Source organism: Callithrix jacchus, chromosome 7 (assembly GCF_049354715.1).
Source record: "Callithrix jacchus isolate 240 chromosome 7, calJac240_pri, whole genome shotgun sequence".
Classification (NCBI taxonomy): domain Eukaryota; kingdom Metazoa; phylum Chordata; class Mammalia; order Primates; family Cebidae; genus Callithrix; species Callithrix jacchus.
The window spans coordinates 120,629,314-121,498,276 of NC_133508.1; the positions used below are offsets into that span (position 1 = coordinate 120,629,314).

General features: G+C 37.4%; 4 protein-coding genes, 5 long non-coding RNA genes and 1 pseudogene across 16 annotated transcripts; 5 read left to right on the plus strand and 5 right to left on the minus strand.

Moving 5' to 3' along the window:
* The first annotated feature begins 361,591 nt into the window (after positions 1–361,591).
* LOC128928203 (uncharacterized) lies at positions 361,592–410,986 on the plus strand. Its single transcript, XR_008473007.2, has 3 exons — positions 361,592–361,692; positions 386,447–386,651; positions 410,658–410,986. It is a non-coding gene; the product is annotated as an uncharacterized LOC128928203 (long non-coding RNA).
* On the minus strand, positions 387,270–407,810 carry LOC128928200 (uncharacterized). The gene is made up of 4 exons (XR_008473004.2): positions 403,402–407,810; positions 398,873–398,935; positions 395,634–395,685; positions 387,270–394,632 (listed from the first exon to the last, which is right to left on the minus strand). It is a non-coding gene; the product is annotated as an uncharacterized LOC128928200 (long non-coding RNA).
* An 8,259-nt stretch (positions 410,987–419,245) lies between the features above and the next one.
* On the minus strand, positions 419,246–434,816 carry LOC144577167 (uncharacterized). The gene is made up of 2 exons (XR_013520548.1): positions 419,721–434,816; positions 419,246–419,460 (listed from the first exon to the last, which is right to left on the minus strand). It is a non-coding gene; the product is annotated as an uncharacterized LOC144577167 (long non-coding RNA).
* An 18,914-nt stretch (positions 434,817–453,730) lies between these two features.
* On the plus strand, positions 453,731–527,304 carry LOC128928201 (uncharacterized). 2 transcript variants are annotated; one of them, XR_008473005.2, is made up of 4 exons: positions 453,731–454,218; positions 465,876–465,942; positions 523,346–523,534; positions 527,061–527,304. It is a non-coding gene; the product is annotated as an uncharacterized LOC128928201 (long non-coding RNA). The 2 variants fall into 2 exon arrangements; XR_013520550.1 differs by lacking the exons at positions 523,346–523,534; positions 527,061–527,304 and having other exon boundaries at positions 465,876–468,901.
* TTLL7 (tubulin tyrosine ligase like 7) lies at positions 457,973–550,389 on the minus strand. Its single transcript, XM_002751007.6, has 20 exons — positions 550,253–550,389; positions 549,891–550,022; positions 548,033–548,154; positions 547,128–547,195; positions 545,673–545,831; positions 541,073–541,289; positions 537,044–537,208; positions 532,482–532,640; positions 527,299–527,393; positions 516,801–516,948; positions 516,642–516,715; positions 515,258–515,393; positions 513,221–513,307; positions 508,619–508,817; positions 504,951–505,156; positions 503,785–503,919; positions 501,503–501,583; positions 481,986–482,146; positions 474,141–474,314; positions 457,973–462,976 (listed from the first exon to the last, which is right to left on the minus strand). The coding sequence occupies exons 1-20, from the start codon at positions 550,275–550,277 to the stop codon at positions 462,856–462,858; spliced, it is 2,664 nt and encodes an 887-aa protein (XP_002751053.1). The 5' UTR covers positions 550,278–550,389; the 3' UTR covers positions 457,973–462,855.
* On the plus strand, positions 469,108–474,315 carry LOC144577168 (uncharacterized). The gene is made up of 2 exons (XR_013520549.1): positions 469,108–470,998; positions 471,935–474,315. It is a non-coding gene; the product is annotated as an uncharacterized LOC144577168 (long non-coding RNA).
* Positions 550,315–638,808, minus strand: LOC144577203 (uncharacterized). The gene is made up of 3 exons (XM_078333121.1): positions 638,583–638,808; positions 597,671–598,181; positions 550,315–550,453 (listed from the first exon to the last, which is right to left on the minus strand). The coding sequence occupies exons 1-3, from the start codon at positions 638,806–638,808 to the stop codon at positions 550,435–550,437; spliced, it is 756 nt and encodes a 251-aa protein (XP_078189247.1). The 3' UTR covers positions 550,315–550,434.
* Positions 638,809–654,353: 15,545 nt separating this feature from the next.
* On the minus strand, positions 654,354–668,050 carry LOC128928285 (uncharacterized). The gene is made up of 3 exons (XM_054236743.2): positions 667,564–668,050; positions 665,954–666,072; positions 654,354–656,166 (listed from the first exon to the last, which is right to left on the minus strand). The coding sequence occupies exons 1-2, from the start codon at positions 667,979–667,981 to the stop codon at positions 665,981–665,983; spliced, it is 510 nt and encodes a 169-aa protein (XP_054092718.2). The 5' UTR covers positions 667,982–668,050; the 3' UTR covers positions 654,354–656,166; positions 665,954–665,980.
* Positions 668,051–668,159: 109 nt separating this feature from the next.
* PRKACB (protein kinase cAMP-activated catalytic subunit beta) lies at positions 668,160–830,657 on the plus strand. Of its 7 annotated transcripts, none has more exons than XM_035252004.3 (12): positions 668,160–668,469; positions 767,312–767,335; positions 769,053–769,076; positions 773,401–773,462; positions 775,568–775,696; positions 777,731–777,829; positions 778,790–778,872; positions 794,798–794,924; positions 796,180–796,275; positions 801,243–801,365; positions 813,698–813,862; positions 827,363–830,657. In XM_035252004.3, exons 1-12 carry the CDS (start codon positions 668,424–668,426, stop codon positions 827,486–827,488), a joined length of 1,104 nt encoding a protein of 367 aa, XP_035107895.1. In that variant the 5' UTR covers positions 668,160–668,423; the 3' UTR covers positions 827,489–830,657. The 7 variants fall into 7 exon arrangements, with proteins under 7 accessions (XP_035107895.1, XP_008999823.1, XP_002751055.1 ...); XM_009001573.5 differs by lacking the exon at positions 668,160–668,469 and adding an exon at positions 758,191–758,308; XM_009001574.5 differs by lacking the exon at positions 668,160–668,469 and adding an exon at positions 758,580–758,895.
* LOC103794526 (thioredoxin, mitochondrial pseudogene) lies at positions 676,346–677,073 on the plus strand (annotated as a pseudogene).
* Positions 830,658–868,963: the final 38,306 nt, after the last annotated feature.

Here is an 868,963-nt window from a genome sequence, read left to right on the forward strand (position 1 = left end):
TCCCAAAACATAGGTTTTTGAATGAAGCAAAAGAAAAAGAAAATGATACTTAGAAGGGACCCACAGTTTATCATGTGAATGCAGAAGCAGATGTTTAAAATGGACTCTATCTTTTCAAGAATATGAAATCTACTGACTCCTTTGAAGGGGTTCCCCACCTTTCATTACCCGCCTCAGCAGTGGGGTTGCTGGATGTCATTACTCAAGGAAACAGTGAGTTTTGATTGCTTCCTGATCGCCTATTATCTCTCTTGTTTCTCTTGTTTTATTGAACCAGGGTCTCTCTGCACCCTGGTAGAAGCTGGCAGTTCATCAGGATACCATTTAGGGAATCACTGTGGTGCTTAGTTCACAGTCCACAAGGCAGCTACTGGGAGAATCTGGATCAATGTCTTTTATGCTTCTGAAATTTGGGGAGCAAAGGAAGACTGCTTCAGTTATAAACATGTAATGTCCATAGTTCTCATCATCCTTCTGAACAAACAGAAGGTCCTCCTTTCTGAACCCCAGTGGAGCAATCCAATTACAAAGTCATTAGACCCCATTGTAAGGTGGTTCATAGGAGTTCCTGTTTTCATAAAAAGGCTTTTCTGTGTTCATCCAACATATATTCTGGCCTCTTGCACTCAGTTTACAAGGCTTCTAATTAAACTCCAGAGAGGATGATACAGTTCACTGAACTGAGTCACTATGCTACAACTGGGAAAGAAGAGGCATTCCTATTTTATCAGAAAAATAAACACTTTAGTTTCATCTCCTCTGCCACACATGTTATCTCTTTGTCCTGTCACAACATTTTTTATAGGTTTTTATTTCAAAGGATTACCTAGAGATTACTGTCAACACAAGCCAGAGAGACGTCTCCATACAGAATATAGGGGTAATTTTTTTTCATCTAAAACATCTCACTACAGACAATATAATATCATATAATATCACTGAAATCATCTCCCCTATTAAGAGTATAATAGACAGTTTTCAATAGTACTTTGGTCCAAAATTTGAGGAAAATAAATTGTTTATCTGGGACAAAAATACAATTTACCAGTTTGATTTTTAAGTCAAAAATGTAATCTTTAAGTGATTTCAGAAGCTCACAAATTTCTACTGTCCTTTGTAACATCTGTAGCCAAAATACAACATGTTGGGTCATAATTCATAGCTTGGCAAGAAAATGTTGCTTAAAAATATAAAGGTCCTTTTCTTTTTTATGCCAGGGGAAAACATTTTAGTTATTATTCAACTCAAGTAAATGCTCATGACCATGGAATTATATATTTCTGAAGGGTTCATTCCTGAGCTTTCTGGGTTGAATTAGGCTTTTCTCAGAACTATACTTCATGTCACCCACATGTCTGAAGAACTGGTGCCTTCTGCTCAGCTGTGCATTTTTTTGCAGACATGCCGGATATCTACACAATAAGCACTCTGAAACTTCAAAGAAACACAGGGCATTCTGTGCTTTATCTTCCCACCATTCCATGTAAACACCATTAATAACCAGACCACTCTTATGCCAAAAGGCCCTGATGGCTTGACTTTGGTCTGTTAATTGTTCACACTCACTCCTTGCCTTTATTGTGCTTGGTGGGACCATCTTTTTGCAGCCAAAATCCAGCCACTTACACCGCATATACTTCCAACAGTAGAATATATACTGACCAAAGCCTGGTAGAAACCTGCCTGTCACCCTGTCTCTTAATACTTAATGTTACCATGCCCTCAGAGTATTCTTATTCAGAATCTAAACAAGCATGTATTCAGAGGCTACAGTGTATCAGGAATTCATGTTGTTAGCAGGTATAGTTCAATGATAAAACTCCATGCCTCCCAGGGTCTTAAATTCTGGTAGAAGATAAGTAAATAAATAAGATAATTTTAGATAGTAATAGGCTATGTAGGTAATAAACCTCAGGAGACTGTGATAGAGAATGACTTGGGGATTGGTACAGATGGGGAACTCGAACACCTTTCCAGGCAGATGGCATTTGAGCTGAAACCTAGAGGAAAAAAAGAATCTAGACAGCCTCAACACCAGATGAAAAAGTTTTTGAAACAGAGAAAACAAGAACAAAGCCCCCAATGGGTGAGAAGAATTGAAGAAGCCTAGTCAAATGAAGTATAATAATACTCACAAACTGGAGAATATTGCTAAGTGCAAACAATTCTAAGCTTGTGCAAGTTCCTTGTGATTATTCTGTATTGCTTTGAATCATATTGATGAAATTTTTTTTGTAATAATTCCCCTCCAAATGTGACTTCTTGGGTGCAAACATAATTTTCACAACTTATTTAAAAGCTTATTTAACTTCACCTATAACATGCTTCACAGAAATAATAATATCCAACTTATAGGACTTTCAAGAAGGCTACTATGTACGGCAGACCTCACTTTTTTCCTGCTCAGAACTCCTGTCTCCCTTTCTTTTTAAAAGAATACAGACTTTGTTTGTGACCATAACGCATTCTTCTTAAAACTACATGCATGCATGCATTTCTTTTTTTTTTTTTTGAGACAGAGTTTTTGCTCTTGTTACCCAGGCTGGGGTGCAATGGCGCAATCTTGGCTCACTGCAACCTCCGCCTTCTGGGTTCAAGCAATTCTCCCGCCTCAGCCTCCTGAGTAGCTGGGATTACAGGCATGAACCACCAGGCCCAGCTAATTTTTTGTATTTTTAGTAGAGACGGGGTTTCACCATGTTGACCAGGATGGTCTCAACCTCTTGACCTCGTGATCCACCCGCCTCGGCCTCCCAAAGTGCTGGGATTACAGGCTTGAGCCACCGCTGAAAGAAAGATTTTAAAAATATCTTCAGAAGGGGACAGAACTAACTCACACATTGTATTTTCCTCTACTGTTCCCTTTACTGTTCCTTGCCTGGAAAATGAATGTGATGCTAAAAGAAAGGCATCTGTCTGACCCAAGGTAGCTATGAGAATAAAGTCGCATATTTAGAACAGTTGAGTGACAGCTTACAGGAGCTGCGTTCTACATAGCTGCATAGTTGCATGTAGCCAAATGCAGAATTATATGTAAAGTGCCACAAAACAAATGAAAGGTAAATAGTAGCAAAAGACCTTCATCATCATTTATAGTACTAGTATGTTTTAATGAAGCATTGAAATGATTTACAGAAGAGGATGCTAAGTTGAGATATTTTAAAGTCAAGCTATACAAGAATTTGAAGAGATATTTAACATAAAAATCTCTTTTTCCACCAGCCATCATTCTCAGTACACTCACACAGTAACAAAACCAAACACCATGGTCTTACTCATAAGTGGGAGTTTAACAATGAGAACACATGGACACAGGGAAAGGAACATCACACACAGGCCTATTGAGGGGTTGGGGGCAAGGGGAAGGAAAGCACTGGGACAAACACCTAATGCATGCGGGACTTAAAACCCAGATGACGGGTTGATAGGTGCAGCAAACCACCATGGCACATGTGTACCTATGTAACAAACCTGCACAATCTGCATGTGTATCCCAGAACTTAAAGAAAAATTTTAAAATAATAAAAATAAAATAAATTTTTAAAAGCTCTTTTTTAAAAATAACACATCTAGTAGCTATTTACTTCCATAATTGTATTTTCTTGCCATGCCAAAGTATCTGGCATTGTAAGAATGCACAATTAAATATCATTTATTTGCTGACCTACTGTATTGCCAGCCAAGAACAGGAAGACAGATTCTGCTTTTGTTTTTCTTTCTACCAATGATGGTGGCACTAGGCATTTCTCCTGTATTCCAAATGAATAATAGAAAACACCTTTGCAACCATATAAGCATTGGAAATTATCCTAGCAATTTGGCAAGAGCAAGCAGGTTGATCTGGCCTGAAATGATAAGAAATTAGGGGTTCCTTGTGGCCTAAACTTGGAACAGGACAATTCTGAGATCAAGGTTACTGCTGTCAATGAGACAGACGTCCTCTACACAAACAAGTGTCTGCTGCTCAAAGGCCGACATCAGTATACACGATCTCCCATAGACAACTTCTCACAGGAATCTTTAGTAAGCAACTGAACAGCACTATCAATAATAAACAGTTGATATTGATCAATGACCTACTATTCACCAAACTTATAGTATTAAAATAATAATTAGTAGTTGGTATCCATTAAGTACCTATAAGCCTAGGACCACACAATACAGTATATATTATCTTTAATCTTCATATTATTTAAATATTAATAATCCCCAAAGTATTTAAAATTAATTAAATTTGCATACTTAGGAAAAAGTCAAATGCATTTTAAAATTTCTTCATTACAATAAGCTAGATAACTAGGTGGTCAAAATGCTCTCATTTATTACCTACACTGACTTACTGATGAATTTGTGCAGTTGCTTTGTCACTGGGTATCCACGTCTGCAGAATATTGCAAAGTTCTTCCAGGAACTGCCAGGCTTCCTCAGGATAAGATATATCAGATTCATTCAATATGACCAGACACATTAGAATACATTTCACCCAGAGATATACCTGCTGTTTGTAATGCTGCTCTGGGTTTGTGCCTACACAGATGGGAATTCTGATCAATTCTACCTTACACAATTCCCATAAAAATATATATGGTGGAATTATGGTTACACTTATACACTTCCAGTATATTCTTAATAGGTGAGACCTGCCATTTTGACTGGGCATCTACAAAAACTTATCTCCATCCCTGCCCTTTACAATTTTTCATGTTAATGTTTAGAAGAGCTTTTCACAGAGCAGATTCTAGCTCCAGATATTTCACCCTTTCTCTGCCAGTACCCAAGTGTTTTATATTTCTTTAAATTTTTAAACTAAACTTTTTATTTTAAGAAGATCATAGATCTACATGCAATTGTAAGAAATAATACAGAGAGACCCATTTCTTCCATATGGCAACGTCTCACAAAAATATACTGTCACATCACAACTAGGATATTGATGTTGATACAGTCAAGATTCAAGATACCGCCATCATGACAAAGACCCCTTATCATGTCCTTCTACATCCAGACCCACTTCCATTCTGCTCCCACCTCCTCTTTAACCCCGGCAACCACCAATATGTCCTCTATTTCTATGTTTTTGTTTTTTCAAAGATTTTATATAAATGAAATCATATAATGTGCAACTTTTGGTGATTGCCTTTTTTCAGTCACCTTAGTTCTCTGGAGCTTCATCTAGGCTGTTGTATATATGAGTAATTTGTTCCTTATTACTGAGTAGTATTCCATGGTATGAATATACCACCCAACTATTTTTATTGCCAAACTTTGTAGTTCACATTCATATCACAACAGGACCTCAACCCCAGCACCTTCCTGACATGATGCCAAGAAAATCAACATAGTGGGCAAAAGGTATGTTTTTTACAGGTATTTCAATTCAGTTTAGCAATGACTGGATTATATTTGGAAGTTTCTAAACATTCCAAACTTTGTCTTCACTCAACTTTCTCTTAGCAAAATGCAAAAAGTTAATTAATTGATTTTTTAAAGAAAGTAAAGCTTTCTTTTCTTTCTTTTATTAGGCTGTTCTTGCATGGGCTCTTAAGCAACATGGAAACAAGGTTGATGGAAAATAAACATTAGTTCCTAAAAAAAAGAAAGAAAACAAAAAGAAAAAAAAATTCTGTTGCCACTCCAATCCTGCTTGATATGAAGGGAAGTATGGCAGAGGGGAATGAGTGTGGAAAGAGACAGTGGTCTCACATAATTATGGTTAAAATATTTTCCATTTATAAATTTTATAGCAGTCTATGCTCAGATGGACAGATGCTAGGGCCTCTTTTAGGAATCTTGAAAGAGGTCAGAGGAAACATGGGACCTAGAGCTTAGAGTTCTTTACAGTAAATCAGCTTCAACTTTCAAATTGCCTATGTGTTAACAATATCTCTCTTGTTGACTGAAAAAGCTGTCATACTTATATCAGGGACAACAATGCTTCTAGTTAAGGCTTCACAATTGCACTCAACAGGTAAAATGAAAGATGCTCACATTTGAGGCTGATGCCCAGAATACAAATTATTAACAGGTACATGACCTATTAATGACTTGAGTCTATAGAGAGCACCCAGAAAAAGAAAGCGCTCACATAAAAAGACATTTTAATTCTTAAACCATTTAGTGGCAGGGGTGAGGGAAGGGGAGTGTGGGAGGGCCCAGGTGGAAAGTAGAAATTTTCCTCTATAACTCTCTAACAGTAACAAACTGCCAATGACAATAGCAGCTATGCTTGCTCCGTACTCGTACTGTCCACTTCATTTAACTCATAAAGCAATTCTTTGAGGTAGGTACTTTACTATGTCCATGTTTAAAAGTCAGACTTCTAAAGATATAATTTATTCATCCTTTTTACTGTAAGCCTCGAAATCAGGTAGTGTGATTTTACTAGGTTTGTACTTGTTTCTCAACATTATTGGCCAATCTTGGCTTTTTGCTTTTCCATATAAAATGTTCTATCACCTTACGAGTTTTACTAAAGAGCCTCTGGAGATATTGACTATGGTTGCATTGAATCTTAGATAAATTTGGGAATAACTGACATCCTAAAAATACTGAATCTTCTTAACCATGAATAGAGTATATGTCTCCATTTATTTGGGTCTTTAATTTGTTTCAGCAACATTTTGACATTTTTACCATAAAAATCTTACAGATGTATTGTTAGATGCTTACCTGAACCTCTCATGCCTTTGGTAATATATAAATGATATTTTTATAAATTCCAGTTTTCAATTGCTTACTGCTAACAGTTGATTTTTATATTGATTTATTTACTGTGACCTTGCTAAGCTTATTTTATTAGTCCTAGTAGATATTTTTGTGAAGTCCTTGAGATTTTCTTTATAGCAAATTAGCCTGTTTGTACACATTTATTTATTTATTTTTGATCCATATGTCATTTGTTTCTTTCTCTTGATATAATGTGCTTGGTATAACCTCCAGGCAACGTTGGAAAGAATTAGTGAGAATAAACACTATTACTTTGTGCCTGACCTTGGGGGAAGGCATTTTGTCTTTCACTATTAAATCCAATATTAGCTGTGGGCTTTTTGTAGATATCCTGCATCAGATTGAGGGAGTTTCCTTCTATTCCTAGTTTGCTGAAAGTTTTATAGTTGAAAACTATTTCCAATAGTTGCATAATTCATTGTTAACTAGAATATGGTCTATGTTGGTAAGTGTTTCATGTGTACATGAGAATTAAAACAGATTAGACAAAGGAAACGAATAGGTACAGTGCTTTTTAAATGTTAATTAGATTCATATTATCAAATAGGTTAGTGTTATTAGATACTATTAACCAGGTCTTCTATACTCTTAATAAAATTTTGTCTACTGATTCCATCAATTAATTAGATAGCAAAGTTAAAATATACATTTTAACTTTGTGAATATACCCATTTCTCTTTTGTTTTATCAGACTTTTGCTTTACATATTGTGAAGCACTGTTAGTAAGTGCATACAAATTTACAAATTATTATTTTTTTTCTTGGGGAATTCACTTCTTTATGTTATATATCTCTTTACTTCTTTCTTCTTTCAACCTGTCTGTGTTGTTACATTTTAAGGTTTTGTTTTATAGACAGCATATAGTTTATTTCTACTTTTTGTTTCAATCTTAATATCTATTCTTTTTAATTGGAGTAAACTCTTTACTATATTGCTATTTGTTTTATTTTTCCTTTGTCTAATCTGTTCATTTTTGTTTTTCTCTCTTTTCTTCTGCTATATTATTTTTTTATGACTCTATCTTATTTACACTTAGGCTTGTTAGTCATCTGTTGGAAATAGATGTTCAGTGCCACAAAGAAAAATTAGCACTGAGACAATGGATCTCTCAGCAAAGCAATTTTTACTTTCTGCACTGCAGGAAGGGTACCCTCACTTGCCTTCTTGCCACCAGAGTACAATGAGCAAAAGAAAAGCAGACATATTTATCCCTTATACATTTGGGGTTGTTCTTACTGCTGTGTCTGATCTCCATTGGTTGGAGCCAGACCTCACAATTTAAACTAAAACTCAATTGGCTAATAACTTAAAACTTTCCTAAACAGGTAAAAGCAATGGAGAACAAAAAGGAAGTCCAAATAAGGAAGTGGCATAGGTGACATGCCTGCGAGCATGCCAAGCAGAGATATCTTAAAGTACAAGGACATAGAATGTACTACATGACTATAAGCATGGCATGTTTAACAGCTACATAGGATACAGCTTAACAAAGAGTTATTAGCACACCTACGATTTATTCTTTAACAAGAAAGGAAACTTTGAAGAATAACTTTTTTACTTCCCACAATTTCTTTCTTTTTCAATTTTTTAGTGATTACTATAGTGTATAAATTATATATTTAAAATTTATCCAGTTTATCTTCAAATAATATTTAACCACTTTAGATACCATTACAAATCCTAAAACAGTACACTGTTATTTCATCCAGTCCATCCCTTATGAAATTCCTGCAATGCAATTCATATCTGTATGTTATAAACCCCAAATTAAATTGTTAATATTTTAGGTTTTTAATATTTTTATTAAAACAATTTAAAATTAAACCAAATGTTTTTTGTATTTATTTTTATTTTTATCACTTCTAGAATTCTTTATGTCTCAGGCAGATCAAAAGTTTCATCTACTATTATACTCTGGCCTGAAGAACTTACTTTGACAAAGCTTATAATATAGATTTATAGGCAATAAGTCTCTCAGATTTGTTTTTGTCTTTATTTTTATAAAGGTATATTTACTAGATAGAAAATTCTGAATTGGCAGGCTTTTCCTCTCCACATACTTTAAAGTTGTAACTTCTGATAAAACATTTGCTATTGTTCATAGTTTTGTCCTCCTATGTATAATGTTTTGTTTTCTCTTTTGACTGCCATAAAATTCTCTTTATTTTGGTTTGCAGTAGTTTAAGTACAGTGTGACTAATGTTTCTGTTTTTTCTCTCTATGTATCAATTGATCAATTGATTGATTATACTTATACTGCTTGGGATCATCTAGGTTTCTTGAATTGGAGATTTGTTGACTTTCATTATTTTGATAAATTCCTACCTATTCTGTTCAAGATTTATTCTGCCAAGTTTCTCTCTCTCTTGTCTAGGACTCCGATTACACACATATTAGACCATTTGACATTGTTTCATAGCAACCAAATGCATCATTATTTTTTCTCTTTATGTTTCCATTAATTTATCTTCTACTTAACTGAGTCTATTCTCTGCCCTGTCCACTTTCCTCATACACCTACTGAAGGAATTCTTTTTCATGACATTGTATTTTTTTATTTTGACCCTTTGCACATGACACATATTTATATAGTTTTCATCTCTGCTGAAATTGCTCATTTGTTTATGCATGTAGAAAATCTATCTACTAAATCCTTTAAAATATTAAACATAGTTCATGTAAAGTTCCTATCTGATAATGATGTCTGGATCATCTATAAATCTGGTTTTGCTGGCTACTTTATATCTTGACAGTCAGTTGCTTCTCTCTCAGTATCTCTTTCTCTCTCTCTCCCTCCATCCTTTTTCCCCCACCCCCGAACTATGAGTATGTGTGTATCATGTAATTTTTGGTTTATTGTTGAACATTGTGTTTAAAATAATATAGACTGAGGTAAATAGTCTTTATCCTAGAAAATAGGCATGCCTTTTATTTTCTCGTGCCATTCATATGTGTGTCATGCTGGAACGGTTTAGTCAGTCTAATCAGTTTTTGAGCTTGGTTTGTGTTTTCTTATTGCCATGGTAACCTTCATCCCAGCAATAACTTCACATTTCACTAGCATTTCACTGCTGATACCTTGTGCTTAATTGGATTTTGTCATAGAAGGACTTTTCCCTGTGTTCTTTCTCTAGTCTCAATTTTTAACAGTCCTTATATGCTTATGCCGTTGAAGAAGTATCTCTTTATTCTATTGTTCTCTCTTAATTATTATTTTGCACATGGTTCATGGTGTGATGGGTAAAGTGGGTGGTTTTCCAGTCTCCTGACCCAGCCTCATACTTAGGTAATTCCTGTGTGTCTAGATCTTTAGAATGGAGCTCTCTCAGTGTTCCTGCCCAACCTCATGGTAGCCAAATTGTTCCCTTATTTCTGTAGGATAGTAGAGGGACTTGGGTGGGAGAGACTACTGTTGATTTCCCCCTGTGCATTATGTCATCTCAAAATCCTGAGTCCTAGCAGTCTTATTTCCTCTCTCCTGGAGAATATTGATTTTGTTTTAAGTCCTCTTTTGGTTCCAATGTACTCATGCCTATTTCTATTGACAGGAGTTTTCTTAGCACTTCTGCATAGTTTATTTAAAGTTTCTATCTGATAATGATGTCTGAATCATCTATAAATCTGGTTTTCCTGGCTACTTTATACCTTGACAGTGGGTTGCTTCTCTCTCTGAGCAGTAAAAAGCACTGCTATTGCTTATTACTCAATACAAACTTTCTGGTTGAGATAGACAGATTTTTGGTTCTATTCCTTCCTCCTTTCCTTTTCCTGGGACTGGAAGTAGGTGGGTTTTTAACCCCTCTTCCAGAAGCAAACTACTTTGCTTTTACTTTCTCCCATAGGCACTAGTTCTTTGCCTGGGTGCTAGGAGGAGAAGGAGTTACCCATCTGTTTCCTGGGAACATATGACTTTTACTTCATTTGAGAGAAATATGAAGATGCACTGTTGAGGATGTTCACTTAGTTTTCCTCCCTGTCCCTGGATACTTTTAGTTTTACAAGTGGGCCTGTAAATTTAAAAACTACTTAGAAAGTATGGACTTCACACATATCTGAACTCCTGGAGATTCTACTTTGTCATATTAACTTATACTTGGCCTTTTAAAATGTATTAAAATTTTGGCTATTTTCTTCTTACTGGCTGTAATTGACAGTCACCTCTCTTTTATAATCTTCCCAAGGTGAAATGGTTTATTTGTCTAATCTCTCTTTGGAGGGAGTTTCTCAGCCTTTGAAAATAAGATTCTGTGATTAGAAGACTCATCTCTTTAAAAAGAGTAATGTTTTCATAGATTTTGTTATTTTTGTTAGTAGAGTAAAATGACATTCTCTGGCAGCTTTCTACATTTTAAGCAAAAAGGGAGCCAACCAGTATCATTTTATATGAGAAATCTGAGACTTGGAGAGGCCAAGTAACTTGTCCTATATCATAATCTAATAAATGTTATAGCCAAAATTTAAGCTCTGGTTTCTCTGAAATAAAAACCTATTGTCTTAAACATCATACTGCAATAGATCTTGTGTAATCTTTTCATCAAAATAACATATTTGAGGTGTCTAATCAATTCTAGGCAGACCCAACTGTTTTCCTTTTTATTCCAAAGAAGCACTGGAAGCAATGTTAAAATTATTCAATGAGTCAATACATTTTCTATACTAAGTGCATCTAGAGTACAAGATTTTTTTTTTCCTTCTAGTGAGTATGCTTAGAAAATTTCAGCCCTTCTCAGAGACCTCAGCTGTTTTGGAAAGTAAATGCTCAGCACTTTTGCCATTATTAAATAGGGTTGGATAATTCTAAAAATTTCGACTAGCTGCTGCCTTGTAAAACTGCACAGGCAAGCCCAATGAGAACATCATGTGATCACAGGAGTTTGGGCTTAGAAAGAGAGGACAGCTTCAGGGAAGAAGAATTCTGCATCAAATTGGGAAAGGCAATGGAGGGGCAACATTGATGGGATGGCACAACAGAAAGTAGCTTAGTAGGAACTGATATTGTTACCAAAGTATCAAAATCAAAGACAGAAGCTAAAGAACAGAGAACCAGGTCAAGGAAGGAGGACAGAATTGGGCTTTTGAAAGACGTGGAAAAGTGATTTGGAAGACATCTATAAATGTAAAACATATCCTTGTAGTCACCTGCAGAAGCCATCCTGGTAGTTAGGAACCTGTGAGAGTCTGATATGCAGCCACATGGCCCTCACACCTTGGCCAGACATGTATTTATACAGTAAATTCTACCTCATAAACCACTTTCTCATATTATCTTATTTGCAATTCATGGCAATCCTATGTAGCAGGGACAGAAAGTACTGTTAGTTCCATTTTGCAGATGAAAACCCTGAAACAGAACGTTCATAATTCATCATACTTTCCAACCATACCTGCACTCATAGATCATGACACAAACAACAAATGCTATTTTTTCATCAGTCTGATTCATGCATATTTATGCCTGTATATTTACTTCCAAGGTGTCTACAGAGTTGCACACATTCTTTGAATGTTGCTAAGTTATATATAAATGTGGTTACTTTTTAAAACCGCAAGAAATCCATTAATGATTCATTCCATTTAACAAATTACAATATGATAAAGGGAAAGAAATTTAAAAGGGAAGAATTCTCTCCAAAGTTCAAGCAACAAATTTTCATGTGATGTTGGGAAAAGCAAAATGTTTTACAGCTTTTAGAGGCATAAATCAAAACCTTCCCACCAACACTTACACCATTTTGAGGTTTTATTAAAGTAAAAAATTATCTGCAAATTCATTACTTGGATGATGAATAGGACGAGAAAGAAAGGAAAGGCCTGCATGTGATAAGTGGAAGGCATTGATGAATATTTGGAACATTCTTTTCTTAAGCCCCTCTATAAAGTATTTTCCTACATCGTCTTTAAACTGCACAGATGGGTTTATGAATCTGGCTTCCTCACTATATTAGGATATTCTTAAAGGCAGGGACTGGACGGATTCACTTTTTGTATTCTAAGTGCCCAGCAGAGTTCCTAGATGCAGTGAATGTTCAATAATATTTAGTGAATAAAAGAATGGTGCCATCACCAAAACAAACATACAGATACATGTACGTATACTCACATAATAGTAGCACCCATACAATTCCATGTATGTATACAATTTCATATATACCTAATCCATATGTATGTATATGCACACATATTTTCATATATATAATGGGCTATATATCATTATATATAATATGGAATCATATAAGTGTTGTTACTATGTGAGTATGTGTGTGTGTACTCATGCAAATATGTTTTGTACATGTATATGTATATATATACATATACATAGTCATTTTATCTTTGAATTTTTCACATTATGTTTTAATCTCAACTAAGCTTTAGTGAAAGTGAGTTATAGCAGTGGGAATAACTCATTTTAGTCTTGACTTATGAGAATCTCAATTAAAAATGTAAGTCTGATGCATAACATGTCAAATATATATATGTTTATATAATACAAATTATTTTGGAAGTCCCTGATACTTTCCATTACCTGATCACAATTACAGGTAATTCAAAGTTATTATAAACTAATCACAAAGCTGTACATTCCTGACGCCACAAGACCTCCAACCCACTAGTCAGCTAAAACCACTTTCTGATATAATCTGCACTATGACCCTGGTGGCTGTCAGCTCTTTCCCACTTTCCTGCTTCCCTGGAGTTTGACAGGGCCCCAGTGATGGCCCCTATACCATCTTGTGTATTCCAAATCTTTACTGTGGTCTTGTTTTGATTCACAGGGAAGTGCTGAACAAAGTCTGTCTGGAATAAACTGGATGCATTCAGGAAAACTTTTTTCCTGTTCATTCATTTACTTCCTCATTCTCAAATATTGAGCATCTGCAATGTTACAGATACTGCATTAAACTTTGGGATCACAAAAGCAAATGAAGCACAATCCCTGTCTAACTGCTGCTGAGGTTTCCACCGGGACATTTCCTTTTTTTTTTTTTTTTTGAGACGGAGGCTTGTTCTGCTACCCAGGCTGGAGTGCAATGGCGCCATCTCAGCTCACTGCAACCTCCACCTCCTGGGTTCAAGCAATTATCTTGCCTCAGACTCCTGAGTAGCTGGGACCACAGGCCTGCACCACCACGCCCAGCTAATTTTCGTATTTTTAGTAGATATGGGGTTTCACCATGTTGGCCAGGATGGTCTCAATTTCTTGACCTTGTGATCTGCCAGCCTTGACCTCCCAAAGTGCTGGGATTACAAGAGTGAGCCACTGCACCCAGCCGTGACATTTTCTCAAACCCCAACTTATATAGAGTATTTTCAGAGTGGGATTGTACATGTTCCAAAAATATGTATGATGACATGTAACCCAAGTGATTTTGTTTAATAATTTTGACCACCAAAAATCCACTTTGGAAAATGAACCAGGTACGAATATACAACATCTAATGAAAGAGAAAAAAATAAATGCATATAATTTTTTAAAGAAATATTTCATACTTTGAGGAATACTGAGAAATCTGAGTTCAAAGGTGATGTGAGCATGCTTCAATCATGACTATATACAACAGAATCTGTACTCAGCTTAGTATTGGCTACAGAAGTTTTCTTCCCCCTCATTTAAGCTAAGACCAGAACTCCAAGGCTGAGGCTTGACACAGGTATACCATAAATGAAGTGTTAATGAGATGGAAATTCTCCAAGTTGCTTTTGAGTCTCACTGCATATCAATGGAGACCTGCCTAAAATATATAAGAGCTGAGAATCCTTTTGAAATGATTCCAACTCTTGAGTCTGAAAACTGAGCTGGGAGTTCCTCTGTAACAGTCTTGCGGGTTATTTTGGCACTTTGGTTTATAATCCTAGCTGGACCCCATCTGAAGTTCTAAAGCCCATAAAATAAGAATGAATAGACAATGTAAATAAGCCAAATTTGAGAAACTTCAGACCCTACTTGGCTGAATGTTTCTGTTAATCTACCTTGTCTATGCTGGTAGAACTGCCCTTTTCCCATAACTCCTTTGTAAATAAGAAACTTTTCATCAGGCAGGGGATCTTACTCTTCAAAGGCTATGATGCATTGTACTATATTGAAATTAAATTATTTGGAAATGTTTTGCCAAATTCTGATAAAACTATGATATAAAGCATATTATCCTTAATCAAAGGTTACTTTTATTTGCAGATTTTAAGGGCAACAAAAATTTTTATTTGACTGGTTCTACAAGTCCTAGTTTAGCATACCTGTACATTTTTATTGTATCCTGGGATCAGGCATAAATCAACTGATTTCCCACAGACAAATAAAAGTGGTGGAGTAATATAGTTCCTGGAATTTAACACTTGACGGTCAGGAGGTCACATATGCTAACTTGCTTATTTATGCGCCTCTTAAAGTTTAAGTCTGTGGGCAGGAGACATAAAGCAATGTGACTTACTATATCAATGAGGAATGTATTGTTCTTTTTCTTTGGGTTGAAAAAAATAACAGGGTTGGAACAGCAGCTCACACAAGAATGTTGTCAGAAACATCAGCCATTTCTTCAAATGTGCTTGCTTTATGATTCTCTTTATTATTACAATTATCAGTTTTAAACAGTGAGATTTGTTAAACATTTTTTAAGTGGGGAAGAGAGAATTAGTGCGTACCATTGACATATTAGCTGGCATCTCCCAGCCTAACTTTGCATTTTGGCCAATGTAGTGGGAATGGAAGTGATGCAGGAGCCCAGGTGCCTCCTCCTGCCCAAACTGATCTTACAGCCTACATGTTCCAGATGGTAAACTGGAGAGGTAGCCATTTGACCCACATTGAACTATGACATGAGTTAAGTGATAGCTATTTTCACAGCTTTACATACAAAGGATTATGATGAGAACAAAGTTACGTATAAACAAAGTTCATTTATGCAACACAATTGTATTGAGTTCCTAGCATGTAACTAGTACTAAACACTTTCTTACACATCATCCCTTTTCACATGTTCACCCATTTAAAATTTGACAGCATTCTTCAGGTTAGTATATTAAGGCATAGAAGAGTTTTGGCTTGCTGAAGACACATAGCTAGAAAAGGAATGAGTCAAGATTTGAATTCATACCTCCTAACTCAACATCTAGACTTTTCTTCTCTGGAGAGTGGATTTGAAGCCTAATTTGATCATATTTCATTAAACCTCTAGTCATTTTTAGCCCAAGACTCCAGTTTCTTCCTTTAGAAATATATCTCTCTTCAGATGTACCTGGAATTTATAGGTGAAGCACTGGCAAATTAATAAAGGAAATCACATCAGTGCTCTAAGAAGGGCAGGCCAAGAGTGGTGGTAGGAATCACAAAAGCAAGAAAACCCCTGCAGCTTTATTACAGTCCTCAGGCAGTTACTTAGCTCAGCATTTAAAGCCTTAAACCCTTGTCCCTTACCTGGTGGCCTCACTGACTCCACAACAAAGGAGGAGGCTGGGCGTGGTGGGTCACACCTGCAATCCCAGCACTTTGGGAGGCGGGCAGATCACCTGAAGTCAGGAGTTCAAGACCAGCCTGGCCCACATGATGAAACTCCATCCCTATTAAAAATATAAAACTTAGCCAGGCATTGTGGCACATGCCTATAATTCCAGCTATTCAGGAGGCTGAGGCAGGTCATTTGAATCTGGGAGGCAGAGGTTGCCGTGAGCTGAGATCCTGTCACAGCACTCCAGCCTGGGCAATAGAGTGAGACTCTGTCTCAAAAAAAAAAAAAAAAATGGCAAGGCCAGGCAGAGTGTAATCCCAATACTTTGGAAGGCTGAGGCAGGGAGATGGCCTGAGGTCAAGAGTTTGAGACCAGCCTGGGAAACATGGTGAAACTTCATCTCTACTAATAATACAAAAATTAGCCAAGCATGGTGGCAGCCGCCTGTAATCCCAGCTACTCAGGAGGCTTAGGTAAAATAATCACTTGAACTTGGGAGGCAGAGGATGCAGTGAGCCGAGTTCACACCATTGCACTCCAGCCTGGGGCAACAAGAAAAAAACTACATTTAAAAAAATAAGTAAATAAAAAGGAAGAAGGTAGAAGGGGGGGTTTTCTTCCCTCCATATCAAGGAGGCTAGCTTCATTGCCAGGACTTTCCTGGAGGCAAACCGACAAATGTATTTGTATTTTTCTATGCAAAGAGCAATGTTGAACTTTCCTAGACCTGGCATAATGCAGTCACATGTCTTGTTTTTGCATTCAGAATATTGTCTTTTTATAGTCCTTCAGAATATGTTAAGGGGGTTTCACTATATATCACAAACCATGGTTTAAATTTCAAAGCATTATATAAAAATGACCTTACACTGCATTTGTAGATGTCACTCTCAAGCCATCCCAATGTAGTTTCCATGGGAACTAATATACATCTAAGGAGGAAGAGAGAGAAAGAGAGACTGTAAGATCAAATTTTTAGTTCCTGTCTCCTCTTTCTTTGGGAAAACCAAAATGAGCCCCATGTTAAATGCTGATGAAATTAGACACTGAAGCTTATCTTCTATGTGAATGCAGCTTTTTTTTTCGTCCTAAGAAAGAGTACTGCCTACACGGTCAGGCAAAATTTTTCCAAAGAGTCCATCCATATAATTTATAAGTTTTATTTACATCATTAGAAGGCACATGCGCTTATTTAGGAGGAGTGGCAACATCATCCATTATTACTGTTGTTTTTAAGTTGCTTTCAGAATTATCATGATGACACAGATTAAAACTTGTTGAGAATCCACTCTATGACAACCATGAGTGAAAGTGGTTCATGAATGAAAGTTTGTAGTCACATAAGAAAACATTTCAATATTGTGTTCTGTTGGTATAGTGCCTTTCATAGCCTTATGCCAGACAGTATAACATGAGTACTTGTCATTAGCTTCCCATCCAGAAAGAACAGTTGCCAAACAGCATTGTTAAAAAGAGCATATTACAGCTATTATTCTTAAATCCAATACCACATATCAAGGCCAACATTATCTACCTCTGTCTCATAGGACTCACCTGGTTTATAAAATACATTCAATACTTTAATCAGGGAATGGTTGGAGAGAGGCAATGAGATATATATTCTCAATTATAATTGATAATGATGATATAAAATGTGTTTGTATCATCATTATCACTTAGAAGTGATAGAAGCCTGTAGACAATTAACTGGAAAAATAGTTGATCACGTGGCTTAAAATAACAATTAATTTAAAAACTCAAAAGAAAAGTTTTAAAAAAGATAAACAAGAGTATTATATGTCTTAATATATAATTAGAAATATTTATTAGACATAATAAACATTGTAACTACTATTATACTATATTTATAATAGAGTATATAGTATTTTATTTGTAATATATGTATATTAATTATATTTATGTTATATATGGATGTATAAATATATAATATATATAATAAATATAAATGTCATAACTATTATATTTATACTTATAATAGTAGTTAGAAAGAAAATATGACAAATAAATATTAACCATTTAATTTCTATTAGTCACTACCCCATGGATTGTTCTTTTATCTAATACATTTTATTCTAATAACTCTGTTAATTAGGAATTCATGTTCCCATCCAGCAGATTAAGACACTGAAGCACAGGAAGGTCATATAAAAGACTGAAAAAAGTCTCGTAACTTCTAAGTGAATCAGGCAGTTTCCAAAACCTGCCTTCTTAGCTATTATGCTATAAATATCTGAACAAATTATTTATATTCACAAATAACTATCAAATTTCTAGAACTTATGAAGATCATGATGAAGAAAAAACTATTTGCAACATTAATTACCAAATCATTTATTCCTTTCTGGAATCATTTATTCAATATCATTTATTTGCCGATAGTAGGTACCAGGCATTGCGAAATTCAGAATGAATAAGAAAATGGAATAAACAAAGGGTTATGAAAAAACCTCAGATGGGTTATTCATTTTAAAAAGAATGGCACTTAGGTGAAAAGAAGCAAAAAAAATACACAAGGCCTTGAACATTCTAACACAGTGAGCAAGTCACACCCAGCCAGGTCCATGAGAGTGGATGACAGGACATGCTGGAAAGGAACATGGGAAGTACCTGAAATGAAAAGGACCTGAAATGCAATTGTAAAGATTTCATCTAAAAGAAATGGCGACTTGACAAATGTTTTTTGAATTCAAGTGTAAATAATCTAATAAGTATTTTAGAAAGCTGACTGGACAGTATAAAGAGGGTGGATTAGAGAAAGAAAATAATGGGTGTCAGGGAGATCTATGAGGGTTTTTGTGATGGTTTGAATGGTGTCCTCCCTGGAGATACGTTGAAGCCCTAACTTTTGGTACTTATGAATGTGACTTCATTTGGAAATAGGATCTTTGCAGATGTAATCTAGTTAAGATGCGTTCATTAAGATGGGCCCTAATTAAATATGACTGTTTTCCTTATTTAAAAAAAGGGAAAAACAGAGAAACAGGGAGAAGAATACCACATAACGATCAAGGTAGAAATTGGGGTTACATAGCTACAGGCCAGGGAATGAAAGGATTGCCACCAACACCACTGCTAAGAGAGAGGCATGGAACAGATTCTCCACAGAGCCTTTAGAGGAGGAAGTATGGCCCTGTCAACACCTTTACTGAGTTCTAGCTTCCAGAACCATGAAAGAATAAATTTCAACTTACAGTACATTTTACATGACAGCCCAAGGAAACTAAGACAAGTATTAGTGGGATACTTCTTCAACAAATAGCACTTGAATTAAGGCAGTGGCAGTAAAAATGGAGAGGAGGAGGTATGTGGTAGACCAGGGATATATTTTCTAAAGGACAAAGGAAGCAATGAGTCATAGAAACAGAATGATGGAGCCACAAGGAATGCCCTCAATGGCAACAGGATACATGCTTGAATGTTAATGAACCCCATTTCCACAAGCCTCCAAATCTCCTTCTGCTTCCCAATCAGGGATGAGAGGATTGCTTAAGAAGAGAGGCCCTTTGAGAGCACAGGTCTCTCCACCTGCCAGTCTAGTCCTAAGAGTTCTGAAGGCCAATCTTGGAGGTGGTTCAGCAGGGAAAATGCAGGGCCCAGGATTTCAGTTGTCAAGCCAGAGAGCAGGGGACCCAGGAATGAAGATTGGCATTCATTTGATTTTTCCATCTTCCAACATAATCCTCACATTTCAGTAGCATGTCAAAGAATGTATTAGAAGTGAGAAACCAGAAACAATAAGTCTAACCTAGTCATTCTATAATTGGGAGGTAATAGAAAAGAGAGAAATGGGAAAGTTGCTCAAATGCAAGGCCAGTGAATCAGAGAGAAAAGACTCAAAGCAGCAGAACAAAGCTTCAATAAAGAGATATTGTGACTTGGAGAGATGGCCTTTTTTCCTGTGTTCTATTACTGGTCAGAGGATGGGGAGCACACCTGAGCCTGAGACAACAGCTCTGCTAAGTGCCCTTGAGAGGGCACGGTGGGGTCAGCACCAAAGCCAGACCACCAAAGAGAAAAAGAAAGAAACAGAGGATTGCAGAGGAGAAATGAGAATGGCAGAAAAAAATAATTTTTTTAACCAAAAGGAATCAGAGAAGAGCAGAAGTGCCTCCAGGATAAAGCGTAGCAGGCAGTTAGGGAAAAAGGGCTGTTAGCTACTTTGAAGTTCTGACTACATTAGAAGGCCTCGCAAGACAGTCGTTGCTTGCACTGGCAGGTAGAGAACTTTTCCTGCCTATTGTTCTTCTGAATTATAAATCACTGACCTCTTTATGATTTCTAAAGGGAAAATGACTTCAAGCTTCTTAGAGTTCCCATAAGGCATTCTCTATACTCAATATAATATGGGAAGCCCTGGGTTTGTCTTTGTGCATTTCATCTGCAGTGACCTGAAGTCTTCATAACCCTCTTCCTTTTTCTACTTATCAAGGGGTGGTTGGCAATAAGGATGGGTAGAAGAGAAAGAAACCCAGAATTTAGGAAGAGAGCATTTAAACCATTGGACATATGTTCTGTGACACTGAAGACTGACAACATTCTAAAGGTAAATGTAACCATGCATCGTTTTGGGATTCTCAGATATTTTGTACAATCTATTTTATTCCTCTAAACATGGAGACTATAAAGCTGTGTGGAAATTAATTCATTCAACAAACAGCATGACAACCACATCATAACAGCTAACCTGTTGAATGATTATCACACATCAACTACTATACTGAGTGCTTTGCATAGTTTATGTCATTTAAATATCACAAATAATACTATGAAATAGGTGTTCTTGTTATGTCCATTGACAGATGAAGAAACTGAGGCCCAAGTCCCATACCTAAAATGTGGCAGAGCCAAGTTAGAACTCAGGTAATATTACTCAGAAGGCCATGCACCAAACCTCTTTATAACATATCCCTGGATTATATCTGCATTAGGCATAGAAGATTCAAGGGTTACAGGGTTTCACAGAAAGGAAGGGTTGATGAGGGTTAGTTAGGACTAGCTTTAGGCAAAAGTGATACATGATCATAGCCTTGAAGAACAGGCAGATTTGAGTCAGCAGAGAGTGAAATCAAGGGCTCCCAGGTAAGGAATGGGAAAGCACAGGAGTGTAGTCCAAAGTCAACATAAGACAAAGGCATTGCAGCTAATGAGACAATTTTGACCAGAATGGTGGCCCTATGAGCAGTAAAAGAAGTCTGAGAAATCTGAGTTAGTTACTGGGGAGAAGTGCCTGACAGGTTGGAAAATAGAAAATCATGGTGGTTTTCTCAGTCTAACCAAAGTGTTGAAGGTAACAGCAGTGGTACACAGGATAAATTAGACCTAACAGAAAGCCTGGCACCCAAGGATTTCACCTAGGGTTTGTAGAAAGATGGAACCATATGAAATGTGTTCTAAAGGAGGAGCGATAGGATTTATTCTCTGTGACATATTGAAATAAAGTATATGAACTGATTATACCAACAACAGCTAACTTTATTGAGCAAATATTATGTCCTATAGCAATTTACATGTAATCATGGATTAATTCTCATAATAGCACCATGATTCAGAATTAAACTAAGGCCTGTTCTAATCCTAGGATTTCTTTAGTTACCTATTGAAGATAAGGAAAACACTAATTCTTTAAATAATGTTGCATTATGGGGGAATTACAATACCATTGACAAGAGTGAAATAGTTTGGAAGTTTAGGAGCAGAAAGTGATAATTCTTACTGAAGGCAAGTAAATCATTCAGGGGCAGTGTAACTCATTAGGTAATAATAACTATTGTTATTATTATTTATTTTGCTTCGACTATGAATCAAGATCTCCTGCAGATACCAAAATCTGTGGTTGCTCAAGTCCATGATGTAAATAAGCCTGCCTTGACTACCCTTCTCTTTATAATTATAATCATTATTATTACGGCTAATTACTGTATGCTTATTATGTACCAGTGTTCTAAACATTTCACATGCTGTAGCTCAGTTAAGATAGTAATAATTATAGTGTTCACTATTACAATAGTAAGAGTTTATATTTACAGTGCTGATAGTGTTCCAGACACTAATATGTTTTTAAATAGATCAACTCATTTAATTACAAAAACCACATGAAGTAGATATTAATATTTTACCTTTATAGTTGAGGACACTCTGGTCCAGAAAATTTAAGTAACTTAACCAAGATCACAAAACTAATGATTGGCAGAGTCAAGAGTGAGCCCAGATTCTCTGGCTGCAGATTCTATTCTCTTAACAACTAATCTACAAGATCATGAGCTCTGGGGTCAGGCAGGTCGGGATTGCAATCCCAACCTTGTTAACTTACTACTAGTGAGACCTTGAGTATGCTCCTTTTGTGTGTCTAAGTCTCAGTTTTCCCATAAGCAAACTTAAAGATAACAATAGTACTTTTCATGCAATAATTCCTATGAAGATTATACTCTGCTGTCCTTCTCTGTGCTTATCACAGTGCTTCAAAACAGAAAGTCTTCAATGTGTGTTTTACTAATGAATAAATGAATAAAGCACTTATCATCCATGATGTGCAATTAACATTTTATTGTATGCTACTTTGTGTTATTTAACTTTTCTGTGCATGTACTTTTCTTGTCAATCCAGCGAGACTATATGCATCCTAGGAGTAAGCCACATGCTTTTTACCTTAATATGTACCCTAGCTCTCTGAACTATGTGCACGTAGAAAGCTTCTCAATAACAATGACTCCTATGAATGAAGCATTCACTATGGCGCAGACATTGTGTTAAGTATTTAGTCTTCGTAGCAACCCTAGATAGTAAGTACTAATGTTAATTCCAATTTACAGAATAGGAAAGTATGCCTTAGTGAGCTAGTGATTTTCCAATAGTCACACAATTAGTCCACACAGAGTCAGGGATTAGATTGAGCTCTACTTATCTATAGAAGTCCTGGGCTTAGCCACCATGCAATACTAGATTGCTAAAGCCCTAATTGTGGGTAATTAAGATGTCAGGGCCCATTATCACCTGCCTTTGGAAGAATATTTCCTGCATCTGAAGTTCTTATCTATTTGGCCCACTTGGCTCAACCACCTAGTTCACAGCTTTTCTGTGGATTTCTCCTTTTAGCACTTCCTCAACAGGCAAAACTCACATAACCAAGTCAGGGATGCCACAAACAGTGGCTGATGCTGTGGCTGGCCCGTGGAGCACAGAGGCTGGAACACTCATGAGCCCCCTCTGTCATCTCAGTATATTATGGCTTCAGCACTCTCTTTGCTTAACAACCTCTGGCTGATCCACTGTGAAAATTGTGTGCAATAGTCTTCAACATTTCTAATTTCATACCTGTGGTGAAGTAACCTTGTGGCTGGTCGAAGACAGCACCTTTAAAGCTCACAGTGGAAAAAGCATTGGCTCTTAACCTTCTGCAGAACTGTTTTTAATACTTCCTGCAAGCTGTTACTGGAGTCTTTATTTAGGCTGTATTTCTTCATTTCCGCATCTATGTTTAGCAGTTATATAAAGGAGCGAAATGGGTTTAATGGCCTCAAGTGGCAAAGCAGTGACATGTGGGCCTCCTTGGAGCAACAAAAGGTCAAAAGACTATGGAGGAGACTTCCTGTTTCCCGGTGACTAGGAGTCAAATTTATCTGTCTCAGTCAAGGGGAAATGATGTTCCTTTGAAAGTCTCATCTTGTAGGTAGAGTATAACAGAGTAGGGAGGTGGAGAAGGTTCCTTAAAGGGCCATGCAGATAATAGCATCTGTTGGTTTGTCTTATTGTGGGTTATACAGAGCTACATTCCCTTTCTGGAGAAGGAGGGTTTTAATTAAAACTAAATGGATATCCACTGGGTCTGGGCATGTACATAACCTAGAAACTGTGGGCTTCTCAATGACTCTGCATTCAGCATCTTAAGAAGTCCTACGGGTGCCAATTGATTCATCTTGGAATCACTCCCCTCTGTTCCCATAGGACTTGCCTTTCCACCCTCCTTCCTTAGCACATTCACCAGGCTAAGTATGAGCCCTAAGTAAGGAGCCCTGGTCTGATTCCAGCTTATTTCTCTTATTGACTCTGTAATTTCAATAAGATATTTGACTTTACAAGCTCTGTGTCTTCATCTGAAGAGGGAGGTGATAATGAAAATACCAACCTTATGAATTTATTGTGCAGAGTAGAAGGACTAAGTATATAAAATGCTTTGGATAGTCATTATATAACCTCAAAATTTAGGTTCACATACCTGATGCACATTTAAGCCAAACACTGACACATCAGCACTTAGGAGCAGAGAAAGGTTTATTCAATTTGGCCAAAGTGAGAGGGCAGGAAAGACAGTTTCTCAAGTCCAACCTTCCTTTAAACCTAATCAGGGGCTTTTATGAGTCAGGTAGGTATGCAGGAGAGGAGATGGGATACATCCAATATCAAAGCTGTTTATGTCTCTTGGCCTGATCAAACTCCTGGATGCTATCAAGGAGGTTTGTGTGACTTAACATTCATTCTTCTTTGTCTTAAAAAAAAAAAAAAGTTTATTAATCTTGTAGGCCAGAGGTGTAAGAATATGAAGTTAATTAAATATTAGTGACTACCTTCTACCAAAATGACTGCATGCAAGCAAGCATGCAGGGAGGCAGAAGAAGACAAGGAAAAAAGAAAATTAAGTAAAACAAACATCTTATGATTCTTACAATAGAGACTTAGTTACATAATAACACTGTGCACACTAAAATCCCGATAAATGGGTGCTGTTCGTACAGGCAGCTGGTGTATTTTTCCCTAGACCAATCAATCTTGCATTTTTGTTTCAAGGCAGCCTACACAAATTCTCTGAAGAAATTCTCAGCTTATTCATAGTAGAATCAAATAATCAGGTAAGAGGAAAATTTATTCATAAATTCTTAATCAAAGCTTCCTCTGTGCCCACCCTGAAGCAGTATAAGCACTAAAAGCATCTTATTTTTGCCATCTATTAAATGGGACTGAAAATTCAATACTTCTACAGTTGTAGTATACAATTAAATCATCTTCTAAATCCAATTCTCTCTCCTTCTATTCTCCTTTCATAAATCCACCTCTCTACATACAACAACAAAACTTCCTTTTGATTCTGGCCCAAACCTCCTGTGTATACCTCGTTTGTAAAGAAACTCATCTAAAGTCAACCAGCAAATGATGAGCCCTCCTACTCTGATAGCCTGTCACCAGCCCTAAGCTGCCAAGCTTCCTTTGAGTCTCTGTCATTGGTGAGGTATAGAGATTTGTGACCATTTTGCATGCTCTATGTTGCTGAACCGGGTGGGGTGTGGGTGACAGGGGGATGAGGGATGTGAGTCCTTTCCATCATTACCGTTATTTTTGGGTATTGTCTTTAATTTGTAACATTTTCCATCTTAGACTCTGCCCTAGTCTCTGAGCAGATCCTAGGCCATTGAGGAGAGTTCAGGCATGCCAGCATGTTTTGGTGCTTTTCTAATGCCAAAATAATACTTTGCCCCTTTGAATTCACAGGCATTCTAATTACCATCCAGTTTTGGTACTGATCCCTCCTAAGGAGACAATAGTTGTCCCTTGGTATCCATGAGTGCTTGGTTCCAGGGCCTCCATTGGATACCAAAACCCATGGTTGCTCCAATCCCTGACATAAAATGGTATAGTAATTGCATATAACCTACACACATTCTCCCCTTTCCTGTAAATCATCTCTAGATTACTTTTAATACCTAATACAATGTAAATTCTATGTAAATATTTGTTACACTGTATTGTTTAGGGAATAATAAGAAACAAAAAATCTATACATGTTCTTATAGATGCAAAATTTTTGAATATTTTCAATCCATGGTTGTTTGAACACACCATGTGGAACCAAGGGTTACAGAGGGCTGACTGTATTTAGAAAAATGAAAGAACATTCTTTGACCACAGCAGGAGGCTACTGGCATTTGGGGATAGGGACAAAAATGTTAAATACCTTGCAATGAGAACATTAATAAACAGTGAAAATCGTCATGCCAATGCTTCCTTTGTTGAGAAAATTGCAATTAATTATGATTTTCCTCTTTCCTGTTGGAGAAATTAACCAATCCTGAGTATCTTGGAATCAGCATTCTTCAAAGTCAAATTTGAGTCTTGACTACTAAACATCTATAACTGTTAAGCACTTACTTTCTCATTCAATACCTCATTTGATCTCCTAAAAGAATTACAAGCTTCTTATTATTGCCCTTACTAATGGAAGGAATAAAGTCAGAGAAAACAAAGAGGACATACCCATATTCTAATACTGAGACCAGCACAGTTCTACCACCTTAGGCTGCTTCTGTGACATTGGTTTTATAGCACGATCTGGATTGGTAAAAATGTTCAAGTTTGGGTTTTATAACAATAGAAAGAGAACTATATAAAAAATTACAGTAAGAATAAATGTAACTAAAACATATTGTAAAAATAAAAACTGGAATACCTTGATAATATATATATAAAAGAGCCTTTGAAAAATGTTTAGGTAAAATTTTGTCTATGTACCTATGTTGACATCCAAAAAAACAACTTTCAATTCAAAACTCATTCCTTCTATATATTTTTCTCATATCTATTTTAATTAAAAGGCTTAACTTGAAGATTACACTTTCATGTCCTCCTTATCTATTTGACCCTCTGGAATACTGCTGAGTAATGTGGCATTCACAAGAATACTATTGTGTCCACTTACATGATTTAAAATATATTCTCAATAGCCAAAGCGTCCTCCTGACTCTTTGAAATTCAGTCATCCTATGTTTCAGATGGCCTTTCACTCAGGTTTTTAAACCACTTTATAGACATCTCTTTATTCGCCTTTATTTTATAAATTGGGAAATAGATCAAATAGAAGTTAAGTGGCATATAGAGGTCACTGATTATGGCTGATTACTGGAAGACCCAGGGAAAGGTATCACCCTGGAATCACCTAGAGTTATCCCTCAGATAATTTAACATTTCTTCAGAAGATTGAGGTAGCCTCTGAATGTAGGAGGTAGACTAAAAGATTTTTTTTTCATGAGGCTGCCTCAAGCAGATTCACAACTAATTCTGATTCAACTGGCATCTCCCGTCTCGCTGCCGCAGAATATCTATATTGAAATCAGGTTTACTGTTCATCTTTTCTTTCTGTTACATCTGCTAGGGATCAATAGAGATAAAAACATTTGGAGCTTTGTGTTCAATCTAAGTTCTTGTATGCAGTTGCTTGATATAATGATTTTGTAAGGAAGCAAGTAACCAAAGCATATTTACAGTGTTTTTGATAAAGGACTGCTCTTTACTGGTGTCCTTCTCTCCACTACTAATTGACAAAACATCTTGAGGAAAATACCCATATATTCAAATCATTCTGAAAAGCTCTACTGGCACTAAAAAAAGACCAGTGTTTTGACAAAGATTCATATAACCACTTGGCTTTTGCCATTCCAGCTTTATGACAAGAACTTTCTAGATCAAGAGTCTGCAAATGATGGTCTAGAACCAAATCCAACTGCTGGACATTTTTTCAAGTAAGGTTTTATTAGAATACAGCCTTGCTTGCTCATTTACATATTGTCTAGGCTGCTTTCATGCTACAATGGCACAGTTAAATAGCTGGGATATGGCCTGCAAAGTCTAAAACATTTACAACTTAACTATTTCCATAAAAATGTGTCTACAACTGTCCTACATTAAAGGATATATCAGCCCTGGCAGATGTAAATAGTTACCTTGAGTATCTCATAGCAGGTATGAAGTGTAATTTTCAAGGTCCCAAGCAAAACTTTCTAACAGCCATTTCTTGAGACCACACACTATAGAGTCAGATCTATCAAGTTTTGAATTCTCTGAACAGAGCTTTCACAATGTCAAACCAGTAAAGTAGATGATGACAATTTTGCTAAAAGACCACTCCACTTGCATCAGGGGAAACAAGCTAGTGGGAATATATTTCAGGACCTCAATTTTCCATACATTGCTCTAACTACTAGAGTACCATAGATACTTATCTCTGATTTAGAGTCTGCCAAGTCAAGATTTCTGAATTTCTTGGCATAAGTTTGGTGGTACACTATTACTTTGATTATGGCTTCTTATATCTGGCATAAATATATTCCCTTTGTGCATATTCTTTTTAGATACGGTAGAAAAAAAGCATGACTCTTCCTTTTTCTCTCCTTTTACTTTTGAAGCAGCTGTGAAGTTATAATTATGTTTACTTCCCACTGGTAACTGGCAAACCCTTTATTTTTGTGTATTTGGAACTCACCAAGAATAAATAAAGTCCATTCCCTCCTTGAGGAGCTATCCTGCCATTTCATCTAGGATTTTAAAATTTGCCTATTCCTGCATCTATTGTTATAAATAGTCTTATGTCTTTCACAAAGCAGACTTTACAAAATAAGGTAAGGGGCAAAAAATGGGAAAATGTCAAAAGTATATAAAAAATATCATCTTTAAGAAAGATGAATAAATCTGCTAGCTCTTAAAAACTTATAATTATCACACTGATAAATTGATATTATAGATTACCCAGTTCTGACACATAATTTTCTAACACAAAGAGGTTTTCTATCATGTTACATTGTGCTGTGCATTTAGAGACTTTTTATTTTATACTTACAAATTAAAGAACTTAGGGCAGAAGTCTTGAAATATACAAGGATTTAGATAATGAATTACATTCTAAATTTAGAAACTATATCAGACAATACAGATGATTCATCGTAGAATTTGTAATTCCGGAAAGGTAAGCTTCGAGGACTTTGTTTATAAATAAGCCAACTTTTCTTGGCTCAAATCTGGGTAAGTGCCAGAAACATTAATGCACGTTTCTTCAGCTGCACACAGACCTTCAAAAAGTTCTGAAATGGGGTACGTTATTTATGTTTTATGGGAAGATGTGTTTAATGTTTGTAAATCAATTTGGATAATAACACTGATTTAAATGGAATGATAGATGTATTTGTCTTTTAATGTCCATTATAATAACAATTGCCAAGAGCCTATGAAAAATTCAACATTTACTTGTTGATTAGTCTGTTTGTGATTCACATATGCAATTAATTCTTAAATGAACTTTTTCGGAGGCACTAGCCTCTCCTTAAAAGGCAACCCTGTTTGTTTGAAAATGAGAACAGACTATGGATTTGAGATTCTGGCTTCACACTTTGTCAAGGGAAGCAACCTTGAATTTGGAATTTAATGGCTTCCTAGCTATCTGGCCTATGAAGAAACACTTCTGAGGGAGACAGATGTTTGTCTGAAACTCTATTGTTTAAAGAGCTGGACTCTTTCTGTAACAGCAGGTATGAAGATCAGAAAGAAAGATTGGGAGCCCAAATGAAGGCATTAGTACTTTGTAAACATACATGCCTCAGTCTGGGTGGATTGATGATAATTCTACAAAGAAAAATGTAGCAAAGGAAACTTGGGAATGAACCTAGAAGTCACAGTGTCTTAAACTAAAATGAAAGTAAAGGGAGACTTTCAAAGCCCACTGCTTGTAAGATGGGCTTCTTTTTTGGATATTATTCCTTAAAGGATACCACACACCGAGGTGAACTCATGGAATTTGCATTCCATAATTGATAACTTTTTGACATTCATTTGAAGTTTCCTTCCAGGAAAAATGGTTCAAGTAGCACTCTGAAATTATTTCATAATTAAGCAGCATTTTGCATGTGCCATATGCAACCACCAAGTCTAAGGTCATATGTTTTGTAGCCTTTCCAACCTTTCTAAAATCCAAGTTTTCAGGATATTTAATATTTTCCTTAGACAAAAAGACAGTGAAAGACAGGCAGTGTCTGTCTTTTTTTGAACATAGCAAATAGTCTCTGACCCAGATGACAAGTCAACTGGCTCTTACAGTAGCTGCTGCAAGCAGCAACCATCAGCCACGCCACATGGGCTTTGCCCAAAGGTGATACAGCCAAGAGGCAGACAAAGAAAATGTGTACAAACCAAGGTAAATAAATTAATTTAATTAACAAATTAAATAAATGAATAAAAATAAAGAACAAAAGCAAATGTCAACATGCATCAATTCTCCATCCAAATTACATACCTTATGTAATTTTTGTAATAATTTTGTAAGATTTACCTTCTTACTTTATCGGCAATTTTTTTGGTTTGCATGAAATAGTACCTGTGAGTGGTTTAATTGCAACTGCTGCCACTGCTTAAGATTTATGAATTGGAATATTACATGATAATCCACAGGATCACCTTGCTTTCCTATCACTGAAGTTTCCCTCAATTCTTCCTTTCATTTATTCATTTATTCAAAAAGCCTCCATTGAAAGTCTGCTATACTTCATATTTTGAGTCCCCCTCCCTTAAGAATTGCAATTTATACATGCATGAGAAAATATCACTGTTTTCACTTGTTAAGAATTATATCATTTCTATTTTTAAAAAGATACCTTTGTTTCAGATAGATGGGCTACCCTGTACATTTTTAACTTTGACAGGTACATTCCTCCAATGTTTTGTGGGAGAACTGGATTTATCCTTTGGTTAACTTCAAAAGGTCAGGTATGTACCTCAATCCTCATTTGTTTCTATTACAAACATCTTAGGAATCCATCAAGTTTTATAAACTTTCAAATACTCTGATATTTGATGACCAAATCTATGTCCATTCTGTTCATAACCTTTATGACATAACAAACATCAACCATTTTAATCTCTAAATTCCACAAATGAAGGGATCATTATTACCCACCAAAAAGCGGTTTACAAAGATTTTAACAATGTATAAAAAATCTTGCTTGAAACAAATGAACTTTTATAATCTCTCTCTCTTTTTAAATTTTTGCCATTATTTGTTAAAGAAAGTGACCCTATTTGATTGTGTTTTCATGTAATGAATTGTCTGTGAACTTTACTGTTTAGTCCTTGGAAGAATGTTACTAATACTCCAATTGCATTTTCTTCTGAAAGAAGGTTACAGAGTGTGACTTCATGAGTAGAAGTATGTTATGGCTGAAGAGCCTATATTTCATTCATACTGCAATACAGCCAAGTTACATTGATATATATATATATATATATATATATATATATTCCTTGGACGTTGAAACAGAGTGTTAACAATATTTTTCTTTTGTCTAAGATACAATAAGTTAAGCTATCCTTTACAAAATAAACAAATTGAGAATCAGAAAAGAAAAATCAGAGCGAAGCAAGCAGTCAAAGTCTAGCACAAGGCAAAATGTTGCTATTTTTAAAAGGGCAACTTCTTCCTAAGATAACTGGTTTATTCTTTGCTTAAAATAGTCATTGAGGGATATTGAATTGGGATCAGAGAAAAGGGAAGCCAGAATCATTCATTAGGTACATACTTTGTGTCAGTTATAAACAGTACCTTTCAGAATTAAGCACGAGAATCTCCAGAAGGAGATCGGACTTGAGGAAACAAGCTCAGAAAAGCTAAGAATGGGGCCTATAGGCCAGGCACAGTGGCTCACACCTGTAATCCCAGCACTCTGGGAGGCTCGGTTGGGCAGACAGATCACGAGGTCAGCAGTTTGAGACTAGCCTGACCAACATGGTGAAACACTGTCTCTACTAAAAATACAAAAAGTAGCCGGGCATGGTAGCGTGCGCCTATAACCCAGCCACTCAGGAGGCTGAGGCAGGAGAATTGCTTGAACCTAGAAGGCGGAGATGGCAGTGAGCCAAGATCTCACCATTGCACTCCAGCCTGGGCAAAAGAGTGAGATTCTGTCTCAAAAAGTAAAAATGAATCTTGCCTATAGCCATCTGTGCAGTAAGAATACACCATGAGTATTACAGCTAACATATCTTTTTAAATGGCAGGTATTTTGTATTTTAATTCTTAGAACAAATTAGAGAACTGAGATTTAGAGCAGCCCTCTCCTCTGCCTAAAATCACTCCAGATCTGGTCATTTAATCTCTTTGGCATTCCACTAGTTCACACAAAACCAAACTAACAAGCTTTTCTTCTCGTGCTTTCTTTAGCAAAAACATAGTCATCAGACATTACTGTGCTTGTTGCCAGCTTTTTTTTTTTTTTTTTGGTGTTCCTTTCTCCCCTGAACTTCCAACTGATTTAATTTTCCACTTGTAGGTGGGTGTAGCTTAGAGAAGATCAAGAAATATTGCACTTCCTCCACCTAATATGTGGAACAAATTAAAATCTGTTCAATAGTTGTTTGTGTACCTACAATAGGTAGGAGAGCTAAGAGCTAGGGATTCAAAGATGACAAACACAGTTTAGGCTCCTAAGCAAATACATAAGCTCAGCAATGGGATAGACAGGATCAAGTAAGTCTGAATGTGCTGTGCTATAATCTGAACACAGATCACATCCTCCTAATGCACAGAAAAAGAAATAACCCCAACAATGAAAGGAGAATGGATGGGAGGGGCTGAGGCAAACTTCCTGAAGCCTGTAACATTTGAACTGATCTGGAAGGATGATTATCAAGGATTTTAATTGACAAAAAACAATGGTGGAAGAGACTGCATGAGACAGTGCAGGAACATTCTTACATTCTAATTATAGTCTTATATTCTCATAGGACATTATCTTTACCAATGTAAAATGATTAAACAAGGTAATAAACAAGGCACACAATGATCAAAAGAAAGGGGCTGTGGGGATGAACATTCTGCCTTTAATCACTAATGGTTGGCCTAAACTTTGGGGATTACCACTGTTCTGTAATACCCCTAATGATGCGATGGGGATAAGAAAAGCTTCTCCGTCATCTGAGCATTCTTTATTGTTATCTTCACAAAGACTTAGGTGTATGGAAGACTGGGCCCAGTGACTGACATATAACAAAGCACTTGATACATGATTCTATTTTTATTATTATTAGTTCTACCAATAATAATCATATATAATTAATAGAAATAATTCCTTTCCCCAAAATCAAGACAACAGAATTTTAATATAAAATAAGGTTTTAAACTAAAGATATTTTTTCTTCACTAGTAGAATTTTTGATTCACCTTATGGCAAAAGGATTTAGGAAAATTAAGGAAATGTTCTAGCATATTTCAAATCACATGATGTAGTTGCCTACATATTCTTACATTCTTTGCTCATTGATCCATATTTTCACAGAAAAGGTTTGCAAGCTCAGGGCATTATGCTAATGTCTAAGACATTCCGTCTCCATTATGGGACTTTAAAATAATTCCTAGTGACAACAATATCGTTCTTTGGGTTATTAAGCAAAGGAAGGAATAATAAGAACAGGAAGAACACTATCTTATTAACTAAATAAATGATCACTATCCTTTAAGAGCTATTAAACCAAATTCTATCAGGTATTTTTTAAAGATGTTTTTATTCTTTCCAACCTTTGCTAAATAAGAAGGAAGAAAAGCTCGAGTCTTTAGCAGAAGTTCTGTTCTGCAGCTCACCGAATGGGTTAACCCCAGCTGGAAAAATCTGGGGAAAGCATGCTAATCCTTGCCACGTTGGTGGCCCTATCTAACTGTTGCAGAAGCTGCAGCATCTAGGAGTGGCTTTCACTCCCAACTGGCTTCCCCCTTCCTCTACAACTCTCATCCTAATGTTATTCAAAGAGAATTCCATCATTTGCCCTGATATAAGCATCAGGCACACAAAATCAACACACAGACATTCCTGTCTATCCCTAGAAATTTTGAAAGCTCCAATATCTCTTTAGCACTAGTAAATCATTACCTGCTATGTCAATCCATATTTTAGTTTGCATATGCAGACTCTACTTTTATCTGGTGATATTTAATTAATATGATAGAAACAATTCCTGTCTTCTAACTATACCAAGGAAAATTTCTTCTTTACTACACCATTTTAGAAAATTTATTGACAACATACTGAAAATACAACTACATCTTTAAGTTATCAACTCATAACTGAGATAAAAAGGCATTGCTTCTCTGAGTTTATTTTGTTAGAGCTGTGTTTGTCATTTTTTAAAAAAGGAAGCCTCTTCCCAGAAAATGTGAAAAAAAATAATGTATCTCAAGACCTTGGTGTTCTTGACTGTTCAAAAATTCTTTAAATAAAATATAATATGGAAGCTGTGTTCTGCATGTCAAGACCACTTCACTGCAGAGCCTTCACAGCCAGAAAACAGGCTCAAAAAAATTAGACTTGAACAAAGTCATATTATTTACATTTTGCTTTAATAAGGAGGTGATTATCATACGACAAACCATGAGTACCCAGATAGCAGGTATAGATTCTTTTTTGAAAATTTAATGTAGACTATATTCACTATCTTCTTAAGATACTTATGCACCTAAATTATATTTCTCTCTACATATTTTTGTATAAAACAGAGTATATACAAGAAAATGAATGCAATGAATAGTAGTTTAATACTACTTTTACCTGAATTATTAGATTATTCATAAATAGCTTATTAGAGGCAGTAAAAGTTGACAGAGGCAGTAAAAGATTGCAATATGGGGATGTGATGTAAATCTCTGCTATTTGGGAAGAAATTTTCCTGTAAATCACACATGAAAGATGCAGCCACTCATGTTGGACAACTGCCTGGTGTTCCCAAGAAGCACAGGGACAACCAAAGGGCACCTCAGTAAGTTTATACTGGACGGAAGACAATGAGCTCATAAACAAAAAACAGATTTTTGTTCAGGAGAGAAAGATGAAAGCTTCTGAACAGTGCAAGTCATCACCAAGGAAACTGTGGTGGAGTAAACAATTTTAAGATATAAACAAAAAACATTTCAATAAATCAGCCTAACCTGGAAATGTGTTTGGTGTCACACTGAATTTTCCTAGATGTGGGCAAACTACCTGTTGTAAGGCCCCACTAGGGATGAAGTGATCTATTCCCCAATTCTTCCATAGATGCACAAAAATACTAACTAATCCACTCATTATACATTTTTAGAAATGCAGACATTAGTGGGTTATGAAGCTTAACCGCTAGACACATTCATTAGATGTGAGCAGTTAACATGTAGTCATTTCTGTTGCCCTCTAAATTATCTTCATCACTCTTTTGAGACATAGTAGCTTATCTTAGGCCAACTATATTAACCATCACTGTACTGTAACCCAGTATCCTTCTCTCAACACCTCCTCTCTTCTCAATTAAGGATGTTATAAATTGAAGATACTCTATTTTTCTCTCTGACTTTCATCACTTACAACTTTGTTGATTTCACCTGAGGCAAACTGAAAAATACATTTAATCATATTTCACCTTTCTTTCTCACTTCCAACTCTTCTCCAATTGCCTAATAAAATTTCTATTCCTTTTCCTGTTTTCTTCCTACATATTTCAGAAATGGCCCTGATTTGAGCAGAAAATATTAAGAACAATGCTAATAAAAACACAGTTATGTTTTTAAATGCAATTAAATACAATTTTAAAAAGTTTTAAACATTTCTAGAAATATCCTGAATTACATTTCAAAAGTTTTATAAATATCTCAGCTATTTCTTTTTCTTCTCTAAGTGAATATTTTATCATCATACATATTCAAAATAGAGAAAATACTGTGTTATTCAATTATTAGGTTACCATACTATTGCTGTTTTAATTCATTCAGCCATAACAAGGCTTACAAAGAACAGAAGTTTGTTTTACACAGTTCTGGAGGCTAGGAAGGTCAACATCAAGGCACTGGCAGATTTGGCATCTGGTGAGGGTCTACTTTCTGGATCATACTTGGTGCCTTCTCATTGTGTCCTCACGTGGTCAAAGGGGTGAAGGGTCTTTCTAAGAGCAGGTTTTATAAGGGCACTGATCTCATTCATGAGGGCTCTGTCCCCCTGACCTAATAATTACCGCCCAAAGTAACCACCTTTTAATATCATCCCCTTGAGGGTTAGGATTTTAACATATGAATTTGGTGAAGACACAAACATTTAGACCATAGCAGTTGCCTTTTCGCTCATGACATATAAACTCTTAAACTATATTATATGTTAATTAGACTTTAGAAATTAGTTTCAAAAATCTAACTACAATGTTCAGACACGTAATTCCCTAGGAAAATTTTAGAAAATAACTAATTTCTAAGTTGGAGACATACTGTATAACTGTATTAAATCACAAATCTCAAATACAGTTTTTCTATTTGACTTCAGTATCAAGATTCTTCATATTTTTGCTAGTCTACTCTCTATGTTCAAGTTATCTCTAATGACTATATAAAAATAGAACATAGATGAAAGCAAAAATAGAAATTGCACCACAAACATAAAACAGGTAGCAAACAGATAATGTCTCTGAGAAATGTCTTATAATTCTAAAATAAATTTGGAACTATATTTTTACAGAAATACTGCTTAAGAAATTAAATTGTAAAAAATAAGGGAATTATTTGAATAAATCATTAATAAGATTAATGGAAAATAATTTACTCCCATTTTATCTCTAGATGCCATGTCCAGCCAAATAAATGAGACTGAACTTCAAGGTTGTTGTTTTTCTTTCATTCTGGTCAAAAGAAATGAAATTAAATATGAAAAGCATATGACCAAATAAAGTCCGAATGAATTAAGTATAGCTCCTAATGTAACTCACAGTTGATAAAATTGACTATTCTCTCTGTACACATTTTTCATCAACACTTTTCACCATATAGCTAGACCTCAACTAAAAGTCATTATGTGTCACAAAAACGAATCGCTTTGGAACCCATCTTAATAATGAGACAACTGACTTCTGGTACCCAATTCAGTACATCTACAAAAGGAGTGGGGAACAGATTTCAACTGTGATGCAAAATTGTATTCATTGACATTGATAGCTGTGTGCTGTGTTAAGGATTCTGAAGTCTCTGTGTGGTAAATCACAAAGAATGCTGTCAGCACACTCAGTAAATACTTGACACAGGACATCTCTTGTGTTCAAATGCATAATAGCAAATCAATGCCATTCCTATTATACCATCTCCTTCTTTGCTCATGGCAAGTACTGTAATCCCTGCCAGAACATGGGAGGAGACGATGTAACATGTGCCATTCATGTATTCAGAGGTATACAGCGTCTTTCCTTATGTGTCACCAAGTTTATGCTGCCTGCACCCCTCTGTGTACTGTTTTGTGGCAACTGTTCCAATGACATGAGGGAACATGTTACCCACTGTGATACAGCAAGACATACTTTGAGCCTGGAATCACAATGAAAATCTTTTTTCCATAGAAACAAGACTAGACATGATGTTCAAATCCTTGTTGTTCAAGGGTCAATTGTATGTCTAATTTTACCATAGGCGTTTTGATGATTTCAGGTTTAATATTGAAATGTTGGATAAAATTCACCCATGGAAAATGGTTGAAAGTACCATGGATTTTTATATAAAAGGAGTCCTAGCTGTACTATTTACAAAGCATGCTAACATATCACTTTTCTTCTCTGAATCTTCACGTTTTCTAAATATCAAAACGTTTCACACTTCAGAGAGCTGTATGGGACAAATCAAATAAGATATTAAATATGTGTTCTGGAGAGTAAAAATGCTAGGAATCACAGGTGTCCCAACTTACACGTTACCTTCCCTTTCTCACCCCTGCTCACTTTGCTTTCTTTTCTGCAACTATGTTTAAAGCTGTCCAAAGAGACTCTCCAAATGCTTGGCTTTCTTTCTGGAAGTTTCAAATGAGGTTTTTGGGTGATAATCTTTTTCTCTGAGGATATGGTCAGGGCAGGAAAGAAGGTGATTTAAGTGCACTCACTACCTGGGCGACAGTCATATGGAGAAATAGAGAAGACCAGTAAAAAATGTCATCCTACTTTGAACGCTGGATGCAGGTGCAGGGGATTTTGATGAAGAAACTGTTGAAGAACAACAGAAATTAGAACCACTTGGAGAATTAACATTTTAATAAGGAGGCATTACTTTCAAGTGAGGGGAGGGATTTATCCTAATTGGTGCCTTGTTAAAAAGAATAAGACATAGTAAATAGTCCTACAAACAACTGCAATCCCTTAAGTCTGTAATTTGTTTTGGCGCCCATAATTTCAGTTTACAGGCCATGAGAGGAACAGTCACAAATACCAGAAAAGGTACATACAGAGACAATTCCAACCAAAGTGATCACAGCCTACACATAGACAGGATGCAAATACCACAAGTCACCAAAACCACACTCAGGAGAAAATGCTTGTTATTGATAGACAGTGGATTTGTTTTGATATCTACACCAGGGGTCATCAAATAGGCCCACAAGGTGGTCCTGGGTTTGTAAATAGAATTTCACTGGAACACAGCCATGTCTCCTCATTTGCTTTTGTCCAGCTGCTGCTTTCACACTACTAGGACAGGACTGAGAAGTTGTGATAGAAATTGCGTGGTGGGAAAAGCCTAAAATATTCATGTTTTGGTCCTTTGATGAACGTTAGCTGAACCAATCTAGACTGTTATATTTAGAGTGGAAATAATTAAGGATTCTGAGTTGGAAGGATAATTCAGTAACTCCATTCAGTTGTGATGTGTATTGTCATTATTTCACTCAATCAGCAAATAACTGTGTCAAAATATGCAAGGAAACATGGGAGATGCAAAAGTTTATTAAAGCAGGTATCCTGCTCTAGGGGAGAGAGCTCAGGACTATGCAGACCTGAGCTTGAAACCCAACTTGAATGGATTAAGTGGCTTAGAAGGAGTGATTTGGACTCTCCTTAAACCTCACTTTCATGATCATTTCACAATCATAATTTCATAATCACAATAATTTTCTCTAGGCATATCTATCCAAAATCTCTCTGTCATTTCCCCAGTCAACAAGGAGATTGTGGTAGCCACTAAGATAGGATGGTGTGATTTAAGATCAACTGGATTTATAATTTTTGAAGAACTTATTTAAATGATTAATGTTTTGTCTGGTGGAACCTGATGTAAGTATTCAAAATATCTTTGTATTATTATTGCTTGTTTATATTATTTATATGGTTATATTATTTCCCAATCAATTTCATGTTCCACATTTTCATCTTCAAAGTTTGAGGCATTTACGATCTCAAGATACATTTTAGTCATTCACACATTAAAAATAAGTGACTTTTTCAGAGTTTTGCTATTGAAGCTGTGATACAAAACGGATTGACTTTTCTTCTGGGGCAGAGGAGAGAGTTACCAAGTTAATTGAATTAATCATTTACCTCACCGCTATATAGACCAGACACAGATAAGACAAACTGACTTTTGTAAAATCCTGCAAACCCATCATTACAAACATTAACTGGGTCAATTTTGCCTGAAGGCAGGATTACTCTTTCCTATACCAATTTTGTATTTCCCAGATTAACCCATTTTTTTTTTGCAAGTGTCGCATTAGCAGCATATTCAAATGTCTAAATGCTCTAAGCAGCTTTGAAAAACACATTCAAAAGTAGAAACAAGGTTTTAGGGAAGCAAAGATAGGAAAGATGAATGAGGGTTTAGTGAATGTAGCATAAGACACTTGCTATTGAGACAAAAGGGTTAATTGAACAGTAACATCATCAGCTTCGGTTGGACCAAGGAGTGGAGATAACAGAAGTGCTCCATCCCTGCACAAGTGAGGAATCCGTTTTCAGTTTAGACACCAAGCAGGAAGATAACTACTGCTGCCTCTTGAAGCACTTTGCTCTTTTTCTCTGAAGCTTGAAAAGTCACTTTACTTAGGAGTGGGTGAATCTGGGGTGCCGTTTCTGTGTCTCTTCAGGCAATTTGATTGGCATATAAAGATATTGCTATAGGTCTCTGGGTACTTCAGTTTCTATTGCCTAAAATATGCTTCCAAAATTAGAAAATATGAGCTTAACTCTCATAACAGCTGAAGAATAGTTTACAACCTTAGAAGACATAGCTCTGTAATTCTGAAATAACTCAAAAACTATTTCAAAATTTCTTCTTCTCCAGTATTCCTTCTTCTAACACAGAACATTTTCCCAAGGGAAGACTTGTAAAAGCTTCTCAGCAGAGAAAATTCTTAGGAAATAAATGGAAAATTATAGCCATATCAATGAAACCTAAAAATCAGGCAAAATACATAAAAGGGAAAGAGATGCTATTCCTCCCGATTTATACACTCATATCTTAACTGATAAAACTTCTCTCATAGAAGTCTGCCCTGACCCCCGACATGATGTAACCTCTACAGTCATTTTTTTCACATTCACTGCTTATAGTCACCTGCTTTATTGTCTTCATAGCACTCTCTCACTATATGAAATAGTTGTTCTGCTTTACACAGCTACTATTTCTCATCCCCCATTTGAATGTAAACACTGTGAAATTAGAGTCTCTTCTCCATTTAGTTCAGTGTCTAGTACATACTAGACATTGAATAACATGTGATGAATGAATGAATGAATGGGATGTTCCATGGCAGAGCTCATCTCCCACCTCTGGTTGACATTCGGTCCCTGCAAGGATGTGCAGCTATCAAGAAGTAAACAAACGCTCCAATCTTACATTGTTGAGGCATTCTTCTTTGGACTACTGCAACAAATTTCACTGTAATGTATATAGAGAGCAATTTGAAAACTCTAATCAATTAGACAAATATAGATCTTTTAATGAATAGTTTTATTTAATAACCAGAATAGCCCTTCGGTGTTGTCTAATTCACAGCCCTTTATATAGCAATGGAGAAATTAAAGTTAAATGACTTTTTCCAAGATCACAAGCTACTCTTAGCCTGAGCCAGTATGAAATGCCCTGTCTCTCAACTCCCAGCCTCGTGCTCATTTTACTGGAGCCACCAGACACCTGCACTGCTGGGCAAAGAAATGAGCAATTATTGAGTACTTAACCTGTTTCTAGGCACTTTGTTACCTGCTGTGGTAGACAATGTGTGTTGCTGACCCAGGCACCATTTTTTCTTCCTTTCTTCCTTACAGAATCCCAAAATTTTAAAGTAAGTATTCCATCATTAACTCCAGAGTGAGATTCTGTCTAGTCTAAATCAATTCATGCTTAGCAGGTCCCGTTACAACAGTCATTGGTCCAGGGGTGGCCATGTAATATAATTTCATCCAATCGAATTGAAGGGACAGATATGAGCCACGCCTGAAGGACATGATTTTCTTCCCCCCTTCCCCTTTCCTCTGCCAATTATAAACAGGGAGCACTACAGCCCGATGGCTACTGGTAGCCTTCTTGTGGCCATTAAGGGATTCATCTTTAGGATGAATCACTGCTGAAGACAGTAATGTCTTTATTTATATTAAGAGTCAATAAACTCTTTCTGCAAAGAATCATTTAGTAAATACTTTAGCATTGCCAATCTGATGGTCCCTGGTTCCTGTGGCAACTATTCAACTCATACATTATAGTGCAAAAGTCACCAGAATGTCATGGCTGTGGTTCAGTAACATTTTGTTTTCAAAAAAGAAAAAAATAGTCATTGGGCTGTTTAAATCATTGAACCCTTTTGACATCATTGAGCCACATATTTCATCATTCCTTGAGCTTATCCTGCACATGAACTCCCAATTATTTGAGATGACCAATTTCCTTGTAATTTAAACTGGTTTTAGTAAGAGAATTTTTAAATGCTATTACTAAAACCAAATCAATATAATTACTTCAGCATTTATATGCATTATTACTTATTATATTTGTGAAACTCCTGTAAAGCTGATATTAGTAGACTCATTCTTAAGATAAGAAAATAGAACCATTCACAGAGTATTTGAAAATACTGATTTAAAAACCAGTATTTGAATCTAAATATGTCTAATATTAGATATTAATGACTAATTATACTAATATAATGACTCAACTGACAATTACCTATTCCTCAGCACTTAAAAGTGGAAGAATAGTTGCTGCTTCAGTAAGGTTCCAAACCCACCACCAGCATATCAAACAGAAAATGATTTCATGCAGGGAAGTGTGCACTTACAACGTCTTCTGAAGGGCTGGAAAAATGGATGTCAGTGGACTGCCCTCGAGTTTTTAGTTTCTTGTTCATACCATTATATGTGAAATCCAAAGGTCAGACAGTGGCTACTGCTCTCAGTTCCTACCACTGAGGCCACCACAGCCACCTCACACCAATGGCACCCCAGAATGTCGTGTTAAACCTCTATGAACTTCACAACTGTCAAACCTAACCTGTAGCTATAGCTGCAAGAAAACGGCCTCTGCCTCACTTCTGATTTCTAAATCTCATACAAGTGCATGTAAATGACTCTAGTGCAAAGGAGTTTGGGAACTATACTTTTTAACCCCTCCAAATAGGAGGATCAAATGGAGAGATTAATAAGGTGTCTCTTCAGAAGATTGACTCAGTCTTCTCCCTAGAATGGCTGGCATGTGTATCTCCCATACCTGATGAAGAATGAGGGCTTCAAGACAGCTAGAAATTTTTGGAAAAGCTTCAAGGGACTATTTCTTCATCCTCAGCCCCATCAGCTGAGCCAGAATAACGACTTCCTAGTAATTTTTCACTGTACATTTGAGGGAAAGTAATGCATTCATTATTGGAATAAAAGTGGTTCATGCGTATGAATCTTGCCCTTGGCAAAATAAATTATCAAAGTTCATGCCAATGGGAAAGATGGCAGGTCCATGATGCTAAGAGCCAAGTTCCATCAAGTGACAGTGAAGCAGCTTTCTTTTATTGAAAAGAATTTATGTTTTATGGCTCAGTGTTGGTGAGGTATTGATCTTCCAAATGAGACCCAGTGGCCACCGTCAATAAATTCAATAGATGTGTAGTTGGCCTAAGAACATAACCTCAGTTATTTAAAGCATGTGGCACTTGATGCAGATCACCTTCCAGCGGTCCTATGTGGAAGAATGGAGCTTCCACCTACTACAAAGAGCACTCTGGAACTCCATGCCTAATCTCCTTACTTAACATAGTACATGTTTGGGGGTAAATAACTCCATCTGTCTCAATCTTAATTTTTACAGTCCTGAAATTTGAACATAATAGTATGGGAGGATTCATGAGAAAATGTGTGGGGAATGATTTGCACTTCTTGAAGAGCACATACTCAGGAATACTGCTATTTGTGATGAGGTAGTGTCAGATGCATATATTTGGGTTCTTTGAATTATTACCATACAGGAAAACAGCAAATCTAGGTCAACAGAGATTTTTTTCTCAGGCTGCCTTTACCATGAATAAAACACAAAGGAACTTTTCTAACTTTCTCAGAAAAATGTCAACTTCTATAATTATTTCAATAAATAATCTTCCTCCAGGAGGACATAACTTTAAGGTGGTATTTTAAAAACAAGTTTGTAGGTCTCACTTTCTTTTATTTCCAAGGCATCCCCTGGTAACACGGGCTGTTTATATGGAGTACTAAACAAGCTTCAGGACTGTGCACAGAATTCACTTCAACTACATCTTTTAAAATCTGATATTACCAAACTTTCCATGAACTAAAAAATAAATACCCGTAAATCTAAGTCCAATAAGATTTCTACTTTCTCTGGAAATTAGAGAGCTGAACTGTGTTTTGTATGAGATCCTCCAACAGTTTAAAAAAAAAAAAAAAAGCCTTACCTCCAAATCACATTGAAAGCATTATGTCTTCTGCAAGCCAGCTGATAGCCAAAAACATTTATTTAGATTTTTATAAAGTGGGTAGGTGGTATTTCAAAATAGTTATTGGTTTACTGTACATGACCTGCTGATCTAGCTGTTGAAACCATTATTTTAAAATGTATTTCCCCCCAAAATGCTACTTCTGTATATTTGTTTTTATCAATTATAAACTACCTGACTCTTAAGATATGTATGTCTCACCCACTGAATTATGACTAACATGAATTTTGGAAATTGTCCTATTTTGATATGTCAGGAGAGAATTATTTACTATCAGGTTTCATTACCTAAAGTGGACTAGTGAGTATTTTCTCACATTGCAAAAGCAGCTTAAAAGTGTCACCTTCCTTTCCAGGATGGGTCAAATAAAACATCCTGTAACTTTACTCCATCCTGTAAGAGATTCAGGTACAGAAAGAAGAAGATCCTGAGCTGTGGACACATTTTCTATTTATAAATGCTTGTGTTTCTAGTAGAAAATATAACATTCACATGAGCTGACCATCTATCCATGCTAACATTCACCAGCATCATTTAAAAAACCCATGTGGTAAAGTAGAAAAGCAGAAGGGAACAGAAACTCACAGGCCACTTGCAGTAAATGCATGTGCCATCCTGCCTACTCCTCTCTGAAAGTGGGACTATGCACCATCCTCCTTGATAACAAATACTACCCACTAAGCAACTCTGTGGTAGGTTCTGTAGGTTCTACGGGAAGGGATACAAAGCTTTGTTGGACACTTGGAAATGCTTAGAATCCAGTTGAGGAGGCAACACACAAAACAGTAAAATCTGAATGCAGAGCCAGCTACTGGTCTTCTGCATATGTAGCCAGATAATAGCGCATGTGTGTGTGTGTGTGTGTGTGTGTGTGTGTGTGCGCACGCACACACGCGTTGTGCCTGGTAGTGAAATGACAGAGGAAAGGCATTTACTGTACAAGAAAAAAATGTAGGGAAATGGTATCTTAATAGCAAAACATACAGTCTATTCCACTCCAAATAATTAGAAGGCTTCTGAATGTGAATTCCAAATTTTGAGATGAAATGAATAAGGCCAACATGCTGCTGATAGCCACAGTCAAACAGGAGAAGAGACCACCCAACCCAGGACAGGAAGTAGAGCAGACTCCATTCTGAACTTGGGAATGCCTGCCTCCATGGAAGGAAGCATAAGTGAGATTTCCCCCTTTTGATCCATCTTCAACAACTAGATAAATTTTTACAAAATCAGTATTTTCCCAATGTGGTCGTGATGGAGCAGGGTAGCTTCCTACTTGCAAGCCTTGGGATATGTTAAGTATCTATGTTTGAAAAGAATTAAACATGCTAATATAATACTATGCCACTAGTGCTTACAGAACATGTGTGTGGGAGACATACCGCTTAATTTAATGAAATAAATATCCCTGAAAACAACACATTGTAATCAAAGAAGCATATTCACAAAATTTTAAAACCTTGTGCCAACTTCATGCCAGCAAGTCCAGACAGAGAGAACACATGTGCTCTTTTTTGATGCAGTATTACATTATAGACCCATTCAGTAAGGGCTGTATGAGTTCATTTATTTCCAGAGAAAGATTTCTGTGTTTGGGAAGATTGTTTTTAAAAAGGCTTTGTGGAGAAGAAACACATTAGTTGGTGTTTTAAAAGACAGTGTATATATGTAGACAGTGAAAGAGGAAATGTGGTAGGAAGGGTACCAGCAAATCTTAAACTGAGGGAAGAGCTCAGGCAAAATCTCCAGTGTTCTTCACAATGCTCAGGAGAATGCTTATACATGATTTGCACATAAAATATTGAATTTGAAAAAAATCTCATACTGAATTCCCAAGCCACTTGTAGAATGCAGTGTTGCACACTAATGTGGTAGAAGAGACATAAAACAAACAAACAAACTCCCTACACAAATACCCATGGGAGAGGAAGAACAACCTCACGGAACTTCAAAAAGAGAAAACAAAGAAAAAGAAAAAAAATTTCTATTTTCCAATGTACGCAAACGTGTATTTTCTGAGCAAAGACAGGATTACAAGTAGGCAGAATATAAGATTTGAAAAGCAATAGGAAAGGTCCCCCCAACCACCTATCACCCCAAAACCAGCTCATCCACAGCTGGTTTTGAGATTCTACAACTGCATATTTATATTTTTGACCTAACTGTTGCCTTCTCTTGAGTAGCAAATAATCTCAAGATTTACAAATTAAGCCACATGAGGCATTTATACATTAAAGAAATGAATTTTTAAGTCTTTCTTAAGATATAGTTTTTTGGGGTTGGAAGACAGAGAAAATATGACAGTACTTAGGGGAAGGTGGCATGGATTAGGGAGACATTTAGGATGAATTGAAGAGATGAGTTACAATAGGTTAGTTCATAGATTAAAAGGAAGACCTTTATAGGAATCTGACTATATAGCTAGGATCCAAACAGCCCCTTCCTGATCAAAAATGTTTTCATCTAGTCTTTTACAATAGAAAGTTTTTTATCTTGTTTTAAAGCATTCTTTAGGTCATGCATGTAAATACAAATAAGGTATTTAAATATTCCCATATTGACAAGCATTTAGTTTTCTTCGCTTCTAATCTTTATTTATTTATTTATTCATTTGAAACAGGATCTCACTATGTTGCCCAAGCTGGTCTGAAACTTCTGGGCTCAAGCTATCCTCCCACTCCCCTTCAGCATCCTTAGTAACTTGGATTATAGGCACAAGCCACCTCACCTGGATTTGCTTCCAATCATTTTCTATAAGCAAAATGTTACATGAAAATACTTGTATTTATGTCTTTGTAATTTTGTGCAAGAATATCTGAAAGAAAAAAATCTTAGAAATCCTAGAAAAATCCTGAGTCAAAAGGTACTTCTATACATAATTTTGAAAAATCTTGTCACATTGCTCTCCATAGAAGAAATACCAGTGCATCTTCCCACTGCAACATATAGAACACTGGTGTCCCCATATTCTTGCCAACATAGTGTGTTATCAAACTTCTTGATCTTTGCCAAGCTGAGAAGCAAAAGTGGTATTTTCTTACAGTTTTAACTGCTTTTTACTTAAATGACAATTTATAGGGGTGGAAAATTTAGGGATCACATTCTTTACAGTTTGTGGTCATTGCTTCAGAAGACTCTAGCATTTTATGTTAATGTAGAGCTAATAAGGACGACCTGATTTTTTTTTCCCTGGAAGGGTCTTCTACGTTTTGCCTGCTTGATGAGTCCTTTATTATATTTCAAGTCCAGTAGTGTTAACAGAGTATGTTCTTTAAATATATAGACTTAGGTCTCCTTTTATTTAAATAGGTCCTCTTGAATTGTATTTTCAAATACATTTGAATCATCAACCTCTTTTTTTTTTTTTTTGAGACGGAGTTTCGCTCTTGTGACCCAGGCTGGAGTGCAATGGCGCGATCTCGGCTCACCGCAACCTCCGCCTCCTGGGTTCAGGCAATTCTCCTGCCTCAGCATCCTGAGTAGCTGGGACTACAACCTCTTTTTAAGCTCTGCTGACTCATATTTCTTTCTGTAGCCTTCTCATATCTTTTCTGAGCTCCTACATGAATTTTTTGTGCTTTTGTTTTATCAAAGCAGTTGCTTTAAGTCTTGTTTTAATTTCATTGATATATTTAGGAACAACTCTCACTGTTCTGTGAAAAAGAGGTTTGTTTTCCAGAGATTATTCTGTAACTGCCATTTGGTTTTTATGTTCTCTTTAAAAATAATAATAAATACTATGTTAGTTTCTGTTGTTGTTTTTAAGAATTTACCTTTTTCATTTGACTAGAAATCACTGACCTGTTCTTTTCAGAAAATCTGGTGTAGGAACAGAGTCATGTTCAAGTTTAAAAAAGAGAATTATATATGTTATTTCAATTTTACTTAGCCCCAGTCTACCAATTCTACAGAGCTGCTTACAACATGAAGTTTCCTTATGTCCTCTACCTCGCTGATACTCTCTACCTGCAAACGCAGCTCATCCGTGAACATGGCCCATGCCGATTTCCTTCTCTACTTCTCCTCAGAACCAGACCCAGGGAATTTCCCACTAATGGTCCCTAGACCCTGGTCGTGTTGTAAAAAAAAATGTGCTGTTTTTGCAATAGGTTGTGCCACTTAAGTGAGAAAGAAATGCTTTGCCAACATTTTCTGAGCTCTGAAGTCATGACTATTTTTTTCTGGTGTCTTTATCCACTTACTCCTGTTTCACCTTGACTAATTTGGGCTGCTCGCTTCTTATTATGCAGTTCAGAGATTTAAGTAGTCTGCTTGCTTCAACCAAAAATTTAACTTTCTTGTTTCTTATTTTTCAGGTTAGTTTTTCATAATAATTGAGAGAAAAAGGAAATGGTTATTTTAATCAACCACAATAAAACTAAAATTTTTAATGTTTCTTTAAGGGAATATCTTTGACTATATTTCTTTTCTTGTATTGTAATTGGTCTATTTAGGTTACCTACTTTTCTTGAGTCAATGTTAGTAATTTACGTTTTTCTAGAAATTATGCATTTCATCTTGATTCTAGATTTTTTAAAAATGTACATGCTATTTTACATATATGATTACATATATTATAAAAATGATATATATGTTATTCTTTTTATTTTAAAGAAGTTACATTTGTAACCACATCCCCTATCTTCTTTTCTTCAACTAACTTACAAAGCAGGTAGGTATGGATTACAAGATATTTTTCAGTGTTGTTTAATTCATAAGTATTTCTTTGCAAATTCTGTTTTCCTTGCATTTTGCTTATTCTTTTCCTCGATTTTGAGCACTTTATTTTAAACTATTAAGTGTTTTGGGGATTGTGAAATTAACTCTGTGAATATTGCTTTTATTGTATCTCAGAGGAATTGATCGTTAATATTCTCACTGTTTTAAAAAAGTTTTAACATGAAATTTGATTCTCTATTGTCATTGTTATGTATTTTTAAAAATCTATGGTAAATGGATTAATTGGCTATTATTTCATTGTTCTTTTCTTAATTTATGCATGCTGTTTAATGATATAGTTTGAATGATATCCATTTAGCATTTTGGTTTTAATTTCTTGGGAGGATGATTAATGAATACTGTGCAGTAAATTATTTTAGCTATTTCATTAATGTTAAAAAATAATGTATATTTTTAGCTTAAGTACCATATATCTATGTTTAGTAAATAAGAGTTGTTCATCGTGTTTTTAAAATATTCTATATCCTTAGTTTCCAAGAAAAAAAGCAAAAGTGCCATAGAATATTAAAGAGCAATTAAAAGAATAAAGATCTCTTTATATGCTGATAAGAAAAGTCTTCCATATGTTTGGTGTTAAACTTAGTTTGGAAAGCCTCCTAACAGTTTTTGCCAAAATACTCTCTTAGCAGAGCTTGCTTGGCCGTCCTATTTAGAATTGTGGCACTCCTCACTATACACACAAACTTCTCACCCGTCTTACTTTGCTCTGCTATTTCACCGCATTGCCGTCTTCTAAGATGGTGCATGATTTGATGATATGTGATGCTTATTGCTCATCACCTGCTTTTCTCCACTAGAATGGAAACTTCACAAGCCTAGCAGTTTTTGCTTCCTTTGGTGACTGATTTATCTTGGTGCCTGTACATGTGGGTGTTTGGTAATTATAGGTTGAAAATGTTATTAGTATGTGTATTATGGTAATTCATGTAAAAACAAAACCCCAAGCTATTTTGAAAACAAGTATATGCAAACGTATAGGAAAAGATCTGGCAGTATGCTCACTAAATTGTTCACGGTGTTTGATTTAGGGTATGATTGAAAACTCATGGCAGCTTTTTACCTTTTATCAGATATATTTTCATTATGTGCTAAATTTAATGATTACATTTTACTACTTAAAGAGTATTATCTGTGTCATTGCAATGTTAAAATTTTTATTTGGAATAACAAACCATTCAGAAAACAATTAAATATTTTGATAAAGAAGAGTAATAGGTGAGGACTATCCTTGCCATATATGAAAATACGATATAAGACTCCAATCATTCAATTACAATGGTATTGATAAGAAAATAATCCTACAAATCATGGAACTAGACAGATATCTGATATAGATTCCTACGCATATGTAGGAAAGTACTACAAAACAAAAGAGACATTTCAAATCAGTGACAAATAGAAGGATATAGGAAGAATTCATTTTTGGAAAGAGGGTAAAACAATGTAAATTTCACTTTATATACAAAAATATGAGTAGATTTGTGGACATGAAACATACTACTGAGCACAGAAAACATCATAAATAAAATTTAAAGTCCAATACTCTCTTAGAAAAAATTTTGAACAAATGTAAAGACATTAGGTTGAGATCCTTATTAAATCAAGGTCACATGCAACCAAATGAAAAACACTAAAACTCTAGTATAAATAGACCAACCTCTTAAGTATGTAGCACCAATTCAACTATACACCACTAGTTTGTTTCTCTGATTTAATAGGACAAAAGGCACTTGCAGATTGTTACTTTGTATAGAGTGACCCTATGAATAAAGTCTGTGGAATCCACAAACAGCACACTTGCAGAATTTTGAAAAGGCTTTGCGACTGTGGGAGTACTGGCCTTTACATAAACTGAGACTTCCCACATTTACTTTTATGGTAGTTTAAACACAAATCAAGGATGCTAGTTCAATGACATATCTACACTAAGTAAACTGGGACAAGGGGTTATTCAATTGCCCAGAACAGGGAGAATCTGTCTTTCTATCATCCCTGTCAATAATAATTAGCCCTTTCTGAAAGGGTATTGTAGATACACAGTCAAAATGATCCTTAAAGGGAGGATATAATTTGGCTTACAGAAATCCATTACCAACAAATAACTGCTTGTGGAGGAAAAATACAACAAAGCACCACACTTGGAAGTGATAATCACAGTAAACAGCATCCCTAGCCTAGATTGGGTCTTATATAAGAAACTATCATATTGCCAATTAACAAGTATTTTCTCAGTGTGATGACACTTTGAAATGGCTAAATACAAAATTGGGAGGAGAAAAGAAATTGCTTAGTCTCCTCCCTGCCCCTCATCCCCCACCTCCACAAACCCCCAAACTACTCAAGAGAAAACTCAATAATTCTGTAAGAATGATTTTCCTGGCTCAGTTTTATAAGAGACTTGGAAATAATACAACATCAGTTTATAAACCAGACAGGGCTTGGCCTGCTATGTCAACATAGAAAATCAATTCAGGAGTCCCAACTCTGCTCTATGGCCTTTAGGCCTGCTTCAGAAATCAATTCCCGAGAAGGATAAAAGGTCACTGCCATGGGGCTCAGGAACACATGCCTCAAATTGCCAGATGCAGAGCTCAATTGCCCCAGGGACTTGGCAATTTTGGCTCTAAATATGGATTCAGAAGGGCGAACCATCCGGACCAAGTACATACGCTCTTTTGAGGTAGTGGCCATTTTCATGCTGACATTTTTAAGAACCTATCATGGGTCAGGACTGAGCTGAATTACTTCACTGAATCTCCACAATAGCTCCTGTATAAGTCCCTTTTTCCCACTGCTGTAAACAACTGTCCAAGACCAGCTAATTTATAAAGAAAAGAAGTTTAATTGACTCACAGTTTCACCCAGCTGGAGAGGCTTCAGGAAACTTACAAAGGCGAAGGGGAAGCAGACTTTCTTCACGTGGCTGAAGGAAAGAGAATGTGTATGTCAGCACAGGAAAAACTACCATTTATAAAACTATTAGATCTCATGAGAATTCGCTCGCCATCACAAGAACAGCATGGGGAAACTGTCTCTATAATCCAGTCACTTCCCAGCAGGTCTCTCTGTAAATACGTGGGGGCTACAATTCAAGAGGAGATTTGGGTGAGGACACAAAGCCTAACCATGATTCCCCTTCACAGAAGGGCATAGAGGGACTTAGAGAGAGCATGTGGCTGGCCAAGGTACTGATCTACCCAGAGAAGTCAAAGCTTTTCAGCTTTTTCTGGTACGTTTGTATTCATTCACTGGGGCTGCCTTAACAAAGTACCACAGATTGGGTGGCTTAATCAACAGAAATTTATTTTCTCACGCTTCTAGGGGCTAGAAGTCCAAGATCAAGGTGGCGTCTTCTGAGACTTCTCTACCTGGTTTGTTGTTTTGCTTTTGTCTTCATGTGATCTTCCCTCTGTACATGTCTGCTTCTAAATCTCTTCTTATAAGGACACAAGTCGTATTAGATTAGGGCCCACCTTAATGACCTCATTTAACCTTAATTGCTTTCATAAAGGCCCTATATCCAAATGCAGTCACATTCTATAGTACTGAGGGTTTTCACTTTAACATATGAGTTGGGGGAGCACAACTCAACCCATAGCAATCTCTGTTATTGTAATTGTTCAGATCCAAGTTATCTCTTATAAAACAATGATCATAACCTATACATCCAACTCTCTGCACATCCCATAAGAAATACCTGGTTGTGGCTTAAGAAAGAGCTACCGTAGACTGACTGGTCTCGCTCGGCATGTCCTTGACATTCAGGATAGGTGGGGTGATCCATCATATGGACACTATCCATTCCGGTGATGCTCAAACTTCAGTGTGCATCAGGATCCCTGCAAGGCTTGCCAAGACACAGACCACTGGGCCCACCTCGGAATTCCTGATTCAAGAAGCTGGAAGTAAGGCCTGAGCTTTTGCAGTACTAACAAGTCTTCAGGTGATACCAATGTTGCTGATCTGGAGACTGCCCTTTGAGAGCCACTACTCTCTTTCCCAATCTACTCTCCTAGGTGATTCTTTCTCATCTCCCTTTTAAATCTCCAGCACCTGCTCCCTCGTGTTCATTCTCAATGAATGATCTTTTTTTCTTCCTCATTGACAAAGGTGAAACAATTAACAGAGAACTTCCCCAGTCTCTCACTACTGCACCTGCTCACCCTCCCCCAAGCACCTGTTCTCACTGTGCTTTTCTTTCTTTTTTGAAAGGTGAATTGTCTGTGGTCTTTCTAGATCCAATCTCTTTACATGTGCACCAGATTCCAAACCTTCCTGCCCACTTCATGGATTCTCCCATCTCTCTCACCTGACCAACTCTTTCCACCTTTTGAATCATCCTCCTAAGCACAAAAAATTGTTATTAATTGATCTTAAAAAGCAAAAACTAAACCAACAAAAACAAGAAATAAAACCTTTTACCAGACCCTCTCTCCCCAGCAGCTATGACTCCACTTCTCCTTGCCTTTGCAGGAAAACACCTGAGAAGGGGTCTGCAGTAATTCTGTCCAGTTCCTCTCCTCTCATTCTTTCACAGAGCTGAAATCAGGCCTTAACTCCCACCGAAATTGCTCTTACTGAGGTCTCAGATAATCTTCAGGTTGCTAAATCTCACGGCCCACACTTGGTCCTCTCACATTTTACCCCAATTAACAGAGATGACACCACTCCTTGATACTTTTTTGTTGTTTTTGGCTTCTAAGGCACCACATTTGATTTTCCTCCTAATTCACTGGTTGCTAGTCTCAGAACTCTGTGAATGACTTATCTTTGCCTATACTTCTGAGTCCTGGACCGACTTGCCCCGGATTGTAGTTTCATTTTTATCCACTCTCCTTCCTTCGGGGATCTCATCCAGTCTCCCTCTGCATGCCCTTTGTTGCCAAATTGACATCTCCAGCACTGGATGCTCCTTTACCTCAGACTCTAAATCTATATTCAAAGTCTCCCATTTAGATCGTTCAAACTTTTCAAGAGTGACTCCTGATCTTCTCCCAAATATCTGAGCTGCTCAAAACTTTCCATCTCAGTAGATGAAAATTTCACCCTTCTAGTGCTTAGGTCAAAAATCTTTGAGTGATCCTCGATTCCTCCCTTTGCCCATTGGCATTGGTGAATCCATTACCCACTGGATTCACCAGGAAGTCCTCCTGTGTTTACCTGAAACATATATTCAGAGACCAATTACTCCTCAGCACCTCCATCACTATCACTGTGGGTCAGAATTGCTAGATTTTAGCAATCATCTCATAACTGCTTTCCTATTCCCACCCTTCCCCCCTTCTATTCTTTTACCCACAAAGAAGGTTAAGTGATCCTTTAGAAACATAAGTCTGATCATGGCATTTCTTTCCCAAAAAAAATCCCTGTAAACGCTCCTCATCTATCTCAGGGTAAAAGTCCAAGTTCTTATATGGCAAGTCTGTGCATGAGACCTGCTCTGACCACTCAATTGAAAATGGCAACAAAACCCTTCCTGGAACCCCACTTTTAAAATGGCAAAAACCCCCTTCCTGGAACCCCATCTTTAAAAAGGCAACAAAACCCTTCCTGGCACCTTTCCTTTCTAGCTTTGGACCTATTACATAATCTATGTATATTTTTGTTTTGATTATCACCTGCCTTCTCTGCTAGTATGTAAACTCCACAAAAATTGAGATTTTTATTTGGTTCACTGATGTATCCCAAAGACATAGGTCAGTATCTAACTTGCAGTAGAAACTCATCAAGTATTTATCAAATTATTTGATATATGAATGTGATGATCAGATTAAAATGATACTTGATAGTCACTAGAGAAATCAGTCTCTGACATCGCCAGGAACAAAATCCATGTTCTTTGGAATAGTCACTGATGAAGGGTTCATAACTTTTTGTGCCATGGACTTCCTTGGCAGTCTTTTGAAACCTACGAACCCCTTCACAGATTAGTATTTTTAAATGTACAAAATAAAATTAATAAACTACAAATGGAGTAAATTATATTATCAGAACATTTTCAAAATTATAAAACAAATTTGTAGCTAATAGTAATACACATAATTTATCCATTAATTGACAACATCTGGTAGTGGTTCTTACAATAATGATAATTTTGAAGTACTGATGTGTATGACTGATATTTCAAGATGTCTATAATAACTCTAATGTGATACAAATGTATCTGTAATTTCCATCATGAACAAAGTCACAGGAACTTCTAGTAGCACCATGGTTTCTTGCCTATATTTATAAATGAAGGAAATTTTAAATTTTAGTAGGTAAAACTAAAATCAAACTGAAAATGAGGTTGTATTTTCTACAATGAATTTATTTCTTAGATGAATGCTTTGGAAAGACTTGTAAAGAGTAAAAATAAAAGCAGGAAGAATTCCCCCTTTCTTGCTTCCCAAAAAAGTGCTACTGAATTCTTGTGGATAAGGAAATCGCAAGAGAATTGAAAAAATAACAAAAATCTAGAAGAATTTTGTGCAAAGACTGTTTTTGCTTTTGCAAGTGTCTAAATTTAAGGTTCTACTTTAAAGAATCAAATCTGCAAATTATCAAAGAGTGATGATACTTGTTCTTCATATAAAGAAGATTATGTGGAACTCCAAGTGTAAGATTTATTACCAAGGTAAAATGAGGAAACTGAGGCAAGTATAAGAAAGTGAGAAGATAATTTATTCAGCTCACAGGCAAGGTTCTGTGGTCCAGGGTGGGGCCAGAGAAGTTGCACCCGGCTGTTCAGGGCCTGGGGTTTTATGGGGAGGGCAGGCAATTGATTGGCTATTGGGGAAACAAAGAGAAGGCATTCCTATTGGCTGTTGAGGAACAGGAAGTTCATGGAGCTAAAGTAGGAAATACATGAAACTAGCTGTTGTTGGTAGGTGGGCGGGGCCTTGGGTAAATAGGCCTTGATTGACTACAGGGGAAACAAAGAGAAGGCATTCCTATTGGCTGTTGAGGAGCAGGAAGTACATGCAGTTCAAGTAGGAAGTACATGAAACTAGCTGCCATTGGTAGGTGGGCGGGACCTTGGGTATGCCTGGGCCTGCCAGGGTGTATGGGGCAGGGTGTTGCCAGGCAGGGTATGGTGGGGCTTCTTTAAACATTTTCCTGCAGGGTTTTTAACAGCAGGCTGGAGGTTGGATGCATAATTTAGTGCAGGGTGTGGGCTTGGGTATGGTATGAAGAGGCGGGTGCAGGGAGGCCATGTGGGGAAACCATGTGGCAAGCCAGATAATGAGCCCGGGTGATGACACAGTTATCAGTTGCAGAGAGTGATGAATGTGATGAATGTGTCCCTTTGACTCCTGGCAAGGCAACCAGCCTTATACCAAATATCTGACCAATCAGATCAAAATATCCGGACAATATATCAAGAAAGCAGGCAGAGTGTGATGGTCCATGCCTGTTATTCCAGCACTTTGGGAGGCTGAGCAGGAGGATTGCTTAGGAGCTCGAGACCAGCCCAGGCAACATAGCAAGACCTGTCTCTAAAAAAAAAAAAAAAAAAAAAAAAAAAAAAAAAAATGAGCTGGGCATGGTGTCACTTGCTTGTAGTCATAGCTTGAGCCAGGAGGATCCTTGAGTCCAGGAGTTTGAGGTTAGAGTGAGCTATGATTGTTCCACTACACTCTAGTCCAGGTAACAGAGCAAGACCCTATCTCTTAAAAAAAATGGAAAGCAGGGCCGGGCACAGTAGCTCACGCCTGTGGTCCCAGCACTTTGGGAGGCTGAGGCGGGTGGATCATGAGGTCAAGAGATCGAGACCATCCTGGTCAATATGGTGAAACCCTGTCTCTACTAAAAATACCAAAAAAATTAGCTGGGCATGGTGGTGCGTGCCTGTAATCCCAGCTACTCAGGAGGCTGAGGCAGGAGAATTTCCTGAACCCAGGAGGTGGAGGTTGCGGTGAGCCGAGATCGCACCATTGCACTCCAGCCTGGGTAACAAGAGTGAAACTCCGTCTCAAAACAAACAAACAAACAAAAAAACAGAAAGCAGTGCCTCCTTGTGCTTCAATATGCATTTATGTGTTTAAGATAAAATAAAATTTTATGATGTATATTTATAGTTTTCCATCATTTTTCACTAATGGTTTTGTCATTTTTTTCTTTTCTTTCTTTTTTATTTTTATTCACCAACTACCTACCTTCCCTAATTCGTAGGTCAGAAGGACTTCTACTACGATTCTCCCTCTTAATTTCTTCTGGATGTTTCCTCATCTCAAACTATATAGACACTGGAAATCAGCATCTTCATTTCAAGTCCAGGTGGGTCAAATTTGATTCTTGTTTATTTTCACTCTTAAAATAGCATCTTGAAATTTCACCTATGATCCATCTATAAGGATCAAATGTAAATACTTCAAGAAGCATCTGCCCAATAATTTCTGTACATTCAGTATAGCAAACATGGTGGTATTGTTGATGTGTTCTCAGTGCATACAATAATATAGTAGTGTTGTACACACTTTGTAGAGAGTAGCATTATTGTACCAGTACATAGGACAGAACGGTTTTCTTGCAATATAACCAAAACATACGTTGAATGTTATTGTATACTCAGTGCATAGAACAACATAAAATTTTTGTTATGTTTAATGAAAAGCACAGAGTAGAATGATTAATTTTTGTTAAATGACATAAATGAATTAAATGGACACAGCATCACCTACATGCCTCACCTACAAAGGCCTAACTTGTAATGGGATTACTATGTTTTAATAAACTAATTAATGAATAAACTTCACAAAGTGCTTAGTTTTATTTTCAACACACTAAATATGAATATAACCCATATCAGTAAAAGCTGTTTGGGGTCTTCAATGATTTCTTAAGACTATAAAGAGATCCTGACACCAAAAAGTGGGAGGAGCACCGCAATCCTGCATGCTCCTGGTTTCTGAGAGGTCCATATTGCAGCCTGCCATACTGTTGTATTTCCATTGCTTACACGGTGTTTTGGCAAAACCTGGGCACGTGTCATTGTCAAGTGGCTGATGAGGATGTGATTCTGAGAAAGGCACCACCAAATAAAAGATATGAATTTCTTTTACATGAGTAAGGTTTAGATTTTTATTCTGGCAGAAGAAACAGCAACTCAGAGAAGAGACCAATCTTCCAAGGTCTCAATTCCTACAAGTTCCTCCAGCTGCTGAGTGTGAAACCCCACAAGGTTCTTTGAAAAGTGTTCCCTTGCCAGTTTAAACTGTTCTGGGACTTCATTACAGCAATGCCTGCTCACCACAGGCAAGGAACCAGTAACCTGATGAAGGATTTATTGAAAATGTGGGTAAATCAGAGTTTCTGCTCCCATGTGGATGATTCCCCTGCCAAACCTGAGCTTTAGAAACTCTATAAATACTTACTAAGTAATTAATTGACTAAAGAAATGAGAAACATTAACAAAAATTATAAATCAAGGAAATGTAAGATATATATTAAATTGTCACAATGGATGAAAATATCCCAAAACAGATTATTGGGCTGTGAGTTAGGTTTCAAAGTATATGCAATATTAGAAATGCATAATTTAAGATAGATTCAAGCCCCAATAATTTTAAAAACTACTGCCGCAATGGTAAAACATATAAAAGATTATGTAATTTACAAGGCAAATCTCCTATATCTCTTGGATTATTTTAAACTGAGACACAAAAAGCCCGGGCTTTTTCTAAATAACATTAAATGATTCAAAAATAGCATTATTTCAATTAAACAAAGGACCACAAGACTTATACAACAAGATGAAAAAGTTATCATCTCAGGATTCTATACTGCCTTCCTTTAAGAAAAAAAAGTGTTATTGAAATGCTAAATTGTATTATTGAAACACTGTTTTTAAAAGAATTAGGCAATGCATTGAACATACTTTTGAGTCTTTTATCCTGTGTTTCAAAACAATTTAGTTATTGTTTCCTTTCCAAGAAGTCAAACAAATATTACTATTTGCAAACTAGACAAATAACATCAAGAGAAGAAAATATATTTCTTTTTACTTTTTCTGCCACTGAAGATCTACTAACACTAGCAGAGAAGACCATTAACATATAATAAGGCCACAATCAATGCCCCAAGAGTTTTATTATTCTACATCAACTTAAACAGGGGAATTATAATTCTTTTGACTATGCACTTTTTTTTCCTTATTTTTTTTTTAAAAAAAAAAAGGTTAAAATTTTCAGGGCTATAATATTGCAATCTATTTTTTTAAAGCATAATTTACCTATGAAAAGAAATTCCGACAAGTTCAGACATTATCTTAGCAAAATAGTAGAATACTTTTCTACTAATAAAAAAATCAACTCCTGCAGTTTTAATCAACACCTATATGTAGTGTTCTCATCTGTATCACATTTACAACCTTTCCACTACTCAGTTAAGGTGCATAAGAGCAGAGACTGTGACTTCTCAGCACTAAGACCTAGCCACCTAGTCGTTGCCTGGTTCAAAATAAGTTCAATAATTTTTTTTCTTAACTTTTTTTTTTAATTGTACATTAGATTCTGGGGTACATGTGCAGATCAGGAAAGATTGTTACATAGGTACATTCATGGCAAGGTGGTTTGCTGCCTCCATTCCCCCATCGCCTATACCTGACATTTCTCCCCATGTTTTCCCTCCCCATCCTCCCTCCCACTATCCCTACCCTAGCCCCCCACTGCAACAGACCATGGTGTGTGATGTTCCCCTGTGTCCATGTGTTCTCATTGTTCAACACCTGCCCATGAGTGAGAACATGCTGTGTTTCATTTTCTGTTCTTGTGCCAGTTTGCTGAGAATGATGGTTTCCAGGTTCATCCATGTCCCTAGAAAGGACACAAACTCATCGTTTTTTATGGCTGCATAGTATTCTGTGGAGTATATGTGCCACATTTTCCCTGTCCAGTCTATCATTGATGGGCATTTGGGTTGATTCCAGGTCTTTGCTATTGTAAACACTGCCACAATGAACATATCTGTATGATAAAATGAACATGTCTTTATGAACATGTCTTTATGATACAATGATTTATAGTCCTTTGGGTATATATCCAGTAATTGGATTGCTGGGTCAAATGGAATTTCTATTTCTAGATCTTTGAGGAATCACCACACTGTCTTCCACAATGGTTGAACTAATTTACACTCCCACCAACAGTGTGAAAGTTTTCCTATTTCTCCACATCCTCTCCAGCATCTGTTGTCTCCAGATTTTTTAACGATCACCATTCTAATTGGCATAAGATGGTATCTCAGTGTAGTTTTTATTTGCATTTCTCTAACGCCTAGTGATGATGAGCATTTTTCATGTTTGTTAGAATCATATATGTCTTCTTTTGTAAAGTGTCTGTTTATATCCTTTACCCACTCTTGAATGGGCTTATTTGTTTTTTTCTTATAAATCTGTTTTAGTTCTTTGTAGATTCTGGATATAAACCCTTTGTCAGATGGGTAGATTCCAAAATTTTTTTCCCATTCTGTTGGTTGCCTGTTCACTCTAATGATTGTTTCTTTTGCTATGCAGAAGCTCTGGAGTTTAATTAGTACCCATTGTCTATTTTGGCTTTTGTTGCCAATGCTTTTGGTGTTTTAGTCATGAAGACCTTGCCTATGCCTATGTCCTGGATGGTTTTGCCTAGATTTTCTTCTAGGGTTTTTACGGTGTTAGGTCATACATTTAAGTCCTTAATCCATCTGGAGTTAATTTTAGTGTAAGATATCAGGAAGGAGTCCAGTTTCTGCTTTCTGCACATGGCTAGCCAGTTTTCCCAACACCATTTATTAAACAGGGGATCATTTCCCCATTGCTTGTTTTTGTCAGGTTTGTCAAAGATTAGATGGTTGTAGATGTGTGCTGCTCCCAAGGCCTCTGTTCTGTTCCATTGGTCTATGTCTCTTCTTTGATACCAGAACCATGCTGTTTTGATTACTGTTGCCTTGTAGTATACAATTGTTAAATGGTAAGTTTAGATGGTGTCATCTGAATCCTCCACAAGGACTGCACATTCAGCATTTTATTCTACCATTTCTACTTATCTCTATTGAGTGCTTCACCACCTACCCATTTGTTAAGGGCAAAAATGTTCACTCATCAATGGCTGCACACTCTTCCCCCTTTGAAATTTTTACCCAATTATTTGCCTAGTGCTACAAATTCTCTATTAGTATACAAATTTATCTTTCATTATTACTCATCAAAATATTACTTTTGTCTCTTCCATTGTCCCCAATAGAATGCCTTCTCTACCTTCTCCAACCTATTTCATTACAAAGCTGGTTGTGTTTGCTCTCTAAAAAGTAGACATGAAATATTGCTTTTGCTTTCCTCCAGGTTTCCCCTCTGTTTAGATTTTTAATGGCTCCCTATTTTCTATGTTATCTAAATGATCAGCATGTCCTACTGGGCTTCGCTATTACCTTTAAATAACAGCTCCCCACCAGCTTTTGCCTAAACTCTCCTTATGACTTATATGACCAACAAATGTCTCTGTGTGGAGTTGGTGTCCCCAGAAGCAGATCCTGAGACAAGGATTTGACTACTGGTGGTATATTATTTGGGAAATGATCCCAAGAACCAACAGTAAATGTCTGGGGAGAGATGAACAGAAGGAGAGAACCAACAATGTTTGCCTTATCAAGCAGGTTATAGAAGTAGGGAAACTGAGTTTAATCTCACTGGGGAATCCTGAGAGACAGTGAGGAACATTCTTCCTTATTATCCAGCCCCCAATCCCTCCTGGCTCCAAGGGCAAGGAAGGTAGATTGTGTATTCTCCAACTCATTTTTCATTGGCCAAGAACTGCTACTGCATACATTCACCACTCACCATTTCCAGCCTGACCAATAAACAGTCTCAGGCAGACAGTTACAGATTCTAGCAGAATGACAAAATGATATGAGTAGGCATTGTTGCAGAACTGATTTTATGCACATAGTGCACAGCCTCATATATACCACTATTGTTGTGAATAAACTGTTACTTGTGTAGAGACTCTCACTGTTATTGTTCCAGTGAAATTCTACTACTCAATCTTTAATCCCAATATCAAATGTCACTCTGATTCGATTCCTGAGGAAGAATTAATGACTTCTCCCCTGTACTTCCATAATACTTCCTTAGAGATTAAGATTCCAACTTGTACTCATGATTCCCCCTCTGTATCACTGTGCAATGCAGTCATCTTTGTTTAACAAATCGAGAAACAGTCAGACAGATCATGCCAGAGATTATGTGATTGCTAAAAGCTGAAGGGCGGAACACCCACCTAACCCTCTTGAAGTCTTCTACTTTGTCCAATAAATCAGATAACCTCAACCTGAACTGACTATGTATCTGCTATATTAAATAATTAAAGACCAAGTGGCCTAAACAAATCCCCTGCTATTCAGAGAATCAGCACTACAATGTGGAACAGATCCACCTGCCTTATAAGCAAGAAGTCCAGTTTCTCCTTTTTCATGCTCCTCACTCCTCTGGACTGTATAATCATGACAGTTTCACAAACCACAACAAGAATCTTACAAACTTCCATACTCAAGCCTGCAAATACCCAGTGTTTCAAGTAAGCAGTTCCATTGTGTCTTGTTGCAGCATGGTGGACAATGGAATGTGGCCCACAGTCTATTAGTCAATATTGATGTCCTGCTAAGGTCATCTCACTGATCTAGATGCTTTCCAGCTGCTCTTTCAGGACGCACACTGAAGCAGTAAGTGCTTAATCCTTTCAGTCTCCTACATAGTCAACTCAGGGTGTTCTCAGTCCCAGGACAGCAGGACAGGATGGTTCAGGCACCTGTCACTTCATATGAATAGTGCTCTTTTTCTTTCCCTTCTTTTGCTTCTTATCCCCATCTCCTGAACCATCATGCCAATATCAGACTGGTTGTTCTTTTTAACTCCATTTACAGGTACACATCTCAGCCCATAGATTTGAGTGAGCAAGAAATCTATAATCCTGACATTATAAAACTTTATTTTCATTGTAAAATCCACCTTTCCTGCATTAATAGTGGGAAACTTAAAGTCAGTCCCACTCATGATTTTCTGTCCCTTTGTGGGTTCTTAGAGAGTGCCTTGGGATTAAGAAGTGGATCTCTCTGATCCTTAAGCATCTGTCCACGCGCAGATAGCCACTGAGACACCCTCTGTCCTTCTTCACATGGCCCCTCTGGCATGCTGGCTTGCTCCTGCCAGGCACACTTGGGGCATAAAAACTTTCTTTGAGTTTGTCCATGGAAATTGCCTTCTCAAATACCCTCTGCAATCATTTCCTCTCAGTGGGGGTTCTACCACTCAACCTTACTTCTGTTGATGGAGGCCTTTGTCCACACGGAGACTTACACAAACTGTCTTGCTTTCTCCTTGCAAATGGAGACACATCTCTCTAGTCTTAAGGGTTTTAGTCCAGCTCTCCCCACTGCTTCTAGCCAAGATACTTTGTCCGGCCTGCCAAGTCTTTCTCCTCTGTGGGCGTTTAAAGGACAGATATACTAAGTAATAAAAAGCCTGAAATATTGGCAAACCATTTCTTCTTTCTGCTTTTGCACACCACTTCCCTGAGTTGGATGAGACGAAGAGAATCAGAGATTCAGGTAAAAAATGATTCTAGATTTAATATTATGAATTATTTCTCCAGATACAGCTAGGAACACAAAGAAATAGTTATAGCCATTTCATCCCATTGGGGTTACAAGTGCTGTCCTTCTTACTCTACTTAAGCTAATATCCTAAATCCTTGGGTATGAATACTCTCTGTATATCCCACCTCCTCTCCAAAATATGCCCTCTTTCCCTGCTCCTACTCTTGTAGGAGTCATTCCAGAAGGCCTTGACCATCGCTCCCCTTTTAGGGAGGAATTACTCCCTAAAAATCCATGGTGGTTTTCTGGCTACAAATGTTTTCTCTAATGGGATAGTCTACATGAAGCAACAATAAGAAGAAATTTTAAATGTGTCTATTAATATAACTTGATAAACCTTAAACATCAACTTATTCGCTACCAAAGGATGTGGAAGCAGGGGTGGGTGGAGATTAGCCAGTGATTGGGAAACAAAATTCTCCTTCAGAACCCAGTCTTCTGCTTCCGACTATATCACTTTATCATAAAAGACATGCGTGATTCTAGATAAAGCAACTCTTTACTCTTTTCCAAAAGGGGAAGAGTATCTCTGTGAGTGTCTGTTCCTATATTCTAACAAGTGTCATCTTAGAAAACAAAAGAAAATATTAGAAAATTACTGCACAATGCTGCTATTCAGTTATAAAGATCATAGTCATTCTCTTCGTGAGATACTCTGAAGATGTTACTCAGAGGCTGCTTAGAGAATAAAAGAAAAATGCAAACTGTTAGATCTCAGTTAAATAACTGTGTTTATTGCAATTTAAGCTAATAGTTATTCAGTATTCAGTCAACTATTTGGTGCAAACAAATAAATATTCTCCCACTTGTTAGTCCCTGAGGGCTTTCTTAATCCTATCTGGATTTACTTTCTGTGAATTTCTGAGTAATCAGAAGTTATAGGTTGGATACATCTTGTGCTAGGGACACCCATGGTGTAACTGCTTCATTTTTTCTTTTCATTTCAAAGGAAATGGTCCATCCAAAGTGAAAATTGTTGTGTTTTTTTGGTGGTAGAGTATATTTTCCTATTTGTTGGTATTGTTATTGTTGCTGTTTTAATCAGATAGTTATTTCAAACAGAAGCAATCAAGTTCCTTTTTTCATTGCCACCTCCCTTTACCCCTCCCACTCAATCCATGCTGTTAAGAAAATATCCTTGTTAGTAATGTGATTCATCTATTTTGTGTGTATGCAGCTGAAGCAGCTGGAAAGATAATCATAAAGAAATCTTTTCAGATGGTCTATATAGAGCTAAAATATCATTAGCAGTATGAAAATATCTCAGGGTTACAGGTATTTGCTGAGGTCTAACATGTCTTTTGAAGAAAAGAGGAAAAATTGATACTCATCAGGATTGAAGAAAGAGAACACTTAATTCCAAGCTCCACAATCCAAAAGTGTGCTCTGCATCTCCGTCTGGCCTACAGTTGCAGCTATAGTCAGCCTCTCCTATTCTCATCTATGCATTAGCTGGAGACAAGTATTTTCTTTGCACATAAACAGAAAATGTACTCCCCTCTCCCAAATAGCTTGTAAAATTTCCACTGTGATAGACATGACCCTGGGTTTTCAGACGATGTTTGCCATGTTCACATGCTACCACTCAATAACATGCTTTGGCTAACAGATTGAATTCTCTCACTCCATTGAGAGTAAAACTATGAGGGAATGGGATACAGGACAACAAAGTGTAACTACAGGAAAGACAAGATCTAAAAAAAAGTGCACTATCCAGTGAAGTCAGATAAAAAACTAGAGTGAACAAGTAGTGTGAAGGTAGAATATTGTCATGGACTAGTTCAACAAAATATTCACTCAAATGCTATTTGTAGTGTCTCCTTTCTACACAAAGGATAGATTGAGAACAGTGGTTGTTCCTCATGGTAACTAGAACAATTTACTGAAAACCAGCTGTCAAATTAAATAGTGCATTAACTGAGTTACAGCCGAATAAATTATAAAGAAAGAGGGTGCTATGTAATGTTTTCTTCAATATGGTAAAAAATTTCCTGCTTTAAATCAAAGTCAATGCAGTTGAAGGAACTATCATTATATATTATTTATCGAGATTGTTTCTTTCTCTTGCTTTAGCCAAGTGGAAAATTAGCTCTCAATGGAGGAAAACAGAGAGGATATATTATGTTATCTTCCTCAGTACTTCTACTTTAGTTGAGGACAAACAGAGGAAAAATGATTGTTGAAATATAGTCAAATATTTTATGGATAGTTTAAATTTGCCAAAAGTTGTAACTTACGAATTTTCTGTTCAAATTTTCTCCAGCCCACATACCTAGACTTCGTTATCAGAGTGTTAACTAACCAACCTTAAAGTTCCTAAATGCCCTTAAATTTGAAAAGATAAGTAGTCAGTCACAAAGGACACTACCAGGTAACTGGGGACACAACCTGGGTACACAAAACCTAATCAAAACTAATTAATTTAAAAGTACAAGATCCCTAAGAAAAAAATAATGGTAGGTTTTGAAATGTAGGACTCATTAAATCAAACCTCTCACAAGGTAAAACCCCCTGAAGAAAGAATTTAGTCAAGTGATGATTAGCTGTGATAACTTGTGTATAGTATATGGGTGGGGGTAGGGGTGTGTGTGTATAAAATAAAGCATGCAAAAGTGGTATTTGAGTGCCTGTGATATGTCAGGGACTGAGGCTCCAGAACATAATGCTAAATACACCAGTTAGAAAGCACAGTCCAGACTTCAAACCACTGTCAAGAGATCTGATGACCTTAGTTAGGCCTTGCAACCTTATTGAAAATCTGCTTGATTTTCAGTAAGCGGCTTGAAAATCCTGACCTAATGTTCTTACACATGGTTACTCTCCAAACCCATCCCTCTTTCACCTTGATAAATTTATTATTTCCTCCCAATAATTCTCTTTGCCTGACAAATTCTCTGCTTGCCTTTTAGGACATAGCTTTAAAATGGCAGTCTTTGGGAAGTCTTTCCTTGCCTTTCTAGGCAGGTGGGCCCTTCCTTCTCTGAGGTCTGGTTCAGTAGATATAAACATTCCTCTGCTTGATGGTCTTTTTCCCCACTGGACCAGAAACTTCTAAAAGACAGAGATTATGATCTATTTATCTTAGCATCCCCAGCACATAGCTTCTGGAACAAAACAGATAGTATCAGAAGTTTAGAGCATAAATCAGTTATGGTAAGAACAAACTCCAAGCAAAATAAGTAACAACATCTCTGCAAATGCTGAGAGTTTTATAGAAAAAAAATATAAAATTATGTGAAAATTCCTTGAATATGTAAAACTCCACACAAATCTTTAACAGACAAGTGTTTATTGTGTGCCAACATATACTAAGCACACAACGTGTGGTATTGGACAAAGCCAAGGTTATGTGGCTTGTGCTTCCTGGAACTTTGTTAAAAGTCTTTCCATAAAATAAAACAATCCTGTCTCCTTCATTTTAAATATGTTTCCCAGGAGCCTTCAGGTTCCCTGGAATTTCTATTAATAATTCCATTTATCCCAGTAATACAATATGTGTCAAACATCACAGTGTCTATGAGAGATTAATAACCTGTTTTTCTTGACATGAGAAAAGATTGATGGGAAAAAATTTTGGGAAAGAGATTTTGATGCCAAATTAAGACTTCAACATGAATTGATAAGAGCATTTTAAGAACTGGCGTGTTGCCCTGTGAAGTTTTTTTTAGGTACCACATCCAGTTCACCAGGTGCCCTGGATTCAACCTTGTGTCTCAGGAACTTCAGCACTGGAATTCTAATTGGGCTCCTGTACTCTTTCTTCATGTGGACAAAGCCTGTCTTGCTTCCAACTCTCTAGGCTTTTAAATATGCTCCTCTTCCTACTTTTGCTTATTCTTTGGTTACTTGGGTTTTGAGACACTTTTTTCTAACCTACTTTCTAATTCCATTTCAGTTAGTTTTCTCAGGCTACTTTGAGTACATCTCCAAGGTAGGACTCTCTGCTCTGAGAACTTCTCTTTCACTCAATGAGGACCAGACAACTTGTGAAATGGAACATGTGGCATCGTACTAGTGTCCACAAATTTGAACCCAGTGCCTGGCATGTTGTGGCACACAGTAAATATATAATACATACATTAATTATGTATCTCTTTCTTACATAGTTACTGTCACATTGGGCCAGAGACAGTAGGACATTAATGAAATGGGTTTTATTTACAAGATAAGGAACATTAAAAAAAAAAAAAAGCCCAAGATGAAATGCTGGAGCCAGTCAATAAGGTAGTGAGGAGCAAGAAAATGAAAAAAAAAAAAAAAAAAAAAACACCAGTAAACGTAAAATAGAGGTAGATTTGGGGAAAGATAAAGAAGCTTAAGTCTCAGGGCCCTTCATTTGCACAGGCTCCTTCCAAGGCCCTCTGCCCAATTTTATCTTTAGGACATAATATTTTATTTATTAAAGAGGATGCTACAAATTATATATTCTTAAAGTCTCACAAAAATGGAATCTTCCCTAGATAAAATACAATAATAGAAATAATTATGCATGTTGTCACTAAGCAAACATTTATTGAATATTAGATCCTTTACAGGTCATTGGAGACCCAAGGTCAAATAAGAAAGTCTAGCAAGAGGGAATCCAGATTCAAGATGGTGCGGTAAGAACAACTAAGGATTGCAGCTCTCAGTGAAGGTGCAGAGGGTGAGTCAAAGCCGCATTTCCAGATGGATCTTTGTTGCCCACAGAAAGGGGAAATTCCCAGGTGTAGGAGAGACACGGGATGCCAGCACAGCTGTTTCAGCTGGTGGGGCCATTTCGGCTGGTGCCGCAGCACAGCGGCACGCCGCCCACACCGCACAAAACGCACTGGTCTGGGTACCCTGTTAAACTGGCAATCTGAGACTTGGGAGGGCAGATTAGCATATTTATCTGATTAAACGGGACTTGGACAGTGAGCCAGACCAGGAGATTCCTGGGAAGTGGTGTTTGAGCCAGCGCAGTGGGTCACCGCATGGGAAATCACACAGATCCTGGTGCCCTATCAGCAGGTGATTGAAACACCTGGGAGAGAGTCAACCGTTCAACTTAAAAAAAAAAAAGCGCTCTGAGGCAGGGAGCCAGGTGATCAGGCTCAGTGGGTTTTACCCCCACAGGGCCAAAAAAACCAGTGATTCGAAACACTCGGGTTTGAGAGTTTCACTGCAGGCACAGCTGAACCCAGGACGGTGCAGCTTGGTGGGGGAGGGGCATCCACCATTACCGAGGCAATCCGCCCCTACTGAAGTACACTCCCATTGCTGACGCAGCCTGCCATTGCCGAGGCAACCTGCCATAACAGAGAGACTCCGCTGCAGGGCGGAGCCCGCGGCAGCAGGGCAGAACCGTGGCAGCAGGGCAGAACCATGCCAGCAGGGCAGAGCCTTAGCAGGCAAATAGTGACTAGACTGCCTCCTAGCTGGGCAGGACAGTGCAACGGGTACTCATAAAGAAAGCCCTAACTTCCCGAGACAGAGTGTCTGAGGAAAAAAAGGGGTTTTATGAGTTCTGCTGCAGCAAACGTATCAGCCTAACAGCCCTAAATGAACAACGGAGCTCACAGCTCAGCACCTGAGTGCCTATAAAGTTCAGACCATCTCCTCAAGCAGCTCCCTGACCCCTGTTCATCCAAAGAGTCACCTCAAAAAGGACTGATCAGACTGACATTTGGCGGACATCATTCTGGGACAAAGATAGCAGAAGAACCTGGTAGCATCCCTCACTGTTCTGCAGCTGCTACAGGTGTACCCCAGACAAGCAGGGCTTGGAGTGGACCTCAGCAGTCATACAGTGGAGGGGCTAGACTGGTAGAAGGAAAACTAAGTAACAGAAATACTTCATCATCAACAATCTGGGCATCCACTCAGAGACCCAATCAAAAAGTCAGCAACTAATCAGATGACAGGTGGATAAATCCACAAAGATGGAAAGAAACCAGCGCAGAACAAAGAAAAACACCCAAAACCAAAACACCTCGCCTCCTACAAAGGACCAAAACTCCTCACCAGCAAGGAAACAAAGCTGGATGGAGAATGAGTGTGATGAAATGACAGAATCAGACTTCAGAGGGTGGGTAATGAGAAACTTCCGTGAGCTAAAAGAACAAGTTCTAACTCAATGCAAAGAAACTAAGAACCTAGAAAAAAAGATTTGGAAAAAGATTCAAGGAAATGATAACAAGAATGGACAACTTAGAGAGGAATACAAATGAATTGAAGAAGCTGAAAAACACAACATGAGAACTTCGTGAAGCATGCACAAGTTTCAACAGCCAAATTGGCCAAGCAGAAGAAAGAATATCAGAAGTCGAAGATCAACTCAATGATATAAAATGAGAAACCAAGATTAGAGAAAAAAACGCAAAAAGGAATGAACAAAGTCTCCAAGAAATGTGGGACTATGTGAAGAGACCTAACCTACGTTTGATAGGTGTACCAGAATGTGACGAAGAGAATCAATCCAAGCTGGAAAATACTCCTCAGGATATTATCCAGGAAAATTTCCCCAACCTAGAAAGATAGTCCAATATTCAAGTCCAGGAAACACAGAGAACACCACAAAGATATTCCGCAAGAAGAGCAACCCCAAGGCACATAATCGTCAGATTCACCAGGGTTGAAATGAAGGAGAAAATACTAAGGGCAGCCAGAGAGAAAAGTAGGGTCACCCACAAAGGGAAGCCCATCAAACTCACAGCAGATCTCTCGGCAGAAACTCTACAAGCCAGAAGAGAGTGGGGGCCAATATTCAACATCCTTAAAGAAAAGAACTTTCAACCCAGAATTTCATATCCAGTCAAACTGAGCTTCATAAGTGAAGGAAAAATAAAATCATTTGCAAACAAGCAAGTACTCAGAGATTTTGTCACCACCAGGCCTGCTTTACAAGAGCTCCTGAAAGAGGCACTACACATAGAAAGGAACAACCAGTACCAGCCATTCCAAAAACACAACAAATGCTAAAGAGCATCAACAAAATGAAGAATCTGTATCAACTAATGGGCAAAACAGCCAGCTAGCATCAAAATGGCAGTATCAAACTCACACATAACAATATTAACCCTAAATATAAATGGGCTAAATGCACCAATCAAAAGACACAGACTGGCAAATTGGATAAAAAGCCAAAATCTATCGGTGTGCTGTATCCAGGAAACCCATCTCACATGCAAGGATACACAAAGGCTCAAAATAAAGGGATGGAGGAAGATTTACCAAGCAAATGGAGAGCAAAGAAAAGCAGGAGTTGCAATTCTCATCTCTGATAAAACAGACTTTAAAGCAACAAAGATCAAAAGAGACAAAGAAGGTCATTACATAATGGTCAAAGGATCGATACAACAAGAAGAGCTAATGATTGTAAATATATATGGACCCAATATAGGTGCACCCAGATACATAAGGCAAGATCTTAATGACTTACAAAGAGACTTAGACTCCCACACAATAAGAGTGGGAGACTTTAACACTCCACTGTCAATATTAGACAGATCAACCAGACAGAAAATTAACAAGGATATACAGTGCTTGAACTCAGACCTGGAACAAGCAAACCTGATAGACATTTATAGAACTCTCCACCCCAAATCCACAGAATATACATTCTTCTCAGCACCACATCACACTTACTCTAAAATTGACCACATAATTGGAAGTAAAGCACTCCTCAGCAAATGCAAAACAACTGACATAATAACAAACGGTCTCTCAGACCATAGCGCAATCAGGTTAGAACTCAGAATTCAGAAACTAACTCAGAACTGCACAGCTTCATGGAAACTGTGCAAATGGCTCTTGAATGTTGACTGGATAAACAATGAAATGAAGGCAGAAATAAAGAAGTTTTTCAAAACCAGTAAGAATGAAGACACAACATACCAGAATCTCTGGGACACATTTAAAGCAGTCTCCAGAGGAAAATATATAGCAATAAGTGCTCACATGAGAAGAGTGGAGAGATCCAAAATTGACACCCTATCGTCAAAATTGAAAGAGCTAGAGGAGCAAGATCAAAAAAACTCAAAACCTAGCATAAGACAAGAAATAACTAAGATCAGAGCAGACTGAAAGAGATAGAGACACGAAACCCCCTTCAAAAAAATCAATAAATCCAAGATCTGGTTTTTTGAAAAGATCAACAAAATAGACCACTAGCCAGACTGATAAAAAAGAAAATAGAGAACAACCAAATAGATGCAATAAAAAACGATAAAGGGGAAATCACCACAGATTCCACAGAAATTCAAACTATCATCAGAGAATATTACAAACAACTCAATGCACATAAACCAGTAAACCTGGAAGAAATGGATAAATTCCTGGACACCTGTGTCCTCCAAAGCCTAAACCAGGAGAAAGCCAAAACTATGAATAGACCAATAACAAGGTCTGAAGTCGAGGCAGCAATTAAGAGCCTACCACACAAAAAAAGCCCAGGTCCAGATGGGGTCACAGCCAAATTCCACCAGACACACAAAGAGGAGCTAGTACCATTCCTTCTGAAACTATTCCAAATAATCCAAAAAGAGGGAATCTTTCCCAAATAATTTTATGAGACCAACATCATCCTGATACCAAAACCCGGCAGAGACTCAACAAGAAAAGAAAACTTCAGGCCAATATCCATGATGAACATAGACGCAAAAATCTTCAATAAAATACTGGCAAGCTGATTGCAACAGCACATCAAAAAACTTATCCATCATGATCAAGTAGGATTCATCCCAGGCATGCAAGGCTGGTTCAACATATGCAAGTCTATAAACGTAATTCACCACATAAATAAAACCAAAAACAAAAACCACATATTATCTCAATTGATGCAGAGAAGACCTTTGACAAAATTCAACAGCCCTTTATGCTAAAAACCCTCAATAAACTCGGTATCAATTGAACATATCTCAAAGTAGTAAAAGCTATTTATCACAAACCAACAGCCAATATCATACTGAATGGGCAAAAACTGGAAACATTCCCTTTGAAATCGGGCACTAGACAAGGATGCCCTCTCACCACTCCTATTCAATATAGTACTGGAAGTTCTAGCCAGAGCAATCAGGCAAGAAAAAGAAATAAAGGGTATTCAAATAGGAAAGGAGAAAGCCAAATTGTCTCTATTTGCACACGACATGATAGTATACCTAGAAGACCCCATTGCCTCAGCACAAAAACTCCTGAAACTGATAAGCAACTTCAGCAAAGTCTCAGGATATAAAATCAATGTGCAAAAATCACAAGCATTCCTCTACACCAATAGCAGACTTAAAGAGAGACAAATCAAGAATGAAATGCCATTCACAATTGCTGCAAAAACAATAAGATACCTAGGAATACAACTTACAAGGAACGTCAGGGACCTCTTCAAGGAAAACTACAAATCACTGCTCAATGAAATAAGAGAGGACACAAACAGATGGAGAAACATTCCATGTTCATGGTTAGGAAGAATTAATATCGTGAAAATGGCTATACTGCCCAAAGTAATTTACAGAATCAACGCTATCCCCATCAAGCTACCATTGACTTTCTTCACAGAACTGGAAAAAACCACCATGAACTTCATATGGAACCAAAAGAGAGCCCGCATAGCCAAGTCAATTCTAAGCAAAAGGAACACAGCGGGGGCATCACACTACAGGACTTCAAACTATACTACAAGACTGCAGTAATCAAAACAGCATGGTACTGGTACCAAAACAGAGATATAGACCAATGGAACAGAACAGAGGTACCGGAGGCAACACAACATATCTACAACCATACAATCTTTGATAAACCTGACAAAAACAAGCAATGGGAAAAGGATTCCCTGTTTAATAAATGGTGTTGGGAAAACTGGGTAGCCATGTGCAGAAAGCAGAAACTGGACCCCTTCCTGACACCTTACACCAAAATTAACTCTAGATGGATTAAAGACTTAAACATAAGACCTGGCACCATAAAAACGCTAGAAGAAAATCTAGGCAAAACCATTTGGGACATAGGAGTAGGCAAGGACTTCATGACCAAAACACCAAAAGCATTGGCAACAAAAGCCAAAATAGACAAATGGGACCTAATCAAACTCCACAACTTCTGCACGGCGAAAGAAACAGTCACTAGAGTGAATTGGCAACCAACGGAATGGGAAAAAAATTTGCAGTTTACCCATCTGACAAAGGGCTGATATCCAGAATTTACAAAGAACTCAAACAGATTTACAGGAAAAAAACAAACAAGCCCATTCAAAAATGGGCAAAGGATATGAACAGACACTTTACAAAAGAAGACATACATGAGGCCAACAAACATATGAAAAATGCTCATCATCGCTGGTCATTAGAGAGATGCAAATCAAAACCACATTGAGATACCATCTCACGCCAGTTAGAATGGCGATCATTAAAAAATCTGGAGACAACAGATGCTGGGGAGGATGTGGAGTAATAGGAACACTTTTACACTGTTGGTGGGAATATAAATTAGTTCAACCATTGTGGAAAACAGTGTGGTGATTCCTCAAGGCCTTAGAAATAGAAATTCCATTTGACCCAGCAATCCCATTGGGTATATATCCATAGGACTATAAATCGTTCTACTATAAGGACACATGCACACGAATGTTCATTGCAGCACTGTTTACAATAGCAAAGACCTGGAACTAACCCAAATGCCCATCGATGATAGACTGGATTTGGAAAATGTGGCACATATACACCATGGAATATTATGCAGCAATCAAAAACGATGAGTTTGTGTCCTTTGTATGGACATGGTTGAATCTGGAGAACATCATTCTCAGCAAACTGACACAAGAACAGAAAATGAAATACTGCATATTCTCACTCATAGGCAGGTGAGGAAAAATGAGAACACATGGACACAGGGAAGGGAGCACTACACACTGGGGTCTATTGGGGGGAATAGGGGAGGGACAGTGAGGGGGAGAGCTGGGGAGGGATAGCCTGAGGAGAAATGCCAAATGTGGGTGAAGGGGAGGAAGGCAGCAAAACACACTGCCATGTGTGTACATATGCAACTATCTTGCACGTTCTGCACATGTACCCCAAAACCTAAAATGCAATAAAAATAAAATAAAATTAAAAAAGAAAGTCTAGCAAGCCAATTATTTATTAACAATCTTATTTATATGTCATACTGGCATATTACTTTAAAATGCATGAAGTACCCATTCCTTATCAGTTGATCCCTGCTACAAGTCAGTGTGTGGATCTTCACCAAAATACAACTGAGAAGATATTAGTCTCATTGTACAGATGAGGAAACTGAAGCATAGAACAAAATCATTTAGATAGAATAACTTACCCCCATCCCCCATAACATGCCCAGGCCCTAAGCCCCCAAACCCACGAATGTTATGTTACATGAAAAAGAGGATTTTGCAAATGGGATCACGGTTATGGACCTTGAGGTGGGGAGATTATTCTGGCTTTTCTAGGTGGGTCAATTCCAATCACAAGTTCCTAAAAGTAAAGAATGTTTTCCTGCTAAGGAGGATTAAAGAGATGAGATGGAAAGAGAAAGAGTGTAGACTGGAAGCAGGGAAGGGACTAGGCCTACAGTTGCTGGCATTGAAGACAGAGGAAGGAGGGCCACAATCCGAGGAATGCACTTGGCTTCTAGAAGCTGTGAACTGCTCTCAGCTAACAGCCAGCAACAAAATGGGATCTTGGTCCTATAGACACAAGGAACTGAATTCCTCCAACAACCCAAACGAGCATGGAAATGGATCCCCCTCAAGGCCTTCCGGAAGGAATGCAGCCCTGCTGACTGGACAATTTGATTTTCGCCCAGTGAGATTCATGCCAGACTTCTGACCTACAGAACTATCTAACAACAAATTTGTGCTGTTTTAGACTGCTATGTTTGTGGAAATTTGTTACAACAGTAAAAGAAAATAGATGCAATCAAATCTGCACCTAAGATTATAATACTGAGCAGAAGCAGGACAAGAACCCTGAGCTATTGACTATTAGTCTATCTCTGATGAAGAAGACTCAAGAGTGACAAGAAAGCAAAGGAATTCCCCAGACACAGAGGTCCGGCAGATCAAAAGCCAGATAAGCAATTCAGATGAAAAGTCAGAGTAAAATCAGTGATGAAAGCAATCATGAACTAGTAACTAGAGTCGAAGTCTGTGCTAGACAAGGATTTTTATATAAAGGAGTCTCCTCCTCTTGCAGCAGACTAGAGGCAGTCAGCATGGAACATGATCAGTCAAAGCCCCGCATTCTCGAAAGCTACTGTGCATAAAAACTCATTTTGGCCTCAAGAGTGCCTAACAATGATGCAAAGTAGGCTACTTTAACAGTATTTTTAGAAAATCATTTAAACCTAGCTATTTTCACAAAATATTTGAAATAGATATTCTCCAGTGGACTTATGTTTTCGACTTTTAATGAAAACTTCCCAATACTCACAAAAAGAGCATTCAATGAACCACTATGTACTTCAGTATCAAAAACCAATGCCACTTTGCCAATATATGTCTTTTATACCAAATTTCCTTTATAATAAAGTATTTTAAATAAATCCCAGGGCTGATATTGTTTTGCCCTGATGTACTTGAGTAAAATGACTTTTTAAACAAAGGATGATTTTTCTCATAACCACAATGTCATTATCACACCTAACTGAATTAGTAATAATCCCTTAATACCATTTAATACTCAATTCATATTCAAATTTCTCTGATTACCTAAAAATGTCTTTCTGCAGTAAGTTTGTTTAGAATCAGAATCCAATCAATGTCCGTTTATTGTATTTGATTGCTATGTCTCTTGATTTTCTTAAAAATTCAGAACCATCCTCCTCCCTAATTCTTTTTTGTTCTCTTACGCCATTTGCTTGTTGCAAAAAATCAGGACATCCTATAGAATATCACACATTCCCAGTAACCCTGATAGTTTCTTATGGTGACTTTTTAAGTTTTTTGTCTGCTCCTCGAGTTTCTTTAGAAATTATATCTAAGGCTTGATTAAATTCAAAATATTTGTGAGGGCTTTGAAGGCAGAATACTGTATAAGTAACACTATATACTACATAGTACATTATTTTCAGGGCATATAAAATTAAATTATCTTACTTTAAGTCAAACTTGGTTACTTGCTTAAACATGGGACCATAACTATGGTACAAAACCTGTGATAACACATACACTCTCACACCCATATGCAAATGTAGATATACGTTTATTTTTTTTCTTTTGCAAGCTGAAACTATAAAACCATAAAAGAAATTGGAAGTAAATCACTCCTCAGCAAATGCAAAAGAACTGAAATCATAACAAACAGTCTCTCAGACCATAGTGCAATCAAGTTAGAACTCAGAATTGAGAAACTAACTCAGAACCACACAGCTTCATGGAAACTGAACAAATGGCTCTTGAATGTTGACTGGATAAACAATGAAATGAAGGCAGAAACAAAGAAGTTCTTCGAAATGAACAAAAATGAAGATAAAACATACCAGAATCTCTGGGACACATTTAAAACAGTCACTAGAGGAAAATATATAGCAATAAGTGCTCACATGAGAAGAGTGGAGAGATCCAAAATTGACACCCTATCATCAAAATTGAAAGAGCTAGAGGAGCAAGATCAAAAAAACTCAAAACCTAGCATAAGACAAGAAATAACTAAGATCAGAGCAGAACTGAAGGAGATAGAGACACGAAAAACCCTTCAAAAAAATCAATAAATCCAAGAGCTGCTTTTTTGAAAAGATCAACAAAATAGACAGAACATTAGCCAGATTAATAAAAGAGAAAAGAGAGAATAACCAAATAGATGCAATAAAAAATGATAAAAGGGAAATCACCACAGATTCCACAGAAATTCAAACCATCATCAGAAAATATTACAAACAACTCTATGCACATAAACTAGTAAACCTGGAAGAAATGGATAAATTCCTGGACACTTGTGTCCTCCAAAGCCTAAACCAGGAAGAAGTCAAAACTATGAATAGACCAATAACAAGGTCTGAAGTCGAGGCAGCAATTAAGAGCCTACCACACAAAAAAAGCCCAGGTCCAGATGGGGTCACAGCCAAATTCCACCAGACACACAAAGAGGAGCTAGTACCATTCCTTCTGAAACTATTCCAAATAATCCAAAAAGAGGGAATCTTTCCCAAATAATTTTATGAGACCAACATCATTCTGATACCAAAACCCGGCAGAGACTAAACAAGAAAAGAAAACTTCAGGCCAATATCCATGATGAACGTAGACGCAAAAATCTTCAATAAAATACTGGCAAGCCAATTGCAACAGCACATCAAAAAGCTTATCCACCATGATCAAGTAGCATTCATCCCGGGGATGCAAGGCTGGTTCAACATACACAAGTCTATAAACGTAATTCACCACATAAATAGAACCAAAACCAAAAACTACATGATTATCTCAATTGACGCAGAGAAGGCCTTTGACAAAATTCAACAGCCCTTTATGCTAAAAACCCTCAATAAACTCAGTATTGATGGAACGTATCTCAAAGTAGTAAAAGCTATTTACAACAAACCAACAGCCAATATCATACTGAATGGGCAAAAACTGGAAACATTCCCTTTGAAATCTACAAGGCTACAATAATCAAAACAGCATGGTACTGGTACCAAAACAGAGATATAGACCAATGGAACAGAACAGAGGCCTCGGAGGCAACACCACACATCTATAACTGTCTGATCTTCGACACACCTGACAAAAACAAGCAATGGGGAAAGGATTCCCTGTTGAATAAATGGTGTTGGGAAAACTGGGTAGCCATGTGCAGAAAGCAGAAACTGGACCCCTTCCTGACACCTTACACTAAAATTAACTCCAGATGGATTAAAGACTTAAACATAAGACCTAGCACCATAAAAACCCTAGAAGAAAATCTAGGCAAAACCATTCGGGACATAGGAGTAGGCAAGGACTTCATGACCAAAACACCAAAAGCATTGGCAACAAAAGCCAAAATAGACAAATGGGACCTAATCAAACTCCACAGCTTCTGCACAGCAAAAGAAACAGTCACTAGAGTGAATCGGCAACCAACGGAATGGGAAAAAATTTTTGCAGTTTACCCATCTGACAAAGGGCTGATATCCAGAATTTACAAAGAACTCAAATAGATTTACAAGGAAAAAAACAAACAAGCCCATTCAAAAATGGGCAAAGGATATGAACAGACACTTTACAAAAGAAGACATACATAAGGCCAACAAACATATGAAAAAGTGCTCATCATCACTAGTCATTAGAGAAATACAAATCAAAACTACATTGAGATACCATCTCACTCCAGTTAGAATGGCGATCATTAAAAAATCTGGAGACAACAGATGCTAGAGAGGATGTGGAGTAATAGGAACACTTTTACACAGCTGGTGGGAGTGTAAATTAGTTCAACCATTGTGGAAGACAGTGTGGCAATTCCTCCAGGACCTAGAAATAGAAATTTCATTTGAGCCAGCAATCCCATTACTGGGTATATATCCAAAGGACTATAAATTGTTCTACTATAAGGACACATGCACACGAATGTTCATTGCAGCACTGTTTACGACAGCAAAGACCTGGAACCAACCCAAATGCCCATCAATGATAGAATGGACTGGGAAAATGTGGCACATATACACCATGGAATATTATGCAGCCATCAAAAACGATGAGTTCGTGTCCTTTGTAGGGACATGGATGAACCCGGAGAACATAATTCTCAGCAAACTGACACAAGAACAGAAAATCAAATACTGCATGTTCTCACTCATAGGTGGGTGATGAACAATGAGAACACATGGATACAGGGAGGGGAGCACTACACACTGGGATCTATCGGGGGGAATAGGGGAGGGACAGCGGTGGGGGGGAGTTGGGGAGAGATAGCATGGGGAGAAATGCCAGATATAGGCGAGGGGGAGGAAAGCAACAAATCACACTGCGTGTGTGTACCTATGCAACTATCTTGCATGTTCTTCACATGTACCCCCAAACCTAAAATGCAATTAAAAAAAAATTAAACCATGAAAGAGGCTACACATAAAGGAGAGAAACATTGAGATACCAGAGTGGAGGAGTGATGCTTCTCTTATAGTCAGTATGTGGATTCAGGAAAGAGATTGAATAATGAGGAAAAAGTCGAAGAATCTACGAAGCAAATTAATTATAACTTTTGTAATAATACTTCAAATTGTGGTGACTTTTGTACTTTGAATTTTGTAACCTCTTGACATAAAAAAAGATCACAGATCTACAGAAGCAAATGTACTTCTTTAATGCATTGCTACAATTCTGAAAAAGAAAGGGAAATCTCTACAACAAAATTAATGAATTAAGGGTCATTAAAAAAACAAACAAATCGAGAACAGGGAACTAAAACCAAACTGTGATTAGTAATGTTAAATCCAGAGTTACCTTTGGCACAAATGCCAGCTTCCACAAAATCATGATCAAACCTGAAACTCATCCACTGAGCCAGGACAGTTGAAGGAAGAAAAAGTGGACCCATATCTGTACGGCCCTACTGATATAGCCAAATACATTTCTAAAAAATTCTCCCAAACATTTGTTTGAAGTTTTAGTGAAACTTCAAACAAAAACCAAGAGAGCATCTTAAAAGCTGCCAGAGAAGACAAGACAGATCTATATTTAAAAAAAGAAGAAGAAAAAAAAAAGAAAATATAATTAGTGGAAAACTAGTGTCTCAGAAGCCTTAATGGGAAACAAAAGTCAGTCTAATGACAACTTCACAGCGCTGAAACATAACTCTCAACTTAGAACTGTGTATAACAAAATTATCATTCAGGAGCAAAAAGAAAAATAAAGACATTTTTGACAAACAACAATTGGGAGTTAATAAAAAGAAATAGAACTTCATTAAAATAATCCTTAAAAACTTCACAGTACTTCAAGTGTAAAGAAAATGATTCCAGAGAGAAGGTCTAAAACTGAAAGAGGATATAAGCAAAAATCTGGTAAATATGTAACAAATCTTTAAAAAAATTATGTTTATACTCTATTAAAATAAGTGTGATTTCCAGTTTATGTGATTGGAAAAAAAGAGGTTCTACAATACTGAGAAATTTTCAGCACATAAAGTAAGAAACTTTGCCTGAAAGTAAAGTGTACTAAATTCTGTATTGCCTAATTCTGTTTGGGTTATTATAACAAAACACTATAAACTGGGTAGTTTATAAATAGAAATGTGTTTCTCACTGTTCTAGAGGCTGGGCAGCCCAAAATGAAGGCATAAACAGATGTGATGTCTGGTTAGAACTTGCTTTTTCATGGATGGGGCCTTCTTGTGTCCTCACATGGTGAAAGGGGTAAAGAAGTTTCTTTGGGCTATTTTTAAGGGCACTAAACCCATTCATGAATGCTCTACTCTCATGACTTAATCACAGCCCAAAGCCCCCACTTCCTAATACTATCACTGTGGGGGTGAAGGTTTTAACATTTAAATTTACAGAAAAGGCAAACTTTCAGATCATAGCACATATTATTCAAGTTGATATCAAGTTATTAGCTTCAGATCTTTCAAGTTTTAGGTGTGCATGGTAAAATTTCAAAGGATAGCCACAAAATAATAGAAAGAGGGTTTATAACTTCCAAATGTGTGAAAGAAAAAAATACAATGAAAAGAAGTAAAAAAAAATATATCTATAAAAACAAAAGCAAGAAATGCAAAAGAAGGAAACAGAAAATCAGAGGCAAAGAAGTAATGAACTGAAATGGTAGAAATAATTTAAAAGAAATACAGGAATTATCAGTTTGGATTTTTAAAAACTTTAAAAATAATCTGCCCATAAACTATAGAGACATACCTAGCACATGAGGACACAAATAAGCAGAGTTAAAAAATACAAGACATATACCAAATAAATGAGAGCTGGGGTGGCTATAGCAATGCTTTTAAACACACTTCTGGGGAACACATGGCTCAAAGAAGAAATCAAATGGATTTTTAAAAATACATAGAACTGAGAGACGAGGAAAACATTACACATTAAATCTTCTGTGAAACAATAAAAGCAATATTTAGTAGAAATTTCTAGCATTGAATTATATTGCCATTGAGTGAAAATGAATTATTTAAGAGTCTAACTTTATAATTTGGGAGGGGAGGAGAAATAAAACGAAGGAAAGTAGATTTGATTGTATAATAAAAAGGAGAACTTTTAATGGACTAAAATAGAAAACAAAGATAACAGAAAGAGAATCGGCAAAGCCAAATCTGGTTATTTGAAGGAAAATAATAAACCAGATGAAACTTTGGAAGCAGTTTAAGGAAAAAAGACAGGTGGAGAAGACACAGATGAACAACGTTTTGAATGGGATAGGAATACAGCCACCACACAGGAAATTCTTCTCTTGCTTTGCTGGCACCCAGTACTGGCCCCAGCTATGAGTGAGCCTCACAGTTTCACTCCCCTTTGTGTTACATGGCCCATTATTCTTTAGGTGAAGTCATGGCAATTCAACAAACTATTAAGTTCTCTGTCGTAGGACTGAGAGAAAGGAGAAGCAGATGTTTGAGAACAGATATTATGAGAATGAAACTAGTATCGTAGGTAAGAAGTTGGATGCACACGGCCGTGAAAATTCATTTCACATAACTGCACAAGAACTCTAACTTGTGACCCTGCTCAGCCCTATTGTTTAGACAGAGGCCATACTACTTCCTCCAGGAAGACTCCCTTAGGGACACCTACCAGGTAACTCTCCCACCCTCAGTTCTGACTTAGCTTCTTCCTTTTCTGCTGTCAGGAAACCCAAATTGTTCCCTCCCACAGCACTTACGACATAAGGATTCTAAGCTGTCTTTCTAGATAACCTGTATCCCCCAACAGATGGTCATTTCCATTAAGACTGTATTTTCTTCATTATTGTACTCTCAGTAGGTGGTGCCTGGCATATAATAGGTAGTCAGTAAATATGTGTTATGTGATTGAGAATGAAACCAAAGTCAGAGATGGAATGGGCACTACTCAGTCCTGCAGCAACTCAGTATTTCAGGGTGTGGTCAAGGAAAGGAATGAGTAGCAAAAATATGTCACCAAATCTTTGCAGGGACAAATCTGAATCTAAATACCTTACTGAATCTGAGGTCAATGTCAACAGAAGAGGAGAAAAGCACAAAGCTCAGTGCTAGATGAGAACTTGGCAGTCTGAGTCTATCATCCTCATCGCCCAGTCGCTTGGGTCAAGGGTCGTTTTAGAGGAACAGACACCCTCTGCCCATTTGAAAAGCACAGTTCTGTGAGCACAGTATTGACAAGAGGCTGCATGATGGGTTTGATTTAAGATTTATTTGGTAGAGGGTGTTCTTTTACCAACTGACATACACACTTTGAAATAGTATTTCTTCTTTACCTTAATGGTCTGCACACAGAGAAGTTTCATGATGAAATAAGCTAGTGGGTTTAGAAACTCCTGAGGCAGCAAGCAATAGTTTCTTTCCACCTCTTTTCATCCCAGCTATCTGAGATAGGCATTGCACACAATTAGAGTCTTTCTTCATGTGGAAAGCTCCCCTTTGCACATCATATGTGAATCCAAATATTTTGAGCTATACCCTTCCTGGCATGATTACATTAAAAGCATAATTATAAAGGAATTTAATCTTCCTGTAGCCAGGAAACATGGCACACAGGCTTATGTCATTTTTTTTAAGAGTATGTTCTAATCTTTGTAGTAAGTAAAATCAACTAATTCTTCCTCATTTTTCCAGGGCACCTTCTGCAGTCTGTAAGAAGCAGGCTTCATAACCAGAGACAGTGTCATTTACAAGGTTAATTTGGTTGGGGCTGTAATGACATTTGTGCAGCGAAAAATGCTATTTATATATCAGTGCAAGATGGAAGTGAATGACACAGACCACATAGGGCTGACATGAAGCTGTGCTTTGCTGATGTGTACAAATGTTCCATGAGCTCTTTCTCCTGAGAGTGGCAGCTTCCCAGTCAAAGTTGGACTCACTGTGTTTGTTGACATAGAATTACTGGATGCTGAGGCTTGACATTTCCGGTTGTAGAAAATAATGGATTTCATTGGTAAATTCAGTCTGATTTTTTCTTTTTATCCTTCTACTCTATTGAGGTATTGGACCAAATGAATGGCTTATACTGATGTCTTATAAACCTAGCTTACACAAATATCAAAATGATGAAGGACTTGGAGGCTACTTATTCTCAGAGCAGATGTAAAATGAGAGGGAATTAATTTTCCGTCTAATGTGAGACTCAATCTACTCCCTTTGTGCAGAGAAATGCAAGGCAGATGAGAAAGGTGGCTTCAGAAGGGAAGAATTATTTGGCTCAGATGGGAAGGGACACCTAAGAAGTCATAAGAAGACCTATATCCTCCTCTGACTCTGATGCAGTAATGCCTCCTGCTGCTGGCCAAAAAGTGTAATGTAGCTTTAGCAAAAGTAAGGTCCAGATATTTTTTAGCTTTAAGTATCTGAATTAGAAAAGCTGTGATTTTGCATTTCTGTTGCTGCCTTGTGCTACTATATGTCTGTACTATAAAGATAAAAATAACATGTCACAGAATCTCTGTAAATTGAACTGCGCGGTGGTAGAAAGGTGGCTACTGGGACACAGGAAGAATAAATAAATGATCTTAGTTTATTTATTTAAAATATGTACAGCAATGTGGAAAACTTACCTTTCTCTTCACCCCAGTGGGCTTTTTCATCTAAGGTTCACTTGCTGCACGAGGGAGACACTTTAGACTTCATCTTTTATAAAACTCAGCTACTTCCCTCACATATTACCATTTTGAACATTTTTTGGAAACAATAGATGGTATTGACTTGTAATAAGACAACAGGTTTTGGCTCTGAACTAGACATTTTTTTCGCCTATTTAAGCATCTTGTTATCAGTGGCCTCCATTTCAAACATGCTCATTACCTTGAATGTACTGTGGCATGGAGTATATCAAAATACCAAGATTACCTCTCTTTGCTGTTTAAAAAAAATGCCTTCAGAAACCAGAATGAATCAACAATTTCATATTTTAGCAACTCAGAGAACACAAGGTGGTCTTGTCCCAGTGCCAAAATAAAAGCCTTGTAAAGCATTTAGGACGTTTATTCTTCCCAAGACATAAAAACATAACCCACCTTATCATTAATTTGAGTCATGCGTGCACAGTAAATGAAAGGTAGACCTCCCTTAAGTGAATAAATCTCTTTGAAAAGGAAGGGGGTGGATATTGGCTTGCCTAAATACATATACTGTACATAAAAATATAAAACATGCATGCATGCAGTTTTAGGCAGGTGTAAGTATAATTGAGTGGTGGCCAACATTCTGAATAAGAGGTGTATGTTGTGTAAAGAACATATGGTAATGTGTGAAAAATGTAAGCCTATATATGGAAGACCTGACCTATGTGTTTATGATGTGCTCAAAAGGTCATTTATTTCTATTTCAATAGCTTTTTATTGATATGTCCCTTGTGACAAGGCTTTGCAAAAGGGAAGCTAAGTAATGAGTAAATTCTATATTGAGTGAAACTTAGTAAATTTCATCATAGGTGGATATATTGAGAGCCACTAACAAACTTTTAAATTTAGCATTAGTCTTGCAAAGCTATTAACAGTATGTAGCATCTTACCAAGAAATGTATTTATCTTTTAAGATTTTGACCAAGTTTATGTATTAGGTTTATTTCCTGTAGATTAAGTTACAAGTCATTTCAAACTGCAGCCCAAATATCCACCCACCCATCCATTTCTTATGAGCATGCTGGGTCCTCATATCTATCGTGTCCATCCTCCTTAACGAGAACCTTAATTCATGTTTGTAAAAATCCATCAGACAAGTTGTCTGCCATGTTGCATAACTGATCTATGTTTGGAACCTACTTGTCACTATAATCTACATACAGGATGCACGAAGGAGCTAAATTGCTAAATCAGTGAGCTAAACCATGCCCTAAGGAAAGAGGAGACAGAAGCAGTGAACCTAAAATAAAACCTAAGAAAAGTAATTTAGAGGAATTGAGGAGAGCCCTTTAAACCAAATCCATCTCTAAGAAAGTTCCACTTGTATTCTTATAATCAGAAAGAAATATTAATTCTACCTACTACAAAGAAGACATCCAGAAACATTTGCAAAATGCATAGGGGAGTTTGGCTCCCTGAACATAAAATTTTATGGTAAAAAAACGGGAAAGAAAAATAAGTAATCATGCAAACTCAGTTGCTAAAGTGAAACTGCTAGGAAACTACAGATAGTGAAAAGCGAAGCTCTAGGCCAGAACCCCCAAAAATATCAATGTGGCATCAAACTAGGCAGAGAAAAAGTGTTCTACAAAGCAGAATGAGAAGGAAAATCCAAAGGAAACCCAGAGAAACATGTAGTCATGGAGTTCAAGGCAAGAAAATGTTTTAAGAGGCAAGTAGTCAAGGATCCAATGGCACCCAAAAGTCATGGAAGACAAGGATGGAGAAGAGTTCACTGGGCTTAGTAATAAGGAGGGCAAAGGAGGAAGGTCTTGGAAAAAAACAGCAACAGGAAGGGAGGTGAATAAGTGAAAACTGAATAAAGAAGTTCAGCTGTGAAGGGGAGTAAAGAGATACAGAAAAGAGATAGAGGAGAGTTCCATTATTTATTTGTTCATTTGTTGTTATAAGGATGGAAGACCCTATAAGCAAGTTTTAGTGTTGATGTTTTGGAATCAGTAGAGATTAGAGGATGTTTATGTTAGAAAAGAATAGAAAAAGGGAAAGGTGAGTTAGGTGTTCAAAGTCATTAGTTTGGGGAATTGAGATAGTTTCCTTTTATGATTTCCGTTTTCTGTGTAGTGTAAAAGGCAAAGTCGTTTCTCAAGAGCAGGGAAAGATGACAAGGTCAGAAGTCTGGGCAGACTAGAGAAGTTCTGAAATCACTGCTGAGGAGAGGGCGAGGGAGATATCGGGGAGGATTAAAGAACTGCTTAGCCGAGCTGAACATCCACCAAGCCTGTACTGAATGATACCGTGTTTTCAAGTCTTCCAGCCTCAGACTGGGCATAGAGTGTGTGCGCAGTAAAGATGAGTCTCTGCTGTCACTTTTGTCATTTGAAAATCTTTGGACAAAAGTTGTTACATCAATAACATTAGACAAATTTTCAGACACAATAGCTCAACAACAATTTTTTTAAATCTCTGTTGAATTACTCCCAATGTGAGCTTTGAGTATGCCAGATTGAAGGAGAAAATGGTTTATCCAAAATTATTTTAAGAAGATAAATGGGAGAAAGGGTGTCTCATATTTACAGAAAACAATCACAATCATTTCCCAGCACTCTTATGAGATGTTAACAAATAGTCTGTTTCTGTTTCGAGCTTCTGTGCCCTCAGCAGCCCTGCTTCAATTTGTGTGTTTTCAGCCATCTGCCTCCATCTTTCTTCCATTACTACAGAAAAGGGCTAGAAAATTTCTATTTGGAAAAAGAAACATTTCTTTTATCTTATGTTTATATCTCATATTTATATATATTTCAAATCTCATATATATAATCAAATTTATCAGTGCAAACTTAGCACTATTTGATTATCCCTAAAAACAACAATTAAGCTTAGTCAATAATCTTTTTAAGGGCCAGTGTGTTAACTGTCAAGATTGCATAATAGAATTTGAAAGAAGGTTACCCTAAGTGGCCTTTAGGCAGTAATTAGCTTGTTTTAGGCTGTGTCCTGAGAACATAAGCACTAGGTGTTTTCCTATTACTCATGACTCACATTCCCCTATTGCATAACAGTATCGCAGTTCCCTTTCACCTTCTTTTGTTTACCTTTCTCTTTAACTCTCACACTTTCATCAGTGCCAAAGGCTGAGATGTTTTGGCAGAGAAGTTTGTAACAGTCACAAAACAGCTCTCCAAACGTTAAATAAAGTAACATGGCATAAGAACAGAAGAGTAAGAAAGAGTTCTGTCATTGGTCTTTCTCTTTTGCCATTTGTTAGGTGCCATGTCATACTTAAAGACTGAATAGAGTGTTTAATGAGGACTTGGATTTTTTTTTCTTTTTTTTGAGACGGAGTCTTGCTCTGTCACCAGGCTGGAGTGCAGTGGTGCCATCTCGGCTCACTTCAACCTCTACCTCCTGGATTCAAGTGATTCTCCTGCCTCAGCCTCTCAAGTAGCTGAGACTACAGGAGCATGCTACCACGCCCAGCTAATTCTTTTTTGAATTTTTAGTAGAGATGGGGTTTTACTATATTGGCCAGGCTGGTCTTGAACTCCTGACCTTGTGATCCACTTGCCTCGGCCTCCCAAAGTGCTGGGATTACAGGTGTGAGCCACCGCACCCAGCAGAGGACTTTGATTTTTACTTAGAGTAAAATGAGCTACCACTGAGTAGAGAAACACTATTGCCAGCAGAGAAGAGTGCCATAGACAAGACTGTAAGCAAGAAGAACAGCAGCACTGTAATAATCCAGAGAGGGGATGCTGCTTGACCCAGTGTGATAGTAATAGAAATGGCAATAAATGGTCCGATTCTGTTATATATTGAAAGTCAAGCCAAAAAGTTTTGTTGGTAGATTTAATGGGGGTATGAGGAAAAAAAATAACATTGAAGGATGAATATAAACTTTTGGAACTGAGAGCTCAGCAATGGGGAGTTGCAATTAACTTCGTAAAGAAAACACAGTGGGAGAAGCATTTTTGCAAGGAGGATCAGGAGTTTGATTTGCAGCATGTTCTGTTGAGATGGCCACTAGACAACCTAATGGAAAAGTTGAGTTGGCAGCTAGATAGATATATCGCAGTTCAAGGGAGAGGTCCAGACACAGAATATAAATTTGAGAATCATGAGAAAATAAACAGTACTTCAAGCCATAAGACTAGATGAGTTTACAGTGAAGTCAGTGCAACTAGGGAAGGGTTCTGGAGCCTATACACTGGTGCATTTCAGCCTTTAGATAACGGAATGATGATGAGGAATTAACAAAGGAGACTGAGAGGATATATTTGAAAAAAAAAACTAGGAGGAAAACAAGAAGCTTATGAGGAATTTAGGTAACTTACTAGTTAATGTAGTATCTGGGAACCAAGTTCAGCAGTCTGGCTACACAGTAGGGTAGTCAGTAACCTATCTGAAATTAATAGAGATACTTATACAAAGCAAGAGACAAATAACTTTCCTTCAGATCAATGTAAGGGCTTTGCAGATTCTAAAAAAGCAAAGAAAAACTGAATCTCTAAAGGTTAGTAACCTTAGCATCTATCTCTAATTAATTTTCTGATGAAGAACATAAAGTGTGTGGGTATGTAACGGAGTTACTGGGTATTGGCCTTGACTTTGCCATACATTTTTGTGAAACAAATTCTAATGGTAAGAAAGCACTATTTGTAAAAGAATAACAGTTTATTTGTCAGAGTGAACAAAGACAGACCCATTTTAGTAGCCAATGAAGGGTCTTTGGCTTGTTTTTGTTTTAATTTTATTTTTGTGCTTTAAACATAGATCTTAAAAGCTGGATTTCTTTCCAAAATATCATGAGGGGCACTTGCTTTGCACCATTTTGTCTGGGAGAGAGGAGAGGAAATTCCCAACTTCTTAACTTCTTGTTTTTCGTTATTGCTTCACTGACTCATCCAGTCTTCTTTAAAGACCAAACAAACAAACAAACCAAAACAGAACAGAGCAAGAAAAAGCTGAACCCATCAAGGGGAGGGAATGAAAATAAGTCTATATTGATAAAAATAACCACATTCTGCCCAAGTCTAAGCACTGGAATAATAAAATAAGCATAATTCCATTTCTGGTTTGTTGCTTTTTTTCTCTTCTTAACTTGAACAAGTCATGAAAATATATCATTAAGTGGGGATACCTGCCTCTTAAAAACAACTTGGAAATCATTTTACATGAGTGTGTTTACTGGACTACATCAAGAGATTTGTTGAAATTGCTTTCAATGTGAAGACAAAATAATTTAGATTTGTAAGAATAAATGGAAATAAATTTTTTAATGCAAGGGAAAGGGGGCAGCATAATGTCTTCCAAGCCATCACCCAATCAGCTAAGCATGAAGAAACTGGGAATTCAAACTTTGTGTTTTCAGAAAGCAATGTTTAAATAAGCCATTTGAATATCCTCAAATCATAAAAAAATTTATCCTTTTTAAACCATGCCCCTGGAGACTCACATCTTGACTTTCTGATATGGAAATAGAAATATGTGATCTATATTTTTAAAAGTTTATGAAATTTTGTCATTACTACAAATGCCTAAGATATTTATTCACTGATTCAGATGACAGTCATTTTCCCAGAATGATACTGAAATTTACTTGTGGCTATTGTTCGAGTAACATGCTCAATAACTCAGTAACACTTCATTCATCTTGAGGCATAAAAAGTTTTCTTACCAGATGAGATCACCCTATCACCTATTTTCTATTTGTGATAATCCCCAATGTCCTTTTAGTAAAAGTGCTTTCTTAAAATCCTACAATTATATAATAAATTCTTTATCAGATGATTCAACAGGAAGGCTTTTACAAGCCAGCCGGCAGAATGTGTTCCATAACCAGTGGATTGCACAGTTCATGGACCCCAGATTGCTTTTATGCCTAGAAGAAGAATGTTCACCAGAGGAGTAATGTAGGTGAAGTTCTTCCTTAAAGATTATCACATGGGGCTTATCCAGTTGCAGATTAATAGTATTCAACCAACATAGGCTTGATGTTGGGCAACATTTCAAAATGGAGATCCATCAGTAAATGGAATAGTCTCCTAAGGGAACTAATGAGAGTATAATTGCTTTCCTCATTTAAAACAGAGCCAGAAAAAGCCTTTCTGGAAAGAGCCATGATATTATGCCAGGGTGATGGACTGCACAACTCATGAGGTCTCTTCCATCTCTAATTTTGTGACATGAAAAATAAAGAAACACATTAAAATTAATGCATTTTAGCACATATCCATCTATCACTCTCAAATAATTCATAGCTGAAAGAAAGGGACAAATAACAATTTTTGAAATCTATTACTAATCATAAGAAAGTACTACTCATCAGAAATACTCTTTTAAGAGCAGCCACCATCTAACTCATGGCACTTGAACAGTTGAGCGGACTGCCTGAAAGCCAACCTCACAGCTGGTATACCCTCCAAGATGCTATATAATAATATAGCTAGTGTTCTTTCATAAGAAAAGAAAAAGAAGTTCAGCTTTTCACAAGCTCTCTGCCACTGTTGTCATTTTGCTTTTTGTTATCATAGCAATATCTCACACAAAACAAAACTCAGATGTTGTTGGATGTAAAATACATTCAGTGGTTCTCTGAGTGTGGTCTAGCAACCTCTGAGACTCCCAAGACACATTCAGTATGTCCACGAGGTTGAAACTATTTTCATAAAGATTTTAAACGTTATTTGCATTTTCACCCTCATTCTCTAATAATAGACTACATGATATACTTACAACTATCAGAAAACATATCTAGGTAGATAAAATATATTTATTAAAATACTTATCTGTATGAGGCCTGAATTTCTTCATTTGTTTAACCAAAACAACAAATTAGATACACAGGCATATATGAGAATTCGTTCTTTTCCTATTAAACCAAACAGTAAAGAGATTTGCAAAATTGTAAAATAATATCACTGTGCTCACTTTTTGGAAAAATATTTTTATTAAAATATGTTATTTATGTTAACATGTGATAATTTATTATTTTAATAAATTAATAAAAGACTTAAATATATCTACCTTTTAATTTCCAATACAGTAAATATCAACAGCTATATCTCACAGAAAAAATTTCAATTTTTTTATAATGTTGAAGAATATAAAGAAGTTTTAAAATCAACAAGTTTAATAACCATTGATCTAGAAATTTTAAAATTTTTAGATTGATTTTATATCCCCTAGGTAGTAAGTAATATGCTATGCATCTGTTTCTCTTTTTGTAAGCAAAATTTTTAGAATTTTGTCTTTATTTTGTGGCTCCATGTTCTCATCTCCCAATCTCTCTTTAACTTAATCCAGTAGTGGTTTTATTTCTCCCAAACTACTCTTTTTTTTTTTGAGACGGAGTTTTGCTCTTGTTACCCAGGCTGGAGTGCAATGGCGCGATCTCGGCTCATCGCAACCTCCGCCTCCTGGGTTCAGGCAATACTCCTGCCTCAGCCTCCTGAGTAGCTGGGATTACAGGCACGCTCCACCTGTAGGCATCCTGCTTTATTTTCTTCACTATACTTATCACTGTTTGAAAATGCAAATGTATTTATTTGTTTGTTTACTGTTTTTCTGAGCCCTAAAAGGGTTCAGATTTTGGCTTCATTGCTTTTCCCTTGGTCCAGGAACACAGCCTGAGTCTTGGTAGACATGTAATAAATAACAATAATAATGACGATAATGTTAATCCCCATCTATTTCCTTTAGTAGGATAGATGGTGCTTCACAATAAAACTGTTGTACTCATATTTTTATATGCAGCACTGAGTACCATACCTGGAATATAGCATATATTAAATAAGGGATAAATGAAGGTAAGGATTCTAACAATTTAATGCTTAATGTTTACAAAACACTTTTATATATCCCTAATGCAGCTGATAATCAAAATAACCTAAATAATAGTAATACTTTTCCCTACAAATAGTAAATACATTCCCTGTTTCACATAAGTGTTTAGTTAGACGGACTTCTTAAGAAACTGGGAAACTAATTTTTCTAATATTAAATTTTATGCTCTTTAGAAATAATGTAATAAGCAGTTAAACTTCCTACAAGTTAAGAAAGAAACAACTGGAGCTCAAAATGTATTTTTCTATTAATTATTCTACATTCTGGAATAATAACTTTTATACTAGTTGACTATACCTCTGGATTACTAAATAGTAATAAAGAAATGGAGATAAGTACCAAAATTGAGAAACTAAAATATATTTTAAACTTTGCTAAGTTTATAGTCACCACTAAGAAGTTACAAGCTGTCTAACAGAGAAACGTGTTTTTTTCATGAGAGGTGGATTGCTTAAAATCTACTTGAGCTAGAGTCTAGTTCCAAAGAATTTGTTCCAAAAGCAGCCAAGCAATTTTTAAGTCTTTGCAGATTCCCTTTATGTATATACGGTTGGTGGAGGGGCAGGTAAAGATGGGGAGTGGTGATGATGAGCATGCTAAATCTCTATACTCATCCCATCCCATTAATGGTTTGAATCCATTAATGTTTTAAACTTGAGCTTCACAATGACCTACTGAGACAGTAGCTTTCTTGGCTGAGATATAAAACATTCCTTGCCTACTTTGATCATTGAAGATAGTCTTTTCAGAATCTGAAAAATCCATTTAGTTTATCTTATAAAATACATCTCGTAAGATGTATTTTATAAGATAATACATTGGATAACTTTGCCAATGATGAAATAATAGCATCATCCCTGTTGTGGGTTGGGGACATTTAGTCTTGCTGGTATCAAGGGAGGCATATATGGAAGATTTGCATATATAACAGGAGGCTTCTTGCCAACTGGGCATTCAGGAGAATACGGCCTGCAATTGAGCCAGAGGGACAGTGTTACCATGCTGAGTGTGTTGCTATGATTTTTGCATCTCTCTCTCTCACTTTTTTTTTTTTTTTTTTTGGTGACTTCCCAAAAATTCAGATTTTGTTCCAGTGTGTTCACTTTTTGGGAAATGTAGATAAGATTAAGTCTCTTAGTCCCAGCTTCATGCAGGATGGGTAGACTCCTGGCTTGAGTTTTGCTGCAGCATTTGTTCTTCGTACATGAGCTTAGGTGCCCTTAAGCATTTGGTGCACTTAAAATAAATCAAACAACAAGTAAATAATTTGAACTCATCTGCCTATTACTCAGACTCTTCAACAGGAAGTCCATGGTTTTTAAGGTAAAAGCATTAGTGTTCAATATTTAAGTCTTTTGTGGTATGTGTCTCCACGGCCTAAAAAACAGGATTTGAGGAGATTATGGAGATCATGTGCTTTCCTTCATGTCTTGGGAGTGTGAAGGAAGAGAAAGAGAAATAGAATATTCCTTTCTATGGTGTGAAATAAATTACATTTTGTGTAACATTTTTATAAATTTTAATTTGAAAATTATCTGCAAATCTAGCTTACTTCTTATAAACACATTTTTCAGAAGATCATTACTGAGACTGCTGCAAAATACCAAGCAGAATCAGGAAGACAGGTATCTGACTTCAAAGCTATTGTTACTCCCCACTTCCCTTCCCTGAGCTCTCAACTCCATCCAAAATCAAGTCTCTTTTTAACCTCTGAAATTTCATGTAAGTCTGGAGTCTGGCTTTGACTACAAGGCAGGAAATAGCTCATATGCAGCATCCAGAGAAGGTTAAAAGACCAAAAAAAAAAAAAAAAAAACCCACACATGCCAACACACATACAGTTCTTTTTTGTCTGATACTTTACAAAGTTTATTTGGAAGAAAGACTGAATTGTGTTTTTTGTTTGTTTTGTTTTAAAACTGCCTGTTCCCAAAAGGCCGATGAGCATTGAGTTGAGATGAGGACAAGTTGGCCGTTAGCCTGCAGGCTCTTCCTTGTTGCACCCCAAGGGAATTGTGGAAAGATTTGGAATTCTTCAGATCTTTAGCTTAGAGACCACGGGTGGAGCCCACTTCCACAGCATTAAGCTGATGGTTGCTAATTAAATGCTTGCCCAGTGACTTCAACTGGCCAGACTGTTTCACAGGAGAGGAAAGAGTTAACCCCCATGAGGTAAGTGCTGGGGAAAGAAGGATGTCTGGCAAAACTTGCTAGAAACCAGAGGTGCTGGTTTGATGTGTATTTCTCTCTGACGAAAAAGAGATAGCCAACCTGGAAATCTGGGTCAAATAAAGCACGCTTTAAGTCCACCCATAGAAAAAGGACAAAAATGAGAGGAAAAAAGCTAAAATCATTCTGCTAAAATAATGAACAACAATTAAGTGAATGATGTCAAACAGTTGTGATTTCTAACTTTTAGTTAACAGAAGTTTTCAAACTGATCAATTTAATTTTGTTCTAGTTTAGATTGAGGAATGCATAAACACCAGTTCTAACCCTTCCACAGCCTGACTTGGCTGGGTCAGTTTCTATTTGCACTGGAGTAATTATTAACAGAACCCTCTTCTACTCTCAAAAGAGTCCAAGTTTGAATGATAAATTATATGGTTATGCTTTCTGTGACCAATGAATTCCAAGACTTTAGATGGTTTCTAGTGATATATTATAATGTGATAATTAGGGAGTCACTGACAAGCCTACTAAGCCTAATTGTATCAAAAACTTCTTAAAAAGACAACCAGACTGAAGATTCCAATAGTGCTTCAGCAATTAGTTGTAGTTAAGTACAAACCCCAAACAAATTAACTCTGTCATGAGGTGCCAAAACAAGTTAATAAGTTATCTTAAATTGCATAAATTGAATTCTAATGTCCAGAGCCAAGGAACATATTACTATCTCTTTCTGTGTTTCTGAATTGTGACTCAGCAATAGTATTTCTTGCTAAGCATACATTACAAGAAGCACTAATAAATTGAAGCATATGCAGAAAAACAACCACCAGGATAGAAACATTTTGGGAAACTATGGGATAAGTGGTACAGTTGAAAGAGCTAACAAATTGTGCCCAAAAGGTAAGAAGGCTATCAAATCCTTCTAGATGTCTTCAAATACTTAAACATCTATTATATGAAGGAGAGAGCTGATTTATTCTGCAGATCTTCAGGTTTAGTATAATATGTGGAAGTTAAGCAAATATAAAAATCTATTCAGTACAAGGGAAAACTTTTGAATTAATAAAACCTTCCAAAAATGGAATGGAATCTTTGGAGGCCATAAACATTGAGAGAGGAGTTCAAGCACAAGCTAGATAATATCTTCATAAAGATATAGAATAAATTAATATACCTCTTAGAAGCTAGAATTAAAGAATCCTAAACTCCTTTCAAATTCTGTATATTATCCTTCTAACAAAATGATGAGTAGATAATTCAGGAAAATCTCTACCATGGCATTAATCACCATCACCATGTCTATATTTTGAAGAGTCTTTGAATTGTTCATGCTATCCCTAATTTATAGTAAATACAATAATATTCAGCAATTTTTCTCTCTTGGTCTATCAGTCATCAGTACCATTGTCTAGATCTCAGGAGCTCATTCAAACTATAGGTTCCTGAGCCAGTCTAGCCCAGGTCTACTTAACCAAAATCTCTGGGAAGTTCCCAGGAAATCACAGAAGATACATATTCTGGAATGGTTTACAATCTGAATCTGTCCACAATAGCATTTAGTAATCATTGGGAAATTTGGAAACATTTTGAAGTCATTTTTATCCTTTGGAAGCTAGAAACAGACAACATTGCCTCAGACATTATTATTAATGTCCCTTGTTTTGAGATTGTAAGGATCTTTTAGGGTGCATGTGATAAAAACCTTACCAATAAAGAAAAAATATTGGCTCAAATAACTCAAAAATTCAAATGAGGAGCTGAATTAAAGCATGATTCCAAGCACATGCTGTCTTCAGGGTCCTGTTTCTTATTCTTTTCTCGTGTGCTTGTTTCACTCTGCTTGGTTTCTTTTTCCAATTGGCTTCTCTGCATGTAGCCATAAGCAGAGTAGTGGCCATAAGCAGAGAGTAGTCGCCACCGGCATCCTTACAGCTCAAACACGTGGAGAAATAGTGCAGATGCTTGAGTAACAGCTCAGAGAAATCATGGGGAGGATTCTGATTGATCTGACTTGGATCACATGTCCACCCCTGGAGACACTGGGCTTGGGGTAGCAGTTCCATTCTGACCATATGGGCTAGCAGAACCATTACACAAAGATGACTGGGCAACTATAAGCTCACTAAAAAGGGTAATAAACTGAGCTAAAAAATGGAAGAAAACCACAATAATTTTCTATTTTATTCTGCAACAAGGTGGTCTTTTTTATGATAACACTTAATAGCAACTGACCCCAGCTATAAGGTTATACTATAAATTCATAATCTCTGCCAGAAACTATCACAATGCTTTAGAAAAAAAAGCCATACCCTGTGAATATAATCCAGTTGGCTCCTATTGATTTCAATTATAAATATGTGACTGTACATTATATATAGCTCATCAGTATATTATACTAACTAGTACCCTAGCTTGGAAAGTTCCTGATAGAAATGTGTCTTCATCTTGCACTATTCTGGGCTCTCCTCCAAGTGGCTTATTAATATGGTTGAATTGCTGATCTAGATTAAAATGTTCTTTCCCTAAAAGATAACAATGGAAGTCTACAGACAATACAAATATCAAGGTATAAATCACACATACTTGAGGCAAAAAGGACTTTTTCTCACCCCTAGGGTTTGGGATTTGGCTTGCTGGTCTAAAGCCAACAGGAGCTGAGTACATAATTCTTTATTATAAAATCCTCAAAAATGAAGGTCAAGATTTAATTCAAATGAAATTATCACCTCTTAGAAGTTCAGTAGATTTTAGTTAACTCACTTTCTTGATTTTCACATAACTGATTAATTCCCTTTTCAGTTTCTTTTCTAGTTCCCCCATGCCTGCCACCTTTTTATAAATTCCTTTGATAGGTTCATTAAGTTAACTGCTAGTTCTTGCCCTGAACATCCGGCTCTTAGAATCCTGGTTAGCTTCTCCCCAACAACTTAATTGGAAACAAGGGAATTCTGAGCTACTCTCATTTCAGGGACCTTTAAAAACCCCAAAGAAAAGACATTTTAATAGGCTTAACTACCTGCTATCAAAGAGAGGTTAGATAACTCTGTCCCCCATAAGAGAAATATCACAAATATGTTTCCACTTTTACACATCCAGTCCAAAACTGAGTATTCATTAACAAACTAGATAGTAGAAACCTATCTATTTTCTTCAGAGGAAATCAGAAGTGAAGAGAAAAAGAAAGAAAGAAGGAAATTTTCAAAGTGAAGTATGAATATTTTCAAGATAAATGCTCAAAAATGGAATATTTGGCAATACAATTATCATCAGCAGAAATAATTAGCTGGAGAATTTATACTCTTATATGCTGTATAATCAGAAAATCTTCCATTAGATTTTTATGGAATATCTTACCATAATCACCTAAATAGAAAGTAATAACTTATCTCACCATATAACTTAATCAATGCTATTCATCCCTTTGATATCACTTAATGTATTTGCCAAATAATTACTCTTCCTAGATAACTGGTCTTGTTGCAAAATCTTGGGGTTGCCAGGGGAAATGATTTCCTACGTCTGTGGAAAGAAATACTAATATATTTTCCTGGCTGCCACCTGCAGTTCCCAAGGGATCAGGCTTCCAAAGAGAATTATTTTATGCAGGTGGTGAATATTTTTTTCATTAATTTATTTGGTAAGGGTCGAAGTCAAGGAGGGGGACTTTTTTATTGATCCATTTTCTGTATTTAATTATTTGACTCATGGCTGTGTAATTATCTTTTGGAGTATTTAACATTAATGTCAAATGGTACTGTATTTCTAAGCCAAATGGAATTTTTATGAGGCCATTCAACCCTTCTTGGCTTTACTTTTTGTTTAATGGTCATGCTGTAGCAAACGGCAATGTGCAATATGAACAGTTAAACTATTCTCTTAATTATTGCATCTGGTTTACCATATCCTGCCCATCTAGTATGTTTTAATTGAAGGGCAGAAAAGATCTCTAGTTGATCATTGATGGTTTCAAATTGGCACATAATGATAATACTGAGTTCTGGAGGGAGTTCTTCCTAAATCTCAGCATATGTCTTTATGTTAAACAATTAAACCACATCTGGAAAGAGAAAGCAGATCAGTACATTCCTCAGTGGAAGCTATGAGAAAACTGATTCAGTGGACTGAATACGTGTTACCAGACAGAGAGAGAGAGAGAGAGAGAGAGAGAGAGAGAGAGAGAGAGTGAGAGGAAAAAAAATAACCTTGAACTAAAGAGAATTTGCAGATTCTTTTAAAAAGGAACAGGTGTTTGAAAGAAAATTCCCACAATGAAATAAATAGTTTTATATCGGCAAGGGCATTTAAGCAATAATGAGGAGATTTCATGCACTTTATGCAAAAGCACCAGGGGGAATTCGTAACAGAAGAATATAAAGATCTTATTTCAAGAAAGTATATTATTATTAGGATTTACCAAGTCCCATGTACAAGTTAGCTGAACAAGGACCCACTTAGCATTTAAAAGAGAATCTAGATTATGTTTAGAAAGGGTTAATGTGCTCTTCACATTGCCTGAGACAAATCAAACTAAAAGTTACACTTTGGCACAAATTTCTAGGCAACAGTTAAGGGGAACTTTTATAGGTACGATGTTGGTTCAGACCCCAATCTCTTTCTTGGTAGACTACCACCAACTCCATCCATCACCCACCTCTAGTATCTCACTTGAATTCTTCTAACGCAAGCCAACTGGGACCAAAAGAGAAGTCTCCTGAAAATAGGCTTTTATCACATCACTTGCCTGATGAAAATCAATGGCTTCCCCTATCCTTTTTTTTCCCCTGCCTTTAAGAAAAAGTCCAAATTAATACATCTATTAATGCATCTGACAGTGAAACTCTCCATAATCTGCTTCAACACTATTTTCCCAGGCTTATTTTTCCACTGTTCCCCATGGGAATCCTCTAGCCTAGCCTAATCCGTTTATTTAGTCTTATTCCCCAAACACCTTTTGTACTTGCCTCTTTTAGGGATATTTTCCATCTCCAGAAGTCTGCTCTTAACTTTTTTTTTTTTTGGTGGGGGACAGAGTCTTACTCTGTCACCCAGGCTGGAATGTGGAATGCAATGGTGCCATCTCTGGTTTCAGTGATTCTCCTGCCTCAGCCTCCTGAGTAGCTGGGATTACAGGTGTGTGCCATCACACTCAGCTAATTTTTGTATTTTTAGTAGAAACAGTGTTTCACCATGTAGGCCAGGCTGGTTTCAAACTCCTAACCTCAGTGATCCTCCCACCTCAGCCTTCCAAAGTGCTGGGATTACAGGCGTGAGCCACTGTGCCTGGACTTCTCTTCACTCTTAATTGATATATTCTCTGATTTTAAGCCCCAACTGAGATGGCATCTCTCTAACAAAAAGGTTTCCAACAATTCCAGTTTAAAGTGACCATCCCTGCTTCCTGGGCATCCCCAGAATACCCATGCTTATTACGTTCATTTCATATTTCTTGATTTGTTTCCATTTTTTGTTTCTTGTGCAGATGGCTTATGTGCCCAAATGGACCACATACTTCATGCAGTCCAGAATTTTGTCCTGAATAGGGTTGTATCCACTGTCCCACACCATTCTCTATTCTTTCACATAATAGAGATACCTCTTTAAGTAATTGACAGTTCCAAAAATTTGCATTTACTCTTGAAATTAAAGCTCACTTCTATGATGAACAATAAAAGTGAGATATATTCTGTATTAGTTTGCTAGAGCTGCTGTAACAAAATACCACGGACTGGTAGCTTAAACAACAGAATTTTTTTTTTTCTCACCCTTCTGAAGGCTAGAAGCCCAAGGCCAAGGTGTCCAAAGATTTTGTTTCTTCCAAGGCCTCTCTCTTAGCTTGCAAACGGCCATCACCTCACTGAGTCCTCACATGGCCTTTCCTCTCTGCACATACATCTATAGCATCTCTCTCATCTATAGAGGGAGAGAAAGACTTTTCCTTCAAGGCAAAAAAAAAAAAAAAGGCAGCGGAAGACATTGATGATTTTCAGCAGAGAAGTGATGTGATAAAAGCCTATTTTAGGGAGACTTCTCTTTTGGTATCCAGTACTTTGTGTTAGAAGAATTCAGGTGAGATACTAATATCCTCTTTTTATAAGGACACCAATCATTGGATTAGAGCTCACCCTAATGGTCTCATTTTAACTTTATTACCTATTTAAAAGCCCTATCACCAAATACAGTCACATTCTGAGGCACTGAGGATTAGGGCTTTGATGGTGGTGGGGGGATGGGGGGCATAATTCAGCTCATAACACAAATTGTACAAGTCTTACTTGTTATTGTACTTTCTGCTGCATTTCCAAATAGCTGTCTCATCAAAACTTACAAGTAGAGAGACTAAATTTAATGGGCCCCAACACAAAATCAAAAGCTTTGACCTTTGAATTATACATCTAAACCTCTAGAATTTTTATTCTCTCCCTTTTTCTCCTCACTGGACTTATTTCCATGTTTTCTCAGACAACTACTGCTTTCATGCTTCCACCTTCAATTCCCCAGTATCAAATCTTACTTTTAGAAAATAAAGCAATGAAAATTAGAATGTAAAAAAAGTAAAGCAATGAAAATTAGAATGTAGTGTCAACAGTCCTTAGTGGCAACCAACAGTAACCCAAACTCCACTTTTTCAAATACAAAGGGAATTTTTTTGACTCACATAACTTTTTCTTTTTTTTTTTTTTCTTAAGACAGAGTTTCATGTCGGTCAGGTTGGTCTTGAACTCCTGACCTCAGGTGATCCACCCACCTTGGCCTCCAGAGTGCTTGGATTACAGGCATAAGCCACCACGCCCGGCCTGACTCACATAACTTAAAAGTAAAAATGACAGTGGAATCTAGAAGTTCCTCTAATGACACTCGGGCCTGGTTTCTGTCTTTCCATCTCATGGCTTTGCTCTCTTTCACACGGCTGCATTCTCTGACATCATTCATCTTGCCATGAAAAAAAAATGGCTTCAGTACCTTAGCATATGTCTCTCCATATTCAATACTAGTGAAAAAAGAAGTCACTGTTTCCTGGAAGCAATTCTCCAAGTCTGAACAGTTTGTGTGTTTTTGTTTGTTTGGTTTACTACACAATGCAGGAAATGTTCCCATTCCTAAACCAATCCCTTTGGTGAAAGTAACATAAAGTGTTAAGTGTCCAGACTTGGATCACACATGCTGACCCCTCAGTGTGGGTACGGAGCTCCCTCTAAGGCAGAAAGATTGAGAGTGGAAAAAGAAATGATTCTCCAAAAGAAAATCAGCATTTTGTTAACAAAAGGAGGGAAAATAGAGACATGGCAGTCAACACTTAGCAAAATCCCACAGCAACAGCAATGCATAAGCTTAAATCCTCTACCCTCCCTTGATAGTGGTGGTGAAGTAGCATCAGGGTAGTGAAAACTCATTAACTATCACGGCAAAGAATATTTTCAATAAAGGTCTTACCTCGTATCCTGGAAATTATACCACATACAAGTCAGCCTTATTTAACTTCCCCTGATTTGTCCCACTTATAAGAACAAATTCACCCAACTTTCTGGTGCCCCAATTTTCTCAATGTCTCTCTAAAAGCCAGAGTCAGGATTAGGGCTGGAATTCAAGTTATTGAGGATGTCTAGTAAAAGGAAAAAGCAATTTGAAAATGGAAAGCCACATTCAAATTCTTATTAATAATTGTGTCTCTGCTGAGCACATGTAGAGACAGATAATTAGAATCACATAAAGAGTGATCTCTAATTGGATCCAGATGTGAAGGAGTCAGCAGACATCCACTAAAGGGAAACTGTACGAAATAACAAAGAAACAAATGGAATCACAATGCAGAAGTTTATGAAGAATGATGAGCTGAATGAGCATAAAGCCTTTCAGGCACCTTTTAGTCACACACTTGAAGAAATTTATTGTTTCATTGAGCATTATTACAGATCAGCATTGTCAAGAACCAATGGTGTTCCCTGAAGAAAGAATACAACATGGGACACAGAACTCTCAGAAAGGTCATTTAAAAGATTTTAACTGGGCTGGGTGCAGTGGCTCATGCCTGTAATCCCAGCGCTTTTTGGAAGGCTGAGGCTGGGGGATCATGAGGTCAAGAGATCAAAACTATCCTGGCCAACATGGTGAAACTCCATCTCTACTAAAAATACAAAAATTAGCTGGGTATGGTGGCACTTGCCTATAGTCCTAGCTACTCAGGAGGTTAAGGTAGGAGAATCACTTGAACCCAGGAGATAGAGGTTGCAGTGAGCCAAGATCACGCTGTTGCACTCCAACCTGGTGTCAGAGTGAGACTCCATCTAGTTTCCCTTTAGTGGATGTCTGCCTACTCCTTCACATCTTGAACCTTGGAGGCAGAGGTCATGGTGAGCCAAGATTGCGCCATTGTACTTGAGTCTGGATGACAAAAGTGAAACTCTGTCTCAGAAATAAAAAATGATTTTAACTGTTCTGGAGATTCCCCCTTTTATTTACCAGCTGTGTTTAATATGAATTCCATGGCATTAAAAACTGAATCCCATCATTTTTGATCTCCAGTTTATGCCTGCATCAAGTGGGGAGATTCTGTAAACACTGCTAAAAGCTTACCTTGTCACCATTTAATAGAAAAGATCTAACTCAATGTTTGTCTAATATAGTCCCAAACAAGTGCCTTCAATCCATATGTAACCATGGGCATGTTTTAGAAGGGGACAGCAGTCACATCAAAACTACCTACATATGGCATTAGAATCGATAAATGCAAATACATATACTATTTGAGGCAAAAAGGAATTATATAGATCCTGTGGAGCATTTTAAATCTCAAATCTATCTTATTCATGGCCATTCAATAGCTATTTTATGAGTAGGAAAAAGAACATTCTAAGTTGAGGAAAGCGTGTGTCAAGTTCCTGATAAAGACTGTTTGAGGAACTAGAAAAACCTAAGATGGTTGGATTATAAAGACAAAGGAGGGGAGTAAGACTGGGAATCAGACAAAAGCATAATTATGGAATTATAAATTACTTATAGATTTCTGGCTCGAATAAGTGAACTATACTATAACTTTTTAAGGTAGAGTGAATGGGAGAGAGAGATGGCACAGATTTTAGGAGAGAAAAGGACTCTATTTTAGACATGCCAGGTGTGAAGTATCTGTGAACCACCCCGCTGAAAATGTCAAGTAGAGTATGGCTGTCTGGAGACCAGGAAAGAAGTCTCAGCTAAAAACATAGATTTATAAGTCATCAGTATAATGATGGCCTTAACCTGCAGGGAAAGGGATGAAGCCATCTACTGAGAGAGCGCATAGATAGAACAAGAGACAAGGGGCAATTACACAGGAGGCTGGAAAGAAGCAGCCTTTGGGGCAGAAAAATGGTGACAGAAGAAAAAGAGAAGAAACAAGGAAGTTGAAAAATGCTATTCCCATGATGACAAAGATGAGGACAAAGAATTGTCCAATGGATTTAGCAATATGTCAATCACTGACTAGAGCAATTATGATGAAAAATAAGCCCTACTTCAGTGAGTCAATGAGTAAATTGGATGTGAAGAACAGAGAATAGTGATATTCTAAAATGCTGGCTCCATGGTGAGAGGGATTGTATGCTTGGTGCTTCTTTTGACTCTCCAGTGTCTATAATATTACCTGACAAATAAAGTAAGTCCGAATGAGTCACTGTTGATTGTTGAAAAAGAATGTTATTAATGTCAACTAAAATATTCAGTTCAGTTGTGAGAATTTTCCAGCTGAATTAAGCTTCTCATATGTTGGCATTGCAGTAGTTAATGAAAGAGTTCATCTCGTGTTGGATTTTGCCAAGAGAATGACAGAGAAAGAGAAAGGCAAGTGTATGCAAGACATTTTCAATCGGCCACCATAGCATTAGTCTACGGAAACTGGGCAGATCAAAAGGAGAAAGAAAATGGTAGAGGACAATAGATTACAAGTGTCAATGCTGTTGAAGAATCCTGGACTTGAGGGAAGTTATATAAGTGGTGTGGAGAATGAAAGGTTTTATTAGAGAGTAGAGTTTGTTTAAAGTCAACATTTCAAAAGTGGTATATTTTTTTCAGGTGTGGTCCTGGGTAGCTGAGGCGAGATCACATGTGATCAGATCAAAGAATAGAAGGTGTGAGGCAGTTTATCTAGATGGATGTTAAAGTAACCCAGAATAATCATAGGATCTGGGGAAGAGAAAAATTTGGGGAGTCAAGAAATAAAGTCTTTGATAAATGAAATCAACAAGGGGTCAACAGATGAAAGCACTGGGCCAAGGAAGAGGATGACATAACTAAACGCCATGCATCTCAATGGTGTAATGTGTACGTGTGTGTGTGTGTGTGTGTGTGTGTGAGAGAGAGAGAGAGAGAGAGAGAGCACACAACGGCAATGGAGAGTACACAACTCACATATCCCAGAGATATGTGAGTAGTAAGAGATAAAAATTAGACTAGCTCTGAGGAGGTTATAGAGTCGTGGCCTCCAGAGAAATCCAGGCTTCAGTTAGAGCAAAGTGATACAGAAAGGGTGGTTTCAAGAAAAGGTAGAGGATAGAGAAGAGTTGAGCAAAGAGCAGAGGGCAGAGGTAGATGGGTTCAGGAAAGAGGGACAAGCTAGGTGGCTAGGGCAGAATGGGATAGGAGTATGATTCTGCTGATGATGGGGGACGAGGGATAACAGACACTTAGCAGTAACTGAGAATCAGGATGCATGGCAATATCAGAATCATCTGTAAAGGGAAGTATGAGCTGTGGTCCCAATTATTTTCTTTCTAACTATAAAATGGGTAAAATGTTGTGTGAGGACTGGCGGGGTCTTCTGAGAAAATTATGTGCAGTAACGTGACATTTCAGGACAACAAAGTTTTTAAGTGTTTCTTTGATGTCATGTTTTGGTAACACTTTCTGAAGTTTGTTGCACCATCTCTGTAGGTAGAGAATCCAACACGGTTCTGGATCAGAGCTGCTTCTGAGAATGCAGTCAAGGTGCAGGTCAGGGCTGTATTCTTCTGAGGACCCGATGGGAGGAGGAGCCACTTGGGAGATGCTGCACCTGGTTATTGGCAGATATCAGTTCCTTGCAGACTGTTGGCCAGCTACTTCAGTTCCTCACCATGTGGGCCTCTCCACAGGCCACCTGACTGTCCCAATCATGGCAGATAATGTCTCCCAGAGAGATCCAAGAAACAGAGACCAAGACAAAAGGCATCATCATTTTATAACCTAATCTCGGAAGTGACATGCCATTACTTCTATCATATTCTGTTGGTCATACAGACCAACCCCAGTACAGTGTGGGAGAAGACTACACAAGGGCATGTGTGCCAGGGTGGAGAAATTACTGGGTACTTTTCTGGAGGCCGGCTACCCTAGTATACCCTCTCTCTGGTCCTTAATGATTAACATTTTTCCATGTGCAAAATATACTCACCAACTCTAAACCCCCCAAAAGCTCATCCCATTATAATATCAGGTCAATGTCTGGATTTTTTTCATCTAAATCAGATACAGGAAATAATGAGGCTTGACAGATTCAGTTCCCTCAAGTATCTTTCCCCTTGTCTATAGATTTTAAACTGAAAAAATTGGAAGTGGGGCATTTCTGCACCCCCCAAACACCTATTACATAACAGGAAGACAGGAATAAGATAACTATGGTAGGCCATTCCCATTCGAAAAGGGGCAAAATGAGACACACAGAAGTCACGAATCCAGACGTTGTGAAATCAGACAGGCGCGTGCTGGAAGTTCCTTTATTAGGACTCAGTACTGTCCACCCAGGAATCATTCTCCATGGCCTTTGGTTCTGCTTTCAGGGCACTTATTTAGTCAATTTCCTGCTATTTCCCAGGTACAATGAAGCTCACAGCCTAGAACATTAGAGACTGAAGAAAAAAAATCCTCCTGATGAGTTTTCCTCTACTCCTCAGCCACCTCTCTTCCTTTAGTTCCCTTCCCTTCTCCCCTACTATATGTTATTATAGGACTTAGATTATTTGGAGAAAAAAACTAAAACTGAAGGAAAGAGCTTGGGAGTATTGTTTTAAGATTTTAGCTCCTTAATTTTTGTGAAGTCTTGTCTTGGAGTAAGATTTAGTCTAAGACATTGCCTGACTTCCATTGTATAGAAAATACCATAAAGACAAGAACATCTTCTAAGAGTCTAACAACCAATGCTTTCCATCCTAACTTAGAATAACGCAAGAGCTACCACTACACAGTGCGATAATGGGTCCATTGTCAGCTATAAAAAGAAAAAAAATCCTCATTGGACAGCCTGATTTGAAGCAGTTAAATGGCAATACATGAATACACCTCCATGGACTTCCATGGGCTTTCTTAAGATAGTGCTTACCCAACACTACATTTTCACACTCCCAGGACACATAATCTATCATAAAAATAAACAAAAGTAACAAACAAAAACAATGTAAAAAAAGAGAAAAAAAAAAGGAAGAGATTGTTTTATCACCCAAAAGTAGTTGCTACTATCAGGGCCTCAGGCAAAATCACAGGGTCAATCTTCATCAGATACATCAGAGATCTTTGATACTCAAATAACCATGATCCTGTCTCCTAAGTCTGGGCTCTTCTGCCCTGTTCGTGAACATAAGTTTTTTCTTTCCTAGCCCTGGGTGTCCCAAGTCTCCCTCCCCTATGTCATCGCTTCAACCCATCCACTGATCTTTCTTAATTTGTGCCATGTTTGTCACCTTCTATAGATTTCTTGTAATATTTGTTTAATGTTTAATAAACTTGTTTAGTGAAAACAATTTTGAACCACATCTTTCTTAAGCATTTAAACAACTATCACAAACTTAGTAAATAATTTAAGTTGATTTTAACTGCTGTTATACATGTGGCATGGTTGATTCTTTTCAATATTGCAAATGTCTAAAATAACAAAGCATATACAAATATAACAGTTATACATTTAATTATTTTAAATGTTAACATCATGGGTCTAACTCATTTCTTTGTGATTTCTTTACTTTTATGATTATACTTTTCTAGATTAACTACTAATTTTCATTTATTTCCAGGGTTACAGGCCCCAAAATAAAAAGATTATCATCTTTGACCAGTCAAGTTGAGGTACTTTAATTATAGATGAATTTATCATTGGCCAGGAGTGGATTTAGATGCTGTTTCCAATGCCGATCAAACCCAGCCGCTGGTCATCCAATTTAGTTTGCTTTTATTAATAAGTCATATTTGTTATACATACACTTCACATAGGTTTTAGTTTCTTGCAACTTTGATACTACCTAAAATGGTACATTTATAAGTCTTGTCTGGTGAACATTATAAAACCTATTTTTTTCTGTTTTAATGAAATATTCATTAAGTCGTGTCATTATGAAGTAGTGACTTGATCTGTTGGAACAATTCTAAATTTATATTTACTTTATAATATATCTTGAAATTAGCATGGCCACATTGAAATTTTATCTCCAAGAAATAAGGGATTGAATCTTTAAGGTAAGATCTTTCCTTGAAAATATTTGATTAACATATTATCCAGTAACATACTGTTGACCTTATTCCCTTTTTTTCTCTCTCTATATATGCTTTTCTTTTTTTTAATCAATTTTTTAAATTTATGAAGAACATGATTTACTCTTTTCCACTCTTAGACTTCCAATACCCCAAATTACTTCATATTGCCCCTTTGCAGCCTGACCTCTTCTCCGACTCCCAAGTCCCAGGAAAATGCTGCTCTATTTTCTGATCCAGTATGCCACATAAATGGACTCACACAGTATTTAGCTTTTGAATTCTGGCTTTTCCTCACACAACACAATGCACTACAACTCCATCCATGGCATTGCATCTGTCAGCAATGTGTTCCTTTTTATCACTCAGCAGCATCCAATCTATGAAGGTACCATAGCTTGTTTATCCATTCACCAAGTGAAAGACATTTGAGCAGTTTCCAGTTTGGGTGATTTTGAATAAAACCATTATAATTGTTTTCATATGTTTTGTGTAAAATTAAGTGTTCATTTTTCTTGGGTAAATACCTGACATTGGTCTTGATGCATTATATGTCAATTGTATGTTTAACTTTAGAAGAAACGGCTAAGCTATTTTCCAAAGTGGCTATGCTATCTGCATTCTCACCAGCAATTTATAAGCACTCCAGTTGCCTCAGAACTTTAGATAAGTAATGGTATGCCTTCCTCCTATAACTTGCTTTTCCTGATGACTAATCACATTCAGTATCTCTTCATGTGAACCTTCTTTTAAGCTCCATTAAGACAAGGCTTCCATGTTAATACTAAACATTGAATCTTTAGCACTTAGTACATGGCACTATTAGTGATTTTCAATAAATACTTGTTGAATGCAGGAATGGGAGAAATATTACATTCAAGAAATTATGGAACTAGTCTTTAGTTCAGGTCTTTCTAAACAATGTTTGTGTCTTCACAAACATTGCAGAAATAAAAAATATAGGAAATGAAAAGAATGCCTAAATGACAGGGGTTCCTTGCTTCAAGGTAGATAGAGTAAGGGGGAAAAAGCGGAACCTTGAAGCCAGAACATGGTCACTGCAACCACAACAGAAGACTGGGACGGAGATGAGCAATAATACTCAGCAGTCAAGCAGCCAAAACAAGGAGGTGCACAGTGGCAACCAATCTTGCTTCAGCAATATAAATACAAACTCTTCAAAAGCTAGTCTAGTACAAGTCTCCCTCCACCTCCTCTTTCATTTTCACCTTCTTATCTTTTTCACTATCATCCCAAACATTTATTGAACAGTGATGATATACCAGCACTGCCCTGTAAGTACTTTACATAGAGTAAGTCACAGAGTCTTCACAATTCTGAAAGGTACGTGCTATTTTAATTGTGCAAATAAGTAATTAAGGCTTACACCATGCTGAATGTCATCTGCTCTGTCAAACACTGAAGGCCATGGTACTCTATACAGCCACCTACTCAGTGAGCTCTCTTTGCTAGTCTCCATAATTATCTTTCATTCCAAGGTAAATCACTTCTGGTTTTCCCATTGCCTTGCACACAGGGTCCAAGGCCAGCCTACGGCACAGATCAATTAGGTAATGTTATTTCAAGGAGACTGGGAAGACCCAGATGTCCTAAATTCTCCCTGATACATACTTCATTCTTTTCACTTAAGATTTGGATTTATGTTTAATTGCAAGGTTGCTAGAAAAAGGTAGTATCTTAGGTGCCTATAAAGTTATTATAGGTGAAAAAGTCTGAGAGTAGGTTTTGATTACAGTAAGGCCAAAAGAAACATGAGAGCAGTGAGTACTTGAGAGAAAAAAGATGTAGGAGAAAAGATGCCAAATAGGAAGACTAGTTTCCCCAACACAGTATTTGATATGCATTTAGTAAATAAATGAATACATAAAAGATAACCTTGATGCACCTCTCAAACTTAGCCCACTGGGAAATCTGGCTTTTTGTGTGCTCACACTCTTTCTGGCAAAGTGACAGGCTAAGGAGCCTCCCTGCCATCAGTATTCCCCTGCCCTGTAATCAGTTAGGAACATTGACAAATAGTGACTCTTATCCAGTATAAAAGCTAAAAAAGTAATTGCCAGGTGATCCACTATTTAAATCATCTTTGATTCCACTGAGTTGAATACAGTGCTGTTCAAGGAGATCATCAAATGATTTTGAGTAGTTTGAGATTCAATGAAGTCATTTTTCCTCCAGCACCTTCCCTTTAGCTTTTGTGATCAAAGATGCCAAAGTAAAACTAATTAGTGGAGTTTGTTAAAACAGAGCATCGAAAACACAGAACAACTAGCTGGATCGAGTCCTTCACCTATAACATTCCCAAGCATTTAAGGATCAAATCTAGCTCTTGGGAGGGACAGATACAGTCTCTACTGATGTGGAGACTGTGATTATAGTGGGTCATGGCTGTGGGACCAGAAACTGGACAGCTTGGGAGTGAACTGGAGCCAAACCAGGCACATCCACATCTCTTATAACTTCTAATTCCTTCAACACTAGAATGTAGAAATCACTCATTCAGACCCTTTTCACAATATTATCCTTTCTGTATAATATTGACAGGAGCAAATAGAATAACCAGGGAATAGCAATGCAAGTCAACCGAAAGCAGGAACTAGAGGGTGAAGTTTGAAGAAGAAAATGAGTTTTGCGCGTGTTTAATATGAATTTTTGGTTGAGTAGTTACATGAAGATGTCTAGCAGAGAAATTGGTGCAGAGATTTTCTTTAAGTGATTGGGCCTGAACACTTAGGAGTTATCAGCATATAAGTTGTAATTAAAACCACTCTAGACCAGTTCTCTCTTACCCAGGAATGAATTACCCCGCTGAATTCTCCAAACAGTAAACACGCTTATACTCCAGTCCTTGCACTGGATCCTTGATCCATTTATGGTACCTCGGCTCCTCTATTGGTCCCTCACTATCTTATGATTTTAAGACTGGGTACCTTCTTTTGCTCTTTCTGGTCCCTTCCTAATTTCTGCTAACTCTGCCCTGTGTAGGATGAAGACTAGTCTTTATACTTGTTCCTTGTATATTTGATCATCAGTACAGTGTGGGCATTGTTTGACCCTTGCTGCTACAGAAATTTCATTGATTGCCATGCCTCATGTAAGGGTCACGTTGCCCCTCTGGGCATCCTTACTAGAGCTTCTTTTGAAGTCATCTCTAGGGCCTATAGCTGTGTGATCTCCAATTCTATGTTCACCAAGCTACAATACCAGAAATATATTGGTTATCATATAAATACCTAACTGATAATATCTCAACCAGCTATGATCACCATATAACAAAATACTAAGGTATTTTGTTTACACAGGCTCATCCTTTCTCAGTTTATACAGGCTGTTTTCTCTCTGCCTCTCTTTGTGACACTCAGTGCTTACTCGAATTCCCCTTCTCATTTCTTTTTATCTGACTCTGTCTCCCACTTATCCTGTAACAGCAAAGCTGCTTCTACTCCTTGTAGCATCTGATAAGCCCCCTTAGCTCTGTGATAGGCATCTACAACTTTACTTTGAGATTACCAGGAAAAAGCCTCCCAGATGGAGACTTGCATGCTGGAGGTTTATTGGGAGCATTCTGTGGAACAACACTTGTAAGGAGGTAAAGGAATTAAGAAATTGAACTGTGAAGCTCTTATAAGAGGGACCTCAGCCAATCATACAGGAGCTCTGAAGTTGGAATGACACTTCTGAGTTATCCCAAACTGGGGCAAAGGGCAAGGCCTGTGAGATGCACATCAACCAGTCATTGGATATAGGCTACTTCCAGAAAGAAGAAAACACTTTGGCCACAGGAGCTCCTTTCAGCTAACAGCCATTGCAGGGAGAAGAACTCATCCATGAGCACTAGCAGCTGGGGAATCAGTGCTCACTATTGGAAAGGAATTTGGTGCAACACTGCCTTCACCACATCTGCACTAACATGATGAACACAGCCTAAGTGCTCCTTTGTTTTGAATAAATTCAGATTCGCTTCATATAAAAGCCTTCCACGACCCTCCTTCCTCCTCAAGTACTGTCCTACTCAAATATATATGTGTGTATATTGCAGCCATAATGATCATTGTATGCAGGAATAGGACCTACCAAGTGAAATCCATGGACATAGAAATCAATAAGCCATTTAACTGTTATGGCTGTTTCATTCTGAGCCTTTCTAGTCTACTGGGAAAACCCAGCTCCTATTAACAGACTATAACAGATACATCAAATCTATTACAGATAATTTTAGTGCATAGTTAATATAATTTAAGAAAGAAATCTTCATGGACCCCAAAAGTCCACCTAATAAACATGTTGATGCTTATATATTAAAAATTTTAACTGACTTTTTCAACATAAAAATGTTTATGTTCTCTATAAAATGTCCACTTATCCCACTTTTTGAGTGAGAAATAATCTTCCTCAAATTGACATTCTGGTTACCATAAGAAAAAAGTACTAAGATTACTGTCAGGAAACCTAGGTTTGAGACCAAGCTAAACACAGTTATTAACTGTGTGATCTCACACAAGTTAAAACCCATTTTGAACCTAAATTTTTTTCATACGTAAAATGATAATGATAATGAAATCTACTTCATGAAATTAACCAGAAAATTGAGCATCATTAATAACAACAAAAAGTTATATTGATGAATTACAGCTTTCTAGTTATTCTGCAAATTGCATTACAAGTATTTTCTCATGTTAAGCCCTATAAGGGCCTAAATAAGTATGTACTGTTATTATCTCTACTTTGAAGGAAAAGCAAAATGCAAAGATTAAGTAGCTTCCCCAACGCCACAGAGCTAGTAATCATCACTTCTGTGAAACTCCAAAGATCGTAATCTAATTCTCTTCTGCATTCCTTTTGTAAAATACACCTGAAAGTGTTTTAAAGCCGTGACACTCCATTTTAAATGTTACTTCAGTTTGTCATTTGTTGTTGTTGAACTTTTATCACTGGGCCCATCTCTGAATTGAGAAGGTTGTTAGTGCAGATTGTATCTGGTCAATCAAACTATTTGTTTAACTCATCCCTGGAGCTATTTTCGGGTAAAGCGAGAGGAGGTGGAGACAGAATTCTCCAGGACCTGAAAAGAGACTATGTAAGTCTAGTTACATTTGCTGGCACTATATGACAGCAAAGTCATTTCCAAAGTTCAATGAATCAACTGCAAACAGAAGTTTTAGCATCTTAGTAATTCTTCTAAGATTGAGGGCACATCATGTGTTTTAAATACTTCTCACTGATATATTTGTAGATTAGTGAATGTCTAATGATATTAACATCTTAGTCCTTTTTGTAAATTTAGACAGGCTCCACTCCCTAAAGATATGTTGTTATTCCAGTGATGTAACAGGGTAAGCTCAGCCTAGTTCCTTTCTTAATTACTCTATTTCACTGTGCCAAAAGAAAAAAAAAATCTGTTTCAAAATATATCAGAACTCAATCCAAAGTATAAGCTATTCACCTGTAAAAATAGGGTTGAAAGGATTTTAGAGAAATGTAATTGCATTTTTTAAGACACAAAAAACCTTTAATTGCTCACTTTATTTTTCCAAGGTCTCTGAGAACTCAAAAGAGAGCCTAAACAGATTCTGGACTTTATAAAAGAAATTAACTTCCCAGATTAATACATTATTTGCCAAGTTTCAGTTTAGAGTGAATTTTTACAACCAAGTTATAAAACTCCTGAAAATACCATAGGGACTTAGAATGGAAAAGCTCAGAGAACTTCAATATATCTGATGATAACCTAAGAGCCAAAAACACATGGTGAGATTGCTATCCCAAATGGTGAAAAGGGGACAGAGTCAGTTCATATGGTAAAATGAATGATATATTTTATGGTGTTCATATATTTTGAAAGGCATGCCATAGGGTATTCTGTAAAACTTTATTTGGATCTGTGGGAGACTGAATGACTCATTGCTGTTAATGGGATACAGAGCTCTCTGCTTCAGGGCCACCAATACAAATCTTCCCTGGGAAGAAAGCGATATAAAATTGTTACAATGGATCAACTTTTGTTTAATCCCCCTCTCCGTCTATCCCTGCACTCTGCATTCTCCATGCCTTCCGCAGGCCTTCAGTTTTAGGGATAAAAGATGCATTGATAATTGAAGATAGAGATATTTTTAATTAAGTAAAAAATAATGTTTCTCATTTATTTTCTCTATAAATCAGTTAGTAAATAATTTGGAAACTTTAACAAAGACCTTAAGAAACCAATGTCATATATCACAACCAATTAGCAAATATTCAATGGACCTCCTTAGAGCTTAAAAAAATAAGCATAAAATACAAGGACAGTGTCCATCTAATAAAACCTTATATAAAGAATGAGGGGGAATGTTTGTCCATTTGTTTGTGTCTTCTCTGATTTTCTTGAGCAGTGGATTGTAGTTTTCCTTGAAGAGGTCCTTCACTTCCCTTATTAGCTGTATTTCTAGGTATTTTATTCTTTTTGTAGCAATTGTGAATGGGAATTCATTCATGAGTTGGCTCTCTGCTTGCCTGTTGTTGGTATATAGGAATGCTAGTGATTTCTGCACATTGATTTTCTATCCTGAGACTTGGCTGAAGTTGCTTATCAGCTTAAGAAGCTTTTGGCTGAGACAGTGGGGTTTTCTAGATATAGGATTGTGTCATCTACAAACAAAGATAATTTGACTTCCTCTCTTCCTATTTGAATACCCTTTATTTCTTTCTCTTGCCTGAGTTCTCTGGCCAGAACTTCCAATATTATGTTGAATAAGAGTGATGAGAGATGGCATCCTTGTCTTATGCCAGTTTTCAAGGGGAATGCTTCCAGCTTTTGCCTATTCTATGTGATATTGGCTGTGAGTTTTTCATATATGGCTTTTATTATTTTGAGGTATGTTCCTTCAATACCTAGTTATTGAGTTTTTAACATGAAGGGATATTGAATTTTATCTAAGGCATTTTCTACATCTATTGAAATAATCATGTGGTTTTTGTCTTTAATTTTGTTTATGTGATGAATTACATTTATTGATTGGTGTATGTTGAACCAATCTTACATCCCAAGGATAAAATCAACTTGATCGTAGTACATAAGTTTTTTGATGGCTGCTGAATTTGGTTTGCCAGTATTTTATTGAAGATTATTGCATTAATGTTCATCAGGAATATTGGCCTGATGTTTTCATTTTTGTTGTATCTCTGCCAGGTTTTGGTATTGGTATGACACTGACCTAATAAAATGAATTAGGGAGGAGTCCCTCTTTTTCAGACTTTGAAATGGTTTTAGTAGAAATAGCACCAGCTCTTCCACAACCTACAGAATAAGAGAAAAATTTTGCAGTCTATTCATTAGACAAAGGTCTAATAGCCAGTCTGCAAGAAACTTGAACAAATCTACAAGAAAAAACAACCCCATTAAAACATGAGCAAAGGACATGAACACTTTTCAGAAGAAGACATCCATGTGGCCAATAAACATATGAAAAAAAGCCCAACATCATTGATCATTAGAGAAATGCAAATCAAAACCACAATGAGATATCATCCCACACCAATCAGTATAGTGATTATTTAAAAGTCCAGAAACAACAGATGCTGGTGAGACTGCGGAGAAAAAAGAATGCTTTCACACTGTTTGAGGGAGTGGAAATTAGTTCTATCATTGTGGAAAACAGTGTGGTGATTGCTCAAAGACCTAGAAGCAGAAATACCATTGGACTCAGTAATCCCATTGCTGGGTATATACCCAGAAGAATCTAAATCATTCTATTATAAAGATACATGAACACATACATTCACTGCAACGCTATTCACAATAGCAAAGACATGGAATCAACCAAAATGCCCATCAACGATAGACTGGATAAAGAAAATGTGATACATATACACCATGGAATACTATGCAGTGATAAAAAGGAACAAAATCATGTCTTTTACAGGGACATGGATGGAGCTGGAAGCCATTTTCCTCAGGAAAATAATGCAGTAATAGAAAACCAGACACTGCATGTTCTCACTTATAACTGGGAGCTGAACAATGAGAACACATAGACACAGTGAGGGAAAGGGGGAGCCTGTCAAGGGTAAGGGGGAGCATCAGGAAGAACAGCAAATGGATGCTGGGCTTAATACCCAGGTGATGGGTTGCTCTGTCCAGCAACCATCAGGGCACACATTTACCTATGTAAGAAACCTGCACATCTGCACATGTACGCTAGAACTTAAAATAAATGTTACAGAAAATAAAAAGAATGAGGTAATAACTAAACTGAATTTGTAAAAGTGGTAGGAACAAAGAACACGCATTCATTGGGCAGATTCTATGGATTGAGTACTCCTACTTTCATAACTCTGAACTCTCACCACAACCCCTTGAGATATAGGAATTTTGTTTACATGTTGGGAGATGGGGAAACTGGAGCTTAAAGAGGTTAGGTTGCTCAGACTGCACAGACAGTAAGAGACAGGGCTAAGATCAAACATAGATCTGTATTATTCTCAATCTTGTCTCTATTTTCACCTTCAGCCCTTGAAGTTTTGCTGAAGACATAAAATAATTGCAATATGTTCCCAGCAAACTAAAATAATTATTCTGTCAATGAATGCCCACTGCTAGTTTTTCAAATACAAGTATTCTACCCTTACAGGTCATCTCTCTGCCAAGAATTTGAAGTGCTTTAGGAACTTGATTCTGTAAGTTCAATGGGAGCATACCCCCTAATGATGAAACCACGCATCCTATTCTAGTAATGGAAATGCTATAGCAACAAATCTAGCCCAAGTGACACCTGAAGAAGATCATTTTTGACACTCCCTCCTCTATATGTTCAAAATTTCCTATTGAAGATCAAAAATATATACATCCAGTAACTAATAAGTAAAGTTTAATGAAATGGAAATGTCTGCAAAATACAATTTAGGTAAGTACTAATTTTTACCACTGATGCACATTTTATGTTTTTATTTGTCTTTAGTTTTAAAACAATTGATAGTTTATAATTAAATTTTATAGATAATATTTGATCTCAGTATTTTTTATTATTTTATCTCAGTATTTTAGTTTGTATATCTCACATTTCATATATATGAACTAAAATTTGTACTCACTAACCAAACAATTTATATTTAATGTTTCAAATTTTAAACTCACAGATTTAAAACTCAAAGTGGTCACATAATATGATAGAATTGAAGTAACTTAGATACCAATTCTCCGTTATTACATTTTCTCACTGTTTATTTCAAATCTGTTGCTTAAAACACACAAAAATGTAGTACCATAGGAATTGGAAACACAAATAATGCCTGAAGAAAATTCAACATTTTAATCTCTAACAAACTTCATCTCAAACATATATAGTTAAGACCATATGTGTTATGGAGCTAACTGTATATACTGGGAGTTCTCCAAATTAACTTCCATGTAAAAAACAATGCTCATTAAAGGATAATAAAAATGTGTTAATTTGAAGCTTACATACATATTATTAAAATTTACCATTACGATTGTTTAGAACTTAGACAAACAGAGTTTTGGGGAAGAATTATTCTGTTACTGACTTTGTTTAGAATTGCCAACACATGGTTGTAATGAAAACCACCCTGCTTTTAGTAAGCTTTATTATTCTTTCCAAGTTCTTCCCAGGTCCCGCACCCAGGACAGATGGTGCTCACTGCCCCCACCTTTAGTATGCCACTAGCTCAATCACTTGTTCAATATCGACCTACCAAAAATACCTGGAAAGGGATGACATCTCTAAGACAGAGGATAATTAACTCATCCCCACAAAGTATGAATAAAGTCTTTGTTGAAATCTTTCTTCACAAAATAAAAATGTCTTTCTGACACCATCTGACATTCCAATCCAGTGTACATTTGAAACTATATGCTCTTGTTTTTGTTTTTGTTGTAGTTGTTGAGACAGTCTCACTCTGTTGCCCGGGCAGGAGTGCAGTGGTGCAATCTCGGCTCACTGCAACCTCTGCCTCCTGGGTTCAAGTGATTCTCACCCCTCAGCCTCCCAAGCCAGCTGGTACTGCAGACATATGCCCCCAAGTCCAGCTAATTTTCTGTATATGTGTGTGTATCTATATGTGTGTATGTGTGTGTATTTTTTTTGGTAGAGATGGGGTTTCACCACATTAGCCAGGCTGGTCTCAAACTGCTGACCTCGAGTGATCCACCCGCCTCGGGCCTCCCAAAGTGCTGGGATTATAGCCGGAAACTACATTCTCTTAATCACCACTCCCAAGAACAAATGATGGAAACACATGGCTGCTTTGGGGTTTCTGTCATCTTAGTGACAGGCCCAAATTGCAACAGAGACAACATGTCTATATAACAGCATGAGTAGGATAATAAATAGCAGATGACAAGCCAGCCATGGAATATAAGGACAGTTCAAGCAATTTCCATCCAGAAAGGTCTGAGGAAAGTCCAAGCCTTTATGATTATATTAATATTTCACTTTAAGTAAAACTTATACCTCAGTTTGAACATATTTGCTAGCTATTTTGCTGGAAATAATGCCCAGTATAATAAAGAAGTAAGGGATAATATGCAAGGTATATTATATAACCAGCAAATGAACAAAGATTCTACTATCTGTAAAACATAACCATGTATCTATCACCAGGGTCAATACTGACCATGACTAGAAGGTATAAAAAGACAAGATGGTATAGAAAACTATAATACCAAATGAAAACCTATAATTAGAAACAGATAGGAAATTAACAATAGTTATTCAGAAAGGAAGACAACCTACATTCGTCCAACACTGACTTTCTCACAATTAGCTTGTATACCCCACACATGAATTGACTTCTGTTCTATAGCACATGAAAAGCACACCTTTGTATCTAACCTTGTCTATAAAAAGTATCTTACATAGCATACTACCTGCAACACACACACACACACACACACACACACACACACACACACAAAAGCAGCAACAAAAACAACAGGACTTAAAAAGTAGCTAGAGTCAGTCTAAAAAAATTCTTCTCTGTAGTAAATATCTCTGTAGGTGATATTGTGACAATAACTCTTAAGTTAAATAGTCAGGACTTTCTGACTGCTCTTAGCTAAATGACTTGAAAGTTCTTTATTCTGGACACGGTTTTCTATTTGGTTTCCATATCTTACTGTTATCTGAATAGATTCCACTTAATCATTTCTTTGACTGTTGCCTTCATAGTCACTTTCTTGCATTAACTGAAATCAGCCACCACCTGAGGATATTATTACCTCGGCAGTGCATTCAAGGGGTATCTATTTTTTCTGCTTCATACCCCTTACCATTAAGTCTGTTTAAAAGGATCATATATACTTCTTGCTCTTAATTGCTTTTTCCAATGAACGATATTAATTTTTATTTTAAGTTCAGGGACATATGTGCATGTTTGTTACATAGGTAAACTTGTGTCATAGGGGTTGTACAGCTTACTTCATCACCCAGGTATTAGTTATTTTTCCTGATCCTTTCCCTCCTCCCACCCTCTAATAGGCCCCTGTATCTATTATTTCCCTCTATGTGTCCATGTGTTCTCATTATTTAGCTTTCAGTTATAAGTGAGAACATGTAGTATTTGGTTTTCCATTCCTGTGTTAGTTTGCTGAGGATAATGGCCTCCATCTTCATCAATGTCCCTGCAAAGGACATGATCTCATTATTTTTTATGGTTGCATAGTATTCCATGGTATATATATATATATATATATATACCACATTTTCTTTATCCATTCTATCACTGCTGGGCCTTTATGTTGATTCCATATCTTTGCTATTGTGAGTAGCGTTGCAATGAGCATACATATGCATGTGTCTTTATAATAGAATGATTTCTATTTCTTTGGGGCCAGTAAAATATATTTTATTGCTTTTTCCATTGCTTTCCATTGTCTTATGGTGAGATTTTTGTCCATTGCTTTTTCTTTTGTTCTTCCACATCCCTAAAAATGCCCTGTTCCATTGAAACATTTGCATTGGACTCTACTCCCCTGCCATGTTGCAGTCATTTCTCATCCTTCTGGAGCTAGTCTTGTTGTGATCTTCTGCTGATTTTCTTGGCACTCTTTCTCCTTCCATGAATACTGGAGATCTAGCCTACTGAAATCCTCTCCAGTGCCCCTCTTGTCATCTTTGTCCAATAACCACAAACTCAGTGGAAATTCAATTCCTAGAAATTTCTTTATCTCCTCATCTTCAATGACTTTGTCTTCTTCATATATCAGGCCTGACACTCTGTGTTCATTCCAGTAATAACTACATCTCCTCAAACATGTCAATATTACATGTACATAATTATTTGACCCCATCAAACTTTAAAAATATTGACCAAATCACCAAGTATCTGTATATTATCCTGTCATATTCTCACTTACTTCTTTACCCACTTGTATTCTATTCCACAGACCATCATTATATCTACTCTCTTACATACACCTGAGTTCCTCCATCTGTCTTTTATTCTGTTGTAATTACTTACCAAATTTATATTCCTGGTTAAATAGGACTCTTCATCTACTCTCTGATTTCATCCAGGTATCTGAAAATGCAGAACGATATCATCATATATTTATGTTCACAAACTCAAAGCTTCAGCAATACTTAGCAACCCAACTGTATTGCTCTGATTAATTTACTCTCCTACTTCTGAAACAACTCCTCCATACCTTCACTTTCATTGTCAAAATGCTAGCATCCTCTATCCCCCTTATCACTCTCAGCTGTTTATCTTGATTCTTAGTTCAAGCAGCAACCAGAAAAATGAACCAATTCCTTAAAAGACACAATCTGCCAAAACTCAAGAAGAAATAATCCAAATAGGTCTATATCTACTTTTAAAATTTAATCAATATTTAATAATCTTTTAAAATGAAAAGTACTATTAACTAGTGAGGTTTAAGGAAGGTTTTTTTTGGTTTTTATTTTTTGAGATGGATTCTTACTCTGTCACCCAGGCAGTACAGTAGCATGATCTTGGCTCACTGCAACCTCCACCTCCTAGGTTCAAGCCATTCTCCTATCTCAGTCTCCCGAGTAGCTACAGGCACGTGCCACCACGCCCAGCTAATTTTTGTATTTTTAGTTTCGCTATGTTGGTCAGGCTGGTCTTGAACTCCTGACCTCAGGTGATCCACCCGCCTCAGCCTCCCAAAGTGCTAGGATTACAGGTATGAGCCACCACACCTAACCTAAGGAAGATATTATACCAATTTTCTGCAATCTTTTTCAGAAGGCAGAGAAAATACTCCCTAACTCATTGTGTGAGACTAACAATACCCTAATTCCAAAACAATGCAAAAACATTCCAAGAAAACTACAGACCAATATCTCTTATGAACAGAAAGGCAAAATTCTCAGCAAAATATTCACGAATTGAATACAACAAAATACAAAAGTAATTATTCAGCATGAACAAGTGGGATTCATCCCATGTATGCAAGGCTGGTTCAACATTTAAAAATCAATTAATTTAATCCATCATATCAAGAGGCTAAAGAAGAAATTGTATTAATAGATGCAGATTGTATTAATAGATGCAGAAGATAATTTGACAAAATCCATTGCCCACTCTTGATGATTCAACTCTCACTAAACAAGAATAGAAGGGAAATTTCTTAACTGAATAAAGAATATCTACAAACCTTACTGCTAATATTATACATAATAGTGAGAAACTCAAAGCTTTCACACAAAGATAGGGAACAAGGCAAGGGTGTACTGTCTCATCAGTGCTTTTCAACATTGAACTGTAAGTCCTAGCTAATAAGACAATAAAAGGAAATAAAATGCATATAGATTAAAAAAGAAGTAAAAAGTAAGATCACTTTCTTTGTTCACAGATGATATACTTATTCATGTAGAAATTCCAGAAAAATTACCAAAAAAACTGGAGCTAATAAGTGGAAGTAATAACTGGAACTATATCAAGATGGCTGGATACAACATTAACATACAGAGTGAATTGCTTTCCTACAAACCAGCTATAAACAAATGGAATTTGAATTTAAAATCACAATACCATTTAAATTATCACTGGAAAATAAATAGGTAGAAATCTAACAAGTACATAAAGGATTTGTCAGAGGAAAACTACAAAACTCTGATGAAAGAGATCAAAGGAAAACTAAATAAATAGAAAAAATCTGTTTATGGATAGGAAGACCAAATATTGTCAAGATGTCCATTCTTTTCAATTTGATCTACAAATTCAATGCAATGCCAATTAAAGTCTCAGAAAGTGTTTTTTGGGGGGGTATCAACAAACTGATTCTGAATTGTATATAGAGAGGCAAAAGACCTGAAATAGCCAACATAATATCGAAGAAGAATAAAGTTGTAGGATTGACCCTACTTGACTTCAAGACTTAATATAAAGCTACAATAATTGAGACAGTGTGGTATGGCAAAAGAATAAACAAATAGATTAATGGAATGGAATAGAGGGCCCAGAAATAGGCCAACAAAACTATAGTCAATTGATCACTGACAAAGGAACAAAGGCAATAAAAAGAAGAAAAGAGTCTTTTTTAACAAATGGTGCTAGAACAACTGAACATTTATCTACAAAACATAAAAAGAAACTAGATACCGCCTTCACAAAAACTAACTCAAAATGGATTACAAGCCTAAGTGTAAAATGCAAGACCACAAAACTCCTAGAAGATAAAATAGGAAAAAACTCTAGCTCACCTTAGGCTTGGTGATGACTTTTTAGAGACAGCAAGGAGCAAAGGCGTGATCCATGAACAAAAGAACTGTTAGGCTGGACTTCATTAAAATAAAAAATTTCTGTCCTGTAAACGACACTATCAAGAGAATGAAAACTCATAGTCTGGGAGAAAATATTTGTAAAATACATATCTGATTAAGAATTATTACACAAAATACACAAAGAACTCTTAAAATTCAACAATAAGAAAACAATCCAATTTTTACGATAGGCTTTAACAGGCCTTAACAGACACCTCACCAAAGAAGATATGCAGATGACAAATAAGCATATGAAAAGTTGTTCCGCGTCATATGCCACAGAAAAATGCAAATTAAAACAGTGAGATACCACTGACACCTATTAGAGTTGATAAAACCCAAAACACTGACAACACCAAATGTCAATGAGAATATGGAACTACAGGAACTGTCATTCATCGCTGTGAGAATGCAAAATGGTACCACCACTTTGGAAGACAATTGGCCATCTCTTACAAAACTACTCTTACCATAAGACCTGGCAATTTCTTTCTGTGGTATTCACCCAAATGAATTGAAAACTTATGTCCACACAAAAACCTGCATATGAATATTTATAACAGCTTTATTCATTATTGCCAAAACTTGAAAGCAATCAAGATTCCCTTCAGTATGTAAATTGAAAAATAAATATCCAGACAATGTAGCCACTATTGTAATACTGGAAGTCTTACAATTAGATAAGGTTATCTATGAGATGAGTGAAGATACAGAAGAAAAGGGGACAGAAGACTGAGTCTCAGGACACTCTAATATGTAGATGTCATGAAGGGGAAGAGGCCTCTATATCTCTAGTCTAGCTGCTCCCCTGAATATTAAATTTGCATATTCAACTCAGTGCTTAAAAAAAAATGAGCTATCAGCCATGAAGAGACATGGAGAAAACTTAAATGCACATTACTAAGTGAAAGAAGCCACTCTGAAAAGGCTACACGCTGTGTAACTTCAACTATACAACATTTCAGAAAAGGTATAGCTATATAGATAGTAAAAAAAATCAGTAACTGCCAGGGGTAAGGAGGGAGGAAAAATGAACAGGTGAAACACAGAGGATTTTCAACACGGTGGAACTATCCCATGTAATACTATAATGGGTTGGGCACGGGGCTCATACCTGTAATCCCAGCATTTTGGGAAGCCTAGAAGGGAGGATCACTTGAGGTCAGAAGTTCAAGACCAGGCTGGCCAAGATGGTGAAACCCCATCTCTACTAAAAATACAAACATTAGCCAAGCATGATGGTGTGTACCGTAATCCCAGCTACTCAGGAGGCTGAGGCATGAATATCACTTGAACCCATAGGCAGAGGTTTCAGTGAGCCAAGATTGTGCCATTGCACTCCAGCCTAGGTGACAGAGCGAGACTCAATCTCAAAAAAAAAAGAAAAATACTGTAATGATACCTATCCTCATACATTTGTCCAAGCCCATAGAATGCACAACACCAACAGTGATTCCTAATGTAAACTATGAACTCTGGGTGATAATGATGTGTCAATGTAGATTTATCAGTTGTAATTAATGTACCACTCTGGTGGGGGATGTTGCTAATGGGGAAGCCTGTGCAGGTTTGGGGGGGCAGGGATATGTAGGAAATCTTTGTGTCTTCTGCTTAATATTGTTGTGAACCTAAAACTGCTTTTTTAAAAATAGTCTATTTAAAGGTTGGGTGAGGTGGCTCACGCCTGTAATTCCAGCACTTTGGGAGGCAGAAGCAGCAGATCATGAGGTCACAAGTTCAAGACCAGCCTGATCGACATGGTGAAACCCCTCTGTACTAAAAAAAAAAAAACAAAAAGTTAGCCAGGCATGGTAGTACATGCCTGTAATCTCCGCACTTTGGGAGGCCAAGGTGGGTGGACCACGAGGTCAAGAGATTGAGACCATCCTGGTCAACATGGTGAAACCCCATCTCTACTAAAAATACAAAAAATTAGCCGGTCATGGTGACGCATACCTGCAATCCCAGCTACTCAGGAGGCTGAGGCAGGAGAATTGCCTGAACCCAGGAGGCAGAGGTTGCGGTGAGCCAAGATCGTGCCATTGCACTCCAGCCTGGGTAACAAGAGTGAAACTCCATCTCAATAAAAAAGAAGCACCAAGCAGGCTTTTGTCTATACTCATATATTCCCTTATATTGGTTGCTGATGACTCCATATTGCTAAATCAATGGTGAGAGCACTACCACAAACTCACTTGACCCCTCAGAAGATTGTGGCACAGGTGACCACATTTTTTTTTTCCTGAAACTCTGTCTTTACTAGGCCTTTCCATACCCTACTCTTGGATTTTTCTCCTACCTCATTTAACCCTCCTTTCATTCTCCATTGCCTCTTCCTTTTCATGACTTCTAAATGTTAAGAGTACCCTGGAACGTGGTCTTCTGTCCCCATTTCTTCTGTATCTATACTCATCTCATAGACAATCCTATCTAATCACAAGGCTTCCAGTATCACAATAGTGGCTACATTTATATCTCTAGCCTAGACTCTCCCCTGAACATTCAACTTCCATATCTAACTAACTGCGTATATGACCTCTTCAACTGAATATTAAATTAGATCTCAAATGAAACTTATTGTTTCCCTATAGGACCTGGGGTGGGGGGCGCTGGAGGTATGGTCCATATTTTGCTTTCTCAATAGATTTCTTCATTTCAGTAACTGGCACATTTTCAAGCAGCTGTCCGGTGGCTCTTGGAGTCTCACCACTAAGCCATCAGCAAGGTCAGTCAACAACTTCTTCTCAACATTTGCATCACAATCACTTTATTACAAAGCATCCTTTTTCTTCAATATGTCCACTATAGTGACATTCTCATTGGTGTCCACACAGAAGATGTGGAGGATGTCTCCACAGATCCTTTAAAAATTTAAGTCACAGCACATTACTTCCTTGCTCAACAATCTCCAATGGCTTTCCAAACACTGATAAGTAAATCCAAAATTCTTACCACCATCTACAATGAGACCTATCTCTGACTATCTTGTTAATATAGTCTCCCATCATTTATTCCTCATTCACTCCACTTCCTCTCCATAGCATCTGTGCGCTTTCTCAAATAGGCTGAGACCATGTCCACATTTGGCCTTTGCATTTGCTATTCCATCTGCCTGGAATGCTATTCCACTTTATCTTTGCAACAGCTTGATTTGTGCCTCATTTAAGTCTCTGCTTAGATGTAATCTCATCAATCTGGCTGTTCGTAAGCATTCTATTTGAAACGACATTCCTGTTATTCTCCATGCCCTTATCCTGCTTTGCTTTTTTAAAACATCAGTAGTCACCGACCAATATTATATATCACCAACTGATATATTCAAGGTAGACATTTGAATTTGGAGCTCATCAGAGAGCTTATTTAATTCTCTTTATGCAATTACCTATGACCAAATAAGACAATTAGGGGCCAGGAACTAGCATTAAACTCAAGACCCTGGAATTGTAAGGGGAATGTGAAAGGCTGTGGACCTAGTGGGTAATGCTAAAGAATGTAGTATTGCAGCAATAATGGGGCATTAAGGCAAACAGTACTGGGGTAGCCAAAGAAGTTACCAAGCATTCCAAAATCACCCAAACATCGAGATGTAACAAAAGTTGTTCTGTACCTCCAACAATAGTCTAGGTTGTTACCCTAATTTTCTTTCATTGTGTCAGGTCCACTTAACATTTGTTTCACTTTTTACTTATAGCACTATTTCTGCTTTTTCATTAGGACTTATATTTGTCTTCACTTACCCAAATCTAAAAGTGGACCTAAGTTAACAGGTAAAGTTTCTTTGAACCAGCAAATACAACTAAGTTAAGGAATGATGAGTTTTTCATTACCTATACAGTTGTCTCTATCATCAGGCGGGCATGCCCTTAAAAATACCTTTCATAGACTCATTTCTTCAGTGATTTTATAGTAAATTGTTTCTATTTTCATCTGCTCCATTAACTTATAACCTCATCATTAGTAATCTCCCAAAGCCTACCACAATTCCTGGCTTGTTCATATCACATTTTTAAAAATTCTTACTGTATATGACTTTAGATATACTGAATATGTGTTTCTCAGTGCTTACAGGGGATCCAGGGAGGACTTCAGGATAAAAAAAAATGTACATGTGATTAATGTTAGAGTTTTGCCAACTGTATCTACTAAAATTCGGTCAGATTTCACCATACCAATCATTTTAACAGAGAGAATGTAATATAAAGATTGTTAATTCAGTATTGAGGAAGTGAAAGGCAAATAGGAACACTAAGGTATCTCAGAGATAGGAATTGCAGGAAACAACTCTCACTTCCAGGAAAGAAAAGGAAGAGGTTGGAATTGTTAAAACGTAGAAGCTTAGAGGAGAAAGCAAACAGAGTGAGGACTCAGTCCTCTAAGGAGAGGCACTGGTACCAGGAGGAGATGAGACTTTTTCTATGATAATGGGAAACACTGCAAATTGGCATCATCTGTGGCTACTGGAGTGAACTGCTACTGCCACTGTCAAGAAGCTTTGGTCATAGTGATAGGCCCAGGAATCAGCAGAAAGAAGTATATCCCTCCAGTCTCCATCTAGAAATTTATTATAATCATAGAATTATTTGTTTGTTATGTGTTGTCTTCATAAGTCTTTGAGTTTCATTACTGGTTGGTACAGCATTAAATGCCTAAAGTCTGTCACAAAGTAAGGATGAATTCACAAATAAATGAATGAGACCTATTGAATTAACCAATCTGCTTGAGAATGGAAACTGTCAGAAGGCATGTAAAGGCTCCATCCTGAGAAGGTAAGAGATGTAGGATAAATAATCATTGTCTGTTGGTCCATTGATAATTAATAATTGTGTGCGGTAAATTTAGTAATAATTATGTTATAGTAAATTTACAGACTTCTTTTTTGTTGTTGTTGTTCTGTTTGAAACAGAGTTTCACTCTTAATACCCATAGTGGAGTACAGTGGGGTGATCTTGGCTCACTGCAACCTCCACCTCCCAGGTTTAAGTGATTCTCCTGCCTCAGCTTCCCCAATAGCCAGGATTACAGGCACCCACCACATGCCCGGCTAATTTTTGTGTTTTTAGTAGAGACAGGATTTCACCATATTGGCCAGGCTGGTCTCGAAATCCTGACCTCAGGTAATCTACCCATGTCAACCTCCCAAAGTGCTGGATTACAGGTGTGAGCCACCATGCCCAGGCCGGATTTCTTTTCAGCCTAGCAGCAAGTGTGTTTGCTTATTTTCTCAGTTTTGTTTGATGTCTTCCTGTGAGCAGACAACTGAATTTTTAAACAGAAAATTCTATGAGATCCCAAGCATGTTGTTTTGTGCACAACATATTTTGAGTACTTTCCTTCTAAGATTTACACATTTCATGAATGAATTAGTTTTTAGAGGAATCCTTCCCTGTTGTGATGGTCCAAGGGAATGCAAGTTAGACTCCTGGCTTATTTATAACACCCCATCTTAAAATTTCATTAAAGCCTTCTAACTGCCTCTCACAAAAATGTCTTATTTTTAGCCTCTTTATCTGACCTTCGCATCTGTATCTTAATCACAACATTCTGAAATCAGATGGGATCCAAAGAGAACAACATTTTTCCCCTATTTGATTGAACATTAGTTCATGCAGAAGGATATGTTGGCATGGATGTGAATATAGCACCACGCACAGATGCCAATTCATGAATCATTTCTACAGGAAAAAGCGGCCCAACATATACACACATTGTGTCTTATTCTATATCACCTTCTCCTATTGAGTCTAATTACACAAAAGAAACAGGAAATGTTTGAGGCCAAATAACACAATACAATTGGAAAAAGTTGTCTTATTCAAAGACTATCTAAATATATAATACAGGAAGGTACTGGTGAAATTCATAATAATGAAAGGAAAGGATGATTTAAAAGTAAATGATGCACATTTTTCAGCATATTCGGTCATATTTCCAAATGACCCATTCTCCTGTTTTTTTCCAAATGCTAGCTTCCTTGAATAAATCAATTCCATGTGATAAGCTTTAAAAAAGAGACCTGTGATATGTACAAAAGCATTAAACATAATTTGAAATTTAAATTCTGTTCCAAAGAAATTGTAGTGCATTAGATTGTGTTCAACATGTATTGCTGTTATTTAGTCCATTTACGTAGAGCAATAAAAGACAGCTAAACCATTAAATTACATGACTTTGTCAAAATTGCTCTTCAATTATGATAAAATTAAGCTTTTGTGTCCTATTTATAAACATGGATAAATAACCAATACATTGCAGATACAATTATACTATAACCCAGTTTAATTTTAATTTTCAATAGTTTCCACAGGGCTTTGATCATTTACTGATATTAGCTAATAAATTGTGTGTGTATGTGTGTGTGTGTGTGTGTGTGTGCACAATGTGTCTGTAAGCTTTGTTAAATGAACCCTAAGGAAGAAGGAAACCATATAATTCTTTGAAAATGCAAGTTATAGAACAGGACTTAACAATTGTCTTAAAGACAAATTGGTTTTGAGAAAATGAAAGTTTAAAATTAACTGCAAGGAAAATATAGGATAAGGGAATTATCAGGGAACAGTACTGATTGTCTCAACTTGACGGGTGGTTTTTGGAGTATTAATGAATTTGTGATTCATTAAAAATCTCCATTCTCAGTGATTTTCCAAGAAATTTTCAGCCATCTTTAAATCTTGAAAAGCCTAGAGTCCTTGTTCCAGGCCATGCTATGTGATGAGAAAAGAGAGTTTTATTCAATTGCCCCCAGATGACTTCTTGGCTGGTACTCCTGCCTCTTTATGCTATATAAATTCACTAGACAAACAATGAGGGTCTGCACTCCGATTAAGCTACAGTCACATTTGGAGTAATCCCTCTTAACTAAATTTCTTTCTCAACTAACTTAAAAACTCAAAAAGTAAATAAGAATTGATAAAAAATAAAATTGAATTATAATCTATAAAATTTACCAAGATGAGTCCAAGTCCAACAGAAAACCGATAATGCTAATCATGAAAAATTTGTAAATTACTTCTTTCCTTCTCTTGATTTAGCTATTTTCCTTCTACATCTACACAGCACACATCAGAGTAGAGGGTTGGCAACATTCTGATGAAATTGCAGATTATATAGTAAAGTGGGAGGTCTCAAGCCAAAAAGATTGCCTTGTGTTTAGCGAGGAATCCTGAGGTAATCCTGGCTAAAGCAAGTTTATGGCTTAGTGTATACAAATAAATGATGTAATGGGGTCTGTGATTATTACCAGTGAGACAAAAGTGCCTTTTAATTTATGATTCTCATCTCTGTGATAATTCTCGGCAAGCCTGTGATTTGAATCAAGAGCTCTGGCCCGTGAGGAGATGTGCATCTGCTACATCCAACACAGGCCTGTTCATTACTCCATGCAAAGACTGGCAAAGGGAAGAGAAGAACCTCAATTGAAGATTTGGACACCATCATCAACACCTGTTTCCAGCTGAAACCTGCTGAACCAATTTCTGTTTTCAAAACAAATTGAGAAAGTTAAGAAGTTTTGCAGCAGATGAAAAAACACAAAATGCCTCTCCTGCCAGAGGAGAAGTTGGGTAATGTACCTCACGAAAATGCCATTTAAAGAGAAAAACTGTCATCTGCCAATATGGCAGCCAAAGATCGCAGCCAAAATTCCAACAGTGCTCCAACTTCCACTCTGTTCCTTGACCAGAAGAAGGATACTACTCATGCTAACAAGATTGGCATCACTGGAGAAGCTGTCCAAGATGGTACAAGAAAGCCAGGATATGGCAAAGAGGAAACACAGTGCCAACCTCAAAGGAGAAGCAGAGCTGCTTCTGACTAAGGCTGAAGACACATAAAGGAACACAGACTTAACAACAGTGTGACAAGATGGCCAGACAGGCAGTTTGATCACAGATCTCATCTGGCAGCTCTCCATTCTCTTCTGGCTTAGATACCAGATAAAGATCTTTGTTTCTCCTTCCTTCTTGTCTGATTTTGGGAAAGGTTTCCTCACTGCTGCCCTTCCATTATTTTGACTGACAATCCAAATTGTGTCTACAGGCACAATCAATGTTACTGTAGTCTCTGGATTAACTAACGACTGCCCTTTTAACCAGCCAATGACAGTTGCTATACTAACTAAGACAAAAACCACCAACTTAGAGTCAAAGGTAATTTGTATTGTATTTTTACACAGATCGAGCTCTAATTCTTGCTACTATGTGCAATAAATCACTAAATGTATCTTGTAGTTTGAGAGGCAGTACACCGAATGCAGTGGTTCTCAAACTTGGCTACACGTGGAAACATGGGGGAATTTTAAAAAGTATTGATGCCTCACTCCAAATTCAAACATGCTGATTTAATTGATCTAGGGTGTAATCTGGACATTCAGATTTGTAAAAACTCACCAAGTGATTTTATTGTGCAGGTAGGTGTGGGAACCACTGTCATAATGACTAAGCAAATGAGTTCTACAGCCTCCTTAGTTCAAAACTCAGCTTCGCCATTTTCTAAGTGTATGACTTTGGAAAGACTAATTCACCAACTAATAGTAATGATTTCAAACAGTTACTGTGAGGATTTAATCAAGAGCATAGAAAAGTGCCTAGTACATAGTAAGTGCTCAAGCAATGTGAGTTTGAAAATGAATCATTTATTAAAAACATATATAGGTACCAACCCAAACAGAAGAAGACTATTTAGATGATTTTCTTATTGATTCTGTAAATGAATTCCATTCATTCCATATATATTTACTAAATAATATGCATTCATTTTCTTTGGTGGCCATACAAATGGCCAAATAATTAGTGGTTTAAAACAACAAAAATGTGTTATCTTTGTTTTATAGTTCAGAAGTCTAATGCAGTCTCACCCGGCTAGAGTCAAGGTATTGTCAGCACTGTGTTCCCTTCCGGAGGCTCCAGGGTAGAATCTGTTTCTTTTTCATCCTCCCACATTCCTTGGCTTGTGATCCCCTTCCTGCTGGCTTTCCTACGTCTTCACAGCCAGTAGCATTGCATCTCTTGCTGACCAACATCGGTTGGAAAAGGTTCTCCAATTTTAAAGACCCATGTGATTATATAGGGCCCATCTGGATAACAAAGGCTAGTCTCCCCATCTCAAGGCCGGTCGTGTCAATCACAGCTGTTAAGTTCCTTGTGCCCTGTACACTAACATTTATAAGTTCCAGGGATTCGGGGTGTTGACATCTTCAGGGAGCCATCATTCTCCTTTACACAGAATTACTATGGCCTTTTATCATATTTTAAAAATTTTTCTGTTGAATGAATAAAACTCTTCCACCCCTTAAAACTTTATTATAAACTTCTCATTTTGCAAAATAACTTCAAGTATTATGGAAATTATAAAATTTGAACAAAGCATGTCTATTCATGGCACCTAGCAATTGATAATGTAGTTAGCAATTAACCATATCACTCCCAACTAGAGAAAATAGCAATTCTGTGTTAAATTTTTTAACTTTTTTATTATTTCTTATGATTTAGATACAAACCTCATTACCCAACTTCACTTAGAACTTTAGTAGGTTTTTAAAAGTTGCCAGATTCCCTTCCCACTGTAATGGCATTTTATTCCTGAAGATTATAAACACCACCCCAAATTCCCACCAAAAAGCTATTTTAGCAAAAATAAGTAATGAGATCCCACCCAGGTCGATCTTGTTTCCTGACACTATTCATACCTCTCTGGATAATCCATCATTTCTCTGCAGTACCAATTGACCCTGAAAACTCTGGGCAAGTTCCCAGAAACCTGTGAGTTAGCCCACACATTATGTAAGAGGGTTTGGGTATTACACCCTGGAAAGGCTTGCTGAGCGAATACCCTCCTTCCAGCCAATGCCTCATCTTGAAAATGCATAGTTGGACATTTCTTCTGGGCATCAACATCTGCCCACAATGCTCAGACAGGCTCTCTTAACCACACCATTGAGTTCAGACTAGCTGCACAACTACAGCCTCTGCCCTTCTTTATCAATCACAGTTGTGTTTCACAACTGTGAAACACAGTGGCTCAGATTCTCCTTCCTCCTCTCTGAGTTTCTATCCGCTTCTGCCTGCAAAGCAATTTATAACAGCCCATCTTCCCCCACCTGTGGAATGGAAGAGGTGGGAAGTTGGGGCCCATGTCTTGTGGTGGAGGGATAACAGGAAGATAAGACTAGATAGGTACAGCAGGGCCAGATGATGGATAGCTTTGGATGCTGGGCTGAGGGATTTGGGCATGATTCACTGATGACAGGACATCACCATAGGCTCCTGTGTAGAGGAGTGACAAGAAGATAGTGGTATTTTCTAAAAGACTATCTGACAGTGCCATGTGTGATGACTTGGAAACAGGGAGAAAACAGAAAAGCCAGTTAGGAGACTATCACAAGAACCCAAGTCCACGGTGATAAGAACCTGTAAGGATGTGAAAATGTACTTGAAGCAGGAGCAAGGATAAATCCAAGAGACTTCAGGAAGGGAAAACCTATAGAGCTTAGTGACTAATTTTATATGGGTGACAAATTTGAGACTTCAAAGATGACTCTAAAATGTAAACCTAAGACAGCAGGAAGATGGTGGTGCCTTTGGCACAGTGAGGAGACTGGAAACGTAATTTGATTGGAAAGTTTGGATCAGGTGAACATTAATTAACGGTGCTTGTATTATTCCCTGATTAAAATCCATCAACAGCTTCTCCTTGAAAGTAGTATGACTTCCAAATGCTTAACATCACCCATAAGATTCTGCCTTAAATAACCCCAACATGTCTATAATCTTATCCCTCATAATTTTTCTAATAGTAAATATTTTTCAGTACATTGCATGAGCCAAATAATTGTCTGCCTATATGGTTGGACCCATGTCTGGCCAGACGCAGAGCTCTGTACTATAATTATCCCAAGGAATGTGGGATGTCATACATGGATGCTGATTGTAAAAGAAATGTTGAGAAAGCCTCTATCTTTTTCTCTGGTACAGGAGGTATAGGATTACATAACCTTGTGATTGCTAATGGCCAACCTCACACCAAATAGAAGAAGTCTCTGAGAATGAGGCCAAGTGAAGGCAAATAGAACTAAGAGATGGACACAGAAGCAGAAACCTGAGGCCTCATATACCTCCTGAATCCAGCCAAACCTCACTGTCTCCACCTCTTAGATGTCCCACTTATATGGACTAAACAGTTTTCTTTTTCAGCTTAGGATTGGGCTCTGTCACTTTCAGCCAACAGCCCTGATTCTTCTATTATCAAGCTTGCTCATCTGCAGGGAATGTTTTTCTTTATGCTCTTTGCCTGACTGACTCTCACTTATCTTTAGGGCTTACTTAAATAATACTTACTGGAAAAGCCATATCACGAAGACCAAAGAGGAACAAATTAGGTCCCTCTTTGCTGTTCTCTCAAATTATCCTACTATTTTCCTTTATAGGTTATTCCTATAATTTGGAGTGATATGCTTATATACATTTATTTATTTAAGATCTGTATTCCTTAATGTTATAATACACATTACCCTCTTCACCCTCCTGAAGTCCCACTATAATGATAATAATGAGACTTTTTGTAGACATAAATCCAAATTAAAGAACACATGACAAAACATTAAAAGCTAGGAAGCAGATGGATGAGTAGCAACTGACCTGGTGCACCCAAGCAAACTGAATCCTAAGGCAGAAGGAGGAAAAGATGAGAAGCAGCATGGTCTATACCATGGAAGTCCCCAGAGACTCAGGAATCCTTGGCACCAATTGCATCTTAATGAAAAATGCAGAGCCAAAACCAACTCAGATTAAGAGTAGCTAGTACACTAAAGCTATACAAATAAAAATATAAATTATGACTATGATTGTTATTGTTGTTAATCCCAGGAAAAATTAAAAGTTACACAGGGAAAGATAATAAAAGCAAAAATTTCTAACACTTATTTAGTGCTTACTGGAAGACATGCATTGTTCTAATTCCTTATATTTATTAATTTTATATGCATTCAGTTATTAACTATTAATTATCACAACTCACAACTCATTGTTGTAGATACTATGAGTACCTCATTCTACAGTTGAAGAAACTGAAACAGAGCTAGCTCCAAATAGTAAGTACTGTCTTTGGGATTTGAATCCAAGTAATTAGACTCTAGAAGCTGTTCTCTTAACTATGACTCCATGTTACCTTTTAAAGTAATCATAGGATGTTATCTATCTTTCGCTGTAAGTAATATTTTTATAGTCAAACATAAACACTGATTATTCATTTAATTCAAATTTTAAAATAATTCTTTAAAAGAATAGGGAGAAGAGAAAATATGTATAGGTATAATGTGGTATATGTGAAAGGAAGCTAAATCTTCTTCAACTACCTTAGAAGCCAATAGCTAAGAATATACAAAACTAGAAAGAAAGAAAGAGCAATGTAAGTATCATTTTTAGACATTTTAAAATAATGCCAAAAATACCAGTTAAAAGGATTGAATGTGGTTCCACACATAGAATATGATAGGATATGAGGTTTCCTTCAGGGAATGAATTTTACCAAGACTTTTAGAAATATTTCCCTCTGTAAACTGTGTGCTTAGATAATTTTAATGTTTTAAACCACTGCTGAAGGTTTCAGGTCTCTAAGTTGGCATTTAAACGCGTGGGTATGCGTTAACTGTCAGAGTGAGTAGAGAGGAAAGGTCCCTAGGACAGAGTTCTTTGGAGCCCTACATGGCCCACAGATTGGAAGCCAAAGGAACAAGAGGAAGCAAAGAAGAAACAGGAAAAAACCAAAGAGAAAAATCAAAGGCCTCAAAGAAGTTCAATGACCTAGAAAGCAAAGATCAGGAGAGAGCATTGGGAAGGAGGGACCCATCAACAGGAACCAAAAGAAGGGAACAACAATGAGCACAGCAACTGAGCCAAAATCGCTCAAAGTGACAAGTGGAAGACCAGAGCATTTCAGCAGTGGGTGGGGAGCAAAGGCCACATCGTGGGGAATTACGGAAGGAGCTGTTGGTAAGACATCACATGGAGTAAGGACAAGTTACAGCTGTCAGTGTAGCAATGAATCCTAAAGAGGTTATTCCTCTGGCATAGAACTCTCCACCTCAAGAGATGCCCAGCTGATGTGATTATTTCCTGAAGTATGCTGCCAATGGAGAAGCTGCCCTTTTAAAATAGGGAAGGAATGACAGGAAAGCATTGGTAAGAACTTGTTGACAGGAGGATAATGACATGGTTAGATTCTGGTGGTGGCAGGGTGCCATCATCAGCCATGCAAAAGCAAAGAAATCGTTATATCTAGAAACTATTTCCATGCCCACCACATAAATTGTAGCCAGATGTTGCCCTGAGGAACGTGAGCTCCTTTGGCTTTCATGACGAGTACAGAGGAGCAAAGGCCTCCTTTTCACTATTGATGAGCCCTGGTTGTTGGTTGCATGAATCAGGAGACAAACTTTGGGTAGGATCACAGCCAGCCTGGTGTTAGACCTGAAGGTGAGTAAGAAGTCACTGTTTAATTCCAACAAGAGCACCAAGTACATGCTGAAAAGGAGAGAAGTGCCTGGTAGCATTAAAGTAGAGCCTCTGGAATGCAGTTCTCAGGACTGACTGCTGAAACTGTGCTCAGTGCTCCAACCAACAAGTAGGTGTGTGATGTGGGGAGCAGCAGATAAAAGTACCCCCCCAGGAGTCAGTTACCTGTAGGGGTTATCTGCAGATTATGCCTCTTTGAAATGTTATAGGCACGTGTCAGAGTGCTGATTTCTTGAAGTAGAGGAAATCAGAAGACTGTAAGTTGGCTTCCAGTTGTACCTTGGTATGTAAGTTTCAATTATTTATTAAAGCTACTGTTTCCTTCCTTTCACAGAGCTACAGTTTGAGAGAATGATCGTTCTTTAAATATATATATTCTACATGTATATAAGAGACTCTCAAGATTTATGTAAAATTAGCAAAATTCCTGCACAGCAAGTGAAAGATAGAGTATTTTGGATGAGTCATGCTTCCCTTCTTCCTATATTTTCATAGCACTTAGAGACAAAGCCAAAATATGCAAGCACATGCATGTGCGCATGCATGCACACACGCACACACACACACGCACACACACACACACGCACACAACATTTATATGGGATTGAGCCTAGAAATAAATTCACAAACTCAGTTGTAGTCTCTCTCCACTATATTCTCACTACCTCAAGAGGGATAGTAGATAAGTGGAAGGGAGGAGGAGTGGTCTGGGGAAACAGCTGAACTTCCCATGATATCCTGGAGAAAAGGTCAAGGAGCACTTGCCCGCTCACCTCTCACACCCTTGTTCTCCTTCCATCCTGCAACCAGAAGCAAAGAAAATCAGGGCACATCTATCTATTCCAATGCATCCTAGATCACAGATGACTTCAAGGGAACAACACTGCAGCAATGCAGAAAGAGATGCCAGGCTATGGGGTGGATGCTCCGGGACCTGTCTCTGTCAATGTCCCACTCACCTGTAATTCTGACAAATAAAAGCTACTAGTAGACAAAAAAAAAATCTGTCTTTTGGAAACTGATGTCTGAGTGATACCAACTCTGGGCTTGAGTTCACTCTAGATGAGACAGAAAGACTCTGTGCTTTTAGGATTAGAAGAAACGCAGCGCAGGAATGAAGCACTTTGGCAATGGAGCCAGGGTGCTTAGATTAAATTGCAAGTGTGCACTTACTAGCTGTGTGGCTTTAGGCAAGTTATTTAACCTCTCTGTGCCTCTGTTTCTTCAACTTGGAAAGGACACGAATGATCTTATTTACCTCATAGGGTGCTTTTGTCAAAATTAAATGAGCTAATTAACAGAAGCTCCACAAATGTTAGCTGTTATTATGTATGCTAATAAAATTTCGGGACTTTATTATGCTCCTTTGAGGCAGCACTGTTTACAGCATGGTCAGAAGGATACTGAAGCAAAGTCATTCAGAACTCTTTAAAATCCAGTGAAAATACATTGCAGACAAGAATCTATCAGGGATGATGCTTCCATTCATTACATTGTGAGAACCAGGATCTCCTTTGGGGTCACAGATAGGGTTTCAGGCGGAGGAACTAGGAAAATTGGAGGAAGTGATAAAAGCAACGGATTTGCAACAATATATTCTTGAAATTTCAAATTTGAAACTTATTTTAAGTAAATTAGAATACTAATCAACTATAGAATATATTTTTAATATGGTATGTTTATGCGAGAAAAAGACGCATACATTGTAAAAGTATATAGGTACATACCTACGTACACACACACACAATCTCATTTTATAAAAAAGTAAGCTTTTGTATATATGTACAGAGAAAATTCCTTGAAGAATAAACCTCATAATGTTAGTGGTAGTTATCACTAGGCAGGGAGAATTTGTGTAATTTGAAGAGCCAGGATTCTGATTTTCCTAAATGAACACATATTTTATGTGTAATTTTTAAAAAACACCATAACTTCCTTTTCTTTAAGGCAAATAGCCAAAACCAAACTGGAATTCTAATTCAGTGACCTGAAGCCCTGAGAACAGAAGGGTTTGACCTCAGGGCAGGAGGTGATGACACAGCCCAGGGCTCTTTGCAGGGTGCCAGACCTCTATCTTTGGGAACATCTAACAGTGAGGCCACCAGGGGAGAGTGGGAACTGAGGCTAAGGCTTCCCTAACCCAGGCAGCATTCGTCTAGGAAATCACAGACCCAGCTGTGAGAACCTGGAAGCACAGAGAAGAGGAAATGAAGCTGAAGCAGGGGGCTCTCACAAGAGGTCTGGCCAGGGCGAGATCCAGAGGCTGCCCTGTAACTGTCAGAGTCCTGGTCAGATGCCACTCTCCTCTCCTCAGGGCTTGGAAGATTCGAAAAAGCAGAGGTTAGATCAGGGCCCCCACAATTCAAGTGGAGACCCAGGGTCTCCTGTTATAGAAAAGATTCCTAAAGCATGTATTAACTACCCTAAAGAGAGCCCAAATCATTCCCAAACCTGAGATCCTTCCATTTTTTATATTCTATTTGTGAAATAATGACATGTTGTCTCACAACTGTGAGATTGTTTTTCCTACTTTGTGCTTCTAAAGTTGATATAATTGAAGGAGTTGTCTCAGACCCAGTGTTTGGAATGCGTGTTCCGTATTCTAGTCCCCAGACTACACTATCATCCTGTGCCATGCAGTTGTTTGGTAAATGTCATTATGAATAAATAATGATATATGGGATGCTACTCTTTTACATAAAATTATATGTATAATGCAGCTGATACGGGGGATGGAAAAACTTTTCTCTAGTCCTCTATCATAGTCTGTAAACCATGAGCATTGAATTAACCCAATAAAAGTGACAATTCTGACCCTGAGCTATACCCATTACTCTAAGGTTACAGCTTGCAAGCCAACTCAAATTGTTCTCAATGTAGTACTTTACTGAAATACTTATCATCTGGAAACCGTATGTAGTGCGTATTCTTAATAAATAATAACACATTTTATTTTGGTTTACTGAAAATTAACAGGGCATTTGGGAAATTGCTGTTACTGTGGGAGCCTGTTTCACATTTGCCTTGGCAGTATAATAGCTATCTAAGTAGAAAACAGGAGAGCCAATGGCTGTTGAGTGTGGACTTTTTTTTTTCCTCTGCGGTTGATATTCAGAGAAAGTCATGCAGCTGGTAACATTAATGACATCCCATATACTCAGAAGAGATGAAAGAAGTAAACCAAAGTTGTAATGGGCATAACCATATGAAATCGTCATTCCGAGTTGATTAGTTTTGCATTCAGACACAGTAAATCTACTTCTTTGCACCTATATTCCAATCTGTAGTCTAAAGAGTCTGCAAAGTTTTGAGGCTTTTTAATAAATGCCTAAGACAGATTTGTGAACCTGCTGCTCTAGGAAGCAAACAGCAGAGAGCTTCGGGGGACCATTCCTATGGCAAGAGCCACTCTTGAGCTATAATTGTGTACTTTTCTCTGATAATCCTGATTTCTTACCACCCCACATTTTAGAAAAATTCACTGTAAAGTTCTCCCACCTCCTAATGTAACAATTAAGATATCAGCATCAAATGGACTAGTTTCAACTGGAGAAAAATACAGTAGTACAATTGGAGAAAGAAGGGTAATGATGGGATCCAGGGAAGAAGAGAGGGCTGAGACAGAAGATAGACAATTGCAGACATTTTTAGTAGTTTTGTCTAGTGCTTTTTCTTCTCTTCCATGTGAGTTCTGCGGTGTCATCAGTGGGAGGTAGCGAGGCCCATATTCCAAGCAAGCAATGCTTTCACTTGCTGTCAGGCCTGCTTCAGCTCTGCCAACCCTTCTGACCCTTGCCCACCCCATTTGCCAGCCCCCCTTTCTATGCTGAAATGCTACAAATGGTTTCATTTTCAGAGTAAGTGAAAAATATTCCAAACAAGCTTCCCTGTGTTTTTTTGACCTGTGTTTTTTGGTTTAGTTTTAAATATACATTCTCATTCATTCCTTCCTATGAACTCTGCGGGTGTTTCGAAGTTCAAACTGATATACTGAGAAGCCATAGAATTATTCTTATCTAATGATGCATTTTATATTTCCTGGATTTAGGAGAATTTGTTTTTCTTATTTAACTCCTCTTTTACCACATGGCTGATTCCTGAACATTAATGGTTCTACCATCTACTCAAGCACACAAGTTGGAAACCGAAGTGATCTTTACTTTCTCTTATCTTCCTCACCTCCCTGCCACCCCACTATCATGCCTTCAAACTGACCCTCAAAGTCATCACCCACCATGACTGCCCTGGTCCTTATTATTTTCCTCCTGGGCCATTATTCCCTCCTAACCAGTCTGTCTACCTTTAGTCTCCCTGCTCCAATCCACCCGACTTTGCCACCAAAATAGTCTTTCTAAAGTTCAAGAGAAAATCATATCCCAAGCCTGCCTATGATCAATGAGTATATTTCGATTTTCTGCAGGGTTAGATTCATACTTGTAAAGCAGGCAAGCAAGGCAGCTAAAGCAAGGGCTCCAGAGCCGACCTGTCTGAGTACAAATCCCAGCTGTGCCAATTATGAGCAGAGTGACTTGGAGCTGCACCTTAGTTTCTCCATCTGTAAAACAGGTTACCTACATTGCAGGTTTATTATGAGGATTAAGTGAGTTTACACTGGTAAATGCCATAGAACAGTGTTATACATAACATTACATGCCTTTTCCTATATAAGTAAAATAACTCCCCCATGTATGGCATTGAGCCCTCTCCCTGCCTACTCTTCTACTCTTCTGCCTCAACTTCCATCACTTCTGACCGCATGTCTCACTCCCTTCACCACATCTGGCCATCCACCACATATTTTTGTACATGCTGTTTCTTCCACCCCAAATATCCTTGTTGTTTTTCCACCTCGGAATATGCTACTCAACCAGTTGTTTATCACATATATCTTTATGATAATATACATCTCATTATTATATAATTTATTGTCTGCACTAAGCTTAAGAACTTTGAGTTTCAAGAACTCCCTTGTGCTCATATCTGCTAACTCTATCTAGACTAGTGCACAAGCATTTATTAAGTATTCAAGAAATGATTAGTGTTGGAAAGAAAGAAGGAAGGGAAGGAGGCACAGAAATAAAATAAGAGTTGCTAACAATTTTTTCTGTCCCAGACAAGGTACTAAATAATTTACATGGTTTAATTCATTTCTAACCACAGCCCTATGAAGTTGATAGTATTATTATCCCCATTTTACAGATTGAAAAAAATGCCGAGGCACAGAGCTGATATTGGTGACTCTTCAGATATCAGCCTGACCCTAGCAACTGTGCATACAGACATCTCACAAAGCTGTCTCCCACTGGTCTCAAACACAGAACTCCATCTCCTTCTCCTCAACCAGCAGCCAACACAGACTCAAGGAGAGCTGGGGAGGCAGAGTGGAAAAAGCATGAACTGCCACACATGGGTTTGAATCCCAACTCTAAATCCCAATAACAGATTTCCCTTGAGCAAATGATTTAATATCTCTGATGCTGTCTTCCTTAACTGTGAAATATGCAAATGGTGCTCACCTCCCACCTTCTAGAATTATCATGACGACACGGGTACATAAAAGATGTAAAGCTAGAGTTGCAGGACCATGTAAAATGAAGAAGTTATGATTTAGACTAGCCCTGCTAGTTTCTTGGCTTGGGAAAGTAAGCTAATTCATTATAATTTCCATTCTTGGTGGTTTTAAGGCACAGCCTCAATACTCTTTTGTAATACACCACTTTGGTTTGGCTAAGTAAGACACTTCAAAGAATATGTTTTACACATGTTTGAAACAAAGGCACTAAGGAATGTTGTGGGGAGATAGGAATCTCCTAAAGTCTAAAGGAGCAAACAAAGTCTAATTAATTCACCATTAAAGAAAGCACAGAACACTTCCATTCATATTGCACAAATAAAATAAAACTCCTTCCAGAATCAAGGCACCAATGACATAGTGATCCTAATTTCAGCTTAGGATTTGAGAAAAGGTGACTTGAACAAGCTGAACAATTCTTTGACATGCACAGGTGTAGAAAACCTAAAGGAAACCTTGAAATCCAGAGTACGAGTTGGAAGAGGTTTGTGTCAATCTTAATTTAATCTAAGAAAACTAATCACGTTTGTAACTGAACAAGCCATGAACACACAAAATATGAAATTTTCTAAAGTGGAAACTTCTTTTGACAGGCTTTAACCTTGTCTATTTTTCTTGTGGTCTTCTGACATTTTTGCAGTACATGATCAAAGACCAGCCCAAGACTTTTACCCCCCAAATTTAGAAACAATTAGAAGAAGCAACTTAATTTATGGCTGCAAAGACCAAGTGCATTTTTCCTATGGCATAATTAAAACTAGGTTAATAGGAGAAAAGAATGAGAGGCAGAGAGGTTGTCTAAATATTATCGTGAAAAATGACAATCTACCTTGAAACAATTCTTCTACCATTTCTTTATTTAGCCATGTCCTCCATGTTTGCATTTAAAGAATATTCAGTGTCCAAGATAACAGGTTTTTCAGCCATCTCCTAGGTTAGTGTGCCAAATGCTACAGATGGAGATAAGTAGATCTGTGGTAATTTACTATTCTCTACAGCCAAAGGGCAAACGTATCTCCTGCCTTTACTTTAGCACTCTGGAGCCCGCTCTGCACTTATACTCTGGGCAGAGTTCCCACTGATAACCAGGGAGGCCTCACTGGTAGGATGCATGTGCAGAAAACTCCAGGCTACAGATCAGCAAGGAGAATTCAGTCCAGGCCCAGATGGGCATTCCAAACTGGGGGGTTGGGGGGAGCAAAAACAATATCAACAATTGGGAGAAATGCCCTGATTCTGCAAGTTCAGGATTTTCAAATCTTCCGGGAATTACATACTTATCTCTGATGTGCTCTGTGGTAGATGAGGCAAAGTAGCAACTAAGGGAATAGGGGCCACAAGAAAAAGAAAAAGAACTGAAGAAAATGATAGAAACGTCTGATTCTGTTCCAGAAAGTCACTCTTGCGAAGCTCATGGGGCATTAAGAAGAATGGTTTGTGTGCTTAGCTTGAGTTGGCTCAGCTGCATGGGGGAAAGAGGAACTAATTGTATAAACTCTACCAAGTGTCTGGTAGCCTGACATGTTTTTCCCCTTGTCCTTCCTACACTCACCCCTTCCCACAGCCACAGTTTCAAACCCCACCTCCTCTAATCTCCTTTTAGCTCCCTTCTGGAGTGGAGAATGACATTCGTGCTGACTGTGTGACTACTTGGCAACTACATCGAAGCTGCACCATAATTGATTGTCTTCCAGTCAACACTTTGGGCCTTGGGCAAAGCTTGCCTGAGATGTGGCCCTGAACCCTGTCAGAGCACTGTAACTGCTAACACCTCGAACAGACACACCCCCAGCACACCGAATTCTCCAGCAGGCCATTTATCAGTTCCAACCGTTTCTATAGCCGACAAGTAAAGAAAGACATTTCTAAGTAAATGATTCAGTTATGCATGTCTTTCAACACTTTCTGTTTTGAATGGTGTTTTGGTAGGGTTTGTGGCATTTGATGGCCTTAAAACCACAAATGCCTGAAGTCCTTTTCTTTGAAATAATTTAGGCATTTTTTTTTTCTAGCAAGCTTCAGAAAGTGCAATTACAAAGCATGCCTAAGGGATAGATCCTTCTAGGCACATAAAAATAACAATTTCTCCACACAAAAAAATCATCTTTCCCAGACACTCCATCCAGCTTTGGGAAACAGTGCTTCAGGCTGTCGTGATCATGAGGGTCTGAGGGGCTTTATTCTTCCCAACTTGCTTATCCACCCTGAGAGTCCCCCCATAGTACTTCAATTTCTTTCCTTCCCCCCATTTAGAATCCTTCCTGAGCTCTTAGGATGAAGTAAACATTTCTGATGCGGCCTCAGGAATCCGTGTGATGTAAGCCCGTCTCTCTCCATTGCCAGTAAGCTCTCCATGTAGCATTATCCTGGGGTCTTAAACTGGCCATGTCCTCTCTTGCCACGGAACCTTCTCACAGGTTGTCACCACTGCCTGGGCTGAACTTCCGTCCTCCCAACCGCTACCATCATTGAACTTACCTTGGAGATCAAATAATCACTTTTAGCAGGCCTTTCCTGGCTCCGAAAATAAAGCAGACTCCTCCCCGAATTCTCCACAGGTAACCCTCTTTCTGCTCCAGTAGCTTTCGTCACACTTTACCTCCTTCCTCCAGAAAGAAACCCCTTGAGTACACAAACTGTGTCTGTTGCGTTCAGTGCTGTACTTAGCATTTAGCTCAGTACGTGGCACCAAATAGCCCCTGTATTAGTCTCCTACCAAAACAAAATACCATAGACAGGTGGCTTCAACAACAAGAACATATTTTCTCACAGTTCTGGAGGCCAGAAGTCCACGATCAAGATGCCATCAGGGTTGGTTTCTGGTGAGGCCTCTCTTCCTGCTTTGTGAATAGCCTTCTTCCTGAGTCCTCCTGTGACCTTACCTCTCAGTATGCATGAGGGAGAGAGAGAGAGAGCTCTGCTGTCTCTTCCTTTTCTTAAGAGCTCAACCCTATCACATTAGGACCCCACTCTTATGATCCTTTTTAACCTTGATTACCTCCCAAAAGGCTCGACCGCTAAATACACTCACATTAGGGTTAGAGCTTTAACATACGAATTTGGGCAGGGAGTGGAGAAAGACACAATTCAGTCCATAACAGGCCTGGGAGACATATCTACTGAGTAAATGGCTAAATGAATGAATGGTTTCTCATTCGGAGTTTTTTTCTTACTAAGGAGATTGTTGGCTTGTGAAGGCAGAAACCCTGTCTTTCTCCCCCTCAGCACCCTCACAGAACCTGCTACATAGTACATATTTAATACATACTTGCTGGATTGAGTTTGGGTTCAAATATCAAGGCAAAGGTGCCCTGTGAGAATGCAAACATGTATGAGTCTGTGTGTATATTTGTATTTGTGGGTATTTTCATTACAAATAGAATATAATGTAATGATTTCCTTATGATCATACAGGAAACTAATTCTAAACTCCTAGGCAGACAGCAAGTAAGCTCCAGCTTAAAGATCAGTTAAAGAACAGAAGCAAATGAGCTGCTTGCAAATTCTGTGCTGCTTAATTCCTTTTCCCCTTATAGTGACAGTGCTTTCTCTGTGAAGCAATTTTCTTTTGATAAAAGGAGATCAGGTTCCCTGACCCCAGAAAGAAATGAATTAGTGATTTCTCTGCCTGAGAGTTGACAAACAGCCCTTACATCTCTCTTCCCTGGTCTCCAGCAGTGAAACAAATAGACTCTGAAAATAATCTTCTTTTTTTTTTTTTTTTTTTTTTTTTTAAAGAGGTTGGGGAACGAGAGAATTACTGTAGAGTCAGACTTCTGGAAAAGTCTTCGTTTTGTTTTTCTTCATGAGGACATCAGTGCCCTGTTGTCCACACATACCTCATATGCAGAACCTCAAATGTGATTTCCCCAGCCAGCAGTGCTAGACTGGCTGCAAAGTGAGTGCCTTGTCTCCAGAGGCCCACACACCAGCACCTCTCCTCCATCACCTGCAGTTGTCATCCACACTCAGGGCTCTCCAGGCCTCTGAGAGCTCTGCTCAAATTTGCTGCTTCCTACTCGAATCTGGCAGGTATCTAGGCATGGTGAGAGAATATTTCCCTTTACGTAATCTGAATGTGCTTCTTTCTACCTTTATAGAAAAAGAGAGCAAGTGAAGAGTGAACCCAAGGGCTTCTATTAAACCAGCTGAATCCAAAGACCCTGTTAGGTTCTGCCTTCCCTCTGCCTCATCCCCTTCTTCAGTGGGTCCTCTTCATAAGATCAGGTTTCATGGATGACATTAAGCAAGACTTCTATGTGGTTGCTGCCAGTCTCAGAACTTTTAGATTCTTTCTGGCAGGTGCCTGTGTAGATTGACCCTTGCTTTGTTTGTAACTGATTTTTCTCAAGAAAAAGTGCATTAAAGAATAGGAATTAGCATATATTTGTAGAATATCTGGCTGAATACATTAAAAATCTAAATTGTAATAATAACAATAAGAAATAAATAAAAGGTCACATGATGTGATCATTTTAATACAGTAGCTCCTAAGACTGTTTATGAAAAGCACTGGGATCTACACAGATTTGCAAAAGTTTCATTCCACACACTGCAAACTCCTGAAATAAGACCCTTGACAAAAAACCTGGAGCACAAATCAGAAGCTTATTACGTCACACTTCACGTCTCCCAGTCTTACCTCCGATTCCCACGATAGCTGCGGCAGTTTGTGAGAGTTCCTGTGATAAGGTGTCATATCAAGTCCCTGCTGAGTGCCTGTAGCTTTCCGCCATGGAATTTTCCATCTCTAAGAATGTTCCAGTGTCACTCTATAGAACACTGGTATTGTTCAGGCATCTATTTGCCACATATCCATCTGCCACCCGAAATAATAAGGCACTTAACATCCCCATCAGGTCGCCCTCAACAGGGAATTAAGACCAGTGAAGAAATTATTTCCCCTAACAATTCTTAGGTGGACAATTCTAAGAGGCATTCTATTTGCTCCTCCAAAGGATCTACCAGAATCAAACCTGTGGTGCCCATGGACGTAACCAGCTGATACTATTCTGTCATATTGACTTTCCTCCTTCCCTCTTTCCCTCTTCCCTGTACCTCACTCCTATTCCTGGACCAGGTTTTTACCACTTATTAGGCAGGCATGGGACTTTGGTCAAATTACTTAACCTCTGTGTCCCTCAGTTGCATGATAAGTAAATAAGGGTAACACCAGCACCTACTACATTGAATTTAATGAGTTGATGGCTGCAAAGCATTTATAAGTGTCATGTACAATAATAAGAGCTCAACAAATATCAGCTAAAAAGAGAGGACATTCAAGTGAAAACAAGGAACTATGAAGAAACACAGCAGGTAGGAACCTGTCAGTTACTTCCTGTGGATAGAACCTAGGGCCATGGTGGAAAATGGGGGACATGTGACTGGCAATACAACCCAGAGTTCATCAGGAACAGATCACAGAGGCTCTTGTAGGGTCTTATGCTAAGAAACTCAGCCTTTCTCCTGAAGGCAATATAAAAGTGTTGACAATTTTGATCAGGAAAATGGTGTGATCAGAATTCTGTTTTCAAAAGATCATTCTGGAGGGTGTAAGGTGATGGCTGGGAAGAAGTGAAATCTATCATGATGAATAAAATAGAGCCAAATTATACCCACACACTAGGTGATGGAGCAGGGCTGTAAGGTTCAGTTCATTTTCACCAGCTCTGTTCTCCCAGTTGGTACATTACCTCTAAAGGAAAAGCTGATGAAATTTGGTGTTTTTTTTTCACCCCAGTGCCATTTTCAGATGATGAAATAATGGCCTTGAGATATGTATCAGTACCTCTTGGTACTGTGACTAATTACTACAAAGTCAGTGGCTTAAAACCACACCATTTATTATTGTCTTGCAGTTTTGGAAGTCTGAAATGGGTTTCTCGGGGCTAAAATCAAGGTGTTGGCAAGGCTTGCTCCTCCTGGAGACTCCACAGGAGATTCCACTCTTTGCCTTTTCCGCCTTCTGTAGCCACACCCACTCCATGGCTTGTGGCTCCTTCTTGCACCTACCAAGCCAATAACCTGACATCTTCAGATCTCTCTTTAACTCTTACTCTGACACCCACTCTCCTGCCTCCCTTTTCACTTCTGAGGACCTTTGTGGGTACAGCTGGATAACCCAGGATAATCTCCTCATCTCACTTACTCACATCTGCAATGTCCCTTTAGCCATGTCAGGTAACCATATTTACAGATTCCAGGAATGAGGATGTAGACATTTGGGGAGGGTGATGTTCAGCCTACCACAGGATGTGAACAATAGGTAAATGTTTCTGCTATTTTTCTTTCAAGTGCCCCTGACGTTCATGTTTACTATCAGCTAATTCCACCCAAGCAGACCCCACTGCGTGTAAGGCTTATAGAAGGGAAAGCAGGAGCCCCAGAGTCAGCTCAAGGGAGTTTATAAAGACAGAGTTTATAAAGGGAGTTTATAAAGACCCTGGTCAGGGTGGGAGATAGAGTGTGGAGAGAGACATTACCTAGCCTCATTGCTCCCAAAGTCTCTCCTCTAAGACTTTTACTGTTGGGCCAGGCAAGGTGGCTCATGCCTGTAATCCCAACACTTTGGGAGGCCAAGGCGGGTAGATCACGAGGTCAAGAGATCGAGATCATCCTGGTCAACATGGTGAAACCCCGTCTCTACTAAAAATACAAAAAATTAGCTGGGCATGGTGGTGTATGCCTGTAATCCCAGCTACTCGGGAGGCTGAGGCAGGAGAATTGCCTGAACCCAGGAAGTGGAGGTTGCGGTGAGCCGAGATCACGCCATTGCACTCCAGCCTGGGTAACAAGAGTGAAACTCCGTCTCAAAAAACTTTTACTGTTTAGGCATTTCCCATAAGATACTGACAACAACCCTTTCCATTTTGCAGATGGAAAAACTGATGCTGAGGGAATTCAAAGAACTCACCCAAGGTCATGGCAATTCCCTGGCTAAGCAAGCCCAGCAGCAGCCCCATTGGTAACATCTCTAAAGCACATTTGCTCCTATCAGGACTTAGTTCTTAAGTGTTTGAATTTATTCAGACCCTATACTGATGCATTTAGAATACAGCCCCATATCTAAAAATATATACAATTTTCACTTTAATTTAAGATGAGCTTAAAGTAATCACTATAATTTTCTTCCTGGTATTTATGAGTCATTTAATAAAAACTTGTTAGACTCTCAATGGTCCTATGCCTCGCTCCAGGCCCCTCGCTCCCCTAGTCCATCATTTCATGGCTGGCAAAGATCTCAAAACAGATCATCGTAGCTAAAATATCTAGGAGGTTTAAAAAACACTTTGCATATCTGTATTGTTGCCAGAATATATTAATATATAAAATATGCAAGTTTTCTGAGACCTTAGACGGAGGCCGCTTGTCTCCTCACTATTTCCTTTAGCTGTTTTCTTTGCCTTTCTCTCATCTCTAGCATAGAACATGAAGCTTTTCCAGCTATTATAAGCTAAGAGAGCTACTGAATTTACGTTCCCCTTATTGTGACATTCACAAATCCGTTTTAATAAACCTGGACACACCCCTGCCCCTATTGCTGCTTCTTTGATATCTGAGTAGAAGTTTTGCTGTGGAGCAAAATGTCTCAGTGTGAATCACCCCCCGAGGTGAATCCAGTATTTGGAAGAATGACAGGGGCCATGGCAGAGGCCGTTCTGTACATTTTGAGAGAAATCATATCACTGCTACATCAATTAGGCTCTTGTTTCCATCATGTGGAGAACCAGGAGGTAGAGCAAATCAGCCAGCTTTCCAGAGTATGTTGTTCTTCTGAGAAGCTGTTCAAAGTTATACTTTTTTGCTTTTTAGTTTGTTATAATGTTTGTCCAACTAGAAGGTGAGCTATAAGAACTCAGCTGAGTTGGAACAAATAAAATGTCCTTTGTGGTCCTCTCCTGGTTCTCTGTGGGGAGCTGGGACAGCAACAAGGTGATCAAATGTACTCCGTACCAGAGAAAGGACATGCTTAAGACTGAAAGGAATCTGTTGACAAAAAAGAAAAAACACGTCAACCAATTTTTCTTTATAAAAAGAAGAGATAATTGATCTTTTTCCCACAACCCTTAGGGACCATGGAGAAATAGGACAAAAATTGTCATATTACTACTTGCACTTGCCAGAAGTCAGGGTCTGAGCATTATTCTTCCAGGAACTCTGGGTGCCTCAAAGGTTGCCAATGATCCATAAATGTTAGCTTAATAGGATCGAATTAAATTGTACTGAATTACATATATTGAAAACAGAGCCAGTTCTACATGACAATGGCATTACTGAGATATAATCTGTTTGAGGGTTTGAGGATAATCTTGCATGGCTGTTCCATATTGCATTCAAATGTTCAATTCTACCAGTATTGAGCTCTAAGAGATTATAGATTCTGAGAACCAGAAACCACACCCAGAGAACAAGAAAGCAACCGCTTACTCCAATTTAAAAAAAAACTGACAGGAGCACCACCACCACCACCACAATATGCCTTCTACCTCTCCTGCCTGCACCATGGGGATTTATCTCCCACCAGCCTTCAGGGGTCTTTCAGCCAAATACTTTTTAAATGCTTTAAGCCTATGAAACAATCAGAGAGATAGAGAACAATACAGACACACACATACACACACCGTCACCATTGTATCATGCAAAGGTGGAAGGGCCAAATTTAAATTTTGTTTTTCTCCCATGATCCAAGTTTTACGATGTGCCAGTTTGACGGCATGACATTTTTCAGACAGAACTCATCCTTGGGCCAAATACACTTGGGCCAATAAAATCGAATGGACCAACCACTTTTGATGTCTCCTACATTTTAAGTCAGAAAATCAGGCCAGAGCAAATTCGTCAAGAAGATGACCTTAGTCTACTGAGTGCTTACTGTGTAGAAGTGTTAATCTCTGCACTGTTGAAAAGTTATCAAAGAACTAGAGGAGAAATTCTCTCCTATGTGGTATCACGGGGCAAATGGAGCCCTGGAATTGGAGCAAGAACACATGGGTCACCCTCCCTCATTATCAGATAGATCATCTCAATCTATTTTATTTAACATTAATTCTACTCAACTAAAATTACACTTAAAAGTGTAATAAAGATCAAATTACAAGAGAAATGAAGTTTGAGAGCACACTGAAAACTGTAGAGTACATGTGAATGACAGTGGTTTAATATTTTTAAAACCCAAGTTGGGAGACAATCCAAATGTACCATACTGTGAACACTTGGAGGGCTAAAATTGTGTCATATTCCCTGATGTGTCCCCAGTGCATAACACAGTTTCTATAACTTAAAACTATTTGATCGAAAAAATGGATGAGTATTTAATTAATAAGTGGTGTGACAGTAGTTACAAATAAAGTATTATAGGTACAAAAATGGCACAAATAGTACAAATAAGTTGTGAGCACGTGATCTTGAAGATAGCTCCTGAAGGGGACAATGAAAATGGAAAGGAAGAATGTGATGGGGTGAAGGAAGAAAGGGAAGTGCAGGTGGGAAAATGGCGCTGAATGGATTTTAGAATGAATACGTGTGCTGGAGGTGGAAGAGGGACAGGCTTGCCTGGAGCAAAAAGGCTGACTTAAGAGAAATGAAAGATGAAGTTTTCAAAATCATAGAAATGGGAAAGAGGATAGTGTAGGGTTAGGTGATGGAGAGCCGTAAATCCCCAAGTGAAGCATTCTCTGTTGTTGGTTGGATTAGACACAGAAATCAACAGTGTGTAATAAATATTTAATGAACCTCACAATATAGCAGTCCAATTGTTCAAATAAGTTACTAGTGATGAGGAGCTGGATACAAGCCCTAAGGAGGCAATTGAAACTAACTTAGTGTCATCCTCTCAAGAAGAAGGTGGCTCCTGAGCAGTGTTTGAGCCTTAATGCCACAGATTGAAGTTGGCACAGGGAGTGTGGATAGTATGGAGTCAGGGAAATCCTGATGAGTTTGGTTTTAAAAAGAAATATGGCTCTTGAGTAGGAGAATTGTCCAACTTCTCCTTCATTCATCAAGCTCCTACGAATTCAGTCCACTTTAAATTCTTCCTCTGGGCTCCTACGTCATATGGTAACACACTCACTGAGATGCTCCTTCCCTCTTTCACTGCTTGCTTAAATGTGTTTTAGTCTTATCTCTTGTAAGCAGAAAATAAATGTTTAAGAGCCCGTTCTTTGCACTCTAAAGCCATGTCTGCCAAAAACCTGTGCTTTTAAGTCAGCGAGAAGAACTCACACATAACTTTCCAGCAACCCAGACAGTGGGTCTCTCACTCCCATCTGTTTGCAGCAATGTCCCTGAACCCTCTGCTGTCATTCTGAACCTGCTGCCACTTGGCACCATCCCCTTCTGGCCCTATCTCTTATCTCTGACACACCTCCCTATCATTTTCTTGTCGTTTAGAGATCACACTTAGATGTGGACTCTTAGCTGCTGACATTTGGCTTCTGGCCCAGGACCCTTATTATAATCCCCCTCCCCCCGAGTACCCTGACTCTGGCTATCCTGGGTGATTATCCACTCCCATCCACCAGCCTCACATGGCCCATCTTCTAGCCCTGATCTCCCAACGATCTAATTCCAGAGGGAAAGCGTGTTAACTAGGACCTAGCATAGCACTAGGATACAGAGTGGATTCTTAATAAGTATTTTATATAATTTAATGAATTAATTTAAAAAGATGTTTGGCAATATTTTTTTCTTCTGGCAGCTGTGTAGGTTTCTATAGATTGAGGATATAATGCATGTCCACCACCATTCTCGGGCATTGACAATGCCCCCCTTTAGTGAGACCCACCCTCCAAATTCAAAGAACATTTCGTTTGACCTCTGCAGAGACAGCTTACTTTGAGGGCCCATGTACCAAGGGCAGAACTATAGACACATGAACTGCATCTTAAGCACAGCACATGGTGAGAACTCTGTGTAACTTCCCCGTAAGTTAGACAAGTACTTATAATGAAAGGTTTGTGAGTTCAGAAAGCCCCGGGGTATTCGAAAAGACAGTTCAGCTTCCTTTCTGTGAAGAAAATGACGGTTCTCCTCACTGGGATTAAGCTTCAGATATTCAAGTGCAAAAAGAGAAAACTTCTGAGTAATGTATTGAACCCACGCAGGAAATTTGGTGCCTCATGAGCATTACCCTGTGGAATCAGATGCCTAATGTATTGACAGTGCACAGAGGTGTTAAGTATCATTTCAGGAAAGGACGGGGCCTTTCTCGCTCCAGGCATCACCACAGAGGCTGTACCTGCACCCGCTCATACAGAGATGACAGCACAGCCAATGCACTCACCTTCCACAGACAAGTGTTTTTCCTAAAGGTTTTCCAGGCTGCTCCCTTTCCTTCCAGTTCTACTTTCACCTGAGTCTCAGCCACCCTTACACTTTCACTACACGGTAGCAGCCACTTTCAAACTGATTTTCTTACCCCAGAATTCACTCCCTTCAAACATGTTCTCCTTGTACCCCAGAAAGTGATCTAAAACTCAAATGTACTTGGTGCTCTGCTAAGAATCTTTCAGAATCCCTGTTGCCTGTAGAATAAAAAACAGGCTCCTTATCACAACATGAAGACTTTTCTCTATGCTGGCTTCTGCCTATTTCTGGAGCCCTGTCTCCCCACCGACACCCTACCCCAATTTCTGCCTTCTCCTTTTCATTCTAATGATACTGAACTATGTGTAATTCCAAACACACCATGGTATTTAGAACCACCAAACTTGTGCTTATGTTATTTCCTCTGCCTGCAAAACTTTTCTACTCCTTTTTCACTTGAATAACTCCACTGTTTCCTTCAAGATTTAACTCAGATCCTCCAGAAAAAGCCCACTGACCCTGATCAGGCTTGACTAGATGTCCTATTTCTCTCTGCCCGCTTCTGCCCTGCAGTCCCTAGCATCTGAGCACTCCCCTGTTTCCATGTTTGTTTTCCCCCATTTCACAAGTAATTTCTATGCCATACGCTGCTTTGAATCTCAGGAAGAACATTTAAATCAGAGCATAGCCTCATGAGAATAGGCAACCCCAAATAAGTGACATGATTTCCAAGCTATTTGTCACCATGGTGGTCCCTCCATAAACATTTCTTGAATAAATGAATATGAGTACATTTGCCAAGCATTTGCAGGTGACAAATAAAAAGCCTGGACAGAGAAAGTGGAGTTAATAACTAATACAAACAGGTGAATAAGGCCAGCCAGGTTTCTAAAATAAAAGGAACCAGGAGAAAAACTAGGGCAATACTTTGTAAGGGAGGATTTAGTGTTTTCAAATCACAAAGAACTACAAATCAAAACTCTTGAAAATAACATTATAATCTTTAGATTTTTGAAGAATAACTTCAGTGTCTTCTACAGACCTCCAAAGTATCAATTTATTGTATTATTGACTGTTGAAGCGAGAACTGGCCTGGGGAATGATTTAATGATAGTATCCAAGGAATCACAGAAGTGTCACTTGTTCATGAAAATGGGAATTTGAAAAAGAAGAAGCTGTAGATATAAATTATGTTGTGTTTTGGCCTTTAATACCATGCTTCACAAAAGACTAAGGTAAAGTAAGAAGAGAACAGAGAAGGTTTTGATTAAATAACAAAGCTGGATTAATATTTAAGGGACTCTGTATTTATGAGTGTGGGCACCTAAAAGGGAGAAAGAGGACTAGAAAAATTTAAGGCTCAGCATTAACAAGGATTTAGTTTATTTTGTTCTGTAAAGGTCAGTGGTAAGAAAGACATGCAAGATAGCCTCTCCTTCTCCCACACTGAAGCCACTCCCCAGTTCTAAATTGTCACTTCCGAGGTCTGCATTAATTATCACAATAGACCTCCTGCCTCAGTCTGTTTTGTTGTAACAAAATTCCTAAGATTGGATAACTTACACAGAATAGAAATTTATTTCTCACAGTTCTAGAGTCTGGAAGTCTAAGATCAAGGCATCAGTGGCTTTGGTGTCTGATGAAAGCCCCTGGCAGCCAAGATGGTGACTTGTTGCTGCTTCTCCACAGTGTGGGGAATGCTGTGTCTTTACATGGCAGAAGGGCAGGAGGTAAAAGGAATGAACTCCTTCTGTCAAGCCTTTTGATAAGGGCACCTAATCTTATTCATGAGAGTGGAGCTCTCATAACTCAATCGCCTCCTACAGGCCACACCTCTTAATGCTGTCACACTGGGGATTAAGTTTCAAGATCAATTTTGGTGAGCACAAAAACCTTTACACCATAAAAACCACTTGTTTAGAATCACCCTTTACTAGGATAAATTGCAACACCAGGCACTGAAAGGGATATAAATAAATATGTAATTTACAGATTGGAAGATGCTTTGTCACCAGAAGAAGTCCATTTCATGAAACAGATAAAATATTCCAGGAACATTCAGGACTGTGGCACTCGCTCTTCATCTACACAGCACAGCGCCTGATAATCCCAGCAAAACACAGGCAATAGTAGAAGCCAATTGGAGCAAAAAGTCACTTTCCAGTATACTTTTTTACTTCAAATCCATTCTTGGTCTAATAGAAGAAATCTCCCAGGTACTGGCCACTTTGCCAGCTCAGAAGCATCATGAAAGTCAAAGGTTACTTCATGATGACAAAGCTGACTTTGTTCCATGGTAAAATTCACAGTGTAAAGAGGTTAAATCATATGTAAGGTAAAACTATAACCCTCTTCAGTAGTAGGTTCATTACCTCTAGTGTTGCTCAAAGTTGCTGTGAAGAAAACTTGAGCTTATCAGTGCTTTTAATTCAAATTTACTTTTCAACTCAGTAACTCGGAACAGAGTTACACTTACTGGAGCCATGATTGAATTTTAGCATCCAGGTTAGTTTCATCTAAGATGGAACACTAAAGAAGACATGGAAGAGACCCTGGGCCATGGGGCCCACCAGCACACCTCTAGAATTTAGAGTAAGTCTATAGACCACTAAGGTAAACAAAAGGTGTATCTTTAATTAAAACCTCAGATTTTTCTTCAGTAAAAGCATTGCTGAGATTGCTGTGACGTTGTTCCTCTCCACACCGAAATCCTATCAATATATAAGAAACTGCCCCAGAAAGAAAGTGAAAAGTAGAAAAATGAATCAAAATATCTATTAAACTTTAAGATACAAACAGACTGAACATACCATCAGTATGGAATCGAATAGTAGGCAGTAAATAAAATTTGGGTGTTATACAAATTTCACACTGGGCCCTCTGCGATCTCTCACTGGGCCACTTTTTATCAATTTGCAAACCCTGGAAGTTATATAGAAACTGGGAGTCCCAAACTCGAATGTCCTCAGCAGACAAGCATGTAGCTTAAATAAATGAAGCATAGATTCCAGACAATATGGAGAAGGGGGAGCTTTGCAGGAGTAGAGAGCAAATGATCTATCTAATATTAATTTTCAATCTTAATTTTAAAGAAAAATACTGACTATGTGAAACCAAATACATCTGGAATCCGAATCATCTTGCAAAACACTAGTATATGACCTCTGTAGCAGATAATTCCTAAAGTTTCTTCCAACATCATGTCTCTCTTCACAGATTTATAGCAATGTTATAGAACAGTAACATCTAAAATGCTTCCAGGGTCTGGGACCTAAGCTGACTGCAAATATCACTTATATCTGCTTGATCAGTCCCACCAGAGAAAAAAAGAGAGAGAGGTGACATTTTGTGCTCAACAATAAATGCAAGACAAATTCAACAACAAAAACATCCCTAAAGTGGAAAATCTGGTAACAGTATTCAGTACTTGCTATGGTGACACTCAACTTAGTCAATCAAGAGAAATACTTTGGGTACACCTCCTAGTCTTCACTTGGAACTGCCAGAAAACAGGGAAAGGTTTTAGAGACTGAACAGCTTCTTGGACAAAATGCACCAGACAAACCCCAAAGCCAAAGCAGCATGACTGGAAATATGAACCCTTATATTCATTTAATGAGCATGTCAATTACCTATTTGATACTATATATAAGGTGTTCTGAGATCATAGACAAAGAACAAATAATTGTGAGACAGTCTAGGGAAGCTTCACAGTGGAAATAATCTTCGAAATGATGCTTGAAGGATGAATGGATGTTTGATGGTCAGATAAGCAAGGCAAAATATCCCAAGTAGAGTGAACATTCATACTAATGCAAAGAAGTAAGGAAACACAAGATATGTTTGGGAAAGATAAATATGAATGGACAGAGGCAACAGTGTGACTAGAGAAAAAACGTAATATGAATCAAATATGAGCTGTCTGACCTTGTGCAATTCATTTCTTCTCTCTGAAAAATACATTTCAAGAAAAATTATAATGGGATATCTATTTTACAAGATTGTTGTGAGGCTTTTTAATTTTTAAAATATTTTATCATTTTATTAATAATAAAAATAATTCCAAATGGGTTATGAAGAACATTTATTCATTGAATTTGATGAGACCTCTAAAAACTCTTAATGAAGATATGTTCATGCAATAAACAATAAAACATCAGCACAACTATCATACTGAGCAAAAAATCAGGCTGATACAAAAAGTAACATGAAGCATTAAAAAGACACAATATAAAGGAAGACAATCTGCTGAGTGTTAAAAACCATCTGAATATGAACTCTGTGCAATCAGCACAGAACTATCAAATCCAAACCACACCAAGATAAATCTGGCTAATGTAGTCCAGGAGTCAATATGGAGGAAAAATAAGTTCCTGAGTGGAAGAGAGCTGAATAGTGTTTCGGAGCATTTCCATGGCTGATACAAGCAGTATTAGAAAATCTTTTTGGCAAGGGTGAGAAATAAATACAAATGAAATGTAACATGTTTAAGTTAGCAGACTGTCTCAAAAATGATAACAGTATCAGTACAGTAGCAAAGGAATAACTTTAAAATATTATTCGTTGTGGGTTCAAAAGACATTCAAAATGGATTCAGTTAAAGGTTTCACAATAGCTATGTCCAGGCATTTAGGCTTACAGAAAGGAAGTATAAAAGAGGACACTTTTTTCCCAAGGAGAATTTCTTCAAAACCAAGTACATTGCTAAACAGCAACATTACACTGGATAAACAATAATTAGCAAAAAAAAATAAGTCTAATGTTCTGCCCAAACCAGTCCTAGATGCTATTTAATAACCAAGATACAAACTAATTTTGTTGTAACAAGCCTAGACCAATTCTATCAAACATGTCCTTAGTTAGATATCTAGTTTCATTTAATATTTTGAAAGTTTGAAAGCTCATTTGACAGCCAGTCAAGCCCCACTGTGAGGATTTTTTTAAAAACCTATAGTGTAGGATAGTGGACAGAGTAGTTTATAAATTAATAAGTCCTAATAAATTTATTTTTGTTATTGGTATAAATAGTTGATGAATTTCAAAATGAAACAAAACTTTACAGTTGTCACTATCAACTATATCCTAATCTTGTCCTAAGTTATTAATCATTTAGAGCAGTGATATCCAAACTTTTTGGCACCTAGAGACCAGTTTCATGGCAGACAATTTTTCCACGGAATGGTATTGGCTTTGGGGTTCGAAACTGTTCTACCTCAGATTATAAAGCATTAGATTCTCATAAGAGGCATGCAACTTAAATCCCTCTCATGGGCAGTTCAACAATAGGGTTCACACTCATGAAAATCTAATGACCCACTGATCTGACAGGAGGTGAATCTCAGGCAATAATGCTCACTTGGCAGTCACTCATTCCCTGCTGTGCAGCCTAGTTCCTAACAGGCCACAGACCAGTACCAGTTCGTGGCCTGGGAGTTGGGCATCCCTGATGTAGAGGATATGGTGGTGTGTGACCCAGATGTCCCCTTCAGGACTGAGGCACTTATTCCCTCAGCTGCCAAGTACACTGCCTGTTGATGGCTGTCTTCTGCACCCAAATCCAAGAGTTGCCCTCTACCAAAGGAAGCCCCTTCTACAAGGTTACACTCTCTTCCCAAAGACAACCTGCATCCAATAACTGGTTGATGGGAAGGTACAAAGCCCCAGACATTTTGCCTCAATTTGGAATAACTCTGTAGGACACCCCAGATCCACAGCTCCCTGTGGGATGGGCTGAGTTCTTTGTTACAACGGTAGCAGAGTTCAACTACTCGCTCCACCCATTTCTGCTTCCTCACTTCCCTACTGGTGCAGTTCTTGAGAGTGCTCCCCAGCAAAGTTCTTGTATGCAAATTTCCACCTTAGCGCGTGGTTCTAAGTGTAAATGTATGCCCTGGCCCACAGAAAAAATGGACTCCCCATGGCTCATTGAGATCTCAGGCTACCATGGCTGGATGAGGGGGCTGTGGCATACTCTGTTCTCATAAAGATGTTGGAAAAGCACCACTGGACCTCCTTTCCTACAATCAAGCCAAACCAGTTCCTGTTGTCAGTGCCAACATAGACTACAGCTGGAAATTCCCCAAATGACCAACAGAGCACCCTGGTGCCAACTGACTGACCACCAGGAAGAGAGACCGGTGACTCTGGGCTTAAAAGTCATCTAATCCACAGTGTTTCTCACTCCCCTGACTACCCTCCTCTGCTCTGAGGTTTTTGCCTTTATAATCTCATATTCACTGAGCCCTCCTAGGAGCATGATTTCTTTTGACACCAGGGGCTGCATCTCCCCAGTCTGCAAATTATTCCTTATGGAAAATGAAGCCTTCTCGTTTTCTTTCACAGATCTCGTGCTTTTTTGTTACAAAGAACCTGTCTCAAGCCAATCATGCTCTGTTAATTCACTACAATACTAAGAACTCAGTGGAGTTCAGGGCTATGAGAATGATTCATTCATAATATCTATCACCTTAAAACTTATTGACTAGGGCCTAAGGCACAATTGCCTTGCCCTGGGCTGAATTCTACCCTAGAATAGAGTTTTCTGTGGCTTCAATGTACTCTTAGTATTTTTACTAAAAAGCCAACATAGAGGGCATAGACTCCAAGCCTTAGATACTCAAACATTTGACCATTCAAACAAAGAAACAACATTTGACCATTCCATGGCCTCCAAATCTATTAAATGCCACCAAAGAAAGGCTTTATAACACAGAAAACAATACATTCTACCCTTTCAGCATTGTGAGGGAAGGTGTTTGGTCCCGAATCATTTCTCAGTATAATGCACACCCCAAAACAGGTTAACACTGTGGTAATCCTAGATGAAAGCACTCATGTCAATTACATGGAACTGTTCTTTCACCAGGACTGAGAAGCTACATTTGGGACATTGGGTCCTCTAGACAAAATGTATTCGAAATGGAAACTGAGAAAGCAAAGAGAAGCACTTGTTCTCTTCTAGGTGAGAGTCAAGAGAAAGTCTTGAGCAAGATAGCTGCTAGAAATCCAGACTGGTCTCTTCAGAGCCCTTGTTCTCAGATTTGCTAGGGTCTTTCTTTGGTGGAAAGAGCTGATTGCACTTCTAAGGGCAACTTGACTTTTGCCCCATCCCATCAGCTGAATGAAACCAAGAAAGACTATTTGAATGCTTACACCACCAAAGCGGATTTGTCTTTATAAAGTAGCCAAAGGTGTACTTGGCAATGTTTCCTGATTTCACAAACAGAGAGAGACAAATTCACAGGAGTGAGAATAACTCTCTCACATACTTTACCATACTTTACACTTCGTTGGGAAGTCGGCAGACAGCAGAGAACTTCCTACTTCATTGAAAATCCATTAAAACAATTACCAGGTCATTAGCACAGACTTTTAAGTACTAGTTTTCAAATTCCCTTACTAAAGAAAGCTCTTTGCTAGACCTTCAGCTGCCTTTGCAAGCATAGTCCTAAGGAGTTTCAACAGATAACCGCAACAAAGACAAATTTAAAAAAAAATGTACTCAGTGAAAAATAAAACAGAGTGTTATGCATGGATCATTTAATCAGTTATATAACAGTATATGTTACATAATACTGTCATATGTATCACTGTCTCTTACTTGTATCTGGATAAGTACAGTAGATGATCAGCAAATGTTGGTTGATTCAGGAATGTTTCCCTAGGTAATCACAAATAGCCACTGAGGGACTACCAAGGCTTTAAATACTGTTGATGTGCCAATAACTCCCTTTTATCACTAGCCTGGATCTCTTCCTTGAACTCCAAACTAGCATTTTCTACTGCTGACTTGGTATCTCATTTGGATGTCTACTAAAACTCTCAAATATAATATGCTCAAAACTGAACTCGATCATTACCCAAATCTGCTCTCCACCTCAGGTACTGGAAATTCCATTCTTCCAATAGCTAAAATCAGTGTTGTTTTTTTCTTTTGGTCTTTACTGAAGTATAAAAGACAGACAATAAACTGCACAAATCTAAAATATACAATTTGATGAGTTTTGATATATGTGCATACACACGTGAAACTATTTTCGCAGTCAAGATGGTAAACATATCCATTATCTGCAAACATGTCCTTGAGTCCCCTTGTAATCTCTCCTTCCTCTCCCTCAACATTTTCTCCCATTCCTCTTACCAGGCAACCACAGATCTGCTTTTTCTCACTATAGGTTAGTTTGCATTTTCTTGAGTTTTATATACAGTCTGTACCTTTTCTTCCCTGGTTTCTTTCAATCAGTATTAATTTAAGATTTGTTTGTGTATTTGCATTTATCATGAGTTCATAATTTTTCACAGCTGGGTAATATTCCATTGTATGGATATGAACAGATTTATCTATTCATTCACTATTAATGGACATTTAAGTTGTTTTCTGATTTTAGCCATAAAATAGCTTCTATAAGTTTCTAAGAGGCTAGTAATCAGGTGAGTGTTTAAACTTCCAGGAGACAGCCCAACTGCTTACCAAATGGATTGTGCCTTTTTATGTTACCACTAAGAATATTTGAGAGTTCTAGTTTCTCCACAACCTCCCAAACACTTGGTGTTGTCAATTTTTTAAATTTTGGCTATGCTAGTAAGTGTGCAGTGGTATTCGTTGTGGATTTCATTTTCGTTGTGGTGTTGAGCATTTTTTCATATGCTTGTTTGTAATTTTTATATCCTTTGCATAATGTTTAAATCTTTTGCCCATTTTGCAATTTTGTTGTTTAGTTTTTTTATTATTAAGCTTTGAGACTTTTTATATATATTAGGGATTCAAGTCTTTATCAGATATGTGAGTTGGAAATATTTTCTTCCAGTATGTGGCTTGCTTTCTTCTTGTCTTCATATTGTTTTTAAAGAGCAGAATTTTTTCATGTTGATGAAGTTCAACTTACCAGTTTATTCTTTCATAAATCAATCTTTGGTGCTGTATCTAAGAACTCTACCTATTCCAAGGTCACAGAGACTTCAGAGATTTTTCTCCTAAGTTTGAAGTTTTACATTTAGGTCCAGAATCTATTTTGAGTTAATATTTACATATGGTACAAAGTATGCAAGGTATGAATCAAAGTCATTTTTTTTCTTTTTCATTCTTTATTTGGCATATGGCTAGCCAATTTTTCTACACATTATTTGTTGAAAATACTTTTCTCCACTGAATTTCTCTTGTGCCGTCATCAAAAATCACTTGTTCATATATTTGTGAGTCTATCTCTGAGCACTCTATTCTGATCTGTTTTTCTATATTTATGCAATATAATACTGTCTTGATTACTATAGCTTTATAATAATCTGAATCAAGTAGTGTTAGTTCGCCATCTTCATTCTTGTTTTCAACTTTGTTTTTGTTTCGGCTCTTCCGAGTCCTTTGCATTTCCATATGAATTTTAAAGTCAGGTTGTCAATTTTTAACAAAAAAACCTACTGGAATTTTTATTTGAATTCCACTGAATTTCAGACAACTGACAACTTAGAAATATTAAGTCTTCCAACACATGAACAACACATGTATTTCTACCTATTTAAGTCTTTTTAAATTTCTCTCAGGAATGATTCGTAGGGTGGGGGAAAAGAAACGGCTTTTCCTCATTCATCACTAGGTTCATGGCTGAGGACCTCAAGATAAAAGACACATTAAGAAGGTAAAAGCATACAAATTTACTTAATATAAAATCTTATATGACATTGGAGCTTTCAGAAATGAAGAATCAAAGAAATAGGATTTTATGATAAGTTTGATGAAGAAATGGGTAGCAGAGGAGAAATATGATTGGACAAAGCATGTATGATCTAACAGTAATAAACTTGGGGAACTTAGGCGTATTTGGTCAGTCTTCTCTGTGTCTCAGTGTCGTCACAATAACGATGTTTCTTTCTTCTAAGTAAAGTGATGGCACATCTTGAATGAAGACCTTATGACTTGCTTCAGGGCAAAAGAGCTAGAGAAAGTCAGAGAGTGATCCTCCTAGGTTTTATTATTTTCTGAAGTGACAAGATGCAATATTTGGGGGCAGCATTTCCTGGACCCCATTAGTAGTTTTCAATGTACAGGTTTTGCATAGTTTTGTCAGATTTATTCCCCAAGGTTTTATATTTTTATCATATTATAAACTGGACATTTTTGTTTTAGTCTCTGTTTCTACTACACATAAGCAAAATTAATTTTGTATACTGAGATTGTATCTTGTAAACTAGCCAACAGGTTCTTATAGTAGTGTTTTTATAAATTTCATCTGATTTTCTAGATAAATAATTATGTAAGTTAGTTTTACTTCTTCTCTTTCAATATAGCTGCCTTTTATTCCTCTCTCTTACCTTAAATCACTGGCCAGAACCTCTAGCACAATGCTGAATAGAAGTAGTAACCGCAGTCATCCTTTCCTTCTTCCTGATTTTAAGGGAAAACATTCAGTTTTACACTATTATGTATGATGTGCCTATAAAATTTGGGTAAATGTCCTTTAATCGGATTGTGGAATTTCTCTCGTATTCCTAGTTTGCTAAGAGCCTTTTAAAATCAAGAATTAAAACTGGAATTTGTCAATGCTTTTTCTACATCTACTGAGATGATTATGATTTCCTTTTTAGTTTGTTAGTATAAGGAATTGCACTGATTAATTTTCTAATGTTAAATCAATGTTGCATGCCTCAAAACTCCACTTTGTAATGATGTGTTATCCTTTACATATTGTTAAACTCAATTTGCTAAAATCTGTTCAGAATTTTTGTACTTATATTCATCAAAAATATTAGTTTGCAATTTTCTTTCTGAAATGTCTTTGTCTGGTTTTGGTATCAAGATATGCTGGCCTCATAAAATAAATTGAAAAGTAATCTCTCCTTTTCAATTTTCTGAAAGAGTTTGAGTAAAATTGATACTATTTCTTTTTTTAAATGGTTTGTAGTATTCACTAGTGAAGCATATGTCCTTGAACTTCTCTTTGTAGAAAGATTTTAAACTATGAAACCTATTTTTAAATAAATTCAGATCATCTCTTTTTCCTGAGAAAGTTTGATTGTTTGTGACCCTCAGGAATTTTGTCACTTCCATCTTAATTGTGGTGTTTATTATCATATAATTGGTCATGACATTTCTTTTTTATATTTTTAATATTTGTGGAACCTGTAATGATGTCACTTCTGTCATTTGTACATTGTAATTTGAGACCTTTCTTTTCTCTCTTATTAGTGGAGAGGGTTATTAAATTTTTGTGTTTTTTTGAGATGGAGTCTCATTCTCTCACCCAGGCTGCAGTGTAGTGGTGTAATCTTGGCTCACTGCAACCTCCCACTCCTGGGTTCAAGCAATTCTCCTGCCTCAGCCTCTTGAATAGCTGGGACTACAGGTGTGCACCACCATGTCCAGTTAAATTTTTTTGTAGTTTTAGTAGAGACAGAATTTCACCATGATGACCAGGCTGGTCTCAAACTCCAGATCTATGGTGATCCATCCACCACCACCTCTCAAAGTGATTACAGGTGGGAGCCACAGCACCCAGCTAGGTAGAGGTTTATTAATTTTATTGATTTCCTCTGAGTAACCACTTTTGGTTTCAGTGAATGTTTCTGTTTTCTATTTCTTTGGTTTCTGCTTTGATAATTATTTTCTTTACTCTGCTTATACTGAGTTTTATTTTTCTTTTCTAACTCTTAAATGAGGTCTGAGGTCATTGATTTGATACCATTCTTACTGTCTAATAGAGGCATTTAGTGCTATAATTTCTCTCAAAGTATCCTTTAGTGGCACCCCAGAAATTCTGATACGTTGTACTTTTATTTCATTCAGTTCAAAGATTTTCTAATTTCTCTTTTGGTTTCTTCTCTGGCCATAGGTTATTTAGAAGTGTATTATTAGTTTCCAAATATTTGTGGATTTCCACAGATACTTTTGTTGTTAATTTCTAATGTAACTCAATTTTTGTCAGAAAAAAATACTTTCTGTGACTTGGTTCATTTTAAATTTATGGAACCTTGTTTTATAGAAGGTTTATGTTATCTATCTTGCTAAAAATTCTTTGTGCAGTTAAAAAGGATGTGTGATCTGCTATTGTTGGAGAGAGTGAGCTGTCAATGTTGACTAGGTCAAATTGGTTAATAGTGTTGCTCAAACCTTCCACATTCTTAGTAATTTTCTGTCTAATTATTTAATGATTTCATAAGAGGTCATTGTTGAAATAATTGATGATTTATCTATTTCTCCTTGAAGTTCTATCAGTTGTTTCTTCATGTATTTTGAATCACTGTTATTAGGGGCATAAATTTTTACGGTGATTATATTTTGTTGATAGATTGACACCTTTACCATTATGAAATGAACTTCATAATGTCTGGTAATATTCCTTACACTGAAGTCTACATTTTCTGAAATTACCGTAGCTCCTCCAACTTTCTTTTGATTAGTGTTATTAAGGTATGTCTTTTTTCCATTTTTTTCCTTTTTTTTTTTTTTCGAGATGGGGTTTCGCTCTTGTTAACCAGGCTGGAGTGCAATGGCGCGATCTCAGCTCACCGCAACCTCCACCCCCTGGGTTCAGGCAATTCTCCTGCCTCAGCCTCCTGAGTAGCTGGGATTATAGGCACACACCACCGTGCCCAGCTAATTTTTTGTAATTTTTAGTAGAGACGGGGTTTCACCATGTTGACCAGAATGATCTTGATCTGCCGACCTCGTGATCCACCCGCCTCGGCCTCCCAAAGTGCTGGGATTACAGGCTTGAGCCACCGCACCCAGCCTTTTTTACTTTCAATTTACTTGCATCTTTATCCTTAAAATTCATTTCTTGTAGGCAAAACAAAGTTGGGTCTCACATTTTTATGCAATCTGAAATTCTCTTCCTTTTACTTGGGGGTTGTAGACCATTTATGTTTAATATAATTATGGATATGACTAGATTTACAGCTATCATCTTGGAATTTTTTTGTCCCCATTGTCTGCTTGATTTGCCTTCATCTGCATTAATTACTTTTATAATTTTTTTCTACTTTTTTTTTGTTGTTTATCTATAATTGTTTGTCAACTTTAGTAGTTTCTTTTGCATTTTTAGCACATATATTAACTCATCACTGTCTACCTTTAAATGATATTATACAACTTTACATATAGTATAAAACTTTTAGTGAAAACAAAAATGTAAGTAAATAAATAAAACTTACAGGAGCACACTTGCACATCTATCCTCTTGGTATTTATGCTATTGTCATATATTCTGTTTACTCATATGTTATAAATTCCACAATACATTGTTATGATTGTTGTTTAAATTAATCCTTCATAAGTGTATAGTTTAGTAGTGTTAATTATATTCATATTCTTGGGCAACATATCTATCTTTAGCAATTTTTATGTTACAAAAGTAAAACTCTATACCAGTTGAAAAACAGTTCTTCATTTCCTCTTTTCTTAGCCTATAAAAACACCATTTGACTTTCTAAGAGTTGACTACTTTAGATGCCTCATAAGTTAAATCTTAAAGTATTTGTCTTTTCAAATTACTTTATTTAGCATAATGTCCTCAAGTTTCATTCATACTGTAGCATATGAGAGGATTCCTTTATTTTTAAGGTTAAATAATATTCTATTGCACCTGTATAACATATTTTATTTATTCATCTATGTGTCACAGGATACTTAGGATGTCATTTTGCCAACCAGAAACCTTTTCCCTGAGTTTTGCTCAGGGCTGCTGGGCTTGTTTCACCCACTCAGCCTGGGAGGCTGTGCTCAGCTCATACTGCTGGACTGGATCCCATGTTTGCTAAGGGGGAGCCAGTTGCAGAGCAGCAAGGAGTGCATGAGAAAGCAAGCCTGGGGTACAGGCACTGCACACAGCCAGGCATGCTGGCTGCTGTGGCAGAGCAGCCAGCTCCAAGTGCCAGCATAGGCACTGGCTCCATGCAAGCCTGCAGCTGGATCAGATGCACCACAAGCAGCTTCCACTGTAGGCACCTGTGTCTGGACAAAAGGAAGAATGTGGCGGTGCCCAGAAGATTGAAGACACCAGAAACTGAAGATCCCTAAAGAGGGTGCTACAGCCCTGTCTTGGGGATCCCCTAGGTTTGAGCTCCCCAAGGGTCACAGCTCTTCTCTCCTTGATGCCCACAATGTGGCAAATTGTGGGGCTAGGGAAGGCATGTTCAGCCTGTTTGTATTATAGCTCTTTCAATCCTGACATTTGGTGGGTCACAAGTTCTTGTTCCACATCCAGGAAGAATTAGGTAGATGAACAACAGGCGGGCAAGCAAGGCAGGGGTGCTTAACTGAGCAACAATACAGCTCTCAGGAGACCCAAAGTGGGTAGCTTTTTTCCACAGGTAGGTCATCCCGATGAATGCAGTTCTCAGTGGTGGGGAGACCCAGAGTGGGTAGCTTTTATCTAAAGGCAAGTCATCCGTCCAGTGTGCAGCCCTCAGTGGAGAAGAGACCCAGAATGGGTAGCTCCTATCTGCGTGCAGGTCATCCCAACATCTGTGAAGCCCTCAGCAGAGAGAAGACCTGGCATGGGTAATTTATGTCCATAGGCAGGTCATTCTGACATCTCTCTGTGAGTCTGGCTGAGTCCAGGGTTTTTATGGGCTTCATCGGGCAGAAGAACCTTCTGATTGGTCCATGGGTGACCATGGGTGGGCCTGAAGAAAGCACCAAGAACTATAAGTTCTCATTCCCAGCAGGGGACTTTGCCTGGACCTGACAGCTCCACCCCCATGCTTCAGGCTGTACTGGCTTGAAGGCAGGTTGATATGGCTTGGCTGTATTCCCACCCAATCTCAACTTGAATTCTATCTCCCAGAATTCCCACATGTTGTGAGAGGGACCCAGGAAAGGTATTGAATCATGGGAGTTAGAAAAGACCCATGCTATTCTCATGATTGTGAATAAGTCTCACAAGATCTGATGGGTTTATCAGGGGTTTCTGCTTTTTTACTTCTTCCTCATTTTTCTCTTGCTGTTGCCATGTAAGAAGTGTCTTGTACCTCTCACCATGATTTTGAGACTGCCTCAGTCATATGGAACTATAAGTCCAATTAAGCCTCTTTTTCTTCCCAGTTTCAGGTATGTCTTTATCAGCAGCATGAAAACAAGCTAATAAATGGGGCTTGACTGGGGACCTACCCCTTTCTACCCAGGTGCCAGTCTGCCTCCTGTTGACAGGCCTCCCTTCCATGCTTGTCAGCACCCAAAATCTGGATGAGGCTAAGGCAGCAGGGGGCTGGTGTGTCAGCACACCCTGAGTGCACACACCCTCAGCTGGGTCATGACAAAGCCCAGGCTCAGCCTCAACTTTGTTCCAAAATCAGATCGCATGAGGAATGGGAAGAGAACAGGCAGTGGGAGAAGGCACTTCCCAGCCTGCAGGGACAGGGGTTTCCCCACCCCAAGAACACAGGAATGCCTCAGTGCACAGCTGCAGCTGGGTGGTTGTGACTGCAGCTGCACCTGGAATGGCAGGGCTCCCACCCTGCCAACTCATTAGGAGGTGGCATTGCCAACTGATCCTTGTCCCCAAGAGTGGAGGGATGCTGGAATCCAGAGGTGCAGCTAGGTGGCTGCAGCTGTGCCCGGGGAGCATGGGGCTTCTACCCTGCCAACTGAGAAAAGGGTAGAGCTCCCACATGTTCCCAGCTCCTGCTGGCTCCATGAAGTGTGCAACCCCAGCCATGCCTCCTCTGCTGCAGCTGGCATTTCACAGTGGCTGCTACTGATGTCTGTCTACCACCACCATCATGTGGATAGACATTTGGATTGCTTCTGCCTCTTGGCTATTGTGAATAATGCTGCAATAAGCATGGGTATGTAAATATCTCTCTGAGATCCTGCTTTCAATTTCTGGAAATATTCCAAAATGTGAATGTCTTAGTTCAGGCTGCTATAACAAGATATTATATACTGGGGACTTAAACAACAAACATTTATTTCCCACAGTCCAATAGACTGAGAAGTCCAAGATCAAGGTGTCAGCCAATTTGGTATCTGGTGAGGGCCGTTTTTCTGATTTGCAGATGGCCACCTTCTTGCTATATTCTTACATGGCGGAGAGAGAGGGCTCTTGTTTCTTCCTCTAATAAGACCAACAATCCCATCACAGAGGCTCCATGCTCATGACCTCCTCTAAACTAACCTAATTAGCTCCCAAGAGTCCCACCTCCAAATAACTATCACATTAGGAATTAGGGCTTCAATATTTAAATTTTGGAGGAATGCAAACATTCAGTTCATACCAGTGGAATTGCTATATACCATAATTCTTATTTTTTAATCTAATTCTGATCTTTATATCACAATTCTATTTTTAACTGGTTGAGATACTTTCATACTGTTTTTCATAGCAGCTGCACTATTTTACATTCCAATGAAGAGTGCACAAGTGTATCAGTTTCTTCACATTCTGTCCAATACTTGCTATTCCCAATTTTTTGATAGTGGCCATCCTAATGGATATGAGGTGTTATCTTACTGTGGTTTTAATTTGCATTCCTCTGATGATTAATAATATTAAGCATCTTTTTATTTGCCTGTGGAGCATATACTTATCTTTTTTAGAGGAATATCTATTTAAGTATTTTGCCTAATTTTTTGTAAGTTCAATAAAAGATGTTTAATACAAAGAATCATTAAGTATGATAAAAAGTAACTATAACATAAAAGGAACCTCTCTGCAAAGCACCCTAGAGCAGAGAGGAAGATCCCAGGAACAGACAAACTTGAGAGGCCTCTTAGGAAAACATGTGGTTCACCCATTGAATAGCAAAGAACTTGGATACTTTGGCCATGCTGGAGCTACCTGTAATTTCTTGAAACTGCAAGAATAAAGGCAAGCCTCTAGAGTGCATATAGATAGAGCAATCAGCAACTGGTGTTAGGAGGTTGGGGGACTTGGGAGCAGGCAGGGGCTGCAACACTTGGGAACCTGTGACTATAGAAGGCAACAGAATAAGTAGCAACTTGATGCATGAGTCTTCATGCCAAGAGCAGCTGCAGAGGCTGTGCAGAAGCTTGCAAAAGAAGGGAGGCTGGCCTCCACCTAAGTGCAGGTGTGAGAACAGGCAATTGATAACCAGGTTTTTGCCCACATTTTAATCAGATTATTTGGGGTTTTCTTGTTTAGAAGTTCATTCTATATTGGGAATATTTACCTCTTTTCAAATAGATTATTGGCAAATATTTTCCTCAATTCTGTAGGAAACATAAACATATGACATTATATGTTTAATGTCATATACTAAAAATCATTGTCCAATTTAATGTCATGAAGTTTGTTCCCTATGTTTTATAGTTTTAGTCTTACATTGAGATGGTTAATCCATTTGGGCTTAATTTTTATATATGATTTCAGGTATGTGTTATGGCCTAAACTATGTCTCCCAAAAATTCATATGTTAAAGCCCTAACCCCAGTGTGACTGCATTTGAGTGTATCACTTTCAGGAAGGTAATTAAGGTTAAATGAGATTGTAAGAGTGGGGCCTTAACCCAGGAGGACTGGTGCTCTTATGGGGTTGGGGGGGAGAGAGAGAGAGATACCAGGGATGTGAATGCACAGAGAAAAGGCCATGTGAGTGAGGACATGGTGAAAAAGTGGCTATCTGCAAGTCAAAGATAGAGGCCTGAGGACAAAACAAACCTGACACCACCCTGATCTTGGACTTCCACCTCCACAACTGTGAGAACATTAATTTCTATTGTTGAAGCTACCCAGTCTGTGGTATTTCACTTTGGCAGCCATAGCAAGCTAATACAGCAAGGGTGAAACTTCTCTCTTTGCATGTGAATATCCAGTTTTCCCAGCACCATTTGTTAAAGAGACTCTTCAGTTTCCTTATATCTAACAAAAAACCAAAATCTTCACTTCACTTTCTTTTTTAAATGACATTTTCATTAGATACATTAACTTAAATGCATAAATTTTCCTTCAGTAATTTAAAAATGTTGTTCTACTGCCTTCCTATTTATATTGTTCCTTTTTTTTCTGAAATGGGGTCTCTCTGTCACTCAGGCTGGAGTGCAGTGCCATGATCGCAGCTCACTGAAGCCTTGACTTCCTGGGCTCAAGCAATACTCCCGTCTCAGCCTCCTGGGTAGCTGGGACTACAAGTGCATGCCACCACACTCAGCCAATTCTTTATTTTTTGAAGAGATGGGTTTTACCATGTTGCCCAGGCTTGTCTCAAACTCCTGACCTAAAGTGATCTGCCTGCCTTGGCCTCCCAAAGTCCAGGGAATAGAGACATGCACCACTGTGTCCAGTCCTTGTATCGTTTCAATGAGCAACTCACTACCATCCCTATCTTTGCTACTCTGCTCTTACCATGTCTTTTTTCTCCTTTGCATGCATTCTCTTATCTATTATTTTGAGCAATTTGATTATGATGTCTCTTGTTAAAGTTTATCTCATGTTTCTTGTACTTGGAATTTAATAAGTTTATCTTTGGGTTTATAGTTTTTATTATATATGGAAACTTTTCAGCCATTTTCTTCCAACCTTTTTTCTGTCTCTCCTTTTCTCCTATATACTTCGAAAATTCCAATTACATTTGTAACATGCCACTTAAAGTTGTCCCATACATAGCTGTATTAGTCCATTTTCACACTGCACTGCTATAAAGAATACCACCTGAGCTTACGCCTGTAATCCCAGCACTTTGGGAGGCCGAGGCGGGTGGGTCACCAGGTCAAGAGATCGAGACCATTCTGGTCAACATGGTGAAATCCCATCTCTACTAAAAATACAAAAAATGAGCTGGGCATGGTGGTGTGTGCCTGTAATCCCAGCTACTCAGGAGGCTGAGGCAGGAGAATCGCCTGAACCCAGGAGGCAGAGGTTGCGGTGAACCGAGATCGCACCATTGCACTCCAGCCTGGGTAACAAGAGCGAAACTCCGTCTCAAAAAAAAAGAATACCACTTGAGACAGGGTAATTTATAAATGAGAGGTTTACTTGACTCACAGTTCTGCATGGCCAGAGAGGCCTCAAAAAACCTTAGAGTCATGGTGGAAGGTGAAGTTAAGGGAAGCAGGAACCTTCTTCAAGACAGCAGGAGAGAGAGACAAAGGAGAGGTGCCAGACACTTAGGATTCATAAGATATTGTGAGAACTCATTCACTAAGAAGTCTGCTTCATCATTCAAGCACCTCCACCAGGCCTCTCCCTCGACATGTGAAGATTACAATTCAACATGAAATTTTGGTGGGGACACAGAGCCAAACCGTATCATACACTGATGTTCTTTACATTTTTTAAAGTTCTTTTTTTCTGCGTATTTTATTTTGGATAGTTCCTTTGCTATGGCTTCAATTTCAGTCATCTTTTCATCTATAATATATAATTCATACATTCTCAACAGAGGAAATTCTCTCCTTAAGAAAGAAAAAATTGGTTCTTGCTCTCAAGATCAAAATATTATATGGTACGTGTGTGGTTATAAATTTTATGAGGAATGGAGGAGATTAGAAAACAAACATCCAAACAGGCTCCTTGGAGTTAATAATAAAAAAAGGCTGAAAACTTGGTATAATCTGCTGTTAATATTACACAGCTTATTTTTCTTTTTTACATTACTTTTTTATTTTTATTTTTGTGGGCACATAGTAGGTGCATATATTTATGGGATATAGGGGACATTTTGATATAGGAATACAATGCATAATAATCACATCAGGATAAACAGAATACCTATCACTTCAAGCATCTGTCCTTTCTTTGTGTTAAAACAATCTAATTATACTCTTTTATTTTTAAATGGACAATAAGTTATCGTTGATGGCAGTCACTGTGTTGTGCTATCAAATACTAGATCTTATTCATTCTAATTGTATTTTTGTATCCGTTAACCACCCTCACATCCCCGTCACCCACACTGTCACTACCCTTCCCAGCCTCTGGTCATTCGACTATCTCTCTCTCCATGAGTTCAGTTGTTTCCATTTTTAGCTCCTACAAATATGTGAGAATATGTGGTTTGTCTTTCTGTGCCTAGCTTATTTTATTTAACAGAAGGTAGTTGTGTTCCACCAATGTTGTTGCAAATGACAGGCTCTTATTCTTTTTTATGGCTGAGTAGTACTCCTCTGTGTATATATATTGCATTTTCTTTATCCATTCCTCTGTTGATGGACACTAAGATGGCTTCCACATTTTGGCTATTATGAACAATGCTGCAATATACATGGGAGTGCAGATATCTCTTCAAAATACTGATTTCTTTGCTTTTGATAAATCTAGCAGTTGAATTACTGGGGCATATTACCAGTAATGGTCATAACTACTGTCTTATTTTTCATTTTAGAGGGAAACTTCAAACTATTTCTACAACAGCTTTATTAATTTACATTCCCCCCAACAGTGTATGAGGGTTCCCTTTCCTAAACATCCTCACCAGAGTTTGTTATTGTCTGCCTTTTGGATAAAAGCCATTTTAACTAGGACGAGATTATATTCCAATTGATGATGCAAAGATAGTTTTGATTTGAATTTCTCTGATGACCTATGTTGTTGAGCTCCTTTTCATATCTGTTTGCCATGTGTGTGTCTTCTTTTGAAAAATGTCTATTCAGATCTGTTCCCCATTTTTAAATTGGATTATTTGACTTTCTTCTATTGAGTTGTTTGAGCTCTTTATATATTCTGGTTTTTAACTCCTTGATAAATGTATAGTTTGCAAATATTCCCACATTCTGTAGGTTGTCTCTTCATTTTTTTGTTTTCTTTGCTGTACAGAAGTGCTTTAACTTGATGTGATCCCATTTGTCCATTTTTGCTTGGGTTGACCATACTTTTATGATGTTACTCAAGAAATCTTCACCCAGACCAATATCCTGAAGTTTCCCTAATGTTTTATTTCAGTAGTTTTATAGCTTGCGATCTTACATTTAACTCTTTAATCCATTTTGATTTGATTTCTGTACATGGTGAAAGATAGGAGTCTAGTTTCGTTTTTCTTATATGGATATCCAGTTTTCCCAGAACCCTTTAATGAAGATACTGTCTTTAACCCAAAGTATGTTCTTGGCACTTTTGTCAAAAATGAGTTAACTGTAGATGTATGAATACATTTCTTGGTTCTTTAGTCTGTTCCATTGGTCTATATGTCCATTTTTATGACAGCGCCATGCTGTTCTGATTATTATAGCTCTGTAGTATAATTTAAAGTCAGGTAATGTGATTCCTTCCATTTTGTTCTTTTTGTTAAGGACAGCTTTGACTAGGGTCTTTTGTGTTTCCATGTAAATTTTAGGAATATTTTTTCTATCTCTATGAAGAATGTCATTGATATTTGGTAGAGATTTCATTGAATTGCTTTGCATAGTATGGATATTTCACTGATATTAATTTTTCAAAACCTTGAACATGGAATATTATTCAATTTTATTGTGTCTTCTTTAATTTATTGGCATCAATGTTTTATAATTTTCATTGTAGAGATTTTCACTTCTTTGGCTAATTTCTATGTATTTTATTTTACCTGTAGCCATTCTAAATGGGATTTCTTTCTTGATTTCTTTTTCAGATTGCTTACTGTTGGCATGTAGAAATGCTACTGATTTGTGTAAGTTGCTTTTGTATCCTGAAACTTTACTGAATTTGATTATCAGTTCAAATATTTTTTGGTGGAGTCTTTAAGTTTTTCCAAATATAAGATTATGTCATCTGCAAACAAGTCTAATTTGGCTTCTTTCTTTCCAATTTGGATGCCCTTTCTTTCTCTTGTCTGATTGTTCTAGCTAGGACTTCCAGTCCTACATTAAATTACAGTGGTGACAGTAGGCATCCTTATCTTGTTCCACATCTTACAGAAAAGGCTTTAAGTCTTTCATGTTCAGTACAATTCTAGCTGTAAGTCTATCATATATGGCTTTTATTGTCTCGAGGTATATTTCTTCTATACCCAGTTTTTTGAGGGTTTTTATCATGAAGGGGTGTAGAATTTTATCAAATGTCTTTTCAACATCAATTAAAATGATCATATGGTTTTTTCCTTTATTCTATTGATATAGTGTATCATATTGATTGATGTACATATATTGAATCATCATTGCACCCCTGGGATAAATCCCACTTGGTCATGATAAATAATCTTTTTAGTATGTTGATACATCCTGTTTGCTAGTATCTTGTTGAGGATTTCTGCATTATGGTTCATCAGGGATATTGGCCTGAAGTTTTCTTTTTTTGATGTGTCTTTGTCTGGTTTTGCTATCAGGGCAATACCAGCCCCATAGAATGAATTTGGATGGTGTTCCTTCACCTCTATTTTCTCAGAACAGTTTGAATAGGATTGGTATTAGTTCTTCTTCAAATGTTTGATAAAATTCAGCAGTGAAGCCATCAGGTCCTGAAATGTTCTTTGCTGGAAGACATTTTATTATGGCTTCAATCTTATTAGTTGTTATTGACCTGTTCAGGTTTTGAATTTTTCATGGTTCAATCTTGGTAGGTTGGATGTGTCCAGGAATTTGTCCATTTCTTCTAGGTTTTCCAATTCACTGGCATATAGCTGCTCATAGTAACCTTTAATGATCCTTTGAATTTCTGTGGTATCAGTTATAATGTCCTTTTTTTCATGCTTTTATTTATTTGAGCCTTCTCCCTTTTGTTCTTAATCCAGATTAATGTTTATCATTTTTCTTTTCAAAAAAACAACTTTTCATTTCATTAATCTTTTGTATTTTTTGTTTCTATTTCATTAATTTCTGCTCTGATTTTTAATATTTCTTTTCCTAAATATCTATTAATTTTGGATTTGATTTGCTCTTAATTTTCTAGTTTTTTAAGATGTATCATTAGGTTTTTTATTTGAAGTTTTTTTTTTCTTTTGTGATGTAGGCACTTATTTATATAAACTTTGCTGTTAGTACTGCTTTTGCTATATCTCATAGATTTTAATATGTTGAATTTCATTTGTTTCAAGGAATTTTTTAATTTCCTTCTTAATTTCTTTTTTGACCCACTGGTCAATCAGGAGCATATTGTTTAATTTCCATATGTTTACATAGTTTCCAAAGTTCCTCTTGCTATTGATTTCTAGCTTTATTTCACTATAGTCAGAGAAGTTACTTAATATAATTTTAATTTTAAAAATGTGCTAAGTCTTGTTTTGTGCCCTAACACGTGATCTATCCTTCAGAATGATCCATATGCTGAGGAAAAGAATGTGTGTTCTGCAACCATTGGATACAATGTTTTGTAAATATCTATTAGGTCCATTTGGTCTATAGTGCAGAGTAAGTCTGATATTTCTTCGTTTGTTTTCTGTCTGGATAATCTGTCCACTGCTGAAAGTGAGGTATTGAATTCTCCAGCTATTATTGTATTGGGATCTATCTCTCTCTTCAGCTCTAATATTTGCTTTATATATCTGGGTGTTTCATTGTTGGGTGCATATATATTTATAACTGTTATATCCTTTTACTGAATTAACCACTTTATCACTATATAATAAACTTCTTTGTGTTTTTTCAGTTTTTGTCTTGAAATCTGTTTTGTGTGATAAAAATATAACTACTCCTGTAACTTTTATGCCTTTCATTTGCATAAAGTATATTTTTCTCAACTTTTTATTTTCAGTCTATGAGGGTCTTTATAGGTAAAGTGTGCTTCTTGTAGATAAGAAATCATTGGGTCTTGTTTTTTTTCTTTTCTTAAATTCCATTTAGCCACTCTATGTTTTTTTATTGGCGAGTATCATCCATTTACATTCAATGTTATTATTGATGAGTAAGGACTTATTACCGTCATTTTGTTATTTGTTTTCTGGTTGTTTTGTGGTCATCTTTTCCTTTTTTCCTTTCTTCCTGTCTTCCTTTTGGTGAAGGTGATTTTCTCCATGTTTAAATGTTTTCATTTTTATTTTATGTGTATCTGTTTTTTGATTCAAGGTTACCATGAGGCTTGCAAACAAGATTTTATAACCTATTACTTTAAGCTGATAGCAACTTAACCTTGATTGCATAAATAAACAAAAAACAAACCAGCAAAGAGAAAACTAATAAAAACTCTACACATTAACTTTATCCCCGTTTTAAACTTTCTATTGCTTTTATTTACATTTTATTATGTTGTCTTTATCTTGAAAAGTTGTTGAAGTTATTGTTCTTGATAGGTTAATCGTTTAGTCTTTCTATGCAAGACATGAGATGTTTACACACAATTATAATGTTCTAATATTCTGTGTTTTTCTGTGTATTCTGTACTATTACCAGTGAGTTTTTTTACATTCATTTTTACTTTATGTGTATATATAATTATTGTTATTGTTCATTAATGTTCTTGGTTCAGATTGAAGAACTTCCTTTAGCATTTCTTGTAGGACAGCTCTGGTGTTGATGAAATCCTTCAGCTTTTGTTTGTCTGGGAAAGTCTTTGTTTTGTTTCTCCTTCATGTTTGAAGGGTATTTTCACTGGGTATACTATCATGGAATAGAAATTTTTTCTTTTAGCACTTTAAACATGTTATGCCATTCTTTCCCGGCCTGTAAAGTTTCTGCTGTGAAGTCTGCAGCCAGATTTACTGGAGCTCTTTCGCATATTATTTGTTGCTTTTCTCGTGTGGCTTTTATGATCATTTCTTATTCCTTGACCTTTGGGAGTTTGATTACTCAATGTTCTGAGATAGTCTTATTAGGGTTAAATCTGCTTGGTGTTCTATGATCTTCTTGTACTTGAATACTGATATCTTTCTCTAGCCTTAAAAGTTATCTGTTATTATCCTCTTAAATAAATTTGTCTCCTCCTCCTCCTTCTCCTCCTCCTCCTCCTCCTCCTTCTCCTCCTCCTCCTCTTATTCTTCTTCTTCTTCTCTCTCTCTCTCTGTGCTTCTTCTTTAAGGCCAATAATTCTTAGATTTGCCCTTCTGAGGCATTTCCTAGGTCTTAGAGGCATGCTTCATTCTTTTTTATTATTTTTCCTTTTGCCTCCTCTAACTCTGTATTTTCAAATCGCTGTCTTCAAATGCATTACTTCTTTCTTCTGCTTGGTCAATTCTGCTGTTAAGGCACTTTAGTACATCAGTTGCATCTTTCAGCTCCAGAATTCCACTTTATTCTTTTTAATTATTTTAGTCTCCTCGTTAAATTTATCTGATGGGATTCTGAAATCCTTCTCTGTGTTATACTGAATTTTGCTGGGCTTTCTCAAAACAGTTATTTTTAATTTTCTGTCTGAAAAGTCACATATCTCTGTCTGTCTGGGATTGGCCACTGGTGCCTTATTTAGTTTGTTTGGTGAGGTCACATTTTCCTGGATGGTCTTGATGCTTAAATGTTCACCTATGTCTGCACATTGAAGCGTTAGGCATTTATTGTAGTGTTTGCAAATCTGAGCTTATTTGTATCCATCCTTCTTGGGAGACTTTCAAGTTTTCAAAGGCACTAAGGTGTTGGGATATAAACCTTTGGTGGCTGCAGCTATAGCTGCATTAGGGGCACCCTAAGCCTAGTAATGCTGTGGCTCTTGCAGCCTAATAGAGGAGATCCAGAATTCCTTGGGAATGCCATGAAGAAATGTGTGTTCTCGTCCTTTACGTTCACCCAAACAAATGGAGTCTCTCTTTCTGTGCTGAGCTGCCCAGAGCTGGGGAGGGATGACACAAGCACTGCCATGGCCACCACCACTGGAACTGCACTGAATCAGCCCCAAAGCTAAAGACAGTACTAGGTCTCACCTAAGCTCCAGAGTGACCACTGCCTGTCTATCATCAATGTTCACTCAAGGCCCAAGGACTCTTCAGTTAGCTTGTGGTAAATGTTGCCAGGTCTGGGTCTCTCCTTTCAGGGCAATGTCCCACCTGCCCCACCAGGCCCAGAGCAGTTCCAGAAATGCTGTCCAGGAGCCAAGAACTGGAATCAAGCCCCCCTGGGACCTTGGTACTCTACCCCACTGTGGCCATGCTGGCACCCAAGCTGTAAAGTCCCCTTTACTCTTCCCTCTCCTTTCCTCAAGAAAAATGAGGCTTTCTCCATAGTCACCACAGCTAGGAATATTCTAGGTCACTTCTGAAGCCAGCCCAGCTCTGAGTCTCACCCAAGGTCAACAATGAGTACAACCTGGCTACCACTGCTGATTATCGAGGACCTAAGAGTCATTAGTCAGCAAATGATAAATTCTGCTGGGACTAGACCCTTTCCTTCAAAGAAGCAGGTTCCCTTCTGGCTCAGGATGTGTCTAGGAATGACATCCAGGAGAAAAGTCCTAGAATGGGGGCCTCAGGACTCTCACTGGCACCCTATTCTGCCATGGTTTAGCTTGTATACAAGTTGCAAGGCAAAAATCCTCTTTACTCTCCTCTCCCCAAGCAGAATTGAGGAGTCTCTCCCAGGGCTGTGAGCTGCACCACCTGGCATCAGGGGAGGGGTGAGGCAAGCATTCCCTTGGCCACCCATGCTGGTGTGTCACTAAGTCACATGCACCCCAAGTCCACTGGCTCCAATCCAAGCCCAGCATGGAAACAAGACTTGCCCAGAAACTGCAGTCCTTTTGCTTTAGACTGCTTTCAAGTTAATTTAGGGCCCCAGAGTTCTTTAGCCCACAGTGGTGGGGCTGGCTAGAACTCAGGTTCCGACCCCAGGATGGGCAATTTACCTCTCATTGAGGCTGGTCTAAACGCTTCCTCCGTGGGCCCTGGCTGAGTTCTGCTCCATGTTGCTTTCCATGGTGACAGGGGAGCACTGTGTTCCAATGCAAAGTCATACAATGACTGAATTTTCCCACCCCTAAACTCATAAATTCTCTCTCTGTGCTATGCGGCTGCTGTCAGGCGGGAGGAAGGGTATAGGCAATTGAAGATTGTTGTTCCTGTCTTCATGAGTGCCTCTTGCCTTTATATGATGTTAAAATCAGGTACTGTGACTGCTCACCTTACTTTTGGTTCTTATGAAGGCACTTTTTTTTGTGTGGATAGTTGTTCAATTTGGTATTCCTGTTGGAGTTATAATCACTGGAGGCTCCTATTCAGCCATCTTGCTCTGATTCCTTCAGTCCCAAATATGTTCCATTTCTACATCAGATATAGTGTTTTCTCTTGAACTTAGATTTGAGTCCATCTCATGACTTCTATGTGCTATTTTGCCTTTTGAATAAATGAAACGCAATTATAATAGATGTTTAAATGTCCTTGTCTGCAATTCTAATACCAGTGTCAGTTCTAGATTAGTTTTGATTGAGTTTTCCTATTCAAAGTCATATTTTTCTGCCTCTTTTATGCTGATCTTAGAGTAATGCTAGATACTGTGATCTTACCTTTTTCAGTGCTAGACCTTTCATATTCTATAAATATTCTTCTACTTGGTTCTGCAATATAGTTAATTTATTTGAAATAATTTTTTCAGGTCTTTCTTTTAAGATCTGTTACATGGGACAAGAGTAGCATTCTGTTGAGAGCTAATTATTTTCTACTACTAAGTTAAGACCCTGATAAGGGCTCTAACCAATGTTCCATAAAATATGAAGTTTTCCAGCCTGGCTATTTCTAGCTTTTTGTGAGCACTGGGTACTATTCCTTCTATTCCGTTTGACAAGTCCTTTCCCTGGCCTCAGGTAGTTTCCTCACATGTTTACTCTGATCAGTAATCTGATGGGTAATCAAGGGAACCCTCTGTCATTATCCACGGCTCTCCCTCTCTTTACAGCTCTTTTCTCTACACAGCTCTCTTAATTACTTCCTCCTGTGAACAACCCACCTTAGTCTTCCTAGACTCTCAGCTGCATTTCAGCAAGGAGGCCAGCATAGCTGGTTAAAAACTGACTGGAGATCGGCTGGGTGCGGTGGCTCAAGCCTGTAATCCCAGCACTTTGGGAGGCCGAGGCAGGTCGATCACGAGGTCAAGAGATCGAGATCATCCTGGTCAACATAGGGAAACCCCGTCTCTACTAAAAAATACAAAAAGAATTAGCTGGGCATGGTGGCACGTGCCTGTAATCCCAGCTATTCAGGAGGCTGAGGCAGGAGAATTGCCTGAACCCAAGAGGCGGAGGTTGCAGTGAGCCGAGATTGTGCCATTGTACTCCAACCTGGGTAACAAGAGTGAAACTCCGTCTCAAAAAAAAAACCTGGAGATCAAAGAGAACGAATAAGGAAGGGATAGGGAGAAGGCCATGTAGGATCTTGGAAACAATAAGACTTTAGCTTAAGTGGTATAAAAAGCTCTTACCAGCTATTGAGGAGAAGAGTAACTTCATCTGCCTTGAGATATGATTGATAAAAAGACTGAAGGAAATCAGAATTAGATTCAGGGAGACCAACTGGGAACTGATTGTAAGAGCTAATGGTGGCTCAGACAAAAATGGCATCAGTGAGGGTAGTGAGAAGCAGTCTAATTCTGGGTTTATTCTGAAGGTTGAGCTAACAGTATTGGCTGATGAATTTGATGTCAGGGATTGCATGTTCAATGTAGAGTTTCATCTTGAGAGACATTAAAATCCATTCTTAGCATGAACGTCCTGGCCATGCTTAACACAAAGAGCTATGAGCAAGTTCTAAGGTTACAGACACATCTTTCCAGAAAAATAAAAAATTTAAATCACTATTTTAAAAAGTGCTTATATTTTCTTTTTCTAATAGCTAAAGATACAGAGAACCCGAAGTTTAACAATATCAATCCTTACAGACTTCCAGTAAAAGATTCCAATTTAATCTCAATAATAAGGTATCCTTTTATCTAAAGCATAACACAGTAATTGACATGCTAAATACATTTCTGTTGTTGTTGTTTAGGGTGAAAGTGATGAAGAAAAGAACTCAGGGTCTGGCTCACACACTTATTCCTTTTTCCTCCTTAACATCACTATCACAAATCTTCAATTTTGTAAAGTCCCTGTTCCTTCTGGTGAAGGTGTCCCTTGGCTCTCATACCAGCTTTGCTATAAAAATCAAGTGCATGTGTGGGAGGTCCAAATTCCACGCTGCAATCCTTTCACTACAGCTTCAGCTCTCTTTCAATTTCTTGCAGCTGTTCCATTTGTAAGCGGTTTGGAAACCAAATATGCCTCAGCTAGGAGTGGAGAGTGAGATTCCTTTTTCTTTCCTGAATATGCACCTTATCTTTGTCTCAATTTTGAAGAAATCAAATATCATAAGGTTTCCAAAAATATTTATCTTGGAGCATTGGGAAAATTCCTAGTTAGTGAGAAAGTGCTATTTCAAAGAAGGCAGGGAATAAATCTCCTGATGATGTAGACGTCCCAAGCAATCGCATTACTCTAGTTGCTGAAGGCAGACCCAGACCTTCCCTGGCCTCCCTGTTTAGTTGGGGGCCTTTGGGAGAAGATCTTACTTGGCAGTATTCCAAGAGGAAGCCAATTAAAGTTCAGTGGGAGCTCAAGGCCCTAATTTCAATAACCAATCAAATCAACACTCAGTAGCCACACGAGAAGAACTGGAGAAGTGCTGAATTAATATTTATTCCCATGAAATATATAAAGATGTTCTCACCCTTGAAGGAAAATATGAAACCTGGTGATCGATAGATGTGGGGGCCCAAACCTTTAGCTTAATTCCCCTACCGCTACCCCGTGCTTGGTGGCTATCCAGAGAATAAGCAATTATGAGGTAGTTGGGACTGGAAACATCCAAACTCCGGGTCTCCAGCTCCTAAGCTGAAAATGTCAAATGAGTTTTCTCAGACCTAGAGAGGTGTTGAGATATTTTTCTATTTTCTTCTCCTTCATCTGCTTATACTGCAGTGGGCTTTTTCTGAATTGGCTGTTATGAGAAATTTAACGGCCTTTCCACATATGACAGATTTTGGAAGCAAAATCCACAGGTCATATATAACACCATCCCTGGTTGCTACAGCCTGAACCTGAGCAATATGAATTGTTAAGTGTTGGAGCACCAAGTGTTTAGTTATGGTTAATTTATAACTAAACACACTAGTATTTAGTGGAACAAAAAGGTCATTAGTGTCTTACTAGGAAGCAATTAAATTAACAGCTCAAAGCCATTCATCAAATCACAAAACAGATGCTGAACTTTTCTGTAGGAAATCAGATTCTACAATGCAGAAAAAAAACTAAATTGAAAACATAGCAAAACACATCGACCTCCCTCCCTCAGCTTCTTTCAAAACAAAAATCCACCTCTTTCATCTGCATCCAGAGTCCCAGAGTTCTTTACATTTTAGAGACGCCAAGTCTGAGAAGAAAAAACACACACAAATTCAAAGTGTTTTATCTATTTTCTCTCTCAACATCAATTAACACAGAAAATTTCTGTGACCACATGTATGTATGTGTATGGGGGGATACTCCCTGTATCAACTGTGCAGCAGATACCACATGGGTGTCTTCCAATTCAATTCTGACACTGTCTTCCTGGAAAAAGTATCAACTCCCACAGGTTGAAGGCTCAGTCCCCAGGATTTCTCCCCCATCCAGTGTCAATGACAAGCCCCACATTATTTTGCTTATGCTTCTGACCGACCAGCTATAAACTGGAGTTCCCACATCCCCATCCTCAAGTTTGATTAATTTGTTGGAGTGGCTCACAGAACTTAGGGAAGTACTGGCACGTACCAGTTTATTACAAAAAATATTTTTAAAAATACAAATAAACAGCCAGATGAAGAGATATATGGGAAGAGGTCTGGAAGGGTCCTGAGTGCAGCAGCCTTGGTCCCCGTGGAGCTGAGATGCTCCACCCTCCGAGCATATAGATGAGTTCTTGTTTACCTTCCTACAAGCCTCCATGTGTTCAGCTATTTGGAAGCTCTCCAAAGCCAGTCCTTTGGGGTATTTATGTAGGCATGATTGATTAAACCATTGTCCATTGGCAATTGCCATGGTTTGGAGCTGTGTTCCCACTCAAATCTCATAGTCGATTGTAATTTCCGATGTTGAAGGTGATTGGATTATGAGGGCAGTTTCTCATGAATGGTTTAGCACCATCCTCTTGAGACCATCCTTAGGATACTGAGTGAGTTCTGCTGAGATTTGGTTGTTTAAAAGTGTAGTACTTAGGCCCTCTCTTGCTCCTGGTACTGACATGTGAGACACCTTACTTACCCTTTGCCTTCTGCCATGACTGAAAGCTTCTTGAGGTCTCCCAAGAGGCAGAAGCCACTATGCTTCCTGAATAGCCTGCAGACTCATGAGCCAATTAAACCTCTTTTCATGATAAATTACTCAATCTCAGGCATTTCTTTATAGCAATGCAAGAATGGCATGATCAAATTAACCTTCAGCCCCTCTCCCCTTCCTAGAGGTTTGGGGTGTGGATGAAAGTCCCAACCCTCTAATCATGTCTTGATCCTTCTTGTGATCAGCTTCAGAATGAAGCTACCTAAGGGCTGCCAGCCATCAGTCACACAAAAATACATCACTTTGGAGATTCTAAGGATTTTAAGAGTTGTATGCCAGAAAATGGTGTCAAAGACCAAATATATATATTTCACAATATCAAACTATACATCCTCTGAAACCTAGACAGAGCTTCCCTAACTTCAGTTCATACCTTCTGCACACCCACAGGCCCAACAGAATATGGAAGTTGCCAAGGCTTGGGGCTTGCACCCTCTGAAGCCATGGCCCAAGCTGTACCTTGGCCCCTGTTAGCCATGGCTGGAACTGGAGTGGCTGGGACGCAGGGTGCCATGTTCTGAGGCTGCACAGAGCAGCAGGAGCCCAGATCCCAGCACTTGAAATCATTTATCACTCCTAGACCTCTGGACCTGTGATGCAAGGAGCTGCTGAAAAGGTCTCTGACTTGCTTTGGAGACATTTTCCCCACCGTCTTGACTATTGACATTCAGCTCCTGATTACTTATGCAAATTTCTGCCTCCCCAGATAATTGGTTTTTGTTTTCTACTGCATGGTCAAGCTACGAATTTTCCAAACTTTTATGCCCTGCTTCTCTTTTAAACATAAATTTGATTTTCAGATCATCTCTTTGTCAACATATATGACTGTATGCTTTTAGCAGAAGTCAGGTCACGTCCTGAATGCTTTGCTGCTTAGAAATTTCTTCTGCCATATACACTAGGTTGCCTCTCTCAAGTTTAAATTTCCACAGATCTCTAGGGTGGGGCAGTCTCTTTGCTAAAGCATACCAAGGATGACCTTTACTCTAGTTCCCAGTAAGTTCCTCATCTCCATCCAAGACCATCTCAGCCTAGACTTCATTGTCCATATTACCACCAGGATTTTGGTCAAAATCATTCAACAAGTTTCTAAGAAATTTCAAACTTTCCACTGTCTTCCTGTCTTCTTCTGAGCCCTCCAAATCATTCCAAGCTCTGCCCATTACCCAGTTCCAAAATCAATTTTGCATTTTCAGATATCTTTATAGGAATGCCCCACTTTTTTGGTACCAATTATCTGTATTAGTCAATTTTTACACTGCTGTAAAGAATTAGCTGAGACTGGGAAATTTATAAGGAAAATAGGTTTAATTGACTCACAGTTCTGCATGGCTAGGAAGGCTTAGGACACCTATAATCATGGCAGAAGGCAAAGGAAAAGCAAGCACCTGCTTCACAAGGCAGGAGAGAAAGAGAGGGGCAGGGAAAGTGCCACACTTTTAAACCATCATATCTCATGAGAACTCACTCACTCTATCACAAGAACAGCATGGGGGAAACGACCCCTATCCAATCACCTCCCACCAGTTCCCTCCCTTGACAGGTTGAGATTACAATTTGAGATAAGATTTGGGTGGGGACACAGAGCCAAACCATGTCACCCAGTTTCAACAATGGACAAATCAACTGGACAGAAAGTTAATAAGTAAAGACTGATTGAGCTTTACTTTAGACAAAACGAACCAAACAGATATACACAAAACTTTTCATCCAACGGAAGCAGAATATATATTTTTCTCTAGTGCACATGGAACATTATCCGGGATAGACCATATGGTAGGCCACACAAAAAGTCTCAACAAATTTTAAGATTAAAATCATATCAAGTATTGTTTTCAACCACAATGGTATGAAACTAGAAATCAACAACAGAAGAAATTTTGGAAAATTCACAAATATGTGGAAACTAAGCAACATGCTCTGAACAACAAGTGAATCAAAGAAGAAGTCAAAAGGGAAATTTTAAAATATCTTGAGACAAACAACAATGGAAACACAATATGCCAAAACCTATGGGATGCAGCTTAAAAGCAGTTACAAGAACAAAGTTTTGGCAATAAATGCCTATATTGAAAAAGAAGAAAGATCACAAATAAATACCCTGATATTGTGCCTCAAGGAACTAGAAAAAAGAACAAGTTAAACCCAAAGTTAGCAGAAGGAAGAAAATAATAAAGATCAGAACAGAAATAAATCAAATAGAGAAAATAAAAAATATTTTAAAATCAACAAAACTAACAGTTACTTTTTTTGAAAAAGTAAACAAAATCAAGGGATATTTAGCCAGGAGAAAGATTCAAATACAAAAAATTAGAAATGGAAGTGGAAACATTACAACAGATGCCTAAGAAATGAAAGGATATTAAATAATGATTATGAACAATTGCATGTCAAAAAATCTGATAACCTAAAGGAGGTAGATAAATTCCTCATAAAATACCACCTGGCAAAGTTGAATCAGGAAGAAATAGAAAGCCTGAATGAACCAATAACACACAAAAGATTAAAGCAGTAAAACCTCCCAACAAAGAAAAGCCCAGGAACACATGACAAATGAATCATACCCAACTTTCAACACATAATATTAACATTTCTTAAACTCTTCCAAAAGAATAGAGCTAGAGGGAACACTTCCTAACACATTTACAAGACCACTGTCATCATGAACCTATGGCAAAGACACCACAAAGCAATAAAACTACAGGTCAATATCACTGATGAATGTTGACATAAAAAATCCTCAATAAAATATTAGCAAAATTGAATTCAACTGCATATCTAAAAAGCATACATTATCATCAAATGGGATTCATCTCTGGAAGGCAAGGCTGGTTTTACATGTGTAAATCAATTAATGTGATATATCACATTAACAGACTAGAAGACAATAACCACATAATCACATCAATTGATACAGAAAAAGCATTGAATAAAGTTCAGCATCCTTTCTTTAGAAAAACTCTTAATAGTTTTGGTGCAGAAGGAAAGTTTCTCAACATAATAAAAGTCATTTATAAAAACCATGAGCTAACACGATAATCAATGGAAAGAAATCAAGAGCTTTTCCTGTATGACCTGGTACAAGGCAAGTATGCCTGCTCTCATCACTTCTAGTCAACATAGTACAGAAGTACTATCAAAAGAAATTATACAAGAGAAATAAATAAAAGTCACTTCAGGTTAGGAGTTCGAGGCCAACCTGGTGAAATCTTGTCTCTACTAAAAACACAAAAATTAGCTGGGCGTGGTGGCTCATGCCTGTAGTTCCAGCTTCTTGGAAGACTGAGGCATGCTAATGGCTTGAGCCTGGAAGGCAGGGATTGCAATGAGCTGAAATTGCACCACTGCACTCCAGCCTGGGGAATGAAGCAAGACTCTATCTCAAAATAAATAAATAAAAGCAACATACAAAAATCTGTGGCATTTCTAGATACAAAAACAACCTAGCCAAAAGAGAAATTGAGAAAACAACCTCATTACAATTGCATCAAAAAAGATACTTAGGAATAAATTTAACCAAGAAGGTGAAAGACCTATATACTAAAAACTACAAAACATTGAGGACAAAATTGAAAAGGGCACAAATAAATAAAAAGATAGTCCATGTTTATGAATCAAAAGGATTAATATTGTTAAAATCTCCATACTGCCTAAACTAATATATACATTCAATGTAATCCTTATCAAAATCTCAATGGCATTTTTCACAGAAATAGAAAAAAAATTCTGAAATTTGTGTGGAACTACAAAGGGACCCCAAATAGTCAAAGCAATTCTGGGGGAAAAAATGAGGGACATCAAACTTACTGATTTAAAATTATATTACAAAACTATAGTAATCAAAACAGTATAGTATGGGAGGAAAAATAGATGCATAGAGCTGTGGAACAGTATAGAGGTTCTGAAAACACACCCAAACATATATGCCCAGTGAATTTTTGATGTGACTGCCAAAAAGACATGATGAAAAAAGGATAGTCTTTTCAATAAATGGTGCTGGGAAAGAACGAAAGTGGACTCTTAACAACATACACAAAAATTAACTCAAAATGGATAAAATACCTAAGTATCAGACCTGAAACTGAAATTCCTGAAAGAAAACAGAGGGAACGCTCTTTTACGTTGATCTTAGCAATAATGTGTTGGCTGTCATACTGAAACCTCAGGCTACAAAAGCAAAAATAAATAAATGGGACTACATCAAGCTAAAAACTTTTGCACAGCAAAGGAAATAATAAACGAAATGATATCCTACAGGCTGGTAAAAAATATTTCCAAATGATATATGAGGTAAAGGGTTAATATTGAAGATTTATAAAGAACTCATATAAGTCAACAGTAAGAAAATCTATAACCCTATTAAAAATGAGCCAAGGATAGTAATTTCTCCAAAGATGACATAAAATGGTCAGAGGTATATGAAAATGTGTTCAACATCACTAGTCATTAGGGAAATGAAAATCAAACTCACTATGAGATACCCCCTCAACCTGTTAGGATAATTTTTTTTTTTTTTTTTTGAGATGGAGTTTCACTCTTGTTACCCAGGCTGGAGTGCAATGGCGCAATCTCGGCTCACCGCAACCTCTGCCTCCTGGGTTCAGGCAATTCTCTTGCCTCAGCCTCCTGAGTAGCTGGGATTACAGGCACGCGCCACCATGCCCGGCTAATGTTAGGATAATTATTATCAAAAAGACAACAGATAACAAGTGTTGGCAAAGGTGGAAGAAAGGAAACTCTCATATATTGTTGGTGGGAATATAGATTGGTGCAGCCATTATGGAAGACATTACGGAGATTCCTAAAGAAATTAAAAATAGAACTACCACATAACCCAGCGATCCCTCTTCTGGGTACACACCCAAAGGCAATAAAATCACCTACTAGTAAAGCCTCTGTACTCTATTCCTGTGTTCCTTGTAGCATTATTTACAACAGTCAAGATATAGAAAAAAATCCAGGTGTCTGTCAATGAACAAATGGATAAAAAAGCAGTAGTGCTCATGTGTATATATAGACGTGTGTGCATATGTACATGTTATTCTACCTTAACAAAGTGGGTAGATCTTGCCATTTGCCTCAAAGTGGATGGACCTGGAGGCATTATGCTAAGTGAAATAAGCCAGACACAAAAAGAAAAATATTGCACGATCTCACATATATGGAGAATCTTAAAAAAAAAAAAAAAAAAAAAAAGATCCAACATATAGAGACAGAGAATAAAAACAGTGCTTACCAGGATCAGGGTTGGGAAAAGAAAATGGAGATATGTAGGTCAAAGAATATAAAATAGCAAAGATATAGGATGGAAGAGTTGAAATATTGAACGTATCTAATATACAACATGAGAACTATAGGTAATAATAATAATGTATTGTATTCAGAATTTCTGCTAAATGCATGGACTATAACTGCGCATGCCACAGGGCAAAAAAAAACAAAAAACAAAACAAAAAACTGAGTAACTGTGAGATGACGAATTTGTCCCACTGTAGTAACCATTTTAATATATGTGTGCATATATGTGTGTATATATGTATCTTACAATGTCATGTTGTTTACTTTAAATATATTCAATAAAATTTATTTTTTAAAGAAAAATCAGCAGAATAATTCTCCAGACTTACTCATGAAGTCATCCTCCTCTTTCTCCTGCAACCCACCAATAGCGTTTCCTCGTGAACCGTGTGTTGTTCTTTGGCAGCCAATGCTTAAGTAGTAAGATTATTGTCAGACCATAAAACAGTATGTTCAAATTATGTGACATGAAATGCAATATTGATGAAGTGGTATTTGTACCTCTCTAAAAATAACCTTCAAATTTAACTTAACATTTGATAGAGAGTTTTAAAAATATTTACTGAATAGCTGCCATGTACTTGGAATGTAACATGACTAGATACTAAGAGTAATAAAACAGAGTCTTACCATAGACTATAATATAGGGAATGTGCTAGAAGGATATAAACATGGCATATTAAAATGGTCATGGGTGGCCAGGTGCGGTGGCTCATGCCTGTAATCCCAGCACTTTGGGAAGCCGAGGTGGGTGAATCACGAGGTCAGGAGATCGAGACCATCCTGGCTAACATGGTGAAACCCTGTATCTACTAAAGAAACAAAAAATTAGCCAGGCGTGGGGGCACATGCCTGTAATGCCGGCTATTCACAAGGCTGAGGCAGAAGAATCACTTGAATCCAGGAGGCGGAGGTTGCAGTAAGCTGAGGTCACACCACTGCACTCCAGCCTGGGTGACAGAGTGAGACTCCATCTCAAAAAAAAAAAATGGTCATGGGCTTTGGAACTAGATTCTGGTCTTAACATGAGCATTTATTAGTCAATTGTCTTTGGAAATTAGTTTAATTCACCTAAGCCTCAGCAGCTTCATATGTTCAATGAAAATTATATGTAACACATGCAGTTATTTTAAAGTTCAAATGGGAAAATGATGCATCAGCAAGAATTGGAGATTTGAGGAGAGTTGAATAGAAAGACTCTTCATAAAAGTGGGAGCAAGGCTTAAGGAGACCACACAGGGCAATGGATTGCCCCGTGACCAGTATTAGCGGACCTCACTATCAGTGGTGGGCAAGGAGGTGGAGGCCGTTACCAGAACTTTGAAGTACAGAGGACAATGTGAAAAGGATAGCCTGACAGAAGCTAAGAATTTTTATGGATTTCACAGTGAGCTTATAGTGGTCCTTTCCTCCCTTTCTCAATCCGCTACCAGGGTTCCCCGTGCTGAACTCAAAGTCACCCACTGAAGGAACAATTAGGCTTATTTCTCTAAATGCAGAGAGCAAGACAGAGAAGGCTAGGGAAAGGATGTAGAAGGACCAGAAGACGACATTCACCCTAAATCTAGGATATGTAACTGTGTAAATGATCCTAATCATATTAAGTGTTCACTAGGTATGAACTTAGCTAAGCAGTATGTATGCATTTTATCATCTAATTCTATAATAAAGATAGAACTATTATGTCTCAACTATATATGATCTGAGGCGATGCACTGTTAAATAACTTTGAAAAGCTAAATCAAGTAGGAATTCACACCCAAATCTGACTCCAGAGTTTACACCTACTATGATGTACTGTTTCCCACTCAATAGTTAAGTATTGATTAATTGATGCTGTTAAGACTTCCCATAGTTTTAATCTGTATTCTTAACCTCATGCAGCCATTGGGTTTCCTTGCAATTCATCTCAACTTCATCAGCTTCAGGCCTGGGCCATCCCTCACTCTCCTGGATAAGTACAGAGGCAATTAAATCAAACCAGTTATACTGAGAATCTCTTTAAAAATTCAGTGTGAGAAGATAAGACTCAGGTTATTGTTACAAGCACACTACCACATCATGACTATCACATTCCCCTCTCTGCTATTATCTCAATATGACAGTGGACAAGTGACCTAGTCCCTCAACTCATTTCCTCACAAGTAAACTGGAAAACTGGGGTCTTGACAGTCTCCACTGTAAAATTACATGAATTTATTTTGTTTTACAAGATATGTAATGCTCATGATATATCTATATTCATTTAGTGATTTGTTATAATGGGCCTTCCTTTCTCAATGTGTTCAGAATAGAGTTCGACTTTGACTAGATCACAACTGATATTTTTTCTCAGATAACACTTTCACCAAGATAAACCTATCCCAATATTCATAGCACACATTTTTAGAAATAAAACAAAAACTCAAAGATGCAAAGGCAATATGTCAAATGAGAATATTTGACTTTCACTGAGTATTTACTATATTCCAAACATTAAATTAAGAGTTAGGAATAGCACTCACATTTTTAATAACTGGCAAATGTTGGAAGACAATTTCCCATGGAGTCCTAGCATTTCTTCATGTATTGTGAGCAGTGGCACAATCTACTCATCTTTCCAAGTATGTCTTATAATATTGGATGATAGCAATAGTGACTGTTCTGGAACAGAGGTCAGGTTTGCTTACTACTCATTAAAATATTCAAATTCTTTAAGCTCAGAGCTCCTCAGCTGTGACACAAATTTACTTTCTGTACATATAACATCAATTCGGGCAACCCCACATCACTTCCTTGAGGCCGATGGATTGAGGGAGAGTACAAAAGGAACTAATACAAACTTGATGCTCGTTCTGCTGGCTATGCCATGAAAATAAAGTCCTTTGTTTCTGATCCAAGAGTCTCCTGTCTTCTGTCAGCAGGTATGAAACTATGGCCAGCCAACTTAGCTTGCAAGCAGGGTAAATGACCCTCCACAATTATTGACAGCAATGTGACCTTGAACAATTCATTTTACTCCTGGTTATTTATTCCTGAATTTAAAAAATACTTCAAATGTACATTTGTTAAAGTGTCTGTATATAAGCAATTGAAATAAACAAGCAGTGTATTTGTAATGAAAGGAGGAGATGGGGGCATAGTAAGAATAGAAAATATGTACTGGATACCCATATGCACCAAATTCTGGTCTAGGGAAGGAGGGAGAGATAAACAAAAAATTAACAAATAAACACATAATATAAAATGAAGTACTGATAAATGTCAGAAGATAAAACAAGCAGAGACATAGAGTAGCAAGGGTTACTACTTTTGATCGGATTGTCAAAAAGCACTCTCTTTCGAATTTCACATATGAGACTGTACATTTCTATGGTCATGCTCCCTGAACACACCAGATCTCATCTGAGATTACACAATATTTGTCTTTCTGTGCCTGGATTATTTCACATAGCACAATGTCCTTCAAATATATTCATGTTAGTGCAAATAACATATTTTTCCCTCTTTTAAAGACTAAATCATATTTAACTGTGTATTTATACCATATTTTTGGTATTCATCCATTTGAAGATGATGGACACCTAGGTTGCTTCCACATCTTTTGTAAATAATACTTTAATAAACAGAGGGGTACAGATATCTCTTCAGCCTACCAATTTTAATTCCTTTGGACATATACCCTGAAGTGGGATTATTAGATAATATCATAATTCTATTTTTAGTTTTCTGAGAAGCCTCCATACTGTGCATGATGGCTACACTAATTTACATTTCCACCATGAAAGTAGAAAGTAGAATGATAGTTACCAGAGGCTGGAGGAGAGGGTTAGATGGAGAAAGGGGAAATATTGATAGAAAGGTATAAAACTTCAGTTAGGCTAGAAATACACTTTAATGATCAATTGCACAGAATGCTAACTATAATACATAATAATGCATTGTATATTTAAAAATTGCTAAAAGAGTAGGTTTTAAATGTTTTCACAAAATGAAAAATATGTGAGGTGAGAGATTTGTCAATTTGCCCAATTTAATCATTCCACAGTGCAAATTACATCAAAACATCACATTGTACCTCACGAATTATATAATTTGTCAATTAAAACATTTAAATAAAGTTCAAATTTTAAGATGAAGGAGAGACTCTTTGAGGAGTTTGGATTTGAGCAGAAACCTGAAGGAAGGAAAGGGCCATATGACTCTCTAGGGAACGGGAGTAGGTTCTAGCATCCTAAAATGAGAATAAGCTTAGCTTACTAAAATATTGGCTTGAGGATTTATGTAATCATCATTGGCAGGCAGCCAGCACCCCTGAAACATTCAAATATTACCTTTCCACTACACACGTGTATGTCCTAAATTTCCTATTTTAGTTGTTTTTCTCTGTGCCTGCAATATATTGAGGAAATAGATATAACACTGACATAATTCCACTTTTCAAATATCATCTTTAATTTTTGGCAGTTTTATCTATGGTAGAAATCTAAGCCTTGATCTTCCTTCCTACTATTCTTTAGGATTAATCCAAATGACAGTTCTCTAACAAAGTGGTAGAAAGTGAAAAATGAAAAGAAAGGGTCTCGCTCTAAGTTTATTATTTGTGCCTTGGCAACTGGCTTTTGTCTCATCTTCTAGAAACTTAAATGACAATGTGATTTTTATGTTAAGTCAGTTTAGCAGACTTAAGAATTTAGTTTTAATAAGTTGGGAATCTATTTAAGCTCATACATTTAAACGTATTTATTCCTGGAGAAAAAACATAATAGTGGCTTTTGGTGTCTAATAACAAATCTTTGGCATACCTAAAAAAATCAACAAAGCCATTTGGAAATAAGATATCTATACATAGATATTTTTGATTAACTGAGGACAAATGATTAAAATATGTACCAATTAGTGTTCTTAAAAAGCATGTGGCTGGACAGGCACATTGGCTCATGCTTGCAATCCCAGCACTTTGGGAGGTCAAGGTGGGCGGATCATGAGGTCAGGAGTTCAAGACCAGCCTGGCCAATATGGTGAAACACTGTCTCTACTAAAAATACAAAAGATAGCTAGGCATGGTGGCAGATGCCTGTAATCCCAGCTACTCGGGAGGCTGAGGCAGGAGAATCACTTGAACTTGGGAGGCAGAGGTTGTAGTGAGCTGAGATTGTGCCACTGCACTTCAGCCTGGGCAAAAGACCGACACTCTGTCTTAAAAGAAAACAAAAGCAACAAAAAAAAAATGTGGGCTAAAAGACCGAAAGGAGGAAACTCTCAGAAAACCATGTAAAGAATATTTAGAAAAATCACTGGAGACTTATTAAAATCACTGGAGGTCATATTAAATGTGGTCAGATTCATCCCTCCATGTGCAATCTTAGGGTTCTTAATAACACAATAAATTAGATATTGTTGGATTTAGACCAAAATAGCAAACATAATGATATATGTGGCTAACATGCCTCTTTTGGAGAGTAGATCAGAAGCTAAGCTTAAAAATCTCAGCATTTTAGTCATTAAGAAAATGTGTGTGTTTAAAGAAATACATTTGTCTTTTAAATGACTGGTACAAAATAACCTAACCATCATTATCACTGAGACTTTGTTTCCTATTATATTGTGCATATTAAGACTCCTTGGCTGCAGCCTTCTGCAGGGAGCAAGAACACAAACTTCATCAAGCACTCATCTGACTTTCTTAGCCATTTTGAGGAGAAGAAACCTTGTAAAATAGAAATGCTCTAGACTGAAAAGTAGTGCTGAGAATTTGGGTACTGGACTATCACCCAGTAGTATGTTCATTAATCCCACTCCAGTAGTTTTGAAACAATTGGTGACAGCATCCTAGATATTCTTTTTTGCCATTCTATGAAATTATCAGGAGCTCATTATACATTTCTGAGTACAAGAAGCTAACTGCATAATGGTATTAAAAGCTCACCATTCAAAGTCCCACAGTTAGAGGCTATGGTTTCCATCTAAATTTCTGTTGATTCATAAGCAATGCTGAGAAGCAGTACAGTGCAGTAATGAAGAGAGACTCTGGAGCCAAATCCTGGCTCTACTAGATGGACAAGTATTTTAACTTCTCTTTGTCTTAGCTTCCTCACAAAGTGAGGATAATGACTGAAACAACATCAAGGGCTATTTTGAGATACAAATGAGTTAATACATGTAAAGGCTTAGATTAGTGTCTTATATACCGTAAGCCTTTTATAAATATTACTACTATCTGGGGTAGGCTGAAAAATATCCTCCAAAGACATCAGATCCTAATCCCTGGAATGTTTGAACATTACTTTATATGAGAAAGATAGGATTAAGTGTTTTCAGATGGAGAGAATATCTTGGATTATCAAGATGGGATCAAAATTCAATCAAATGTGTCCTTAAAAAAGAGATAGAAGGAGAGTTCACATAGATGAGAAGTCAAACATAGAAGAAGAGAAGAGAAGGCAATGTGACCACTGAGGCAGAGACTGGAGAAAGAGGGCAACAACTCGAGGTATACCAGCAGCCACCAGAAGGTGGAAGAGGAAAGGAATGCACTTTCTTCAGGTCCTCCAGAAGGAGCTTCACTCTGCAAATCTTGATTTCAGCTCAGTGTAACTGATTTCAGAATTCTGGCCTCTATAAAGGCAAGAGAACACATTTCTATTGTTTTAAGCCACCAAGTTTGTGATAATTTGTTACAGCAGCCATAGAAAATTATTCATAATTATGGCGATCATTAAAAAATCAGGAGACAACAGATGCTGGAGAGGATATGCAGAAATAGAAAACGCTTTTACACTGTTGGTGGGGGCATAAATTAATTCAACCATTGTAGAAGACAGTGTGGCGATTCCTCAAGGATCTAAAAATAGAAATACCATTTGACCCAGCAATCCCATTACTGAATATATACCCAAATGATTATAAATCATTCTGCTATAAAAACACATGCACATGTATATTCATTGTGGCACTGTTTATAATAGCAAAGACTTGGAACCAACTAAATGCCCATCAATGATAGACTGGACAGGGAAAATGTGGCACATATATACCATGGAATACTATGCAGCCATAACAAAGGATGAGTTCATGTCCTTTGCAGGACATGGATGAAACTGAAAACCATAATTCTCAGCAAACAGACACAAGAACATTTTCTAAACACTGCATGTTCTCACACGTAAGTGGGTGTTGAATAATGAGAACACATGGACACAGGGAGAGGAACATCACACACCAGGGCCTGGGGGTGGGGGGTGCTAGGGGAGGAATAGCAGAGAGTCGGGGGATTGGGGAGGGACAGCATTAGGAGAATTACCTAATGTAGATGATGGGGCAATGGATGCAGCAAACCACCACCATGGCACATATATACATATGTAACAGACCTGCACAATCTGCACATGTACCCCAGAACTTAAAGTATAATTTTTAAAAAAGCATTTTGCAAAAAAAATAAAAATTTAAAAAAGGGCCGGGTGCGGTGGCTCAAGCCTGTAATCCCAGCACTTTGGGAGGCCAAGGCGGGTGAATCACGAGGTCAAGAGATCGAGACCATCCTGGTCAACATGGTGAAACCCTGTCTCTACTGAAAATACAAAAAATTAGCTGGGCATGGTGGTGTGTGCCTGTAATCCCAGCTACTCAGGAGGCTGAGGCGGGAGAATTGCCTGAACCCAGGAGGTGGAGGTTGTGGTGAGCCGAGATCGCGCCATTGCACTCCAGCCTGGGTAACAAGAGCGAAAACTCCGTCTCAAAAAAAACAAAAACAAAAACAAAAACAAAAAAATGACAATTATCCATAATTAAGAATGTAATACAGTGGCTCATGTCTATAATCCCAGCACTTTGGGAGGCTGAGGTAGGTGGATCATGAGGCCAGGAGGTCGAGACCAACCTGGCCTGACCAACATGGTAAAACCCCATCTCTACTAAAAATACAAAAATTAGCTGGGCATGGTGGTGAGTGCCTTAATCCCAGCTACTCGAAAGGCTGAGGCAGGATAATGGCTTGAACCAGGGAGTCAGAGATTTCAGTGAGTGAGATGGTGCCATTGCACTCCAGCCTGAGACAGAGGGAGACTCAGTGTAAAAAAAAAAAAAAAAAAAAAAAAAAAAAAAAAAAAGGACATTATACATTAAATTATTTGTACAACTCTTCACCTCTCCTTGTATCCATGCTTTTTGCCTTGTGACTTTGCAGTTTTTCCCCACTTGGGGAAGAATATACATTTCCACCCTATTGACATGACTTGTATTGCCAATGAAATGCTGAGGAGGGAGAATCACTTGAGCCCAGGAGTTCAAGGTTGCAGTGAGCTAAGACTGCACCATTGTACTCTAGTCTGGATGACAGAGCAAGACCCTGTCTCTAAAAGAAAAGCAATTAAAAAAAGTAGAGGTGACAGTATATCAGTCAGCCCCAGGCCTAGAGAAGCATCCCATTTTTTCACTTTCCTTCCTTGCTCTCCTGCTATAACTGTGAGATAGACACGTCTTAGATAGTCCATGTATTAGTCAGCTTTCAAACTTACAAAGACTGCCCAAGACCGCGTAATTTATAAAGAGATTTAATTGACTCAGTTCAGCATGGCTGGGGAGGCCTCAGGAAACTTACAATCATGGCAGAACATGAAGAGGAAGCAAGGAACCTTTTTTGCAAGGCAGCAGGAAGGGGCATGAATACAGGAGAAACTACCAAACACTTATAAAACTATCAGATCTTGTGAGAATTCACTAACATGAGAACAGCATGGGGGAACAACACCATGATCCAGTTACCTCCATCTGCTCTCTCCCTTGACATGTGGGGATAATGGGGCTTATAATTCAAGATGAGATTTGGATGGAGCCACAACGCCTAACAATATAGTCCACTAGTATCAGAAAGTATGTTGAAAAACAGAACAGATGTGAAGTGACCCAGGACCTATAGCCAAAGTTAGGCAAGACACACATGAGTGACAATAGTGTTTTCAAAATTGTTATGTGGCAATAACAAGCTATTGCTATTAATATTGTGGCATTAATGTATCATATTACAGCCACAAAGATAGTAAGGTTTTGCTAATATCTACCACCCCTAGACAGCTTACAGAGGGTTACAGTGGGGTTATGCCACTCAGATAAAAATGTTATGCATAATCTAAGCCATCAATGTCACACACACACACACACGCACACACACACGCGCACACACACACACACACACAAATAGGATGAATAGAAACAAATCCATCCATAGCTATGACTTGGAAAGTGGTGCAAATGGCTTATCAATTGCCAACTTTATTTACTAAAGCCAACTCTGGACAAAATTATGGAGGCTTTGCATGTTTTCTTGGTACTCTGTTTACATTCATTCCACCTCCATTAAATACCAACTTTTGTTGTATTCCTTTCCAGGATAAAAGCATGACAAAATTTCATGAGAAAGAAGATATGATAACTTTGATTTTCTGGCCAGAAAGATATTAGCATCATGGCTGTGATGGTTTTATGTCAGTTTTATGTCAGCTTGGCTAGGCTACAGTACCTAGTTATTTAATCAAGCAATAATGTTAGTGTTGCTGTGATAGCATTTTGTAGATGTGGTTAACATTTACAATCAGTTGATTTAAATAAATAAAGGAGATTTCCCTGTTAAATGTTAAAAATAATGCTACAATTCTGCATTTTCTATGTAGTATATTATCTAACTACAAGAAAATTCGGTCATCTCTACCTTGAAAATAGTATATACGTAGACTCTCAGAATTAGAATGAATCTTAAGGGTTTGCCTGTCCACCTCCCCATCTCACTCTTGGATCCCTTCCATAACAGCATTAAATGGTGTTTAACAAGAGTCTCCTTGAATGAAGTTAGTAAAAAGAAACTCTCTCAGCACAGGCCAGTAATACTGCTCTCAGGTCAATTATAATTTAAAATTCCAAGACACCTTTTTACAATTTCCCCTCATTTTTTAGTTCTACCTCTGGTAGTCAGAAAAAGCAAGTTAAATCACTGTTTCCATGTGACAATAAATATATTTATGAAGCCAAACCTTCCCATCTCTCTGCTACTTGTCTGTCTTTCTCTAGGCTTAAGATCCCAATTTGTTTAAGTTATCTTCCATTTATTTCATATATGTATGTTCTCTTCTCAATAAGACTCTTTTCATCTTGAAGGATGGTTCATATTCTATACTTTTATGTATTTATAACAAATGCCTAACCTGATTAAGAGAATAGACATTTCACTATTTACATGCTAATTGTATAAGGCACCATAACAAGTCAGAAAAAGGTCACTGAGGTGCAAACGTAGGCAGAGGTAGTGGGGGACAAATAAGAGTCTAGTTTTGCTTTAAAACAAATTCAGATATTTGGTGGCTTTTTTCATTCTAAATGAAGGCAAGCAGCAGAACAGGATGTTCATCCTAAAACATCTGAAGTGGTACTCCTCTGGAAAATAAGTTACTGTCTTCCTCTTGTCCTCAAACTTTCAGAGATATATTCTTATTTGACCCGACTTATGAAAGGTCAATAAGACAAAAGCATCTTGAAAGCTATCCTTCCCTAATCTTCAACCAAAGCAGAGTAAAACATCCCATAATTACATAATATGAAGCCCTTTCTTCATAGAGCACAGAAGAATCCCCCTATCCTTAAAAGATAATGCTCTATTTCATTTCTGACAGATTTTTCCAGAAGATGGATGCAAATCTATTTGAAAAGAACATACAAAAACAGGTAAGTATATTCCTTCTAGAGTTTTTTTTCAAATCAAATATTTTGAGTATCATGAACATTAATATACAGTGAAGACCTCACTGACTGCAGCCTAACTCACCTGGACCCTCGATCCACTAGCATATTTTCAAACCTCTCTTTTATTAGAAAAGAAAAATAAAAGAACATTAAATAATGTCTGATATTTCTATATTATGGAATTTTGCAACCATTAAATACGATGCATATGGACTCTGGTTCCAGTGGTACAAACCTCTAATGGTACTATACTAACATATCTGAAAAGATTTCAGAAAAGAAAGGGGTTTAAAATCCAAAACACTTAAAAAATTAATAGTAATTCTATTGCCAAAATCTGGCATAAATTTTACTAATTGTAAGGAAAACAGGACTAGATTTAAAAAAATAGTCACTGGACCACATATGCTCTGATACTGATTAGCTTGCCTTCCTGAAAGTAAATAAAAAGATTCTTCATCTTCGTTTCCATAACACACTCACAAGCACACACACATACTCTCACTTTTGGTTGAACAAATAAATGAAGCGCATTTGCTGGGAATAATGGCATATTCATTTTTACATAAAACCAGGGTTTGAGATGTCCAGTAGCCAATTGCATATTTTGAGATCCTTTCAGTCTAGAGGTAGAGACTTGAGCTTTTTCAGTACATGGAAGGTATTTCAATAAATGGGAAACAAACTTGGCCAGGGAAAGCTAGAAGAAAAGATATTCTAGGGCAGAACCACAAAGTGAAGAAAGAGAGGCTCACTCACGACAGAACTAGGAAGGAGTGGTCAGAGAGGCAGAAGTAAAGCCAAGTACTAGAAGCCAAAAGAAGAGGATGTTTAAAGAGGGAGAAAACAATCGGCAGGTCAAGTGCTCTGAGAGGTCAAGTAAGGTACAAACTAAAAACATCCTTGGAGTTCACTGGTAAGAAGAGGGTCCTTAACAGCCTTAGACAGATACTGCCAATGGGTTTATGAGGACTGAGCATATAACAGTAGTTTAAGAAGTAAGTGGGAGGTGAGGAAGCATAAACACAAAGTAAGACATCTCTTTGCAGAAGATACAATGAATAATGCAATGAATATTCCTTCTACATGAATCTTTCACAGCTTAAAATGTCATTAGAATTCATCCTTAGAATTTCTGGGTTGAAGGATACACATGTTTCCAAAACTTCTGATAAAAATTCCAAAATGTTCTCACTTTTGTTAACTTCTAAGACAATTTGCAAGTTTGCCCTGCAACCATCGATTTAACCCCGTCTTATCCACTTGTTACATCTATATTACAACCTTATCACTGCAATATTCAGAAAGGATGACTTGTGGGTTTCACAAGAGCATACATCATTGAAGAAAATTTGAGGTACTTCATTTATTCCTTCAGTAAGTATTCACTGAGAACCTAATTCATACTAGATAGTGAGAGAATATTTTGGTAAACACAAAGAACTAGCTCTTCTAGTGGAAAATATTTGACACATAATTATTGATATAGTCCTACTATTTCAATTGTGCTTAGTGTGATAGAGAAAACATTATGACAGGAGTATAATCTTGTCTAGAAGCCAGGAAATGCTCAGTGAAAACAAAAGATGTGTAGGAGTTTGCCATGGTGCTGGGTTATCTGTAGTCAATTCAATCTGGTTACCTTCTCTTTTATTGCATCTCTTCAATCTATCAGAAGAAGAACTGGGAACTACATTCCCACAATCCTTTTCTCTTTTCTCTTGAGTTTAGAGTCTGAAACTAAGTAAAAGACAGAAAGGAAGAGAAGAAGAAAGTGTTATTTTCCAGTGACAGTTGCAGACTCCTGGTTAGACTGCAGAGGGAAGGTTTAGAGAGGATTTGGGGTGAGGTCCTGCGAATCATTTGCTTCACTGCTACAGCCAGCTTGCAAGGGATGGTAGCACTTTGTAGACCTTCATGCTAAAGGCTGAGCTCAGTCAGACTGAATCCCCAGACCTCCCAGCGGTTGCATGAGCCTCTGATGCCCTATCAGGGAGGAAATGTTTCAGGAAGAAAGAATAAATTGTTAGAAGGCTCTGAAGTGGGAAGACACTTGGCCGTGTTTGGAAGAGCCACTACATCTGGGGCACAGTGAGAAGGAAGGAGGAAGCCCAGTGAGATTGTCCAGAAAACAATGGAAACCTTAGCGTGCTCTCCAAAAAGAATGGTAGTAACTTGAAAAAATACAACTGTGAAAAATTCATAATAATAATAATGAGTTTAGGCTAGCTTTTCTTTAACCAGAAAATTGTATAAAGCAGAAAACCCTATTTTCCGAATGTTGGGTTTGTAATGGATGCTTTACTGCCTAATTCATATTAGTTTTTTCACCATTTAATAATTTTTAGATTTTGAAGATCACATTAAGAGGTACTAAAGACAGTTAATAACTCCTTGAAGGTATTTTATGACTTCCTTCAGTTCATGTTCAGCCTTCCTCTCTCTAATCAATCCATTAACAAATATTTATTGAGCAGTTTCTTTCACCAAAGCACGAGTTAGACACTGTGGGATTACATCTGACACAGAATGAGGCAAAAATCATTAAATAGTTTAAAACCAACATAGCAGGGTGTTCACTTCATAACTCTAGTTTAAAGAATGCCTTGTTCAATAATTTATATGTCCATTAAATTTGAATTAATAAGAACATGCAAGTGTTGGGTGATTACCACATGCTAGGTCCTCAGCCTGACGTTTCCCCCACACCCTTTGCTTATAGAGAGCTCCTAAGCATTCTTCAAGATGCAACTCACCTGTCACATGTGAAATCTTCCCTTATACCCTCACCCCAGGCTGTTGAATCTCCCTCCTCTATACCCACAAAGCCATCTGTACTTACCTGAACTACAGTGCTTAGCACATTTTCTTGTAATTACATGTTTACACTATAAGTTTCTATCCAATAGAAGCAGAACAATATTCCTCACTGTGTCATCACTGCTGATAATGTTGCCTAAGAGAAGTTTAATAAATGTTTTCATCAATTAATTAATTTGGTGAACAAATTCCAGATATACTTGGCAGGAATATACTCCCTTACAAAGATAACATGTCTTTTTGTTTGACCATGGACTTTTCTTTCCAAGAAGGCTTATCTGATTTCTTTTCTCCTGAGGATTTTAGCATTTTCTGTTTCAGATCTCCTGAATTATTTTGTTGTCTTCATGGGAGCTCAGTCCTTTTGCTTATTAACTGCCATCTTGTATTTCTGGTCCTTGATTGACAGAGCAACTGGCATCTATGAGCAGAAAATCAATAATGCAAGGCCTTCAGACAGTCCATGGATGCTCTTGAAGAAACTGGTTTCTTGGTCTCAGTGGCAGTAACTGATCAGAAAATGTAAAACTAGCGAGCCATGAACAGAAACAATGTAAAGTCAGCCGCACTGTTTCTTTGCATGAGAGGGTTTTTATATTGGTTTCCTGTGTTTAAATTCTGTGATGTCTCTCAAACCCTGGAGGGGGATGAAAAAATGGGCATATAGAAAAGAAAGAAGGAAGGGGAGCACTGAGTGAAAATTGTGAAGTGTGCAGATTTGTATTCATTTGTTTCCTCATTGTCACACTAACCTTCACCAGTCCTTAGGCTTTAGGGATCCTAAATGTAAATTTGTTTTTTAACATAACATTTTCCTTGTTCAAGTATAAGTGACACTCGAGTAGACATGAAAGATTCGAGACTTATTACTTGCAAGTTAGCATTTTACTGCTAATGTAGTCTGCCACCCTTTACCTCCTAGTTTTATGGTTGTCTAATTATAGCCCGCAGGCCTATGGTGGTCCTTTGCTACTTCAACTGGAATGTAGCTCCAGCGAATTCTCCCCATTAGGACCTCCCACTGAGTTATTGATTATTAAGGTAATGTAGTTTTAGAGTGCGTATCTTTAACATAGAAATGTAAAAAAAATGAATGGCTTGCAATTAGATGATTTTAAAAAAGAAGAAAGAAGAAACTTCTTTAATGGAGAGTCCTCTCTGCTATTTAGGTTACTGTTAGTTTAAAATATTTTAAGACAAAGCACAGTTTCCCTGTCAAGCAATTCTGTGAACAGCATTATTATTATTAATTACTATTTTAAATCTTTAAATAAATACAGTTGATGTAGAAAAAAGCTGACAATTTACATCTAAGAAAGAAGGAAGAAGAGAGGACTGAAAGAATAAAGGAATGAAGGAGGAGGGGAGTGGAATGGAGGGAGGAACAGACGGAGAGAAAAGAAAGGAGCCACACTTGTCAAATTCAACAGATCTTTTTTAAATAGGAAAGTACAGAGAGCCCCTTCATAAGCAGAAACAAACAAACAAAAACGAGAACAAGTAGCAACTTTCATATTAATAAAGCATTCTGCTTTTGGGCATATGATCTAGGCAGTAAGAAACAAAAGAGAGAGGAAGCTGAAGCCTCTTCATTATTTAGATGGAAAAAATATGACTCTGGGTTATAACAGAACAATCCTTCATGGCAAGCCTCCATGGGAGCCCACACACAAGATAAATATCAGCAAACGGCATGCAGGAAATGGAGTTTGTTAGATAAATTGTCTGTAGGTGAGGCTCCCGTGATAGAGCACTCTCTTTCCTCCGCTCAGGAAAGACACTTCCATTTGTAGAGCCACTCTTCAGTGCTGATGCCCACCATTAAAGCCACAGGAGCAGCAACGACAAGAAAGCACTGGTAGGTGAGTAATAAGGAAAGAAGGATGAATTGGGAGGGTGCCCCCCAAATCTGAGCTTGAATGCCCAGACCAGGCACCTTATTTTAGGTGAATTCACGAATGAGAGGCTGATAAATTCACTTGACTCTCAGAGAGGAAATAGAATCATCGATCACATCTTTAACCACAAAATCTATGGAAAATAGACCCAGCAGCGGGTCTTGGAGGTGATCATGATTAGTTTTTGAGGATTCAGGAATCCTACTGTCTTCAAATTCCTGAGAAAAACAAATGCTGTTTGCTTGAGAGTTACATAATGTATTGTCTGAAAGCATGCTGAAAAATACAAAACGCTATTTAATGCTATGTCATATCAATTCATTGTTGTATTTTCTTTTTTGATGAAAGCAGTGCCAATTTGCAAATTTAAAAGCAAAAGCTAAATCTAACCCTCAGAGGCTGTCTGCCATTTATGTAATGATTTGGGTGGAGGTATTTGAATCCTAAATGGTCCACAGAGGGCCAATTATCATTCAATAGGTATCATAAGCATTACTATTATTCATTAGCCAGGTTCATCTGCAGATCTTAGAAATCTTTGCCAAACAAGTACCATTAACCAGACCCCTCTGGATTGGATCTCCAGAGAAGATCTCAAGGCACAGAAAGGTTAAGAGATGCAGGTTCAGATTTAGAATTAAGCTGGGGATCAGGGATGTGCATCAAACAAAGCCACTGACCAAACAGATTCTGCTTTGTCTCAGAAGCCCAGTACCCAAGAGACCCTTGAAAGCAAATAACGTATTAACAGCCATTAATTAATGTAAGGGTGGGTCCTAGTTTAATGGGAAGGTGTTGACTTTTTTATTAGCAGAAGGAATGTTTTTAATTGGATTTCATAATAACACCCCCTGAGCCATGTAAACACCAGAACAGTTCTTAGACTATACATTTAAAATTCCAGACTTGAGTTGCCAAGGAGAAAGGACATTAATAATGCTCTCTTCCCTAAAGGGGAAGGCTAGGCTAAAATAAAAGGGAATCTGGAAGAGGCTAGCCTTGGAGGAGGTGGGAACAGAGTAGGGACCTGGGGATGGGAGTAATTTCCTTGGTGGTTCCCTGAGTCACAGCCAGTACCGTCCCCTCCCCTATCTGCGGCAGGTCAGACTCACACTTCTGATGAGTTGCAAATGTTTTATAAAGATTTTGTATTCCTTTTAGGATAAGTTTCCTGTACCATTAAAAAAAAAATCCCCACAAACTTTCAGCTCTCTTTTAAGCAAACTGCTGTCTCTATGCTGTAATTACATTTCATTTTTTTGCATTGACTCCACCGGATGGAGGGTGCCATAAATCATATGAACAAATGTTCAAGCTAAAATCCTCTCCGTGAGCACCATAATTTAAGTGAATTCATTCTCGGTTCATCTCTTGGAGACATGATCTCATAGCATCTGTTCTGCACAAAGATAGCCATCTTCATTACCTGGGAAAATAGCAATGAGTTTATCCCAGATCACTTTGGATAGGCTTTTCCTTTATTCATTCATTGAAATATTTATTGTTTTCATATTATGTAAAAGGCACATATATGTGTGTACATATTATGTATACATACATACATAATATGTACATGTCATGAAGGAATTTTTTTAATGTGCATTAGTTGTAATTGTTTTGTTTTCTGAGAAACTACTCCACTTCATGTGTCGAACACTTAGTTGGTGATGCATAAGCAAATTTCTCTGCACCTTCTCCAGCCTGCATTTACCACCCAGCAGTGCCAAGAGGAATTTTGGCAATGGCCTCAAAGCGGGGGCTCTTCCTTGTAATTCCTTTGCTGGGTAGAATTTCATGAGAGCAACAGCAGATGTGTGACCCGGTTTACAAGGAGATTCATCTGACGGTTTTCTTGTGCCCTATTTTGATTGGCTTGCATCTTGAGCACTATCTTAAGATGAAAAATAGACTGCATATTGATGCAGCTTGAAATGTCAAAAGCAGCAGGGCTTATATAAGTCTTAGACAGCTTAAACATACTTGAACACCACTGCAGTATGATACTACCTTGGTAACACAACTGTTTCTACCTACTACCTGCCAAGACTCAGTTTGTACTATTTGATTAGCATGCTGTTGTTATTCATTATTTTAACTAATGTGAAATAAAACACCATAACATATTTTAGCTCACCACAGGCCCCACTACTCCCTATTTATTATTCTATCTCTTCTCCTCTTCACCCTCATAACCTAGACTGAGGCAGTCTCCTTTTGTTAAAATTGTAGGGCAGTGACAGGAGCATTTTACCAAGTACAAGTATACAGATCAAATCTTCTTTCACGAGGACAAGTTCATAGACTGAAACACTCAATAAGGATCACTAAAGGCTGGAATAAGAAACTGGAGAGGCTGTAATATTGGGCTGACTAACAAGATAAATTTTAATAGGGATAAATGTGAAGTCCTAAACAAGACCCAAAACTACACAACTGCTAGAAGCAAACACAAGGGAAACACTTCAGGACATTGGTCTAGACAAAGATTTTATGGATAAGACCTGAAAAGCATAGGTGACAAAAACAGAAATAGATAAATGAGACTATATTAAACTAAAAAGCTTCTGTCCAACAAAAGGCACAACAGAGCGAAGACCTGTGAATGGAAGAAAACATTTGCAAACTATTCATCTGACAAGGGACTAATATTCGGAAAATACAAGGGACTTAAACAACTCAATAGCAAGAAAAACAAAACAGAACAAGTAATCTCATTAAAAAGTGGACAAAGGACATGAACAGACATTTCTCAAAAGAACACATACAAATGGCTCACAGGTATATGAAAAAATATAATGCTCAACATCACTCATCATTAGAGAAATACAAATTAAAAGTACAATGAGATATTATCTTACCCTAGTTAAAAAGGCTATTATTAAAAAGGCAAGGCCGGGCACGGTGGCTCAAGCCTATAATCCCAGCACTTTGGGAGGCCGAGGCAGGTGGATCACAAGGTCAAGAGATCGAGACTATCCTGGTCAACATGGTGAAACCCCATCTCTATTTTTGTAAAAAATAAAAAAAATTAGCTGGGCATGGTGGTGTGTGCCTATAATTCCAGCTACTCAGGAGGCTGAGGCAGGAGAATTGCCTGAACCCAGGAGGCGAAGGTTGCAGTGAGCCGAGATCGCGCCATTGTACTCCAGCCTGGGTAATAAGAGTGAAACTCCATCTCAAAAAAAAAAAAAGAAAAGGAATGAAATCATCATTTGCAGCAACATGGATGGAACTGGAGGTCATTCTAGCAAGTGAAATAAGCTAGGCACAGAAAGAAAGATCACATGCTGTTATTCATATGTGGGAGCTAAAAATGTTGACCTCATAGAGGGAGAGAGTAGAATGATGGTTACAAGGCTGGGAAGGGTGTGTTGGGGGCAGGGAGGGAAGGGATAAAGAAAGATTGGTTAATGAGTGCAAGCATGGAGCTGGTAGAAGGAATGAGTTCTAATATTTGATAGCAGAGTAGGGTGACTACAGTTAACAACAGTATATCATATATTTCAGAATAGCTTGAAGAAAGGACTGGAAATGTCCCCAACATATGGAAATGATAAATGCTAGAGGTGATGAATAGCCTAAATACCTTAACTCAATCATTACACATTCTGTGCATGTAACAAAATATCACATGTATTTCATAAATATGCAGAAAAGTATCAATAAAAAAATTATAAACATGAAGTCCTTCTTTATGCTCAGTAGACCAGCTGCATAAATATAGAATGAAGGAGGGATGGGAGGAAGGTTTAATAATAATCATGCATGGATTTTGAAAGACATAGGCTTTTTAGTTGACACTAAGCTCAACATGATTCAGTAGCGTAAGATGTGGCTATGCAATTTTTTAAAATAATTTGAAGTGACAACTCAAAGTGTGGAATCCAGATCAAGAGAATGATGAGTCTGTATGCTGTACTATTTAAACTTTGAGGCATTAACCAACTGGATCTCATCTGAGAAGTGATCTGATTGGGAGAGAGGATTTTAAACCATTTCTTGTAATGGCTGAAAAAACAAGAACTACTATCCTAATAAGAAAAAGATTTAATCTATGATTGATTTTCTTGAATATTTCAAAGACTCCTTTCAGAAAGAATCATTTTATTCTCTACTGATCAAGAAAGAGAAGTCATATTCAATCTATCAGATCCATGAAGAAGTTCATGCTTAGTTTTTTCTTTGTCTTTATTTAACTCAAAAGTCAGTGTGGAAATTTATGATAACCTGCTTTCTTTATAGATGATCTGTTTGTTGTTCAAGTTGACAAATACTACAACTAAGTCCTCCTGCTTTCTGCTTGCGGGACAGTCACAAAAGGTGGAATGTAACTGATTCAGAGTGCTGCATATGTAGGAAAGTTGTGTAAAAAAGCTGGAAAGGTAGGTAGGGCTAAGAGGTCAGAATGCCTGAAATATGGATCTCTCAGGTTGAATTTTATTTTGTAGACAATGCACACAACTAAGGAGAAACATGACACACATTGCAAGAGTCAGAAACAGAAGGAACTTTATTAGGCAACATGAATGGAGAATGTCAGCTCAGCACACCAAAGGACTGATGCAGGAGGCATTTTCAGGCAGACGAAAGCAATATTTCATTCTGGGTACACACACACACACACACACACAGACACACACCCCATCCCAACCTTAACCCAGCATTCCCATGTCACACTGTGAAGGGGGTAAACAAATAACAATAATGCTACAGAGCCTGAGATGGTAAATAAAATACTCAATGTGAGTCAACTGCTGCTTACTAACATTCTCATGCTGCCAGAGTACCGCTTAGGCTGAGGCCTTAACGAGTTCATTTGCCTTTACCCATACCAGAACCATAACCTTAACTGCTCAACAAACCCACTGTTAGATGGGCGCATGGTTAGGGAGAGAGAAGCAGTCCACAAAATGGAATCACTAGGTCTCCACAGCCCAAAACTCTAACTGGGTTAAATTTCTTGTGCATAGACTGAAGCATATGCTTTTATATTTGAGATCATGTAGCCATAGAATGAACCAATGTGGATGGTGGACCTGGCACTGTTACCAAAACTTGCTCTACCTTGACCTTGGGTATATATGTAAAATATATTTACTTAGAACATTTTCTCCCTTTATTAAGGTGAGAACAATTTGCATGTCTATTATTATTTCCTCAGCAAAAATATGAAATGGTATAGATCATAGGTGGGTTATTTTTGCTCTTTTATGCTTTCCAGACTTGATGAATGAGGACGGATGAATCTCATCCATCCATGTTTCTTAATAACCAGTGTTGCACATGTTGTGCTGTGCGTCACCCTGAAGCTGCTCTGGGTGGTGGTGGCAGTGGTAAAATTTAAGACATTCATAGCAAATGCTTAAACAACATAGGTTATTATGGCTACAATTGCTATGATTTTTATGATTCCTGATCCTACAGTAATCCAGGAGGTAGTTAATCACTCCCTTGGTGAAAACTGTTTACCCATAAACACTTTCATGAAGGCCGAGTAGCAATTAAGGTAATGGTTCTGATATAGGTAAAGGCAAATGACCTCGTTAAGGCCTTGGCCTAAATGGTACCCTGGTGGCCTGAGAATGTTAGTAAGCAGCAGTTTACTTGCATTGAGTATTTTATTTACCATTTCTCAAGCCCTCTATCATTATTGTTGTTTGCTTACCACCCTTCACAGTGTGACATGGGAATGCTGGGTTAGGATTGGGATGGGGTGTGTGTGTGTGTGTGTGTGTGTGTGTGTGCGCGCGCGCGCGCGCATGCACGCGTGTGCCCAGAGGTTTTCAGCTGCTGGCTAGGAGCCTGAACATCTTGAACTGCAAGTTCCAGTACCCGGGTGACAGTCATCTCCCTCATTCTCAGGAATTAGTGGCGTTAATCTTGGCTTAACCACACACAAATCCTGTAATCACTCATCTGCTGATTTGTTTCCGCCAATGTCATAAATCCATCTAAATCCTTTACCTATGGAGAGAGTCAGAGCAAACCCTGAAAAGAATTATTCACTTGACTAGCCTGCTGGTGCTGTCATAAAACGCTACTTAATTATTACTAACACTGCAACATTTAATGGATTTCCATTATGGGACTTCTAATCCTTTACTCTCTGTGGGTGGTAGACTCTTTGAAGAGAGCACAGCATCTTCTAAGATGCCCAAGGTTGTTATCACTCAGGGCCAACAAAGTGGCAACTACCACACAGGGTCCAGCCCAGAAGGCCTTTGCTTCAGATTGTTCGGCGCTGCCCAGAGCCAAGTCCAAGCCAAGATTTACTTAGTGGAGTACACAATCTACCTGATTCTTTAAAGAGTGGAATAGGCCATTCTCATAGCCTAATAACAATTGAGACAGAGGGAGAATGAGAAGAATGAAAAACCACAACATTTTACACATAGGTATACCTTTAAAAGTGAAAGGGCCAGGATGTTGGCCAAGCACCCTGTCTCTTTGCACCTGGTCCTTCCCTTCCTATTTTGGGAGTTTTCTAGAGGATGGCCTTCTGATTTTGTTTTATTCTTGCTAATTTCCTAGTTCACAGGTGTAATGAAGAAAGGTTCTCTTTCCTCTATAGGGCTGGAATGTTAAATGATAGAAAATGGACTCACCAGAAATTAGTAATTCAACCAATTCTAGTCTGCATGATGGTCCAACCCGCATAGCTGTACAACCCACTGAATGTAAAACACAAGGCAGTTTTTCATGCTGCCTTTTCTACCTCTAGCATCACTCTAGGCTACCTGTAGGCCCAGGTTATGTTTCTCACTACTCCACAGAAGGTAGAACTTAGCCTGGTGGAGGAATATGGGTGGAAAGGAGTTCTGGGTTGACCTAATTCGGTCAGAGGAAGGACAGTGATTCTGCAGGTGTAACAACAATGGCATGGACCACAGCGTGTGTGCATGCACAGATGCGTACATGTATATTTCATCAATTTACCCAAAGTGAAAGCCAGTGAGCTCAGTCTATTACAGGGCTGGCTGGGTCTGGTCATGGTTCTTATTGGTAATGGTCAGACTGTCCTGGGCTGGAACGTGGGCACATAAGCAGCCCAGCAGTTTTCTCAGTCTTTCCCTAAAACCAATATCACTCTTACAGTTCAATCATAGCGTCTTTTCCAAAGCCATATTCCAGCATTCTGAAAGCTTGTTTCATCTTTGCTGTGACTGAGAACTTACAAAGGCTTCAACTAATTTAGGAAGCAATCTGGTGACCAAAATGAATTTTCTGAGGGACTCACCAGCACAACTTCACAATGCCATAAATCTTCAAAGAGCCAAGAAATTTAAATGAAAAAAGCTCATGTTTTCAATTAAGTTTCAGATTTTGTTTTATGTCACTATTTAGGCATCAAAATAGAAGTAGCTGACCAAAAACATCTCAACATCATACGAAAGAGGACAGAGGCAGCAAAGACGCCAGAAGCACTGTGTCTGGCCCAGATGGCACATTTTGACTCTAGGAATTAAGTAACAAATCTGCAGGGTTGTTGGTGTGAATGTGTTGCTTCATTTTTAATATTCCACACCGGTGACTTGATTTGTCTATCCACAGAAGGATTACAACCAGCTAGTCAGGAAAGGAATTAGCCTTCAATGCAACTTCCATGCCACCTGCCTGGCAGCTTCTAGGACTAGAGAGGGGCAGGTCATAGATTCAGAGAAACTTGAGATTTGCAGGGGCTATAGGAGGAGAGAAATGGAGCTCCCATTCCCTCCTCTAACCCTGAATGTTCTCAGCTAGATTAGGCACTCCTGACACACAGGAGGCCCTACTGGCCTTTCCTATTTACTATGACGCTGTTGTTTGCTTAATCCTCCCCTTGGGCCACCTAATCCTCACTTAACTGCAAATTAAGGACATTGCCCCCACTTGGAACACAGAGGAAACCAAGGCACAGAGCACTTGATACAGTGCAGGGTAGTCAGCGACCAATCGAAGGCATTTAAATAGGGTCACTTTATAGCAGAAAAAAAAAGACCACAGAAGGAAAGGATGGAAAGGAAGTCCACGAATAAGCTTATATATATATATATCTTTCTTTAGAAAACAGAATTAGGAAGCAGGAAGATTTTCTTTTTAACTTTGGGAGTCAAGAAGAAAAAAATATACACCCTTGCAGCCTGACCAGTATGAATTGTGCTACTGAGGAAAGTGTACTCAGAGGTGTTTTCTGAATGGCTCACTTCACAAGACACAGCACACTCAGGTAACAGCTGATGTCCTGGCATCAAGCACCCGGGCCAGAACATGGCAGGAAGCAGATGGTGTCATATTTCCTGGGTCTCACTGTCCAGTTGAGTTCAGCGCCTGCCAAGTACAAAATGAAATGTCTCTCCTTTCATAGAGCATTGCACACATGCAAGCTGGGGTGGCAGCCATGGCAGTAACGGGAGTTCAGGAGAAAGAAGCTTCTGAGGCACTGGGGCATTCTGACTGAAGACAAGGAGGGCACAGGGTGGAACCGGCAGCAGGAGGTCATTCTCTCTTTTCATCCATTTAACAGACAGAGTGGAGTGGTTAGCAAGTCAGATGCTGAGAGGGCCAGTGGAAATTCAGGCACAGCAAAAAAAAAAAAAAAAAAAAATGTAAACAGCTAAGCAAATTCTTGAGTGACCATATGGACAGTCAGGTCACAGGTCATCAAATCAGTCACACGGTGCCACATAAAGCAGCAGGCTGGCACTAACAGGGAAGATCCACCTGGCAGGCTGGCAGACAGGCCTGCAGGGCATGGCACAACTACATAGGAAGAGGCTGAGAAGGGAGACAATGAGAAATGGGGCTCCCCTCTAAGCCAAACCCTCTTAACCTGGTCAAGCTCCCCACATTAGCATCGCTCCTTTGGGTTAAATTAATATCTTCAAAGCAAAAAATATGCAACCTCCTAAGTTACATCATGAACATTTATTTGCTGAACAGCAGCTCAGTAAATACAGATATTATGTGTGTGTTTGCTCATCAGCATGCTGTACACAGAGAATTAGTTAGCCAACCTCAGCTGTGAACAAGATCCTGGGGAACTATCCAGAGACCCCTATATGTTGATAATATAGAGAAAGGGGAAAGAATAAAGCTCTCAGAGCTACTGGCAGGAAGGTGGAAAAGAAGCCTTGGGGTGCAGAGAACAATAAAAGGCCTTTAAGGGAGCTGGAGATGTGGTGGGGGCTTCAGGGAGTACTTGGGAATAAATATTACCAGCTAGGGACAACATGGTAGCGAAGAAAATGTCTGAACATCAGAGTCAGACAAATCAGGTTTTCAAATTTACTAGGTTTGTAGCCTTCGGCAAGAGATTCCACTTTTCTGGGTATCAGTGTTTCCATTTGTAAAATGAGAACTGTCTCTACCTTGAGGAGTTGTGTGACATGTACTCGCAGGTGAAAGGTACTCAGAGGATGACAGCAATTATTACTTAAAATTTAGCTTACGGCAAGCCCTGTCCTACGAGCCCAAACTAGCTAGGTCAGGACACTTTCTGTTGCAAATGCTGGAAAGTCAACCGAAGTCCCTTAAGCAGAACAAGAGAATGAATTGGCTCATTTGTGAGGAGGTCCAGGGGCACAGATGGCTTTAGATGAGGCCAGGACAATAGGCTCCACTTATTACCAGGGCTGTCCCTTTTCTGCATTTTTGGCTCTACCTCTCTTTAGGTGTCAATATTTTCCTGTTCCAAAACTATTGGCTTCTTTAATGTGACCAAAGAAGATGGTGGCAAGAGGCCCCAGCTTGCTCTGTCCTTAGCACTTAGTGTGTGGGCCATTTCTGACCAGCTCGTCTTCAACCTTCAGACCACCTTGCTACTAGAGACCCATGGATAGGTGTGGGCATGTGCAGGCCCTGCAAGTAAAGCTGTAGCTTTTCTCCACTAATCCCTTTCCTTACTTTCTTCTTAGCATGTTAACCCAGTCAATGTGGCTGTCAGGGAACTGACGATTCTGAAGACTTGCCCAAATTTGTGCCATGTAGACAAAGCACTCATACCTGGGAGAACATGTCAGCCCCAGCCTGGGACAGTGGTTCACAGGGGCTGTGCTCTTGCTCACTGGTACCTTCAGACATAGAGCTGCAACTCTTTATTCTAGAACACGAGGTCTTTGGTCTACTTGCTTTCTGCCTCTCTCTTTTTCCTACATGCTTTCCTTTCCTTCTGCCAAAAGACTCCCAGTTGCTGGAAATCTAGAATCTGTGTTACTGTCTCCTTTATTTATGCCACATTTCCTTTACCAAAGCCTCATTCTCCTCCCCTCTTTTCCCAGAGTATGGTCATTACATATATGTGTACCCACAGCCTCATATGTCCAGTGTCCACTGCCTTGAAAGCTTTAGAATCCAAGACATCTGTGCCCTATTATTTGTGGTAGAAGCATTAGGGAGCCATGTTATTTGTATGTCAAAGATCATCTGCTTGTTAGCTCAAAAAAAAAAAGAAAGAAAGAAAACATTGGCCCCACTCTAAAAACTCTCCTAAGTGATCCCCTGGAGTAATTAAGAGATACCAAAGTAACTTTTTTTTTTTTGAGACAGAGTTTCGCTGTTGTTCCCCAGGCTGGAGTGCAATGGTACGATCTCGGCTCACCGCAACCTCTGCCTCCTGCATTCAAGCAATTCTCCTGCCTCAGCCTCTCGAGTAGCTGAGATTTCAGGCACGCACCAGCATGCCCAGCTAATTTTTGTATTTTTAGTAGAGACCTTGTTGACCAGGATGGTCTCGATCTCTTGACCTCGTGATCCACCCGCCTCGGCCTTCCAAAGTGCTGGGATTATAGGCATGAGTCACCGTGCCCAGCCCTACCAAAGCAATTTTTAGAACCTTAGAGTAAAAGAAGTACACCTAGTAAGGACTGGGTAACTTCCTCAAACTCTAGTTGCTCTTCTTTCCCATTTATCTTGCACTAGACAGATGAGAGGCATGAGAGGAATTAATGCTTAACAACTTGAATAACTAATTGTCTGCTAATGAGTCCCCCTTAGGCTCTTACTGAAGTGGGTGTCATCTGTAAATGCAGTGTTTTGTGGAGGCTTGAAGGCCTCTAATGGTACATCATAAATATTCCTTGAGAAATTAAAAGACAAAGTAGCACTGATCTCTTTTTGGCTTCCTGAGGACTCTCCAGTCACTCTAGGTCCCCAATGCTTAGAAGGTCTTCCTGAATAAAAAAATAGCAGGTGTCTGGACTTCAGACTACCCACCAAGTCTATTCTCTGCTTCAGCTTTAGTGCCAGATATACACCATCTGAGATGACAATTAAAGGGAGAATTCACATGATGTAATACAAAGAACCATGGATTGTGAGAGAAAACACATAAGCCTTAAAGTTTCTGCTCACCCAACAAGAGTTGGGGGGAATTGGGCAAATCACACACCTTCCCTGCACCACAGGTTTCTTATCTACATACTTAGAACATTAGAACAAATGATGGCCTTGGTGAGCTAATTTTGTGGCTGTGGAAATGGACATATACACAAATATTAGAGTGCAGTGGGGGTTTACACGAGGTGCTGTGTCAGCCCAAAATGGGGCTACAAGTTTCTGGGACAAAAAACCATGTCTTCTTTATGTCTCTCCCCAATACAAACAACCTGGCACATAGCATGGGCTTAAAAATACAAACTGGATGTATGACGGACAGTTGGATGTGTGGATGGAAAAATGAATAGCTAGGTGAGGTAATAGATGGAGGTGTGTGGATGGACAGCGATATGGTTTGGCTGTGTCCCCACCCAAATCTCATCTTGAACTGGAGCGCCCCTAATCTCCAGGTGTCATGGGAGGGACCCAGTAGGAGGTAACTGAATCATGGTGGGAGAGGGCATTTCCTGTGCTGTTCTCCTAATAGTGAATAAGTCTCAAGAGATCTGAAAAAGGGCAGTTTCCCTGCACATGCTCTCTTGCCTGCTGCCATGTAAGACGTGCCTTTGATCCTCCTTTGCCTTCCACCATGATAGGGAGGCCTCCAGCCATGTGGAACTGTGAGTCCATTAAACCTTTCTTTCTTTATAAATTATCCAGTCTCGGGTATTTCTTCATAGCAGTATGAAAATTGACTAATACTGACAGGTAGAAAGAAGAATGGCTGGGTGAATAGATGTGAATGACTAAGGAAAAACATCTGGATGACTGAGTACAACTAAGTATTATGTGGACCAGAGAGAACTGAAGGTAAGACTGAAGCCAATGAGGGTGAATTGTGTGCATAAATAGCAAAATGTTGCCACAGTAAATCCACTGGTGTAACAAACCTTACAGTGAAAGTCTTGGTATAAATGTTGCCCTGTTATATTAAGTCCAGGAGCAGTTTCATATTTTTTCTTTTGCCTCATGGCCACATTCCTCTTTAAATGTTCAAAAATATGAGAGGAGTACATTCAAGATCATCCTGTCAAACACAATGTGACTTTGAATAGGACCCAGTTAAATATCTTCTCTTTATGCAGTTCATTTAAAAATAAAAACGAATTCATCAGGTAGGCTTTGAAAAATTGAGTCAAGGTACCTAACCTACACTGCATCCATTTATTCACTCATTTATTAACTTTCAACAAGTAAGAAGTATTTGCCCTGTTGCTTGCCAGGCACTGTGTTAGAGAATGTTGGGGCAAGAGAGAAAATAATGACAGGCAAGATACACTCAGATCCTGCCTCTGTCCCTTCTCCACTGTCAGTTCACAGTGTACATTTACACCCCCATTTTCCTATCCCTGGCTTTTCCCAGAGAGATAGAAAGTAGACCGAAGTGTGATTAACCACCTCAATTCTCTTTCCGTTCCAGTCCCTATTACCTCTACTCCCCTCCCACAGTCAGGAGAGTTCGTGTGCCTTAATTATGTAGCCTCCTGGCAGATACTAGCACAGCACCATGCTGAGCAAGTTAATGTTCCTGGGCATCGCTACCCTCCCACTTCTTGCCCAATGACTTCTCTTCCAGGTGAACTGAAGGGATTGGCTCTTAATGCGCAGTTTCCCCAAAATCACACTCCAATGCAGGTCTTTACTGTACCACACTGTAGCCGCAGTAACTAGCTCAAAACACAAGTTTTACGGATCCTGAATCTAACGATGAACTAGACTATACAGCTTTCAGAATTTACCAGAGACTTGACTCTAACAAAAGTAGAGCAGAAGTTAAGAATATCTTAATATCCAAAAGCTCAGAGGATTTCTTCTAAAGCTGTGCTGTTTACCCTCTTAATGCTGTTGGCGATTCAAAATCAATGTAATACAAGCATTCACCAGAAACATACCAAATGCCCAACAGGATAGAAGTCGGGTCCGTGACACCTTCACTAATAAGGGATGACAGTGAACAAGCAATAAAACAGGCTCCACAGTTTTCAGACCCTTGCTCCACTAATGTGCATGGTATTCCCTGCTTGGAGATGTGCTACCTTATTAGCATGGGAGAATCAAAAGACAGTAAAGATCATTCTAGGGCATTCTTCCAGGTGAGTAACCTAGAATAACACCACTCATCTGAGAATTAAAACAGAGTTCCCGAAGTCTTACAGGGATATTTCAACCAGGATTTTAATCACTGATACGTGCTGGCAAGATTAGCCTTAGGAATAGTGGGACGTAACCATCCTCGGTGTGAGATCCAAAATATCTACTCTTTTGCTTGTGGCTCTCTCTGACTTTCTTCCTGGCTTTGAATGAGCAAGGTTCACATTCAAAACCAAACACTTCAGGACTTGAGCCTTTGCAGTGGCGTTCCCTCAGCCTGAAACACTTTTCCTCCAGAAACCCCATGGCCAGCCCATCCTCTGTTCAAATCTCACATCCCCACTGAGGCCTTCCCCGGTTACCCTTTATAAAAGAGGCTGTCCCCTGTCACAGCCTGTCACCCTTCCTCTGTTTTCCTTGTCTTCATAGGACTTAGCAGCCTCCTCTTAGCTAGTGATTTATTATCCGTCCTCCCAACTGAAGGACAAGTTCAAGAAGGCAGGTATTATTTTATACTGTTCATCACTATTCCCAGAGAACAGACAGCAGTTGGCACATGGTGCGTGTTCAATAAATATTTGTGGAATGAATGAATAGGCGTCTTAGCAGGAATTAGCTCATTGGTTCACTTTCCTCTATAAAAGAATATTAAAGTAGGAGATGAGAAATCTAATACCATCTATGCCATTAATTAGCTGTGTGATTCTGACAAAGTAGGTAAATTTTTCTTGGTCTCATTGTTCCTCTCTAAATGAAGACAGTGAGTGATGAGGAAGAAACCCATCTTTACTCATCCAGTTTCCATGAGGAGGAATCTTTCCTCTAATGCTCTCAATCTCCTGCTGCACCCCTCAGGAGGCAGATTTACTTGGGCGATCAGTGAGGTGGGCAGGACAGCTCAGCACCTTCTCCCTCAATGTGTTCAGGTCTTGGCTGCTCTGTTGAAAGCATCAGTAACCTTTGTGATTATGTCTGCGGCCCTCCTGGGGAGAAGCAAGGGTTGTAGCAGCCCAGTTTCCTGTGGCTGGCGGCTGAGTCAGTTTCATTTTGGGTTCAACATTAGCAAACCTACTGTGTCTCATGCCTATACTGGTTTCCCCAACCCATCCTTTATCAGAAATAAAATGATATTCTGATTTCCATCTGCCTACTCTTTTTAAAAAAAATCTTTTAACCAGCTCTAAACTGGTTCAAAACTCTGGTGAGGAAAAGAGATATTATACACTGACCCACTTACATAACAGAAAAGGGATATGGCGAAAGTCTCTTGCATGATACCAGGTATAAATAAATATGTACATCCTGATTTTGTTCTGTGTTATAAGTATATTGATATGTGTTTCTCATGGTGAGCATATATATGAGTTCTCTCTTCCGAGAAGTATAAATGTGCAGTGTAAAGCATATATGGACCCAGAGGCAGCTTCATGTTTCCCACCCTCTGAACAGCAGAGAATAGGGCATGGTGCAAAGAAGGGGAGAAGACAGAGTGCTGAAGAGTGTGTGCCTAACGGGTTAACAAAGGCTCAGGAGGAATCCCAGGAGACATTCCTGTCAGAACAGAGTGAGACAGAGAGATTTTAACTCCAAACAAATGATAGGTGATAAGAAAGCAGAAAAACCTTCTTGCAAAACAAATAGATAATACAGGATTCCTGGAATTCATCTGTGGAAATTAATTCTATAAAGAAAAAAGAGTATTTTTCTCAGTGCAGCTGTAAGAAGTGGAACTAGAAAAGCCAAGGCAATGCTACCGGGGCAGAACTGTCCACAGCAACCTGATTGAATTAACGTCTGATACTTCTGAAAAGGAGCTTTAGAAATTAAGGCAGAATGAATTGTTAATTACCATTTAGTCAAAAGTTTCTGCCATTTTCCAACTCTGCCTCTTCACAAACGGTTTGCAAATGTGTCTTTTATTGCTTCTTCCGTATTGGGATTGCCAATGACTTATGCTAAACCCAGAACAGGTAAATCAGGATCCCCAGGGGTAGGTCCTCCACTGCCGTCGTTCTTAAAAGCCCCTCAGGTGACTCTCATGTGTTGCCAAGGTTGCAGAACACTAGATTACCCAATACTGCAAAATCAGCAGGAGAAGAACAAAATACCATAAATACAATGTAAACATAGTTCTACCATGCACACACAGGTTTAGTCTTCATCAAAGAAAGCAAGAAAAACAAGAATTTGGATACCAAATTTATATACTACTTTTACATATATTTTTCCATGTAAAGCTCAACACAACCCTCTGAAGAAAGTAGGTTTTTCTTGTTTCTGTGTTCTTTTTTAAAAAAATTATATTTTCCATTTAGAGATAAGTAATTGAGGCTCCGAATTATTCAAGGACTTGCTCAAGGTCACGTGGCTAGGAAGCAGCAGTGTTCCCAGCTCTGAACCCATGCTTTTTCAGTCATGTGTGGACCATGGAAAACGTTCTTTTCATGACCCAATTCACCATCCCAAAGACGCTCAGTGCCTCTTCAACTGTGGCCTCTTTCTATAAGTCTCTGTAAGCAACGTTGGTGGTCAACATTTTTTAGCATTCACTGTTAAGTCTCAATGCAAATGAGCAATGATGTGTTGAGAAATTGAAAATCAATGCCACTGATTAAGAAACTGTCCTCTAATTTGCCTGCTCGACATTCAGCTTTAAAAGATGCACGAGGGAAAAATCTGTATCTGGCTTGATTGCTTATGAAGAAAACCCCTTTAAGTGTGGACATTTCTTTGAAGCTGTCAATAAAATAATAATGTCAGTATTTACTACACTTCCATTGTACTAAGCATGCAAACTCTTAATAGTAACTCTACATGAGACAGGTACTGTTCTTATGCTGATTTTAAAGGTAAGGAAATGACACATAGAGAGGCGAGGTAACTACTTACCATAGTACTCTTATTTACTAATATTTAACATCAAGTCAAGGAGAGAGCCAGTCAGCTATGATTTCTTCCACCTCTTTCCCAAAGGTATCTTGTAAACCAATGCCTATCAAATATCTCCAAACTCCTAGCAAAAGGAAACACCCATTCCTATCAGTATTCAAGTATTTTTTAAATGTTTCATAACTTTGAAAATTGGTGAAAGTCATGCCAATTTCCCACAGTTGCCCCTTGTGCTGGTTGAGAGCCTTCTCTGATCTCATCGAAGCCTTGAATGATGCCACACTTCCTGCAGGTCCTGCTGCTGCACTGTGGCTCCACCTCCCAGCTAACCATTAGCATATTCCGCTGTCTGGGCAAGTCTCTTCCCCCGCTACTCTGTAAACTTCATGAGGGAGGCAACATGCTTCTCATCTCTTCACTCTAAAGACGCTTTTTATGCCTTTACAGAGATAGGAAAGAAATACATTCTGTATCAAAATATGAATGTAGAACCTATATAACAAGGCAGTAAGTTGAGGATTTTGAAACTGCTTCTGCAACTGAATTCCTTTCATGACAAGACAGTCTACTGTATAAAAATATATTCCTACCATCATTAAATAAATTTTGGTTGGAGAACTTTGTAATTAATCAGGGACAACATATAAACATGAAAAAAATGAAGGGTCACACAAAATAATTCTACTAATAATTTCAGGGTTTTAAAGTAATAATGTAGAGAGGAAACAGAAAATCAGAGAAATCAAAGAAAATCAAACTAACCAACTTTTAAAGTATTTCCTTCCACTGTTAATTCAAATTTAGTTCCCTTAACCTCAAACCCGACTCCTTCTTATAGCTTAAAAAGATAAACAATTTGGGGCTGTGTAAATATTTCTATTGCTTTAAAAATTAAGAATTAAAAACCTACCTTTATAAGCAATAAACCCCCCAGAATAATGTAGATGGAAAGAAAGTGGAGGAAGAAAAAGCTAGAGAGGGAAAAAGAAATTGAGAGGGAACTAGAAAACAGGAAGAGAAAAACCAATATAAGAGTATTTCTGGAGAGATCTGTACCAGAGCAAGGGGATGGAGTAAGGAAAGAAAAGGTCACCTATCTTCACCCCTTAAGAATCCCCACTCTTGGCAACCCCTTCTACAGAATTCTAAACTCAGTGCCATTTCTTCTGCTATCCAGCCTGATGGATGAGCATTTCCCTTCTCATCACATAAGAATATATCCTATCCTTTCCAGTTTTCTGAGCTCTTCAGCCCCCAACCCCAGGAGTCTGTGTGGAACTCACTCATTACTAACTACGGATAATTCTTTCCCTAACCCACCCTATTTAATAGAGAATTTTCTTGTAGAACAGAGACCTGAGTTGTACTGTGAGAACTTTAGGATAGCTGCATAAGTGATTTTTCTTAAAGAAGATGTAGCCTTGGAGGACGAGGTGGGTGGATCACGAGGTCAAGAGATCGAGACCATCCTGGTCAACATGGTGAAACCCCGTCTCTACTAAAAATACAAAAATTAGCTGGGCATGGTGGCGCGTGCCTGTAATCCCAGCTACTCAGGAGGCTGAGGCAGTAGAATTGCCTGAACCCAGGAGTAGGAGGTTGCGGTGAGCCGAGGATCGCGCCATTGCACTCCAGCCTGGGTAACAAGAGCGAAACTCCATCTCAAAAAATAAAATAAAAAAGAAGATGTAGCCTTAAGTGTCTGTATTTCAGAAAGCTTTTGGAGTTTCAGGTAAAATTTGGTCAAAGGCTAGATCTGGTGCATCCCCGCCAAATCAGTGAAGGGAACAAGAATGTAAACCTCTATGTGTGCTACAGTGAGTCTGGTTGGAGATCAAGATCGGCTACATAATTTGTGAGGCCTAAGACACAATGAAAATGCAGGAACCCTTGTCCAAAAATTAATAAGAATTTCTTGTTGGTGTTGGCAGAGCATTAAACACAGCATGGGCTCTTCTAAGTATGATATCCTGAACAACAAACCGCACAGGTCACATGCCCTTGAAGCAGATCTGTAGAAAGCTTTATCTGGTAGGGGCATCTGGGGGTCCAAGTGGGAAGAACGCGGAGGTAGCCAGTGTGGTCTGGTAATGAGCAACTGGCTCAAAGTGTAGACAAACCACAAGCTGCTGATGTGACTGAGATGAAGTGTTATTAAAGATAGAAAAGTGTAGATGTGAAAGATCAAGAGAAGAAATAAGATTAACAACATGACTTTATACATTATCTGCCAACATTCAGTCATGAGTCATGCCCAGAGCCGTGAGTGTCAATTCTTACTTATTAACATCTCTTTCTTTTAATCAAAATTGATAACAGCCACAATTGCTGATCTTACTCGGCAATCAAAGCTTCCCTAAATACTAGTAGGTGTACTGCGTGAATGATGGTGTGAAAGAGACTTAGTGACTCAAAAGCAAAATAAAATCTCACGGATAACTGAAGGTTTCTTTGGCTTTGGTTAAGCATAATTCTCTTCTAGTTTAGCCTATTAACGGTTTGAGAAAAAGAAACACCATGCCTTATAATGTCTGCCTTGCCTACCTAAGAGGGCCATTGAAAGGATGTCTCAAAAATAAAGAACACACTAGAATGTAATAAACTGTAACCTTCACTGCAACAAAAGGAAGTGTTGTCCAGCAGGGGAAGACCTGAAGCCAACTCACCACCAACTCAATGATTTACAACCTGCAACCTTGAAGCAACTCTTCTCTCCTCTGAGCTTCACTTTCCTCTCCTGTAAAATAGAGATAACACCCTCCTATTTAACTCAAAGTGGGATAATGTGTATTAAGATTTTATTAAACTATAAAGTGTTGCACAAATTTAAGGCATTATAATAAAAAGAACTTGGCACTACCAAGGTCACCTTGGAAGCTAAAGAATTAAAGCTCTGAAGCCATAAAACTACAATCTCCCAGGTGATGAAGTTATATTTCATACTTATTTAAGGAAAGGTCATGGTTGCAGAGGTAAATAGTGATGCATTTCCTTGAGTGTTTGTGCTAATCTCTTTGTTTTTGATCAGATGGTCATTTGCATTCTGTCAGCCCCAGCACCTGCAAAAGAAGTAAACCATACTTCTGGTTTCATGTGAAAGTCAGCCAACCAGGATTTTCTCCCATGGTGCCTCATAAAGCCTAGTCTTTCTCAAGCAGAGCAAGCAAAATTTTCCTGCTCCCTGGGAAATAAACTGGGTTGCAATCATGTTTTTAGACATGACATTTACCCTCAAGAAAGCCTTAAGGCTTCTCTATATCTCCCCACCTTCTTCCTACCACCCATTCCCTTTTCACGTAATTTCCCATTAATCTTCCCTCCACATCCAAACACTACCACTCATTAACAAGGAACAGCTATGATATGGACTGAGAACAAAATAGACCACCATGTAAAGGGTTGGAAATTTAATGGGAAGAATGAAGAAACTGAAAATCGGTGGAAGTGATATGGTAAGATATGTACAGAACTGATTTCTGCTTTCTGTGAAGAGCCCACTAAAGGAATGATGAGGTTATCTGTTTATCTCTAGTTGTAGCCTTAGGTAAGAAAGGTCGGAGAGTTATTAACAGCCACCCGATTTACTGGGTAAAACCAGGACAAAATTTGGTGACAAAGTCTTTGCTACAAATTTAATGTGTCTGTTTTCCCCAAAGTGGCATCTTTGGGGAAAGGTTGTATACCTTTAAGGGCATGGTTAAATGTGTGGATTTAAATCCTGGCTATCATCTTTTGGAGAAATAAGAATAATGGTCACTGTCAGGATGCTGCTTCCACCCGAAAAGGTTATTTCAAGTATAAGTCCTAGACCTTTTAAGTAACAAAATGATACCAACTACCAGATCTATTTTTGTTGCCTTTGGAAATCCAGACTGTTAGGATTGCTGGTCAAACATCAGAGAAGGTGGAATTGAAATTTGAGAATCACTGACGAGGCAGCCCTGAAATTTTGTAAACAATCAACAAAGCCTGTCATTCCACAGCTGCAGAGAAAATGTGTTCTTACATTTGAAAATCTACTATTGGTAGGAAAGACCTGGGTTGGCAGCAATCAATCAAACTCCTGTTCAGTACTTCTTCCTCAAGCAACTCCACATGGAGGTAATCACTGTTACCTCTGCACTCCCATACCTTACACATAGGGTTATCTTTATGTGTTCACTCCATATTGTAATTATTTGGTTAAATGACTAGATGGTGATTACAGATTCTTCAAGAGCAAAGACTGGATCTTGTTCATTATTGCATCTTCAATGCCATGCCCAACACATAGCAGATCTCAAAAACATTAAGTGAGAGAAAGCTGAGGAGTTCAGTAGACAGCTTTAGAAGAAGTGTAGATATCAAATTACAGCTCACTTGCCATCCCCATGCCAATTAAAGAACCTAGGTATGTCATGGCTAGTCCTGGATACCATATTTTAGAGCATTTGAGAAATTAGAGTGTGTTCACTGCTGGAGATAGGATGGGTGGCAGTAGAGAGGTAGAAATGCTTGGCAGAATCTGGAAACCATGTCAAATGAGGAACAAATGAAAGAACTGGGAATGATTAACTTGACTTAAAGAAGGCAAAGGAAGGACATGGTTACTCTCCTCAGATATTTGAAAAGCTCTCAAGTGGAAAAGGTAGTTAGATTTGTTCTGTATTACCCCAGAGGGCAAATTAAGGTCAATGATTAAAAAGTAAAGGAAGATTTTAGCACACCAAAAGAAAGAGCATTCTAAAAAACCAACACACAACAACGGCAACAAAACAAACAACAAAAACTCCACCAGAATGCAACAATAGTGGGAAAAGAGTGACCTCTGTCTTTGAAGTGATGAAAGCAAATGGCATAGGCTTGGAGAATCCCTTCCAATGTAGAGTTTGTAATTCTCTGCATAGCAAATGCAGATACCCCTGGAATCATAGATATGGAGGTATACCAGCAATATGAGCTTCCTTCCTAGACAGTGTCTTCAATAGATAGAAGGTCAGAGGAGACAGCATGGAGCTCCTTAAGATTGAAGAGACAGGGAGAGGAGAAAGTCCCTCAAAAGCAAGAGGAGATGGGTAGTTCTGAAGACACATTTTCATGCTACAGTTTTGACTAATGCCTCTTCTAGTCACAGAAAATAGCCAACTGAAATAAGTAGGGTAATGTTTCAAAAAATTAATAATAAGCAAAATTACTTGGAATGTGGGGGAAAGGCATGTCTTTTTGGAAGTTGTTACAGTACTTAAAAGATCTACAATCACACATCTGTTTTTTTTGTTTCATTTACAATTGAGGAAATAGGAAGAGAGGACTCCATGAAATTGAATGACACTTCACATTGATAAGCATTTCTGAAACAATATGGTAGCAATTTGAGGAACGCATTACATTCTTAACCTGCGTAAAGAAAGAGCAAAAATATACCCTTTAATGCTTAACTTTAATAAATAATCTTGCTTGTTACAAATACAGCATTTCACAATGAAAGCCTGTGTTTCAGTTCAGTAATACGATAAGACACAGCTTGTAAAAATGAGAATTGAGTTTAACTATGCTTGTGTTTTATATTTCATTTATCATGTGAATTGCTTCCAAATAAGATTGTCTTACTTTATTAATTTGCATAATTACTGAAAAATACCATGTGATTCCAAATAACAAGCTTCTGAGAATATCATTTCAGATTTACTGTGACATTATTTTGAAAGTGACAAAACTTGATACACAAGAGTAAAAGTATATAAGCTCATTTTGTTGCCTTTGAGTCTTCAAAATATAAAGAGGTTATACAGATTACACAATGAATTTTTGTGCTCAGTTGCTGAACAGCTTGGAAGCCAAAAACAACTGGCAAGTACCATAATTTTTTAAAGTAACAATAAGCCTAGTTTTGACAGAAGGGGAACCAGGTAGAGTTTTTGTTTTTGTTTTTTTAATTGAATCAAGACTCTTGAAGAAAGATGAGACAAGTCTCCAATGAAAATCTAAAAATACTGGTTCAAATGTATTCGTATTTTTTTGAATAGCACCCTATCAAATTAGCTTGACAGTCTCTGGTCCCAGTCAGAAAATCCTGATGCCCTGTTTGAGTTTACCCAGTCAGCAAGTACAAACATTTCACTCAGCTGGATCTTCAAAAACGGGGACGAGGTGGAAAACGTGGATATGGATAAAAAGCTGCAAGTCATACATTAACTATCAGACGTTGTTTAAAGAGCCAAGTAGTAAATGTTCCTCTTTAGGTGGAGGCTGCTCAAATACAACAAGATTCACTGACAAAATAAATCCTGTGGTCTGTCTTGGGCAAGCTGATAAACAGGCCCCAGCTGTCTTCCCTGACATCCCAGGGATGGCAGCAGAACAATAGCAGAGACAAAAGCTACACGTCTTTCTCCTGCCTCCCACATCCTCTTCTTAATCATTTGAAACTGAAAGCTTGGTGACTGCAGTCCTGCCTAAAATATTGCTTGTTTACTTAAGGTGACCTTCTAGAAGCTGATGAGTGGTGATTCCAGTCCTGCTCTCCTTTCTTTCTGGTCATGATTTCGGTACATCTGTGACTTTCATGAGGAAGGAACATCATGGCTGAGGAATGATAGATACGTAAAATAAATACCTTTGTATCTTATGTAGAATGCTGGTAGGAAAACTGTATTTTTTCAAGTAATTAACTGGGTGACATTGATTCTCTTAAAAGATCTCAGTATTGTTTCACACACCCCAGCCTTCAGTTTCCAACCAGATGAAGAATCTTATTTGTCTGTTGTTGGGTCAAAAGACGTTCCCCACAGCTGTTGGGAATCTTATTGCCTGGGTAAAACAGCAGACCCTATTTAACAGAAGCTGTTCATATGGGCTGTGAGCTTGTTGTGAGGCACCAGGCCAACAGCTGGATGGAAATGGCAGGTTCTGGGCCAGCTGAAACTCTCTGCTTTCAAGTTTTGTGTGTTGTGTGCACATACACATAAACACACATGCACGTGCATGCGCGCGCACACACACACACACTTACACGACCAGCCTGGGAATGTTAAACAACTCCAGATTTATTTTTTAATACGAACAAAAATGTCTAGTGTGGCCTAGAGATTTGGCAGAACCAGGCAAGCCTACTCTTTCTCACCACAAGCTGAAGGCATCTGGCCCAACCTACGAAGTAGCTGCAGACCACGGAGATGAAGGCTTTGGGAGGCCACGCTCATCTCCTCAGCGGGGTGATGCAGAGAGGAAGGGAAAACAACCACAAAGAAACTTAGCCGTCATAGCATCTGAATGATTATCCAGCCAACGCATACTTTTTAAGAAGCGGAAACTGAAGCCCAAAGTACACAGCGAACCAAATAAAACCATTTCCTAACTGGGTCCAGGTTAAGGCCTTCAGAGTCTAGTAAACTCTAAAAGGATTGTGGTACCCACTATATGTTATTCAGTAGAAAACGTTAAACAAAGTCTAATGAGGCACTACAACATTCTGATTTTTCCCATTAGGACTGACTTAAAATGTCTTTTTGGAAATATTTCATGTCACATGCTTTCAGAAATATTTTCTCCTATCGTTAGATACCCTCTACCTTGCTGGTGCTCCAAGTCTATGCTTATCTTGCCTATTGAGAATCCAGCTTTGCTTTTGACCCCAGGGCTGAGCAATTTCCATACCCTTGTAACCTTTCTTATCCTCTGTCCTTGAGTCACGGACCACCTGGACTGCAGGTTCTGGCAGGTTCCCCTTTCCAGTTTGCATTCAGGAGCAGGAGGAGAAGGAGGGAGAACACCTTCCCATTAGCCATGCCGGGTAGCTGCTGAGCCATTCCTAGAAAGTGCCAGTGAGGACAGTATGTTTTCTCCTAGGATGGTCTGCTCCATTTCTGGACAATAGCTCTTATTCTTCGAAAGTGCTTTCCTGGGTTAATTCGGAGTCTGACTCGCTACAGCCTCCACCTCATAACATTCAGCTTTGAGGCCCACGGACAGAACTTTATGACCATCTTATTGAATTGTGTTTGTTATTAAAACCACAAAGATATTTGCAGATCTTGTCTACCATATTACCATCCCTCCCAATTTTATTTATTTATTTAAGACAGGGTTTTGCTCTGTTGTCCAAGCTGAAATGCGGTGGTGTGGTCATCTCTCACTGCATCCTTGAGGCTCAAGTGATCCTCCCACCTCAGCCTCCTGAGTAGCTAGAACTACAGGCATGTACCTCCACCCCTGGCTCATTTTCAAAAAAATTTTTTGGAGATGAAATTCTACTATGTTGCCCAGACTGGTCTCTGGCCTCAAGTGATCCTCCAACCTCAGCCTCCCAAAGTGGTAGGTTTATAGGTGTGAGCCACTGTGCCTGGCCCTCACAACTTTAATTCAGCACTAATATAATAACCATCTTTTCATAATCATCATGTATATCAGTGACAAAAAGGTAGGAAAAGATAAAACAATAAGAAATATTCGTGCTTGTTGCTTTAAACATCTTTAAGTGAACACTGATCTATTAATCACCCACCTCAGAGAACTTTTTCTGCAAATACATCTATCATAGTACTTTATTCAGAGGCTAAGGTGGCTGTCCCACTAGATGTAAGTTCAGTGCTGAGTACAGCACCTGGCCCATGGAATATGTTTCAAAACTAGTATTCTCTTGTTCCAACGAGTATTCTCTTAGGGATCCTGTGCTGGTTACTAGTGAGCATTCTTTCTTTATCTACTAAATGCATAAAATCTAATATCTTAAGAGTCCATTCTAAAAGTGTCCCATAACACCGGCTTATCTATCATTTGGGACTATTAATACTTTTTTTCTCATTCAGTAACTGCCCCCACTGTATTTGCCCCCACTTGCCGGTTCTTACTGTACACAAGGTGTCTTAGTTAACTAACTAATAATACTTCAGCTATTTAATGTGTAGGCTGTCTTAGGATACTAAAATTTAATTTACAAAGTTAAGGGAATGTAAACTCATTTAGAACAGTCAATTCTGCTCATTTAAACAAATATTTCCAAAGCCTATTCTCGCTCTGTATTGACACTAGCGATATAAAAGCCTATTTGATATAATCCCTGCCTTCACAAGGCTTCTAGTCCAGGGAGGAAAAATCAGGGTAGTTCAGCACAATGTATGAAAGATATCTGAGACATCCAGAGAGGATAAGGGTGACAGGCAAATATTAAGAGGAAATAATACGTGACGTAAGCTTGAAGGATAAACAGAAATACATGGCACCAAAAAGCAAGAGAATGAACAAAAAATACAGAGGTATGAATTTGCATGAAATGCGCAGGGGCTAGAATGTTCTAGAGTAAAACGTGTTTTGAAGCATAGAGCCATGGGAAGCGATACTGGAGAGCCAGAGCCTTGGCCACAGAAGGCCTTGCTCACCATGGGAAACAGTGTGGACTTATCAGAGATAAATAGATGTTAGAGATAGAACCATTGTGCACTACATGATGATGGATTTGTTATAAAAAGTAGAGCCTATAAAATTGTAGGAGTCACTGGGTAAGTGAGCATCCAGGCAGAAGTAGGAGGATCAGAAAGATGATCCACCAAGCAGAGTCATCCAAAGTGAAATTTCAAGGGGGAGGTTTAAGGGGTTATCTAAGGAAGCAAGGCTTCTGTGACATGACCGCCTCAGGGAGTCACCCCCAAATGATTGGTGGTGGTCCTAGGACTGCTGTTGCTCCAGGTGTCATTTGGGAAGAGGAGCTGAAGAGGAAGGGTAGAGAGAGTGAGGACAACTTAGAACCTGTCGGCACCTTTAATTCTGTCTGCCTCTCCATCTAAACATAAAGCCACTCAAGGAATAATGGCTGCTGCTTCACTTACGCCTTCCAAGTCCACAGTTTTCTGTACATTCCTCTCTTGCCAACTCTAACTCATTACGTACAGAGAAGAAAACTATAAATAAATGTAGGTTAGTCTAACAGTATAAACTTCCACAGTCAAGAACAGTGGAAACAGAGAAGCATCCAAAACATTCCAAAAGAAAGGCCCAGGTAGAAAGATACTGCGGTTGCAGCACTACTCACAACTCTCTAGCTAAGCCAGGAATGCGGCAGGATTCTTGCTGCTTTCTGTACCATGAAAACCCTCTGACGACTAGCTCAAGACTCAACAGGATAAAGTTGTCTGATTGGCCAAGCCATGGTCACCTGCCTGTGCTAGCTGCTTAAGAGGGGAAGAGAGGAAACACCTGTTTTATTTTGTTTTCCATAGAGGGAGACAGAGTTCTTCATCCCACCTCTTTGGGAATTTTCCCTCCAAATAGGAAGTTTGTTTGGATGCTGCAGAAGAATGACAGTGAAGACAAATATCCACAGTCCCTGGTCAGATTTAAATCTTAGGAAAAAACCAATCTCACAATTGCAGAGAGAATAGATTTTGGTAAGGCTCTCTCTCCTAATATGTATGAGGTTAGGTTGAAGTAATGAACACATCCTAACATTTCAACAGCTTAAAAAACAAGAAAGTTCTTTCTTTTTTATGAAATAGTCTTGAGTGAATATTAAGGATGACAGTGAAGCTCAGGGACCCAGTCTGTTTCATCTTCAACATGTAGCGTCTAAGGTCATGGTGGATGTTCAAATCTCAGAGAGCCAAAAGAGAAATTAAAAGAACAGTATGTGTGAAGGAACTTGATAGGCCAGTCTAAAAAATAGCGCATACCACTTTTACAGATGTTCCACTGGAGAGAGCTTGATCACATGGCCTCACTTAATAGCAAAGGGGGCTAGAAACCGTGGCCTGGCTGTGTGCTCCCAAGAGAAGAGAAAGGATTTTGGTGGTCAGTTATTGGGTTCTGCCATGTAGTCTATCCATGCAGTTCAGAATTCAAATCCATCTGAGTAGACTCATCTAATCAGGGTCACCAAATTTTATGTAATGGAACAAATAAATATTTTAGGCTTCAAAGCCATATAGTCTTGGTAACAACTGTTTACTTTTGCTCTTCTACTACAAAGGAAGCCATAGACAATGTGTTTAAAAAAAAAAAAAAAAGGCAGGGGCTTTATTTATAAAAATAAGAGGTGGATCACTTGAGTTTAGGAGTTGGAAACCAGCCTGGGCAACATGGCAAAACCCTGTCTCTACAAAAAATACAAAAATGAGCTAGGCATGTTGGCACACACCTGTGATCTCAGCTACTCAGGAGGCTGGGGCAAGAGGATCCATTGAACCCAGGAGATTAAGGCTACAGTGAGCTGTGATTGTGCCTCTGCACTCCAGCCTGGGCAACAGAGCAAGATCCTATCTCAAAAATAAAACAAAAACAAAAAATAGCAGAAGAAATGACTTGGCCTTCAAGTCATAGTTTGCCGCCCCCTGGTATCAGTTCTATTGTGAATATTGCTTTCCTTAAAAGTGATGGAGGCAAAGTAAAAGCTGATGCGTTTTGCTTTCCCTTTGTCATTCATCAACACTTTACCTTTTGCCAAATCTCTTCCTCTTCTGTTCTTTATCTTCGCATTTTCTCATTTCTCTTCAACTTTCTTTTTTTTGGTCTCTAGATAGGTTATTCCACCATTCCTTTTCCCTATTCATATTTATTCTCCCTGGACCATGGTTCTGTTAATTTCAATGATCAAACAATCCTTTATGCATTGCAATTGATTCACCCTTGCTTTTCTTTTGCCTGCTTAGCTAAGCAAGGTATCATGTGTCTCTTTCCCTTCAATTGCAAAGATGAAGCCAGAGGCCCTTTCTTACCATGGTCACAACATTTTCCCGAAAGGCCAACTGTACTCATTACTATGACTCTGATCTATGGACAAGAGCCATGTATTTGGTTCAAGATCACAATGAACTGTTAGGAGACAATTCTTCATGATTCCCTTCTGTTTTTTCATGTGTTATGAACAGAAGTATTGGGCAGCCTTTTGTTTCAGGCTAACTTTCCAAGGATGTTTTTGTAGTGCTGTCTCCCTTGAGGACAAACGTTGGGTAGTTTTGCTTACAACCCACTATTAGGATTAAGATTTCCTAAACTCAGTGTGCTTCTCCTGTAACACAATCCACAGCATAGACAAGCGTCTGTCTCTTGGCCCTGTCATGTGGCACTGTGGGAAATGGGACTTAGAAACTGGCATAAATGATAATTATTTGGTTACTGCTCTTGCTGTAAGTAGTAAACTGGTTTTTGGCATCTTCATTCTTCTTTCAGCATCCATGAATTGGTGACAAGCTAACTTCATAGCTTGTGGGCAGGGAGAAATCTCACTGTTCTTGACACACTTTATCTCTCCCAAAATAAAAAACTTTTATCGTGAGTAGTAAGTCATCTCTGGAAATTAAGCTATGGAATAGTGGAACATGAACCCCTGCAGAGATACACAATGTTTTTTTTTAAAGGGAGTGGTTAATTTAAGATTGTGACTCCACTCCTTTCTAGCCTCTCAAGAATGTAATTGTTAAGGGTGATCTAATAGAGATAACTTTCAATTGCCTCTACTTTAAATAAAAAGTAAATTATTTTCAAATTTAATGCTTTATTATAAGTATCAATTTAGTTATAATATCCCTCTCAACCACAACTTCAAAGCCTAACTAATATAAAATATGTTTGGTCTGTTGCGGTCAGCTTTGAACAGGCATTGCACTAACAGAAAGAAAATTCTGTTTGTCCTAAAAGCAGTAAGATGTAGACCAGGTGAAGCAACTCAGACCCCCTTAAGTTGTTCTGTTGATGGATACTATACTGCTATCCATGTAAAGAACCACTGTGTTTAGCCCTAGGATAGAAAGTAGGGGAAATAATGGGGGGAATTCTATCAAGGAACTCATAACTAGAGAAACAAAAAGCACCTAATATCAGGAAGTAGAATAAACCCAAAGTCCTATAGGTTTGACCTGAATTCACTCATGAGTATGTGAAGAAGAGAGAGCTGGTGGATTTGGGGAGATATTTTGACACTTGATAAAGATTAGAGCCACCTGGGGTTAAAGGCCAAGCATTCTGAAAGAGCTGAGTTTCGAAGCACTGTTCACAGGGTGATGGAAAGACATACATTTTAAAAGGAAAGCTGATGGCATTTCACGCAGTTCCATCCTTGATCGGTGGAAAATGAAAAGCAGCAGCACAGTCTAAGAGAAAGACAACTAGGCGGAGGGGAAGGTGACCTAGCTCAAGTCCAGCTGTCAGTAACTAGCCAAGGAGCCCAGCCTATCCCACCCTATCTTTAAATGAAAATAAGGGGTGAATGAGATGGGCTTTCAAAAATGGTGGGGGGGCTATAATTATGTATTTGTTTATTGGGGAAGTAAGAAGCAAGTTAACATGACAAACCAGAGTGTGAATGTAGAGCTATAATGACAATTAGACTGGGAAGATGGGCTGAGAAAGTGGTAGTAGGTGAAGACACTTGTATCTAATTTAAGGATCAATAGGAAGTCACTGCTGGTCCTTCAGCAAAAATGACAAGATTAAAATATCTGTGAAATAATTTTTGTTAAATCGCTCAAGAGAACTTATGAAATAACTATATTCAATCCCAAATTGTTTTTTCAAAGGACTTGTCAAAGTGACATTTTCATCTACCCAAATAAGGGTGATGATAATTAGAAGAGCAACTAAATTGTTTCTCTGCTAACTGTTGAACGACTGAGAATATTAATTGCCTGGATGGTCAAAAGGAAATGTTTGAGAAATGCAGTTATTAACAGATGAATCTTTTCTATTATTTAGGGTGTTTTTTTAAAATCTGTCAGAGTGGTGTTGTGTGCTACAGATTTCTTTATAAGAACTGGTTGGCATTGCTCTGATTATGGTTCACAAGCCAAAATTTAGCCCTATATTAAAGTTTACATGTGCATAGCCATATCGAGAACGAACTGCATTTGCTTCTTCTATTCTGTTGTCTCATTTTCAGCCCCGTGTCCTACCACAGATGAGTACCTCCAGGAAGATAACAGTAACTTCAGTAGACATCCTAGTTTCTCTTCCAGTTACGAGCCAGCTTGTCAGTGGATCTGGAAGCACAATGTGGCATGGCACCCTTCGGCAGCTTATCTAATGCCTTGGATAAAACCAGAAAGGGACAGTAGGGGCCTTTCGTTTTACCCCCAAACAGCATCTTACTTGTCCCATTAAACCTCATTTATCCTATTTTCAAGATAATAAAAATCAAGATATGCTTTTCTATATTTGAGACAAATATCTGAATACTGATTTGAGGACACGGGAAAAGAAGGTTGAAGACAAGATTTTAAAGAAGGGTTTCCCTGTGCAGGTGACTGAGGATTGTTCCAGTAGCAAAGATATTTGTAAGTCTCCTATCAAAAGAAACTTCCTCCAATCTCCCAAAGCTCATATTCAAATTGTTTACTTAAAAGAAAATATAAATTGCTCTAATTTCAGAGTGCCTGTATGTTTTTTCCAAGGATATAGAGCTCAATTTAATGTAAATTATAGATTAACTGTAGCTTCAAAGTTGCTCATATCTGGTGGGCTATTCTGGACTAGAGATTCAAAAGTTGGGATTTACCCTTAACAATGATTCTTTGTTAAATCAAAATGGTGACTCGGATTTTTCTCCAGCCTAAATTGTTTGGATGGTTTGGAAGACTAAGAGGAGATGGTGAGTATGATCAAAGGGAGGGAGGAAAACACAGCAGCAGGTACCATCGCCAACATTTTCTCTCCAAAAACAGGTAAGATTTTTCTTCATTTTCCTCAGCCCCAAATCAACCCCTGTGGTGGGCCATTTGAAAAGGTACAACTGGAGCTAATATTCCCCTCAAAGTAACATTCTGAGTAACAGATTTTTCTATTGGCACAACACGTTTTACTTTTTACCAGTCTGAAAACTTGGTCTGATACAAGAAGCGGGTGGGTTTCATTTTCTATTTTTTCCTTCGTAAGGTTTTCTGGTTAGGTCATCCTTCTGGTCTTTTCAATTCTTCTTTACAGAGCAATGCAATTTTTGTTTTACTATCCTATAGATAAAAGCTAAAGTCACAACTAGAAACAAAAATAGCTTTTGAGAATGGAAAACAGGTAAGCCTGAGTGGTTTAGATTCAGAATGACACACAGATTCCTCCTTTTAATGGCCCTTAGTGTCTGGCAAGTGATCAGCCCAGGGTGAATAGAATTAACTCAATAGGATAATGAAGTCTCAAAACCATTTCTTCCAAAAAAGTTTATTAAGTCACTATTAAGAGCATAGCACTTTATGTACATTCTCTATTACCTACCCCCAAGAGAAAGTATGGTTATGCTTTCATTTTATAGTTGTAGAAGTCTCAGAGAAGTTAAATAATTTGCATCAGAGCTTTCATCCATTCTTGTAGCAAACACTAACTGAGGACATACTATTGAAGCTATAATGGCTTCAGGTATGCAAACATGAACAAAGAGTTAAAACCTATGACTTCATGGAATGTGCATTCTGGAGAGGGAGACAGATAATAAAGAAATATAATGAGACTGAAAAAGACTATAAAGGAAGAGAAAACAGGAAAGGGATCTGGGAAGTAATGGGATTATACAATTACAGACACAAGGTCACTGAAAGCCTCTTTGAGAAGTTGCCATATTGCAGAAACCAAAAAAAAAAAAAAAAAAAATACAGCATTCTGACATCTGTGGGAAGAGGTAGAAAAACAATGGAAAGGCTCTGAGTTGGAGAGTCATTGGCTTGTTTGAGGAATAGCAAGAGGCCACATGACAGAGAGGAATGAGGGAATGAGGAAGCAGGAGGATAATTACAGATGTAGCATTGTAGCCAGAGGCTTGATGATGTGGGACTTTGAATGCCATGGAGAGAACTCAGGATTTTATTTTGTGTGGCATGAAGCCTTTGGAGGGTTTTGAACAAAATTATTATTATGGTCTGAATGAGTTATACAAAATTGATATGTTGAAATGTAATCCCTAATGCAACAGTATTAAACCGGGTGGCTTTGGGAGGTGATTAGGTCATGAGGGCTCCAACCTCATGAATGGATTAATGCTCTTTTAAAAGAGGTGGAGGGACCCGGGCGCAGTGGCTCACGCCTGTAATCCTAGCACTTTGGGAGGCCGAGGTGGGTGGATCACCTGAGGTCAGGAGTTCAAGACCAGCCTGGCCGTCATGGTGAAACCCCATCTTAAAAAAGAAAAAAAACAGGCTGGGTGTGGTGGCTCATGCCTGTAATCCCAGCACTTTGGGAGGCCGAGGCGGGTGCATCACGAGGTCAAGAGATCAAGACCATCCTGGTCAACATGGTGAAACCTCGTCTCTACTAAAAATACAAAAAATTAGCTGGGCATGGTGGCGCGTGCCTGTAATCCCAGCTACTCAGGAGGCTGAGGCAGGAGAATTGCCTGAACCCAGGAGGCGGAGGTTGCGGTGAGCCGAGATCGCGCCATTGCACTCCAGCCTGGGTAACAAGAGCGAAACTCCGTCTCAAAAAAAAGGTGAAGGGAACTAGCTAGGCCTCCTTTTGCCCTTTGTCCTTTATGCCATGTGAGGATGCAGTGTTCATCCCCTGTGGAGGATGAAGCAACAAGGCACCACCTTGGAAGCAGAGACTGGTCCCTACCAGACATCAAATGCTGGCACTTTGATTTTGGGCTTCCAGTCTCCAAAACTACGAGAAATAAATTTCTGTTTTTGATAAATTACCCAGTCTCAGGTAATTTGTTACAGAAGCACAAATGAACTAAGATAATGATATAATATTTACACAATTTAAAAAAATCATCATGACTCCCATGTGGAAAATAGACTGACAAGAGAGGGGAATGGAGGTAGTGTCTAAGCAGAGAGTGCTGCAGGACTGCATGTAAGAAATGCTGACCACTCTGATGAGGAAGCTCTGGCAGACATGGTGAGACAGCATTGAGTTCTGGACATGGGTTGAATTAGATCTTATAGTATTTCATGATGGACTTGATAACGATTGTAGGTGGAACTGAGAGAAAGAGGTAATGTGATGATAAAAACTAGGTTTCTGGATTATCTGGATGTGTAAATGTGCACTTTACAGCTATGAGGTTCATTGGAGGTAAGGGTTTAAGAATCTTCTGTGAGGACTTATTAAATTTAAGTTTTCCGTTAAATATATCAGTAAAAATGTCAACCAAGGAGTTGGTGTTCAGCAAAGAAGGCTGGGCTAGAGATAGAAATCTGGGAGATCTCTATGGGATTGGGTGTGAGGGTAAAGCAAGGAAAGAAAAGAAGAGAAAGCCTGAAGAACAGAAGAGGAGGACTACTTCCTGGGACACTCTAAAATCTAGAACTAAGGAGGAGGATGTGGAACCAGCAAATGAGACTGAGCAGAAGCAGTCTGGAGGTAGGATGAAAATGGAGAGAACATATAGTCTCTAAAAACTAAGTGAAGTGTTCCCAGAACAGGGGTAACCAACTCTGTTAATGAATACTGACAAGTGTGATGAGTACTGGAAACTGGCCATTAGGTTTGGCACCATGGAAGTCAATGGAACCATGATCTAGAATTGACAAGATTGGTTTCCCATGGAGTGTTAGGAATGAGACCTGACTGGAAAGGGTTCGAGAAAAAGTGAGATGCCTGAATCCAGACAACCATCTTGAATCCAGACAACCATTTTGAATGTCTGAATCTGGACAACTATTTTGAATTTTGCCATGAAAGGGGAAGGGAATGAGAGAGAAAAGGGATCAGAACCAGAAGGGATGACAAAGTCAAGGGAGAGTTGACTCATTTATAGGATTATAGATCTATGCAAATAGGGGATCCCAGTGTTGATGAGAGTCTATGTTGGTTTTAAGCTACAGCTTTTCAGTCCAAATCCACCCTTCTCACTCTGCTTTTTAAATTCTGGGGACTAAGAGTCTACAAACCCTATTTTTCTGTTTCTGATCAGCTCTTTGTAAGTTCTGTCATTAGGGGACTCTAGGAAGAGTCTGGGAGACTGGAATAGGTAAAAATGTTCATCCTGCCTCCTATTTCCACAATTCCCATCGGTACCCCCAGCAATGCTTCCTCACTCCAGTAGTAGTGGCTCCTGCGAGCAGCAGTTAGTTCCAATTTCCATGGTTATTTCTTTCTCTATCAGCACTGTGCCCCCTTACCAATATCCAAACCATCAACGTGTCACTCTCGTCTCTGTTCTGTGTCCTGGCTTTTGCTCCTCCTCTGAGCCCCTGAGCCACTAGCATCAGCACATCACAGTAGTCCCCATCTTCAGAAGTCTCCATGAGGGCCCCTCTTTCAAGCTTCTAGGTTCAAAAACCTGAACCTCTTCCCTGGGTTCTCCTAGCCCTTGGGGTTACAGCTGTTTTCTGCAGTTTTGTTTTTTCAGTGTTCCCTTTTAGTCTTTCCATCTTTCAATAATTATTTAACCGCTTTCCTAAAATAAATTCTTTCCATCACAATAACTTAATGGTCCTGTTTTCTTGACTGAACACTGACATGGAGTCAGAATCAAGATTTCAAGTCAGGACAGCTAAAGGTCAAAGCCCATACCTTCCTTGTGAAGCCGTGCTATCTATCCTGTAAAACTGTCTAACTTTGAGTCTTTCAAAAACATTTTAACAAAAGTATAAATGAGGACTTAACTCTCCATAAAACTAAAGAGTCTTTTTCATACATGTGCTGATAGTATTTCAGTCTCTTTTCTTGCTTCTGTGTTCCTCCACCTCCCCTTACCCTCACTTGAACTTTCTTGATCTCCAGACATTTTGTTAAAATGTCATTTCCTCCTAGTGTTTGTTTTTTCAGGCCACACTTCTCTTACTCTCCCCATCGTTCTTTGCAATTCAGGTTCTTGATTCTATACCCCAGGCTCTATGACTGGCCTGTTGGGTGGAGAGGGTTGGTTTCCTTACCAATTTAGGAAATCCACACCCTGATCTGCAAATCACATTGTTGGCAACGAGCACAAGATTGGGTGTTGGAAGCTTACAATCAAATCCTGCTTTGTAGTAGATTCAGTCACATGTAGCATTAACACCATTCTTCTGGCCTCAGTTTCCTCAGCTGTAAAGTGCGGAGGTTATGGGAAATGATCTCTAAGACCCTTCTAACATCAACATGTTGCTAGATCAAAATCCTTAAGTATATGAGGCTTCTAGAATTTTTCCTGTGTTTCAGCTCTCTTCTTGATGCTGGGCTTTACAGCTAAAGGACTGTTAGTCGATCTCCTAAAATAATATAAAATTCCATTGAATTGGTAACAGTCCTTTGATTTACCCTAAAGCTCTTGCAGCCCTTAGAAACCTTGCAATCTAATTATTTTTAATTCCTACCTTGGCTCCTTTCTGAGAAGTCTTTAAATCATATCTTTAGCCGACTGAACTCTAATTACTTTCCTTCTTTTCTTCATCGTCACTTAACCTTCTTCATTCTTGGTTTCTCTTTTTAACTCACCCAGTGCTCTCCTTTAAAGAACCACTCTTTGTCTTCCTTGATTTTATACTCACACCCACACACATTACAGAGGTCTCTTCAAAGACCCAGAGAATGTGGTTGTTAATTCATGTAGTGCTACTGATATTTCCTTAAAAAAAAAAAAAGCCTAACAAGAACTTCTGCAAATGCATGTGAGGCAGCTGAAAAGTGCCCAGACCAAAAGCCAGAAGCAAGGAATCAAAATTCCAGCTCCTTCACTTACTAAGTAGCTGCAAGGCTCTGGGAAAATGGCTTAACATTCTTGAACCAGAGTTTTATGAAGATACAATATCACCGTTGTCATTTGTTCAAGCGACATGTGTGAGATAATGTTATATGAAAAGGTATTCAGTAGGCCCTCAGTAATATTAGTTAAAATCTTCATCCTCTCGTTAACATGTTACTTTGCATGTGCACTTGTATGTCATGTAACCTCTGACCTCCATTTATTCGTAAACCATGTTCCTTTCTATTTCATTTCATCTTGTGTTGTGTCTTCTCCCCCTCCTTAGTTCTCCCTCCTCTTCCCCTTCTTCCACAATTTCCACCCCAATACTCATTCCTTTTTTTTTTTTTTCTTGAGACAGAGTCTTGCTCTGTCACCCAGGCTGGAGTGCAGTGGAGCAATCAAGGCTCACTGCAGCCTCGAACTCCCAGGTTCAACCCATCCTCCCACTTCAGCCTCTTGAGACCTGGGACCACAGGCACATGCCACTACACCTGGATAGTTTTTTTGTAACTTTCTGTAGAGCTGCGGTTCTCACTGTGTTGCTGAGGCTGGTCTCAAACTCCTAGCCTCAAGCAATCCTCTGACCTCAGCCTTCCAAAGTGCTGGGATTATAGGCATGAGCCAGTGCATTCAGCCTCAATTCTGCTCTTTAAGAATCAACTCAGCATATTTCTAAAACTGTGCTTTTGTCCTCCCATCATCAGCAGGCCAAGAGGCTCCCCTCTGATTCTCCCCCAGCTCGTAAGAGATGCCTGTTCTTCCTATCTGTGTGTCTGACACTATTTGCACAGTATTGCAACTGCTGGTTTACTCATTAGTCTTCAGCACACACAACTCATTTCCTTGTGGGCATACACTGATTTATCTCTATGTCTTCAAAAGTCTAGCATAGCACATAGTACACCATCAATAAATGCTAAATAAAGTAAATAAATATTTCTCCTGAGTTCATAATTTTAGCCTCAGTATTTTGTTTCCTTCTTCTTTAAGGATTCTTTTTCAGCACTCAGGACCAAAACTGTAGGGGCCTTCTTGAGACAATCAGCCAAAAAAGAAACAGCAAGGAAGAATATGTATCACTGCATCTCATTAAGTTGAAAATATCCTAAGAGGAATATAAGAAAGAAATAACTGTGTTATAAAAGCAAAGAGAAGACCCCAAAAGCAGCTTTTCTTATTATTGTTATTATAATTAATGGAAAGAAATTTGGCAGGATCCACCAATGTTAAGGGACAAGGAATGTCGTGGGACTACTAGTAGCAGTGGAGCTTCACCTCTGCTTCCATCCTACTGTTCAGCCAGTCTGTAGAAGTACATCAAATATACATATGCATCATGGAGATGGGAAACCAACTCGCAGTTAATGAATTCTGAAGGAAAACCGGAAAGCATGATAAAAGGGTAGTGGATTTAATCTTGAAATCCAGAGAGGGAGCAGTGTGTCTTTCTTTTTCTCTTTTACATGGAAGATAAAACATTCCCAAATCTCTGAATTTTTAGTTATTCTACTTTAGTGATTAAAAAACAATGACTTTATTCAGAAGGTATTTTCAAGTATGTGTACACACAGATGTACCAGGTACTCTCAGAATTACTGTGTAACTTGAGGTCTCCATGCTGGGCGGAAGACGCAACTTTGCTGTGGGCCAGAAACAGAAACAATTAAAGTACAAGACCCCAGGAGGATTCACACACACCACAAAACTATCCCATGTGGTCAGCAGACCTGTTGGCTGCCCTGAGAAGTTCTGCAGCATATGAAAGCCATCCATGTACCAGATTAAGGATGCCAAGTCTCACCCAGTATGGCCAGGTTACACAAAATAGACCCAGTGAAAGGAAAATGTCATTGAAATCTGCTAGAGGCATAAACTGAAATGCTTGTATCTTGATGGGTCAGAAGGTCAAAGTGAGACCTTTGAGAGGTCTCACACCAGCCTTTGCAGCCTCCCCACACCACCCTATGTTCTAGCCCCTACTGACTTCGCATCATTCTCTCAACACACCTGACCCATCCAGGATTCTGATTCGCTGGCCTGGTTTATCTTTTCCCACTTTCTTTCTCTACGCCCAATATCGGTTTCTGCTGATTCCCTCAGGCTCTCATAAAGTTCTCAACACAATCACCATGGTGTTTACCATATTTATGGAAATTACATGTTTATGAGCTTGCCTCACCTGCTAGGCATAGACATCTTAAAATAGTAATCATCTTGTTTCATTTTGGTAACTCCGCACTTAGCACCATATCTGAAACATAGTAGGCTCTCATTAAAAGTTTACTGAATAAATGACTTTAACTTAATTATACTTCGTTTCTTTAAATACAAAATGTAGAGCTGAAACTGCATTGTCCATAAGCAGTGTAGCCCTGATATTCTAGGATTCTGCAAAAATATTTCAATAGTCATGGAGACAAAGAATTTAGGGTTTATAGACCAAAAACACACAAATATTTACTGAATACAGGTTGTTTAACTGATAAAATAAGGAACATTGTTTGCCTCTGTTCCACAGTTCTGCGTCTTGCGACATTTGATGAGGGAATTTTTTCTGGGAACTCCTGACTTTGCTCAAGATTGCATCTCTCTCACAGGATATTCCAACCAAAAACTAACCTGCAGCTGGCTGATCCTTAGAAAATAGTAGACACAAGTGGGTCCTGGCATGTGAAATTTGGCCTGGTTAGGTATGTGGCCCAGACCCCTAAGCCGTGCCAGCATCATGGTATCACAGTGCTGTGGATGGGCAGTACAGACAGAATCGAGGGCCAGATCAGAAAAGGACTTTGGTGTCAAACAAGTCTGAATATAATTCAAGCCCACCAACATTTTACAGTGTGGCTTTGGTAAAACTATATGATCTCTCCATGTCTCACCAGTAAAATGAGGACAATAATTATATTTCTCTCATTAGGATGTTTTTGTGAAGAGTGAAGCAAATAATGGAAGCCAAGTTCTTAGTCCAGTTTTGATATTCTCAGAACATTGTGGGCATTCAATAAATGGTATCTATATTTTAGCATGTTGTCTTCTTGCCTAACTCACTTGTCTTAAACATTAGCAATCTGAGGAGTGGAAAGTCAGAGAAATTTGCCTAAGTTCATACAACTCATAATTCATAACGTCATAGCTGGAGCTAGATCTCCAGCCCAGGCTTCCTCCTAGACTTTATATTGCAGGAAAGTCCTACACTTCCATCAGCAAGTCAACTCCAAGAACCAATTTTTATGTGCTTTGGAAGCACACAACCCAATGACACACAGAGAGAAAAAGAGATGGGCCACACATCATCTGTCCTCCATGCCCCCTTGAGGAAACACTGTAGTATAAAGGGAATTGCACTACATTTCTAGCTCCTTGTCTGCCATTGCGACAGGTTCATAATCTTGTACAAGCCACTTAAATTCTCTGAACCTCAACTTCCTCAACTGTGAAATGAAAATGACAATGCATGCCAGCTCTCACAAACCCCAAAGAGGTGGTGGGCTTTGTGGTGGGCTGCTAATGACCACCAAAATATTGTGGTGGGCTGCTAATGACCCAAAAATATCAGGTTGTAATCCCTAGAAGTTGTAAATGTTACTGTATTCGTCCATTTTCATACTGCAAAAAGAACTGTCTGAAACTGGGTAATTTATAAAGGAAAGAGTTTTAATCGACTCACACTTCAGCATGGCTGGGGACACCTCAGGAAACTTACAGTCACCGGGTAAGGTGAAAAGGAAGCAAGGCACCTTCTTCATAAGGCAGAAGGAAGAAGAAGTGAAATTTAGGTGGAACATAAAACCTAACTACATCAGTTATCTTACATGAAAAAAAAGCTTTTTAAAGATGTGATTAAATTAAGAATCTTGAGATATGATGATATGAAGATTATTCTAGATTACCTGGTGGTCCCTGAATGCAATTACATGTATCTTTATAAGCAGAAGGCACTGGGAAATTAGATATACATGGAGAAAAGTGGGTGATGTTAACAGGAAGGGCAGAGAGGTTTGAAGATGCTGGCCTTGAGTGGTGCAACCACCAACCAAGGAATGCTGACAACCACCAAAAACTGAAACAGTCAAGGAACAGATTCTCCCTGATGACCTTCAGAAGGAGCACAGCCCTGCTGACATCCTGATTTCAACCTACTTATACTGATTTACAATATTTACACTCTCCAAAGTTTGAATAGAAACGTTATGGTCACTTCTACATACCTAGTATGCACAAAAGTGAAGCCCTGATATTTTTGAATGACTCTGACACATGATTGTCCATAACAATTATCTGGGAAGCTGCTCAAAGGACAGATCCCCATGTCATCCTGCAAGAGATACTGCTTCAGTAGCTGGAATGGAACCCCTGGAATCAGCACCCAGAGTGACTCTGGATACAGCAGGTACACAGCTTACGCTCTGAGGAATCCTGCTAAATTTCCCTTCACATTCAGGCAAAGCTAATGAACTTTTTGCAGATGGACTCTTCTATTTCCATAAATGAGACATTTTCCAGGTGATATGGATCCTAATTTTCACAACTGCAAATGGAAAAACACATAGTCCTTGTTTGTCCCATTTTCATTGTTATTTTAAATAATATAAAATAGTGGTTGCATTCACAGACTTATGGTGTGCAGCTTTTGAGTACTTGCTTTTTAGGAACTTAGGCATTCATGCCAAGTAATACCTTGTGCTTAAAGTTTCAGACTGACTGACCTACTTACTACAGAGATCAGGAAGGAGGAAGTGTGAGAGACACAGCATAATGGAAGCAGGACAATTATCCGGAAAGAGTCAGAGATCTCAGAAGCTTCCCAAGCTCAAATTTTAAAGAAACCTCCCTCTCACAGTAGGATTCATTTAGGACAACACCGCTCTTGGAAAAAGAAAAGGAATCTTTGTGTTGGGGGCCTCATTCACACCTTCATGTGCATTTATCAGTGCTTCAGTCGTACTTATGGAATGATGGCTTGAATTAGAGCAGGCTAGAGGGGCAGAAATTTTGGCAGTCTTGCAGGAACAGAGCCATCCTTGAAAGGGATCCAGACTCCAACTATAGGGTACTGAGGAGAGTGGGTAAGAAAACGGTGAATACAGTGACTTTTTTACTTTGCAAGCGTGCCTAAGATCTTGGAGGCTGCCGGTGAGCAACTAACCGTTTGTTGCCTTCAGAGATCCACTCTGAGATGATATCAGTGGAAGTTCGTGTTTCTTTGTGCTAGACCTGGAGGCACACAGATGAATTAAAAGCATTGACTGTGTACGCAGATATTTATAGCAATATTTATTCATTCTAGCCAAGAGGTGGAAATGACCCAGAGGATCATCAACAGACAAATGAATAAACAATATGTGGCATATCCAAACTATGGATTACGCTGTAAGAGAGAATGAAGTACTGAAACATGCTAAAATGCAAACTTTTAAAACATGGTAAGTAAAAGAAGCAAGTCCTAAAACATGAAATAATATATGGTCCCATTCATATGAATGTCCAGAATACAAAAATTTAGGGAGACAGAAAATAGGTTAGTTGTTGCTTAGGGATGGGCTGGGGGATAGAAGGGTGATAGCTAAGCATATGGGGCTTCTTTTTCAGGTGATGAAAATGTTCTAAAACTGATGGTGGTGATGGTTGTCTATATCTGTGAAGATAATAAAAACCATTGAATTTCATGCTTTAAATGTGTGAATTGTTTGATATGTAAATTATATCTTAATAAAGTGATCTTTTTAAAAAAGAAACAAACCACCACCATCTTCAGGGAGCTCACATGGCCTCCCCATCCTAGAGGTATTGGTTATTGGTATCAAAAATCATCATCAAAAAGTCAGCTTTTTATGACTTTTGGATGCCATTGCATCTACACAAACACTTGGGTGAGTTCATCTATCTCTGTTATTTCATAGGACAATTCAGCTTGCTCTTTGGCAAATACTAGAAAATGAAGAAGATAGATTTTCTGACACTTCAATCCTAATATGACCAGAAATGAACTCATTATGTCCCCCTCGGCACCCATTCCTCATCCTTTATTCCTTGTCTGCCACTGATGCAGCTGCCAAGCCAGAAACCAGACATCATCCTGAATTCTGTCCTCACTCTCTCTGCCCTCTTCCAAACAATCACCGAGTCCTGTCAAGCACTTCTGGTAACCACCCATCCAGCGAGTGAACTCCTGCTTATTCTTTCTGCCACCACCAATGCTCCAGGTGAGACCACTGGCATCACTTACCGAGACTATTTCAAACCCGCAAGCTTGTTCCACCTCCTTCCATCCATTCCCCAGCAGCAGCTAAAACACAAACTGGACCATCTCGCCTTCTTGCTTGCTTCCCGTCTTCACTTGCCCTCAGAATTAAGTCTGATCATCTGAATGTGGTTTACAAGGCTCCTTCTGTAGCTTCACTCTTCACTTATCATTGCAGAAACCACCCCTTACATTTCCCATGGCCCTCACTTCCACTTTCCTAACTTTCCTTGAGTTTGTCACATGCTCCATGCTTTCTCTAGCTTTTTCTAAGAGCCTTCCCAGATGCTCTTCACTTTGGAATATGCATGGCTGCCCACATCTCCTACCCTTTCAACTCCTACCTTCTAGTACGACTAACTCCAAATTGTCTTTCTCTCAGCTTACTGTCATTTTTTCCTCCACACCTTCTCAGAACCTCCTTTTCACTCCTGCCCCATGCTAAGATGGCTCTGTTATGCTTCTAAAAGTGTTAGAACACTTAATACACAGTATACTTGATTGTTCATGTGTCTGTCCTTAACAGTAATATGTGATTCAAGGCAAGGAATTAATTTGTTTTACTCTTATTGTTTACTCAGAGTCTAACAAGAGCCTTGCATATAGTAGGCATTCAACAAACACATGGTGTAATCAAGAGTCTTTTTTTTCCCCGAGAGACAGGGTCTCACTATGGTGCTAAGGCTGATCTTGAAATCCTGGGCTTGAGCATCCCTCCCATCTCAGCCTCCCAAAGTGTTGGGATTAAAGGAGTGGGCCACTGCTCCACCTTGATCTTAACCAAGATAGGCCAGTTCCTGTCTATACGAAACTATGAAACCAAAACACTGCAGAAGGTCTATTATCGTTGACTGTGTTCATAATCACCACAAATACAGTGACTTGATAACAGAAACAAAGGACTTTGTATAGAGAAAACCAGTCTGTTTTAATTTAATTTTTAATTATATGTATGTAATTATAAGCCTCCCACAAAATGATATTCTGAATGTACTCAATTTAATTTCAATTTTACAACAAAAGCATCCAGGGTTGTTAAGTAATCCCGCAGAGTTTTTGCCTTGATAATATCATCAAGACTGTGTAGCAAACTGCAAGGAAGGAAAAAAAATCCTCATTGATTTCTTTTATGTCCATTTTTTTTAAAATGTAAGACTAACCGACACCAAGGGGCAATGCATTAACATTTTTTGGTAGACAATAAGGGATCTTTTATGGATACAGGACTGAGTTACTTATTACTGCATTGAATTTCTAAGCACATTGCTCCTTGGTGATTTCTGGCTCTTAATGTATTGACTTTCTGCTTGGGCCACAGCTCACAGAATTCCACTTCACATAGCACCATACCAGGTTACCCTTATTTTATGTAATTCTACATTCTATAATATTTCCAATGAGGGGATGAATGAGGCTATGAGCTCCTTTTTGTCAGATCTCCTATCCAGTGGATTTTTCAGAAAGAAAAAAGCGTACGGTAACATCCAGTCTTTATAAAATCTATGCTAAATGATAAAGCACATTTTCTGAATACTTGCCACTCTTGTCTTTTTTTTTTTTTTTTTTTTAATTTTTTTTTAAATTTTTTATTGGATTATAGGTTTTGGGGTACATGAGCAGAGCATGCAAGACAGTTGCGTAGGTACACGCATGGCAGTGTGCTTTGCTTTTCTTCTCCCCTTCACCCACATTTGGCATTTCTCCCCAGGCTATCCCTCCCCACCTCCCCCTCCCACTGGCCCTCCCCTTTTCCCCCCAATAGACCCCAGTGTTTAGTACTCCCCTCCCTGTGTCCATGTGTTCTCATTTTTCATCACCCACCTATGAGTGAGAATATGCGGTGTTTCATTTTCTGTTCTTGTGTCAGTTTGCTGAGGATGATGTTTTCCAGATTCATCCATGTCCCTACAAACGACACGAACTCATCATTTCTGATTGCTGCATAATATTCCATGGTGTATATGTGCCACATTTTTCCAATCCAGTCTATTATCAATGGGCATTTGGGTTGATTCCAGGTCTTTGCTATTGTAAACAGTGCTGCAATGAACATTCGTGTACATGTGTCCTTATAGTAGAACGATTTATAGTCTTTTGGATATATACCCAGTAATGGGATTGCTGGGTCAAATGGAATTTCTATTTCTAAGGCCTTGAGGAATCGCCACACTGTCTTCCACAATGGTTGAACTAATTTACACTCCCACCAACAGTGTAAAAGTGTTCCTTTTTCTCCACATCCTCTCCAGCATCTGTTGTCTCCAGATTTTTTAATGATCGCCATTCTAACTGGCGTGAGATGGTATCTCAATGTGGTTTTGATTTGCATCTCTCTGATGACCAGTGACGATGAGCATTTTTTCATATGATTGTTGGCCTCATATATGTCTTCTTTCGTAAAGTATCTGTTCATATCCTTTGCCCACTTTTGAATGGGCTTGTTTGTTTTTTTCCTGTAAATCTGCTTGAGTTCTTTGTAAATTCTGGATATCAGCCCTTTGTCAGATGGGTAGACTGCGAAAATTTTTTCCCATTCTGTTGGTTGCCGATCCACTCTAGTGACTGTTTCTTTTGCCGTGCAGAAGCTGTGGAGTTTCATTAGGTCCCATTTGTCTATTTTGGCTTTTGTTGCCAATGCTCTTGGTGTTTTGTTCATGAAGTCCTTGCCTACTCCTATGTCCTGGATAGTTTTGCCTAGATTTCCTTCTAGGGTTTTTATGGTGCCAGGTCTTATGTTTAAGTCTTTAATCCATCTGGAGTTAATTTTAGTGTAAGGTGTCAGGAAGGGGTCCAGTTTCTGCTTTCTGCACATGGCTAGCCAGTTTTCCCAACACCATTTGTTAAACATGGAATCCTTGCCCCATTGCTTGTTTTTGTCAGGTTTATCAAAGATTGTATAGTTGTATGTATGTTGTGTTGCCTCCGGTGCCTCTGTTTTGTTCCATTGGTCTATATCTCTGTTTTGGTACCAGTACCATGCTGTTTTGATTACTGTAGCCTTGTAGTATAGTTTGAAATCCGGTAGTGTGATGCCCCCCGCTGTGTTCTTTTTGCTTAGAATTGACTTGGCTATGCGGGCTCTCTTTTGGTTCCATATGAAGTTCATGGTGGTTTTTTCCAGTTCTGTGAAGAAAGTCAATGGTAGCTTGATGGGGATAGCGTTGATTCTGTAAATTACTTTGGGCAGTATAGCCATTTTCACGATATTAATTCTTCCTAACCATGAACATGGAATGTTTCTCCATCTGTTTGTGTCCTCTCTGATTTCGTTGAGCAGTGGTTTGTAGTTCTCCTTGAAGAGGTCCCTTACGTTCCTTGTGAGTTGTATTCCAAGGTATTTTATTCTTTTTGTAGCAATTGCGAATGGCAGTTCGCTCTTGATTTGGCTTTCTTTAAGTCTGTTATTGGTGTAGACGAATGCTTGTGATTTTTGCACATTGATTTTATATCCTGAGACTTTGCTGAAGTTGTTTATCAGTTTCAGGAGTTTTTGGGCTGAGGCGATGGGGTCTTCTAGGTATACTATCATGTCGTCTGCAAATAGAGACAATTTGGCTTCCACCTTTCCTATTTGAATACCCTTTATTTCTTTTTCTTGCCTGATTGCTGTGGCTAGAACTTCCAGTACTATATTGAATAGGAGTGGTGAGAGAGGGCATCCTTGTCTAGTACCAGATTTCAAAGGGAATGCTTCCAGTTTTTGCCCATTCAGTATGATATTGGCTGTTGGTTTGTCATAAATAGCTTTTATTACTTTGAGATACGTTCCATCGATACCGAGTTTATTGAGGGTTTTTAGCATAAAGGGCTGTTGAATTTTGTCAAATGCCTTCTCTGCGTCAATTGAGATAATCATGTGGTTTTTGTTTTTGGTTCTGTTTATGTGGTGAATTACGTTGATAGACTTGCGTATGTTGAACCAGCCTTGCATCCCCGGGATGAATCCTACTTGATCATGATGAATAAGTTTTTTGATTTGCTGTTGCAGTCGGCTTGCCAGTATTTTATTGAAGATTTTTGCATCTATGTTAATCATGGATATTGGCCTGAAGTTTTCTTTTCTCGTTGGGTCTCTGCCGGGTTTTGGTATCAGGATGATGTTGGTCTCATAAAATGATTTGGGAAGGATTCCCTCTTTTTGGATTGTTTGAAATAGTTTTAGAAGGAATGGTACCAGCTCCTCCTTGTGTGTCTGGTAGAATTCGGCTGTGAACCCATCTGGACCTGGGCTTTTTTTGTGAGGTAGGCTCTTAATTGCTGCCTCAACTTCAGACCTTGTTATTGGTCTATTCATAGTTTCAGCTTCCTCCTGGTTTAGGCTTGGGAGGACACAGGAGTCCAGGAATTTATCCATTTCTTCCAGGTTTACTAGTTTATGTGCATAGAGTTGTTTGTAATATTCTCTGATGATGGTTTGAATTTCTGTGGAATCTGTGGTGATTTCCCCTTTATCATTTTTTATTGCATCTATTTGGTTGTTCTCTCTTTTCTTTTTAATCAATCTGGCTAGTGGTCTGTCTATTTTGTTGATCTTTTCAAAAAACCAGCTCTTGGATTTATTGATTTTTTGAAGGGTTTTTCGTGTCTCAATCTCCTTCAGCTCAGCTCTGATCTTAGTAATTTCTTGTCTTCTGCTGGGTTTTGAGTTTTTTTGATCTTGCTCCTCTAGCTCTTTCAATTTTGACGACAGGGTGTCAATTTTGGATCTCTCCATTCTCCTCATATGGGCACTTATTGCTATATACTTTCCTCTAGAGACTGATTTAAATGTGTCCCAGAGGTTCTGGCACGTTGTGTCTTCATTCTCATTGGTTTCGAAGAACTTCTTTATTTCTGCCTTCATTTCGTTGTTTACCCAGTCAACATTCAAGAGCCAGTTGTTCAGTTTCCATGAAGCTGTGCGGTTCTGGGTCGGTTTCTGAATTCTGAGTTCTAACTTGATTGCACTATGGTCTGAGAGGCTGTTTGTTATGATTTCAGTTGTTTTGCATTTGTTGAGCAGTGCTTTACTTCCAATTATGTGGTCAATTTTAGAGTAGGTGTGATGTGGTGCTGAGAAGAATGTGTATTCTGTGGATTTGGGGTGGAGAGTTCTGTAAATGTCCACCAGGTTTGCTTGCTCCAGGTCTGAGTTCAAGCCCTGGGTATCCTTGTTGATTTTCTGTCTGGTTGATCTGTCTAGTATTGACAGTGGAGTGTTAAAGTCTCCCACTATTATTGTGTGGGAGTCTAAGTCCTTCTGTAAGTCATTAAGAACTTGCCTTATGTATCTGGGTGCTCCTGTGTTGGGTCCATATATGTTTAGGATCGTTAGCTCTTCTTGTTGTATCGATCCTTTTACCATTATGTAATGGCCTTCTTTGTCTCTTTTGATCTTTGTTGCTTTAAAGTCTATTTTATCAGAGATGAGAATTGCAACTCCTGCTTTTTTTTGCTTTCCATTAGCTTGGTAAATCTTCCTCCATCCCTTTATTTTGAGCCTTTGTGTATCCTTGCATGTGAGATGGGTTTCCTGGATACAGCACACTGATGGGTTTTGGATTTTTATCCAATTTGCCAGTCTGTGTCTTTTGATTGGTGCATTTAGTCCATTTACATTTAGGGTTAATATTGTTATGTGTGAATTTGATACTGCCATTTTGATTCTAAGTGGCTGTTTTGCCTGTTAGTTGTCGTAGATTCTTCATTATGTTGAAGCTCTTTAGCATTCAGTGTGATTTTGGAATGGCTGGTACTGGTTGATCCTTTCTATGTGTAGTGCCTCTTTTAGGAGCTCTTGTAAAGCAGGCCTGGTGGTGACAAAATCTCTGAGTACTTGCTTGTTCGCAAAGGATTTTATTCTTCCTTCACTTCTGAAGCTCAGTTTGGCTGGATATGAAATTCTGGGTTGAAAGTTCTTTTCTTTAAGAATGTTGAATATTGGCCCCCACTCTCTTCTGGCTTGTAGTGTTTCTGCCGAGAGATCTGCTGTGAGTCTGATGGGCTTCCCTTTGTGGGTGACCCGACCTTTCTCTCTGGCTGCCCTTAGTATTCTCTCCTTTATTTCAACCCTGTTGAATCTGACGATTATGTGCCTTGGGGTTGCTCTTCTTGCGGAATATCTTTGTGGTGTTCTCTGTATTTCCTGCAATTGAGTGTTGGCTTGTCTTGCTAGGTGGGGGAAATTTTCCTGGATGATGTCCTGAAGAGTATTTTCCAGCTGGGATTCATTCTCTTCGTCCCCTTCTGGTACACCTATCAAACGTAGGTTAGGTCTTTTCACATAGTCCCACATTTCTTGGAGACTTTGTTCATTCCTTTTTGCGCTTTTTTCTCTGATCTTGGTTTCTCGTTTTATTTCATTGAGTTGGTCTTCGACTTCAGATATTCTTTCTTCTGCTTGGTCAATTCGGCTATTGAAACTTGCGTTTGCTTCGCGAAGTTCTCGTATTGTGTTTTTCAGCTCCTTTAATTCATTCATATTCCTCTCTAAGGTATCCATTCTTGTTATCATTTCCTCGAATCTTTTTTCAAATCTTTTTTCAAGGTTCTTAGTTTCTTTGCATTGATTTAATACATGATCTTTTAGCTCACAAAAGTTTCTCATTATCCATCTTCTGAAGTCTAATTCCGTCATTTCGTCACAGTCATTCTCCGTCCAGCTTTGTTCCCTTGCTGGTGAGGAGTTTTGGTCCTTTCTAGGAGGCGATGTGTTCTGGTTTCGGGTGTTTTCCTCCTTTTTGCGCTGGTTTCTTCCCATCTTTGTGGATTTGTCCGCTGGTCGTCTGCGTAGTTGCTGACTTTTCGTTTGGGTCTCTGAGTGGACACCCAGAATGTTGATGATGAAGTATTTCTGTTGCTTGGTTTTCCTTCTACCAGTCTAGCCCCTTCGCTGTATGACTGTTGAGGTCCGCTCCAGACCCTGCTTGTCTGGGGTGCACCTCTAGTAGCCGTGGCACAGCGAGGGATGCTACAAGTTTCTTTTTCTGGTCTCTTTGTCCCAGGATGATGCCTGCCTAATGACAGTCTTTTGGATATAGAGGGGTCAGGGAGCTGCTTGAGGAGACAGTTTGTACTTTATAGGGGTTTAATTGCTGAGCTGTGCACTCTGTTGTTCATTCAGGGCTGTTAGGCTGCTATGTTTGATTCTGCTGCAACACAGCTCATTAAACAACCCTTTTTTTTTTCTCAAATGCTCTGTGTTGAGGGGTTTGGGCTTTATTTTTGGATGTCCGATCAGGTGTCCTGCCCAGCTCAAAGGCAGACTAGCCACTGTTTGGCTGCCGAGGCTCCGCCCTGCTGTTGTGTGATTCGCGCTGTTCCTGCCGACTCTGCTGTGGTCTCCGCCACGCCCTGTGGCGGAGTCTCTTCGTTGTAGCGTGTTGCCTCAGCAACGGCAGGCTGCGTCAGCAGTGGGCGTGTATCTCAGTAGGGACGGGTTGCCTCGGCAACGGCTGGCTGCCTCAGCAGTGGGCGTGTATCTCAGTTGGGGCAGGTTGCCTCCGTAGTGGTGGACGCCCCTCCCCCACAGAGCGTCTCGGACCGTCTGCCCGGGATAGTTTGAAATCGCGGTTTTGTTCGTCCCACTGGGTATCCCAAGCGATCTGTCCCTGCAATCCCCTGGGCTGGGCTACTGTGCAAGTCTCGTTCAGTCTCAAGTCCAGCCCTCTCAAGTCTCAGGTTGCCGGTTCAACAAGGCACCCGGACAAGCGCGCCCTGTGGGGATTGCTGGGTAGGGCCGGCCGCCGCTGCCCCGGCTGCCGGCTTCGCCAGGCAGACCTACTGCCTGGCGTCCCGTGTCTTTTTATACTTGGGAGTTTCCCCGTTCTGTGGGCAACAAAGATCAGTCTGGAAATGCAGCACTGACTCACCGTTTGCGAATTCAACGCGGGCTCCAATCCTGGGTTGTTCTCACAGCGCCATCTTGAGTCCCCTCCGCCACTCTTGTCTTTAACATGACTAGCAGGCAGGTGATCTTAGGGGGAAGCCCATCTTATAGATGTCTGTCAGATAGATGTCTGGGTTCCAGTTCTGTCTCTGTCCCTTATTAGTTGCTTGAACTTAGATAGGCTAATGCTCTGAGTCTCCGTCCCTGGATGTCTCCAAAATGACTATAATAATAGGTACCAGATATGGCTCTATAATCATTTAAAAACTTAGTCTAGTGGTAGTATTTAGCAAGAGTAGGAATCTAGTATAATTTATTAAAAGTTATCCATATATATCCTTCTACCACTCAAATATGGGGAAATTAAATGGATTAAAATGTGTAACAGACATGGAATTTAAAAGGTAGTATATAGCTTTCCTGCCTTTCACTCTCTTTTCCCAGAAACAGTGCAGTCTATGAGTAAAAAAGCCAAGTTCCTAACACCACCGATGCGAACAAATGAACACCGGTGCCTAACATGTTAAATGTCAATCCAAAGTGTTGTCTGACATCTGACAAAGTACGGGTGGGAATAGGATCATTCAGATAAGATTTGGCTCATTTTTAGCAGAAGTTGACACAGCCAGGCCTTGTAATCAGCTGCCATATTCAAAGGAAAATTTACAAGATGAAGAAAATAAACCTTGGGAAATCACTTGAAAGTATTCAATGTTTGTAAAATACAATGACTGAAACCACTCAGAAAGATGATTTTTAAGTGAACTACATATATCATACCACCACTTAAATATATCCTTTTCAGCCATTGAGTTTTTAAATCCAAAATAAAATTTGCCTTTATTTTGAAATTATCCAGACATAAATTGTGGTAAAGCAAAAGAAAAGCAGTAAGATAGTTTTATATTCGTCTTTCTAATGTGGCTTGAAACCTTAAAATTGAGTTACGATGTTAAGCCTTTTGAGTCGTAGATTTTTTTAATTCAGTGGCTACTTTCCTTGGCATTTTGGCTCAATATGATTGTTAAGGTTTAACTCTTGTCAATGCCCGTCTTTTTTCTCATTTTCTGTCCTGGGTTTAATCTGTGGAGTTAAACATTCATCTATTAGAATTTTCTCTCAAGTCCTGGCAATTCAAACCATTGCTTTAAGGAAATCATCAATGCTGTTGAATTTTTCTTTCAATGAATATGAATGAATATGTTCCATCTTCTGTTCCATTTATTTTTCCTTCAATGAATATGTTTCATCTTTTGCAAATATTTAATCCTTTATTTTTATGTTAAAAATTCTGGTCATATAAAAAAGACAAATCAACCAGAGTCTCCCACTAATGAAGAAGAAATGATAGACATAGAATATTACCATTTTGCAATTCTAACAGAAAAAAAAAGCAAACAGATCTAGGCAATAGTGTTTGGAAATTTATACAGATGGACCAGGCTGACAACGCCTAAACCCACTATCAGTCTTAACATCATCAGAGAGAGGCGGAGAGATTGTTAATGCATCCTCACATGATGCAATGGAATGCTTATCACACAACCTATGGAGTCTTCCTTCCAAAAATTCTGATTTGACTAAACTTTTAGATCTCTAGTTTACAGGAAATAAAGATTGGTGGTGAATGAACAGCAGGGAAATATGTTACGTGACATTATAGGATTCAAGCAGAGCAATCGAGAATATGAATAGTTCTGCAGGGCAAATGACCCAGTTCTGTTAACACAAGCTTGTCCAACCCACAGCTGGCAGGCATATGTGGCCCAGACTGACTTTGCATGCAGCCCAACATAAATATGTAAACTTTCTTGAAACATTAAGAGACTTTTTTACATTTTTTAATCTCATCAGCTATCATTAGTGTCAGTGTATTTTATGTGTGGCCCAAGATAATTCTTCTTCCAGTGTGGCCTGGGGAAGCCAAAAGGTTGGACATCCCTACTTTAAGCTAAAAACTGCAAGGTTAAAAAAGAAGTGGGCTTATGTTTAAAATTACTCAAGCAGTATCAACTATATGCAATGTGTGGACCATTTGGATTCTGGTTTAAACAAATGACTAAATCAAGGAAATTTGAGTATTGACTCAACATTTAATGATATTAAGATATTGTGTTTTAGGGGTGAAAATGGTATTTTATGTTATGCAATAGAGAAAGGACTTATCTTTTAGAGATATATACATTGAAGTATTTTCATATGAAATGACACAATGTCTAGGATTTGTCTCAAAATAATCCAAAAGGTCTTGGAAGAACAATAAGGGTACAAATGAAGCAAGTTTGCCCATTTCTTGATGATTGCTGAAGCCAGGGGATGGGTGTACGACAGTGCATTGTAATCTCTCTGCTCTTCTATGTGTTGGAAATGTTCCATAATAAAAATAAATGAAAGGCTAAAAGGAGACCAGTACTTAGGAAATGTTTAGCCAGTTACTCAGTCTCTCTAACAAGGCAAACCAGGAGGTCTCCGTATCCAAATAAACATTCACATAATTATACCTATACTATATTATTTGGCATATATAGTATATATAAATATATGAATATATATATAATCACTAAGATGAAACTATAGCCCTATACACTCATAAAAATATTTCTTATTCTCTAATGCTCCCTTCAGTACTTCACTCCATTCCATAAAGAGATAAATGGGTCATACACGAGATGTCAGAAGAAATTGCCTTCCTTTGCAATCACTTCCAACTTCCACTCAGTACGAAAATCCAAGTGAGTGCTAAAAGGGAAATGTCTTGTGACAAGGTCAGGCAAGACAGATGTGAAATATGGCTTGTGATGAAAAACTAACAGGTGCATGTTTTATTGGCATGATAAATGTGGAAAAACCAGATGTGGAATCCCATATAACATCATACTAAGCGCTTTAAACTATATCTTTCCCCAAAGAAGCTTCTTTTTTTTTTTTTTTTTTGTAGCTCCCATTCTTGTCATTCTGACTGCAACTTCTGCAAGCCTCTTAGGGACCAAGACAAAAGAGTTGTGGAGATTCTCTTTTTACAGGAAATTCTTGGAATCTTGCACCATGACCTGGTTTCAAGTTAGCAAACCTTTTTGTTTGCTGTTGGTGGGAGAGGCCAAGGTCAGAAAGACACCACCCTGGGGTTCTCTGCAGGGCTATGAGTGTGTGTGAACTAACCAGCAGTGCAGAGCTAGAGCAGAGAAAACTGGCACCACCCTCACGACAGTACTGGAAGAAACGATGTAAGCAAGGTAGAGAGGGCTTTGTTTTTTATTTTATTTTATTTTTGCTTGTTTATTTGTTTTTGCCATGGATTCTTGCCCTCATTTCCAGGAAAGCCCAAGTAACATGAAGAATCAACTAAATTTCCACTTCATAATGTATACATATTTCAAAACAACATGTTGTACATGATAAACACATGCAATTTTTATTTAATCTTAAAAGTTAATTCTTTTTAAAAAATCCACAAAATGTATGAAGTGGTTCTTAGTCTTTTTCTGCAAACCTGCAAGTACAGAGTTATAAACAGAATGTGTTCTAGCAAACGACGTGTTCTAGCAACCTTTTGTCCCAGTTCCTAGCAGAGTGCCTGCTACAGGCTACTCAATAAAGGATAGAATTGATGAACTCAGGAGGGAGGTGGAATGGCTGTTAGGCCACTCCTATGGAGAAACTGACAGGAAAATGTGTTAGGGATCCCTGCCCCAGATGCTCAGACTGCAGCCTTACAACTCACAACCAGATGCTCAATAAGTCTACCCAGTTACACTCTGGTATAATTCTTCCTCTCCTCATACCTGGAGGATAAAATTTCATTGGCCCCAGTGATAGTGAATTTTATGTGTCAAGTTGTTTGGACAAATACCAGTCTATATGTTACTATGAAGGCATTTTTAATATGATAGTAATATTTAAATTAGTAGAGTTTGAGTCAAGCAGACTACTCTGTGTCATGTGGATGGCCCCATCTCATCAGTTGAAGGCCTCAAGAGGAAAAGACTGAGGTGCCCTAAGGAAGGGGGAATTCTGCATCCACCTGCCTTTGAACACACGTCTTCCCTGGGTCTTAGGCTGCCAGCCTACCAGGCAGATTTTAGACTTGCCAGCCGCCACTATCACACGAGCCAATTCTTTAAAGTAAATCTCTCTCTCTCTTCCTACACACACACACAAACACACGCACACATGCACGCGCGCACACACACACACTCTTGATTCTATTCTGTTTCTCAGGAGAACCTCTACTGGTCTCCTGCTTCCATGCCTCTTCCCCATTCTTTCTATCTACTCCATTATCCACACAACCTGGAGCGACTGGGTATCTAAATGCAATCTGATAGTGCTGTTGCTTCACACCATACCTGTCTGTCATCCTCCACCAGCTCCGCAGGTCACACTACCCATCCCGCTGTAAACTAAGTTTCATTCCTTTTCCTTGGAGCCCCTCAACAGGCCCTACATGAGCCAAGTTCAGTGCTCATCACCCAGGATTGTAGAACTATAATTGTTTACTTGAATGGCCCTCTTCTTGCCACATCTCCCGATGGTATAAATGATCCCTGCTGACAGGTTTACAAGAAAAACTGGGTGGGATTACTTAAATATATGTCTAGAGTTTTCTTTAAAAAATGAGTGCTGCCCAAATGCCTCCAGTGTTGAGAATATTAGACTGCTATCTTGAAGAAAAAAATTAAGCTGACTGTAGTAATATTGAGGAAACCCTGCAATATTAACATTTTAAAATATCCCGCTAGGACTCATTTTTGTCAAGACGCACCAAAAAATATGCTCAAGCTTGTATATTTTTGCATTTGTCAGTACTAATAGATAGTAAATTAACTTGATGCTCAGCGCAGCTCATCATGACACTGAGACTTGATGCCACCTTGGCATGTATAGACCAAGTCCAATGCACAGTCATATGTCAGGCAGAGACAGCCTTGCCCTGCTTTACTGCCCTGGCATGGACACGACCAAAAAGGAGGAGACCCCAGGCACAGACTTTCACTGAAGCTGGGCAGAGCTCAACAGAGCAGGCCCCAGATTATCCCAATTATGGACAATGGGAAGACAAAAAAGATTGGGACTAGCCAGCAAAATATTGTCAATACTCTCCTATACAATAAAACTTAAAATCTCCAGAACCTTCTAACACTAACTGTTTCTACAAATTTCAATGGAGAAACTGCTTATTGTAGCAAGCTAGATAACTGCTAAAACACCCTTAACACATAACTGTTAATTACAGAATAAAGCCCCCTAGTTCTCAGCCTAATATTCAAGTCTGTGCACTTTATTTTCTCACTAGAATTATCCAGTTTTACTTCCTCATCCATGATTCTATGCCTTCTTCAAGATCTGTTTCTTCTCCATGAAGCTCTTTAACAATTTCAGACAGTACTATTCTAGTCTTATCTCTGAAAATCTATTGCACTTATATGAAAAAGAGCACATAAATACACACTGTCAAGTAGTGTTTAACTGATCAGTGATTTAAGTGTGCATGCTTGTCTTAAATAACATCTAAATCAGAAACTCCTTGAGGGCAAGGGCATCTAGTATAAAGAACATCACATCAAGAATTAACCTAGCCCAGCTCTGCAGCTTAACTTGTGCTATACCCTTGGGCAATTGACTCGAAACCTATTTTAGTCCTGTGGAAATACATGCATATCCTAAAATGCTCTCAGAGTTGTTGAGGATCAGAATAATTTTTTTAAGTGCTAAAGTACTTTACTAATCAAAAAATATCCTGCACTTTTGTGAAATATTAGTATTAGCCAAATACAGATTGCTTGTTACGTGTGTATATGAATACATATATATGTACTAATATATCTCAAAAATGTACATACATGGGCCAGGCACGGTGGCTCATGCCTGTAATCCCAGCACTTTGGGAGGCAAAGGTAGGTGGATCACAAGGTCAGGAGATCGAGATCATACTGGCCAACGTGGTGAAACCCTGTCCCTACAAAAAATACAAAAATTAGTGGGCATGGTGGCGCATGCCTGTAATCCCAGCTACTCAGGAGGTAGAGGTTGCAGTGAGCTGAGATCATGCCACTGCCCTCCAACCTGGTGACAGACCTAGGCTCCATCTCAAAAAACAAATGTATATATATACACACATACATACACATACACACACACACACACACACAGACCTAGACCCCATCTCAAAAAAAATATGTATATATATATATATATACACATACACACACACACACACACACACACACACACACAGACCTAGACTCCATCTCAAAAAAAAATGTATATAATGTATATATATATATATACACATACACACACACACACACAGACCTAGACCCCATCTCAAAAAAAAGTATGTATATATATATATACACATACACACACACACACACACACACACACACAGACCTAGACCCCATCTCAAAAAAAAGTATGTATATATATATACACATACACACACACACACACACACACACACACAGACCTAGACCCCATCTCAAAAAAAAGTATGTATATATATATATACACATACACACACACACACACACACACACAGACCTAGACTCCATCTCAAAAAAAAATGTATATATATACACACATACATACACATACACATACACACACACACACACACAGACCTAGACCCCATCTCAAAAAAAAGTATGTATATATACATATACACATACACACACACACACACACACACACACACACACACAGACCTAGACTCCATCTCAAAAAAAAAAGTGTGTATATATATATATACACACATACATACACACACACACACACGTACATGTACACATAGGTATTGCAGCTTGACAATGCAATAGAAAATGAAATCTCATTTTCTGAGGAGAAATTCAAGCCATTTCTCCCATTTGGAATGGCTGTATTTACTCAATGCCTGTACCCCCACTGTATTCAGAAAGTAACTTGCTTTTGATTTTGCAGGCTCATAGGCAGAAGGGACTTGCCTTGTCACAGATAAGATGCTGGAATGCTGAGTTAATGCTGAAATAAGACATTGGAGGACTCCTGGGAAAGTATACTTGGTTTTAAAATGTGAGGTTATGAAATTTGGGAGGGAACAGGGGTGGAGTAATATAGTTTGGCTGTGTTCCCACCCAAATCTCATCTTTAATTGTAACCCCCACAATTCCCATGTGTTGTGGGAAGAACCCAGTGGGAGGTGATTGAATTAAGGGGATGGCTCTTTCCTGCACTGTTCTCATGATAGTAAATGGGTCTTGTGTGATCTGATGGTTTTAAAAATGGGAGTTCCCCTGCACAAGCTCTCTCTTTGCCTGCTGTGATCCGTGTAAGATGTGACTTGCTCCTCCTTACCTTATGCCATGATTGTGAAGCTTCCCCAGCCACGTGGCACTCTAAGTCCAATAAACCTCTTTATTTTGTAAATTGTCTAGTCTCAAGTATGTCTCTATTAGCAGCATGAAATGGACTAATACAGGTATATAAATATGTAGATTACATATACATACATAATCATACATATATATGAATATATGTATTTTTATTTAGTATATACATATACTCATATATACATATTCTTATATTAAATATTATGACTACAGCAAACTATCTAATGTTTGGAATCTAATGTTTGAAATTAGCCACATGCTGTTTTCTATTTTTTTCAGCTTAATAGCTGGAGAATATCATCATCAGCTTCAAGTCAAAGGCTAACATTTTACCTGACAGAGAAACTTCTTGATCAGTGTTTGATTAATAAAGGAATCCAATGAAAACCATTTAGTTATCTGCAATGTTCTGAAACTGTAAACATGAAAGACAAGCTGGTAAATTCTAAACTGCTTGCAGACTCTCTAAAGTGCCATGGTCTAATTATTGAAGAAACTAACATCATGTACTACTTGACACTAAAGAAATCCAACATCACTATTAGAAATAAGAGAACTGAAATTGTTAATGCTCTCACTTCCTTGAGAGAACGATGACAGATTATGTGTTACAACCAAAATGGAAAATTATATCAATAGACCAGGATGTCCTTTGGGAGAATGGCTGACAAAGCATAGTGTCAACATGCTTTCATCTCCAGACTTGGATTAAAGGTCAATAGCATACAAGTTGTGTTCAACATGGTCTATGACAATGGGACTCAAGGCTGCCGCGGATGAGACATATAGCTTTTTCAACAATCTCATCATAATCCCCCTTTGTGCCATAATTCACGTCAAATATAAAGTTGGAGATGGCAGCAACATAACCCTAGAGTCACACAGTCTGATTTCATTTAAGTCACTGCAACTAGAAATGAGACCCATTGTCCTAGATATATGCAGAAAGATAGATGAGTACAGAAGCACCTCAAACAGTTCAAAAGGGCAAGCTGGGGGAAAGCAGAAGTCCTATGTCTCCTGCACAAGAAGAACTCCCAGTAAAACGAGTACCTACTGTTTGATGAGCAAGGGCGCTAACTGCTGGGAATGAGAGTAATTCAGATGCAGTATAGTCTATGCCCCAGAGAAGATCTCAGTCTAGAAGGCAGGACAGAAATATTTACCAAATCATTTAATTAAACATGCTAAATGTCAGATAGAACTAGGGGGTCCCAGCACACAGAACGTTGAATTAAGTCACTTAGCAGTAGTGATTATGGGGCACTGTCTTGGACTGGCCAAGAGTTAATCAGCAACAGGAACTTCAAAATATGGCTGCTGCCAAGATCTCCACGAGCCTCCCTGGTGGTAAACAACAATCAGAAAGCCAAAGACTTTTATAAACATCTGGTTACTTATAGACTTTACACTTAAATTTAGTGAGTATCTCCTGAGTGCCAGTACCATGCTGGCCATGTTCATTCATACTTCTTTACCTTCTCTGGCTTGCAGACTCAACTGCCAGTGTTATAAACTAGTCAAGAGGGCCAACTGTAAATAAATAACTAGGTAAAATAAATGATTGTGGTATAATATAGCTGATTTGATATTCACATCAAGACTCAGGAGATGAGAATTATTAGCCCATTCTATAGATGAGAAAATTGTGCCCTAGTGGGTTAAGTGATTGCCTAAAGTCTCTTGGGCTAATAGCAGACAGAACACCATTCAGCAGATTTCGTGGCTCAAGTTCAGAATGCTTTCACTGAAAGTACCCTGATCCTCAGCAAACATATTAGCCACTTCTGTATCTTCTTGCAACTTTGTACTGACTATCAGTGTCTTAGCTTGGGCTGTGAAAACAAAGCATCATAGACTGAGTGGCTTACACAATAGAAACGAAATTTCTTCATAGTTCGGTAGGCTGGCAAATCTAAGATCAAGGTTCTGGATGATTTGTTTCTGGTGAGGACTGTCTTCCTGGTTTAAAGACAGCAGCTTCTCCTGTGTCCTCATGTGGTGGAGAAAGACTAGAGAGATGTGTCTCTTCTTAGGAGACCAAAGTACTGTTGCATTACAGCACCACCCTGACGACATCATTTAACATCATTTACCTTCTAACGACCCTGTTTCCAGATAAGGTCACATTGGGGTTTAGGGATTCAACATATGAATTTGGGAGTAGGGGAGGGGGACACAATTTAATCTATAGCAATTGGCTCCTTGGGAACTATGAAGCCCCTTAAAACCATCTTACCCTTCAGGGGCAGACTTCTTTCTTCAGATCTGGCTTTCAATCCTTCAGGTTTCTCTATTCATAAAGCCCACCCTTGGAATACCATCTTCTGAAAATATTTTTGCATGGTAAGTTGAGTATATATATTTTTCTCCTTTTTCATTTGAGAACCCAATAAACTTATGATCAAAGCAAAAACAACAATTAAAGGTGGGAGCCCATGAGGAGATAAGAAATTTTGCAAATATTCTGGAAGGTGAAGCTTTTTTCTTTCTTTCTTTCTTTTTTTGACAGAGTTAGGCTCTTGTTGCCCAGGCTGGAATGCAATGGTGCAATCTTGGCTCACTGAAACCTCTGCCTCCCAAGTTCAAGTGATTCTCCTGCTTCAGCCCCCGGAGTAGCTGGGATTATAGGCATGCACCAACACACCTGGCTAATTTTTATATTTTTAGTAGATATGGAGTTTCACCATGTTGGCCAGGCAGGTCTCGAACCCCTGACCTCAAGTGATCTACCTGCCTCAGCCACCCAAAATGCTGGGATTACAGAAGTGAGCCACCATGCCCTGCATCTGCAAGCTTTAAAATAAAGCCATAGCCTTCTTGATGTGAGAGGCACAGCAACCAAGGAGGCAGCTAATCTGCCCAGCAGAATCCTCATGTGGTACAAGGCACAAAGAGGGCTCTTAAGGGGGAACACAGGAGTGAGAAGAGAGGAAGAGAAGAGGGAGCTAATTTGGAATGGAGCTACCTCTGACCTCACTTTTTCACCTGTGTATACAGAATGAGTCAAAGCCATAAGATTTCAGCCAGTCAACAAAACTATAGGGCCACTCTAAATAAATTGAACAAATTATCTGAGAAGACGTACGTTGGCTGATGTGAGTTTTTGTGTCTCAGATAAAATTATTGGGCATCCTGACACTCAAGCTTGCTTTATAGTACGACCAGCCAGGTCACAATCCTTGACCACATATTCAGAACTCCCAGGCAGCTTCTCTGTAGCCTCATTCTTTAATACAAATAGCCAACCAGGAAAGCTCACCAGAGCCTTTCGTGTCCAGAGATTTTGCTGGGGCTCTATCCAACACCACCTGCATGGCTGATCTTTTATTTCCAACCTTTTCAGGTGGATCTTCAGTCCCTTCACAGGTTGGAACTGATATTAAGTGGCTTAAAGCCCCTTTCATAAATCACATTGCTAGACTGACAGTCCAGTGGCCAAACCCCCACGCAAACTGAGACACTCCAACCAGGCAGGACATTCCAGGGCCTAGAGATTTCTCCCCAGTGGCCAAGCACAAAGGTCTTTGGGTAAGATTAATTCTTCACTCCACAGCCTTGATAGAGAATACTACCAAGTGACTAAGAGGGACGGGATTATTTAGATTGATTTAAACCAATCAGGACCAACTACAGAAAATGGGATTGAAGTTGATTCCTCTCAAACTGCATGGCTGCCACACAATGGGGGTGAATAGGATAAATATGTGAGCAACAATCACAATGACCAGTAAGACAGCAAACCAAGGAGGGAGATGTGGAAGCCAGGAAGTGGTACATCCAAGGCAGAAGGGCATTGAAGGCAAGTTTCAGGGTAATGGCTTTACAGCAGCGAAGTGTGAAGTCCAGACTGTAGCAAGGAGGTGGATGGTTTTAGAAGGGCCAGAGATGAGAAAAAGGGCAAGAGATGATTTCACAGAATAAGTAGGGCATCTGAAACACTGGAAGAACACAGAAGTATGATGAACACAGAGTATAAGAGCAGAAATTCTGAAAAGGACAAAAAATTTTAGAACAAAGGGCTGAAATCATAGCACAGTACTCCCTTATTCAGCAGTGAATAAATACATGGACATCATAACATAAATGCTACTGACTGACCTTCAGCATTCAGAATCATCTTTCCCATACATTCAACACAAGATTAATGTTTGGCTATAGGACAGAATATAAATGTTATCAACTTTGATAATGTAAAAAATCTCAGGATTTGGGTGAATGGGAAAGATGGGTATAGAAAGGTATGGAGTCACTAGTATCTTTATCTTACGAAGTAGAAAGCCAGGATAATGTATCTATCTATAATTAATGGAATAAGAAATAGAGAGGTTTTTTTTTTTTGAGACAGAGTTTCGCTCTTGTTACCCAGGCTGGAGTGCAATGGTGCGATCTCAGCTCACCACAACCTCCGCCTCCTGGGTTCAGGCAATTCTCCTGCCTCAGTCTCCTGAGTAGCTGGGATTACAGGCATGCACCACCGTGCCCAGCTAATTTTTTGTATTTTTAGTAGAGACGGGGTTTCACCATATCGACCAGGATGGTCTTGATCTCTTGACCTCCTGATCCACCCGCCTCAGCCTCCCAAAGTGCTAGGAATACAGACTTGAGCCACCACACCTGGCCCAGAAATAGAGTTTTAAAGGTAATCAACAGAGGAACTAAAGAGCAATATATTTATTCAGAGGAAGTGATAAATAGAGATGGGAATTTAGTTAAGCTAAATATGTAATCATGATAGTAAGAAGCCAGTAGGAAATGTATAAGTTAGATACAATATCAAGAAACAAGTAAATAAGCATAAATTTGAAGACACAGGGGTTATTGCTAGAAAACAAACATTGAAAGCATCAAAAATGGCATCCCAGATAGTGACCATGTAATTTAACATCTCAACCATAACACTTTGGTTTAAAATAACAGCAATAAGAGTTTACACTGGGACAAACAAATCAGGACTGCCCAGGATGTGTGGCTTCCCTAATTAAAAAAGAATATTTTAAAAAATTCTTTCTTTAGTAAAACCAACAGGACTGTCCTGAGAAACCATGGCAAAGTGGGGCTGGGGACTCTCTTAGCATTTGATATTGTCAATGATAGATACATAAATACATCTTCTTTTTATTTTGATAAATAGAAAAAATATTTTAGAAAATAAAAGCAGATCTAGGCTAATGGGTTAAGGGCTCACTATGACATCTCCTCCAAAATCTAAGCAATTTAAAAGAGATGTGGTTTCTTAAATGGTAGCCGTGGTATCTCCAAGTTAAGCTTTGGCTCAGCACAGTTATGCAGATAACAAAATAAACATGACACAAATGTTCACCCATCAATCTTATTCAAAAATAGAAACAACATTATTTTCACAATTTAAAAATGTAAATATGTTATACATTAAAAAATTTATGAGAAAGTTTTGAGATGAAATCCTGGCTATTGGAATAAATTCTTGCTTGAGACTAAGGGTCACTCATCCTCTACTTTTAGATGCACTCTCTTGGGAAAGTTTGGAAATCCCCAAGTGAATGGATTGGAAATGCCTGTGGCAAGGTGTTAGAGACAAATTTTAAAATGGGAAAGGAGAATAGGTAAATACTCTGTCCATCCGCAGGTCCCCCATCAAGTTCCATGCTCTAGCTGTTCTGCAGTTCATAGTCGATACCCTCTGTTCCAATGTGAACAGAAATACACGTCACCCTTTCTGGAATGCCCCACTTGCTGAATTTTCCAATTGCTGCTGGGCTCCCTGTGAATGGGATTACCACCCGACCACAAAGCTCCCAGTTACTAACAAAGCAGCAGAATTTCCTTTGCCAGTATGATGGGGAACCCGAATCACAAAGAAAATCTATATTTGGGGAAGTGCTTTGGAAATGAAGACTCCAGAGTGTGGTGTAGAAAGGACTCAGCAGCCTGGGGAGAAGGCACCAGAGACCTGGTATCAGTTCAGCAACTAGGAAGGGCATCCTAGGAGAACCCAGAGCTGACCAGAACACAGTGGCCACTTCTACTGGGACCTTTCTCTTTCATGTGGATGGTCACCTTCTTCAATGGAGTCAGTGTTTCCAGCTTCTTTCTCCTCTCCCTGTCTTTCTCTCTCACCCTCCATCTGTCCGCCACCATCTCTCATTTCTGCTTTGCTATAAGTGCAGCCCTTAGTGGGGATAAACTTTCTCAATGTGGTAAAGAATATGGTTGAAAGCAACCCTGGGATTATAATCTTTCCTGTCACAAACTTAGCCAAGAGTACTTACTACCAGTGCTGTTTATAAATCCTTGGGGAAAGATAGCTCAGCTTAGGTAATATGCCCACTTCTTGGTCAGGAGAGTTAAGTACTCAACTTAGGAGCTTAACTCAGGTAAAATGCCCACCAAGGTCAGAAGAGTTAAGTACTATGATTGATCCTGGTTTTGGGGCAGTGGAGGTTACTACCAGAAAAAGTAGGTAACACTGATAGTACTGTGAGACCAGCAGCCACTCCAATTTGAGCACATGTGAAGGCTCTGTTATGTTTACATTTAGTTTTAAGTTCCATATTCCATGATATCCATACTCCTACATACTAGTTCAAACAGAAATCAGTTTGAAATAGCTAGATTTATGTTTTCCAAATTTATTGAGGTTCTATTTCTGTGTGTGTGTGTGTATGTGTATATACATATACACATTTTTTTTTATTTCTTTGTTTATTTATTTATTTATTTTTGACACAAAGTCTTGCTCTGTTGCCAGGCTGGAGTGCAGTGGCAGGATCTTGCCTGACTGCAACCTTCACTTCTCAGGTTCAAGAGATTCTCCTGCCTCAGCCTCCTGAGTAGTGGGGATTACAGGCATGCGCCACCATGCCCAGCTAATTTTTGTATTTTTAGTAGAGATGGTGTTTCACCATGTTGGTCAGGATGGTCTGAGATTACAGATGTGAACTACCGTACCTGGCCTAGGTTGTATATATTTAAGGTGTACAACACGATGCTTTGATATACATATATATTGTGAAAGGATTACCAAAATCAAGTTAGTTAATATATTTGTCACCTCACATGGTTACTTTAAGCATGCAATGCAGTATTATTACTTATACTTAGCATGTTGTGTATTTGATCCCCACTTGTTTTATAACTGAAAGTTTATACTCTTTGACCAACATCTCCCCAATTTCACCACTTCTTAGCCTCTAGCAACTACCATTCTACTATCTGTTTTTGCAAGTTCAACTTAAGATTCCCCATATAAGTCAGATCATGCAGTATTTGTCTTCCTCCTGTCTGACTTATTTCACTTAGCATAATGCCCTCAGTATTCATCCATGTTGTCACAAATGGCAGGATGTCCTTTTTATGGCTGAATAATATTCCACTGTGTGCATGGATGCGTGTGTGTGTGTGTGTGTGTGTGTGTGCGTGTGTATACCACATTTTCTTTATCCTTTCATTCGTCCTTAGACACTGAGGCTGTTTCCATGCACTGGTTATTGTGAATATTTCTGTAGTGAACATCGGAGTGCAGATATCTCTTCTGGTAAACTTCAAGATATGCATTTTGTTTCCTATGGATATATATATAGGATATATATATATATATAAATATATATCAGGAGCGAAATTGCTGGGACATATGGTAAATCCATTTTTAATTTTTTAGAGAATATTCATACTGTTTTTCATAATGGCTTTACCAATTTACATTCCCACAAACAATATACAAGGGTGCCCTCTCCTCCACATCCTTGCCAACACTTACCTTTTGTCTTTTTGGTAATAGAAATCCTAACAGATGTATAGTGATACCTCCTCGTGGTTTTGATGTCTATTTCCCTAATAATTAGTAATGTTTAGCACCTTTTCACGTACCTGTTGATCATTTGTATGCCTTCTTTGGAAAAATATCTATTAAGGTCCTTTGCCCATTTTCAATCTGATTATTTTTTTTCCTACTGAGCTGTAAGAGTCCCTGATATATTTTGAATTGCAACCTCTAATTAGATACATGATTTACAAATAATTTCTCCCTTTCTGTTAGGTTGTCTTTTCATTTTCTTGATTGTTTACTTTGCTGTGCAAAAGCTTTTCAGTTCAATATAATCCCATTTATTTATTTCTGCTTTTGTAGCCTGAGCTTTGGTGTGACATCGAGAAACCATTGCCAAAGCCAATGTCAAGGAGCTTTTCCTCTATTCTTTCTTCTATGAGTTTCATGGTTTCAGGCCTTATATTTAGGCCTTTTGCCCATTTTGAGTTGATATTTGTGTGTGTGTAAGATAAGGCTCCAATTTCGTTTTGCATGTGGAAATCTAATTTTACCTTCACCATTTATTGAAGAGATTATCCTTTCCCCCATTGTGTTTTTTATGGTGTTCTTTTCAAAAATCAGTTGATCATATATGTTTGGAATTATTTCCAAGGTTTCTATTCCATTCCACTGGTCTATATACACATTTTATGTACCACAGATTTTAAAAGGTAGAATTTACTACAGGAATCCTACAGTAATTGGAAAAAAGCACCCACAGCAACCAAATGCATGCATTTCAGAGACTGACTCAATCTCAATATGAACTATGACTTGTAGGGGCAGATCTCTACCCTCGGTCCAGTCACCTTTGTGCAAGGGATCACAGCCTGAGCAAGGCAGCAAAGAAGTGAAGAGGTGAAGGGTCTGAAGCCAGAATGGCTCATGATCATTCAGCCTTCTTAAAGTGTTTTCAGCGACTGACAAGAAACGTCTGATGTCATAAAGTAGTTCAACCCATTGTTTGTCAATTTTCTTGTTGGAATTTTAGAGCTAATTCTGTCATGACTGACCTGAGGAGCTTGGCTTGAGCACTTTTTCTTGCATGCTGCTTCTGATTCTACCACTACAGCGACAAGTTTGGGGGTCTATGACCTTTCACAAGTTTCTGAATTTATCTGAGATGCAGTTTCCTCACCTAGACAATCATATCATAATAGTACCTCTGTCATAGTGTTGTTGTGATGATCAGATGAGATGCACTAATTTAAGCATTCAGTTTAGTGCTGGACATAATATGTGCAAGAAATCACTATTAGAATTTTAATCAGTATTTGTTATAATAGACTAAGCCAAGATATGCTTTTATTAAATTTCTATCTACTGAAACATGGTCTACTCTCTGTAACAATACAGACTAGTCCTGCTCCTTCTGAACAAATGCCCTTCAGAAAATTAAAACCAGACTTCTTCTCCATTTGTAATATCTGTCTGATGCAGGAAATATGGAAGTTAAGGAAGTAGCTTTGGTCTAGAGACTTGAGGTCCAATCTTTAATAAGTCACTCACCGGTTATGGGTCCTTAGACTAAGTTCTTACTTCCTCCAAATTCATATTTTTCATTTGGTTACTGAAATAATTTTATATACTTCATAATGTTATTGTAAGAGTAACATGAGATACTAACAACAGTGTTACGTTATTGGAGGAGGCCCTTAATAGATAATAAAACTTTTTTTCTATTTTTGCCAGGAGAAAAAGAGCCGTGGTTTAGTGCTTGGTTGTGGCGGTCAGTGGTCATTGGATGCATTGGGAGCCTGATGAAGACAGAAGCAGAGAGCATCAGAATTCTCTTACCTGCAAAATTTACCTATCTTTGTCCATTCATTCAAGGCTTTGCTCTCTTCTGAGAACATTCTAAGGATGGCTGGTTAGTTTGATATGTTATCACTCCAATTAATATGACTGCATTTTAACCAGGATATATGTAACAGTAGCTATTACCAGGACTGGAGCAGGATAAGGGGGGAAATAAGAGACCAGAAGCCTTGGGGCAGACAGAAACAATCACATAACCAACCAGTAGTTTATAAATTAGTGGCTTCCAAACTTTAATGTGTATCAGAATTACCTGGTTTAGTAGGGCTGGGCAAGATCACCCCCAGGGGATTCTGAGGGACCCTAAAATTTGACAGCCAATGTTGTAGGTTAATGGTTCTCAACTTCGGTTGTCCATTGAAGTCACCTGTAAAGTTTTAAAACACAGTAGCCCTGGCTTCATCCATAGTGATGCTTTCAGTTGCTCTGAGGTGGGACCTAAGCATAAATATGATTTTAAGTTCCCCAAGAGAGTCTAATATTCAGCCAAATCACTGATGGTTGTCTTTCTGCAGCTAACTAGGCCAGGAGGAGTGATAGGTGGAGAGCAAGACATGTAGTCCTACAACAGCCTCCCAGATCGCTGGATCCACCTGTCAAAGTCACACTCCCATTAAAAAGAATGTTCCACCTCTCCGGGGTAAATGACATATTTACAGCCATTTCCTCTGTTCAGGCCTGAGACATTGCTGAGTGCTATGGAATACCTGTCATGCTTCTCTCCAGGTGGGTAAAAATGATTCTGAAATATAATTTTCAGAGTACAGAAGGCAGAATGCATTATGTGTGTATAAATTAGTAGTCGCCACAATAATAATGAGGCTTCAAAAAGCACTTACTAAAAATGGTTTCACATTCAAAGAGGCCAAAATAGTTTAATTTAAGGGTATATTACCACTCAAGTGTAGGAATCTGTTCATGTGGCTTTTATTGATGATAATGGTAGTTTAAGCTCTTATTCAGTAGGCGTGGTAATCAAATACTACATTTAAAAGATGACTTAAATAGTGGCCCACATATAGGTTGGTCAACATTTTCTTTCCAAGGGTTATTTTTCCGCCATTTAAATGCTAAAGAACTAACATCAACTCATTTCAGATTTTCCTAAACCTAAGTCAAAAAGTTTGAACTTGTCCTTTTTTTCACTTCTTACATTTCTAAGACAGGTGAAATGATTATTTTGTTTTGTTGTTTGTTTGGTTGGTTGGTTTTTAGGTAAATGTACTATGTTACCTGGATCCTTAAGGACACGAGAAACAAATTCTCAAGGTATTGTAAGTGCTGTGAATAAGGTGGGAGCAGAACCTCAGGTAGTTTTATAACAAAACAAGAAATTGGGTAGCCAGGTCTCATAAAAGACCCATAAAAAGTGAAACAAGTTGTCTTTGTCAGAGAGAAAGCATAAAGAAGCTGGCCCTGCTGAGCCAGGCAAGTATGGAACCAGATGGTTACTCAGGATCCAGGGCTGCTCTCGAAATCGGGTGGTCTCCCCAGGCCTCGTTCTGAATGTGGCCATGTGCTTGGAAGCCTCATTGGGCTAGAAAAGTGGGACTGTCCATGGTAGAGATACATGTGGACTGGATGGAAAATCCATGCCTAAGCAAGGCTGTCTTAGGAATCAGCTTCACTCCTCAGCTCTCTGTTTCATAGGGATCTCTTCTTTCTCTGTTGTCTCCTCTATGGTCCTCTCTGAACTGACTTGCCAACCCAACCAAAAGTAGACTCTTCTGATTGGTTTGACTAATATTGTTCTGATTGGTTTGAATAATACTGTTGGCATTAGGTTGAGACCTTCACACCAGAGATCCTAAGAGTCTGCAGATAGGACCCCTGGCTCACTTTTGTCCCTGCATAAAGAATGTACCACCTCTGCTTCCTGAAGCACAAGGCCGTTAAGGAGGTAGCTGCATCTAGAAGGAGAAGCTGGGTACAGCAGGTACCATGTTCGACACACCCTGAAGTCCCAGCTACTCAGAAGGCTAAGGCAGGAGAATTGCTTGAACCTGGGAGGTAGAGGTTGCATTGAGCCAAGATTGTGCCACTGCACTCCAGCCTGGATGACAGAGTGAGACTCTGTCTCAAAACAAAACCAAAACAAATAAAAAATGAACATTCTTTTACTAATCCTACTACTACAAACCCTACCACTACTAACAGCACTCTATCTTATTACTCATGTTCACTACTGCCTTTTTGGCCTGACTGGCTGCCTTTTTATCTATAAGTCTTTCATATTTCCTTTCTTGTCGACTGATTTCTTTTTGTCTTATTTACAGTTCCAACTCTTAACCAAGATCTGGTTGGTCTAGCTTGTCATTATACACCCTTCTTGGCAAAGGTCTCTTTTAAGGCTACACTTTAAGTTACTAGTCAGCCAATCAATGTGCCCCTTTGGGTCACGTGTTCTCCCCGATCTATTAGGTACACTGTCACATAATCACCTATCCGTACCTTAAGATTTCTCATTTAGCTGTCACTCTCTAGAAGGAAGCTAAAATAGTCAGTGTTGTTATTTGTGAACCGTAGATCTACCTAGTTTAAGTTTAGGAAAAGTTTTCATAAAAGGTACTAGATAGCTTCCAGAATCTCAGGTAGAACCAAGAAACCCAGGCTTGGATGATATGCCATCAAGACCAGAGCAGCCTGAAAAAATATCCTATCATTGAGGACTGTTCTAGGGAAACACCACTGCTGCCAAACCTCCTGCTTGACAGCTAGGCCACTTGGTACTAGCTCCAGAAATTCTACCTTGGCTTCCCTAAAGGACTAGATGCTTTTGTTCCTGGTTTACCTGGTGATCGGGTCTCATGTACTGCATCTGTTGTCTCATAAGAACTCAATTCTTCCCCCTTCTAAGTCTCACAAGAAAGCATCAGCAATGGATTGCAAAGTATCTGCAGAGTCACTTGTTGAGACTTTAGTCCCAAAGATTAGATGGTATTGATGGTATTTGGAGGAGGGGCCTTTGGGAGGTTAGGGCATGAGAATGGAGCCCTCCTGAATGGGATTCATGCCCTTATATGAAGAGACCAGAGAGTTAATAGTTCTCTTCCTGCCGTGTGAGAACATAGCAAGAAGATGGCTGCCTTTAAACCAGGGAGGGGACCCTCACCAAGACACTGCAGACATCCTGATCCTGCATTTCCAACCTCCAGACTTTGAAAAATAAATGTTTGTTGTTTAAACCACCAAGTCTATTGCATTATATTATAGCAGGCTGAACTGACCAACATAGCCAGAAACTAGATCATGTGTAAAACTTTAGCTACAAAGGATTTGGGGAAACGTGAAGTTTGTTTTCTAGCCCTTGCGGTTTAAGAGTCAAGTTAGGCAACCATTCAAAATGAGTTCTGAAAGGGCCAAAGCAAAGACAGTCACAGGGGAATTCTGAGATTTTCACATTCCTATGTCTCTCATGCAGTCTTTAGAGACCACTGAAGAATGTCACATGGGTAAACAGTCATCCTTATTTGAGTAATAGGGAGGTACCCTCTTGCTGGTTTTCTTCTAAAAAAATGTGGGCTCTCTCAATCAGCCAAGTCAAACTTCTGGTTCACTCGTTCCTTTCTTCATGCTTTTGCTGAAATCTTTCTTCTATTCTTGGAAAACTCTCCCTTTTTCACCACAAATATGCATGCAACCCCAAATTCCAAGAGCCAGCTTATACCTCACTGCCTTCAAGGTACCTGCCTTCCCTAAGTGATGCTATCATATTATGATCATGTCTGCAGTGCAAAACTGTCTTCCCCATCAAGGAGTGTGATATGGTTTGGCTCTGTATCTCCATTCAAATCTTATGTTGAATTGCAATTCCTTCCCAGTGTTGGCAGAGGGACCAGATGGGAGGTGATCAGATCATGGGGCAGATTTCCTCCTTGCTAAAAGGAAATTAGGTTTCCCCTGACCTGACATCATGATAGTGAGTGAGTTCTCAAGAGAGCTGCTTGTTTAAACGTGTGTAGCACTTCCCCTTTAGCTCTCTCTAGTGCACCACCATATGAAGATGTGCCCACTTTCCCTTCACCTTCTGACATGATTGTAAGTTTCCTGAGGCCTCCCCAGCCATGCTTCCTATACAGCCCGTGGAACTATGAGTCAATTAAACATCTTTTCTTCATCAATTACTCAGTCTCAAGTAGTTCTTGATAGCAATGCGTGAACAAACTAATACAGAGTGATACTGGATTTTTGAGAATTTGCCCTCATTCGCATAAGTTATATTGTTTTTGCTACCTCTTTCACAATGGGGTGGCACGTAGTACTCCTTGAACATAGGTACTTAGCAAATAAATACTGCCAATTTTAACCCAAGTGAGGGAGAGGAAACTCTTCTGAAAGTAAAAGAAATTAGAAGGTTTCCACTGACCTGAAATCAAGTCAATCAGTCCAAATAGAAATCTTCCCTCTGTCTTAGAAACCTGGGGAAATGGGCTTATTATTATAAATTTGAAGTAATTCACAAATGCACAGTGAATTTCAGCTTATAATTAAACAATCATAAGAGAATTTTTCACCAATGTATTCGTTCACTCTTTAACATTTGTACTTGACCTCCCCACCCCTTACAGCAAATTTATATAAGATTAAATAATTTAAATTTAAAATTAAATCATACATAGCAGAACAATTCTTTGAAGGATTTGCCTGTACACAGTGTCTGATTTCTCTCCTCCAATTATTTGTTAAGTTAATTGGAGGAAGGGGGCTGCTTTTTCAGCAAGTTCCTGACAACATTTAGGTCTATGAAAGGGAAGGGGTGTGTAGGGGGATGAGAAGCTGGTGTGGGGAAGGCAGAAGGATGTGGATACTTATGAGCCCGGGCACACTTGGAAAACAGTCTCATGCATTACCTTATGGCCAACACTGTTGTTGGGAACACTTATGACACTCATCAGTGCCTCGTTTATAACAATACAACTGAGCAATATCAGTATATTCAACTCTTTCATCAAACTCTTACACTGAAGTTATGTTCAAATGTTTCATCAAACTGCAAAAGAAAAACCATATATATATATATGGAGCAGCAAGTGGGTAAATTCAACTACAGTAAGTACAATTAAGTCATAGACAACACCATCTATTAATGTATTTTGTCCATAGCACCTAGGATAAAAACATGTATTATTAGGTGATCAGTGTATGTTGATTGGGTCATGAACATAAAATTTATTTCCTTTCAGAAATTGGAAAACATTCTCCATAAACAAAGATGAACAGTAGCAAGTCATCCAACATGATCCCTTTCATGCGTCTCTCATGCATATGCATCCTCACTAAACTCTTTCTGCTGTCGTTGCTAACCTGGGCCCCACACTCCCACACCACCTTGTCCAAGCCAGACACACCTGCTACCCTGGGCACTCACTGCTGCTGCCATGTCTTGCTGTGTAATGCCATTGTCAACCTCCCTGCCGTGTGTGCGTGCCATTCTCCTTCACTGGAGGAAGGAATGTTTAATTATTTTTAATCAGTGGACATGGCATCTTGCTAGACAGCGACACTTGGGGGATCCAACACCATCTGCCTTTCACCAGGTGCCAGCTGCTCTGGTAGATGTCGGTAGAACACCTTAGGACATAGCTTTCAGCTGCCAGGTGCCTACGAGTGGCTGCCACTCGGCACCATCTCCAACATGAGCTGCCACTTGGGCTCATTCCCTGTCATGGTTTTCCTCTCATCCCTGTACACTCTTTCAGGCAGGTTCTCAGCAGCTCCAGCTCCCAGAACATTTCCCAAGCAACCCAGGAGCCTGCCAGTAATCATAGGGTGTCCAATCATAAATGTTACCCTAACCCAAATGGCCACGGATCTTTCCATCACCATTAGTCAACCTAATGGATCTGCTGACTTCAGTCCCACAGAGAACAGCCACTGACTTCGCAGCAGGCAGACCCATGGAGAGCAAGGGTCAGCCAGCTACTGAGCATTTAAAACAGTGGGGAAGGAAAAGGGGAGGGAAATGCTTCTCAGATAAATCACTGGAGCTGTCCGGGGTGAGCAGTGCCCCCCGGTAAGGGAGCTCCTGCAAGTTCCCGTCACAGACCTGTCCCTTCCACCTCCTACCCTTAAGGCAGTTCCTGCAGCTCTCGCAGCTGTGCCCACACTCACTCCTGCAAAGAACGTTTCTTTGGCTTCAATTGCATTAGCGGCTCAGTGCAGCCCCCCTCAGAAGCACTTGTCAGCTCCTTCCCAAGGAGTCCGCTTGACACCCAACCTAATTCCCACTCGGTGAACCAAGCCCCTAAGGTTCCTTTCACCCCAACCCCTGCCCCCCATTTCGTGAAGAGCCAAATTAAGCGGCTCCAATTTCAGCTTTATTTTCATGCAAAGTGAAAGAGCTCAGCCACGCGGCCCTGGCTGAAGGGTAGATAAAAGCCCCAGCTGTGCCTGCTCTGGAAGTCACTTTCACCTCCAGCAGGAAAGCAAACTGTTTTTGTGCCTGAGGGAAATTATGGAGCCTCACACTTTCATCCAGAGAGGGACAAAGGGGAGGTCAGGTGCTGCATCTGCCAGAAATAGGGACGTGTGAAATGTGATTAACCCAAGAAGAAGCCAGACAGAGCCCGGCTGGGGCCTCTCCTTTCCCTGCGTGTTTCCCAGTATCAGAAGCAGGCAGAAGAGTAAACAAAAGCATTAAATAAATATTTTTCCGTTTAACCCATGTGTTAATACAGATTTTTACAACCTCGACAGCACTGACTGAATCAATAGTTGCAGGTATTTGCCTGAATAATGAAGGAAGTAGTGTACATCTGTTGAATTCTCTGCATTTGTGAAAAGAAGGGAAGTGAGAAGGGGAAGAGGTTCCAGAATGAGCGTGTAATCACATTGTACCCTGGCCTTCTGCAGCACAGCTAAGCCTATCGGGCCCATCAGATGAACTGGCTAATGTTATTTCTCAGGCTAAATACAAACCGCCGGTGCCTGTGGAATTAAAGTCATCAATAGCTAAGCTCTCCTGCATTTACAGGAAGACACAAATAAAATTCCTACTGATAGGCCCATCAGAGGAGGAAGTTATCTGTCTCTTTTCTAACAGACTTTCTGTAAGAGCTCTGTGTGGTAAGTGAAGCCACCAGTACATTCGTCTCTTTGTCAGAATAAATAATGCCAATTTCATTTGTGAAAATAAATAATGCCAATTTCATTTGTGAACAGTATGCTTGGGCTGTATTCATTATTGGGTTAGGGTTTTGTTTCCGCCAAAACAGCCCTTTCCAGCCCTGCTGCTTGGACAACTCGTCTCTGGTTAGGGATGTGTGCTGAAAACACAAATTGTTTGAAATTAACTAGAGATGTATTAAATAATCACAGGAGAAAATCCAGTAAAAGATAGAGTCAGTTATCAAAAGATTCACATTGTTCTTTGTTCTGCTATTTTATTTTGTTATTTTTTTGTTAAGACAGGGAGGGAAAGCAATTTTCAAGACAGGCACTGATGCTTTAAAAGGATTTTTCATAGGTGAATTACTTAATTCTTTGTGACTAAGGAAATCTTTGTGTACACTTCAGAGGCTGAGAGCAAAGAAGGAAAATAATGTACAATATTGAAAAGTAAAAATACAATATTTGGCACACAGAGAACAAATAAGTTAGAAGGCCTGTCAGGTGGTTGATACCTGCATCAAATCTTGATTACTCTGCTATAGGAAGAAGAGGCAGATATTTTCTCGAATATCCCTAAAGGATTAACATAATCAGCTATTGAGTGCACTGCAACTACTTCACAAAAATGTAGTTAAGGCGGCACTTATCTGGCAGTGGGAAACTCAGCTCTGAGAGAAGGCACTTCATATATTAAGACTTTAAATGGTTTTTTTTAGGGCACTCTTCACTAAGCAAGAGCTGCTCTGGAGGTTGAGAGGGGTGTAGCATCCACAAGGCTATTCAGCTCAGGGGAGCCAGGCATAGGAGAGTCTCCCTGTGCCTGCACAGAGCTGCCAGAGAAAGCTGAGGAGCAGTTCACCTCCAGGAAAGTTGGAGGGAGGGACTGGTTGAAAGGCACAGTACACAGACTTCCAGAAAATAGGATAACCTTAGTTAAAGGAGGGCTGTGAATTGCTAATACTGACTTTTAAAATCTAGTTGTGCCCATGTCTCTGGGGAAGCTTCCCCTGATGAGCTAAGCCAAATTGCTCCTGATCAATGTCCTCTCTCTGTATATTCAACTCCAGCCACACAGACTTTAAGGTGGCTTTGCACCAGGCAGAGCTGTCTCCAGTGGGTGAATCAATTGGGTTGCTTTAGTAGAGGTGGCTGAAAGGGCTAGTCCCTATGGGCCACAATGGGCAGGCAAGAAAATCAGAGGACCTGGGGTGAGAGTGGAGAGAAGCATGCCCTTAGGAACAGAGATTTGTACTTGAACTAGCTTTAAAAGTTTGACTACTTTCCTTCTACTCATTTTATGAGCAATATATATTCTGAGTGATCATCATACATATTCTGTAATTTTTCACTTAGAAAAATAGCTTCTGCATTTCATACAGCTTCTAATTCCAAAATTAGTCCAACATCTAGCAATGAATGTAGAAATATATACCCCTTTTGGAGACATACTTAGGGCTGGTATTGATTTATGCTGCATCATGATTTTAGTCTTATGGGATAATCACCTTGTCAAGGCCATATTTATTGTTGTGGCTATTAAATCACATTAATTCCTTGGTGATTACACGAGGTGAAGCATCCACAAGCTGCAGCAGTGACAGAATTCAGTTTTTCTCCCTAAATAAACTCAATACAAAGATAGCCATGTCCTAGTTTTTCAATGGCATTCCAACTTTTTTTTTCTGCATATCTTACTGAGCATTAGAGTTGCAGCTTGTGCTTTGCCATAGATTTGAACTCTGGTGGAAAGGTTCTTGAGGGAGAAGAAGAAAGACAGAGACCAGTGCTAATGGCAACACTGCATAGAAGCAAATTGCCCATCAAATAAGACAACTTAGTGTCACAGAAACATTTGCAGGGGCGACAAAAGGAGGAAGCAGAAATGATTCAATACTGGCTGCCCTTGATCAGGTTGCTTTCAGTAGATGTGTATAGAAATGTAGATTCTCTCTAGTACATGAGGAGTTTGTAATAACTTTGCCTAGACCTAACTTTCCTTAAAACTCCCACGATGGCGAGAAAATTAGGATCATGCAGTGAAGGAGTTTCTTACATTGGAATATGTGTGGGTGGATAAGATTCTTTTGAAAATGGGCATGAAGCCCATGTCAGATTCACCCTGGATACAAAAGCTGATATCACTGTTAGATCCAGTGGGGGCTAGCAGATGGCCCTGCAGACCCTGCAGAGTTTGACGCCTGCAGAAGGCCTCCCCTGAGGGCCAAGTCCTTCCTCGTTTCTACTCACAACACAGTCTTATCATACTTAGAAAGACTCAATACCTAAGAATACTGGCAACTGACAAAAAATTTCTGGGTGAAGCTTGCTGACTCTGGGATCTTTTGAAAAGATTCTGCTTGCTTTGTATTTTTATAAAGGGTCAGATAGGACTTCATCCAAACTTGTTCACCTTTTCTGCCTTGCATTTGATTTCGGTCATTAATTTGGGGTAGGTTTTTTAGCTTGATTGAAGCTGATGTCCGTGACCAAAAGTCTTGTTTGTATGCTTGTCATGTACTTCATGTTTATGAATGCCAAATACATTTTATCTACAACCTATACCTTAGCAGGAGTCCCCAGGCCAATGAGGAAAGAGAGAATAATGAGGAACGGGAACCGTGCACAAAGCTTGCGCTGGACTCTGTTATTGGTTCATTTTGGACCAGTGAACTGGATCACACTTAATGATACAGTAAGTTTTGACTACAGTAGAAATGATAATAACTGAGTTTTAAAATGTATGTGCCCCAATCATAAGAACAGATAAAAACAGTCCCAGAAATAAAGAAAATAAAAGAAAAAAAAACCTCATTGGCCATTCATGGGTTTTGTAAGAAAATGAATAACTGGCACCTCATGGTTCCTGTTTTTGTATTTCTCTACTTTTCTTTACATTTCTTTTCTTTTAAAAAGAAGAATGAAACAGCTGAAATATGTGCTTTTGTTCTGCCTTCTGATGTATACAGTGAAGTCTGAGAACTAGTCTTGAAGAGCTCTGCGTCTCCCCAAACGCACCTGTCGAGAGTAAACTGCTTTCCTTCACCACCACCCAACATACCCACCCATTCCTACCTCCCCTTTAATCTGCTTTGCCCAGACACTTCCTCCAGGTAACCTTTCCATTTCCAGCTACTGCTCCTTCAGGCTTTCAATACACATTTTTACAGGGTATCCTAACCCCAGGGACTTTTCTTCCCTCTTTCATTTTACAATAGATGTGTTACTGAGCTGTCTATCTGAATAGAAAAATCCTAAAACAGATTTCCCCACCAGCATGCCTCATAGAGTGGGTGTAGCTTTTCATACTTATTATTCTCACCTATATAATCATGTCAGGAAACAGCTTAAAATAAATTTCCCCATGTGTTGTACTTAGGCCTGGTCTGTTCCAAAACCCCTTCTAAATTATTAACTTTAGAGAAGGTAAAAGAGGTTTGTTAATTTCTCTGCCTTCCCTGAGTGCCCTTTCTCCCCTGTCTTTAAAACATTTTCCCCTAACCTTTCCCATTTCTGCTCTCTTGGGGGAGATATGGTCTTTCCCCTGCTTAATAATCTTTTCCCACTGTGGCCAAAAGCAGATCGTAACACACTGCTCTGGCAAGCTGTGTCTCTGAGTCTTTCTCTCACCTAGTTTTACATTTTCCCCACCTGTTTCTCTTGGTACTCAAGTTTTCCAGGAATTCCATGAAACTTTCATTCAAGCTGTTCAGGCGTATATTCCACCAGTATGCCTAAAGGCCCTCTCTAGGTGGATTTTCCCCAAGTCTCCAAGTACTTTTGCTAATGAAACTGCTGAACGAGAGCTAATTTATCACTCTGTTATCACTATATTAGGGCATAAGAGAGCCATACCTGGAATGAATTATGGATCCCTCCAATGTCCCATGCATCCTGTACATCAAGGTAAGCAAATGCTGTGTTGTGTTAACTGTCAGCCTCCGAAACAGCTGACATTTGTTATTCTAATTAATAGTTTACTTTGCTGAAATAAGCTTCTGTGAGAGGCTATGACTTTTTTATTAAATCTTCACTGCAGCATTGTTTTCCCCAGATTGGAAGACGAAAGCTAATTTTCAAAACTGCTTGATCCTGCAAGGTCACAGTCAACAGCTTGTGTGCACATGTCAGGGAAACATCTGCCTCTGTGCCATAGATATACGTAAAACTTGCTTTATTTTGAAATTTAAATTTACTTTTACTTGGAGAAAAATGATGAGTCAGTGATTAAAGAGCTATTAAGTGATGTTGATTAGGAAAGGCTTTTTAACCAGTGATTTTGTCTCACAACCAACGCTGAAGTTTCTCCAACCTCAGCATTCTGCTTAGATGTCTCAGGGAACTGTGGTCACTGGCACATCTGGATCTGGACCAACTTGTCTTTTCATTAATGCAAATCATTATTATGTAATTACTCAGCCTGCAATGTAGAGATCATTGATTTCTTTTGCCCAGTAGCAGTATTTTTTAAGTCACTGATGACAAAGGGAACTTTTAGGACAATCCAAATTATACAAATTAGCTCCAGTTCAAGAAAGGCAAACTTACTTAAAAGGTTCCAACGCTAAATTTAGTTCCAGGATTTTCTCTTTGTTTGGACTAAATTAACCAGGGAAAGCTGATTCCTTCATGTTGCTTCAATTCCTTTCGGTAACGCATTTTACCCATCAAATTTTTAAGACAATAACACTTTAGTACTCTTTCCCCAAAATGGGCTTCTGTTTTGTCCCTACCATGGTCCCATATTCTGTCCCAACTCTCATGGGAGTCAGTCACTTTTCTAAGAATGCCACTACCTCCTTTAGAGAGAGATACCCTAACATAAGCAATGTCACATTCTTTTGATGTTTTAGGGTCTTGGTTTTCTGAGCCCAGAGATATCTTCAAACACTGCCTTTCAGAAAAGCAGATTGCTGTCTGGATGATGACATCCCTCTCTCTGGTAGCCCTGTGACTATTAGTTTCTTACATTTTGTGATAGATTTTATGATTGACCCTGATTCTTTATTCCTCCCGGCACCCACAGCTCTGCCTTAGCCCCACTGTGGGAAGAACACTTCTCAACTTTGGGCTCAGTCACAGGATTTGTTTTTGACAAATAACATGTAGGTAAAAGTGGCAATGAGCCAGTCCCAAGCTAAACCTTTAAATATTCTGCTGTTTCTGCTTTCCCCTTTGCATGTGTACCATGACCATGAGAAACTCAAGCCCAGCCAGCCCATGGAGGCAAGTAGGATGAGGGAGAGTGTAGAAAAGCTGTCCCGGCTGAGCCCTGCCTAGATCAGAACTCCAGCCAACTCATGGTAATATGAGCTACGAAAATTGATTATTGTTCTATACCAATACGTGCTATAGAAATTGTTCTTCTATGCCACTGAGTTTTGGGGTGGTTTGTTAGGCAGCATAGCTGACTGTTAACATATGTATTATTTTTATTACCGCTCTATTGCAGTATAATAACCTGTGCATATTTAAAGTATACAGTTAAGTTATGACACAGAAAACACTTATGAAATCATCCCTACAGTCAAGATAATGAACATACTCTTCACTACCAAGCACTTCTTCCTAACCTTTTCCAATCTCCTGCTCCTGCCTTTCTCTCCTCTCCTGGCTCCCCTCCACTCCCAGGCAATGTGCACTTTAGAATGTATTTTGCATTTATTTATTTGTTTTCAGCCCATATCTAGCAGTTTTCATGTGGACTATTCTCTACCATCCTGAGTTCAAATGTAAGTACTGTGTTCAGATTTAGTAGGTACTACCTTGAAAGACTTGGAGCCCATTGCACAGGAAATCCTAGGTAGGAAGAAAATTAGGTAACCCAGGAACACAGGTTTTAGAATGACACAAGCCTATTTTGGATTCTAGCTCTGATATTTAATTGCTCTGTGACTTTGAGCAAGTAAGTTTGAATCCCAGTTTGCTCAGATTTTGAAAATGTTGGGAAATATACCTAACCTCATGGGTTATTCTGAGGGTTAAATGAGGTAGTATATGAAAAGTGCTTAGCATAGTAACCAGTACATAGCATAATCTCAACAAACAGTAGCTGCTATTATTAGCTTTATCTCACCAGAATAGCTATCACTTAATGTACACTGTAGAGAAAAAAAGAAGCAACCTGACTGTGCCTGGCACATAGCAATCCCTCGGGAAACAATGAAATGAACTTTCTTCAACATTTATTTCTTCTGCTGCAATGGGACATTCATTTGTAAAATGAGAGGCTCGTTATATTAAGCCAAAGTTGGCTCTCTTTTTAAAATAAGCTTATTCTACATTTTATACCTAATATTGTCTACAACCCCCAGACCATCTCCGAGGAATGCATGTGGAAGTGGTAGCAGTTGCCTCAGGAAAGGGGGTCTCCTATACCAGACTGACACCTGTTGTCTATTCTCCATGGGATTCTACAGTTTAGGGTCACTCAGAGCTTTTCTCAGGATCTAGCACTTCTCTCAGCCTTTCTTCACTCTTCTTCCAATTTCACCTTCTTTGCAAAGCATAATACTACTACTGCTACCAATAATAATAGTAGTCATAAAGAAATATAAAGTCATGTTTGTGCTTTGATAGGGCCCTCCTAAGGAAGCAGGAGACAAGTTGGACAAGCACAGATTTGCGTCCATATATCCCCCTTCTTCTGTGTCCTCCTGCCACAGCGAATCCTCAGCAGTCCTGCTCCAGGTGGTCTCCCCCTAGACTCCCATGGAAGTCACCTCTAATGCCCGACATCCCACATCCAGCCTGGGCCCTCTGGGAGACTGCTGCTGTCACCTGCTGACTCTGCTGTGTGCTGTGGCTCCAATCCTGACACTTTACTTTGATAGCTCAGTTTTCTGACTACAACCCTCAGAACGCCTCAGCAGTTATCCTCACTCCACCAGCCACGGTTAGGGGACAGATGCTCTCACTTTCACCTGGTGTCTCAGACCCAGGCCCCGAGAAGGAGCCAGGCTTCTCTCAGGCGAAAGGATGGGATAGAAACAATTACCGCCCTCGACAGTCATGCACGCCACACTACTCCCAGATACACACGGACCCCACTTGGGGGTCTGCAAGGCTGCTGTGCCTCTTCACCACGGGGGCAGGTTTCCCCCAAGGGTGTTCTTTCCATTGTTGGCCCCTCCCTTGGCCAGTTACTAAGTTGCAGATCCCACATTTCTATAACTCTGCTTTTGTGAGCTGGGGACCGGGACTCTAAAAACTACATTTCTCACTTATCAGTTGATGCCCTGCTAGCTTCCATCAATGGGAATTTTCAGAGGGATATTGTTTGAGGCTGAATTGTGTCCCCTCAAAATTCATATGTTGAAGCTCTAATGCCCAGGACCTTAGATTGTGACTCGACTTGGAGACAAGGCCCTTAGAGTAGTGATGAAGTTAAAATGAGGCTATGAGGCTGGGTCCTAATCCTATCTGCCCAGAGTCCCTGTGAGAAGAGGAAATCTGGACACCCAGAGACAGCAGCGGCAGGTTCAGAGGGAGGACCCTGTGAGGGCACTTCGAGGAAGCAGCTATCTATCTATAAGCCACAGCCAGAGGCCTCAGGGGACATTACCTGCCCAAGTGATCTTGCACTTCCAGCCTCCACAACTGTGGGAAATCAATTTCTGTGGTGGAAGCCACCCGGTCTGTGGTCATTTTTTGGTGGCTTTTGTGATGGCAGCTGGAGCAGACTGACACAGAGACTGGCAGACAGAAGCAGAAGAGACTCACTCTTTCCAGGGCACCTGCTCTTCCTGTCGGTAGCACCCCGCACCAAGAGCAGCAGGTGTTCAGGCTCCAGTTCTCCCACTGGGACTCCCAAGGCCAGTCTCGCCCTGTCCCTCTGAGGGAGAGGCACCCTATCCTCCCAGGCCGAGTTCCCACAGACTCTCCTTTTAAGCTTCCAGGCTAATTTCCCCTTTTCCCTTCCAGCCCGGGCGACAGAAGGCTTTTCCCGTAGTTGCTATCTGCGTTTGCTTTTGCCATCCTTCCACACTCCCAGACTTCTCCCTCCTGACCTCACCACCCCTGCTCACCCTCAATCTCTCGTTCCCAGTGTTTGCTTAACCAGCACTGATCTGATAACACCGTCAAAAGTTACAGCTGCTGAAACAAGAACCTCGAATGGGGGAAGATATTTGCTATGAGCAGGGCGGTATTAATTTTCTATTGCTGTGGTAACAAGTACCACACACTTAGTGGTTTGAAACCATAAAGATTTATTATCTTACCATTCTGTAGGATGGAAACCTGACAGGGTCTCTGGGCTAAAATCAAGGTATTGACAGGGCTGCAATTCCTTCTGGAGGTTCTAGGAGGGGAATTGTGTTTCCTCGCCATGTTCAGCTGCTGAGGCTGCTCCCTTCCTCCATCTTGGAATCTCTCTCTGTCTCTCTCTCTCTGAGGTATATGCAGCTGAAAATGTTCTCTGTAAGGATTCATGTGATTTGATCGGGCACACCTATATGATACAGAATAATCTCACCTCAGATCCTCAACCTTAAGATTATTTGCAAATTCCTTTGCCATGTAAGGTAACCTATTCTCAGGTTCCTAGGATCAGGGTGTGCACACCTCTGCAGGGCATTGTTCTGTCTACCTAGATCTTTCTAGATTCCACCCAATCTTCCTCCTTTCTTACTTGACATAACTCCCCATCTTTAATCACAACTGAGTGTTTTTGCTCAAATTCTCAGAAGCCTGCTTATGTGCCCTTGAAGGAGCGATGGAAAGAGAGACCCTGAGATCTGGTGCCCAATTGTGAAATTATCTTTGTGGTGACTTTATGCCAGTTCATGTACCTCTCTTGAGGCCCAATTTCCTTACCTATAATACAGAACGGTTGATACTAAAAACACAACCTAGTTCTAAAGTATTAGGATTTTGGGGAAAAGGTATGAAAGACATTCTAATTATCCTAAGGAAGGAGAGTTAAGGAGCAAGGTAGGCTGGCTGATTGCTGGGGCACTGACAAGGGTGGATGGATGTCCGCAATGTATTCACCCATTTCACCCTAGGTGCAGACCAAGGGGTTTCTGTTCAAGTTTCTTCCCATCCTATTCTAACTGGCCTTTCAGTAGGGGCAGAAACATCACCTGTGCAGTTCCCGCAGTATGGGTACAAGGCTCCTTTTCCTGCAGGGTTGCGTGCAGTTTCCAATGGCTACAGAAAAACTTCTAGGACTGAAGTCCTGTTCTTGGGGCTTGTGAGTTAAACTGAAGACCAGCATCAGAGACCCTACTTGCAAGGGAAGAACTCAGAGAAAAGGTGATAGAGTGGAGTAGGGGAGAATTGCTAGTTAGACAAATTTTCTCCAATTTTTTATTTTTCATGGAAAAACAGTGAGAACGTAACTAATTTTATGTGTTTCAAAACTCAATACTGCTTCTTCCTTACTTAGATACCTGGTGGTTTCTCTGGGCATTTTGAAGAACTGTTTAGCCATGAAATTTGATGAGGGCAATTCAAAAGAAAGTCAGTGTCACTCCATGTGGTTGGCTTCCCCAGTTGGAGACTAGGCCTTGCAGCCCTCACAGCTGCTCGTGCCCACTGGAAGGCACCTTGACAGAGTTCTTTGCAGCTTATGTTCCTGTAACCCTTGAATGTGTGTGGATGTGGAGACAGTGAGCACTGGAAGAAAAAGAAAAACATTTTCTTCTCCCTGATCTATGATAGGTTTTGCACATATTTTCTATTTTTTAGGGATTTGTATGTTTTAGTGTCAGTCTTCATTTCAGAAGGCATTGGGGTTTGCTCTGTGATTATTTATTTCTGTGGAAGAGGGAGGTTATTGGTTTTTCCTCTTTATATGTAGGACCCCTCACAGAGAAATATTTTTAGAAACATTTTTATTTCTCTTCATATTTTTTCCAGTTGCAGTGTGTTTGCTTACTTTTGGGGTCAACTGCCTATGTCTCATTTCTGTGTGAAGTTAGGAAAGAAATATTTAAACAATAGAAGATGTCAAGGTATCTATGCGTTTGTAGGTGTTATTGTGTTTGTAGGTATCGTCTAGTTAATAATGCAGGTGTTCTGAGCCTCTTTCTGAGATGGTGTGGCTTTCATGGGTGGTGAGGCTGAACAGTAATGTGAAGAGGCCCTGCAGTCCTTTCTGTACTCCTCCACCCATATGCATTCATGGATGAACTGTACTGTTGACAGATCTGATTTTCTTCCTGCCACAGTCAGCTCTATTATCCTGCCTCAGGCTTGAACCTGCAGCAGCTGAATCTTGTATTTGCTCTGCCTAAGGCCTTAACCTGCTGTTCTTCCCTTCATCCTTTATTTGTTCCTTCCTTGTGCCACCTGTTTGTCTCCTCTGGCACTATAAGAAGGCATTCCCTCCATCTCCTTATTCTACCCCTAGTCGTTAAAAAAAAAAAATCCCATTTGGCTTTCTTTCACCTTTTGTGTGCTGGAATCTGCCCCAGCAGCTATCAAGATGAGTTTTCTTCAGGCATGTGAATTTGAAAGCTATTTTCATTTGTTCTAAGCAAACAGACCTCACTACCAAGTGTCAGAAAGGCACACAAATACCTTGTGCACACTTAAAAGAAATATTAACAAACAAGAATGGTAATGGGTTCAACATCAATGACACCAGAAGCCAAAGACCCTGGTAAAATCTTTTTTTAAGTAGAGACTCAAAGCAGAGCTCTTATTGACACCAACAAATACTATCCTGACACTTTCTAAGAGTACAGCTCCCCACATATCTCATTCTAGAAGTATATTAATCTGTTTTCACACTGCTGTAAAGAAATACCCAAGACTTGGTAATTTATAAAGGAAAGAGGTTTAATTTACTCACAGTTCCGCGTGGCTTGGCAGGCCTCAGGAAACTTACAATGATGGCGGAAGGTGAAGGGTAAGCAAGGACCTTCTTCACATGGTGGCAGAAGAGAGACAGTGTGTGAGAGTGCAAGAAAAACCACCATTTACAAAACGATCAGATGGTGTGAGAATTCACTCACTATCACGAGAACAACATGGGGAAACTACTCTCATAATCTAATCACTTTCTACCAGGTCACTCCCTCAACACCTGGGGATTGCCATCCAAGATGAGATTTGGGTGGGGACACAAAACCTAACCATATCGAAAAGTGCATTATGTAATCTGGTAACCACCGGCCACATGAGGCTATGAAGCACTTGAAATGTGTCCAGTCCAAGTTGAAATGTGATGTAATTGTAAAAAAAACACACCAGATTTTGAAAACTTAGTATGAAAACAGATGAATGTAAAAAAATCTCATTAATAAAGTTTTATATTGTTGACATGTGAGATGAAAATAATCTAGATATATTTGGCTAAGTAGAATATCTCATTTAAAATTGATCGTGCCTGTCTCTTTTTACTTCTTTTTCATGCAGCTAGTAATAGAAAATTCAAAATTACATAGCTTATATTTCTATTGGACATTACTGTTCTAGAACTTGGTTAAAGAATAACGCTTGGGATTTCTGTTTTTCTACCACTCTGGAATGGAACTTTGAAACACTAATTGACAGATATATTACTATTCTTTAGGTTCTTTTCAACATATTTGACATGACATTAGATCACCAGAAGAAGAGTTTTGTACAGTTTAGACACATATTATTTTAAATAGATTTGGTTAACACCTTTTAGAAAGGCTGCCTTCAAAATGTACTGGGTGTTTTCTTAATAAAGCCTGTTTTTTCTTTTGGTTTATATAATGCCTTTTCAGCCAACAAACTCAATATGTTTTGAGATTAGTTCAACCTTTATGAGGTGCTCCCAGTTTGTACAAGAATTTATAAAATAATATGGTTCCTACCCTCAAGGAGAATATACTTCTAATGAACAAAAACAGGCAGTCAAAATTCCTCTAGTTATGGAATTTTAATAGACCAAGTTGTAAATTGAAAAGAAGAAAAGGTGTGATATGGATTACATTTTCATTATGTTTTATATATTTTCCGAGAGTGATTTTTGCAATCCAGTTTAACCAAAAAACATAGTACGTCTTCACTACTGAGGATGAAAGCCTGTTGTTGGTACAAATCACAGATTTGTGAGGCCCCAAAAGTTATTTTTCAGGATTTGAAAAATACTAATAGTGAACTTTTATATAGCACTCATTATATGCTAGATATGTCTAAATGCTTTCCATTTGAGAACTCATGTAATACTCAAGAATCCTAGGAGACAGAAACAATATTTATACTCACTTTACAGCTGGGCAAATCAAGGTATAGATATACAGTAGTTTAATAAATTTCCAAGGTCATACAGCCAATGAACAGATGGACAAATAATCAATACAGGCATTTTGACTGCAAGACTGGGCTTTAACTCTCCACTCCACACTATTTCATTGCCATAATATAGACGATTCATGATGACAACTCATCCTGGTTTTGTCTGCTAAACTTTAAAGGCCCCTGAAACTCAAAGGGCAATCTCATTTTTATGTTTATTTTTTCCCACCATGTCATTCACCAGAAATGAATACATGACAAAATGATTCACTTTGGTTTCACCCTGTTTTCCTTTGCCTCAGTACTGTTACTAAAATAACTAAAACACAAGAGAGAAATGGTATGAGAAGATACAGCCTAGATAATCAATAAAGTATCTAGAATTATCTGCACATTCTTTCTTTGCAGCTCTGAACACAAGCCAAATCTTACCTTGTTCATGGATTTGTATAGAAAATCCATTTGCATACCAGAAGAGAGAATGGGGTTTTTAATGATCTTAATGGAAACTAGAAATATGTTGCTTCCCTGATAAGTTGTCATTTTGCATGTTCTTCTTCCTGGCACCAGAATACAAGCATGTAAATCCGTGAACTGAGGCCTATCATCCCAGAAACTGATGTGACATTCCCAGTTTTTGCAGCCTATTCCCATACCCAATTTTTGTGCTACATGCTGGTTTGATTTTACTTTTTTCTTCTGGATTTAAGTTCTTAAAAGCTAATTTCCAATGTCAGCCCATAATAATTCACACAACGCTCAACACAAAAGCACATTATTTAGAAATTGCACTCCCCAGTTGATCCAGGGATTTTTTCCAAACAAGCCTCTGAACTACCTCGCAAAATCTTTAGCAATATTCTTGGAACCTTCTGACATTATTCTTAATTAAGGTTTACATGTTAATATTGAACAATAAAATGAAGATGGCATAATAACACAGAAAAGATAGAACAAAAGTAATTAGCAGCAATGATACTTGTTCATTGAATTGTATCATTGCACATATGTGTCCTTGCCAATTTATAATTTTTTCAAGTTATTAATTATAGCTTCTGAAGCAGTATATCTAAAATACCTCAGGAATCATCTCCTAAACATCCCTAGATTTAATGAAAAGCTAGTGATTATTGCCTTAAATGGCAGCAGAGATGCCTCCCAACCTTAGATAAATCAGCTAATCTCTAACTTAGCTTGTCTATGGACAAAAAACTATTGTTTCTCACATTTTTCCTCAATTTCATTACCAATAATATAACTTTGCTTTCTTTATGTATTCCTTACAACTCAGGTAGAATTTTTTTCTTGTCTCTAGATTGCTTTTTTGAAGAAGAAGAAGAAGAGGAAGAAAACAATATGAATATCTTTTATGATTGAAACTGATTAGGACAAAACCTAACAGATATATTAAAAATAAAAAAGTTATTTATTTAATAAAATTGTGCCAGCAAGTTGGGGGGAAAACCCAAAGTGTGTGAGAGACATAAAAATTACTTTACACATGTCCTTCAAAAAAGTTTAATACATAGTCAGGTCACATTACTGCACATCAAATTCTTTAGGTCTCTGGCTGCCAGTAGCAATTATCTGTAAAAGAACATGTTTTCCCTGGTGACTCGCTATCGGGAATTTTTGAGTATACCTAAGCATAGCCTTGAGCAAAACTCCTACGGGGCATATTTGGAATACAGGATTTCATTTGGATGCAATATCAAGGTTTCAGTGCAATATGTCTATCTATATATTTTTACATCTGTTTTAACATATTGATGTGTTTATCTGTTGGTTTTAATTACATGATATAAGTATATATAAATGTAAATAGTACTCCTGAGCTTCCACTCAAGTTTTGTCATGAGGTATACAAATATATTTCCCTAGATGCCTGCATGATTTTATATTATAATGATGACTCCTGAATTTTCATGATTGCTTTGCTAAAAAGGTGTTGAATATTTGCAGATTGCTGAGGCACTAGGTCTCATTCTATTTGACCAGGTCCTATTTCATTACTTTCCAATGGCCAGTGGGGTCCCAACTAGTAAAATCTTTTGTGTCAATCCCATCCTTATACTGGTTAATGATGAGGTCACCTTTTAAAAGCAATTGAAGCATAAATACAAATTTTTCAAACACTTTTGTGCCATTTTGCAGAGAAACCAAGAATGGAAATAAATGTTTTCAATTGATAACCATGAAGGATTCATAAAGTCAGTTCAAATATTCAAAGTTAAAACTATAATATGTCTGTCCTGGGGATTTCAGACATTGAATGAGTGTGCTACGGTTTGGACTGGAATGCCCCCAGTTATGTGGTAGTTCCCAAAAGTGTGAGGCCCCCAAAAGATACTTTTTAGAATTTGAAAAATACCAATAGTGAACATTTATATAGCCCTCATTATATGCCAGATATTACCAAATATTACAGTGTTTTTCTAATACCCAGCAATTAAATGTTGAAGTGCCTAATGGGCTAGGACTTAGGAGCAAAAAGGTGTCATTGGCTCTGACAATAGGCAGGCAAAGAAAAAGAAAAAAAAAACTTTATTTAAAAATTAAATTAACAATCAGCTCAAGTCTTTGCAAGCTTTTAAATAGTAAATAGCAACCCCTTCTTTACATTTGAGGAATGGAGCTAGCCAAAATGAAATCATTCACTTTGTGTCCATTTTCACAATGAGAATCTATGTCCTTCTCCTTTGAGTCCCCACCATCTCATTCAAGGTGGCTTAAAGGGACCATAATCCTACCAAAGCAGTGATAAATATGTTGTCAGGTTAGCGAAGCACTTGGTTTATAAATGAATCACTGATGAGTCCCTAACTTTGGCTAGTGTGCTCAGGGTGAACAGGCAGTTGTCAGGCAAGGTGAACAATGTTGCTCTAATATTTGAAGTTGGGCCACGTATGCACCCAATTTAGTTGACAGGAGATTTTTTTTTTTTTTTAATCTGATTTCTCCATTCTTCAACATGGGGACTACCTATTGGGTTCAGGTGATTCCTTCTCCAAGAAAAAAAAGTTTAGAACGTGAGTTTCCTTCAAGTATTCATTAGTTGGGGAAATCTGGAGAAAATCAGTTTTTACCCTAATACATTAGGTTTAATGTTTGCAAGGGCCATGTAAACCATTTGGGATTTTTATAGAGCCGTATGCACTTTTATTACTGCAAAGGACAACACCGTTACAGTCATGATAAATAAAATTATTTGCAGGCCTTTGCAACTTGGGCAATCCAGTGATACTGCATTTTAACTTCCGTGACCAAAAAATGTAAATGAAGTTGAAACAGCAGAAATTTTCATCTTTTCTACTTGTAGTAATTCTCACAGAATCATGAATGCTTTTCTCTCTCTTCCCTGGATCTCTCCAAATAGATCCCATTTATCTGATTGGATTTCTGTCCCATCTTTCTACATATTACAGCTAATTAGTACCCCCTGATGAGAAACAGTCCACTGATGGAAAAAGCAGTTAGATAAGATCTGCGTTAACAAATGTAGTTCATTTAATATCATTTGTGCTGCTGCATTATTAATAATACGTAATTACTCCGTACCGGCTGGAAGGGGAGAATAAAACTGTTCTTTAATTTCTTGGCCTTTGCAGAGAAACAGTATATTAAAGAGATTAAAACAGTATTGGACTATCGGTTGCCATCCATCATAGAGCATTATATGTCACACAATTTTATTAATTTGAGGTCTGGCTAGAATTTCTACATTTCAACTCAATCGCAGATTACCCAGAGACAACAATTTTGTGGAATTTTGAAAAGGCCAGCTTTTTGTTTCAGAATGTTAAATTGGGAAGCCCAAATGGATGACTATCAGAAAGTTGAGATTTACAGCCTGTTACTGACAATATTTCAATGCAGTAGATGATAAATGTCTTCAGTTGGGGGTGGGGAGTTGGGGAGAGATAGCATTGGGGGAAATGCCAGATATAGGTGAAGGGAAGGAAGGCAGCGAATCACACTGCCATGTGTGTACCTATGCAACAATCTCGCATGTTCCTCACATGTACCCCCAAAATCTAAAATGCAAAAACAAAACAAAAAAAAAAAAACTATTCACCGTAGAGAGGAACAGATGTAGGAAGGAGGTAGGAGGAAAGTGGAGGCCCAAAAGAGATGATGAAAGGCTTCCTGCACATACTTGAAATGGAGTGTTCATGGAAATAAAATGAGAATTATCCTGCAAGGCTCCATAAAATTCACAAAGACCAAGATATGGAGCTTCCTGGAAAAAAAAAAAAAAAAGATAAATGTCATTTTGGTTGGTATCTGATGCTCACAAAATTTGATTTAACGCAACGGGACAATCTGATTTTATTCTCCCCATTCTCTCAAATCAGGATGTGCTGGATTAGAAAGGGATTCTGGCAAAAAGCCTGTGTAAAAATAATAAAACAAGCAGTGATGGCAGCATCAGAAGACTGGCCAGCATTGACTGAATACCTGCTTTATGCCACATTTTATGCGAAACCCTTTCCATGTATTCATTCTCATGACAATCCTATGATGGGGGTTACTATTCTTATTCTAGAGGCCATCCAAGGCTGACAAGACCTCACAGGCTGTTTTGAAAGGAAAATCTGTAGAAAAGAGGCTATGCTCCCTGTGTTTTTCTTTCCTATGCTTTCCAGCTAACAAAATCAAGACTCTTGAATGTGGGTTGCCAAACGCATATGGAGTATAAATGCATAGAGAGCTGCGCTAAGTGGGTTTCTTTGCACAGGTGAGGTTGTCTGGGATGCAGGCCCAACAGCTGGCTCAGAAAACTGCAGATACCCTGATCCCAGGTCTCATACCCAAAGGAAAGAGAAAGTTGGGGAAAGGTCAAATGGAGGGCTGAACATTGGATGCATGCTTATTTTCTCTCATTAAAGCCAGATATACACCATTATATTTCATTCATCAACCCATTCACTTATTCAGCAAACACTTAGCTCCACTATACCAAACATATGAAAAAAGAAGGAGAATTCAAAAGAGGGATTTGAAATTTTAAATGGGGAATAGGGACACTTTTGTTGTCATCACAGAACTCACATGCCTCTTGCAGATAGGCTTAAAGATAAATTACTATAATTTGGTGTGCTCTAGGAACAATGTGGGCACAAAGCAGGAAATGCTCAACCCTGCCCAAGTGGGTCAGAGAAGGTTTGACAGAGACCAAAAACTGATTCTTGCAGAATGAGTGCTGTTTTCCTGGTAGAGTAGTAGGAACTTGTTTTCTCTCCTTATAATGTTGTTGTTATTGTTTTAAACAATGAACTACAAATTCTGCACTGCCTAATAGTTGAGTGAAGGAAATTCTGTCACTCATTATCACATGACATCCTTCTTAAGGTTATGCTATCAACATTTCAATATTCCTTCAAAATGCTTTTAAACCAGAGACATGATGGAATGGTTAGTGTATATGCCAATAATCAACCATGAGGTGAGAAGAAAGATGGATAGGAGGTGGGTTGATAATAGGATTTACATATAACTCCATAGAATATCAGTGTAGGACCTTTATTCATAGTGGACTTTTTCCCAGCAAGCTTACAGCTACGTCACAGTCTTGAAATATAAATGTTTGTGTTTGTTTCTCTCAAAGATTTTAACATTTACAAGGTGTAGGACAGAATAAAATTTCTCTGAAAGTTAAATAACATCTGTACTGTCATAGCAATTAGTTCAGGTCTTAGTACATCAAGTCATTTTATTCATCCACAATTTCCTGTATCATCCATTTCCCCTGCTAAAAAGTGGCAGCCAGCTCCTTTTTCAAGCTTAAGACACTGCTACAATCTCCCTCGGGCATTGCAAATAGACAGCTATGGTGTGTTGGAGATTGTCGGATATGCATCAAAACTCATTTTTTCTTCCTCTTGGACAGACAGATAGACTCTGTTTCCCACTCTTCCCTGAAGTCCAACAGGCCACGTGACTGAATTCTAGCCAAAGAAATGTGATTAGCAGTGGTGTGCTTAGTCCATAAAACCTCCTGCTGGTCACCTTTCCTGTCCTCTGCCTGGAAGTAAAGTGGAGAACTCTGAGGCTCTGCAGGATGGCAGAGGCTCAGTAAAGAAGAAACCTGGGGCCCCAAGTCACTGCTTCCAGAAGAGCAATCTAGGAGAGCACCAAACCAGGAACACCTATCTTCGATTGTTGCATAAACAAAAAAGCAAGTTTCCAGGGTGAACTTTTAGCATTTTTGCTTTGGGAGTTGGCCTCCTCTAAGACTTATAAGCTCCTCCTTTAGATGAACAAAATCTAGAGGCTGTGTAAGGCAGAAGCCATGTGAGGTCTGCACACAGCACACTGTTAACATAGAGTGTTGGGGAAGTGGCATTGGGCACCCTTATCAGACAGGATGGCGGTGAGTGCTGATGATCACCACTGTCATGCAAGGCTAGGATGGGTGCAGGCAGAAGCCACTCTCATATGGGGTATGGGTGGAGGAGTATTGACCACTGCTCTCACATAGGGTGAGGGAGAGCATTGAACACCACTACCATGCAGCGTGTCTTAAGCTTTCTGTTTAAACAGCACTTCCTCTTGCAAGCTTCCCTAATCCCACTGTCCAGGTCGAGTCTCCTGAATACACTTCCTTAGACCACTGTACTTTTGCTCTATGGCACTTAACACAGGTAATTAAATGAGTTATTTTTGTTGAATGACTGTCTTCATCCCTATAGCATAGACCTTCCTGAGGACTAGGACTCCTTCATTCATTGTTGCATCCCACTTGTCCAGAATTGTGTCTGATCTATCCATATATATGTCTTGGTGCTTATCAAATATCCCTTCACTGACTAGCTCTCACCTTTGAGGTTTTGATTCCATCTTAGTCTTTCACTCTCCCAATAGACAAGAGATTGCAATTTTAGAAGGTTACAATCAGTGACCTAAAAACCCCTTTCTAATTAGAAAAGATTAGGATTTTAAGTCTTCATTCCCAGTAAGTATCCCCTCATACAGCCATAGGAAACAAAGACACACACATACATTTGCCATCACCATAGAAGCATACAGATATATGTCCTAGAAAAAATTTCTCCTGACACCCCCCAAGAGCAATCTCCCTATACCTGGGCAGCCATAGACAAGTGACACACACAAAACAGCCACAGACACCCAGAGACAGGAACACACCTCCAAAGACACACCCCTCCACAACTGACACACACTCAAATACACATTTACACACTATAAATCACTTAACATCTGCCATTTTGGTGGCATTTATTCTATGCTTTCCTACCTCATCCAATAAAAGAGAAATGCATAAATCCCAAATTAAAATAACATTCTCACCTCCTTAATTTATTCCGGGATCTGCTTTCCTTAAATCAGTGTCCTCTGTGGGAAGAAGTGCACGGGGCACAGAGGGGAAAACAAACGTTTCTCCCAAAGTCTTCCATTATTCTATCATTTACATTGCAAATGTTATCAAAAATGCAAATATATGACATCTCTAATCGTTTCTAGATCTTATGCTATGATAAACATTGGCTTGGTTAAATTGTATTTCCAAGAATAAAAGAGCTGAAGGTGTTGTTGTTATCGTTCTATATTTAGAGGTGCTTAGAGAAGACTACAATAATATTGTTTTTAAAAGTTACCCATCCAAACTAATATGTTTGGCATTCAAGGGATACAGTATTTTGGGTTAAAGAACATAATATGTGGGAGGCCGAGGTGGGCAGATCACCTGAGGTCGGGAGTTCAATATCAGCCTGACCAACATGGAGAAACCCCATCTCTACCAAAAATACAAAAATTAGCCAGGCGTGGTGGCGCATGCCTGTAATCCAAGCTACTGGGGAGGCTGAGGCAAAAGAATCACTTAAACCCAGGAGGTGGAGGTTGCAGTGAGCCAAGATCATGCCATTGCACTCCAGCCTGGGCAACAAGAGCAAAAAAAAAAGAACATAATATGCAACACTGCAAATCAATCCAAAGTATGTAGAGATTATCTGATAATATTTAGCCTTATGCTAGGGAAAGAAAATAGGAAAACAGAAAAAGAACAATAATAATAAATAAGTCACCATGAAGTATACTGAGGGAGATCTCCAAACATTTAATCACTTCTGTTTTTTTTTTCCATCTGGAAGTTTACAGACGTGGCCTCCCCACCTTGGAGTAGCAATTATTGCTCCTTTCACTTCCCTGATTACCCCCTGATGCCCAGTCCACAGACAGAATAATATTTTGCAGAGTATGGTCAATCACTTTCAGATGCTGAGAAGACAGCTCCTGGCAACATGAGAAGGACCAGCAGCTAATTCAGCCTGGTCTTTCTGCCCCAGACATAGCCTTATTTTTCCAAAGAGTCTCATCCATGCATGTCATAAAGGTGCTAGGATGTGGGCCAGAACCAGCCTGAATAGAAGGTGTAACAAATTGTAGTTTTGTTCTTTTCACCATCCCTGCAAATCTGCACATACCCAAGTTTACTTTTTTATGTAGGGAGACCAGGGGAGCACTTAGCACAGCTCTCAAGCAGGTGGCATGAGGAAGACAGGAAGAGGCCCCACCATTTTGGTGGTTAGAGGCTGACAGTCTAAAAGACTCAGTACTTTATTTGAGCATCAATTCCTGGAGGCACTTTCTCCCTATCTTCTGTCTTTCTCCATCACTTCCTAGCAATATTCTAATTATATCCTCTTTCAGTAGGCCTGGGAAAATAAATATTTAGAGCAATGGCAATGCCAAGATAAAGTTGTCTCTAAACACTCAAGGAAAAACCAACGTATTAATCTGTTCTCATGCTGCTAATAAAGACATACCCAAGACTGTGTAATTTATTTTTTTAAAAAGAGGTTTAATGGACTCACAGTTCCACGTGACTGGGGAAGCCTCACAATCATGGCAGAAGGCAAAAAAGGAGGAAAGGCACATCTTACACTGCAGCAGCCAAGAGAGCGTGTGCTGGGGAACTCCCCTTTATAAAATCATCAGATCTCATGAGATTTCTCCACTGTCAGGAGAAGAGCACAGAAAAGACCCACTCCCATGATTCAATTACTTCCCACTGCGTCCATCCCATGACACATGGGAATTATGGGAGCTACAATTCAAGATGAGCATGGGGACACAGCCAAACCATATCAACCAGCTCTTCATTAACAGAGCTTTTATGAGCTCTTATGAAAGCTACAAATCCTTTCTCCTAAGAAAAATATTTTAACACACAAGCCTAATTTTGAATGAAATATCAGAATTTTCTTTTTGCTCTTGCTTAACTGTTCAGTGAACTGCAGTGATGACTGCCTTGTCATCACTGTCAACCTGCTGCAACAGTCAACACACCACATGGAACAAGGATGGGCCTCAGAGTTGGAAGCCTGGATCTGCTGCCTACTGGCTCCATAACATGAGCTTGCTTAACTTTCCTGACAACTTCATTCCTTCATCCTGTAAATGAAGATAAGAATACCCATCACATACAGCTGATGTTAGTTTTTACAAGAACATGCCTTTCTCACCACTATGTCCCTTGTACCTTATAAAATGCAAGGGACACAGAAGAGGTTCAATAAATGATCCTGACTGACTAAACAAAAGTAAACCTCCTAGTCCTAGGACAGTGCCTGACTCCAAACAGGTACTCACATTACTTTCCATGTTTTTGTCACAGAAGCAGGAAAAAAATTATGATTCCCAGATGTTTCATAAGTGTAACACTCATTCCTCTTTGATCAGCTCCTTTGAGGCACATTTCCCAAGTGGTGATCCAGCAGCAAGTGGAAAGAAGGTATCAGGAAAGATTCCTAAATGTCAGTTTTAGAGGGATGGTTAAAAAAAATCCTTATATATATATATATGTGTGTGTATATATATATACACATACACACACATACATACATATATTTAAATCTCCCATATATCCTGTTTTGTGAATTCCCCTCATTTGATTAATGGTATTTATCCACTTAATGGTCATTGTTTCAACATCATTTCAAAGCTGACTTTTGTTTGGAGTTGACAGGCTGCAGACAGATTTGAGAATCAAAGTTATAGGGAGAGATAAAGGGCTCTTAATTCTGTTAAGATTCTATTAACAAACAGTCAGACATGGGCAACTGGAAACACAGTCTTACTCAAGGGAGGTGCTTTCCTGAAAGAGAGTGAAAAGGAGAGCATGTCCTATCTGGTCACTGCAGAAAAGAAAATGAGAGACAGAGGGTGGAAGCTGGCCATGGGAAAGGCGTGACAGCAGGCTTACATCTGGGAAGGGAAAGATATGACAGTGGATAGAGGGAAAGCTGAATTCAGGAAGAGAAGGGGCTTTTGTCCCATTCTCAAGGGTGGTTCCAGCCAACCGCCTGGACAGCTACAGACAGGTAGACAAAGTATGAGTGCACTTGGCACTCCTGGCTGCCCTGGGCTCCCCAGTGGCCTGGGAACAACAAAATAGCAACTGTGTACCCAACAGTATTCTAATTCCTTTACATAGATAGTCATTTAATTTTCAGAAGAAACCTATGCGAGAGTTATTACAATAATGCTTGTTTAGCACATGAGAAAATACAGGCATGGAGAGGTGGTATAACTTTTACAATTCCACAACAGATTTGCTAATTTTCTACTAGCTAATACTTACCCAGCATGGACCCTGTGCTTACCAGGCACAGTTCTAAGAACTTCATATGTATTCATATAATCCTCACAAGGATCTTCCCCATAAGGCAGGTCCTATTATTAACCCCATTTTACTGATGAGCTAACAGAGGCACAGGTATGGTAAGCAGTTTGTCTGTGGTCACTCAGCCGATTAGCAGCAGAGTTGGACATCAAGCCCAGGAAGGTTGGCTCCACAGTCTATACTCTTAATTATAAGTTTTGTTTTTTTTCCAGTTTCCATGATAAAATATCTACAATTTAGCTGAAAATCTGGCTGAGCATTAAACAAGCCCATAGTGAACCTGTGGCCTAGAGTTACAGGCTGGGCCTCCAAATCTGAGGCCCAGGGAGAGTCAGAGCCAGACCTTAGAGGAGCCACAGGGCTGGTGTGAAAAGAAGTGGGTCCAAGTCAGCTAGGGAGATGACTGAGCTCTGTGGGAATCTTACCTATGCAGGAGAACAGACACTGAGTTGCATCAGCCACAACCTCCAGCCTGGACAGTAGCAGAGGGTGGGACAAGAATGGCCATTCCCCTACCCTCCCCTCACCACCACAGTGGGGACCAGCCCAAATACCAGCAGGAGGTCAGCAGGTCCAGCCCCAATCCCTGCCCTACCTCAGTTTCACAAGGTTACCTGTTACCCAGGTACCATCTAGAAAAGCAGAAAAGGGAGAGAGCAAATCCTGAGCATTCACCCCTATTTAGACAGAGTTCACAAACAGAACATTTAAACCAGCAAAAACTAAGTTACTGTGGGCTAGGAAGTTTAAAATAAAGCTCTTTTTACCTGAGACACACTGGGTGGGATGGTTCTGAGGAAGATTAGATCAGTAATTGGAAATAAAAAAAAACTACATGTTCATTGAACACCTGAGTGTTGTGTGAATACAATACGTGTGAGCTTACAACTCCAAAGGACTCCAAGAGCCTGTCTAATGAAACACCTGCAGCATATTTATTAACAATTAGGACGAGGAAATGGGCAACATCCTGATCAAACTTGTGGTTGATGCAAAGCTGAGAGTTATAGTAAATATATTAGGTGGCAGAATGAGAATCTGAAAAGCTATCCCCTGGCTGGCCCCTTGAGCCATGTATAACCAGAACAAATTTAATCTGGATAGTTAACCAAATTAAGGCACAAAAAGCTAATTGCACAAGAACAGTGGCTGAAAAAGGGTGTTCATATATTTGAAAATTTGCCCTATGGAAGACGGATCAGATTATGTAGTCCAAGGGCAGAAGAAGAATAACCATTTCTTGAGCCTTTACTATGTACCAGGCATAGATACCATCTCATTGAATGCTAGGAAGTGTGCAGTATTATTTCCATTCAATCAAATAAGGAAACTGGCATTCAAACCCCAAGATCGCAAAGCTAGCAGTTGGCAGAACAACAGGTTAATTTAAGTGTGGCTTAAAATGGCCTCCATATTTGGGTAATAAAGTCTGGCCCAAAGTGGCCTCTGTGTTTGTCAACTGTAACCAAGCTTGATACGTAAACAAAATGTCACTGAACCTAGGAATATATCCTTGTAAGCAAGCTCGGTCTCAGCCAATCATAGCAGCCCATCCCTCAGCAAATCTGGGACTGAAGGTGGCCAATTTATGCCCAAATAAGGATAGAATCGGGTAACAGGTCATCTTTGTATGTCATTTGCTGCGTTCTGGTTATAAACATAGCTCACCACATTGGAGGTGGGGCATGCTGAACCATCTTCATCTGGAATGCTGCCCTGTTTTAGAAACTTTTTCTTGCACAAATAAACTGTATTAAATTTAACTCTCTTAGATTTTTCTCTGACATGTATTTCAAACTCATGTCTGTCTGACTTCAGAAGCCCAGTGTCCTCACGCTATAGCACTAATTTGCCTCCCCAACATAAGGCAGATCTTAGAGGAAACCATGCTAATAGAATCTTCCTCTGAAAGAGCTCATCTTCCAAAATCGGAGACAGAAGTGTGGCCAACTCCAGGATGGGATGGTAGAGATACAAGAAATTATATGCCATAAGCAAGACTCTTTGCTATTTCTGAGGCTTTATGATTCTATCTCTGGAACGTTGAAGAAACCATGGTGTCTGTATTAAGTGGCTTTTTGCCTTCACAAAATACAACACCAAATCTCAATGCTTTACCACAACAAACCTTGCTTTCTCAATAGGGGTCTGAGGCCCGCAGTGGCTTAGGTGTGGCACAATCCAGGTCAGCTTTCCATTTGGCCTCAGTTTTCTTATTCTGGGGGCAAGTTCAGCGAGCAGCCCCCACCTTGGCAAGTTGTTCACACATAAGGGCAAGAGACGTGAAACATATTTAAAGCCTCTCTTCAAGTGTCAACACTGAGTTTGCTCACACTCTGCTCTCTGTCTCTTTGCCCACTAAAGAGTCTTCATTTGAACTATGACAGACTTCAACTATCCCCTGTAAGAGAAGAACATTAGTTCTTCAGAATTCTTCATTACCCCGTGGGCAGCACTACAGTATGCTATGGATATTTTATTTCTCTTAACTTGTTTATTTTGTTTTGCTTTTGTTTTTTTTTTTTTTTTACCTTCAAAAGAAACTATCAGAGGCAATGGCAACCCAGACCAATCTTAAATAAAGAGGCAAGTGGAATAAAAAGAATGAAATAATTCAAATCCCCCCCCATAGCTTGCACACTAAGAAAAAAGGGTGTAATTATGTGATTTTGTCTTTAGCTATGGATGCTTATTATTTATTTCTTTAAACTTTAGATGCATCCCTCATATATAAGCCTCAAGGCACATGTACAAGCACTGTTGGGGGGAAAAAAAGCTTAAGAAAACTGTATTATCTATTTATTCCAGGAAAGATTTACTTCATTTATTTGTTTATTTATTTATTTTTTGTTTGTTTGATTTATACAGCTGGGTCCAGCACAAGCCCCTGGGCTTGCTCACATCAATTAAAACCACAGATAGAAGCAGAATGCTGAATACAAACAAAATCAACAATTAATTGACTATCCCCAACTCTAAAGCACTTCAGCAGAACCTTCAAATCATTCCTCCCCACTAGCCTCCTTGGGCAGAAGGCTGGGTTAACAGATGGTTAAACAATGTTAAGAGAATACAACATTAGTACTATAGATGGAAAATGGAGGAATGACAGTGTGCAAAATCCATTGAATAATTCATCAGTCGACTTACAGGTTGAAGTCATAGACTTGAGGCTGGAGCTGGACATAGTCGTGATGGCAGAAATTAGCAGTGATTGAGAGAGGAGAGGCTGAGAATTATTGAGTATAGGTAGGACACTAGTAAAATTATGTGCATAGTAAGACCCCATCCTCTGGACTTACTGGGAGCCTTGCCAGTGTGAGTGATCTGGTTTGGATTATTATTTTACTATAATCCAGTTCTTGACCAACCCACGATTTGGCCTTCCTTGAATCACATGCTACTGCATCCAAGCACTCAGGTCAGCTGCTATCTTTGTGTGATATCATCAGATGGGGGTTAGGATAAGGCAGGTAATTTTGATCCTTTGTATTGTGTATTCACAAAAATTTATAATATGAGATTAAGAAAAATCCTTTGACTTTTTTGTTATTGTTGAGGTATAATGTATATACAGTAAATGCAAAAATATTAATAGGTCAACAAATTTGTGCGTATAAGTCATGTACTCACCACCAAGATTAAGACATAGAACATTTCTAGCATCACCAAAACCTCCTGCATATCTTTTCATAGTCAGTATTCCAGTCCCAGAGATAATCACTATTCCGATTTCTATTACCGTAAGTTAGTCTCGCCCATTCTTGAACTTCATATAAATGTTACACAGCATGCACTCTTTTGTACTTGGCATATTTTTATTGCTATGTAATATTCTATTATATGAGTATACTACAGTTTACTTAGCCATTCAATTGTTACTAGAGTTTTGGGATGTTTCCTAATGTATTTGTTTTTGTTATGAATAAACTACTATAAATGTTATATACATATCCTTGAGTATTTTAGCTAAGAATAGAATTGTTGAATCATGAGATAGGTGTACTTTTTTTTTTTTTAATTTGTTGCCCAGGCTGAAGTGCAATGGCACAATCTTGGCTCACTGCAACCTCCCTCTCCCAGGTTCAACCAATTCTTGTGTCTCAGCCTCCCAAGTACCTGGGATTACATACATGCACCATGATGTCCAGCTAATTTTTGTATTTTTAATAGAGAGGGGGTTTCTCCATGATGGCCAGACTGCTCTCAAACTCCTGGCCTCATGTGATCTGCCCATCTCAGCCTCCCAAAGGGCTGGGATACAGGTGTGAGCCACCATACCCCACCAAGATAGGTGCACATTTTGCTTAGATACATATTGCCAAATAATTTTAGTAAGTGGTGGTACCAATTTATACCCTAATGAAAAAAATGAATATTCTAGTTTTCCCATATCCTTTTCAACACTTGGTATTGTTGATCTGTTTAACTGTAGCAATTGTGGTATATAGCAGCAACTTCATTGTAGTTTTGATTTGCATTTTTGAGATGTTGCCTACATTTTTATAGTCCTGTTGGCCTTTTTAATACTTTCTTTTGTGAAGTACCTATTTGAGTCTGTTGACCATCTCTTCATTGGATTGTCTTTCCTTTTTTGTGTTTTATTAGTTTCTTTTGTATTTTTAGAAGTTTATACCATAGATGCAAATCCTAGTTTTGCATGTGCATTGCCAATTCTTCTCTTTGTGACCCACACTTTCACTCTCTTTATGGTGCTTTTATTAGCAGTAGTTTTCCCTTTTATTGAAGTACAATTCATTAATCTTTTGTTTTTATGACTACTGAATTTGTGTCATCTTTAAGAAATCATTACCTGTCTCAAGGTTGTGAGATTCTCTTGTATATTCTTCAGAAAGTTTACTGCTTTATCTTTCGTGTTTAGGTCTTTCTATCTCAAATCTATTACTTTCCCATATTGACATCCAATTGCACCATTTACAGAAGACATGCCTTTGCCGTCATTGAATTTCAGTGGTACTTTTGTTGCAGATTAGGTGGCCATATATGTAGAGGTATGGCTCTGGATTCTGTATTCAATTTCATCGGACTTTTTGTCCACCCTTGCATGGATAACACCATACTCAACGTCTTGATGCCTGTTAGTGTAACTTAAACTCCACTAATTTTAGTATCTATACATGCTTACGTTTCTGTGCCTTTGTTGATTACTTTGTCTCTACATCTGACTCTTGCCTCATGCTATCACTAAAACTTAACTATTTAACTTCAGTGACTATTCTGTGTGTGTGTGTGTGTGTGTGTGTGTGTGTGTGTGTTATGTAAGGGGGTCCCTAGTACCACATAGTACAGATATTAACAGGGTTTATTTGGAATAACTTAGAAGCAGATAAATAGCAGAGTATATGCTGCCCCTGAATCTCATTATTCCATAACATGGGCTAGGTATAGGTATTTTAAAACTACTATAATCAAAGTTTCAGCAAAAAGGGCCTGCTTTAGCCAGTAGGCTGGACTTGCTCCCAGGAGCACAGGGCAAAGAGAGCAAGTGATATGTTTTGGTTCTGTGTCGCCATGCAAATCTCATCTCAAATAGTAATCCCTAAGTATCAACATAGAGACCTGGTGGGAGGTGACTGGATCCTGAGGGCAGTTTCCCCCATCCTGTTCTCGTGATAGTGAGGGAGTTCTCATGAGATCAGATGGTTAAAAAATGTCAGTGTCCCCTGTTTGCTCTCTCTCTCCTGCCACTTTATGAAGACATGCCTTGCTTCATCTTCTACTGTAACTGTAAGTTTCCCAAGGTTTTTCCAGCCACAAGGAATTGTGAGCCAATTAAACCTCTTTCCTTTATAAATAACTCCTTCTCAGGTAATATCTTTATAGCAGTGTGAAAACAGACCAATACATGAAGCCTTGTCCTATACCATGGTACTTACTTATAGGCTTGCCTAGGGGAGTTAGAGAACATCTAGCTTCTCTAAGATTTCTAGAAAGTAGGAGAGGAACCCCAAGCTCAGAAACATTGCTAAGGAGCACACAGATCAAGGGTCAAGCTTTCATTTGAGTATCCAGACAGCAGCTCTGCTTCCTAAGGCCACTGACATCAACCAAAGGCCTCGTTTCTGCACAATTTGCACCAGCTGTCTGTTAAGCCATCAAAAGAGGAAGGAAGTATGCTCCTGGGCCTTCTAAAGTTGTCTGTGATCATGCCCGACTCTCTACATTCATTTTTTTTTTTTTTTTTGAGGCGGAGTTTCGCTCTTGTTACCCAGGCTGGAGTGCAATGGCGCGATCTCGGCTCACCGCAACCTCCGCCTCCTGGGTTCAGGCGATTCTCCTGCCTCAGCCTCCTGAGTAGCTGGGATTACAGGCACGTGCCACCATGCCCAGCTAATTTTTTGTATTTTTAGTAGAGACGGGGTTTCACCGTGTTGACCAGGATGGTCTCGATCTCTTGACCTCGTGATCCACCCGCTTCGGCCTCCCAAAGTGCTGGGATTACAGGCTTGAGCCACCGCGCCCGGCCTACATTCATTTTTAATTAAATTATGTTGTTGCACCAACACTGCTTGAATGCCTACTACACCTTCCAAGCCTTCCAGGCACAAATTTAGACAATATGGTCACTGCCATGAAGGAGTTCACATTCTTATCAGCAGCCACAGTAAAGAGTGATCTTAATGTGACAAGAAACAGGTACACAGCAAAAACTACCAAGCCTTGCCCATCCTTCAAATTACAGCTTAAAACTCAATTCCTCTAAGATTTTATATGTATTTATGATTCATATATTTGCAAAAAAAGTGAATAGCTTTATAAATTACTTGTTGCATTTTACATCTGTTATTTTAAAAAGCAGATGCATCTATTATTACAAAATTTAGAAACACTCTAAATAGCCAGTAAGCAAGGAAGAGTTAGATAAATTGTTGTAAACTAATGAGAGAGAATATTAATGTTACATTAAAAGTGATCATTAAAAACACCAAGTAACAAAATAAAAAAGTGCTCCAAATTTTTGTATATGCAGAAATACTAATATTTATGAACAAAACATGATAAAAATATAAAACACACTGCATTGATAAAATTTTGCCAAAAGAGAATTGTGTTCTCCTAAAAGTTCTTTTAATATTATTGTTTTATAATAAACCTAAATCTAGAAGAAAAATAGAAATCAGCTTCTCTCATTTCTTTTTCTCTTTTTATACATACCTCCACTGGCATTTGTAGGCTAATTTATACATCAGATAGCCATTCTTTTATGCTTATGTGAATGTGTGTATATATGTATGTCAATTGTCTTCTATTGAAAATAGTCCCTATCAAAATGAACAAGAGCAATCCAGCTCAGAATAAGTAGCAAAGGGATTCATCCTGGAGCCCTGGATACAAGCACTGAAAATTATCTTTGTTTTTGCTATTGTTATTTTCATTTCATTATTATTTTGAATACACCCACAACAGGAGCAAATGTCAAAAGCACATTAGCTAGTCTGTAGTGAGGACCTCCCAGCCAGACTAGAGCTCTGGCTCTCCTGCTCGTGCTACCAGAAGCTTGGCTCTGGGCATACTCTGAGAGAAAAGGAGTGGCTGCTGCCAAATCCTAGAATTCCTTCCATGGGGTAGGAGTACCACTGGGGTGACCATCTTGGCCTTTCTCTCACTTTCTAACTCCCTGCCATGTGTATGAGAGAGGCACCTGACAGTTATAACTGCAGCATATTCTGAGGATGACTTTATGGTCTAAAAAGAGTGTTGGTTTGGAGTTCCAAGTTAAGGAATCTGGGAGTGGCCAACATGAAGATTTATTTTTTATACATGAAAAACCTTCAAACCCCTGGCCCATTCCTTGGAACATAGGCCATATAGCAGATCAAGGCCCTTGGGTTTAGGTTAAATGGAGGTTGCAAGGTGGAGGGTGTTAAGTGAAAATACTATATAAACTGCACGCTTTTTACAAATGATAACTGTCTTCCTGTCCAGCCCAGTGCCACTGAATTCCTATATGTGAGTCTCCCCAATAAATCCTGTGTTTTGATGGCTAGCTCTGGGTCTTTTCTCAGCTTCTCAAATCTGATACCATCTCTACTGGAGTCAACGGAGATCTGATATGACACCATGAGAGGTCTCTATTGGGCAGGTGAATTGCAAGATCCGGGCATGCCTAGTTCTCTTTCCCTCTCTCTGCCCTTCCTTATAGTACCTTTTGTGTTGTTATTATTAGAGATGTGGTCTTGCTGTGTTACCCAGGCTGGATTCAAACACCACCTGTCACTTGCAGTATCTTTACAGGATCAGGCTTTGTCTCTGTAGAGACAGTCTTGTCCAGACTAGCACTACTGTAGGATAAGAGGGTGTAAATCTATTATGTAAGATGAGGCAAGGTTGTCTGCCCACAGATAGATGCCACAGTTTTCAACATTAGCTTTATCAGTAATAACAGTGGAGTTTTGGTTCCCCATCTCTTACTCTTTTGCCTTATTAGGTGGTAGTCTCAGAACTCATGCAGGGAAGGCAGATGCTTTCTTCTTGGACCACATCGAGCCTTCTCGCAAGTTAGTTTCTCTGGGAAGCTGACTCTGAGACTAGAGAACAAGATTATTAGGGAGGACTTGGAATATCACTGGTGCAGAAGAGAAGGAAGCAGGTTTGGGCTGAAAGGGAGGACCTGGGCAGTCAGGAAAAAGCCTTCAGCTAGCTTCCCGAGGAGCTCTGGGCCTCCAATGGTCCTTCAGAGTTGTCCTGAGTGGAGAGTTTTACCTTTATAGATACCTCATGAACCAGTTATTAGATGCTCAGGACTGGCATGAAAGGTAGCCCTGAGTAAGACATTCTCTTTAGCTGAGGACACCTCACAGAGAGGGCTGGACCCAAAGGCTTTCTGTTGGCAACTCTCAGAAACTGGGGGAGGGCCTGGTTTGGGCAGAGTGTCCACTACAAATTCCAATAGGTTCCATGGCTGAAGATTCTTTCAACTAGCCTAGAGTTTGGGAAATTGCTTTATATTTGAGGACATGAAAAAGATTTTCAAGATCATGTGCCATATGTGTGTGTGTGTGTATGTTCATTAAATTCTTTCTGACTAAACATGGATACATATGCACAAACACAATTTACCCCTATATCTTAGAACCACGTTATGATGGGTTGGCAGAACTTAAATTTGAATGAGGTCCTCACACTGCCACTGACAGAATATAGTACATAAGTCATTCATTTTTTCCATGGCCTTTTGTTGAGCAACTACTAGGCACTGTGCATGGGAATGCATAGGTATATACATTGCTCCTACTTCCATCAAGGGTTCAGGCTCACAGCTGAAAAATTTGCCCTGAATGAAGCCTTGTCAAAGCCCCAAACTATAATACATTATTCTCCTGCTCTATGTTCCTATGTGTGATGTACTTCTTCCCCCCAAGTTAATTGTTGGTACTTCTCAAATCATCTGTCCTTTTGATCACTGCTACTGGAGATCATATCTGCTTTATTTGTTACTCAATCTTCAGTGCCTTACAGTATAGGTCAGTAATTAACAGTAGGTGATTAATAGTAACATGCCTTACATAGTAGGTGATTAATAAAACATATTGAAACAATAAATGAATAAACAAACACAATGTATCAAACATTATGACAAATCAAAATGCATGTGGGTTCTGCCTGAAAGATTCAGAAAGGCATTACAAAAGAGAGACAAATATTCAAGGATACTTACAGAGAGAAGAACACTTAAGGAGCACAGTTATGCGAAGGTCTAGTAAGTTTAGTGATCAGTTATTAATTCAGTGTGGAAGGAGCATAAGGTGATGATGCTGAAGATATAGGTTAGGGTTATCAGCTACATAAATTAAACATCTTAGGGGAGAAAACTTCAGAGGCAAATGCATGAAACCATGGTCACAGTCAGAGCCAGCACAGTAAAATACACAAAGTCTGGAAAAACGCAGAGCACATCAGCTGATAATTCAGCCTGTATTCCACAGGAACAAAGCAAGCCTCTGAGTACAGTAGGCACTGGTTTAGAGCAAAGGGCAGAATGACTGTCTTGAAGAAACCAAAACAGAAATCCCTGGCCCTCATGCTCCATAGCAAGGTCCAAACACCCAGCTAAGTCAGGACTCCAACCTGGGAAGAGCCCAAACATTATCTTCATGAAGACTCCTCTTGCATATGTAGCAGAAAATATTTCTTTCTTCAGTTGATCCTAAATTATTCTCTAAATAAACATGAGCAAAATCGAGAGGTGCTGAGCCAGAAGTTTTGAAGGCAGCCAGGTAACACAAGGACTTGACATGATCCAGCCTCTGCACATGCAGATTCAGCAGAAAGCAAGAAGCAGGCAGGTCACAAAGTGCCCTGAGAGAGTTCTGTGCAGCAGGAACCAAAGAAAAACCAAATGGCTGCAGCTCACCATTAACAAGACTCATTGGGTGCTCAGGATGGGGTGGAGTCCAAAAATCTGAAAGGCCATCATTATTAGCCAAACACATAAGACAAAGGTATGGGAAAAAGAAGAAGGCAAAGGACAGAAGTTGGAATGGTACTTATCTGAGTGAATGTGCAAAACCATACATTTTCTAGCCAAACAATCAGCCATGGATATTGAAAGTTGAACCTTATTTTCCAAAAGTATTTGAATAAGTTAACTGCCAGATTATAATCCATTAGGTTTGGAATTCATGGTTTAAATATTTTTAAGAGTGTATTAGATATTTGTTTATATGTTAAAGATCAAGATACAATTAATTCCACATACTATAATCGTCTAAAAACAAAACAAAAAAATTAGCAAAGCTGTAGTCCTTGACCATCATCTTCTAAGTATAATCTTTAAAATGTATTTTCACTTTTATTTTTAGAAACTTCCATCAATTCCTAGCTCTACGCTTTCCGAAGCTTCTTACAGATCTGGACTTCTTCTCTTCTCTTTGCTTATATGCACTAGCTTTTTTGAGAATGATACTTGTATTTAGCTTTTTTGTTTTTGAGTCAGAATCTCACTCTGTCGCCCAGGCTGCAGTGCAATGGCATGATCTTGGCTCACTGTAACCTCCATTTCCCAGGTTCAAGCAATTCTCAAAACTCAGCCTCCTGAGTAGCTGGGATTACAGGCATGCACCAATACACCCAGCTAATTTTTTGTATTTTGTTTTTTGCAGAAACGAGGTTTCACCATGTTGGCCAGACTGGTCTCGAACTCCTGACCTCAAGTGATCTGCCTGCCTCAGCATCCCAAGGCTGGGAATGGTGGCTCGTGTCTGTATTTAATATTCTTAATGCAAATTTATTTGATCCATCATTTTCATTTAAGTCACAATATGGTTCAATGTTCTCAGGGTTTGGTATTTTGGGAGTTATTCTCAATGAAGTGGAATGGGATGGTGCAGGTTTTTGAACATTTTAGCAAAATTCATTTTAAAATTAAATCATACGTTATTGCCTTATGTGTAAAACTGAACACAAACTCAGTTGAACGTGGGCTTGGATGGTGAGGAATGGGGTGCAACAAGGATCACCTCGGAATTCTCAAATGATTGTTTAGAAGTCACTGATGTGTGGAGAAAGGGCTGGATCCAGATTTAGAAAAACTTGGCTGTAGTCATGGCTGGCACTAAGAAAGCTTCACCAGTCATCTAGCACCTCTGAGCCTCAGTCTTCCCTGTATAAATTAACATAAGTAGAATAAATAATTTGGAATGCTCAGTCTAACTAAATAAATCTTAGTTATCCTAAGAATATAAGTTTTATTTATTTGGAAAAATTGTGTGTCTTTTATTAAAAGGCTCTGCATGTCCTTTGAAAATCTGTACTTGTCAGGAATTTTCTGTTCTCTTATTCATCCTGAGTCTCATTAAGCCTCCCTTTGCTTACTCTCTAAGATCATTTGAAATTGCATAGTTAGAATCCTACTCTTGAATGTTTTCCAGTTCTCTTAAACTTTCTTCCCTTTCATAATTTTGCTGTAAAATTGTGCCTAACCGCTCTCCTCTCCTGCTAAAATGCCAGCCCTCTTGAAGTCAAGGGGACACATCTGACAAGGTCCAGCCTCCTCACTCCTGGTTGTCACGTCAAGATGACATGGTGTGGACACTTTTCCTCCCAGGTTTCAATCACTCCTACTTCATCAACCAATTTCTACTTGCAGTTCAGAATTAGGGCCAGACTAATAGTTTCCTCATTCCCTTTCTCTACCCTCTGGGAGGAAAAATTATCAGAAATTGTGGCCTCCTTAGTCATACAGGCAGTAAAGCCAAAGCCCATAATCTCCTGGGGCTTAAAGTGTCTCACTGACCACCCCTTATCAGTTGAATGGGAATGAAAATAGACCAATTTCTAGCTCCTGAACTCTCATCAGGACAAACCCATTAAAAGTATTAACATATAGAGTGGGGCTTGCAGGAGCCACTCAGCTGCTGTTCCTTTCCTCTGGAGGATGGGCCAACACAGGCCGTTGGGCTGTATGGTTCACAGGCCAGGCGCACAATGCCTAGTGCATTCTTTCCCTTAAATATAAGTGGATGGGGACTAATACATCTATGACATTTAGGAAAGATCCACAGGTACAAAAGATGATGATGACTCCTGAATTTGTTGTTATTTTTTATTTCTGATCAGCTTTTCATAGTCCCAAGTGGAATCTTCACTTAGATGTCCCAAATTACTTCAAATAGACCAAATCCAAAATCAATATTGCCTTCTTACCAAAATAGTTTTCTTTTTCTAATTCTCATTAATATTGTTCCTATTGTCTTAGCTTCCCAGGCTGGAAAATTTGGAGCCATCCAAGACTTCCCTCTCCTCCATGACTTTCCAGTTAAAACTAGTTTGGTAAATGGTAATAGATCATGGGAAAAGCTACCCATTTTAAAGAATCCTTTTATTATTATTATCATTGTTATTATTATTATGTCACCAGGGCTGGAGTGCAGTGACACAATGATAGCTCACTGCAACTTACAACTCCCAGTTCAAGCAATCCTCTTGCCTCAGCCTCCCAAGCTGTTAGGATCGCAGGCAGGCATCACCACACCCAGCTCGTCTTGTTGTTGTTGTTTGTTTTGGTGAGACAGGAGTCTCCCTGTGTTGCCCAGGCTTATTTTTTATTTAAACAAACATGCCAAGTAAATGAAAGCTAGGGAAGGTTTGGAGGCATTGTGCGCATTTGACTGCTTATTTCACTTCTTATGAGTTCAAGCAAGATCTGAGAGTTAAGGAATTTTAATTACAGAGGTTGCATGATAAAATAGTTTCTCAGTAAGACGTTTTTGAGTGCTCATTTGTTAATTGGTTTTTCTTTCTATGCCAAATGCATCAAGAATTTGTCATATTTTCAATGTAATGTAATTAGGTATAAGTTCAAGAGAAAAGTAGACATTATGGAAGTTTTGACCCCAGTTTTCTTAGGAATTATTATTACTAATTATTTTTCTCCAAATTTATATTCACAGCATCCTGTGCAATGCCACAAGGGCTGCCTGGCATCTGGTCCACTTGAGGCTAATAGTGAAAATAGAGTAACTGTGTTCCAAGCTAAGCTTCATAATGATCACAGAGATCTGTGCAAACCTCCTGCCATATATTTCCAATGAAATGTTGAATTATTCTAAATTTCACACTGTGAGAGGTATATAAAATAAAGAAGATTTTTAAACATCAACCCCAGAGCAGCAGGCAAAGATCACTGTAGAGAAAGAAACCATATAATGGGGCCAGGCATTTTGCTTACTGCCTGGCATCACTGGGTAAAGCTTTGGAAAGACAAAGCATCCTTTGGTTACTAAGCCCAAATTCAGATACAGACCCACGGACTCAATGGGAGGCAATGAAGATTGACTAGAATAAACAGGTGTCCAAGGCTTGAGTCAAATGTGGACTTCCTTTCGTGAGAATAATGGGAACATGAACAGGGACCATTTGGAGTAGCAGAGAGCTGATGGAATTCTAATTGCTGAGCTCAAACTAAGATTAGAACTAGCAAAATTAGTTTTGTGGCTTAAAGAAAGCGTGTCTTTAGGACCTATCAGAGCCAAACCCCACAGGAGTGGATAGATTGTGTTTTAACCCCAGAACTGTGCCTCTGCACCCAACAGACATTTTTATGTCAGATGAGATCTTTAAAAAAAGTTCCATTCAAATAGGCCTTAATTTCTTCTTCTTTTTTTTAATCTGTAAGGAAGATTATTGTGTTTTTTTTTTTTTTTTTTTTTTACTTTTTGAGATTTACTGGTGCTTTCCTCGGTCATTGTGGGTATTTGAAGGCAAAATCAAAAACTATAGTATTTGTTATTTAAAACCTTAGAAATTATCTCAGATTCAACAACAAGTAACATTTTTATTTTCTCAGCAGTAACTACATTCCTCTGAGATAGCAAACTATGCCATTAGAAGAAATGAATAACTTGCTTGTATATTAAATCTATTTTTATTAGACTAGGAGTTGTCAGTGTGGACATTCATTTAGGTAAGACTGTGGAATAACTTAAGACAATGAATGATCTAAGAAAAGAGGCCAGACTTTCAATAAAGAAGATCAAGTTTTTGGTTCTATATGTTTTGTTTTGTTTTCTTGTTTGGGGGTTTGGGGGAGTTTTGCTTTGTTTTATTTTGTTTTGTCCTCCAGATGGAAGTGGAGATAGATGCTATTGGTTCTTTGCCCGCATCCCCTTTACTGAGCCGGTTCACAATCCCAAGCTGCCATGACTGTCGTCTACCAATGATTCACAGCTGCCACTCTCTCCAGAGAATTGTCTGTAGTGACAAGAGTCCCCTCACCAAAGAGATTACCCTCACGACAAGGCCCCCACACTCTGGGGCAACCCACAAACAATGACTTTCCTTGAGCAAGGGGATTTGAAAGGCTCAAGGCAGGGCAAATCTGTGGTGAGGCTGATGCTCCAAAGGCCCCCATAACCAGGCCACGGTTATACTTGGCTCTTTCCCTCGCCCCTTCCTGCTTCCTTACTCTCTCAGGTTTTTGTTTTGTTTTGTCTTTCAGAATAGCAAATTCTGAATAAATCAAGGGTTACAGGACCTATGTCACAAGCTCTGCTTCTTGGAGACTCAAGTTAAGACATAGTTTAAGTTTCTCTGTCTTGTCATAGATTTTCTAATCTCTACAATGTAGGCAAATCATTTAGTGACAACGAGGACATGAAATCACATTATTAACTATTTAAAGGCTTTCTGATATGTTGACTCACTGGCTTAGGTCCTGTGGGAAATCACTGTAAGAGATGATTCTAGCCCATGTAGTGGTAAAATTTGATTGGTAAAGTATATAACAAGGTATAAACAAGTAAACTAATATTTAAATAGTGGAAGACAACACAAGCTATGTCAAGACAGTACATGATTAATCACCAAATGAAGATAATTGCTACAGCAATTGTTTCCACCAGAGGTCAGGTGAATTCGCTTCTATTTCTTACTGACCGTAAGAATGGGCACAAGTTGCTTGATCTCTCTGGGCCTCCATTTTGTCAGTAAGATGTTGGGTTAATGTCTAGAAAATCCCAGGTCTTTCCCAGCTTTGAACTTCTTTGGCCATGTGAGTGTCTGCCTGGGGCTGGTGTAGCTTTAGGGAAGAGGTCAATGCTGAAATGGTTGATTTGAGGAAATACATTCCAGATAAAGGGAAAGTGTGTGAAAGAGCAGAAGTGAGAAAGAAAATTCATTAGGATGGTTGTCATTAGAGTACCTTGGTAGAGCATCTTGGGAGATGGAACTGTAGTAGACATCAGATGATAAAAGTTTAATGCCAAGGTTCAGAAACATAGACCTTATCCTGTGGAGTAAAATACAATTTCATTGACATGGGAAGGATGGCACCTTAGCTTTTTTCCTATTCTGGGCCCTGACTACATTTTCTATAACCCCAAGGTCCCTGCAGGCACTCTATGCAACCATATGAACTATCTACAGTTTCTGGAAAACACCAACCTCTCCCATACCCCAAGGCCTTTGCATATGCCACCCATTTGCCAAAAACACAGTCCTCTCCATTGCTCTTTATTAATCTTTCTTATTTCTCAAGACTCAGTAACCATCATGTCCTATATGAATCCCTCCCTCTACCCATTCCCACTAGGCAGAGCTGTTTTCTTTCTCCTCCTCAGCGCTTCCCTTGCACCTTGTCTATATGCAATGCAATACACCTACCACAGCGTATTGCAATTATAGTCACATCCTTTCTCCACTCATTAGGAGGTCATGCATTCCTTGAGGACAAGAGCTGGGTCCTCTTCATTTTAACCAGTCCACTACTGTACCCACTTTCTCCTATCCCAAACATTTACCAGTCCTAGCACAGTCTCTGACACATAGCAGGTAGCTCAGCGATGTTGACAGAACAAGTGAATTAGGACTGCATTATGCCTTGTGTGGGCTCCAGGTACTTTGGCCTTCATGGGGCATTTTCTCTATATAAAAATTAAAATTGTGTTTGATGATTGCATTATTATAAAGATAAATACATTCATATTACATATTAAACATTTTTACTCAAAAGTTCATTTCGTCTTTTGATTTTAAAACAAAACACCTTCGTGTGCCGTAAAAGTACTTTGGATTCTAAACACTGTGCCTACTGAGCCTAATGAATAAGCCAACCCTGGAATGAATGACCAAATGTGTTCATCAATGGAACTCTTCTAATAGATATTTACCTTTACTTACATAAGCTGATTAATGTTTATTTCATCTATTCTGAGTAAGACATAAAATGTTTGATTATATATTTCTTTGGCTTTATTTTTTCTACAAAGTATTTATTTTTTAATCCATAAGTAACATCACAGGAAATTTAATAGAAATGTTCCTGTAAAACACTATTCCGTACATTTTGAATAAAAATTTTAAATGGGTGGTCAAAATTATCACTAGGGGGGCACCCTACTGTTCTTTGAATAGAATAAGAAAAACATTAAAAATCAAAAGGAAAAAATTAATTTTATAGTATAGCATAAGGAATGATGATTTCAAACGGCACTGTATATTATTAGCTCATAACTACTATCTACAAAATGTCACGAAAATTAGATTTCAGATAGTAGATGAGGTTTGTCTCAGTGAAAAAAAGGTTTTAATAAATATTAAGCACAGAAGTACTTGGGGATGATGAAGATTCGGTAATTAAGCATTAAACATGCAGTGATCCATTTGACACCAAAGAATTAAGGACAAAAAAAAATTGCTTAGCTAAATGCAACTGCCAAGAGGGTTGAACTCACTATTTTTGTGCTTTAAAGAATGACAATTCATCTAGTAGCAAATCTTTCTTCACCATTTATGAGTTCTTAGAAATACTGCATATTAGGATCAAATAGGATTTTAGAGACACAGATTCTTAGAAATGAAGCAGGTTTTTACCAATCCATTTCCTTTTCTATATAGAATCAATGTCTCCAGCATCCCAGGAAAATGTTAAGTAGAAATGGCTACAATATTCTCAATAGATGAGAAACTCACCATCTCACAAAGCAGGCTGTTCTGCTGCTGTATAATTCTAACTTTGTTGCTTAAATCCTGTTCATGTCAAGCAGAAAATATACTCCTCTCACTGCCAGTCCCTCAAAAGAGTACACAAAGATTAACTTACATAATACTTTGGAGGAATGATAGGTAGAAGATTGATTCAGTTTCCAGATTAGCAAACTATATCCTTAGGCACTGAAACATCTTTTTTCCCATTATAAGCAGGTTTTGATAAGCATCTTTCAGGTAATATGGGATAGTAGACAGAAGGAAGAATTTTCAATCAGAGAAATCTGAGTTTGAATCCTGGCTCATACGTTTATTAGCATCTGCATGACCTTAAAAAAGTGGCTTAACTCTCAAAGTCTCATTTTTCTTATTTCCTAAACCTTAAGGGTTGAGAGGATTAGAGATAATGTATGTAAAATACCTGGCACAGAGTAAATACTCAATATATGCTAGCTACAAATAGTTTGTCTTCTTAAATGTGCTGACCTTATTTGGACATTTTAATAATTCTGGGGTGATAATTATGAGTATTAATTATTGTATAGCACTTTGAAATGGATCGCAATGTTTATCACCACCTTAAAAGTGTGTTAAACCTGCTTTCTCTAGTTCCATGGGTTGTTTTTAAGTTTTTCTTGTTTATCCCTCCTTTTTGCCATACAATTGAGTTACAGTAGGTGTGTCAGCCTCTCACTGCTTTTCTTAGCCTTTCCCCATTTAGTCTGTTCTGGTCTTGGAAACAAACTTTAGATAGCTTTGTGTTTAACTGAAATAAGTGTCCATAGGTTCTTCACAGAAAGTCTGAAATCTTCTTCAAAATTAAGTATTCCCATTTTGGAGCTTAGGTTTTAGTGCATGTATTCTATGGCGGTCATTTGGAGCCTAGGTTTTAGCGCACATATTCTATGGCATGCATATTTAGTGCATGTATTCTATGCCATGAGGACTATTTTCCTTCCCTGCAAGCTTCCAGTAGGTGAAATCGACAGATACCTAGTGATATTGTTTGTATGTCCTCTCTAAATCTCATGTTGAAATGTAATCCCCATTGTTGAAAGTGGGGCCTGGTGGGAGGTAGCTGGATCATGGGGACGGATTTCTCATGAGTGATTAGCACCATACCCTTGGGTACTGTCCTCGCAAGAGTGAGTTCTGGTGAGATCTGGTTGTTTAAAAGTACATAGCATCTTCCCCCTGGCTCTCTCTTGCTCCTGCTCTCTCCATGTGAGTGTGGGCTTTTTGAGGCCTCACCGGAAGCTGAGCAGATACCTGGTGCCATGCCACCTATACAGCCTGCAGAACAGTGAGAGCCAATTAAACCACTTTTCAGTATAAATAACCCAGTCTCAAGTATTTCTTTATAGCAATACAAGAATGGCCTAATGTAGCTGGCCTTTAGATAAGGACAGAAGATAGGTGGATGGGTGAGTGGATGATGGATGGATGGACAGACAGATGAACGGATGGATGGATGAGTAGGTATATAAGTAGGTAGGTCGTTAGGTAGACAGACCTGTTTCATTAAAGATGAGGTAAAAATTTCAAATTATAGCAGTGAAAGATGGTTTAGTCAATCTGTATCCCCAGGGTGATAGAGTTAAATGCCTGTTTCTGACCTGTAAAATGGGCCAAAAATTTTTTACCTATTTCACAACTGTACTATTAATATTAAATAGACATGAAAGATATGAAAAACAGATGTGAAACGTCCCTATAAGTCCAACCTATCAATACTATTATATATTTTGTACATTCTTTAAAAAATGGATGATTACTGTATTTGCAGTTTTATCTAGTAGAGTACAGAATATGTTTGAGACCAGCCCAGCCAACATGGTGAAACCCCATCTCTACTAAAATACAAAAATTAGCTGGGCATGGTGGCCTGCACCTGTAATCCAAGCTACCTTAGGAGGCTGAAGCAGGAGACTCTGGGCAACAGAGAAAGGGGAAGGGAAGGAGAGAGGAGGAGAGGGGAGGGGAGGAGGAATGAAGGAAGGAAGAAAGGCAAAGAAGGAAAAAGACACAGTAGGGATACATACACAGAGAGGAAAGACCCGGTGAAGACACAACAAGAAGGCAGCTATCTATAAGCCAAGGAAAGAGGCCTCAAGAAAACTAAATCTGCCAACACCTTGATATTGGAATTCCAGCCTCCAGAACTGTCAGAACATACATTTCTGGGCTGCGTGTAGTGGTTCATGCCTGCAGTCCCAACACTTTAGGAGGCCGAGGTGGGTAGATAGCTTGAGCCCAGAAGTTCAAGACCAATATAGGCAACATGGTGAGTCCCTGTCTCTACAAGAAATACAAAAAAATTAGCGAGGCATGGTTGGTGTGTGCCTGTAGTCCCAGCAACCCAGGAGATTGAGGTGGGAGGATCACCTGAGCCCACATAGTGGAGGCTACCATGAGCCGTGATCTCAGCACTGCGCTCCAGCATATGTGACAGAGTAAGGCCCTGTCTCAAAATTAAAAAAAAAAATGAAAGAAATATCTGTTGTTTAAGTTCCCTAGTCTATGGTTTTCTGTTATGGCAGCCCAGCAAACACACATACACGTTCATATATATGTGCATATATGTAATAACATAGAAGCATATGTCTACATAAACATAGATATAAATATATATGCATATGGGTATGTCAGAATCCCTTAAGACAAAATAAAATTTTATACCAAATGTTAACTAATATTTTCTACACTGGGAGTTTGTGTTACATTAGCTAATAGGTATTATGCTTAATTTCTTCACCTGTCATTTTTCAAGAGCTTGTGAGGCCCTCTCATGTTAGTATATGAGCAAAGAGAATTACACTCACACTCAGAAAAACTGTCTTTAAGTCTTAGCCCTGTCATTTATTTTCAGCTATATGACCTTGGGCAATATGCACAGGCTTCCTAAGCCTGTTCCTCCTTATTTTTTGACTTTAGCTAACATTTCTTGAGTATCTTCTACAGGCCAGACTGCACTGATCTCTTTTGCATAAATCATCTCAATTTGTAAAGTGTGATAACGATGCCACCTAGCAGGGTTGCTGTGATGATCAAGTGGGCTGACATTTAGGCAAGGGCTCTGTAAAATGCATGGGCTCGTACAAATACGAGGGTGTGTCATTTTTCCGTTTTCCACATCAGTGCTTCCAAATGATAAAAGTGTAATTTTGACCTTAGAAACAACTGTTCATCTTGTTTTTTCTCTAGTTAAATGATCCAGAGGTAATCTAAGAGTTATAGTAATCTTCCCTAGGTTCAGCTTTAAACCTTTCATGTCTCTGCTAAATAAACAAACTTCAAAATTTGAATAATATCCAACACATTTGTGTGATGTATAAATTTAAGGTCTTCAACAATCCAGTCTCAACCTATCTTTCCAACTTTATTTCCCGTTACATATTCTGCATCAGGTCTTCAACATAGTAAAATAACTCCTATTCAAATCCGGAACATTGCCTCCTTATAACCTGTGCTGGAGCTTCCTGTCTCTAGTCTTTGCAACTGATAAGACATAAGAAGCATTTAGCAAAAATCCTGGAATGTAGTATGTCCTCAATAATGGTAGCTGCTGTTATTTTTGCTAGTATTTCTACCATCACTATCATCACTGTCAGTCCTTCTAATCCTATTGAAATATTTCTTATGCCATGACAAAACTTGTAAGTTACAAATATTTCACCCTCTTCCCCATGTCTGTAGCTTTATATTCTAACATTTAGGGGGAAATTTTAGGCATTTTCTATGATACATTGAAGTTAAATATAGTCAGTAAATAAACATTTATTTATTGAGCACCTATTTGGTGGTAGAACCTACTTGGTGGTAGAAAGGATACCTTGGACAAGATTTGTCTCCCCTAAGGGAAACTGCACTCTAGTGGGGGAAACAGACAAGTAATCAGGCATCATCCTGTCTCATCTGGATTGTAGAGATGCCTCTGAACTAGCTTCTCTTCTTCTACCCTCACACCTTAACACAGCAGATGAGTGCACCTTTTAAAATATACATCTGATCGTGTCCCATTTTTCTGCTAAAATTTTGCCATGAATCCCTATTTTATTCAAATATTTGGTCCTTCAAAACTCTCCTTCTGATATGGTCTCCTCCTATTCTCCTTAATGGTTCTGTCCCAGCCACACTGGCCTGCTGGCTGTCCCTGCACATGACAGGCTTATGCTCTCCTTCACATTCATTGCTCCTTCTGCTGGGAATGCTCTTCCTGGATACTTGCTTGCCTAACTCCCTCACCTCTTTTAAGTCCCAGTTCAAATGATACCTCTCAATGAAGCCTAACTTAATCACATGATTTAACCTGCTACTCAGCCACTTTCAACTTACCCTGGTCTATTTCTTCTTTGCCTATGGTTGTCCCCCTCAAAGCACTACATAATTTACTAATATGTTAGTTGTTCATTGTTGGGCTCTCCCCTCTAGCTCTATGAGGGCAAGGAGCAGGAATATATTTTATTGTTATCTTACGGACCTAGAAGAGTGCAATGAAACAAAGTTGGGGCTCAATTTTTAGCTTCTTAATTTTTGCAGTCTCAAAATACCTGCTACAGGGACTTTGTGAGAATGTAAGCGCAGAATGACTGATTGACAAGTGGAGCTCCAGACTGTGAAGCTAGGAGGTGCTGAATAAATAATTGTTATTGAATCACTTTAGTCTCCTTCGCTGTATTTCTCATGTTTTCAAAGGGTTTTATTGTTCTAGGATTCATTTTTGTGTTTTCACATTTCTAGTAGAATGTACTGCAAACAGCTGGTGTGTTTGTGTGTCTGTGTGAGACATTTCAGAACTTCGGGTATTACTTTGTGAACATTTGAAGTTCTAAGGAAAAGTTTTTAAGTTTTATAAAACTCATCAAGTAACACACTCACCTCATGTTTTCCAGGACTCTTTCATTGTATGTGAGGCATTAACATACATAGTGGGCATTTGTTGTTGGTAAAACAATATAGATCTAAAAACATATTAGAGAGACAACACCAATTCAACTAAGCAAATAATTAATGAACAGTGACAATGTGAAATATTTTCTACAGATTTTACAAAGATGGAAAAACACTTCTGCTCTAAAGTTGTTTGTAACCTCCTGGGTGAGAGAAACATATGGACAACACACTACAAAATAAAACAAATACAAGAACCAGAAGAAAGACACAAAGTAGTGTGGGGTGAATCAGTGAACTATGCACATCTGAAAAGAAACATTCATCTTTCTGTACTCTTCACAAAATCCTCCCCTTGGCAAACTCTCTCCATAAGCAAGTTAACAACCGATTAACCAGAAATTCTATTAACCAGAATGCCTTGCTCCTCAAACTTGTCCTCTAACAAAGGATTTAGTGTTCTTTCATTCTTTTGTGTATCTGTGCTATGTTTGAGTAGTATAAAAGGCATTGTAAGAATTAACTGAAGCTAGACTTTAAAGCTGATTGCAGTTATTCGGTAACTTGAGTCCCCTCTCCTCTGCTCCCCCCCCCACCTTGATGGATTTAGACAGGGGCTGTGCTGAGTTCCTTTGTGAGCAAGTAAGCTCAGAGTGACTGATTGACAAGTGAAGCTTTTTCCTATTCTGGGGGAAAAGAAATTTCCAGGGTCATGCTCCTTGTATTTGCAAAGAGCTCTAAAAGCTCCAGAGAGTGAAAAGAGTCAAAATTGACTTCTTGCTGATGATCACAAACTTCATGACAGGGAAAAGGAAAAAAAAGTGGGGGAGAGATTGAGGCTGTGATGCAGAATGTCAGGATAACTACCAAGGAGGATGATTTCAAAACAGGCCTCTAGACAAATAGGAAGTTAGATTCTCAACTAGAAACTACAGGCAGTAGATAGAGGACAGAAGCTGAAGAACTTCAACCCCAATCAAGATAGTGTCTGCAACAGCAGCCTGTCAGGAAAGAAGGGTGACAGTCTGCTGTGCATGGCTTTCTTTAAGGAAGATGCAATGCCCATTAGAGTTTCCATAGACTTGCCATTCCTTCTGTATTAAGCTACGTACATCCTAGTACGTGTTTCAGTTGCTCCAGGAGAAAAAAGCTATATTTCTACTACCCATATTCATGTGCCTGCAAAGTATATCTATCTGTATTCTAATACTCATCTTGATTTATTCATAAAGGCCTGCAAAATTCATGCTCTAGTGAGGAAATGTTTTAGCTCTTCATATCTCTTCTGTGGTCATTTTCAAAACTGAATGACTAAAAAGGTGGGAGTTTCAAGCTCCATTCATTTTGGGAGGAAAAAAAGAGCTCTATATACTTCAGATCTTCATTTCTAACAACAAAGTCCGGGATTTTCAAGAGGGATATTTTTATCCCCAGGAAATAATCTTCTTTAGAAAAAATAGCTGAAAAAAAAAACCTAGTTATATTGGTATGTGTTTAAGCCTTTATATTGAGAAGGGAGATTATTAGCATAGTGGTTTGAGAAAATAAGTAGGATTCCTGTTTAATGAAACCCATTTTCATTACTGCTTGACTTCGTGACTAGATAGCCAAAGGCAGGAAGGGAACAGAAGCTGGTGGTGAGTGGGGCTGTTTCTGAGTCAGAGAAATGAGCTGATTACTCAGAAGTCACAAGGAAGCAGAGAAGCTGGTAGAGTTATGTAGAATGACACACGGACCGCAAAAGTTATAAAAGAAGACACTCTGAGAGGACAACATGAAAACAGGATTGACTTCAACAGGTTTCAACCATGTATCTGACATCTGGAATGTTTTTCTGAACTGAGCCGCTGATTCCGTTTCAGATGCATTGCCCTTTCCATAATTTTGCCACTAATAAACATGGCTTGTTTACCAGTGAGAATAAAAACCTTACAGCTTTCCTGCTATAAGATTCCTAGGAATTCATTTTACCATAGAAAATCTCTAGTTTTACAGTCAGAGCTCAGAAATAAAAAACTATGTGTTTGTTTAGCTTTGCACAAAGAAAGTAGCAAAGGCATAGGAATCATGAATTGTTAATGAGAATGTAAATAGGCATGAAAAAGGAAAATTTCATTTATTAGCGTACATTTAGGGAATAGCCTTTAACCAGGGATGCAAAGCATGAATGTAAGATTTGGTTCACCTCTCAATAAAAACAGTCCAAATCATCACAACCCTATCTAATCAACTGTAAAATGAAGAGTAAATAACACCTCACGTTTGACAGAGGTCTATTAAGTGATTTAATTCAATCATTAATGTAAAGGGCATTGAGTTATTTGAACAAATAAGGTTAGATAAGTGGGAAGTATGATAAACTTTCATTTCCATATATCACTCATGATCCCCCAAACATCAAACAAGATCTGTACAGAAGTGTTTTCCCCATAAATCATTTTCTGAACATCAAGTTAAAAATCCCAAATGCCCTGGAAAACATAAAGGGGAGCTACACTATATAATTAGTTGAGAATGGAGTCGTGCTAGTCACTCCCCCAGAACCAACACTGTCATCCAGCCTCGAAAAACATTCAATCAAGTCATCCTATTGTTTACAAATCAGATGCAAACCAAAATACTGCAAGGTTAGCCTGTTCTTCAAAAAGCTACACTCTGGCATAATTTCACAGCAAACTGGAAATGCAGAGATTCAGACTTTTCTGTTGTTACTAATCTTTCCACTCCAAATTATGCTGCTGCTTCTGTATTTTCTGCTACATTTGCTCTTTTGCAGGTGGAGCTGACAATTCTGAGGTCACACTGGGTCTTCAATGGCAAGCTGACAGTAGGACATGGCTGTTTGAGCTAAGTTACTAACAAGTGAACCCATGGAGTGCCATTTCATTAGCGGATGTATCATTAAAAGCATCACCTCCATGACTTACTCATTGTTCTTTGCCCAGGCTGGCCCCTGCCTTGAAGCCTTAAAAATAAAGAAACCATGCTAGCTTAGTGAAGGGCTGGGACCAGCTAATTAGTGGCCCCCTTCCTGCATACTCTCTTTTCTTTATAGCACAGAGAAAGAACACCTCCTTCCCTACCCATGACTATAGTTATGAATGGATTTGTTTCAGGAAAAGGGAAGGAAGAGGTTAGGAGATAATGATCAAACCCAGGAAAATAAAATCAGAAATCTAGGGAGACAGTGTCCTGGGTCCAGGGGCTCAGAACCCAGTGACTGTACTGTTGGGATTTTGTGGTTAGTGTTACAAGCTGACATTGAAGTCAAGCAGCCCATGATATAATCCCTGTCTTCGCCACTTACTAGCTTTGTGAACTCAGGCAAATTACTTGCTTTCTCTGAACCTCACTTTCCACATTTTTAAAATAGAGATAAAAACATCTATCTCAAATAAGATAATAAAGTACTTATCACAAATGTTTAACTATTGCTATTAGCTTCAAAGTTTAGCATCAATATCTCTAAAATGGCTCAAATATTTCTTGCCCTGGATGTCTACTGAGATATTCTAAATCTCCCACCCCCTAATGATGTCACTGTCAGCCTGAGTTCAGTTCCCAAACTATGTGCTCTCCCAACAGTTCTTTTTCACAGCACTGATTAATCTGCATTATGTCCTTTTCAGGACTGTAAACACTTGAAAACAGACACAGCTGGAAACAAAGTCACATATTTTCAATATAACTTAATAAGAATATTATCTATGGCCACATAACTGAGCCAAGACAGTTGGACATGGTGTGAAATAGAAACTAGACCTGAGAAGCCCTTCATTTATTTATTCAACATACACTTGAGAATTCACAATATACTATGCACTAGAGATAGAGTGGTGAGCAAGATACAGATTTGTTATCATTGTAATAAATGCTTATAGTGAGTCCCAGTCTTGAGGCCATGAGAAGTTTTCCTTAGGGAATGATATGTTAGACAGCTATTGCTGCAATTAATACTCCATAATAATCTAGCCCTAAACTATCCCAAATCACAGTACCTTTCAACCGCGAGCATTTCTTATTTCCTTCCCAGGTCTGTGGCCTGTCGCGGGAAGTTTTGCTTTGCACTCTGGGTTGGTTGGACTTGGCTACAGGTTTCAGGTCAGGTGCATGTTCACTCTGTGTATCTCATTCTGGGGCCCAGGGTGAAGGAGCAAAAAATACCTAGGATTTGCCCTCCTCGTGATGAGTAGAGGAGCCCAACTGGTCAAACACCATTTCACAAGCACATTTGAGGTCTTTACTCACATCATATACCCTAATATTTCAATGGTTTCAAGCAAGTCATATGACCAAGCCTAACGTCAATGAGATGGGAAATATACCCCACCTACTCTGGTTCTCTGCAAAGTTCCATAGCAAAGGGCATAAGTGAATAACAGCAAAAAGTAATCCAATATACCTCAAGTGACAATTGCACTAAAAACTTGAAGTGTAAACCAACATTAGCAAGGTAGAGAAGAATTCAGCAGGACTAACATGATGGAACTAATGGATCCATTAATTTAGAAAATTAGCATTTATTTCCAGATACTATTTATACGTCACATCTTTAAGATACTAATAATGGCCAATAACTCTCCAGTCCCCCTGCCTTTAGAAATGGAAAAACTGTCCCCAACACACTCCATACAATTATTGAGTAATACAACCCAATAATTGTATGGAGTGTGTTGGGGACAGTTTTTCCATTTCTAAAGAGAATTCTTTGAGCCCTAAAGAACTAGATAAGACAATATGAATACATATTACAAATGGTAGCACTTATTCTCCTTAATTGAAATGTATGAGTACTGAGGAACAAAGGTGAAAGTAGGATTTGTCTATCTATCATTGTGACAAATGGACAGTTTATCTCTTTGCATTTGCTCTGCGCTACAGGAAAAGGGTGTAAGTTCAGAAAAATCTATTTCCCACAGAGCAATTATCAATTTTAATATTAAATTTTAAAATGATTTTTAATTTATCAACTGGTCCTGTAATTCGGGGTTGGAACTGTCAGATCTCTGCCTTGAATATTAGGCTGATGATGGGTCATATCCAAAGTCCATAGATAATGAACATTTTGTAAATCTGTAATGTGGTTCTTTTTTCTTTTTCCTTGTAAATTAATTGATCTTTTTGCCATTAAGGAGACCATCAATTGCTCTACTTTACTCTCTTTCTCTTTCACTTCTTTTTAGTTCAAATGCAAAGCAAATCATTCCAAAATAAAACCCAATTTTAATTAAAGCTACCCTAGTCCCTGGAAAAGTAATATTATCCTGCTTCACCTGGTCTTCCTGCTTTGATGCAGTGTTGTAAAAGCAATAAAACATAGGTGAACAGCTTTAAAATGAGAGGTCAAAATTTGGTCTCCTTTTGCTCCCCACTCTCTTGGCAGTGGAACCTTCCTCTTGTCTACAGTTCAGACTCCAAGAGAAAATCTGCACTTGGTAAAACCACACACCTCAGTCAGCTCATACTCACCAAATCTCACACATAAGAAGCTAAGGCTACCAACTGAGACCAGAGCACTCCGCTTGACTCTGATTCAATATGGGAGATTCAAACATGTTTGAGGAAGTCAGATACTAAAATGCATCAGTGTGCATTTTATAAGATATTGGTTGTCATCCAGCTCTAAGAGAACATATATCATAAAATGATTGAAATTCTATTTACTAATCACATAAAATTACTGAGAAATCAATATATCATATTAATTCCTAGTCTTCCACATAACTTCTGAAAATCCAAACATGCCATGATTTCCCCTTTTTTCCCTACCTTTAGGAATTGATCTAATATCTCTAAAAGCTTGTCACACACTGAAGAACTGAACAAAGTAACTAGTAGATTACTATTGAGATTAATGAATTCGAAGGTAAGCTCCTTGTACCACCTATCTTCCTTGGCAAAAATATTCTTATCATTTTATATGGAAATGACAACAACCAGCTATACAATAAATAGTATAATTTTCTCCTCGACTTAATGAAACATGATAGACCTAAAGTTCTATGAAAGTACATGCAGAATCTGCTTTAGTCAATTCACCATCCCAGACACCTTGCACAATATCCAGCATGTGCAAGGTATCAAAATATTACATGAATGATTAGATAAATACTTAAGTAGATAAATGGATATATAAATTACTGTTAAGCCAGCCTGAGATTGTTTGATAACACAAAATAACCAAAATCAGAAGAAATAAAAGAAAACCTGGTTATTTGTAAAAGGTGTGATATTTTCCCCTAAAGGATAAAAATCCAAGGTCAGATTTTGCCCCCAGGGAAAGAAAAGATCAATACCAGCATCCCAGCAGTTACCAGAAGCCCCACAGTGTATGCAGACCTGATGGAGGAGAGAAAATTAAGGTGAGGAAATAGATTTCATGTTTGAGTTTTAAAGAAGTTACTATAAGCAATAAGGAAAAATAATTACTTTTTAAATAATAAGCACTACCTGGACAATGTAACAATCTTCTCTTTAAATGTAATGTTGTAAAATGTGGCTATTTGATAGGTATATAGTCCTAACATGCTGGATGTCCTGGGTCAGGAAGTAGGAAAAATAATCACAATAATCAAAACATATCAGGCAATAAGTTACTGGTTGTCATTGTCATTTACCTAAAGAGCGTAATGGGAGAACCCCTCTGCTTTTTTCAGAAAATAACAATTCTTTAAAAGAGAAGATTTTGATTTCCTTTGTGTAAAAATGAAAAGTAAAGATTTTTCTACATCAAGACTTTTGGTGACATGTTTTATTTTGAGACTTTTTTTTAACTTTTTTGAAAACTTTTAACCTCTTCAATCACAGAAAAAGAAAGAACCAAGAGATTACATCACAAACAGGACTGTAGCAGACCTGGAAACTGGAATCCGGCCTTCTCTTCCTTGGTACAAAATTCAGATCTCCAGATACCAGACCCTGCCTTTTAACTGACTCTTTGTCATCTGCCCTTCTCATCCCCGTATCTTCCCAGCCCACAATTTCATTTCAGCACCTCGTCCACAGAACTCTTTCAAAAAGGAAGAGGAAAAAACAACTCTAGCTGTACCTCTTTTCAGCTCTGCATTCCTTTGCACCAATTAAAACAAAATGCTCCAGGAGGCTGGAGCAGTCAGCCGGCTCCTTGCTCAGCCAGCCTGACGCAATCAGAGAGGAGTCCCAACAACAATGACAACAACAACAGCAGAGGCAGAACAAGTTTAGCAGATAAATAGACTGAACGCATTTTCCTTGAAATCTTCTGGGGCTTGTTTACCACAGTCTTAGTCTCCAATAAAGAGTTGACTTCAGGCTTTGTAAAGCATGATGACCGTTAAACACCAGACAAATTGGGCTTATTTAACATGGAAGAAGAATTGTCTCTAAAAGTCCACCTGAGGGCTGCAATAATATTTCAACATCTACATCAGAGCCAAAGATCTGAAAACAGATCTTCATTCCAGACAGAGGCTCTGATAATAGAGTGTAAAGTGGCTTTGGAAATAGATACTAATTCTTGAGTTTAAAAAATCCAGTGCAACTAAAGATCAATGAGCTCTTTAGCATCTGATGGAAGCCCCCACCTGGCATAGTTCAAAGGGCCTACACACCCTGATAAATAAGAAGTGGTGGCTTTTGTGCATTTCCTGAAATCGCTCAATTGTGTATGTGTATGTGTATATATATTTGAATATGTACAGTCCTCATAATTTGAGAATGGAGAGATCATTGATCTCATGCTGGTACCTAGGCAGGTGTCCATGATATGTTGACTGGTGACTGGTCTAGGCTTTGGGGGTACCCTGGCCAGACCATCCTACTATGTTCACCTATGAAATGAACATTTCGTATGCACACACACATACACAATTGGTTATTTCTTTTTCTGTGTATGCACATATGTATATATGCATGTCTTAGTCTGTTTTGTGCTGCTGTAACAGAATACCTGAGACTGAGGAATTTACAAAGAGCAGAGATTTTTTCTTACAGTTCTGGAGGTTTGGAAGTCCAAGGTTGGGGGCTCACATCTGGTACAGACCTTCTTGCTGCTTCATCCCAGGGTGGAAGGTGGAAAGGAAAGAGCGTACAGAGGGGGAGGCAGGCAAACATCCTTTTATGAGAAACCTACTCCTTCCATAACTAACCCACTCTCAGAAAAATGGCATTAATCCACTCATGAGGGCAGAGCCCTCATGACTGAATCACCTCTTAAAAGTCTCACTTCTCAACAGTGTTGCGCTGGGGACTAAGTTTTCAATACATAAACTTTAGGGGACACATTTAAACTATAGCAATGTGTATTTGTCATTTTCCTCATTCTCAGCCCCTAAGACTTATCATTCTTAAGGAGTTAGCTTAACAGCAAGATCAAGTTTGTTTCCTTTGCCATCAACAGCTTCATGTAAGCCCATAAAAGAACAAATCAGTCAACTCTCCAAACTAACAGCATTTCATCAGTCCTACTTTGCCCTTAATAATTCATCCCTCTTATGTTTACTCTAATACCTGTGCAACATAAATATGCATGACATGTGGCTGTGTATGTTGAAGTACTTTCATGGATAGACTAACAGCGGGAGACTTTTGACCTTGGTCTGAAAAGGAAAAAGTTACTGCAATAACTAATGACAGAATTGACAGCTTCATACTTGAAATTAAAGAGGAAGGAGGAGAAAACCATTCCTGAAAGAGAATTTCTTAACAGCAATTTAGATTTCTGACTAAGAGGTGCTCTTTGTAAATTACATTTGAAAATAGTTACTTTTTCTGTGCCAGGTTTAACAAGGATAATACCTATCCTGTTGCCAAAAACCTTATAGAGATATTGTAAGAAATAATAAAAGAATGTCTATGGAGCCTTTGAGCTACTTAGAATAAATATGCTAACAAATACAAAGGCTTCTTATTAACTCTAGTAAAAACCCTGTCAGGAAAAAAAAAAGCCACAAATGAAAGTGAGATTTAGGTGAAATCTACTTAACTCCTAATCCAATTCTTCTGGATGCTTTGATTACTTTTTTTTCTGACTCCCTCAAATTTGTAAAGAGTATATTAGATATTTAGCATTTTATTTTCTCACTGTTTAGAGGTTTTTCAATACCTTGACAAATAATACGAAGTATTACAAGGACCAATTTATTTAGCATCCATAGATGGCTGGCAACTCTGCTTCTCCACTGCAATCAACAAATAGTAAAAGCACTAAGATTGAGACCTTGTTGCTGCCTTTGTTGTGCATCATATGCTTTTAATCTCAAAGGGATTTTTCCAGATGTTTCAGCTCGTTTTCCTGATGCATTTGAAACCGTTCTGTCTTCTGAATTCATTTGCCCTAAAATACACAAACTCAAATCTCAGGTTGAATTGAACTCAATCATTCTTCTTTGCCATTTTTAAATGAAGCATTCTGTTCTGTCATCAGGTGAAAGGGAGAACAATACCTTCAAGATCTCATTTGCAGATGTATTATGAGAACCATGGCACAGATTTATGTATCGTCTTGTAATGGCACAATTAGGATCTTTAGCTGCACAGGGAAACATAGGCCAAAAGGCATTTTTCATTCTTGGAATAAGCACCAACCAAACTTGGAAGGCTGTTGAAGTTAAAGAAGCAAGACTTCAAGTTGCATTAATAAGTTCTACCTAGTGATGCTTTTCCTGGGCCCAGAAAATGACAGACCTGGAAAATGACATTTGTCCCAGCAGGGATTCCCAAACTGTGCTGCAGGTATTACTTATGTTAGTAGGGTCACAGTTAACACACCAGATGTGCAGAGAAAAGGGAGCGTCTTTATTTTCTACAAGTGATAAAATCTTTCTCACAAGCTCCCACCCTGCTGGGTGGCTAATGGGAGTAAAGGGTGGGAGCAACAGGCTTTAACTTTAAATTTGCCTATTAATGATGTTTTGGCTCCTCTAGGTTACATAGCCTCTTTGGGATAATTTTTCAGTCAACTCAAAGTTCACTCCCTAATGTAACTGTTTCTTCTTTCCTCTCTTCTTTCACCAAATGATGCTTGAGTATAGGGAATAAGTTACAGTCCTCATGACGGGGGATGGAGAGGCCCTTGGTCTCATGCTGGTACCTAGGCAGGTGTCTGATAGGCTGACTGGTCTAGGCTATGAGGGTGCCCTACCTGGACATCCTACTGTGTTCACCTTTGAAATGAACAACTGTAATTAACAAAGTTCTTGAAGAACCAGGCTATCTCCCTTGATGAATGATTCCAAAATTGGGTCTCACTACTCAAACTTGAAGCTACACGGAGGTCTGTGACCTCCATTTGGCAAGCTCCTAAACTTTTTACTAGATTAGAGCTCAGATCATGTCATTTCCTTATTTCTACCTTTTCTCTTTCTACCATCACACATGAAAGAAGGCACAATCTTCATATTTTCTCTTCCTTCATAACTAGAACTTCCCTTTCATTGTCTTAATCAGCTCAGGTTGGCATAAGAAATTACCATGCGTTGGGTGGCTTAGACCACAAGCTGTTTCTCATAGTTCTGGAGGCTGGAAAGTCCAAGATCAAAGTACCAGCCATTTCAGTTCCTAGTGAGGGCTCTCTTCCTGGTATTTGCAGATGGCTCTCTTCTTATCATAACCTCACATGGCAAAAAGAGAGAAATAGAGAGGAAGGAAGCTCCTTTGCATCTCTCCCTAGGAGGGCACTAATCCCTTCATGAGGACTCCACTCTCGTGTCCTAATTACCTTCTAAAACCCCATCTCCAAAGGGCCTCACACTGGGGATCGGAGCTTCAACATAATGAATTTTGGGGGAACACAAACATTCAGTGCATAGCAACAATAGTTTTGATTTCTTTGTTCTGGGTGGTGCATCCCCCAGCCCACACCTTCCCAGGGCTCCTGTGATTCATGTTCAGCCTTAGAGGTAGAAAGTTTCAAGAGAATGAGATTTAAGTGGTAATAAAATACATAGCATAATATTTTCAAAATTTTATCCCTATTACAAAGCACCAAAATAAAAGCCTTTTTAAAAAGCACAAAGTTAAAAAAAATCAGCAATGTGTATATGTGTGTGAGAGCATATGTACATGCATGTGTGCACATGTGTCTATGCACGTGTACACATGAAGTAGAGGTCTGGAAAGACTCACAGGGAGTATAGCCTTCTCAGCCTTTGAGAGCAAGACCCTTTTGAATTATTCTTCCCTTCACAATGTCAAAACTTACAGAGTATTTCATCACCTGCCACAGGTAATGGTGCCTTGAAAACAGACATGAGCTGTCAGCCCAGAACACACTCCTCTCTAGGAACCTGAGTATTTCCTCCAGGAGGTATCAGGGAAATGTCAAATCACTGGAGACTGCCTTTCCAACCCCAGCTGGCCTTGGCCTCGGCCTGGGATAAAATACATGTTTCCTGAGAACACCTCATAATTTAGACTCCACGACAGAGGTCCCTTCTGGATTTTCCACACAAAGTATTTATTCTGCTTTCCCCAGACTTCCTCATGGAGAACAGACACACTATGTCTACTACAGTCTATGGATTAAGCTGATGTTTAGACAATCTTTTGTTTTCCCTCTGGAATAAAGTAAGTCTGTGTTTCTCTCCCAAATAGTCTCCCAGAAGTTATTCTTAAGTAGACTCAATCTTACGAAGAAATTGAGTAAGTAAAGAGGAAATCGAGTAAATGAAATTTCCTACAGAAAATTCCATCTGCTAAATAATTATCTGTCATAAACTCTGGAGGAGTAAATTAACCTAACATGGTACTCACCACACCTCACTTATAACCAGTCTCTTTTCATAGCCAAGAATACAGTCTGATAGCAACTTTTAGTTATTCACGTATTATTTGTGAGTTTCATCCATATAAAATTTGCTGGTAATCTGCTCTCCCCACAGTTATGTTTTTTATTGCTGACAACTGAAAGAGGAGTGTAATTCACTGTTATTATATACTGCTTTTTCGCAAGGAATATGTAATTCGAAATAAATTGATGTATTCAGAACTTGGCTTGAATATCCTAGGTTGAAGTTATCCTTCTAAATAGTATAGTAAAAAAGCCTAGATTTGGAGAGTCAGGCAGACCATGATTCGAATTTGGCCTCACTGTAGTGAGAGCTTCTAAGCTCTCTATTTTAGTTGCCTTCTGTCTAATTTGATCATCTATAAAATGAAATAATATTCATACAGTAATTAGGAGGACTAAATGGCATCAACCCTGAAATAGCTAAAACCATTCTTGGTAAATTTTTTTTTCTCTTCCACCCTAGAAACAAGTCTAACAGTACATATTAGCAGTTGAACATGTACAAAATGTAGGGAAGAGAGAAACTAAGGTTAGATAAATCTCCATATGGTTTCTGCTGCACGATCCTGTTTCTGCTGAGCCTTGGACTCTGTCGGAGGCACCTAAGTATTAAACATAATAAATAACATAGCATAATAATTAACCTAAAAGGGATGGTGCATGATCAAGAAAGAACAGTATCCCTCTAGGTTTGGACCAGAGGAGAAGGTTCCTGCAACACAGGCCCTCTGCACAGCAAACCTTCAGACATCACTGACAGACAAGTCCCTTTGCTCAGTGTACCTTGTGAATGGGTCAGATGCAGAGCACTGAGCTAGATAAGAGAGACATAGCAATGAACAAGACAGCTCTTGCACTCAAAAATGCTCATTGTCTATCTGGGGAACCAGAAAGTAAACTTGCAATTCAAACTTGGTCTAGTCATAGCTAGCTGAGAAGTAAGTACTGAATGTCATGATGAAGAATTTCTCAGAGGAAGCAGTATCCATCTGTGACTGAAGAACAGAAATGATCCTAAGGCTACCAATGCCTATATATACCCGAGGAAATCAGCTATTTTGTTTTCTGCATAACTTGACTCCAAATGTATGCTCTTGTCATAGCCTCGCTCTCTCTTGCTCTTGTTTTTATGCTGAGTATAATCTTAACTTTAGTCCACAACCGGTTTATTTACTTTCCCAGGGTTTCTTAGATACATATAAAATTAGTTACTAACAGCTAGTTATTTTCCTGAATTCCCTAGAAGTCACTAATTCCTGAATCAGAGGTACATTCATCTAATATAGGCTATAGAAATTGCTCTTATAGTGAAGTAATGTAATGCTAACAAAGCTTGTCCTTGTTTTTTGTTGTTGTTGTTGTTGTTTTAGTGCATTCAAAGGTGATATTTGATAATACCCAGTTCAATGGATTCAGATGACAGGTTTCAAAATGCAATTTTAAAATGGCTAAAAATATATACACTTTTATCTTGTAAAGCTCATATAATTTGGACTTGTGTAAACAAACTGGGAACATGTTTTTTGTCTGGAGTCTTTTTGGTGTCACTTACAGAAACCTAACTCAAATTAGCTTCAACTGAATCAAAGAGAATTTATCAAATTATCACATATGGGTGGATCCAGGTCTTCAAACGTTGCATTGGTGCTCCTTCTCTCTCTTTCTTTCTGTCTCTCTCTCTCTCTCTCTCTCTCTCTCTCTGTCTCTCTCTCTCTCTCTCTTCCTTCCTCGCTCCCTTCCTTCCTTCATTCATCTCTTGGTTCTGCTTTCTCTTTGCACATTATGGCAAAAATAATCCCCAACAACTCCACTCAAAAAGTGTTACAGTTAGTTAAAATAGAGAGAAGTCAGGGCTTCTTTACTAACAAATTCTGCAAAACTCCTGAAGATGCCTCTGATGGGCTAAATTTGGATCATGTGACCATCTACAAACTATCACAAGAGCAAAGAAGGGCACCCTACTTGGCCAGATTGAGTTACATGCCTGCCTTTGTGGCAGGGGAGACACCTGCTTGCAGCCAACATCTTCACCAGGTTGAAAGGGACAATTGCTGAAAGAAAAAGATCCTGGGAAGACAACATCACAGCTATTTATTATAAAATGATTAACTGTGATACATTTTTTAGCTAGGTCAGGAGAGCATTTCAGTATGTGAGGCCTTATTGCTAGTTCACCTTGCAATAGTGCCACCTCTGCTAAGGAATGAGTGAGAATTATCTACAGACCCTGCATGTATTTACGATCATATTCCAGCTCAAAGGGAATGAGCCTTTCAAAAGTTAAACTTAAGCCCCAGGCTCAGACTGAAAGAGCAGTTTTCAACACAGAAAATTCAGAGTAATTTTACCTGGGATGACATCTCTATGAAACACATATGAATGTCCAGAGGAGGTAAGAGGCAAGTGATGTCTTCACACTTCACATTCAATACTTCAAATACAGAAACTTTAACAGGCCACAAAAACATCCAATAACAAGGCCTAGACGCAGACATTTCATTTTAAGGGAATTGTGGGGCAATTAAAAAGTTCCAAACTGTGCAATAGAGATTTACAGCATATAAATGCAGTAGAAAGTTAGGAAAGAATAAATTATTTAGTGGACAGAAAAAGAGAAAGTGATTTCTTCATTTTTTCTTTGATTCCCCCAGGGCCATGTGATAGTTTAATTGCAAAGAGATGCTTTAAGCAACCATCAAAAAACATTAAACTGCTCTGTGATAAGAATTGTGGTGTGGGCTGAAGACAGGACAATAAATGAGGCATGGTCTTGGTCTCAAGAAAGTCACAGTTTTTTGAGGAAAAAATCACCTTCCGCAGACAATTAAAACATAATATTCTACAATAAGTATCTGTAGAAGATTCTATTAGAACATATAATAATTTAAGAAGTCAAGCCTGCAACTCTGCCAATAAATATATTCCTCTACATTGCCTGAAATTCCACCATTAGAAGTTGAGCCATCTGAGTTGGAAGGTATCTTTTTAAAATTTCAAATAGCTCTGATAAGAATATCACCTTAATCGGCATTGTTAGTTTTTCTTATTTGGTGTGAATTCCCCCCTACAACAAGCACCTCCAATCAGTAAACTCAGGAAATGGTGGTGTCTTGGGGCCTGAAGAGCAAGGGTAATAGAAGAAGAGAATATTGTCTATGTGGGAGTGGGGAACCTCCAAAGCCAGACTTCCTCTAAGAGACCAATTAAGACTCAGGCCAGCACAGCATAGCTGTTTCCTTATTCAATGCATTGATGCACTGTATTATAGAACACTTTGTTTCCTCCTTCAATGCATTGATACACTGTATTCAAGAACACTTGATGTTGTAGAATGGACAAATGAGTCCCTGATTCTATTATTTGGCTGGCAATGCCCTCATCAAAAAGAACTGAACAAACTCCAACTGCACATCTTCTGTCTCCCCTGCCAAGGGACCAGGTATTTGGGTCTTGAAGATCTAGAGGGAAGTTGCCAGGTAAAAACGAACCCAGGCAGACAATGACTAATCAGGCCTATGCACATCCACTGACACAACTGAGCTGAATTTGTTTGAGTTTGTACACAAAGGCCAGGAGCTATCCTGAGGAGAACTTGAATATCCCCAGGGCCTGTGAATGGAATGAGATGGGCAGATTCTGAGAGGGCTGTGGGAATCTTAAATCATATCTGAGAAGTCTTTATAGGCCTGGGCAAGGACAACAAGAGTAAAGCAGCCCAGACTGGGGATCAGGTCCTTCTCATATCTTCTCCATCTGCATAAACATCACGCTTTCCATCCAGCAGCATGAAGAAAAGGAAGGGAGTCACAAACAGCGAGTGTAGAAGACATCTCCCCAATCTCCACAGACAGGGATAAGCCAGATTCGATTCTGATAGAGAAATATAGCAGTACTGGTACCCTGGATGGTGTGGAAGAGTTCACTGCCTATTAAAGAACTAGCTAGAAGTTATCTTTTAAGTGGAAAAAACGCAAGATAAAAAGAGAAGATATTTAGAAAAAGGCAGAACACACATGATAGTTAATTCCCCAAAGTTTGTTGTAAAATAATATTAAGTGTTTAGAAATGGTCATTTGACCTAATATGGCCAATGATAGGAGGCATGCTGAAAATTTCTGGCAAAGGATTTCTCACTCCTAAGATATATTATACATATATATATATACACACACACACATACATACATACATATGTATGTCCTCTGGACATTGTATGTCTAGATGGGACTGCCAGAACTGCTACAGCCATATTGCTATCAGCCCAACAAGGCAGCCAACACATGAAGAGGCATAGCTAAGAGACTGGTTGACAAGTGGAGCTGGAACTCTGACATGGCACACAGAGCCATCATTCTTGTTACATAAGTTTCAATATTGCTTAAGCCAGTGTTCTGTCACTTGCTTCCAAGAGCATTTGCTATGCAAAGTATGACTGTTTTGGTGTGTTCTCTCCACACTAACCAGTTGGTGTCTTAAGCTTCAACAAGAAGGGTGGATCACTATATTGTGTAATGGGCCCTCTTTTCCCCAGTTCTACCTATTTTCTATCGTATACCAAAGTGCTGTCCCCCTCAAACAAGCCCATCAGACTATATCTTTGCTTAAACACAGCTATAGTCTTCCTATTTCCTATAGGGGCAACTCTCTTCCATGGCAGATGAGGTCCTTATGCACTGGGCTTCACCTTCGATCTTGTCATCTCCATGCCCTACACCCGGAACATGAGCCATTCTGGCCTTCCCTCTGTTTCCCATCACAGTAGCTCTTTGTGTCTCTTGGACCATTTGTGGAAGGATTGTGCTGTCTGAAGTGCCCTGTCTCATCTATTCTATCTGCATAGAAAAGTAGATTTTTCTATCTATACTTGCCTCTGGGAAGCTGTTTCCTGACTTCTGTTTTCTGTGTGTTTCTTAGCACCTGTGTCATATCTTCCAGGACCTTAAAATATCTGTTTATATGAGCCAGTCCTCCCTAATAGCCTATGCACCTATGATGGTTAATTTTATGTGTCAACTTGACTGGGCTAAGGAATGTCCAGGTGGCTGGTAAAACATCATTTCTGGGTATCTCTGTGACAGTGTTTCTAGAATAGACGAGCATTTGAATGAGTGGACTGAATAGAGAAGATCTGCCCTCGCCAATGTGGTCAGACATCATCTAGACCACTGAAGGCCCTAATAGAACAAAAGGCGGAAGGAGTACAAATTTGTTTCCCATTTGGGCTCAGACATCCCTCTTCTCCTACACTTAGCATCTATGCCCCTGGTTCCTGGGCCTCTGGATTTGGACCAGCATTTACATCATTGGTTTACCTGGTTGTCCAGCTTGCAGATGGAAGATAGTGGGAATTCTTGGCATCCATTATTAAGTTAGCCAATTCCATAAGCCGAACAAATTCATCACTTTTGATGGATGATAGATAGATAGATGATGGATAGATAGATAGATGATAGGATGGATGGATAGATAGATATAGATAGATAGATAGACAGATAGATAGATATCCCATTGGTTCTGTTTCTCTGGAGGACATTTACTAATATAGTGCCTCTTGAGACCACCTCTGTAATCTCAGTTCTAGACTCACCTATAATAGGAACTTAGTGTTCCTGGAACAAATAAACGAATGAATGAACAACTGAGTGCAATCCACGATTTCAGAAAGTCAGAAACAAATTCTATAATATCTAGAGTCCTTCTCCTGAGTGAGCAACTACTTCCCATACCTCTTAGGGTATCACAGCTAACCAGTCCACTAATGCTTTCAACCCACTCAGTGGTTTATTCCACCACCTTAAACTATATTCCTGCTTACTGCTAATCCAAAGAGTTGGATCACTCTGGTGGGCATGGCATTTTTCTACTATGTTTTAAGTGTACAGTGAACAGCTGACTTCCAGTCACAACAGGGTTATTTACAATGGTTGCTTAACACATGTATGACATGGTGTTAAGAAGTCTAAATTAGAAGCACGCTATGCAGTGATACAGAAACCAAAACAATTATCTCATATATTTTTAATTAACTGGCTCCTACATATATTTATTTACCTATCAGACACAAAGCACATATATGTATTTTTATTATGAAGCATTTCCAAAGAAGAAAAATATTGGTAAGAATTAAAATTTGGTCCTATTTTTATATAAAATGGTATAAACAGTAACATTTAGGCATGTTAATAAGTATGAATATATGTTAAAAAAGACAAAATAAATTTATATGGAAAGATATAACAGGCAAGAATACAGATTAATGTATGCAGGCACTCTATTGATGCAATTTTTATCAAGGGGTTCGCTTCAACTGCTTGCCAATAGGACACAAACCATGGCATCCCTAGTCTGCAAAGCCACACTGGTCGCCAGCAGTGTGGGAAGTTGGCTGTAAATGAAGGTTTTCTAAGTGGCTGCTTATGATGCCATGCTGGTGGCATTAGCAACTGGGAAATACCAAGAGCTAAATGCTTCCCCTATTTCATTTTCTAAATTTCATAGCCTGATGGCAGTAGGGCTGCAGGCATTGTATTCCGAAAGGATTATTGCACTTCCTGAGAAGTTAAAGTCACTCAGCTTTTGCCCCCATGGCTTGGGACACCAACCGAGACATACTGCAATCACACAGCTGCAATAGACTGTCTCTTGTGGCTTCCTGCTTAATGATATTCCAAACATCAGATCTCCCTTCTATTATGTAGCTTCTTTGCCACCAACTCCCTTTTGCTTCCTTTAAGCCTTTTTTCATTTTTGTATTTACCTTATTTATCTTATCTTCACACTTCCCTGACCTGATTACCCTTAGACGTAATCGTCTCTGGTTCTCCTTTATGTATCAGTGGCTGCCACTTGATGTTATGGTGTTATTTTAATATCATAATGAAAAATGATAAAGGCCAATCAATTACTTTGTATTATCCATTGTGTTCCATTGGGATTGATTTTCCTCTATGTAATCATGTTTGCAGCCATAAAAACAAAGATTAAAAAGGGTTTTCTCTCTATTTTTCATATTCAGAAGAGTCGTATTAACTCTGCCTCATAATGTTGCCACTAAAAGAGCTAAAACTCATCTAGAGAAACGGAGTCCCTGGGAGGCAGCTCGAGCAATGGACAGGACCCAGGGCAAGTTCAAGGACACTGGCCCGTGCCTCAAGTATTTATTTTCCCTTCTGTTCTCCAGGAAAACATTGGCATCACATTTATGATTTAATAAATGGCAATCCTGTGTCGGCTGCATATTTTTGCACATCAGAAGAGGTTCCCACATTGTCACTTTGCCTTCTCCTCACCATATAAACTGCTGAAACTCTCCCACGTCAAATAACCTAGAAATGTACCGATAATGAATCTTTCCCAGTGCAGCTATGCCATTCACTCACTGAAACTTCAGTTGCCTGCTGAGGCTCTTGGTCCTTGAGAATAAATATACATTAGATGCAAGCAGAGTACATACAAACACTAAGAAATAATACAAGGGGTGAAGAGCTTGCAGGAGGAACCTGCAGAAGACTCCAGTCTCCCTACAACAGGGAGATTCTCTTAGTGGAGAATGGGCTTCAGAAGATGAGCTACAGAGACTAAGTCCTCTAATCACTGGCTTTATGTGCACTGAGATTGACAAGCTGGTGGGCAGCCCCAAATGGCAGCCCTGGGCATAGAGTACACAGCTTCTCCATAGCCCAACTCGGCTGCCAGATCTGCGCTCCCTGCAATTCCCGTGGCCAGTTGGGTTGATGAACTGTTTGTCTTTTATTCGGTGTAAAAACCCATAGAGAAATCCAGCTTGTATGCAAGCTCTACAATGCTATGGTTTTATCTAACCTAACTTTTATTGTTCAAAAATGCTCCAGACTCTTTCCCTTCCCCTTGCTCCATGATTGACCCTTTTCTTGAAATAAGCAAATAGCATACATTATTGGGGCCTGGAACTAGGGATGAGGACCAGAGTGTATGACATCGGCATTCTCCTGTAGTATGCAGACACATAAGGATGCTGGTAAAATTTCAGAGATTATCTCCTAGAGCTGGTGTGTCCCCTATGCAGCAATCTGGAGGCTCCCTTGTGCCTGGGTCCAGCTGGGGAGCTCTGCTGCCACTGGCCCCTGGTTCTCTCCTCTAGAGGCACATGAGATTCAGTTATCAGGGCCCTTGGCTCTGGAAATCACTGCTTCTGTCAGTTACCACAGCTTAGACTCATGTATGTTAGGGTGTGTTAGGACATGGCATGAATCTTATTTGCTCCTGTTCTTACGAAAATGCGTATAACCGAAAAGAGTAACCTTTACCTGTGTGTTTGGAAGGTGCTTCACAAAACTGTCCCGCCCAGCTCCCTCCCTACGGATTCTAAGTGACACTTAACCCCTTCCCAATTCTAGAGACTTTCCCTTTTGCGGCTGGGTCATCTAGGGGTGTCTCCCAGGCACCACGCTAGTGCCTGACAAGCAAATGAAGCCAGGAGGAAGCAAAAAAGGCGGTTGCAAAGCCATCCCCTCTCACAACAAAGCCCTAAACTCCTGCTTGCTCATATGATTAAAACAAAGTCTCCAACTGCCTCCCACAGCACCCTCCCTTGGAGAGTTCAGGCTCAGAGCCACTGAGTAATTTTTATTGTATAACAAACAGTTGCTTAAATAGGTTGTTTGAAAATGGTCATTATATCCCCCTCCCTCTCCACCTGCTACAAATCTCCCAGCGTGGGGGGCAGACCCCAGCAGCTGCTGTCCTGCCCATCCACCCCTCGACAGCCCTCATAAATAAGCTCCCCTATCAGCAGAACCGAGAGAGACCTGCAGCATAGGAGTGGTCGATGACGTGGAACTTTGAAGGTCCAAATGCTTTGTGGCACACTTAGCACTTTGAGAGTAGGGAAGCTGTGGGAATGGGGTCAGATGTCTTCCTCAGGGAAATTACTCAAATGGGTTTTAAAATTTATAGCCTGTGTTGTGATAATAAATAAAAATAAAATATACTCCCCCCAACTCAGAGTTTTTTTGGCTGCAGAAGTCCTCTGGGGTTGGCTCCCTCTACTGCAAGGCCGTTTTGACAGAAAACTGGAGAGTAGGTTTCCCTGAAGCTGCTCTAAGGCTCGGGCTTCTATTCCCGGTTGAATTTGCATTTCATCGGCTTGCTTCCTCTGAGCAGGCACCATCCTTCTCTGCAGACCACCGCTGACCACCGCTGACCACCCTGACCCCCTCCACACCTCATGTTCGTTCCCACTGTGGTTCCGTCTTTCCTCTGGTTTCTGTCCTGCTTAGCCAGAGAAGACTCAAATCAAAAGCAGCTTGACTAAACCACTGACCGCACACTGATGTCTAACAACAAAGCATTGCTCAAGGATGCTCACCCTACCTACCCTGTTGGTCCCAACTCCAGTGCCACTGCCCCCCATTCTGGCTCACATCTGTCTGCTGCATTACCCAAAAAGGTGACATGCAGAATTAAATTTAAGCATTTAAAATCCAGGGTTCCAATTGCAGGTGCAGTTAGATTTGGATAAGTACAACACTTAACCAAATAATAGAATAACATTGTTTAAAGAGTTTGGAGTTGCACTAATGAATGCTTTTTTTCTGTTTTCTGAAAACAGTCTTGATATATTGAAGAGGAGACACTGTCAGTAATCACAGTACTTCTCAATGCATCTTGTGAATTGTGTCCAAATATAAGAAAAGCAGACTAGTTTTGAAATATCAACATCTGCCCTAATTTACTTGCTTTTGCATTATGGTTCTAATTGCACTCAGTATAACCTATTGTTGTTGGATCCCCCCGGGGTCTTGGAAAAACTAGCAAAAACAATGTGGAATGGATTCCATGTGTGAAATCTACAGGCATTTTTTTCTTTGCCTTTTATTAAGTTAGAATTTATAACACTCCATGGCCCATATGAAAAGCATTTCAATTGATATCAGTGAAATTATCTCCTAAAACTAATCTCTCACATAAATATTGAACTGGGTGAACTCTTCTTGTAAGCAGCTGACAGGTAAGGAATCTTGAGTGAAGTAACTTCCGTTTTGGAACATTCTTACATTAAATATATCATTTGGGCAAATAATTCAAGTCATTTATAAAAAGCATTTTAAAGGTGCATGTATCTGAAGTCTTTTTTGGGCCGATATTAAATTTCATGTAATCTAAATCAGTGACCATTTGCAGAGCCCCTCTTCTAGGGCACAGCATTATATATATTCTTGGGATATTTGCCACATCCTTAGTGTTTTATTCTTATTACAACAATTCAAGCATCCTTATTATTTTGTTCTTGTTGTAACACCCCAAGAGTATTCTTTTAAGAATATTTTAGAATATTCTTGGGGTGTTGTAATGAGAATAAAATAATAAGAATGTCTCTGCAGGTTTGAAAAACAAAAGCAGGTCTATTTCTCAAAACATATTTATCATTGGATGGAAAATGACATACAGTTATCTTCCTTAATAAAAGTTAATATTTGTAGTGCTTGAAATATGCTAGGTACTATATTAAGCACCTTATGCATTATCCGTTTTCACCCGCATAACCACGTTTTAAGTCTCATGACCCCCATTTTACAGATAAGGAAACTGAAAAGGTTAAGAATCATACTCAGCTGCGATGTGGCAGAGGCAGAATTAAACACAGGTTAGGCCACATATCACAGAAGCATTACAGCAACAGGAAGACCTAAAAGTGGCTTTTGCTTTTGATGATGGTTTTTAATGCAGGCAGAATTTAGTGACTGTAGAAGAGCTGATGTTTGAGTATTGTTAGAGAAGATCCCAGAGGAAAAAGTTGGGTCTACAAGGAAAGTAAACTTTTATTACCGTGTTGTTTCAGAAGACTTGGCAGCACTAGTTACTCTCACAACTGCATGTATTGCTCTGTTACTTAGTCAGTATTATACAGTGCCACTTAATCCTTTTTATGGCTTAGCTTGTCTTGTAATGTTGTTGTACTGCTGATAAACCCATTCACAGGAATAATGTACCTTTAAAAACTCGACACTACGCTCTGTTTTTAAAGTAAGGATATGTCTATGTGGAAGTTTATTATATCCCAGCATTTATGACAACACTGACATGAAAAACAGGGTTACCCAGTAAAGAATTAGGAAGCGTGAAACCATTTTTAAAACAAGTCATTATTATACTGTCCTCTGAGATTCTGATCACAGCGCATGAATGCTCTTGAACCATGGGTTGAAAGTACCCAGATGTAATTTTTATCATAATATATGTATCAAGTATATAATAGCTAAAACCACAGTAAAAACTTAAAAGTAAAAATAAAAGCACCTCAATACTGAAAACATACACCGATTTCTTTTTTTTTTTTTGAGTAGTAAAGATAATATTTATTATAACCTTTTCTGTAAACGCTTTCTGCAGTCAAATATCCATTCAGCTAGCAGTTTTAATTTTGCTAAAATAAGCATGCTTAAGTGGGAGAATTTCTAACATCACATCATAGTGACAGCATCAGTCTGCTTCCTTTGAGAATCAATTAGCAGCCAAACAACTATACAGACTCTGTAATGATACAAGTCTGTGGTATTTCCCCAAATTACCTGGAGCAAGGTAAATGGCATGAGAGCTTTGGTGGCCAGGGAAAGCATGAAAGGATATACCACACAAGCATGAAGTTATTTAGGAAAAATCTGTAGGAAAAAGAAATGTGTCTGAGGCTACTCGGCAGCTGTTTCAAATAATAAAATATCATTTGCATCTCTGCTGAGGGTTTTAGTTTTGTCGGCTGGTTGTGTCCCACACATTTTTCCTGAACTTGCTGCTCATTTTTTTGAGCTTAGCCAGTTACAGTTATACCATCAAGTAGGTACATTTGTTTGTTTTGGGTGTATGAGAGACAGTAAAGCTTCATTTCAAATAGAGATACCCAAGAGGAAAGGGTTAGAAAGTGCTATGCAAAGCTGTGAAACACTGACTAGCAATTTAAATTGGAATCAGACAATTCAGCGTGTGAATAGGAAAAAAAACAAAACCAAAAACCAAAAAATAAGCCCTCCTATATACAGTGTGTGCAGTCGAGGGGCTGAGGATGGCAGAAAAAGTCTTATTTTTAGAAGCCTTTGCTAAATCCTTTATAAGCATCTCAATCTTTGTTAAAAAGAAACAGCAGATACACACATTTCCTTAGGGGAGCATTTTTTTTCATATAAAATTTTAGTAGTTGGCTGCCTACAGTGAGGCTTTTTGTAACCAAATATACAAATTGTATTTTTTATGGTTCCTTATTTATAGTGAAATGAAACAACCATTTTAATAAAATGATTCACTTAGATTATTTTACTGCTTTTCATTACGGATCTTCATATTTCTTCATTTGTTCTCATCTTTCTCCTGGCTAAAATTAAAATGTTTGACTCTGCAATTAATCACAAATGAATTTGATTTTGGTGTATTTTGTTCTTTCAAAAGGATTTGCTAAAATATCTTTCTACAAATGTAGAAATCAAAACCAAAACAATCCATTTGGCTACTTGTAGAAGTCACGCCTGAGCTGAGTTAAACATTACTTAGAGCAAATATCTAGCATTTATTTACGGGGCAGGGGGAAGGGCGAAGTAAACTTAGTACGGGAAAGAACAAACTGCCCTCTCTCTCTTTTCAAATTATAGGCACAATATTGATAGCCACCGAATGCATTTTTTTCCACAATGGTACGGTGTTTTGTTTTGCTGGAGGGACAGAGGTGGTTGTTGTTTTGCATTTAAAAATCACAATCTCAAGTCTATTCTATAAATGGCTTTTTCATGTGGTATGTGCCATAGTTTATCTTAAATCATGAAGAACTATTGTATTCAATATCGTGACCACTGTTAGAGAAGATTCTCAGGACTGTGCATCTGGACTCCAGCAAATCCAGTTTAAAGCAACAAGGCTTGCATTTGTGGAGATGAGTATGGTAAAATGCATCACATTATATGAATGCCTTTTACATGCCTCTTAGAAACCAAAGGGCATTTGGACAGCCAGCTGGACATTATGGTCCCCCCCAAAAGATTGTATCAATATAAGGTAATGATGTCTCACATTATTTCAATAAGATCTAAATCAGTGTTAAACAGAACTGATATTACTAATGTGAAATTAACCTAAAATTTTAAGTTGGGGACGTTACTTAAACCCTGAAAAATCTGAGAGCACAGTCTCTTTGTTTTGAATTTATCTTATTGCCAAAATGTCCCATACATTCAGTGCACCTAGAGATCTATAGATAAAATGAGAGATTTCAATTAGAAAATATGTGTAAAGATAAATGCTGCTTTTATTATTAATTCAGATTCTCACAGAATGTGTTACAGCTTAAAATATAAAAATATGCATACACAAACACACACACAGGTCTCTCCTCTACCAAGTTGATGTTCCTTTGCTGAGTTAATGTTCCTTCTCAGAAAATATATACTTTGAATAAGATGGATTAAATATGTTGGTTAAATTTTAGAATGTAATAAAATTATTACATTAAAAATGACCATATTTAAGGGAAAAATAGCTAAGTTGGGCTAATTTATTATTATTACTCATTGCATTTAAAGAAACTTGGACTGGAGATCAAAGTGCATTTTGATTTGTTTGAAAATTATAAATGACCCATTCCCAGTTTTCCAATCCCATAAAGTCAGAATGCAGCCTGTGAGTACTCTCTGCTCTAATCAAGAAAGAAGGGGCTTCAGCTTCAAATGTCAGTGCTGTAAATATGTTAAATCTGGAAAATATTTTCCAAGCAAGCAACCATGTGTAAAATTTACCGAACTTGTCATGAAAGGGCTGCAGCTGCAAACCTGCAAACTTCTCACTTCCATGAAGACTCCAGATGTTGAGACAGGGAATAGAGGTTTTCAGCTTTGGCTCCCCAGCTGTTGTACCTCAGAGCTTCGCATGCTGCCATCTTCTCAGTGTTTCACGAAGTAAAGAAGCAGTGACCATTTAATACCTTGGGCTTACTTCAGAAGGTGCTCCATGTAATTAATTATAACACCAACCCAAACATTCAATAGTAAATTAAGGTTTACAATCTATCCAGCCGCCTTGCTAAAACAAGTTAATTGAACAAAAGCTTCCAAGATACAGAGGGAAAATATAGTCTAATGATAAAATTAAGCAATCGTCATATGCTACTGCCAAAAAGGATTCCCATTAAATTACACTTATGCATCATTTTTTGAAAACTTTTTAAAAACCATGTTTGCTTCTTACAGCTAAAAACATCTTGGGATAAATTTGAAATTTGCTTTACTACAGAAATATAAAATCTACCAGATATCATTATAAACAAAGACAATTTGATGAATTTTTAAAAATTACTAACACTACTGTTAACACCACTAACATTATACATAATATTTACAATATGCAATCTTCTTTTATAATGTGAAGTGTTTTTAAAATGAAATCTGCACTTAAATGCCAATATCCTCTCCTTCTGCCTTCTCACTTTATGACACTAACATAGGATCTCATTCACCAAGCCAATTGAAATTTTAATAAAAGAAAGCAGGAGTTTCTAATAAACTCCTGCAGTGAGCTGATAATACCAAACATCTTTAGCAGCATGGTGTTTTTTTATTATTATTTTAGCTGTATATTAATATGCTAGTATTTGTAAACTCCCCAGTGCCGCTAGATTTATTTCAGAAGCCATCACTATATTCTTCTATTGTGAAAAGTTTATCTGACAAAGGAAAACTCTTTTTTGGTGGTTTTCCACCCAACAACTACTTGACAGGAAAATATACAGACGAATATATCATGACTACATGTCTAGTCATGAAAGGGCTCTAGCAACTGATTTGACTTATTGTGGTGCCAGTTCTAGGCTAGCTAGGAAAACAGGCATAATCCACAACTGCAGAAGAGGCATGATTTGGGCTTTTGTTGAGAATTTAGCATGATATACTGACATATACCTCTCATCACTATACCTGCTTGCTAGCTTTACCTTCTATTCCATCCCCTCAACACCTCTACCCTCTAGATCCCCACCCCAACTTTCCAACTAAAGGACCACCACTCCTCTCTAAGCAATAGGGACTGTGGCTACATAGCTTTCACTTAAAAATAATACACAAGGATCCATGTTCACCATGTAGTTTGGAGTGTGCAATTCAAATAAACCCAAGGGGTATATTCTTTCATGGCCCTGGGTGTGATGTGGAACTGCTACTGTCACTCATAAGAGAACTTCAACATGCATTGTATGTAATAAGCCTTAACATTTAGACTGTGTTTATCATGCAGCAGGTGCTGTTCTAGACACTTACACATGTGAACCGAGTTGACCCTTGCTACAGCTCTGTGCGGCAGATACTCTTATTATCTCTACTACATATACTAAAACTATGATTCAGGAGAGTAACTTGCCAATGTCATGCAGCTAGACATGGCTGTACCAGTTGCGAACTCAAGGTGTCTAGCTGGAGTTGGGCTATTCATCACTCTGCCTCTGTAAACATTGTTAGATTAAGACTTAAACTGTCTCAGCAATTAGTCTTCACTGGGGCTGCTCTTCTGGAGGACACCCATTCCACTGCTTTTTCCCCGCTTATGCTTTGAGTAAGCAGGACACCTCTGGTTTTCTTAATCTTAGATTCAGCAAGGAAAACAAATCCTGTCATCCTTCATCAGTACTGCACCTTCAATCTAATTCGGCAAAAACAGTCAAGAAACATTTTTGTTGGTATTCTGGACACAAAGTAGAAAGGAAGGCAAGAACAATCCAAGCTGTTCTGGCCCTTTCAAACCTTTGTGAGACTTAGGACAAAGCTCAAAAGATGCTTGACTTGACAAGTATGGGATTCTGACACAAAACTTTTTAAAAGCACCCTTTCTGCCAGGCAGACAGAGCCAGAATACAAGGTGTGGTGAAAACACTGCCATTTGCAGTAAGCATCCTACACATGTATCACTCTAACCATGATGAACCCCGTGGTCAGACCTGGAGAGCCCTGCTGGCAAGAGTGCACATTTTAGGAAAGGAGAACTTTGCTTCTTTCAGAGCCCAGATATTGAATCAGCTCAACAAGGCAATGGCAGCAGCCGGGGCTGAAGTTGGGAGACAGTTTAAGCAGATGTACAAAACGCATCAACGCTGACCCAAAAAATCACAAGTTTACTTTATTCTCCAAATTTCCCATCTTTGTCCTAAGTCCAAGTATTGGTTTTGAGTAGGCAGCCACACAGGGCAGTACCATTTCGTATCGGGAATTGCAGCTTAGATGAGCTGACATTAGGTTACTGTCCAGTATAGCTCACGATATTCAGTGACATATTGTTCACTAGGTGTTTGGGAATTGCTTTCAACAGGCAGACCTCTAGAAGCTATAGGCACATTTGGAAAAAAAAAAAAAAGTAGCATTTGGTGATAGAAATACCATATATCTTTGTTTAGAAGTAGTGGCGTCTATTAAATTTAATTACTTCCCCTGTGGTTTTAAATCAAGGGCAGCTTCTGTTAAATTTAATTACTTTCCCCTGCGGTTTACATGGCAAAGGTGTCATTGCTACTTTCAGAGTGCTTCTGGCCAAAGTGAAAGCTCGGATATGATTTGCTCCATTATACCAATGCCTTCCTTCATAATTTGGCCTTTTCCCTCTATCCAATAGCACATTTATATGGACATTTTATTCATGAAATCTGCCCTCCGTATCTTGAAAATTATTCAATTAGTAGCATGTGATTGACAACTGAAATCTGAAGAAAAAAAGGAATTTTGATAAATTGCAACACAAAGATACTCTCGATTTATTTCAAACTTTACTGTGCAAATGTTTGTGTAGCACACCAGCACTTTAGAGGTATTATTACGCATATTCTACTTAAAGGTGCACTTTCTTAAATTTTCTGAATGGCGTAGTTATTATCATTTTTATTTTATTAGTTATGTGCCCAAGCTAACAATTTTTACTCCTAATTATGTTGACACCAATTCCGATTGCTCTTCTGCCCCCTAACTGTCAAAGTTCACATTCAAGTGTAGCTACCTAACGTTTCCCTTGACTGATTTGTCATTGGAATGTATTCACAGAAGTAGATTCCTAAAGTTTGCTTCTCTCAAGATGAAATGGATCTTCATTAACATTCTGAAAATGAAATGCAGCTTCATAAAAAAAATAAGGCAGCTTTCAGACCATTTTAGAATTTCAGAGAAATTTTGCATTATCTTTCCCATGATTCTATGCTGATGTCAGGCTGTATTTCAACTGAAATGACAATGAAATCATTTCAATTCCATGCAATGTGCAAAAAAACAGTCAATTTTTCACTTGGCAAGCTGAAGTCTAAAGTAATTAAGCACTGCTGTGTGGGAGGCAGCTTCCTGCTCTGAAGTCAGCCTGAGATAATTACCATATTAAAGTCAAAACATCATGTGCCGCACTGATAGATAGATGGATGGAGAGATTGGGCATCTATTAAATGATCCATTTTGTTATGCTTCCTGGGAAATGTGCCATTGATGCCAATTAAGAAATATATATTCCAAGTGAGTATTTCTAAGTAGAAAAACTTCTATCCAGTAAATTGAATTTATTATTTACTGATCATGAAGTACTTAAAGTCATAAAATCTAGATAGAGAGCAACCTATGAGGAGAATTACATGCTCTGACTCGGTTTACAAACCCCTCATTACCTAATTGCCATGTTAGCATAAAGTTCTTCATAACATTTCTCGCCAAGGTCCTAAGCTATTTCTGTCATGAAAACTCTAGTTGGAATAATAAACGTGATACTGCAGGTAAAATGTAAGCATTGAGACATTTCAAAGCCACGAATAGGTTAAGTGAAAATTTGTTTTTATGTGTTTAAAAAAAGGTAAATGAAATACACTTCAAAGAATCTTTCTTAGATATCAAAAAGGAAATGATCCCCCAAATATCGAAGTTGGATAAGCAATTTAGCAACACAATTTAGTTGAATGTACTGTGGCAAGATGAAATTATACTAAAACATTCCTAGCAACCTCATTTATTAAAAGTTGATAATTTATTAATATTCTTTTTCTTGTCACCAAGCATATGGTATTATTTATGCTTTCATAAAGATACCTGGTTAAGAATAAACTAATGAAACAATTTGGTCTGTGGTTTCAGTAAAACAGTTTATTTTAGTGCAAATATTAGTAAAAAACAAATAATATACTGGCTCTGTGAAAGGAGAAGGCATCTCCAAGTGAGGTTATTTTTATTTGAGTGAAGAAGAATAGGCACCTCTATGTCTGCAGTGAAGGTTATGTTTGATCTTCTCTAACTACTTTCTATGGGATTTATTCACCACTATTTCCACTAACTTAATGATACCATAAAAAATGGGGAACTAAGCAATATCCCTTTAAAATCAGAAACAATAACTTCAGAAGATGAAAACTAATATTTTTCTTGTTGGCAAAAAGAAGATTTTAAAATTTAAAAATCTTCACTTATAAAGATTAAATGATAATTAGTTTCTCAAGGAGGTAATCTAGAGAATCAATAGGCTGCCTTAATATCATATTCCATCCATGCCCCCTGGCACATCACTTGATCAGGGGTCCCAGTGAGTCAGGCAGTCATTTGAGCCTGGCTGGCATTGCTAAATTCCAGATTGTTCTGAAAGACAGTCTCGGTCAGGCCTTTGGTTTTGTGTATGTTTCAAGAGAAATCACAAAATGAATGCTATTTTAAATTACCTTGTGTAGGAGAAAAGGAAAAACAGTGCTTGTCTCTGTGACCTGGGATTCAACAGAGAAGTTCGCTACCTGACTTAGGATCCTTTTTCCATTTCTAGCAATATAATTTTCTTGTAGATTAACAGAGAAACAGAGAAAAAATAATCAAAATGGTGAGTAGGAAGGAGGCAATATTTTCTTTGATATGCTGTGTGATATAGATACAGATATACTCACACATGCACACACACAGTAAAAGCCTTCCATTTGAAGCCCAGGGGGGAAATCATCTAATTAATACTTTTGTTTTATTTTGTTCTTCACAGGAGTTAACACTTCCTAGTGGTGGACCATGAAATTTTATGTTGTTCCTACTTTGCTTGATATTTTCAAAAATGAAGATATACTGCTTTCATAGTTGGAAAAATAAACTCCAATTTCAAAACATTTCTAAAAATTCAGTAAGAAATATTTAGTCATTTTATAACACATTCCCGAACAAAATGAAGCTGGGAGACCCCAGGGTGGGAAAGACTGCTTTGTAATAGCTGATCCTGATTACAAAAGAGAAGGAGGCATGCAAAAAAGTATCATCAGTGTCAGCCAGCCTTCCAGAGTGTGAAGCCAGCCCAGACCAACTGAAGAGCACTAATAATCTTAACTCTGGGGTGCATTTGGTCACTTGTGTTCCATTCTGTAGATAGAAATCAGCAACTGGATTTAGAATTGACTACACGGTAGGCATTTGGTTTGATGACTAGAGCTCTGGTCTGGGAGCAAGAAGATCTAGTTTTCTGTCTCTGCCTGTGTCACTGACTCACTTTGTGAATTGGTACAGTTTAGAATTTCGTTCTTCCCTTTTTCTCCATCTGTAAAATGGAGACAGTAATATGCCCAGCAGGACCCTTTACCAAAGCAGAAGAATTAGCAAATAGTCGGAGAAGACTACTGTGCATTCAGAGCATGATTACTTTGGGGAAAATTTCAGTTCTTCACTGTGAATGTTAGCATCATTTTCAGCTGCCCAAATCCAGGTGCCATTTAGAGAATTCAGCTTCAAACACAGCATTTATTTTCTGCCCTTTAAATGTCCATAGTTTTGAGGTTTTTCTCACCATATTAACTGCAACAGTGAAATTAGGTTGTTCAGCTTCAGTTTATAGTCCATTACATTCTTTAATTTCTGTGTTGAGAGAGGATGAGTTTTAGTCTGCGCTCACAGTGTTTCAGAAAAATAACAGATAAAATGGGCTTGCATTTGAAACATTTAAACTTCATAAAAAATCTGGCTTTACCTATTGCACTGTGGAATAGTGTGGATATAAACAGCATAATAATTTACATGAAAACTGTTTAAGCTTTTCTAAGGGCCTCCCAAATCTCATCCTCACCCGCAACACACTTTTGTATAACCAAAACTGACTTTAAGCTACATGCCAACGTCTATTTTGATATATTTTGATTATGTATTGGAGAGCACATTTTTAAGATAGTTCTCCCAACATGCCAAGAAATGAAATAGATTAATTCTATCTCAAACTTCTAAATCAAATAAACAAGACATCAATGCATGTAACCTTTCATTCACACTTCATCCACCACCTCATTCTTTACTCTCTTGCAATTCACCCATGGTAATCTTCCTTCTCTCAACAAATGTCATATTCAGTAACTCAATCATACATCTTAATCAAAAGCAATAAGTGTAGCACCCGACATGAAAGAACACCTACATAAACATAGTCTTTTGTGCCTTCAAGTCTCTCTCACACTGACACTGTTAACACAAGACAGCACTTCTCATCACTGGAAACACACCCCTGAATTTATTAAGTGCTCAACACTTTCTCTGGAAATGCTGGAACGACAGCTAGCAGCGGTGTCATCTGATTTTAAAGCAGACTGGCACTAAAAAGTTTAGAGTTCAGAATTAAGAGGAGATAAGAGAGTGCTTCTTTTATTACTAAAATTGTTCCCCCAAGTTACTAGACCAATTACCTGACCCTTAAATATTATTTTTACATGTAATTTGTCTAATTGCTCCTGGCAACTAGGGCAATAAAATGGACTCTCTTCTGTCTTCAGATTTCACACCAAGACAAAGAAACTAGATTTTCTGATGGGATGTGCTAATGGATTTTTATCCAATGGAGTTTCCTGTCATTTTCATCAGTGTCATCATCACCTTGGAGAGTTTGATTATTTTCACTGTGTGCCTGGATAGAGTAAGCAATACAGCCACCCTCTTCTCTCTCATAGTTTTATGACTTCATTTGCTTCCTAATGTAGTACTAATATTACCCTGGTTTGACCTTTATATTTAAGAAGGTACTGATAGAGGAATGAAGACTAGCATTTCTTGACCCCCTTAGTACAAAGCAGCTACATTGCTAGATGCCTTCACATCGTTTATGTCAATTAATTCTCACAACACTATTAGGCCAGTATTATCTCTCTCCATTTTTACAATGAAGAAAACTGAGACTCAGAGTTAAGCAAGCTACATCACAAACTAAAAAATGAGAGTGCCAGGCTGAATTACATATAGTGGGTTCTCAGTAAATATTTGTTAGCGAACATATGAATCCATATCTAAATATGCTCTACTTTATGCCAGACTGAGATTCCATAAGTATAGGATTTAGAAAAACGGGATTTTAAACTCTAAGCTCCTCAGGTCTTTGTGTTTTAGTTTCGGCACACAGTGTCACACCAAATTATCTTCCATAAGCCAAAAGTCAGATACTATTTATCCCCATTGTACAGACAAGGAAATTGAGATCAAGAGAAATTATGTGCATATAGCTAGTAAATGCCAGTACCAGTGTCACACTTAGACTATCTCTTAGACTCGTATTTGAAAACAAACGAGGAAAAATAGACAGGATACTATTAACCGATAACTCTACTATTGGAAAGAAAAGTAATATTTGAAATGATTCTGTATAATTTTTTTCTAGTCTGTGTCTCTCATGGTGGTGACTACTGGCGAGCATACATGCTGAATGCAGAGTCAGAAGATGTGGGTTCTAGTCCTGGTTGTGCTGACTCAGTCTTCTTATATAACAAATGGGGATTAAAGGATCCGCTTTCATTTTGGCTTACCAATGAATTTCTTGCTTTAGTATCTGGAATATAACAAGTCCTCAACGAGTATTTGTTGAAGAAATAAACAAGATGGATAGATGGATACTTCACTGGCAGTCACATAAAAGTGCTTGATACATATGAAGTTCTGGTTGATCTGAGGAATGATAACTGCAATTCTCTAGGCTCTGGTTCCTCCACCTCCACCCCTATTTATAGAAAGAAGCTCCCTTTTTAAGTTGCTTAACGCTGTACATTTGTGTAATTTCTCTATTAATAGTTCATTTGGGTTGATTTTTACACTAGTCCTTACTACACTTTAATCCAATAATGGTCTTCACAAAGATTTAGGTCAAGGGTCAGCACATTTTTTCTGTAAAGAGCTCAACAGTAAATATTTTAGTCTTGTGGGTCATACAGTCTCTGTCAAAACTACTCAACTCTGCTGTTGTCGCACAAAATTAGCCAGACAATACGTAAGTGAATAAGCTTAACTGTGTACCAACTAAACTTTATAAATGGCAGGCAAATCTGGCCCACAGGCTGCATAGTTTGCCAAGCCCTGATCTAGTATGCAAATGACCACCAGGGACTGGCATATCTTCATAGTCATTATGTTATTTCAAGTGCTTTGTACATAATAACTGCATGATGCCACTTTGCTGAACTAAAATAACTGTTTTTAGTTGAGCTAGGTGCTATATTATGCATCCTAGAGAATAGAAAGTAAAAGAAGATGGTGGACTCAATAGCATACCCATTTGAGAAGAGCTGACCAAGCACACACCCAGGAGGGCTAATTGGTCCACTGTAGTCTGTTAACAGTGCTAGCACCCAGCAATAGAAGGTGTTATTCCTTTTCAGTTTGTGGGCACATTCCTTAATATAAAACATATTTAAGTTTCCACAATAATGAACTATGAGCTATAATATCACACCAATGACAAAATGAAAAGAAGGATACATGAGTGATCCTTGTCAAGTCAATCATATCAAGGAAAGCTTTTATCAGGAGCTGGTTTTCGAGAGACAGCAAAACAGTAAAGGTGGAGAGAAAAGAAAAGGCAGCCCAGGCGGGATGAAGAACACATACATTGCATAGAACAAAGCAAGTAAAAGACAAGTTGATTAGCTCACATGAAACGATCATGTTAGTGAATAACAAGAAAAAATGACAAAGACTTGCACAAGACCTTGTTCACTCAGTCACTCCTATTGTTGTACAAATTATTAACCTGAGAACAGGAACTGTAGGGTGGCCAAAAGTTCTCAAAAATGACTCCCATGGAAAGATATGATTTGAGGTAATGGGTCCAACTACGTACCTCTGCCGGAAATGAATTTTATTATGCAACAGGTAGTAGATTAATAGCAACGAATGAGTTAAACTCATAAAGAACATTCAGGTTGTTAAACAATAGCTTTAGACAACCAAAATTCCTTAAGCAAAATTCTATTTAAGCAGAGGAATAGCCCAAGCATAAGACTCAAGCACAACAAGGATTTCCTAGACCCGTCAGCGATGCTGAATTACTCGTATTCCATAGTCCACACTGGCTGGTCACATGGCTGCCCCTTGCATAGTCTCAAACTGACAGTACTTGTAACAGGCAAAACTATCAAAATGCAGCTGGCTTCAGTAGGCAGGTAAAGTTCAGTAGCCGAATCTCTTTTCTTATTTTTCCTTTTATTGAAAGAAAAGTTCATTTTACAGCATATGGGAAAATAGCAAACCCACATGCTGCCTACTTGGAAAACCCTCCTGTTTGCCCTGGGGTTAGAGTTTTGCCCTTTCCTCATGAAAAGCTATTCTCACTGCTGGGAATACTCAAATGTCTCTCAGGTCAAGGTAATACATAGGGCTCAGAGATGAGGACTCTCTTTATCATTCATCCTTGAAAAACAAGTGTTAGGATAGGAGGTGGGAAAAGACCTTGGTTCCCAAATTCATTTCAGAATTTGTTAGTTAAAAGAGAACTTTGGTTTCTGGGGACTGCCTTGAGAAATACACCTTTTATTTTCCCAGCAACCCAAGTTGGCTGTGGTTCCAGTTTTGTGGAGTCTCTGACTTTGGCTAATTCAAACGATAAAATGAAGAAAGCCTTTATCTGTTGAAATTAAAATTCAAAAACAAAGCAAAGAAACAAAAACAAATGGACAATAGCAAGCCATAGAATTTTATGTGGCAATGAATTATCTCCAAGATTCTCTGTGGTCCCACAATCTACCACCCATACTGCAGCTTTAAAAACCAAAGTAACCCATTATCTAGAATGCTTGAACAAGTAGATTGAAAACACTTCTCAGACTGGCATTAATTACAATTAGTAAATTGCTTCATTTCTTCAGAAACACCAGCCTTTTACTGGCCTTTTACTGGAAGTCCTTGATGGAATTTCTTTTTGCTGGGAAACAGAGAAGCAAGTGCTTCAACTGGACAAGGGCACCAAGAGGAAGCATTGAGTCTCTCATCTCTCGTACAAGATCTGCAGCGTGCATTCTTGAAGACAGAGTGACATCTAAAGGGATTTTGAAATAGCCAGGGCTGCTATATGGCAGCCAAACTGACAAAGTCAAGGGCATGTCATATTTTGGAAAACTGATGAGTTTTCCGGTTTCCTGTGCTTGATTGTCCCAAGTAACCATGAAAAGAGGATCAAATTCCGATTTTAATGACATGCCTCAGGGTGCCCTCAGGACAACTGCCATTTTTATCTTAGATTCTGCAGGTCCTCGGTGAACAAAAGGGGGGAAAATCAGCTTTGAATAGATTCCTTACGCTCTTGTCAAAAGTAATCCAACTCTGAATATCTATATCCCAAAATATCATCACGCGGGCAGCTTTTATTAACCTGAAGAATTAATAGAGCAGAATATTTAAAATGGGGTTTCAGTTATTGATTCTCCAATTAGATCTTGTGTTCCCTAGGTGCTGTGTAGAATAATGGTTTTTGCTCAGTCTCCTGCACCCGCTAGCTCGCTCTTGCTCTCTCTCTTTCTCTCGGTGTCTCTCTGTTTCTCATAAGCACGCATGCTTTGAATACACATGTGGTGCATAATGACCAGATTTGGGAGGCGAGGCTGCATTTGTGGATTCTGATTATGCTTTTGAAAAATACCCTCGGTCCCCAAATTTAGTCTTTTCCAAGCTTATAATCCCCATTCTGTTTCGTTCTACACAAAATAATTTTTATTTTGGAGTTGACTATCATAATATGTGGCAGCTTAGCCAGAGAGCAGGGCCTGTGTGCTTGTTAACAGCACCCTGATGTTAACAATGAACTAATTACTTTTACTACTGATGCGCTCTGGGGCATTATTTTCTTTCTGTACACTTTCCTACTGAACTATTGTCATTACTCAATCAGAGAGGACTGAGGAAAGCAAAAGCGAAAAAAGAAAAAAGGCAAATGCATTTTCCTCCACAGGGCTGAAGCCAGAGTCCCATATCCTAGGACCTGTTTTTCTCCGCTTTAATTGTGCATTCCTTGGGAGGTGGGAATCCTTATGATGCATTTTTACTTATTTATGAAAAATAGTATAAAATCATGCAAGGCTCCTGGGATACTCTATCACATTTATAACCATGATGCCCCAGTGAACTGTCTAAGCACAGATCAGCTGCAGACGGAGAAGTTAACTCTTTCTTCTTTACAGAAGCTGTGTCAAAGTGGTAAAACAGTTTGTGGTGCATTTCCTTTTCGGTAAAAGTGCCTCTGGAAAAGAGAAGTATGCATATTTCTCCATTTGCACAATAGTATTTCTAGTTTACTAGAGTTGGGGGGCATGAAAGGGAGGGGAGCAATGAGAAAGGACCACATTAGCCCAGAGAAAGCTATGATAAGAGAACATTTACAGTGGGATATCATTTGCAGCGAAAGTGTTATTTTGCCTGAAGATAGAATTTGTTCACGCAACTGATTTTCTGTGATTGTTTTCATATAAAACACCCACCCTAGACCCATTCACACATCTACCCAAACAACAATATTTCACTTTCATGTCAAAAGAAGTTGGCATAGAAAATTCAGAACAAAACACGGAACCTGAGGCATTGAAACAATAAATAATGACAGGACCTTTCAGCTACTCCTAATAAAGGAGATTACAGCAACATGTAACACAAGATGTACGCTAATAAAACAAGTGGTGAAAAATAATAAATTGACTCCCCGAATAATAAACACATATCTTTACATTTCCATTAGTCTTCTGCCCATGCCATCTTTTTTTCCCAACACTTACAAATATATTGCAACCATAGAAATATGTTGATTATCAAGCCAGAGTTTTCTTGAAAATATGACTATTTGGGTTGCTGTTTTAAAATAAGTTATCTTTGTCATGCAACAACTTTTCATTGAAAGCTATTTCAATCAGAGCAAGAATCAATCATTGTATGTTCAGATGCTGCTCAGTTTCCCAGAGCTGTTAATGCCCACAATCTGCCTCAGAGGGTTGGAATTCTGATAAGAAATGAGAAATGTCAAGGCCAGTAATAATCATCATCATCATCTTTATTAGTTCACCAGTGTTTAGGACCAGAAAGAAATCTTCCTATTAATAATGCATTTTGAACTCCATTGCTAAAATGTTTCTTTAAGTGTGAGTCAGATACTCATTTTGATTCTTTTGTTCTTCCAATAGTTGCTTTCACACTAAGATGTTGCACGTTTAGCTGTTTTCCTGGAGAAGAGAAACTACGCTAATAGAATAGGTCTTTGTTCCTGGTGTTTCTTTCCCGGAGTTGAGCAACAGCAACATGAAAAGAAACAGTAGAAGTGGGGAAGCAGAGGGATGGCATCCTTCGGCTAGTATGCTGTATTCTCTTCACCACACAATTTGTAAGTCTGGTTTAGTTCTTGTTCTGATGTAAAACTGTAATTTTATATTGCAATATCAGAATTTTGTGAAGTTCTTTCTTTTTCTAAAGTAAACATCTTGAAGGTAGGACTTATAAATGAACACAACAGTAAGCGATGAAAATTGTATCAGAATAAATCTAACAAGGATTATGCAAAACTATAATACGTAGGCATCTTTCAATAGCTTCAGCTAGAATTGTAAACTAAAATGTGGCCAGTGCATAGATCAAGTGGAAGAACAAAAACCCAAAATTTAAAAGCAAACCATTATTAAAAATATGTTGACTTTCTATTTTTAAGAGGTAAAAAGTATATGATTAGAAAACAGATAATTTAAGGATTCTATAGTGTATTTCATCAAGAGAAGGAGAGAGAAAGAGGAGTGACAGCAAGAGCATTTGGGAGGGTGAGGCTTTCAATTCTTCCCAAACTACAATTTTATTATTTAGGCAGACCTCTGTGGATTTTTGCCTCTGTTAAATAGATGATGGACTTGATTTAGATGTAATTTTTTTATCTTGTTAAGAATTAAATAAGGCTTGGACAATGCAAAAATATTTGAATACTTTTCTCAAAGATTTTCTCAGGAGTTCTTTTACAAGTGTTTGTGAATTATTCAGCTGAAAATCTGGACTTTCTATTCATGAAATGAGGCTTTTGTTAATATTAAAATAATTAATAATCTGAAATATTCCCATTTATCCCATATAATAATTTCTAAATTGTTTATGATTTAGGAAAAATTGGTATAAAGCCCACAATCAAGAGAAGAACTAAGTAATTATCTAAATAGGCTTAATTTTGAGTCTTACATGGCCAAGACCAGTGTCCTGTGCACTATTTTCTCCTCAAAAGGATAATGGTTGTTAATAATGAGTAAAAGATAGTATTTAAGAAGGGTGTTTTGAACAATCTGAGATCAGTTTAAGTTCTCATAAAAGGAATGATTCAGACATTGATGAATTCCATCCCAGCCATTCCCACATATTCAGCTACATCTTGAAGATAAATATAAGATGTAATTACAATGTTGGCTGAGCTTAGCTGAAACTTACTCTCTGGAATAGCCAATAACTTCCACTTCTTATAGTATAAAAGTCCCATCCCCTAAAAGGAGGGTGTCTTTTTCTAGTTCTAATTTTAACTTGAAAAATGACATCTCAGGAAACATAATATTGCTTTTAAGTGTAAGAACAATTAAAATGATACATAATATATTCAGCTCATAGCAAAGTTATCATTGAGACAACTTCTAAGATATGAAAATATATTTCATAAAGCTTAAGCTTGGTTTTGTCAGAAGAGCAGTACCAAAAAAATAGCAAGCTGATTATATAACTTGTGAGAGGAAAGAGAGAGGCATTTGCAAACAAGTGAAGGAAGGAAAAAATAAATCTAAATACCATTTTTATGAAATTTATAAAGAAATGAATTACACCAGAACAAGAGTCGATGTTTCCAGCCAATGAGTAATCAAAAAAAAAAAAAAAGCAGCAGCTTTTTTTGGTAAAAATTAGTGAAGCATGCAAGTTATTGATAAGTACTGTACTTGGAATTCCCTGGCACCTTCTCCTGAAGCATCACCCTGGTCCACTTTATTTCATCTCATGGCTATGAAGTAAGAAGAGCCATTTTCCTTAGCACAGTTTTACAGAATAACGAAGCTGAAAAATATATTTAATTCTCCCAATTGTCTTAACATCATGTTGGCCCTTTAATTCTCTTCTTTCTTTTTTAGACCCCAAAGCCCCACTTAGCATATAATATACAGTAGGTGTTTTCTAAGTGCCTATTAAATAGAAAACAATTTAATAACTTAACTGTATACGCAAAGGTATGCTTTAAAAAAAAAAGAGTTCTTGGGCCGGGCGCGGTGGCTCAAGCCTGTAATCCCAGCACTTTGGGAGGCCGAGACGGGTGGATCACGAGGTCGAGAGATCGAGACCATCCTGGTCAACATGGTGAAACCGCGTCTCAACTAAAAATACAAAAAATTAGCTGGGCACTGTAGTGTGTGCCTGTAATCCCAGCTACTCGGGAGGCTGAGGCAGGAGAATTGCCTGAACCCAGGAGGCGGAGGTTGCGGTGAGCCAAGATCGCGCCATTGCACTCCAGCCTGGGTAACAAGAGCGAAACTCCGTCTCAAAAAAATAAAAAATAAAAAATAAAAAATAAAAAAATAAAAAAAAGAGTTCTCAAAGCACATTCCAAACTTATGTTATAATTATTATTTTATATATAGACACCACTAGATGTCATAAAACGATCCTGGATTGGCCAGTGTGTTTATTTTCAACAAATATTAGTGACAGGTGTACAGATTCAAGGACAAATATAACACAGATCTAGCCTTCAAGAAATTCATAGTCTAGTGGAGTACAAGACAAAGTCTCTGCAATTATTAAATGAGGTGATAAATGTAAAAGCAGAAACAGCTGCAGGATAGTAGCTCCAAGAAGAGTATTAGCAGGATGGGGTGGGAAGCAGTTCAGAGGCAGCTTCCAAGAAAAGGTCATCCAGGCAACGAGGGAAGGGGAAGACACAGCAAGTGATTCCAGGTGGTGAAGGGGTATCAAGGAACCCCAAGGCTACCTCCAGATTTGATGTTTTACTACAAGGACTTACAGGACTTACCATATATTCAAAGCTATGATTTATTACAGTGCCAGGATACAAAGCAAAATCAACAAAGGGAAGAGGCACATGAGGCAAAGTCCTGGAGAAATCACAACAAACTTCTAAGAGTCCACTCTCTACTAAGTCACACACGACTTGCTTAATTAAAATGAGTTGTGATGACACGTGAAATGCTGACAACCAGGGAAGCTTCTTGGATACTAAAAGTCCAGGAATTTTACTGGGCGGGGCGGGGGGGGGGCGGCTAGTCATATAGGCATCTTTTCCTAATATGTACCAAAATTCCTGACTTTCAGAAGGAAAACAAGTAGTTAGCATAAACCATATTTTAGCATAATGTAGTCACTCTTCCCGGGCCTAGGAATGGTTGGACCTGAAAACCTTCTGAAATCCAAGTCTTCAAATGGTAGCCAAGGGACAACCTTGTAAGCAGGCCTTTCAAAATATATTTTGAAATATATTCAAAATATAGCAGTTAGGCCTGCTATGACAAGTCTTTTCTGCATAAGGATTAACACGAATAACCTCAAACAAGCAAAACACAACTAGAGACATGAGAGGTAGGATGACCTTGTTATCTAAAGTGGCAACCTTAAGAAGTAAAAGGAGGATCAATTAACTATGATTCCAGGACCAGAGATGTAAACCAGAAATGTCCTAGATATATGAACATATGGTTGTGGTAAAATAAAGACAATAGTTTGGTGCTGCTGGTGTTTAGTGTTGCATGAGTTGTGTAAGTCTCAAGAGCTGGCTGAGGCTAGGTGATTGCAGGCTTTGCCTTTAAGAAGTTTGAGCTCTATACATGGGTGGTGAAGAGCTCACGAACAGTTTTTTTTTTTTTTTAAGACAGAGTTTCACTCTTGTTACCCAGGCTGGAGTGCAATGGCGCAATCTCAGCTCACCGCAACCTCTGCCTCCTGGGTTCAGGCAATTCTTCTGCCTCAGCCTCCTGAGTAGCTGGGATTACAGGCACGCACCACCATGCCCAGCTAATTTTTTGTGTTTTTAGTAGAGACAGGGTTTCACCATGTTGACCAGGATGGTCTTGATCTCTTGACCTCGTGATCCACCCGCCTCAGCCTCCCAAAGTGCTGGGATTACAGGCACAAGCCACCGCGCCCGGTCCCGTGAACAGTTTTAAGTAGGAAAAGGACAAGGTCAATAGTCATCTGGAAAATCTAATATTTCCATTGATGAGCATCTCAAAAAGGAAACTGCTTCTCTGCTCCCATCAAGTACCATGGGAATATAATGTTGTGATGAAGAGCATAGACCCAAACGCCTACATTCTCATCCTAGCTCTGCCACCTTCTAGCTATATTACTCGGAAAAGTTAATATCCTTTGTGCCAATTTTCTAATTTCTAAAAGTGAATAATAATAGTCAGCAACTTCATAGGATTTTATGTGAGAATTAAATGCGCTACCCATATTTCATTGAATCAAAGGCACTATCAGCTATAAGATATATCAGAAAAAAGAAAAAGACTACCAATAAAATTACGACTTGGTGCTTCTCATCACTTAATGTTTTCATTTTAGCTATGATTTAGACATGGCTTTTCTCCTATATTACTATGATAGACACATGAAAAGCAAAATATAAATGAAATTAATTGGTTATTACTTTGAAAGAAAATATTAAATTATGATCATTCGTCCCATAATATTTGCTTCACTAATGTTAAATGTTGCTGTCTTTCTTAACATACATGTTTTTTTGGTTTCAGTGCTGAATCATAATTATTTTATAATATTTTAATACTTAAATGATGACATTATAAACAGCCAAAACCAGCTTTATGCATCCTCAGGCAATGATGACTATGCCATGACTTCCGCCTTGCTGACAGCAATTATAAGATGTCATATCTTATTGGACATATTTCATTTTCAGAGTTGTTAAAATATAAAAACCAATGTACATTTTCAAATAAGTGAAATAGAATAGTTTAAGAAGTAGTATTTATGGTGAACATAATGAAGAGAGAGCCTCATGGCCTCTCAATGGCATAGGGCACTTTCCGAAGCCCTGTGAGGGGTCCTAGTAGTATACTCACATGGTTATGAAGTTGTAAAAATTTCTGCTTTAAGAAGTTAGAAAAATAAGAGCAAATTAAACTAAAAGTAAAAATAAATAATATAATAAGAAAAAATTCAGTTAATTAGAAAGTAGATAAACTACAGGGAGAAAACAACAAAGTCAATCATTGATTCTTTGAAAAGATTTACAAAAAGACTGATTTTTAAAATGAGAGAAACTACAAATCACTAATATCGAGAATGAAAAATGGAATATCACTCAACAAATATTTTAGAATATAATAAAAGAATACTGTGAAAAACTTTATGCCACAAAATTTGACAACATAGATGAAATGGAAAAAGTCCTTGAAAAATACAACTTATCAAAACTGATGTAGGAATAAATGGAAAGTGTATGTAGCCCTTTATCTACATGGTAGATGGAATCTAACAATTATCCCTATCTCCCACTATTTATGCCTTTATAAAATTCCCTTCCCTCGAGAGTAGGTGGGGCCTTTGACTTTCTTTAATCACAATATGAGGCAAAGGTGATGAGATGTCACTTCTATGATTATGTTACACAAGATTGTAACCTCCTTCTTGCTAGCAGACCGTCCCTATGGACCTCTCCTTTGCTGGCTCTGATAAAGTTGTCCTGTAGAGATGTTTACATGAGAGGGGACTGAAGGCACCTCTAGCCAACAGTCAGCAAGGAAAAGAGTCCGATATTCACAAAGAGGACTGGGTCCCCTCAACAACCAGGTGAGTTTGGAAGCCAGCCTTTCCCCAGTTGTGCCATAGATATGACTCCAGTCCTGACCAGCACCTCAATGGCACCCTTGTGAGAGACCTTGAAGCAGAGAACTCAGCTAAGCCATGCTGGATTCCTGACTCACAGAAAGAATAAGATAATAAATACATGTTGTTTTAAGTTGCTAAATTTGTGCAGCAGAAGGTAAATAATAAAACTTATTTTTTATTTAATTTGCAATACAAAATTTCTCACAAAAAAAACTTCAGGCCCAGAAGACTTAAACAGTTAATTCCATCAAACAATCAAGGAAAAACTAATATTAATCCCACAAAAAAATGTATTTCAGAATGTAGAGGAGAAAGGACTACTTTCCAACTGATTTCATGAGGCAGCATAATATTGAACTCAAGACCTGATAAAGATATTAAAAGAGAAAAAAATAGAGATCAGTATTATTTCTGAAGATGGTTACAAAATTTCTTAAAAATATATTAGCAAATTGAATCCAGAAATACATAAAAAGAAAACTATATAATTATCGAGTGAGTTTATCCCAGGAATGGAAGGTTCAGTCAACATTAGAATATATATCAATGTAATTCACCACATTAACTAACAAATTCCAAAAAGTCTCCATAGAAACAGAAAAAAAATTGATAATATCTATCCATGATAAAAACTCACATCAAGTTAGGAAAAAAAGAAGGCCCGTCATCCTGATAAAGGCATCTATATAAAACCTGTAGCTAATATCATATTTAATACTTAAAGGCTAAGATTGGAAGCAAGTTAAACATTACTGCTTTCACTACTCTTCAGCATTCTATTGGACATCTTAACTAGTACAAGGAAGAAAATACATAAAAGACATTTATTTTGAAAAAATAGTAAAACTGAGATTATTCACAGATGGTATGATTATATACATAGAAAACCCCATGGAATCTACAAAAAAATAACTAATAAGTGAACTTAGGTTACAAAATACAAGGTTAGCATTTAAAAATCAATTTTCTTTTTATACATTAACAGTGAACACTCAGAGCATGAAATATTAAAATCTATAGAAGTTTCAAAAACTGTCAAATACTTTTAAAAATCTGATGAAAATGTGCAAGAGAGCTACAAGAATATAAAACACAGCTGAGAAAACTTAAAGACATAAATAAGTAGAAAGACATACCATATATATGACTCACAAAACTCAGTAGTGTTATAATGCCCCTTCTTTCCAAATTTGTCTATATCTTCAATATAATCTGTCAAAATTTCAGTAAGGATTTTTTAGACAATTGAAAGTTAATTCTAAACCCTATATAAAATGCAACATGCCTAGAATAGCCTAAACAATTCGAAAAAGAGTAAGTCGAAGGACTTACACTACCTGATTTTAAGACTTATTGTAAACCAAAATAATCAACACAATATAGTACTGACATAGGATGTCAAATCAATGAAAAAAATAAGTCAATAAATAGACCCTGATATCAAAGGAAAATTGACTTCATTTTTTAACTGCAGCACTGAGTTAATGGGAAAAAGACTTTTTTTTCTTAAAAACAAACAGTGCTGAACAACTAACTAGATATCTGTATGGAATAATAATAATAAACCTAATGCTATTTCACTCCATATACAAATAATTGTAAATGTGCCATAGACCTAAATAAAAAACTCAGAACTATGAAGTCTCTAAAAGAAAACATAGCACACAAGAGACTGTCTTTGCAAGCTTGGGGTAGGCAAAAATTCTTTAGACAGGATAGAAAGACCTTAACAATGATAAAAACAAAAAACTGGGCCCAGCGCAGTAGTTCACACCTGTAATTCCAGCACCACTTTGGGAGGTGGAAGCAGGTGGATTGCAAAATCAGGAGATCAGATCATCCTGGCCAACATGGTGAAAACCCATCTCTACTAAAAATACAAAAATTAGTCGGGTGTGGTGGTAGGTGCCTGTAATCCCAGCTACTCAGGAGGCTGAGGCAGGAGAATGGCTTGAACCCGGGAGGCAGAGGCTTCAATAAGCCAAGATCATGCCACTGCACTCTAGCCTGGGCAACAGAGCAAGACTCTGTCTCAAAAAAAAAAAAAAAATTGCTATTTATCAAAAGACACCATCATAAAAATAAATAGGCAAACCCCAGACTGGGCAAAATTTTGGAACACATATATTTGAAAAAGGCATGTTAACTGCAATATTTTTTTTAATTCCTACATTTTCAGACTAAAAATACAAACAACCAAATAAAAAGCAAAGACGTGATCACTTCAAAAAAAAAAAAAAGATAAACTAATGACCAATAAGGATATATCAGTGCTCAAGATCAAACCCATAATATGGTACCAAATTAAACCCATAATCTGGCACCACCTCATACTCACTACCATGGATAAAATTTAGATTAAAAACACCAAATGTTAATGAGGAGATAGAGCAACTAGAACTACCCTCACACTGGTGCTAATGTAAAATGGCACAACCACTTGGAAGAACTTCATGGCAGTTTCTCATAAAGTTAAAAACACATTTATCCTTGACACCTGGAATTCCATCCTGGGTATTTATCCGGAGAAAATGAAAATGATCCACAAAACACTGTATTAGCCTGTTAATAGGCCAAAACCCAGCAACAAACAAAATGTCCATCAACAAAACAATGGGTTAACAAATTGTATTACATGTATAAAATGGAATACTTCTTAGTAATAAAAACCAGTGAAGCACAGATTCAAGTAACAACATCAATGAATTTCGAAAATATTAAGATGAGAAAAAGAATCCTGGCCCACAAATATACTGCATGTTTTCATTCATATGGATTCAAATGACTGGTAAAGTTAATCTATGGAGACAAAAAATGGAGACTAAATTCCAGCATGAGGGTAAGGAATCGATTAAGAGGCATGAGAGAACTTTCAGGGTGGTGGAAAATTTTTGTTTTCTTTAGTGGGTATAATGTTTATAAGGTTGGAAAATATCATTAGAATGCATCAAATGAATATATAAGATGCATGTATTTCACTATATGTTAATTACATGCCAATTAAAAATTTTTTAAATTGCAATCCAATGAATATGTATTATAAATCTACTATTTAGAAAGTACTATGTTATACTGTGAAATGCCACATTGTTTAAATTGGGAGAAGACTAGATAAACCCACACATTTAGCCAGGTAGCCCCATATCTGCCAGCACTGGTTACAGAGATTTTAACAAAACAATTAAGTATATATTCATAACTAGTACACAATTAGTACATATTTTTGCTTTTAAAACTCAGTGGAAAACACAAGGAGACTTATCCCTACAGAATAAATGTAAACATCTGACAAAACATTAGTGCTCTGAAATGCAAAGCCAGTCGATTCTCTCAGCTAGAAAGTATCAGAAGGAAATACAAGGTGATTCAACAGAAGGAGGGTAAGGTTAATCACAAAAAGGCCCTTTGTCTAGGATACCCTGTGACCCCTCCTAGTCATAAAGTGACTGGCTTTATAATTGTTGTCACTCATTGCTCCCAGCAAGTGTTCCATCCCAAAGACCATGACCTTATCCAATTAGCACTCACTTTGCAAGTAAAATAGTGGGAGAACCTATTCAACATACTTTCAAAACACTGTGCTAGGTCATCTCATTTGATTTTCACTGATTCAGTTATTGCAATGAGGGGGAAAATCTCTTTTTAGACCTAATTCGGCATTGATTAAGTTATCCTTATCAGTTTTTATGTGTATTTTTGTGGATTTTTTGCTGCTACTTATAGATTTAAATATTTTGTTTTAAAATGGAATTAATTTAACTATTTTCTGAGATCAAACCTAGAATGATCATTATCAGACTATCTCTGCATTTGTTAAAGCATCTTTGCCACCACTCATTCACTCTTCTAGAAGCTTTCTGTGGTGAAGAAAATATTGTAAACCATTTTGTAACCCACCTGGGAAACTATTGAGGTATATCACTTGGTATACAATAAGCAGGTGTTCAAAAAACACTTGTTGAATGAATGAATGAACAAATGTCATGGTCATAAAGAGCTAACATTTTATAATGTCCTGCTCCAAATGGTTCAAAATAGCATTATGATAGTATGGTTCAAAATAGTGTTATAATTATATATAGGATCATGGGTGTTGAGGTCAGTCTCAAAAGTCTGAGTCTTGGATTCTATCCTTATCATTTTTGAGATTTTGGGCAAGTTTCTTAACTTTTCTAAGCCTCAGTCTTGTCATTTATAAAGCAAGGATAAAACTATTTGCACCTAATATAATTATAGTAAAAATAATGTGCACAAAGCATTTTGCAGCTGACCTATGACAATCTCTCAAGTACTTCTTGCTATTAAATTTTTTCCACAATTTTAAAATTATATTATTGTTACTGTATAAAAGCTAAGAAGACAAATTCTGGAGCTAGACCTCTGCTCTTTAGTTTTCAGATAAAGATGACAGTGATGATACTGTCTATTGCATAGTGTGTTATGAGAATCAAATAAGTTAACAGGTGATGTGCCTAGAATAACAAATACAAGAGGCTTAATGATTCATTTGGTGGCGGTAATGGTAAAAGATCCAACAGGGTAAATGTGATTTTAGTGTTATATGGGTTTGAATCTCAGCTCTGTCCCTTACTTAGTATGTGATCTTGTATAAGTTAATTAACCATTCTGTACCTCAGTTTCCCCATCTGGAAAGAGGAAATAATAGCACTCATCACATAAAGTTATAGCTAGGATCCAATGAAAGCATACATGTATAGCACTTAGATTAGCACCCAGGACACAGTAAGTATGTAATGAATGTTAACTATTATTGTTGCTATGGTATGGTTATTATCATCGTATCTGCCAAAGGAATTCATATTTATAGCCTGAAAATATTGACAGATAAAAGCCCTGTTTATAATGAACACAGAGAGAAGATTCTCAAATTGCATTCCTTCAGTTCAAAAACTTAATGCTTCACTGTTTCAAGGTCCTAATTTTCTGAACTTCTCTTTCAATTTTCTATCCATCTAGATAGTTCAAAATCTTCTACCATCAAAGGCAACCCTTCCTCATTAGCTTTGGAGGCCATTTTCTCACCAATTTAGTTATTCCTTTAAAACTAAAAATATAATAATTGCAAATCTTATCCCATGAAGATCAAAATCTGTGAGTCCTGTTCCCGAAATTGCCAATAAATTGGATTCCTTGGTGAAATCATCACTTTTCTGAGTTGTGCACACTCTTTCTCAAAAAATATGTCCACAAGCTAACTTGCAAACTTATACACACTTAATATACAGAAACCAGCTTAGGGCACTGAACAAATATTCTATGTTGATTGTAATTGCCACCACTAAAATTGCAGGAAACTGCATCAAAGATGTAGCTATAGCTGATCCTCAGCATTACTGGCCAAAGCTGGTCATTATAAATCCATGCTCCCTTGACACTCAGCCCAATGTGTAAGTGTTCTTCAATAGCCACAAAAAATATATATAATTAAAATACCCCAAAGCTGAGCTAGAAGAGATATTAGAGGTCATCTGGATCCGTTCCTTATACGAACAGAAAATAAGAATAAGATGTGCTAAACAACTTTGCCAAGGCCACAAATTTATTCAAGCAATTTTAGCAGTGAAATAATCAAAATATAATAATAATACCTTACATGCAAAAGCCCTTTATAGTTTAGAGAGCACTTTCAGGCATATTATCTTATTTGACCCTCATGGCAACTTAATAGGGTAGAAAGAGAGTAAGCATCATCATCTGCATTTTACAGGTAAGGAAATGGGCTTAGACAAGTGAAACGATTTGACCAAGGTAACACAGTTTGTATGTGGCAGAGTAGAAATCAGAAACCACTTCCCTCCAGATTCTCATGCCTTACTTTTCTTCTGAGATTATCAAGTCATCTGACAGTAAAAAAGTTATTTTTCAAGTGTGTGGCTTTATTATTTGCTTTGTGGTAAGAAGAATGTAGACTATTTCCTGTGCATTTTTCTAGTATTGTAGAGACATAAGGATCTGTGAACCTTTATCTACACCATCCTCCTGCATCAAAGCAGGATTTCACATAAATCATATAGGGCAGACCAGGCATCTATGTGAAGACAAGATATTTTTCAAAATTCTAGGAAATGTGGTTTTAGCCAATATCATCCACAATGTATTTTTAACATTAACCAGATTGGCAAGTCTTTTGTGTTTTACCTAGTCCTTCATGGAATTAATAGGAAACTAAGATTTCTTTTATTAATTCAGAATAATTCTACTATTCTAAAAGTGATGATTATGTTTAAGTGTCACTATGTACTTTATTTAAAATATCAAAAATAATTTAGTGGCTTAAATACCTATAAAAGGCCCTGATTAATATAATCCCATTAGTGAAGCTCATCTCCCAGACTACCATGATTGGTTTAACAGCAGGCACATAATCTAGTTTGGGCTAATGAGTCAACAGGAGATGCTGTCTAGGGATTCTGGAAAAGGAGAGATATTTTCACTTCCTGATGGGTATAAATGAAAAGGCATTTTGCCTCAGGAGATGTTCAAAGCCATTTCAAGTCTGCCAGCTTTGGACTAAGGTCAATATTGGAAGTTAAGGGGATAAACAAAATGAAATAGGTGTTTGGTGAAATGGTTGATCCATTGTATAGTATGATCCATTTGTTTAGTACGTTCCACTTACTCACTTTTAACTTACTTGAGCCAATAAATGCCTTTAACTTCTTTAGCCACTTGATACAAAGTTCCAGGTATGCAGGGCATGCCATTTGTGTGTGTGTGTATGAGTATACTTAGCAAGCAGTGAGTTCTGGCCATTTCATGAAGCAGAGAAGAGAATGAGGCCTTTTCTCTGTCCCCGGAGACCACTGACATGTGGCAATGCCTAGCAATATATCCTGTGACCTGCCTAAAAAGAGATAGCCAATGATACACTGGCAGGACCCAAGGGGAAATGGGATTGTTGCCCACCTCTCTAAGGGGTAGTCTCCCTTCACTTGCCCCATAGTCCTATAACATAAAACACATAGAAAACCCCAGATTTGATCCTAAGGCCTTTAGACTAGATAGACCAGGCTACCAAAACCCGACCTAAAGCCAGAAAAACCTCTGCTGCTCATGCTCATCAGCCATTGCTGCCTACGGATGAGATGTGCCCCCAAGTTGAATAACTATTCCTTTATAGCAATGGGAAGGCCACTATCATCCAGTGATGACCTCTCCATGGCAATGCCACTCACCTAAATAACTGCTGACTCTAGCTCCAGCCGCACTCTAGTCCTTAATGACAAGAAGATAAACTATGAGAGAGAGATCCAAGATGGCTGATCGTTAGCAGCTCGGGATTGTGGCTCCCAGTGAAAGCGCAGAAAACGAGAGGACGCCACACTTTTAGAAGAATTTTTGTTGCTCACGGACCAGGAGATTCCCAGCGAAAGAGCCCCATGGGTCACCACCGTGGCTCTTGTGGCCGGTGCGGCAGTTTTGCTGGTGCCTTGGTGCGGCGGTTCTTGGTGCAGAGTAAATAGGACTGATTCCCCTTTTGGCCGACATTTGGAGCTCCGGGAAGGCAGAGTTGCCTATTAAGGAAGCCAGACCGGAGATTCCCGGGCAGAAAAGCACCATCAATCTTAACGCCACTGTTTTAGCCGCTGCAGTGTGTTGCTCAGATTCCAATGCTGGGAATCAATAAATTGGACATCCACTCAGAAATGTAACTAGAAAGGTGGTAATTACAAAGATGACAGATGGACAAATTTATAATGAAGGGAAGAAACCAGCCTAAAAAGGCTGAGAATACCCAGAATCAGAATGCCTCTCCCTCTACAGGGGATTACAGTTCCTCATCAGCGGCGGAAAAAGGCCTAATGGAGAATGACTGTGTTCCATTAACAGAAATAGGCTTCAAAAGGTGGATGATGAGAAACTTCTGGGAGTTACCTATCAGACTCACAGCAGATCTCTCAGCAGAAACCCTACAAGCCAGAAGAGAGTGGGGGCCGATATTTAACATCCTTAAAGAAAGAACTTTCAGCCCAGGATTTCATATCCAGCCAAACTAAGCTTCACAAGTGAAGGAAAAATAAAATCTTTTGTGAACAAGCAAGTACTCAGAGATTTCATCACCACCAGGCCTGCTCTACAAGAGCTTCTGAAAGAAGCATTACACACAGAAAGGAACAACCAGTATTAGCCTTTCTAAAAATATACCAAAAAGTAAAGAGCATCAACATAATGAAGAATTTACATCAACTAATGGGCAAAATAGCCAGCTAACATCAAATGGTAGTAATCCTAAATTTAAATTGACTAAATCCCCCAATCAAAAGATACAACCAAAACCCATCAGTATGTTGCATCCAGACCCATCTTACATGCAAGGATCAAAACAAAGGGATGTGCCCCAAAACCTAAAATCCAATAAAATAAAAAAAAAAAAAAAAAAAACAAAGGGATGGAGAAAGATTTGCCAACCAAATGGAGAGCAAAAATAAATGAATAAATAAATAAATAAAAAGCAGAGGTTGCAATTCTCGCCTCTGATGGAATGGATTTTAAAGCAACAAAGATCAAAAGAGGACGTAATGGTAAAAGGATCAACGCAACAAGAAGAGCTGACAATCCTGGATGTGTACACACCCAATACAGGATACATAAGACTTGTAAAGAGACTTGGACTCCCACACAGTAGTAGTGGGAGATTTCATCATCAATATTAGATCAACAAGATAGAAAATCAGTAAGGATATCCAGGACTTGAACTCAGATCTGGAACAAGTAAACTTAATAAACATGTATAGACCTCTCCATTTTAAATACACATAATATACACTCTTATAAGTACCGCATCACACCTACTGACAGGTTTAAATGAAATATTGGTTGGCCATTATTAAGTACAATTGATGGTATAAGGGAGGTTTTCAATACCCATTTTTAGACTGCATTCTAACCTGGGCAATTAAGTAACACTCCCGTTCTCTCTCCCTCTTCCTCTTTTTTCCTCTTCATTTCTTTTTTTTTTTTTCTTTGTTTCTCTCTTTCTTTCTTATTAAAAAATAAAAGAAGAAGAAGAAGAAGAAGGTAAACTATGATGCCCAGAGTGATCAGCTGACTGGTCCTGAGTCAGAGCCTTAGGTTCATAATCTCAGGGGCTACATACAGCTATAAAAACCAAATCTGGGCCATTTAGCTAGCTTCTTACCCTATTCTAAGCCCCTTTCTTCTTTCGGTAGGTATCAGTACCCAAGAAACTTCTGTCATCAAGTTAGGCATTGCAAGAAAGTTGTGCTTTTCATTATCTGTTGCCCACATTTACTTTTGTTTCCAGGTCTTTGTTAGTCAGACCCCCACCATGACCCATGTTCAGGAAAACCCAGGCTTTGCCTTGATCCTAGCTAGCTGCTGCCAGTATTATTTACCTTGCCTGATGAGTCCTGGATTCTTCCTGTCCTGATGCCTTATTTATTGCTGAACGGAACTTATGGGAAGTTCCGTTCAGCAATAAATCTGAAGAGTTGGCCACATATTGCAAATACGATTATACAAATAATATGAAATCTCAGTTTTATGTTCTCATCTCTCTCCAAACCCAAGGTCAAAGTGTTCCACCAGTATATGGACACCAACAGAAGGCAGGAGATCATCAAGCTTTGCATTTACCCCAAAGGGATCACAGTGTATTTCCTAGAGTCGGCTGTTCTGCTTCTGCCACGAAAACCCCAGTTATCAGTGTGAACGTTATCTGTCTGAGCATATCACCAGCTTCTGATAAAAGGAGATACCCAGGACACCTACAAACTCATCGGTATCTAGTGATGAGTAAAAGGAGACCTTTCTAGTTTACCAACATACAGCTCTCACTGAACATCTCATCTAATCACTCAAACCAAGGAGACATGGGCTATTTGATGAATGCCAACATGCTATGTCTAGCCGGTATCCCATAAGCCAGAGCCTTCGTCAACTACCTAAGGCCACCACCTCCAGGTTAACTCTAAGTTATGGGTACAGTCATATACCACATAATGGCATTCAGTCAATGGCAGACCACATATAGGACAGTAGTCCCGTAAAAAAATAATGGAACTGAACATTTTCTATTGCCTAGTGACAGAATGTCACAGCAAAACACATTTCCTCTTCTATGTTTGAATATGTATAGATACACAAGTACCAGTGCGTTACTGTTATCTACAGTATGCTGTACAGGTTTGTAGCCTAGGAGCAACTGGCCTTGGAGCAATAGGCTCTACCATTAGCCTCGCTGTGTAGCAGGCTATACCATCTAGGTTTGTGTACATTATATATAGGGTACATCACAAATATACTATGTCTGTGATGAAATCCCCTAATCATGCATTTCTCAGAGTATATCTCCATCTTTTAGTGACACATGACTGTATTTGAAAACTCTGAGGTGGAGAACTGGAACTTAATCTGTCAACCAAAAAGTGTGGGGAGGGGTTTTTGCCTATGGTATCATCAGCTTTAGTGTAAGTGGGCTCAGGGCAATTAAAACCATCCCATCACCACAGAGTTCACAGGTCACTGTCTTCCATCCACTTATTCTCCATTGTTTTGTATATTTTTTTCCAATAATTTATGTAGTTGGTTTGGACCATAAACCATTGCTGCATCCTAGGGAAGAAAGACCTTATTTATCTCTATCCCAAACTTTACTCATTCCCCAGTATGATGACATGGGGCTGAGGAAGGTTAGCACTGGGAACTATGTTTTCAATCAAGTTTATATTCTTCTGGAAACCTGACCCCTCCAAATCCCATGTGGCTTCTTAGCTTGTCCCATTGTAGGCTATTAGATGCAAAAGGTGAGATTGTTCTGGAATTCCAGAGGAGAAGAGAAGGCCATCATTTTTTTGTTTTTTTAGCACCTTTCCATTTCACAAGCATCAGGTACTCCAAAAGTACCTGATTAAGGCCCAATTTTGGAAACTAAAATATGAGAGGGACTTCATCTACTTCACCTACACCAACCTGCCCAGCCACCCTTGTTTAACAAAAAGATTTTCTGCTTTCAGGGACTGTCATGCTACAGAATATTCAACTGCAGCTCCTAGAACATTTCCAACCTTGTATTAGGTTGGTGCAAAAGTAACTGTGGGTTTTGCCATTAAAAGTAATGGCATTAGAAAAACTGGCTAAAATTCTCCAAGTTTTGATATACTGGTATATTGCTCACTGTCCTCTAACAGTTAACTAATTAACCAGAGAATTGAAGACTAACTCCATTTCTAAATTCCTGCAGATAGCCATCCTGGACCACATCCTTGGTTTATATAACTTACTACACTTCTCAAATCACAACATTCCCTGCAACAGCAACAATGGCTTACAGCCATATGACCTTCTCCCTCTTGTATTTCTTTCAATAGGAAATAAGATGTCCTCAGAAAGACCTCTAGGAAACCCATTGGTAAGCTGAGGAATAAAATCATCTTTTAATGAAGTTTCTGAGTATGAGGTTTCATGAAAGATAGTCTGGCTTTCCTCTAAGCCCATACATAGCTCTTGAGCCTCAGACAGATGCTGGAGAGGGATATGCATAGTTTTCCATCAGTGCTTTTGGTCTCCCAAGTTCAGTGTTCTTCTTCCCCCAAAACATCTCCCCCATAATCTGCCCATCAAGAAAACTGGATTACTAAGGAAGTGCTAGATTCATGTAGATTTCATGACCAGTTTAATAGTTGGTCCATTAGAAAGAGCATAGCCCAGGGAGCTAGACTTAGAAATTTGACTTGCATTTTCACATACTTTCTCAGGGCTTATTCTGAATAAACCAGGGAAACCCCAGCCCACTGATACTTGAGAGCTAGCTCAGTACATTTAATAATGACACTATTTTGCCTCTTATTTGCCCTAAACATGTTCTAGCTTATTTCTATAACATATGAAAGATAGTCACAACTGTTATTCAGTATGTTCCCTAAAATTGAAAACCTAGTTGCAATATGATTTTTAAGTGTTTTCACCAGGGTTTTGTATTTCATAACTGATAGTGTCCAGTTAGAAAAGTAGATTTCTCTTTAGGGAAAATTTTCTCAATTTGGAACTTGAATCAAGTTACTGCTTACCAGTTCATAAAATCCATGGCTACTTTTCCAGTAGCAACTACATGGATGCTTAGAGGAGCAGAATAGATACCAAATGTTTAGGATTTAAGGCATTGGCAATGAAACATATATAAATAACTGTATTATTATACATTTATTTTGAATGAATCATAAATTCTCGCCAACACTTTGAGGTCAGAGAAGCCTGGCATTAATTAATAAATCAGAACTTATTCTTTCCCTTCTTCCAATAAGTTTCTAGCAAACAACATACTTGCTGATGTTTTGGAGACCTCAGTTATTAGGAAGAATTCTTAGGAGGAGATGTGGGCTATAACGCCAAAGTGTCTATTGATAGTTCCCATAGTATTTCCAGCAAGAAATAATATCACATGTTCAAAAATGAAAACGGAATATCCTGTTATTTCAGTTGACCAGACTCAAATCGTTACAGGACATTTACTGTATGGCATTTTGTAGGCCGCAAAATGAAGGCCCATACTGTTTCTACTCTGAAGAGAATTTCAAATCAGGAAAATAGTAAATTTCTATAAGATAGAACACTGTAAATGTTTGAAAAGATGGAATCACTTCCATTTGGGATCAACATAAAAGGTTTTAGGCTTTATGGAGATGGAGGCTTCAGATCAGAACTTGAGAAATTAGGTAAGAATTCCAAAAGAAGTGCTCTGGGAAGGGTTTAAATCAATCAATGAAGAATAAGAACAATCACTGATTTATTAACAACTGAATTAATACATTCCTGAATGAGAGAATAATACATTGTTGTTAAATATGTGATGTTTAGTTTTGAAGGATGTTGTCTTCAATAAAAACACTTGATGTTAACCTCTGACAAAGTACCGCTGTAACTGAAGCCATGTATTAGTGGTTTAAATTAAGAAACAGCTGTGATATTAAAATTAGACACTCTTGAATAAACCAACAAGCTATATCATAGACTTCCCAGAGACAGAGGACATTTTACATAGTTCAGCACATACAGGAGTAGAATTCTATATATTTATCAATTTGATATGCATTCAATAGGTATTGACTGTTTACTTAGTATTGTACTAATTACTATGAAGACTAATTACTATGAAGTAAGGAAATAGTCCCTTCCTGATGGATTGCCCAATATTTAATAGGTGAAATAAGATACATGAAAATAAAATAGGAGAACATTTCTGGACAAAATAGGATAAACTAAGAAATGCAAAGGCTACCTATGGTTTTTATCTCCCAGGGGTCTCAAAGTATATCATAATTATCTGGCAGAGAGTATTATTCTGTAAACCAAGAGTATCTGAGATAGGTCTCAATTAATTTAGAAAGTTTATTTTGCCAAGGTTAAGAAAACACCTGTGACGCAGCCTCAGGAGGTCCTGATGACATGTGCCCAAGGTGGTCAGGGCACAACTTGGTTTTACACATTTTAGGGAGACATAAACAAGTCAATATATGTAAGATGTACATTGATTTGGCCCAGAAAGGTAAGACAACTTGAAGAGGGGAGGGGGCTTCCAGGTCATAGGTAGATAAAAGACAAACAGTTGCATTCTTCTGAGTTTCTGAGTCACCTTTCACTGAATACACGATTTACTGGAATAGCCACTTACGCCTTATGCTGGTTTAGTGAAACAATAAGGAAAAGGAAGCAATTAGAAAAGCATTTGTCGGGTGAGCAGAGGGATGACTTTGAGTTCCATCTGTTCTTTGTCCACAGGAATTTCATTTTGGTCAAATTGCAAAGAAGGTATGCAGCTTTTTTATTTTGGTAGCTATCATTTTTAGGAATAGGATAGGAGGCAGATTTGCCCTAAGCAGTTCCCAGCTTGACTTTTCCCTTTGGCTTACTGATTTGGGGGTCCTGAGATTTATTTTTCTTTCATAATTCCTATAAGCATTTTAATGTGGATGCAAAGACACTAAGTGATCCACATAAAACCATATGAGTTGAGTTTTCTCTATGGTTTATTGCTGGCAATATTGGTAGGCCCAGAGTTTCAAGGCCTCAAGATTGTTAAGTACTTGGTAGAATATCTTTATTACTAATTTATTTATTTATTATGAGCCTATACAAAGTTTAGGTTAAAGTGAAGGAGATGTTCTATAAAGAGACTGAAGACACAGATAAATTCGCGTTTCATTTGATAGAGCACAGAGTAAAATTTGGGGTGGTAAAGAAGAAAAGCTGAAAAGTGTATTAGAAACTTAAGGTGCCCAGACACAAATGCTGGAGAATAATAGCTGGGGATGTATATGGGTTACAGAGGATCTGGGCAGCCCCACTGCATCTCTCTTGGCCACAAAGAAGTCAAGTCTTTCTGTATCCCCCAAGATGGGTTCATATATCAACTAAAAAGGAAAGAAAGTTAGCTAGCCCAAAGGTTGTCATAAAGATATGCCAGAAGAGAAAGCAGCAAAGATGGTAAAATCCAAAACCATATGGAAACATGGGGGTCTGGCCACTTAGGGAACATCAGCATGGAGTGATGACAGAGCCTGGAGACCTACTCCAGCCTGGAGAGGCACCAGCAAATAGCCAATGAACTTCCAGGTGATGCCAGAAAACTATAGCGATCCCTAGGATTTTTGATGTCACTATGAGGTGAAAAGTAAAGAACAGCAAATCATGATTAACTAAGTTTAAATGTGAAATGGCTGAGATAACATGAAGTAACTGTGGTGATCTAGAATTAACTAGGAAATTTCCCAACATCAGAAAGCATAGAAAACCTGACATAGAAGCTATGTTCTATACAGAAAAGTAAAGCTATGTTTTATGGCTGTCTGTTATTGTGGACTGAAAATATCATAGCTGCTATATAATTTTATTTGGTAGATTATGGAGTGCTATGGAAACATTTAAGCAGACGAATATCATAATCAGATCTGTGGACCATGAGGATGTGCATGGGAGGCAGAGAGGAAACAGATGGTGGAAGCCAGCAAGATGGCAGCCTATGGTGGCCTAGCTCAGTGCTCCTCAGATTTTAATGGACTGATGAATCATCTGCGGGCCTTATTAAAAGGCGAAGTGCGATTTGTCCTGAGGATGAGAGAGTCATTGAATTACAGCCGACTCCCAAGTGAGGCTAATCCTCTAGTCCATGGAGAATGTTTTAAGTAGCAAGGGTCTAGGTGGCAGGTGACTTAGCCTGAACCAGGCAGTAACAATGGAAAAGCAGGGAAGACACGGCTGAGAAGCATCAGGAAGTAAAAATGACAAGACTCAGTGACTGCTCGGAATAAGAGAAACTATTCATGACTCCAAGATTTTTAGGCTTTGACAACTAAGAGTATCATGGTACCATTAACCGAGTCCTCAGAAATAAAGATTATGCAGAAATACCACAAAAGCCCTTACACATATTCATTTCTACCCTGTTGTAGAAAAACACCCTACTGTGTAAGGTTGCCTTTTTCTTTTCTCTCTCTCTCTCCTTGCCCACTCAAGCAGAGTTCTTTGTAGAACACTGACTGCCTGTTTTTCAGCCCTTTGATAATACTGCTTAGCACATGGGCCCCACACCACAGGAAGCAATTTGAGATTGGGATACATTCCTCTTTGCAGAGTAGGTTTTGGCTTCTTTGTTTTCATTGCACATTGTTAATAATTTGTCCCTGAACAAACTGAAAATATGCCATTAGAGAGATTAACAGATATGGAACTCCAAAGAACTTAAAAGTACTTTACTGCAGCTTGAGAATTACAAAGTGAGTCGTTCCCAAAGTAAAAAGAAAACTATGTCAAACAGGTGTTTTAAGATTCCCCAAGTAATAGTCCAGAGAGGGCCCTGGGACCCAGCAACAGTCTTCATTTGCTGTGTGAATTTGGCTCCCGGTCTGAGAGAAAGAGTGATAAAGAGATCAGGAGAGGCTGCTGCTTCTGCTGATACCCAAGAGTCATCATTACAGGTGAAGCAGCAAGTCAAGAATGGTCCATGCAGTTGCCAAAAACCATTTATGGAGATGAACCATGGGAAATGGCCATGCAATTTCATTTCTCATTTCAGATTCTTATTTAAGTGAGACCAGATTAGACTCAAGCCCCTGTCTGTACTGCCTGAGTGTGTTTGGGGGAGAGGGAGGTGTGATGGGATAAGGAAGGGGGGATGCCTGGTATTGTGCTTCTGTGAACTGGTTTCCTTAATGCATGAAGGTAACGGAACAGTTCATAGCATCCCCAGGAAACCATTCTAAGTGGGCCACGTGCCCAATGGTTTCTATCCCAGTTAAGTAAGTAAATGAAATATGCTAATTAGCACCCTATTAGCTCACAGCAGGGAGTAATCCATGGCATTTTGATTGGAAAGAATTCTGTCATCCAAAAGGCTGGTCTGTAACAGAAGGCAAACTGGCTCAATTTCCTCCCTCCCTTCCTCGTGGCAGTTGTCCAAATGTCTGAGAAGCAGACCTCACAACTGTGTGCAATTCCAAGGGTGTCACTTCACTCCATGAAAGCATCTCCTGGCCTCCACTGAATCTGGCACCATGCTGTACTGTAAGCACGGACTTCTATCATTTAGAAATATGGACCTGAGCTCAAAACACTGAGCAAGTTGGGAAGGATCTTTGATGGGGGAGGGGCAGGTATTATTTCTTTCATTATGAGAATATCCCTACTTTTATTCTCTTGCCCTCCCAGACTCCAAGCTGGAACGTATTTCTTTAACTCAGGTATGCAGGCGTGCTGCCCTGGAGTGGTTCAGCTGAAGCAGTCTTCTTATCAACTGGTAGAGCTTTGAGGTTTTAGTTGGGGAAAGGTCAGCTCATTTAGGTTCACCTCTGCTTGTATTGTTTCAGCTGCAGGGAAATCCCATCTAGCTCCTGTTTCCCTAGCACTATTTCAATGCTAGATTTATATCTTGCCTCTTCTATAGTACTTTGCAGAAAGAAGGGATTGGGGGGCAGTACAGATACTGAAGGAAAAAGCTCAAGACAAGAACAGCATGTTTTCCAATCTGCTTTTTTAAAACATCCACTTTCCAAGAGCTTTGGGGTTTTAAAGGGATTAGACATTATGACACATCTGTCAGGTTGCCAGAGAATTTGTTGAAAATCCCCGTAAGAGTGGGACTTACGCAATGAAGCTTAGTTATATCTTGGGTAGGCTTGTAACACATTTTCTGTTCTTTATACCAAAAGTTACAGGGATCACCTGTGTATTTGCTGGTGGCTGTCTAATAATAAAGATGTGGGTGTGGGGGAAGTCGATTTTTAATGATCTGAATGTTACAGAGGCAAGTTTCCAGTGAGTTTTCTTTCTCATGTTTGGTTTTCCCTTTGCATGATGACCTACTAAAACCAAATTGATTCCAAATGCCTATGGCAATACCTAACAAAAGCCTTGGTTCTCTGCATGCTCTCTTGTTTCCTTTCTAGTAAAAAATCAACTAATATTAAAGTTAAAATATGTCAATAGAATGCATTGGTTATAAGTACATTACTTTTTTTTGGCATTCTAGTTTTGCTTTTACCTATGAAGAGACTATTATCTTGATTAGCTATAAATTCAAAACAAACCTTGAATACCAGCTGTTGTATTCTCAACATTTTAGAATTCAACTTTAAATGAAATCTTACAGAAAGCAAGTCCAAGGAAAACCTCATAGTAATGTTTGTGTTTTATTCCCTACCATCACCAAACGATATTGATGGCAGTACCTGAAGAAATCGTTAGGCACCATATGACACTGATGTCTATTTAGAGTGTTTTTTATTCTGTATTGGAAAGTAAAGCACATTACCTAAATAATTCAAATGGCAAGAAAAAAATTTATCCTTAAAAGCCATCTGTGAATTCACATATGGGCTTCTGGAAGCCAACATCTTGATTCTATATGTGAGTCGGGATGAAAAAACAACAAAAAAAGAATGAAAGAAAGCAAATGGGATCCTGTCTCTAAATATAAAACAATAAATGATTTTCTTCATTCAAAGAGATTTCAAAGAAAGTATTCATGAGAGTGAAGTAGTCAGCTGGACCTCACAGTGGCTTGACCCAGGACTGATCCCAAGAACAGTCACAAAACTTTAAATTAGCCAAGACCCAGAGTCTGTTGACGGAAAATTATGTTCCTGCTCCTTTGCTCTGTAAATCTAAGCACGTTCTATCTGCAATCCAAGCTCTGTAGTTTTGGCAGATCTACCTATCTTGAACTGGAAGACTGTTCAGTGAAGCATTAAAGAAAGGAAAGCAGGAAAGCTAGCAGCTGTGGCAGCCACTGCCATTGCTAGGCAAGTGTTAGTGAGTCTTGGGAGACTCCAGGTTTTGTCCCTTCAGCCCGGCTCCCAGTCCAGTTGGAAAAGTATAACTTTGCTGCTTAGGAAAAGGCTTCATGTCCCTCTTTGCATTTATCAGATACTGTATATCTGCCTTGAACATATAAACTGACGGAAACCGATGAAGTCAGAAGGATAGAGGAATGAGGCCGAAATGCTTTTATGTACTTTGGGGGGGAAGACGTTTCCTGAAAATTCACATGTTCCAAATATCTGTCTTACTTTGAGCTTGGATTTCTGAAGAGAAAACATATAACCTAGCAGTGGGAACAAAAGACAGAAATAACTCTCTCTTGACATTTTTAATTAGATGTGGCTGCAGGGCCACTCAAGATGACAGTTAGCCCCACTGCAACTCCTATTGACGATTACAAGCAAACACTGCCTGCTACCTGATAATTCTACCTGCTCATTATGTGGGAAGATTCAGTTATTCAACAACTGACCTGAATGTTTTCATGAATTGGAAGACCTATTAGAGAAGGGTGGAGGATGACTTTTAAAAAAGAAAAAAACCACATGGTAAAGTTGACAGTTAGGAGCTGTTGAAATTTCAGCAAAAATATTTTTGCAGCATAATGAAGCTTTTCAGGCAGTCAATCTCCCCAGACATTTGCCTTTGCCAACAGTTACAACAATGAGGAAAACTTTAATAGTGGTTGTGGCAATTATTTTTTTAATGCTGACTATAAAAACACCCACTGAGCTGTTTGCAGTCTCTGCCAAGTGGCAAGTGCACACTGAATTTCAGCTAAGAGAAGACTTTAGACTTTAGCCCTAAAGCGATACTTAGAATAGGAATGCGTGTCTTTCTGAATGGAAGAGAGAAGACAAGGAGGTCTGGGGCGGGGAGAACCAGGGAAGCAAGGAAGATGCCAAGAAACAGATGAGGAAACACTTAGACAAGCCCATGCGTTTGCTTGATTTTCTCCTACTTCTTCTCAGTCATCCCAGTGGGATAGCATCAAGTGAAGTCCCGGGGCCTCTCCAGTGATAATGGCAGACATCAGTGCCAGTGCTGACTCTGGCTGGGAAACAACTGACCCTGCGGAATGCCTGTCAATGGAGGAGCAGCACTGTGGGGAGGTATCTAGCTGAGGGATTCAGATGGTGAACCAATTGCCAGAGGTCACACAAGTCACTGCTCAAGGTAAGACTAATTAGTTTGTTCATTCAGTTGTCATTTGCTGAGTGTCCATTATGTGCTAGATGCTGAAGACGCACGGCTTTCATAGGTAATTCAACCACAGTCAAAGCTGCAATGGAATTCATTCAGTAGAAGGAGAAAAAAAAAGCAGTTTCTTGTCTCCATGAAGCTCACAATCCTAGAAATAGTAACAGTCTTTATATTCTTACTTTGCACTTGGACAAAAGCTATTTTGTTATATCCTCATTACTCTCCTTATAAGACTTATTATCCTATACATTTATAGATGAGGAAAATAAGCCTTGACCTTGCCCAAAGTCATACAGCTAGTAAGCAGCAGCATCAAAACTTAAGTATCTTGATCCCCAGCTATCTGAAACCGTGGTCCCTAATATCTAGACCTTGGCACACTTCTGAGTTTTGATGCAGCAAAACTCGACTGAAATCGGTGCCTGAGATTTAAGAGCTGTTCTGACTCAGACTACATGCAATTCTGCTACAACAAAGGTTCATGAAGAGACACGTAATATATATACACTTAAAGCTGCAAAGTCATTCATTAACTGAAGTGTAGATTGGGTAGTTGACAATCTGAACTACAGAATTTTTTTTAAATTTTAATTTAGGTTCTGGGGTACATGTGCAGATCATGCAGGATTGTTGCATAGGTACACACATGGGAATGTTGTTTGCTGCCTCCATCCCCCCGTCACCTACATCTGGCATTTCTCCCCATGTTATCCCTCCCCAACCTCCCCACCCCCTCACTGTCCCTCCCTTGGCCTCCCCCACAACAGACCCCAGTGTGTAATGCTCCCCTCCCTGTGTCCATGTGTTCTCATTGTTCAACACCCACCTATAAATGAGAACATGTGGTGTGTGATTTTCTGTTCTTGTGTCAGTTTGCTGAGAATGATGGTTTCCAGATTCATCCATGTCCCTACAAAGGGCATGAGCTCATCGTTTTTTATGGCTGTATAGTATTCCACAGTCTGTATGTGCCACATTTTCCTTGTCTAGTCTATCATTGATGGGCATTAGGTAGTTGATATTATAAACAGTGCCGCTATGAATATACGTGTGCATGTTTTTAAAGCATATTCTTACCACTTTCAAGAGCATTTTTAAGCTAGTTTCAATGTTTACATATTGAAATTCTATCTGATAAAATTGTATTTTGCTCAATATGTTCATCATGGCATTATTTATAACAGCAAAAAATTTCAAGATAACCTAACTCATTAATATTAGATAAATGATGAGCAAAATATGGTGCCTCTCTAGAGATAGTATTATGTAGTCATTAAAAGTGATTATCAATAGTTATATGGCCAGGTGGAATGGCTTATGCCTATAATACCAACATTTTGATGGGAAGCCACGGCAGGAGGATCACTTCAGGCCAGTTCAAGACCAGCCTGGGCAATATAGCAAGACCCTGCCTCTACAAAAAAACAAATAGAATTAACCTGGCATGGTGGCATACACCTGTAGTCCTAGCTATATGGGAAGCTGAGGTGGGGGAACTGATTGAGCCCAGGATTTGAAGGCTACAGTGAGCTGTGATGGTGCCACTACACTCCAGTCTGGATGACAACATGAGACCCTGTCTCCAAGAAAAAAAAAATTTCTTTAAGTTATGCAGTATAGAAATCACTCCCTCCTCTAGAGTGCTTACTACGTACCAGATACGATTCTAAACATTTTATACATATAAACTCATTAATCCTCACAATAACCCCATGTACTGGTATCTCCAGTTTAAATAGAAAAATTAAGCACAAAGAAAATGACATATCCAAAAACACAGAGAAAGAGAAGAGACAGGGTTCAAATCCAAGTAAGCTAACGGCATGGCTTGCATTTTCAACCACTCCGCTACATCCACTGTACTTCCCCTCCACCATTCAGTGAAAAACATAGGAGACAAGTTTGTGTACATTTTCATCGGACCTATAAAGCACAAGCATCTTACAGCAGAGGGCAAGAGTGGAAGTAATAAACAGAAGGGTATTAATGCTGATTATATTAGCTTCTTGTGCTGGGTGACTGAGTTACCCCCAACACTTGGCAGTTTGAAACAGTAAGTATTTATTTTCTCACTGTTTCCCCTTGCTAAGAATTTGGGAATGGCTTAGCTGGGTAGTTCTGGCTCAAGGTCTTCCTTGAGATCCCAGTCAGGCTATGGGTAGGGCTGCAGTCATGTGAGAGCTGGACTGAGGCTCGCGGATCTGCTTCTAAGAAGGCTCATGCATACGGCTGGTGGCAGTAGGGGCTCAGTTTGTTGTTGTCTCTTGCCAGGAAGCACAATTCCTTGTCAAATGGGCCCCCACACAGGCTTCTTAGGTGTCCTCAAAAAGTGGCAGTTGGCTTCCTTCGGGGTGAGTGAACCAAGAACAAGGAGGAAGCCACAGTGTTTGCTATGATCCAGGCTAGAAAGTCACATTCTCTCTTCTACCACATTCTGTTTGTTGGGATCAAGTCACTAAGTACAACTCTTAGTCAAAGGGAGGAGAAGTAGCTTTCTTCTTTTGAAAGAAAGATTATCAAGTAATTTATGGATGTTTTAAACCACAATAGCTAGGGGATATGGTTCATGCCTGTAATCCCAGCAATTTGGGAGGCCAAGGTGGGAGGATTGCTTGAGGTCAGGAGTTGAAAACCAACCTGGGCAACACAGCAAGACCTCATCTCTGAAAGATGAGTCAAGCATGGTGTTGCATGCCTGTAGTCCCAGTTTTTCAGGATGCTGAGGTGGGAGGCTTTTTGAGCACAAGAAGTTGAGGCTGCAGTGAGCCATGATCACACCACTGCACTGCAGCCTGGGTGACAGAATGAGAGCCTGTCTCTGCAAAAAAAAATAAAATAAAATAGTTCTTAAATGGTCTCAACTAAACAAAAACAAACATTTTAAAAATGTTTTTAAACTATCAAGTTAATCATATTAAGATCATGGAAGTCTAGGTCATTTTTTCTTTATTAGTCAAATTTTTATATTTTTATGACTAAAAACATGAAAAGACAAACTGGTATTTAATATTTAAGTAGTTATTAACATGTCTGTCATTATACCCAATGCACTCAGCAATAAATACAACTTCTCCAAAGCTCAAATTCAACTCTATCAAATATTCCTCTGGTCTTTATCACCTCTTCTGAAAATGACAGTTCATCTTCAAATGTCTGAGAGGAAGGGATATTTTGAAAAGTACATGCCTCTCTTCTGCTCTCCAAGGTATTTTGATGTCTGCCTATCAGTCCAGGCAGACCTCCTCATAAGCCTAGATGCCCTTAGAATTGTGTGAAGTTGCACAAAAACCCCGTGCCTTTAGCTTTTTCGAGGACACTGCCTATTATGTCTCTCAGCCTGTAGGATGCACTGCCACGAAAAACCTGCTCTCTTGAAGAATCGGTGTGCTTGTTCATTGCCGAGTTAAAAGGCTTGATGAATTTCCTTTCTTTGTCCTTGCTGCAAGGAAGCTCACAGTAATATACTGCCTTTTACAGTGAACATAGGTCTTTTTTTTTTTTTTTTTTACAGGATCCTGTTTTTACAGTTTTGTAACCTTATTTAACATAAGTCCTTTACTCAAAGCCACAGAAAGTCCTCTTTGGATAGGAACAGGTAGGGACAATGGATACTGTTTTCCTGCTTATCATGTGCTAAATAAACACTAGCAAGTTGGTTCCTCAGTGAAAAAAGTATTTTTATTTTCTTTTTAAGCATTTGAAGCGCAATTCAGGACTGGTTGAGGGTTTTCAGCTTTTCTAGATGGAGATCTTTGGGACATTTTTTGGAAGCAGAAAGTTGATATTATTATCAGGAAAATGTACTATTACTACTGTAAAGCTAGTTCCTATCCATAGTTGTCTAGAGAAAAAAAAAACTGAAGTCACTTAAAGTCCTAATGATGATGCTATAGCTCAAGATATTGTTTTATGTATTATAATATAAACTAGAGGTAGCTTTAACTATGCCATATACTTGCTGATGTAGAGAATTTTTTTAAAATATAGATTTAGACTGAAACTTGGAGCCACAAACAAAGGTGGAGAAAACCTACTTTTTGAGCAACGTACTCTGAACTTTAGTAATTGTCAGGACCATAGAGTTCAGACTGTCCTCTGTGTGTGTTAGGAGCATCCCCTGAAGAAAATGAGTTTCCACTGTCAGTCATGCTCAGACAGGAAAAAACATGGCCTTGGAGGGAGGCAAGGGAGGATCCCCACCAGTCTCATATGCTGTGGACTGAGACACTTGGGGTGTCTGACATGAGAAGTACATGAGGAGAGAGACCCATGAGAAGTGGGCCCTCCGCTGCTTGGGAGCCCATAGAAAGCAAAGCAAGACTTTCAAATGGGGATCAGAGCCTGCAACCCTGAAAGGAGTCATTGCGGACAGTCATGTATATAATCATTTTTACTTTTTCTCTGAACACTTATTGAGGACTTTCTCTCAGTGAAGTAGTTTGAATGTCATATACACCTCTAACCTGTTTAATACCTGTCACAGCACTGATGCATTATAATTCTATTTTTCTCTAAAACATCTTTCTCGGAAAAAAAAAAAGAAGATAAATATTTCTAGATGGCCATCCCATATCGTCTGTATACTCCCACGTGGACAAATACAGGAAAGCCAGCAGGGCAGACCAGACTGCGGACTTGTAGCTAATGGGCATCAGAGTCAGATGCTGGAAACACTCAAAGAGCCGAGCACATTCTGTAGTCTTTACCCCTCTGTACATTCTCTTTTTGCCATTTATTTCTGGCAAATAGTTTTAATGCATAATGGCCGACAAGGGTAAGAAAATGAAGTGTTCAACTTGCCACAAAGAATGAGAATTATGCTGACTCTTCAAATGCAAGTTTTCTGGCTGTTCAAGGATACAATAAAGCAAGCCCGGGGTAAAGATCAGCAGTCACTTAGGTATTGGTTGGTATTTCATAAATATCACTTCATAAATATGACTGCAGAGTGGAAGGATAAACCGATATTCTCGTAAGTGGTATCACCAAGAAACCATGGCCAGAGATATATATCAACTCCTGTCTGCCCTCAAATCCTTTAGAGTGCTAATTTGTAGGAATATAGCCACTCTGCACTAAATGGACTACATGTGTATTATTTCATTTAATACACATAACAACCCTATTATGTTGCAGACTGGGAAACCAGAAGCCCAGAAAGGTTAGGGAAAAATGCTGCCCATAGTCTCATAGCTTAGCAATTATCACAGAGCCAGTGTTTCACCCAGACAATCTGACTCTAGAGCGAATGTGCTTAACCATTATGCAATATTGCCTTCAGCTCTCTGCAGTGTTATTTTCTTATCATCCTCTGCATTCAATTAAATTTTCTTAAATTAGACTCTGAGCTGTTTTGCATCAGAAGAGGGAGTGGTCATGGTAAGGGAGTGCTCTGGCTCCCTGCCTAGAGTAACGTAGAGCTGTAAATGAGAAAAGCCTTGTGAGAAACTGCCAATGGCCCATCCTCAATATCCATTTTCCCCACCTCCTCAATGATACAACTAATACATATCTGAGTTTCCTTTGCAGACAGGTGTAGTCATATGATGAAGCTTCGGTCAACAAGATTTATGTAAAAGAATCCTTATGTGCATGAGGGCACACTCATCTTCCATCCTTCCTCCTTCCGACCATTTAGAACTTGGATATGAGTCATGGACCATTAAATAACCTTAACACTGAAAGGCACATACTTAGGATGGTGGAGCAGAAAAACAGAAACCAAGACTCTGATGATAGCATGAAATCGTCAGATCAATTCTGGAAGTCCTACCTCCTTTTACATGAGCAAGAAATAAACTTCTATTTTGTTTAAGCCAGTTACATGCAGCTAGGGACTACCCAAGGCCATTGCTTGTATTGGATTTTTAATTGTCCAAAAGCATCTGGCTAAGGAGAGAAATGAGGGTTGAAATGCAGCCTGCACTCTCTTCAACAAACTGTGGATCCTGACATCGGGCTGAGTCCACCTGGAAAGACAGGACATTGTTTTCTAATTCATTCAAAGGCCTACTGTGTTCATGAAGTCATGGCCCTATTTGGAAGGATCACTTTTTGCTGATTGACACAATACATTATATGAGCTAGCTGGAGCTTCATTTGAATTCAAGTCCAGAGAACTGAGCTATATAATAGCAAGACGTTACACAAGACATCTGGAGCAACAGAAAGGATTCAGTGGAATAATGACTACCCGGTTAACATGTAGAATTTAAAACTACTTTCTTTGGGCCAGGCATGGTGACTCACACATGTAATCCCAGCACTTTGGGAGACCGAGGCAGATCACTTGAGGTCAGGGGTTCGAGACCAGCCTGGTCAACATGGCGAAACCTCATCTCCAGTAAAAATACAAAAATTAGCCAGGTGTGGTGGCACATACCTGAATCCCAGCTACTCGGGAGGCTGAAGCAGAAGAATTGCTTGAACCCAGGAGGCAGAGGTTGCAATGAGCTGAGATGGTGCTACTGCAGCACTCCAGCCTGGGTGACAGGACAAGACTGTGTCTTAAAAAAATAAAAATATAAACTACTTTCTCCCATGTTCCCCAAAATAGCTTGGAGACTAGTGGTTATCTACTCAAAGGAAAAGAAGTCATTATATGAAAAAGATATTTGCACATGCATGTTTATAGCAGCACACTTCACAATTGCAATATATGAAACCAACTTAAATGCCCATCAGGCAACAGGTGGATAAAGAAAATCAGTACATATACACCGTGGAATGCTCCTCAGCCATATAAAGGATGGAATAATGGCATTCACAGCAACCTGGATGGAGTTATTCTAAGTAACTCAGGAATGAAAAAAACAAATAGTGTATATTCTCACTTATAAGTGGGAGCTAAGTTATGAGGACAAAAAGGTATATGAATGATATAATAAATTTGGGGGATTTGGGGGGAAGGAGGAGAGGGGAGTGAGGGATAAAAGACTACATATTGGGTACAGTGTATATGCTGTTTAGGTGACAGGTGCACCAAAGTCTCAGAAGTCACCACTGAAGAACTTATCCATGTAACCAAAAACCACCTGTTCCCCCTATTGAAATAAAATCAAACAAACAAACAAAAACTTGGAGTAGGGGGATCCAACAGAGAATTGGACTTCTTATAACCAGCAGGATAAGGGCTTAGAATAATTTAAATATTAATATGAAAAAGGGACTACTTTTTAATCATGAACTGTTGTGCATTCCTTATCTCATTTAATCCTCAAGACTACATTATAATTGGCCAGGCATGGTGGCTCATGCCTGTAATCCCAGCACTTTGGGAGACGAAGGCGGTCAGATCAACTGAGGCTGGGAGTTCAAGACCAGCCTGACTAACATGGAGAAACTCCATCTCTACTAAAAATATAAAATTAGCTGGCATGGTGATGCATGCCTGTGATCCCAGCTACTCAGGAGGCTGAGACAGGAGAATCACTTGAATCCAGAAGGTGGAGGTTGCAGTGAGCCGAGACTGCTCCATTGCACTCCAGCCTGGGCAATAAGAGCCAAACTCTGTCTCAAAAAAACCCCCAAACTACATTATAATTAGGTATTTTGTTTCAGTTCTACAGAAGAGAAAGCAGTCTGAGAGCAAATAAATAAATTGTTCAAGTTCACAGCTAATAAGTGGCAAAGCCAGGATTCCCACCAGGTCTGACTCCTAACGCTGTGCACTGAACCACTACTCCGTATTTCAGTCTAGCGCCTCCTAACTGATCACATGCCCAAATTAGTGAAGTCTTAAATTTGACTGAGCTTATGGAAATTTGAAAACACCCTATAATGGGCCCAGATGATGTGACGGAATCCCTTTGTTTAGAAGAGGAAGGTTGCCTTACTTGCTCAGTTATTTCTGTTTTGGAGGAGAAGTATGCTCCACAGATGTTCAAAGTGGCCAGGATTCCCACTCAGCGTGACACAAGCTCTCCCAGCTTCAAGAAGTCAGACCTAGACCTCTCTGTGGAAAGGGCAAGTCCTCTTTAATGAAATTTCTCCTCTGGAGGTACAGCTTCCCTCTGGTGTTCAACTTGAGTTCATCTTGGGATCACCCTACCCCAAGTTATTTTCAGGCAGTATTAATGTTTTATGACTTATTTCTTAGGTTCCTGCTGGAAAAAAAAATTACAACCCAGGCATTCTGCCTCAGACACTACAAACGGCTGATGTCTCATTTGGAAAAGTATATTTTACTGTGAGTGGAGGATATGCAAGAAATAGGAAATTATTTGTTAGAGTAATATCTGCTTCATGTTCTCCCCCACCTAGTGCCCGCACCCCCATCTCCACACATATACACCTTGGATCCGGTAGCAGAGCTCTATACTGACATTTCCTATATGGCTATAAGATTTACCCTAGTTAGACAAAGAGTTGTTTTTGAACAATTATTGCTTCTAAAAGTTGACTCAAGATCATTTCAGGGTTATGCCCTTAGATTCCCTTCTTTCTGGAGGTCTCTGTAGATGCTCCTCAGCCTCAGATGTGCACGTGTGTGTGTGTGTGTGCGTGTGTGCACACACATTTAAAATAATATATATTTCTACCTCCAGATAAAAGCTGATGCTCAATAAAATACTAATAAAATCGCCCTAGTACCCCAGTGAGGTCAGTAATGCCTGCTTTTCCTAAAAAGAAAAATGAAAAAAAATAAAGTGGGAGAGACAGCCAAGTTATACAGTGGCTGTGGTGTAAGGGAGAGACAGGAGCTTTTAACATCTCCCTCACCATGACTCCTGAATCCATCCACTCCCGGTGGAGCTCTATTCCCATCTGAGCTCACACACATTAAACCAAACATACCCTAGGCCTATTCCTGAAATCACTTCTTTTGCAACATTTAGGAGAAAGAAAATACAAATTTCTGTAAAGCAGTTGCTGCGACTTGTCCTAAAACGAAAAGCAGATAAATAATTTTTTAAAAAGGAAAATAGTTTAACAAAACAAATTCTGAAGACTTACCCACTCCACCCACAGGATATCTTCTGAGTAGGGTAGCGGACCACAGTGAAAGCTGAGAGGACAATTACACCTCATATTAAAAAGGTATACAGGAGAAAGATGACACCATTTCAAATTTGCATATTGGCAAATTTGTTCAAATTTCCACAAACTAATTTTAAATACATATTCTAAAGAAAATTATTTGTCAGGTGTTAGAAAAAAGCATTTTGGAGAGACAAGAACTGCCTTTCCTAAGTCCCAGATACTTAGGACTCTTCTTGTGTTAATAATTGTTCTGTGACAGCTTCATGCTAATCACATTATGTCTTTTTTTTTTAGATAGTCTCACTCTGCTGCCAGGCTGGAGTGTGCAGCAGTGCCATCTCAGCTCACTGCAACCTCTGACTCCTGGGTTCAAGCAATTCTTGGGTCTCAGCCTCCCAAGTAGCTGGGATTACAGGCATGCACCACCATGCCCTGCTAATTTTTGTATTTTTAGTAGAGACAGGGTTTCACCATGTTGTCCAGGTTTGTGTCGAACTCCTGACTTCAAGTGATCCATCTCCTCAGCCTCCCAAAGTGCTAGGATTACAGGAGTGAGCCACCACGCCCAGCCAATGCTAATCATGTGATGTCTCATTTCATTTACTCAGATAGTGCATATCTAGCATATAGGTGCTAGCATCATTCCCAGTTAAGGGATGAAGTAACTGAGACACAGAAACTTTAAATAACTCATTCAAGGCCACATAGATTTAAACCAGACCTGTTTGGAACTAGCACTCATGTTTTGAAATCCCAACCGTATGCTCAAGGAGGTGTTGTCTGTATTTGTTTGCCAGGAGATGGTAAGGGGAATGTAGAGTGTGGAGGAATGTGTCAGAGAAAGGACTAAAATTGTAAGAGGGCCTCTCGTGATACCACATTCTGTGTACATCAGTGGAGTATAAGTTTCATGGTGCATTTAGTATAGTAGTTAAAAAACTGCACATTTCCTTTGTAATAACCTTATAATAAACTATTGCACATTTTCCCCACAGACCAAAGTGATAAAATTATAAGCTTATGAATGATCACAAACAACTTATAGATTCCTACTGAGCAAAGCATCACAATGTTCAATAAATGGAAGCTATTACATTGCTGTTCTTGTTCAGATAATGGAGATACAGCATCACAATGTCTTCGAGCAAAAGTGGTTTCACAGTCTTCTTCTTACCAAACTACATAATAACCTCAGGGCTGTTCTTATATTAATGTATTACTTCATTCAGTCACTGAGTGCCTTTGCTGGACCACACACTACAGTGGTTCCCCCTTATCAGCAGGGGATACATTCCAAGACCTCCAGTGGCTGCTGAAATGGCAGATAGTACCAAACCCTACCTACACAGCATGAGGTTTTTTTCCTATACATACATACCTATGAGAAAGTTTAATGTGTAAATTAGGCACAGTACTCTTGCACTCTGGGGCCATTATTAAGTGAAATCATGGTTCCTTGACCATGAGCCTATGTTGCTGCTACAGTCAATCTGATAGCCTAGATGGCCACTGAGTGACTGGTAGGCTGGCAGTATATACAGCGTGGATGTGCTGGGCAAACGGATACACTCCAGGGGAGGCAAAATGGAATGGTATGAAATTTGCTAACAATACTCAGAAAGGCACACAATTTAAAACTTACAAATTCTTTATTTCTGGAATTTTCCACTTAATACTTTTGGACCTCAGTTGACCATGGGCAACTGAAACCACAGAAAGCAAAACCTTGAATAAGGGGGCACTACTGTATTCTGTTAAGTGGAAATACTGCCAGTGAAGGAAACAAAGTCCTACATTCTAGAAGAAATAGGCTTTAAATAAATAACAAATGTGTGTTTGTGTGTGTAGAAAAATAAATCTGATTAAGGGCTAGAGAGTGATGACTGATTGTTGGTGCTAATTTAGTACACTGTAGTCCAGGAAGACCTCCATGAGGAGGTGACATTTGAGGAGAACCTAATAGTGTAGCTACATAGGGAGATGAATATTCTGGCAAGAGGAACAACAGCTACAAAAATCCTGAGGTGGGATCTTGAGATCTTTGAAATGGGAAACAGCAAAGAGGCCTGTGGCTATGGAACAGAGCCGATAAGATAGAGAATGAGGGGAGATTGGAGAGCAGGCAGGGTCACATCACATAGGGTCATGCAGGCCCTGGGATGACAGGGCCTGATGCTGTATTCTAGTGAGATGGGAAGCCACTACAGGGCACTGAGCAGGAGAGTGTCATTTATTATCTGGCATGTTTTAGAGAATCACTCTGTCTACTGTGCCAAAAACACACCATAATACCCAAAGATCCTAATGACAGGTGACAGCCACTCAGGATTTTGGAGTGGCTAACCACCATTTAGTAACCACAGTACTGAATGCCAGGGCAGTAACTGCTGGTGTCTCCACCTTCAATCCCCACAGAAATTGAGGCAAGGTAATCTGAGCCTATCCCTAAAGGAAAAATCTTAAGATGGGACTGAACACACTGAGGACAAATCTGAACATAATTCAGGAATATAAACTTAAAAATTATACACACATCTACTGATGACATCATGGAATACAGTATCACAATTGTGTTCTGGAAGAAGGCAACCAGGGCAGCTCTAGGAATCCCAAAGGCTCACCTTCCCTATGTGATGGGCAAGGAGATGCTGACCAAGTAACAGCATTACAGGAGTGTTCCGACTGCAGGATCAGCTACTGTGTGTTGATTTGCCTTAGATTAGAGTCCAGAGAGAAGAGGGAACTAGGAAAGGCTCACAGAAAACAAGAAGGCTGAGGTGATAGAAAGCAAAATGGGCCCACAGGAAATTAACTAAGACAGAATTAAATGCAGGCCTACTAGGCGTCAGACACTATATAAATGTGGTGTTGTTTAACTGCAACCACAACCCTGTGAGGAAAACGAGGCTCAAGTATGTCCAATAACCAGCCCAAGGTCAGGCACTTGATGAGCGGCAGAGCAGACATTTAAGCCCAGACCTTTTGCTTTTTCTCCAAAGCTTGTGCTTTTTTATGCAACATTGAGTTGTGCTGACAGTGTTGGCACAGTGACAGAGAGAAAATTGTCCTAAATAAATGGGAAAATAAATCTTGGGCTATTCATTACCCAAGCTTTATAAGCAAGCCATCATCCCTGTGGCAGGGTTGAGCCTGCACTAGAGAAATCTCAGTGCACACCTAGGAAGCATCATTCCAGTTTATGGTGCCCTTACCTGCCAGATTAAAGAGGTGGGGTCTGTAGGAGAAAGTCTCCCCCGACACAGTCTTACCTGGAACTGAAAAAATAATAGAAACAGAATTACAGCAAACAGGAAAAGACTTCTCAGACTGAGTGAGCTATTTTATTCAGGAATCATTAAGCATTAATTTTAACCATTTCTTATTTAATCTCCATCTGGTTTGGAATTTTAAGAGAACCTAAATTGCACAATATTTTAAAATATAGTTAGCTGCCTGAATCCACTGCATGTAACAACATGCATCATCATTGTCGCAGGTGAATATATTTTTATGCCTCCATCCAAATATGTATTGAGCATCAATTATGTGCCAGGCACTTTGGTAACTGAACAAAGAAACTTCTAAATCCTGCTGGTGTTCTTCCAGAAACAATCAAGTCCTCCTGACACATCTCTGATTCTTAATAACACATACCTGATGGAAACCTTCCCAATTACATTATATATAAAACCAACTGCCTTTGGAATTTGGCTATTCACACTAGATAAAAAAATATGATATACAGATCATTGTCGTTCATTTTTCAGTAGTCTTGCATCTTGTTCTCATTCTCTTAAGTCTGGTTATTATTAAGGAAAGAGAATTCTCAGAACACGACAGCGTATTAATTTCCATTGGCCAAATGTCAACTAAAAATGACTATTTCTTATGTGTGGTTGGCATGTGCCTGTGTGGAGATTGTTAAAGTTTCCTGATGTGTTCCGAAACTCAGATGGGCCTGGGTGTGGAGAGATGAGAACACCATCATGAACCAGGCTTCCCATCTGGCTGGTCACCTTCTTGTTGCACCATCGTCTCTGGAATTAACATTTGGAGGCCCTCCAAGGGAACATTCTCTGAGGCAATGTTCCCAACTGAGCTTCAAGTTATACTTCTGAGTTATACAAGACAGAAGATAGTGTTATCTCAAAGGCCATCCCTGTGCTGCTAGGCCAGGGTGTGCTTCCTTCCCGGAGTTCTGCACGTTAGACACTAATCCTGCCTGCCAGACGAAGATTCATGCAGGCAGAGGTGGCCAAGCTGACAAACTAGGCGACACGATATGAGCTCGGGATCTCCCTGGGGCAGATGGAGAACTTTGCAACAAAAACCACCACAGAGCTGATGGTAAGCTCTAATATATTAAAAGATGAAATCACAGTGTCAAATTTTAGAGCTGGAAGGAGGCTATGTCCACCGTTCATTTTATAGAGGAGGAACTAGCCATGTAGAAAAAGTAGGTGATGTAACTAAAGACATTTCACTGTTAATTTGCAAAGCCAGCCCTGGTCCCCATGACTACAATCCCAACCTCAGCTGTACACATAGAGCCACAGTAGCCACCTCCTGTTGCTGTATTTTCTAGAACTATATTCTCAATGGGCTAAAAAGGAACTCCCACTAACTCATAACATATTCAGGCCTGCCCATAGGAGATTCTCTCTCCCCACCTTTTTTTTTTTAAAGTAATCTTAAACTTGTAGAAAAGTTGTGCCTATAGTAGCAAGAACTGTTTTCCCTAAACTATTTATGAGTAGGTTGCTAGCATGACGTCCTGAGCCCCTAAATGCTTTAGTGTATATGTATCATAAACAATGACAACTATCCCATCTTATAAAAAATATATTTCTCTCAAAATTAGGAAGTTCACACTTATACATTACTACCATCTAATCCACAGATCGCATTCAGATTTCCTCATTTTCTCAAAAATATTCCAGTCCAAAATCACACAATGCTTTTAGTTGTTATACTGTCATTCAAGGTAGAATAGTTTCTCCGTGTTCTCTTGACTTTCACGACCTTGACATTTTTGAAAATTATAGGACAGTTTTTGGAGAATGTACCTGATTTTATCTTTGTTTGATATTTCCCTATGATTAGAGTCAGCTTTTTATACTTTTGGCAAAAATAATGCAGAAGTGATGCTATGTGTGCCTTATTGCCTCCTACTGGGCAGCACAGGATTTGCATTTTTTCCATTTCTAATATTAACATTGATCACTTAACTAAGGTGGTTTCTGCCAGGTTTCTTCACTGGGTAGTTACTTTTTTCCCCCCTTTGTAATTAACACGTTATTTTTTTAATTTATTTTTATTTTATTTATTTATTTATTTTTTTTTTGAGACGGAGTTTCGCTCTTGTTATACAGGCTGGAGTGCAATAGCGCGACCTCGGCTCACCACAACCTCCGCCTCCTGGGATCAGGCAATTCTCCTGCCTCAGCCTCCTGAGTAGCTGGGATTACAGGCACGCGCCACCGTGCCCAGCTAATTTTTTGTATTTTTAGTAGAGACGGGGTTTCACCATGTTGACCAGGATGGTCTCAATCTCTTGACCTCGTGATCCACCCACCTCGGCCTCCCAAAGTGCTGGGATTACAGGCTTGAGCCACCGCACCCAGCCCAATTAACACATATTTTGTGGGTAATACTTTCAGCCTGGTAGCCATCCCAGTCTTCATCAAATTTTCAATTTATTTATTCAATTATTTATGTTAATATGAGTACATTGATTTTTATTTTATTCAAAAGGTTCTAATCTGTTACCATTGTTATCTTTCTTATGTTCATGGGGAACCCCCTTCCTGCAGGATTGTGTGTCCTTTTGCCATGTTCTTATCGTCTTTTGTGCCCTTCATTGCTTTCCAGAATACGATTGTGCAGACTTACTTTGTAATTGCCCTGGCCCCTCTGCTGAACCAACCAAAGATGTGGATGTTAGCTGTCCTCATTGCTAGGAGTTTGTCACTGATTTCAGGCACTCTCAGAATACAGAGCTAGAAAATACACATACACACACACACACACATACACACACACACACACACACACACACACACACACACCCCAAACTACGTATTGAAAATCATGAGTTCAAACTGATAACTACAATTCTAACACAACACTAAAGAGTTGACTCTTTTTTCTCATTTCCACGTGTGGAAGTACCTTCTCCAGCAGTGAAAAATCTGATCCACATTATTCCTAATATATTTCCTTCATTGGTCCATCTCTACGGCTGTCCCACTGTCTCCTCGTCTGGACACTTTCCTGGAGGGCAGCCCTTCTTGCCTTACTTAGGCTCCAGTACTCCATGCTGGGCCCTGACTCACCTGCATAGGCACCTTCCTTCCCCTGTTGGAGGGACCATGGAGACTTCCCTCACTGCACCTGGAAGGCACCACTCTGCTCAGTCCCTGCTAAATCTTTGTGAAGAATTTTTCAGGAAGTAGAGAAAAGGAGAAAGGTGAAATAAAAAATGACAAAACTCTCTTCTCTCTTCTCTCTTTTGTCCACATGGCCAACTCCTAGACCCCTTAAGCTTCACCATTATTCTCAGGGCCTCCACAGTCCACCATCACTTTCTTCTAACCTGTGAAATGGCATGACTCACACTGCATCATGGTCATTGGCGCATGCAGGGTCACTAGCCCTAAGGTAATTTAGGCAGCTGTTATAGCCTCTTTATCTTTTACAGACAGGGTCCAGCATAGTGCTTACCATGGAGTTGGAAACCAATATATTGTTGTTGAATAAGTAAATATTACATAAATGAATGGATGCCCATTTCAGTTATAACCACCTCTTCATCCCATAGATGCATTTTCCTTTTAACTAGTGTCTCTTAATGATTAAATGTTGTCTAGAGCTACATGGATAAATATTGCTATAAGTTGGATATATGTGCCCCCAAATTTTATGTTGAAATTTGATCCCTAGCATTGAAGGTAGAGCCTCATGGGACGTGTTTGAGTCCTAGAGCTGGATCCCTCATGAATGGCTGGTGCTGTCCTCCTGGTAATGAATGAGTTCTTGCTCTGTCAGTTCCTGAGAGAGCTGGTTGTCAAAAAGAACCTGGTACCTCCCATCTCTTTCTTGCTTTCTTTCTCACCATGTGTTCTCTGCACATGCCAGCTCCCCTTGCCCTTCCACCATGAATGGAAGCATCCTAAGTCCCTCACCAGAAGCAAATGCCAGTGCCATGCTGCTTGTACATCCTACTAAACCATGAGCCAAATGTGTTAGTCCTTTCTCACACTGCTATAAAGAACGTCCCGGATACTAGGTAATTTATAAACAAAGGTGCTTTAATTGACTCACAGTTCTGCATGGCTGGAGAGGCCTCAGGAAATTTATAATCATGACAGAAGGCAAAGGGGAAGCAGTCATCTTCTTCACAAGGCAACAAGAGAGAGAAGAACAAAGGAGGAACGTCCAAACACTTATAAAGCTATTATATCTCATGGAAACTCACTCACTATTAAGAGAACAGCATGGGGAAACAGTCCCCATGATCCAATTCCTGCTCTCCCTCAACACATGGGGATTACAGGTCCCTCCCTTGACTCATGGGGATTACAAATTGAGATGAGATTTGGGTAAATACACAGAGCCAAACCATAACACCAAATAAACTCCTTTTCTTTATAATTTACCATCCTCAGGTATTCCTTTATAGCAACACAAACAGACTGACAGAAAATTAGTACCAAGGAGTGGGGCACTGCTATAAAGATACCTGAACATGTGGAAGCAGCTTCAGAACTGGATAATGGGCAGAGGTTGGAAGAGTTTGGAGGACACACAAGAAGAAAAATAAACAAAGAAAAGTCTGGAAATTCTTAGAGATTGGTTGCATGGTTGTGACCAAAATGCTGATAGAAATATAGACAGCAAAGTCCAAATGGATAAAGTCTCTGATGGAAATGAGGAACTTACTCGGAACTGAAGCAAAGATCACCCTTGTTGCTATAGCAAAGAACTTAGCTGCATTGTGACCATGCCCTAGGGCCAAACTTAAGAATGATGACCTAGGGTATCTAAAGGGAAGAACTCTCTCAGCAGCAAAGCTTCAAGAAGGAACATGGTTGCTTTTAACAGCTTATGGTCATATACAGCAGCAAATGAATGACCTAAAGTGGAACTTACCATTAAAAAGGAAGCAGAGCATAAAAATCTGGAAAATATGTAGCCTGGCCATGTGGTAGAGAAGGAAGGAGCATTTTCAGAAGAATTCAAGGTCACTACAGAGCAACCACTCACCAGAGGGATTTGTATCATTAAAAGGGAGCCAGGTGCTAATAATCAAGACAATGGGGAAAAGGCCCCAAAGGTGTTTCAGACATTTTCAAGGCTACTCCTCCCATCACAGGCCCAGCAACCTAGGAAAACAGAATGATTTCCTAGGGTACAGCTGTTCTGCTCCAGCTCAAGCAGCTGCTCTGTGCATCCCTCCCTCAGTCGCAGCTGTGGGTCAAAGGGCCACAAATATTAATCTGGCCACTGCTCTGAGGGTGTAAGGCATAAGCCTTGGTGGCTTCCACGTAGTGTTAAGTGTGTAGGTGCACAGAATGCAAGAATGGTGGAGGCTTGGCAGTTTGCTCCTAGATTTCAGAGAATGTATCATGAAGCCTGGGCACCCAACAGAAGCCTGCCACAGGGGTGGAGCCACTGCAGAAAGCCTCAACTCGGGCAGTGGGAAATGTGGAGTTGGAGCCCCCTGGACAGAGTCCCCACCAGAGTACTACCTAGTGGAGCTGTGAAAATAGAGCCATAACCCTCCAGACCCCAGAATTATCAAGCCACCAGCAATGTGCAACTTCAACCTAGAAAAGCCACAGACACTGAACTCCAACCTATAATAGCAGCCATGTAGGCTACACTCAGCAAAACCATGGAGACAGGGCTGCTAGAGCCACTGGGGCCACACTCTTCATACCAACGTACTCAGGATATGACACATGGAGTCAAAGAGTATTTTGGGGCTTTAAGATTTAATATTCCCCCTGCTGTATTTCAAACTTGCATGGAAGCTGTTACCCCTTTCTCTTGGCCAATTTTTCCCTTTTGGAATGGGAATGTTTACTGCAAGCTTGTACCACTATTGTATCTTGGAAGTAAATAAGTTGTTTTTGATTTTATAGGCTCCCAGCTGTAAGGAATTTCTCTTGACTCTCAGATAAGATTGGGAACATTGGACTTTTGAGTTGATACTAGAACAAGTTAAGACTTTTGGAGATTATTAGGATGAAATGACTATATTTTGCAATGTAAAAAGAACATGAAGTTTGATGGGGAAAGGGTGGAATGCTATGGTTGGATATGTATCTCCCCAAACCTCAAGCTAAAATTTGATCCTCAATATCAGAGATGGGACCTAATGGGAGGTGTTTAGGACATGAGGGTGGACCCCTCAAGAATGGCTTCGTGCGTCCTAGTGGTAATGAGTTCTCACCATATTAGTTCTCACAAGAACTGGTTGTTAAAAATAGTCTGGCACCCCCTTGCCCACGTTCTTGTTTTCCTCTCTCACTGTATGATCTTTGCATGTGCTGACTCCCTTTCACCATCCACCATGAGTGGAAGCAACCTGAGACCTTCACCAGAAGCAGATGTTGATGCTGTGCTTCTTGTACAGCCTGCAAAACCTTAAGCCAAATAAACCTCTTCTCTTTATCAATTACCCAGCCTCAGGTATCCATTTATAGCAACACAAATGGACTAGACAAATACCTACTGTGTATTGTAGGAGTAGATAGATGGTAGCAGTGCTATCTTTATACAGGAACTGGAGTCCTACTGGCCCTTTCAAATAAATCAGTCAGAAAGGAGCTATCTGCTTTTCCTTCTTGAGGAGCTACCCATGTAATAAAAATATTAAGTGTTTACAATGCTCGAGGCACACACATTATAAACACCTACAAGGTGCTCTGGCACATTACATGTATCCTTTCCTTTCCATTCGTACATGGGTTACCTGACCTTCCAAGCCTAGGTCAGCCCTCATGTTATACATGAATCTTTGCTCAATAATTCCAGTCCACATGAACTCCTGCTCTCTGGATTTCAATTGCACCTATAATTAGTATGACAAAGCCAGCCCTAAATTTTATTTACATTACGTCAAAATAGACTATACATCTATCGAAAACAATAACAGGCCTTTTACCTCCTTTTACCAGTGTTATCTCCAACAGTGTCTAGAAAAATATTAAGTGTCTGATAAGTATTTGATTGACTCAATGATTGATTAACATCTGGTAAGTAGCAATAGAATTTTTAATAGTCAGTATCCCTCAACCTATTCCTTTAATAAATACTCATAAAACATTTTCCTTTATGGAAACTAAATGGCTACAGAGAACCATCTATTATAAGAGTAAATCTATGAAGTCTCAGGGAACCAGATAGCATTCTAAAAAGAACATACATGTAAAAGACATATCTGACTATTATCCAAATAGAGAAATAACTCTTAAAACTCAACAAGGAAATGAACAATCCAATTAAAATATTGAGAAACTATCTGGACAGACAGTTCACCAAAGATTATATACAGATGGCAAGCATTGAAAAGATACTCAACATTGTACATTATTAGGGAATTTCAAATTAAAACAAGGAAGTATCACTATACACCTACTAGAATGGCTAACATCCAGAACACTGACAAAACCAAATGCTGGCGAAGAGGTGGAAAACAAGAACTCTCTTTCATTGGTAGTGGAAATGAAAAATGGTACAGACATTTTAGAAAATAGTTTGGCAGTTTCTTACAAAACCAAACATATTCTCACTATAAGATCCAGCAGTCATACTCCTTGGTATTTATCCAACAGATCTGAAAACTTATGACTACACCAAAACCTGCATGTGAATGTTCATAGCAGCTTTATTCATAATAGCTGAAACTTGGAAGTAACCAAGATGTCTTTCAACAAGTAAATGTATAAATAAACTCTGGTGCACCCATATGATGCTATTTACACATACTACCTTGGGTGAGGTATGGTGAGGGCAGACACAGATCAAGAGGGAGGAATTGGAAAGAGTTTTACAGTCAGTTACACTCACAGTTCCCTGGGGAGAATATAGCTTGCTATGCAGGGCCACTCAGGGGAAGCACCAGGGCCACTCACAAGACGGAAGGAGAGAGGAGAACTGTGAGCAAGCACCTTGGCCATGGTTTCAGCAGGAAAGAATGGGCAAGTCACAGTAAGCAAGTTTAGGATTGAGTAGTTCAAATAATTTCCATGAGCTCTTGGGCGTAGAGACGGTGACTGGTTGTCTATAGCCGGGCCTGGGAGGGGCTTGAGGTGGGAACATACTGGCTCAATGCATGAGAGCCTAAAAAGGGAGACAGTTGGGAGTGTGCACTTAATGGGTCACTCAAGAATGGCAACTGACTGCCTCTAGCTAAAGCTTAAAACTGGGTCAATTCAATTTTTTTTAACTATATTACACAATGAAATTTTATTCAGTGTGAAAAAGAAATGAGCTACTGAGCTACATAAAGACAAGCAGGAATCTTAAATGCATATTGTTTAGTGAAATAAGCCACTCTGAAAAGGCTGCATATGCTATGATTTCAATGTCAGTATATGACATTCTATGAAAGGCAAAACTATGGAGACAGTAAAAAGATCAGTGGTTACCCGAGGACCAGGGGGAAGGAGGGATGAATACATGAAGCACACAGGATGTTCAGGGCAGTGAACCCATTCTACCTGATACTATAGTGGTGGATACATGTAATCATACATTTGCCAAAACCCATAAAATGTATGACACCCTTAGAATGTGCAAAGAATTCACAACACATAAATGTGCAACTCTAATGTAAACTATGGATTTTGGTTTAGTATGATGTGTCAATGTTGGTTCATCAATTGTAACAAAAGTACCATATTGATATAGGATGCTGATTGTGGGGGAATCTGTAAATGGGAGGAGGAATCAGGTATGTAGGAACTCTGCACTTTCTGCCCAACTTTACTGTGAACCTAAAACTGCTCTAAAAAATAAATCTATTAATTAAAAAGAAACACAAAGAAGTCTAAATGACTTCTAAATGTAAGTCATTTAAAAGCAGAAAGCTGAAAGAGAGCTTTCCTCCAGAAATCAAGAAAGAAAGAATGGTGACAATTATGAAGGCATTATGCAATAAAAAGTAGTAATGAAAGGGATGTTGGAACCCCATTATTATTAAAAGACAATCTAAAAAAGGAGTCATATTCATAGAACGTTTACTGATGAGATACTACATGCGAACCACCCCAAGAAGCATTTAAATAATGAGACATTATCTCGTTTAATCACATTTAATCCGTACCTATTACTCATAAAAAGATATCATTAATCCATTTGAAGATGAGGAAGCTGAGATTCAAAGATGATAGGTGACTTGCCCAGTTTGATTAATTCAAGTAAGCAAAGTTGTCTCTATAGAAGATGGTGTTTATTTATCATGAAATCTTCTCAGAGTATAGTAGGCTGCTTGCTCAGAATCTTCTCTGAAAAGCCTCTATAATAAATAAGAGCCATCTTCTATAGAGAAAGAATTGACAACTTCAAGAGAATGCGGTCATCTACACCATATCATACAGGACATAGGGAATGGAGAGGTGCATGAAAAAATTAACTTTAATTGGAAGGATCCAAAAAGGAAGGAGCATTAGGGCAATGCCTTGAAAGATGAGTACAATTTCTAATAAACATAAAATGTGGGAAAGGGTGGGTAGGAACGATGGCAAAAGCAAAGAGGTGTAGGGAGCAGGGAACCCAAAATGGGTGAAGTATGGCTTCCAAAGAGTGATGTGGCATAATAGGGGATGGAGGAGCATCCCAGGGCCACACTGGTCATGCCAAGGTGTATGGACTTGACTCAGAAAGCAATGGAGAGCCACTGGATCTTTGAGGAAGAATGTTACATAATTCAGGCTATATTTTTGGAATATCATTTTGTGTCAGTATGGGAATGCCAACTACAGAGAACCAGGGCTGGAGACAAAGAGATCATAGGTAGGCAAGGGTAATACAGTCAACCAAATAAAGCAAAAGCAGAGCCGGGTTTGTGAAAAGACCTTTATGTTCTTTTCACTGAAGCCACTAGCTGGAAGTGTTAAGGTTTCATTGAGTTAAACAAAAATGTAGTATATTCTTCAAATTGCTTCTGAGTAAAGTAGCTTTTATCTAAAAATGTTTGTCTAAATGTCACTTTCTGAATAAGCTCACTCCTAACCATCCAATTTAAAATTGCAATTTCACTCCGGACTCGATCCCCTTAGCCTTCCTTTTTCCTTTTTTTCCACAAAATCTATCAACATAACTAGTTACATTCTGTATAATTTACTTTATCTTTTTTATTGTCTGTCTACCCTCACTGGAGTATAAGCTCCATAAGGAAAGACACCTTTGGTATGTTTATTGAGTATCCCAAACACCTTGGGTACTGCCCGACACAGAGTCAATACACAAGAAATACTGTTGAGTGAATTAACGAACACAGGCATACACTGACATAATCCTAGCCGTGCTTCAAGGTAGGCAAAAGATATGGCGTAAACTAGGGACAAACTCAAGGGTACTTAAAATCTATTTTTTGTAAAAAACATTTGTACATGTTTCTAAGGGTAAATAATTATGAAAGGGTTTGCAGGATTAGTAAATCCTATAGAAGCCCTGTCCAGACAATATTTGTTATGCATACTAAAATCTTCTATTATACTCAGTATACTTACAGATTGGGCAAAAGACTGTGAATGAGAGGAATGCTTTAGGTGTGACAACTGAGTCACAATAAAGCCCATTTAATGCACCATGACAGACTTTTGTTTGTTGTTTTGAGATGGAGTCTTGCTCTGTCATCCAGGCTAGAGTGCAGAGGTGCAATCTTGGTTCACTGTAAACTTTGCCTCCCGAGTGCAAGCAATTCTCCTGCCTCAGCCTCCCAAGTAGCTGGGATTCCAGGCACCCGCCACTACACCCATCTAATTTTTGTATTTTTAGCAGACACAGGGTTTCACCAGGTTGGCCAGGCTGGTCTCGAACTTCTTACCTCAAATGATCCACCTGCCTCAGCCTCCCAAAGTGCTGGGATTACAGGCATGACCCACTGTGCCTGAACCACCATGACAGAGTTTTTTTTCATGTATTTTAATTAGTCTTCGTAATCGTATGTCAGCACTGTAATATGTTATTATTTTTCGTTTAGCAAACTAGGAAACTAAGAAAGGCAACTGGCTTCTCTAGTGACATGGTTTGAACAAGTCCACCTGATTTCAATGGCTGTGTGTTTCTCACTGCAGCCAAGGAAATTGTAACAGTAACAAGGAAAGAAAGAAGACTTTATTAAGCATTTACTCTGGACAAGACACTGTGCTACTCACTTTACAACCCTATAAAATGTTAATATCAGCTTACCCATTTTACAGATAAAGAAACTTGGCACAGTGTTGATATAAATTGCTCAAGATCACATGTCTAGCAAGTTCTAAAACTGGGAATCAGACCGGTGCCTAACGAACTCTAAAGCCCAGGCTCACAACCACTATACCATATTGCCAAGTGGGAAATAATGATATTGCCAGATGGAACAGGCTGAGGTTTTGTTGATTTGGGGGAAGGGGAATTAGTAAAAGATAGGTTTCCACAGGCAAGTGCAAAGAGATAACCATTCAGCAAATTAATGCAGTAGTTTAAAGGGTAGTTTGAGCAGATGCCATGTGGAAGTTACCAGAGAAAACAGCAGTTCTTTAAGCCAAATGGTATTTTGAGAGCATGAAGATAATGTAATTATAAGATTTTTAACCATAAAAACAAATCCATATACATAAACACTTAGCTAGAAGGAGAATAGGGCATAGCTGGGAATATTACATTAAACATGCCTTTTACTAATTAATAAGATATTGGTCATACTGAAATTACAAGTACTCAAATGCACTGGTTATATTGGGGTTTGATGCATAATTACTGATGTTTATATTTACACAGAAATACAAATCTTCTCAATCACTTCTCCCAGTGAAAGCTTCTGTGAGGACAAGGCAGGAGCAGAGAATGTCTCATCCATGATGGCAGGGCACCCCTCCAACCCAGAAAATGGAGCCAGGAACTGTGCGAGAAATGGAAGTCAGAGGGGAGCTGAGATAAGTTACTGAAATGAGGGTGTCATGGAAGAGATCAACAACTGCCTACAGCAGATGCCATGCTTTTCACAAAAGCCATCTTGTCTTCTCATTTTTGTCTGCATATTTGAAGGTAAGGACTCCAAAGAGACAGGTGGTAAAGAGAAATAAATTGGGGTTTCACCAAGAACTTCAACATACGTGAAACATCTTACTAGTCTATGAATAATTCAAAGGCTGTGAGTAGAAGGAATCCATCTTTGTTACCCCAGCTCCCAATGTGGAGCCTAACAAGTTGCTCAGCAAATGTCTGTTGACCAAAGAATGACTGGTCTCATTATCAACAGATCTGTGGTAACTCTTTTACTTTAGGGTGTGGCTTGTGCATACCATGAGATAAAGACAAAATAGAGCACCATTTAAATAATAAAGCATTTCTAACTACTTGTATGTAGCCTGGGGGACCTTTCCTGCCATATTAGGAGATAATTAAAAGCAGCAAATTTCATTCATCTGACCAGGAGATTGACCTGAGTGAACTGGGTTTCAGTGTCCCAAACACACTGGCTAGTGCTAAGTGTGTGTTTGTACATGGCAATGTTGAAAGAATGTGAGACATTTTCACATTATGGGAGCTAGAAGCACAGAAAGAGATAAATTTCCTCCAGCTGAAGAATAGAGAGTAATCTTTTCAGTTAAACAGTGAGAAGCACTCCGTCTCCCACACGATCCAGCCTGCTTATTTTGAGGAATGGAATGAACACATGTTTTTCTCCTTCTACTGCATTTATTTCACCAGCAGGCAACAACATCTCTGCCACTGCCCTTCTGAATGCCATGCTCAGATGGAAGTTTTTGCTTCACTGTACAGTTTTAAAATATCTTACAATTAGAAGCAGAAATAAACTAAAAACAATGTTGAGCAGAGAAATACTTGACAGAATGGAATCCAACAAATGTATTTGGTAGTTTACATTTTGCTAGTTATACAGAAGTCCTCTTGATTAAATAATAAGTTAAAGGTATTATAAACTAGCACTAGCACATATGTGATACATCTTTGGTACTCAGTAAATATTTGTTGAATTAATTAATCTTAGCTTTTGCAGGCTGTAGGAGGGAGCAGGGCATCCTGAAGATGCTCCCAGTTTCCCGATGTGCCCAGGTCCTTGACCTCTCTTATCCCAGGAATGGGGAAGGGGCCCCTGAGGCACAGTGAGCTTACCATTTGAAGAAATACCAAGGATCGAAAGAGTTTTGTAGGAAAGTGATTTATTGGGTGGGGGCGGAGAGAGGGGGAAAGGTGAGAAAGGGGAGAGAGAAGAGCGAGCGAGCTCCCTCGCTGCGGTAGGAGGGATCCAAGGGAGGAATCTGTATAAGTAAGGATCAGCAGGGGTTTTAACCCTGAAGTTATTCCCGCCCCATTCATGTTCTTGTCCAATGAGAGGAGTTCTTTAAAACCTCCTCTGCAGTGATTGATCTTTGACTCTGATACGAGATTGGCTGCTAGTTCTGCAACAGAGGCCCCTCCTCCCAGAGCTTTTGGGGGTGCTTTTTGAACAAAGAGGTCCACCTGGATTCCTCTACCTCACCCATGTGCAGGAAAGTTAGACAAGGAACTCTAGGTTCCTGGATAGGGGCGTGGATGAAAGAGTGGAGCTGGGAAACTTATGGTTTTGAAAACACACCCCTCTTGGACCCAGAAAGAAAAGTTTTTTCCTTAACACAGTCCCTCACTTTCACAGTGCGGTACCAGATGGGAAGATTCAATATCATTGTCAAAATGTCCTCAGCTCTCTGCTTACCTGGCTGTGTCACAACACGCTTTGCTGAGTCTCCTCTTCCCTCTCCCGCAGTTTCCTTCACTGGCATTTGCTTCCTCTGTCCTCTCAAAGAGGTGGTATCCCAGCTGACCGCAAAGCTTCTTGTTCTTACTTTATACGTTTCACATGAGCATGCTAATCCTATCTAACTGGCTTTAGCTACAGCCCACATGGTAATGATGCACACACCTCCATCCCCAGCCAGACCCCTGCCCTGAGCTTCAACTCCAGGAAATTTCCTGTGTCCACCCATCATCCCCTTTATTATCTTGCCTGCTGCCCTTCCTCAGGCTCTCAACAGTTCTCTCTGGTACTGCTGCAAAGACTTTTGTCCTCTACCCCCAGCCTCGCCCCTCTCAAATCCATTCCACTCAGGCTTTTAAACCCAAATTAAACCAGACTAGTCACTCACTTCATGACTTTTAAAGCTCTGTCACCCCACCTCCGCCTATGGGATCAAGTTCTACCTCTTTAGGATGGCATGCAAGCATCTCCATGATCTGTCTCTGCCTACTTCTCTACACCAGCCTCCACTCTTTATCTTCGACTTTAGCCACTGGGAATTCAAACTGCTTGGTGTTCCACACACTTCATGCTCTTTCAGGCTTCCAGGACTTTGCCTTCACTGTTCCCCTAAGTCCTACTGCCTTTTTAAACACTTGGTTCCAGTGGCCTCTCCTCCAGGAATCCCTTCCTGATCTCTTCCCCTATTTCCTGGTGACTGGGTCAGGTATCGCTTGTCATGGGCCACCTTAATACATTTCTATCACTGAGTTTACCACACTGCATTAGAATAATCTATTAACAATTCTTGCTCCTCCAACAAAATCTGCATGGAAGAGGAATAAGGCTATTTTTTATTCAGCTTCGGGTTTTCAGCCCATAACATAGTGTCTGGCACAGAGGGTAAGCCAAACAAGTATTTGTTGAATAAAACTGAACTGATGGTTGCAGATGTGTGCATTAATTAGCATCTCAACTATCTCTGACTGCAGAGCTACTCAGAGCACAATCAATTATTCCATTTCCTAAATCCCCCTGGGGGAGAAGCTTACTCCCCCTACTCCATGCCAATCAGAGGCATGATTGCTTAACCGATATTGCCAACTGGATCACAAATCATGAGAAAAGTTCCATTTCTCTCAGCTGTGAAGGTTTTGAGTTACACAAAATGACACTAGAAAGCCTAGACACTTGGCCTATGCATTTAGGATCATGGCACCTGTCAGTATGAATGTGTTGCCTAATTAAGTATTCTTTGGGTAATAGTGTCACAAGCCAGGAGAACCAGATTGCCAGGTAGATCTCCCCTTAACCTCACTGGAATTTTCAATTCTCTGTCTTTACACTGTAAGCAGAAATAAATTGCCAATTTTGTTGATGCAAGCACATTCTCAAACAACTTGAAACTACTCCCAAACACCAACAGCCATATGAGAAAGAGATGAAATGCAGGTTGTGGAAAGTAAATTCTTGATTACGTTGGAATTAAAGAGTATATACTTTGCTGCACTTTCAAGAATTACAGATAAGAGCACAGCACTGTTTTACTCCTATGTCAAAGAGCTGGCAATTTACTGTGCAAAATAAACAGATGGAGAAAAATAGAAAGGTGGTATCTCTGCTTTTTAACTATATTCCTCAAGGGTCATCACAAAGAGAGAAGTAATAATTATAGCAACAGAACGAGTGTTCTCTTGCCTCTTGGAAAGCTTTAAAGGCTGGTTGTTTACTGCTGACTTTTGGTGAAAGACTAGCTTAAGTATATCAAAGCTTTATGGCCTGAGTGGGAGCCATTACATATGGAAGCTGACCTGCCTATTACTTAGAAGGAGGTCAGAGACTGGGATTCAAGAAATAATGATGTTACCATTGCAAAGACAGGAACAAAATTGTCTTAGGAGGTCATTTAACCAAGGCACTAGCTTTCTGCTACCTCAATGCGCAGGGACAATATATGTGGTGGCCTCTTTGAAAGAAAAAAGGCAAAATCTAGACCCTGAGAGGCGTTGAGTGAGCATATATTTATAAGGTTTGAAGTAAGTCACAGCTGGCATCCATGGCTCACTTTGAGGGCACTAACTGGACATGATAAAACTCAATCTGATTCTATACCTAAGCAGTGCCTGGTGGTATTTGGTGATCTATTGGGCTGTTACGGATTCACGAATCACAGCAAAAGATACAAGGCCCAAGTTGAGTGTGCTTCATCTCTTCTTCACAGTTTGCTTAATCTCTTAGTTTTGCTTAGTTTGCTTAATCTCTTCTTCATAATAGTTCTATCGGCTGATCCTTTATTTCTTTACCTGCTTCCATCAGCTTAGTCCAAGACACCATCATTTCAGATTGGAGTTGGTCTCCTAACTGGGTCTCCTACCTAACGACCTTCCATTTTCCAGTCTCTTCTTTACATCTCTACCGTACTTATCCTTTTAAATACTACTTTGGTGGCTCAAACTTCACTGCCTCCATTCTTTCACGAAACTGTTCCTTCCCTTTGCTAACCATGCATTTTGGAGAGAGGGGAAGATGCTGCTTAGCACAGATATCCCCACCCCAGACACAGGGGTAAGTACGTAACCTCGAAGGGACCAATCACAGCACCCCAGACCCGTGGCCACACACTTTTTACTGACAAGGAATCAGCTAAGTTTGGTGACTTCTGCCCAAGTGAATTTACTGTGACACTAGGGATGTTTAAACTCCAGGGCCTCTCAGTAGAATAAGCTCCTGCGAGTGGAGAGAATGCTGGGACTGACAGTGTCCTGGTGGGGAGGGAGAAGCCAGGTTTTAATTACAGAGGATTTTTCTATGCAGGCATTTCTGGTAAATTGCTTAAAGAGGTCTCAGATGATAGAGACCAAATCTTCAAGGCTCTAATAACTTAGGGAGGATTTTTTTTTCATTTCAGATAATTTTTGTCTATACATCTTCTTAAATTCATAATTTTGCATTCTTTTTCTTAAAGAAGACCCCCCAAATTCAAAAAGCTGCAGACTGCTGTTCCAGTGCAGAGATGTATGTGCTCTACTCTTCTCAGACTCCTCCAAGAGATGAGCCATTTTCAGCCACATTCTTCACAACTCTCCTTTCCATGTGCATCCTCGCTTCCATCCTCCTCACCTACCCGTCACATCTTCCATGTCCTGTGCTTTCCAGAATAGCAGCCTCTGCTCACCCTTTCTACCTCGGAGTACCCTTTGGCCCATCTGGATCAACCAAAGACAGATCCTTTGGGCCCTGCTGAAACCTCACCTCTTCCATGAGGTCCACCCAGCTAAATTCACCAGAATTTTCTCTCTGCACTGTCTTTCTGTGCTCTGTGTAAGACCCGTATAGATATTTGTGGAATAAAATTGAGTTGCATTAGGATACTCATTGCATTATACCTTGCGTTAGTTACCTGCATGTCGATTTTTCCTTCTTCTTGATGAAACAGAGATCAAGACTTGGTTTACCTCAAGTTTACATGTGTACAGCCCCTCTCATGGCTTTGAACATAATAAGAGCTCATCAAATAACTGAACTAAACTAAACAGACCTGCTCATTAAATGATTGTTGATTGACTGAGGGCTGACAACTTCTATTTTGGCAGATATTTCCTGAGCTCAGAGACCCAGTAAACTGCCATAGAGGTAATTGTTCCCATTCCTCAGATTTTTCTCCTTTAGCACAAGGGAACACACAGTGGGGAAACAGGCACAGCAGCCTTGTACTTCCTGAAGCAGGTACTGAAGTCCTGTTCAAATAATTTCTCTTCCCCTTATTGTTCCAGCCAACAATGACAGCTCATGGTGCTGTCCCTGGGAGTCCCTGCAGGATCTGGATGTTGGTTTGTAATGTCCCTCTGCAATCAACATCTTTCTTACAACTTCCACTAAACAAACCTTGCTGCCTGGTATGTGGAGAAAGGCATAGCCAGGGAACCTAAGATATAGACAGGTAAAGCAAAGTCACTTTTTTTCTCCAAATCCTCTGTTTAGGGAATAAAAAATATTCCCTAAAGTAAATAAATAGCAGGTCCAACCACAATTCATAGTTGTTCATCTACTTTGACTCAAGGCATGCAAGGGAGAAATAATAAAGATTGCAAATTGCACGTGGGCCTGGATTGCTTAGTTCAGATTCAAGGTGTATTGTTTGGGGTACCTGGGGTGGTTTGTTAATACCTCAAAAGTTCTTCAGGCAATTTTGAGGCACAGATATACACGGCAGGGCTTTTCCTACACTATATAGTCCTGTCATAGTGACGCTGTCTGGGTCAGAATATTTCCTTTCTGAGGTTGATGAGTATTTAAAAAGGCTTCTTCCTTATTTGAGCTGAGGTGGTCAACATGAGCGAGGCTTCCTTCTTTCCTCTCCTACTTCAGTATCGCACTTAGAGATTCAGAGAGAGTAGTTCAGGTAGGCAGGGAGTAACCAGAATCCACGGACAGAAAGAAAAAAGGATTCCATTTGGCCTGACCTCTGCCTCACCTAGGAAGATTGAGTTTGCTCTCACAGTCTGAACAAGCTCCCAGGGGTTGGTGAGCTCCCCCATTCGAGGCTCCCCTTTGTCACAAGGTAAAGAATTTATTAGTGAGAAATTTCCATTTCAGACCTTAAGATTGTCTTGGTTGGCCTCAAGCTCTGTCCACAGCGCGTATTGTGATATACTTCCTTTTACTGTTTGAACATGTTTTTCACCCCATGATCCTTTCCATGCTTATTTGTAAAGGGATTTTCTCTTAAAACAAAGGAATTATTGCTTAATTAGGGCTATTTTACCCACTCTCCCCAAGGATTCCTAAGGGGCTGTGGTAATTCTCTCTCTTTTTTTTTTAATTGCATTTTAGGTTTTGGGGTACATGTGAAGAACATGCAAGATTGTTGCATAGGTACACACGTGGCAGTGTGATTTGCTGCCTTCCTCCCCTTCACCTACATCTGGCATTTCTCCCCATGCTATCTCTCCCCAACTTCCCACCCCCTGCTGTCCCTCTTCTATTTTCCCCCAACCGACCCCAGTGTGTGATGCTCCCCTCCCTGTGTCCATGAGTTCTCATTGTCCAACATCCGCCTGTGAGTGAGAACATGCTGTGTTTGATTTTCTGTTCTTGTGTCAGTTTTCTGTGAATGATGGTTTCCAGGTGGGGCTGCAGTAATTCTTAATGGAGTTAGCAGAGAATTAGAGCTGAATTGTGCAATGCCCATGTTCTGGTCAGTCTGCCTAAAACCAAGTGCAGCACCACTCCCCTTCCACTTAGATGCAGCATACGTGCATCACTGTGATGATCTGCTAGAGCTGCCACGACAAAGAGCTTGACACTGGGTGTCTCAAACATAGAAATGTGTTCTTGCACATCAAAGTGTCAGCAGGATGTTCCTTCTGAGGCTGATGAGAGAAATCGATTCCACTTCTCTTCCCTAGCTTCTAGTAGTTTGCACCTAGTTTTTGGTGTTCCTTGGATGGTAGATATGTGCCTTCATCTTCACCTGGCATTCTTCCTGTGTGCATGTCGGTGTGCCCAGTTTCCTCTTTTATAAGGACATCAGTCATATTGGATTAGAGCCCACCCTAATGACCTCCTATTAAGTACTTACATTGGCAACGACCCTCTCTGTGGGGAGCAGTACATGATTCAGCACATAACAGTCGCTAAGGAGAAATCAGGAGGCACTTGGAAGTAGCCTGACTCATGGTCAAGATTTTATCTCATTTGTTATATGATAATCCTGAGGTAGTCAGAAGACTTTAGGATAGCCTTTGGTAACAAATTAACTCATGGCTTAACATAATAAAGGCTCATTTTTCATTCATATCAAACTCTGATATGGATTCAATACCTATCATTTTCCAGTGGCGGCAGCTTTTCTCTAACAGTGCCTCAGGGATCCAGATGGCTGTTATCCTGCATTCCAACCATCCCAAAGTTCTTTCTTTCCAGCTTGCAGATGAGAGAGAAACAGCCTGGGGAACAGGCCACTGCTCTAAACTGTCTTGGCTTAGAAGTAACACACATCACAGAAGTGGGCCACACAGTTCACAGGCAAGAATTAGTCATATGGCCTCAACTCAACTACAGAGAAGACTGGGAAATGTCTTCTACATTTCAAATATTCCAAATATTCTTCTACACTTCAAATGTTCCAAATATTCATAAAAGTGTAGTGTTCATGGATATTTGCTGAGCACGAACTACTTTTGCTATGCCATCCTTCACCTAGAATATGATGGGCTTGATAAACTGCTTCTAGGAGGGGCAGAATAGTAAAGCATATTAGTTTTAAAATCTGGGCTTTGGAGTGAGGTTATCTAGGATTGAAAGTTAGCCCCACTACTTGCAAGCTAAGTGTACTTAGCCAATTTACCTAATCTCATTGTTCCTCAGTCTTCTTCCTGTAAAATGCCCATTAATAGTACTACGTATCCCATAAGCTTGCTTTGAGAAGTAAGTGTGTTGTAAGTTTTTATTATGTGTTTCTGGAGCATGATACCAGAAGAATCAAGCCATTCCATTCACAATGGAAAATTTACAAATATTAAAACAAAAAAAGTGGGGAGGGAAAGGTGTTGCCAAACACCAAGGGATTGGCTTAGATCTGGTTGCTTGCTGCAAAGAAAATCAATCACGGACATGGCAAGTATTGCCAAAGAGGAAAAGCTTTATTACAGATGATGTCAGCTGAGAGATGGGAGACAAGTCTAAACTCACTAAAACAAAGGTTTCATATAGTGGGGAATTGGGAAGGAGTAAGGAAGAGGAGTCGGTCAACAGGCAGCAGATGTGTCCCGTTGTCCAGATGCCATGATCTAAGATATTTCAGTTTCTTGATACTTTCTGGGAGGCCTGATGGTCAGGTGCCTGAGGAAGAAACTTAGATAAAACAAATGTAAGTTTCTCAAACTTCACTTCTATTAAAAAATTGGGATGGTTTCATATATATGAAATGTTCTGAAAATGTTACTGATCTCAATTCTGAGTAATTATGTGTTTTGGTACTGAGTAAAATTTATATTAAAAAATGGAAAAAGCTGGCTTTGTAGTGGCTGAAATGAGAAGAAAAAGTCATAATTTATGCCACCATTGTCAGTCATCTCATTTATAAGAGGGAGTCAGGTCACCTTGCTCTTCGAAGCTGGGACTATGTTGTTTCTATGGTGCTTTGTTCACCCTTATCAAGTGAGAGATCCTCCATATCTCTGGCAATATCTCATCATAAAAGTGAGGGAAAGGATGAAGGTAACATCTGATCCTAAATATCATCCTGACTGGAGGAAAAGAAAAGAAAGAGACTTCGTTGAAAAAGCTTTTTTTGGTAAAAATATTTTAATTTGAGGTAAAATCCACACAATATAGAATTAACCATTTTAAAGTGTATAATTTGGTGGCATTTAAAATATTCAAAATGTTGTGCAATTACCACTTCCATTTGCTTTTAAAATATTTTCACATCCCCAAAGGTAACCTCATTAGGCAGTCAGTCCCCATTTCCTCCTCCCCCAGATGCTGGTAACCAACTATCTGCTTGCTATCTCTATGGATTTACCAAATCTAGATATTTCGTATAAAAGGAATCCTACCACATGTACCCTCTTGTGTCTAGCTTCTTTCACTTGGCATAATGTTTTGCGCTTCTTCCATGTTGCAGCACTTGTTCCTGTTTATAGCTGAATAATATTCCATTGTAAAATCTCACCACATTTTGTTTATCCATTCATCAGGAGAGGGACAGAGTTATTTCCACCTATTGGCTATTGTCAATGCTGATGCTATGAACATTAATATATAATTTTTATTATTTTTATAGATATAGAGGATACAAGTGCAGTTTTGTTACATGGATATATTGTGTAGTGGTGAAGTCTGGGTTTTTAGTGTAGCCATCACCCAAATAGTGTACATTATACACATTAAATAATCTCTCATCTCTCACCTCCCTCCACTTCAGCCCCCACCCTTCCAAGCCTCCAGTGTCAATTATTCCACTCAAGTATTGGCTTGAATACATGTTTTCAATTATTTTAGGTAGGAGTAGAATTACTGGGGCATGTCATAATTTTATATTTAACTTTTGGGGGAATTGCCAAACTGTTTTCCACAGCTACTACACAATTTTACATTCCCACTAGCAATGTCCAGGTGTTCTAATTACTCCACACCCTTGCTAATACTAGTTATTTTCCATATGTTTTTATTGTAACCATGCTAGTGGGTGTGATGTAGTAATTCACTATGGTTTTGATCTGCATTTCCCTAATGATTAATGATGATGAGTGTCTTTTCATACACTTGTTGAATATTTGCGTAATGTCTTTGGAGAAATGTCTATTCAAGTCCTTTGCCCATTTTTTAAAAATGAGTTTTGTCTTTTGTTGTGGAGTTTTAAGAGTTCCTTATATATTCTGAATGCTAGGCTCTTATTAAGTATGTCATTTGCAAATATTTTCCTCCTTTCTATAAGCTTTCATTTTCTTGATAGTGTTCTTTGATGCACAAAAGTTTTTATTGTGATGAAGTCTAATTCATCTACTTCTTTTTTTGTTGTTGGAGCTACTGCTGAAGGCTTTTGAAAAAATCAGTTTCTTAAAGTTTGACTGTTTCATTCACAGGTTAATTGAAAAGAAAATCTAATTTATTAACCAAGACACTGAAAGAATAAAGAAGTCTCACATTTTCTTTGCTCATCTTTGATGAAGAATTTACTAAAATTAGTTTCTAGTTTGTAATATATTTCTAAAAAATATATCTGTTGTTAAAATATCTTAACAAGTAGGAGAAATATGCAGAGTCCAATACCATATTATTAAAGTATTCATAAGTATCATGGCCTAGAATGACAGCAATACCATAGAAAAGATCCAGAATTTAATTAGGAAATATAGAAAATAAAGAGTAAACTGTTGGCGGTTCCATACTGGTTGGGGGTGTTATGGATTGATCCCTACTCAAATCAGCTTAAGCAATTAGATAAAAATGTATCTTGAACTTATGAGGTAGGAGTTGCAAAATAAACCCCATCTGAAGGGTTTAGCTTGAAGTCCTTGTTTTTATAGCAACTCTTTAAAAGAGCTCCAAGTGCCCATATTTGAGACAAAAAGAATCACCCTGAACACACACAGCTCAGATTACACATCTGAGATGATAAAATTATTCCCTTAGTGAGTGTCTTTCCAAATCCAGGATGGTTTAGAGTTAATTATAAAGATAATAAAGTATTAATATTTTTGTGTCAAGTTCAGGAATGAGTTTTTAATCATTGGTTCAATCTGTGTATATTCAGTATTTAAAGTGTTTGTAATGATTTAGAATTGGCATGTTTGAGACTCTGACAGATTAGCCTGGTGATTCCTATTTAAAATATGTAACTGAGTTGTGATTTAAATTTGAGGTGTAAGATTTTCACTAAGTTTGTAAACAGAATTAGACCATTTCAGAGAACTAGATTTACTATATTTATAAATTTAATAATTTATTAGACTTAAAGGACTTATTTAAATTTTCAAGACAGTTTTGCTTATTAGAGATATGAACTTGTCACATTGGTCAGGTACCTGGAAAGCTTAAAAAGAAAACTGAATATATTACATTTATAGCTGCAGTTTCAAATTTCCACATTCATAAATGAGACTGTTTAAAGAGAAATTAGTTAAGTTGGTCAAACACTTAATCAATTGCCTCTCAAAGTTATGGTTCTTAATTCTTTAAAAATGTAAATTTTTAACAATAATGATACTTATAAATCAAACTTTTATATTTGGGGAAAACTATGGGGTTTTAACTTTAAAAATCCAATAAGAGAATAATTTAAATTACAGGTAACTCTGATTGTACAATGCACTGAAGTCATGTGAGGCGCCCATGTGTCATAATGCCCATTCAAATTGCACAAACAAGGATAAGTAGTAGTCCTAGTATAAGAGACATGAATTAGTGAGCAATGATCAACACAAGATAAAGTGAGTGTAGGCAATTTCACACAATTTAGGTAAAGGCTTTTTTTTTTTTTTTTAATAAATGGGGAAGGTAGCCTCCTTCCACGCAGTCACAAAAAGGAAAGACAGCTTTAGAGTAAGGTATTGTTCCCTGAGTTCACCTAGTGGAGAAATGTAATTGCTGCAACCAGCATGTGTCTCTGAAACATTGGGGGCCAGACTAAATCTCTGAGAAAGACAAGGTCTTGACATTCAGGATGCTGCACTCAACATCCTTTTAAACTGCTTGCATATGACTTTGTGGTTTTCAAATGAAAACCTTGCAAGATTTTAAAAACCTTAAGGAGGGAATAACTGGTATGTTTCTCTAGTGGAAAATGAAGGCATTGGAAGGCATAAAGGCCTGTCTTTGGAATCAGATAGCTGGGGTTCGAATCTGAGCTCAGCCACCCATTAAAAGAATGAACTCACACAAGTCACTGCCCTCAAAGAAAGTTCAATTATTTAATAGAGCTGTAAGTAGAGGGTAGTAACTAGATCTCAGGGCTGTAAAATGTTGTAAAGGGTTTAGCACCATGATCAACACATAAGAACCATCCAGCAAGGTACTGTAGCAGTCACTGCATTGTTAGGAGTAGGAAATTCTGTAAAAGAACATGAGTCCACCATTCACATGGCTGCAAATTTTTTCTGCCTTGAGCCTTTGACTAAGAAATATACTTTACTGTTTTACATCAAGTTCATGATTTTCATATACTTAAAACAAGTTGTCTCTTTTCTTAAAGAGATCATTCATCAAGAATGATACTGTCATCTGTTAAAAATTTGAAGAAAGGACATGAATGCTGAAGGCTTTTATTAAAATGTTGCTAGATATGAAATAACATTCTTCTCATTGAATGGTCATAAATTGAGAAATAGGAAGAAAACCAGCTTGCACAGCTGGGAACATCTAGTTATTGTAAACCAAATGTTTGCTTTTGAAAACTTCATTCATACATGAAGCAACTATGAAATTAGTAAGACATGTGATCATTTGAGAAGCTTAGGCTTGAATTTATTATTCTTAAAATTGATCTTTCAGTACTTCACTGTTATTTAAATTAATTTTCATGCCTTGGTCACATCAGTCAGTTCAAAGCATTAATAAAATGAACATGGTCACACTTTGTCTATTGTCAGATAGATTTGGGAGACTGGAGATGACGATATGGATCATGGACCTCAAAGACCTCCAAGGCCACCCTGGGAAGCTAAAGTTTCTGGAAAATCTTCACATGATTAACCTCCACATACCTAAGTTTCCATGAAGTCAGTCCTCTTGTAAGAAAATTATTCTGCTAAATAAATGCTCATTACAAAGAGACCTGAAACTGCACAGAGACAAATAACATTTTTCAAAACAATATATTCTGCATGGTTTTGGTAAGTACAGTTTTTGCTATATTCATAAAGACTTGGGGTTTCAGTTTTTAGTTAACTAAGGAATATTTTAAAGAAATTAGTATTTCAATTTTTAATCAGAGTAATGGAGGGGTAAGACTATCATGAATAAAGAAATTCTATACAGATATGGACCAGCTGTTCCTTATCTCCACTGGGAGAAAGAAATAAATAAATTAGGAAAGAAAGTCCTCAAATGTGCAGAAGGACATTTCGATACTGAAAATGACTGACGAAGGTTATGAAAGCTCTGAACCTGGAAGTCTTTCAAAGGACAATCCATACCTACCCGGGGTGACCAGGTCCTTCTGCACCAGACGCCACCTCAAAGCCCCAATTAATCTAAATGTTCTGTTTTTGACAGTTATACTCTTGGGGTTTCTAGGACAGGAAACTGAAATTTACAGTTAAGGAATGCACCTTTGATTGTTAAGTACTGATTTATCTGCCCAAATTAACCTGACACAGGATGTGGACTTTGATCTCAAAATGGTTGAATCCGGAAAATACTGTCATTGTCTTTGGAAAAAAAAACACAAGAACTGGAGACAGCTTTTTAAGTAGTATAATTAATATGGAAGCATCTTTCACAGATTTTATGGCATAACCTTCCATGAACCTGAGAGGGAAGATTTCATCACACCCAGCAACTGGGAGGGTTTTTGCTTACATTCCTATTTATCCAGTTAAAAACAAAAACAAAAAAAAATAAAACTAACTAAAGCACATTTAGGGCTCAACAACTGTAGTACTTAAGAGGATTTATTTAAATCTCTCAAATAACAGCTTGAGAACAAATCCTGTTAAATGCTCCATTTCGCTATTCCTGTCAAAAATTTTTGCTTGGCCCTTTCCCTTTTATTAAATTTTGTAACTACCCATTATGTTGCAAAGTAACGTGTATGGTTGTTAGCAATCACCTGTAGCCATCGGCATTTCTGAAAGAAGTTAGAAAGCAAAGCCTCGAGATTTGCCAACATGGTAAAGCTGGATTATGAAGATACGATTTATCAAGGAAAAGAAACTGAGAGAATTTTTTTTGAAATGCTGTGACCACAACCCTTCTTCTTCAAATCTGTTTCCCCATTAGCATCACCTGTAAGAATTATTTGCTCTATGAGTGGGTGCCAAAACCAAGTTTTAAACTGAATATAAACTGCAAAAGCTGATGGGCTTCACTTGTTCCAGAGGCAGGAAGGGTCAGCCAGATCTTATTTGCAAGAAGGTTCAAGGATTCAGAAAAGCTTTGGAACTGCTGAAACTGACATTTGACTGCCAGGGCTAAGATCCCTAAACTGTCCAGGAAGGAGGCGTCATACAGGCTCCAAGCACAGTGCCTGGGTGAACACTGTACAAGATGGAGATGATGCTGATGGTCTGATGAGGGAAACAGGCCATCCTAAGAACGTGAGGTCAAATACTTAACCCAGGGACAAAGTTGGTGGGGGGCAATTACAGGGGACAATGACTTTGAGTACCTCTCAGTTTGGTGACATTTACATTACCTTCAAAGGAAAATGCTTATAAAAAATATTAAGTCATATTGAAGAGTCAAGCTACTAGAAATGAGAAAGGAAGAAAGCAAGACAGAAAAAAGAGCACTTTCTCACTTCCATGTGGAGACCACTGGAGCAAGACGGAACAACTGGAACTAAACCACTTGGAAGCAGCAAAAGAATACTGCAGATACCTGGGAGCCACATGGCTTTTGCTGAAAGTGACAGAGCAGAAATGCAAGGTTAGATATATGGAATGCTGCTAAACCAAAGGACTTTATGAGAGACCACAGGATTTTTTTTATTTGAAAAGAAGGGTCTTGGGGAATTAGGAATCCACTGATTTTGCTGGTGGGTGTTAAGCCAAAGATTATTGTTTTTTATCAATATCGTGATCCTGTTGTGGCTGCAGATAAGAATCCCAGAAGGAAGCAAGTGTAATGAAATACTACCTAATCTAAGCACTACAAGGCTTGGTCCCAGCTGCATACTTTCTTGTCAGGGGAGGTGCCCTCTGACATGATTTCTCCCAACCTTCTCTTTATCTGCCTCTGGCATGAATCCCCACAGCCTCCCTACTGTTTATGTCCTTTCCTCCAGGACTGGGGCAGCATCCTGGCCAGATGGTTCAAGCCCGGTTGGCTCCAACAGTGGCCTAGAGATCCTAAAGAAACTCATAGAACCCTGCTAGGCAAAACAGTGCTATGATCACAGGCAATATTTCCATCCCTGCTCCTCCTTCCATTTCATGCCAATTGCTTTTTCCCTTACTCAAATCAGCAAGTCTGTTTCATATGCGGAAGTCTACCTGTACAGAAGAAGCCAGCCTTTCTTTTTATTAGCCATGCTTACACATTTAAAAGGCTGTCATAGCTCTCCTCTCAGTTGATCTGGTGTGTGGGGGGAGGTAAGTGTCCCAAGAATGTAATGTCCACTAAGCCAACAACTTCCCTAATTATTCCCCTTGACTTCCTTATGTAAATGGAGAGGATAGGAGCAGAGATCGTTCTGCCACCTCTTAAGTAAGTCCTGCAAGGATTTTGGAGTTTCTGTTTAGAAGAGGAGGCCTACTGTCTTCATTTTGAAAGATTTATTTGCAAATCTGAGACACAGAAACAATTCAACATCCTGTTACATCCAGTAAAATCTTACAAGAGTGGATGTTAAATGGGGCAGCAAAAATGCTTGCTCATCAAAGGAGCAATCTCAGAATCTTTCTTAAGACAATATCACTGCCATTATATTGGTACAAAATATAATAACAATATTCTTTTTATTCTCATTCTATAGGCAACAAAAATGAGGCTACAAAAGGTTAAGCAGCTTGTCCAAGATCATATAACTAATAAGGGATGACAACAAAATTCTAACACAGTTCTCTCTTGAACATACTGTAATAACATTATGTGGTGGTCAAAGGTGTTGAGATAGTTGTGATTTGACACAAGTATCTCCTATAGTTTTCCCTTAGAGTGAATATTTCATCTGATTAAATCAATGTCCATGTGTTGACATGCCTGAATATTTTATGGTGCTAAAAACTAAAATTTATAGTTGTAGCATCTCAAATAGATATTAAACGGACATTGACCTAAACATATGGTTAAAACCTCTATATCTACAAGATTAATCATTTGTAAGTTGACTCTCCATATTCTAATTTTCTAATAGATTTGGTCAAATTGAGAATCCATTCTCCTATTTTGTGAGGAAAGCAGAGTGTAAGTATCATAGCCTTATGTCAATATCTACGACTTGAGACTGCCTCATATTGTACATCCTCTAATAAACAGCAGGCCAATTACAGGCCAATTAGGTAATGTGGAAAAGTCATTAGTGAAACTAAATCTAGCATATCTGGATTTCCAAGCAAACACCATGCAAGGGAAACAAAAAGATCAATCTGACCCAGCTTTACTCTAAAGACATTATAATTTTATTGCATCATGTCCAGTACAACACATCATTCTAAACACTAGTGAATTCTCACATTCTGTCTAGGAATATCTCTGAATAAGAACACATGGATCTGATAAACCTTTATAGTGCAACCGACTTGTAATTTTGTCCTAAGTATACTCCAATTAAAAGTTGAATGCTAGGGATAGCATTAGGAGAAATACCTAATGTAGATGATGGGGTAATGGATGCAGCAAACCGCCATGGCATATGTTTACCTATGTAACAAGCCTGCATGTTCTGCACATGTACCCTAGAACTTAAGGTATAATTTTTAAAAATCAATGTAAAGATATTCAGGAAAAAAGAAAAGTTGAATGCCAACCAGATGCACCCAGAGAAAATACTGAGTTCAACAACAAAAGCTTCAGCTGTGAGCTAAGACAGTGAGGATTATATGGTGGTGAAAGATGCTGAGATAGTTACAGTTTCATGCCAAAATGAAGACAAAATCCCTGTGCTTAGGTGAACTGGGAAGTTCAGGTACAGGTGGGGAAATATAAAGAAGAGTCCAGGACACTTCGGGAGTACTCAGGATGGAATAATTTACTCTTCTCAAAGCAGAGGAATGAATACATAGTTTATTTAAATGAATGGGATTTGAGGCTTGTGTGGATTGTCAGTAACCTGACTGAAAGAATTAATTAGCACATCTAAATTGGATCAATCATTTCAAAGCAAAGAAAGAGAAGAGTCACAGAAGGAATGCACAGGTGGTGCTCATCAAATATTGTTGGAAGACAGGATAATCTGCCTGGCCAACATGCATATAATAATTTTGGCAGGTTATATAGTAAGGAGAGCACAGCAACTATAAGGTCCTACAGTGAAACATCTGAATCATATATAAAGTTCCTTGTTCTGATTTTATTCTTAATCAAGAAATATTCTAACATTCACCTTCTTATGAAACATTTCTATAGGAAGAAACTTCACCTGTCCAGCATTTTTGTAAATTAATAAAATTTCAGGTTTTATGAATAAGTTTTATATCACTTAGTGCTCTCTGGAAGAAGGTGATTATAATTAACTTTGACAAATTTAATCAAAGGAGAAGCTATTAGAGGGACATATAATTGTAAAACTAGAGAGTTCAGTCTTAGAAACAGGCAGGAATCAAAGCAACTCCAGAGACCAGAAGCTGGAAATACTAAAGTTGTCTTAGAGTAGGGAACAGACTCTAGGCTGCTTGACTTCCATACATCCCAGCTCTCTTTGTGCCATTTGCACAAAATCTAAATCCCAGAAGAGAATATCTGCTTGGCCGAGCTTAGTCACATAACAGCTCCTGGCCATAACAGAATAACAGGAGAAAGTATATGGAAGGAGGACCCTCATCTGTAGCAGAAGAGCAGGTACCAGAATTCACTGTGCCACCAAGAAAACACAAAATAAGAAACAGCTATTTCCTCCTCTCAGAAAATCAGTACTGGTGGGAAGGAAGAAGAGATGCTTGATGGCCAGAACTCAAATGGCTACTACACATTCCCATGACTGTTTTAATGGAACTCAAGAGTCCCGAGTCTGGTTACATTTGGTACAAAGACAAATTTAAATTCTTATAAGGCTCTAAGGGTGAAGGCCAGAGTCTGAACCAAGGCAAATTTACAAAAACAAATGTCACTTGACAAATTTTGGGGTGAAGAACTTTTATAGATCATACAGTCTTACTCCATCTCAACTTCCCCATCAATTACTGGTATTCTATGACACATCATGTCCGAAAAAGATTGCTTGATCTGATAGTTTCCAAACTTGGTTTTATATCAGAATCACCTAAGAAGATCAAACAATACAACTCCCAGATTTCCAGTGCTGCAAGGAATTCTGGGGTGGGCTTAGGGATCTATACATTTACACAACTGCCCCAAGTCACTCTGATACAGCCCACTCCTCCTTATGACTATTCTGAATATTAGAAAAGTCTTCCTTCTGCTGACCCCCAAAGACACTAAACTGTAGATTAATACCCATTAGTATGTATTTTAATTCTTGGGACTAAAATGAATAATGACTCTTCTCCCCAGCAGCTTTCAGAAATTTGAAGGCAACTATTCTGTCCCATTATGTCCTTCTTCACTTTCAAGTCATCTCCAGGCCAGTCATTACAAGCTTTCCCAATATTTCTTATCATGCCAAGATTGTAAGTCTTTTTACCTTCCAGTTTACGCTTCTCTAATGCTCTTCAGTTTCATTCTATTACTCTTAGAAATTTCAGGTGATCTGTGATCAGTTCAAATATTATAATTTTTTTCTGCAAACTAAGGTCACATTAGCTTGTGGGTGGCTATATCCCAAAGTGGCCCATTGACAAAGGTCTCTCAATTCTTTCTGTTAAACAAGCATTATTACCAAGCTAGCCCCCTGCCCCAGTCCCCTTTGTCTATTTCTGTATTGTTATAGGTTGTTTAATTTTAATTTGGACTCACACATATGATCTTACAGTCAACTCATAAAACTCATTTATTTAGGTTCTGCTTTTCCTTCCTGTTTGTCGATCTGTATCTATACTACTAATTTTGCCCTCTAAATCAAAGTGACTACAGAATTTCTACCCAAGAGGGTCTTTGACAGTGGGCAGGAATCTACCTGGAGGCAGGTTCTTAAAGAAGCATTTGGCAAACATATTAACAAGACTGAGAAACTTTTTAATGGAGGCTAATGAAATGTGGGGGATAGTTCTGCCAATTCATCTCTTGATGTCTCCATGCGTCAAATATTTGATATTTGTCCCAGTCTCATCAGTAAATCTGAAAATCACACCTTTCATATTTTCAAGAAAACTGTTGACAGAATATTACACAGAACATGTTTGAAGATAGCAGTGTGTTTATATTCTGATTTGCCACCAGATTAATATTGATTAATTCATCAGAAATGTTTGGATATTGTTGTTCAACTTATTATTACACTACCTAATTTTACCTCCATACAGCCTTTGTATTTCTTCAATTCCAGTTTATCATGATACAGCGGGGAAAAGTCAAAACAAAAATAATATGTTTCTAAGATCTTCCTGTAAAATAGCTTTGGCAAAGAAAAAAATTAGATCAATATGTCTTGTTTCAGTAAATCCATCCAGTCATTCAATGACTATCCTACAATTTTACCCGGAATTGACATCAATTTCCAGAGTTTACCTTGGAGTTTATTTAGTATATTGGAAACTCCATGACAGCAGGGAACCATAACTGTCTTGTGTCCTGAGAATTCTGCAACAGCTCCTGGTACCCCAAGGGCACTCAACAAATGTTACAATGAATGAATCTTTGGTTCAGTAAACCTTCTTTTTTTCATTTTTGAAAAATCAAACTGGCATTTGTCTTGGTCTTTTGATTCCTCTACAATTCTCAAGAAATTATCTACATAAGATGTGGCAAAATGGTATCCAGTTATGGGCAGGATCAGCCCTGAATAGACCCTGCGGAAATATTAGCCAAGTCCTAGCCTCCCAACCAGTGAGTTCATAGCCCCTACATCCTGTGATCTGTAACAATTTTGTGCCCTGAATATCTAAGGCGCTCTTAGAAGCTTTAGTCCCTTATTCTAACACTGACCATATATGTTGGAATATGTGCTAGTATACAACTGACTATCCTTGCATCTAATTTGTTTTAACCTGAGTGATGAATAATCTAGGCATATAATTTTTCACTGGAACTAAGCCCTGGAACAAATCCCTAGGCTGCTAGTGGTAGCAAACTTTTTTTTAATTGCCAACCAAAAATTAAATCTTGCTTCTAATATTCCTGTTACTAAGTTTATAAAGTTATATAACCTATCAGTCATACACTGTTGCCATAACCTGCTCTACCAATTTACAGGCCTCCTTGGCAGAGTCCTGAATGGAATCAGAATTTTTGTATTGAGGGGACTTCAATGTCCATATGATTTCTCCACATGTGGGAGTAGATCTCTGGTAAGCTCTCATGTATTCTACTTAGTTTCCTTAGCTCCCATTTTGCCAGTCTCTCTCTGGATTTCCAGAGTGTTCCCTGTTCATGGGAAAAGTGGCCTCCAGAATGTAAGCCATTTTTGCTAGGAGACTCAACATCACTTCAACTGTCGAGGTCTTCTCAGAATCTCTGTCATCCTCAGCTCTATTTTCCTTGTATAATTTCAGTTCTAGTCTATGTAGTTTGAAGATTAGTTTCCTTGACAGTTAATGGAAGGAAAAACAATTGAGGAATTCTGGGGTTTTTTTCTTTTCTATTGATACTACAACATCCGTTCTTAACCTGTAAAATAAACTTCCGTATTTTGTGTTTTAATCAGGTTGGCATTGTTATTATAGGCATTATTATTATGCCACTCTTTTAATCATCTATGATTAAACGTCCTTTCAATCTTTTTACACATTATTTTCATTAACTTATTCCAAAACTATTTCCGGATGTCTGCTCTTCACCAGATCCTATTATAAGTCTGGTGATACAACCATGAACAAAACCAAGTTCTGTTCTTTGAAGGCTACATCCTAGTCTGAGGAGAAGGAAAATCAGCAAACAAGTGTAAATACAACGTCAGGTGGCAAAAAGTGCTATAATGAAAAGTAAGGCAGTATAAAGGGGATAGTGCATAAAAGTGAAAAAGGAAGGCATCTGAAGGTCATATTTTATCCGAGAGCAGGTAAGGGAGCGGGCTAAAAGAATATCTGGGGGAAGAATACAGTAGGCAGAAAGAACAAAAAAGCAAACACTTGAGGTGGGAATGTGTTTGGCTCGCTCACGACAGTGGATGAAGTAGAATGAGCAAGCAGGGGTAGCGAGTGAAATAAATGGAATACTAAAAAATAGAAAAAGAATACCAGAAAAAAATAGAAGAAAAGTAAACAGATGGGACAAACTAAAAACAAATAGCAAGATGGTAGGTGTAAACCAACCATATCAATAAAAACAATAAATACATATGGCATAAACCAATTAAAAGTCACAGATTGTCAATTTGGTTAAGGAAGCAAGATTTCTGTAAGAAACATACTTTAAATACAAGGATTCAGAGAGACTTAAAATAATAGGATATTAAAAAATGTATCATATAATCACTAATCTTAAGAAATATGGCGTGGCTATCCAATGCTAACAAAAGTGAGTTCAAGACAGGAAGTATTACCAGGCATAAAGAGGGATATTTTATAATAGTAAAATGGTAAATTCATCAGAAAGACATGATAATCTTTTTTTCCTGTGGAAAAATATACGTAACATAGAAGTTACCATTTTAACCACTTCTCGGTATACAGATCAGTGGCATTAAGTACATTCACACCAATGTGTAACCACCATCACTATCCATCTCTGGAACTCTTTCATCTTCCCAAACTAAAACTCTGTACCCATTAAACAGTAACTTCCTATTCTCCCATGCCACCCCCTCCACTGACAACCACAATTCTATTTTCTTTCCCTATGAAGTTGACTATATATCTCGTATAAGTGTAATCATAAAGTATCTGTCCTTTTGTATGGCTTATGACACTCAGCATACACTTTCAAGCTTTACCTATGTTGTAGCACACATCAGAATTTAACTCTTTTTAAAGACTGAATGCTATGTAACTGTATGTATATGCCACATTTTTTTTTATATATTCATCTGTCCATGGACATTTGGTTGTTTCCACCTTTTGGCTATTGTGAATAATGCTGCCTGTATGGTTAGGCTTTGTGTCCCCACCCAAATCTCATCTTGAATTGTAATCACCATGATCCCCATGTGTCAACGGAGAGACCAGGCCAAGGTAATTGGAACATGGGGTCGGTTTCCCCCATGCTGTTCTCATGATAGTGAGTGAGTTCTCACAAGACCGGATGGTTTTATAAGGGGCTCTTCCCTCTTTGCTGGGCAATTCTTCCTGCCTCCTGGCAAAGAGTGCGCCTTGCTTCCCTTTTGCCTTCTGCTATGATTGTAAGTTTCCCGAGGCTTCCCAGCCACGCTGAACTGTGAGTCAATTAATCCTCTTTATAAATTACCCAGTCTCTGGCATTTCTTTATAGCAGTATGAAAACAGACTAATACAGCTGCTATGAATATGGGTGTACAAATATCTGTTCAATTCCCTGCTTTCAATTCTTTGAAGTGACATTGCTGGATTATATGATAATCCTATGTTTAATTTTTTCACAGAACAGCTGTACTGTTTCCACAGGGGCTTCATAATTTTACACTCCCACCAGTAATGTACAAGGGTTCCAATTTCTCCACATCCTCACCAACACTTCTTAGTTTCAGCTTTTCTGCTGATAGTCTAATAGAGTGTAAAGTAGTATCTCCTTGTGGCTAATCACTAGTGCTGTGAAATATCTTTTCATGTGCTTATTGGCCTCTGCATATCTTCTTCACTGAAACTTTTCTTCCTTTGCCTATTTTTATGTTGGGTTGTTTGTTTTTTGTTGTTCAGTTGTAGTTCTTTATACATTCTAGATATTAATTCCCTAATATGTGATTTGCAAATATTTTCTCCCATCCCGTAGGTTGTCTTTTCACTCTGTTGATCATGTCCTTATATGTGTATATATAACAATCTTAATGAACTTCAATATGTATGATGCAAAACCCGAGCAAACAAAACAGATAAATGAACAAATTCACAATCACAACAGGTTCTTTTAACACTCTCTCTCACAATTGATTCTAGTTGATGGAGCAACTAGAAAAAGATACCTGTAAGAATAATGAAGACTTGAATAACCAACTTGAAGTAATTGACACTTATATAGTTAATAACTACACTCTAATATTATATAATGGTACCTGAGTAAAACAAAAGTAATTAGAAAACAATAACAAAAAGAGATCTAAAAATGCCAGAATATATCTATATAGATAGATAGATAGATAGATAGATAGATAGATTTTTTTTTTTTTTTGAGATGGAGTTTCGCTCTTGTTACCCAGGCTGGAGTGCAATGGTGCGATCTCAGCTCACCGCAACCTCCACCTCCTGGGTTCAGGCAATTCTCCTGCCTCAGCCTCCTGAGTAGCTGGGATTACAGGCACACACCACTATGCCCACCTAATTTTTTGTATTTTTTAGTAGAGGCGGGTTTCACCATGTTGACCATCTTGATCTCTTGACCTCGTGATCCACCCACCTTGGCCTCCCAAAGTGCTGGGATTACAGGCTTGAGCCATCGCGACAGGCCCAAAATATTTTTAAATGCAACACATTTTTAAGTAACTCATGGTTCAAGAATAAATTTTCGTAGAAGAAAATGAAACAGATTTTAATTAAACATTTAATTGGCAATAAAAATAAATCAAAATTTGTGTAATTCAACTAAAGCAGTGCTAGAGGAGAATTTATAGTTTTAAACACATATATTAGGGGAAAAAAGTATAAAAATACTGATTTAAGTTTCTACCTCAGACTAGAAATAGAAGCACAAATGAAAGCTAAAGTAAGTAAATGAAAGGAAATAATAAATACCGGGACAGAAATTAATGAAGTGAAAGACAAACAGCAGATAAAGTGAACAAAAGCAAAAGACAGTTGTTTGAAAAGAATTTAAAAACTGATAAACTTCTAAAAGACTGACCAAGAAATCAAAACAGAAAACACAAATTAGGAAAAGGAAATTACTTCAGATCCTACAGACATTAAAATTATATTAATGGCCATTCCACTTCTGGAATGGTTCTTACAGAAAGTTGCAAGAAAGCATCATTTTTATCCTAACAACTAAAACAAGGCAGATCAGATAAACTAAAAAAATCATCATATTTTAAAGTGAATCAAAATACTAAAGACCTTAAATGAACTACACATCAGAAATTGAGGAGCCATATTATGTAAGTAAGGTAAGCCCTCCTGGTGCTCTCATCTCAGGCAGAAATGTGGAGAATGATGAATCTACCACACATGCAGTTTGTATACAAGGTAATAAAAGCGATTACACTTTTATTTCCTAGCAGTGAACAACTGGAAAATAAAACATGTTTTTTACTTAAAAAACACAAAAGAATATATAATACTTAGGAATACATTTAACAAAAGAAGTACAAGACTTGTAGATTGAAAAGTCAAACCATTTTTGAGAAGTATTAAAGTAGTCCTAAATAAATAGAGATAAAACATATTCATAGATTAGAAGAGTTCATAATGTTAGCGTGTTAACATTATCCAAATTGTTGTGAAAATTCAATGCAACCCCAATCAAAACCCAGAACTTTTTAAAGATTGATCTATGTATTCTAAAATTTATATAGTAATATCCAGGACCTAAAACAGTCCAAAAAAGCTATACGCATACACGTGAAGAAGCAAAACAGAACTGCATAGATAATGCTACAGGTACTTGATTTCAAGGCTTTAACATAAAGCCACAGTAATTAAGTTTTATGCATGTGTTATTAGTGTAAAGATAAAAAAATCTATGAAGCAAAACACATGAGGATGTATATATTAGGATTACTTTGTCAAAGTGCTAAGGCAATTTAATGAGGAAATGAAAATTTTTTCAAGAAATGGTTCTGAAATAAGACGTTCTTCTTGTGGAAAAATAAATGACCTTTGGCTCTCATTTCACTCACACAAAAGCTAATTTGAGATGGATTATGGACCTAAATATAAGAGCTAAACCTATAAGACCTGGAGAAGAAAGTATGAATACCTTCATCACACCGTGGTATGCAAAGTTTTCTTAAAGAGGATACAAAACACTAACTATAAAAATATATACTGATACATTATCAGTATTAATGACTTCTTAACAAAACACACATTGAAGCAAATGAAGAAGCAGTCAACACAATGCAAGAAACCACTGCAATACATACATCGAACAAAGGATTTGTATTTAGAATGCAAAAAGAACTACGACAATCAATAATAAAAAGACAACCGCATTTATTTAGATGGGTAAAAGACTTGAACAGACAATTTATACAAGATCAAAAAACGGACAACAAATGCATGAAAAGTGCTCATCAGGGAAATGCATATTCAAGCTAGAATGTGGTACCATGTCACACACACTGGAATGGCCCAAGAGAAATGCCAAAATATTTTTAAATGCAATGAATACTGCCACCATATGTTGGTGAGAATGTGCAGAAGCTAGAACTCATGCACTGCTGGCAGGAGTGTAATAATGATACAACCACTGTGGGAAACTGGCAGTTTCTAATAAACATATGTCTATCCTGTTATCTAGAAATTCCTCTTCTAAATAGTTACCCAAAAGAAATAAAATGATATGCCAACAAGAATGTTCAGAGCAGCCTTATTCATAATAGCCAAAATGGGGAAAAAAAACAGAATGTCTATCAATAGGAGAATAGATTAAAAACAAAGAAACAAACAAAAAACAACTGCAGTATAGTCATACAACAGGTTGCTATTTAGCAATAACAAAAAGAATGAATTATGGACATAATCAACAATTGGATAAATCTCAAAAACCTTATGTTGGGCAAATCTCCCCATATAGTTTATGATTCCATTTATATAAAGTCCAGAAAAAGGCAGAACAAATCTAGGTGTTAAAAATCAGAACAGGCTGGGCACAGTGGCTCACACCTCTAATCCCAGCACTTTGAGAGGCCGAGGTGGGTGGATCACAAGGTCAGGAGATCGAGATCATCCTGGCCAACATGGTGAAACCCCATTTCTACTAAAAATACAAAAATTAGCTGGGTGTGGTGGCATGTGCCTGTAATCCCAGCTACCCAGGAGGCTGAGGCAGGAGAATCGCTTGAATGAGGGAGTCAGAGGTTGCAGTGAGCCAAGATTGCGCTACTGCACTCCAGCCTGGTGACAGAGTGAGACTCTGTCTCAAAAACAACAACAACAACAAAACAGAACAGCAATTGCCATGGGGTTGGAGACTGCCTACAAAGGGGCACAAGGAAACTCTCTAAATCTTGAATGAGTTGTGTTATATGGGTGTTCACATTGTCCCCATTCATTGAATTGTACACTGGCAATTTACGGAATGAATGGTGGCTGTGATTTACAAAAGAATACACTGAGTTGAATAAAGGTTCCAGGGGAATCCATGGTCAGTGTGTAACACCTGTCAAAGTACTTAGATATTTTGCATGTATATGTACATGCATACAAACCCCAGTGAGAGAGATGGGGCAGGGGAGAGAACGAGACAGAGAATAGGACAAGGGAAAGTAGAAAGTGGAGTGCTATGGTTAGAATATTCCTCTTACACATTTTGATGGTATTAAAATGTGTTCCTTTTACGAGATGATTAAGTCATGAGGGCTTTCCCCTCATCATGAATGGATTAGTCTTACAAAAGGGTTAGGTACAACCAGCCCGGGGCTTTTTCCACCCCCGCCCCCACTTCTATCCCTTCCCAAGGATGCAGCAACAAGGCGCCATCTTAGAAGCAGGGAGTGGCCCTCATGAGACACCAAACTTGCTGATGCTTTGATCTTAGACTTCCACCTCCAGAACGATAAAAAAAATGAATTTTTCTTTACAAACTACCCAGTGTACGGTGTTTCATTATAGCAGTATGAACAAGCTAAAACATGAAACCAGCAAGTAGGAAAACCTCTTTGGGGAAGTTCTGCTATAGAGAGATCCCTAAAAACTGGAGCCTGAAGGAAATGCAGAGGCAACGTTGGCTCAAGTTTTTATAAAGTCATGAGATATTTAAGCATTTTTGTACCCTGAGGATCATGAGGATTATTCAGAAAAGAAGGAACGTATAAAGATACAGGAAAAAGAGGGCACACATGTGGAAGTGATGTCTTTGAGAAGGTGAGAAGAGGAGGATCCAGCATACAAAAAAAAGGGCTCTTCTGAAAGGCTCTTTAACAACCAGCCTGTTTCTTTAAAACACCCCAAATTCAAAGAGAGGGTGTGCTTAAAATGTTTATTGCAGTGCTGGTATATATTCAGTTAGGAAACAAATTATTATTGGCTGCTGCTCTTCCTTTCTCTTTTCCTTGATTACACAAATAACATGCCATGGGTGATTGCACAACAACTTACACTTCTTCAAGCGTGCACAGAAAGCAAACTTTGTACTAGGGAAGGATGATGAATGTGCCTTAAGGGATTGTCACAAAAGGTTTTAGAAACTGATAACTTTAATAGTTATTCTCAAAAGAAAAGCACAGCAAAAAGTGGAAATGTAAAAAAAACTTCTTGGTCCAATCCAGGTTCAAGGGCTGAGTAAAAGTTACAGTAGAAACTGCTAATCATCCTTTCCTCGTTTTGAACTGATCGAAAGCTCCAACTCTTACATAAGTGCTACAAATATCCTAAAGTGCCTGTGATTTTCCTAAGCCTCGCTGGTTTAGAATTAATATCGCTAAAGCTCCGTTCTCACCACATCCAGGACTATCTCACAAAAAAAGCCTGTGTTCGCCATCAACAAATACCCACAGCTTGAGATTAATAGTCAGGATTTAGGAGGGCAGGAACCTTCCATAAAAGCCACATGTGAAGGCCAAAGTGGATTTTTAATATTGGGGACAACAAGCATTAACTAATTTTTCCTACTGGAGTGCACTGTCCTTTAGCCTCTATTTTTGCTCCTAATTGTTCCTGCAGGTAGTAGGTTAACATGTAACGTACTTAGAGAAGGAAGCAATTGAACATGGCATAGATACTGAAAGAAAGGGCTCAATAAAAGAGCAGCATGTGCTCTAATCTGGCCTTTTACAACATCCACTATCAAAGAGCTTTGGGGGTTTAAGGGGATTAGATACCATAACCCATCTGTCAGGTCATTATGGAAGGAAACACTCCTGCTGTTTTCAAGGGAAGATGCCCTACTGTATATTATTATCATTAAGCATTTACAGAGTACTGTAGGCTTGCGAAGCACTTTGAAAGCATTCTTATTTGTTGTTCCTTATAAAATGCCGTCACTCTAAGAATTATCTACAAACGAAGAAACTGAGGTTCAGGAAGATGGTGACAAATGTTTCAGTCACCCAGGGAGTGGCAGGAGTTATGAGGGGTACTTGGAGCCTTCAGAAGAGGGAATACTATTTCCTCCTACCTAAAAATGTGCCAAAGGTGTGTGCATGTGGGCACTTGTGTGTGTGTGGGGGGGGAGGCAAACCAATTCTCTTGGGTTTTCCTGCAATCTTATACACTATTCCATAATGAGTACTTATGAGTTATTTTCTGTAGACACAGGATGTATCTTAACAGCAGTTGTACGTCATGATTGACACTGTTCCATATGGGAGGAGAAGCGGGATGCATTCAAGCATGAGCATGTGTAAAGATGGACTGACATATCTCAGCTATCATTTACAAAACTGGAGATCCCAAATCTAAAGCATAATGAGGCAAAAATGAAATACTACATGCCCATTCATCCGTGTTGCTTGTAATTTGCTAGAAATAATTTAGCATTCCAGTGAATTCTAAGCAAACGTCTTAGTATACAGGGCAAAAAATAAAGATGTCTACTGAAAAACAGCAAAGCTATCTCATATGGCTCCCAGGAGAGGAGCTCTAATACTTCACAATAACATGGGTGTAGTTACGTGATATCATTCCTTTTGCTGAGATTCTCTCTTCTATTTAGAACAGAATTATGGGAGTTATTTTTGTGAGTCTTAGAATTGAGGGGATTATGGTTTTCCTTTGAAAGGGAATTAATCTCCATTAAAATAAGGAACAAATAGCACTGATATATTTAGACATTAAAGGGAGAAATTGCCTCAATTGTGCCAAAATTTGTTAAATATACTGATCAAACTGGGTGACTTAATTAAATGGTTATGTTTTGTATCTTGTAATGTTGTTGTATTTTGAAGAAAATGGAGAAAAACATTTTTTCATACTATTTTTTAACCATGAGTTGGTAAAAATGATTACTGATATTCACTTATTTATTCTCTACTGAGCATCATGTTTCTATATGCTAGACACGATCTCTTTCCCAAGGAGTTCACAGCCTGATAAAAAAGATAAGATATATTCACGTATAAATATATTACAATGTATGCGGTTATGGTTCCATAGCGAATTATAGGTAAATTACCCTGGAGCTTGAAGGAAGGTCCAGTGCTTGAGAGGATTTTCATCTCATTCACAGAAGGGAGGGTCAGCTAAGAAAGAAGGGGGATATGGGAAAGATGTACAGGACAGATTTCAACCAAGGTGCTTCTCCATGTTTGTATAGGGATTGGGCAAACAAGGAAGGAGAAAACGAGATATTCCAGGTAAAGGCACAGGGGCAAAGAAGAAGCTGGTGGGGGAGCTTTAACACTAGCTGGTAGCAGTTCACTGTTACTATGTGCTTAAGCTAAGTCATACGTAACTAGGTGTAAAAAGGAGGAGAGAAGGCGAAGGCAGACCAGTTAGTGCCATGGTTCCCAAATCTGGCTAATCCAAGAGATCCTGAATCCTGGAGTTTCTGGTTTTAGTTTCATAGATTCAAAGCCCTTCTACCCTAGCCTTTGAATCTATGTAGCTATAATTTTCCAGCTACTTGCAATCCTCTCTCATTTAATTTTTCTCGTCATTTCCTACCCAGTGTCCTACCTCTGGTCCTTCTTATCTCTTGCATGCGTGATTGCAGTAGCTTCCTGCTTTGCTTTCTCATTACTGCTAGAATCATGTTTCTATAATAAAATGTATGTATTTCCCCACTGCCCTACTTGAAAACCATTAACGGCTCCATATTGCATAACAAAGGTCACGGTATACTAGGTTAGTCAAAACCTGTGCAAAACCTACTGTTCCCCCAGCACAGATGCACACATACACGCATGCTCCCTAAACATTTCCTAAAGCCCATTCAGCCTCCATTGGAATGCTTTGTGCTCCTGGTGTCTCCCAGCAGAAATATTAATAACATTTAGCATTTCATTCCTGGGAATCCATTCTAAAGAAATAGTCTTAAAAATGTTAAAATATCTCTCTTTAGCCTCATCTCTTGTGATTTCCCACCTCACTCTAGCTCCAGCTGTTAAGAAAGTTCTGGCAGTTCTCATTGCCTCTGGGCCCCTTTGCAAAGGGTGTTCCCTCTGCCTGATGGCTTCCTGCTGGTAGAATTTTTCCTTCTTGCTTTTTATTTTTCTGTAATTCACCCTTAAGGGATCAGTTAAAATGTCCCTACTCTGTTGAATCTTCTCCATTCTGCTAAGCATTTAGCTCTTCCCTTCACTTGTTTTCCACAGTACCTTGAACACATCTCCACTATCACGCTAATCACGTTGAATTATAATGGCCTAGAAGTCCATCTTTCTCTAAACCACAAGAGCCAAGAGAACAAGAAGCATTTCTTGTCTATCCACGTGCTTTATCACTAACATTGAGCTGTCCAACATTTGTGAACAGTTAAAATATGAAAACCTCACGCAGGAGTGTTTGGAAGGCTATAGCAGAGGTAGAATTTACAGGATTGTTAGATGCGTATGGAATAACTAAGAGAGGTATCAATGGTAAAGTCAAGCCCAGGTGATGGAGAGGACGATCTTGACAAAGGAAATCACAAAACACAGGATGAGGAGGTGGTTAAAAAGAAGAACAGTAACAAATACAGACTGGGACTTGAAAAAAAACAAGGCAAAAAAGACCTCCGAGTTCTAGGTATGGGCGAACCACGGTCTGCTCTTGCATTCTCCATCCGCCTCCTTCATCATCTCCCTCTGGCTTTCCTAGAGTCAAAGGGTCAGGGAGGAGTGTCCAGAGAAAGAGACAAAATATTTTCACGTAAACAGTGCTCCTTATAGTTCTGTATTGACTATTCCTAGCCTCTTACATGCCATCTGTAGGTCCAAATGTTAACTTTTTTGCAGGGTCTATTTGTGCGTATTTCACAGCCCCATCCGCTCCCATGAGACACACAGATCAGCTCATTCATCCCTCCTATAGGCTAGGAAGTCTGCATATTTCCAGCTCTACCTATGATTCTTCTTCCTTTAGCTCTTTTGCTATTGAGATGCAGTGTGAGTAGCTGTTAGTCACTGAATGACTACATTAAGAATCAATGGAAGTGTAACCAGTTTATTGAAAGGGCTGAACGTAATAAGTACAAAAGGAAGCAGCCGTATTTCCCGTCTACCACTGCCTTTCAATATGTCACATTCCCCTTGCCTATACCTTAATGACATTTCAGGCAGCTCTCATAGCTTTCCATTCATTTTAAACAACAACGACAACAAAAAGCAGTCTCATTTCAGTAATTATGAGTTACTTCTAGGTAGTAAAAGGCTCTGGTAAGTTTTAAGATTCTAATCGCATATCGCATTCAAAACTTCTCTCTTCCCCCTAAGACAAGCTCAATCCCCACCTGACTCCAAGCTCTTGCAGTGGAGAGGCTGGGCATAGTCTGCTCTTTCACTCTCTGTCTCCTTCACCAACGCCCTCCGACTTTCCTAGTTAGAGCAGAAGGGAAGGAGATTCTAGAGAAAGAGATAAAATATTTTCATTTAGACAGTGCTCCTTATATTCTTATTGACTATTCTTGGCCTCTAACGTGGCTTATGTAGGTCCAAATGTTAATTTTTTTACAGGGTCTATTTGTAGGTACTTCATACACCCCTAATTCCCTGATGTGGGCACTCTCTGCCTAACTTCCTGTGATCCACATATTCTCTCTCTCTTTCTCTCTCTCTTTCACGTGCACATGCACGTGTACACACACACACACACACACACATACACACACACACACACACATACACACACACACACACACACACACGAGTCCCATCAAGGCAGCTGAGCCTGGTTACTTCCAACACTTGCTCCATGGAAACTACACATCCATGTGACATTACCTCATGGGTTTATCTAACTGCCACCCCTTCTCCCAGCACAGGTGGCTCCATAAGCCCCACAAAATTTTGATGAGTTTCCCAACACTCAAAAATAAACAGCCTTTTCTTTGTCTCAGAAAGGTCAGCCTTGTTAAAATAAAATGAAAAGAGAGAGAAAAGAAACAGGCAGTGCTCAGTTCTGAGTTTAAAGTAGATTTATGAAACTGATAGGTGAGACAAAAGTGTGAAAACTAAAGCTTTTACTTGCAAGAACTAGGTTATTTTGCAAGAAGGGATTGTTTGTTTGTTTGTTTTTCAAAAAGCATGATTTGGAGAATTAAGTGAGGAATAAAAAGGCAGAACACTGAAGGAGCTCAGGCATAAGGTTTATGCCATAAACACTAATGAGAAAGCCCAAAAGAGAGCCAGGCTACTGCACTCCAGCAGAGATAAAGATTAAGAGGACTGGAAGAGGGAAAAGACAGTAATGGAGGAGAATGTGATGAGGGTGAGAAGTCAGTGAGGCCCATACTAGGGAGCCATGCCTGAGAGAAAAACATGGTATACCCAGAAACTACCCAGCCTTTGCCAGAGCAAAAGCCATATGTCACCATCAAGCACCAGAGAGGCTCAGGGAACTATCTGACTGTCCAAAGTCCATTCTGAGAGTAGCCAGTGAACAGTTGCATATGATTTGTGCTGAGAAATTACATCAGCTGTACTTTTCATCACCATCCAGAGAGACTTTACTATCCACTGCAGTCTAGTCACCACTTGGTATAAGCTCCAATTGAATCACCATTTGTGGGCAATCCATCCTTTCCCCTGACCCTTGAGTGGCTCAGAACACTTGAAAGTTCCCAACACAGTGCCCTGGAATCTTAGCATGGTGGTATTACTGTGGAAAGAGAGGTCACCAGTCCCTAGCTTCTATACATGTGTTGTACTATATGTACTATATAGATTGTTCTCACCCAATACCTTTAGCAGCCCCTATGCCCAAACACTACCGTTATATACTGGTTTTCTTAGGATAAGATCTAAACGCACCATAAAACAACAGCGCAAGACTTACCTAGAAGAAAAGCATGACAACGATAGAAACAAAATCTGGCAATTTGAAAAATGCAGAATAAGGCAAGGTAAGTTTCCATTCTACTTACTCTCATACGAGTTCTTCGTGCCAGCCACCTAGCCCTTTCCTAAACTTGAACATGTGGGAAAATGGGCTTTCCAGGGTAGCTGGGCTTCAAACCAATTTCTTCCTTAGTGTCATATATTAAGAGCAGTCTAACAATAATATTTTGCTGTCTTCCAGAAACTATTTTATGTAAAATAGATTCTTTGCCTTATCAAAAGAAAACCAAGAAGAAAGAGAATATGTAGAAGAGGCACGGCTGTGAGGTATATGAAAGTCAAATCAACCCAAGTATTTAGAGTTTCTATATATTGAATTTGGTAACACTGAATTTCAAAATTAAATACCTAAAATTTACCAGGTCACAGAAAGCATTCAGAGTGCATTTTCATTTCCCTAGATATTCACAGGCAAACATTTCCCTCAACCTTCTAGCTCAACTCCCTAGCTTCTATACAGGTGTTGCACTACATAGATTGCTCTCACCCAGTACTTTTAGCAGCCCCTAGGCCCAAACACTACCATTATACACCAGTTTTCTTAGGATAAGGTCTAAACACACTGTAAAACAACAACCCAAGACTTACCTAGAAGAAAAGCATGACAACAACAATAGAAATAAAATCTGGCAATTTGAAAGATTCAGAAATTTTCCAGAAGGTCCTAAAATGTATTTGTATCGACCGTTTCAGAACAATTCCAAGTTGCATCTCCTTTCTCCTATTGCTTTCCGTATTGAAAAGCAAAAGCAATGGAAGAAAACCTTCAATGATCAGTTAATTTATTACAGTCCTTGGAAGACTGACTACGAACAGTTTATATACTCTATTCATGCCCATAGTGGCAAAGTGCCTTTGTCGGCTACAAGATATTACTCAATAAAAAACTGTTTTCTCTGTTTTTCAACATTTTAACAAATATTTACTAAAAATCTTCTTTGGTGTGCTAGGAGTTGAAGATACAAAGATAAATGAGAAACAATCCTTGCCTTTAGGGAGTGCATAATCTCTTTTATTTAATGTGTTTATGTGGTGGCTTATTCTTTTTTTTCTATTCAATTTATCTAGATAAATGGGGCGTGGATATAGAACTTGGTATTCATTCTCTGTGGTGCTGTGTTTGAGGGAGAATCCCATTCCCTCTTCCTCTATTTAGCTCTCCATGTGAATGCCGGGAGTCTATTTCTTTTTCTGATTCTCCCTCCATTTACTTCAGAATTCCTCATACTCCTTCCTTCTCTATTCTTTAAAGAGTTAAGTGGAAATATATTTTGTTAGAGTTGTTAGATTTTTGTGTTCCCTGATCACAAATCTTAATTTTTGCACTTTAGATTTTTCCATATTATTTATTTATGTAGCCCCCTTATGTATTTTTTTTCATTTACATGTCAGTAGAATTTGACAGAAAAACAAGTTCTCAATCTCCTGAGCTAACTATTCCCAGGTAAGAGACATAAGATCCATACACATAAACTCATACATAATGGAAGGATGATTATATTCATCACTCATTTTTACTTATTGATATCAAAAGTCTCATGATTTTCATTAGGATTTGGCTTGATTTCTTTTATGTTCATAGTACGTGGGCCAGGAAAATACAATTTAAGAGCAATCAGTGATAATGCTGTTTCTTAAGCTGTGTGCTGGATTCACAGGTGTGTTCAGTTTGGCACAGTCATCGAGCTTACACTTCCCATATATCCTCTTTTCTATATGTATGTCATCCTTCAATAAAAAGTTTTTTAAAAATTAAAAAGACATGGTGAAACACCATCTCTACTAAAAATACAAAAAATTAGCTGGGCATGTGGTGCATGCCTGTAATCCCAGCTACTCGGGAGGCTGAGGCAGGAGAATTGCCTGAACCCAGGAGGCAGAGGTTGCGGTGAGCCGAGATCGCGCCATTGCACTCCAGCCTGGGTAACAAGAGCGAAACTCCGTCTCAAAAAAAAAAAAAAAAGAGAGAGAGCAATAGGAAATATTCCTAAAAGAAATCAGAAAATGGACAGAATAAGCAAGGAGAAAAATTCTGTGATACCTAGATTATCACATGTTAACAAACCTGGCTCAATCATCATTTTACTTTATTTTATACTCCCATATAATTAACTCCCCAGTATAAAATAAAAATTAAGTTTTGCAAGTATATTAATCACACTCTATTTTCTAAAGCACTACTATTCTAAAATGAGTCAGATTATTTATTTTATTCATGCTTGTTTTGGGGCTTTTTGTTATTAAGCCTTAACATTTGTCAAACTTAGCTCAAAGTCATGAGTATTACCAACTGATTTCTCCTGAAACCTTTGCCTCCTTCCGATCTACTTCATGAAATTTATGAATCCACGGCTGGAGATTGCTGCAGCTCCCTGTCTCTAACCTGCACGACATGTCTCAGTTCTCTCTGTGGGGACCTATGATCTTTTGTTCTGACAGCTGCCTTCTCTCTATGTTATGTGATCGGAGAAAGTTTTGAAGATCTTTTGGTCGCATTTCTGCATTTGGAGCTTAAACTGAAAGTCAACTGCACCACTTGCACTGCTACCCAGAGCATCTGTGTAGCTCAAACATCCCCTGCCCTCTGCTAATCCCCACAATAGTTCTTACTGACTCCAGGCTCAACTCTCACAGTGGGCCATGAGTAATTTAGTTCAGTTGAAACTTAGGCAATATATACTCTGTGCTAGACAATCTGATGGGTGTCTGGAGACACAAAATGGAAAGGTTTGTTTTGATTAATTAATGCGCAACTTCATAAGAGGGAAAAACATGAATAATTACAAGAAAGTTTTAATGCAACATTAGAAATCAGGATTATATAGCCTTAACATAAAAACTGAGACACTTATTAATGGGGCAGTAGTGGCAGGTGGGGATTTTTGACAGATTTCAAATCAGAGGAATAGTATTTTACAAAAGGAAAAGCAAGGAGATAAACAGCAGATCTTCTTCTGAGAGTCTGCATGCAGCATATGGTATACATGCTATGGATAAGGAAAGAGAGGCTCAAAGAGGTTATGTAAAAGGCTGAAGCTGGCGGCACTAGTATTCGAAGCAGAACTAGTGCACAGGTCTATCCGACTCCAGAATTCATGCTCTCTACATCACTGCCTCAGAACAAAAGTCATTTACTGTCTGTGTTACACACATATAACAACATGTTATGCTTTCTTAATTCCTTGTTTGGTACCTGTCCTTCCCATAATATGTTCCATCTAATTTAAACTGGCTTCCTTCCCCGCATTGAACCTGCCCTTGTGAAGGTGACACAGCCTCATGTTGAGTAATCCACCTCTCTTATCTTACCCAACTTCTACGTAGCTTTCAACTCCTTGAAACAATTTCTGCCTTGATTCCTGTGACTCCACAAACCCCCCGTTTTCCTCTACCTCAGTGGCTGTTCTTTTTCAGTCTCCCTACTCCCTTCTCATCTCCTTCACTACCTCTCATGCAGAAATACCTAGTCATGGCTGTGCATCTTTCTTCTCTCTACTTTTTTTCCCAGATTAGCTCATTATGACCTCATGGTCTTACATGTCTCTAACCTTGAGTACCCAAAGGGCAGAGGAGTGGCTAAGAGTGTAAACTCTGGATCCAGGCTTCCTGGATTCTAATCCCAGATCCACTGACCAATCCCAGATCCAACTTAAGTTAGGTGCCTAACCTCTTTTGCCTCAGTTCTCTTACTTGAAAATGGAGAAGACAATGGTAGCTACCTTTATACACAGCTACCTTCCCTACAGCTTCACTTAGATATCAAATTTAATGTGTCCCCAACTGAATTCTGTATTCTCATCCCCTCATAAGCCTGAACCTCTCCATGTAAATAAATATCATCATAAACTCAGATACTTAAGTCAAAACATTTAAGGATGTCCTCTAGTGTTTCCCTTTATTGACTCCCAACAGCAGCAAGTTTCAACCGCTGATATGTATGTATCCTCCAAAATATATTCTAAACCTCTCCATTTTTTTCATCTCCTCTTTCCCACTCTAACCCTAATACCATTATCTCTTACTTAGACAACTTTAGTAGCCAACAAACTGAACTTATATTCATATTTGCCACCTTACAATCTATTTTCCACATAGAAGTAAGAATTATCTTCTTCAAAGGGTATAGCAGATCACATCTATCCACTGCTGAAAACCTTCCAGTGACTTCCCACTGAACCTAACATCCAGACTCTACACCATGGCCTAAAACTCCCCATGTAAATAGCTCCTTCCTTTCCAGCCTCTCTGTACCACCCTCCCTGACTCCTCACTTAGCAGTCACAATGGCCAATTTCTGTTCCTTAAACATGCCATTTGTGTCACTCCAGGACCCTTGAACTTCCATAGAATGTTTTTCCACTGGCAAAGATATATTTGCCACTGGATAGCCAGTACTTAACAGAAGTGCCTGGCACATAGTATGTGCTCAGTATGCATCTGTTCAATGAGTTGATTGATTGATTTATAGTTCTTTACAGTTAAGATTTCATTCATTTAATTTCTATTTTGAATTCACTGGGGGTGCTCTCTGTGTAAAGGAACCATGAAGTGAAATATTTTTAAATGTGTAGAATCATTCTTAAGTTACAGTTTAAAAAATAGGATTTTTGCTATTTTTATATAGGCAATTACAATTGCCTTATATAGGAGAAATAGACGATAGAAAGATAGATAAGATAGAGACAGAAAGGTGTATATATATATATATATATATATATATATAGTACACACACACACACACACACACACACACACACACACATGCACATGATCCAAGAACATGCTTTTTGTAGGAAAAAAGGTGGCTAACTGAATACGTAAAACTCGTTATATTCTGAGATAATATTAAGTACAAAATTGAACCAAAGATCTAGAAATAATTCTACTTTTTCAAACCTAGGTACCAAAAGATAAATAGTAGTACCACACCACAAGGCTTCACGATGCCAATGCCTTCCTGTGGCATTGACATTCCTAACACACGCCTGTCACTGTTCTGAACAGCAAGCTATACAAATCATACAAATATTTATACAGAATTTTTAAACTCCACAAGCTCCTTCCTAAAAAGACTTCTAAAATATTTTAACAATCATTTATGTGCATTTATTTTCTGAATTTTTCTTAATTTAAAATTACATAAAAATGACTTTCCCGAAAACACAGAACTGTTGCATTTATTTGTAGCCATTACCTTTTTTTTTCTTTTTCTTTCCCTTACCCTGGTAAATGCTTCCCACCACTAAGGGTGACAAGTATCTAAAGACCTGTAAATCATGAGCTTAATAAGTATAATAAATCATTTGGTACAGTTATTTTTAAGACTTGACCTTATCGAGTTTTAACTGATATGTTTTGCAGGTACTCCTGCTGTTATATGGAAGCAATATAAGTTTAATATTTAGTTACTGCAACTAAGGACACTTTGTTTTTCTGAAGTATGAAAACTGTGAGTGGCAACAGTGTCCCTAAAATAATTAAACCAAGACTTCAAGCCATGGAATACAGCAAAGTTTCTAATTAAGGTTAGTCTTGGAAAGTTCAAAATTTAGTGATGCAATTTTCAGCTTCCATTTTATGGTCAAGTGTCAGTGTTTATGTTCAAATAACTGTCATTACATTTAATAGTAGTAAAATCTTAAAGAAAATTTCCTGACATACCAGTTCTCTTAAAGTTGGATATTATGTACCTTAACTATCTTAAAACAAAATTTAAAATCCACCATTTACACTTTTAAAACTATTGCAATTTTTTCTAACCTTTTTATAGTAGATAGAGGATGAGTATCCTATTGAAAGCCATTCTGACAGGAAAAGCAATGTCAACTTTTAGACACTCATAAATGTGGACCATCAGTGAAAACATAGTGAAGTAACATATTGTGCATAGAAAATATCTAAGGACAGAAATATGATCTGTATAGAATGCTGCATCAACTGCCATAGCCTAACTAATCACTGCGCTTCATCAGTCAAGTTCAGAAGCAGATAAAGTAATAGATTCCTAAGTAACATTCGGACACGACGCTACTGCGTACAATGTAAAATGGCCACGTCGATATATTTTGTTATGTGTGCTTATGTTGCTCTCTCTTGGTGGAAAAGCAGTACTGTTCAAATTGATTACCACTGATTTTTTTAAAACTTTTTAAAAGGTTTTCCTATTAAGAGAACCAGTTTGTTTTGATACAGTATTTTCAATGCCATTTGCACAAATTAAAGTGCTAATTGCTAACCTTAGAACAGCTAGAGCTACTTTAAATAATTCCCAGTTTCTAAATTGATGTGAATTAAAAGCCGGTTGGAATAAACACTGAAATGTTTTCATTTATGCACTCCCAGGAGATTTCATTTTGTAATAAACAAAGTACCAAACAAAATGAAGAGCAGGAGAGTATTGACTAGAACAATTCAGCTTTGAAAACCTGATTCACTGAAAGGAGATGAAAATATTGGTAGAGTCTCCTAAGTGCTCCACCCATTTATATATTTGCAGAAACAAACTATGATTCATTTTTTTAAAAAGTTACTGGATAAATATAAATGGTGGTAGAAGTCCAAACATGTAACAGAAAAAACATGTTTGTGATAACCGATTTTAAGATGAGAACCAGGGGCACGCTGGAGCTAGCTGGTACCAGTTTGTGATAGTGAGTGTGCACATGTCTTCCCAATTCCATGTTGAGTGACATAATTTTGACAGTTGAAATCTGTCATGGTGGGAGTTTTTACACTACAGAAATTCTCAAACATTGTAAGTAAGGTTTGTCTTTCTTTTTGTGCCTGTTTCATTTTTTATTTTTTGGAAGGTTGGTTGTTAAATATTTACCAGCATACCATTAGAAATGCCAAAGAACATGGCAAAAAGAAAATTAAAAATTTTTCCTAATTGCAATGGATATAAATGCCAAATAAATGACTTCTCAGAGGGTCATTACACACTAAACATTGTGTAAGTAAAAGTACTGCTAGATTTAGTGTAGTACCTTGAAACAAAAGGACATTTTTTCAATACACTTATAAATCAAACAATATATAGCATTTATGGTCAGAATAGAAAATATTCACAATGACCATTTCCTCTCTTCCAAATTGAGTATTTTCAGAGAGAGGCACTGCAGTTGTATTTCTAACCAGTTCTCTAAAGTAGTCAAAACAGCCTAGAAACCTTTGGGAAATTGTTAACTTAGCCAAATTGTTAACTTAGCCACACTCGATCGCAGTGAAAAAATGTTTTGTATGCTGCTGTACTTTAAATATGAGACTGGTAACATAAATGTCCAGTAGCACGAATGAAGATGTCAAAGAGGGAAGCAAAACGTTTGGCAAAGTCTTGAAAATGATGTTCTATAAGCCAAGCCCCTCATATGCTCACTGGGTTACACTCACCTTTAGAAGAAGGTAAGACGTGGGATCATTTAAGGATCTTCTTTCACTTGGGAGATTTGCCCATACATTTAGAGAAACAATCTCAGAAAACAACTGCTATGGCATTTAAAACCTTAGAGAAGGACCTCCTATCTAGAAGATGCGAGAATTAACTTCTGAAACATCATAGTCTTCTGCAGCTCATACATGTCAACAGCATGGAAATGAACTCATAATGCATGGTCTGGTAGCTTGCGTTTGCATTAGGTACAGCGCACTGTGTGGGGAGGATTATCAAGAGAAGGTTTGATTGATTATTACTCCAGTTCTGCCTATGCCCCCAGGACCCACTTGAAGGCATTAAACTTCAAGGTGACTATTTTGTTGAAGAGAATATAATATCAATTAATTAATGATTACATATAAATAATGGAAAGAGTCTAATTGAGCAATAGTTCAGCTAAATAGCCCCAACAATGTCACCAGCAGAGACAGTACTGCTGAGCAGCTGATAAACAGTACCAGCCAGGGAGGGCAGAAACAGAGCCTTTTAAATTCATCTCTTTATGTATTTCCTCATAATGAAAGCCAATAACAAAAGCACGTTTTACATGAAAAGATGTTTAAAAAATATAATCATTGAACAGCAAGAGTTGTCTGCTTACACAAACACTAAAAACTCAGAATAAAAAGACAGCTGATGATGTAAGTTTCTTTCCAATTATTGGCAGAAGGACAGAAAGATCATCATATCAGTAACAGAAAGAACCATCATTCTGCAAAGAACAATCAATGGAAATGCAATTTTCAATGTTACAAGTCATTAAGCTGAAGATATAAGAGAATCAGCTTTAAATATTACATATAATCAGAATCTGTTGTAAAATCAGATAAAAAATAACTTTGAAAAAACTTTACTAAATTAATGAGGTATTTATTTAATAAAACAAAAACCTGACCTCTGGGTACAGTCATTCTGAAGGCTCTATCATAGGGACTGAAAATAAGACTTCCTCTCTTAACTTTAGAAATACACAAATCTTTATAACAATCTGATGGGTACCATAATTATTGTCCCCATTTCACAGATAAGCACAATGAGAAACAAGGTATTAAGCAACTTATACAAGTTCAGCCCATTAGTAAGTGAGCAGCTGGGATGTAAACTCTGGCAGGTTAGCTCCTGAGTCCAGCCTCTTAGCAACTACATTACACCCCTCTCATCTGGATGAAAGATAAAACTAAAAAATCCAGGAGTCCTTTCTAAACAAAGAGATTTTAGCTGGATTTTGGAGGTAGGTTGTCTTTTTTTTTTTTCTTTTTGCCTCTTTTTATTATATGCCCTTATTGATAACCTAAAATATTAGATGTGCAATTCTGCCTTCTGTTAAGCAAATGACCCTTTTACCTGATGTCCATAAGGGCCATTCCATCTGGAAACCAGAGCCAGTCCCTTATTGTTCCATGCTAATAGTTAATAAAACATTTGATAGAATTCCTTACATATACCTTTGTTCTTTAGCCTTATGACATTTCATAGAATTATTTATTTAGATGACTCTTGCCTGTACTAGAATTTGAACTCATGGAAAGTGAGGATGTTATTCATAATTTGTTTCTGTTATCTAGCATAGCAACTGACACACAGCTGACACGCAACACATATTTGTTAAAATGAAATTACATGCCCAAAGAAAGCAAGCCTGAAAGAAACATCCTTAGCCTGCGTATTAAATGCACAGATAATTGCCTGTTTTATACTAAATGCACTTTTTCACAACAATGGAAAAAATTTTGAACTGTTTCCTGATCTCTATCCTTTCTTCCTCATGTAAAATAGGTAAAAACCTCTAAACGATCCTTTCTCAGACACGTCTCCTGAATCTGGATTATCACCATGTCACCCGGGGAAGCCTCTGGTCCTAATCGGCTTGGACTCTAAGCAAGCGTCCTGACTGCTCTCCTGACACCTGCCGCTCCCAGGCCCGGCCACTCGCCGTCTCAGCGCCCCCTCGCGGCCCTTCCCAACCCACTCGCCTCAGGACCTCTCAGGCCTCCTGGCTCCGCCGCAGACCCTCCACGTCCCAGATCGCGCGCAGGCCCACTCGGGTTCCAGCCGTTGCCTGGGAAAGCGAAGGGCCAGCCCGGGCGGTTCTTCCCCAGGCCCTCCGGGGCGTCCCGGGCCGTACCGGCCTGGCCCAATGGCCCTGGGGAAGGCGTTGACCCAGGGACCACCGTCCAAGCGGCTTCCCCCGGCGCGGCGCCACGTCCCCGCCAGCCCGGGGTGGCAGTTCGGAAAGCCTGTTATATGTCGTCTTCCACGTCCATTTTCACACCGACAATGGTGACGCTAAGGAACTTATACCTCGGCTGAGCCCCGCCGCCCACTCCCCAAGTACGGGAACTGCTCACAGGCCTGGGTTCCGCGAGGGGCCGAGCTTCCCTCTCTGCCCTTGGGCAGGTGAGCCAGAGGCTGGCACGCGGGCCTGTGCGTCCCGACAGCCCTGGCCCCGCCGCCTCTGTACTAGAGGAGCGCCTGGAGGGCGCCGCTGCCTCTGTCTCCCCACGTGCCCACTTGCCTCTAGGAACTGGTGAGTTACTTCAGTTGTATGTGCGTCTCCAGTGCCACAATTTAGTATGTACGCCAACCGGTGTTATTGAATAGATGAAGATGATTGCCACCTGGTAATGCGTTTAGTTCCATTCTTACAGAACCTGAAACTCAACGCTAACCACCACCCTCCCACCCCCACAACCAGACTTAGAATCACAAAGTAGAATCTTTCTGATCATTGGGTGAGTTTGGGTGTTTTTAAATATGCAATGAGGAAATTATACTTTAGAGACTACTGCTTGTTATTTTCCTCACAACAAAACTCTCAACAGTTGGCATTTATTTTTAGAAAACAAAGACCCTGTTCCACTCAGGATAGAACTATGATGGGAACCCACATCTTCAGCTTCCAATTGCAGCGTATGTTCTATTACATAAGAAAAATGACAATAGAGGATAAGTAGGACGCTAAAGAAGCGAGGAGAGAATCCAGTGTTTCTAGAATCCAGTGTTTCTAAGGAGATTCATTTTATTTTCCCAAAGTCTGGACATTATTTGGCAAAGTGTTACGATGCTATGCAGCTCCTTAGAAATTTGTAATTACTCATCTAAGAAATACCTAGCTTGGATCTGCATATTGCTGTGGAAATTTCTAGCAAGTGTAGGAAGAAGCCAGATCAACATTTCTTAGAACATTTCAGTTCCTGAAGTGAGCCTCTTGCAGTTTACCAGGACATATATATATTCTTAAGAGGTTCTGAGTAGCCACAGAACTTAGAGAAGTTGTCATTATTTACCTGCTGCTCAGAGAAACAAGACACTGACTGTGGGCCGATGTGCTAAGAAAAAATTTTACTCCAAAAATGTAAATAATGCAGAAGTGCAATCTGCCTTTGCTCTTTCTTATAAGAAAATATTTTCATTAAAACAACCAAAAAATAGGCAAGATTTACCCAACACCTTTAGAATGAGAGTAACGTGACAGTGCTTCACATGGGGAAGAGTGAAGCTGAATAAGATGACATAAATGAAACTGAGAAATGGTCAGGAAAAAAGAATTCAAAAAGCAAACAAAAGTATTACATGACTGAGAAATCCGAGGTTAAAATATGAAATTAAGCTAATTTCTGAGGTATCTACTGATTCGTTTCAAGACAAGTCTGGCTTCAGTTTGGGAAGAGTCAAACAGTGGAATTAGCTAAATTTGCTTATTTTTAAAATCCCCTCAATTTCTTCCCCAAATTTGAGTTTCCCTTTGTACTTCAACATTATGAACATTACTGAACAAATACCAATTTGGACTAAAACGATATTAGGTTTTGATGATCTACCTATTTTTAGCCTAAGGACTAAGTGGTTTTCTGAATTCACATTTTCATCATTTTAATGAAGATGAGGCAATATGCTGAAATGGTATTTTTTTAGATTGTATTAAGGTTTATATACCTAGATTTTTCACATACACTGTGTCATATACTTTTCCTCTAAATCCAATATATTATGAACACACAGATAATGCTTTTACTGCTAACAGCATGCTGCAGGTTTAAAAATTTATTGTTTCTTGACCTTTTTCAATTTATTCCAACACTAATAGCAGCATAGCTGTAATAGGACAGAATTTGACTAAACACATTAATATACAGTTTTATTATCCAAGCGTTTGGATTTGCACATCCTCACTAGATGTTTCTATTGCAATATCAAAGACTGAAGGCTGCCTTAATAAAACATTTCAGAAACAATGAGTGTCCATTGCTGTGCGACAGTCAGGACAGCCCTCAGTCTACAAAATACTAAGATGTATTTTTGATGACTGTATAAAATAGTTCAATTTACACACTACGTGCCATCAGCATATCCTCCCTAAATATACTGAATAGTGGTATATTATATTTTTAAAGAGGGAGATTAATTTAGCAGTATTTCACATGGGACAATACAGAGTGGAGTTTGATCAAATTTCTTAAGGCCTAACAGGTTGCTTAGAGAAAACTTAGACACAGAAAAAGTATCTGACTTGATAAATCTGACTTGAAAAAAATCTGACTTGTCTCTCACAAATGTGACAAACTCTGAATAACTTCTAGCTGTAAAGGAAGTAGGTCAGCCACAAACAGGCCTTTTTGTTTTGTATAAGAAGATACTTTCAGATGGCCAGCAAGTGTTTCTAGATATATCCCGTTATTATGCAAAGCTCTCATCTGCTGATGGACGACTTTAGACACTCATTAAAAACAAACTTTTATCATCTATGACCCAATAAATGATTAAGATCTATTTATAAGGGCTTGGATCACATTCTGGCTACATTCTTAAGCATTTTGCATCTTCATATATCATGAGTATGTTGCAAATATCTAATATAATGCATACTTATCATTAGGATTATTTACCTCTGGATATCATTCCAGGCCTCAAGCCATCACTCTGAAACCCTGGTTCAAATATTCCCCTGGAAATGACCAAATTCTCAAGTGACAAGTCCAAGTAGATTTCTTGCACTAGACTTGTCAGTGTTCATATTTATACCACCAGTGTATATTTGATAAATACATGATTAAATGTTTTGATTCCTTTATTAGTGAATGAATTTGTGAATTTTGGTGTATTCCAAAGTGTGCTCAATAGAAGTCTAGTCCTGGGAGATGCACTGAAATAAAAGATACTATGGTGAAATTTTGGGAACTGATGCATGTTCCTGTCCCTTTCTGGAAAAATCTCAATGTATCTGAAGATACTAAAGACTTTGAAGTACTGAACGTAGAGAAACACATTCCACTTTTATACCCAGTATTTTCCAAATTTACCTGACCATGGCGATGGGCATCATTGTCAACATACTGTATACATACCTGATGAATAATCATTAAAAGATAACTCTAAGTTAAAGATTATCTTATTCACTACAAAAGAACCAAATGTTTATTTTATTTTTAAGGTACCATATAGTTTTCTAACACTTCAAATTATTCAAGATTATATTATAATTTTTAAAAGATTTTCATTCATTTAATTAAAAATGAAATTATATATATATAAAATTAAAATTATTTTATAAAATAGAAAGAGAGCAAACTACCCACATTGTCCTCATCTTTAGCAGCCACTGAAAAAAATCAATTCAACTTTAAAAGCCTGTATAGAATATTTTAACTTTATAAAAATAATAATGAATTTTTAAAAATATATTTAAGAGTCAATCATTATACCATTTGATTATCAATTCCAAAAAGCAAGGCATACATGCATTAACATTCCAATTTCCTAAATTTTTATCCAAAATGCATTTTTTAAAGGAAGACTATTCCAGATACTTTATACATAATTATCCTAAAGAAAAATGGCACAAATAGCAATATGATATGCTTTTGTTTTTTTTTTGAGGGTTAGTGTTCTAAGTTTTAATAATGAGATTATAAATTACTGAAAAAAAAGGAACTTCATAGCTGAGATGCTGACATAATTCTAATCAGATTAGTAATACTTTTGCTATAATCCATGACATTAGAAAGATGTAAAAATGTAATTTCTAAATTTTAGAACAGTCAGCCTTCAAGCTATCTATGAGAGGAGTTGACAACAATTTTGTTGACTTGACCTGACCTTAACAGCAGGTAAAGTTATCCCCATAGTGCTATTGCTGTCTGTACATAGTAAAAATTTCTGTAAAAACATATCTCATCACTCTGAAACCTTAATTGGGAATCTCTTCTATTACAAAAAACCATGTGTGTGTGTGTGCGTGTGTGTGTGTAAAACAGAAATAAGCATTTGATGACATACTGTAGTTTTCTTATGTTAAACTTTTTTTTATTATAGTAACATACTGGAGTAATTGAAATAATTTCACCATACAGATAATCACATGCTGAAGCATGACAATGCAACGCTAATTGCACACCGTATTGACATTTCAAGCACATTTTCTGTAACAGCATTTGCATTCATATACAGGTAGTAAAGCACATGGGGATAATTTGAGTCATGATTTATGTTAGCAAATGTGTTGCTTTCAAGCTAATCCTCACACCCAGAATCTTCAGCAAATCCATTAATATTCAAATGTTTTAGCATGTACAGTAGTTATTGTATGAACCAAATAGATCAGGACCAACCAAGAATTGCTGTTAGCCTTTGAAACAGAAATATCAGTGTTATCTCATTTTTTTGTAGGTAAGCCTTCTTACTAATTTAGGAACTATTTGGTCCATTAATTATAATTCTACTTCGATAATACAGCACAGTTAATGTAGCATGTGTAACTTGAATAATTTTTCCTCAATTACTCATATACCCATTTATGACAAGGCCCAAAAAGCACCAAAAAATGGCAGCAATCTCAAAGTGTACAGTAAATTTTAATATACCAGTTTTGGTTGCAAAACTTACTAGTAGCCATGTATCTGGCTTTATATGGATCCAGACAATTAATGCATTTTTAGGCATAGAGACTTCAACCTGGTTCTTAAAAAAAATCTCAGCAGACAAAGTGAACTTGATGCAACAACATATTTTATCTATGTTTTATTATTGCTGAGGCAAAACCACACCACCATAAAATGCAAGGAAAATCAATGTCTAAAGGGCAGGATTTCTCTTTTCTTAGCTTTGTTAATACAAAGGTCAAAATTTCACCTTTGAACTAAAAAAGAAGAAATAAAGAATAAGCAGTGTAAATAACAAAATTGTCATCATGAATATATTTCTGAATTTTTATTTATTTATAAGTCAACATTAGCCCAAAATAGTTAGATAACTAATATGGCCCTTGAAATTTTAAATTTCTTAATTTAAAGAGAAAAGCAGATTTCCAAAAAATCATCAGGTTACAGGAACACAATTAACTGTACAGTTATACATCTCATTGTTTAACCCCTAGGACCATGTAAACTAAGACTCAAAGTTTAAATTAGTGTCACAGAACAGAAAAGGAAACTTTTCTGTCACTCTTGAGGTATTTACTATTTTTTAAAGAATATATATTTAAGAATGAATCAATGTTTTATATAAAAATCAAATAATGGCGTTTCTGCAGCTATCAATCACTGATACTTTTGAAAAAGTAATGTATATGTTTAGAGCTAAAGAAACTTGTTAAACAATTAGTACTTTGACATCCTAAAGAATAAAGTATTTGGATTATTAAAACATCTAAAATTTCAAGTTATATACAAAATTCCATACTCATATCCTTTACAAATTAAAAAGAGAATTAAAATGAAATCTTTATTGATGTCTAGAAGTTATTATTACCTAGTTGGGTATAAATATTAGATGAAAAGAAGTTTAGGTTTCTTCATTTGGGTTTGGCTCGATTTTAGTTTTAGGGAGGAAGAAATAGTTGAAACTGTTTGTGTATTTAGATATAATTTTGACATACGATAATATTTGTAAAGATCTTTGCATCTTAGATAACCAAGAACATTCAACTATATTCTAGGCAGAGTTGCCATTGCCATTCTATATTTGATCCTGTTACAACTTCATTTTTAAATATTTAAGGTAAATGCAATGCCACTAAAATAAAAATTTGTTGCTAATAAAATTAATCAAAATATGAATCACAGTAGTACCTTCAATAGATTATATGGAGTGAATGGTAACTAATCTACAATTTGCAGTCTCAGACTATGTCTGTAGGCGATGATTTAAAATGAAAAGGTTGCTTCTTAGACAATTATAGAAATTATTCAAATCTTGCACAGTTCTAGAAAGCATTCCAACCTTAGATTTACTGAATGAGCAGGGATATGTTTTTCTACAGCAGAATAAAAATATGCTTTCATTGTAAGTAAGCCAAGTTCCCCTATTAAAAACCTCTGGTAAGATTAAGTCGCTTTTGGAGTTTTCAGATAAAGCTATTTTCTCTCCTAGAAAAGGGAGTCAGACCTGTACCATCACTTACGCTGATATGTTTTAACCTATGAATAAAAAATGTATAATAAAAACTGGGAAATAATTTATACCTCTGAAACATTTCCATGTCCTCCCGAGACTACCATGGTTTATTGTTGTGTCTTCTCTTCTTGTTGCTCATTAGGGAAGAGCACTACAGCAGACACAGCCCATAGCATACCAGGTGGTATATATAAATACTGAACACAAGGCTTTTATTCGCAACTTCATCATATCAAACTACATCAGTCTAAAAAGGCAAATGAAGGCAAAAAATTTGAACTCTCAAAATAAGGCCAGATATAAGTAGCTAGAGAAATGAAACGTACTTGTTGAAATCAATTTATTGGGTAGTTTGATGTATTTAAATTTACTCTCAGAGTTTAAACTTTCCTATGTTTGCATGTGTGTGTTTGTGTTTTCTGGGAAGAGCATTTCTCCTAGTGATGTACATTCGTATTTTTTGTTTCAAATAAAAATTTTGCTCTTGTACAAAAGTTGCAAAGCACACACTCTAGCAAACAAAGTAACCATTTGTGATTTAAGATAATGCAAAATGAGTGGCAAACTGGGATGATATCATAGACACTTAAAGATAAAGATAGAGATAGAGATAGATATAGATATAGTGGCCAAATCATGAATTTAAAAGAAAAATGAACTCCATGAAGACTTATTACTTGTTGATCATTCTTAGATGATTCTGTAGTATCCCAATTTTGGCATTATTTTTCCTAAAAAATCCATAACATATTTAAAAATTTACAAAATGGAGTCATAGTGTAGTCACTGTGATTTCCTTCATTCTGATACCCGTATTCTCTTCTTCCACAAAAGAGCAAATTCTTCTTTGGGATGCATGCAGCTAGGAAAAGTACCAAATATGGATGTTAGATAGTCATAAAGAATCAAGTAGCTAGCAATAATTTAGGAAAGAAACAAATTATTTCAGCCTAAAAAGGACTCAGAAGATGGCTTGAAAAGCAAAATACATCTAACTTATAACTTTGGGTTGCCAATTATTCTGGCTGTGAATTAAACCAGGCCAACTTGCCCCTCTCAGTTCTCCTGCTTTGGGGCCATTTCTTGAAATAGCTTTTAGAATAGTAAAAGGAGTTAAAACATTCATGAATTTGGAAAATAATTAGCAGCTGGGAGAAAATAAAACTGTTGAGGGAAGAAGTTTAAATAAATTCTAAGAAGTGATGATGGCTGCATTGATGATTTCAATGTCAAGGTAGTGCTGCTTATATTTTTATGGAAAACTGAAAGCTCATTCTTGGTTTTAAAAACTATTCAAAAAAAGGAACTGCTAAGAAGCTTTTGCATAATAATTTTGGACAAGAAGAACACTTCGTTCTGTTTTGATTTTTTAAAAACCCTCAAGGGTACATTGATGACTTGTAATATGTGGTAATTAAAATCTTCTATTCACAATCCTTTAATTGTTTTATATGGTGCAATGAGAAATTACTGTATTAGACTTTGCAATATAAGTTGGTTTCAACCTTGAAAGATTTATAAAAATGTTTGTCTCATTATCCTATGACACTAAAATGTCAGCTCTTCTACTTCTGCAAAACAGGAGAAATAGAATTTAACCGTATGTTAAACCCATCAAAGATATACTTTCCAAATAAAAATGAGTGGTCTAAAACATAAAAACCATATAGAAAGATTTTGTTACCTTTTCTGTTCCTTTTTATGATTCTCTATGAAAAGTAAAAATGAAGGTTTACATTTTATTTTTAACCCACTGGATTGTCTTCCATTTTATTTATTTTTATCTTCATTTTATTTATTTATTTATTTATTTATGAGGTGACGTTTCATCCTTGTCACCCAGGCTGGAATGTAATGGCACAATCTTGGCTCACTGCAAGTTCTGCCTCCCAAGTTCAAGTGATACTCCTGTCTCAGCCTCACAAGTAGCTGGGATTACAGATGCTTACCACCATGGCCAATTTTTGTGTTTTTAGTAGAGACAGGGTTTCACCATGTTCGCCAGGTGAGTCTCAAACTCCTGACCGCAGGTGATCCACCCACCTTGGCCTCCCAAAGTACTGGGATTACAGGCATGAGCCACTGCACCTGCCTGTCTTCCATTTTAGATCATAATAGATCTCACTAGATCCTTACCAAAAATTTATGTTATTACAAGCAGCTAAATTTCCACAAAAAGAAATAAAAAGGTTGGAGAATCAGGTTATGACTTTTCTAGTATTTTACATTGTGCTATAGTAATGATAAACCCGTTTTAAACTTCTTAATCTTATCAAGCAACACCAGGTTTCTAAATCTTTTTGTTTCATTTAAAATGGCTATTATATATGAGAATTTTTAAGGTGTTATACTAAACCCTTTTTCATGTCAAAAGGCATGTTATCTAGAAAATAATTTAACACTGTAATGGGATCTTCAAGATCAATTTGTTTTATATACTCTGCAGCAAAAATAACATTTCTAGTAGGAAGGAATTAATTAGAAACCTAGCAAGTTCTAGACATTCACATATTTGTGTAAACAATTTTAACATGGTTTATTACATTTCCAGAAATGTTGTCTTATATTCCATTTTTTGCTAATTATTCTTTCATATATTATTTAATATAATAAATATATGTTATTTGAGTGTATATGTGTATATATTTTCACACATATATATGTCTTATGTACATAAAACAGCACTTAATGGTCATGTTCTTTGCATGTTCAACTTCAGGGGGAAAAAATGAATTGCTATTATGTATAACTAATGGCAGTCTTCCCTTCTGTTTCACAAATGGCCATATCTGGATGTAAACAAGACATTGGAGCGAGTCATTCCAGGTGAATTGTACTTCAAGTTGTAGGTCGGTGTTCTCAAGAAGAACTGGGTACTCCCTGGTAGTAAATACCTAAAAATGATAGTCAACAAATTAGATTTGTAAAAGCAAATTATAACTAACTCTCTCACTAAAGGATTATGTGGTTAGCAATTTACATATTCTATATAAGAAATGTTACTGTAACAAAAATGCAATTCATATAAAAAGATTTCCTTCCCTAGACTGTAGGAAAGAAGGAGAGAAAAATCATATATAGATACAATATATGATGTTAGTATCCCAAGACTTCCCATTAAGAGCCATTGTACTCAAATGCTGTGAAACTGTTTATGTGAATATTGTTAATTTAGAATTCATCATCAGTCCTTGGAAGTAATATTTGGAGTCAATCAAATATTTCTTTAAAACATGTGATTTGAGAATTTGACTAGCCATATTAACAATAATTGTTTGTTTCAAGGGAGGCAGAACCACTGATTAATAATAGATCATTGATGTATTATTACTATTACAGGTAATCTAATAGAAAAAGTTAAAGATTAACATTCCTAATTAGAATATAAATTTTATATTCTTTGGCCATAGAGTGCTTATGATTACAGAATATGAAAAACAATCATGATTACAGGTTGCATATAACCCTTGCAGCCAAATGTATTTCAAAATATGTGGGTTTTTTTCCAGATTTTAGAAAGATAATATAGTATATTATTTATACTATATTATATAGTAATATGTATATTACTATAGAACACCTCCATGAGGGCCTTGGAGCAGCATCTTTTAAACAAACCATTAACATTTCTGTAGTAAAATGTATTAATATTCACAATAAATCAGATAAAGACTACAAATAACTTCACGTCAATTCAGGTCAGATTTGCCAGCACATGAGTTACCTTTTTTTTTTTGAGACAGTCTCACTCTGTCACCCAGTCTGTAGTGCAGTGGTATGATCTTGGCTCACTGCAACCTCTGCCTCCCAGTTTTAAGTGATTCTCCTGCCTCAGCCTCCCAAGTAGTTGGGATTACAGGCAAGCGCCACCACACCCGGCTAATTTTTTTTTTTTTTTTTTCTGTAGAGACGGGGTTTCACCATGTTAGCCAGGATGGTCTCAAATGGGTTACCTGATTTTTCAAGTTTTCAAAGCTTTGGAAATTAGGAATTGCGAGTAAGAGATTGTGCACCTGTAGAAGCTGTTTTCCTGTGAAAACTCTTGATTAGCATTAGGCCAGTCCAATCTATATATGTCTAGAAAGAAATGGTCACGGAAATCTACATGAACCAATGAAAACAACACTACTCAAAGTGTAAGTCCTAGTAATGATGAGAAGGAAATGCTATAAGTCAGAACAAAGATACTTATGAGGAATTTCCAAGAGCAGAAGCAGCACAAGATGTGTAATTAGCAGTAGTCTTGGGAAATAAACAATGGAACGGAATGAAATCCTTTATTTTCTTCATTTGACATTAGAATCCTCCAGAGACAGTATCATACTCCCATAGATAAATGAAAAACAGAGGACCTAGGGCACTATTAGCTCTCTATTCTATGTTAAATAATACTCATAACTATGATAATTCTGTGTCAATGGAAAATTATATTTATAGTTGTGCTATATGAATTATGTAGAAAGAAAAGAAATTCATTATAATCAAACTATATGCAGCATTCAGATTAAAATAGCAGAAATTTCTATAATATCCATAAACATTTTATCATGAATTATCTAATAATATCTTCTAAACCTATTACCTAATATCACAAACTATAATTACTCAAATCATTAAATTAATAGAGCAGTAAAATAATATAAAACAAACTAAATTAAATCGAAATTGCATTACAGGTGACAAATAATGAAACAAGTGATTTCTCACATCACAGATTATATAAATTATTTTCTTAATATCACTTGGGTAATTTATATGGATTAATTATTATATCAACAATTGGTGGGGTCATGATGATTGATCCAAAATCTTCTGCCATGGAAAAGCTATCCTTCCTATCTAGGGCAAAGTTGCAAAAGAACACAAGGTGTTTGATCAAAATCCACTATTCCATATTAGTTGAGAGTTACTCTACCTTCTACTGAAGATGCATTCTGATAGTACTGATAATTACACAGTAAACAGTAACTTCTACCAACTTTCTTTCAAAGACTTTCCAAGCAATAGTTACTACTGACGTTTCATTTACATATACTTTTGAGATAAAGATCAATATTTTGCACATGAAAAAATAAAAGCAAAAAGTCCAGGATCACAATTAACTTACACTATTTTACAGAACAGATATTTAAATCGTGTTTTCTATGTGCCCAGCACTATTGTAATTGCTTTACAGATATCAATTCATTTAGTTCTCATGACAATTCTATGTGGTAGATTATTATTGTCAGCTCCATTTTACAGACAAATAAACTTCATGATGCATACCAGGGTCAAATGACTTGCCCAGAGTCTCCTACCTAGTAAGTGGCAGAGCCAGGATTCAAATCCATGCAGGCAGAGCTCCTAGCAATCACACTATATTGTCATGACAATGCTACATAATTATCTTTGGATATTAATTTCAGTTTTAAAACTAATGGGTATAATTATTATATAAAGTATATGAAATATGAAGTATAAAATAATCTAGAAAGCAGAAAGATATTATCGTGCCACAAACCTAAACTTTTTAATAGCACAGAAAAAGAAGAAACCTTTTTTTTTTAAGACTTGAAAAGAAGTTCAGCATGAACTAAGAAAAAGCATATAAAATTACATTGGAAGAAACACTTTGCATCCCTAATACAAGTGCTGTAAGATATTTTAAAGTGTTGCAGATAAATACAATGGATTATTTACCTTAGTATCTCTATTAATATATCTTGGGAGATCCCACACTAGCTGAACATTGAAGATTGTCTTTGAAATGTTCCTTGCAATGAAGTTAAATAATTTGATTTTTTTTTTAAGCAAGAGACTATCTCAAGGAAGTGGGCTTCCAGATTAAAGAACTTGTGTAAAGCACAAAAAAAATGTGGTAAGTGTACAGCTTATTTTTCTAGCTTATTCTTTACCTAGGAAAATGGCTCATTGCTAACTCATGTCAAGGAGAAATACCTCAGACTACCCTATTCATTTCATAGCCTCACTCCTCATCTTTCTCATCCCTAAGGCAGGTGTGTACATCTTTACATAACCATTATATTAAATACAAACATAGAGCCCGTATTTATGTAATTCCTGAGTGATATAGAATTAGTTTGTCTTTCATGTACCAATTTATTGCTGACCGTGGAGGATCTCTAGAATATGAGGCATTTCAAGACTGGTAGAAATTAAACCTGAAAACATAAGTTACACTCACCTTCCGTTTCCTCTTCATGGAGTTAAGACCAGGACCCCTGATTTCCCCAGAATAATTTTAAGACCCCATTTGGAAAATTCAGGGTAAATAAAGTTCATCAGAATATTTGTCCTGTGTTTTTAAAATATTTATATTGTAATGAAACATATAACATGAAATGTACTATTCGTGTTTTTCTTACCATTTTTAATTGTACAATTCAGTGCATTAAGTACATTCACAACGTTGTGTAACCATCACCATTAATGTCAGAACTTTTTCATTTCAAACAGCAGCTCTTTATCCTTTAAGTACTAAAGCTCATTTTCCCTTCCTTCCTACCCCTAGTAACATCTATTCTATTTTCTGTCTGTATGAGATTGCATATTATACATGCCTCATATAAATGGAACCACAAGATTTGTCCATTTATGTCTGGCTGTTTAACTTAGCATGCTTTCAAGGGTCATCCATATTGTAGCCTGTATCAGAATTTAAGACCATACTGTGCCTGAATAATATTATATTATATGTGTATACCATATTTTATCTATTCAACTGTTGATGGGCATGGGTTGTTTCCACCTTTTGACTATTGTCTTATAAATAATCCTTCTGTGAACATTGGTAGACAAGTATCTGTTTGTCTTTATTTTTGCTTCTTTTGGGTAAATACCTTGGAGTAGAATTGCTGGGTCATATGGTAATTCTACATTTAATTTTTGAGAAACTCCCAACTGTTTTCTACAACTGCCACACAGTTTTACGTTCTTACCAGCAATGCATGAGAAATCCAATTTCTCCACATCCACATCCTTGCCAATACTTATTACTTTATACTTTTTTGATAATAGCAATTCTAGTGGATGTGCATTGTCCTGTGGTTTTAAATTCAATTTTTGGGGGAGGAAAATCCCAGTTTCAAATTCCACCTTTGCCATATATCTAAATCCAATATAGATTTCGATAAGGCTTAAGTTTCCTAGCTGTGAAAAATGTCCAGTAGTTTCTGCCATGCATGGCTCACAGAGAATGGAGCCAATGAAATAATGTACATAAATAATATTACTTATAATTTACATATTATGAACAATGGCCTCAATTACCAGACTATCTCTGTTCTTAGATAGATATATCCAAGATGAATATATCTTAATGGATATCTTGACCTAAGGACACAAATGGTACCATATGTTTAGCCATATTTTAAACTTTTATATTATAAAGTATAAAATATTTTTAAAAGTACATAAAGCATAAATGTTCAGTTTAATGAGTATTAAAGAGATTGTGTCATTACCACCCATGTTAAGTAACTGAATATTCCTAGCATCCTAGAGTCCTGTGTTACAGTACCCTCCCTCTTCATAAACTTAATCACTATTCTGACCTTTATGGTAATTACTTCCTTATTTACTTCCCAATTATACATTCCTTAAACATCATAATTTAGTTTTACCTGTTTTTGATTTTTCATTAAATCAAAATATATATTCCTTTGTATCTGGCTTATTTTGCTCTACTTTATGTTTGAGACTAACCCATGTTGCTATATGTGTTGTTCATTTTCAATGTTGTATAATATTCCCCTGTATGAATATTAGAAAAAATGTGTCCATTTTTTAGCTATTACGAGTAAATGCTACTATAATCATTCTCATAAGGGTCTTGCACACATGTGCACACATATGTACTGAGAATTTACTGAGAGTACCTGTAAAGAGGGTAGACTTTAGGTATAATGCCAAACTGTAAAAGGTATCGATATTCACTTCACAAGCAGGGTAAGAGAGTTCCCATTACTCTATGTTCTCATCAACACTTGTGATGAATATGCAGTGCTTTTGAGATTTTGCATTTCCCTGATTATTAATTAGCTTAAACACTTTTTCAAATGTTTGCTGGTCCTTTTTTTTCAATTATCTTCCCCATGTTCATTGTGTGGTCTACTTTTTTCCTAGAAATTTGTAGGAATTACTAGATAATTGTATAAGAATTTTTTATACCATTATATGGGTTGCAAACACTTTCTTCCATCCTGTGGCTTGCTTTTTCACCTCTTAATGGGGTCTTCTAATGAACATATGTTTTTAATTTTAATATAGTCAAATGTATTAATCTTTTGACTTATGACTAACATGTTTTGGTTCTATTAATCTTTGCATACCTTAATGTCATGAAAATATTTCCCTGTATTATCTTCTGAAATCTTTATGCAGTTTTACCTTTCACATCTACATACTACTTTCATCTGGAAATTGTTTTTGTTCGTGGTAAAGTTTCTTTTTTTTTTATTTGGAAATGCAATTGTCCTAAAACCATTTGTTTAAACAAACTATCTTTTCCTATTTGTCATAAATCAGGTGTACCCCACTTTTGTCATAAATTAAGTCTCCAGCTAGGCCTGGGATGGTTTATAGTTTTTCTCAGTTATTCCAATGGTCTATTTTTCTATCCTTTTGCCAATATTATATTATCTTAAATTACTTTAGCTTTATTGTAAGTCCTGAGACACTGTAGTTACTAAATCCTATGACTTTATATTGCTGTATTTCAAGATTGTCTTACCTATTCTTGGTCTTTTGCTTTTCTGTATAGTGATAGGTTAAACTTTGGTCAAATGTTTCTTGCCACCAAGAATAAAAAATAAAAATTTGTTGAGATTTATAGAATTACATTGAATTTATAAATGTATTAAATTATTTGAGAACTGATATACTGATAATATTGAGTGCAATGATGAATAAGACATAATTTTCTATTTTTTACATTATCCTGCATAAAGATCATAAATATTTCTTGTTAAATTTATTCCTAAGTATTAGATATTCCTTTGTTCTTTTGAAAAAATATTTAAATTTTTGTATCTTAGATATTTGTTGTTGATTTAAAAAAGTGCAATTGATTTTCTTATATTGACTTTGATTTATATGATTTCATCAAAATTGTTAAATTCACTTTATAATTTATCATAGGTTTATTTACATTCGTATGAATACAATTATATCCACTTACTGAGCTTAGTTCTTTCTTCCAAACCTAATGCCTTTTATTTCTTGTGTCTCATTAAACTAGCTAGGACCTCTAGTACAATGCTGGGTAGAAGTGGTGATAATAGACGGTCTTGTTACTCATTTGAAAGGGAAAGCCTTCAATGCTTCAACATTAGGTATGTTTTTTGTAAGGTTTTTGTAGTTATCCTCATCAGATTGGAACATTTATCTTTTGTGTCTAGCAACTAAACACTTTTTAAAGCATGAATGCATATTGAATTCTATCAAGACTTTTATCTCTATCTTTTGAAATTATCTTTTATGCTATTACTGTAGCAAATTACACTCATCACTTTTTAAAGTTATTGCATCTTTACATTGAGGCAACAGGCAGAAGTTGGTCATGATATATTATCCTATTTAAACTTTCTGGGTTCATCTTGCTAATATTTGGTTTAGGAGTTTTGCGTCTATGTTTAGGAGTGCAATTGAACTATTATTTTCCTTTGCCATATGTCTTGGTCAGGTTTTGGTATCAAAAGTAAGGTAATCTAGAAGAAGCTGAAGAGTGTTCACTCCTTCGCAGTCTCTGGGTGGGTGTGGTAGAATTGGCCAGTGATGCCATCTACCGCTGGAGTTATCTTTGTGGAATGGCTCTTAATAATTGATTTAATTTCTTCAGTAGCTATGATGATTTAGGACTTTCTATTTCATCTTTTGTTTGGTAGTACGTGTTTTTCTAAAAATTTGTTAACATCAATGAAACTACTACATTTACCAGCATAAAACTGTTCATAATATTTCCTTATCAAGTTGTAAATATTTGTAGAATTTGTAGTAATGTCTCCCTTTTCCTTCTCGATATTAGCTATTTGTCCATTTTATATTCTTTATCAGTTTGCCAGGTGTTTAGCAATTTTGTTAGTATTTTCTAAAATCAGCTTTTGGCTGTGTTTAACTTCCTTATTCTCTGTTTGTTTCATTATGTCATTAATTTCTTCTATTTTTATTATTAATTTTTTTCCTGTATTACTTGGGTTTATTTAAATGCTATTTCGTTACCTCTAAAAATGAATGCTTAGATTTGCTGTTTGCCTTTCCTTTTTCCTAATATATTCATTTAAATCTATAAATATCCCTCTATTACTGATTTAGCCATATTCTACAAGTTTTATTTCTAATAGCCTTATTGCTCAGTTCAAAATATTTTCTTATGTCCATTATAATCTCTTATTTGATTCATGGATTATTTAAAAGTATATTTTTTGACTTTCCAAAGCATAGATTTTCTGTTTATATTTTTCTATTGTTTTCCAGCTTAAAGGGATTTGGTCAGAAAAAGTTCTCTGTATAATTTCAATCTTCTGAAATCTTTGAAATTTGTTTTTTTTTAATTCCACTATATGGTTGATTTTGTAAAATTTCCTATTGTGCCTAATATACTGAATTCTGAAGTTAATACATCTGCTTCTGTATATGACAGTTAAGTCTGTTAATTCTATTGTTAAAAATTTTATGTCTTTACTGAGCTTTTTCTGAGAAATGATTATTAAGTCTTCCTCAAGTGTTGTAAATTTATCTCCTTTTCATTTCTGTCATCTTTTGCTTTGCAAGCCATCTCAAGCATTGTTACTCCTAGGAATCTAGAGTGTTGACAACAGACCCCATCTTTGGCAGACCCTGACCTCCTATTTTATCCCCTCAGCCCGCAAGACTGTCAAACACACTGCTCAGCACTAACAAGTACTCACTAACAGGTACCAAGTTAACAAGTACTTTCAAGCAAATGTGGTATTTTGTACAGCTTTTCTAGTTACCATCAGAGGCAGGATTTATCCAAATACTTAATGTTCTATTACCAAAAGCAGAAATGGTAACTTGGTGGTTTTTAAAATGTGTTTTAGCTATGGAAACCCTCATGAAATGAGCTTATATGAAAGCTCGGCACATGAAAGGTAGAAACCCAGAAATGCTGAGGCTCAAAAGTGGCAGATCCCAAAGCTTCCCAATTAAGCCTAGGTATAGTGGAATATTGAGCAGGTCTCAAGAACTCTAGTATCCTGGAGAGATATGTGTATATTTCTAACTGACCACCTGGCTTTAGATACACAGTTCTATTTGCTCAAAATTATTATGATTCCACCTCTGAGAAATGTCTTTTCATTTGGTATGCATATATTATTTTTTCTGAGACTGCAAAGTTGAAGGCCACTCTCTTCCATGTAATAGATGCCATATACTCTTTCAATCCCCTTAAGAAATATCCTGTAGATCTTTGGTAAAGATAAACCTGGTCCATAAACCTGTCTGAGGTTAGTTCTATTTTCCATCTATTTTAATTTTATAAACAAATTAACCAAAGTTAAATCTCCTCATAAATTATTTAGGTATACCTCATAAATTATTTATATTAGGTATATTTACATTTATTTATAAATATTATAAATATAAATTCATATTATCAGGTATACTTCATAAATAAAACGTGTCAATCTTCTATAATTTATTCTACAATAAAATGTAGAATGTGACTTCTATATTTAAGTAAAATGCTAAAGAGTCTGTTTCTTACTATAAGAAAAAGTAATATGGCCACTTTTTACATGTTATTAAATTAATGTGACATAAACTTGGGTTTTAACAGCTAGATATTAGGGAGAAATGTTTACTTCCCTTTGCTCCTTGCATTCCAGTATAAAAGAATTTCACTACTGTGAACTTCCTGGCCTCTTACCAGAACCAAATTATCTGATTTGTGGATTTAAAAGAAGAAAACAGGCATGCTTGGCTCAGCCTCTTTTGTCTTTATGGCTCTGCCTTTCTGCAGAGAGGATGCATCTTTTCTTACTCTCCTGCCAATGCTAAAGGAACTAGACTTTATGGGCTAGTGACAGTGGAAGGTTTGCATTGATTCTGCTCTCCCTTTGACTGGATAGGTAAGTTTAATCCCAAAATTCAGTATTAGAAAACTCACTTGGCTCACATCTACACCATGTTCCCCACTGTAACCTTTATTAGCAATAGCACTGTAGAGTAACAGAATAACCGATGATGACCATATGTCTAACTCCAGTATTTCTCTGTCAAATGGTTCTGAACTTGGGCAGGAATGAAAGTGTATTTACTGATATCTCAAAATGATCATAATCCTAACACTGGGGCCATCCTGGCCATTTATCAGAAATCCAGAAGTCAAGATTCCATGGATGGGAATATCTCTTTTGACCACCAGCAGGGGAAGAAAATAAAAAAGTCTGAAGCAACTGTAAAGCATACCTTTTTCCTCCAATGTAACCAAGAAGACTCATCCTATTTTGTGTACCCACAAAAGCTACAAGATCCATCAACAGAAATTAGTTTATGAAATCTAGAATTGTAGGACTGACATTAAAGAGTCTCAAGGAATTCCTTCTTAGACTGAAATTTAAGATTTTCCTGACCATGCTCCCAGAGTATCACCCCTTAACAAGAAGGTTCTTCATTTATATGGTATGATGTCCAAAAAATGGCTATCATTCTTTTAAATTATACAAAATAGTATTAATGAAAAGTATTGAGTTTTATTGCAATAATTTGCTCCAGTCAAACCATTAAAACTGTAGAATATAACATTGATATTTAAATATTTTAAGTGTTAATGGTTACTTTTACCACTATTATTATTGTGATCAACCAGCTTCTATTTGTGGAAGAGTTAAAACAGGTTAAATGTCCTGTCACACTACAATGACAGAATCCAAGACAAACAAATATTTTAAATGTCTCTTAATACTTTCTATTAAAAATATTCTGAGCCTCTCCACTGTTAGAGGTCACATTTGCAATAAAGTTAGCTTTATTATACTCCCTGAGATTTTTTTAAATAAACAGATAAATTTCTAGGTGTTTTCAAGAAAAGAAAATCCAAGCTATAGTGGTTCCATTTTCCTCATTTTTTTTTTTTTTTGAAATGGAGTTTCACTCTTGTTGCCCAGGCTAAAGTGCTAGAGTGCAACGCTGTGATCTCAACCTGTCACAACCTCAATCTCCACCTCCTGGGTACAAGCAATTCTCCTGCCTCAGCCTCCCGAGTAGCTGGGATTATAGGCATGCACCACCATGCCCGGACTGCCTCAGCCTCCCAAAGTGCTGGAATTACAGGCGTGAGCCACCATGCCTGGCCCTCATCGTTTATTCAACTATTCACTGACTTTTTTGACTCTCACTTAGTTTTTCAAAGTCATGGCTTAATTTCTTCTATCCTGAATAGCAATACATCTTATAAATACTAAAACTAACATTATATTCATCTTTATTTTTAATGGGAAGTGCAGTTGTCTTGAGAAATGCTAAAAGGTACTTTCTTTACTCTGTATTTTTGTAGCTTAAAAGCAATATTGTTTTTCATGTTTTTCGGAAAACTATTTCAACTGTTAATTTATGAAACTCATTTTTCAAATAGCTTGACAAAATTTTACCTTCTACGTATCTGGTAATGAAGGAAATAGCAGAAGGAAATTGAACAATAAAAATGAAACCAAAGGTATCTTCCCAACTGTAGTAGGCTCAAGGGTAAATGTTAAAATAACTCTATTGGAGAAAAAAAGTTAAATATATTACCAAATTTTGGATGCTCTTGCTCTGAACTTTTGAAAGTGAAAGTATATAAGTCAAATAACTTCATTTTCAAGTATGTTTTATCACCTTTAGATTCGTGATTGCTGTCCTTGTTCAATCCCTTAAAGGTAAAGACTGTACTGATTGATTAAAAATATTTTGCAGATAATAGCATGTATGAATTTTCAGTCTTTAGCTTTTTTCCTAATCATATAAATAGAAAAAAAACACTCTCAATTGCAAACTGTGTTTTAGCATTACTTTATATAAAACTCTCAAGGGTTAGAGAATGTGAACAAGTACCTGGAATTACCCCAATCAGGACCAATGCCTGAGAGTGATCCTCTTGTGTCAGTTGCATATTTGTAAACCACTAGCAGGCACTGTTTACAAAGCTCTACCAGGCGCTGGCAACACTGGAGCTGCAAAGGAGTCACCACCTCCGAGCTTTTATTGAATATACTCTCCCAAGAGGATCTGTTGGCATGGAAACAGACATGATCTCATGTTGACTGTTAAAAATGACAACCAGCTGTATCACTTCCCTAGCAACAAACCAGTAAGGGAAATAGAAATGACCTCATACATTTGCAATAACTATGAATGGTTTAAAGTTATATAGTAAGTATCAATTAGGAAATTAATCTTTATATTAAAGAAACACATCAAATGCATATAGGGTTTGTGTGTGTGAGTGTGTGTGCATGCACGCGAGTGAGACAGACAGAGAGAGAGAGAGAGAGAATCTCACTATGTTACCCAGGCTGGAATACAGTGGCTATTCACAGGCATAATCATGATGCACTACAGCCTCGAACAAACTCCTAGACTCAAGTGATCCTCCCCCACTTTAGCCTCAAAGTAGCTGAGACTACAGGCATGTGCCACCATGCCCAGCACTGTTTGTTCTTAAAGCTTTTAAAGCTGCCAACCCTGGATGGGTAATAGGAGAGTTTTCCAACACCTCTTAAAAAATGGAGTTACTCTATATTAAGGTATTTGTAAAATTAAAATACTGAGCTAATTTCTCAAAAATTAAGTATTCTTGGAATTTAGGCTTTCTCAGAATCTGTATTTACCTTAACATTAATAATGATCCCTCAAAATGATTAAAAAGTTGCTGAAGCCAGGAGCGGTGGCTCATGCCTGTAATCCCAGCACTTGGGAAGGCCAAGGTGGGTCAATCATGAGGTCAAGATATCGAGACCATCCTGGACAACATGGTGAAACCCCCTCTCTACTAAAAATACAAAAAAAATTTAGCTGGGCATGGTGGGTGCACCTGCAGTCCCAGCTACTCGGGAGGCTGAGGCAGGAGAACTGCTTGAACCCAGGAGGTGGAGGTTGCAGTGAGCCAAGATCGTGCCACTGCACTCCAGCCTGGAGCCTGGCAACAGAGCGAGACTCTGTCTCAAAAATAAACATAAAAAGTTGCTGAAACAATTGTTGATCTCTCTTCGCTAGGAGAATTTAGATTAATACCTTTATTGTGACCATCCCTTGCAAAACACTTTTAGACATAACTATATCTATGATAATCCTGGAGCACAGATTCTGTGTGCTAGAAGTGATGCTATCTTAACAAGTATTGTGCTACTGCAATGCCAGAAGCAGTATGCCTCCTCCTTCATTGCACTCAGCTTATTCCAAAGCAGGTAATGGTACATACTTCCTTCAATTTTGTGGTGGTATGTGTGGATGTGGGTATGAGTGTGTGTGTGTGTGAACAGTTCCTAAGTTTACCATCATGGCATTACGGTTAACATCAGGAAATACCTCACTACTTTATCACCAGGGAAAGAGAGAGAGAGACACACACACACACAGAGAACGAAAGATTTATTCCTCATACTTATTTCTTGAAACTCTTCAAGTCTCCAGGGGAAAGTCTGGTTTGAGACTTAGTAATGATTCACATCTCATTTTACATAAACCAATTCACATAACCCTCAGAGAGAAAAGCATAGACTTTCAGAAAGGAAAAAGTATTCAGAACAATATTTTCCTGAAGAAGTGAACTTCCCAATGGGAAACACAAAGACTCCACCTTCAACCTTCTGTGGATATTTGATATATTTGGAATTTTTTTTAAATGCCTTAGAAACAGAAATGTATTTTTTACTAGAATGGCTACTGTTTATTTTTTCAGAGAAACGTGGCCACAAATAGACAGCATGTCACCAAGGAATGAGAGGTTTTCTTAAAAGGAGTACAATTCAAATGAGCTAATTGAAAGAAACAAATTTTCTTCAGTGTTCTGAAATGTTCAGGACTAAATATAATAGTCTTTTAAAATACTGGTCTTTTAAATTGTCAAACAAAAAAGTTATTTTTATTTAAGAAACAGTAATTTGATGATTAAATTAACTGTAAAAACAAAATTTGAATTATTGCTAAATAGAAGAAAACTAGATATAACACATGCGTTTATCAAGATTTACAGATATAGATATAAAATCTACTTACCTAATTTAATCAAAAACTGCTGGAAAAATAATTAGGGAATATGTTTATAATTGTATACTTTAACTTAGCAGACTCTATAAAATTTCATATAAATGTGAATACATACAAAAAAAATCCTGTGTTTTCACTGTCTACCTAGCACTTTTCTTTCTGCTGGGATTTTGGTTCTGTCTACAAAAGTCTACCTCCATCACCACCCTCTACTCTCAACTTGGATATATTTATTTTTTGATACTTTGGACCTATTTAATCATATCTACTATCAAGTCAGTCATATTATGGTAATTTTTCTTTAGAGGTAGGAAAAGAACAAATAAAATGGAAGAAAGCTAAAAGAGCTTCTTCTGTACCCCTCAAATCTGATGTAACATCTTAAATAATATGTGAGTTATAATATGACCAGCTTTGGCTTCTCATTCTCTCATTCTCCCTTAAATATTTAAAATAAATATATGAATCAAGGTCCTATACATATTTATTTCCAGTGTGTATATTTACCACTACTAGCCCAGACTACATTCTAGTCTATATGTTAATCCTTATTTAGGTTTCAGCATACCAAAACCCTCGAGAAAATGAAAGCAACCTATTTAATTTGGCACTAGGCCAGTAGAACCCCCTCTACACAAAGGAAACCTGAATATATAACTGTATCCCCTACCCCTCTACCTGCCACCTGGCATAGCTGAGTAGATGTGAAATGCCTCTAGAAGACCACAGTATTTCAACTTTCAACACTAGCAACACAAAGTATTTTTAAAAGGCGAAAGGAGGTAAAAAATAGCTAAAATACCAGTGTTTTTACCAAAGAACCCCAGTTCTCATCTACCTGCTTTTTAAATCTAAATTCCAAGGAAATAGGGTCACCAAAATCTATGAATTCAAAAAGAAAAATTAAATGATTAAAAAGTTCTTTCTGGATCTCCCTAATCCTCACAGAAATATAAAAGGAAATCACTTTAAATGACTTTTTAAAAGTAATATAACAGTAAGATATAGAATACTGAATACCTCTGGCAACAAAGGAGAGTTATTCATGAAATCCAAAGACTTAGAAATCCTCACATTATCCAGTAATCCAGTAATTTTCACCCCACTTTCTCATCAAAACATTTCATAAAGCAGTTATCTAAAGAGTGAAACCGATTCATTTGTTTCTCCCCTGGTACAAGTCCTAATTGAGTGGCCCAAAATTAAGCAGCAGAACAGAGAAAGGAAAAGTTGTGGTAGGTTTCCCTAGATTTGGCCCAGGGGTTTTACTGATGCTTCAAACAGAAAACATCCTTGTCCCTCTCTTTTCCTCTTCCAGGCTGCTGAAGTTTATACAAACCACACAGTAATCACCAACAGAAAGATTAATGACCTAAAAAGTATAACAACACATCCAATTGAAAGTGGCATGAGAACAGGGAGATTCCCAACATTTTAAATAGTCTATACATTATGCATACCTTTTCAAGTAGGCATAATCCAGCCTAGAAATACACTGCTGCCTTAGAATGTTCCTTAAAGTTTCTTCTTGTCCTAAGATTCTAAAAGAAAAGCTTTTATATGTCAAACCCCCACAGGAAAATACTTTTGGCTTGGGAATCCAAGCTAGATTCTCTTCTTTCGGGTTTATGTATTAGGATTTTGAGTGGAAGTGAAGCTTTCCCAGACCATGCATTTTTTTCTCCCACATTAACCCCTCTGCGTTTTCCTCTTGGCTTTACCCCACGCTATTCTTCCTGTAACTCTCAGCTGAAATGCTACTTCCCATAGCCACTATTCCCTAGCTCTCAGGCTTAAGTTTGAGTCCCATAGAACCCCAGACTTCCTCTATGCCAGTAAAACATGATATATAATCTTATTTATGGAAATTCTAAGAGCTATTTTCTTAGAGTGAACACATTCCAAATGTGGGCATCATAACACCCCCAAGATGCTGCATGTGATAAAAGGGTTACTGGGCATGCTCATCAGCAGCCTGGAAGAGGAAAACAGAGGAACAAGGGTGTTTTCTGTTTGATACATCAGTAAAACCCCTTGGCCAATCTAGGGAAACCTACCACAAAGATCTACATTACTCTGGTGTTTCTGGAGGTACAAAGGGGATGGTTTACTTACTTTGTTTTATTGTTTGGGATGTTGACAGGCAAAGGCAAGAATCAAGGCCTTGGATTCTTGGATAAAATCAAAGACTTGAATATATTTTTCTAAGATTTTACACCTAACTGTGAAAGAAAGTTGAACTTCATATTAAAATCATTCCTTAAAAACTGAGAAGAGTAGATTTTCACCATGACAGTTAGACTGTTGGACCAAAGATTAAAGGAGCGTACATTGACAAGGCATGATTGGTAGGATAAAGAACTATTCTGGGTCCAAACTGAGAATCAAACACCCACAGTACTAGAATTATGTGACTTCACTAAATTTAGGAAACCTGAGAAACTCATTAATGCAAAATAAAATTTGATATTAAACTCCCTTCTTTAGACTACTAAATTGAAAGAAGTAGATGAAAGTGGAGGCAAACTGGTCTCAAAACTACTCCTGCCCCACCTGCCCAGGCATAGTAGGCTAGGGATTTTGCTAATGCTATGGACCTGCAGTAAAACAAGCTTGGCAACCACTGACAAATCTGCTTTAGGGAACATCAATGAAGCATAGAGTTAAGGGCTTGGGCTTTTGACTCAGACTACTTGGATTTAAATACAGGCTCATACAGTTACTATGGGAAACTGAGTAAATTATATACTCTGTTCATGCTTCAATTTCTTCATCTGTAAATGAGGGTAACAGTTTACTCCAAATACTTTTTGTGGAGAGTATACAAATATTTAATATGTAAAACAATGGCAAACATTTAGTAAGCCTTCAATAAATACTACGTACTATCCCTATGATTACTAGTACTAATAGATACCATCAGAGAAACTGGCAGGCAGTATTATACCAAGGATAGGAGAAAAGGATTCTGAATCAAGTTAAAGTATGTTACCAAATAGTTCAGAAAAGAGGAACTCTAGAAGCAAGGAAGCATCACTTTATGGGTATCTTTAGAGTCTAGTGTTGGAGATTATCTATGGACTCAGAGACACAGCACTGATTTCACTAACAGATTTTCTCATTGTTCTCCACGGTAGAGAGTAGCTGGGATTCATATACAGCATAAAGCCAATAGATCAGCCAACAGAAAAAACATTTCCATTATGAGTTCAGATTGGGAGAACTTTTACAGAGAGCCATCAACCCAGGGGCTGCAGAGCTCAAATGTTTCCCTTAAGTGTCTGTAGAAATAATAGCCCAAATTAATCTCAGATTTCATCACAACCCAGGGTGTCTTATTAATTCTCCCTATTGGTGAATGGCAGCTAAGAAAAAAATATGGAAGAAAGACTGAGTCTCCAGATGATATGAATGATTCTATATCACATGGCTAAAATATTTAAATGGAGGACATTCTGAGATCATTTCAGAATGGAACAGTCTGTTTAGGTTTTACAGAAGAGGTAGGTATAGTATGGGGCTTTACATAAGATTCAAATAATACAGAGGGTACCAGAAGGTTGGGCTGTAGAAAGCCATCCATTCAGATATTCAATGACATCAACAGTTCTAAGGAATAAAGTGACAATTTTTAAAGAAATCTGAAAAACAATGAGTTTGTTTTGCTGGAGCAGAATTCAAGTAGGTAAGTAATGAGAAGGAAGACTGGGAAGAAGGAAACAGCATATTAGCCTTGTATCTGCAGATAAGAAGTTTAGACTTAAATTATAAAGGAGGAAAATCACTACAGATTTTAGGAAATAATTCCAACAGTAATATGGAGAAACAAAAAACTGGAAGCAAAAATGCCTAGAAATCTATTCATTTCACTTAGGGGTCTTACCAAAAAATGTTCCTTTTGTCTAAAATCCTGTCATACCTTATCTGCATCTCTTTTATAATGATGATTAGTCCATTCTCATGCTGATAAAAAAGACATACCTAAGACTGGGTAATTTACAAAGAAAAGAGGTTTAATTGACTCATAGTTCAGCATGGCTGGGGAAGCCTCAAGAAACTTAGAATCCTTTGGTAGGCTGAGTTTGACGGAATATGAGGTCAGGAGATCGAGACCATCCTGGCCAACATGGTGAAACCCCATCTCTATTAAAATACAAAAATTAGCTGAGCATGCTGGTGCATGCCTGTAGTCCCAGCTACTCAGGAGGCTGAGGCAGGAAAATCACCTGAACCCAGGAGGTAGAGGTTGCAGTGAGCCAAGATCATGCCATTGCACTCCAGCGTGGCAACAGAGTGAGACTCTGTCTGAAGAAAAGAAAGAAGAAATAAAAGAAAAGAAAGAAAGAGGAAGAAAGAAAGAAAGAAAGAAAGAAAGAAAGAAAGAAAGAAAGAAAGAAAGAAAGAAAGAAAGAAAGAGAAAGAAAGAAAGAAAGAAAGAGAAGGGAGGGGGGAGGGGGCGAGGGAGGGAGGGAGGGAGGGAGAGAAAGAAAGAAAGAAACTTACAATCATGGAAGAAGGGGAAACCAGCACGTCCTTCTTCACACGGTGGCAGCAAGGAGAGGTGCCACGTAAAAAAAAGGAAAGACGCTTATAAAACCATCAGATCTCATGAGAATTCACTCACTATCAACAGCAGCATGGGGATAACCACCCCCATGATTCAATTACCTCCTACTGCGTCCCTCCCACAACATGTAGGGATTATTGGAACTACAATTCAAGATGAGATTTGGGTGAGAACACAGGCAAACCATATCAAATGATTCATTTGTATATATCATACTTTATCTGCTAGAGACATCAGAGTTTATAGGTTAAGAGCATGGACTCTGGGGTCAAGGCTAACTGAGTTCAAATCCCAGTTCCACTAGGTCCTTAGCACCTATCTGTGCCTCAGTTTCCTTATCTATAAAATAGAGATAATATAAAATCTGATTCAAACTGATGTTATGAGGATTAAATCACTTAACACATGTAAAGTGATTAGAACAGTACATCTCACACAATAAGTGATATAGCTATTATTTTTGTCAGATTCAACATTGTATCTCCAAAATATCTGCACAAAAGTAAATACTTGATGATTAATGAAAGAATCAATGGAAACAAGCTAGTTTAGCCATGTGGGAATGTGAAAGAAAAACTTATAGGATTTAGCAAATGACTGAATAAAGACAGTGAGAGAAAAGGAAGATACAGATGCCCCTGTGATATGCAACTTGTATGACTGAGAGAACTATAACAGGATTAAGGGAAGCCAAGAAAGGAAGCCATTTCCGAATAAAGGATATGGAATGCTTGGTTTTAGATATATTGAGGCTAAAATGACAATGAGTCACAGCAGCTTTAGCAGCCCTGGGATTCTGCGGAGGAGGTAAAGCATAGCCATAATTTTAGAAGTCTGTTACATAAAGGTGACTGCAGAAGAACTTCAAGGATATTGGTTTGTATTTTCTTTAATTGGACTACCTTCTCTCCACTGAATTCAAATTAATTAGGTGGTGGTGTGTTCATATTCATCATCTTATCTAAATCAGCTTAACTGATACAAATTATAGTTGAGTACAGAAATTACATGCAGTAAGAAAATCCATATTTTAAAAGATCATTCAAGCATTTTATTGGACTACCTCTGTAACTCAATAGTAAAATATAAAAAATGATTGTAATAAAAGATGACTTAGAACTTACCCTGAATCACAGAAACAGTTCCACAGCCCTTGGCCATGACTCCAGAGTAAGCGATTAAAAACCCGGTTGAAAATCCGATATAAATTTACTTCTTCAACATCAGGAACCTTCCAGATGCGTGGAAGAACGGTACGAATGCTTGTTTTTACTATGTCCAAAACCTAGTGGAAAATCCAAAGTACTTAAAATCCAGGAATGCATATCTGTGTCTAAAATTCAAAGATGTAGCTTAAGCCCAGAAGTTCTAGACCAGCCTGGGCAATATAGTGAGACCCAGTCCCTATTAAACTTTTTAAAAAATTAGCCTGGCACTTTGGCCCACACCTGTAGTCCTAGCTACCTGAGGGCTAAGATTGGAGGACTGCTTGAGCTCAAGTGGTCAAGGCTGCAGTAAGCCATGGTTATAAATAAATAAATAAATAATCCAAAGAGAAGCACACACACACACACACACACACACACACACACGAGTGAACAAAGGCATAGAACAAAAAGTCTAGAAATAGACCCAGGCATTTATGAAACTTCGGTGTATGACAGACGTGATAACTCAGATCAGTGGAATAAGAAGAGACTGTTCAGTAAATAGGGATTTCAAAATTATAATCTTTATGGATTAGGTGAAGAATAGATGAAGCAGAATCCCTCATTAAATTAAAAAGAATAAACTCTAGAGGGGTTAAGGTCGTACATGTTAATGAAAATAAACTCTATATCTTAGTGGATAGTATAGGTGAGTATCTTTTGGACCATGGGTTAGAAAAAGACTACTTAAGTCACAAAAAGATAGGGACCATAAAAGATTAATAGATTTTGATTACATAAAATACATAACTTTTTGTCATTAAATATACCTTTAAGAAAATAAAAAACAAACTTACAAACTGCAAAAATATATTCAAAACATATATATCCAACAAAAGATTAGTATTGGGAATATATAAAGAATATTTACCAAATTTTTAATATAAATAATAGAAAAAAATGGACAAAACATTACAGTCATTTCAGAAAAGAGGAAATAAATATGCCCAATAAACATAAAAAACCAAACTTAAGGCTATAATAAGATATCCATTTAGGTGACAAAAATCCAAAGTCTGATGATCTCAAGTGCTAGAGAGGATGAAATCTACAGGGTTTCTTAGACACCACTGGTGTGAGTACACATCAGTGCACGAACTGGAAAACAGTTTGGCATTGTCTCCTAAAGTTGAAAATAAATATCTCTATGGCCCAGCAATTTTATTCCTGAAATAATCTCTCATAGGTAAAAATAGGAGATGGTATGTACAAGAATGTTCATATCAGCTGTTAACAATTACAAACACCTAAAAACGACCAAACTCTTCAACAATAGGAGAGTGGGTAAATAGACAGTGGATACTCACCCCCTCTGGACTACTATGCAGTATTAATACAGCAGTCAAAATGAATCAAAAATGACACACAAGACAGAGCATCTTCATAATAAATAGTAAGTTAAAAAAAAAGTACTAGAGTCTATACATAGCATGATACCACCCCCTTTTTTTGAGGCAAGATCTCGCTCTTTCACCCAGGCTGGAGTGCAGGGGCACAATCTCAGCTCACTGCAGCCTCAACCTCTTAGGGTCAAGCAATCCTCCCACCTCAGCCTCCTGAGGAGGTAGAACTACAGGCACACACCACCATGCCCATCTAATTTAGGTATTTTTTTTGTAGAGACAGGGCCTGAGCTCAAGCAATCCACCCACCATGGCCTCCCAAGGTGCTGGGATTACAGGTATGCACCATCACCCCTGGCCATGATACTGTTTTAATAGAAGTAAAGTCAATTAAGTTTTAGGAAGAAAGAAAGAGAGAGAGAGAGAGAACAAGAGAAAGAGAGAGAGAGACAGAGAAAGAAAAGGAAGGAAGGAAGGAAGGAAGGGAGGGAGGGAGGGAGGGAGGGAGGGAAGGAGGGAAGGAAGGAAGGAAGGAGGGAGGGCCTAAAAAATTTGTAAACCCCCAAAAACTGTTTTGTCTAATTCACACGTACTTGCTACTTACACAATATAGGTATTTCCAACAACAACAACAAAAAAACAAAACACCAAATACTAATATTCTGATTTCTATTTATCAAAGTGGATTTTTCACTTTTTGTTTATTTAGCTATAATTATATCAACTGCCTGTAAAAATGAAAGTGAAAGATGAAAAGGGAAAAAGACTTTCAAACATAAAGACTAAATAAAGACATTTCTCTCAACAGACACAAACACGAAGAATTGGAAGCAGATCAAAGAATGATTTGTTTCTCTTTAAAACAGCAATATTTAAAGAAATGATATTAGTTATCTCTGATCAAGGCAAATTTAGAATAAACATTTGTTTAAAAATAAATTTACTAAAAAGTTTTCAAAGTGGTGTTTATAGCAGACTATGAACTACAGATTCTCACGGGGAACCCTGTGAGCAACAGCATTCCTCGGCTTCCTTTTCCAGCTTCCTGCACTGTTTGTTGGGGGCAGTAATACAAATCCTGCAGTAGGTCAGGGTGTGTCAGGCAAAGAGGGAGGGGATAAGGAGGGAAAATGCAATCTGTAGTAAAGTAGTTTGTTTAAAACCTCATGGAATGACTCATTATTACAGGTAACAAATGCTTCATTATAAAGAGGAATATTTTAAAACTTTTCACAATAATGCTGAAACATGAGTACCAAGGTATTAATATGAGTATCAAATCCTTTTAGTTTTTACAATTTTAATTTAACCTGTTAGTTTAACTCTTTATATTTTTTAGTGTAGAAAGCAATGCTCATGACTAATGTGATAGAAGAATCAACACTAGCTGTAAATGATAAATTTAAATCATTTTTCTTCTCAATTTTCCTTTCTACTTTCTATCAATATATTAGTAAGTAATAATAGGCAAAAAGTCATAATGCAGAAAGAAAAAAATTAAGAAGTAGCCAAGATAACCCATATATTAGTATCAAGGATAAATATGAGTTATATAAAATAACAAATTGAAAAGTGTTATTGATACTGGCAATTTTAACATTACGTTAAGTTCATCAGTTTTCACATTATATTATAAAATAATTATTCAACTTTAAAATGATAAAGGATTTGAGATCATGGAGTATTCATTCATTTCTTTTCAAATACCCTTCAAGGGCTACTCACAGGTATCAGCTGCCTGCTCTATGCCAAACACTGTGCTAGGTTACTTGCACAAGGTCTATCACTGTACTTGGATTACTTACAGGAGATTTTGTTGACCATAACTCTGTATATATTTTCTTCTTAATTTAGAAGAGATTTTAAAAGCATGACAGTACCACATTCTAGCCCGTACATGACTAAAAGCAGCAACTTGAGAATGGGGCCAGGGAGTTAGGGATGGGGAATGCTTCTGCTCCATTCCTAATGTTTTCTTCAATATGGAGATGGAAAGATCTGCAAGCATCATGGCACCCCATCAGGTACCCCTGCCTAAGAAGCAATTTCCAAGATTTGTGAGACTGGCATGGTCTGGGAAACCTAGGCACATTCTCCTTCCTGTCCAGAGCAAACCGCTGGGAACATGCATTCCTGTTTGTTTCTCTTTGCCTTCAGTTTTCAGGGAGCCTCCCCAAGATGACAAGCTTTGGTCCTGGGAGACCCACTCCTGTAATTTGGAGGACATGGAGCAATGCAAAGGAAACAGGAGCCCATATCCTTCAGCTCTCCTCTGAGCTTCACATAAGCTCTTTTCGCTGCTTGGTATAATCTTCTCCTATCTCCTCATCTGATAAACTTCTGTGTTTCACTTCAAACCCCACTTCTTAGGGAGATCTTAACTATTGTTTGATACTAAATGCCCAGTTCTTCCTTTATTAGCAATCATCTTATTTTATTTTAATTTCCTGTTTAATTAATGGAGACTGTTATGTACATATTGTTATGTAATTGTGCCCATCTTGCTCATAAAGTTCCATGTCCCCAAGGCTTAAGACAAGGTCTACCATTTAATAGGTTCCTGTCTTAGTGAGTCATTCCTTGCAAAAAAGTAACACCTAGATAGACAAGGTAAAAATCATTAAGAGAACTTACCATGTGCCAAGCACTGTTCTAAGCACTTGTGCATATATTAACTCATTTAATTCTCAAAACAAAAACATAAGTTAGAAACTATTGGTCCACAGTCCCTTTCTAAAACTCTCAAGGCTAGATTCCATAATCATACATATTATTATTTCTGCAGGAATAAAAAGTAAACATTCAAACCAACAGATAGACAAAATCAATACATAACTTCTGGTCAGGTCATTGTCACCAAATGAATTCAGGTTTTGCTGCCTAGGGGTTATGAAAATTTTCTTGGTTGTGAAAACATTTTGGATCCCTATTTTATGGACGAGAAAACTCAGGCTCAAAGCAGATAAGTAACTTGCCCAAGATTACCCAGCTCACTGTATGCAGACCTACCCTCTTAACCACATCCAGCACTGACTCACAATTTGTTTTTTCCAGATGCCAGCAGCAAAAGCCTAGAGGAGAATCCCATTATCTCTTCTTAGATTCAGATTCATCTCTAGTCAAACAGTATTTGGGAAGAGGGTGGGATCATTGTGTAGAAACAAGGCTGCCTAGGCACCCCCTCCTTTATGGCCATGGAATAGTTTGCTTAGAAGGCTATACAGATGGGGAGACAATGACTGCACTTTCAGCAAAACACCAAATAATTTTAAGAAAAGCACAGAGCAGGCAGGCAAGAAATCAGACTAGAATGAGATAAATTAGTGCCAGTTCTACTTGCGATGCTTTTTCTTTTTTGGATTTCTTGTGCTTTGGGGATTGGAGAAATTGGGTAGAAGATGAATAATTTGTGAAACTCAAAAATAAATGGTCAGCAAGGTGCTCTTGTGTTTATCTGTGGGCTCAAGTGAGGCTAACTTATAGAATATGGGTATCCATTTCCTTATATTATGACTTTTAAAAGCATCCCAATCCAACATTAAGCTATCCAGGGAAAAAAATAAATGGGAGATTCAGTCAATGACAACATTAATAAAATGAAAAGATTTGTCTTTTCCATATGAAATATAGCACATTTGAAAGCATAAAGCACATAGACAAATCCATATTTTGCAAGAGCATACAGATGTTGAATGACAAACTGCTCCATATGGCTGAACAGTTGGTCCTAAATTAAAATAATGGCATGAGGTGAAGGCGGTTTAGAAATAACATTAAAATCACTACATGCTGTACTAATGATGCATGTAGCAGCGATGGCTATAGGGTAAAGGCATCTTTGCTGATGCAAAACGAACAGCTCTGAACAGCATCTATGTCAGCCTGAATAAAAACAGAGATGGAAAATAGTATCATCAAAATGCATGCAGAAACAGCTATGGTAGGTATTAAAAATAAGTTGCTATTTAGAGAACTAATACTTGATAAACAAGGATCTCTTAGCACCCTAAAATAAATGCAAATATAGCACAACCTTAATATCATTAGCTATTTCTCTTCATCCTCTAGTCTTAGTTTATGCCTACGTATCACATCAGAGAATACGCTTTTCAGCAAATATGGCATTCTTCACAGCCCACCAACATGGCTGTATTTTCATACTTCATATATATTCCTCACAAACTATATAAAGCAACTGCATTCTTGGCAGAAAGCTAAATTATGTAAGTATCAAGTTACCACAACATGACATCAAATAAGATTAACTCTTTCCATTTTTACCTGGTGAGGGTTCTTTTCAGCATTTAATTCCCATACCCTTGATCTTTACATTTTACATCCAGTAAGGAAAATTTGAAGGCAAATAATTTTTTTTATTTCCAAGAACACAAAGGAGGAAAGCATGTGGAAGACTTTGTGTGTATGTCATTCTAATCGTGGAGCTTTTTAACAGGCTAATAAACAACCAATGCCTCAATTCTGGAACAGGAAAAGTAAGATACATATTTCAACAATGATCTCTAAATGGAATTAAGTACTTAAATAAAGAGTCTTATGCCTCCATACCTTGATATTTATTGAGGGACTGTCATGCCTCCATGCCTGGGGCATGACAGTCCCTCAATAAATATCTGTTGAATGCATGATTAAATAAGCAAATAAATGAATGAGTAAACAACTCTCAAAATCCCTAACAGTGCCTAGGATATTATTTGTATAAATTGGCAACCAATAAATGTTTGTTAAATTAAAATGTATCACACACAGTCTTTGTGGCAGCCATGGAGATGTGCCATTTAAATTACCATGTTTCAAATAATGCAGTTAGCTGATAGCTTCCCCATTTGGGATCCACTGCAATATTCAAGCCATGCTTATGCTCTCCCAAGATGGTTCCCAGCCAAGGATTGAGCATGGCTGGGATACAAATGAAGAGCTCTATCTGCTCACTGTGATCTCTCCAACAGGCAGTCTTTGTTCTGGGCTACCCATCAGCCTGACCAAGACTTTCTCAGAGATCCACTAAAGTCTGAGGTTCTTCCTACCCAGTCCTCCTCTCTTGCATTCATAGGTGTCAGACCTGCACTGCAGTCCCAAGGCTCTTCCTGCCTACTTGAGCTCTCTCCCCGCTTTATCTTTCTTGGGTATTTTCCATTAAAAAAAAAAAAATCTTTCACTCTTAATTCCTTAGTGTCCGCCTCCCAGAAAATTAAGCTGGTAAAGCTTTTTAATGATTATTGACTGACATCACAGCCAAAAGAAGGATGGATCTGATTAATATGCATCTAATGTAAATTAGTTATATCCTTAGCTTTCTAAACAGATATATTTTTTTAATACCTAATTTGGCATTCCACAGCTGACCTGCATTTCCAGGTTTCTTTTGGTTTCTTGGATGCAGTTTCTAGCTTTGTAAGACAATCGCACAAGTTTCTAACTGATAGTCAAATAAATGATCAACAGGTTATAGGCAAACAGACAATTTTTTTACATTAGTTCTATATATTCTATACAAAAGAATATCCCATATGTAGAATTCTTAGTAAAATAAAATACATCAGAGAATCAGTCTGACATGGGGAACCTTAGTAGAAAAAAAAATTCAGCCTGCGTTTTACCCCTTCTAAGGCTAGAATACATTCCCTTATGATGTCTCCCTTCATCACCCTTCAGTAGGACCCTTCAGTAATTAATGCTGTAAACCTCAGAGAAGTTCTGAGAAGTCACCTGTCCAAGATAAAGGGCATAGGCAATACTGAACTCAAGTCCATACTGCTTCATGATATGTCCACTACAATGTCATGTAATGAAAAGAGGTCTAGTAACTCTATTACATGCTTTTGCCTCTCTAATTTCACCATATAAAGCATTTTTTTAATGCAGTTTGACTCATTATTAGCTCTTGTATTGTCAGGAAAAAAATATTTCAGTCATTCACTGTCTGGTCACTTTACCTCTGAGTTTATCTGAAATAAACTTATGGCAGGGAAGAGATAGAGAAAAACATTTGCCTATTAAACACATGTATATAAATAAATCAGCCAAACACATTTAAATTTGTTCCAATGCTTATTTTCCAAATGACCTCTATAATTTTCTCTTATTCTTAACAGATGAATTCTAAGTATTTCACATAATTAATTGCAATGCTACTTATTTAGTAGACAAAATGTTTTTTTTTTAAAAAAATTTCAATGAGAATCCATTTACATTAGAGTTCAATACCTAATTCTGGCTGGTTTGCATTGCTGGCTGTCTTGATGATTTGTATTCATGATGTGTATATTTGTTATGCTTCTTTTTGTGAATATAGATAAAAGAACCTATAAATTTTGTCAGGGTTAACTTTATAAAAATGGAAAGTTTTATAAAACTTTATATTAAAGTTTTAATATAAAGTTCCTTATATTAAAATAGTTATTCATGGGTAAGGAGTCTTAAATTACCTGAGTAAAAGGAAGAATGTCATCACAGAATGATTGCTGCTGAAAGCTGTCCTCTGCTTCTTTTCCCAGACATGCCTCATCTTTCACTATATAACTGAGAAATTTGAGTCTGTTTTGGGAAGTCCTCTTAAAGAACAAAATTGTTGAAGGAAGAAAAGAAGCCACAAGAATCATGAGGATATCAAGAAAAATTGGTACAAGCAGATTGCACATGTTTAAAACCTGGGCTTCTACTTCTTTTCACAGCCTGGGAGTAGCATTCCTCAGCGACTTTCAGGGCTTCATAAAATTGGGCATCTTTGCAAGATAAACTTGCTCTAGTTAAGATCAACCCTTTCTGTTCTTTTAAGAGCCAAAATTCAAGATATGAATTTTTCTGCCAAAAACAGAATCGTCTACTAAATTATCGATGTAGAACAATGACAGTAAATGTTTGGGTAGTGCAAACTGTGGTACATTAACAAGCTTTTATTGAAAATGGGACATATCATTACTTTCTGCAAACACAAAGGAAACACAATACCTTTGATTTATACCAAAAGGAAGAAGCAACAAAGAAGCTCAAAAAAAAAGGGTAGCAGAGTATAAAAGTTGTAATGAAGCTCCTCCCCCTCACATTAGTGCTTCCACTCCCTCAACATAACAGTGTATGATTAATACCTAAAGGTGGTTGTACATCTGAGAACTGGAAGAAAAGATTACATAACAATAGTTCACTCCAAATATTCTTGGAGTAAATCAGTATCAAAGAAGTAGATATATTGGTATATGCACTGAATAGTAAATTTATAAGCAAGCATTTATTTTTCCTCCAAATGTAGAAAGACAATTGAGTATAACAACCCTAAAACATATTAAATTAATTGTTTCTTCCAATTCACAAATATTATTCACACATATAATTTAATCATCCCATCAATGTTTAGCAGGCCCTTTCACATCACATGCAGAAAACAGAATAGCACTGTCTTATTATTGCTGTTCAAATAAACATATCACTAGCAAGTAAGGAAAGAAGGGCACAGAAAGAAGCAGCTAGCTTGCTATTGGGTCTACAATTCAAAGAGTCTAGAATGGAATCAACTTTTTTTTTTTTTTTTTAATTGCATTTTAGGTTTTGGGGTACATGAGCAGAACATGCATGACAGTTGCGTAGGTACACACTTGGCAGTGTGTTTTGCTTCCTTTCTCCCCTTCACCCACATTTGGCATTTCTCCCCAGGCTATCCCTCCCCACCTCCCCCTCCCACTGGCCCTCCCCATTCCCCCCCAATAGACCCCAGTGTTTAGTACTCCCCTTTCTGTGTCCATGTGTTCTCATTTTTCATCACCCGCCTATTAGTGAGAATATGCGGTGTTTCATTTTCTGTTCTTGTGTCAGTTTGCTGAGAATGATGTTCTCCAGATTCATCCATGTCCCTACAAACGACACAAACTCATCATTTCTGATTGCTGCATAATACTGCACATGGTGTATATGTGCCACATTTTTCCAATCCAGTCTATCGTCAAAGGGCATTTGGGTTGATTCCAGGTCTTTGCTATTGTAAACAGTGCTGCAATGAACATTCGTGTGCATGTGTCCTTATAGTTGAACAATTTATAGTCCTTTGGATATATACCCAGTAATGGGATTGCTGGGTCAAATGGAATTTCTATTTCTAAGGCCTTGAGGAATCGCCACACTGTCTTCCACAATGGTTGAACTAATTTACACTCCCACCAACAGTGTAAAAGTGTTCCTTTTTCTCCACATCCTCTCCAGCATCTGTTGTCTCCAGATTTTTTAATGATCGCCATTCTAACTGGCGTGAGATGGTATCTCAATGTGGTTTTGATTTGCATCTCTCTGATGACCAGTGACGATGAGCATTTTTTCATGATTGTTGGCCTCATATATGTCTTCTTTCGTAAAGTGTCTGTTCATATCCTTTTCCCACTTTTCAATGGGCTTGTTTGTTTTTTTCCTGTAAATCTGTTTGAGTTCTTTGTAAATTCTGGATATCAGCCCTTTGTCAGATGGGTAAACTGCAAAAATTTTTTCCCATTCTGTTGGTTGCTGATTCACTCTAGTGACTGTTTCTTTTGCCATGCAGAAGCTGTGGAGTTTCATTAGGTCCCATTTGTCTATTTTGGCTTTTGTTGCCAATGCTTTTGGTGTTTTGTTCATGAAGTCCTTGCTTACTCCTATGTCCCAGATAGTTTTGCCTAGATTTCCTTCTAGGGTTTTTATCATGCCAGGTCTTATGTTTAAGTCTTTAATCCATCTGGAGTTAATTTTAGTGTAAGGTGTCAGGAAGGGGTCCAGTTTCTGCTTTCTGCACATGGCTAGCCAGTTTTCCCAACACCATTTATTAAACAGGGAATCCTTTCCCCATTGCTTGTTTTTGTCAGGTTTATCAAAGATTGTATGGTTGTAGATATGTTGTGTTGCCTCCGGTGCCTTTGTTCTGTTCCATTGGTCTATATCTCTGTTTTGGTACCAGTACCATGCTGTTTTGATTACTGTAGGCTTGTAGTATAGTTTGAAACCCAGTAGTGTGATGACCCCCGCTGTGTTCTTTTTGCTTAGAATTGACTTGGCTATGCAGGCTCTCTTTTGGTTCCATATGAAGTTCATGGTGGTTTTTTCCAGTTCTGTGAAGAAAGTCAGTGGTAGCTTGATGGGGATAGCATTGATTCTGTAAATTACTTTGGGCAGTATAGCCATTTTCACGATATTAATTCTTCCTAACCATGAACATGGAATGTTTCTCCATCTGTTTGTGTCCTCTCTGATTTCGTTGAGCAGTGGTTTGTAGTTCTCCTTGAAGAGGTCCCTTACGTTCCTTGTGAGTTGTATTCCAAGGTATTTTATTCTTTTTGTAGCAATTGTGAATGGCAGTTCGTTCTTGATTTGGCTTTCTTTAAGTCTGTTATTGGTGTAGACGAATGCTTGTGATTTTTGCACATTGATTTTATATCCTGAGACTTTGCTGAAGTTGCTTATCAGTTTCAGGAGTTTTTGGGCTGAGGCGATGGGGTCTTCTAGGTATACTATCATGTCGTCTGCAAATAGAGACAATTTGGCTTCCACCTTTCCTATTTGAATACCCTTTATTTCTTTTTCTTGCCTGATTGCTCTGGCTAGAACTTCCAGTACTATATTGAATAGGAGTGGTGAAAGAGGGCATCCTTGTCTAGTGCCGGAATTCAAAGGGAATGCTTCCAGTTTTTGCCCATTCAGTATGATATTGGCTGTTGGTTTGTCATAAATAGCTTTTATTACTTTGAGATACCTTCCATCGATACCAAGTTTATTGAGGGTTTTTAGCATAAAGGGCTGTTGAATTTTGTCAAATGCCTTCTCTGCGTCAACTGAGATAATCATGTGGTTTTTGTTTTTGGTTCTGTTTATGTGGTGAATTACGTTTATAGACTTGCATACGTTGAACCAGCCTTGCATCCCCGGGATGAATCCTACTTGATCATGATGAATAAGTTTTTGATTTGCTGTTGCAATCGGCTTGCCAATATTTTATTGAAGATTTTTGCATCTATGTTCATCATGGATATTGGCCTGAAGTTTTCTTTTCTTGTTGGGTCTCTGCGGGGTTTTGGTATCAGGATGATGTTGGTCTCATAAAATGATTCAGGAAGGATTCCCTCTTTTTGGATTATTCGGAATAGTTTTAGAAGGAATGGTACCAGCTCCTCTTTGTGTGTCTGGTAGAATTCGGCTGTGAACCCATCTGGACCTGGGCTTTTTTTGTGTGGTAGGCTCTTAATTGGTGCCTCGACTTCTGACCTTGTTATTGGTCTATTCATATTTTCAGTTTCCTCCTGGTTTAGGCTTGGGAGGACACAGCAGTCCAGGAACTTATCCATTTCTTCCAGGTTTACTAGTTTATGTGCATAGAGTTGTCTGTAATATTCTCTGATGATGGTTTGAATTTCTGTGGAATCTGTGGTGATTTCCCCTTTATCATTTTTTATTGCATCTATTTGGTTGTTCTCTCTTTTTAATCAATCTGGCTAGTGGTCTGTCTATTTTGTTGATCTTTTCGAAAAACCAGCTCTTGGATTTATTGATTTTTTGAAGGGTTTTTCGTGTCTCAATCTCCTTCAGTTCAGCTCTGATCTTATTTATTTCTTGTCTTCTGCTGGGTTTTGAGTTTTTTTGATCTTGCTCCTCTAGCTCTTTCAATTTTGATGATAGGGTGTCAATTTTGGATCTCTCCATTCTCCTCATATGGGCACTTATTGCTATATACTTTCCTCTAGAGACTGCTTTAAATGTGTCCCAGCGATTCTGGCATGTTGTGTCTTCATTCTCATTGGTTTCGAAGAACTTCTTTATTTCTGCCTTCATTTCATTGTTTACCCAGTCAACATTCAAGAGCCAGTTGTTCAGTTTCCAGGAAGCTGTGCGGTTCTGGGTTGGTTTCTGAATTCTGAGTTCTAACTTGATTGCACTATGGTCTGAGAGGCTGTTTGTTATGATTTCAGTTGTTTTGCATTTGCTGAGCAGTGCTTTACTTCCAATTATGTGGTCAATTTTAGAGTAGGTGTGATGTGGTGCTGAGAAGAATGTATATTCTGTGGATTTGGGGTGGAAAGTTCTGTAAATGTCTATCAGGTTTGCTTGCTCCAGGTCTGAGTTCAAGCCCTGGATATCCTTGTTGATTTTGTCTGGTTGATCTGTTTAATATTGACAGTGGAGTGTTAAAGTCTCCCACTATTATTGTGTGGGAGTCTAAGTCTCTTTGTAAGTCATTATGAACTTGCCTTATGTATCTGGGTGCTCCTGCATTGGGTCCATATATGTTTAGGATCGTTAGCTCTTCTTGTTGTATCGATCCTTTTACCATTATGTAATAGCCTTCTTTGTCTCTTTTGATCTTTGTTGCTTAAAGTCTATTTTATCAGAGATGAGAATTGCAACTCCTGCTTTTTTTTTTTGCTCTCCATTTGCTTGGTAAATCTTCCTCCATCCCTTTATTTTGAGCCTTTGGGTATCCTTGCATGTGAGATGGGTTTCCTGGATACAGCACACCGATGGGTTTTGGATTTTTTTCCAATTTGCCAGTCTTTGTCTTTTGATTGGTGCTTTTAGTCCATTTACATTTAGGGTTAATATTGTTATGTGTGAATTTGATCCTGCCATTTTGATGCTAAGTGGCTGTTTTGCCCGTTAGTTGTTGTAGATTCTTCATTATGTTGATGCTCTTTAGCACTCAGTGTGATTTTGGAATGGCTGGTACTGGTTGTTCCTTTCTATGTGTAGTGCCTCTTTCAGCAGCTCTTGTAAAGCAGGCCTGGTGGTGACAAATTCTCTGAGTACTTACTCGTTCACAAAGGATTTTATTTTTCCTTCACTTATGAAGCTCCGTTTGGCTGGATATGAAATTCTGGGTTGAAAGTTCTTTTCTTTAAGAATGTTGAATATTGGCCCCCACTCTCTTCTGGCTTGTAGTGTTTCTGCCGAGAGATCTGCTGTGAGTCTGATGGGCTTCCCTTTGTGGGTGACCCGACCTTTCTCTCTGGCTGCCCTTAGTATTTTCACCTTTATTTCAACCTTGTTGAATCTGACAATTATGTGCCTTGGGGTTGCTCTTCTTGGAGAATATCTTTGTGGTGTTCTCTGTATTTCCTGCATTTGAGTGTTGGCCTGTCTTGCAAGGTGGGGAAATTTTTCCTGGATAATTTCCTGAAGAGTATTTTCCAGCTTGGATTCATTCTCTTCGTCCCCTTCTGGTACACCTATCAAATGTAGGTTAGGTCTTTTCACATAGTCCCACATTTCTTGGAGACTCTGTTCATTCCTTTTTGCGCTTTTTTTCTTTGATCTCGGTTTCTCCTTTTATTTCATTGAATTGATTTTCGACTTCTGATATTCTTTCTTCTGCTCGATCAATTCGGCTATTGAAACTTGTGCATGCTTTGCGAAGTTCTCGTGTTGTGTTTTTCAGCTCCTTTAATTCATTCATATTCCTCTCTAAGTTATCCATTCTTGTTATCATTTCCTCGAATCTTTTTTCATATCTTTTTTCAAGGTTCTTAGTTTCTTTGCATTGATTTAATACATGTTCTTTTAGCTCACAAAAGTTTCTCATTATCCACCTTCTGAAGTCTAATTCCGTCATTTCGTCACAGTCATTCTCCGTCCAGCTTTGTTCCCTTGCTGGTGAGGAGTTTTGGTCCTTTCTAGGAGGTGAGGTGTTCTGGTTTCGGGTGTTTTCCTCCTTTTTGCGCTGGTTTCTTCCCATCTTTGTGGATTTATCCACCTGTCATCTGCGTAGTTGCTGACTTTTCGATTGGGTCTCGGAGTGGACACCCAGATTGTTGGTGATGAAATATTTCTGTTACTTGGTTTTCCTTCTACCAGTCTAGCCCCTTTGCTGTACAACTGCTGAGGTCCACTCCAGACCCTGCTTGTCTGGGGTGCACCTATAGTAGCTGTGGAACAGTGAGGGATGCTACCAGTTTCTTTTTCTGCTATCTTTGTCCCAGGATGATGCCTGCCAAATGTCAGTCTTTTGGCTATAGAGGGGTCAGGGAGCTGCTTGAGGAGACAGTCTATACTTTTTAGGAGCTCAATTGCTGAGCTGTGAGCTCTGCTGTTCATTCAGGGCTGTTAGGCTGCTATGTTTAATTCTGCTGCAACAGAGCTCATTAAAAAAACCCTTTTTTTCTCAGATGCTGTGTCTTGGAGGGTTGGGGCTTTATTTTTGGATGTCCGTTGAGGTGTCCTGCCCGGCTAGGAGGCAGTCTAGTCACTATTTGCCTGCCGAGGCTCTGCCCCGCTGTTGTGAGGTTCACCCTGTTGCTGCAGGCTCTGCTCTTCTGCTGCAGTCTCCGCCCTGCTGCCACGGGCTACGCCCTGCGGCAGAGTCTCTCTGTTGTATCGGGTTGCCTAGGCAATGGCAGGCTGCGTCATCAGTGGGCGTGTATCTCAGTAGGGGCGGATTGCCTTGGTAATGGTGGACGCCCCTCCCCCACAGAGCATCTCAGGGAACGGCTTTACCGGGAGCGTTTGGAATTGCAGTTTTGTCTGTCCCACTGCACTACCCCAAACGCTGTGTCCCTGCAATCCCCTGGGCTGGCCCACTGTGCAAGTCCCGTTCAGTCTCAAGTTCAGCCCTTTCGAGTCTCAGGTTGCCGGTTCAACAGGGCACCCGGATGAGCATGCCCTGTGCAGATCACTGTGTAGGGCTGGCCTCCACCACCCCGGCTGCCGCCAGACAAAACCTCTGCCTGGCGTCCCGCGTCTCCTTTATACCTGGGAATTGCCCTGTTCTGTGGGCAACAAAGATCAGTCTGGAAACGCAGCTCTGACTCAGCTCTCTGCGCATTCACCAAGAGCTTCAATCCTGGGTTGTTCTCACAGCACCATCTTGAGTCCTCCCCCCGAATGGAATCAACTTAACAAAAATTGATAGAAAGCCTCCTGCAGGTATCTACAAAATGACACCCGCCTCTGGCTTTTTAGAGGGTTGGGAAAAAAATATCCATTGATTTCTCAAGGGAGATCATAAGATAACTGAGTACAAAGTGCCATGAAAATTCAAGCAGGGAAAGATATCTGGTTGCAGGGGGCTCTAGATGCTTTGTGAAGGAGATGGCACCGGACCTTCAAAAAATGTGGTGTGAGACTGTAAAGAAGGGATTCTAGGCAGCAAGCACAGCAGAAAGAAGGTCCTGGGTCAGGGAGAGATGCTATCAGCTTCTTTCCCTTATTCCTACCTCAACCACAACCAACTCACAGCACCATTACTTCACAAGCCCTTTCCACAGAGATGCCTTACCACTGTGATGAATGCTCATATACATAAATCTTTTGTACATTCAGGCAATTATTCTATAGGATGGAATGCTAGAAGTGGTTTTGCTGACTCATAAGATTATGAACATATGTAATTTTAATAGAGACTACAAATTATTTTCCTAAAGACTTATACCAATGTACTCTCTCTCTAATAGTATAGCAAAGGCCCTTTTATCCATACTATTTCCGTCACTGGATATCATGTGTCTTATTAAGTTTTGAGCATATGATGGTTTTTACTTGCTTTTTCTTCTTCATTACTAAGGCCAAGGATCTATTTACATGTTAAATGGCTATCTGAAATCTATAAGTTGTCTTTTCATGGCTTTTTTTATTTGCTTTGCCATTTTATTTGTCAGTATTTATAGAAAAGTTTCTTTTGCTGACTGATTTGTAGTAGGTATTGGTTCGTTAGTGTTACTTTTCATTTTATGTGCTACACTTGTCAGTCTTCCTCAAACTCCTCTACACTCCCCCAAATGCCCTCACAATTTCTGCCTTTTAAGATATCTTTTACATTTCAAAGGTTTTATGTAATCAAATATGTTGATCTTTTCCTTAAGCCTTCTAGGTTTTAGGTATTTTCTTAAGATGTTTTCCTACTGTATGATTATAAACTTAACTTTATGTATTTTCTTTTAAATCTTTTTTTTTTTTAATTTTTTATTGGATTTTAGGTTTTGGGGTGCATGAGCAGAGCATGCAAGACAGTTGCGTAGGAACACACATGGCAGTGTGCTTTTCTTTAAATCTTTTTTTTTTTTTAGACGGAGTTTTCGCTCTTGTTACCCAGGTTGGAGTGCAATGGTGCGATCTTGGCTCACCGCAACCTCCACCTCCTGGGTTCAGACAATTCTCCTGCCTCAGCCTCCTGAGTAGCTGGGATTACAGGCACGTGCCACCGTGCCCAGCTAATTTTTTGTATTTTTAGTAGAGACGGGGTTTCAACATGTTGACCAAGATGGTCTCGATCTCTTGACCTTGTGATCCACCTGCCTCGGCCTCCCAAAGTGCTGGGATTACAGGCTTGAGCCACCATGCTCGGCCCTTTTAAATCTTTAATATTTTCTTTTTTACATAGAAAACTGCAATCTGTATAAAGTTTGTTTTTATACGGTGAAAATTAACACTCCAACTTAAATTTCTTACAAATAGATAATTGTTTCAGCACCATTTAGTGGTAAAATCATCTTTTCTCTACTGGCATTTGAAATGCCACATTTATCCTGTATTATTAATATCTTACTCTCTGTTTCGTTTTAATTAGCAACTTACCTACACTTCTCTCTCTTCTAGATCACAAAAATTATATGGACTTAAGGAAATTCAGGGTTCCAATTCTAATAAAAAGTCCTTATCTTAATTAATCAAAGCCAAAGTCAGTGACTTGGAAACATATATTCAGGGCTTCCCTTGTGTTTTGCAATCTGCCTCTGTGGCCAGCTTTGCTATACCCTCCTCAACAGTGCACTCTACGTGGCACATGGCAAGACATTAAGTAAATATTTGTTGAACCAGTTAATGTGCAACAGTGAGTTCAGATTACTCAGATAAAATTATATAATTTAACAGTCAGCATGTAATCGGCATCAGGTTTCAGCTTATTCATGATAAATCCTAGAAAGGGCAAATGATAGTTTATATTATTGAAGGAATACAACAACTTCACTCTGCTACTAAAATAGCCTATCTCCCAGGAAACAATGTTACAGTGCAGCTGATGGGCCCTTCATGGTGCTGACCACTCCATTCTCACACTCTCCAAGACCGCTACTATGTACGTTATACTGTCTCCCCAAATCTCCAGAACCCTCCCCACCAGAAGAAAACTTTCCCATCTTCCCACCACATTCCCATGTACCTCCCTTCCCTCCTGTTAGGAGAAATGCTCTTGATTAGGGCAACCCTCCCACTCTCACAGCTTACTTACTCAAGACTTTTCATCACTCTTTCCTGTGCCATTCCTCTCTTCTAAATCATTATCATCATCATACAAACTGTAAATATCTTTATATTAAAAAAAAAGACCTTCTTATTGGCCCACATCCCTCTCCATCTACCACCACCACTTTCCCCTCTATAGCAAAATTCCTTGAAACAGTGCCTGTAGTAGCTGTGGTGTTTTGCCCTCCATCTTTCTTCTCTTGTACATAATCCAAGCTTTGCTCCCCCTGCCCCTCTAGATTTATGACTGGGGTCTTCACTAACATCCACATTGCCAAAAATTATAGTCAGGTCTTACTGTTCAGCTTACAGCCTCTGTCATCAACAGGTGACACAATTGATTACTCTGTCCTTAAAATAATTTCTTTACTTGGCTTCAAGGACACCCAATTCTCATGGTGTTTTTCACGTATTACTGGCTGTTCCTTCTCAGTCGCCCTATAGATTCTCCCCACCTCTCTGATTTCTACATGTAGGAGTGGCCTAGGCCTCGGTCCTTGAAACTCTAGGTAATTTCATCTAGTTGACACCTTAAATATCTTGTAGACTCCTAAATTTGTATTCACCATACACAATCTTAGACCTAAACTCAAAACTCTTATACAACTAAACACTCAACATCTTCACTTGGATGTCCAATCAATATTTCAACATCAACATGGTCAAAATCAAAATAAAATGAAACAACAGAAATAGCAAAACCCTCCCCCTCTTTCTCCAGCCTCCATCCATTCAGTTGCCACCCTACTAGCCAGGCCCCCATTAGCTCTTGTCTCAGTCACCCTAAAAACCTTCTAGCCAGTCCCTACTTCTATTCTGCCAAACTCCCTATCCCCTAGTTCCATTCTTCACAAGTAGTTCTCATGATTCCCTTAAATTATAACAGGCTATGTAACTTCTCTACTCAAATTTTCCAGTGGTTACTCATCAATTGGAATAAAATCCAGTATCTTGCCACAGCCTATAAAGATGTGAACTAAGACCTCCCTATCTGTCCAACCTTATCTTTTACCAAGACCCCATCACTCACTCTTTTCCAGCTAAGACAGACTATCCTATAAATACGTAAATAAAATGGTGCCTTGCTCTGCTTAATATACACATCAAACTAATTTCTACCTCAGGATCTCTGAATTTGTTCCTCCCTCTGCCTGAAACATTGTCCCCGTAGATATCTGTATAGCATGATTCACATTTCGTTTAAGTCTCTGCTCAAATACTACCTTCTCTCTATTTTTTATCTCAGTGTATTTTTCTTCATAGTACTTAATACAGTCATCCCTCTGCACCTATGGAGATTGGTTTCCAACCCCAGATAGCAAAATCCATGGATGTTCAAGTCCATGATATAAAATGATGTCAGGTTTGCATATAACCTATGTACAACCTCCTGTATACTTTAAATCATCTCTAGATCACTTATAATTACCTATAATACCTAATACAATATAAATGCTATGTAAATACTTGTTATACTGTTGTATTGTTTAGGAATAATGACAAAGGAAAAAAAGTCTGTACATTGTCAGTACCAGACACAGCCATCCTTTTTCTTTCCAAACATGTTCAGTCCCTGGTTGGTTGCATCCATGGATGTGAAACCCACAGACACAGAAGGCTGACTGTACTACCTGACATTCTATTACATATTTATTTATTATCAGACACCTTAACTAGAATGTAAGTTCTATAAAAGCATGGATTTTTAAAAGTTCACTTTTTTATCCTCAGAACCTAGAAGAGTGCCTGACTCATGGTAGGTACTTAGTAAGTATTTGTTGAAGAAATGAGTAAACAAATGAGCAAATATAAAGTTTGTCTATGAAAGTGGCTTAAGGATCCTAGCTTAATACATAATCCAAGAGGAAAAAACTGTTTTTAAGCATTACTCACTTTTCGTTGTTTTACAGAGTCCAATTTTATGAGCCAGTATGAAGCCACTTTGGTTTTATGATACTTCCAGTTATCGATGATCTGTTTGGGGGAATAAGCATTCAGAAATTTAATCTAGAATGGTCATCAAAAGAGATAATAAGTAAATAAACAAGTTAAAACCCATTTTTAAATTAACTGGTGTAATGAAAGCACTATAATATTACTTGCAACAAATAATGCCGACTTTCATAAATAGACATGCAGATTTCGAATACAAATTAAAGAACCCATCTACATCCAAAGCTTTCTATTCTAGTTGTTTTAGGAATACAATCTCTGTGGCTCACACCTGTAATCCCAGCACTTTGGGAAGCCAAGGCAGCCAAAACACTTGAGGCCAGGAGTTCAAGACCAGCCTGGCAAATATGGAAAAACCCCGTCTGTATAAAAATTAGCTGAGTATGGTGGTGCATGCTTGTAATCCCAGCTATCTGGATGGCTGAGGAATGAAAATCACTTGAATCCAGGAGGTAGAGGTTGCAGTGAGCCAAGATTATACCACTGTACTCCAGCCTGGGGCAACAGAGTGAGACTCTGTCTCAAAAACAAAAACAAAAAATCTCTAATGAATGAAGGTCAAATGTCTTTAGACACATAAGATTTGGGAAGAAATCCAAGACATAGATTTTTCATTTTTATTTTAGAGGCTGATTTATGACATCACTCATAGTAATAAAATATTGAATAATATATTAGAAGACACCTAAATAAAATGAGGATTCTGCAACTTTGTTTTGTTTTTTATGCAAGTCTGCAAAAGTTCTGAATATACAGTCTTGTAATATATACTGTAGCAAACAGATTAAAATATTTACCACATATAGTGAATATACAGTAAACAATTTGGTGTCTGACATAATTATTAACTATATTTTATTAATTATATAAGCCTCTATACATTCTTTATAGAACAATCATGATAGTCACAAATATTAGTTTTACTCTCTGATAGTTTAATTTTCTTCTACTTTATTCAAAAAGATGGGATATAACTAATATCTCTAAGAAATATATAAAATAAAGTGGTACAAAGTCATTGGCTATACATAGAAAATAACTTTATCAAATAAGATAATATAGGCAAATAAAAGCACATCTGGCATAATACTTTACACCCAATGTTTTCTTTCATTTCCTTTGATGTAACTTAAGTAGCAGCTAGCTTGCAAACAAGTTACCATTTTCACGTTTTAAAAATATATATAACACAAAATGTATAATATTTGGGGACTTTGCTTATGACTGTGTCATCACTATATAATATAAATTGCAGTCATAGGTATTTTTCAGCAAGAAAGTCTCTTTTATTGTTTGTTTTTTGCTGTTGTTGTTTCTACAGACTTACTTTAGTACAGATCTAAAGTATACGCTAAAAAACAAAAAGGCCAAGTGCATGGCTGTGGTTTTTATCCCGTAACTGGCCACTAGATGGTGCCTTCTCCTCTAGGAAAAAAATACACACACACACACACACACACACACACACACACACACACACACACACGCATGTCCCCCAAAAAACAAGGTTCTATTATCTAAGAATGAAAAGGATGTTTGAATGTTTGAATGAAGAAATGGAACCTCAGGTGAAAAAATGTAACCTCAGGTAAAGAAATGCTCTTTCACCCAAAAAAACTACAATAACTTGGACCTTCTTTCTAAATTAAGAGTAAGTCAATGATCTTAATGTGAATTTTAGCACCCTTTGCCATTTTAGAATGTTCCAGTTGGTGGTGCACATGTGTGTGTAACAAGAAAAACACAGAACTCCGCATAAGTCATTTCAAAATCCGACCCCAAAAATGTGACATCTGAAATGTCACACTCAAATATTCTTGACATTTTATTTCAAGGCCCCATGATTTTCATCATACTCCATTCCATATTAGTTCATTCTAAATCTTTATAGAAGCAGGTTTAACATGATGTTGCTTAATCATTAAGAACAATAATTATTTAACACTAATTATTCTCACTTGATGAAGCAGATTTATCATTGAAATAGCACTACATATTACAAGATATTTTATACCAATGATTATAATCTGATCTCACTGTTCATGAATTGTAATAATTAAAATAAATCCTTGTATTTTCTAAAGCTAGTAGAGGTTGAAAAGAACATCAATTAAATTTATTATGTCATTGAGCATAATGCCTTCAGAAAATAAATTTTATTATTTTAAGAAGAATAAAAAGGTGCCAGCTCCTTGGCATTTTTAGATACATCAGATACTCACATCTTCTACCAGAAGTTCTGATTCTGCATCTGACTTTCCTGGAAACCGGATCTTCATGTCCTTGAGAACAAATAAGGTCTGACTTGTTAGATCATCTTCTTGTTCTTTTGTTTTCAGTTGCCGCAAAGACTCACTCTTAAATTTGAAAGAATACAGATATTTGGAGGGGGTCTTATTTCATTGTGCCAGTATAATCTGAAAGATATTTCTAGGTAAAAATGATGCACTTTTAATTGAAAACAATAACAATGAAAAAGGAAGAAAATTTTCTTTTACACTTGTGAATTCTCTGGATTAAATGATACAAATCCCAAGAGTGTATTTCACACTTCCACAAGGTTATACTTATTTAGCTCAAAGTACTAAAATAAGAATATAAATACTTAAAAAGGGCTTCCTGGTCAGTTTCATTTGCTACATATACCATAAGCAGTTTTTGTTGATTAGAAAAAAAAATTCATTGTTACCAAGTGAAATTCATTCACTTTTATTTCCTGACTTCCCTTGGAAACACGATCCATATTAAATAAACAAATTAACTAAATCCCTCATCTATGTGAAGGTAATTAGAGCTATCTGAGCATCTAAAAGTCAGCCTTCCTACAAATTACATTCACTACTTTCTGCGTACCAAATCTCTGGGACTCATGCAAACAATGGAATACTATATGTTAATTTAATATACAGAACACATTATAAATAGCATTATACTTAAGTGCTCTAAGGAGAATTTATCATTTTTTAACCTATTAATCAACTGTCACATTAAGTAAAATTTTCCGAATTTCCTCAAATTTAAAGATAGACTGCACAATATACTGCAAAACCACACATTTACTCAGGAAATTTTCAATAATGTTATCCTACTATATCAGCAAATGGAAAATAAAATAATGCTCTTCTTAGTGTTCATCTTTGAGTTCTGTGATAGAGTGAAGTCTGAACCTTTTAAAAGTCATACTAAATTGTAAGCTAAGGTGGGTGAACAATCCAAATTCCAAGAGGTCATGAGTTGAATTATGGAAAGGATCTGAGGTTCAGTCTGTCCTCCTCTCAGCTGATCCCCCAATTCCCCTGTCCTCCTCTCAGCAAATCCCCTGATTTGCCACCTAGATTCTGAATACGGAGCTCCCTGTAGTCTTAAAAGAGCAAAATAGATGACCTACCACTTGAGAGTTGGTAGAGCAGGCATCATGACTGTGAGGCAGATGCCTCACGTAGGAGGAGGCACGATTTAAAGAATGTGACCGAGATGCAGAAGTTGGCCGTGACACAGATATCACTTGTTGAGCAGAAAATGGACGGGTGTCCCCACTGGAAGGTGACTGAGCAGAAATGGACCGAGGGCAACTGACTGAACGCCTTATGGAGCCTATCAGAGATGGAGAAGAAGGATACTCCAGTAGCAATATTAATATAAGTTTTTCACTATATTCAGTTTATATGAACTACAGATTAGAGCAGCTGGTAGCAGAGCGGCAATAAATGTTAAAGCATAGGCATCATCTTGAGAATATGAGTTTGGAATACATTTTTCAACAACAGTGAACTTGTTGCAGAAGAACCCTTGTGATGTATAAAAAATGGCTCTTGTGGGAATAATACTATAAACAATCCTTCAATGTTTTATCCTTGAAACATGAGATAAAAGAACCAGAAGAAAGGAAAATTAACATTTATGGAGCACTTTCTATAAGCCAAGCCTGGCATTGTGCTAGGTACTACACTTTTATCTTAGTCCTCATGGAAACCTTCTGAAGTAGGGATCTCCATTGCCCAGAGACTCAGAGAAAGAACTTTTTCAAGGTCATACAGCAAGAAAGTGGTCAAGTTCAGGTTTCAATCCTGAGCCTATCTAATCCCAGTGTCTTCCCTTTTTCTATAATACCATGAGGCTATCCACTATCGTTGGGATTCGACTGGTCATATAAGTTTGTGTATAGGTTTGAGATTGACTAATTTACGTGAAGATTCAGAGACAGGGCTGTAAAGGAGTACAGAGAGTGGGCAGGCTAAATAGGTAAGTTACAGAATTTAGAACCCATGGAAAAAAATAAAAGAAAAATATATGGATTATCCTAATGCAGTTTAAATATAGAATCTGTTATTATAAAGAGTAGTACTGAGCAGAGAGTATTCTAATTCACAAGAGTAAAGAATTTCTTTTAAGTCGGTTAAATTCCAGTAGTAAAAGACTTAAGTGAAGAAAAAAACACATGGATCCAAAGGGTTGTTATCAGAACAAATATCTAGGGGAAACTATAAAATATCTTCCCCAATGCATCATAAGAACATCAAAGAAAGAAAACCAACTGTTCTAGATAAATTTTACTCCTGACACAGGGAAATAAATCATCACTCAATACTTTCAATATTTTTATCTGTTTTCAGCTCATATGGTCTATATATCCTCTGTTCTATATTCTTTCTCTGCTTGGGGAGTATATCTTCATTAAATAATGTAGTAAAACTCACATGAAGTCAGGTTGAATACCCAAATATTTCTTTTCACTAGCTATTGAAAAAAATGTAAACCTTTATAAGGGAATAGATATAAACCTTCTATTTAGGGATGAACTTCCAAATTAAATTTTGGAGAGTACAAAAAGGTATGCTCATTAAAGCTGTAAAAGATTTGTTTAAACCCTTCTCTTTGTTCCAACATTAACTTCCTTCCTAACCTGAAACTCTTCACTTTTCAAAAGGACACTCTTATGTTTCCAGAGAAGGGAGAAGGGCCATGTGAGGAACACACCACTGGTCAATTTTTTTTTTAAACTGCACATATTTAATGTGCACCAAGATCAAACTGAAACTAAGAAAATACCCAAGGCATGTGCTAGTAACTGCACTGTAGTCCTTCTCCCTTTGAGGACTTATTGTAATGGTTTGGTTGTATATAACCTGACCGCTGGGCAGAAGGAAAATCTCCTTTGTCGTGAATTATCACAGATTCCTTTTTTTTCCTACACATGCTAGAAATTCAGACAGAATAACTAAGTAGCTAGACATGTCAATGATGTTTGAGTAGATTCACACAAAAAAAATCATTGCAACTTGCATATCTTTTGAAGCTGCAACAAGCTGGAATTTTTCAAACTATCCACAAAAGAAAGTGTTACAATAATCTGGATTTTGTCCTTGATCATCAGCATCACTCTGGAGACAAAACTCTAGTAGGATTTGTGGCTAAAATCCTTCTTAGTAAGATTAAAGAAAGAATATAAAACAAAGTGAAAGACTTGTTACAATTCCTCGTGAATATAAAAAGAAAATATAACTAATAAAAAAGATATGTATTAAATTAGGCTAGATTTAAAATGAAAATTCATACTTAAAAAACGTTTTAAAAATCTGTATATTTCCGTGCACTATTGCCTGGACTCAATTTGTTAACCTATAGGTCTGAGAAAAAAAGAACAATCTCAGCGCTATAGGAATGTTAGCAAATTTTTCTCCAACCTGTCCTCATCCCCCATCAGTTCATGGCATTAGGGAGGTATACATCAGCTGATAGGAAAGGGAATTAAAAACTGACCAGATTTGGGAGTAAAAATGTCAGCTTCTAAAACCAACACAGAGGCATACTTACACAAAGACACACTGGAAGTATTTAATGAATCCTTAAGAAAAAAAGGAAGCAAGTGATAAAATAGCTTACAAACTGTGAATTAGTGCTCAATAAACATTTCTTAAATGCATGAATAAATAAATGAAACAGAACACAATACATTAATTCCCCTCCAAAGACAGAAACCATGAAAGATATGAAGTAGTAGCATGTTTCTCTAAAGAATAATGTGTAGACAAAGACCATTCCTCTAAAACTTTCATCTGTTGGTTCTTTATTCCTCAAGAATTTTGCCATAACTGTTTAAGCCTAGTTTTAAATTAACTACGTTATCAGGGAAGTTAACATATTAAATACATTGCTGAGGGTCAACAAGGGCTCACAATTGTGTTCACTGCATTATTGAACTGGTTCCTTTAATGGAACCCTAGGACAGTAGAGCACAAGGCAAACAGAGATATGAAAGACAAGCGTTCCAAAAACTCTTAGATGGGAGGCAGCGTCAGGAAGGGCTTTTCCAGTTGAATCCAGGCAAACAGCAATCCCACCCTGTACATTTGGGGATGAAAGAACACTCACAGACAAAATATTGCACATTTGGAATTGAAGAATAAATGAAAGATGAGACAAAGAAAGACACAGAGAATGTAAAAAGAAATACAGGTGAAGGAGAGAAAAGGAAGCAGGAAAGGAAGGAGATGGAGCAGCTGGTTGACTGCTCTCCTAAGTACTTCCTACACATCATAAGCCCTGACTTAAGTGTTCACCTGTGATGAAAATGGGAGGGAACAAAACTTCAACTATTTCACAATTATGTGACTTACAGAATCATTCAAGTAAAATGCCTAGCAAGACACATACTTTATATATATATATAAAATAAGTGACAGTATAAAACAAAGTGGGTGAAAAACGTAGGGAGGTAGAAATCAACTTAGAGAATATATTGGCTTAAAAGACATGTAATCATCAGATTAACCATGAGGCACATTTTACAAAACCCAGGCAAAAATCTGGCACCCTAACAAAAACGATGAAATATAGAAGAATAGGTTCTTAATTCAGGCCTTTTGTTTTCTATTTGCAAATCTTAAAAGAGATTAAGGGATGTGCCTGAGTCTGGTTAGGGAAAGGAAGTAAGACGGAATCCAGGTCTTCTCACACACAACAGGGTTCATTTGGCCCAAGGACCTTATATTGAGTTTAATAATTTCAGTTCCATAATTCTTGATATAACGTCTAAATTAGAAGACATTGACTTACTGGGTTGCTGAATTAATTTGTAGTGGTTGGAGGGTTTAAGATTATATGTAACTCGCTTTTCTCTTTTCTTATTTTGGAACTCTTCTTTTTCATTTTCATCAGATTCTGAAGAGCCGCTGCTACTATCATAACTGCTGTCACTGCTGCAGTACTTCTGTCTTTTCATTATCTCAGTACTCTCAGGCATAGAACACAGAGGCTAAAAAGAGGGAAATGTGTTATATTTTTAAGAATTCTTTCAAAAGGCTTACTGATATGATTAGTTACTATTTCTAATTTCCCCCTTATGCTTGCTGCTTTTTATTGAAGGTTGAGAATCTCCCCAAATGCTCCTGCTGCCATGCTGCTTAGCCTACAGTGCTATGCAAAATATTATTTTTTAAAATGACATAGTCATGATGAGGAATGTGCCGTTCCTACATGAGTATCTGTAAACAAAGAATAACAAAATAAAGGGAAAATATTTGAGATAAAAATATAAAAATCAGAAACATGATCAGCTTTTCTTCATTCCATAACAGAAATGACTCATCAAGACTCAGAGATACACTTTTGCCATATCATTAACGTTCAGAGTCACTCAATAAATGTGTGTGCATGAGTACGTGCAAGAGCATCTGTGGGGCCAGGGTTGGGGGGAGGAGAAAGAGGGGCAAGAAAGATAAAGATAGTAAGAAAGCAGGAGCCAGAGAAACCACTGTATAAATAAGGCCACATACCAAAGCATTGCCTGTTATCCTATCCACTCAGATAATGTGCAGCAAGAAGTTAGGTATCCCTTACACGACTAACTGGCTGTGGATATTTATAAAAATAAAATTTTCAGCTAATTTAGTTAATTGTCCACTTTCTAAACTGGTCAGGAACAACTGATGTCTTTTCTCAGAGTATTCCTAACTCTGACACATAGATTCTGGCCATAATAGACTGACAAAACTTCTCACTGCCCATGCTACATTTTAAAAATTAATAATATAATATGAAGGTCAGAATGGCTAAATTTTCATGGAGGAAGGACAAATTCCTCTAAGATAGAAGGGAAAATCTGTAAAGATTGAAAATGCCATGCTGTCATGTGCCACTATCCCTATTAGAATCACTTGTTTCTAGTCCTCCCAATCAATGTGTTTCCAATGATGCCAGCTGAAGGAATGGAAGAAAAGGGACATGGGACAGCTTCACTTCAGAAAGAATGTGCATAACCAAGAACAAGACAGTTTTATAACTCAGTCATTTTAAGAAACTATTTATTACACACACCATATGCCTCCTATTCCTGATGGGAGAGGTTCCTTCAGTTGTATACTAGTTGCTTGTTCTCTGTTAAATCAAACAAAAATGTTTTGATGTTAGCATACACTATAATGAAATCCTTGGATAGCATGGGATTTCACTGAAAGTAGGTATACCCTCTAGTGGAACAGTACAGAATAAAAGATAAAGAGAGAAATAGCATTTCATGAAGTGCCTGGAATACATAGTAAGCCAAAAAACATGATCTTCTTAAATGTATAGCCTTTGCAAAGGATGAAAAATATCCAGAGCAGCAAAGTAGTTTAATTCACTAAGGTAGCAACTTGCGTTGAAAAGTATGTGCTCCTTCTGATGGTCTAATATTACTAAGTACTGACAATGTTCGAAGAGATATGCATGAAAACATTTACCAGTAACATAATCATCAAACATTTTGACAGTCTTAAGGAACATGAATTCTAGAGGAAGGTTGTTTCCTCGGAAGTTTAGCATACCCAGAAGAAACAGTGGCACAATCAGGCTTGCTAGTAGTGCCTTCCTTCATGTAGCAAACAGCTTTAAGTTTTCTTAAAGAGCTTGACTACCTAATGAATTATTCGACCCTATAAAGAATCACAAGGGGAAATGTATAGCTGAACCTTTGTGTCTTATATGCACTTGGGACTTTTTGACCAATACACTGTTCAAGCAATAATTAACTAGAAGTCACGGCAACATGAACTCTACACAGTGTCTTTACTACAAACTGGAATTTATAAACTGGCATTGAGTTATAGCACAACCATACCACCTATTTTTTATGCCCAATTTTATTATGAAGTAGGCCATATGTTGAAAATTTATAAATGTATAAAGAATAAACAACCACATGCCTGTCACCCAACTTAATAAAAAGAACATTGCTATTAGGTTGGTGCAATTACTTTTGCACCGACCTAATACTTTATGTGGTATTTATTTTTATGTAGCTAGTTGATGTTTCTTAGATTCTCAAAATAGTGAAAAGTTGTTATTTCTCCTATTACAAGTACCAGTTTTATTTAATGTTTATTATCTCCAATTATTCTACCAGTAAAGACACTAGAAATTAATGTTTGGTGTATGATATCATCTCTCTGAAAATGAACAGCTGCTTTGAAGTTTGGCTCACTTTAGACCCTTGGTAAACAACATAAAGTTAAAAGTTATAAAAATGCTTCTAGTTCAGACTGATTATGCAGACTTCAACAATTTCGAAATATAGCTGGCTTTAACAACTACAGGAAATATCTAGTTCATTTCATTTCAACAAATACATTGTTAATTCCCACAACTTGCCTAGAATGAAAGGGGCTGAAAAAATTAGACAAAGTGAATTCTTCCTCCCAAGAGGTAATAGTTTTGTTTGGATGACAAGCCTTATGTAAATGAAACACAGGGAAATATAAGACAATATAAAGCTGTCTTAAGGCTTCTGCATTTGCCATTCTGCCAAAAACATTGTGCCTCCAGGATATCTCATGTCTGGTTTGCTGAACAGCAATAATTAATACACAAAGCTTGGAAACTTCCAGTGTTTCCCCAAATGATGCCATGACTCATGCAAGTATTCACTTTTACAGATACTCTAAAATATATTTCTTCCAAAGGAAGTATCAGTGACATATTCCACAATGCCTTAATATAGAGCACATAATTCAGAACAGTCTCTGACATCCAAGATCTCCACCAGATAAGTATCTCTCACCAGGTTCACCTGTATCATTTCACTGTCCAAGAACCTTCCACTTGAGTCATACCAAACGTTTCATGTTTCTACAACAACCTATACAGTAACATAACTTCATGTCTTTGCCTTTGTTCTGTCTACCCTAAATGTTCTTCCACCTCTCTTAATGCTTAAGGCACTACTCATTTTTCAAGATCCAGTTCTAATAGTATTACCTTTCTGAAGCTAACCACATGCTACCAATCCTCTTCTTCTCTATGCCGCTGTAGCACTTTACACTCCCTTCATTACAGTACTTGCCACATTATCCCATTTTTTTATTTACCTGTCTGCTCTTCTACTAGCCAATGAGATTCTTATGAATATATTTAACAAAATGAACTAATAGATTTTGAAAACTTACTGTATGTCAGACACTGGATAGGTTCTAGAAATGCAAAGACGAAAATCTACTTGCTACCCTCAAGGAACTTACAATCTCATATTTAGGCAAATGTGCAAATAATTACTTGTCACAACTGCTCTATAAAAGTGTTATTTATGAAACAGCAGGAGAAAGAGGGAAGGGAAGGTCTAAGCCTAACTGGGGAAATGAGGGAAGGTTTCACACAGGCAACAGCGGTTTAGCTGAAATGGGAAAGAGCCTCTAATCAAACAAGTCAATGATTTTTTTTAGTAGGAAGGCATTTCAGAAGCATGAAAATATGAAAGAACATGATGTGTCTAAGGACACAGAGATAGTATAGTAATTCTGAAATATAAATGGAATAAAATAAAATAAAAATTCCAAGATTGTTCAAATCAAACTCTTTCCTACTCTACTAGCAAGAACTTTGACATATAACAGAAGAACAACACTGGATGCAGTGGCTCACGCCTATAATCTGAGCACTTTGGTAGACAGAGGCAGGAGAATTGCCAGAAACCAGGAGTTCAAGACCAGCCTTGCAACACAGCAAAACACCACCTCTACAAAAAAAAAAAATGAATTTTTTTTTAATTAGCCAGGCATGGTGGTATATGCCTGTTTTCCCAGCTACTCAGAAAGGCTGAGGCAGAAGAATCATTTGAGCCCACGAGTGTGAGGCTGCAGTGAGGTATGAATACACCACTGGACTTTAACCTGGGTGACAGAGTGAGACCTGTATCTAAAAAAAAAAAAGAACATTTAGATGTATTCTACATGACAGCTTTCTACTTATTTCTAGGAATTACACCTATTTTAACTAAAATAAAATCAGCGTTGCTAGGTCAGCAAAAGATGAGGCTCCTAGTAAGGGTCTCTAGATTCATGATTTGCCTTATTTATAATGCTACCCATTTATTTGATAATTATCTATCTAGAGGTATGAGTCTGAGGCAAACATAATACTTAGTTTAGAATAAGAGTACTAGCTCTGGGTCCCTTTTGGCCCTGACTCACAGTATTTTCACTAACATCAGGAAAATAACCAAAATGATGACTGAAGCTAACAAAACAAAACTGAGTATAAGATATCATCCTCTTTCTAACTCTTCCTGCACTGGGCACACAGTCCCTATGGTTCCTTTAAAGCAGCACCAGTCATTCGTATAGTGAGAAGTATCAAGGGCTAGTAGGATCTACTTTGATAACTAAGGAAGGCAGAGATATACTGCACCTTTTGTCCTCGAGCCTTGGTAGTTTTTCCCATCAACTTTTCATCATCAATTTCACATTGCTCCAGAAGATCCAAAATATCTTCCTCCTTCAAAAAATATTCTAATTAAAATTACAATTACTAATGGACTCTAGAATTTTTCCAAGGTGATTTATCTCCACAAATTAATACAGAGTAAGAATTCCTGAAATTATTTCGTGAAGATTGCTGAGATCAAAGGAGACATATTAAAGAGTAATGGAAAATTCTCTTGAAACTTTCACTAAAATCTGGCATTACAATTAATGCATAGCCAAAATCTTTTCTGTATTATCATAAACAAATGTATATTTATAGTACAGTATAGTATTAACATTTTAAAGTATAATACTTCAATAAATTAGTGTACTGGACACTAAAATTTTTGGAAAGTTCATGCTAACTTCCAGATTACAAGTTTATCAATCATTTCTATACAGATTACTGCAAAATAATATTAAAGCTCCAGACAGAAAACTGATTATTGGACTAATAGTTTCACTTAGAAACAATCTAATGTGAGTATTTACTGACTGGGCACTATTTAATGAAATGCTTTCAAAATTTTACTGATTGCACCAAAGTATTTTTAGAACTTTATAAAGGTTTTCACTCTTTAGTCATCAAAAGTGGCACAAAGCCACAAGTGCCCTAATACTTTTCTTGTGTTCTTCTAGAGTCTTATTCTGAATTGAAAGCAAATTTTGTAAAAAACATATACCCCAGTGGATATTGAGCAAGCCAGAAAAATATGAGTATAATAGCTATACTGAGAGAGGTATAATCAACTGTATCACTGAGTTATTTAAGAAAGTGTTCCAGAACAGGTTTCTGAAGAAACTCAAAATCTCACTGTGCAGTAGAAATGTGTAAAATAAGTTACTCTTTGTCCCAATCTAAGAAAATTTGGCTATTGAAATACCAAAAGATTCTTATTATACATTTTTCATTAAATAATCATCCTACAAAGAATTCCATGGATAGCAGTACAATATAGTTAAAAAGAAACTCAAGGAGTTCTGCTTCTGTTTAGGAGAAATATTATAGATAATACTTTTATCATAACAGCCAGAAAAAGCCAGATAAACTAAACCATCATATTTTCTAAAACACCAGAAAGCTGTAGGAAGTAATGTAAAAAACCTAAATTCCAAAGAGCAACAAGTTCTTCCTAGAGTAGAGATGAGTGGCCACTCTCTTCTTTGGGACCATTTGTAAAGTCTGGTCATAGGTAGGCAGAGATCAGGTCTAAAATAGAGCTACTAGGATAAAAAGAATCTTCTTGAAATCCTCCCTTTTAGAATTACGAGATACTATATTGAGAGGTCTGACTACCCTTCTGAGAGACTATGTAGAGAGAAAGAGATACCAGCCAGCTCGCAGATGTTCCAACTATCTTATCTGACATACCAGACATGTGAGTGCAGCTACCCTGGATTTCTAGCCCGATTTTGGCATTCAAATATATGCTACCATATGATTCACTCCAAGGAAGACCAGCAGAATAACCACTCAACTGTGCCCAGCAAAGATTGCAGAGTAATGAGCAAATAAATGAAGGGGTTTATCATGCTGTAATAGAAAACTGATGGACCTTTTACTAAGATGTACAGATTAGACTTTGTGTGTGTCTATGTGTGTGTGTGTGTTTCATTTACTTCCTCTCATATGCCAGACCTATCATGTATCAAGAAAAAAATACTACACAATGTTTGTTATAATCAAAAAACAAGAATGCTACAAACCACTAGGTTAATTCCATGGGTTTCTTTATCCAGTTGCATATATACATCTATATAATAAGACATGTTATTATAGTGATATTACAACATACTTTGTCTTGGTAGATACCTTATTTATGAAGTTGTTTATCATGAAATGTTACTAAGTGTTAAAATGAAAAGCTTGAGGAAAGCATATCTCAGAAGTAAAATGTTTTCATATGTTGGAAAGGTGGCTTGTCTGTAAAGACATATTGTTTAGCTTTATTCTTTTTTCTCTATATAAACATTAGCTTACCTTCATCCTTTTCAAAGGATTATTCAGCTCTCGCTGGAATGAAGCTGCTCTTCCTGAAAGGAAGGTCTGAAAGGCAACAGCTAACAAATTTTCATACTTTTCAAGTAATGCTTTATCTTCAGGAGGATAAATTCGTCTACAGCAAAATCAGATAAACCAATTTTTTTAAAAGAAGCTATCATAGCTCAATAGTTAAGATAAACTACACAGATAATCCTTGACTTCCTATTCCATACTAGTCACAATGCCAGATATAAGGATTTCTATACTGATTAGTGTAAAATAATATTAAATATTAAACCTCCGGACAGAAAACTGATAATTGGCCTAATAGTTTCACTTACTAACTTTCTAACGTGAGTATTTGCTGACTGGACACTATTTAATGAAATTCTTTCAAAACATTAATGATTGCACAAGAGTATTTTTAGAACTTTATGAAGGTTTTCATTCTATAATCATTAATAGTGGCACAAATCCACAAGTAAAGTTTATCTGGAGAATTAGCATTAAACAATACAGTTTTAGAAGGTACAGTATAAGAGTTTAGTTTGGGGGAAATGGTTGGAGAAGAATGGTGACTGGGCAAATTGAAGAAATACTGAACTTTATAGGAGAGTGTTCAGATAATAAGAGATACTGCAGAAGTTTTATTCTTAGTGTGGTTACTGAAGCCTACAAAAATGTAGGCATTGGTTCTGATTATCTCTTTTGTAGTGATAAAATTTGCCTCTCTAGTAGAGAGAAGTGGGTAGAGGTAGAGTGGGTGAGTGTTCTCATTACTACTGTTGATGGTGTTAAGGCCATGGAAGAACCTCTTACCGTGAGTGCAAGAACACCCTCACACATTCCTTTATCCTGCTCAGACAATGTCAAAAGTTGGAAAGTGGGCAATCTTTCCAAGAACACAATGAGTTGGGTGGGAGGGAGGGGGTTGATCCTGTCAAGGGTGATATTATAGAAGAGTTCCAGCTTAGCACAGCCCACATCCTCTCCACTGTCTCATACCTAACTTCTTCAAACATTTTCATTATTTGCCTGGTTCCTGAAAAAGTACAGTAAGCACTATGGATTGGCAGGAATAATACCAAGAGACCTGAATTCTCACTGTTTTTAAAACACTGCACCATAACTAAATAAAGTCACAGAGTAACAGCAAGTTAAAAAGACCTCCTACAACCACCAGATCTGGCTAGCAGGAGCACTGTCAAGTCTGAACCATCTCCTTGCTGACTACCTTTTTTTCTTGAAAAATTGTAAGCAAAAAGCACCTGACTGGAATGAAAGAACAATGCTTAAAATAAGCACACAAGATTAAAACATGAAGAATCATTGCTTTGATACTTCATTTTTTCAATCAATACAAAAATAGCAGCACAGTTACCTATAGTTCCCCATATGTCGATTTTCATGTTCTTCTCGTGAGATCTGCTTTCGTACTTGAGCAAGTCTCTCTTTCTGGAAATGAGAAAAATTTTACAAATAAACCTGACAAGTGAATCATGCAATTTAAATTGTGGGTACTTTCTTAAAACTTTCATACCAACTCTTCTTTCCGCCTCTCCAACTGGTGTCTTTGCTGTTCCCAGTCTGAGGAGCCTGGTAAGAGCCTCTTAATTGAATTTTGACCATAAAGCCTCCTTTGAGCCTCAGCTTTTTGTTTGGCCAAGTTTCTCCTTTTGTCACTAGTCCTAAAATATAAAATATAAGTCTATATTCTAGAATTCAAACAAGTTCTGATCTTATCCCTGTGAGGAGAATTTGCAGAACAGGAAACATAGTGAAGCTACAAACCAATGCTGATTAAATTTATATATTCACTTAACAGTATATTCATCTAACCATACCTCAAATATGGCACTCTGGTAATAGATTTGGTAAACAGAAGTTCTGTAGATAAAGAGACATAATGGTAACAGTGCATGTTTTAGAAGATCAGAGAGACCTAGTTTCACATTTCACCCCAACAATTTACCAATATACAAACTTGGAATGGTCAATTAACTGCCTAGTTTGGAGATCGGTTCCCCATCTAAAATGTTAGCAATAATGTTTCCTCCTTGAGTTCTTATAAAGATTAATTTGTGGTAACATTAACAGGTACTCAATAAGCAAAGGTTCTCTTCTCCTTCTTCAACCAACTCCATTTATACTGACCACTCTTTAATACATTTTCATTTCTGACCGAAATCCAAGCCTAACAATCATTACTTATTTGAAAACATCTGCAAAGTCCTTCCCATTTTTTACTCAATTAAAAAAATTTACTTATAACACTCTGATTTTCAAAGAAAAGTCCTGTTGTGGGATTATTTCCTCTAAACCACTTTCTCTCTCTTCCCTGCTATGTAGCTAGTGAAATAATACAAGCCTGAGGATTCTTCTCCCCAACCCTCCAACTTAAACTCTACTACACCATCACTGAAAGACCTCGAAGGAAGAGGGTGTACTTCAAGAAAAAAGGAAAAGCAAGGCCAATTCTGAGCTCACCTTTAGGAAAAAAAAAAAACAAACAAAACCAAAACAAAGAGTTCTGTTCTTAAGTTTACCTTTCCATGCTTCTATTGTCATTAGGCTGGTAGGGCCCAGACAAGAGTGTAAATCAAAGGAAAGGAGACAAGAAGTCCATCTGCCAGCTTCTAGTGCAGAGGTAAGAGAAGTGCTTACATTTACATATTGCCTCATTTAATTCATAAGGAGACTGCATTAAGAATATATGTCCAAGGCCCTAAATGATAAAGAGTGTTCTTTTGCCTCAAATATGTACCATCTTCACAACTTGACCTTGCAGGAATGTTAGGAAACTGATCCATTCTCTTTCATGACAACATTCTGGCTTGAGTGGCAAGAGGTCAACAGGTGATCAAGTAAAAGGAATAATTTGAGAAAATAAATAAACACATCCAGAAAACTGTAAGTCATTCAGGATTACTGGAGCTCTAGGTGAATACAAGAAACTCAGCTTCTCACATGGGCTTGAATACTAAGTTATTGAGCCTCAAATTTAAGTGAAAACAATGAAGGAAAACATATTTTTAAAAGAGAGGGGCATAATTATGTTTGTATGCGTTAAAGATTATGCTCTTGGCAGTATATAAGGTGGCTCAGAAGTAGATGAGAAAAAAGCAGGAATTTAAGATGAGATGCTATTTCATTAATAAATATAAAATATGAGTGCCTGGAAGAGGGGAGCAGCAAAGGGATTAGAGAAAAAGGATAAGTTTAGAATAATATTTTGGAGGAAGAATGGATCTGCTCTGGTGACTAATTCAATATGAAGAATAAGAGAGATGAATTTGCAATAACACCAAGACTTCTGATTTCAGTAATTCCACTGGCACTTTCAATGATGAATACAAATTTGGCTGAGTTTCCCTAATTAAAGGTAAAGGAAATGCCATGGTTGAGGTAACTCTTTAACTTTTGATTTTTTCGTTTTATTATATCTAGAACAATCATTTTATCATCCTATCATATATCAAGGAATGTATTATCATATAGCCATTTAAAATGGGTAAAATCTTTCCATTTTATCTAGAATGATCATTCCTATATAGCATTCAATTTAAAAGAAAAAGAAGAGAGGAAAGGTAAATAAATGAAAAGAAGAATAGAAAGGAACAAAGACCAAACAATCCATAAGGGGAAAAACTAGAGGAAGCAAAAAATAGGAATGAAAAACTAAGAGGAAGGGAAAATAAAGAAAGATGTTATGATAAGTATTCTGTAAAAGAAATAAACATAGATCTAAATACATATCTACACCAAACAAAGCACTCACAGACAAGGACATTGATACATAAACAGTTTGAACACACACAAAGAATAACAACAAAAATAAGCACGTAGAAGTTCCTTCAGACACATTAATAAACGAAGAAAAGTCAACCACCCTGAGACATTTTTTCAATAAAGGAATGTTCCCCCATTCAGACTTTTAGGAATATTGTCATTCTAAAAACTATTTGCATTTCTATGAATATTCACAGGCATAGATCAGCACTAATAACTCTGTGTTCTTATATCACAGATCAGAATAAAAATTTAACCAAAGACCAAAAAGATCACCATTCACTTAGCATTTTTCTTTCAACTGTATCCATCATATATTGACCTAAGCATTTTAGTATACCACTTTCTTGAGTCTTTTCCACTACTTTTTACCCCATAATTCCATCCAAGAGATTTCTCTAATCACTGGCTTCACATGCTCTATACTCCAGGAATATGGAACCACCAAAAGTTCTATGAACTTTTTTTGCTATGTCTCACTTCCTTATCTTTCTACAAGTAGTTGAATGGAATGCCCTCCCTCTACCACTGTCGTCCAACCCAAATTTTATTCAGTACTGCCTATTTGTTAGTTCTAGATATGGCCCTGGGTATACAAAGAGAACCAGATAGGGCCATTACCCTCAAGGACCTGACCAACTAAAGGAACTGAGGGCAATGGCATATAAACAAATACATAGGGTATGATGAGCACTATTTGAAATGTGGGTGGGGAGGTATGATGATCCACAAAGCATTAAGTAAACCATTTTGCCTCAGCAAAGGCTTCAAATAGAATGTCAGGATCCAGCTAGGTTTTATGAATGTGTTGACAAAAAATCTGGTATTCTACACATACAATGGAATGTTATTCAGCCTTAAAAAGGAGGAAATTCTGACATATGCTACACTGAGAACTTGAAAACATTATCCCAGTTACTTTAAGCCAGTAACAAGGGGACAAATACACATGATTCCACTCTTATGAGATACCAAAAGCAGGACACTCAAATTCAAAAAGACACAAATATAGTGATGGTTTCCAGGGACTGGGGAAAGGGAGGAATGGGGAGTAGGTGTTTAATGGGTAAAGTTTCACCTTTGCAGGATGAAAAGAGTTCTGGAGATGGATAGTGGTAATAGTTGTACAACAATGTGAAGTACTTAATGTCACTGAATTACACATTTACAAATGGTTAAAAAGAAAACTTCAGGCCAATAACCATGATGAACATAGATGCAAAAATATTCAATAAAATACTGGGAAACTGATTGCAAGAGCACATCATAAAGCTTATCCCTCACCATCAAGTAGTCTTCATCCCAGGGATGCAAGGCTGGTTCAACATATGCAAGTCTATAAACATAATCCATCACATAAATAGAACCAAAGACAAAAACCACATCATTATCTCAGTTGATGCAGAGAAGGCCTTCAACAAAATTCAACAGTGCTTTATGCTAAAAACTCTCAATAAACTGGGTATCAATGGAATGTATCACAAAATAATAAAAGCTATTTATGACCAACCCACTGCCAATATCATACTGAATGGGCAAAACTGGAAGCATTCCTTTTGAAATCTGGCACTTGACAAGGATGTCCTCTCTCACCACTCCTATTCAATATAGTATTGGAAGTTATATTATAGCCAGAAAAATCAGGCATGAAAAAGAAATAAAAGGTATTGAAATTAGGAAAGGAAGAAGTCAAATTATCTCTATTTGGAGACAATATGATTGTATATTTAGAAGACCCCAGCATCTCAGCCCAAAATCTCCTTAAGCTGATAAGCAATTTCAGCAAAGTCTCAGGATACAAAATCAATGTGCAGAAATCACAAACATTCCTATACACCAATAACAGACAAACAGAGAGCAAAATAAAGAGTGAGTTCCCATTCACAATTTCTACAAAGAGAATAAAACACCTAGGAATACAACTAACAAAGGAGGTAAAGGACCTCTTCAAGGAGAACTACAAACCACTGCTCAAGGAAATGAGAGAGGACACAAACATTCCATGCTCATGGTTAGGAAGAATCAATATCATGAAAATGGCCATACTGCCCAAAGTAATTTATAGATTCAACACCATCCCCATCAAACTACCAATGACCTTCTTCACAGAACTGGAAGAAATCACTTTAAGTTTATATGGAACCAAAAAAGAGCCTGCATAGACAATCCTAAGCAAAAAGAACAAAGCTGGAAGCATCACACTGCCAGACTTCAAACTATACTACAAGGCAACAGTAATCACAACAGCATAATACTGGTATCAAAACAGAGACATAGACAAATGGAACAGAACAGAGGCCTCTGGAGCAACAGCACACATCTACTACCAACTAATCTTTGACAAACCTGACAAAAACAAGCAGTGCAGAAAGGATTCCCTGTTGAATAAACGGTGCTGTGAAAATTGGCTAGCAATGTGCAGAAAGCAGAAACTGGACCCCTTCTGACACCTTACACTAAAATCATCTCCAGATGGATTAAGGACTTAAACATAAGACCTAACACCATAAAAACTCTAGAAGAAAACCTAGGCAAAACGACCCAGAACATAGGCATAGACAAAAACTTCATGACTAAAACACCAAAAGCAATGGCAATAAAAGCCAAAATAGAAAAATGGGATCTAACTAAACTCCAGAGCCTTCTGTACAGCAAAAGAAACAATCATTAGAGTGAACCAGCAACCAACAGAATGGGAAAAAAACCTTGCAATCTACCCATCTGACAAAGGGCTGATACCCAGAATCTACAAAGAACTAAAATAGATTTACAAGAAAAAAAAAAACAAAACCATCCAAAAGTGGGCAAAGGGTATGAACACACACTTTTCAAAAGAAGATATATATGAAGCCAACAAACATATGAAAAAATGCTGATCATCACTGTCATTAGAGAAATGCAACTCAAAACCACATTGAGATACCATCTCATGCCAGTTAGAATGGTGATCATTAAAAAATCTGCAGACAACAGATGCTGGAAAGGATATGGAGAAATAGGAACACTTTTACACTGTTGGTGGGAGTGTAAATTAGTTCAACCATTGTGGAAGACAGTGTGGTGATTCCTCATGGATCTAGAAATAGAAATTCCATTTGACCCAGCAATCCCATTACTGGGTATATACCCAGTATAGTCCTTTAGTATAATATAATAGTATAATCATTCTATTATAAAGACACATGAACACATATGTTCATCGCAGCACTGTTTACAATAGCAAAGAACTGGAACCAACCCAAATGCCCATTGATGATAGACTGGACAAGGAAAATGTGACATATATACACCATGGAATACTATGCAGCCATAAAAAATGAAGAGTTTGTGTCCTTTGTAGGGACATGGATGAATCTGGAAACCATCATTCTCAGCAAACTGACACAAGAACAGAAAATGAAATACCGCATGTTCTCACTCATAGGCAGGTGTTGAACAATAAGAACACGTGGACACAGAGAGGGGAGCATCAAACAGTGAGGTCCATTGCCGGGGTGGTGTAGGGGAGGGACAGTGGGAGGGAGGGTGGGGAGGAATAACATGGGGAGAAATGTCAGGTATAGGTGATGGGGGGATGGAGGCAGCAAACTATCTTGCCATGAATGTACCTATACAACAGTTTTGCATGATCTGTACATGTACCCCAGAATCTAAAGTACAATAAAAAAAAGAAAGACAGAGAAAAAGAAAAAAAATGGTTACAATGGTAAATTGTATGTTAAATGTATTTTACTACTATTTTTAACAATTAGTTGGCAATCACCAAAAGGACAAAAGTGAACAAATATTAAACGAGAACAAGTGCAAAGGTACAGAAATTTGAAACTGTACCACAAAAGAGTTCTTAGGAAAGTCACTTCCATGGCAAAGGCAAAAGAACAAGAAATGATCAGGTTGGAGGGAGATCCAAAGGCCAGCTCAAAAAGTGCTTTGTATATAATCAAAACATCAAAAAATGCCTTGCACGTAATTCAAAAGAGTTTAAACTTTATCTGACAATGTGGAAACAATCTGATCAGAATATCAGGGCTTATAAATCTCTATTCTGATACTGGCATCCCTCAGGGTTCTGTCCCCGCCCTTCTTCTCAAAACATACAGTCCAACTGTGTGATCTCATCCTTTAGATTTAAGGGCAATCTATACATGAATGTCAATCAAATAGATCTCTCTATCTCCTGGGGCCCTGTATATCAAATTTTCCATTTAACATTGTTTCAAAGCATCTCAAAATTAGCATGTTTAAAACTGAATCATCTTTCCTTTTCTTTCTACCTTCCCCCATTATTTCTCTAAGCCTCTTTCTCACCTATAATCTTCATCTCAATGAATGGCACATCATTAGACAAGTCACCTAACCCAGAAGCCTAGAAATTACAGGAGATACTTGATTCCCAGTACCTATTGCAATGGTAGTGGACTCTGAATAAACGGTTGCTGAATGATTTGCAGAACAGCAGAATGGAAGCTGCAAAATGGGATGGAGGTTAGTGCTGGAAACAGGAAGGAAACCAATAAAATAGCCCAGGAGAAAGGTAAGAAGTTTTTAACCTTGGAGAGTAGACAGAGAAATAAAAGTGATAGAAATTTGACAAGATTGAGTTGATTCAAAAGAAAGTTAAGTATAACTTCCAGCTTCCTAGCCTGGACTTTCACACGAATCATTCTGCCATTAACTAGCAAAGCAAGCTGGGTAATTATTATTCTATTGTACTTGTCTATGAACATATATCTTTCTCTTTTAACAATTGAGCTACTTAAGATGGGGAAATTTTATTCATTTTTGTATCTCCAACTTCTATCAAATTATATAAGCTCTTTAAAAATGTCCAGTAGACCAAGTGCAGATCAAGCCTGTAATCTCAGCACTTTGGGAGGTCAAGGCAGGCAGGTCACCTGAGGTCAGGAGTTCAAGACAGCCTGTCCAGCCTGGCCAACATGGTGAAACCACGGCTCTACTAAAAACACAAAAATTAGCTGAGAGTGACGGCAGGCACCTGCAATCCCAGCTACTCGGGAGGCTGAGACAGGAGAACCCAGGAGGCAGAGGTTGCAGCGAGCTGAGATCGTGCCACCACACTCCAGCCTGGGTTACAGAGACTCTGTCTCAAAAAAAAAAAAAAAAATCACTATATGAATGATTAGGTTTAACCTTTGTGGGTGGGAAGTATTTGATATTGTTAGCAGAGAAAAAAAAGACAAACCCATCAAGAGGAACATGATGGATCGAAGGAGAAAATAATTCAACTTCAGCAATATTAAATTTAAGTATTATCAGAACACTATCCATCCATTCATTTATTTATTTACTTGCTCACTCACTCATTACATGTTTATTGAATACTTATTAGAGCAGGGCACCCATGGTACATGGTCAGCAGAGAGCTGCAAACGCTTGACTAGAGCTCCAGAATGGGTCAGAGCTAGCGAGAGGAACCCCAATCCATATTACTACATACATGCAGACTCAAAAACACCACAAAAAGTAGTAAGATTGACACAGCAGAAAAGAGGGCTGAGGCAAAAACACAGTGAGAAAACAACAGGTAGGGAGCAGAAAGTGAGTGAAATCATAAGCGAAGACTAAGGAATGCTCAAAGTTAAGTAAACTCAGACACTTGGTGTCACAGAAGGCCAGTGAGGCTAAATGTTCAATGGCGGGGTGGCATTAAATGCTGCAAGCCTGTAGCCCATGAATTAGTTCTAAATAAGGGACAGACAGGCAATTTAACTTAATTTAATTTAATCTAATTAACAAGTATTTCAGACCCAAGAACTCATGGGATTGTGAATATCTTTTCTAGGTTCTATTTTAATGATTGTAATAGAATACTTATGGAAGAAAAGATTCTTCTTATTAACTCAGTAACACCATCATAGAATTTTCCTTTTATTATAGAAAAAAGAACTTTTACTTGTTTTACATATAACCCTTTTCATAGTTTCTGGTCTCTGAAGACCCCAAGCCTAATGTTTTAAAAAATTATTCGAATCTGAATTCAAATTGCATTCTACCATCCAAGTAAAAAAAAAGGATCAACGCTGACCCCCTCCATCCAAGGTTCTGTTTTCACAGAAGTTGTGATGGAATATCCCAAGCAATTTACATTCTTCTAAATTTCCTTGAGACTAAAAGCACGTTTACAAAATGAACCGCTATATATGAGGTCATACTATAAACAAAGCACTCTAGTGACACTGTGAAGAATATAAAAGTATGTACTCTTCAATTTCAAGGAGCTTAAATCTAATTGAAAAGAAAAACCAGCTGTGCCCAGGTAAAACAGCACAGAGGATAAGAGAGTAAACAAACTGAAAAGCCATATGCTATGCAGGCAAAAAGTCCTTCTAGAGCTCCAAGAAAGAAAAGATTAATTTTGGTCAAAAGGAAGACTTCATAATAAAAAATGGGATTTGAGTCATAGGCAATAAGGAAAGGCATTCAGACTAGAGAATAGAATAAATCATCAGTAAGAATGGGCAAGCTATGTGTGAAAAATAATGAGACAATCAGCCTAACTAAAACAATCTGGGTTGGAGAGAAACAGGAAATAAGACAGAACAGTTAAGGTTAAGTTATATTAGAAACTTAGGCTACATGTTGGTAAACAGAACTCTATTTAGGTTCTTGAGCAGAAAGATAACATAATGAAAAGAAGATCATTCCCAATAGTCTGATTAAAATTAATGTAAATAGGGGTCTGTATTCACAGAACAATTCTTTTTGTCCAAAATTAAAACACTCCACATGAAAATTAATCCTATGTAATAAAAAGACAAGAATTTTCCTAGTTCCTGCCTAAGTTACTATGACATGCTCAGTGAAACCCAAGTCTAACACATGCACCCATGGAGCTCTCCACCCAGCTGGAGAGAGAAGGGACTTCTGAAACATAAGCCTCATTAGCATATGCTCCAAATGTTAAGAACTGTGCTAAATTCTCTGTGGATCAACACTAAGAAAGATAAATAAAATGAATTCCAACTTTCCCTTAGTTTTAGGTCTAGAAATTTCTGACTGCTGAAACTATATATACCTCATGTTTAAAAACACCCTACCTCACTTTTAAAAATACCAAAAACACCCACAGATAATATCCTGAATTGTTACCATCAATGGCAAAGTCAAAATATATGCCAAAAAAAAAAACAGTAATAGTAAACTTTCATGCAAAAAAAAAATGTACAGGCATATTGCTAATCCAAAATACTTAATGTACTTGAATAAACTAACAACAAAATTCTCATATTACATCTCCTTTTTTACTCATTTCTTTTAGAATAATTGAAATATAAGTAGAATTTAGACAAGTTCATCTTTCATCAGGCAAAAAAGACCACATGAAAGTTTCTGAACAGGTTTCTATGTCCATCTCCTTTTTTTAGTGATGCTGCCCACACGAAGCTACATCTTAATCAGCTGCTTGGAAACATCTTAAATTTAAAATTGCTTGAAAGCATACCCTAACTCTGCTAGAATTCTTGAATGACAATTAGAATTAATAAAATCAGCGAGCTTAAATCACCTCAGAGGCCCTTTAATCCAATACTACAAGCTCTGCCTGAACACTTATAATGACAGGTAACTCACTGTTTCATCAAATGTTTCAATTAAACATCTAAAAAATTCAGTTTGTAATGATCCAAAAGGTTTTCCCACATAACAGCATTTCAAATATTTGAATCCCATGATCATGTACACTGCAATCAGCCCTATATCCACACCAGCCAAGTCTCTCAAATTTTACTTGCCTCCCTAAATGGAAAAGTTACCTCTCACTGAACCACTGCCTCTCTTTTTTGTTTACAGAGGCAGCATGATGTAGTGGGAAGACCTCTGGAAATAAAGTTAGGAAATCCATGTTTGAGGAGTTTTTTTTATTTCCTGAATGAACTCTCTGTGCTTTAGTTTCTTCTAATCTAGTGGGTCTCCTAAAGTATTTACCAATTTAATAATGTACTCTATAATAAATAATTATACTTACATTGCAATTTAACTTCATTTACTGCAGGTACAGAATGCTGCCTGGGAAGCAGGAAAAGCAATATACAAGAGGAGGGGGAAAGATTTTTTTTTAACTACATGAGTTTGAAGAGTGGATGGAATCAAGAAATGAAAAACACAAAATGGATGGAATCAAGAAATGAAAATTACAAAATATAAAAATAAAAAATACTATTCTGAAATGCCAATTTTATGTACAAATGATTAATCTATGTCCAAAAGATGGAGAAAATACTTTACCTTACCTTATATTTAGTAGCTTCAATGCATTCAGCAGCACTCCCCTTTTTACATCGTAGTCTATTTTCTGATCAGTTCCAAAGCTTGGGGCTCGGTTAATCTGAAATTTACAAAGAAAACAATATTGGAAGGTGAATAAATATTCAATACATATTTGTTAATTTAATGTGTAATCTCTAGCCAGTAGAACAACTCTACAATAAACCTCAAAGCTTTACATGGAAGATGGCCCAGTTATTATTGCCACATCTCCATTCCACATCACCATAGGTCAACAGATTACAAGGGATTGACTGTTAGCACCATCTCCTTCTTGCTGCTGCCTTAATTCAGGAGCTCTACCATCAGTATAATCTAACTTCTCCCTTCATCCCACTCTCTCCACTACCCCATGCATGGTTGGTTTAAGTTTAGGAAAGTTAAAAATGATTTATCCTAACAAAAAGGAAATAGTGATATTCATGTTACCAACACAGTAATAATTATATATATCTATATGTTTAAAATATAGAAACTATCAGTGCCCCCTTTTCACTGCTCAGATCTTCAGGAATTCGTTAAGATGAAAAATAAAAGAGCTAGAGTTTTTATTTTTGTCTTTGTTGAATTTTGTTACTGTTGTCATCGTTATAAAAATATAACTGGAATACTAGATGTTTAGGAAAATTTCTTAATCAATTAAAACAGTTGGTTAGAACACTGCTGAGTTCAACACAACAGTTTAGCTTCTTAACCATCAACTAACCCCTTAGGCTACCTCAAATATATATAGATACATGCTACTAGTCACAGTTATACACATCCATCACAAGAGACAAAACAATTGAAAGCATGCATCCTACAACTGGCACCTGAAGAAATATTACATTATACTAAAAAATTACCCAGGAATACAACATCTTTAATTAGAAATGTGTAACAGTTTCACAGCAGAAAAATTAGTATAAAGAAGGAAAACAAATAACTAAAGATTACCTGTAATCCCACTACTTAACACTTAGTGTCTTGTTAATCATTTGGTAGATTTTATTCCAGATATTTTCTATGTATACATATTTATTCATTTCACCTTCCAAATACACGTCTATACTAACCATACTTTATTTTATAATCCAAGCTTTTCTCTTAATGATGTATCATGAAAGTCTTTCATCATGCCATCATTTTGATGAATGCATGGTACTCCTTTATAGAGATAGCTGGTGTTGTGTTTTGATTCCTTTGCTGATTTCTGATTTAGAAAGTGGTAGATAAAATTCCTGTCTTTGTGATGTAGTCTCAAGGAGAAGGAAATAGCTTGAAAACTGCAATAACATCCATTTATTCTAGGTCAATTTGAGAAAGGGTGTTTTTCTATTATGAAAGCTCTAAGCATTTCCCTTTATAAGTGCAGAGAAAGGGTAAAGCATATATTTTCTAGGAAAAAAATTTCAACCATACTGATTGAAATCTCTGGAGTTTATAATACAATTAATGAAAATGTTGCCATTATATGTGACATGGTTATAAAATAAACCAGACATTAAAGAACTGATGAGTAAGTGGTACACTGAAATGTTATCTGTCTTTGTAGAATTCCTCAGAGTTTCCATTCCAAATTTCTTGTGCCAGGCACATCCCTCCTCCAGGATGGAACTCAGGTCTTGGTATAAAGCCATCTCAGATCTCTCTCTCTCCTTACCTATTTCAAATTCTTCCCTGTACTATAATGTAAGAGAAACTGGTCTGTGAAAGGTATACCCACACAAGATAAACTACTAATAATATGTGGAAAAGCAGGAAAACGTTTTCAATCTAGGTTTTTATTCAGGTATTTTCTTGTTTTTTTTTTTTTTTAAGTTTTATGAGAAAGGTAAAGAAAAAAATAAAAGAAGATCCACAAATGGCTGACAGAAGAAACTAAAAATTAGTGTTCCACACAGTCAAAATTCTCCTCTCTAGTGTGATTTATTTGGTTCTCGTTTCCTACCCTAATTCTAAAACAGATGAAACATAGTCGATGTTATCAAAATTCAACAGCTTGTAAATGCATTAAAAAATGAAAATTATCATAAAATATATTAAATTAGTAAACACTATTATCAATTGTCCTGAAAATAGTTTTATCAAAACAATCACTTTGTCCACAAATTAACGTACCCATACTTCTCTGCTCCTAAATTAGTGCTGTTCCCTCTGCACCAGAGCCTTTCCCCACCCCTACTTTATTTCTCTCAGCCCCGAGCCGTTACCCCACCCTTCTGCAGCCCCACAAACTTTGTTCAGATGTGTCTTCTGCAAAGATTTTTTAAACTCTCCAATACACTCAGGTACACAAAGAGATTAATCATGCTATTGTTTGTGCCATTTTCCTTTTACCTACTAGTTCTTATAGCTATTACCATAAAATGCACATCTGAATAACAGCTACAGCAGGGCAAGTATTCTTTCATCCCCACCACCTTACACAATGACTGTAACTGAGTAGGTTCTTGTTTAATTTAAGGATACTTAAACTATTGGTGGTATATTCATACTTCATGCAATCTCCATGTTTTTCCTAAAATATGTTTTCTCCATATGAAAATTTGTGCAATTCTGCCACTAGCAATCAGTCCCTGAAATTATTCTGGTTAACTAAAATCACATACTCAGAAGCACTTTCCACCTTATTCCACTTGATGGCGCCAAAAGGTTTCTGACAATGTCTGTTAGACCCACTAAAATTTCAGCAGGGAGTAAAATACAAGACAAGATTGAATTAAGACTCTTTCAACTGTTTTAATATAACAAATGTTCATTATCCAGAGCTCTTGGTTATTGTGTAGTGTTTTAATGGTTCTGATTGATCTAGAAACAATGAAAGAAAGAGTAAAGAATGAAGAAACATTCATGCAAACAAGTGTTGGTTAGTTTGAATATTTTAAAACAAAATCCAGAATTCAACCATTCAGTCCATTCTGATTTAGCAAGCTAATAGAAAGTTCCAATGAAGCAAATGTCTTTAAAAAAAAAAAGAAGAAAAAAAGATAACCGCCTTTGTCTACAGCCCTACCCCACTGAATGCTCCTGATCTCGTGAAGCTATAAGCAGGGTCAGGCCTGGCTGGGACTTAGATGAGAGACCAACTGGAAACACCGGGTGCTGTAGAATTTTAGGGCTGGGTGCTGTGGCTCATGCCTATAATCCCAGCACTTTGGGAGGCCGAGGCAGGCAGATCACCTGAAGTCAGGAGTTCTTAAACCAGCCTGGCCAATATGGTAAAACCCCATCTCTATTAAAAATACAAAAATTAGCCAGGCATGGTGGTACGCACCTGTAATTACAGCTACTCAGGAGGCTGAGGCAGGAGAAACACTTGAACCCAGGAGGCAGAGGTTGCAGTGAGCCAAGATTGCACCACTGCACTCCAGCCTGGGTGACAGAGTGAGACTCCGTCTCAAAAAAAAGGTAACTAAGATATTTATAAAGTCATTATTTCCTGCTATCCTCCTTTATGCATGTGCCTTCACTTTTTCCCCACTCCATCAATGACAAAAGACAAGTAACGGGGGCAGAAGAAAATATAGCTAAGAACAGGAAAGGATTGCTGCAGAAAAAGTAAGAAACCTAAAGAATAAAATTTCAGGCCTGAGCAAGATGACAGGTCCATAGTGCATAATCAAATGCTTTCATAGCCAAGGAAAGGAGGAATCAAACCAGACCCAGGCTGGAGCAAAATCTGAACATCCAACAGAGAGAACTTTATTTCCTTGAAGACACAATAGATGTTATTGCTTAAAGTAGATGTGACCACACAGGTGCACGCACACACACACACACACACACACACACAATCTTTGGTGCTCATATTAGAAAAGTATCATTTCATTGAAATGTATTTTTAGTATCTTCATCTCACTTATCACTCGTTCAATCTGCTTATGCAAACCCCGATATTACACATGAAACTTCTAACTCCTAAATCACTAACAAAAAGAGAGATAAGTGATTTAAAATGAAATATAGTGATTGATTACATCCTCTATAGCAATATGTTCCTGATGGATTTTCCAAAACATGGTATTTCAGCGGCCACAAGAAGGTGCATAACCCCAGATCAAGGAGCATAAAGGGAACTGCTGGATGAGGTCTTCTGGACCATGTGACTTCTAAGGTTTCTTCTGGGTAATGTAAATATAAATATAACTAGCAGGAAAATATATTAAAATGGTCAACAGAGATAATTTTTACTTTCTCCTTTTTACTACTCCATGTGTTACATGACCTTTTATCATCGAAGAAAAATAGTAACTCTCACCCTACCAAGGACTGGCAGCAAACCTGAAGACATACAGTTGACAGTCTCCCTGAGGGGAGCCCCAAGTATATAACATGGCCTTTAAGAAGAAATTTACCACCTGGGGTATTGGATACTGAATATTGATTAATGAACCAATTGGAGCCTCTTGGAGAGTTTGAAGGGAAGATACACTGAAGGCAAAATCCTGAAGCCTGGGCACCCACAGAGTGGAGAGATGCTATCCAGAACTCACGACCTGATAGAAGCCAGGAGGCTGAGAAAATAGTACAGCAAGTAAGCAAGTAAACAACAGATCAGTAAAAGCACCTCCACATTTGAATCTCACTTTTTTTTTTTTTTTTTTTTTTTTTTTTTTTTTAGATGGAGTTTCACTCTTGTTACCCAGGCTGGAGTGCAATGGCGCGATCTCGGCTCACCGCAACCTCCACCTCCTGGGTTCAGGCAATTCTTCTGCCTCAGCCTCCTGCATAGCTGGGATTACAGGCACGCGCCACCGTGCCCAGCTGAGTTTTTGTATTTTTAGTAGAGATGGGGTTTCATCGCGTTGACCAGGATGGTCTCGATCTCTTGATCTCGTGATCCACCCGCCTCGGCCTCCCAAAGTGCTGGGATTACAGGCTTGAGCCACCGCGCCCGGCCCTTGCACCTCCACATTTGAATCCCAAATATCTGTCCTAGAAATTCACTTGATACTAATTTGGGAAAATTAGTAATATCAAACACTTTGATTCATTCTTGGAACTGTTCTATTCCCTGAATTTTTATCCTCCCCTTCCCAGTTATTCCATTCAAGCTTCATGCTGGTCAGTTAATGGGACAACTGTGTTAAGTACACATCTTTAAAACATTTATTTCAATACATAAGGATAATGATAACTTCTCTTTTTTTCTTAAAGAATTCCTTACCTCCAGAAGCCATGGCTTTAATTTTCTATCCAACAAAATATCAAATCCCAGGACTTCAAAGCAGACACTTTCACTTCCTGGAGGTTGACCAGGTCTGCACATTCGATATGCATGCAGGACATGAGGTTCTGCTACAATCAGGGTCTTTACCACCAATTCCTATAAGATTGTGATAAAAGAGGTGAAAATGCCTTTGTGTCTCATTTCACATGTGTGAATATAACCAGGGCCTACAAACTGGCAGCCTGGAAAGTTTACAAAGCTCTGTGGTATCTAGCCCCCGCTACTGCTCTGACTTCATTCTTCACTCTTACCCTCATGCTTGCTCTGGGATCCTCAAGTAAGACATTTTTTCCTACCTTATGTCCTTTGCATTCATAGTTCCCTCTTGTGGAACACTCTTTCCCCTGTATTCCCAAGTCTGGCTCTTAGACATTCAGAGAGGCCTTCCCAGCCCCCAAGTTAAAAGCAGCCACCCTTCATTCCTTAGCATCACTACACACAACATATAACCAGTTGATACTTCCTTTCTACATTAGAGAAGGCTCCTTGTCTGACTTATCTATAACACCATTCCCAGTGCCTACAATAGTAGCTAGCATTTAGTAGGATCTAAAAACATTTGCAAACAAGTAAAATAAAGCTGATAAATGCGGTTTCTGTAAGTCAAAACAAGTAAGGGAGGAGCAAACGCTAGCCCCATCCAGAAGAGGTGAGGGTGATACAGAGGAAAAATTCCAAGGAGAGTAAATAAGTATCAGAAGGGCCGGTATAGAAACTCCCTTAGATAAAGGCTGAAAGGGCTGGGAAGACAAAATCTATGAGAGCTGATGTTCTTCATTCAGTGATGATACTGTAGTATTTTAACTTTTACCTGAGAAGAGTGTTGCCAATTAAAAGATTGGCTCTCAATATTTTCTGAGAAAAAATACATAATACTACTGGGGTGAGTTATTAATCCTAATTTTTTAAAAGTTATTTTACTGAAGTTTCAGAACAAGCTATAAAAGAAAAGCTGTCTCACCCATTTTTGCTCAGAAGGTACTGTCATTTTAAGTCCCTCTCTATAGGTACAGGCAATAGAAAAAGACAGTTAAGAGCCTGGCTCTAAAGTAAGATTTCCTGTGTTTATTCCTGGCTTTGTAACTTGTTAGCTGTGCAACCTCAGTCATGTTGCTTAAACTTTGCGAGTCTCATTTTTTCCTCAGTTCAAATATAAACTGCAAAAAGTTAACGTAAGAACAAAATGAGATTCCACGTAAAACTCTTAGCAGAGTGCCCAGAGTCCTATTATAGTTACTGCTGTTCTATCGTTCCTCTAGAATTCCACCTCATATGTCAGGTTAGTCTCAAATATTCCACTACCTGTTGGAACAATATTTGTTAAATGAGTCATAAAAGGGAAGACAGAAGGCCGGGCGCGGTGGCTCAAGCCTGTAATCCCAGCACTTTGGGAGGCCGAGGCGGGTGGATCACGAGGTCAACAGATCGAGACCAACCTGGTCAACATGGTGAAACCCCGTCTCTACTAAAAATTACAAAAAATTGGCTGGGCACGGTGGCGTGTGCCTGTAATCCCAGCTACTCAGGAGGCTGAGGCAGGAGAATTGCCTGAACCCAGGGGGCGGAGGTTGCGGTGAGCTGAGATCACGCTCCAGCCTGGGTAACAAGAGCGAAACTCCGTCTCAAAAAAAAAAAAAAAAAAAAAAAAAAAGGGAAGACAGAAGTTAACCTCACTGTACCCAGAATCACAACCCAGTTCATATTTGGGAATAAATATCAGAAGGGCCACGAGAGGCTGTTTTCAAAAAATTTTGTTCAAGGTAACAAATTCATGACAGCACCATAGCATATAAAATAAAAGACAAAAAGCCACTTTATGTAAATCTTTGCCAATATTACTGAAACCATTTGAGAGGAGGAAAAAGTTAAAACTTTGATAAGTATCTGTGTGAAACAGTACAGGCTGAGGGAGGAGGTGGGGACTGATTATTAATCAGACCCTGAATTACAAATCTGTTTTTGCTACATAGAAAATAATGTGCTTTTAGATTGTAAAGGCAAGATTTCCAGTAGATGTGACAATAAAGAATGATAGAAACAAATAGAAGTAAAATTCCACTACAGTTTTTGAGAATTTTAAACATAATATCACTGCTTTGAAATGTGACTTGTAGATTTAGACCTTAGGTGTACAAAAAGCAGTAAGGATAGTTTTTTTAACTATTATACTCATTTTTTAACTCCATGGCTTGATTTTCTACTGATTTGTTATTGACCAGAACAAAAGTACACGGCTCTGTTCTTCACAAAGGGTACTGATGAATTCTGCTTTTTATATATTGATAGTTACTTTTTGAGAAATTGCCCCCCAAAATGAGGTCATTAAGAATAAGTTATAAGTTGAATTCAGGGAATTTCTAAACTAAGACATTAAAATAAAAATTTACTGCATAATTGCCTTCTTCACCTCCTCCTGCCATTCTCTTTTTATACTATCCCACTGATTCATCTTAAAGAGGTATCTATATAAAGTATACCAATTCTTAATAAAGACAGCCAATTTTCAAATAATTACATAAATGGAGATAGTTGTTTGACAAAATAATTATAATAAAAGTATTTGAAATGCTAGGTTTATTAATTGATTATTTATAGATGATTAATACACATTATAACATAGCCAAGAATGAGGCAAAATTTGCCCACTTATAGACAAGACCATGAAATACGTCAGAGCTTAATGGGCCTACACTGGCTATGTTTGGGTCATATCTGAAAACTATACTTAAGGTCCTAACAGAAAGTTAATTTCCATATCCTCTCAGTAGTATTAGTCTTGCTTGTACACCTTCTCTTAATTCAATTGTGTGGGGAAAACGGCACTTAAAACCAGTATATGTAAAGCTAATGAACCTCATTATTCTCTCTGGTTTACTCCATTACCTGCCTCACCAAAGAAGCCCAACAGGTTCTACTTTTTCACAAAGATGTCCTCAAAAAGCCAAATCCATATGACAGTTAAAAATGTGCACAGAAAAAAAAGAATGCCAGAGGATATATAAAACTTTCTTGGTCCCACTGAGCAATAGACCAGTTCATTGAATTATCATCAGACAGAAGATTGTATGATCTTCCATCAATGAACTACGGTCCAAAATTACTGAATTTCACCATTTTGATGCTTCTGACCCACTATGATAGTAAACTGTCATTAGAATAGTTTTTGGAATTTCCACAAAATTGGCCTTAAGAAAATCATTACATCAATAAACAAATGCAGCATTATTGTGATCCAATTTCTCATGTACATGCATTTCATCTCTCAGGAAGCTATAATCAAAAGTTAACAAATTGTTGGTTTTCTGACCAAATTCAGATGACAAACACTTTTGTTTGAGTCCCAACATTTTTAAAATTCTTGAGTCCATTGCCAACATTTAAAATCATTTATGTCATTTATATCATTTACACATAAGTTACCAACAAGTTAAAAGAATGTGCCCCACCGGGCCTAAAATATCATTGGCACCAACAAGCTGGTGCTGAGTGGTGGCTACCTCCTTCAGACCTCTCCTGATTTTCAAATTATCACAGTTCCAGAACAACCTAGTTCCTTCTCTCCAGACCACCTCACTCCTTCTTACTTGCCTGACACCTAAGGACCTTTGGATATACGGCCTGTGATATAGAAAGTAAGGTATAAATATCAACAAACAAAATAATCAACAAAAGGATAAACAGAGACTTGTGCCACAAAAGAGCATTTTGGTTAACAGTGCGTAGCATATTCAACAGCGGTCACATAAGATTATAACACTGTACTTTTACTGTACCTGATCTATGTTTAGATATACAATCTTTACCATTGTCTTACAATCACTACACTATTCAGTACAGCAATAATTTTTGTTTTTGTTTTTGTTTTTCTGAGACCAAGTCTTGCTCTGTCACCCAGGCTGGAGTGCAGTGGCACGATCTCAGCTCACCACAACCTCTGCCTCCTGGGTTCAAGCAATTCTCCTGCCTCAGCCTTCTGAATAGCTGGGATTACAGGAGCATGCCACCACATTCAGCTAATTTTTTATATTTTTGGTAGAGACGCGGTTTCACCATGTTGGCCAGGCTGGTCTCAAACTCCTGACCTCAAATGGTCCACTCGTCTCAGCCTCCCAAAGTGCTGGGATCACAGGAGTGAGCCACCGTGCCCAGCCTAGTACAGTAATGTTTTGTACAGGTTTTTAGACTAGGAGCCACAGGCTATACCATATACGGGCTATACCACAGTCTAGGTGTGTAGTGGGCTACTCCTATTCTAGATTTGTGTAAATACAATCTGTGATGTCTGCACAATGACAAAATCACCCAAGGATGCATTTCTCAGAATGCATCCCTGCTGTTAAGCAGTGTGTCTCTGTAGAATGATCTAATTTTTCTCTCTAGTCATCTCAGTTAGAGAAAACCAAGTTCAATCAACGCTTAATGAACTTTCACAGCCTGATGGTGCTTCAGATTATTGCTGAGGAAAGACAGTTTATAATTGTGGAATGGCATAATCTTACTGAAATATCACTCCAAAACTTAGCAACATCATGTTGATTTGCTTGCAGGAATTCTGTAAACCATTTGATGGAACGTTTGCTGCCTTTGTTCTCAGTCTCATCCCGTTCAAAACGCTCATTATGCTTGTTCACGGAGTAGTTTGTCAGATGCATGTATAACTGGGTCTGTAACAAGTAAGAACCAAAGTTGTTACCACCTATGGCATCCTAGAACTTTGAGGTTTCAGAGGAAAAAAAACACACTCAAAGACTAAAGAAAGTTTTAAAGTTTAAACTATATATAGATAACAATCTCATGATTATTTAGATAATATCCCAATTAAATGGAATGGCACATTTCTCTTAAAAGGACTGAGAATGTAACCATCTACAGGGTTACTTTACAATACTATTCAAAATATATTTACCATTAAAAAGTATCAAATTAACAAAACTATAGAGAGTAATTAAAATCTGAAGCTACATATTGCTAAGCAAGAAAAATGATCTCAGTTTGTTCTCATTAATTTGTCTGTTTTTAATGTTTTCAGCCAAATCTGTTTGGGAAAGCAATTTTCTGAGAGAATATTTTATGTCCTTTCAAAGACAAATAAAAATAAAAATGCAAGTAACATAAGTCAAGAGGCAGGCCCACCAAACACAACCTCGGCACACCCCTACTGACTGGGAGGCCCCTTTAGCTCGGTAGCAGACAGAATGCACCACACAACACTGTGCAGGTGTCCAGTATGGTATTGTGCTCCATACTGGAGCTCTACATTTTCATCTGTTTATAATCTTACATTTGTTGATACTATTTTCCTTGAGTAAACTTGAAAAAAAATCCAAAGTTTAAAACTCCTCATAATTGTCAATTAATATACATCTAATGTCTTTTTATTAAGCTAGCAGAAGCATTCATAAAATCTATCTTTAATTCCTACCATCGTCATGATCCTAAAGATTACTTTAGATAGCAATGTTGTATCACAATTAAAATATATTTCATTCACATGATTATTTTGATTTGTTGTTAACCAACTATATTCATGTCATATTTTATTTTCATTGCAGTTCCTTAAGTTTATGGTATTGAAATCTTTGAAACAAAAGGCAGAAATGATCATTTGAGGTACATGTTGTTTATTAATCCATGTGCCTACCACTAATTAAAAATTTATTTTTTTCATTCATTAAACAATATTTAAGGAACACCTACTATCTACAGAAATCTCTGCTGGGCACTGTAGATACAGAAACAACAAAATAAATAACAGTCTCTATCCTCACAAAACAGGAAAAGCTTTAAATTAAATGATACTTAAAAGAAACAGGATAGATCTTATGCTTGCCTAATTCGAAGTGCTTAATTTAAAGAAATATAAAATCAATCAAGCTGTAGCACTTCCTAGTTTCCAAAATATAAATTTTCTTTAACTTTTAAAGAGGAAGTTTGGAAAATAATTTTGTAAGAAAGTCTTTATGTGGCAAGAATTTATTAAAATTAATATTACTAATAACACCAGCTATTCTGATGAAAAATTAAGTAAGGGAACTTTGCATTTTTCTTAAATAGCATATTTGTAAATGGATTGAAAATTCCTCAACTTGACAAAATAGACATCTAAGCAGTTCACTGCCAGTTAGTCATTTGCAAGAAACAGAAGCAAAAACAGCTATGAACCATATAGCAATCTGCAAGGAGTGAAAAGAATATAACCATAGCCCATCCTGTTTTTCAGCACATAGGCTTGATATAATAAATTGGTGTATACAAAATTTTTCAAGGATTGGCCAACCACTATAACCGATAGCAAAAAAACGAATGTTTATTATATTTCAATGTTTGAAATTCTTATAATCTCCTTATATGTAGTTTATGAATATTTAATTCTTATAGAAATAATACAGCTCAATATAAAATAAATGCTCACTATTTTAAAAATTTGAAATAAGAAGGAGGAAAAAATCTGTAGCAAGCTGCCATCCAGAAATAACAAATGAGCACTTTGGTTTAATTTCTCTAGTATTTTTTTCTAAACTTATTTTTTACATAACTTTGGTCTCACTTTACCTACACTGTCACCTACTATATCAATGTTATCTGTGTTATCTGAAATATATCTCAAATTTATGCTCTTATTCTCAGCCCAGACCCACTGCTACTATTTCAGTTCAAGTCCTTTTTCCTTCCATATTTGATCAGACTAGAATAAAACTTCGCATATTATTCAAAATATATGTAACTTCTTGTCTCTTTTACTCTAATCATTCCCACCCATCTCCACACCCCTCTCACATTCCAGACCAGGGGACCATTCCTTCTTTCATTTGTGTAAAACCTTTCAATCCTTCCATCTTGAGTTAAATTCTAAAATCCTAGACAAGGCCAACAAAGCCTTTAGAAGATCTAGCTTCTAGGACTCACCATCCTCATCCCTGAACAGTCCAGCCCTTCCTCTTAGTCTATACTTCAGCCATACTGACCTTGTCTGCTTTCTCCACACATGCCATACTCTGTCTTACCTCTGAGCCATTCTTTTGCCTGGTGCTCCCTCCAACCCCACCCTATGCCTGAACCTGGCAAACTCTTCGTTATCCAGATTTCAATTTATAAAACATTCCCTCTCTAAACTTTATCTCCAACTGCTATGTGCCCCTGCTATGCACTGCCATAGCACTCTCAGTTTCTTAGACCATCACTCTTACCACCAGATATTATAATTGCTTATTTTATTTTCTGCCTCCCCATTAGACTGTTGCTTCTGTGAGGTCAAGCACTGTATCTGTCTGGTCATTGTTTTTCCAAAACCAGCACAATGCCCAGAACGTAGGAGAGTTCAAGCATTACTTGGTTACTGGCTATATCCAAACCTTATAATCTTTAATAATATTACTTTCTTTTTTTTTACTTTATTATTATTATTATTGTTATACTTTAATTTCAGGGGTACATGTGCCGAATGTGCAGGTTTGTTACATAGGTAATGTTTCTTTCTTTTAACTTCTTTTCCTATGAAAAGTTTGACAGTTTCCTTATTCTTCCTTGGCCAGGTTTACAACATTTTTCAGTTTATTGAACATAGTACCATTTATGATCAGCCATTATTTAATGTTGAAAAATGACCACACTTCAGTGGAGTTAATTGTGTGCATAACACTAGGGGAGAACAATAACCAGGTCTTTGACAAACTGGGAAACAACAATTAATTGTAATTTTAACTATAGTTCGTTACATCCAAAAATTTAACTATAATTCGTTACATCCAAAAATAAGTTTAGAAGTTAACTAAAGTTTAAGTATGCATAATATATTATTATAATTTAACTTTCATGAACGACAAATTACCGTCATGGTCTTCATGATACATTATAGCTATCACTTTCATAAATATGTTATGGCTGCACAAAAACCTTAATGGACAAACATCTACCAAGAGCTCCATTTAACAGGCTTTAAAATCTACACTGAAACTCCTAATTCATCTCAACTTCACATTTGGTCAATGTAAATTGACAGCCTTACTTCTCTTTCATTGCAACATAAATTAATAACTATTTTCTGATAACTTTTTCTTTTTATGTTTCATATACATTTTCCCACATTCAGCATGTTCACACCCTACACGTTATACAAACCTACTCAAATGCCACCTCCTTCATGAGAAGGTGAACACAAACTGCCCCAACACAGCTCCAAAACACTTTATCTGTACTTCTCAATTGCATATTAGTATTATTTATAATACAGTCATTTCTATACAGGGCCACTCCACACAGATATGTGCTTTGCAACCCAGCCTTGTGCTCACAGCATCCAGAGAGGGTACTTTTTTCCCAATTAGCCTCCAATTAGCAGCTACCTTTATTTTTTAATTTTCACAAAGCTGTCTGAGTTAAAAGCAATCTTATTTATGCATACAGTTCTATGCCACAAAAACCTGAGAGGAGGAACTTTCATTTATACAATCTTTATGCCTAATGGATGCTTTAAAAATTATATATTGAACAAATGAATGAAAACATAAGTTCTGTCTGGCATCACTTACCAAATTGGACTCATTAGGTGGAATGTACTTCTCTGTACCCATTCGCACAAGTCCATCATGGTAGAGAAATATTTTTAGTGGATCACATGATGTAACCAGAATATAAATTCGTAAGTCAAACTTGTAACCTTCCATTAAGAAAGGCTTTTCAATGTACTCTTGAACAATCAAATGATCCTGAGATGGAAGTTTGTCACCATTTCTTATCAAAGAAATCCTGTGTTCAAAGAAAAAAATTAAAAGAATGATCTGATATAGAGCAAGATGTTTAAAAAATTACAGATATACTCAAGAGTAAAATAGTGGAGTACAAGACTCCAAAATCTGTCCCTCCACAAAAACTATGAAGAGCAAAAGAAATAATAGGAATCAACTTTTAATAACCGCAGAAACTAAGCAAAGGCTTGCAGCAAACAGAATACTTAGCTAAGAAAAAAACAGCTGGATCTCTGTCAAAGAGCTTTGTAATATTTTAACTTAATCTAGTCCCATCATCCACTCCCAGCTCAGCAGTGGCCTTGAACAGCCTCATTTTTAATACCATTACAGATCCTGGAGTGGGTAGAATGGACTATTCTTACAGTTGGCAGTTTTGACCTGTCTGGTAGCTTCCTGGAGGACCTCAAAGGGCTTGCTTTTATCTTCCCTAACTTGAAACTTTACCAGTGCTGAGGCAGCTACTTTCAGAAACAATTGTTGGAAACATTTAAAGGCAAATGTATTAGTCATTATTGTCTAAGCTGTCTAAAGCAACCCTTGGGCAGACAATAGACTAACTAAAAAGACTGGGAGGAAGGGCTGAGGAATGAGAATCTTTGAACTTTGAAAAGCTCTGACATATTCCTGGGAATCTAGACAACCAGTTGCATGCCCAAGGTTAGAAGGATGCTCAAGAAAGACCTGAGAAGGCCCTAAGCGGTCCCCTCTGGCTAATCATCAGACTCTGCACAAGCAGGAAGTTAAGGCTAAGGCAGAGTTGTAAATTATTTGTTTGCCTGTTGAAGGCATGTCCCAGCAATCACACACTCAGCCATCTACAAAGATTGAGAGTTTTTTTGTTGTTTGTTTTGTTCTGTTTAAAGAAATCTCTGTCCAATTATTAGCTGACCACTGAGCTAACAGAACAGGAACTTCAGTGGCCATACCCAGCAAAGAATACAGACTTTAAAAAAATCACTTTAGAAAAGTCACTAAACCAAGTAAACAACTACTACAATGAGACGCAACAAAAAATTGTGTAGAGGAGAAGAGTCTGATTTCTAGAATTGCTATAATACTCAAAATGTTGTTTTCAACAAAATATTATGAGACATGCAAAGAAAAAAAAGTATGGCCCATATACAGGGAAACTATCAATTAATAGAAACTGTTGCTGAGAAAGCCCAGACATTGGCTTTCCATTAGCTCTTTCAACAAATTTTAAATAGTTGATTATCCAGTAAGCCCAACATCATTTCAGTACAAAGAACTGAAAGAAACTGTGAGAACAGTGTCTCACTAAATAGGGAATATCAGTAGTGATAGAAATTTAGGGAAAAATAAAGGAAGCAAACAAATTTTGGAGTTGAGAAGTACAATAACTGAGCTAAAAAAAAAAGGAGATAAATAGTATACTTGACAAGGCATAAAAAGAATGAGAAAACTTGAGGATAAGATAATTGACATCATCTAGTCTGAGGAACAGAAAGAAAAAAGAAGAAAAATGAACAGAGCCTACAAAAACTATGAAACATCATCAAGTACAACAACACACATAATAGGGATCTCAGAAGGAGAGAAGACGGAGAAAAGAAAATCAAAAGAATATTTGAAGAAATACTGGCAGAAAAAATCCCAATTTGGTAAAAACATTAATCAATACATCCAAGAAGCTCATTACCTCCAAGTAGGATAAACTCAAAGAGATCCATATCAAGATACATTATAATCAAACTGCCAAAGAACACCAGAAAGGTTACTATCCAGGTAACTATAAAATTCTCAGCCAGGTGCAGTGGCTCACACCTGTAATCCCAGCACTTTGGGAGGCCAGGGTGGGTGGATCACCAGAGGTCAGGAATTCGAGACCAGCCTGGACAACATAGCGAAACCCTGTCTCTACTGAAACTACAAAAATTAGCCAGGCATGGTGGCATACGCCTGTAACACCAGCTATTGGAGAGGCTGAGGCAGGAGAACCACTTGAACCCGAAAGGCGGAGGCTGCAGTGAGCCAAGATGGCACCACTGCACTCCAGCCTAGGCAACAGAGTGAATGCCGTCCCCCCCCAAAAAAAGTCTCTCTTTGTGTAGTTTTGATTTTTAACTCCTCATTTTTACTATTGATTTTAAAGCTAACTGCATAAAACAATAGTTTTAAATCTATGCTGATGGTCACAGAAGGTGCAGAGATATAATTTATGACAATAACAACATAAAGGGAGTAAATCTTTGTAGAAACAGTTTTTATACACTATTGAAACTAAGTTGGTATTAATATAAAATGGATTGTTATAAATTAAGATAATAATGGTAATTCCAGTGCAGTCTTTTTCTATTTTTAATTAATTAATTTTTTTTTTTTACTTTTTTTTTTTTTTTTGAGACGGAGTTTTGCTCTTGTTACCCAGGCTGGAGTGCAATGGCACAATCTCAGCTCACCACAACCTCCGCCTCCTGGGTTCAGGCAATTCTCCTGCCTCAGCCTCCTGAGTAGCTGGGATTACAGGCATGCGCCACCACGCCCAGTTAATTTTTTGTATTTTTAGGGGTTTCACAATGTTGACCAGGACAGTCTCGATCTCTTGACCTTGTGATCCACCCGCCTCGGCCTCCCAAAGTGCTGGGATTACAGGCTTGAACCTCCGCGCCCGGCCCAGTGCAGTCTTTTTTAAAAAAAAAACTCAACAATATATAGTAAAAGAAATGACAAGGGAATTTAAATAGTACAGAAGAAAGTACCTATTTAACACAAAAGAGGACAGTATAGAGGAATTGAGGAACAAAAGCTACAAGACATACATAAATCAAGTGGCAAAATAGCCAAATATTTCCTTTTCAGTAATTACATTAAATGTAAATAGATTAACTCTTCAATAAAAGGTAGAACTTGGCAGAATGAATTTTTTTAAAAACATGGTCCACCAATATGCTGTCTACAAGAGATACCCTTTAGAAGCAAAGACTGAAATAGACTGAAAGTGAAAGGATGAAAAAGATATTGCAATAAAACAGTAACCTGGAGTGGCAAAATTGTTACAAGAAACAAAGAATCACATTATATAATGATAAAAAAATGTCAAGGCCTCAAGAATTTATAACAATTAGAAACATTTATGTGCCTAATAATGGAGCTCCAAAATACATGAAGCAAACAATTGTAGAACTGAAGGGAGAATTACTTCAATAATAACAGTTGGGTTTTTCAATACTCTACTTTCAACAATGGACAAAATAACTAGACAGAAGATTAGCAAGGAAACAGATATAGTTCAATAGATGAGCGAGGTGTTCTTACCTAGGTCCTGCTGCATTACATGAGATAAACCCTGGGAACACATAATGCCCTTTCAGTTATCTGCTTTTCTAGCTACTTTTTTATATTGCCATGAAAATAAATTGAAAGATTATTTATTTATGTTTTAATATTAAGTATAAATATATAAATATAGACATTTTAGTATTAAATTTTTCACATTAAAATTGAGAAAAATGTGAAAATCAATTATTCACCACCAGAAACATTCCTTTAATGCTAACATAGAGCCAACTCAACATTAAGCAATTGATACAAAATTCCCATTAACACTATTCATTAGTTTAAAACTACCAAACCACATTTGTAAATAATATATGATTAGATTATGAAGTTATGATAAAAAGTTAAAAGAAAAATTTTTGAACAGTAATTGACCTGGTAGCTATATTTCCAAATATCTTTTTTCCTATAGCATTTTAAATTAAAAAATTAAAATGACTCAAGGGTATTTATTAAAAGCAGCCTTAGCCACATTTTCCTTGAAAAAGTTCGTTGCAGAAAACTAACATAAGTAAGCAAAAGGAAATAAGATTATTAGTTGCACATTCTATTCTCAGTTAACATGTCTAGCTCTTGGAACCTTAGTTTAAAATGTGTTCTACCTCATTTTTAATCCGATTACCATGGCTACATAAAGAAAAAAACTTATTTATAAGGCAAAGAAGAGACATATTTTTCTTCAAGGTTTCTAGTTATGAAAAGAATAACTCCATTTTCATTTCTTTCTCCAAGTTAGTTTTAGCTCTACTGTAGCAATTGATTTCACTCTCCAAGCCTATTAAAATCATGTGAGTTGTATGTTTTGGAAAAAAAACAGAAAATACCTTTTTCCCCTTATATTTTGTTATCTCCTATTAAAGCCTCACAACCTGTTGATTTAATTTTTAAATTGAATTACTGAAGCCTGTGGGAGAGTTTAAAAGAATAGAGATCGATAAATATTTGGTTCCAAAAATGCCATAGTTAAAAACCTCTTTCACTATTTTTTCATATTGGTACTCAACCATGAGTAATTATGCACATTTATTCTCCCTACCTCCAATTATTTTTTATTTTTATATAATCCAAATAAAAGCAATCCTACCCATGACCCATTGCACCGTTAGCGGGTTTCACTATAAAAGTTTTCTGCTTCCTTTTTTTCTTCAATTCTTTCACATAATTTTGGAATTGAGTATATTCAGCAGGGAAGATCCATGTTCGAGGAACAAATGTATAATCCAGAGGCCGAGATTTGATCATTCTGTAAATCAGATATAAAAGGAAAAATAATTTCTATTCAAACTTGTATATATTTTCTTTCTCTGGGATACGGATACTTGCCACAAATATTTAAATTTTCTCCACTCCTTCATTTACTTCCTCATTGATTCAGTCATTCAATAAATGTCTATTGGGCACGTACTAAGTGTTAGACACTATTCTGGACCATGGATACATCAGTTAAAAAAAAAAAAACCTTGCCCTAATATGTACTAATTTACATATTACCACATCAAACTTTTTTTTAGAGTACACACTATGTGCTAGGCATTGGGGATAGTAAGATAAATTAGTGTTATCTCTGCCCCCAAGGATTGTATAGATAGGCTATTAATATTAAACCATGTGATAGGTACACTAAAGGCATGTAAAGCAAGGTAACATGTAGGACTCATTAACTCTGCCTCAGTGATGAGGGTAGGGAGTAGGTAATTACTCAGCCCAGTGCCATTGACATTGCTTCTTTACAAATGGTTTTGAGTCTCTGAGTCACACATAGGGAAGAGTTTTTGATTACCTTTTATACTACCATGTTTTAGAGTCAGAAAGTTTACTAAATCTCTGTGAATAGAATCTTCTTTTAAAAAAGTTGTCTTCATTTATCACTCAACTTTCTTAAACTAAAAAAAAGGCAAAAAACCCTAGCCAACAGAAATATAAATTGCATAAAGTACTTATTAACAGCTTTCGCATGAAAGTAGATTGTTACTTTAAATATTGATTGCACATATAAATATCTGTGCATGTATATTCCTGGGTGAGCACATATACATGTGTCTTTGAGTGTGTCCATACATGTACCTAGTACAATCCCTGGGGCATATTAAATGCTCAATAACCAATATGAACACACACACACACACACGGCATATAATGCAACAAATTAGTTCCTGCAAAATTTAACTGAAAATAAACAAATATCTCTTAAATGACAGATACAGATAACCTCTTACATTTAAATGAAAAACTCTTCCTAAAGAGGCAGCAAGTTGCAGTAAAGAGGCCTGAGATTCTGGAGACTGATTCCGATCCACCTCTGCTATTAACAATTTGCTTGAATTTGTGCAAGATATTCATTTCTCTGACCCTCATTTACCTCCTCTGCAAAGCAGAAGACTAGAACCAGAGACCTTCTAAGACCTTTATAGCTCTAAAATTCTATCGCTCTCATCTAAATTTCATTTCAAATCAATGTAACCTTGTGAAAGATAGCACTACAGTATTTACAATATAAATTTTGAACAGGTCTTCTCCATTACAAGAAAATAAAGATTACTTGGTCATATTTCTTGCTAAGAAATCCTTTCTACAGATCTCCCCCATTCCTGGAAAATGGTTGATCCTCTGGAAAATAAAAAGGTAAATATTAATATTCTTAGTGAATTAATGATATTCATGTATATGATAATACAATTATATACATCCTTTGAGTTTTATATTTTAATAAACTTCCAATTATTAATCTAAAAGATTTAACATTAAATGACCTACAGTGGATTTGTAGAATTAGAGTATGATAATAAGAAAATAAAACTGCAAAATTTTAAAGTAATCTCAAAAGAGTATTTACATAGAGAGCAAAGTTATAATTTTCTCATTTGAATAGTGGTAATTCAATATCGCAATGACTTTTGTTATTCTAGATTCCCTATATTCACAGAAATATGCACTGGTAAAAATGATATTTGTTCACTACTATTAATTTTATATTACCTTCTAAACTAATAAATGAAGGTCTATACAAACTGTCAATTCTCTAAAATTCCTTATATCTGGCTTTTTAGTTTGATGTCCATTTTCTTCTGAATATAAGTTTGTACTACGTTCTAAAAATAAATGAAGCCAGATTACATACAGCTGACATCACAAGGGGTTTCTGCATCCTGGTCTCCCTATGCAATCTATTCTACATCTTTAAGTGCAATGTAAAGCACCATCTTAGGAAGAGGTTTCCTCTATTGATTCTTCCCTAAAGACAGAAAGAGGTTAACAGTTAAGTTTGAAAAAGATTCAGGCTTCATGCAAAGAGTCAATACAACTGGATAGCAACTAAACAGGCTATTCAGGTGACTTAGAACCGGAATTTAATATGGCAACAGATTAAGAACCTATCTAAAAAAATTATGGTGGAATCTATAACACTTTTCTCTTATGAATAATTGGTCCTGATTAGTTTCCTACCTGATAATTTTGCAGCTCTGAAATTTTCTCCTGCTGAACAGCAGAATCACACCATATAAGATTACTTGTTTCATCCTCATCTGGGGTTTTCATAAATCCCATTTCATCTATTACTAAACGAACTGCAAGTAAACCATTAAGTTAAAGCAAAATTAAAATACTTCTGAAATATATTCAATGCAGAAACATTTTTCTAGATAAATTTTAGTTCACAGTATTTCATTTGGAAAATATCTATTAGTTACAGCATAACCTTATTTTTAGTTACAACAGTTTTATCTAGGGTCAAATTATACTCAGTAGTAACTGAGAACTGTTTTTCTGTTGCACCCAAAACCCTTCCTTTCTATCTTCTCAGATTTCACAGGTACACAAAACTGCCAAAGGGTTTAGTGATTATTTATGGTACAAGGAAAACACACACAGCTGAGACAATACCTCTACTCAGAAAAATGTACTTTTTATAGCTTTTTTATGACCTTGGGCTAGGTACAAAAGAACAAAGATAAAAATATCCCAATCATCAGACCTATCCCATACTTTCCACCTCCCTAGTTCAAATTATTTTTAGTACTTAAAAGCAACTCACCTGGTTTACTTAGAACGTGAAATAATAAAGCAAAATTCACAGGAGAGATTTGGATTTGGTCCTTCACTGCTCCCAATCCTCTAATCCTACTGGAAACATTCATGCTCAGAGGAAGGTTTCCTTTTTAGTACAAACTATTCATGTGTTTCTCTCTGATCTAGATCTTACAATTAATATATTGGCATTTTTCTTCCACTGAATTTCAAGTGTGAAATAAAGATAAGCAGAAGACTTAGGATAATTTTTGGCTTCCAAAAGAATTCCAAGTCTTAACAGAGTGGTGTAGTCCCAGGTGACAGTGTACAATCACAAGAGTTGGGGAAAGGGACATTCTCTCTCATCTGTCACAGACCACCATGCAGCTTTGGCATCCTGAAGAGTCAGCAGCTGCTGTGCCACCTAGAGCTCATGTAGAGAGCAAGAGCAATGGCAACACAGACTAAAAGACTTCCTCAACTGGCTCACAAACAGAAAACAATGACAAATTCAGAAGAGCATGTCAGGAGCACACCTGTTCCTGAGCATATGAAAGACACTGCCTGCAGCATCTCAAAGATACCTGGGAAGACCCTGGTGAGATAAATGGAACTCCTGGCAGTTACGTTTGGAAGTAATGCAATGTGTTACTTAAATTTGGGTATTTATGTATATACAAACCCATGAGGCTGGGAGCATTCAAGTTATATTTGAATACTGGAAAAGATCCATTTTTTCCTTACATTCATAAATTCAAATTTGTCAGGTCACTCATATATAAACTTATTTTATTATGAAATTCAAACCTTGGAGAGCTGACAAAATTAAACTTGGGTATTTATGTATATACAAACCCATGAGGCTGGGAACATTCAGGTTATATTTGAATATTGGAAAAGATCCATTTTCTCCTTACATTCATAAATTTAAATTTGTCAGGTCATATATAAACCTATTTTAGGTTTATATAAACCATTTTATTATGAAATTCAAACCTTGGAGAGCTGACAAAACTAAACTTCAAAGAAAAATATAATGCCAAGTCCCTTTTTTCATATTTGTTTAAACATATTTGTGTTTAAACTGAAATTTTAGAAATCAGTTGAAATATTTGTAAGGATATTATCCTATACCGCATGAATCCTTCTAACATATTACAAATTTTATAGAAGGCATTTAAAAATCCATTACATAAAAGATAGTTATCTCTCTGGATTTCTACATTGCTTTTAACACCAAATCAGTTTTTCCAGCAATTATGAGAATCCCATGATTGATTCTAAGGAAACCTACCAATTTCAAACTTTGTCCCAGCAACATTTGCTGTAATAGTTCCCTTCTTTTTCTTCTTTCTGACTTTCCTTTTCATTGTGCTTTGATAAGGTAATTCTGTATTCAAATCCAGGGGAGAGGGTCCCTGAATAACTTTTTAAAAAAATGTAAAATAATCAGATGGCACTGAAATAACAAAAATATGTACCAGAGAACACAAATACCATGCCCCTCACTCCCCCGCCACACACATACAGACACACACACACACCCCCACACCCCAAGGTGAAATTATAAATCCTGGTACTTTAAAAGCCCCTAATTAATTTTTAATACTTTTAAAAATTAGCATATTTTTAACATAATTAAGTCAACTTCCTTACCTCCTTCTTGAGGCAGAGACGGCATAATTGCCTGTGCTGATTAGCAAGCAGTATGTGCTGCTGTACCAAACTCTCAGGAAATCTGGAAATTCCACATTAGTCTAAGTAGGATATGGCCTCAAATCACTGAAAGTTCCTATCATATTATCTTGGTAGAATCCTCAGATTTCAGGATATCAAATTTATGGGATAACACGGTACCTGCAGTGATTTTAAAACAAGGTCATTTAGAAAACAACTTTTTTGAAACTTTTTTCATGTATGTGAAGACTATTCTTTTTAAAAATCAAGTAAGGTGAAAGTTAATATGTTCCATCAACAAATAATTGTTTATTAGTGTATTAAACCTTATCCAAAATGCCAAGTGATGGTTTCCTATCCTGAAAGAATGCATACTGTAGGTGAACTTTTATTAAGTCATATGTCATACTTATATGCAATAAATAATATATTATACACAAACAATAACAGAAATAACAATATTCACTACCATTTATTGAACACTTAGTATCTTAGGCTTTTATATTATATCATTTAATCTTTCAACAAATCTGTAAGGTAGAAGTAGAAGGTTTTATCCCCATCTTACAGGTAAGTTGAACTTAGAAAGGACAAATTATTTTGTGTATCTTTACAATGAAAATTTCAGCACAGATATTAAAATGAAGATCCTTCTAATGTCAATACCAGAGTCCCTTATTTAGAAACTCATACAACTTTCAACCCAATGCCTGAAATACTGCTTTTAATATGAGACAGTGAAAAGTGCCAGGCAGAGTAGAGGTCACATGTTGACAGAATGCAGAGAAGTGATTCCCTTATAAGGGAGTAGGGGAGATGACTTAATAAGGTAAACCACATCTTGAATTGTGCCTTAAAAAATGAGAACAGTTTTGAAGGACAGAAAATGGGTGGGGTCATTATTATAATGATTTCATTGGGCACACAGAGGAATGCAATAATGAATGAACTAATGTGATCTGGCTATATCTCAACATGGCCTATAGTACACTTTGCTTATATTTTCATTGTAAATATATGAACATAGGCATTTATGCCCTAATGATACTATATTGCTCAGTCTGTACTATCAACTTTCTAATTTCTCCTTCATATTGTAAGAGTCTTTCAGTTCTTGTAAAATGTCTATAAACACAATGAAAATTAAAAAACCTATTATGATAAGCAAAGGTATAATATCAACACCTTAATCAGATTTTCAAGTTTATCAGAAATTCAGAAACATCCAAACATTCAGTTATCTAAAATGTGACTCCTATACCACCCCAAGTATTCATTATTAATAATGTTTCATTATTAATTAAAATTTAGGGTTTTATTTGTTCTCAGGTATCATTTTTACTAAAATGATTCTCTAGTATAATTCAATATCGAAACTAGGAAACTGTTATTTATTACAGACTAACTATAGGTAGGCATTCTATTAAGCATTTAAAATATTTTAACTCATTAGCAAACTTTGAATTTAAGTATCATTTCTGCCCATTTCCCAGATATAGAAACCAAGGCTAGATAAGTCAAATAAATCAAGGTAACAGAGCTTAGAAATAGAAAACCTAGACTTTAAACCCAAATCTAATTATTCTATTCATTAAGATCCACTATTTTCAGACCCCATGCTAACATTAACATATAGACATATGAGAAGTTTGCAGCCCTATGGCAGTACATACCGCAAGATACGGCCATATTCCGGGAATTCGCAATACTTTCAATAGTAAATTCACGGTAAAACATCTCTAAACTGACTTAACTCTCAATGCCAAGCTGGAAACATAATAGATCACTTCTCAGAAAATAAAAAAGAAGTAGTATAACGTTTAATTGAGTTTCTTTCTGGAGGCTCTCTGAAACCTCAGGGAGGTAACTATTTGAGTTTACAAGTTTTTTGTCTAACATATTTTTACTGGAGTAAACAAAGATCCCCTTTACAGTAACAGAATACTTATTCCATTAAAAGTAGGTGACAAAGTCAACAAGATTTTGAAAACAATGTTTGCCTAACTATACTAGGTTCTAAAAACAAATTTGTTAACTTTTGACTCAAATAATAAGCCAAATGACTGATCTGTACAGAGTTGGAAACAAAAACTTTCATCCCTTCCCCTAGGCATATGGGAATATAAAGTTCTTAAAATTATAATATATCCGTATATGCACTTTACTTAATTCCATTTATGCTTTAGTCAAACTGCTTTAACAAACTCAAGGACTTCACTCTACCATGGCAATTCTAATTAGCTTTATTCTAAGCAAGAGATTTGAGATGACAGATTTATCCCACCACTCAGCTGAAACCATAGTTACCTGCTTTCCAAAAGCAAAAAAAATGTTTCAGTTACCTCTGAAATCACTTTAAGCCAATGACTTCTTGACCTTGGCTGCAAAGCAAAATTACCTGAATGAAGAGCTTTTGAAAATCCTGCTGCTCAGGCCATACTCCAGAACCAAGTGGGGCCCAACTATCAGAATTTTTAAAACTCTCCATGTGATTCCAGGGCAGCCAAGGTTGAGAACCTCTAATGTAAGCAAACAATGACATTGAAACAAATAACAGCTAACTACAATAACACATGAAATTATAAGAGAAAAAGTAAAAGAAAACTCATAACTTTTTTTAAAAAGCCAAATGGGTAAAAATTACCTACAAAAATCCTTTTTTCTAGTTCAAAAAAAAAAAAAACAAATTGAGAAAAAGAATTTGAAGATGAGCACAAAATGATTTTTAAGACAAAGAAACAGAATTTATTTACAAAACGAATTAATTTTCCAAAAGTTCAAGCAAATGTTAACCTTAAACATAGAACTGCCAAGCACCAATAGACAAACAAAATAGATACAAAACCAAAATAATTCCAGTGTATTTGTGCTAGAGTACCCTTTTGTCCCTATTCTTCCTTTGAGCTTCTACCACACTTAAAAGCCACATAAAATACCACTTTTTCCAGAAAGCTTTCTCTGATTATATCTGAAGAAGTCATTTCTCCCTCTTCTGGTCTGAGACCTTATTTGTACTCCTATCATAATCACCTGCCAAGAAGATGGTTTTTCTCCTATCTTGTTCACTCCTCCATTCCCAAGTCCTAGAATAGTGCCTGACCAGTGTTCAATAAGCACTTGGTTTGAATATTTGCGTCCCTCCAAAATTCATGTTGAAACATAATTCCCAATGAAATAATATGATGACTTAGGACCTTAGAAGGTGATTGGATCCTGAGGGCTTCTTCCTCATGAATGAGATGGACTTTATAATCAAGGCCTCACACAGCATTCAACCATTCCAACCCTTCCGCCATGTGAGAACATAGCATCCATCTCTTCCAGAAGGTACAGCAACAAAGTACCATCTTAGAAGCAGAAAAAGCAGCCCTCACTGACAATGAACCTGCCAGCACCTTGATCTGGACTTCCCAGCCTTCAGAAATTTGAGAAATAAATTTCTATTATTTATGAGTTGTTCAATTTGTGGCATTTTGTTAAAGCAGCACACACAGGCTAAGAGAGTTAATAAATCAGTTAATTGGCCAGGCACCATGGCTCATGCCTATAAAAAATCCCAATACTTTGGGAGGCCGAGGCAAAAGGATCACTTGAGACCAGCAGTTTGAGTCCAGCCTGGGCAACATCTCTACACACATTAAAAATTTAGCCAGGCATGGTGGTGCCTGCCTGTAGTCCCACACATCTAGGTGGCTAAGAAGGAACGACAGCTTAAGCTAGAGAGGTCAAGGCTGCAGTAAGCTGTGTTCATGCCGCTGCACTACAGCCTGGGCAGCAGATCAAGATTCTGTCTAAAAAAAAAAATTATACATTTTTAATATTTATTTATATTATTTTTTAGTTTTAGTTTTTTAGAGACAATCATAGCTTATTATCATCTTAAACTCTTGGGGTCCCTAATCCTCCTGCTGGGACTACAGCTGTATACCACCACAACTGGCTTTTAGCATTATATTTTTTCCCCCTTTTTTCTTTTTTTATTTTTCATTTAATTTTTTTCTTTTTTTCTTTATGACGAGGTTTCGTCATGTTGGTCAGGCTGTACTTGAACTCCCAACCTCAGGTGATCCACCTGCCTTGGCCTCCAAAGTGCTTGGATTACAGGCGTAAGCCACCACACCCAGCCAATTATTATTATTATTATTATTATTATTATTATTATTATTGAGATGAAGTCTCACTATGTTTACCAGGCTGGTCTTGAACTCCTGGGCTCAAGTTATCCTTTCCCCTCAGCCTCTCAAAGAGCTAGGATTACAGGCATGAGCCACCACGCCTAGCCCACATTTTTAAGAGGAGAAAGCAAAATACGTAGAAGTTTACATATTACACTGCCACTTGAGCAAACCCACAGAGGAATATATGGAACACATGCACTGAGCAGTTGTGGCCTGCTGTAGCCAGGGGTAGGGCTAAGGGAAACTTACTTATATATACACCTTTAGTACTCTGTGTATGTATTACCTATTCAAAAAAGTAAAATATATGTGATAAAATTTTATCAACATTATTATGTTGATAACCAAGTCATCAAACTTTGTTTTCCATTTAGGTGAAAATATTTTTATTTCATTTAAATGAAAGTATAATATGGTAGAAAAAGCACTGAACAAGGAGTCAAATCAAATTCCTATCCTTTACTTTTCCACTTAACAGATATAAATTCTTAGGCTGCAAAAGTCAATGATTTATTCTTTCCAGCTCTAATGTCTAAAATGTCAACAAATTAAGATAACATTGCTGTTACTTTTTATGGCAAAAGGTAAAGACAAAACTTCTTTCGTGTAAAAGAAGGAAACACAAAGGAAATTCAGACCTTCTCCAGCAACCCCAAAATCCACACCCCAGTAAATATATGAGCTCTTTGTACATCAATTTTTAGCTCACCCAAAGATGGCTAAAAATAATCAAATAAAAAGTCAAAAGGATCCAAAAATAGGATTAAGTTAAAAATATGAAAAATAATATTAAATAAAAACATAATAAGAGCTGTTTTGTGGTGACAAGAGGAGGGAGAAAAGAACCAGTATAAACCATTACCTATTTCTACATAACATTATTTACCCACGTCTACATAACTTATTTAGTCCACCCACAAATGCCCAGTACCTTTTACTTCAATTTTATGTATGGGGAAATGTAGGTTCCAAGGTTAAGAAACTTGCACAAGGTCACACATCTAATAGGATGAAGTGGTTTGTCTCTTCTATTAAAAGGAGTATGGGAAAGAAGCCCATATTCCTTCCCACTTTTGTGCTACCTTCAAAATTGAGCCTTTAAATATAACCTGCTGAAGATTTCACAAAGATGCTTGATTTGGTTTGATTGGATCTACTTTAAAACGTGGGGCCCAAGGCAGTGAGAAGGCAGTCCTCTGAAAGCCAGGAAGATAGCCCCTACCAGGAACCTAATTTTCGTGTACCTTTATCTGATACTTCTCAGACTCTAGAACTATGAGAAATAAATATGTATTGTTTAAGCCACCTAGTCTATGATATTTTACTATAGCAGCCTGAGCAGACTAAGACATTGAGTCCAGTCTATCCCTGACTTCACATAGTAGATAATTAAACTCTATCATGGGGTTGATATACTCACTTAGGTAAAACATCCTATGAGCCAGACACTTTTTGAGGCTTTTACATATAAAACTCTGACCTTCAAAATGGCTAAAGAAGCCAGAGGTGGTGGTTCATGCCTGTAATCTCAGTACTTTGGGAGGCTGAGGCAGGTGGATCACCTGAGGTCAGGAGTTCGAGACCAGCCTGGCCAACATGGTGAAACCTCATCTCTACTAAAAATAAAAAATTAGCCGGGTGTGGTGGTGTGTGCCTATAGTCACAGCTACTCATGAGGCTGAGGCAAAAGAATCGCTTGAACCCAGAAGTGGAGGTTACACTGAGCCAAGATTGTGCCACTGCACTCCAACCTGGGTCACAGAGTGACACTTTGTCACCAAAAAAAAAAAAGTAAAAGATAGATTATTACTATCCTCATAGATAATTGTTTAAAGAAAAGAGATATAATGAAAAATTATATGGAAAAACAAGTTACAAGAAAATTTTAAAATAACAATTTTGCAAATAATCCTCAAGATAATATTCTCCAGATCGCTAAATTGTAATTATCTGATGAAAGATATTTCTTCTAAATATAAATATCTAACAAATGTAATAGAAAACTAACAAATGTAACAAAAAATATATCCAAGTAAGCTTTTACTTTAAGGCAAAACTACTCTCCACACATAACATTATTTGCAGAGAGATCATTAAAATTAGCAGTCAGAAATCTATTACTTCTTTAAAATTATAAAAATAGGGCAGTTGATTTTCATGTGCAAAAGTAGCATTTCCAAATATCAGGTCATGAATGAAATTTTGTCCATTTTTTTATTATCATCAATTTCACTATATTTCAGCACTTGGTTCCCAAATCAAATTTAATATATTATTTGTATCATCAAAAAAAATCACGCTTTTTCTTACATGAAAGATAATAAAAGTAAATGAAACATGTCACTTTTTAAACATCAGAAATTAAAATGCTTATTTGTTTTGAATATTATTCAAATTGGATTTAACATCAGTTCTAGACTAGCACTTCTTAAACTGTAATGTGCACACTTGGAACTACTGCTAAAGTTCAGATTCTGACTCGTTAAGTCTATGGTAGAGCCTGAGAGTCTGCATTCTGACAAGCTCTTAGGTATCCTGGTCTATAGACCACACTTTGAGTACCAAGGCTCTGGATGAACACAATGTTTAATATTATGCTGACACAAATTTTTAACTCAATGCCCTACTTTAAAACATGTAAAAATTAGGAAATTATAACACAATTGAAAAATTCATGTAGGTGATTGTGAAACTGTATATTGATGCCTAAAGGATTCCATGAGTTGAAAAATAAAATAGGCTGGGGAATGCTGAACTTGAGCATCAGCATTATCTGCAAACTTCTTAGAAATGCTCTCAGGCCCAACCTCAGAACTTCTTAATCAGAAATCTAGAGGTGAGACCCATCAATTAACAAGTCCTCCAAGTGAATCTCATGCAGGCTAAAGCTTTGAGAACCACTACACTAGAAGGCCAACAGCTTGGTGGTCAGGGCAGATCCAGGAAAGTGGGAGAACACCGCTGCTGGAGTCTATTCCCTTTCACTGGTCTTTTAAAGCAGAGCAATGTGGGTAACTTAGAAATCACCCGGCCAAGTAATGACTGGAGGAGAAGGAATTTATTCAGCAGGACTCTCACTTTTTTTCATAATCTGCTTTGGAGAGCATCTAGAAAAGAAGAAATTTGCTTCAAAAGATCTCACTTGCTGCTGCCAACAGCCCTGATAAGTGAGATGAAGTTTTCTAATCTAGAAAGACAGTTTGCACCCCTCATTCGACCCCAAACCAGCTACCAATGCTCACTAAAAAACACACTCATTTTGTATGAAAGCAATCCACTAAATATCTTTAAACTTATGAGGATTAACAACAACCACAAAGATTAACAATACACCCTCTATGTATGGATAGTCAAAAAATTGTAGAGGGAAGGGAAAGGAGGAATGCAAATCAACATCAGCAAGGGAGTGAAGATACCGCAATATACTCATAACAATGAAAATACTATATATCACATATATATCATTATATATATGTTGAATTACACAATGAAGATTCAAAACAGCTGATGAATGTATACAGTATATCATTTACGTACAGTTTTAAATTTTACAAAAATATATCTTTCTTATAAATTAATACATATGAAATAAGCATGTAAAAAATACATAGGAATGATAAACACCAAGTCTGATGCCTCTTGAGAGAAAGGAGGATGCAACAGGCAGTTCTACAGACAGTGAGCACCTGTGTTCTTATACAAAGAATGTAATTCTTAATATAAAGAATAAATACACAATTATCATGGTTTAGGCATTTGAAATAAGAGGAAGAAATGAAATAACCATAATACTTTTGCTTGAATCATTATGTGTCTTTTTGTAAGTATTGTGATATAAATCACACTGCTGAAAGTGAGGTCTGATCCTGACACATAAGCAATGTGGAGTCACTGAAGGACTCTAAGAGGAGTAATATAATCCAGATTTATTTTTGATAGATTACACTGGCAGTTATTGTGGGGGCAGGATTGGAGAGTCTTAAGAGGATATTACAAAAGTCCAAGAGAGAGATGATAAGAGCTTGATCACAGATAAAAGCAACAGACATAAGGAGAAAGAATACTGCCATTGCAGAATAGCAGCAGGACCTGGTGACTGATAAGGAAAAAGTAATTCTGGATGATTTGCAGATTACTGGCTTAAAGAATTGGGTAGAAGATGGCACAATTCATCAAGAGAAGGTTTGCAAACAGAAGAGCCAATTTGAAGGGCAAGATTATTTCAGCTTTGTATTTGCAATAAGGATGGATGTAAACAAACAGAAAATAAGACAAAAGAATTAGTGATAGGAGATAAAAGAGAATCCTCACTTTTATAGGTAAAATGGCTTTAATTAAACACTGAAAGTTTCCTTCCAAAGCTTAACTGCTCCAATTTCTGTCCTTTCTGCCAAGAAAAGACAATAGGTTTCAAAATGCACAGCTGCATGACTAGTATACAAATGACATCAACCAAACAACTCTCATAACAATAAAACATTGCCACCACTCATTGTGTGTACAGATTGAAAGGGTATTTAGAGAAGCTACTTACTCCTTGAACTTTTGTCTCCCTTTCTCTGGCTAGGTCGATTACTCAAAACTGGATCTGTCCTGTGTTCTAGACCTGAAAGTACCATTTGATCAACCACTTGTAAAAACCTGATAGAAGCCAAGTATGATATTATGTAAGAATAAACACAAGAACTATTTATTCATTCTAGTAACAATTAATCTTGACCTTGAATGACAGTAGCTCCCACTAATGTGCTTACTACTTATTTATTTTTCAGGTTGGTTGTAGCTTGTTCCACAGAAACTGGAACATAGGAGTTAAACTGCTGAGTTACCCTATCAGGGAAATACAGTTTGCTAGAAGGTTTTTTAATTTAAAATAATAAAATTTCAACTGTGCTAATTCTAGAATCAAACAAATTTGTCTGATTTCGAATCCCTCTAAATTAAATTTAATGCCATAAAAATTAAGCCATGATCCAAGAATTATGCAAAGTTGAGAAAAGCCATATGGAAAAAGGCAAATGTATAGTATGTGTTCAATGTTTATGTTTAAGTTACAACACCCATAAAAAATGTCTACTAAGCTCTGTGGACTGTCTTTTCTTTGGAATTTAGCAGGGACTGATAAATGGATAATGATAACAAAGCACACCTTCAAGGCAGTTTTCCCTTATTAATATTTGTATTTCCCATAACTAGGATAATGAAAAAGCTGAAAAGCTCATTCAATAAATGGTGAATTGAATAAAGTTCAAAGCAAATAACAGCTATAACCCAGTTATTAAAGTGACAGAAGATAAGGTTATTTCATAATGTATTCATCAAGTGCTTAAGTAGAGTCAAAAGCCCCTCTAGGCACATTTCTCCTACAGTATAATATCTCAGTTTTAAATAGCTCTCCAGTAGCCTAAGAAAAAAGTCTTACTTGCTCCCTAGGAATAATATGGGATGTAATCAGTTAACTTTTCCATACCTCATTTACTTTTGTCAATCCATTTACCTCTCCCATTTCTTGACCCTGCAAAGAACTACACCAAATCTAACAGAGTTGAACTTCATCTCCTCAAAACACCCAACCTGCGCTCGACTACACAAAGACCTCTCTTGTTCTGAGCTATGGAGTTGAAACTGAGGGTCCGTTGGACTTAAGTCTCCTGAGATTTCAATAACGTGGATTACAAGGTTTAAAAGAGAGGTAATAAGGGAAGCAGAGAATTTCTAAAATAGCCAGTTCATTCTTTGCCAGAAAATGCACAATAGATATCAAAATGTGCAGCTGCTTAGCTGGTGAACAAATGACATCACCCGAATGTCATTTGATGCCAGTATTTATAGTTTTAGTGTCCAAAACTTAACTCTTTAACTTGCCCTGAAAACTTGATATTCCTCTTATGTTCCATATCACTATATAGGGTATCACTATATAGCCAAACATCTAAGAGATATGTACATCAGAATCATCTTTAACTTTTCCTTTGACCTCCTAGCTTGATACTTATTTAATGTACACCTTATTGCCAATTTTATGGTTTGTATTAGTTTACTATTTATATTTCCATCTACTTTTATGTCTTAAATCTTAAATATATAAAATTCATTGAATTGTTAAATATACCTCCTATGCCATCCATATTAGTTAATAATTTAACAAGTAATGAAGTCAACTAGCTCCTTGCCTAATAGCTATGCACTACTAGTTCTTCATTACTAATAAAACACCTATTGCATTGTTATCATTAGGGGTATCATTGTGCCTAACTAAATAACTATATTTCCCAGACTTCCTTACGTGTACTTGGCCTAGCCAATGAAGTGTAAGCGGAAGTTGTTGAGCAAGACTTCCCAGTAAAACACCTCTAAAGGGAAGTAGACAATCAGTAGACACTCATTTGCTTTTCTTCCTTCCAACCTGGAATGCAAGTGTGATGGCAGGAATTGCAGCAATCCAATGTGACACTGATTATGCTCCATCTGTCTTGGACTACCTACTTCCAGAGAAAGTAAACCTCCATCTTGTTTAAGCCAATGTTATTTGAAGTTTCTGTTAGCAACAGCTAAATTCATCTCCTAATGGATAACGAACGCTACTCTAATAAAAATTATGTTGGTTTCTAAAAAAGATGCACAGCCTAAACACAAAGTCAATGGCACAATGAAGTTGGACAGTTATCATTTTTGCCATATCCGACTTTTACTTATTTTCTTGTAACTAGGATCTGAATTTCCTCTAGTGAAGTACTACTTCCCCATTGTCAAAGCATATGTTTTGGGTGGAGCTGATGCCAATCCAAGCTCAAAGGATGCATACATGAGTTAGGACTAAACAGTCATGGGATCCCTTCCTCTTGACCACAGAATTGGTTCAGAAATGAATACAGGATCCAACTAATGCCAGTAAGAATCAGGCCCAGTACTCATTTTCAGAATCTGAAAGAGGACAGGTTCTTTTGTAAGCTAGATTTGAACCTGAGAGGATACACTAACTGCAGTTGTTGGTCCCCATCCTGCCTCTACAAACAGCCTGTCGATGAAGTCAACATGAAGGAGGCAGAGCAGAAAGAGAGAGGGGTAACAGATTTCTAAACTTTTCAGTAACATAAACTTTAAAAAAAAAAATCAGGTTTTTTGCTTAAACCAGGTTCCTATCCAAAACAAACAATGAAATTAGATTCCATTTTCTATTTTAAAATAAAGAAAATTACATCAAAATGTCCTTGCATATAATGCCACAATTCATGTGAAATAAGAGGTTTCCTTACATGTTTCCTCCATGAGATAACTGGCTGCTAGGCAGCAGCTTTTAATGTATCTTTGATTCACATATTCTTCAGTCTCAAACACAAAGCCTGGAAATCAGGAGCTCAACTGCTGAGCTATAATATAAGGGGAATACAGTTCTCTAGGAGGTTTTTTTATTTAAAATAATAAAACTACAAGTGTACTAATTTCTACAATCAGGCAAAATTTGTCAGTTTTTAAAACCATCTAAATTAAGTTAAATCCCAGAAAAATTAAGCTATGGTCCAAGAATCATGCGAGTTTAGAAAATCCATATGGAAAAAGGCAAACATACAGGCCTAGTTCATAAAACATTCTGTATACCTTCCCTCAGTTGTGTATAACCAAAAGATTTTAAGGAGGAAAGGAAAAATAAGGCTATTTTAGTTTTAAGATTATTAAACTAGGTGCAAAGCTAATTTACAAAATCACCTTTGGAAAGAAATAAAATGCAAATTGACTTTACCTGACAGGCCTTCTGCAAAGAAAACTAATTCAACTATATTTTAATAAGTTTAGCTCATTTTAAAATAAGAATCTTTTCCAAACCCCACTCCAAATCTTTAAAAACAGTGTATCTCTCTGCACCACAATCGTTGCCATGAAATCAGTCCTTTTATAGAAATGCAGAGGAAAAGAACTATTTTTGTCCTTCATTCTAACAAACAATCATGGAATGCAGAATAGAGCTGGTGCCTGAAGTTAACCAGTGCACAATAATATAATCCCTATACATACTCTCAGAGAGTAGAAGTTTGTTTTTCACTCTTTCTTTCTTCTCTTGACCTCTACCTTCCCTTCTCACAAACACTGTAGAAATGTATCACCAATCTGTTTAAAGTTTAACTATTGCTTTATTATTTTGTTATATATATTGTTGAGGCAGTAAACATGTTTTTAATGCTCATCATCTTACTCAGCATTGTAGCAAGAAAAAAAGCATGCCTCCTGGATTCAACATATACATTTTTCTTTCACGGAAGTTCAGAGCTTTTCTTTCAGAGAAGTTCAGAGCTTCGCAGCTTTCAGACCTCCGCAGCTCCAAAACTACCGGAAAAGTAATAATTCATCCAAAACATACTGACACTAATCATATCAATGATAGATATATTCAAGAATGGCAGTTGACCCTAGGTATCTATAAAATTACACACACATGTAACCATATACCTACAGTGTGCACATCAGTTTTAAAAACTGAATATTATACTAAATCAACAAAGCTGATTTTCAGTTGTGCCTTATGGAATTTAAATTTACTATTTTTTAGTGCAACCTAGTATTCAGAATTATCCCTACATACAAGTCTTACTAGAAAAAAATGTGCATTCTTTAGAATAATTTTAATCAGTACACCACAAAATTGTTACCTATTTCTGCCTTGAACTGTCTTTGGTGAGCATACCACATTGCTGGAACTTATAGTAATGGATTATTTTGAATGAGGTTCATCTATCTTTCCCCAATCTATTTTTTAAAAACAGACTTGCTTACATTAAGAACATTAAAAAGAATTAATCTTACAATATTGATATGGTTTGGTTCTGTGTCCCCACCCAAATCTCATCTCAAATTTTAATTCCCATAATCTCCACGTGTCAAGGGAGAGACATGGTGGAAGGTGACCCACGTGACTGTACTGTGGGGGCAGTTTCCCCACACTGTTCTTGTGATACTGAGTTCTCACAAAATCTGATGATTTTATATGTGTTTGGAGTTCCTCCTTCATTATTCTCTGTCTCTTCTACCACCTTGAGAAGAAGGTGTCTGCTTCCCCTTCCACCATAATTATAAGTTTCCTGAGGCCTCCTCAGCCATGCGGAACTGTGAGTCAATTAAACCTTCTTTGTTTATAAATTACCCATTCTTGGGTAGTATCTTTACAGCAGTGTGAAAATACAGTAATACTTCGTATTATTACGAAACTTGGTATGCAATTTTAAATATTCTCCCTACCTATATTATTGTTTTTTGCTGTTATTTTATTGTTTAAATACTTCATTTAAATATCTTCTTCAAACAACTAAAATGTAAGCTTCTTTAAGGGAATATACAATGCATACATTCTGCATTCTCTACAGCACAGGCATTGTGCTCTGCATTTATAAGTCCCCAATGATTATTTATTTGAATAATTACATATTTCAAACTCTTCTTTCTCATCAATAGATCTGACTTCTACATCATGACTACATCATCCCCAAAGAGCTTAGATTCTGACAACTGAAACGTTCCACCTGCTATTAAGTCAGTAGTAATTGATGAGAATGCTAAAATCATTCAGGAAGCTCAAAATGATGTCTACGGCAAATCGAGATTTGCTATCACATGATTAAGATTATTAATAAAGGTAAATTCATTGTGATAATTAATTTTATGTGTCAACTTGGCTAGGCCACAGTACTCAGATATTTGTTCAAATACTAGTGTGGGCATTGCTTTAAAGGTACTTTGTAGGTGAAATTGGCATTTAAATCAGTAATCTTTGACAAAAGCAGATGACCTTTCATAAATAATGTGGGTAGGCCTCATCCAATCAGTTAAGAGATTGCAGACTGAATTCCCCCAAGAAAAAAGAAAATCTGCCTCTGTCTTTAGGCTCAAGCCACAACATCACCTCTTCCCTGGGTCTCCAGCCTACTAGACTACTCTGCAGATTTTGGACTTGCCAACCTCTACAATTGTATGAGCCAATTCCTCTCTCCCTCCTTACCTCCCTCCCTCTGTCTCTCTCTCCCCATTCAACCCCTCTCCATATATATAATTGATTCCATTTCTATGAATAACCCTGATTAATACAATCTTTATCCCATAGGATCAGCTACATTTCATGAAATTATAAACCTGATCTAAAATACTCTATGAGGCAAGAAGGTTCTGGAGGAAATGATATACCAACCTAAATATAACCATGGCTTAAACTAAGGATGCCAGATTATTATGAAAAAGAAATGGATGAAGACAGTTGTATAAAGAATAATCTACAGTATTTATCTCTAAAATAGAAGTAAATAAGTAGAAAATAGAGACTGTCCATAATCACCATCATATTTCTTTGGTTCTAATTCATACTGTTTTGTTTTTTAACATTTAAAACTTCTAAAATTGTGATGTATCTTATAATTGCTGTCAATTTATTAGTCCTGACATGGTTATCACTGCTGTACACACATCAAAATTTGAAGAATTCATGTCAGAAGCTGAAAGAAAAACCCACGTAATAGTGAAACACCCTTTTAAGAAATGTGGCATCAACTCTTGATGGCCAGAGAATGATGTTGTGTGGAAAAACATAGACAATAAGGGCTGAATCAAGAAGAGATTCAGAGGAGTTTATCCTCCAATGTGCAAAAGTTTACAGAATGCTTTAATAAATTTATTTTACTTAAATTTTCCCGCTTTTGTATGCATGAAAGTGATGCAATATTTTTTAAACTACTTTTAAAGGGTTCTTTCAACATTTATAAATAAAATTGTATGATTAAGAAGGCACTATTGCATAGTCAAATTTGCAGACTTTTTTTTTTAGGTAAAAAAAGTAATGCTGTATCTTATAAGAAACATAATCTTAAACGTGATTTTTAAAATGCAGTTAATTGGCTATCAAAATATCTAGTGTACAGAACTAAGGACAACAGCAACCACCTTTTGCCAACTATGCCAACAGTTCTCAAACTTGACTGTGCATCAGAATCTCCTGGAGAATAAGATTACTAGATCCCACCCCCAACTTCTGCTTCAAGGCAGCACAATTGATTCGGACCTCATCTTTGGGCAGAGATGATAATTTTCATGTGCTTTGACCTGGGCAGGATTAGCTCCGGGAGAAAGGGCTGAATCTGTAGAAGAAGGACACAGTATCTGCAGCTGCACTGGGGCAGGGGATGCAGTGACTGACTCAGAAATGAGCTATTTCCAAATCCAGTTCTAACATCAATAATCTGCATGGTAACTGCACAAGACACTAAGGTTCCAAATTATTAATCGAAAAAAGAGAAAGTGGAATTAAGACACCTTTTCACTCCAAAATACTAAAATCTTTGGCCGCAGAAAACTAGTATAATTAAGTTTTTCATAATTTAGATATGTTTGCTAACTCAAGCCTCACTCAAAATATAACTTTTAACATTCCAATTAAAACTGGATCCAAAATGGCAAAATTTCCAAAACACTGGAGTGAGTTCAGCAATTCTTCTCAAAAAACAACGATAAACAAAAAAAAAATGTTAAGAACAATCATTTTATGACTCTGGAAAATAACCAAAGGCATACAAGAAAGGAAGACACTTTAGTCAAGAAAAACTATTGAACCTGGGGTAAGAACAGTAGCGATGGCATTTTAACCTGGAGTCATTCCCACACACTACCACCCTCCAACTCCAGTGGTGCAATAGTTGTAACAGAACCGGCAAGGCATGAAAACCAGCAACTTTGCTGTCGGAGGAGACTAACTTAATATGAAGCAAAGTGTGGAAACACCATACCAATGGACCTATAAAAAGCAATAACAAATTCAGTGGCAAATAACAGTGGATGGCCAGTATCACAGCCGCCTGTTATGTTCTTGAGTCATAATATTCTTGGACCAAAAAAAAACAATTGGAGTCATGAATACCAGCTCTGCATCTCACTTAATCACAAAACAAAGTTGCCTGGCATTTTTTCTGTTCTTCTTATTCATAATCTCCATCACTCACCCACCAAGAAGATAAGAACTGTAGCATGAGATACGAAGGCAAACAGATTATATCTAGATTCATGTTCCAAGTGGGGACATTACTTTGGCTAACCAGAAGTATATTTACCTTCTGACTCTCACCTGGGTTCTAGTTAGATGAAACTAAAATAACTAAACTCCAAGCTGAAAAAGTTTAATTACAAATAGTAATAGAAAAAAAATATGTATTGGAAGACTCAAAGTCACCTAGGATATTGGCCTGGAAAACTGTCATTTCTTTTTTTTTTCTTTTTTTCCCCACTGTTTAATCCACAGGTTCACATCATTTGTCTCTTTGAAGTATGCAGTGGTTCCACTTCAAGGCATGAAGGTCTGTCTTGCACACTCAAAGCAGAGATTCCCAAATTACTGACTCTGCCTCCTACCCTTGGGCATTTTCATTTAATGATATAGGTGAATCTGGGCATCAGGATTTTATTTAAAAAGCTCTCCAGGTAATTCTAGCAAGCCACAAACTTTGGGAGTCATTGCTTTAAGGCTCTGTCTGTGAACAATGGCCCCAGCCCTAAAAACTGTGTGTCCTGGCCTCTCAAGGGACTCCCTCAAAAGCAGTGTAGCTGAGTCAGCTGATTAAGCAAGGGCAGCTGCAGAAAGACTCAAAACTCCAGATCACAGCCAATCTAGCTGATGCTTCCTCTGCCCTTCAAGACAGGATCCCAGGTAGTGGGGGATCCACCATCTTCCCTCTGGACTCCACCTAGTCGAGATCAACCGTTGCAGAATGAGAACAAAGTAATCTACAGGCTTGTTGTGCTGGTAGAGGTAGTACTCAGTGGCTTTCTTGTTCTTCTCATCTCTTTTAACACTGAGACTAGCTAACCAAGGTATCTTTCTGAATTCATGAGTTCTTCATTATTATTCTACATGCAGTCCTCATCTTATATTGCCAAGGAAAAATGAGAAGCTGACTTCATGATGTAAATCTATGCAATTGTCAAATGGAATTTTCCTTCACCGAAGGTGGTGGTATGTTGTAAGGATATTAATAATAAGCATTAAAGTTGTTTAGGGAACTCTCCCTGTCCTTTACTTAATTTTATATTTTATTTAAAATTTGTGACAATTTATTCTTAATGACAAGAATAAGGAATTAAAGATAAATTTATTTCAATATAATAAATTAAATGTTCAATATAATAAAATAAATGGGATAAATTAAATGTTCTCAGAATGAGAACTTTCTTATCACAATGGGAAGTAAGAAAAATATACACAAAAATGTAATTATCCCTTGAATACAGAAATGCCTTCCAAACATAGTAGGCACTCCATAAATATTTCTTAAATGAAATTAATAGTTGTAAATAATAGTTGCAAAAAATCTATTCAATTTTATTCATAGTTATTTTCTCAAAGTAAACATAGATATTCTTAGCAATGTGTCAAGAACACCATTTGATGATATTCAGTGTCAGTATTTTGCGGTTACATTACTTTTTTCAAGTTTTTTTCTGTTACCTACATGGTAAAGTGATCATGTAGGTAATAGGGTAATTTGGTAAAAATATTCAGATTTCTAGAGAGAATGCAGGCACACTAGAATAGGCTACTCATGATGGACAATGGCAAGTTTCTCAGTTTACTCTCTAAATTATATTGATTCCAATCAGTGCTACATTACTAAACTTGGAATGTTATTTACAACTAAAATCTCATATATCACAAAATTAAATATCACTGCTGTATATATAAATCATCACTTTAAGAACAACTCATTGACTTTAGTACTATTAAATCAAGTCAAACTCAAAGCAATTTATGAGTCTACTTCTTTGAAGGCAGACTATAATTTTTGTCTCTCTAAACCATCACTAAAGGGGACACTCTGGAAGACAACTAGAAAGTATAGCAAAGGCCTAAATTATACAATGTGTTTATACTCTTGATTTGGTAATTAAACTTAGGAATCAATCCTGATAAAGTCATCTAAAATGCTGAAACATATTTGTGATCAAACCATTATTAATAATACCTGTAACTGAAAACAACCTAAATGTATCCAGTAAAGAAATTACATAAATTATGATATAGCCAAACAATGGATAATTAAATAGTCATTAAAATTGAAAATGAAGAGCTTTTACGGGTATGGGAAGATGTAATTATTTGAACAAGGAAAGAATGATTCATAACAACTGAAATGATATGTATTTTACCATGAATGAATGAGTGATAAGGTTGAAGATATGCTTTAATTTACTAAACCTAAACAAATATGCCTAAATTGGGGTATTATATTCACTGTCTACCTGCTTTACATGTCACAATTTGTTTTTTGAAAGTTCAGGATATTTTAAAGCAATGATGAAAACAATCAATTATGAATCATATACCAGGATAAATTTTACTACACAGGGTCGATAAATCTTAAAATAATCTATAAAACTGGCTACTTCCAAAAGAGCTTGATTCCTAAGTAGTACACAGGATTATGATTGTGAATTATAGTTAGTGTTTATTTTAGTACTTAGACTATTTGCTGACCTACCTCTGAGGTTAACACTTCCAAAGTAAATAAAAATGTAAACTAACTGATTCCAGATTCCAGGAATTCAAGCCAAAACTGAGATCATTATGTGAAAATAGCTAGCAGTGAAGTTACAGTACAGGTTATATTTGTATGAGGTGCTATTCACACCCAAGTGAGAGAAAATTAGACATACAGTACATACTGAATTCATTTAAAATATTTTCCCTTTAGAAATGAACAGAAAGAAAGCACATAGACAAAAATTCTCAAATCTTTTTTTCCTAGTCAGTATGGAAGCAGTTTGGTTTTCAAGTTCTGCTTTCAATTTGGGCATGTCAGGTTTGAGATATCAACAGCACGTCCAATTACAATTGCTAATTAAGGAAATAAGATGCAGTTTTTCTCCTGTCTACCTTTCAATTGAGGGTGTTAGCCAAGAGGTCTGTGTTAGTTTGAGGCCCCCAGAAACAAACCTTGATATAAGGATTCAAATAAAAGTAGTTTATTTGGGGAAGTGCAGGAAACACTGGTAGGGGAGCAGGGAAGCAAGACAGTGTAGGAAAAGCAACCAATGAAGGATGTATAATAATGACAGCTTCATGGTGGATGGCAAGAGCTTAATCACCTAGGAAAGTCTAGGAACCACTGTAAAACACACAGCTTCAGAGTTAACCTAACCAGGGTCAACCAGCAGTTGAAGGCTGCTGTGGGGGTGGGGATGAGTATTAATTCCATTGCAATTCCTGTCTTCTGGGACAAGGAAGGGAGTGCTGAGAGGAAGCCTAGAAAAGCAGAGGGCCTCCAGATTCAAGGCTCGCAGAAAAGTTCTTGAAAGCCTACAAGCAAAGAAATGCAGATACTGACATACAGTTGGAAATATAGTATAATGAAGTAGTAGGATACAAGGGATATGGGCAGGACACTGAAGGCATGTACTCAACACTTCTCCCTAAGCTATATTATGTGTGCCCAAGACTTCAACTATCATTTATCCACTGAGATGTGACCTTTACATTCAACCAACACACACTGCCACACTCCAGCTATTACATAAAAACATATTAACACTGATTCTTAGCAAGGTCTGGGATCTAGTTTCTGTGTGGAGGATTTAGGAATTAAAATCTGTTTGGTGGATGTAATTAATGCTTTGATATGGCACAGCAAGTACACTATAGTTGATTATATCACCCATTTGTTGTACTCGCATAGTAGGTATTCCATATTAGTTTTGTTGGAGTGATTTTTGTAGAGTTGATGGACAATGGTCATAGATGGTTCATATCCTCAGGATGCCCCTCAGTTTCCCATTGCTGGAATCTTTCACTCACTGTTTACTATACTTGCTGGAGTTTGCTAGACTCTTGGTTCTGTACTCCATCACTGATCACTTTTGAACCCAGTAGTTTTGGAGGTCATTCTAGTTCTCGGCACATAATTCTTGGTTCTCCTTGTTTCTAATGTTTTAATGCCTCTGTTATCTCTACTAATAAAATTCCCACTTCAGTCTCCTCATCCTGTAAAAACAGTCCTAGCCATCCCAGTAATAGAATGTAAGACAAATATTGGGGAAGGGATTTATTTAGATCATCTACCTCTAGTTCCTAACTCTCTTCAGAGCCTATGACAAAAGATTTTTCATATTTATTTATTTAAATACTTAATTTTTAAGAGCAGTTTTAAGTTCACAGCAAAATTAAGAGGAAGGTACAGAGATTTCCCCTGTACCCCTCCCCACCACACACACACATGCCCTCCCCCATTATCAATATCCACCACCAGAGTGATACATTTTTAACCGACAAACCTACATCGATATATCATAATCACTAATATGGGTTACATAGGGTTTACATTAGGGTTCATTCAGTGTTGTACATGCTAGGGGTCTGGACCAATGTATCCATTATTATAATATTCAAAAGATTATTTTTCATGCTGTAAAAATTCTCTGTGCTCTGTCTATTCATCCCACCCAAGGCCCTCCCAATCCCTGGCAACCACTGATCTTTTTCTAACTCCACAGTTTTGTTTTTTCTAGCATGTCATACAGTTGGAATAATATAATATATAGCCTTATCAAATTGCTTCTTTCACACAGTAATATGCATTTAAGGTTCCATGACTTTCTATTACTTAATAGCTCATTTATTTTCAGTGCTAGATAATATTCCATTTTCTGGATATACCACAGTGTATTTATCCATTCATCTGCTGACATACATTTTGGTTACTTCAGGTTTTGGCAATTATGAATAAAGCTGCTATAAACATCCATGTGCAGGTTTTGTATAGACTAAGTTTTCAACTCCTCTGGGTAAATACCAAGGAATGTGATAGCTGGATCACATGGCACCAACTGCTAAACTGTCTTCCAAAGTATCTGTGCCATTTTTCATTCCTGACAGCAATGAATGAAAACTCTTGTTTCTCCATATCCTCTCATCAGTATTTGGTGTTGTATGAGTGTTTTAGATTTTGGGCATTCCAAGAGGTACGTAGTAGCACTCATTGTTGTTTTAATTTGCACTTCCCTAATGACCTAAGATGTGGAGATCTTTTTATATGCATATTGCATCTCTATATACCTTCTTTAGTGAGAAATCTGTTAAGGCCTTTGGCCTACTGTTTGAGGTTATTTTTTTTCTTATTGTAGTTTAAAGAGTTCTTTGTATATTTTGGATGTGTCTTTTACAAATATTTTCTCCCAGTATATGGTTTGTCTTCTCATTCTCTTGATATTTTCTTTCACAGAATATAAGTTTTTTATTTTAACAAATCAGCTTATCAATTATTTCTTTCATGGATCATGACTTTGGTGTTACAGTCAAAAAATCACTTCCATAACCATGATCATCTAAGTTTTCCCCTAAATTATTTTCTAGGAGTTTTACACTTTTGCATGGTGCATCTAGCTCTTTGGTCTGAGTTAATTTTTGTGAAGAGTGTAAAGTCTGTGTATAGATTCATCGTTTTGCATGTGATGTCCAGTTGTTCCAGCACCATTTGTTGAAAAGATATGTTTGGTCCATTGTATTGCCTTTGTATCATTGTCAAAGATTGGCTCACTATATTTATGTGGTTCTATTTGCGAGCTCTCTATTTTGTCCTATTAATCTATTTTTCTGTTCTTCTGCCAATATCATACTGTCTCAATTGTAGTTTTATATTATGTCTTAAAGCTGAGTAATGTCAGTTCTCCAACTTTGTTCTTTTCCTTCAATATTGTGTTGGCTCTTCTGAGTCTCTTGCCTTTCCATAAAAATTTAGAATTAGTTTGTCAATATCTATAAAATAAATTACTGAAATTTGGGGATTCCAATAAATCTACAGATCAAGTTAAGAATAATGGAGATCTTGACAATGTTGAGCCCTCCTATCACTGAATTTGGAATATATCTCCATTTATTTAGTTCTTCTTTGATTCTGTTCATCAGAGTTTTTGTAGTTTTCCTCATATAGATTTTAAACATATTCTGTATGACTTTATTTATATGAGGCTAAAAAGCAGGCAAGACTAAATCTAAAATGACAGAAGTCAGAATAAAGGTTACCTCGGGCAGGATGAGGAGTAATTATTTGGGAAAAGTCATGAGGAAGCCTTCAGGGGTGCTGGAAATATTCTCTATCTTGACTGGGTGATACTTATACAAGTGTATGACTAAGTAAAAATGCATCAGGCTAGATCCTGAAGATTTTTGCAGTTCACTCTATATATGTTTCACTTCAAATTATCTTATTAACTCTTATATTTAAGAATCTAGATATCCTACAAATGTTTTAATAATTAAATAGGCCAAAAGAAAAAACACAAAGGAAAAGGTAAATAAACATGCATTTCACCTAAGCAAAGTTGATGTAACAATTTACAAATTCATTCCATGGACACAGGGAAAATGTTATTTGAATATATACTAAGTATTAAGAACACATATATTTATGAAAATAAATGAATGCTTTTTCAGTGCCAGTAGAGAAGCTGTCATTGAAAACGAGGAAGCAAACCAAAGACTACAACAAAAATTAGTAAATTCTTATTTAAATGCAAAGAAAATGAATAGATTATATATTAAAATAAATCATTCTTTTAAATGCTCTTTATAAAGCCATTATAAATCATGTTGAAAAATAATTACAATAAATAAATTTCCTAAGACCCAAATCCAAAAGAACAACAATTAACAAAAATTATACTAGCAGACTACTAAATGTATCTACTTAATACAATGAAAATTATGGATCTTGTTAATAAATACATAAGTTCTTGTCATCATGCCATTAAGCCTAACAGTTTTCAGGGTCAAGTGAATTATAATATGGCAGATGCCATTTTTTTGATAAATGTTCACTTTTTTGTACTATACAGAAAACGTATCAGACATGATCTACTACATAATATCAATACATCCCTGCCAAAATTAGTATTGTTACATATTTGAAGTATTTAACTTTGTCAGATTGACCTATTATACCTACCCATAAGTCATTATCTAAGGTTTAAATTTTCAATCTAAAAATTTTTTAAGTTTTCAGTCTCTGTCCTGAAAGCCAATTCCATAATTCACGGAAATAATTATATATGTAACTTAGCTCCTGATGATAAAAAATAATTATTTTCCCCTCTAATAAGCAGTGTTCTCTCTTTTTATCTCAGCCATATGCTAATCCATTACTTGACAGAATAACAAAGCACACATTTTCTACATCTGCACAGTGTCTACCACATAGTAAGCACTATAAAAATGCTAAGGATACATCAGTTGATATTTATTCAAGGGTTCAAGACATGTATCAAATATCTACCATGTTACATACATTGCACTATAGGCCTTACAATCAGGCATTTCAATATAGACTGCATAAAAGATGCTTTAAGAAATACTGATACCTGGCTCCCAGCCCCAAACTTTGCAAGCTAATTGGCCTTGGCATAGGGATTTGCTAAAGCTCCTTAAGTGATTTAAATTTGCTGTCATGTTTGAGACCCAATGTTTAAACAGATGTGTTATTTCATTTAGTCCTCATAGACTGCTTTATTAGTTCCATTTTACAGATGAGAAAATTGAGACTCAAAGAGATTTGGTAACTTATCAAAGACTTAGATCTGTTTGATTCTCAAAACCTTTGCACTATAGCATGCTGCTTTTTGAATGGCAAATATGCCAAAGTCATCAGTCCGTTTCCAACCATCTTGAAACCTGCTGAGAAAGAGCCAAATAGTTACTTTGCAAATCATACTGGATATGAAAGGGGCCTCCGCATATATTCTGAGCTCTACTATAGATTTTTGCTCGTTTCTGTTTCATTTTTAAATACAGACCATACCTATCGAGGATCATGAAATCAATTTGGTGAGTCTCAATAAGCATCTTAATTGAAATTACAGAATAAAATACATGAGAATATTGCAGTGCCAGACTGCACATCATGTAGTAAGAAACATAACTCTAAGTACTGTGTCTTGAAATTGTGTGTGTGTGTGTGTGTGTGTGTGTGTGTGTGTACTATGTCAAGGAGTAAACTGCATTTCACAGGTTGCAACCAAAATAAGTCTGAAAGATATTCAAACGAGATAAAAATCACAAGATAAAAAGACAATCCAGAAATGTCATTCATTTTCTAACTTACATATACTTACTTATGCTTTCCTCTTATCTTGGAATGTCTCCCTGCTGTAGCCAGCATCAACAGAGCCTAGCTGTCCCCTCCCTTCCATCTACAAGGTTGAATTAACTGTCTTTCAGTACATTACCAATCTAATAACTCATTATATCATATATTTTAAAGTATTTCCTTCTTTTATTTTTTTTGAGATGAAGTTTTACTCTGTTGCCCAGGCTGGAGTGCAATGGCATGATCTTAGCTCATCACAACCTTCACCTCTGGGTTCAAGCGATTCTTCTGCCTCAGCCTCCAAAGTAGCTGGGATTATAGGCCTGTGCCATCAGGGCTGGCTAATTTTGTATTTTTAGTAAAGACAGGGTTTCTCCATGTTGGTCAGGCTGGTCTCGAACTCCCAACCTAAGGTGATCCACCTGCCTCGGCCTCCCAAAGTGCTGGGATTACAGGCGTGAGCCACTGTGCCCAGCCACTACAAATTTTTTATTGGAAAGAGCAGTGTCTCTCATTGTGAGCAATACAAACAAGACACACAGTTTGATATAAAATGGAGTTTAGTTTTTCCACTGGGTACGGCAGCTCTTCAGTATTCATGAAACTTTTGTGATATGAAATATAATTAAGAATGAACTGCATCATCCATCTTATCCATCTTTTTTTTTTTTTTTTTTTGAGACAGAGTCTCGCTCTGTTGCCAAGTGCCAGGCTGGAGTGCAGTGGCGCAATCTGGGCTCACAGCAACCTCTGCCTCCCGGGTTCAAGCAATTCTCCTGCCTCAGCCTCCAGAGTAGCTGGGGCTACAGGAGCGCACCACTACGCCCAGCTATTTTTTGTATTTTTTAGTAGAGACAGGGTTTCACCATTTTGGCCAGGATGGTCTCGATCTCTTGACCTCATGATCTACCTCTACCTGCCTCGGCCTCCCAAAGTGCTGGGATTACAGGTGTGAGCCACCACGCCCGGCCCATCTTTTTAAATAATTGCAAATTCCCACTAGAGTTACTGCAATAGCTAGGTGATCCGTGCCTAGTCCCAACAATACTCTTCTCTGCAAAGATTACATCAAAGGAGAAGGAAGACAAACTTTGAAAGCAGCTTTACTGGATTAACCGATGTTGTTTTATACCAGCCTATTCTCTTACCCATTGTAATATTAAATAGACTGTTCCATTTCCTGTTTCTCTACTTGCTCTTAATTCCACAGACATTATTAAACATTGAAATAAAATACACTAAATCAGTTGTGGCTTGTTTCCATTTCATGAAAGGTAATGGAAGAAAATTTTTACAAAAATGTTAATCAAAAGGAAACAACCACCAGTTTTCTCTTAACATTGACTTAACTCCATCAAACTCTTTTTATTACCTATGTTCATCTATATAAAGCCATTTTATCTTGTCTTTCCTATTTATTAACTTTATTGAAATACTGGGACTTCTGTTTATTTTAAAAATTTCTTTAAAAAATATATATATACACATAAATATATAGCTTTAATATCTTATATTACTGATGAGGCAAAAGTTCTGTATTATCACAGTGATCTGAATAATTAAGACGATTGATAGATATCATCGACTACATCTAGTAAACACCAGTTAGTATGTAAACAATACATAAATTTAAATAACACAGACTAAAATTTCCTTAGCATTAGAAGAAAGTAATTTAAAATTATTATAGGATAGAAATGAGAACTAAACTTTGGAGAATTCCAGAGAGCATATACACTGCTCCATAAAAATCTATTTTAGGAATCCATGTGAAACAATTATGCCAGTCTTTCTGGAAAGTTAACCTTCAAAATTTCTAGTTACAAATTTATGCAATCTTAAAATGTAGAGGGAAAAATATCACATACCATTTTTTTGATTTCAAATTTTGGGCCTAAATCAAATGACATTATGATGTTTTACTATATGCGGCCTGACTTAACACTATGGGCCCAGCTATTAGATTCAAAAGCCAGCCATGAGTTTGCCAGCAGATAACATCACTAATTCATCTCAGGAAGAGACAGCCTGCAGCATCCACAATTCTGATAACGTCCAAAGAAGGTAAAGAATTGGTCATATGCCAAGTATTTCCCCTTGGAACACAAACAGAAGGGCTGGAGGTGGAAAAAACTCATAGCATGCTACTATTTAAATTTTAATGTAAATTTAGCTCTTTTTAGCCAGAAAAAGGGGTGTAGTGGGGGTAGTGTAAAAGCAGCAATTTGGAAGTCATACTGTGACTGCAAGATCAGACAATGTAGGTATGGTTTCAGAATAGAACAATGTTTTCCTTATTTGTTTAATGTTATTAACAAGAGTTATGTGACTATTTTACCTATTTAGTTTATACTTTGAGTATAATTCCCTCTTGGTAGCCTATAACAAAACAATGGATTTCCTATTTTCCTCACTTTAGTCCATTAAGTTTTTCTAATAAGAATTTCTTTTAATTTTTAATTTTTGTGGCTACATAATAGGTATGTATATTTATGGGATAAACATTAGGTTTTATATATCATCTATCTAACCTACCAAATACATACATTGTTTATATATACATTGTTTATCATAGCCTACTTTTTATACATAAAACATTATATAAATAAAATAATGAAATTGAAACAAGGAAAAAATAGAGAAAATAAATGAAACAAAAAAATGAGAATTATTATTTTAAACATTATAGAGTTAAAATAACAATTCTTCATCCATTATAGAATCTGAGGCAGCTACTTAAGTGGACCATCAGGATAAAAATGATGCAGACACCAGTCAGAAAGGGAGATTGAGTTACAAATGTGAAACAGGGAATATATGAACTGATGACACTTTGCTTTCTCAGCTTCCCAATCCTTTTAGCTAGCTACTCACAAACAGACAAGAAATCACTAATTAGAGGAAACAGCCTAACCAAGGACCCTTAACCAGAACCCTAACTAAAGCTCAAATGAGACAGATGAGACAGATAAATTATAGTCACTTAATTCTGAAATATCTGGTGAATAGAAAAAAAAAAGAAAAAGAAAAAAATATAGTAACTTAAAAAAAGAAAGAAGAGTTATTCATTTTAATCATCATCTAGAATGACATACTGAAAAGTCATTCTTTTAACATATTGAAAAGAATGATCTTTGTCAAACATCATAGTCATCTAGTTTTCCTATGAGAAACTACAAATCTCAACCATGAAAGGATGGCTTAAAATAGCTGGAAAAAATCTATTAATATTTTAATATCTTTATAACTGATTTTTATAACTCATTTATTGAGAATTCATTTAAATCAGAATTATACCAGAAGGCTTTCAATAAAAGAAGAGGTACTTTGGCACTTGGAAAAGGAAAAGTAAATGAGAATAATAGCAGAGCATTTATTTAAAACCCTGAAATTCTAGTCAAGTGATGATTAAAATGGAAATGTCTAATATAAAAGACATTTGACTGTTTTTATCAAATTAGTTGCTTACAATTTCAAAATAGTTATGGAGCCTAGGATAAATAAACTTCACTCTGAACTGATTATTAATTTATTCATTAATTCAACATATATTAAAAGCATCTAATAGCCTGAAAGGCTTATGACCATGACTCCTCCCACTGAATTAGTTTGGACAGGAAGGATCTAGACCCTTCTCTTGTGAGCTCTCAGAAGCAGAGAGAAGACCATGCTTAACTTCAGCAGCCTGCAAATGTAATCACCCAGTGTTACACAAACAAAACCAGCTCACAAAGACCATGGTATTGAAGTAAGGAAAGTTTAATTAACAGGAAGCCAGCCACACAGAAAACAGAGCTATCACTCAAATCAGTCTCTCTGAAGCCTCAGAGATTAGAGTTTTTCAAGAATAGTTTAGTAGGCAAGGGGCTAGGGAATGAGGAATGCTGATTGACTGGGGACAAAATCATAGGAGTGTGGAAAATGTTCTTTGTGTGCTGAGTCTGCCTCTGGGTGGGGGCCACAGGATCAGCTGAGTTAGGAGCGGAGGATCCAAGTGGAGTCACCCAACAGTCAGAAATGCAAAAGTCTGAAAAGTATCTCAAAGGCCAATCTTAGGTTCTGCAATAGCGATGTCAGAGGAGTAATTGGGTAAGTCATAAATCTTATAATATCCAGAGATCAATGCCTGGTTGCTGTTTAACTACACCTATATTTTAGCACAATGCAGGCCTCTCTCATAATCCTAATCTTGTAGTCTTTCATTCATTTTAAACAGGTAGTTTAATTTGGGAAAGAACTATTATCATCCTTGCTTTAAGGTTAAACTATAACTAAATTCCATCCAAAATTAGCTTGGCCTACACCTAGGAATGACAAAGACAGCTTGGAAGTTAGAAGCGAAATGGAGTCAACTATGTCATATTTCTCTTATGGTCATAATTTTGCAAAGGGGCTTCATAAACACCACAGTGAACCTAAGTACTCTTGGGGTAACCTAGAAGGCTTTCAATGGTGTGCAAAATATATGGGGCTTGCAGGACTTGCTTGACTCTGCTTGACTAATTTTTGAGGGATTACTCATGAAAACAAAATCAACTCTAATACTCAAAAGATTTTTTTAAAACCAAATATATCATGTTCTTCTGATAGCTGACTTTAAAAGACCACTAAGGAATCAAACCAATCTTCTGTAATGCTTGTGCAATTACTACAAACTAATTTTACACTTCTGTTCAACTAAAAAAAATATGTAATTCACCTTTTCGTGAGAATTTACAAATCCCAACAATTTTGTCTTCTCTTTCCCTTAACAGACTTCACTGATATTTAAAAGAATATTCTAGAAGAAAAATTTTGGTCAGAAGAAAAAAAAATTAAATTTCCCTCTAATAAAAGTGGAGGTGGTAGTCTTGCCTATTGTATTTGTGTGTAAGACTGCTAGCTGAGATAGGCATTTGGAGCCACATTTTCCAAATGTGGCTGAAGCACAGAGGCACAATCACAGCTCACTGCCGCCTTGAACTCCTGGGATCCTCCCACCTCAACCTCCCAAGGAGCTGGGAATACAGGAGCACACCACCACTCCTGGCTCCTTTTATTTTATTTATTTTTTGTAGAAACAGGATCTTGTCATCTTGGCCAGGCTTGTCTCTTTCAAGTGCTGAATTGAAAATAACTGTGAATCCCATTCCTGTATCCGGCAAAACTATCATTCAGGAATTAAGGGTGAAAAAAGACATTCTGGACAAAGGAAAACTAAGAGAATTTGATACTAATAGATGTCCTATGAAAGAATGGCTTCAGGAAGCTCTCCTAACACAAAGAAAATGGTAACAGAAGAAATCAGAAATCTTCAGAAAAGAAAGAATAATAACAGAATTGGGAAAAATGCAAGTATGCATAACAGACAATCACTAACATACAATTCTTCTATTTTTTTGTGGAAAAAGAAACCGTCTGTTCTGGTATTCAGAGTATGTATAGGAAATAATTAAAACAGTTATATTTTAAAACGAGAGGGTAAAAGAACCTAAATGGAAGTAAAGTTTTCTATACTTAATTCAAAAATATAAAAAGTAGGCTATGATAAACAATGTATGTACAAAGTAATACCTAAGACAATCACTAAGAAAAATAGTAATACCTAGACCAACCACTAAGCAAACTATACAAAGTTACATGTTTTAAAAAGCTTACAAATAAATCAAAATGCAACTCTAAAAAATATCCAAGTAATCCACAGAAAGGCAAGCAAAAGAAATAGAGAAATAAGAAAGAAAGGAAATAAAAAAGAGGAAAAAAGCAGACTTGATATACCAATAATTATTTCACACATAAATGGTACAAACACATCAATTAAAAGAGAGATTGGCACAGTAAATTAAAAAATGCAACCCAACAATATGATAATCTACAAAAACTTTTTTTCACACATAATGACATAAGTAGATTGAAAATAAAAATATGGAAAAAGATCTACCCTGCAAGTATTAATTTTTAAAAAGCAGAAGTGACTATACCAATATCAGATAAAATAAACTTCAAAGCAAAGAAAATCACTACAGCCAAGGAGGGCTACTGCAAAATCATAAAAAACTCAATCCACCAAGAAGATATAACAATAATAAATGTATATCCACCAAACAAGAGGCCTTCAAAATACACAAGGCAAAAACTAATGGATCTGAAAAGCTAAAAAATCAACAAAGGTAGTTGGGGATTTCAATACCCCATTCTCAGCAATTAATAGAATTACTAAATTAAAAATCAGTAAGAATATAAGAAAACTGAACAATACCATCAACCAGTAGGCTATGATTGACATTAGACTTTCTATTCAACAATTTCTCAAGTGCCCATAGAGCATTCACCAAGATGCACTGTATCACGGCTCATAAAACATGTCTTAGAATATTTAAAAGAATTTAAATCATACAGAGTATATTATCTGACTAAATTGAATTAAACTGAAAAGAATAATAGAAACAGCAGCAAAATCTTCAAACGCTTGGAATTAAACAATACATTTCTAAATAGTCTGTGAATATTTTTCAAGCTACATAGAACTGAGTGAAAATGAAAAGAAAACATAACAGAATCTGTCAAATACAGCTAAAGTCAGGCTGAGAGGGAAATTAAGACACCAAAATGCTTACATTAGAAAAGTGAAATACTCTCCAATTACTAATCCAAGTTCCTATTTCAAGAAATCACAAGAGGGAGAAAAAAGTCCAAAGCAGACAGAAAAAAATATATATGTAAATAAAATAATAAATCAATGAAATTGAAAACAAGAAAAAAATAAAGAAAATAAATGAAACAAAAAAATGAGTCTTCAGTAGCATTTCTGTATACCAATACTATTCTAACTGATAGCCAAATCAACAACACAATCCCATTCACAATAGCTACACACACACAAAAGAAAATGAAATATGTACAAATATATCTAGCAAAAGAACTGAAAGATCTCTACAGGGAGAACTATAAAACACCACTGAAAGAAATCAGAAATAACACAAAAATGAAAAAATATTGCATGCTCAAGGATTGAAAGAATCAGAATCATTTAAATGGTCACACTGCCCAAAGTAACTTATACATTCAATGCTATTCCTATCAAAATAACAATGTCATTTTTCACAGAAGTAGAAAAAACTATTTGAAAATTTATATAGAACCAAAAAAGAGCCCTGATAGCCCAAACAATCCTAAGCAAAAAGAACAAAGCCGGAGGCATCACATTACCAGACTTCAAACTGTACAAGTCTACAGTAAACAAAATAGCACAGTAATGGTAGAAAAACAGACACACGGACCAATGGAACAGAAGAGAGAACACAGAAATAAAGCCACATAGCAATACCTGTCTGATCTTTGACAAATTTGACAAAAATAAGCAGTAAGAGGCCAGTCATGGTGGCTTACACTTTTAATCCCAACACTTTGGGAGGCTAAAGCAGGTAGATCACTTGAGGTCAGGGGTTCATGACCAGCCTGGGCAACATGGTGAAACCCGTCTACTAAAAATACAAAACATAGCTGGGCATTGTGGTGCATGCTTGTAGTCCCAGCTACTCGAGAGGCTGAGGCATGAGAATCACTTGAACCTAGGAGGCAGAGGCTGCAGTGAGCCAAGATCAGGCCACTGCACTCCAGTCTGGGCAACAGAGCAAAACCCTGTCTCAAAAAAAAGATAAAATAAAATAAATAATCAATAAGAAAAAGGCTCCCTATTCAATAAATGGCACTGGAATAACTGGCTGTCCATATGCCAAAGCATCTACCTCTCACCACAAGCAAAAATAAACTCAAGATCGATTAAAGATTTAAAGGTAACCCCTCAAACTATAAAAATCCTAAAAGAAAACCTAAGAAATACCCTTCTTAGCAAACACTGGCATTGACAAGGAATTTATGGCTAAGTTCCCAAATGCAATTGCAACAATAACAAAAATTGACAAGTGGGATCTCATCAAACTAAAGAGATTTTTTTGTACAGCAAAAAAAACTATCAACAGGGTAAACAGACAACCTACAGAATGGCAGAAAATATTTACAAACTATGCATCTGACAAAGATATAATATCCAGAATCTGAAAGGAACTTAAATAGCTGAAAAAGCAAAAAACAAATAACTTTGTTTAAAAAAAAAAAAAAAAAATGGGCCAAAGGCTGAGGGCAGTGGCTTACACCTGTAACCTCAGCACTTTGGAAGGCTGAGGCAGGAGGACACCTTGAGCCCAGAGCTTGAGACTAACCTAGTGAGACTTCATCTCTACAAAATATAGGCAACATTAGCCAAGTATGATGTATTGTACCTTTAGTCCTAGCTACTCAGGAGGCTGAGGAAGGAGGATTGCTTACCCCAGGAGGTCGAGGCTATAATGAGCCAAGATTGTGCCACTACACTCCAACCTGGGTGACAGAGTGAGACCCTGTCACAAAATAAGAAAAAAAATGGGCAAAAGATATGAACGAACACTTCTCAAAAGAAGATGGACAAGTGGCAAAAAAAATATGAAAAAATGCTCAACATCACTAATCATCAGAGAAATGCAAATGAAAACCACAGGGAGACACCATCTCACATCAGTCAGAATGGCTAATATTAGAAAGTCAAAAGACAATAGGTGCCAGCGAGGCTGCAGAGAATTATACACCACTGGTGGGAATATAAATTAGTTCAGCCACTCTGGAAAGCAGTTTGAAGATTTCTCAAAGAACTTAAAACAGGACTACCATTCGACCCAGCAATCTCATTACTGGATATATATATATATATCCAAAAGAAAATAAGTTGTCCTACCAATAAGACACATGCACTTGTATAATATGCTCATTGTGGCACTATTCACATTAGCAAAGACATGAAACCAACCTAGGTGCCAATCAATGGTGGACTGGATAAAGAAAATGTGGTACATATACACCATGGAATGCTATGCAGCCACAAAAAAGAATGAGATTACGTCCTTTGCAGCAACACGGATGCAGCTGGAGGCCACTATCCTAAGCAAATTAATGCAGGAACAGGAAGCCAAATATTGCATGTTCTCACTTATAAGTGGCAGCTAAACACTGGATACTCAGGGACATAAAGATGGCAACAGTAGACACTGGGGACTACTAGGGAAGGAAGGGAAGGAGGGATATGTGGGCTGAAAAGCTACCTAATGGGTACTTTGTTCACTACATGGGTTATGGGACCATCTATATCTCAAACCTCAGCATCATGCAGTACACCCAGGTAACAAACCTGCACATGTACCCCCTATATCCAAAAAAAAGTCTCCTAAAAGAATGTATAAAATTGATAAACCTCTTGCAAAACTGACAAGGATTTTGTATGACTCAGGGTTCTCCAGAGGAAAAGAATTAGTAGGATATATGATTAAATATATAAGTGAATTTATTAGGGAGAATTCGCTCACACGATTACAAGGCTAAGTCCCACAATATGCCACCTGCAAGCTGGGGAAGAGAAAAGCTGGTAGTGGCTCAGTACAAGTCCAAAAGTCTCAAACCAGGGAAACCGACAGTGCAGCCTTCAGTCTGTGGCCAAAGGCCCAAGAGCCCCTGTCAAGACCCTGGTTCAAGTCCCAGAGTCCAAAGGCCAAAGAACCTGGAATGTGAGGTCCAAGAGCAGGAGAAGAAGGAAGTATCCAGCGCTGGAGAAAGAAGGCAACCAGAAGACTCAGCAAGCTAAGCTTATTCCATCTTTTTCCATCTGCTTTGTTCTAGCTAGGCTGGCCCAATGAGAGTCGGTCTTCTCCCAGTCCACTGACTCAAATGTCAATCTCTCTGGCAGCACCCTCAGAGACACAGCTAGAAACAATACTTTACCAGCTATCTAGGCATCCTTCAGTCTAATCAAGTTGATGCCTAACATCGACTATCACAGATTTTTTCAAAGATAAGACACAAGTCACTAATATCAAGAATGAAACAAAAACGGAGGATTGCTTGAGCCCAGGAGTTCAAGACCAACCTGGGCAACACAGCAAGACCTGTCTCTTAAAAAGAGAGAGAGAGAGAGAAAGAGAGAGAGAGAGAGAGAGAGAGAAAGAGAAAGAGAGACACTATCTGAACAGAACCTAAAGACAATAAAGGATAATAATGGAAAATTATAAATAACTTTACTATTATACATTCAAAAACTTAAAGGAAACTAATCAATTCTTTAAACACACACACACACACACACACACACACACACACACACACACAAAATGCCCAATCCTAGGCAAGATAAAACAGATCACCTAAATAGTTCTATAACTACTAAAGAAATAATTTTGATTTTGTCATTAAAAACCCTGAAAATGAAATGTCCAGACCAAGATGGTTTTATTATGGGATTTTTGCCAAATACTCTATGAAGAATTAATACCAATTTTAAACAAACTCTTTAAGAAAATAGAAAACACTTTCCATCTCGTTTTATGAGACCAACAGTACTTTTGACAACCCAATCCAAACAAAGAAAGCATCAAGAAAGAAAACTACAAACCAATATATCTCATTCACTTAGATACAAAAATCCTTAAAATTCTGCAAACTGGATCTAATATATGTGCATATACTGTGTGGGTGCCTAATGTGTGTGTGTATATGTATAAATATGTGCTATCATGACAAAGTAAGATTTATTTCTTGTATGCAATCCTGATTCAATACTCAAAATAAATCAGTTTAATCTACCATATCACTAAGCTAAGGAAGAAAAATCATACATCCCTATCAATTGATACTAAAAAAAGCATTTTATGTAATTAAACATTCAGGATAAAATGTCCCAACACACTAAGGACAGACGGAAACTTTCTTGACCCCATAAAGAGCATGTACAAAAAACCTACACAATTAGCCACATATTTAATAGTGAAAGACTGATTTCCCTCTATGATTAAGAAGGTGACCAGGCATGGTGTCTCATGCCTATAATCCCAACTCTTTGGGAGCCTGAAGCAGGTGGATCATTTGAGGTCAGGAGTTTGAGACCAGCCTGACCAATATGGCGAAACCCTGTCTCTACTAAAATACAAAAATTAACCAGGTGTGGTGGCATGCGCCTGTGTCCCAGCTACTCAGGAGGCTGAGACAGGATAATTGCTTGAATTCTGGAGGTAGAGACTGCAATGAGCCGAGATCGTACCACTGCACTCCAGCCTGGGCAACAGAACGAGATTCTATCTCAAAAAAAATAAATAAATAAGGAAAGGATATTCACTCTCACCACTTTTATTTAACTTAGTACTGGAAGTTCCAGCTTATTGCAATAAAGCAAGTAATATAAAGACACAGAGATTGGAAATAAATAAATAAAACTGTCTCTATTTTCTGATGACATGATTGTCTACATTTAAAAAGAAAACCCTCAAAAGGTCTATAATTCTCAGAACAAAAAAATGAAGAACACAAGATCAACATATAAAAATCAATTCATTTCTACATCTTGACAATGAAGAAACGGAAATGAAAATTTAGAACTCAGTATCATTTAAGTTGCTCCCAAGAAAATTTAAAACATAGGTATAAATCTAAGAAAACATGTACAAGATTTATATAATTAAAATTGTAAGTGTGCAAGAAGTTTATATAGAAAAAAGAAAGAAAAAAACAAAAAAAGAAAAAAATTATAAAATGCTAATGAAAGAAATCAGTGAAGACCTAAATACCTGGGGACATGCCATGTCCTTGGATTCAAAGAAGCAATGCAGTGATGATAGCAATTCTATCTAAATTGATGTATAGGTTTAACACAGTTTCTATTAACATGTGGTTAAATTACAGTAACAGAATTCTACATTGGATAGATTATTTTAAAGCAGCTCTTCCACAGAGACAAATTCTATTGAAATTAATTTTAATTCATAAAATAATTGTGTCATTACATAGTCTCAAGAATAACACTGTGGACTTTAAATAAGAAGGAAAGGAATTAGTAAACAGCAATTTGAAACAATTCTAACAATGTTTTTTTAAAACTGCTAATAACAACAAATCCTACATAGGCAACAAAAGCAAAAATAAACAAATGGGACTACATCAACCTTAAAACATTTTGTGCACCAAGGGACACAATCAACAGAGTGAAAAGGCAATGCACAAAATGAGAAAGTATTTGCCAAACATATTATCAGACAAGGAGTTGATACCTAGAATATATAAAGAACTCCTACAGCTCAAGAACAAAAAATCAAATAACCCAATTTACTTATTTATTCTATAACTTCAATTTTTATTTTACATTCAGGGAGTACATGTGCAGGTTTGTTACCTGGGTATACTGCATGATGCTGAGGTTTGGGGTATAATTGATTCCGTCACCCAGGTAGTGAGCATAGTACCCAATAGGTAGCTTTTCAGCCCACATATCCCTCCTTCCCTTCCCTCCCTAGTAGTTCCCAGTGTCTACTGCTGTCATCTTTATGTCCCTGAGTATCCAATGTTTAGCTGCCACTTATAAGTGAGAACATGCAATATTTGGCTTCCTGTTCCTGCATTAATTTGCTTAGGATAGTGGCCTCCAGCTGCATCCGTGTTGCTGCAAAGGACATAATCTCATTCTTTATTGTGGCTGCATAGCATTCCATGGTGTATATGTACCACATTTTCTTTATCCAGTCCACCATTGATTGGCACCTAGATTGATTTCATGTCTTTGCTATTGTGAACAGTGCTGCAATGAGCATATTATACAAGTGCATGTGTCTTATTGGTAGGACAACTTATTTTCTTTTGGATATATATATATCCAGTAATGAGATTGCTGGGTCGAATGGTAGTCCTGTTTTAAGTTCTTTGAGAAATCTTCTAACTGCTTTCCAGAGTGGTTGAACTAATTTATATTCCCACCAGCGGTGTATAATTCTCTGCAGCCTCGCTGGCACCTATTGTCTTTTGACTTTCTAATATTAGCCATTCTGACTGATGTGAGATGGTGTCTCCCTGTGGTTTTCATTTGCATTTCTCTGATGATTAGTGATGTTGAGCACTTTTTCATATTGTTGGCCACTTGTCCATCTTCTTTTGAGAAATGTCTGTTCATGACTTTTACCCACTTTTTTTGGAAACAGAGTCTCACTCTATTGCCAGGCTGGAGCGCAGTGGTGTGATCTTGGCTCACTGCAACCTCTGACTCCCGGATTTGATTCTCCTGCCTCAGCCTTCCAAGTAGCTGGGACTACAGGCACAGGCCACCACAACCAGCTAATGTTCGTCTTTTTAGTAGAAATGGGGTTTTCACCATGTTGGCAAGGATTGTCTTGATATCCTGACCTCATGATCCACCATCCTTGGCCTCCCAAAGTGCTGGAATTACAGGCGTGAGCCACCACACCCAGCCTTTTGCCCATCTTTTTAATGATGTTCTTTGTTTTTAGTTTGTTCAACAATTTAAGTTCTTTAGATTCTGGATATTAGATCTTTGTCAGATACATAGTTTGCAGACATTTCTCCCATTCTGTAGGTTGTCTGTTTGCTCTGTTGATAGTTTATTTTGCTGTACAGAAGCTCTTCAGTTTGATTAGGTCCCACTTACGAATTTTTTTGCTGCAATTGCTTTTGGGGACTTACCCATAAATTCTTTATAAAGGCAATGTTGGGATGGGTATTTCCTAGGTTTTCTTCCAGGATTTTTATAGATTGAGGTCTTATATTTAAATCTTTTATTGAATAGGGAAACGGGGAGTCTTTTCCGTATTGGTTTTGTCAATGTTGTCAAAGATGAGATGGCAGTCACTGTGTGGCTTTATTTCTGGATTCTCTATTCTTGTTTCACTGGCCTATGTGTCTGTCTTTGTACCAGTACTACACTATTTTGTTTACTACAACCTTATAGTATATAGTCTAAAGTCAGGTATTGTGATGCCTCCAGCTTCAGCTTAGAATTGCTTTAGCTATGCAGGGTCTTTTTTGATTCCCTACAAATTTTTGAATTTTTTTTTTTTTAGTTCTGTGAAGAATGACTTGGGTAGCTTAATGAGAATAGCATTAAATATGTAGACTGTTTTGGGCAGATGGCCATTTTAACAATATTAATTATTCCAATCATGTAATTTTTTTCTTTTTTATTTAGTGTGTAGTCTCTGATTTCTTTGAGCAGTGTTTTGTAGTTGTCTCTAGAGATCTTTCACATCCTTGATTAGATGTATTCTTAGGTTTTGATTGTTGTTGCTGGGGATTTTTTTTTTTTTGTGGCTACTATAATGGGATTGCATTCTCGATTTGGCTCTTAGCTTGAATGTTATTGGTGTATAGAAATGTTACTGGTTTTTGTGCATTGGTCTTTTATCCTGAAACTGTATGAAAGCTTTTTTATCAGTTCCACGGGCTTTCTGGCAGAGTCTTTAGGGTTTTCTAAGTATTGGATGATATCAATGAGGAGAGATAATTTGATTTCTTATTTGGATGTCTTTTTTTTTTCTCTTGCCTGATTGCTCTGGCTAGGACTTTCAATACCCTATTTAAAAATGGGCTAATGTATTGAACTGAAAGAGGATATACAAATGACCAAGAAGCAAATGAAAATATGCCAATGTTACTAATCATAAGAGAAATACAGGCCAAGTGCAGTGGCTCACACCTGTAATCCCAGCACTTTGGGAGGTCGAGATGGGTGGATCATGAGGTCAGGAGTATGAGAGCACCCTACCCAATATGGTGAAACCCTCTCTCTACTAAAAATACAAAAATTAGCTGGGCAAGGTGACACATGCCTGTAATACCAGCTTCTCCAGAGTCTAAGGCAAGAGAATTGCTTACACCAGGGAGTCAAAGGTTGCAGTGAGCCAAGATCGCATCACTGCACTCCAGACTGGTGAAAGAGTGAGACTCTGTCTCTAAAAAAATTTTTTTTAAAAGAGAAATACAAATCAAATCTATAATGATTATTACACTACACCCATTAAGACAGCTACAATCAAAATATCACAAAGTAAGTGGCAAGGTTGAGGAGAAATTGCAACACTTGTGCACTATTGGTGTGATAGTAAAATGGTACAATATGGAGGTTCCTCAAAAATCAAAAATAGAACTACCATATGATCTAGCAATTTCATTTCAGGGTATAATCCAAAAAAAAATTAACAGCAGTGTCTTAAAGAGGTATTTGCATGCCCATGTTCATAGAAGCAGTGTTCACAACAGCCAACAGGTGGAAGCAACACAACTGTCCATGGGTGATGAATGGATAAACAAATGTGGTATATACTTATAATGGAAGAGTATTCAGCTTTAAAAAGTAACAAAATTCTGACATATCCTACAACATGAATGAATCTTGAGAACATTATGTTAAGTTAAATAAGCCAGTTACAAAAGACAAGTACATATGATTCCACTTGTATGACATATCTAAACTGGTCAAATTCATAGAAACACAAAATAGAATAGTGGCTACTGAGGGCAGAGGGTGAGGCTAGGGGGAGGTAGGTGAAAAGGGGAGTTGTTTAATGAGTACTGAGTTTCAGGTTTACAAGATGAAAAAGTTCTGAAGGTGTGTTTCACAACAATGTGAACTAGATACTACTGTGCTGTACATTTAAAAATGATTAAGATGGTAATTATTATGTGTTTTTATCACAGTAAAAAAATTATATGGCCAGCCATGGTAGTTCACACCTATGATCCCTGCATTTTGGGATGCTGCAGCTGGTAGATCACTTGAGCTCAGGAGTTTGAGACCATTTGGGGCAATATGGCAAAACCCTGTCTTTATGAAAAATACAAAACTTAGTTAGGCATGGTGGTACACCTGTAGCCCCAACTACTCACGGGGCTGAGATGGGAGGATTGCTTGAGCCCAGGAAGTTAAGACTTCAGTGAATCACTGTCATACCACTGCACTCCAGCCTAGGTGACAGAGGGAGACCTTGTCTCAGAAAAAGAAAACGTACATATATATTAAAAATAATGCTATAAAATATTTACTGAAAGAAAAATGTGCCTTTGTAGAATGCCCACAATCACCCAAATAATCATATAAATAATAAGATTTTCACACTCTTGAACTATATTATTAGGTAATTTTACTTGGAGATCTAAGTCAATAATTGCTGAGTATATTTGATTAATTTTATTCCCAGTAGAAGCTACACTTGAGGACCTTCACACATCCTATGTTTATATTATTCTAAGTCCTTGTAGGTTCTGAAAACAAATTTCACAGATACTCTTAAGCACAATATGGAAGTATAGGCCCTACTAGAATGAAAAACCATATTCACTTTTAATCCTAAATCAAGGATGAAAATAGGTATTGATGCATATTATATACTCAAGATAAATGTTTAAAAAAGAAAATGCCTCTTACTCTGAAATGTCAACCCCATAACATATGCAGCAGTAAATGTTTCTTTCTGCCAAAAACACTCATTTGGCACTGATTTTTGACAAGTGAAAAGGCTTTTTGCACATTTGTATATATAGTTCACTTAATTTTAAGAAGCACTGATCCCTCCCTTTCAAATTTTCCTTATTATTTAAGTTGTCTATTTCCCTATCATTATTGTGGCAAATTCCAGAAACAACTTGTTTATACTTTCCAAAAAAATAATGGGTTGAAATGTATGTGTATTAACTAAGGGGGGAGCTGGTATAAACTGGAAATAGGCATCACAGATTAGTTTTTTAAAAATTCCGTTAACTTGAGAAGACATTTTTTCTGCAAATACTCTAAAAGGAAAAAACCAAAAAGACTAATAAACCAATAAAAGTTGTCCTCTTATTTACATATGACAGCAAATACTAGCATCTATTGTCAAAACTAGTATCTAAAACAGGCAGCTATAGACCAATTTCAAATCTCATTATGATTCTGCATGCTAATTCTGCCTGGCTTTTTCTCTCTAGTTCCATTTTTCACATTGTAAAAATAGTGGGAATATCTGCCAATCTGTAAAATTCTAGATTCAAGAGATGCTTTAAAAATATCATCTAGGATGTGATCAAACCTAAAGCTAAATGAAAATGCCCCCACGGGGTTTCATAAATATTAAACTGCTTATAGAAAGTATTCAGGTTCTTTTTTTTTTTTTTTTGGAAATGTTCAGTTTCTAGCTTTTCTCTCCATAAAACAACTAGCATTTATTTGTTAGTTAACTGCAGACTGACTGATTCTAAATACAGACTAAGTTGTGTACTAAAATTACCATCCTGATTTTTCAGCAATCACTATGAATATCACACATGGTCATAGATTTTGTTAAGTACCCTGAAAAATAGATTTTTAAATCATAGTGATGACAAAATACACATGAAAACTTTCCCATCAAATGCAATAATTCGAATTAAACCCATAGATGCTAACTTTTTGTGCCAACACTTCACATTATGACCTAGTATTAGGACTACATCAATTAAAGCAGATTTTACAAAATAAAGTTTAAGTGGAGTCATTTCACTTACAAAACAAAAATAGACCCACCTTACATGAGAGATATACCTAAGCATCCTGAAGATTCCAGTCCAAGAAATAGCATTGAAATGATCTTGAAGCTGCTACCTAGATTACTGCTGAGCCACCTTCCAAATCTAAAAATACTCCATTTATTTTAAAAAGTCAACTTCACTATATATATACTAATGGAAGAGGGAGGAAAATGTTTATAAAAACAGCTACTGCCATATTGTTGAATTAAACATGGCACCACCTCACACTCTGCAAAACAGTGGGTAAGAGAGAGAAAAATGTTCTAAATAATTATTTGTCAAATATACTGTTCCATTACACATAGCTAAGCAGAAAGAGAAATATAACACAGAAGTTAGAAAGCTCAGGCGCTACAGCACAATTTAGAAAAAGCAAACAATGTGGATGGTTCAATATGCCCAGTGGACCAACAATCTCATCAATTTCAAAAGAAAGGATAAGAGACCTTTGGGTCAGCCACAGAGAAGACCCAGAGAATGCTGGACTACTTAACTCTAAAGTTTCAAAGGAAACATAAGCCAATTAGTTGCATGCAAGTAAAAGGTGAAAGAAAAAGGGGGGAAATTTACTTAGCATTCACCTTCCCAGGGCCAAAACAATTCCAATACCTTGGATCTGTCAACTACTGTGTGTGCTATGGGCAGAAGTGTGTTAACAGATAAATGTCAAATAGGAAATAACTAAAATAAAGATTAGTGGAGAAAAGTCAAGCTTATTTAACTTTTCTACTTTAACTTAACTCCAAAGAAAATGTTTGCTAAGCTCACTTCAGTTTTGACAGATAATGTCTAAGAGAAATGGAGATAGAGTTACCACCTTCTAAGAGCTTACAAACTTTTTAATAATAGGTTTCAACTAAGCACAGGACAAATTCTGCCTAAAATACTCTGCCTATGTCAATGTTCAACTTCTATCAGAAATCCTCTTTCAGGACCTGAAAAATGGGGTGGAAATCCTTTTTTTTGGTTTATAACATGATGCTTTTGTTTTCATTGTTTCAAGTCTTTCAAGACTGATGGCATATTATAAGAACCTGCCTCTCTGTTCCCTAGTTGTGCCCTCAGACACATTCATCTGCCTTGGCTCTGCTTCTACTGGCTCTCAGAGATGCTTGAAGGCCTGCCTACCCCAATAGAGTCTCAGCCTTGTGACCTCAATGGATTCTCAGCCTTGAAAGAGAGTGGAGGCAGGACAGAAAGGTAGCTCAGGGAAGAACCTGGAGGAGGAAGTCAGGAGCCCAGCCAAAGTATCTGTCCAACATTGGGCCCCTGCCTTTCTCATTGCAAGAAGGTAGTACCATGTATCCCTTCAGTGGATAGAGGAAACCGAGGCACAGTTTCTCTCCTCCATAAAGGGAATTTCCTATGGTGGAGGGATACTGGGGACAAGGGGTAGGGAGCATCTGAATGCTGAGAAGAGATGTTGGGAACGTTATGCATCTCCCAGTCACTGTTCTCAAAGGTCATCTCTGGTAAATGCACAGGGGAGGTGGCTCTTTAATGTCTGTCAAGTGTGCTTCCCTTACACCTTATACCTTCTGCCCAGGACTACTGCTCAGACCTAAGCAGAGGTCCCATATTCCTTCTCTCTCTTTGTGAATTCCCCAAATTAGAGTGCAAAAGTGAATCACAGCTGTGCCTTGGAATACCAGGACATTGAAGCTGAAGACCTGGGAATCTGATACTGGAGAATGGAAGAAGCTGAAATTTGAAGGAGATAGACATGGTGTATGTTGTGGGTGAGGGAGTGCAGAGGTTTACAGTTGAAGTCCACAAAAACACTGGAACCAGAAAATAGTCTATCACATATTCTCCTTCTCTGACTATAAACTCTTGCTCACTCTTTCCAAGCCTCTTCTCCAAATTAACATCTTCTCTCCTCAGTAACACCAACTGCCTGCCTTTCTCCCAGTCCCCATGATTTAATCCATCTTTCTAATCAAAAGAAGTTGCTTGAAAGAGTATAATCTGAGGAGCCACAGACAAGATTGGGTGTTATTAATTATTAATATACAAATATTCTATAATCAACATGTAAGTGTTCCAAATGGAACATGGAGAAATGATATAGTTTGGATATAGTTCCCTATCCAAATCTCATGTTGAATTTTAATCCCCAGGGTTGGAGATGGGACCTGGTGGGAGATATCTGAATCAGGGGGACATATCCATCACCAACAGCTTAGCCCATCCCTTTGGTGATAAGTGAGCACTTACTCTGAGTTCTCGTGAGACCTGGTTACTTAAGGTGTGTGGCACCACCCCCTCACACTCTCTCTCTCTTTCTCCTGCTTTCTGCTATGTGACATGCCTGCTTCCCCTTCCCCTTCAACATGATGGGAAGCTTCCTAAGGCCTCCCCAGAAGCAGATGCTGATATGCTTCCTATACAGCCTGCAGAACTGTGAGACAATTAAACCTCTTTTCTTATAAGTTACCTAGTCTCGGGTATTTATTTAGTGAAAGAATGACCTAACATAAGAACCCAGTAGTTTCAAAACTTGCTTAAAATAGTGCAACTCCAAGACCACATACCCTTTAGCCCAGAAATGTTATTTCTGAGACTCTATGTTAAGGATACAAAATACAAAAAAAAAGACCATATGCACAAAGATGTTCATCACAGTGCTATTATTATCATCAATAATTGTTTATTATGATGCCATCAATAGTGACAATGAGGAATGATTAGGAAATGATAATACATTACCAAATGGAAAATTATGTAGGTATTTTAAGCCTATTAGGCATTTTAAAACTAGTATTAAGCCTAATTGTAATTAAATGAAAACTAAAGTTATAGACTTTTAAATTTAAATATAATATGAAAGAATTATAGATAGCATAATTAAAACTACACATGAAAAAAGTGGAAAGAAACATGTCAAAAATGAATAGTGATTGTCTTTAGTTGGTGAGATGATGAGTGTTTTTTTCCTTTTTGTATTCTTGCAGTTTCTAAATTGTTCATATTTCTCTAATGGGGGCCAGAGCTAAAAGGCAAATTCCTTTGGAAGAGGAAACATTGTACTTGCACAGAAAATCTTTTCTGGGTTTAGCTGACAACTAATCCTTTTAGTACCCAGGAAACAGACCATTTCCTGAAAGAGGACTCAGGACAAAGGATATGGAAAATGTAAGAAAGAGAAAGGATTGACAGATCAGAAACAGATCTCACGGCCTGACATTCAAGTTTCTTCATGATCTTTCACCATCTATCCAAACAGCATATGAGCACTTCTTATCTGAACCTTTGTGTGGCAATCTCTTTGCCTATCAGAAACCTTCCCAACTCTGAGACTGATTTAATTCACTTCAACCCATGAAGGTTTTTCTGACCCTCTGATCATCCAAGGCTCTACTATATCTCGTTTCTCTTAAGGTATTACTATAGCAGTTAAGGCTGCACCACCTCTTTCTGGTATTAAGCCAATTCTAAGTTATTTGTTAATTACTCATGTGTAAGTAAATGTTTCTCCTGCTAGACTTTAAGTTTCTTGAAGTGGTGAATTTAGATGGTTTACAGACTATAGTCATTGGACAAACAGAGAGAGAAGGGGAGAGAGGGCAGTTCTAAAGCCAAGTTGGTATTATATTAATACGCTCAGTGATGTCATCTAAGTAAAATGTGCTGCCTCTGTTTTAAAACGTTGCTGCTGACCAGCCATCACCAGGCCATGCACTTTCCTTTTTTTTTATAGCAGTGATATTGTATTTTTGCTTATTCATTCACACCAGTTCTGCTGTCCCCCTTAGGATTAAACAGATTGGATTGCAAGATGTCTTGCCAAGGTTCAGAATACAGGTTATAGCCATGTAAAGAACAAAATCAAATGACCTTTTAGGAATCAAACTCAAGACTTTTCACAAGACCCCACTTCTCATAGTCTTGTTTGAACAACAAATATAAATCTATGCCTCCATTTTATGTCCTTATTTAGGCAGTGGATTTTATCAACATCCCCATTAACTTGCAAAAGAATTCTCCAATGCAAATGGCTCAATACTTTAGAAATGATGGACAAAATGATGGACTAATGATGGAATCTATTCCTGCCTATCATCAAATACTATGTTGAGTATTTAGAGATAATGAGCATCTGTACTATAACAACCTGCCTTCTGAGACAAAAACAAGAGATGTATTTCTTAAGAGAAAATCCATTAAGTACCTAATGAAAGCAAGTCAAAAGACCCATCAACAGGCAAAGAAAGACCTAGCATCCATTATTTTTGCAGAAGGAACATACAAGATCAATATAATTGTTGTCTCTGAAGGGTAGGATAACAACAAACTAATTCAGTTTTCCCTATATAAAAACTACATTTTACTACAACATGCGTATTTCTAAACTGACAAACAGTCAAGACTTGTCCAAATTCCACCACTTACTGAGTGATCTCGAACCTTCTCTGAATTTTGTTCTTTAGTCTGTAAAATGGAGTTATCACCTGTTATGCAAAATCACAGAGTGTAATGAATCAAGTAACATTATCTTAGTATGACTGCATCTGTCACCCTATTGTGGGGTGCAGTTCAGTCGCACACCTCATGAACTAAGTAACTATTATTACTGTAAATGTCTCCCTAACACTTAAGAAAAAGATTTCCAGAGTTCTTCCTACTTTTTAAATCAATTTCTCCAACACTTGAGCATCCACATGTCACTGCCAAAAATGTGTTGAACATCTCCTGTTATGACCTCACTCTGTAGTGTTGTTCACATATTATTTTTTGCCATATGCTTTCTAAGAAAATATATTTTTCACAATTCAAAGCATCTTACTTTCATATTGAAAGAGCAATAATTCCATATGCAGAAAGTTTACAGGTTGTTGCTGCTGTTTGAGGTTACTCAATTAATTAATTCTATGGTTAATATCTAATAGAGCATATATATGTATACTTGGACACACTTCATTAATACAGTGGAAAGTCCATGAACTATACAGAGTCAGGAAAACCTGTATTCGAATTCCTGTCCTGTGACCTTGAGAATGTAATTTAACTTCCCTGCTCCTCAGTTTCCACATTAGGTTCTGGGTTATCATGATGACTTAGTAAAATACAATATATAAAAGTAAGTGCCTAGGCTCTGAAGGTATTATTTCCTACCTTCCCTAAATCTTTTTTTTCTATGCCAGTATCAATCAAACCCACACAGAATACAAGGCAACTTTCACAGGGTATCTTTCACATCAGTCGAGGGAATGCTGCGTTGTGATAAAAGTGGATGATGGCATGAGTCAGGCATCCAATGGAGCAAGACGTGTAGAAAGTGAGAGGTACCAACAAGGGCCCTAGACTTCACTCGCATTTGCGAAAAAGGCATTAATGTGACACACTTTCAAGAATGCCCCGCATACTCACGGAGGTTTATACCAAGACGTGGGAAAAAGACGGAATTACGGAATAAACCAGCAGAGAGCCTCCACGTTCACCCCACCCGACCCCGCCTGCCCGAGTCTTCCATCTGGTGCCTAAAAACTGAGGTGAGATCAAGGCAACTGACCCCGTCCCCTCTGCCCTCTCCCTCCCCCATCCTGCCCAAACCTCTCGGGGCACGAATGGTGCTGAATCATTTGCACGAACGTAGCAGCTCCCTATTCCGCGGCTCCCAGCGGGGACAGTGTCCCCAGAGCAGTGACGGTCCCGGGATGGGGGCCCGGGATAAGGGCCAGGGTGGAGCCTTTGGGCGTGGGGACGTAGAAGGGGGTCGGGGGAGGATGGCGACAGCAGGTACTCACCAGGGTGAGGAAACCCCAGCCCGTGTCCTCGCGTCTCCACTGCAGGCGGTCCCCTGGCTGCTCCCACGCCTCGAGGCTTCTCCGCGGGCCGCCGCCCGGGCTCGGCAGCCTGCGCTGGTGGTCCGGAGCTCTCCTCCTCCCGCCCACCGGCCGTGGCAGCCACCGCTCTGGACTCCTGCGCTCGACACGGAGCGCCTGGAACAGCTGTAGCTGTCCGAGCGAGTGGCAGCTACCGACGGGCCAGACCATTCGCCTGCCGCGGCCGGGGGTGCACGACGTGCCGTGAGGCGCGGGCGCCGGGGGCCGACGACGGTTGGGAGGAACCAAGGACGCGGGGAATCCTCTGCCCCCTCGGAGTCAGGAGTGCTTGGGGACAGGAGGGACCAGCCGAGGGTCCGCTGCCGCTTCTGGAGATTTACTGAAGACACTGCTCGAGCTTTCCCGTGCCACCCCCGCTCCCCGTTTGCCTTGGTCCCGCTCGGGGCTCCTTCAGAACGCTGCAAACAGAGGACTTAGCAACGCTAGCGCCTGGGCGGCGCCCATCCTCAAAGATGCGAGAGGCGCTGGCCTGAGCGTCTCCTGCCACCTCCCTCTACCTCCCGGCTCGACGCGCCGGGTCCTCCTCCTGCCTCTCTGACCACAGACACCTTCCCACAAAACAGTGGTGCTTCTTGAATCTTTGAAGAGAGTCTTAAGATCGTTCAGGCACCTTTGTGAAGCAAAGAATAAACAGCTCGAAAGTTAGGACATAAAATCAGATGGGGCCCCATCCCGTAGGTGCTTTGTAGATCCAGGGAGGTGAGGGACAGTTCTGACCTAGAGTTCCTGCTAAGCAAATTTTGAACCACGGCAGTAGGGGGGAAAAAATGTAGATTTAGGAAGCCATTTCAAGAAAAGATTTACAAAAGATTATTGCAGAAATTAAAGAATATTTGAGGTTCATTGTTCACTATTTCAGAGATGAGTCTCTTGAAAACGGAAAGGCAATCATGTCTTCACATAAAATGAATTGTATAGAACTGGAAGAAGTCCCAACACATGACTTCCTTAGACTTTTGTGATCCCTGCCTCTGTCACACTGGGCTCACAGAGGTTCATTTCAGACCATGGTGAAGATCAGGACAAGTCAACAGTTTTATCTGTAAGAAAAAAAAAAAAAACAGAACTGGCAACTACCTATAAAATGTGACTAAAGGTAGCAAAAAAAAAAAAAGCCCTCCAAATGCATCCCAAATAATCTAAAATTTTGCAATTTAAAGTGATTTCCTCTGGATTAAAGTTTTGTCCTTCGTTGTGTAAATCAACATAAATTGAGCACTTTCTATGGACCATTGTACTGAGAGTGGTCTCATTTTCATTTCTTCCTTTATTCTTCTAAAAACTCCCGGTGAGATTTGTAATATCTGAGAAACTGGGATCAAGGTTTGTCATGCTGGGTTAAAGTCACGATAATAAGCGGCAGAGCAGACATTGCCACCTGGAGTTTTCGACTTGTTCCTTTCTCCTAGAATACCTCTGGGAATGGTATACGTTAAACAATGTCACTTCTATGATTCCAACTTGAATGTGGGTCTATTTAACCTTCCTTTGTGAAAATACGTGTTAGAGTGGAGAGAGGGGGCAGTTAGGTATCTAGGGTAGGTATCACCTTCAGGTAAAAAAAGTGACCAAAAAGAAGCTGGACTTTATCCAGAACTAGCCGAATATCAGCGTCACAATATACTGTCAGGGTCATATGAGGGTGAAGAGGAACTCTCCACTGCTGCCTTGTTAATCATCTTTTTCACTATATTACACTTTACACTACACATACACTATTACTATAATACATGTTATCATTCTTCCATTCCCAGGAAAGGGCAAGAATTTTTCAGTGAACCTATTATAATGAATCCTCATATACCTTATCAAAAATTTTTTTAAGTAACAGAGGTATTAGCAACACTTAACATCACCTCAAGAAAGCTTTTTAAGAAATCAGGAATAAGGCCGGGTGCGGTGGCTCAAGCCTATAATCCCAGCACTTTGGGAGGCTAAGGCGGGTGGATCATGAGGTCAAGAGATCGAGACCATCCTGGTCAACAAGGTGAAACCCCGTCTCTACTAAAAATACAAAAATTAGCTGGACACGGTGGTGCGTGCCTATAGTCCCAGCTACTCGGGAGGCTGAGGCAAGAGAATTGCTTGAACCCAGAAGGAGGAGGTTGCGACGAGCAGAGATCGTGCCATTGCACTCCAGTCTGGGTAACAATAGCGAAACTCCATCTCAAAAAAAAAAAAATAAAGAAAGAAAAACAAAAAAGAAATCAGGAATAAAATTAAATTGTTTCCGTATGATATGGCATTGTTATTATGTTAATGGTTGTTGTAAAGGTTCATACGTCAGCACCAGTACAGCAGAAATCCCCAAAGCTCCATGTTGCCAAGGAGCTGGAGCATTGGGTCCCCCAGTGGGCCAGACTGGCCTCAGGCTCAGAAATGTGTGATTCTTCTCTCCTTGGGCAGTTGTTTCCTTTTCAAAGGGAACAGCAGGAGCAGAACACAAATAGATGAGGTGCCTTCTGAATTAGTACTTTTTGTCAGATGCTAGATGATAGGAATATAGAAAGGGATTTAGAACCTTATGATTTATGATCCTGATGGGCCAGTGACATCTGCAGCCATCTATTTGTATAAGCTGACATTCTTGGAACACGTTTCTGGATGAAGAAACGGGAATTTTTGTGCTGGCAGCCTTGGGTAATTGACAAAACAAGTGGAGAGAATGGTGGGATGCCTGCATTCTTTGCTTTCCTCAGAGTCCTCAAATGCTTTTGAGCCTGCTGGGGAAAGAAGTTAGGGCCAGAAGCTAAATAATCATCGTCACAAAGTCATTTGTGAAATTAAGTTCTAAGAAGTACTACTTTAGGCCTAGTGACAAAGACAGCACAGAGCTGGCAAGAGACCCATTCTCTCACCCAACCTGCAATAGACTTCCATACAGCCTTGCCAGCAACAGGAACTGATCTACCCAGTAAGAGCATATTCTCATAAAGGACACTGGTGGCTAATACAGGGTCAAGGTAACTTAAGTAGGAGCCCAGAGCGGTAAAGCAGGAGCACCTGAAAGACACAGCTGAGGATTTCTTGCCCTAACTGATGGATCCTAGGGAGGCAGCACAGGGTCAAGGGAATGATTATTAAACTTAAGATAATTGTTAAACCTTATTTAGGCACTGATATTAATATGAATTTATTTATGTTCACAAACTAGCATGATCTGGGAACATTCCAATGATATTACTTTTGAAATAATACTAATAAGGAGAGCTAGAGAGAAAGAGAATACTTAATGTCTTTGATAAAACAGCAGTGCGAGCCACAAATGTAAATCTTGATGCAAGATATTCAAGTACCTGCTATGTGTCGGCCTCTTACCACAACATGTGGTGACATTAACCTCTCAACTTACTCTTGCTGAAGAGAGTGTTTAATTGTGTTGTTTCTGTTTGCGTTTAGCTAATGCTTATGAAATCTTAAGTGTGTTTCAGTGAGTAACTAGTATTCTGTGAAGTACTATTATCACATTTTATAAATAAAGAAATAGAATTACAAGGTTGTATTAATTTGTCAAAGATAGCACAACTGGAAAGAGACAAAGTTGGATTTCCAACTCAAACCAATAGACAATATTAATCTCAGCATACTTTTACTGTCTCCTGCTGTAGAGAGAACATTGCAGGTTCTCTCTGCAGTAGAAAATATATTCTTTATTTATTTTTTAAAACCTGTTTTCAACTCTCATTTCTCAGAGGAAATGAGTCATTTCCCACAAAGAGGATTTAAATGACAGGCCTCCCGATGGAAACATTGGATACCCTTTTCTAGGTTTCTGTAAAAAATGAACCTGGTAGCATAAAGTTGACTAGTGATGCCTAAAATTCTTGCTACAAAGTTATGATTGTAGGAACTCTTGCATTAGACTCTGGAAACTAGATTCTTATGAAGTTCTGTAGGTAGTTCTAATGTACAGCCAAGTTTGACCAGACCAAAGTGGACAAAAATAAGTTCAGCCTCCTAGACTTAACCCCTTAATCCCACCTTTTATTGAGAAGGAAATGAGAGACTGGTATTTAAAATCTACTTTATGCAATTTTACATTTTTCATGTAAAATGTATTTATTAAAGGGTTTAGAATTTGTTTCAGTGTTGTCTTGATTATTCTCAACAAATCTTCAAAAAGCCCCAAATTTAAAATTATACTCATTCACAATTACTTTTATGTATAGATATTGGACTTTAGGCCATTTTCAACTACTATATGGCATTTTATATAAGACAAAAAATAATTCGTAGTGCATTAGACTTATGTATTAAATTTTGGAGAATTGACATGACAATAAGTCATTTCATCCAAGAAGATGATAAGCTTTTCCAATTTTTATTTTCTTTTCCCAATCATATTTTTATGATTTTGCTTATATATATTCTGTAACTTTCTTTTTTTTTTTTTGAGACAGAGTTTCGCTCTTGTTACCCAGGCTGGAGTGCAATGGTGCGATCGCGGCTCACCGCAACCTCCGCCTCCTGGGTTCAGGCAATTCTCCTGCCTCAGCCTCCTGAGTAGCTGGGATTACAGGCATGCACCACCGTGCCCAGGTAATTTTTTTGTATCTTTAGTAGAGACGGGGTTTCACCATGTTGACCAGGATGGTCTCGATCTCTTGACCTCATGATCCACCTGCCTCAGCCTCCCAAAGTGCTGGGAGTACAGGCTTTAGCCACCGCGCCCAGCCATTCTGTAACTTTCTTACCAAATATATACCAAAATTTTTTATAGCACTTGCCTGCTGAATGAAATGTTCTTCCCATTTCCTTCTCTAGGGGCTGTTACCAGAAAAGAGAGATGATGATGCTTTCTGTAATTTATTTTGTATTCATGCAGAGAAAGAAATTCTCTTATTACTACTTGTTTTTTCAATAGTCCCTTGGATTTTCTAAGAAAACAGGTGGATGTCAGGCCAGGGGCGGTGGCTCATGTCTGTAATCCCAACACTTTGCGAGGCCAAGGCGGGCAGATCACGATGTCAAGAGATCGAGACCATCCTGGACAACATGGTGAAACCCCATCTCTACTAAAAAAACAAAAATTAGCTGGGCGTGGTGGCATGCGCCTGTAGTCCCAGCTACTCAGGAGGCTGAGGCAGGAGAATTGCTTGAACCCGGGAGGCAGAGGTTGCAGTGAGCCAAGATCGTGCCACTGCACTCCAGCCTGGCGCCTGGTGACAGAGCGAGACTCTGTCTTTAAAAAAAAAAGAAAACAGGCATATCAGCGACATAAAAAACTTTGTTTCTGACTGGGCACAATGGCTTATGCCTGTAATTCCAACACTTTGGAAGGCTGATAGGAAAGGATCACTTGACCCCAGGAATTTGAGACCAGCAGACCAGCCTGGGCAACATAAGAAGATCTTGGCTCTACAAAACATTAAAAATAAGCTGAGTGTTGTGACACCTGTCTGTAGTCCCAGCTGCTCGGGAGGCCGAGGTGGGAGGATCCGTTAGTCCCGAAGTTCAAGGCTGCAGTGAGCCTTGATCACACCATTGCATTCACCCCGGGCAACAGAGTGAGATTCTGTCTCAAAAAAGATATATTTTTAATCATTTATACCAGTTATTTTATTCATATTTGTTCAAATCACTAATGTAAGTGATAATGGTGATGCCTGATTCCAGATTTTAAGTGAAAGATTTAATTTTTGTGATTTAGGATAATGTTCACTAGTGGACTTTCCTTGATTACATAAGAACTTTTTTCTGATTCCATTTTTCTTAGAGTCACTTGACTTTTATCTGATGCCTTTTCACAACTTATTGATAATGGTTGAGATTTTTTCCCCTTTAATTTTTAATGTAATCAATATGTAGCTAGACTTCCTGATATTGAACCACATTTTCATTTCTCTAATAAAGCCTATTTTTTCATTCCATGTTATTCTTGTAATTCATTCCTCTGTTGTATTCTGTAATACGTTATTTACGCACTTGGCAACTATATTCAGAAATGAAATTGCCCTTTACTTTTAATTATTGTTGTACTCCTTAAGCTTCGGTATTCAAGTTATTCTGGCTTCAAAAAATTAACTGGAGAGCTTTCCATTTTTTTCTAAGACTTACAATAGTTTGAATAATATTGGAATTATCTGTTCTTTAATAGTTAGATTAAAAATTCAGCTGTGAATTAATCTGCCTGCGGCCTTTTTCAATAGCAGATCATTAATCACTTCTCCAAGCTCTTTGGTAATAATTGCTCTTTTCAAGTTTTCACTTCTTCTGTGTCAGTTGTGATCATGTATATTTTCGTAGGAAAGTATTCACTTCTTCTAGGTTTTATTTTTCTAATGTATTGCTAGTATCATCTTTAGTATTTACTTAGAATTGTTTTAATGTCTTTCCTGCTTTCACACAATTAATTGTGTCTAACTTTGATCTTATCTTTTTCTTAGCAGGCTCACATGTTTATTTTGTCTTTTTAAAGAAGCAATCTTTGAATGGATCATTCTTTTCTACTCTTTTATCTATTTTAATAATTTCATTGTTGATACCCTCTTCAGTTTCTTTTGTTTTCTTTTTGCTATTATTTTTGTTCTTAAGTGAACTCATTACTTAATTCCTTTAACTCACCTTTCTGCTTCTATAATTGAAGGCAACACATTTTCCTGAGTTCAGTTTTTGCTGTGCCCCATTATTTTTAAGGTGTTTGATTTGTCAGTATTTCTGGATATTTGTTTATTCTTTAATTTCCTCTGTCATACAAGATGTGTCTTATTGTGTGCTTCTTTATCTTCAGTTTATTTTAGTGAACTGTGGTGAGAGAATGTAATCTGCAAGCTTTCTACTTCTTTGATTTTGGTTTTCCTTTCAGCTAAACACATGATTTGTTTTATGAACGTTTTAGGGAAATATGAAATATATTTATATGTGTATGTATATACATATGTGTGTGTGTTTGTGTGTATGTGTGTATGTGGGTGGGGATGTGTGTATATATGTATTTGTGTGTGTATTCAAAAAATAAAATATTCTACATTAATATGTGCTCATGTCTATAATCTCATGACTTTGAGAGGCCAACGCAGGAGCATCTCTTGAGGCCAAAAGTTTGAAACCAACCTACCCAACAAATTGAGACCCTGTTTCTACAAAAAAATTGGCACACCTGTAGTCCCAGATACTTGGGAGGCTGAGGTGGAAGGATCATTTGACCCCAGAAGCTTGATGTTACAGTGAATGATGACCACACCACTGTACTCAGTCTGAGTGACAGAGTGAGACCCTATCACAAAAAGAAAGTGCCATAGACTGAATGTTTATGTTCCCCCCCAAAATTCATATGTTAAAACCTAATTATCACTGTAATATTATTAGAAGATGGGGGTGTTGGAAGATGATTAGGTCATGAGGGCAGAGCCCTCATGAATGAAATTAGTGTCTTATAAAAGAGGCCCCAGCAAGCTGCCCTGCCCATTCCACCATGTGAGGACACTAGCAAGAAAATATCATATATGAACCAGAAAGCAGGCCCTCACCAGACTCCAAATCTACTGGCACCTTGATCTTGACCTTTGCAGCCCCAGAACTGTGTCTATGGTATTTTGTTATAGCAGCCTAAATGGACTATGGCAATGTTTAACAAGTTAAGGTTAATAATTGTATAATTCACTTACTCTATGTTGTCTCCATAGCTTTTCTTTTTTTGTCGAAGTTACTTCATTTCTGGGAGAGATACACTGAAAAATCCAGAACAATTATTTTTATCATGTTCTTTAATTTCCTTTTGTTAATTGAAATAAAATGTCCCCTTGCAGTCCTAAAGTTTTGCTTGTTTATTTAGGTTTTTTATTTTGTTTGCTAAAAACAGAACATTTAATCAATTTTATAGTATCTTCCTTATATTACTTAGTGCTTTAACCTTCTCTTCTGCATTGTTTGCTATTAAAATTGCCTCTGTTCTTGTCTTTTCTGTGCTTTCCCATTGTTTGGTTTGGTTCTTCTTTTATCTTCAAACTTTTTTTATTACCATATTTTAAGTATGCATTTTTCAAAAAACATAGATCTACTTTTTTAAAATAAAATCTTTTTTTAATGAGAGTTTCAGTCCAATCACATTTGTGAAATGCCTGATATGTGTAACTTTATTCTTCCTGTCTTATTTTGTACTTACTTATCATGTTGTTTCCCCTTTTACTTTTTTTTATGGTTGCCAGTGTGATCAAGTTGCATTAATTCCCCTTTCTAATCATTTATTTGCAAGCTTGCCGGGATTTTTTCTTTTCATAAATGGTTATCTTCCCTTCCCTTGCTCTTATAATAAAATAGTATTACCAGATCATTATATGAAGGAAAGATATTATTTTCCTGTTAGTCGTATTAGTTCATTTTCATACTGCTATACAGAGCTTTCCTTTATAAAGGAAAGAGTTTTAATTGATGCACAGTTCTGCATGGCTGGGGAGGCCTCAGGAAACTTACAATCATTGCAGAGTGGGAAGCAAACACAGCCTTCTTCACATGGCAGTTGCATGGAAAAGTGCCAAGGGAAGCTGAGGGGAAATCCCTTATAAAACCATCAGATCTCCCTAGAACTCACTATCATGAGAACAGCATGGAGGTAAGCACCCCCATGATTCATTTACCTCCCACAGGGTCCCCCCCACGACTTATGGAGATTATGGGTACTATAATTCAAGATGAGATTTGGGTAGGGACACAAAGCCAAGCCATAGCACAGATCCTATATTTCCTCTCTTTCCTGCATTCAGTAAGACAAGGCTTGTAGAATATTTTCACTTAACCAACTTCCTTTTTCAACATTCTTTTACTCCTATCGTCCAATTCTACTTCTCTTTTCATCATCCTCCATCTCTAAAGATTTCTATTCTGGTCTATTTACTGTTTGGTTCAGGCCTTTTCTTATGGATTTTCCTGTGATAAAATACTAAGCAATAAACTCTTTCTTGTATATCTATGAATATTTTTATTTTGTGTTGAGAGGTGAATCACCCTGTCCAGGTACTGAATCCTTTGGTTAGGGTCCAATTCTTAAACTATGGTTAATAATTTTTACTTCTAGCTTCCATTATTACAAATGTGAAATGTGATGCAAATCTAATACTTGTTTATTGTAGATTATTTTGTTCTTACTGCTTGAAACTTGCAGGCTTTTCCCTATATCTTTAACATTCAAGAATTTTACCACAAGGCCCAGGTGTGGTAGCTAACACCTGTACACCAACATTTTGGGAGGCCTAAGTGGGAGGACCACTTGCAGTCAGGAGTTCGAGACCAGCCTGGGCAATATAGTGAGACCCTGTCTCTAAAAAGAGAGAGAGAAGAATTTCACCACACTTAGGTCTTAAACTAGGAAATTTTCTTCTGGTTATTTTAAATTATTGCCTTTTGAAATTCAAAACATACTTTTTTTCTTTTTGAGGTTCATTCTCTTTTGCCTTAAGCTTTGAAGTATTTCTCAGACCTTGATCTTTCAGACCTTCAGTTGAGATTTCTATAGAGAGTATCCTGTCCTTCAGATCTTTTTGTGAATTTTTTATTTGGGAATCCATGTTTTCAGTACCAGAAAGAATTTTTTATGCAGCTCTTTAATGGTAATTCAAGTTTTCACTGTCTCCTTTAACTCTAACAGTGCTTTTTTTGCTCTGATGTGTGCTCTTCTCTGAGCCGTTGGATAGGTTTTTTTTCTATATCAGTTCATTGGAGCTCAGATGCTGAATGACAGGAATCTCACTGACAGTGAAAGATAAAGCCCTCTCCACGTACAGGGGCTTACAGTTGAAAGCAGAGAGGCCACCAGACCCTGCTCCAGGTCTTGAAGGAAACTCTCCTACTCTTTTTTTTTTTTTTTTAATTTTTTATTGGATTTTAGGTTTTGGGGTACATGAGCAGAGCATGCAAGACAGTTGCGTAGGTACACACATGGCAGTGTGCTTTGCTTTGCTTCTCCCCTTCACCCACATTTGGCATTTCTCCCCAGGTTATCCCTCCCCACCTCCCCCTCCCACTGGCCCTCCCCTTTTCCCCCCAATAGACCCCAGTGTTTAGTACTCCCCTTTCTGTGTCCATAAAACTCTCCTACTCTGAAGTCTCCTGGTACTCTCAGAGCCTGAGAAACAGGAAGATCCAGTCTTCCTGCACATTTCTTTCATGCCTTTGTGAAGGTATGGAGATCTGAGCCAACATTGTCTTCTGTCCAAAGATCCACAACTCTCTAACCACCAAGCATTTCCCAGGCTCCAGTGCTCTTTGTCCTCACTAAGTTCCTGATGTTGTTCTTTGCCCATCCTTTGGGAGACAGAGCATTGGGCTAGGTACCCTCTGCTAGAATCCCCACAGAGCCAGAGACCTCGCTTCTACCCAGTTGCACAAGGAAGCTAGCTGCCACTAGACTCCTGAGAGGCAAACATATTAAAGCTGAGGATGAAGGGAGCTGTGTTTGTGTCAACATATGATCTGGTCTCCCTTAGGTCTAACTGTATTTTTCTATAACTCAAATTAACTTTTATTTGAGCCTCTCCCTCCATCAGGCCACGAAGATTCAGTCTCAATCAATTCAAGACCTCCCCATATTTTCCAGGGATCGTGGTTCTATGGTTCTTACGTGATGGATGCTGAGATGTAAGGGCAGAAATATGCATCTAATCTGCATCATCTATTTTACTACCTACATAGAGCCAAACTGTCTGTATTAGTTATTACTTCATGTTGCATGTTCTAACACCTATTTTCATGTTATAAAAAAGATACATAAACAACAATGAAGCTAAGATTTACAAGGCTCTAGGTAGTCTATGCTTTGAAGATCAGTTAGGGCTTGTCTGGAAGACTAATATCTGCCAAGAATATATCTGAATAAGGGTCTGAGGAGTTTCCTAGTAAAACAGAACTCATCCTGTGCATGTCCTTTGCAGGGACATGGATGAATCTGGAAACCATCATTCTCAGCAAACTGACACAAGAACAGAAAACCAAACACCGCATCTTCTCACTCATAGGTGGTGAGAACACACAGACACAGGGAGGGGAGCATTACACACTGGAGTCAGTGGCGGGGGCTAAGGAAGGAACAATGGGGGATAGGGAGGCTGGGAGGGTTAACATGGGAAGAAATGCCAGTTACAGGTGACGGGGGTGATGATGGAAGCAAACCACCTTGCCAAGTATGTACCTATGCAACAATCCTGCATGATCAGTATGTGTACCCTAGAACCTGAAGTACAATTTAAAAAAAAAAAAAAAAAAGAACTCATTCTAAGGGAGAAAAGGGCAGGCACACAAATTTGTTTCAATAACCTTGACTTTGTGCCAGAAGGAAGGGATGATTTTAATTGAGTTTGATAGCTATTGCTCACACTGTCCTCCAGCCCAGCTCCCATGTTTGAGTACTGGGAAGATGTTAGTCCTGCAACACTAAAGAGCCTGTTTAATTGGAAACTCAGTAAGACACAGAAAGCACAAAACACCTGGGAACTCCAGTAAGACACAGAAAGCACAAAACACCTGGGAACTCCAGTAAGACACAGAAAGCACAAAACACCTGGGAACTCCATGACAAAGATGGGTGAGACTTTTTGTTTAATTTTTGGGTTGTTGCTATTTATTTGTTTTACTAATTTCAGCTGTCCCATTTCTGTGAGCGGTAACTTATCACTGACATTAGCAGTACCAGCAAACTAGGGGAGAAGTGCACAGAAGGCAGCAGCAGACTCGGATTTTCTGGGATCTCAAGCAGAGGGGAAACTCATGCTGCCCCATGGTGACCAAGCATCCTTAGCTGAGCAACTCCCCACCAGCCCCATTCATCTCCCTGAAATAACTAGAACATGCTAAGTGGAACTCAAAGTATCTCAGAAGATACAGAAAGAACAAAGTTTAACTATTTGTAGTTATTGTGTCTCCATTCACCCCCAGCAGCTGAAGTTTGAGGAAACACAATTTTATAATCAAAATCTGGCTATTAAGGAAACTGGGTCCCATAAGAAATCAATGATTAAACCAAGGATTAAACTAAGTCATCTAGCTCATAACCCATGTTATTTATGGAAGGAACGACTCAAAGAAAATCACAAACAAAGCACACGAAAAAGACAAACCCTTAAATATTTGTTCTACTAATGATAGTTCTATGATTTTATGGTGCAATTTGAAGACTACACACTTGTTAGCCCCTCAGGCAGAGTAATCTCTGGTCTTCCGCATGACTCCCACACTCAGCTGATACAATGTGAAGAAGGAATATGGCTCTTTTTTTTTTTTTTTTTGGACACAGAGTCTTACTCTGTCACTAGGTGCCAGGCTGGAGTGCAGTGACGCGATCTCGGCTCACTGCAACCTCCGCCTCCTGGGTTCAAGCAATTCTCCTGCCTCAGCCCCCCGAGTAGCTGGGACTACAGGTGCATGCCACCACGCCCAGCTAATTTTTGTATTTTTTTTAATTAGAGATGGGGTTTCACCACGTTGGCCAGGATGGTCTCAATCTCTTGACCTCGTGATCCACCCGCCTCGGCCTCCCAAAGTGCTGGGATTACAGGTTCATGGCTCTTCTTATCCATTGCAATCCCCATTTCTTCGTTCTTTCAGGGATGTGGCTTAAGGTTTTTTATTTGTTGCTCCCAGCAATGGACACCTTAATTGTAATTTGCAAGTCTGATTATTTTAAGAGTGAGATTAAAATTTCTAGTTGGTAATTATAGTAAGTCAATGTGTTAATAACAGGACTCAGTACATCAAATTTATCTTCATAAAAAAATTGTAAGCAATTAAACCTAAATCACCCACAGAAGCTACAGGCTTGGTAGATTATTACAGTAGAAGAGCTAATAATGATGGTTATTTTTTACTGAGCTTTCAGTAAGCACAGTACTCTGTACAAAATATTTCATTTTATTCTCATTAGAAGGCCATACTACATCCATCTTATAGATAAGGAAAGTGAAATTCTCAATGTATCAAACAACTTTCTTTGTTTACAAATGAAAGTGAGATTCAAAACTCAGTTTGTCTAAATCCAGTTCATTCTGATTTCTGGCTTCTCTTCCTCATTAAGGAAGAGAAACCAGTATAGTTCATCACATTTGGGGACTCAAGTATCCCAGACATACTTTCATCTCCAGGCCAATTCCTTAGGAAATCATTTCATTTGCCAAGAAAATAATACAACATTAAACTTGCTAACATTTTGGTTCACACTCAGATTCCAAGATAATTTCCTTAGAAGCACAAGGAATGAAATCCTGACTCACAATAAATAATCTATCAAATGAAATTCTGTACTGTCTTTGACCTTGCTCTTTTGCCTTAAGTCACTGCCAAGACTAATATAGATCTCATAATATTCTCGGGGGATAAAGAACAATCATTGACATTCATCTAATTATAAAAATAAAAAAAGTATTTTTTCAATACACAGAGCATTTGTTTTCCAAAAACAGCTTTTTCCTTAAAGTATCATATAATAATCCACATGATGATTTTTCATTTTCAGTGTGTAAAAATAGTTACCCTAGTATTATTTTCTACCTTCCCTGATTACTCACTGCCAAAACAAAAGATTAGCATTTTACATGTTCATTATTACCTAAATATTCAAGAATAAAACTAAGAAATAAAGCACAAAAATTAATAATTTAATTCACAAACGTTCTTTATTTGGTGGGTTTTTTTTGCCTGTAATTTCAACAATAACATTGTTTTGCATGTAACAAATACCAAATAAATATTTGTTGAGTGCATGAATGAATAAAATCTGGATTACAGATTTCTGAAATCTGTAAGCCTATTGCAAAATTATTTTGTCTTACTTACCCAGAATCCGTTCACAATACTCCAGTGATATAACAACTATCTTGCTGTGTTACCTATTCTCCATTGTGTCTTCCTGAAACATAGTGTCTTCCTAAAACCAAGGGATAGGTGTGAGGACTAAGCTGGTTATCAGAAATACTCCCAATACTTTAAATCTGGAGTACCTATCACATTTGGAGTTCATTCCTTTTAGTCAAGGTACCCTAAAAAGATAGTTAAGTAATCTTTGTTGCCTAAACCCTTGGAAGTACCCTGGTTCTTGTGTAATTTTGAATTTTTTTCAGTTTACTGTTTCTTTCTTTTTTAGAGACAGGGTCTCACTGTATTGCCCAGACAGGAGTGCAGTGGCACAAACTTCAAACACCTGGGCTCAAGCGATCCTCCCACCTCAGCTTCCTGATAGCTAAGACTACAGGCACATGCCACCATGTCTAGCTAATTGTTTTTTAATGTTTTTACAGAGATGGGATCTTGCTATGTTGACCAGGCTGTTCTTAAACTCCTGGCCTCAAAGGATCCTCCTATCTCAGCCTCTCATAATGCTGAGATTACAAGTGAGAGCCACTGCTCCTGGCCTGAACCTCTTTCTTTAGCTTACCTGTAGGTTCAGTTAGTGCCCCAATATCAATATGAGTCTTTTTTCTTAAGTTATCCAGAACTGAGTTCTATTACTTCAAACTGAAGAATGAACAATTTCAGTTTCCTTTTCAGATATTTGATACAAAGTTAGTGTGATAAGGATTATCACTCTAAACCTATAAACAAGAAAAAGCTGATTAATTTATTAAAGCATGACGTGCCATGGAGAATTTTAGAAAGCTACAATCACTAGGCGGCTGAATTGAGCAAACCGAATTCCAAAGTGAGACAGATTCCTTCAAAAGGAGACAGAGCACATGAATCTTTAGACATCTGGCAAAGTATGGGAAAAACTGGTGGTCATCATATAAGTAGGTAACAAAAAAATTATCTAAAATAAATTTAAAACAAAATTAATCCATATGTAGGACAGCATGTGAGTTTTGGATAATTGAGCATCTCAGGAACAAAGACAGACTTCGCTCTTGGATTTTTTTCACAACCCAGCACAGGGTACTCACAAAAGACTGAGGTTCTGGCTCAACTCACTGGCTCAGGTGTGACAAACTGATTGGTAACTGTTAGGGGATGGGCACGAGACCTGACTTGCTTTTGGTTCCTTTTCTTCTATGCAGCAGACGCCTTAAATCACTGGGAAAGGAGCAGCTAACATTTTTCCTTCAAGCAAAGACCCATTTCACATGAAAAGAGTAGAAGCAAAATGCATTTCCCTCTTGGGGAGAGGCAAGAAACCATCCTGGGCCCTGTGTCTTAAACCCCTACTAATCAGAAGTCTGCTGGCAGTGGGGGAGCAGCAGGATACTCCTGCACAAAACCAACCCCAGATCGAGACAGTTGCTTTTTTTTTGAGACGGAGTTTCGCTCTTGTTACCCAGGCTGGAGTGCAATGGCACAATCTCGGCTCACTGCAACCTCCACCTCCTGGGTTCAGGCAATTCTCCTGCCTCAGCCTCCTGAGTAGCTGGGATTACAGGCACGCGCCACTATGCCCAGCTAATTTTTTGTATTTTTAGTAGAGACAGGGTTTCACCATGTTGACCAGGATGGTCTCGATCTCTTGACCTCGTGATCCACCCGCCTCGGCCTCCCAAAGTGCTGGGATTACAGGCTTGAGCTACCGTGCCCGGCTGAGACAGTTTCATTGCCACTTAGAGGACATGCAAAAATAGTGAGAAAGTGTCACTCTGAAGGTCCAGCTCCAAAGGGCCTAAGAATGAAGCTGGAACAGGACAACAGGAAGCCCCTCCCTGGAATGGCATTATACCATTGAGGAATGGGGAGCAAGAGTGTGGGGAGAGATTCCCTCTGCAGCACAGGTGTGCAGAAATGACTGAAAGCTAAGGGACTAACAAAAACAATGAAAGAAACCCTTCAGCACCCTGTTTTCCATCCCAAGGAGTACAAGGTAGTAGTAGCCCAAGGAATGAAGCCTGTGGTGCACTGAAAGCAAAAAATGAAGGACAATACCCAAAGCAAACTCAACACCTAACTAGGTTGACCCAACTCCACACTCATGGCCTGACAGAATAAGAGCACATCCAGAAGTTAATACTGTTTACCTTCCTCTCCACTGCAGTATACATAATGGCCCAATATTCAATCAAAAATTACAACACTGAGGCTGGGCACCATGACTCGTGCCTATAATGCCAGCACTTTGAGAGGTCAAGGTGGGAAGATGGCTTGAACCCAGAAGTTAGAGACCAGCCTGGGCAACCTAGGGAGACCCTTGCTCTACAAAAATTAAAAAAAAATAACCAGATGTGGTAGCACATGCCTGTAGTCCCAGCTACTCTGGAGGCTGAAGTTGGAGGATCACTTGAGCCTGGGTGGTTGAGACTGCAGTGAGCCGTGACCATACCACCGCACTCCAGCCTGAGTGACAGAGCAACACCTTGTCTCAAAAACAAAAAATTACACAACTAAAAAGATATAAAAAGCAACCTACTATGAGGATGTAAAGCAATTCGCAGAACCAAGTTTAGAGATGACTCAGATATTATTAACCAACAGATGAAAGCTTTAAAATAATTATGAATAATGTGCCAACAGATCAAACATGTAAAGTGTACAACATGCAAGAACCAATGAGGAATTTCAGCAGAGAAATAAATCAAGAGATTTCTACATTTTTGAGGAAATTATGTTGCTAAACAAACTGTGAGCTCTAACTAAAACAGCATTTAGCTATTTGAGATTTAAAACAACTTTTAAGGCCCAAAATGTGCACCAGAAAGAAATGGGCTTTGGCATTCCAGTTCATGCCAATGGTACTGGAATGAACACTCTCATTCATGTGTCTTTGTGGTAGAATGATTCATATACCTTTGGGTATATACCCAGTGATAGGGTTGCTGAATTGAATGGTAGTTCTGTTTCTGGCTACTTAAGGAATCACCACACTGCTTTCCACAAGGGTTGAATTGATTTACACTACCACCAACAGTGTATAAGTGTTCCCTTTTCTCCACATCTTAAATGCCCAACAATGACAATTTGGATAAAGCAAATGTGATACATATACACCATGGAATACTATGCAGCCATAAAAAAAGAATGAGATCATGTTTTTTAAAAGAACATAGATGAAGCTGGAGGCCATTATTCTTAGCAAACTAAAGCAGGAACAGAAAAGCAAATACCATGTGTTCTCATGAAGCAGAAGCTAAATGATGAGAATTCACGGACAAAGAGGAAACAACAGACACTGGGGCCTACTTGAGGGTAGAGAGTGGGAGGAGAGAAAGGATTAGAAAAAATAACTACTGAGTAGTAGGCTTAGTACCTGGGTGATGAAAAATCTGTACAACAAACCTCTGTGATATAAGTTTACCTATATAACAAGCCTGCACATGTACCCTCGAACCTAAAATAAAAATTAAAAAGAAAGAAAGGTCTGAGCTGTGAACATTGGCCAGGGTCTTTTAAGAAGAATTTGCTAGGGGGATTTCCAAGATGGCACAGTAGGAACAACTCAGGATTGCAGCTCTCAGTGAAGGCGCAGAGGGTGAGTCCTAACCGCATTTCCAGATGGATCTTTGTTGCCCACAGAACGGGGAAATTCCCAGGTGTAGGAGAGACACAGGATGCTAGCACAGCCCTTTCAGCTTGTGCAGCCATTTCGGCTGGTGCCACATCACAGCGGCACCCACACAAAATGCACTGGTCTGGGTGCCCTGTTAAACCTGCAATCTGAGATTTGGGAGGGCAGATTAGCATATCCATCTGATTAAACGGGACTCGGACAGTGAGCCAGACCAGGAGATTCCCGGGAAGCGACATTTGAGCTGGTGCAGTGGGTCGCTGCATGGGAAATCACACAGATTCTGGTGCCCTATCAGCAGGCAACTGAAACACCTGGGAGAGAGTCAACCCTTCAACTTAAAAAAAAAAAAAAAAAAGAGAAAAAGGGCTCTGAGGCAGGCAGCCAGGTGATCAGGCTCAGTGGGTCCCACCCCCACAGGGACAAACAAAACAGCGATTCGAAATGCTCGGGGTTGAGAGTTTCACCGAGGGCACAGCTGAATCCAGGATGGTGCAGCTCGGTGGGGGAGGGGCGTCCACCACTACCAAGGCATTCCACCCCTACTGAGGTACACTCCCATTGCTGATGCAGCCTGCAATTGCCGAGGCAACCTGCCATAACAGAGAGACTCTGCCAACAGGGTGGAGCCCACGACAGCAGGGCAGACCACGCAGTAGCAGGGCAGAGCCTCGGCAAGCAAATAGTGACTAGACTGCCTCCTAGCTGGGCAGGACAGTGCAATGGATACTCATAAAGAAAGCCCTAACTCCCTGAGACAGAGCATCTGAGGAAAAAAAAGGGAGTTTTATAAGTTCTGCTGCAGCAGACTTAAACACGCTTGCCTAACAGCCCTGAATGAACAATGGAGCTCACAGCTCAGCACTTGAGCTCCTATAAAGTACAGTCCGTCTCCTCAAGCAGCTCCCTGACCCCTGTATATCCAAAGAGTCACCTCACAAAGAACTGATCAGACTGACATTTGGCCGGCATCACTCTGGGACAAAGATAGCAGAAGAAGAAACTGGTAGCATCCCTCACTGTTCTGAAGATGCTACAGGTATACCCCAGACAGGCAGGGCCTGGAGTGGACCTCAGCAGTTGTACAGCAGAGGGGTTAGATGGTTAGAAGGAAAACTAAGAAACAGAAATACTTCATCATCAACAATCTGGGCATCCACTCAGAGACCCAATCGAAAAGTCAGCAACTACTCAGACAACAGGTGGATAAATCCACAAAGATGGGAAGAAATCAGTGCAAAAAGAAGGAAAACACCCGAAACCAAAAGACCTTGCCTCTACAAAGGACCAAAACTCCTCACCAGCAAGGGAACAAAGCTGGATGGAGAATGAGTGTGACAAAATGATGGAATCAGAATTCAGAAGGTGGATAATGAGAAACTTCTGTGAGCTAAAAGAACATGTTCTAAATCAATGCAAAGAAACTAAGAACCTTGAAAAGAGATTCGAGGAAGTGATAACAAGAATGGACAACTTAGAGAAGAATATGAATGAATTGAAGGAGCTAAAAAACACAACATGAGAACTTCGTGAAGCATGCAGAAGTTTCAACAGCCAAATAGACCAAGCAGAAGAAAGAATATCAGAAGTTGAAGATCAACTCAATGAAATAAAATGAGAAACCAAGATTAGAGAAAAAAGCACAAAAAGGAATGAACAAAGCCTCCAAGAAATGTGGGACTATGTGAAGAGACCTAACCTACGTTTGATAGGTGTACCAGAATGTGATGAAGAGAATCAATCCAAGCTGGAAAATACTCTTCAGGATATTATCCAGGAAAATTTCCCCAACCTAGCAAGGCAGGCCAACATTCAAATCCAGAAAATACAGAGAACACCACAAAGATATTCCTCAAGAAGAGCAACCCCAAGGCACATAATCATCAGATTCACCAGGGTTGAAATGAAAAAGAAAATACTAAGGGCAGCCAGAGAGAAAGGTCAGGTCACCCACAAAGGGAAGCCCATCAGACTCACAGCAGATCTCTCGGCAGAAACTGTACAAGCCAGAACAGAGTGGGGGCCAATATTCAATATCCTTAAAGAAAAAAACTTTCAACCCAGAATTTCATATCCAGCCAAACTGAGCTTCAGAAGTGAAGGAAAAATAAAATCCTTTGCAAACAAGCAAGTACTCAGAGATTTTGTCACCACCAGGCCTGCTTTACAAGAGCTCCTGAAAGAGGCACTACACATAGAAAGGAACAACCAGTACCAGCCATTCTAAACACATACCAAATGCTAAAGAGCATCAACAAAATGAAGAATCTGCATCAACTAACAGGCAAAACAGCCAGCGAGCATCAAAATGGCAGGATCAAATTCACACATAACAATATTAACCCTAAATGTAAATGGGCTAAATGCACCAATCAAAAGACACAGACTGGCAAATTGGATAAAAAACCAAAACCCATCGGTGTGCTGTATCCAGGAAACCTATCTCACATGCAAGGATACACAAAGGCTCAAAATAAAGGGATGGAGGAAGATTTACCAAGCAAATGGAGAGCAAAAAAAGCAGGAGTTGCAATTCTCATCTCTGATAAAATAGACTTTAAAGCAACAAAAATCAAAAGAGACAAAGGACATTACATAATGGTAAAAGGATCAATACAACAAGGAGAGCTAATGATCCTAAATATATATGGACGCATTTCAGGAGCACCCAGATATAAAAGGCAAGTTCTTAATGACTTACAAAAAGACTTAGACTCCCACACAATAATAATGGGAGACTTTAACACTTCACTGTCAATATTAGACAGATCAACCAGACAGAAGATTAACAAGGATATCCAGGGCTTGAACTCAGACCTGGAACAAGCAAACCTGATAGACATTTACAGAACTCTCCACCCCAAATCCACACAATATACATTCTTCTCAGCACCACATCACTCGTACTCTAAAATTGACCACATAATTGGAAGTAAAGCACTGCTCAGCAAATGCAAAACAACTGAAATCATAACAAACAGCCTCTCAGACCATAGTGCAATCAAGTTAGAACTCAAAATTCAGAAACTAACTCAGAACTGCACAGCTTCATGGAAACTGAACAACTGGCTCTTGAATGTTGATTGGATAAACAATGAAATGAAGGCAGAAATAAAGAAGTTCTTCAAAAACAACAAGAACGAAGACACAACATACCAGAATCTCTGGGACACATTTAAAGCAGTCTCCAGAGGAAAATATACAGCAATAAGTGCCCAAATGAGAAGAGTGGAGAGATCCAAAATTGACAGCCTATCATCAAAATTGAAAGAGCTAGAGGAGCAAGATCAAAAAAACTCAAAACCTAGTAGAAGACAAGAAATAATTAAGATCAGAGCAGAACTGAAGGAGATAGAGACACGAAAAACCCTTCAAAAATTCAATAAATCCAGGAGCTGGTTTTTTGAAAAGATCAACAAAATAGACAGACCACTAGCTGGACTGATAAAAAAGAAAAGAGAGAACAGCCAAATAGATGCAATAAAAAATGATAAAGGGGAAATCACCACAGATTCCACAGAAATTCAAACCATCATCAGAGAATACTACAAACAACCATATGCATATAAACTAGTAAACCAGGAAGAAATGGATAAATTCCTGGACACTTGTGTCCTCCCAAGCCTAAACCAGGAGGAAGCAAAAACTATGATTAGACCAATAACAAGGTCTAAAGTTGAGGCAGCAATTAAGAGCCTACCACACAAAAAAAGCCCAGGTCCAGATAGGTTCACAGCCAAATTCTACCAGACACACAAAGAGGAGCTAGTACCATTCCTTCTGAAACTATTTCAAATAATCCAAAAAGAGGGAATCCTTCCCAAATCATTTTATGAAACCAACATCATCCTAATACCAAAACCCGGCAGAGACTCAACAAGAAAAGAAAACTTCAGGCCAATATCCATGATGAACATAGATGCAAAAATCTTCAATAAAATACTGGCATGCTGATTGCAGCAGCACATCAAAAAACTTATCCATCATGATCAAGTAGGATTCATCCCGGGGATGCAAGGTTGGTTCAACATACCAAGTCTATAAACGTAATTCACCACATAAACAGAACCAAAAACAAAAACCACATGATTATCTCAATTGACACAGAGAAGGCATTTGACAAAATTCAACAGCCCTTTATGCTAAAAACCCTCAATAAACTCGGTATCGATGGAAGGTATCTCAAAGTAATAAAAGCTATTTATGACAAACCAACAGCCAATATCATACCGAATGGGCAAAAACTGGAAGCATTCCCTTTGAAATCTGGCACTAGACAAGGATGCCCTCTTTCACCACTCCTATTCAATATAGTACTGGAAGTTCTAGCCAGAGTGATCAGGCAAGAAAAATAAATAAAGGGTATTCAAATAGGAAAGGTGGAAACCAAATTGTCTCTATTTGCAGATGACATGATAGTATACCTAGAAGACCCCATCACCTCAGCCCAAAAACTCCTGAAACTGATAAGCAACTTCAGCAAAGTCTCAGGATATAAAATCAATGTGCAAAAATCACAAGCATTCCTATACACCAATAACAGACTTAAAGAGAGCCAAATCAAGAATGAACTGCCATTCACAATTGCTACAAAAAGAATAAAATACCTAGGAATACAACTTACAAGGAACGTAAAGGACCTCTTCAAGGAAAACTACAAACCACTGCTCAACGAAATAAGAGAGGACACAAACAGATGGAGAAACATTTCATGTTCATGGTTAGGAAGAATCAATATCGTGAAAATGGCCATACTGCCCAAAGTAATTTACAGATTCAATGCTATCCCCATCAAGCTACCATTGAATTTCTTCACGGAACTGGAAAAAAACACCATGAACTTCATATGGAACCAAAAGAGAGCCCGAATAGCCAAGTCAATTCTAAGCAAAAAGAACACAGGAAGGGCCATCACACTACCAGACTTCAAACTATACTACAAGGCTACAGTAATCAAAACAGCATGGTACTGGTACCAAAACAAAGATATAGACCAATGGAAGAGAACAGAGGCATCAGAGGCAACACAACATATCTACAACCATACAATCTTTGATAAACTGACAAAAACAAGCAATGGGAAAAGGAGTCCCTGTTTAATAAATGGTGTTGGGAAAAACTGTCTAGCCATGTGCAGAAAGCAGAAACTGGACCCCTTCCTGACACCTTACACTAAAATTAACTCCAGATGGATTAAAGACTTAAACATAAGACCTGGCACCATAAAAACCCTAGAAGACAATCTAGGCAAAACCATTCAGGACATAGGAGTAGGCAAGGACTTCATGACCAAAACACCAAAAGCATTGGCAACAAAAGCCAAAATAGACAAATGGGACCTAATCAAATCCCACAGCTTCTGCATGGCAAAAGAAACAGTCACTAGAGTGAATCGGCAACCAACAGAATGGGAAACAATTTTTGCAGTTTACCCATCTGACAAAGGGCTGATATCCAGAATTTACAAAGAACTCAAACAGATTTACAGGAAAAAAACAAACGAGCCCATTCAAAAATGGGCAAAGGATATGAACAGACACTTTACAAAGGAAGACATACATGAGGCCAACAAACATATGAAAAAATGCTCACCATCACTGGTCATTAGAGAGATGCAAATCAAAACCACATTGAGATACCATCTTACACCAGTTAGAATGGCGATCATTAAAAAAATCTGGAGACAACATATGCTGGAGAGGATGTGGAGAAATAGGAACACTTTTACACTGTTGGTGGGAGTGTAAATTAGTTCAACCATTGTGGAAGACAGTGTGGCGATTCCTCAAGGCCTTAGAAATAGAAATTCCATTTGACCCAGCAATCCCATTACTGGGTATATATCCAAAGGACTATAAATTGTTCAACTATAAGGACACATGCACACGAATGTTCATTGCAGCACTGTTTACAATAGCAAGGACCTGGAACCAACCCAAATGCCCATCGATGATAGACTGGACTGGGAAAATGTGGCACATATACACCATGGAATATTATGCAGTAATCAAAAATGATGAGTTCGTGTCCTTTGTAGGGACATGGATGAATCTGGAGAACATGCTCAGCAAACTGACACAAGAACAGAAAATGAAATACCACATATACTCACTCATAGGTAGGTGAGGAAAAATGAGAACACATGGACACAGGGAAGGGGGTACTACACACTGGGGTCTTTTGGGGGGAATAGGGGAGGGTCAGTGCGGGGGGAGCTGGGGAGGGATAGCCTGGGGAGAAATGCCAAATGTGGGTGAAGGGGAGGAAGGCAGCAAAACACACTGCCATGTGTGTACGTATGCAACTGTCTTGCACATTCTGCACATGTACCCCAAAAGCTAAAATGCAATAAAAAAAGAAAATTAAGAAAAAAAGAAGAATTTGCTAATGGGTTAGATATAGGATATGAAAAGAGATGAATTAAGAAAGCTTCCAGTTCATCCTAATTAGAAGTATCCAATTTTGTTAACTGAGCTCTAGAACCCCACCAGATAAGGTTGTTGGGGGTGGTAGAAACAAGCAGTTGCATTTTAGACACGTTAAGCTTAAGTCATTTATTGGACATCCAAGTAGAGCTGTCAAGTAGAAAGTTGAATGTATGAGATTGGAGTTTCAGAGACATATCTGGGCTGGAGAAACAAAATCAAAAATTAAAAACATACAGATAGATTTGAAGCCATGAATCTAGCTGAGGGAACTATAAGAATGGATGTATATAGAAACAGAAAAGGTTTCAAGACTAAGCCTAAGGGAATTTCAAATTTAAGAGATTGGGAAAAAGAGAAGACTCCAACAAAGGAGACCTATCCACTATCCTTAGACTAGACATATCTGATTGTCAATGAGTCTTATATGACTGGTCATCTTAAAAACCTGGAAATATAGACTTCTAAAAATAATGAGCAATCATAATATTCTTTTATTTGTACCAGGTTTTTGAGCTAATATTTTTTTGCCAAACTGAAAATTTAATATGAGAATATATGCCACTTTCTGTTAATAGCGTTTTTGGGGTTTTTGTTGTTGTTGTTTTGTTTGCTTGTTTTGAGAGGGAGTCCCACTCTGTTGCCCAGGCGGGAGCGCAGTGGTGCAATCTTAGCTCACTGCAACCTCCGACTCCCAGGTTCAAGTGATTCTCTTGCCTCAGCCTCCTGAGCAGCTGGCATCACAGGCCCCTGCCACCACACCCGGCTATTTTTTTTTTTTGTATTTTTAGTAGAGATGGGGTTTTGCCATGCTGGCCAGGCTGATCTCCAACTCCTGATCTCAGGTGATCCACCCACCTGGGCCTCCCAAAGTGTTGGGATTACAGTGCCTGTGCCAATGCACCCCGCCTAATAGAGTATTTTTTAAATGTATGGAATGGTTGGTTTTTAAAATAAATTGCGTTTAGCCAAACATACCATTATATAAATCTATGAATGTAACAGTGAGATTAAAATAATATAAATAACAAGTTCTGCAGTATTTGCACTTGTATAGGAAGTACTGCCAAATGGTGCTAAATAAAATAAATTTGCATTTATAACGAGCTATAAATTCTGCATACTAATGAGGACTTTAATGTTTTTCAAAGCATTGGATATTTTCAATAGAAATTATGGCTGCATCTTTTTACAGAATCAGTTATGAAGTATGACACACTTTCATGTAATTAACCATGTTTTCTAGCTTTTGTGTTTGATGTTTTGACATCTGTGGCCTTGCTGACCCTAGAAGGGCAGCTCCTCCCAGGGATCGCTAATTCCTAGATGGCCTGCAGCTCACCTGCCCGCACATCTCTCATGTAGTAACCAAGCAATACTCACCTCCCTCCTTTACAGCATTTTATGCCCAATGCCACTATTCACCTACCCTAGTCAACCCAGATTCATGTACCAGAAAACTAGGGACAGCCCTATGCCCCAGAGACTGTGGAAATTGTTTAAACTAGCCAATCCTAAACTTACTAACCAACCATGGTACTTCCCCGTATAGCCCTGTGTGGTGAGACAGCTGTTTCTCCTATTTACAGTAACTGTGAGTGAAAACTTCTTCCTTCATGACCATCATTTCTGTGTCTTTGGGTCTTACCATAGCTGATTAAAATAAATTCTGGGTACCTGATTAAAATATTGTGTATATAACCTCACAGTAGGAGGTTACTAGAACAATACCAATTTTTTTAAATGTCTAGCTCAGAAAAGGCAAAAATCCCCAAATTCAAGTTTTTCTTATTGTCTGTCTGCCCTCTTATGTTAATAAACAAATGATACAGTCATCTCTGGTTTGCTGTAGGGAACATTAAGTAGGAAAACAAAGCCTTCTATTTTCAACATGTACCATAACTTAAGGCCTAAAGAAAAATGGTCCTGTATTTCCTAAAAGTCATCCTTAACATTTACCTCCTGGTCTTTATGCCTACACTCTAGCTTATACAGACTATCCTAATTGTACACAGCCAGAGCCTTCTGTACTTCTTTCTCAAGACACCCATCACATATATAAATTGCTTCTTTGATATTTGCCTCTCCTCACCTCTGAGGAGGACAGAACCATGTCTGCCTTGCTCCCCATTCTATCTCTCAGGCCCAGTGGTTAGTAGTCACTTAATAAAAGTTCTTAAAATATTTTTAAAGTCTCATAATTTCAGAACTTCCACTTTAACACACATGAAAACATTTGATTCTTACACCTCTGGAACAAATTCTGTATTTTAAAATGTATACTCTTCATGACTTGAACAAGAAATTTGACTTCCCATGGATAACATCCTTCTTATAAAAACACATTTGTAGAGTCACAGAATATGACCATTTAGAAAGCTACGCAGTTCAAGTCTCTCATTTTCTAGATTAGGACCCAAACAATTATGTAACTAAGACAAAATCGCACAGTTAAGCATAACAGAGCTGGAATCAAAAGGCTGACTTTTATTTAGTGAAGTTAGTGAACTTTTGAAGTCGACAAGTCATTTAATTAGTTGACAGCTTTCCATTTCTAGAAATATAAATTCAAAGTTTTTGTGATTGTGTGTAATGGGGGGGAAACCTAAACAGTAGAGTTTCAGGAAAATTAACATAATATGTGCATTTAGAGAACTTGGAAGACGAAAAAAATCAGAATAATATTGGCTGAGACCTTAGGCGTGTCTGATATATTCAACATCAAATGATAGTGTAGAAAGGACCAGGTGCTTGGCGGGAGTGTTAGGACTAAATCAACAAAAGAAACATGGCTTTCTTTGTAAATAGACAATTTCTTTCTCTGTCCATTGTTTTGCATTTACCATTCCTGTTTCTTTAGCAGTGTGACCATCCTTATATTATGTTATACACCTTGAAGCCTTTCATTCACAACCAGGACAAATGATGTGGGAGCAGACTCCATGGTTTGTCTGGCAAGTAAATAGGAGCCCCACTGGTGCTTGTACCAATACCAACATCCACTGTCTGTGTTCCGAGGGCAGAGAAATCCACAATACTCACAGAGAGTGTGCATTTTTTAAAGTGTATTTGAGAATCCACTACTTCCACTCACAATGTATTACTTCAAAAAATGAAAAGTGTCTGAATCTATGAAACTCAAAACTAGACATGCAAGTTATAGAATTGTAGTGGTTTCTGTATCCAGAGAATTCAAACTTAATTATAATCATGTTTTAGACTATCTTTAATGATATATTTTATCATTTATATATCTTTTAAAATTTTGTTATTTACTCTTGCAGTTATTAAAATATGCACCAGGCTAACAGACAAAATGGGCTCCCTGTGGATAACTAATTTGCTGAAAGTTAAAATAGAATCAGGTGGCTATGGTAGGTCAAGGAGTGGTTAGAAACTCTATGTTCTCAGAAACACGTTGTAAAAGTGTCACAGGACCTCTCTTTCTACAATGAGCCAAACCAGTTCTTGTCCTGCCAAGATAAACTGCCACAGGAACTCTCCTGACCCCAGCAGTTGAAAGAAACATTTGACAGAGACTCCTGGTTTGGGGCTTGGAAACTGCTCAATCAGGGCTTGGCTATTTCGATCAATCAAAATCGAACCAGTTTTAATCTTTCAGTGAACCTGATTGAGAATTCAGACAAGAATTTTCCCTATTAAAGCCAAACCCTCCCTTTGTTCTTCAGAAAGTACACTTTCACTTGTACAGGAGGCTGTGCCTCCCCAATCTGAAGATTTTTTTTTAATATATAAAAAATAAAGCTCTTCTTTTTTCCTCTGTAGATCTCATGGTCTTTTGTTAACACAGTTGTTTCGCATTGTACCAGGCATTTTATTTCAAGTGTTAGGCTGGCCTGCTGTAATGAAGAGACTCAAAAATTCAGTGCTTAAAAAAAATAGAAATTTGTGCTCTCTCACGTAACTGCCTGGAGTGTAAACCAAAAAGCATCTGAGATAGATCTCAATCAATTTAAAAATTTATTTTGTCAAGGTTAAGGATGTGCCTTGGAGATAGGTCTGTGCCTTTCTTTACAGATGATTTTGAGGGATTCAATATTTAAAGGTTGGAAAGGTGGGCTGTAGAGGAAAAGAGGAAGTGTATGGAAATCCACATATTGCAAGAGAACAGAAACAGCTAGGGGAGTAGTCAATTATGTATTCATGTGGTGCTCAGTAAATCAGCACTTTACATAAGATGAACATACAAGGTGAACATAGGGTAGCTAGCTACCTGTAGAGATACTTAACCTCTTATCTGTAGCTATCTGATTAGGAACAAAAAGAAAGGCATCTTCTTGCAAGATTCAGCTTTTAGCTTAATTTTTTCCTTTTGACATAGTGAATTAGGTAGGGTCCCAAGTTTTATTTTCCTTTCACATTTCTTCCCCTTTTCTTTTTAAAATCTTTTTGAGAAAATAATTTAGAAGAAAATGAGTCTCTGATCTTGAGTTTTCTCTGATCTCTTGTGGCTAGGACAGTTTATTTCAAGACAGGTAAGTCCCACGTTGTTAGGAAAATTAGTTTTCAGCAGATTGTGAAGTCTCACGTGCCACAGAGAAAAAAACAGGAGAGGAAAACAGAAAGAAAACAACAAAACAAACAACAACAACAAGAAGTCCTGGAAAACAGATTAAAGCCATAGTACTCTAAAGTCCATGCATCAATAGGTAGGTATGAAAGTGGCTTACATAGATGAATAGGTTACTGTTCTTTTCTTCCAAAATTTAAGTTGTCTAGCTTCTGTGTTTCAAATCAGGAGAAACATTGGGGGTAGGGGGAGAAAAATAAAGAGGAAAAAATTGAAACAAAACAAATTTTGGAGACTTGTGGCCAGGAAAAAAATTAGCATTCGGTCCAAATTGTACAAAATAATAAAAATTAAAAAATATTGGACAAGGTTAGAATCTAATAACAGGTTGTATTAGTCCATTTTCATACTCCTGAGACTGGGAAAAAAAAGAGGTTTAATTGGATTTACAGTTCCCCATGGCTGTAAAGGTTTCAGAATCATGGCAGGAGGCAAAAGGCACTTCTTACATGGTGGTAGCAAGAGAAAATAATGAAGATGCAAAATCGGAAACCCCTGATAAAACCAACAGATCTCCTGAGACTTGTTCACAACCACGAGAACAGTATGGGGGAAACCACCCCATGATTCAAATTATCTCCCACCGGCTCCCTCCATAACATGTGGGAATCATGGGAGTACAATTCAAGATGAGATTTGGGTGGGAACACAGAGCCAAACCATATCACAGGTGTACTATAGTTTATTTTGAGACATAAATTTTCTCTCTTCAATTCCCCAATTTTATTAATAACAAAATCATAGTAGGACCAATTTATTTGTAAAATAAATTTTAGTCCTATTATACTTGGCATGATTATTTGCATAAAATGCAGCACTAACAATCATTTGCCACATAGGCTCTCTCTCTCTTTTTTAAATTGGTTTTGCTAGAAACATTTTCACAAGGGATTTTAGATTGACATTTTTAAAAGCCTCAAGCCAAGCCAAGGATTTATCTGTGTCTGCAGATACTTGTGAATTGTGTGAAATCCCTTCTTTTTGAGGTCCCAAGAAAACTTAGAGTTCCTGGGCCTGTCAGAATGTGAGATTCTTTACTTAACATGGATTAGGACCCTGTAAAGGACAAGGTATGGGATCAGTTTTTCTGAAGTGCTTCTATCAGCTCTACAGGTCAGCATCATTTTCTCAAGACAGTCTGAAAATGTCATTCCAGTCAAAGCTTGGTAAAATAACCAGTATATAATAATAAATAATTATATCATAAATATATATAATTATATACAATATAATCATATATAATTACATATAATATATCATTATATATATAACAGATTCTTATTGATTTTATGCAAATAACTATATTATCATAAATTAGGAATACTCACAAAAACAGTTTACAAATTTGGGAGAAATTAAGTTGAGAGAAAGGAATTATGTTTCAACTTTTGCTCATAGGACTAGAGTTTACACAATTGTTAAAAGCTATAAATAGCTTTAAAAAAGTTTTCTTGAGTATTAAAAAAAGAAAATAAAAACAATAAGCAAATGTTTTCAACAAAAAAATCATAAAATATTATTTCAGTCTTCTGTCAGTTCAGTTCATGAATTATCTCCTGTTTTGTTCAACGTTGGATCAACAATCCTTACAAATACATCAGCTCTCCATGAAGTCCTCCATGAAGGTTTTGTCTCTATTCCAATGACACAATCTCTAAAGTTATTGGAAATCTGTATTTAAGAGTCCTCAGAGTTCTGTAGCTGATTATAAACCACTCTTTAAAAGGATCAAAGTAAAATAACAATTGTGGATGACAAAAGTCTTACAACAGCCATGGCTAAAGACACAATTTACAAGGATATTTGTTTACTTCCGTGGCATACAACAATGTTACATAGTAATTATAATTACTACTAATATTATCCCAAAACATATCAGAATCACAGGAATCTCAAACAATTTTGGAACACATACCAATAATACATTTATATAAATGTATATCTCTAATTTTATGTATCCAGAGTGAATGGAAACAAACATATTTTCCACTTTGACTTTTCTCTTTTGATTTTTATACAAATCAAGAAATCTTAATAGTCTGGCAATACTTCAGTTGGCCATCAATCCATAATAATAATAGCTAATAACAAAAATATAGCTACCGGCCAGGCACGGTGGCTCACGCCTGTAATCCCAGCACTTTGGGAGGCCAAGGCGGGTGGATCCCAAGGTCGAGAGATCGAGACCATCCTGGTCAACATGGTGAAACCCCCGTCTCTACTAAAAATGCAAAAAATTAGCTGGGCATGGTGGCACGTGCCTGTAATCCCAGCTACTCAGGAGGCTGAGGCAGGAGAATTGCCTGAACCCCAGGAGGTGGAGTTTTCAGTGAGCCGAGATCGCGCCATTGCCCTCCAGCCTGGGTAACAAGAGTGAAATTCCATCTCAAAAAAAAATAATAGCAACCACTTATTCACTCCTTTTAGTTATGTGGGCAATTAGTATTAGGGTGTTGTTAATGAAATTTCGTAAGCATTCTGTGATTCCCAACTAAAGTATCATATCAGAGCTTACAGTCATAGCCAATCCAAAATTTTAAAATTTTACTACCAAATTTCTATGCAATTTTCTTGTCTATTAACAAAACAACCTGTTGATCCTTAATCCCAAAATGTGCCATCATTCCTTCCAAGTAGATGTGCAAAATCTAGACTAATTCTGAGTACCTGGGCTACTGAACCTGGAGTTGGATAAAGGCTCAAACTCAAAGATATCAAACTAAAAAGAGAATAAGAGCCACCCAATGTTGCAAACCAGAACTGGCATAGAGAAAAGATGAAAGAAAAGGTTTTTAACTTTCTTGTAGAAACATTTTGCAGAATATCCGTTTTGAAGATAGCCATCCATGCTTTGTTCCTCATGTGGCCTATCCATCTCAGAAAGACAATATTAACAAATCACATTGGATGGCATACCGGCCTATCTTTAATGTATCCCCAAGTTTCTTAAGTACCTTAGAGGGTCTCTAAAATCTGTCCCTGATGACAGTATGTAACTTCCCCACCAGTCCTGTGATGGGAGTATGATTATCAGCTCAATTTTGCAGATGAGGAAAGAGAGGCTCACCAAGTAAAAATAACTTGTCCAGGGACACAAATCTAGGAAGTAACAACTAGGGTTTAAACTTAAGTCTGCATCTCTATACTTGCCCAGCTGCATGAAGCCCCAGATTTGGCAATCGTCAGAATACTCGTCATTCAACTTTCTCTCCCAGTCAGGCACCAAGTCCTATCCTTTTAATCTATACAATAGTTTTCAATTTGTTCTCATTTCTGTATTACTATTGCTCCTGAGTTAGTTCAAGAAATTTTCATTTTTTTCCAAGATTTCTCTAATTCTAATAATTACCTAATCTTGCCTTAGATTTTGTCCCACTTCTATTCCATCCTCTATATTATTGTCAAAGTGGTTTTGTTTTAGTAACACAAATCTGATCTTGCCTCTTTCATGCTTAAAGCCTTCACTAGCCCTCCATGGCCTCTAAATTAAGTCCAGATTCTTTGTTTGATATAAAAGACCCTTGCTTAGCTCTTACTCTCATCAATCCCACCACCAACTTCTCTACCCAGCTGTACAGCCCCAATAAGGAAAAGGGTCACGTTTCCCATCACCAAGCAGCTCTGGTCATGGACTTACAAAGAATTCTCTATCTCTGTGATTAATTATCCAAAAATGTAAAGCACAAAGTCTTTATCGACTATATTTAGGTAACCATGTATACTTGTGTTTCTGTAAGTTTTTTCATAGGCAATGATGAAATATATGGAGATGCCTTTTTTCTGTAACTCGGCAAATATACCCTGCTATGAGTGACTGGGAGTTCTATTTTCTCTTTCTGCAGTGAAGTGAGTAGTTGGTTTTTTAGACTGCCCTGACTTTTGGTAGGAAGAAGCATTTCCAAAATAAGCACTATACAAAAAGTTTTTTTTTTATCCTTAGAAATCATTTATTTCAGTGGAAATTGTCAAATGTCAAACCACGATTGCGTGACTTGATATAATACATTAAAGGTAATCAAAATAATTGTTGTCCCTCCCCTTTAGGGCCGTCCTTTGTGCCCTATTGATGGCAGGCTTAGCTACATGACTTGCTGTGACCAGAAATAGAGTAGAAGTGGTGATGCCAACTTTTAGCAGAAGTTTTATGAGCCCTCATAGGATCTTACAATTTCACAATTGCAGCAATGGCTACATACAGGTTTCCTTTTCCACATAACTCCAAGAGAATGAGATGTGGTACAGAATTTTACTCAATTTGAAGCTAAAATGGAATGAGATATTTGTTTCTTTCCTGTTAGGCCACCGTGATTTTGGGATTGTTTGTAACTCCAGCATCCCTAGCAAAAACAGACTGATGCAATTGAGGCTTTGATCTTCTCCTTCTCCATATTTCACTATGTAGATTATTTATGCATTCTCATCTGTAATTATTTAAGCATCTTTGGTTGGCTTTCGTATGCACCATAATGAAGTCTTAGCACATATCTTCAAAATTCAAAGACGGAACATTGACTCTCTGAAGTCTCAGGTTTGAAAGGGACCTTAATGTCATCTGCCCAATTCCCTATATAGCACTTGCATATTCTACATGATTTTCATGATGAACGTCTGCTTAAACAACTCTGGTGATGAGAAACTCACTCTTTCCCAAGGAAAGTCATATCATTTGAGGCAGCTTGTTAGAAAACTCTTCCTTACATTTAGGGAAATTTGTTTTTCCCTTAATTTCATATGGTCAGTTCTAACTCTATAGCCATACACGTCTCTCCTTTCTCCCTTTGCCTGGTCATCTCTGGGCTAATCATTTCTGGAGCATTTAAATATGTGTCATAGGCCATGATTTAAATTCCTCATGACCATAATGGTTGTTTTCATCCAAAAGCCCTTGCAGTTTGCATCGTCCCTCTTAATGTGTCTACTCAGAACCAATCAGAGTAATAGAAGTATGCTTTGATACCCGGTGCAGAGAATAACCTATCATTTCCCTTTTTCTAGACTCTATATTTCTATTAATTCAAACTAAAACCATATCAACTTTTTTGACAATTACATCACATTACGGGGAGAGGCTTTTCTTCTCAAGTAAGATTTAAACTTTAGAAAGCGAAATAGAAGCAGAAAACAGAGTTGTAAATATGAATAAGACTATACTACTGTATATGGATGAGAATATTTGCATTATGCCACAAAACCACTTCAACAGCTTTTGCTAACATTAAATGATCATCTCATAACCTCAGCCATTCTCCAGGCTTCTCACCTTTTACTTCTCTTTCTAAATAACCTTCATCAACATATTCTTAGAGAGGTGTACACCTCCTTGCATCCTAACTAAAAAAGTCATCTGCTTTCTATCATATTTCCCAATTTCGCTACACAATTACTTTTTCTATTTTGTTTTTCTATAGCACTTTTAGATACATCTATTAAACCCACTTACCACACTTTATCATAGTTATTTACTTATATAACGATAAACATCACCATGAAGGATAATGTCAAATTTAAAATTTTATTCCCTGCACTTCAGAAAAGATATGGCTAACACTTACTGAGTTCTTACTACATGCCACTCTTCTAATCACTGTACATACACTATCTGATTTAACGCTTATCACAACCTATGAACTAGGTACCATTATTGTCCTCATTTTTTCTTTTTATGATACGGGGACTCACTCTGTCACCCATGCTGGAGTGCAGTGACATGATCATGGCTCACTACATTTTCAACCTCCCAGGCTTAATTGATCCTCCCACCTCAGCTTTCTGAGTAGCTGGAACTACAGGCTTGCAACACCATGCCTGGCTAATTTTTTTTAAGACAGGATTTTGCCATGTTGCTCAGGCTGGTCTCAAACTCCTGGGCTCAAGCAATCTGCCCACCTTGGCCTCCCAAAGTGCTAGGATTACAAGCATGAGACACTGCACCTGGTCCCTGTCTTCATTTTATATATGAACAAATGGGGCTTACAGGGGTTAAATAACATTCCCAAGGTGGCACAGACAATATGAGGAAGAGTTGTAATTCAAACCTAGGTCTCTCAGCCTCCAGTTTGTGTATGGCAAACACTAAAGATTTATGGTTTGGGCCAAAATATCAATTTCTTAAAACTCTCAAGTCATGAATATAACAAATATAGCTTACTCACTAAGTGTTATCCACTAAAGGATAATATTCTTTAGTGGTAATTTCTTGCAAACAGCCAAGGCCCTATCCTCAAGTCCTGTGGATCCCTTGGCAGGGTGCTGGTTGTTCCTGTCCTCTGATTTTCCACTATTTTTTTTTACATAAAATAAATATATGCCTATACTATGACTCACTTTTTCTATTTAAATGCATGAATCCAAGAAAGGTTATAATGTATGCTTCTAAAAATATTTGTTTTTTTTTTTCAAGGAAGAAAAAAAGAAAGAAAGAAAAAGAAAAAAAAAGGAATGAAGAAGAGGATAAAAGAGGAAGAGGAAGAGGGAGAGAGAACAGGAGTGTTGCTTAATTGCCCAGGTTAGAATGCAGTCTAAAAATGGGTATTCCCTTATACCATCAGTCGTGCTTAATAATGGCCAACCAGTATTTCATTTAAACCTGTGAGTAGGTGTGATGTGGTACTGATAAGAGTGTATATCTTGTGTGTTTAAAGTGGAGAGTTCTATAAATGTTTATTAAGTTTACTTGTTCCAGATCTGAGTTCAAGTCCTGGATATCCTTATTAATTTAATAATTCAAATATCTAATATTGATGTTGAAATCTCCCACTACTACTGTGTGGGAGTCCAAGTCTCTTTACTAAGTCCAGGTCTTATATATCCTGTACTGGGTGCATATACATCCAGGATCGTCAGCTCTTCTTGTTGCATTGATCCTTTTACCATTATGTCCTCTTTTGATCTTTATTGCTTTAAAATCCATTCCATCAGAGGCGAGAATTGCAACCTCTGCTTTTTATTTATTTATTTATTTTTGCTCTCCATTTGGTTGGCAAATCTTTCTCCATCCCTTTGTTTTGATCCTTGCATGTAAGATGGGTCTGGTTGCAACATACCGATGGGTTTTGGCTGTATCTTTTGATTGGAGGATTTAGTCAATTTAAATTTAGGATTACTGCCATTTGATGTTAGCTGGCTGTTTTGCCCATTAGTTGATGTAAATTCTTCGTTATGTTGATGCTCTTTACTTTTTGGTAAGTAATCCAATAGGATTAGTATTCTTATAAGAGACACCAGAGGTCTTATGTGCTCTAGATAGATAGATGGATAGATCGATCTAGATCTATCTTGACATGTCTCAGTTAATTTAGAAAGCTTATTTCACCAAGGTTGAAGACATGCACCCATGACACAGTCTCAGAAGGTCCTGATGACATGTGCCTAAGATGGTAGGGGCACAGCTTGGTTTAATACAATTTTGGGAGATGTGAGACATCAATAATATGTGTAAGATGTACATAAATTCAGTCTGGAAAGGTGGAAAAACTTGAGGCAAAGGTGGAACAACCCGAAGCTTGGGAGGGGGCTTCCAGGTCATAGATAGATAAGAGACAAATGGTTGCATTATTTTGAGTCTCTGATTAGCCTCTCCAAATGAAGCAGCCAGATACGCATTTATCTCGGTGAGCAGAGGGGTGACTTTGAATAGAATGAGAGGCAGGTTTGCCCTAAGCAGTTCCCAGCTTGACTTTTCCCTTTAGCTTAATGCTTAGGCCCCAAGAATTATTTTCCTTTCATATTTTTATATATAGGGGTGTGTGTGTGTGTGTATATACATATACTATATATATATACACATATATATACATATACATATAGTATGTGCACGCAGAGGAGATATATATATATATATATATATATATACACACATATAGTATATATATGTGTGTGTATATATATATATATATATATATATATATATATATATATATATCTCCTCTGCGTGCACATACTAGACCACGTGAGGATGTAGTGAGGAAGCATGAAGGGAAACCTTTTTCAAGCCAGGAAGAGAACACTTACTAGAAACTAAATTGGTAGATGTCCAACATCAAGGTTCAAGACAAAACCTTGATCTTGGACTTCTAGACTTCAGAAATGTGAGAAAATAGATTTATGTTGCATTAGCTATGCAGTCTATGGTATTTTATTATGGCAGCCCAGTAGACTAATACAAGGACTTAGAGACTATCAAGAAGTAACAGCAAGGACCAAACATGTGCATCCTAAGGCAGGCAATCAGTAACACAAAACTGATTCAGGACAGGCATCACTGAAAAACTCCAGGGTCAGTAGAGACCACTGGAAAAAAGCAGAAACCTAAAATTTCAGAATAAGACTTTTGGATAGGGAAACAAAGCCATGTATATACAGGAAGTGGGGGTTTAACTTAATTGTAAACATTTATAGACTACTTTTTAGATGCCAGAGACTGTATAGCAGTCTGATAATTATAGTTAAAATACAGACAAGCTATGTAAGTGAATTTAACTTGCTTATCATCTCCCCATTCATGCTCTGCAGAGAAAAGCACCTCCAGTATTATAACACATAGTTTCCCTGCCATATGAAGTGAGGGCTATTACAGTGGGAAAGGACAGATGGAAGCCACTAGAACTGCCTCTACCAGGGAAAATAGTAAACAAAAAGCAACACCATATTGCTGGAGTGATTGCAGAGATGATTGCTATGATCAAGCACTGAAGGATGCAGGGGTCGTGATTCCCCTGGTGTCTTCATTCAACTAACTTATTTGGCCTGTGCAGGAGATAAGTGGAACTTGGAGAATGATAGTGAATTGTTGTAAGGTTAACCAGATAATGACTGCAGTTGCAACTGTTGTATTAAGTTGGTGCAAAAGTAATTGTGGCTTTTGACATTAAAAGCAATGGCATTGGCCATGGTGGCTCACACCTGTAATCCCAGCATTTTGGGAGGCCAAGGCAGGTGGATCGCCTGAGGTCAGGAGTTCAAGACCAGTCTGGCCAACATGGTGAAACCCTGTCTCTACTAAATATACAAAAATTAGCCAGACATGGTGGCACGCCTGTAATTACAACTACGCAGAAGGCTGAGGCAGGAGAATTGCTTGAACCTGGAGCCAGCGGTTGCGGTGAGCTGAGATTATGCCATTGCACTTGCAACAGAGCAAGACTCCATTTCAAAAAAAAAAAAATTTGCCGGGCATGGTGGCACATACCTGTAATCCTAGCTACGGGGAGGTTGAGGCAGGAGAATCACTTGAACCTGGGAGGCAGAGGTTGCAGTAAGCCAAGATTGTGCAGCCTGGGCAACAGGGCAAGATTCTGTCTCAAAAATAAAACAAATAAAATAAAATAAAAAGTAATGGCAAAAATCACAATTAAAAGTAATGGCAAAAACCACAGTTACTTTTGCACAAGCTGAATACCAGATGTGGTTTTATAGCATGAATGAATTAACACATCCCCTGGTACCTGGTATGCAGCTATTCATCTGGCAAATGCCTTTTTCTCTATTCTTGTCATTAAGACCCAACAGAAGCAATTTTCTTTCAGCTGGCAAGACCAGTAACATACCTCAACTCTCCAGCCCTATGCATAATTTAATTTGCAGGGATGTTGATTGTTCTTCCCTTCCACAAGATATCACATTAATCCATTACATTGACGGCATTATGCTAATTGGACTTAGTGAGCAAGAAGTAGCAACTCCTCTAGAATTAATGGTAAGATATTTATTTGCTAGCACGTGTGAAATAATCTGACAAATATTCAGGGAACTTCTAATTTTGGGGGCTCCGGTAGTGTGGGACATGTCAAGACATCTCTTCAAAATGAAGAATAATTTATTGTATCTAGCCCCTCCTATAACCAAAAAAGGGGTACAATGCCTAGTGGGCCTCTTTGGATTTTAGAGACAACATTGTGTTGGTTAATACTGTGTGTCAACATGATTGGATTGAAGGATACAAAGTATTGATCCTGGGTGTGTCTGTGAGAGTGTAGCCAAAGGAGATTAACATTTGAGTCAGTGGGGTGGGAAAGACAGACTCACCGTTGATCTGGGTTGGCACAATCTAATCAGCTGCCAGTACAGCTAGTATAAGCAGGCAGAAAAATGTGAAAAGAGAGACTGCCCTAGCCTCCCAGCCTACATCTTTCTTCTGTGCTGGATGCTTCCTGCCCTAGAATATTGGACTCCCAAGTTCTTCAGTTTTGGAATTCGGACTGGCTCTTCTTCCCCCTCAGCCTGCAGACTGCCTATTATGGGACCTTGTGATCATGTGAGTTAATACTTAAAAAACTCCCCTTTATATATATATGTATTTTCCATTAATTCTGTCTGCCTAGAAAACCCTGACTAATATGAGCCTGTTCCTCATATCAGTGTGTTACTCTGGCCCATTTACCATGTGACCTGAAAAGCTGCTCATTTTGAGTGGGTCCTAACACAAAAGATCAAAATAGGTCCAGGTTGCTGTGCAAGCCTCTGAGAAACATAGGCCATATGATCCAGCAGATTCAATGGTGCTTGAAGTGTCAGATAGTGATGTAGTTTGGACCCTTCAGTAGATCACTGTAGGCAACTTTCAAGGCAGACCCTTAGGATTTTGAAGGAAAGTCCTGCCATCCTCCACAAATAACTAATTTACTTTTGAGAAACAGCTCTTGGCCTGTTACTAGCCCTTCGTAGAGACTGAACGCTTAAGTATGGGTTACCAAATTACCGTGGAACCTGAGCTGTCCATCATGAATGGAAGTAACACCAAGCCATAAGGTTGGGCCTACACAGTAGCACTCCACCATCAAATGGAAGTTGCATATATGTGATGAGGCTCAAGATAGCCTCAAAGGAACAAGTAAGTTATATGAAGAAGTGGTCTAAACACACATGGTCTCCACTCCTGCTACACTGCCTTCTCTCTTGCAACCTGGACTATGACCTCACAGGGAGGTCTTTATGACTTGATGACACAGAAAAGGCATGAACCTGATTTAGAGATGGTTCCTTAGGATATGCAGGCACCACCCCCAAAGTGGACAGCAACAACACTACAGCTCCTTTCTGGTACATACCTGAAGGGCAGTGGTGAAAGGATGTCTTCCTGGTGGGCAGAAGATCAAGCAGTGCACCTTGTTTTCACCTTGCTTGGAAGGAGAAATGGACAGACATGTGATTATATACTGATTCATGGGCTTTTGCCAATGCTTTGGTTGAAGAGGCAGAAATTTTGAAGAAACATGACTGGATAGTTGCTGACAAAATTTGAGAAAGAGGTATATGGGTAGACTTCTCTGAATGGGCAAAAAAAATAAAGGTATTTGTATTAGTCTGTTCTCATGCTGCTAATAAAGACATACTTGAGACTAGGTAATTTGTAAATGAAAGAGGTTTAATTGACTCACAGTTCCATATGACTGGGAAGGCCTCACAATCATGGCAGAAGACTAATGAGGAGCAAAGTCACATCTTACATGGCAGCAGGCAAGAGAGCATGTGCAGGGGAATGCTCCTTTATAAAACCATCAGATCCTGTGAAAGTTATTCATTATCATGAGAACCGTATGGGAAAAACCCCACCCCATGATTCAATTACCTCCCACCAGGTCCCTACCATGGCAGGTGAGGATTATTACAATTCAAGGTATGATTTCAATTGGTACACAGAGCCAAACCATATCATTTGGCCCTTCTCAAATCTCATGTCCTTTTCACATTTCAAAATACAATCATGCCTTCCCAACAGTCCCCCAAAGTCTTAACTCATTTCAGCATTAACTCAAAAGTCCACAGTCCAAAATCTCATCTGAGACAAGGCAAGTGTCTTCTTCCTATCAGTCTGTAAAATCAAAAGCAAGTTAGTTACTTCCAGATACAATGGGAATACGGGCATTGGGTAAATATATTTGTCCCAAATAGGAGAAATTGGCCAAAACAAAGGGGCTACAAGTGTCATGAAAGTCTGAAATCCAGTAGCGTAGTCATTAAGTCTTGAAGTTCGAAAATGATCTCCTTTGACTCCATGTCTCACATTCAGGTCATGCTGATATAAGGGTTCCCATGGCCTTCTGCAGCTCTGCCTACAGCTTTGCAGGGTACACCCCCAACTCCTGTCTGCTTTCATGGGATGGCATTGAGTGTCTGCAGCTTTTCCAGGTGCACAGTGCAAGTTGTCAGTGGATGTACCATTTTGAGATGTGGAGGACAGTGATCCTCTTCTCACAGCTCCACTAGGCAGTATCCCAGTGGGGATTCTAAGTAGGGGCTCTAACCCTATATTTCCCTCTGCACTGCCCTAGCAAAGGTTCTCCATGAGGGCCCCGCCCTTGCAGTCAACTTCTGCCTGGACGAACATCCAGGCATTTCCATAAATCCTCTGAAATCTAGGCAGAGGTTCTCAAACCTCAATTCTTGACTTCTGTATACCCACAGGCTCAACACCACCTGGAAGCTGCCAAAGACTGGGGCTTGCACCATCTGAAGCCATGGCCTGAGCTGTGACTTGCCCCCTTTCAGCCATGGGCAGAGCTGAAGCAGCAGGGAAGCCCTGGGCCAGGCCCGAAAATCCACTTTTCCTTCCTAGGTCTCTGGGCCTGTGATGGGAGGAGCTGCCATAAAGACCTCTGGCATGCCCTGGAAATATCTTCCACATTGTCTTGGGGATTAACATGCAAATTTCTGCAGCTGGCTTGAATTTCTCCCCAGAAAATGAGTTTTCCTTTTCTATTGCATCATCAGGTTGCAAATTTTTTAAACATTTATGCTCCACTTCCTCTTGAATGCTTTGCCGCTTAGAAATTTCTTCCACCAGATACTAAATCATCTCTTTCAAGTTCAAAGTTCCATAGATCTCTAGGAAGTTCCAAAGTTTTCCACATTTTTCTATCTTCTTCTGAGCCCTCCAAACTGTTCCAGCATCTACTTGTTACCCAGTTCCAAAGTCACTTCCATATTTTTGGCTATCTTTACAGCAGCACCCTACTTTACCAGAACCAACTTACTGTATTAGTCTGTTCATACACTGCTAATTAAGACAAACCCAAGACTGGGTAATTTATAAAGGAAAGAAGTTTAATGGACTCACAGTTCCACATGTCCGGAGGCCTTACAATCATGGCAGAAAGCAAATGAGGAACAAAGTCACATCTTACATGGCAGCAGTCAAGAGAGTGTATGTAGGGGAACTCCCCTTTATAAAACTATGAGATCTTGTGAAATTTATTCACTATCACAAGAACAGCACAGGAAAAACATGCCCCCATAATTTAATTACCTCCCACTAAATCCCTCCCATGACAAGTGGAGATTATTGCAATTTAGGGTGGGATTTTGCTGGGGACACAAAGCCAAACCATATCAATATTTGTGTCCATGTGAATGCTAATCTAAGTGTTACTCAGCAGTGAAGAAGATGGCATGTCAGCCTCTTTCTCCAGCCACTACTGTCATTGCACAATGGACTCATGAACAAAATAGCTATTGTGGCACAGATGGAGGTCATGCAAGGGCTCAGCAACATGGGCTTCCACCCATCAAGACTATTTAGCTGCAGCCACTGCTGAGTGCCCACTATGCCAGCATCTGGTACCAACACTGAGTCTCTGATATGGCACCATTCCCCAGGGTAATCAACCAACTACCTCGTACAGGTTGACTCCATTGGACCACTTTCATCACAGAAGAGGCAGTAGTTTGTTCTTACTGAAATAGACATGTACGCTGGATACAGATTTGCCTTTCCTGCATGCAATGCTTCTCCCATCCATCCATTCAGTCATCTATGGACTTATAGAATGACCTATCCACCATCATGGTATTGCACACAGAATTTCTTCTCATCAAAGATCTTACTTCACAGCAAAAGTAGTTCAATAATGGATCCATGCTCATATAATTCACTGGTCTTAACCATATTGCCCACCATCCTGAACAGCTGGTTTGACAGAATAGTGAAATGGCCTTTTGAAGACTCAGTTCCAGCACCAGCTAGGTGGCAGTGCCTTTCAGAGATGAGTCAAGGTTCTCCAGAAGGTTGTATAAGCTCTGAATTAGTGTCCAGTATATGTTGCTGCTTCTCCCATAGCCAGGATTTAAGGTCCAGGAATCAAGGAGTGGTAATCGAAGTGGCACCACTCTCTATTACCCCTAATGACTCACTAGAAGAATTTTAGTGTTCTGTTCTTGTAATCTTATGCTCTGCTAGCCTAGTGGTCTTTTTTCCAAAGACAGAAATTCTTTTAACAAGAGACACAACAATGATTCCACTGAGCTGGAAGGTAAGACTGTCACCTGGATATTTTGGACTCCATGCCTCTGAATCAACAGGCAAAGAAAGGATTATCTTGGCTGTCTGGGGTGATTGATTCTAACCACCAATGGGAAATTGTACTGCTAATCTACAAAAAAGGTAAGGAAGAGCATATCTGGGACACAGGAGATATCTTAGAGCATCTCTTAGCATTATTATGTTCTGTGATTCATGTCAATAGAAAACTACCACAGCCCAATGGGGGCAGAACTATGAATGGCATGGACCCTGCAGGAATGAAGATTTGGATCACTCAGGTAAAGAACCATAACTACTTGAGGTGCACTGGCCAAGAATGAGTAGTGGAAGACAGTAGTTATATATGTCAAAACTATGACCACATATAATTGTCATGAGTATTCCTCATCTTTGTATGAATATGTGTGTGTGTGCGTAACTTTGTTTTCCTCTATCTTTTATTCTTTTCTCATGTAATGTAGATGTATTGACTTACTATATTAATATTTCAGTCTTCTTAATTTTACATCATTGTGTTTAAGTTATGGGATACCAAGGAGAAGAGCAAACATCACTCAAGGATTCGACCTCCCCTTCTGTGGAAGGGGTCAGTGCATTTTTAATTGCACTCAGGATAGTCATATCATTTTAGGTGGAATTCTGACCTTCTTATTATCTTTATTTGGATATAAAGTATGATTTAAAGAGATATGTATTGGTGTTAAATTGTGGTGGTTAATTTTATTTATTATTATTATTTGAGATGGAGTCTCACTCTGCTGCCCAGGCTAGAGTGAAGTAGCATGATTTCAGTTCACTGCAACCTCTGCCTCCCAGGTTCAAGCGATTCTTCTGCCTCAGCCTCCTGAGTAGCTGAGATTACAGGTGCCGGCCACAATACTCGGCTAATTTTTTTTCTATTTTTAGTAGAGACAGGGTTTCACCATGTTGGTCAGGCTAGTCTTGAACTCCTGACCTGGTGATACACCTACCTCGGCCTCCCAAAGTGCTGGGATAACAGACATGAGTCACTGCACCTGGCAGTGGTAGTTAATTTTAAAGTCAATTTGACCTGGATTCAGGGTGCCCAGGTGTGTGGTTAAACATTGTTCTCAGTGTGTCTGTGAGAGGGTGTTTCTGGGTGATATTAGCATTTAAATCAATAGATTGGGTAAAGCAGATTGCCCTCCCCAATTTGGGTGGGTCTTGTCTAATCCATTGGAGGTCTAAATAGAACAAAAGGAGGAGTAAAGAGAATTTGCTCTCACTGCTACCCTACTTGAGCTGGAACATCATTGGTCTTCTGTCTTTAGACTTGGACTTACATCATTAGCTCTCCTAGTTCTCAGGCCTTCAGACTTGAACTGCAACTACAGCACTGACTTTCTGGGGTTCCTAGCTTTCAAACAGCAGATCATGGGATTTGTCCTCCATAATCACGTGAACCTATTACACACACACACACACACACACACACACACACACACACCATTGGTTTTGTTTCTCTAGAGAACTCTAATACAAAAATTGAGCGTAATTTCTCACTCACTTAAGGATGTGAATTGGCTCATTTTCATGTTCAAACCCCATTAGTCTCTCCATCCCACTAAAGAATTTTCTTCTCACTTTTCTCCCTTCAATAGTGTCTGGATACAGCAGAAAAATCCTGAATATACCATATTATAGTCATGTGACCTTAAAATTTCTGTACCTCATTGTCTCATCTTTAAAATAGACTAGAATAGACTTTATAGGTTGCTAGGAACATTAAATGACATAAAGCATGTGAATGCTTAGAGCAGGTTATCGCACATAACAAATACTTAATATATATTAGCCATCACAACCATATTAGAAGAGGGGTTTGCAAACAGCAAGTCATGGGACTTCTCAGCCTCCAAAAAGGGAGGGGGCCCTGGGGTCTTCTGGCTTTAAAAATATACTGGTCCTTTCTTGCTTCTCCCAGTGAGGATGTAGCTTGTTCTTTGGTGTCTGGGAGTAAGTGGGACTGGGTGATTATCCCGGGCATCACCTTCATTCTCATGGGCTTGCTGATTATTTGAGTCTTGGTTGAATACTCCATCTGGTTCCTTGTTTCAGGTGTTCTACCTGTAACTTTTATTACAGGGTTTCCTTGACTCCTTCTATAATGTCTCCTTGGTAAATACACTGATTTTTAATTATCATCTATTTTCTGTATTTTTTTCCAGAGGGGCTAATGGCACTTCTTATTCTTCCTTCTTAAATGTTTATCTTTAATTCTATCTATGCTTTAAGTCCTGGAGTCTCTGGTTTTGGTGGTCCAAAACAAATCTTTTTAGAAATTTAAACAAAACAACTTTTCTCTCAAGGCCTAAGCTTTGCAAATCAAAAGCTCTTTGGTTTCATACTGTGATGCCTGCTGAGTGTTCAAAAAATTCCACTTAATATTTCTACAAAATCTTTTGTCATAAACTTTATCTGATTTGCCCCTGCTGTGATGAATATTATCCCACTAAATGAAAAATTCAGATGTAAGCAAAATAATCTCAAAGAAAGAAAAAATAATTTCAAATCATAGAAATCTGATAAATAAAATGGATTGACCTAATGTAGACTATACACCATGTACCTGCTTCAAACACATAGAAACACTGCACAAAATATAAAATATTGTTTTTAACTTGTTGGTGAAATCAAAGGAGAAAAAAAAAATTCAAAGTCCCAGAAATTAGCAGGAATTCAGAGTGGGAATGGTGAACAATTGCTTTTAAGATTACCAGGACTGAACGTAATATTTTTTTTGATGGAGTTTCACTCTTGTTACCCAGGCTGGAGTGCAATGGCATGATCTTGGCTCACTGCAACCTCCACTTCCTGGTTCAGGCAATTCTCCCACCTCAGCCTCCTGAGTAGCTGGGATTACAGGTACACGCCACCATGCCCAGCTAATTTTTTGTATTTTTAGTAGAGACGGGGTTTCACCATGTTGACCAGGATGGTCTCGATCTCTTGACCTCGTGATCCACCCACCTTGGCCTCCCAAAGTGCTGGGATTACAGGCATGAGCCACCTGAACATAATTATTAAAAGCAGGGGGCTAGAATTTTAATGTTTGCATGAAGAGGAAAATCCATGTCCCATGAATATCATGTTTGAGACATAAGTTGAGAAAACTATGTGCTGCCATCTTCAGGGGCTTGTCAAATACTAAGGGAAAAAGGAGACAAAACAAAAGCATCAAATGCTGCATTCTGCTCAAGGCCATGAATAGCAAAAGAGTCATGGAAAAATATTTGAATTCTCAACTTAACCAAACATAGAAGCAAAAAAATGCTGGTTAACAGAGTAATAAACCTGTGGGCAAACTAAACAAGCATTAGATTTCCTAACAACACGGTAGTAATATAGCATACATGTAGCAGGATTTCAGGCATTCTAAGATTATTATATTTCTCAGGAAGCAATACAGACTTTAACTTTAGACTTACTTGAGTGTTATTTTAAACATTCATGGTTTACCAAGAAAGAACAGAAATGTTCTTACTCCTTTGTAATACTCCTATGATAGCTACAAAAACTTACGTAGTACTAAAAAAATTTTACCAAAAAGTGGAAAAATTTATGGAGAAAGTTATTAAACTTCATTAAGGATCTGATATGATTTGGTTCTGTGTACCCGCCCAAATTTCATATTGAATTGTAATTCCCAGTGTTAGAGGTGGGGCCTGGTGGGAAGCGAGTGGATCATGGGGATGGTTTCTAATGGTTTAGCACCATTCCCCTAATGCTGACTGATGATAGACTTCTCAGGACATCTAGTTGTTTGAAAGTGTGTAGAACCTCCCCCTTGCTCTGTTTTCCTCTCTCCTGGCTGCCATGTGAAGACTTACTTACTTTTCTTTTACCTCTGCCATGATTGTAAGTTTCCTGAGGCCTCCTCAGCCATGCCTCCTGTACAGCCTGTGGAACTGGTTTTTCTTCATAAATTATGCTTTCTTCATAAATTATCCAGTCTCAGGTAGTTCCTTATAGCAGTGTGATAACTGACTAATATACTGCCCAAATGGATAAAGATTTCATGCTCATAAATAAAGATATTCAATATTTCATAAATATCAATCCTTCCCCAAATTAATTTAAGCATATAATAGAATTGCAATTCAAATTTCAACATGCTTCACAGAATTTAAGAAGCTGATTATAAATTGGATGGGAAAGTAAAGGATTGAGAAGCAATGCTGCCAGTCATCAAGTAATAAGAATTAAAGTACAGACATATGGAACCAAATGAAACAGTTAGAAACAAATTATGAATACATGGAATCTTGGTATGTGACAAGGGTAGAATAACAAATCCTTGGCAAAATGATGAAATATTCAATAAATGTTGCTGAAAAAATGTGCTACTCACATCAAAAGTATATTACCCCATATCCAAAAATATATTTTCAAAATAGAGTAAATTCACTAAACAGAATAAAAACCCTTTAAACTCATGAGGGAAAAGATAAGAAAATAATGTTAGGTATTTCTTATATGTGAGGCTAAGTATTTGGGGTTTTGTCCTGTAGGCTAAGGGAGACATTCAAATGTTTTAAACACATTTAAGGAATGGCATAATGCATGCAGAAGACAGCTGAATTATTGTAAACTTCATCTGATGTTAATTTCAGTTACAGCTGCTGTTCCATAGGAAGTCTTCTTTGCTGGTGGTGCAAATCCACACATCTCTGATGCCTTATATACAAGTTGTTGATCTTGTGTATGCATTTATTTTCTAAACCTATAAATAAAATTCTCATAAACAGTTTTCTGCTGCTAAGTCCAGCAATACACCCTGAAGCTCCTGTCTCAGCATTACAGCCACTATTTAGAGCATGCCAAATTTAAAAAACAATTTCCATAGGTTTTAGGGGAGCAGGTGGTATTTGGTTACATTAGTAAGTTCCTTAGTGGTGATTTGTGAGATTTTGATGCACACATCACCTAAGCAGTATACACTGCTCAGTATACACTGAACCCAATTTGTAGCATTTTATCCCTCACTACCTTCCCGCCTGTTCCCGCCAAGTCCCCAGAGTTCACTGTATCATTCTTATGCCTTTGCATCTTTGTAGCTTAGCTGTTACTTATGAGTGAGAACATATGATATTTGGTTTTCCATTCCTGAGTTATTTTACTTGAGTAATAGTCTCCACTTCCATTCATGTTACTGCAAAAGCCATGATTTCATTCCTTTTTATGACTGAGTAGTATTCTATCACACATATATGCCACAGTTTCTTTCTCAACTCATTGATTGATGGCCATTTAGGCTAGTTCCCTATTTTTGCAATTGCAAATTGTTCTGCTATAAACATGTATGTGCATGTATCTTTTCCATATAATGACTTCTTTCCCTCTGGGTAGATACCCAGTAGTGAGACTGCGGATCAAATGGTAGTTCTACTTTTAATCCTTTAAGGAATCTCCTCACTGTTTTCCAGCGTGGTTGTACTAGTTTATATTCCTACCAGCAGTATAGAAGTGTTCCCTTTTCACTGCATCCACATCAACATCTATTATTTTTTGATTTTTTGATTATGGCCATTCTTTCAGGGATAAGGTGGTATCACATTGTGATTTTGATTTGTATTTCTCTGATAATTAGTGAGGTTGAACATTTTTCCATATGCTTGTTGGCCATTTGTATGTCTTCTTTTGACGATTGTCTATTCATGTCCTTAGCCCACTTTTTGATGGGATTGTTTGCTTTTTTTCTTGCTAATTTGTTTGAGTTCTTTGTAGATTCTGGATATGAGTCCTTTGTCAGATGTATAGACTCTGAAGATCTTCTCCCACTCTGTTGGTCATCTTTTTACTCTGCTGACTATTCCTTTTGCCATGCAAAAGCTCTTTAGTTTAATTAAGTTCCACCTATTTATCTTTGTTTTTATTGCGTTTGATTTTGGGTTCTTGGTCATGGAATCTTTGCCTAAGCCAATGTCTAGAAGGGGTTTTCTGATGTTATCTTCTAGAATTTTTATAGATTTAAGTCTTTGATCCATCTTGAGTTGATTTTTGTATAATGTGAGAGATGAGGATCCAGTTTCATTCTCCTGCATGTGGCTTGCCAATTATCCCAGAACCACTTGTTGAATCGGGTCTTCTTTCCCCACTTTATATATGTATTTGATTTGTTGAAGATCAGTTGGCTGTAAGTATTTGGGTTTATTTCTGGGTTCTTTATTCTGTTCCATTGGTGTAGGTGCCCGTTTTTATACCAGTACCATGCTGTTTTAGTGTGACTATGGCCTTATAGTATAGTTTGAAGTCAGGTGATGTGATGCCTCCAGATTTGTTCTTTTTGCTTAGTGTTGCTTTGGCTATGCAAGCTTTTTTTGGCTCCATATGAATTTTAGAATAGCTTTTCTAGTTCTGTGAAGAACGACGGTGGTATTTTGAAAGGAATTTATTTGAATCTGTGGATTGCTTTTGGCAGTACAGTCATTTTCACAATATTAATTCTCCCCATCCATGAGAATGGGATGTGTATCCATTTGTTTGTGTTGTCTATGATTTATTTCAGCAGTGTTTTGTAGTTTTCCTTAGAGAGGACTTTCACCTCCTTGGTTAGGTTTATTTCTAAGTATTTTATTTATTTATTTATTTGCAGCTATTGTAAAAGAGGCTGACTTCTTGATTTGATTCTCAGCTTGGTCACTGTTGGTGTATATCAGAACTACTGATTTGTGTACATTAACATTGCATCCTGAAATTTTGCTGAATTCATCTATCAGTTCTAGGAGCTTCATGGAGGAGTCTCTAGGGTTTTCTAGGTATGCAATCATATTATCAGACAATGGTGACAGTTTAACTTCCTTTTTATCAATTTAGATACCCTTTATTTCTTTCTCTTATCTGATTGCTCTGGCTAGGATTTCTAGTACTATGTTGAATAGAAGTGGTGAGATTAGGCATTCTTGTCTTGTTCCAGTTCTCGGAGGGAATGCTTCCAGCTTTTCTCCATTCAGTATTATGTTGATGGTGGGTTTATCATAGATGCCTTTTATGTTGCTTGTATGCTGATTTTGATGAAGATTTTAATCATACAGGGATGCTGTATTATTTTAATGCTTTTTCTGCACCAATTGAGATAATCGTGTGATTTTGTTTTTAATTCTGTTTATGTGGCGTGTCATATTTATTGACTTGCAGATGTTAAACCAACCTTGCATCCCTGATATGAAAACCACTTGATCATGATGGATTATCTTTTTGATATGCTGCTGGATTCAGTTAGCTAGTATTTTGTTGAGGATTTTTGCATCTATATTCATCAGGGATATTGGTCTGTAGTTTTCTTTTTTTCATTATGTCCTTTCCTGGTTTTGATATTAGTGTGATACTGGCTTCATAGAATTATTTAGGGGAGGATTCCCTCTTTCACTGTCTTGTGTAATCGTGTCAATAGGATTGGTAGCAATTCTTCTTTGAATGTCTGGTAAATTCAGCTGTGATTCCATCTGGTCCTGGACTTCTTTTGTTGATAATTTTTTTATTACTATGTTAATCTTGCTGCTTGTTGTTAGTCTGTTAGAGTTTCTAAATTTTCCTGATTTAAGCTAGGAGGGTTGTACCTTTCCAGGAATTTATCGATTTCCTCTAGGTTTTCTAGTTGGTGCATGCAAAGGTGTTCATAGTAGTCTTGAATGATCTTTTGTATTTCTGTGTTGTTGGTGCTAATATTTCCTGTTTTGTTTCTAATTGATTTTATTTGTATCTTCTTTCCTTGATTAAGATTGCTAATGGTCTATCAATTTTATTTATCTTTTTGTTTAATTTATCTTTTGTATTTTTTTGTTTTAGTTTCATTTAGTTTTTCTCTAATCTTGGTTATTTCATTTCTTCTGCTGTGTCTGGGTTTGGTTTGTTTTTGTTGCTTGAGGTGTGATCTTAAATTGTCTATTTGTGCTCTTTCAGTTTTTTTGATGTAGGCATTTAAGGCTGTGAAGTTTCCTCTTAGAACCACCTTTGCTGTATCCCAGAGGTTTTGATAGGTTGGGTCACTATTATTCAGTTCAAAGAATTTTTAAATTTCCCTCCTGACTTTGTATGTAAACCAAAGATCATTCAGGAGTAGGTTATTTAATTTTCATATATATGCATGGTTTTGAAGGTTCCTTTTGAAGGTTTCTATTATTTTATGATATTTGAAGGTTTCTATGATTTTTAAAGAAATCATAGATAAACAAATGGAAATACATTCCATGATCATGGATGGGTAGAATTAATATTGTGAAAATGATCATACTGCCAAAAGCACTCTACAGATTCAATGCAATTCCCATCAAAATCCCACCATCATTTTTCACAGAACTAGAAAAAGCCATCCTAAAATTCATATGGAACCAAGAAACCTGCATAGCCAAAGCAAGACTAAGCAATCCTGTTACATGGATTCCACTTAATCCCCTGGAATAAAAGTGTATTCCCAGTTTTATTCCACTTGGTCTGTGATAGTACTTAATATTTCAATTTTCTCAAATTATTTAGGCTTGTTTTGTTGCCTGTTATATGGTCTATCCTGGAGAAAGTTTGATGTGCTGATGAGTAGACTGTATATTCTGTAGTTGTTGGGCAGAATGTTCTGTAAATATTAGTCAAGTCCATTTGCTCCAGGGTATAGTTTAAATCCATTGTTTCTTTGTTAACTTTCTGTCTTGAGGACCTGTCTAATGCTGTTAGTGGAGTATTGAAGTCCTCCACTACTATTGTTTTGCTGTCTGTCTCATTTCTTAGGTCTAGTAGTAATTGTTTTATAAATTTGGGAGTGCCAGTGTTAGGTGCATATATGTTTAGGATTGTAATATTTTCCTATTTGGCAAGGCCTTTTATTATTATATAATGTTCCTGTTTGTCTTTTTTAACTGCTGTTGCTTTTGGTATAAGGATAGTTGCTCCTGCTCACTTTTGGTGTCCATTTGGATGGAATGTCTTTTTTTACTATTTTGCCTTAAGTTTATGTGAGTCTTTATGTGTTAGGTGAGTCTCTTAAAGGCAATAGTTACTTGGTTATTAATTTTTTTTAATGTAGTTTCATCCCTGTCACCCAGGCTGAAGTGCAGTGGTGCAATCTCACCTCACTACCACCTCTGACGCCTAGGTTCAAGCAATTCTTCTGCCTCTGCCTCCTGAATAGCTAAGATTACAGGTGCCTGCCTCCATACCCAGCTAATTTTTTTATTTTTAGTAGGGAAATAACTAAGATCAGAGCAGAACTGGAGGAGATAGAGACATGAAAAACACTTCAAAAAAATCAATGAATCCAAGAGTTGTTTGTTTTGAAAAGATCAACAAAGTAGATAGACCACTAGCCAGACTAATAAAAAAGAAGAACAAGAAGAATCAAACAGACACAATAAAAAAAGATTAAGGGGATATCACCACTGATTCCACAAAAATACAAACTACCATCAGAGAATGCTATAAATACCTCTACGCAAATAAACTAGAAAATCTGGAAGCAATGGATAAATTGGTGGACACATACACCCTCCCAAGACCAAACCAGGGAGAAGTCAAATCCCTGAATAGACCAATAACAAGTTCTGAAATTGAGGCAGTGATTAAGAGCCTACCAACAAAAAAATCCAGGACCAGACAGATTCACAGCTGAATTCTACCAGAGGTACAAAGAGCAGCTGGTACCATTCATTCCGAAACTATTCCAAACAGTAGAAAAAGTGGGAATCCTTCCTAACTCATTTTATGAGGCTGAATGAATCTTATCTAACACATATGATGCTTTGGTATCGTCCTGATACCAAAACCTTGCTGAGACACAACAAAAAAGGAAAATTTAAGGCCAATATCCCTGATGAACATCAATGCAAAAATCCTCAGTAGAATACTGGGAAACCAAATCCAGCTGCACATCAAAAAGCTTATTCACCATTATCGAGTCAGCTTCATCCCTGGGATGCAAGGCTGGTTCAACATATGCAAACCAATAAACGTAATCTATCACATAAACAGAACCAATTACAAAAACCACATGATTATCTCAACAGATAAAAATTTGATAAAATTCAACACACCTTCATGCTAAAACTCTCAATAAATTAGGTACTGTTGGGATGTATCTCAAAATAATAAGAGTTATTTATGAAAACCCCACAGTAAATATCATGCTGAATGGGCAAAGGCTGGGAGAATTTTGGGTTGTCATAAATAGCTCTATCCATCCAAATTCCAACTCTATCACATGATGCTTCAATAGCTCCCTTTCACTGTCAGGTTAAAATAAAAACACATTAGGATAGGTTACAAGCCTCCTTTAATTTAGTTGTTTTCTATGTCACCATTGAAAACCGGCATAAGACAAAGATGCCCTTTCTCACCACTCCTATTCAACATGGTATAGGGCAGTCGGGCAAGAGAAAGAAATAAAGGGTATTCAATAGGAAGAGAGGAACTCAAATTGTCTCTGTTTGCAGATGACATAACTGTATATTTAGAAAACTCCACTGTCTCAGCCCCAAATCTCCTTAAGCTGATAAGCAACTTCAGCAAAGTCTCAGTATACAAAATCAATATGCAAAAATCACAAGCATTCCTATACACCAATAATAGACAGAGAGCCAAATCATGAGTGAACTCCCATTCGCAATTACTACCAAGCGAATAAAATAGCTAGGAATACAACTTACAGGGTATGTGAAGAACCTCTTCAAGGAGAACTACAAGCCACTGCTAAAGGAAATAAGAAAGGAACAAATTGAAAAACATTCTATGCTTATGGATAGGAAGACTCAACATCGTGAAAATGGCCATACTGCCCTAAGTAATTTATAGATTCAATGCTATCCCCATCAAGCTACCACTGACTTTCTTCACAGAATTGAAAAAAACTACTTTAAATTTCATATGGAACCAACACAGAGCCTGCATAGCCAAGACAATCCTAAACAAAAAGAACAAAACTGGAGGCATCACGCTCCGTGACTTCAAACTATATTACAAGTACAGTAACAAAAACAGCATGGTACTGGTACCAAAACAGACATACAGACTAATGGAACAAAACAGAGGCCTCAGAGACTATCTAAGGATATCTAAGGAAGGGTGATTTTCTAAAGAAGGGTGTGAAATTCTGTGCTATCATCAATGTAGAATTTGAAATATGGAAGACAAATGTTTATTGTATATTATTCAGGATTTTGTTCAGCATCTGAAAATAACATGAAACCTAACCAACAGAGGCTTAAAAGGGGATTATGTATTTCAGAGATTCAACAATGTCATAAAAATCTAGGCTTCTCTATCTTTCTGATCTCTTATGTGGAGAAGGTGGTTTTTGTCCTTATATCCAGGCAGAAAAAAAAGGTGGAAAGATAAGAAAGAGAAGTACATATATCAGTAAATTGAAAACTTTTTCATAAATCCTTAGCTTGTATCCTCTTACTCAAATTGATCACATATTCATCCTGAGCTGTAAGGAAGCCACAGAAGCAACACTTTTTAAAAACAATATAAACCCAAACAAAATGGTGCTTATGTTGGTAAGGAGGAAGAAAAAATGGACTTTGGAAGGCAACTGGCTGTGTCTTTAGTCTTGAGCTTTTAAATTTTGTTGTTTGTCCTGATACTTAGTTATTTTTAGAATACAAATCACACATTCCTCTGTACAGTCCTTCAATAGCTCACTTTCATTGTCAGGATAAAATAAAAACACATTAGGATAGGTTACAAGCCCCCTTTAATCCAGTTATTTTCTACTTCACCATCTATATCTTTTCCCATTTCCCCATAACGATCCTTCCATATTAGAGTATTTGCATTCCCCTGATTGATCTGACCACACTCACATTTCATTGCCTCTGAACAGGCTCAAATATATGTTCTGCTTCACATGTTTGTTCCCATCTCTCACGCCCTCTGGCCAACTTCCATTTCCACTTCAATGCTCAAGTGTAACAATCTTTTTACTGAGTAGTTTTCCCAAAGTCAGAGTTAAATACCCTCTCTTTCAGTGCTCTCACAAAAACTAATGTGTACTTATAACACTCTGCATTAGAAACACACACTGAATTAGATAGAGTTTGCTTATCTGCCTCTTCTCTTAGACTGAACTGGCAGAGTGTACAGGTTCAGGAAATGTTTGCTAAATCAATGAATGAGGTCAACTCTATCACATGATGCTTCTAATAACATTATTTTAAAATATAGAAAGCAAATGTTGGGAAAATTATAAAGAAAGTCAACAAATCCACTATCCTTGTGGGAGATTTTATTACCCTCCATCAGCATTTGCTAGATTAAATAAATATCCCAAAATCAGTAAACTTGTACAACACTTGAACATGATTAACAAATTTAACTTAGTAGACATATATGAAACACAGTAAAATAACTGCAGAACACACATGTTTTCATGCAGACTTTTGACAAGTATAAAATTTGACCATTTAGCTGGTCATAGAGCATGTCGAAACAAATTCAAAGAATGAGATAACACAGAAAATGTACTCTCACAACAACGCAACAATAGTAGAAATTAATAACAAAATCTAACTAGAAAATCTCTTATAGCTATAGGTTTTCATTTAAGAATATGATACATTTTGAGTTAACTTTTGTATTTTGCATGAGGCATGGATCAAAGTTCTTTTTAAAAGATGGATATCCACTCTTACAGCAGTTTGGTTAAAAGCTTTTCCTTCCTTCACTTAAAATGTACCTTTGAACCTTTTGCACCTTTGCCAAGAATCAACTGAAAATATATGTATGGGTTTATTTCTGGCTACGTGTCTGTCTTTACACCAAAAGCATACTATCTTAATTACTGAAGCTTTATCATAAGTCTTTAAATCAAGCAGTATATATGTTACAACTTGCTTTTTCTTTTTCAAGGTTGTGTTAGCTATTCTTTCTAAGTCCTTTGCATTTCTATGTGAATTTTAGCTTGTCAATGTTACAAAAAAAAAGTAATGTAATTTTGCTTGGGAATGCATTAATCTATAGATAAATTTTGGGAAGAAGTGACATAACAAAATTCGTCTTCTGATGCATGAACATGGCTTATCACTTCATTAATTTAGCTCTTTGTTAACTGTTTTTTTCTTTTTTTTTTTTGGAGATGGAGTCTTGCTTTTTCACCTAGGCTGGAGTGCAATGGTGCGATCTTGGCTCACTGCAACCTCCACCTCCAGGGTTCAAGCAATTCTCCTGCCTCAGCCTTCTGAGTAGCTGGGATTAAAGGCATGCGCCACCACGCCCGTCTAATTTTTGTATTTTCAATGGAGACAGGGTTTCACCATGTTGGTCAGGCTGGTCTTGAACTCCTGACTCAGGTGATCAGCCTGCCTTGGCCTCCCAAAGTTCTGGGATTACAGGCATGAGTCACGGAACCACCATGCCACCATGTTAACTTCTCACAGCAATATTTTATAGTTTTAAGTTTACAGGTCTTGAACCTCTTTTGTCACATTTATTCCTAAATATTTAATATATTTGATGCTATTGTAAGTTGTGCTTTAAAAATTTGAGTGCACAGACTAGAACTTCCAGTAAAATACTGAATAGAAGCAGTGAAAGCAATCATTCTTATCAGGTTTCTGATCTTAGGAAGAAAGAATTTGATCTTTCACCACTTGCTAGCCTAGGGGGTTTTTGTAGATGTCTCACATTTGGATGAAGAAGTTCCCTTCTATTCCTAGATGAAAGTTGTTTTAAAATCAGGAATGAAATTGGATTTTGGGAAATAATTTTCTGCATCTATTGGGATGATTATGCTTTCAATATTTTATCCCCTTAATATGGTAAATTACAATACATTGATTGCTTTTCAAATGTTAAGATAACCTTGCATTTCTGATATAAGCCCTACTTGGCAATGATGTATTATCCCTTTTATACATTATTTAATTTGATGTGTTAGCATTTCATTTAGAATTTTTGCATATATGTTAGTAATTGATATTGGTTTATAGATTTCTTTTTCTTTTTCTTTTTTTTTTTTTTGAGATAGAGTCTTGCTCTTGGACCCAGGCTAGAGTACAATGGCACAATCTCAGCTCACTGCAACCCCTGCCTCCCGGGTTCAAGCAATTGTCCTGCCTCAGCCTTCCGAGTAGCTGGGATTACAGGTGCTGGCCACCACACCCAGTTAGTGTGTGTGTGTGTGTGTGTATATATACTTTTAGTAGAAATGGGGTTTCACCATATTGGCCAGACTGGTGTCGAACTCCTGACCTCAAAACAGATGATCCACCCATCTCAGCCTCCCAAAGTGCTGGGATTACAGGTGTGAGCCACTGAGCCTGGCCTGTAGATTGTTTTCTTGTAACATCTTTGTCTGGTTTTGGTAACAGAGTAATACTTGTTCCATAGAGTGAATTAAGATGTATACCCCCATCCTTAACTTTCAGGAATACTTTGTGTAGACTTGATATTATTTTTCTTAAATATTTGGTAGAATTCATTAGTGAAGCCATCTGTACTTGGAGTTTGTGCCCCAATCCTAGGCAAAAATTTGTTAGATATGACAACAAAATCATGATTAAAAAAATGATAAATTGAATTTTGTTAAAATTAAGAAAAGAACTTCTGTTTTTTGACAGCCAGTATTAGTAGAATGAAAGACAAACCACAGATTGAATGAATATATTTGCAAATAACGTATCTGATAAAAGAACAGTATTCATATAAAGAACTCTCAAAATGCAATAATGAAAACAGAGAACCCAATAAAAATGGGCAAAATGTTTGAACAGATATATCACCAAAAAAAGATACATGGATGGCAAGTAGGCATAGAAAAAGATGCTCAATATTACTAGTTGTTAGCTAAATGTAAATTATTACCATAATAAAATACTATTATTACACATTTGTTAGAATATCTAAAATTAAAAATATTGATTATACTAACGTACCGATGAGAGTGTGGAACAACTAGAAGCATCATACTGTTGGAAATGTAAAATGTTAGACTATTTTAGGAAAACAGTTTAGCAATTTCTTTAAAAATTAAACATATATATCTCATATAATCCAGTCATTCTACCCCTAGGATTCACCCAAGTTAAATAAAAGCATAAAATCATACAGAGACTTGTACATGAATATTCACAGTAGCTTTACTATAATAGTCAAAATTGGAAATAATGTAAATATTGATCAACAGGTGAATGTATAAACATAGCCATAGTCAATACTACTCAACAATTAAAACCAGTGAACTCTTGATGCATGAAACAACACTAATTAATCTAAAAATAATTATGCAGAGTGAAAGAAGCCATACCAAAAGAGAATACATACTGCTTGAGCCCGTTATTTAAATTAAATGAAATACAAATTATAGTATAGTGACAGCAAGCAGACATATCATTGACTAGGACTGGGTGGGCAAAGAGGGGCATGAGGGAAAGATTCCAAGGGAGCAAAAGGAAACTTTTTAAGGTGATGAATATGTTCATTATTATAATTAGAGTGATGGCTTCATGTGTACATAAATTTAAAAACTTATTACACACTGAAATATGTCAATTATCTTCAATAAAGCTGATAAAATATTAAATACATCACAAATACTGTAAAGAAAATAAAAAGTCTAACCATTTGTGGTGGTTAATTTCAGGTGTCAACTTTACTAGATTGAGGAATGCTTCTGAATGTGTCTGTGAGGGTTCCAGAGGAGATTAAATGCGAGTCAGTGAACTGAAAGAAGACAACCCACCCTCAATGTGGGCAGGCATCATCCAATCAGTTGGGGGCCTAGAGATGAGACAAAACGGGGAAAAAAAGAGGTGATTGGTGATTCTCTCTGTCTGTCTCTATCCCTCCCTCTCTCCTTCCCCCACACTCCTTTCCTGGAGCAGGATACTTTTTCTCCTTCTGCCTTTGGACACAAGATTCCAAGTTTTTCAGCTTTTGGACTCAGCAACTTGCACCAGAGGTTTCCCAGGGCTCTGGTACCTGACTGGGAAGCTGTACTGTCAGTTTCTCTGGTTCTGAGGCTCCTGAACATGGATTGAGCCACTCCTGGATTCTCTTCACCTTAGTGATACTGTGAGCCGATTTCCCATAATAAATCCCCTTCCATATATCCTACTGGTTCTGTTTCTCTTAGAGAACTCTGATTAATACACCATGAATGGGGAGAAGATAATTGCTACATATATAGGCTACAAAAAGTAAGGATGTAGTAAATAGGCAGAGCCCCTAAGAATCAATAAGAAAAATGTTAACAACTCAATACAGAAGTAGGTAAAAGTAATGGAGAGAAATGTCACATAAGTGGCTCTCAAACATATGAAATTTTATACAGATTTTTTCTGCATGTAAATTAAAACCACTTTAAAAATTGGTTAAATGGGAAACGTAGACAAGAAAGTATATATGAGACTGTGGAATAGCAGGAAATAATTATTAGCAATTACTGGTATATATATAAATTGATATAACTAGCTTTAAAAGTAGTTTGCTCTTACCTAGGAACATTAAGCATGCTCAAACTCTACACACTCTCAATTTCACTATTAGATATGTATCTAAATTCATTGTTGAGTGTGTATGCTTATAAGCAAGAATGCTTATGGAAACATTGTTCAAATAAAAAATATTCTAGAAACAGTCTAAATATCCATTAGCAGTCTAATAGATACATAATTTATGGTATAGTCATACAATCGTATATTCGTGATATTATAGACATGTAAAAATGAATGAACTACAGTACCACACTCAACATTATACCTCAAAAGCAATGCTGAGTGAAAGAAGCAAATTACCTAATTCTTACAAATTCTTATAAATTTCAAAAACAGGCAAAACTGAAGAGTATATTTTTTAGAGCTACATGCTTAGGTAGCAAAACAATGACAAAAACAACTCAAAAAATAAACCTACAGCAACTATAAAGTAAAAGGATGATTAATTAAATCAGGGTATTATTTAGCTTTGGATGGGAACAATGAATCAGGGAGAGTTACATATGGTGCATCTGAAGGATAGTAATGTTCTATTTCTGGCCTGGATATGAGTACAAGGATTTTGTTTTTTTTATTAAATTTGTGCATTTATGTTTATTTATATCTATATACTCCTTTTTTTTAAAGATACTCTCCACTTCACAATTTAAGAATATTTACTACAGAGAATGGGAGAAAGATAGGAGCTAGGGGATAGGGACTAAATACAAGGCTAATGCAATTACTCACACAAAAGAAATCTGAAGACCTGGAGCTATATGTTGTCTGGAAGTGGGACTGGGGACAGCATGAATCACTATTTTGGATTAAATGAGTTAATATCAGTGCTCTACATGGTATGTGACCCAAAGTAAGACTCAATAATTGTGAGTTTTCCTCCTTCAACTCTTTTCTCACTGACTCCTCATACTATAAATGTATAAATGTATGGGGAAAATATACCAGATAAACTTTCAGTACTGATTAAAGAAGTCCAGTACTATCCTAAGTACTCTTAATGATATCTGACCGACCATGTGTTGAAACTGTTGATCTAGAGCAGTTGAAACTTCGGATGCAAGAGAATCGAGTGTAGTAGTTCTCAAACTTAAGAGTGCATAAGAATCACACTTAAATATATAAGGATTAAACACACACATACACAGGAACACACTTTGTTAAAAGGCAGATTTTTAATTAATACATAATAATTATACATGTTTATGAGGTACACATGATACTTTGATGCATGCTTACAATGTATAATGATCAATTCACGGTAACCAGGATACCATCACCTCAAACACTTATTTCTTTGTGTTGAAAACATTCCGAATCTTCTTTTGTAGCTATTTTGAAATATATATTACATTATTAATAACTATAATAAAAAAGACAGATTATTTTGGTCCACATGAAGTATTTTGATTTAACAGGCTTACTTAGAGTCTAGAAATCTGCATTTTTACAACAAGCACTCTCTAATGGTAATAAAGCAGATAGTTTAAACTAGACTTTTGGAAACATTGGTTTTGGAATGAGACAGATCTGGATTGAAATGAAGTCTATATAGTACTTGATTTCCTAGGTATAAAAATTTGGGCAAGTTATATTACCTGTCTCTGTCTGATCTTCATCTTGTGAAATGGGAATATAACACTCTTTTAAATATTTTACTTCATATAATTCACAGAACAGTCAATTGTGTGAATTATATGAAGTAATACAGCTTAAGGGTTTTAGTGCAGAGCCTGGTAGATAGAGGAGCTTTCATACATTTTAGTCAGAATTACAGTTGTTGGTGCTATTGGTTGTGATTTTGTAGCCCAGAGGTCAGCTGGGGCCATTCAGCTACATAACACTACAAAAAGTTGATTCAAATTCCAATCACATGGATTTTGTATCCAAAACCTTCCTCATTTTATACACACCTGTGTAGGTTTATATTTTAATATATAGGTCATACATTTTCTGAGACACTCTGGTTTTCTGATTTCCTGTCTGTCAAAAGTTTTTGGCCTTTGCTGGATAGTATCTTACAGCTCTTCATTTCTCTATCATAATTTTAAGTCAAAGATAAAAATGCCCTTTATACTTTATCATTTCCTTCAGAGTAACCATAAAGATGGGATGTTGCTTGTAGCAAAATTTGAATTGAAGATTTTGGGACTACTTTAAGTGATACATAGGAAACAACTCAGAATCACATGTTAGATCTTTTATCTGCAATAGCTACCCTTGTCTCTTGCAAACTTGCTAATTCTTCCCTTTCTGTGTTTCTTCTTTACTCCCTTCTTTCTAGATTACTCTAAATTTGGAATTCTCCTTTAATTAAACAGAGCAATTCAGCTCTCTCTAGCTACTCTTACACTTGTATAGTTACTGATTTTTTTAAATGCCTTTTATTTAGCAAGAGTTATTGTTTCTGAGAGAATAATTGTTGTTATAAGTAGTACATAATAAAATGTTTAGAAATAAAAACATAAAAATCACTTTAATGTTCTACAATGGTTCTGCCACATCCCACAGATAGTATTTAAATAGTCACTTCAACTTATAGGTGAGAAAAATTAAAAAATTATATTTAAATTCATTCTCTTTAATTAGACCCTGAATAATTATTTAACATAATATTTTAAAAATAAAATTAAACTTGCATTTCCTTCTTTATCCTTTCTGTGTTTCCAAATAATCATGAGTTATAGGGGTAAGAACTTCTAACACATCTGTGTGAAGTTCCTTGAAACACTGGGTTGGGACTCTTTTAGTTCTGGTTTGTTCTCAGACAATTTAACAAATCCACTTAACCAAACTCCCTGTTTCAAAATGCAGTGGAGAGTATTTATTTTCTATTGCTGCTGTAACAAATTACTATAAAGTTTGTGGCTTAAAACAACCCCAAATTATCATATAGTTCAGTAGGTTAGAAGCTTAACACAGGTCTCGCTGAGTTAAAATCAAGATGTGAGAAGGGTTGTTTTCCTTTCTGGAGACTACAGGAGAATTGATTTCCCTGCTCCTTCTAGCTCCTAGAGGCTGCCCATATTCCACAGCTCTCGGCCCACTTCCCCCATCTTCAAAGCCAGCAATGGCATTGAGTCCTTTTCACATCTCATCACTTTGACCTCCTATTCTGCCTCTCTCTTCCACTTTTAAGGATCCTTTGATTACACTAGGCCCACAGGTATAGTCCAGGGATGATCACCCAATTTTCACATCAACTAATTAGAAAAATCTTAATTTCTCTTTTTCATTCAAGGTGCCATATTCACAAACTGTAGGAATTAGGACATGGCCATCTTTGGGAGTGACATTATTCTGCCTACCACATCAGGTAACAGAATATTTCTAGTATATTTAATAAAAAACGTCTATGACTTTATAATAAACTTCAGCACATATTTTTGGAGTGGGAAAGGGGTACTCCAAACAGCTCTACTGATAAGAAATATTTGTCTATACTAATACTGTTAAATAAATCCTCTATAGTGGACATTGTTTTGTGTGTTTTTTCTTTATGTTTATGTTCAACTTCTATTCCATCTTCTTTGGTAATGGAAAATTTGTGCTCTAGCACTGATGATTTTCATGGGACTGCTAATCATTTGCCTTGCTCTGGGTAAGAAGCAGAAATGTATCCCAAGATAGGCCAATTGAATTGTATCCTTAGAAAGTGACTTGTAGGAAAAGGAACAAAACTGAATGGCCTTTGTTTTTGTTTTCATTCCATTGGCTACATCAGGGGAAATCGTCAAGTAGTAACTGCTATTTCAGCTCTTTGGAGCTACCTGGGTCCTGAGTGTGCCAAGCCTGATTCTTTAGTATTCCACTCCTTCCCACATGCAGCTAAATATTCTTCCAATAAATTTGCTTTGCTTATATTAGTTGGAGTCCATTTCTAGTGTGCAGTCAATAAAATTAATAAATATAATATTCCACTTTCTTTCTTGACTTTTATGACTGCATTTTCTTGTTCTTTTTCAGCTTGTCTGACCACTGCAGGCTCCTACTACACCAGACTCCTTTTATTCTCTCTTCTATAGCTGTTTATTCTTAGCTGCCTTTTTTTCTCTACATTTTGTATTTCATTCATAGTTATGGCTCTGACTCTCATCTTTACACTAAATTCACAGCTCATGTATCTTTTTAATTTTTTTATTTCAATAGGTTTGCAGGGAGCAGGTGGTGTTTGGTTACATGAATAAGTTCTCTGGTGATTTCTGAGATTTTGGTGCATTCATCACCTCAGCAGTGTACACTGTATCCAGTGTATAGTATTTTATCCCTCACTCTCTCTCACCCTTTCCCCCTGCTCCCCAAAGTCCAATGTATCATTCTTATGCATTTGTGTTCTCATGGCTTAGCTCCCACTTATGAATGAGAACGTATGTTTGGTTTTCTACTCCTGAGTTACTTCACTTAGAATAATAGTCTCCAATTTCATCCAGATTGTTGCCATATATATATATATCTCATATAATACTATTCATTCATTAAAAGGTGTGAAACAATGGCATTTGCAGCAATCTGGATGAAATTGGAGACTATTATTCTAAGACTACATATATTATTCTAAATATACATATATATAACATTTTCTTTATCCACTTCTTGATTGATGGGCATCTGGGCTGATTCCATATTTTTGCAATTACAAATTGTGCTGCTATAAACATGCATTCACAAGTATCCTTTTCATATAATGACTTCTTTTACTCTGGGTAAATACCTAGCAATGGGACTGCTGGATCAAACAGAAGATCTACTTTATAGTAAACTTCAGCACATATTTTTGGAGTGGAAACCACTGTTTTCCATAGTGGTTGTCCTATTTACATTCCTGCTAATAGTGTTAAAGTGTTCCCTTTTCACCATATCCATGCCAACATCTATTTTTTTTTAATTGTTTGATTATGGCCATTCTTGTAGGAGAAATAAGGTGGTATTGCATGTGGTTTTGATTTGCATTTCCCTGATAATTAGTGATGTTGAGCATTTTTCCATATGCTTGTTGGCCATTTGTATATATTCCTTTGAGAATTGTTTATTCATGCCCTTAGCCCACTCTTTGATGGGGTTGTTTTTTTCTTGCTGATTTGTTTGAGTGCTTTATAGATTCTGGTTATTAGTCCTTTGTTGGACGTATAGATTGTGAAGATTTTTTCCCACACTGTGGGTTGTCTGTTAACTATGCTGATTATCTCTTTTGCTGAGCCACTGAAATATACAACCCCTTTAAAAATATCATTTTTCTAACCTTATTATTACAACTTACATAGAACATTAAAACATGCTTAGACTTTCTATTTTGTCCTAAATATCCCTTTTTCTTGAACAAACTAGTCATTTTATTTTAGGACAAAAATTTACCAAACAAGATTCTTTCTTGTATAAAATTACTTTCCTTTTTTCCTTTTCTACCAAAATTACCTCTTCATAACTTTGGCCTTTTTTACATTTCTTATTTTTTGGTTCCTTTTACCTTGTTTTATATATAACCCTTAAATAAGCTTTTGATTAGACAAATATATTTACCTTTTAATAAGAACATTAAAATTTTTTTCCTATAAACTTTTAAAAATCACTCAGACACTTAATATTTATTAACAACATTAGATCCTAAATTATATAACATGTTTGTTTACAAGCATTTATGCCATTACATTTACCTGATTTATTTAACAATTTACTCATATTATTTACAAAAACTATGATATTCATTATTTCCCTGTTAACTGTTTCTACAGCTGTGAATTTTAAGTGTTTACTTAAGTAAGAAACTTAAGGTTAAATATAAAGTTATTTTTATCAATAACTCAGGATTTAGCTGTTTTCATTAAACCAAGAATATTCCATGCCTTACTTGTCAAAAATTATCCAAGCAAAAATCATTTTGTCTTGAGCTGGGTTTTATAGTTTTATAGCCCTTATAGCTGATCTTATAGAATTCTGCAGGTGTAAACACAAAACCACTTGATCAAAAATGCTAACAATTTTTCAGACAACTCTAATATTATTTTACCAATAATTTTAAAGCCAGAATTTTTATTAAAGAATTTACTTGTCACATTAACTTGAAAAAGCACTTGACTAGTCATTTCTTTTGATTATCTGATTTAAATGCTTTTATTTATTAGCCAATTAGAGCTTTTATATATTTTGATGCTGAAACATTGTGTACACAACACATACATAGACATATTTAGACATGCCAATAGAAATGCATCTTATAGATTCATAAGACATTTTTTTCTTTTTTTTTTTAAATCTTAGATTTTTAAGTTCTTGATAACCTGTTTCACTACCCTAGGCAGTTGTCAGTTAAATAGCCTTAAATTTGCATGTTAAAGCAAACAACTCTAAGGTGAAAATTAGCAAAGTTTACAACTCAAGGTACTGGTGTGCTAGAGGGAAATTAAAACAGATTGAATTTCTATAAACATAAAATTATAGAAATTATAAAGGCCTTTTAAATACACACACACACACACACACACACACACACACACACAAAGATCCTATAGCTTTTACTTCAAAACTTTAGCCATGAGATAAATACAAATTCCCTGGCTTGCAAAAACAAAAACAAAAACAAACAAACAAAAAAAACCCGGTTACATCCAAGCAGTGGTTTTTATCTCAGTAGAAAAGTAATAGCAGATTTAAAGTAGGCAGAAGAGAAAATAGAAAAAAAGAGAACTTAGGAATTCTATTGTTTGCAAGTCTACCTTAGGCCTCTTTTTCCTTCATGTAAATATACATGAATACCATATTACTTCCATTTTACACAAACAGAGGTGCCATAAAACCTAGAGTGGTTGAAGGGGGGTTATTCCCCTTGTTTTCTCCTCATTCTTAGATTATTTGTTTCCTGTACATTTTTTTTAAAGGAGGAATTGAGCTGTGGCCTAGGGCTTTTGTGGAGTGAAACAAAGTGTTTGCTGCTTGTGGGCAGGACTCCATAATGTGTCACCACTCATTGCCACCATCTCATATGTCTCAGTTTTTCTCTCCAGAGATCTAAGCCCCTCCAGGTAGGCTCAAAGTGTGGAGTGACCAGCATCTCTATGTGCTTGCTGGACTAGCCTTTTAAAACTAATTTTGTTCGGGGTTCCCTGTAGGGCCACTGCACCCTAGATATTCCCATGAGGCCCCTGTCCACCCAGGGGTGCCCTTCTGGTGGGAGGAGCAAATGTCCTTTCTCTCTGGAGCTGAAGAAATGCAGTTTCTCATTTACCCATGAAAACAACAGTTCAGTTCTTCACTCAAATGTGAACCAAGCCAAATTGAGATTAATTTTGGAATAAAAGCAATAGAAATGACCCTTTAGAATGCAAGGATTAGGATCTGAACCAAAATTAGGATCCTTAAAAATCTTCCTAGGAGGAAAAAAAAACTCAATAAATCAAGGACCCTCAACCAAAGGGAGGTGCAGGACTCAGGAGGACTCACCAGATCCACCAGAGGAGAAGCTTAAAGTCAGTGAGGCTTCAGTGGGCCCCCACTGGTATGTTAGCACTGAGTTTGGGCAATTCCTTTGGGGCCCTGAGTCTTCTCTGAGGCCCAACATGTTTGGGTGCTAAACTATTGCTAATGAAAGAGTAAAATTGTAAAATATTTTGAAGAAATTTATTCTGAGCCAAATTTGAGTGACCATGACCCAAGAGGTCCTGAGAATATGTGCCCCACAACTCGTGTATTGATCTAACTTTGTATTTCCCTGCTGTTCATCATCCCCGTAGAGAAGTCCCGCTACCAACTCGAACTCAGTATGACCCATGTTACACATCTCTCACTAATTTAAAAACCAGTTTTTTCCCCTTTATTCCTGATCTCATTATCCACTCACTCAGGATAAAAGATTGATTCAGAGCGCTAAGTCTTTATTTTCACTATATTGGGCATCTGTTATTTTTGTCTACTCCATATGACAGTTTCTTCCAGCAAATTAAACTTCTCTCGTTTCATGTCAACCATGGCCTCCTTTCCTCATAAGAATGTGAATGTGACCCACGCAGAACCAACATTTATAATATACAGGTTGGATTCCTAATCCAAAAATACAAAGTGCTCCAAAAGCCAAATTTTTTGAGCACCAGTATGATGCCATGAGTGGAAAATCCCATACCTGACATCACATGACAAGTTGAAGTTAAAATGCAGTAAAAATTTTGTTTCATGTACAAAGTAATTAAAAATGTTGTTTAAAATTACCTTCAGACTGTGTATAAGGAGTACATGAAATGTAAATGAATTTTGTGTTTGGACTTGGATCCTATCCTCAAGATGTCTCATTATGCAAATAATCCAGAATCCAAAATCTGAAAACATTTTTGGTCCTAAGCTTTTCGGATAAGGGATATTCTACCTAACTTTATAATATATGGATGTTGGTAAAGAGAAGGCATTACTATTTAGATTGTTAAGCTAGGAAGATGTCAATTTATCATGTGGTCAAGAGCCTGTTTGATAGAATACAGTCAAATATATGAACAGAATAAGGATAAATATATAGAGATATATAGCCTTGGATCTATCTAATTCTAAAACCATATCCAACCTAAATTTCCTGGTTCTGTGACCTAGTAAGTTCTGCTTATTTTTTCTTATGCTAGTTTGAATTGGGCCTCTATCATTCGTATTATGCTAAAGAGTCTTAACACTTACCAAATTCTATAGATCTTAACATTCAAATATCTGACATGCATCCTTTCTATTTTCTTCCACTGCTGATATACTATTGAATGACTTCTTCTCATTCTTTTACTACAATAGTCATCTTGCTGCCAATCTATTGTTTCTCCAACATATCCATCACATTACTATTAAAGTTATCTTCTTAATAAAATGTGGGATTATATTACTTCTCTCTTTAAATATCTTCAAGTTCTCTATTGCATAATAAAGCCTATATTTCTTAAGTGGCATTTAAAATTTCCCCAAATAAATTCAATCTTATCTGAACCTACTATTTATTCATTTATTCACTCATTCAGCAAATATTTATTGAGTACCTACTATATGCGAGGCATGATTCTAGATATATTAGATACAGTGATGACAAAATCAAAATTCCTTCACATATAGCTTACATTTCAGTGGGAAAGTTGCGACTCTTACTACATTCTTCCACAACATCTGGTCCTAGTATGACCTGGGGATAATTTACACGCAAGCCTCTGCTGAAGCTGTTCTTGATGTTCTTCCCCACCTGTTAAACATCAAAATTCAATGTTAAATTATCTATGATTTAATGGCATTTACCTTTTGTTTCCTAATTGTTTACATTTATGCTACAATACAAATTTATCTCATTTTATGCAATTACTAATTTATATATTCATCTTGCCACACATAAAACCTTCTTGAGGACAGAAAACTGATTTTGTTCATTTTTGTCCCTTTCATAATACTTTGCATATAGTAGAAACTCATTATTATTCTATTTCTTGTAATCAAATTTGTTGAATGATTATTGTTGAAACATAAACGTGAGAAAATAGAATGTTATTGAGGATAGGGGACAGAGTTATAGTTACTGAGTGCCTATCATATAACAAAAGTTTTCCTAGGTGTTTTTCATAGAATATATGATATAATACATATCACTTCACACTACAGGAAACTAAGTTACGGTAAACGAAATAATTTCTAAATCGATTCCCTCTAGAATAGAGGGAATATCAAAAGTCTTTAATTTGGTATATGTGGTTTAGTGCACACTATTTATTGAATTTTTTTGTATGTGGGGCGAAATATTACATTTACAATACAAAACCAAATATGATTGGAGAAGACATTATTGTGATATTGTTGCATGCTGACACAAATCCTCACATCATGTAGTCCAAATCCTTGCTTCCCGATCTTTATTTGAATTCATTGAAACCCAGAAAACAATATAATACTTTTCCCTAGAAAGTAAACGAACTCTCTTCAAGTCAATGGGATTTCAAATGGAGAGAAAGCAATTTACAACATCCAGGAGTTTCTGTTCAACATTATAGACAGACGGTCAGACTTTGGGGTCCAATTGCCTGGGTTCAAATACTGCTTCCACCAGGTAACAGCTGTGTAACCTAGGGTGGTAAGTCACTTGGTTGTGCCTTAATTTGTTCGTAACTAAAATTACAGTAAAACCACGTCTCACGGGGTTCTTATGAGAAGCAAATGAGTTACTATTTGTATAAAAGTTAGAATACAGTATACATTATTAATTTAATAGAATTGGCAATAATACGAAGTTTACTAAGACTCTTCTACTTATCACTCCATTTTTTGTCAGTAATAATTTTTTTTTTTAATCTGAGAAATTTCAAGTCAACAGGTATTCATAAAACACCTACGATGCCTGGTGCCTTGGGAACATAGAATAAATTGGGAAATTACAGTCTTTTTTATTTTGAATTTGGAATAGATGGAAAACACAGGGCAAGGTGCAATGGAACATGCAGCAACAAAAATGCTAGAGTGTCACATAATTTACCTAGGTAAAGCTAACAGCAAAATCAAGTACTCTAAGATTTATACTAATAATACCGCAACTAACAATTGGGAAAGTATTTATTTTCAGATCTACACAGAAGTTGCTAATCACAATGCCATACATCAGCAAAAGTTCTGCAGAAATTGTAAAACTTTCCTTTATCTCCACTTGGGAAGTCTGAAAACATCATACGGCTTGTGATTGGAGCCTACTAACCCAGAGGACAACGTGGTGGGCTCAGCGAATATGTCAATGTCCGAGGGAAGGAGAGGCTCGAACCACGACCATGCCTAGGACCAGGCTTTTCCCGCGGCCGATGACTGGCAGATGCAGACTTAGAGGCCACCCTCGCGCGCGACGTCCAACCCGACGGTGCTGCTTCTCTCGGACCTGGAACTGTGGGGAGAAGGCAGCCTTTGAGTTGAGGAGCCGCCGCGTGGCGGGACAGAAGGAAAACCACACAAGCCGCTGCATAGTCTCCCGCGATTCCACTCCAAGGCACCGGAACGCCAGGATGAGGAAGGACTCTGCGTTCTACAAAGCTAGCGGTTCCCACTCCACTTCCCACTATGTTAGGGGTGGGCACCCGGGCGCCAGCCCGGGCGCCAGCGGCGGAGAAGGCAGTCTGCGCCATCTCAGACCCCAGCCCCAGGCTCTGCCAGCTGGGGTCCACCGCCCGCCCCCGGGGTCCCGAGCCCACGTCACTTCCGGTGCGCGCGCCCGCCCGCGAAGATACAGCGGGGCCAGAGCCTGACCCGGGCTCGCGGCTGCTCGGGGGCGCGCAGAGAGGGCGGGCCGCGCGAAGGGGGAGTGTCTGTCCGCCGCCGCCGTTGCTGCAGCCGTAGCTGCCGCCGCTGCCGCCGCCGCCGTCGCCGCCGTCGCCGCCGAGGAGTTCGCTTAAGCCCTTTTCTCAGACCCGGCCCGGTCTTCCCGCCCGGACTCAGGGCGCCAGCGCCAGGCGCACTCACCGCTCCGACGGGTACAGAAGCGGGAGTTCCCTCTGAGACTGTGGAGTGGCGGGCAAAGCCCCAACCCTCCCTTCCCCTCCCTGACCCCTTCTTGCCGTCGCCCCAGACATGGGGAACGCGGCGACAGCCAAGAAAGGCAGCGAGGTGGAGAGCGGTAAGTCGAAGGCCGGGTCTGGGTATCCGCTGGGCGGGCCGGCGCAGGGCACCTAGCGCCCCTCCGGGTCGCAGACCCTGAGGCCGCGGGCACTGGCCAGGCCTAGCAGCGGCCGTCCGGAGCCATTCTTGGGGGTCGGGGGGACCAGCTGACTTCCTCCTTCATCCCGACCTCCAGCTCCGCGTTGAGAGTTGAGCGCGAAGGGCCGGATGGGGGAAGCTTGCGAAGAGCGTTCCCTGGGATTCCCTTTCTCACTCTAGCGAGGAGGACTTGCACACATTCTGGAACACTTCCCCAAATATGGTCCGAGGAAAGAAGTCCCTAGTGCCATCCCACCCCTGCTTTCCCCCCACGCTGACTCTTTTGGAGCTACAGGTAGTGCTGTGGGTAAGGTTGGCTCTTCGCCCTCCATCACTTGGGTCCAACCCAACCTTATCACAACGCGGGGGCTGCTAGTCTGGCTCTATGCAAGTGAGGCTAATCCTGAGTGGACAACCCTGTCTTAGATCTCCTTCATCTCTTCAGATTAGGAATGGAAACATAATGAGACCAAACAGCAACTTTATCCGTTAGAGAAAAAAGCCAGACAGATTTGCGTTTTCTCTAGACATTCAAGGATCTGCTACAATGCCTTTAAAACTTAAAGGTCATTTGGAGTTGAAGTGCTTCCAGAACACGGTTAATTTCTTCTGAGAGCTGAAGGTGCGGGTACTCCACACTTTACATCAAACAGTAGAAAATCATGAAAATGGAATTTGTTTGGCTATATGGGGTGTGTGTGTGTGTCTTATGTGTGTGTATGCATGTATACACATGCATATATATGTATATATGTGTCAATGAGAATGATTGTGCAAGAAGAATTGGTTTGCCTTTGTAAAGTGCATATATTTTTATAATTAAGAATGGCCAAATAACAAATGGTATTTGTTATGTCACCAGGAGTAAATGACATCTTAGCACTTAAAGCGGGCCTGGTGATTTTAGTTTGTGTAAGTCTTACTTGTAAATGTTTTTATGGTTGTGACATAAGAATTAGGCTTTATAATTTAGCATGAAGGAAATCGTTTTTTTATATTAACAAAGTAGAATTCATTTAGAAGGATTTAGTCACTAATTTTATTTAACATAAATAGTGAGATCAGATAATATGGTTTATGTTTCATCAATAAGGTTTTAGTTTTAATTTTCAGGAGCTCCAGAAAAGTTCGATGAACTATTATATAAACTACTTAAGAACACAGTATGCCATACGGAGATTTTAAAAAGCCAACGTAGAAGTAGAATTTATGTTTGTTTGTTTGTTTATTTGTTTTTTGAAACGGAACTTTGCTCTCATCACCCAGACTGTAGTGCAATGGCGCAATTTCAGCTCACTGCAACCTCTGCTTCCCAGTTCAAGCGATTCGCCTGCCTCAGCCTCCCAAGTAGCTGGGATTACAGGCGCCCACCACCATGCTCGACTGATTTTTGTATCTTTAGTAGAGACGGGGTTTCACGACGTTGGCCAGGCTGATCTGGAACTCCTGACCTTATATGATCCACCCACCTGGAGCTCCCATCAAGTTCTGGGATTACAGGCTTGAACCACCATGCCCAGCCTATGTTATCTTTTTAAAATTGCACAAATATGGTAACTACCCGTACAGAAAGGATAAAGAATGCAAAAAGTGTAAAGAATTATTTGTACCTGATCATGTCGTCATTTTCCGTGTTAATTTAAAGCTCTATTAACTTAAAACGTGTTAATTGTGTTACAAAAGAGTGTGCTTGGAGATTGGTCGTATTAGTAGTTTTCATTAGCAAGTCTTGACCTGTATAATGTTTATATTTTTGATGATGATAGTAGACTCTTCTGTGACCTATATATTTTTTATTAAGTCACCAAAACACTTCTCCCTAAAGAATTATTTTGGTAACTTAATACCCTTAGTATTAATTTGCAACTCATAGTTGTGAGATAACCTCAGAATATTTACGGAAAACAAAATGGAAACTTTAAATGTGTATTTGAACATATTTAAATTATTTATATGAATAAATTCTTTACTATGTTTTAAATGTTAATGACAGTCTAGTTCTTTTTTTATTTTAATTTTTTTTGAGATGGAGTTTCGCTCTTGTTACCCAGGCTGGAGTGCAATGGTGCGATCTCGGCTCACCTCAACCTCCGCCTCCTGGGATCAGGCAATTCTCCTGCCTCAGCCTCCTGAGTAGCTGGGATTACAGGCACGTGCCACCGTGCGCAGCTAATTTTTTGTATCTTTTGTAGAGACGGGGTTTCACCATGTTGACCAGGATGGCCTCGATCTCTTGACCTCATGATCCACCCGCCTCGGCCTCCCAAAGTGCTGGGATTACAGGCGTGAGCCACCTAGCCCGGCAACAGTCTAGTTCTTAAGTATGTTAGTCAGCTTTTTGTGTGACTGTATTTATGGAAACTGAAGGTTATTATAATACTTTAAAATACTGTTGTGAAGTGACAAAAGAAAATAGCAAGTTATATGTTATGGGGAAAATTATTTGAAATGTCATGTGTTGATTAATGTTGTAACTTCATTTGGAGCAATGTTATCAGGAATATGTTGCTGTTCTACTGTAGTGAGCATAGAAATTGTATTGCTACAGGCTAGGCGCGGTGGCTCATGCCTGTAATCCCAGCACTTTGGGAGGCCGAGGCGGGTGCATCACGAGGTCGAGAGATCGAGACCATCTGGTCAACATGGTGAAACCCTGTCTCTACTAAAAATACAAAAAATTAGCTGGGCATGGTGGCGCGTGCCTGTAATCCCAGCTACTCGGGAGGCTGAGGAAGGAGAATTGCCTGAACCCAGGAGGCGGAGGTTGCGGTGAGCCGAGATCGCGTCATTGCACTCCAGCCTGGGTAACAAGAGTGAAACTCCGTCTCAAAAAAAAAGAAATTGTATTGCTGCATTTTAAAACTTAATGAAAGAACTCTTATCATTATATACCTAACTGTTCTGTGTATATTTTTAAAGAATTATTCTTGAAAATGTTTTTCAAAATTTAGAAATATGTGACGTGAGAGGTCAGCCTGTACAATCATTCCCTTTCAAAGATCCTGACATCTGCAGAAGCAGAGATCATATTTTTAGTAATAATAGAGTAAGGAATAGAGTTTGATGCCTGGACTCCATTCAGCATCCCTAAATAATCAATTAATACATTTATTTTCAAAATATTCACTAAATGTTTTACTTTCAATTAGAGACTATAAATAAAAGCTAAAAATGTTACTGTCTAATGGGAAAGAAAATATATATAAGAGTTACCTGAAAGGCAAAATACAAGTGCTGACATTATGGAAAGTGGAATTAGAGCTCTGAAAATTGCTGTATGAAAATGTTTGATATGAAAGTTGATTAAAAATGTCAAGTCAGTTAAGATTTCAGATTCAGTTAGCATGAAGCTTCAGAAAGATAGGTGATTCCAGAGCTCAGTTCTAAAAATATTCCAGAAGAATGAAGTTAGGCATAAAGATCATTTAGAAGGGTCTGGGTTAGCTTTGACTGTCTGGTACCTGTGTTGTACTCTACCAAAACTTGTTCCTCTATTAAAATAAACATTTTCTGGGGTAAGACCTAAAAGCTAGGTGAAATTCCATCTTCCTCTCCACAGATTTTGGAGATAACACTAAGTTGGGTACCTGTTGTTAGTGAATTAGGAAATTGTATTGATGTATCTCAAAACTTAATGAGAGAATAACTGGTACTATTATATATATCTAACTGTTCTATGTTTTTAAAATTACTCTTGAAGATATATTCCTTTTAAAATTTGAGCATAGTTATTTAAACATTAGCTAATACACAGAAGCATAAACTTTTAGAAATATATTATGATAAACTTCTCAGTTTTAAAGTTTTAAACTCTTGGTCAGTTAAGTTTGTTTTATTTATCCAGTCTTTTATCTTTTACTCCAGCCTCAGTCACCAACACAGAAAACACATGCCACTTCTTTTAACTTGGGAAGGGTTTTTAATTCATTTTTAAAAACACTATACCACCAGGTTGCCTATGGACTTTGTGTTATACATTCATTGCAAAAATGTTGAGGCCCATGGGTGAAAAGTGTTGGTAGAGATTTGGATGTAGATTCTTTCATGACTGCAAGTCATCATGTGACCTAGTGTTCACATATGATCTTTGAATGTTTTCCAGAGTCTCTCTCTGTTCTATGTATTTGAAAGTCAATAGGAATTAACCAAAGAAAGTCACCATTAAAGTAGGTTCAACCAAAATGCAAGTTTCTTACAACTAACATTTTTTGAGGACTAATATATGCCAGGTTCTCTAATGCTTTGCATGTATAAACTTTTACTTAATCTTTTTAAACTTGAAGTACTTGAATTCTTTCTTCATTTACAGATAAGGAAACGAAGGCTCAGAGCCTATGTGACTTACTTAAGGTTGCATAGCTAATAAGTCAAGAAGCAACATTTATGAAATTCTAACCACTTTGCTGAAATGTCTCTATATCCAATAGACTAGCCAATGCTAAGACACACAGAATAGCTTACACTTTATTTCTTCTTACTTAAGGTTGCATAGCTAATAAGTCAAGAAGCAACATTTATGAAATTCTAACCACTTTGCTGAAATGTCTCTATATCCAATAGACTAGCCAATGCTAAGACACACAGAATAGCTTACACTTTATTTCAATTTATTATCAATTAAAGCACATTTCAGTTTTCAAACATGACTTTATTTGGTATATTAAAATCTTAAATGAAAAAGATTTTTTTTTCTTGTACCATTCTCTGGATTCAGTTTCGTCATCATTAAATTATCTTTTCAGATTCATACTTAAAGTCTTCATTACTACAGTCCTTATATTTATTTTTCCCCATTTGTAAATGTATACTTTTTCTTCTTGCCAAATAGTCAATCGAAAAAATATTATTTGAACTTGCATTATCATTTAAAAAGTAACAGCAAATTTGCATTTCACCATGATTTAAAGTAGCACTGTCCAGTTAGACTTTCTGTGATAATGAAGTGTTCTCTACCTGTGCTGTTCACTGTAGCTACTAGCCACATGTCTAGTGAGCACTGTAAATGTGCCTAGTACCACTGAGAAACTGTATTTTCAACTTACACGTGGGTAATTAGTGTTTGGTATATTGGACAACACAGGTTTAGAACATAGTTGTTTTTGCATTTAATAAAAATGCCAACCCATCTTTCTGTCATCTTGGTTATTTGTGAATCCTTACAAGTGTGTGTAGATGAAAGGAATGTTGGATTTATCTTTTCTCGTTTCTTCAGCATTTCCTTGGAATAAGCATTTATAAACTTAGTGAACAAATTATTATAGTTCAATAATTTGTGTATAATTTATTAACTACAAAGTTAAATTCTTTCTGGGGCTGTACTAGAATTAAAATTTTATGTTAATAATCTCAGTGAATATTCTCTTATTGGAAAAATTTTTATAGATTTAAATGTTGATGAACACCAAACTTAGTGGTTTTTTCTTATATCTTATGTCTTTGCACCTTTCAATTATCAAAGGAAAATTAGTATCAGATATTTGTTCCAATTCAGTAGAATGCAGAAGTACTTGGGAAGTCTTTCTTGGGTGTAAGACAAGTAAAGTCAAAACAATCAGTTATGCAGTTTTGATGATAAATACATATGATCTCATCTAATTCCATGATTCTGTGATTCTGTTGGTACAGATTGTCTACTGTATTAAATTATCTCATTCAGGAACCACTTTTCCTATTCTCCTCCTCAGTGTCCTTCACTTAGGCTGTAGACAGATTGTTGCTTTTTCATTGCCAGCAGCAGGATAATTAGAGGCATGAAAGCCAGCTTAGAAAAGTAAGCCATGGCTGAGTGACAGAAGCAGCATGTGAGAAGGTCCTAAGTAAGCCAGGATAGCTATTAAGATCCTGTCAGATAATTAATAATTGACCATAATTCATTTTGACATTCCATTAAATTAATTTTTAAAAATGAGTACAGTTTATGAAATTGTATATCTAGGTGATAAATGTCTGTATACATGGGTGATCAAATTTCCTCAGATTAATAAATCTTAAATATTTAATGAAAAACATTGTGTTAAATATAAAAATGTGAAATTTATGAAAGGTAAATATACTTAGGTCAATATCATATTATTTTGAGTAATCTTACTTGTAAATGTATTCCTTCAAGAATGTTCTGTATAGTTATTTTTTCATTGCTTCATTCATTCCTTTATTCAGTACACATAATTGAGCTCCTAAAATGTGACAGACTCTACACAAGATTATGGGAATAAAGATTGAATAGGACACAGTACCTGCTCAGCGTGCCCATATTCCAGAAGGGGAAGATAGACATGTCAACAAATACATGAAACCTTTCATGAATCCTTTCATTAAAGTTCAGTGGGAGAACCAAGGGAAAGAATGGTCATTTCCACTGGGATGGGGAGGACGAAGTTCAAAAAGGACTTCAAAGAGAAGTTGAGCCTTGAGTTGAGCATTGAAAATTATAAATGTTTATCAGGTGGATTATAGGATGAAGGGTATGATAAGTAGACAGAACATTGTTAAGTGAAGATGCCGAGGAGTGAAACCATGTAGCATATTCAGGATAAGGAAGTTACCCATTATGACTAAATGATGGACTGTGGGGTTGGTGATAAGAAGAGGGGACATTGTATAATGATAGATGAGACTGAAGAAATGGACAGAGGGCCACATAATGGAGAAAGTTTGAATTTTATCTTTTAGACACGAAGGAGACATTGTACACTTGGAAATAAGAGAGAAACATGATACAATTTGGGTTTAAAAGAGGTTGCTTTGGTGGTGATGTAAAGATAAATCATCATGGAGCAAGTGTAGTAGAGGCAAGATCAATTATAAGACTCATGATAATTTGGGTGAGGGATTTTGAGGCTCTGAACCAAGGTAGTAGACGTAGGGATAGAGAAAAGGGTCTGAAATGGGAGAAATTTGAAAAATTGAGAAGAATGTATTTTACTGATGGCATGTGTGAAATGAGGAAAAGGAGGATTGGGGATGACACATTAAGTTTTTACCTTCAATGTTTTGGTAGATGGGTTGTAACACCAGTAATAAGAGTCAGAAAATGAATACAGAGGGCAGGATTATATTGGGGAGAGGGATGGGGACATATTGAACTTGGGATACCCATGGCATTTCTGATAAATGATAGCTGATTGGTTATTACATGTGTGGATCGTCTTTTATATCCCAGCCTTGGGGGTCAAGGGACCTTTTCCACATTTTATCTTCATTGTACTCCTCTTTTCTAAGACAACTGTTTGGAAACTATAGAAACTAAACATCTGGCATAACTTACATAAATTAAGAATTCTATATACTGAAAGTTCAGCCTTTTTGTTTTGAAAAGAGGAAAGCCAAAGTACTGATAAGAACAATGTAACTTTTAAAGAAAGAAAATAAAATAATAAAATATCACTTTTATAATTTAAGTGTGCGTTCTCTAAGGTATTGAGTTTTGTAGTTATGCAAGGTAATGGAAAGAACATGTAAAATATAGTACCAACATCTATTATGTACTAAGGAAATGTCAGTTTTATTCCCCTAGAGTCCTTTAAAATAGATATTTAAAAGTTCAGGTGTAATTTAGTAGTAAAATCATAAACTGAGGGTAAGAAAAATCTAAATCCTTTTTTCTAATACGTTCTAATACCTCACTTTGGATAAATGTTTTAATATCTCCAAGTGATGGTATAAAATTGAGAGGGATGAATTAGTTAATGACACTGCGATCTCTTCTTCCAGCTTTAAAATCCAATGCTTCTATTATATTTAATATAATAGTGCTCACAAAATGTGTGGTCAGGGAAGTGGCAAATGATCCTCAGTTGAGCAAATAAATACATAGTAATATATTTAGGGAAAACTTTTGATCGACAATTTAAGAACGATAGTCTCTGACAAGAGTGTCCTTGACAGGCAGGGAGGGATAGGCTGTGCATCCCTCCGCTTGCTCTGGAAGGAGATGGCTCAGCGACTTCTGAGGAGGTTCCTGGCCTCGAACGTCTCCGGGAAGCCCTCTCATGGTCGGTGGCAACCCGTCCCTTCTGAAACCCTGCAGACCCCACAATGCAGTCCTGCTGGTCTGACTGTAACACCCAACCCAGCCAAGACAATATACACCATCAGGATCTCCTCAATGACCTTTAATATCCAGGATGGACCTGACTTTCAAGACGAAGTGGTCAACAGTGAGATGCCAGTAGTTCTGGATTTCCATGCACAGTGGTGTGGACCCTGCAAGATCTTGGGGCTGAGGTTAGAGAAGATGGTGGTCAGGCAGCATGGGAAAGTAGTGATGGCCAAGGTGGATGTTGATGACCACACAGAACTCGATATTGAGTCTGAAGTGTTGGCGGTGCCCACTGTGTTGGCTATTAAGAATGGGACATGGTGGACAAGTTTGTGAGCATTAAGGATGAGGATCAGCTGGTAGACCTTCCTGAAAAAGCTGATTGGCTGACAAGCAGGGACGAGTTCTGGTTCTCTTCCCTGAGTGGGACCCCAATAGAACTTAGCCCTTCCGTGCGGGCCCTTCCTGCTGCCTTCCACATGCCTTTTGTCCCCTCCCTCCAGGGCCTGTGACAGTTCTTCAGGATGTGTGGAGAGAACCCAGGCCAGCCCACCGCACTCCTGGTCAGGTAGTCACACCTTGGTCCTCATCTCTGGTCCTTCCAGTCTGAAGCCTCGTGCATGGCTTGTCTGCCACCTGCATTTCTCTTTCCTGCTGCTGTTTTGTAAAAAGGAAAAGAAAAAAGCCCAAATTAGTGAGAGTAATATATAATTTTATCATTTTTGTAGGTCTGTAATGAAGTTAGTCATCCCTTCCACCTCCTACTGTGAAAAGTAGACCCTGAGTACCACCCTGAAATCCCCTGTAGTCACCTATCCCCACCCCCCAAAGAGCACCCTCCCACCTAGCCTCTCAAGCAAGGGGGCAGAAAATGAGTGATGGGCCTAAGAGCCCTGGAGAGCCTTGACTCTGGAAGGCTCCAGGCACCTCCTTCACTCCTTAGCTGGCCCATTGGTCCTCTGAGCAGGGGCCTTAACTGAACAAATAAAACCAATAAAGCAAGGGTCTTGCTAAAACGACAAATTTATGAATCACTGTACTGATCTTTGAAAATATTTTCATGTTGTACTACAGATAAAGGAACCATCAAAATGTTCACCATCAGGGTAGAGTGTTAGAAATAAAAGATGAAACATTCTACTCTTAGGTGAAACCATTAGTGTGCTATGTGTAGTTGTGGTGTTTTGTGTATAGCAAAACCAGAGAAAGTTTAGATCAGGGGCAGCTAATAGGAGTAAGAGCATGGGAGGTCTATATTGTGTGTGAATAAACTAATATATATATATATATATACGCACACACACACTCATATATATATATGCTAAAGTGTATAAAATCAAGAAACAGGAGAACTCATGGACTATTCCTCCAAACTTATAAAAGCTAGTTGTAGAACAAGTAGAATGAATTATAGTGAAATCTTGATATAAACTGGGCTTAGACAATAAAGGTATTTAAGTGATTAGTCATTTATGTTTAAAGGTTAAACGTGTTTACAAATTTAGGTAGTATTTTTAGCAATTTAAAAAGCTAGAAAATTTTAATGCCTTTTTCTCTTAATTTTTTTTTGTTTTTATTTATTTATTTTGAAACAGAATTTCACTGTGTTGCCCAGGCTGGACTCAAACTCCTGGGCTCAGGCAATCTTCCTGAGTAGCTGGGACTACAGGTGTATACCACTGAGGCTTGTTTTCATACTCTTTTTATAGGTTTTATAATCTCTCCAGCCCTCAGCACTTTCCAAAAGAATCATCAGTATTCATAAGACAGGTCTTTTTTTGATAATACTAAGGTTTACTACTATTATGCAAATAAATTGTTTCCCCTGATAGGGTGATATAGCTTAAATTGTTTTTGGTTGATTTCTTTATTTTAAACTGCTCTAATTATTCATTTATTTTATTTTTATTTCCTAACCAATGAAATAGGGAGTAAAGAGTTGTCTTCATGTAGCTCATAGTCTGGTAAAAGATTTAGGCAGGTAAAAGCATAATTATGAGAAGGTTGTAGGAGGTGGATTATAGGATGTGTTTTTTTGTAATGTAAATTAGATTCAGTAATGCTGTGTATCTATGCAGAAAATTTTCCGAATCAAATTTGGGATTCTTATAAGAGAGAAATGCACTAGTTGAATTGTTACACTAGCATAATTGAAATTAGTTGTGCCTTAGAAAATCCAATGTAGATGCCTTATCTTTTATGTGGCCTGGTGTAACAAGGTATGAAGTCCCAGGCTCTGTGGCCATAATTTAATGTTATATTTACTGTTGTCTTCTATTCATATGTTGACTTTTCAGAGGTATCTGAAACTTGTTTTGTTGTAAGACAACTGTGGAATCTAAACCTTTAAGTCTGTGACAAACCGGTTTTCTTGATCTGGACTTTGTTCTTTGAAAATTAAAGAGACTGTTCTTGTTATCTTATTAGAGTCCTATTTAGTAAAATAAATATTCCATTTCTATACTGTATTCTTCTTAAGTAGAAGACCATATAGTATCAGCCAGCCATTGTATGTGAGCCACAAACTTGAGAGAACATGTTGGTACAGGTAATTTGCACCTTACCTGGGCCTGTCAACTAGAGCACCTACACATGACCTCTACATGTGGCTTGGGCCTCATAACATGGTGACTAAGTTCCAAGAAGGAGGGAGAGAGCCAGGTAGAAGCTGTATCACCTTTTATGACCTAGCCTCCAAAGTCAGGCAGCATCACTTCAGGTGCATTCTGTTCATTAAGTGAATCACTTAAATGACTGTATCAAGGGAAGGTAAATTAGATTTTTCCCTTTGATATAAGGATTTAGAAAAATTTGGGGACCACATTTCACATCTTTTTCTGCAAAGCCAGTCCCTCCACTATTACTTTGGATCCCAGCCCCTCCTGTTTTCCCCGGAGTCTTATGTATTCTTGTCTTTTATATCTATAATAATATGTCTTCTCATTTATTTAAAAAATGTGTACCTCTTTCCTCTTCACTTTCAGTGTTCTCTTTGACCCTACTTTCTCTTTCCCTTTCTCATCTCTCATGTACTAAAGTGAACTGGCCTAAGATTTGCAGTATATGTGGTCAAATCAGTTGATTTTGGTGGCCAGGCAGGTAACTTTAATGTGTCTTAGGTAAAACCTGAGATGAGAAGAAAGAAAAAAGAGAAAAGTGTTCTTTTTCTCTTCTTGCTATGTTATAGTTACTTAAAATCAAGATACAGAAAACTTAAATTTAATGTAGCTCACCTGTTAGAATATGACTTGGTTGAATGTTATGGTCTGCATATGAATGTTTAAGTATTAACATGAAGTTATATGAGGTATGTAACCACATAAAAAAGGTCAAACTGGGTTACATGCACAACCTGGCTTAAAATATAAGAACCTATTCTCTAAATACCTTTAGAATCTTTGACCTAACAATTTTTTTGTTCTTGATTAGATTTAACTTTCTTGTTTTTTGGTTTTTGCTGTTCTTTTGAGACAGGGTCTCACTCTGTTGCCCAGTGCAGTGATGCAATCATGACTCCCTGCAACTTCTGCCTCTTGGGCTCAGATGATCCTTCCACCTCACCCTCCTGAGTAGCTGGGACTATAGGCATGCGCTGCCATGCCTAGCTAATTTTTGTATTTTTAGGAGAGATGGGGTTTTGCCATGTTGGCCGAGTTGGTCTTGAACTCCTGGCTTCCAGCGATCCACCCACCTCAGCCTTCCAAAGTGCTGGGATTACAGGCATAAGCCACCACAACCTTGTTCTATTACTCACACAGGTTTAGCATGAGAAGCAAACATGTTAATGACTTCTTATCTTTAATCTTTATTGTACTCAAAGGCATCAGTGACCCAAAAATCTTCAAATGTTTTTTCCCAGTGATTTCTATGACAATAACAATGGGAGCTGTAACTTTTTTGGTTTGTTATGATTGGTTTTTGTTTTGATCTACTTTATAATATTCTGTGTATAGAATTGCGAAACTATGTTACAGTAGTACTATTTTCAAGTAAAATTCAGTTAAAGTATAACATACATTTCAAAGGTATTCAAATCCTAATTTATAGGTTGATTAATTTGATAAAGTTAACACCTGTGTGAATTATCACCCATACCAAGAGATATTATTGAAACCCCAGAAGCTTCCCTCCTGCCTCTACCCAATTATTACTAGACTTAAAATGTGGCATACTGCATCATGTTTTCCTTTGTGACTGCCTTCTTTCACTCATGTATTTGTGACACTTATTCATGTTTTTGTTATAGCAGTGGTTTATTAATTTTCACAGATCTATATCACTGTATAAAAATATAGCAAAACCTATCTTTTCTATGACTGATGTAAATTTGGGTTGTTTCCAGTTTGGGGTATGAATAATGCTTTGAACTCACTTGTACGTGATTTTTGGTAAATACATATATGCTTTAATGAATATGTATTTGATGAATGTATTATATATATACTGATATGCATACATGCATATATACATGGATGTGTGTCTTTGTATGTGCATGAGAGAGAATGATATTGAATTAATTACTGGATTTCTGGGTCACAGATCATGTGGTTCTGGTAAATACCGCCAAATAAATTTTCAGATTGGTTGAAACTATTTCTAACCAGCAGTGCATAGGGTTTTAGTCACTCCACATCTTTTTCAAACTTGATGTTTTTCATATTTCTAGTTATACGTATTCTGGTGAACATATCCTGGTTATAATTTGTACATTCCTGATGACTGATAGTGTTGATTACTTTCATGTCTGTATTGGTCATTTGGATACGCTCTTTTCATATAATTTTTTTCAGGTAGTTCCCCATCCCTTTTTTTGGGTGTTTTGTTTATAAATTGATTTATAGAGTTATTTAACTCTATAAAAATTGATTTATAGAGTTATTTAACTCTATAAAAATTGATTTATAGAGTTATTTAACATGGGTACAGGATTTCTTTCCCCAGACATATGTACTACAGATGTCTTCTTCCATTTCATAGCTTGCCTTTTCACTTTCTTAACAATGTCTCCTTCATAGTTTAATATTTTCAAATTTAAAAATAATTTACAAATAATTTCCTTTATGATTTTTGTTTTATTTGGCCTTTGGTCTTCTTTAAGAAGTTCTCACTACCCTAGAGTTACAGATATTTTCCTATATTAGGTTTAGAAGCTTTGTTTTACTTTTTATATTTAGAACTAGTCTATCAAGTGTGTATGTCTCTGTGTCTGTCTCACTCTCTCTGTGTATGTGTTTGTGTGTGTGCATGTGTGTGTGTGTATATGTGTCATGAGGTAGGAGTCATTTTTTAATATCAGTATTTGACATATTATTTTAAAAGGAAAAAGAAATCATCCCTTCCCCAAAGCATTGTAATGACATTTTTGTTATCAAAGGCTGAATACATTTGGTTTACTTCTTTTCTGTTCCATTGGTATTGTCTGTTTTAGTGTCAGTACAAAACTGCATGAATTCATGTAACTTTACAATGGAAGTCATCATAGTCAGTAGTATAAATCCTAAAACTTCATCCTTCACAATAATTTTAAATATTCTTTCTTTTTGAATTTCCTTTAAGAATTTTAAGTCAGCTTGTCAATTTCCACATACATAGTTACATACACTAACCTTGTAGGAATCCTAATTAAGATTGCATTGAATCTAATTAGTAGTTTGAGAAGTAGTTTGAATCTAATTAGTAGTTTGAGAAGAATTTTTATTTCTATGATATTGAATTTTTAGTCCATGAAAAGTATCTCTCCATTTATTTAGATCTTCTTTAACTTCTTTTAGTAATTATTTGTAATATTCTGTAACTTCTTTTAGTCATGCTTTGTAATATGCTGTTTAAATTTTAAATATAATTTTAAAATTACATTCATTTTAGTTTTACATGCTTTTTAAAGTTACTATAAAGGTTATTCATGTCAAAGTTTTATCTTCTAATTTTTCATTGTGAGTATATAAGCATAAGATTAGAAATTTTATGCTGACCTATCTAGTCATCTTGCTAATTTTATTAACTGTAAATTATTTATAAACACATTTAGACTTTATATATACACAGTCAAATCACTTTTTTGCTTAATTCTGACAGTGTAATTTTTTTTCTTTTAGTCTTTATACATTTTTTCTTGCCTTATTGCACTGATGAGGACTTGCAGTACAGTAATACATAGAAATTATGATAACAGCCACCCTTGTCATATTCCTGGTGTCTCTGAAAAGCTTTCAATATTTTGGAACCAGGCAGAAAAATTTTAAGATACCTGTTATCTGTTTAAGGAAGGTTTCTTCTATTCCTGCTTTGCTAATTATTTTTCCTTTGAGAATGGGTATTTAATTTTATCAGATATTATTTCTGCATCTATGAGTTTTGAATGTTAAATTAATATTGCATACCTGGACTAAACTCAGTCTGATTGCAATGTTTTATCCTTTTCATATCTTTTTTTTAAAATGTAATAGTGAATTTGGTTTGCTAAAATGTCTCAATATGTTTTCTCTTTATCATTATTCCATTGTTTTTTCTTTGAATGGCTACACTGGTTCATTTTCAGATATTTGGGGTTTTCAGCTTAGTTTCACTGTGTTCAAAGAACATGTTTGGAAAGATTTCAGATCTTTGAAAGTTTACTGAGACTTGCTTTATGGCTCACCATATAGCCATATACGGTAGTCACTTATAAATATTCCAATGACTTTTGAAGAGACTATTCTGCTTTTGTTGCCTACATCTACTTTCTCTCTCTCTCACACACACACAGGCACACACATAAAAACATACACACAGACAAGTTTAATTCACACTAAATTCAAGTTATTCTGTATCATGTTACATTTCTGTAGAGAGGACTTATTTTACTTCTGATATGATTCAGTGTTACTCTTACTAATTACAGTCATGTACTGCATAACAACATTTCAGTCAAAAGCGAATATACAATCATGGTTCCAAAAATTATACTACTTTATTTTTAATGTACCTTTTATATGCTTAGATACACAAATGCCATTGTATGATTACTGCCTACAGAATTCAGTATAGTAACATGCTGTATAGGTTTATAGCCTAGGAGCAATAGGCTATCCATAGAGCCTAGGTACGTAGTAAATGTCTACATTTGTATAAGTGTACTCTATGATGTTCGTACAATGATGAAATTGCCTAATGATACATTTCTCAGAATATATCCCTGGCATTAAGTGACACATGACTGTATTCAACATCCCATCATGCATTATTATTATTGTTCAGGGCCGTCAATATTTATTTATATTTATCCTACAATTTGCTCTTTTTTTTTCCACTTATTCTTTCATGCATTCTCTGGTCTGAGTTACTTGTGCCATAAGTAAGCCTTGTGTAAAGGTGTCCTAGTGATGAATTATGTCAGTTTTTATTTATCTGGATTTTTGTATTTTTTACTTTTTAGGAAATATTTTAGAAGTATAGAATTTTAGGTTGAGAATTACTTTCTTTCAACACTCTAAAGATGTTTCATCATGTTGTTTTCCATTGTTTTGTCGAGAAATTAGCTGTTAGTCTCCATGTTGCTTTTCGAAGGTAGTATATCTTTTTTCCTTTGGTTACTTTGAGATTTTCCCTTTGCCTTGGTTTTCAGCAGTTTCACAATATGCCTAGGTGATTTGAAACACTTTGTGTTTGCAACTTTTTAGAACCGTGGCTCAACATGTTTCATTCATTTAAGACAATTTTCAACTAACATATCCTAATATATTGACTGTATCCCATCTTTTCTTTCCTATTCTTCTGGGATAAAAATTACATGTATATGTCAAATTTATGATATATAATTTCAATTATTATATTTTTAATCCCTATAAAAATTATTTTTAATCTCTAAAATAAAAAATTCAGTTGATTTTCAGTTTATACTTATAAAATGTTCTACTCGTTTATTTTCTTGTACAAATTAATCATAGCAACATTAAAGTTCTGTTGTCTGAATTTATGATTTTTATTACCAGTGTGTTTTTCTATAGTATGTTTTTTCTCTTATTTTTGGTTATTTGGTCTTATCTTTTGGCATGCTTGGAAATCTTTAATGGAATGTTGGCAATGGAGAATGCAAACTATTTTGTATCATGGTATATTTCTTTAGAGAGGACTTATTTTGGCTGATAAGATTTGGGTCAGATTTTGTTGATCCAGTCAACAATTGAGATGAATTGTCTATTTCTTGTTTATTCTTACTCCTATCGATGGAGCCTTTCAGCGGTTTTGACTGAAAGTCTGGCAATGTTTATTAGGGCCCTACTCCATGCTAGCCCTGAACTTCAATTTTTGTTTCCTCACTGTGAGATTACTGAAATATTTGCTTACTTTTCTAATCTCCTAAAAAGGTACTTCTTGGTATCTGTTCTTCAGTGTCATGCCTTAGGATCTTAGACATCTGAATGCTTCAAGAAGAAAAAGAGCTGCTGGGCAGGTACGTTTAAGTCTGCTGCAACAGAACTCATAAATCCCCCTTTTTTCCCCAGGTGCTCTGTCCTGGGGAATTAGGGCTTTATTTATGAGTTTCTGTTGTGCTGCTGGCTTTTTTCAGGGCGGCCCTGCCCAGCAAGGAGGCAGCCTAGTAGTAGGCAGGAGTCTGCCTGCAGAGGCTTTGCTGAGCTGCTGTGGGCTCCGCCCAGCTGCCATGTGAACTTCCCTGCAGTCCTGTTTATACGGGTGTAGTTAGAAGTGTCTTGGCAATGGCGACCCACCTTTATATGGCAGATTCGCTCTGTAATGGTGGACTACCTCCGTAGTGGTGGAGTGCCTCAGCAATGGCTGACACCTCTCCACCACAGAGCTGGACTGTCCCGGGTTCAACTGTGCTTGCTGTGAAACTCTCAATTTAGAGCATTTCAGATTTGCTGTTTTTTTTGTGGGGGTGGGACCAGCCAAGCCTGATCACCTGGCTCCCTGCCTCAGAGCTTTTTTTTTTTTTTTTTGAGTTGAACAGTCGCCTGTCTCCCAGATAGTCCAGTTGCCTGTTGAAAGGTGCCGGGATCTGTGTGATTTCCCATGCAGTGACCCACTGCGCCGGCTGAAACAGCCATGCTGCGATTCATTGCACTTTTTTGCCTGGGAATCTCCTGGCCTGGCTCCCTGTTTCAGTCCCCTTTTCTATCAGTTGAATGGGCGACTGTGTCTTTCCAGAGCTCCAGTTGCCAGCTAAAATGGTGCCCGGACCTGTGTATTTTGTATGGAGAACTGCTATGCCGGCCGAAACAGCTGTGCTGGCGACCCGTGGATCTCCTCTGCCTGGGAATCTCCTGGTCTGTGGGCAATAAAAATCCGTCTGGAAATGCAGCATCCACTCATCCTCTGCGCTTTCTCTGGGAGCTGCAATCCTGAGCTGCTCCTAATTGGCTATCTTGGATCCATCCCAGAAATAATTTTTACCAGATCTCTGGGCATCCCTTAGTCTAGTCAAGCTGATGCATAAAATTAACCACCATAGTGGGTGTATACTAGGATATAATTATGCTTTTAATTTTTGTTTCCCTGATGATTAATCATGTTGAACAACTTTTTATGTGCTTATTGGGTTATTCATATATCCTTTTTTAGATGTAATGCCTAATTAAGTCTTTTGCCTATTTTTCTACTGAGAAAAGAAAATAGGAGTTATTATTTTGCAGAAATGTTATACATACACATAATTTATGAGTATAAATGAAAATATTTTCTCCAACCCTATGGGTTATATTTTATTCTCTTAATTATATATTTTGATGAGCACAGTTTTTAGTCTCAATATACTGAGGATACTAACTTTTTTCTTTTTGCTTAGCCCATTTGTTTCCTTTCTAACAAATCTTTGCCTACTCCAAGTTCATGAAGATAGTTTATTTTTTTCTTCTAAGATGTATTATCTTTGTCACATTTAGGTCTGCTTGCATGTCTCAGAGCAGTAGAAAGCAATACTATCAGTTGTGAGGAAGAATTATGGGGAAAGTACTGGAGGTTTGCTAAAGAAGAGAAGGTATAGAAGTCATCTTGAAGAATGGGAGATTGGATCACTAGGGAAGTACACTATGATTGCCAGAAACCAGTAAGTATACACTTGAGGTTTCTGGTTATAGACTTCGAATCATGAAAAGTCAGAGTAGTTTGTTTTTCTGCAGTCTTACTCAGGTGCACAAGTACAGGCACAGAGTAGATATAGAGATTTCACCAGGGTTGTGTTTTTTCCAAGCAAGTATAGACAAAATGGGAGAGGGGCAAGTGGCTGAAAATGTATGCGGGAAGTGATTATAATGCCTGGCTTTGGAATTTGTCCTTTTTAAGGAGGAAAAAAGATAATATTGGGATATCAAGGATCCTGAAAAGGATTGGAGATCCTAGTAAGATTTAAATATTGTTGAAGTTGAGATATTAAAAGGGAGTGATCTGAAAAGATAAAACGTGGTTTTCAGAGGGAAAGGGTAGAATGAAATGGGCTAAGGATATGATCTTTGGAATCAATGACTAAGATAGGGTAGGGTGGGAATGTGTATATTAAGTGAATTTAGATACTGTATTAGAAAGGTTAGGGATATACTTATTCAATGAGTATATACTACAAATAGTCCAATTTTATTTGTAGTGTTAGTTATAGTAAGAAATATAGGTACGATGCCTATTTAAATATTCTACAAAATATTTTAGCAAAGTAACTTTTTAAAAATTTAATTTTTAACTTAATGTATTTTTCAGGTAAAAGGATAATATATTCAGTGCATTTTAATGGAATGAGATTTTAATTAATGTTGTATAGTCAAAGACATAGTAATATCATGTTTATATACTTTCTAGAATAACATATTTCAGTTTAAATGTGTATCTATTTTTGATTTTAAAATATTTATACTTGAATAGTTAAATGAGGATGTATCCTTATTTCTATGGAAATATAGCTTTTATTAATAGCAAATATAAATGTATCTACTTGAGAAAGTCATTGGATTGTACGCCCGCCCTTTTTTTCATTAAATGAGTATCCTTTGAGAATTTAGGAGCTAGCTACTTAGGGGATCAGAGGTTACTTACCTGGTCACTTAAATTATTAACCTGGTATATGGATCACATTGACATTCAGAAAGTAAAAAAATATTCTCAAAGAAGCAATAATAGACATCAGAGAGTATTTCATAATTCACACAGTTACTTTCAGATTTTTCTCTTTTGCAAGATATAGATTCTAATTGTGAGGTTTAGATATCCTAGTACCCAGAAGATGCTCAATAAATAGTAGCTGTTGTTTTTAAGGGGAATTCTTAAACATGGTCTATATACATTAGGCTCATTTTTAACAAGTTATTTGTATTATCAGTCTGTGGACAACTAGAAAGAACAAATTAACCCACTGGGAGTAATTTTGTATTAGACTGTAGGAAGCTTTGTATATGTTCAGTTTTACACTGCTATAAAGATATGAGACTGGATAATTAATAAAAGAAAGAGGTTTAATTGACTCACAGTTCTGCGTGGCCAGGGAGACCTCGGGAAACTTACAGTCATGTTGGAAAGGAAAGCAGACATGTCTTCACAAGGTGGCAGGAGAGATTGTGAGCACATGAAGGAAGAACTGTCAAACACCTATCAGATCCCATCAGATCAAAAACCATCAGATCCGGTGAAAACTCACTCACTGCTAGGAGAACAGCATAGGGGAAACCTCTCCCATGATCCAGTCACCTCCCACTGGGTCCCTCCTTCAACATGTGGGTATATGGGGATTACAATTTAAGACAAGATTTAAGTGGGGACACAGCCAAATCATATCAAATATATTTATATTTATATCCTCAGGTTCATTAAGAATAAAAATATATAGAAGTGAAAGGGGATATTTTAGAAAGTTATTTAGCAAAACTTTAATAATTACAAAATGTGGCTTATATCTCACATTTATTTCTCACAATAACCCTATGTAGTAAGAATACTGAGACTTAGAGAAGATAAGATCACACACTTAAATGGCAGAATTTGGAATGATACAAACTCCATCAGTCTGATTCTAGGCCCTCTGCTCATAAGCACTACATTATATCATTTCCCTCACACAGTGACGAAAATTTTTTTAAAGAAATTATGTACTTGAAACTCATCAAATCTGAAGGACCTTAGAAGATCTGTCTACCTACCTATCATGTTTTTAGAATATTACATAGCTTTTCCTGTATGGCAGGCACTGTTATCAGTGCTATAACAACTCATTTAATCTTTACAACTCTTGGAAGTCGGAATTCTTATTCTGTACAAGAGGAAATTGAGGCATACATTAAGTAACTTGTCCAAAGCCACACAGTTAAAAAGTAGGCAAGCTAGGACTTGAACCTAAGCAGTCTGACTCTAGAGGGTTCTTAACCACCGTGCCATATTGACTACCTTTCTAAAAATTTGTAAACTTTTTACTTCATTTAGTTTTCTCCTTCATTATAATCTTTTCAGTGATAAGAAACTCATTACTCTAAGGCTGTGTGCAGTCAGAGTTACATCAGAGAAACAGAACCAGTAGGATATATCTGAAGAGATATATTGCAAGAAATTGACTTATTGATTGTGGTGGCTGGCTAGGTAATCTGCAATGAAGGGCAAGCTGGACCTCTCAGTCATAGGTTGAAGCTGTACTTTACAGTCTGAGTTTCTTCTTCCGGGAAGCTTCAGTTCTGCTCTTAAGGCTTTCAACTGATTGAATCAGACCCATCCAAATTATCTGATAATCTTTTTTACTTGAGGTGGACTTTAATCGCATCTACAAAATACTTTCACAGCAACACCTAGATCAGTGTTGAATAACTAACGGCTTTGCCCTAGCCAAGTTGACATATAAAAATGTCCTGTAGGCAGTTTTTTCCCTTAAGCTCTGACAGATTGGGGGATTGGTAATTCATTTTCCCAAGTCAGAAATAGAACTTTCTACTTTCTTTTTAACTTTTGTTTATTTATTACTCGTTTTTGTCACCTCATCACCTCCCATTATCACAGCCAAAAAAATTTCAGGTGTTTTGCAATAGAAGGCACATATAATCTTTAAAGCAAAAATGTAAACACAGGAGCCTCGAAATCAAAGGCAAGAAGGTGGTTGAACCAGTAAACCTGTGTTGAAGCTAGTTGCTGTATTTGAGCATAAAGTTTAGCACTTTTTACATGGTGACAGTATGGTGTAAAGCCACTTTCCTAGTGCCAAATTGTAACAGCAGTTTAATCTATCTGAAATACAGGGAGCAGTGATTTATATAATAAATGAGATAATTGTTATTTAATAAAGATTTAGAGAACTCTCTAGATTCCTATGTTCATGAAGGAGGGTCTCAAAGCTGCCTACAGTTATGTTTTTATGGTAATTATTTATTAATATCTCTTGACTTAAAAATTCTCTGAACAACTAAAATAACTGCCTTTTAAAAAATACTGTAAGACTCTTTGCTGTGACCTCAGATAATTTAAAGTGATGCCTCATAGGTCTTTAATTAGACTGAAAGGCTTATAAGAATCTTGTGTGTATGGTTCACATAACTCAATTAGGACAGTTGGGTTTTTAGAAATCTTAAGGACTTGTCCCATAGCAGTCTTATGTGAGGCCCAAGGTAGAGACGGTCCTCTCCAAAGAAAATGTGGATTTGGCTTTTGTTTATTGGAATTTATTAAAATTTGATACATAAGAAACTCACAGAGTTTTAAAAGAAATTGTATGAATGTTGATTGAAAGGGTCAGAGATAATTCATAATGAAAAAAAGTGTTCACGCCTTTAACCTCCTATGGAAAGGAAGCAAGCTGAAAAGCTACTGAGCTCTACACATAAGCCATTTCATGTGGAGGAATGACTCAGAGAAGGCAGCTAAGAAGCCAGAGTATACAGCTAAGAGACAAGGAGAAGTACTGTCAGGACTAATCAAGCAATTGGTGACATGTGCCCAACAGGACTTTAGAATTGCTATTGATGAGGAAGTGTTACATACCTCTTATTTTCCCTGTTTTTGAGTGGGAGTATCCATTGCAATTTCTAATGCTATCTCACCATTGTATATTGGATGTGTATTGGACAGATAACTTGTCTCTTTAGGTCACAGGTCTTCAGATTAAGAGAAACTAAGTATGAGAAGTTGCAATCAGGAAACTGGATCTGAGGGACCTCATCTATACCTGCTTTCTATTTCAATTACATCCTGGACAACCTTAGGATGAGGCTTCTGGGTCTTGGAAGGAGTTGAGTATATTTTGAAAATGGAGGAATAGTCTGTGACAAAGTAAAGATGGCTGCAAATTCTTAACTACCCTTTTCATCTAGAAGCATAGCTAGTTTCTTCATTCCATTGAATCTGGGCTGTGCTTCTTATCACTTTAACCAGTATAATATGGTGGATGTGATGCTAGATTGGTTACAGGGTTGAGCCTCTATCTTCTTGGAAGCCAACAGCTATGCAAGAAGTCTGACTGTTCTGAGACCAACATGCTATTCGAAGCCCAGCTAGACACTTGGAGAGAAGGAAGAAGAGGGATGGGTTGTGGGGATAGGGGCTAGAGATTGGTAACACTAGATAAGGTAAATATTTCATGGAGCTTTTAGTCACTGCAGACTTCACCTGAAGATAGATGAGAGTAACTCAGCCAACAATGGCTTATGTGTAGAGCTCAGACCTATGACTTTACTTGGGCTGTTCCAGCTTCGCGAAGCTGTTGAGCCACGCAGCTTAGACCCCAGACAATGTAGTATAGAGATGAACAATTGCTACTGTGTGTTGCCCAAAATTCTTGACCCAGAACATTTTGAGCAAAATGTGATGGTTGTTTTGACACTAAGTTTGTTACATAACAGACAACTGAAACACAAATGGGAGAACTTAAAGGTAGAAAAATTTTATCACCTACCCAACATCACAGAGCTAGTAAGAACCAGTGCTTTCCCCTTCCCTTTTATTTTTGGTTGACATATTTACAGGAATACATAGTAATATTTTAATACATATATAATATGCATGATCAAATAAGGGTAATTAGCATATCCTTACCATAAACATTTATCATTTCTTTATGTTAGGAACATTCAAATACTCCCTTGTAGCTGAAAATATACAGTATTTATTGTAAATTTTAGTCACCGTACAGTGCTATAGAACGCTAGACCTTACTTTTTCTATCTAGCTGTAATTTTTTAAATCAGTTAACCCTCTCTCTAATCTCTAATAACCCACAATTATATAATTCTGTCTTCCTAACTTTTAATAGCCACAATTCTCCTGTCTACTTGTATGAACTCAAGTTTTAAAAGCTCCGTCATATGCGTGAGAACATACGGTATTTATCTTTCTGTACCTGACTTACTTCACTTAACATAACGTCCTCAAGGCTCATCCATGTTGCCACAAATGACAGGATTTCATTCTTTGTTATGTCTAAATAGTATGTCTATAAAATAGTCATTGTTTATATATACTATACTTTCTATTAATCTGTTGATGTACGATTAGGTGGATTCCATATCTTGATTATTGTGAATAGTACTGCAATAAACTTGGAGCGCAGATATCTCTTCAATATAGTGATTTCCTTCCCTTTGCATTTAATACCCAGCATTGGGATTGCTGGATTGTATGTTCTGTCTTTAGTTTTTTGAGGAAGCTTCCGTATTGTTCCATAATGGTTGTACTGATTTACATTCCCACCAAAAGTACATGAGAGTTCCCTTTCTCTGCATCCTCACCAGAATTTATTATTATTTTTTCTCTTCTTGACAATAGTCATTCAAAATGAGGAGATACGATATTGTGCTTTTGATTTGGCTTTCCCTCATGATTAGTGATGTTGAGGATTTTTTCATATACCTGTTGGCCATTTGTATGTAAAACCAATGCTTTTAATCACATGTCAAACTGCCTATGTCCCAGTCCTTTCCAGAGGGCCCTCTGGAACCCTTTTCCCATTGTAAATGAATTTATTTGCACCTACAGCTTTCCCATGGAATGGAGGTTTATTCTTTAGTACCTTGCATCTACTAGTTGGGCAGTTAGGGTAAGCATATCTTTTTGACTTAATTCTGTAGTAATGATATCTGAGATACAGCTGGGAACCATTCTTTAGTTTAAAAATCTCAAGCAGGACTCTCCTTGAGTGTTCTCTTTAAAAAAAGTGATTCTCTTAAAAGAGTTAGCAGAGTACAGCTGACTGAAAATTTCTTAAGTGAAATTCAGGATAGTCTGTATAAATACTAAAAGATAAATAAACAACATAGTCCTCATGAGACAGTAAAATTTTTTTTCAACTGTCCCTCTGACTGCACTAACTGAAAGTCTTCTTTCTTGACCATTCTTTAGAACAGAATACCACTGTGGTCACTCCTCCCTTCTGGATGTTTTTTTCTGGACCATCCAATTCATTTCTACCCTCTTACTATTCAGAGAAATTTTCCTCTTTCATGGAACAATCTGACATCAAGGCATCACAACCTGCTTTTAACAATAGAGTGAACATATCGAACTCTTTCTCAACAAAATAATTTTTAGAAAAAATATTAAGAAGGTAAAAATTTTCATTCATTATTACATACATGTAAGAAAAGACGAAGAAAAATCTCTGCCAGAATCCCAGCATTTACAGATAACCACTGTTAGCATTTATTTATTTATTTTTTGAGACAGGATCGCCCTTTGTCACCTAGCCTGGAGTGCAGTGGCGCAATCATGGCTCACTGCAACCTTCACCTCCTGGGTTCAAGTGATTCTCTTGGCTCAGCCTCTTGAGTAGTTGGAATCACAAGTGCATGCCACCACAGCCTAGCTATTTTTTGTCATTTTTAGTAAAGACAGGATTTTGTCATATTTGTCAGGCTGGTCTCAAACTCTTGACTTCAGGTGATTCACCTGCCTTGGCCTCCCAAAGTGCTGGGATTGCAGGCCTGAGCCACCACACCTGGTGTGTTAGCAGTTTTTAATACTGTTGGTTTTCTATATCCACAGATTCAAACATTCAAGGATTCAACCAGCCACGAATCAAAAATATTGAAACAATAAAACAGTAAAAATAATAAAACAATAAAATGTAGTAGAAATAAAAACAATACAATAACTATTTATATTACAGTGTAATAGGTATTATAAATAATCTAGAGATTAAAATATACAGTAAGATGTGCATAGGTTATATACAAATACTCTGCCACTTTATGTAAGGGACTTGAGCATCCATGAGTTTTGATATCCACGGGGCCCTGGAACCAATCTCCCATGGATACAAAGGGATGATTGTATAACCTCTTTAAAAGTATATGGGTGAGTTTCCTCCTAGTTAGCATAATATTGGAAGTCCTGGCCAGAACAGTCAGACAGTAGGAAGAAATAAAAGGCATTCAAATAGGAAGAGAGGAAGTCAGATTATCCCTGTCTGCGGACGACATGATTCTATATCTAGAAAACCCCATAGTCTGCCCAGAAGCTCTCTGACCTGATATACAACTTCAATGAAGTTTCAGGATACAAATAAATATACAAAAGTCAGCAACATTCCTATACACTAACAGCACCCAACCTGAGAGCCAAATCAGAAATAGTATCTCATTCCCAATTTCCACAAAAAGGATGAAATATCTAGGAATACAGAGCTAATCAAGAAGGTGAAAGATCTCTACAATGAAAATTATGAAACACCGCTCAAAGAAATCAGAGATAACACAAACAAATGGAAGAACACTCCATGCTCTTAGATAGGAACAATCAATATGGTTAAAATGACCATACTGCCCAAAGCAATTTACAGATTCAATGCTATTTCTATCAAACCACCATTACATTCTTCACAGAACTAGGAAAAAACTATTCCAAATTGATATGGAACCAAAAAAAAGAGCCCAAATAGCTAAGGCAATCCTAAGCAAAAAGAATAAAACCGGAGGAATCACATTCCCTGACTTCCAACTGTACTATGCCGCAGTAATCAGAACAGCATGATACTGGTGCAAAAAGAGACCCACAGACCAATGGAATAGAATAGAGTGCCCAGAAATAAAGCCACACACCCAGGAGGAGGGAGAGGTTCAGAAGAGAAAGGGGAAAAATGAGAAAAAAAAAAACCTATTAAGTACTATGCTTAATACCTGGGTGACAAAATAATCTACACCAAACCCCAAGTCACAAGTTTACTTATATAACAAACCTACAGATACACCCCTGAATCTAAAATAAAAGTTAAAATGTTTTTTAGAAAATATATAAAATGGATATATGTGTCAGTTTTAACAAACTGATATTTCACAAAGCTGATTAAACAAGCAATGGGGAAAGGAATCCGTATTCAATAAATGGTTCTGGGATAACTGGCTAGCTGTATGAAGAAGACTAAAACCGGACCCCTTCCTTATACCATATACAAAAATAAACTCAAAATGGATTAAAGACCTAAATGTAAAACCTAAAATTATAAAAACCTCGGAAGATAACCTAGGAAATGCCATTTTGGACATAAGAACAGGCAAAAATTTCATGACAAAAATGGCGTAAGCAATAACAATAGCAAAAATTGACAAATGGGACCTAATTAAAGAGCTTTTGCACAGCAAAAGAAACTATCGACAGAATAAACAAGCAACCTACAAAAAATATTTGCAAACTATATATCTGACCAATTAATAGTCTGGGTCTAATATACAGAATCTACAAGGAACTTAAGCAAATGTACAAACAGAAAGCAAACAACCCCATTAAAAGGTGAGAAATGGACATGAACAGACACTTTTCAAAAGAAGACATGCATGCAGCCAACAAACATGAAAAAAATGCTCAATATCACTAATCATTAGAGAAATGCAATCAAAACCACAAGATACCATCTCATACCAGTCAGAATGGCCATAATTAAAAAGTCTAAAAATAACCTGCTGGCCAGTTTGCAGAGAAAAGGGAACACTTACGCAGCTGGTGGGAGTGTAAATTAGTTCAACCATTATGGAAAACAGTGTGGCAATTCCTCTAAGAACTAAAAAGAGATTTGCCATTTGACCCAGCAATCCCACCGGGTATGTATGTAGAGGAATAGAAATCATTCTACCATAAAGACTCATGCACATGTTTATCCATTGCAACACTATTCATAATAGCACAGACAGGGAGTCAACCTAAAGGTTCATCGGTGGTAGACTGGATAAAGTAACTGTGGTACATATATACCATGGAATGGTATGTAGTCATGAAAAGGAACGAGATCATGTTCTTTGCAGGAACTTGGATGGAACCAGAGGCCATTATCTTTAGTAAACTAACACAGGAATAGAAAACCATCTGTCACATGTTCTCACGTATAAGTGGGAGCTAAATAATGGACAGAAAGACGGGAACAACAGACACTAGGACATACTTGATGATGGAAGGCAGGAGGAGGGACAGGTTCAAAAGAAAAAGAAGAAAAGAAAACTATTGGGTATACCTGGGTGATCAAAAAATCTGTACACCAAACCGCTGAGTCACAAGATTCCCTATATAACAAATTTGCGCATGTACCCAAACCTAAAATAAAAATTAAAATACTAAAAAAAAGTGAATTTTAACAAATTGAAAATTATAATGATAATAATATAGTACTTATTATATACCAGGCACCATTATAAGTGTTTTAATCTGTTTGTTTAATCCACCTGAAGACCCTCCAATAAGGAGTGTACTTTTTATTAACCTCATTTGCAGATGAGAACTGATGCCCATGGTTGTTAAGTAAATGTGCCCAAGATCACATAACTGGGATTCACATCCAGATAGTCTTGATTTAAGAACCTGCCCTAGTAACCATTATTCTAACCTGCCATTCATATTACATATTCTGAAATAATTTCTTTTTTTCATTTTTGTGTCATGAATTTTTCTTTGCAATCAAATAATCTTCCATAAGGAATTTGTTGGACAGTCAGCATGTTAAATTTATTAAAATAATAAGTGTATGGAACTAATTTTTTATCTTCCTAACTTAAGGGTAACCATTCTCTCTACTTCTGACTGTATTGATTATATTTCCCTCTTTCATAAATATAATCACACAGCATATACTCAGTATGTACTCTTTTGTCCCTGGCTTCTTTTTGCTTGACAGTTTGTTTGTGGGGTTCATTCCTCTTATTAGGTATAGTTGGAAATTGTTCTTTTCTTTGCTGTATAATGTTTCATCGTGTGAATATGTCACAGTTTAAATGTTCTACTATTGATGGGATGTGATGTTTCCTTTTTGGGCCTACTGTGAAGGGTGCTGCTATAAACATTCCAGTATATATATTTTGGCAAACATATGTATGCATTTCTATTGAGTATGCATATCTAGGAGTGGGCATTCAGCTTTAGTAGATACTGTCAAATATTTTTCTAAAATGGTTGTACCAATTTGCACTACTACTAGCATCGTATGAGTGTTCTCGTTTTACATTCTCATCAACTTTTGGTTTTTCTTTAGCCATTCTGATGGATGTTACAATTGCATTTTTATGACTATATCGTGTTCTATTGTATGGTTATGTACTATCTTTTGTAGACAGCAGTTTCTATTGTTGTGCATTTAGGTTGTTGCTAGTGTTTCTTTAAAAAAAATTAACAGTACATTAATACTTTTGTAGACATTCTTTAAGACTTGTGATACGTGTTTCCCATACATATGATTGAAAAATAACAAGTGTGTTTCCCTGAAACATTATGAAAATTAGTTATAATTTTTACAACTTCAGTTACTAGGCAAAAGATAGCTTCTCATATTTTAAATTTCAATTTCTTTTATTTCTGGAGAAAGTTGAGCATAATGTTTATTGTTAATTTTTATGTTGGTAGTTTTTATATGGTTAATAAATTTCCTATTCTCATTTGTGCTCATATTTCTGTTGAAGTATGTGTGAATATCTTAAACCCTTTTATTAACCCTTTCGTGGCTATATATGTTATAAACTTTTTCTATTTATCTTTCAACTTTATAAAAATTTAACTTTTTATATAGTCAACTGTTTATTTTATGGCTTTTGTCTTTGGTATCATGCTTTAAAAGCCTACTCATACTTTCAGCTTTTTCATTTTGCTCTGTTCTTCCCCAGAGTGCCTGTGTATGTCTGTGTGTACATATATATGTATGTCTATTCAGATTTTTCCCATGAAAACATTATGCAGACAGTCCTCCATATCTTTGGATTCCACCAACCAAGAGAATCCAACCAGCCATGGATCAAAAATATTAAAACAATAAAACAGTAAAAGATAACAATACAACAATACAAAGTTATATGAATAAAAACAATATAGCAACTATTTACATAGCATTTACAGTGTGTTAGGTATTATAAACTAGAGATGATTTAAAGTATATGGGAAGGCCGGGCGCGGTGGCTCACGCCTATAATCCCAGCACTTTGGGAGGCCGAGGCGGGTGGATCACGAGGTCAAGAGATCAAGACCATCCTGGTCAACATGGTGAGACCCCGTCTCTACTAAAAATACAAAAAATTAACTGGGCATGGTGGCGCGTGCCTGTAATCCCAGCTACTCGGGAGGCTGAAGCAGGAGAATTGCCTGAACCCAGGAGGCGGAGGTTGCGGTGAGCCGAGGATCGCACCGTTGCACTCCAGCCTGGGTAACAAGAGCAAAACTCCGTCTCAAGAAAAAGTAAAATAAATAAATAAATAAATAAAGTATATGGAAAGATGTGTATAGGCTATATGTGTCAGTGTGTATGTATGTTTACATATATACATAAATGTATACTTGAGTTTTTCTATAATGTTCAATTTCCTCTGGAAAGAAAATGTAAACTTGCTTCCTCCATGCTATATCATCATCTTATTCTCAAATTCCCTTCAAAACTAAACTTTTTAATTAGTAGGCTAATTCACCACTTCCATTTTCTTACTTTCTGTTTATGTCTTAAATCCTCTGAGGTTGAATATTCCTTCCTGCCATGGCAAACGTCAACAATAATTTGTTGTGAGTTTTATTCTTACTCTATAGTAGTTTACCTTCTCAATAGTGTTTCCCCCAAGTGACTTATTCACTAATTATTTCATGTTCTGCCACTTCCAGTTACTTTCTATCTTTGTGACAACACATACCTCTTCTGTGCTCTGAGCGTATCTAATTTTTTCTGGATGTGAACCCTGGAAAGTCAAATTGGGGACATTATCGTTCCCTGAATCTATACTTTCTATTTTGGTGAAAATGATGTACTTCCTTAGTCATATAAGCCAGAATTTTGGGAGTTATCTTAGATCCTTTAATTTTCCTTGTCCTCTACCTCTCCTTCATGACTGTGTCTTGGGAATTTGTTCCTTCATTTCTGATTTCACTGATTCTAGCATAGTTCAGGTCTTTATCAACCCTTTTGAGGATATCTGCAACCATTTCTTAGCCATTCTCCCTGCCTTCAATTTTCCTAGTCAATCTTCCAAATCAGATCTAACTCGCTGCTTCAAACTACCTTTATGGTGCTTCATTGCGTATAGGATAAAATCTATTCTTAACCTGACATATAAGAATTGTCATGATTTGGCCCCTTTATCTTGTTTATTTTTTTTCCCCTATCACTTCTTATGGTACTTTTCAAGGCACAATAAGACATTGTTATTACTATGATTACACTGGCATTGCTACTGAATTAACACCCCAAATTTTTGTATTCAGAATTGTGCCCCAGACCAAAATGTGTCTTTCTGTGCTACTAGCTAATGTTTACTAGGATCTTATAAATTACTTCTTGTATTAGTTTAGAAAAAACATGGGGTTAGTTCAATGCTAAATCAAACTTATTTTGTCTGTTTCCTGCTTGAGACTATCTATAGTAATATCTTCCATTAGTATGAATTATTAAAGATTTATGTACATAATCCTTCCATTATTTGATTTTATAGAAATATCTCAAAGGAATTAACCAAGGGTAAATTAGTACCCATACGTAATTTCCAACATTTTGATCAGATTCTACTGGGTAAGTATGTATATTTTCTAAGCTATAATTTCTATAATCTGTACAACAAACCCCCATGACACAAATTTACCTATATAAAAAACCTGCACATGTACCCCTGAACTTAAAAGTTAAAAACGTATATGTTCATGCCATAGAAGATAAAGAAAGGCTGTATAAATTTTCTAGATTAAAGGCAGAGTAAAATACATAACAACTAAATGCAAGGCCTGATCCTCAAGTGGTTCCTATACTCAAAGGGAAGAAATATTATATAGTATATTATTAGAATGTGAGTGATTTTTAAAAAATACAAATAAAATGAATTAGAATGTGATTGCAAAAAATACAAATAAATTAGAATGTGATTTAAAAAATACAATAAAATATTTAAAAATGAATATGAGTGATAAATGATTATACCAATACTAAATTAACCAGTTTATAACTGCACATATGAGAAAATGTATTTATTCTTGGAAAATAAATACAAAAATATTTTTAAGAGATCTAGAGCCATGATGTGTGTAACTTACCCTCTGGTTGAAAAATTGGGAAAAGTAGTGACAGAAAGAGGGAGTGCAGGGAAGCAAATGGGTTCAAATGTTAATAGGTGAATTTGGACAAAGGATAAATGGTATTCATATGATTTTTACTTTTATAACTTTTTATGTAGGTTTGAAATAACTTTCAAATAAAAAGTAAAACTTTTCTTTAAACCTTCAAAATAAAGCTATAATTTCTGAAATTTGCCCCCATACTTAGCTTTCATAAGGCCTTGACCCATATTCTTTCCTTCCTGGAAGACTCTTTACCTCCTTCTTCCTTGCGAAGTTAATCCTTCTTCACATCCCTCACATTTTATTTCAGTCATTATGCCTTCAGGAAGGCCTTTTCTCATCTAACCACACTATAGCAGGGTCTCATATTATATGTTTTTATACACTTATACCACTTTTTTCACAGTTTATTCTCTTCCACTGACCTATGGTGTCTGTTTTTGCTCGTCACAGAAATCTAGCACACAGCATGGTGTCTGGCACATAGTAAGCTCTCAACAAATACTTGATGAATAAAAGAATACTGTTCCTTGGAAGGTAAAAGATAGATTCAGAGAGATTTGTGTCTTCAGTATAGTCATAATAACTTATAAATATTTAAAAACAACTGCAAAAACATCTCTGCTGACCCCAGAGAATGATGTGGCAACTATTGCTTTCAATTTTTATTTTGTATTTATTTATAATATAAGATTGGGAAAATAGCCATAAAAATACATATGTTTAGTAGTCAAGAAGACTAATTATGTCTCTGGAAATAGTTACAACTGTGTACTTCACCTTCAGGCCAGAATTTACTTGTTATATTAATAAGAAACCAATATTGTGAGTCTTGTGAGCCTGACTCAAAGACACGAGATTAAATGATTAGTTTTACAGAATGAAAATATAGTGATGTAGTAGTGCATATCCATTGTTGACATTGCCATCAGCATTGGAGGCAAGTGTCCATTTCACAATCGATGGGGTCCTAAGGTTTTTGTTGTTGTTGTTGTTTTGAGACAGAATCTTGCTTTGTCTCCCAGGCTGGAATGCAGTGGTGTGACCTTAGCTCACTGTAACCTCCACTTCCTGGGTTCCAGTGATTCTCCTGCCTCAGCCTCCCAAGTAGCTGGGATTACAGGCATGTGCCACAATGCCTGGCTGAGTTTTGCATTTTTTTAATAGAGACGGAATTTTGTCATGTTGGCCAGGCTGGTCTCGAACTCATGACCACAAGTGATCCACCCACCTTGGCCTTGCAAAATGCTGGGATTACAGATGTGAGACAATGTACCCGGCCATACTTCTTAACTATGTCTTGCCTCATTTGATTCCTGCCTAAATCTGGTTTTCCAGTCTTCTTATTTACTCCATATGTACTCTAATAAATTCATTTTCTGCTTAAATTAACTAGCATCAGTTTTTATTTTACATTTTGGCAGCTAACAACCTAGACTAGTAGAGGTCGTAAAGGGGAGCCTAATTCACATGTCCTCCCAAGAAAGGCAAGTAGCAAGGAGTCTTATTTGTATGTGTTTGATAGGACTCCTAAGAAACCAGTGGAAAGTACTCTTAGGATGGATAGTTAAACTCTAGGGAACAGGAATCAAGGAACCTAAGACTCTGAGTGACAGAGAAATGTTTTTACATGGGAGAACTCTGAGATACAGTGTTCAAAATTCCTTGAGGAGGTTGATAGAAAATATTTTCCAAGAGTAAAACTGACAAAGGATTAGTATTCTGAATAAAGAACATTTTAAAAGTGGACATAAGGAGACCAAAAATGAAATGGAAAAGCATAGCAAAGGATAAAAATGGATAAATTAGTAAAGATGAAATTTTGATGATCAATTAACACGAAAATAGTTTGTTTCACTAGTGATCAGTGAAATGTGATTTAAAATGAGGTACCTTTTTTTATTCACCAGATTAGCAAAGATGAACAAGTCATAGTATCACATATGACAAGTGTGTTGAATGTAAATTGGGATAGCCATTCCTGAGACAATTTTGTTTTATTAGTTAAAATGAAAACGGGTATAAACGGTGACCTAGGAATTCCACTTGTAGGTATCTTCTGAGTAGAAACACTTATACATGTTCAAAAGGAAGTATGTAACACAAAAAGACAAATACTGGTGAGGATGCAAAGAAATGGGAACCCTCAGACATTGCTGATGGAAATATAAAATGGTACAGCTGCTTTGGAAACAGTTTTGCAGTTTCTTAAAATGTTAAGCATCAAATTGCCATACCCAGCAATGTGCACTTGTAGAAAAGTAGCCAAGATGAATAAAAACACTCCATACAATAATTTGTACTTAAATAGTCATAGTATCATTATTCTTAGTAGCCATATGCTGGCAATAATTGGTGAATAAACAGAATATGGTATGTCCATACAATTCAATACTGTTAAACAATAAAAAGGAACAAGGTATTGATACATGCTATAACATGGATAAACCTCAAAAACATGCTAGTGAAAGAGGTGAGACACAAAAGACTACACATTGTGTGATTTCATTTATATGAAAGGAAAGGCAAATCTGTAGATAGAGAAAGTAGATTAGTGCTTGCTCAGGGCTGGGGGTGAGAATGGAAAATGACTACAAATAGGAGTGAGGCTCCTTTTTTGGAGTGATGAGAAAAATGATAAATTATCAAATTATGGCAGTCATTTCACAACTTATTAAAAATCACTGAATTATACATTTAAAACTGGTGAAATTTATGGTACATAAATTATCTCAGTAAAACTGTTAAAATGGTTAATAGCTAGGGACTTTATAAACATTACTGTAACCTGGAACAGTAGACCAACACTTGTAAGAAGGATAGCTGGAAGAAATCATGTCTACAGGCCTATCATGTTAAGAGAAACAAAATGGAAACAGAAAGAAACAGACATGAACATGACGTCCATTATTGAATCATTTGTGAGATTGGAAATGAGAAATAACCAAGAAGCCCATCAATAAAGAAACTGGTAAACTATAATACCTTTGAAAAAAGTAATATGCAAAATATGTAGACCATGATACCATTAAGGCAAATGAGAAAAATAAAGCAGTATATGTTTTCTGTGTAAACATTTATGTAAAAATATAAAAATGACATTTGAAGGCTATGAGCAAATTCAGAATAGTGGTTGTTTCTAAGGGCAGAAAAGGAGATCCTGATGTGGGTAGTAATCAGGAGGGCCTTTAGTGTTATTTGTAGTGTTCTTTTTTTGTTTTTCCAAATTTACAGGGTAACATGAATTTTGTTAAATATATGTGATTTATAGTGATCAAGTCAGGGTATTTAGAGAGTCCATCAGCAAGTACAATATACTTTTGCTTACTTACCCTACTCTGCTATCAAACATTCAATATATTCCTTCTATCTTACTGTATTTTTATACCCTTTAGTTCTCTTCAGACTCACCCCTGCCTCCGCCCCAATCACCCTCCCCTATCTCTGGTCTCTATCTTTTCATTCTCTTCCTCCATGTGATCAAATATTTTAGTTTCCACATACAAGTGAGAATGTGTGATATTTATCCTTTTGTGCCTGGCTTATTTCACTTTTAAAAAATGACCTTCAGTTCCAGCCATATTGCTGCAAATGACAAGATTTCACTTTTTAATGGCCAAGTAATATTGCATTTTGCATATATACCACATATTCTTTATCCACTTAAACACTGATGAACATTTAGGTTGATTCAATATCTTTGCTATTGTGAATAGTGCTGCAATAAACACACGATTGCAGATATTCTTTGATAGACTGGCTTCTTTTCTTTTGGGTAGATACCCAGTAGTGAGATTGCTAGATCATATGATAGTTCTGATTTTAGGTTTTTGATAATTTTCCATACCGTTTCCCATAGTGACTGTACTAATTTACATTCTTATAAAAATGTATAATTCCCTTTTCTCCACATCCTTGCCAATATCTGCTGCTTTTTTTTTTTCTTCTAGTAATAGCCATTCTGACTGGAGTAAGGTATTACATAGTTATGGTTTCGATTTGAATATCTCTGATGATTAGTGATTTTTCATAAGCCAGTTGGCTGTCTTCTTTTGCAAAATGTCTACTCATGTCATTTATCTGCTTTTTAATTGGATTATGTTTTTCCTATTAAGTTATTTGAGTTTCTTATATATTCTGGATGTTAGTCCCCTGTTGGGATGAGTAGCTTGCAGATATTTTCTTGCATTCAACAGGTTGTCTCTTCACCCTATTGATTATTTCTTTTTCTGTGCAGAAGCTTTTTAGTAATTAAGTTTCATTTGTCTGTTGGTGTTTTTGTTCCCTGTGTTTTTGAGGTTTTAGTTGTAAATTCTTCACCTATGCTGGGTATAGTTGTAATGGCTCACGCCTATAATCTCAGCACTTTGGGAGGCTGAGGTGGTTAGTTTGAGACTAGCCTGACCAACGTGGAGAAACCCCATCTTTACTGAAAATACAAAATTAGCCAGGCATAGTGATGCATGCCTGTAATCCCAGCTACTTGGGAGGCTGAGGCAGGAAAATCACTTGAACCCAAGAGGCAGATGTTGCAGTGAGCTGAGATAGCACCATTGCACTCTAGCCTGGGCAACAAGAGTGAAACTCTGTCTCAAAAAAAAAAAATCTTCACCTAGAGCAGTATCCAGGAGAGTTTTTCCTAGGTTTTCTTCTATTTTTAGAATTTTTTGTCTTATGTTGAAGTCTATAATCCATTTTAAGTTGATATTTCTATGTGGGAAGAGATGGGGGTCCAGTTTCATTATTTTGCATGTGGCTATTCAGTTTTCTCAGGACCATTTATTGAGGAAAGTGTCTTTTCCCCAGTATATGCTCTTGTCTGGTTAGTCAAAGATTAATTGGCTGTAAATATGTGGCTTTATTTCTGGATTCTCTATTCAGTTCCATAATGTGTCTTTTTTCATACCAACACTGTGCTGTTTGAGTTACTACAGCCTTCTAATATACTGTGAAAGCAAGTAATGTGATGCCTTCAGTTTCGTTCTTTTTGCTTAGAGTTGCTTTGGATATTTGGGCTTCTTTTAGGTTGCATATGAATTTTAGGATTGTTTTTTCTAATTCTGTGAAGAATGATGTTGGTATTTTGATATCGATTACACTGAGTCTGTAGAATGCTTTGGGAAGTCTGATCATTTTTAACAGTACTAATTCTTCTAATTCATGAGCATGGGATATTTTATCATCTTCAATTTCTTTTATTTGTGTTTTATAGTTTTCAATATAGACATCTTTCACCTTGGATAAATTTATTCATGGGTATTCTTTTTGTAGCTATTATAAATAGGGTTGACTTTTTAATTTCTTTCTCAGCTAGATCATTATTGGTGTATAGAAATGCCACTAATTTCTGTATGTTGATTTTGTCTCCTGCAACTCTACTGAATTTATCCACCAAATCTGGAAGTTTTTGGTGAAGTCTGGTTTTTCTAGGTATAAGATCATATCATTGGCAAAGAAGGACAGTTTTGCTTCCTATTCTCTAATCTGGATGCCTTTTATTTCTTTCTCTTCTTGCCTGTTTCCTCTGGCTAGCACTTCCTGCACTATGTCGAATAATAGTAGTTAAAGTAGGCATTCTGGTCTTCCTCTAGTTCTTAGAACTGGAAAGATTTTCAAGTTTTCGCCACTTAGTATGATGTTAGCTGTGGGTTTGGCATGTATGGCCTTTATTATTTTGAGATATGTTCCTTCTATGCCTAGTTTGTTGAGTTTTATTATGAAGGGATATTGAGGTTGTCTTTTTTTTCAGATGTCTTTTCTGTATCCATTAAGATAATATGATAGTTTCTGTTGATGTGCGCCTTCCATTTATTGATTTGCATATTGAACCATTCTTGCATTCCTGGAATGAATTTCAATTGATTATAGCGTATTATCTGTTTGATGTGCTATTGGATTTGGTCTGCTAGTTGTTTTTTTTTTTTTTTTTTTGAGGATTTTTGTGTCTCTGCAGCAGGGATGTTGACCTGTAGTTTCCTTTTTTGTTATTTGTCAGGTTTTAGTATCAGATTGATGCTGACCTTGTAGAATGAGTTAGGGAGAATTCCTTTCTCTTTGATCTTTTGGAATAGCGGCAGGAAGATTTGTATTAGTTATCCCTTGGTAGGATAACTGTACATTTGGTAGAATTCAGCTGTAAATCCACCCAGTCCTTGTCTTGTCTTTGTGAAGAGACTTTTTATTACTGGTTCAGTCTCTCTACTTGTTATTGAACTGTACAGGTTTTCTATTTCTTCCTGATATCATCTTAGTATGTTGTATTTTTCCAGGAATTTATTCATTTTCTCTAGGTTTTCCAGTTTGCCAGCATTTAGTTGTTCATAACAGTCTCTGATGATCTTTTCTATTTTTGTGATATCAGTTGTAATGTCTGCTTTTTCATTTCTGATTTTGTTTATTTGCATCTTCTTTTTTCTTGGTTAGCGTAGCTAGCAGTTTATCAATTTGTTAATCTTTTCAAAGAACCAACCTTTTCTTTTGTTGATCATTCATGTTTTTAGAGTCTCTATTTCATTTAATTCTGCTCTGGTCTTGTTTCTTTTCTTCAGCTAATTTGGGGTTTAATTTGTTCTTGCTTTTCTATTTTCTTGAGGTATATTGTTATATGTTAATTTGTAATCTTTCTACTTTTTTGATAATAGGCATTTAGTGCTACAAAAGTTCCCATGATGACTATGCTCCCAAATTGGCATCTTGACACAGCTGCTCATGTCTAGGTGGGAGTGAGTGACCCAGCATGAATTCCTTTTCTGATGCAATGCCCTTACACAATCTCCAAGTCACCATCCATGCTCGCTTCAGGGTTCCTGTTGGTAGAGGAGTTCTACTGAGGTTTAGTTCACAGCAGTCTGTGGCAGAGATGTGAACTGCTGAAGTTCTGTCACTTACCCTGTCCCTGCTATACTGAGCCCTTCTAGGCCCCAAGCCAATCTTGACCAAGCTGGTCACTTGCTTCCTTTTCTTTCTGTGCCTCAAACGTTCCCTATGTGTTCTCCATTGCACTCTAGTTTTCTCCCCTAGATGTTCTATTCATGGTATGATAATCAATTAATAATTCTGATTCTTCTTTCTGGAGAGAGCAGGTACCTCATGTCTCTAATCAGCCATCTTGTACCAAAATCCCATTATTCGTAATTTTCTAAATTTCAAATAGATATATATTCAAAATGAATACATGTTAACAATACAGACAGAAATATGGACTTGAAGCAAATACTCTAAAATATCAATAGTAGTATTTCTGGGTGCTGGGAATAAGAGTGACAAAAAAAAAATCTAGGAAACAAATATAAAACAGCCATCATTCTCTTTTATTACCTAATATAAATTAGCTTAAAGTGAAGAAGAAAGCCTGGAAAATTGGCAGTGCGGACCTGAGAACAGCAGAAAAGAGTGAAACAACAACTCCCCACCGAGGACACTGACCTTTGAAACACAGAATCAGTGACTGTTGTAGGAAAACCTAGGCCTCTGCTTGAAAACAGAGAGATTTTAGGGATCACTTATAATAATATTTACTTCATAAGATGAGGAAGGTGGGAAGTCACTTTTGTTGTTACCTAGCAGCTCTTAGAGATGAATTTGTATACAAAAAGTACTTGACATATATATCAAAAGTAGGATGATCTAAGAAATACTCTTGTTTTTGGAATATGTATTTAATATGTTTCTTTCAGTTGCAAGAGGCAGAGATCCTATTCAAACTGATTGACACAGAAATGAAATAATTTTTTTGGGTAACTGGAAAGTTCAAGTGGTGAAATAGCCTTTAAGCATTGAAATATCCGGGACCTCAAATGATGTCACTAGATTTACATATTTTTCTTCTTCTTTCTGTGTTTGTCTCTGTGCCTCTGCCATCTCTTTCTCTGTCTTACAATATGGATATGATGTTTTTCATTGTTCAGAAGCTGGAGCTGGAAGTGACTAAAATAATTCTGAGAAACCTTATTTCCATGATCATGATTATCACCACATATGTATATTCAAATATCATAGAAGAGCATCTAGTGGGGAGAACTTTATTTTTATCCAAAACTTTAGGAACAAGGAATTTAGGAAATATATTTTATAGCTTTCCAGCCCATCCTACTATTATAGAAGGAGAATGGAAGGGACATTGAATGAACCAATTTGCTATATCCAGCATGGTCCACTCTTTTAGCTATTCATCACCTATTTATACCCTTCTTCTGATGCTTTCAAAGAATGGCAATTACACTATGCTACAGCTAACTTAATGCTATTATCCTTCCTGTAAATGAAAACCCTTAACTTTTACCCAAAAGGAGAGATCTAAAAATCCATCAGTCCCTATATCAACTTCTGGATGATATTCACTTATATCATTTAGCCATAATAGCACCTTGATTTTCTGCAGCCCTGATGCTGAATTATAAAATAATGATCATGCCTTATGTAAAATTACTGGGGAAAAGGGAGAAGGAAATTGATGTGTTTATATATACATATATACAATGGCACACATATAGCATATAGCAAGGTGGCATTTATAGTCAGCTGCTATAGTCCTTGTTCTGTTTGGAATTTGGTTTGAATTTCCCACTGCCAGCATCTAAGTGTAGAAGGGATTTTTTTTCAGGATAGTAGTTTAGACTACATCATTCTTGAATCATTGAGACCTTGGTAGTGTTTCCAATATTGGATTACTGAAGTCTTCTGTGTTTTTATACTAAATATGCAAATTACAAGAAGTTTCTTGTAGTACTATAATTTTCTTCCATCTATAACACAAATTTATGTCTCAGTAATAACCAGGACTAATCTCAGAAGTAATTCTCCTTTTAGGCCTGTTTTTTTCGTTTGTTTGTTTTGTTTTGTTTTCAGTGAAATGTGACCAGAATACCCAGATGGCATTCTAAACTTCTGGTTCAAGGGATTAATTGTTATGGGTATTTCCCATACTTGAAGAGTACTTCTAAATTCATATTTCTTGACGAGTACTTCCAAAGGTATTAAGATTTCTCAACTGTTAGAGTCCAAAGTTACAGAGACAAGAAGTAGAAAATTTTCAAATGGGTAACTTATGGTATTATAGTTCATTAATTCTAACATACATACTTTTTTCTCATATTTTAGTATATTCGAAATTAGGATGTTTCCTAAAGTGATGACATCAGTCAGGCAATTCTTGTAATGTGCTTGTTATTGTCTGTGCATGCACAAACATGAAAATAAGTATCAGCAGGTTGGAAGAAGAAAATATAGGAAATGGTAGTAGAGTGCATCAAGAAATACCATATCAACAATATTTTTGATATCATAAAGAACAATAATTGTGTAAAAACACAATAATAACTGTGAGTCAAAAAATGATCTGTAAGGATCAGACTATGATATGAAGGCATTTTAGGAATTTCTTAAATTTTAAAATGTTCTTTTCATTTTATATGTATACAAGAATGATATAAAAAGTTATGTCTAAATAAATGAAAAATAGTTCTCTTAATAGAGAAAACATTTATAAGTGACAAAGTAATACCTCATAGTTTAATTGCTGTACTCCTCTTCTTTTTTTTCTTAGTGGTACATGATATAATGATGATTTTTATAATTGATAGTCATAGATTCAATGAAATAGGGTAGTGATAGCTACCACTCCCACCTCCACCTTCTGGTTCCCAGATATGTTTTTTATGGTTGAAGAAGCACTATGTAATGGTCCCTGAGAAGTTTCTTTTGTATGTGAGCTATAAGAGTTCTTTCAAGACTTGATCTTAGGTAATTTTTGAAGTAACAATATTCACTAATAATTTATCTTTAATGTCCTTGTACTAGCTTTCATGAGTTTTAATGTATCTTTGTTATTGTTACTATTTTGTGTCAATGGGCAAGAGACTTAAATGTCTTTTCTAACATGTTCATATTCTCTTCATTAATTATATTATGAAACAAAGTGTATTATTTCTATTTGGAATTTTTTCTTTTTTCATAATTTAGTGTATTTGTATGTTATACAAAATAACTTGAATTCACTTTTCCATATAGGGATATTTTTATTGATTTTTTGTCTCATCTATAATTTATTTCATATTTCATTATGTTTCTCCTAAATTTATCTTGTTTTTTTAATGTATAAATTTAAAGATGAAAAAGTAGGTACTCTTCATATGTATTTATGTATTACACATATTTATTCACATACATATATATGTATACATTCAAATCACGAAGTTTGTCATTTTTTACTTTTTAGTTGAAAAATCCCCAAACTTCTTTCCAGTCGTAGCTAAAACTGCACATTACCACCTTAACTTTCCAGTATCCAGATCTCTAAAATGCCTGCTGCCACTCCATTAGCACCTGACATAATGGAAAGTGTGAAGGGGAAGTTGGAGAGAAAAGAGACAGCAATCTCAACCAATTGCAATTAAAATATCTTACTTTTGCAAGTCTTAAAAAAGCATATGTCCTTCTGAACACAAGCTAGAATCTCTCCCAGGATATTAGAAAGGTCGCCTACACTTGAGAGGTCCTGAAATTTAATCACAGTAAACCTACTGTGGCCCTCAGATTTCAGTTCCATTTGTGATAGAAGGCCTCTCCTCTGGCTGGCCACTTAGGATTTCCCTTGCCCACACTCTTTTGTGGGGTCCATAGGACATAAATGTATTTTCCCTGCTATTCCAGATTGAGCCTCCCTCTCAACACAACTCTTTTCACCCTGCCACTGTGCAGAGGTGGCTTTATCTACCATTTAGTACCTTTACATTTTGTAAATTTGGTGAGTTCTGCAAAACAGCTCCTAACTCTTATAAACCCTAGCTGATAGGGTACATGTCAAGTTTCTGAGTGGTTCCCTTGAAGCACCTCAATTGATTTGAGGTAAGGGTGAAACACCTTCTTTCCTAAATGTGTTGCATATCTCATAACTCCTCCAAAATAATTCTCTCCAGCACTCTTCAACCTCTCCCTTTGATGTAAATTGGCTAATGTTGGCATTTTTGTAGGTGGTTTTGTTTTTCATTTGGGAAGGCTTGTCACGTGATAGAAAAATAAAAATAACCATACTAATACAAATTGGTGTTTTAGCTGTCTGCTTAATTGCTTTCGGCCTTCAGTTTTATCCAAAATCTTATACTCAATTGAGCGAATGTTTCTTAATTTGAGGGTTTATGTGTTCTAAGTCCTGTGATAGGTACCAGGAATAAACAGATCCATTGTAAGCAGTCAAATGTCTGCCATATATTAAATCATAGTGTCTAAACTCCATTAAACAAACCCAATATAAGAACAGCTGTTTTCTTAGAAGTTACATGAGATTTTTATTAAACATTCTACCTTGTTGTTATATAGTAATTATGATTGAATATAATAATGTAACATTTATTAGTATTTTTCCATTGAATTTTTAGTGAACTAAAATGATATTTTGGAATTATATGGGGGAAGTTTAGAGGACTTAATTTTTTCATGGGGTTGTATAAGACTTATGAGAGAGGGAAAATGGGTATTAGTTTCTGATATGTCACTATATGTAAGAATTTTTAAGTTTGATTTGTATACATAAAATAATGTTATTGCATAGTTCTAGTACATTACACTTTTATTTATATAAGAACATAAAATTGTGTTTATCTTATATTGCCAGAATTTAAGGTAATGATAAAAGATTTTTCTGGTATGTATGTGAAGCCTAAATGGCCCTATTCTGCCACCTTCTGGCTGACTCCATTGCTTATAATACTGTGAAGTAAGTGCCATCTAACTGTTGTGTCATGGTTGGCAGCAGAGCATACTTTTAGGGGCCTGAGTGATTTTAAATAGGGTCAGTTAAAGCTGTAATGTAGTTCTAGTGCCTCAGACTCACATTTATTTCATAGTTCTAAAATATGTTAGAATTTATTGGAGTAGGATACCACATAGTGATGTGTAAGATTGTTTCTCCCGGAGTATGGAGTTGTAGTTTCTCTTGACTTTTCTTTAATACTAAAATTTCTTCAGATATTACTTGATATTAAAACGATATCAGCTTTGTTAGCTATTTATCAGAATCACCATGAGAAAGTTATTTGGAGAGTGATATAGAAATGAAAGTTACTGACGTCAGCACCAATTCGTCATAAAGAAACTAATGTTGGGTTCAGTAATCACTTATCAGAGTTCTAAAATAAAAGGAGAAATCATATGTACAACAACAAAGTACTAACAAAACCTTAGTAATTTAAACCTCTACTTTTGTGACACTTCTATATATTGCCATTTATTAAAAAATTATTTGGGAAGGCTTAAAACTTTTGGAAATGCAATTCAATTAAAATTGGTTTGATAAAGTTCTTGAAAAGGGATAGAGAAAATAAAGTAGAACACTTTATAATAGAATGTGTTTGTTACCTTCTGCAACACATCTAACCTCTTTGTCCCTCTGGAAAATGGGATAATAATAAGCAATATCAGGGTAGATTGTTGAGAGGAATAAATGCTTTATTTACTTCATGTAAAACACTTAGAACAATATCTGATATATAGTAAGTTAGCATTGTTATAGTCAGTCTTACAACATTTAGAATATGTTATATAGTCTAATATAAGAGGATTCCAAAATATTCTAGACTGTAAGCTTTGTATGTTCTTAACAGTTTAACGCTCAGTAGTATTAAATTAAAAGAGAGAAACTGAAGCCTGGAAATGCATAGCTCCCTAAAGTAGTGTAGAAATATGTGTGATATACTGGGGCCTAATAAAGGGCCTCTACTTCTGTCTGTGACTCATTGTTGAGATACCTAAAGCTATCTCATAAAAGAGCTTTGGTATCTTGAAGAATTTAATGAATTCAAAACATTTATTGAATGCATACTGTGTAATCACCATTGTGTTAGATTCTGGTAAGAAATGATATGAAGGCCGGGCGCGGTGGCTCACGCCTGTAATCCCAGCACTTTGGGAGGTCAAGGCAGGTGGATCACGAGGTCAAGAGATGGAGACCATCCTGGTCAACATGGTGAAACTCCGTCTCTACTAAAAATACAAAAAATTAGCTGGGCATGGTGGCACATGCCTGTAATCCCAGCTACTCAGGAGGCTGAGGCAGGAGAATTGCCTGAACCCAGGAGGCAGAGGTTGCGGTGAGCCGAGATCGCGCCATTGCATTCCAGCCTGGGTAACAAGAGCGAAACTCCGTCCCCCCAAAAAAAAAGATATGAAAAGCTTGCAAAAAGAGTCAGACGTATAAACAGGCAATTACTACAATGTGGTTAGTACAATAATGTGGATGTTAATATAATATAGAAACTAGAAGAGACAAACTAACGTTGAACTACATTTTGATTAACAAGTTGGAATATGCTAGGAGAAAGTCATCTTATATAAATAGAATTTCTTTGCATGAATTTTGACTACTAGTTTACCAGAAGTTTCTGACATTTTGTATTAGTAGTACTTTACAGCTTTTCATATCCAAAGTGCTTTTTCACATGTTACCTGAGTAATTAGATTTTCAGGTTATTATTTGAATGTTGAAAATTGGGCTTCTATTATAGTAATTATAGGTGAAGGTTAAATGTGTGTTTTTTAAAACTGGAAATTTGTAATGTTTCTATCTGAGCCTATAGCCTTCTACCTTCACCTCCTTATGCTGTGGAGTCAGGGCAACTACACTAGCAGTCAAATAAATGTCTGACATCTGAAGTTTGCCCTTATCAATGCTCTTGAGGGTTCTCATGGAGTGAAAAGAGTGACTGTCCCACACCCTGTAACATTTCTGTGGTCGTAGTCATGGTTGAGGGGAGAAGTTTCATCTTCACATTTCAGGTGTTTAGAAAGCCCATCTGTGGATATTTAGATATGGGACTACCTGGCCATAGTCTTGGCTGGGTTTTAGTAGATCAGTGAAATTTTCTCATCGCTCTAAGTGTTAAAGGGAGACAGTGCCCGCACCAACCATGACTAGGAGTTTCACATGTCCATATTTCATATATTTTAGTATTCTGGAAATAGAATCCCACTTTCCTCATCCCTATCACCTTTACTTTAACTCCTTTTACTTTACTCTTTTCAGCTATCTTTTTCAAATCTCCATTTGGATATCTAGTAGGCATCTCAAATTTAATATGTCCAGTAGAAACTTTTATTACAACACCCCTCCAGCCCCTTCCTTCTGAAACAGGATAGTTCCTTTGACCCCTTCACAGGACTTTCAAAGGGATTGACTCATTTACTAAGCCTGCAGCTCTCAACCCCTCACTGGAGGGGAAGCATGCAATTGAGTGGGTGCAGGGACTGGGACAAGTGCTTCTGGGTTTCAGCAGGAGTAGAATTCTGTACAGTTCTGAGGCAGCTTCTAGGTGTGGGGTACCTCTGACCTCTGGAGTCCTAGAGGGCATGTGTTAAAGTATGCTCATTTAGCTTTTCCATCCACAGACTACCCTAGTGTTTAACAGATCAGTGGAGGGTCAGGGTGATAGCCTTTGGCACCCACCCTCTTGGTACCCGAGTTCTTGTCTGGCATCCAGGAAGAATAAGGTTATGCAAATGAATTGAAGGGTGGTGAATGTGGAGGATTTTATTGAGTGGTGGAAGTGGCTCTCAGTGGGATGGGAAGGTGTAAAGGGGATGGAATGGGAAGGTGGTCTTCTCCTGGAGTTCAGCCGTCCCCTGCCAAACTCTTCTTTGAAGTCCTGCCGTTAAGCTGTTCCTCTGAAGTCAAGCTGCTTCCCTCTAATGTCCTGCTCTGCTGCTGTGCTGGTGGAGAATTGTTCATTTGGTTCTAAAGCATTTGGTCCAAACTGACAGAAATTGATAGTTATGGCATACCCACCACTTTCATGCTCAAATATTATAATAGAATAGTTTTAAAAAATCTCACTTGAACAGTTTGGTTGTTTGCATGTTTCCAGTATTTAGACTTTAAAAAAATATATTGAAATGTACTTTGATTTTCTTTAATTTAAATAATAATAGTCATTAATAGTTATTATCTCCTCAATAAGTTGTATATCCTCAATAAGCCCTCAGTCAAATGTATAGCTTGATGAAATCACCAGTTAGAATAAATAATAATTCACAGTAGCTCCTAAAAATACTTGTGAGAAATTTAAAATAGCCTCACTTTTCTAAAAAACATAGAAAATGATTTGAATTTTTTTCACTGTAGGCATAAAATAATAAGGGCTAACACAGTTCTCCCCTGTAGCTATTTCAGGAACTATGCTTCTATAAAATTATGTATGTTCCTATTGCCCAGTTTTGCCCATGTGATTTTCTGTGATGATTGAAATGTTTGATGTTGACACTGTCTAAAAGATAACCATTTAGCTACATGTGGCTGTTTGAGCACTTGAAATCATGGCTCATGTGACGGAGAAACTGAATTTTAAATTTTATTTAATTTTAATTTGCATAATCATGTATCACTAGTGACTATAATATTGGACAGTGTACTCTAGACTCAAACATGTGAATAAAAGCAATTTGAATTTCTGGAAGAAAAATTAGAGAATACTTACTTTTCAATGTAGAGCATATGATTTGAGCGATTGAATATTTTCACATTGGAATTGTGGGATTAAATAAATTTCCATTTCTCTTTTCATGTTGAATAGTAAGATAATTTTTTATATATTATATTAATTTATTGCTTAATATTCAGCACAATTATAAACTTGTTAGTTTACTATACTTTGAGATTTATGTTACTATTAAAATTTTAGGTGAGTCCAAGATTAAAAATATGGAGTGTGATTGTTAAAATTTGTTTATATATTTGAAAATATATCAGTTTTCCAAGTGTGAATCAATTTCATATTGATAATGGAACCATACTTGTTAGTGGAAATCATGAAATTTTGTATAAAAATTACACTTTTTAAAAGAAATGTATGCATGTAACTTTTTGTCTCATAAAGGACTGTGACAAAAGTAATACAATTTTACTGCAGATTTACTTAGAGAAATATATGTTAATTCCATGCTAAGATTAAGGTGAACCATGTTGAAAGTCAAACTTTATCTTTAAAATTTTTTATTTCTAAATCTATTATTAAATTATTAAAATCACAAGTGATAAGATTAGTTTCTAGTTCCAATTAAGATGGAATAAGTAAGTGCACATCACTTTATTCCTCCCACTGATTACGCCTAAAAAAAGATTCTGAACAAAATACATAAAGTAACTGTGGAAAGACTTTGAAAAGTAAATATAGCAGGCAGATTGGAAAGGGAAATCAAAACTTGAAAAGAGACAAATACAGTTGTGAATTTCCTGCTTTTAAAAATTCCCTCCTACATCCTCCAGCTTAGACTCAAGGCAATGTGAACTCCAGAACTGTACAGTGGATTCAGATAGCAAATGCACCAAGAGAAACCCTCTTTTTCTGATGAGAGACCCTGTAAGGAAATTCCCTGTGACAAGGAAATTCCGTTTGTTTATTTGTTTTCTGGTCCTGCTTTGAGACAAGACATACTCCTAAAACTGCATTCCTGTGTCAGTGACAATAGCAACAATGACCAAACAAGTACCTAAAACTATGAGAAAGAATGGAGATGACACAGAAAAGAGTCAGTGAATTAGAATAGAAGATCAGATGAAATTGTTGTAAACAACAGGAAAACATTTGTTTTAAAAAAGGGAAAAGAGCCTTAAGATTCTGTAGGACAATATAAAAATATCTAACAGGTCTTTGAAATCACAGTAGGAAAGGAAAGAGATTGCTGCAGAAATGTTTTAAAAATTCACTATGTAATGGCTGGAAACTTCCCAAATTTGGCAACTGAGATAAATTTACAGATTGAAGAAGCTCAGTGAATGTCAAGAAAAACCACATCCAAAGATATAACCAAATTACTGGAAACCAAAGAGATAATTCATCAGCAGCAGTGCTACTTTAAAAGAAATACTAAGCCAGTCACAGTGGCTGACACCTGTAATCCCAGCACTTTGGGGGGCCAAGGCATGTTGATCACACAGTCAGGATATCGAGACCATCCTGGCCAACGTGATGAAACCCTGTCTCTACTAAAAATACAAAAATTAGCTGGGCACGGTGACATGTGCCTGTAGTCCGAACTATTCAGGAGGCTGAGGCAGGAGAAGGGCTTGAAACCAGGAGGTGGAGGTTGCAGTGAGCCGAGATTGAGATCGCACCATTGCACTCCAGCCTGGGTGACAGAGTGAGACTCCGTCTAAAAAAAAAAAAAAGGAGAAATACTTTTAAAGGAAATTATTTAAACAGAAAAGAAATGATACTAGAGAGAAACTTGGCACTTCATGAAGGAAAGAAAATCAACGAAAATGATAAATATCTAAATAAATATAATAGATTGCTTTTTCTCCTCAAGTTTATTAAGACATATATAATGGCAGAAATAAAAAGTTACGATATTATCTGTTGGGGTTTCCAATGTATGTAGATAGGAAACAACTAACAATATAAAGGAGAAGAATTTAAAGAGAACCAAATCTCATGCCTATAATCCCAGCACTTTGGGAGGCTGAGGTGGGTGGATCACCTGAGGTCGGGAGTTCGAGACCAGCCTGGTCAACATGGTGAAACCCCATCTCTACTAAAAATACAAAATTAGTCGGGCATGGTGTTGCATGCCTGTAATCCCAGCTACTTGGGAAGCTGAGGCAGGAGAATTGCTTCAACCCAGGAGGCGGAGGTTATGGTGAGCTGAGATTGTGCCATTGCACTCCAGCCTGGGCAACAAGAGCGGAAAAAAAAAAAAGAGAGAGAGATTGAGAACCAAATGTCTGTAAGGTTTATAAATTTCCCTTGAGGTGATAAATTTTAATTCTGGCTGGCAGCGGTGGCTCATGCCTATAATCCCAGCACTTTGAAGGCTGAGGCAGGTGGATTACATGAGGTCAGAAGTTTGAGACCAGCCTGACCAACATGGAGAAACCCTATGTCTACTAAAAATACAAAATTAACTTGGCATGGTGGTGCATGCCAGTAATCCCAGCTATTAAGAAGGCTGAGGCAGGAGAATCACTTGAATCCAGGAGGTAGAGGTTGAGGTGAGATGAGATCACGCCATTGCACTCCAGCCTGGGCAACAAGAGCGAAACTCCATGTCATTAAAAAAAAAAAATCTATGTAGACTTTGAAAAATGAAGTACACATATTACAGTCTCTAGAACAACATCAAAAAGGGAAAGAAAGCAACTATGCAGATGTTCAAGTAATTCAAAAGAAGGCAGATAAGGAGAAACAGGAATGAAAACCACAGAGAAGAGACTCCATTTTTAGCACTGACATGTAAAGAACCTAGAGTTCTTACAACTCTAGTGTTCTTACAAGCTAAGGAACTGAGAATCAGTGGTTGTTTTCTTTTTTTTTTTTTTTTTTTTTTTTTTGACCCATCAGAGAACTGAGATTGCAAGGCAACCACTAGCCTGAAATCTGGAGAGGGAGAGAAAAGCGAATCCAGAGACTCACAGAAGCAATCTGCTTACCTAGAGCCCAAACTACTGGAGCCATAAATTGGTAGGAACATTTAAATGATAGTTTTGACAAATTCCTGGAGGCTGATTGTGGACTAACATGGGAGTGTGACACCTCTGGGAGCAGCATTCTTAGGGAGGTCCCTACACTTTTCATGGATTTTTCTTCCAGGTACTTTATCAGGTACTTCATCTTCTCATGAAGATCCTGGGAAAGGTCCCCTTGTAGTTCTAGCAGAGGGAAAGAGGATAATCATTATGAAATATACCCAGAGTATTCTCCAACAAAGATCTACTCTGTAGGGGAAAATAAACTATTAGACCTCTATCCTGGTTTGGGCAGGGTATTTTTCCCACTTCAGCTCACTCTAGCCTTCCTGTCTCAGTTTAAGTGGGGGAAAAGCTATACCAGTGGAGAAATGCCCATGAAGGTCACAGCTCAGAGAAAATAGGTGAAGTAAAAAAAATGAAGGTTTAATCCTAATATCATAGAATGTTTTTCATTCTCCATATCTTACTACAACACCAACAGAACTCTGGTATAATAACAGTGCATTTCAGCTGGAAGAGCTGCAAGGATGGATTCTTTTCTGAGGAGAAGTACTGAGACAGGCTCAAAGTCAATGGAGGAGACGAACATAAGGTTGCTAGAGGAACTTACTTGAAGTTTCTGACATCTGTAGCAAACATTAAACACCTCCTGGCCAAATTGACAAATCCACACCATAAGTTTACCTCTGCTCTTATTACTCAATGCAACATGGTGTGAACTTTGAACAAAAAAAATTAGAAGGCACACCTAATGGCAAGAAAAAACAGTCTGTAGAGATAAAGCAAGAATCAGAACCAGACTCAGATATTACAAATATGTGAATTATCAGCTAAGAAATATAAAATAACCATGATTAATATGTTAAGGACCCTACTGGAAAAAGTAGACATTATGTAAGAGCACATGAGATACATACAGCAGAGATAAACAGAAAAGATCAAAAGTAAATGCTAGGCATAAAAAAAGCACTATAACAGAAACGAAGAATGCCATTGATAGGCTTATCAATAGAATGGGCACTGCTGAGGAAAGAATCAGTGAGGATGAAGATAGGTAATAGGAACTTCCTAAACTGAAATAAAAGAGAAAAAATAATGAGAAAACAAAAACAGAGAACCCAAGAACTCTCGGACATTTTTAAAAGATATATAACTTATCTATCATTGAAATACCAGAAGAAGAAGGAAGAAAAAAGAAGAAATATGTGAAGTAATAATGGCCAAGAATGTTACAAAATCAGTGACAGACTTTAATTAAAAATACAGATTCAGGAACCTCAGAAAATACCAAGCAGAGTGAATGCTAAAGTAACTGAACTATTCACTTTATATTCAAACTGCAGGAAACCAAAAACTAATAGAAAATCTGAGAAGAAGCAAGAGCATGGAGGGGAAAATAAAAATTTACTTATAGAAGAACAGAAGAAGAATTATGGCAGACTTCTCATTACCATGCAATCAAGAAGAGGGTGGAGTAAAATATTTTAAAAATTGAAATATATATATATATATATCTCCAGCCAGGTGTGGTGTCTTATGCTTGTAATCCCAGAACTTTGGGAGGCCGAGACAGGTAGATCACTTGAGGTCAGGAGTTCGAGACCAGTCTGACCAACATGGAGAAACCCTGTCTCTACTAAAAATACAAAAATTAGCCGGGTGTTGTGGCACATGTCTGTAATCCCAGCTACTTGGGAGGCTGAGGCAGAAGAAGTGCTTGAACCCAGTAGGTGGAGGTTGCAGTGAGCTGAGACTGCACCATTGCACACCAGCCTGGCAACAAAAGTGAAACTCTGTCTCAAAAAAAATAAAATAAAATAAAGTCCGCTGACCAATAATTGTAGATCTGTGAAATTAACCTTCAAAACTGAAGGACAAATAAAATAAATACTTTCTCAAATAAAAACTAAGGTTATTCATTGCCAACGGACCTGAAACTCAGATCTACTTAAATAAAGGAAAATAATACAAGGAAAAAACATGAAAGTAAAATAAGGATCTTTTATTTTTCTTTCTTTCTTTATTTTATTTATTTTTTTTTTTTCAGACGGAGTTTCACTCTTGTTACCCAGGCTGGAGTGCAATGACGCGATCTCGGCTCACTGCAACCTCCACCTCCTGGGTTCAGGCAATTCTCCTGTTCCAGCCTCCTGAGTAGCTGGGATTACAGGCACGCGCCACCATGCCCAACTAATTTCCTGTATTTTTAGGAGAGACAGGGTTTCACCATGTTGACCAGGATGGTCTCAATCTGTTGACCTTGTGATCCACCCGCCTCAGCCTCCCAAAGTGCTGGGATTACAGGCCTGAGCCACCGTGCCTAGCTGGGATCTTTTATTTTTCTTATTCCTCATTGATCTGAAAGAAACTTATTAAAGTAACAGTAGTAACATCATACTGGGTGTTAATGAATCAGGAAGTTTTCCCTGACGCCTTCGTGGTGTGGGCGGGGCGGGAGGCGGGTGGGAACTAGAGTGTTGGTGCTGGAGCTAGTCGGCTCCTTTGGCCAGCTTCACATAGCTTCACTTGGCTTCACTGGGTTTCACTGACTCAGATCTGCTGCACTCCTCCCCTTGTGGGAGGAGGAGCATAGCTGAGCCAGTGCAGGAGCCAGGATCAGTGCTTCTGTGCACCAGTGGGATTCAGACTCCATGCAGGCCATGGCAGCACCTAGTGGGGGAGTACCTGCGACCCCCCAAACCCCCAGAAGTAGTGTTACAATCAATGCTCTTTTAGCTTTGCAGTCCATGGATGGCTTAAACGTTTAACAGTTCAGTGAAACCTTTGACTTTTCACAAGGGCAGAGGGTCAATGAGATAGCCTTTTGTATTCTGAGCTTTTGTCCTGTGTCCAGGAAATATCAGGTAGCATGAATGAATTGAAGGATAGTAAATACAGGGGATTTTAATGCTGATGACGTGCCTCTCAGTGGGAAGGGGAGCTGGAAAGGAGATTGAGTGAGAAAGTATTCTTCCCTTGAAGTCTGGCCCAGCCAGACTCTTCTCTGAAGTCCTGCTGTCAAGCCATCTCTCTGACTCAAGCTGCTTCTCTCCAACGTTCAGCTGCTGTTTCTCCTCTCCATGTTCAGCTGCTTCTCCTCTGCCAGCTGGGTCAGGGGTACAGGATTTGGAGCGTGGCATGCCATGGGTGGTTTTGGAAAACGCAACATTCAAGTGGGGGAATAACTGGAATGTATGTTCTCACTTTGAGCTGTGCTTCCAGGTTTGAGGATGGGGCCTTCGCTGGGTCTCTGCCCTTTTCTGCCTAGAATTTTTCTGCCTCCTGTCCCTATCAGTAATACCATATAGACAAGGGATGAATGACTGCAGTGTTACAGTCTCCTAACTCCTAGAGATAGGAGAAAGTATTTGGGAATACTCTGTTACAAAGTACCCATTCTACAAACAAAACAGTAGAGTGTTCTTTGAAGGTGGACTTGGATTAGTCAAAAATGAATACTGCAAACTGTGGGACAACCACTAAAATAAATTCTAGAAAGAAGTATAAGTGAAATGTTAAGAGAGGAGATTAAGTAGAATCACATAAAATGTTCATTTAAAACCAGAGGAGAAAGAAAAATAGGAGGGGGAAGAAATAATAAATGCAACAGTTAGAAACAGTTACAAACATGGTGGATTTTAAATGTGAATGGTATAAACACATCAATTAAAAGACAGTTCAGAGTGGATTAAAAAACAAAACTTTTTTTAGAAAAGCAATACTTTCTCCCATCTCTTATTTTTCTTGTCCATGTTGATATTATCACCTAGTATGTCATTACTATTGTTAAACAGTTTCTTTTAGATCAGTGGGGAATAAGAAAAATAAAAGATACTTATTTTACCTTCATTTTTTCTTTTATGATTTTTTAAGGCAAGCTATGCATTGTAAGAAACCCACTTTAAATATAAAGAATAGGCAAGGTAAAAAGGAGAGAGGTAGAGAAAAATATACCATATAATCACTAACCAAAAGGAAGCTGAAGTAGCCACATAAATTTCAGAGAAAGCAAACTTCAGAGCAATAAACATCAGGGATTTAAAAAGTTCCAGGGAGCATTTGGCAATCAGTTCTCCAAAAAGATTTATCAATCCTAAATATATGAACTTGACAACAAAGTATCAAAATACATGAAGCAAAAGCTGACAGAAGTGAAAGGAAAAAGAGTCAACTCCACTATTGTAGTTGAAGACTTCAGCACTCCTCTTTCTTTTTTTTTTTTTTTTTTGAAACAGAGTTTCACTCTTGTTACCCAGGCTGGAGTGCAATGGCACGATCTAGGCTCACCCCAACCTCCGCCTACTGGGTTCAGACAATTCTCCTGCTTCAGCCTCCTGAGTAGCTGGCATTACAGACACACGCCACCATGCCCAGCTAATTTTTTGTATTTTTAGTAGAGACGGGGTTTCACTATGTTGACCAGAATGGTCTCGATCTCTTGACCTCGTGATCCACCCGCCTTGGCCTCCCAAAGTGCTGGGATTACAGGCGTGAGCCACTGCGCCCGGCCAGCACTCCTCTTTCAATAATTGATGTAGATTAAGCAGGCAGAAAAATCAGTTAAGTATGTAATTGACCTGAACAGCACTGTCAGTTTGATGTAATTAGCATTCATTAAATGCTCCATTTAACAATGGCAAAATATATATTTTTTTCTTTAGCTTATAGGAGCATTTACCAAGATAGACCACATTCTGGGCCATAAACCACATTTAACACATCTCTTAAGATCGTAATCATGCAAAGTGTGTTCTTAGACCACAGTGGAATTAAATTAGAAAGCAGTAACAGGAAGAAAGCTGGAAATTAGTTAAAGAACATATTTCTAAATACGACTGGGGTCAAAGAAACCTCCAGAGAAATTTTAAAATATTTTAAGCTAAATGATAAAGTATAATTTATCAAATTTTTTACAGTTTAGTAAAAACAGTGCTTAGAGGGAAATTTATAGCCTTAAATGCATATCCTAGAAAAGAAGAAAGATCTAAAATCAGTAACAAAAATTTCCACCTTGGAAAACTAAAGAAGAGAAATTTAAGCCCAATGCAAGCAAAAGAAAAGAAATAATAAAAATTAGAGCAGAAATTACTGAAATGGAAAACAAGAAAATCAATAAAACTAAAAGTTTGTTATTTAAAAAAAGTCTATAACATTGATAAAATTCTAGCCAGGAAGAATAAAAGAATATAGAAATTACCAATATCGGAAATGAAAGATGGACTTCACTGAAACATCCATGGGCAGTAAGAAGATAATAAAGGAATATTATGAAAAACTTTATGCCCAAAACTTTGAAAAATGAAATGGACCAATTCCTACAAACTATCAAAACTTACACATGTGTAAATGAATCTGAATACTTCTATAGCTTTCAAAAATTGAGTCAATTATATAAAAATTATAATTAATATTCCCAAAATAAGAAAGCATCAAGACCAGATGAATTTACTGGTGAAATATATCAAATAAAAGTTAATACTAGGATAACAAACAACCCAATTAAAAAGTAGGCCAAAAATCTGAACAGCCATCTTATTAAAGATATAGATGTCAGGTAAACATATGAAAGGGTATTTAATATTATTTGTCATTAGGAAATTACAAATTAAAAACAATGAGATGCCACTGTACACTTACTAGAATGGCTAAAACCTCTCTCTCTCTCTCTCTCTCTCTCTCTCTCTCTCTCTCTCTCTCTCTCTCTGACTGCCAATTGGTGACAAAGATGCAGAGCAACATAAACTCTTTTTCATTGCTGGTGATAATGAAAATGGCACAACCACTTTGGAAGACAGTTTGGCAATTTCTTGAAAAATTAAATATAGTCTTACCACAGAATCCAGCAGTCACACTTGTAGGTATTTAACCAATTTAAAAACAATATCCACACAAAAACCTGCACATGAAAACTGTACATTATAGCTTCATTCATAATTGCCAAAAACTGGGAACAACCAAAATGTCCTTCAGTAGGTAAATGGATAAACTGTGATATATTCATTGGTATGGCTAGGCTTTGTATCACCACCCAAATCTCGTCTGGAATTGTAATCCCTGTAATCCCCATGTGTCAGGGGAGAGAACAGCTGGAGGTAATTGAATCATGGGTGGTTTCCCTCATGCTGTACTCATGATAGTGAGATCTCAAGAGATCTGATGGTTTTATAAGGGGTCTTCCCCTCTTTGCTTGGCACTTCTCCTTCCTGCCGCCTTGTGAAGAAGGTGCCTTGCCTCCTCTTCACCTTCTGCCATGATTGTAAGTTTGCTGAGGCCTTCCCAGCCATGCTGAACTGTGAGTCAATTAAACCCCTTTCCTTTATAAATTACCCAGTTTTGCGCAGTTCTTTATAGCAGCATGAAAACAGACTAATACATCCATACAGTTGAATATTATTGAATTACATATGAAAGAGCTACAAAGGCATAAAAAGACATGGATAAATTTTAAATACACTGAAAAGTCTGTATACTTTATGATTTCAATTACATGGCATTCTGGAAAAGGCAAAACTCAGCAATGGTAAAAATAAATATATTTATATAAAGACACTGATATATATATATATATATATCAGTAGGTGCCAAGGTTCAGGGAAACAGAAGGGATTAATTAGGGTTGTAAAATTATTGGCTACATGGCATTATGCATTTGTCCAAACCCACAGCACTTACAGCACAAAGAGCAAGGCTTAATGTATGCAAACTTTAAAAAATCATTTAGAAAGTTGATAGATCCTAGGAACGAATGCAGAAGGTGAAAAATAATCCAACTTTAGTACAAATGTGTTAAAACTACTGAAGCAAATGGAGACAAAATGTGTTGACTTAAGTTATCTTGGAAATAAGTGGAATCTGTAAGTCTAGAGGCAAAGGAGTACTGTACTCTAGTTGATAAAAGTTATTTTCTATGGAAATAAAGTTGTTAACTTACTTACCAGGTTAACAATTCTAATATTTCTATATGTGTATACTAAAATTGAACAAGTAAATAAGTTGACGGTGGATGGTAGGAACCAGGTTTCTCTCTTTTGGAGTAGGAATTTACAGATACAGATAAGCTAGGCAAGGCAGCTAAAAGAAATCATGTAGTAATTCATTAGAGTTGGAAAATAGAATGAATTCATGCTTTGTTTACAGACACAGGCAGTTACATATGGAAATATAAATAAAGGAATATGCAAATGTTGGTATACATGTATATTTTTCTTGCTCTCAGATAAGAGGGCCTAGAAGCAACAACACCCCAGTAGATGAATGTACCCATTTCCCAGATCTTGATTTCTAAGACCATTCTCCAGTAAAAGGAACTGAGGCTCCTTGGAGAAATGGCTGATTCTAGGACTGGGGCAGAAAGTAACACAAAGTGAGCATGGGGCATCTTGTAGTGCTAGAAAATAAGTAAGTGCTCAAACGTATTCATGTATATATGCATGTACACATACACACTTATGGAGGTTTATCAAAGGGACACAGGAGACAGTGGATGGAGCTTATGATGGTTAAAGTGGAATAATCTGACCAACAAAATAAATAATGTAACGTTGTATAAATGCCACAGGCATTAAAAGAGTAATAAGGGGATATTAGAAACAACTTTATTCACACAAAGTTGACAACTTAGTTGAAATAGACCATTTCTTAAAAGACACAAACTACCAATATTCATTTGAGATGAAATTGATAACTCAATAATACTATATCTATTGATGACATTGTTTTAGTATTTGTCATCTTCCAAAAACCAAAAACTAAAACACTGTCCCAGATAGTTCTACTGGGAAATTCTACAAAACATTTAAGGAATAAGTGATACTAATTCTCACAATTTCCTCTGGAAAAATATAAGACAGAATACTTCTCAACTTACCTTCTGAAACCAACCTTAACCTGCTACCTAAATCATGCAAAGATGGCATATGAAAATAAAACTACCGAACAATATATCTTTATGAACACAAACACAAAAATCCTCAATAAAATATTAGTAAGTTGAATCCAGCAATATATATAAGGAATATTACACCAAGACCAAGAGGCGTTCATTCTGAGAATTCAAGGCTGGTTTAATATTTGAAAGTTAATCTATGCTTCCCACCATATTAGCAGACTAAAAAGGTAAAACCACATGATTATATCAACAAATGCTAAAAACACATTAGGTAAAATTCAGCATCTTTCAAGATAACTTAGGATAAAAAAGGAAACTTTCTTATCTCAATAAGAGGCATCTACAAAACACTGTCTATGGCTAACATTATAGTAGTTAATGATGAAAAACTGAATGCTTTCTTCCGAAGACTTGGAATAAGGCAAGGATGTTCACTGTCACTACTCTTGTTCAACATTTGCACTGTGAATTTGCACTGTAAGACATATAAGGCATACAGATTAGAAATAAACAATTTCTGTAGAAAGATGACATGACTGCCTACATAGAAAATTCCAAGAAATCTACAAAGTCTCCTGAAACTGAGTTTAGCACCAGTAATTTTGAAATATAATAATGTATAGTAGCAATGAACAATATATTAGATTAATGCAAAAGTAATAGAGGTTTTTGCCATTGAAAGTAATGGTGAAAACAGCAATTACTTTGGCAGCAACCTAATAAAACATTTTTAAAGTACTGTTTTCAATAGCTCCAATTTTAAAAATACTTAGGTATAAATCTAACAAAAAAAGTTCAAGATCTGTATGTTGAAAACTATAAAACAATGATGAAAGAAAACAGAAAACCCAAGTAAATGAAGAGACATGCTATGATTATGGATTGAAAGACTCAATATAATTAAGGTATCATTTCTTCCAATAAATAGAATCCAAATAAAATCCCAGCAATATTATATTGGTAGACATAGATAAACTGATTTTAAAATTTATACCTGAAGGTGAAGAAACTGTAATTCCCCAACAACTCAGAAAAAAAGGAAAAAGCATAGATTTACACTATCAGATTTCAGACTTACTAGAAAGCTATGGTAATCAAGACAGTGTAGTATTGGTGAAAGAGCTGACACATATATAGATTAGTGAAAGAGAATGGAGAATCCGGAAATAGATTCACACAAATATGGTCAATTGATTTTTGATAAAGATGCAAATAAAATTTAGCAAATAGATATATAAATTATGCTAATTCCTTACAATGGAATACTATTCAGCCATAAAAATGAGTGCACTAGTAAGATGCACAACATAGATAAATCACATTTGCTATACTATACTGAATTAAAGAAGGCAATCTGAAAAGGTTGCATAGTCTATAAATCCACTTATATATAACATTCTGGAAAAAGGAACACTATTACCCTAAAACCTTTATACGAATAGCAGGAGTTATAGTCATGCCATTTGTCCTCCACATGGAGCAAATACATCATTTACACATTAAATATGTTTTCGTGTTTTTCTTTTCTTCAGTGTTTAAACTCTAAAGTACGTAGTTCTGCTTGGCCCCAACAGGATTGTAACAAACATGGACAATGAAATTGAATGGCTGTAGGTGATCATCTTAATGAAAACCTTTTCAGCAAATTTTCAGACCTAGGACAATATATCTAAGAATCAATCGTACCCACCACTAATCTTTCACCCCCACTTCTTCACCCTTATTTGGAAAATAACAGCATTAAAAAAAATGTTTACTGCTTGTGTAATCAGTGTCCTGCAGTACAAGGAACCCTAATCTAGGAGTTTGAAGACCTAGGTGACTTTGGGCAAGTGACTTAATGTTTATAAATTTATTTTTTGCATCTTAAAACAAGGATAATAATACCTGCGCTGCTTACTTTAAGGATCTTATTTGCCTTTCAATAATATCAAAATGGTTTTACAGAGCAAATCACTTTATATGTTGTAAAGTGCTTGGTAAGTATGTCATCACTATTGTTAAATAGAAGAAACCAGTATTTTGTAGTATTTTATGACAACTAAAGCTGGTTCAACTCTGGAAATTTCTATAATTTTAAAAATTAATGCAGAATGAATGAGGAATAAAATCAACCTCATGAAGTTGATTACACTCTAGTTTTAAAATCTTATTTAACTACAAGATAAGCTATTCTGGCAAATTCTGGGTGCATGGCAGGACATTTAGTGCAAATTAAAGTTATGGAAACACCATTAGGAAGAATAAAAAGCAGTATACTTCTTAAAATTAATTTCACTTATGAAGAAATTCATAGTTTTAGTTAAAACTGCAGTTGTTTCTTTCTAGCAGTAGATGCCAGTAGAGTTCTTCTTTTTTTTTTTATTTATTTTTTAATCAAGAATCAAATATCCTAAGCACTTTCATAGCAATAGCTTCCTGGTCACATTTCCATATGTAGAAACATTGCTCTAAAGATTAAATATTCTATTTTCTGGAAGGACTTGATTACAAATTGAAACAATTTTATTTTTTAAGCTGTGCAGATTTAAAGTATAATGTTTTCAGGATGAACTCATCTAGTGAAGTTTACTCTTTTTGCTATAGTAATTTTGTTTTAAAGCTTATGCATTGTTTTAATCAGTGTTCTAGTTAGGAATCTGCAGTTTCTGTACTTGAGCAACATTGAATATAAATTTAAAATCTGGCTAGACGTGTTAAAAATTAATATGGTCGAGCCGAAATGTTCGGATTAGTTTGTGTATTTGGCAATGGCATACCATGAGTGTAATATTTTGGGGAGGTTAATATGTCAGAAAAGTGAATGATTAAAGGGGATGATTCGAAGCAGAGAAAACAGTAAGTTATTTTAAGAAATCTGCATTGGCACTGAATAAAAATGTAATTCAAAGAATGAATAAAATTTAGTAACAATATAGAGAAAAAAGGAGAAGTTCGGTATCAGTTCTATTGCTGTTGTCTATATGTGAGCAGTTGGTGCTTGTTGGATTATCTATGGTCCTATCATAAATAAAATTCAAACATTTTCAAGTATTTGATGATTCTACTTTAGACCTTTAAATAGTTAAAAATGAGAGGATACTTCTTTCTACATGTTTATTGAGTATGTCATACATGCATTTCATTTGTGAATTCAAGTATCTCACAATTTAGGGTCATATAAATTGATAAAGAATACCTTTTAACATAATATTATAAGATGACTGAAAACAAAGGAGCAAAGTTTATCTTCCTAGTAAGTGGGAGACTTCACTGAAGAGGTGACATTTGAACCGAGCCTTGAAGATGATTAGAATTTCCTTCATTAGAGCAAGTCAAGGGAATTCAGTAATTTTATTCATTTCTTCCCTTACAGTGTCAGCCTATGCTCTGCAGATGTTTATTGAAGACTACAGACATTTAATCAGTGTCTGTGTTATATAAGGCACTACCAGATGTTAAGAAACAAGTTATTGTTATGCACAAATAATATTTATACATAAAGCTACAAATTTAAGAAGTTTATCTTATAGATACTATTGCATATCTGTTTAGATTGATATAAATTTTATTACACAAAAAGAAGTATATAGAAATTAGCTGTTACTGTGGCAAAATTCATTGGTGTTTTGTTAATAAATTGTTATGCACACACAATATTTATACATAAAGCTACAAATTTAATTTAGATTATAGATGCTGTTACATATTTGTTTAGATTTATACAAATTTCATTACACAAAACAAAATACACAAATGAGCTGTTACATGGCAAAATTCATTAGTCAGTGTTTTCTTATTAACTTTGTATGTAGTCCTAATTTAATTACATTATTGTTCCTATTTATTGTACTTGTCATTACTGTTTCTATTTTTCATGTTTGTCAAACAGTTGGCAGTAAATCTGAACTAAGATTTTTTAAGATAGATTGTTTTAGATAGATCTTTTTTATTCCTTTCCTTCCCTTCCTTTTTATTCCCCACCCCTCCCCTCTGCCTCCAAAGAAAACCACACAAATTTCTTACCCTTTAGTGCCAAAAAACAAGTACTCAAAATGTTTGTTAAATGCCACCAGTTACTTTCATTCCTGAAAATCAACAAGGCAAATTTTATTTACTTTTAATCAAAAGAGATGTTTTGCCCAAGTGCGGTGCCTCATGCTTGTAATCACAGCACTTTGGGAGACCAAGGTGGGCATATCGTTTGAGGCCAGGAATTTAAAACAACTTTTGGCCTGGCCAACATGGCGAAACCCCATCTGTATTGAAAATACAAAAAATTGGCCAGGCGTGGTGGCGGCACACGCCTTGTAATCCCAGCTTCTCGGGTGACTGAGGGGCAAGGGCGAAACCCCATCTCTACTAAAAATACAAAAATTAGCCAGGCATGGTGTCACGAGCCTGTAATTGCAGCTACTCAGTGGCTAAGGGACAAGAATCACTTGAACCCAGGAAGCGGAGGTTGCAGTGAGAGGAGATTGCACCACTGTGCAGTCTGTCTGGGCAACAGAGCAAAACTCTGTTGATGTTGTTGTTGAGAGAGAGAGAGAGAGAGAGAGAGAGAGAGAGAGAGAGAGAGAGAGATGTTTCTAAGTGAGATCACTAAATCAGGGATTTAGGTAAGTAGTAGTCTTCAGTGGTAAGATTTTAAAATTAGCATGTCTCAGCCAACTAGAAAGAACATTTTTTTCTCTCAATTGAAATTTCTTGGTATGGCGGATTTTATGTAATTTAAATCTTGTATTTTGTTATTTTTTTCAAATTTTAGAATGTTTTAAAATATACTCCTGGTAATAGATGTATATCAGCAGATTATAAGTTTGATAAGCAATACTGACATACTAAGTGTCTGTAGTTCTGTATGTATTAGACCTAAATCAATGTATTAGAAACTTTCCATTTTTAAAAGTGCTATTTCAGATTGTTTTATTTATATGTTTTATAAATTTGTTTTGTAATATCCATTTCATACTAGTTTTTTTGATGAAAAGTTAGCTGTTTATAAGGATTCATAAAATCTGTATATTAGTTGATTTCCTAGAAAAAAATACAGCCTGTCTTTAGCATGTTGTATTTGGAGGACAGCTTGGCCTTCAGTTGTTTGCATAGACTTGTCATACATGTTTAACTAGTTTTATTTAAATGTTCAGCCTACTAGTTTTATATTTAATGCTCTCATTGCATTGACCTGTATATTAATATTAAAACACCCAAACACAAAGCCTTTTAGGCAGATATTGCAAGTTTTTAAAATCCTCATCTCTAGCTGAGATGAAAAGTGTTTTGCTAAGAAAAGCTCAGTAATGTGCTGTTTTATATTAACAGGAAACAGAACAGCAGTAGTGGTTTGAATACCCTGCAAACAGGAAGTTTGAGACATGCATAGCTCTTAGCTTCTGTGTAAGAAGTTGTGAGCTCTTTCTGGGAATATTTGCAGTTACATTAAGTAAAGTGTAAATGCACATGAATGGCAGCTTATAGAGAACCACCTTGTAACCAGTATACAGGTACAACTACAGCTCTTCAGAAATTGGAAGGTTTTGCTAGCCGGTTATTTCATAGACACTCCAAAGGTACTGCACATGATCAGAAAACAGCTCTGGAAAATGACAGCCTTCATTTCTCTGAACATACTGCCTTATGGGACAGATCAAGTAAGTTTTATTTTTTAAATGCTACGTTATAACTAGCAGCTAAAATGGTAATTGGAGTTTTACAATCAAACATAAAGAACCCTCTTTTGTTTGTCGTTTTCTAATTTTCACAAGGACATTTTACAAGATAAAGTTAAAAGAATTCCACAAAAACTTGATTGTAAGTTGAACTGAATCATGCAGCTTTCATCGTTGTATGGTTTTATTTCTGACAATTTAAGTTCAATATCGGTGACAGAGTTTTCTACAAAATACTTAAGATTTAGAAACAATCATCTGTTTACTTCTTAAAATGTTTTGTATTTTTAAGCTTTAAACTTTGAAAGGGCAACAAGACTCTTGAATTTATAATTAGATTTCTATTGTGTTTGCCATGTTTTTATTTTTAAATGCATGGGTGAAAGTTATTTCAGTTTTACAAACAGGAATTTAAAAAATAAAACCATAATTATTCTATTTAAATTCTTACATTTATAACATGGCTATCAAAACTTTATATTTCATGTTATTTATACATATGACTGAAATGCAGGAAAAAATTGATTATGCATGAATCGCATTCCTTCCAGGCACATTAAAATGTTTGGACTTACTACTTTGCTTAACTGGTACCATGGAACCATTTTTGGTGCCATACACTCTAAAAGATAAGTTGCACATATAAACAATACTAGTGCCGCCATTCTTCATCTCACCTTGGACCCTCCTTAATGTATTTTTGTCACTCCGATTAGAGGAACAATAGAATTACCCTTGAAACTTTTGCCCTCTTTGGTGTGTTTGTTTGATCATCAGATAGCACTAGGGTTTGATCTTTCTGTTTATGTATTCGATAGCAGTTAAGGAAGAAAATTCAGTTTAACAACAGCCAAGCAAAATCAAGAATGGCTTATAAAAGTTACTTATAGGTTTATACAGCACCTTAACAGTGTTATAGAAGCTTATTTGAATTAATTTTTTACTGAATCAGAAATTTTTTTACATTCTTCAAACTATTTTAGGGAGATTGAGGAAGAACATATATTTGTACACTTTTTTCCACTTAAAAGGTTTTGGGTTAAAGTAGTCTTTACTTTATAGCAAGTTGATGGATTAGGAATATGAATTATATATATACATACATATATATAAAATCAAGTTAATGAACTGTTGAATATTGAAATAATGACATATTATTAAACTTTACCATGTAACAGTAACAATAGCTTATTAATTGTTATCTTTGCCTTATTCTTTTAAATTGCAGTCTCCTAAATCCTTTTGAAAATTATTTATGCATTTCAAATATATTTTAATTTAAAGTTAAATGAGGAATAAAGACAGAATTGAATTAATTTCTGTTTCATTAATACCTGCTCCTTGTATAGTGGATGTTTAGTAAAAATGTCTCAAATAAATTAATGTTAGGGGTTTTTAATAATTAAAAGGTATGTTTGAACTAGACTTTCACCACTTTTTAAATGTATGGGACCTGCAATGCTTTCTAAAACACATTTTAAAATCTAGTAATGGAAAATAGTATAAGCCATGGTTTCTATTGGAAAAACAGACTGATAAAATGCTGTTTTTCATTTATTTTTAATCGTGAAGTCAAAACAAATAAAATCATTGTTCACAAAAAATTAGGAGCAAACCATGTAGCCCTGCAAATAATATACATGGTGTAAGAAATACTTAAAGATTAACTGAATGTTCATTAAAGTATTCCTTTACTTGACTCTCCTTTTTATATCCCCAAATACCATAGTAGAGATAATAATTTTATATCTAAGGATGAGTATGGTAGCATGAAGCTCTAATTATGAAATGTGTTGATATGGAGGAGAAAACAGTGATAGAGCTGAAATAGAGGAATCCTATCATTTCAAAATTCCGAGGTTTATTTTTATGGTGAAAACATAATTTTTATTCATTTGGCAAATTAGCTATAGAAGGAGTTCTGACTGTACAAAGTTTCATATGAACCACATTCTTCAAAGCTTCCTAAAGCAGTTTACTTGTATGACTCGTTTGACAAGAAAGGGGAATGTAATGTCTCCTGATGATAAACACTGAATATATTTGTTCCTAAAGTGTTTTTTTAAATGAAATCAACTAAGCATAGAAACTATACCAAGTTACAAAAAAATTAAGTTCATAAACTGTTGTATAAAAATTGATTACTAATTTAGGAGATATGAAATGCATCAAGCTTTAATCCAAGTTTCTTTCTTGTCCAGTGACATTATATGTAGGAAGAAACACAGAACAAAGACCACATAGTGGTCTCCAGGTGTTTCATCCTTTACTGTTAAACTTACAGAAATTCATGTTTGATTAAATAAATGTGTAACAGCTAATTGCATGCACATATAAATACATGAAGTTCATAGAAAAGCATGGAGGAATTCTGCTTTTTGTTCCAACTCAGAATGAATGAGAGTATTGACATTCATTAAGTTCTCTTTCTAGCAAATTTATTATGGTTAGCTTTTTAATCTTCGTTAGATCATAAATGTGTAAAGGTATATAATGCTGACTTAATGAATGTCTAGCTGCAGTATTTTAAGAAGAAAATAGGTCAATGCCATCAAATACTTTTCCTTTCTCCTTTCCCATGAATTGACAGGCTGTTTCTCTTGTAAATGCAAATCCATATTAGTAAATCTTAGATTTAAATATGATATTAAACAAATGAGCAATTTTGATTATGGATATCCTCGCACAAAATTATAAAGTGGTTACAGTAGACCACTTTAGTCAGTTCTACCTTTGCAAATTTTATGCAGTCTCTCAGACAGTTTACCTCCTATTTGTTAGCCCATTGAATCAATATCATTTTAACTTCTCAGCTAAAAGACTTTCTACATTGTCTTTTCAACAGCTTTTCCCACTTGCAACTAACTATTCCATAAGCTTCTTTGTAGTAGTCAATTTCTACTTAATTTCTACTCATTTGGTAAAACTATTTTGAGTATTTACTATATCATAGTAAGCAAGCAAGGTTCTAGGAAATATAAGATCTAGTTTTTATCTTCAAAAAGAAGAGTAGGAAGAGCAAACATAATATTCAAGGCGTGATGAAATAGTTGCTTTAGATGTCTAAGTAGCCTCCTGTGGAAGCTATGTGTGAGAAAAACTATTACTAAAGAGAAAATGGGGACCTTCAAAAACATTAACAAATAATAAAATTTTGAGACCCAGTTAAGAAGATTATTTTAAGAAAATAACATACACAAATATATGAAAATATGAACATTTAGAAATTACTTAAAAGATTTAGTAAGATATTGTCTGGAAAAATTAGTTTCTGGATTTAATTAAAAATTTTCTGTTAGACATCCAGAATTTTGTAGTATGCTATATTAGTGGGGAGCCAATGCATTTTTTAAAGTGCAAAATAATATAATGCAACCTTTGTTAAAAGAGCCTAAAGATTTTAACTAGCATAATACAGGATGAGTTAACTTGCTTACTTTACTACATGGAAATGTATATAGCTACTGTATATTTTCTGTTTTTGCTGGGCATTTAATTAGAAGTAATGCTTTTGACATGGCATGGCAATGAATAGTCAGATAATAGATTCCCTTTATACAGTGCTTATTCAAGATGCTGCTTCTGTCTGGAATTCTCTTTCTTTGATTCCACCAGTGGTAAGGTTTGTCCATACTTTAGGTATCCTCTCAGTTATCATCTCTGTAATAAAACCACCAATGCATCTTATTTATCTATCCTTCATCCTTATTAGAATCTATGCTCTTCCTTATGTTCTTATATCATCTTATACTTAACTTTTAATGTGGTTTGTTCATAGTTTAATGTGGTTTAAAATGTATTACTGTAAATCCTTATGAATCTGCCTCTCATATTTGATTTTGAACACCTTGAAGGCAAATAACTTGTCAGTTTATTTCAGTATTACTAGCATAATTTTCAGTAAATCTTGAGTTATTTGTTAAATTAATGGTAAATAGTGCTGCAGTATTACACAAGTGATCTTCTGCTAATTTCTTTTATTGTGATCTTTGCAATTTATTTTAAAAGCCTATGACCATTAACTAAAAGCAGTCAGATGCTGACCTGGCTCTAGTAAATACCAATTTTTTAGTGTTACCTATGCATTTTTATCATGATTTTTAATAAAAAATTGAGTAATAGGCAGACTTTTAGTAAAACTAAAGTAGTTGGGTTATTAAATGATGTTGAAATCAGGAAATGATTCCATGGGCCGTTTAGCAATGCAAGTACTATATCAAGTGTACTAACATAACCAGAAGCTTTTACTTGCTTGTGCTTTGCAAAAATAGCCATGTGACAGAGTTAGAAGAGAGCTTGCTACTCCAACGTGGTCCCTGTCCAGCATCATTAGCATCTCCTGGGAACTTGTCAGGATGAGGAAACCCAGACCCCTAGACCTACTTAGTCAGAATCTGCATTTTAAGATTTCCCAGCTGATTTACATGCACACTAAGGCATGAGAAGCACTTTTTGTCTAATAACCTTTTAATATGATTTCTAAATGTGTATCTTCACTGGAGAAAATTTTGAAACCACGGGGGAGAAAAAAGTAAAAAAAAACTCACAATTTTGTCAAAAGGTAATGACTGTTACCATTTTTGCATATATACTCTATTTTGTGTATAGACACATAAATTTCTACCAGATCGTTTTTTTTTTTAATTATTTTTTAAGACAGTCTTGCTCTGTCACCCAGGCTGGAGTGCAGTGGTGGGAATCTCAACTCACTGCATGCAGCCTCTGCCTCCCAGGCTCGAGGGATCCTCCCAACTCAGTCTCCTGAGTAACTGGGACTACAGGCACATGCCACTATACCTGGCTAATTTTTTGTATTTTTGGTAGAGGTGGAGTTTCACCATGTTGCCCAGGCTGATGAACTCCTAAGCTCAAGTGATCTGCCTGCCTTGGCCTCCCAAAGTGCTGGGATTACAGGCCTAAGCCACTGCACCCAGCCCAGCTCCAAAATTTGAATCTTTCAATACATAGTGTTTAGTAACATTTTTCCTTATAAGGAATTGTTCTACAATACTATTTTGTATTAAATCAGAAGGATGTGCCATAATTTATTTAACCAATCATTGGCTATCTAGGCTGTTTCTAATGTTTTGCTATTACATTAAGAAATATCATGATAAACATCCTTGTAACTAAATCTTTGTACATATTAGGATTTTTTTATTTTATAGGATAAATTTGAAGAAGTTATGACCATTTTAAGGCTTTTGCATTAAATTAATTGAATCCCCGAAAAACACACATATCTTTTTGGAGTTAATTATTATAGTAATTATTTTTTCATAGATTTATAGCACTTGAGAATGTGTGAAAATAATTATATAACTGCTATCCTTAATGAAATTTAAAAAAAAAAAAGTAAGGCCTGGTGTGGTAGTTTACACCTGTAATCCCAGCACTTTGGGAGGCTGAAGTGGGCAGATCACTTGAGGTCAAACATTTGAGACCAGCCTGGCCAACATGGTGAAATGCTGTCTCTACTAAAATTACAAAAATTAGCCAGGTGTGATGGCACACACCTGTAATCTCAGCTACTCGGGAGGCTGAGGCAGGAGAATCACTAGAACCCAGGAAGCAGAGGTTGCAGTGAGCCAATGTCATGCCACTCACTGTACTCCAGCCTGGGCGACAGAGACTCCGTCTCAAAAAATTAAAAAATGAAAATAAAGTGAAAAAATGAAAACACATTTAACATTATAAAATTTATTCTCAAAACAATATATTTAAAAATTAAAAAATATAATGGCCCAGTATACTTCCTTCTGTTACAACTACCAGTATCATGGTAAGAACATTATATGTTTGAATATTTGTCCCCTCCAAATCTTATGTTGAAATGTGATACCCAGTGTTGGAGGTGGGACCTAGTGGGAGGTGTTTGGGTCTTCAAGGAAGATCCCTCATAAATGGCTTGGTTTCCTCCAAATGGGTAATGAGCAGGTTCTCACTCTATTAGTTTATGCAATAATTGGTTGTTTAAAAAAAAAAAACAAAAACATAGCACCTCCCCATCTCTCTTGCTCCCTCTCTTGGCTTTGTGACATGCCTGCTCCCTCTTTGCCTTCTGCCACGATTGAAAGCTTCCTGAGGCCCTCATCAATAGCACATGTTGGCACTATGCTTCTTGTACAGTCTATAGAACCATGAGCCAAAATAAATCTATAAATTATTCTGCCTCAGGTATTTCTTTATAGTAATGCCAAAATAGACCAATCCATAACAAAAATCTGGATGTGGAAAATATGGATTTGATCATTTAGCTCTATTCTTTGTAAGTTGAACCTAGAAAGTTTACTTCTTCTCCCGTTCTCCTCAGCTTTATAAATGTATACTTGACAAATAAAATTGCATATATTTATGATGTAAAACATGATGGTTCAATATAAGTATACATTGTGAAATGACTAAAACAAATGAATATCCATCACCTCACATGGTTTTTTTTTTTTCACAGAAAAAGTTTAAGAATGAATCTCAGCAATTTTCATGTATATTCATCCCTCAGAGATAGTGCGGGTCTAATTCCAGACTACCACAACATAGCTAAAGTCACCGTAAAGCAAGTCACACACATTTTTTTGTTTCCCAGTGCATTTAAGTTATATTTACAATGTAGTCTATTCAGTGTGCAATAACATTACATCTTTTTAAAGCATATATCTTAATTTGAAATTATTGCTAAAAAAACTGATGATCATCTCAGCTTTCAGTGAGTCCTAATTTTTTTGCTTGCAGAGGGTCTTGCCTTGATTTTTGGTTGCTGATTGATCAAAGTGGTGGTTGCTAAAGGTTGGAATGGCGGTGGCAATTTCTTAAAATAAGACAACAACTAAGTGACACATCGACTAAGTCTTTTCATAAAAGATTTCTCTGTAGCATGTGATATTTTTGGTAGCATTTTACCCACAGTAGAACTTATTTTAAAATTTGAGTCAGTTCTCTCAAATATTGTTACTGCTTTACCAACAATATTGATGTAATATTCTAAATACTCAGTTGTCATTTCAATAATCTTCATAGCATCTTCACCAGAAATAGATTCCATCCCAAAAAACTACTTTCTTTGTTCATCTGCAAGAAGAACTCCTCATCCGTTAAAGGTTTATCATGAGATTGCTGCAATACAGTCACATAACCAGGCTCCACTTTTAATCCTAGTTATCTTGTCATTTTTATCACATCTGCAGTGACTTTCTCCACTGAAATTTTAAGCCATTAAACTTTTCTGTGAGACTTGGAAACAACTTCTTCCAAACTCCTGTTAATGTTGATATTCTGACCTCCTCCCATAAATCACAATGTTTTTAACGGCATCTGGAATGACTCCTTTTCAGAAGGTTTTTAATTTACTTTGCCCAAATCCATCAGAGTAATCACTATCTGTGACACCTATAGCTGTATAAAATATATTTCTTAAATAATAAGACCTAAAAGTCAAAATTACTTCTTAATCTATGACTGCAGAATGAATGTTGTATTAGCCATGAAAACATCATCATCTCCTTGTACATCTGCATTAGAGCTCTTGGGTGATCAGGTGCATTGTCAATTAGCGCTAATATTTTAAAAGGAATCTTTTTCTGAGTAGTTCCCAATGGTGGGCTTAAAATAGTAAACCATGCTGCAAACAGATAATGCTGTCATCTAGTCTTTCTCATTCCATTTATAGATTATAGATTTAGCATAGTTCTTGAGGGCACTAACATTTTTGGAATGGTAAATGAATGTTGGCTTCAACTTGCAGTCACCAGATGTATTAGCCCCTAGTGAGAATCAGCCTGTCCTTTGAAGCTTTGAAGCCTGGCATTGTCTTCTCTCTAACTAGGAAAGTTCTACATAGTATCTTCTTCCAGTAGAACACTGTTTTGTCTGCCTTAAAAATCTGTTGTTGAGCCCCATTCATCAATTACTTTAGCTAGATCTTCTGGATAACTTGGTGCAGTTTCTCCATTTGCACTTGCTGCTTCATCTTGTACTTTTATGTTATAGAAATGGCTTCTTTCCTTTAAACCTCACGAACCAACTTCTGCTAGATTCAGACTTCTGCAGCTTCCTCACCACTCTTAGCCTTTATAGACTTGAAGAGCGTCAAGGCCTTGTTCTCAATTAGGCTTTGGCTTACGGAAATGCTTTCACTGGTGTGATCTTTCCAGATCACAGCAACTTTCTCTATATCAGCAATAAGGCTGTTTGCCTTATCATTAGTGTGTTCACTGGAGCAGCACTTTTCATTTCCTTCAAGAAATTTTTTCTTTCGCATTCTCACCTTGGCTGTTTGGTGCAAGAGGCCTAGCCCTTGGCCTATCTCAGCTTTCAACATATCATCAGTACTAGGCTTAATCATTTCTAGCTTTTTATTTGAAGTGAGAGATGTGCAATTCTTCCTTTCATCTGAACACTAAGAGGCCATGTAAGGTTATTAATCGGTGTACTTTCAGTATTACTGTGTCTCAGGGAATAGGAGGGCCCAAGGAGAGGGAGAGAAATGGGGGACCCGCTGGTGGGTAAAGCTGTCAGAGCACACACAACTTTTATCAATTTAGTTCACCATTTTTATGAGTGCAGTTTGTGGTGTCCTAAACAATTACAATAGTAACATCTGAACACAGATTGCCATAACACATACAATAATAATGAAAAAGTTTGAAATATTGTGAGAATTATTAAAAGGTGACACAGAGACGTGAAGTGAGCACATGCTGTAGGAAAAATGGAACCAATAGATTTGCCTGACACGAGGTTGCCCCAACCCTCAATTTGTAAAAAGTGCAGTATCTGCTGAGTGCAATAAAGTGACATGCAATAAAATGAAGGATATACCTGTATTGATGCATTATTATTAAATGCAATCATCATGCTATATGATGATTCTCCAGGACTTATCCATCCTGTCCAACTGAAATTTTGTACCCTTTAACCAACATCTTCCAAATCTTCCTTCCCTGAACCTTCCCATCCTTCAGCTCCTGACAACCAGCATTGTATTCTCTGCTTCTGCAATTTTGACATTTTTAGATTCCACATGTGTGAAATTATGCAATATTTGTCTTTCTGTGTCTGCCTTATTTCACTTAGTATAATGTCCTCCAGGTTCATTCACGTTATCACAAATGAAATAATTTCCTTCTTTCTTAAGGCTGAATAGTGTATTCCACTGTGTAGTTATATACCACATTTTTAATCTATTCACCTATCAATGGAAATGCACATGGATGCCATATCTTGTGAATAATGCTATAATGAACATGGGAGTACAGATATCTCTTAGACCTACTGATTTCATTTCCTTTGGATACATACTTAGAAGATTGCTAGATCATATGGTGGTTCTATTTTTAATTTTTTGAGGTTTCCTCATACTGTTTTCTGTAATGGCTGTACTAATGTATCTTCTCACCAACAATGTGCAAGGGTTCTCTTTTCCCCACATCTTAACCAATGCTTATCTTTTGTCTTTTTCATAATAGCCATTCTAACATATGTGAGGTAATAGTTTGTTGTGGTTTTAATTTTTATTACCCTCATGATTAGTGATGTTGAGCATTTTTTATATACCCATTGACCATTTTTATGTCTGATTTTGAGAAATGCCTATTCAGGTCCCTTGCCCATTTTTTAAATCGGGTTATTTGTTTTCTTGCTATTGAGTGTTTTGAGTTCCTTACACATTTTTTAATATTAACTCCTTATTAGATACGTGGTTTGCAAGTATTTTCTCTCATTCGATAGGTTCTCTCTTCACTGTCGATTGCTTTCTTTTTGTGCAAAAGCTTTTAGTTTGATCCAATGAACAAACCAATAAGGAATATAGAGACTGAATAACTAATCAAAAAACCCCCAACAAAGTAAAACCCAGTAGTACTTCATGGCTTCATATGTAAATTTCTATCATTTAAGGAAGAATAATGCCGGTCCTTCTCAAACACTCCCAAAGTAACTGAAGAGCGGGGAATACTTCCAAACTCATTTACCAGGCCAGCATTGCTCTGATACCAAAGCCGGACAAGGACACTGCAAAAGAAAATCATAGGCCAACATCCTAAGGAATATAAATGGAAAAATTCTCAACAAAAATCTAGCAAATTAAGTTCAACAGCACATTAAAGGATCATACACCACAATCAAGGATGGTTCAACATATGCAAGTCAACATGTGTGATACACTATTGAATGAAGGATAAAAGTTATATATAGTCATCTCAATAGACACAGAGAAAGCTTTTGAGAATCTTTAACATTCTTTTATGATGAAAACTCTCAAAAAGTTAGTGATAGAACTACTGTACTGCAACATAATAAAGGCTATATAGGATAAGCCCACAGCTAACATCATACTCAATAGTGGTGAAAAGATTAAAGCTTTTCATGAATAAGGAAAGGATGCCCACCTGTTACCACTTCTACTCAATATAATACTGGAAGTCCTAGCCAGAGTAATTAGGCAATAAATAAATAGCATCTAAATTGGAAAGGAAGAAGTAGAATCTTATACATGTGCAAATATTATATATAAAAAACCCTGAGGACTCTACCAAAAAAACTGTTAAAATTAACATTCAATAAAGATGCAGGATACAAAATTAAAATACATAAATCAGTAGTGTTTCTGCATACCAACAGTGAACTATGGAAAAAAGAAATCAAGAAAGCAGTTCTTTTTACAAGATCACAAAAAATGCGTAGGAATAAATGTAACCAAAGCAGTGAAAGATTTGTACACTAAACTTTTTAAAACTAAAAACTAAGATTTGAAAACTAAAGCATTTAGGAAGAAAGTGAAGAAAACATAATGAATGGAGCTATCTAATGTTCATGGATCTGAAGAATTAATATTATTTAAATGCCCTCAGTATTCAGAGTGATCTACTGATTAATGCCATCTCTTTCAAAGTTTCAGTGACAATTTTCACAAAAATAGAAAAAAAATCCTAAAACTTGCATAGAACCACAAAAGACCTTAATAGCCAAAGCAATCTTGAACAAAAACTTTTTCCACTTTTAAAAGTTGATCTGTTAGTAGTAGCAGGTGATCTGAGAGACAAATAACTTTGAAAATAAGATGTCATTCAGAAAGAAATAAGTTGAACAGGAAGAATGACATGTTTTCTGAGAGATTGAATATTACTTGCATCTTCTAAAACCATGGTTGCTTTTAGCTCTGATTTCTAGTTATTGTTATTTAACAAGTATGGCTCACTTGAGATACAAATAAGTTGTCATCTTTTAAATATTTAGTTTAATCACTGACACACTTGTCTATTCAAATTAGCAAGACTTCCAAGGAGGTCTTTTCTTAGAGTCTTCTTTCAGCTGCTTCAAATATTGCTATATTCCTAGGAGTTTACTCATTCCAAGGAGACGAATTTGCTTTCCAAAAGTTAGTTGAAGAAAGAGATGGGGATTTTCTTTTTTTGAGATGGAGTCTTGATTTTTATTTTTATATTTTGGAGACAGGGTCTTGCTCTGTTGCCCAGGCTAGAGTGCAGTGATGTATCATGACTCACTGTAGGCTTGTTCTCTTGGGCTCGAGCTATCCTCCTACCTCAGTCTCTCAACTGGCTGGGAATATAGATTCATGCCACTGTGCTAGGCTACTTTTTTTTTAAGTTTATTTTTTGTAGAGACGAGATCTTATTGTGTTGCCCGGACTGTTCTTGAACTCCTGGGGCAAGCAATCTCCTGTGTTAGCCTCCTAAAATGCTGGAATTGTAGGCATGAACATATAAGCTAGTGATATCATTTTCAGCTGCTGTTGATTTTACCACTGGTACATTGTGTCATGATTTAAAAGTGGCCTCAACAAATTTTATGTATCCTTGCTCTTGTTGATGTGATGCAACTGATCCTTGCAGAGACCTCAGTGGTTCTTAATGACAGGATGATTCACTCTTTAGTATTATGTTCATTCAAGGGTTATGTCAAAGGATTTCATTTCCTTAATTTATACTCATATGCTTAGTCATCTAGGCTTTCTTGCCAAGTTGGATGTGTGAGAAGGTACTTTCAGCCCATCCCCACACTGTACCAGAATTAGCCTTTCTTTCTTAAAATCTAGTCCAGGGATAGCAAGCTAGTGGTCTGTGAACCAGACGCAACTTGCGGATATGTTTTGTTTAGTTCTCATGGTATTTTTTCAATTGAATTTTATATCATTATATGAAAATATGAAATAACCATGATTTTAAATCAAGAGATTCATTTAAGTATCTGGACTTTGATATGCTTGAACCATTGGAGAAACTGATTTCAGTGGCCTCTAATTCTATCATGAGAAAAAAATGGGTTGCACTGAATAATTGTCCTCTTTAATCAGATATACACTATCTGATTTGCTGCAGCCTTCACTACTTCAGTTGCTTTATCTGCCTGGCCTCTGTAGACACTTGGATTTAGCCTACAATGTTTCTACTTTTCAGCCTGAATCACCAACCCAGATTCTCCTTTCTTCTTTGATAAAGCCTCCTTAAGCATATCTTCCTACTCGTGAGCCACAGACCTATCACTAAAATCCATGAAAGAGATTTTTGTAATTCTGAACCTCAGAGAGGATGGAGTCTAGGAGTTGATCCCTTTCAGAATTCCTGTTTTGTTTTTTTATGCAGATCTATTTACCTTCTTTCCCTTAGTTCTCTCTGTTTACCACAAAGTATTGAGAAGAAACAGCCTTTACAAACCCTCAAAAGATTTTTGTTAGATCATTCTCCCAAGGTAATGGATGCCTACCAGTCTTACATTTGCATAAATTGTCCACTGAAATGATTCTTCCCATGGCAAAGACCTGTTTCAAGCAAACTGTTTCTTCCTTGGTAGAGAAGCATTTGACAACTTTTTTTAAAAAAAATGGAGGTGTTTTCATTACCATATAACTTACTCATTGTAAGTGTATAATTCAATATTAATTAGTAAATTTAAGGATTTGTGCAACCATTCGCACAAATCAGTTTTAGAACATTTATGTCACCCACAAAGTTATTTCATTACCCATATCCAGTCAATCCCCACTCTCACCTCAACCTCAGATAAACACTGATCTGCTTTATGTCTCTATAGATTTTCATTTCTGGATATTTTATATAAATGAAATTATATAATATGTAATCTTTTGATTTTGGCTTCTTTCATTAGAATAGTATTTTTGAGGTTCATCCATGTTTTATATTAATAGTTGGTTCTGATTTATTGAATTATAATATGTTGTATGGATATAATACATTTTGTTTATCCATTCTGCAACTGATGCACGTAAGAATTGATTTGTTTATGGTTATTTGGATAATGTTGCTATAAATATTTGAAAACAAGTCTGTGTGGACATATTTTTTTATTTTTCTTGGGTAGATATCTACAAGTAGAAATTTCTAGGTATATGTTAAATTTATGTTTTAAAGAAACTGCCAAACTGTTTCGCAAAGTGGTGGTACCATTTTACATTTTCACCAGTAATGTAAGAGGGTTCCAGTTTTTTCACATGCTCATCAACACTTGGTATCATCAGCCTTGTTTTGTTGTTGTTGTTGTTTCTGAAACAAAGTCTGACTCTGTCACCCAAACTGGAGTGCAGTGGCACAGTCTCAGCTCACTCTTCCTCCAGGTTCAAGTAATTATCCTGTACCAGTCTCCTGAGTAGCTGGGATTACAGGTGTGTGCCATCATTCCCGACTAATTTTTGTATTTTTAGTAGAGTTGGGGTTTTACCATGTTGGCCACGCTGGTCTTGAACTCAGCTTAAGTGAACCACCCGCCTCGGCCTCCCAAGTGCTGAGATTACAGACATGAGCTACCGCCCGGCTCATCAGTCTTTTTGATTATGGCCATTAGGTGGGTGTGAATCCGTTGTTCATATTGTTTCACTTTGTATTTCCCTAATCACTTTATGATGTTGAGCATATTTTCAAGTTTTTATAATCCATTTGTGTATGTACTTTGGAGAAATTTATTTTCAAATCTTTTGCCCATTTTCAAAAGTTGTTTTTCTTTTTATTGTCAAGTCTCAAGAATACTTTGTAGATTCTGAACTAAGTTCTTTTCCAAAAATATAAATTTTGAGTATTTTCTTCTAGTCTGTCTTATGTTATCATTTTTAAAAATGATGTTTTGAAGAGCAAGATTAGTAATTTCAGTGAAGTCCAATTTATCATTTTTTCCTTTATGGATTGTACTTTTGGTACCAGGTCTTAAGAAATGTGTGTCTAACTCAAGGTAGTGAGGATTTTCAATCTGTACTTCCTTCTAAAACACTATTTTTTTAGTTAATTTTCACATATGGTATGAAGTATGAATTGAAGTTCTTTTTTCAACATGTATATCCAATTTTTAACTGCACTATTTGTTAAAAAGACTTTCCTTTATTTAGTTATCGTGGCATCTTTGTCAAAATCAGTTGCCCATAAATGAAAGGGTTCCTTTCTGAATTCTTAATTCTGTCCCGGTGAACTACATTTGTCTATCCTTATGCCTATACTACACTGTCTTGATTACTATAACTTTAAGGTAAGTTTTGAAATCAAGTAGTGTATGTCCTCCGACTTTGTTCTTCTTTTATCAACATTGTTTTGTCTATTTTGGGGTCCTTTGCATTTCCATATAACCAATTTCTATAGGATCAATTGGTTAGTTTCTAAAGAAAAGCCTATGAAATTTTCATAGAGATTATATATTGAGTCCATAGATTAACTTGCAGGGAATTGTTACTTTAACAATATTGAGTCTTGGAATCCATGAATATGAAATGTCTCTCAATTTATTTAGATATTCTTTAATTTCATTAGTGTTCAAGTCTTGTAAAAGTGATTCCTAAGTACTTTATTTCTGTCGATATTGTTTTGAATGGAGCTATGTCTTAATGTCACATTTGGATTGTTTGTTGCTAATATACACAAATGTTACTGATTTTTATATTGATCTTATATCATCCTATAGTGTCGCTAAACTCATTTTTTAGTTATAGTGGTTTCTTCATAGATTCTTTATAATTTTCTACATATAGAATCATTTCATCTGCAAATAAAGACAGTTATTTTTTCTTTATCCTTTAATATCTATTTTATTACCTGATTGCACTGGCTAGATTTCCCAGTACAAAGATGCATAGAAATGATGAATGCCTTATGCCCCATCTTATGGGAAAAGCATTCCATCTTTCATCATTAGATATGACATAAATATGAATTTCCCCTGCCCCACATGCCCTTTATCAGTTTGAAGAACTTCCTTGCTAGTCCTGGTTGATGATTATTTGGTTTTATAGTTTATTAATATAATATAGTCCATTAATTGATTTTCAATGTTGAAGCAACCTTACCCTTCCTGGAATAAATCCCACGTGGTCATTGTGTATAATCCTGGTTATATACTGCTAGATTAAATTTGCTAACATTTTGATAAAGGTTTTTGCATCAATGTTTGCAATGGATATTGGTCTATAGTTTTCTTTTGATCTTTGCCTAACTTTGGTATTAGGCCTCTCAGAATGAGTTGGGAAGTGTTCCTGCCGCTTCTGAATTCTTAAAGAGTTTGTGTAGGGTTGTATTATCTTTGAATGTTGCATATAATTAACCAGTGAAGGCATCTCAACTTGAACTTTTCTTTGTGGGAAAAATCTGAATTACTGATTCAGTATTTTTATTTGTTACTGGTTTATTTAGATTTTCTATTAGTTTTGGTAATTTGTGCCTAAGAGTTTGTCCATTTCACCTGTTATCTTATATAATTGGGTAAGGTTGTTTATAGTATTCCCTTATAACTCTTTTAATTTATTTAGCATCAGTGGTGATATCATAGTTTCAATCCTGATTTCTATAACTAACATCTTCTCTGTTTTCTTTTGATTTATTTTGTTTTGATATTTGGCAACTCTAGTGAAAGTTTTATCAATAAGACTCTTGGTTTTATTCATTTTTCTCTACTGTTTTTCTATTTATTTTACTAAATAGATTATATATAATATGTTAACAATATAATATATAATAATCTCTCTATATATAAAGCTTAAGTTACTGATTTGGAACTTATTTTTACTCTAAATGGTTAAAGCTATAAACTTTTTTCTAAACCCTGCTTTAGCTACCTCCAATAAATGTAGATATGTCATAGTTTATTTTCATTCATCTCAAAATATTTTCTAATTTCCCTTGGAATTTCTTTGTGATTTAGTATCTAAATATTTGGAGATACTTCTAAAATTTCTAAATTTCTAAGTATCTAAATTTTAGATACTTCTAAATATTTCTAAAATTTCTCTTTTATTTCTAACTTAATTCTGCTGTGATTATAGAATATATTTTGAAAACCTTTCAAATTAATTGAGACATTATATTGTCTAGCATTTGCTGAATATGGATAATATTCATGTTTGCTTGAAAAGAATGTGTATTCTGCTGATGTTAAATGCTGTATTTTATAAATGTCAAGATTTTTTTGATGGTGTTAAGTTGTTTGTCTCTTTTCCAATTTTCTGTCTAGTTTTTCCATTAATTATTGAGAGAAGTATGGAAATCCCCAACTATTAATACTAAATTTTTTTTCTCCTTTCAATTTTGTCCATTTTTATTTTAGTACTGTGGGGGCTCTTCTATTCAGTTCATATGCATTTCAAATTGCCAAATATTTCAAATGTATTGGCCTTTTATCATTATGAATGTCCTTTTTGTCTTATAATATTTCTTGAATTAAAGTCTATTTTGTCTAATATTAATAAAGGCATTCCAACTGTCTTATGGTTACTGTTTACATGGTGAATCTTGGTTTTTCTCCTTTTACTTTTGGCCTATTATAAATGCTACATAATTTGACCTTGATTTTTATCCAATCTGATAATTTCTGCCTTTTGATTTGCATTTCTTCCATTCATGTCTAATGTAATTATTGATATGGCTGGATTTGTATCTTCCATTTTAACAGTTTTCTGTCTCATACTTTTTATTGTTCTTCTTTTCCTTTTTCTACCACCTTCTTTTCTATTACATGTATGTAGTGTGACATTTAAATTCTTCTGTTTTGATTTTTTAAACTAAAATTTAAAAGACATTTTCTCATTTGCTTTAGAGACTATACTACACATTTTATCTTGTCCTAGTCTATTTCAGGTAGGTACTGACTTAATTCTGGTGAAATAGAACTGCTTTAATCCAATATAGCTTTATTTCTTTTCCAAATTTCTGTTTTTTCACATATATTATATATTTTATAAACCCAGCAACATAATGTTATAAGTACTGCCTCATACAACTTTAAGTCTCTTAAAGAACTTAAGAGATGAAAACAGAAAAAAATGTGTATTTATACAGCCTTTCATGTATATATTTACCATTTTCAGTGCTCTTTATTTCTTCAGTTTGAGCTGTTGTCTAGTGTTATTTCCTCTCAACTTTAAGGACTACATTAGGTATTTCTGCTTGTAGCAAATATCCTCACTTGTTTCTCTGGGAATGTTTCATTTCACCTTTATTTTTGGAGGATAATTTTCCCAGATAGAGAAATGTTGGTGGATGGGTTTCCTTTCTTGTTTCTTTTAGCACTTCATTTCTCTGCCTTCTGGCCCTTCTTACTTCTAATGAGAAGTCATTAATCATATTCTTTTTCTCCCTAGACATGATTAGTCATTTTTGTCTTGCTGCTTTCATGACTTTTCTCCTTATCTTTCAACAATTTGACTATGATGTGTCTGAGTGTGGACCTTTTGGGGTGTATTTCATTTGGCATTGGTTGAGTATCTTGGATCCATAGGTTACTGTTTTTCATCAAATTGGGGCATTTTCAGGCATTATTCCTTCAAATGTTTTTTCATCACTCTTTGTCTCTCTCCTCTTTTTCCAGTTCGCATGAGATATATGTTGGTTTCCTTGATATTCCATAAGTTTCTCAGGCTCTGTCCACTTTTCTCCTGTCTTTTTTTCTCTGTGTTCTTCCAGCTGTATGATTTCTGTTGTTCTGTCTTCCAGGGTACTGATTTGATTTTTTTTTTTTTTTTTTTTTTTTTTTTTTTTTTTTTTAATTTTTTATTGGATTATAGGTTTTGGGGTACATGAGCAGAGCATGCAAGACAGTTGCGTAGGTACACACATGGCAGTGTGCTTTGCTTTTCTTCTCCCCTTCACCCACATTTGGCATTTCTCCCCAGGCTATCCCTCCCCACCTCCCCCTCCCACTGGCCCTCCCCTTTTCCCCCCAATAGACCCCAGTGTTTAGTACTCCCCTCCCTGTGTCCATGTGTTCTCATTTTTCATCACCCACCTATGAGTGAGAATATGCGGTGTTTCATTTTCTGTTCTTGTGTCAGTTTGCTGAGGATGATGTTTTCCAGATTCATCCATGTCCCTACAAACGACACGAACTCATCATTTCTGATTGCTGCATAATATTCCATGGTGTATATGTGCCACATTTTTCCAATCCAGTCTATTATCAATGGGCATTTGGGTTGATTCCAGGTCTTTGCTATTGTAAACAGTGCTGCAATGAACATTCGTGTACATGTGTCCTTATAGTAGAACGATTTATAGTCTTTTGGATATATACCCAGTAATGGGATTGCTGGGTCAAATGGAATTTCTATTTCTAAGGCCTTGAGGAATCGCCACACTGTCTTCCACAATGGTTGAACTAATTTACACTCCCACCAACAGTGTAAAAGTGTTCCTTTTTCTCCACATCCTCTCCAGCATCTGTTGTCTCCAGATTTTTTGATAATCGCCATTCTAACTGGCGTGAGATGGTATCTCAATGTGGTTTTGATTTGCATCTCTCTGATGACCAGTGACGATGAGCATTTTTTCATATGATTGTTGGCCTCATATATGTCTTCTTTCGTAAAGTATCTGTTCATATCCTTTGCCCACTTTTGAATGGGCTTGTTTGTTTTTTTCCTGTAAATCTGCTTGAGTTGTTTGTAAATTCTGGATATCAGCCCTTTGTCAGATGGGTAGACTGCGAAAATTTTTTCCCATTCTGTTGGTTGCCGATCCACTCTAGTGACTGTTTCTTTTGCCGTGCAGAAGCTGTGGAGTTTCATTAGGTCCCATTTGTCTATTTTGGCTTTTGTTGCCAATGCTCTTGGTGTTTTGTTCATGAAGTCCTTGCCTACTCCTATGTCCTGGATAGTTTTGCCTAGATTTCCTTCTAGGGTTTTTATGGTGCCAGGTCTTATGTTTAAGTCTTTAATCCATCTGGAGTTAATTTTAGTGTAAGGTGTCAGGAAGGGGTCCAGTTTCTGCTTTCTGCACATGGCTAGCCAGTTTTCCCAACACCATTTGTTAAACATGGAATCCTTGCCCCATTGCTTGTTTTTGTCAGGTTTATCAAAGATTGAATAGTTGTATGTATGTTGTGTTGCCTCCGGTGCCTCTGTTTTGTTCCATTGGTCTATATCTCTGTTTTGGTACCAGTACCATGCTGTTTTGATTACTGTAGCCTTGTAGTATAGTTTGAAATCCGGTAGTGTGATGCCCCCCGCTGTGTTCTTTTTGCTTAGAATTGACTTGGCTATGCGGGCTCTCTTTTGGTTCCATATGAAGTTCATGGTGGTTTTTTCCAGTTCTGTGAAGAAAGTCAATGGTAGCTTGATGGGGATAGCGTTGATTCTGTAAATTACTTTGGGCAGTATAGCCATTTTCACGATATTAATTCTTCCTAACCATGAACATGGAATGTTTCTCCATCTGTTTGTGTCCTCTCTGATTTCGTTGAGCAGTGGTTTGTAGTTCTCCTTGAAGAGGTCCCTTACGTTCCTTGTGAGTTGTATTCCAAGGTATTTTATTCTTTTTGTAGCAATTGCGAATGGCAGTTCGCTCTTGATTTGGCTTTCTTTAAGTCTGTTATTGGTGTAGACGAATGCTTGTGATTTTTGCACATTGATTTTATATCCTGAGACTTTGCTGAAGTTGTTTATCAGTTTCAGGAGTTTTTGGGCTGAGGTGATGGGGTCTTCTAGGTATACTATCATGTCGTCTGCAAATAGAGACAATTTGGCTTCCACCTTTCCTATTTGAATACCCTTTATTTCTTTTTCTTGCCTGATTGCTCTGGCTAGAACTTCCAGTACTATATTGAATAGGAGTGGTGAGAGAGGGCATCCTTGTCTAGTACCAGATTTCAAAGGGAATGCTTCCAGTTTTTGCCCATTCAGTATGATATTGGCTGTTGGTTTGTCATAAATAGCTTTTATTACTTTGATATACGTTCCATCGATACCGAGTTTATTGAGGGTTTTTAGCATAAAGGGCTGTTGAATTTTGTCAAATGCCTTCTCTGCGTCAATTGAGATAATCATGTGGTTTTTGTTTTTGGTTCTGTTTATGTGGTGAATTACGTTGATAGACTTGCGTATGTTGAACCAGCCTTGCATCCCTGGGATGAATCCTACTTGATCATGATGAATAAGTTTTTTGATTTGCTGTTGCAATCGGCTTGCCAATATTTTATTGAAGATTTTTGCATCTATGTTCATCATGGATATTGGCCTGAAGTTTTCTTTTCTCGTTGGGTCTCTGCCGGGTTTTGGTATCAGGATGATGTTGGTCTCATAAAATGATTTGGGAAGGATTCCCTCTTTTTGGATTGTTTGAAATAGTTTTAGAAGGAATGGTTCCAGCTCCTCTTTGTGTGTCTGGTAGAATTCGGCTGTGAACCCATCTGGACCTGGGCTTTTTTTGTGAGGTAGGCTCTTAATTGCTGCCTCAACTTCAGACCTTGTTATTGGTCTATTCATAGTTTCAGCTTCCTCCTGGTTTAGGCTTGGGAGGACACAGGAGTCCAGGAATTTATCCATTTCTTCCAGGTTTACTAGTTTATGCGCATAGAGTTGTTTGTAATATTCTCTGATGATGGTTTGAATTTCTGTGGAATCTGTGGTGATTTCCCCTTTATCATTTTTTATTGCATCTATTTGGTTGTTCTCTCTTTTATTTTTAATCAATCTGGCTAGTGGTCTGTCTATTTTGTTGATCTTTTCAAAAAACCAGCTCTTGGATTTATTGATTTTTTGAAGGGTTTTTCGTGTCTCAATCTCCTTCAGCTCAGCTCTGATCTTAGTAATTTCTTGTCTTCTGCTGGGTTTTGAGTTTTTTTGATCTTGCTCCTCTAGCTCTTTCAATTTTGACGATAGGGTGTCAATTTTCGATCTCTCCATTCTCCTCATATGGGCACTTATTGCTATATACTTTCCTCTAGAGACTGCTTTAAATGTGTCCCAGAGGTTCTGGCACGTTGTGTCTTCATTCTCATTGGTTTCGAAGAACTTCTTTATTTCTGCCTTCATTTCGTTGTTTACCCAGTCAACATTCAAGAGCCAGTTGTTCAGTTTCCATGAAGCTGTGCGGTTCTGGGTCGGTTTCTGAATTCTGAGTTCTAACTTGATTGCACTATGGTCTGAGAGGCTGTTTGTTATGATTTCAGTTGTTTTGCATTTGTTGAGCAGTGCTTTACTTCCAATTATGTGGTCAATTTTAGAGTAGGTGTGATGTGGTGCTGAGAAGAATGTGTATTCTGTGGATTTGGGGTGGAGAGTTCTGTAAATGTCCACCAGGTTTGCTTGCTCCAGGTCTGAGTTCAAGCCCTGGGTATCCTTGTTGATTTTCTGTCTGGTTGATCTGTCTAGTATTGACAGTGGAGTGTTAAAGTCTCCCACTATTATTGTGTGGGAGTCTAAGTCCTTCTGTAAGTCATTAAGAACTTGCCTTATGTATCTGGGTGCTCCTGTGTTGGGTCCATATATGTTTAGGATCGTTAGCTCTTCTTGTTGTATCGATCCTTTTACCATTATGTAATGGCCTTCTTTGTCTCTTTTGATCTTTGTTGCTTTAAAGTCTATTTTATCAGAGATGAGAATTGCAACTCCTGCTTTTTTTTGCTTTCCATTAGCTTGGTAAATCTTCCTCCATCCCTTTATTTTGAGCCTTTGTGTATCCTTGCATGTGAGATGGGTTTCCTGGATACAGCACACTGATGGGTTTTGGATTTTTATCCAATTTGCCAGTCTGTGTCTTTTGATTGGTGCATTTAGTCCATTTACATTTAGGGTTAATATTGTTATGTGTGAATTTGATACTGCCATTTTGATTCTAAGTGGCTGTTTTGCCTGTTAGTTGTTGTAGATTCTTCATTATGTTGAAGCTCTTTAGCATTCAGTGTGATTTTGGAATGGCTGGAACTGATTGATCCTTTCTATGTGTAGTGCCTCTTTTAGGAGCTCTTGTAAAGCAGGCCTGGTGGTGACAAAATCTCTGAGTACTTGCTTGTTCGCAAAGGATTTTATTCTTCCTTCACTTCTGAAGCTCAGTTTGGCTGGATATGAAATTCTGGGTTGAAAGTTCTTTTCTTTAAGAATGTTGAATATTGGCCCCCACTCTCTTCTGGCTTGTAGTGTTTCTGCCGAGAGATCTGCTGTGAGTCTGATGGGCTTCCCTTTGTGGGTGACCCGACCTTTCTCTCTGGCTGCCCTTAGTATTCTCTCCTTTATTTCAACCCTGTTGAATCTGACGATTATGTGCCTTGGGGTTGCTCTTCTTGCGGAATATCTTTGTGGTGTTCTCTGTATTTCCTGCAATTGAGTGTTGGCTTGTCTTGCTAGGTGGGGGAAATTTTCCTGGATGATGTCCTGAAGAGTATTTTCCAGCTGGGATTCATTCTCTTCGTCCCCTTCTGGTACACCTATCAAACGTAGGTTAGGTCTTTTCACATAGTCCCACATTTCTTGGAGACTTTGTTCATTCCTTTTTGCGCTTTTTTCTCTGATCTTGGTTTCTCGTTTTATTTCATTGAGTAGGTCTTCGACTTCAGATATTCTTTCTTCTGCTTGGTCAATTCGGCTATTGAAACTTGCGTTTGCTTCGCGAAGTTCTCGTATTGTGTTTTTCAGCTCCTTTAATTCATTCATATTCCTCTCTAAGGTATCCATTCTTGTTATCATTTCCTCGAATCTTTTTTCAAATCTTTTTTCAAGGTTCTTAGTTTCTTTGCATTGATTTAATACACGATCTTTTAGCTCACAAAAGTTTCTCATTATCCATCTTCTGAAGTCTAATTCCGTCATTTCGTCACAGTCATTCTCCGTCCAGCTTTGTTCCCTTGCTGGTGAGGAGTTTTGGTCCTTTCTAGGAGGCGATGTGTTCTGGTTTCGGGTGTTTTCCTCCTTTTTGCGCTGGTTTCTTCCCATCTTTGTGGATTTGTCCGCTGGTCGTCTGCGTAGTTGCTGACTTTTCGTTTGGGTCTCTGAGTGGACACCCAGAATGTTGATGATGAAGTATTTCTGTTGCTTGGATTTCCTTCTACCAGTCTAGCCCCTTCGCTGTACGACTGTTGAGGTCCGCTCCAGACCCTGCTTGTCTGGTGTGCACCTCTAGTAGCCGTGGCACAGCGAGGGATGCTACCAGTTTCTTTTTCTGCTCTCTTTGTCCCAGGATGATGCCTGCCTAATGACAGTCTTTTGGATATAGAGGGGTCAGGGAGCTGCTTGAGGAGACAGTTTGTACTTTATAGGGGTTTAATTGCTGAGCTGTGCACTCTGTTGTTCATTCAGGGCTGTTAGGCTGCTATGTTTGATTCTGCTGCAACACAGCTCATTAAACAACCCTTTTTTTTTTTTCCTCAAATGCTCTGTGTTGAGGGGTTTGGGCTTTATTTTTGGATGTCCGATCAGGTGTCCTGCCCAGCTCAAAGGCAGACTAGCCACTGTTTGGCTGCCGAGGCTCCGCCCTGCTGTTGTGTGATTCGCGCTGTTCCTGCCGGCTCTGCTGTGGTCTCCGCCACGCCCTGCGGCGGAGTCTCTTCGTTGTAGCGTGTTGCCTCAGCAACGGCAGGCTGCGTCAGCAGTGGGCGTGTATCTCAGTAGGGACGGGTTGCCTCGGCAACGGCTGGCTGCGTCAGCAGTGGGCGTGTATCTCAGTTGGGGCGGGTTGCCTCGGCAACGGCTGGCTGCCTCAGCAGTGGGCGCGTATATCAGTTGGGGCAGGTTGCCTCCGTAGTGGTGGACGCCCTTCCCCCACAGAGCGTCTCGGACCGTCTGCCCGGGATAGTTTGAAATCGCGGTTTTGTTCGTCCCACTGGGTATCCCAAGCGATCTGTTCCTGCAATCCCCTGGGCTGGGCTACTGTGCAAGTCTCCTTCAGTCTCAAGTCCAGCCCTCTCAAGTCTCAGGTTGCCGGTTCAACAAGGCACCCGGACAAGCGCGCCCTGTGGGGATTGCTGGGTAGGGCCGGCCGCCGCCGCCCCGGCTGCCGGCTTTGCCAGGCAGACCTACTGCCTGGCGTCCCGTGTGTTTTTATACTTGGGAGTTTCCCCGTTCTGTGGGCAACAAAGATCAGTCTGGAAATGCAGCACTGACTCACCGTTTGCGAATTCAACGCGGGCTCCAATCCTGGGTTGTTCTCACAGCGCCATCTTGAGTCCCCTCCCTGATTTGATTTTTTACTCTTTCAAATCTGCTGTTTAAAAATTTGATTATTGTACTTTTCAAATCTGCACTTTTTATTTTTAAATAGTTTTTTTCTTTCTGTATTGAAAGTTTCTATATGTTGTTTCATTACTGTCATGTTTTCCTTTAGGTATTTAACACATTTTTCTTTTAATAATTTTAATATATGTATAATAGCTATTTTAAAGTCTTTAAAGCCTTTGTCTGCTAAATTCTATATCTGGGCCCATTCAGGTACATTTTCTATTGGTGGCTTTTTTCTTCATTATGGATCACACAGGTTTTTGTCAAAAATGTGTTTTTTAAAATAACATAATAGTAGCTCTGGATTTTGATTATTTTTTCCTTGAGGGTTGGTTTCATTTATTTTTTTTATTAATAACTTCCTTTGTCTTAATCTGTAGAATCTATCTATATCCCTCATGATATGTGACTGCTGATTTCTCTGCTCAGTTTTTTTTTCTTATTGTAATTTTTCTTATTTAACCTGGCTTTCTAGGGATTGCCCCGGGTCTCCGTAGTTTAATTGTTATTTAATGATTGATGAGAGGTTGTGCTCAAACACTGGGACCAGCCAGTGCTGATGGAACTGTGTGGCAGTTGAGGAGCACATGCAATATTTAGGCAGTTTTGAAGTCTATACCAGCTTTAACTTTCCACTGGGCCCTCTTTCATCTCCTTTGTGCATGTCATTATGTCCTAGTCAGATAGTATAGCAAGGTGGACAGACTGGGTGGCCTGGTGAACTTACATAGCCTCTGTCTGCCTGTCTCATCTTCATTTACCCTGGTATGTTTCTTGCTATACCACCAATGTGCTGCTAACCCCTACCAGGGCCATAGCCGTAAACTTGTAGAGCTGGGCACTTTCCTTATTAATTTCTTTCAGTTTGCTTTCTTTGTTGACAATATCACTAATGGGTTTTTTGGCCTCCACTCCAAATCAAATCAGCCCCCTCTATTGTCAGCTCCTTTCAGAAGTGAAGCTGCTAGTTTTCATGACCAGCCCTACCCTGGTAGGGGTACTGTACTGACTGAGCTATAAAGGAGTGGGAGCAGCCCCAGGTAAGAACATCTTTGACTCCCAGTGTTCTTAGGCAGAGTTCAGTGATTCTTCACAAATACATATTTCTCAATTTGATGTTTGTGATTTCTTGATTTCCAGAGCCATGAAATCATTGTTTTTGATAATTTGTCCAGTTTCATATTTGTTTCTTGGGGAAATTTACTGACTTACTTCCACATCAACAAAAGTCCTGCCTCAAATGGCAACTGTTAAAATGGCAAGTTCACTTGCTGAAGTTCTACTTAATGAGGATCCATTCTATAGAGTCTTTGTACCATTTTGGTACAGATTTTGGGTCTCTGGTAATCAAAACAATCTGTTCACCATGCTACCCAGTCAGCACACTTTGCTATACAATCTGTCATCTTAGTCCTGCTTGAGGAATTTTACATTTCAAAAATAATTGCCAGTAAGTTTTTGCGTATTATTTTCTTTTGAATACCACATGGATGGCATCTGACACTGTTTGTAATGCTGAATTTAATGGAAGTTTACAAATAAGTTATTCTATGATTCTTCTTTAAAAATGCAGATATACATATATGTATATAGTATTATATCTTGTCTCTTCTATAACACAGAATGTTTAAATAGTTAACATTTGTGCTGCAGTATAGCTTTCTGGCTCATGAAAAATGAAAGCTATCAGCGATCTGGGCAATAAGATTCATCGCCAATAGTCACTAGCAACAGCACACAGCATTTTAATATCAGTGAGGTCCACAGCTAGCAGTAAGAGCTCGTGTAATTGAAAGACGTTTAGGTGCAATCATTCTTCTGTTTGTTCCTTGCCAGGTTCAACATGGGATTATGTGAGTATTTGAAGAAAACAGCAATTTTTTTGTATCTCTGAAAGATGTAAAAAGCGTAGATTAGTGCTTAAATTTAAGGAATGTGGTAATTTAAAATCATGTGGCTCTAAAATAAAAAGGTATTTTATTTGTCTGGTTGATTAAAGCTTTATAAAAGCTACGCCATGGATACAAGTGAACTGATAATTCTGGTCTAATGTTGCCGTGGTAACAACTCATGCTGATATAATTGAGAACATCTTATACATCCTGGTTCGAACATTTTCTCCCTGCCATTTTGAGTTGTTCTAGTGGTATATGAAGGAGGCTGGATAACTAGCTTGAAAGAAATTCAATCTCGTCATGGACATCTTTGGCATTAATCTGATGTTTATTAGTGATATCTCATGCTAGGCAGTTATGCTTTGCTTCTAGGGGCTTCTCTTTTTAAAACAAAAGAAAGCTCTTTTCATTTTCTGTGTGCTGCATGCTCCAGTGTGTGTGTTTACACCATCAGTTCTCCCTCTAGAGATTAGCATAACTCCCTTTGCCGTTGGATTGTTGTTTTGAGCAATATGTTTTGGAAAGGTTGGTTTTCATCATGAGTGGTAAGTATGCTCTCTGAGACTCTGCAGCTGTTTATTTAAAAAATATATACTTATAAAAGGAAAAAATATTTTTGAAGGGACAGTAATAAAGCCAGAGCTACTGTGAATTATATTTTGTGGTGATGCTTTTGTACTTAAGCATTATAGTAAATTGCCTTCAAAAACCAGTAAGAACTGTAAATAATTAATGGCACTATTAATAGTCAATACCAATAATCAGTCTCTAATTTTCTTATGGTTTGATTTATTGTATTTTTTGGACACTGTTATTAATTGTGTTGTAAATTAGTAAATAGGCTGACCATAAGGGAGGATTTTCTTTTAGTATCTGATCCTGAAGATAATTAGTTTAACTTTCCTTTGATTAGCTTTGTCATCCTGATGCTAATTTTTGTTAGATTATTCTTATTAGATTTTTTAAATACTAATCTTGAAAATAAGATGCTGCCAAAATTTTGTTGATGTATTGGTTGCTTTTACCTACAATTTATTGAGAAATAAGGATATAATGATGAAATAAATAGAACATTTTGGTTTGGTAAGATTCATTAAAATTTTTAATAAACAGTTTTTTGGGTAAATAATTTTTTAGAATAAGTACACTTGTAACAATGAGTCTCTTTTTTGTTATTATAATGTGATTTATTTTTCCTAAACATTTCCAATACTGTTTTTTTTTTTTGAGAAAATATACTACAGTATGTACTGCAGTTTATCATAGGGTAAAAGCTGTCACTTCAAGCCAAACCTGCAGCTAAAAATAGATATCCTGTTGTTAGAGTGAGAAATATTTGCTTAGAGCATAATTCATTAGCATCTTTTGCTTAACTAAAGAATAAGATCCTTGGAAGTTAACCTTTGATTCAGATATTTTTAAGAGAAGTCGAATATGGTTTCTCTGATACGTAACAGTCCTATCATTTGCATTTAAAAGATTTGGAATTGGAATTTTAGAAACTGAGAGGTGAATTTTTGCTGTATAATGATAGAATTCAAAACTGACGAAACCTTTTCTTTCATAACTGGAAGTCACCTTATTATAACCAATAAATATTCTTTATCCTGCTGCAGTACAATATAAATCTCTTAAACACTGTTATATGTTTGTTTATAGAATAATATGAGACATTAAAGGGACATTTTAACCTGCAAAATATTGAGAATTAACTGGATTGTTATTTTCCTGTTATTGAAGTAGATCTTTCTGATCTGCTCTTTTAAATTTAAACTAATAATTACAAATTCAACATACCCATTCCTTAGGATTTCTGTGGATATCAAAAGTGAATATACCTGGTTATTATACGTTTATTTGTTTGAATCAGGCCAATGTATGTTTTTTCTTTGAAAATTTGGCATATAATCTAGAGTCTTTAGGTAACTACTGTGGTGTTCTGGAGGTTTTACAAAAGGATAGATTGGATTTAGCTGGCAAAAAATGTTGTTGCTTCACTATTGCTTATTTCTCTTTAAAAAGCTATGCATTATAAATAGTATTTGATATATTTGATCATATTGGCCTTCTCTTCTAGCCATTTTCTACCACAGTAATCATCGTAATCACAACTAGAGTCAGGATTGCCTAATTTCAACTGATTTTAATCATGTCGTAAATGGTTAAATGCCCTAGCCATTTCAAAATGTGGAAAATTACAAGTGAGGTGTGGTTTTATTTGTAAAAATAAGCAAATGGTAGGCCTTTTAATCTAAGTCTATAACTACACTTGTGGTATTTATGTGTATGTGGTACTTTTCTCATTATAAGGCTATTCCTTTTATCCTTTGCCAATTAAATGTTAGTTTTTTCTGAGAATCTATCTTTGGCCTTCTTTTGATGCTCCTTTCTCTCCAAATAATCTCATCCATGCCTACATCTTCAGTCATTACCTGGACATTCAGTTCAAAAGTGAATTTTTTTCTTATCATTCCTAAATCTGCTCCATTTTTATTGACTCTGATATCTGTTAATGATCTCACTGCCCATGCAGGAAGTGAAAACAGAAACCTTGGTCATTTCTAACTTGTTTCTTACCCTCAGGCATGTACTCAGTCATTAAGTTCTATTGATTCCATATCAGAAATCACTCAATATTCTCCAGTCTTACTGACACTGGGAAGGCTTCTAGATTTCTTCTTAATCCTATTACAATAACTGCATCACTGGTCTCCCAGCTTCCAGTTTTATATCCTTCAAGGCCATTTTCCACAGTGAAATTTTTTAAATGCAAAAATGCCTGTTTTTTAACCTAACATAAAAATATTCTTCTCCCTATTGCCTTTAAAATAAAGGTTAAACCGCTTAGTAGGTTATATGTGATCAATGACTTACCTTTCTAGTTTTATTTGCAAAATCTCTCTCACAAATTTTGATCTAGCCATACTATATTACATATAATTCCTTGCTACCTTTCCATATTTATATTCTTATAAAAATTTGGACTAGTCAGTACCTTCAACACTGACCCTATAAAATTAGGTGATTTTTCTGTACTCCCAAAGCAAACTCACAAACTATAACAATTATTTTATTATGTTGAAATTATAAATTTGTGTGTCTCTTTCTAATTTCTAAACATTGAACACAGGTCTAAGATAGTGCCTTGTTCATTGTATGTTTCTAGTAGTCACCCCAGTACCCCAAACATAGCAAGGAACCCCATAAATACTTAAATAATTAATGATTGACTAAATACAATTCCTTTTTATATACTTGAACATTTTTATTACATTGCCAATATAAAATATTACTGTGAGTTTTGATTTTTTGGTTCAGAAAAATACAATAATCATACTATTTACTTGTTCCTTCATCATCTTTGTAGGATTAAGTTACATAAAATGCTTAAAAAACTAAGTTGTACCAATCAGTACATTTATCTTTCTAGTATTTCAAAAAGTGGTTATAAGTATGAAAAGAGCCTTCACTTTTAAATGTTTTTCTTACTCATAACACTTTTTGTGAAGTGTTTGCTCTTGTTAAGCAAACAAGTTCTATAAAGAAATACTAAAGGAACTTTTCTAAAAATCTGTCAAACTATTTTAAGGCCCTTTTGTTTAGAGGATATAGCAACTTACTCAAATAAGCTTAAGCAGAACAAGATACAGGTATTACTGGGATGCAGAGTATGTCATGGAGCTCAAAGGCAAAAATAGAGTTGAGCTGTCCCAAAGAGTAGAATTGATTCAGAAAGCTGACTGGAATCATAATAATACCTTTCTCTGGCAAAGATGCCAACACCTAAATAAATCTCAGTTTTTCTAACAGATTACATGACATGTTGACTTTTTTCCTTGTAATCGCTTTATTATCTTCATTGTGTAGAGAATAGGTTTCTCTGATGCTTGTGCAAAATGAAGCTTAGGTCTCTGAAAGTTTCAAAGTTTATGTGCTCTCCTAGTTCATATGCTTATTAATATAACTGTCATAATTATATCAAAATCCTGGGTTAGAACTTTGGCCCAGCTGTAGTTGAGGGCAAATCTCTGAAGAAGAAGGCATGAATTTGCTGTGAATTACAGCCCTATGCAGACTTGAGACCAATACTTCATTAATTTCCCTTTCTAGATCCTAACTAAAAAATATAAGAAAAAAACTGGAAAAGCAGTATATCAGTTCTGAAATTAAAGATGGATATTTGCCCAAATATGTACAAGATTTGATTATCAGACTCCAAAGTCTAATTAATAGTTTTAAATTGAGTAGCTTTTCTTCATGGAAAAGAAATAATAGTTTCACCCTCACTAACTTGGAGGGATGAAGAAAATGAATGGAAAATCCAACACTGCTCATTCCTTTCATTCTGAAGCAGCTGTAGTGGGACAACCAAGAATGTATTAGGCCATTCCAAGTTGTAAAGTGGCCTCTCTTTAAATATAGAAGGCTTTTTCCTGACATGGAAGGCATCATCACCAGTAAGAAATCCTATAGTCCTGGCCACATTCCCATTTATGAAGGTCACGGTATTACTTAACTAATAATGTAAACGTGTACACTAAATGATCTGAAGAGTTTATTCTAACAGCACCTAAATAGGAAGTGAGAAGGCCCAAAGCAAAACCACTTACCTTATTTGGAGCATTTGAAAAGTTTTGAAAAACTTGTAATTGTTCATGAATGAATAAACAAGAAAAGCAATAATGTGGAACCTATAAAAGAGCATATACACCACAAAACGATAAAGTCACAGTCCTCTAGAGGTAGAAAATGAACTTATATTTAGAAAATATGTTCTAAATATAAAAGTATTAACACAAAAAATTATAGATTGCATCTGTGTTAATTCTTAAAAGTTTCAAGTGAGCATGGAGTTAGTGAACTAAGACATGAAACAAAGATAAAACAAGAAACTAGAATGAAAAGATTACTGGCTGAGAGGCAGGAATGCAAAAGAAACATAATGATACATAATGATGTGATAAAGAAAAGTTATAAGAAAATAAACTTGGCATTTGCAGAATATAAAGTTGCATTAGAGGCAACAAAGAGCAAAATAATCATTGCAGAAGATTAAATTAATAACGTGAAGATCTAGCTAGATAGACCCTAATAGAATATAGAGGAAATGGATAAGATAAAAATTTTTAAATTAAAAGTATGTTGAATAAAAGTAGGACAAAAATTTAAAAAGAAAATAAAAGTAGGACATTTTACAAATTGAATGGATAGCATTCCAACAGAACAGAACAGTTATGATTAATAGAACAGAAGCAATCAAAAATATGATTCAGGATAACTTGTTGAAGAAAAACCTGAATCTGAAATTAAAAGAGCCCATTTTGTTTTGCCAAGGTTAACAAAGATGCCAACACCTAAATATATCCTGGTAAGTATTTGGAATTTCCAGCATAAGAAAATAAAATCCACAAGCATTCGGCATCTTTGCATCTTATAACCTAACATGAAGCTTGTCCTATAAAGAAAAAAATCCAAAATTGGAGACTAGATAACTTAAAAATCTTTTGGGGGCAGAAATTATTGAAGATCATGGTACCTTAACATGCTGAATAAACTGTAACAAGTGTCCCTTTAAATGAATACCTGAATTTGCTGTTTAAGTGGATGCTGATTTAATTAGGATTAAAATAAATTCTCAAAGTACAAAAACAGCGATGTGGTAAATGAAAACCAGAGCTGTAAGGGGGAACATACTTCAGCTGCACTGAGGACATTTTTAGACCTTGGTGGAGCTTTTGTTTAAAATGGCCTCACAGAGATGGAAGGCAGGTTGTTTAATGTCTGCAGTTTAGAGTTTCTTAGCCCCCAGTGTAAAGCCAGAATCCTACAAGGATCATAACCTCAGTGAAAGCATAGATTAGAAAATAAAACTGCTCCACTGACAAAAGGAGAAAATAAGGAAGCTTGCATTTCTCAGCTTGGGTTCCTGGGAGCAGGGGAGGGATGTGTGCTCATGTATAGGATGCCTCTCCTGAGAATATTTAATCAACTGCCTCCTCTCAAGTAGGTTTCAGGTTTTAATCTGTATTAATTGTATGGTTTAGGAACCATCAATAAAATACATTATCAGAATAGTTGCAGGCCCATAACTTATACTCTACAGGCGGAAGCTAATACAAACCCTATACTGGGACACATCCTCAAACCAAGACCTACAGGTTTCTTGCAGTTAAAGCCCCACTGAAGTTTGTGTTCACAATATAAAAGCAAAATAGATGCACACATACACTTACACACATACTGAAAATAATACTGAGATACAACAGGATTAGAATCTGACAATAATGTCAGTAGACATAGTAAGATCATCGCATATGACTACTATATTTAGTGACATAAAAATAAATATAAGAGGAAAAAAATGTATATAATTTTAACAGAGACTTAGAATATACAAAATAAAATTGACCTATGTAGGAGAAATTTCATAGATATAGAGAATTCTAACCCAGTAATTGAAGAATACACAGGAATATGTATAACGCTTGTAAAATTAATTATATGACTAAACATACTCAACAAATTTCAAAGACTTGATATACAGGCTACAGTATATCAAGTATAATTACTTAATTATCACAAGGCAATTAAGCTCAATCAATAATAAAAGGCATAAACAATCACACAAATGTATATATTTGGGAATTTAAAAAATTTAACTCACCAAAGAATTAACTCATAAATTTAAAGTCTGTGTATCAGAACTTGTGGGGTGCAGCAAAAGTGAAGATAGAATTAAATTTCTAAGTGCTAAAATTAGGAAAAAGAAAGACATTTATGATGTAAGAAAACAAGTAAAAAACACTGCATGGTTACTCAAGAAGAAAGAAACTAATAAAGACATGAGCAAAGATGAATGGGTGGAATGGAAACATTCAAAGAACAAAAATTTCAATATTGTATGAAATTTTCCAGAGCATTGCAAAAGAGAAAATATTCTTAAATTCATTTATTGATTCTAGGATAGTTTTACAAGTCAAGTATGGGAAAAGAAAATTAGTTAGATACATTTTCTCTGAAGTTAGGAATAAGAAAAGGATGCCCACTGCCATTGTTTCTGTAATCATTGCACTTTTAGTTATAACCTGAGCAGTAAAAGAAGAAAAATGTGGAGAGAACCAAATTGTCATTGTTCATGTGTGATTTGTGATTGTTTACATAGAAGAATCAAGTTAATCTCTCAATGGGATTTCAGAATTGATGAGAGAGTCTGGCAAGATTGTCAACAGATCGAGACCATCCTGGTCAACATGGTGAAACCCCGTCTCTACTAAAAATTACAAAAAATTAGCTGGGCACGGTGGCGCGTGCCTGTAGTCCCAGCTACTCGGGAGGCTGAGGCAGGAGAATTGCCTGAACCCAGGGGGCGGAGGTTGCAGTGAGCCGAGATTGCGCCATTGCACTCCAGCCTGGGTAACAAGAGCGAAACTCCGTCTCAAAAAAAAATAAAAATAAAAATAAATTTAAAAAAAAAATCAACATGTAAACATCAACCATGTTTACATGTTGATTTTTTTAATATCTGACAATCTTGACATCAGCAACAAAAAAAAGTTATTTTTAAAAATCTCTCTTTACAATAGCAACCAAAGTGCTAAAAACCTAGGTATAAATCTAATAAAAGTGTAATAATAAGACCTTTAAGGGAAAAAGTATAAAATTCTACCAAAGATTATTTACCTAATCTTTAACAATAAGATATAATTTTTATATTCATTAGATTAGCAAAATATGGAAAGTCTGACATTAACAAATTTTGTTGAGGATATGAAGCATCAAGGATATGGTGGGAAAATAAATTGATGCTACCATTTATTGAGCCATTTGTTACTGTGGAAGTTGATACTATGCATTCCTTATCATCTAGGAATCTATTCTTAGCTCTATATTGTCTGGAAAGAAGATAAAATATTTGAATTCAGGCCTCTCTGGAAAATCCTTGACATATGATTGTAGTAGATATAATATACCTACAAGAAAAAGCATTACTGAACAATTAAGGAAATGATGTATATTTCAAGGAGCATTTCAAAGATTGTCTGGGTCATTAGTTTTAGGACTATAAATTTACTTTGAGTTTTCATTACAAAATTATATAGGAAATATCACCAGTCAAACATGGCATGGATGACCTGGAAAATACACAGCATCCCCAGATGGAAGGCATGTGATTAGTTGTGAATGAATACACTGTGTGAATTCATAGTATATCCATATATCCATGTAGATGTTAGTAATATAAGTTAATGTATTTCTTTCTAGAATGATTATGTAAATATATGTCTCATTAAAAGTGTTCCTATTTTTCCATATAAAACTATAATAAAAATTTTGTTTTTCACAGTTTTGTGACTCAGTCAATTATGCTGATCACTTGTAACTAAGACTTGATGAAAAATTAACAAGTAATAGAGAGAGTAAAGAAGAGTAAAATAAATATTGCAATAAGAAATATAACTTTCATTGCCTATTAAACTTCCAAATACTCATTTATATGTGACTTTAGTCTTTGTAGAAAGACTAATTAATCATCTTAGAAATCAAAAGTAGGCATAGTCCAATCCAATAAACTGCACAATTACAACTGAAGTGTTAAAGCTGTTTTTTATACCCACTATCGTTTTCAATGTTATGGTGAATTTAGTTTGAATCAATATGTTTAAATTTGATGAGGCAAGTAAAATGCCCCATCAGCAAAGTAAATAATTATTCTTCCATTTCAAAGGATATAAGATGATAATTTATTAAAATATTTCCCGAGAAGAATTTTGGTTGGTTAAAAAATGATATCCGAAGAATTTCTTTTAATCCATATATAAAACGTTTTTGGCATGTATGTTCAAGTTTTTTTTTATTCTATTTCTATGTGCAGTACAGTATTGAACATGTATGAATGGGTAACTTCTTATAGGTATGTTATTTTATATGTTATTTAATCTCTGTTTATTCTCTTTGATCAAGCACGCAAGTCATCAGATGCATCTGGTAGGAAAACGTTTTTTTTTTTAACGGAACAATTCTGTTACTTTAATTATTGTAAGCTAAATTTTTGTGAGATATTTTTGTGGCAATTAGAATATTTTGTATTGTTTTTACAGTTCTGTTTACTGAAAATATTTTTAGTGAATGTGGGGAGGGGGAGAGTATTTTTAGAAATACCAAGTAGAGCTCTAAAGAGGTAGATTTTTTAAATAGGTATGGAAGAAGACAGATTAATGTGTTCCCCCAGATGTACACTTTCCAGAGATTTTGGCAAGATTTTGGAAGAGACTGTTTTCTTCTGTTATTTAATGATAGAACTTGGTATTTTCATAGGTAACTTCCCTTAGTTTCCATTCTGTTTTGTTCTTTCTGGCATACACTAAATAATTCTTAATGGAATAATGCTTTTATTAAGGTAAATGAGGGAGATGGAAATAAAGACAAAGACAGTAGAAGGAACATAAATTATTATCTTTTCAGCAACAAATTTTTCAACTGTTACTACAAAATTGACTGTTAAACCCATACCATATTATTGTTTATGGTTCCTAATATTTTATCTTTTTCTAATGGAAAATTTTATAATAGCCTTGTTCCTTATTCCCTACAAAAATAGCCATCAGGGTTTAACTTACTTGAAACCTCTAATCCTCATCATCCCTCATTATTTTATCTGGATCCCCGCTCCCTTAGCAAAAGATCTTGCCTCTATTTCCCAGAAGAAATAGAATCTAACAACTGTGAACTAACTCAGTTTACTCATCTTTTTACCCATCCATCGAAAAGTATTCCTATGCCAAAAAATACCTCGATGATTCAGCACCTGCTTGCCTGGGCACTTCATCTCCTGCTGATGTTTTACATGTACCCAGTGCTGTGGTTATTAAAGTCAGTTGCTATTTCCTAGATAAACCATGCTCTTCTTCCATCCCATGTATGTAAGATCACCTCAACCTAGAAGGTCTTTTTCCCCAACTTTATCTGCCAGAGGAATTATTTATCTTTCAAGATTCAGCACAAATGCTGTGTCCTCTATTATGCCTTACCTTACTGTCCAAGAATTTCCCTCTCCCAGCTCTCACAGCACCTTATAATTGCCTTTTGTTGTTGCCTTTGTCCCATTCCATTATGATGATTCATGTAAGCTTCTAATTTCCTTAACAGTGGTGATACATTTATTCTTTGTAGTATTCAGAGTCTGGCTCAGAATCTGACACCACTAAATGGTGCTCAATAAATATTGTTGAAAAGATTGTTAAATCAGCACTGAGGAAGTAGAATGACTGAAAAATACTAGTCTTTCCAAAGGGAAGAAACCAGGTTTTTTAATTCATAGTGTCTTTCCTGCAGTAGATTTTGACTGAATAACATAACTTCAGAGATGGTATTGCAATAGTTACAGGATATGTATTTCAATATTTACTTCTTTATATTATTATGAGGACTATTGTTATAAGAACTTAAAAGTTTTTGTTAGTTTCTCTTTTAAGGAAAATAAGAAGGGTATTGATTTTGGCACTAAAGAGCAGTTACTGATTTTACTTCTTTACCGTTTAAGATAACTTATTTGCATAATGCAGTCAAATAATTGAATTTCTACATTAACATTTTATTTCTGTATATAGTATTCTGAAAAAAATGTATATTGGTGACTTCATGCTAATATGTTATTTTTATTCATATAATTTAATCATTGTCTAATTTATTTTTTGGACACAAGCTTGCTCCTCTTCAGAAATATCTGGTAGGCAATTACTTTTTAATAAAACAAATATTACCTTTAAAATTATTTATTTATTGTTTGCAAGTTTTTACTTTCCTTATAAAGTTATATTTTTATTAAGTATATCAAGTTGATAAAATATTTTCATTGATGAAGGACATGGTTTGTTTAGTTTTGTTGGGTTTTACCTATATATATGATTTATATTGCGATTTCTTGTGTGATACTTTAGAAAGAATAACTATAGCATCATGAAACAGTAGAAGTTGTACAAGCTAGTATAGGAAAGATTAATATATATCACTGAAATTAGATTACCCAAGTTAATGAGTAGTTTTTGAAAATACATTTATACTGTTGTAAACTTTGCATGAAACAGTGAATATTTTAACTGTGTATTTACCCTGGAATTTTTTATTCTGTTTTTTTCTATTGTTGGTTTGTTCCTTTTCTATTTTTCTTACATAAATTGAATAAAAGTTAGAGCTGTGTAAAAGAAGACGGTGAAATTTGTCTTACTAAAAAGAAACTGGAGAACTCAACATTTAGAGTTGTAATCTGTTTATGAATCTTAAAGTAGATTTATAAACTCTAGTATACAAAATATGAATGATACTCTTTCAAGACTTGGATAATGGTATACTATAACAACATACTCTTTTTATCATAAGCAGTAACCTAGTTTATCTTACACAGCACCCAAACATATTTAATAAATACATTTGTTAAATGTTAATAGTGAAACATTCTTGTCATAGTAGAATTATCTAAATTATATGGGATGAAGTTATGCTGTGCCCTAATTTTCAGGTCAGTTTTCCAATGTTTAAAATAAACTTTGACATCTGATTTTTAAACTATGTTCTAGGTATAAATACATTAAACATTTGAGCTGAGAATAAGAGCTAAGTTTTGCTTTTATATACTTGTAAAAATGGATAAAAATTGTCTCTTTTTTTTCATCTCATGAATGTGGGTGAGTCTTTGAAAAAAAATATTTGATGAACATATAGATTCCTTTGGTATGCTCATTTCCTGTAGAATGCAATGCAATAGACTCTTTAAATGATACAAACAGAAAAAATATATATTTGAAAAATGTATACTTCTGGGAATAAATTATTTTTTGTATGTGTCCTCTTTTTCGTAGTACCTAGTTTTCTCAGATACTGACCAATACAGAATAAAATGTATTGCAGAAAAATCCTTTGAAGTACTTTTTTCCTGTGAAGAGTTATTAATCACTGTTAGATGCTTTGGATTTAGGTACCTATCATCACACAACAAGGAAGTATTAGAGCTAATATTGTAACTCAGATGTGCCAAGCTCCAAAACCATCATAATGGTTTAAGTGGTTAAATGTAGATACGGCTTATATATTAGAACACAATAAGTAAAGCGAAAAATTGAGAACTTGAAAGCATATGCTTTTAGGGAATTCTGGGTTGAACGTGAAGCAGTATTTGAATCTGACTGTCTCTCTCACATCTTATTTTATTATCTGCAAATGCTTTATTTCAGTTGATAGAAATTTTTTAAATAGCTAGATAAGAGAAAGGCATTTAGAAGTTACATGCACGAATATCTAAATGTAATAAGATTCAAAGCAAATACATGTGGTTCTAGATTGCCTATTATTTTAGGGTTACACATAATCCAGTATATTGTGAAATATTTATTTTTGGTAGATTTTTTTAAAAAGGTATATATTTTTGTTAACTTATATTTTTACAAAGAATTAACTATGTTCATCTTTGCATCTACATACTACACATATAAACTAGAAATTTCATGTGTAGATTTTTTATGACAAAAAAATGTTTCAAGAACAGGTTTTCCTCGTGGAACTACTAACAACATCATACTTAGTGCCCATCCTTTAATGTACTCTTAAAGGAAATTCCTTTATATGTTGATGGAATTTATAAAATTTAATATATTTGATTAATACCCATTTCTGATAATTGTGACATAAGATCTTTATGAAAACTTTTATTTACTTTCTTTAGTATTTGACAATAAACTTGGGAATATTGATGAGTACAGATAATATTTTAAAGAATTTCTTGCATGTTCTATTAGTGAATAAAGTTAAATAATACCTGAAATTTTTCTTTTAGCTTATCACCAAGGAGGGAAAAGGAATTTTTTTTAACTTACCTTCTTTGACAAATACTGCCAGTCCATCCTTTGATCAGTTACTTTTTACTTAACTCCAGATCCACTTAGCATAAGGTGACAGGAAAAGCTGAAACAGGATTTTTTTTAACCTTCCCTGACTCTCTTCTTTGTCTCTCAATTATTTATACTCATGTAGGCATCTGGAGAGTTTATACTGCAACTTGATGTGCAAGTTCTAGAAATAAAGATAACTAAAAATATTTTTGACAAGAAACAAGAGATATATTTTGGGAATCACAAGTTTTTTTTAAATGTCACAGTGCATGTTGCAATAAATTATGTTTTTAATTTAATTTATAGCCATCATGTCCAAGTGAATGCCATGTACAGATATGTCTGCTCCATGAGAAAAAATAAAATCTTACCTATGAAACCACTCTTTTTCAGTTGTAACTAGTACATTAATTTTTAGAAGTAAGAATGACTCGAACCATCCTTAATTCCAAGAAAACAACAATTTGGCCTGCACAGTGGCTCACCCCTGTAATCCTAGCACTTTGGGAGGCTGAGGCAGAAGGATCACTTGAGGACAAAATTTCAAGACAAGCCTGGGTGACACAGTGAGATCCTATCTCTATAAAAAATAAGAAAATTAGCCAGATACGGTGGTGCACATCTGCAGTTCCAGCTACTTAGGAGGCTCAGGCAGGAGGATTGCTTGAGCCTAGTAGTCTGAGGCTCTAATGGACTATGATCATGCCATTGCACTCCAGCCTGAGTGACGGAGCTAGACTCAGTCTTAAAAAGAAGTAATAAAAAGAAAAGAGAAAATGTAAGAATTTGCCTCCTTAACCCACCCCTCAAGAAGAATTAGATTATATTTGGATGATTAGGTGAAATTCTTTGATTCGTTGTTTTAGTACATGAGATTTTCCTACAATGGGAAAGTTCTAAGTTTAAAAATTCTTTTTCTCAATTTCTCTAAAAGAAGCATTCTGAGAGTATTTTACAAGAAAACACAAAGAATAGTTTATACAACGTAGTAAAATAATGTCTTCAGAGATTCAGACTCCTGTTACTTAAAAACTAATGTCTGCTTTTGGTGCCTGTCATCATCATTTTGAAATCTCAAAACATTTAAAATGCCAAAAGCCGTTTTGGTTAGTAACAGTGTTTTGCCAAAAGTATGACATTGGTATGACATTTATAAAGAAGGAAAAATAAAATATACTTTAGAATAGGTAACTATCTCACTTTAATACCACTGTATCATTGGGAACATTAAAGAATTTGTGAGCCCTTTGCTAGTATAGTCAGGTTTTATTCTTTTACCCAAAGATATGAACAACAATACATTTCGTCAGTGTTTTTTTATCTCTTTGGAATATTTTCCCTATTTATTTTTAAACATCTGATGTTGTTTTCTAAAATAGCTTTTGAAAATGGGGAAACTTTTAACTATTTCATTTAATTTACAAATTAAAAACTTCAAACCATAACTCTATAAAATAATATGTATATTTGATATCCCCATTATTAATCAATATATAAAACTTGGTTTTGAATTGCTTTAGTGTACATTTTAAATTGGGTATTCAGACATTTAGTTTATGCTGCAAATTTAGAATGAGATTGTTAAACTGGATTTTTGTATTGGTGATGTTTTGTTCTGTTTTTATGTCTTTGTTGGTGTCCTTTATGTGTTAGTCTGTGCTTTTATTTTTTCCCTTTACCCTTATTAAAAAAAAAAAAAAAAATCTAATAAATAACGTAAATCCTTACACCTGAAAACAGCTCTTTATAAAAATCAGTTATTTTTGAAATTCCACAAATGTTAATGTTCTCCAGATGTTTTCAGTTCTTGTATCTAAAGGCTCTGTTAGTATCACTGATGTCTTTTTACAATCCCTATTTTGTCCTAGATTAATTTCTGAGTTTCTTACGTTACTTTCTGGTATGTTTTCAGTAATAGAATTTTTGTTATGACATTTGAAATTATCAAAGTGGTTTCCTTATAGAACAATGTTAGAGATTCTTAGAGATTTGAGAAAGTTCTTAGAGATACTAAATAGCTCTCTGATGTATCATGGTGATAAATATACATTTTAATCACAATAGATGACATGATTGTTTTCTTAAGCAAGAAAACATATAATATAAATATTCTAAGACATAATTAAATATTCTTACAAGGCAAATTTGTTTTTATATGTATATTTTCAGTGAAAGAGTTTCTAGCCAAAGCCAAAGAAGACTTTTTGAAAAAATGGGAGAATCCAACTCCGGTAAGGAATATTTAGATTTTTCTACAATTTAAAGGTCTTGTGTTAATAAAATAATGATTCTTGCCTAAGAAATGTATTACTTCAGAAATTTTAATTTTCATGTGGTCTTAGTAAACAGAAGCCTAAAATGGGAATTTTGCTAGTTATACTTTGATGTATTAATTAATAATCTTGATGTATCTAAATTGTAGAAGGAGCTAATTTCCAGTATAATACCTAATTATAAATTTTGATACTAATTCCAATTGCTATAAAATTTTAATATTTTCTAATATATTAATTTTGAATTATGCCTTTAATAGCATACTTAATATTTTTATTAAATACAAAAATAAGAGTTCTTTTGTACAGTTTAAAATTCTCAATCAGAGAGAATTTGGTTATCACCAACATTCCTGGTACACAGGCATCTTTTTTATCATTTTGATGGGGTATGTCCTAGATAATTTAAGTATTTTTAGATCTTAACTGGGATCTAAAAACTATATATAAGAAGAGCCATCTATACTTTATAAAAATAATCTTTTTAGAGTTATAAATAATGAATAAATTGTATTAGTAAATTAAATTTTAAAGTCTTTTCTTTCTAGCTCAAAGGTTTATATTTCAAGTATTTTCTCACTAAAGAATTCTAAGTAAATGTTATTTAAAGATGCCATTACTACCAAGATTTAGAGTATGACCTATAAGTTAAAACATAGTCACAATTATATTAAACATTGTGATTACAAAATGTAGACATTGTGTAACATGAAACAATAAGTAAGGAAGATAACATTTTTATAATACAAAGAAAAGCAATGAAAAAACCATAAAGAGCAAAAAGCATTTCTGTTGCCTATTAATAAAATTTGTTTTAATTATTTAGTTGGGAGTATGGTAAGATTTTAATCCATCTATGTTGATAAAACCTAAAATTAAAGATTAATTAAATTAATTCTATCAGAATTATGAGTTTTTGCATTGCTAAAAAAATCTCATAATTAAAAATTACTTTAAATTTTAAATTGTGAAATCAAAATATGATGAAAACAAGTTATAAGTAAAACAGAATTGCTTGCTCTCCATTATGATCCAACAGGAAGCTAAAATGGGTCTCAAAAGGCAACATTTGATTTGCAATACAGATACAGTCCAACTACAGTGAACTCCAATACCTATTCAGATTCCTCACTGGATGAAGAATCATATTGCATCACATTTTTCTCAAGCTAAACACTGCATACTGGGCCTTCAAAATATTTTTCCAATATTTTCATGGAGTTCTTTGCATTGAAAACCTATTAAACAAATGGGTCAGCAATTACTACTTGTTGCTGTTTAACACATAAATTGTTCTAATAATTTTTATTTTGTTGTGGCAGGAACAAATTTAATAGATTGATGCCTCCAATTATTTGCTTCTTTTTAGTAGTCAAAGCCAAACAAAGATGTTTCCTTATAACAAAACATCTATTCAAGAAAAGAAGAGCCTGATTATTGTTCTGGGATTCTGGCTTTGGTTCTTTGTAGGAGGAGGAACGCTTCTTTCCTTATTGTTACTGTTTTAGATAATACTGTGTTATTATAACATACAGAGAGAAAGCCAGTAGGCTCTCTCATGCTGCTATTATATAGTTCTACAAGCTTATATAAGACAGAAATGAAGCAAGACAGATTTCTTCATAGGTAACTTTAGTGAAAGGGCTCTGATTCCTTAGTTTATCTATTCATTACAGTTATTTGCAAGTGCATTAAGTCTGTATGGCTTCTATGACTGCCAGTATGCCTCTAGTCAGTTTGTAATTATTAAAATATGAAAATGATTTATTAGAAGTTCAGTACTAAGATTAAAATTTCAATACTAGGAGTGCATACTGGCATGCAATCTTTAATATTTCAGCTGAGGCTGAAATATTTAATATCTCTCCTCAGATATTAAATCCTTTCTTGTTCAAAGGGAAAAACAGAACCAATAACGTGGAATCTCAATAGCCTTTTGTATTGCTTTTAAATGGGTAGTTATAAATTGAATCATCCATTATGATTATGTATTATTAAAGCATTTCTAATTCTCATAGTGTTTTTATGAGAAGTTTTAATTTTATTTATATATTTATATGCAGAGTAATGCTGGACTTGAAGATTTTGAAAGGAAAAAAACCCTTGGAACAGGTTCATTTGGAAGAGTCATGTTGGTAAAACACAAAGCCACTGAACAGTATTATGCCATGAAGATCTTAGATAAGCAGAAGGTTAGTATATTTGTTGTTATTTACCTTTAGGGTAAACTTTAGTTTTATCAGCAAGACTATTAAACAGATTCAGTATAATGATTTACCATTGACACCTTGAAATAATTTTATTATTACATTTAATTTTTATCCTTATTTATTGTAACTATATGATACATAGTTAATATACAGCCAGCCCTTCGATATCCATGGGTTCTACATCCATGGATTTAACCAATCACAGATTGGAGATATTTGGGGAAAAAAATTACATCTATACCTAACGTACAGACTTCTTTTTCTTATTATTCCTTAAACAATACAGTATAACAACTGTATACATAGCATTTACAACATATTAGGTATTATACTTAATACCTAATATTAGGTATTTAAATGATTTAAAGTATATGGAAAATGTGTATAAGTTTTATGCAAAGCCTCTGTCATTTTTTTTTTTTTTTTTCTTTTGAGACGGATTTTCACTCTTGTTACCCAGGCTGGAGTGCAATGGTGTGATCTCGGCTCACCTCAACCTCCGCCTCCTGGGTTCAGGCAATTCTCCTGCCTCAGCCTCCTGAGTAGCTGGGATTACAGACACGTGCCACCATGCCCAGCTAATTTTTTTGTATTCTTAGTAGAGACGGGGTTTCACTATGTTGACCAGGATGGTCTCGATCTCTCGACCTCGTGATCCACCCGCCTAGGCCTCCCAAAGTGCTGGGATTACAGGCGTGAGCCACCGCGCCCAGCCTGCCTCTGTCATTTTATATAAGTGAGTTGAGTACCTGGGCATGTTGGTTTCTGCCATAGGTCCTGGAACCAACCCCCAGGGATACTGATGGACAACTGTAATTTATTGTGACAATTATGGACTAATTTGTTATGTAACTGGTTAAAATGTGTGCAGTAGTGACCCAACCACTTCATGTTACAGATTTTGAAAAGCTGAAGCCCAAAGAGTTGAAGTCATCTCCAGAGTCAGAAATTTAGTTAAATAGAAGGCCTAGATTAAAACACAGATCTGAAAGAAAAAAAAAAAACCACAGATCTGGCTCCTACTCAATTTCTTTGCTCAATATTATTGGTATACTCCTAATTTTATATATCAATACCGGGCTGGTGTCTTTAATTACTTTTCTTATTCATATTTATTTAACTTCTTGACCTCTGTGACTATTTTCATTTTGACAATTAGACTGTAGCAAGAAAGAATGCCACCTTCTAATGATTTACACATATACGAGAAAATTATTTATATGTCTTGCTAAGGTCACGACTTCTTAAATTCAAAATAGAATCACATATGGAATAGAATTACAATCTTCGTGAAGCCAACATAAATTACTTATCCCTTCTGTTGAGTAGAAAATCCAGAGGAAGCTTAAGTCTAAATGACCCAGGATACAAAGATAGTTCTTGTTATGAAGATAGTTTTTTCCCCAATATTTTATGTGTCCTCCTCTATGGCAGTATAAATTAAATTTTTAGAATTTATACCTATATTTATTTAGATATTGTAAAGTGAAGATTGTTCATTTTTACTCACTATTTTTTAATTATGGACTTTCTCTTCATTCTTAATTTTCTTACTGATCTTCTGAAGTATTTGAAATCAGTATCTAGTTATTGCAGAGATTTGGACCAGCTTTTATAGAGGACTTTAAGTCATTAGGACCTTAGTATTTTCACATTAATTTTTAATTTACTTTAGGTAATTATATATTTGTTTAAGTTTAATTGACATAACTAATTTTTAGGTAATTTCTTAGGGGTCTGTTTCTTATTCCTACTTAGCTCTCACTTCTTAATTAAAGCTGTAGTTGACCTTCCTAAGACCAAGTTTTAAATCCTCTATTAGGTTTTTATTTGAATCCTATTATTAAAAGTAATGGCAAAAACTGTAATTAATTATGCACCAATATGATTGTTGGTAATTGTTGTTATCTTCCATATCCAATTCTAACAATTTTGCTTATCCAAGTTCATTACTTGATAATATAATGTTTTAATTTTGCTTAAATACGTTAAAAGATAATTATCTTTCAATTACAGGTTGTTAAACTGAAGCAAATAGAGCATACTTTGAATGAGAAAAGAATATTACAGGCAGTGAATTTTCCTTTCCTTGTTCGACTGGAGTATGCTTTTAAGGTAAATTTTAGTAATATCTAAATATTTTCAACCTGATTTTTTAAATATGAAGCTATAAATAGGAATCTAAACCAGATAAGCCTAGAGAATATAATTAAACAAAACAAATATCTTTAGAGTTTATGTAATTAAATCCTATTGTGCTTATAAACTCAGCTAACATTTCAAAGGTTTTGATTCTCCTTGGAGAAATTGTTCAAGGTGATATGTACAATTCTTCATGAGTTGCTATTATAAAATGAAATATTTCAATTTATCAAAAACCATAAGGATATCTTATTAAACAATTCTTATACTTACACAAATAAATACACCCAACACACCTTCTACTTTTATTTAACCTTTTTTGCCACCACCTCACCATCTTCTACTTAGTGATTTGAGTTCTAGTCTTTTTACTTATACAAAGCAGAGTAATTTTTGTTTCACTATTCAAGTATCTGAAAAATTGTACAAGATTTATTTTTCAGCTCTTTGGAATAATACCGGCATCTCTCTACAATATTGAATTATATGTAACATTTCAATCTTTTTTCCCTTTATTCTTAAGATTAAATGAAGACCTATGTATTTAAGATATTAAAATGTAAATATTCTTAAATTATACATAAAATGTAAATATTCTATTAACTGTTTCAAATTGTTTTTTCACTTTGTTATTTATTTGCATAAATTATAGCACTGTTTCATTGCCTGAGTATTTAATTGTTCGAGAACTAGATGGTCTCTGCAAGAAAAAGAAGAGCAAAAGTCCCAGACTAATTTGTGACAAAAATAACTAGGAGGGGAAAAACTTCAGTGTCTAAAAGCTAGAGCATGTTTCATTGACTATTTATTTCTCAAGGTTATTAATCTGTCAGAAGGATATTAAATTTTTCCTTTTCTAATTCAACATGATGTGATATTAAAATAATTTTTACCTAAGTTTAATAATTTTATTTCCTTTTTATTTTTTCATAGGATAATTCTAATTTATACATGGTTATGGAATACGTCCCTGGGGGTGAAATGTTTTCACATCTAAGAAGAATTGGAAGGTTCAGGTAACTAATGCTTTTGTGTTCTTCAGACCTTACATGCTTTTGTTGTTTAACCAAAATTGTAAGTTAATGCCAATGCCAAAAATTTATTTTGTTTGATTAATATTTTAGCCATATGAAGCGTTAGGTGGAAACAAAGAGGCCACATCATACTCAAGTTTTAAAATTCAAATAAAAGAACTTTGAAGACAATTTAAATGTTATACTATTGGTAGGTTTTGTGAGGGTCCACTATTTGAAGATTTTTCAGAAAATGCAAAAATTAATTGAATTTTAAAATAATATTTATTAAACAAATATTAATAATATAACTCTGGGACAGAGGATTGTGTTAAGGATGAAGATGAACCATAAATATATAGAGAAATAATAGTAATGGTATTATGGTAATAAAATTATTAAAGTTTGTTTTTCATAAATTTAATTCTCCTTAAAGTTCTTGCTAAGTTTAGTTTTTAAAATATATGCATAATTTAAGAGGAGTTTATACCTCATCAGGTTATGACTAATAAAATCTCACAGTTATTAAAATAGTTTATAGAATCTGATAGTTTTACCTGTATGCAATAGTTTATAAGCTTCTACTGTTCATTAATAATCACTAATAGAATAAAGCTAAAGTAAAAAACAGGTACAGCTTCATTCTGTTTCGTATGTTAAGTCAAAATAAAAATGTAGAGACAAATCTCTAAATTCAACATTTTATTGAAGAAGCAAAAATTGCAGTTTGAGGCATATACACAGACCAGGTGGTCTTCAATGTGTCTAGAAAATAAAGAGAAGGTTGGAAGTTTATAAAAAGGAGAAATTTTATGTTTATTTGTTTTGAAACAAAGTTTACTAAGACTAGATAAGTTTTGGGAGCTGGCAAGCTGTGATTGGTGAGCGATGGTGGTAGATCAAACTAGTCTAAGAGTTGCAGTAGGTTGTCTAAGTAGCTGTTAGAGAAAACTGGTTTCAGGTTACAACAGGCAGGTTTAGCAGCTAGGCTTGTAGAAAATTTATTTATTTATTTATTTATTTATTTATTTATTTATTTATTTATTTGAGACTGAGTCTTCCTCTGTTTGCCAGGCTGGAGTGCAGTGGTGCCATTTCAGCTTACTACAACCTCCACCTCCTGGGTTCCAGTGATTTTCCTGCCTCAGCCTCCCAAGTAGCTGACATTAGAGGTGCCTGCCACCACACACGGCTAATTTTTTTATTTTTGGTAGAGACTGGGTTTCACCATGTGGGCCAGGCTGCTCTCGAACTCCTGACCTCAAGTGATGACCCACCCTTCTTGGCCTCCCATAGTGCTGGGATTACTGGTGTAAGCTACCACACTTGGCCTTAATTCTTGGAGCAGGAGGCAGTTGCTGTGTGTCCTGAGTGCTTTATTTCCCTGGCCCCTTGACTCTGATTTAGTTGCTTATGATGAGAATCAGCTTTCATATTTTTCCCTTTCAATCAAGATCTTTCTCTGAAAGCATTGCTGATCAACCATCTTGAAGTTAGGCTTAATTGTTCATTGGTGCCAGGATGGACTTATTCTAGCTGTTTCTGTCCCATATATGAGAGAAGGTATGGGGAAGGGGTCAGTCTCTGTCATGGAAGTAGGTCACATTTAAGTAACCAAGAGGACAGAAGGTAAATTTTTCTCAAAGTAGATGTTTGTCTGGAATCCAGCATTGAGTTCCCTCTTATCGCTTCCATAGTTTTAGCAGTCATCTTTAAGTGTTGGGCTAACATTATTCTTTTGGGACTTTACAAAGATTAGATGGGCACTAAGAACAAAGCTTACAAATGATCGGAAAAAAAATTAACAATATAGTAAAATTTATTTGTGCAGTGCTTTTGAACTAAAGCCCAGGCCTAAGGACAAAAAACTAAACAAATTAAAGGAGCAGGGAAAACTAGTGAGACCTGCTGTTGCCATTGACTAACATTTTATGACTGGGTTGAACTAAAGCAGAGAATGCCTAACTTTGCAAGAGGGACTACCAGTACAATTAAAAGTTGTGTTAAAGATATTGTCAATGTTGTGGACTAGATGAACTGAAAGAATTTCTTAAGTCAGGTTTTGTCAATATAGCAATATAGCAGGTCTCACCAGTACCTACACAGTAACTGATTGTGAATTTTTTATTACAATATTATTTGGTTAAGTGAAAAAGGCCGGCATTAAGAAGGGTAAGAGTTTCATTACAATATGGAGTCTTGTTCCAATGTCTTGAGAAAAGCTATTTACACCATGGACAACATCAACTTTTCTTGGCCTTGTTTACAGTTTATATGTCTCTGACTATGGCTTTGGACAGTTTGATAAACTTTCTGTGTGGCCATACATCAGACATGAGATTTGTTTCTTAAATTTACATAGTTTCAGCTTACAGGGCTTCAGGAACAGAGCGGTTCTCATTTTAGAAATTTTATGGAAGAAAGTTTGATTGGAGGAACCAAGAAGAATTTAGGACCTTGTCTACTCTATAGGTAGATAACAATACTCAAAAACAATGTACAGACTTACAGTCTAATAACAGGTGTATTATAGTTATTCTTTAGAAAAAACTTTTTTCTTTACATTGATTACATAGAAATCTTAGATTTAAAAACTTCTTGAGGCAAGGAAGCCAAACCAAGGCAGTCTTTAGATTTTTTTTTTTATTATTGTATTTTAGGTTTTTGCGTACATGTGAAGAACATGTAAGATTTTTGTTTATGTACACACGTGGCAGTGTGATTTGCTGCCTTCCTCTCCTTCACTTATATCTGGCATTTCTCCCCATGCTATCTCTCCCTAACTCCCCCACCCCCTGCTGTCCCTCCCCTGTTCCCCCCAACAGACCCCAAGGTGTAGTGCTCCCCTCCCTGTGGCCATGTGTTCTCATTGTTCAACACCCGCCTATGAGTGAGAACATGAGGTATTTCATTTTCTGTTCTGTCAGTTTGCTGAGAATGATGTTCTCCAGATTCATCCATGTCCCTACAAAGGACATGAAGTCATCGTTTTTTATGGCTGCATAATATTCCATGGTGTATATGTGCCACATTTTCCCTGTCCAGTCTATTATCGATGGGAATTTGGGTTGGTTCCAGGTCTTTGCTATTGTAAACAGTGCTGCAATAAACATTCATATGCATGTGTTTAATGGGATTACTGGGTCAAATGGAATTTCTATTTCTAGGTCCTTGAGGAATCGCCACACTGTCTTCCACAATGGTTGAACTAATTTACACTCCCACCAACAGTGTAAAAGTGTTCCTATTTCACCACATCCTCTCCAGCATCTGTTGTCTGCAGATTTTTTAATGATCGCCATTCTAACTGCCGTGAGATGGTATCTCAATGTAGTTTTGATTTGCATTTCTCTAATGATCAGTGATGATGAGCAACTTTTCATATGTTTGTTGGCCTCATGTATGTCTTCTTTTGTAAAGTGTCTGTTCATATCCTTTGCCTACTTTTGAATGGGCTTGTTTGTTTTTTTCCTGTAAATCTGTTTGAGTTCTTTGTAAATTCTGGATATCAGCCCTTTGTCAAATGGGTAAACTGCAAAACTTTTTTCCCATTCTGTTGGTTGCCGATTCACTCTAATGACTGTTTCTTTTACCGTGCAGAAGCCGTGGAGTTTGATTAGGTCCCATTTGTCTGTTTTGGCTTATATTGCCAATGTTTTTAGTGTTTTGGTCATGAAGTCCTTGCCTACTCCTATGTCCTGAATGGTTTTGCCTAGATTGTCTTCTAGGGTTTTTATGGTGTTAGGTATTATGTTTCAGTCTTTAATCCATCTGGAGTTAATTTTAGTGTAAGGTGTCAGGAAGGGGTCCAGTTTCTGCTTTCTGCACATAGCTAGCCAGTTTTCCCAACACCATTTATTAAACAGGGAATACTTTCCCCATTGCTTGTTTTTGTCAGGTTTATCAAAGATTGTATGGTTGTAGATATGTTGTGTTGTCTCCGATGCCTCGTTCTGTTCCATTGGTCTATATCTCTGTTTTGGTACCAGTACCATGCTGTTTTGATTACTGTAGCCTTGTAGTTTAGTTTGAAGTCTGGTAGTGTGATGCCTCCAGCTGTGTTCTTTTTATTTAGAATTGACTTGGCTATGCAGGCTCTCTTTTGGTTCCATATGAAGTTTAAGGTAGTTTTTTCCAGTTCTGTGAACAAGGTCATTGGTAGCTTGATGGGGATAGCGTTGAATCTGTAAATTACTTTGGGCAGTATGGCCATTTTCACGATATTGATTCTTCCTAACCATGAACATAGAATGTTTCTCCATCTGTTTGTGTCCTTTCTTATTTCATTGAGCAGTGGTTTGTAGTTCTCCTTGAAGAGGTCCTTTACATTCCTTGTTAGTTGTACTCCTAGGTATTTTATTCTCTTTGTAGCAATTGCGAATGGCAGTTCGTTCTTGATTTGGCTCTCTTTGAGTCTGTTATTGCTGTATAGGAATGCTTGTGATTTTTGCACATTGATTTTGTATCCTGAGACTTTGCTGAAGTTGCTTATCAGTTTCAGGAGATTTGGGGCTGAGACGATGGGGTCTTTTAGATATACTATCATGTCATCTGCAAATAGGGACAATTTGGCTTCCTCCTTTCCTATTTGAATACCCTTTATTTCTTTTTCTTGCCTGATTGCTCTGGCTAGAACTTCCAGTACTATATTGAATAGGAGTGGTGAGAGAGGGCATCCTTGTCTAGTGCCATATTTCAAAGGGAATGCTTCCAGTTTTTGCCCATTCAGTATGATATTGGCTGTTGGTTTGTCGTAAACAGCTTTTATTACTTTGAGATACATTCCGTCAATACCGAGTTTATTGAGGGTTTTTAGCATAAAGGGCTGTTGAATTTTGTCAAAGGCATTTTCTGCATCAATTGAGATAATCATGTGGTTTTTGTTTTTGGTTCTGTTTATGTGGTGAATTACGTTTATAGACTTGCATATGTTGAACCAGCCTTGCATCCCTCGGATGAATCCTACTTGATCATGGTGGATAAGCTTTTTGATGTGCTTTTGCAATCAGCTTGCCAGTATTTTATTGAGGATTTTTGCGTGTATGTTCATCATGGATATTGGCCCGAAGTTTTCTTTTCTTGTTGAGTCTCTGCCAGGTTTTCGTATCGGAATGATGTTGGTCTCATAAAATGATTTGGGAAGGATTCCCTCTTTTTTGGATATTTGGAATCGTTTCAGGAGGTATGGTAACTGTTCCTCTTTGTGTGTCTGGTAGAATTTGGCTGTGAACCCATCTGGACCTGGGCTTTTTTTGTGTGGTAGGCTCTTAATTGCTGCCTCGACTTCAGGTCTTGTTATTGGTCTATTCATGGTTTTGACTTCTTCCTGGTTTAGGCTTGGGAGGACGCAAGTGTTCAGGAATTTATCCATTTCTTCCAGGTTTACTAGTTTATGTGCATAGAGTTGTTTGTAATATTCTCTGATGATGGTTTGAATTTCTATGGCTGTGGTGAGTTCCCCTTTATCATTTTTTATTGCATCTATTTGGTTATTCTCTCTCTTTTAAATCAATCTGGCTAGTGGTCTGTCTATTTTGTTGATCTTTTCGAAAAACCAGCTCCTGGATTTATTGATTTTTTGAAGGGTTTTTCGTGTCTCTATCTCCTTCAGTTCTGCTCTGATCTTAGTTATTTCTTGTCTTCTGCTAGGTTTTGAGTTTTTCTGATCTTGCTCCTCTAGCTCTTTCAATTTTGACAATAGGGTGTCAATTTTGGATCTCTCCACTCTTCTCATGTGGGCACTTATTGCTATATATTTTCCTCTAGAGACTGATTTAAATGTGTCCCAGAGATTCTGGTATGTTGTGTCTTCGTTCTCGTTGGTTTCAGAGAACTTCTTTATTTCTGCCTTCATTTCATTGTTTATCCAGTCAACAGTCAGGAGCCAGTGGTTCAGTTTCCATGAAGCTATGTGGTTCTGAGTTAGTTTCTGAATTCTGAGTTCTAACTTGATTGCACTGTGGTCTGAGAGACTGTTATAATTTCCATTCTTTTGCATTTGCCGAGGAGTGATTTACTTTCAATTATGTGGTCAATTTTCAAGTAGGTGTGATGTGGTGCTGGGAAGAATGTATATTCTGTGGATTTGGGGTGGAGAGTTCTGTAAATGTCTATCAGGTTTGCTTGTTCCAGGTCTGAGTTCAGGTCCTGGATATCCTTGTTGATTTTCTGTCTGGTTGATCTGTCTAATATTGACAGTGGAGTGTTAAAGCCTCCCATTATTATTGTGTGGTAGTCTAAGTCTCTTTGTAAGTCACTAAGAACTTGCCTTATGTATCTGGGTGCTCCTGTATTGGGTCTGTATATATTTAGGACCATTAGCTCTTCTTGTTGTATCGATCCTTTTCCCGTTATGTAATGTCCTTCTTTGTCTCTTTTGATCTTTGTTGCTTTAAAGTGTATTTTATCAGAGACAAGAATTGCAACTCCTGCTTTTTTTTGCTCTCCATTTGCTTGGTAAATCTTCCTCCATCCCTTTATTTTGAGCCTTTGTGTATCCTTGCATGTGAGATGGGTTTCCTAGATACAGCACACCGATGGGTTTTGGCTTTTTATCCAATTTGCCAGTCTGTGTCTTTTGATTGGTACATTTAGCCCATTTACATTTAGGGTTAATATTGTTATGTGTGAATTTGATCCTGCCATTTTGATGCTAGCTGGCTGTTTTGCCCATTAGTTGATGCAGATTCTTCATTTTGTTGATGCTCTTTACCATTTGGTATGTTTTTGGAGTGGCTAGTACTGGTTGTTCCTTTCTATGTGTAGTGCCTCTTTCAGGAGCTCTTGTAAAGCAGGCCTGGTGGTGACAAAAATCTCTGAATACTTGCTTGTTCGCAAAGGATTTTATTTTTCCTTCACTTATGAAGCTCAATTTGGCTGGATATGAAATTCTGGGTTGAAAGTTCTTTTCTTTAAGAATGTCAAATATTGGCTGCCACTCTCTTCTGGCTTGTAGGGCTTCTGCCGAGAGATCTGCTGTGAGTCTGATGGGCTTCCCTTTGTGGGTGACCCGACCTTTCTCTCTTGCTGCCCTTAGCATTTTCTCCTTCATTTCAACCCTGGTGAATCTGATGATTATGTGTCTTGGGGTTGCTCTTCTTGAGGAATATCTTTGTGGTGTTCTCTGTATTTCCTGGACTTGAATATTGGCCTGCCTTGCTAGGTTGGGGAAGTTTAACTGGATAATATCCTGAAGAGTATTTTCCAGCTTGGATTCATTCTCTTCATCACATTCAGGTACACCTGTCAAACGTAGATTAGGTCTCTTCACATAGTCCCACATTTCTTGGAGACTTTGTTCATTCCTTTTTGTGCTTTTTTCTCTAATCTTGCCTTCTCGTTTTATTTCATTGAGTTGATCTTCGACCTCTGATATCCTTTCTTCTGCTTGGTCAATTCGGCTTTTGAAACTTGTGCATGCTTTGCGAAGTTCTCGTGTTGTGTTTTTCAGCTCCATCAATTCATTCATATTCCTCTCTAATTTGTCCATTCTTGTTATCATTTTCTCAAATCTTTTTTCAAGGTTCTAAGTTTCTTTGCATTGAGTTAGAACATATTCTTTTAGCTCACAGATGTTTCTCATTACCAACCTTCTGAATTCTGATTCTGTCATTTCATCACACACATTCTCCATCCAGCTTTGTTCCCTTGCTGGTGAGGAGTTGTGATCCCTTGTAGGAGAAGAGGTGTTCTGGTTTCAGGTGTTTTCCTCCGTTTTGCGCTGGTTTCTTCCCATCTTTGTGGATTCATCCACCTGTCGTCTGTGTAGTTGCTGATTTTCAGATTGGGTCTCTGAGTGGACGTCCAGGTTGTTGATGATGAAGTTATTTCTGTTTCTTAGTTTTCCTTCTAACAGTCTGGCCCCTCTGCTTTAGGACTGCTGAGGTCCACTCCAGGCCCTGCTTGCCTGGGGATCACCTGCAGAAGCTGCAGAACAGTAAGGGTTGCTACCAGTTTCTTCTTCTCCTATCTTTGTCCCAGAATGATGCCTGCCAAGTGTCAGTCTGATTAGTGTTTTGTGAGGTGACTCTTTGGATATACGGGGGTCAGGGAGCTGCTTGAGGAGACAGTTTGTTCTTTATCGGAGCTCAAGTGTTAAGCTCTGTGCTCTGTTGTTCTTTCAGAGCTGCTAGGCAGGTATGTTAAAGTCTGTTGCAGCAGAACTCATAAAAAGCCTTTTTTTCCCGGGGAGTTAGGGATTTATTCATGAGTGTCTGTTGTGCTGCTGCCTTTTTTTTTTTTCAGGGCTGCCCTGCCAAGCAAGGAGGCAGCCTAGTCACTGTCTGCCTGCAGAGGCTTTGCTGAGCTCTGCCCTGCTGCCATTGAGCTTTTCTGTTTATATGGGTGTGGTTAGAACTGCCTTGGAAATGTTGGCCCACCTCTGTAATGGCAGACTCTCTCTGTTATGGCAGGTTGCCTCGGCCACGGCAGGCTGCCTCAGCAATGGGCGACTACCTCCATAGAGGTCGAGTGCCTCGATAATGGCGGATGCCCCTCCCCCACCAAGCTGCACCATCCTGGATTCAGCAGTGCTTGTCGTGAAACTCTCAACCCCAAGCGTTTCCAATTGCTGTTTTTTTTGTTTGTTTTTGTGAGGGTGGGACCCGCCGAGCCTGATCACCTGGCTCCCTGCCTCAGAGCCGTTTTTTTTTGTGTTGAACGGTTGACTCTCTCCTAGGTGTTCCAGTCACCTGCTGAAAGGGTGCTGGAATCTGTGTGATTTCCCATGCGGTGACCCACTGCACCGGCTGAAACAATGGCACTGCCCAGGAATCTCCTGGCCAGGTTAAGGCAACCAGACCAGTGTATTTTGTACAGAGAGCCGCCACTTCGTGGTGCTGGCAAAAGAGCCACGATGGCAACCCGTAGGACTCCTCTGCCTAGGAATCTCCTGGTCTGTGGGCAATAAAGATCTGTCTGGAAATGTGGCATCCACTCACCCTCTGCACTTTCACTGGGAGCTGCAATCCTGAGTTGCTCCTAAAAGGGCCATCTTGGATCTTCTCTCGATACACTTTTTAAAAAACAAAAATTTTTAACTCCAGGCCTTTTGCAGTGGCAATTGCAGGATTGCACCTCTCAGTCTTTAGATTTTATTTACAGTCCTAAGGTTCCTGGTCCTGCTAGGAAGTAACAGTTTTTATTTACTCATTGTAATGCTGAGATACCCTTGAGTTAGGCATTTTATGCACTTTTTAAATACAACAGGTCAGTAAGAACCTTGGTAATATAATCAGTGTTTTCAATTGTATTCTGCTGTAAACAGAGAGCAGATTTTTACTGGACTTATGCAAATCATCATATTCACATAAAAGTACTTACAACTAATTTTTGAATAATGAGAAAAAAAGGAAATGCTTTTATCTTTTTTTAACAAATATATACTTTGTCAAACTGCTACAAATTATAAATAGCTTGAGATAATTTTTTTAAATCAAAATCAAAATATTTAAGTAAAGAACTAGTGATGTTTTAAATGAAAGTTATGAAAACATTATTTTTATATGTAAGTAAAAATTTTATGTAAGTTAATTTTTTAATTTTTGTTTTGCTTCATCTTGATTAGTATTTTCATATACTCATCATTTTTTATTAGTGTTCTGGAAATTTTTATTTAGTCAATTAATCTTAAAGTTATTAGAAACCTGTATTTAAGAGTACTTATTGGGGTCTTTTCCACACATCTGATTATAAATGATTCTGGGAATTCAAAATAATAACTCTGGATGACAAAAATATAGAATAGCCATAGGTAAAATCTGATGAAAGTTTGCAATGAACAAATAAACTTATTTCTATTATATCTAGTATTTTAAGACAATAACCAGAATTATGAATAACATTAATTTATATGAATTTATATAATTTTTTAAACATTCAGATGTACAACATAGCCATAAATGCAACTAAAACATCTAATATCACATCATTTATACAATGTCTTTTATATAATTTACCAAATAAATCTGATTATTTAATATATCTACAAGATGAGACCTGTGTCTTTGGATGTTTTTCAAGGTCCACTTGTGGAAAATCCCAAAGCTAATTCTAGATCAAGAATACTTAAGTTAAGATTTGATTTTTGTGGAGTTTGTTAAAGATTTTAACAGACTCAAAACACTTGGTCAAAACAGAATAACAGGTCACTGTCAAATAATAGTCATTTAAATGAAAAACCTGATGAAGACAACATAGGATGTTATCTTGAGAAAATATAAAGTCAAGTTTTTTAGACAAATTACCAAAATGGTACAGAAAAATTTTCTGCAGTATGTTCATTTTTTCTTATTTCTTTTTCTCATTCATAGCTTTCCATTAAAAAAATTACCAATCACCTGAAAGTTGATTGAGTAATTTAATCAGATACAGGATGAATGTGTGCAGGGTATGAGTGTACACTGTTAATATCAAATGTTTACCTAAATAAGAACTTAAAGTTAGATACATGAATATTCTGTCAATAACTCAGAAGATATAGATGTTTATTAAATCAATAAGATTTAATTAATCTTATATATCAAATAATTGCATAAACAAAGATCATTTTGTTTTAATATGAGTTTATAGCTTCATGATTTTAAGAAATTTATCAGAGGTAAACATGGAACTCTCTGGCCAGGAAATCCAGACAAAAATCTATGTTGACAATTTTGAAAACATTTCTGATTTTGTTTTATTAATAATTATTTAGTTTGTATAGTTAAGTCTTGTTGAACTGGACCCTTTACCTTTATGTAACGCCCTTCTTTGTCTTTCCTGATCATTTAAGGTCTTTTTTATTATATGTAAGAGTAGTGACTCCTGTTCTTTTTTGTTTTCCATTTCCATGGTAGTTCTTTCTTCATCCCTTATTTTGAGCTTATGAGTGTCTTTACAGGTGATGTGTGTCTCTTGAAAAAGCAGACAGTTGGGACTTTTCTTTTCATCCAGCTTTCCTCTCTTTGCCTTTTAAGTGGGTCATTTAGGCCATTTACATTCAGGGTCTGTAGTGATATGTGAGATTTTGATCCTGTCATTATGTCACCAGCTGACTGCTTTGTATACTTGATTTTGTAATTGCTTTATATTGTCTGTGGGCTATGATCTTAAGTGTGTTTTTATGGTACCAGCTATTGATCTTTCATTTCTATGTTTAGGACTCCCTTAAGGACCACTTGTAAGGCTGATCTGGTGGTAATGAATTCTCTTAGTGTTCCCTTGTCTGAGAAAAGTTTTACTTCTCCTTCACTTATGAAGCTTGATTTGGTGGGATATTAAATTCTTGGTTGGAATTTCTTTTCTTAGAGGATGCTGACAATAAGCCCCAGTCTCTTCTGGATTATAAGGTTTAAGCTGAAAGGTCCACTGCTGATGGACCTGATGGAGTTCCCTTTGTAAGTGACCTGACATTTCTCTGCAGCTGCCTTCAAGTTAAGTGGAATATATACACCATGGAATAGCACACATCCATAAAAAAGTGGGAGCTAAACATGGAGTGTACATGGACATTAAGATGGAAACAGTAGACACTGGGAACTACTAGAGAGGAGGGAGAAAAACATGGGCTGAAAAATTACCCAGTGGGTGTTATACACACTACCTGGGTGATGGGAACATTCATACCCCAAACCTCAGGATCATGCAATATGCCCGTGTAACAAACGTGCACATGTACCCTGTGAATCGAAAACAAAAATTTTTAAAAATAAATCATTTTAAAACCAATTAATTTATCAAGGATGTACTTAAGTCATGTGAACTAAAATATTTTATATTAGTATGCATTTATCCAAATAGAATTCCTTAAGGGATTTCTATACAACTATATCAGATTTTATTATATAGATACAACATACAACATAATATATGTGCATATGTATAAAAACATCTAAACACCTATACAAATATATAAATAAAAATCTTACAGCTCTTTTTTAGAACTCATGAGATAGTAAAACAATAAACCTGCCAGTTTATAAAAAGAGAATTAGATCCAAATTGTTGTTTTTCTAACAAAATGGGATAAGGCTAAACTTATTAAGCTTTTTTTAAATGGGTAATATTATGAAGTCTGTGAACTAAATCATAGGTAGAGTGCTTTGAGCCAGTTAGTAATATACTGGATTAGACAAAGAATTATTAACTGAAAATGTAAATGAATTATGTAAGGAGACTCAAATAATAGGAGTTATTCTAACAAAGTCTGCACAATATTTTCTTGTCTCAATTCTTTGTCCCTGAAGATAAGATTGTTGCCATTTCTTTTAGTATAGAGACAGTGTCCTTTACATTGGAATTTTATCTTAAAAACAAAACAACATGAAAATAAAAATGATTTTCTTTTATATCTGATGATTTTCAAGTGTTTTACTTAAATAGTATGCCAAAATAGGAAAAGAGAGTTTAGTCTCGGTTAGGATAAAGAAGAGGAATTGTAAAAGTGGAGGGAAAAGCTTCAGAGAGGATATTGTCTCAGCTAGTTTTGAGACAGTGTTTTGTAGCAAGGCAATCTCTAAGTCCTGAAATTTTTGTTAGCCTTAAGATATCAGTTGAGATATGAGTCTTATTTAGAGTATATGATTTTATGACCATGGTCTTTTAGTTTTGTTGTAAGAACAACAGACTGTTTGAATTATTGCTATACTGTTTGAATACTTTACCAGCTGGAGTCCCAGAAAATATCCTGGCATGCCTTTAAACTTTGAGATCCTATTTTTAACTAAATGTATTTAGGTGATTCAGTTTAATGCCAAATACACAAAAGCCAATTAAACATAAGTGATGAATACACAAGGCCAAATAAACACAAGAGCCAACAGAAAATAAAGTATGTCCTTACCAGAAAGAATAATAAGTTTCCAAATGAAAGGGAAAGTACCCTCAACTAAACATCAAAACTGAGGTCTAAACCTTGTATCTGAAGTTAACAGGGGGAAAATAACCCTCCCCAACAGAAGATCGGTCAGCCAGGAGGCAAAAGACCCCACTCAAACAGGAGGGGGAATGAGAAAGACCCTTTCCCAACCAAATCCCAAATGAAAGAGAACTCAACCAAAATCAGGAGTTTAGTCCAAAAGAGCCTCATCAAATGGAAAACAGGTGATCCCCCCACCTCAGAAGCAGTGGGACTGAAAGGACCCCAATGTGGGTACTTAATGCTCTAGTTCCCAGGGCCAGAGATTCTCTCTGAAGTAATTCAGCTTTAGGATCCCACTTCTGACACCAAGTAAATCAAACTCAAAAAGTTTTGGGGAGCTGGCAAGCTGTGACTGCTGAGTGTTGGTGGTTAGTCAAACTAGTCTTAGAGTCACAGCAGGTTGTTTCAGTAGGTATTAGATAAAACTGACTTTGGGTTACAGCAGGAAGCTTTAGCAGCTAGGTGTGTGGAAAATTTAATTCTTGGAGCAGGTACCATGTGCTCTGAGTGCTATATTGCCCTGGCCTTTCAATTCTGATTTAATTGGGTATGACAAAAATGACTCAATTTGTATAATCAACTTTCACAATTAAATATTGGCATAATTAAAACACAAGTATGAGCTGAAACATGACTGATGATGGTAATTTGATTCATAAAATGGTGATGGCAGACTCGGAATATCACAAGATGATATCAAGTAATGACCAAACATTAGTCATTTTAATTACCTGAGGCCTAAGCCAAGATTCATTTATTGACAATATATACAGGGCAACTAATATAATTAATAGTATCAGGCACTGTGCAAAGTAAAATAGCTTCTACTTACCTTTGAGAATTTTCTTTCCCCTCCTGTTATCCTCTCTATCCTACTGCCCCTTTTTCAAGCTGAATCCTCATATTGCCCTATGATTATTTAAAGTTTTCACTAAAGTACCACACCTGAACCTGTTCTCAAAAAAGTTTTTGTTAATTTTCTGTAATTGGTAACTTCTTTTCTTTGTAACTCCCCACAGTCTTAGTACTCTTTGATATTGACTCTTTAATACTTGACTTGGTACTAAACAACAAGCTGATTGAAGGAATTCACACTGAGACACTTGTCTTTTCTCATCTTTCACAAATACTACATATACCCTTGAATGATTGATAATGTCCATCTTAGAAGTTTTGAGGCAATAGGAATATAAGTTATTGTTTTGCATGGCTTTAATCAGAATCAAAGGAATCATTATAATTCTCTACTTAAAGCTTTCTAGACTTAAAACTACCACAGCATTAGCTCTTACTGTTGTCTTCCTACATTTGATTAAACATCAAATATAAATATCCAATAACAGCTTGCACTTGGAATATTTACTTTCACCTTTCAAGAATTTGATTATAGACTGAGCACATAGGCTCATGTAAGCCTGTAATCACAGCACTTTGGGAGGCTCAGGTGGGTGGATCACTTGAACTCAGGAGTTTAAAACCAGCCTGAGCAACATGGAAAACCTCCGCCCTCCCACTACAAAAAAATACAAAACAATAGCTGGGCATGGTGGTGTGCAACTGTAGTCCCAGCTACTCGGTAGACCGAGGTGGGAAGACTGCATGACCCCAGGAGTTTGAGGCTTCAGTGATCATGCTACAGCACTCCAGCCCTGCAACAGAACAAGAAAAAAAAAAAGAATTTTATTATAGATGTATGTAATATATGTATTCCTCGAATTAAACACCAGGATTTGGAAATTAATATTTTATAAGTAAAAAGTAATAATACTAATGACATGTTTACAGATGCATAAAGGACATAAGAGGGGACCTCCCAAGTCGAATGTTTCCCAGTTTAAGCATAAATGTTGCAATGAACAGAATGATTATTTTAATCTCTACTTACAATGTTCTCCTCATTCCTTGTCATTTGGAATACAATGTAGATTGATAGTGTTGGGATGAAGCTGAAACTGGCAAGGGTATTATAAAATTTTGCTCCCCAAAAGCATTTTTCTTTACATACTCATTCATTCGATAAATATTTACTGAGTGTTAGGGAAATGTAGTGACAAGCAAAAAGGACAGCACATATGATCTTTTTATTTTTTTGGAATTTGTATTTCTTGTGCTACCAGATTAAATTCATACCAACCATCTTGAGGGAAATCCTATTCATAGTAAAGGCTGTTCATTGAGGACACAAATCTGAAAGTAATTACAATTTATCAGGCAGTTTACTAGAATTCAATTAATACATTAGACGATATATTAGAAACTCAAATTAGAAAATTGGTACATCCTTTTGGATTTTTCGGATTATGACATCAAAATTATACTGATCTATCAATCTAATATATACATAAAGGAACTGTACATATTTACACTAACAGAGATTATACCTATGTCTGTGTATCTATGTAAACATGCAAAGTAGAAGATTTGGAAATTCTCATGCCAGAATTATATCTGTGGTCTCTGAATGGGATTAGAAGTATTCATTATTCTTCAACAACATCTTATGATATTTTTCCCTTATGAGCATATGTCATTTTTGTAACAGGAACTGTTACAACATGAATAAAATGACATTAATCTGCAGATAAATTCAGCTAAAGAGCTTCTATGTAGGGAAATTCTATAACACTTGAAATTTGTGAGAAAAGTAGATGGAGCCTGTTAACAATAGCGGTGGCGCTGATAGACAATCCAGTTGTCACATTTGCTTTCAAATCATTCTCAAGATATGACATAATTAGAAAGACATCAATGTATTCAAATATAGACAATAATGATTTATAAGAAGATAATATTTTGTTTATATTTTTCCTCAATGTATGCTTCCCTATAAATTTGTCAGAGCTTTATTTGAACACAATATAGAGATTTTCAAAATCTTTGGAAACTAGCAAGATTCTTAATATACATTTTTTTAAAAATACATTTTGTTCCCAAAGTATCTCTACTTCATGTTAATTTTTATCTATAATCTATTAATTAGAATGTATTAACTCATTTTTACAGAAAAGCTATGTTTTTGTTTCTTTGCAGTGAACCCCATGCACGGTTCTATGCAGCTCAGATAGTACTAACATTCGAGTACCTCCATTCACTAGACCTCATCTACAGAGATCTAAAACCTGAAAATCTCTTAATTGACCATCAAGGCTATATCCAGGTATGACTTGAACACATTATGTATAGTGTATTTGAGGAAATACTAGGGAAGACATTGTATGTATGTAACCCCAACTTGGATCTTTTTTATGAAGGAGACATTTACTTATTCCTAATAGTTTAAGTAGAGCTCAGAGTTGCACTGCTGTGACAGAAAAGCAAAAATCCTATTATGAAAGGAACCTGTTTATATCTCCTTTAATCTATAGTTGTGAACTTAGTATAGGCTCTTGCATAAGGAGATATTAATAGGTAATTCCATGTATGATTTCTTCAATCCTAATAAACCTATGAGGTGGAAATACCATTGTTATCTTCATTTTAAGATTAACAAAACTGGCTGGGCACAGTGGCTCACGCCCTGTAATCCCAGCATTTTGGGAGGCCAAGACAGGTGGATTACCTGAGATCAGGGGTTCTAGACCAGCCCGACCAATATGATGAAACCCTGTCTCTACTAAAAATACAAAATTAGCTGGACATGGTGGTGCATGCCTGTAATCTCAGCTACTCAGGGGGCTGAGGCAGGAGGATCACTTGAACCCGGGAGGCGGAGGTTGCAATGAGCCAAGATCACACCATTGCACTCCAGCCTGAGCAACAAGAGTAAAACTCCATCTCAAAAAGAAAAAAAAAAAACAAAACTAAGCATAGCAAGGTCATTTAGCTTGTAAATGGTAGAGTCAAAATTTGAACCTAGGCAGTCTGATCCCAGAGTCCATGTGCTTTACGACTGCAGTATAACTGCCAAAGGATCCCCGACTACCAATACTGAACTGGTAGCAACGTTTTCTTTCTACTTCTACTGTTAACAAAGTGGGAACATTTCTTTTTACACAGTTATTGATAGATTATCCCATTGACATTTTGACACTTCTGATGGTGCAATTAATGGCAAAGGGCACATTGGGGTAAGGCAACTTTTATTTAGCATTGTTTCATTTTTATTAATGCTATTTATTTTTACCTTTTTTTCACTTTTTTATTTCTTGGGTCTAGGATCTTATGACAATGACTGAAAAGTGTTTTGTTGTTCATTTGTTCCTTTTCTTTGAGTTGAGGAAGAATTTCCAACTTGGGTTGTTTAAACCTTCATTCACTAAATATTTATGAATGAATCTCAATTACATGGACTTAATTTATTTTTCCATTTCTTTCATGGTTTCAATTTGAATTTTAAACTTTCAATTTAGGCTCAATAAATATATTTATTGTGAGGCAATACATTTTTACTAGTATTTTCTTTTCTTTTATAGGTCACAGACTTTGGATTTGCCAAAAGAGTTAAAGGCAGAACTTGGACATTATGTGGAACTCCAGAGTATTTGGCTCCAGAAATAATTCTCAGCAAGGTATATTCATAATATCAATATATAAGAAGTAGAAATATGAGGCATGCATTCCTATGAACTTATGTAAAAAATATTTGTTGATCTAATTTTACATTTTTAATTTGATCTGTTATGAATTTAAATCTATTTGTGCATGATTACTAAAGAATAATTTTTTAGCATCTACTGCTAATCCTATAACCTCTGTCAATTTTAACTCTGCGTCTTTGAGAAATAATATGAATAAATATGACTTCTAGATCCATGTTTTGCAACCAAAACATAGTCTTTTCTTAATTATTTCTAGTAACGGGAGGGTAGAGAAGACTTGCTCTGGATTATACCAAGAGGTAAATCTAGAGACGATATGTACTAGTGGTCCATTCTTCAGTTTCAAATTTACCATATAAATAAAAGGAATGTATGAGAACTCTTTTTAAATCTTAAATAGGACTATTAACAGCCATTAATAGTTTTAGTCTTACTGAAGGCAGCTCTACTTTTCTAAATAGTGAAATATGGTGAGAGAAACTGTACCTATATCTAAAAGAATGGTTTAACTTTTCCTCTGCCATCTCTTGGTGGAGAAATCTAGAAAGGAGAAACTAACAATAACCAGGCACAAATAGAGAGGAAAAGGAAAGGGATAAAACACATGCTTCAGTGGTTCCCAAATGAAATCAGTGAAATATGGCTAATCTATAGAAGTGTTAAAATAAAAGATTTCTTTCAACTTTTCTCTCATCATCTTTCATGATTCAAATAATGTATAACTTTTTGATCTTTTATAGTCCAAATGTCATTGTAGTTAACACATTTCTTCTTTAAATACAGTTAACAAATAATGTGACATTAAAATGAGCACTAAAACTTTTATAAATGTGTATAAATTGTAAAAATAATGCTCATTTTACAAATTTAGAAAATACAGAAAAACACAAAAGAAACAACCAAAAAAAAACTATACGTAATCCCACCAACCTAGAGGCAGCCTTTTTAAAACTATTTATTTATATGTGTGTATATAATATATATATATATATATATATATACATACATACATACATATATATACACACACATCCACACACACATATATAATATATCATATGATAATATATATGACTCTGTATATATATATATATATATATATATATATATATAAGCTTATATTTTAGGTTCAGGGATACATGTGAAGCTTTGTTAGGTAGGTAAACTCATGTTATGGGGCTTTGTTATACAGATTATTTCATCACTCAGGAATTAAGGCCAGTACCATAGTTATCTTTGCTTATCCTCTTTCTCCTCCCTACCTCCACCCTCAAATAGAACCCAGTGTCTGTTATTTCCTTCTTCGTGTTCATAAATTCTCATCATTTAGCTCCCACTTATAAGTGAAAACACGTGGTATTTGGTTTTCTGTTCTTGCTTTAGTTTGCTGTGGATGATAGCCTCCAGCTCCATCCATATTCCTGCAAAAGACATGATCTTATTCCTTTTTATAGCTGCATAGTATTCCATAGTGTGTATGTACCGTATTTTCTTGATCTAGTCTACAATTGATGAACATGTAGGTTGATTCCATGTCTTTGCTATTGTAAATAGTGCCACAATGAATAAACAAGTACATTTGTCTTTATAATGGAACGATTTATAATCCTCCGGATATATGCCCAGTAGTGGGATTGCTGAGTCAAATGGTAGTTCTGCTTTTAGTTCATTGAGGAATCTCCATACTGCTTTCCACAATGGTTGAACTAATTTACACTTCTACCAACAGTGTATATTTGTTCACTTTTCTCTGCAGCTTTGCCAGCATTTGTTATTTTTTGACTTTTTAATAATAGCCATTCTGACTAGTATGGAATGGTATCTTATTGTGGCTTTGACTTGCATTTCTCTAATGATCAGTGATATTGAGCATTTTTTCATATCCTTTTTGGCCACATGTATGTCTTCTTTCAGAAAGTATCAGTTAATGTCCTTTGCTCACCTTTTCATGGGGTTGTTTTGGGGTTGTTTGTCTTTTGTAAAATTAGTTTAAGTTCCTTATGGATGCTGGATATTAGACCTTTGGCAGATGCCTAGTTAGCAAATATTGTCTTCCATTCTGTAGGTTGTCTGTTTACTGTTGATAGTATTTTTTGCTGTGCATAAGTTCTTCAGTTTAATTAGATCTCACTTGACAGTGTTTGCTTTTGTTGGAATTGCTTTTGGTGCCTTTGTCATGAAATCTGTATCTCTTCCTGTGTTCAGGATGGCACTCCTGTGTTCAAGATAGCCTAGGTTGTCTTCAAAGGTTTTTATACTTTGGGGTTTTGAATTTAAGTCTTTAACCCTTCTTGAGTTGATTTTGTATATTGTATGAGGAAGGGGTCCAGCTTCAGTCTTCTGCATATGGCTAGCCAGTTATCCCAGAACTATTTATTAAGTAGGGAATCTTTTTCCCATTGCTTGTTTTTGTCAGCCTTGTCAAAGATCAGGTGGTCATAGGTGTGTGGCCTTATTTCTGGATTGTCATAGTTGAAATCATAGTAAATGTATATAGTGTTATCTCTGACTTTTTTTACTTTCATAATAACAAGCATGGAAACATCATTCTAATGGCTTGTTTACAAATGTACCATGAAGTATTTAGTCACTCTTATATTGTTGAGTATTCAGGTTTTATTTTTGTGTTTTGTTTTTTATTATTACAAATAACTGTCTTTATGCATAAAGCTTTTTCTGTATTTTACATTATTTCCTTAGCATACATTCCCAGAAGTAGAATTAATGGGTCAAGGAGTAGGAACATTTTTAAGGCTTTTAAACATATTGCCAAATTGCTTTCCAAAATTATTATGCCATTCTATACTTCTACTATTAGTGTCTTAGAGTACCTGTTTCATAACACCATCACTGGGTGTACTTGTTTTTAAAATATTTACTGATTTAATAGGCAATAAATTGTAACTTATTGTTTTCATTCTCAAGTTTTTTATTTCTTTGTGTTTTTGTTTTTGTTTTGTGATGGAGTCTTGCTCTGTGACCAGACTGGAGTGCAGTGGCGTAATGTCAGCTCACTGCAACCACCGCCTCTCAGGTTCAAGCGATTCTCCTGCCTCAGCCTCCTGAGTAGCTAGGACTACAAGCACGTGCCACCATACCTAGCTAATTTTTGTATTTTAATAGAGACAGGGTTTCACTATGGTGGCCAGGTTGGTCTTGATCTCTTCACCTCATGATCTGCCCACCTTGGCCTCCCAAAGTGCTAGGATTACAGGTGTGAGCCACTATGCCTGGATGATTAATTTTTAAATGATTAATAGCCATTTGGTATTTCTTTGTCTGTAAATTATTAGTTAATCTCCTTTGCCAATTTATCTATTTTAATTTAACATATTTCTTGTTGACATGTTCTGATTTCTATACCGTGGGTATTAACCTGTGTCTGACATATTTACTATAAACATTATCACACAATTTAAACATATAAATTAATAAGTTAAAGAGAGTAATGTCTATTTCTGTTAGAAAACAAAGTGATATTTCTATTATACCACTCCTTCCCTTAGAAAGATATATACAGAATCAGGGAAAAAAAGAGAAAAAGAATATCTCTATAGCATTATAGAATTATGTTTTTGCTAGAATTTTAAAAACTAGTTTGTAAAGCTTAAGTTTTGACAAAAAGGTGGAATGTGGGGAGTCGTGATGATAGAGGGTACTTCTGAGGGCAGAACAATAGATCTGTGTAGAATTCAGTTTATTTCTCTTCATGACCAGGTTGTCGGGTTTTTGTTTTTTTGTTTTTTTTTTTTTATGAGACGGAGTTTCGCTCTTGTTACCCAGGCTGGAGTGCAATGGTGCGATCTCGGCTCACTGCAACCTCCGCCTCCTGGGTTCAGGCAATTCTCCTGCCTCAGCCTCCTGAGTAGCTGGGATTACAGGCACACGCCACCATGCCCAGCTAATTTTTGTATTTTTAGTAGAGACGGGTTTCACCATGTTGACCAGGTTGGTCTCGATCTCTTCACCTCATGATCTGCCCACCTTGGCCTCCCAAAGTGCTGGGATTACAGGTGTGAGCCACCACGCCCGGCCTGTCGGGTTTTTTAAGAAATTTCTTGGGCCAGTTGATACTGATCATAATTGAAAAACTATATTAACATGTTAATATAAACATGTTATTCTTATTTGTTTTGTAAATAGTTCTGGATCTTAATTTTAGTAAGGTTAATATGAAAAAGAACAATTAAACATAACCTTTAATTTTTACATTTGGTTTGCAAAGCCCTTTTTATACACATTATTCCCTTTCATATGATACAGTCCTCACAAAACCCTATGAATTCATTTTTTTTTCCTGCATACGTTTTAGAGATAGGAAGCAAAACAGTAGATAGCAGAAGTAAAGTATACTTAAATATTTACATTAATTGAATTCTACATTAAACTTTTTGTGTTCACAAAATCCTGTGAAACAGATGGGATTGTCCCTAGCCCACTCACCCTCCTAACTCTAAATATTCTGAGTATTTTGAAGCCAACTTCACTATTTACTATGTAGTTCAGTTTCTATTAATTTCTTTGAAAATGTTTGATCTTTCTAGGCATGCTGTGGAAAATCTAATTAGTAAGATTGCGGACCTAGAACAGGCCTTAAGAAGTAATGTGGTCTAATTGCCATCATGTTATTGAGCAAGAACTAAATTATCCCAGTGAAATAAAGAAAATTTCTTTATCTGTAATATTCTTAATCATTTAGGAAGAAAATTTAATAATCTTTCCTAATATCCAATTTCAATATCTGAAAATTCCCTCTTTTGTTTAATTTAAATCTGACCTGATACATTTGGTTCATTTTTTAATTCTATCCTGAATAGCTGCTCAGCAACTGCTTTAAAAAAATTTTATGTGCATCCAGATCATTTTGAAATTGCCTTTGACTTACTCTCTTCTGAGTAACTTAAGTAACAATTGATATTGGTGTTGGTTTATCTCAGGGCTACAATAAGGCAGTGGATTGGTGGGCATTAGGAGTGCTAATCTATGAAATGGCAGCTGGCTATCCTCCATTCTTTGCAGACCAACCAATTCAGATTTATGAAAAGATTGTTTCTGGAAAGGTAAGTAATATTTTTTTATTATTCTCTTATTCATTGTTACTGTACATGAATTTTAAGCTTCATGAATTGAAACCATATTTTGTCATCAGAGTATTATTGAGAAAAATACAGAAAAATCTATAGTTGCTGCTTCTACTAGCATGAAAATTGACTCATTTAAGTCTCTTAAGAAAAAAAAGGACAGTTTTTTCGAGAAATTAGGAAAACAGTAAAGCAATGTCTATTTTTAGTATTTTTATCACAGAGAACAGGACGATAGCCATAATTCTCAATATTCCTTCAAATAAATAAAAAATAGTTTATTATTTCATGTGTCTGTCTTCATAGAGACAAGTTTTAGGGGCTGTTTTATATGCCCTTGCATTTTCAGGAGAGACTTCTAGTTTTAATTGTGTCTAATACTACAAAATTGAAAGTAAAAGTAAATATAAAATGAATAAGCCTTTTTAAGATGGAAATTTATATAATTGATTTTAACAGAATTGTTCATGTAGATTGTGATTATAATTGACATTGGTTTTTAGCAAGCATGGAAATAACAATTTTTCTTGAACATGAGTAGATTTACTATGATATAGTTTTTTACATTTTGTAAATTACTTCATAAATCTTCCATCTTTTGCACTTCTCTCATTTTGCTTTCAAGAGTATTTTGTTTAGGGTCAATTATTTGCTCTTGCCTTAGCTCAGACTTCAGATCTGTTTCTTTAAAAAGACCATGGTCAATTCAATAGAAATGAGCCTGAATCTCCTACCATGCAGCGATGAAGGAATAGGCTTTTAAACATTCCCAGAGGAGAGCTTCTATACATTAATGACAAAATATATGGGAAGGGACATTTTGCTTATTTTCCTTTCTTTCTATTTCTATAAGTGGTACTTTGTCTTCCCCCACCCCCCCCCACCCCCCGCACACACATAGTTCCATCTAGAATATGATCAGGAAATAGAGCATCATTCTTGATATCACATTACCCTGAGATGTTATATAGTTAAAATTTTTTGTTTGTTTTATTTTTTATTTGTTTTGTATTTTGTGACCTTCTTAGGCAGAGATAAACCTAATCAACCTGAAGATTCTGGAAGGAGATAGAGGGAAAGGTTCCATTTCTTTGTATCTCAGCCAGATTCGAATTCTACATTTAGTGTGAAAGCTTACCATTGGCATCTATCAACTTAAAATTTCCAGTGTTAACTATTCACAAGGTACCCTGAATGACCATATTGTAGTAATTTATCTCTTTTGCCAACACTTACATTTAAATCATGGATGCTGCACAGCTGGGCTGTAGGAACAAGACACTTGCCAATAGACTTAGTCTATCCAATCACCTAGAATATGCATTTCAACACAGTATTATTCCCTTTCTTATAGTACATATGCAGTCTACTGGGTCACAAGATTTCCCCTTGTATTTTGTCACATTGTATGCAGAAAGTTTTATGTATTGTCAGTATTCACAAATTAAGAGACTGATTACCCCAACTATGTCAAAGGTAAAAAATAAATACCTCTTACAGATAAATAAACTAAGCTAGGTGTTGAATGCTGTGCACCAATAAAGGCAATACAGAAAAGCAGAATGCAGTACTTATTTAAACAAGTATTAATATCACTGTTGTTCTTGTCACATTTGTAGATCTCTGGCTTCAGATTCCTTTTTTTGTAATGGTTTTCCCCCAGCAGAACTTTTGATATGAACAAAACAAAACTTTGCAAAAAATTAACAGACAAAGTAGTGATTTATTTTTGAAGAATTTGAGAAGTGTAGACTCTCAAGAGGACTAAAGGTCATATGAAGGATGATGAGAGAACCAAAATACATTAAAATCACAAGTGGAAGAAGAATATTTTACTAATACAAAAACTAAGAGTGTAAAAATTATAATTGTTTCAAATAATTTAATTAATGGTAATTATAAAGTTCTTGAATCTTTACTATATTGCTTTTATTTGTACTTCATAAAAGAAATCCAATTTTCTAACAATGATATTGTGTCATAAATAAATTTTTATTTATTAACAAAAATTGCTTTAGTTAAAATTAATGTGTCTCCATCTTCATGCATTGGCCGCAATTTGCCAATCATTCTTCATTGGTTAAAATTTATATTCAGCTGTTTATGCATATATATTCATTTTAGATCAAATTTTAAAATTTTGTACCTGATAATCAGCATATATTCTAAAATCATAGTCTAAATCCTAGGCACCTTAGAAGAATACCAACATAAAACTTTATTATACTAAAATATTCTGTTTTTCCCCTTCATTTATTTAGAAATATGATAGGATATTATGGTATACTTTTGTTTTTTAACTAAAAGTACCAGGTTATCTCTCCCCATATGGGATATAAAATTATTTCTATCTCTTCATTTACTCATCTAAAGTAGAAGTCATGAAAGCAGAATATTGCCATTAAACGATCTCTAGGCTCTGTATTATGTGAGGTATAGATTGTACTAACTGTTTCCCAATAAGTCATCTGTTTCAATACTCAAATTCAAACTAGAATGTGTTTCTATTCACATTGCAAAAATATTGTCTCCCTGGTTAATAGCTAAAAGCCAGATTGGAAACCAACTAGTTTTTTACAATTTTTAAATTGTGCAGTTAGTTAAAAATCCAATTTGGTCTTATATTTGCGGATCCTTATATTTATATTTGCATTTGAAATTTTAATGGTTGTAATGACAAATCATTTAAGAATATGCTTTTCATTCAGAATTAGTTTTATTTTAAAGCATATTATTTTATGCAACAGCATCTTAAATTGATTATATCCTCCATTCTGAAGTCATGTTATGAAGATTCTAAGTATCAATGACTTATCAAAGTTAAAGTTAAATTTATTAAGTGATAAATTCACTAAAGTACATACATATGAACATTAGATTGTAAAATACTTCCTCTATTACAATATTTTAACTCAAGCTGGTATTTTTAAATGCACAGAAAGATGATCAATCAGCTTGTTAGATTCTCTCCTACACATATTTTGCCTTTAAAAAACAGAGGAGGTGGTATTTAAATGTCAAATTATTCATGCAGTGTTAAGGTTCGAGTCTACAAATGCATAATTGACAGAAAAGATTTATGATTCCTGCATTAACTATGCCTCATCATAGCAATACATATGCTGAGTTTCTGTATATAGTCTTTAAATTTCATGCCTCAGTGTCATATACTCTATGACAAGAATCAGTTATGGTCTCCATAACACCTCTATCTGACTGCATTACCCATGGAAATATAGAAAGTTTATATTGCAGTCAAAAATTACACTTGCAATTAAGGTACTTAAGTAATAGCTACTATGGAAACCATAAGTTTAGAGTCCTTGACTTATATAATTTTAAAAATTCTTAGCTTCCACATATCTAATGTAAATATTGTTCCACTCTTAATGAGTAACAATGTGTAAGAAGACATTATACAAAATATAGAAGTATAAACATAAATACATACTGAATGATCAAAGAATTGGTTAATATTTCCTGAAGGGAAATTCAACATTTACATGAGGGGTAATTGATTATCAGCCCAATTGCTATTCCTTTCTGTGTCAGAGGTCCCCAATACCATTTTCAAGTTTGGTGATTCACTAGCAGGACTCAACAAGATTCAGCATACAGTGGTACTCAAGGCTAAGATTTATTACAAAAAAAGGATACAAAGTGAAGTGACCAAAAGGAAAAGGCAATCAGGGCAAAGTCAGGGAGAAACCAGATACAAGCTTTGAAGAGTCCTCTCCCAAGGCAGTCACAAGGGATACACATAATTCCTTCAGCAACAAACTGTGACAAGTGTAAAATTTTATCTACCGGCGATACTCATTAAATACTCAGTGCCTAAGGTTTTTATTGGGGCCTGGTCACATATGCACCCTCTGCCTTGCTCATGCCAAAATCTCAGGCTCCCAGAACAAAAGTAGATGTTCAGAATAAACTATATTGTTTGTACCAACAGTCTAGGCACAGTGAGCCACTTTAATCATTTAGGAAAAGTTTCATATTGGTATAAGTCACTGGTACTATTCAATTTGCCAGACACCTCCCAAGGGCCAAACTTGTAGCGTATCTTTCTAAGGGTAGCAGGCTCAGGCCTGCTATGTTACTGCTTTTCTACATACATTCTGTTTCCTAAGTAGCATGCACATATGCAGATATACCACTCTACCTTTTCTAAGATATTATTGTCAGTGCTTTTGGGGAAATTGCAGTGTCATTTTCTGTTTTGCTATGGCCATAGTCGAAGAGACTTAGAAGTACTCAGAAATCATTTTCATAAAGCACAAAAGCAGTTTTACTCTTTGCCTAAAACCCAGGGCCAGTTTTAAACACTTGACTGTGGTTATTTAAAATTCTTGTTAATACCTTTTTAGTGATAGCTCTTATGGTCCTATGAGCAAATAATTGCAAAACTGGCTTCTTATGTGGGAGCAGGGGGAGGGAGAATGGGGTGGATCATAATCCTCTACAATCATGTAGACTCATTTTAACTGTTTCTGCATAGGAAAGGGAACAGATTAGAGACCCCACAGATGCAGTACCAATATTTATAAATATTTTTAATCTCATAGCTTTCTTTTCACATACAGAATCAAGGCTGATTAAAGATGCTCAGGTCTTATGAGGTAGTATGGAACTTGGCACTGTATCTGTTACATGCCTAGTGTATGAAGGTATTGTGCCTATTGAAACTTGTTTAATGTATATGTTAATTTTTGATAAATCTGTTCTTTACTGGGATTGCAGATATTTTTAGAACTTACTGTACCTAATTTACAGATAATTTGTTAAAACTTATCTCAACATGCTTGTGGCCAGAAGTTAATCGATTATTGCTTCTTGGCTGCGTGCAAACTCCTTTGAGTCATGTAAGCCTAGTAAGTTTTATCCCAATTCATAAAAGATAATGTTACTAGTTAAATGATCCTTTCTCCTGCCAATAATTGCAGGATAGCAGTAAGATTTTTCCCTTCTTTTAAAGGTCAACTTTGTAATTTCTATGATTAAGCTTAGTGTAAACAAATTTGATTTGGCCTTCTTTTATTTCTTTTTCTTCTTATTTGTTTATTTATTTAAGATGGAGTCTTGCTCTGTTGCCCAGGCTGAAGTGCAATGACACAGTTTTGGCCCTCTGCAGCCTCTGCCTCCAGGGTTTAAGTGATTATCCTGCCTCATCCTCCTAAGTAGCCGAGACTACAGGCACATGACTCCATGCCCAGCTAATTTTTGTGTTTTTAGTAGAGGCAGGGTTTCACCTTGTTGGCCAAGCTGGTCTCAAACTCATGACCTCAAGTGATCCACCTGCATTGGGCTCCCAACGTACTGGGATTACAGGCGTGAGCCACAACACCCAGTCAGCTTTATTTTATTTCTAAAAGAAAAAAAGTCAGGCCAGACTCAGTGTCTCACACCTGTAATCCCAACACTGTGGGAGTCTGAGGCGGGCAGATCACAAGGTCAGGGGTTCGAGACCAGCCTGACCAACATGGTGAAACCCGGTCTCTACTTAAAAATATAAAAATTAGCCAGGCATGGTGGTACACACCTGTAATTCCAGGTACTTGGGAGGCTGAGGCAAGATAATTGCTTGAACCCGGGAGCAGAGGTTGCAGTGAGCCAAGATCATGGCACTACACTCCAGCCTGGGTGACAGCAAGACTCTGTCTCAGAAAAAAAAAAAAAGAAAAAGAAAAAGAAAAAAAATCAGTAAACCAGTTAGTGAATTAAAATCACTAAGTATTGATACCATGAACAACATGAATGGATTTACTTTTTGGTTGTAACTTCCTCTTGAACTTTTAGAAAGTAATAGTTATTCCTAAAACTCAAATGTACAAGACTTTATAATCAGTGCTGAAAGCAGAGCAGATAATCTGTTGAATTTGCTCAATTCTGAGTTTTATAGTTCATTTAACATATTACGTAATGTAATTTGACAGTAGTTTAGGATATCAGCCATATTGACAGTGATGTCCTTATAAAACAAAGTTATAGTAAGACATTTTCTCCCTCACTTTGTTAAACTTAGGACCTTAAGATAAGTGTTTGTTCTATAAATTAATAGGTGGAACCTGAGACAAGAAGAAAGGAGGAACTTCCTACACTTTCCCAATGACTTTTCTAGCACAGACTGTCCTTGGCTAGGCTGTAAACATAATGATGGATATGGTTGTCTTCCAAGTTCTTTCTTTGATTCAAAAATTCAGTTTCATATCATTAAAATAGTATTCTAATGGGAAGGCTTAAAAATGAAAAATGTGTTGAATTAATGTCTACAAAATTCTAGGCATAATACAAGGCAGTTTCATATGTTACATAATTTTTTTTCATACCTGTCGGATAATACTCTCATTGTTTTATAAATGAGGAAACTAAGAGTCAGAAAGTTAAGAGTTATCCCTAGATTGCAGAGCGTGTATGTAAGTGGAGTTGGGATTGGAACCCAGGAATTCTTTCTACTAAAGAAATAGCTTGGTAGAATTTTTTAAGTGCAAGGCTGTTTACTTTTATTTCATTTAACCCTCTAGTCCTATATGTAGGTAAAACAAAACTCAGAATTACTCAAAGACAAAAAGAAGTTTGTGGCAAAACAAGAAATAGAAGAATCTAGTTCGGTGATTTATTTGTCACTCCTTCATTTGGCTTCAGTGACTTTGTATCACTGGTCATTCCCTCTCTGTCTCCTTGACTAGATCCTCTTCTCTTGTTTCTCTGTACTTCCTCAATTGGTGGTTTCATCCAGTCTCATGACTTAAATGCTCAAGATAATTCCCCAATTCATTTTTCCAATCCATACCTGATTCCCAAATTCCATACTCTTGTATCCAGTTTCTAACTTGAACTCTTCATTTGGATGTCTAATAGTACCTTAAATTCAACCTGTCTAAAACTGACAAGTTTTTGTTTCCTTTTCTACACTCCACCCACTCCCCATTCACGAAACCTTCTGCATATAAACTGATGACAACTCCACCCTTTCAGTTGGTCAAGCCAAGATACCTTGGAGTCCTCACTTCATATCTAATGCACAGAGAAACCATTTTTGCTCTGTCTTTAGAATTTACAGAATTCAGCCATTTCTTACCACATCCACTACTGTCACTCTTAAGTGAGTCACTAGAGTGGTTTCTTAAAAACGTTAAATCATATCCTATTATTCTTTTCAAAATTTTGCAATAATTCTCCATTTTCTTCAGACTAAAAGTCGAAAACCTTACAATGTAGAGTTTCTTGAAGAGTGATAGGATAACGTTGTTAAGGGATCACTTGGTTGCTAAGTTTTAATTGTCTTCCTCACTAGAATGTAAACTCCATGAAGGCAGAAATCTTCATTTTATTTTATTATTATTTTTGTTTTTGAGACGGAGTTTTGCTCTTGTTACCCAGGCTGGAGTGCAATGGCGCGATCTTGGCTCACCGCAACCTCCACCTCCTGGGTTCAGGCAATTCTCCTGCCTCAGCCTCCTGAGTAGCTGGGATTACAGGCACGTGCCACCATGCCCAGCTAATTTTTTGCATTTTTAGTAGAGACGGGGTTTCACCATGTTGACCAGGATGGTCTCGATCTCTTGACCTCGTGATCCCACCCGCCTTGGCCTTTCAAAGTGCTGGGATTACAGGCGTCAGCCACCACACCCGGCCAGTTTATTTTCTTTACTAATATAATCCAAGCACATGTTCTGAGATGTGTTAGTAAGCACATAGTACTTGCTTAGTACAAGCATAACATATAGTAGAGATTCAATCAATGTTTGTCAAATTTCTATTCATTGATTCATTAAATATTTATGAAGCTCATAGCATGTGTCAGACCAGTTCTACATGCTGGATACAGCAAGTCAGTTGTGGTCTCTGCCTTCCTGAAGCTTTTATGAAGTATACTTTATCTTTGGTGTCTCTCCTGAGAAATACTGACTCAGAAGGTCTTCTGTGGATTCAAAACATTTTTTTAAATACCACAAATGATTCCGATAAACACCATGTGTTGAGAGCTCATTTTGTGTATCTGTACCTCACTGGGGAAGTAGATTTATTCTCAAGAAATATAATTATCAAAATCAGGAGTAATATGGTCTCAAATGGTTGGAAAAGAATTCTAAACAAGAAATAATATTGAATAAAAAAGGATTAAGGAAAACACTTTAGGAACTGTGTATATCACAAACACCTCTTTATGTTATACAAACACCTCATCCATGTTAAATGATGCCAGTTTCCAATAATCTTATCTCTCAGACTTAATGGCTTAATTACTTTAGACTGTCTTTCTCTTTTCAATATCTAGCTCTTTACATTTACTTTCACATTATTTGTTCTATCTTGGACTGGCAGAAAACTCCTAGTTATATGTCAGGAAGATTAAGTTACTTTCCCAATAATTCCACTAACTGGGTTGTAGCCTCACTGGAGCTCAGATTTTTTATTTTTAAAATGAGAGTTGAAACTCAGTTAAACTAAGCTCCCTCTCACTCCAATATTTGAGAATTCTGATTTCACTTTCTATAGTAGTTATTATTGATAATAATGATAAGAGCAATACCCTTTTGATATAATTTTACAGGAAAAGTAGTCACTCTTCTCATCATAGAAATCTTTAGTGTCTCCAGATTGATGTATTACAAATAAAGGTTATACATTTTAAAAAATATGTTGAAGTTATCTTCTGTTTTTCACTAATTCCAGTTTGATAAATCGACATGACTCTTTGGAAAGTTCAGTCAATAAGGAAATTACATTTCAGATTACATTTTAGAATAATCATGAGAAAAAAATACTTTCACAGTGACTTTCATTATTTCTCCCCCAAAATACTTTAAAGATATGACAGATTCCCATTATTAAATGGACCTCTATGAGAGTATGGGCTGCCTATCAGAATCTCTGGGGAAGCGGGTGTGATATGGAGGTAAGGAGGATATGTCTATAATTTGAAAAAGTTCCCGAATCATTCTGTTATCTGCCATCACAACCCACCACCACTCCCCATTTGAGAATCACTGTTCTGAAGATTAAACACACACACACACTCAAGAACATAACTTTATTTGCATTCCAAAATAAAGAACTACGTTATTTAGAATGCTTTTATTCTTCATGCATTGCATGGCATATTACCTGAATTCTAAAGATAATTTGTATGTAATGCAGTACTCTCTATCTGAACATAATGAAGGGGATAACTGGTACATTACAATTGAACAGTTCACACAGATTTCATACTAAACAAATTTGGATATACTTCAAATAAATTATTTCTTTGGAATCTAAATGAAGTTTAGATTTATCACTGGAAAAATCTGAGCTAACAAAACCACTGGAAAAATGTCATGTTATTTTTAAAGTAGATAGTATGTCCTTTGAATACTCCTTATTCTATAGTTGTTTCTTCATCTGGGATAAATGAGGAAATGTGCGGCAAAATTTTTTTTTTTTTGAGATGGTGTTTTTGCTCTTGTTACCCAGGCTGGAGTGCAATGGCACGGTCTCGGCTCACCGCAACCTCTGCCTCCTGGGTTCAGGCAATTCTCCTGCCTCAGCCTCCTGAGTAGCTGGGATTACAGGCACGTGCCATCATGCCCAGCTAATTTTTTGTATTTTTTTTTTTTTTAGTAGAGACGGGGTTTCACCATGTTGACCAGGATGGTCTCGATCTCTTGACCTCATGATCCACCCGCCTCGGCCTCCCAAAGTGCTGGGATTACAGGCGTGAGCCACCACACCCGGCCGTGGCAAAATATTTTTAAGATGAAAATTGCAGCCTTTTAGAAGTTTCCTGATAATGACTATTTTTCAGTTATTGAATCATGGAAGGAGAGTAGATAATTAACAATGTATACCCTACAGTCAGTGTACCCAGTTTGGAATTACATTCTTACTATTTGTTAGCTCTGTAATTTTGGGCAAAGCAATTTCTGTAGGTTTCAATTGCTTCACCCCTACCTATAAAATTTGGATAATAATCATACCTATGTTTTGGATTTTATGAGCCACTGCATAAAGTATTTAGCACAATTCCTAGCTTCTTGTAAATCATTGTGCCAAGAATAAAACTAGAGAAAGTGGAAGTTCACCTATCTTACTGTTTTAGAACATTAAAACTGTTCATAATCTAGAATAATAAAGGGCCTTGCAAAAATGAGATTTTGAGTTGCTAATTGATGTGAATTGAGCCTAAATCCTGGTCATTTATTAACTATTAACCCTTCAAATAGTCTTTGGTTGCTTGACACAATATCAGTTTTCCTCTAGTATGATAATAGTTTCAATTTATTGTATTATATTATTTACACCTAAAATGTTATGATCTTTTAGCATAGAAAATAAAGCCTCTGCATAAAGTAGTGAACAGAGTTGAGAATAGTGCGTTCCAAGCTTTCATGTACACGTGAATCCCTTGGAGATAACAGCTCAGATTTTCAGGCCCAATGCCCCCATCATCTGAGGCAAGCCACAGGAATCCACATTTTTATCCTTTTGTCTCCCAGTTTATTCTGATGTACATGGGTCCTAGGGCCAGATTTTGACAAACATTTACTTATAGAATAGCACAAAAGTGGCAGTCAAAAGACTATGGTTATGAATCTAATTTTACTATAAAATCTATCTTTGCATGCTGATGATTTAACTTCTACTTTGAGAACATAAGAATGTATGTCAAGTATGTTGAGCTTTTAGAAAGAATATAAATTAAGGAGTCTATATATTTGAAGACAGTATAATAAAGAGCAAAATTCATGAAGCTACAAATTATGACTAGTTTTCTATTCCCAGCTCTGCCACTTTATGGCCTGATGACTGGGGAAGCTATATCCAATACCATTTCTGAATCTTAGTTTCTCCATCTTTAAAATGGAGTTAATACCATATTCACTGAATTTATCCTATTCAACTAGAATGTAAGTTCCATGAAATCAGAGACTCGCCTGGTTTTGCTCACTGCTATATATCCAGCACCTAGTATAGTGCCTGACATATAGTAGCTACTCAATAAATAATTGTAAAATGGATGAACTACAGTATTTGAAATAGTCTAATAAATACTGAGAATAAAAATGGCACAATACCTTTCCTCAGAAACTCAGAGCCTGGGGCAGACAGAAATATGCAAAAATACTACAGCATAGTTGAATAAATAAATGTAAAGAACAACTGAGGTAATGTAATGATGCACTATATAAATTATTAAGTGGTGGTAGCACTTGTAGTGGTAGCACTTGTAAAGTACCAAAATAAGAATGCAGAGAGTTCTACAATGGGTCTTTTAACCCTTTAGAGTGTTTTCTACAAAGGTGCTGTGATCAATTTGTAGTTGAGACTAATAATCCAGATATGTACACATGTGTGCATACATATGTGTGTATGGTAGGGAAGAGGGTAGTGGAAGGGATTGAACACAAGTTGGAAAGGATAGTGGAGAGGTGATAGTAACAACAGAAAAGAATAAGGAGGCATAGATACAGCTATTCCATTCCTTCATCCCTTGGTGGTACCCATTTTAGATTTTTTAGTACCCATATCAATAAAACAGTAAGAACCAAAAGTTAGGTTGGTGTAGAGGAAAAGAATGTATTTAAACAAAACAAAAAAAAATAGACTTAGGTCTCCTATAAATGGTACTTTAACCTTATTGATTGCCAAAAATCTTCGGTTATTTGGGGTTTTCCATTTGTTTTTAAGGCCAGAGGTCAGACTAGTAATTGTTAAGTCTTCACAATTTAATAGGTAGAAAAATGCTTTTAAACCAGCCTGAATCATTTTTATGCTGTTGCATAATAGAATTATTTTTAAAAGCCAACCCCTGATAAATGAAAAATGGTTTCCTATGCTGTGAAAGGCAGTGTGGGCTTTTACAATCATTTTTAGACTTCCTTTTTGATAGATATCTTTTCAAAATGTACATACTGATTTTCTTCATATGCTGGTTCTTCTATTTATATTACAAAGTTAAATTTGTATATCTTTGAGACACAGATTTATAATGTGTGATCCAAAGAGATTGCTCTTAAAGATAGGTGAACCTTCTGATATTGCAACAGTTCTGTAGGTATGCACATTTTTCTGGGGACTGTTCCATGTTTTTCAAGGCATCATGTCCAAAGCAAGGCCCTAAGAGAACAGGTTTAGTTCATTCACCCAAGTAATTCTCTTCTTTATGGCTACTGTGGGGACTGTAATGTATAGTTAAAAGTATGTGAAGATTATCGCTCCATATTTTTGTTTATATAAATATTTGTTGCTTTAAAAAAACTTTATGAAATCAAAACAGAAATATCATGAGTCTTAGAATATGTGTTTTACCACATGGTGTGTTTGTGTAGGTCCGATTCCCATCTCACTTCAGCTCAGATCTCAAGGACCTTCTACGGAACCTGCTGCAGGTGGATTTGACCAAGAGATTTGGAAATCTAAAGAACGGTGTCAGTGATATAAAAACTCACAAGTGGTTTGCCACGACAGATTGGATTGCTATTTACCAGAGGAAGGTGAGACTTTCTTTTTTAATTTAAAAGCATTTTTAAAGTTGGTGTTTAAATTATATGTGGTAGAGATATTTTCAACTTAACACATAGTTTTAATTTTTTTACCTTTTGAATTAATCTTGTGCAGGATCTAAAGTACTTTACAGCCCACAACTTAAAAATGAGTTTCCCCCTAGAATTTTTTTTTTTTCGAGGTGAGTCTCGCTCTGTAGTCCAGGTTGGAGTGTAGTGACACAATCTCAGCTCACTGCAGCCTCCACTTCCTGGGTTCAAGTGATTCTCCTGCCTCGGCCTCCCAAGTAGCTGGGATTATGGGTGCATGCCACCACACCTGGCTAATTTTTTGTATTTTTAGTAGAGACTGGGTTTCACTGTGTTGGTCAGGCCAGTCTTGAACTCCTGACCTCAAGTGATCTTACTGCCTCAGCCTCCCAAAGAGCTGGGATTACAGACATGAGCCACCATGCCCAGCCCCACCTAGCTTTAAAAGAAAGCATAAACTCTATTTTAATCATCAACCTGAAATTTTTCCTTTGTTAAATTTTTCCTATCTGTGGCTGTTACTCTTTACAAAACTGTGCAAATTATATATTAGACAATGTTCTAAGGGTTTTCAAAACTAATGTGAAGCCCCATTAGGAAGATAATATATATATATAAATATAGTTGCCCATCTAGAATTGGCATGTGCCAGATATGTAATAACATTTAATTGCTAGTTTCATCCCTTTTTAGTCTTCATTTTGACCTCCCTGTGGCATTTATCAGTATTACACATTTTTAATCTAGTGGTTCCCAAACAGACCATGCTTTATCACACTCCATGCCTGTGTAATTTTTTTTTCCTTTATGCTGAATGACTTTTCCCATTTGTGCATCTGCCCTACTCTTCTTTATCTTTTAAGATTTAGCTTAAATAGTACCTCTACTCTGAAATTTTTCTCTGATGGGTATTCTTTATTAATATATACTCACTGTTGTTTTAAAATATTTCATTGAGAACATGTACCTTGTCTTACTTGTTTTCATATTCCTGTCATCTGGAGAGAGCTTTATGGTTGGCACATGCTCACTAAACGTTTTCTGACTAAAAGGAGCATTGGTCTTCCTTTAGATAGAAGTTTCCTTTATCCATTTGAAAGCTAATTTGAACATAAATCATGCAATAGGGGTTTTAATTCATGCTTTTTTTCAGAAGGTCAAAACAAATTACCTGAAGTTACTTCTTTTAACAATTATTTATTCACATGAGATTTTTCCAAATAGTTATCAGGTGCCTGCTTATATGTTAGGTATTCTGCAAGGTGCTGAGAATACAATGATGAGCAAAATCAACCCTTATTCCTGCCCATATGGAGCTTATACTTTCAGGGGACAGGGAGATTAGTTAGATGGTTATATAAATAAATGTAAATTACTGTAGTGTGAGAAGTGTGGAAATTCAGAAAAACTTTGCATTGAGTTTTTTGAGATTTGTTTTATTTGGTCTTCTGTTTGACTCTTTGCTTGCTTAAGGGATTCTTAGTGTTAGAAATTCAGGAAACTTGAAGATTTGAATATAGATCAAGTTAATCTCTGGCATTAGTATACGACTATAATAAAATAGAGAACAAATCTCAGCTAAACAGTAGTATATTGAAAAGAAAGTAGTTTTTGTTTTGTTTTGTTTTGTTTTTGCAACACAAGATGCCAGTATAACAGTTGTGGTAACAGTAATATATCAATTGATGGTAGTTATCATTTCACTTTTATAATAATTTGAGATATTTAAGAAAAGATTTTGCTGTACTGAATTACATTTATCTCTCATTTTGCTTCTTAAATGCTTAAAGATAATTTGCATAAAGTGTTTTCATTTTGAATATATTTATTTTTCTTTTTTTCATAAAACCAAAACTTATGATGTTTTAGAGACTTGTCATCTTTAATAATGTTGTGCAAATACATGATTGAGTTTCCTTAAGGAAAAAAAATTAATGCTCTAATTAAGTATTAACAACACAGTTTTTCTAATTTATATATTTTACAAATGATTACAATAACAAGCTGGGTGCCCTGGCTCACACCTGTAATCCTAACTCTTTGGGAGGCCATGGTGGGTGGATTGCTTGAGTCTCAAGAGTTTCAGTCCAGCCTGAGCAACATGGCAAAACCCTGTCTCTACAAAAAGTACAAAAATTAGCTGGGTGTGATGGCTCAGCCCTGCAGTCCCAGTTACTTGGGAAGCTGAGCCTGGGAGATTGGGGCTACAGTGAGCTTTGATTATGCCACTACACTCCAGCCTGGGAAACAGAGCAAGACCCTGTCTCAAAGACAAAATTACAAAAACAAAACAATTAAATAATTTTAAAATGCAGCTAAAAGAAATATAGCCAGACCAAAGCAAGCTGAATGCAATACAGCCTCTTTAGCTCACAAGAGGGATCCAGAAAATCTCTGTTCAAAGTTCATGAAATATGGCTGTTACATTATCATCACAAATAGATGTGTTATATAGTCAAGAACAAGATTCATAGCACTTTAAAATAGATTTAGATCTCATAAAAAAGTTTATTTTTATATTTTTTCTAAATTTGCTAGCACCATTGCAATACTATATAGTTAATAAAAGCAACCCTCTATAACTTCTCATTTCAGTCTTTAATTTAATCCTGTGAAATAAGTGATGCCATTTTCCCCATTTTACAGATGTGAAAATCAGCTCAGAGAGGTTAATTAATTTAAACATAATCATGCAACTGCTAAATAATACCTATATTTGATCCCAGGTTCCTCAGATTCTCAATTCCAGGTCACATTATCCTTTTAAAGTCCTTCTGATATGTTTCTTGAAATGAAGCAAACCACTAAACAATACATTGTTTCACAAGATTTTCATGGGTTTTACAGGTATCATCTTCTTAACTTTTATGCTGTGAGCCTTTGGGGAATAGGATGACTATCTCAAAAGGTAGCAAAGAAAGAGAATAAACTATGGGGTTAGGTAGACATTGATTTGAATCCCTGATCGAACAATCATTATCAGTATGATCATGAACAAATGATTTAACCTCTCTAAAGCATCAGTTTTATCACCCTTAAAATTTGGATTTGGATAGAAAATACAAAAGGAAGAGTAGTTTGGTGAGAAAGATTAGATAGATTGGGCCAGACTCCATTTTCCTTTCTGGTTGAGATAGGTTTCATTTACTTATGATCAGGTAATTTATTAAGCAAATGAATTTGAAATTGTCATAATTCCACCAAATAGAACCTCTTTCAGTATTTGACATACGTCTTTTTCCTTTTTTTTTCCTGTGCTCTTCATCACTGCAGTCCAGTCCTATGATCTCAGTAGCCAGCTAAGATCTAATTCCTCCAGCCCTGCACTTTAACTCTCTTCTTCAGTCTCTTATATCACAGTTGCTACATACTACATAATTACATCTGAGTGACTTACTGCCATATTCTATAATCATTTTAAAATAGGCCAGGTGCAGTGGCTCACACCTGTAATCTCATCAGTTTAAGAGGCTACAGTGGGAGGATCTCTTGAGCCAGGAGTTCAAGACCAGATGGGCAGCATAATGAGACATTGTCTCTTCTGAAAATAAAAAAGAATTAGCCTGGTGTGGTGGCACACACTTAAGTCCCCGCTACTCAGGAGGCTGAGGCAGGAGGATCACTTGAGCCCAAAAGGTCAAGGCTGCAGTGATCCATGATCATGCTACTGTACTCCAGCCTGGGCTACAGAGCAAGACCCTGTCTCTAAAAGAAGAAAAAAAATCCTGCTCCACAATAAATGTGTTTATTTAACTTTTATTTCCTTTTCGTGCTTTCTGAACTCTAACTTATTTTTGTTGTTGTTGTATAATAATTAACCAGCTGTCCCCTCCATACTATTAAATAATTCTTATTTGGCCCCTTACTTGAAATTCTACCTTTACTAATATTAAATTAACATATACATTGATCTATTTCTGAACTTATTTTTTTGTTTTTATTGATGCATATTTTTATATATTCATAAAGTACATGTTATATTTTAATACATGCATAGTATGTGTAGTGATGAAAGCTGGATATTTAGCATATTCACTATCTTGATCATTTATTATTTCTTTGTTTTGGGAACATTTCAATTTTCTGTTGCAGTTTCTTTGAAATATACAATATATTGTTGTTAACTATAACCGCCGGCTGTCCTATCAAAGGCTAGAACTTATTCCTTCTAACTTTATGTTTGGTCTCAGTAGCTTAGTTCTCTTTATCCCTTCCCCAACATGGACACATCCATCCCAGCCTCTGGTAACTGTCATTCTATACTTTACCTCCATGAGATCAACTTTTTAAGGTTCAACATATAAGTAAGAAGATGTGATAGTGCCTTTCTGTGACTGATTTCACTTTACAGAATGTTCTGTTTCCATTGATGTTGCTACAAATAACAAGATTTCATTCTTTTTTTACAGCAAAATAGTATTCCATTATGTATATATATTACATTTTCTTTACCCATTCATGTCCATTGAAGGACACTTAGGTTAATTCCATATCTTTGCTATTATATATAGTGCTGTAATAAACATGAGGATTCAGATATTGCTTTGATATACTGATTTATTTTCCTTTGGATAAATGCCTATTAGTGAAATTGCTGAAATGTATGGTATCTATTTTTAGATTTTTGAAAAATCTCTATACGTTTTCCATAGCAGCTGTACTAATTTACATTTTTACTGACAGTGAATAAGAATTCCCTTTTCTCCATATCCACTCCAGCACTTGTTATTTTTTGTCTTTTTAATAACAGCCATTCCACCTGGGTATGATGATATCGCACTGTGATTTTTGATTTGCATTTCCCTGATAATTAATCATTTTGAGCATTTTTTCATATACCTGTTGGCCATTGTATATCTGGTTTTGAGAATTGTTTACTCACATCCTTTACCCATTTTAATTAGATTATTTATTTTTAGCAGTTGAATTGTTGGAGTTCCTATTATATTCTGGATATTAGTCCCTTCTTGGATAAATAGTTTGCAAATAGTTTCTTCCATTCAACAGGTTGTCTCTTACTCTTTTGATTGTCTCCTTTGCTCTGTAGAAGCTTTTAATTTAATATAGCCCCATTTGCCTATTTTTGTTTGTGTAGCCTGTGCTTTTCAGGATTTAGCCATAAAATCTTTTTTGGTTTTTTTTTGTTTTTTAAGTTGGAGTTTTGCTCTTGTTGCCTAGGCTGGAGTGCAGTGGCACAATCTCAGCTCACTGCAACCTCCACATCCCTGGCTTAAGCAATTCTCCTGCCTCAGCTTCCTGAGTAGCTGGGATTACAGGCGCCCACCACCATGCCCATTTAACTTTTGTATTTTTAGTACAGACAGGATTTCACTGTGGTGGTCAGGCTGGTTTCAAACTCCTGACCTCAGGCAATCCACCTACCTCAGCCTCCCAAAGTGCTGGGATTACAGGCATGAGACACTGCATCTGGCCCATAAAAATCTTTAACTAGACCAATCTTTAACTAGAGCATTTCCCCTATGTTTTCTTCTATAATTTTTATGGGTTGGGGCCTTATTTTTAAGTACTTAATTCATTTTTAGATTTGGAGATATGGTAAGAGAGAGGGGTCTAGTTTCAGTCTTCTGCATATGGATATCCAGTTTTTCAGCACCATTTATTGAAGAGAATGTCCTTTCCCCATTGTATGTTCTTGGTGCCTTTGCCAAAAAGCAGTTTTCTGTAATATGTGGATTTATTTCTGGGCTCTCTGTTCTGTTCCATTGATCTCTGTGTCTGTTTTTATACCACGACCATAGTGTTTTAGTTACTCTTGCTTTGTAGTATATTTTGAAGTCAGATAGTGTGATGTCTCCAGCTTTGCTCATTTTGCTCTGGATTACATTGGCTATTCAGGCTGTTTTGTAGTTCCATACAAATTTTAGGATTTTTTTTCTATTTCTGTGAAGAATATAATTGGTATTTTGACAGGAATTGCATTGAATCCATAGATTCATTGTTTGATCATTTTAATAATATTGATTTTTCTGATTCATGACCATGAGTTGTCTTTCCATATGTTTGTGTCCTTTTTAATTTTTTCATCAGTGTTTTGTAGTTTTTCTTGCAGAGATCTTTCACCTCTTTGGTTAAATGTATTCCTAGGTATTTTATTTTATTTTATTTTTTGTAGGTATTATAAATGGACTCCATCTCTGATTTCTTTCTTAGCAAGATCATTATTAATGTATGAAATGTCACTGCTTTTTTATCTTAATTTTCTATTCTGTAGCTTTAATTAATTTGTTTATCAGTACTAAGAATACTTTGGTGGAGTCTTTAGGTTTTTCTACATATAAAATCACGTCACCTGAAAAGAGGGACAGTTTGACTTCCTCTTTTTCTATTTAGATGCCTTGTATTTCTTTCTCTTCCCTGATTGATCTGGCTAGGACTTCCATTACTTTGTTGAATAGGAGTGGTGAAAGTGGACATTCTTGTCTTGTTCAAGTTATTAGAGGAAAGACTTTCAACTTTTCCTCATTCAGTTAGCTGTTAGTTTGTCATATATGGCCTTTATTATGTTGAGGATCTTCTATGCCTAATTTGTTGAGAGTATTTATCAGGAGGGGATGTTTACTTTTATCTAATGCTTTTTTCTGCATCTGTTGAGAGGATCATATGATTTTTGTTGTTTATTCTACTAAAGTGATATGTCATGTTAATTGATTTGCATATATTGAATCATGTTTGATAAATTATCATGATTTATCATCATAGATGATAAATTATCATCATTTATCATCATTTATGATGATAAATCCCACTTGATCATGGTGTATTATATATTCGATGTGTTACTGGATTTTTGCTAGCTAGTATTTTGTTAAGGATATTTGTGTCTATATTTGTCAGAAATATTATCTGGTCGTGTTCTTTTGTTGTTGTTGTTGTTGTTGTTGTGTGCTTGTCTGATTTTGTATCAGAGTACTGCTGGCTTTGTAGAATGAGTTAGGAAGAATTCCCTCTTCTCCAATTTTTTGGAATGGTATGAGATGAATTGATGCTAGTTCTTCTTTATAAGGTTGATAGAATTGAGCAATAAAGCCATCTAGCCCTGGACTTTTCTTTAATGTTTGATGGGAATCTTTTTATTACATATGCAATCTGTTCCTCATTATTGGTCTGTTAAGATTTTCTATTTCTTTCTGGTTCAGTCTTCGTAAGTTGTATGTGTTCAAGAGTTTATCCATTTCCTCTAGGTTTTCCAGTTAGTTAGCATATAGTTGTTTATAATAGTCTCCAATGATCTCTTGTATTTCTGTGGTATCAGTTGTAACATATTTTTATTTCTGATTTTGTTTATTTGGGTCTTCTCTCTTTTTTTCTTGGTTAATCTAGCTAGCAGTTTATCAATTTTGTTTATTTTTTCACAAAAACAACCTATCATTTTGATAATCCTTTGTATGTTTTTTCTCTATTTCATTTAGCTATGCTCTGATCTTTTATCATTTTTTTCCTTCTACTAATTTTGTTTGTTTTGTTCTTGCTTTTCTAGTTCCTTGAGGTACATTATTAGGTCGCTTATTTGAAATTTTTATACTTTTTGTTTAGGTGTTTATTGCTATAAACTTCTCCTCAGCACTGCCTTTGTTATATTCCATAGGTTTTGTTATATTGTGTTTTCATTTTTGTTTGCTTTAAGAATTTTTTTATTTCTTTCTTAATTTTTTCATTAGTCCAGTAATAATTCAGGAGCATATTGTTTCATTTCTATCTATTTGTACAGTTTCCAAAGTGCTTGTTGCTATTGATTTCTAGTTTTTTCCATCAGGATTTGAGAAAATGCTTGATGTGATTTCAAGTTTCTAAAATTTGTTGAGACTTGTTTTGTGGCCTAACATGAATGGTCTATCCTGGAGAATGTTCTGTGTTTCACCTATTATTAAGTAGGTTTCATATGTCTTTACCCATCTCTTTACCCTCTGGAAAACCCAAAATTTGAATATTTGATTGCTTTAACATGTCCCCTATGTTGTGTATGCTTTGTTTATTTATTTTTCTTTTTTATTCTTTTTGGGGGGTTCTGTCTGAATTCAAAAGACTTGTCCTCAGTTCTTCTCCTTGATATGGTCTATTGTCAGAGCTCTCAGTTTTATTTTTTATTTCATTCATTGAATTCTTCAGTTCTAGGATTTCTGTTTGGTTCTTTTTTTATGCTATCTAGCTCTTTGTTGAATTTCTCACTTATATCCTGATTTGTTTTCTTAATTTCTTTGTATAGTTTGTCTGTGTTCTCTTATATTTCACTGAACTTCTTTAATACCATTATTTTGAATTCTTTTTCAGACATTTAATCTTTTTTTTTAATTGGAATCCGTTGCAGGAGAATTATGTTCTTTTGAGGTATCATGTTTCTTTGCTTTTTCATGTTTCTTGTATACTTACATTGACATCTCCACATGTGGTGTAACAGTCATTTCCTACAGTTTTTAGGATTAGTTTTTGTAGGGTAAGACTTTTTTCTGTAGATGTATCATCATGTTGGTTTGCTTTTTCTCCTTCATTTTAGTTTTTATTCTAAGTGCATATAGTAGTGAAGTCTCTATGATTTCTTCAGCTGTAATTAGCATCAGTGGGCGTCTGTGATTTCCTCAGTGGCTTAGGCCTCAGTTCTTAGTGGAAGCTGTGGTGAGGCTTTGCTGGGGACAGGGACACCAGGCATCCTGATCCTTAAGTCCCAGTGGTGGTAGCAGCAGGCCAAGCATACCTGCCCTTGGTCCCCTGGTGGGCATACACTGGCATCAGTTTTAGCAGCTCTACATGGGCCAATTCTTAGGTCTTCATGTGGCTTGGGTACAAGCAGTGGCAGTAGTATGCTGGACAGATAGATGATACCTTAGTCTCCTGTGTAGCATGTGTAGCATCAGCAATAGTAGTCGTGATGGCAGGCCAACCCTCAGGCTCCCAGGCAGTACACACTGCTGCTAGTGATGATAGCAACAGACTGGGGAGGGCAGACCCTAAGCCTTCATGTGTAGGTAAGTGCCAGCAGTGATAGTGGTGGCAGACTGGGCAGGTCCAGCCTCAGGCCAGTAGTGGGTGCAGCAGGGTAATCCCCAGGCCCTCAGATGGCATGCTTGAGCATTGGGGTTGCAGTGCCAGGAAGTGCAGGCCTTTACTCAGGCCCCTCAATGGTACACATGGGCACAGGGTGTGGTGGGCCAAGTCAGGCAATCCCCAGGCCCTCAAACAATGTGTTTGAGTGCAGGCAGTGGGTGGTTTGGGTCTGTTTAGTTAGACACCCTGATGGTGCATGTGCATGCCAGAAGCAGCAAGCAGGGCAGATGGATCCCCAAGCCTCCAGACAGTGCGTTCAGTCACTGTGGGAGGTACCACCAGGCAGGGAGGGCCTACCCCCAGGCTCCCCTGCTGTACCCGTGGTTGCAGGCTCTGGTGGACAGGGCAGTCTTCAGGACTCTGGGCAGCATGTTTTGATGCCAGTGGCTGATGGCCTGAGTTTTTTTAATGCTTCCTAATCGTACATATATGTACCCAGAGTGATAGGCAGAGGGGGGCACTCCCCACGTAGTGTTCTGGGACATCGGGAGGGGTCTCACCTAAAGGGACAGGCCTGTCCTCAGGCCCTCATTGGTGCACCCAGATGCAGATTCTGGTAGGCAGGAAAGGACTATTCCTAGGCCCCGGGACAAAATACTTGGGAGGTGGTAGGTAGGGTGAGTCTGTCCTCATGCCCCCAGATAGCATCCAGGTGGGCCAGTTCTCAGGCCCACTGCAGGTGGTGCAAATACATGGCAGCCCTGCTGTGGGGGCTGGGCATTGCTATCAGTGGCCCCAGGCAGGTGGCTCTCAGGCTCTGGGGAGTGTGTGCTTTGGCTTCCTTTACCCCAGAAACAGCCTTGCCTAGTGTGCTGCCCTACCTGTTCTTTGCAGTGGAGGACATTGTGTGGGTTAAAGTGCTGGGGACCCTGCTACACCATTGGGTCCAGCCAGCACTGTGCCACTGCAGCCCTCTTGGTGGACATGGGGTGCTGTCAGTGGGGCTCCAGGTGTATAGAGATGCATACAGTCCAATAGTAGTTGGCCTCTCAAAATGGCACTGTGCTTCAGCTTCTTGGGTCCTGGGGGGTATGGGACCCAGCACAAACTCCCTCTCTGGAACAGTGCTGTTGTGTGAACTCTAGGCAGGTCCCTATACTTGTGTCAGAATTCACAAGGGTTGTGGGCATCTTACATGGCTAGGATTGCAAGAGTCTGTGGTGGAAATGCAGACCACTGGGGATTTCTCAGTTACCCTTTCCCCACACTGGATAACCTCTTCTGGCTCCCAGCTGGTCCCAGCCATGCCAGCTATTTACTTCCTTTTGCTTCTCTGCCTCAGATGTTCCCTGTCCCTTCCCTGCTAAATTTCACTGCTCTATCTTAGAGGCTTTTTTCAACAAGTAATTATCTGCTCAATGTTTTGGTCCGTTGTAGAGGAGAGTTCTGGGTCAGCCATCATGAAGCCCTGACCTTTATTTTTCATGAGTTCTTTTTTTCTGTTCTTGTACTGTGTATGTTACTGCTTTATGTAGCTTTATAATATTTTAATAAATATTAAATAATATTTTAATATTTAAAAAATATTAAAATAATATTATAATATTTTCTTCACCCTTGTTTACCCTTTCTAAATTTTTTGTTTTCTTGCCCCATGTGCTTTATTTTAGAGTCATTAGGTAATTTATATTTCCTAGAAAATCATCCTTATCTCTTGTATGTTTTCTCTTTCTTTTTTAATTAGACTTGCCAATGGTTTGTATTTTTGGTCTTTCTAAAGATTTATTGAATTTGGGGATTAACAGTAAAGTTGAATATTAGGAGAGAACCTGAATCTTGAGAATTTACCATTATGAACATGTTACTTCTGCATTTACTCAAATATCTTTTGTCCTTCAGTAAAGTTTTAGAAACCCCCTTTCCTCCATACAGGAATGAATTTATGTCTTAAAGTTATTGATTAAATGTATATTTTGATTGCTATTATTAATGTGTTTGCTTTACCATTATAGTAGGATATGGGCAAAACAATTTCTATGTTTATATTACAATTGGTCATCTACTAAATTCTCTTACTGATTTCCACATTTTTCAGTAATTCCTTTGGATTTTTGTTGACAATCACAAGAGATTAGTATATCATTTTGTCTGTCCCTTTTCAGTATTTATATCTCATTTCCATTTTCATTTTATTATATTTATTAAAATGTCTACAACAATATTTTAATGTTTTGTTCCTGCTTTGAATTGAAATGCACTAGAATATATTTTCAGGGATCATTTCTATAGTTTGTTGCCATTCATGTTTTACCACCAAATAGAACGTTTGCCATTTGACTGAGATAGGTATTCTTTATCAGATTAACAAAATATTGTTGATTCTTAATACACTTATTTTATCTTTTTTAACATGTTAGTGTGATGAATTATATCAGGGAGACATCCTCACTTTCCTGGAATGAATACCATTTAATCATGGGGGTATGATTTTAATATTTGCCTGAATCTATCTGCTAAAATTTTATTTGGGCTTTTTACTTCCATAGTCAAAAGTTTTATTAATCTATAGTTTCTGTTTTTCTGAAGCTGGGATTATATGGGATTCATAAAAATGAGTTTAGGAAGTTTCTATGCATTTATTCTTCAGAAAATTTAGGAACATAGGATCATCTTATATCTATTCCTTATCAATTTTAACAAACTAATTCTTGGAGATTGGTCTCTTCAAGTTTTTACTTCTTGAGTAAATTTAAGAAATTTATGTTTCCAATAAAATCCATTTCCCTTTCTTTCTATCATCACTCATATTACCTTTATTATTTTATTTATTGTTAATTAATGCTTTTTAGAGGTATATTTTTAGACTTCCTTGAGGTTTGTCAACTTTATTAGTATTCTAAAGATTTCTAATGTATTTGAATCTTTTCATATTTGTATTTAGAAATAAAATCTTCTGCCAAATAGCAATTATTTACTAATCTATTCATATTATGTTTAGTTTTTAATAATTATTTCTAAAATGGGGTAGAACTAAATTGCCACTACTCATTTAGAGTTTATGTGCTTTTCAAAGGGCTTGACTTATCCCAGGTAATAAACAGCTAACCTACCAACAAGCACCACATTGTAACATACAGGTTGTAGTAATGGACAAATTGATTGACAGCTGAATCTTGATTATCAGTGAAACAGATGTAAGGCTCCCTGGATAATTTACAAATAGAAATAATAGAGTACTTTAATTTAGCCATTTATTTTAATATCTTCTCAACTATTATAACTATGCACAACAGTGCAAAAATCATAGTAAATATGAATAGTTTTCATTGTCTTCTTTGTTCTCTGATGCATCTCCAAATGCATCAAGGGGAAAAAAAGTCAGAACAAAGAAGTGGCCTGAACAATTCAAACTGTACAATCATTTTCTCCACATGATTGCCCCAATAGATTTGTTATTCTAAATTGCTGGCTGGCTAGACAGTAGGCAGCTATCTGCTTAGCTCATTCTTCTGGAGCATGCAAAACAGCAGTCCCCAAAACAGGGCATGCAAGGCAGCCAGCTGTCAAACAAAAAGATAATATGAGAAGTCTCATTCCTGCTTATTTTTACCTTATTCTTTTTAAATGCCTTATTTGTAGGTATATCTTATATAATAGCATAGTCATGCACCTAAATAACTTATAAGTAGATAACTACATCTATTATATGTACTAGAAAATGTTTTACTGAAAGGGATATAAGTTAAAAAGCTGTGGAGAATCATGAATTTGAAACCTGCTTTAGCCACTTATTAGTCATGTGAATTTGGTTGACTCTTTTATAATCTGTAAAATGGGAGTAAGAACACCTGTCCTTCCTTCCTCACAGTGTTGTATTGAGAACAAAATAAAGCAACTGTAGTAGTTTGTAAATTCTATAAAGGCTGTGCAAATTGTGAATTTTTTTTTAAGTTTAAGTTTTTAAAATCTTTTCCTCAAATGTATTCAGTATCCCCATTTAATCTTTACAGAAGACCATAATTGAAGTATTGGAAAGACATTTTAGTTTCAGGATCAAAGGAGAAAACTGTTTAAAGTTTAACAGTTCTCTCATTCTAAAAGAGATATGTTTCTTTCCAACTTCTCAGAAAGTTTTGATGGCCAGATATTTTAAACAAAATAAACTGGGGAATTAATAAAGGAAAGAAATTAAAAGTAAGTCTGAGATTTATCTGTAACTTCAGGAGAAAAGAATTTTTACAAAAGGGATAGAAAAAGATAAGGTTTTTAAAAACAAGGAACTGAAAAAGGAAGGACTAAAGTTTTATAACTTTAGGAGCCAGGATTTTGGTAATTATCCCAGAAATTTCTTAAGTATTTCATTGACCTGCATACTTCCTTGAATGAAAATGTTGAGGTTAATAGCTAACCTACTGCTTGCTGCTTCTTTTAGCACTTTTTTTTTCTCTCTCTCAATAATAGGTTGAAGCTCCATTCATACCAAAGTTTAGAGGCTCTGGAGATACCAGCAACTTTGATGACTATGAAGAAGAAGATATCCGTGTGTCTATAACAGAAAAATGTGGAAGAGAATTTGATGAATTTTAAAGAGGAACAAGATGACATCCGAGCTCACACTCAGTGATTGCACTCTGTTGAGAGATAAGGTAGAGCTGAGACCGTCCTTGCTGAAGCAGTTACCCAGTTCCTTCATTCCAACTGAGTGAGGTCTTTATTGCCATCATCCCGTGTGTGCACTCTGCATCCACCTATGTAACAAGGCACCGCTAAGCAAGCATTGTCTGTGCCATAACACAGTACTAGACCACTTTCTTACTTCTCTTTGGGTTGTCTTTCTCCTCTCCTACATCCATTTCTTCCTTTTCCAGTTTCATTGTTTTCTCTAAACAGTGCTCCATTTTATTTTGTTGGTGTTTCAGATGGGCAGTGTTATGGCTATGTGATATTTGAAGGGAAGGATAAGTGTTGCTTTTAGTAGTTCATGCCAATATTGTTGTTGGTCAATGGCTTGAAGATAAACTTTCTAATAATTATTTTTACTTTGAGTAGCTCAGATTTGGTTTTGCCAAAACTCTTGATAATTTTTGAAGACTGTCTTATCACCAAGGAAATGTATACAAATTAAGACTAACTTTCTTGGAATTCACTATTCTGGCAATAAATTTTGGCAGACTAATACAAACAGCTAGACCCAGAAATTTGGATTGCTACAAATCAGAGGTTCTAGTTCCCTTTCCCTCCTTTTATGTCCTCCTCCCCTTGAGCAATGAAGTGACCAGCCTTTGTAGTGTGACAAATGTGTCTCATTCAGCAGGAAAAACTAATGACATGGATCATCACTCAGATTCTCTCACTTGGTACCAGCATTTTTGTAGGTATTAGAGAAGAGTTTAAGTTTTCTAAACCTTAATTGTTCCTTAAGGATTTTAGCCAGTATTTTAATAGAACCTGATTAATGAAAGTTTTAAAGTTTCTTTTATAGTTCTCATCATAAAATTTTTAAAGGAAAATAAGCAAACTAAAAAGAACATTGGTTTGGATAAATACTTATACTTTTCAAAGTCAAAAAAAGGCTTGATTATTGCAACAATATAGAGGTACTTATCTTTAAATGAGGGTTAACTGTTTTGTTTTGTAACCGTTAAAAATGAAAGAAGTTGTTTCCAGCTAATGATTCTGGTGTACTATAGTTGTGAGCCTAGGGTAGGGGCACTGCTGCAACTTCTGCTTTCATCCCATGCCTCATCAATGAGGAAAGGGAACAAAGTGTATCAAACTGCCACAATTGCATTTTCATTTTGAGGTATGATATTTTCAGAGAGTTCATCATTTCTAACCTCTTTTCTCTCAATAAACAGAATGTCTAAACGATCGTGCAGATACAATTTTAGTATTTGAGAGGTTAGTTTTTTTCCTACACCTTTTTTGCCAACTGACTCAACAACATTGCTGTCAGGTGGAAATTTCAAGCACTTTTGCACATTTATTTCAGTGTTTGTTGAGAATCCATGGCTTAACTCAGTTGTTTTGCTTTTTCTTTGCTTTTAATTTTCCCCATCTGATTTTACCTCTGTTTCAGTGACCTACCTTAAAACTACACACAAGAAGAGTTAAACTAGGTTCATTTTTATGATCAATTTACATGCATATAAAGTGAGTTGTTTTTAATCAAACTGATCTTAATGTATATAACCATTCTATTTGCTTTATTATCGGTGCAGGTAGGTCACTCACATCACTTCTCATACGTACCACACCCTTGTAAAATCTTTGAAGACTTAAAAAAAATCCTGTCTGAGATGTTCTTTTACCAATCTATATGTCTTTCGGTTATCAAGTGTTTCTGCATGGTAATGTCACGTAAAGGCCAATATTGATTTCACTGGTCCATCTATATTTAAAATGTGCAATTTAAAATATTCTGCTCTAGCAAGTTTTGTGTAACAAAAGCATATCATCATGTTAATAAATTTAAAACGTCATTTGTATAAAATATTTTAATTTTCTTGTATTTCATTAAGACCCAAGAACATGCTGACCAATGTATTCTATATGTAAACTACAAATTCTATGGTAGCTTTGTTGTATATTATTGTAAAATTATTTTAATAAGTCATGGGGATGACAATTTGATTATTACAATTTAGTTTTCAGTAATCAAAAAGATTTCTATGAATTCTAAAAAATATTTTTTTCTATGAAATTACTAGTGCCCAATGATAGAATCTACCTTAGGTAGATGACCCCTAGACATATATTGCTTTTGAGGGCTATTCAGCCATTCCATTTTAAGGCCACTCTATTTAAAGGACATGAGCAAGCTTGTCATGAGCAAATAAGTCAAGGGAGTTCATTTCTGACCACTCAAGTACACTAAATTAGAATATTTTTAAAGTATGTAAAATTCCCAATTTGAGCCCCAATTTAGCCAAGAACAGGTTAAAAACTTGAATAAGAAATAAGTAGCATAAATCAGTATTTAACCTCAAATTACATTATTTAAAACAGAAGATATTATATTATGCTCAGTAAATGATTAAGAGATGGCATTGTAGAAGAAGGAGCCCTAGACTGAAAGTCAAGACATCTGAGTTTCAGGCTGGAAAACAGTATGATCTCAGCCTCAGTTCTCTTATCTGTAAAATGCAAGAATTGGATTAGGCAGTTTGTAAGATTCCTCCTAACTTTCACAGTTGTTGACAAGATTGCCTTTTTATCTGGTATTTTGAAAGGATATATTGCTTTGAAGCAAGTCTCAGTAAGGTGATACATTTTAGGGCATCTTTCTTCTTATCTCTGACAGTGTTCTTAAAATACTTTGAATATCATAAGAACCTTGGGGTCTGTCCTAATTCCTTTCTCATTCACTGATGCTGAATACCCAGTTGCATCAAACTGTCAACCTACCAAAAAAGATACTGTGGCTTATGGGTATTGCTGTCTCATTCTTGGTATATTCTTGTATTGACTGCCCATTGGCCTGAAAATACTCATTGTAAGCCTGAAAAAAAAAATTCCTTTCCCACTGTTTTTTCTGCTTGTTGTAAGAATCAAATGAAATAATGTATGTGAAAGCACCTTGTAAACTGTAACCTATCCATGTAAAATGTTAAGGTGTGTTGTTATTTCATTAATTACTTCTTTGTTTAGAGTGGAATTTCCTATGCCCTACTGTAGCTAGGAAATGCTGAAAACAACTGTGTTTTTTAATTAATCAATAACTGCAAAATTAAAGTCTCTTCAACGGATAAGACAATTGATTGAGTCTTGAATTCTGCTTGATGCCCTTATCTTCTGATTTATTTTCCGCTGATACAAGAGATACTTATAGATTCCTAGTTTTTATGTATTTGGGTTGGTTTCTGGGTGGTGGGAGCAGAGCAAATGGACAAGGAATATATCCACCAGTTTACTCACACTAGATGTTTACTAAGAAACTGCTAGATTCATTTCATAGTTTCTCAAAAGTATTTCTACTTCCTTCTCATTTCTCATATTGGTTCAGATTACTCCTAACACAATGTTCTAAATATTCATATTTAAAGGATTTGATACTTCAAGAGCTGTTATCCTTATACTGTAACAATGAACTATTAATTTCTAATTTTCTCTTCAGGAGTGTTTTTGAACTACACATTACCTCTTTTCATTTTAGCCAAGTTAATTAGTGTGTATTTCCATAGTTGGCCTTTACCTCATGAAATACTCATTTCTTTAGATAATTTTAATGGCTTGCCATTTTGTATGATTGTTCTCAAAACATTTATATTTATGCATTTTATAACATGGAGCTTACTATTTTTATACCAGTGCTCACTTCATTTTATCATTATCAGGGCTTAATATAAATTGCAGTTTTTTCATTTCCTTATAAAACTGATTACAAAAATCTAGGTATGTCTTCACTGCAGAACTATCATCATTTGAAATCTATTTAACTGTAAATTTTCTCTTGTGCACAAATACTGGATATGAAGTTAAGTACTTATTTTCATTTAAACTTTTTTGAAGATTTTCCATATGCTTATTTAATGGCATTTATGCATGGTGTTATGGCCTGGATTGTGAGCTGTGAACAAAATTCATACTGAAATTCTAACCACTAATAACTTACCATATGATTGTTTTAGGAGATAAGGTCTTTAAAGAGTTAATTAAAGTAAAACGAGGTTATATGGGTGGGACTTCATCCAAGATGATTGATGTTCTCATAAAAAGCACACAGACAAAGGGAGGACCACATGAAGACATAGGGAGAAGATGACCATCTATAGGACAAGTACAGAGGCTTCAGAAGAAGCTGACTCTGCCAACATTTGATTTGGGACTTCTATACTCCAGAATTGTGAAAAAATAAATTTCAGTTGTTTAAGCTGCCCAGTCTGTGATACTTCATCTTGGTAGCCATAATAAACTATTAATAATATACCTGCTGAGCTAAGTATTCTTGTGGTAAAAGGCTTGTATTGATTTCTCTTCATATGCTTTATACTTGGGCAAAACTGTATTTAACACAGGCCAAAAAAAAAGTCAGTGTGGTCACAAACCTCAATGCACCTGCTATCTTGTTTCTGTTCTTCTTGGAATACAAGCAGGAAACAGTAGCCACTGAGATGCTAAGAGTAAGGGAAAGCATGGGTAACTCAAACCACTACTAACTCATGGTCAGACTTACCCATGGAAGGATAGCTCTCCTCTAGAAGCAGTCCTAATGTAACATAAAATTAAGCACACCATTGAGTTTATGGTCTCTACCCATCATTTAGTGGTGATACTAACAATGAAATAGCCAAAAGGAAAGTGGGAGTACAAATAAAGGGTTAATAGAATACCCCAGCTGGTTCATCCTCTCCTAATTATTCAAGGGTTAGTAATGCTCACAGCAAATGATGGCCTTAATGTATTTAGTTTTCTACTGCTGCTCTAACAAGTCTTCACAAACCTAGGAGCTTAAAACAACATAAATTTATTTTCTTACAGTTCAGGATGTCTAGTAGCCACAGTGAGCCACACTGGGTTAAAATTGGGGTGTTGGCAAGATGTGTTTCCTTCTGGAGGCTCCAGGGAAGAAGCCATTTCCAACTTCCACCTTCTAGAGGCCACCTGCCATTCCACCATCTTCAAAGCCAGCAACATTAGACCAAGTCCTTCTCATGCTGCATCACTCTCACTTTCTCTTCTGCCCCCCTATTTCACTCTTAAAGACCCTTGTGATTATATTAGGCTCACCTGAGTAATCCAAGCTAATCTCCCTATTTTATTTATTTATTATTTTTTAAATTTTATTTTTATTTCAATAGGTGTTGGGGGAACAGTTGGCATTTGGTTACATGAATAAGTTCTTTAGTGGTGATTTCTGAGATTTTGGTACACCCATTACCCAAGCAGGGTACACTATACCCATTGTGTAGTCTTTTATCCCTCACCCTTCTCCCACCCTTTCCTGAGTCCCCAAAGTCTATTGTATCACTTTTATGCCTTTAGTTCCTCATAGCTTAGCTCCTGATTATGAATGAGAACATATGATGTTTGGTTTTCTGAGTTACTTCACTTAGAGTAATAGTCTCCAATCCCATCCAGGTTGCTGCAAATGCCATTAATTCATTCCTTTTTATGGCTGAGCAGTATTCCATGGTATATAGAAACCATATTTTCTTTACTCATTGACTGATGGGCATTTGGGCTGGTTCTATATTTTTGGAATTGTGAACTGTGCTGCTATAAACATGCTTGTGCAAGTATCTTTTTCATATAACAACTTGTTTTCCTCTGGGTAAATACCCAGGAATGGGATTGCTGGATCAAATGATAGACTTACATTCAGTTCTTTAAGGAATCTCCACACTGTTTTTCATAGTGGTTGTACTAGTTTACATTCCCACCAACAATGTAAAAGTGTTCCCTTTCACTACTTGTTGTCCATCCACGCCAACATCTATATACCTTTTTATTTTATGATTATGGCCATTCTTGCAGGAGTGAAGGTGGTATTGCATTGTGGTTTTGATTTGATTTGCATTTCTCCAATAATTAATAATGTTGAGCATTTTTCCATATGCTCGTTGGCCACTTGTGTTTATTCTTTTGAGAATTTTCTATTCATGTCCTTAGCCTACTTTTTGGTGGGATTTTTTTTTTTTTTTTTTGAGATAGAGTCTCGCTCTGTCTCCCAGGCTGGAGTACGGTGGTATGATCTTGGCTCACTGCAACCTTCGCCTCCTAGGTTCAACTGATTTTTCTGCCTCAGCCTCCCAAGTAGCTGGGATTACAAGCATGTGCCAGCATGCCCGGCTAGTTTTTTGTATTTTTAATAGAGATGGGGTTTCACCATATTGGCCAGCCTGGTCTTGAACTCCTGACCTCAAGTGATCCACCCACCTCAACCTCCCAAAGTGCTGGGATTACAGGCATCAGCCATCATGCCTGGCTGGAATTGTTTGTTTTTTACTTGCTGATTTCAGTTCTTTGTAGATTCTGAATATTAGCCCTTTGTGGGATGTATAGATTGTGAAGACCTTCTCCCACTCTGTGGGTTGCCTGTTAACTCTGCTGATTATTTCTTTTGCTGTGCAGAAGACTTTTAGTTTAATTAAGTCCCAACTATTTATCTTGTTTTGTTGCATTTGCTTTTGGGTCCTTGGTCATGAAGTCTTTGCCTATGCCAATGTGTAGAAGAGTTTTTCCAATGTTGTCTTCTGGAATCTTTATGGTTTCAGGTCTTAGATTTAAGTCTTTGATCCATCTTGAGTTTTTTTTTTATATAAGGTGAGAGATGAGGATCCAGTTTCATTCTTCTACAGGTGGCTTGCCAATTATTCCAGCACTATTTGTTAAATAGGGTGTCCTTTCTCTCACTTTTTACTTTTGTTTGCTTTGTCGAAGATCAGTTAAGTGTAAATGTTTGGCTTTATTTCTGGGTTCTTTATTCTCTTCCATTGGTCTATGTGCTTATTTTTATAGCAGTACCATGTTGGTACTGGCTTTATAAACTTGTGAATAATATGACCGGTACTTATTTTTATTTTGTTTTGCTCTCTATTCATCACCTTTGTAACAGAATTATTCTATTAATATATTTTCTCAGTTGAAAGACTCAGAATGGTTTTTATTTTCCTGACTGGACAACCAATTGGCATTTCCATTATTACCACAACACTCCTTTCTACATTGTACTGAATAATCCTAGCCATCACTGTTAGAGAAGAAACAACAATGGTAAAATGAAGACCATTCCAAATGAGAGATAACATCCTCTACCAATAGCTTCTCATTAAGGAATTCCAAAATTGTATTTCAGGAAAAAGGAAAATGGTCCCACAAAGAAGAAACAGCCTCAGGGAAATCTGAAGGAAAGAAAAAAAGAGAGAGAGAGAGAAACAAAACCCCAAATAAACATCTTTAGAAATAAGAAGTTAGCTACGGAATCACTTCTAAAACTTCGAAGAGAATTCTGGTCAGGTTAAAAATTTAAAAACATAAACCCATCCTTCCCTCTTTCCACTATCCCTCCTCAAACACACTGATAGGATAGAGCATGTTTTGAAATATCTTTAATAATATACATTGCACTCAGAACAAGATAAACATCTCCACACACCAGACACAGAACGGAAATAGACGGTGTGAAGTGGTGCCTGTGCCTGAAGCCACAGACACTAAAATACAGAAAAGGCTTTTATTATAGTGTGGTAATTACAGCAAATGCAAAAGAAAAAGATGAAGAGATTTTTAAAAATTCAGAGATGGTAATGGATGTTGAGAAAAAAGATCTACAATTAGTATAAGAAGCTGATAAATAAAACAGAAAAATTATTCAAATATATCATACAGAAAGTTTATATCCAAAATGAAGGAAGAACTAAATTTACATTCTGAAAGAACACCTGTTTTTCAGGAAACTGACATAACAGCTTTCAACAGCAAGCCATATTCTGGTGAAAGTTTTGAGTTTTAACAACTAAAATATTATGCATAAAAGTCAAGCAACCGGTTCCAAGGCTGGGGGTGGGGTGGAGTGGGAACCAGGTTGGCCTCAGAAGTCTCCACAATAATATTCCATGCCAAAAGATGATTATATAATGGCCATAATGTTCTAGGGAAAAGAAGTATGAGCCAAGAGTATTATACCCAGTCAATTTGCATTTAATTTAAAGGCACAAGGCAGATACCTTTAAGTATCAAAAAGAAAAAAAAACAGAAAACCAAATGAAGAACTTAGTAATAGAGAAGCATAATGTAAAGCTCGTGGTAAACACTGAATCTGTCTTAATGTAGTTCTAATTATAAGCAGCTATGATGACTACAATCATAGAACTGAATGTAAATGTTTTAAACCTTGGCAAACTTAGAATAATAAAATTAACAAACTTGGATGTAAGAGAAAGAAAGAAACTTCTAACTTCCATACATTTTTATAGCAGAATGTCAACTAATGGAGTCTAAAATTAGTACATGAAGTTGGTTAAATAAGATAATGACTCTAACCTCTTAATTTTTTCTTTATGATTTTGTAATTTTTTTGTGGGGAAGGAACATATATAAGCAGTTTTCATTTCCACTTTCACTTCAACTTCTTTTCTTGTATTAAATTTAATTACATTTATTTTTTTTTCATGTTCTAGTGAATTAGATTTGTAATACAGGCAAAATTAAACAATATATTAAAAAGCATACAATTTTATAAAATTAAAGCTATCTAGTTATGTACCTCTCTATCTCTCTACCCTTCTGTCTCCGTGTGTGCACAGAAAATAATGTAATAATATTATTAATGGTATGAGATTTGAGGTTGTTTCCTAATTTTTCCCTTATACTTTGTTGAATTATTTGCATTCTTTAAAATGTTAAAATAATCAAAGATAAAATAAAGGTGCCCAAGAAAGGAGCATTGATTTCTGTATCCATTAAAAAAAAATAATCAATCCGGTAGGAGTCCTACTCTTAAGAGTTAAGCTATTTTCACCAAGGTTCAGTCTTAAGAAACCTTGATCCTTTAGATTCTTTTTTGTTTTTTCCTGAGATGGAATCTCACTCTGTCTCTTAGGCTGGAGTGCAGCGGCACAATCTACTGCAACTTCCTCCTCCCAGGATCAAACAATTCTCCTGTCTCAGCCTCCTGAGTAGCTGGGATTACAGATACGCACCACCGTGCCTAATTTTTTTGTATTTTTATTAGAGATGGGGTTTCACCATGTTGGCCAGGCTGGTTTCGAACTCCTGATCTCAGGTGATTCACCCTCCTCGGCCTCCCTAAGTGCTAGGATTACAGGTGTGAGCCACTGCGCCTGCCCTGATCCTTTAATTTCAAGATGGAATATGTGATACTGTATCATCAATATGCTTTTGTGCAAGCCACCAGATGTCACTAAAATGGCTTCTGTAGCATTACTATTGCCATGAAGAAATGTTTTGTCTCATTCTTCATATCTCAAACTCATGAGAACCCTTTCTTTTAACAGCCAGACCACTGCCATGTGAGGGGGAAAAAAAAAAACCTCTTATCTTCACTGCCAATTTCTTCACCACGATATGCCAAAAACACATAATCAACACAACCAACTTGTTATTAGAGTTTTTACTCATTTTTTAATAGTGAGTCAAAGTCAGGAAGTACATGGCTGAGTTAGACTGTTTTCTGTGAAGAAATCATGTGGTTAATTGGATATCTAGAAAAAACCTCTTTTATCCAAGTAGCAATGTCCTTCTTTGTCATTTACTTGTCTGTTGATAACCTTATTCCTGTTTATACCATGGTTCCAAAAATAATCACTAACCAAACACAAGTTTTCTTACATGTGGTAAAGAAAAAGCTGCTGAGTGTTTTTCCTTCATATATCACCAAGTCCTAAAATCCAATTCAGAATCTACTCCTCAGCCATCTTTACTAGCTTCAAGGTAACAATACATTGCTCTAGATCATATGCCACTGATATGTTTTTCCTAATTTTGCTTTCCCTCCATACATATCACTTGTCAGTTATTTGGGACTGGTTTAATAGATTTCCTTATACTGGAGTGTCCAGTACTGATTTTTGCTAAGAAGTTAGACTTTGAATCTTGCTTTTGTACTTCTGGATTGATAGGGATCAACATCCTCTCCCTAGCAAGTGGCAGACTACACAATGAAAGATCATTTTTGCAAAAATAGAACAGCAGCTGACTCTCATAGCCAGGAAGGCCAAGGGTAGACTTCTGTCCAATAAGATCTAAAAGATCAGAAGGTATCATCAGAACTCTGCTTCTCTTTGCCTCTGGGCCCTGCTTTCCTCAGAATTTACTTCATCCTCAATAAGCACTCTTCATGGGGCAGAAAATGAACCACCAGCCACTCATACTTTTTTTTTTTTTTTTTTTTTGAGACGGAGTTTCGCTCTTGTTACCCAGGCTGGAGTGCAATGGCGTGATCTCGGCTCACCGCAACCTCCGCCTCCTGGGTTCAGGCAATTCTCCTGCCTCAGCCTCCTGAGTAGCTGGGCCTACTCATACTTTTAAAAGAGTTTTAGTCCCAGTTAAAGGAGAAGGAAGTCTCCTGCACGGTATCAAGTCCCAAAAGGGACTCTGATTGTCCAACCTGGGTCAGAGCCTACTTCTGTAGCTGGACAAGGTGAAATACACGATTGATAGCCTCATCAGAATTATGTGCATTAGGAGAGGGTTAGCCCTCCAAAGAAAGATGTGCTGCTCAGACAAGGAAATAGCTGAGGCTTACTGAAATCTCTTCTTCATCTTTAAAAATAAAACCCAACAATTTTGTACAGAAAATAATTATTTTAAAATAAACTAAGTAAATAAAATAATTATTCCCTACTGTTTTGGGAAAATTTATGGGTTGACAAGAATGATAGATGTAAAATTTCACTGATACCATACCACTTGTTAAGAAATTATCCTAAACAGCGTCATGGATGAGAAGCAAATGACTGCCCAATCCTACAAAATCTTGCTGTCAAAGATTTATGGTTTTTCCTCCTCCTCCCACTTTTATTTTTCTACCACTTATGAATAATCATGAAACTCAAAAATTTGTTTCTCCTAATACATAATTCAAAATTAATATTTCTAATAGAATCAGCTTCAATATTTAGGTTTAAAAATTATTTTGAGTTAAAGTATTAATTTCATTATACTCATTGCCACTTTTACCTTTTAATAAAAATTTTGAAGACTTTTTAACAATAAAATAAGACATTTAACAATAACATGTAATTAATGTGAAATGTTATTCAGAACAAACTATATACTCTGTTAAGTGAATGTTATTTTAGGGAAAATGATGAAATACTTCTGGGACATTATGGTAGTTCTAAACTTGTTCACAGATTCTTTGACATTTAAAAAAAATATTTATTTTATTTATTCCTCCTACTGAGAAGTGAGGACATTCCTCCTATTTCCCTCCCTTTGAACATGTATGTGCTTACCTTGTTGACTTACTTCTAACCCATATACTGCAGGAGAAGCAACAGCATGTGACTTCTAAAACTGGTCACAAAAGAACAATACAGCTTCAACCTTGTATACTGAGATACTCTAATTTGAAAATCTAAGTCACCATATAAGAAGTTCAACTATCATGCTTGCATTAGCAGCACATATACTAAAACTGGAAGAAGTTCAACTGTCCTAAGTACAATGCTGTGAGGAAGCCCAGGCCAAAGGTAGAAGCCGTATATAGGTATTCACATGAGTATCTTCATGTGAGGTCTGAACCAATAGCCAGCATATGTAAAGATTTTTCCAGATGATACCAGCCCTATCCATTGAGTCACCCTCAGCTGTTCAGTGCTCCCAGCTGAACCTCAGGCATCCTGAAGCAGATAAGCCATTTCTGTTGTTACCTGTTTAAATTTGTGATCCATGAAATTTCTAAACATCAAAAATTGATTGTTTTAAGGGGCTAAATTTTGGAGTAATTTGCTAGGCAGCAATAGATAAGTAGGACAGATATGCCCAACCAATAAGAATGTAATGGGTAAAATGACAATAAAATTCTATTGTGTACACATCAGATGGAAAAAACTGAACAGCCTAATGATATAGCTATAGAGAGCAATAAAAAAAAACTCTCATATGCTGTGTTGGAAATGTAAATTGGTCAACCATTTGAAATACTGACAAAAATCTAGTATTAGTAACATTGCCTAAGCACATGTCCTGTGACTACAGGTTTCAATCATAGGAATATAGCCTAGGAAAACTCATTTGTCTATTCGGAGATATGTATTTTAAATGTTCTTTGCAAAATTATTTGTAGTAGCGAAAAATTGGAAGCAGTCTAAGTAGCCACGAAAATGAAAATGAATAAATAAGTAGAGGTAAATTTACACGATTGAATTCTATATAGTTGAGAAAATAAATGAATTAGACCTACAAACATCAACATAGATAAACCTCAGAAGTATAATACTGAATGGAAAACAGTTAATTACAGAAAATGTTCTAAATATTATACAGTTTATATAAAGTTCAATTTTTTATAAAATAAAACTATTATTGCCATAATATGTAAGGATATACATATATGTAGCAGCATAGTGATTAATTGCAAATATGAAGCCAAACTAACTGTGTTCAAATTATACGCAAACACCAACTGTGTATCTGTGGAGGAGTTACTGAATCTCTATGGACTCTTCTCATCAGCAAAATGGACTAGCCTGACCAATGTGGTAAAACCCCATCTCTACTAAAGATACAAATATTAGTCAGGCCTGGTGGTGGGCACCTGTAATCCCAGCTACTCAGGAGGCTGAGACAGGACAATCATTTCAACCCAGGAGGTAGAGGTTACGGTCAGCCGAGATTGCACCATTGCACTCCAGTGTAGGCAATGAGAGTGAAACTCCGTCTCAAAAAAAAAAGTGGGAATAATAATAATACATATCTTGTAGAATATGTGAGAATTTCGCATTTTAAAAAATTTATTATACTTTAAGTTCTGGGGTACATGTGCAGATCTTACAGGATTGTTACACAGGTATACACATGCCATGGTGGTTTGCTGCCTCCATCCCCACTTCACTTACATTAGGTATTTCTCCTAATGTTATCCCTCCCTAACCTCCCCACCCCCTGCTATCACTGCCCTAGTCCCCAACCCCCCAACAGACACCACTGTGTGATGTTCCCCTCCCTGTGTCCATGTATTCTCATTGTTCAACACCTTCTTATGAGTGAGGCCATGCAGTGTTTGGTTTTCTGTTCTTCTGTCAGTTTGCTGAGAATGATGATTTCCAGATTCATCCATGTCCATGCAAAGGACATTAACTCATCCTTTTTATGGCTGCATAGTATTCCATGGTATACATGTGCCATATTTTCTTTATCCAGTCTATCCTTGGTAGGCATTTGGATTGGTTCCAAGTCTTTGCTATTGTGAACAGTGCCATAATGAAAATACGTGCGCATATGTCTTTATAATAGAACAATTTATAATCCTTTGGGTATATACCCAGTAATGGGATTGCTGGGTCAAATGGTATTTCTAGATCCCTTGAGGAATTGCCACACTGTCTTCCACAATGGATTCACTAATGTACACTCCCACCAACAGTGTAAGAGTGTTCCTATTTCTCCACATCCTCCCCAGCATCTGTTGTCTCCAGATTTTTTAACTGCCATTCTAACTGGCATGAGGTGGTGTCTCAATGTGGTTTTGATTTGCATTTCTCTAATGACCAGTGATGATAAGCATTTCTTCATGTTTGTTGGCTGCATAAATGTCTTCTTTTGAAAAGTGTCTGTTCATATCCTTCACCCACTTTTTGATGGGGTTGGTTTTTTTCTTGTAAATTTGTTTTAGTACTTTGTAGATTCTGGATGTTACCCCTTTGTCAGATGGGTAGATTGCAAAATTTTTTTCCCATTCTGTAGGGTGCCTGTACACTCTGATGATAGTTTCTTTTGCTGTGCAGAAGCTCTTTAGTTTAATTAGATCCCATTTGTCTATTTTGGCTTTTGTTGCCATTGCTTTTGGTGTTTTAGTCATGAAGTCCTTGCCTATGCCTATGTCCTGAATGGTATTGCCTAGGTTTCCTTCTAGGGTTTTTATGTTGTTAGGTCTTATGCTTAAATCTTTCATCCATCTGGAGTTAATTTTTGTATAAGGTGTAAGGAATGGGTCCAGTTTCAGCTTTCTGCACATAGCCAGTTTTCTCAACACCATTTATTACACACAGAATCCTTTTGCCATTGCTTCTTTTTGTCAGGTTTGTCAAAGATCCAATGATTGTAGGTGTGTGGCATTACTTCCAAGGCCTCTGTTCTGTTCCATTGGTTTATATCTCTTTTTTGGTACCAGTACAATGCTATTTAGATTACTGTAGCTTTATAGTATCATTTGAAGTCAGGTAGCATGATGCCTCCAAGCTTTGTTCTTTTTGCTTAGAGCTATGTGGGCTCTTTTTTGGTTCCATATGAAGTTTAAGGTGTTTTTTTCCAGTTCTGTGAAGAAGGTCAATGGTAGCTTGATGAGGATAGCATTGAATCTGTAAATTACTTTAGGCAGTATGGCCATTTTCATGCTGTTGATTTTTCCTAACCATGAGCATGGAATGTTTTTCCATCTGTTTGTGTCCTCTCTTATTTCCTTGAGCAATGGTTTGTACTTCTCCTTCAGAAGTTCCTTCAATCCTTTGTTAGTTGTATGCCTAGGTATTCTATTCTGTTTTTAGCAATTGTGAATGGGAGTTCACTCACAATTTGACTCTCTGTCTGTTATTGTTGTATAGGAATGCTTGTCATTTTTGCACATTGATTTTGTATCCTGAGACTTTGCTGAAGTTGCTTATCATCTTTAAGAGATTTTGGGCTGAGATAATGGGATCTTCTAAATATACAATCATGCTGTCTGCAAATAGATACAATTTTACTTCCTCTTTTCATAATTGAATACCCTGTATTTCCTTTTCTTGCCTGATTGCCCTGGCTAGAACTGCTAATACTATGTTGAGAATTTAGCATTTTTAAAGCCCTTACAAGAGTGGCTGGAACAATAAAGTGCCCCTTTGGCTAATATTGTAAATTTAAAAATTAAAGAAATGCATGGAAATGCTAAACACCAAATGCAGGGTAATGGTTACCTATAGGGTGGAGAAAAGAAAAGAAATGGAGATGAAACTCAGGAGCTGGGGGCACAGGAATTATCCTGTGTCTCACTCTATTCTATTCTTAGTGTTTCCTTTCTTAACCCAGATGACATGTGCATGGATGTTAATTGATTGTATACATTTCTGTGTGTCTTAAATATTCCAAAATAATTAGTAAAAACAAAAAGGAATATAATTAGAATTCTGGGAAAATCTTAACCAAATGTACATATTAAATCTAAAAAGTAACATTTCTGGATTGAGGCTATGTGGAAATGCCTCAGTCAATAAATAAACACATAGAAATGTTGGACACAACAAAACAACAGCTCAAATGCTCAGAAATTTTCAAAAGAAAATAAAGACAATTCCCAGCTTCTGTAAGTGAAAAGGATGCTCAAAGCCATGGTGCAAGCCAAAGCTGATATTTTTGTGGTTCAAGAAAATAGTGGGCTAGCTAGAAACTCTAGGAAATGGCCATCGGAGTTTTATTGCCCACTAGGGTCAAGAAACATTGCCTTAGGTACACAAAAAGAGTAACACACAAAAAGCTCTCATGAAAACTTCTGCATTAAACTTGTAGTCCGAAAACTGAATATCAGTAAAAAGAGTACTAGAAAAATCCAACCTACATTCTTGCCCAATGCCAGGAAAGAAGTTTGTCATTTGGTGGTAAATGTAGGGGAAAAAAAAGTTTGAGAAATCACATCTCCAAGCCTGGAACTTACACAAATATGAGATCAAATATACAATGTGAGACTTCAAGCAGAGCAATTGATATAGACAGTTGTCTGGCTAGTTAAACCTCTTTGTCAAATACAAATGAAAATTCTTATGATGGTTACACTTTCACAACCCAAAATTTCCCCTGAAAAAATAAACCTAAAAACTGATGTTACAAAATTGCAAATCACATAAGGAAATCAACTATCACAAGGGAAAGTTGGAAAATATAACAAAACAGGAAATCAGCACTCCAACAATTTGAGGTAATAAAACAAAAAACAAAGTAATTTGTCTTATTAAATTTTTAAAGGATGGAAAGATTGAGAAAAGAACCAAATGAAAATTCTAGAAACAAAACATGTAACCACTGGGAGGTAAAACAGAAGACTATTGTATAGCTACCTATACACAGATGAAGACAGATCTTGGAAACTGGAAAGAACTGAATAAACAATTTAAATACAGAATAGAGAGATTAAAAGTGTGTAAAATATAATAGTTTAAGAGACTTGTAGGATAAAATATTTCTAGGCCTGCTGTTATGTTTTCACCTGAATTTCTTGTCCTTGAACTCCTGGTTCAATCCCACCATTTCTTATATTCTACATCTTTCAGATATTTATATTGGTTATTTTCCTCCAATCTCCAAGCAAGTGTGTGAAAAATGACCTCTCTCATTTTTTTACATTGTTTCACTTTCTATTCATTTGCTTTTCCTTGATTCAATATTCCAAATAAAATGTATTTGCCATTTATATTTTTCTCTACTAATTGTTGATGTTCTTTGTTCTAATTTGTGTTTGAGTTGTCTTTTGCAGGAACTATTTTATGTATCTTTTGTAGTACATATTGCCACATTTTTTTCCAAAATATTTATTTTTTAAATTTTGTTGGTGGAACATTTTGCTTCAGAAATTTTAAATTTATGGGTTAAGGCAGATCTAGTAGTGATAAACTATTTTAGCCTTTGTTTATCTGCAACAGTCTTTATTTTTCTGTCATTCTGAAGAACAGCTTTGACAGGTAAAGTATTCTTGGTTGACAGGTTTTTTTCCTCAACACTTTGAATATATCATCTCATTCTCCCCTGGCCTGCAAGATTTCTGCTAAGAAATCAGCTGATGTTGTACTGGGGGTCCCTTATATGTAATATGTTTCTTTTCTCTTGCTGCTTTCAGGATTCTTTCTTTGTCTTTGAATTTCGATAGTTTGAATATAACATGTCTTACTGAACTCTTTTTTGGGTTCAACTGATGGTATATAAGAAGGAGAATTAATTTTTTTCTCAACAATAGAAACATTTTATTCTGTATAGTAGTCAGAATAATGGTTTCAAATATATTCCTGTCCTAATCCTTGAAATCTGTGAATATATTGCTTTACATGAAAAAAGATTAAAGTTATGGAATTTCATTTTATAATTTCAACTTTTATTTTAGATTAGGAAATACGTATGTAGGTTTTCTACATGGCTATATTGTGTAATGCTGAGGTTTGAAAATGTGAATGATCCCATCACTCAGGTAGTAAGCACAGTACCCAATAGGTAGTTTCTCATCCCTTGCTCTTCTCTTTCTCTTTCCTCTAGTAGTCCCCAGTGTCTATTGTTCCCATATTTATGTTATGTTTACCCAGTGCTTAGCTCCCACTTATAAGTGTGAACATACCATATGTGGTTTTCTTCTCCTGCCTTAATTCATTTAGGATAATAGCCAGATTATTAAATTTTAAATGGGGATATTATCCTGGATTTTCCAGGTCAGCCCAATTGAATCCTATGAGTTCTTAATAACAGAAAACCTTTCCAGGCTATGATCTGAGAGAGATGTGATGCTGGAATAAGATACAGAGAAATTCGGTGTTTGTTGGTTTTCAAGATGGAGGAAGAGGATCATAAAACAAAGAGTGCAGGTGGCCTCTAATAGCTGGAGAAGGTAAATAAATGAATTCCTCCCTGGAGCCACCAAAAAGAACCAGTTCTGCTGACACCTTGCTTTTAGCCCCACGAATCTCACAGCAGATTTATGACTTTAAGAAATATGGTAGATTTGTGTTGTTTTAGGCCAGTAAGTCTGTAGTAATTCTTGCAGAAGCAGCTGCATACTAGCTACAGTCTGAAAGAAGCAGGAGTCATGATATTGATGTGTAGCCCTGCTGTGAAAAAACATTTTCACAGTTAAAATAGCCCAAATTTATTTTTGGTTCTCAACCTTTTAGAATTAACCTACATGTAATATAAAATAAGACTAAAATATTGTTACAGAACAGAAGATAAACATTAATAATCCAAATAATAAAAATTAGAAGGTAGAAGGGGTAGTGGATGGAAGAATGCCTTTGTCTTACAAAATGAGAGCTCAGAGACATCACTGAAAGTTAATAGAACAGGAAAGAGAGATTTAAGTAGATATAAAGTTACACAAAGGTATCCACAAAAGAACTAAAGATATTGTTGTTAACTATTAAAAATAATTAGAATGAAGAAGGAGAGGGAGACATGGGGATATAAGATAAAAATAGAATTTTAAAATCAGCAAGTGGAAATATAAATGTAATTGAATCATAAAGTTTTTTTCACATTTCACTCAGGGCAGAGAAAATATACTTCCTTTACTTTATCCTTTGTCAATCTGGCTTTTCTCCCAAGCCCCCACCATCTGGCTAAGGGAGGAAATAATTAATGTTTATACTATTCATTTTCAAGCATGATGCAATCTGATAAATCAAGCACTTCCTTAGAAAATAGTCTCTCAGAGAGCACCACTTCCACCTGACTCTTCACCTGAGATGACATGTTTGCAGGTAGAGAGAGGGCAGGGTTTATCTGTATATCCTCATTGTATTGGGAAAAAGGGGCCTTGCCTTGTGCTGGACTTTGGGAGTGATTGGCCATCATCTGCAGCTCTTTGGCATGAGGCCCTTGTATGCTCTGTATTTTTCAGTTCCTTTATTAAGCTCTCCCACCTGCCAGGCACTATTCTAGGCACTGGTCTAAGTCATCGCTCTTTACCATAAGTTACCCCAGTCTGCTCAGGCCCCTTGAGGTTCCCTTCCTCTCAGCTTACAGCATGTTTTGTCCACACTAGATATTTGGCTGACCCCTGCAGTGGTTCTCAGGCACAATGGCTCTGAACACATGAATGTACTTCATCTGTTGTGAGATAGCAGTTGGTATTTAGTTACTAATAACAAAAACACCAAAGATCCTCATTGATTTATTGTGATTTAACATTAGAGCAGATTTGAGTAATTCCTTTAACAGCATTTTCATTGTTATCTGCATTCTATTATAACACACTTTCCTTCGTGGACCGAAATAAAGAGTGATAGCTACGGCCCCACAAATACCCAGGGAAGTGTATCACACATGAAATCACCATCATTGTGTGAATGATGGTAGAAATGTGTGGAATTGCTGATGTGCTTCCTTGAGACAGCGCCTGCATTATCACACTGCCTTATTCCTCACTGTCTGCATCCCACCGGGTAACATCAGCCTGGCAGGCAGGGGCTGAGTCTTAGGCCTCTTTGGATCAACCTGCAGTTTCTTCACATAATATATGTTGACTGATTGCCTAACTGTTGGGCTGAGAATACTCTGAACCCACTAGCCCAACAAGGTTGTAAGCGGGTGGGTAATATAAGCTGTTGACTCTGGTTCACAAACCTTAAAATTTTATTTTACAACTATGTCATCAGTAGCACAAGTGGAACAAGCATGGGCTTTAAAATAACATCTCACTAGAATCATATCTTGGCCCTATCATCTACTGCTTGTATAAAATTGAGCTAGTGACTTTGCCTCTCTGATTCTCACTCTCCTCATTTGTAAAATGGAGATTTAAAATGCAAATACAGTTAAAATACATTTAAAATGAAAAAGCATCTAAAGCATGTCTTGATTCACAGAAGGTATGCAATGGATGTTCATTCTTTTCTCTTTCCCTCAAGGAAGACAGGTAGATAATATGCTCAGGGACACAGGGAAGATAAAATTTCAAACATCAAAAAGGTGGCATCTAGTAACTATGTAGGTCCAGGAGCTGGTTTTTCTTTTTTGCACCTGGCATCTGCCCTACAGTTGGACAAACTATGAGTGACTATGGGAACACCCTTGAGGCTGATCTTCAGCCCAGCTCTTCTAGTTGGTTTACAGGCTTTGCTAGCTGGGCTCCCCATGAAGACAAGTGCCCCTTTGTGCCTGCTCCTTCCATTTTTAGACAGATGACTAATCCTTTCTCCATTTGAGAGAGCAATGCTGTATAAATTGTGGTCCTTGCCCAGATCTATGACTGTATTGCAGAAGCCTGCAAGGTTCACAGGATGCTGGCACTTCCTGAGATGGCATCACCATGGGATTAAAAGCTTGAACTGGAGTGGCCTTCCCCTGTGCACTCTAAACAGGAGACTTCATACCTGGACAGGAACACCTGGGAACACCAAGGAAACACAGAGGAAATAAGCAAAACTAAATTCCACTCCTGTTAACCCTTTTATCCCCCCTAAAAAATCCCTTTATATGAAACATTAGCCAAGGGTTGTTATTTTGTCTGGGTTATGGGGAAAATCATGTTATTCTAGAAAGGAAATGAAGTGGCATTTCTTGGCAGCCAATTTTGAATTCTGCATTTTAAATTATTCAAAGCACTTCTGCAGCTGGTGGAAGATAGCAACTTGTTCAAAGAGAGGAATGAGAAACTCATCAAAGAATCACACCTCCTTGGGGGTAATTTTGATCACAAATAGGACAGATGCCATCTGTCTAGTATGACTTCATTCATTCACTTGTTCATTCAGAAACATTACTAGGCATGTCCATTGTGAGGGCCCTGTGCTAAGTACTCATAATATAAAGATGATAAGACACAAAGATGGGAGATGTGCATGTGAATAAAAAATTAAAGTCACGTGAGGTAGATGTAATAAAAATGCATATGCAAAACACAGTGATAGCCTTGAGTAAGGGTTGTGGAAGTTGCATCAAGGAAGGAGTCAGGGAACAGTTCACAAAGTAAGACCTGGCCTTTGGTTTAAGGATGAGTAGATCTCCATTCATATCAATGGGGAAGGGCATTCCAGTCAGAGAAAACAGCAAGTGTTCTCTTATACCCTTATGTATATGGAGAGTGACAACTACTGTTCTGAATACTGGAATATCAGATAGCAATGAGAAAGTGGTAAGAAATTAAGTTGGAGGCTAATGCATAGTCGTATCATAAGAGGCGTGGAATGCCATACTAAGGACTTTGGACTTCATCCTGTACATTGCTGGAAACACTGAAGGATGTTAAAGTCTAGGAGAGATATGATGTGATCTGAGCTGCTTTTAGTGATTAGGTTGTGCTATGAACTGAATGTGTTCCCCAAAAAGTTATATGTTGAAATCGAATCCCCAAAGATGGTATTTGCAGGTGGGCTCTCTGGGAAGTGATTAGGTCACGAGAGAAGATCTTTCTTAAATGAGATCATTGCCTTTATAATAAGCCAGAGAGCTAGCTGGTTTTCCTTCTGCCATGTGAGAGTAGTCATGTCTTCAAGTCTGTAACCTGGAAGAGAGCCCTCGCCAGAATCTGACCGTGAGGACACTCTGTTCTCAGACTTCCAGCCTCCAGAACTGTGAGAAATAAATCTCTGTTGTTTATAAGCCACCCACTCTACAGTATCTTATTATAGCAGTTGAAGCTGACTAAGGCATGCTGAAATCAGGAAGAAGAATGGATCCTAATAGATGAATTAAAAGAGAACTGTTATAATCCAGTGAAGGCGTAATCAAGGCCCTAGGTAAAGTGCAAAGGAGGGAATGGATTGCAGGACTTGGAGATCATTCAGGCAAGAGACTGAAGGTTTTAGGCTTGAGCAGCAGATTTGTATAGGGAGATAGTAAGTCAGTGTGGCTGTATAGCATGTAGTTAGATGTTGTTCTCAGCTTATCATAGAGGTCTGGCTGGATGAATAGGCTTACAAGTGATTGTGCACACTACATAATCCTTATACATAATGTGATAATTTCCAAAGGGAGCGTAAAGAACAGAGGTTACAAATGGACAACCCAAGGCCAAATACAGCAGCAGATGTGATTGGTTTGGCTTGCATAATGCCTTGAAATATTTAAATTCATCATCAACATTTAAAAGTTGGGGGACACAATAAAGAAAACCTAAAGTTTTAGCTTTTCTGAAAAATCAGATCTGGCAATGCTACACCCATGTTCTCACACAGCAAAAAGGGGCATCCAGGTTGACATTTGTGTTTCCCTGACCAACTTCACTCACTTACACTGCCTGCTGGCCCCTGTAGGTCTGAGTTTACAAAGGGAGAGCTACAGAACAACAAGAATAAAGAGGCTTTAGTAATAGAAGGCCCCCCGCAGGTTGGGCACGGTGGCTCACGCCTATAATCCCAGCACTATGGGAGGCCAAGGTGGGCAGATCACAAGGTCAAGAGATTGAGGCCATCCAGGCTGACACAGTGAAACCCTATCTCTACTAAAAATACAAAAAATTAGGCAGGTGTGGTGGCACATGCCTGTAGTCCCAGCTACTTGGGAGGCTGAGGCAGGAGAATCACTTGAACCTGGGAGGCAGAGATTTCAGTGAGCCTAGATAGCACCATTGCACTCCAGCCTGGGCACAACAGAGCAAGATTCCATCTCCAAAAAAAAAGAAATCTCCCCTCCCACAAAAATGTCCATGGCTAAATCTCCAGAATCTCTGAATAGCGAATAGCTTATGATGCATGGCAAAGGGAAATTAAGACAGCAGATGGGATTGAGGCTGTTCATCAGCTGACCTTAAAACAGGGAGCGTATTCTGGTTTCCCCAGGTAGGCCCAATATCATCACAAAAATCTTTAAAATTGGAAGAGGGAGGCAGAAGAGGAAGTAAGAGTGATGCAACAGGAGGACATGGCCCAAATGTGACTGGCTTTGAAGAGGGAAGAATGGAAGAATCTTAAAAATAAGAGAAGAGCAGCTAGAGAGAGAGATGTGAGTACAGAAGCATGATCAGAGCGATGCGATGAGAGAAGGACTCAGCTAGCCATTACAGGCTTTGAAGGTGGAAGAGGACCACGAGCCGAGGAGTGTGGGCAGCCTCTAGAAGCCAGGAAAGGGAAGGAAACATTCTCCCCCAGAAGGTCCGGAAGTAATGCAGCCCAGTCAACATCTGGATGTTAGCCAAACAGCCCTAGGTGTAACTTCTAACCTGCCAAATTATAAGATAGCAACTTTGTGGCACTTCAAGCCACTAAGTTTGAGGTAACTGGTTACAGCAACCCTAGAAAACAAATGCATGGCTGGTGGGAAAAGAGAAGCCAGGGAAAGAGATTGACAAAAAAAAAACAGAGAGAGAGGAAAGAACCAGAAATGCAGATGGAGAATCAAGACATAGCCCATTTTCAAGAATGAGATTCCATCAAATGACACTGAGATGTCAAGTCCTGTTATGAAGGCAAAATATGAACTGTATCAATGATCAAACCGGGACACATCAGAATCACCCAAGGATTTTGTCAGACCAGTTCCCAGGTTCATTCCAGGTTACTTGCTCTAGACTCTGATATACTGCTAGTGAGATGGGCTGGTGTTTTACTAGCTAAAGGAGCACTTCATACTGTTGACTTACTGCTCACTTTTAAGGCTCCTGGTGACCTTACAACAGAAGAAAACCCATTTAAAATTATATAGCACACTCTATTAAAGCCATTTATCTGAACTTTTTTGTCCTTATGTAGATGATAAACTGCTTGCAGGTTGTAGGTACTTGCTAAATATTTGTTGAATAGATAAACGAATGTAACCATTCAAGAATGACTGTTTTCTAAAACTTGCAGAATGAGCAGAGATCATTTCTCTCATAAGCTTCTATAAATTCAATAATTCAAGTTATTTAATGTACATTCACTTGTTATATGAGTGGGGTTCTAATTTTCTACTTAGAGACTGGAATCCTCTGCTCCTTGTCAGCTCATCAGAACCAGCCAAGATTAATTTCCAGAGGAGGTCTTGGATCAGATGACAAAACACCTCCTTTCACAGTCCCACTCGTGAAATGGTCTTTAATAATAACATGCAATCCATCTCTGTCTTAATCCTGGATGTTACAGACCACATTCCCGGTTCAACACCTAAAGAGCTAACCTAAAAGACTGGGCTCCGATACTTGCTGAGCTAAAAGAAGTAGTCTTGTCTTGTGGTTAAGGGGAGAGGGCTGAGGCACAACAGCCATCCTCCTTAGAGGCTTGGCATACTTATAAAGGTCAAAACGTGGCAACATGTGGGCCACGGACATGCTGGATGATGAAAGCCTGATCTACTTGGCCACAAGGGACAAGCTGTCAAGACTAAGGAGAATCTGCGTTGTGCTGCCACAGTCCCACTGCAAGAGAAGAATTCCAAATAGTCTGTGAATAGAAGGCTAGAATTCCAAGCCACACTTCTAGCAAAAGGAAGACCCATGAACTGAGATCCAGAGGGCAAAGTCTGGGAGAATGAGGGACATCCTGCCTTCTATGAGGAAGGAGGGCTCAACGACTGTGTGGACTGAATGAGTGGGTCAAAGGGAGAGCTATGTGCTTTCATGTCAGTGATGTTAGAGAAAACTGTAACAACAGTGAAAGAGTCAGGACAGAAACCAGGTGGCAGTGGGTTGAGAATATGCTTTAGAAAGTCTCAGGCAAGATGGGAAAGTAGGTCAGGGTGCTAGGAAGAAATGCCATAACGAAGGAAGATTTCTGTTTTGTTTGTTTAGTTGTATACTTGGTTTTATTTTTAGGATTGGAGACTTCAGCAAATTTATTATCTGAGGAATGGGGATACTTTAAACATAGGAAATAAAATGAAAGCAACAAAGATGAAGATAAGGTGAAGAGATGGGACAAACACTAGTCACAGATGGGGTTAGTCAAAACTAGCTACTGAGTATTTACTGTGTGCCAGACATGGTCCTGAGTCGGAATAAACACCACAGACGGACTAGTCCTTTCCTAGTGACATTTACAGTCCAGATAAAGTGTATTTCCAGCCCTCTTGAGTTGCAAGTAAAAGAAACTCTACCAGCTTAAGAGAAAAAGAGAACTTACCAACCCATGTAACTGAAAAAATTCAAGCAGCACTTCCTCTGAACACTCAGCAAAATGTCTTCAGGACTCTCTCTCCCTCTGTCTCCCTCTCCCTTTCTCTCTTTTCCACATCCTCCCCCTCCTCTTTCCTCTTCTCTCCTCTCTCTCAGCTTCACTTTCCTTTCTATTGACTTCATCCTCAGGCAGTCTGCATCCATGTGGGTGAAAAATGGTGCTCACTCTGTCCATCATTATACGATCCTTAAGGCCCGTTGTTTCAGTTAAAGAAATAGCCTGCCTTTCAATGGCTCTGTCAAGACTGGGTGGACTCTGGTTGACCCAGGGTCGTGTATGTGTCTCTTACGACCCAGAAACTCTGCCCAAGCAGAAAGAGTGTCTCGCTGGCCCTGAATCGTCACAAGTCCACCTCTGGAGCAGGAGGAGGAGTGGGATCTATACCAACTCAACCACATGGGCTGGGCATGGAAGATGATTCCAAATGGAAGTTTGAGCTTCTTGGCCAGAGAAGGGACACCAGGGAGGCAGAAAGAATATGAGTCTATTACAGAAGGATTGCTCTTGAACAGAAAGAATTGCCTCTTGTCTCCTCAGGCTGGAGGGGAGGAGGGAAGGGCTGGTACCAAAATAGACAACTTTGAAGATGCAGGCATAACAATGAGCCCTAGCAGACTGGGTTCCTCCAGAGAAGCGGAGGCCAGGGCATGTGCAGGGTGGGTGAGAGCAGAGGTCAGCTGGGAGACTGGTGGGAAAGGTTTAAGGTTTGGAAGAGCAGCAGAGGGAATAGGAAAAGGAGCTGGTAGTCAAGAAAAGATTGTTAAGAGTTAACTGATTTTGAAAGCCATGAATTGGTCATAGCCCTAATCTGCACAATTGTACAATTTTCTCCACAGGCTCAGTCCTGAATGATGATAGCTGTGGCCATTTGTGTAGAAAGGGCACAGTGAGGAACCCACTCTGTCGAGCCATTTTGGAGCAATTAGGCTATCAGGCAGATCTCCAGGAGTTGTATTTGTACAAGGGTTCTCAAGCCTCCCAAGAGAAAAGATGAAGAGGAACAGCGGTGAGTGCTATGGGGCGCAGGGTCGAAGTGACATGACCTACCACATCTCAGAAAACCCTCTGCTATAGACAGGAAACTCACTGAGTGGCCTCGCAGTGCCCAGTGTTTGGACCTATTCTGGTCCGTGGCACATGAGAGATGACGATTGTGCAAGCTCTTTAAAGGAGGAAAACATTCTCACACACCTTGAAGATATGCTTGAGGACCTCCAGGAATCTTTGGATTGCAATTTGGCTGGTGCACTGCAAGGCCACTCAGTGAGTTTCCTGTCTATAGCGGAGGGTTTTCTGAGATGTGGTAGGTCATGTCACCTTGACCCTGCGCCCCATAGAGCTCACTGCTGTTCCTCTTCATCTTTTCTCTTGGGAGGCTTGAGAGCCCTTGTACAAATACAACTCCTGGGGATTGCACCTTTGGCTTGTGGCTGGCAAATGCTTCATAGCCCTGTCCCTTGTACTTTCCCTGTTTACTGTCTTCTGTGATGCTCCTACTGAATATCAGGCACATTAAATTTGACATCTTATTTAACCTTCTCAGTACATTGATAAGATGGGTCTTCTTAGCCTAATTTTGCAGAAGAGGACATTGAAGCTCACGATGCTGATAAACTTGCCCAAGGTGACACAGCTAGCAGGAACAGGGGCTGAGGTGTGTGTAAAGATAGGCCTTGGCCTGTCACTTGCCCTCCTGTTTGCCATCAAGAAACATCCTAGAACAGTGTTCTAGGATGAACAACATTCCCTAAATTGCAATCCAAAGATTCCTGGAGGTCCTCAAACATCTTCAAGGTGTGTGAGAATGTTTTCTTCCTTTAAAGAGCCTGTAGTTGAGTTTCAGAGACCTTAGCCTGGAGAATAGTTCACCTGTGGGGAGATGCCCACACTCAGCCCTGAGCAGGTGTGCCCAGGAGCTTCAGGTATGAGTGCTGAGCTTGCTGTGGTGTGAATCACAAAGGACAGGAGCCACCCTGGCTAATCACAGCATTACCTTTGCCGGGGTGGGTTGGGGAGCCAGGAGGAGCATGTAGGCTGCCAAGTAGAGAATGTCAAGGACAATCATGATTCTGGCAGAAAAAAAACCATCATTGGCTTTCAAAGGGCAAGGTCGAGAGGTCTCAGAATTTTAGTATAACACTCAAGAGTTAGTATAACACTCAAATACCATTACAAGCATTACTCACTTCTCTGCTTGTCCCCAGGACTGGGACTACCTGGAAAAATGAGAATAAACCAGGGCTGCGAAAAATATTACATTAAGAAACAATTTACACTTTTAAAAAATTGTATTTTTTCTTAGCAAAAGCCCCTCTGGAAAGGTATTATTAAGCCTATTTTATGGAGGAAGAAACTGAGCTCAGAGCAGTAAGTTTATACAGCAATATAGTAGCAGGCACAGAAATCAATCTTAAGACCTCCTAGTTAGGATGCTCTCGCTGAGCCCACTCGAAGCACAATCCCCAGCAGAGCTGGAGAGATCAGCCTGGAGGTCAGTTGCTGTCTCCTTGAGTTATCTAGTTAATATACTTCCATATCAACATGCCATTTTCTCCTTCTGTAAACACAGTGAGTCAACAGAGTTGTAGAGTGGGGCAAAGGGCTCAATGTCTCTCATTCAGATGATGGGAAATTTTCCCTGACTGCCCAACCACCGGTGAGGCCCTCCCTTAAATAAAGCCAAATATGTCATTTGCTTTGATTGCTGAAGTAAACACAGGTCAGGCATATGGATTTCGACTTTTGTAACAAAGGAGGGAAAACGGGACTTTGGAAAGCACTAATGTGTTCAGCAGAAGGCCCACAATGCAGATGCCCATCATTCGGTCCTTTCTGCTGCACTTTGTTTTCTGTACAACACTCCTCAGTGCCCGTCTGAGAAAGAGGTAGTGAACCAGTAGCACTTGGGCCAGAGTCACCTGGCTGATGTGATTTGTTTAACCTCCACAGGTTTTTTTTTTTTTTCCAACATTTAACATTTAGAAACCTTAATGTCAATATTTGACATTTGGGAAAGATCATTAAAAAATCAGATTTTCTACTGACCTTAACAAAAAACAACCTGTATTAAAAAATGGGCAAAGAACATGAATAGACATTTCTCCGAAGAAGATATGCCGACAAGCAAATGAAAAGATGCTCAACATCACTAATCATTAGGGAAATATTAATCAAAACCACAAGATACCATTTTATGCCCATGAAAATGGCTCCTGTATAAAATAAACAAACCAAATTGAAAATAACAAGTATTACTGAGGACCTGGAGAAACTGGAACCCTGTACATTGCAGGTGAGAATGTAAAATGGTGCACTCCTTGTGAAAAACAGCATGATGGCTGGGTATGGTGGCTCACATCTGTATTCCCAGCACTTTGGGAGGCCGAGGCCGGTGGATCATCTGAAGTGGGGGATTGAGAGACCAGCCTGACCAACATGGAGAAACTCCATCTCTACTAAAAATACAAAGGTAACCAGATGTGGTGGCACATGCCTGTAATCCCAGCTACTCGGGAGGCTGAATCAGGAAAATCTCTTAAACCTGGGAGACAGAGGTTGTGGTAAGCTGAGATCACATCATTGCACTCCAGCCTGAGCAATGAGAGCAAAACTCTGTTGCCAAAAAAAAGAAAGAAAAGCAACATGATGTTTCCATCAAAAAATAAAAAATATAATTATATGTGATACAACAATTTAACTTCTGAGTATATACTCAAAATAATTGAAAGCAGAAGCTGAAACAGGTATGTATACACCAATGTTTATAGCAGCATATTCATAATAGCCAAAAGATGTAAGCAACACAGTGTCCACTGACAGATAAATGTATGATAGACAAAATGTGGCACATGCATACAATGGAATATTATCCAGCCCTAAAACAGAAGAAACGTCTGATACATTTTACAACATGGATGAACCTTGAAGACATTATACTAAGTGAAATGAGCCAATTATAAAAGGCAAATCTTATGTGATTCCACTTACATGAACTGCCTAGAGTCTTTCATGGAGACAGAAAGTGGAATGGTGTTTGACCTGGGCTGGGAGGAGGGAATGAAGAGTTACTGTTTAGTGGGTGTGGAGTTTCAGTTTGGGAAGATGAAAAAGTTCTGGAGGTGGATGGTGGTGATGGTCGCACAATGTGAAATGTTTACTTAAAAATGGTGAAAATGGTAAATTTTATGTTACATATATTTTATAATAAATACATAAATAATTTAATTTCCTTTTTTTCTTGAAAAAGATAGAATAAAACTATGCAGTGACACTGAGTTTGACAATGTTGTGTCCATGTCAACAAAAGAGGCATCTGAACAAGGGCTCACATGAGCCCACGTCTAAGCAATAGATTACTGTGTTACCCAAGAACAGATTAGGATTCCACCCACAAGCAGTCAAATCCCAGAAGGGTTAGAAGGTCCTGTACAGGGCAGGCACAGTGGGTCACGCCTGTAATCCCAGCACTTTGTGAGGCCATGGTGAGTGGATCACCTGAGCTCTGAGTTTGAGACCAGCCTGGCCAACATGGTAAAACCCTATCTCTACTAGAATCAAAAATTAGCCAGGCATGGTGGCGCATGCCTGTAATTCCAGCTACTCTGGAGTTGAGGCAGGAGAATTGCTTGAACCCGGGAGGTGGAGACTGCAGTGAGTTGAGATAGTGCCACTGCACTCCAGCATGGGTGACAGAGTGAGACTCCACCTCAAAAAAAAAAAAAAGAAAAAGGACCTGGGCAGTAAAGGGGGATACACATGACAAAGCTTGAGACTTCAGCATTATTTCTGGGAATGTGAGCTCCCCACCAAGACTCAGAGAACTAGTGACTGGCCGGGTGCACACTGATCACCTGGACCACACCATATATCCATGCATTCATATGGTACATCATCATAGCTGGACTACAGGTATAGCACACAGAACTAGACAGGTGAGACCCCACAGTTTTTGAGCAGGGAACACACTTCTTCATGGGGTTGCTATGCTTGGGCCTTGCTGCTCAGGTAGAACTCCACTTGTCATACATGCTGTGTCTTACCTGGGACCCAGGTCACCTGGGGAGCCAGAAATTCCTCCAACCAGAGGAAGAAACCCAGGAGCTGGCTGAGATATCCCTGAAACACAGAGGTGGGCCTCACAGCAGTATGGCCAGGAGCCCACCACAGCGGTGCTCCCAGGGGCATATTGCAGGAGCAGTGTTGGACTAAGCAGGACACATCAGATACCAAGAAGGGTGTTTGAAAGAAACACCAGATAAAAGAATAGGAGACAAAACAGGCGGGATATGGATGAAGGTAAAAGGATAAGGAAGAAGGAGGAAGTGTTATCAGTTGGAATAGAGTTACTAAATGAGAAGAACTAACAAGATGATAAACTAGAGGGAGAAGATAAGAGTTAAACTAGAGGACCCAGAGTGAGAATGAGGTGTTGAGGTTCCTATGGCTGCTTCTATGTGGACCTCAGAATCACAGAGCACCAGCCTGAGTATCCTGCCATGTGTGAGTGTGGGATGCATCCTCTCCCTGGGCCAGAGATGTCCCTAAGAAGGGAGAGAATTCCAGACCCATCACAGATTCCACTCTGAAACACACTTAGGAAATTCAGTCATCCAAATATCTCTCAGACAATATCCATTTCACTAATATCATAAAATGATTTCTTCACAAGCAAAGTTAAAAATACTAGGATTTTTAAAAATTATAGAAAAGTTGGACAAGTTGTGTAAATAGAAAATTATTCCAAAGGTTTTTTGAAACCAATATTTGCTAAGGTGCTAATCCTAATGTTCAGTAAATGCTGGGCATTCTGAACCTGAAAGGTTTCAGTGACTGTGGCAGTGGAAGAATTTCAGACTGAAGGCTGAATTTGTCCACAAACTGACTTCCTTCTACCCTGGAGTTGTTTCCTATGGCTGACTAGTAATTAATAGAATTTGTGGTAATAATGTGCTAGCATGTCATAAATCTTCATATGTTCAGCATTTGATTTTATTATTGTGGGCCTCCTGGGATGAAGAGTCATTTCCAGTTGGGCAGTTTTTCCAGTCTTTGCCCATTAGGGGGAAGTTGTATAATATGCTTTTGTGATGTTACTACAGACAAATATATTGATAGGCACCTAAGCCTCTTATTAATTGTGAGCCTAGACTGCAGAAGTTTCATAATTTTCTTTCTTTCATTTAATATGCATTTCACTGAATAGAAAAGTGAAAGAAATAAAAAGGATTAAGTTTTAAAATTAGTTGAGAAGAAAACTCAGTTGAGGCATCTTTTAAGTTAATTTTAATAAAGTGCTAATGCTTTGATCCCCAAAGCCAGAACTAGAAATTCTGTTAAGGCCCACAGGCTACATGCAATAGGAAGAACTGTGTCCTAGAGGTTGAACAACGACTCACCCCTAACTTAGGACTCCCCCAAATACTGAGCTGCTTCATATGTCTAACCAACAAATATCTCAGGAAACTAGGACGGATCTTATTATCCTATTAACATTAGATGGTTCCCGGAAAAATCAACATACAAAAATAACTGGGCGTGGTGGTGCCTGCCTGTAATCCCAGCAACTGGGGAGGAGAATCATTTGAACCTGGATTCAAATGAGCCAAGGTGGTGCCAGTACACTCCAGCCTGGGTGACAGTGTTCATCAAGGGAAGGAAAGGAAAGAAGGGAGGGAGGGAAGGAAGGAAAGGAAGGGAGGGAGGGAGGGAAGAAAGGAAGGGAGGGAGGGAAGGAAAGGAAGGGAGGGAGGGAAAAAAAGGAAGGGAGGGAGAGAGGGAAGAAGGGAAGGAAAGGAAGGGAGGGAGGGAAGGAAAGGAAGGGAGGGAGGGAAGGAAAGGAAGGGAGGGAGGGAAGGAAAGGAAGGGAGGGAGGGAGGGAAGAAAGGAAGGGAGGGAGGGAAGGAAAGGAAGAGAGGGAGAGAGGGAAGAAAGGAAGGGAGGGAGGGAAGGAAAGGAAGCGAGGGAGGGAGGGAAGGAAAGGAAGGGAGGGAGGGAGGGAAGAAAGGAAGGGAGGGAGGGAAGGAAAGGAAGGGAGGGAGGGAAGGAAAGGAAGGGAGGGAGGGAGGGAAGAAAGGAAGGGAGGGAGGGAAGGAAAGGAAGGGAGGGAGAGAGGGAAGAAAGGAAGGGAGGGAGGGAAGGAAAGGAAGGGAGGGAGGGAAGGAAAGGAAGGGAGGGAGAGAGGGAAGAAGGGAAGGAAAGGAAGGGAGGGAGGGAAGGAAAGGAAGGGAGGGAGGGAAGGAAAGGAAGGGAGGGAGGGAGGGAAGGAAAGGAAGCGAGGGAGGGAGGGAAGAAAGAAAGGGAGGGAGGGAGGGAAGGAAGAAAGGAAGGGAGGGAGGGAAGGAAAGGAAGGGAGGGAGGGAAGGAAAGGAAGGGAGGGAGAGAGGGAAGGAAGGAAAGGAAGGGAGGGAGGGAAGGAAGAAAGGAAGGGAGGGAGGGAGGGAAGGAAAGGAAGGGAGGGAGGGAAGGAAAGGAAGAGAGGGAGAGAGGGAGGGAGGGAAGGAAAGGAAGGGAGGGAGGGAAGGAAAGGAAGGGAGGGAGGGAAGGAAGGAAAGGAAGGGAGGGAGAGAGGGAAGAAGGGAAGGAAAGGAAGGGAGGGAGGGAAGGAAAGGAAGGGAGGGAGGGAGGGAAGAAAGGAAAGGAAGGGAGGGAGGGAAGGAAAGGAAGGGAGGGAGGGAGGGAAGGAAGGAAAGGAAGGGAGGGAGGGAAGGAAGGAAAGGAAGGGAGGGAGGGAGGGAAGGAAGGAAGGAAGGAGGGAAGGAAGGAAGGAGGGAAAGAGGGAAGGAGAAGGGGAGGGGAGAGGGGAGGAGAGGGGTGGAGGAGGAGGAGGGGGAAAGGGGAAGGGAGAAGGGAAGGGAAGGGAAGGGAAGGGAAGGGAAGGGAAGGGAAGGAAAGAGAAGGGAAAATAAGTACTGATTAGACAGCTAATATGTGCAGGGATTCCCAAGGCTCTGAGGATAGTGGGGTAGAGATGACGGGGAAGGATGACGGGCAGAAGGAGTGAGTCAGGGATGGAGTGACTACAATGGACAGAGATGAAGCAAGCAGTTCTCTTGTGTCCAAAGTTGTCTGGTGCAGCCAATGGCTAAGGCTACTGCGCTCGTCACTCACATCCCCACTTTTCTAGTTTTAGGAAGCTCTGTTGCTTGGAAACGCACATAAAATGTGAAGTGGGAGTCTTGCAAACCAACCCACTACGCCCTGTTCTTATTACGTTTACAGCTTTTCAAGGTGAAAGTCTACATTTAGCCTTGTCTTTTGCTTTCTCTGGGAAATTCTAGACAACTGCAGAGAAGCTGTGAAGTTGCTCTTGCCTCAGTGGGACCCTGTGCTTTCATACTCTGACCTATAGGAAGTCCACAGTCCAGAGGCTGAATCTTCTTTAGGACAATGAATAATCTGGGAGCGATTTATGAAGATGTGCATGACTGTTACTCCCTTTATCGCCTCAAATGCCACAGTATAACCTTGGGTATGGGAACTTTTTAAAGAAATAGCAGGTTTTTTCTTTTTCAGCTTTATATATATATATAAAGAAATGACGGTAGCTATTTCCAGACCAGTTGATCTGCTGTTGTGGGAACCTTCCCTAAGAAAAAGACAGGATCTGTCTGACATCTTCCATCTATGCACTCCCTTTTCTCCCTTCTAATGAAAAATGCTGCTGTGATAAAACTCCCTATGCATCAATCTTAAGCCTCAAAAGCCATCTTGCTAATGCAAGATGCTGGCATTTTTCTGTGACAAGAAAATGAACAAATTGCTATTTTTTTAAGTGAATAAAAGCTGTTCCTCACATTTTTTCAGAAATAGAAAAACAAGAAGAGAGTTTTAAGGAAAAGATTGAAAACGTTTCCAATATGTAGACATCTAAATTTATCAGGAAGAGGGCATTTGAACCTTTTTTCACACCACCGCATATGTGGATTTATGACCTTGTTCCTGCTATTTGCTATCTCTCACACATCAGATTATAAACCATCACTCCACCCAAACCATGCTGGAAAGTTTCTCTAATCCTATAGAGCATACCATAGGTAGCTGTTCAATTAAAGGAATAGGGTCTAGGCAGGGGTGTCCAATATTTGGCTTCCTTAAGCCACACTAGAAGAAGAATTGTCTTGGGCCACATATAAAATACACTAACACTGGCCTGGCACGGTGGCTCACTCCTATAATCCCAGCATTTTGGGAAGCCGAGGTGGGCAGATCACGAGGTCAGGAGATTGAGATCATCCTAGACAACATGGTGAAACTCTGTCTCTACTAAAATACAAAAAAATTAGCCAGGCCTGGTGGCGCACACCTGTAGTCCCACCTACTTTGGAGGCCGAGGCAGGGAAATCACTTGAACCCAGGAAGCAGAGGTTGCAGTAAGCCCAGATCACACCACTGCACTTCAGCCTGGCTACAGAGCAAGAGTCCATCTCAAATAAAAAAAAAATGGTAGCTGATGAGCTAAAAAAACAAATTGCAAAAAAAAAAAAAAAAAACTCATAATGTTTTAAGAAAGTTTACAAATGTGTGCTGGCCACACTCAAAGCTGTCCTGAGCTGCGTGTGGCCCATAAGCTGCAGGTTAGACAAGCTTGGTCTAGAGTAGGAAGATCTGGGCCTGAGAGCTGCATCCATGACTGATCCCTGTATAGCCCTGAGAATGTTAGCAACATGAGGTAAGCCTGCTTCCTCACCTATAAAATGGGGCTAGCAATAGAACCTTGTTCAGTTTCTTCCCCTGTAAAAAAGAAGTAACATTACATGATTCACTGGGTTGGTGGGAAGATGAAATGAAATGAAAGGGCATGCAATATGTGAAGCACAGAGTGTGCTATGCAGAAGACACTTAATCAATGGTAGTTACAAGGATGACGAAAATATAAAGATGGTGTCTAGACAATGCTGTTCAGCTTAGGCTGGGGCATCACCTGAACACGGTGAGAAGAGCTCTTCTCTGGCCCAAGTTCACAGATTCTTTTGACAAATGCTGAGAAGCTCTTGCTGTAGTTAGTAAACTAAATTTATTTCACTCTATTCATTAGTTAACTCTATACATGAATGCCCCATAGTCACAATATATTCAAATTAAGCATCTTAACTTTTGTTCACCTCATGTGGACCTTGCCCTTCTTTCAATATTCACTTAATGTTACTGATCCCTGATGCAAACGAGCAACCTGAGAGTGGCCCTGTGGCCTCGCTAACTCTCTCCCTCCCGAACCATGAACCATTTCGTTTCCTGAATGTGCCCTGAACACATCATCCTCACCACTCCTTGACCGCTACTGCCTTATAATATGCCTCTTCCTCTCTCTCCTGCACTATTGCAATAGCTTCTTAGCAGTTCTTTCTCTCTAATCTCTTTGCCTTCTGCTACACCTCCCTCTGTACACTCTTACTGCAGTGGTCATTCAAAAAAGCAACTTGGTCATGTCACTCCCGTAACTAATCCCCTGCAATCCCTCACTACCAAGAAAAGAATTATCTCCCAACTCTTGGGCAAGTGTACAGGCTCCACATGCCGTAGCCCTTCCTTCCCATGCCGACCTCACCCCTGCCGACCTCACCCCCAGTAATCTTTCCTGATTGCCTGTACGTCAACAATGGGAAACTGTAATTCCGAGAATACTGTGGCAGCCAGACTCCAAGATGGCCCCAATGATCCCTGCTCCTGGACTTCACCCTTTTTGTGGTCCTCTCCCGCCTCCAAATTGTACTAGGATTGGTCTGCAGGACCAAGAGCATGGCAGAAGTGAGAATATGTCAGTTCAGAGATTAGGTTTTCAATAACTGTGGCTTCTTTCTTTGATTCTTTCTCTTTGATTACTCTCTCTCTGGGAAACCAAATGGCATGCCTGTCCTATAAGCAACTCAATGGAGAGGCCCATGTGGTGAGGCTCTGAAGCCTGCAGCAGTCACATGAGTAAGCTTAGATACTGCTTCTTCAGCCCCTTTAAATGACTGCAGCCCCAGCCAACAACTTGGCTGCAATCTCATGACTGATCATAGGGCAGGATCAGATGATTAAGATTAATGATCCTCAGAAATGATGAACTCTTAGACATTTATTGTTTTAAGCTGCAACGCTTGGGAGGTAATTTGTGACCCAGCAATAAATAATGAATGCAAATCTCATCTTCATTTATACCTCATTTTTCTTGTTTATTCCGTTAAGAATGGTACATACCTACCATTCACTGCACCATGCAAGCCTCAGATAAGCAGCCACTTGCTCTATAAAACTACCTTGCTTCTCCTCAACACCCCCCTGAGCTGTCGTTTTTGTTTACATAGCATCTAATATTTACCTTAACTGTAGCACTTGTCACATTGTCTTGTGACTGAATAATGCCCCCCTGAAAAATGTCCATATCCTAACCCCCAAACCTGTGAATGGTAAGTTCCCTTAAGTGACAAAAGGAAATTTGTAGAAGTGATTAAGTTAAGGATCTTGAATTAATTACACAGCACTGTGGCTATAGTTAAAAATCATGAATTATATACTTCAAAATTGCTAAAAGAATAGATTTTTAAATGTTCTCATTACACAGAAAGGATAAGCACAGTCATCTGCACACACAATGGTTCAGCCAACAATGCATGGTATCCGTGCATCTTATGGGACAGTGGTCCCATAAGATTATAATACTGTATTTTTACTATACCTCTTCTAGGTTTAAATATGTTTAGACACATGAATATCTAGCTTGTGTTACAACTGCCTGCAGTATTCAGTACAGTAACCAGCTGTACAGGTTTGTAGTCTAGGAGCAATAGGCTATACCATTTCTCAGAATGTATCCCACTTGTTAAGCAATGTATGATTATGTGTGAGGTGATGGATATGTTAATCAGCTCGATATAATCATTCCACAATGTATACATATATCAAAACATCACATTGTACCTCAGAAAAAAACACAATTATCTGTCAATTAAAAAAAAAAAAAAATATATATATATATATATTTTTTTTTTTTAAGTCAAAGGTCTTGGGCGACCCAGGAGGAGTCGGAGTGAGAGGGGAAGGCCAGTGAGGATGGAAGCAGAGACTGGGGAGATGTGCTTTAAAGATGGAGCAAGGGCTAGGAGCCAAGAATACAGGCGGCCTCTAGAAGCTGAAAAGGACAAGAAAACAGATGCTTCCCTAATGCTTCTATAAGGCATAGACTCCTGACACCTTGATTTTTAGCTGAATAAGATCCATTTTGGACATCTAACTTCCAAAACTGTAAGAGAATAAATATGCATTGTTTTAAGCCATGAAGCTTGTGGTAATTCATCACAGCAGCAATAGGAAACTAACGCGCCCTGTCTTTGTTTGCTTACCCTCCTTCCCCACACATACACACTAGACTGTTCACTCCCAGGAGACTGTCACATCTCTCTGTTTATTCCCAGCACCTAAATCAACACCTGGAATATATCAGCGCTCAATAAAAATGCGTCTCTTTGTGGAATAAATGAACTATTTAAATCCTTCAGGCTATAGTTTAAATATTTTATTTATTATGCAGTTAAATCCTAATGACTTCCTTCAAGCAGATTTTTTCCCCTTGTGAAATAATCAGTTTCCTGAGATCCAGACAGACCCAGAATTCCTGTCTAGGAAAAACAAAATCTCAAAGGCATATCCTTGGAGCGAGAAAGAATGCTGGAGGTCATCCCCTGGGTGTGACTGAGTAGGTTATTGCTAGAGTAAAATCTTTATTTCCTTAAGTGCAAAGTTTAAAAGAGGCATAAAGATGTGCTCAGAGCCCAGTGAAGAAACTCAAATATAGGTAAAGGGTTGGGTTATAGATGGCAGCATCTGGTCTTATTGAGGGTACATCCACTCTGCCCCTAAAAAAAGCTGTGAGACCCTGGGAAAGCCACTTATCCAGAGTTCCTTCGCCTGTATAATGAAGTGGTTGATTAAGATTCATTCAGTATTTCGTTCCACAGAGTTAGTGAACACCTACTACATACCAGGTACACTTCTAGATTTCAGGAGCACAACTTTAAACAAAGCTCCCTACCTGGTGAGTTCTAAGGGGAAGTTAGACAATAAATTAAATAAGAAAGATACACAGTGTGTTACATGGTGACAATGCTATGGAGAAAAGTAAAACAGGGAAAGAGGATAGTGGAATATGGGAGTGGAGGTGGGTGAGGAATTCGGTTTTCAGCAAGCTGTCAGAAAGGTATCGAGAAGGTAAAGTCTGAATAAAGCCCAGGGAAGATGAAGAAACATCCAGATAACTGGGGGAATATTTTCTAGAAGTGGAAATAGCAAGTGCCAAGGCCCTGAAGTAGGAGTATGCCTCGTGTGCTCAAGGAATGGCAAGGAGGCCAATTTGGTAAGAACAGAGGTGAGCAGGAGACAAGATCAGAAGAGGTTTTAGGGAGGGACCAGTTACTATAAGCCAGCTCTGTCTAATGGAAATATAACTCAAGCCACAAACATGAATCAGTTTTGTAATTTTTAATTTTCTAGTAGCCACAGTAAAAATATTTAAAAAATAAGTAAAATTGATTTTCATATTTTATTGATCCAATATATCAAAAATATTCTAATTTCCATATATAATTACTATGAAAATTATTAATGAGATATTTTACATTCTTACTTATTTTACATTATTTCAAACTAAGCCTTCAAAGTCCAGTGTGTATTTTGCATCCCTATTCCAACTGGCCCCATGTCATGTGTCCTATAGCCATAGGTGGCTGTTGTTACTGCCTTGGACAGCATTACTATAGAGCTTGATAGGCTTTTGAAAGGCCTTTTAAGGTTTTTTACCTTGGAGGAAATACGAAGCAATCAGAAGCTTTTGAGCAAAGAAGCAACATGATCTAACTTATATTTGGAAGGACCACGTTGGTTGCTGTGTTGAGACAGACTACAGGGACAAGGGAATACTCAGGAAGACAAGGTGGGAGGCTCCCATAGTCAAGCAGGCAAGAGGTGGTAGTGGCCCCTCCCTCAAGGCAACAGTGGAGATGGGACAAGTGGTGGAACTCAGAACCAGGGTCTCCTGACTGATGAATAGATCATGAAAGGAAGTGGGGTGTTGGGAATGAAGCCAGTGGGAAAAAACACATGGATCACTTCTCGAGTTTTTATCACTTTGTCACAACACTTAAATTTTTCAAGCCCAAGTGTCCTTCTCTGCAAAATGAAGACAGCAGTCTTTCAGGAAGAAGAACACCAAGTACAGAAGCCCTGAGACAAGAGCGTGCCAGGTCTGTTCCTGGAAGGAGAAGGAGGCCAGCGTAGTTGCAGAGGAACAAGCAAGGAGGAAAGTGGTAGGAGATAGGGTCAGAAAGGTGATGGGAAAGTGTTTATGAAGGGATTATGTTGCTCTTTCTACAATTTCAGAGTATAATGAGAAAACTCACCTGCAAACGAAGCCTGTGCCACTAGGCTGTGGTTAAGAACTCAGCCTCAGACTCTTTCAGGTCATGTAAAAGATAAACAAAGCCAGATGTTAGTGAAAACTATTTTGTTCAGTAGCTACTGACAACAAGGGAAAGGGCTGAGCCCATTCAGATTTGCACAGAAGTGACTGGGTGTTTTTAAAGGAGAACAAGGGAGTAGGAGAGGCGTGAGCGGAGGCTCAGTGGAATCAGGGAAGTGAAAAATTACAAAAGGTTGGTCAATGCAAATACAATTAAGCCAACTGTGAATGCTTGCTGGCAATTATTGAAGTTAGGCTTCTATCCTCCCAGACACTGGGAGACAGAGACCCTCTCCTTCCTGAGGATTTCATTTCAAAGAAATGGCTTTCAAGTCCATGAGAAAGACACTCCTGAGTTGCAGGAGATGCATACACATCTCAAAGGGATAGGGGAAAGATTCACAATTGCAAGCCCTTTTTAGTAAATGAGCTAAGAAAGGGAGGTTAAGGACTGAGCTCTTCCAGACAGGAACTCAAAAGGTGTTTAAGTCTTCCCATAGACAAGGCTCAGACTGCTAAAAGCCATGCGAGGTATGGCCACGTCTCTCAAGAGAGAGCGAATAACCTGTGCTTTAGAATTCCTCATTTTTACAGACCTCTTCTGAGGGCCTTTGTACTTTTATATTTGTACATTGATTTCTTTTTCCCTTAAAGAGGCTATGTCCAAACTGAACAAGCCTTAAGACCAACAAAATCTGAATATCCCCCTACTTAGGAAAAGCTTGTCACCTTAGATCTAACCTGGGAATAAAAATACCTGACTTGGGTAAAAGTAGGTGAAAGGCTGGGACACACCTGTCTGTTAAGCATTCCTGGCAAGGGCCTGCCATTTGCATAGCAGGAAAAGCAGCCAACCCCTACCCAGTGGCTGCTCTTTAGAAAGGTGAAATTAAACAAAGAGAATTATCTGGAAGATTTATATGTTTGCCTTTCCCAGCCCGGCTGGTTATAAAATCAGGTGTGCTGTTTTCTAAAAAAAAAATGTAGATTTTGTTTTTTAAAGCAGTTTTAGGTTTGCAACAAAACTGAGCAGAAAATAGAGATTTCTTATGTATTCCCTGTCCTGACACTGGCATTTTCAACATCACCCATTTTTAACATCTGCACCACAGTAGCACATTTGTTACAAGTGATGAAACTGTATTGACACAGCATTATCACCCAAAGTGTATAGTTTGCATTAGGGTTCACTCTGTGTTGTACATTTTTTTAGTTTGAACAAATTCTTAATGACCTGTATCCACCATTATGGCATCATACAAAATAGTTTTACTGCTCTAAAAATCCTCTGTGTTCCAACAATTCATCTCTCTTTTTCTCTTAAGACCTGGCAACCATGGATCATTTTACTGTCTCAATAGTTCTACCTTTTTCAGGCTCTCAGATAGTTGGAATCCTACAGTATGTGGCCTTTTCAGACTGGCTTCTTTCATTTAATAATATACATGTAAGTTTCCTCCAAGTCTTTTCATGATGTGATAGCTCATTTCTTTTTAGTGCTGAATAATATTCCTTTGTCTGGATGTACCACAGTTTATTTATCCATTCACCTACCAAAGGACATCTCAGTTGCTTCCAAGTGTTGGAAATTTTGAATAAAACTGACATAAACATCCATATGTATGTTTATGTGTGGACATAATACCAAAAGAACATGATTGCTGGATTATATAGTAAGAGTATGTTTATGTTGTAAGAAACTACCAAACTGTCTTCCAAAGTGGCTGTATCATTTGTATTCCCACCAGCAATGAATGAGAGTTCCTGTTTCTCCACATCCTCACCACCATTTGGTGTTGTCAGTGTTCCAGATTTGGACCACTCTAATATGTGTGTGTAGTGGTACTCCATTGCTGCTTTAATTTGCATTTCCCTGATGACGTATGATATGGAACATCTCTTCATATGCTTATTTGCCATGTTCATATCTTATTTGGTAAAGTGTCTGTTAAGGTCTTTGGGCCATTTTTTCAACTGGGTTGTTTGTTTTCTTTCTTTTTTTTTTTTTTTTGAGACGGAGTTTCGCTTTTGTTACCCAGGCTGGAGTAAAATGGTGCGATCTCGGCTCACTGCAACCTCTGCCTCCTGGGTTCAGGCAATTCTCCCGCCTCAGCCTCCTGAGTAGCTGGGATTACAGGCCTGCGCCACCATGCCCAGCTAATTTTTTGTATCTTTAGTAGAGACGGG

Coding starts and splice junctions, on each gene's coding strand:
- TTLL7 (XM_002751007.6), bottom strand. CDS start 550,277: ATGCCGTCTCTGCCTCAAGAAGGAG. Junction 550,023..550,252: donor GTCTCTGCCTCAAGAAGGAG/GTAAGGAAGTTG, acceptor TTTTTTAAAAAG/TTATTCAGGGACCCTCTCCC. Junction 462,977..474,140: donor CCTGATTGGGGTAATTCCAG/GTACTTGTTCAC, acceptor TATCATTTTTAG/GTATTTACTACCAGGGAGTA.
- LOC128928285 (XM_054236743.2), bottom strand. CDS start 667,981: ATGGCGCAGACTGCCTTCTCCGCCGCTGGCGCCCGGGCTGGCGCCCGG. Junction 666,073..667,563: donor CCCACCACGTTGTCCTCTGG/GTTAGTAGGCTC, acceptor GATGTTTAACAG/GTGGGGAAGAACATCAAGAA.
- PRKACB (XM_002751009.5), top strand. CDS start 731,824: ATGGCAGCTTATAGAGAACCACCTTGTAACCAGTATACAGGTACAACT. Junction 777,830..778,789: donor GACTGGAGTATGCTTTTAAG/GTAAATTTTAGT, acceptor ATTTTTTCATAG/GATAATTCTAATTTATACAT. Junction 794,925..796,179: donor ACCATCAAGGCTATATCCAG/GTATGACTTGAA, acceptor TTTCTTTTATAG/GTCACAGACTTTGGATTTGC.
- LOC144577203 (XM_078333121.1), bottom strand. CDS start 638,808: ATGTGGAAGATATTTCCAGGGCATGCCAGAGGTCTTTATGGCAGCTCC. Junction 598,182..638,582: donor AGGTGGTGTTGAGCCTGTGG/GTATACAGAAGT, acceptor AGCGTTGCTAAG/TCCTCTGTTTGCAGCGTTCT.